Below are 942,592 nucleotides of genomic sequence, written 5' to 3'. Positions count from 1 at the left end.
TAAGGCTTGGACTACAGTTTTCCGATACTCTACCAGTAGCAGGGGAAGAATTTTTAAAAACATTTTCAGCATGCCGAAACAAATTCCAACACCAATCTGAATTTGGACTTTTATTATTAGGGTGGCATCTACCATAACCCCTAAGTTCTTCACGATACTAAGTGGAGCTGTGGGAGGGGACATATCCCGAGGCCACTTTTGGTGCCATGATTCACAGGGTGGACAACCAAGGAAGATAATTTCTGATTTTTCTGGGTTACACTTAAATTGATTGAGCCATAGCCGAGAGAAAACCTCCGTCAGACAGGTGTTGATCTCCTCACCCCTAAAATCAGAGACTTTGTCACACGTGAACAGCAGTTGAGTATCATCAGCGTAAGATATTATCCTAGCGCTGTGGGACTCAGCTGGGAGTGCGAGAGGAACCATATAAATATTAAACAGTGACAGGCTCAAGATAGACCCCTGCGGGGGCCCCCCACCTTCATAGGTAGAATGGGGCCGAAAAGGGGGGGACCAAATTTCCTGTCGGCAATCGTTCAAAAAGGAAGTAAACCACTTGAGTACCGTGCCCCCAACGCTGCATTCCAACAGACTTTGCAGGAGCCGGTCATGGGGCACGGTATAAAAAGCCGCTGAAAGGTCTAAATGTATCAGCACTGCGCTTCCTCCTCTATCTAGTTGGTCTTTGATGGTTTCAGAGACTTCCAATCATTCAATCAATCAATCAATCAATAAATGTATAAAGCGTGCTACTCACCCGCAGGGTCTCAAGGCGGTAGGGGGGGGGGACCGCACCCCCCATCCAAGATGTTTCCTGAAGGAGAGATGGTTCTGGGTCAGACGTAGGTGGGTGGGGAGGGAGTTCCATGTCTTCGCCGCCAGGTAGGAGAAGGATCTTCCTCCGGCAGTGGTCTTCGGATGCGTGGGATGGTAGCGAGGGCGAGGCTGGCGGAGCGGAGCTGGCGGGTGGCCGTGTAGAATGTGAGGCGGTTGTTGAGGTATGTGGGGCCCATGTCGTGGAGGGCCTTGTGTGCGTGGGTGAGGAGCCTGAACGTGATCCTCTTGCTGATGGGGAGCCAGTGCAGGTCTCTCAGCTGGGGAGAGATGTGGCTGAGGCGGGGGTTGTCCAGGATGAGTCATGCAGAGGCGTTCTGTATGCGCTGGAGTCTTTTCTGTAGTTTGGCTGTGGTTCCGGCGTAGAGGGTGTTGCCATAGTCCAGTCGGCTGGTGACGAGGGCCTGGGTGACCGTCTTCCTGGTGTCTGTGGGGATCCACCGGAAGATCTTTCGGAGCATGCGCAGGGTGTTGAACCAGGATGATGAGATGGCGTTGACTTGCTTGGTCATCATGAGGGAGGAGTCCAGGATGAAGCCCAGGTTGCGTGCATGGTCCGTGGGCTTTGGAGCGGGGCCCAGGGCGGGGGGCCACCAGGAGTCATCCCATTTGGAGGTGGATGTTCTCAGGATGAGGACTTCCGTCTTATCGGAGTTTAGTTTCAGCCGGCTGAGCTTCATCCATTCTGCGATGTCTTTCATTCCGTCCTGGAGGTTGGCTCTGGCGGTGGCGGGGTCTTTGGTGAGGGAGAGGATCAGCTGGGTGTCGTCGGCGTAGGGGATGATGTTAAGGCTGTGTTGGCGTGCGATGGCTGCGAGGGGGCTCATGTAGACGTTGAAGAGGGTGGGGCTGAGCGTGGATCCTTGCGGGACGCCGCAGATGACTTCGGTGGCCGAGGATTGGAACGGGAGAAGACGGCGATCTTGTAGCCATCCGGGATGGCTATGGCGATGTCGGCAGCTGAGGAGGCGTTCATCCATGTCTCTGTGAGGAAGGCGACGTCTGGTGAGGTTGTGTCGAGCAGGTTCCAGAGTTCGATGGCGTGCCTGTGGACGGAGCAGGTGTTGAGCAGGATGCACTTGAGGTGATCGGTGCTGGAGTATGGCTTGGCGGGTGGGGTGCAGGAATGGGTGCAGGTGAAGTTGCAGGCGTGGCAGGTGAATGCTCCGTGGGTGCGTTTCGGGGTGGCTTGGTAGCAGGCTGGCTGTCGGCCGGTTTGAGTGCGTGGAGGGTGGTGGCGTCGTATTTCTGTCGGCTAGGCTGGCTCTGGCGAGGACCAGGGGTCCTGGCGCTGGGCGAGGTCCAGGCGCGTACGGGCGCAGACGCTCACCATAAGAGGGAGGGAGGGGAGGAGGGGTCAGCTCGGAGGCGGGAGGGAGGGTCCAATGGGTGCAGGGGGGGCGGGGCAGGGATACAGAAAAGAGAAGGGGGGCGGGCAGGCACACGGGGCACAAAGCAGGTCACAGGCAATCCAGGCGGCGCTCGTGCAGGGCAGGAGAGCGCCGATCTGGAGGGGGAGAAGGCGTCAATCAGGCGGCAGAGAAGACAGGCTAGACGGAGCTGCAGCGGTGGGGAAGTGACCTACCCGAGGGTCTAGGGTCACTGACTCCGCCGCGCAGCGCTCGCCATAAGAGGGAGGGAGGGGAGGAGGAGTCAGCTGGGATGTGGGAGGGCGGGTCCAATGGGTGCAGGGGGGGCGGGGCCGCACGGGAGGCAGCGGTGGGAAAGTCGGCGAAGAACCAAGAAACCAAGCTAAAAACAGGAGAAAACCACTTACTCAATCCTCTCACACCAGGGATACAGAAAAGAGAAGGGGGGCGGGCAGGCACACAGGGCACAAAGCAGGTCACAGGCAATCCAGGCGGTGCTCGTGCAGGGCAGGAGAGCGCCGATCTGGAGGGGGGAGAATGCGTCAATCAGGCGGCAAAGAAGACAGGCTAGGCGGAGCTGCAGCGGTGGGGAAGTGACCTACCTGAGGGTCTAGGGCCAAAAAGGCTGTTTCGGTGCTGAGATGGGCTCTGAAACCAGACTGACTATCATGGAGTACATAATTGGCCTCCACGTATTCAGTCAGTTGTAGGTTAACGTACTTTTCTAGGGCTTTAGAAAAAAAGGGCAACAGCGATATAGGCCTATAATTAGAGGCTACTGTTGGATCTACAGAGGGTTTCTTCAATAGGGGAATCATTTTGGCCTTTTTCCAGCGACTAGGGACCTGCCCCGTTTGTAATGAGGAATTCAACACCAGTTTGACAGCAGGATTTAAGGTCCCTGCAATGACTGACAGTATTTTTGCTGGGCAGGGGTCCGAAGGAGAACCGGACTTTAAGGAGTTCATTATCTCAAAGGGATTTCTCCAAGGAAATAGTCAGAAATTGAGTGAAAGAGGGTCTGGTACCAGGACTGGCTGGACATAGGGGCCTTGTACCATCTTCCTAAACAGGAAATAAGGCCATGAAAGACTTTTGAATGGTACAAATGTTATTGTGGAAGTATTCAGCAATATGATTAACCAAAGCACGCGAGGGGGTAAACGGAATTCTCACCGTGTTCGGGGAAGAGAAGTCCTTAACAATTTTAAAGATTTCCCTACTCTTGTTACTCGCTACCTCTATTTTAGAGGAAAGAAAGTGCTTCTGTTCCTCACAAATTCTGTTATAGTGGGCCTTCAAAGCCTGTTTATATCTAACTTTGTCCTCAGAGTTGAACTTAGTCCGCCACACTCTCTCCAACCGTTTGTAAACACTTCTGCTTTTCCTAAGAGTTTCAGTAAACCAAGGAGCAGAGGTTCGGGTGGATTTAGCTACTCGCGTGATGAGGGCGGCCAGTTCAAGAGTTCAACCCTCCAGCCAGTTCTCCAGTCTGAGAGTATCTATCTCGAGATTGCCGCTGAAAGAAATCAGATGATGACTCAATGCTGCCTTTATGGCCTCTGGCGTCATCTGTCAGAAAGGTCTGAAACTATGTGGGCGAGGTGTACCGTGGAATTGGGGGCGGGATCATTTCTTCGGAACTCTAAAACCTAAAAGGAAATGATCAGACCAACACCAATGGGAGTGGGGTATCTGTTTCCATACTGATATTAGAGAATATCTGATCTGAAATATGTCCCTTCTCATGGGTGGGAAGGTGAACATAGGGTGCCAGACTAAAAATCTACAAGGAATCCTGCAATTTCATGGACTCAGATTCGGCCGGGTTATCCATGTGGATATTAAAATCTCCAAACACCATGCAATGCTTATATTTGGTGGCAACAGGAGAAACAACTTGGCTAAGTGAACTTACAGGCAGGGCCGGGAGGTCTATAAATTAGTACACCTGCTATGGCCTGATGCGCGGATGTGATGAAGAGAAAGCCAAGGATTTCAGAACCATCTACCTACACGATAGGAAGAACAGAGCACGATAATTGTTTTTTAAAAATAATAGCAATTCCTCCCCCTCTGCCTACCGACCGATCCTTCTTTATGATCAGATAGACAGGCGGGATAGCACTGGCAATAGTGGGGTTGGAGCCCTCATTTGGCCAGGTCTCTGTTACAAACCTTAAGTCAGGGTTAGTGTCGAGTAAAAGATTGTACAATTGCAGCTCGAGTTTTCTTATAGACCGGGTGTTCAACAGACAAGCCTTATGATGGCCGCCCTCCCAGGGACACGTATCTAGGGGGGTGCAGCTGGGCCGCCCTGTCACACTTTCTCCATTAAGCTTCCTAATAGACAGGTCGGCCTCCCATTTACACACATTACAGGTGAGTGGCTTCACCACAGGGTTCTGGGCCTGAGGAAAGCAGCAACTCACCAGCTTCCCAATACCCAGCAGCTCAGCCCGACTATAATGCACAAGACCAATAGAAGAGTGGTGGAAACCGGCAGCATTTCCGGCCCAGGCAGCCTCCAGGACACTGACGGGCATGCCTTAGGTGTGCCTTTGGCACGCCAGCGGCTTGCCCGCTGCGCGTGGATAAGCAGCATCCCTCGTTAGATAACCCAGGCTTTTTGACTAGACCGCTAACTTCCGTAAAATGGCGGTTCTAGTCTTCACAACAGCTCAGGGTTCGTTTCCCCCTCCCACCACCAATCAAATTCAAAAACAGTACAGTACAATTTCGATCAGTGCAAAAATTATGTTAAAAAGAACTTCTCATAAAACTACAACTGACAGTTTTTTAAAAGTGGGCTAGATTTTGCCACAGTAATTCAGTAGTTCAGGTACAAAACGCAAAGCCACTCGCTTGGGTAGCATGCGTGCATCTGATTGCACTGTCCCGGGGCCAGCCGCGGTCGCGCAACGTCCCTCGTTAAATAACCCAGGCTTGTTGACTAGACTGCTAGCTTCCCTAAAATGGCGGTTCTAGTCTTCACACCAGCTCAGGGTTCGATTCCCCCTCCCACCACCAATCAAATTCAAAAACAGTACAGTACAATTTTGATCAGTGCAAAAATGATATTAAAAACGAACTTCTCATAAAACTACAACTGACAGTTTTTTAAAAGTGGCCAAGATTTTGCCACAGTAATTCAGTAGTTCAGGTACAAAACGCAAAACCACTCGCTTGGGTAGCGTGCGTGCATCTGATTGCACTGTCCCATGGCCAGCCGCGGTCGCACAGTGTCCCATGTTAAATAACCCAGGCTTGTTGACTAGCCCGCTAACTTCCCTAAACTGGCAGTTCTAGTCTTCACACCAGCTCAGGATTCGATTCCCCCTCCCACCACCAATAAAATTCAAAAACAGTACTGTACAATTTTGATCAGTGCAAAAATTATGTTAAAAACGAACTTCTCATGAAACTACATCTGACAGGTTTTTAAAAGTGGCCAAGATTTTGCCACAGTAATTCAGTAGTTTAGGTACAAAACGCAAAACCACTCGCTTGGGTTGCATGCGTGCATCTGATTGCCCTGTCCCAGGGCCACTGATGAGTTATATATCGGTACGGCTAATTTTGACGAGATGTTTTGTTTTCAACATTACAGACCTTATTTTCTACACATAGCTAGTATTCCTCGTGAAGTTTTCAACTTTACACAATGGGAACATTGCCTTACACCACTAAGGGGTAGTTTAAAAGCATTTGCACAGAAGTTTGACTATTTGTCTGGATATGGCATCTCTGACCCGACCTCTTTCTATTATAGGCTTGCACCGTCACCTGCAAAGAAAAATATGTTAACTGACACTAAGTTGATTTACTCTGCTTCCTTCCTTTCCCAGCTCACTGTACAAGGTTTCGACTTTTGGAGGGACACAGTAAATGTGAAATATTTATGAGGGACAAAAAGATTGGCAGGTTCAGGAAAATAAGGCTGTATTTAGGGCCTGTTTAATACTACAACAAAGGATTTTTCTGGACAAAGCTTTTCAACAGACAATGTACCTTGGCCCACTCGTACACGATTTGAGAACTGGCAGAAGGTAACACCATACAATGAGGAAACCGTAGATGGTATACTGCGTAAGAGTAAGAATAACTGTTGGAAAGTGGGTATTATTAGTGGTGGTAAATAGATATCTACCACTGGCAATAAGGCCACTAACACAGTCTAGGGGTCATAAAATTATTCCAGTGCTCAACCCTTGGTAGCTTGGCTGTGAGCAGGCAGGCTTAACTTCAGATACAGGTATGTAAAGAATTTAAAAACACCAATTCAGGAAATAATTAAGGCACAGCACATAATAAAAATTCAACACTAGTTTATGAAAATAGGAAGTATTTGTATCTTTAAAATGACAACAAAATAAAAAAAATCATATGTAAGGAACCTGAGATATACATTTTCAAAGATTTAGCACCATATAACACATAGGAACCTAGAGGATCTATTGGGAAATCTGCTCACGCAAGACCGATACAAAGTCAAAGTTTTTAGGCCAAGCATGCTGGAGCCCTGCTACTCCTCGTGGTAGGCCTCAGCCACAGTTTTTGCCTTCTAACTTAGAAACTTTACTGGAACTTTTTCTGCAGAGGGCCCTCGATGCTGTCCACCAGTCTGGGTGCTGTGAGGGTTCGCCGGCTTGCCTTTTGGCGGGCTCCTGGTCAAACTATGGAAGTTGGACATCCAGAGCTGTCCAGTGGGATGAACCAGGGATCCAGGACGGCTCGTTGTTGAAGGTGGGCGGCTTGACTCTTGCGGTTGGAACCGGTCAATTCTTTTATCTTCAGACTATGAAACCTTTACGGAGCTTTTCCTCCCGGAGGCTCTCGGTGCTCTTCACCAGGCAGGGTTCGGTTAGGGTTTGCTGGCTTGGCTTTCGATGAGCTCCTGGTCAAACTCTGGAATTAGGACCTCTGGAGCTTTTCAGCGGGACGAACCTGGAGGTCAGGTTTTAAGGACCTGTGCGTGCCACCTGGAGAAGAGTGCAAAAACAGTTGATGCGCGCACAACATTACTAAATGAAGTATTTAGTATTTCAAAGAAGTGCAAAAAAGCAAGCAAATTCACCTAGCAGATATTCTCTGTATTCTTTTCTGTACACTACCCTTTGTTCATAGGTTTTTCATCACCACATGCACATCCCAGCGTGGCTTTATAAATACATGATATGTAAATACGGTGAGATTTGTGTAAAACAACAAAAAACGGTTTCCTAAAAGACAAGTTGCACAAGGAACTGTGAAAACAGTTATTTACATTAACATATTAGTTATTAACATATATTTAATTGATAGAAATGTTAAGTCGATCCCTCATACACTTTGCCATGCCCTTTTTTCATTGCTACATGGCTATAACTCCCTCCCTCAGTGACGGTGGAGATGCACATCATAGGCCAGAAAAAGAGGCGTTGGAGCTTGCACCTTAGCAGACCATATTTAAATTTCACAAGCAATTTGCTTATTTAAAACTTGGCTTTGAAGCAAATTCACACCACAAATCATCTTAAAACTGGGATCTTCTATTGATCGCATAATCTTGTCGCAGAGGTCTCTAGGCCTTTGAAAAGTGGGCGTGCACATTAAAGGAAGCTTGGAAACCCTGTATTTATTAGTCATGGATGTTAAGTATTTCCAGTTAAAGGATATTCCCTGTGCGCCGATTGTAGGAGAGTAGGGTCTGCTTTCTATATTCACCCCCACTTTTTGCTTTTACTCCACTGGTTTTCGACTTAGATGTGGCTGTGGGCCTGCTAATCAGACCCACAGCCCAGCTGTTCCCGCTCTAAATTCACACCATGTACTTTAGGTACATAACCCAATTGGTAAGGATCACCTTATTGGCCCCTGTACAGTGTACCCTAGGTACCCAGGGCATAGGTGTACCCTAGGCCTACCAGGGGCTGCAGCATGTATTATGCCACCCCTGGCCTGGCCTTCTAACCAGACACAACTGGCTGATCACTCAGCTGGGGCAAGGTCGTGTAATCACCCCTTGCTTAGATATAGTATACCTATATCTACACTTAAAATAGACACATGTGTACCTATCAGTCACTCCTATGGCAGGCCTTAACAATCCTGAAGGCAGAGTGCTTGGTAACATGTGAGATGGTGCTCTAGCATGAGCTGAGCCTGTCTGCAGCTTTCGGAACCATGTCCTTATAGCTGTTCTAGGATATCGCCTACCATATACTCCTAAGTGCCTTATAATCTTAAACGGTTATGGTAACTATGGTTTGGCTTTATCGAAACATGTTGTGTAAGGTGTCTAACACTTTGGAATAATACCCCCATACCATTTCTGGAGATGAGGATAGTATTCCTCCCTTCTAGAGGGAGAAGACATGTTAAAATCCTACTACCCGGTTAAAGTTAACCAGAGCCCCAGCATCACAAAATGGATGCTGCTGCCACAGACACAAGTCTGACCTCCTGCTGCTGGGAGTCCTTCCAGCGAGGGAGGCATGGACAATAGGTTTCCTGCCTAGGGAGGTGCTAACACCACCCCAGACAGGACTTAGTGTATTGGGGCAGGGAGGGATGAATGAAACGAGACACTGCCTGGGGCACACAAGGTGTCCCATGCATAGTCCGGTTCAAACCGGTGCTGGGGCACTCCAGCCCCAGTCCTGGCGCGAAACTGGACAAAGGGAAGGGGGTGTAACCACCCCCTCCCAGGTCCCACCCATAGGAGGGGCCTAGCAGGTAAACCAGCCCCCCAGATTAGTATAAGAGTGGGAGCTGGGTCCTTAGGACTTTAGATTATCCTGAAAACCTGCAACTTGAACAGAAACTCTGGACCTTCGACATTCGATGAAAAGAAGACTGAAGAATCTCCCTTGTGGCCAAGGAGTGGCCACCCTGTGCAAACAGGCACCATCAAGCGACCTGCTGTTTGCTTTGCCCACGTTCTACGAGGAACCAACTGCAGAGCCCGACCAGCGCCGAGACTTCCAGACTTCTCCGACCCTGATCGACATCCACAGCCCAGCTGAGATCCATGGAGGCGACGAAAGACGTGGGACCGGCTACCTGGGAAAATTGGCGAGTAGCTTCCAGCGCAGCTTCTGAGGCATCCTCGAAGTTGTGCTCTGGGGATTGAGAAGCTCCAACCCCGAGCACCATCTGCACCGAAGATCAGCCCTCCACACTCCACGAGTTCTGCGTGGGGCCCTTCTGCATTTTCCTACTCGACGCATCTGTCCGGTTACTGGCCCGTTGGCTAGTGACCTCTGCGACTACACACCTGTGACTTTCCACCACTGGTTTGGCTCCTCCAGACTGGCCCTTTTTTCCCTGCAAAGGAGTAGCACCCCAGACCTTCCTGGTCTACACCAGAAGCAAGTCCTCCATCCTGCGTGGGTTACGCTTGCCAAGGCTTGTTGGGTCCTAACTCGACATCGATGCCGCCGACAGCAAGAGCCTTCGTGGGACAGCTCGCCTCCTGGTTCTGGACGTCCTCGACGCCTTCTGGTACCCGTGGCTGCTGTGACAAGCTTCACCTCTTCACCTGCATCTTCACGACATCGCCTGGTTCCTTCCTGGTTCCTTCCTGGCTCCTGGCTGGTGACCTAGACTCTGTCCCCTCTGCTTGCAGGTCTCCTTCTTCCTGATTCCAATCTTGGGATCCACCGGACACTCTTCACTGACTGCCTGTCAGCATCTTTCTTCAAGCATCCATAGGAGTCGACGACGAAACCCGACACAAGTTCACACCTATGCACGCGCAGCTCGTGGGCTAGGTAAACTGAGTACTTCGGTGCTCACGTGGGTATTGACTATCCTACAGTCTAGTTATCAAGTCTCTAACTCCTAGTTGCTTCCGAAGTGTCCTAAAACTCTTTCAATCTAAATACTTAATTTCTATCGACTTTTACGCATTACGCGTGAGTGTTTCCACTCTGCACCTGAATCCCGTGGGCCTCCTACTTCCTAACTCTTGGTAGTGTAGTGTAGCCCCAGCGATTCCCTAGGCCTAGGCCTATCCTGTGTTTGTGACAGTGGTTCTTATACCACTTACTTAGTATATGGTTTGCGTGGCCCCTAGGGCCTAACTGTATTACTTACCTGTGTAACTTATGTATGCTTGATTAAGATTGTGTTGTACTTTTGTACTTACCTCTAATCTCATAAAGAGTTCTGAGGGTGTTTTGACTAGAATAAATACACTTTATTTTATATATATCTGTTGTGGTGTCCTTTCATTTGATATTCAAGGGGTTACAAATGGTATAACAGCTGGCTTCACATGCCATTCAGAGTTTAGCCTAAGACTGCTCTTGTCCATGCTACCACTAGGATAGCTGGTCTATAAGGTTGACTTTACAACCAATCACCATAAGGGTTGTTTGGACTGATACAAGGTATACACTAGAACTAGTGACATCATATATTAGGCCAACTTCTCACATTGGTGAGCAGCGGTTGGGATCTGAGCTTGCTGTTGTAATACCATTGTAATCTTGAGATATCAAATTGAAAGATCACAAAGATATTGTCAGGTACATATAACATAGCTTATAAATACTTAAGTTCTACTGAACTTAGCAGTTGTAGGTTGAAGGGCCTAGCACACCCTGACTACAACTACTAGAGAGGTTTAGTAGATACAACTAGTGTAGGTAGGTGCACACACCACACCCTCACTAGATCATGTCTCTGAGAGGAGATCAAGATGATACTCTCTCAGGAGGGGTAATCCCTAGAAAGATACCCTCTAGATATGATACCCTAACTTTTCATGAGATGAGACAATTGTGTACCTCCAGAAAGTTAAAACAGGGTGCAAACCCTACCCTCATTTATCTAGTGGAGCTGTTAGAAGAGTATGATGCTCAGAAAGCCTCCCAGGATGGTACCTTAGGTACCACTGAGGGTCTACCCTCGACAGGAGACTCCCCTCACCCTACAGATGAGTCAGAGAGTTCTGAAGATGAGGTAGATAGCCAGGTAGTAGTTGGGAGACTCAGCCAGGCTAACTTAAGCATACATGGGAGTCTGAATGGGGTCCCCCCCATCCAGACCCCCAGGTAGGCTTAACCAAAGGGAGAGGAGAGGTAGGTCTCCTTCAGGGGAATCTATCCACTCCCACATCTCCCATAGCTCCAATGCTTCTTCTCATAGGGGGATGACTTCTCCCCAGAGAAGAGAGCATCAGGCCAGAATGAGGGAAGTTAATCTGAGGATTGCAAGGGAAGAACTTGCCCTTGCCAAGGAGAAACTTGCTCTGGCCAGAGAGCAAAAGTTAAGTGGGTTAGAACCCACTGGTGGCAGCAATATCCCTAAGGATAGAGACAGGGCCTATGACAATAGAAACCTGAGCAAGATTGTCCCTTCCTACAAGTGTGGGGATGACATCCACAAATGGATAACTGCTTTGGAGAGGGCCTGCAGAGTACAGCAGGTACACCAGAGTCAGTGGGCAGCTATCTTGTGGCTCTCCTTCTCTGAGAAAGGTAGAGACAAGCTCCTCACAGTTAGTGATGAGGATGCAAATAATTACACTGTCCTGAAGAGTGCTCTGATTGATGGGTTTGGCCTAACCACTGAACAATACAGATTGTTGTTCAGGGATACCCAGAAGACACAGACTCAGGACTGGACTGACTTTGTAGATTGTGCCACTAAGGCTTTGAAAGGCTGGCTACTGGGCAGTGGGGTTAAGGACTATACAGGATTGTATAATTTGATCATGAGAGAACTAATACTTAACAACTGTCAAAACCAGCTACTGCATCAACACTTGATTGACTCTGAACTGACTTCTCCCCAAGAATTGGGAAAGAAGGCAGATAGATGGGTCAGGACAAGGGTTAAGCAGAAAAACCAGAACCAGGGCGGTGATCAGAAAAAGGCAGACCAGAAGGGCAATGAGCAGAAAAACAAAGACCAGAAGTCTTCACCAGGCCCCCAAAAGGCTCAGGGGGAGGGTGGTCCCAAAAAGGATAAAAAGAAAGATGGCCAAAAGAAACCCTGGTGCAACTACTGCAAATCCAATTCACATTGGTTTAGTGAGTGTACCAAAAAGGATAAGCCCCCAGCCACCATTGCCCCTATGGCAACTGTACCCCCTAGTCCAGCTGTAAGTGGTGGTTCCCAGCAAAAGGGTGTAGTAGGGTTAACCCTGGGAACTGAGGAAGACTCTGGCCTAGTCAGAGTGCCAACTCAGGCTGTTCTGATCTGTGATGGGGACATAGCTTTGTCCTCTACTGTGGGTCCCAGTAACCTGGGCAAGTACAGACAGACTCTTTTTATCAATAATAGAATGGTTCAGGCATACAGGGACACTGGGGCTAGTATCACGATGGTGACACCTGCCTTTGTGGACCCTGGACAGATCATGCTAGGTGAGAATTACCTAGTGACCAACGCTAGCAATGCCACTACCTCCCATAGTGTGGCAATTGTTAACTTCTCCTGGGGAGAGGTAACTGGCCTCAAGAAAGTTGTGGTGAGTTCAGATCTTCCTGTTGAGTGTCTGTTGGGAAATTACCTTGAAACTTCATTGTGGTCTGAAGTGGAGTATAGGACCCATGCAGAAATGCTGGGAATAGATGCACATGTCCTTGCTGTGACCAGGTCACAGGCCAAAAAGTGCAACACTGAACAAGTGCTGGATCCTGGGACAATGGACCAGTCACAACCCAAGAGAAAGAGCAGTAGGGGTAAGGCTGTGCCTCCCCACCTGCCTCAGGTGGAAGATCAGCCCTCACAGGAGGATGATTCTGAGAGCCCTGAAGGAACTGTCCTAGAAGAACTGGAACCTGATCAAGTTGAGTTTCTTGGGACAGGGGGACCTTCAAGGGCAGATCTGAGGCAGGCCCAATTAGACTGCCCCTCTCTTGAACCCCTCAGACAGCAGGCTGCTGCTGAGGCTGCAGGGAATGCTCAAGATACCCATAGAGTGTATTGGGATGAAGGGCTTCTGTACTCAGAGGCTAGAGACCCCAAGCCTGGTTCATCCAGGAGGTTGGTCATACCTTTAAGTTTCAGAGGCTTCCTTCTTACCTTGGCCCATGATATTCCCCTTGCAGGACACTTAGGCCAGAACAAGACTTGGGACAGACTTGGCATTCACTTTCACTGGCCTCATATGTCAGAAGATACCAAGGAGTTTTGTCGCTCCTGTGTCACCTGCCAAGTCAGTGGCAAATCAGTGGTGGGGGGTCCCCTTTGAGAGAGTGGGGATAGACATTGTAGGACCAATGGACCCCCAAACAGCATCTGGGCACAGATTTATACTGGTGATAGTGGACCATGCCACCAAGTATCCAGAAGCTGTTCCTCCAAGGACCACGACAGCTCCTGTTGTGGCAAGGGCCCTACTTGGAGTATTCTCCAGAGTGGGCTTTCCAAAGGAGGTTGTCTCTGACAGAGGTGCCAACTTCATGTCAGGATATTTGTCTGCAATATGGAAGGAGTGTGGTGTAAACTACAAATTCACTACCCCCTATCACCCACAGTGCAATGGGCTTGTGGAGAGATTCAACAAGACCCTAAAGGGAATGATAAAAGGTTTACCAGACAAGCTTAGGCGAAGATGGGACATCCTTTTACCCTGCCTTCTGTTTGCTTACAGAGACCTCCCACAAAAGGGGGTTGGCTACAGCCCTTTTGAGCTTTTGTTTGGGCATCCTGTAAGGGGACCCCTGTGTCTAGATAGGGAAGGATGGGAAAGACCTCTCAGACAACCCAAGCAGGACATAGTGGATTATGTACTTAGCCTCTGCTCCAGGATGGCAGAGTATATGAAGAAGTCTTCTAAAAACCTTGAGGCAAGCCAAGAACTCCAAAAAGCTTGGCATGGCCAAAAGGCTGTGCTGACTGTATACCAGCCAGGGCAGAAAGTGTGGGTGTTGGAGCCAGTGGCACCAGGAGCCCTCCAAGACAAATGGTCTGGACCCCACACTATTGTTGAGCAAAAGGGAAAAGTCACCTACTTGGTGGACCTTGGGACTCCCAGAAGCCCCCACAGGGTGCTTCATGTCAACAGATTGAAAGCCTATGTTGACAGGGCAGACATGGGCTTACTCATGGCTACAGATGAGGGCCAGGAGGAAGAGAGTGACCCTCTCCCAGACCTGCTGACTCAGAATCCTGATGATGGTTCAGTTGATGGCGTGGTCTTTTCAGACAGCCTCACTGATCATCAACAACAGGACTGCGGACAAGTTCTGCAGGCCTACAGGCATATGTTTTCCCTGACCCCAAGTCAGACAAACTGGTGCACCCATGAGGTGGACACTGGTGACAGTCTGCCTGTAAAGAGTAAAATCTACAGGCAACCTGACCATGTCAGGGACTGTATAAAAGTTGAGGTACAGAAAATGTTGGAGCTGGGAGTCATTGAACCTTCAGAGAGCCCTTGGGCTAGTCCTGTAGTTCTGGTGCCAAAACCTCACACCCAAGATGGTAAGAGAGAGATGAGGTTTTGCGTGGATTACAGAGGTCTCAATGCTGTCACTAGGACAGATGCCCACCCAATACCTAGGGCAGATGAGCTCATTGACAGATTGGCAGCTGCCAAGTTTTTGAGCACATTTGACCTAACAGCTGGCTACTGGCAAATCAGACTAGCTGAGAGTGCAAAAGCCAAAACTGCTTTCTCGACCCCTGGAGGACATTATCAATTTGTGGTAATGCCCTTTGGTTTGAAGAATGCCCCTGCCACTTTCCAAAGGCTGGTGAATCAAGTCCTTGCAGGCCTGGATGACTACTGTGCAGCTTATCTTGATGATATTGCTGTCTTTAGCTCCACCTGGGAGGATCACCTGGTCCACCTGAGGAATGTTTTAGAGGCCCTGCTAAAGGCAGGCCTCACTATCAAGGCCACTAAGTGCCAGATAGGGCAGAGTAAGGTTGTGTACCTGGGCCACCTAGTAGGTGGGGGTCAAGTTCAACCACTGGAGAGCAAGATCCAGACCATAAAGGACTGGACTCCTCCAATTACCCAGACTCAGGTCAGATCTTTCTTGGGCCTGACTGGGTACTACAGAAAGTTTGTTAAGAACTATGGGTCCATTGTGACACCACTTAATGACTTGACCTCCAAGAAGATGCCAAAGAAAGTTCAGTGGACAGTAAGCTGTCAAAAAGCTTTTGATGACCTGAAGCAGGCCAAGTGCACTGCACCTATTCTGAAAAGTCCAAACTACTCCAAAGAGTTCATTGTCCAGACAGATGCTTCTGAGTTGGGTGTGGGAGCTGTTCTTTCACAACTGAATGTAGATGGTCAAGACCAGCCCATTGCTTTTATAAGTAGAAGGCTGACCCCTAGAGAGAAACGTTGGTCAGCTATTGAGAGGGAGGCCTTTGCTGTGGTTTGGGCCCTGAAGAAGCTGAGGCCATACCTGTTTGGCACTCACTTCAAGAATCAGACAGACCATAAGCCCCTCTTGTGGCTAAATCAGATGAAGGGTGAAAATCCCAAACTTCTTAGGTGGTCCATTTCCCTACAGGGGATGGACTTCACAGTGGAACATAGACCGGGGACTGACCATGCCAATGCATATGGACTCTCCAGATATTTCCACTTAGTACATGAAGACTCAACTGGTCATGGTTAGTTTAATGTCCCTAAGTTTGGGGGGGGGGGTTGTGTAGGAGAGTAGGGTCTGCTTTCTATGTTCACCCCCACTTTTTGCTTTTGCTCCACTGGTTTTCGACTTAGATGTGGCTGTGGGCCTGCTAATCAGACCCACAGCCCAGCTGTTCTCTCTCTAAATTCACACCATGTACTTTAGGTACATAACCCAATTGGTAAGGATCACCTTATTGGCCCCTGTACAGTGTACCCTAGGTACCCAGGGCATAGGTGTACCCTAGGCCTACCAGGGGCTGCAGCATGTATTATGCCACCCCTGGCCTGGCCTTCCAATCAGACACAACTGGCTGATCACTCAGCTGGGGCAAGGTCGTGTAATCACCCTTTGCTTAGAAATAGTATACCTATATCTACACTTAAAATAGACACATGTGTACCTATCAGTCACTCCTATGGCAGGCCTTAACAATCCTGAAGGCAGAGCGCTTGGTAACATGTGAGATGGTGCTCTAGCATGAGCTGAGCCTGTCTGCAGCTTTCGGTACCATGTCCTTATAGCTGTTCTAGAATATCGCCTACCATATACTCCTAAGTGCCTTATAATCTTAAACGGTTATGGTAACTATGGTTTGGCTTTATCGAAACATGTTGTGTAAGGTGTCTAACACTTTGGAATAATACCCCCCATACCATTTCTGGAGATGAGGATAGTATTACTCCCTTCTAGAGGGAGAAGACATGTTAAAATCCTACTACCCGGTTAAAGTTAACCAGAGCCCCAGCATCACAAAATGGATGCTGCTGCCACAGACACAAGTCTGAACTCCTGCTGCTGGGAGTCCTTCCAGCGAGGGAGGCCTGGACAATAGGTTTCCTGCCTAGGGAGGTGCTAGCACCACCCCAGACAGGACTTAGTGTATTGGGGCAGGGAGGGATGAATGAAACGAGACACTGCCTGGGGCACACAAGGTGTCCCATGCATAGTCCGGTTCAAACCGGTGCTGGGGCACTCCAGCCCCAGTCCTGGCGCAAAACTGGACAAAGGGAAGGGGGTGTAACCACCCCCCTCCCTGGTCCCACCCATAGGAGGGACCTAGCAGGTAAACCAGCCCCCCAGATTAGTATAAGAGTGGGAGCTGGGTCCTTAGGACTTTAGATTATCCTGAAAACCTGCAACTTGAACAGAAACTCTGGACCTTCGACATTCGACGAAAAGAAGACTGAAGAATCTCCCTTGTGGTCAAGGAGTGGCCACCCTGTGCAAACAGGCACCATCAAGCGACCTGCTGTTTGCTTTGCCCACGTTCTACGAGGAACCGACTGCAGAGCCCGACCAGCGCTGAGACTTCTCCGACCCTGATCCACATCCACAGCCCAGCTGAGATCCGTGGAGGCGACGAGAGACGTGGGACGGGCTACCTGGGAAAATTGGCGAGTAGCTTCCAGCGCAGCTTCTGAGGCATCCTCGAAGTTGTGCTCTGGGGATTGAGAAGCCCCAACCCCGAGCACCATCTGCAGCGAAGATCAGCCCTCCACACTCCACGAGTTCTGCGTGGGGCCCTTCTGCATTTTCCTGCTCGACGCGTCTGTCCGGTTACTGGCCCGTTGGCTAGTGACCTCTGCGACGACACACATGTGACTTTCCAAAACTGGTTTGGCTCCTCCAGACTGGCCCTTGTTTCCCTGCAAAGGAGAAGCACCCCAGACCTTCCTGGTCTACACCAGAAGCAAGTCCTCCATCTTGCGTGGGTTACGCTTGCCAAGGCTTGTTGGGTCCTAATTCGACATCGACACCGCCGACAGCAAGAGGCTTTGTGGGACAGCTCCCCTCCTGGTTCTGGACGTCCTCGACGCCTTCTGGTACCCGTGGCTGCTGTGACAAGCTTCACCTCTTCACCTGCATCTTCACGACATCGCCTGGTTCCTTCCTGGTTCCTTCCTGGCTCCTAGCTGGTGACCTAGACTCTGTCCCCTCTGCTTGCAGATCTCCTTCCTGATTCCAATCTTGGGATCCACCGGACACTCTTCACTGACTGCCTGTCAGCATCTTTCTTCAGGCATCCATAGGAGTCGACGATGAAACCCGACACAAGTTCACACCTATGCACGCACAGCCCGTGGGCTAGGTAAACTGAGTACTTCGGTGTTCACGTGGGTATTGACTATCCTAGGGTCTAGTTATCAAGTCTCTAACTCCTAGTTGCTTCCGAAGTGTCCTAAAACTCTTTAAATCTAAATACTTCATTTCTATCGACTTTTACGCATTACGCGTGAGTGTTTCCACTCTGCACCTGAATCCCGTGGGCCTCCTACTTCCTAACTCTTGGTAGTGTAGTGTAGCCCCAGCGATTCCCTAGGCCTAGGCCTATCCTGTGTTCGTGACAGTGGTTCTTATACCAATTACTTAGTATATGGTTTGCGTGGCCCCTAGGGCCTAACTGTATTACTTACCTGTGTAACTTATGTATGCTTGATTAAGATTGTGTTGTACTTACCTCTAATCTCATAAAGAGTGCTGAGGGTGTTTTGACTAGAATAAATACACTTTATTTTATATATATCTGTTGTGGTGTCCTCTCATTTGATATTCAAGGGGTTACAAATGGTATAACAGCTGGCTTCACATGCCATTCAGAGTTTAGCCTAAGACTGCTCTTGTCCATGCTACCACTAGGATAGCTGGTCTATAAGGTTGACTTTACAACCACTCACCATAAGGGTTGTTTGGACTGATACAAGGTGTACACTAGAACTAGTGACATCATATATCAGGCCAACTTCTCACACCGATTGCTTACATTAGCACAGATAAATGGCTGTGCGTTCACTGATGCTAAGTGCGCAGATTATGATTATTAGAAAGTGGACCACTACCCACATTAAACAGTTTCCAAATACTTGCATCCTCTGTCGTTTTTTCCTCCAAGGTACTTGTAAACTAGGTAAATTCTCCTCAAAATAGGACACTGAATCAGGCATGCTGGGTCTCAAGATCATGGATGTGCACAATTATTTTTTTTAAACAATCGTAAAATGGATACATAATCAAGGACAGGCATGTATGAAAAGACTGGCAGGCTACTGATTAGTAGTACTATTAACAGAGGAGCAGATCTACATGAATTAAAGTCAACACTACAATATGATGATTGGTGAATGTTGCCTTGTTCTTTTACTGAGACCCAAATCTGAAATAGCATGTTCTACTGAGGGCTGATTCTCATCCGCAGTGAATGGAAGAATCTAAGCAGCTACCCTACACTATTCACGACCAGGTCACTACCTACATGGATAGTATCCTGTCTGAATTGATACGCCGACATTCTTTCTGCTTAAAATCAAGGTTTCCTAGTTGCCTTACATTAATACTGCTGCAAGTACACAGAAGAGTGGCAGCCATCTTGGAATGATTTATTTATTTATTTTCAAATCAAAAGGAAAACTATTCTAAGATGGCCAATGCACACACACATAAAGAGGACCTACCACGCGCATACAGGGGACCTTTTTTGGGGGGGCGGGGAGGGGAAGAGAATAAGCCCTGGCAACCCAATAGGTCTGTGCCCCGGTGTCACAAGTGAGCAAAATTCTTCATAAGGATATCGAAATAGTAGGTTGAGCCACAATTGCCAGCAAAATTTACAGAGAAGAAATCCTGGTTTAATTTGTTCATAGCAACAACAAAAAGCGAAATAAAGGTAACATCTCAGCCACTCAAAGAACGGGATACATAACGAATAAACTGTACCACTCAATAGTAGAGAGTTGAAGAAGGGACGCCTAGGGTTCTGCTGGATTGTAGTGGTTAGGACTCAAAAGCGGTGCCTGCCACGGTTCAATAAACAAAAAATTTAACAAAGGAACCAAAAAAGTGACGTAACTCTTCTTTTAATAAGATGACTGCTACTGCCTGCTTGCAATGGCAATTCTCAACCACCTGTGAAGTAATAGGAAGACATAGGAGTGCCACTGATGAAGTCTCAACAGGGTTCAGACCCTCACATAGTTCATTAAACAAAGTTGTTAGTAGTAGGCAGGGAAACAAAGCAACAGAAGCCAACTGTTTCCTCCATATCTGGTGGTACATTTCAATTAAGTAGGTACAGAATGTGGCGACCAAAGATAACACTTTTTCAGTAGATTAAAGTTGTCTAAATAGTATTTGGTAGTTTTTGGGTGTTAATAATCCTTAGAGCGGAGCCCAGCTTTCGACCCTTCTCTACATTAAGGGACGAAATCATGGAGCCATGCCCCTCCAGAGTAAACAGATAACAAAATAAGTCTAATTTGCCCAGTCTTCCGACAAATCCAAGTGGAAGCCACACTAAAACGCCTTGTGATTTGAGTAAACTCTGAGTTCCTTGGTGAGTCACATCATCCCCGAAGATGTTGAGTAGAGCCCTCTACACCCAAACCGAATCCTGATAACACCTACATACATCTTTAAAATACAAGCATGGCTTCCACACTAGTTTGCTGCTCCTGCGATGAGTAGTATGACAACACGGCCCCCTCTTTTCTTGCTTAATGCAATGCCATCTCTGTGAAGCAGGTCAAAGACCAGTCAGGCCTAGACCTTATCATAGGAATGAGGGCTCTAGAACAGGCTTCTCCAACGAGTAGCTCGTGAGCTACTGGTAGCTCTCCACCTGTTTGAAAGTAGCTCTCCTGTGTGTAGCCCAGGCTGCTAAATTAGAAGCTTTGCTTGTTTGAATGAATATATGCATACCAAAATTGCAAAGTGTGTATTTGAGACAAAAATGTGTGTATTTTCAGAACTCATAACCTGATGTCTGGAGATAAATGTTTGAATTTCTCAAATTTGGTATTTGTGTGAAAGATCATGTGGCGTAAAGAATTATTACTAATATGAACTTGTTACCCGGGCATTGCAGTGATGGCTGTTATGTAAGATCCAGGTAGAGGCATCCCACATTTTTAATGCATTTTTCACATTACTGCTGGCAACCATGCCTGATGCACTGAGGTGATCACTGCTGGTAATAAACATGCTTATGCAATCTTATCTGATGTGATCACTATTACAACACAAATAATATTAGTAGCCCATGATGGTTCTCACAAAATATAAGTAGCTCTTATTGCAGAAAACGTTGGAGAGCCCTGCTCTAGAAACTCTTTAGCAAGCCACAAGGAAGGATAAGAGAGAAGGTAAACCCCAAATGCTGTAGCGCATACGCACTCAACATGATGCAAGACTGCAAAGCGATACGGTTGAAACAGCAGCTGAAGTATAATCAGCAAAGAATGGAGACAGCAAAGAATCCATAACCAGAGCAAGAGGAGTGCTATGAGAACAAGGGGAGGTGAGAGGGGAAGCCAGACAGACGGGACGGAAGGAATGGCCTCGTAATTCACAGTCGCAGAAAGAGGAGGCACATAAACAAAACTAAGATATGTTCCATACGGAAATGAGCTTTTCGTACAGCCTTCCAGTGTGTGTGATTAGCAAAGTATTAGAATTCCTTAATCATGGAACAGTGCATAATCTCCAGAGCCTGAAAGAACTCCGAGACAAAGATAGCAGTTATGAGATGAAAAGTAAGCAAAAGAAAGGTAAGAAACAATTCCTCTCACTTCGAGACAATCAGAAATGTTATAGGGCTCTCAAAGGAAGAAGTGGTGGACCACAGTTTAAAGCTTAGTACATGCAAATACTAAACAAAATATCAATCAAGCGAAAAAGAGAAACAAGCATTTGCAATGCAATAGGTCTCGCATTATAAAAGTGTGAGCAGTTGGCATTGCTAATAATAATGCAACACTAGCTATTGGCATTGTAAATGATAATGGCATTTATTTATGTGTTTGCTTTATAAAATAGATAAAAAAGGCATTGTCATGAACAATGCCAATCGCTGAAACTTTTGCAAATGCGAGACCTATTGCATTGCAAATGCTTGTTTCAATACTGCAGGCTTTTAAAAAGTTTTAGTCACTACTCAAAATGCCATCACCCACAGGGCGAAAAAAAATCTTAGCTCTGCAGCAGTACCACCCCTCACTGCCTGTGATGAAACTCACTATAATTCTTTCACAGGTTCATCATTTTAGAACTGCTGCATTTTCAATATTATATACTACGAAGCCATAGTAATTGCTCATTTATGTTATGCAACTAACAACCATTGATAAATCCAATTTTCTTGGCTTGCTGTAGGTTTAATGTTACTTGTTGTATTTTATATACAAAAGCAATCATGCAGCAAATTACCACTCGGGTGGGACCCTACACTAAACACAGATTTTAAGCTGGATGTTAAGCCACGCCCTTAGTTACATTAGCCACGCCCCTTTGAGAGACCCCCCGCCCCCCAGTTTCTTCATCCCACTTAAAGCCCTGGGTATCAGGATAATAACTTTGTCGCAATCTTCCCTGTGAGGTCAATCCTTGAGTTGGGAAATAAATACAATCTCTTATCAGCGCCCAGAGAACAAAGACAGAGCTCAGTAGGTGAGTGTGGTACTCAAGTGCCTTTAGTCTGTAGGTTGCATTTAATGTTATAGCACTACTTGTAGGAACACGGCATCCTAACAGGGCTTCAAAGGATCAGACTTAGACAACAGGAATGCATTCCTCGTACGCATATTCCACCTTTTCTCCCTTTTAAAAACAAGAAACGCATGTTTTGAGAACCAGCTCATGAGGATGTTTGTTGGCAAGTGACAAGAAAGGTGTCGGCTTTTGTGGCCGAGTGCTGTGAACCCGTCAGGGCTGAGGTAAAGGGGCTGGCACTGAGGCTCCTTAATATAGATAAATTTGTGACCGAGCCTCGGGCGCTTCCCTGCTTGCCTCGGGCACGCTGGCATCTCGGAGTTAACAGCCCTCTCCGGAGCAGGTATTTTTGACCGATGATAAAATATTTAAGGGGAGGCTAACCTTGAAGGCATGTTTCTAGAGCTCAGCTAGTTAACGGAGGCCCAACAGTCCCCAGCCACCCCGGGAGCCGCAAAACATGTTTGTTTACAAGTTTATTAAAAAGGCCACGGCATCGCTGCTGGGTGATGTTTGGGAGGTGGGAGGGGTGTGTTTTTGAAGGCAAGCATTACGGGCGTCTTATTAATTAAATAAAAAGGCAGGGAGATTGCTGCTTGATGCTATTTGGGTGGTGGCAGGGGTGTTGTTCATTATTTAGAATGCACGTTTAAAAAACAAGAGAGGCTTGTTGTCAAAGGGAAAAAAGTTGTACTTACAGGATGCCTACTCGCAGCATGCCGCTTCTTATGCCCTGCAAGAGTAAACACTAGCACTTGTTTACTAAATGATGACATAATGTCGCTCTTTTAGATTAACAACACTGGTGCACTTGAACAACGACGGCCGCAGCCCCTCCCGCTGCGCTTTAAAAGAAGTAAAACAAGAAGGGCTGGGCGAGAAGGGAGGGGGGAATGCCAGCAACAGAGGAGCCCGCGAAAGTGAAAGTGATCGTGATTACGATCGCTACGGAGTTAAGACACATGGCGCTGCGCGCATGCACGTTCACGTGCACTGTAGCTTTAGGCCACGGCAGCACTTTGAAAAGCCCAGATATAAAATGTCTCTTCGAGCCTTTGGCTCGCGAGACCTAAAAAAAGGTTAGATAGAGCATCAGGACAGATAAAGCAAATTTATCCCAGGGAACTACAGGCAAGGAAAGAAGGGAGAAAGAGAACAAAGCTGACAGTTGAGAGCATAAAGTGATTAGCATAAACTGTCCACAGTCATTTCAACAAAAGTACTACTCTAGCCAGCGGCAAGCTTGAGCACGTGAAGAAAACCTCACTTTAGAAAGGAAAATTAAGAATCAATTCAATATTTCCTACTCAGTAGTTTGGAGACTGAACGAGGTTGTGATTCTGTGGGGTCACTGGAAACTAACAACATTCCACTTTAGGTTAAAATCCCCATTCTCTGTGTTTATTGTCCATTTCATATTTGGAGTTTCCCGACTGACAATCCTTATTCTTCCATTAGACTATACATGATGTGCTGTTTGCGACTGATTTATTTTACCACCGCATCAACAAAAGATTAAAGCAGTTAATCCCAGATGAGCAGAAATGTTACCAGGCTCCACCCAGGGGCGGCCTTAGGCATGTGCAAGCTGCGCACCTGCACAGGGCCGCCAAACCCCAGGGGCCGCCACGAGGAATCGGATACAATACATATTCGTTGCGGCCCCTGGCAGGGATTTGGCGGCCTCCGGGCGGGGCCCCCTAACTACGCTCCCTGCACAGGGCCACCATGAGCCTAGAGCCGCCCCTGCTCCACCAGATCACCCCCTGCAGTGGAGAGGCCATCTTTCCAGGAGCAGCACTACCTTTGGGAGCACATTACAGTACTAAGGAGTAGCAGCTGTGGCACTTAGGATCAGAATGCTACACTTAGATGATGGAGCCGAATGTGGCAAACAAGAGCGAATTTACTGCCAAACAGTAATCCTTCCTTCCATTCTAGCTTCTGCAAGCTTTGGAAAGATGGAAAGTCAGTCCTGGAGCTCTCTCAAAACACACATACTGAAGTAGAGGAAAGCTTTGGCCAACAGAAGACAAATGGACACTAGTCATTCTGGATTGACCACAGAGGACGTCCATCCCAACCAAGAATCAACATGGACTATATCAATTAGGATCATATGTTCCTTCAATGCTGTGCTTTGACCGGGCTAGTCATGCATGTCACTGTGAAAACAGTGTGCCAATCTCATCTTAAAAATAATTTTTCATGTCTGATGTACAAACTGCCATCTCACAGATCACCGCAAGCGTTCAGCTTTCTAAGCCATCCTTTGCTGGACCAAATGAAGCGCCTTATAGCTACGGAGCGGCGTGTGGCGTAATACTGACTGTAATAAAATGACTGACTGTAAAATGTTACATATGTCTTTTAATTACATATTGCAATAGGCATCATATAAATATTCAGTAAATCAACAAGCGTAAGTGGGGCTCCAACAAGACTCACAGCCCTCACGTCATTATTTAAGGTTCGACCCGAGAAACAGAAAACTTGGCATCCTAGCACGGATTACCACGTTGAAGACCACCATGAGAGTCAGTGCCTGGAAACCAGCGGTGAATGGGGGGCTTTCCAGTAAGCACTCAAGGGCGAAACAAATCTTTGACTGTCAAAGTTATGATCAGTTGCAATTACGGCAAACCTCCATTTCAAGAAAATAACAATAAAATCCCCTCTATAAAAATACAACAAACCTCCATCTGCAAAAACAAATATATACTGCTGGGTGCACCCTAACGTAAAACACATCAATAACCAATTAAAGAGTGTCTGTGAGTAAGGAAGAAGGGGCGAGGGCACATGGGATGCTTGCAGAATACTTAAACTTTATGCACCGCCCGCATTCTTGCAAAACCAGTAACCACTCTTGTCCCAGAAGTAATCCAGCACAGTCGCCGACAACGGACGCGCCCCTGCCTTATGCAAAGGTATACCATGTGTCCCATGACGCGGCGCTGCCTAAGTGCGCAGAAGTGCGTATTACATAACGAAAACATCAAAAAAATAACTACAATTCCTACAATAACGTTGCTGATGGACAAGAAATGTATTCAGATACAATCAGGAAGATACACGTAGGAGCAAGACACCAGGAGCCTCTGCTTCATCTAATAGATACTCGAGTCCTGTCCACAAACATGAGACTCAGACCTGCAGCAGGTAAAAGCCTGACCGGGCTAAAAAAACGCTCCGCTCAGACCTATCGAGCCCTGTATGACCACATCAAAGCTTCTGATATTGTCCCAAACACTCAGATTCAACATGCAACCACATACTTAGCAAACTCTGATACCAGGCAATTGTATGAGTGTTACACAGGACTACATTTATACCTGAAACAACAGGTTAGAAAGAGCAATATAAACAATAACAAGCATTGGACGCGCAACCGTAAAAGTAACGGCCGCACGGCCGTGAAAGCGAAAGTAATCGTGATCAAAGTTGGAAGGGATCGCGATCGCGCGACACGCTGTGTGTTAAGCACGCGAGTTGTGCGTGCGCAGCAGTGATTTGTGGCTGCGTGTGTGCACGCTCGCCTGAACGCAAGCATTAGGCCAGCGCTGGTAGCTCTTTGAAATCCCGTATACAAAATGTCTCGCCTGAGACAGGGCATGCGCTGGCTCAGGCGAGACCTAATAAAGTAGTCCCTAAAGGACCACAAACACTTTTACAGTGTAGGTAAACTGTAGCTGGTCGGTGCTGCTCGGTGAAAATGGAAATGATGTATCGGACGCACCAACTTTTAAAGAAACACTAAAGAACAGCAACGGGGGAATGAACCAATGGCAAACTGGAGGCGGGATTACACTCCGTGTAGAGATTACTCAAGGTCTTGCGCGCTGCCTAGCCTCGACCTAAACATGAAAACTGTGCTGTAGCCGCAACTAAGCTGTGACCTCCTGGGTGTCTCCAAGACACAACTAAAACAGGAGGTCGTGAGGGAGAGGAGCTTTTCAACTTGTTGGAAAGGGAGCTGGGTCTGTCGGTGAGGCGCAGCGGCCTCATTAAGTAATTAATTTGGGGGATGATCTGGCCTCCGGTCCGGAAGAGCGGAGCCCGGCAGTTTCTGCCCTGAAACGTGGATGTTAAAAGTGTTCCTTGACCATAAAGTGTGTTGATATTTGTATTTCACTGTCCATGACTTGAGAGCTGGGCTGCTTGTTAGCACTTTAAAGCTGATGGTTGGAGATTTGTTTTGTCAATCTGTTAACCGTGTTATCAGTACCCCCAGGTTGTCCTCGGTGAACATATCATATATTTCAATGTATTTATTGGTGACTAGAGGTTTCGAATGAGAAACGGTATGTAGAGGTATAGGGCGGGGCATTCGATAATACTTCAGGGGTAAAGGGCATAAGTGAATCTATATAACTTGATTCTTCACCTGCTATCATTTTCAATCAGAAAGCGTCAGACCACGTTGATTCGTAACAAGCCACGCCCTCTGCAATTTCAGTGCCGTGGTGCGCAGGGCTCTGTCAGTGTACCTCATTTCTGACCTGCCGCATCCTCTATATTTCAGTTCCGGGGAAATGTATCTCATTCTGACATGCCATACACGCTGCTATTTCAGTACAGGGGCTGACAGCGCCATCCTCTCCTATTTCTGGGGTGCTCACAACTCTGTCAATGTACCTCAGTTCTGAACTGTTGCACCCGCGGCTATTTTTGTACTGATCCACATGCAGGCCAGCCTCAATCCAGACCCGCCTCACCCTCGGCTCCGACAGTACTGGAACGCAACAGCTCTGCCAATGTGTCTCAATCCAGATCCGCCTCACCCTCTGCCACAATATGGGGCACACTCAGTTCTGCTAAAGTACCTCCTGCGGGACTAGCACACCATCTGTTGCCACAGCGCCTTGAGACCCTTGCGGGTGAGTAGTGCGCTATACAAGTATCAATTTACATTTACAATTTACATTTACAGTACACTGACAGGCACTGCTGGGCCAAAGTACCTTGGTCCAGACCTTACACCCCCTCTGTTACACTAGTGGGGTACAATCAGCTCTTCCAAGGTACTCCAATCCTGACCTGCCACACCGTGAGCTACTACAGTATAGGGACATACTGAGCTCTGGCAATGCACCCCTATCCAAAGTTGTGTTGCCCTCGGCTCTCACAAACACACATTCTCTCCCCCCTCGGTTCTGTCCTGGCCCCTGTGGCTCTCCATCTAATTCATGGTGACACCCACACACAGCTCCCCCAATGCACCTCAGTCATAAGCTACAGCTGTTTCACTACTCACTCACATAGACACATCTCCTAATGTGTGCAGATCTTGACACACCTCCCTCACTCAAGACACATCACAGAAACATGACCACCCAGAAAAAGGCAACGCAGTACGTACGAATACATATTCCATTAACACTTGCATCACAATAAAACCGCAGATCACCAGTGCACACAATCATATATCTGAGGCATCGCACTATAAAGGCGAGACTCATTGGCTTTGCCAATGCTTGTTTTACACGTTGCACAGCAGCAGAAGCTGATGTACAACATAGCTTAATGCTAAAAAATATGCTAGGATGGAGTCAACGCTGCCCGTTTCACTTTAAGCCATGTTACACCGCAGCTTTCACTGCTGTGCAACGTGTAATAAAAAACATTGACAAAGTCATTAGATCTGGTGTAGGCGAAATCTATTAGCTTTGCCGATGCTTGTTTCCAATCACGTGTTATTCCTACACCGTTTCCTTAAGATCTTCTTTTCGATTTGTATATTTCCTCCCAATCACTGGCTCTGTCGTTTCCCCTTGTTTGCCGTCCCTCTCATGTCTTTATATTCCATAAAAATGGTATTAAGGTCGTCTCATATTTTTCTCGTGCCCGGTTTATTTTACATTTGATCATCTACATGTGTTACTCTTCCCCGAGGTTGGCATGGCCCGTAAACACTGCTGATAACAAGGTAAACAACCCCGGCCGTTCAGCGTTTTCCACAGACTCTGGCTGACGGGCGCTACATAGATTTGAACAGAATGTATTCTGTAAACAGCAGCTCTGTTCGGAGCGCGGGTGTCTCTGTCAGACCAAGCCGATGCAGGGCCGAGGTTCGCTTCTCCTCGAGGGGGCGGGGCCGAGAGCATCCGTCCGAGCTGGCCAATGGAGCAGCGCTCCGAAGACTGCCGAAGAGCACGGGATATGGTCCCAAAGTGATATCAGATGTTACGCAGCTTACCACATCCTCCTCGGCAGGATCATGGCTTCAGCGAACCAGCTCCAGCGCCTTAAGGAGGAGGCTACGTGCGCTATATGTCTGGATTACTTCACAGACCCCGTGTCCGTGGAGTGTGGACATGTCTTCTGTCTGTCCTGTATCTCTGCCTCCTGGAAGGGGCTGCAGACACCCTTCCCGTGTCCCCAGTGTAGAGGAACTTTTTCGAATAAAACCCTCCTCCCTAACAAGCAGCTGGCAAACATGGCCGAACAGTTAAAACAGCTTCAGACACACAGACCACGGCGCCCCAAGAAGCGAAACTCTGCAAAGAACACGAGGAGAAGCTGAGACTGTTCTGTGAGGATGACCAGGAGCCCATCTGCATCATCTGTCGAGAGTCCAAAGACCACAAGACTCACTGGGCGCGACCCATTCGCGAAGCTGCCCAGGAGTACAAGGTGAGTCTTAGCCCTTGATCCCCACACAAGAGGCTGCCCAGGAGCGCAAGTGTGGCAGGCGCACAACGCCAGTTAGGCTACAAGGGCCTAGCCCGCCTCCCCTCATACCCTCTCCCCCCCCCCCCCAAGACTATTGTGTCTCAGTCTGGCCTTCTGCAGCTCCCACAAGTGCTTCTCCACATTCATGTCCGGCAGCTAGCTGCTCAAACATCGACATTATGAATTCATCATCATGATTCTTTATTTCGGCAGTATTTCAGCCATAAAAGATACAAATAAAATCATATTTACAAAGGGAAGGTACAGCATTAAAACAGTACATACAAGTTCAAAGTCCAGAAAGAGCCGCTGGCGCTAGCCACTATTTGAGATTAAAAAACTCCTTTTAATCCACATGGCATGCAAAAACTTAGAAAGGGCGAACACAATATATCCTGCAGTGTCAGATTTAAAAATTCTTAGTGCAACTGAACATTTCCGGAAGCCCAGATTTTTGCAAATTGGTACAATCCAGAACTTCCGAGCTCTACTATAAGCAGGGCAAAAGAATAAAATATGACATTCATTCTCCTTTTCAGCTCCACAACCTGGGCATTGAGTGGCCCTGGAGGATGACCATTTACTTGTGAGACTCCCTATTGGGAGTGAACCGAACCTCCATTGTATGTATAGCTTCCTGGTCGCAGCGGGGTGAATAACATTCAAGAATTCTTCAAAGGAATATACAGATTTAATCTCTAAAAATGATTTTACCATAGTGCCATTCTGCGAATCGTGCAGCCATACACTGCTGCAGCGTAATCTATAGCACTCCGTAAGTGATTTCCCTGAGATCTCCCTACAGGCCTTAGCTGGATTATGCCACATGTCTGAAAGGCCCATTGTCAATAGTTCTTGTTTGACAAAGGTGAGCCAGGAGATATTCGCTGCCTTACTTGAGCTCAGTACTTCTTGCAATTCGTTTCTGTACTGCAAGAGTTTGGGGGTTATCCATAACCTCCTCCAGAACCTAAGGGGTTTAATAGATAATTCCTCCTGAATAGGGAGTAAACCCAAGTCAAGCCTTAGCGGTAGAAGGGGTGTACTTTGGGGAAGCAGCAGCAACTGCCGCAGAAATCTATTCTCTACTTTGGCAATTTCAGTCCTAGAGGCATGCCCCCAAAGTTCCCCTCCATACAATGCCGCTGCTCTCGCCCTAGTTTTGTATATTTCAAGCACTGGGCTTATAGGCCTAAATGTAGAGGCATTTGACATATTTAAGATTCCCCCCACTGTTAGGGGCAATTTGAGTTGGGATTTAGCAAGATGAGGACCCCAAGAGAGGCTTTCGCTTAATGTGACACCTAAATATTGAAATGTCTGAACCCTCTCTAATCTGACCGAATCCAGAATTGGTGCTGATCGAGTGTGTAATGAGGGGTTAAATATCATAAATTTTGTCTTGTCTACATTGATCTGTAGTCCGTGAGCACAGCAAAAGTTGTTAAAACCATTCAGAATGCGTTGTATCCCCATGGGTGACTTGGAAAGTAGGAGAGTATCATCGGCAAACATTATAGCCGGAACTTTCCTACCTGCCAGTCTAGGTGCATCGTTATTTGGCACTGCATCCAAGTGTGATATCATCCCATTCACATACAAACAAAACAGGGTTGGGACCAGGACGCACCCTTGCCTGACCCCCCTGTTCACCGGAAACCTAGCAGACAATACTCCACCTCTCGCGCACCTGACCTGTGCAAAATTCTGAGTGTGCAGCCTCACCAAAATCCCCAATAATGTATTCGGAACTCCCGAATCCCGAAGCACAGCCCAAAGTTTCCCCCTGGGCACAGCGGATCGGAGGTCTACAAACACCATGTAGAGGCTGCCACCCTCTATTAACACAGTCTTCCAGTACAGCATGACTAAACGGAAGATCTGGTCCATGGTGGATGTGTTCCTCCTGAAACCAGCCTGATGAGGGGAAAGAATTTCATTCTCATTGATCCACTCCTGCAAACGATCTAAGATGAGTCGTGAGAAGATTTTTTGGGGGACATCAATGAGGCTGATGGGCCTGTAATTAACGGGGAGCAGAGGGGAGCCCTTTTTATAAATTGGTATAATCTCTGCTCCCAGCCACGTGCCCGGCACCTCCGTACCACGCAAAATAGTATTAAATAAAGCGCAAAGATATGGCGCCCAAATCTTCGGTTGATCTTTGAACATATCCCCGGGGAGTTTGTCTATACCTGGTGCTTTACCCATCGTCAGTTTTCCAAGGGCAATAGAAACATCCTCAGGGGTAAATTCCAAAACCTCCACATCCCCAGATATAGGTATATGCAGAGGCATAAGATCTAAATCAGAAGTCGCTGCATATAGGGATTTGAAATGTGTTTCCCACGCCCCCGCGTCTAAATTGGCTTCAATCGCATTGCGGGGTTCATCACACCCTGAGTTCACGATGGCCCAGAATCTCCGTGCTTCCTTGTTAGCAAGCGCGGAGGCTAAATTATGCCATCTCTTCCAGTCCCAATCTATTTTTGCCTGTTTCATTGCTTCTTTATACGATGACCTAAGTGCACAGATTTTTGACCTATCAGTGCCATCTTTAATGGCACTTACCAAATCCGTTTTTAGCCTCCTACAGATGCCATTGTACCAAGAAGAGGAAGGGGGCACTCTGGTCTTGTTTAATGGAGCAATCGGGTTAAAGATGCCTGCTAGACTGTCCACCAGTTCCTGATGAACTGTAAGCAGGTTCACTGATACACCTGGGCTCAGGTCTTGTGCCCAGATATCACTTGCCTCAATAAGGAGGGGAAGAATTAGTGTATATAAGCTGGGGAGTGCATCCCTCTTCTCAAGCAAATTCCCCCACTTAACCCGCCTCCTATTGTTAGTAATAACAAGGCCGGGGTCCATGGTCAATTCGTTATGGCTTTTTAAAGTATGGGGAGATTCCATCTTCAACATCAGGGCGTTATGGTCACTATCCATTCTATTCAATACCTCCAGATCCACTATCTTTGGCCACATCCGGGTCTCTACCATAACATAGTCCAAGTGGGATTCATGATCTTTTTTGTTATAGGTACACTTTGAGGGAATATCTGAGGGCTTGCGACCATTTACCGCCCTAATCGAGTTATGTAATGTTAAGGTCGTGATCTGCATGGCCAATGGAGACCATGCCTTAGCATAAGGGGACTTGCAGGGTGGGATTCCCCAGTACTCGTCTTCTCCCATCAACGCCCCCTCATTCAACCCTCGCAGGGGCTCAAAGTGGCAATTGAAATCGCCAGCGACCACATACTGAGTGTCACGACTTAGGGAGTCAAGAAAAACCGATAATTCCCCAATGGTGCCAGACTCCTTGGCCCAAGCGGTCGGTCGGGAGTAGACATTTACCACTGCCAATTTATATGATGTGGGCCATGTCATAAGGACACATTGAATGTCATCCGAGTTGGTCTGGATCGATTCCGCCTTGCAACCTAGGTGTACACCTACCCACGTTGTCAGGCCACCAGAAGGTCGGCCTTTGCCTCCCCATTGGGCCATGATGTTAAAGGCAGCGAACCCCAATCTATGAGACTCCTCCCTAGCCCAAGTCTCCTGAAATAGAATGACATCGGAAGTATCAACAAAAGTACCCCATTCTGGGCAGGCTAGCTTGCTTTTCAAGCCCGCCACATTCCATGACATTATAATCATGTGCTCAGAGTGCCCCTGAGTGTGATGTGGGGTGTCTAGTGAGTGGGTTGGGCACCCATGCTGATATATGTCAGTTGCCCGCGGTGAGGCATCACTACTACTTTCTGGATTGATTGAAGGGTGCTGCTCGCTGGAAGTGCAGCCTATTTTCTGTGTGGGGGAGTTTGTACTGGTCCCTACAGAATAAGTGGGGATCCCCCGTGTACGAGGGGGCAGATTACTTTCCCTTGCTACCACAGTGGACTCAGGAACCACGGTGTCACCCACAATATTACCCTGTGTTACCTGGTTATACCAACCCAGTCAATCAACCTGATCCAGGTAGCTGTACCTGTTTGAGCAAGGGGTATAATACCGTGCCAAAGCATATGTATCACGCCTGAACTTCCCACCTCCTCCCATCGCGAATATGGGACAGAGGACCATCCTTCTTCCTGGGGCCTCGGGTATTCACTAGGGTAAAAGAACGTAAGGGGACGAACTCCTATTTTTGTGTCAGGGCAGGGTGTATCCCACTTACAGATGTGTTTTGCTGTCCTGGGATCCCTGAAGTTGACTATCACGCAATCACCAGTTAGAGATTTGGGGGTACACCCCACCCAACCCACCCTTCTAACCATAATAATCTCACTTCTAACATCAGGGGGCAAAGGCCTATAGTTGCTAAGCCATTGAATTGTTTTATTTTTCAGAGAACTAAAGTTCTCTCTACTTGTGGCACTAATTTCAGGTACCCCCGTGAGGACAACCAAATAAGGGCTTGCTGCCGCGGGCAGATCGATTCTCGGAGTAATTCTAGGGGCCTCTCCCATGCCTCCCTTCCGTGCTACCCTGCCAATATCACTATCATTGTCAAGGGGGGCCGTTCCTATGTTGTTGTGGTCTGACTGCTGATTGTCAGTATGCCTGGCTTCATGTTGTAAGTGTGAGAGATTATGTATATTGGCAGACACTACCTGTGGTATAACCTGTGGGATGGGAGGTGGCTGGGTCTCTAAACATGTAGAGGTGACATCTGTCACTACCCCCCCCAGCCCTACTGTTAGGAATGCAATTACAGGAGCACTGTGGGTATACTTTAATAGCAACACTGCCTGAAATACCCTTTATTTGTTGTTCAAGATTGGTAAGATGGGTCGCTATACTATCGAGCCTCTTTTCCAAAGGACCAAGGAGGGAGCGCAACAGCGCATCTAGTTTCAATGATAAGAAATCCCCATCTACTTGGGGCGCTATAGCAGGAGGAGCCTGTGCCTGACCTAAGGACTCCCCTCAAGGCACTTGGTGCGAGGACACTGGGAGCGAAATACAGCTTCCAGGACCCTCAGTGCCTGAATTGGGAGCCTCAGGAACTTTGTTATTCCAGCGTTTTGATTGTTTGGCTCCCCCAGATTTTACTCTTAATGCACTGGGGGCTTGAGGCTTCATTTTTAGAGTCGTCCCTGGGACTTTGCCCTTTTTGTTCCGTAGAATCGGTCCATGCCTGGACACTGGGGGCGTTAAGTCTCTCGGGGTCAGCAACGAATCGTCACAACTCAAAAGGTCGCTATGTGATGATTCATCTAAAAATTGAGTAAGGGGTTGGATGGTTATTTTAGAACCGGTGCAATTAGGGGCACCCTTGGAAGCTTTAGGCGTGTGGGCAGTAGCAAAGTGGCCCAGCGAAGATCTCTTAGCCAGGGCAAGGTCCTGCGAGACTCTACGTTCCATAAGATCTATGCCCTGGTCGATCACAGAATTAGCTCTTACTATGAAGTGATCTAGAGTACCAGTGAGGTTGCCATTGGGAACAAGATTCCTACCCTCTTTAGTTGCCATAAGACTGACAAGACGGTGGAGTTTATAGAGTAGAGGTGGTTGCACACTAATTAATTGCTGCAATCAACCTAAACAAGACTAGGTACAGACATGGAGCATGCATATCACTGAAAAGTATCAAAGTTTAAGTAAGAACACATACAGTTTTGTCCACAGAGTAAGGAGGGGGGGCCCGGTCCGGTCTCCGCCGGTCTCAAACGGGCTACAACGGGCCCGCCCTTGGCCCGGGCTTCGCCCGCGCTGCGTCCCGCGCTGCTTCCCGCGCTGCGTGACTAAGGGCACGTTGTTAACTACCTGAACAAACGGGGCGGAGTCCCAAAGGAAGAGGCAACAGGTGTGAGTGATCACGCTGCTGGCTGCTGGTCCTCGCAGTCCTGTGGGCTGGCTCCCTGTGCGGCAAAGAATGAAGATCCCGAACGGCGCCCGCGAAGCGGGGGCCATGAGGCGTCTTGAAGTGTCCAGAGGGAGAGGCGGAGCCCCAAAGGAAGAGGCAACAGGTGTGAGTGATCACGCTGCTGGCTGCTGGTCCTCGCAGTCCTGTGGGCTGGCTCCCTGTGCGGCAAAGAATGAAGATCCGCGGGGGCCGTGAGGCGTCTTGAAGTGTCCAGAGGGAGAGGCGGAGCCCCAAAGGAAGAGGCAACAGGTGTGAGTGATCACGCTGCTAGCTGCTGGTCCTCGCAGTCCTGTGGGCTGGCTCCCTGTGCGGCAAAGAATGAAGATCCCGAACGGCTCCCGTGAAGCGGGGGCCGTGAGGCGTCTTGAAGTGTCCAGAGGGAGAGGCGGAGCCCCAAAGGAAGAGGCAACAGGTGTGAGTGATCACGCTGCTGGCTGCTGGTCCTCGCAGTCCTGTGGGCTAGCTCCCTGTGCGGCAAAGAATGAAGATCCCAACGGAATTATGAATTCAAGTATCCTGTAAAGGATACTTTTTGAACTGTCCAGCTTGGCTAACTCTACTACCCACAACAAACTTGAGAGAGCTCTTGAGAGTAAAAGGCAAAAATTATATTTTCATTTGGGAAGTGAAGGATACAGCCATCTTTATTTTTTTGGGTGACACTATAGTATGTTAGTGATGCTGAAAAGCGTCGCAAAAAAAAAAATCACAAACCTAAGAGGTTCCAAAGGCAAGACACATTGGCTTCACTAATGCTTGTTTAGCTATCTCATTTGCTAAATGGGGCACTTTTAATTTGATGCCAGACAGGGCTGAACTGGGAGCCCAAACCAGTCCCAGCAAAGAGGTCCCAAAGACAAGACCCATTGGCTTTGCCACTGCTTGTTTAGATATCTCATTTGCTAAATGGGGTACTTTGAACTTGGTACCAGACAAGGCTGAACTGGGAACCCAAAGCAGCCTGGCACTTTGTCCATCCCCTTTACATGTGTTGCGAGCGAACGCAATAAGCGAGCCTGACCCCTACGAAGGGGGCATGAGAAGAGGGTGTTCTTTTCCCAAGAAAATTTAGAACAAATTACATAAGTTGTGCATTCTACAACATATGTTATTATATATTCAATTGTATTGGCATGTAGAGCACAGTAAATGATGACTTTACAGTGCACCAAAATAATACAATCTTTTTGGGGCTCTTCAATGTTTCCCTCACAATCACCCTCCAACACTGCCCCTCATCTCTCCATTTTTGGGTGAGATTATAGTATGTTAGTGATGCTGAAAAGCGTGCCCAGGCACAGCCAACGTTTTTCCCACTTTGTATGCACGCTGCACAGTGCAGCACACATACAAAGTCGGAAAAGGAAGGAGAAATGAAAGCATTTCTCCTTCTGTACGCCTACTTGAAAAAGGTGCAGTTTTCTCACGCTAAACCCAATCTACATCATTTTGTAAATTGGGTTTAGTGTGAGAAACCCTGGGTGGGTGCTAGGGAACACCCATGCTGCACCCTTGATACGCCCCATGGTGCTAAGTAAAGCGAAGCAGCGCAATGCGCTGTTTCGCATTACTTTTCCGTTATTTCCAGCAATAAACAAGTTGCGCACTACTAAGTAAATTGAGAAAAAAAGATTTTGTGCTAATTTGCATCACTTTTAGAACACATACACGGTGCAAACTCTTAGTAAATCTCCCCCTTAGTGTGCTGGACAGCCCTGCTGGTTTTGTTACTGGGGGACAGTTTTTCAGCCCACAGTAATAAAACCAGCCTCCCACTCCTCCAGACTCCAGCCCGATGCCCATTTCACCAGTCCTGCCTTGATGCCTGGGTCTATTTGTTTTCACAGTCCGACCCTAGATGGGGTCCACAAGGGGCTCTGGTGCTCGGGCATCACAGAACTGAACACCTCTGAACACCTCTGGCTGCTTTTATGTTATATCCTTAAAAAAGGTAAACAGTATTTTTAAAAATACCGCATCTCTCCCTGAACACACAGAGCAGCGGTACACAATTTATAAAATAAAATGAGGAAATAAGGAAGATATTAAACGTTTTCTATAGCTTTTTTTGTTTGTTAAAAAGCACCAAGGTTTGGGCACAGTTTGCCAAACTCCATGCTGGAGTCTTCTTCCTTTTCTTGTAGCGTCGTCTGTATGGGTGAGTCCGAAAATAAACGGCAGAGGAGGTCAAGGGCAGGGCGCCAATGCATCCTGATGAGAAATTGTATTAGTCACAGTAGGGGACAGGCAGGTAGCATCGTCAGTGAATGAGATGTAAATCATTCCAGCTACCGGGCCATCATTGGAAGCCACTTTCTCGCGCTGCTTCATTGTTCCTATAGTGCAAAACGTCTCTTACAGTGTTGCTGGGCAGGCCCCTTCCCACAGAAACAGAGGGGAAGGGGGAAGAGGTCCCACCACAACCACTACAGAGGCCTTCCTCATTGTGCACCACACAGGGCTCGTAATTTTTTTTCAAGTTCGGACCATTCCTTCTGTCCTGGGACGCATTTTAGAAATAAAGTAGTAGGGGAACGGACTTTGTTAAATTTAAAAAGTAGGGGCACGCCGGGCTTTCCGATCCTGCCCACTTCGACCACTGCCTGTACTCATACTGGCACACGGGCAGCTGCAGTGGAATGGGAGCGTTCACCAGCGCAGCTTCTGCACGACTGCCACTCGGACCCCTGAGCTCCAGTGCAGCTCTACGGGCTCTGGTGGAGCACGCATCTTATGCCACTCTCTCCTGTCAGATGCCTCGCCCTCCAGTGCAGCTCTACGGGCTCCGGTGGCGCACGCATCTTATGCCACTCTCTCCCCTGTCGGATGCCTCCGCCCTCCAGTGCAGCTCTACGGACTCCGGTGGCGCACACATCTTATTCCACTCTCTCCTCTGTCAGATGCCCCCTGCCCATTGCATTTCCTGCAGCCAGTAAAGAGACGCTGCTGCTCAAGAAAACGCAAAAGGCGCGTACCCATTATCGCTTCGACAGTGTAGCTGCGTGTTGCATTTTCTACCCACACAGGCCCAACTAACGCATCACTCCGAGTCGCATAGTAGAGCCTGAATTGTTGTAGCACCACGCTTGACTCCCAGGCCTGCCTTGGCCTCTTTAATGAGCTGAGTAACTCTTAGCATCTCCTCATGAACATGGGTGGGGTGGTATTTTGGAATGGGTGCCGCAGCTGGCACAGTTCCGGTACTCGTCTACATTATGAAGTCCTTCCCAGTTCCTGAGCCCCCTGTGAGCACCGCATAACCCTTCTCGTACTTTATTTAAATTTGCTACAGCTGGTCAGCGTGCTGATGGCGCTCGTGTAACCTGTAGAGGAAGGGGGGGGGGGTTGTGGGTGAGCGAGGTGGACCCACCTCTGGCTAGGGGCCCAGGCCACTGCATTGATCTGTTCTCTCAATGCTCCTTTCTTTAAGGTTATGGAGTCTGGGGCTGCGTGACACTCGTGCAGTTACTTAAAAGTCAAATAAAGCTTTATTCGATAGCTATATCAGACAATCATAAAAGCTCATAAGAAAACATTAAAAAGAACAGATCTGTAAATACGTTGATTAATAATGTCCTACAGATGTACACATAGACTCTGGTATAATACATGATTAAAAAGTAAATCAGAAACAGTAAACGTATCGAGCAGTACATAGTTTACAAAAATAACCTATACATGTACGCATCGTCAATAATATAATACAAAGTTAAAAAGACAGTATTTAATTAAGACGATATTAAATTGATAATCTTTATCTGATTAGAATCGATCAATTAAGCATGCTTTTCCTTTGACTCAGAACCTCCTTCAGAAAAATTACAGTTTTAAAAACACCGTGCTCGTTATCTAAATGTTTTAGTGCAAGAAGAGCAGGTCAACTTTGGTGGAGCCCGAGCGTTTTTAAAAGTGGTACTAAAAACACACACAACCCCACACACAACCCCATATACAACCACACACACAACCACAACCACACACACAACCACACGCTCAACCACACAACCACACCCAAAACCACACACACAACCACACACACACAACCACACACACACACACACAACCACACCCAACCACACAACCACACACACAACCACAACTACACACACAACCAGACCCAACCACACACACAAACACATACAACCACACACACACACACAACCACACACAACCACACACACAACCACAACCACACACACACATGACCACACAAACAACCACACCCACAACCATTCACACACAACCACACCTAACCACACCCACAACCACACACACACACACACACACACACACACACACAACCACACACACAACCACAACCACACACAAACACACATACAACCACAACCACACATACAACCACAACCACACACAACCACACACACAACCACACACAACCACACACACACAACCACACACACAACCACATACACACAACCACACACACACACAACCACACACACAACCACACACACACAACCACACACACACAACCACACACACAACCACATACACAACCACATCCACAACCACACACACACACAACCACACCCAACCACACCCACAACCACACACAACCACAACCACACACACACAACCACAACCACACACACAACCACAACCACACACACAACCACACACACAACCACACACACAACCACACATACAACCACACACACACAACCACACACACAACCACACACACAACCACACACACACAACCACACACACAGTCACACACACAACACAACCACCCACACAACCACACACCCACACACTCCACACACACACAACCACACACACACACAACCACACACACAGCCACACACACATAACCACACACACACACAACCTCACCCACACAACCACACCCACAACCACAGCCAACCACACACCCACAACCACACCCACAACCACAACCACACCCACAAACACACCCACTCACACAACCATCTACTTGGGGCGCTATAGCAGGAGGAGCCTGTGCCTGACCTAAGGACTCCCCTCACAGCACTTGGTGCGAGGACACTGGGAGCGAAACACAGCTTCCAGGACCCTCAGTGCCCGAATTGGGAGCCTCAGGAACTTTGTTATTCCGGCGTTTTGATTGTTTGGCTCCCCCAGATTTTACTCTTAATGCACTGGGGGCTTGAGGCTTCATTTTTAGAGTCGTCCCTGGGACTTTGCCCTTTTTGTTCCGTAGAATCGGTCCATGCCTGGACACTGGGGGCGTTAAGTCTCTCGGGGTCAGCAACGAATCGTCACAACTCAAAAGGTCGCTATGTGATGATTCATCTAAAAATTGAGTAAGGGGTTGGATGGTTATTTTAGAACCGGTGCAATTAGGGGCACCCTTGGAAGCTTTAGGCGTGTGGGCAGTAGCAAAGTGGCCCAGCGGAGATCTCTTAGCCAGGGCAAGGTCCTGCGAGACTCTACGTTCCATAAGATCTATGCCCTGGTCGATCACAGAATTAGCTCTTACTATGAAGTGATCTAGAGTACCAGTGAGGTTGCCATTGGGAACAAGATTCCTACCCTCTTTAGTTGCCATAAGACTGACAAGACGGTGGAGTTTATAGAGTAGAGGTGGTTGCACACTAATTAATTGCTGCAATCAACCTAAACAAGACTAGGTACAGACATGGACCATGCATATCACTGAAAAGTATCAAAGTTTAAGTAAGAACACATACAGTTTTGTCCACAGAGTAAGGAGGGGGGACCCGGTCCGGTCTCCGCCGGTCTCAAACGGGCTACAAAGGGCCCGCGCTGCGTCCCGCGCTGCGTCCCGCACTGCGTCCCGCGCTGCGTCCCGCGCTGCGTGACTAAGGGCACGTTGTTAACTACCTGAACAAACGGGGCGGAGTCCCAAAGGAAGAGGCAACAGGTGTGAGTGATCACGCTGCTGGCTGCTGGTCCTCGCAGTCCTGTGGGCTGGCTCCCTGTGCGGCAAAGAATGAAGATCCCGAACGGCGCCCGCGAAGCGGGGGCCGTGAGGCGTCTTGAAGTGTCCAGAGGGAGAGGCGGAGCCCCAAAGGAAGAGGCAACAGGTGTGAGTGATCATGCTGCTGGCTGCTGGTCCTCGCAGTCCTGTGGGCTGGCTCCCTGTGCGGCAAAGAATGAAGATCCCAACGGAAATATGAATTCAAGTATCCTGTAAAGGATACTTTTTGAACTGTCCAGCTTGGCTAACTCTACTACCCACAACAAACTTGAGAGAGCTCTTGAGAGTAAAAGGCAAAAATTATATTTTCATTTGGGAAGTGAAGGATACAGCCATCTTTATTTTTTTGGGTGACACTATAGTATGTTAGTGATGCTGAAAAGCGTCGCAAAAAAAAAAATCACAAACCTAAGAGGTTCCAAAGGCAAGACACATTGGCTTCACTAATGCTTGTTTAGCTATCTCATTTGCTAAATGGGGCACTTTTAATTTGATGCCAGACAGGGCTGAACTGGGAGCCCAAACCAGTCCCAGCAAAGAGGTCCCAAAGACAAGACCTATTGGCTTTGCCACTGCTTGTTTAGATATCTCATTTGCAAAGCAGCCCGGCACTTTGTCCATCCCCTTTACATGTGTTGCGAGCGAACGCAATAAGCGAGCCTGACCCCTACGAAGGGGGCATGAGAAGAGGGTGTTCTTTTCCCAAGAAAATTTAGAACAAATTACATAAGTTGTGCATTCTACAACATATGTTATTATATATTCAATTGTATTGGCATGTAGAGCACAGTAAATGATGACTTTACAGTGCACCAAAATAATACAATCTTTTTGGGGCTCTTCAATGTTTCCCTCACAATCACCCTCCAACACTGCCCCTCATCTCTCCATTTTTGGGTGAGATTATAGTATGTTAGTGATGCTGAAAAGCGTGCCCAGGCACAGCCAACGTTTTTCCCACTTTGTATGCACGCTGCACAGTGCAGCACACATACAAAGTCGGAAAAGGAAGGAGAAATGAAAGCATTTCTCCTTCTGTACGCCTACTTGAAAAAGGTGCAGTTTTCTCACGCTAAACCCAATCTACATCATTTAGTAAATTGGGTTTAGTGTGAGAAACCCTGGGTGGGTGCTAGGGAACACCCATGCTGCACCCTTGATACGCCCCATGGCGCTAAGTAAAGCGAAGCAGCGCAATGCAACCACACACACAACCACACATACAACCACACACACACAACCACACACACAACCACACACACACAACCACACACACAGTCACACACACAACACAACCACCCACACAACCACACACCTACACACTCCACACACACACAACCACACACACACACAACCACACACACAGCCACACACACATAACCACACACACACACAACCTCACCCACACAACCACACCCACAACCACAGCCAACCACACACCCACACACACACCCACAACCACAACCACACCCACAACCACACCCACTCACACAACCATACCCACATAACCACACACACACACACACACACAACCACACACACACACACAACCACACACACACAACCACACACAACCACACACACAACCACACCAAGCATTGGCATTGCCAATAGGTCTCGCCTTTGGGACCTTATAAGTGTTTAGCCACGCAAAAGTTGATGTGGTTGCACCAAGGATATTGTGCTGCATAACTAAATACTTAGAAGGTCCCAAAAGCGAGACCTATTGGCTATGCCAATGCTTGTTAAAGATAGGGACTATATGTGAGAAGGTGGCCTGATATATGCTGTCCACTAGTTCTTGTGGGCACCTTGTATCAGTCCAAACAACCCCTTATGGTGAATAGGTTAAAGATAACCTTTATTGAAAGCTATCCTAGTGGTAGCTATGGAGAGCAGCCTTCAGGCTAAGTCTTGAAGGAATGTAAAGCAGCATGTTTTACCAGTCTATAATCTCTTGAATGATCAAATGAAAGGACAACCACACCATGTATATATTTAAAATATATGTTTTTAAGATAAAGCACACCCCTGTAGTCTCTTTATGAAACTGGAGTTCGAAGTACTTAATTTACAAGTTAGCAATCAACTGTAATAGCACAAATACACATTTGGCCCCAGGGGCGTACCAAACCATATACCAATAAAGTGGTTTAAGAATCACGACTGAACTAGACACAAGGCCTAGAGCCTGTAGAATCGCTGGAACCACCCAAGATAGTGACACAGGGGACCCACGGGGGCCGTGTGCAGTGTGTAAACACAACCGCGGGTACCCGTTAGCTTCTATGGGCAATGTCGCGGTTGGAAATTTAAAGATAAGGGACACTTAGAATTGAGTCCGGACCAAACCCTTTTGGACTTAAGAAGTTCTAGGGCTAGCACCCACGAGAGCACCGGAGTACTCGAATTACCTCACCCAGGGAAGCTGGGTGCATAGGTGTCTTTTGGTGTCGGGTCACGTCGTCGATTACAATGGAAGCTGGCGAAGAACTGCTGCTGCCATGGAGAGGAGAAGTGTCCGAAGAGATCCAAGCCTGGATCTAGGATGGAAGGAACCTGAAAGCAGAGGGGACAGAGTCTGGGTCACTTGCCAGTGACCGAAGGCAGGATGGACCAAGGTTATAATGCACTTAAGAGTATATGGTCAGGCTGCATCACGAACCGCATCAGAGGAGGTACTCCGAACACTGCAGAGGGGCTCTGCTCATGCAGGGGCACCCTCTCACATAAAAAACCAAGCACTCTGCCTTCAGGATTGTTAAGACCTGCATATGAGTGACTTATAGGTTTTATATGTGTGTGCAATGGTAGTGATATAGGTAGCCCAGCAAGCACACCCATACCCAGGCTGCAGTTGCAGACCTGTGGTGCCATTTTGGAGTGTTTCCCAGGGCTGGCATAATACATGCTTCAGCCCCTGGTAGGCCTCTAAGGTACCTATGCCCTAGGTACATAGTATACCATATACTAGGGGCTTATAAGGCACTCCAGAATCCAATTAGATATGTACCTAATGTACATGCAAACCATTTTAGAGAGGAAGCAGCTAGGCTGTGGTCCTGATTAGCAGGGCCACGTCCAGACTAAGGTAAAAAAACAGTGAAACACCAGCAAAAAGTGGGGGTACCCATGTGAAGCAGATCCTACTCTCCTACACTATAGTAGATTCTACCCAAGTTGATGGGAAGGTGGTGCTGCAGCTCACGGTAATTACCTGAACAAGGAAATGTTTGACTTAAATAAATCTATGGGGACCCCGTCTGGTTCAGGAGCCTTACCACCCGTGCTTAAGGATAGGGCCCGCTCCAGCTCGTCCAGGGTGAATGATAAATCAAAGTTGAATGCAATGGGCTTCAAATTACAGTTTTCACAGGCAAAGTTACAGGTCACACCAGGGTTGCCGTCGCCACTGTATACTCTGGAAAAATGTTTAATCCATTCTTCCTCAGCGATTGCAATTTCAATAGAAGGACCATCCTCGCTTGACAGGCTGGTCCTGTCAAGCGAGGCTTGACAGGACCAGCCTGTCAGGTTTGACTACCTTCCAGAAAGGTGAACTATCGTTCGTTATTGAGGCCTTATGTAGGGTCTCCGAGGCCTTTATAGCTTTTTTATAACCCACTCTGGCACTCCTTACATCATCTAGGTTTCTGGGAGTTTTATGTAACTTCTTTTTTAGGAGGAAGTAAGCCTGGGTACAACTGTAATCAAACCACCCTTTCGAATGTCTCCTGCTACCAGTACGTCTTAGAAGAGCTTCTTTTATAGCATTAGATATCACCTGAAATGAGGCCATGATGTTATCTGGAGCAGCTGTTTCGTTCAGGCAAGTCCCGATGGCAGACCTACATCTGTCCACCACTGTCTTTGTTATTGCAACCTGATCCACCATGGCCCAATGCAGGGAGTACCCATTCGATCTTCCGATCGCTATATTTTCTAACAGTTGGTCATCCTTATCAGATCTAGGTGCTCTACTCGAGGCTAGTGTCACGGACAAACATAGCGGAAAATGCTCGCTAATAGAGTTATCTGAAACAGTAAATGAGTGCAGCCTATGGGCATAATTACATGAAGGTAAGATGTAGTCTATGGTAGTGTGAAAACCCCTACCATTAAATGTCCAGGGCATGGGGATAGAAGGCTGACATAATTCATTCACAAAGCCCAAATTAAGGCTAAAAATGAACTCATTAAGTTGCTCTCCCAGGTCAGAATGTCGAAAGTGAGATGAGCATGCCCCGTCTTCAATCAAAACACAGCATACTTTATCATCATTGGTACATAATGCACAGTTAAAATTCCCGGTCAGTATTAACATCAGATCTTTTGCCTTATCATTGCAAACAGATTTCAACAATTTGATGATTTGATCATACCTTTAACTACATTTCCAATTTTGTCAGGTAGAATATTATTGTAAAAGTTAGTCAAGATTATACAATGTTTTGTGTCCCAGTCTAAAATGACCGTTTGGTAGTAGGGATCACTAACAGACACAGTTTTAACCTCCACTTTTAAACTACATGATATGTAAGTGCATAGCCCTCCCTTAGCTCTACCACTTGGACTGTCTATGGCTGGAGTGTGGTACGTCCAGAAACCATTCATATGGATCGCCTCCCTTAACCAGGTTTCTTGAAGGCATAAAACCTCAAAGTGCAATATAAAATCTCACCACAAAGAATTATTTAGCTTGGAGGAGACGCCGCGATATTCCATGAAGCAATATTACAAAAAAGTAATTTGCCCATGTCGGGGGATTGGTAGAGGTTAATACCCTCGGTGGTTCAGTGGGTGTGTTGCTATGTATGTGGAAATTATCTGTACATCCCACAGGATCCAGTAGAACTGCTGATTTCGGAGAAGTTGTCCCTATGTATGTATGTATGTGTGTTCTTATATAGCGCTCGACTTACCCTTGGGCATCTCGGCGCTTGCATTGGGAACCCGTCCTGGTTTTTCCCCGTGTGATAACCCGTACTGGGCATCCCCAAGGTGAAAGCCAGGCATCCCGCCGCGGGGGGGGGCCGTTGTGGAGATTAAGCAAGCTTGTTGCCCAGAGCTGCATAGTGTGAACTCGTGCTTAGAGTGGGCACCGAAGCGAGAATTATCGAGTCCGTGGACAATTGGGCTCCGGACCCTGCCGCGTCGGGAATTGAACCCTGGTCCCATGTCTGACCTCTGCTTTAGGGTATGCCTCCTCTAACCAGTGAGCTACACTTCTCCACGGTCCCTAGATCCAACACTGTATGGCCTTTACCAGTGTAAGTGCGATGGGAACTACCTTTCCTGCCTTTGCTGACCCACCAGAGCCCCAGTCTTCAGCCTGAATGAATAAAGTTTTAGGCTGACCATACACCTCTGTGTCCAGGCAGTCAATCTCCTCCAGTGAGCTGAAAACATTAAAACGGTTGCTTACTGGTACCAAATATCTAGGTTCCTTGTTACCCATAAGATTTTCGCCTTCAGGCGCATGCCATCGTGGTATGGAGTAATTGGGCGGTTGGTAGAAAAATCCCGATGTTAATGTCATTAGGATTCACAGACCCATTACCTCCCCTCTCCAGAATTGTGTATGCCAAAGCTGGCGAGCTAAAAGTTAGAACAATACTGTCTCCCTTCATGGTTTTTGCTGAGGTGCCCACCCACCCTATTCTCCGCACCATTTTAAATTCTGAGAAGAGGGTATGACCAATGCCGGTCCTTGAATTTAAGAAATGTAATGATTTTTTTTTTTAAGTTGACCAGTGTTCATAGACGTTTTGTGAGAGGGGTGGTACGTTAGCCAGGATGACTGTGTACGGGGTCGCTTCTGGTGGCAGGTTAAGATATCGTGGGGAGTTTGGGGGCTTGTCACGGTAATCTTGTGAACGAACATCTTTCTCCACATCCTAATCTCTGCCTAGCGTCTTAGGGCCTGACGTTCCTCTAACTGTAATATCGAAGGTACTAGGATCTACTGTGGGTCCTGTTATCAAGGTATTTGGCCCAGAAAGTTACTTACTTTTCTGCACCTCTGTACACACAAACTTATTAGAGCGGAGTGGAAGCTGCACTCTAGTTGTCAGAACAGCCAGTTAACCTGCCAGCATTATGACACTGATTATGCTTTTTGCTAGACCAGGGAACAGATCCTGCAGATATAGGATAAGATAGGGATCGGCTGTGAGTGGATGGGGAGCAGACTATCGACAGGAAGAAAAGAACAGGAAACGAGAAGCAAGGGAAAGAGCCTGCAGTGTTAGGATGCGAAACAGGATGGGAAGTGGGTAGACGAGTACTAAAGAGAGGTGAGTAGGGAAAAATTAATGAGGGTTAAGGAAGAGGGGGAAATAGAGACAAGGGAAAAGAGAATAATCAAGGACAAAACAATGAAGAAATGGGAAGAAGAGAGAAGAAAAGGGGAGAGGCAAGGAGAAAGCAGTAAGTGATAAGTGATGAGAGAGATGAGGAAAAATAAAGAAGTGGAGGAAGAGTGGAGAGAATTAGGAAGAGGGATAAAATATAAAAAGGGAAAGGAAAACTATACGTCTGGAAGATAAAGGAGTGGCTAAGGGGACTGTTGTAAGGGGTGTGACAGAAATAATGTATCTGATTATAAAATGATCAGGAATACTGCAAAAGAAGATTACTTAAATGCTTGTCTTCTCGCCCTCCGTTACACCTCCGCCTAGCTCCACTGCTAGTCCACAGCTTTGTAGGGGTAAGTACCTGCACTTATATTTTTTCCATTTATAGCACACAATACCTTTACCATGCATCCTTTACCACAAAATACATTTGCCACATAGATCCTCAGCACGCTATATGCCTCATAAGAGCGGCCCATGCGAGGGCGTGTAATACTCAAATGTGAATGGGATTGGCATATGTACACATCCGTTCCGTTAAAGCCTCTGAGGGGAAGTTGAGGAACTTCGAAACGTGTCATGCAGTCCTATACGGAACGGCTGTTTCAAGTACTGCAGGAGGAATCCGTCCGTACCAATTAAAGGCTGTTGTCTTGCTTCTATTACCAGAGTGCTGCTCGACTGGTGGACAGCCTTGGAGCTGAAAATATATATTCACTGGAAAAACCATATGTTTCAGGGGCGTTATAGTTAGTTGGACATTTCACTCATGAGTCATGAGTGATGTAATATGTGATGTCATCAGCAGTGCATTGCGGGCGCGCGAGTTATAGTTAGCTGCACTAACTATAACGGGGGACTTTCTATGGTTTTCTACGAGTGAAATGTCCAACTAACCATAACGCTCCTGAAACCTATGGTTTTTTCAGTGAATTTCTAAGGTTTTTTAAATGCTGATTTCTAACTATAACGTGCCTGAAACCTATGGTTTTTTCAGTGAATATATATAAATTTATTATACTATGTATACATGTGAAAATGTCTCAGTCCGCCTGTTTGCCTCGGTGGCACAGAAAAAATGGGTGGAACTGACATCAGCAAACCGACGAGGTCCTCTTCTGGCTCCGATGACGTCATACGGTGTCGCGAGCGGAGCCGTGCTATTATGACGTCCTCGTCGACATGGGAGAGCTAGGAAAGAATTTCCGTGGAATGCTGGTGCAGGGGATATTCACCTAAGTGTTCAGGCTAGTACTTTGGGAGCAACTGTTTATGTTGCCACTCCAGAAACCGAAAACCGTGATCAGGAGGGCCGAGGTGGGGTGCCCAGTCGTGTGCACCGGCGGGGCAGCGAAGTGACAAGTACCACAACCCACAAAAAAGGTAACGAGGGCACTGAATAACACAGTATCTTCTCTTTGTATCTGGCAGGAACAACAAAGTTAAAATGCCCTAGTACCAAAATGTAGAATTAGTGCTACAACGGTCTTCAAGAGGACCTGCAATGCCGCTTCTGCCTCCCGTTCCCTGGAGGCGGCACTTAGGTCACGCGGTACGGTCATACTGCGGTGGGACGCACACTCGTTGACCTCTCGTGGCACTGCTCCACACTTCAGGGAGGACACTTTCCATTAGCAATGTTTTCTGACATGTCGCGCTGGCCCCGTCCAACAACAGAACACCTTTAGATCCAAACAGACTCTTCCACTTTCTCACTGGAAGTGAAACCAGGCCACGCGGACACTTTCACAAAACAACAGCTGGGAATGCACTTTTCGGTAAAGAAACCACATTCCTTCCTCCTAATTAATCAAATGAACGTCTCACTGAAGAACAGGGGCCAGCTTCGATCGGTAAACAGCCGTTACAACAACTTTTTTACTTCGCGATACCATTACATCGCATGGTCATTTACCAGGCTGATCTGTTTCCTAACAACAACATGCACCGCCCCTCAGAGATGACATGAAGCAGGAACCACGAGGAGAGAGGAACCACGAGGACTGAGAGGTAAGGGGGATTGGGCATGGGGTGTTTTTTTTTCTAGGGTTTAGAGTAGTGCAGTGGTGTTTGGGTAGTGTAGGGGGTCGTGTTGGGGGTAGTGTTTTAGGGTTTAGGGTAGTGCAGTGGTATTTGGGTAGTGTAGGGGGTTGTACTGGGGTAGTGTTTTAGGGTTTAGGGTAGTGCAGTGGTGTAGGGGGTCTTGCTGGGGGTAGTGTTTTAGGGTTTACGGTACTAGTGGTGTATGGTAGTGTAGGGTGTCATGCTGGGGTAGTGTTTTAGGGTTTAGGGTAGTGCAGTGGTGTTTGAGTAGTGTAGGGGGTCATGCTGGTGGTAGTGTTTTAGGGTTTAGGGTAGTGCAGTGGTGTTTGTGTAGTATAGGGGTCATGCTGGGGGTAGTGTTTTATGGTTTAGAGTAGTGCAGTGGTGTTTGGGTAGTGTAGGGGGTTGTGCTGGGGATAGATTTAGGGTTTAGGGTAGTGCAGTGGTGTTTGGGTAGTGTAGGGAGTCATGCTGGGGGTAGTGTTTTAGGGTTTAGGGTAGTGCAGTGGTGTTTGTGTAGTGTAGGGGGTTGTGCTGGTGGTAGTGTTTTAGGATTTATGGTAGTGCAGTGGTGTTTGTGTAGTGTAGGGGGTCATGCTGGGGGTAGATTTAGTGTTTAGGGTAGTGCAGTGGTGTTTGTGTAATGTAAGGGGTCATGCTAGGGGTAGTGTTTTAGGGTTTAGGGTAGTGCATTGGTGTTTGTGTAGTGTAGGGGGTTGTGGTGTGGGTAGATTTAGGGTTTAGGGTAGTGCAGTGGGGTTTGGGTAGTGTAGGGAGTCATTCTGCTGGTAGTGTTATAGGGTTTAGGGTAGTGCAGTTATGTTTGGGTAGTGTAGGGTGTCGTGCTGGGGGTAGTGCTTTAGGGTTTAGGGTAGTGCAGTGGTGTTTGGGTAGTGGATGGGGCAGTGTTTTAGGGTTTAAGGTAGTGTGCCCAACCAGCCACAATATCCGTGGACTAAGGGGATCCTGACTCTTTTGAACGCTCCGCCAATTGAATAATTTGGGTCAAGGGCCCTACCACATCCAAGACCTTTCAATTCCTTTCTTGGGATCCCTCATATACTTGGAGAAAAAGGTACATAGTTTCTCATCAATTTCAGGTGTGTGTGCCACCTTCCCCTTCAGTGAGGGCGGGGGACATTCTCTCCTCATCCTATTCCTGACCTCCCTTTCAAGGGGTTGATGGATTTTCCCACCACATTCTCTGCCACTTTGGTGTCAGGGGTCCACTCTGCCTACCTAGGATGGTAAATTTGGGTAGGCTCGTACATGTCCGAGTGGACCCTGTCCCCAACCCGGGACTGAGAGGAGTGGGACTCTGGATGCCAGGGACGCCAGAGTCCTTATCCTCATCGGAGGTGAAATCGTCCTCTGATACACCCTCTCCGCCGTCGGGGCCTACAATAGTCGTGACAGCGTCTCAATTTTCTCCGGACTCCTCCTCCTCCCGGCAGGGTGCATGCTTTAGCGTTCGCGCATTCTTGAGGAAGGTCTCCGTAAGTTTATCAAATCCTTCTAAGTGCCCCGTGTTATGCTTAACGGCCCTTTTAGTCCCCATCTGGGAGCTACTGGGACCCGCCACCACCAGATCTGGGTCACTGGACACCCCAGGGATGCTTTTCGCCAGCTTTTCAACCTGATGCCTAAGAGGAGCCAGCGCCCTAGAAATAGCCAGAGAGAGGGCTTGGTCCACTGCTGGAGGGAGAAGTTGGGGGGCCATTCCTCCTCCACTTCCTGGTAGGAGGAGTAAAATGGTCTTCTGGGGAAGACATGATAGCAGAGGGTGTGAGCACAGAACAGATGCCCTTAAAATCCTTAAGGCAGTCCCCACGCCGGTGCTCCAACAGCTGGGCTTTCCCCGAAGCTGTTATAAGAATAGACTGAGGCACAATACCAATTACCACCACCAGGTGGCGCTGGTCACTAGCGTGGCCATGTGGGGAAATCACTGCGTAGCAGTGTCAATATTAGGCGAGGGTTGGTCAGGAATCAAGCGTACACTAAAGGAGTGACGCGCCTGACAGGATCTCACCGCGCGCAGAGCGCACAGCCGGAGAAACTGCGAGGGGGAGAACGCTCTCAGGCAAGAGCCAGCTGCTCAGGGTATATGAAACAATACCATGGCAAGAATGCTAATAACGTGCACAAGAAACCGCTATACAAACAGCAACAACATCAGATTAAGCCAAGAATGTAAGGAATGCACTTAACTGACGAGCAGTGAAGAAAGAGGAAGCGGAAGGGACGTCACGATATTATATACGATGGACTGTGATATGATTGGACTATAGTTGCCTTAGAGACTACCCCCCTAATGGTTCATGGGTTGTGAGGTCTTTTGTTTAATGATTGTTGTGTTACGTTTTCTTTGAACTGCTATGCAAAAAAGGGAGGAAAGATATGCATAATCCTCGCCTCCGTTCTGCCATAGAATTCATTAAATTGAATTCATTTGATCTGATTTAGAAACATAGATCATAAAAGTGTACATTAAAACAGTAAATCCTCTTTCCTAATACAATACAGTGAGAATTAATTAAAACCAGTAGGCAAAAACGGGTGTTACAAAGCCCGGTTCAGAGCAACTTCAGGTTAACAGAATCGTAAAGTTCAATGTTTCGCAAGATCAATCTCATGTACTTCCTGCAAAATATGCAATAAGGGGTCCAAGTAAGATGTAACGGTCCAATACCTGACCAGTCTGCACTATATAAAACTGCAGAAAAACTAAAACTAAAAAGTGTTTTGCACACTTCTGTCATTGGGCTATATGTGGGCTATGTCTGGGTGATATTTGTGCTACATTTGGGCTCTTTTTTCTCTGGTGGCCATCTTGGGAGACATATTTGTTATGAAGTTTCCTAATTTCCTCTTTTACTGCAATCTCCTCAGTAGGAAATGCTTTCAGTTTTTAACTCTGATGATTTCATCAAGAAGGCATTCAGATGTGTCACACAATTGCCATAAATTCAGAATGTTAGCACTCTAGTTGTTCATTAGATCACTGTAGTAAAGCTACAGCTCACCAGGGAGTTAACTGGAAGTCTACTGCTGGTATTGAAAGTGATTGTTTCAGTCTGCATGTCAGAATTTTCTAATGAAATAGAAGAGGATTTGAGATCTCACTTAAAACATGCCCTACATTTTCTTTCTGCAGCACTAACCATAATTTCTATGGCAAAATTACCCCCCTAATTTTGTTCCTTTTTAAATTAAATGTTTTAAGTGTTACCAGTCTATTCCAATCAAGATGGCTTCAGGTGTGCTATAAATTTAAGTAAGACTGTTAGCTCTCTAGTTGTTCTTTAGAACACACTGGGAAGCTGCAGTAGAACACAAAGGCATTAACTGACAGGCTGCTCCTGTTGAAATATAACAGGAAGATATTTGAGATCTCACTTAAAACATGTCCTAATTTTTCTTTCTACAGCACTAACCATAATTTCTATGACAAAATGAACCCCATCATTTCGTTCCTTTTTAAATTAAATATTTTAAGTGTTACCGGTTTATTCCAATCAAGATAGCTTCAGGTGTGCCATACTTTTGTCATAAGTAAGGCTGTTAGCGCTCTAGTTGTTCTTTAGAACACTCTGGGAAGCTGCAGTAGAACACAAAGGCATCAACTGACAGGCTGCTTCTGTTGAAATATAACAGGAAGATATTTGAGATCACACTTGAAACATGTCCTAATTTTTCTTTCTACAGCACTAACCATAATTTCTATGACAAAATGAACCCCATCATTTTGTTCCTTTTTAAATTAAATGTTTTAAGTGTTACCAGTTTATTCCAATCAAGATGGCTTCAGGTGTGCCATACGTTTATCATAAGTAAGGTTGTTAGCACTCTAGTTGTTCTTTAGAACACTCTGGGAAGCTGCAGTAGAACACAAAGGAATCAACTGTCGGTCTCTGCCCTTGTTGGATTTACATGATTTACTGAGAATGACAGACTTCATTCTTACATGACTGAGAAAGATAATGTGAATTTACAGAAAATATGCTCTCATTTTAGCATCAGTTTTCTCTCAAACATGATTCATGATATCCCAGCAGAAGGTTTTTCACAGGGTAAAATCACCTTAGAACACACCACAATCCCTGAAATTAGTATGGTACCATCAACAAATGAATTAAAATGTAACTAAAGTTTGTTATCACCCTTTGTTTTCCTTTTGGTAACCCTCAAAATCTTCGATTCACTACAATGCATTTCAATGGGGTACTATCATGTATATTGGTTCGAAGATGGCTGCCAGCAATTCCAGGATGAAGTGCTGACAGCCAATCAGATCTCACAATGAGATGTGTCGTTAGGCTCCACCCAGATAGTGAAACTTTTTCTTTTTCTAATTTCTCATGAACTACTGAACGGATTTACACCATTTAACAAACAGGGATCTTTCTAAACCAAGGGCTACCTTTTCACCAAATGTGGTGTAATTCCGTTCAGTAGTTCGGGCTGTAGCCGTGTCTAAAGTTTCCTATGGGAATTACCATGGAGAAAACACATTTTGGGACCCCCTTTTTTCTCGGCCCCCACTTACCGAATCACCCCGAAACTTTTAAGATAGGAGCTGACCGGAGCGCCCCCAAGACTTTTGAAAATTTCGCGAAGATTCGTCAACCGACGCCAAAGTTATTGGGAAAAGAATGTTACGATTTTCCTATGGCTAAAATGTCCTAACTATAACTACCTACTGGTGACCGCCAGTAGGTTATAATGTATAAATATATATATCTTGTAAACTCGTCTCTGATTTCCAATCATAGAAAAGATGAAGCGAACCCAAAATTGTAGTGCTCTTTTCTTTATTGTATGCCCAGCACCGCCGCCATTACGCGTTCCGGTCCTCGTGGGACCTTGAGCACATGATGTGGAAATTTAGCTCGCGAACTGAACATTATCTGCGCCATCTTGTCTCTCCCCAGCGCGACACACTGGAAAGCGCACGGCAGCCATTTTAGGCACCCTGGTCTCTCCCTGCTCATTGCCGATCGCCAGCGCGTCCCCCTGGCGCTGCGAGCATTCCCCCGCGCGCCGGCCACCCCCGCTCTCTCATACACGGGACATAAACCCTCTCCTTCTGCGCGACCCTGCCATGGAACCACATCCCACGCCTGACCGACATCCCATACATGGTCATGCATCTCTTTGATAACCCCCTTCCTCTGCGCCCAATTGTCCGAACCGATCCCAGGCCATCACCTAGCCCTGCGGATGCAGTTTATTGCCCCTACTGTAAGGTAAACACCCCACATCAAAGGGATTACAGTAGATCAAGGCCCCCCCACCCCCTGAGACCCGACCGGTCGCACACACCCCCGGGAATTGGCGGAATGTCCAGCTGTGTGATAGCCATCTCCTACTGTGGGTGGGGTGGGGACTTCCACTGTAGATATGTGTGGGAACGAGCTTGAAGTGGGGATTCTGAGGATGTTCTTTCATGTATCAAAGCGATCTCAAGAATGTGCCATGTATGATAAACCTGCAATAAAGTCATAAACCTGTGTATAAGAGGCCAGGCCTCAGAGATGCAGTTAGAGCACCTCGTGACGATACCTCGCTGTCTGATCTGATGTGTTCCACTCCGACGGAATAAAACTTTGTTTCCTGCCTTCCAGTCTCCGGCGCCTGCCTCTTTGTTGGTTTAGCATCGAATGGTATAAGAGGCGATTACCGCCGGGCAATACTTGAAAGGTTATCGACTACGACTGCCGCTACCATTTAACAATTGGCGTCCCAAGCGTGGGGCCCATCAGCGACACGTGGATCCAGTGGGAGAGGTCCCGACGACAGAGTGAACGACTGCAACGATCGGGAGAGCTCCTGCCCGATAGACCCTCGTCTGGCAGCCGATCATCCGAACTTCACTGGTTCCGAGCAGACCTCTCTCGAGTGATCTACGGTCCTGACTGGGAACCATCAGGAGTGCCGCGGCAAATACGGAGAGTAGAGGACCATCGGGCGCTGGAGGCGGAAGACGAGAAACTGTCCACGCGGTCCGGGTAAGGTCGTGAAACACGAAAAATTGCGAAACGATTGATTGATTGAAAATACTAGTATTGCTTATTGATTGTTCTCTTTGAGATATTCGCTGTCTACAAACGGGGAGGAGTAGAAATACTCTCTCTCTCCCTTTGCAGATAGTGAAGGGTAGGTAACGCAGACTTTTGTCCCCATTGTAACCCGTCGTGCCTATTTTTATCTCCCCACTGATTGATTGTCCGAATATTGATTGTTTTGAAGGATAGGGCTCTTTGAGATATTCTCTGTTTGCAAATAACGTAGAATAGAAATATTCTGTCTAGTCTTTGCAAATAGTGAAGGGTAGGTAACGCAGACTTTTGTCCCCATTGTAACCCGTCGTGCCTATCTCTTTCTCACCATTGATTGATTGATTGTCCGAACACTAGTTGTTCGATATTGGTTCTTTGGAGGTATTCTCTGCTTACAAATAACGAGGAATAGAGATATTCTATCTGGTCTTTGCAAGCAGTGAAAAGATAGGTAGTGCTGACTTTTGTCCCCGTTGTAACCCGTCATGCCTATCTTCTCCCCACTGATTGGTAGTTGGTTCTGCCCGGACCGCTTATTAGAGGTGGACCACCCGGCTCCACTGGAGGGCACCCCTAATAAGGACATGTTCACTAAATATGGACTAGTCGCCGTAGCTTATAGCAAGCTATGGCATAAATATACAAAGAAGGACCCCGAGAGTCAGTGGCCACTGATGGGATCCTTCGACGACCATAAAATAGAAATGCTAGAAATAGCTCTGCGTGGTAATAAAACGACGCCTACTATGCTTGACAGTATCGGCATGTGGCGCAAAGAAGCAACACAACGGAAAAAGAGGGAAGAAGTAAAAGCAGAAAAGGAATTACGAAAGGCAGCTCACCTTGCCGCTAGAAAGTTAGAGGAAGAAATAAAGGAGAGAAGGGAAGCTAAACTAAGACAAAAGCCTGAAACATCAGGCCAGTACCCTGTTAGGACCCCCTCTATGCTCTACACTGAGTTGTCTTCTAAGCAACGAACGAATGACGAATTGCTATTAGGTCCCCCGATCATTTACATGCCCCCTCCATACGCACCCTCCCAACCGGTAGTGCAACACCCACAACTCCCAAACACAAGCGAAAGCAGTACCGGGGCCTCGGTCCTCACGGCCTCCGCGCCGGCCGAGCCTCTTGTACTGAACACAACGTTGGCGATAACGTTGGATGACCCTGAGATGAGAAAGAAAGATTCCACCAGAATGAATCGACTAACAAAGGATGAACGAGCAGGAATCGACAAGATAGTAAGGACACTGGTGGAGCGAAAGGAAAGTGAGGAGTATATAACAGACGTTTATAACTCGTATGCCGACAACCGCAGACGACACTTTGTCGTACGACTTTGTTATCACTCCCTGAATACATATGAGGATAGGTACCACGATAAAGGCCCCGAAGGCTTAGCGGCCCTATATAGGAAGGTAGACATTGGGGAAGAAGGAGAGGGCGATGTGACGGACCTCTTCACTCGTACACTCGAGGTCTACCGGCACCTTAAAGAGCACAGACAGACAACCAAAGCAGAACCCCCCATAGCGACTAAGCCCCAGGCAGGAAGGGCTGATACCATGATGCCCATCAAAGAGGCCGCCCCCTACTGGGTCCCCCCACGAGGTCAGGGAACACATGACGACATCAACCACCAAGATGCGAAGGGAAGGGTTGTATATAATTGGGTCTACCAGCCATGGGACCGACAAGACATTTTGACCTTTAGAAAAACCCTACCCGACTTGAGAAAGAACCCGACTGCCTTCTACACTGAACTAGGTACAGCCTTAGGTTCACCAATAATGACCTTAGCAGATATCGACTTGTTCTTCGGGTTATGTCTGCCGGCTGATGTGTGGAAGCAAATCCGGAAAGTTGACCACGCTGAGCCGTTCGGATATACTTGGGTACAACTTGATACCATAGACAAACAGCGAGAACCGGGACAGAAACCCCCGAAAGCCATATTGGAGCTCCCAGACAAGATTGTACAGAAGTTGAAGACCCTAATCCCAGAAAGAAAGGTAGACTGGTCGATAGTGACGGCTTGTCGCCAGAAACCCCAGGAGGATGTGTCTGAATACTTCTCTCGATTCGAGACCGTGTTTTCCGATTATAGTGGCCAGGACATGACCACTGCAACCGGACATCACCTCTTTGTCCAGAATTATGTGAAGGGTCTGTCACAAGAAGTCTCCCAGAAGCTACAGACCAGCGAGAGTAGTTGGGCAGCCTCCAAACCCGCAGCGATCCTCCAGATGGCCCAATACTACGAAAACCAAAAGAATGAGAACGATAGGGCGTCCGAGAGGAAGAAAAAGGAACTGAAGGAGAGGGTAATGATAGCACAGTTGCAAGGGGTGACCATAGGAAGGGAGCCCCCAAAAGGGAATTACCAACCAACCGCCTCTAGAAAGCTACCCCCTAGAGACCATACACCTGCACCCTACAACGGACGGAGAGATTTAGATGGGAACCAATGTGCGTTTTGTAGAGGGTTCGGACACTGGAAATCCCAGTGCCCGGTCCTTCTGGAAATGAACAAAAATAGGGACCCCAGAGACATAGCATATGACCCCAGAAATAGAGGACAGGGACGAGGGTACACGAACGACACCATCAACGACAGGCCAGGCAGACCAAACACCTTTGATCGCCCCCGACAAAACCAGTGTCAGCAGTCCGACTACGAAAGCACCCATGACTTCGCATAGGACCGCCAGGGGCAAGGGAGGGATCCAGTCGAACTCCGTGTTGACCAGCAAGGTCCTTACGTCACTGCTAAGGTCTTGGGCACAAAGTCTCCATTCCTGGTAGATACTGGGGCGACACGTAGTGCGTTATCTAAACGACTGATTCCTAGGGCACCCTTGTCTGGCTCACACGTAACCTCAATAGGCTTCGATGGAACGCCCTCCACTAACCCCTTATCAGCACCAATCTCCTTTGACTTAGAAGATAACGCCACTGACACGACCTTTCTGCTCTCCTCCAACACCCCCGATGCTATTATGGGACTCGATTTGCTAAAACACTTCCGAGCTACCATCAGATGTTCCCCAGACGGAGTTCGAGTCATCCTGCACGATAACCCAGATCTGTTCAGACCTTGTCATCAACGACGTATGCTCTCTATAACTGATGCTGACCTGTCCCTACTCGACACGTTACCCTCACATCTATGGGCTAAAACCGACTCAGATGTAGGGCGCATGGTGATCGACCCAGTACACATAACCGTCCGACCGGACGCAGTGCTACCAAAGCTTCCACAGTATCGAATATCGCCCGAAGGTGAGAAGGCATTGGTGGAAATCATCCAGTCCCTAGTCAATGCAGGAGTAGTAGAAGAAGTAGTCAGTAATGTTTGCAACAGCCCTATCCTACCCATTGTAAAGAAGCAAGGCGAGGGAGATGAGAAAGCATACCGCTTCATTGTTGACTTACGAGAAGTTAACAAAGTAGTCATACCTCAGTACCCCGTGGTCTCAGACATCACCACCATCCTCACCCTAATTCCGTCCACTGCCACCACCTTTACTGTTATTGATCTCAAGAACGCATTCTTCTCCATCCCCATCCACCCAGACAGCCGCTACCTGTTCGGCTTCACTTTAAAAGCCCGGTCGTACAGATTCTGTAGGGCACCCCAAGGCTACACTGAGAGTCCCAGCATTTATAGCCAAGCCCTCAAGAGACAACTAGATGCAGTCCAATTACCCGATGGAGTGGTGTTAATACAGTACGTCGACGACCTTCTTTTGGCGGCCGACACCACCCCACTTGCTGTCACAGCCACCATTCACCTCCTCCACTTCCTCGCGGAGAACGGTCACAAGGTCTCCAGGAAGAAGTTACAGTTCTGCCAACCCCAAGTGACATACCTAGGCCACCTCCTATCCAAGGACGGGAGGAAACTTACCCCTGACCGAATTCAGACCATCCTAGAAACCCCTGTTCCCAAAACTCAGAAGCAAGTGCGGTCTCTAGTAGGCCTCACCTCCTTTTGTCGACAGTGGTTGCCAAACTTCAGTTTTATTGTAAAACCTCTGCTTTCCCTGTTGGCTAAAGATGTCCCCTTCCCCCTCCCCTGGACACCCGAATGCCAATCCTCCTTCAAAGAATTACGAGACGCCCTCTGCTCGGCCCCAGTCCTAGGAACCCCAGACTACACTAAACCTTTCTCTCTCTTCACCCACGAAAGGGAGGGATGCGCATTGTCTGTCCTAACCCAGCCCATAGGTCCTAAACAACGCCCTTGTGCCTACTTCTCTGCCACTCTTGACCCTGTAGCCAGAGCTTTGCCCGCCTGCCTTCGAGCAGTAGCCGCTGCTGCTGTCTCTATCCGGCAAAGTGAGGGGATCGTGCTCTCGAACCCCCTCACTGTATTGGTACCCCATGCGGTTGACACCCTCCTGAACCAGACCAAGACTCAACACCTGACTAGCGCACGACTGACTGGCTATGAACTGACTCTGCTTGCACCCCACATCACATTGAAACGATGCACCACTCTGAATCCAGCCACCCTACTACCTCTCCCTGACACTGACCCCAATGCGCCCCCTATACATGACTGCGTGACTCTCACCGACGAACAGACCAAGAGTAGGGTTGACCTTCGAGATACTGCCTTCCCGGACCCTGACGGAGAACTATGGGTGGATGGCTCATGCATCAAGCTCCCCGATGGCACCACTTCAGCTGCCTATGCAGTCACCACAGCCCGAACAGTTGTTGAGACAGCCCGCATCACACAGCGATCCACACAGGCGGCTGAACTGATTGCTCTCACACGAGCATGCATCCTGGCAGCAGGGACAACCGCAAACATTTACACAGACAGCCAATACGCCTTCGGGGTAGTTCACCACTTTGGGCTCCTTTGGAAGGAGAGGGGATTCTTGACTTCCCATGGCACACCCATCCTGCATGGAGATCTAGTCTCTGCCCTGACCGAAGCAGTCCTCCTCCCCACACGGCTGGCTGTGATCAAATGCCAGGCACACAAGAAAGTGACAGACATTATAGGACAGGGAAATGCACTAGCTGACATTACTGCCCGAACCACAGCCGAGAATAGGTCCACGACCCGTATGTACGTAACCAGGTCACAAACTGAGAAATGGAAGGATGCTAGGGAAACGATTAGGGACATCCAATTAGCCAGCTCACCACACGAATTAACTGAATGGGCACGGGTGGGATTGAGGGACGACGACGGTTGCTGGCGAACTAAAGACTCGAACAAATGGTTGCTACCTGACTCATACTTGATCCCCATGCTGACCATGGCACACTCCCCCGCACACATAGGGTCTGCTCCCATGATCGAACTCATCTCCAAAGTCTGGCACAACGACAAAATCTCAGACTCAGCCAAACGTCTGGTCCAACAATGCCTGGTCTGCCTCCAACACAACCCTGGGAAAGGAACTGCTGTACCCCGGGGAGGGTTTGGGGTTCCCAATCACCCCTTTGAAGTCCTACAAATAGACTACGTCCAGTTAGAAAGGTGCCAAGGTTTGAAGTACGTACTTGTCGTTGTGTGCGCCTTCAGCAAGTGGGTGGAAGCCTACCCAACCCGCGACAACACCGCTATGACTACCGCAAAAGTACTACTGAAAGAATTCTTCCCCCGGTACGGCCTTTGTCGAATTTTGTGGAGTGACAACGGCCCCCACTTTGTAGCCGAGGTTATCCAACTCATCTTAAAGGGGCTGGGTGTAAAACAGAAGTTCCATGCGGTCTTCCATCCCCAATCTGCAGGCTTGGTTGAGCGACATAATGCCACATTGAAGCTTAAGATAGCAAAAATAGTTGCCACCACAGGACTGAAATGGCCAGACGCTCTCCCGCTAGCATTGCTATCAATGCGTTCCACCCCCACCAAACACCACTTAACCCCCTACGAGGTCGTCTTCGGGCGGCCCATGAACCTTTGGACTGCACCGAAACCAACATCCATCCACGACGTCCCGGACGTCCTCATGTCTGACTATTTGTACAACCTAACTAAAACGTTGTCTGTTATCCATCAGCATGTGCTGCAAGCCATTCCCGTCGTTTCCAGGGGCCCCGGGCACGACATCCAACCGGGTGACTTTGTCTTAGTGCGTAACTTCCAGCGCACCAAGAGTCTGGAGCCCCGGTGGACGGGCCCTCTGCAAGTCCTGATCACCACCCGCACAGCTCTTTGAGTGGAGGGGAAGCGCAATTGGCTGCATGCACACCACTGCAAGAAGGTATCATCGACCCTGACGACCACGGACAACATCACCGCCCAAGAGGAACTTCTGGACAAAGACCGACCATCCCTGAGCCACTGCCCGGATACAGAGACACTAGAATTAACGAAATATCCCGATCCCACTGTGCCATCCAAAGAAGGGTATAACCTACGACGAAAGGAGGGAACTTCGGCTAAGCAGACCATAAACTAAGTTGAAATCTCAGAGCGGTTGCCTAGCCACCTCAAAGGCCACCAGGAGAGAAACTAAACAAAGTCTGTGGTTCTGCCCGCTACCGAGTCCCTTGAAGGTGATGGAAGCATCCGACATGAAGATGATGGAAGCAACCGGACGCCCAAAGATCCACTACAAAATCCCAAAGACTGACAAAATGCACAGCTCAAAGACTATTGCACTTTTCATTACCCTTCTCTTTTGCCTTCTCCTCATGGTCACCTTCTGGATCATGGAGGAGAGCGCACCCGCCCATAAGACATTGCTGACCACCGTTCCACCTACCACCATGAAAGAACACCATCTGATCTCACTTTCACCCCAACTCCGAGAAAGGCGTAAGGAGTTCTGGAATAACTCTTTCGTGCAGTTGCTCCACCAACACAATCTTGCCTCCAATGCCACTAATTGCTGGATCTGTGGATTGCTACCACATGCCACTGGGCACTCTATCCCTTTCATCCCTTCACCTTTTTCGGTCCATGGTTCCTGCCTCGCCTGGCTAATCCTCCTGCAGGAAAGCTACAAGGACAATGCCACTTCCGGCAAAACTGTGTCACACTTCTACCATGGGTTCTGGCTGAACAAAACTGGAAAAACTTCTGCCCCCTTCTGTCCTCTGAGATCAAACACTTCCTTTCACATGGACATCCCTGCCAAAGAACGAGTTGAAATGCAGGTGTTTAACAACCCAGCCAGACCCACCTTCTCTTACCTCCGGAAACGAACGGCCGCAACCCTAACAGTGGCCCTATCCGTCATCAACATCACTGGACTCGTGTGCCTCGAAGGTCTGGGGGCGCAGCTGGTGGGCCACAGCTCCTGCCTCATCACCCGAACATTGGACTCAGTTGATCCACCCTCCTTTGTTGCCTCCCCAAATATGTACTTCGTCTGTGGTACTAAGGCCTACACCTGGCTTCCGAAAGGTTGGGGAGGCACCTGCTACATCGCTTTTGTCCTTCCTCCGACATATGTGGTTCCAGCAAACCATCACCGACAGAAACGTGCCAAAGACATTGTGCAAGCCGACTCCACCGGAGCACAGTTCATGGACGCAGTAAAAGGACTTGTTCCACTCTGGGGTCCAATGGCAAACAGCCGTGCCATCCGCCACTTAACTCAGGCAGTCGAAACGGCGATGAACATTACGGCTGGCATCCTCGCCAACAACACCGCCGAGCTTCAGGCCGTCCGCCTGGTGGCTCTTCAGAACCGCCTCGTTCTAGATGTGGTTCTGGCTGATCGTGGAGGAGCATGCCGCATCATTGGGTCCAGCTGTTGTACCTACGTACCGGATAACTCACCCTCAGTCTACAAAGCAATTGAACACCTCCACAGACTTTCCGCAGAGGTTCATCAGGAGCAAGAAGAATGGTCACTGGGAAGTTGGTTTTGGGGCACTATTAGAAGTTGGGGATGGAGGCTGTTTTCATTTATCCTAATACCAATTGTGATACTATGTGGATGTTGCTTGGGGATTCAGTGTCTGCCACCTTTATGTTCGCTTTTTATGAACTGCATCTGCCCTAAGACTTTGAACTTTGAAGCGGAGCGAATGAAAGCTTTGTATGAGGTGGAAGTTCGTAGTATTATGGGGATAGATCCGAACTGAACAAGCTGGCGAGATATGTTAAAGGGAGGACTGTGGAAATTTAGCTCGCGAACTGAACATTATCTGCGCCATCTTGTGTCTCCCCAGCGCGACACACTGGAAAGCGCACGGCAGCCATTTTAGGCACCCTGGTCTCTCCCTGCTCATTGCCGATCGCCAGCGCGTCCCCCTGGCGCTGCGAGCATTCCCCCGCGCGCCGGCCACCCCCGCTCTCTCATACACGGGCCATAAACCCTCTCCTTCTGCGCGACCCTGCCATAGAACCACATCTCACGCCTGACCGACATCCCATACATGGTCATGCATCTCTTTGATAACCACCTTCCTCTGCGCCCAATTGTCCGAACCGATCCCAGGCCATCACCTAGCCCTGCGGATGCAGTTTATTGCCCCTACTGTAAGGGAAACACCCCACATCAAAGGGATTACAGTAGATCAAGGCCCCCCCACCCCCTGAGACCCGACCGGTCGCACACACCCCCGGGAATTGGCGGAATGTCCAGCTGTGTGATAGCCATCTCCTACTGTGGGTGGGGTGGGGACTTCCACTGTAGATATGTGTGGGAACGAGCTTGAAGTGGGGATTCTGAGGATGTTCTTTCATGTATCAAAGCGATCTCAAGAATGTGCCATGTATGATAAACCTGCAATAAAGTCATAAACCTGTGTATAAGAGGCCAGGCCTCAGAGATGCAGTTAGAGCACCTCGTGACGATACCTCGCTGTCTGATCTGATGTGTTCCACTCCGACGGAATAAAACTTTGTTTCCTGCCTTCCAGTCTCCGGCGCCTGCCTCTTTGTTGGTTTAGCATCGAATGGTATAAGAGGCGATTACCGCCGGGCAATACTTGAAAGGTTATCGACTACGACTGCCGCTACCATTTAACAATGACAGTGCTCAAACAAACCTGCTCTTCATCATAGACATGAAAAAAAACATATTGGTGTCGCAATTTGTGTTTAACATAGCAGCTCTTATTGGCTGACAATGTGCAAAATGACGCATAGTAATAATATAAATATAAATATCACTTAGGCTCTCTGTTTAACCTGGAAATAAATACCTGGTAAAACCGAACCCTAATGATGCCCTCATTAGAAGGGATGCCAATTAAAAGAGATACTCAACTGAAATAACACATATAAATACATAATTATAAATATATGTACAGTTGTTAAAAAATGCATAAACCATGAAAATGTATAAATATTGACCTTTTCCCATCATAATCGATGTAGCAGCATTGAAGATCTCAGTATTAAATATCATATTGCCCAATAGTAAACTGTACACAATGTTACAGTACCCTGAGTAAACAACACACAATAAAGCCCAAGTGGGCAATGATCCCTATAAACCAGGTCTTAGAATAAAGTGCTAATGCATAAAGAGTGTCACATTAAAAATCCCTAATGTGCAAAATTGTGCAGACTAAATAAAAAAGGTAATCTAAAAACATATAAAAAAGAAGCAACAGCATGGAAGTAGGGGTACATTCTAATTAACAGATGAGGAAATGACATATTACAGATGCGTATAAAAATCCTCGCTGGAATTTAACCCATTCGGTGTTTTTGTATCCATTTCTAAAACGTATTTATTTCCACCTTTTCTCAAAAGAGCTTCATGATCTTCACATCTCCTCAACGGTGGAATCGAGTCCACCACAAAGTAACGCAACTCACATGATTTTTTAGCACGCAATTCATCTAAATGACGGACAACAGGATACGACGTATCCCCATTGTTGATTGCCCTTATGTGCTGGAGTATCCTCTTGTGGACCTGCAGTCTCGTGCTGCCCACATAGCGCAGGCCACAAGGACACTCCAGCATATACACCGCAAACTCCGTCTTGCAGGTACGTTTTTTGTCAATCTTAATTGGCCTGCTCCTAAACGGTGTGGTGTACTCCGTCTTGCTCACTCCATGTTTGCATGCTTTACAGACTGTACATTTGATAAAGCCTTTACTGACCATCAACCAAATGGTATTATGAAACTCTTCAGGACTACTTGTGACCAATGAGTTGCTCATCGAGTGGGCTTTTCTGAATGTTGAATTGGGGGATCTTGTTAGTTGGTCCCCCAGCACAGGATAATTTCTTACTAGTGCCCAGTTTTTATTGACAATTTTTCTGATAGTTTGATGTTGATTACTATACGTCAGAATAAGTCTTGAGGGCTGTACTGTCTTGAGTAAGTTATCTTTAGGTGTTATATATATATATTACCCACTGGCGGTGGCCAGTAGGTAGTTATAGTTAGGACCAAGTTTCCATAGGAAGAAATGTTTTTGTTTTGCTTATAACTTTGGCGTCGTGTGATGAATCTTCATGAAACTTTCCAAACTAATTCTTTGTTCATATCAGCTCCTATGTTGAAAGTTTGGGGGTGATTCGTCAAGGGAGGGCCGAAAAAAAGGGGGGTCCCAAAAACATGTTTCTCCTTGCAATTTCCATAGGAAACTTTAGACAGGGCTACAGGTCGAACGGGTGAACGGAATTACCCCAAATTTGGCAGGAAGAAGGGTCTTGGTTTAGAAAGCATGTTCAGTAGTTTTGGAGAAATATCGAAATTTACAGATATCGATATTTGGGAATTCTGCCATCTGATTGGCTGAGGCGTTACGAGCACAAGCTCGCTGCTTATTGGCTGCGAGCGGTGCGAGCGGTTGCAACTAGGAAGTGTTGGCAGCCATTTTGTGATTCTATTGAAGCGAGTAAGGGGAAAAAAGGGTGAAAAAAGTAGGAAAGAGGAGGGTAGGAGCACTGTAAGCTCTGTGGGGTGTTTAGGGTGTGCTATACAGGGGTGCAAACTGGAGACATCAACAGTATGCCCGCGATAACTGCCCCAAAATGTAACACCATGGTGGACACCACCTAATAACAGTAATAAGAACGAGAAAGAGTCACACAGCACTCAAGTAACAACCAAAAACGTTATAAATTTTTTTTTCAAACTTTATTCTTTCGTAAACGGATATATAAAGGATAAACTAAATTTAAGAAAATGAATACAAAACAACAAGGTGGAAGACTCCTGTCGGGACCATGAATGTCGATGACACAGCGTTGAAAATAAAGCACAAAATAAGGATGTGTGTAATGCGCATATCAAAGGAGTGAGACACAGAGAAGGAAAAAAAAGCCAGAGAGAAAAAGAGAGGGAAGGAAAGAAAGTGAGTGAGAAAGGGAGATAGAGAAAGAGAAGGAAAGGTAAGGAAGAGCGTGAGAGAGAGAGAGTGAAGAGAGGGAGTGAGAGAGAGAGAGAGAGAGATACTGCCACCCCTGCGCATCCATGACCAAATAATTACCTGCTGCCCCCGGAGTGTGTACCAGTGGGCACTCCACGTGCCCGTCAAAGCTCCACTGCCTAGCAAATCTCAGATTTCGCTAAGTCATGAGTCATGAATGGCGGAGACCACATCAGCTTCTCTGCGGCCTGGCAGATCTCACACATGTCGCTGAGTCATCAATGGCGGAGACCTCATCAGCTTTTGGTGCCGCTAACCCTGTGCAACGCAAGTCAGTGCCACGTGGTGGTAGGCCGCTGACGGCCATACAACTTAGGGTGCGACTAACCCTGTGCAACTCAAGTCCGCGCCACGTGGTGGTAGGCCCCTGATGGTCACATCAGCTTCGGTTGGCACTAACCCTGTGCAAATCAAGTCCGCGCCACGTGGTAGTAGGCCCCTGACGGCCATACAGCTCAGGGTGAGACTAACCCTCTGCGCAACTTTTCATGGACTCTTTATGATTGAGACCCGTGGAGCGTCCGCCATCCAGTCACCACCGACAATAAAGGATGTGACTTTTGTCAATGCATTACATTTGCGTGGTCAGATGGCCTGTGACACATGTGCCGGATGGGTGTGGTGTGTGTGCAAACCTGCCCTCAGGGAGAGGCTGTGATATGTTGACAAAGTAGACCACTGACCTGCACAAAAACAGCGAGTACGCCTGCGACAAGTAGCTATGTGGGGGTGTGAAAACATATTTTCTCAATGGATTTTCCATAGGAAACTTTAGACAAGGCTACAGGTCAAACTGTTGAATGGAATTACGCCAAATTTGGTAGGGAGAATGGTCATGGTCCAGAAAGCGCGCTTTCTTGCATCGAGTGAAAATATAAAAGAAATGTCTCGGGGGAAATTTAATATACCGGAGTTCTGTCTGTGCGAGATAACCCTTTTACGCTTCCTCTTCCCAACATCACCACTTCATAGCTATAGCGTTAGAAGCTAGTCCGTCGGCTCGCAGCTCTCTACCTTTGCGAGCTAGTACGCTGCTGTGCCTTTACCTCTTCGAGCTACTACGCTGCTGTTCCTTTGGGACCGGACGGCTCATAGTACTGCGTCTGTGAGTCCACCGGATGGGCCACAGTTGTCCCTCTGCGAACCTGGGTGCGAACTGTTCATAAGTCACACGACATAAGCATTGAAAAGCCATTTTGTGATTCAGTCCGTCAGCTGACATCTGAAAACATACCAGAGTTCTTTCTGTGAGAGATACCCCTTTCAACCTGCCTCTCCCCACATCAGCAGGTAATGCACCCACTTCCCACATTACCAACATACCCTCAACAACCTTCTTGGGCCCAGAATTGTCCCTGTGCGGTTGGACAAAGAAGAATCTTAGTCATGTATAGATTTACACATAAAACATTTTATTTAAACAAAACACAACAAATAAAACTGAAGGGAGTCTGGTGCTGTGGTTGCTGCCACAAAGTAGGGGTTACTGTCATTCAGGACTCAGGACACCGTTCCACATGTGGGATCGGCTTGTATTGAACTGGGTTAGTGGCACCATATGTTGCGCCTTGTGTTGTACAGGGTTAGTGGCACCACGTGTCGCCGGCCTTGCATATGGAAATATGCCTGACTGATCAAAGGTAGTCTGGTGCTGTGGTCGCTGCCACGAAGTTGGGGTCACTGCCATTCAGGACTCAGGACACAGTTCCACATGTGGGATCGGCATGTGTTGGACAGGGTTAGTGGCACCACGTGTCGCGGCTTGTGTTGAAAAGGGTTTGTGGCACCACGTGTCAAAAATTTCAATTGCGAGCTCTGTTGCCCGCAGTGTAGACTGTTATTGAGTGTTTGTTTGCACTTGAAGATGAATTTGTTGATCGTTCTAAAGCTATAACTGATATAAAATAAGTTCTTGAAGCAAGGATACTAAAAGGATATTATGTAGGTTTTAGACCTGTGATGGTTACTTGCCTAGTGGACTCTGTAATTAATGAATCAAGATTTAATTTTAATTGTGAGCCCTACTGACCACAGTGTAGGCGTCTCATGAAAAGATTAAATATGTATAGAATACACTGTTGAAGTGTATGAGTCTGTGATGCTGCTTGGTGCGGACAGGTCGCAGTGGGAGCTATGTCTCTTGCCTACTGCGTCATCTGCTCGCGACTGTATCTGAATTGTGTGCCCTGCTGACCGCAGGGCAAGCACCGCAGAGGTAGCGGTGAGCAAGGGCCCACAGCCACATGCATAGGTTGGTGGCCCCACCGTCCTGCATAGTTTAGGTTCAGTGGCACCACGTGTCGCTGGCCTTCCATATGCAAATACGCATCACTAATCAAAGGAAGTCTGGTGCTGTGGTCGCTGCCACGAAGTTGGGGTCACTGCCATTCGGGACTCAGGACACAGTTCCACATGAGGGATCGGCTTGTGTTGAACAGGGTTAGTGGCACCACGTGTCGCCGGCCTTGCATATGGAAGTATGCCTAACTGATCAAAGGGAGTATGCTGCTGTGGTCAATGCCATTCAGCCCTCATAGCAGTCGACCTCCTCTACAGGTTCCGACGCAGACGCCGCAGAAGGCCAGAACAACAAAGGGAGGGGGGAAAGGGGGGGGGGCAGGACCAGGGGCAGGCCACAAAACCCCCACCAAAGTCACACAGCACACATGCCCTGGACATACCTTACCCCCATGCCCTGGTCACTACGAGGGGGTGGGGGCGTGTCCAGCAAAGCCAGCGACCGCCACAACGGAAGTGCTTGACGACGCGAACCGGCAACACAACAATACAGGTACGTCCCGTACCCACGCCTTAAGAGCGTGGGTACGAGTCGCACCCCGCCCACACCTACGTCATCCCAACTATGGCGGGACGGCTGTACCCACGTGGCAAAGGCCTGGGTACGGCCCGCACAAGCATTACATAGCGTGGTGACGCCTATGTACGGACCGTACCCCCACCCCCCGTATGCATGGAGCGTACCCCCCACCCCAACAGTGTAAATACGACCCGTACCCTCACCCGCGTACGTATGGAGCGTACCCCCACCCCAACAGTGTAAGTACGACCCGTACCCTCACCCGCGTATGTATGGAGCGTACCCCCACCCCAACAGTGTAAGTACAACCCGTACCCTCACCCGCGGACGTATGGAGCGTACCCCCACCCCAACAGTGTAAGTACGACCCGTACCCTCACCCGCGGACGTATGGAGCGTACCCCCACCCCAACAGTGTAAGTACGACCCGTACCCTCACCCGCGTATGTATGGAGCGTACCCCCACCCCAACCGTGTATGTACGACACATACCCCCACCTCGTATGCATGGAGCAAACCCACACACGTGTATGTTCTAAGCGCACATATCGTGAAATAGGAGGGGTGGGTGCAGAGTCCTCCCAGCAGTGCCCAGACACAGGAAGGGTGTGTGCAGAGTCCTCACAGCAGTGCCCAGAGACAGGAGGGGTGGGTGCAGAGTCCTCCCAGCAGTGCACAGACACAGGAGGGGTGTGTGCAGAGTCCTCCCAGCAGTGCCCAGACACAGGAGGGGTGTGTGCCTATCACTCCCAGCAGTGCCCAGAGACAGGAGGGGTGTGTGCAGAGTCCTCCCAGCAGTGCCCAGACACAGGAGGGGTGTGTGCAGAGTCCTCCCAGCAGTGCCCAGACACAGGAGGGGTGTGTGCCTATCACTCCCAGCAGTGCCCAGACACAGGAGGGGTGGGTGCAGAGGCCCCCAGCATTTCCCATGGAAAACAATAAGGGTGGAGTACCCACAGATCCAATTGCCACAATTGTCAGTCAGGTGCACAACGACCCTGCAGTACATGTAACACATGTGTGCGAGGCTGGGAGTACACACATGCATACAGCCTAAAAGGGAACATGTCCACATGAAGTCATGTCAACAGACTACATACACAAGTACAGTGATCACCAAGGATGCCACGAATGATGCAGGTGGAGACATCGCTCTGCATGCATGGCCAAAGTGGAAGGGGTCCGTCACACACCCAGCTAATGTACACACAGCTCACCGCACAATATTGAGAACACCCTGCAGGGAAGATGTCAGGGTACACAGAGGAAGGAATACACCTTGGGACAATTTCACCATGCAGTAACTGCTTACATGAACAGAGAAACCTAGCTAACACCTTGTGATGGCACACAGATACCAGGGTCCCCCCTATGACCAGCACACTACTACATTTCCCACACACCCAACACATGATCACCACCCAAAATCACGTAGCAGCCCCACCAACAGCAACACCACAAAAGCAGTAGTGTTCTAAGGGAAAAAAAAGGCTTTATTCAGCATTTCCAAATAATGTGTGTGTGGATCAAGTTCAATATTTACAAAGCCCATAGGGCAGTCCATGAGTCACAGCTGGATGGGGGACACAGTGGGACGCGTGTCCCCTAGCTTGCCTGCACAGTCAGACTCCTTCGTCTTCCACAGCGGGGAGGGCATCATGTGGGGGGGAAGGACCAGGCACCGCAGGGACATGAGGGCGAAGGGTAGGCGTCGTGGGTGCAGGGATGGAGGACTCCACCACAGGGGGTGGGGCAGGGCCAAAGGCGGAGGCCAGGATCTCGCTGCACACCTTAGCAAGGTCCTACAGCGTTTCCCCTGCACCCAAAGGAACCACAGGCCCCAAGGAGGGGGGGGGCGGAGGGATGGGTTGCAGCGCCACTGGGGGAGGGTGCGGACAGGGGGGGGGACTCAACCACCCTGACCGGGGACTCCCTTGACCGCTTGCGGGGTGGTGTCACAGTGGGGCTCAGGGACAGAGCGGCCATGAAGGAGTCCTTGCCGGATATGTGGCCAGGAGAGCTGAGGGGAGGGGATTTGGAGGGAGTGGATTGGGTGGAATCCAGACTCCCACTCTGGCTGCATGACTTACGTTTGCCCCCGACCCAGTGGGTGTGCCTACTTCACCCTGTGTGTGCGTGCCAGGAGGAGTGCGTATGACCTTCCCTGCTGGTGTGGTGCCTGTGTCTGTTGTGGTGGGTGCATGCTGACGTCTGGGTGTACGTGGGACAGGCATGGGAGTGGGAAGTGTGGATGGGGCAGAGGTAGGGGGTGGGACGTAGCGCTGCAGGAGACCCACTGCTGCAGTCAGTGTCGAGTCGATGGACCTCAGCAACTGCCGTTGGTCAGCCTGCGATGAAAAAATGCCCTCCAAGTATGCCTCCATGTTGTGCAGCACTTGGCTATGGCCATGGAGGACATTAAGGATCGCAGCCTGACCAACCTGCAACTGCCGCTGGATGTCCACAGACTCGGCATTGGCAGCAGCAGTGGAGACAGGGGCAGAGGGTGCGGTGCCTGGCAGGAAGGAGACATGTGGTGACCGGGCACGCTGGGAAGGGACACGAGCAAGTGGGAGGCAGCTGATGGCAATGGAGGGGGCGGGGTGCGATGTTGTGCCGCTGTCAGCGGATGGTGCAGCCTCCGCCCACTCGGAGAGATCATCCTCGGACCCGTCAGCTTCATATTCTGTCGTGCCAGTGGACAGGTCCTCGGCCTCACTCTCCTCCGCCTCAGTACCACTCAATGTGCCAGCCACGATGTCAACGCTGGCACTGGTGCTCGGTCCCTCCGCTCCGTCTGTGCTCATGTCTCCCTCCGTGTCCCCCGACGATGCTGTGGGCAAGGTGAAGAGACATCAATTAATCACACACCTGTATACATATGTCACATGAGTCCAATCTACATAAGTTACAGTGCATAGCCTGCAAAGAAAGATCAGTAACATCTACAAAACAAGGTACAGATGTAGGGCATGCAACACACAGTTGGTTGACCCACCATGCCAAAGAAAATCCATGGAGAGCATGACACAATAGCAAATGACATGAAATGGAGTTTGACATAGGAGCCAGGCCCTGGGGACAATCCAGCACTGCATCTGCACCACACAGCGTTGCTGAAAATAGGGATGAGGAGGGACCATATCCATGAACTTGAGGCAGATGCTGCATAGGTAATACTGAAAACATGCCCACCATGACTGGCTCCCTGCACCTTGAGTGTATGTCCAGACAAACATCACACACTGGCCAGACCTAGCAAGGAGAATTCTGGTTTTGACATGTAGGCTTGGCCCGCACCAACCACCCCCTACATGAGACAATTTGTTGAGACACAGGTGGCACTTACATCTCTTAGTCTGGGTGAAATACACAGGGGCTGCATAAATGCAAGATTGGACGCCAAATTCCCAAGGTGCGCCTGTCCAAATAATCATGTACAAATGGTCATCATCAGATGATTGTAACAAGACACACAGGCACTGGCCACTGTGACTATGAACAAGGAAAATCAGGTCAGGCTGTAGAGTGGACACTTGTACTACATTTCACGTCAATATACATGGTGCCAGGGGACAATGGCACAGAGCACAACCTATGCTGTAGACACTGAGAGTGTCCACGTTTTGTGATGACACACATGACATCTATGAACATATGCCCCAGGGGACAGCAGTGGCCACACAACTCCATGGTCCTGAATGGGAATGACTGCAACACACGCCACCATCCCTGCACTATGCGTATAGCACACTCATGCACATCATGTCACAGGCCACAACATAGGACATGCGCGCTGTAAGGCATGACACTTGAGAGACTAACACCCATGTCTGGACTCAGCATCAGTGCCCACTGACATGGAACCCACATGTACTGAACTGGACAGGGCACAGGCAAGGTCCCCAAACCTGTTACACACCACCCCCACACATGATGCTACAGGCATAGTTCACGTGGAGAAAGCGCCTGCCTACATTACCTTGTGAAGGAGTGACTACACACAGACCAGGGAACACATTGCAAGGAGGGGAAGGGAGGCAGGAGAGCACAGCTATACTGTGGGTAACTGGATCTGCACAGCACCTTTAAACCCTGGCAGTGTATCCATGCAAGTGTGCACTTACAAATGCTGGTGACACACAACAAACACACATGTACCTACCCCCTTCCTGCTGCTGCTTCTCCTGTAAGCGCCTCTCCAAGTCTGGAAATACCACCGCCAGCACACGCTTGTGGATGTGGGTCAGACGGCGGCGCCCCCGGTTCTTATGGGTCTCAGGTGAGTCCCCCAGCAGGACCCGTGCGATCCTCCGCATCCAGCACCGGATATCCTGCCAGCGTTTCCTCACCTGGGCCAGGCGCCGCTTGCGACCATCCGCACTCCTCACGGCACTGACGGCGGTCAGCCATATCTGCTTCTTGGCAGAGGCACCTACCTGTGAGGATGAACAAGTGACACTACATCAATACACCAGGCACATGTCACAGAGAGACATATTAGAACAAATGTGCTGTTTACAACAAGGCATAGTATGCATCCAACGCATTGCACCTTTGTCATAGGGACTTGATCCTCTGGGGAAGGGCAAAAGCAGTACGTGCCATTGAAAGTACACAGGTGGAATGAGGGCAATGACACAATCAATGATCCAGGCTCACACTGTGCATCACAAGCTACACCAGGATTATGTGCAGCACCTCTAAGCAGTCACATGCCACAGGCCACTGACGGTACCGCAGCAGAGTACACAGACACACACAGGCACAGGACATTCACCTGCCATTGCCAAATGCAGCGACAAACCTCACTCTGCACATGTGCCACTAGACGGGGGGCTCACAGGTGTGGGGCTGGCTCTGCACGTCAGACACACAGCACTGCTCCCTGCTCACATCACATGGGCAGGGTATATCCATCCCTCATGCAGCTGGGGTGCTACACTCCACATATGCACCCACCCACATGACAGGGGACTTACACACACACCGATGTCCAGAGTACGAACACATCATGTGGACACTCTCAGCACAGGTACACAGAACTAACACACATCTGTGGGTACAGTCACCTGTCACACTGTGCTGACCACATAATCACATGAGGACTGCAGAGGCTACATTCCCAGGAGGACAAGACAGGCAGAATGTGGCATGCACCATGCAGTGATTGTCACAGTAAACACAATGCAAGTGAGGACGGCAGACATGCACCACAGCATGCACTGGCTGGGAGACATCAGGCATTCCCCCCCGGGAGCCCCCCTACAGTACATAGCATGTGTGCCACACCTGGACACAATGGCAGAAGTCACACTCACAAAAAAGGGACACAGTCTGTGCTGGTGGACTCTGCACTCACCTGATACCCTGGACGCCCATACAGCATGGGGTACTGTGGGAGGATAACATCCAGCAAAGCCAGGTTCTCCTCCAGGGTGAAGGGCTGTGACCTCTCCACAGACCTTGACATGGTTCCAGGGAATCAGTAGCAGCAGCTGGGTCGTGGAATACAAAGATGTGCAGGCAAGTGCTCCCTCATGGGACCTGGCTGCCTTATATCTGCCTTGCTGGCCTGCTTCATGCACAGGAGTACAGAGTGATTGGTCACTCACATTTGCATCCTATGTTTCCTCCAATCCCTTCAAACCTAGCACAGCCGTACACACGCCTGTACGCTCACTATCACTATGAGTACGCATACGCGAGAACACCCATAGTGATAGTGAGCGTACAGGCGTGTGTACGGTCCGTACCACCATGAGTACGCATACGCGAGAACACCCATAGTGATAGTGAGCGTACAGGCGTGTGTACGGTCCGTACCACTATGGGTGTTCTCGCGTATGCGTACTCATAGTGGTACGGACCGTACACACGCCTGTACGCTCACTATCACTATGAGTACGCATACGCGAGAACACCCATAGTGAGATGGACCGTACACACGCCTGTACGCTCACTATCACTATGCGTACGCATACGCGAGAACACCCATAGTGATAGTGAGCGTACAGGCGTGTGTATGGTCCATACCACTATGGGTGTTCTCGCGTATGCGTACTCATAGTGATAGTGAGCGTACAGGCGTGTATACGGTCCGTACCACTATGGGTGTTCTTGCGTATGCGTACTCATAGTGGTACGAACCGTACACACGCCTGTACGCTCACTATCACTATGAGTACGCATACGCGAGAACACCCATAGTGAGACGGACCGTACACACGCCTGTACGCTCACTATCACTATGAGTATGCATACGCGAGAACACCCATAGTGGTACGGACCGTACACACGCCTGTATGCTCAATATCACTATGAGTACGCATACGCGAGAACACCCATAGTGAGACGGACCGTACACGCGTGCGTACGCTCACTATCACTATGGGTACACATACGGCAGCACTCCCATAGTGATAGGGAACGTACACAGGCCCTCTTAGCGAAAGTACGGTGCCTTTCACACATCACAGTGGTGACAGGCAGCACACAGGAAGTAATAGGGCTGACATACTTGTCCATGGATGGACATCAAGGCATTGTCTGGGCAGTACTACATGTGTGGGGCACAGGTGTGAAAGGCAGTGATGTGGCACATTACTCCTGAGTCGAGAAGGCGCCAGATGTATGATGAGATGTGTACAGATGTTATGTGTGACGGTGCAATGTGTGCCAGGCATGCCCTTGACTCCTTTGACATGTGTGCATGTCGTACTGCACACTTGGGATGAGCGTCACTGGCATGGCACAGTCAACAACACACGCAAGTGTCCCCTGATGCCCGGTACAGGGGTTACCACACCAGACAGGTCACTACCCACGGTGCACCATGTGACTATGTCATGTATGTGTGGGGGGTTCCCATTAGGTTGATGTTGGAGCTCCCTCAAAAGCATCAGCTGTTGCAGCAACCAACATGTGTCTGTGTGTAGATTGACATGGCACACTGTTCCGCACACAAGGCCACATGTGGTATCGGATGTGAGGTGCGTATGTATGCATGGGACACAGAGTAGCGTAACAAGGACATGTCTGCATCCTCTCTATGAATGTGTGGTGAGTCATCACATGTACACCTTCATGGCAAGGTGTGTGGGCTGTCCTAGTGTAATGTCATGTGACCTGTGGCTCTAGTGTTCCGCTACCAGTCTCTGCAATCGACATCCTACTTCTGCTGATGTGTGGATGTATGTCACTCCTGTCTTGCGTCTGACTGTTCACTTACACTGGGACACAGCTAATCCCATGCCATGGCATGTGGAGGTTCACAATCTCCGTGTATAGCTGGGTCTTGGTAGGAGTGTCACCTGCCAGCCATACGTGTCCAGGGCATGTGGCACATACCTGACTCCGTATGTCGCATATGTGTATTGACAGATTGACATGTGCTCAGTACATATAAATTGTTGTTGTAGTGCACTCACTCTTCCTTGTCACTTCCAAATTACTGCAGAGCGCCGCCTCTTCCCCGACCAATTCCGGACTTGGCTGCCATGCGGGAGAATGACTGTATCCGGTGCTACAGCTTCCCCCAACCGTTGATTCTGGAGTTGACGGCGAGACTGGCACCACACCTGCAACCGCTGCACAGGTATCCTACGGCACTGACACCCAAGCTGAAGGTAATGGCAGCCCTACATTTTCTGGCCACGGGTACCTTTCAAAATACCATAGCTCATGTTGGTGGCATGTCCCAGAGCATGTTCTGCCGTGTGCTGCATGATTTCTTAGAGGCCATGTTGCTTCACCTGGATGAGTTCATCCATTTCCCAACCCCTGAAATGTTGATTGGGGTCAAGCGTAGATTCTATGCCCTGGGAGGGATACCCCATGTCATTGGGTCCATAGATGGGACACATGTGGCTTTGGTAACAACACAGGCACAGGAGGTAGCGTACAGGAATCGCAAGCACTACCACTCCATCAATGCCCTTGTGGTGTGTCTGTCCAACATGGTGATTTCACATGTCTGTGCTCGTTTTCCAGGATCAGCACACGATGCCTACATCATGAGGCGTAGCAGGGTGCCTGAAATGATGACGCAGCTGCGCAACGAACGAGCATGTGTTGTTGGTGGGTACACTCTGTCTGTCCTGTATTTTGCGTAGACTTCCAGCACAACCGCTTCTCCTGTCCTACTTATGTCCATGTGCTTTCCATGTAGGGGACGCTGGCTATCCCAACATGCCATGGCTGATCACACCTCTCCGCAACCCCATCACGCCGGCCCAGCTCCGCTACAACACCGCCCATGGCCAGACAAGGCGAGTGATAGAGAGGACATTTGGCCTCCTGAAGAGCCGATTCCGATGCCTCCACAAGACCGGCGGCGCCCTCCCATATGCCCCAGCGAAGGTCTGCAAAATCTTCATGGTCTGCTGCATGCTGCACAACATGGCAGTTGAGAAAGCTGTGCCACTCATCCTGGATCAAGATGATCAGGACCATCCACCCGTGGAGGACGAAGGGCTTGGCAATGGGGCTAGTGATGTGGAGGATGTGGTTCCGCAAGAGGACATCCGGACTCGGCTCATACGCGACTTCTTTGCTTAGTGGTGAGTACCAGTGTCTGTGTGTGCACGCATTGGTCCCTGTGTGGCATGTGTTGCGATGTGTGTGTCCATCTGCATGTATGCCACGTGAGTCAGAGGTGTGTGTGGATGTGTCACTGGAGTGATGGTGGCAGTGATGTGTATTTCCCCAGTCATAATTGTGACCTGGCATGTTGTCATCCTTACATGTGTCGAGTACATGCACATGCAAGTGGCTGTGCTTTTTGTGGCTGACTTCTTTTGTGTCTCTCATCCCCAGGTACTTGCGCATGCCGTCTGCTGGTTGCATTGTTGTGGCACTGCTATTCCTCATGGACACGTCATCGTGTGCTGACTCAGCGTTACACGCACGGACAAGTTTGGAAGTCTCCTTAGGGTAAGGGATGCATCAGGGGTGTATTGGGTGTGGCAGTTGTTTACGATGTATGCACTCTGCCCCTGTTGATGTTTGGTTCCTCTGCAGACATGTCGCATCACCATGGTACACATGAAATGCAGCTGGGTACACCTGAATAGATGGTCAGACTTGTTGACAGTCATCAGTTATGGGATTGTGGAATGTGATGATGGCATCAATGTGTGTTACACTGCCCTCGGACACATACGGTTTGCATTGGCTTGACATGGTGTGGGACTTCCACATCAGCGGATCAATGGTGTATGGCAGTCTCTCCGTGAGCAGCAGGGGGTGTTTAGCTGTTAGCCGACACTTGTGTGCCAGTTCCATGGCTATCACGCATTTGTGCTGCAGAAGGGGGGTGCCAGTGTTGGACCCACATGTTACTCCACATGACCCGTTCATGTGTACTCCGAGTTGCCTCTGCAATCCCGAATACATGACTAATAAAGGTGTCCCTAGGCCTCCAAGATGCCTCTTCTCAGTCAATGCTGGTGTGTTGCCACGGTGCATCCGGCATGTCTGGCATGGTTTTCCGTGATAGTGGCTATGTGTCTATGTGTAGAGTAGCAAGATGCAAGCTGTTTGTGTGGGATTAGACTGTGTATTGTGCATGTAGTCCATGACTGTGTGGGTATTGTGACATGTGCCATCCCCATGCATCCAACGTTGGCCAGGCCACCATTCTCTGCATCCACCTGACTCAAGCTTGCAGGACATGGTTCTGCCACCTGTCCACACATACCTGGGTGCCCCCCAGGACACTCCACATGATCCCTGACCTCTGCGCATGGCTATCGCTGTACTCAATATGTCTGTCGGCACGGTTGTGCGGCCACCCCTTCAGCTGGTTGGGCCCATCACGGGTGTGTATGGTGCTCCATGTCTGTCTTGCCTACTACAATGTGACCCATGTGTGTCCTGTGCCAGACTCAGGCCCCAGGGTGTGGATGGTTGAAGTCAAATGAGAACTCAGGCATAGTTAGACTTTACAAGACACATGTAAGGTAATAATGCAGTCAGTAGGCATCTTCTCTTTATGGTGTGACTTTTTATTTTGGTTGGGGTAGGGGGGGAGGGAGGGGGGTTTGACATGAGGGGCTTTCCGGGTGTGTGGAATCCAAAGTTCACTAGGGGAGTTGGTGTCCTTGCCATTTGAAATCCTCAGAGTCCATGCCACAGTCTTTGGCAACATTGGTCAGACAGTGACCAGCAGGTCCATGTGGCAGAGAATGTCTTTTGCTGCTGTGCTGCTGTTGCTCCAGTGGGCCAGGTGCCAGGCCAGGTGTCCTGGGAGATGGTGCTGTTGCGCCGACCCTCACGGTCTTTTCCGTGGATGACCCGCCCTCCTGCTGAGACCCTCAGAAGCAGGCCGTGACGATGTTTGGGATGCTCCGTCGGATGTCTCCTCCTCCTCCTCATCCCTCCCTGTGGGTGGTGATGTTCTACGCCTGGTGGCACAGGGAGGGTTTCCCATGTTGTCGGCCATCCGACGGAGTGTACTGTGAATTCCCATGAACACCGTCACGAGCTCAGCCTGTCTGTCCTCCATCCGCCGTTGGTGTTGCAGTAGACAAGCATGTTGCTCCGCATGTTGCTGGGCCTTGATCCCCTCGAAGATGGACACAACCTGGGCCATGCCTGTAGTGTCCTGCCGGTATGTGTCCAGGATGTTTCGGACATGGGAATATACCGGTTCCCCAGCCAACCAGTCAGGCTCGCGCCTCCGCCGTCCTCCACTCCCACCACCCCTGCCCACTTGCACCTGTCCTGCCCTTGTGGGCACATCGGGTCTCCGGGACCCCTGAGGGGTGGCATTTGCGTTGTCGCCTGCCTCCTCCTGGGTGCCCGGGACACCGTGTCCCTCCTGGCCAGCCTGGCTGCATTGTGGTGGTGGGGCAGGGATCCTGGGTGTCTCCTGGGATGTGGCAGGAGTGGGGGTGGTGGTTGGCCCAGTTGTACCTGACGCAGGTGCTGCAGGTCGTTGGACACCAGAGGGGCCAGGTTGGTCGGGGTCGGGTTCGTCCACAGAGTGGTGAGAGTCGTCGCTGCCGGTGGCTCCGTCATCCCGCCGAGCCGGGTCCTGTGAGTCTTCCTCCCCAGTGTTGGGGGGTGATCCACGACGTTGACCTGTGTGTGAGAGAGACAATGTTAATTTTGTTCCATGCAACATCCATGTTTCATTGTTTTCAAAGTTGGCACATTTCCTCTGGGAATTTGGATATGTCTTGCATTCCACTCACAGTGCACTTGTGCATGGGTATGTCCCTTGGCCACAGCTTTTGCGACTTTACCTATGTGTGGCACAGTCTTACTTGCTGCGTCAATTGTGACTGCAGTCAGCAGTGGAGTGGGCAGGTGTGGCGAGCCATTCATTGGCGCCTTCCGTGTAGCACTGTACGTGTGCACATGGAGTGGTTCCACACACTTATATAATGCAGGTAGCTGTAGTTGTGCTCGTGCACAGGTTGTGACATGGCCCTGTGTTTTGCCATGGAGAAGAGGGGGGTTCTGGCACTGGCCACCCTTGTCTACATGCACGCAGTCCACCTGCTGACGAGCAGACATTCCCACACCCCACAAGGCTGATTTGCTATCCCTGTGTGTCCCTTTCTCGCTCCCTCTCTGTCCCCCTCTCCCTCCCTCTGTGTGTCAGCCTCCTCCCTCTGTCCATCTCCCTGTGTCTCCCTCCCTCTCTGTCCCCCTCTCCCTCCCTCTGTGTGTCAGCCTCCTCCCTCTGTCCGTCTCCCTGTGTCTCCCTCCCTCTCTGTCCCCCTCTCCCTCCCTCTGTGTGTCAGCCTCCTCCCTCTGTCCGTCTCCCTGTGTCTCCCTCCCTCTCTGTCCCCCTCTCCCTCCCTCTGTGTGTCACCCTCTGTCACCTCAGCCCAGCTTCCTGGGCACACACTGTTAGCAGATCTTTGAATGGCCCTTGGATTGTTGATGTGAGTTTGTTTCTGATGTCCAGGCACCCATTGGGTGTAGTGTCGTGTGTCTGCACTGCTGCTGTGGTGGTGTGTGCTGCCACTCTTTCACAGTGTTGGCTGTTCATTAGCTGCTGTCATGTGCAAGAACGTGCCGTCACCCCCATGTGTTGATGCAAGGCGTCCGCCATTTGCTGGCGAGTCTTTCCTGTGTGGGGACACACTGTTTGTCTGGCTGTGACCTAGGCCATATGGGCAGGAGGCATTGTTGTCTGCTTCTGATTTGCACTATGTGATTTTTGGGGCCCACACTCCCGCCATCTGGCTTACCGTGTCATGTGTTGGTGTTTTCTGTGGCCTGTGACTTGACATTGTCCAGCTGGGTGCATGGGGCATGGTGGCGCCAGTGGCATGTGCGTGTTCATGGAGTGTGGTTGAGTCATGCGATAGCTTGGGGTGGTTGCGTGCCTGTTTGTGAGTTTGGTTGTGGATGACGTTCCCCCCATGTGAGGTGAGTTGTTTGTGTACTCACCCGGGTCTCGGGGTCCGTCTAATCCGTCCACTGCCACCACCGGCAGTATGGCCATCACCCTCTCCTCCCAGGGATGGTATTCTACGCGTCTGCGGGGCGGCCCTCCTCCAGTGACGTTGGCGTGGTTGTGTTCCTCCGTCATTTTGGCTCGGACCCTCCTCCGCAGATCGTACCACCTGGCTTGGCATTCATGCCTGGTCCTTCTGGTGTCCGCAACAGCATTCACAGCATCGACGATGGTCTGCCACATGGATGTTTTTTCTGAAATGCTGGTCTGTCTGACCAATGTTCCAAAGAGGTGTGGCTCAACTCTGAGGATTTCATCGACAAGGACCTCCAACTAGTGAACTTTGGATTCTTGTTAGTGGGCATGGTGACGGGTGTGGGTGTGGATGGTGGGGGGGGTGTGGATGGTTGTGGGTGTGTGGGTGTGGTTGTGCAGGTGTGTGTGTGAATGTGATGTGGGGGTGTTTGTGAAGGTGTGTGTGTGAAGGGGTGCAAGTGTAAGGTGTGGTAAAGCTTCTAGTATGGTGCTGTAGGTTGTCTGTGAGGTCTGGCAGCAGTGAGTCTGTTGCAAAGGCTCATGGTTTGTGTGTGTGGGCCCTTTTTATTGGTCCATTGGTGGGTGTGGCTGTGTTTGGACTTTGGGTGGGTGTGTTATAAGGAGTGGTTGTGTTTTGGGCCTCTGTTTGGGATTTTGGCAGTTGCAGGTCAGTGAATGTGTTGTTTTTGTGCTTGTTGGACATGTTTTGTGGCTTTGTGCCATTCGAATGGTGTATTCTTGTGTTGTTTTGCTTTGTCCTGGTTGTGTACGTGCGTTTTTAGCGTGTGTATGGTGTGTACATGGGCCATTTTGTTGTACAGTGCTGTCCTTGTGTCTGGCTTGGTACGACTCGTACATGCGCGATGTTGTGTGAAGGTGGTGATGTTGGGGCCTGGGGTACGCTCTATACGTATGCGGGTGAGGGTACAGGTCGTACATACACGGGTGGGGGTACGACTCGAACGTACACGGGTGTACATACACGGGGGGTACGACTCGTACACGGGTGTACATACACGGGTGGGGGTACGACTCGCACGTACACAGGTGTACATACACGGGTGGGGGTACGACTCGAACGTACACGGGTGTACATACACGGGGGGTACGACTCGAACGTACGGGGGCTGGGGTGTGTTCGGCGCGTATTCAGGCACATGTCTCCATGGTTGCTATGGGTGTTCGGTGCGGACGGTGTTTTTTGCATGCGGTTGTAACATCGGACGCATGGGATGGATCGTGATTCCGCAGTCGGACTTCACTTTTCACATTTGTACGGTAAATCGTCCGGGGACGTGTCGGACACAATTTCTGACCCGAGGACGTGTGGGGAATTGTTCCCAATGCGATTCGTATGGTCTTTTTCCCATGCGAATGGTAATTGGCAGTTTGTACGGCACTTGTACGATTCATACGGTAAAAAGACCGGATACGAGTCGTACGGGCTATTTTTTTACCGGATCGTAATCGGCACCCATGTGTTTCGGCTTGCATTGAATTCTGCTTCAATAAGTCCGATGACTTGTGGTGCAGTGAGTTAGTGGCACCTGAAGCACTCAGCGTGTGTGTACCCTGCGATGATGCGTGGTCCGGGCGGGCCTCACTGGTAGCAATTTTTTTACATGCTTTGAAAGAATCTTCATAGCAGTCAAAATCTCCAATTAATTCCATTTTAGTCCTCCAAAGTTTGAAGAGTTGCAGAAGAGCTAAATAGAAAAACTCTCTCTTATCTGGAGTATCACAACTTAATTTCCTGTGATTAATCAAATTTCCTTTGGCATTCTTTAAGAAACATCCATCAGATCCAATTACAGCATATTTCCCTTCATTTATTTTTTCTGTAACATTTTTTCTAAAACTATAATGTTGCAGTATTTCATATAGATATATGTTTTCCAGGTATGGATTCTATTTGGATAGTATGCGAGGAACAGTAATTGAGTTATCTGTATCATATTTGCATTCCACATCTTAAAAATTACTGGATTGTAATCATTAATGTACTACGATTCTTCTGTTCTTTTTATATTATAAGTATTTTTGGGTGGTTTTCGAGTGATAGTATGCCTCACTGTTGACATAAAACTGTTCACTCTTCCTTTCAATGACTTATGGTGCACTGAGTTAATAGTACCTTTGGCGCTCAGCGTGTACGTACCCTGCGATGATGCGTGGTCCGGGGGGGCCGCACTCAGAGCAATGTCTTTTGTCTATTGAATTCTGCTTCAGTGAGGCAAAGTGTCGATGACTTGTGGTGCACTGAGTTAGTTGTACCTTTGGCGCTCAGTGTGTGTGCACCCTGCCATGATGCTTGGTCCGAGAGGGCCTCACTGGGAGCGATGTATCTTGCGTACTGGACTGCGTCATCTGCAGTCGCTACTCCATCTGAATTGTGATGCCTTCTGTCCGCAGTGTAGATTGCAGGCAGTAGTCTGTACAGACATAAGTCTGCGGTGCTGTTTCGCTGGGTTAGCAGGGGGCCTGTGTCGAGGAGACTCGCGGTCATGGCAGCAGCCTCGTGGCAGGGTGAGGACTGCGGCTCTGGCACAGTCGTTGGTCTTCACAGTTCACAAGTGAACAACGCCCAGAGCACCGGCCTATTTATTCACACTCCTACGGTGAAGTGGCGTACGTCGGACCAGCCCACTCCGGTTACGCTTATGCTTACAGGGGGGGACGATACAGCTACATGACTGAGATCATCCCTAGTGTTTGACGTAACATGATTGGGTCCACTGTCCGTCCACAACACTATAAGCACCAGTAGTATTTGTGCACATGGAGAGGTGTGTGTTCTGCATACTGGGATGTGTCCAGCACATCACCGCTACACTTTGCATTGTGTGCATCCGTATTCATGGGTGAATTGCTTCCTTTACATATAGTTTGTTCACACCTGTTCCAATATTCAGCTATTGTGTGGCTGAGGGACCATGCCGTTTTTGGAAAGTTCGCTGTCTTGTTCTGCCCTGCCTCGGTGGTAGGGGGGGTCCAGGGGCTGGTGGTGGGTGTTGTGGCGTTCTTGGGTGTCGGAACTGCTTGATCAGTAGGTCTATGACATGTGTTGGTCTTCAGCTGTGGCTCTGGGCTGGGCTTCCTTTCATACTGTGTGTAGCTGTTTAATATTTAAAAAACAAGAAGACATTAAATAATAAATAAAAAAATAATTTTTTTTAGGATATTAAAGTTACGAAATATCAAATTTTTTCAAAATTACTGAGAAAAACATAGGTTTTATCAACATTAAAATTAGAAATTAGTATATAAATAACCTTTGAAATTCACCCAAAAACATAGGTCTCAGGAAGATTAAAGTTAGAAATTAGTATTTAAAAACAATCAAATTTACTGAAAAAACGATTGCCACATTTCCCAACATTGAGCTATAATATGGCTAAGGGACCATGCCGTTTTTGGAGGGTTCGCTGTCCTGTTCTGCACTGCCTTGGTGGTAGTAGGGGGAGGGGCTGTACGGGGGGGGCGGTCCTGAGGGTTGTGGCAGTGAGTGTTGTGTCCTTCTTGGGTGTCTGAAAAAACTATAGGTTAAATGAACATTGAAATTCACTGAAAAAAAATAGGTTTCAGGCATGTTATAGATAGAAATTAGCATTTAACAAACCTTTGAAATTCACTGAAAAAACCATAGGTTTCAGGAGCGTTATGGTTAGTTGGACATTTCACTCGTAGAAAACCATAGAAAGTCCCCCGTTATAGTTAGTGCAGCTAACTATAACTCGCGCGCCCGCAATGCACTGCTGATGACATCACATATTACATCACTCATGACTCAGAGTGAAATGTCCAACTAACTATAACTCCCCTGAAACATATGGTTATAGTTAGAAATGAGCATTTAAATAATTGTAAATGTCCCTGAAACCTATGTTTTTTCAGTGAATTGCTAAGGTTTTTTAAATGCTAATTTCTAACTATAACGTCCCTGAAACCTATGGTTTTTCAGTGAATACATATATATGTATGTATATATATGTATGTGTGGCCCGAGCGACGCCAGGTGTCTCGCAGGAGGTAGGAGATTGTGCAATATATGCGGTGAAGGAGGGTGCGGGACACAGACACAGGCATTCATCTGGTGTTTTGTTTCCCAAATTGATATTATCCGTTAAATCTTAACAATGTCCGCCAACGCTTTGAGGAGCAGAGAGGAGTCTGCGAACGAGGTATTTGATGATTCTCCGGCTGGCGAACCATCATGTGGAGCACAAGCAATGACGGCACAAGCAAATTATTCCAATATCAGGGATATGTTTAAAAAGCTTGAGAAACTGATGCGGGCAGAACAATCAAAATGGTGGGAGCATCGCTCTTTGTCCCATTACTTGGAGGTTGGACGTATTCCCCGTGGTCTGCGCATCATGCTGGCTCCCAGCTACGAAAACCCTGACCCAAATTTGCCTATGGAATGGGTACAATGCAATCTTGAATCGTCGCGCAAACTTGTAACAATTCTGGTTAAATGTGTGGACAGCGATCGAGCAATCCTTCAGTTAAAGATTGACGATTTAAACAATGAAATTAGTCAAATTGAGACCTCTGAGAATACCAAAAAATACCGAGATGAAATGTTAATCAGACATCATAAGAAATCATTAAAAAACGAAAGGCATATCATTTTCAAAGGGACAAGAACGATTACCAACAAGGACAAGTTTTCACTTTTGCCCAAAAATTTGATGCCATTAAAGCTTCCAAAAAAACCAGTTCAAACATCCTGTATTGTTGGGGTTTACCAGATTCTCCCTAGCGCAAGAGGTGGACTGCTTGCGTCAGGACCTCAGATCCTCCTTGCGACCCCGGGTCACGACCAACAAAGGTGCCAAAGAATCAACCGGCAACGTTGTGAAAGAAGGCAGTGCCACAACAAGCGGCAAACCAAACAGCAACAAAAAAACAAATGCCAACAGAAAATGGAACCGCAAATGAAGGCATCTGCAGACATGTCATCTCAATCTGTCATCAATCTTACTAACATTCCATTAAGCGAATTGGAACTGCAAATTTAATCATTGGGGTTATCATTTAGCCCAGCCAGTAATTTTGACTATGCACAGACACGCATTGACCTTTTTAAATACACTAGAAAATTAAAACTACGCAAGTTTCATCTACTCAAAAGGAATAACACTTGCAATAAGGCCAATACAGGGGACTTGCCGACTGGCAATTCACCTATCCTAATTGTTAAAGATATGCCACTTTTACAAGACCTGCAATCTCTTCATGATGAAAACGCTTGCAATGGCTCTAGTGGACAGCAAATTTCCCTGAATGAGACTAGTTATACCAATTTCAAACCAAAGTCCACATTTACGCCTATAATGCTACATGACAATTTGAACATCTTTCATGAACTTGTAACAGTGGAACTTATGGGGGGTGCTCAAACACAAACCATGTCCATTACAAATACACGTCACAGAATAACCGCTATGTACTGCTAATGAAAAAGATTCAGTCCAGTGGCAACATCATAGTGCGCCAAGCGGATAAAGGAGGAAATGTGTTGTGGCTTTGCAAATTATATCTTGAGGAGTCCTACCGCCAACTTAACGACCGACAGTGCTACAAAAGAAGTGATATCAGGACTGTGAAACAGTCATGGTATGATTTCCATAATAAGTTGAAAGCCTGGAAAAGTGCGGGGCTTCTAAGTCAAGATGATTTCAGGTTTAAAAAAAATTATCATCCTGTTATCCCCACCATGTACTTCATCCCCAAGGTGCACAAGAATCCTCAGAAGCTGCCTGGCAGGCCTATCATTTGAGCACGGAAAAGTCTTACTGAAAATACGTCCAAGTATGTGGACTAATTTCTTCAGGAACATGTAAAATCTTTGCCCTCCTTTGTCCAGGATACTGGCGATTTCTTATGTAAACTAAATGATGTTGAATGGCATGATGAGTATATGTTAATGACATTGGATGTTACATCCCTTTATACTTGCATACACCATCATGATTGCATGATAGCGGTGGAGTACTATCTAGGCGCTAGGCCCATTCAGTTCCACAATCATAACAAGATGTTATTGTCTATGATTTCTACCTGTCTCAACAATAGCTTTCTCATGTTTTCTAATCAAGTGTTCCAGCAGATCAGAGGTGTTGCCACGGGGGCCTGCTTTTCTCCCAGGTATGCTTGTTTGCATATGGGGCTGTGCTGAGGAGCAGGTTCTCCGGGGCCATCTAGCTGTGGAGTTTGCTGAGCATGTGGCATATTGGTATAGATATATAGATGATTTTTTTTTATCTGGTGGGGCTCAGAACAGCAGGCCCTTTGGTTCATCAATGTGATCAATAACAACTTCTTAAATCTACATTTCACAGGCCACATCAGTGACAGCAAAATGTATTTCCTTCGATGTAGAAGTCTTTATTCATAACAGCAGATTGGAGACTATACTATTTAGAAACCCCCCAGCAGGCAACACTGTGTTGCATGCCACGAGCCACCATCCAGGACACTTAATACGCAGGATCCCCTTTGGGGAGATGCTGCGTATTCAGCGTATATGCAGCACACAAACTGAATGTGACACAGCACAGAAGTCCAGTAGAGACAGGTTTGTAGCAAGAGGCTATACTGAGGATATGGTTGATAAAGCCATAAAGAAGGCCAATGGGATTTCAAGAGATGTGGCCCTATGCAACAAAAGTTCAAAGGCAGCCGTTGTAGTTGGTGAGGACAATGTATCCACAAGATTAGTTCTGATATACAACAGGCAACGCCAGGCTTTACGAAATCCAGTAATTGGTAGTCTTATGTCAGTTTGTCCTGACATCACATTCAGAAAAGCCAGGTCGATGAGCGACACACTAGTTAAGAGTAGCCCAGAACTGGTAGTTGCTAAATCTTGGATAAGCTCTAGGAAGGGATTTGTGAAATGCGCTGCCTGCAAGGCATGCAGTCAGGGTGTTAGTAAAACATCTTACAGAGTCCCCTTCAAAGAGACCACAGATCCCAAATCCAACCTACTTACTTGCAAGACAGAGTTTGCGGTCTATGTGCTGGAGTGTCCTTGTGGCCTGCAATATGTTGGAAGTACCAAGTTGCAGGTCCACAAGAGGATACTCCAGCACATTAGAGCGATCCGCTGCAGTGATGCTTCCTACCCAGTGGAACGTCATTTTAAGGAGTCTCATGATAACAACTCTGATTTACTGAGATTCTTTGTGATTGACACAGTTATGCCACTTAGAAAAGGGGGAAATCCAGAGGCCCTTCTTCGAGCATTGGAAACTCGATACATCCTGACACTAGACACCAAGACACCTCATGGTCTTAACACTAGGGAGGATTTTTTCACATGCTTGTAGCCTCATTCAATTTTGCATTGTCATGTTGCACACATTATGGTGCCAATTCCGATCCGGTAAAAAAATTCCCCGTCCGACTCGTATCCGGATTTTTTTCCGTCCGAATCGTCAAAGTAGCGTACAAACTGCCAAGTACGATTCGAACGGAAAAAAGTCCATACGAATCGCATTGGGAAGATTTCCCCACACGTCCTCGGGTCGGGAAAAGTCACCGACACGTCCCCGGGCGAGAAACCCACCGTGCGGAAAAATAAAGTCCGACTGCGCAAGTACGATCCCTCCCGTCCTCCCCATTTCACAACCGTACGCAAAAAACACCGTCCGAACCGAACTCCCATAGCAACCATGGAGACATGTGCCCGCATACGCGCCGAACACCCCACCACCCCCCGCCCGCGTATGTACGCCCCGAACCCCCACCCGTGTATGTACGCACCGAACCACCAGCCGTGTATGTACGCACCAAACCCCCCCCCCAGCCCTGTATGTACGCACCGAACCACCAGCCGTGTATGTACGCCCCCGAACCCCCCCCAGCCGTGTATGTACGGACCGAACCACCAGCCGTGTATGTACGCACCAAACACCCACCCGTGTATGTACGCCCCCGAACCCCCCCCAGCCGTGTATGTACGCACCGAACCACCAGCCGTGTATGTACGCACCAAACACCCACCCGTGTATGTACGCCCCCGAACCCCCCCCCAGCCGTGTATGTACGCACCGAACCACCAGCCGTGTATGTACGCCCCCGAACCCCCCCCAGCCGTGTATGTACGCACCGAACCACCAGCCGTGTATGTACGCACCAAACCCCCACCCCAGCCGTGTATGTACGCACCGAACCACCAGCCGTGTATGTACGCACCAAACACCCACCCGTGTATGTACGCCCCCGAATCCCCCCCCCAGCCGTGTATGTACGCACCGAACCACCAGCCGTGTATGTACGCACCAAACACCCACCCGTGTATGTACGCCCCCGAACCCCCCCCAGCCGTGTATGTACGCACCGAACCACCAGCCGTGTATGTACGCCCCCGAACCCCCCCCAGCCGTGTATGTACGCACCGAACCACCAGCCGTGTATGTACGCACCAAACCCCCACCCCAGCCGTGTATGTACGCACCGAACCACCAGCCGTGTATGTACGCACCAAACACCCACCCATGTATGTACGCCCCCGAACCCCCCCCCCAGCCGTGTATGTACGCACCGAACCACCAGCCGTGTATGTACGCCCCCGAACCCCCCCCCAGCCGTGTATGTACGCACCGAACCACCAGCCGTGTATGTACGCACCAAACACCCACCCGTGTATGTACGCCCCCGAACCCCCCCCCAGCCGTGTATGTACGCACCGAACCACCAGCCGTGTATGTACGCCCCCGAACCCCCCCCAGCCGTGTATGTACGCACCGAACCACCAGCCGTGTATGTACGCACCAAACCCCCACCCCAGCCGTGTATGTACGCACCGAACCACCAGCCGTGTATGTACGCACCAAACACCCACCCGTGTATGTACGCCCCCGAACCCCCCCCCAGCCGTGTATGTACGCACCGAACCACCAGCCGTGTATGTACGCACCAAACACCCACCCGTGTATGTACGCCCCCGAACCCCCCCCCAGCCGTGTATGTACGCACCGAACCACCAGCCGTGTATGTACGCACCAAACACCCACCCGTGTATGTACGCCCCCGAACCCCCCCCCAGCCGTGTATGTACGCACCGAACCACCAGCCGTGTATGTACGCCCCCGAACCCCCCCCAGCCGTGTATGTACGCACCGAACCACCAGCCGTGTATGTACGCACCAAACCCCCACCCCAGCCGTGTATGTACGCACCGAACCACCAGCCGTGTATGTACGCACCAAACACCCACCCGTGTATGTACGCCCCCGAACCCCCCCCCAGCCGTGTATGTACGCACCGAACCACCAGCCGTGTATGTACGCACCAAACACCCACCCGTGTATGTACGCCCCCGAACCCCCCCCCAGCCGTGTATGTACGCACCGAACCACCAGCCGTGTATGTACGCCCCCGAACCCCCCCCAGCCGTGTATGTACGCACCGAACCACCAGCCGTGTATGTACGCACCAAACCCCCACCCCAGCCGTGTATGTACGCACCTAACCACCACCCCACCAGGGAATGTACGGACCGCACCCCCACCAGTGCATGTACGGACCGTACTGACGCCAAAAAAACACGTACTGAACCCGGACAAACCATATTTACACAAGGAGAGTCAAGTAGAGTTTCCCCACACCACCAAACAGGCCCAACAACCCCACAAACATCACATACACTCACCTGCAACTGCCAAACTGCCAAACAGAGGCCCAAAACTCAATCACTCCTCATAACACACCCACACAAATTTCAAACACAGCCACACCCACAAATGGACCAATAAAAATGGACCACACACACAAACCATGAGCCTTTGCAACAGACCCACTGCTGCCAGAGCCCACAGACGACCCACACCACCATACTTGAACCTCACACTTGCATACCTTCACACAACCACCTACACAAACACCCCCTCATCACATTCACACACACACCTCCACTACCACACCCACACACCCACAGCCATCCACACCCACACCCCCACAACCACACCCCACGCCATGTCCACCACCAAGAATCCAAAGTTCACAAAGGAGGAGCTGGAGATCCTTGTCGACGAAATCCTCAGAGTCGAGCCACAGCTCTTTGGGACATTGGTCAGACAGACCAGCATATCCGAAAAAACCGCCATGTGGCAGAGGATCGTCGATTCTGTGAATGCTGTTGGGACAACCAGAAGGACCAGGCACGAGTGCCAATCCAGGTGGTACGATCTGCGGAGGACGGTCAAGAGGAAGATGACTGACAATCACAACCAGGGGAACATCACTGGAGGAGGGCCGCCCCCCAGACCGGTACAATACCATCCCTGGGAGGAGAAGGTGATGTCCACGCTGGCGGTGGAGGGACTACACGGACTGCCAGGACTCCCAGACCCTGGTGAGTACACAAACAACTCACCTCACATGGGGGGGATGCCATACACAATCAATCATGCATGCCACCCCCCCCAAGCCACCACCGGACACAACAACACTCCACAAACACACACATGCCACTGGCACCTCCATGCCCCATGCATCAATCAGGGCCATGCCAAGTCACAGGCCACACAAAACACCAACACAACACAGGATGTGGTCGATGCTGGGAGTGGGGGCAGCAAAACTAACATTGAGCAACTCACAAGCACACAACAATGCACTCAGCCCATATGGCCCAGGGCACAGCCATACAAACTGTGTGTACCCACACAGTACTGTCTTGCCTGCAAATGATGGCTGCCATGCAGGATGCCATGGGTCTGAAGGCACAATTTGCACATAACAGCAGACAATGAAGATGCATCGCTCTGATAGAGTCTCAGCACACACCGCCACAGCAGCAGCCTACACTCAGACACACTGCCCAATGGGTGCCCGGAGAACAGGGACTAACTCACATGAACAAGCCAATGGCCATTCAAAGACCGGCTAACTGTGTGTGCCCAGGAAGCTGGCCTGAGGTGACAGAGAGTGACAAAGAGAGGGAGGGAGAGGGGGAATGAGAGGGAAGGAGACAGAGGGGGGACACAGGGAGACAGACAGAGGGAGGGAGTAGGGTGACAGAGGGAGACCGACAGAGGGAGGGAGGAGGGTGACAGAGGGAGGGAGGAAGGGAGACACAGGGAGACTAAATCACCCTTGGGTGGTGTGGCCATGTCCACTCGTCAGCCGGTGGACTGTGTGCATGCAGACCAGGTCTGGCAGTGCCTCAACCCCCCCTTCCGTAGATGAAGACCGGTCCATGTGTCAATCTGTGCACGAGTCCATCCGTGCTGCAGGCACAGACCTAACCACACACCCAGTATACCCACCCACCGTGTCGGTAAGAACCCTGTCACAAATGCTTCAGTCCCCTACCTGCAACATCAAATTGCCTTGCCAAAACACCATTTGGCCACGTACAGTGCAACACGTAAGGCGCCTCTGCATGGCTCGCTACGCCCGCACACCACACTGCTGACTGTGTACCCAAATAGATGCATCAACTAAGATTGTGTCTCACACATGCGTAAAGCCCTGACAGCTGTGGCCAAGGGACATAGCCATGCACAAGTGCACTGTGAGAGGAATGCAGGACAGATCCAACTACCCAGAGGAAGAGTGCCAAATCAGAAATGCATGCAACATGGATGCCACATGTGACACTGTCAACATTGTCTCTCTCACACACAGGTCAACGTCGACGAACACCCCCCAACACTGGGGGGGAAGTCACACAGGACCAGGCTCCGCGGGATGATGACCCCACCGCCAGCGATGACTCTCACCACTCCGTGGATGACCCAGACCAACCTGGCCCCTCTGGTGTCCAACCACCTGCAGCACCTGCGTCAGGTACAACTGTGCCAACCACCACCCCCATTCCTGCCACATCCCAGGAGACGTCCAGGAGCCCTGCCCGCACACGACCACCCAGCCAGTCTGCCCAGGAGGGACACGGTCCTCCGGGCACCCAGGAGGAGGCAGGCGGCAACGCAGATGCCATCCCTCAGGGGTCCCGGAGACCCGATGCACCCACAACGGCAGGCCAGGTGCACGTGGGCAGGGGTGGCGGGAGTGGAGGACGGCGGAGGCGCGAACCTGACCAGGCAGCTCAGGACCCGGTAGTGTCCCAGGTCAGCAACATCCTGGATACATACCGGCGTGACACCAGGGGCATGGACCAGATTGCGTCCACCCTCAATGACATCAAGGGGACCCTCCAGGAGATGAAGACCCTGCAGTCCCAGCAACATGCCTGTCAACTGCAACACCAAGGAAGGATGGAGGATAGACAGGCTGAGCTCGTGGCGGTGCAAACCCAAATGACCGGTGTACTCCGTCGGATTGCCGACAACATGGGCAACCCTCCCTGTGGCACCAGGCGAAGGCCATTACCAGACACAGGGAGGGATCAGGAGGAGGAGGATTCATCCGACGGAGCGTCACAGACATCGTCACGGACTGCTTCCGAGGGTCCCCGCAGGAAGGTGGGTCGTCCACGAAAAAGACTGTGAGAGTCAGCAGAACATCACCATCTCCCAGGTCACCTGGCCTGGCACCTGGCCCTCTGGCCCAATAGCAGCACATGACATTCTCTGCCACATGGACTTGCTGGTCACTGTCTGACCTATGTTGACGAAGACTGTGGCATGGACTCTGACATTTTGCTACGACAAGGATACCAACTCCCCCAGTGAACTTTGGATTCTACACTCCCGCTGTGCACCTCTTGTCATCCCCACAAACCCGTACCCCACCACAAATAAATTAATCACACTTACAAGATGATGCCGTGATTCTACATTATTACAATACATGTGTGTGTCGTACAGTCAAAGCATGCCTGATCTCAGAATTAACTCCAACCATCCAAACCGTGGGGTCGCAGTCTTGCCCAGGACACACATGGGTCCCAATGTCTCATCTGATACAGACATGGAGTACCAAACTCACCTGTGCTGGGCCCAACCAGCTGAGTGGTTCCCGCACAACTGTGGCTACAGACACATTCAGGGGAGCAACAGTCATGCGCAGAGGTCAGGGATCATGTGGAGTGACCTGGCTTGCCGCTCCCAGGTATGTCTAGACATGTGTCCCTACAATGTGCAGCATGCTTGCGTCAGGCGGATGTTGAGAATGGTGGCTAGGCCAAGGTTGGATGCATGGAGATGCCAGAATGCAGTTTAGGATCACTGTGCCACATGGTTGTGTTGGGGTTGTGGGCTGCATCATGAGTGTGGGCGTGGATCTAGAAGGTCATCCTGCAGCTGGCTGTGAAACATTCCCCCCATCCCGTTAGGACGTTGATGTGGCCTGGTTGCCCGACGCAGTAGCAGAGCTGTGCAGATGCACTCCGGATATGGACAAGTACCATGGGAGTCGTGAGGCACATGTCCGTAGACTGCAGGGTAGGATTCTACACAGATGTTGTAGTTTCCCTGGGGGATGGTCTCTCTTGCCTTGAGGTGGATGGAACTGTGCATCTTGTGCATAATACAGTTCCCACTCCCTGACAAACCCCTAGCATCTTGTCACTCTACACATAGACACATATGCACCACCTATGAAAACTATGCCAGACCTGCGGCACGCACAGTGGCAACAGGGCACCATTGACAGGGAAGAGGCACCTTGGAGACAGAGGGACTAATTTATTAGTCATGTGTGTTGGAATGACAATGATACTCTGTCAACACATACACAGGTCATGTGGATGTACATGTGGGAGCAACACTGGCACCCCCCATTGCAACACAGATGCTGGCATCCCATTGACCTGGCACACAAGTGACGGATAACAGCTAAACACCCCCTGCTGCCACGGAGAGGCCGCTATACACCATTGAGGCCCTGATGGGGCAATCACACACCATGTCAACCCGGTGCAACCTGTATGTTTCCGAGGCCAGTGTTACACACAATGATGGCCTCATCACAATCCCCAATCCCCTGCCACATGACAGTCACCAAGTCTGAGCATGGCTCCAGGTGAAGCCTGCCCCATGTCATGTTCCCCATGTAGGATCACCATGTATGCAAATGGAACACACATGAACCGGAGAAGTGCACACAGACTACAAACAATTCACACACCCAAAACGACGTGAGGCATCCCTTACCCTGAGGAGATTTCAACACTTGCCCGTGCATGTGACGCTGAATCAGCACATGTCGCTGTGTTCATGAGGAGTAGCAGGAGCACAACAATGCCACCAGCAGACAGCATGCACATGGACCTGTGGAAGAGAGACACACAAGGATTCAGCACAAAGGAGCACATCCGCAAGCATGTACTTAACACGTATCATGTTGTTAACATGACAGGTGACAATGATGACCCTCAGACAACATCCTTCCATTGCGCCATCACTTGAGTGACACTTCAATACACACCACTGACTCACTTGGCAGACATGCAGATGGACACACACATTGCAACACATGCCACACACGGCCCAATGCGTGCACACTCAGACACTGGAACTCACCACTAAGCAAAGAAGTTGCGTATGAGCCGACTCCGCATGTCCTCCACAGCCTCCTCCTCCTCCACATCACTTGCCCCGTCACCAAGCCCTTCATCCTCCACGGGTGGATGGTCCTGGTCATCTTGATCCAGTATGAGTGGAACAGCTTCCTCCACTGCCATGTTGTGCAGCATGCAGCAGACGATGATGATCTTGCACACCTTCACCGGGGCATATGGGAGTGCTCCGCCGGTCTTGTGGAGGCACCGGAATCGGCTCTTCAGAAGTCCAAACGTCCTCTCAATGACTCTCCTGGTCCGCCCATGTGCGTTGTTGTAGAGGTGCTCGGCAGCCGTGCTGGGGTTGCGGACAGGCGTCATCAGCCATGGCATGTTGGGATAGCCAGCGTCCCCTACAAGGAAACATCATGGACAGAAGTGTGTCAGCACAGGCAGTGAGATTGGAAGATGACGCCAAACACTGAACTGCCAGAGTCTACCCACCAACAATACATGCTCGCTCGTTCCGCAGCTGCAGCATCATTTCTGGCACCCTGCTACGCCTCATGATGAAGGCATCGTGTGCTGATCCTGGAAAGCGAACACAGACATGTGAAATCACCATGTTGGACAGACACACCACAAGGGCATTAATGGAGTGATAATGTTTGCGATTCCTATACACCACCTCCTGTGCCTGTGGTGGTACCAACGCAACATGTGTCCCATCTATGGACCCAATGACATGGGGCATCCCTCCCAGGGCATAGAACTCACGCTTGACATCTGTCAACTGCTCACGATTTGGGAATTTAATGTACTCATCCAGGTGAACCAACATGGCCTCTAAGAAATCATGCAGAACACGGCTGAACATCGTCTGGGACATGCCCCCGACATCAGCAATGGTATGTTGGAACGTACCCGTGGCAAGGAAATGTAGGGCTGCCATCACCTTCAACTTGGGTGTCAGTGCACTTGGATACCTGTGGCGCGGGAGGAGTTGTGCTTCCAGCCGGCCAGTCAACTCATCAATCAACCGTTGGCTGAATCTGTAGCGGCGTATACAGTCCCGTTCATGCAGGGCAGCAATGTCTGGCATACGTCGAGGGAGAGGCGGAGCCCTGCAGTGAAATGGAAGGAACACCTAAGAGTGAGCACTGTACAACAACATCGTCAATGCACTGAGCACATGTTACACAGCCAATACACATATGCCACGTTGTGAGTCAGGTCTGTGCCACAGTTCCTGGACACGAACGCCAGTCAGGTTACACTCCTACCAAGGGACAGCCACTAACGGAGGGGGGCAAGATCACGATGACATGGCATGAGACTAGCTGTGGGCCAGTGTAAGTGAACATGCACACGCATCACAGGATTCACAGACATCCACACATGTGCAGAGGTAGTATGCGTATGGTACAGACAGGTAGTTGGATGCGATATGCACTGGTCACATGTCATAGGAATAGGACAGGCCACACACATTGCCTTTGAGGAGTACATGTCGAGACAGAACATACATAGGGAGCATGTGGATATGTACTTGTGTTGATACTCCGTGTAGTTGGATACATACACACCTCATGGCAAATCACATATGTGGGCTGGTGTGCGGAACAGTGTGCCATGCCCATCGACACACAGACACATGTTGGCAGCAGCAACTGCTGACACATTGAATCACACACCTACAGCAAAATCATGGAAAGACATGCCACACACATGACATGGTTGCAGCATGCAACGCAGCCATACACGTGTCATATGTAATATTCCGTGTACCTGGCATCAGGGGACAGGTGCGGGTGTCCGTGACTGGGACATGCAAGTGACTCATGGCTCCACTAGTGTGTACGACATGCACACATGTCAAAGGAGTGCAGGGGATGTGTGGTACAATGCGCACCATCACACACGACATGTGTACACAGCTCATCGTACATGTGCTTTGCCCACACCTCAGGGGTAAAGTGCCACATCACATCCTGACACACCTGTGTCACACACAGGTGGTATTGCACAGACAATGCATTGGTGTCCACCCTTGGCAATACCTGTCCGCTCCATTCCTGTCTGTGTGCCGCCTGTCACCACTGACAGTTGTTATACGCACCGTACATACGCTCGGAGCGCGTGTATAGGGTCCCTGGGCCAATATTGCCGCTGGCGTATGCGTACGCCACAGTAGTACGGACTGTACACGCGCTTGTGCGGTCCGGATCACAATATGGGCGCTGGCGTATGCGTACGCCACAGTAGTACGGACTGTACACGCGCTTGTACGGTCCGGATCACAATATGGGCGCTGGCGTATGCGTACGCCACAGTAGTACGGACTGTACACGCGCTTGTACGGTCCGGATCACAATATGGGCGCTGGCGTATGCGTACGCCACAGTAGTACGGACTGTACACGCGCTTGTACGGTCCGGATCACAATATGGGCGCTGGCGTATGCGTACGCCACAGTAGTACGGACTGTACACGCGCTTGTACGGTCCGGATCACAATATGGGCGCTGGCGTATGCGTACGCCACAGTAGTACGGACTGTACACGCGCTTGTACGGTCCGGATCACAATATGGGCGCTGGCGTATGCGTACGCCACAGTAGTACGGACTGTACACGCGCTTGTACGGTCCGGATCACAATATGGGCGCTGGCGTATGCGTACGCCACAGTAGTACGGACTGTACACGCGCTTGTACGGTCCGGATCACAATATGGGCGCTGGCGTATGCGTACGCCACAGTAGTACGGACTGTACACGCGCTTGTACGGTCCGGATCACAATATGGGCGCTGGCGTATGCGTACGCCACAGTAGTACGGACTGTACACGCGCTTGTACGGTCCGGATCACAATATGGGCGCTGGCGTATGCGTACGCCACAGTAGTACGGACTGTACACGCGCTTGTACGGTCCGTACTACTGTGGCGTACGCATACGCCAGCGCCCATATTGTGATCCGGACCGTACAAGCGCGTGTACAGTCCGTACTACTGTGGCGTACGCATACGCCAGCGCCCATATTGTGATCCGGACCGTACAAGCGCGTGTACAGTCCGTACTACTGTGGCGTACGCATACGCCAGCGCCCATATTGTGATCCGGACCGTACAAGCGCGTGTACAGTCCGTACTACTGTGGCGTACGCATACGCCAGCGCCCATATTGTGATCCGGACCGTACAAGCGCGTGTACAGTCCGTACTACTGTGGCGTACGCATACGCCAGCGCCCATATTGTGATCCGGACCGTACAAGCGCATGTACGGTCGGTATCACTGCTTGTGGGGTGCCCTAGGGCGTGGAACGCACCGTACCTGTGTGTAAATGTATGAAAACACATAGGGGACACATGAGGGACAAGTATAAGGGCCTAAATGCCTGATGGTTGCCATGGAGACTGAGTTAAATTTTTGAATTTGAGCACCAGGTGCACAGCAGAAGTCAGTTTGAAAGAATCTACATTGTTGCAATGTGGATGTTGACTTGACATCATTATCAAAACTGAAACCATGCAAAGCCACACACTGGGGTAGGTTTGAAGGGATTGGATGAAACGTAGGATGCTAATGTGACTGACCAATCAATCTGTACTCCTATACATGAACAGGCCAGCCAGGCATATATAAGGCAGCCAGGTCCCATGAGAGAGCACTTGCCTGCACATCCATTCATCCATGACCACTGCTGCTGATAGTGATTCCTCTGGCACCATGTCCAGGACTGTGGAGAGGTCACAGCCATTCACCCAGGAGGAGAACCTTGCCCTGATAGATGTGATCCTCCCACAGTTCCAGAGCCTGTATGGTCGACCAGGGGTTCAGGTGAGTGCAGACTCCACTAGCTTAGACTGTGCCCCTTTTGTGTGACAGTGACTTCTGGCATTGTGTCCATGTGTGACAGACATGCACTGTTGTTTGGAGTGGGTCCCAGGGTGTGGAAGGCCTCATGTCACCCATGCAGAGCATGCTGTGTTTCCTGTGTGCACTCCTCACTTGCATAGTGCCTACTGTGACAATGAATGCAAGGTGCATGCCACATTCTGCCTGCATACTCCTCCTGGGGATGTTGTTTCCACAGTCCTGATGTGATCCTGTGTTCCCCCCAGTGTGACAGGTGTCAGTACCCATGGATGTGTGTTTGTTCAGTGTACCTGTGCTGTGAGTGTCCAAAGGCCGTGTTCGTCCCCTGCACATTGGTGTGTGTGTTAGTCCCCTGTCATGTGGGTGAGTGCATATGGGGAGTGTTGCACACAAGCAGCATGAGGGATGGATATGGCCTGGCCATCGGATGTGAGCAGGGAGCAGTGCTGTGTGCATGCCGTGCTGAGCCAGCCCCACACCTGTGACACCCCCGTCTACTGGCACATGGGCAGAGTGAGGTGTGTACCCGCAGTTGGCAATGCCATGTGATTGTCCTGTACCTGTGTGTGTCTGTGTACTCTGCTGAGGTAGCATCAGTGTGCTGGGGCAGGTGACTGCTGTGAGGTGCTGTACATAATCCTGGTGTAGCCTGTGAGGCACAGTGTGATCCCTGGTCAGTGAGTGTGTGGTACCCCTCATGCCACCCGTGTGCTTCCACTGGCACGTAGTGCATTTGGCCTTCCACAGTGGATAATGTCCCTATGACAAAGGTGCAATTAGTTGCATGCATACCATGGCCTGTTCATAATGAGGATTGTTCTATATGTGTGTCTCTGTGTCTTTGCTCATGTGGATTAATGTATTCTCTCTTTTGCATCCTCACAGGTAGGCGCCATTGCCAAGGGGGAGATCTGGAGGGAAGCCGTCAGTGCCGTGAGGGGTACAGAGGGTCGGAGGCGGAGCCTGTCTCAGGTGAGGAAACGCTGGCAGGACATCCGGTGCTGGACGAGGAGGATTGCACGGCTCCTGCTGGGGGACTCACCTGAGAGCCGTAAGAACCGTGGCCGCCGTCGTCTGACCCACATCCAGAAGCGTGTGCTGGCGGTGGTCTTCCCCGATATGGACAGGCGCCTACAGGAGAGGCAGCAGCAGGAAGGGGGTAGGTACATGTGTGTCAGTTGTGTGTCCCCAGCCAATGTAAGTGTGCAGTTGCATGGATACACTGCCAGGGTTTGATTGTGCAGTGCGTCAACTTCTCCACAAAGTAGCACAGTGCTGTTCTCACTCCCTCCCTTCCCCTCCTTGCAATGTGTTCCCTGGTCTGTCGCCACTCTTGCACAAGGTTATTTATGCAGGCAGTTCATGCAGGTGCCCTATGCTATCAGCATCATGTGTGGGGGTGATGTGCCACAGGTATGGGGACCTTGCGTGTGCCATGGCCAATTTCAGTCATTGTGGTGTCCATGTCACTTGGCACTGATTGTGAATCACGACATAGGGGTGTGTCTCCAAAATGTACAGCCTTCCAGCATGCATGTCCAATTGTGTGCCCTCTGACATGATGTGCCTGAGTGGGAGGCCTGCTAAGTGCAGGGACGGTTGCTTAATTTGCAGTCATGTCCATCCTGGACCATGGAGGAGTGTGGGCACTACTGTGCCCTGGGGCACCTCTTCCTAGGTATCATGTGCGTCATCCAACAATATGGCCATTCACTGTGTCTTTGCCATGGGTTGCGTAGGGTGGCATTGTACCCTGGGCTCAACTGTTAGGACCTACAGGTTGCTACATGTGTCCACTGTACAGGGGGACCCATTTTGCTTGTGCATACTCACAGTGGGCATTACCTGTGTGTGTTGTTGAGACAATCTGATGATGTTTGCCTGTCAATGATGTGTGGACATGGCCACCAGGGGCTGTGTGTTTACAGTCATGAATTAGTGGAGGCCATGTGTTTCCATCCCAGAGTAAGAGGTGTACATACTTTCTCCGTCTCAATGAGATTGTCTCAGGTGTGGGTGGTTTGTGCGTACAAGGCCTACATGTCAGAAGCTTCATCCTCCTTGCTGGGTTTAGCCTGTGTGTGATGTTTGACTGGACATACGCTCAAGGTGCAGTGACCCTGTCATGTGTGGCCTGGTTTCATGTATTGCCTTTGCAGCATGCGGCAAGAGTAAATGGATATGATTCATGCTCATCCCTTTTTGACGACGCAGTGTGGTGCAGGTGCTGTGCACATTTGTCCCCAGAGGCTGACTCCTCTCTAAAATTTCAGGTGCAGTGATTTGCTGTTGTGTCATGATCTCCATTGTGTCTCAGTGGCATGGTGGGTAGAAAAACTGTGTGTTCCATGGCCTACATGTGTACATTGTTTTGTAGGTGTTACTCCTGTTGCTTTTCAGGCTATGCAATGTGACCTATGTATATTTGACTCATGTGACATAAGTGTACAGGTGTCTGATTTTCTCCTGTCTCTTCACCTTGCCCACAGCATCGCCGGGGGACACGGAAGGAGACACTAGCACGGACCGGGAGGAGAGATTGAGCACCAGTACCAGCAGTGCTGTCCTGTCTGGCACATGGAGTGGCACGGAGGCCGAAGGGAGTGAGGCGGAGGACCTGTTGACTGCCAACACAGACTATGACGCAGACGGGTCCGAGGCTGAGCTCCCAGAGGTGGCGGAGTCTGCCCCCCCAGCTGATGGCAGCCCTCCACATCCCCCCGCCACCTCAGGTTCCATCACCGGCCTCCCACATGCTCGTGGCCCTTCCCTCCGTGCTCGGTCCCCACATGTCTCCTTCCTGCCAGGCACCGCACCCCCTGCCCCTGTCACCACTGCTGCGGTGAGTGCGGAGTCTGTGGACATCCTGAGGCAGTTGCAGGTTGGTCAGACTGCGATGCTAAATGTCCTCCATGCCCACACCCAGGTGCTGACCCAGATGGAGGCATACATGGAGGGCATGTCGGCTGCGCAGTCTGACCAACGGCAGTTGCTGAGGTCCATAGACTCCACACTGACTGCAGCACTGGATCTCCTGCAGCGCTGCGTAACACCCCCTACCCCTGCCCCATCCACAATTCCCACTCCCGTGCCTGTCCCACGCACATCCAGACGTCAGCGTGCACGCACCCCAACAGACACAGGCACCACACCACCAGGGAAGTCGAAGCGCACACCTCCTGTCACGCACACACAGGGTGAGGAAGGCACACCCACTGGGTCGGGGGGGAAACGTAGAACACGCAGCCACAGTGGGAGTCCGCATTCCACACAACCCACTCCCTCCAAATCCACTCCCCTTAGCTCTCCTGGCCAACAGTCAGTGACAGCATCATCCACTGCGAGTGTGCCCCCCAGCCCCAGGATGACACCACCCCGCAAGCGGTGGAGGCGGGACCCGGCCAGGGGAGTTGAGTCCCCCACCCTGTCCACACCCTCCCCCAGTGGCGCTGCGACCCATCCCTTTGCCCCCCCCCCCTCCTTGGGGCCTGTGGTTGGATTGGGTACGGGGGAGTCGCTGGGGGAACTTGCCGACGTGTGCAGCGCCATTCTGTCCTCCACCTTTGGCGCTGGCACCCCCCCTGTGGCAGATTCATCCCTCCCTGCACCCACAACACCTACCCTTTCCCCTCCTGTCCCTGCGGTGCCTGTTTCCACCCTCCCCCCTGATGCCCCCTCTTCTGTGGATGAAATGGACTTGTGAACTGTGCAGGCAAGCTAGGGGACACACGTCCCGATGTGTACCCCCCCCCCGGACATTGCTGCTGGGCTGGCCCATGGCCCTTGTACATAGTGGACATTTTCTCTGATATATTTTCCTGCTGAATAAAGCCTTTTCTTTTTGTTTTGCACACTGATGCTTTCCTGGACTTGCTGTTGGTGCTGGTGCTCCCTGCGTTGGGGTGGTGATAATGTGTTAGGGGTCTGTGAAATGTTGGAGTGTGCTGCTCATGGGGTGTACCCTGCCATCTGCGTGCCATCACAAAGGTCTCTGCAAATGGTATTTGGTCATGTTTGCTCTCACTGTATGGTGACATTGTCCCAAGGTGTGTTCCGTCCTCTGTGGCCCAGGCCATTTTTCCTGCAGGGTGTCTCCCAAATGCTGTGCTGTGCTGTGTCTACATTTCCTGGATGTGTGAGGGTTGCCTTTCAATATAGCCATGCTGGCTCAGCGATGGCTCCGCCTGCATCTGGGGTATCACCCTTGTAGGTCACTGAACTTGTTGATGGGGTATATTGTCCGATGTCTGGGCACTGCTGGGAGTGATAGGTACACACCCCTCCTGTGTCTGGGCACTGCTGGGAGTGATAGGCACACACCCCTCCTGTGTCTGGGCACTGCTGGGAGGACCCTGCACCCACCCCTCCTGTGTCTGGGCACTGCTGGGGGTGTTTTGCACACCCCATTCTTATAGCAGGTTCGGTGCGTACATGCACGGGTGGGGGTTTGGTGCGTACATACACGGCTGGGGTGGGGGTTTGGTGCGTACATACACGGCTGGTGTGGTGGTTTGGTGCGTACATACACGGGTGGGGGTTCGGTCCGTACATACACGGGTGGGGGTTCGGGGCGTACATACTCTGCTGGGGTGGGGGTTCGGTGCGTACATACACGGGTGGTGGTTCGGTGCGTACATACACGGCTGGGGTGGGGGTTTGGTGCGTACATACACGGCTGGTGTGGTGGTTTGGTGCGTACATACACGGGTGGGCGTTTGGTGCGTACATACACGGGTGGTGGTTTGGTGCGTACATACACGGCTGGGGTGGTGGTTTGGTGCGTACATACACGGGTGGGGGTTTGGTGCGTACATACACGGCTGGGGTGGGGGTTCGGTCCGTACATACACGGGTGGGGGTTCGGGGCGTACATACTCTGCTGGGGTGGGGGTTCGGTCCGTACATACACGGGTGGTGGTTCGGTGCGTACATACACGGCTGGGGTGGGTGTTAGGTGCGTACATACACGGGTGGGGGTTTGGTGCGTACATACACGGCTGGTGGTTCGGTGCGTACATACACGGCTGGGGGGGGGTTCGGTGCGTACATACACGGGTGGTGGTTCGGTGCGTACATACACGGCTGGGGTGGGGGTTTGGTGCGTACATACACGGCTGGTGTGGTGGTTTGGTGCGTACATACACGGGTGGGCGTTTGGTGCGTACATACACGGCTGGTGGTTCGGTGCGTACATACACGGGTGGTGGTTCGGTGCGTACATACACGGCTGGGGTGGGGGTTTGGTGCGTACATACACGGCTGGTGTGGTGGTTTGGTGCGTACATACACGGGTGGGCGTTTGGTGCGTACATACACGGGTGGTGGTTCGGTGCGTACATACACGGGTGGTGGTTCGGTGCGTACATACACGGCTGGGGTGGGGGTTTGGTGCGTACATACACGGCTGGTGGTTCGGTGCGTACATACACGGCTGGGGTGGGGGTTTGGTGCGTACATACACGGCTGGTGGTTCGGTGCGTACATACACGGCTGGGGGGGGGTTCGGGGGCGTACATACACGGGTGGTGGTTTGGTGCGTACATACACGGCTGGGGTGGGGGTTCGGTCCGTACATACACGGGTGGGGGTTCGGGGCGTACATACTCTGCTGGGGTGGGGGTTCGGTCCGTACATACACGGGTGGGGGTTCGGGGCGTACATACTCTGCTGGGGTGGGTGTTAGGTGCGTACATACACGGGTGGGGGTTTGGTGCGTACATACACGGGTGGGCGTTTGGTGCGTACATACACGGGTGGTGGTTCGGTGCGTACATACACGGGTGGTGGTTCGGTGCGTACATACACGGCTGGGGTGGGGGTTTGGTGCGTACATACACGGCTGGTGGTTCGGTGCGTACATACACGGCTGGGGTGGGGGTTTGGTGCGTACATACACGGCTGGTGGTTCGGTGCGTACATACACGGCTGGGGGGGGGTTCGGGGGCGTACATACACGGGTGGTGGTTTGGTGCGTACATACACGGCTGGGGTGGGGGTTCGGTCCGTACATACACGGGTGGGGGTTCGGGGCGTACATACTCTGCTGGGGTGGGGGTTCGGTCCGTACATACACGGGTGGGGGTTCGGGGCGTACATACTCTGCTGGGGTGGGTGTTAGGTGCGTACATACACGGGTGGGGGTTTGGTGCGTACATACACGGGTGGGCGTTTGGTGCGTACATACACGGGTGGTGGTTCGGTGCGTACATACACGGGTGGTGGTTCGGTGCGTACATACACGGCTGGGGTGGGGGTTTGGTGCGTACATACACGGCTGGTGGTTCGGTGCGTACATACACGGCTGGGGTGGGGGTTTGGTGCGTACATACACGGCTGGTGGTTCGGTGCGTACATACACGGCTGGGGGGGGGTTCGGGGGCGTACATACACGGGTGGTGGTTTGGTGCGTACATACACGGCTGGGGTGGGGGTTCGGTCCGTACATACACGGGTGGGGGTTCGGGGCGTACATACTCTGCTGGGGTGGGGGTTCGGTCCGTACATACACGGGTGGGGGTTCGGGGCGTACATACTCTGCTGGGGTGGGTGTTAGGTGCGTACATACACGGGTGGGGGTTTGGTGCGTACATACACGGGTGGGCGTTTGGTGCGTACATACACGGGTGGTGGTTCGGTGCGTACATACACGGGTGGTGGTTCGGTGCGTACATACACGGCTGGGGTGGGGGTTTGGTGCGTACATACACGGCTGGTGGTTCGGTGCGTACATACACGGCTGGGGTGGGGGTTTGGTGCGTACATACACGGCTGGTGGTTCGGTGCGTACATACACGGCTGGGGGGGGGTTCGGGGGCGTACATACACGGGTGGTGGTTTGGTGCGTACATACACGGCTGGGGTGGGGGTTCGGTCCGTACATACACGGGTGGGGGTTCGGGGCGTACATACTCTGCTGGGGTGGGGGTTCGGTCCGTACATACACGGGTGGGGGTTCGGGGCGTACATACTCTGCTGGGGTGGGTGTTAGGTGCGTACATACACGGGTGGGGGTTTGGTGCGTACATACACGGCTGGTGGTTCGGTGCGTACATACACGGCTGGGGGGGGTTAGGGGGCGTACATACACGGGTGGTGGTTTGGTGCGTACATACACGGCTGGGGTGGGGGTTCGGTCCGTACATACACGGGTGGGGGTTCGGGGCGTACATACTCTGCTGGGGTGGGGGTTCGGGGGCGTACATACACGGGTGGTGGTTCGGTGCGTACATACACGGGTGGTGGTTCGGTGCGTACATACACGGCTGGGGTGGGGGTTTGGTGCGTACATACACGGCTGGTGTGGTGGTTTGGTGCGTACATACACGGGTGGGGGTTTGGTGCGTACATACACGGCTGGGGGTTCGGGGCGTACATACCAGGGTGGGGTGGGGGTTCGGGGCGTACATGCACGGGTGGCGCTTGGGTGCGTACATACACGGGTGGGGGTTCGGGGCGTACATACCAGGGTGGGGTGGGGGTTCGGGGCGTACATACACGGGTGGCGCTTGGGTGCGTACATACACGGGTGGCGGTTCGGGGCGTACATACACGGGTGGGGGTTCGGGGCGTACATACACGAGTGGGGGTTCGGGGCGTACATGCACGGGTGGGGGTACGGGCCGTACTTCCACGGGTGGGGGTACGGTCCGTACATACCCCTGCCCACGCTCTGCGTGCCTGGGTACGGGCCGTACCCATGCCTTTGGTGTGTGGGTACGGTGCGTCCCACCATTGTTGCGGGCCGTGGGGTCCGCACCGTACACAGGCCTTGGGGGCGTGGCTACGGGTCGTACCACGCGTACCCCTACATGACCCCAGCAATGCTGGTACGAGCTGTACCAAGGCCTTTCTGACGTGGGTACGGGCCGTACCGCTATTGTTGGAGTGACGTAGGGGGACGCGTGGTACGTTCCGTACCCACGCTCTTGCGGCCTGGGTAGGGTACGTACCGGTTCGCGTGACCATCCACTTCCGTTGTGGCGGACGCTTGCGTTGCTGGCCTTGCCCCCACCCCCTGGAAGTGACCAGGCCCTGATGGTCAGGTATGTCCAGGCCATGTGTGATTTGGTACCATGTGTTGGTGTTGTGTGTCCTGCCCCTGCCCCCCCCTTTGCCCCTGGTTGTTGTGCTGACCTTCTGCGGCGTCTGCGTCGGTTCCTGTACGCCAGGTGGACTGCTAGGAGGGCAGGGATGGCACGTAGGTTCGGGTCCATGTCTGTTCGTCGCGTCCAGCTGCTCCTTGCGTGTGTCGTCCTGATTTCCCGGCAGTTTTTGGCAGCCGGTAAATATTTTCCGTGCGGGATGACGTCGGTTCGAATCGTACTTCCTGGTTCGTGAAACGTAGGCTGGATGCGTACCGACGTCACGTCGGCTCCTTTCAGGATCGGAATTGTGTTTAGTTTCTGTTCGGTCGGTGTTTTGTTCGAATCGTACGGAAATGGTGTTTCCGTATGAATCGTACTTGCATTTTCGGATGGATTTCGCACCGGGTACGAGTCGGACGGAGAAAAGGCTCCGTCCGACGGTTCGTACCCGGTTTTTACCGGATCGGAATTGGCACCTATATATGAATTCCTCATAAATTCATCCGCCATTTCGTGTACATAAATATTTGTAGAGCAGTTTTTCACTATTGGTTTTTAGCACATATTTAATTCACTATTGTACTGTATAATCAAGTTCTTGACATAGAAATTCAGTATCATGCCCAATTGGGCTGGATCTGTTACCATATGTTTGTCTCTTTTGCACTGGCACTTTGGGCTGCGTTATTTCTCAAGTGACAATTTGTCTTATAGAAAGGTGTTTATCATGCAAAGTTTTTATACATTCTTATCAAAAACATCGTTTTTATACCGATCAATGATATTCTATGCATTTCTTTTATTGATTGTGAATAGATGTTATTGAGAAAGTTTTTTAGTCCATTTAGGTGTAACAAATCCTTGATTGAATTATTATTTTTGCTTATGCAAACAAATTCACACCCACTGGGGTTATATTTGATATCTTTTTAAGGTTTTAAGCAATTGTGTTATTTTAGATATTTTTATAAATATTTTATAAATTTCCCTGAAATAGGACTGTTATTTTCAAAACATTTAACATCCAATGATGTTGTGTTATGTACAGTGATCTATCTAGATTTGTGACTGGTGCTCTAATTGAATCTTACTAAGGCATTTGCCTAGCATGTATCATTGTGTTTTTCTATGTCTATTGACCATGTGATACACTTCAGTTACTTTTTCAAATGCACGTAGCACTTTAAATACTGCACTATTCCTCCTGAAGCGTCATATGATCAAGGCCTCTTGGAGGCTGAAACGCGCCATGGCGGACATAAAGGGTTTACAATAAAAAACTTTGCACCGATTTTGCGTCTGCTTCGTCTGTTGAACTAAGGCATTGCAGTGGCGAAGGCTTCCGCATATAAAGAAGGCGCATTTGAAGAAGGCGCACAGCCGAAACCGGTCATGCCGTCCAGTTCTCCTGAATAAACGACCATGAACACCCCGTTTGTGTCCTCTGTCTGCTCTTTGGAGGAGGTGTTTTGTGATATATGGCGTGCTGCCCGTGGCACACAACAGAGGACCCTTCCGTTGTGAGGTCGCAAACTACATGGGTGAAACTTTTACTTTTTTGTAGAGGGATCGGATGTTTTGCGACCCGCCACCCATGACCCTGCTGAACCGAGATGCTGCTGCAAGATTGCGGTCCGAGATTGCTTGGGAAGGGGCAGGAATTTGCCTCACGTCTTCAGCCTTGGTTTGGTGTCTGGCTGGCTGGAAGTAGGGGGACCCGAGGTTGTTTGTTGCCAGTAACCTCGCTGTGATCAACTCCTGCTACACTGGTACTTACCATCACACTGCATTGTGGGACATGCAGTCTGAACATTTGGCTGCTGCTGTGCTCTACGGACTACAAGTGGTGCAGGTGAGCCCTTCACTAATCAGTAAGGAGGAGCCTATTTTAGAAATTCTTCGGTTGGCTCAGCAATGAATTTTGGCATTTGAAGAAGGCGCACAGCCGAAACCGGTCATGCCGTCCAGTTCTCCTGAATAAACGACCATGAAAACCCCGTTTGTGTCCTCTGTCTGCTCTTTGGAGGAGGGGTTTTGTGATATATATATATATATATATATATATATATATATATATATATATATATATATATATATATATATATATTACCTACTGGCGGTCGCCAGTAGGTAGTTATAGTTAGGACCCTGTTTCCATAGGAAAACCGCAACATTCTATTTTGAATAACTTTGGCGCCGGTCGACGAATCCTCGCGAAATTTCAAAATAGGTGGGGCGCTGCGCTCCGCTCCTACCCTGAAAGTCTCGGGGGGATTCGTCAAGCGGGGGCTGAGATAAAAGGGGGGTCCTAAAACGCGTTTTTCCCATGCATTTTTCCATAGGACCTTTAGACACAGCTACAGCCCGAACGGCTGAACAGAGTTCCTTGAAATTTGGCAGAGAGGTAGTCTACAGGTCAAGGAAGTGCCTTTTGTAGGTTTGGTGTAAATCTGTTCAGTAGATTCTGAGAAAATAGCCTTTAAATCAATATATATATCTGAGCCAGCTTACGGTGCGCTTACGGTGCGCTTACCGTACGCGTACGGTGACGTGCGCGAGCGCGATTCTGATTGGCTGTTAGATCTTAGTAAACATTCGAATCGGTCGAAACCAGGAAGCGGCGGCCGCCATTTTCTCTCTCGCACTCTGAGTGGGGATTAAAAAACAAAGGACAAAAACATGTAAAGGGGCTGTTTAGACAGCTCCTAAGCACCTAGCCATGTTGGGGGAGTCCCCAAAGATCCCCCAAGGCCAAAAACGGAATTGTAATTTTTTCGATAATTTCGCCGATTACGCTTACCGTACGCGTACGGTAAAACATTTTTTTTTAAAAAAAATTATCCATACTCTCCCCACCCCATGTGCAAATGGTGCCCGAAGGGCACCATTTGTGCATAGCAAATAACAGATGTGAAAAATTAAAATATTACCTTTCACAACGAAGCGCATCATATGTCCTCCATGTGCATGTGCGCAATCTTCTGCTGATGACATATGTGTCTTTATGAAAAAAAAATATTTGTAATATATGTATAGCTAAAAATTTATGGAAGAAGACATGGGCAAATAAGTGTCTAAATACAGTATTAGCATCAGCAGAGGATTGCGGTCGCGTGAGTTATAGTTGCCTGCACTAACTATAACGGGGGAATTTCATTGGTTTTTTATCAGTAAAATTTCCGCTAACTATAACATGTGTGAAACCTATGGTTTTTTCAGTGAATTTGCAAGGTTTTTTAAATGCTAATTCCTAACTATAACGTGTGTGAAACCTATGGTTTTTTCAGTGAATATATATATATATATGCTGCAACTCGCCTTCACTCCTCCTTTCTTGAGAACAAACGAGCGTGGACCCTGGGATTCTTGTGCAAATTTTTATTTAGCCAATTCCGCCATTACGCGTTTCGGGCGATCCCGCCCTTGATCACATGACAACTCTTGGCTGTATACCACGCTTTTTAAAGTGCAAGTGCAATGGCTTAAATCATGGACATAGGGAAAACACTGCAATATACCAGAATATACCAGAAATGCTCAAAGATAATTACATAAATGTAAACTCCAGACCACTTCAAAATACATATATATATACATTTAGGTCCTTACAAAATGACTGCAAGGCTGAAAATTTGTTTTTTACACTTGTTTAAAATAAACAATTACTGATAGCAGCATGAATGCATAAGTCAATTTTGTTTCTCACTATGCCCTTACCGTGAAACCATATAAAGTGCTTAACAAAATTCATAAAGTGCTGTTTCTAATAAACCTTAAATTAAAAAAAGAAATGTATAAACACTAAACAGTTCCGGATTACAACAAGGTGACCACTTGAGATCTCCACCCCTACTCAGACTCACATGTTAAATCAGAACAATGCTACAGTTATTGCATCAAAGCAGCATATGTTGAGAATTCCATCTCCACTGTGAGTCCAGAGGTTGTGCAAACAGCATGAATTATTAAGGTGCAAAAGTTTTCAGGACAACAATAAATATGATAAATATGATAGGTAGATCCAACTAGAAATCATACGATATATATGGAAGCATACAAATATACTTTCCAATACTGATTCCTAAAATCAATCCTAAAACATCATAAATATATAAATACCATCCTAAAATTTGACATAGAAAAATTCATGTGCGGTGGAATTTATTGACGAACATCTCATCAAAAGACAGGAAATATAAGCGAAAATCATCTGTCCTACCACATATTACAAAAGGGTCCATCTATGGTGTTCATAAAAGTCACAATTATCAGAAGAATGTGTATAAATCTTCACTGTTATTTAAACCACTGGGGTGTTTGGAATCGAATTGCAGGATATAGGTTGTTTCCAACCTCCTCAATTTTGATTCCCTATCACCGCCTCTTCTTTGAGGGGTTACAGTGTCTATGACATAATACTTCAGAAACTTTGGGTCACTGTTATGGTTAATCTTAAAATGTCTTGCAACAGGGTAATTTTCATCATTTTTGCAAATAGCCCGGATACGTTGAAGGATTCTTTTGTGCACAGGCAGCTTTGTGCTTCCTACATATTTCAGATTACAGCTGCAGGTTAGCACATATACTGCAAAATCAGATTTGCATGTAAGATGTTGCCCAACTTCACATATTTTGGAGACAAATGCTGGTATATAGGTCTTGGTGTTAATTCCATACTGGCATGCCTTGCACGGTGAGCATTTAAAGAACCCCTTCCTTGCCATAAGCCACGAACCCTTTCCTTTCACCGCAAGGTTGCTTTTTACCAAGGACATGCCCAAACTATTTGTTTTCTGAAGGTGACTGAAGGATTATTAGGTAATAATCCCCCGATTACTGGGTCATCCTTGACAATGGGCCAGTTCTTTCTCACTATTGCCCTAATTTGTTTTTCTTGGCGTGAGAATCCCAGGATCAACCTTATGGGTTCTTCTCCTCCATCTTGGCCAGCTTGTGAATTCTTGTATTTTAACAAGTCTTGTCTGGCCAAAGACTTGGACTTGGCAATTGCTGACTCAATCACATCAGAGCTATATCCCCTATCTAGAAACCTAGCTCGGCTTTCCTTTTGTTTTCTATTGCAATCATCCTCCTCACTGCATATCCGTCTGATTCGAAGCATCTCCCCATACGGGATGCTCTTGATAAGGTGAGGCGGATGTGCACTAGAGGCATGAAGTAATGTATTGCCCGCCGAAAGTTTTCTATAGAGGGTAGTAGATAACCTGTTATTCAGTATCTCGACTTCCACATCCAAAAATGTGACCATCTCCTTGCTTATATCAGATGTAAAATGAAGATTAAACGAATTGTTGTTCAATAACTCAATAAAAGCTGTTGCACTTTCAACATCACCGTCCCACACTACAAATAAGTCATCAATATAGCGGAGCCAGGTTACCACTCTCCTATGAAAAATCTGCTCATGCTGCTGCATGAGGACCAGATCCTCCCACCACCCCATAAACAAACAGGCGTAACTGGGAGAGAAGCTGGCCCCCATAGCAACTCCCTGTATCTGTTGGTACATCTTCCCGTTGAACAGAAGCAGATTATTTACCAGGCAAAATAATAACATTTTGCGAAGTATATTGGTATGCTGAAAGAGACCAATCAGTCTACTCATCAAGAAATACTCAACCGCCCTCATACCATCTTTACGCCTAATACAAGTATACAAAGAGGACACATCGAGTGATATCATTAAATAATTGCACCTCCATGTTATATTTTGTATTTTTCTCAGGAAGTCACTTGTATCCTGCACACATGACTTTAATTTTTTTACAAAATGCTGCAGGAAAAAGTCAATATATCTAGAAAGGTTCTCTAACAGGCCATCACATGCAGCAATTATAGGGGCGCCCCGGTGGCTTGTTCATATTTTTGTGCACTTTAGGTATAAAAAAAAATCACCGGGATAATGGCATGTTCCTCTTGAGGTATGTGAATTTATCCCAGTTTAGCAACCCCATACTCCTCCAAGATAGCAATTGAGAAAACAATGCCTCCTGGATGTCCTTAAATTTTGTAGGTGAAACCTTTCTATAGCACTCCATGTTGTTAAGTTGGCTGTACGCCTCCTCCAAATATTCCTTTAGGGGCCATAATACCAGGTTGCCTCCTTTGTCTGAATTACGTATAATAATCTGATGATTTTCTTTCAACTTCTTGATGAGTTGCCAATATCTCCTCTCATGGTTAGTGAATTTTTTATTGGCACTGTTAATAGCAATGTTGAGTCTCTTTATTTGTGCAACAATCTGCTCATTAAAAACATCTATGGAGTCTCTCGCCATGATAGGAACAAATTTAGATTTTTGTTTGAATGGAGTCCGTGGCTTGACATTAGTCCCATGTATTTGTGATAGCTGTATGTCCATTGTCTCTGTTATCCCATGGGACTGATTAGGGATACCAGTTGCCATTGTATCTCCTCTTTCCAAGCTCTGCAGGTCATTTAATAGTTCATAATCTGATCCCAGCAAGCCTTGTTTCCCTGTGGTTTGAGATGCCCTTTCGGCCTCTTCCAATCCACCCCTGGCACTGCGCTGGTGATGAACCTTTTTCAATTTTAATTTTCGTATGAACCTATATATATATATATATATATCTCAAAGCTCCAAGGTTCCCACCTGTGGAGACGCACTCTGACATCCACTGCAGCAACCTTCATGAGATAAAAGCCGGATTTGCTGGCAGATCCAGTTTACAGCATGCCTGCCGATTCACACCTGACGCATTTCGTGCTCATTGCACTCTTCAGAAGCACGACAATCATTTTGGCATAGAGGCCACACCTCCCACTTAAAAATATGAGCCCTCCTATGGGCGACTCGAAAGAGTCCGCGTTGGTTTGTGAGTCTTGTAGTGTGTACCTCAGTTGTGTGCCGCTGTCTGAGATGTTTCAAGACCACCAATGGGCCTCCACTCGCACATCCGGCTTGTCAATCTTCCATGAATGCCTCCACATTGAGACTCCGTTATTCGGAGCTCCGTGGCCCCAAATTTCCAGGTGGTGCATCTCCCGCGGCTGGGAGGCTGCGTAAAAATCAAAGCTCCAAGGTTCTCACCTGTGGAGACGCACTCTGACATCCACTGCAGCAACCTTCATGAGGTAAAAAAATGGATCGGCGGGCGGATCCAGTTTACAGCATGCCTGTTGATTCTCGCGTGACGTGTTTCGTGCTCATTGCACTCTTCAGAGGCGTGACAGTCATTTTGGCATAGAGGCCACACCTCCCACTTAAAAATATGAGCCCTCCAATGGGCGACTCGAATGAGTCCGCGTTGGTTTGTGAGTCTTGTAGTGTGTGCCTCAGTTGTTTGCACGTAGCACTTTAAATACTGCACTTTTCCTCCTGAAGAGTCATGTGATCAAGGTCTCTTGGAGGCTGAAATGCGCCATGGCGGACATAAATGGTTTACAATAAAAAACTTTGCACCAATTTTGTGTCTGCTTCGTCTATTGAACTAAGGGATTGCAGCGGCAAAGGCTTCCGCATATATATATATATATATATATATATATATATATATATATATATATATATATCTGTAATGAATTCCGCCTTTCCTGGAAGCTCCGCCCGTAGATCGGTGGCGCGTGAAGCCAGTAAGGCAAGGTGGCGAACAATTCCGATCCAAAATGCAATAATAACGCGCTCTCAGAAGTACAAGGAGGATATTTAATAGAGGTACAGGCTACGCGTTTTGGAAGACAAGCTTCCTTGATCACACAGCGGCGGCAAAGGCTTCCGCATATATATATATATATATATATATATATATATATATATATATATATATATATATATATTCACTGAAAAAAACATAGGTTTCAGGGCTGTTATAGTTAGCTGGACATTTTACTCTACAAAACCATTGAAATTCCTCCGTTATAGTTAGTTGTACTCACTATAACTTGCGCGCCCGCAATCCACTGCTGATGATGTCACATATTACATCAGGTGTTTAGCCAAAATATAGAGTTTTAAATTTCGACCTACAATAATATCGAAGTCAAGAATATCGACGGACAGAATATCGATCCCAAGGTAAGTAATATCGAAATTAATAATATCGAAGTAATTAATATCGATGTAAGTAATATCGTAAGCAAAAATTTCGATGTCAATAATATCGATATTTATTTAGTGTAATGTAATTTAATATGTATTTTATTTGTATGTTAAAGATTATTGTAATGTATTTTAATACATTTAAAAATAAATGTTTAGAGATTAATATTTATTTTAAATTTAATTTAGCGTTTTAGTATCAGAGCGGGTTGTGGGTTTATAGGGGAATAGGGTGGGAAGTAATTTAATTATAATTAATGAATTAATATGTATTGTTTAATTGGTATTTATGATTAATTAATTGGTAATTAATTAATAATTGGTAATTAATTGGTTAATTAATTGTTAATTAATTATTAATTGTAAAATTATTTTAATAATTGGTTAATTATCTACATTTTAATTAGTTTATTATTAATATTTATTTATTGTTATTGTTAATTAATTAATTGTTAATTAGTAATTAATTGGTGATTTAATTTTATTAAGTGATTAATTGATAATTAAATTAATTATGTGAATTTTTATGTGTAGTGGGTTGTGGGTTTATAGGGGAATAGGGTGGGAAGTAATTTAATTATAATTAATGAATTAATATGTATTGTTTAATTGGTATTTATGATTAATTAATTGGTAATTAATTAATAATTGGTAATTAATTATATTAATAGATGAATTAATTGTTAATTAATTATTAATTGTAAAATTATTTTATTATTTGGTTAATTATATACATTATAATGAGTTTATTAATAATATTTATTTATTGTTATAGTTAATTAATTAATTGTTAATTAGTAATTAATTGGTGATTTAATTTTATTAAGTGATTAATTGATAAATTAATTATGTGAATTTTTATGTGTAGTGGGTTGTGGGTTTATAGGGGAATAGGGTGGGATGTAATTAAAATAAAATAAATAATGATATTTTTTATTTATTTGTAATTATTATTAATTAATTGTTATTAGTTAAATATAGTAAATATAAATAATTTATTATTGTATTTTATTTGTTGTTATTGCTAATTAATGTATTGTTAATTAATAATTAATAGGTGAATATTTGTAATTTCGTAGTTAATATGTATTGATTAGTCAATTAATAACTATATTAATTATAAAGAATGTATTATTAATTGTAAATAAGAGATAAATTGATATTTAAATCTATTGTGTATTTTGTATGTGTAGTGTGTTGTGTGTTAAAGGGGGAATAGTGTGGGATGTAATTTAAATTTATTTATTTAAATATTTATTTTACATAATTGGTATTTAATAATATATTTTTTTTAAAACATTGTTAACATGCAATTTTTTTATAAGAAATTATTGAATTGGTTATAATGTTCATAGAATCACTATGCTATCTAGTGCTTTCCCAACTGTTTTACTATCGGGAGTGGGAATAGTAATTTTTACCCCTACGCTATCAAGCGCTTTCCCTACTGTTGCACTCTCTGGAGTTGGAATAGTAATTTTTACCCCTACGCTATCCAGCGCTTTCCCTACTGTTGCACTCTTTGGAGTTGGAATAGTAATTTTTACCCCTACGCTAACCAACCTTTTCTCTACTGTTGCACTGTCTGGAGTGGGAAGAGTAATTTTTACCCTTACGCTATCCAACACTCTCCCTACTATTGCATTCTCTGGAGTGGGAATAGTAAATTTTACCCTTACGCTATCCAACACTTTCCCTACTGTTGCACTCTTTGGAGTTGGAATAGTTATTTTTACCCCTACGCTATCCAACGTTTTCTCTACTGTTGCACTGTCTGGAGTGGGAATAGTAATTTTTACCCTTACGCTATCCAACACTTTCCCTACTATTGCACTCTCTGGAGTGGGAATAGTAAATTTTACCCTTACGCTATCCAACACTTTCCCTACTATTGCACTCTCTGGAGTTGGAATAGTAATTTTTACCCCTACGCTATCCAACGTTTTCCCTACTGTTGCACTCTTTGGAGTTGGAATAGTTATTTGTACCCCTACGCTATCCAACGTTTTCCCTACTGTTGCACTGTCTGGAGTCAGAATAGTAATTTTTACCCTTACGCTATCCAACACTTTCCCTACTATTGCACTCTCTGGAGTGGGAATAGCAATTTTTACCATTACGCTATCCAACACTTTCCCTACTATTGCACTCTCTGGAGTTGGAATAGTAATTTTTACCCCTACGCTATCCAACGCTTTCCCTACTGTTGCACTCTTTGGAGTTGGAATAGTAATTTTTACCCCTACGCTATCCAATGTATGATATATATAGCAATCTGCATTGAAGAATGAGTGGATATATAAATATAAATATCTGGATGGATGATTTAGTAGCAGTGTCATTGACTGTTTACCTGACTATTTTATAGTGTCTCACTAAATATATTGGATAGTGACTAAACTGTGCGAATATCTGTATCACTTTGTCAGTTGTTGTGTAAACTGCTGTACCAGTTGGTTACTAGCTATGTGAAAGTCTATATTAGTTGTTGATTAGTTAACTGAGTATTTGTATGGGAGAGCAAATGTGTGTGTGGTTTGGTGGGGGGTGTGTGACTGCCAAAAGATGTGTGAATAGTTGATTCAGTAGGTATATGAGGTTAAGACTACATGTTATAACAGTTGTTTTGGTGAGTGAATATCTTTATGGGTGTGCTGATGAGCAAATATATCTCTTAATGGTACATGTCCAACAAACTAGAAAAATAAAAGGCAGTGTATGTGACAGTTGTTATATATAAATAAGTATACATAAGACTCAGTGATTGTATGAGTGACTGTATGGATAACTGTATACTTGTAATTGAGTTACTATCTATAAGAATAAATGAAGTGGTGTTTGTATATGTGTGTAGCTGAGTAAATGTAAGTAGGATTCGTTGTTTGCATAAATGAGTAGGATGACTGCATAAGTGAATAGGATGTGTGCTGGTGTGTAATGTCAATATAGGTGTATAAGTATATTTGATAGTGTTCTATTGATCATTGACAGCATGTATGAGTGAATCTGTAGGTAAGTGATTAGATGTTTGTGTAGATCTAGGAATCACAGAGTGGGTTTTTAGAAACTTGTATTGGTGTGTCAATGGATTCAAATATGGTACTCTGTATTTTACAGTGAGTGATGAAAGGTTATACTAGTGTATGATGAGGTGTATGATTGTCACGTGGATGATGTCATCAGTGATGTCATCAGTGATGTCATTTGAGATGTCATCAGTGATGGCATCAGTGATGTCACTGACCATGTCATGAATGATGTAATATGTGACATCATCAGCAGTGGATTGCGGGCATGCAAGTTATAGTGAGTACAACTAACTAGAACGGAGGAATTTCAATGGTTTTGTACGAGTGAAATGTCCAGCTAACTATAAAAGCCCTGAAACCTATGTTTTTTTCTGTGAATTTCTAAGGTTTTTTAAATGCTAATTCCTAACTATAACATGTCTGAAATCTATGGTTTTTTCAGTGAATTTCGAAGGTTTTTTTAAATGATAATTTTTAAATGTAATAATAGTTATATGTATTTTTTTATACTGATTTTTACAGTTTTTTAACTGTTTATTTTTACATATTTTATTTTTTAAATTACATTATAAATTTTTAATATAAATGGAAATAAAAATGTTTTTTAAAATATTGAAACTGAAATATTGTTTTTTTTGTTGAATGTATTAGTGAAGAACTATTAGTGTGTTGGTTAGTTAGGATTCTGCATGCATAGTGGATAGGGGTTTGAGGCAGTCCATGTGCTAATGCCTGGCTCGCTGCATGAGTACTTGGATACTGACTGAATGATTAGAGTACTGCAAGGAGAGTGCCTGGGTGAATTTATAAGCGTTAGAATTACTTTTCAGAATCAGTACTGGGCTGAAAGATGCAGCACTGAGGTCTCTCCTAATAACAGGTGAGTAAATCGGAATTTGTAGTGCGGCTGATTTTAGATGAATATTTTAAAGTTCCAAAATTGCACACTTCCAAGTTAAACCAATCAATGTTAGCCTATGGAAGGAAAATCAAGTTACTGGTAAGTATGGTTAGAATTACTTTTCAGGATCAGTACTGGGCTCAAAGATGCAGCACTGAGGTCTCTCCATGTTCACAGGAGTACTATTAAACAGGATCAGGTACCTCTCACAGGCATGCGGGTGCTTCATCCACGAGCTCGTCAGCTCAATGACTCACAGGAGTACTATTAAACAGGAAAAGGGGTGGGAGCACACCGCTTCACCTCCCAGCAAGGTTCGCCCCTGGCATTGTGGTAAATGCAGTTTCAGTTACTTGCTTGCTTCAAGAGTGTTCTAGTGTTTCGCCACATTTGGCACAGATAGTGCTGATCTTTAGACACATGGTTCTGGTTCTTTAACCGTCATCAGTAGAGATTACAGTCTTTCAAATGCGGAGTTTGCTGAATAGGTTGCCAACATCTTTCTCAGGTCAGGTACCTCTCACAGGCATGCGGATGCTTCATTCACAAGCTCATCAGCTCAATGACTCACAGGAGTACTATTAAACAGGAACAGGGGTGGGAGCACACCGCTTCACCTCCAGCAAGGTGTGCCCCTGGCATTGTGGTAAATGCAGTTTTGGTTACTTTCTTGCTTCAAGAGTGTTCGAGTGTTTCGTCACAGTTGGCGCAGATAGTGCTGATCTCTAGACACGTGGTTCTGGTTCTTTAACCGTCATCAGTAGAGATTACAGTCTTTCAAATGTGGGGTTTGCTGAGTATGCTGTCAACATCTTTCTCAGGTCAGGTACCTCTCAGAGGCATGTGGGTGCTTCATCCACCAGCTCGTTAGCTCACTGACTCACGGGAGAACTATTAAACAAGAACAGGGGTGGGAGCACACCGCTTCACCTTCCAGCAAGGATCGCCCCTGGCATTGTGGTAAATGCAGTTTCGGTTACTTGCTTGCTTCAAGAGTGTTTGAGTGTTTTGCCACAGTTGACGCAGATAGTGCTGATCTCTAGACACGTGTTTCTGGTTCTTTAACCGTCATCAGTAGAGACTACAGTCTTTGAAATTTGGGGTTTGCTGATTAGGCTGCCAACATCTTTCTGAGGTCAGGTACCTCTCACAGCAATGCGGGTGCTTCATCCACGAGCTCGTCAGCTCAATGACTCACGGGAGTACTATTAAACAGGAACAGGGATGGGAGCACACCGCTTCCCCTACCAGCAAGGTTCGCCCCTGGCATTCTGGTAAATGCAGTTTCAGTTACTTGCTTGCTTCAAGAGTGTTCGAGTTTTTATGCACAGTTGGCGCAGATAGTGTTGATCTCTAGACACGTGGTTCTGGTTCTTTTTTTTTTTGCAAATCTGTTTTTATTGCTTTTTTTAAGGTATAACAAAGAAAGCATACGTGGTTCAGCAGGATACATTACACATGGAAGTATATAAACATATGCGGGTCGCCGATCCGTGTCTGGCCTAGCCAGCCAGACATCCCCACAGTTAAGAAATGTACCAGTCGCAACCTGCCCGGGGGTTGGATGCCTGTGTCTCATCAGTTCCAGTGGTGTCTCTTAAAAGGGGGCAGCAGCCACCACACATCAGCCACTTAGCCATACAAGCCAGTGTGAGCCATCCAAGCAACTTAGACATGGAGAACCAATGAATCACAAACTGATCAAACGGAAAAACTCAGAACAGTGGCAGCCTGAACAGTTGTACACGGAAAGTTCCCCGTCCCCTTTCTCGCCCTGTGACGAACCTCCACCCCCCCCAAGCCCGCCCCCCCCAGCCCTGAGAATGCAGTTGTCTCCATATGGCCGCAGGCGCCCCTGTCTACGGGTCAGAAGCATCAGGGACTATGCTATCCCATCTACGGGGCAGCTGATCGCACGCCGTCACTCGCGCAGGCATTTCCATCCATCCCCTCCTGGTCTGTGCGCCCCTCCCCTTCTAAACGCCGGAGCTCAGCAAGTAATTGCTCCCAGCGGTCCGCCATAGGTTCCCTCCGCAGCCCCAGAGTCTCCTCCCTACGGATGGCTGTCCCCTCCGCCCTAGCCCACGCCTGGAGTGAGGAGGTCCATGCCCACGTGTGTGGCGAGTCGTGTGCCTTCCATCTCTTGGTAATGAGGCGCTTTGCAACTACGAGCCCCAGGTCCATGAATCGGGACGTTACCTTGTCTTTGGGTGGTCTCTTGAAGAGGTGCAAAATGTGCTCGGGCCAGTCAAATGGGATGTTGCGGCCCACGCTCCCCTGCAGTAGCCTATTGACCTCCCTCCAATAGGCGCTCAACCCAGGACAGCTCCACAGCATGTGTAAGAACCCCGCCCCCAGCTCTCCGCACCTCGGGCAGGATGCGTCATCACGGCGAAAGTACTTATTGATCAACTCGGGGGTGAGGTAGGCCCTGTGCACTATGAACAGCTGGATTTGGCGGAACCGCATGTTTCTGGGGACACGCACTGGGCCTTTAAGCACCCTTTCCCACTCCTTATCGGCGAATGGCCGCCCCAGGTCCCGCTCCCACTTGACGCGTAGTGGGCCCAGATCAATCGCCGCGTGCTCCCGCTTCGAAGCCGCGAACCAGCGGACCAGGTGCCCGCCCCTCCCCATGACGTGCAGGTATTGCACGGTCAGGTGCTGGCGGGGCTCCGTAGTCAAGTTCCCCCATTTAGCGGTCAACCTCGCCAGGAGCGAGCGGTGTGTAAGAAACCCACCGGGCGGGAGCCCATCCTCCGACACCAAAGTCTCATATGGTATTAGCTCCCCGTCCCTATATAGGTCCCCCAGCGTGTGCACGTCGGCCTCCCACCAGCCCGCCAATGCAGAGGCCGCAAGCACCCCCCCGCCTCCGGGGGAGCCCTCCAGGGGGATGGCCGGTGCGTATGGAACGACCGCGCGAGTGAGGTACAGTGCCCTCCGGAAGCACCTGTGTGCCACAGCTAAGAGGAGCGGCAGCAGCCCCCCAACCGCGGCCAGGGGGTGAAAGAGACCGGTCACACGCTCCAGCGAGTAGGGTGCCTCCGCCGCTGCTGTGTCGTCCCTGCCTCGATCAGCCAACCATCGTGCTACCCATTGCAGCTGGGCGGCCAGGTAGTTGTGCTCAAAGCAAGTAGCCGCCAGACCACCCCTGTCCGTCGGCAAATATAGTTTTGCGAGCGCAAGCCTGTGTCTCCCGGTTCCCCAAACAAAATCCCGCAACATCCTAGTGAGCGTACCGAAAAAGGCGGGGGGAACATACGTCGGCAGGTTAACAAAGAAGTACAGGAGGCGGGGGAGCATAACCATTTTGGCGAGTGCCACCCTGCCCGTGGTCGTCAGGGGGAGCGTGCTCCAAAAATGCACCTGCGACCGGAGCGCCGTGACCGCCCTTCCCAGGTTGCCATCAAAGAGGTCAGTCGGGCAGCGGTATATTTGCAACCCCAGGTACCGAAAGGTGCCCTCCCGCCACTGAACTGGCGTGCCGTGCAGGCGGTAACCCGGGTTCTCCGTTTCTGCGCTGAAAGCGTATAGGCAAGATTTGACTGCATTGACGCGGAGCCCCGAGACGGTGGCAAAGGTCTGCAACAACTGGGCCAACTGTTCCGGGATGCACCCCACATCCTTGACGTATACCAACAGGTCATCGGCATAGAGCGACACTTGATGAACCGCGTCCCCCAGCGGTATACCATCTCCCAGGGTCATCCGCATGGCCGCCGCCAGGGGCTCCATCGCCAGGGCGAACAGCAGTGGGGACAGAGGGCATCCCTGCCGGGTGCCCCGGCCCACCGGCACCGCCTCCGAGACATAGGGGCCCAGCCGGACACGAACCGTGGGGTTCCTGTAGAGCAGGTCGACCATTTGGAGGAATTCCCCGTCCAGTCCGTACTGCAACAATACCGTGGACAGGTAGCCCCATTCCAGGCAATCGAACGCCTTCTCCAAATCTAGAAGAAGGCACCCCGCTCTGGGCCACCTGTGCACGGCCTCACTAGCCACCCGAAAGTATCTCCGAAGGTTCAATGACGTGGACCTCGCAGGGACAAACCCGTTTTGGTCCGGATGCACCAGGTGAGGAACCACTGGCGCCAGCCGGTCCGCCAGAGCCTTAGCTAGGATTTTGTAATCCACGTTGAGCATTGCCAGGGGTCGGTAGGAGCCCAGGGATGTGCTGTCACGATCCGGCTTAGGCAGAGAAACCAGGAACGCCTCCCGCATGGAGGGTGGGAGCGTCCCGTCCTCCAGCGCCTTACTGAAGAGTGCTCGCAGCAGCGGCACTAAAGATTCGCGGTAAGCCTTGTAGTACTCCGCGGGCAGTCCGTCCGGCCCCGGCGTTTTTCCCGACGCCATGGACTGTATCGCCTCCCCAATTTCCTCTAGGGAAAGGGGGCCACCGAGCGCTGCGTTGTGTTCCCTGGAGGCCACCGGTAGGTGGACGGAAGCCATAAACTCCCCAAGGAGGATTCGAGGACCCGTCCCCCTGGCCGTGTACAGTCGCCTGTAATGAGCCGTGAAGGCCCGGTGTATTTCGTGCTGCGTGTACACTACCACCCCTTCTTCCGTGCGGATCGCCCCGACCGGGTCACGACGGTCGTCCTGGCGGATCAACCAGGCCAGCAGGCGGCCTGCCCTGTCCGCTCTAGCGTGCGTTCTGGCCGTGTGCGCTGCGTAGTTGTGGCAACGGAGCCGCTCCAAGAGCTCCGCGTGTTTCCCACGGAGGTCCTCCAGGCTACGGGAGTACCTACCCCCTCCTTCTCCCTCCCTCTCGTACTGCAGGAGTTCGTCCTCCAGGCGCGCCAAGGAGTCGGACAGGGTCTTACGTATGTTCCACTGGGCCCCCAGGCAGTGCCCCCGAACGGCCACCTTATGGGCGTCCCATTCCACCAAGGCGCTACCCGCCGTCCCCTCATTGGTGTCAAAGTATTCCAGCACAGCCGTTCCAAGAGAAGAGCGGAACTCCGGGTCCTCCAGCGCGCTCGGCTGGAGTCGCCAGGTAGGCACAGGCGGGCGATCCGCCACCCAGCCAATCCTAAACCACAAGGGGTTATGGTCGGAGTGTGTCCGCCCCAGGTACTCAGACTGCTCGATAAGCGGGAGCAAGGACCGGGAGCCCACGATCCTATCCAGCCGTACGTGTAGGTCATGAACTGCCGAATAGTAAGAGTATATCCTGTCCTGAGGGTGTAGTATGCGCCACAGGTCCAGCAGCGACCAGTGTGTGAGCCAGTCTCCCAGCGCCCGGGCACCGGACTCTGCCGTCGTTGCACGGAGGGGAGGGAAGGATCTATCTAACTGGACATCCAACACCATGTTGAAGTCCCCCCCTAACATCCAGGGGAGCCCAGCATAAGGATGTAGAAGCTGTGTCAAGTGCACCAAAAAGGAGGCCTGATCTACGTTAGGCGCGTAGAGTGAGCCCAGCAACATCTCCTGCCCATTCAGCTTCCCTCGCACAAGCGTGTATCTGCCTTCCCTGTCCACCACCACCTCCTTGCAGTCGAAGGGGACGCCTGCCCGCACCCAGATCAGCGTGCCCCGTGCGTGCGCCGAGTAAACAGTGCCATAAGTCCGCCCCCTCCAGCGCCTGGAGAGTCTGCCTAGCTCCGTCTGGGTCATATGCGTCTCCTGTAGGAGTGCAATCCCAACGGAATGTCGCTGTAAGTAGGAAAAGATGGAGTACCGCTTGGACGGCGTGTGCATGCCCCGTATATTCCAGGTCACAATGTTGGTGTGCGCCATTGCGAAGCCAGTCGAGCAAGCCGGGCCAGGGGCAAAGCGTCAGCGCCGGGGAAGGAAGGCGGGCCACAGTGCGGAGGGAGCATGTTAATGCGCTGCCATACAAACAATATAACTACTATGAACAAGTTAACAAATGGGGCGTATTCCCAACGGGGCATTCGTCCAAACTTCTGAGTTGCTAAGCAAGATTAGGCTATGGCAGGGTGGTGCCTAATGGGGTTCGCGCGAGTGTAACTACGCTTTAGTGGCGGTTCCCTTCCCCTATCGCCGCTGATAGAAGGAGGGGCAGCATCGTGGCAAGGACCAAACTGCCGCGCAGACCCAGCGCAAGGCGCAACGGAGGGAGCCCGCGGCTGCGACATCTAGTGGGGCGCGCCATGCGCCACCCCCCCCACAAGGCCAGTCGCTCCCCGCGCCTGTCCCCTGCCCCCCCCAAACCGTGCTTAGGGTCCCCAGGGTCACCCAGCGCGGCGCCACTGCAAGTACTCTGCACCATCTAACCTGCATGGTCCCCACCCAGTCCGCAACACTGCAACAGCTGATCACACCATTAGGTCGGCAGTTTGTGGGGTCACCACAGGCAAGAGCAAGTCTTCCGAGACCACAGTGGACGGGGACGACGCCCCACTCGTGCCCGGGGCGCTGTGCGCACCAGTCTCCATTCGCCCACTGGCAGGCGATGCCCCAAGCGTCGCCACCGCCTCAAGTGCCTCCTGCCGTTCCATCCGCATTCTTTCTGGACTAGGCGCCACTCGTCCTGGATGCGCTAGCTGCCGTGCCCCGTTGCGTCCCCGTCTTCTGGATCGTCGCTTAGGGCGGCCTTCGCTGTCCGGACCATCGGGTCTCGCCCCCGTCCACTGCCCCGTCTCCTCCAGCCAGTCCCACACGTCCGCCGGGGAGTCGAAGAAGCGGGCCCCCTCTTTCGCCACCACTCGGAGGCGGGCCGGGAACAGCAGGGAGTAGGGTAGCGCCAGCTCCCGGAGCTGCCTCTTCACTGCCATGTAGTTGCTTCTTCGCCGCTGCACGGCTGCAGTGTAGTCCGGGAACAGCATGACTCGGCTGCTGCCCACTGTCAGGTCGCCAGACTTCCTGATTTCACTCAGAACTGCATCCCTGTCCCGGTAGTTGAGAAGCCTGAAGAGGAACGGCCGGGGCCGAGCCCCCGGCTTGAGCTTCTGCGCCGGCACCCTGTGTGCCCGTTCCACCACGAAGTGCTGGGACAGTACCCCTTGGGGCAGGAGATCACGCAGCCAGGTCTCCACATAGCGCTCCGGGTGCCTACCCTCCACTCCTTCCGGAAGGCCCACTGCGCGGATGTTGTTGCGCCGGGAGCGCCCTTCCGCATCGTCCACCCGGTCTTCAAGGGCATGGACCCGGTCCAGCACATCCTGCAATGCCGCGCTGTGGCTCTGGACAACAGGCGGAAGCTCCTGGAGCGTTTGGTCGTGAGCCGCTACCCTCTCGGCCAGTTTGCGATGGTCAGCATGAAGGAGGGTGAAGTCCGATGCGACCTTGTCTATCCTTGTTTCAAGGGACTCCCGTGTCTGGTCCAGGGTGGTGCTGAGTCTCTCCACCGCCGCGAGCATGGTGTCCATTTTGGCGGAGAGGGCCGCCGTTTGTGGCTCCGCACCTCCCTCCGAGCGCCCCTGCGGGGGGTCCAGGCTCCCAGCGCGCAGCTGTCCCTGCTGCGATTTGTCTCGAAGCCGGCCCATTGCGTACTGCTGGGCGGACGGCATTCACGAGTCGGCCCCAGGTGTCGCGGCCACAGCCAGGCGTGGGCTCTCCGGACCCACCGACACGTCGCCCGGCGCGGCCGCCGGGGTCCTCCTCGGCCTCCGAGGGTGCAGTCGCCAGGCCGCGAACAACCGGGAGGAGGACAGAGAGCACCCCACAGTCCGCTCAGACAACAGGCTCCAGAGGGAAACACACCAGCAAGGCTTCCCCGCCCAGGTGGGGCGCCCGGGACCAGTCACCCATCACTCCTCAGGGCACCGCACCACAGCACTTGTCCCTGGCGCGTCCTCCGGTCTAGGCCCTCTCCAGTCCTGCCAGGTACACCCGACCGGTGCCCGCTAGCAGACCGCTGCACCCCCCGACGCACTCTGCCCTCGCCGTCTTCATGCCCACTGGGGCGTGAGTCAGTCCAGTCCCATCAGCCAGTCCCACGGGTGGGGTCCCACTCCCGCGATCTCCACTCCCCAGCTCACCGGCTCATGGGGGGGGCCCCAGATTGCTCCGCTGTGTGCCGGTCGGCGACCCCCGCAGCGTCCAGCGGGCCAGGCGCATCCACAGCCGCACCCAAGATGGCGCCTCCGACGAAATGGCGTCCGCCCCTGTTTATGCCCGGCCTCAGGTTCAGCAGCGGCCGCCCGCGCGCGGCCTCCGGGTCCTCCGGGCTCGCTGTACCCCTCACCGCCCGGCGTCCCTCAATGTGCACCGGCTCTAGGCCACTCCAGTCCAGGCTCCCGCGCCCACGTCTTGCCTCAGGCGCAACCGTGGATCACCCCCCGGCGCCAGGGCCTTCCGCACCTCACATCGCCGTCGCAGTCATGGCGGGCTCACATTCATCAGGGAGACCGGCACAGGCCCCCGGCCCCAGCTCACCGTACTGTCCAGTGCTCGGCGACGGTTCGTGGCCTCAGGCTCCCCCTCGCAGTCCGGGTCTCTTCGTCCGCACGGGCCACAGCCCCACGATGCCCCGTCTCCAGTCGCCTCACAGGGTGCAGCAGGCCTCCAGCAGGCAGTCTTGGGCACCGCCTCGTGCCGCCTCCTCTGGGCCCCTCACAATGCCCCAGCACCCGGCAGGGGTCCCGTCAGGTCGCGTCCCCAGGCGCCGGCAGTTCGCAGCCTGCAGGTCTCTCCGCTCCGAGGCACCGTCACAGGGCCTCCGCCGAGTGGCAGCGCGGGCTCAAGCGGCCGGCCCCTCCGCGCAGGCCGCCGCGCGCGTCCTCGTCTCCCGAGCCGCGCCGGGTCCCGGCGCTATGAAATCACCGCCCGCTGGGCTGCGCGGACTCCTCGCGGTCTCCTCTCTCTGGGACCGCGTCTCGCCGCCACGTCCTGTCCCCTCACAGGATCGCTGTCAGGATCGTCAGGGGATTACGGTCGGAGCCTCAGCAGCTCGCATCCGCCATGTTGCCCGGTTGGCCACGCCCCCCGACACGTGGTTCTGGTTCTTTAACTGTTATAGGTAGAGATGACAGTCTTTGAAATCTGGGGTTTGCTGAGTAGGCTACCAACACCTTCTCAGGTCAGGTACCTCTCACAGGCATGCGGGTGGTTCATCCACCACCTCGTCAGCTCAATGACTCATGGGAGAACTATTAAACAGGAACAGGAGTGGGAGCACACCGCTTCACCTCCCAGCAAGGTTCGCCCCTGGCATTCTGGTAAATGCAGTTTCAGTTATTTGCTTGCTTCAAGAGTGTTCAAGTGTTTTTCCACAGTTGGCGCAGATAGTGCTGAGCTCTACACACGTGGTTCTGGTTCTTTTACTGTCATAGGTAGAGATTACAGTCTTTCAAATGTGGGGTTTCCTGAGTAGACTGCCAACATCTTTCTCAGGTCAGGTACCTCTCACAGGCATGCGGGTGCTTCATCCACGAGCTCGTCAGCTCAATGACTCATGGGAGTACTACTAAACAGGAACAGGGGTGGGAGCACACCGCTTTACCTCCCAGCAAGGTTCGCCCCTGGCATTGTGATAAATCCAGTTTCAGTGACTTGCTTGCTTCAAGAGTGTTCGAGTGTTTCGCCACAGTTGGCGCAGATAGTGCTGATCTCTAGACACGTGTTTCTGGTTCTTTAACCGTCATCAGTAGAGATTACAGTCTTTGAAATCTGGGGTTTGCTGAGTAGGCTGCCAACATCTTTCTCAGGTCAGGTACCTCTCAGAGGCATGTGGGTGCTTAATCCACCAGCTCGTCAGCTCACTGACTCACAGGAGAACTATTAAACAGAAACAGGGGTGGGAGCACACCGCTTCACCTTCCAGCAAGGTTCGCCCCTGGCATTGTGGTAAATGCAGTTTCGGTTACTTGCTTGCTTCAAGAGTGTTTGAGTGTTTTGCCACAGTTGGCGCAGATAGTGCTGATCTCTAGACACGTGTTTCTGGTTCTTTAACCGTCATCAGTAGAGACTACAGTCTTTGAAATTTGGGGTTTGCTGATTAGGCTGCCAACATCTTTCTCAGTGCAGGTACCTCTCACAGTCATGCGGGTGCTTCATCCACGAGCTCGTCAGCTCAATGACTCACGGGAGTACTATTAAACAGGAACATGGATGGGAGCACACCGCTTCCCCTACCAGCAAGGTTCGCCCCTGGCATTCTGGTAAATGCAGTTTCAGTTACTTGCTTGCTTCAAGAGTGTTCGAGTTTTTATGCACAGTTGGCGCAGATAGTGTTGATCTCTAGACACGTGGTTCTGGTTCTTTAACTGTTATAGGTAGAGATGACAGTCTTTGAAATCTGGGGTTTGCTGAGTAGGCTGCCAACACCTTCTCAGGTCAGGTACCTCTCACAGGCATACGGGTGGTTCATCCACCAGCTTGTCAGCTCAATGACTCACGGGAGAACTATTAAACAGGAACAGGGGTGGGAGCACACCGCTTCACCTCCCAGAAAGGTTCGCCCAAGGCATTGTGATAAATGCAGTTTCAGTGACTTGCTTGCTTGAAGAGTGTTCGAGTGTTTCGCCACAGTTGGCACAAATAGTGCTGATCTCTAGACACGAGTTTCTGGTTCTTTAACCGTCATCAGTAGAGATTACAGTCTTTGAAATTTGGGGTTTGCTGAGTAGCCTTCCAACATCTTTCTCAGGTCTGGTACCTCTCACAGGCATGCGGGTGCTTCATCCACGAGCTCGTCAGCTCAATGACTCACGAGAGTACTATTAAACAGGAACAGGGGTGGGAGCAAACCTGCTTCACCTCCCAGCAAGGTTCGCCCCTGGCATTGTGGTAAATGCAGTTTCGGTTACTTGCTTGCTTCAAGAGTGTTTGAGTGTTTTGCCACAGTTGGCGCAGATAGTGCTGATCTCTAGACACGTGTTTCTGGTTCTTTAACCGTCATCAGTAGAGACTACAGTCTTTGAAATTTGGGGTTTGCTGATTAGGCTGCCAACATCTTTCTCAGTGCAGGTACCTCTCACAGTCATGCGGGTGCTTCATCCACGAGCTCGTCAGCTCAATGACTCACGGGAGTACTATTAAACAGGAACATGGATGGGAGCACACCGCTTCCCCTACCAGCAAGGTTCGCCCCTGGCATTCTGGTAAATGCAGTTTCAGTTACTTGCTTGCTTCAAGAGTGTTCGAGTTTTTATGCACAGTTGGCGCAGATAGTGTTGATCTCTAGACACGTGGTTCTGGTTTTTTAACTGTTATAGGTAGAGATGACAGTCTTTGAAATCTGGGGTTTGCTGAGTAGGCTGCCAACACCTTCTCAGGTCAGGTACCTCTCACAGGCATGCGGGTGGTTCATCCACCAGCTTGTCAGCTCAATGACTCACGGGAGAACTATTAAACAGGAACAGGGGTGGGAGCACACCGCTTCACCTCCCAGAAAGGTTCGCCCAAGGCATTGTGATAAATGCAGTTTCAGTGACTTGCTTGCTTGAAGAGTGTTCGAGTGTTTCGCCACAGTTGGCACAAATAGTGCTGATCTCTAGACACGAGTTTCTGGTTCTTTAACCGTCATCAGTAGAGATTACAGTCTTTGAAATTTGGGGTTTGCTGAGTAGCCTTCCAACATCTTTCTCAGGTCTGGTACCTCTCACAGGCATGCGGGTGCTTCATCCACGAGCTCGTCAGCTCAATGACTCACGAGAGTACTATTAAACAGGAACAGGGGTGGGAGCAAACCTGCTTCACCTCCCAGCAAGGTTCGCTCCTGGCACTGTGGTAAATGCAGTTTCAGGTACTTGCTTGCTTCAAGTGTGTTCGGTTGTTTCGCCACAGTTGGCGCAGATGGTGCTGATCTCTAGACACTTGTTTCAGGTTCTTTAACCGTCATCATTAGAGATTACAGTCTTTGAAATCTGGGGTTTGCTGAGTAGGCTGCCAACATCTTTCTCAGGTCAGGTACCTCTCACAGGCATGCGGGTGCTTCCTCCACCAGCTTGTCAGCTCAATGACTCATGGGAGTACTATTAAACAGGTACAGGGGTGGGAGAACAACGCTTCACCTCCTATCCTAGCAAGGTGCTCCCCTGGCATTGTGGTAAATGCAGTTTCAGTTACTTGCTTGCTTCAAGAGTGTTCGAGTGTTTCGCCACAGTTGGCGCCAATAGTACTGATCTCTAGACACATGGTTCTGGTTCTTTAATCGTCATCAGTAGAGATTACAATCTTTCAAATGTGGAGTTTGCTAAGTAGGCTGCCAACATCTTTCTCAGGTCAGGTACCTCTCACAGGCATGCGGGTGCTTCATCTACGAGCTCGTCAGCTCAATGACTCACGGGAGAACTATTAAACAGGAACAGGAGTGGGAGCACACCGCTTCACCTCCCAGCAAGGTTCGCCCCTGGCATTCTGGTAAATGCAGTTTCAGTTATTTGCTTGCTTCAAGAGTGTTCGAGTGTTTTTCCACAGTTGGTGCAGATAGTGCTGATCTCTACACATGTGGTTCTGGTTCTTTAACTGTCATAGGTAGAGATTACAGTCTTTCAAATGTGGGGTTTGCTGAGTAGACTGCCAACATCTTTCTCAGGTCTGGTACCTCTCACAGGCATGCGGGTGCTTCCTCCACGAGCTCGTCAGCTCAATGACTCACGAGAGTACTATTAAACAGGAACAGGGGTGGGAGCACACCGCTTCACCTCCCAGCAAGGTTCGCCCCTGGCATTGTGATAAATCCAGTTTCAGTGACTTGCTTGCTTCAAGAGTGTTCGAGTGTTCGCCACAGTTGGCGCAGATAGTGCAGATCTCTAGACGCGTGTTTCTGGTTCTTTAACCGTCATCAGTAGAGATTACAGTCTTTGAAATTTGGGGTTTGCTGAGTAGCCTTCCAACATCTTTCTCAGGTCTGGTACCTCTCACAGGCATGCGGGTGCTTCCTCCACGAGCTCGTCAGCTCAATGACTCACGAGAGTACTATTAAACAGGAACAGGGGTGGGAGCACACCTGCTTCACCTCCCAGCAAGGTTCGCCCCTGGCATTGTGGTAAATGCAGTTTCAGGTACTTGCTTGCTTCATCTGTGTTCGATTGTTTCGCCACAGTTGGCGCAGATAGTGCTGATCTCTAGACACTTGTTTCTGGTTCTTTAACCGTCATCAGTAGAGATTACAGTCTTTGAAATCTGGGGTTTGCTGAGTAGGCTGCCAACATCTTTCTCAGGTCAGGTACCTCTCACAGGCATGCGGGTGGTTCATCCACCACCTCGTCAGCTCAATGACTCATGGGAGAACTATTAAACAGGAACAGGAGTGGGAGCACACCGCTTCACCTCCCAGCAAGGTTCGCCCCTGGCATTCTGGTAAATGCAGTTTCAGTTATTTGCTTGCTTCAAGAGTGTTCAAGTGTTTTTCCACAGTTGGCGCAGATAGTGCTGAGCTCTACACACGTGGTTCTGGTTCTTTTACTGTCATAGGTAGAGATTACAGTCTTTCAAATGTGGGGTTTCCTGAGTAGACTGCCAACATCTTTCTCAGGTCAGGTACCTCTCACAGGCATGCGGGTGCTTCATCCACGAGCTCGTCAGCTCAATGACTCATGGGAGTACTACTAAACAGGAACAGGGGTGGGAGCACACCGCTTTACCTCCCAGCAAGGTTCGCCCCTGGCATTGTGATAAATCCAGTTTCAGTGACTTGCTTGCTTCAAGAGTGTTCGAGTGTTTCGCCACAGTTGGCGCAGATAGTGCTGATCTCTAGACACGTGTTTCTGGTTCTTTAACCGTCATCAGTAGAGATTACAGTCTTTGAAATCTGGGGTTTGCTGAGTAGGCTGCCAACATCTTTCTCAGGTCAGGTACCTCTCAGAGGCATGTGGGTGCTTAATCCACCAGCTCGTCAGCTCACTGACTCACAGGAGAACTATTAAACAGGAACAGGGGTGGGAGCACACCGCTTCACCTTCCAGCAAGGTTCGCCCCTGGCATTGTGGTAAATGCAGTTTCGGTTACTTGCTTGCTTCAAGAGTGTTTGAGTGTTTTGCCACAGTTGGCGCAGATAGTGCTGATCTCTAGACACGTGTTTCTGGTTCTTTAACCGTCATCAGTAGAGACTACAGTCTTTGAAATTTGGGGTTTGCTGATTAGGCTGCCAACATCTTTCTCAGTGCAGGTACCTCTCACAGTCATGCGGGTGCTTCATCCACGAGCTCGTCAGCTCAATGACTCACGGGAGTACTATTAAACAGGAACATGGATGGGAGCACACCGCTTCCCCTACCAGCAAGGTTCGCCCCTGGCATTCTGGTAAATGCAGTTTCAGTTACTTGCTTGCTTCAAGAGTGTTCGAGTTTTTATGCACAGTTGGCGCAGATAGTGTTGATCTCTAGACACGTGGTTCTGGTTCTTTAACTGTTATAGGTAGAGATGACAGTCTTTGAAATCTGGGGTTTGCTGAGTAGGCTGCCAACACCTTCTCAGGTCAGGTACCTCTCACAGGCATGCGGGTGGTTCATCCACCAGCTTGTCAGCTCAATGACTCACGGGAGAACTATTAAACAGGAACAGGAGTGGGAGCACACCGCTTCCCCTACCAGCAAGGTTCGCCCCTGGCATTCTGGTAAATGCAGTTTCAGTTACTTGCTTGCTTCAAGAGTGTTTGAGTGTTTTGCCACAGTTGGCGCAGATAGTGCTGATCTCTAGACACGAGTTTCTGGTTCTTTAACCGTCATCAGTAGAGATTACAGTCTTTGAAATTTGGGGTTTGCTGAGTAGCCTTCCAACATCTTTCTCAGGTCTGGTACCTCTCACAGGCATGCGGGTGCTTCATCCACGAGCTCGTCAGCTCAATGACTCACGAGAGTACTATTAAACAGGAACAGGGGTGGGAGCACACCTGCTTCACCTCCCAGCAAAGTTCGCTCCTGGCATTGTGGTAAATGCAGTTTCAGGTACTTGCTTGCTTTAAGTGTGTTCGGTTGTTTCGCCACAGTTGGCGCAGATAGTGCTGATCTCTAGACACTTGTTTCAGGTTCTTTAACCGTCATCATTAGAGATTACAGTCTTTGAAATCTGGGGTTTGCTGAGTAGGCTGCCAACATCTTTCTCAGGTCAGGTACCTCTCACAGGCATGCGGGTGCTTCCTCCACCAGCTTGTCAGCTCAATGACTCATGGGAGTACTATTAAACAGGAACAGGGGTGGGAGAACAATACTTCACCTCCTAGCAAGGTGCTCCCCTGGCATTGTGGTAAATGCAGTTTCAGTTACTTGCTTGCTTCAAGAGTGTTCGAGTGTTTCGCCACAGTTGGCGCCGATAGTACTGATCTCTAGACACGTGGTTCTGGTTCTTTAATCGTCATCAGTAGAGATTACAATCTTTCAAATGTGGAGTTTGCTAAGTAGGCTGCCAACATCTTTCTCAGGTCAGGTACCTCTCACAGGCATGCGGGTGCTTCATCCACGAGCTCGTCAGCTCAATGACTCACGGGAGAACTATTAAACAGGAACAGGAGTGGGAGCACACCGCTTCACCTCCCAGCAAGGTTCGCCCCTGGCATTCTGGTAAATGCAGTTTCAGTTATTTGCTTGCTTCAAGAGTGTTCAAGTGTTTTTCCACAGTTGGCGCAGATAGTGCTGAGCTCTACACACGTGGTTCTGGTTCTTTAACTGTCATAGGTAGAGATTACAGTCTTTCAAATGTGGGGTTTCCTGAGTAGACTGCCAACATCTTTCTCAGGTCAGGTACCTCTCACAGGCATGCGGGTGCTTCATCCACGAGCTCGTCAGCTCAATGACTCATGGGAGTACTACTAAACAGGAACAGGGGTGGGAGCACACCGCTTTACCTCCCAGCAAGGTTCGCCCCTGGCATTGTGATAAATCCAGTTTCAGTGACTTGCTTGCTTCAAGAGTGTTCGAGTGTTTCGCCACAGTTGGCGCAGATAGTGCAGATCTCTAGACACGTGTTTCTGGTTCTTTAACCGTCATCAGTAGAGATTACAGTCTTTGAAATCTGGGGTTTGCTGAGTAGGCTGCCAACATCTTTCTCAGGTCAGGTACCTCTCAGAGGCATGTGGGTGCTTAATACACCAGCTCGTCAGCTCACTGACTCACAGGAGAACTATTAAACAGGAACAGGGGTGGGAGCACACCGCTTCACCTTCCAGCAAGGTTCGCCCCTGGCATTGTGGTAAATGCAGTTTCGGTTACTTGCTTGCTTCAAGAGTGTTTGAGTGTTTTGCCACAGTTGGCGCAGATAGTGCTGATCTCTAGACACGTGTTTCTGGTTCTTTAACCGTCATCAGTAGAGACTACAGTCTTTGAAATTTGGGGTTTGCTGATTAGGCTGCCAACATCTTTCTCAGTGCAGGTACCTCTCACAGTCATGCGGGTGCTTCATCCACGAGCTCGTCAGCTCAATGACTCACGGGAGTACTATTAAACAGGAACATGGATGGGAGCACACCGCTTCCCCTACCAGCAAGGTTCGCCCCTGGCATTCTGGTAAATGCAGTTTCAGTTACTTGCTTGCTTCAAGAGTGTTCGAGTTTTTATGCACAGTTGGCGCAGATAGTGTTGATCTCTAGACACGCGGTTCTGGTTCTTTAACTGTTATAGGTAGAGATGACAGTCTTTGAAATCTGGGGTTTGCTGAGTAGGCTGCCAACACCTTCTCAGGTCAGGTACCTCTCACAGGCATGCGGGTGGTTCATCCACCAGCTTGTCAGCTCAATGACTCACGGGAGAACTATTAAACAGGAACAGGGGTGGGAGCACACCGCTTCACCTCCCAGAAAGGTTCGCCCAAGGCATTGTGATAAATGCAGTTTCAGTGACTTGCTTGCTTGAAGAGTGTTCGAGTGTTTCACCACAGTTGGCACAAATAGTGCTGATCTCTAGACACGAGTTTCTGGTTCTTTAACCGTCATCAGTAGAGATTACAGTCTTTGAAATTTGGGGTTTGCTGAGTAGCCTTCCAACATCTTTCTCAGGTCTGGTACCTCTCACAGGCATGCGGGTGCTTCATCCACGAGCTCGTCAGCTCAATGACTCACGAGAGTACTATTAAACAGGAACAGGGGTGGGAGCAAACCTGCTTCACCTCCCAGCAAGGTTCGCTCCTGGCATTGTGGTAAATGCAGTTTCAGGTACTTGCTTGCTTCAAGTGTGTTCGGTTGTTTCGCCACAGTTGGCGCAGATGGTGCTGATCTCTAGACACTTGTTTCAGGTTCTTTAACCGTCATCATTAGAGATTACAGTCTTTGAAATCTGGGGTTTGCTGAGTAGGCTGCCAACATCTTTCTCAGGTCAGGTACCTCTCACAGGCATGCGGGTGCTTCCTCCACCAGCTTGTCAGCTCAATGACTCATGGGAGTACTATTAAACAGGTACAGGGGTGGGAGAACAACGCTTCACCTCCTATCCTAGCAAGGTGCTCCCCTGGCATTGTGGTAAATGCAGTTTCAGTTACTTGCTTGCTTCAAGAGTGTTCGAGTGTTTCGCCACAGTTGGCGCCAATAGTACTGATCTCTAGACACATGGTTCTGGTTCTTTAATCGTCATCAGTAGAGATTACAATCTTTCAAATGTGGAGTTTGCTAAGTAGGCTGCCAACATCTTTCTCAGGTCAGGTACCTCTCACAGGCATGCGGGTGCTTCATCTACGAGCTCGTCAGCTCAATGACTCACGGGAGAACTATTAAACAGGAACAGGAGTGGGAGCACACCGCTTCACCTCCCAGCAAGGTTCGCCCCTGGCATTCTGGTAAATGCAGTTTCAGTTATTTGCTTGCTTCAAGAGTGTTCGAGTGTTTTTCCACAGTTGGTGCAGATAGTGCTGATCTCTACACATGTGGTTCTGGTTCTTTAACTGTCATAGGTAGAGATTACAGTCTTTCAAATGTGGGGTTTGCTGAGTAGACTGCCAACATCTTTCTCAGGTCTGGAACCTCTCACAGGCATGCGGGTGCTTCCTCCACGAGCTCGTCAGCTCAATGACTCACGAGAGTACTATTAAACAGGAACAGGGGTGGGAGCACACCGCTTCACCTCCCAGCAAGGTTCGCCCCTGGCATTGTGATAAATCCAGTTTCAGTGACTTGCTTGCTTCAAGAGTGTTCGAGTGTTCGCCACAGTTGGCGCAGATAGTGCAGATCTCTAGACACGTGTTTCTGGTTCTTTAACCGTCATCAGTAGAGATTACAGTCTTTGAAATTTGGGGTTTGCTGAGTAGCCTTCCAACATCTTTCTCAGGTCTGGTACCTCTCACAGGCATGCGGGTGCTTCCTCCACGAGCTCGTCAGCTCAATGACTCACGAGAGTACTATTAAACAGGAACAGGGGTGGGAGCACACCTGCTTCACCTCCCAGCAAGGTTCGCCCCTGGCATTGTGGTAAATGCAGTTTCAGGTACTTGCTTGCTTCATCTGTGTTCGATTGTTTCGCCACAGTTGGCGCAGATAGTGCTGATCTCTAGACACTTGTTTCTGGTTCTTTAACCGTCATCAGTAGAGATTACAGTCTTTGAAATCTGGGGTTTGCTGAGTAGGCTGCCAACATCTTTCTCAGGTCAGGTACCTCTCACAGGCATGCGGGTGCTTCCTCCACCAGCTTGTCAGCTCAATGACTCACGACAGTACTATTAAACAGGAACAGGGGTGGGAGCACACCTGCTTCACCTCCCAGCAAGGTTCGCCCCTGGCATTGTGGTAAATGCAGTTTCAGGTACTTGCTTGCTTCATCTGTGTTCGAGTGTTTCGCCACAGTTGGCACAGATAGTGCTGATCTCTAGACACGAGTTTCTGGTTCTTTAACCGTCATCAGTAGAGATTACAGTCTTTGAAATTTGGGGTTTGCTGAGTAGCCTTCCAACATCTTTCTCAGGTCTGGTACCTCTCACAGGCATGCGGGTGCTTCATCCACGAGCTCGTCAGCTCAATGACTCATGAGAGTACTATTAAACAGGAACAGGGGTGGGAGCACACCTGCTTCACCTCCCAGCAAGGTTCGCCCCTGGCATTGTGGTAGATGCAGTTTCAGGTACTTGCTTGCTTCAAGTGTGTTCGGTTGTTTCGCCACAGTTGGCGCAGATAGTGCTGATCTCTAGACACTTGTTTCAGGTTCTTTAACCGTCATCAGTACAGATTACAGTCTTTGAAATCTGGGGTTTGCTGAGTATGCTGCCAACATCTTTCTCAGGTCAGGTACCTCTCACAGGCATGCGGGTGCTTCATCCACGAGCTCGTCAGCTCAATGACTCATGGGAGTACTACTAAACAGGAACAGGTGTGGGAGAACAACGCTTCACCTCCTAGCAAGGTGCTCCCCTGGCATTGTGGTAAATGCAGTTTCAGTTACTTGCTTGCTTCAAGAGTGTTCGAGTGTTTCGCCACAGTTGGCGCCGATAGTACTGATCTCTAGACACGTGGTTCTGGTTCTTTAATCGTCATCAGTAGAGATTACAATCTATCAAATGTGGAGTTTGCTAAGTAGGCTGCCAACATCTTTCTCAGGTCAGGTACCTCTCACAGGCATGCGGGTGCTTCATCCACGAGCTCGTCAGCTCAATGACTCATGGGAGTACTACTAAACAGGAACAGGGGTGGGAGCACACCGCTTCACCTCCCAGCAAGGTTCGCCCCTGGCATTGTGATAAATCCAGTTTCAGTGACTTGCTTGCTTCAAGTGTGTTCGAGTGTTTCGCCACAGTTGGCGCAGATAGTGCTGATCTCTAGACACGTGTTTCTGGTTCTTTAACCGTCATCAGTAGAGATTACAGTCTTTGAAATTTGGGGTTTGCTGAGTAGCCTTCCAACATCTTTCTCAGGTCTGGTACCTCTCACAGGCATGCGGGTGCTTCTTCCATGAGCTCGTCAGCTCAATGACTCACGAGAGTACTATTAAACAGGAACAGGGGTGGGAGCACACCTGCTTCACCTCCCAGCAAGGTTCGCCCCTGGCATTGTGGTAAATGCAGTTTCAGGTACTTGCTTGCTTCATCTGTGTTCGATTGTTTCGCCACAGTTGGCGCAGATAGTGCTGATCTCTAGACACTTGTTTCTGGTTCTTTAACCGTCATCAGTAGAGATTACAGTCTTTGAAATCTGGGGTTTGCTGAGTAGGCTGCCAACATCTTTCTCAGGTCAGGTACCTCTCACAGGCATGCGGGTGCTTCCTCCACCAGCTTGTCAGCTCAATGACTCATGGGAGTAATATTAAACAGGAACAGGGGTGGGAGAACAACGCCTCGCCTCCTAGCAAGGTTTGCCCCTGGCATTGTGGTAAATGCAGTTTCAGTTACTTGCTTGCTTCAAGAGTGTTCGAGTGTTTCGCCACAGTTGGCGCCGATAGTACTCATCTCTAGACACGTGGTTCTGGTTCTTTAATCGTCATCAGTAGAGATTACAGTCTTTCAAATGTGGAGTTTGCTAAGTAGGCTGCCAACATCTTTCTCAGGTCAGGTACCTCTCACAGGCATGCGGGTGCTTCATCCACGAGCTCGTTAGCTCAATGACTCACAGGAGAACTATTAAACAGGAACAGGGGTGGGAGAACACCGTTTCACCTCCCAGTAAGGTTCGCCCCTGGCATTGTGGTAAATGCAGTTTCGGTTACTTGCTTGCTTCAAGAGTGTTCGAGTGTTTTGCCACAGTTGGCGCAGATAGTGCTGATCTCTAGACACGTGTTTCTGGTTCTTAAACCGTCAACAGTAGAGATTACAGTCTTTAAAATTTGGGGTTTGCTGAGTAGGCTGCCAACATCTTTCTCAGGTCAGGTACCTATCACAGGCATGCGGGTGTTTCATCAACGAGCTCGTCAGCTCAATGACTCATGAGAGTACTATTAAACAGGAACAGGGGTGGGAGCACACCGCTTCACCTCCCAGCAAGGTTCGCCCCTGGCATTGTGGTAAATTCAGTTTCAGTTACTTGCTTGCTTCAAGTGTGTTCGATTGTTTCGCCACAGTTGGTGCAGATAGTGCTGATCTATAGACACGCGTTTCTGGTTCTTTAAATGTCATCAGTAGAGATGACAGTCTTTGAAATCTGGGGTTTGCTGAGTAGGCTGCCAACACCTTCTCAGGTCAGGTACCTCTCACAGGCATGCGGGTGCTTCATCCACCAGCTCGTCAGCTCAATGACTCACGGGAGAACTATTAAACAGGAACAGGGGTGGGAGCACACCGCTTCACCTCCCAGCAAGGTTCGCCCCTGGCATTGTGGTATGCAGTTTTGGTTACTTGCTTGCTTCAAGTGTGTTCGATTGTTTCGCCACAGTTGGCGCAGATAGTGCTGATCTCTAGACACGTGTTTCTGGTTCTTTAACCATCATCAGTAGAGATGACAGTCTTTGAAGTCTGGGGTTTGCTGAGTATGCTGACAAACACAACACAAAATGTCACTGACCATGTCATGAATGATGCAATATGTGACATCATCAGCAGTGCATTGCGGGCGCGCGAGTTATAGATAGCAGAACTAACTAAAACTGAGGAATTTCTATGGTTTTGTAGGAGTGAAATGGCCAGCTAACTATAACACCCCTGAAACCTATGGTTTTTCTGTGAATTTCTAAGGTTTTTTAAAAGCTAATTTCTAACTATAACGTCTCTGAAACGTATGGTTTTTTCAGTGAATTTCAAAGGTTTTTTAAATGCAATTTTTTAAGTGTGATAGTAGTTATACCTGTTTTTTTTGTACTGATTTTCTACAGTTTTTTAACTGTTTATTTATAAAAAAATTATTCATTAAATAACATTATATATTTTTCTGAAAATTGCAAAAAAAAATGTTTTTTAAATCAAACTGAAATATTGATTCATTTTCTTGTTTTCATTTTTTATTTTAATATATTTATATATATATATATATTTTTTTTTAAATCTAATTTTTTCCGGAGTCGCGCACTCAAATCATACACATCACGGTGGGTGCACGCATACTAGCTGCCATTTTAGAAAAGTCGTGAAGGATCCGCGTACGGTGTGCGATGGCTGCGTGTTTTTCAGTTACATCATATACATTTAATATTACTTGATGTGCGCGATTGGTAAGTGATCAGTCCGCAACTCCTGCTCCCACGTATTCGCGATACATGCGCATTTCGGTACGAGATGCTTGTGCGGTTGCGGGTCCCGTGTGACGTCCTATACGTGCGGGGGCGCGCTGGGTGCGCGACTCCCGCAAAAAAAATTATGTTCCAAAATGATATGTATGTGTCTTTATTATACATATTAGGGAAAGAGATTATCTAAGATATTCATAAAAATAATATATTTGTACTTATAATAAACATATTATTTTTAAATATATTTTTGCGAAGTCGGTTGTGTGCATCGTGAGTGCAGAGAACCAGGTCAGCAGAGCTGCTGTAGAGCCAGAGAAACCAGGTCAGCAGAGCCGTTGTAGAGCCAGAGAACCAGGTCAGCAGAGCTGCTCTAGAGCCTAAGAAGCAGGTCAGCAGAGCTGCTCTAGAACCAGAGAACTAGGTCAGCAGAGCTGCTCTAGAGCCAGAGACCCAGGTTAGCAGAGCTGCTCTAGAGGCCGAGAACCAGGTCAGCAGAGCTGCTGTAGAGCCAGAGAAACCAGGTCAGCAGAGCTGCTTTAGAGGGAGAGAACGAGGTCAGCAGAACTGCTTTAGAGCCAGAGAACCAGGTCAGAAGAGCTGCTCTAGAGCCAGAGAACCAGGTCAGCAGAGCTGCTTTAGAACCATAGAACCAGGTCAGCAGAGCTGATCTAGAGGCAGAGAACCAGGTCAGCAGAACTGCTTTAGAGCCATAGAACCAGGTCAGCAGAGCACTTTCGAGGGAGAAAACCAGGTCAGCAGAGCTGCTTTAGAGCCAGAGAATCAGGTCAGCAGAGCTGCTTTAGAGCCAGAGAAACCAGGTCAGCAGAGCCGTTGTAGAGCCAGAGAACCAGGTCAGCAGAGCTGCTCTAGAGCCTAAGAAGCAGGTCAGCAGAGCTGCTCTAGAACCAGAGAACCAGGTCAGCAGAGCTGCTCTAGAGCCAGAGACCCAGGTTAGCAGAGCTGCTCTAGAGGCCGAGAACCAGGTCAGCAGAGCTGCTGTAGAGCCAGAGAAACCAGGTCAGCAGAGCTGCTTTAGAGGGAGAGAACGAGGTCAGCAGAACTGCTTTAGAGCCAGAGAACCAGGTCAGAAGAGCTGCTCTAGAGCCAGAGAACCAGGTCAGCAGAGCTGCTTTAGAACCATAGAACCAGGTCAGCAGAGCTGATCTAGAGGCAGAGAACCAGGTCAGCAGAACTGCTTTAGAGCCATAGAACCAGGTCAGCAGAGCACTTTCGAGGGAGAAAACCAGGTCAGCAGAGCTGCTTTAGAGCCAGAGAATCAGGTCAGCAGAGCTGCTTTAGAGCCAGAGAACCAGGTCAGCAGAGCTGCTTTAGAGCCATAGAAAAAGGTCAGCAGAGCTGCTTTAGAGCCAGAGAACCAGGTCAGCAGAGCTGCTTTAGAGGGAGAAAACCAGGTCAGCAGAGCTGCTTTAGAGCCAGAGAACCAGGTCAGCGGAGCTGCTCTAGAGCTAGAGAAACCAGGTCAGCAGAGCTGCTTTAGAGGGAGAGAACCAGGTCAGCAGAGCTGCTTTAGAGCCAGAGATCCAGGTCAGCAGAGCTGCTCTAGAGCCAGAGAACCAGGTCAGCAGAGCTGCTTTAGAGCCATAGAACCAGGTCAGCAGAGCTGCTCTAGAGGCAGAGAACCAGGTCAGTAGAGCTGATTTAGAGGGAGATAACCGGGTCAGCAGAGCTGCTTTGGAGCCAGAGAACCAGGTCAGCAGAGCTGCTCTAGAGCCAGAGAACCAGGTCAGCAGAGCTGCTTTAGAGCCATAGAATCAGGTCAGCAGAGCTGCTTTAGAGCCAGAGAACCAGGTCAGCAGAGCTGCTTTAGAGGGAGCGAACCGGGTCAGCAGAGCTGCTTTAGAGCCAGAGAACCAGGTCAGCAGAGCTGTTGTAGAGCCAGAGAACCAGGTCAGCAGAGCTGCTCTAGAGCCTAAGAACTAGGTCAGCAGAGCTGCTGTGGAGCCAGAGAACCAGGTCAGCAGAGCTGCTCTAGAGCCAGAGAATCAAGTCAGCAGAGCTGCTTTAGAGCCATAGAACCAGGTCAGCAGAGCTGCTTTAGAGCCAGAGAACCAGGTCAGCAGAGCTGCTCTAGAGCCTAAGAACCAGGTCAGCAGAGCTGCTGTAGAGCCAGAGAAACCAGGTCAGTAGCGCTGCTTTAGAGGGAGAGAACCAGGTCAGCAGAGCTGCTCTAGAGGGAGAGAACCAGGTCAGCAGAGTTGCTCTAGAGCCAGAGAACCATGTCAGCAGAACTGCTTTAGAGCCATAGAACTGGGTCAGCAGAGCTGCTTTAGAGCCAGAGAACCAGGTCAGCAGAGCTGTTGTAGAGCCAGAGAACCAGATCAGCAGTGCTGCTCTGTAGCCTAAGAACTAGGTCAGCAGAGATGTCCTAGAGCCAGAGAACCAGGTCAGCAGACCTGCTGTAGAGCCAGAGAAACCAGGTCATGAGGGCTGCTTTAGAGGGAGAGAACCAGGTCAGCAGAGCTGCTCTAGCTGACACTGACTGACTGACACTGACTGACTGACACTGACTGATTGACACTGACTGACACAGATTGACTGACACTGACACTGACTGACACTGACACTGACTGACTGAAAATGACTGACTGACACTGATTGACTGACACTGACTGACTGACACTGGCTGACTGACGCTGACTGACTAACACTGACTGACACTGATTGACTGACACTGACTGATTGATGGACACTGATTGACTGACACTGACTGACTACTCGACTACTTACTTCTACTCTCTACTACTCTCTCTACTACTCACTCTCTACTACTCTCTACTACTCTCTCTCTACTACTCCCTCTCTACTACTCACTCTCTATTATTCACTCTCTACTATTCACTCTCTACTACTCACTCTACTACTCTGTACCACTCACTCTCTACTACTCTACTACTCTCTCTCTAATACACTCTACTACTCTCTCTCTCTCTACTACTCACTCTCTACTACTCTACTACTCTCTATTACTCACTCTACTCACTCTCTGCCACTCACTCTACTACTCTCTACTTCTCTCTCTACTACTCACTCTCCACTACTCACTCTCCACTACTCACTCTCCACTACTCACTCTCTACTACTCGCTCTCTACTACTCTCTACTACTCACTCTCTACTACTCTACTACTCTCTACTACTCACTCTCTACTACTCTACTACTCCCTACTACTCACTCTACTATTTTCTACTATTCACTCTACTACTCTCTACCACTCACTCTCTACTACTCTACTACTCACTCTACTACTCTGTACTACTCACTCTCTACTACTCTCTCTCTATACTACTCACTCTCTACTACTCTCTACTACTCTCTCTCTACTACTCACTCTCCACTACTCACTCTCTACTACTCACTCTCCACTACTCACTCTCTACTACTCGCTCTCTACTACTCTCTACTACTCACTCTCTACTACTTACTCTCTACTACTCTACTACTCTCTCTACTACTCACTCTCTACTACTCTACTACTCTCTACTACTCACTCTACTATTTTCTACTACTCACTCTACTACTCTCTACCACTCACTCTCTACTACTCTACTACTCACTCTACTACTCTGTACTACTCACTCTCTACTACTCTCTCTCTCTACTACTCACTCTCTACTACTCTCTACTACTCACTTTCTCCTACTCACTCTCTACTACTCACTCTCTACTACTCTCTACTGTTCACTCTCCACTACTCACTCTTTACTGCTCGCTCTCAACTACTCTCTACTACCCACTCTACTACTCACTCTCTACTACTCTACTACTTTCTTACTCTCTCTACCTCTCATTCTCTACTACTCACTCTCTACTACTCACTCTCTACTACTCACTCTCTACTACTTGCTCTCTACTACTCGCTCTCTACTACTCTCTAGTACTCACTCTACTACTCACTCTCTACTACTCACTCTACTACTCTCTACTACTCACTCTCTACTACTCCACTACTCTCTACTACTCACTCTCTACTACTCACTCTCTACTACTCTACTACTCTCTCTACTACTCACTCTCTACTACTCTCTACTACTCACTCTCTACTACTCACTCTCTACTTCTCACTCTCTACAACTCTCTACAACTCACTCTCTACTACTCTCTCTCTAATACTGTCTACTATCTACTAACTCTCTACTACTCACTCTCTACTACTCTCTCTCTACTACTCACTCTCTACTACTCTCTAATACTCTCTCTCTGCTACTCACTCTCTACTACTCTCTACTACTCACTCTCTACTACTCACTCTCTAATACTCTCTACTACTCACTCTCTACTACTCTCTACTACTCTCTACTACTCATTCTCTACTCTCTATTACTCACTCTCTACTTTCTACCCCTCTCTACCTCTCTACCTCTACCTCTCTACCTCTACACCTCTACACCTCTACCTCTACACCTCTACCTCTCTCTACCTCTCTCTACACGCACACATATGCACATATATATATGCATATATATGCATATGCATTTATATATGAGTATGTGTATATATATACATAAAGCCACCTAATTACAAACAGAATTGCTTTAACTTAAACGAGGGCGAGACCTATTGCATTTTCAATGCTTGTTTACTTTGGTTCCATCAAGAAGGCATTCAGATGTGTCACACATTTGCCATAAATTCTGAATGGTAGCACTGTATTTACTCATTAGATCACTGTAGTAAAGCTACTGCTCACCAGGGAAGTCTGCGGCTGGTATTCAAAGTGCATGTTCCAGTCTGCATGTCAGAATTTTTTTATGAAATAGAAGAGGATTTGAGAAGTCAAAATGTGCCCTAATTTTTCTTTATGCAGCACTAATCATAATTTCTATGGCAAAATGAACCCCCTTATTTTGTTCCTTCGCAAATTAAATGTTTTAAGTGTTACCACTTTATTCCAATCAAGATGGCTTCAGGTGTGCCATACTTTTGTCAAAAGTAAGACTGTTAGCGCTCTAGATGTTCTTTAGAACACTCTAGGACATTCTGTCATTGGGCTATACCTGGGCTACATCTGGGTGATATTTGTGCTACATTTGGGCTCTTTTGTCTCTGGTGGCCATCTTGGGAGACTTATTTGTTATGAAGTTTCCTAATTTCCTCATTTACTACAGTCTCCTCAGTAGGAATACTTTCAGTTTTTTAATTTGATTCCATCAAGAAGGCATTCAGATGTGTCACACATTTGCCATAAATTCCGAATGTTAGCACTCTAGTTGCTCTTTAGATCACTGTAGTAAAGGTACTGCTCACCAGGGAAGTCTGCTGCTGGTATTGAAAGTGCATGTTTCATTGTGCATGTCAGAATTTTTTAATGAAATGGAAGAGGATTTGAGAAGTCACTCAAAATGTGCCCTAATTTTTCTTTCTGCAGCACTAATCATACTTTCTATGGCAAAATGAACCTCATTTTGTTCCTTATCAAATTAAATGTTTTAAGAGTTACCACTTTATTCCAATCAAGATGGCTTCAGGTCTGCCATACGTTTATCATAAGTAGGACTGTTAGCGCTCTAGTTGTTCTTTGGGACACTCTGGGAAGCTGCAGTAGAACACAAAGGAATCAACTGACAGTCTCTGCCCTTGTTGGATGTACATGTTTTACTGAGAATGTCAGACTTCCTTCTCACATGACTGAGAAAGATAATGTGAATTTACAGAAAATATGCTCTCAGTTTAGCTTATATATCACCTTCCAAACCTCTGTAGGAAAAGCATGAGAAAATAGTTTTCTCTCAAACATGATTCATGGTATCCCAGCAGAAGGCTTTTTCACATGGTAAAATCACCTTAGAACATACCACAATTCTTAAAATGAGTATGGTACCATCAACAAATGATTTATAATGTAACTAATGTCTTGAAACCTTCTATTAACTGCAATGCTTTTTTAATGAGGTGCTATCATGTATATTGGTCCCAAGATGGCTGCCAACACTTCTTGGATGAAGTGCTGACAGCCAATCAGATCTCACGATGAGATGTGTGGTTAGGCTCCGCCCAGATATATATGTGATTTTATTTTTGATCTTCTCAGGAACTACTGTACGGATTTACACCATTTAAGCAAAAGGCACATGTCTGAACTGAGGTCTACCTTTCTGCCAAATTTGGTGTAATTCCGTTCAGCAGTTCGGGCTGTAGCTGCGGCTAAAGGTCCTATGGGAAATTGCATGGAGAAAACACGTTTTGGGACCCCCCTTTTTTCTCAGCCCCCGCTACACGAATCATCCTGAGATGCGGAGCGGACCGGAGCTGGCCAAAAGTTTTGAAAATTTCGCGAAGATTCGTCAATCGGCGCCAAAGTTATTGGGAATAGAGTTTTGAGGATTTCCTATGGAAAATAGGTCCTAACAATGACTACCTAGGTAAGATATATATATATATATATATATATATATATATATATATATATATATATATATATATATATATATATATATATATATATATATATACATATATATACATATATATACATACAGTTATATAAACCAAAGGTTAAATTGATGATATAGTTATGTGAAATGTTTAGTAACAACGTAACGTTTTAAACTCCTAAAAACTACAGAAATTCACCAGTTATTGTTATCTGGAGTAACTAACTCGTGTCCTAAGGTAACTATAACTTGCACTCCTGACATTCACAGTTTTCTCTTCAAAAGTTACTGTGATGTCATAGAAGAAGTCATGAGTGATGTAATATGTGGGGTAATTAGCAGTGTACGATGAGGGCGCGAGTTATAGTTGCCTTACAATACAAGTTATAGTTACTTGAGAGAACTATAATTTATCACTGGTGAATTTCTGTGGTTTTTAGAGTTTAAAATGTTACGTTGTTGCTGAACATTTCACCTAACTATAACATTACTTTAACCTTAGCTTTTTGTGTGTGAATTTCCAGGGTTTTTCATACGTGGTGGGGGATTGGTCACAGGGCTTCAGTGACCCCAACTCCACCACCCTCCTAGACAACCTCATCAACATCGGACTGAAGCAACTCGTCACCACCCCCACAAGGCGGGACACACCCTCAACCCCATCTTCACCAGAGGAATCAACATTTGCTTCACACCACGCAACCCCTCTGGATGTACCACCACTGTGTCCACTCCTCCTCGAAACCCACAGCACACAAGCCTACACCACGCCCCTGTGCAGAAACTGGAGCAAGATCACTGAAGAGCACCTCACCTCCGCCCTCAACCACACGCCTCCCCCACCATGACCAATATCAACTCTGCAGCCAACGAACTCCACAAATGGATCGCTGACTGCACCAACACGCTCGCACCCCTCTGGAACTCCCACAGACAACACACCACGAAAGCCATCTGGTTCATCATGGACCTCCAAGAATCCAAGTGCTCATGCCGGCAACTTGAGAAAGCCTGGAGGAACAGCAAAACTCCGGAATCATGCACAGCTTACAGGACCGCCACTGCAGCACACCACCAACTCATCAGATCTACGAAGAGGAAATTCATACAGGACAGAATCCTCTCTAACTCCTGCAACTCCAAGGAACTCTTCAACCTCATACAAGAATTCACCAGACCCCCCAGCGAAACCTCTGACGTCTCTCCCTCTCTGGACCTCTGCAACAAGCCAGGCTTCTTTTTCCAAGATCAGGACACTCTATGACAACTTCGACAAACAGGACCAAGGCACCGACCCAACACCTTCCCTTAGCAACGCCATTCAGCCGATCATCCCCGGCTGGACCCCTGTCACCACAGAAGAAACCACAAAGAGCATGAGGAGCATATACTCTCGAGCACCCATGGACCCCTGCCCACCACACATCTTCCACAAGGCCGCCTCCGCCATAGCACCAGAACTACAATGGACAATGAACTGTACCCTCAAAACAGGCCCGTTCCCCGAGGACTGGAAATACGCCAAAGCCAAACCCCTCACCAAGAAGCCCTCCGCAGACCCCATGGACCTCAAGAACTACAGACCCATCTCCCTCCTCCCCTTCGCCGCCAAAGTCACAGAGAAGGTCATCAACATTCAGCTAACAAACTTCATAGAATTCAACGACATCCTTGACACATCTCAATCTGCCTTCTGCCACAACCACAGCACCAAGACCACCCTCCTAGCTGCCACATATGACATCTGCACATTCCTCGACTAAGGCCACACTGCAGCCCTCATTATACTAGACCTCTCAGCAGCCTTTGACACTGTCTCCCACCGTACACTAGCTGCCAGACTCCACGACGCTGTCATACAGGGAACTGCCCTAGATTGGATCCGCCCTTCCTCACCAGCCGAACACAAAGAATCAGACTACCGTCCTTCCTCTCTGAACCCACAGAGACCAGATGCAGAGTACCCTAAGGATCCTCCCTCAGCCCCACATTCTTCAACATCCACAATATTACTACCACTAATATCACCACCAACAATACCACCACCACCATTAATAGCACCACCTCCATCACCACCAATATCACTACCATTACCACCACCATCAACACCACCAATTCCACCCCAATGTACAATACCACCACCACCATTACCACCACCATTACCACCACAAATACCACTACCACCACCACCAATACCATCACCAACACCAATCTCAGCACCAACACAACCAGCACCACTACCAGCACCACCAATACCACCACCAATGACAACACCACCAATTCCACCAACACCACCAACTCCACCAATACAACTACCACCAATACCACTATGAATACCACGGCCACCACCAATACCACCACCACCAATACCACCAACACCACCAATACCACCACCACAAATATCACCACCAATACCACCAACACCACCAATACCACCACCACCAGTACCACTACCAATACCACCACCACCAATACCACCACCAATACCTGCACCACCAATATCACCACCAATACCACTACCACCAATATCACTGCCTATTCCCCACCACCACCACTACCACTACCAATACCACCACCACTAATACCACCACCAATACCAGCACCACTAATATCACCATCAATACCACCACCACCAATACCACCATCACAAACACCACCACCAATAACACCACCAATACCACCGCACTACCACTACCACCATCACCAATATCACCACCACTACCACTACCGCCATCACCATTACCACGACCACCAATATCACCCCAACGTCCAATACCGCCACCACCAATACCTCTACCACAAATACCACTACCAATACCACCACCACCATCAGTACCACCACCATCAATGCCACCACCACCAATGCTGCCACCACCACCAATACCACCACCAATATCAACACCACCAATACCACCACAATACCAATATCACTAATCCAAAACCAGCACTACTTGTACCACTGCCAATACCAATGCCACCAACAATACCACCACCACTAGCACTATCCCCACCACCAATACCACCACCACCATCAATATCACCACCACCACCAATACCAACACCACCACCATCACCACAACCACCAATACCACCACCACAAATACCACCATCACCACTAATACAACCACAAATACCAATACCACCAGTACCACCACCAATACCACCATCACCAATACCACCATCACCAATACCACCACCACCAATACCAATACCACCACCACCAGTTACAATACCAATACCACCCCCAATACCAATACCCAATCAATACCAATAAAACCACCAATACTATCACCAATACCACCACTACCAATACCACCACCACCAGTACCAATCCCACCCCAATACCAATACAGCCACCAATACTATCACCAATACCACCACCAAAAATACCAACACCACTAATACCAAAACCAATAGCACCACCAATACCACCATCACTAATCCAAAACCAACACCACTAGTACCACTGCCAATACGACCACCACCATCAATTTCACCACCACCACCAATACCAATGCTCCGGCCCATTTTCGTATCTACCAATTATCTACTAAAACCCACTCTGGTCGGATGGAACTTTTTACTTGCCCAATAGCGTGGAGGGAATAAACACAATTATCGGAAAATGTTGTCCGCAATTTGTCATAATCAAGGACTCGAGACTTAATCTCTTGGCTCTCTGGCTTTTATTATCACAATAAAAATTTGAAGATACAAACTCCTCAGTACGAGACACAACAAGTACATAGGCACTAACACAAATGCTACTCTACGAAGAATCCGCATACGACTGAAAATAACTAAAAGCACAATTTCTAAAAGCATGAGGTAGAAAACTACCAAGCCAATGTCGATATTAGGGACACTGGACCATACCATCTCTGTCCCTACTCTGTACTAGATGTCATCCCTACTTAGCAATCCCTTGAGACCCTCAAATAGAGAAAAGGTGTCAGAGTGAAACTTCCTAAGAAGTCTTCACTTAGAGAGCTTGATCTATAAAGTTGCCCCCTCTAGCTCCTCGCCTAACTCTTCTCTGCTCTGGGCTGCTCTGTTCTGCCTCCACCCTCGGGGCGCTTTCCCTAATACAGAACCCCAAGTCCCAGAACACGCCCTTTTGCACCTCCTCTTCAGCCGGGTCCTCTTTTAGTAATTTTCCATCGAGCGCTGTCCAGTTCCATCGTCCATCAGCTTGGCCTTGAGTCCCAGACACCGTCCGCACTAGGAGTTACGATTGGCACATTCCAATGCACTCCCATGTCTGGCTTTAACTACATAAGTCAATTCGTGAACAAAGAACTTCTCTACTAACGAGCAACTGTCCTTGCACCTGGAGTGAGATCATGCAATGCAGACATACTTCACATCTTTTAACTTTGCGATTTACTACAGCCTAAAACCTCTACTGGAATAAATCCTTTTGGCCTATTGCCCTCGGCTAACATAAGAAAATAACAGGCCTTTCGCCTCAACGATATATGTGAATTCTGGCCACTACTTCGGTTACACAAGCATGTCTAAATCACACTATTGACATTTACGTCTCTCTTTTCATGTATGTTTAAACTAAACAGTCTACCAGCACGTATTCTAGGCTACACGTTAACTTCACATTGCGTTCATATAAACTAAACCCTATGCATTTCTCTAACACATTCATAATATCATGGTACATTGCTAACACTTCTAAATTAAATCGATACAGCTTATACATCTCTTAATACATTTCGCACACAAAATACCTGAGTACACATTTGGTTATATGCGGGTGCCGACTAACAGTGAATATAACGCACCCCTACAATTTTCAACCTTTTAAGCGCTACATCAGTTCCTCCCTTTGATGACATCTGTCATCACACCATTACAATCCTCTTTCTTTAGAACTGATTTAAACCGTACTGGTCATGGCTCTGCCATGTCGAACTCCCTCCATGCTCTTAAGACTCTCATATTGTTGATCCTGAAATTTCGCCATCCTTTTCTCATTTGCTCTAAGAGCTCTTTCAACTTTGCCTCCTTGATACCACTTCCAAGCTTTCACGTATCCCCACAAACAAATCACACAAACTACAGCAATGATAATTGGCTTCAATATCGATCCAAGAAATCCCCTACCCAAATTTGCAAACCATGTTCCCACTCTACCAAATCCCTGTCCTATCTTTTCCCACACATTCTCCTCTGTCAAATCCATAATTTCCTTGTGGATAGTTGTGATGTTGTCTATGTACTTCCCCAACTCCTTCGTATTGTCTGGAATATATGTGCAGCATTCTTGAACCTTCAATAATTTGCAGACCCCGCCCTCCTTAGCTAATAACACGTCTAACGCAAGGCGATTCTGCATAACCATATTCCGTATCGACAACATCTCTCCAGTCACCAACAACAAGGACCTCGCCGTATTCATAGACAGCTCATCAACTACCGTTGCCAACCTTCTGATCTTCACGTCATTCAAAACCACACCCATACTAGGTATCATTGCTCCATATAGATCACCAATCACTGCACCTGCCTTTACAGCCCTACGTCTCCTAGAATGTTGTCTCGTCTCTAACAACTCTAAGTCCTCTGTGTGATAAATCTTCGGGAATATAATAGCCAAATAACATATGCCATACCAATTGGCAGCCAATCTGACATAAGCATTCTTCCCACATACATAATACACTGTCGGAATCACTTGTACTGGACCTTGCATAAAGTCCTTAACAGAAGCCTCCATAGTGAAGGTCTGAGAACAGGTGCTATGTCCTACTGCAACCTTCTCAGTAGCCGATTGAGGACGTCCAATACACAAATTCCCTTTCTGCACTTTATCCAATGCAATTGGGCCATAGCTTCCCTTGGACTTGTGAGATTTCTTCTCCTCAGTCCAATCTACTGGACTATCTCCGGTGTCTCGTGTCTGGGTCATCTTTCTATATCTGTCCTCTACCTGATCAATGAATTTCTTCTCCGTCTCGGACAATGCACATGTCAGGTTATGCCTGTGAGCATGCGCAGTATCTAACTTCACAGTAGGTCTAAAATACTTCAGGAGTCTGTCCTCTTTCTTATAATAGTTGTACTTATTCAAATGCTTGATTGCTGGAACTTCAGGAAGTACCGTATCAAAATTTGAAAAGAAATACTCAAACTGCCTCCTGTCGTAAAATAAACTAAGCAATAAACTACAAGAAATCCCATACGTCAATGGGAGATGATGATACTTGATACCTTCATCTACTGAAGCAGGCAACTGCATACACACATAGCAATCCTTAACATCGCATCAACATACTCGTACAACAACTTCGCATAAGCATTGAGTTTAAAATCACCCTTCGACAAATCCATATGAAGTCTACGATCCTCCCTTAACTTTGATGTTCTCTGATCTCTGATACTGACACCTCTCTGTCCTGGGGTACTAGGTGTAGGTGCTCCCTGAACCTCCCCCTCCTACCTGTGGGCCACCATGTACGAACTTATCACTACTGCAAATATAGCGGCTATCACAACTCCTACCAATGTGCCTATTATCAATCTAGCCCTACGATGTGTGTTTGCAGGATCTGCCATCTTCGGAATATACTCAATGTTCAATACAGTCTCTGGAATGGTAAGTCTCTTTCTCATTAATGTCTCTTTTGCGAACTTTGGCAGACCTCCCTAACTTTTCTTCGTTCTACAACGGAAGGTCCCTAATTTTATTCTTCTTCCACTCGGGCCTAGGTTATCTTCCTTTTCCTGCTTTACAACACTCTTGAATTAGTCCAAAATAACTGCTGGTCCCAACAGTTCTAGGACCCCCTGCAATATTTCAAGCTTAAGAATGGTCAGTTCTTGTGGAGCTGGCACAACTGTGAACGTCAGGAAATCCAAAGTGTCCAAGATCATACCACGAATGAGACTTAGAAATGGTGGATTCGGGATGTTGATGGTCAGGATTCCATCGATCTCCAATCCCGGAATTCTCAGCAACACTTCTACTCTCGGAAACGGAGCACTGCTGACCAATGTCATTGACCTCAAGCTTCCCGTGCTCGGTAAACCTGGCATCAGTCACTGGATATGCCCACTCCGGTGAAGCGTACTTCTGACTTGGCACTCTAATTCTCTTTGACCTTCTCAGAGTACCTTGAGGATGCTCCTCGTCACTCGATTCTGCTTCCGGCTCCTCCGAAACTGGTGCAAGATCTGTGCTCGGCGCCAACCTGAGGTTTACCCGCTTCTGTCTTGCGGGCCAAACCCTTTCTGCTTCTGTGGCACCTCCAGTCTTCCCCTCGATACCCTGTGCACTGGTCTCCTCTTCCTCGGCAGAACTCGATTCTGTGCTGCCCACCGCACCTCTTATTTCTTTCCCTGTTTCTGGTTCCGTGCTTCTCTCACGTTCTCCTTCTGCTTGATTCAGTGCACCACCAGCTGCTTCAGCAACCCTCACAGCTTGACTTACCCTCTCAGATGGCTCTGCCACCTCAGCTGGGGTTTCGTTCTGGAGAGGGGCTGTATCTTCCAAGGGTGCTGGAACTCTACGGGTATGGGAAGCATGCACCCAGTTCGGTAAACCTCCACACTTTACTGCTGTATTTGTGATGAGGATCACTTGAAACGGGCCTCGCCACCTAGCATCCAGGCAACTCTTCCTCGCGTGCTTGCGGACTAGGACCCAATCTCCTGGGCATAAGTCGTTGCACAGGTCACTCGCAGCTGGAACCGTTGCTGTCTGCACCTGCTGAGACACAGAACGGACCACGTCAGCAAGGCCTTTACAATAGTCCAGGATCATATCATCAGTAATGTTTATCAGAGCAGTGGCAGGTATTGCAGGCAACCGCATCGCCCTCCCCATGAGGATCTCATGGGGTGACAATCCAGTCCTTCTATCAGGCACACTTCGGAGGCTCATGAGAACCAAAGGTAATGCGTCAGGCCATTTCAGGGACGTTGACGAACACACTTTCGCCATTCGAGCTTTTAAAGTCCCGTTCACTTGCTCCACTATCCCTGAAGCTTCTGGTCTATAGCTACAATGTAACCTCTGATCTATATTTAAAGCGGCACAAAGCAACTTCATGACTTCACTGTGGAAATGAGTTCCTCTGTCTGATTCAAAGGACGTCGGGAACCCATACCTTGGAATAAGTTCTCTCAATAATAATTTTGCTACCGTAAGTGTGTCACATCTGCGTGTAGGGTATGCCTCCACCCACCTGGAAAAGACACATACTATAACTAATATGTACCTCAACCCATTACACTTCGGCATTTCCACGAAATCCAGCTGCATCCTGTTGAAAGGTCCACCTGACCTCCCTATGTGACTCAACGTCACAGCTGTCCTCTTTCCTACATTCATCTGTTGACAAGTGACACACCTCTGGCACACAGTTTCAGCCACCGCCCGAAACTTCGGATTGTACCAAGTCTGACGAAACACTCTCATCATTGCGTCCCTACCAAGATGTACAGCACCATGTATCAACCTTGCCATGGGATTCAACAAACATTCCGGCAACACCGCTCGTCCATCATTCGAAACCCATATATCCACATCTCCTTTCTCGCATCCAGCCCTTATCCAGCTGTCTCGCTCCTGATCTGAAACCCCTTCCTGAAGATGCTTCAGCTCCTCCCATGAGTCTGCCATTGCTAACATCTGATCATACACCGTTTTCTCCTCAGTTTCCTCAATGTGATTCTCCGTGTAATTACATCCCTGCTCTGCACAAAACCGGGCTACTTCGTCAGCATAATTGTTACCCAATGAAACAAAATCATTTCCTTTAGTGTGTGCAGAACATTTAACAACAGCAATTTCATCAGGACCTTGCAATGCTTCCAGCAATCTCCGCACATGGTCGCCATTTCTAATAGGTGAACCTGAAGACGTCATGAACCCTCTCTGGGACCATAGCTGTCCGAAGTCATGAACCACACCAAACCCATATTGGCTGTCCGTGTAAATAGTTACACGGATCTTGTCGGCTGCCAAACAGGCGCGAGTCAAGGCAATGAGCTCAGCCACCTGCGCGGAGTGTACTCCTTCTAAACAAGCAGCTTCAACCACCCCCGAGATGGTGCATACAGCAAACGCTGCTCTCAATCGACCGACACTGTCCCTTAAGCATGAACCGTCCACAAAGAAAATCTCATCGGAAACTGGGAGCGGTTCATCGACAATGTCTGGTCTCGGTTTGGTGCATAGTTCAGTCACATCAAGACAATCATGGTCCTCACAATCTTCATTATCATCTACATTTGGGACAGGTAACAATGTAGCAGGATTTAAAACAGCACACCTCTTCAATATCACATTATCGGCTGCAAGGATGACTTGCTCATACCGAGTCAGCCTATTATTCGTGAGGTGCTGTGTTTTAGTCCTAGTCATTAACAGTTCAACGGAATGTGGCACATGTACAGTAAGAGGATGACCCATCACAATGCTCTCACATCTCTCGATGCTGACACCTGTTGCCGCAACGGATCTGAGACATCCGGGCAACGCAGAAGCTACCGGATCTAGGGTAGCTGAGAAATAGGCAACTGGTCTACGGACGCCTCCATGATTCTGAGTTAACACTGCTAATGCACAACCTTCTCTTTCGCAGCAGAATAATGCGAATGCCTTGTTGTAATCCGGCATTCCCAACGCAGGAGTGCTACATAAGGCTTCTCTCAGCCTCAGAAATGATTTCAAACAGTCGTCGTCCCATGGTACTGGATCACTTACGTCCTTTCGCGTCAGCCGCTGTAAAGGCTTTGCTTCAAAGGAAAAGTTTGGGATCCACTGGCGGCAATAACCCACCATTCCCAAAAACATCCTAACCTCCCTCTGCTTCGAGGGAAATGGCATTCTCAGAATAGCATCAATGCGATCTGGAGACACCTTTCTTTTCCCCTTCTCAATTCTGTGCCCCAAATACTGTACCTCAGGTAAACAGTATTGCAGTTTGGGGACACCTTGTGACCATTTTCTCCCAAGAAATTCAACAACGCAATCGTATCCGTTCTGCAAGCGTCTTCTGTTTCCGACGCAACAAGCAGATCATCAATGTATTGCACTAAAACCGAGTTTTGTGGCAACACAAGACTTTCGAGGTTTTTCTTCAAAAGTTGATTAAAAATCGATGGGCTCTCTGTATACCCCTGTGGGATACGACACCACGTTAATACACGGTTCTCTAGTCTAAATGCAAAAAGAAATCTGCTCTCTTCATGTAGGGGAATCGAAAAAAATGCTTGACACAAGTCGATCACTGTGAACCATTCAGCTTCACATGGGATCTGAAACAGTATCACTGATGGATTCGGTACCACTGGACAACATGGAACAACTATGTAGTTTATTTTTCGCAAATCTTGCACTATCCTGAACTTCCCACTTGGTTTCTGCAGTCCCAAAATGGGCGAATTGCATGGACTACCCATGATTTCCATCAGTATTCCCTGCTTAATCATGGACTCGATCACAGGTTTAATCCCTGCAATCTTTTCAGGGGATAATTTATACTGAGGGGTTCTCGGGAATTCCGCTTTTGGCTTAACCTGTATATTCACTGGATCCACTCCCCTGACTAATCCAATCTCTTCTCCACTTAGGTCCCACACATCGATGGACACTGAGTCCCTCAAATCAAGTGGAAGCTCCTCCACTGTCAAAGCTGGGTACATTTCCACACACACCCGCTGATTCGCAACCTTAAAGGTCGCATCGTCATCCCTTGTCTGTACCTCTACTCCTTTCGGGGTACAGTAGATTGTGCAATTGAGCTTGCACAACAAGTCTCTTCCCAATAAACAAACAGGACTAGAATCGCACACCACAAACTGGTGCCGATCCCTAAAGTTTCCTATCCTGACTGGAATCGGTTCTGTCAAAGGGCTCACTAGCCTCTTATTCGCCACCCCAACAACCTGTATACTTTCCCCAGAAAGGGCTACACCTGGAACTACTGCCGATCTTATAGTCGGCCTAGTAGCCCCCGTATCAACCAAAAAGGTAGTAGGGTGTCCGTCGAGCTCTGCTTCCACAAAGGGTCCTCTCTGATCTACCTCTAAGATGGCCCTAAGTATGCAGTCATCATCCTGGCTTAAACTCAACCGGGCCAGCAAATCTGTATCCTTTTCCTCACTTATTTCAAACATGGGCATCTGCAAATAAGTTCGAGCTCCCTGCTGTATGTTCTGTATCCTGGGTGGCTGGGGAACCTGCACCTGCGGGATGCCTGTCCCCCCTTTCATCATTCTCGGTATAGTCACCGTCTGTACCTGCTCCGCCCCAGGGACCTGAGCTATTCCTCCCTCCATCTGTTGCTGGTTCCAGGGGTTCAGGGGACACTCGCGTCTCCAGTGTCCCACCTGGTGACACTGGTGACAAGCAGTCGTCTTTTTCAGTATCGCTACATCCATACCTGTCCTAGGGTCTATAGGCCTTGGCCTTCCCTGCCCCTGAACATTCTGATTTCCTACCTGATAGTTTCCCTGTCTCCTTACCATGGGTCCCCCATTCGGCGGTCCCTGCGCGGCTTGCATCTGAATAAATAACAAATTATCTTTCATCTTCTTATGCTTCGACTCAATCTCATCCGTGCAGTACCTGGCGTACCGTAAGATTTCATCCACGGGCTTATTCTGCCAACAGATCAAATGCTGCTGTATCATGAGACTAACCTCTGGCTTCAAACCCAACACAAACTTAGAAACGAACTGTCCCATATCTTTCGTTTCTAACTCGTCTAGGCCACTGTACTGCTTGAAAGCCTTTAAGAGTCTCTCATAAAACTCATGTACTGTCTCCTTTGGTTCTTGAACTGTCCTGTCTATTTTCACCCGATCAATGTCTTGGGGTGAAACCTTCGATTTCAACCAAGTAATTACTTTATCATACAGCCTCATCACCGCTGGCGACGGACCATTTGTAATCATGTTCCTATCAGGCTCATAGTCCGGCCAATCAACGGCAACCTTACATGCGTTCCACAAATCTCCCGGAACCACAATATCAAATAAGGTATTCAGATCGATCCATAATACCTTCGAAATCTTAACATAGCGCTCAACTTGCTTGTACCACTCTGCAGGCTTCTCCCTAAGCCTGGGAAAATCATTCGTAAATGATGCCAAATCGCCCCTGCTCCATGGTACATGCACATATCCTCCATTCGCCACTTCCCTCAATGGGAAGGTCTTTGCTAGTAGCAACCCTTCACCCGGAGTTCCTCCTTCCGCTCCCTTAGAGGTCTTTTTCTTAGACCATCTCTCCTCCCATTATCAAGCATCAGCCATGGTCGCATGGCTAGAATCAGTTCTCTGGTATGTGACCTTAATCCAACAACCCTTTTCTCCTCCAGCTCCCGCTCGGTATAATGCATCCTATGACTTCCTTGCAACGCCCTAGTCTTGGATAAATCCACATCATATTCCTTCGCCAATCCCCTTAATTTCTCATGTGCAATTCGTGCTTTACGAGTCACATCTTTCGCTATAAAGAACAGCTCATCCGGGTTGTAGGTTACTATTCTCTCAAGAGGTAGACTTCCATATATTATTTCATCTACCTCCGCCTTGAGTCTTACTATGTCTAACATCCCTGCTTTTAAGGCTCCTCTCAACACCTGACAACTTGCTCCATGTCTCTCGTCATATTCACATTCCTGTCCCTTCCCTCTACTCTCTTCTGGTGCTTCTATAAGAGCAGAACGACTCATAAAATTAGCCCGATCTCTCTCCGATTGGACCACATTCGGGTTCTGATGCCTCTCTGATGGTAGCCACGACCTTAAATCTGACCTTGACTCCATCAGGTTCCTCGGCCTCGCCGGTCTCTGTTCCTCTTCGCCCCTAGATGTATCTGACACCGCTACCAATGGTGTACTCCATTGTACAGGGCTAGGAGGTCGGGCCATTGCCCCCTCCAATCCACTTTCCTCGCTTTCCCTCCTCGTTTTTCTGCTACCTGTTCGGACCTCTCCCTTTCTTCCGATTCCGGACTATAAATCGACACAATCGGTCCAATGGTGACCGGTAACCTCATCTCTCTCTCAATCCTCCCACTAGTCTCAGACTGACTACGTGGACTCTCTGTTCCAAACGAGAACAACCCTTCTACTCGAGTCTCGGGTTGTATGGTTACCCTTCTAGTTTCCCCTCTCTCACCCCACCTGTCATCTGCTTCATCTGGATTGTAAGGAGGTGGCCTCTCCTCCAACAATCTTTCCAATACTCCATCATCAGAGTCACTTTCCTCATCCTGTGCTTTCACATGCCTTATCCCCGTCGAATCTATTAACAAGGGATACAGTTTCTCTTCCTCAATTGCCTGCACTCTCCATCTTTTCTCCGCTGCATCCCACTTGGCATCCTGGAATGCCCTGATCGATTTTCTCATCCTTTCCTGACTCCTTCCCTTTTCTTTGTCATGCGCTGCTCTAATCCACGCAGGTAGTGCTTCGAACTGTGTTGGCCTTGGCAAGGGTCTTAAGGACGCCATCACCGACTTCAGCTGGTACAGCACCGCTAATCTAAATGAGCCATACCTCGGGAAAGCTAGTTCCCCTTCACCTTGTGTAATCTTGTGCCAATTCTCGATCCAAACTATGGTATGTAACCCCACATTCTTTGCCATGTAATGTGCTGGGGTATCCTCGGGAGGGGCTTCTTCTCCCTTCCGAGTGACCACATGCTTGTCGCCTCTACACAATTCTCGTAAAACCTTAAGACACTTCATGACGAGCAAGTTCGATCTCGCGCTCTGTTTACTTCTTGCTTTTAAATCCTCCAATAACAGCGCGACTCACACCAACCGGCCTATCACAGCGCGACACTCTCTGACGTCACCTTCCTTCGTTCGCAGCAGTTCCCTTCTCCAAACACGTTTCACGCCTACTCTCGTCCCATTCATACACTGAAATAACCGATTAAGTTACTTCTCTGGCTGTCCGTCCACAGCCTCTGACTGTTCGTCCACAGTCTCTCGACCTTGTTGACCTCGATAGGCGACCGTCTGCCCCCGTCCGGCCAGACAGATCGCCCCTGATAGGTTACTAACACTCCGATCCACACACAACAACCCACGACCAGCGTTAAGTTGCCATACACACACACGTTCGCTCCCCCTATCTCGGTCCAGGTGATTGATGGTACCTCACGATCTCCTTTGGGTGGTCAACAAAATCTATCTCAGGTGTCTTCTACACCACAACTCCCGGGCTGCGCGCGCTCACAGCCTGATCTCACAATCACTCAACATCCACATCAACTCCGCAAGACATCACACAACAAATCAACACCGCAATCTACAACATCTCATTTTGTTCATACTCACTCCTGGAACTGCTGCTTCCTGCCGCACTGCTTCTCGCCGTCGATGCTCATCTGCCGCCGTCGTCTCCCGCTCACCATCTGATGATTCACCATCACTTATCGTCTATGGGCCTCAAGGATCACTTATCCTTATCTAATCTAATCGTCCCTCGCTATCGGAAGTAACCATCCTCTGCTACCAACTGCTCCGGCCCATTTTCGTATCTACCAATTATCTACTAAAACCCACTCTGGTCGGATGGAACTTTTTACTTGCCCAGTAGCGTGGAGGGAATAAACACAATTATCGGAAAATGTTGTCCGCAATTTGTCATAATCAAGGACTCGAGACTTAATCTCTTGGCTCTCTGGCTTTTATTATCAGCATAAAAATTTGAAGATACAAACTCCTCAGTACGAGGCACAACAAGTACATAGGCACTAACACAAATGCTACTCTACGAAGAATCCGCATACGACTGAAAATAACTAAAAGCACAATTTCTAAAAGCATGAGGTAGAAAATTACCAAGCCAATGTCGATATTAGGGACACTGGACCATACCATCTCTGTCCCTACTCTGTACTAGATGTCATCCCTACTTAGCAATCCCTTGAGACCCTCAAATAGAGAAAAGGTGTCAGAGTGAAACTTCCTAAGAAGTCTTCACTTAGAGAGCTTGATCTATAAAGTTGCCCCCTCTAGCTCCTCGCCTAACTCTTCTCTGCTCTGGGCTGCTCTGTTCTGCCTCCACCCTCGGGGCGCTTTCCCTAATACAGACCCCAAGTCCCAGAACACGCCCTTTTGCACCTCCTCTTCAGCCGGGTCGTCTTTCAGTAATTTTCCATCGAGCGCTGTCCAGTTCCATCGTCCATCAGTTTGGCCTTGAGTCCCAGACACCGTCCGTATTAGGAGTTACGATTGGCACATTCCAATGCACTCCCATGTCTGGCTTTAACTACATAAGTCAATTTGTGAACAAAGAACTTCTCTACTAACGAGCAACTGTCCTTGCACCTGGAGTGAGATCATGCAATGCAGACATACTTCACATCTTTTAACTTTGTAATTTACTACAGCCTAAAACCTCTACTGGAATAAATCCTTTTGGCCTATTGCCCTCGGCTAACATAAGAAAATAACAGGCCTTTCGCCTCAACGATATATGTGAATTCTGGCCACTACTTCGGTTACACAAGCATGTCTAAATCACACTATTGACATTTACGTCTCTCTTTTCATGTATGTTTAAACTAAACAGTCTACCAGCACGTATTCTAGGCTACACGTTAACTTCACATTGCGTTCATCTAAACTAAACCCTATGCATTTCTCTAACACATTCATAATATCATGGTACATTGCTAACACTTCTAAATTAAATCGATACAGCTTATACATCTCTTAATACATTTCGCACACAAAATACCTGAGTACACATTTGGTTATATGCGGTTGCCGACTAACAGTGAATATAACGCACCCCTACAATTTTCAACCTTTTAAGCGCTACATCACCAACATGACCATCAATACCACCAAAACCACCACCAATACCACCACTAATTCCACCACCACCACCAATATCACCACCACCAATACCAACACCACCACCACAACCACCAACACCACCACCACAAATACCATCACAACTATTACAACCATCAATCCCGCCACCACCAATACCACCAGCACCAAGACAACCATCACCAATACCACCACCACTAATACCACCACCACCAATACCAATTCCACCAGCACCAATACCAATACCAAAACCACCCCAATACCAATAACCTAGCAATACCAATACAACCACCAATACTATCACCAATACCACCACCACCAATACCACCATAACCAAATCCCACCAGCAATACCACCACCACCAATACCACCAATACCACCACAACCAATACCACTACCAACACCACCACCAATAACACCATCAATATGACTACCACCACCACCTCCAACACTACCACCAATAACACCACCAATATGACTACCACTACTACTACAACTACCACCAATACCACCACCAGAAATACCATCAATACCACCACCTCCACCACCACCAATACCACCACCAACACCAACAATACCACCATCAATACCACCACAACCACCACCAATGCCAACACCACCAATACCACCCCCACATCCAATACCACCACTACCACCACCAATACCACCCCCACCGATACCTATACCACAAATACTACCACCAATACCACCACCACCAATACCACCACCAGTGCCACAACCAGTACCAATACCACCACCAGTACCAATACCTCCACCTGTACTACCACTTCCAATACCAATACAACTAATATCACCTACAACAATACCACCACCACCATCAATAACACCACCTCCACCAAAACAAATACCACCACCATCAAAACCACCAATACCACTACCACCACCACCGTTACCACCACCAATGCCAACCCAACATCCAATACCACCACCAATACCACCACCAATACCACCACCACCACCACCACCACCAATGCCATCACCACCAATACCACCACCAATACCACCACCACCAATACCACCACTGCCAATACCAACACCAATGCCACCACCACCAATACCAACACCAATACCACCAATACCACTATCACCAGTACCACCACCAATACCACCAATACCACCACCACCAAGACCACCATCAATACCACCACCAATATCACCACCACCACCAATACCATCACCACCAATATCAGCACCACCAATACCACCACCAACACCAACAACACCACCAGTACCACCAATACCACCACCACCAAGACCACCACCACCAAGACCACCATCAATACCACCAGCAATACCACCAACACCAACAATACCACCACCACCAACACCACCACCAATGCTACGACCACCAATACCACCAACTCCACCAATACCACTACCATCAATACCACCACCAATACCACCACCACCAATACCACAGACAACACCAATACCACCACCATTACCAGCACCACCAATATCACCACCAATATCACCACCAATACCACCATCAATACCACCACCATCAATATTACCACCAATATCATCATCAATGTCACCAATACCACTACCTCCAATACCACTACCAACACAACCACCACCACCAATATAACCACCACCACCAATACTACCACCAAACCCACCAACACCCAATACCACCACCATCACCAATACCACAGCCACCAATATCACTACCACCAACACCACCTCCAATTCCACCACCAACACAGCTAGCACCAATTCTACCACTACTATGAATACCACCACCACCTCCACTAATACCACTACATTCAACACCACCAATACCACCACCAATACCACTACCACCACCATCATTACCACCACCAATACCAACACCAACCCCACGTCCAATACCACCAACACCACCAATACCACCACCACCATCAATACCACCACTTCCACCACCAACAATACTACCACCAACACTACCACCAATACCACCACAACCAACACCACCACCAATGGCACCACCACCAATACCAATACCACCACTATTACCAATACCGACACCGGTACACAACCTCCAAAACCAATATCACCACCACCAATATCACTAATATCACCACCACCAATATCACCACTAATACCACCACCAATACCACCACCAATACCACCACCAATACCACCACCACAAATACCACCACCAGCAATCTCAGCACCACCAATACCACCACCACCACAAACACCACCACCAATACCACCAACACCACCAACTCCACAATACAACTAACACCAATACCACCACTAATACCACCACTACCACCAATACCACCACAACCACCAATACCACCTCCACCACCACCAATACCACCGACATCACTACCAATACCAGCACCACAAATATCACCACCAATACCACCATCACTAATACACCACCAATACCCCCACCACCACCAATACCAGCACCACTAATATCACCTCCAATACCACCATCACAAACACCACCACCAATACCACCGCACTACCACTACCTCCACCACCACCAATTCCACCACTACCAATACCACCACCAATACCACCACCAATACCACCACCAATACCATCACCACCAATACCGCCACCACCACCAATACCACCACCACCATCAATAACTCCACCACCACCAATACCACCACCAATACCACTACCATCACCACCACCAATACCATCCCAACGTCCAATACCACCACCACCAATACCTCTACCACAAATACCACCATCAATACCACCCTCTCCACCACCACCAATACCACCACCAATGCCACCACCACCAATACCGCCACCACCAACATCACCAACAATACCACCACCACCAGTACCAACACCAATACCAACACCAATACCACCATCACTAATCCAAAACCAGCACCACTAGTACCACTGCCAATTCCAATGCCACCACCAATACCACCACCACCAATAGAACACCCAGCACCACTAATATCACCACCACCAATACCACCATCAATATCACCACCAATACCAACATCACCATCAACACCACCACTAATTCCACCTTCACCAATACCACCACCAATATCACCACCACCAATACCAACACCACCATCAACACCACAACCACCAATACCACCACCACAAATACCACCATCACCACTAATACAACCACCAATACTACTACCACCAGTACTACCACCACTAATATCACCACCACTTACACCACCATCACCAATACCACCAACACCAATACCACCACCAGTAACAATACCACCCCCAATACCAATACCTCAGCAGTACCAATACAACCACCAATACTTTCACCAATACCACCACCACCAATACTACCATGACCACCAATACCACCACCACCAATACCAGTACCAGCACCACCAATACCACTACCAATACCAACACCAATACCACCACCACCACCAATATGACAACCACTACCATCAATACCACCACCAACACCATCAATACCACTACCAATGCCACTACAACCACCATCACCAATGCTACCACTACCAATACCACCCCCACGTCCAATACCACCACCAATACCACCTCTACTGATACCTATACCACAAATAATACCACCACCACCAATACCACCACCATTGCCACCACCATAGTACCAATACCACCACCATTACCAATACCTCTACCACAAATACCACCATCAATACCACCCTCTCCACCACCACCAATACTACCACCAATGCCACCACCACCAATACCGCCACCACCAACATCACCAACAATACCACCACCACCAATACCAACACCAATACCACCATCACTAATCCAAAACCAGCACCACTAGTACCACTGCCAATTCCAATGCCACCACCAATAGCACCACCACCAATAGAACACCCAGCACCACTAATATCACCACCACCAATACCACCATCAATATCACCACCAATACCAACATCACCATCAACACCACCACTAATTCCACCACTACCAATATCACCACCACCAATACCAACACCATCATCAACACCACAATCACCAATACCACCACCACAAATACCACCATCACCACTAATACAACCACCAATACTACTACCACCAGTACTACCACCACCAATATCACCACCACTTACACCACCATCATCAATACCACCAACACCAATACCACCACCAGTACCAATACCACCCCCAATACCAATACCTCAGCAGTACCAATACAACCACCAATACTTTCACCAATACCACCGCCACCAATATCCCACCACCAATACTACCATGACCACCAATACCACCACCACCAATACCAGTACCAGCACCACCAATACCACTACCAATACCACCACCATTTTTTTTATTGTTTGATTAATTAAAATCTTTACAATTCCCCATCAATATTTACATAAAATCACGATAAAATTACAAAGAGTATAAAAAGTACTATTACATTACGTTAAATACATTTACGATAATTCCTGCTTGCAAAAACCTTCTAGTCGGTGCTTACATGGCGGCTATGTTACACGCCGAAACCCTAATGATAATGACTTTGTTTGACTTTACTGTGTATTTCAGCTAACAAAGGGACGTGGCTTGCTGCCCACTTAATTAATATGGTGGAAGGATTATGAAAAAAATGGCTACAATCCAGATTGAACGGCGTCAGCGAGATATAAAAGTTTTCTGACCATTATCATGTATTTGACGCCGCGGCAGGCCAAGATGATGGACGTCCCCTCCAGCCATCTTAATACCGCTTGCCTGTTCGAACGAATTTCCAAGGCATTAAAAATAAGTTTTAAGCACTGTCTTCTTTCAGGCAAAACTGCTGGACAAGCACATAATAAGTGGATTAATGTTTCTGATTTATAACCACATAGTCGGCAGTTCTCAGATAAAAGGGGCTTTTTCCAAGTTGGATACAGATCTTTTGAATCGTGTATTCCCATTCTGAAATTCGTAAAACTCTTTTTTATATGCTGGCTAAAATGAGCAGATAAATAAGCTTGAGGCCTTAAGGTTTTATATGAGTTAATAACTGTCCATCCGTGCCGGCGTTTGCTAAGTTCTTTTTTATCTGCCAGCAGAGATTTCCTTTTTGCTGATGCGTTTGCAGCTTTGCTGAAAGTTGCATTGTCGTCCACTTTTTCCCATGCGGTTTGTAATTCCAGCTCGTCCAAGGATGTTTTCAGGAAGTTGCCCCATGACATTGGTGTTTCAAAGTTCATCTGATCCCTAATTTCATCCCAACATAGTCTGTTCATAGAGTCGGATGCAGAAGAGCGAAATTTATGACACAATTTAACGAAACCGCTCATTCCTCTGAATTTTTGGTGCTGAAGGCCAAATTCCAGACGGACCTGAGCTGGAGATGCAGATTTAGGCAATGCAAAGACGGCCTTATAAATCCTTAACAATAGCTCGTTTAGCAAGATTGCTTCCTTACCACACCAGGTGACCAAACCATACGATAGACTAGGCAAAATTTGTGCGGCCATTGTTTTCAACAAATACGTGTAATTCGGGCAGTCAATTTTTTTACGTAGAAGCTTATACGAGTAAATTAATGATTGAGCTTTTGCTTTGAGAGCCAATTTATGAACTTTGTGCGAGGCATTTTGTCCTATTGTTACGCCAAGGTATTTGTAGGAATGCTGTTCATCCACTGTTGCCCCATTAGCTGACCATTTAAATTTCGCTTTTTTATGATCCACTAGTCGAATGATTTTTGTTTTTTCTTTATTTAGTTAAAGATGTTCCTGCTCCAGGTAGATTACTAAATTGTTTATGGATCTCTGTAGACCAATTGGGGTTTGGCTCAGCAATACGATGTCTGCATATTGTAAAATGGTGACTGACTCGTTGGCCATTTTAGGAGGATGACAATCGGCTTTTTCCAGGTGCTGTGCAATATCTGAAAGAAACAAATTAAAGAGACTGGGAGCTAGAACGCATCCTTGTTTCAAACCTTGCTGCATCTGAATCTGAGGAGTTGTGCTATATCCGTCGCCCAGCTTTACTCTGGCCCAAGTATCCGAGTATAAGTTGGTTATGGCACTAAGCATTATGCTCGGCAATCCCCAAGCCTTGAGTTTCTTCCAAAGTTGGCCCCTATTAACTCGATCAAAGGCAGATTTAATATCCACGAAGCATGCAAATAATCGTGAATTCTTTCTTTGTGCTTTTTCCGTTAAAAGGGCTAGAATTGACAAGTTAGTTAGGGTGCCCATCCCTTGCCTGAAGCCCGTCTGGAACTTTGGAATTTTTTTCTTCTCTTCCATCCAATCTTGAAGATGGACCAGAAGACAAGAAGCATAGAGTTTAGCCTCCACGTCTATCAATGAGATCAATCTATAATTTCCCGGATTGCGGGGGTCACCCTTTTTAAATATAGGGTGAATAATATTCCCTTTCCAGGAGACCGGAGCATTAGATCGTGTATAGATCTCATTGAAGACGGGAGTAAGATGAACTGACCAAAAGGCTGGGTCGCTCTTGAAAATCGCGTTTGGAAGTCCATTGGGACCTGCCGCTCCCTTGGTTTTAAGTTTTAATATGAAAGATCTTAGCACCTTTTCATTGGTAAGCTCGTGGCTAAATGCTTCTGAGCTTGCTGCAGATTCTACAAAATTGACCAGGTCAGGAGCTAATTGTTTTGCCTCCTGTTCAGGAAGCTGCCCATTTTGCTCTTCTGTGGAGCCTATTTCTGTATTGTTGTACATGGATTTGACATGGTGAACCCATGTTTCTTGACGGATTCCAGCTTCTTGCTGTAATTTTGGGCCTGATGACAATTTGTTTATGATGCTCCAGAAGTCGCTGCTGTTAGACTTTTTACTCGCAGTCAATAGGTGTAACCAAATGCCCGTCTTATACACTGATTTTGCGCTTATCAAGTTCTTCCAGTATTTGCTCCTCAGTTGGCACAACCTCCATTTTTCAGATTTCCTGCCTGTTTTTGCTGCACGTAGTTGAGAACGCACCTCTCGAGCGATCCCTCTTTTTTGTTCTCTTAGCTCGTAGTTAAACCAGGGCTCTCTTTTAATAACTGGCCTTGAGTTGCAACCCCTCGATGCTGGGAATCTTTGAACTAATAACTCGACCAGCTGTTCCCAGGGTTTAACGTAACCTGCTCCAGGATGAGTAACCTCATTGTCCAAAAATTGCCTGGCTGTCTCTTGAATAAGTTGTGGACATTCTCCCAACCAATTAAGTTTTCGAAGGTTACATTTTTCTGGGTAAAACACTATGAATTAGATTTTTTGGGCAAGTTTAGCTGTGATGTTCATTTTTACAATAAGAGGAAGGTGGTCACTCTCAACTCTGGGTAAAACTTTGAGGGTATCAACTTGCGGGAGCAGGTTATTACTTAGAATAACAAAATCAATCGTTGAAGCAGTATTTCCACTCAGAAATGTGACTGCCGCTGGAATATCACCCAGGGTTTTTCCATTCAGGATTATCAGGCCAAAAGATTGAAGTTGGTTTATTAACATTTTAGCTCCCTGTTTATCTTGCCTTTTGCTATCATGCAAGGTGCTAGTTATTGGATTACAATTAGAGTTATCAGGGTCATATATTTTTCATTCTGCTCTTTCCTTTCCGGATGGATATAGACATTGATTGCTAATAATTGCCGCATATGTTCTTCGGGCGAGTATCTGCTGCTTAGTTTGGTCACTTGGACCCATGCAATCCCCAATCCCACCACCACCACCAATATGACCACCACTACCATCAATACCACCACCATCAATACCACTACCAATGCCACTAAAACCACCACCACCAATGCTACCACTACCAATACCACCCCCACGTCCAATACCACCACCAATACCACCCCTACTGATACCTATACCACAAATAATACCACCGCCACCAATACCACCACCATTGCAACCACCATAGTACCAATACCACCACCATTACCAATGCCACCACCTGTACCACCACCTCCAATACTAATATCACAACCACCAATGCCACTAACGTCACCACCACCAATACCACCACCACCAATACCCTCAACAATACCACCACCACCATCAATAGCACCACCTCCACCACCACCAATATCACTTCCAATACCACACCAATGTCCAATACCACCACCACCAATAGCACTACCAATACCACCACCACCAATACCAAGAACACCACCACCAATACCATCACCACCACCAATCTCAGCACCACCAATACCGTCAACACAACCAACACCACTACCACCAACAACACCAACACCACAAATACCACCAACACCACCAACTCTACCAACACAACTACCACCAATACCACTATGAATATGATCACCAATACCACCACCACCAATACCACCGACACCACCAATACCACCACCATTACCACCACCATTACCAGCACCACAAATATCACCACCAATACCACCACCACCAATACCACCAATACCACCACCAATACCTCTACCAATATCACCACCACCAACATCACTACCTATACCACCACCAATACCACTACCAATACCACCACCACTAATACCACCAGTAATGCCCTCACCACCACCAATACCAGCACCACTAATATCACCACCAACACCACCAATACCACCACCACCAATACCACCATCACAAACACCATCACCAATAACACCACCAATACCTCCACACTACTACTACCACCATCACCAATACCACCACCAATACCACCACTACCGCCACCACCATTACCATGACCACCACTACCACAAATACCACTACCAATTCCACCACCACCATCAATACCACCACCACCACCAATGTCACCACCACCAATACCACCACCAATACCAACACCCATACCAACACCAATACCAATATCACTAATCCAAAACTAGCACCACAAGTATCACTGCCAATACCAATGCCACCAACAATACTACCACAACCACCACTATCACCAACACCAATACAACCACCATCAATATCACCACCACCACCAATACTACCACCAATACCAACATCACCATCAATACCACCAATACCACCACCAATACCACCACGACCACCAATACCACCACCATCATTATCACCACCACCAATACCAACACCACCACATCACCACAACCACCAATACCACCACCACAAATACCACCATCTCCACTAATACAACCACCAATACCGCTACCACCACCAATGCCACCATCAATACCACAACCACCAATGCCACCACCACCAGTACCAATATCAATACCACCCCAATACCAATACCCCATCAATACCAATACAACCAACAATACTATCACCAATATCACCACCACAAATTCCACCACCACCAATACCACCACCACCAATACCGCCACCAACACCACCACTACCTTCAATAACACCACCTACACCACCACCAATACCACCACTAATACTACTACCACTACCACCATTGCCACCACCAATACCACCCCAACGTCCAATACCACCACCATCACCAATATGTCTACCACAAATACCACCACCAATACCACCATCAATACCACCACCCCCAAAACCACCACCACCAATACCACCACCACCAATACCACCACCAATACCAACACCACTTATAACTAAACCAATACCACCACCAATACCAACACCGATAGCACCACCACCAATACCACCATCACTAATCCAAAACCAGCATTACTAGTACCACTACCAATACCAATGCCACCACCACCACCTCCACCATCACGACGAATATCACCACCACCAATACCAACACAACCACAAATACCATCACCAATACCATCATCACCATCAATTCCACCACAACCACCTATACCACCAACACAAATACCACCATCACCACTAATACAACCACCAACACCACTACCACCAGTACCACCACCAATACCACCAATGCCACCACCAATACCACCACCACCAATACCACAATCACCAATACCACCACCACCACCAATACCACCACCACCACCACCAGTACCAATGCCACCCCCAAGACCAATACCTCATCAACACCAATACAACCACTAATACTATCACCAATACCACCACCACCAATACCACCACCACCAATACCACCATGACCACCAATACCACCACCACCAATACCAATATCACTACCACCAATACCACCACCATTACCAATGCCACCACCAGTACCACCAGTACCACCACCAACAACCACCACCAATATCACCACCACCGATATCACCAACACCATTACCACCAATACCACCACCACCACCAATATCACCACCAATACCACCTCCACCAATACCACCATCAATACCACCAGTACCAATACTACCACTAATACCACCAGCACCAATATCACCACCACCAGTACCACCACCACAAATACCCCACCACCAATACAACCACCACCAATACCTCCACCACCACCACCAATACCACCACCACCAATACCAATACCACCACCATCAGTACCAATACCAATGCCACCACCAGTAATAATACCACCACTAATATTAACACACCACCAATACCACCACCCCGATACCACCACCAACATCACCTCCACCAATACCACCACCACCAATACCACCACCACCAATACCACCATCAGTACCAATATCCATGCAACCACCAGTACTAATACCACCACCAATATTACCACACCACCAATACCACCACCACCGATACCACCACCATCAATACCAGTTATACCATCAATACTAATACCACCACCACCAATACCAGTACCACCAATACCAATACCACTAACACCAATACCAATACCACCACCACCACCAATATCAGTACCACCACCAATACCAAAACCGTCACCAATACCACCACCAACACCAATACCACCACCGTCAATACGACCACCAGTATCAGCAACACCAATACCCCCACTACCCATACCAGTACCACCAACACCAATACCACAAACACCAACACCAACACCAATACCACCACCAATATCAGTACCACCACCACCAATACCAAAACCGTCAACAATACCACCACCACCAACACCAATACCATCACCGCCAATACTACCACCAGTATCAGCACCACCAATACCCCCACCACCAATACCAATACTTCCACCACCACCAATACCACCACCACCATCAATACCACAAATATCATCACCACCAATACCACTACCAATATCATCACCACCGATATCAACACCAATACCACCACCAACATCACTACCTATACTACCACCACCAATACCACTACCAATACCTCCAACACTCATACCACCATCAATACTCCCACCGCCATTAACCCCTTCGCTGCGGCGGGATTTCCGCCGCAGCGCTGGGGGGGTTTGGGGGCAGCGCGGTGGCGCTGTGCTCATGACGGAGCCACTCCGTCATGAGCCACGGTTGAGCTGTGCTCATGACGGAGTGGTTCCGTCATGACTCCGCCCACTGCGCTAATCGCCCGCACAGGCGGGGAATCAGCGCAGCATGGGAGGAGCAGCCGCCAACGGCCGCGGCATGACGGAACCACTCCGTCATGAGCACACGGCGACCGTGGCTCATGACGGAGTGGTTCCGTCATGAGCAGGGGAGGGGTTAATACCAGCACCACTAATATCACTACCAATACCATCATCACAAACACCACCACCAATCACACCACTTATACCACCGCACTACCACCAACACCACCAACTGCACCACCACCTATACCACCACAAATACCACCACCACTAATACTGCCACCACCACTAGTACCACCACCACCATCAATAACACCACCTTCATCACTACCAATACCACCACCAATACCTCTACCACAACCACCATTACCACCAATACCACCCCAACATCCAATACCACCACCACCAATACCTTTACCACAAATACCATCACAATACCACCACCACCAATACCACTACCACCACCAATACCACCACCACCACCAATACCACCACCATTACCACCACCAACACCAATGCCACCACCACCAATACCAATACCACCACCAATACCAACATCACTAATCCAAAACCAGCACCACTAGTACCACTGCCAATACCAATGGCACCACCAATACCACCACCACCATCACCAATAGCACCACCACCTTCAATATCACCACCACCAATATGACCACTAATACCACCATCACCATCAATACCACCAATACCACCACCACAAATACCACCTCCACTATTACAACCATCAATACCGCCACCACCAAGACCACCAGCACCAATACAACCATAACCAATACCACCACCACCAATACCACCACCACAAATACCAATACCACCAGCACCAATACTACCACCACCAATACCTCACCACCACCAATACTGCCACCACCAATACCACCATGATCACCAATACCAATATCACCACCACCAATACCACCACCATTACCAATGCCACCATCAGTACCACCACCACCAGTACCACCCCAACACCCCATTAATACCATTACAACCACCAATACTATCACCAATTCCGCCACCACCAATACCAATACCACCACAACCAATACCACTACCAACACCATCACCACCAATACCACCACCACCAATAACACCACCAGCTCCAACACTACCAACACCACCACCAATAACACCACCAAACGACCACCAATATCACTACAACTACCACCAATACCACCACCACCACCAATACCATCAATACCGCCAGCTCTACCACCACCACTACCACTAATACCACCACCATCAACACCAGCAATACCACCACCAATACCTCTACCGCAACCACCTTTACCACCACCACCAATACCACCCAGCATCCAATACGGCCACCACCAATACCTCTACCACAAATACCATCACCAATACCACCACCACCAATACCGCCACTACCATTACCACCACCAATAACAACATCACTAATCCAAAACCAGCACCACTAGTACCACTGCCAATACCAATGCTACCACCAATACCACCACCACCACCACTATCACCACCACCACCAATACCACCAGCACCAATACAACCATCACCAATACCACCAGCACCAGTACCAATACCAATACCCCATCAATACCAATACAACCACCAATACTATCACCAATAACACCACCAATACCACCACAACGAATATCCCACCAGCAATACCACCACCACCAATTCCGCCACCACCAATACCACCACGACCACCAAAACCAATACCACTACCAACACCATCACCATCAATACCACCACCACCAATAACACCACCACCTCCACCACTACCAACACCACCACTAATACGACCACCACTATCACTACCACTACAACTACCACCAATACCACCATCACCAATACCATCAATACTGCCAGCACCACACATACCACCACCATCAACACCAACAATACCACCACCAATACCACTACAACCACTACCAATGCCAACACCACCAATACCACCCCCACGTCCAATACCACCACTACCACCACCACCCCACTGATACCTATACCACAAATACTACCACAAATACTACCACCACCAATACCACCACCAGTGCCACAACCAGAACCAATACCACCACCTGTACCAATACCACCACCTGTACTACCACTTTCAATACCACTAATATCACCTACAACAATACCACCAACAATACCACCACCACCATCAATAACACCACCTCCACCACCACAAATACCACCACCATCAAAACCACCAATACCACTACCATCACCACCATTACCACCACCAATGCCACCTCAACATCCACTACCACCACCAATACCACCACCACCACCACCACCAATACCACCACCAATACCACCACCAATGCCATCACTGCCAATACCAACACCACCAATACCAACACCAATACCACCAATACCACTACCACCAGTACCACCACCAATTGCACACGCAATCGCAATTAATGGCAAAATCTTCGCAAATTAGCGGTGACTACACATATCCTTATTTTTACCCCTTAAATATCGCCATAACTACTGAAAAGATTTACACCGGATAACTGAAAGCACGACCTGCTTAAACAAATCTACCTTCCTGACAAATTTCATGTAATTTCATCCTGCAGTTCAGGTAGCCGGTTTGTTGAAAGGCCCTATGGGAATCAACATGGAAATCATACTTTTTTAACTCCCTTTTTCTAGCCCCCACTTGACGGATCAGCCTGAAACTTTCCATACACAACAAGACTCACTATGACACTTTTTTGAAAATTTCGTGAAGGTTCATCACCAACGATAGATAGATAGATAGATAGATAGATAGATAGATAGATAGATAGATAGATCACCTACTGACGGTTGTCAGTAGGTAGTTATAGTTGTAGGTAGTTATAGTTAGGACCTAGTTTCCATAGGAAAAGCACTTCTTTTGCTAACAACGTTAGCACCATTTGACGAATCTTCACAAAAGTTTTAAAACTAGCTTGCCACTCACTGCAGCTGGTGTCTTGAAAGTTTCAGAGTGATGCGTCAGGCGGGACCGAGAAAAAGGGGGGACCGAAAACACATTCCCCTTGTTAATTTCCGTAGGAACTTTAGACATAACCCCCGGGGGGCCAGGTACCAGGGACATTTAAAAAATAAAGGAGGGGCCGTGCGCACCCCCTTCCAGGGGCTTATTAATGCCTTGGGGACAAACACCTCCCCTGGGTTTATTTATAGTTAAATGGTTGGGGGTCTTTCGGACCCCCTGTGGACCACCCCCTCCTCAGAGCCACATTCCAAAAATGAACCGGGGGGGCTCATGGAACCCGTGCCCCGGAGACCTCCACTTACCTGGAGATTATGCCTTGCTATGGGGGGACACTCAGATCCCCTAGTGGACCCAGGGGAACACTACCTCCCGGGGGCCATAATGAATTTGTAATGGGGGCCTCAGGGATCCCCCCAGACCCCTGGGACCTCTCCCACCTCACTGGGGCCTACTTATTTTTTTAAAAATGGGACAGGGGTCGCGTGGCCCCCCCTTCCGGGCCGTTCTCATCCCTGCGGTCACAAATATTACTAACTTTTTTCTCTTAAATATCTGAACATCTACTTAACGGATTTACCCAGAAATAACTGAAAGCGTGATCTGCATAGCCTAATCTACATTTCTGACAAATATGGTTTAATTCCGTCTAGTGGTTCGGGTTGCAAGTTCGACTAACAAGTCTATGGGAATTAACATGGAAAACGCATCTTGGTATAACCCCCCTTTTTCTTGGCCGCTGCCTGACGGATCACCACAAAACTTTCCATGCACAGCAAGAATCACGACACACTTTTTTGGGGAAAATTATGCGGAGATTCGTCAAACGGCACCAAAGTTATAGGCAAGTCAAAAGGTACTTTTTCTATAGAAACATGGTCCTATATATATCAACACGTGGAGTTGTCTGTTGCTAACAAACCATGTGGGCAAAGTATAATTAGAAAGAGGAAAAAACATTGAGAAAAGCAATCTGAATTTCCATTGTAGGAATAAATGTATTTATCAGACAGAAAATCAATCTGAATTTCTATTATAGGAATAAATGTATTTATCAGACAGAAAATCAAGAGTATTTCAGTCTTCAAACCCATGACAATAATAGCAGTCTTTAAAATTTTTGTGAAATGTTGTTTATATGTAAAAGTGGCCATGGGTACAATTCCACATCTGTATCTTTAATGCATAGTTTCAACAATGTGTCAATTTTACTACAAATTATCATACAGGAGATATTTTTAAAATTCTACATATTTATCATATTTCCTTGGTTGGGATTATTAAACAAGTTACTGTCTTTATCTTTTATCTCATTTGTTGGGCTGAACCTTTACTCAATTAAGAGTGGCCTGGCCAAAAATCAGCAAACCTAAGGAAGCAACCTCGAATGCACATATGTTTCCAAGATAAATGAGCAGCATTACTTATTGCTAGAAATTCCAAAGCTGGGTCACTGTGCAGTTCTAATGCCTCACCTGGGCTCATTATACAAGAACTCTTACAAGCAGAAACATTTATCTGTAACATTTAGAATTTTTAAAATTATTTTCATGAGTAAAGATGTGGGGGAATGGGTGTGTGTCGGATGTGCGACCTAACTTTTTTGCAAATGTCTGCTTGAGTCCTTATGATATGCCCTTCAGCTGTTGGTAGATCTGTGATGAAATATGAGGAACCTAAATATCGGATAAGGGGAGACTTAGAGAAAATGCATGAGCTGGGTGAGGAGCAGAATGGCCTTCTTTGCCTCATGTGCTAAAAGGTATGCTATACATAGACAGAGCCATCTTGTCTTTGAAGTTTCCACCAAGAGAAACTGGCTAAATGTACAATAGTCTGTTGAATCGCATAGTGGTCTCTTACATGGTTAATACAACACTGATCAATTGGTTGCTGTGTCCCTAATGACCGTGCATTGCACTCGACCGACCTTTGGCAAGGTTTGTGCTATAGAAATACCATATACATACATATATCATGACCCACATTAGAACTGCCAAAGATTGTGCTCATAATCTTAGTAATTGTCCCATTAGGGATACCTAATAATGTTATTTGGTTTGGAAAACGAAGTTTATTTTATTTTCAGGGCAAGCTTAACAATTGTCTGGCCACATTGCATAACAGTCTGGAGGACATTGATGTGCTTCACTGCAAAGAACAAAAAAGGGTGACAGAGCTAGAGGTAAGAGAATAGCATGTATGTAATATTTTAGGGAGTCCACTTTCTGCTTTGCAAACAATTTATGTTTGTAAATTGGTAGGATACTATGTAAATGTATTTATATTTGATAATTTAATTCCTTTTCTTTAAGGAAGCAGTCAAGGACCAGGAGTTAAAAATCCTGATTACATTTGAAGAGAAGAAAATGTGTCTGGAGCAGAAGAAACAACAAGAGCTTAGCAGCATGAAAACAAAGCATGAAGAAAGTCTTAATACGGTCTATAGAAACATCAGTGAGCTGGAAAATCAGAAACCTGCACTGATGGACCTGATCAGCAACATAGAGGAGAAGTGTCAGCAGCAGGATGTGGAGCTACTGAAGGTGAGAGGGGCCTAGAAAGCTAAAGAAACGGAAGAGGAGCAGGATTCAGGAATCTATTCACAGATGAAGAGGGTAAGGGTCTGCAGCAGAAGATGTTTGAGGTTCTGGAGTTGTACAGGGGTATGGACATCTATAGATGCGCAAGATCAGCACTCTTCCCTCAAGTATATGGTCAAGAAAAAGGGCATTTTGGCAACAGGCAGTAGAGCTACTGAAGGTGGCAGTTCAGTGAGTCAGGGAACACCCAAACGGGTGGAGTGGGAGCTATAAAGTGAGATTGGATGATAAACAGATGTAGACTAAGTGAAGGCTGTTACCCGCAAATCGAATATACAAGCACAGTGTAAGTCCTACTTAATACTTGCAGTAGTCTCTGACTGCAAAATAAGATATTTGTGTTTGAACGGAATGCTAATATATTGAGTAATATACCTACCTCGCCAATTCACATTAGTACTCAAGTTCAAGTTTTAGTGTAAGATTTGGAACTCACATGAGGTCCACAGAGACAATACAATAAAACATTGTAGGATACAGTTTAAAAATGTAAAGCCAAATTATAAAGTTATAAAATCTAGTCAGTTCATCAGCTGGACAAAAGTGACATTAACACATAGCTAAAACTATACCATCATAATCCATACAAATGTAAAAAACATTTTAAAAACTTAAAAACTCACACACAAATAATAATAAATCTAAAGCGACGGCCGTTGTACGAACCTGATACTTCAGAAAATTAGAAGCTATGCAGGGCAAATAAATACCATGTGTTTTTAGATCTTTTATACAGTGACTACAGAAATTACAAATACTATCCCTGCTGGGCAAATGATGCAGCTAGCAATTAAGATAATTTATGGTAAAATAGCAGGGCATAGTAGGGCCCAGCAGCGTCTAACTCCATGGTCAATAGTTCAAGTTAAATATTGTTCGGGCTTTCTTTGAATAAAACAATTCACTGCCACATTGAATTTAGATTTTTTCCTACAACACTGAGCATCAAAGCGGCAGCATAGATTAGAGGATATCTGCTTATTATAAGCTTTTAGCTGCTGATCAGACCAGGAAAGTACATTTTCTTGGTTTAGATCAAACATTTTTAATACATGGATAAAGTTTCTATAAAAATACAGAATTTTCTTACTTCAAAGATCTTTTCATACATAACATTCGTTAATGACCTTATATCACTTCTTAACAGCCAAAAGCCCCTGTGAATAACTGCAGAGAGACCTTGTACACAGACACTCTTTAGCTCAACTTCTAATTTAATTGCTGAAATAACCCCCTGTGTAAAGAAAGCATACTGTGTCCTTAAAATTAACTCTCTATCTTATCTAAAAAACTCAAGTTCTTCACATCAATTAAAACCAATGCGTAAAGCGGAGTGGATGAAATTTTCTCTTTCTTCACAGTAAAGGGCCAAAGTGCCTTCTCTCCACAGCACATGATTTTCCCCAAAAAGGGATATAACTTAACTACCTCTAGTTTTTCTTCACCCTGAAGCCAGTTTTAGTTTTGTATTTCAGGGAGAATGTACTTTTAGAATTCTTTTTTTTTTTAAATGAGTACATTGAATTTCTGTAATGACAGCAGAAGAGTATTCAATCCCTTCGATGTTAAATCCAGGATAACAATGCCATCGGCATATTGCATAATGGACACCAAACTGCTCCCATATTTGGGTAAAAAGCCCATACTATTATCCAAAAAGACAGGTAAATCAGCAATATAAAGGGAAAAAAACAGTGGCGCCAAAAGACAGCCAGGATGAGAACCTGAATTTGCTCAGCGGAGGGGGGGCAGTGGGCCACAGTATCTATTACCAGGCTACACATATCCTATTGAGTATCTAGGACCTTCCTTTCATTAGCCATTTATAACTTAGAAATATATCTGGTCCATTGCTCTTGCGAAATGTAGATGGTATGAGAACTAACTCTCTAACCACAGCAATTGGAGATGATTTCCCAATACTTCTCATATATTTTATTTTTATTTATTTGAAAAGTTATCTATGGCGCGGTCTAGACCCTGGAAGGGTCTCAGAGGGCTTTAGAAAGGTTAAAACACATAGAAGTTTAATACAATAGGTACAAAATGAGAACAGGGAGAAGGGAGGGCAAACCTGATGTCAAACATTCGTAGTGGGTGCAGGGGTACTCAGGAGTGCCGTTGCTTGCAATGGTCCTGAAAATCAAGTGTAAGTTCTGTTTAGAGAGCAAGTTAAGTGAGGGGGTTAGGTAGTAACTTGTTAATTGAAAGCAGTTTGACTTCATTTTTGCTAGAAGTGTTCATTCTAATTTCCGGGGGCAGGGCATTCCGGATTCTAGGTGCGAGACTGGAGAAAGTACGGTTGTATGTTTTTTTTCCCGGAATTTTTGTGGTTTCAGTAGCCAGGTGCTGGTGCTTCTCGATGCTCTGCCACTACCTGACAGTTCCAGTTTATCAACTAGATACTTCGGTGTGCTGAAGTGCAGGGCTTTGTGTGTCATACAGGCGATTTTTAGCTGTGATCTTGCCTCAAAAGGGAGCCAGTTCAGTGCCTTTGGATCAGGGGTGATATGGTCGTTCCTTTTGGAGCTGGTGACCAGTCTTGCAGCCGCGTTGAGTGAGGTTTTAGTGGAGCTAGACTGGATCTCAGCAGACCACATAAGGTTGTATTCCCATAGTCTATTCTGGGTATCACTAGGGATTGCACTGCTGATTTGAGGTCGTTGATGGGAAGGAAGGGTTTTAGTTTTCTGATGTTCACGTGAGAGTTTGCTCCTCTGGTGGCTGCACTGATGTGTTCCTGCATGTTGACATTTTTGTCGATTGTTATTCATGGAGATTTTGCAGCGTCTATGATGTGTGGTTTGCAGTTGAAGGGTGTTTAAGGTTTCATCCAGTCTTCAATGTGAACGTGTCCTCATGGAGGGTAATTGGGAGGAATTCGGTTTGGAGCTCGTTGAGTTTGAAGTGGTTTCTGGTTAGCCAGTTGTGTGTTTTTTGCAGAGTTGTATTGAGTTGGGTGTCATCCGCATATATGTGGTAGTGAACATTGGAGAGTTTCAAAATTTCGGTTAAGGGCTCCATGGATGGATTGAAGAGGGTAGGTGAGAGGGAGGAACCTTGAGGCACTCCTAAGGTGACCGCCGTGGTGGTCGACATCGATTGGTTGAGATTGTTTCTTTGTGTTTGGCTATCTAAGAAGGAGGAGAACCACTTTAGGACATTCCCAGATATCCCCATTCTGTGTTCAAGTAAGTCTAGGGGACTAATGTGTTGGACCGGCAGCAGGCTGCCTCTCTATGTTCAATCCATTTACAGTCATACTATGCTTTTTTAGGTCAAGCCTGCAGGGCTTCTTGTATCTACTCTGTGTGGGTCTGACTCCTCCCACACATTGGATTATCTTTCTATAATGAAAGCATGCAAATTGCTAATGGTGGGTGCATGTCCCACCTTTTTTTAAATGTTCACTCCCACGGCGTTTTGCCTCGGGAGCGAGCAGCGGCACGCAGGGCGGCAGCTGCAGTGCCTCCTTGTTATTTTTTTTTAATAGAGATGCTGGGAAAGCCGATGCTGCACGCTTCCTCCTGGACAGTCATCGGAATGTGTTATCAAGGCAGCGTGGCTTTTTATGTTTCATTGGGATATACAATTATGTCAATAGATAATGTCTTTCGGCGAGTGAGAAAAGAAAACTTTCCTTCTCCTTTCCTTCACGCGGGAGAGGCTGATTTCATTCCGTAACTTTCTAATGCTTCTAGGGATCCTGCCAGGCAATACGCGCCTGCCACATTTCATGAGGATGCTTGCCCACTCTTGGTTGTGTAGCATTAGCATCGCTCAGTACTTACCGCACTCCCCCCAATTCGGGCCTACTCTTTGTCCGTCCCCACCCCCAGCAATCCGTCATACTGCCCCCACCCCAGAAGATGAGGATGCAGGAGCCAGTGTGAAGCAGACTGTAGAGGTGAGTTGCCTTGCTTAATCCTTCTGGTTTGAAGCAATGCGCTTTCTCCTATGATTATAGTGGAGTCCTGGCCTCTATCAATCTGGCTCTTGGGTCATTCCAGATGGAGTTTTTGTGGTGAGTCGCTGTGTATCACAGTGTTTCTCTGTATACAGGATCACTGAACTCGCAGGGTCGATTCCGATGCATCTCACCAAATGACATGACCTGAATTTTTCCCTAAATAGCTATCATGTGCCGCAAGTATCCCCCACTTGATGTACCCCACTTGTGTTTAAATCCCACCTCACCCATTGCTAGTCCATTCTCTTTGCTCAACTTTGGCCAAAACCAGTCCTGACCTCGCAGATCTCGCCGCTACCTCCCAATTGGCCGTCATTAACAACTGGCTGACCCGGGCGGGTGACGAGTTCGCCCCTCTGAGGCGGCTTACAGTTAAGCGGGCCCATGCAGCCAACCGATGGTTCACTTCAGACCTAAAAGTAAAGAAATTGGCTGCAAGGAGAGCCGAGCGAGCCTGGAGGAAAACTTACAGTTCCGAGCTAAAGACAATCTATCTGTCTGTTCTAAAAACTTATAAAAAGGGCATCCTTGAAGCAAAAACCGATTTCTATACTCGCAGGATAATGGCAGCTGAGTCCTGCTCGAAGGAAATCTTCTCCACGGTCCACGAACTGGCATTATCCAGTAGAACTACGGCTACCATTCCCCCCTCTCAGTCCCTCTGTGACTCGCTCAACGAGTTTTTTATTGACAAAGTGGTCAAAATCAAGCTTAACATTCCCCCACCTTCCCTTACATTTGTCAACCTTTCCCCCCCGCCCACGGCCCCCAGACTCAATCTTATTCCCTTGCTAACTACTGACACACTTCTCCCATTACTTTGTCGAGTTAAATCGGGTTCTCCCCTAGACTTTGCCCCAGCCCATACTCTTAGGGAAATTTATTCAACCTGTCCTATTCCACCTTTGACCCTTCTCAATGACTCGCTAAGCAAGGGAACTGTTCCCAGTCCACATAAATCAGCAGTTGTAATACCCATTATTAAAAAACCTGACGCTGATCCATCCTCCCCTTCCAATTATCGCCCCATTTCCCTTTTGCCTTACTTAGCAAAAGTTCTGGAAACTCATGTCACAACCACTTTAAGCACTCATGTAGAAACTAATCACTGCCTCTCCCCCTGTCAAGCTGGCTTTCGCCCCTTGCACTCCACCGAGAAGGTGGTGATCTCGGTAATGGACGAGCTGCGTGAAGGAATTGACACCAACTCTCCTCAAGCCCTGATCTTACTAGACCTGTCCGCCGCCTTTGACACGGTGGACCACTCCATCCTCCTTAACCGTGTCAGGGCGGCGGGCATAGAAGGCTTGGCCTTCTCGTGGATTGAGTCCTTCCTGACAGGGAGGGCCCAAGCCGTCCACTTGGCCGATTTCACCGCTGTCTCCCATAAGGTGGAGTGTGGGGTTCCTCAGGGCTCATCACTTTCCCCCCTCCTATTTAATTTATACATCTACCCCCTCATTTTTTCGTTACAGCAGATGGAGGTCACGGTGTTCAATTACGCCGATGACCTCCAGCTAATTTTCAATCTTTCAAATTCCTCCTCATCTGCCCTTAACGTCCGAACAGTTATGACATTTATCCAGGATTGGATGAACTGCAACCACCTCAAACTCAATCCGGACAAGACCGAGTTAGTCTTGACCGGAGGTGGTTGCAGTCCGTGGGCCCCTTCTCACTGGCCTTTGTCACTTGGTGTTCCCCCTCTCCCTGTCCCTAAAGTCAAAACGCTCGGGATTATTCTAAACTCACAACTTTCCGTTCATTCACATGTTGGATCAGTTGTCTCTGCCTGCTTCTTTTCACTAAGAGTAATCAGGAAAGTTTCTCGCTTTTTCTCCCTATCTGCCCTAAAGATCATTGTGTTGGCCATGGTACTATCACGAATTGACTATGGCAACATCATTTACAATGGGGCTCCTGCTTATGCTTTTCATCGCTTGCAACTTGTACAGAATCAAGCGGCCCGCTTGATCTACGGCCTACCCAAACACCATCGAGCCACTCCATTGCTTAAAGCATTGCACTGGCTTCCGGTGAGAGAGCGCGCTCTTTTCAAACTTGGCTGCCTCACTTTCCAGGCTAGGTCGGGAACCGCCCCTGAGTTTATATGCTCTGCCATAAAATCTTATCTTCCAAGCCGAGAACTTCGCTCCACCCATATGGCTTTTTTGGCCATTCCTCGCTTTAAGAAACAGAAATCTGGCGGAGCAAAGTTCGCTGTTCTCGCCCCGCTCTTTTGGAATTCCCTTCCTGCTGCCCTTCGTACATCTCCTTCCTATGTACAGTTTCGGAAGGACCTCAAAACCTTTTTATTTTTGCGCGCCTACAATGCCTAGCCTCTCACTGTCGACGGCCACTGCACCACCCAAAGCGCCATGAAACCGCATGGTATAAGTGCGCTCAATAAATGCTTTTAAATTCAAATTGTGCTGCCTACTTTGCCTCTCTGTCCGTGTTGCAGTCAATCGCTCTGCAGTTTGCAGCCCATCCACCCATCTATTGGAGATTGACACCCTTTATCTGGTGTTTGCCACTTCTCCCTAGGTACAGAGGTTCTGTTGCCCCTTGTGGTGCTCATGCGCATGTGGCATAAGCCACTTGATACCCCTATGTGCTGCAGCCAAACCTCACCCGTTACATACTCTTGAGTACTGCAGCTTAGCTAACTTCATGCACCTACTGTGCACTACACTAGTTGTGTGCGGAGTCAATTTATTCTCGTGTTGGCATTATTATTGCTTGCCATGTTCTGCTCTATTTCTGTCAGAAAATGGGTAAACACAAAGACATCAGAGTGCAGTGTCTATCCACTGGATTTGTGGTCTTCAGCTTTGTTGCTGTGTTGCGCCTTGGGTTCCCCGTGACCTCACTTTCCACTTCTCTGCACTTCACCAGGCCGTGGTAGCACGTAAATCACTTACCTCAAACTCCTTCTGCCTTTGGGGTGAGGACAGGGTCCTCAGAAGCAGGCAAGAAAGCATTTTGCTTATTCATTTGTAGGAATCCATAATCATTTGCCAGTTATTTTAAGTAAAGGCGCAACAACACTATGCAAATAAACAGTGTCTTTGTGAGCAAGTTGAAATTGTAATTGTAAATCGGATTTATAAAGCGCAGCTACTGCCCGAAGGTTGGTGCTATAAAGACTGAGGACAGAAAGGACATTAGTGCTGGGGACATGCAAAAGAATAGATTATTTAGTTCAAGAAATGGGGAATGATTGTGAAAAACACTAATAAAAACTTACAATGGGTCAAGAGCATGGAACGGCCCTCTGCCTTCCGATAGACCAAATGCATATACATTCTGTAGAGGCAGCTCCCGGAGTAATATAGACTATATACTAGTGTCGATAGAATTTTGGCCACATGTTCTGGATTTAAAAATAGACTCCCGAACGGAGAGCGATCACCGTCCTCTACAATTGACATTAAAACCAAAGCCCCTTTTATCCACTCTAGTGGGCAAAAAAGATGCTAGTACTATTGAGGCCAATATTATAATAACTAACAATCGACAAGCTGTAAAGTGGCCGTATATTCTAGGGAATCCTCAATCTATGATAAATATCTATACCATCTTTGCAGATACTAGTACACCCTTTTTAAACCTACCAGCAGATACAATTTCAATGCTAGACTTACACACCACTATGGTGGATGCTTTAACTCCGGATGTAAGCAATTTATCCAAAGAGAGAAACGCAGGAGTCAACTATCGGAAGGACCATGGAAATCCCTGGTACAACAAAGACTGCCGGGTAGCTAAGACAGAGCTTATCCAAGCAATTAAAAGCAATAATTTAATTATAAGAAGGGAAAAAAGATATAATCATAAGCGAGCACTTGAAAAAGCAAAGAAAACATGGGATGTTCAGCGCGGCCAAGTTCAAGGACCAGACAGGTTTCTGGAGTTTGATAGCGAAAGGGAATAAAACAGGAAGGGCCCCCAAAGATTTATTTCTTGATGAAAACACTTGGGTTGCCCCCTTTTCTCGTCTCTGTTCAGAAACTACCTGTGGGCAATTTGTGATAACTAAAGATATGGAGACCACTGCAAAGGCTGCCAACTTGCATTTTAGTTTAAAAGAAACAATACAGGCAATTGAGGCAGTTAAAGCAGGGAAAGCTCCAGGACCTGACAAGACTCCTGGAGATTCACTAAAACACGATATCGGTGTCTGGGGACCATATATAAATTATCTTTGCAACGCAATAGTTGCATTTTCACTGATACCGGAAACATGGAAAGGGGCAGAAATTGTTACAATTTTTAAAAAGGGTAATCGATATGATCCAGCAAACTATCGCCCTATTAGTCTGATTGATCTCACATACAAAAAGTTTTTGCTAGGCACATTTTAGGTAGACTAACAGAGTGGATTGAAGAGGTCAAAATACTTTCAAGATACCAAGCTGGGTTCAGAACAAAAACCAGCACAATTGACCAAGTTTTTAGATTTATATGTATATGCTGGAAAAACATAAGGAAGGGTAGCTTATACATCGCCTTTGTGGATTTAAAGGCAGCATTCGATTTGGTACCCCGGAACAAACTGTGGGATTCACTGAAATGCTTAGGGGTGCCACTCGAATTGCTTGTACAAATAATAAGGCTCCATGATGGGAACTTTGCTAAAGTAAGATGGGGTCTAGGGGAGAACTTACTAAGGCGATACCAGTGAGAAGGGGTGTACGCCAGGGGTGCGTAATGGCACCCACCCTCTTCTCACGTTATGTAAATGATATCCCCCAACACTTAGAAGGCTGTAATAACGACTCACCAAAGTTGGGAGGTAAAGTGGTACCAGTATTACTATTTGCTGATGATACCATTCTAATCCCGCAAACCCCAAAGGGACTGCAATGTTTAATGGATTCCTTTCATATGTATTGCACTAAGAAAGGTCTCGAAATCAATTCCAGCAAAACTAAATACATGTCAATAAATCCACACCAATCTTTTAAAAAGAATTTAGTACTAAATAATCAGAAATTAGAGTATGTGCAAAGTTTTAAATACTTAGTTATCACATTAGACACTAAATTGACCTGGAAGCCACAACTGGAAAAAAACAGGTTAATCATGCTTCAAACTTCAACCCCTATTCTGAAGAAACATGGGGCAAGCATCTTGAAGGCAGTTTCACCTGCTTAAGAGGTATTTAAATACAAAGCCCAATCAGCCGCTCTATATGGGGCAGAAATATGAGGGCCATATTGTAAAAAGAATTTCGAATTGGGAGAAAATAATTTATTTCGGAAAATGCTAAGACTCCCAAATAGGACACCCCTGATCCCAGTTGTTATGGATCTCAACATTCAACAAACTGATCACTATGCTCTATTACAACCCTTTTTATTTCGGGGCGAGAATTTGGCCACCCCAGAGTTATTGCACTCCAAAGAAGGTCTAGAGGAGATCATGAAAATTGATCAAAGTAAGGACATCCCATGGCTTAAACATGTGACAGCGTGGTTGAAGAAGCTAGGCCTATCACACTTTCGGGAAGAACCTATCCCAGTTGACCATGGTGTGTAAGAAACTATTAAAGTCTTCCTTTTGGGCCCATATTAACAACAACGGGTTACATAGCTCTACCTTGGGATCTTTAATATCACGATTTCTCCTCTACAAAGATGTAGCACATTTTGAACCCTTTCTAGATGAGGTACGTCCACAATTAGCAAAACCTTTGTTTTTGAAATTTAGATATGGGGTCCTCCAGACAAACGCTAATACATCTAGATGGGGTAATAACTATGGCAATAGTAGCTGTGATTGGTGTGTGTATGCACAAAAGAGGTTAAGGAAAATGACCTACACATATTATTTTTCTGTCCCTCATATGATATCCCTAGGAAAAGATGGATTAAACCAGTTTGCAAAAACCTGAATGTTAGACATTGTAGAGAGGCAGAACGTATACTTAAGACAGACACGTCACAATTGGTTGTCTTTAGTGCAAGTAGATTTTTATTTAATGTGAACCTTATAAGAGCCAAAATTGGAATGAAGCTATAAAAGCCAAGATCACGCAACTACAGCTTATACTCTTATAGGCTTTTGCACTTTGCACTTTATTAACTAATGGCAGTTCTTTGGTGAATTGCTACCCTATGAAGTTTAATTTTTAGAGATGATATTAATCAAATTCTGATAAATGTATGATATGATATGCTTACGATTGAAAAATTTATGGATTTCATTATAATGTGGTTTTATTTTGAACGCCTAGCTTTTATATGATTCTTAAATGGTTTTTATTGTATTTATTGAAATAGACAAGTTTTAATGGCATAGCTGGAATGGATCATGTTAAATGTACTCAATTGCCCTAGCATGTGGTAGTAAAACTAATTGATTGACAAATTCATTTCTATGGAAAAAGTTTTAAAATGCATCTTTTATGGTTGAAATTGACCGAAATAAAGGTTTGAAATGAAATGAAATGAAAAACACTAATCTGTAAACAGGAGGAAAAACCAAATGCATAAATTTCAGTGCTTAAATTGTGCTGGTCTTTGCTTATGCTTGACACCAGCATATAGTTTCACATGACAGTCCACATATTTAAATACACATTTAAAACATAATTCTAGCGCGTCCAAGCCATCCTTACTGCTTTCTGTAGCTTTGAATGGTTTTAACTGTCCAAATGTGATGATGATCAGTAGGAAGCGTTCATACTGGCATGTGGCAGTGATCGTAGTTCCAATAACTAGTGCAAGCTGCAGTGACCTCCTGAGCAATACATTGGGCGATCACACTTGTTATTTGAATATGAAGCACTGTGGCCAATCGCTGTCAGGGCTTGGTGAACAAGCATCATGGATGTTTTGAAGAGACAGAAAGCACCCCCAGTCGACAGAACCTCCGTGACATGGGTACCAACAGCTTGAGGGCAGAAAGTGACCACCCGCTGCAGTCCTGCAGACACAAACAACAAGCCTCTAGCTTTGTACCAGCGCTCAGCAAACATGAGGCAGAAGAATTTTAAAATTCCATTACTTTGTTGCTCACATCAAAGAATATAAGGCTTTTGGGCGTGATCAGCCTTAGAAGAAGCTCGTCCAACTACTAGAAAGGCAAATGTTTTATCTCTGGGACCATATTAAAGAAACTTTTCTCTGCTGCAAAAACAGGATAAGTAAATGGTACGATTTTGTTACTTGTGGAGCAAATTTACAGCATACCATTTTTGCTGTTGACATATTTATAAGTGAAAGCAATGTACATTCTCTACGTTTGAAATGCAACCCATTGGCTTTTAAAGGAAATAATTTTTTATTATTTAAAAAGGAAACATGCAAATTAAGTTAGCTCTATTTTTTAAAGTTATTTATGGCATATGATTTCACAGTTGAAATACTGATGCAGCACCTCAACACAACACCAACTGAACAGATCTCAGCACCACCTTAGCACCAACGAAGTAGCACCGCAACACCACCGCCTTACCACCACTACAGCATCACTAAGCACCACCACAACACCACTCAACACCACCTCAGCATCACTAAGCACCACCTCAACATTAGAACAGGCAGGAAGAAGTTGCCAACATTGCAACGACCAAAAATGACAAGACTTTTTTTATGTTCAGTTGTACATAATGTCTTCTTGGTTATATATAAAGTAACAAAAATGCTTATAACACTTTTTTATTATAACTTTTCAACACACTGCACAGCAGCCACAATGGCAAAACCAATACCTCTGGCTAAACACATATACGATCCCAAAGGCCAATGCGTGTTCATCTTTTCCTTGAATTCCCTTTTCCCCTCTTTAGGAGGTAAATTCATTTCCTCTTTCCACAGAGAATGGGGGAACTGGATTCTAACTAATCTGTTTATTTCTTTATTTAGAGTTACAGTTGGCTGCTGTAGGGTTTCGGGTCGGGCACTGGCTCTCTTTCATCAACCTGACTTACAAGTAGTCTCATAGTCTGAGTGTATGCATAAAGCGCATCGGTCTCCTGGATTCTCTATTAACCATCATCTCTTCGAACACCTCTTTTACTCTATTAAACAAAACTGGTCTCCAGTGGTTACTACCCGCATGTTTCCTAAAACTTGTGAAGTTCCCATTAAACTTCCATGAGTCAACCTCTATAGGGCTGAATTCTACCAAAAAATAAATTGCTTTATGATCGCTACAGGAGTCATGGGAAATAGAGATTTCCAGAACTGAACTGTATGCGGGAAAGGAAGCTATCAAATAGTTGCTGATGGACCACTCAGAATATTACTTATAGGTAAAGGTTGTTGAGGAGTCAAAATCAACTCTGCCATTCACTATTATTTTTCCTGAGTAGATCCAATAACAGAGCGTCTCCTTCATGGAATTTCATATTTGCGGGGAAGCAAGCCGGGGGAATATTTAAAGCTTCTTCTTTCTTTAGGTCAGAGAATAGGCCGATTGAGTAATTTGAGAATTTACAAATTTAAGTCCCCGACTTGTAACTCCTTATGCACACCTTCCTGGTCTACCACCGTGTTTATAAATGGAAACAAGGTGGCGAGAAGAGCATTATGCATGGGATCAGGAGGAATATAGGCATTTACTAACACCATTGAGTCTTCCATGATTATATGCTGCCCATGGGAGAGTTTTACAGCTTGAAATAAATTTGATGAATGTGAGACACAACAATAGTCCCAACTCAAATTATTGGTCGGCAATATAGCTGCACCACTCTTGGCATGTCTACTCCTAAACGTGGCAGCCTTACAGCTCAGCACAAAGTTGCCATCCATTAGAAAGTCATTCAAACACCATGGTTCCTGGATGCAGGCCACATCGGGTCTTAGGTTTTAAAAAAAATCTATTTAATCAGGGTAATTCAGCAATCCTGCTGCATTCCAGGAAACCACTTTAAAAGTGTTATTAACTGTACCTATTAGTTGCTTGTCCCAGCACACAATTCTAATTGATGGAAGCTGATAATTCAACTCCATTGTTTCAGCTCATCTTCAGCTTTTAAAAGGATCCCTTATTCCCCTGTCTCCAGCTGGGAGACCTGCCTTTCCTCAATGCTGTGGAAAACTAATAGGTCATGGTTTCCCTCCAGCAACTATTTGTTACTACTAGTTGCTACTACTCTCACGGAATACTGGGATTATGTAAATCCCCCTACAATGGAAAAAAAACTCACTATTTTGTTGGATCAGGTTGGACACCACCGTAGACGTAAATGGTCACTGAAGACTTATGAGTGGGAGTGCATAACATTCACTATAGCAATATCACTACTTTGAACCATCTTCAATTCAAAACTTTCAATAAAAAAGATAGTAAAAAAAGACCTATTCAGTATTACATATTAATCAAATAGGGCAATAAAATCTAATTTTGAGGTTACATTTGACACAGTCCGAGACAATATTTTTTTCCACTGGCAGTGGTCCCCTGCAAGTGGACCTTTCAGTGCAGGCAAAAGTTTTAGCCAAAGGCTTAAGAAAGCTTGAGGGCACATTAAAAGAGTATTGTCTATTTTGAGAAATGTCTACATGAAATGGCTTCGACAGGGGAGGATCCACATGGACCTTAGGGTAATCATCATTTCATCATGTTCCTTCGAACTGGGGATCTCTTCTTTATTAGTTGTTATGTCAAGCACCTCTGAGTTCTCAAAGCAAATTTTTCTTGTGTGTTATTTTGAGATTTTGTGTTGTCTTTTCTTCTTCCTTATCTATTGAATACTCCTTTTTGCTTATTGTCCTTCTGGAACTGTGAGCCGTTGTTTGGATTGTGAGAGCACCCTGATGAAGATCCTTTACCCTTAAAGAAAGGGAATACATTGCTTTGCGAGCTGGCTGGCACAACAGGTACTGACAAATCAAGAGGGTTTAGAGCTTCAGGTTCAAGGAGATGTTTCAAGGAGTATATCTTGGCACTGACTTTCTTGTAAATGCTATTCTTATTGATCAACTTAGATCTCTTTAATTGGGGTCTACTCACTTGCATTCCAACATTGATGCATGGGGGCTTAGCCACCCTTTATTGATTTGGGATATAAGGACTCCTGGCACAAGTGTTAGCTGGCCCAACTTTTGCAGAAAGGGAGGTTTTTGCTTTATCTTCTCTTCTATCCACAGTGATCTACTTCCCTAGAGGACCTCTTTGGTCCTGCAAAAAGCCAGTAGACCACTAGTCCCCGAACACAACAAAACCAGCGATTTCCTTATTTTGTCAATGGCTCTCCTTTTGGGCAACCAAACTGCACTCCGACAACTCTCTCAGATCAGACTCAGGTTCAACTTTGAGTGTTGGGAAGCCAGGTTGCCATGTGGCGGTGAGCAACCATTTGGTGATCTGGGCTACCAACTTTCCCAGGCAGGCATCTCCACCTTTTGTGGCCCTAATGTTGAAACAGGAAGTCAGTCAACACTTGGAATCTCCTCTTCTATCGGGGCTCAGTGGACAGCTTCCACATGAGCAGGACACCACAGGCACAGTCCCTTCTTCACTAGCCCAATTTTGCTGCAGCCTTTCCTTTGTTGGGCCCAGGGTCAGCAGGGCAGTCCTTCTTCAGTTTTCTTGTTCAGTCCGGGTGAGAACTTGAGATCTGGTGGCCAAGGGGGACTCCTTTATGCCCAGGAAGTGCCGCCCTAAGAGGAGGTGTCTGTCATTAGCCCATAGAATACTCTGGTCCCTCCAGCTTGATGACAAACTCCTGTGAAGTGTGGCTTGTTCTAATCCCAGAGTGCACTATTCTCCCCAAGTCCCAAGATGGCTGAACCTCTCTCTGTGTGTGGCTTGGTAAGTGTTTTCCTCTCAGTTCCCCCAACACTTTCCTGTCTACCTAAACAGCAGCCCTTCTTGTGTGTTCTTGCAATTTTCACTTCTAAGGTGGCTTCCTCTTTAAAGCTTACCTTTTGTCTCCCACCTTGTGTTGTTTTCCCTGCGAGAGGTGATAACACCTCCTACCCCGGTAGTTCCTTTGCAGGATTTCCTGGGAGGCATTCAAACTTCTCTCCAGGAGGCAAGAAGACTGCCTTGAGGACATACTTTTGTGTGCAACCTTAAATGGGCACTAGAAAACCTTGGACAACTCAGTGGCAACTTGCTAAAGTTGCACTTTGCCCACCAGGGACAATAAATTAGAAGTAACCATTAAATCTCTGCACTCACCAATGGGTCTACAAGCCTTTCCACAGTAAAAACCAACAATGTCGGTTTTTATTTTAAGAACCTTAAAACATGAAACCATAGGTTAATTCTTGTAATGTAATGCACCCTACCTTTAGAGCTCAGTAGGCCTGCTTTAGGGGTGACTTACTAATATGAAAAAGGAAGGCTTGGGTGTTGCCATAGCTTGAAATGTCAAAGTCGATTTAGCAGTTTAAACTGCTCTGCGACCCAACAATGGCAGGCTGAGAGTCATGATTTTGCCTTATCAGCAAATAGTACTGCTGTCCATAAGAGGAAACTTTAACATACAGGCTCCAGGTACCCCTGGCACCTTATACTAGGGACTTACAAGTAAGCTAAGTTATGCCAGTTGGGGATATCCCACACCTCCATGTGCCTTTTTAAGAGAAAGAGCACATGTACTGAGTGATTAATAGCAGGGCTCAAGTCATATCAAAGTCATTACACCATTGCCTAGTAGTCAAAATGGTGGCAAAATATGGGTTTGGCCCTGGAAAAAGCTTGTTTCCTCACACAGTCACAGGTATGTTTATTTCAATTAGAAACCATAAAAACTTTTAAAACATATTAACTGTACATTAGAGATTCACTGAAAAGAGAATTTTCAAGTTAATTTTGTGATTACGTACTTTCACTAGTGGATGAAAATGGATTATTAAATTGTGAATACATTTAGATGTTTATTTAAACACTGTAGGTCAGTGAACATGTATTACAGTGCACATGCATATAAATAAAAAATAATCATATATAGCAACAGATATAAATAAGTGTCTTATTATATGAATATTGTATCCAACTCAGGTATTGTATAAGAAACTTTTGAGCTGATGGTGACACTTTTACCACTGAAGCTCACGTATTAGAACTGGAACACTAGACTTGTAGATTACACACACATCTAAGCAGCAGATACTTACCTGATGCAAAAAATGACGCATTCATCTTCCTCTCCCCTTGATTTATTGCATTATTATGTGAACTTCTGACAAATAGGTTGAAAACAGAACTGCAAACCCTCTGCAAACCCACTGGTTATGGACCTGCGGTTGTTAAAGGGGATTTAATTATTACTTTTACAATCCCACACATCTGCTATGCGAGTGTCAGACAATGCTTGCTGAGCAAGGCATGGTCCCACAACTAAAAAAGAAGGCATAGAAATTGAGATAAAATGTTGAATGGCTCCACCACACCCCACGCTCAACTAACCCTAACCACAGGGCTAAATCCTACACACTGAAGTGAATAGGATTGCAAAACACAAAAAAACCTCTTTGATGACCTGCATGTGTACAAAGAAGTGGTTTACTCACTTCTGTGACCTCCCAGATTCTTGACCGCATTATACTCTGTCTATTAAATATATACTTCAAACACGTATTTTTTTTCTACTGGTGATATCGATATATAATGTAATGAATATTGGTGCATATAGATGTGACACCTTCCACCCTCAGCAAAGTAATGAATACTAATAGTGCCATTAAAATGTTGAAATGGTTTTATTGGAACATTTTATTGTTGTATGACAATAAATCACAAATAATACTGTTGTGCTTGGAAATACTGTTCGTAGTCTCATGTGAGAGTTCAGGGCCCCTAAGGAGTTCAGGATTTAAATAATTTCAGTGTCCATAGGTTATTTGAAAGTGAAGGATCTGTTGGGGCAACACACAGTATGTCAGGTGTGGAAGACTGGAAGTAGCGGTGTTGGCCTGCTGCAGTCTGATCATATGCGCTTGTTCTGAGACAGTATTGTCAGAGGTGGTGGTCACTGAGTAAGGCTGCACTTAGAGTTGCTGTGGTCTTTATTACCTTAGCAAGGGTGATGTCTTCTGTTTTTGCAGCTTGGCTGTCCACACTCTAGGGATGCCAGTTTTCAGGTACAGCTTCATTTATTGGTGGAGTTGGTTCTTAAGCGTGATGGGTCATCACACAGGATGCCACATGTCATTTGACAAAGCCATAGCTAAAAGCAGTGATGGGCAACCTCATAACGTGCCTCTCGAATGAGAATATAGTGGATTGATACTTCCTGGGAGCCAGCTCACAAAGGCTACTTTCCACCTCATGCGGTACATTTTCTAGTATCACAAGTTGGTCTTACATACTGCAGTGCAATAGCTCACAGAATTCACAGGCCACATTCCTGTGGACTTCACTCATGGTTAGCACACTGGCCTTGGGGCTACAGTACCTTAATGTGTGGGATTTGCAGGTGTTCAGTACATGTTGGCTTGGGCCATTCAGCATTGTCTCTGGTCTTGGTCAGACTTAGCAGCGCTACGCAACGCACAGCAGCTGGGTCACACAGCTTCTGAGGCACTGTTGGAGCGAGGAGATTCTAAGCACACAAGGCGGTTTAGCTCCTCTTCAGCATACTCAGGAGCACAGATCTTCTCTGCTCTCCTGTGAATTGGACCCTAGCACCTTAGTGAATGACAGCCATGGATTCTGTCTTTAGTGTGGTCCTTTTTGGACAGAGATGTGCACAGTGTCACTGAGTCAAACCTTGTACACTGGATAAGTGAGAGGGACTCGCTTGAGGAATCAAATTCCATGGTCACCCAAATGTTAGGGGAACCACTCTTTACATTTATCTTTCAGGTAGCCAGTTCTCTTTGGCAACAATGAAAGGGTTAAACTATCATCTTGTCATTTGTGTATTCCAGATAGATAGATTCTGTCCCCAGTTCAGTGCACTGGATTCAAGGGTGCTCCATCGGCCTAGTCTTTTCCATGAAGTGTGTCTCATTTTGCACTTAACCAGCCAAAGTCTTGTTTTAGTTTGCCTCAAATCTTGACCTACCAAAACTGATATAGAGGTTCAGCCAGGTCATTAATGGTCCTTTTTGAGAATGTTTTGAAAGCCAAGCACTGCCCTTGGCTTCATAGTATATTACACATTGAGGGGTCTAAGGGAGCATAGCATGGAGGACTTGCTGGAATGGAGAAAACAACAATGGAGCACCTCCAACCATATTGATTTTGTCAATATAGGTGGTAACGCAACCTAAGTATCCACCTTGCATGTACCCCTGAACTCACATTGACATACTCCATGTACTCAGGGAGTTCAGCTATGATCTACTACATGGATTTACCAGGAAGAGCCTATAGGAAACCCTTGCAATCCGGTTTAGGGAAGAATACCTATACTTTACTACTTCAGTCAACTACTCCCAGACAGAAGCAATGTCATAGCATAGGCATGGCAATGGAAATAGTAGTATTATTGTGAGTTCACAAAGACCGTGACAAAGTCTAGTACTCAATCAGGGAGCAGTATCCAAAAACACCTTGTAACAGGTTTCTTGCACAAGAAACAGATTTTGTATAGTAGGGTTCCCATATTTTCCACCTAAAAGACATAAAACAAGGAGAGTGGAACCCCATCTGACATCCATAAGGATGAGCTTCCTCTGTGCTCCCGGCACTGATTTTGCCACCTCTCAGACCAGGGATTGAAAGGCAGTCCCAGGGGTCGCGAGGAACAAGGCAGGGGTCGCAGCTGCATTCCCTGATGACCCCAAAATTACATCTATGATTGCGTCTCCTCTCGAGTGTGTAGATTCACTGGTTTGATGATAACTGCATGAGGGAGATCCCCAGCAAGTATCTAGGACTCTAGGGTCTACAGTACTATAGCACTGGGGCATTTGTGATGTTATCAGTTGGAAACACAGAATGTATGGCCCTAGCAGAATTGTCTCATCCAGTTACACAATGAAAGAGACTACACACCTGTTTGATTAGTTTAAGTTCAGACAGTTGCACTGGTAAATCACCTACTAGCTGGACTACCTCTAGAACCTTGGATGTGATCATCTCTGGTTGTGAGTGTATGGGTACTGATGACGCCGTATTCTTATCTACCTTACCATCACCAAGAATCCTCTCAGGTCGCCAGGATCTTTTTATCTGCTAAATAGTGTAGAGGGGAGAAACCGAATTTTAACACATAATGAAATAGTTGGATTTAAACTCTAAAAGGACCACTGACTCCAATTCTCAATTTTAGGAATTTATTACGACCAAGAACAACTGCACATACAAGCACCTCAGTACAAGGTGAAGAAAATAAATGGGCACTAATACAAAAGAAATCCTACGCAGGAGTCTCATCCGACTCAGAATAAGAAGAATAATCAATTCCAGTAGCATCAGAAATGCGATAATTACTCCAGTCTCTACATTAGAAGTCAATAGCTTAAAAGAAAAATCAGTAAGTCTATCCCTACTCCATCTCTAAGGTGACATCCCTACTTAGCATTTTCCCTCCCTGGCAAGAGAATAAAAGGTGTCAAAAGTGAAGACTTCCTTGGAAGTACACTCACTTAGTCAGAGCTCGCTCTAAGATCCTCCTTCTAGTTTCCCATCTAAGCCTCAACTGCTCAACCCTCGGGGCACTGTCTCTAATACAAAATCCCAAAAACATAGAACACGCCCTCCGGCACACCTCTTCAGCCAGGTCTTCTTCCAGTACTTTCCCAACGAAACTTGCATCCTATCCAGCGGCGGTTAGCTTGACCTTGGATCCCAGGCACCATCTCTGCCGAAAGTATCATCCCTAAATTCCGGTGTACTCCCATATTGGCTTCTCGTACCATCCTAACTCCTAAAACAAAGTGTTAGTCTCTCTAACGAGCTAAGTGTCCTTGCACCTGCAACAGAAACATGAGAACAAGAAACTTTCCACTTCTCTAAGGTTTTCTAACATCCTTGAAACCCAAAGCCTTACCAAGGGAAATCTATTTCAGCCTACAGCATTTACCTAATATAAGAAATGAACAGGCCTTTATCTTTAAACGAATATGCGATCAGGCCTTTGCAAAGTTTAAACACACATTTTATAATCACTCTCTAATCATTGATTTCATTACATTCCATATATGAGTAAGTAAACTACACGTGCAGACTTTAATATGGTGGAAGTTTAAACCTAATGCACCGCACTGCATGAAAACCAATCATTATGCATTGACTAAAATACATTGCAGTAAACTACGATATTGCTCTTCATGAAAAGCATGGTTACATTTCTAATCACACTATTTTAGGCAGATTCGAGTGATACATTTCTGAGTCACACCTTAATACAATTTCGATTAATATGTGGGTGCGGACTAACAGTGAATATGATGCACCCCTACAATTTTCTGAATAACGTGGCGCTCTATTAGTACCAGTTGTTTACCTGTGACACTTTCTTCTTCATATTAGTAGTTTTTAACTGAAAATTAATTAAGGTTCTCACTGGGGGGGGGGGGGGTCCACTGTGTGACCAGTTACTAACCAGTACAGCTATTTCTCCACAGCTCTGTCCACTTTTATTTGAATGATTAGGGGCAAAAAGTATTTTTTTACACATTTTATATCCTTATCTATAATGGTCAGTCACATCAGCAGGATTAATATATTCAGGTAACCCTTTCTACATGGGGCACATATTTCATAAGATCACTATACTTTGGTGCATAATCCTCAAAATCAATAAACTTTGGGGCCCACAACAGTCCATGAGTGTCACTACTTTACCATAATCCTACCCCCATTTCCCAACATGTACTTGGGGACTCCTAGATTATTATCTGGGCCCAATGACTCCTCTAACTCCAGAATGGTGCTGTTTCCTCCATGTTAGTCAGGGAAGGTACCACAGCCTCACAAGTACCTCTCCATGATTGCCTGTTCTTGGCCCTCCTGCTTGATTTACTGCTGTTAAGAGAGCACCCTTCTGTCAGAGCCCCATGGCATGGTGAGCTGTGCCTCCAGGCATCTGGGAGTCTTAATGTACATCTTTGAAATGCATCCCCTGTTTGGTGGTCCCTTCTCAGGAACTAAATCAGTTCAGGGAAAGGAGCGAGGGGTGAGGGTCAGAGGGGGGCAGTGTGAAAGGATCCAGGGTTTGGAAAAGGCTTGGTCAGCATGGGCGTATCAAAGGGGAGGAGCTATGAGGGGACTCAGGAGGGATTGCAGACTCTTCAGTAATATCTCAAAATGTGAAGATTTGCCTATCACTGGAGTGGTAAATCCTCTACACTGGCAGGTTGCTGGGGCAGACGGCTACACTCTCAATTTAAACCTAAGTCCTTTGAATAAGGAAGCTCCCAGAGGTGCAGGCGTCTGATGTCTCATGCCATAAGCCACATCTGTAATATATTGTTGTGATATATTGTGGTCTCTGCCTTAAAAATGTTAGGTCATGCACATTAGTCATCTGAAATACACATTTGTATACTATTGGTTGACCTTACGTTTCTCTCCATGTCTTTCTTTCTCTAGGGTGTCAAGAGCATATTTCACAGGTATGATTCTCTTTTCAGTTGTCAATCTAAATATTTAATAAATGGAATACAATTACCCGTGGTGTAAAGATACATCTGCGCACATGTGAGTCAAAGATGGAAGGGTTTTTTAACAAAAGAAAAGTCAATATCTGTGAATCACAGACTCGGCCAACCAGGACTGTCCTCCAGTAAACTGTAATTGAGCAGACTCCCAAAGCAATTTCTGTATGCACATCTGCCTTGAACAATGGAATTACATATCATTTTTTTAGCACTGCATCACTCTGAAATAAGACCACCCAGTTTCTATGTTTTATAGCCGTTTAGTAGGCTAGTAATTTGTTAGCCTGTGTCCTGCATAGACACAGAAATTTACATGCAACTAAATAAATGATTCTTAGCTAAAAGGTTTTCAATTTGAGGACATTGTTTTTCAGACTGCCATCACCCATTGAATATTGCTGATGTATGTATGAGAAAAGAGTTTCTGGTACTGCCACTGATTTTTCATCTATGTTCTCTTCTCATATCATCATACTACGCCTGCTCGACCTGCTTCTTCTAAAAAGCTTTACTATTAATTCTGATTGTCTATTGCGTCTGCAAGTAACACCATGGTTCTAGCAATATATTACGAAACACAGAACCAACGGCTTCACTCCCGCATTCTGTCTCAGTTCCCTGACCAATACCATCTGAGCCCCATGCATCCATGCACACTGACAGACAGGTTCACCCAGACAGTCCCACATGCTCCTATCAGTTACTATGCAAATTCCACTTAGCACATGCACTATTTCAATGCCCCAAATTTATGCTATGGATCTAGAACATAGAATCCTGTCACATTCCTAATTTGTCACTTAATACGTGTCGTACTTACACCCCGCTCTCGCGCTTAATCGGTAAGGGGGCAGGACGAAACAACTGTGCATAGTTTGACTCCGCTCGAATGATGATAATGAGTGAACTTGCGATTAGTTACTTAGAGCTGTCCTTTGTGCAACTGAATGTCATTATAGCAGATTTCTGCTCTGGAATATGTCATAATATCCTTCTTTTCATACTGTTTGTGAAATATACCATTCACTGGGCCGACACCACCCTTGCAGAATGGACATAATGTAAATGTTAGATACAACCAGCTTTTGCAAGCTGGAGTATGTGTATCTGGTGTCCTTTCCTCCCACAGAGAGTCTTCAGTGCCACATGGTCAATTTGCAATGATTCATGAGTGTTGGAGTCATTATGGAAAATCCACCTTGTTCTCTGTATATCAGTTGATACCACAGGCCTTCTAAATAGAGAAGACATACACTGAAGGGAATGCGGATATAGCTTACAGTCTACTACACATAGGATATGTCTGAAGGGTAGAGGCCAGTCTGTAAAACACAATCAAGGTTAGTTCTAGGGCAGTTCACAAAAGTAACCAATAGGGGTTTGCCACTCTTGATTCTTGAAAGAAACTTGATAATCCGAAGCACAGTTATGGAGACAAGAGAAAAACATGTTTTATATACAAGATCATGCCACCAAATCAAGGGTCACAGCTTGCTTCAGTTTAACTATGACTGCGAGATTCCAATATTAGTGTATTCCATATGATCCAAATCAAGACAGAGGCAGTTCCTATTTGGAATACTTTGGCAAAGTAGAAGACATCATAGGGAAGGAGACTTTCTAAACTGTTTCCATATTCACCAACTTACCCAAACTGAATCTTAAGACTTGCACAAGCCTTTGGTCTTCTGACCACAAAGGGCAGAACACATATTAGGTGAGCCTGGTAGTCACAAGAGAATTCAGAACAATTATAGTGTTCACTGTGTGCATGTATGCTGACATTACCTGAGCCCCCCCCCCCAGTAGTATTTAAATAGTAATATAGCTATAACTGTCTCCTTTACTACATCTTGTTCTTCTGGGTAGCCTAACATTATGCCATCTTCACATCTGGAACGTCCCTGGTTTCTTCTCAGCTCACTATAAAGTCTCCCTCTTTCACTGTCTCCTAGAGATACCTCTTGTGCCTCACATTGAATCCCTGGATAAGGTCAATGTCCATTACTCTAAGAATCAGAGTAGTGTAACGTTGTTTTTTTCTTAGGTTTGATAATATAAACCATCAGAAACCCAAGGCTAGTCCTGCTGGAACAGAGCTAACTACACAGAACTTTAGCCTACCATTCACCTACCTGCTGGACAAGACAAAGCAAGTGAAAAGTGAGTACATGCCAGACTTTAAGATGTCTGTGGGAGGGGTTTGAAAAGTGAGCGTGACAAGTTGACATACACTCAAGGGAGAGAATCTCGGGTAGGTTCTACATGGAAATGTAAGTACACTTAGATCAACTGTGGTCAGTGCAGAATGTTTTATGTGCTGCATGTATTATATGGCATCTCCGCACCGGCAAAGTCTTCTAGTGATAGATCTCAAGTTCAGTTAGCGCCTAGCCTAGTTTTGTGGTAATTAATCTGCGAAACCAGAAAGTATTCTTTTTATTGTTACTTCCACCTACATGACTTCCTCAGCTCCAGCAGCCGTTTTACAAGCTTAAATTGATTGAGTAATTAATTAATATGTGTCCCAAAACGTTTGCTGCTGTGTAGAATGAAGTACAGTAACTGATCATTCTATAATTACAAATTAGAAGGGGCTGGTCTTGATAGCATCTGGCATTCAAGGTATGAGCGCTTAAGATTGTTTCAGACATGGAGGTGCCATTGATCTAGGTGATAAGAAGGAAGAGGAAATGTTATATCGATGATGTTTTGAAGGAGAATGTGGATTGTATTAGACTGAAGAGAAAAGTGTGTACTTCACTATTGGATGGTGGAAATGAGAGTGCAGGCTTCAAGGGATTTGGATATTGGGTCATAAAGCAGCCCAGGAGAATAGTTGAACATCTCTTCTTGTGGAAGAGGTGTGGCACAGCGCCCAGGGTGCCTGACTCCGGACTACAGGGTTCACGGTTCAATCCCCGGAGCTGGCCGCAGGTTAGCCCAGCACCATGTGACTCTGGGCAATAGCTTGCTTAATCTTCCCGAGGGCCCCCAGCACCACTTCAGAGGTAGCTGTGCGCTTTACAAATACTGGTATTTCATCTCAAGGAATAAAAATAAAAATAGATGTGCCTTATGGGGTTGAAAGCTGAGATCAGCTCCAACAAATGCAATGAATGTGCACTGAATGTTTGGGAATTTAGTAGTTTGAGTGTTTGGACCTCAAGGAAGGCTGTGTCTATTCATTTATGGAATTCTGCCTTTGGTGACTGAAGAAAATGTTTTTAGAATAAATTGGACTATATGGAAAGCAAAATTGTCTATGACATTTGTTTCTTGTTGTAATTAAGTTCTCAATGTCTGAGACATGAACAACTTTATATGACAGCAAGCCTTTTCTGCATGACTTCAGTAGCGACACCCAATTGAACCAACTTTTCCTGCCACACACAGATTAAAGATGGCTCTTTATCCATCTTGAATACTTTTTCAAATATCTTATCCATATGGATAGAATTGATTACTAAAATGTATCCTTTTCCCTTAGGAAATGAATTAGCGATCATTGCCTTAATCTAACATTTTGTTAAATAGTTTGCACCGACCAATGTTGCTAACACAGACCTCTTTGAAGCTAAAGCATAGAAAACAAACTAGAAAATGTTATTCAGCAAAGATGCTCTAACAATGAATAATTCCTCAGTTCCAACAATGTATCAAAGCTATGTGCTTACTGGATCCTGCTCAAGTTAGCCTCTGACCATCCCAAGCACCAATCTAGGAACAGTATCCATACTTGTTTTTATTTATCAGCTGTTATGTTAATAAGGAAATAGTACAATATGCAACAAACATAGCTATATTGCCAACCAACAAAGGCCTGAAATTCGATAACATGCAAATAGAAGTTATCTTTAATATTCTATAAAATGCTTACCTATACCATGAAAGTGAACAACTTGCTAAATAAAAGTAAATCAGCAAAAAGGTGAAAGGAAATAGAAAAGGTGTCAGTACATGATACAGGCCTTTTAAAATATGCAATATCTACATCAAATTAACGATGTAATGCAACAGAACAGCAACCGTTTTTTTATTTATGTGTACAATTCACCTAGCTTGTCAATGTTTTCAAGGAAGTTTATCAACTTGATCAAATTGCAATTTTTATGGATGGTAGAAGACATGGAGGTTCTTGTTAGCCCGTCAAAGGCATCCACAGTTTATAATTTTTATAAGAAATTGGGGCAAGTGACAACTGATAGTATTAATTTCATGCATAAAACATATCTCATTCCACAATGAATGAAAGGATACATTGGAATTATCTTTCCAGTTTAATGAAATTTGCTGTAAAACAATTGAAATAAATATGTCCAGTACTTTACCTTTTATTGGAAGAAGTTGAAAATCATCAGCAATAATGTTTGCAAAGACAAAGGAGCATCAATTTGCAATATAATCGTAATCATTTCACACACAGCTTCCCAAAATAGGTGAAATAAATTACGTTCAAAGATCACTTGTATAAAATTACCAGTAGAAGAAGACCATGACCAACTTGAAGTGGGCACTAGAGAATGACATTTATTAATGTAAACTGAAGTATAGAATGCTTGATTATAAAGAAAACATAACGTTTGGGTAACATTGCTGGCACATGAGATAGACTTACTCATTGTCAAATCTTGCTCAAGATTAAGGGTAAAAAAGATTTTTGGAGCTCTGTCTCCCATTCCATCTCTATTTTTCTCTTAACAGTAACAAAATTATTATTGCTCTGCAATAAATATATTACTGAGGCTTTAGGTGGTAAATTATAATTACATACATTAATTGTAGTCCGTTTGCGCCTGTCTGCGTCCGACCAGGGCCATAGACCAGAAATTCTGCTCTTCGAAAATGCGGCTAACCTACACACCAGAAACGCTTAACCACATCAACAGGTTGCAGATAAATAGTTGTAAAAAGGTTCTACCTATGCTGGAGTCCCCAACAGTTTGTACCTCATGTCTTTTTTGTATTTATTGTTAGGCCATTTTGAGAAACATATTGGTTAAAAGAATCTATTAATCTTTTTAGTCCTATGACAGATTGGCTTAATAAAATGGTGTCATCGGCATATTGTAGATATTTAATCTCCTTGCTTAAAATAGCAGGAGAATGGGCATTGACATGTTTAAAATGAACTGCGAGATAAGACATAAAAAGGTTAAAAAGGCAAGGTGCCAAGACACAACCTTGTTTCATTCCAATATAGGTTGTAACCCATTCCTCCACTATTAAAGACCTACAACAACAAATGTCGAGACTCCAAGATCGTGTGGAGGACGCGGAAAGCCGCAGCCGACGCAATAATATACGCGTTATTGGTCTGCCGGAACGCAGCGAAGGGGATAAGGCAGCTGAATTTATGGAGACATGGTTCAGAGACCATATCGCACCGACGGGACTTTTGGATTTCTTCTGCGTGGAACGCGCCCACTGGATCCCGACTGGATTGCCTAGACCTGGAGCACCGCCTCGCCCTCTGATAGTCAAAATCCTTAATTACCGTGATCGTGATCTACTCTTACAAAAGGCCAGAGAAAAATCGACCGTGCATTTTGAGAACCAACGCATATTGCTTTATCCAGATTACACGGTTATGGTACAACGTCAAAGATGATCGCATCAAGCGGTGAAAAGGCGCACCTCAAATACGCACTTCTGTTTCCTGCCCGACTGAAAATTGTCTACGATGGCAAGTCCCACTTTTTCGAGAGCCCAGCGGATGCCGAGGAGTGGATGGAGGTGATGGCAATTGGCCCCAGCCAATGCAGCAGATCGAACAATCCCCTGCGAAATTCGGACCTACGTTCCGTAAGTGGTTTACCCAGACCCCAGCTGTCTCCTCGGATTGATGGCAGTGCAGGACCTACGCGTGAGCAGCAACGACAGGACCAAGACGATGCGGTTGCTATGGTGGGAACGTTCCGAGAAGACTCTAACAAGCTGCACACTTACTCTGAAGACAGTGTGCACCACTCAGACTCTGAACATAGCCTGAACTTGTTCCCATCAGTGACCCCTCGCACTGCGGACGACGTCCTGGACGCCTGAAACCGTAATGTTAAAATTTTGCAAATTATGTATTATCCTAGGAGCCGTTTGATTGGTGCTGATCGAACTTCCCGCCTAGAAGTGGAACTTGGCTTCCCGCATAAAATGGGCCATGTCATTCTGTATGCTGAGATACTTGGGATCATACTCTTAACCCTGCTATGCGGGCTCACCTACGACAATGGGTGATACTCTGACTCTATCATTTTGCTGAGGGCGGGATTTGTGGGTCTGGTTGGGTCTACCTTATTGCTAATATGGGCTGCAGTTGTTTCTTCATGCCAAAGGTCCGAGGGTTGGTTGCACAACATTTACTTATTTTGCCACTTAGTCCTTCCCCCGGGGGTACAATACCATTGAGCCGCTGGAGTAACCGCCAGCTTCAATTTAAGATCTGGATGGGGGTCAGCTATCTCTCCAACCGGGTATGCCCCGTGATATGTTTTTTATTGTTTATGTTTTATAGATGGGCACAGTGTGGTTCTGGCGCTGCGCCATGGTTTGTTGTTAGGTTGGGGATATGGGTCTCCTGGTCGGTCAAACAATACAAATCTTCAGAGTATAGAATAGTAATACAACACATATGATGAAATCTACTCATAATATAGGGAACTACACGTTGCTCACTTGGAATGTGCGAGGGCTGGGGGCAATACAGAAGCGTCACCGCATCCACGCATACCTCCTTCGTCACAAAATCCACATCGCATTCATACAAGAATCCCACCTTGTTGAGTCCGAAACTCAAAAACTACGCAAGAAATGGAGGGGACAATTATACTCTACTACTTATTCTGCTTTTGCCAGAGGCGCCACTATCTGGGTCAGAGATGGGGTTCCGTTTCTGGAAGTTGAGCGTAGATGGATGATCAGGGACGATACATACTAGTAAAAGGCACCCTTGATGGCTCCCCAGTAGTTTTGGGCAGCATCTACGCCCCAAATTTTTTAACAGGAGCTGTTTTTTCAACTGTTGGGGGCGGCACTGACGGATTGGGATGGTATCCCTTGGATACTAGGAGGAGACTGAAATGCTGTGTTAGACACTGCCTTAGATAGATCACACCCCCCCTGCCAGGCGCTAGCACGAATAGGGTGGCTACACAGTTCCGGACATGGGTCGCGGGGTGGACTCTGGTCGATATTTGGCGCCGTCTCTACCCTACTTACAGGGAATACTCCTTCTATTCACATATACACGACCTACATACAAGGATTGATAGGTTCCTGGGCTCTAGCTCTGTCCTCACTCGAGCACAGCACTCCACTTACTTAGCCAAAACCTTCTCGGACCACTGCTCTCTTACACTGACGCTAGCTTGGGGGAGGGTGCCCACCCCGGTCCCCACCTGGTCACTGCATCCACAGCTTCTGGAGGATGCTCCCTTTCATACACACCTTGCTACCGCCCTCACTAACTACCGAGCCGAGAATTGGAATACAGCCTCCTCAAATCTAGTTGACTGGGACGCCATGAAAGTAGTAATACGGGGGGCGGCCATTGGGCAACTGGTGGGAGCCAGGCAGGGGATACACCATCGGTTAATGGACATAGAACAACGCCTGAATGGGTTAGAGAAGGAGGCCGTGACTGATCCGGATAAACGTGCGGCGCTACAGGAGGCCCATATAGATCATGCGTCAACCCTGGAATCCCTGAGAACAATGGACTACAGCTCATTTATTAACCGTAAGCACTCTGAGGCGGACAGATCCGAAACTTTATTAGCTCGGTTGGTTAGGGACAAACCAGAAACGCCATTTATCACTAGTGTCCGTACACCTGATGGCCGACTAGTGCATACACAACAAGAAATCAATGTCGCTTTTCACTCCTACCTTACAACACTCTATGCCGCACCGCCATCGGTAGAGGAACACTTACTTGTGGACTTCTTGCGAGATCTTGCCTTTCCCGTGATCTCAAATGATATACGCGCTACTATTGATGGTCCCATTACGCAAATGGAAATAAGAGCGGCAATTAAAGGCCTAAACCGTAATAAAGCGCCCGGAATTGACGGACTGCCGGGCGAATTCTAGCAGACCTACTCGGGGTCCCTGGTGCCCATGCTTGACTCTGTATATAAAACGGCTTTTAAGACTGGCCACCTACCGCGATCTACAATGCAGGCGCTGGTTACGTCCATACCGAAGCCAGGCTGGGATAGTACTGAAATGGCAAATTATAGGCCCCTGTCCTTGCTGGCAACAGAATATAAAATTCTGAGCAAAGCTCTGGCTAATCGGATCCAACCATTCATTCATAAGCTCATACATTGCGATCAATGCGGCTTCTTACCGAATCGAAGCACCTCCCTGAACATCAGGAGACTGCACTATGTCATGACTGCCACTCCCGCTGACTGTCCCTTGGCCGGCAGTATAGCGCTAGACCTTCGACAGGCTTTTGATTCACTTTCCTGGGACTTCCTGTTCACCGTACTGAAGCGATTCGGGTTCCCGGACTCCTTCCTCAAATGGGTGAGGCTACTTTATACGCTGCCTACTGCCAGGGCGCGATCTGGCCAGCACATTTCGGAGGAATATGCTATCCATAGGGGCACAAGACAGGGGTGCCCCCTCTCTTGCCTCTTGTTCGTGCTGGCTCTGGAGCCACTGGCGTTGGCGCTGAGAGGCTCAGCGGATAAACTGGGCATTCCTTTGGAGGGCACCGACCATTTGTTGTCCGTATATGCAGACGACATTTTATTGTTCCTATGGAACCTTTCGGCTGATAAGGCCCCGCTCCCTGAGATATTCGACACATTTGCACGCTTATCTGGTTTAAACAGAAACCCTGGGAAGTCGACTGCCTATTTCTTTCACGACACCCCGGACACTTCCCAACTGCGGTTCGGAGAATACACGCTGCCGGTGGCCCGTCACCTTTAAATATCTGGGTGTATACATATACAGGACACAAGCGGATCAGATTGAAGGCAACATCATGCGCACCATTACATCACTGAGAGCCAGTATTACATTTTGGACCTCCTTACCACTATCGATCATGGGACGGATTGCCATCTCTAAGATGGTAATGTTACCCCGCTTGCTTTACTATTTCGTGAATTTACCAGTGGTCCTCCCACAGTACATTTTCAATACACTTAACACCCTTCTTATATACCTTATTTGGGGAGCGGGACGCCGACGGGTTGGTCTACAGAAGTTACAGTTGGGGACCCAGAGTGGGGGTTTGGGAGTACCCGATTTCCGGGGATATTACTTGGCGAGCCAGCTCCAATGGCTGTCCTACTGGGTTGCGGGTCGGAACCTACAAGAAATAGGGTTTACACCGTACAGAGTGGACGGGGTGGACTACACACGCTGCTGTTACCTAAAGCCAAAATCCCTAGGGACTGCCCCCCTCTGTTAAAGGTCGCCCTCCATTGTTGGAAGAGAGCACTAACGTACACTTCCATAATAGCGCCTTATTCTCCTAATATTCCTCTCTTGGGTATCCCAACCCCACAGGGTCCCCTTACTAAGGCCAGAACGAGAGGGTGGGCATACTGTGGAGTGGAGGAGATCGGGACATTTTTTGAGGAAGGGGCTCTGCTAAATTATGCCTCGTTTATACAAACCACCGAGACTCCACCCCAACTGTATTTCGTACATGCCACGGTGACACACTTTATTAAAAATACCTGGGCGCCGCAACGCGTAGAGCCACCGCAACATAGCCTAGTACACCTTCTCTACTACATGGGCTCTGGGGGACACTTAGTACGGTGGCTTTACACCGGTATCCGCACACATGCGGCGACTTCCCTCACAACTCTTAGAACACGCTGGTCGGTGGACGCCCATACTGACCTGACTGATAAAGCATGGGACTGTATGCTTGAACATCCGAAACGAGTGTCACGGAATGCAAAGCTAAAATTGATCCAATCCATGATCCTCCATAGAGCATACCTTACCCCCAAGAGACTCCATTGCATGTTCCCGCATTCCCCGCACTGCAAAGAGGATGAAGCTGACTTTCTGCACATGATGTGGTCATGCCCCGTCTGACAAATTACTGGGGGGAGGTCTGCCAAACTTTACATACAATCACTCATCTCCCTGTTCCCACTGACATACTACACTGCCTTGTTGGATTACGCAAAAGATCAGGTACACAAAAGGTACAGTTAAAATTCCTATATCTGGCTTTTATACTGGCGGCCAGAGCTTTGACCACTAGATGGAAATCCCCCAGATGCCCGACAATGTCCGTATGGCAAACAGAGCTACTCCAGTGGGGACGGGCAGAGGGGATCGCTCTGCGCCGAGAGGAAGATAGGGGACACTGTAAGAAACCCATCTCGATAGAATGGGAAACCATGATACAACAACTGGCCTCCATGGACTTTACGATAATGCGGGAGACCCAAACCCAGTGAAAACCAGGGTTGGCTCAGATCTGACTCCCGCCCCCCCCTTTTTTGACATGCGTCACTGAAGGTATTTTCAGAACAACTTAACAAGAGTGTATATCTTTCGAAGCCATACGACTAATGGTAACCTAATTGATTTACCCATTATCAGCATAGACACGACCAGGAGAGGGAATGGGAGGGTTAGGGAGGGGGGGATAGTTTGGGGAGTGGATCGATATTGCTGTTCTTTGTCATACAAATTAATGTCCTAAATGCTCAATTCCGATAATGTAACAATAATTACGTAGGTAATATTTGTATTCTGATACATGCAGAAATAGGTTATGCTTGTTCCAGGAAAGTAAGTGTCATAATACCTGTATGCTGCTTCGGTCTATTTGCTTAAAGTTAAAAAATGACTAGGCTTAAAGATTTATGTTATGTACAATTCAAAGAAGTCGTCAATAAAGTGTGTTTAAAAAAAAAGAAAAGTAACAAATTAAAACTTCATTGTTAATTATTATGTAAATAACTTCACACCCTATTCCCCTACAAACACAACAACCTATACCTATTATATAACATAAAAATCTAATTATTATACAATCTTTATAATATAAATCAATTAGATATTTTAATAGCAATTAATAATTAATTGGTAATTCTTACTTACTTAACTTCCCATCCTATACCCCTAGAAACCCAACAACCCGAACCTAAAATATACCTTAAAAAATATAATAATCACACAATTTACATATTTATTTTTTAATGAAATGGTTCATTCATATTAATTTAAAATGTATTAATAATTAATTATACCTAATTACCTTCCCACTCTGTACCCCTGCAAACATCAGAACCCGCTACGACACTATAAATTGCCATTAACAATTAAATAAAAATAAAAAAATAACTAAAAACCATATTTAAAAATATCAAGAATTGTACACATATGAACTAAAACACAAAGATTAATAAAACATATATATTTTATTACAAGTATAGTATTGAAAACGATATTAAAATTACAAGTATTCTTAAAAATTATACTAAAAACAGAGATATTCTTGTAAACGATAATACTTAACTAAAGATAGATAATTTTGGCCACAATATTTCTGAATCACCATATTAATGTGTCACAATATAAAAAACTTGATATTTGTGTAGCTTGATATAAATGATCCGATGTTATGTCCAAATTTTGGTTTGGTGTCTTACGCTAATGATATGCAGATTTTGTTGTCTATGTTTGAGACTAATTGTAATCTTCAACAATTTTTTCAATCATGTCTATTACGAGTGGCAGACTGGATGGAGTTAAGTTTTCTGAAGCTGAAGGTGCTAACACTGAGGTCATGCTTTTTCATTGTTCTCCCTCCCTGTGGTCCTATGCCTGGTGGCCCCGGGAACTGGCTACTTTCTCTTCACTGGTGATGAAGACTAGAAATCTGGGACTTAGATTTGATAATGAACTTTCTTTTTCTCCGCAAGCCCGCAGGTGAAGGCCATCTCTGGCTCTAGCTTCTTGATCCTTAAAAGCTTAAAAATTATTTTGCGCTTGGTTCTGTAATGTACTAGAAAATACATTATACACATTCTGATCACTTCTCACTAATTATGCAAATATTCTTCCCTTGGCCTTCCTAAGCACTTCTAACAACCTGTTTGTTCAGACCAATGCAGCTCACTTGCTCCTGAAAATTCCTAAATGGGACCCAATCTCTTAGGACTTCAGTACACTTCAGCGGCTCCTGGTTAGCAAGCCTATCTCTTTTAAATGTTTGTTGTTGACATTTCATGCTTTTTACAACAAAGGCCCTGTTTATCTTAGAAGGAGAATTCAACATCATGTTCCTTCCAGAACCTCAAGATCTGTCAATCAGTTGCTGCTCAAGGTGCTTTTAAATCAGCAAAGCAATAAAATTATCATCTTCACAATGTATTAGTTTAACATTGCCAGAAGACCAAAGTGTTAGATTAGCACCATTAGTGCCATGTATATTTAACAGTGATAGCGGAATACCATTAGCTGTCATTTGAGTAAAACTCCACCTGCCTTCTAAATAACTTTTCTGAGATAGCACAACAATTTGGAGAGATTTATGAAATAATATTGCTAACCCGTTCTGTTTTTTACCCATGGCTGGAGAATAAACTACACTAACCTACCCACCAAAGTTAGTTTCAGGTTTTGGGATTCATTGCCATTTAAACAAGTCTTCTTAAATTAAATATCTGCATATAATCTACAAGGATGAAATAATAGTCTTTGACGTTTACTGGGGACATGGTGTCCCTTGGCATTCCAAAATATTATACACTCCATCTTACAACATAAGTACGAGATGGGAAACCATCACTACATAGCTTAAGTTAAATAATTAATTTGTAATTGAAGGATGTTGGACTTGGCCCTTCTGGCAGGTTCACCCCTAAACTTTTAGCTTTTTACTGTGACCTGGTGTTAGTGATTTTTGGCTTCTGTGCACTTTACCACTGTGTCCCAGGGTAAAGTGCGTGCGTTTAGTGAGGTTGGCCTGCCCTCCCATAGGAATGCATGGGGGAATGTATGTGTCCCTGGTAGTTCCTGATGCATGGGGAGTGCAGGTGCGAGTTTGGAATGTGCGGACTCGTGTGATGAAATGCTGCGCGATGATGTGTGCGGTGTCCATGTAGCTAGTGTGGAAGTGCCACTTCTAGACGCTGGCATAAATGGGCAGTGACTGCCTGGCGCGTGATTGGCTGGCTGAGGTCATGTGATGGGCTAGGGAATCCCCAGAGTCAGGATGAGTCACCCAGTGGTGAATGGGGAGATCAGCAGCCAGATGGGTGGGAGGAGTACACCTAGGACCTGAATAGGGCTGGGCTTTCCCCACACAATGCTGGCTCCCCCCCCCCTGTGGTGCGACTGATGACCCTGGCCTGTTCTCTGAATAAGGAGAGGGGCTGAGCAAAACAAAGTGCTCAGGAACCAGTTGTAACTGGTTCGCCCCTTCCCTGCACCTTGAGACAAAGGAAACCTGTGTATAAGAAGGGGCTGTGACCCCATGTACAATGTTCTTCTTTGGTGATCCTAACTGGGGGGCCGTTGCTGCTGCTGGGCGCCAGGAGAGACCGCCACTGGGGACTGCCTCCCTGCCTGGAGGGCCCTGTGAGCTGGCCCCTGGGCCCAGCCCTTGCCCCCCTGCCCTCCTAGAAGACTTTGTTCTGGAGCCTTGCCTGGGAAGAGCGCGGTGTCTTCCCTGGCCGAGAAGCGCTTTATTTGGATGCACAGAAGAGCGCCCTAGTTGGGAGCAGCAGCGCTGGGCTGCGATAGTTCCGAGGGAACCCTGACGTAGGGATTCCCCCGCTGGTTGCCTCAAGTTACAGCGGGTGCCCGACCCGCATTGTGGTGTTCGTTGGCGGGTGCCCACCCCGCTTATTCCCGTGTATTTGATCTTAAAACGAAGGTGGGAGCCCACCCCGCGCTTTGGTGTGATGAGAGAAGAAAGAGAATCACCGCCGCGGCCGGGCGTACTAGGAAGTCAGGTGCCTGGTGTTGGGACGTGGGCGGGGCTTAACGAGGAAGCGGACGGGAGCCTACGCCACGCTCTTGGGATCACTGCCGAGAAGAAGCGCCGCGTTCAAAGACCCCGGCGGGAGCTCACCGCGCACGGGGACGTGCTGCAGCAGAGGCCTGGAGCTTGCAGGCTCCACGTCTCCCCTGGCCCAGAAGAATCCAGGCGGGAGCATACCCCGCCTGCCTGTGGCCCGGACACGCAGGAGGAAACAGCGCGACACTCGCAGGGCTCCGGGTGGTCCGAGAGCCCTGCATGCTGAGGAGACCGGCAGCGTGGAAGATGCCGGCGAGGAGACCGCGCAGAGACAACGCGGGAGTCCCAGGTAAGCGGGACTCCACGTGGTTGTAGTCTCTTCCCACTGTCCCCCCACAGCGGCGCCGCAGTTGTGGGCCGCTCCGACGGGGGCAACACTGAAGAAAGCGCCCCTTCGCCCCCGGAGAGGCCTTAGTATCTCAGAGCGCTAGTGGCGCTCCAACATACAGGGGAATTTGTTTTTGCTGATAAGAGCGGCCCCGGAAGGCAGCGGGCCGCTCCAACGTTGGCTTGTTTAAGAGCCGAGAAGGCTCCAACGAAGGGGGCATTCTTGGTTTAGAGCCCCGAGGGAGGCTCCAACATACGGGGGCATTTGATTTTGCTGAGTCCTAGCAAAGGACTCCAACGTTTGGCCCCATCATTTCTTTAAGAGCCCAGAGAGGCTCCAACGTGTGGCATACACCTTCCCAGAGCCTAGGTGGCTCCTGGGCTACACATTTGTTTTAAAAGGCACAGTGGTGCCCAGGCTCCTTTTCCCAGCTGCCCAGCACTTAGTGGGCAGCTGCAACGTTTAGGTGGTGGCCTTTGCGCTTTGGCTTGCGCAGCCTTCGCAGTCTTGCCCTGACTCTGCTGGACAAAGGGCGTTTGAGCCCCTGAGAGGCCAAGTTGGCCTGGGGACAGTTCTGCTGTGGTGTACCCTCACCTAGGGTACCGGGTTGTTCTTACATGTGTAATTTTGCGCCTGCGCTTTGTCTTTATGCTCATTTCCATTCCTAAACTGTTTTATGCATAAGAGATTGTTTTTGCTAGTAGAGATTATACTAGTGAGTTCATGGTCCCCTGCGTGATGTGTCCCTAAGGTGTTTTAGGATTGCGTAGGGTGTACTTACCTTTTACCAGTGGTTACTGGTTGTGCGCTACATTTATTATTTGTTCTACCTTTCTACATTTACAATTTGGTGATTTGTGCTAATTCTGACAGTGGTCCATGTGTCCCTGTCTTGTGTAAATAGTCCCCTGTAAATTCCGCCCAGTGCCAGTTGGCACAGTGTAAATTGTGTGAATATTATCTAATGTGTTTGGTATAATACAAAGGCTATTTTTATATAATACCTTGTGTGGAGTTTCTTTTGTGGTGGGCCTTGGGTGTTGTTGCTGGGTGCGCGCGCAAACGCTTTACACATTGCCTCCGGGATAAGCCTGACTGCTCGTGCCAAGCTACCAAGGGGGTGAGCAGGGGTTATCTTTGGCATGTAACTCCCCAGCCCTGACTAGAGTGGTGGTTTCTGCCTGGCTTTGGCGCAAGCCTTAGCCAACCAGAAATCACATTTCTAACAAAGGACATTCCAGAAAGCATATAAAAACGATAGATGGAGGAAGACAATGAAAAAAATATATAAAACACAGGAAGTCAAATATCCAAAGATAAGGACACTAAAGATAACCTTAAAAGCAAAGGGAATTACCATAGGGCGTGGAGAAGACCACATGAAGACCGCTACAGCTCAGCACCTACTGTAACAGATGAGGACCTTTACTAGGAAACAGATTATACAACACATTATAGGGGTGCTACCAAAAACAAAAATGAAATTGAGCAATTAGAGAGATTATATAATAACCCATAAAGGAAATGAAGCAAACAATCTTAAGTAAGAACTAATATGTTACACATGAATAACAAACAGAATAGGTTTTAAGCGTTTCCCTGTTTAGAAATATCCATCTCGCCATCTCTTTGACTAAAAATATAGTCTTGAAATTTAACAGAATCAGAATATGTAAGATTTTCATTTTGTGTATCTTTGAAAAGGCAAGGGTGCACAACACTGTATCTAGCATTAAGATTTCTCAATGCAGGTCTCAAGTTTAAACATTTTTTAGGTCTTTCAGCTGTTGCTCTCACAACATCTTAAAAGATAAAAATATTCTGCCAATACCAGCTCAATGTATTATTTTCTCTTGCAGCTTGAACAACTGTTAAAATATTTCTATAGTCCAGAAAAAAAGGTTAATGCACTTGGCTCTAGAGTTACTTTGACTATTCATTGCACTCCTCTCGACTCAATGAAGTCTCTCAATATTGACCATTCACTGTTCATGGAATGTCCTTTTCCTTTTTAGACAATTTAGTTATATCATCCTCTACATTACTAATTCTTTGCTCCATTTCAGTAATTCCTGTTTCTGCAACAGACCATGTGTCACCAGACTTTGTAAAGCTTTATTAGTCGCCTCCATAAAGGGTCTCAATGCTGTAATCTCCTCTAATTAAACTTCATAGAGTGGTTTTCAGGAGACTTAACAGAGTGTGGGTCTTTTTTGTGGTTTATTAGCTGTCGCAGAATTAACAGATCTGTCTTTTCTAATCGGAGTTTAAAATTGCTCAAATTTGACCCAAAGGTATCACAGCGCTTTACATGAGCACCAGTTGCGTTACATAAGGACACATTCATTTTTGGTAGGCACAGGGAGAATAAGTGATTTGCCCAGAATCACAGGATGCTGAGTGTCCTTGCCGATACTCGAGCCTGGTTCCCCAGATTTGAGGTAAGCCACCGTAACCGTTAAGCCATATCCTCTCTGGATAGAAGACATAGGAGAATGGATAGGCATTTTAACTGCACTGTTTTCAAGTTTATTTGCTTCAGAGAAAGTAGATTCCATTTTATGAGATGGATTTTTTGTAGATTTCTTAATACATGGTGATTGAGAAGGTTTATTCGAGAATAAAGACATATTTCAGTTATGTAAAACAATGATGCCAGAATGGCCTTAAACAACAACCCAGCTCACCTAAATACCCAACTACTAAAAAACAATGGAGGGAGTCGTGGAAAAAGGCAGCGCTGCAAGAAAATAGTGAGTTAATGTAGAACACATACGTGAAACAAAACACATTTCAAAATATGCTACATATAAAAAAGTTACATTTTTTTTAAAACAAGCTGCAAGCATGGTCTACAGTGGAATAAAGCCGTTATTTAGTTTAGTTTTAATAGAGCTTCATATTAGTAACATGCACTTCTCTTTTCACTTCAGTGTTAGGTGATATGTTGCAACAAAAAAAAAAAGAATTATTCATTTATCTCTTTCAGCACTTTCATCTGTGGGAGCACTCATTCCTCTTTATAAAGACTTTGCAACTCCTCACATAGGAAGGAGCCTTTATGAGCAATAAAATTGCATTACAAAATGAGTTGCAAATTGAGAATTAACGTTTCTTTAAAATGTGCTCTATTTGGTGCTTTCTATTACATCATTAATTACCATAGCATCATGTTTTAACAGAAAGTGCGCCTTTCATCTCAGTGCGCACTTCGGTCAGCCAATACGCTCCCGTCATAAAAAAAACATTTTTTTTCCTTTCAGCATTTGCGACACAGTTCTCTGTCTTTATTTCATGCTTCATTAAACTACAGTTACAAGCAGGGTGCAATATTCATTCTCCTCAACTTGTCCTACTAAAATGATGTAATTACAGAACAACCTGATATTTGAAAGGAGCAGGTCACGTCGCTCACAACTTGCTTCTGGAAAAGTTTACTGTCTTGTCATCTTCCAGATTAATTATTTCCCCTCATCTTCTGCCACAATCGCCTTTCTGCTAGACTTAAAACTGCCCTCAGGAAAGTAAACAAAGCAGGTCCTCGCCGTCAAGCGCGAGCCTCGCTGGCTCCCAAGCCAACTGTGAGAAACTGGGTTTCGGTTGCAGTGCACCCACCACCCCACTTTTTGCCTGGATTTTTGATGTTACTTTGACTGAGGTGTACGGGGTCCCTACTAACCAGGTTCACAGCACCAGTGTTCTTTCCCTAAAAATGTACAGCGATTGGTATAGCTTCAGCCACCCCTGTAAGTCCCTAGTAAATGGTACCCTGTGTACCTAGGGCATGGGTACTGAAGAGGGCCCACTGGATCTGAAGCATGTATTATGCATCTATTATGCCACCCTAGGTACCCCTAGGAGCCCCTTACCTAGACTATGCACACAGATTGGGTGTCTTGCTGTAGAAAAATCTGAGGAGTCAACATGGCACACAGCCCCGTGTGCCATACCCCCATACACTGTATAAGGTATAGGTAAGTCACTCCTACTGCAGGCCTTTAGCCCTAAGGCAGGGTGCACTATATCATATGTGAGGGCATATCAGCAGGAGCTATGTCCAGTCTATTCTGAGATATTTTAAGTGCACAGGGAAGCCACAAAGAGTACATGGACTGCATACTTATCAAAATGTGGAAGTGGTCACTAGAGAGTATAGACATCCTAAAGGTAAGTAGCCCATTGGCTATTAACTCTCTCCCCTTGAAAAGCCCCTAAATTCAGTATTTATGTCACACCCCGAGACCTGAACATCAGATTCAATGGACAAGAGAAGACCAGGACAAAGAAAACCCTCAGATGGAGAACTGAAGCCCTTCTGCAGAAGACAAATGTGCCAACCCCTGTCTGCTGCCTCAAGAACACGACAATCACTGACTGCTGTACCATCCTGAACCTGAAAGTGCTCCAAGAACCCCGGAGCACCTCGAGCCTTCAAGAAATTTCCTTGAAACTCCCTTGGATTGAAGGTATCACTCCTATGCATGCCACAGGCACCTATCACGTGAAGTCCACTTTGTCGACTTGCTGCTTCTTGATGACCATGACGCAGCACCGAAGCAAGGAAACGTATAGCACCTCCCAAGGGTCAGATTTGTCTCCTCACAAAGTTTGGAGGCAGTCGGCGGCCTGACCTACCGGCATCATAATGATGCCCTGTGTTGTTGGTCTTAAAAATGACTTAAAAATCAATACTATTTTTATAAATTGATCTTGGATTCATTTTTGAGTGTGTCTCATTTATTGCCTCGGTGTGTACAACAAATGCCTCGCACTACCCTCTGATAAGCCTAACTGCTTGCCCACAGTACCACAAAAAAGAGCATTAAAATTACCTGCCTTTAGCTCTCTTTACGATTTAGGGATTCACTGGACTCTCTGCATAGTGTACTTTGTTTTAGTACACTATGGTGCCGATTCCGATCCGGGTCGGAAAGCACTCCGACCGAGCCGGATCCGGAGTCCTGCAGTCCGACCGAGCGAGTACGATGCGGCCGTATGTTGCCGAACTCGGTTCGGTCGGACTCCCATAGAAGTCAATGGGAGCCGGTCGTACGACGCGTACATGGGCTACCATTGACTGAATGGGTACGTCTCGCGCAAGGACGCCCCCTACAGTGGGTACGCATCAGTGCCATCCGCACCGTACATGCCTGTGTTGGGGGGACCCTTGGTCTCCCACTGTGTCCAAGTCGTAGGGCTGTGGGTGACATGGGGTCCGACGCGGACCCCTAAAGGCAACCACCCGGACAATTTGCGAGCCGCTGTCCGACGCGTGCATCGTACTGGATCGGACGTGCATCGCATCCATTGCACGCCACGGTCAGCTTACGACCGAGACGTACGGAGCGGTTCGGACCCAGAAACGACTCGGTCGGTGAATTTCACGTAGCTCGCATCGGACTTGCTTGCTCGTACAGCTGTACGAGTCGGGCGGAAGACACGCGTACGGCTCATAGTATTTCCGTCCGGATCGCGTTTGGTGCCCTTCCAACCCGGATCGGAATCGGGCCCTAAATAGAGAACCACCTTCCTATTATTACACCAACCCACAGTCTTCATACTGAACGATTTAAGAATGAAAGTGCATAGCTGTTATCTTGGTCACTGAAACTGTTAGATTTATCAGTGGCTATTGACATTGTTGACCGTGTCATTATGATAAAAGACATACACAACATCTGATTGCCTTCTTCCGTTGCATCCCCACCTCATAATATCTCTTACGGATTTCCCCAAGGGAAAAAATGAATCCCTCTTCTTTGTTATCTATGTCGTTCCACCCATTAAACATATATATACATAAAGCTAGACTGATGACGCACTTGAGTGTGAAATTTCCATCTTTCTATTAGCACTTGACAGGAGGATGAACCAAATCTGCTTTAATATGAACCCCACAAAGATGTGTTGTGAGCTCCGAAGTCAGACTCATTTTTAAAAGTATAAGTTAGCCTGCCTGTCTTTGGCCCACATTCAGCATTTCAATTATTTTTCTCAGAACTTGTGAAAGTGTCATTTCATCTAAACAATACTTTGTAAAAGTCTGCCACAAACTATAAGATATTTGCTTTCCAAAGTTAGATACTACAAGTGTAAGATAAACATGTAGTCTGATTTGACAGATTTTCATCTTGCTGCTGTAGACCAGTTTTGCAATGTAGGCTAAACATCATTGGTCAATTTGAATTGACCACTGAAATAGAGCAGCCTTCACACCAGGTAATCACTAAATGTCCTGACAGACTGCCAGAGCATCCACGCTTATGCTTAGTGCCGATTCAGTGATGAGAGGAACTGAGCCAAGCTGATTGTGTGCTTTCCTTCTGAAGGAACAATCTCCCTGCGGAAGATGGATACTCAAAGCTGGTCCACTGGGAACAAGTATGCAGTGCACGGATCCCCAAGAAACTCTAGAGGTAAGTTTGCTATTCTATGCCCTCATTGTGTAGCGCATAAAAGTAGCTTTAGGGTGGTAGGCTATTAGAAGCATTCTAAACATGTTAGAACTGTTCATTATATTCTCGCTGTTAGCAATATGGATGAATAAACACTTTTAAATATGTAGCGTCATTTCTGAATCCAATGCTTAAGTGTGCTATTCTAAGAATTAAATTGGGTCTGCATTTCCACTGTGTTCCTCAGCCTCTTAGGGGACTATACCTACCGTAGAAAGGTTAAAAATTGTGTCCTCTGGGATTATTTTTAGTATATTGTTTTGTTCACACCTTCTTTCATATGCCAAACCCCGACTTCATACACACACTCACCATTCATAAAGGTCACCGCTCAACTGGTGGCTACAATGTATTGGCACAAACACCTATTGTTCATTAGGTAATTATTGTAATTTATTAAAACCATTTATTATTTTATACAATAATTAAAAGAAAAAAGGAATTTGTTTCAAGTTAAAACCATTTTTGTTCATAGAATCATCATGAAAAATATGTAACAATACTAAAAACAATTAATCACATTCACAATACTTCAGAAAATCGTAACACAAGAGTTAAAACAGACAGTAACCTTTGTCATAAATCGCCATAATCCACAGTTCAACTTATGTACAAACACCCAGATGCCTTGTGTATCATCAATATCTAGGGTGATGTTCGTATAGATGGATTTGTGGCAACAGAGAAAGGCGTTGACGCGTTTAGAAGGCTTTATCTCATTCCGCCTTCTTTATCAAGACCGTTATATTATGTACTCCCGTCCTTTAAAAATCTATAATGTAAACATATATATATATAATTATAAATAATAAACTTACATCTCATTGTTCTTAAACATCAATACATTTCATGAATTCAATCAAACAACGCTTCATAAAATTACAGTCAATAACACCATAGTCTTTGTATAAATGACCACAATTTTTATAACAATGAAAATGAAAAAGAAATTGAAAAAAACTTTGGTGTCAAACCTGCAGGCCACCAAGCAACATCAGTGCCTTTTCAGCATGAAAAAAGCCCTACACAAATACCCTTACTCACTCAAATCCGTAATCTGTAGCCATTCCAATTACTAAAAGTACATATATATATATATATATTATCTACTGGCGGTCGCCAGTAGATAGTTATAGTTAGGACCGAGTTCCCATAGGAAATCTGAAAATTCTATTTTGAATAACTTTGGTGCCGGTTGACTTATGTTCGTGAAATTTTCAAAACTAATGGGGCGCTCCGCTCAGCTCCTACCCTGAAAGTCTCGGGGTGATTCGTCAAGCGGGGGCTGAGAAAAAAGGGGGGTCCCAAAACACGTTTTCCCCATGCATTTTCCCATAGGACCTTTAGTCGAAGCTACAGCCCGAACGGCTGAACAGAATTACTTGAAATTTGGCAGAGGTAGTCCTCAGGTCAGGCATGTGCCTTTTGCATATATGGTGTAAATCCGTTCCGTAGTTCCTGAGAAAATCAAAAGTAAAATCATATACATATCTGGGCGGAGCCTAACCACACATCTCATTGTGAGATCTAATTGGCTGTCAGCACTTCATCCAAGAAGTGTTGGCAGCCATCTTGGGACCAATATACATGATAGCACCTCATTAAAAAGCATTGCAGTTAATAGAAGATTTTAAGACTTTAGTTACATTATAAATCATTTGCTGATGGTACCATACTCATTTTAGGAATTGTGGTATGTTCTAAGGTGATTTTACCATGTGAAAAAGCCTTCTGCTGGGATATCATGAATCATCTTTGAGAGAAAACTATTTTCACATGCTTTACCCACAGAGGTTTGGAAGGTGATCTATAAGCTAAACTGAGAGCATATTTTCTGTAAATTCACATTATCTTTCTCAGTCATGTGAGAATGAAGTCTTACATTCTCAGTAAAACATTTACATCCAACAAGGGCAGAGACTGTCAGTTGATTCCTTTGTGTTCTACTGCAGCTTCCCAGAGTGTTCCAAAGAACAGCTAGAGCGCTAACAGTCTTACTTATGACAAAGGTATGGCACACCTGAAGCCATCTTGATTGGAATAAAGTGGTAACATTTAAAACATTTAATTTAAAAAGGAACAAAATGAGAGGGTTCATTTTGCCATAGAATGTATGATTAGTGCTGCAGAAAGAAAAATTAGGGCACATTTTGAGTGACTTCTCAAATCCTCTTCTATTTCATTAAAGAATTCTGACATGCAGACTGAAACATGCACTTTCAATACCAGCAGCAGACTTCCCTGGTGAGCAGTAGCTTTACTACAGTGATCTAATGAGCAACTAGAGTGCTAACATTCTGAATTTATGGCAAATGTGTGACACATCTGAATGCCTTCTTCATTGAATCAAAGTAAAAAACTGACAGTATGCCTACTGAGGAGACTGCAGTAAATGAGGAAATTAGGAAACTTCATAACAAGTCTCCCAAGATGGCCACCAGGGACAAAAGAGCCCAAATGTAGCACAAATATCACCGAGATGTAGCCCAAGTATAGCCCAATGACAGATTTCCCAGAGTGTTTTAAAGAACAACTAGAGCGCTAACAGTCTTACTTATGACAAAGGTATGGCACACCTGAAGCCATCTTGATTGGAATAAAGTGGTAACATTTAAAACATTTAATTTGCAAAGGAACAAAATGAGGGGGTTCATTTTGCCATAGAAATTATGATTAGTGCTGCAGAAAGAAAACTTAGGGTACATTTTGACTTCTCAAATCCTCTTCTATTTCATTAAAACGTTCTGACATGCAGACTGAAACATGCACTTTGAATACCAGCAGCAGACTTCCCTGGTGAGCAGTAGCTTTGCTACAGTGATCTAATTAGGAACTAGAGTGCTACCATTCAGAATTTATGGCAAATGTGTCACATCTGAATGCCTTCTTGATGGAAGCAAAGTAAACAAGCATTGGAAATGCAATAGGTCTCGCCCTCGTTTAAGTTAAAGCAATTCTGTTTGTAATTAGGTGGCTTTTTAGCTTTGCTTTTATTAGTGTCTTTCAAAATTTCATGTACATAACATGCATATATGTATATGTATGCATGCATTTATATTTGTATTTATATAGATATGCAGATTATATATATGTTTATATATGTATGTATATATATATATATATTCACAGAAAAAACCATAGGTTTCAGGCACGTTATAGTTAGGAATTAGCATTTAAAAAACCTCAGAAATTCACTGAAAAAACCATAGGTTTCAGGGGTGTTATAGTTAGCTGGACTTTTCACTTGTACAAAACCATTGAAATTCCCCCGTTATAGTTAGTTCAGCTAACTATAACTCGCGCGCCCGCAATGCACTGCTGATGACGTCACATATTACATCACTCATGACATGGTCAGTGACATCACTCATGACATCACTGATGACATCTCAAATGACATCACTGATGACATCACTGATGACATCATCCAGTGAATGTGTGTTTTTCTGAAAATTAAATATGTTTTATATATGTATATCTCAAGGTCGATGGAAGAATAAATGGGTATATAAGTGTCTAAATGGATGATTTGTTTTTGAAAAATTGATTGTGTAACTGACTGATTAAGTGTATCATAGTGAATACATGGCTTAGTGAGTAATGTTTAAATATGTAAATATCTGTATCAGTCTCTCACTTTGTGTATAAGTGGCTGCATGGGTTGGTGAGTAGCTACATGGGTGTCTATATAGGTTATTAGTTGTTTTTTTGAGTATCAGTCTGAGTGTCTGCATGGTTCGGTGGGGGGTATTACGTAGTGCATAGGTGCATGAATGAGTGACTCACTGTTTGTATGTGTTGAACACAGCATGTGTGCAGGACTGTATGGGTGGATGAGTGTGTGTATGGGTGTGTTAGTGAGTGAATGACTGTCTCAATAGTGTCTTTATGAGTAACTACATATGTTTTAAACTAGTATATGTGACTATTGGTGTATATATGTGAGTATATGTGAGAGTGAGAGATTGAAAGAGTTCCTGTATGAATAAGTATGTGTTTCTATAAGTGATTGTTTAAAAGACTAAGTATGTGTAAGTTTCCGTAGAAGTAAGTGTGGTGGTGTGTGTATAACTGTATATGCAAGTAAATGTATGTTTGATTCTTTATTAGCATGAGTGACTATGTGTGTGAGTAACTCTATGGATGAGTGGCATTGTGTAACAGGATGTATAGGTGCATGAGTACATATGATGAGTGAGTACATGTATGAGTGACTGTATAGGACTGTTGGTGAATGAGTGGATGTGTATGTGGATCTTAGAATTACTGAAGAGGTTGTTGTAACTGGTATTGGTATGTCCATTGTTTTGAAAATTGTAGTCTCTATTTTTGAATGTGTGTATCAAAGGTTATATTAGGGTGAGAGGAGGTCTGCCACTCTATCACAAGGATGATGTCATCAGTGATGTCATCAGTGATGTCATTTGAGATGTCATCAGTGATGTCATGAGTGATGTCACTGACCATGTCATGAGTGATGTAATATGTGACGTCATCAGCAGTGCATTGCGGGCGCGCGAGTTATAGTTAGCTGAACTAACTATAACGGGGGAATTTCAATGGTTTTGTACAAGTGAAAAGTCCAGCTAACTATAACACCCCTGAAACCTATGGTTTTTTCAGTGAATTTCTGAGGTTTTTTAAATGCTAATTCCTAACTATAACGTGCCTGAAACCTATGGTTTTTTCTGTGAATTTCAAAGGTTTTTTAAATGCTAATTTCTAACTATGCCTACAGAGATAGGACATGTGAAGAAAGAAGAAAAAATGCACAGAAAGAAACAAAAGAAGTGCAGAAAGGACCAACAGAAGTCCTCAAATACGAAGATAAGTGCAGGAAGAAGGATAACGTGCAGAAAGAACAAAAAGAAGAGCAGAAAGAAGCCTTGTTGCAAAATCATCCTGTACCCTCAACTTTTTCAGACGGATACTGGTGGTAACTGAGTCTGACTAGCCAGTCCTAGAGCCAGTGCTATGTTAAAAGACACTTAGAATACAGTGAAAACACCTACATACACTAGGGAACATTATGCGTTGGGGTCCCCCTGTGATTAGCATGACCTCCTCTGTAAGCCCCTAGTACATAATAGGGCATGGGGATTAAAACTACCTCTTAAAACAGGCCACAGGGCGTTTTTGCACACGTTAACTCAGGCCCCGTCCCCTCCCTTCACCACTGTGTAAACACGCCCTGTGTCCATTTTTAGTTGGGAGATTAAGTTCATTTGAATCCTGAGGGTCCCTAGGGTCCAACTAGCCCACTAGGTACCTCCAGTAAATGCCACAGAGCTGTGTTGCAGAGAGGTGTAAAAAGTGGCACGGCCTGGACCACCCCCTTGCAATGCAGCTCAGTGGCGCTTACTGGAAGCACTTGGTGGGCTAGTTAGCCCCCAGGGGCCCTCAGTATTGAAGGGAAATTATATCCCCAATTTTAAACGTGCCATAGTGCGTGTTTGCACACGTCACCTCAGGCCCCGTCCCCTCCCTTCACCACTGTGTAAACGCGCCCTGTGGCTGTTCTAAGTTGAGAGATTAAGTCCCCTTGAATCCTAAGGGTCCCTAGGGTCAAACTAGACCACTAGGTACCTCCAGTAAGCGCCACAGAGCTGCGTTTCAGAGAGGTGTAAAAAGGGGCTTGGCCTCAGAACACCTGCCTGCAGCGCAGCTCCCTGGCGCATACTGGAGATGCCTGTTGGGGGCGCGTTTGCAGAGTGCTGCACGGAGGGGGCATGGCCTCCGGCACGATGCCAGTCTTTTATTTATTTTAATTTTTTAAGAAGGGGGGCTGTGTGGTTCCCCTTCTTATTCTAATTTATTGGCCCTGATGACCCCATCCCCCAGGGCCTGTCTCCTAATTATATTTTTTTGACCCCAATCCCTAGGGCCGGCCACTGTTTTTTATTATTTTAAAAAAATATTTATTTATAGACACACCTAGGACATGCTGGACAAACCGTACGTACCTATCACCATGACGATTTGAGTGATATTCATTAAAAGGCGACTATGCATGCAATGAATCCACGTGGAATGTATTTACACTACTAGTGAAGCTCTGACATGTCTGATGCCCTACCGTGCCTAATCCCGGTAGACACCCTTGTCGTTTATTTATACAAACATGGGTAGCTATTGACGGGCACATTTAATACACATGCACACCAAGCCATTCAAAGGGGATTCGACAAAAATTCGACCAAAACTATGCAAGAAACCCCCCTCACGGTTAATAAAACACACATCCACTGCCGGATGTGTAATACTTTTTATTTTACTCTCTGGAAAGGGGACGAACATCACTTGAGAGTCACAGCGCGCTCCTGACAGAGCCCAATGCTGTGTTACACCCACCATTGCCTGCCGAGTGCCACACACCTCTGTGTTGTATTCCACTAGCTAGTGCATATGCTATGACACTCTCTAGCCCATGTGCACTGTAACAGCACCCCGTGAATATGTCATGCCACACTTGTCTTCGCACGGGTTATATTGCCCCATCTAACGTGCCTTCCTCGATGCCTATGTTATAACGCACAGTGCTATGCCATACATATTACAATCTGCGATCCATATCTGTGTCACAGTGCATATGCAACGTTACACACCCAAGCACATATTTTATATTACAACTTTAGAGACTAGTTAGGTTACACAACACTGCCCTGTGCATATTACACTCCAAGGCGCATATCGCATAGCACGCGCTAGTGCCTGTGCTATCTCGCGCTCTCCAATGAATCTGTCATTGCGCACAATGTATTGCATATTATATTTCACGCCCGGTTCATCTTATATCACACTTTTTGGTGCATAGTTTATACCATACACTATATCTAGTTTTCATTTTCAATCGTGCTCTCAGGACTATGTTCTATATAACACTGTGTTCACCTACCCTTTTCACAGGCATTACATTTTGCGATAGGGGGTGGAGGGTCAGGGGGTGTTTCTGCCAAGTGAGCCCGGAGTCACAGTCACAAACGTCCTCTTCTTCCTGAATAAAAGTGAGATTATGCTGCCTACTTGTTCATATTTTAAGTAGTTCGCACAGACTCAATGTTTTAAAAACAATAAAGTTCCTAATACCCGCCTTCTCTGAACAGTTAGCTTGCTGCCCCATCCCCCTCCTCCCTATCCTCTGTTGTGTGAATCCATGGAATAGCCTCCTCCCTCCTGCCATGCATGGTCTGATGTGCTGCCACTGCCCTCAATTTAGTATGATGTACCAGTCCACTCCTCCTGCCCTCCATTGCCCAATTCTATGCCCCATCATTGACCTCCTGCTTAAACTCTGTGCTTAGCTTGCTGCCCCTATTCTCCTTCCCCCTGCCCTCCGATGTCTTTGTGCATGCCCCTGCTCCATCCTTTTTGCCCACCATGTTCCATGGACCTGCCACTCCTATCTACTCTGAGTGTTCTGTTGAGCTGCCACTCCCCTCCCACCTGCCTAGCATTGTCAGATGACTGTAACCTGTCCCTGCCACCTCCACCCTGCCTGTCCACATGCCATGCCCCTATCCTCTTCCTCCTGTCCTACATGGTCCATTGTACTGCCACACCCTTCTGCCCTCCCTGGTCTGTTGTGCTGCAACTGCTCCTCCTGCCTGCCCCGTGTGGTCTGTTGTGAGGTCCCTTCCCCTGAACTTTCTTGTCTGTGCACAGGTCCTGACCCTCCCTTCTATCCTCCATCGTCCTTTGTGCATGCCCCTGCACCCTCCTTCTTGCCCATCATAGCCATTGGTCTTCTGTGCTGCCATGGCCCCTCCCACCTTCCCTGTGTGGTCAGTTAGCTGCCCCTGACCCCCTCCCACCTTCCCTCCATGGTCTGTGTGTATGCCATCACAGTCTCACTGTTGCTCTTCATGGTGTGTCTTGCTTCTAGTGCCCATCCTGCCTGACCTCCATGGCTATCTTGCTGCTCCTGCCCTGCCCCCTTGCCCCCAGCCCTCTGTTTACATGTGAAGACCCCTACTCCCTCCCTCCTGGCTTGTCTGTTCCATTGTAATGCCCCTGATCCGTCCCTACTGCCCTTTATGGTCTGTAATGCTGCAGCTTTCTCTCCTGTCTGTCCATTATGGTCAGCTAGCTACCATTGCCTCTTGCCCCTCTGTTCTCTGTTGTCCATGTGCATGGTCCTGTCCCCTCCCTCTTGCTTTCTATGGATTGTTGTGCTGCACTCCCGTCCTGCATGCCCTGTGTGGTGTATTGTGCTGCTGCAAACCCTGATGCCTGCCCTGCAGGGTCAGTTTGGTGCACCTCTCCATGTCCCTCTTGTCCTCTGTTATCCAAGTCCATGTCCCTATCCCATTTCCTTCCATGATCCAATGTACCATACTTGCGAACATTTTGAACTTGGTAAGAGGGAGATTTTGAAAAAAAACTGGGGTATTGATTTTCCCCTTTGAGTTACATTGAAAAAGAGGATATTGTAGACAGGAGACAGATCAAATAAAGCCCATTTGAGCTTAAAAACATTGGACGTTTCCTGGCTGAATCGGGTCTGTTGGCATGTATGGTTGTACTACCATTGCCTCTTCCTTCTGCCCACAATGGTCTATTACATTGCCACAGCCTTGAAGGAGGGTAGATTTTGTATCACAGGGGGCCCCTGGCCCGTTCTGTCCACACCTGAAGTATGAGACCCTTGTCCTTGCCCTGCCAGCCGCATTTGTAGGCCGTATTAAATTGACCAGCGGGTCCTGTGTTGCTATATAATTATCCTGAGACATCCTTACCACTCAGCCAGCATAAAACCCCTGTGTAGGCCCTTCTTTTCAATATGTAGGCCTCTTTGTTAAATTGACCATAGCTCTGCAATTTTAGTGTATAGCAGTCTGAAGGCAGGTCTGCGAGGCCTTCTGCTCCAAACTAGTAGCCCCCACCCTACCCGAGTGCTCCGTGCTCGGTATCAAAGTTCAACATCCCACTGAAGCTGTCGACATACAGTAGGCTGCATCCTGGACTGGTACTTGCTTCCTGGGCAGGTTTCCTGCTTTTAAGGAAGTGGCAACCGCAGAGCGTCAAGTTAGGAGAACTGAGGAGATTTTGTACATGAATATATTGAATTCCCGTACAATACCCATTATTTTCTGCTTGCTCTATGGAACTTACGATAAGCGATTGGCCTGAGAGACTGACCTTTTCACCCAGTCCATTGTCAGCATTAAGTGGGTAAATGACGAAATGTCTGGTAAAATCTGCAGACGAAGCTTTTGGGTAGCATACGTAGGTAGATGTAGCGTGCAAAGGAGCCCACAAAATGATATAAAAAGGGAGCACCCACAGATATCGACGGACTACCTCGCCGTCTGTATGTAGGTTAACAGGCTGTGCAGGTTTTCCCCAAGAGCTGGGAGCTCTTGTCTTCCTTTGCTTAAAATGTCTTGCTCTGCTTTGCTTGAAGTATCTTATTCTATTTTACCTATATGAAATGTCATGTTATGTTTAACCATTGTTCTCTTTACTTTTGCATTTAAAAGATTTTGTATTGTAATTGCAGGAATGCTTGCTCTAAGAGTAAACGTGAGTGTTCCTAGGTAACATTTTCCTTGGTGTAACTTGTTTCTCATGATGCATTTATAGATGTGTTTTCTCTCTCTCTCTGTCAGTACATTAATTGAGATACAGAGAATATCATGACAGCTGTATGATTATCTGGATTCTGTATTTTGTACTTTATGTCTCTATTCTGCGGTTTCTTTGAAGTTGTATCTTCTCATTAAACTGCCATTGTATTCTGCCACCAATTCCATGTCTCATATGTCTGTTTTCTTCATTTTTGGAGCAAGCGTTCCTAGGCACCCCGGCTCAAATTAAGGTGCCCCTTTTGTCCCTGACTCACTCTCCTGCTCAGTTCTGTGGTGGCTCCCGGGGCTCTGGGGACCGCCTCTAGCTTCCTTGACCCGTAATAGATCTTCCCTCCAACAGCCTCTCTTGCAAGTCCTGTATTGTTGGTTTGTTGCCCCTGCCCCCCTTTCCACTGCCCTCCATAGTCTGTTGTGCTTCCACGGCCCTTCCTGCCTGCTCAGTGTGGTTAAATTGTTGCCTTTGCACTCTCCTACCTGCCTTCAATTTTCAGAGTCCGTGCCCCTGGCCTTTGCCTCTCAACAGTATCCCAATGAACAACTAGATTGCTAACATTCTATATTTATTACAAAAGTGTGGAACGCCTGACATCATCTTGATGTAATCAAAACTGTAATACCTAGAGCATTTCCTTTAGAAATTACATATATGAGAGGGTCTTATTGGCATCAAAATTATGGTTAGTGCTCTAAAAGACTAAAATAAGGACATTTTGTCTGAGTTTTCAAATAGCGACAAAGCACTTTTAAATTATTTGTTATCTTTATGTTTTTTTATCCAGTTGACCACTTGATTAAATGTTGCACTTAGGGGAGAGGATGTGGTGTTACTTCCAGAACTGCAGACTTTGCAACTGGGGAACCAGGTTGAAGTTTCTGCTTCAGCTCGACATTCTGTGATTCTGGTCAAATCACTTAGTCTCCCCATGTCTACAACCAAAATGAATATGTGCTTGTGTGATGTAACCAATGCTCATGTAAAGCACTCCAATACCTGACAAGTCTGCACTATATAACACTGCAAAAACACTAAATAATAAGTGTTTTGCACACTTCTGTCATTGGGCTATATTTGGGCTACATCTGGGTGATTTTGGGCTACATTTGGGCTCTTTTGTCTCCGGTGGCCATCTTGGGAGATTTATTTGTTATGAAGTTTCCTAATTTCCTCATGTACTGCAGTCTCCTCAGTAGGAAATGCTTTCAGTTTTTTACGTTGATTCCATCATGAAGGTATTCAGATATGTCACACATTTGCCATAAATTCTGAATGTTAGCACTCTAGTTGCTCATTAGATCACTGTAGTAAAACTACTGTTCACCATGGAAGTCTGCTCCTGGTATTAAAAGTGCATGTTTCAGTCTGCATGTCAGAATTTTTTAATGAAATAGAAGAGGATTTGAGAAGTCACTCAAAATGTGCCCTCATTTTCTTTCTTCAGCATTAATGATAATTTCTATGGCAAAATGAACCCCCTCATTGTGTTCCTTTTTAAATTAAATGTTTTAAGTGTTACCAGTTTATTCCAATCAAGATGGCTTCAGGTGTGCCATACTTTTGTCATAATGAAGACAGTAAGCGCTCTAGTTGTTTTTAAGAACATTCTGGGACATTCTGTCATTGGGCTATACTTGGGCTACATCTGGGTGATATTTGGGCTACATTTGGGCTCTTTTGTCTCTGGTGGCCATCTTGGGAGACTTATTTGTTATGAAGTTTCCTAATTTCCTCATTTACTGCAGTCTCCTCAGTAGGAAATACTTTCAGTTTTTTACTTTGATTCCATCAAGAAGGCATTCAGATGTGTCACACATTTGCCATAAATTCAGAATGTTAGCACTCTTTTTGCTCATTAGATCACTGTAGTAAAGTTACTGCTCACCAGGGAAAACTGCTGCTGGTATTGAAAGTTCATGTTTCAGTCTGCATGTCAGAATTTTTTAATGAAATAGAAGAGGATTTGAGAAGTCACTCAAAATGTGCCCTAATTTTTCTTTCTGCAGCACTAATCATACTTTTTATGGAAAAATGAACCCCCTCATTTTGTTCCTTTTGAAATTAAATGTTTTAAGAGTTACCACTTTATTCCAAGCAAGATGGCTTCAGGTGTGCCATACGTTTATCATAGGTAGGACTGTTAGCGCTCTAGTAGTTCTTTGGAACACTCTGGGAAGCTGCAGTAGAACACAAAGGAATCAACTGACAGTCTCTGCCCTTGTTGGATGTACATGTTTTACTGAGAATGTCAGACTTCATTCTCACATGACTGAGAAAGATAATGTGAATTTACAGAAAATAAGCTCTCAGTTTAGCTTATAGATCACCTTCCAAACCTCTGTGGTAAAAGCATGAGAAAATATTTTTCTCTCAATCATGATATCCCAGCAGAAGGCTTTTTCACATGGTGAAATCACCTTAGAACATACCACAATTCCTAAAATGAGTATGGTACCATCAACAAATGATTTATAATGTAACTAAAGTCTTAAAACCTTCTATTAACTGCAATGCTTTTTAATGAGGTGCTATCATGTATATTGGTCCCAAGATGGCTGCCAACACTTCTTGGATGAAGTGCTGACAGCCAATCAGATCTCAGGATGAGATGTGTGGTTAGGCTCCGCCCACATATATATATGCTTTTAAATGCTATTTTCTCAGGAAATACTGAACAGATTTACACCAAACCTACAAAAGGCACTTCCTTGACCTGAGGACTACCTCTCTGCCAAATTTCAAGTAAATCTGTTCAGCCGTTCGGGCTGTAGCCCTGTCTAAAGGTCCTATGGAAAAATGCATGGGAAAAACGCGTTTTGGGACCCCCCTTTTATCTCAGCCCCCGCTTGACGAATCCCCCCGAGACTTTCAGGGTAGGAGCGGAGCGTAGCGCCCCACCTATTTTGAAAAATTCGCGAGGATTCTTCGACCGGCGCCAAAGTTATTCAAAATAGAATGTTGCGGATTTCCTATGGAAAAGGGGTCCTAACTATAACTACCTACTGGCGACCACCAGTAGGTAATACACATACATATATATAAATGCATATGCATATATGTGCATATGTGTGCGTTTAGAGAGAGGTAGAGGTGTAGAGGTAGAGACGTAGAGGTAGAGAGGTAGAGGTAGAGAGTAGAAGAGAGAGAGGTAGAGAAAGGTAGAGAGGTAGAGAGTAGAGGATGAGTAATAGAGAGTAGAGAGAGAGTAGTAGAGAGTAGTAGAGAGAGTAGCAGAGAGTGAGTAGGAGAGAGTAGTAGAGTGAGTAGTAGAGAGTGAGTAGTAGAGAGTAGTAGAGAGTGAGAAGTAGAGAGTAGTAGAGAGTAGTAGAGAGTGAGTAGTAGAGGGAGTAGTAGAGAGTAGTAGAGAGTGAGTAGTAGAGAGTAGTAGAGAGTGAGTATTTAGAGAGTGAGTAGTAGAGAGTAGTAGAGAGTGAGTAGTGGAGACTGAGTAGCAGAGAGAGAGTAGTAGAGAATGTGTAGTAGAGAATGAGTAGTAGAGTGAGTAGTAGAGAGTAGTAGGGAGAGTAGTAGAGAGTGAGTAATAGAGAGTAGTAGAGAGTGAGTAGTATAGAGTAGTAGAGAGAGAGTAGTAGAGAGAGAGTAGTAGAGAGTGAGTAGTAGAGAGTGAGTAGTAGAGAGAGAGTAGTAGTAGAGAGTAGTAGAGAGTGAGTAGTACAGAGTGAGTAGTAGAGAGTGATTAGTAGAGAGTAGTGGAGTAGTAGAGAGTGAGTAGTAGAGAGTAGTAGAGAGTGAGTATTAGAGTGAGTAGTAGGGAGTAGTAGAGAGTGAGTAGTAGAGTGAGTAGTAGAGAGCAAGTAGTAGAGAGTGTGTAGTAGAGAGAGAGTAGTAGAGAGTGAGTAGTAGAGAGTGAGTAGTAGAGAGAGTAGTAGAGAGAGTAGTAGAGTAGTAGAGAGTGAGTAGTAGAGAGTGAGTAGTAGAGAGTAGTAGAGAGAGAGTAGCAGAGAGAGTAGTAGAGTGAGTAGTAGAGAGTGAGTAGTAGAGAGAGAGTAGTAGAGAGTGAGTGGTAGAGAGTAGTAGAGTGAGTAGTGGAGAGTAGTAGAGAGTGAGTAGTAGAGAGAGTAGTAGAGTGAGTAGTTGAGAGTGAGTAGTAGAGAGTGAGTAGTAGAGAGTAGTAGAGAGTAGTAGAGTAGTAGAGAGTGAGTAGTAGAGAGTGATTAGTAGAGAGTAGTAGAGTGAGTAGTAGAGAGGGAGTAGTAGAGAGAGAGTAGTAGAGAGTGAGTAATAGAGTGAGTAGTATAGAGTAGTAGAGAGAGAGTAGTAGAGAGTGAGTAGTAGAGAGTGAGTAGTAGAGAGTGAGTAGTAGAGAGAGAGTAGTAGAGAGTGAGTAGTAGAGAGTAGTAGAGAGTGAGTAGTAGAGAGTAGTACAGAGTGAGTAGTAGAGAGTGATTAGTAGAGAGTAGTGGAGAAGTAGAGAGTGAGTAGTAGAGAGTAGTAGAGAGTGAGTATTAGAGTGAGTAGTAGGGAGTAGTAGAGAGTGAGTAGTAGAGTGAGTAGTAAAGAGCAAGTAGTAGAGAGTGTGTAGTAGAGAGAGAGTAGTAGAGAGTAGTAGAGAGTGAGTAGTAGAGAGTGAGTAGTAGAGAGAGTAGTAGAGAGTAGTAGAGTAGTAGAGAGTGAGTAGTAGAGAGTGAGTAGTAGAGAGAGAGTAGTAGAGTAGTAGAGAGTGAGTGCTAGAGAGCAGCAGAGAGTAGTAGAGTGAGTAGTAGAGAGTGAGTAGTAGAGAGAGAGAGTAGTAGAGAGTGAGTGGTAGAGAGTAGTAGAGTGAGTAGTGGAGAGTAGTAGAGAGTGAGTAGTAGAGAAAGTAGTAGAGTGAGTAGTTGAGAGTGAGTAGTAGAGAGTGAATAGTAGAGAGTAGTAGAGAGTAGTAGAGAGTGAGTAGTAGAGAGTAGTAGAGTGAGTAGTAGAGAGGGAGTAGTAGAGAGAGAGTAGAGAGTGAGTAGTAGAGTAGTAGAGAGTGAGTGGTAGAGAGTAGTAGAGAGTAGTAGAGAGTGAGTAGTAGAGAGTGAGTAGTAGAGAGTAGTAGTAGAGAGTAGTAGAGTACTAGAGAGTAGTAGAAAGTGAGTAGTAGAGAGTGAGTAGTAGAAAGTAGTAGCGAGTGAGTAGTAGAGAGTGAGTAGTTTAATTTAAAAGGAATACAATGAGGAGGTTCATTTTGCCATAGAAATTATGATTAGTGAGGAAAAAAGAAATCCTCTTCTATTTCATTAAAAAATTCTGCCATGCAGACTGAAACATGCACTTTCAATACCAGCAGCAGACTTCCCTGGTGAGCAGTAGCTTTACTACAGTGATCTAATGAGCAACTAGAGTGCTACCATTCAGAATTTATTGAAAATGTGTGACACATCTGAATGCCTTCTTGATGGAATCAAAGTAAACAAGCATTGAAAATGCAATAGGTCTCGCCCTCGTTTAAGTTAAAGCAATTCTGTTTGTAATTAGGTTGCTTTTTAGCTTTGCTTGTATTAGAGTTTTTCAAACTTTCATATACATTGTATGCATATATGTATATGTTTGCATGAATTTATATTTATATAGATATGCAGATTATATTTATATGTTTATATATGTATATATATATATATATACACATACATATATATAAATGCATATGCATATATATGCATATATATATGTGCATATGTGTGCATGTACAGAGAGGTAGAGGTGTATAGGTAGAGGTGTAGAGGTAGAGAGGTAGAGGTAGAGAGTAGTAGAGAGAGAGGTAGAGAGGTAGAGAGTAGAGAGCGAGTAATAGAGAGTAGAGAGTGAGTAGTAGAGAGTAATAGAGAGTAGTAGAGAAAGTATCAGAGAGTGAGTAGTAGAGAGTAGTAGAGAGTAGTAGAGAAAGTATCAGAGAGTGAGTAGTAGAGAGTAGTAGAGTGAGTAGTAGAGAGTGAGTAGTAGAGAGTGAGTATTAGAGAGTGAGTAGTTGAGAGTAGTAGAGAGTGAGTAGTAGAGTGAGTAGTAGAGAGTAGTAGAGAGTGAGTAGTAGAGAGTGAGTAGTAGAGAGTAGTAGAGAGTGAGTAGCAGAGTGAGTAGTAGAGAGTAGTAGAGAGAGAGTAGTAGAGAGTGAGTAGTAGAGAGTAGTAGAGAGTGAGTAGTAGAGAGTGGTAGAGAGAGTAGTAGAGAGTGAGTAGTAGAGAGTGAGTAGTATAGAGTAGTAGAGAGTGAGTAGTAGAGAGTGGTAGAGAGAGTAGTAGAGAGTGAGTAGTAGAGAGTGAGTAGTAGAGAGAGTAGTAGAGAGTAGTAGAGCAGTAGAGCATGAGTAGTAGAGAGTGAGTAGTAGAGAGTAGTGGAGTAGTAGAGAGTGAGTAGTAGAGAGTGAGTAGTAGAGAGTAGTAGAGAGTGAGTAGCAGAGTGAGTAGTAGAGAGTAGTAGAGAGAGAGTAGTAGAGAGTGAGTAGTAGAGAGTAGTAGAGAGTGAGTAGTAGAGAGTAATAGAGAGTAGTAGAGAAAGTATCAGAGAGTGAGTAGTAGAGAGTAGTAGAGAGTAGTAGAGAAAGTATCAGAGAGTGAGTAGTAGAGAGTAGTAGAGTGAGTAGTAGAGAGTGAGTAGTAGAGAGTGAGTATTAGAGAGTGAGTAGTTGAGAGTAGTAGAGAGTGAGTAGTAGAGTGAGTAGTAGAGAGTAGTAGAGAGTGAGTAGTAGAGAGTGAGTAGTAGAGAGTAGTAGAGAGTGAGTAGCAGAGTGAGTAGTAGAGAGTAGTAGAGAGAGAGTAGTAGAGAGTGAGTAGTAGAGAGTAGTAGAGAGTGAGTAGTAGAGAGTGGTAGAGAGAGTAGTAGAGAGTGAGTAGTAGAGAGTGAGTAGTATAGAGTAGTAGAGAGTGAGTAGTAGAGAGTGGTAGAGAGAGTAGTAGAGAGTGAGTAGTAGAGAGTGAGTAGTAGAGAGAGTAGTAGAGAGTAGTAGAGCAGTAGAGCGTGAGTAGTAGAGAGTGAGTAGTAGAGAGTAGTGGAGTAGTAGAGAGTGAGTAGTAGAGAGTGAGTAGTAGAGAGTAGTAGAGAGTGAGTAGCAGAGTGAGTAGTAGAGAGTAGTAGAGAGAGAGTAGTAGAGAGTGAGTAGTAGAGAGTAGTAGAGAGTGAGTAGTAGAGAGTGGTAGAGAGAGTAGTAGAGAGTGAGTAGTAGAGAGTGAGTACTAGAGAGTAGTAGAGAGCGAGTAGCAGAGAGCAAGTAGTAGAGAGTGTGTAGTAGAGAGTGAGTAGTAGAGAGTGAGTAGTAGAGAGAGTAGTAGAGAGTGACAAGTAGAGAGAGTAGTAGAGTAGTAGAGAGTGAGTAGTAGAGTGAGTAGTAGAGAGTAGTTGAGAGCAAGTAGTAGAGAATCAGTAGTGGAGATTGAGCACTAGAGAGTAGTAGAGAGTGAGTAGTACAGAGTGAGTAGTAGAGAGTAGTACAGAGTGAGTAGTATAGAGTAGTAGAGAGTGAGTAGTAGAGAGAGAGTAGTAGAGAGTGAGTAGTAGAGTAGTAGAGAGTGAGTGGTAGAGAGTAGGAGAGAGTAGTAGAGTGAGTAGTAGAGAATAGTAGAGAGTGAGTAGTAGAGCGAGTAGTAGAGAGTAGTAGAGTAGTAGAGAGTGAGTAGTAGAGAGTGAGTAGCAGAGAGTGAGTAGTAGAGAGTAGTAGAGAGCAAGTAGTAAAGAGTGAGTAGTGGAGAGTGAGTAGTAGAGAGCGAGTAGTAGAGAGTGAGTAGTAGAGAGTGAATAGTAGAGTGAGTAGTAGAGAGAGAGTAGTAGAGAGTGAGTAGTAGAGAGTAGTAGAGTGAGGAGTAGTAGAGAGTAGTAGAGAGTAGTAGAGAGAGAGTAGTAGAGAGTGAGTAGTAGAGAGAGAGTAGTAGAGTAGTAGAGAGTGAGTGCTAGAGAGCAGCAGAGAGTAGTAGAGTGAGTAGTAGAGAGCAGTAGAGAGTGAGTAGTAGAGAGTGAATAGTAGAGAGTGAGTAGTAGAGAGAGAGTAGTAGAGAGTGTAGTAGAGAGTGAGTAGTAGAGAGTAGTAGCGAGTGAGTAGTAGAGAGTAGTAGAGAGTGAGTAGTAGAGTAGTAGAGAGTGAGTGGCAGAGAGTAGTAGAAAGTAGTAGAGTGAGTAGTAGAGAGTGAGTAGTAGAGAGTGAATAGTAGAGAGTAGTAGAGAGTGAGTAGTAGAGAGTAGTAAAGCGTGAGTAGTAGAGAGTGAGTAGTAGAGAGTGAGTGGTAGAGAGTAGTAGCGAGTGAGTAGTAGAGAGTGAGTAGTAGAGTAGTAGAGAGTGAGTAGTTGAGAGTGAGTAGTAGAGAGTAGTAGAGAGTGAGTAGTAGAGAGAGAGTAGTAGAGAGTCAGTAGTAGAGTAGTATAGAGTAGTCAGTCAGTGTCAGTCAATGTCAGTCAATGTCAGTCAGTCAGTGTCAGTCAGTCTGTCAGTGTCAGTCAATCAGTGTCAGTCAGTGTCAGTCAATCAGTGTCAGTCAGTCAGTGTCAGTCAATCAGTGTCAGTCAGTCAGTGTCAGTCAGTGTCAATCAGTCAGTGTCAGTCAGTCAGTGTCAGTCAGTCAGTGTCAGCTAGAGCAGCTCTGCTGACCTGGTTCTCTGGCTCTAAAGCAGCTCTGCTGACCTGGTTCTCTCTCTCTAAAGCAGCTCTGCTGACCTGGTTTCTCTGGCTCTACAGCAGGTCTGCTGACCTGGTTCTCTGGCTCTAGAGCAGCTCTGCTGACCTAGTTCTTATGCTACAGAGCAGCTCTGCTGATCTAGTTCTCTGGCTCTACAACAGCTCTGCAGACCTGGTTCTCTGGCTCTAAAGCAGCTCCGTTGACCCAGTTCTATGGCTCTGAAGCAGTTCTGCTGACATGGTTCACTGGCTCTATAGAAGCTCTGCTGACCTGGTTCTCTCCCTCTAAAGCAGCTCTACTGACCTGGTTTCTCTGGCTCTGCAGCAGCTCTGCTGACCTGGTTCTCTGGCTCTAGAGCAGCTCTGTTGACCTGGTTCTTAGGCTCTAGACCAGCTCTACTGACCTGGTTCTCTGGCTCTAAAGCAGCTCTGCTGACCTGGTTCTATGGCTCTAAAGCAGCTCTGCTGGCCTGGTTCTCTGGCTCTAAAGCAACTCTGCTGACCTGGTTCTCTCCCTCTAAAGCAGCTCTGCTGACCTGGTTTCTCTGGCTCTACAGCAGCTCTGCTGACCTGGTTCTCTGACTCTAGAGCAGCTCTGCTGACCTAGTTCTTAGGCTGCGAATTTTTTTTATTTTTTTAATTAAAGTGATATAAATATATTCAAATAAAAAATGAAAACAAGAAAATTAATCAATATTTCACTTTTAATTAAAAAATGTTTTTTTGCAATTTTCAGAAAAATATATAATGTTATTTAATGAATAAAATATTTATAAATAAACAGTTAAAAAACTGTAAAAAATCAGTACAAAAAATAGATATAACTACTATCACTTAAAAGTTAGCATTTAAAAAACCTTTGAAATTCACTGAAAAAAACATAGGTTTCAGAGACGTTATAGTTAGAAATTAGCATTTAAAAAACCTTAGAAATTCACAGAAAAAACCATAGGTTTCAGGGGTGTTATAGTTAGCTGCCCATTTCACTCATACAAAACCATAGAAATTCCTCCGTTATAGGTAAATCTGCTAACTATAACTCACGCGCCCGCAATGCACTGCTGATGATGTCACATATTGCATCATTCATGACATGGTCAGTGACATCACTGATGACATTTCAAATGACATCACTGATGACATCATCCACTTGACAATCCGATACACCACATCATACACTAGTATAACCTTTCATCACTCACTGTAAAATACAGAGTACCATATTTGAAACCATTGACACACCAATACCAGTTACTACATACCCACTCACTGATTCCTAAGTCTACACACACAACTACCCATTCAACAACAGAATCATCTATACATGCAGTCATTAATTAATAGAACACTATCAAATGCACTTATACACATATATAGACATTGACACATCAGCAGTCATCTTAGTCGGTTATGCAGTCATCCTACTCACTCATGAAAAAAATGTATCGCACTTCAATTTACTCACTTACACAATTATCCAACGACACCTCATTTATTCAAACACATAGTAACTCATCGTTAATATGTTAAAAAAGCACCATTACAATTATACACTCATTCATATATTTACTCTCACAATCACTGACTCTTACACAAACTTATTTATATACACCAACTCTCACATACAATGCCTTTTATTTTTTTACTTTGTTGAAGACGTACAACTAAAACATATATTCGCTCACCAACACACAAATAAATACACTCAGTCACCCAAACAACTGTTTCCACATGCACTCTTAAACCCATACACCTAGTCAATCAACCATTCACACATCTATGCATAGAGTTACACACACCCCATCCAACCACACACAAACTCAGTGTCCCATACAAATACTCACCCAACTAATCAATAATTAATATACACACTCATGTAGTTAGTGACCAACTGAGGCAGCATGTTATACAACAACAGAGACAGTGCTGCACACATTCACATAGTTTAGTTACTAATCCATGTATTAAGTGAGACACTTTTAATTACTCACTTAAAAAGACAGTCAGACAGCTACTAAATCCTCCATCCAGACAGTTATATATCCACTCAATCTTCAATACAGATTGGTATATATATATAATACATATTTAAATGTCAAACTAAACCACATTCAGTGGATGATGTCATCAGTGATGTCATTTGAGATGTCATCAGTGATGTCATCAGTGATGTCACTGACCATGTCATGAATGATGCAATATGTGACATCATCAGCAGTGCATTGCGGGCGCGTGAGTTATAGTTAGCAGAACTAACTATAATGGAGGAATTTCTATGGTTTTGTACGAGTGAAATGGGCAGCTAACTATAACACCCCTGAAACCTATGTTTTTTTCTGTGTATATATATATATATATATATATATATATATATATATATATATATATATATATACACATGACACTACATCCACTCATAACACTCCAATATACTCTTTTGCTATTGTTATTTACCTCCTTTCCTGCTTGGTGAAAAGGCACTGATGTTGCTTGGTGGCCTGCAGGTTTGGCACCAAAGTGTTTTTCAATTTCTGTAAGGGTATTATTTATAATTATATATTACCTACTGGCGGTCGCCAGTAGGTAGTTATAGTTAGGACCACGTTTCCATAGGAAATCCGCAACATTCTATTTTGAATAACTTTGGCGCCGGTAGACGAATCCTCGTGAATTTTTCAAAATAGGTGGGGCGCTACGCTCCGCTCCGACCCTGAAAGTCTCGGGGGGATTCGTCAAGCGGGGGCTGAGATAAAAGGGGGGTCCCAAAACGCGTTTTTCCCATGCATTTTTCCATAGGACCTTTAGACACAGCTACAGCCCGAACGGCTGAACAGAATTACTTGAAATTTGGCAGAGAGGTAGTCCTCAGGTCAAGGAAGTGCCTTTTGTAGGTTTGGTGTAAATCTGTTCAGTAGATTCAGAGAAAATAGCCTTTAAATCAATATATATATCTGAGCCAGCTTACGGTGCGCTTACGGTGCGCTTACCGTACGCGTACGGGGGCGTGCGCGAGTGCGATTTTGATTGGCTGTTAGATCTTAGTAAACATTCGAATCGGTCGAAACCAGGAAGCGGCGTCCGCCATTTTCTCTCTCGCTCTCTGAGTTGGGCAGCAAAAACGATGCCAAAAAATGTCTAAAGAGGCAGTTTCTTGAGATCCTAACCACCCAGCATTGATATAGGGGTCCCCAAACAACCCCCAAGCCCAAAAAAAAAAATTTTTTTTTTTCGGAAAATCGCCGATTATGCTTACCGTACGCGTACGGTAAAACATTTTTTTTTTTTTAAATTATCCACACCCTCCCCACCCCGTGTGCAAATGGTGCCAGAAGGGCACCATTTGTGCATGGCTTATTAATGGTAAGAAATAAACAAAGAATAAATTTCACAAAGATGCGCATAATATGTCCCCCATGTGCGCACGGTGCGCGAAGCGCATCGTGCGTACATGGCCCATTCCGCATAACGTGGGCACGCGGTGCGCACAGCGCACCGCGTGACCACCGTGCGTGCACGGCACTAACTGCGTAAAGTGGGCGCGCGGTGCGCGAAGCGCACCGCGTGCTCACTGTGCACGCACGGTGCGCGAAGCGCACCGTGCGCGCACGGAACGAACTGCGTTAACTGGGCGCGCACGCCACGAATGCCGTAAAGTAACTTAGCATTTAAAAAACCGTACAAATTCACTGAAAAAACCATAGGTTTCACACACGTTATAGTTAGGAATTAGCATTTAAAAAACCTTGCAAATTCACTGAAAAAACCATAGGTTTCACACATGTTATAGTTAGCGGAAATTTTACTGATAAAAAACCAGTGAAATTGCCCCGTTATAGTTAGTGCTGGCAACTATAACTCACGCGACCGCAATCTTCTGCTGATGACATATGTGTCTTTATGAAAAAAAAATATTTGTAATATATGTATAGCTAAAAATGTATGGAAGAAGACATGGGCAAATAAGTGTCTAAATACAGTATTAGCGTCAGCAGAGGATTGCGGTCGCGTGAGTTATAGTTGCCTGCACTAACTATAACGGGGGAATTTCATTGGTTTTTTATCAATAAAATGTCCAGCTAACTATAACATGTGTGAAACCTATGGTTTTTTCAGTGAATATATATATATATATATATATATATATATATATATATATATATATATATATATTCACTGAAAAAACCATAGGTTTCAGGGGTGTTATAGTTAGCTGGACTTTTCACTTGTACAAAACCATTGAAATTCCCCCGTTATAGTTAATTCAGCCAACTATAACTCGCGCGCCCGCAATGCACTGCTGATGACGTCACGTATTACATCACTGATGACATGATCAGTGACATCACCCATGACATAACTGATGACATCTCAAATGACATCACTGATGACATCATCCAGTGAATGTCTGTTTTTCTGAAAATTAAATATGTTTTATATATGTATATCTCAAGGTCGATGGAAGAATAAATGGGTATATAAGTGTCTAAATGGATGATTTGTTTTTGAAAAATTGATTGTGTAACTGACTGATTAGGTGTATCATAGTGAATACATGGCTTAGTGAGTAATGTTTAAATATGTAAATATCTGTATCAGTCTCTCACTTTGTGTATAAGTGGCTGCATGGGTTGGTGAGTAGCTACATGGGTGTCTATATAGGTTATTAGTTGGTTTTTTGAGTATCAGTCTGAGTGTCTGCATGGTTCGTTCGGGGGTATTACGTAGTGCATAGGTGCATGAATGAGTGACACACTGTTTGTATGTGTTGAAGACAGCATGTGTGCAGGACTGTATGGGTGGATGAGTGTGTGTATGGGTGTGTTAGTGAGTGAATGACTGTCTCAATAGTGTCTTTATGAGTAACTACATATGTTTTAAACTAGTATATGTGACTATTGGTGTATATAAGTGAGTATATGTGAGAGTGAGAGATTGAAAGAGTTCCTGTATGAATAAGTATGTGTTTCTATAAGTGATTGTTTAAAAGACTAAGTATGTGTAAGTTTCCGTAGAAGTAAGTGTGGTGGTGTGTGTATAACTGTATATGCAAGTAAATGTATGCTTGATTCTTTATTAGCATGAGTGACTATGTGTGTGATTAACTCTATGGATGAGTGGCATTGTGTAACAGGATGTATAGGTGTATGAGTACATATGATGAGTGAGTACATGTATGAGTGACTGTATAGGACTGTTGGTGAATGAGTGGATGTGTATGTGGATCTTAGAATTACTGAAGAGGTTGTTGTAACTGGTATTGGTATGTCCATTGTTTTGAAAATTTTAGTCTCTATTTTTGAATGTGTGTATCAAAGGTTATATTAGGGTGAGAGGAGGTCTGCCACTCTATCACAAGGATGATGTCATCAGTGATGTCATCAGTGATGTCATGAGTGATGTCACTGACCATGTCATGAGTGATGTAATATGTAACGTCATCAGCAGTGCATTGCAGGCGCGCGAGTTATAGTTAGCTGAACTAACTATAACGGGGGAATTTCAATGGTTTTGTACAAGTGAAAAGTCCAGCTAACTATAACACCCCTGAAACCTATGGTTTTTTCAGTGAATTTCTGAGGTTTTTTAAATGCTAATTCCTAACTATAACGTGCCTGAAACCTATGGTGTTTTCTGTGAATTTCAAAGGTTTTTTAAATGCTAATTTCTAACTATGCCTACAGAGATAGGACATGTGAAGAAAGAAGAAAAAATGCACAGAAAGAAAAAAAAGGAGTGCAGAAAGAAGCAACAGAAGTCCACAAAGACGAAGAAAAGTGCAGGAAGAAGGATAACGTGCAGAAAGAACAAAAAGAAGAGCAGAAAGAATCCTTGTTGCAAAATCATCCTGTACCCTCAACTTTTTCAGACGGATACTGGTGGTAACTGAGTCTGACTAACCAGTCCTAGAGCCAGTGCTATGTTAAAAGACATTTAGAATACAGTGAAAACACCTACATACACTAGGGAACATTATGTGTTGGGGTCCCCCTGTGATTAGCATGACCTCCTCTGTAAGCCCCTAGTATATAATAGGGCAGGGGGATTAAAACTACCTCTTAAAACAGGCCACAGGGCGTTTTTGCACACGTTAACTCAGGCCCCGTCCCCTCCCTTCACCACTGTGTAAACACGCCCTGTGTCCGTTTTTAGTTGGGAGATTAAGTTCATTTGAATCCTGAGGGTCCCAGGGTCCAACTAGCCCACTAGGTACCTCCAGTAAGTGCCACAGAGCTGCGTTGCAGAGAGGTGTAAAAAGTGGCACAGCCTGGACCACCTCTCTGCAATGCAGCTCAGTGGCGCTTACTGGAAGCACTTGGTGGGCTAGTTAGCCCCCAGGGGCCCTCAGTATTGAAGGGAAATTATATCCCCAATTTATAACGTGCCATAGTGCGTGTTTGCACACGTCACCTCAGGCCCCGTCCCCTCCCTTCACCACTGTGTAAACGCGCCCTGTGGCTGTTCTAAGTTGAGAGATTAAGTCCCCTTGAATCCTAAGGGTCCCTAGGGTCAAACTAGACCACTAGGTACCTCCAGTAAGCACCACAGAGCTGAGTTGCAGAGAGGTGTAAAAAGGGGCTTGGCCTCAGAACACCTGTCTGCAGCGCAGCTCCCTGGCGCATACTGGAGATGCCTGTTGGGCTAGTTGGCCCTCAGGGACCCTCAGAATTGAAGAGGAATTAATTCCCCAACTTACAACTCGCCAGGGAACGCGTTTGCAGAGTGCTGCATGGAGGGGGCGTGGCCTCCGGCACGATGCCAGACTTTTATTTATTTTAATATTTTATGAAGGGGGGCTGTGTGGTTCCCCTTCTTATTCTAATTTATTGGCCCTGATGACCCCATCCCCCAGGGCCTGTCTCCTAATTATATTTTTTCTGACCCCAATCCCCAGGGCCGGCCACTGTTTTTTATTATTTTAAAAAAATATATATTTATAGACACACCTAGGACATGCTGGACAAACCGTACGTACCTATTACCATGACGATTTGAGTGATATTCATTAAAAGGCGACTATGCATACAATGAATCCACGTGGAATGCATTTACACCACTAGTGAAGCTCTGACATGTCTGATGCCCTACCGTGCCTAATCCCGGTAGACACCCTTGTCGTTTATTTATACAAACATGGGTAGCTATTGACGGGCACATTTAATACACATGCACACCAAGCCATTCAAAGGAGATTCGACAAAAATTCGACCAAAACTATGTAAGAAACCCCCCTCACGGTTAATAAAACACACATCCACTGCCGGATGTGTAATACTTTTTATTTTACTCTCTGGAAAGGGGACGAACATCACTTGAGAGTCACAGCGCGCTCCTGGCAGAGCCCAATGCTGTGTTACACCCACCATTGCCTGCCGAGTGCCACACACCTCTGTGTTGTATTCCACCAGCTAGTGCATATGCTATGACACTCTCTAGCCCATGTGCACTGTAACACCACCACGTGAATATGTCATGCCACACTTGTCTTCGCACAGTGCTATGCCATACATATTACAATCTGGGATCCATATCTTTGTCACAGTGCATATGCAACGTTACACTCCCCAGCACATATTTTATATTACAACTTTAGAGACTAGTTAGGTTACACAACACTGCCCTGTGCATATTACACTCCAAGGCGCACATCGCATAGCACGCGCTAGAGCCTGTGCTATCTCGCGCTCTCCAATGAATCTGTCATTGCGCACAATGTATTGCATATTATATTTCACGCCCGGTTCATCTTATATCACACTTTTTGGTGCATAGTTTATACCATACACTATATCTAGTTTTCATTTTCAATCGTGCTCTCAGGACTATGTTCTATATAACACTGTGTTCACCTACCCTTTTCACGGGCATTACATTTTGCGATAGGGGGTGGAGGGTCAGGGGGTGTTTCTGCCAAGTGAGCCCGGAGTCACAGTCACAAACGTCCTCTTCTTCCTGAATAAAAGTGAGATTATGCTGCATACTTGTTCATATTTTAAGTAGTTCGCACAGACACACGTTTTAAAAACAATAAAGTTCCTAATACCCGCCTTCTCTGAACAGTTAGCTTGCTGCCCCATGCCCCTCCTCCCTATCCTCTGTTGTGTGAATCCATGGACTAGCCTCCTCCCTCCTGCCATGCATGGTCTGATGTGCTGCCACTGCCCTCAATTTAGTATGATGTACCAGTCCCCTCCTCCTGCCCTCCATTGCCCAATTCTATGCCCCATCATTGACCTCCTGCTTAAACTCTGTGCTTAGCTTGCTGCCCCTATTCTCCTTACCCCTGCCCTCCGATGTCTTTGTGCATGCCCCTGCTCCATCCTTTTTGCCCACCATGTTCCATGGACCTGCCACTCCTATCTACTCTGAGTGTTCTGTTGAGCTGCCACTCCCCTCCCACCTGCCTAGCATTGTCAGATGACTGTAACCTGTCCCTGCCACCTCCACCCTGCCTGTCCACATGACATGCCCCTATCCTCTTCCTCCTGTCCTACATGGTCCATTGTACTGCCACACCCTTCTGCCCTCCCTGGTCTGTTGTGCTGCAACTGCTCCTCCTGCCTGCCCCGTGCGGTCTGTTGTGAGGCCCCTTCCCCTGAACTTTCTTATCTGTGCACAGGTCCTGACCCTCCCTTCTATCCTCCATCGTCCTTTGTGCATGCCCCTGCACCCTCCTTCTTGCCCATCATAGCCATTGTGCTGCCACTAACCCTCCCACTTGCCATGCATGGTCTTCTGTGCTACCATGGCCCCTTCCACCTTCCCTGTGTGGTCAGTTAGCTGCCCCTGACCCCCTCCCACCTTCCCTCCATGGTCTGTGTGTATGCCATCACAGTCTCACTGTTGCTCTTCATGGTGTGTCTTGCTTCTAGTGCCCATCCTGCCTGACCTCCATGGCTATCTTGCTGCTCCTGCCCTGCCCCTTGCCCCCAGCCCTCTGTTTACATGTGCAGACCCCTACTCCCTCCCTCCTGGCTTGTCTGTTCCATTGTAATGCCCCTGATCCGTCCCTCCTGCCCTTTATGGTCTGTTATGCTGCAGCTTTCTCTCCTGTCTGTCCATTATGGTCAGCTAGCTACCATTGCCTCTTGCCCCTCTGTTCTCTGTTGTCCATGTGCATGGTCCTGTCCCCTCCCTCTTGCTTTCTATGGATTGTTGTGCTGCACTCCCGTTCCGCATGCCCTGTGTGGTGTATTGTGCTGCTGCAAACCCTGATGCCTGCCCTGCAGGGTCAGTTTGGTGCACCTCTCCATGTCCCTCCTGTCCTCTGTTATCCAAGTCCATGTCCCTACCCCATTTCCTTCCATGATCCAATGTACCATACTTGCGAACATTTTGTACTTGTTAAGAGGGAGATTTTGAAAAAAAACTGGAGTATTGATTTTCCCCTTTGAGTTACATTGAAAAAGAGGAGATTGTAGACAGGAGACAGATCAAATAAAGCCCATTTGAGCTTAAAAACATTGGACGTTTCCTGGCTGAATCGGGTCTGTTGGCATGTATGGTTGTACTACCATTGCCTCTTCCTTCTGCCCACAATGGTCTATTACATTGCCACAGCCTCTCTTGCAAGTCCTGTATTGTTGGTTTGTTGCCCCTGCCCCCCTTTCCACTGCCCTCCATAGTCTGTTGTGCTGCCACGGCCCTTCCTGCCTGCTCAGTGTGGTCAAATTGTTGCCTTTAAACCCTCCTACCTGCCTTCAATTTTCAGAGTCCGTGCCCCTGGCCTCTGCCTCTCAACAGTATCCTAATGAACAACTAGATTGCTAACATTCTATATTTATTACAAAAGTGTGGAACGCCTGACGTCATCTTGATGTAATCAAAACTGTAATACCTAGAGCATTTCCTTTAGAAATTACATATATGAGAGGGTCTTATTGGCATCAAAATTATAGTTAGTGCTCTAAAAGACTAAAATAAGGACATATTTTCTGAGTTTTCAAATAGCGACAAAGCACTTTTAAATTATTTGTTATCTTTATGTTTTTTTATCCAGTTGACCACTTGATTAAATGTTGCACTTAGGGGAGAGGATGTGGTGTTACTTCCAGAACTGCAGACTTTGCAACTGGGGAACCAAGTTGGAGTTTCTGCTTCAGCTCGACATTCTGTGATTCTGGTCAAATCACTTAGTCTCCCCATGTCTACAACCAAAATGAATTTGTTCTTGTGTGATGTAACCAATGATCATGTAAAGCACTCCAATACCTGACAAGTCTGCACTATATAACACTGCAAAAACACAAAATAATAAGTGTTTTGCACACTTCTGTCATTGGGCTATATTTGGGCTACATCTGGGTGATTTTGGCCTACATTTGGGCTCTTTTGTCTCCGGTGGCCATCTTGGGAGATTTATTTGTTATGAAGTTTCCTAATTTCCTCATGTACTGCAGTCTCCTCAGTAGGAAATGCTTTCAGTTTTTTACTTTGATTCCATCATGAATGTATTCAGATATGTCACACATTTGCCATAAATTCTGAAAGTTAGCACTCTAGTTGCTCTTTAGATCACTGTAGTAAAACTACTGTTCACCATGGAAGTCTGCTCCTGGTATTAAAAGTGCATGTTTCAGTCTGCATGTCAGAATTTTTTAATGAAATAGAAGAGGATTTGAGAAGTCACTCAAAATGTGCCCTCATTTTCTTTCTTCAGCATTAATCATAATTTCTATGGCAAAATGAACCCCCTCATTGTGTTCCTTTTTAAATTAAATGTTTTAAGTGTTACCAGTTTATTCCAATCAAAATGGCTTCAGGTGTGCCATACTTTTGTCATGATGAAGACAGTAAGCGCTCTAGTTGTTTTTAAGAACACTCTGGGACATTCTGTCATTGGGCTATACTTGGGCTACATCTGGGTGATATTTGGGTTACATTTGGGCTCTTTTGTCTCTGGTGGCCATCTTGGGAGACTTATTTGTTATGAAGTTTCCTAATTTCCTCATTTACTGCAGTCTCCTCAGTAGGAAATACTTTCAGTTTTTTACTTTGATTCCATCAAGAAGGCATTCAGAGGTGTCACACATTTGCCATAAATTCAGAATGTTAGCACTCTTTTTGCTCATTAGATCACTGTAGTAAAGCTACTGCTCACCAGGGAAAACTGCTGCTGGTATTTAAAGTGCATGTTTCAGTCTGCATGTCAGAATTTTTTAATGAAATAAAAGAGGATTTCAGAAGTCAAAATGTGCCCTAGTTTTTCTTTCTGCAGCACTAATCATACTTGTTATGGAAAAATGAACCCCCTCGTTTTGTTCCTTTTTAAATTAAATGTTTTAAGAGTTACCACTTTAATCCAAGCAAGATGGCTTCAGGTGTGCCATACGTTTATCATAAGTAGGACTGTTAGTGCTCTAGTTGTTCTTTGGAACATTCTGGGAAGCTGCAGTAGAACACAAAGGAATCAACTGACAGTCTCTGCCCTTGTTGGATGTACATGTTTTACTGAGAATGTCAGACTTCATTCTCACATGACTGAGAAAGATAATGTGAATTTACAGAAAATAAGCTCTCAGTTTAGCTTATAGACCACCTTCCAAACCTCTGTGGGAAAAGCATGAGAAAATATTTTTCTCTCAATCATGATATCCCAGCAGAAGGCTTTTTCGCATGGTGAAATCACCTTAGAACATACCACAATTCCTAAAATGAGTATGGTACCATCAACAAATGATTTATAATGTAACTAAAGTCTTATAACCTTCTATTAACTGCAATGCTTTTTAATGAGGTGCTATCATGTATATTGGTCCCAAGATGGCTGCCAACACTTCTTGGATGAAGTGCTGACAGCCAATCAGATCTCAGGATGAGATGTGTGGTTAGGCTCCGCCCACATATATATGATTTTACTTTTGATTTTCTCAGGAACTACTGAACAGATTGACACCAGACCTGCAAAAGGCACTTCCCTGAGCTGAGGACTACCTCTCTGCCAAATTTCAAGTAATTCTGTTCAGCTGTTCGGGCTGTACCTTGGACTAAAGGTCCCTATAGAAAATTGCATGGGGAAAATGCGTTTTGGGACCCCCTTTTTTCTCAGCCCCTGCTTGACGAATCCCCCCCGAGACTTTCAGGGTAGGAGCGGAGCGGAGCGCCCCACCTATTTTGAAAATTTTGTGAGGATTCATCAACCGGCGCCAAAGTTATTCCAAATAGAATGTTGCGGATTTCCTATGGAAACACGGTCCTAACTATAACTATCTACTGGCGACCGCCAGTAGATTATATATATATATATATATATATTCACTGAAAAGCCATAGGTTTCACACAAGTTATAGTTAGCTGGACATTTCTCTCATACAAAACCAATGAAATTCCCCCGTTATAGTTAGTACAGCTAACTATAACTTGCGCGACCGCAATCCACTGCTGATGACGTCACATATTACATCACTCATGACATGGTCAGTGACATCACTCATGACATCACTGATGACATCTCAAATGACATCACTGACGATGTCACTGATGATGTCATCCAGTGAACCTTTAATTTGCAAATTTTTTTATAAATATAGAGAAAGGCCTGTTAAAGAATGAGTGGGTGTACAAGTGTGTAAAGGGTTGATTTTCTGTGTTGTGTAACTGACTCGACAAGTGAGTCCTTTAACTACATCTTACTTCAAACTAGTGCATAAACTGTATAAATGTTTTGTATGTGTCTGTGTGTTGGTGTATAAGTCGTGGCATGGTTTTGTGAATAGCTATACAAGTGTCTATATGGGTTTTTGATTGCTTGTCTCAGTATCTTTATGAGTTCCTAGGTGTTTGTGTGGGTAAAGTGTGTGTGAGTGTGCATAGATGAGTGAGTGTGTGATTCTATGACTGGATGTTATTAAAAGTGCATCTCTGAAGGACTGTATGGTTGAGTGAGTGTATGTATGGCTGTGTTATGGTTTGAATGTATATCTCAGTGGTACATTTGTGACTAACTAAATATTTAAAAGGCATAATATATGTGTGTAAGAGTATATAAGTGGTTAGATGTGAGAGTGTGTAATTGTGACAGTGTCTGTATGGATGAATGTGGGCTTGTGCCAATGATTCTAATTGAGCATAAGAATATGATACTATTTTTGTGAGTGAGTGAACTTGAGTGTGTATAACTGCATTAATGAGTAAATGGCAGTGTGATTATTTGTATGAATGACTAGGTGTGAGAGTACCTCTATGGATGATTGTTAGTGTGTGAGTGTCTATATAGATATATGTATAAATTCATATGATACTTTTTTATGGACTGAATGTAACTATGAGTGACTGTACAGGTGAGTGTGTGGAGGTGAATGAAGATCTAAAAGTTTTTTTTTAGGTATGCAGTTATTAGTATTGCATTATTTATGGATTTGAGAATGGAACGGTGTAATTTTCAGTTGGTATATGAATGGTTTTATAAGGGTGTGAGAAGATGTGGTAATTTATCACATTGATGTCTTGAACAGTGACATCGTCAGTGATGTCATTTGAGATGTCATCAGTGATGTCATGAGTGATGTCACTGACCATGTCATGAGTGATGTAATATGTGACGTCATCAGCAGTGGATTGCGGTCGCGCAAGTTATAGTTAGCTGTACTAACTATAACGGGGGAATTTCATTGGTTTTGTATGAGAGAAATGTCTAGCTAACTATAACGTGTGTGAAACCTATGGTTTTTTCAGTGAATTTGCAAGGTTTTTTAAATGCTAATTCCTAACTATAACGTGTGTGAAACCTATGGTTTTTTCAGTGAATTTGTACGGTTTTTTAAATGCTAATTTTTGAATTATTAAATTATATATATATTTTTTTTTATAAAAAAAATTCCTATGTATTCATTTATATATTATCTGTATCCTTTTATTTGTTTTTGCTCTTTTTTTAACTTTCAATTAGGATAAAGTTGAACAGTTTATTTAATTTTTTCAATTAATTTTTCTCCAATTTTTTTTTATATAAATTCTTGGGGTGCGCGCTCAGAGCGCGCACCTAGTACGTTTTCGTAAGTTTTTTATGAATACCGTCGTACGGTATTTACGTACGCATACATACATTATAGTGCGCGCTGGGAGCGCGCACCCAGTACGTATGCGTACGTATGTACGCATGCGTGCGTGCGTCGTACGCGCTTCACGCGGTTCACTTCCGCATACGCTTAAATTACGCGCATTAACGTTCGCGTATACGAGTGTGCAACGTATGCGCGTTACGTACGCGCATATGACGTATGCACATGCGCTCCTACGCGTTCGTGCATGCGTAAACACAAGGTGCGCGCTCGGAGCTTGCTCAGTGCGCGCACCTCGGGTTATATGCATAATAAAACAACACTTCTAATTGGTTAACATTACTTTCAGTTTCTGATTGTTTCAACACCACACCCAATCCCCTCATGGCAAGTCATGTGATCATGAATCATCACTTTTGATTGGTTTGAAGTACTTTCAGTTCCAGATTCTTCCCAAACCACACCTACTCCCCTCATTATTAGTTCTGATTCCTTTGGAGAAGGAGCTATTCTGTTGTTGAGAGACAATGGCTGAACAGCAACCATCTTCAGACACTGAGCAGGACACTCTTGAGAGGCAGAGGAACAGGAAGCAGAAAGACAGCTTTATATGGCAGTTTTTTACTTTCCCAGAGGGACAAAAAAAGGTAAATGCACCGAAAGTTACTTGTACATTGTGTCAAAAAGTCTTATCACGTGGGAATGCTAACAAGAAATATTCTTTTAGCATACACACAATGACGAGGCATGTTGAGGCAATGCATCCAGTATCTTTTCGTCGAGCTTCTGGAGCAAACCCTCCACCTGCTCAACCGACGACATCTGCAACAGCTCAGCCGAGCACATCTTTGGCAGCTCAGGCGAGCACTTCTTCTGCAGTGGTGCCTTTGCCTTCTTCCACACCTCTTTTTGGACCACCTTGTTTGGCGAGGTTGTCCACACGCTGCACTGATTGCGGTCGACTTATTTCTGTGGGTGAGACCAGTCTTGATCTCATTCAGAGAAAATTTGATGCGCATGAGTGCAGTAGGCCATAGATGTTTTTTCTTTTTTTTCGTTTTTCTCTTCCTGTTTCCCTCCATTAACTCAAGGGCTCTTTTAAGAGCCACTTAAAAACTAAACCCCCAAAAATTTTGGGGGGATTTATTTATTTCTTTATTTATTTTGGGTGCGCGCACCCAAAAAAAAAAGATGTTTTTTAAAAAGGATGTTTTTTTAAAAAAAGGATGTTTTTTAAAAAGGATGTTTTTTAAAAAAATTGTTTTTTTTTTTTAAATTTAATGTACAAAGAGAGGTGAAGAAATGGAAGCATGAAAAGGGAGGATTGAGAAATAGAAATATTTTTCACTTATTTTTAAAAAAAAATAACTTATTTGGAAAAAATAAATTTTTTGTATTTTGCAAGGGAACAGAATTTCATTTTTTCTTTTTTCTTTCTAGTTCTGCAAAAAAAGAAAAAAAGTATTAATATTCAATCATACATTTCAAAAAGCATTACATGTTTTTACATATTTTACAAAGCAATTTTTTGCCCTTTTTTTTGCTGTTTTCAGAATTTTTTAATTTTCACTTAAAATAGTGAAAACAATTGTATTCATCATTTAACAGCGGGCAAAAAAAAAACAATCTGAAAGATTGTTTAAAAAAAGCCCAAAAACTATCCTCACTAAAATATACCTTGTTAGAAATATTACATATATATTACAAGTAATTACTGTAACAGCCTGACACATTTTACTTATAGTTTAGAGAGGCAGAAAAGAGCACATGTCCTAACAGCTACTTGAGAGCATGAGCATGTGGAACCTGGGTGAGTGATTACACTAGAGCAAAGGAAATGAGCCTTGGTGATGTTGAATGTGGTAGCGTTACACACTACTATCAGAAATACCACACAGTGCTGAATACTTAGCATGGGAGTGCCGGAGAAGCTACTGCCTGTGTGCTACAAGTATGTTTCTGGAGACTGTGTATTGTCAGGTGCAAGAGAGATCTGCATGGACGCTTGCACAACTGCATGAAGACTGCAGAGATGTATGTAAGAGTACATGTGTGATAAGTTTTAATTGCAGTTTGTAACACATAGGAACTACCTCACCCATTGCAGGAGTGGAAGGAAAATCTACCCTGTTGTTTGCAAATGTGTTAGCATTTCCCTCTCATTTGTGAAATATTGATTTCTGCTGAATGCTAGCCATCACACTTCAACAAAACAAGCTGCCCCTTTCCTACGAATGCAAGTCATACAGAACCAGACCACCACGAATTAAATCTCTGTCAACAATTCTTCTCTGCACACAGACTCATGGTTTGATGGTAGGCACAAAACAGTATTCCTCATTCTTACCAGTACACATTAACTTATGGTGAAAACATACTCCATAATATCTTACAAGTTCAAAACAGTTAAATATCTCCCAAACCTCAAAATGTAAAACATAACTTTTGAAGAAGATTCACAATTCTAATATTTATCTCAAAAATCACCACATACATCCCCTCTCAAACTCATAACTCACCTTTAAAAATAGTTAGTTGAGAAAGAAATGTGCCACTTAAACAGCAGACTATCAGAGTCAGAATATCAGAGCTCCACACCTCTCTCCAGAACCAGTAAATGGCAATGTTTCCCTCTATTTTTTCACACATATACATGTTAATTTCAAATCTCAGTGCTTCCCACTTTTTTTCAAATGAAATCACACATTTCTATTGGTTGAAAACTTCCACCCCTTTCCAAATGTACCCTTCCCCCAACTTGACTTCTGCCTGCTTCCATAGCAACAGCTCATGGAACACTGCTGTGAGGAGAGAGGTCAGAAGTTCAGCAGACAATGTTTCATATCCAAAGAGCAAGAGTGCTTGACTTTTCAAACCTAACAGCAAATCCATAGTAATGTTCTGTGGTAACACATTTTTCTGAACCAATACAAAACATGCTTTTAAAAATGTAAACATACAGCCTAGTTTTAACTGTAAAATGGTTTGAATCTGCCAATGAGTTCTTTTTATAAAAAAAAGTATGTGTGTCTTTCATTTCATATTGCCTTTCTACTGAAAGACACCTCCTGAGTGCATCCAGATCTCCTTGGAAGATGTTCAAAGTGTGGATTGTAGGTCACAGCTATGTCTTCTGGAGTGAAAAGTTTGCAGAAAAAAGAGGTATGGGGAGAGACCTTGCTTTGCCAAATGTAGACATTAAATGGATTGGTCAGAGAGGGTTAAAGTGGCACCAATTAATGCCTTTGGTGAAAACCTTTCTACATCTCCCACAGCCTAACCTTTTTATTGTGTACTGTGGTGGTAATAACCTAGGCACTTTAACTGGGGTAGGTCTGGAAATGCTTATTAAGGACACCTTTGTGCAATTGATGTCGCTTTTTCCAAAAACTGCCTTTGTATATTCTAATATATGCCAAAGGCAAAAGTGGAACTGGTCCAACCAATTTTGTCCACAGATTGACAAAGCAAGGAAGCACGTCAACAAATCTATTTCTGCTTTCCTCAGAGACTATGGTATGGGTTCTATATACCACAACAACTTGCGTTACAACATGCAAGACATTTATAGAGGAGATGGTGTACACTTCACTGATGAAGGCAACAGAGTCTTCCTCTTGAACTTTAGACTCTGCATCGGTACTTACTTGTAGGTACCAAAAAACACACAATAAACACAAGGACTCTTTTTAGAGCCACCTTATATCTAATCACTTAAATGCGATTTTTTATTCTTTTTAAAAAAAAAAAAAAAATTCGGGTGCGCGCTGGGTGCGCGCACTCGGCGATATTTTTAAAAAAAATATAAATCTTTTTTTTTGCCCTACAAGGTCCTACTGTGACCCCCTTACAATGCCTAGTGGGTCAATATCTCCCCACTCTGCCCCCTTTTCACGTTCTCCCCCTTTGTTTATCACCCCCTCTTTATGCGAGAGACAAAATGGCGGCCGCTGCTTCCTGATTTCCACCGATTCGAATGTTTACTGACATCTAACAACCAATCAGAAGTGCGCTCGCGCACGGCAGGGTGCGCGCACAGGACTTGCTCAGTGCGCGCACGCTGCGCACATATAGATATATATATTGCTTTAAATGCTAATTTCTCAGGAAATACTGAACAGATTTACACCAAACCTGCAAAAGGCACTTCATGGACCTTATAGCTACCTCTCTGCCAAATTTCACATAATTCTGTTCAGCCGTTCGGACTGTAGCTGCGACTAAAGTCCCTATGGAAAAATCCATGGGGAAACGCCTTTTGGGACCCCCCCTTTTTCTCTGCCCCCGCTTGACGAATCACCCCGAAACTTTCAGGGTAGGAGCTGAGCGGAGCGCCCCATTAGTTTTGAAAATTTTGCGAGGATTCATCAACCGGCGCCAAAGTTATTCAAAATAGAATTTTGAGATTTCCTATGGAAACACGGTCCTAACTATAACTACCTACTGGCGACCGCCAGTAGGTAATATATATATACAAATTCACTGAAAAAAACCATAGGTTTCACACACATTATAGTTACGAATTAGCATTTAAAAAACCTTGCAAATTCACTTAAAAAACCCTAGGTTTCACACATGTTATAGTTAGCTGGACATTTCACTCGTAAAAAACCAATGAAATTCCCCCGTTATAGTTAGTGCAGGCAACTATAACTCACGCGACCGCAATCCTCTGCTGATGACGTCAGATATTACATCACTGTATTTAGACACTTATTTACCCATGTCTTCTTCCATTCATCTTTAGCTATACATATATTACAAATATTTATTTTTCATAAAGACACATATGTCATCAGTGATGTAATATCTGACGTCATCAGCAGAGGATTGCGGTCGCGTGAGTTATAGTTGCCTGCACTAACTATAACGGTGGAATTTCATTGGTTTTTTACGAGTGAAATGTCCAGCTAACTATAACATGTGTGAAACCTATGGTTTTTTAAGTGAATTTGCAAGGTTTTTTAAATGCTAATTCGTAACTATAACGTGTGTGAAACCTATGGTTTTTTCAGTGAATGTGTACGGTTTTTTAAATGCTAAGTTATGTATTTATTATTATTATTTTTTTTCAGGTTTTTCACCGTGCGCGCACCGTGCGCGCACTGTGCGCTTCACGCACCGTGCGCGCGCTGTGGGTGCTCGGTGCGCGACGGTTCGCAGTGCGTGCCGTGCGCGCACCTCGCAATTTAAAAAAAATAATAATAATTGTCTTTTTCTCCCTTGGGGGTCCTTCTGTGACCCCCTGACCAAGGCTAGGGGGTCAGGAACTGTCCACTCTGCCCCCTTTTCACATTCTCCACCTTTTTTTTTCACCCCCTCAGACTGCGAGAGACAAAATCGCGGCCGACACTTCCTGGTTTCGACCGATTCGAATGTTTACCGACATCTAACAACCAATCAGAATTGCGCTCGTGCACGGCAGGGTGCGCGCACAGTGCGCGCGGTGCGCGCGTATAGATATTGATATGCTTTTAAATGCTATTTTCTCAGGAAATACTGAACAGATTTACACAAGACCTGCAAAAGGCACTTCCTTGACCTTATGGCTACCTCTCTGCCAAATTTCACGTAATTCTGTTCAGCCGTTCGGGCTGTAGCTGCGACTAAAGGTCCTATGGAAAAATGCATGGGGAAAACGCGTTTTGGGACCCGCCCTTTTTCTCGGCCCCCGCTTGACGAATCACCCGGAGACTTTCAGGGTAGGAGCTGAACGGAGCGCCCCATTTGTTTTGAAAATTTCGCGAGGATTCGTCTACCGGCGCCAAAGTTATTCAAAATAGAATTTTGAGATTTCCTATGGAAACTAGGTTGTAACTATAACTATCTACTGGCGACCGCCAGTAGATAATATATATATATATATATTATCCACCAAATTTCCCTCGAGCTTAGGAGCGCACACAACAGGCAACACACCATCCGGTTTGTTATCAGGCATCTCACTCTCGTTACTCCGGGTTACTGATTAGACCTAACGCGTTTCAAGGATTTCCCTCTTTATCAAAGGTCATTATGCAAATTAGGCACACCGGAAGTTCTGCAGGCACATTTTAATTATTCTGCTAAGTGCATTTCGTTTTTAGTGCATGCTGGTACTTGTCGTCACCATTAAGAACAGTCATTCACCTTTGAGTAAGTCCCATGTGCATTGACCTGCACTGTAATTATATTCACCCTGAGTGGGCCCCAGACTTCAGAGAGCGAGTAATTCACCTTGTTGTCTGTGCTGCATATCACGCCCAAAACAGTTCCGAGCTTACAGCCTCCTCGAACTTCAAAGATGGTGCCGCTCCTCACGGCCGGGCCGCCGTGTCCTATTTTATCCACCAAATTGCCCTCGAGCTTAGGAACGCACACAACAGGCAACACACCATCCGGTTTGTTATCAGGCATCTCACTCTCGTTACTCCGGGTTACTGATTAGACCTGACGCGTTTCAAGGATTTCCCTCTTTATCAAAGGTCATTATGCAAATTAGGCACACCGGAAGTTCTGCAGGCACATTTTAATTATTCTGCTAAGTGCATTTCGTTTTTAGTGCATGCTGGTACTTGTCATCACCATTAAGAACAGTCATTCACCTTTGAGTAAGTCCCATGTGCATTGACCTGCACTGTAATTATATTCACCCTGAGTGGGCCCCAGACTTCAGAGAGCGAGTAATTCACCTTGTTGTCTGTGCTGCATATCACGCCCAAAACAGTTCCGAGCTTACAGCCTCCTCGAACTTCAAAGATGGTGCCGCTCCTCACGGCCGGGCCGCCGTGTCCTATTTTATCCACCAAATTGCCCTCGAGCTTAGGAGCGCACACAACAGGCAACACACCATCCGGTTTGTTATCAGGCATCTCACTCTCGTTACTCCGATACTCCGTTACTTTGATAAAGAGGGAAATCCTTGAAACGCGTCAGGTCTAATCAGTAACCCGGAGTAGCGAGAGTGAGATGCCCGATAACAAACCGGATGGTGTGTTGCCTGTTGTGTGCGCTCCTAAGCTCGAGGGCAATTTGGTGGATAAAATAGGACACGGCGGCCCGGCCGTGAGGAGCGGCACCATCTTTGAAGTTCGAGGAGGCTGTAAGCTCGGAACTGTTTTGGGCGTGATATGCAGCACAGACAACAAGGTGAATTACTCGCTCTCTGAAGTCTGGGGCCCACTCAGGGTGAATATAATTACAGTGCAGGTCAATGCACATGGGACTTACTCAAAGGTGAATGACTGTTCTTAATGGTGACGACAAGTACCAGCATGCACTAAAAACGAAATGCACTTAGCAGAATAATTAAAATGTGCCTGCAGAACTTCCGGTGTGCCTAATTTGCATAATGACCTTTGATAAAGAGGGAAATCCTTGAAACGCGTCAGGTCTAATCAGTAACCCGGAGTAACGAGAGTGAGATGCCTGATAACAAACCGGATGGTGTGTTGCCTGTTGTGTGCGCTCCTAAGCTCGAGGGCAATTTGGTGGATATAATATATATATATATATATATATATATATATATATATATATATGTTTACATTATAGATTTTTAAAGTACGGGTGTACATAATATAACGGTCTTGATAAAGAAGGCGGAATGAGATAAAGCCTTCGAAACGCGTCAACGCCTTTTTCTGTTGCCACAAATCCATCTATACGAACTTCACCCTAGATATTGATGATACACAAGGCATCAGGGTGTTTGTACATAAGTTGAACTGTGGATTATGGCGATTTATGACAAACATTACTGTCTGTTTTAATTCTTGTGTTATGATTTTCTGAAGCATTATGAATGTGATTAATTGTTTTTAGTATTGTTACATATTTTTCATGATGATTTTGATAGAGCGTTGCTGATGCAAAAATTTTTAGGGGTGCACCATATTCATTGTTAGTCAGCACCCGCATATAAAATAAGAATGTTTAAAGAGTAATAGAAATATATTCGTTGAAATAGAAAAGTAGAAATGTGAACAGGCCTCGAGAGAAGAGAAAAGGCCACCAGTTATTAAGAAATGCATTTGTGTATGTGTAATGTTTAGTTTGTAGTAATGTCATGCATTAAGAGACATTAGGTCATGTTAGAAGAATGAAGGAGGTAGTTCTCTTACAAGTATGAGACGAATAAATTGAACTAGTAATTGTAGTATGTTTAGTTTGAGGCCTAATTATGTATGTATGCAAAGTTCATCATTTGGCTGCAGGTACAAGGCCATGTAGCTCCTTAGTTAGAATAAGTCTTTGTTCAAATGGAATGGAGACAGAAGGAGTAGACAGGAAGGGAGTGAATTGGAATGTGAAGTTGCAACTCCTGGTACAGAAGAGGCCTGGGACCCAAGGTCGAATTTATGAAAAGGAAGATGAAAGGATCTTAATGGAAACCTACTGGAGGAAGAATCTGCCTGAAGGGGTGTGCTGAAGGGCGTGTACAGCTTTTTGGGGTTTTGTATTAGGTACAGAGCCCCGTGGGTTGAGCAGACGAGACTTAGGAGAGGGACTGAAGGGAGCACTATAGATCGAGCTCTCATATAGTGAAGACTTCTTAGGGAGTTTCAGTGCTGACACCTTTTATGCGATTCTCACCTGGAAGGGAATGTTGTGTAGGGATGTCACCTTAGAATAGAGTAGGGACAGAAATGATTTGATTCATGACTTTAAATTTTGACATCACGATTGCCATAGGGTACTTGATGCTTTTGGAAGCTGTAATCCTGTTTATCTTTAGTCGTATGCGGATACTTCGTAGAGTAGCATTTGTGTTAGTCCCCATTTATCTTTTGTGCCTTGTATTGAGGTGCCTATATATTCAGATGTTTTTGCTGATAATAAAAGGTCAACCTCCAAGATTATGAGTTTTATTTCTGAAATGTCAAATTGCGGTAAATACGAATTGATAATTGTGTTTCTTCCCTCTCCGCTATTTGGCAAATAAAAAGATCCTGGCGACCTGAGTGGGTTCTTGTAGATAATTGGATAGAACAAGAATCCGGCATTCCCAGTTGGTAGCAGACACGGATGGTTTATTTCTGATAGCGAGGGAAGATTGAGATTAGGATAAGAGATCCTTGAGGCCCATAAATGATAAGTGAGGTTGAATCATCGGAGGGCGAACGGCAGATGGCCTGGCGGACGGACATAGATGGCGAGTAGCAGTGCGGCAGCAAGCACAAGCTCGAAGAGTGAGTATGAACAAGATACGATGTTGTAGATTGCGGTGTTGTATTGTGTGAGATGTCTTGCGGTGTTAGTGTGAATGTTGTGAGATCAGGCTGTGAGTGCGCGCAGCCCGGGAAAGTCTTAGGCGATGAGAAGCCTAAGCGAGAGGGTGTAGAAGACACCCGTGGTAGATTTTGTTGACCACCTGAAGGCGATCGTGAGGTACCATCGATCACCTGGACCGAGATAGGGGGAGCGAATGTATGAGTGTGTGTCAACCTGACGCTGGTCGTGGGTTGTTGTATGTGGAATTGAGTATTTGTAACCTATCAGAGGCGATCTGTCTGCCCGGCAGGGACAGATAGTAACCAACCGAGGTCGACAATTTCGAGAGACTGTGGACGGACAGTCAGAGGCTGTGGACGGACAGCCAGAGGAGTAACTTGTTTGGGACAAACGGTTATTTCAGTGTGTGAATGGGACGAATGCAAGGGTGAGACGAGTGGTGTGAAGGAGGGGAACTGCTGCGAGTGGAGGAAAAGTGATGTCAGAAGGTGTCGCGCTGCGATAGGCTGGTTGGTGTAGTTCGCGCTGGCATTGGTGGACAGTTACCAGGGAGTAAACAGAGATTGTATGCGTTTAGCACTTGGTCATTATGAAATGTTTTAAAGTTTTCCGAGAATTGTGTCGAGGGGATGAACATGTGGTTACTCGAGAGGGTGCGGAAGCCCCTCCTGAGGACACGCCAGCACACTACATGGCAAGAAATGTAGGGTTGCATACCATAGTTTGGCTTGAGAATTGGCATAAAATGACTCAAGGTGAAGGAGAGTTAGCGTTCCCAAGGTATGGGTCATTCAGATTAGCGGTGTTGTATCAGCTGAAGACTGTAATGGCAGCTTTACGACCTATGCCGAGGCCCACACAATTTGAAGCACTACATGCGTGGATTAGAGCAGCGCATGATAAGGAGAGAGGCAGAAATCAGGAAAGGGTGAAAAGGTCGGTCCAGGCTTTCCAAGATGCTTGATGGGATGCAGCGGAGAAAATATGGAGAGTGCAGGCAATAGAGGGACATAAATTATATCCCTTATTGGAGACGACAGGAAAATCAAAGGAAAAGGCAGTAGATGGGGAGGAAGACAGTGACACGGATGACAGCCTGGTAGAAAGGTTGCTATCCGAGAGACCACCTCCATACAATCCAGATGCCTCAGAAGGTAATGAGACAAAAGAAGAAGAGAGTAAGGGAGCAGTACCCCGATCAGAAGTAAGAGTAGAAGGAAAGATCTCGATAGGAACCGAGAATACCAGGTATAAGTCTTTAGGCAGCTCAGAGGTGGAGAGAGGAGTGAGGTTACCAGATGCGTTGAAAATACCAGTTATCATCGGACCTATTGAGTCGATGTACGAGCTTGAGCCAGAGACGGCAGGAAGTTTAGAACAATCAGAGGTCAGGACGAGAAATGGAGTTGAGGAAAGTGGCTCGGTGAGGAGAATGGAGCGGACTCCGAAGCCTATAGAATGGAGTACGCCGATGCCAGCCACAGCTGACTCCTCAGGAGGACAGGGAGAATCGAGACCTACTAGACCGAGGTCTTTAGTTGAGTCAAGATCAGATTTGAGAATGTGGACACCACCGGTGAGAACCCAAAGTCAAGGTGTGTTAGACGCAGAGAGGGAACGAGGGACGATTGTAAATCGTTCTGTTCCCATGGGCAGGTCAGGAGAGGGTAGGCCACATGAAAGAAAATGTGAGTACGATGACAGGGATGGTACAGCCTGTCGAGAAGTTCTGAGGGGAGCTTTGAGAGGGAAAATGTTGGATGTCGTAAGACTAAAGGCAGAATTGGATGAGATAATAAGTGGAAATCTACCCCTAGAAAGAATACTAACGTACGAACAAGATGAGTTACTCTTTTTAGCGAAAGATGTGACTCGTAAAGCACGCACGGCTCATGAGAAATTGTCAGAGCTGGCAAAGAGATATGGGGTGGATTTGTCGAAAACTAGAGCGTTGCAAGGAAATCACCGGCTACAGTATAGTGATCAGGAATTGGAAGAGAAGAGAATCATGGGATTGAGGACCCATGTCAAGGATCTGATTATAGCAATGCGGGCATGGATCATGCTCGATAAATGGGAAGAAAGATGGTCCAAGAAGAAAAGCTCTAGAGGAGTAGTGGGAGAGACGCCACCTCCGGGTGGAGGCACGACGGAGATAGGGAATTTCCCTTTAAGGGAGGTACAGAATGGAGGGTACGTTCATGTACCCTGGACTAGAGGGGACTTGGCTGCCTTCACAAATGATTTTCCCCGATTAAGGGAAAAGCCTGTGGAGTGGTACAAGCGAGTTGATCGCTTTGTCAAAATTTCGAAAGTACTGTGGATTGATTTGAACACTTTGTTTGACATAGTGATCCCGGGGGATCTGTGGTCGGCATGTAAAGTTGCGATTGAATGGCCGGCCTCAGAGCCTGACAGGGACTTGATTACACATGGCCCGTCGCCGATAGTGATGAAAAAGTTCGAACAGGTAATCACTTGGTTGAAGTCGAAGGTCTCACCTCAAGACACCGATTGGGTGAAGATAGATAGGACAGTACAAGAGCCTAAGGAGACAGTGCATGAATTTTACGAGAGGCTTTTGCAGGCTTTTAAACAGTACAGTGGTTTGGAGGCGTTGGATACCAAAGATATGGGACAGTTTGTGTCCAAATTTGTGTTGGGATTGAGGCCAGAGGTTAGTCTAATGATACAGCAACATTTGATTTGTTGGCAGAATAAGCCTGTGGATGAGATTCTCCGATATGCTAGATATTGTAGCGATGAGATTGAGTCTAAGCACAGGAAATTGAAAGATAATCTGCTATTAGTACAGATGCAGACCGCGGTTCAGGGACAGTCTACCGGAGGAACGTTGGGAAGGAGGCAGGGAAATTATCAAGGAGGAGCACAGAATGCTCAAGGACAGGGGAGGCCGAGAGGAGTAGATCCTAGGACCGGAATAGATGTGGCAGTGTTGAAAAAGACCACAGCTTGTCATCTTTGCCACCAGATTGGACACTGGAGACGCGAGTGTCCTTTTAATCCGTTAAACCAAGTACAGCAGGAAGAAGAGTTGGCCCAGGTTCCAGTGGATTGGAGATCGAGGGAATATTGACTCTCCATATTCCAGATCCGCCGCTCCTGAGTAACATTCGTGGTCTTATCTTGGATACATTGGCTTTCCCGACCTTTGCTGTTGTACCTTCTCCCCAAGAACTGAAAACTCTTAAACTTGAAATTTTGCAAGGGGTCCTAGAGTTGTTGGGACCGGCAGTTATTTTGGATTAGCGATGAACTTTGTTGTATAAGAGCGAAAAGAAGATAACCTAGGCCCGAGTGGAAGAAGAAAAATGTTGTGACATCTCAGTTGGAGGTATTGAAAAGTGGAAGGAAGCCTTTGCTGATCAGAAATAAAGTGGAGAACTGAAACGCCAGAAGAGAACATTAGCTACAGAAGATAATTGTTGCATTGAGATACCAGCCTGAATGAGGAAGAGACTCTCGCCCATTGTTATTGAACTGGATTCTGAGCACGGAGGAAAGATGGCGGAGGCTAGAAATTCACACCGTAGGGCGAAGACAGTGATAGGTACACTTTTAGGAGTAGTTATAGCTGTTATATTCGCAGTAGTCGTAACTTCTTATGCAGTGGCCCACAGGCAGGTGGGTAAGATGCTGGGAACACCTACATCTGTCACTCCCAGTACGAAGAAGGATATTTCAGGAGATAAAAGGGCGATGATGCTAGAAGAAAGTCGTATGTTTCACATAGATTTGTCGAGAGGTGATTTCAAACTTAATGCGTATGCAAAATTGTTGTATGAGTACGTTGATGCGATGGATGCGAAAGATTGCTATGTGTGCATGCAGTTGCCTGCTTCTGTAGATGAGGGTATTAGATACCATCACCTTCCATTTACATATGGGATTTCTTGCAGTTTATTGCTTAGTCTGTTTTACGAAAGGAAACAGTTCGAGTATTATTTCTCTAATTATGACACAGTACTTCCTGACGTACCAGCGTTTAAGCATTTGAATAAGTATGATTATTATAAGTCAGAAGAAAGACTTCGGACTTATTTCATACTGACTACAAGTTTGGATACTGCTTATGCACATAGACATAACTTGATATGTTCATTATCAGGCACTGAAAAGAAATTCATTGGCCAAGTTGAAGACAGATATAGAAAATTAACCCAAGATAAGGATGGGGGAAAGAAGTCAACAGATTGGACAGATGAAGAGAAACTACATAAGTCAAGGGGAAGTTATGGACCCATAGCTTTAGATCAAGTACAAAAGGGAAATTTGTGTGTTGCTCGTCCGCAGTCGGACAAGGACAAAATCTGGGTTGGACATAGCACATGTGCTCATACCTTTACTATGGAAGATTCAGCTAGGAACTTCTTGCAGGGTCAGATACAAGTCATCCCGACAGTGTATTATGTGTGTGGAAGGAATGCATACATGAGGTTGCCTGAGCAGTGGTACGGGACTTGTTATTTGGCTGTTATTTTCCCGAAGATATACCATGCCGAGGATTTGGCTCTGCTAGAAACAGGACACCATTCTAGAGCACGGAGAGATGTAAGTGCAGGAGTTGTGATTGGTGATATCTTTGGAGCAATGATACCCGGTCTGGGTGTGGTTTTGAATGATGTGAAAATACGAAAGCTAGCAACTGTGGTCGATGAGTTGTCAATGAATACGGCAAAGTCATTGTTGTTGGTAGATGGAGAAATGTTATCGATCAGGACAATGGTTTTACAAAATCGTCTTGCATTAGACGTATTATTGGCAAAAGAGGGCGGAGTCTGTAAATTGTTGAAGGTTCAAGAATGTTGCACGTATATTCCAGACAACAGCAAGGAGCTGAGGAAATATATACTCAACATTACCACGCTTCACGAAGAGGCTGCAATGTTGGCAGAAGAGAATGTGTGGGAAAAGATTGGAAAAGGATTTGGACATGTGGGAAATTGGTTTGCAGATTTGGGGAAAGGAGTTTTCGGATATGTGCTGAAACCAATCTTGATTGTGGTGATTTGTGTGATCTGTTTGTGGGGACTTGTAAGAGCGTACAAGTGGTACAGAGGAAACAGAGCTGAGAGGATTCTCAGGGGATATGAAAGACGAATGGCGCATATGCAAGATAATCAATATCAGGACCTAAAAAGAATGGAGCGTTTCCGACAGAATAGGATGGTTACCACTTCTGTATAAATGGATTTGTGTGATGACAAGTTGTCATTAAAGGGGGGAACTGATAGAGCGTTGCTAATGCAAAAATTTGTAGGGGTGCACCATATTCATTGTTAGTCAGCACCCGCATATAAAATAAGAATGTTTAAAGAGTAATAGAAATATATTAGTTGAAATAGAAAAGTAGAAATGTGAACAGGCCTCGAGAGAAGAGAAAAGGCCACCAGTTATTAAGAAATGCATTTGTGTATGTGTAATGTTTAGTTTGTAGTAATGTCATGCATTAAGAGACATTAGGTCATGTTAGAAGAATGAAGGAGGTAGTTCTCTTACAAGTATGAGATGAATAAATTGAATTAGTAATTGTAGTATGTTTAGTTTGAGGCCTAATTATGTATGTAAAGTGAAGGCCTTCGTTTTTATTTTAGCCATGTTTTATTAGGCAGACAGGATTTTAGCAAAGCTTAAATTGCAGTGAATTGTGAAACTTCATGATATTAGGGTTTTTCCGTTCATCATTTGGCTGCAGGTACAAGGCCATGTAGCTCGTTAGTTAGAATAAGTCTTTGTTCAAATTGAATGGAGACAGAAGGAGTAGACAGGAAGGGAGTGAATTGGAATGTGAAGTTGCAACTCCTGGTACAGATGAGGCCTGGGACCCAAGGTCGAATTTATGAAAAGGAAGATGAAAGGATCTTAATGGAAACCTACTGGAGGAAGAATCTGCCTGAAGGGGTGTGTTGAAGGGCGTGTACAGCTTTTTGGGGTTTCGTATTAGGGACAGAGCCCGTGGGTTGAGCAGACGAGACTTAGGAGAGGGACTGAAGGGAGCACTATAGATCGAGCTCTCATATAGTGAAGACTTCTTAGGAAGTTTCACTGCTGACACCTTTTATGCGATTCTCACCTGGAAGGGAATGTTGTGTAGGGATGTCACCTTAGAATAGAGTAGGGACAGAAATGATTTGATTCATGACTTTAAATTTTGACATCACGATTGCCGTAGGGTACTTGATGCTTTTGGAAGCTGTAATCCTGTTTATCTTTAGTCGTATGCGGATACTTCGTAGAGTAGCATTTGTGTTAGTCCCCATTTATCTTTTGTGCCTTGTATTGAGGTGCCTATGTATTCAGATGTTTTTGCTGATAATAAAAGGTCAACCTCCAAGATTATGAGTTTTATTTCTGAAATGTCAAATTGCGGTAAATACGATTTGATAATTGTGTTTCTTCCCTCTACGCTATTTGGCAAATAAAAAGATCCTGCAGACCTGAGTGGGTTCTTGTAGATAACTGGATAGAGCAAGAATCCGGCGTTCCCAATTCTATGGACAAAAATGGCTTTAACATGAAACAAATTCCTTTTTTCTTTTGAATCTTGTATAAAATAATAAATGGTTTTAATAAATTACAATCATTACCTTATGAACAATAGGTGTTTGTGGCAATACATTGTAGCCACCAGTTGAGCGGTGACATTTATGAATGATGAGTGTGTGTATGAAGTCGGGGTTTGGCATATGAAAGAAGGTGTGAACGAAACAATATACTAAAAATAATCCCAGAGGACGCAATTTTTAACCTTTTGTCTTAACCCGAGTCCTTTGAGTGTCCAAGGGTTCCTCTCTTTTTTTGAAAGTGCCTACCGTAGAAAGCACTGACACAGAGCCTTCAGAAGTGCTCAGTAGGTTGTGTGGGGCAACAAAAGCCTGGCCTTCCTTATTTAGTGATGGTGCCCTGAACTAAGTCCCTGAACCCGTGTGTTATGAATCCAAACCTTGTAGATCTGGGCCCTAGTGCAAATATATGCAGGAGACAGACTTTATGGTCACAGGATGTTCACCTCCTTTATTGCCCTCAGCTGGCTGGTCCTCATAGCTGGTCCGACCCGAGGACTACTTATAAAAGGAAAAAGCGGTGTTTTGATTATGGACGCCCATTCCGTGTTTGTACTCTGTATACTAGCTGATGTGATAAATAGTTGATTCGCTCATGACAGCCGGTGCAAAGGATTTCTCCATACCTAGGAATCCTTCACAAAAAAAACATCCGGAAAGGCAGTGCTTTTATTCAGAAATCGGGGTGTAAACATGGTCTATTTAAGGCCACCTTTGTTCCTGATAGAAAAACTACAGAGTTTAAAATCTTATATTTTCGGTTCTATAGTACCAATTTGTAGGCCTGGGCGGTGAACTTCGCTCCGTTTGTGGAGTTTTCTGCACTCCGCACTCCGCGCATCTTGCGGAGTGCAGAACACTCCGCTTCGCAATGTGCAGCGGAGTTTTTTCACCTTTTGCGATCGTGAACAGTAAGATCGCGAATGGTAAGTTTAGGGGTGCGTGCTGCCACTCGGGTAGAATTTCTACCCGAGCGGCAGGAATACCAGCACAAACTGCAGTTCGCATTGCACTCCGCCACTCGCGGAACTTGGCGTTTTTTTATTGTAACTTCGCAGAGTTCCGTGTAGCAAAACTTCACAAACTAAGCACAGGCCTACCGATTTGTTCCCATCTACACATTTTGTGGCTGGATGCGCCCTATAAAATCTGAAGCCATGGGCCTCATTGTCCCAGGTCTCCTTGTTTTGCACTGGTTATCCGTGCCCGAGAGATTGTGGTTTAGGTCTCTTAGTATAGTATACCTGTATCAGCTTCGCCGCGACGCCTCTCCATGACTAGTAGTTTCAGTCTCTATTGACCGATGGTAGGCCATATGTATTAAGCAGTTTTGAAGTCAGAAAAGTCTGCATGGGAGGGAGACTGGAATAAAAGCAGACCTCTACAGTGCCAGGGATGAGGGTCAGCTGTCTCTCTCACGCCTCTATCCATGTATTTGTAGCCTGTTAGGTTGGATTCACAAGCGGGATCCCACCCCTTCAATATTGAATAAGGTAGCAGTCACATCATTGGTTAGTGTTCATAATCAATTTAATATAATAATATAAAATACCATAATGCATCATAACACAAACTATCATCTTTTGTGCTGATTGTCAGATTCCTGCTTCCTTTGCATGTCACTTCTCACATATATAATCTATTGCAGACTGCAGCATCTTTCACACTACTGTTGCAGAAAATATAATGCATGTGATGGCAAAATATTGTCACCACAATTTATGTGTGTAGTCATAAAAGGATCTTCAGTGACCCCACCCTTACCAGTCTGCTACATTGTTTGAGCCCCCTCTAACAGCTTCATCTGTGTTTGATACCCCGTAGAGCAGGCATTTTATCTACCATCTTGATATGCACTCTGGTCAATTAATATTAATGCAATTGTCCTCAAATGATTGTCGTGAATAATGCTTAACTTTCTTTCTAGCCTCCCCGGCGTGTCACCTGTGGACAGATTATGGTCATATTCTTCTGGGTGCCCTGGCTATTCTTCTAGCAGCGATTTGTGGATATATGTGTAAGTATTCAAAGTACAAAGCTATGATCAGCGATGCAGATGTGTTGCCGAGGGGAAGGAATTGGAGCCCTTTCTGTATGGGGGATGGGGGATGTCTCTTGTACGGCCTATGGCAGCAGCCTTTACCATTGAACTTTTACCAGCAGTCTTTACTGCGCAGGTAAGTACTACACAGGTAAGTATTTATAGGTTCACCACAAAGTACTTTATCAAGCAGATATGATGTTTGTATGTTTTAGATAAGAAAATATTCCTGTTATTAAAAAAAAGAAGGGTTTCAGGTGTGGATAGAGGTAAAGAGTGTTAAGGGTAATTATAGGTTTATGCAGTGGGTAGAAGTATAGGGAGGTAAGGGTGATTTTAAGGTTTAGGAGTGGGTAGAGGTAATGACAGGTAAGGGTAATTTTAGGGTGCAGGGGTGGATAGAGGTAAATGGAGGTAAAGAGAAGTTTAGGGTGGGGAAACGTAGTCACTTAAGTGAGATTTTATGGTTTGAGGGAGAATAGATGTAAAGAGAGATACAGGTAATTTTAAGTTTCATGGATAGGTAGAGGTAAAGAGAGGTAAGGGTAATTTTGGGGTTTGGGGATGGGTATAGGTAAAGAGAGGCAAATAGTAAATCTGTATTCATGTCTACGTCAAACAGCGGAAGCTGCACTAAATTGTTTGGGGCTCCCATCAATAGAGCTTGTCTTTGTATTTGGTTGGGGGGCATGACCCGCTTACACTCCGGCCTGTTATAAGGATTTACCTGAGATATCAGAGCACAGAGTAGAAGAAGGGAGAGGAGAGAGGCATTCACCTCGTCTCTATGATTCTGGACACCCAGAGTTTCAAAAGACATTGAATTTAATATGGCAATACAAAGAAGAGAGAAGATTTTAAGATTCATTTTAAATGCGCGTGACTAATTTTCATTTGGAATGATTTTGCACTTGAACTTTATACTTTGAATGTAACTGTGTGGCAGTAACACTATTATAGCATGATTATAAGGCTCTACAGTCAAAAGAGAAAATATGACTCCAGTCCAGGTGCACTCTGGGTATTGTACTATGACATGCTACTTTATCACGTGTGTTGGGATTTAGAAGCAAATGATTATCGTACAATTTCACCTGCTCAACTGTGATCAAGGCTTAATTGAGAAGCCGAAACGCGTCAGGAAGAAAAATGTGGTGTCTTCTGTACTATGAATGTAACACTTGGTCTGTTTCCAGAATTGGATTTGGCGCTTCTTTGTGTATGGAATATGTAACGGAAGCTCTGTCCCGTTACTCAGCTGAAGCCACCCTGCAGGATTGGGGGTGCCCGTCGATGGAGGTGCTTGTGTGTGTATATATATATATATATATATATATATATATATATATACACACACACACACACACACACAAACTAAAAAAAACATTTTATATATATATAAAATGCCTTTTTTAGTTTGCTAATAATGTTTGCGCCATTTAAAAAATCTTCACAAAACCGTCAAAAAAGTGCTGTTTTTTTATCAGCTCTGTCCATGAAAGTTTCAGGGTCCAAGAAAAAGGAGGCTGGTCACCCAAAATGCAAAATCTTCCTGCATTTTACATTGAATATTTGGGAATGCACTAGTGCAAAAACAGCTGAACGGAATAACACCACGTTTAGCAGAAAGCTAGATCTTGGTCCAGAAAGCATGATTTATTAGATCTGGTGTAAATCCATTTAATAGATTTAGAAAATCAGGGTTTGAAAATATTGGTATATCTTGATGGTCGAGTTCATGTGCATGGGGCCCCCCTCCCTAAGTCAATTTGCCCCCCCCCTGGGATCCCATCCCCTGGGGCCTGGTGAATTTCTTGAGGGCCCCCCTCCACGAGCCGATTACAGGTCGAGGACCTCATGCCTTGGGGCCCAGGATAGTTATGAAAGGGGTTTGCACTCCCCTCTCGAGTCGGTTACAACCCCGTAAACTCCATTCTTTGGTTGCCCGGCAATACTTAGGAAAGAGGAGGAGGCATGGACCCCCTACTCAAGCCGATTATGGCTTCGGAGATCCCATCCCCTGGAGCCTGACTGAATCTCTATGTCCAGAGAGTACACCTCTAGGAAAGGGTTTCCTTGCCCTCTCCTTTAAACAAATGTTGGCCTTGGGGGATGGGGACCGGAGCCTTTTGAAGCTAGTGGAGGAGGCTGCATGCCCCCCTCATGAAAAAATTATTTGCCCAAAGGGATGGGGTCCCCGGGGAGATCAATGGTTTGGGGAGAAGGACACATGCTCCCCTTACCACAATTATAAATAAAAATGAATAAAAAAAGAGCAGCAGGAGCCACTCATTTATTAATCTTTGGTGTGCCCCATAATGCCCTGGGGCATTCTAACATAATATATTGTGATGTCCCTAGCAGAGGCAGGGGCAGCAGCAAATATTTTTCATGTTTATTTTTCATATTTGTTGTGGGGTGGCCGAAGGAACCAACCGCATGCTTAGCATGCAAGAGAGCTGTGTACTGTGGGGTGTTCGCTGCTTGTGGGGGTTGCAAGCAGGGCATTGCCTGAGTAAATTCAGGATCTGCAAGACTAAATGCGTGCTGCGCATACCACAAGGCTGTGTGGAGTGTGGGGTTGGCTGGTCGCGGGGAGTTAGGCACATGCCACATGGGTTGGTGTTATGAAAGATAATAAAATATTACTTTATCTTAATAAAAACCTAGAAATTTACTGAAAAAACTTATAGGATAAGTTAAAGTTATAGTTAGAAATAATAATAATATTATTTTTACATTAAAAAACCTCACAAATTCACACAAAAAACAGAGGTTAAAGTAACTTTATAGTTAGGTGAAACTTTCAGTCAGAAAGTAATATTTTAAACTCAAAAGACACAGAAATTGAACAAATATATTTATCAGTGCTAACTATAACTTGTGCCCGGCCATGCACTGCTTAGGACCTCAAACATGACATCACTCATGACATCATTGATGACAGCTCAAATGTGTTGTATAGAAATGTGGAGTAGAAAGCTAAATTATATACTATTGTGAGTTATTAATTTGTGTGTAAATCCCTTATTTTGTCTTCAAGTGGGAGGTCAGCACCAAAGATAGCAGTCGTATATATTCAACCTTTCCTTTTTTGGAAGTTTGCACATTGTAAACAGTTTGAACATGCATGCTAAATTAACCCCTTGTGTGCCACGCCCTTTCCCCGCCCTGTGCCGGCCGTTGCATTAGCGGGCGGGGTTCATGACGAGCTGGACTCGTCATGGGCACAGCGCAACCGCGGCCCATGACGAGTCCAGCTCGTCATGGGCACACAAGGGGTTAAACATGACAGAATTGTTGTGTTGATTGGAAATATGACAAGAAAAGTGACATTCATGTATCATATTGTATTCCATAGTTCTTGTGCGCTTCACATGTAAGTGCCAAGTACCTTCATTTAGAATTTAAATAGGCATTTCAGATCTTGAATCTTTACAGATCAGTCCTGGAACTCTGAAAATTACGCCAAACCCAAAGGCAGAAATTATTTTGGGTGAAGTCTATGTCCTAGAGCAGTGGGAATTTAGGGGGAAGGACCCTGAGTCATCTTGAAACTAAAATACCAAGTACCCAGAATAATAATTTGCAATGTCCGTGGCCAAAAGTAGAAGGCAAGAGTGTGCAAAGCATGTGATCTACAGCAAATATGCTGCAAAGAGACCTTTCGGTCTTAAAGATCGATAAAGATCAGACCAACACCATATTCAGGGTAATGACAGATTACAATTATGCATCATGCCTTTAAGTGAGCTACTTAAAAAGGATAAAGCACCATTCCTTCTCTGGCCTACATTTTTCCAAATGAGTTAGATTCTGCAGTTGAGAAGTAAGTGGACATCGCATGCACAATCCATGGCATGGTTTCACATTTGTGGTCTGTTAATTTGCTACTGGTGTCTTACATGAATGCACCACCATCGAGGTGCATTGAAGTATCTTTCTGGTCATTGTTGATAGAATGAGTGCTTTGTTGAGCAGAGATGGAAGGACTAACAGCAATAGCTTTCATAAAAGAAGCTGATGATGAACAAGGAGTCAATTGCAGAGATATTCTTTAAACAAAGGCACAGGCACACCATTTACAATGGGCAGTTCCATTGAGGAGCAGGGTCGGTACTGAATTGCATGAGGCAGGCCTCTGTCTAGAGTGCTGCAGTGGGAAAAATGATGAGTTGGAAAGCTGCTCCAAGTGATTGTCTGCGGTTAGACGATTTGCAAGTATTCCTTTCATTATCATTTGTATATTGTATGTATCATAAGTGGCCAAGGGCTCCATCCAAGCTGTTCCTCATTGATGAGGCCGGAAGAAGTGTAGGGTTGCTCATGTTTCCTTCTGTAAGATGCTTTGCCTGGTGGTTCGGCTGAACTGTTCTCATGAGGAGCAGGGTCAGTACAGTTTTGCATAAGTTGCAGAGTTCCAACATGAGTGAAAAATGATGAGTTAAAATTCTACCCTGAGAAGTTATTACTTGCTAGACCAGTTCATGAAGCCCTTGCCTGAGAAGCTAGACTGCTGGCGAAAGTGATTCCTCACTCGCCTCTCACTGGGGATTTGTGGCCCGTTTCCAGGGAAGTGGATAGCTCCCCTAGGCAAGGTGAAACGACTGGGTTGGCAGGTTAGGGGTGTGGGAAATTATGCTTGTGCGACATTTACCACACCCACCTTTGTGTTATTGTCTCGCCAATGATTTATATTTAAAATAAATAAATAAATAAATGAAGCACATCATTTCTGGGCATGACTCAGTGTTCAGAATACCGAGCTGGCCAGAAAGTCCAGATGATGGCTCATTTAAAGCCTAAAGACCAGCTTGGATTCCAAGAGGTAGGATACATTTGCATGAACATCTTTCCTTTGTCAGCCAGGTTATACAGATTAAATGAAAAGCTTGTGGCTGGATTAGTATAGCCTATACAAGAACTGTATTATTTGTCGGGAATAACTAAATTCCCTTGTCCTGATCAATCTAGCAGATTGTTTAGCAACTGATGAAGGCATGAAGCAATCAACATTTTGAAATTGAGAACCCAAGGTGCAATATCCTTGAATTGAAAAACATTATTGTCCCTATAGTTTACATGTAATATTTTTTTCTCTCAGTCCTGTTCTACCCAGTTTTTTCTAATGGAGTTAGCCCCACCTGCGAGGTAGTACATTGCTTTAACTTTTCTGAGATTGATGTGCATTCACATCCAGCATAAGTGTCATGAAAGAAGCTGGAATCCCGGACTACTCTTTTTTTCCTTTTTCCATCCAGAGACGGGAGCTCTCTGAGGTTATGGCCAAACTTTAATTATTTCTCATGCTATGTTTGGGGTCAGACTGGGTTGCATGATGGGGCACTGGCCAAAAATGGAACTTTGAACTTGATCCTAGATTTTGGTGTTGAATTCATCCCAATGAGACTGCTGGTTTTCAGCAATAGTGAGTGGTAGCTACTGAAATGGAGTAAGCAGAAATGGCAATGAGTAACTTCTCAATTAGAGTTTTATAGGGCGTTGAGATATGAGTTCAGCCACTCTGAGACAGGCAATGTGTACTTCACTGCCCAGTGAGTCTTTGCTCAGATTACTAACAAGGATGAGGAAGTAGAAGTAATAAACAATTAGCTAAAGGGTCGGACTGGTCCTGTGGTTTGAAAAATCCTTTTTAGAAGGAGTTCTTTGTGGATGCTATGCAGTTCTAGGAGACTAGATAGAGTATGTAATTGTTTCATTGTGAATGTGGAAACACACAGTTACCCAATAGGATCTTGGAACCGAGAATGGAAATGAGATGCCTGAGTAGAGACAATAAGTAAGCCTCTGGTAACCAAGGCTAAACAGAACACAAGAAATAAAGCCTAAACAGAGAAATTAAAGAAATATGGTTTCAAGTATTTTTGGAAAACTCAATAGTTACTTTGAGTGTAGTGAGAATAGTAGGAGATTTCAGGGATTGTCCACAACCAAGAAGGATTTGCCACTTATATTGTTGTGAAAATTCTACGGGCCATAGACTACACAGGGCTGGTTGGTTTGAAAATAATATGGTTACGTATTGAAAGGCAATACAGCTTGGTCATGTAAGTGAATATCACAGTTTGGCAACACAGACTCAAGATGAGTTGGGGGTTCTGAATAATCTGTAGACTGGAAAGTAAATATTGATTAAATTCAAGGTACAGAGAGTTGCTATAATACAGCTGGCAGGAAATACGTAAATCTTTAAACGAAGGCAAAGTGTGCTTGCGCTGGACAAGCAGTGATCAGACATGCCTCACTAATATATAACTAATAACCTAAGACAGTAGAATGATCCTGGATTTCAATAAGCAAGCACTAGCAAAGCCAATTGGTCTGTCCTTGGCAGTATTTGTTTTGAGTAAAGTATTGTAATGTATAAAGAACAAATCAAGCCATTTACTTTGCATTATTAGAAAAAATTATATAAGTTTATATATAAAACAAATTAAAATATAACTAGTGCAACCATGTAACCATGTTAATTTTCAATCTAAATGGTTTGCACAAACATAAAATCATCCTGTTAATAATTGTGCGATGGAAATGTGGCTTTTAGCTGTTCCATCTAGGGTGGCTCCTTGAGTCTTAAATTTAAATGTTAGACAATGGTATACAACACATTGTGATAAAACTAGTATTTATCTGATTGTTGATATCAGGGTTAGCCTAATAGTTAGTGTAGCTGTACAGTAATGTGTTAATATGGTCCCTGATGCTGTACTCAAAGTTGGAGCAATCTTGCCATATTGGCATTTTGAGTGTATCTTTTGAAACTTTAACGCTAATGGTGCTAAGGTTAATTGCTTGTCTGCAAACAGTTTTTGTAGGGATTTTGAATAAAGTGAACAAAATGAATATTAGTTTGTGATGTTATTAAAAGGAGTGATGGGTAAAATACTTCTGTGTATGAAATGATGTAATACTTTAGTTGATGCCCTGTGTCAAGCAGTTTGTCATGTTAGTTCACATACATGGAGTGATTCATATGGTGCTGATTCAAGTGCTCACGTAAGTGGTGAGACAAAGGGTAATGCAAACAAAGGATAAGTTGGTACTGAGGAGATACCTAGCGTATTATACTTTATGCAATAATATTCATATAGCTTTGTGCTGTATAGGAGGAAGCATTAGGTATTTAGAAATTCTGAGTCATTAAAGTGAGTAAATAGTAGTTCATGCAGGATACATTAGAGGTATGAGTTGCTAGTAAGGCTAAGTTTAGACGTTTGTGAGAATGGTATTAATTAGGAATAAGAGTAGAATTTTATGACATAAGAAAGAACTTTTTTGGCATTAATAGAATTTTATCTGTAGTTTGAGCTGATGCTTGTGTTAATAGAAATTGTTTTCTGATTATTTTAATAAATGTTTTAGTGTGTTGAAATTACCTAGAAATGGGTTGGATAGGCATCTGGTTTGACGATATTGAATTATGACATATGTGTCACTGCTGTCATAGTAATTGACTGTAATAAAGTGTGTTGTTAATCAGCGTGGATGGTGGTTCACCTCAAGGAATAATACCACAAACATGTCAGGGTCAAACACAATTTAAATAATTTAAACCAGCTCTCAACCTCCTGGTAGCTGGGCACAGAGCAGACAGGTTTAATGTATGAAAATGTGTAAAGATTTAGTTGCAACAAAACAGTTAAGAAGTCAAAACACAACATATGTTCTAACAATAGAGTAATATGTAATGAGAAAAAAGACAATAATTCGATAAGGGGAACTGTAGATTTGATTTTTTAAAGATTTAATACAAAATGTCCAGAAAAAATAAAATGGCAGTCAGTAGTCACTATGGGCAGCTGACTGAGACCTAAGTGCAATTTCAGACTGACCACAATGGATATTATCTACTGACTTAGTCAGTAAAATAAAAGTCGAAATCCTCCAGCAGAACAAGGTTTGAGGTTATATCCGATGAAGTCCCCTTTAATCTGGATAGCTGTTGGACTAGGTCACACAGAAGCCATTGATTTTGATGGCAAATGCTCTAGTAGAAATTCATATTTCGAGACCAATCGCTGGGTGGATTCTTTTCACAAATTCACCCCGTCCAAATTTGTTACTTTGAACTTTGTTGTTTTAAGCGAGCTCAAAATCCTTCTGTGGGTCAAGCTTAAAGATAAATCCTATGAAGTACTCTCAAAGTCGGACACTGTGTATGCAAGATTCTGCTGATGCTCCAGAGGTCAGGAAGTCCAAAAATAATGTAATCAACATTTCAGACTTTCAGGCGCAGCTCCTCTACATGACTTCAATGGCACTCAGTACCCTATGGACAGCACTTAGGGGCCCCAGCAAAAGACACCAGCAGAGTCCGGTCCTGGTCCTCCTACAACTCGTTGTATACCTTTAGCATCAGAGTTCAGCCAACTGACCAATGGAGTCCACTTCTCAGTCCTAGGTACATGTGGGAGCAGGTCCAGCCCTTCAAGTCTAGATACAAGTCATGGTCAGCAAGTCAAGTCAGGTCATCTTCTGTTCTCCCACAAGTCAAGAGAGTGTTCAAAAAAGCTATGGGCGAGTTCCTACTTTTGTAGGAAATAATAGCCAGTGGGTGCGCTAACACCTGAACACTCTCTAACCAATGAGAAAAAATCTTCCAGGGGGAAACCCTCCCTGCTTTTTCAGAAAATCCTTTTTGCTTTCCTACAAATGATCCTGCAGTCCAGTAATCTTGTGCATATCCAAGACAATAGCACCTTCCTGCCCCTCGAGGCTGCTGCTGTTCGAGCAAGGGGTGTATTTCAGAAAATTAGCAGCCCTCCTCCTCAGCTGCACTAAACTAGTTCCCACTAGGCTGGTGCAAAGCTGGCTACAGAGAGTTGAGAAAACAAACGGCTTCCCTTCAACAGGTCTCCCTCTACACTTTACTGTGAATGGGCATACCTCACCGTGATCCTTTTCAAGTTATTGAAGCTTTGAAATGCTTCCTGTCTGCTGTCCTTCCTGAACAAATAGGAGTCACATACCTAGGCCTTCCTGCTAAAAGGCCTAAGCCTAATTGTCAGACATTAGGTTATTAATTATGGTGTATGACTACCCACCCCAAGGAATAATCACAACTCTTGTCTAAGTGACCCTTAAATTCACTAAAACAACCTGATTTCAACCTCTCGTAGCTATGGTACAAAGATGTGCTGCACTATCTTTCAACATTAACATCTCCCTCAAGACAGTCACCTTCCCAGATACCTGGAAACACGTCAAAGTCACACCCTCTTAAAAAAAAACCTCACCAGAACCTGAAGTACTCAACAACTATGGTACCATCACGCTGCTCTCTTTCCCAGCCCAAGTCATAAAGAAAAACATCAATAGACAACTCTCTTACCTCCTAGAATGCCACTAAGTCCTGTTGCAGGGATTCTGCTAATACACAGAACTATGCTCAGGAAACCAGGACCTCAGTGAATTGTGGTGTACCAGAAACTCACCTCAGAACCCAGAACCCCTCATCCGGCCAGCATCAGTGTCCCATTCGTTATCCGTATCATCACGGAGGTCCCAATGAATTGACAACCCAGAACAAGCGACTTAGGGTACTCTCAGGAATGGTGGGAATCAGAAATACCTGTTCGTAATTATTCTCATATCAGTCCACAACAATAGTAATAGGAGGCACGGTAAAGTTTAAAGAGTTTATTTTATAGACCTCGTGTCCTAAGATGCAGTACTTTGGCTAACACAAGCAGACAAATGATTAATATCAAAACCATCAGCATTGTTACAATACCATAGAAAATAAAGGGAGAAATCATATTATAAATGACAGTGGGTACAACCACCTTCCCTTCACTAATAAGCTAATATTATTAGACTAATAAAAGGTCTCTTAGGCTTGAATGGGGAACCCCATACCGTAAAGATCAGCTTAGTGGATTCACATCACAGGATCAGATGTGGTCTTCTCCTAGGAAACCTCTTCTTCAGAATGTGTGTTAAGCATGCAGCCTGCAATATTAAAAGCACTCGACTTTCAGGTATTTGCAGCTGCGTGCGTGTTATGGCTAAATAGTGGGCCGATCAACCTGAACTCAAAAACATGCATTGTCTAGCGAGCCAGACTGTTTCTCTTACACGGTGTACAGACCAAGGTCGCAGCTCACTGCTAGGGATGTGAACAACAGACAGTTCTCATGTGAAGAAAAAGTCGAGCAAGCAGTTTTCAACTAATAACATGCAACTGCAGTATTGTGTGCAAAAGCAGCAGAAGCGGCAAGATGGCTTTCTAACCTCAAACGCGGTTATGCTAACTTAGCAATGTGTGTATGTAAATTGTAGCCTTCACTACACCCCCCGGTGATCGGACCACTAGCCAATAAGGATACAATCAGGGAACGCAGAGTTCAAGTTTGATAGAACGGAACTAAGTGCATGAATGTCAAATCCATATAAAGGTGCAGTGAAAGTTCGAAGACAAAAAACCAAGAAATGGAAAAAAAAAAATTTGAATGTAATGATTAATGGCAGGGCAATAATTAAAAATAAACGAAAAAAAATAAAAAGTGAAAAGTTCAAAAAAAGATCTGTGCAACGGAAAGTCGGACGACTTTTCAGTTAATCCATTAATGTATATGCACAGTAAGTAGCAACAGCTTCCAACAGGAAATCGTTGGAGCGTCCTCTAAAAGACAGAGGAGCCGGATGAACGAATTCATACTGCAAGAACTCCTGAGTCTGTAAAGAGGCATCAAAGATGTATGTGACATCTGGCGATGTCAAAGTTGTCGCCCATTGTATCCACCGTGGGTGCAAAGCTTTAGAATTAGGTACACTTGCTTTGGTTACTGCCTCAAGGGCAGGATATGGTGTCACAACCAACATGCGTTTTCCTTGCGACAGCGCTCGCTCTTTAAGAATCGCCATCTGCACAGCCGTCAGAACTTTCTCGACAGTGGAAAAGCGCAATTCAGCAGAAGTGTACAAGTGTGATTTGTATGCAATGTGAACTGTATCGCCCTCATTGAACGTTAAGTACGTGAAACCCACTGCGCCCGGCACAATTCTTATTACCAGGTTAGTGTGGTTATCACGTGTCAGTAAGTATTTTGAAGCAAGAAGATCAGCTTGCAAAGATTGCAAGATAGCTGAATACTCTAGCTGCCAGCATGATTTGGAAAAAGTAGGTTGTACCAAGGCATAAAGCAGCTTGATACGCTGGGCATAATCAGGAATATACGTACGACCGAAATTCAGAAAACCCAGCAAAGATTGTAATTTTTTCAATGTTGTTGGAGCACGCAGGCATGCGCACTTCTCCAGAAAGTGAGGAGCCAATCCTCGACCTTCATTGTTGAGCTCGTAGCCCAAAAACAACACTGTATATTCTGCAATGTGAGACTTTGCAAAATTGAATTTGTAACCGTAGTCAGCAAATATCGTAATTATATTGTCAACTTGACTCAGATGCGGCATCAACTCGTCGTCCATGAGATAGATATCATCGGCATACGAGTACGCATCTGGGTCTATTCTCTCTAAAAGAGAGACTACACGTGCGGCAAAGACGCCAGGGCTGTTTTTATAGCCCATGGCTAATCTCGTAAACTGTTTTTGTTTGCCGCCTGAAGTAAACGCTGTCCACTGACTGCTAATAGCGGACAGGTTGTGGCTGTAAAAGCCATTGGAAATGTCAAGTGTGGTTTTAAACCTTTTTCGCACGAGACTATCGACGAGAGCTGAACTATGAGTATTCTGTACCGCACAGGTCCGGCAATGTGAATTTAAGTGCCGGTAATCCAAAACTAAGCGGTACGACCCATCAGGCTTCGTCACAGTGAATAAAGGATTATTCATAGGGGACATACATGTTTCAATAACACCCTGATATTCCAATTGTTCAAGGATTGCTGCGACTTGAGGTCTTGCTTCGCGACGCATGGGATATTGGGGTTGTGGCTGGGGCGTGGACCGCAATGGAATTTCATGACTAGGGGACAATTTATCGCATCCCACTTGAGTATGATACAATGCAGGTGCTAGCACCCGTGCCCACTCCTCAGCGAACTGTTTAGCCTGGTCCTTAGGCACTGTGTGCGCAAAGGACGGGAGGATTACCTCCTCCCCTCTAGGAGCATCTAAAATGAAAGCTGGGGGCCAGTCTGCCTCCGCCAAGAGAATATCATAGGAGGTTGTCAGATTATCCCAAAAAATCCCTTTTATTGTTTGTTGTATGTCACCTTCAATCAGGAGTACTATGTTATATAGTCTGTCAGGGGGAGCCACTCTAGTGTCAGCAGTTTCAACAGCAACAAACATGTCAGTTGCTGTCGCCGCCAGATATGGACCCAGAGCTTGTCGCACTATGGTAACTTCCGCTGCGCTGTCTAGCAGCATTAGGGCCCATGACAGGTTCCGAAGCTGTGTCCGCACTATCTGTGGCATACCTCGCTGTTAGCGCAGCAACTTTCTTCTTTTGAAACGGGGGTCTTTGGCGCGCAAACTCATCTTGCTTGCCTTTGCCTTCAGTCTGTCGGGACTGCTCACGTGTTTGTGGGGCACCCCGACCCTTGCCACCGCCTCCGCCACCGGACTGTGAAGCCGATGTTTCCTGTGAAGAACGAGGAGAACGTTGTTCAGAAACCTGAAATCGATCAGGTGACTTAATAGTAGAACGATCGCGCAGATCATAAGTGCGTTCACTACCTGACTGAACGGGAGAGGCTGGACGAGACCCCTGTTTCTGTTGCTGCTTCTCCTGTTTCTTTGCCCGCCAATTTTGTTTTGGAAAATTTGGGCGTTCGTCCTTACCAGACGAGTTTGCCTTTGTTTGCTGTATTAAATCAGGATTTTTCACAGTTGGTTTAACACCTAAGGCGCTACGACCGACCTGTTTATAGGCATTCGCGATCATTTTGGCAAACTCCCTCGGCTTGTCTTCGTCGTCCACTTCGGCTAATTTATTAAGCACCTGGAATTGCATAGCATCTCCTTTGAGGTTGCCCAGTATCATGGTAGCAACCACATCGAACACTCCGACAAGCCACATTCCCAATTCAACGGCTGCCTCCGCACCGTGATTCCCCTGAACACGTTTAATAACGGAGGGCAGCACTGACAGAGACGGAGTGCCGAAGCACTTCGAATATGTCGCAGCAAAGACCTTGCCCCAGTTTTGACAATCAGCCATATCTGGGACCAAGTCTTTCGGCAAAGTAATGGTAAGTATCCTGTGTTTCACCACAGGAGTTGAATTCGGATAAACCGCTTCCAGTTGATCAAATTTCTCAGCAAGCCAAAAAGGAAAATCATCCCTATTTTGGGGGCGTTTGCCCACAACCGAATTAACCATAACAGGACTAATAACCACCGCGTGGTGGTCCGTAGGCTGTCCCGCAACAGCAGGTGCCCCCACCTCTACGTTGCATGACACGTACTGCACTAAAGCCCTATGTACTGTAATAAGGGCTGTGTGAAGTACACGTAACTCAGCCACCCCGACTTGTAGATAGTGGGGATGAGGCGTATATCCGGCTAGTACTGGCCATGTGGCCCCTGCAATTGACAAAGGGCCCATTCTCGCCGGTATAACCGCATGGGGAAGGGCGCCATTAAACCAAATCGTATGCTGCCAGGCAGAAATAGGTATTTCTTGTGTCCTATACGGAGTATAGTTGGCAGGGAGCTGTGTGGCCGTATAGGAGTGAAACGTATCATCTTCTTCACTCACCGCCGGCAAAGTCACCCAAGAGTAAAACAACTCATAAGGATAAGATGCATCGGCACTAACCACAAAAATTACAGCCATGCCATCGTCCGGCACCCCATACTGCATCAAGTGACGTCGCAGTGGTGTGCGGCTATGCGCCGCTATATCGACCACCATAAGGACAAATCTACAATTAGTTTATTAGTAGCACAAGGGTTCAGAAACCTTTTTAATGATCAAGCTTGAAAGAACCTATCACAATAGTAATAGATAGGTAGTTAGGACTGAATCCGTCACCCTCGTTGTCCGGAAACAAGAGTGAAGGTGATGTGGACTAATATAAGCACTACTAAGGCGTTTCAAATCAATAGACCAAACGTTAGGTGCACCATGTTGCAGGGATTCTGCTAATACACAGAACTATGCTCAGGAAACCAGGACCTCAGTGAATTGTGGTGTACCAGAAACTCACCTCAGAACCCAGAACCTCTCATCCGGCCAGCATCAGTGTCCCATTCGTTATCCGTATCATCACGGAGGTCCCAATGAATTGACAACCCAGAACAAGTGACTTAGGGTACTCTCAGGAATGGTGGGAATCAGAAATACCTGTTCGTAATTATTCTCATATCAGTCCACAACAATAGTAATAGGAGGCACGGTAAAGTTTAAAGAGTTTATTTTATAAACCTCGTGTCCTAAGATGCAGTACTTTGGCTAACACAAGCAGACAAATGATTAATATCAAAACCATCAGCATTGTTACAATACCATAGAAAATAAAGGGAGAAATCATATTATAAATGACAGTGGGTACAACCACCTTCCCTTCACTAATAAGCTAATATTATTAGACTAATAAAAGGTCTCTTAGGCTTGAATGGGGAACCCCATACTGTAAAGATCAGCTTAGTGGATTCACATCACAGGATCAGATGTGGTCTTCTCCTAGGAAACCTCTTCTTCAGAATGTGTGTTAAGCATGCAGCCTGCAATATGAAAAGCACTCGACTTTTAGGTATTTGCAGCTGCGTGCGTGTTATGGCTAAATAGTGGGCCGATCAACCTGAACTCAAAAACATGCATTGTCTAGCGAGCCAGACTGTTTCTCTTACACGGTGTACAGACCAAGGTCGCAGCTCACTGCTAGGGATGTGAACAACAGACAGTTCTCATGTGAAGAAAAAGTCGAGCAAGCAGTTTTCAACTAAAAACATGCAACTGCAGTATCGTGTGCAAAAGCAGCAGAAGCAGCAAGATGGCTTTCTAACCTCTAACGCGGTTATGCTAACTTAGCAATGTGTGTATGTAAATTGTAGCCTTCACTACAGTCCTGGACAACTGGCAGTCAAGATTCCAAAACAACCAGAACACCGAAACAGCCCTCATCCTCATAAGCATCTTCCTGGACCTTATATAGACTGCAGCCCTCACCCTCCTCGACTTCTCTGCTGCCTTCGACAGTCTCCCACCACATACTCATTGCCAGACTACACAAGCAAAATACAAGGACCAGCTCTCAAATGGATAACCTCTTTCCTCTCCAAAAGAATTCAACGAGTCAGGCTTAAGCTGTTCACATCACAATCCAAGGACCTCATATGCGAAGTCCCACAGGGATTATCACTCAGCTCTATGGCTAACATCATCAGATCCCCCAAAATCAACATCATCTCATACGCTAACAACATACAGCTCAGCTTTTTCCTCTGAGATGACACCGTCACCACCAAGGCAAACTTCAAAAAATGCATGACAAGCGTGGCAAATTTTGATGAAAGAATACTACCTAAAGATCAACACTAACAAAACTGAAGTGCTGATCTTTCAGAATGAGAGCTCACCTTGGGATTCCACTTGGTAGCACACCGAACGTGGACTCACACCCACCCCAACTGACCAAGTTAGGAACCTAGACCTCATTCTGGACATCACCCTTACCATGAAGTCCCAGATCAATGCAATCACCTCCTCATACTTCCACATCTTCCACATGTTACATAAAAAATGTCTAGTGGCTCCCACCAGTCCCCAAACATACTGTATCATAGTCCCTAATCGTAAGAAGATTAGACTACGGTAACACACTTGATGTCAGCATCCCAAACCTTCTTCTTCAAACCATCCAAAAAGCTGCCTCCAGGCTCATCCCTGACCTCCCACATCGAGTCCACACCTCATCACTGCTCAGAGAGCTCCACTGAATCCCCATCCAGAAGCGCTGCCAGTTCAAACTTCTCATGCATGCATTTAAGTCCCTACACAACACGGAACCCACATACCTCAGTCATCGGTTCCACTTCCAATAACCCACTAGACAATTTTGCTCAGCATCACTCTCACTTGCACACACACTCATATTTACAGGAATCAGAGCGCTTTACACATTCACCAGTTGCATTACAGACAGACACATTCGTTTTGTTAGGCAATTCCACAAGGGGCTGAAGACCTGACTTTTCAGTTAGCCTTCTTTCAGGACCATCGAGATTTTCTGTATTCAGGCTCAGCCTCACCACACGCCTACACTCACCTACTCGCCAAGCTGTATACCCTCACAGGTGACAAACAGCCCTCTACAAATCTATCTTACATCACAAGACAGGCTTAACTTAGGGCAATGTGTAAAGCATTTATGCACTACCAAAACAGTAACAAAGTATAAACACAACACAATAAAAACCAAGCCAGGTCTTCCCTGAACCGCAAACAAGCATCCTGGGACCGGTTTCTGGGTAACGCCCTACATCAGCCAGGCTAGCTTGAATCCAGTGGCAAAGTGAGCAAGGGACCCACGTCTGGGCATACCCTGCCAAATTAAGGCGTTATGGGCCTTATTATGACTTTGGTGGTCTGTGAACTTCTGTTCTCGCGGTCCAAATGCCTTGAGCTCAGCAGTCTGACTGGCGTAACACAGTCAGACTGCTGAGCTCCCGGCGTTCGGTTTGCAGATTGCATTTGGAAATACTGTGGCTGAACTGCCCACACCGCAGACCGCCAGGGGTCACGGTCGGAGAAAAGCAGCAGCATAGGGTGGTACAGGGGAGTTTCACTGCCGTCCGTATTACGAGTTGGCTTTTCCACCAGCTGACCGCTAAGGTGAGACCGTCATCGTCAAGTGGGCAGAAACTAAAGATTTGCGGTGCGTACTTACCCCTTTCTTATTTTTTCAGTCACAGTTCGACGTGGATCTCTTTCTTCAGGTTCCTCCTTCATATCAGCATCTTCAACCCAAGGATTATGGCACTGTTTTTGGCAAAAACCAGGACAGTCTTTTTTGTACCATGTACCCATTGCGTGGACTGGCCACATATGGGCCAGACTCTGGCAATTGGTAGGAGGTATTTTTCCACAAGTATGATGCATATGTGTGCATCCGACACATATGCAGTAGACATGCTTATACAGGCATTGATACATATGGAAAAGTAATCATGGCCGCTGCAAAATATCTGCAGCTACACCACAGGCATCGCGGTAAACTCATAATACGGCGGTGAGGAGACCGCTGATACTATGATCTTCTGGCAGCCACAGTGTTTGGGTGGTTGGACCGCCAAACTCATAATAAGGCCCCAAATTAGAAAAATACTTCCAAATTTTTATAGCTAAAATTACACCAAAATGACAAAAAACAGAAAGGGGAACTGGAGATACAAAATTTAAAGATAAAAAAGTACCAAAAAAAGCACTATGTTCCAAAGTGGGACTACTGGTTGCAGTAGACCGAGACCAAAGTGTGATTTCAGCCCCACCGCGATGTAGTGTGGGTCGAATATTCTAACCAGGTTTGGCAAAGTAGGAGGGTTTACCCTGGGACTTAGTCTAAAAAATGGAAGTCAATACCTTTCAGCAGAGCAAGACAGTAGGCTGTGTCCAAGGAAGGCTCCACAACACTAGATAGTTTTGGTGAAGGTCCTGGTGTAACCATTATATGCTTTCTGTGAGATCCTCTTCCACCTTCTTTAATATTGAAATACGAAATAAACGCCAAGTTGTTGCATATACAAGTTAAGAGTACAAAGATGTGTTGTTACCTTTTTTGATTTTTGATCTGGCCTAAGCGCCAGTTTATCATGACAGATTGTAAGATTTTATATAATTTTGGTCATGATAAGCCTGGCTGCTGTTCAACCATGACTGTGTTTTGCCGACACTGGTTGATAAATCATGCGGGGAAATCGTGTTTAAACTGGGCTTGGCCTGGGCTGTGCTTGTTTTTCTTTGTTGATGTAATGTTGGCTTGTAAGTTATGACTTTGTTCCTATTTATCAAAGTAAATAACCATTATTAGCACTCTGAAGATGTTATTAAGGGGTTACAATTATAGGCCCGATTACGATGTCGTCAGGATAGACTTCAAACGGCATTCAATGTGTTCAAATCCAATTTGTAAGCTTTGCTTCTGAACGAATCGGTCACCTTCCAGGACGACCAAGTATGATACAAGGAAGCCGTACAGGCTGTCTGTGTCATTTCTGAACGGGATTCAGGCAGCCCGAGTCGTTTGGAGCCGAATCATACTGCCCAATGGAGACGGTTTCTGAACAAGCGAGTACGATGATCAATTCGGACAGCTGTTCCGAATCAGTTTGCCTGAGATGAAACGGCTGTGGAAATCGGACCTCAGGGTCCCATAGCAGGGCCCCGCTGACCCCAGGACTTCCGAATTGGGCCCATGGGGGTAAGCATGGGTCTCCCAAACCCGTGCATGCACAGTGTGGCAGGCACCATGGGGTGCCCACCACAGGGTGCACAACATTCCCCAACCACCCCTTTTTCAATGGGAGCCTGTCTTTAAGTTCGGAACACAGGCTTCTATTGAAGTCAATGGGAGTCCGACCAATCATATCCGGATGCATCCAATTCGTTCAGTCGGACTCTCCCGATCTGAGTCGTTCGGAAAGCATTCCGGAACCGGAATGGTGTCCTAACTAAGCCTGAGCATATTACTACGCTTCGCCAAACTGTGCTTGGGGTGGTCTTCCACCTAGGACCACCCCAAGCACAGTTATGGGCAAAAATACAATCCCAGCCAAAGGCCCTGCAAAGCATTATGGGACGAGGTTAGCAGTGGGCAGTGAATATTATAGTGTCCAATATCAAAATAATTCTACAAAGAGCTGCAGTTCAACTAGTCGTTACTAGATGTCCCTCACGAGTCAAATGCAAAAGCATTGAAATTATTATCACATCAAGCTGGAGTTCCACTAATCGTTACTAGATGTCCCTCACGAGTCAAATGCAAAAGCATTGAAACCCTTTCATGAAACTTTTGCATTTGACTCGTGTCGACTCGTGAGGGACATCTAGTAACGACGAGTGGAACTGCAGCTTGATGTAACAATAATTTCAATGCTTTTGAATTTGACTTGTGAGGGACATCTAGTAACGACTAGTTGAACTGCAGCTCTGTGTAGAATTATTTTGATATTGGATACTATAATATTCACTTCCCACTGCTAATCTTGTCCCATAATGCTTTGCAGGGCCTTTGGTTGGGATTGTATTTTTGCCAATAACTGTGCTTGGGGTGGTCCTCAGAGGATGGGGCCACCGCCGAATCGTTCAAGAAGATGTGCTTTTTGTTTTCAAGGCATCTGCTTGGTTCTCTCCCTAGGTTAGGGAGGATCCCAAAATCATCACCTCTCTCACTGCTTGCTAATGTATCATTTTCACTTTTGTGAAATGACTATATGCGTTATAGCATTTAAAGACAGAAATTCTAATTTTATCATAACTTGCAGTGTGCAAGATGCTGTGTTATCAGCTACCATAGATCAAAGTAGCTGAACGCAGCTAGTACTACTACGCAAACTATGCCCAGGGTTAGTCCTAATGACATCGTAATTAAGCCCTATTAGGCCCTATGTCGGAGCATATCAGAGTATATTGTCTCACATTGCAATGCACTATATTGCATTGCATACATTTATTTTCGCTTCTGTTTTGCCCATCACATGATTTTATTTACTTCTTCTAGCAGGGAATAATAGCCTATGGCCCTAATTTAGATCTCGGCGGATGGAATTCACCATCACAAATGTGACAGCTATCCCGTCTGACATATTTCAATCTCCATAGGCTATAATGGGATTGTAATACGGCGAGCGGGATCTCCTTCACGTTTGTGATGGAGCATTCCCCTCCACCAAGATCTAAATTAGGCCCTGTGTTTGCTTCTAAGCCAACACAAGGAGATGATGTGGATGGAGCACTGAAACTTTTCAGACACTCACCCCCAGTCACAGATCTGGGTTGAATCCATCATCATTCTTTAGCACCCTTCGCGACCTAAGTTCAGACCCAGCTATATGCAAATCAGTCTTCACCAGGTGCCTCATGGGAACAGTTCAGCCCGAACTGCCAAGCCAGGTCTTCCCTGAACCGAAAACAAGCATCCTGGGACCGGTTTCTGGGTAACACCCTTCATCAGCCAGGCTAGCTTGAATCCAGCAGCAAAGTGAGCAAGGGACTCACGCCTGGGCATATCCTGCCAACTTAGGGCGAATAAAGCAAACACAAGGAGATGATGGACGGAGCGGTGAAACTTTTCAGATACTCCCCCCCAGTCACAGATCTGGGTTGAATCCATCATCATTCTTTAGCTCACTTCGCCACCTCAGTTCAGACTCAGCTATATGCAAATCAGTCTTGATCCTGTGCCTCATGGGAACAGTCCAGCCCGAACTGCCAAGCCAGGTGTTCCCTGAACTGGAAACAAGCATCCTGGGACTGGTTTCTGGGAAAAACCCTTCATCAGCCAGGCTAGCTTGAATCCAGTGGCAAAGTGAGTAAGGGACCCACGTCTGGGCCTATGTCTAAACCTAGGCACACATTAGGGTAATTCAACAGTATGTATAAAATTCAATACAACCAGAAAAATATACAAAACAATAATTTATAAACGTATAAATGTTGTGTTGTTTTGGTCTTTTATTCGGTTTTCGTGCGGTCAAACAGAAACCAGCCGACACGTGTTTCGTTGCATATGGAAGTTAATTCCGAAACTCCTCAGGGCTGGGAAAGATACAAGGAGTATGTGTGACACATATTGCTCACCAAACGTAAAAGCGAGATGAGCAGGCATAATGTTAAGCTACCAGTGGAAACCATAATCACCGTGGAGATTTAAGATGGAAATTGCGGATAAACATTGAGATTTGAATTTGTAAGTGTGTTTCATCTAAAAGGCACAGACCCTTAATAGTGACATTTTAAGCAGTGTCTATGCAAGTAAAAAGTGTGACAAATCATTTTCAGTTTCCAAAATGTAAAGATGCAAAAAAATTGTTACATGGAGCAATCGGCTAGATAGGTCCTTTAAACAGAAAATAAATCACTATATACCTGAATGTTGACGTATACGACTTTGTAATCTAGAATGTGAATAAAAGAGAGATAGAGGAGAAAAAAGAAACATAAGCGTCCTTACTCTAGAGAGATAGAAAAAATTAGGAAATAAGATAGTGTAGCAAAGAAAGGGTAGGTCAAAAGGAAAAAGCGCTTACCGCGCTGCCGGTGATACTTCCAATCTGGCTGGGCTAATCACTTGAAAATGGTAAAAGTATTTCTAAATGCGTGTCTAAGGGTGAAAGTAAAAAAAGTGAAATGTTACCTAAGTAGTGTGTAAGAAGTGGTGATTCATTAATTGTGGTGAAAGGATGAGGTGGATTGCCTCCATTGACACAAAGATCTGGAAAAGCGCTTACCACGTTGCCGGTTCAGTTAATCTCCGGCCAGTAGAAACGTGGTCTTTGGATAAAAAAATTCAAAGGGTAAGACCTGTGGCAAACAAGTGAATAAAACAAATGAAAAAAAGAAAAAAAGGGGGGGCCTTTATGCATGTTGCACAAGTGACAGTAAACACTTGCCATGTACAATGTATACGGGACAGGAACAAAGTGTGAGGAAGAGGATTGTAGCCTCTGCTCACGATATAATATACAATAGCAAAAGTGCTTACCTCGCTGCCGGTAGAGAGATTCTCCGGCTGGCAAAAACCATCCCGAAGTGTAGGACTATAAAGAGCGGAAGTGGTTAAGTCGTAAATCATGAAAGCGCTAAAGTGAAATATACTTGATAAACTGTTTGAAAAAAGTTTACCGTGGTATATGAAGTCTTGTTACAGGATGCGCCGTGAGGGCGATCCGTGTGTAACTGCCGATTGTATTTGTTGTCCGATCTGAAATTAGATCATCCATCAGAAAAGCACCTAGTGAAGTTGGGTAAAGTTTAAGGAGGGATTGACCTAGGTCTTACCTGTAGCGAGTGCGCTTTAGACGTCCCCACGGCAGTTCACTGTGTTCCGGTATGAACACGTGATTAACACCGCCGGAGGTTGTTTTAAATCCGCTGTGTGAGCACCACGGGGACTAGAAAGATGACTGCAGAATTCAAGATTGTACCAGAAGTGAGTACACTATCTCCGGTCAAACATAGTTGAAGCGGATGGCAAGATGTACAATTCAATGCTAAAAAACCCCAGTCATGGTGATAGAATGTGCGCCTTCGTAAGATGAGAATTCTCTATACGACCACAGTATAAACAGAAGTATATAGACGATCCTTGATCAAGCGTTGGTTTAGGACGAAAAGGTAATGACTAATTTGCTTAACTTCATGAAAATGTCTCAGGTTAAGTAGTAGCGTGTCCACATTAATCTTAATGGTATTTGGTTAAAAATGTTTCCATAAGTAAGTCTATTCCTCTTAAAGAATGCATATGAAAGAAATATAAATAGAAAAAGCAGAGAGAGAGAGACAGAAAAGATAGATGATGAGTAGGTGTGTTCAATTCCTGAAAAGCTAGCACCACATCTATGAACCAAGACTTTTCTTTAGAAACAACGGATATTGTCTGGATGACACATTATTAAACATCATTAGACGTAGATCTTAAACAAGTACAACGAATAAATGTATCATCTCATATTCTGAATCGGAGTCCACACTTGTGTGTACTAAATCTGTATTTGGTGCCCGCATCACACGTTGTAAGCATGAGGAGAAGCCCCTTTAGGGTTTGTGTGCCGCTTTACACCTGAGTTTATATGCAACACAGTATATATAAAATTCAAGAGTTACAATATAAACATTACAGTGTATGGAAAACAGCAGATATCTATAAAACTGAGACGTACAGTACAAATGAATCTAGTATTCTTGATGCTGGAATCCTGCACCATGTGGTTCACAGAACATATACATGTATAAATACGTAGGAAACAGCATTGTTTCGCAGTTATATGATTAGCAACTTATATCCCGAGTGAGATCTCCACTTTACAAAGCCCTAATGTATATTCAATGACAGAGACATTATTATTCCCGTCTGTAAATGTCTAAAGAGTGGTGTTTGTTATTAGTTTGTGGTTATGTGAAAAGTTGGGACAGATATGACGTTAGTCATCACCCAAGAAATATTGCATTACATGGTCGCAATTGAGACCGTTTTCTACTGTACAAAGGCGCATGATCCAGACGGCTTCTGTGCGTCTAAGTTTAAGTTCCCTATTCCCCCCTCGTATGTTGGGCAGAGTCACATCAATGCCAAAAAATGACACATGTTTTTCGGTTCCTTGAGAGGGACAGGTTGCTGCGTGTATAGCTACAGGACATCTCGCATCTTGTTGGTGTAGTGCTCTGATGTGTTCTGTAATTATGTCTCTTAAAGGTCTAATGGTGCTGCCTACATCGAATTCACCACACAAGCATTCGATGATGTACACCACAAACTTAGTGTTACAATTTTTGTTATTCCTGATATCATATCTTTTCTTGTCAAAATTTGTGAAACTCTTCGTGCCATGTTTTGCCCACCGACATATTCCACAACAACCACATTTGTAGAAACCTAGCGTGTGCGGTCTGAGCCATATGGAATCTTTGGCACTTCTAGGTACGGTAGGACTGAGTCTGTTTCTTAGTGTTCTACCCCTCCTGAATGTAATTTGAGGGTAGTTAGTAATATGGGCAGAGAGTGATGTGTCAGCTTGTAAAATGCCCTAGTGTCTGGTGGAACTTCTCCTGACTACATGGTGCAAATCATTGAAATCTGTGATAATTCTCACCAGTTGTTGTGCGTGAGTGGGAGTACGTAGTGTATCTGATCTGTTCATATTTGCTATTCTGTTCTCAGCTTTCCTAATGATATGTGGTTTGTGACCTCTCTTAGTGAATCTTCGTTTCATGTCAGTAAAGCAGGTTTGGAACTCATTGTAGTCACTACAGTTCCTCCTCGCCTGAAAAACTCCCCGTAAAGAATGTCTCTGATTTGATGAGAGGGGTGGGAACTGTCTGCATGTAAGATTGTGTTGCACAAGGTTTCTTTACGTGTGATGCAGGCACCAAATACAGATTTATTGTACCTAATGACAACCAACACTCAGAAGGTTGAGCACGTTCTGTACAGTTGTAGCGCCTAGATGAGTTTCTCAGCGTTGGACCCACCTGAATGACTTTGATGCTTTGGTGGCCCAGGCCATGCAGACTATGGTATCCTCTGTCCACTTGTGGCCTCCGTCCCCCAGGCCATGCAGCAAGCGGGGCACAGCACCATTGTCCTGGAAGAAGTCCAGTCCCAAGGCACATCAGGTCAGGGAGAGTAGCACCCCTCCCCCTTGCTAGACTGCTCTTGGAGTTTAGTCTTTAGCCTATTCTCTGGTCATGTACATGCGGTCCATTTAATTTTTTTATAATGTAAATTAGGAGGTTCAGGCAGAACTTGGTAACTTTCTAAAAGCTATGTTCCTTATTTATTAAAAATCAGATTCCTCTATTAAGAGCTTTTAATAAATATTAAAAATAGTGATTTAATCATTTCTCTATCTGGTCCCTACCCTGAGACAGCAAAATGAATGTTTAAAATTGCTTCCCAATGAAAATAGCTTTTGGGTGATATTCACTGTGAAGATGTGGTAATGTTAAATTTCTACATGTCTCACTTTTGAATACCATGTACTCTGCCTTGTGGGCTACATGGCTGACATAGGGGTGACTAATTAATATTAAAAAGGCAGGTTTATGCCTGGGAAGTTGCAGTGCATGTGCATAGTCTGAAGCCATGGTTGCATGTCTAAAGGGGAAGCAGAGGCACGTTCCCACTGGTTCGCAGAGGTAAATTGCTCATAGTGCTAAAGCCAAAAACACAGATATGGCAAAAATATGGGGGGGGGGGCAGCGTGAAAAAGATGGTCATTTCCTACAATAAGCCTCTGGGAGGAGTTTTCACACCTCATTAAGGGGATGCACCTAAAGTGGTTAGCTGCTTGTAGGCTTATTGCTAATTATCCTACTGGTGGTTCAGGTTGGGAAAGTCTAACTTTTTAAAGGTCAGTTTTCCTAAATATTTATTAACAACCCACCTTCACTACTGAATTGAATTTTTAATAAACATTAAAGCTAGAGGTTGCATCAATCAATTAGCCTGTCCCAAACCAAAGATAGCAGAGGTAGGATTTTATTCTGAATTTTAGTTTTCCATATAGGATAACTACTGCCTTTTTACAGTAAAAATAGCTTTTGGGGGCTAGTCACTTTAGGGCCATGTCAAAATGAAATTCTTACATGTACCACTTTTAAATATTAAGCAGGCACCATACCGTGTGGGCTTAATGGCTTACTTAGGGGTGACTTATTTAATATTTAAAAGTAAGGCTCTTACGGTCTAAAAAGGTTATTTTGACAGGTTCTCTTGCAGGCTCAAAAGCTGCTGAATTCAGGTTATACTGGTAGACCCGAAGCCAAGTTATCTTTGTTAGGTTAGTGAATTGCACAGCATGTGCAGCAATTCAAAGGTGACATTTAACTTTTCCATGCCATTAGTGTATTTATGTGCACTATATACTATGTCCCTACTGGAAAGTTAAATGTCCCAATTGGGTATTAGGCAATTTTATCATGCTTTATGGGCCAGAGCACAAACCCTGGTGTCTGGACAGCAGCTGCCCAGTGGGCAGAGTTTAAAACCAGTAGTATCAGTCCACAAGAATATAGGGTGACTATGTAAAAGGACACTTTCTCACACTCATCATTGACAATATGATAGAATTCTACCCAAATGGTTGTGGAAGTGTTATTAATTCTATCAATATGTTATTCAATTGTAAGACTACCAGCAATATGTATATGGACTGTGAGGTCATATCTTAGTAATATATCAGTCAGCAGGGTGTGTCACAGTCCCATGTAATAGCTGCATTCGTTGTAAGATATAATAGTTTTGTTTAACACAGCCTGATAAACTGGATATACCTATCTCATTTGCAATGTTTACAAAAACGGACATGCTAAATGTGCTTTAGCAATAGAGTGTTGTTGACTACATTGACTTCTTTGTTTCTTGCAATTGTGTTTCGGGTAGTATAAATTGAAGCACTATTTCTCCTTGTCTTTGGATCACAGGGGAAGGGAGATATAGAGAGAGTGAAATTCAGATGTGGATGTGATCACACAATGTAATTACGGGTGAGCTGGAGGAATGAGGTACAAAGAGAATTTGGCCCATCATAGATAGTCACAAAACCTTAACAGATATTTTTCTGACACATGCAGGTAGTTATTAATATGCATCTACCACTCAAGCAGAAATAAAGCACCTAGCATCGAAAAGCACAATGCTACATTATATTTAACCATCAAAGTCATCATTGAAAACACAAAGTTAAAAGGGAAGTTTGAAACCTGGCCGTGCCACACACATACTAGCGATGGAAGTGTGGCTGTCAAAGTCACTGTCATCACAAAAGCAAATAAAGTTAGCACATATAACACAAAGGCTCAATTTCAAAGTCAGCAAAGGAAATTCAGATCCATTATTTAAAACAGAATAAAAACCTGAAAGTCTGGTTATAAGAGCACAGGTTATCCAATAGCCTGACCTTTTTTTTTCTCCAGAGCACCTGGACACGACTTCAAAACACCAGGACACAACATGAACACTCTTCAAAATACGAATCTACACACTGTAGAATACCAAAATACAACACTCGTTTGCCAAATTAAAAGGAATATATATTGCAGCCAGTTCCCAAACAGCAATAATGCACATATAACATAAATGTATATAGTGAACGTATACACACAAGAATAAATGCATACAAAGATAACTGTATGTACACAAGAATAAGCAATTAGAACATGGAATACTTCACTGGCTGTCTGTTTGCATTATTCTCACTGGCATAACTAGGGAACCCGTTGACAGTCCCAGACATCAGCTTTCAGCTGGGTATAAAGGGCCATGGGCAGTGCGTCCACTCCCAGAAGACTTCCTGTCAAAGTGCCATGAGGTCTCCGTCTTTATACTCTTTACTAACACTTCATCTGCACTGTAAGTTCTGGCTGCACTCTGTGTGTCATGGTCACTCAACGGAGCTGGCCAGGTTCCAATAGGAGCTGAGGCTGAATTTGTCACATTCACTTCCTTGAACACTGTACGTATCCCACACTGTTTGTTCTGGCAGCATATCTCTCGTGCTCGGTGAAATGAGAAACATAAGTAATCTGTGTTCACAAGTATCCTTGGGCTTGCCTGCGTTCGCAGCTGAAAAGCAGGGTCAGACAGACACAAGATGAAACCGTGCTCACAAATGTAGTTAAAGCAACATGGAGTCAGTGGTCAATACGCAGTCTCACAATGTATAATTGCCTGTAGCATTACACATGTAACACAGGTTGCCAAGCTGAGGTGTATAATAGAAGTGTTTGTAGTGGTATGAAATAATACAGTAAACAAAATGTATCACAACATGCTCTAAGTAATTCACTAAAAACATGTACTGTATCATTAACAATGTACATACGGAGATTAGGTTGTATAGCCACAAGCACACAATTACAAGAAACTAGAGACACAAGTGAGATTACACAATGTAATCTTAAGGTTAGTCGAAGAACAGTGGTACAAAGTGAAGATGCAATGTGCACAAGATCACATAATCTGGTGAAATGTGAACTTGGGAATGAGGTACTGTGGAGAAGTGGCACAATGAGATAGCGCTCAAGATCTCACAATTACTTCAAGAGTGAGCCAGGTGAGCTGCGATACAGAGATATTTGGGATCAAAATAGATATTTGTATGGCCCTTATCAGGCAGGTGCTTATTAAAATGCATAACGCAGATTAGCAGGCTTAAAGCGACTAATATTGAAGCACAATCGAGCATTAGATTTATACTTAAAAGTGAGGATCGAAAACACAAAATAAACATAGGTAAAAAACGTTTACTTATAGAAAACAATTTTTAATACATGTTTTATTATCAAATAAAAAATGTAATCGTCTTTAAATAGTATTGCATGTTGTATAGTGTCCACTTTTTTCCGTTGAACTTTTTTAAGCATTTAAAAAAATATTTATATATAACTAATAAAAATCACGTGCTGACTAATGAGCGCGTCATGTGATCAAAGCCCTCCGGGGCTGAAACGCGTCATGGTTGCCATTCTGTGAAAATAAATAACTCATAAGCGCTAAATTTGTGGTCCGTGCTCCATTCTCTCGTTTCAACGTTATTGCCAGTGGCAGGTGGAGGACTTTGGATAATTATATATATATATATTTTTTTTTTTCCCAGTATTGTATGTTTTATAGATTCACATCTTCCCCGTTGTTATGGTGGGAGTTCCATGGTAACAGTAAAATAGCAGTATTAAAACTTCAATGTTCAAATGCCCATAGGAATTCACTAGCTTTTAGCAACCTATTACCATTGTTATAAAACATCCAATCTCCATCCAATCAGTGCGTAGACCATAGAGTCTCCTTCCCCTGCAGGGCCACCATACCTCAGATTTCTTACCGCACGTTGTGTGTTAGGGAGTCTCCCTGAGCTCTGCTCAGTCACAGTGATTTATAATGTTGCCCTTTTGAACTTCCAGCTAGCTGTTCATCTCTTAACTTCATATTTCTTCTGAGGTACCGGCCAGGAGTGTGAGTACCTATTTTTCCTTCATAATGTCAGAGTCTAAAAAAGGGTTGTTTAGGCCCTGTAAGACTTTTGGAAAGTCCAGATTCTATTCTGAGGATCCACATAAAGAGTGTTTTACTGCCTGTATCCAGACCACAAGCTCAGAAAATGAAAGCACTTCCGTACATTCTCCACAAAAACTCTCAAAGACTGTGAGGGTATGCTGCTTCTCTGGCTGCATAGGAAAAAAGCAGCAAAAGCCTATGACTCTGAGGAGAAGCCTCATACCTCTTCTAGGAAGACAACAGAGAAAAGAGACAAGAAGCACCAGTCCGGTCCTTCTTCTCAACAGAGGTCTGGTTCTGCTCCACCGTAGTGCCTCATACTCCTTCCAGAGATTCTTCAGCTGACAAAACCCGCTCGTCAATGGTCCCGTTAGCGAAGAAATCTCCGTCTACGGCCTCCGTCTTTAATTGAACTGGCGCTCGGTAGATGGTTTCATCTGCAACGGCTACTACACCGACAGTCAAGACCACGACAGCGGCTGCGTCAACAATGGCAGTGGTGATTTCAACATTGTTGGCTGCGGTTAGACCGTCTCCATCGGCAAAGGCTTCTCCATTGATGGTTTAGCAAGTTTGTTCACCATCGGCGTCTCAACTTCCACAGTCGGTGGTGGTGTCAATGATCCCATCCATGATTCGGTCAACGATCCTGTTGACGACCCTGTCGACGAGGGAAAATGTCAACCTGCTTCTGAAGCTGTTGCCTCCCCATCTGCAGGATTTTTCAAAGATTTCTCCATTACCACCTGCTAATCTCCTGGATGATTTCCATGAGTCTGAAGATGATCATCCTAATGGTCCTGTATACAGTCCTTCACAACTCAGGGTTAAATGCCAGGACTCTGAGAAAAAAGAGGTAGTGGATAATCCATCTACTTATTTGGAGGGGGACTATTCTGTCTTGGATATAGGGCACCCCAGTTTTCAACATTTGGATGCATTTCAAAGCACTACCCTTATGAGGAACAGGAAGAACAAGCTCAAGAACCCTCCATTAATATCCCTGTGTCATTGGAAACTGATCTTTGGTTAATGCTGAATAATTATTACAAAAGGTTTCCTGAAGTGAACTCTGCTCCCCAGCCGCCTCCTGTTCATGAGGCTCCCACTCCTGTGTCGTTGGCTGTGCCCCCGTTGCAGAAGGGCAAGACCATCCCACCACCTGTGGAAATTCCTGTGCAAAGTCAGGATGACAATGACCAGCAACTAGAGGAAGGGGAATTACAGTTGGACCAGGATGTTCATGATGAGAGGGACGACTATGTGGCTCCTACTTCACTTTCTTCTACTCCGCCTCTAGCCAACTCTCCACCTGCAGATATCAGCGGGTTCCACGGACAGTTGGAATACGCTTCTAGGCACTTTGAGCTTCCTACACCTGCCAAGCAGACAGAGTGCTTTTTTTGCAAGATGACATGAAGTTGATGAAGATGCCAACTTCTATACCTGTGGTGGTGCTGAAATTAGACAAAAAGTACAGAGCGCCCCAGGATTCTCCTGTGTGCCTGATTGGTCACCCTCGTCTCTCACCTAACAAGGAAGGGCCCCAGTTGGATGACATCGGCAAAAGGTACTCTGCTTTGGCGGCCACTGCCATCAGAGCATCCAACGCCATGGCTATCCTTGGGAGGTATGACCAACAGATGTGGTCTGACATCTCTGCCTTGCAGATGTTGCTTCCTTTGTTTTTGTCCTCATTCTGCCAACTCTCTTGCTGGGATGGCTCTTATCCCTTTCAGTCACCCTGGGAAGGGAGATGAGGGCATGTCCCCACGAGTATTCTGCTGTTTCCACGCCATCTCCATCGCCTTTAAGATAGCGACCCAACATAAGAGGAGTGGACGAGATCTACACCATGTTTGGCTTAATCATTGGACCCGCTCGCCTTGTCTCTCCATTTAACCAACATTGACCATATCTTATCTTGGCTCCTTGGGTCACAGGCCATATCTGACTGGCTCGTATATATAATGCTTTTAAGGCACCCAGCAAAAGATGGTGCACTTTCGGCTTTCCATAACCAACATATCCCTCGCCTTGCCAACAAAACAACATAAAAAATAAACTTGGAGGCAGTTGAATTTAACCGCACAGTCTCATCTTGATTTAGCCCAAAAAATACGAGGCACAGGCTTACCTTATTCTGTTTACCAGTCACCTCACCCAGAAAGTCACATATCGAGATCCAGTAAGAGTCAATCTTCGGACACTGCAAGAACAAATGTAGATCATTTGCAGATGGGAGCAAATACCTTGGGCAGTTATAATTGATACCTGTGATCTTTGATAATTTTGCTGGAGACCAGTAAACCCTATGGGTGGTAAAAGATGATTACGTTCCATACGTAAGATAGAAAAGGAATCGAACCAGATTTGCTTCACATCACAGTCCCCAAGCTCATCTGCCTATAGGGTGGAGATTTCATTATTAATCTTCTCATCCGCCTCCAAGAAAACCCAATACCAATACAAGACTTCCTTTACCCATCGATCAGTTCTCATTATCTGGTCCAGCTCTGAATCATCTTCCTCTCCTACCCAGTCCTGTGTTGCCCACCATGAACGTAGTTGATGAATGTATGATGATACAACGCGTACCATCACAACGCAGTATGTTACATCGAGGTCTTGACAACGCAAGTCATTACATCGACTTGCGTTGGAGGGCGCTGGATTTAGGAATAGTGTGAATTACTATTCCATCTCCAGTCTATGTACAGTAGGGAAGGTGTTGGAATAGTAATTCACACTATTCCTTATGTCTAGAGCACCCTCCAGTGCAAGTCGACGTAATGACTTGCGTTGTGAAAACCACGATGTAACCATACCGCGTTGTAATAGTTGTGTGGTAAAGGATGTTTCCCGTAGTTGTTAGTACTTAAATCTTGTCAGGTGTCCACCGGTACAGTTGCTTAGCACTTCCCAGCTCACTAGGCTTGAGCCTGCTTTAAGGTCTGCCCAGAAGTATAGCCCCCCTGTTTTAGAGGCTGACTAAGTTGATCTCTCAAACATTCCGAGGTACCTGGGGATGCCCAAATTAGAGCCCGTGTTGAATAATATGGAACACCCAACCTTTTCCGCAGATAAACCCATGTTCTTAAGGCAGGCCTCAGAATCTTCAACCTCACTTTTTTTAAACATTTCTGATCTCTGTACTTCAAAAGGAGGAACATCCGCCAACATTGCTTCAAACAGCAGACCTATGGATGACCCATCTACCCTATTGGCGAGCATGCGAAAATCCTTGAAGTGGAAAGCATAACAGTACACCAGTAGATCAGGTAACGCCAAACGTCGTGCCTCAAGCCTCATCCTCATCTTTTTCCAAGCTATCTTCGGACCCTTTGAGGTCCATATAAAAATACCTGATTTTCCCCTGTAGCTTGGCTATATCCTCTTTCTGAAAGGTCAAAGGAACTGAGTTGAAAAGGAAAGTAATTTTGGGGAGGATATTCCTTTTTATAAGATTCACCCAACAATAGATGTTTAGATGTAGGTTGGCCCATTTTACCAACAGATTAGCTATTTCCTGACTGATTTTCCTCCAGTTAGTTTTGGGGATATCTTCTAATTTCTGTGTTATCAGTACTCCTAGACAGCGCATTTGAGTTCTGGCCCCCGGACTCCTCATACTCTGATTCCACTCCATTATTTCAGTTTTTTCTGCATTGACCTTATAGCCTGAGATTTGACCAAAATTCTCTGCCTTCTCCATCAGATTCGGGATAGCATCATGCTGATTAATAGTATATAGGATCAGATCATCTGCATATAGAGCTAGTTTAGCCTTAAGTGCCCCGGACTTAAAGCGTATGATAGTATGATCTTCCCTGACCTGATTAGCAAACGGCTCTATATACAGATTGAAAAGGAGGGAGGGAAGGGGGCAACCTTGCCTGGTGCCCCTTGAAATGGCAAACCAGTCTGACAATTCACCGTTAACCAGTACCTTAGCTCTAGGAAGATAATTAAGATGTGGTACAGCCCTAACCATATTCTGCGGGAAGCCAAATCTACTCAACGTTTCCCATAAATATGCCCAATGCACTTGATCAAAAGCCTTGGCTGCATCCACTGCTACTATGGTCAAGGGTAAATTCTGGACCTCAGCCAGATCTATAACCCCCATCATCAAAAACGTAAGATCATTTAGCTGCCTCCCAGCGATAAAATCTTTTTGGTCAGAGTGGATAACTCCCTTTATGACATTTGCCACTCTTGATGCAACAATCCCTGAGAAGATTTTATAGTCCGAGTTTAAAATAGATATCGGTCTATACGAATCCACTCTCTGCGGGTCTTTATTCGGTTTCAATATCATAGTTATAGTGGCCTCCGACCAGGAACTGGGAACCCTTTCCCCATTAATATATATTTCATTGAATAAATCTGGGGCTATTTTGTCTATGATATGAATATAAATCTCAACTGGACGCCCATCTGGCCCGGCTGCCTTACCCCTTGCCATACTTCTACACTGTGCCTGATCTCCTCTCCAGTAATCTCATACTATAGCACTCTCTTCTGTTCATTTGAGAGTTTGGGGAGGTCGGTTTTCTTTAGCCATATCTCTATGCTTTCCCTCCTGGGTTGCAAATCTTCACTATAGAGGCTACTCATATAGCTTTGGGCTTCTCCACCTTTATCTACATTTGAATACAGTGATTCCCCTGACTCTCTACTAATCAAGCTCCGTATTGAATTCCTGGCCCTATCCGCTTTAGCCTTCCAAGCTACCAGTGAGCTACACCTTTCTCCATATGCAAAATGCTGGAGCTTGCTCACTTTCCACTTGTCCTCTTATCCACCTGCGCCGGATATTTAGCCTGCAACCCCTCCAATTCTCTAGTTAACTGGGATACTCTGTCTGAACCTTCCTTCAAAGCTCTCTGAAACTCACTTTCTCTGGCCTTGATTTCCGTGATTCAATTCTCATCTTCCTGTTTTACCAGCCGTTTTTTACCGACAAATATGGAACTAAGTATTCCCCCTATATATGCTTTAAACGCATCCCAAACTATTCTGCTTTCTGCAGAACCCTCATTAAACTGAAAGTAGTCCACAGTTCTTTCCACTAAATTTAACACTACCGCCTCATCTAAGAGGATAGTCCTATCCAACGTCCACCTTCTCTGCCCCATCTTTTGATTTAACCTTAGCGATAGGGCCACCGAGGAATTTTCTGACAGCACCGCCGGCACATGGGATACCGCCTCCACATCCTCATATAACTCCTGATCTACCAAAAAGTAGTCAATCCAAGAATGGTGATGGTACTTTTTACTATAAAAGGTAAAATCCCTTACAGCCCCCATCTTATTACACTAGACATCTACCAGATTAAATTATGTTATCATAGTTTTCAATCTACAGAATGTTTTAGTAGGGCTGATATATCTAACTCTCGAGGTCCAATTTAACTCCTTATTCAGGACTAGATTAAAATATGCTCCTAATATGATCGGGGCTGATATCTCCATCAAACAGGATTCCAGCTTAATTAATGCTTCCAGGTTATCATTATTTGGACCGTAGTATACTGCACAGACTATTGGTCTACCTTGGATCAGAAGTGTGGCCACTGCCATCTGCCTGAGAAATCAGATTTGTATTGAACTAATCTTATTCCACAATTATTAGTATAATTTGCGCCTCATTGTTTTTAAGATGTTCTATCGTCCGGGCCACTTTCCTCTTATTTCTCATACCATTCATGTTCATCATACTTTCGTCAAATTTGTTTCATGGGGGGCTTGAGGGGAAACATGGCGACAGGCTGACGCTGGTAGCGCGGGCTCTCGGACCAAGGAGTGAAAGGACTGGAAAGACCGCTTTGAAATAATGGTCTAAACAAAAAGAAAGAACAGCGAATTAAGAGGAGAAAGCTTACTTACCGATTAGGACTGCTGGACTACATGGGATTCGAGGTGGTGCAGCAGTGGGGGATCTGGAGGCGCGCGTCCGCTTCCTGGCAGAGGACGCGTGCAGCAGCGGTGCTTGCCGGCTTCCGGGTCTGGGTTCCTCAGGGCAGCGGCAGCACAAGTCGGTGGCATACGGAGGTTACACGCGGTCGAGGCATTGTGGAGCAGCATATCAAGAGGAGGAATAGGGATGGTCACGCTCTATGTATACTCAAAGAGAGCTTGTGGGTTGTTCGACCATTTCCCTAGGAAAATCCTCAGACTGCATCGAGGCAGATGGAAAGGGAACCCCCGCCTGCGAGTGGAGCAAACGTACTGGGCTCTAGGGAGAATGCCCCTGTGAGTACACCAGCAGGAAAAGGAGCCCAGGTCAGGAGCCAGTATCAATTGAGGTCAGCACTTGAGGAAAGAAGTAAAAGCGGGAGAATGGGGAAGCAGACTGTCCGGCAAGTTGTTGCTGTCCTCCCCACGAATAAGGTGGTGAAGGCGGGAGGAAAACTCAAACGCTGTGGCCCTAAATAGGTATGATCTTTAGTAAAACCTTTACCGTCCCTCAGCTCCTATTTTAAGATAATGGAGCAGGCAACCACCTCACAGGGGGTAAGGAGTAAGGGGGGGATAAGGTAACCCAGATTACTCAGTCTGTACCACTCCCTCTGGAAAATCGCTTTTCTATCTTGGCTGGGGAACCTGAATCTGGGTTTGGGAGTAGTACAAACTTAAGTCCAAGCCTGGATTTAAACCATACACCAAGCATTAACCAGGGGCTCCCCCAGGACAAGGATGATGTATTCACTGCAGAGGACACAAGTTTAAGAGATAATAGCCTTCAAGCTGTAGGAGGAACCATGAATCAATTGAAAAAAAATTATCTTGAGTCTGCAACAGGATATCTTTTCGAAATTTGAAATATCAGAGAGCAATCAGAAGAATATTCAAGAAAAGTGTGTGGTCCTGGAGGAAAAATTAGATGACACTGTCCAACGTACTGGAATTTTGAAAGGGGAGGTCCGGGCATTGTCAATGACGGTGTCGGAGAACTCCAGAGATATAGATTTGAAATCACAGAATAAATCTTTGCAGGAAGACTTGGAGAGGCTCAAAACACAGTCTAGACGCAACAACTTGAGAGTCCTCAACATCCCGGAGGGGTCTGAAAATGGCGATATTAAGTCCTTTATTTGCAAGCTATTGAGAGAAGGAGTTTTGCACAATAGACAGGACCTCGATCTTGAGAAAAAGATTCAAAGGGTCCTTAGAGACCCTTTTAAGTTAAACACCGCCAGGAAGATACCCAGGAAAATTCTGATCAATTTTCTATCCTATGCTGTGAAAGAGTTGGTGCTGGGTCGAGCCCTGAAAGAGAGCTCTCTGAAATTTGGCGATTTTAACTACCAAATAAGATCTGACCTAGGCAAAAGAACCGCTCAGAGGCAATGGGAGCTGGGTACTTCGGATGAATGAATTGAGAAGTAGAGGTGCCCAGATTCAAATGAAATTCCCGGCAATGCTCAAAATTATGTGGCGAAATAAGATATTTAATTTCACTAGCCCAGGGGAGGTTGATACTTTCCTAGCACAGATGGAGGGATAACCCTTAGTGTCAAAATACACATAAGCGGACCTATGCCGGATGAAATTGAGTAGGTACGAATTAAGGAACTACTATAAGCAGTAAAGCTGTCTCTTCTTTTCTTTTCTTTTTAAAAATATGCGTTTATCACTCTTTTGGGAAGGGGGTCACAAAGGGCGGATTATATCGCCCAGGGAGGAACTAGGGGGTTTCCTAGAGGGGTGGCGTAGGGGGGTCACAGGGTGTGGGGAGCATAGGGAAAAAAGAAAAAAAATAGTCCTCTTTTTGCTACTCTCCAATTCAATTGAGCTCCATTTCATTGGGAAGCTTGACCAAGGGTTTATGTCCAAGAAGGTGAAGAAATGAAGAATCCTAATAGAGACAGAGGTTGGGAGTTCACGTATGGATAGGGTAAATTTACTAACTCTCCTAACATGGAACGTGAATGTTATGAGAAATGTTTCTTCCTTGAGGGTAAAAAGAAAGAAGCAAAGGAGGTGGTGTCGGAAGGAGAGAGAGCCTGTTCCGAGATGATTGATGTGGCTCTGGACATTTCATTGACGGCCTTCAGGCAGATGGCGGGAGCGGCGGTGTTGAGACTGCAGTGGTGGCTTAAAGCTACGATGTTCCTTCTGGAGGTTCAGGCCAAAGTATTAGACATGCCGTTTGATGGTGAAATTCTGCTTGATAAACGTGGATGAAGTGCTGCAGTGGATCAAGTCGGATACTGATACGGCTAAATCTTTGACTAATCTGCAGCAGAAGAAGTTTGCCACCCTCCGGGGCAGAGGCAGAGGTCAATATCTCTCGCGCCCAGCTTCAGCAGCGTTTCCAGCCATATTATCAACAGTGGTTTTGTGCTCAGTACACTTCGGTAAACCTCAATGCCAGCCTACCCTAGAACAGTGGCATGTCGATGCCCACCATCAGGAGGAAGGGCTCTTGACTCTAATAAGAGGCAATGAGGATCCACAGACCCCTGCTACCGTAGTCCCACTTCAATTCGGCCCACTTGCTCTAAATTCTTCAGTCAAGGGAAGCTTATATCTTTGGGCAAATGGGCGCTAGACGTATTCCGCCACAGTCATACCCTGGAATTTGTTCAACAGCCCCCGAGTTTGCCTCCGCAAAAGAACCCCCCTTCGTTATCTCCAAGTCCTCAAGAGGGAAGTCCAATTGCTCCTTCCCAAGCAGGCAATCAAAGAGGTGCCACCCGATCACCGAAATCTGGGGTTCTATTCTCACTTCTTCTTAATAAAGAAAAAGAAGGGAAAATTGAGGCAGATAATGGATCTCAGGTCGTTGAACAAGTTCATCAAATCTCAACCCTTCCGAATGTTGTCGCTCCAGGAAATTCTGCTTCTCATAGATGCAGGAGACTATATATCCTCTCTGGATCTTCTGGACATGTATTTTCATGTTCCCATTCATCCAAAACATTGCCATTTTCTGAAGTTCGAGGTGACAGGGTGCCATAATCAATTCAGAGTACTACCCTTCGGGATAAAGTCGGCTCCAAGAGTCTTAACCAAGAGCTTGGCTCCAGTGGCGGCCTTTCTACGGCGAGCCAGTCATCAGGTATACCCTTATCTCGATGACTGGTTAGTCAAGACCCCATCGCTCCAAGCTTCCAGAAGATCGACAGAGGCCTGTGTTTCACTCTTTCATTCCCTGGGGCTCAGAATCAACGAGGAAAAGTCCTCTCTGACTCCTTCCAGGTCAAAAGTATTTCTAAGAGCAACTCTGGACACCATGCTTTCGAAAGCCTTCCCCACAAAAGAAAGGATCTTATGACTCCAGAAGACAGTCTGTCTGCAAAGAAGTGCGTTTCAGTAAGGAGATACAAGTCAATGCTAGTGATGATGTCCTCCTGTATCCGGTTGATTCCGCACTGTCGTCTAAAGATGAGACCTCTTCAGGAGCAGCTCGATGCGCAATAGATTCAGTCTCGATGCTCATTCGAGGACATCATTTCAATCACACTGGTAATGATTTCAGCAATGTCTTGGTGGACAGTCAGAGACAATCTCTATCTTCTTTCCTCACAACAAAACCAAAGTTTGAAATGACATTGGACGCTTCCATGGATGGTGAAGAATTGTAGATCCTTGGAAAGTGGTCGGCTCAGGAAGCACAGTGTTACATAAGCCTCTTGGAAATGAAAGTAGTTTTTCTGGGCCTCAAAGCATTCCTGCTAAGAATCAGGAAGCCGTTGATCCTGATTCGCACGGACAACACCACCACCATGTTCTATCTGCTGAAGCAAGGTGGGACAAGATCTCAGTCTACTGAATATCAATATAGGTTCAGCATGTGCCAGGAGTCCAAAACGATTGGGCCTATTCCCTCAGCAGGGACCCCAAGCAGCGTAAAAAATGGGAACTAAACGAAGATCAGGTACAAAGGGTTTTTCACTGCTGGGGTTTCCAACACTAGATCTCTTCGCTACGTCACTCAACAAAAAACGCAGATTCTACGCCAGCGGATTTCCTCAGACAGGCTCTCTAGGAGACGCCTTCCACTTCTCTTGGGTGGGAACGTTTGCCTATGCATTCCCTCTGTTTTCCTCTCATTCCAAAGGTTATGCAAAAGATCAAATGAGAGCTTTACCGTGTCATCCTGATTACCCCAGTGTGAGGGCGACAATACTGGTTCACATAGTTGTATCACCTATCAAGGTCTTCTCCAATCCTGTTTCAGCCAAAAGAAAACCTTCTCTCCATGAACCAGGGCCAAGTGCTACATCCTCAAATCCGCACACTACACTTGTCAGCTTGGCTCCTCGTCACACAGAATTCATACAACTAGCAAATTCCGAGGAATGTCAGGCTATACTACAGAAAGCCTGAGCTCCTTCTACGATCAAATACTATTTGGCTAAGTGGAAAAAATGTTATATATGGTGTGCCGCACACTCTTGTGATCCTCTCTCATTGCCGCCTGAGGACGTTTTGCCCTATCTCTTGTCTCTTGCCAAAGCTGGTCTGATGCATGCGTTCATTAAAATGCACTTAGCAGCAATCTCCAGATACAGACGATGTTCTGGTTGTTTGTCTTTGTGGTCTAACAGACTGATAAAAGAGTTCATGAAAGTACTTTTCAGGGTCTACCCTTCAATAAGACCTCCGTGTAGGAAGGTGGATATCTGACTATGGTTACCCCCAAATTTTTGCCTAGTTTCTAGCAAAATTTGCTATTCAGGATCTCAGCCTGGCTGTTCTCTCTTTAAAATGGACTCCATGTACCCTAGGTACATACCCAATTGGTTGGATCACCCTGTCAGCCCCTGTACCAGTGTACACTAGGTACCCAGGGCATTGGTGTACCCAAGGCCTGCCAGGGGCTGAAGCATGTATTATGCCACCCCAGGCTTGGCCTAACAATTTGACACAACTGGCTGATCACTCAGCTGGGGTAAGTTGGTGTAATCACCTCTTACTTAGGTGTAGTATACCTATACCTAACCTTAAATGGGACACCTGGTAACCTATAAGTCACTCCTATGGCAGGCCTTAACAATCCTGAAGGCAGAGTGCTTGGTTCCATGTGAGATGGTGCTCTGGCATGAGCTGAGCCTGTCTGCAGTGGTCGGAACAACTTCCTTCTACTGTTTCCAGATATCGTCATACCATATACTCTTAAGTGCATTATGAACCTCGCGGTTAAATGCTATCTTTGGTTTGGCTTTATCAAAACATGTCGAGTAAGGTGTCATACGAATTGGAATACTAACCCCTCGCCAATTCTGGCGACGGGGTTAGCATTCCACCCTTCTAGAGGGACACGACATGTACAGTACCTGAAACCCGGGTAAAATCAGACATAGCCTCAGCTCCACAAAATGGATGCTGCCACCACAGACACAAGTCTGCCCTCCTGCTGCTGGGAGTCCTTCCAGCTAGGGAGGTGTGGACAAAGGGTTTCCTGCCAGGGGAGGTGCATGCACCACCCCAGACAGGATTTTGTGTATTGGTCAGGTAGGGCTTGAAAGAAACCAGACATGCCTGTGGCTCACAAGGAGCCTCGGTGCATATGCCAGTTCAAACCGGTCCTGGGGCACACCAGTCCCGGGCTTGGGGCGAGCTGGACAAAGGATTGGGGGTGTAACCACCCCCCTTCCTGGTCCCACCCATAGGGAGGGACCTAGCAGGTAGTCCGGCCCCTAGAATCCACTTAAAGGTAGGAGCTGTGTCCTAAGACTTCAGACATCCTGGAATCAACTTGAAACTAAGAAGAAGACGGGAACTTCGACATTCTGCTGCACAGAAGACTGAAGGAAATCTCCCCTGTGGTCAGGGAGTGACCACCTTGCTAACGCAAGCACCATCCAGCGAATCAACGTCTGCTTTGTCGCCGCCTCCCGCCGGAGCCCGAGCCCAGAGACTGACAAGACCTGGACCTCCAGACCTCTCACCGCCCGATCCACAGTCCCTGAAAAGAGGAGACCCGTGGAGGCACCGAGACACGTGGAGCCAGCCATCTTGAAACGACCACGACAAGCTGACAAGTGCAACAACCGAGGCTCCCTCCAAGTTGTGCTTTGGGATCTGAGAAGCCCAACCCTCGAGCAGCATCTGCACCAAAGGTGAGCCCTCCAGCATCTCCACGATCTGCGTGGGGCCCTTCTGCATTTTGCCACTCGACGCGCCTAACCGGTTGCTGGCCCGCTGGCTAGTAGCCATCTTGGCGACAAACTTTACGAAATACACCGCTGGTCTGGTTGCTCCAGACTGGCCCTTGCTCCCCTCCAAAGGAGCAGTCCTTCTGACCTTGCTGGTCAGAACCATCAGCTTATTTCATCTCCTACAACAATTGCTTTTGTCAAGGCTTGTTTGCTTTGATCAAGTCGCCGACACCGCCGACAGCGAGAGCCTGCGTGGGACAGCTCGTGAACCGACTCCTGGACGTCGTCGACCTCCAGGGACCACGTGGCTGCAGAGACAAGCTACACCTTTCTTCCTGTTTGCACCCGACATTGCCTGGTACCCACCTGGTGCCACGCTGGTCACTGGCTAGTGACTGTGAACACTGTCCCCTCTGCTTACAGGTCTTCAACATCTCCGATCCACTCTTGGATCCACCGCATCTCTCCCGGACCGACCGCCTGCAGCATCTTTGTCTTCAGGCTCCACGGAACAGATAGACGAAACCCGACGCACTTCGAGGCCTATGCACCCGCTTCCTGTGGGTGAGGTAAAGCTGGCACTCCTGTGCCCAAGTGTAGTATTACATCTCTAGTGCCTGTGTTCCAAATCTTGAGTTCCTAGTCCATCCGGAAGATCCTCTTTGCAGTAACTTTGTACTTTTTACGCACCCATTGAAACCTATGGGAGCACGCGTGTGACTATTTGCTCTGCACACGCCACCCGTGGACCTCCTGGTCACTAACTGAAGTTAGCTCCTTGTAGGCCCAGCGATTCTAGAGGCCCTAGGCCTTTTCCCTTTTCTGTTCGTGGTACTTATACCACTATTTTAGTATATGGTTCGAGCGGCCACCAGGGCCTATCCATATAAAGTGCAACTTCTGTGTATTCTACTGTAATCTTGTTTGACGATTTTTGCTCCTGTGCTCATAAAGAGACTAGGGGTCACTTTGAGAAATAAATACATATATATTTTGAATATATATCTGTGTGGTGTCCTTTCATTGGTATAAAAGGGGGTTACATTTGGTAAAACAGCTGGCTTAACACGCTTCACGAGTTTAGCCTCAAAGACTGCTTAGCCTACGCTACCACTAGGGCAGCTAGTCCGAAAAGGTTGACTTACAACCACACCATAAGGGTTGCTTGGCATGGTACAAGGTGATCGCTTTAACTAGTGAGCATCATATACCAGGCCAACTTCTCACACTCCTCAAGTGCTGTGGAAATTAAATATTGTCCTGTCGCAGCTTATGAAGTCACCCTATGAACCAATTCACAAGTGTGACTTGAAGTACCTATCCTGTTGGCCATCATGCCAGCTAGACGCATTAGTGAAATTCAGGCCTTCACAACAACGGATCCTTACAAGAAGTTCTTTCAAGATAAAGTAATTCTTCATTCCAATCCATCTTTTATTCCCAAAGTACCTTCTGCATTTCATCTAAATGAGCCCTCCTTCTTTTCAGTTCCATCTTCTCCAGCTGAGAGAGCACTCCATTCTCTGGACAATAAACAATGTTTAAAGTTCTACTTGCAAAGGACTCAGCCTTTCCGAAAATCTACTCAGTTACTCATTGCCTTCTTTGCCCCTAGGAAGGGTCAGGCTTTGACGCGGGCGTCTATCGCTTTCTGGGTCTCATGAACTATTCTATTCTGTCATGAGAGGGCTGGCCACTCCCTGGTTTCCAAGGTTGCCGCTCACTTAACACACTAGCTTTCTCTGCCCTATTCGCTGAAGTGTCCTTGCCTGATATGTGCAGGGCGGCGACATGGATGGACGTCCATACTTTCACGAAGCATTACTTGCCTGGATACCCGACAGAAGGCGGATGTAGAAGTTTGTCAAGCTCCTCTGCGATGTCTATTCACACAAGGTATGATCTTCTTCGTGTCTTTTTCTTCAAAATATGCTACTGTTGTTATAATAAGTTTCGAATATTTTCTAATTTAGGTATATGCATATGTATACATTGGTATGAGCTCATATTATATGCTCTTTATGATTATTATTCGTATTTTGGTTTCTGGGTCGCATGGTGGGATGGTTCACCTTACCCTCCTCCTCTGACACTTTGGTACAGCTTGCTATTCTGATTCAAGCATGCGAATCTATAAAATACACAATACTGAGGAAGAAACAAGTTACTTACCTGTACACAGTGGTTCTCCAGTATTGATATCTTTTATAAATTTACATGCGACCCTTCCTCCTCCCCTTTCAGGTTCACCCTCCATACCTCTCCTATTACCTTGTGGTACTCATGCTCGAAATCTGAGGTATAGTGGCCCTGCAGGGGAAGGAGACTCTATGGTCTACGCTCTGATTGGCTGGAGTTTTGATGTTTTATAACAATGGTAATAGGTCGCTAGGAGCTAGTGAATTCCTGTGGGTATTTGAATGTTGAACTTTTGATACTGCTATTTTACTGTTACCGTGGGACTCCCACTATGACGACAGGGAAGATTCAAGCATGTGAATCTATAAAAGATATCAACACTGGAGAACCACAGTGTACAGGTGAGTAACTTGTTTCTTACTTAATACATGTATTCAACATTTTTCAATTATTTCACATACACTTCTTTGGGGAGATAGTCTGTTTTTTCTTTCATTTAGAAGGCATTTTTATTTTTACTTCTACCTATTCTTTTTTATAATTTAGATGTGCCATTTTAGTCTATAGATGTCCTGGTAAGGTGCTTCTGATCATCAGAACGGGTAAGTCCTCTTGAAAGTTTTATTTTCTAGGGTTATGAGGGTGGGGCTAGGTAAGGGGGAGGTGTAGGGGTTAGTTATATTGTCTTCTATAGTTATTTATTAGTGTGTAGTTCTGGGTTTTTGTACCCTGTTCTAGTAATGTATTGTTATGTTACTTATTTTATTATGATTAAGTGAAATGCATATGTATTTATTTGGAATATAATGTTTTTTGCAGGTAGGTTTTTTGTTTTACTTTGTAGGTTCTTTTCTAAGAACGTGTCCTATGGGCATTGGGTTTTACCATACTTTTTCTTTTTTTTTTCAAGGTAATCTCTTTTGGATTATAATAAACCAATATTTTTGATTCTGATTTCCTTTTTTGGGGGGGGGGTTCCAAGGGCATTCCTGTTTTTAAACACTTTTTCATTTTTTAATGGTTCCCAGATACTTAGGATTGCTTCAAAGGATCTCTATTGTATTTTTCCCATTTTGGTGGTTTATTATTTTTTATGACATGAGTACAGAGGAAGATCTGCATGTACAGAACAAGCAGTTATATATTATTGTTTGTGTAATTAATATTTGATTGGTATTTAGAAATGTGTAGTGTATGTTCTGTATTTATTTTATATGACAGTATGTTCTTTGAGCTTTTTGATTAGTGCTGCAAAGCCATCTGTGCCCTGAAAACCCCCCAAGATTTTTTGCTGACTGATACTGGTGGTAACTGACTCTGACTGTCCCTGGGCTCTGCCTAACCAGGCCCAGGGCTTAGAATACAGTGAAAACCCCTACATACACTAGGGTACACATTGGACCCGGGCAACACTATGATTGGCATGTCCTCCCCTATAAGACCCTAGTGCATAATAGGGCAGGAGGATCCAAACTACCTTTAAGTCCCTAGTTTATAATAGGGCATGGCAGTTTAGAGGCCAGAAGCCCTTTCTGCACTTGCATGTGTGCACTGCTGAGGTCAGTTAAAAAGCAGCCCTATGTTGCAGGACTGCTTAATTGTGCCCAAACTCGACTCTAGTGTTTGGGGCACATACAAATTAATAACCTACAATATTTTGGCATATTAAGTACCACCAGGGTCTCCCCTAGACGTCCCAGTGGAGGTGGATGAGGTACTTATAATGAGGGCTCTTATAAAAAAGGTGTTATATGGCCTGGGGTTTTGTGAAATTCCACATTTTACTTCCCACATTGTAGTAAAGTGCTTCCCAAAATCAACTTTTGTGCTAGGAGCACTGTGGAGTGAGGATCTGCAATATCTTTAGGCATTCAGAACCCCTAAAGTCTCCCCTGTGTGTTCCAGGGGTGAGGGGTCCAGGGGTCCTGTAGATATGGGCAGTGTCCTTATAAAAAATGTTTTATAAGCCCTAGTGTTGGAGAAATTGCCCAGTTCATTTTTCTCATTGCAGATCCCCAGCCACATAGATTAAGGTGGCATTCAGTTATTAACGAATAACTCTGGCCAGGAAACACAGAAAACTATAATTCAAGGACTTACTAGAATGGTATTGATAAATCCAACACTATGCTATTGTTGAATTTATCCTAAAATGTACAGACAAAAAGTTATAAGACTTTCTTGCCTGTAAGCCAAACCTCACCCTTCCAGTGATCTGCCCTGATTGGTTAGAGTTTAGTGGAACAGCCAGGCTGCTTTGATGAGGTGATAAGTAGTCCCTGAGTTGAAAGAGCCATTCTGGGAGGAGAGGGTTCTCCTGCATAGGACTGCCAGAGCAAGGGGGAGGGGTCGTAAGCCATGATCTTCCAAAGGAGGAGGAGACAAGCAGAAGAAGCCAGTTTCATTTACACCCCTACTCTTTGAACCCAGCCAGATGGCAGGCTTAAGGAAGGAATCTGCAGATGCCTGGGGGTGGTAGAATATGGAGATGAGCCATCCTGGAGGATGGTTTATCCAGCTCTTGCCTCTCTGCTGAGACTTCAGCCATATTGAATATTGGAGAAATAGTGCTTTCTGTGAGACTATTGTGCCACATATTGGAGGAAATTGTCACGCTCTGTAGTGTGACCCTGCACCATATTGGACAGTAGTGCACTCCTGTGTGACCCCAGAGAACACTGAATAAGTATCTGAGAGGGGCAGTACCTATCAGATCTGTTGCTAGAAACAAGAGAAAGAAGAAGGGTCCATGCTAGGAAGTTTGATTTGCACCAACCTGGCCCTGCACTCTGACTGACTGCGCCTACTGCACAATTTGGATCTAAAGCCATGTGGACCTAACTTGCTTCACAATGACTAAAGAGGGGTCTCCCTGCAAGCTACAGGTTAACAGAGCTCACCTGGACCATCACCACCAGGAATCCCCAGCCTGGAGTGCTACTAGCAGACTTGTAAGGGCTTTGTCCAAGTAGATTGTGGGAATTGAAGTTCCAAACTTTCAAGGACCAACTTGGAGCTTTCAGAACCTTGAAGTACATTTTGGACACTTTGGGACCTTCACAGGAACTTCAGGAAGAAGTTCCAGAAGTTTGAAGAAGTTTGGAGCAACTTTGGAAAAAAGCTCCATAAGTGGACCGACTTGCCGGAAACCCTCAACCACAAGCCGGCCTGCCATTCAGGTATGTCCTACTGAAAAGCTCCAGAGGTCCGACTTCCAGAGTTTGCCCGGGAGCTGGTCGAAACCCAAGCCGGTGAACTCTCACCGAATCTGGCCTGGTGAAGAGCGTCAAGATACCCCGGGAGAAAATGCTCTGTAAAAGTTTCTAAGTCCGAAAGTAGCAAAGGTGACCTGGACCAACCGCCAGAGCCAAGCCACCCACCTTCAATCACTAGCCGACTTGGATCCTTGGTTTGTTTTGCTGGAAAGCTCCAGAGGTCTGACTTCCATAGGTTTTACCGGGATCTCATCGTAAGGCAATTCCGCGAACCCTCACTGAATCCGGGCTGGCAAAGCGCTTTGAAGGACCCCGGGAAGAAAAGCTCCAGAAAGGTTTCTAAGTCAGAAGGTAAAAACTTTGACCGAGACCTACTACGAGGGGTAGCCACACAGGGCTCCAGCTTGGTCACCTGAAATTTATATTTTATCCTAGTCTAGCGTGACCAAAAGTCCCAATAGGTGCAATAGGTTTCTATGTGCTATATAGTGCTAAATCTTTAAATAAATCATATCTCTGGTTCCTACATTGGATTCTTTTAGTTTTATTTTAAAGATAAAAAAAGTCCTATTTTTTCAAATTGGTGTTTTGTTTTGTGTTGTCTTAATTATTTACTCAATTAGGGTTTTTCAATGCTTATACCTGTCTCTGAAATTGCCTTCTGATCTGTGACTGGGGTTGAGTGTCTGAAAAGTTTCAGTGCTCCGTCCATCGTCTCCTTGCGTTTGCTCTGAAGGTAAGCTCGCACACTCACAGCCCAGCTACCAAGGGTTGAGCTTGGGAATAATTTTCTGTGATCTATTCTAAGCCCTAGACTATGTTAGTGGCATTATTGTCAGTGGCAGACACATGTTTGCGACAACGAATAACCCTCGTATCAACAGTTAGTGAGGTTTAGATTTTTCATGTACATAATTTATAAATAGAATTTAGTTATATCAGTTCTATTTAATGTTGGAGTCTTTTTTAATGTTTTGACTGATATATTAAAATATTATGTTTATTATTTATATCAAGAATGATTTGTCAAGTTGTTTAAGTTTTTTTTAATCATCTTTTTAGTTACTTTTTTAGGTTACTTTGTATTTCTTAATATGCTTTTGGCTTATATTTCTAAGTGATCTACTCATTTGATGTTTATAAAAAGTTTAAATTGTGGCATGTCACACATTCTTTTGGTAAATTTAGGTGCAATTTGGGTTACAGTTTTGTCAATTTTTGGCAACTTTGCTCTTCTTGTAATGCTTCTATAATTGTATAGGTTGGGTTCAGCCTAGTATGGATTGGAAGGCATTGTGCCATCCTTCCACTGCCTTGTTTGTTTTAGATTCCTGTGCCAAGGTGCTGCCATAGACATTCCACCATGGCATTTGGAATTTGGGTTGGCATCTGTGTCCAGAGCCATGCAGTCTGCCAACCTAAGTGTCTTTGAAATAATCCATTAGGGGTCTTAGTCTGTCTTCATTTTGTTGGTAGTAAAGGCTTTCTATTAGTACATTGTAGTGGTTAGCTACTTCAGACAGGGACATAGCTGCTGATATAATGTTTTTATTTCACAGGCAAATTGACTTTTCATAGCATATTCTATACTTATTGAAGATTGTTTGAGGTGTGTCCATGTGATTTGATTAAAATGGCAGTTACAGCCTTGTATGGATGTGTGAGGGTACACTTAAAAAATATATATTTTTATTAACAAAAGCTCAAGAAACCTCATAGTACAGAGACAGTATCATGAGAGCATCAGTTGCCATATACAGAGAATCATCGCCAACACATTCTCGGGTGGGGCCGGCCCACTTGTAACCCCCCATCGTGTCAGTAATCCACCTCCTCATGTCCTCTGTAGCGTCTCCATGGCATCCACACCCTTTCCCATTTCTTGATACACCCCCTGCTCTTATACACTGTTTCCTCCGCCCTCTGGCACCAATCAAGGTCCCGCTTCTAGTCTTGCTTCGTGGGGGGCGCCAGCGCCCCCCAGTTTTTGGCAATGTTGCGCTTCACCACCCCAGCCGCTAATGCCAGCCATATGCCCACATATCTAGACCAGTACATCTCTCCTTGAATCATTAAAAGAAGCCATTTCGGGTCTAGCGGTACAGGCTCGCCCACCACCTCCGACTTTACCTCCGTTGCTTTCTTCCAGAAAACGGGTACTTCAGGACACTCCCACAGTATGTGTATAAAGGTACCCTCCTCCCCACACCACTTAACGCACTGCGCTGACTGGATACGGCCCCAGGAAAACAGGTGAGTGCGAGGATAGTAGACCCAGTGTCTATCACCTTTAGCTATACCAATCTGAATCTGACACACATAGCCACTTCCCGTGGGCTCTGGAGTGCCTCCTGCCAGTCCTTGTCATCCAGAATACCAAGGTCTCCAACTCAAGCCTCTCTAAGAGATATCAAGGGATCCGGAGGATTATTGATCAGTTTGCAGTATATCATGGAGGTAGGCTTTGGATCCAGCAGTAGCCGGTCTTCAAGCGGAGAGTATTCTGGAATGGAGACCCCCTGTTGAAAGGGAGTGCGCAGAGCATGTAGGAGCCGCAGGTGCGTGTAGCGCTGCGAGTCGTGCATGTCGTATTTTTTCTGCAGATAAACGTGCGAGGGGCCTCCCACCGCCACACGTCTCCCAGGTATTCGATGCCAATCAGGCACCAGCCCTTAAGGCCTGACAGTGTCGCCACTTCCCTTAGTGGATTGCCTGCCCAAAGCGGAGTCCTGCCCGTCAGCCTCCCTGTCCAACCCAGAAGTTTATTGGTGTCTTTCCAACACTGAACCACCACCTTAGTATGCTCAGGCCAGTCCGGGCGCATCCGCCGGGAGCATAGAAGGGATTCACAGTTGCCCTGTGAAATCGACGCCCTAGCCACCCTGTAGGCCGGCTCCTCCATTCCTACATAGACCCAATCATTGATCACCTGCATTTGGGAGGCCCAATAGTACAGCCTGGCATCTGGTACTACGATCCCCCCATCGAAGACTCCCCTATGCAGTTTATGTAAGGCAATTCTCGGCACCCCCCTGCCCCCCCCCGGCCCACAGCAGGGATGGCCCTTCCTGTGCTATGTGCTTGAAAGTCATTTGTGGTATCTGAAAGGGGGTGTTTTGCATTACATAGAGGAGCCGCGGTAGCATCAACATCTTGTAGAGGGCCGCCCATCCCATAAGCGAGAGCGGTAGCGTGCGCCAGTGACTAACATCGGACTCATCTAAGGCCCCAGATTCCTCGCCAAGAAGACTTTCTGATCTCTGGTGATGTATATCCCCAGGTATGTAAAACCATCCACCACCACCGGGGCCGCGCAACTCCGTGGAACCCTGTGGTTGGGCCCCGAGAGAGGAAAGATTCCAACTTTGACCAGTTTATATTTTATCTCGAATAGCTACCAAACAACTCGAAAATGTGGAGGACCCGTGCTACAGAGTAATACGGCCGTGCCAAGTATAGTACAATGTCGTCTGCGTATAAGGAGATACGCTCCTCCCAGTCACTCGGCGCACACAGTCCCCAGATTTCGGGATCCCTCCTGACCCAGTGAGCCATTGGCTCCAACGCCATGGCAAATAGAAGTGGGGAAAGAGGGCACCCCTGTCGCGTACCTCTCCGAAGCTGAAAGGACCGAGACAGGGTACTGTTCACCCTCACTCGTGCCATCGGCCCCTCGTATAGGAGTCTGACCCAGCTACAAAAGGAGGGGCCAAAGCCCAGCCCCTGGAGGATCATGAAGAGGTACGGCCATTCGATACTGTCGAAGGTCATCAAGGCGTCTAAATGCCGTCTGCTGCCATATGTCACCCTCGGTCTTGTGCAGGACTCTGTAAAGCCTACGCAGGTTATGTCTAGTACTTCAACCCGCCATAAACCCGGATTGGTCTACATGCACTAGGTCTTTAGTTACCGATAACACCCTGTCTGCCAGTACCTTTGCCAGAACCTTGGCCTACCCTCCTTGTGGATCACTATGATTGTGGCTGCCATTTGATCTGCCGGGAGGCAGGGTACACTTTTAAAATGGTTTCAATCATGGCTTGCTCAAAGTCTATGATTATTTTTTGTGAGTGGTAGTTTTTTGTTTTATGTGGTTTACGAGCTCATAGTAAGGGCTACTTTGTTTATTTAGTAGACATTTAGTAGACATTTTCAAGGTCCCATCATTCATCCAACTTTGACAGCGACTTAGTTTTAGAAAGCTATCTGCTGTAAAATATATTAAGATTTGTTTTTCATTTCATAAGTTGTCATATAAAGGCGAGGGTACCTCATCATGTGTTATGCAGCGTTTGTTGCTATTGAAGTATCTATTTGATTTCATTTGTGTGCCTTTTATATTGTTTATTAAATTGTCAGGTTTTCTTGGCTTCATCTTGCATGGAAGGGCTGGAGTTCTAGCCAAATTAAAAAGATCGGGGTTTGTGGATTTTCTAATGCCGTTGTCATACATCTACTCAAACCATCTATTGGTTTGAGTGGGAATAGTAAAATGTGTCAGGATACAAATTTCATGAGGTGTAATCTGAATAAACAGTGTACGTGTGTAGAATAACACACCCTTGAGTGGATACCTTGCACACCTTCCAGCTCTGTGTTCTTGCGCGGCTAGAAAGGTGTTGGAAACACAGAGACTTGTGCAAACTGTACCCTGATCATTAGACCCATAAGTTTTGAAAGGTCATCAGTTCTTATAGCAAGTGCCTTCCATACAGGGACTCCATGCAGACCCTCCAGATATCATTTTGTTTGAAAAGTTTATCCGATGCTTCTTTCTTAACCCTTTGTTTATCAAGCCATCTTAAGTTAAGTTCAGTTGGGGTTATCCTTGTTATACTGTTGCTTTATTACAGCCTTTTACCATTTACTGCTAGTATTTAGTAGGTGATATTTTTGGAGCTATTATTTCTGATGTAGGAGTAGTCTTGAATGATGAGAAAATTGGAAAGTATTCCACAGTGTGAGACAAACCTGCTACTAGTACTTCAGGTGCATTGTTTTTAATTATTGGCTATTAGGTCTATGGTCTAGCAAGACAGACTTGCTTTAGATATTTTGTTGGCTGAGAAAAGTAAATGTTGAAAGTGAAGTAATGTTGAACTTATATCCCAGATGAGAGGAAACAGATAGAAGGATTTATAAAAAAACATTTCAGATGTGAACCCTGAATTAGAAGATTTAGAAACAGAAAGGGCCTTATTGCGATCCAAAACCGTTGCGGCCTCGGGACCGCCTAGCCTTCAGTCGGCGGTCCAGACACCGCTATTACAATGCGACCGCACATGGTGTGGTTGCATACTCCCTTTTCTCTATGGGAGCTTGTGCTGCAGCTGTAAACCGTCCCTAGAGCAAGCTACCATAGAGAAATGGGAGTTTCTCTTAATCCCTGCACCCTGTGGCAGGCACCATATGGTGCCTGCCACAGGGTTCAAGGATTAACAGGGAGGGCACAATAGATGCCCCCTCTGCCCCCAACCGGAGGCCACAGGGAGAAGGGGGCCCTGCTAGCTGCCCCTAAAGTTGCTTTCCGACAGGCTTTCCATGTCAGAATGCCCGACATGGAAAGCCTGTTGGAAACCGACATCATAATCCCGACGGCAGAAACGCCATATGGACTACGGTGGGGCCTCCGACTGGCCGTCGGGCTCCTTGAGCCCATCGGAAATTCAGTCGGAATGACTGACCTGTTTCACTTTCGACCGAAGTAAAACCTACGATATGACTCAAAAATCTTTCCGAGTCACATCGTAATGAGGCCCAAAGTGTTCCAGGGACCCTGGGAAGAGGGGTCTTGGCTATAATTAGTTGGAAGCATTGGTAGTAGATATTTAGGTGCAGTTGTAAGGCCTATTTAAGTGTTGACATTGGCTTAGCTTGCTTATTTGTTGTGTAAAAGGAATTCAGATGCCTGAGAACAAGAACAGGAAGGACAGATAGAAGAAACAAAGGAAGGAAGAAGTAGAAATGGAAGAGAGATTAAGGAGGAGATGAAGGAGTTGCAAAACTCTAGACACAAGGTTCTGAACTCAGCTGAGCTGAAGTTTTATTTGTGTATTTTGTGTTAGCTGTTATCCATCAAACAGGAAATTGGAAGAGCTAAATTTTATATTTGCGTAATTAATGCATTTAGTTGGAAATGTGTGCACATTAATTATCTAAATAGTAGTAGGTGACTGCACTTAGCAACTATGAGCGGCACCTGAGCTATGCTACTTAAGTTAGTTATATTTTTAATTTCCATTTTAAAATGTCACATGCCTAGTATGGCTGGAGGCGTGTTACTTCATATTGCTTGTTTTGCATGATCATGTTTTTCTCGACTGCAGACGCAGTCTCAAACTGCCTTTGCTAGCTAGTGAATAGCTTATTGTTATGTATTAGACAACTGATAGTGAGATTCTCACTGAAAGAAGAAGACTTAGTGCCAAGATGGGAGAGCGACTCGTGGGAAGAGCTGGTTGTACCCAACAGATTGTCCATCCCAAGGACATTGGAGTGTGTAGGCCTTTGTGCTGTCCTGAGACAATTCACCTACTCCCAGAATAAGATGAAATCTTAATGTTCTAAAGTGTGGGAATGGGCACGAATGCTGTTAAAGTATTGAAATTGTTAAGTCCTCCTTTGACTAGTGGGGAGATGCTGAAGGAGATGTTTGCTGACTTCGAGCTGAGAAGTCCTTTCTTGTCTCTGTTGATCTCCTCTGCTCGAGTGTAAAGGATTGGAGTCTGAGCATTCACATTCTCTCATCAGAGGGCTTCATTTGGTTTCTGAACCTGACAGCTTACTTTATTCGCCTAACTGTACCTCCTTTCCTGACCTTTACCTGTTTAGTTTAGAACAGGGAATTTCCTTTATGGAACACACTTTTTGCATATTTTGTAATCTTGACTTCGTAATTGTCAATGTTCTTTTTTCCTGGATGCCGAAACATCAGCATTTGAGCAATTTAACTTTGTAACAATAATGCTTAAATGCTGAATGCTTAAAGGTTAATTTGACTAAATTTGGTTAATAAATCCTTTGAATTTATCAAAACTTTCCAGGCTGTTTCCTGTGAAGCCCAATTAGTTTTCTCTGTCTATGGAAATGCAATTGAAACCTTATTGATTATAGAACATGAACATGTCTTCTTATCTTATTTTGATGCAGGGAATATCTGCCGACTCTATATAGTTTTGTTTGTAAAACCCTCATATTTAATCTTTTGTAATCTGTTCATTTTATTGTATAAGGCCTATTGACATGTTTTTTTCTGTATTTCTCCTAGATTGGGAAACGCCCAGGCGCTTTGCAGGTAACTACAAACAATCCTTTCTAAATCATCCATTATATAGGGACTCAGCTGTTGTCTCATTTGCATAATGACTGTAAGAGACACAGCTGCTTCATTTACCCCTATGTGAGGTACAGTATGCTCCCTCACAAAGGCTATGCTTGGCCATTTCTTCACTGTCCTTGCAAACTCTCCTTATCAGGGATATGAATTCTCATTTATAAGGGGCATGACAAACACTGGTATGTGGGCACAACATAGGGTATGATGCTTTGATGAATCCAAAACACAGTTCGCTACCATCATCTCCCTCACACCACAGACCAAGAGCAAGGATGAAAGACTTGATATTTTCCTCAATAAATCCCTACCTTTGTCCCAACATCCAATCAGTGGCATATCTTGGCCAGTAAAATTGGGGGTGGTGGTGTAAGCTTCATATTTTGAAACAATCACACTGGCATATAATGATAAAATATATTTATTATAAGACATGGAGGGTGCATGAGATGGACTTAAGGGGCAGCCGAAAGGGAGAGGAATTCAGATTGGTAGTGGTACTAAGTGAGAAAAAAAGGGTATTTTGTAAAATAATCAACATTTCTGAAGACTTTCAAAGCAGAGGGGGAGAGTGTGTGCATTTCTATCTGTGTGTATGTAAAATGTCTTGAGGAAATCCAACAGATGCCTCACCATACACAACGGAAAGCACCTGTACAGAACTATTTGATAGAAAATACATTCATAACACCCCACCCAAAACTACGTCCCTTCAGCCAATAATGTTACGATTCCATCGTTCTGCCTCTTGGAGACACTGTACATGGACCAACTGCAGCCAGGAAGTCACCACTAAAACTCATACAAAGTCCCTGTATAACGTCTTTCGGCTTCCTAATTCAATTTTAGGCACATTGGAAAACCCATAGTTGCTTCCTTGGATGTCAGGTTCTATAATGCACTACCAAGTATTGAATAAGAACTGGCATCTACTGTGCATTACTTTCTTTTTTTTAATTAACCATCTACTGTGCATTACTTTCTTTTTTTTATTAAAATTTCTTTATTAATTTATATATGCAGAATACAGATAGAAAATAACCAGGAGTAATTATATACATCTGAAATCTCATGATGACATACAGTACATAATGGTAAATCAAGGAACCAGAACAGTTATCAGTACTGGCGGTGGTTGTTACCATTCCTGCAGCCTGTGTAACTGCTACCGGGGGTTGAGATCTGACATCCTCCGTGGGATAGACCTAAAAGTGACCATGTGAACTGACTGAGATCTTTATTCAGAAAAGTTCCAAACAACTGCAAAACGATCAAATTCACACCAGTCTCATGTAATCTCTTGACATGTAATCTCTTTATTTGCTGGCTATGAGAGACCGTGTCAAAAGCTGCAGACAGATCAAAAAGGATCCCCGGATCAACCTCCGATCTGATACTGTCTAAGTGGACTCAGTATTATATCTGCCTTAAAAGCTTGTTTGTGTCGAGTCCAGTAGGTTATTATTTTCCAAGAAATGTATTAGCTGAGCATTAACTAGCCTTTCAAATACCTTCGGCATATATGGTAAAAGAGAGATTGGACGATAGTTAGACAGGGTGGAAACATCCATCCCTGCTTTCTTCTCCAAAGGTTGAGTCAGGGCCTGCTTCCAACTAGCAGGATATTCTGCATTGTTCAAGGATAGATTACAAATCTGGGTAAGCAAAAGAGTTAGTATAGAAGCCAAACGAGAAAAGATGATATTGGGACATGGATCAAAGAGCGATCCAGATTTCACCTCTTCTGTGACCTATTCAGCCTGTTCTGAATTAAGTCGCAAAGTTGCCTAAATTGGCCACAGCTCTTTCATGAGTTCCAAATTGCTCATATGAGATGTTATCTAAAGGAGGTTGGAACTCAAAAGTCCAATAAATCTTCTCCATTGTATCATAAAAAAATTGAGCCACCCCTTCACATCGCTCAGCCAAGGAGTTGATTGTCTGATTTAGACTTATAGGGTTGGCTAATTCCCTTACAATTTTAAATAGTTCTTTCAGGGAACCACTATTTTCCTCCAGTCTTTTTACAAAGTAATATTTTTTATGCTTTCTGAGCAGCTTATGACAAGCTTCAGTACAGATCTATAAGCCAATCAATCTTCAGAGTGCTTTGAGCATGGCCATAGGTACTCTGGTGCTTTGCATTTCCTCTTTTCCAACCTAAGCTCGTTAGAATACCAGTTCTCTAATGGGGATGAGCTAGATTAGTTGCCTGACTTCCAAGGAGCACATCCATAAAATGCCTTAATCATGGCTGAGTCAAAATCCTCCAAGTATGTTTCAAGAGGAGTGCAATTTCCCAGCTCTGAGGGACAGAAATGACTTGTAAAATACTCAGAATTAGCTTTCCTCCAGGCTCTCTTCGGGACTGGAGTGGAAGCAGGGGTTATTGGCCTGGCCATAGGCAGCATAAACGAAAAATAATTAGGAAGTGATCAAAACCAATGGCTCAGGGGTCAATATAATAAATCTCAGTTGTATCAATATCTAAGTTATGCCCTGCCCTTTGAACCAGGCCCTTTATCCAATGCTTTAATTGATGATTCTGCATCTCATACTCCAACATTTTGCATAGAGAGTCCTCAATGTCTTCGAAATGAAGGTTCAAATCACTGATTATTAAAAAAAAGATTATGTTTTAAAACCAAAACAGACATCCAAGCAAATAACTTAGTTACCAACTGAGAATTATGGGCAGGCGGCCTATAAAGAATGGCTCCACCTATTAACATCTAGGAGTTTTGTGAAAGCTGGAAATCAGAAGGTACCCCATTATTTGAGAAGTAGACTTAAGGCCTACTGTCAAGGCAGATCCCTGAAGTCTAATTCTTTGAATGAATGAATGAATGAATGAATGAATGAATGAATGAATGAAAAGATTTGTAGAGTGCATAGATACTACAAGAATGTCCCAATGCTAGACCAAAATCAATAGGGAGGGTCGAAGGCATCTGATCCCTTAAACATGTGGGTTTTCAATTGTTGCAGAATCATCTGGGGAGGTAGGGTTTCACCCTGTTAAGAAGGAAACTTGGGCTGGTCGTACAAAAGGCTGAGTGTTCAGCTGTCAGTTCCTTAAAGAAGACTCTTGCATTCACTTGGAGCCAGTGTAGCTGACTTTGGTATAAATTGATTGAGGAATGTCTAGGAAGATTGAACAGCAGAAGAACTGCCATGTTTTGAACCTTTTGTAGGCGCTGCATAAGGTAATCTGGGATACCCAGATAGAGAATGTTGACATAGTCTTGTTCAGACAGAATAAAGGCCTCCACCACAGTCTTCTGGGCTGTCCATGCTACAGTTTGAGGAACATCCTTAGCCTCCTAAGGATCCAGCAGGCGGGTTTAACCACATCAGAGATCTGGGGTTTAGGGGATAGATTTGAGTCAATGAGAACTCCTAGGTATTTAGCCAGTGCAGCCGGTGGTGGGGGTGGGGAGGGAGCAAGGTATAATGAAGCTGGCTGCCGAAGCCCTGACCAGCTTGGTAGTTCCCCAATAGCAGAACCTCCATTTTATCAGGGTTGCATTGCAGGGAGTTGGCCTTCAACCAATCCATCACAGCTGTAATACATGCCGTAAATTTGACTTTGGCCACTGCCTCATGGTTGTTATAGGTCAATAGGAGTTGCGTGTCATTTGCATTGGAGACTACCTGAATGCCGAAGGACTCAATTAGGTAAGCCAGTGGTGTCACATATACATTAAAAACTGTGGGGCTCAGGGCTGAGCCCTAAAGCATTCTGTGCTTAAGTGCTTTAGCTTCCAAGAGGTGGGGTTTGAACTGGATTGCTTGTTTTCTGTCCACCAGAAAGGAACTTAGCCAGGACAAGGTCTACTCTTCCACCCCAATGTCAGTGAGTTGGGGTAACAGGATTTCGTGAAGGGGAGGTCGTTCCAGGACTTGGCGGCGAGGTAGGAGAAAAAGCAGCTCCCGCATCGGCTGCAACGGACACGTAGGATGTAGGCTAAGGCTAGGGTGGAGGACCTGAGCTCTCTGGTCAGTGGAAGGTCAGGCGGTTGTTGATGTAGGTGGGCCCGGTATTGTGGAGGGCTTTGTAGGTGTGAGTGAGGAGCTTGAAGGATTTTCCCTGGATGGAGACCCAGTGGAAGCTCCTGAGGGGAGGGGTTATGGTGGATCTTCTGAGAAGGTCAAGGATGAGTCTCGCCTCTGAGTTCTGGACTATTTTGAGGCAGTTGAGGAGTTCGTTGGTGGTTCTGGTGTAGCGAGCATTGCCGTAGTTGAGTAGGCTCAATATGGGGTACTGGGTTATAGTCTTCCTGTATGAGCTGGGGATCCAGCAAAAGATCCTGTAGAGCATGTGGAGAATGTGAAAGCAGGCAGCGTAGACGGCGTTGATCTATAGTTTCATGGTGAGGTGAGAGTCCAGGATGATTCCGATGTTAGACGTCTAAGTTAGACGAGGGGAATGCTGGTGAACCGTCAGCAAGAGACACGAGCAAAATTATTACGATAAAATTAAGAAGGAAGTGGATACTTGATGAGAGACAATAGATGTAGAATTATCCCGTTTTGGAGACTTGAGGAAGCCCATTGGGCGAAACGCGCGTCGGCTGGCTGTGAATTGGAAATGGCTGTTTTTAGCTGAATTTGGAATAAAAGCCAATCATTAACAACTCAACGTGAATCAATTTTTGAACCGCCCATTTGAGCTATTCAGTTCCATAGAATGGACTTGATGATACCAAATCAATAACTTCTTGCGGTGTGCTACAGTGTTCTTGGTGTTGAATTACTGTTTGAAGAGTTATTATTACTGTAAAACAATTTTTTTCAAAAGAGTTTTGAAGCAGAACGAGTTGGTTCCGATGCTAAGTGCGACCGGGGCAGGCAAGTGGAAATCCACTATCAACACACAGTTATTTGTATAACAAAAACATGCAACTATTTTTGTTTTAAATGGGATAAATTTAAAGTGCAGAAAAATGTTCTGCAAAAATGTACTAAGTATGGATCATTTTTGTGCATTTTAAAGTCCTCCCACTTGAACAAATTACTGTATGTTCGAGGCATATGAGCTGTAAATTGTATACTTTAGCATAGATCGCCATCTGGTGTTGGGCTCGGATGTTTGCAGTTTGTTTTTGTCGAATAAGTCTTAGTTAGTCACGAGATAGGCGACTCCTCCTTATGGTGACAGTGCGCATGGGCATCAACTCCATCCCCAGATTGTTTTTTTCCCCCATCGGGTTCGGATGTGACTTGCTGTGCTCCGGGTCGGTGTCATTATCGAAACCCCCTTCGACGTGCAATCACTTACCACTCAACGGTATTGTCTCGATTGCATTTCCCTTTCTCAACACGCATCTTCTACGATTGAAAAAACTTTGACGCGGGCCGCTGGGCCTACCCGCGCCGATCACTACGGAAGTCAATGGAATGGACTCCCTTTAAGAAATGTCCCCAGTGTGGTGCTAAATTCCCACTCGGACCTACACCCAGTGTGTAATCTTTGCCTCTCTCCAGAACGCTGAGAGGATACTTGTGATGCTTGTCTATCATTCAAGTCCAAGAACACCATTCGTAAACGTCGGGTTTGACGCCACGAAATGGCCAGAGGAAGCAGCTCCATTCCGGACATCTTCCATCCAGGCCCCGACAGCCTTCCGGAACAAGCCCAGGAGGAACATGTCTCAGTATCCGAAGCAGATGACTCCGACGTCGAAGACACACTCACCCCAGCTCAGCAGACCTTGAGTACTGAGACCTCTGCCCCCCCAAGCCCATACCAAAGGCTCCGGTAACAGCTTCGCCACAGGGCCCAGGTCCACACCGGTCGAACATTTCAAATGCCCCATCCTCGAGGCCCGGCTATGAAAATCAAAGACAGGCCTTCTGGCTCGGGCTCGAGCTAACTCCGGTCCCGAAAAACCACCTCCAAAACCGAAGTCCAAGCCCTCTGATATGCCATGCCCTCCTCCATCGGCACCGAAAAATCCTCTGGTGCCGAAACAGTCGAAGGACAAACCCTCGGAGTCGAAGCAAAAGGATAAAACTTTGACACCGAAAACCTCGAGCCGAACCAATCCATGGATATACCTTTGATGCCTAAACGCCCAAAACAAAAGCCTCCGGAGCCGAAACAACCTACACCGAAGTCTTCGGGCGGGAAAAATCTTCCAAACCAGACACTGTCCCTATGCCTAAACAGTCTAAGACTCCTCATAGGGGGAAAAATCTTCGGCACCGAAAAAGAACACCGGAACTTAAGAACTTTTTGTCCCGGATTCAAACCAGAAAACGCTTTATATTCATCCAAAGACTGGTCATATTCTTTCCACACAACCTAAAAAGAGGAAACTGGACCATTTGCAAACCTCACCAGTTCCTGCAAAAACAAGCATTTACAATGCAATATTTCTCGCAACTGCGAGTTTTAGAGCTATTGGTATTGTAAATGGCAATGCGTTTTGAAAAATTAACAGGTATTGTAATTTACAATAGTAATTTTCCACCAGTACCATAATTACCACTATTATTATTACTATCACCACAGAGTAGTAAAAGTAATATTTGTAGTGGTGGTTATGGTACTTTTGGTGGTTGTAGCTGTGGTGGTAGTGGTGGTGGTATTGGTACTGGTGGTGGTGGTACTGGTGGTGTTAGTGGTGGTGGTACTGGTGGTCTACGTGGATTTTATCTCATTATTTATGCTACTGCTGGAATATTTTGTAACAAAAAAATACAAAAACTAACAAACATTGTCATTTGCAACACCAATAGCTCAAACTTTTAGTAATGCCATCCCTATTGCATTGTAAATGCTTGTTTATTATGTTGCAGGCATGAGGTGCATCACCTACTTCCCAAAATACAATCTTAGATTTGTAGACACTCGTAGCAGTCCTATGGTAGGAGGCAGTTGTTCATCCAGTGTAAGGCTAATAGCTCACACAACTTTGCATTTTGATACCTGACGTTTTAAATTACAATAAATGTAGTAGACCTCAGGCAGGAGACTTAAGTTACCAGCAACTGTGGAAAGAGCAATAACTTTAGAAACTGGTGCTTTATTTCAGTTTTTCCGTGGTGTGAATGTTACGTAACTGTTTTATTGCGTTCGAATGGGCACAATGGGGCTTATTTACAAGTCCCTTGAACCGCCGGTGCTTCACTTTTTGTGTGGGAAAAAGTGACGCAGCGGTGGCGCAAGGGGTTGTAAATGAGCCCCAATGTCCTTGGCAGAAGGCTTTAAAGATGCCAGTCAATTGCCGCTCACTCTATGCGCACACATATATCCCAGAGAAAAAATCCTGCTCTTGAGCAGTGTTGCCACCTTTTGGTGTCAAATGAAGCTTGAATACTTCCAACTGAAAAACGGTTGAGAAACCAGGAGCAGCTACATCCGCGAGACACCTGGACCTACAGCCAGAAACATCTGGTATTAGCAAGGAATTTAATATATCATTAAAATATCCCCCTGGGCCTTAATGTCCTGTGGCACAGGAAATCCCTCAGTCACGGCACATATGTTGTTGGCAAACAGTTTAAAGCCAAGAGGTATAAATAACCCTCAGAGCCTCATGAGAATGTAGCCGAGAGAAGTAGCACAATCAAGACATATACACAGTTGGAAAAAGTGATCTTAAACATCCAGACCGCATTACAGTGCCGCATTAATTCAACTAAATTCATGCTAACTGCCAGGGATACGGCATTAAGTTTATGACAGGTTGAGAATAAGAAAAAAAGAGAAGAAAAGAATAGAAAAACATCCTAGTGTGAATGTATATACGGCATCTAGTACTTAATTACAACCAGGGTTCTCTGGCTCTATAGCAGCTCTGCTGACCTGGTTCTCTGGCTCTACAGCATCTCTGCTGACTTGGTTCTCTGGCTGTACAGCAGCTCTGCTGACCTGGTTCTCTGGCTCTGCAACGGCTCTGCTGACCTGTTTCTCAGGCTCTAAAGCAGCTCTGCTGACCTGGTTCTCTGGCTCTAGAGCAGCTCTGCTGACCTGGTTCTCTGGCTCTAAAGAAGCTCTGCTGACCTGGTTCTCTGGCTCTACAGTGGCTCTGCTGACCTGGTTCTCTGGCTCTAAAGCAGCTCTGCTGACCTGGTTCTCTGGCTCTACAGCAGCTCTGCTGACCTAGTTCTCTGGCTCTAGAGCAGCTCTGCTGACCTGGTTCTCTGGCTCTGCAACAGCTCTGCTGACCTGTTTCTCAGGCTCTAAAGCAGCTCTGCTGACCTGGTTTTCAGGCTGTACAACGGCTCTGCTGACCTGGTTCTCTGGCTCAAGAGCATCTCTGCTGACCTTGTTCTCTGGCTGTACAGCAGCTCTACTGACCTGGTTCTCTGGCTCTACAGCGGCTCTGCTGACCTAGTTCTCTGGCTCTAAAGCAGCTTTGCTGACCTGGTTCTCTGGCTCCAAAGCAGCTCTGCTGACCTGGTTCTCTGGCTCCAAAGCAGCTCTGCTGACCTGGCTCTCTGGCTCTCTGGCTCTGCCACAGCTCTGCTGACCTGGTTCTCTGGCTCTAAAGCAGCTCTGCTGACCTGGTTCTCTGGCTCTGCAGCAGCTTTGCTGACCTGGTTCTCTGGTTCTACAGCAGCTCTGCTGACCTGTTTCTCTGGATCTAAAGCAGCTTTGCTGACCTGGTTCTCTGGCTCTACAACGGCTCTGCTGACCTTGTTCTCTGGCTCTAAAGCGGCTCTGCTGACCTGGTTCTCGGGCTCTACAGTGGCTCTGTTGACCTGGTTCTCTGGCTGGTAAGCAGCTCTGCTGATCTGGTTCTGTGGCTCTAGAGCGGCTCTGCTGACCTGGTTCTCTGGCTCTACAGCAGCTCTGCTGACCTAGTTCTCTGGCTCTAGAGCAGCTCTGCTGACCCAGTTCTCTGGTTCTACAACGGCTCTGCTGACCTGGTTCTCTGGCTCTACAGCAGCTCTGCTGACCTGGTTCTCTGTCTCTAAAGCAGCTCTGCTGACCTGGATCTCTGGCTCTAGAGAAGCTCTGCTGACCTGGTTCTCTGGCTCTAAAGCAGCTCTGCTGACCTGGTTCTCTGGCTCTAGAGCAGCTTTGCTGACCTGGTTTTCAGGCTGTACAACGGCTCTGCTGACCTGGTTCTCTGGCTCAAGAGCATCTCTGCTGACCTTGTTCTCTGGCTGTACAGCAGCTCTACTGACCTGGTTCTCTGGCTCTACAGCGGCTCTGCTGACCTAGTTCTCTGGCTCTAAAGCAGCTTTGCTGACCTTGTTCTCTGGCTGTACAATGGCTCTGCTGACCTGGTTCTCTGGCTCTAAAGCAGCTCTGCTGATGTGGTTCTCTGGCTCTACAGCGGCTCTGTAGACCTGGTTCTCTGGCTTTAAAGCAGCTCTGCTGACCTGGTTCTCTGTCTCTAGAGCAGTGGTGCTGACCTGGTTCTTAGGCTCTAGAGCAGCTTTGCTGACCTGGTTCTTAGACTCTAGAGCAGCTCTGCTGACCTGGCTCTCTGGCTTTGAAGCAGCTCTGCTAACCCGGTTCTCTGGCTCTAGAGCAGCTCTGCTGACCTGGTTCTCTGACAGATATAGGGTCGATTCTGAAGAAAAGTCATCCAGGAGTAACATTTTAGAATTGGCAGAGGATTGTAGGAGTACTGCCGGGAAACCATGATGACAATCACACTTTGATGAGGCCAGTTGTGGAATTCTTTGTAATTCTCAACGTTCTCACATGCGTATATGGGTATTTTTGGGAAACAAATATAGGTAACGTACATTTACGCATGCGCAAATCCCTCTTAATTACAGAAACCCATTCCCCTGCATCGCAAACAATTTTGGGGGAGTCTGTTCTCCGTTTCCACCCTCCTTAAAGACGTACTCCTGCCCGGGCAATATTACATTTAGGACCGTGTCACAGGAGGGAACGGATTGCAAGAACACCCACAAACATATGCAAGCTTGGCGGGGAGAAACTTCCAGTCCCAGAGCATTCCCACCACGTAACATCCGCGCCCGCCCCTTGGTCGCACAATACATGGAAGTAAATATCTTTTCTAATGTTCTAAATCTACACTCTGACTCCTACGCCTGGATTAACCGCTGACGGCCGTGCGCGTGCACATCTCCTGTCCGCGCTGGCACAGTGAGCAGGAGACAGGGAGGGACTGGCGATGTGCACACATTCACATCTCCTGTCCGTACGCGTGCACATCTCCTGTCCCCCTTCGGCCAAGGAACCGACAACAATAGAACTCGCCAAGGCGAGCACTGCATGCGCTGCGTCGCTAGGCGAGACCTAAAAATGGACATGGGCACTAACACCTCTACACCCCCTACACCTCCTCCTCCAGCTATTGATCCCAATCTACTGATCTCTCCAGTACACACTCCAGAACACACTTTTCCACGTTCACAACCAGAGGATAGTAATGAAGGAGATTGGGACGGACAAGGGGATGATAATATAATTCCACAATAAGATAATGATGATAATGATAATACTCCACAGGAGCCAGATCTATGGACGGACTATAATACAGATCCTGACTTAACAGACCCAGATCTTTATCCCTCTAAGCCATCCCCACCAAACGATAATGTAGGTTTGCCCTACTAATCAATAGGGATGCAACATATCACAGAGTAAATTTACATTCAGACCCTGTAGAGGAGGATTTCCTCTTAGAAACATTTGCTCAGCCACAAAAAACCTCACACGTCCTACCAATGTTAAAAGGTCTAATTAAACACACACCAGAAGTGTTTAAAGACCTTGCTAGGACTAGAGTTCCTAACCCAAGGATAGACAAGAAATACAAAGCAGCTCCCAGTGACCCCATATACATTAAAGGTTAGCTTCCTTTAGATACCCTGGTAGTGGCTAATGCATGTAAAAGGGCCAACTCTGAAGGTTCAGGTGACATCCCGCCCTCGGATAAAGTATCCACATTATTAGACGCATCAGGCAAACGTATGGCGTTTCAGGCTGCAAACTATTGGAAAATAGCCAACACACAAGCTCTCTTGGCAAGGTATGATAGGGCTCACTATGATGAACTGGAAATGCTCATTCAACACCTACCAGAGCAATACAAAGACAAGGCCAATGACCTCATACAGGAAGGCAAATTAATTACGAACATATCAATCAAATGTGCTCTAGATGCAGCGGACACTGTGTCCCGCGCAGTCAACACTAGCGTATTGTTACGCAGGCATGCTTGGCTCAGGATATCTGGATTTAATCAAGAGGTGCAAACCAGTATCCTTAATCAGCCCTTCGACCAAGAGCACCTCTTTGGCCCTGCAGTGGACACATCTATAGAGAAAATGAAAAAGGATATGGAAACTGCAAAATCTATGGGAGCCTTGCAGTTATCTTCTTCTAGAGGCTCCTTTCGAGGCTCCTTTTATTGGGCTGGCTCTAAAACCAACACCCATCCTCATCCTGCAAAAGCCCCATTCAGAGCTCCTTTTCCAAAGGATACTTTAGGGGAGGTTACGGGGGTAACAACAACAAAGGCAGATGCCGGGCTAATAACACCCGAAGCTCCCCTACCACCAAGCAGTGACTTCCTTGCCCTTCCCCCGACCATTCCACACCTGTTGGGGGACGCCTTTCACAGTTACTACCTGTCTGGAATTCCTTCACTACAGACAGGTGGGTAAGACAAATTATCCAACATGGTTACTGCCTGGAACTCACGTCCAGTCCCCCACACATTCTTCCCAAACACCATCCAATGTCCGCATAACATTTGACTCTCCTCAAACAGGAGGTTCTCTCTCTACTACACAAAGATGCAATAGAACCAGTCCCCTTAACCCAACAGGACACCAGGGTTTACTCCAATCCAATCAGACCACTTCCACATGGTCACTCATCAACAGGTGCTCCCTCTACTTTAACAATGTGACTTCCTCTCCACTCTGGATCTAAAGGACGCCTACTTTCATATTCCTATTCACCCCTCTCACAGAAAGTATCTCAGGTTCATGGTGGACGGGCAACATTATCAATTCAAAGTCCTCCCATTTGGAGTAACCACAGCACACAGAGTCTTCACCAAATGCCTCACAGTTGTAGCAGCTCATTTAAGAAGGCAACACATCCATGTGTTCCCTTATCTGGAGCTCAAGACCTGGCTGTTCGAGCAGTAACGGACCCCTCCCCCCCCAGCGCCTTGAGACCCTTCCGGGTGAGTAGCGCGCTTTACAAATGCCGTGATTGATTGATTGATGTGTTCCCTTATCTGGATGACTGGCTCATAAAAGCCAAATCTCACAACAGTTGTGTACAGCACACACACAAGACTATTCATCTACTTCACGACTTAGGTTTCACAGTAAACCTCACCAAGTCTCACCTTCAACCATCCAACATACAACAGTATCTAGGAGCTACTCTAGACACCTCAGAAGCTCTAGCATACCCCAATCCAAGTAGGATTCACTCCATGCACGCTCTATTATCACAATTTCGGCCCCAACACTCGCTGCCAGCTCCAGTGTTTATGCAGTTAATCGGGATGATGGCCTCTTGGATCCTCATCGTCCCTTATGCAAGACTGCAAATGCGCCCATAGCAAGAATGCTTAGCCCATCAGTGGAACCAGGCTCAAGGTCAGCTAACAGATCTGGTGTTGGTGGACGACCGCACACATTGCTCTTTGCAGTGGTGGAATACACAAAACCTTTCCAAAGGGCGGCCGTTCCTCGACCCGGTCCCACAGATAGTACTAACAACAGACGTGTCGGTCACCGGTTGGGGAGCTAATCTACAAAGTCAGACTGTTTAGGGCTTATGGACCCCTTGACAGAAACAACTCCACATAAATCACTTGGAGTTACTAGCAATCTTTTTAGCACTAAAGTCTTTCCAACTCTTGCTACTAGGCAAAGCTGCCCTTAAACGTACAGACAACATGACAGCAATGTATTACATTCAAAAGCAGGGGGGACACACGCTCTCCAACTTTCGCACCTAGCGCAAACTATATGGAGATGGGCTATTCCTCACAACATATACCTCCTCGCGGAACATCTCCCGGGAGTACACAATCAGATCGCGGATCTGCTCAGTCGGCAAACAGAACACATCCACGAATGGGAACTTCATCCTCAAGTTCTTCTTCCATTCTTTCAAATTTGGGGACACCCAGACATAGATCAGTTCACCACACATCACAACGCAAAATGCCCAAGCTTCGCCTCCAGGTATCCACACCCATTGTCCAAAGACAATGCGCTATGAATGAACTGGTCAAACAAATGTGCTTACGCTTTTCCGCATCTCCCGCTCATTCAGTTAGTGGTTCGGAAACTCAAACAGCATTCCCTCACAATGATCCTAGTTGCTCCAACATGGGTCCGACAACCATGGTTTGCAACCCTCTGGGAACTATCGGTAGTTCTGCATCAAAACAATGCCTCTCACCCAAACTTCTTACACAGAACCATGGAGAGATAAGACATCCAGATCCCAATCAACTCAATCTTGCGATCTGGCTCCTGAGGTCCTAGAGTTTGGCTACCTCAATCTCCCACCAGAATGTATGAACGTCATCAAAGAGGCTAGACGTCCTACCACAAGGGCACTCTATGCAGCAAAGTGAAAGCGATTTGTTGTTTATTGTACAAATACCAAAATCAATCCACTAGATGCTTCCATTCAAAACATTATCTGTTATCTTTTGCATCTACAACAATGCAATTTGGCATATACAGCTATACGGCTACATCTAGCTGCAATAGCCGCTTACCTCCAAAACAGACAACGCTTTTCTTTATTTCGAGTTCCTGCTATCAAAGCATTTATGGAAGGACTTAAAAGAATAATTCCACCTAGTTCTCCACCTTCCCCAGTCTGTAACCTCAATGTTGTCCTTACCAGGCTCATAGGTCCCCCATTTAAATCTCAACACAAATGTGCGTTACAATTCCTCACTTGGAAGGTAGCGTTCCTGATAGCTATCACATCCCTCAGAAGAGTTAGTGAACTCCAGGCATTAACCATACAAGAACCATTTTTGCAAATGCATCATAGTAAAGTGGTTAATTTCAGCCTAAGGTAGTTTCTGCCTTCCACCTTTATCAGTCTGTTGAACTGCCAGTTTTTTTTCCCCAACCAGGATCAGTGGCAGAACATGCTCTTCACACTCTAGACATAAAAAGGGCATTACTATACTACATAGAAAGAACTAAACCTTTCAGAAAGACTAAACAACTCTTTGTATCTTTCTCCCCACCTCACAAAGGCAATCCCATTTCAAGAATAGGAATTGCAAGATGGATTGTTAAATGCATCTAAATATGCTATCTCAAAGCAAAACGCATGCTAACCATTCCCCCCAGAACTCCATCCACATGTAAACTAGGGGCTTCTATGGCATTCTTAGGGAACACTCCCCTAGATGCCATCTGCAAAGCAACAACTTGGTCTACACCACACACTTTCACTAAACAATATTGTGTAGATATGCAAGCAAAGGAACAAGCTAGTGTGGGCCAGGTTGTATTGAGAACACTTTTTCAGAGCACTGCAACGGATACAGGTTGCCACTGCTAAGGAGGAAAACTGCTATATAGTCTATGCTAAAGTATACAATCTACAGCTCGTATACCAGTATGCATCTGTCCTTGGCATGTAGAGCTGTAGAATTGTATACGCCCACCCACCTCCCCGGATACCTTTTTCCGTTGCAGTAATATCTTACTTAGATACATTACACATGGACATCCTTTTCTACTTTCATACTAACTCCATCATTACCCTTCATGGTGAAAAACAATCTGGGGATGGAGCACTGTTACCATAAGGAGGAGTCACCTATCTCATGACTAACAAAGATTTCTTCGACAAAAACAAACTGCAAATATCCAAGCCCAACACCAGATGGCGATCTATGCTAAAGTATACAATTTACAGATCATATGCCTCGAACATACAGTAATTTGTTCAAGTGTGAAGAATTTAAATGCACCAGATGGCAATCTATGCTAAAGTATACAACTCTACATCTCTACATGCCAAGAACAGATGCATACTGGTAAGTAGCATTTTCCTTTTCAGTTATACATATGACACGGTGTCCAATATCCACTGGGAGCACAAGGCATGTTGTTTGTAAATACAACACTTTGAAAAAGGAGAACATTAAAATGAAGAGTTAATGTAATCATTAAGCTAACTTTTTATTTTAGTTTTATTCCAGTTAAACACATCCAGAAACATCATTTTATTTTCACACTCCAATATTTTTTTTTTTTTTTTTTTATTTTTAAAAAACCTTTATTCGTGCATCTTAAAAGAACAAATACGGGCCTACAACCGTCAGGCCGGCCACGATACAATGAAGCACTGATACCCACATTAAATCCCCCGTGCGTCAACAGTCAGGATTAACAACAAGTTATGGATCACATGCTGGAGATATCTTTGACACCCGGGGAAGGAGAAGTGAAGGTTAATTTTAAGTTTTTTAGATAATTTTATCAAGAAAAAAAGTCAATGAAGGATAGGAACAAAGGAGACTCGAGTCCGCAAGATAGCCTCACCACACGGGAGAGCAGCAACAGCAGTAAGAACAACAATTGAAGTAAAAACTCAAACAGTGAGGCGGTGCAGAAATATAAAAGGATAGTCACATGAGCAAGTACGCACCCCTCCGGAGCCGCCCCCACTCGATCCACCCCACACCCGGACCCCGAATCGAAGAAAGTAGAACGCAGAGACATAAAGGAAAAAAGGCCCATAGAACTAATTAAGAACAGAGTATTACCCCCCCACCCTACACCAATGCGGAGGCTACGGCCTACCCCCCCCCCAGCATAGTGCCTGTCGCCCAATGAACCCGAAATATAGAGGAGAAAGAAAGTAGGAATAGAGGAAAGAAAGTAAGAAAACAGAAAAGAAGGCGGGGAGGAGCCCACGGGACACCAGAGCGCCCCAAACCATCAGCCAATCATGGCCCCCACACACTGAGAGCCCACTACGCCAAAAAACGGCATGCGAAGATACCATGGCACCACAGTGTAAGCGAAGGGATACAAGTCGCAACAGTGCGCGCATAACATACATACAGTTCCAGTCCCAGGCCAGCCCGTCCATAAACCATGACAATAGAAATCAGTCTAGCCCTGGCCCGATCGCGGGCTTGGGATTAAACCAGCCCCTGCATGAAGGCCCCGTGTCCCGAACAAACAAAAACAAGATGGTCGCTTGTGAAAGGATGGTGAAGTAGGATCACGAAATGGCCGCCGCCCATCGATTAAGGTCCCTCTTTGCACCACATAAAATCCAAACCTGGCAAGTAAGGTACAGGAGTTCCACAAAAAGTCAGCAGTGGGCCACCGCGAACGGTTCCTCGAAGCCGTTAGGCATCTCTCAACAGGATAGTCCAGTGGACGCGGTGAGGCAGGCAACAATGAAGCAGGCAGCCATGACCAGGGGGACAAAGCATCCGCAGTTGAGGTGTAGAGCGGTGTACCCTGGGCGCCGGGAGCGCCAGGTGAAGGCACCAGTGTAACACAGTCACACACCGCCGTTGCGTCCCCGCAAGCGGACAAAAGCACCGGGAGACCCACGCCCTGTAGATGGCACACAGTGCGCTCACGACCCGCGGCCGACAGTATGGGGTCAAACCGCTCACTCAGCGCCTGCAGGCCAGCGCACATCTGTAGTTGGAAGTCCCGCAGGGCAGCCAGAACGGAGCCGCATGTAAGCGGAGGCTGGGCCCCCACAGCGGCAGCAATCCGGGACGGCACCGTGGAGCTGGTGTCCGGAAGAGGGGGGGCGAAGTGGGCAGCAGGCGAGACCGGAGTATCGCCCCCCAGCCGCAAGCAGGCACTAAACGCCATGTTTTGCCGCTATACGGTGCAATGGCCGGGGGGGGGGTCGTAGCAAGGAGTCAATTCCCCTCAGGTCTACGCCGCAACGGGAAAGGCCAACAGTCGCTTCTCTTCTCGCAGGTTCCCTCCGCCGCTGGCTAGGCAATAGGTGAAGGGGGCAGCTGCCTCCCACAGCGCGGTCCTCAGAGCGGGGCAGGGGACCCGCCGCACCGGGGCCCACCCCACAGCTCCAGCCCGTCCGGCACAGGGTGCAGAAGGTGTCCGGCCGTCCCTCTCCGGGCTCGTCCGGCAACGATCCGTGGTGCGAGGTGAAATCGGGACCGCGGGGCTCAGGTTAGCGCTAGCTGGTCCGGCAACTGCGGAGCCTCCAGGGGGCCAGCAAAGGCCGTAATGGCGCAGGGTTTCAGTGCAGAGGACAAAAGCACCCAGAACTCGGGCATCCGGTCGGGCTGAGACTCCGGGAAAGCGGCAGCGCGGTCAGCGCGTCTTCGCACACGTTGCACCTCGAAAATCGGCGAGGATGGGCATCAGGATAGTAGTCCGAGGCCACGGACCGACGGAGCCGGGCGCTCAAGCGTCTGCTCCGGTCGCCATCTTGGCTCCTCCCCCACACTCCAATATTGAGTTGATGTTGGAAATGGGGTTCCTGGTTGGCTAGGGTATGCACCTAATCCAAGCAGAATCCACCAGTCGAGTCAGGACAAGTAAGTTACACACCAAAGATAACCAGTGCTCACCCTGTGGTAGCTTGGCACAGAGCAGTCAGGCTTACCATCACAAACAATGTGTAAAGTATTTGTGCAACACATGCATACAGCAATTCAATAAATACACCACACAATGACTCCACACAGATTCTTAAAAAATAGGGTATTTTTGTATCTGGTTAAAGCGATACCAAAGCAACAAAATTCCCATCACGATTTCTCAAGTTATCGCTGTTAAAACATTTATCATCACAGTGCTTTTGGAAAGTTGCCAGCGTGGTGGAACGAGCTCTCAAGATGCGGGACTTCGTTGTGGTACTTGATCTTAATGAAGCGAAACCCCACAATGGTTAAAGCACGCAACTACCCATGCAATCACAGCCCCCCTTTGGGTCCAGAAAGGCTTAAACCAACAAATGGCCAAGCTTTGCAGTCTTACTCAAATATATGCATGACCTTAAGCTCAATCGATTGTGAAGACACACAAGGTGGACACCGAGACCATGCGGGTCCCTCTACTCACAGTTCTTTGTCTCTTTTGGTCGAGTCTACTTGGTGGTTAGTCTTGCTTTGGCCACTTAGACGCTGGTTGAGATGATGTGTCGTTTTGGGAGTGCCACGCGAGGTTTGATTCCAACCACGTGACACAGCAGAGGATCCCTTTGGGGCCGTTTATAGTGCACTCAGTTGCCCAGCAATGCTCTGATGGGATGAGGAGACAATTGGTTGCGCTGCGCTGAGTTGGTACACGGGTCTCTGTAGCAGGTAAGCTGCTCTTCCTGCGGGTCAAACACACACATGCCGCTTTGAGCGCTACACAAACAATTGTGCTGTAAATGAGCAGCGCTCCACACGTGCTTAGGTCAGAGGGTATTTCAGCATGCGCTCGGTCACAGCTGGGTTTGTACTCCAAAAGCGCTCAACACACACTGATCTTGAAGCAGGCAGAACACGGAGCTTGTGATTACGGCTCCTAGTCACAACACGCCACTGCTGGGGGTGTTATTTCTTATGGCCCTGTGTTCTTCTGAAGAAGGAGCAAGCAGATAATGCTTTGGAGTCATTCTGAGGATATAGCAGTTCTTGCAGCAGGGCAGAGGTGAGCAGGCAGCAGGGCAGCAGTTCCTTTAAACAGCCAGCACATCAAGGGGCATATTCTCAAGGACTTATTGGCGAATTATCAGCACTGTATCGCAGCCATAGCGGTGATAAATGTATTGCACCATTCATAAGATGGTGCTAACAGCCGATATCACCAGTCTCCCTGCGATAGAAGATGCAAAAAACATCACCACGGATGACACCAGCAACTAACGCTAATGAGATGCAGAGTAGGCGTTCCCGTGCAAAAAGCAGCAACAAAGCCACTTCGCAACATTCTCAACGACTGGCCAGATCTGCGATAAGTTCCCAAAACAGGTGATAGGGTGCATTAGCAGCAGGGATTTAACACCTGCTCTGACCTGGTGTAAAGTCAGACGACAACCTGCACCATAAAAGGGAGCCCAGCCCACAGCCACAACTGATGATCAACAGATGCCATGGAGCTACTGATCATGCAGCTCGGAGCCCCAAGAGGGCCACAACACTCAGCGCCACCACCCCCAGGACTGCCCCCCCGCTACCCCCGAACTACCACAGAGGCAGCGCAGACAAAGACAGCGGAACTTCAGAAAACGCACCAGCCTCACAGACTTAACACCAGAGAATGTAATTGCCCACTACAGGCTCAAAAGGACAATCATCCTCCACATCCTGACCATCAGGGCCAACAGGCTGACGGTACCAACACAGCGGACAACCAACATCCCTCCGCAGACAAAGCTGCTGGCTGTGCTGCACTTGTTGGCCTCTGGGACCTTCCAACCAACAACTGCCAGAGTTAGAGGAGTCTCACAGCCAGCCCTATCCAAGTTCCTCACACCTGTCATGGATGCCATCATCAGCTTGGTACCCTAGTACCTTCACTTCCCCCACACTGCGCAGGAACAGCTGGAGAAGAAGCAAGGCTTCTACACCATAGCTTGCTTCCCGAACGTGTTGGAGGCAATTGACTGCACACATACTCCTCGTGCCCCCTGCCGCCACTGCACACAATTACCGCAACAGGAAGCATATGCGTTCCATCAATGTGCAGGCAATAGTGGACCACCTAGAGCTCTTCACCAATGTCGTCGGCAACTAACCACGCAGTGTGCATGATTCCTTCATCTTCCGACAGTCCATCATCAACCTGCGCTTTGAGGCTGGCAACTATGCAAATGCATTGCTCATTGGCAAGTACCAAATGAACACACCACACACCTCAACTCTACAATCATGCAACTCACTACTCTGGGAATGCACATGTTACAAGCTCATATACAACATGCCAAACAAATGCACACCTACCAGACACGACTGCACAACTCACTATGGTAACCTTGGTTAGCCATGTACACAAGCCATCAACATCATGACACCTCAGCCAACCATTAGCAGAATGTGTGGAGAGGTGGGACCCAGGCAAGTGTAAAGGAGGCAAGTGACCCATGAATGAGAATGTACACAATGCCAAGTGTGGCGTGGATGTGCTGGCCAGACTGCAGTATGCAGACCACAGACATGTCCATGCCGACATATACTGCTGGTGTCTGGAGTGTAGTGAGCTGTGGATGCAACCATGTTACCCCAGGCAGTGGGGAATATCTCAGAAATGTAGCTTGTTATGTCCCCCCATGTAAGTGTGAGCAGAGTGGGCTGGCCAGGCGTACGCCAGGACAGTGTGGGGGTGTGAATAAAAAGCCTGTTGCTCTGTGATAGGCTGCGATGTGAGAAGTTGCGTTAAGCTAATTTTGCGATAATTAACACACATTCTTGAGAATATGCCCCCAAGATGGAAATCCTTCAGAACAGCAGCCCTTTTTTCAGCGTAGTTTCTTCCAGGTCCAATTGTGTACTGATCTGATAAGGTCAGAGTCCTCACACTTCTACTCAGAAGTCCCTTTGATGTAGGAAGTGACTTCCAAAGAGCCTTCTGAAGTGCACAAGGGTCCCTTTCAACCCAGCTCTGGCTCCAGACTACCAGTAGGGGATAAAACAGCCCTTTGTGTGAGGGCAGGCCACAACCTATTCAGATGTAGGTGCAAGCCACCTCCCTCTCACCCAGGCCAGACATAGATTGGAGACAGGCTGCAGGCACACAGAACAAAGTGAAGAGCAGAGAAATGTCCACTTTCTCAAAGTGGCATTTCCAAAATAGTACTAATAAATCCAACTTTACCATTAAAGAGGATTCATCATTACTATTCCAACTATACCAAACATAAGAAAGCTTCTCCTCTCTAATCAGGAATTACCACTTAAAGAGCACGAGGGAGTACCCAAATCTAGCTTATTAAAGACTAGGCCTCACAGCAGTGAAAAATGAATTTAGCTGTTTGTCACTGCCAGAACATGTAAAGCATAAAGGTACATGTCCTGCCTTTTAGCAACACTGCACCCTTCCTTTAGGGTCACTTAGAACCTACCTTAGGGGTGACTGATCTGTACTAAAAGGGGGGTTTTCCTTGGCACGTAATTTTAAATGCCAAGCCACAGAGGCTGTGAACTGCACACACAGACCCTGCAATGGCAGGGCTGAGACAGGGTTGAAAAGATACTTTTGGAGGTGGCACAATCATTGCTGCAGCCCCCTAGTAGCAATTACCTTACAGGCCCTGGGTATATATTGAACCACTTTACAAGGGACTCACAAGAAAATTAAATATGCCAGACGGGTGTACACCAATTGCACAGGGTTTAGAGACGAGAGCACATGCACTTTAGCATTGCATAGCAGTGGTACAGTTCCCTGAGTCATAAAGCCAACAAAAAGAAGGTAAAAAAAAAAATAGGAGGAAGGCAAAAAGTTTTGGGTAACCCTTCAAAAAGGACCATTTCTAACAGTTAGGAAGGACTTTTGTTTAAGAGTTAAATACTGCAATGCTTCAGACCTTCCCATCTGTGCCCCAGCATTGGTGTTGGCAAACCTGTATTGGGACCCCCCTCTTGTCTATACCACCCCCTAAATGAATCACGCAAAACTTATACTCCGTCATTTTAGAAACAACAGTAGATTTGCTAAGTTTCGTGGAGATTTATTAAACAAATGCAAAGTTATTAGAGAGCAAAAATCCAAGGAATCTGTATCTCTGGCTACCATAACTATAACTATAGAGTGGCTAATGCCACTCTGTAATAGTGTAACACAATTATGAAAAGTATATATTTTATATTGTATTAATTTTCTTTTTTTTTTTAAATGTACTTCTATAAATAAACATATCAAATATATGCAATAAATAACAATAAATAATATATATATTTTTTAAACCAAAACACATTTCAAAAAATATATAAACATATATATATATATATATATATATATATTTATTTATTTATATGTGTATAAATATATATATATCAAACACCAATCCCGCCTTTCTTTAAAAAACGGGTCCGACACATGCTTGGGATATCTTCAGGGTAAATTTATTTGCCACCATCCGGATAAAAACAGGAAACACCTGGCAGACGCGTTTCGGCGAATGCCTTAATCATTGCCAGCTATGTGTTTAGTCTTTGTTGTTTTGCACGGGGCTTTAACAAACTGCTAGATGTGTTTCCATTGGAGCATAGATAATCCAATCAGAGGCTCAATGTTTCTACCTCTGTATGCAGCATGCGCTAAGGTTGCTGGTAGATGTAGTCCCCACAATGCTATGCAGTCCGAGAAGTTTACACTCACAGAGAGCATGTAGGCAGTCCCACGTCGCGAGCTCAGGTTCAGTAACCGGTTCGTGCATTAGGTAATGCCCTGACAATGTCAGCTTGCGAGTCCACCCACTCTCTGCCGCGTGAACATATGGCGGTAATCGTCCTCTGAAAATGTCCCAATCAGCAGGAATCTGCTGCTCTCTCCCCGATACCATGAGCATTGTCTTGGGCAGGGGGGCGCTGCTGTGTGCATTCAGCACGTCACACCAGAAGAGATGCCGGCTTTCAGCGGAGCACCAGAACGAGAGGCGCATCGGAAATGCAGCGCCGACTGCTGCCATAACATCAAACACCAATCCCGCCTTTCTTTAAAAAACGGGTCCGACACATGCTTGGGATATCTTCAGGGGAAATTTATTTGCCACCATCCGGATAAAAACAGGAAACACCTGGCAGACGCGTTTCGGCGAATGCCTTAATCATTGCCAGCTATGTGTTTAGTCTTTGTTGTTTTGCACGGGGCTTTAACAAACTGCTAGATGTGTTCCCATTGGAGCATAGATAATCCAATCAGAGGCTCGATGTTTCTACCTCTGTATGCAACATGCGCTAAGGTTGCTGGTAGATGTAGTCCCCACAATGCTATGCAGTCCGAGAAGTTTACACTCACAGAGAGCATGTAGGCAGTCCCACGTCGCGAGCTCAGGTTATATATATATATATATATATATATATATATATATATATATATATATATATATACTTAGGACCTAGTTACTATAGGAAAATGGCAACATTTTATTCCCAATAACTTTGGCGCCGATTGGCGAATCTTCGCGAAATTTTCAAAACTAATTATTTGCTCCTATGTTGAAAGTTTGGGGGTGATTCGTGAAGGGGGACCCAAAATCAGGCTACAGGTCGAACGGGTGAACGGAATTACCCCAAATTTGGAAGGGAGAAGGGTCTTAGTCTAGAAAGCACACTTTTGTTTATTTGGTGTAAATCCGTTCAGTATTTTTTGAGAAATATCGAAATTTAAAGATATTGATATTTGGGTATTCTGCCATCTGATTGGCTGAGGCATTACGAGCACGAGCTTGCTGGTGATTGGCTGTGAGCGGTGCGATCGGTTGCAACTAGGAAGTGTTGGCCACCATTTTGTGATTCTGTTGAAGCGAGTAAGGGGAAAAAAGGTGAGAAAAAAGTGGGAAAGAGGAGGGTAGGAGCGCTGTAAGGTTTGTAGGGTGGGTAGGGTGTGCTATAAAGGGAGTGTGAAGCAAATTATTTATCCCTACCTGTGTGAAAGTGCTGTTTTGCCCACTGTGAGATGGTGCTGAGCTGAGGTGCCGGTACAGTCTGGGATAAAACCATGCGTCTAAACTGTGAGCTGAGTTCTGTAAAGTGATGTGCTCTGGGCGCTGTAGCATAGTGGGGGGTGTGGCATATCTGTGCAGGTGGGGTTAGTATGCGTTTAGAGTATAGCGGGAGTGGGAAACAAAGTACTTAGTGGTATCGGTATGAAGACTCGGGGATGAAACTGTGAGTGTAAGTCGTGAGTTTATTGCTGTGAAGTGATGTGCTGTGGGCGCTGTAGGATGCTGGCCGCTGTAGCATACCTGTGTAAGTAATGTTAGTGTGCGTTTATTCTATACAGGGAGTGTGAAATGAACTACTCATTCCTATTGGTCTGAAGAGTGGAATGTAGTGTTTTAGAAAGCAGGAATAAAGGAATAATCGTGAAGAATATAATGCAGAATGTTGCAATGCCAGAGAAGGAAAATGGTAAAATGAGTTGTGTCTAAGAAAGTGGTTGTGTGTAATAAAGGGATTGAGTTTGAAAATTATATAGAAAGTGTCTTTATTTCAGTGCCATAATTGGACCCACTGGTGCAAGAGCTAGGGTATTCAGCTGATGCAAAGTTGAACCACTTCTGCTGCTGTATTCAAACGTAAGCTCCGGCATCGGTGAATTGTATATTACATGTTACAGTTGCATGTGAAATAAATAGCTATTGCACTTGAATGACTCTACATTCTATATAGAAAATATAGGTAGGATACGATTACCACATGTATCGTTTAAGAAAAGAAAGAAATAAAAAAGAAATTGCAAAATCTAGTCATCAAACTTTTTATGTACCTTGGCAGTGCTTTTTTGTAACAGAAAATTAACAATAGTAGAATAGTTAGCAATCTGTTGTACAGTAGATTCAATGTGGTGCGTGTCAGAATTGGTACTAGTTCTACCCACATTGGAACTTTGAGGATGAATACAAACATTTTGCTTCGGAGAAGCACATTCGATGGTACCTTTGTAGTCAAACCATACATTATTGTCTTTAGCTGTTTCAAAAAAACATTCTTGTGTAGAGAGCTATGGCATCGAGCTTAGACAAACTCCAATTGCTTCTGCTGTAGTCAAATCGAAGCTCCTGCATCAGTGAATTGCACATTATATGTTACAGTTCTATGTGACCTACAGAATAGCTATTAGACATGAATAAATACATTGTATACTGAAAATAAAGGTAGTTTATGATTACCACACTGTGCCAACCAGTTCCTAAACAAAGTCGTCTTTTTACATTTTTATCGTGAGGTTCTGAGCAGAGGCTGACTTTGAGTAAAATTGTGTGAAAGGGCTTTGTGAATAACAGGCAGTCAGAGAGGTGTGTGCACATAAAATAGATGTGGTTTCTAAATGGGTGTCTGGTTTAGGTTGTAAATAGCGTATTTGCATAGGCCATACATCACCGATTCCTGGTTAGACTGGAGATGTAAGGGGGAATAATGAGGATAGAGTTCAAATGTCTGAGTATACTTAGAAAGTTATTATATCAAAGTAGTAGGATTGAAGTGTATTATAAAAAATGTAAAGGAAAAGGATAAAAATCCATTCAAGAATACTGTGAGTTTCATACAAGCCTTGGAGATTCCAGTCCAGAAGTTCTTCAGCTGCTTGAGATGCGTAATGTTCCAAGAGGCTATTGTTGCCATTGTGTGAGAAAAGCGAAGCAATCCAATTCATATCCTCGAAGGGACAGTAATGTTCCTCGAATGTTGGAGCGGTAATTTGAATGGGCAGGCAATCTGCGATGTTGTGAAAGGTCGCACGTTGCAGGAGATCTCTTGCGGCTGCGCAGAAATCCCATTGCGCTGCGATTCCTTTTTGCATTGCATTCGCCATTGCTCTGCTGCCAGAACAATCACGTTCATGGTTTTCAAGATACTCCATTAACTGCTGGATATCTGGAGCGATTGTTGAGATGTTGGCAAGGCATACATCCATTCGCCAGTCGAATGGGCAAGCTTTGCAATCAAACGATGGTTGTACGCATATTGCATAAGTGTAGGTAAATGTTATGTTGTAGCTAGCTCCGATAATAGATAGAGGCAGGCAGCCGAAAAAAAATTCCGTTTTTTTTACAGTATTGATGTAGCTTGTCATAGAGGCGTAGTCTGTCGGACATAGTTGTTACCATAGAGAGTGTAGCCATTTCTAGAAATAGAATTAGTAGTAGGATGGCCACAAAGAGGGTGAGCATTATGGGCACTGTTCCTGTTATTCCAGAGATGATAGAAAAAATGTCTGAATGTAGACTGGTATTAAAAGAAGAACAGTTTGAAAGTGTGTTAGAAGGCTGTAGGAGACCGTGTTAAAAAAGTGTGCCAGACCTTGAGTGTGATATGTGTTGAAAATTGTTTAACAATTCACAAAGTGTAATGGGAGGTTCGTATTTAAAAGGGAGTGTATTTTACTTGAAGTTCGTGGTTTCGGTAGTCGATAAATTTCTTTTGCAGAAGTGAGGGACACTTCTGTTGTGAACAAAAGCGCTTTCAGTTTGGTTTGTTTAATGAAATCTCTTTTCAAAGTAGGGATTGAAGGCCTAGTTGAAGTTTGGGAGTTAGTTTGTGTGGGTGGGAATAGACATTGCCACAGGAAGTTACTCGGTTTGAAACAGTAAGGACGTACAGTATGCCAGCTCACATTCCGTAGGAGTGCATGTTATTGAGAAGCAGATAACTGATGTTAGAAAGCTGTGTGAATGTTGGTCTGATTGTGGGAGTTGGCGTCCTTCTAAGAAAGGACGCAAGATTGGGGGCTGTAAGCTTAGAAGCGCCGTGTAGTTGGACATTCTTGGATAGTAATGAATGACTGCCATTGTGGTCACAGTTTGCACCTGTGAGAAAAACTTCTGTTTCCTCTTTAAAACAGCGAGATGTAACTGGGAGAAACCACGGCTTGTGAATAAACGCGCTACTTCATATAATCACAGACAACATGACAAACAACATGTACACCTAGCAGACACAACAACACTACGTACTGTGGGAACCGTGGCTAGCCATGTACACAAACCAAACATGGCATGGCACCTCTGCCACACAATGCAGAATGCGGGGAGAGATGGGAGCAAAGTATGTGCGAAGGTGGCAAGTAATTCTCGATTATAAAAGTATACAATGCAAAGTCTTGAGGAGATGTGCCGGACAGACTTGAGTATGCAGAGCACAGACATGTACATGTCAACATACACTGATGGTCTATTGAGTAAAGTGGACAGTGGACGCAACAATGATAGTACAGTCTGTAGGGAAGATTACGGAATAGTAGCGCGTACGTGCCTCCTCTCGCCCCCACCCCAATATTTAGGGAAGTGGGCTGGCTCGCCGTACACAAGGTTAGCGTAGGGGTATGAATAAGAGGCACGTTTCTTTGGGCTCTTCCGGATTGGCGAACGTGTCTGCCAGGACTGCGCAGGTTACACCACCACAAGGCTGACGATGTGAGCGAAGGTGGGTGCGTGAATGATGCTCTCAGCCTGCTGGTACTCAGAAACCGTCATGGCCGCTGTAACACATATATGCCCCACAGTTCACCTTTTGACACCGCTGAATGTGAAAGAGGGCCAACCACATGCTGGCGAAAGGTCCTGGGCCGAGGTCTGCGAGCTCGGATAGCTCCTGAGATTAACACTGGCTTCCGCGACACAGGCACTCCTAGCCCAGCCTGAGGCCCAGGAGCATGGAGTGCTCTGTATAATAGTAACACAATAGTCCGACAGGTACCGACAGTGGAACGGTGTTTTGATACCATAGTGGATGATGTTAGAACTGTATCTGAGAGTGGAGCTGAAGGTACTCCCTTCGACCAGCTGCAACCAACTCCTGGGTCCCAACAGTGGAACGGTGTCTTGATCCCAGAATGGACGATGTCCGATATTACCTGCTAATGAGTTTTCAGGGAACTCCCTCCGTTGAGGTGTATCAGACTCTGTGCTTCCGTAGCTAACTGCTGCACATGATTATAGGGGTTGGCTGACTGCAGTCGGTGGAGTACACCGCGGTACAGCAGGTCCGAACAGTGGAACGGTGTCTTGATATCACAATGGACGATGTTAGAACTGCATCTGAGAGAGGAGATGAAGGTACCCCCTCTGATGAGGTGCAACCAACTCTAGGTCCGAGCATTGGAACGGTGTCTGATCCCACAATGGACGATGTTAGAACTGCATCTGCGAGTGGAGATGGAGGTACTCCCTTTGACCAGCTGCAACCAACTCTGGATCCCAACAGTGGAACGGTGTCTTGATGCCATAATGGATTATGTTAGAACTGCATCTGAGAGTGGAGATGAAGGTACTCCCTTTGACCAGGTGGAACCAACTCTAGGTTGCAACAGTGGAACGTTGTCTTGATTCCACAATGGAAGATGTCCGATATTACATTCTGCTTAATTTTTACAGAACTCCTTCCGTTGAGGTGGAATAGACTCTGTGCTTCTGTAGTTAACTGCTGCACATGATTATTAGGCATGGTTTATTGTAGTTGCTTGAGTAGACAGTGGTACAGCATGTTCGAACAGTGAAACGAGGTCTTAATTCTATGATTGAGGATGTCAAAGTTAAAGTGTGTGATGATTTTTGTGTATAGCTTCTGATGAGGCGCAACCAACTCTAGGTACCAACAGTGGAATGGTGTCTTGATCACACAATGGATGATGTCCGATATTACCTGTTGCTGGTTTTTCACACAACTCCGTCTCTTGAGGTGCATCAGATTCTGTGCTTCTGTAGTTAAGTGCTGCACATGATTATTGGGCTTAGTTGACTGGTATTGCTGAAATACACCGCGGTAGAGCAGGTCCAAACAGTGAAATGGGGTGTTAATTATATGATTGAGGATGTTAGAAGTTACAGTTTGTGATGATTTCTGTGAACCCCCTCCGATGAGGTGCAAGCAACTCTAGGTCCCAACAGTGGAATGGTATGTTGATCACACAATGGATGATGTTAGAACTGTATCAGAGTGGAGATGGAGGTATTCCCTTCAACAAGCTGCAACCAGCTCTAGGTTCCAAAAGTAGAACGGTGTACTCACTCCACAATAGACGATATTAGAACTGCATTTGAGAGTGGAGATGAGGGTACTCTCTTCGATCAGGCTCATCCAACTTTAGGTCCCAATTGTGGAACGGTGTCTTGATCCCACAATGGATGATGTCCGATATTACCTTCTACTTGTTTTTTTCAGAAGTTCGTGTGTTGAGGTGCATCACAGTCTGTGATTCCATAGCTAACTGCTGCACATGATTATTGGGCTTGGTTGACAGTAGTCGGTGGAGTATACTGTGGTACAGCAGGTGCAAACAGTGAAATCGGGTCTTGATTCTATGATTGAGGATGTCATAAGTTAAAGTCTGTGATGATTTTTGTGTACCCCCTCTGATCAGGTGCAACCAACTCCGTGCTTCCGAATCCAACGGTATGTGGCTGTGAGTTGTGAATGACCACTGGATTTGGTGTAAACTGTAGTTCGAAGGGTTCACAATTTAGATTGGTGGTGATTGTTTAATTACAGAATCCAGTAGTTAAGTAATTAGAATGTCTATTGAAACATATACAATATTGTTTTAGTATACTTGCTTCAAGTTTTTTTATATAAGTTATAGGTTTAGTGAACTTACCAAATTTATCTTGAAAGTCCAAAGGAAGAGTGAATAGTGTAGACTGTGGAGAGATGAAATCCCAATTCGAATGGTTTTGATTTATTAATTGTAGAGTTTTGTGTAATTTATGTTGTTTTATTTTGTAAAGAGGTAGTGAGAAAAAGTATTGATGGTTGTGTGTGTGAGTACTGCTTTTAATTAACAATGCAGACAGTAGTGTTCACAATTCAGATCGAGTTGCTATTGTAGATGATGCAGTCCTGCAAGAGAAGAGAAGAGATTGCTGTAGTGTGCTCTGTCTACACCACTCATACGCATCATTGCAGGCTCCGCACACGTTTTCTTTGCTTCGTGTATTGCAAACTGTAGAGCTCAAGTCAATGCTACGTGACTGTGGGCCCTTGCTGAACGCTCTCTCTGGCCTATACTGCAGACTTCAGTGTTCCCATTTGACATTGAGTCGGTATTGTAGATGATGCAGTCCTGTAGGATAAGACATTGCTCCAGTGCGCTCTGTCTGCACTACTCATACGCATCATTGCGGGCTCTGCACATTTTTTTTTGGTTCGTGTATTGCAAACCGTAGAGCTCAAGTCAATGCCACGTGGCTGTGGGCCCTTACTGACCGCTCTCTCTGGCCTATACTGCAGACTTCAGTGTCCACATTTGACATTGAGTCGGTATTATAGATGATGCAGTCCTGTAGAATAAGACATTGCTCCAATGCTCTCTGTCTGCTCCAATGATATGCATCATCGCAGGCTCTGCACACATTTTTTTTCTTTGAGTATTGCAAACTGTAGAGCTCAAGTGAATGTCATGTGGCTGTGGGCCCTTGTGACCGCTCACTCTGGCCTACACTGCATACAGCAGTGTTCACAATTGAGATTGAGTCGCTATTGTAGATTAGGTAATTCTGTAGGAAAAGACATTGCTCCAGTGTGCTCTGTCTGCAGCACTTATACGCATCATTGTAGGATCTGTACACATTTTGTTTGCTTTGTGTATTGCAAACTGTAGAGGTCAAGTCAATTCCACGTGGCTGTGGGCCCTTGGTGAACGCTCTCTCTGGCCTATACTGCAGACTTCTCTGTCCACATTTGACATTGAGTCGGTATTGTAGATGATGCAGTCCTGTAGGAAAAGATATTGCTCCAATGCGCTCTGTCTGCACCACTCATATGCATCATTGCAGGCTCTGCACACGTTTTTTTTTTAGTTTGTGTATTGCAAACTGTAGAGCTCAAGTGAATGCCATGTGGCTGTGGGCCCTTGTGACCGCTCACTCTGACCTACACTGCATACAGCAGTGTTCACAATTGAGATTGAGTCGCTATTGTAGATGAGGTAGTCCTGTAGGAAAAGACATTGCTCCAGTGTGTACTGTCTGCACCAAGCATATGTATCATTGCAGGCTTTGCAGACTCTTTTGTTGCTTCCCTGATGACAAACTGGGTAGGTGAAGTCACTTTACGTATCTGTGGGTCCTTTGTGACCGCTCTCTATGGCCTACACTGCAGACAGCAGTGTTCATAATTCAGATTGAGTCGGTATTGCAGATGATGGAGTGTTGATGGCAACAGATATTGCTTCTTGTACGGCCTGTCTACAGCACGCATTATCGGTGGCTGTGCAAATGCTTAATGCTTTTGATGGGTACGGAACTGTAGTTTTCTCCCCAAAAAAAAAGATATAAATATTTTGTGGGGAAGATATAAAAGATCACATAATTTGTAACGTTTAAAAAAGGATGATAGAGTTGCAAAATATTAAAAAACAATTTGAAAAAATATAGGTTTTTAAATATTAAAATAAGAAATTACCATTTAACATTTAAAAAAACTTCGAAATTCACTGGAAAAACCATAGGTTTTACAGACGTTATAGTTAGGAATTAGCATTTAATAAACCTTAGAAATATATATACAAATATATATATATATGTATATATATATATACATATATATATATATATATATACATATATATATATATATTTGTATATATATATATATATTTGTATATATATATATATATATATATATATATATAAAAATTAACAAATAGCACTATAAAAATATATTTAATCAATATTCAGAACAGTATTGGAGTCTGCGAAAATGACATGTACTATTCCCAGTGCCGTTTATGCAGGAGTAGGGAAAGTGTAGAACTTCAGAGGGGTTAGATTTACAATGCCTACCCTAGTTTGTGCAGCAGTAGGGAAAGTACTTGACTATGAACAGGTAACATTTACTATTCCTACACCAGTCAGCGCAAAGATATGGAAAGTGTCGGAGGGGTTACATTTACTATTCCCACTCCAGTTTAGGCAACAGTGGAGAAAGCGTTAGACTTTGGAGGGGTTATATCTACTATTCCTACTCCAATCAGCACGGCAGTAGGAAAAGTACTGGACTTCAAAGGTGTTAAAATTACTATTCCCACAAACAGTGCAACAGAATGGAAAGCGCTGGACTCGGACGGGTTAGATTTACTTTTCCCACTCCAAACAGCACAGCAGTAGGGAAAGTGTTGGACTTCGGAGGGGTTAGATTTACTATTCCTTCTCCAGTCAATGCAACAATAGGAAAAATACAGAACTATTAAGTGGTTAGATTTCCTATTCCTACTCAACTGTAAGCCACAGTAAAGAAAGTCTTTCTCTTCAAACACATTACATAAAGGAATAACCCTATTAATGTGGGAATAATATTATACTTTTAAAATAATTATTAATTAACATCTAAAAAATATATATGTATTCAAAAATAAACACAATTTAATAATTAAAGTAAGAAGAAAGGAAAAAGTCAAATTACATGTAATAAATTAATCTTTCCTAACTACCAAAACGTAATATATTAAATCTCAATTAATACTTAAAAAGCAAGTCAAACAAAAAATATCATAGCACAAACAAGCTGTCACAAATACCATGAAATTTATGAAAAAACTATACATTTTAAATAAATTACATTAATTACCAATTAATAAATGACCTATAATATAATTTATTTAAAACATACATATATATTTGTTTTCCAAACCAACTCATGCCATTAAAAGTAAAAACCACCACTTAAAAATATATAGGTAATACACATATAAATGCTAAGAGTCACAAAATGAAATAGTAGAACAATTATACAATTATTGATAACTTAACTTACAAAGTTACATAGTTAGCAGTCAAACAACAAATAATGTAAAAATAATTGAATTTGATTTAATTTTATGTAACCTACCACCCTCTATCCCTATAAGCTAGCAGTCCACATCTAAAATATAATTAAAATAAATCTGTATTAAACAATTTACATAACTAATAGTCAATTAAATAATTAATCATCAAATAATAATTGTAATATTTGTTAATTGTTACCACCTTCCCATCCTGTAGCCCTACAAATCTAGTAGCCCGCATCTAAAATAAGTATTGCACAATTTACATAATTGATAATTGTTTAAAACTCATAATTAATTGTTAATGAACTGTTACATAATTAACTTACCATCCTATACCCCTACAAAACCAGCAGCCTACACCGAAAATATAACTAAAATAAATATTACACACTTTCCATAATTCATCAATTAAATAATTGACAATCGCTAGTTGTTAATTTTTGCTTAATAATCTTCCCACCCTTTCTGCCTACAAACCCAACAACCTGCTATGCCGCTATAAATTAATATTAACAATTAAAATATTCTAAATCACTTCAAAATACAAACTGTTTGTTAAAAAGTTTATATCAATTATACAAACAATTGTAACATATACAATTAATTTTTAAAACTAAAACACATTAAAATAATTCGAAAAACTATATTTTTTACATTTATATTACTGAAAACTATATTAAAACATAGATATTCTTAAAAACGATATTACTTACCTAAAAAACTATATTTTTTACTACAATATTTTTGCACCACAATATTTTTCAACCACAATAATTTTTTATGATATTTCTGTGTCCTCATATTTTGAATTCAGTGTTTTGTACAAACACCAAAAGAAATCTTTATCAGGAGAGCTCATCCCACCCTGCTCAGAGGCCGGGTCAAGACCTCCCAGGCTAATCTTGGTGCCAACTAGCCCACGCCGGTTGAACCAAGAGGGAGTGAACACTGTTAAAGAAGGATCTAGTGGGTGGCATGGGAATGTTGGCAAACAGGTAAATGTATTTTTGGAGGACCACCATTTTTTAAATTGTTAAACTCCCTGCGAGGGTCAGAGGCAGGTAGTTCCACTTTGGTATCCTTTCTTCTAGCCACGTTGTGGCTCTCGCATAATTCTCCCGACAGAGAAGTGACATAGCTCTGCTGATCTGGATTCCCAGATAGCAAACTGTCTCACCCACCCTCTCTAGAGGGTGCTCCATAGAGAATTTCCCCATGGCATCAGTCAATGGCAAATTCGTGATTCCAGTTAAGGTGCCAAATTGTATACGTTTGTGCAGCATAGGCACTAGCTTCTGGACAGGGGTTTTTACATAAATAGTGACATCATCAGCATACACGTAGATGACTATTCTCCTAAATACAAAGCTTATGCCGCAAGTGACTCCATGTCTATAGCATATAAGATTAGAGAGAGTGAGTGGGTATCCCTATCATGTACCTCTTTTTATCGCTATGGAATCCTGCACCACACCGTTTACCTGCAGTCTTGCTGTGGGGGGCCAATATAAGAGCATAATCCGTGGCAGGAAGTAAGAGCTGAGGCCTATTTTTTGCAGCAGAGCTAACAAGAATGGCCACTCTATAGAGTTTAAAGTCCTTTGCGTGTCTAGGAAAACCACCACCGCTGAAAACTGTGAATTGAGTGTATGGGGAAAGGCAAATAGGTTGCAGAGATTGTGCCTGGAGGGCAATTTCGTCAAACACCGTGGGGGATATTCACAAGGAGCTATCGCCGAATTAACGGTGCTTTTTTGCAGCCAAAGTTGCGATAATTCGATCGCCCCATTCACAAGCTGATGTTAACAGCCCACAGTGCCGGTTTACCCGCGATAGCACCCGCAAAAACATCGCCTCAGAAGACCCCCACAACTATCGCTAATGAGATGCAGAGTACGCGTTCCCATGCAAAAACACACGAAAAAACCACACCACCACTTTCACAACGAACTGCCAGATGTGCGAAGCAAACCAAAAACAGGCCATAAGCTGCGGTAGCCGCAGGTATTTAACACCTGCCTCAAGCAGGTGTAAAGACGGATGACTATCTGCAGTAGGCAACGGAGCACCGCACACAGCCACACCCAAAGAACTAACGATGGCAAGGAGCTACAAATCATGCAGCTCGGAGAACCAACAGGGCCACAACACCCACCCCCACCTCCCCCAGGACCCGGACCCGCCCCGCCACCACAGAGGCAGCGCAAAGAGAGACAGCAGACCCACCGAAAATGCACCAGTCTCACAGACCTAACGCCTGAGGAAGTCATTGCCCACTACAGGCTCAAAAGGGCAACCATCCTCCGCATCATGACCCACATCGCCCACAGGCTGACGTCGCAACACAGCGTAGAACTAACATCCCTCAGCTGTCAAAGCTGCTGGCTGTGCTGCACCTGTTGGCCTCTGGTACCTACCAACCAACAACTGCCAGAGTCGGAGGGGTCTCACAGCCAGCCCTATCAAAGTTCATCACACCTGTCCTGGATGCCATCCTCAGCTTCATACCCCAGTACCTTCACTTCCCCAACACTGCGCAGGAACAGCTGGAGACAAAGCAAGGATTCCCAGCCGTGTTGGGGCAATCGACTGCACACATGTCCCACTTGTGCCCCCTGCGGATACTGCACACCACTACCGCAACAGAAAGCATCAGCATTCCATCAATGTGCAGGATATAGTGGACCACCGGGGACTCTTCACCAATGTAGTCACCAACTACCCAGGCAGTGTGAATGATTCCTTCATCTTCAGACAGTCCGTCATCAACCAGCGCTTCCAGGATGTCACATATGGAACGGGACTGCTCGTTGGTAAGTGCCAAATCATCACATCACACACCCCAAAGTCACCAACACACAACGCACAACTGTGGGAATGCACACGTGACCAATCCACATACAACATGTCAAACTACACGACCACCTACCAGACACGACAACACCACTCCATGGTCATCCTGGGCTACCCCTGCACCAAACACAGAAATTTCATGGCAGCACAGCCACACAACAGCTGAACATGTGGCGAAGCGGAATGCAGCCATGTGTGAGGATGCAAGTGACCCATGAGTGGGAATGTACACAGTGAAAAGTGAGGCATGGATGTGCATGACAGACATGGGAATGCAAACAACTGATATGTCAATGCAGACCTCAACTGCTGGTGCCTGGAGAGTAGTGAGCAGTGGAAGCAACCATGTCAACTCAGGCCGTGGGACAGATAAAGGAAGGGTAGCACGCTGCGTCCCCCCCCTGTGTGCGTGTGCCTAGTGGTTTGGCCCTGAGTACGCTAGGGCTGCGCAAGGGTATGGTGACAAACCCCATTGCGCAGGGCGTGGTCTACTCCCAGGAAGGCCAACGTCACTGACAGTGTGGCGCCGCGCGGCCTGCCACGAGGCTGATGCCGTGAGCAGCAGGGCCTGCGACCCTGTGAGCCTGCTGCACCCCAGGACGCTGATCCACAGACCAGGCCTGCCCACCCTAGCGCACCAGTGCTGCACTGCTCACCTGCCAACACCGTTGTGTGTCAATGAGGGCCCAACACGTGCGGATGCAAGCACTAATCCCCAGTCCCATGACCTCTGCAGCCTCCACAGACCATCGCTGGCCCCCGACGCTGGTCCACATCACTCCTTAGTAATTTACATGCCCCACCGTCATCCTCTTCGGCCCAGTAGGTCCCACATGTGGAACAGTGTCCTGAGTCCTGAATGGCAGTGATCCAAAGTCCGTGGCACAAGACTCCCTTCGATCAGTGAGGCAAAATTCCATATCGCAGGCCTGCGACACGTGGTGCCACTAACCCTGTGCGCCATGAGTGACCGTCATCCTCCGGTGGAACATCATTGGTGTCTGAGCCTGGGGGTTGTCCTAAGCAACGGACAGGTACGGACTTGGTGTATGGCCTGGGTCTGTGGCATTCATATCCACTATGTTGCCGGGCACAGCTGGCATGTGCCCCCTGCATCATGCTATGGGGGTAGGACTCCCATTCTCACCTGTGACGCTCCACTGAAGGCACCCATGACACACGTGAGGCCCTGCTCTGCCCTCATGACCCTACTCCAGTCTCCCGCAGGTCAGCGTCCCATGGAGTTGGGCCCGTGTCAGCCGCCGTGCATCCAGGGCCACTAGCCTTGGCGACTTGCGTAATTCCCCCTTGTTGTACTAACATTTCATTTCTGAGTGCATGATGACTATTGGAGTTGTTGCCAGCACCAGCTACTCCCTGAGGGCTGTCTCACTCTCACCTCACACGCAGCCAGCACAGGCGTCACTGTATGAGTGGGCCTGCCATCACATCCTGCGAACCAAGTATTGACTCTTTTCTCCCTGCACAGTCACAGGTGATCAAGGATATGCACTCTGCCCTTGGATGATGACACCCCTCCGAGACCTGGCCACCCACCCAGAGGCAGTACAATGCGGCCCACATGTGCACCAGGGGCATCGTTGAACGCACATTTGGCGTGTTGAAGTCACGTTTCAGGTGCCTGGATGGCACAGGTGGAAAGCTCCTGTACAGCCTGGACATTGTGTGCAAGATGATCGTTGCATGTTGTGTTGCACAACATCTGTGTACGCACCAATGCCCCATGGATCCCAGTTCCAGAGGTACAGGACGATGATGTTGACGATGGGGCAGGTGGCCCACATCCCACTGCAGCAGGAAGGCTCGTAGAAACTCCATCATTGACACTTACCTCTCATGAGCAGGTCACATTGTGGCCATTCATGGCACTCATGGGACGATAGAAGATGTCCAATTGCACTGCATGTGTGATTAAAACATATTTGCAGGTTACAGGTTGCACTTGTACATTGTCATGTTACATTTTCCTGCGGTTTCAGATGTGATTTGCCATGTTGTGCACATTTGCGGAACCAGTTGTGTCCTTTGTTCAGATGTGGAGGGCTCTGATTTGTCTGCCACTTGTCTCTTTCATGAGGTGTGCCTGTCGGTTCTGTTCTTCCACGGTGCTTGGATGTTGTGGTGTACATGTTGCCCTCTGCAGTCGGCCAGGGTGCATCCGTGGTACTCCGCTGTTTATGTATTTTGTTCATTGGCATTTTCCGTATGCTGTTCTTGTGCTTTTTCCCGCATTACGCATGAGTATTGCTGCCCTCGCGCTGGTTGTCACAGTTTTCTTATCGCGCTTTAGCCCATCGCAGGTTTTTTGGAGTTGAAGTTTGTGTTTTTATCTCTGTCTAAGTGGTTGTATAGCGGGCATCGGCCGCGGATTCGGCAAACTATCGCATGGGGCCTCCTTGTGAATTCAACGTTGACACAGGATTATTTTCCAGCGATAGGCTGCGATGTTAAGAGTTGCGTTACGCTACTCTTGCGGTAGTTATCACACGTTCTTGTGAATATCCCCCCAACATGGTTTGGTGCTTGTCTCCTTTTCACTTTTGTCAGGCAGGTGGTAAAGGGTGAAGGCTCCAGTCGTGTAATCTTCATTGCAGATTCTCGGGGCAATCAGCCGCATCAATGAGATAGGGGCACCACCTCTCCCCTGACTCACAGGGGGCACAAGCAGGTCAAGGTGTAGGGGACAAGGAATAGGCTATCAAAATGGGCTCGTCCCCAAGCCGCAGGCAATGTAGTGGCGTAGTATTCATCATCCCAGAGCAGTGGGGTGGTGCCTAAATTCGGAGGGGATCTGTCGCATTTGATCTTAGCTTCCAGCAAGGATGGTGGGTTAGCAGGTACAAGGTGCCAGAAAAATGTCTCCAGGCCAGCAGTCTGCCTCCCAGGGCCATGGGCAGGCCACAGTCGCATAGACTTAGGCCAGGGACCTCAGGCAGTAGCTGCTCCACTTGTCAGCAGTAGGAATCAGGCCTAATCAGCATATGGAGGCCACAGGCCACAGATGCCGCTTGACGGCTGCGACAAACAATCCTCGTGCCCCAGGAGGGAGGGCAGAGCAGTGAATATGGGGCACTAGGAGACTGTCCTGGTCTGAAGCCTCGCCTCTCAGGACACGGGTAGGCCGCAGTCATGTGGGCCTAGGCCAAGGGTCACCGGAAGACAACCGTTCTCCACGCAAGCTGGGCAGACACAAAGGTGGTGGGCAGAGGCAGGCCTACACTCAGCTGCTTCAGGCACAGTCTCACAGAATGGATTGATGCCGCAGTAAAAGCAAAGCCCTGCTCACCTGCGCTCTCTGTGTACCGTGTCTCTCCACTACAGTAGGCCCAGAGTGGTGCACAGCTCACATGTAGCTGCTGGCCTCTCAGTGACCCACCGTCCAGGTTGCAGACTGTTTTAATTGCTGCCCAGTCACCCCACAGGACGCACCCCATAGCATGCAGGTCCAGATGTCAGCCCATTTGTTGAAAAATTATTGAATTGTTTACCAGGCCGGCTGAGCCTCACTCAGTGATGGTCATCTTGCAGCCCAAGTCTCGAGGGCCCCCTTTGTTGATCCCTTTGTAATTATTACATGTTTGTTCCCTCTGTTCTTCTTATAGATTATCTTTGCTTATTCCATTGTTTGTCACAGCTCGCAGATTTTCTCCCCAGTCTTCTAGATTCTGCTTCTTGTTTGTGTTCTCTTTTCAGTGTTTCTCTTTCATTCTTTAGTTCCCTTGAAGTTGCAGTCTCTTGCTAGTTCCTAGAATCCTTGTGGTTGACTTGCTTGTTTGTTCTACAGTTTTTCCTTGAATGGCTCGCTCCTGCCTCCTTGTTTCAACTCTTAGGTTCCTGTCTAATGCTGGCTATGTTTTCTATTCTTGGGCTCTGTGTCTGGTAAGCGTACTATTTTGTCCTCGCTTTTGTGTAAGTGTATTCCCTTGTACAGGGGTTGGCTCCTGGTCTCCAGGAGGGAATTCCTAACCCATCCTTTGTTTTTTGTTATATTTAGTCGGAAGTGCCTTATCTGTGACAGTGTGTCATTTCAGTTTTTGTTGTGTCTCCTGCTTGACCCATAAGTTCTTGTCTCGTACTCGCTATTACAATCCAGGTACAGTAGGTTCTTTCTTTGAAGAACTTGTCCATGTCCTTGAATCACTGATACCAACCACTCATCTAATCATTCTATGAGACTTCAATATGGACCACAGCAGTCACCTTCAGTACACCTGTTCTCGCCTCCGCTCTCTGGTGACGCGCTGATAACTCATACAGCACTGGACCTTGTGCTGGTTACTATACTGAATCCTTTCCCCTCTGACCAGGTCATCATTGGCATATCTGATATTATTGCACTGCCCCCTTCTATTGCTGCTATCCCCCTTGTCCAAAATGAAAACTTCTTAGTCTAAAATAATGGAAACAGAATGAGGAATGGTCTATCCTCTTACTGTGGCAGCTAACTTGAATATGACAACTCTCCACATTCCACCTTACTGGAACAATCGAGATCTCCACTAATGACACTCGTGTATTTAGCACTGGTTTCCCCTAAAATATTCAGATGCTGCTTCTCCCCTCTACCTTCCCGCCTGTTTTTAGCCTCGTTAGGGATCTCCTTTGGTCCTGATCTAACCTCACTCCTGTTGGTTTATTTTCACTCGATTTCCGGAATATGCGCCCCCTCTTATTATACTTGTTTAGTATTCCATAATGGGCGTCTAGGGAAGATAAAAAATGACTTCATTTTCTTCACTCACGACATCCCTTCCTGGTCCTCCAGCTTCTTCAATTCCTTCAACGTCTCCTCCTCCTCTTCTTTCACACATGGGAAGCGGTTAAAAATGTCTCCCTCCGCTTGCTTTAATGGCTCTCTCACCATTACACTTCATAATAATGGCACTGTCATGATCCAAGCTACAGACTCCTGTCTCTCTCTCTTTGACCACCTCTTCCACTCCCTTCGTCCCACCCCTGCGACTACGATCGCTCTCGATTCTTCTTCTTCTTTTTCTTGCTTGTCTTCTTTCTCTCTTTCTCCCCCCATGACCCCTATACATTCCTTAAGACCGCTCTCCCGGGAGTCACAGGTCTACCCTTTATCTCCCCCTTCTCTTGCTCCCTCCCCTCCCATTCCACCCCCTTCCCAACTTGATCCCCCTACCTCGTCTGCTTTACCTCCCGCTTCCCCTCCCCATCCTGCATCTCCCCCATACTCCATTCCCATCTCCTGCCCCTTAACTCCCCTATTCCTACCCATTTCCCCCTACTTAATCCACCTTTTTTACAACCTGATCTACCGTTCAACTCGCCTTACCCTTCCCCTTTCCTCCCCCTTTCTCCGCATCCCTTCCCGCTCTTCCCCTTCCCTCGTACCTTCAATTCTGTTTTTACGCCTCCCATCTCTCTACAACCTACACCCCCTCCTATGCCTCACATCCCTGCCTCCCCTGTTTGTAATTCCATCCTCTTCCCTCCCTCTGACCTTACATTCCTTCCTCCTCCTATGCTTCACAACCCTGTTTCCCCTCTTGGTAATTCCGCCCTCTTCCCTCCCTTTGACCTCACAGTCCCTCACTCCTCCCACAACTACCATTTAGCCCAACCTCCCCAACTCTGCCTGATGCCTGTCCCCCTACATTCACCTTTCATAGCCCATGGTACCTGGCCTGCACCCTCTCTCTTCTCCCCATTCCTCTTGCCTTCCATTGACCTCCCTCCCTCCCCTCCCTGTACAGCCCCTTCTCCTCTCATCTTACCGTATCCCTGGCCTTCCCTTAACCCCCCTCCTCTCCCCCTCCACCTCTCGCCCTCCCTTTCTGCTTCTCAATTTTCTCCTCCTACTTATGATCTCTATTCTTCACCTCTGCTCAACACCAGTAAAAATATCACTAACTCCATCCACTCCTTTCTACCACCATCTCTCCCCACCTTCGACCCTTGCACCCCAACACTCTCCCCAGTCCCCCTCATCCCCCTGTCCTCCTTCGCCTACTTCACTCCCTCCCCCACCTTTGACCCTCGCACCCCAACACTCTCCCCGTTCCCCCATATCCCCCTGTCCTCCTTCACCTACTCCACTCCCTCCCTTAACCGTTGAGCCACCCAACATTCCGTGCTCAGCCCACCTATCCCTGGAAACTAAACTTGATTCTCTCATCTCTTCCATTTCCCAGCTTGAAGCGTCCATCTCACTCTTAAGTGCTAAGATATCACCCTCCCCTAATAACCTCCCGAGGAGTTCCCTGCTCCTGCGCCCCAATAAAGCCAACCACAGTCTGTCCTCCACAGACATCACCAACTTACTGTCTAGCTATAAGACCACCAACGTCACTCCCCTCCACTCTCCTAACATTTCTACTCAATTCTCCATTCAGACCATCTCTTCCATCAGAACTTACCAGCCTCCCTCTCTAGGGGCACCCTCATTCAAGAATCTAATCCCTATCCCCCTTATCAGCCCAAACACTCCCATCACCAAAACAGTTGCGTCAGAGCTACATTGTATGCTCCACAACTGCAGATCTGCAACCAAACACAAACTGGAAATCTCTGACACTATCACCCACCACCATCTCGACATGCTCTTTCTCACTGAGACCTGGTTTAATGACTCCCCTCACACTTTGTTTGATCTTCTGATACCTACCAACTACTCTATCCTCAGAAACGACAGAACAGACAAGATCGGGGGAGGTGTTGCGATTATCTTCAGAAACTCCCTTCAAATTAAAGCCTTTCCCACCATCTTCTTCCGCACATTTGAATGCCTATCCCTAGAACTTCAAGTTCATCACGGCTCACCCTTCAGGTTCCATGCCATCTATCACCCGCCCGATAACTGCTCTTCCTTCATGGAGGAACTCACCGACTTCATTAGTGACCAATATTCACAAAGCGACAAGCAGATCTTCCTAGGTGACTTCAATCTCCACTGGGGCTCCGTGGAAGACTCGGCTGCCAACAAGCTTGCAACCTTTCTCTGAGCCAACGATCTTGTCCAACACTGCTCAGAAATTACACACGTCAAGGGCTCAATTCTAGACCTTGTTATTTCTAAACCAGACCAGCTTACCATTGCTCCCCCTATCCTTGTAGACTGATCAGACCATTTCCTCATTCCCTTCCGTTTTCACCTCTCGCACATTATAACTCTCGGCCAACCTAAAAGGGCTTCTACCTGGTTCCGCAACACTAAAAACATTGGGGCAGATTTATGTTTGACTTGCGCCTCATTTACGCCGCCGTTGCGTCACTTTTGTGACGCTAATAATATTAGATGGGGGTCAAACCCAATATACCCTTGAGGGCTTGGGCAAATAGATACGAGAAGGTTAATGTGCCAACAAGGGATTTATTTTAAAGTGATCTGTTAATTGTGAGTTTCAAAGATTTGAATCAATAGGCATGTTAAGATAAATTAACATCAATGTGAAATCAATTCAGTTAGCTGGACATCATAAATATATAATGATAACAACGCACACGGGGGTTTCTTTTGTGATTTAAACACAATAATTTTTATAGTTTTATCCAAAGTAAAAAGAGTACAAAAGAGACATAAATTAAAGCAATATATCATGAAAACAGGGGACGGAGTTAAGTCCTCATTTCATCTAGATACACACATCTATTCCTGATTAGTTTGAACAGAGATGAAGCTCTTTTTTAGCATACAATCTACTGTGCATAGCAGATAAGCTGGAATTAGATGGTAAAGTCGACGTTTCGGTCTTGGGTGGTGTCAATCCGTCAGACCATCTTCAGGACAATGATTGCTTAAACAAGGACTCCTAAACAATATAATGCAAATAGTTACAAGAATGTGAACATAATTGCGCTAACAAATCAATGTACAAAGTTTAAAACTCAGACTTCAACCCGTGTGCGAGCAATAAGGTTGTCAATATCGTTTATCAAGAAAAGAATTGCATCTAACATCTAATATTGAAAAAAAGCTATTGTCTTTCAATCGTATAGACCAATTGCTTTCTATAGTAATACATGATTTTTATCAATGGCCATGCTTACTTAGAGGTCTCAGTAGCGTTCTCACGTAACTTTGTTTAAAATCATGTGGGTATTTACACTGCAAGTCAAAAAAACATAATTCAGTATTTATTCGATGAGATTTGTCATGCTGTGTCAAAAAGATAGTAGATCATATCCTACCATGTAGAACTTGGCATCAGCAATTGCCAGATCGTATTAATGCGGGAGTCAATCCTGCCGTGGTTTTATTGCTGTACAATGGAAATAAATAGTAATATATTATCTATTCATTCACCTGTATGTCGTTTCTAATTCTGACTTAGTTTGTAAATTCCATTCGCAGTAATAATAGTGTGGGTCTTTTTAGAAACCAGATTATCTGCTGAGTCATTGACAATTTGTGTAATTATTGTCAATAAATTAAATTGTTCTTAACGCTTAAATGAATTTTGGTCATCATATAAGCAGCACAGAAAAGAAAGTGCTGCAGTCTAGGAGTAAGTGCCTAACTAGTCTACTTCCCAACAAAACAATGGTGGACTTGTCACAAATTAATGGACTTTTTTCGAGAAAGTTTTACTGTGTTCATCGTTGTTTTAAAAGAACCTCAATTTAGATAAATCAGTTGAGACTATACTCAAAGATCATACAAAGATAATGTTTTATGTGCGTATTGCTGACAGAGTACGTCACTGACCTATCTGTGGGCAGTGAGTAAATTAAAATATGACTTACTTTTCTGTCGTTAGTCTTCAGAATGCGAATATGGTCCGTCTGAATCGAGACCGCCTAATTGTGCACTGCGCTGTCATGTGCTTTTAAGGAATGGCTGTAGTTGCAATTCAACACAGCTGAGAGCTAGAAAGATAAACAAAGTAGCAGCGTTAGACTAAAGCGGCCACTTGTTGCGGTTCTGTGTAAACTTAAAAACTGCATTATCGCTAGAGTGTGTGGTAGATTTTTATCATCACACATTTAGCGTAGACAAGTTGATGTAATTAAATGATGGAAACATAGTTGCCCGGTTTCCCAGTGTACCATTAGAAAATGTTTGAAACAATATACAATCGCATAGAGAGTTATCTCGCGCTGATTGTTGTTTGAGTGGGTCTTTACTTGTTATTTAAGATAAAACAAGAAGTCATACATATCCACTGTTTGGAGTGCGCAAAATTTAGCAAAAAACGCATCGTTGATTAGCCAGTGAGCAGTGCATAGGTTACAGACAACTTACTATTATGACGTTAGTCTTCAGAAAACAGATGGGGGTCCGCCTGCATCGAAACAGCCTAATTGTGTGTTACGCTGTCAAGTGCTTATAAAGGCTGCCAGTAGCAGCAATTCGACACAGCTGAGAGTCAAGGAAATAGACAAGGTATCTGTATCAAATGACGGCGGCCATCTTAAAGAATCTTGTATACAATTGGTAACTATGCTGTCACTGTGGTATATCGTTTGTACTGGCAATTGCGGCTGACCGAGTGTATTAGCTAATGGATGTGTATTGGCTACAGAATGAGATTGTCGGAGGCCGAACATTAATGTAATCCGGTCATACTCCGCTCCACGAAACATTGAGATTCTTGACATTAGATTGCGGCCGCCATTTTGGAGTGTCAAACGTCACTCAAAGATTACATTGTTATTTAATGCTTGTTTATAGCATTACTTAGAGACAATTTCTGGGATTGTGACTAGGTGGAGAACGGTTGTGACCCGCTACACAAAAGCGAGCTATTGATCATATTTCAAATTATCCTGTAGCTAGGTACTGACTGTCAGTATAAGATCTACTTCCATGACCAAAAGATGTGAGAAAATAATGAATGTGTGTAAAACATTTCGATTGCGTGTTAATATTTATCAAAGATACATATCAAATACATCAACCGTGTATCTATAACAGTAGGTATTGCATGAAGTTTCTTGGACATAAATATAGGTATCCTGCCTATATCCATTCTATTTCTCACAGTGTATTAAACAAAAGCGTAGTTGGGTGATATAATATCAAATCTACATTGTTATCAACATCACGAAGAGGTACTGTGTTGATCAACCATCAGACCAATAGTGGTTGTAATTCGCTAACATTCAGATGTTCAGTCCTGGACATTGTACATGAGAAGGGACAGCTACATTGATAGTATTTACATAAACAAGTGACATAATGAATGTAGCTAACTTAATGAGCAATACAATAACATGAGTCTATGGAGTGCGAAATTAAGTAGCCGTGCCTGAAACTGGATAGAGCCGTGGGGACCTGGATCAGAAACCCTGCTCTTCAAAGATGGCAGTGGAATGCTACTGTCAATTAGGGTGTAAAACCTGTAATTCAAATGATAGACGGATATCAACGGCTAAGACAGGCCAGAGCCAGGCCAGGTCTGAACTCTGCCACTGAGTGGCACTCTCTGGCCTGTCTTAGCCGTTGATATCCGTCTATCATTTGAATTACAGGTTTTACACCCTAATTGACAGTAGCATTCCACTGCCATCTTTGAAGAGCAGGGTTTCTGATCCAGGTCCCCACGGCTCTATCCAGTTTCAGGCACGGCTACTTAATTTCGCACTCCATAGACTCATGTTATTGTATTGCTCATTAAGTTAGCTACATTCATTATGTCACTTGTTTATGTAAATACTATCAATGTAGCTGTCCCTTCTCATGTACAATGTCCAGGACTGAACATCTGAATGTTAGCGAATTACAACCACTATTGGTCTGATGGTTGATCAACACAGTACCTCTTCGTGATGTTGATAACAATGTAGATTTGATATTATATCACCCAACTACGCTTTTGTTTAATACACTGTGAGAAATAGAATGGATATAGGCAGGATACCTACATTTATGTCCAAGAAACTTCATGCAATACCTACTGTTATAGATACACGGTTGATGTATTTGATATGTATCTTTGATAAATATTAACACGCAATCGAAATGTTTTACACACATTCATTATTTTCTCACATCTTTTGGTCATGGAAGTAGATCTTATACTGACAGTCAGTACCTAGCTACAGGATAATTTGAAACATGATCAATAGCTCGCTTTTGTGTAGCGGGTCACAACCGTTCTCCACCTAGTCACAATCCCAGAAATTGTCTCTAAGTAATGCTATAAACAAGCATTAAATAACAATGTAATCTTTGAGTGACGTTTGACACTCCAAAATGGCGGCCGCAATCTAACGTCAAGAATCTCAATGTTTCGTGGAGCGGAGTATGACCGGATTACATTAATGTTCGGCCTCTGACAATCTCATTCTGTAGCCAATACACATCCATTAGCTAATACACTCGGTCAGCCGCAATTGCCAGTACAAACGATATACCACAGTGACAGCATAGTTACCAATTGTATACAAGATTCTTTAAGATGGCCGCCGTCATTTGATACAGATACCTTGTCTATTTCCTTGACTCTCAGCTGTGTCGAATTGCTGCTACTGGCAGCCTTTATAAGCACTTGACAGCGTAACACACAATTAGGCTGTTTCGATGCAGGCGGACCCCCATCTGTTTTCTGAAGACTAACGTCATAATAGTAAGTTGTCTGTAACCTATGCACTGCTCACTGGCTAATCAACGATGCGTTTTTTGCTAAATTTTGCGCACTCCAAACAGTGGATATGTATGACTTCTTGTTTTATCTTAAATAACAAGTAAAGACCCACTCAAACAACAATCAGCGCGAGATAACTCTCTATGCGATTGTATATTGTTTCAAACATTTTCTAATGGTACACTGGGAAACCGGGCAACTATGTTTCCATCATTTAATTACATCAACTTGTCTACGCTAAATGTGTGATGATAAAAATCTACCACACACTCTAGCGATAATGCAGTTTTTAAGTTTACACAGAACCGCAACAAGTGGCCGCTTTAGTCTAACGCTGCTACTTTGTTTATCTTTCTAGCTCTCAGCTGTGTTGAATTGCAACTACAGCCATTCCTTAAAAGCACATGACAGCGCAGTGCACAATTAGGCGGTCTCGATTCAGACGGACCATATTCGCATTCTGAAGACTAACGACAGAAAAGTAAGTCATATTTTAATTTACTCACTGCCCACAGATAGGTCAGTGACGTACTCTGTCAGCAATACGCACATAAAACATTATCTTTGTATGATCTTTGAGTATAGTCTCAACTGATTTATCTAAATCGAGGTTCTTTTAAAACAACGATGAACACAGTAAAACTTTCTCGAAAAAAGTCCATTAATTTGTGACAAGTCCACCATTGTTTTGTTGGGAAGTAGACTAGTTAGGCACTTACTCCTAGACTGCAGCACTTTCTTTTCTGTGCTGCTTATATGATGACCAAAATTCATTTAAGCGTTAAGAACAATTTAATTCATTGACAATAATTACACAAATTGTCAATGACTCAGCAGATAATCGGGTTTCTAAAAAGACCCACACTATTATTACTGCGAATGGAATTTACAAACTAAGTCAGAATTAGAAACGACATACAGGTGAATGAATAGATAATATATTACTATTTATTTCCATTGTACAGCAATAAAACCACGGCAGGATTGACTCCCGCATTAATACGATCTGGCAATTGCTGATGCCAAGTTCTACATGGTAGGATATGATCTACTATCTTTTTGACACAGCATGACAAATCTCATCGAATAAATACTGAATTATGTTTTTTTGACTTGCAGTGTAAATACCCACATGATTTTAAACAAAGTTACGTGAGAACGCTACTGAGACCTCTAAGTAAGCATGGCCATTGATAAAAATCATGTATTACTATAGAAAGCAATTGGTCTATACGATTGAAAGACAATAGCTTTTTTTCAATATTAGATGTTAGATGCAATTCTTTTCTTGATAAACGATATTGACAACCTTATTGCTCGCACACGGGTTGAAGTCTGAGTTTTAAACTTTGTACATTGATTTGTTAGCGCAATTATGTTTACATTCTTGTAACTATTTGCATTATATTGTTTAGGAGTCCTTGTTTAAGCAATCATTGTCCTGAAGATGGTCTGACGGATTGACACCACCCAAGACCGAAACGTCGACTTTACCATCTAATTCCAGCTTATCTGCTATGCACAGTAGATTGTATGCTAAAAAAGAGCTTCATCTCTGTTCAAACTAATCAGGAATAGATGTGTGTATCTAGATGAAATGAGGACTTAACTCCGTCCCCTGTTTTCATGATATATTGCTTTAATTTATGTCTCTTTTGTACTCTTTTTACTTTGGATAAAACTATAAAAATTATTGTGTTTAAATCACAAAAGAAACCCCCGTGTGCGTTGTTATCATTATATATTTATGATGTCCAGCTAACTGAATTCAACTTTTGTGACGCAGCAGCGGCGCAAATCCTGCACCATGGTGCGGGGTATTTACAACGTGACGCATCTGGGAGATGCGTCACGTTGTAAAACCCTGCGCCACATGTAGGCGTTCCTGTGCAGGGGGGGGGGGCGTTCCGGTGCAGGAACTCCTCCTAAAAGTGGCTGAGAGAAATCTACAAGATTTCACTCAGTCACTTTTGAGCCCATGCTGCGTCAAAACCCTGCCCCTACTTAAAGCATGCGTAAGGATTGACGCAGTATTGTGCAGATAGGGCCCCCCAGAGCATTGCTGGAGCTGCGTCGCGCTTGCGACGCAACTCCAGGCTGTGGGTCTCTTCCTGGAATATGAGGCGGGCAGGTTCTCGGTTTACAATGTGGATGACCGGTCTCAGCTCTTCACCTTCTCCGGGGTCTCCTTCCCCCCCCACCCTGCGGCCCTACTTCAGTCCAGGACTAAGTGATAGAGGAAGAAATACAGGAGCACTACGTATCCGGCCGGTGACAGGGCGGGGGTAAAGAGACTGGCAGTAACACCAGGTGAGGGGGCAAAGTGTACATCATTTACTGTCACTGGCAGGTATGAAGGTGGCAGGCTAGGTGCACTGTAAAAACCTTCTTTTAATTCAAAGAAGCTAAACAAAATGAGACTAAATTGGAGGCAACAAGCTGGTATTAATGATCCCTACTCTGAGGTGTGTAGACTGTAAATAATATATTTTAGCAGTCAGAGCAAGTCCGAAGATAAAATCACAGAAAGATAGTTGAAGCTTGCAGCGAGGGCCATGATTGTGGACAAGGGCTCGAATAAGAACACCATGGTCTGTACAAGCCTTGTAGTAGTTACCAGTGATTTGCAGAAATGTGATGCTGGGCCACAAATTAGGCAAACAACCAAAGGCCTTTGGAGTGGAAGAAAATGTGGAAGGATCAAATGAGTTCAGCAAGAGTATTTGCTTCTTTCTAGTCAATTTGTTAGAAGATATCTTGGTCCTACTTGGGGACGAAGGGCTTGAACGGCCAGTGCTCATGTAATGGAATCAGGGAAATAGAACAAGACAAGGTACTCCATAGGTAAACTGGACCTAGGTGAAAATGAAGATTGCTGTAATAAAGAACGTAATTATCACTACCCCGTAATCAAGAAATCAAACTCGCACAATTTCTTTTATATTTACCATTAGGCTATTCTTGATGGAGAGCCCATGCTATAGAATGCCCTAATGTTGAATATACCATTAACTGCACTTTAACCCTCAGTCTTAACCATAGGCAAACCTACGTAGCATGATGCCCTAACCTAAACCATACTCTTTTTCACCCTTTCTAACCCTATTCCAAAAGCTGACATGAATCCTAGCCCTTGCCTGTACCCTAGCCTATCCTCAACATTAGCCCTTACCTTAACCCTAAAGCTGCTGATGCTGCAAGTCTTCCTCCCACCTCATGCTCGTTTAACCAGCTACAATATCAGACGCTCGCTGTCTTCCATCCTGGCTCTTCATCACTAACTCTCTGTTAATGAATAGGTCCCTGATGAAGGTAGGGAGGCCCAAGACTTAGGTAGGAGCCCAGTGCTACTCCTATGATGGACAACTACCTCTCCATCGGAAATCTCTATTTTCTTGCAAAGACTTTGAGAACCTGTGTTCCCTCCACACAAAAGAATTTAATCAGTGACAATGTCCAATGTTTCAGTGGGGTTTCAGACCCAGGCACAGCACAGAAACAGCTTTGGTAATTGTAGTCAGTCATTCCCTGTGTGTCATAGAGGATCTCCTATCTGCTGATTCTACTTGACGTTTCAGCAGCTTCTCAACCTTCCTGAGACTGTTATGGGCATGCGAGACAAGATCCTGATTGGTGAGTTGGATTGTGTTCCTCTCCCTTCTCACATCTGATTAAGCCCTGACTCTCTATCTTGGATGACACAGAACAACCTTAAACTGTATCTTGAGTTGTATAAGGTTCTGCTCCTCACCTGCAAACCCTTACGGCACTGACTCAGTTCCATGCATCTCCCTCCTCACAGCTCTTGGTGTCACCCTAAACGTGTTGACCACTGCAAAGTCACTTGTCCTTCTGCCTAGAACTAGTCAGGAGGAAAGAAAACTTCCACAGTGTAGTTCCTTGCTTTTGAAAAACAAAATATGGCCCTCTTTCTACAGATTGATGATGCCAGAACTCAGGCTGGCCTCTTCCTTGCAGTCCTTCCAAATTTGGCTTAAACATATTCTGCTGTGTGATGTCCAAAGACTGGCAGCTTAATTCTATCCTTGAACTATACCACTTCCAATGTAGGTCTTGCCCTATCTATACACTTAGAATTCCCTTAGCTTTGGGACTCTTGCCTTCCCACAGTGGTTTGAAATCCTGCACTGGCCGGTACAATCCACCATCATATCACCCACCTGTGCACCTCTCCCTGCTCATGTTATCCCAGGCTCCTTTACCACTTAGTGTAACAGCCAAAGTGTCCTCTATACAACTAAAGTATGCCCAAATATGTACATATTTTCTTCTACAATCAAACGTACCATTCTTTTGTGGACAACTGGAGTGTGGGGATGAGGGGCAGTGGCAGGAGGGGTATTGGGAACAGTTGGAGAAGGAATAAGTGACCCATCTGGTATGAGGAGAATTGCACATCAGCCCTGAACCAGGCCTCTGGAAACCCAGGACTGGACTTGCACTGATTAGGGCTCATCAACCAGGTATCCCTTGGTTCCAGTGGCACAGTGTGCACGGAACCTACGTCTGGGAATACCCATTACACTTAGGGCAACAAAAACAAAGTGATGGTTGGAATGCTTGAATTAATTTGTAGTACTGGCTATCACTCAGGCTGCATCCCAGTTTATTGTTTTTTACCAACCATGCCACCTCAGTTTGGACCCATTCCTTGCAAATCAGTCTTGCCCCATCTCCTGTGGGAACAGTCCAGCCCTAACTGCCAGAATCAGGACTTACTTACACATCTTTCAGGTGGGGATTCTACCTAGTTATCCTCGAAATCATCAGACAGGGAGTCTGTGCCCCACAAGTGAGCTTGGAATATGCAGAAATGTAATGCAAAAAACAGTGTATCAATGCCCAACTGGCGGTGTATTTCGTAATGAATGTTTCTTAGTAGAGAACGTGACACCATCAAGAATGAAGTATTCTGAGATGTTTGGTACCTGTATTTCTGCAACAAGAGCAACACGAAGGGGGATAAGTCTGCGGGAAGAGTGACTGTGCAAAAATATATATGTATATATATACACAACGTACTGGAAATGTTTTTATATATTCAAGAATTTACAAGAGCAAAAACATGTACAATTATGTAGTTCAGTTTCAGTTCAATTTATTAAACTTTGTTTAGTTGACAAACATTCATAAAATCATACATGCAATAAATACATATCACACCAATTAAACAGAAGCTCATTGGCCGTACTACTGAAAAACGCAACAGGGTATGTAAAATATATTAAAACTGGAAAAGTGCTGAAGTGCAAGATCAAATAACCCACCCTTTACAAAGACCAGAAAGCCCAGGGAGTATACACCATGGATGAAAGATAAATGCAACTGATATGTTTTAAAAAGGCATTTTGCCACGTGAACGGACAGCTGCACGGAGATATGAGCTTACGGAGAAACGTGTCTCTTCATCCAGCAGTTGTTGAAGGTAATAATAAGTTGGGACACAGTGCCTGACATTTCTTGATTTCATAATAGGGACTAAAACAGTCTTTGTATACAGTTTATAAAAATTACAAAAGAATAAAAAGTGAAACATAGATTGTTTGGAGGACCCATTACAGGGGCATACGCTCTCTTCGAGATTGTGTTGGTATCCACGAGGAAAGCAGATTAGGAATTTAGCTGTATCAGTCCTAAACCGCAATAACAAGGCGTGCTCCCAATTCCCTCTATTCTGCCACAGATAACTAGTGGCAGGGGCCACAGTGCTAAGATTCAAAAAAGCTTCAACAGGAGGTTTCAGGGATTCAACATTTAGGGGTCGATTCCGATCCCGGGTCGGACAGCTCTCCGAGAGCTGTCCGTAGCATTACCGTGCGACCGACACGTGTCCGTAGCCGGTCCGTCCTGTAGATGAAGTACGATGCGCAAAACTGCCAAAAACACGTCCGACACTTACGCTGTGAATCAAGCCCCATTCTCCGTCTGAGCCGTAACTCCTAAAGATGAACCGAGTCGCCCGGAAGCAGTATCCATAGCAGTTCCCGGCATGACAAGTACGATGCGTACTTCCTACGCGCCGGACGGGTCGTCACGCATGGGACATCACAGCATCCAGAAAACAAGCATATCAGCTACGATTCGCGCCACAAATCAATACACGGCTACGAGACGGACCAGCTTGCAGCGGGTACGAGACAGAGCAAGAAGCAGCGTGTATGACACGAACACATCATGAATCCCATCGCGCAGGTCATACCAGTACTCTACATCTATGACCGGATCAGGGACCGACGGCGCAGGCGTGTCAGACACCTACAAAACAAACAAACAACACGTACACGCAAACTGGCACACACACACAGGGGATCCACATCCTGCCCACTAACAACAGCCCACCATAGGGGTTGCATGGCCAGCGCCACTAACACCCCCACCCAGAGTAGATCTGTTGCCCATCACCCCTGCCACCCCCACTCACAGGGGACCTGTTGTCCATCATCCCTGCCACCCCCAGCCATAGGGCTGATGTTGCCCATCACCCCTGCCACCCCCAGCCACAGGGCTTATGTTGCCCATCACCCCTGCCACCCCCAGCCATAGGGCTTAAGTTGCCCATCACCCCTGCCACCCCCACTCACAGGGGACCTGTTGCCCATCACCCCTGCCACCCCCAGCCATAGGGCTTATGTTGCCCATCACCCCTGCCACTCCCAGCCATAGGGCTTATATAGCCCTTCACCTCTGACACCCCCACTTTCAGGGGACCTGATGCCCATCACCCCTGCCACCCCCACTCACAGGGGACCTGTTGCCCATCACTCCTGCCCCCCCACCCATAGGGGACCTGTTGCCCATTACCGCTCCCACCCCCAGCCATAGGGCTTATGTTGCCCATCACCCCTGCCACCCCCAGCCATAGGGCTCATATAGCCCATCCCCCCTGCCACCCCCACTCACAGGGGACCTGTTGCCCATCACCCCTGCCACCCCCACCCATAGGGCTTATATAGCCCATCACCCCTGCCACCCCCACCCACAGGGGACCTGTTGCCCATCACCCCTGCCACCCCTAGCCATAGGGCTTATGTTGGCCATCACCCCTGCCACCCCCAGCCAAAGGGCTCATATAGCCCATCACCCCTGCCACCCCCACCCATAGACCTTTGTTCACACAAGACAAATTTACAAATCACATGACCTCTTTGCCAAATATCACTTTCTTTCAAAACCAAAGAAACACACCCAAGAATAGGTCAAAGGTTTTTTTCTAGTTATTCTGAGAACCATTAGTCCCAGTCCCAAATTTCACCACCAATCAAATCATTCAAATAAATGGTGATCTCTCTTTACTTCAGGCAGAAAACAACAGAGATTTTTCCATGGATTATAACTCACGGCAAATCTACTAAATTAACATACAAGATGCATATCCAGCTCCAAAGATAATGAATTGCTTCCTATGAATCAGCATCATAATCGCTAAACTCGCAATGCGCAACTGGTATTGTATACGCTATTTAAATCAAAAAAACAATTTAGCATATGCATTACATTTGAATGAGCATTGCCATCAATGTGTCACCAGTCGCGTCTTTTCTATTCACAATTACATTAAATTGACTCCCTCAAATGCCGGTCTAACCAAACTATGGGCTCCAAGTCCGCCATGCGACACCTTTAAAAAGGCGACCAATAGGGCAGTAAAGCTACAATCCTGTCTTGGATACAAAATCAAGTTCAGCTCCCGCTCTCACGCATGGGTGGTAATTAAAGACTAAAACACCATGACCCCAGCACCTTACCTGGCAATCCCGTTTTCAGCACGTACAAAGCGCAAACTCATGATTCCGCGCATGAGTAACTTACTAACACTGGCAAAGCAACCAATTTGGAAATACGCTGGTCCGACATCATGTAGACTTTGCAAAGGAAAAAATATCCCACTCATTGGCTCGGCATCTGTCCCAAACTGCGCAAGCTACGCTCATAAATGTTAAAGAAACGGTTCAACAACAGAGGGATCCATACATGTAGGGAATCCATAATAGCATGCCTTAATCCTGGAGACCTGCAGTTAAACTGCACATTTCTGGGAATGGCTCAAACCGAATAAAAAGTGAATCTAATATTATCGTGACCAGTCCACTAGCACACTATCCTGCTTTGGGTGGGATAGGCGGTTGAACACAAGTTACATTTGTGTGCGTATTTGCATAAGTACTGCCACAGTTTTAATGCTGAGTGGCTATAATCATGTAATTTTGGGGTACAAAAAATTGATTGCATCTTTTCTCAGGATGTAATATTTTATTACATTATATATGGAAATATTTTATATTTTAAACTGGGAAATTGTCATGGCTTTGCATATTTACACATATACTAGTCCATCTTTTAAAGCGGATTGGATTTAATCATGTCATTTTGGGGTAAAAAATTGATTGCACCTTTCTTTAGGATGTATTATTTTATTACATTATATATGGTAATATTTCATACCTTAAATTGCAAAATTGTCATGGCCTTGCGTATTTGCACATATACAATCCCGGTCTTAAAACTGATCGCATAATTTCTTAGAATTTACTATTTAATCACCTTACATATGATAATATTTATGCTTAAGTTGCAAAATGGTTATGGTTTTAAATAACTGAAATAATAAACGTGAACTTGATATTGTAATTATTGCAAGATTTATTAATTAAATACAAAGTTTGCCTTTCTATGGTCCCAAATCAACAGTCTGTTTTATTTTAGTTGCTTTGCAATTTCAGGTTTTTTCAAAATTTTAAATACTTTAAAACTGTTTGTGCTGAAATATGAAACTAAATAAAAACCCTTTGCTGACTTTAGACGTTTCAATTTTCTACATTCAAATTTTGCAATTGCAGCTGTCATTTTAACATGGAGGACACTTTATGGGTTTTCTCATTGTTTTCAACTAAATACACTGTGTGAGTTGAGTTTATCTTGGTATAGAGTTTTGAGAGTACAAAGGAAATGAGGGAACGAAGGAAAAAGTGAGTTATGAATAGAAGTGTGGTACTAATGAGGGGTTATCACAGCAAAGGTGGGATTGAGAATCTTTTTTGGTAGGGTGGACTTTTGATTTTGTGTTCTATCTTTTTTAATCTATGTATATGATGAGTAGAAGGAATCTGATTTACTGGAATGCTGCTTTTTAAGTGAGGGGCACTGTTTGTTACATTTGAAATTTAACTTAAGATTCCTTTTTAAGAAAAGAATACTAATTGATTCTTCATATTCTTTTCAATCTATCGGCATGTGCTTGGAGTGTTTGTTTCTTTGCTTTATGGATTCACTTGATGCTAAATGTTTTTACATTGTTTGACTGGCATTTGTGTGTAATTTTTTGCACTTGAAATTTCCATTTGTTAATGTATAGACACTTAAAGGTCTCAAATTTGGATCAGGATATAAAACAAGCAATGGAAGTGTTGGTCCAGCCTCGTATTTTATTGAAGCTGATGTTCTAGTACTGCTTTTTAGAAATGATACATTTCTAAAAGGCACCAATCATTTCCATCAACAGCCACCAAAACCCTTCAAATGTGCCCAAACGTGGTCGTAACTGACTCTTCTCAAAAAATTTAAAGTCTAGAAGTTCATTTCAAAGTTGTAATATGTTACTTAGAGCTACTTGTTGTGTTTAGTTCTCAAATAAAATATAATTGTGTTTATTATTCCAAAATTATGCTGCAAAATGTTGAGCATCTTCCAATAAATATTTCAGAAAATATGTTTCTTAAATGCTTCAATGGCAGCTGCTTAGGCAGGTCGCTCCCCACGCCGCACAGTACCACCAGTGTGTTGCGCTCTTGAGCCCTGCTGCCGCTCTGCCGTGAGATCGAGGCCCTCCTCCACCTGCAGGCTACCACCTGCGCCTTATCCCCGGTGGCCAGTGGTAGGTCGCAGGTTTGCTTGCTTGGTTTGTTGCCCGCATTGTATTGTAATTGTGCCCGTATTATTTTGCAATTGTATTCTGTACTCTTTTCTCGCCCCTTTATTTCCCCCATCTCTGCTGTGCCCCTCTTTTTCCCTTCTGTACCCTCTGCCGATACCGCTTTCCCACCGCTGCGTCCCGTGCGTCCCCACCCCCATTCGTCCGCTTCCACCCACCTCCCAGCTGCTCCTCCCTCCCACCTCCCCTTCTTATGGCGTCCGCTGCGCGGTGAAGGCAGCAACCCTTGACCCTGCTTAGGCAGGTCGCTCCCCATGCCGCACAGCACCACCAGTGTGTTGCGCCCTTGAGCCCTGCTGCTGCTCTGCCGTGAGATCGAGGCCCTCCTCCACCCGCAGGCTACCACCTGCGCCTCATCCCTGGTGGCCAGTGGTAGGCCGCAGGTTTGCTTGGTTTGTTGCCCGCATTGTATTGTAATTGTGCTCGTATTGTTTTGCAATTGTATTCTGTATTCGTTTTTCACCCCTCTTTTTCCCTTCTGTACCCTCTGCCAATCCCGTGTCCCCGCCCCCCCGCGCCCCTGGTGCGCCTAAGGCAAGCCCGTCTGTGCCTGGACCGCGCCCAGCGCCAGAACCCCTGGCCCCCGCGAACACCATGACACCCGTCTCCGCTACAACTCCAGCACCCTCCACGCACTCAACACCGGCCAATCACGCACCTGCTGCCTGGCGCCCCGAAGCACACCCAAGGACCCATCTCCTGGTGAAACTGCAGCTTCAGGAAAGGACCCAACTACCTCAGCTGCATCCTTCTCAACACCCGCTCCGCCCGCAAACACGCCATTGACCTCTGGGACCTACTCGACTCTACCTCCCCAGACGTCGCCTCCCTGATGGAGACCTGGCTGAACCCCTCATCAGCACCCGGCATCGCCATAGCCATCCCAGAGGGCTACAATATCACCCGCAGGGACTGCACCAACGGAGTAGGAGGAGGAATTGCCATCATCCACAGGAACACCCTCAGAGTCTCGACCAACACCGACGACACCCTCAGCACCGCAGAACACCTGCACTTCCAGATCCACACCGAACCCAACACCACCCTCAGAGGAACCCTTGTCTACAGACCCCCCCGGACCCTGACCACAGTTCAGCGACTCCATCGCCGACTTAGTCAGCACACACGCCCTCACCTCCACAGACTACATCCTCCTTGGGGACCTGAACTTCCACCTGGAGAACAACAACGACACCAACTCCACCACCCTGATTGACAACCTAGCCAACCTCGGACTCAGACAACTTGTCACAACACCCACCCACTCCGCCGGCCACACATTTGACCCCATCTTCTCCGCCAGCCCCCACGTCCCCTTCAACCACACCACCGAACTCCACTGGACCGACCACCACTGCATCCACTTCACCTTCAAGAAGCCCACCGCGCATCACCGCACCCAACAGATGCCTCGCCGCTGCTGGAGCAAAGTCACCGAAGACCAGATAACCACCAACCTCGCCCGGAGCCCACCCGCCGACCCCGACACCGCCGCCCGCAACCTCAGACAGTGGATCGGCGACTGCGCCAACACCCTCGCCACGTTCAATAAACCCCCCAACAATCACACCAGCAAGAAAGCCAGCTGGTACACAGTAGACCTCCAGGCCTCCAAGCAAACCTGCCAAAAACTGGATAAGAACTGGCTCTGCGAACGAACACCGGACACCTACGCTGCCCACAAGAACGCCACCCACAGCCACCATCACCTCATCAGATCCGCCAAAAGGGCATCCTTCAAAGACCGCCTAGACAACAACGCACACAACAGCAAAGAGCTCTTCAACATCGTGAAGGAACTCTCCAACCCCAGCTCCAACACCAACGACATCCCACCTTCGCAAGACCTGTGTGACTCGCTGGCCACCTTCTTCCACCGCAAGATCGCAGACATCCATGACAGCTTCAATGCCACGACCGCCCCAACAACCACTAAGACCTCCGGCCTAACGACCACCACCCGCACCAACCGCATACTCTCCTGTACCAACATCTACGACACCATCAAGATCATAAACACCATCCACTCCGGATCTCCGTCAGACCCATGCCCACACCACATCTTCAACAAAGCCAGCACAGCCATCGCGCCCCATCTCCAGAAAGTCAACAACATCTCCATCGAGACAGCAACCTTCCCGGAGATCTGGAAGAACGCCAAGATCAATACCCTACTCAAGAAACCCAAGGCGGACCCCAAGGACCTCAAGAACTTCCGGCCCATCCCGGCGAAGGTCATCGAGAAGACCGTCAACAAACAACTGACCCGCTACCTCGATGAGAACAGCATCCTGGACCCTTCCCAGTCCAGGTTCCACAGCAACCACAGCACCGAAGCTGTCCTCATCGCCGCCACAGACGACATCAGGGCCCTGCTGGACAATGGAGAAACATCGGGCCTCATCCTCCTGGACCGGTCAGCCGCCTTCAATACGGTCTGCCACCGCACACTAAGAACACGCCTACAGGACGCTGGGATCCAAGAGAAGGCCCTGGACTGGACCACCTCCTTCCTCTCTGGCAGAACACAGAGCGTCCGCCTCCTCTCCCTTCTGCTCCGAAGCCACTGAGATCATCTGCGGCGTACCCCAGGGCTCATCCCTCAGCCCTACGCTGTTTAACATCTACATGGCACCGCTCGCCCCCGTCGCCTGACTGCACGACCTTAACATCTCCTACGCTGATGACACCCAACTGATCCTCTCCCTCACCAAAGACCCCCACACCACCGAAACCAACCTCCACGAAGGAATGAAGGTCGTCGCCGAATGGATGAGGAACAGCCGACTGAAGCTGAACTCTGACAAGACTGAGGTCCTCATCCTCGGATCCACCCCTTCGGTCTGGGATGACTTTTGGTGGCCGACTGCACTGGGAACTGCTCCAACACCCACCGACCACGTACGCAACCTAGGGGTCATCCTCGACTCCACCCTCGCCATGACTAAGCAGGTAAATGCCGTCTCTTCCCCCTGCTTCAACACCCTCTGCATGCTCCGCAGGACCTACACCAAATTGAGAAGAACGGTCACCTAGGCCCTCATCAGCAGCAGGTTGGACTACGGAAACGCCCTCTACGCAGGAGCCACGGCCAAACTCCTGAGACGGCTTCAACGCATCCAGAACGCCTGATCCTCGACATCCCTGGCCGCAGCCACATCACACCCCACCTGAGAGACCTGCACTGACTCCCCGTCAACAAGAGGATAACCTTCAAGCTCCTCACCCACGCATGCAGGGCACTCCACAACACCAGACCAGCATACCTCAGCAGACGACTCAGCTTCTACACCCCCACCCGCCAGCTCCGCCGACCTCGCCCTTACCACAGTCCCCCGCATCCGAAGAACGACCTCCGGCAGCAGATCGTTCTCCCACTTCGCCGCCAAGACCTGGAACACCCTCCCCATCCACCTACGACAGACCCAAAACCTGCTGACCTTCAGAAGACTCCTCAAGACCTGGCTTTCGAGCACTAGCAGCACCCACCACCCCTCAGCGCCTTGAGACCCTCACGGGTATGTAGCGAGCTTTATAAATGACATGATTGATTGATTGATCGTAATCCATGAGGCAGATTTCTGGACATATACTCGGCTGTTTGCTTTGCTTTTCCTCAAAAGGTATTTTGAAGGGTTAATATTCTGTATTGAACAGCTGTGAGTATATGGAAATAATTCCTTGTGAATGTAGTGAAAGGCAATGTTAATTTAGCATAAAGACAACAATAACATTTCAAAGTGTCATCGCTTTCCTGGCTGTTAAACATACAATTGTTTTCTATAGGAAAAATTGTATTTTCACCATTGTGGTTATTAAATTATATGAAATGATTCTATTGTTTTTCTTAAGAGTTGTCTGTACCATATTGTTTTTTTTTTAAAGTTTTGCTAAGTTGTTTTGGCAGTTGTTCTACAAACAAGTATGTTGGCACAGCACTCTCAAAACAATACTACTGTGAGTTCTAGTTGCCCTTCTTTTTTATTATACTTATTTCTCTTTTTATTCCAGTTTTTGGCTATGTTCAGGATAGCGGTATGCTAAATTCCCGTACCTTGTGTTGTTGCTTATCCTCTTCAGTTTTGTTTGAAGTACATTTAGCAGTCACACAATATTTTTGCAATGTTATCATTTTCTCACAATTATTTTTTTTGTATAAAAAAGTTAAGATTCATCTTAGTTCGAAATTATATCTATGCATTTAAAATTTAATTTACACAAATATACAAATATTTAATAGCCTATTACATGTTTTCAAATATTTTCTTTGGCTTTCTTTGATATAGTGAGATACGTTACTGTCACCGGATTTCTTTACTTGGCACAACCTCATCCATTTTTCTTCCATTAGCTGTGACAACTGTTTACTCAGCTGTCTAATTGACAGTTTAGATTGTTCAACACGTCAATTAAAAATAAAATCTCACATTGTGGTTTTTATTAGTAATTTATTCTTGTCATTTGTTTAATTAAAAAGGTAAATGTATTATTTCGTTGATTTTTATTCTGATCCTTTTTCATAAAGGTTTTTCTTTTCACAATGTAATGTACCCTTTCCGGTGATTTGTATTACAATTAAACTCTTATGTAAAATTCATGTTAGATTACATTTGTGGAAAGAGGTCACCTAGAATCTCTGAAACTATACCAGGGTGCTTTGTGGTACATATATACCACAACACACCCTGTTATACTGCCATGGAGAGCTACACTACTTTTACTCTAAATTGCCGAAACCGGGCCCTCAATCCAGCCCATTGCAGAGATTTAGGATTTCACTCTTTAAGCATTTACACACATTTTACAATGAACAGAAGCAGAAATAATGCCTACTTTCTCTTAGGACACAAACACCCAATTCTAAATGCAAAAAACTATTCATCCTTTAACAGATTGAAAATGACTTCAGTTCATTAGAACAGACAATAAACTACAGAAATAATAGAAAAAAGTAATAATAATAAGTGCAGTGTGTGAAGTCTTTGTTTTATGATAGTCCTTCACCTCTCCTTCCAATACAGAAACAGTCTGGCAGCCAGTTGAAGGGGTTTGTAAGCGTCTACAGTCGCATCTTTGCTGAGCAGGACATATACCAATGGGTTCACAATGTTCCCCAGGGTCGTCAAACCGAGGGTGATCTGGATGTACAGTAATATAGATGCCTCGCGCCTGCACAGCTCTCCTTGGTTGTTCATATAGATGATTTCCATTAGGTGCTTGTAGAAGCTGGTGACCTGGTAGGGCCCCATGATCAAGAAAAATGTCACAACAGTTAAGATTGTCAAAACAAAGATCCGTTTTTTCTCCTCCGGCGGAAGGGACTTCACCTTTCTCAGCTTCAAAAGGATGCTACTGTAAAAAAACACCATTAGGAGTGATGGAACAACAAAAGAAAGCCATACTGTGGATAATTTAAAGATTGAATAGTTCTTTCCAGTGGGATAGCCCTCATAGCACAATGTGGAGTTCTTGTGAACAGGGTCATTCTTCAAGATAATATACGCAAGGGCGCACAACAGAGCTACTAACACCCAGGCACAAACACTGATTTGAGCAGCTCTCAGCAGAGTGTTCCAGCTGCGGTACCTCATCACGTGGACTACACCAATGTACCTTTCCAAGGCTATGAGGCAAAGAAAGCCTTGCTTGGTATAGAGGTTGGTGACAAAGCCCAGGCCCACAGAAGCACAGGCTGCTGAGCCCAGATCCCAGACGCGACTATGTTGGAAGTAGTGAATCCAGAAGGGCAGTGTGACGAGTTGCAGGAGTTCCGCCAGGGCCATGTTGATCATGTATACAAAGAGCACTATTTTCCTTCGGATCCCTGAGATGAGGACCCACAACGCAAGGCAGTTGAGTGGAAGTCCGATTGCCAAAACCAAAGAGTACAGGCTGCTTAGAAAAACATCAGCAATGGCAAAATCCAAGTCACAGGAGGTCACGTTTAAAGTATTCATGCTTTAAATGTCAGCACAGATGCGATGTAGCTGGTAGTTCTGTATGTACTGATTGAAGTTCTGCAAGGCTTCTTTTTAAAGTGGATGCTTTTAAGTGCAGTCTGCCAACGCAATACCGCTGGGGGTTCTTATTTCACAATCTCATGCAAGCTTTCCCTTGATGGGGTTTAATTATGAGAACTTTTCCCCAATGAAAGAATCTGCATAAAAGAAGAGAGGAAATAGAAGGAGGAAAATTAACTGCCTTTGAAACACTTTGTACAGATGCATTCACCATCAACCCATGTGACCATCCAAAACAAATAATGTACAGAAGTTCTCATCACCAAGAGTAAACATTTCTCATTCCCATAAGAAACATGGCCTGTAAATGAAATCAGCTTTCCACTAAGTCTCACTGAATTTGATAAAGACTATAACGATGCTTTGGCTACGAAACGTCTGGAAATGTATATTAAAGCCTTAACTTTCTGTATCCAAACTTTGGTCACTCATCACTCTGCTTCTTAAACAAACCATATGCTGACCAGTGATCCTATCACCTATTCACTCCAGTAAGTACCAGTAGTAGGCTGCTGGCAAGAACGATACTAACTCTAGTAAAAACCAAAATTGATCTTTCCGGATCAGCCTCATTTGATTCCGGGATTCGCAAAACAGTAATTGTACCATGCACAAGATCGGTGTAGGGAATTATTTTCTCACTAGTGACATTCCTAAGTAGTGCCACACTTGCAGGATTCAGGACTTTTGGAGTGATTTACAAACCTCTCACACTGTAGAGGAGGGCTATATAGGGTTGTCACCAATTCACTCATTTTTGCTGTATCCATACTGCCCCTTAGCTTGCTCAGTGTGCAACAAGCATATATACAGAGGTATTAAATCTATCGGCATGAATCAATATTATAATCATATACGTATACTCTGTAATGGAGTCTTAAAAACACTGATAATACACTCCCCAATGTGGATAAACATGAAAAGTTAAGAATTACAAGTTGTCTCTTCTCAGATGCAACAGACTAGCAGAAATACCCTACAAAATGGGGTATGGTCCACTCATAGGTCTAGTGACATTACTATCAGAAGAATTCCGGAGGCACCCTTGAAGTGTTGAAAGTCATGGTACCCACCTGGGTTGCATTACATGTAGCCTTGATGGTGAGACTCCTGAATTAAAGGGATTCCTATTCCCTCAACCCGTTGCCAACATCCTTGGTTAATTATTTAGGGACCTACGCTCTGCTCCCCTTTCCCTCACTTTCATTGAAATCCGCTGATCCTTCTTCATGATCTGAGTGACCTTGCGTTTCGGGATCATGAGACCTGTCACTGATGGCTCAATGCGCTAAATAGTGAATTCACTATCAAGAGCGCCTCTGCCTTTGGTTTTAGGGTGGACAATTCCTTAAGGGTTTACAATGTTCTATAGGGTGATACAACTCATGATGATCATAGGTATAGCATAGCTTAGTTGCTACTAGAACAAATACTGTGAAAAATGATCAAGAAATCTGTAATGCTTCCCCACATAACCTTGATTTACTCCTTGGAACCCACATCATCTTGACCTTACATCGGAACCAGCATTTGTCATTCTTAGGGTAGGTATACAGTCCTGAGGAAACCTGTTATTAATAGATTATTCTTTATATTTCTAGGAGTTGTTTTTGGAACACACTAATGCAACCAGTGGAAGCTGCAGAGTAGAGGATAGCCAAGGAAGAAGGAAAGAAAGAAACATATACCAGGTTGACAAGTCATTCAAGTACAAGTTGTTGGTGGAAAACGTAGGTTTCAGGTATTTGTTATACTAAGTGATGTCTGACAATGCTAAGGGGCCGATTACGAGGGGGGTCGTGGCTACCCGCCGAGAATGGCAGCCACACACTGATGGAGCTACTGTGCGAGATCCGCTTAATCCAGTAATTACTATGAAACCTGGGGGCAGTTTCTACCATTTGCATCCCCTTTTGGCACCGAGACGCTGTGGACAACACTTGGTTCGAGTGTCGACCCCGGAAATCCAAATCTGACTGGTGGAGCCGTGAGCGAGTTTCCCAACGAGCTGCGTAGCCCGGTGGGACGACTGGGCGTGGTCTTCCTTGACCAACCTGACTGCCACCCTGAACCGCCGGCTTTCATCAACATGGTCTGTCAGTCCGCGAGGAATGCGCAGAGATCTACCCATGCCCAACACTACCGCCCATGCCATGGGAGAGCCTTGAAACGGAAAACGGAGGCCATCGGCTGGGCCCTTATTCAGCTTGGGCCTGGGCTTAACAACTATCGTGGAAGTGGAGGAGAGTGGAAGGCTCCCTGACACGGCACTGGGTATCAGAGCATCGGCGCGCTGCTTGGAGTTTGGACAGAGGCAACCTCTGATCTGGCTTGCGCCCCCGGATTGCTTTAATTGCTGCCAGGACTGCCCTTCTCCACGATTACACAGTGAGGACACGAAAGAGGCCTAACTAAGCCATCGCTGGCACTGAACGGAGGCCGGTGGGAAAACCTCGACTGGGCCTTTGCATAAATTGGGTCGGTCTCCAGCAAATATCATGGATATAGAGGTGAGCGGGGGCCCCCTGGTGCGATCCTGTGACCCGGTGCGCTGATACTGCCTGTGGCTCAAGGGGGCATGCCCCCCGGTCTTACGGAGGCCTTCGGGCCATTCATACTGGCCCTGCGTTTGCTTCTCTCCCTGCCTACATACCAGAACACTGGGGAAGCCTATCTGCGCCACACTCATTGAGGGGTGAGCCTTGTCTCTTACCCTTCGGCTGTGTAATTTCTTGGGTTTGAGGTTGGTTGGTGCACCCCTCCCACCATTGCCATATCCGGTGCCTGCAGATCCCCCTTCCAGTTTACTGAACACACACAAATAGAGGAGCTTACCTTGTGAACTGAGTGATCCCGAGCCACACTGAACTGCTCCTGGGGCCTTTGCTCATGCTGCAATCGCAGTCAGGAAAACGGCAAAATATATACCTTGGCTGGACATCTAAAAAAGAATTGTTTTACTCTTTTTGGGACTCCTACAATACAGTGTATACTCCATACTCTATGTTGTACAACATGGGGCCTTTTCCATCTATGCAATAGTAACTGTGATATTTACCCTGATACATTGCATTCGCTTTGATTTAAAACTTGCGGTTGAGCGAACACTTGAGCAACACCGCAGATACGACCCCCTTTACCCAATATCGTGTAGACGGAGGTTATCTGTCGTGGACCTCTTACTCAGTGAGCCGCTGCCCTCTTTCACCAGGCCCAGAAACAGTGGGCCAGTAACTACGCCTATTTCTAAAGTGAACAATTTCACACAATCACAAATGTAAGTTGGTTTCTATCAATGGCGTAAATAACAAGTCAGTCACTCTACCCTGTGGCTATACCCTACGTGGCTCTCCCTCTCCCTCTCACCTCAACTTCAGCACACGTACTGGAATGGGGCACACAAAAGGAAACATTCTGATATGCCACCAGGGGGTCTCCGACTCAGCCTCTCAATCATCCTCCATAAGCTGTGTCCCACCGACAAATTTACCAACTGTCCCTGATAAGCTGGATCAAATTCTGCAGGAAATAAGAGACTCACGTCAATCCATTGAACACCAAATTGGCACTCTCACCACTGGCTTCACCCTCTTGCCTGCGGATCAGAATAAACTGTCTCATATGGTTAAAGACCATGCACAAATACTACTAGAAATAGTACCACAACATAAAGACCATGCGTATCAAATATTGCAAATGCAAAAACAACTGGCCACCCTTCGATAGAGCCGATGATGCAGAAGGTACAGCCAGACGTAGTAATGTTCGCATCATTGGAATGCGGGAGGGTTCTGAGAGCACCAACGTGACCCAATTTGTGGAAAAATGGCTGAAAGAGCACATAGCCCCAGAAGGCCACACTGCCTTTTTCTGTGTGGAAAGAGCACACCAAATCCCTACGGGCAGACCGACCGCAGGAATGCTTCCCAGACCACTAATAGCCTGTATCCTGAACCTTACAGACCGTAATTTTCTGCTGCAAAAGGCTAGAGAAAATGCTCCAATACAATACGAGGACACTCTAATCTCTCTCTACCCAGACTATACTGTACAAGTGCAACGCCAAAGGGCATCCTACCAGCCAATTAAGCGGAAACTTCAGGCTCTCAATTTGAAATATGCCCTATTGTTTGCAGCATGACTAAAAATTATATACAATCAAAATCCCACTTTTTTTAATGCCCTGAGACAGCAAATGACTGGCTGAAGTCCACTCTTGCCTCTCAGAATCTGGACAATACTGATCCGCAACTACGACATGTCCCAACAGGGACAAATATACCTGGACCCCGACGCAACAGATCAACACGAAAACTCCCCACCAAGAAACCATCACCGGAACGGGCCCTACTAGAACAGGAAATAGCATTGGCGGCGGCCGCCTCAATGCGCAACCCTACCAAGATAACATCTCTGGAACAATCAGATGATAATCTGGTGCCTTCTGACTCAAAGTAATGATGTTCCTTTCCCCCTCCATTACCCCGCAGATTGTAAAAGACTTGGGGGCATATTCAAGGAATTATTGCAGAGTTATCGGCACTTTACCCCAGCCAAAGTCGCGATAAATTTATCACCCCGGCGATAAGACCACAAAACAGGCAATAAGGCATGTTAGCAGCAGGAAACTAACACCTACTCTGACCTGGTGCAAAGTCGGACGACAACCTGCACCAGAAAAGGGAGCCCAGCACAGAGCCACACCTGAAGACCAACAGATGCTATGGAGCCAACGATAATGCAGCTTGGACACCCTAGAGTGCCACAACAGCCACCGCCACGACCCCCAGGACCGCCACCCCCCCAAACTCCACCCCCCCCCCCCCCACCCCCCAAGACCACCACAGAGGCAGCGGAGACATAGACACCGGACCTTCAGGAAACGCACCAGCCTCACTGACCTAACACCAGACAATGTCATCGCCCACTACAGGCTCAAAAGGACAACCATCCTCCGCATCCTGACCATCATTGCCCACAGGCTAACGGTACCAACACAGCGGACAACCAACATCTCACCGCAGACATAGCTGCTGGCTGTGCTGCACCTATTGGCCTCTGGTACCTCCCAACCAACAACCGCCAGAGTCGGAGGAGTCTCACAGTCAGCCCTATCCAAGTTCCACACACTTGTCCTGGATGCCATCATCAGCTTGGTACCCCAGTACCTATACGTCCCCCACACTGCGCAGGAACAGCTGGAGACCAAGCAAGGCTTCTATGCCATAGCTGTATTCCCGCACGTGTTGGGTCAATCGATTGCACACATGTCCTACTTGTGCCCCCTGCCGACACTGCACACAATTACCGCAACAGAAAGCACCCGCATTCCATCAATGTGCAGGCAATAGTGGATCACCGGGGAATCTTCACCAATGTCGTCGCCAACTACCCAGGCAGTGTGCATGCTTCATACATCTTCCAACAGTCCATTATCAACCTGTGCTTCTAGGATGACACCTACGGAAATGCCCTGCTTGTTGGTAAGTACAAACTGAACACACCACACCCCCAACTCCACAATCATGCAACTTACAACGCTGGCAATGCACATGTCACAGACTCGCATACAACATGCCAAGCAACATGCCCACCCACCAGACACAACAGCACAACTTACTGTGGCAAACTGGGCTAGCCATGTACATGAACCAACAGCATGGCTCCTCAGCCACACAATAGTGGAATGGGGGGGGGGGGAGTGGTGGGAATCAGGCATGTGCAAAGGAGGCAAGTGACCGATGAATGAGAATGTACACAAGTGTGGCGGAGATGTGACAGACTGCAGTATGCATACCACAGACATATCCATGTCTACATGCACTGCTGGTGTTTGGAGTGTAGTGGACAGTGGACACAACCATGTCACCCCAGCCAGTGGGGAAGATTGCGGAAATGTAGCTTGTGACGCCCCCCCCTGAAAGCGAGTGCGGAGTTAGATGGCCCGGCACCCGCCAGGCCAGTGTAGGAGTGTGAATAAAAAGCACGTAGCTCTGGGAGTGATGCTCTACCGGAATGCCCAATGTGTCTGCCAGGGCGGCGCCTCCCACCCTGCCATGAGGCCGACGCCGTGAGCGGTGTTGCCTGCGATCATGTGCACCTGCTGCACCCCGGGCAGCTGGTCCCCGAACCGGTCTTGCCCGCCCCTGCGCACCCAGGCCTCACTTCTCACCTGCCGACACTGGCGTGTGTCAAAGAGGGCCCACCACGTGCCGGCGCAAGCTCTGAGCCCGAGGCCCGCGACCTTGGCAGCCTCCTCAGACCATCACGGCCTCTGAAACACAGGCCCGCAGTACTCCTTTCTTGTTGACATACTCCACCGGCCTACACTGTAGTCAAGTAGGTCACACATTTGGAACTGAGTCTTGATTATGCAATGGCAGAGCACACACTTTATGGCTGAGTTTATATCACTATACTCCCTTCGATGTGGTGCCACCAAGTCTGTGCATAGCATTCCAACCATACGTGTCTGTGGTCCCTCGCGGACTACCGCCTTTGGCCCCCACTGCGGGCCAGTAGGTCACACATTTGGAATTGAGTCTTGATTTCTCAATGGCAGAGTCCATATCATTGTACGCCAGGAGAGGAGTAAGACGAAGACGCGGTTCAGTCGAGCAAAAAAGGATCATCGTTACAAAGGTGTCCGAACACTACCAGAAACTGCTCTGGTGTCACTGATTCTGTTTCACGCGAGCCAACGACACGTGGCTGTGGGCCCCTGTTGACCGCTGCCTCGGGCCTACACTGCGGTTGAGTAGGTCACACATTTGGAACTCAGTCTTGATTAATTTATGGCAGATTTTATATCATTTTACAGGCCTCATCGCAGACTGTATCCCCTTTCAGCACCAGTGCCACTAAGTCTGTTCCCCGACATCCATGGACACTTTCTGGTTGAACTTTGGAGGTAACTGGTCTATGGACTGGGGGTGGTCTTCATCATCATGTTGGTGATACTGACTTTGTGGCAAAAACGAGGCTGTAGCATGCCACTCCTCCATTTGCCACTTCCGGCAGGCTTCTGCCCTCTGTATCATGCCCCGGAGGATACCTTCCACTGTCCCCCTCAACCCTCCTCTACATTTACCTTGGACATCGACGAGGACCCCGCTCAGCTCGCGTGGCCCTACCTCAGTGCACCGCAAGTCACCGTGGCGGTGTGCCTGTGCCGGCCGCAGTGCATCCAGGGCCATTAACTCTGTACAGCTCAAGTCATGGACCCTGTCTGATAGAATATTGGATGGCCTCTGGGTCGATGGCCTGGGGGTCATCAAGGCCATGTGTCTGTGACCCTGCGCTGTCCGCTGCCTCCGGACTCAACTGCGGTCCACCTGGGCTCCCACATCAAATCTAGTCCTGACCTGCTCGGACGTTGCATCACACCAGGATGCACATGCCACCACCGCCAGGACCAACTCCAAACAACAGATGCCAGAGTCAGGAGTGTCTTACTGCCAAACTATCAGAGTCACTCACACCGGTCATGGGTGTCATCATCAGCTTGATACCCTGCTCAGCTCTTCAGGTGCCACTAACTCAGTGCACCACATCTCATGGACCATTCTGGTTGCATATTGGGTGAACACTGTACTTTCTCCGGCTACCACCATGATGCTTCACAGTTGTTTCTGTTATGCTGGTGTTTTCTGTTCCCGCTTTAATTGTGATCACTGGTCAAGTTGTTGCCAGCACCAACGACTCCATGAGGGCTGGCTTACACTCACCCCACACACATCCAGCACAGGCGTCACTGTACACGTGACCCTTGCAATAAAGGTGTCGAGCGCACGTGCCCGTAGCCAGTTCAACAAACTATCTGAGTGTGTCCGTGTGCTCATGATGTATGCATTAGGGCCCCGGGTCCTACAACATTACATTGTGCCATGTACAGCGGACGCAGCCATGTCACCGCAGGCAGCGGGTGAGACCTTGCACATGTAGCTTTGTTGTCCCCCACTCAATACGTAAGAGGAGTGAACTGGGCCGGCGTGTGCCAGTCCAGTGTGGGGGTGTGGATGATTATACTGTGGCACTGGGTGTGGTTCCGTACTGGAAATGCGCAAAGGCATGTGTCTGTCACAGTGTGGGTCTCCATTGGGGAGTGAAAGTGGTCCCTGATGGGACTTAGACACCCACGTATGTGGTCTAGTTCTGCTTCCATGAGGTCAAGCACCACTCGCACCTGTTTGGCTACCCCCTTCTGGCAGTCTGACACCTGCCCTTGGAATGCGATGTATGCTTCGGTGGGCTGCTGGGAGCCAGCTGTGGTGGTAGGTGCGTCCAGCTGTGTGGTCTGTGCAGGGGGTGCAGTTTCCTCGATGCAGCTGGGCTGCCCTCCTCCTGGAGGTCGATTGCCTGAGATGTCCATGAACTGTTGTAGGGCGTCGGTGTCGAAAGTGTGGCGGTCGTCTTCAGCAGCACTGTAGAATTGTCTGGTCTGCTCGGCTGGAAGTGTTGATTGTCCCTCTGCAATGTAAAGGGGAGATGCTGGTTGACAGTGTGTTCCATGTATGTTGACACATTGTACATGTTTACATACAGACTGCACAACAATGTACATTGTGACTGTTTGGAGCTGACTATTTCATGCTGGACAGTGGACATTTGAACTACATCAGGGATGTGAGGTTGTACACGTACACTCATCTCACAGTTTCCTGCTGTGCCAGATGTGATTGACCAGTTTCTACGCACAAGCGGAACCAATTGTGTCCTCTGTTCTGCAGTGTAAGTGTTGCACTGTGTACCACATTGTCGTCACTGTGAATGGGCTGTTATTGCTATGTGTGTGTGATGCATTGTGGGAGAGTTGCCCCTGCAGCTGTGATTTTGCTGCCCCTTATCCCTTGGAGCCGGTGTGCCTTTGACTTTTGTGCTTTTAAGGTGCTGGGATGTTGGCGAATTGGGTCATTTGTGTTCTTGGACGGTTTGGTACTCTTGTGCATGGTTTGCAGAGATATTGTTGACGTCAGTGGTTGTTTGTGCACGTGGATGTGTCAGAGTGTGACCTGCTCCTTTACGGATGTGGTCCACACTCAGCCACCTCAGTCTCATGGCGTGCACAATGTCATGGTGATTGTACTCCAGCCATGCTGATCGTCATGTAGTGTTACTTGCATTGTCAGTGTGGCTCACAAATGCGCATCTTTGCTGTGTTTCACAAGGTTTCATGTGTGTGTTGTGGAATTTGTGATGTGTAGGGTGGAACCCTTTTGGGCACATGGTGGACGGGGGCCTACTTGATGTTTGTATGTGTGCTGCAGTGTGCCACAGGGATCAGGGACATGATCCAGGGTCATTGTGGGTGTGCTACAGATTGTTATGCATGGGTGCCATTGTGCCAGTCTCTCCTGGTCGTTACTCACCCTGTTGATGTTGTGTCAGGTCATATCGAGCTGTGTCCGGACTCCCTACTCCTTGCACCGTCTCCACACTGATGACTGTGGCCGCCATTTGCTCCGGCTCCTCCTGTGGCGCAGGACTCCCACCTCCAGTCGCCGTTGTTGCCTTCCTGTTGGCAGCAGATTTCTGCTTGGTTTGGATTTTCACATCATGCCAGCACATCTTGACCTCCTCGACACTCCGACTGCATTCACAATGGAATGCCATTTTTCCGTCTGTGTTGCCAATGACACAGTGGAGGTGACGGACAGTTGTTAGTGTTCTGTCACCTCCGTGACGACGATCCGGCCGTCATGCAGACTGTACCCAGTCTTCCTCTTCCTCTTGGCCTGCCCCGACGTTCCTTGCTGGTGGTCTGTGGGGTTTGTGGGATTTGCGTTGACCTGGGCACTCGGTCCGGGTGCATCCATGGTGCTGCACAGTTTATTTTTTTTGGCCTTTTTTTGTTCTGCTTTTATAGTGCATTTTCCAGCATTACACGTGGGAATTACAGGCCTGTCACTGGTTATCGATGATTTTTGTATTGCGGTTGGCCTCATCGCAACTTTTTTTGCGTTTGTGTTTCGCTTTTTTGCAGCATTGCGTTGATTTTAACGCAGTCATTTGGCGCGTTATCGTGGGACTATCGCATGGTGCCTCCGGGTTGAGAATACTCCGTTAACATGGCGTTGTTTTCCCGCGATAGACTGCGATGTGCAAAGCTGCGTTAAGCAAATTTTGCGGTGATTATCACACGGTCTTGAGAATATGCCCCATATTTGGTTAACAACAATGGAACGTCACACAACAACTGTTATAATTAAGGACCGGACCCAACATGCCAGAGGTAAGTAAGATACTATCAGTGTATTACTATTTTGCTTTTTTCTCCCCAGATTTCTGCTAAAATTTTTATCATGTTATAGGGTCCCGCCATGAGTATAGCTTTGTTTGGAACTGCAAAGTCATGTACGGCATAGGACCCACCCCCCCCTGCAGTTCTTGCACTGCAGTTTTTTGAAGATTCATGGGTTCCTGGCTCACCCTATCTCATACATCGTAATATATTCCTCGTGCCCCCCCAGGGTATTTTCTTATATCTGTCTGATATTGAATGGCTGTGTTAGGTAAATACAAGCTGCTATCGTGGAATGTACGGGGAATGGGATCAGTCTACAAACGTCATAGAATTTACACCCAACTAAATAGACGAAAAGTGCAAATAGCCCTTAATCAAGAAACACATCTAACCAATTCAGAAGTGACCAAAATGCGAAAAAAATGGAAAGGCCAATATTTAATACATCCTATTCTGCCTTTGCAAGAGGATCAGTCATTTGGATCAGACATGGGGTACCATTTGTTCTTGTGGAACAGCGTATAGACACGGCAGGGCGTTATGTATTGCTACAGGGCAGACTAGATGGCATTTCGATAGTTCTTGGTAGTGTATATGCACCAAATTATGAACAAAATGCCTGAATCACTACCCTAAACACAGTCTTAGCCGATTGTGGCGTATATCAATGGGTCCTTGGTGGGGATTATAACTCTATATTAGATGTCCACTTAGATCGCTCTCATCCCTCTTACACCACCCCCCGCAACCCCCCCCCCCCCAGTTCGGGGAGCTGTGTCTACTAAAAAACGCAGAGTTTCTACAGGCTTGGGCTGCGGGCTGGACACTACAATATGCGTGGCACCTGCAACATCCTACTAGTCGAGAATATTCATTCTATTCCCCCCCCCCCCCTCATCAATTGCACACTAGACTAGACACAATATTTTGCTCCATGTCTTTGGTGTCCCGGATTTCAGAATCCACATGTCTTGGAAAACACTCTCCGACCACAATCCGCTTGAACTAACTCTTGAAAGGGGGAGGGTGCCCACCACAATCCTGACATGGGGGTTATGGCCTCAAACCCTATAAGACACGGTTTTCCGGGATAAAATAGGCACTGCCATTACTAATTATTTTACAGAAAACAATAATTCTGCATCTTCCCACTTGGTGGAGTGGGATGCTTTTAAACAGTGATCAAGGGCACGGCAATAGGCGCATCTGTAGGAGCCCGGCAGGAAACACACAAAAACCTTACCATAGTAGAGTACACCCTTAATAATTTAGAGAACAACGCTATTACTGACCCGAATAAACAAGTACAGATACAAGAAGCCAGAATCAAACACGCTGAACTTCTTGAGCAACTTCGCCTAATAGATTATAGTTCATACACTCAATACAGTCATAAGGAAGCAGATAAATCAGGTACCCTTTTAGCACGTCTAATACGCAATGCTCCACCCCCCCCCCCAGTCCCAATACCGGAAATAATTCTCCCAGATGGTACTGTTGTGCTTACTCAAGCAGAGATCACTCTTGCATTCTGCACCTATTACAAACAACTACACAGCGCCCCAGCTATTACATCACATGAATACATAGCAGCCTTTTTGGCCACTCTCACGTACCCGAAACTGACAACTGACGCTCAATCAGAATTAGAAGCCCCTATAACCAAAACTGACGTAAAAGAAGCCATTAAAGACCTTCCAAATAATAAGACTCCAGGTCTGGATGGGCACCCAACTGAATTGTATTCAACATATGCTGATAAACTGGCCCCATGCTTAGAGAACCTATATAAGACCTCTTATGAGAGGCGCACTCTTCCATTGACCACTATGCAAGCACTAGTTACTTCTCTCCCAAAACCAAATAGAGACCCCTGTGATATGTCGGGTTACCGGCCCCTATCATTATTACCCACCGAGTATAAAATACTCAGTAAAATATTAGCCAAGCGGCTCCTTCCCGATCTCCCAAAACTAATCCACATTGATCAATGTGGATTTGTGCCTGGCCGCAGTACCTCCCTAAATATTAGACATTTCCATTATATAATGGAAACTGCATCGGACTTCTCCTGTAAAACCGGGTATATCTCCCTTGACCTGCAACAAGCATTCAATACACGTAACTGGACATATATGCTGGCAGCTATGGAAAAATTTGGCATCCCAAGAGGTTATTTACAATGGGTTGAATTACTATATACCGCCTCCACAGCACGGACCTTCCTGGCTCTCATATATCCCACCCATATTCAGTAGCAAGGGGAACTAGGCAAGGATGCCCCTTGTCACCACTGTTATTTGTCCTGACTAGAACCCCTGCTCATTAAGCTCTGCAAAGAGGCCACAGATATGGGGATTATAATAAGAAATTCCATGCATATAGGTGCCGATTCCGATCCTGGAAAAACCGGGCACGAACCGTCGGTCGGAGCGTTTTCTCCGTCCGACTCGTACCCGGGAAAAAAACATTACAAACATGCAAGTACGATTCGCACGGAAACTCCATTTCCGTACGAATCCTAAAAAACACCAACCGACGAAAATATACATACAAATGTGATCCGGGAAAGCGCCGTGACGTCGGGACACATTCAGGCTGCATTTCACGAACCAGGAAGTACGATTCGAACCAACAGCAGTCCGGACGGCAATATTTTTACGGCACCCAAAAAGTGCTGGAAAAGCGAAGTACGCCGCGATGCGAGCGGAATTGGGGGCCCGGTACGTGCCGTACCCCCCCAGTCCCCCGTATGTACGCGCCGTCCCCCCCAGCCCCCCGTATGTACGCGCCGTCACCCCCAGCCCCCCGCAGATGGACGCGCCGTACCCCCGGCCCCCCTCCGTGTATGTCTGGTGCGTACCCCCACCCCCGAATGTACGGAGCGTACCCCCACCCCCGAATGTACGGTGCGGACCCCCAGCGCGTAGCACTGGGGGTCCGCACCGTACATTCGGGGGTGGGGGTACGCTCCGTACATTCGGGGGTGGGGGTACGCTCCGTACATTCGGGGGTGGGGGTATGCACCGTACATTCGAGGGTGGGGGTACGCTCCATACATTCGGGGGTGGGGGTCCGCACCGGACATACACGGAGGGGGCCTGGGGGTACTGCGCGTCCATCCGCGGGGGGGCTGGGGGATACGGCGCGTCCATCCGCGGGGAGGACAGCGCGTCCATCCGCGGGGGGGCTAGGGGGGGGCGGCACGTACATATGGGGGGCTGGGGGGACGGCGCGTATGCAGGCACATGTCTCCATGGTTGCTATTGAGGTTCGCTCCGTGCGGTGTTTTTTCCATACGGTTGTACAATCGGACGGACGGGATGGATCGTACTTGCGTGCTCGGACTTCATTTTTCCGATTCGTACGTAAAATCGTCCGGGGACGTGTCGGACACTTTTTCCGACCCGAGGACGTGTGGGGGAATTTTTCCAATGCGATTCTTATGTATTTTTTCCCATGCGAATCGTACTTGCCAGTTTGTATGGTACTTGTACGATTCGGACGGAAAAAAATCCGGATACGATTCGTACGGAGAAAATTTTTCAAGGATCGGAATCGGCCCCATAGTGTCTGCCTATGCCGACAACCTTATACTTTTCTTAAAAGATCTTACTACAGATTTAGAACCTATTCCATCTATATTCCAACAATTTGAACTGGTGTCAGGGTTAGCAGTCAACGCAAATAAATCAGATGCTTTCTATATGAGACAAAGAAAACCTAGACCCCATTAAATTTGGCAATTTTACTCTATCGACAGCTCCACAAACTTAAGTATTTGGGCATACAAATATTTAGATCTTCCCAAGACCTAATAGATGGAAATCTGTTGAAAACGATAGGATCTTTGCGGATGCAGATCTCTTTTTGGACCTTGTTACCTTTGTCCATGATGGGCAGAGAGGTCGTTTCCAAAATGGGAATGCTCCCTCGACATTTATATTTTTTCACTAATCTACTGATAATAACCCCAGCCAAAATCTTTCGTATTCTGGATACCATCCTATCGGAACTTATTTGGGGTACGGGTCGTTGGAGGTTGAGTCTGGATAAACTGCAGTTGTGCCCTGAAGAAGGAGGTGTGGGCACTCCGGACTTTCAGGCATATTGCATGTCTAGTAAACTACAATGGCCATCGTACTGGCTAGCAGGGCGACATATACACAAAATTGGTTTTACACCACAGCTTCCTAATCAGGGTACTCTTCATGCGTTATTGCTGCCAAACGCTAAGATTCCGCCCACAGTTTCCCGCCTGCTGAAAACAGCCCTATCATACTCACTCAGTGCTGACATGCTAAGGGCTCTTAGTGGTGTTGGGAGGCCCACTTGTCCGATAGAGGCCCTTCAAGAAGATATAACTTCCTTCTGTCCCCATTGCAAGCCCTCTAAGCCAGGGAAAGCTACTAACACCTGCTTTACTTTTGCCCTGTTAAATTGCAGATCTCTCCCGAGGCACGCCTTGGAGATCCATTTGATCCTAGAGGAACGTGGCCCTGACATACTCTTTTTAACTGAGACGTGGTTGACGGACTCATCAGACCCGGATATAGTCCAGGCGCTCCCACCCAATTATTCGATCATCAGACAGGATCGTCTGATAGGGAGGGGAGGAGGTGTGGCAATTATATATAAGAACTCCTTTGGATGTAGAACCTCTGAGAGTCCTCTTATAGGGTGTGAGAGTCTGGGCTTTTCTATATCTTTCTCGCCTACATGTACCTTCTCAGGGATTCTGGTATACAGACCTCCAGGGGACTACCGCGATTTCTGTAATAATCTTCTAGATAAGATCTCTATCTCCATTAGCAGTACTCCTAACTTTTCCATCTTGGGTGACCTTAATATTCACCTTGATGAACGCGATGCAGCTGCATCACAATCTTTGCTCGACATCCTGGGATTAGTACACCTGGAACAAATTGTGACAAGCCCCACGCATATAGCCGGGCATCTACTTGATCATTGTTTCACTAACCTTGCGAACATTGCATGTGAACAGCCCCATTTTGTTCCCTGGTCAGACCACGCTCTACTCTCCTTCGTGTGGTCTCCTGAGATACAGAATCACAGGGTCACCCACTCAAAGAAAGTTGGCCGCATCTGGTGTAAGCGACCGGTCAGGGATTGGGAGGCTGCCCTGAAGAGGTGCCAACCTACTCCCCATGAGGACCCAGTGGCTGCTAATGAAGCCTTTGATAACTGGCTTAATTACACCCTAGATGCCACCCTCCCAAAAAAAGAGCTGAGGCATCGGGACGGTCGCAATAAACAGCCGTGGTATTCTGGAAAACTTAAGGAACATAAGCAACAGTGCAAACGCGCAGAAAGGAAGTGGAGGAAGGACTTTGCTCCTGCTGCAAAAACTGAATATAAAACATCTCTCAGAGCATATAAAAAATTAGTGAAATCTACCCAAGCAGCATACTACCAGGAAAAAATCTCAGAAGCAGCTAATGTTCCTAGAGAGATTTTTAAAATCTTTCAATCTCTGGTTGCTACTCCTAGGGCTACCAATCCTGTTCCGGACCTTCAGAAACACTGCGAGGCTCTAGCCGTCTTCTTTGCGTCCAAAGTATCCAACATTTATTCCACCTTTGCAACAACTCCCCATACTCTTGATGATTGGGAAAGTGGTTATGAAAGGTCGGAGGTGGTAAATCCTAATCTATCTGGAGAACTCAAAGCCTTTCCGCCGTTAGATCTTGTTAATGTTGTAAGGCTCCTTAATAACTTAAAATCAGGCTCTCCCCAGGATGCTGCCCCTCCGACAGCTCTTAAGCAGGTTTCGGACACAGTATGCCCGGTGATAATGCAGGTCATTAACGTGTCGCTGGACTCGGGAGGAGTACCTCCTAACTGGAAGAAGGCTAAGGTCCGGGCCCTGTTAAAAAAACCTAATTTGGACCCTGAAGATCTGTCTAATTATAGACCTATCTCGCTGCTCCAGAGTCTTAGCAAAATAGCTGAAAAACACGTAAACCAGGTCCTCTCCTCATTTGTTGAATCTTCGGGTTCATTACATTCCACCCAGACTGGATTTAGAGCTAATCAAGGAACAGAAACAGCGCTGGTGACAGTAGTGGAGGCGACTAGGAGTATTGTGGATGTGGGAGGCTGCGCTGTGGTGGTCCTATTGGACCTCAGCGCAGCCTTCGATACCGTCAACCACTCTCTCCTGCTGCATTGTCTTCGCCTTGTAGGGGTCTCAGGACTGGCCCTTAAATGGCTTCACTCCTTTTTATCGGACAGACTTTTCTCCGTCTTGGAGGATGAGGTGTCATCGAGCCAGCTGCAACTGAGTCACGGCGTTCCCCAAGGATCATCGCTCAGCCCTACGTTGTTTAACATTTACATGAGACCTTTGGCTGAGGTGGTGCTTCCTTGGGGAATTCAGCTTGTCACCTATGCCGATGACACGCAGCTGGTTGTTTCTTTAGTAAGGGATGATGCCTTACCTCAGGGGACCAATAATCTGACCCCGTGTCTCATTAAAGTCCTTGAATAGATGACCTCGTCTTGTCTAAAGTTCAATGGAGCCAAAACGGATATTATGCTGTTGGGATATAAAGCTCCAATTAACCCTGATCCCTGGTGGCCGCATTGTTTGGGACTCCCCCCGAAGCCTAAGACCAAAATAAAAAGCCTGGGTGTCTGGCTGGACTCTGCCCTTAACTTCCAACATCAGGCTAATAAAGTGGCCGCGACCTGCTATGGTTTGTTGAGAGCTATAAAAAACGTCCTAGACCTTCTTCCCTTTGAAGCTAGACGCGTGTTGGTCCAGTCGTTGATTCTTTCGCGACTGGACTATGCAAATGCTATCCCTATGGGGACATCATCAGCTACCATAAAAACTCTGCAAGCTGTGCAGAATTGCGCAGCTCGCCTGCTTATGAAAGTCCCCAAACGATGCTCAGCAAAGGCCGCATTACGTTTCCTTCATTGGCTTCCAATTCAAGAAAGAATTGTGTTTAAGACTTTGTGGTTGGCACATAAGTCTATCCACAATGTTGGCCCGCCCATTCTGGACCCCCTGTTCTGCCACCATCAATCGGTCAGATCCCTTAGATCCTACCAACGAAATTTGCTTGTAGTTCCTAGGGTGAAGTTGGCCCGGATGGGTGGCCGCCGGCTCTCGGTCCAAGTGGCCAAAAGATGGAATAAACTCCCCGACAACATCAGGCATGAACCAAATCATATCGCTTTCAGGAAGCAACTAAAGACATTTCTGTTTCTATAATGTCTTCTAAACGTCTCTTCTGGTCTGACAGCGCTGGGATGCTCTAGGGTAGCCATGCACTTTATAAGAATGTACTCACGCACTCACTCACTCCAATACACTAAAAGAGTCTCCCCATACTCTCCCAATATCCCCCTGCTTGGGATACCTACCGCCACTGGAGTAATTTTGAAACGCGCTGTGTCCCAATGGACACAAGGAGCGACGATGATTGGAACACTGTTTATGGAGGGTACACTAGCAGACCACGATAATTTCACTCGCACTCAAGGGGTTCCTCTGACACGGTTTCTCCTCCATGCCACTATCTCTCATTCAATTAAACGGTCTGTGCTCCTGAAGGGACTGAACCTCCTACCCATGAGCTAGTCCATGCAGTGCATCTAATGGGAGAGGGACGTCACCTTACTCGTTGGTTATATAGGGGCATTAGGGCTCACTCGGGAATACCACTAACCCCTCTCGGGACGAAATGGATTATAGAGTTGGGCAAGGACCTAACAGACAAAGAGTGGGCATCCATACTAGAATTCCCTAAGAAAGTGTCTAGAAACGCTAATTTTAAATATATACAATACATGATTTTGCATAGGGCATATCTCACAGCACACCGCCATAATATATCCCTGAATGCACAACTCTTGTCCTAGATGTCAGGAGGCTGATGCTGACCTACTCCATATGTTGTGGGGTTTACCCGCGGTTACGGGGATTCTGGCACACAATACGCTACAGGGTGCAAGAAATCACTCACACGAATGTCTGGGTGACAGCGGACAGTTGTCTATTGGGTCTACACAAGTGTGCACAGAGGCAGAAAGTCCGTTACAGATTTGCAGACATGGCTATTCTACTGGCGAAACGTGCCATCACCATGCTAAGGAAATCTGTTTCTCCTCCTACACCACTTTCCTGGCATGCAGAAATGATCCGTTGGGGGCACCGCAGGAAGTGCCACTATTCGACAAGAAGAATTTTGTCTACGTAAAATACCATCTCTATGGAATGGGATCAGAAGTTGAAAGCCCTGAAAGCTATAAACCCTTTCCCACTCCAGCGTCTCAGGTAGCACCCACACCCCCCACATCCATACTAGCTAACTGGACCGAACCCTTATAATGCCATCTCTTTCCCAATTTCTTAATACCTAGGAGCATATAAATGTATATTATTAGTACAACTGTATGGTTTTTAAGCGAGAGAATATAACCGGTCATGATTGTGATTACATAGGAAGCCAGAGAACCGGGGGGGAGGGGGTATTTTTCAGTTTAAGGAATAGTAGCCTATAGTTCATTGAATAAGCACGAGTTTCTATAATATGTGGTTGTTTATCCACAAATGTAATCCTAATTTACTATACTTACTACACCGTTGTACTGTACAATGTTATAATGCAGTTTTGCTCATATAAACGCTTACAGCCTGGTTGTATTATCCTATCACAAGAACTCCGGTTCCACAGTATGTTTTTATTCACAGAAGTGTATCTCATATGCTATAAGAAATTAATAAACTCAATAAGATTGTTTTTAAAAAAAAAAAGGGGGGGGCCGATTAAGAGTCTGGACCCCCTTGTGCATCATGCCCTGTGGATGCACACAGGGTGGCACAGAAGGTCCAGCACAGCGTGGACCTTTTAGTCCATGCCGTGCTGGAACTGTTTTTGACGTTCCCATGGCGGTGCCTATTTTATAGGCACCGCGATGGGCACACCAAAGGAATCGTCCACTAATGACTAAAAAAGTCATTATACGTCGGGCGGTTCTCATGCGGGTTTGGAGGTGCGGCGGCAGAGCGGTCCCGCCGCAGCACCATCAAACCCGTAATTGGCCCCCAAGAGGCACTGAACGGGTGCTCTAGCTCATGCTGTGGAGTAATCTCCCCAATATCATTTGAATCTCTAAACTCAAAGTGGTTTACTGCTTTGAGCCCTTATAGGACCTTTCACGTCCATATTTGCTTAAATAACTTGTTGTTTCAATGTTTATGTCTTTCTGTGGATGCCACCCTCACATGCATGGTGTGTGTGTGTGTGTGTGTGTGTGTGTGTGTGTATGTGCACACGCATCCCGCTCTGTCAGGCAATGTCATTATAAGACCCAGAGAACACTGAGATCCTCAAATGCAAATCTGCTGAGGCCTCTTCCCTTTAGACTAAAAAGCCTGGAACCAACTGCCAACCTACCTCCGTTTCATTGATGCAGAAGAAACATTAAAAACATATATAAAGACCTTGCTCTTCCTTGCCTCAGATGCACTCGGCCACGCCCTTATTTAAAATGATCCATCTAGATTTACGTTGGGGCTCACGGTGTCCCATAGCATAGCGCCAATTACGAGTGACAGTGCTCTTTAGAAATGCAACATTCATTCAAAGTAAATTGCATAAAAATGTCATAGTTTTCAAATAAAATATATACATAACGTAATACAAAACAGTGTAGCGGGTTATAGCCTTTTTAGAGCGAGCTGCAAAATCGAGCTGTAAAACCTCTCCGCTGAATTAACCATTACACTCTGCATTATGGTCTAATTTAGAAGGCAACAAACCAACGGGGACATTTTGATTTTTCACAGTTTTAGTTACTTTTGCTGTTGGCCTGAGTATTTGCTAATGGGACAGTTTGGGCAGTGTCCTTCCTACAGAGCTAAACAGGACAGCCACTGACCGAACGCAATATTGGCTTACTAGGACACAAACCTAAGACAGTCTCTCCGCCTCTCACTCCCAGTGAATTTGGAGCTTTAACTTTCATAGAAACTGGGCTGTTGGTTGGTTCAGCTAAATTTGCTCTAAATTAAATTCAACTTAATTATGGCCCCGCGATGGAAACCATGACGGACAGGATAGAGCGATGGCTGAAATTACCTCCGACAATGGCGGGGAGAGTCGCCCTAATTAAAATGGTGGTTGTACTGCAATGTTTATATTTATTTCAAAACATTCCGATACCCTTAAGACTTTTTTCGCCACTCTTCGAACACACTTAATACGGTTGGTATGGGGGGAGGGGGTAACAGCCCAGAGTCAGCTGGAAATTTAGGACACAACCTTATGAAAGAGGTGGGTTTGGTATCCCCAATTTCCAAATTCACTATTTGGTTGCCCAATGCAGTTTCTCTAGACCATGGGTACTCACAAACTTTCTCTCGGGGGCCAAATTTACAGTGTGGTTTGTGGCAGAGGGCCACACCGGTAGGGGCGGGGTCAGAGGGGGAGGGGTAAAGCAAAAAAAATGTGACCATGAGGTTGAACACAGGTCCCTGCAGCAGACGCCTTCTCCCACTGAGCCACCAGACCCAGCATACACAGATCGATCTCTCTCCCCCTCTCCCCCTCTCCCCCTCTCCCCCTCCCCCTCTCCCTCCCCCTCCCTCCCTCTCCTTCTCTCCCTCTCCCTGTCTCTCTCCCCCTGTCTCTCTCCCCCTGTCTCTCTCCCTCTGTCTCTCTCCCTCTGTCTCTCTCCCTCTGTCTCTCTCCCTCTGTCGCCCTCCCTCCGTCGCCCTCCTCTCCTTCTGTCTCCCTCCTCTCCTTCTGTCTACCTCCCTCTCCTTCTGTCTACCTCCCTCTCCTTCTGTCTCCCTCCTCTCCTTCTGTCTCCCTCCTCTCCTTCTGTCTCCCTCCTCTCCTTCTGTCTCCCTCCTCTCCTTCTGTCTCCCTCCTCTCCTTCTGTCTACCTCCCTCTCCTTCTGTCTACCTCCCTCTCCTTCTGTCTCCCTCCTCTCCTTCTGTCTCCCTCCTCTCCTTCTGTCTCCCTCCTCTCCTTCTGTCTCCCTCCTCTCCTTCTGTCTCCCTCCTCTCCTTCTGTCTCCCTCCTCTCCTTCTGTCTCCCTCCTCCCCTTCTGTCTCCCTCCTCTCCTTCTGTCTCCCTCCTCCCTGTCTCCCTCCTCCCCCTCTGTCTCTCTCCCTCTGTCACCCTCCGTCTCTCTCCCTCTCTCTCCCTCCGTCTCCCTCCCTCCGTCTCCCTCCCTCCCTCCGTCTCCCTCCCTCCATCTCCCTCCCTCCATCTCCCTCCCTCCATCTCCCTCCCTCCATCTCCCTCCCTCCATCTCCCTCCCTCCATCTCCCTCCCTCCATCTCCCTCCCTCTATCTCTCTATGTCTCTCTCCCTCTGTCTCCCTCCCTCTGTCTCCCTCCCTCTCCCTCTCCCTCTTCCTCCCTCTCCCTCCCTCCGTCCGTCACCCTCTGTCCTCTCACCCCGTGTGTGTGTGTCAGACCTCAGCCCAGACTGAGACAGCTTCCCAGCACTCACACACAGCCCACACCCGAGTACTTCACAGGTCTTTAAAAGATCATTTACATGTTAATAAAGCTTTGTTGTATTTCACTTCTTAGGCCCCTGCATCTCCACTTTGACAATCACTGGAATCCCCCGGCCCCCACAGAGCAGAGTCTGGGCTGCTAACACTATTTTTTTTTAAAACACATGTAGGATGTCTGCAAGGTCCGCGGGCCGCCAAGAAAGGCTTGCGGGGCCGCTGGCGGCCCGCGGGCCGTACTATGAGTAACCCTGCTCTAGACACTGGTTCCAAGCCGACTCTTGTATACCTTATGTTCGCCCAGAACCTGACCTTTCTTACCCTACTCCATGGTCTGCTCTGCTGCCAGTGGGTCTAGCTAGGGCCCTACAAGATCTTCAAACGCTGTCAACGACTATCTGGGTCTTGAAGCAATTGTCCCAGACAACCGGGATGCAGCTTCTTTATTCTTCCTCGCTCCCACTATCTGGGAACCTCCTGGTTAGTATTACCCGGGAGAGAGCGGTACAGCGCACTTTGTCTGAATATAATTTGGCTACATTTGGCGATCTGTTCCCGGTTGGCCACATATACTCTAGGGCAGAAGATATTCGCTTTAGAGATTCTACCTTCATGGATCAATTCACGCTTTGCAGATTGCAAAGAGCCCTTAGATCACGGTCACCTCATTATCCTACAGAGCCCCCGGACTTCCCACCACTGACGTTTCTTATTAAGGACACTGAAGGGGGGCACTTAATGTCCAAAATGTACAAATCCACAATTGCACTACTCCCACCCAGGGACAACAAGACACGTTCGGCGTGGGAAACAGACTTAGGACAACCTATAACCGACAAAATCTGGGGTTACTGCTACGAACAAACGGGCAAAGTCTCCTTCAATCACAAACATAAAATATTGCATTTTAAGTACATTAGGCGGGCATATATTACACCAGTCAGAGTGCACCACATGGACCCGGCACACACACACACCTGCCCTAAGTGCAACTCCCAGATGGCTCATTTTGCACACACGACTTGGACATGTGGGGGGATAGCTAAATTCTGGATAGAGGTGTTTAACGATTTATCTCAAATGGTAGAAATCCCCGTCCCACCCTCACCATTAATGGCTTTAGTGGGATATGTAAAGACCCTCCCAAGATCTGTACGCCTCTCCTGTGCACTAGCGCTGCTGCTGGCAAAAAGAGAAGTAGCGTTGAAATGGGGAAGCCAGTACTTGCCAAAGGTGAAGGATTGGTTAGCATGTCATATTGTAATTCGAACAGTGAGATGTATGCACAGCTGCGACCCCCGAGGTTAGGGCCTTTAGACATGTGGCAACCATACAAGTCATACTTACTAGCACTAACCTCTGTGGGCTTGCAGACAGATCTGAACCTACCAGAGGGAAGCCCCTAGAGGAGATGTGAAGGGACTAGTCGAGGTGCAGGGAAGGTTGGGCCAGACATCAGATGTGGTTTCTCGAAAAACTGCATAATGCATCAATTGTAATGTATGTATGTGAATCGACTAACACTACCATGCTGGTTTCCTTTTGTTTTGTTTTTTGTGGTCTGTTTCCCAGATTCAGAGGGGCACTCAGATGAGAAACCTGCAAACAGCACACACTGCAAGAGGCAGCCTGATCTAGCTAGGCAGCGGGGAACAGGCAGAATCCTAAAGTGTGCCCAACTCCTGCTTCTAAACAAGATGGATGTGCTCCACTGAGGAGCCCGGCTGCACAGTGAGAGAAGGAATAACGGGGCATATGTACAAGGAAATGTTGGGGTGCAAAGCTGCACCAAATTTGGCCGCACCGTGCTCTGATATTTCCAAAACGCAGGGATGCATTGTATTTACAACAACACAGTGCACCCCTGTGTTTTCCCTAGTGCGGGCGCTAAAATTAACTGCTTAGCACCAACGCAAGCACCCTTGCACCATAGTGGAATGGTGCCTGTGTTGCAGGGAATGATTGTTTATGTGCAGGAAGGTCCCCCTTCCTGCACATGATTAATGAATAATGGTGATTTGTTACTTGTATGTGTGCTGCAGAATTAGCACACATAGAAGTAGCAAATAGACATTATTTAATGATTGTTTATGTGCAGGAAAGGACACCTTCCTGCACATAAACAATCATTAATTACATTTTGCTCTTCCTCTAATAGAAAAAAGCAAAATCAAGAAGAAACAAAAGTATTTCTCCTCGTTTCGCCATTCTAACGCCTGCTTTTGCATGCCGTTAATTTGACACATCCTTGTAAATCTGGGGCAGTGTCAAAAAGCAACAGGTGTTGCGATGGAGCACCCACAGCAACACCCAGTGCACGCCCCTTTTACGCAAAGTGATGCGTGTAAAAGGCCATACTTACAAGGCAGCGTTAAGCCACGAAAAGGTGCTTACCGCTGCTTTGTAAATATGGAGAAGGGCATAGCGGCACCAGAACATCGCTGAAAGTGACATTCTGGTGGCGCTATTCCGGGAAATGATTATGGAGATGCCCACCCTCGTGTCCTGACAACGGTAATTACTTGAAGGGTGTGTGGATGGGTGGGAGCAGGAGTGTGGAGGAGGCTAACCAAGGAGAGGAAGGGAGAGGTGTCCAGCAGGACTGCGCCCTCAATGAAGAGCCTGCACAGCAGGGGCGTAATATAGGGTCCCACATCCCCACTCATGCCTTACACTTGTGAGGCTGAACAGGATATACCCGGGTAGGTCAGCGGCATGCCCGAAATGTAAGAGTCAAGATACCTCATTGGGATATTTGGAGGCAGTAGTGGCCAGATTACATCTTGCGTCGGCCACTGGTATAGAGACCTCTAACAAACACTGGCTTCTAGAAGTAACCCCTAAACCCAAGAAGAAAAAATGCAATATAGGTTTGCGGTGTTGGGGTTGCTCCTGGCCAAATGGAGGATTGCAAGACATTGGTAGTCCCTCAAGCGACTCCCAATTCAAGCCTGGGAGAGGGATTTGTTGGAGGGGTGAAGAATACAGGAAGAATGTCACAGCGCAACAATTCGAAGTATGGAACAATGTGATCAACGCACTAATTCAACATCTGCAGAATGACGTCATCACCGATGATCAGGGGAACTCCCTGCAGAGGGAGAAAGTAACTCTAGTCCTGAAGATAACTAACAGATATGGAGATGCGGCGAAGATGGCAGACCCAGAGCAGGCCGAGGGTGGCATTTTTGGTGGGATGATGGGAGGTTTAATTGAATGAACCGTGATCGATGCAGATGTTCATGCATACATGAGGGACATGGGGGTAGCATAGGAGCTAATCCCAATGATCAGGTCATGATTCCATATTTGTTGTATGTTTGCAATCGAACGCCAGTCAATGCACATGTTCATGAAAAAGGCAAATGATGTTTTTAAAAAGTTAGAATGAGCCCTTGTGAGATGAGGAGCACAACGAGGAAGCTCTTGAACGAAACGTTTACCACCATCAGGGATGGAATGCGTGATTCTCTTTCCAGCTTTGCTATTTGTGTCAGAGGACACGTTTGCTCATTGATACGTGTACGTCGGAGTCTGTGCAGCCACGTTTTGAGCCTCCGACACCTGCCGAGGCCCTTCTCCGTGCTGCTGCTGGCTGAGGTCACCAATCCCCGCTATTTTTTCCACCCCGTCCCCACGCCCACTCCCGGCCTTCTCCGTGACGGTTGTAAAATGAAGGTGAACTCCGCACCGCTTCCTTCCTGTGCTTATTTGTGTCTGGGTTGTCTGCCTTCGTTTGCGGCCTGAAAATAGACGGCTCGGGCCGCGATCGAAGCAAATTATAAAGGGGACGTTTACATCTGCACGTGCACCGAGAATGTGACAAACTCCTGCAGACAAGCGCATGCGTGGTGAGACTGGCAAACGGGAGAGCGCGCGCACACACACACACAAAAAACTAATACCGAAAAACAGAGAATGCGAGGGTGATGGTCTATATAACCTCGTACCGAATATCCCCTCATCCATCCATCCAGCCAAAGGGGGGCGGGGCTCTGCCGCCCCGCAACCAGGCATGCAATGCCCAATGGACTAAAACGGTTCTGCTTCCCCCACGCCTCCCCATCGCATGTCTTAGTCCAGGCTACTGCACACACAGCTCTTCAGCTGGTGCATGCTCAGTGGTTAATTTGTAAACAAATAAGTGCTGGGGCTCTCGTCTGGAGGCAGATTCGACCAGGCCATTTCTCCTGTTAGCGCTGCTTAACACAGAACCAACAAACCCTACAAGTGGGGAGAGGATGTGGTGCATCGGCTAGAGCGGTCGACCTCGGAGCTGGGGAACCAGATCCGAGTCTCGGCATCAGCTCAACATCCCGGGATTCTGGGCGAATCACTTAATCTCCATGTACTTACCAAAAATGAATGTGTCCTTCACTGCTGCTCAAGCGCTGGTGTTGATAATTAAGTGGCGGTGCCTAGCACCGGAAACCACCGGCTCAAATAAAGTACTGTGTATGCTGGACTGTGCTGGTGCTGCAAGGTCCCATCCTGCGTCTGAAAGCACTGTAAATATTCAAGTTACTATTTTAAAACTGTAATTATACACAGTATAAAATAGGCTGCCGCAAAATGTGCTGCAAGTACTAAAATATCGGGGGGGGGGAATATTTTTGACACTAATATCGTCCAAAATATACAGAAATATCCATTTTTAATATAGAGTTTAAAGTAACAAATGTGAAATATTTCACTATATAGACGTTTAATATAATGTAAATAGTAATTTGTCCTCATCCCGCCATCTTTCTTGCTGGCACAACTCTCAACTCAACTATGGGAGAGGGTAAGCTTCTCCGCACAAAGATCATGCTGTTTCCACCTTAATCTCCTCATGTAAATAGAAAAAAGAAGGAGAAAGCAGGGACCTCCAGCATATATGGCTTAATCATTGGACCCTCTGGTTTGTTGCCAATTTACGTAGGCCGCCCAGACCCTCTCCGAACTTTTTGGGTCGCTAGCAATAACGGCCTGACTTTGGTTCTTAATACTATTAGGGCAGTCTGCTATAAGTGGGGGATTTACAGAGTTCCAAAGCCTACATATCTCCTGTCTCGCCAACAGAATCACATAAAAAACCAATTTCATTAAGAAAGAGCTTGCCAGCAAGTCTGCTTCTGGGTATAGCCCAAAAAAGACAGGTGGAGGGCTTACCTCTATCCGATATTGAACCACATCAAAGTTACATACCGATGTCCACAACGGGGCTATCCGCAGACACTGCATAAACATATGTACATCATCCACCGCTGGGAACACACACTTCGGGTATCCCATTGCTTTCCCGGAGATTCTTGAAAGCTTGGCTATACCCTGTGTGTGGGAAACAGGCGATTCCTCTTGAGTGAGGCAGGTTTCAACATTGCATATAAAAGGTAGAAAAGGATACTTGCCAAATTTGCTTTAAATTTCCCTCCAAATCCCCCCTTCCCATGTGTTGGTTGTATCTGGCAAGCTTTTATCTTCCGCCTCTAAAAAGGCCCAATACCAGATCGAAACTTCCTTCTTGCAGGGACCGACTCATCACCTGTTCAAGCCGTAGTTCATCCTCTTCTTCAGCCCATTCTTGGGAAGCCCACCATGATCGCAGCTGATAGTCCATGAATCTTGTTGGCAGACCCTTGGTGCAATCCCTTAACACCTCCCACTCCATCAAGCCCGACCCTGCTCTAAGACCCACCCATTAACTTAAACCTGCTGATTTTAAGGGTGGACTGAACTGGTCTATCAAGCAATCTGGGGTACCCGGGGAGTCCCAAAATGTTGCTGAAGACGTATAATAAGAAATACCAAACCTCCTACAGACATGTAGCCATGTTCTTAATACAGTTTTAAAAACCTTCAGCCTGACCTTTTTAAAATATTTGAGGTCACCATATTTGAACAAAAATTGACCCTGTTCCAAGTCTCTCAACAAACTCACATAGTCTCCCCACTGATGAACTATCAGGTCTATTTGCTAACATATGACAATTCTTAAAGTGGAAAGCATAACAATATATCAGCAGATCCCAGAGAGCTAGTCCCCCATTCCAAGCTTTCTCCTCAATCTTTCCAGGCTATCCTAGGTTTCCAATAGATATTCCCAGTGTACCCTATCAAAGGCTTTAGCCGCGTCTACCGCCACTACTGTTAAGGGGGATTTCTGGACTTTCGCCATATCGATGACACCCAACATCAAATATGTGACCTTATTTAGAGGTCTTCCCAGGATAAAACCCCTCTGATATGTGTGAATAATGCTCTTGATAACCTGTACTACCCTTGAAGCCTATATCCCCAAAAAGATTTTATAATCAGTATTCAATAGGGATATTGGTCTATATGATTCTGCTCTTACAGGGTCTTTATCAGGTTTCAGAATGAGAACTACATTTGCCTCTGACCAAGATGCCGGGGCTTCTTCACCCTTTATATACATTGCATTAAAACCTCCCTTTAAATGGGGAATTTGTGTCTCGATAGTTCCTATATAGAGCTCGACCGGGAGACCGTCTGGGCCTGCCGCCTTCCCACCCCTCATTTTCCTGCATTGTACCCTTATTTCCCCCTCAGTGATCTCCGACCCTAGTAGATCCACTTGCTCCCTAGTTTATTTTGGAAGCTCTAACGACCTTAACCAAGCCTCTATACCCTCATTTCCTGGATGTAGATCCTCTATATATAAACTACACAGATACCTCCATGCTTCTGCTCTGATATCTGCATTTTTTTTAAGAGCACCCCAGACTCTAAATTCATCAGATTCTGTATGGTATTCCTTGCTCTACGTTAACCTTCCAGGCTAAAAGCGAGCTACACCTCTCGCCACAAGGGAAAGGCTGTAGCTTGCTGACTTTCCATCTGTCTTGTATTCTTTTTGCCAAATGTGTCTTATACTCTGCTTGCAGGTCCTCTAATTCTCTTTGGAGCATTGGTGTCCTTTATGTTCCCTCTAATGAGGCCTTCTGAAGTTTGATTTCTTTCATCTTGATTTCTGCTGCAATACCCTCATCTCTCACCTGTGTAGCTCGTCTCTTACCTTTTATTATGGCACTTATTATTGCCCTGAAGGACGCTTTGTATGAGTCCCAAACAACTTGTGGCTTTACAGAATCTCTATTAAAATGGAAGAAATCGACTGTTTCATCCGCCAGGCCTACTACCACCTCTTCCTCTAACAATATAGTTCTGTCTAGGGTCCACCTTCTCTGCTTCAGTTATTTATGGTTCAATAAAAAAAAGGACCACAGGAGAATGATCAGAAAGCACCGCAGGAACATGGACCACAGACTCAACCTCATCATTCAGGAACTGGTCCATCGAGAAATAATCTATGCGCAAGTGGTGGCCATACCTTTTACTATAAAACGTAAAGCCTCTAACTGCCCCTTCCTTGTGCGTCCCCAACAGGAAGTCTCCAGGAAAAATCCGGATCAATTTTCTTACCTATGCGGTTACAGAGCTGACCTTAGGTTGCGCACTGAAGGAGAAAACCTTGACGGCTGAGGACTTTACTTGTCATGTGAGGTCTGATATAGGTAAGAGGACGGTGCAGAGACAATGGGAGATAGGCTCTAAGATGAACGACCTACAGAGAAAAGGTGCTCCGGTCCAGATAAAATTCCCAGCGATGTGAAAGATCATGTGGAAGAATAAGATGTACAACATCAGTGACCCTGAGGAGGCGGATACTTTTTAGCTCAGATGGAGGTAATCAGCCCGCCAAGTCTAGTTCTTAGAAGCCCATCTTGGAGTTCGTTAATCAAGTAATACTGAATGACGGCATATATATGAGCAATGGAGGCGGCCCTCTGAGCACAGCGTGTCCACTGGACAGTGGGTGTAACCATCTTCAACGAAAATGTAGTGAACAATAAACCAGTAAAGTTGTAGCTTCTTGAAGCTGTTTATTAATAATTCGATATTACAACTACATATTGACAAAAATATTCATCATGTGATTCATTAGACCATCATGCACTTCAAACGCATCTCCTGATGCCTTTCGAGCATTAATAGCCCTTCGACAGGGGAAAATATCTAAAGGATAAAAGAAGCAAAGTTATTTTGAAGACAAAACATGCAAAAGGTGAGAAACCATCACCTTTAACCCAAGTGTTTTCATTGAAGATTGTTACACCCACTGTCCAGTGGGGAACTCTGTGCTCAGGGGGACGCCTCATTGCCAGGAGATGCTACCTATTGCTTATCCAAATTACACTCACTGATCAGAGAGTGATACTCCTGAAGCACATCACAACTCTACACCTGTGGTTTACCAAAACCGTTGTGCGTGTTATATCAATCTATGGCACATATATGAGGCCAGCTTGACTTCAGTTTCTTGTTTCTTTTCTGTATATCTTTCCGGGGGGGGGGAATGGCGGACATCATCACCTAAGGATAGGACAGAGGGTTCCCCGGGGGGGGGGGGGGAAGCTAAAATATGTCCTGATCTCGAGAAATTGTAGCCACTGTAAGGCCATTCCAGGGAAATCTCCAGGGATGGTTCAGTTAAATAAGTTTAAACAGGATAGTTTGCAGGGAGAGTTTAAGTGGGAACTAGATAAAGAGTAATGAAAAATTGATAAAGTTGAAAAGATTCAAATTACAACCTCGAATGTTAATGGTTTGAAATATAGGAAGAAGCTGGCATTGGTGGCAGAATATCTCAAGAATAGTAGTGCACACATCATAATGCTCCAGGAGACTAATTTGGAGTGCGAGGAGTGTAGGTCCCATTTTTGTGAATTAACCGTTGAGTACAGAATGTAGTGTGCTTGGATCACAGAGGTAGTACCAGAGGAGTGGACTTAGTTATAAGGAAACATTCAGGAATAAAGTTACTGAAGTATGACTCGGATATTTATGGTAGATGGCTGGTGGCTAACATTGATTCAGGATAGGCTGATATCGTGTGCAACTTATTATGGTCCAAATAACGATACTCCAGATGCTCTGGAGAAGCTACAATCCTGTCTCCTGGAGGCTACGACTCCCATTATACTATCAGACAATATAATGTAATTTAAAGAATTCCACCAATATTTAATACTATATAAAAATATATAAATTATATAAACACACAAACAAATATATGTTTGAGTTTATTACCTACTGGCGGTTGCCAGTAGGTAGTTATAGTTAGGACCAAGTTTCCATAGGAAGAGCATTTTTTGTTTTGCTTATAACTTTGGCGTTGTTTGATGAATCTGCATGAAATTTTCCAAACTAATTCTTTGTTCATATCAACTCCTATGTGGGAAGTTTGGGGGTGATTCGTCAAGGGGGGGGGGCCGAGAAAAAAGGGGGTCCCAAAACATTTTTTCTCCATGTTAATTTCCGTAGGAAACTTTAGACAAGGCTATAGGTCGAACGGGATTACCCCAAATTTGGCAGGGAGAAGGGTCTTGGTCTAGAAAGCACGCTTTTGTTTATTTGGTGCAAATACGTTCAGTAGTTTTTGACAAGTATCAAAAATTGACAGATATCGATATTTGGAAATTCTGCCATCTCATTGGCTGAAGCGTTACGAGCACGAGCTTGCTGCTTATTGGTTGTGAGCGCTGCGAACGGTTGCAACTAGGAAGTGTTGGTCACCATTTTGCGATTCCGTCGAAGCGAGTAAGGGGAAAAAGGGTGAAAAAAGTGGGAAAGAGGCGGGTAGGAGCACTGTAACCTCTGTGGGGTGTTTAGGGTGTGCTATGGACGGGATGTGAAGCAAAGTATTCACCCCTAACGGTGTGAAAGTCCTGGGCTACGGAAATTAATTGATGTATTGCCTAGAGTCTGATGCTGCTAAGGTGAGCTGGTGCGGGAGTCGAGGATCAAAGCGGGAGCCCAAATTGTGTGTCTTATGCCGTGAAGTCATGTGCTGTGGCCGCTGCACTACACCCGTGGAAGTAGTGTCAGCATGTGTTTATACCTACTAGGACGAACTACTGACCCGTACTGGTCTGAAAGTCCTGGGGTACAGAAAATATGCGAGGTATTCTGTACAGTCTCATGGTGCTAGGCTGAGCTGCTGCCGGACTCTGGGATGAAAGTGTGAGTCCAAACAGTGTGTCATATGCTGTGAAGTCATGTACTCTGGCCGCTGTGCCACATCTGTCCAAGTAGTGTCAGTATGTAGTTATACCTACTCGGAGGAACTTTTGTTTCGAACATTGTAACTTGTGTATGGTGCTTAGGGGGTGTTATACAGGGAGTGCGAAGGTAAATTTGCACGTATCAAATCAATTTGGTATTTGTAAAGTGCAAACTGCTCACTCCTACGGGTCTGATGGCGCTGGAGGCGCAAGCTGAGCTGCTGACGGACTCGGGGTAAAGCCGGTGAACTACTGACCGCTACTGGTCTGAAAGTGCTGGGTACGGAAATTAAGTGAGGTATTGCCTAGAGTGTCATGCTGCTAAATTGAGCTGCTGCTGGACTCAGGTATGAAACCGTGAGTCTGTGTTTGCTATGCTGTGAAGTCATGTGCTCTAGGCCCTGTGCCACACTTGTGCAACTTGTATATGATGCTTAGGTGGTGTTGTACAAGGAGTGGGAAAGGTAAATCAATACGGTATTTGTAAAGCGCAAACTACTCACCCCTATGGGGGAGTAGAGGTGGTGATCAAAGCGAGAGCTCTGTGCTGCAAAGTCAGATGGTCTGGCCGCTGCATCACAGCTGTGTGGAGAATACATTTTGGCGAGGGTCCGGGAGTTGCCATTACCTGGCCCTAAAATAGCGGGCCTAAGCTGTCATTTATAGGGTGGCTCTAAAAAGAGCCCTTGTGTTGATTAGTTGGAGGTACATATAACTGCGGATGCACAGCTTCAAGTTATTCAGGAAAACTCGATTTCCGTGATCTGTGAAGTGTACTCCATCACTTCTGTGGATTTCAGCCATATCAAAACGTATGTTGTTGTAGATGGACCCCATTTTGTGGTCTCTGAGGTATGCAGACACAGCTTTGTTGAGTTTCTTCCTAGATTTTTCAATCGGAGGACAAAATTGTTTTGACCATTTCCACTTCCGTCTTTGGCATATATTGGAATATACAAAGACAGTTTGAGGGAAAAGTAACATCAATTGTCCAAAGGTGTCCTTCATAAGCATTTCCAAACCTACCCCAGTCAATGTGCCTAGGTCGTTTCCACCACAGTGCACAATCATGAGGTCAGGGTGTTGGAGATGTAAACAGGTTTTAACCAAAGGCAACAATTGGTGCCACTTCAATCCTCTCTGTGCAAACCGTTTAATGTCCACATTTTTAAAACCGAGGTCTAAGTCAATACGTCTCAGTTCTGCATACCTCTTGCACCAGAAAATATAGCTATGTCCTACGATCCACACTAGCATTTTGAAGGTATGGCTGGAAGGTATGGAAAGATGTCTGTAGCTCATGCAGTTACTTGGTAGAATAAGAGATATGTTTAAAGATGGGGGAACAACTTTTTATTGCCATACAAAATGATACGTGATTGGGAGACGAAAAGCATTATTTTTTAAAAGTAGGGTGCACATTCGTTTTGTGGAAAAGCATCTTTGTGATTGGTTAAGAAAAAGCAGTTTCAACGTGAAGTACATATCATAGGATAAAAGTGGTCAACTCAACCACACCTGCTACTTGCATTTGGAAGGCACTGTTTGAAATTAAAACAATCGTAAACTTTTAACCTGCACTTGCCGTTAAATGTTCAAGAAAATGTTGCAAAAAAACATGGTTAAGTTTAAAAATATTGATTAACTTTTAACCTGCACGTGTTGTAGAATGTTCTAGAAAGTGTGTTGATAGAATACGTTGCACTTCTGACTTCTATGTGTTGTTGAATATTAAAAAAAACTTTATATGGAAAATTAAATAGAAACCAAGAGAGAAGTTTTGAAACCTAAAAGAATCAAGGAACTATTCCAATTTGTTCTTTACATGTAGTTATGTGTGGAGCAACTAAATTATAGACAGAACAGCACCAGGAAGAGGAAGAAGCAGGGAGTGGGGGTACGGGGGGGAGATGGGCAGAATGGCAGACATGCACAATTAAGTATAGCACAAGTATAGACAAACAATGGCCAAAATGAAACACACCAACAAGGAGCACAAGTCACAGCTCGCCAACATCACACCAGTGAACGAGCATAGAAGTGAAAACCACGCTGCATTCATAGAGGATGTGTACAAAGGCAGGTCGTTGGTGTTGTGGGATGTCTACGACCGTGGTCATCATGGATGAGATGCCCAGCACGTGGCACATGGGCGAGTTCACTGTCTGTTACGTTGCAAACAGCTGCTCCTCCCTCCCACGAGCTCCCACACTTTTGTACGGTGCGCTGTTGTATCTCGTGCACTCGTACGGCACACCTGTGTAATGCCTATTCACGCATGTGCTGCTGCATTCCAACTACACCATCACAAGTGCCGTTTGGAGGTGGTGCATGCCACTTTACATCATCAACTGCTGCGGCCCTTTTGGCAGAACACACCAGAACACAGACACACTTCCTGCACTTCCTGTACACGGAGATGTCAGAGACACCACGTTCCTGGATAGGCACACCCCTGGGCTGACCTGTGTACTCCGGACTAGCACACGCCGGTTGTGCATGCAGGAGGATGCGTGCGTAGCTACATGTCCAGGCTCACTGCCAACACTGAGGTGATCGCACACTGTGATGTTGCAGGGCTGGTGCCTATCATGCTAACACAATGACCAGAGGGACACACTTGCTCAGATGTGGGTTTGGGGGGCGTTGGCGCTCCCAGAGTTGTTCCGAAGAGTCTCATGGGAATCCCTGTATCATGCTCATTTATTCTATGGCACCTGTGAGTGTTCTGGTGTGGCTCTTGGCTGTGTTCTCTTTCATGGTGCAGGTAGTCCTCCTGCTTAACACCATCAGAAAGCAGGTGTAAAATCCCTGGTGCTAACGTGGCTTATCGACAGAATTTGTTTCGCATTGCAGTTGGTGTGAAAGTTGTGATGTGATTTTTTGCATGTGCAGGACATTAGACGAGTGTATGTCGTCAAGATCCAGCACCTGACGCCCGATTCCCAATCAATATAAATACAATGAGGTTTCATAAATGATTGTGTGTGTACACTGAGTGCAGCCACTACCTCAGTGCAATTCAATACAGGATTTTAGTATTTAGAATAAATCGTAAAGATGCACCTCGTGTCTTTTTGCACGGGAACGGCTAGTCTGCAGTTCATTATCAGCACTTTAATGGAAGTAAAGTTGAGATAAATCTAACACACTATTCAGAAGTTGGTGGAAACTGCAGATATCACGAGTATTCCCGCGATAAGTCCTCCAAAATTTAAGACCATGGTGGACTCCATCAAATAACAGTAATAAGAACAAGAAAGAGTTACACAGCAGTTAAACACAACAAGAAACGTTATTCATTTTTTTTCAAACTTTATTTTTTTATTAACATATATCAACGATAAAGTAAACAAAATGTATCCAAAAAAATACAAAACAACAAGGTGGAACACTGCTGTGGGGACCATGGATGTGGACGACAGAGCCTGGAAAATAAAGCACAAAATAAAGACGTGTGTAATGCGCATATCAAATTTGATTCATGAATTTATAGAGCGCGCGATTGCCCGTGGGCGTCTTGGCGCTGGGTAGATGCAGAGAATACCAGGGATCTGTCATGAATAAGATCTAACCTGAAGTAAACATCCAGGTTTTTACCTCTTTCCTGAATGAAAGTAGAGATGGGGTATTTTTGATTGCGATTGGGAGAAGGTTCCAAGCCTTAGCTGCATGTAGCAGAAAGCTTCCCCCCCTCCGAACTGACCAGTTTGTATTTTGCCACCGGAATCAGTTTTGCTTGGCTAGATCCAAGACTCCTGGATGGCTTATACAATGTTAAATGAGTTTTTAAGAATTGAGAGCCCATCCATTGAAGGGCTTTATAGGTCAAACACACAGACTTAAATGTTATTCTTTTTCCCATTGGAAGCCAGTGGAGGGATCTTAATCTGTGTGCAATCGGCTCAGACCTGGGAATGTCAAGCACCAACCTCGCTGCTGCGTTTTGCAGGCATTGCAGTTTTGCTAAGTGCTGAACCTGTATCACAGGGTTCAGTGACTAAATATCGAGGGACATAATATAGAATTCCCAAAATATCGACACCAAAATATCGAAGGACAGAATATAGGCTCCCTATCTACCAACAGGTAAGTACTAAAATATCGATTCCAAAATATAGAATGTTAAAATAGTTAGATAAAATATCGCATTTTTTAAATGTATTAAAAACAATATAAAAGTAATTAAATATTAAAAACAATTAAATAAAACATACATAATATAAAAAAGCTTAAAATGTAAACATAATAAAAGTAATGTAAAAAAAGTAGAGATTTTGTTGGATAGTGAGAGCGTAAAAATCACTATTCCCACTCCAGTGAGTGCAACTGTAGGGAAAACGTTGGATAGCGTAGGGGTAAAAATTACTGTTCCCACTCCAGTGAGTGCAACAGTAGGGAAAACGTTGGATAGCGTAGGGCTAAAAATTACTATTCCCACTCCAAAGAGTGTAACAGTAGGGAAAGCGTTGTATAGCAGGAGGGTAAAAATTACTATTCCCACTCCAGTGAGTGCAACAGTAGGGAAAGCGTTGGATAGCGGGAGGATAACATTTACTATTCCCACTCCAGAGAGTGCAACAGTAGGGAAAGCGTTGGATAGCGTAGGGGTAAAAATTATTATTACCACTCCAGTGAATGCAACAGTAGGGAAAACACTGAATAGTGTAGGGGTAAAAATTACTATTCCCACTCCAAAGAGTGTAACAGTAGGGAAAGCGTTGTATAGCAGGAGGGTAAAAATTACTATTCCCACTCCAGTGAGTGCAACAGTAGGGAAAGAGTTGGATAGCGGGAGGGTAAAAAATACTATTCCCACTCCTGAGAGTGCAAAAGTAGGGAAAGTAATGATTTAATTTTAAAATAAGATTACATTAATTATCAATACCAATAAAAAGTTAATTAAAAATAATTACCAATTAATAAAAATTAATTACCATTGAAAAAAATTAATTACCGATTAATATAAATTAATTACCAATTAATAATTATCAATTATCAATAGATATAAATAAAAAATTAATATTTACTTTATTACAATTAATTTACTTCTCACCCAATTCCCCTATAAACCCACAACCCATTCCCAATAATAAAAAATACAATTAACATTATTATCAATTAATGAAAATTATTTAGCAATTAATAAAAATTAGCCACTCATACAAATTAATTACCAATTAATAATTAATTATCAATACACAAAAAATATTTACTTTATTACAATCAAATTACTTCCCACCCAATTCCCCTATAAACCCACAACCCGCTCCTAATATTAAAAAATACAATTAACATAATCAATTAATATAAATTAATTGCCAATTAATAAAAATTAATTACCAATTAATAATTAATCAATCAATTATCAAAACATGAATATAATTAATATTTAATTAACCATAATTAAATTACTTCCCACCCTATTCCCCTATAAACTCACAACCCGCTACGGAATTAAATCGCGCAAAAATTAAATTACATAGCATTCATTAGTTTAAAAAAATTAAACATACATTACAAAAATAATACATAATTTTAACACATATACTACCATACATAACACTAATTTTTTTTTGATATTATGGTAATCTATATTTTAAAATTCGATATTAGGGAAATCGATATTTCATACCCCAATTTCGATATTCTGACCCATCTATATTTTGATAATTCGATATTCTGTCCACTCTATATTTTAAATTCGATATTCTGGGCAGTCGATATTTCTGAATCGATATTTAGGGTGTTCACCGTATCCCAGCACACAGAGCGTTCCCATAGTCTAACCTTGATAAGGCAAGAGCTGTTACCACCGTTTACGGGAATCCAGGGGGATAAATGGCAGGCGCTTCCTTATTTTCAGGATGTACCAAATGGTGGATGCCAGTTTGTTTGACTGAGCATCAAATGACAGTTTGTTGTCCAGTATCACACCGAAATTTTTCACTTTATTGACTGGGGATAGGCAGTCGCCTAAACTATCTGGCCACCACTCTGGGGACCAAATATTCATATCTGTCCCTAACAGCATGACTTCGCTTTTATCTCCATTTAACTTAAAGCAATTACTCTGCTTCCATTGATTAACTTGCATCATGCAGTGAATACATTTTTCTGCCGTCTCTTTGGTATTATTTGCGATTGATACCATTATTTGGGTGTCGTCGGCATAAGAGACAGGTAGGGACCCACAATTCCTTACAATTGCTGCTAAAGGTGCTACATACAAATTAAAAAGAGTGGAGGAAGACCCCAGGGGTACACCACACGGAGAGTTGAATGGTTTTGATTTTGCCTCTCCCAGCTCCACTGTGAACGTTCTGTTGGACAAATGGGATGCTAACAGCGTTCGTGCCGTCGTATGAACTCCTGCTTCGGCTAGTCGGATCAGAAGTGTATCATGGTTTACCGTGTCAAAGGCCGCCGAAAGATCCAAAAGGATCAAGGTGGCCCTCCCTCCGGCATCCAGTACACTCCTGAGTTCCTCTACTGCCGTGAGCAAGGCTGTTTCCATTCCATGTCCCTCTCAGAAACCAAATTGCGAGTGGTCTAAGGCATTAACCTCCGACAGGAAAAGGGCCAGTTGTTTAGTCAACAGTTTCTCCAGAACTTTTGCGGCAAATGGAATTCTCGCAATAGGTCTGTAGTTCCTGGGTTCCTGTGGGTCTAGATTTGGTTTCTTTAATAGTGGCAGCACTGAGGTGGTTTTCCATGCATCTGGGAAGCGGCCCGATTTCACTATTTGTAAAAATAAACTTCCTAATTACTCACTCATCAGCTCAGGAAATAGATGCATCACCTTCGGTGGGCAAGGGTCTGTTAGACCACCGGACTTCGTAGTCCTAACTACCTGAAGAATCTGTTCCACTGAAGGTGGCGAAAAGTGAAACAAGGGATTCTGCTTTAGTGTGAACGTTTCCTCTTTAAGTTCTGTGTTTGACCGTGTGAGAAAATGCTTGTCGGTCATTTTGAAGGACTCAGACTGAGGTCACTATATCCACGAAAAATTGGCCCAGATTATTACAAAATTTAGAGCTAATTACTACCTGTTTGTTGCTATCAATTTTTTAGTTTTTTCACAATAGTAAAGAGTTCTTTACCAGAATTTTTTGCCTCGTCTATTCTTCGAATGAAATATTTGCTTTTTTTCTCTAACATTAATTTTTTGTAAATGGCCAGGGAGGTTTTATATTCGCCTTGGTCATTGGTCATAGTTAGTCCTCCATCTCTTCTCGACCTTTCTGCAGTTTTGCTTTTGCGCCTTTAGTGAGTCAGTGAACCATGGTTGAGAAGGGGTTTTCCTCCTAGAGTGTGCCCTGCTTTGTGGGTGTTCTGCTTAACGATCTGTTCCATGGCTAGGTTATAGCCAATGCATCTTTCAATATAACCGTGCCTGTGTCTGATGCAAGTTGAAATCGCCCAGAACGGTAAAATCTGAGCTCTTCACAATGGATTCCAGAAATGGGCTAATCAGTTGTGTCAATGGTGTTTTGGCCCTAGGCAGTCTATAAATCAAAAGGCCTTTAAACGTATAGTTATTCGTAATGTTAATCTGAAAGAATAAGGTCTCGCAATCTGGGTTACTGCCCTGGTCCGAGCCCTTAGTCCTCCGTTCATTTCTAGAGATGATGGCCGGGACTCCCCACTCTTTCCCTTTTCTGTCCGCCCTGACGATTGAATATCCCTCTGGAATTGCTAATGCTAAATCTACATCTGAGGCGTCATCAGCCCAGGTCTCAGTAATGAAGAGGAGGTCAAGTTTTTGAGTTTCTATCAATTCGGCCATTTCTGTATTGTGCTGGACTAATGACTGCGAGTTGATTAGCCCAGCCTTGGTGATTTTGTTATTTGGCATGATAGGGTGGGTCTGAAATGTACTCAGCCTTCTGCTATGTGAAAATCCAAAGGATAGCTGACAGATTGGGCATTGTTTGACTTCCCTCAACATCATCAATGTGTGACAGCAGGATTTAGACCGGAGTGTGAGCAGCTCATGGCTAGGGTACCTTATCCTCTCTGGCCCAGACTCCATTTGTGTAGGGGTCGTGGACCTGGGCCCGGTCCAGGTGCGGACGGGCACAGACAGGCTTGCCTTTGGCGTGCCTTCGGTGCGCCCGCCCTAGCATTGGATTTAAATAAGTATGGGACGGCTAGACCGCTCAGCACCGGAAATGTCCCCAGCCCGGGAGTGTGTTCCGCTCTAGCCCCCTCTGCACCCTCCGTTCAACTGGCACTTGCCGTGATGGACCAGGGTGCCTGGGGCAGAGCTACCACCAAGGATGCGTAGTGCAGGTTCAGTGGCACCACTTGTCGCCAGCCTTCAATATGAAAATACTCCTCACTAATCGAAGGGAGTGTGAAGGTGTGGTCGCTGCCATGAAGTTTTGGGTCATTGCATATGGAAATATGTCTAACTGACCAAAGAGAGCTTGCTGCTGTGGGGGCTGCCATGGACTTGGGGCCACTGCCATTCAGGACTCGGGACACAGTTACATATGTGGTGGGATCGGCTTGTGTTGGACAGTGTTCGTTGGCACCACGTGTCCAAAATTCAAATTGCGAGTTCTGCTGCCCGCAGTGTAGACTGCGGAGTGTTCGTTTGTACTTGAAAATGAATTTGGGGATGGTACTAAAGGTATAACTGATATACAAAATGTTCAAGAAGAAAGGATACTGAAAGGAGATTATGTAGATTTGCGGCCTGTAATAGTTACTTGCCTAGTGGACTCTGTAGTTAATGAATGAAGAAATAATTTCCATTGGGAGCCCTAGTGAGTGCAGTGTAGGCGTATGATGAAAAGATTAAATAAGTATAGAATACACTGACGAAGTGTTGTATTTTCTGAGTACAATCATCTTGTTAGAAATTAGCATTTAAAAATGGAATTGCGAGCTGTACTGTCTGCAGTGTAGACTGCTATTCCATTTTAGTTTTCATTTGAAGATTAATTTAGTCATTGTAGTAAAGCTATAACTGATATAAAAAAAAGTTCTTGAAGCAAGGATACTAAAAGGATAATATGTAGGGTATAGGACTGTGATACTTACTTGCCTACTGGAGTCTGTAGTTGCATATGGAAATACTCCTCACTGATCAAAGGGAGTGTGGTGGTACGAGTTGGGGTCACTGCCATTCAGGACTCAGGACACAGTTACACATGTGGGATCGGCTTGTGTTGAACAGAGTTATTGGCACCACGTGTCTCCGCCGTTGCATATGGAAATATATCTAACTGATGAAAGAGTATGCTGCTGTGGTTGCTGCCACGGACTTGGTGTCACTGCCATTCAGGACTCGGGACACAGTTACACATGTGGGATCGACTTGTGTTGAACAGGATTAGTGGTAGTACATCTACATTCCTAGTTTGAATTTTATAATGAGTACGTCGGCAATAAATATAAACATAGTTGGGATTTTCACCAGAAACTACTTTAAACTTTGTTATTTCTTTTTCAAATTTCACAACAGTATTATCTTCCATTTGTTGATCAACACATAGACACATCCAACTGGTATTTTCTGCACAGTTCTCAGTTGACTAGCAAAGAAACGTAAGTCTATATCATCACAAATTTGTTTTATAACATTTATATTAAAACAATTTTGTGCCGCAGGAAAACCTAGACTTATCCAGAAGGTTCCTGTTGACTTCGAATATAAACTTGCAGATGTCTATCGATCTGAACATTGGTAGGATCCAATTTCCAGATATGAAAGTATCTTCAAACTGAAGCTGTAAATTTTTTTCGTAAGTGTCTTCTCCTGTGAAATTTCTTCCCACATTTCTTTCAATTCTGTCTTCTCAGAGTTGGTAATATATGACGTGACATAGTGAGAAACAGCAATTGAGTTAAGTGCATCATACTGTATGTTCATATTTGCATTTCACATCTTCAAAATCTGCGTATTGTAATCATTGTACTTCGATGCTTCTGTTCTTTTTAAATTATAAGTATTTTTGGGTGATTTTCGAGTGATGGTATGTCTCATTAGAGACTTAAAACTGTTCACTCTTCCTTTGGAAATTACTGGACGTGGAAAGGGAAATCGACAGTTTGTGTAAAATTTATCTTTTGCGTTATCTTTTTGTCGGCAATACTTTCCACATTGATGACTACGATATGCAAATACGCCACACTAAATCAAAGAGAGTCTGGTGCTGTGGTTGGGGTCACTGCCATTCAGGACTCAGGACACAGTTCCACATGTGGGATCGGCTTGTGTTGAAGACGGTTAGTGGTACCATTTGTCGCTAGTCGTCCACAGTGTAGGGCAGAGGAAGCGGTGAGCTAGGGTCCACAGCCACGTGCATACTTTGGTGACCCAAACAAACCTTGCGTGGTACAGGTTCAGTGGTACCACGTGTCGCCGGTCTTCCATGTGGAAATACCCCTTGATGATCGAAGGGAGTCTGGTGCTGTGGTCGCTGCCATTGAGTACTTAAGACACAGTTAAACATGTGGGATCGGCTTGCGTTGAACAGGGTTAAATGGCACCACGTGTCGCCAGTCTTCCACAGTGTAGGCCGGAGGCAGTGATCAGCAAAGGCCCACAGGCAGGTGATGTTGACTTGATCTGCACAGATTGGGAGCATGTGGTCTTCTTATCCCATTATAGTCTCTTACACAATTTGCGTTGCTGCTAATGTTGAATTGTGAACCATGTAACTCCAGTGTAGGGCGGAGGCAGCGGTCAGGATGGGCGCACAGCCATGTGGCGTTGAGTTGCACAGTTACTGGCACCTGGAGTACTCAGCGTGCACGCACCCTGCGATGAGACGTGGTACCGGCGGGCCACACTGGGAGCAATGTGTTTTGTCTAATGAATTCTATGTTAATAAGGCCACGTGGCAATGACTTATGGTGCAGTGAGCGAGTAGTACCTGAAGCACACAGCAATGATGCGTGGTCTGGGTGGGCCGCACTGGGAGCAACGTGTCTTGCGAACTGGACTGCGATATCTGCAATCGCCCCTACATCTGAATTGTGAGCCGTGCTGTCCGTGGTGTAGATCGAAGGCAGTAGTCGGTACAGACATAAGTCTGCGGTGCTGTGCCTCTGGGTTCGCAGGGGCCCTGTGTCGAGGAGGCCCGCGGTTATGGAGGCTGCCACGTGCCAGGGTGAGGGCTGCCGTTGTGACAGACTCATTGGTCTTCCCACAAGTGAACCGCGCCTAGGGCCTGGTCTATTTATTCATACTCCTATGCTGGAGTGACGTACGTTGGAGCAGCCCACTCCGCTTCCGCGGGGAGACAACACAGCTACATGACCAAGATCTTCCCCACTGCCTGAGGTAACATGGTTGCGTCCACTGTGCACTACAAGTATCAATAGTATATCTCCACATGCAGAGGTTTGCGCTTTGCATAGTGAGGTCTGTGCCACACGAGCGTTACACATGGCATTGTGTGCTTTAGTGATGGGTGACTTGCCTTCTTCATATATAGTTGGTTGCTCATCTCCCATCATTCAGCTATTGTGTGGCTGAGGAGCATGGCGTTTTGGAAAGGTCCGTTGATGTTTTGTGCTGCCTCAGTGGTAGTAGGGGGGTGGTCCGGGGGGGAAGGTTCTGGTGGTGGTGGGACTGGGTGTTGTGACGTTGTTGGGTGTCGGAGCTGCATGATCAGTAGCTGTATCACGTGTTGGTCTTTAGATGTGGCTGTGAGTTGGGTCGAAATAACGGAGTGGATAGTCTACCTCCTTACACCAGTTAAAGGTTGATGTTAATTTGTTTCTGCTAACTCGGCTTATCGCCTGCTTTTTGGATCACATTGCAGATTTGGCTGGCCGTTAAAAATATGGGGAAGTGGTGTTTGTTTTTTTGCACGGGAACGCCTACTGTGCACTTCATTAGCATTCGATGTGGCTCTTGTTTGTGGCGATTTTGTTGGTGTAAGGTATTGATGGAAGAGTGGTGAGATTTGCAGTTTTCTCCAAGTTGAGAATGGGATGATAATTAAACAGAAAAAAAGATAGGTTTAATGAACGTTATAAATAGAAATTAGCATTTAAAAAACCTTTGAAATTCACTGAAAAAAAAACATAGGTTTCAGGGACGTTCTAGTTAGAAATGAGCATTTAAAAAAACATTAGAAATACACTGAAAAAACCATAGGTTTCAGGGACGTTCTAGTTAGTTGGACATTTGACTCATAAAACCAGACAAATTTGCCTGTTATAGTTAGTTGAGCTAACTAACTCACGCCCCCGCAATGCACTGCTGATAAAATTCATGACATGGTCAGTGACATCACTGATGACATCATCCACGTGAAAATCAGATGCACCTGATCAGACCCTAATTTAACACTTGATACACCCAGTCTAAAATACAGACTATAATTTTCGAAACCGTGAACACACAATACCAGTTTGTGCATATCCACTCTCTAATTTGTAGGTCTACACACATCCATTCATTAACCTATACACTCACTCATACATACAGTCAGCAATCAATGCAGCATTATCATATGCAGTCACACATCTATACAGACACTCACACACTGCCTCTCATTCTTAGTTATTCACACACCTAGTCAGTAATGGAAATAATCAATAACACTTTCATTTACTCACATGTACAGCAATACACATACCACGTCACTTATTTAAACATATACTAACACATACTTACACCCTAATACAATAACTAATACAAGGACACACTGATCCATACAGGCACTCTCACAATCACTCATTCTCACATATAGTCATTTATATAGTCCAACACTCATATATACTGACTTTCACATATGGAGTTACTCACATGTACCACTGAGGCATACATTCACTCACCGAGACACTCATACACACACTCATTCAGCCATACAGACCTTCACAGTTGCAGACTTGAACACAAATACCTAGTGAATTAGCCACTCACATCTATGCAGAGAGTCACACCCCCCCCCACTCACCCACGCAGACACTCAGGTACTCATACAAGCAATGAATAGCTCATATAGATCCTCATTTAGTTGCTTACCAAACCATGGAACTGCTTACACACCAACTAACAACCTAAACTGTGTGAATGTCTATATCAGCCGCTAACACATGCATTAAGCAAGACACAATTAATTAGTCACTTATACAGTTAGTCACACACCTACTTAATCATCCATCCGGAGTCTTATACACTCATTCATTCCTCAATACACCTTAGTATGTGTATGTGTGTATATATATATATATATATATATATATATATATATATCACTGAAAAAACCATAGGTTTCACACATGTTATAGTTAGCTGGACATTTTACTGATAAAAAACCAATGAAATTCCCCCGTTATAGTTACTGTAGGCAACTATAACTCACGCGACCGTAATCGTCTGCTGATGCTAATACTGTATTTAGACACTTATTTGCCCATGTCTTCTTCCATTAAATTTTAGCTATACATATATTACAAATATTTTTTTTTCATAAAGAGACATGTCATCAGCATAGGATTACGGTCGCGTGAGTTATAGTTGCCTACAGTAACTATAACGGGGGAATTTCATTGGTTTTTTATCAGTAAAATGTCCAGCTAACTATAACATGTGTGAAACCTATGGTTTTTTCAGTGAATTTGCAAGGTTTTTTAAATGCTAATTCCTAACTATAACGTGTGTGAAACCTATGGTTTTTTCAGTGAATTTGTACGGTTTTTTAAATGCTAAGTTACTTTACGCCATTTGTGGCGTGCGCGCCCACTTAACGCAGTTCGTTCCGTGCGCGCACAGTGAGCACGCGGTGCGCGAAGCGCACCGCGTGCCCACGTTACGCTAGATGGGCCATGAACGCACGATGCGCTTCGCGCACCGTGCGCACATGGAGGACATATGATGAGCATCGTTGTGACAGGTAAAATATATGTTTTGCTTTTGATGTCATAAGCCATGCACAAATGGTGCCCTGCGGGCATCCTTTGCACACGGGGTGGAGAGAATGTGGATATTTTTTTTTTATTATTATTATTTATTACCGTACGCGTACGGTAAGCGTAATCGGCGAAATTTTCGAAAAAATTAAAATTGCCTTTTTTCACTTGGGGGATCGTTGGGGACTCCCTCGACATGGCTAGGTGCTTGGGAGCTGTCTAAACAGCCCCTTTATATGTTTTTGCACTTTGTTTTTCAACCCCCTGTCAGAGTGCGAGTGAGAAAATGGCGGCCGCCGCTTCCTGGTTTCGACCGATTCGAATGTTTACTAAGATCTAAGAGCCAATCAGAATCGCGCTCGTCACCGTACGCGTACGGTAAGCGCACCGTAAGCGCACCGTAAGCTGGCTCAGATATATATATTGATTTAAAGGCTATTTTCTCAGAATCTACTGAACAGATTTACAACACACCTACAAAAGGCACTTCCTTGACCTGAGGACTACCTCTCTGCCAAATTTCAAGTAATTCTGTTCAGCCGTTCGGGCTGTAGCTGTGTCTAAAGGTCCTATGGAAAAATGCATGGGAAAAACGTGTTTTGGGACCCCCCTTTTATCTCAGCCCCCGCTTGACGAATCCCCCTGAGACTTTCAGGGTAGGAGCGGAGCGTAGCGCCCCACCTATTTTGAAAAATTCGCGAGGATTCGTCAACCGGCGCCAAAGTTATTCAAAATAGAATGTTGCGGATTTCCTATGGAAACGTGGTCCTAACTATAACTACCTACTGGCGACCGCCAGTAGGTAATATATATATATATATATTCAATCAACAATGGTATCCCAGGATTGAGTTGCACTCGACACAGATGGAAAGGTTACCAGCCTTTAATAACAGGTGCGAACGGACTCCTTACAGCGAGAATGAAATGCAGCTTCCTCTGTGCCTGACGCGTTTCAGGTTTCCCCTTTCTCAAAGGCTGCCGGGAAGTACGTGCAAAGCGGGTAGGCACTCCCTCAATTAAATTCATAGTCACGCCTCTGATTAGCGAAATACTGGAATTGTGGGAGATGTAGTGTCCGTTCATTGCTTCATTTTAAATTATTGTGCACTTATTACTGCGTTCAGTTAAGGCCCAGAGTGGGCCCCCGTGAAGTTGTCCATTCCAAATCCTGCGCCTCTGCTCCACATCGAGGGTAGTGAATCCAACCTCGTGGCCCCCTTGAGATCCTGGGGTGGTGCAAAGCTCGGCAGAAGGGCATCCGCCTATAGATTCAATCAACAATGGTAACCTTTCCATCTGTGTCGAGTGCAACTCAATCCTGGGATACCATTGTTGATTGAATCTATAGGCGGATGCCCTTCTGCCGAGTTTTGCACCACCCCAGGATCTCAAGGGGGCCACGAGGTTGGATTCACTACCCTCGATGTGGAGCAGAGGCGCAGGATTTGGAATGGACAACTTCACGGGGGCCCACTCTGGGCCTTAACTGAACGCAGTAATAAGTGCACAATAATTTAAAATGAAGCAATGAACGGACACTACATCTCCCACAATTCCAGTATTTCGCTAAACAGAGGCGTGAATATGAATTTAATTGAGGGAGTGCCTACCCGCTTTGCACGTACTTCCCGGCAGCCTTTGAGAAAGGGGAAACCTGAAACGCGTCAGGCACAGAGGAAGCTGCATTTCATTCTCGCTGTAAGGAGTCCGTTCGCACCTGTTATTAAAGGATGGTAACCTTTCCATCTGTGTCGAGTGCAACTCAATCCTGGGATACCATTGTTGATTGAATATATATATATAAATAAAAAACATTCACTGGATGATGTCATCAGTGAGGTCATCAGTGATGTCATTTGAGATGTCATCAGTGATGTCACTGACCATGTCATGAGTGATGTAATATGTGACATCAGAAGTGCATTGTGGGGGCGCGAGTTAGAGTTAGCTCAACTAACTATAACAGTTGGACATTTGACTCATATAAAAGCAGTGACCTCCTATGCGCAAGGCACATTGGGTGAGAGATGTATATATATATATAAATAAAAAACATTCACTGGATGATGTCATCAGTGATGTCATCAGTGATGTCATTGGAGATGTCATCAGTGATGTCACTGACCATGTCATGAGTGATGTAATATGTGACATCAGAAGTGCATTGTGGGGGCGCGAGTTATAGTTAGCTCAACTAACTATAACAGTTGGACATTTGACTCATATAAAACCAGAGAAATTCGCCTAACTATAACGTCCCTGAATCCAATGGTTTTTTCAGTGAATATATATATATATATATATATATTCACTGAAAAAACCATAGGTTTCAGGGGTGTTCTAGTTAGCTGGACTTTTCACTTGTACAAAACCATTGAAATTCCCCCGTTATAGTTAGTTCAGCCAACTATAACTCGTGCGCCCGCAATGCACTGCTGATGACGTCACATATTACATCACTCATGACATGGTCAGTGACATCACTGATGACATCTCCAATGACATCACTGATGACATCATCCAGTGAATGTGTGTTTTTCTGTAAATTAAATATGTTTTATATATGTATATCTCAAGGTCGATGGAAGAATAAATGGGTATATAAGTGTCTAAATGGATGATTTGTTTTTGAAAAATTGATTGTGTAACTGACTGAGTAAGTGCATCATAGTGAATACATGGCTTAGTGAGTAATGTTTAAATATGTAAATATCTGTATCAGTCTCTCACTTTGTGTATAAGTGGCTGCATGGGTTGGTGAGTAGCTAGATGGGTGTCTATATAGGTTATTAGTTGGTTTTTTGAGTTTCAGTCTGTCTGCATGGTTCGGTGGGGGGTATTACGTAGTGCATAGGTGCATGAATGAGTGACTCACTGTTTGTATGTGTTGAACACAGCATGTGTGCAGGACTGTATGGGTGGAGGAGTGTGTGCATGGGTGTGTTAGTGAGTGAATGACTGTCTCAATAGTGTCTTTATGAGTAACTACATAGGTTTTAAACTAGTATATGTGACTATTGGTGTATATGTGAGAGTGAGAGATTGAAAGAGTTCCTGTATGAATAAGTATGTGTTTCTATAAGTGATTGTTTAAAAGAATAAGTATGTGTAAGTTTCCGTAGAAGTAAGTGTGGTGGTGTGTGTATGACTGTATATGCAAGTAAATGGATGTTTGATTCTTTATTGGCATGAGTGACTATGTGTGTGAGTAACCCTATGGATGAGTGGCATTGTGTAACAGGATGTATAGGTGTATGAGTACATATGACGAGTGAGTACATGTATGAGTGACTGTATAGGACTGTTGGTGAATGAGTGGATGTGTATGTGGATCTTAGAATTACTGAAGAGGTTGTTGTAACTGGTATGTCCATTGTTTTGAAAATTGTAGTCTCTATTTTTGAATGTGTGTATCAAAGGTTATATAAGGGTGAGAGGAGGTCTGCCACTCTATCACAAGGATGATGTCATCAGTGATGTCATCAGTGATGTCATTTGAGATGTCATCAGTGATGTCATGAGTGATGTCACTGACCATGTCATGAGTTATGTAATATGTGACGTCATCAGCAGTGCATTGCGGGCGCGCGAGTTATAGTTAGCTGAACTAACTATAACGGGGGAATTTCAATGGTTTTGTACAAGTGAAAAGTCCAGCTAACTATAACACCCCTGAAACCTATGGTTTTTTCAGTGAATTTCTGAGGTTTTTTAAATGCTAATTCCTAACTATAACGTGCCTGAAACCTATGTTTTTTGCTGTGAATTTCAAAGGTTTTTTAAATGCTAATTTCTAACTATGCCTACAGAGATAGGACATGTGAAGAAAGAAGAAAAAATGCACAGAAAGAAACAAAAGAAGTGCAGAAAGAAGCAACAGAAGTCCTCAAAGACGAAGAAGAGTGCAGGAAGAAGGATAACGTGCAGAAAGAACAAAAAGAAGAGCAGAAAGAAGCCTTGTTGCAAAATCATCCTGTAGCCTCAACTTTTTCAGACGGATACTGGTGATAACTGAGTCTGACTAACCAGTCCTAGAGCCAGTGCTATGTTAAAAGACACTTAAAATACAGTGAAAACACCTAAATACACTAGGGAACATTATGCGTTGGGGTCCCCCTGTGATTAGCATGACCTCCTCTGTAAGCCCCTAGTATATAATAGGGCATGGGGATTAAAACTACCTCTTAAAACAGGCCACAGGGCGTTTTTGCACACGTTAACTCAGGCCCCGTCCCCTCCCTTCACCACTGTGTAAACACGCCCTGTGTCCGTTTTTAGTTGGGAGATTAAGTTCATTTGAATCCTGAGGGTCCCTAGGGTCCAACTAGCCCACTAGGTACCTCCAGTAAGTGCCACAGAGCTGCGTTGCAGAGAGGTGTAAAAAGGGGCTGGCCTCAGAACACCTGTCTGCAGCGCAGCTCCCTGCCGCATACTGGAGATGCCTGTTGGGGGCGCGTTTGCAGAGTGCTGCACGGAGGGGCATGGCCTCCGGCACGATGCCAGTCTTTTATTTATTTTAATTTTTTAAGAAGGGGGGCTGTGTGGTTCCTCTTCTTATTCTAATTTATTGGCCCTGATGACCCCATCCCCCAGGGCCTGTCTCCTAATTATATTTGTTTGACCCCAATCCCCAGGGCCGGCCACTGTTTTTTATTATTTTTAAAAAATATATATTTATAGACACACCTAGGACATGCTGGACAAACCGTACGTACCTATCACCATGACGATTTGCGTGATATTCATTAAAAGGCGACTATGCATACAATGAATCCACGTGGAATGTATTTACACCACTAGTGAAGCTCTGACATGTCTGAAGCCCTACCGTGCCTAATCCCGGTAGACACCCTTGTCGTTTATTTATACAAACTTGGGTAGCTATTGACGGGCACATTTAATACACATGCACACCAAGCCATTCAAAGGGGATTCGACAAGAATTCGACCAAAACTATGCAAGAAACCCCCCACACGGTTAATAAAACACACATCCACTGCAGGATGTGTAATACTTTTTATTTTCCTCTCTGGAAAGGGGACGAACATCACTTGAGAGTCACAGCACGCTCCTGACAGAGCCCAATGCTGTGTTACACCCACCATTGCCTGCCGAGTGCCACACACCTCTGTGTTGTATCCCACTAGCTAGTGCATATGCTATGACACTCTCTAGCCATGTGCACTGTAACACCACCCCGTGAATATGTCATGCCACACTTGTCTTCGCACGGGTTATATTGCCCCATCTAACGTGCCTTCCTCGATGCCTATGTTATAACGCACAGTGCTATGCCATACATATTACAATCTGGGATCCATATCTTTGTCACAGTGCATATGCAATGTTACACTCCCCAGCACATATTTTATATTACATCTTTAGAGACTAGTTAGGTTACACAACACTGCCCTGTGCATATTACACTCCAAGGCGCATATCGCATAGCACGCGCTAGTGCCTGTGCTATCTCGCGCTCTCCAATGAATCTGTCATTGCGCACAATGTATTGCATATTATATTTCACACCCGGTTCATCTTATATCACACTTTTTGGTGCATAGTTTATACCATACACTATATCTAGTTTTCATTTTCAATCGTGCTCTCAGGACTATGTTCTATATAACACTGTGTTCACCTACCCTTTTCACGGGCATTACATTTTGCGATAGGGGGTGGAGGGTCAGGGGGTGTTTCTGCCAAGTGAGCCCGGAGTCACAGTCACAAACGTCCTCTTCTTCCTGAATAAAAGTGAGATTATGCTGCATACTTGTTCATATTTTAAGTAGTTCGCACAGACACAATGTTTTAAAAACAATAAAGTTCCTAATACCCGCCTTCTCTGAACAGTTAGCTTGCTGCCCCATCCCCCTCCTCCCTATCCTCTGTTGTATGAATCCATGGACTAGCCTCCTCCCTCCTGCCATGCATGGTCTGATGTGCTGCCACCGCCCTCAATTTAGAATGATGTACCAGTTCACTCCTCCTGCCCTCCATTGCCCAATTCTATGCCCCATCATTGACCTCCTGCTTAAACTCTGTGCTTAGCTTGCTGCCCCCATTCTCCTTCCCCCTGCCCTCCGATGTCTTTGTGCATGCCCCTGCTCCATCCTTTTTGCCCACCATGTTCCATGGACCTGCCACTCCTATCTACTCCTATCTACTCTGAGTGTTCTGTTGAGCTGCCACTCCCCTTCCACCTGCCTAGCATTGTCAGATGACTGTAACCTGTCCCTGCCACCTCCACCCTGCCTGTCCACATGCCATGCCCCTATCCTCTTCCTCCTGTCCTACATGGTCCATTGTACTGCCACACCCTTCTGCCCTCCCTGGTCTGTTGTGCTGCAACTGCTCCTCCTGCCTGCCCCGTGCGGTCTGTTGTGAGGCCCCTTCCCCTGAACTTTATCTGTGCACAGGTCCTGACCCTCCCTTCTATCCTCCATCGTCCTTTGTGCATGCCCCTGCACCCTCCTTCTTGCCCATCATAGCCATTGTGCTGCCACTAACCTTCCCACTTGCCATGCTTGGTCTTCTGTGCCGCCATGGCCCCTCCCACCTTCCCTGTGTGGTCAGTTAGCTGCCCCTAAAACCCTCCCACCTTCCCTCCATGGTCTGTGTGTATGCCATCACAGTCTCACTGTTGCTCTTCATGGTGTGTCTTGCTTCTAGTGCCCATCCTGCCTGACCTCCATGGCTATCTTGCTGCTCCTGCCCTGCCCCCTTGCCCCCAGCCCTCTGTTTACATGTGCAGACCCCTACTCCCTCCCTCCTGGCTTGTCTGTTCCATTGTAATGCCCCTGATCCGTCCCTCCTGCCCTTTATGGTCTGTTATGCTGCAGCTTTCTCTCCTGTCTGTCCATTATGGTCAGCCAGCTACCATTGCCTCTTGCCCCTCTGTTCTCTGTTGTCCATGTGCATGGTCCTGTCCCCTCCCTCTTGCTTTCTATGGATTGTTGTGCTGCACTCCCGTCCTGCATGCCCTGTGTGGTGTATTGTGCTGCTGCAAACCCTGATGCCTGCCCTGCAGGGTCAGTTTGGTGCACCTCTCCATGTCCCTCCTGTCCTCTGTTATCCAAGTCCATGTCCCTACCCCATTTCCTTCCATGATCCAATGTACCATACTTGCGAACATTTTGAACTTGGTAAGAGGGAGATTTTGAAAAAAAACTGGGGTATTGATTTTCCCCTTTAAGTTGCATTGAAAAAGAGGAGATTGTAGACAGGAGACAGATCAAATAAAGCCCATTTGAGCTTAAAAACATTGGACATTTCCTGGCTGAATCGGGTCTGTTGGCATGTATGGTTGCACTACCATTGCCTCTTCCTTCTGCCCACAATGGTCTATTACATTGCCACAGCCTCTCTTGCAAGTCCTGTATTGTTGGTTTGTTGCCCCTGCCCCCCTTTCCACTGCCCTTCATAGTCTGTTGTGCTTCCACGGCCCTTCCTGCCTGCTCAGTGTGGTTAAATTGTTGCCTTTGCACCCTCCTACCTGCCTTCAATTTTCAGAGTCCGTGCCCCTGGCCTCTGCCTCTCAATAGTATCCTAATGAACAACTAGATTGCTAACATTCTATATTTATTACAAAAGTGTGGAACGCCTGACATCATCTTGATGTAATCAAAACTGTAATACATAGAGCATTTCCTTTAGAAATTACATATATGAGAGGGGCTTATTGGCATCAAAATTATGGTTAGTGCTCTAAAAGACTAAAATAAGGACATATTTTCTGAGTTTTCAAATAGCGACAAACCACTTTTAAATTATTTGTTATCTTTATGTTTTTTTATCCAGTTGACCACTTGATTAAATGTTGCACTTAGGGGAGAGGATGTGGTGTTACTTCCAGAACTGCAGACTTTGCAACTGGGGAACCAGGTTGAAGTTTCTGCTTCAGCTCGACATTCTGTGATTCTGGTCAAATCACTTAGTCTCCTCATGTCTACAACCAAAATGAATTTGTTCTTGTGTGATGTAACCAATGCTCATGTAAAGCACTCCAATACCTGACAAGTCTGCACTATATAACACTGCAAAAACACAAAATAATAAGTGTTTTGCACACTTCTGTCATTGGGCTATACTTGGGCTACATCTGGGTGATATTTGGGCTACATTTGGGCTCTTTTGTCTCCAGTGGCCATCTTGGGAGATTTATTTGTTATGAAGTTTCCTAATTTCCTCATGTACTGCAGTCTCCTCAGTTGGAAATGCTTTCAGTTTTTTACTTTGATTCCATCATGAAGGTATTCAGATATGTCACACATTTGCCATAAATTCTGAATGTTAGCACTCTAGTTGCTCATTAGATCGCTGTAGTAAAACTACTGTTCACCATGGAAGTCTGCTCCTGGTATTAAAAGTGCATGTTTCAGTCTGCATGTCAGAATTTTTTAATGAAATAGAAGAGGATTTGAGAAGTCACTCAAAATGTGCCCTCATTTTCTTTCTTCAGCATTAATCATAATTTCTATGGCAAAACGAACCCCCTCATTGTGTTCCTTTTTAAATTAAATGTTTTAAGTGTTACCAGTTTATTCCAATCAAGATGGCTTCAGGTGTGCCATACTTTTGTCATAATGAAGACAGTAAGCGCTCTAGTTGTTTTTAAGAACATTCTGGGACATTCTGTCGTTGGGCTATACTTGGGCTACATATGGGTGATATTTGGGCTACATTTGGGCTCTTTTGTCTCTGGTGGCCATCTTGGGAGACTTATTTGTTATGAAGTTTCCTAATTTCCTCATTTACTGCAGTCTCCTCAGTAGGAAATACTTTCAGTTTCTTACTTTGATTCCATCAAGAAGGCATTCAGATGTGTCACACATTTGCCATAAATTCAGAATGTTAGCACTCTTTTTGCTCATTAGATCACTGTAGTAAAGCTACTGCTCACCAGGGAATACTGCTGCTGGTATTGAAAGTGCATGTTTCAGTCTGCATGTCAGAATTTTTTAATGAAATAGAAGAGGATTTGAGAAGTCACTCAAAATGTGCCCTAATTCTTCTTTCTGCAGCACCAATCATACTTTTTATGGAAACATGAACCCCCTCATTTTGTTCCTTTTTAAATTAAATGTTTTAAGAGTTACCACTTTAATCCAAGCAAGATGGCTTCAGGTGTGCCATACGTTTATCATAAGTAGGACTGTTAGCGCTCTAGTAGTTCTTTGTGTTCTACTGCAGCTTCCCAGAGTGTTCCAAAGGAATCAACTGACAGTCTCTGCCCTTGTTGGATGTACATGTTTTACTGAGAATGTCAGACTTCATTCTCACATGACTGAGAAAGATAATGTGAATTTACAGAAAATAAGCTCTCAGTTTAGCTTATAGATCACCTTCCAAACCTCTGTGGTAAAAGCATGAGAAAATATTTTTCTCTCAATCATGATATCCCAGCAGAAGGCTTTTTCACATGGTGAAATCACCTTAGAACATACCACAATTCCTAAAATGAGTATGGTACCATCAACAAATGATTTATAATGTAACTAAAGTCTTAAAACCTTCTATTAACTGCAATGCTTTTTAATGAGGTGCTATCATGTATATTGGTCCCAAGATGGCTGCCAACACTTCTTGGATGAAGTGCTGACAGCCAATCAGATCTCAGGATGAGATGTGTGGTTAGGCTCCGCCCACATATATATATATGCTTTTAAATGCCATTTTCTCAGGAAATACTGAACAGATTTACACCAGTCCTGCAAAAGGCACTTCCTTGACCTTATGGCGACCTCTCTGCCAAATTTCACGTAATTCTGTTCAGCCGTTCGGGCTGTAGCTGCAACTAAAGGTCCTATGGAAAAATGCATGGGGAAAACGCGTTTTGGGACCCCCCCTTTTTCTAGGCCCCCGCTTGACGAATCACCCCGAGACTTTCAGGGTAGGAGCTGAAGGGAGCGCCACATTAGTTTTGAAAATTTCGCGAGGATTCGTCAAACGGTGCCAAAGTTATTCAAAATAGAATTTTGAGATTTCCTATGGAAACTAGGTTGTAACTATAACTATCTACTGGCGACCGCCAGTAGATAATATATATTTATATATAGTGAGTGAACAAGGCTTGTTGAGCTGAAACGCGTCTTGACAGTAGGAAGTAAATAAAATTCTTCAAGCACGAAATTGGGTCCGTGTCCGCCACGTTTTTTCTCCGGAGATTTGGATGCAGGCTGGAATCACACTATAATATTGTAATGTAATTAATACAAATATTTATTTTACATTATATTATTTATTAATATTTAAATTGTATTACTATACATGCTTGCTGGAGGTTTCGTGTGGATATATCACTAGAGAATAAACTGGACAGTAGATTGTTTCGGAAAAAGACTGCTGGCAACAGTCTGTTGCATGCAGATAGTTGTCACCCAAAGAATCTCATCAACAGCATACCATATGGCGAGCTATTAAGAGCCAGAAGAAATTGTAGCTTAGAGGCAGATTTTAAAGCTGAAATGGAGAAAATAACATTGCGTTTCAGTGAGAGGGGATATCCTAGCGAAATAATACATCGGGCATGCGAGAAGGTTAAAGCAGTTAAAAGAGCCGATCTGTTGAAAACAAAAAACAGTGATTGTAACAAAGAGGAACCCATAAGATTTATATCCACCTACAGTAACCAGGCCTGGGAAGTTAGAAGGTGTCTTAAACAATTCTGGCATGTTCTGGGTACAGATGAAACTCTAAAAAAAAAAAAAACGTGTGGGAGATATTCCTAAAATCACCTTTAGAAAAACTACGGCTCTGGGTGATATGCTATGCAGTAGCACTCTGCATGCTGGCAGAGAAAGCCATCAGATACAAGGTTTCTTTACATGTAGATTGTGTAAAACGTGTAAGCATAGTGTTAATCGTAAGCAGATTGAGTTGTCTTAATTTCAAAAACCATTTGTAAATCAACAAGACCTTGTCTTGCAAGTCTGATTATTGTGTATATGCACTGAGCTGTCCTTGCCCATTAACTTACATTGGAAGCACCATTCACCAGGTTAAAAAACATATCATGGAACATATGAGAGCCATTCTAAATGAGGACAAGCAGTATCCAACAGCGAGATATTTAAGATATTGTGATTTGGTCAGAATTCCAATCTCTGAGAGGGGAGGAAATAGAATTAGAAAACTTAGACAACTGGAATCTAGAATGATCAGAATGATCATCAAATATGAAACTATGCATCCACTGGGTCTGAATAAGGATGAGGAATTATCTGTCCATTTGGGTAACTGTAACAGAATGATGTATATAAATGTTATAGTCTGATATAATGGTTTGCTTCTCGGTTAGGTTTGTATTTTAATTGGTGACAGGTGGATCATTGATCTTGCACTTGTTTTTTATACTGTAGGAGACGGAGACATCATATAATGTAGAGGAACTCAAAAGAGCTCAAAATATCTGTGATGTTCATGAAATAGGCCAACTTGGGCAGGATTTTCGATTTAACATCACCCTTTATAGAGCATGGACATCGAAAATGAATGCCATAATGATGTAAAACACGATAATGTTATCAGATTATGCTCACTGACAGGATTGTTACTTGAAAATGCATTGGATTTAAGCCTACTGGGGCGTTATTGGTGGAAATTCAGTATAGCAAAATAGCTGGTTGCTGATAAAATCATTAGTTTGATATTCATGCATTGCTAAATGTGACAAGATACTATTATGAGCAAGGAAGTATTATGAACTGTTTAAGTTGGTGCACAATAGCGATCTCACCATGTGCAATAATACATAAGGATGTCACCACTCTAAAATGGATGCAGTTTTTGCTTATCCCCAGATGTGATGTAGTAGTTTATTTTTGTTTTCTGATCTGAGCACTATATGTATTGTTAGATTGCAAACGTTACTTGACCAGTGAGAGAGGAGCGGCTGCTCCGAAACACGGACGTTTTTTGCCATACGAAATAAACTTTGTTTACCACGCTTCATGGATTTGGGCTCGGCCTCTTTTGTGTGGACTAACGAAGGATTGTTGGAATTTGCGAGGGTGTCGCGTCCTCGCCGAGGCCCGCCGCCATTAAGAGACTCGTGAGCACTCAACTGTGTATATATATATATATTATCTACTGGCGGTCGCCAGTAGATAGTTATAGTTAGGACCGTGTTTCCATAGGAAATCCGCAACATTCTATTTGGAATAACTTTGGCGCCGGTTGACGAATCCTCGCGAAATTTTCAAAACTAATGGGGCGCTACGCTCCGCTCCTACCCTGAAAGTCTCGGGGGGATTCGTCAAGCGGGGGCTGAGAAAAAAGGGGGGTGCCAAAACGCGTTTTCCCCATGCATTTTCCCATAGGACCTTTATTCCGAGCTACAGCCCGAACGGCTGAACAGAATTACTTGAAATTTGGCAGAGAGGTAGTTCTCAGGTCAGAGATGTGCCTTTTGCAGGTCTGGTGTAAATCTGTTCGGTAGGTCCTGAGAAAATAGCATTTAAATCAATATATATATCTGTAAGCGCGCTCCGTGCGCTTACGGTAAGCTTACCGTACGCGTACGGTGCCGTGCGCGAGCTCAATTCTGATTGGTGGTTACAGGACTGTAAACATTCGAATCGGTCGAAATCAGAAAGTGTCGGCCGCCATTTTATGTCTCTCGCTCTGAAAAACAAAGGTGGATAACGTGAAAAGGGGGCAACGAAGAGAGTTGCAGACCCCCTAGCGTTTGTGAGGGGGTCCAGGAAGGACCAAAAAGTACGAAAAATACAATTAATAATTTTTTTAAAAAATCTCGGAGTGCGCGTACGGTAAGCTTACCGTACGCGTACGGTAAAAAAAAATAATTAAAAAAAAATTAACAATCACATTTAATATATAAATATAAGGACCCCCAAGGGAGAAAAAAACAATTGATATTTTGTAAAAAATGGCGAGGCGTGCACGGCACGAAATGCGCAACGTGGGCGCTCGGTGCGCGAAGCGCACCGAGTGCCCACAGCGCGCGCAAGGTGCGCGAAGCGCACCGTGCGTGCAGGGTGTGTGCACGGTGAAAAACCAGAAAAAAAAATTACAAATAAATACATAACTTAGCATTTAAAAAACCGTACAAATTCACTGAAAAAAAACATAGGTTTCACACAAGTTATAGTTAGCTGTACATTTCACACGTAAAAAACCAATGAATTAGATCAGGTAACTATAACTTGCGCGACCGCAATCCACAATGTGTCATTTCAGATGTCATCATTGATGTCATGAGTGATGTCACTGACCATGTCATGAGTGATGTAATATGTGACGTCATCAGCAGTTTATTGTGGGCGCGCAAGTTATAGTTACCTGATCTAACTATAACGTGGAATTTCATTGGTTTTTTACGTGTGAAATGTACAGCTAACTATAACTTGTGTGAAACCTATGGTTTTTTAAGTGAATATATATATATATATATATATATATATATATATATATATATATATATACCCGTCCCGCTTCGCCTGGAGTGCTGTCAGACGCTGAGGGGTGCTCTGCCTTGTTGTCATCGAGGAGGGGGCTGCTTGTTGCTGTCTTGCCTGCGGGGAGTCGAGGAGGGCTGTAGCACGACGCGGGACTCTGTGTCCCAGGATTCCGTGCTCTCTGCCACCTGTGCTCGCTCCACGCCCACCCGCCCCGGACAGTTCTTAAATCCTCGCGGAACCCGCTGGCGCGGGTCCCGCTTCGCCTGGAGTGCTGTCAGACGCTGAGGGGTGCTCTGCCTTGTTGTCATCGAGGAGGGGGCTGCTTGTTGCTGTCTTGCCTGCGGGGAGTCGAGGAGGGCTGTAGCACGACGCGGGACTCTGTGTCCCAGGATTCCGTGCTCTCTGCCACCTGTGCTCGCTCCACGCCCACCCGCCCCAGCCCTACCATCCCTCATAAAGGAGGAGGCGCTACCCGCTACGCGGGACGCGCCGGACGAAGCCCGGACAAAGGGCGGACCGTCTGAGGCCGTCAGAGGCAGAAGGAGGCTGGGCTGGGCCACGTCTCTTGTTTCCGCTAGACCTGTGAGTACATATTCAGGTTTCGTACCCACTAAACTATGTCGACCCGTTCGGGTAAACTGTTAAGGAATGAAGGTGTAAGGGGGCCAAATGCAGCAAGCCCCATTATTGGATCTATGGACCGCTTCATTACCAGGGTGGCGGCGGTGATTGATAAGGAGATCGCAATGTCTGAGCGGCGTTTATCTGAGGTCTACCTCCCTTCGAGTCGTTCATCCCTGGGGGGCGATGCTCAATCATCACTTATAACTGCCAGTTCCCAGTTCCATGGCGATATTGCGCCTAGTGTTTTTGGTACTTCCTCAAACCCACCCCAGTTGGTTGACATTGAACAAAATATAGGCAGGCTAGAAAGTTTGGCTGCTCTTTTTCCAATAGTCACCATGGAGGATGATGGTCTTGGTAAACTGATTGCATCATCGTCCATCAACACCCCAAGTGAAGCCATTAGTGTTGTGGAACCTTTATTATCGTCCACCTCGCACTTGGGATTACCAGAAGGGGAGATAGTTAGGTCCCCCAATAATTCCCAAACATCCATCATTAGATAGGAGAATAGGCCCTTAAGCAAAAAGGTTCGTAAACGTAAAAGGGGCTGCCCAGTTAGACAGGCCGTGCTTTATCAAAATTCAAGAAAGCCTTTTGAAGTGGGTATGAGAACTACAAGGGTCAAAGCTACAGTGAAAAAACTGGCCATACCTGGGGATGTTGTAAACTCTCCTGAGGAGTCACACTCTGGCCCAAATAGTGCGAAACTTTTAAAGTTTACGGACTTAGCAACGGTAGAAAATATTCTTGAGAAGGTCTATAGACTCTTGAATCCGTTGCTAACTCAAGTTAAAGGCCTTGGGGATAGGATTGACAAACTCGAGCAATCAACCCTTGACGGCTTTCACTCACTTAAAGTAGCAGTTAAACAAACAAGTAGAGTGACCGAAGCTAAGAACCTGGTTGCTAGCGGAAACGTGCCTTCATCTCAGCGAGCCTCCAAGCATCCACTAGGCTGTGAGAAGGGAGCTTCTAATAGTCCATCTACCCTAGCTTCCACATCTATTTCAAGTCCCAAAGCAGGACTTCAGCAAAAGGGTTCTCAAACCCAGTTAGAGCCCGATAAAAATAAGCTTAAGTCTCCCCGACAGAAGCAGCCACAGGTAGTGAGTGGCACAATGGAAATTCCTAAAAAACAAGGGGCATGTACCAACTCTAGCAGGTTAGCCTTAGAGAAATCCCCTAGGTCCGTCCCCCATCCTACCACTAGATCAACCCTTTCACTTGCCTTTAGTAAACAAGTACGACAAATTCCCCCAGTAAACCTTCCACCAGACTGTCAACCCTTTGCGGCAGTCATGGTTAATGTGCCTCCTTTAAAGGACGGCCAGTTGGAAAACCATCAATCACTTAAGAATAAGTGTATCCACTGGCTAAAGGCAAATAAGCCAATCCCGCTAGGTGTGGATGGCATTATACTGAGTGTCCGTAGAGTGGACTGGGTTGGACACGGGGAAAAAACACAGGAGGGGGACTGTATAATTGTAAATTTCCAAGACCCAAGAGTGGTACCATCGATTTGTACCCCTGTTCCTAATATGGGGGTCCCGGGGGTCAAAGTGGTAGACCTTTCCTTCTTTTATCCCAGGCAAATCATTGATTTTAGCGGTGGAAGCTTAAGTCCCCCTGTTCTTGTCCAGAATAGGAATGGGGTTCTAGGGGACACCAGGGAGAAAGATTTGTGGCCAGCGGGACCCATCTGACTGGAAGTTGGGCAGAGAGTAGATTCTGTGGAAATATTGTCACTTAGCAAAAGTAATCCTATAAGTGGGATAGGTGACCTTATACCCACCTTGCATGACCCTTGCTGTCCTCATGTTTTCCCGAGGAGCTCTACAGGCGGGGACACTCCGGCGCCCTGCAGCACTCCGGCTGTGACGGACCTTGCCCTTAAGGTTTTCAGCTGGAATGTCGCGGGGATTGCAGGAAAGTTGCCCCTCCCTGACTTTATTAGGCAGGTTGACGAGCACTCTCTGTGCCTCTTTCAAGAGACATGGAGTTGTGTGCCGGTCCACAGGGTGGGTTTTTCCTCCTACTCCTCCCCTGCGCATGTCTCATCTTCAGGGAGGGGGCGCCCAGCTGGTGGCCTCCTTATCTGGGTTGCGGCATCTCTTGATTGCAGAATTATGGATTTCCCCACAGGTTCTCCTGACATTCAAAACATAACCTTAATAGACCAAAGGGGGAGAGTTGTTTTAAACGTTTATAATGTTTATGCCCGGGGAACCGTGGGCGGGAGAAAGTCTCCTGTAATATCTTTACTCGAGACTTTGTTAAACAACACCCCATATAAGTCTCGTACATTGGTTGCAGGTGATATGAACTGTACGTTCGAGCCTTTGGGTTCGGACGTTTCCCTCAACCAAGAGGAGGAGGACACTAGGTGGGGGATTCCGGTTCTGGAAATCCCACCGATCAAGAGGTGGTCAGAAGTGGCGCTTCAGTTATACTCCCTGAGCCTTGAATTCAATCTAAGGGCTGTTAATGGGAGGACACCCTCGGATAGGCTGGGCGCACACACGTATAATAGGCCCGGTCATACATCTAGGTTAGATTATCTTTTAGTAGACGTGTGTCTATGGCCCTATGTAAAGGATATGCAGGTGGTCCCCTCGGTTGAAAGCGACCACAACCTCCTTTCTCTAAGTATGGCTCAGTGGTGGCGTCACTCAAGTAAGGTTTCTATAAACCAGGTAGCAGCACCACCTGAGGTATCTGAAGTCTCCCCTTGTGGTAGGCGAATTAAATGGGCCAAACTGGTTTTATCAGAGGGGAAGGTAGAAGAAATAAAATCTCTCCTAAACCATACGGTATTAAACCTTGGAACATCCTCGGAAGGTGTGGGCAGAGCGAGTGGGCTCTTCGTCTCCCTGATAGATGCCTTGACTAATGTCTTTACTCTTCACCACAATAAATTGGGTAATAAACTCTCCAAAAAACCCCTCGATGGTTGGTATTCCCAACCATGTAGGGTTCTTAAGGCTAAGTTAGTTGAGGCAATCAAAGTTAAGTCCCGTCTTGAGATACAGGAAGCAAGGAAGGCCTACAATAACTCTCTTAAACTAGCCAGGAGGGAGTGGGAAGATAAACATTGGGATGACCTGCTTCAGGCCAGCAAAAGTAGAGACCCAAGGGCATTTTGGAAACTTATAAGTGCACGGAAAAGCCCCGATGCACTTATGAGACCCTGTAACATCTCGCCACAAAGCTGGGTAAAGCACTTTGGGTCTTTATACCTCCCTCCAGATGAGGATGGTAATGCGGGGATGGTTCTTACGCATATAATCGAACCTCATGCCTACGATCTCTTTACTCCGCTAGAACTTGAGGGGGTTATAGGGTGGGTAGCCCCACGCAAGGCTGCGGGTCCCGATGGCCTCCCGGGAGACCTTATGAGGGCATACCCAGTGGAATGGGCACGGGTCATAGCAGCGCTACTTAATGATATCATGATGGGAGGGGCAGTACCTGAATCCTGGAAAGGGGCGGTGGTGGTCCCAATTTATAAAAAAGGGTGCAGGGAAGCTCCAGGTAATTACCGTCCCATAAGTCTGATCGACTCCACCCAAAAGATAGCAGGCAAAGCTATCCTTGGAAGGATTCTCCATTGGGTGGAGGAGAATAAAATTCTTTCAGACTTTCAGGCAGGTTTTCGGGTTGGAATGGGGACAATTGAGCAGGTGTTTAGGCTGGTATTATTGTGGTGGAAGGTGGTGGAACTGGGCAAGGGCAGCCTTTATCTGGCCTTTATAGACCTGAAGACTGCCTTTGACCTAGTCCCCCGAGAAGATCTCTGGAGGGTACTTCTCGAGCTGGGCTTACCCCCTTACATCTTGTCACTTCTTATCAGCCTTAACGCCAATACCTTTGCCCAGGTCCGTTGGTGTAAAAACGGTGAACTTACTGAGAAGATTCCAGTCTCTAGGGGCGTAAGGCAGGGCTGTGTCCTGGCACCAACCCTATTTTCACTTTATGTGAACGGGGTGGTAAAACATCTCCAGCAAGAACCAGCCCACGCCCCCTGTCTCGGAGGAGTCCGGATCCCCACCCTGCTATTTGCGGACGACACACTCCTGATTTCGAAGACCCCTCAAGGTCTCCAGAAATTATTAACACGATTTCAGGAGTTTTGTGATGTAAGAGGATTAACAATAAATGTGGATAAAACAAAATATCTAGTCCTAAATCCTCCTAAGAAACTGGGCCGCCCACCGACTCTAAATTCGACCCCCCTAGAGAAAGTAGCCGAATTCGACTACCTTGGCATCCGGATTACGGATAGGATGTCCTGGGTTAGCCATATTGATAAAATGGTCCTCAGTCACAGGAGAGTGGGAGGTGCCCTTATGAGGGAGTTCAGGGCCTCTCCAAGAAGATCACTCACCCCAGTAGTTGATATTTACAAGGCTAAAGTAGTGTCATCAGCCTTGTATGGTGCAGAATTGTGGGGCCACTGTTGTTTGAAAGACCTAGAGACAGCGGAGAGTAAGTTACTGAAATCCCTTATCTCCGTCCCCCTGAGTACTCCATCCGTACCTGTCAGGTTGGATATGGGCTGCAAAAATATTAAAGACCAGGCCCAGCTTCGCCCGCTTTTGTTATGGACAAGAATCTGGAGGGGTGAAGAATTGAAATCTTATGCTGATGCCTTGGGAGAAATTATGAGTTTGGGGGGCTGGGCTAAAATAAAGTGGCTCAGAGATACTAAAAAGCTTTTGGAGAATGTCGGTCTAGGAGGCTGCTGGTCATCACGTTCAGCCCCTACAAAAGAAGTTGTCAAGGCGCATTATTGTAACTGGTGTGCGGAGCGGTTAAACACAACCTCTAACCACTGCAAGTCGACTGTCGCCTTTTTGCAAATTAAAGACACTGTGGCTTTTGAACCCTACCTGGACCTGATAACTCTCCCTTATGACCGAGCCCTTTATTTCAAATTTAGAGTTGGATGTCTCCCCCTAGGTGCATTGGTATCGAGTTGGTCACTTGTGCCCCGCATTTCTCCCAATTGTGCGTGTTGCCCTAGCAAGGCCGAGTCTATTGTACATGTCTTATTTGTTTGCCCGGACTATGCAAGGCCCAGGAGTGTCTGGTTGAAGCCCTCTGTCGCAATATGGGCACACGTAGTCACCTTGAAGCCCTGCGTATTTTAACTACGGACACTTCCCCCCTTTTAGTGTGTGGAATCGCGAAATTTTTAAAGTGGTCCTGGCTTATTCGCTGCAAGAGATGGTCAGTAGCTGTTTAATTCTTTTTTAGATAATTTATTATGGGAAATTTATGCCCTTTTTATATTTCTTATGACTTTGATACTGGCTTCTTGTAACTGTGATTTTTATGTGTTTACTGTATTTTTTATGTGCTTACAAGATATCTTGCATATCGAATAAAAGCTTATGACTGACTATATATACACATAATAATACATTTGAAATATTGAAAAAATGATATACATAATAATGAATTTAAAAGATTAAAACATCAATATAATGTGCAATATCATTTGTATTATGTTACCATATATATATATATATCTATATCTAAATAAATAAATATATACACAGAAAAAAAGATCAACGTAGACAAAAATAAAATATGAAAAACAATTGAACTCCAGAAAACACATTTACTAAACATACTATAAACATTAAAATGTATTTATAAATAAATATAAAATGTGAAAAAAACAATCCATTAATGTTATAAAATCTATTTGACCCATGTTATGAAAACTATTGGAGTCTAAGTATATTAAATATACAATTGCCATTTTGGTTTATGCAACAGTAGGGAAAGTGTTAGGCTTTGCAGGGGTTAGCTTTACTATTCCTACTCCAGTCACCGGAATAGTAGGGAAAGTGTTGGACTTTGGAGGGGTGAAATTTACTATTTCCACTCCAAACACTCAACATTAGGGAAAGAACTGGATTTCGGAGGGGTAAAGTTTACTAGTCCCATTCCAAAAATTGTAACAGTAGGGAAAGTGTTGGACTTCGGTGGGGCAAAAGTTATTATTCCCACTTCAGTCTACGTCACAGTAGGGAAAGCACCGGACTTTGGATGGGTTCATTTTACTATTCTCACTCCAAACAGCACAACAGTAGAGAAAGTGTTGGACGTCAGAGGGATTAAATTTTTTATTCCCACTCTAGTCTTTAATAGTAGGGAAAGCATTGGACTTCGGAGGGGTTATATTTACTATTCCTACTGCAGTCTAAAAGAGTAGGAAAAGTACTTTGCTTCTAACACTTTGCATATATTTGTACCCCATGAATGTAGAGTGTTTTTAGCTCTTATTATAAAAATAATCAATTAACATGATAGAAATATATATATATATATATAGCTAAAAAACAATGAATCAATTATTTACATAATTACTATTCAATAACTCAATTCATAGATTCATATTTTCAAGTATTACCTTCTCTCCCTATACCCCTACAAACCTAGCACCAACTCACCTAAAATATAACTAAACAATTAGTATTCCATAATTTAAATATTGAAAATGAATTCAATAATTAATAAACAAGAAGTAAATGTTGCTTAATTATTACTTTACCTTCCCACCCTGAACCCCTGAAAACGTAGCAGCCCACAACTAAAATACAATTAAAATCAATAAGTATTCCATATTTTAACATATTTGAAATGTTCATAGATGATTAATGTAAAAATCATAACTAATAGTTAATTTATTCATTTTTACTCAATTAAATGCCTACCCTTTACCCCTACAAACCTAGCATGCAGCAACTCAAAAATAATTAAAATTCATTTAAATATTTAGATCACAAATTATAGTTAATTACTTAATTTCCTACCATATACCCCTACAAATATGACATCCTGCAACGAAAATATAAGTAAAATTAATATTTTATAAATTGCAAATCAAATAAATAATTGTGAATTAATTACTTAACGTCCTACCCTAGACCCCTACAAAACCTAGCAGTAAATAAGTATTCCATAAATTACATAATTAAAAATTAATTAGTGAACAATTAACTGTTATTTAAATATTACTTAATTACCTTCCCATCCTATACCCCTACAAATCTAAGAGCCAACACTATCAAATCAAAATAAATTGGTATTACATAATTTTCATAATAACCATCATATAATTATATATGACATTCATTAAATTAACATTAAATATTACCAAGATAATTTCCTACCCAAACTCCCTACAAACACAACAACACGCTCCAGCACTATAAATTACTATTAATAATGATATGAAAAATTCTAATTCACTTAAAATCACAAGCTGTATTTAAAAAAAATGAATACCATTTATATATACAATAGTAACACATAAAATGAATACATCACTAAAATACATAAAAATAATTTAAAAACAATATTTTTACCACTATATTACTGAAAGTAATATTAAAAACATCAATATTATTTAAAACGATAACTCTCCATAAAACTATATTCTTGTCAATGATATTCTTTCATCATGAGATATATATGTCGCACAATATTTTATTTCTGATATTTCTGTCTCCTGATATTTGCAACTCGATATTTTGTCAAAACACCTGGAAATCTTCTGGATTTCTTTGGCACTCCCAGCACTCCATTTGATGGGCTCAATTACCAGGTGTGAATTCCTTGAGGAAGGCAAACCAAGAGGATAAATTATTAGTATCCAAGTGTCCATCATCAGGGGCCCTCCATCATAGAGGTGACTCATCTCAAGACTTGTGCCAATCTCCATGTACCGCTCTTCAGAGGCCCTGATCCTAGAGGTGGCTGATCTTTAGACCTGTGCCAGTCTTCATGTGACAGTCTTTAGAGGCCCTCCATCCTAAAGGGGACTCTCTCTCTAGACCTGTGCCAATCTCCATGTGCTAATCCTCAGAGGCCAGCCCCTCCATGATATAGGCAACTCTCTCTAGACCTGTGCCGGTCTCCACGTGTCATGAAGCTGACACCTGATGGAGAGTCTTTGGCTGTGGCTTGGTCCATTTTCACTGTCATTGTCTGCCAGAGGTATGGGTGACCCTTTTCAGTAGCCACTTTGCTGCGGACCATAGGTGCCTCCCAGAAAAGGCCCTGAATGGGGGGAGGGGGGGGGAGGGAAGCCTGAAGGCAAAACAACTCAGAGGTTAAATGGAAGTCCTGGACTGAAATGCTGACCAATGCTGACCAGGGCTCGAGGACACCACTGAAGAAGAAGAGATCCTTCGAGAAGAGTTCCAATGAATACTTGCGCTGCCTTGCGATACTCCAGATTTACTAAGCCACAGAGCCATGCAAGCTGATGCAATGGCAATGCAAGGGCTTTCGAAATCTGGACCTCAGTTGCTGCTCTGCATTGCATGAATTTTTTTTGAAGTTGTGCCTTGGTTTATCCACAGAATCCAGAGCAGTTAATGCTAAATGGGGGCGCATGGGCTCTGAAGAAACTTTTCGAATGAAGTAACTTTACTACTGTCTTAACTGATGAAATTTGGCTGTCTATGTACAGGGAATTGCAATAACTCAAGTGTAAATCTATGCAATGGCTGCATCTGAGGCATAATCTATTGGGTGCCCCCCAAGTAATTATGATTATCCACATCTCTTCATACTAGTCTATTATTGAGCAGTTTAGAAATGGTGGAAAATTGAAAACCCCTGAGTGACCACGCACATTGCTATAATTGAAGGGACTTTGTAAGGGTCGATGCAAATTTGTGGTCTTCCATCCTCAAGGAAGGACACAAAGCTTTCAGTGGTTTTACAATTTTTGTTACAGCTGCAAAACTCTGGCTTGCTCGTCGCGACCTCAGTCACTTCCTTTGCAACCCCTGGCCTCAGAGCTTGAAAAAGCAATGCTAAGAACACAGGGGAGGCTCCACACTCCTATTTTCTGCCCATTATTCGTAACACTAATGGTGAACAATGTTGTAATAGCCACTACTAGTGTAATAAAAAATTGAGCACAATTTGCAGGAACTGCGCCTTTCGGGGCAGTTACGCAAGTAAAAAATGCTTTGAAATGTATGCTGTGTATGTGCCTATGGGTGACAGTGCGCTTATGTGAGACAGAGAATGTGTATGTGCGAACATATGCGGTGGTATGTGTAACCATGAATGGGAGTGAAACAGAGAGAGTCAGTGACAAACAGTAAGTGAGAATGTGTTACATCGCATCTCAATAAGTGAGCATGAGTAAGTCAAGTCAAAAGGCTATTGTTTGGGCTTGTATTGAATATTAAGAAATCATGTGTGATTTTTGTATCACAACTTCGATCTTTGTATTACTACCAGCCATGATGAAGCCGTACGGTGTTGTGGTCGTGTCCCTCAACCCGGTCCTCCCTTCCTCCTCTCTAGGCAGTCTAGACAACTGAAGGCTGGTTGTTCTTCCTTATTTATTAAGGTAAGGTTTGTTATTGTCACAAAACTTTACACAGTTCTGATATTCGTAAAGGTCCATATACAAAATCCAAAGTTCTCCTGGCTGAGTCAGGTCCTCTTCCAGCCTCTTTCTACTTCCGACTTCTTCCCAAGCTCGGGGTAGGACCCAAAAAGGAATGAAACAAAAGAAAAACTCAGGCTACTGTATAACTGGGGATACCAAAAAGGGAGGGGAGAGTGTGCCACCACCAGAGCCCTATCCTTTGTGAAGGTGCCTAGTGTGGGGGGTTTTGTGCTCACTCCCTGGTGCCTTTCAAGCGTGCCCACAGCCCTTGTACAACCACGGCGCATGCCCCGGGCACTTGCCTGCTTCCACGACCCTCCTGGGCTGTGGTGATGGAAGACCCTGCTCCTGAGTCTTCGTGGGAGGCAGCGGTCTTGGGGCAGTGCTCCTTGAGCGGTCTCGGCATCCTCCGTCGTCCTGTGTCCTCACGCTCTCGGGTCTGCTCCTTTCATCTTTCTACGCTACCTGCTGCTCCTGGTGCTCTCTCCCCACTTTGTCGGGTTCTGTTGTTGTCCTGCTCTCTCCTCCGGTCCGTGGCTTCAACTCCTCCGACGACGCACTTGCCTCGCCCTCATTCTTTTCTGCTGGGACCGTACTCGGCCGGTTTGCGTCCACTAGACCACTTCCCTCACTTCCAGTCTGGCGGATCTCAGCGGCCATGTTGGAAGTATCCGGGTCGTCCGATCGTACGGGACCATCACAGGTGTGTACCCAGAAACAACGAAACGAGTTGGCTTAAGGGAGTGGAAGACCTTTTAAATTATTAAAGAAGATTCAATGCCCCGAGCACTATTTGCATGTTTTTCAAAAGGAATTTCACTTGAATTTAGAACAGGGATGCGTGTGCTTCAAAAACTGTAAACTGTCTTGTTTAATTTATGATTGATGTTCGGGGAATTGGGGCATATTTTCCCCATTTTTAATGCACCGTAAAACATATATAACTGTTGCTATTGTACTAACTATTGTGAATACTATTTTTACGCCTAATTTCCCTTTACACCCAATTCAGTGAATCCTCGTTCAAGGGATCATAACAGGCCAAGACTGCTCCTCTGCAGAACTTTATGTCTTTCCCAATCCAACCCCTTCGTAGCAGAGCCCTTCTATCTTCTAAGAGGTTGGGGCACAGGCACACTATGTGTGTTATATCCTCCTTGTGTTGGTTGCAGAACCGACATTTCCTGAGCGCAGTCTCTTTTCCATATTGGGAGGTGACAGGATAGGGGGGATGACCCCCATTCTCAGCTTTATAAACTGTAGCTTAGTTCGTTCGTTGAAAGTAATCATTAGGTAAAGGAGGTACTGCCGGCCATCTTTGGGATTTTCTGGCCATGGACATCCCAACATAGGTTGTGCAGAGTTTCGAAGATGCACTCCTGGTAATCCGATGTTTTAATTATAATCCAGTGGGTGCGTGCTATTGTGGTTGCACTTTTTGTTCATAAGTGCTAATATAATGTGATCTGGGTTAGTCATCTGGGCAAGGGGTCTCCAACGATGCACAGCTCTTTGTTCAGTGTAAGCGGATTCTCATTAATCACGACATGGAAACACTAACCACAGAGGCTCCACGCAAAGACAACACACTTCCAACCACACACCCACACCGTGGAGCATGCCGTTTGTGTGGTTAAGCGCTTTATCGCCCCACATATGGCCAGTAAGTGCTATACAAATGCTACAATATAATGCAGAGCTCTGCCTCCAACCTGAACTTTCCTGGTGCCTTGGAGCTTTAATGAAGACGTCACCAGAAGAGGTAAACTTTCTAAAACCGTGTTTCCCAAACTGGGGTCCGTGACACATGCCCAGGGGGTCCCCAGGCAGCAGTTTTAAAAGCACTGCCAAGTTCCTTGTAGAATTAGCAGTTTGAGCAACAATAAAAGTGTCAAGATAACACCAGTGAATAATGTACCTGCTGGAGAGAAATGAAAGATTTGTCCAGTGGCAGGTTTCACTTATCTAATGTAGCACAGAGGGTTAATATGCCTGTTGCAAAGAACGCATATCATGCATTTTAAAAACCGTACTTTATGTGCATAAGTCAGTTGGTTACTGCTTTTGTCACAGAGATTCATTTGTTTCTCTGCAGCTCATAAGAGACCATCATAATCTAGCACCGAGACCTATGAACTGTCAAAGAGCTGCTTACACACTGCATGGTACAAGTTAGTAACTTATGTATTTCTTAGTCTTTCATTATCCTGATGCTGCTAAACGGGTTTATTTGTGTGGAAATAGATTTTTATTGTTAAAGTCAATGCTAAGCACTGTGTTATGTTCCGAATCCTGAGTTTGTGCTTCTCCAGACCAAGCACTCTTTAAAAATGCCTACCAGTATGAATGACATGTGAATCCTACACCTTGTAGTCCCCTTTGCCTTATGTAACATTTTCTGTACACTGATTCACACAGGATTCATTGTCATTATATGTGTGTGATGTAAAGTGCTCTGACATCCTACAATGGTATGAAAGATGCTATAAAAAAAATGAAATAAATGTGACAGATGTGCTATGGAGAGATGAGAGGCACTGTTGTAGGGTGACAATACGGGAATCATTGAAGAACCCCAACAAAGATTGTTGTATCCTGGTGCATATTAAGGTCATCATTTACTAATCTTTAAAAGCTAATACAATTCAATATATAATGATAAATGTGTTGTAGAATGCACCATTGATTCCCAACTTTTATTGGGGGAAGAGGCCACTTAGTGTGCACTGTATGGGGACTGGTCTGAAAACACTTGCCAGGGCTGCTTTGGGTTTCCGCCCTGGCAGGAGCCTTGTACTGTGAAATAAAACGAACTATGTAAAAGTTAATCACAGAGATGCAGCACCAACCTTCCCATTACATTTTGCCGTTTTTTGCAAACTCTTTCAATATAAACTACTAAAATCCTTAGTAATTCGAGTATTTGTTTTTGCGTGCACGTGTGTTTATTTTTTTCGAATTACTCTTTTAATGTTTGAAATTTAAATCATACAAATTGCTGGGGGTCCCCGCCTTCCAGTGGTGAGTCAGTGGGGGTCCTCAGGAGTCAAAAGTTTGGGAACCACTGTTCTAAAATATACACATGGAAGAAGCTTTGGACAATGAAAACTAGGCACAAAGCAGGAAAAGGTTTTTTGCACAGTGGAAAGGATTTTAAAATGCATTCTGCGAAAGTGCAGTTTGCTGACCTGGAACCTTTTGCAGTTTATTTATTAGGTTCTCCTGTCAGCACCACATCGATTTGTATCCCTTCATCTCACAGGGATGATTGCCCTTGGACTTAAATCACTGGACATCTGCTGGTCTCCAGGCACTGGGCGTTCTGTTCAACTCGTGTCTTTTGTCGAGCTAATGGAACAATTCAATATTCAGAAGGGTCAATTTCTAGCCTTCAGTGTGTTCACACACTCCCTCTGCACCTACTGAAATATTATGTCTGAGGACCCACAAACACACACAGTCATACACTATGTCACACCTTGGGTAAGGGCCGCCGCCTGGTCAGCTGTTAGGCTAATGCACTGGGGGAACATACGCATATTTCTCTAGCAGTTCTCCAAGATAGGTAGGAAACAGAAATACATAGAGCATTTCATGACAAGGAATGAGAGACAATACTATCTTACCCTTCCATAGTGTCCAGAAATGCCATATGTAGATGTATACAATTTAATATCCTGCATAGGGCTCATCTCTCCCCAGTTAAAATCAACCAGTATTTCCCAGGTGCTAGCACCTGCTGTCCGCATTATGGTTCTGTGGAAGCAGACATAATGCATATGCTGTGGTCCTGCTCTCAGTGCTGGTCTGAAATCGGAACCTTATTCACACAGCTACTTTCCTAGATCGAGCTCCACTACTTGCAAAGGAAGTCATGACGTGGCACTTGAAAGCCAACTCACCTCTGCATTTGTCTGAGTGGTGACAGGCTGTAAGAACATGGGGTGAAGCAACAGCAAAGCGCTCAGACGATAAGAGGCCCAAGGGCTACATAAATGAAGTGCTGGAGTTGGGAAAAAATTCACTCAGGAACCCATAGATTGGGTGTTAATGTGCGGCAGAGGAAAGGGGGTGGACTTAAAAAGCAGAGTCTGACAGTCAACTTCAACATTTATTTTAAAAAGATCTTGAGAGAATTTGGCAACAGGGATAAATGTGAAAGCAAGGTAAGACACCTGCTGCCAAGATCGCTGTGTGGCCAGCAATTTTGAGGGGCTTAAATGTTTATAAGTATGGATGATATGGGATTCCTACACCTTGTGTTAGAAATAGGGTTTCTGGTAGGCAGAGGTATTCACCTTGTCCAAACAGTAGCCACAATTCTAGTCAGGATAAGTCACAAACACACCCTAAATTAACCTGTGCTCACCCCATAATAGCTTGACACAGAGCAGTCAGACTTAACTTAAGAGGCAGTGTGGAAAGTATTTCTGCAACATTTCAAAGAGCAAAACAGCGAAAACACTGCACAAAAAGAGACCACAGAAGTTATGAATTTTTAAAGAATATTTTGAATTATACTGCTAGAAGCATAAAGCGTCAACCAGGGCTATCTGGTTGCGCTAGACCGGTCAAATGCAAATGTTCAGGCTGACCGTGATGGAGCGTGGGTCGGATACAGGAACCAGTCTTGGCCCACTGCAAAGTAGCTTTTTTGTGTCATTGAAAAAGCTGAGAAGGAAAGAGGTGATGCGTGGACACCGAACCACAATATGAATGTGATGAGTCGTCATCAAACCACAGGATGAAGGCGAGCTGTGCAAAATCGAGGCTGCATCAGTGGTGTCAATGGATCATCACTTTGTTCCCACGTCCAAGGGCCCAGGACTGGGTTGCCACCACTTGGCAGGGCAAGACTCACAGATGGCAGGGTCCAGGTGCTGTAGTAGGAGAGTTCGAAGCCTTTGATGTTCCTGAGACTTCCGCAAAGGAGGCAAGCCAGCAAGCCATTGGAATCACTTTGGTTCTAGTTTCAAGTGCTGTGGATCCAGTCTTCCTCACCCAGGCAAGGACGACAGCAAGCAGCAGGCATGCATAGCAGAAAAGCAGTTAATCCAGGGCAGCAGTAGACCAGAGTGACAGTCCTTCAGCAGCACAACAGTCCCTCTTCCGAACAGAGTATCCACAGGTCCAGAAGTGTACTGAGTTGAAAGGGTCAGAAGTCCAGTTCTTATACCCAGTGGTGCCTTTGAAGTGAGGGAGACTTCAAAGAGGGGCTTTGAAGTGCACAGATCTCCCCTTACTACCCTGGCTCCAGACTCATTACATGTGGTTAAGCAATCCTTTGTGTGGAGAGAGCACTACTCTTGGGGTATATTTATTGCTTACCCCTAGTTCTTTTTTTCTTTTCAATCCTGTCCTAGGAGAGCATAGAATAAAATATATTTGTCCCCCTAGACACAGTTTTAACCATTTTCCTTTGCACTCAGCCCCACATTGCCCGCATCCCTTCCCTTAAAACACCTCAGTTCCTCTTCAAGCCCAGAAGAGTTGGAGCCCACATCAGTGACCTGGCGGCCCTGGTGTGAGGAGGGAACCCTATGATGAAGCATGTCACCCTTGGTTGAGTGAGGATTCTTGTCCTAAAAGATGTTGCCTTCCATGAATAGGGCACATTCTGGGACCAGTACCTTCACCACATCATAACTATGGATTTTTCTTTCTTTCCCCTTCGCGATTTTTGAGATGTACTTTTATTGAATTTACATTTAGACAGGGTTAGTACGGTCTCCCATACCAGGCCTCTCCCCTCGATTCCTAGTGTGTATCAAAACTAACACATGTGGCCCCCAGCTGAAAGTGGGGGGAGCTACCCAACCTCTTGGGAATGCTCATCACCAAGGCGGAAGAACCTTGAGAAACCATCAGCATTGGTGTGGTCTATCCAAGATGGGTGTTCCACCGTAAAGTCTATTACCCGAAGGAAGATGGACCACATCAATAATTTTGGATTCTCACTCCTCATTGGCACCTGAAAGGACTGTGGTCTGTCTGCATCCTGAAGTGAGTCCTAAACCGGTACGATATCAACTTGTTGAGTGCCCAGACCACAGCATAGGCTTCCTTCTCAATAACACTCCTCCTCTGTTCCCTGGGAAGTAAACTCCTAAAGATGAAAGCTAAAGGTTGAGCTAGGCCTTCTTCATTAGGATGTGAAAGTACTGCCCCTATGCCATGCTCTGAGTCATCCGTTTGAACAATTAATTCCCTGGAAAAGTCAGGGGCCTTGAGCACAGTGACTTTGCACATGGCCTGCTTTAGGGAGTCAAATGTTAATTGGATTGGATTTACACAGCAAATGACTACCCAGACATGGACAGAGGCATGCTTTCCAGCATGGCTCTGTTCATGTCACCACTTGGGCTGCTTCTTTAAAGGCTCAGTCAAGGCTGCAATAATGGTGTCATATCCCTTGACAACCCCCCTGTAAGATCCTTAGAGGCTTATGGAGGCTCTCACCTCTGTTTGAGTCTTTGGGGGCTCCTTGGCCATGATGGTTTCTATCTTGGCCTGGAGGGGATGCACATTACCCCGCCCACCAGGTGTCCCAGGTACACCACAGACCCCTGCCCTTTCTGTCATTTACTGGCCTTGATAGTCAAGCCTGCATTTCGCATGGCCTGAAGTTCTTCCTGCAGGTTAAAGAGGTGGTCCTTCTAGCTGTTACTTAAGACAGCTTTGTCATCCAAGTAAGCAGCAATGAAGGCCTCCATACCAGGGAAAACCTAGTTCACCAGCCTGTGGACACTTAGCAAGGGCATTATTGAGTCCAAAGGGCATCATTCTAAATCAGGAGTGTCCCTTTGGAGTGGAGCAGGCTGACATTTCATTGGCTCCTTCAATAAGGGCAACCTGCTAGTACCCTAAAGTAAGGTCAAAGGTACTCAGGAACTGGGCAGCCCCTAACCTGTCAATGAGCTAATCAACCTGGGGAATGGGATGAGCATCAGTATTGGTGACTGAATTCAGCCCCCTGTTATCTACACAGAACCTATGTTCTGGTGGAGTGCCCAGTGGGGCAGCTTTTGGTGCCATCATCACATGGGTGAACAAGGGGCTACTGGATGATTCATTCACCCCCAACTCCAACATCTTGGATCCCTCATCCTTAATCCTGGCCCTCATTTTGTCAGACAGCCTATAGATTTTATTCTTGACAGGGAGGCTGTCTCCTGTGCCCACATCATGGGTACACAGATGGGTAATCCCAGGAGTGAGGAAAAACAGAGAAGGGAATTCTTCCAGCAACTGGTGACAGTCCCTCAGCTGTTCTAAATTCAGGGTAAGGGAAAGGTTTACACCTTCCATTGACCCATCCTTCTAATTGGAGGTTAGGAGGTCAAGGAGAGGCTCACTCTCCTCTTCCTTACCACCATATGTCACCAACAACATGGTGCCCTCATACCTCTCAATGTGTGGTTTGAGAAGGTAGAGATGGAGAATCCTTAGGGGTTGCTTGGGGGTCTTGAAGGCCACCAAGTAGGTGGCCTCTACCTTCCTTTCAACAATTTCATCGGGCCCAGTCCAATGGTCTTGGAGGGCCCTGGGCTCCATGGGCTATATTCGCCCACACCTTCAGCGCAGGCTGAAATTCAACAGTGGTAGCCTTCTGGTCATACCCCTACTTCATCACCTCCAAGTTTTCAGAACCTTGCTTACTTCCAAAACTTGGCCATCTCGCTCCAGTGGGCTAGCATGTAGCTAACCACAACCTGGGGAGGTTTCCAAGGAGCTTGCTTCCACCCCTGTTTGACCAGACTGATAGGTCCCCTGACAGAATAACCATACATAAGCTTAAAGGGGCTAAAGCCAACCCCCTTCTGTGGTACCTCTCTGTAAGCAAAGAATAGGTATGGTAAGAGGATGTCCCACTTACACCTCATGGCCTCAGGCAGGCCTTTCATCAAGCCTTTGAGGGTCTTGTTGCATCTCTCAACAAGCCCGTTGGTTTGTGGATGATAGGGTGTGGAGAACTTGTAGGTAACTTCACACTCCTTCCACATGAACTGTATATATGCAGGCATGAGGTTGGTGCCCCTCTGGTGAAATTCCCCATTAGGGCCTTAGCCACTGGAGGTATAGCTGCAGTCTTCAGAGGTATGACCTCTCTAGCTTGTGGCATGATCCACCAGTACCAAGATAAACCTTTTGCCAGAGTCAGTCTGGGGATCTATGGGCCCCACCCTCTGAAAGGGGGTGCTAACAGGCAAGGGATTCAGGGGAGCTTCAGCTTCTGCCCCATCATTCCGCTGTCCTGGCAGGTCAAACAAGCCCTACAGAATGTATCTGAAGAAATCTTCATCCGGGTCCAATAAATGTAGGGAACAAGCCTGGCAAATATCTTGTCTTGCCAGTCCCAGCAGGAAGGCTCTGTAGCATCGGGAAACTACCAGTGCCCTTGTTGCCCTATGCAGATGTGCCTTTCACTCACTATACAGGAGGTTTCCCTCCCAGTGCATGTGGTGATTACCAGAGGCATCACCAGCAGTCTTGGCTTCGGCCAGTTGTCTCATGCTCTCCAGGGTTAGGCACTCCTTCTGTGCCCTGCAGAACTTCTCCCAGGTGGGTCTCCCCTCTACTTGACATCCAGCAAGTTCAGGTAGGTCACCAAGGGAGGCCATGTCCTCCTCAGTGGGCTCCAGGGCAACCTTCTCTGGTGCCCCATCCACCTCAGCTGGAAGACATTCAGGTGCAGTTTTCCCATTCCACTTGCCCTTCCCTCTTTTGGCAGCTTTGTGGACCATTTTTCCAGGCTCCAGACTTTGACTCCCCACTGGGCAGCCATGGACCTAGTGATTGCAATTATCCACTCAGGCAACCCCAATATCTCCAGGTGTGACCTGAGCTCCACTTCCTTCCAAGTAGTGTCCTCCAGGTTATTTCCTAAAAAACAATCCACAGGCATGGCAGGGCTCATTGCGACTTTTAGACAACCAGACCCACCCCCACTCAAATGGAACAATGGCCACTGGGTAGTGACCCTTCACGGTTTTCACCTACTACAACCTGGTGGACTTGAGTGGGTAAAATTTGCTCTGGGGCCACCAGCCGACTCCTATCCTTAGTTATGCTGGCTCCTTTGTCCCTCAGAGCCTCAACATCTTGCCCATTAATGGTGGCTCACTGCCTATACTTTGCAGTATTGGAAGGCATGTGGGCTTTAGGAACCATCTCCATGTCACCAAGGGACACTAGAGTAACCTCACTAACTTCCCTCCCACTGAGTGGGACAAACTCCTCCCGAGCAGTACACTTGTCAACCCTGGCGTCCCACCTCCAGTGGGAGGTTGTGCCCTCTTGGGACATTTGGGATCCCCTTGTATTGCCTATACTCGTAGCACTATAGGGATTTGTTCTGACTTTTGTCAGAGAAGCTCTTTACTTGGTGGCCAGATTTGGAATGGGACTCTGCCCTGAGAACTGGTTTGGGGACATTGTGAGAACTCCTTTTTATCCCTCCCCTCCTTTTGGTGGGAACCCTGACCACCATTTTGGGAGTCCCCGCAGATGTCTTCTTGGACACTCTGGGGATGACCCAGAGGTCTGCCTCTCCAGCAAGGTTCTTAGGGTCAGTCATTTTGCTTGCAGCTCTGGAAAACAAATATCAAACATGTGCTCCCTTAGAATGTGGTTCTACAGACCAATGAAATCATCTATCTTGCTGCTCCTCACCCAGCCCTTCAGTGCCTTGCTGGAATAGTCCATGAAATCCACCCTTGTCTGTGCAGGGAGCCTGTGGCTACCCCTGGATACCTGCCTATATCTCTGAGGGGTCAACCCAAATTTCTTGACAAGAATGGCCTTCAAAAATATGAAATAGTCTTTAGATGTGAAACAGTAGTGTACACCAAGTCACTACTGCACAAACACAAGTTCTATCCTCACCGCTGATCACCAATGTTAGAAATTGGGTTTCTGGTTGGCAGAGGTATGCAGCTGCCCAAGCATGAACCCTAAACTAGCCTATGCTCACCCCCTAGAAACTTGGCACAGAGCAGTCAGGCCTAGCTTAAGAGTCAATGTGTAAAATATTTGTGCAACACTGTAAACAGTAAAACAGTGAAAATACCAAACAAAACAATACCACATCTAGAACTCAATTTAATGAACAAAATAAGAACAAAATGACAAAAATCTAATAAGTAGAATTGGAGTTATAATTTTTGAAAGAATATATTGAATTATAGTGTTTAAAAGAATAACGTGCCAACTGGGGCAGTCTGATCGCACTAGACCGTAAAAATCCAAACGTTCCTGCCAAACATGATGGAGCAATGGTCGCATACATGGACCAGCCTTGGCATGCTGCAAAGTATCCTAGTTGCGGCGACGGAGCCAAGATGTGAGAAGCATAGAGCTGATGCATCAGTGTCAAACAGCAGGATGAAGGCGACAAGTCGTCATCAAACCGCAAGATAAAGGCAATGCATCTGCTCCAAGCCGTGCAAAGTTGAGGATGTGTCGCAAATGGAGGTGATGCGACTCGCAGTCCGCGATGTTCTTGATCCTCGCGATGATGCATCAATATTGAAGGAGATGCGCCGGTTCCGAGCAGCACAATGGCATAGATGCGTGAATTGCTGCTGGAGAAGCACCTTATATCCACTTCCAAGGGCCCAGGACTGGTTCGGCACCAGTACTCACAGATTACAAAGTCCAGATGACATAGCATGTGAGTTGGAAGTCTTTGATGTCCCTTACACTTCAGAACAGGAGGCAAGCCAGCAAGCAATTGTAGCCACTTTGGTTCTGATTTCAAGTGAGGTGGGTCCAGTCCTTCTTGCCCAGTCAAGGAGGGTGATCAGGCAGCCGGTCAGCACAGCAGAAAAGCAGTTCTTCGAGAGCAGCAGTCCAAGAGAGTGGCAGTCCTTCAGCGGCACAGCAGTCCTTCTTCCTGGCAGAGTATCTACAGGTCCAGAAGTGTACTGAGTAAGTAGGGTCAGAAGTCCAGTTCTTAAGTGGGTGAGACTTCAAAGAGGGGCTTTGAAGTGCACAAAGATCCTTCCTTCCTGCCATGGCTCCAGACACTACATGTGGTTGAGCTGTCCTTTGTGTGGACACAGGACCCAGCCTATTCAGGTGTAAGTGTGAGGCTGTGCCCAGCTACTCCCGCTCATCCTGCCCAGGATGGCCCATTAGTCACACCCAAGCTCCCTTTCTGTGTGGCTGTCTACGGGGAATGCACAAGGCCCAGCTGTCACCCATCTCAGACGGATACTGGAGACAGCTGCAGGTACAAAGGACTAAGAGAAGAAAAATGCCATCTTTCTAATAGTAAAAAAACAATTGATGGACGGAATGCTTAACGTCAAACATTCACCCCAGTACAGAAATCTGTACCTAAATTCATTGTTCTATTGCCTGCCATGCCATTTCAGTTTGGACCCAATCATATGCAAAACAGTATTGACCATGATTACTTTGGAGAGCACGGGACCCACGTCTGGGCACACCCATCCCACTCAGGGTGACAAATGCAAAAAGAACAATTGAGGGAACGAATGCAGAACAATGTCAAACCTTCACCGTCAGTACTGAGATCTGGGCCTAAATCGATCCTTTCTTTGCTCACCATGCCATTCCAGTTTGGACCCAGTCATATGCAAATCAGTCTTGACCCTGTTCCCTATGGGAATAGTCCAGCCCAAACTGTCAGGCCAGGTCATCCCTGGACCGGATGGGACAGGTTTCAAGGTATCATCCCACATCAGCAGGGCTAGCTTGACTCCAGTGGCATTGAAAGCAAGGGAGCCACTTCTGGGCATACCCATCCCACTCAGGATGACAAATGCAAAAAGAGCAGTTGACGGATGGCATGCTGAACAATGTCAAACATTCACTTCAAGAACCATGATCTGGGACTAAATCCATATTTTTTTCCACTCACCTTGCCATTCCAGTTTGGACCCAGTCATATGCAAATCAGTCTTGACCCTGCTCCCAATGGGAACAGTCCTGCCCGATCTGCCAGGCTAGGTCCTCCCTGGATGGTAAACAAGCATCCTGGGACCAGTTTTGGGGGTATCTCCCCTCATCAGCCAGGCTAGCTTGACTCTAGTGGCATGGAGTGCAAGGGACCCACATCTGGGCATACCCTTCCCAGGATGCTTTGTTTCTGGCCTGGCTTTTCAGGCTGGACTGACCCAGATCTGTGACTGAGGGGTAAATGTTTGGCAATGTTAAGCATTCCGTCCATCATTTTATTTTTTTGCGTTGCTATCTTTCTAAAACTGACATTTTTAAAATTGTAATGATAAACTGAATGTTACCATTAAACTGAATGTTACCATTAAAGAGGATTTATCATCCAATTCCTTAAATTCCAATTGGGAATTACAGCTTATTATATGTAACAAGGAATCCCCAGTGTTAACCTATGAGAGGGGTATGTCCTACCTTTTAATTACACAGCACATTGACCTATGGGCTGCTAGGGCATACCTTAGGATTGACTTATATGTTATAAAAGGAAAGTTTAAGGCTTGACAAGGGATTTTAAAATGTGAAGCCAACATGGCAGTGTAAACTACATACACAGGCTCTGAAGTGGCAGCCTTGAGACATGATATAAAGGCCTACTGAAGTGGGTGGCACAATCAGTGTTGCAGGCACACTAATAGCATTGGATTTAAAGGGCCTGATTTATAAGTAAATTAAATATGCCAATTATCGATAAGTCAATCAAACCATGTTCAGGGAGAGAGCACATGCACGTTAGCACTGGTTAGCAGTGGTAAAATGCCCAGAGTCATAAAACCAGTGGGCAATTTGTAAAACAATAAGTGCCAGGGCTGTCTTCAGGAGGCAGCTTGAACAAGCCTGTTAGCGCCGCCTAAAATAGAAACTACTAACCATGAAAGTGGGAAGAGGATGTAGCGTAATGGCCAGAGCTGCTGACTTTGGAGATGGGGAATCAGGTTCCAGTCTCTGCATTGCCTCAACATCCTGTGATTCTAGGCAAATGACTTAATTTCCCAGTAAGTGAATGTGTCCTTACCTGGTGCTCATGAAAAGCACTGGTGTTGATGATTAAGTGTCACTGCTGAGCAACAGAAAACACTGGTTCAAATTAAGCACTGCCTAAAACCGACAAAACAAGATCAGCAAAACTGGAGGAAAGAAAGCAGACAGGTCTTAACACCTTGTAATCCTCATTATGTTATGTAACATTGCCTGCCCATTTATTTCACACTTGTATGAGTTATCGTGTGTCTGTGTGATGTAAAACACTTTGCCACCCTATTCAAGGATGGATAGTGCTATAAAGTACATAAAAAATAAATAAGTAGGTGCCATTTAAATCATTATTTGTTTAATTTCTCATACACAGATAAATCCTGTATTCTTACTTTTCATGCACATTTCTTACATGTGAAATTGAACAAAGTGAAGGACAGGCCTACAAATCATAGTTTCTCTACAGTACTTGTACAGTGATAATCTGTGTGTCTTTGTTTCCTTCCATTGCATTGTCAACTAGGTGTTAGGCTCCAGATGGCTGCCAGCATGGTGCTACTCGAACAAAAGAAAGGCTAGTGTCCCTTTAATTCAAGCCTTTTGTTTTGGGCCCAGCTGGATGTGTAAAAACAGAAAGTTCCTGTTTTGCCTCCTGGAAGTTGCTGCTGTGCAAGGAATGCATTATAAAAATGGGGTAACCCAATTCAAGTCTGGGACCTGGGCGGTTAATCGATCTAGAAAACAATGGCCCCAAACCTTAGTTTAAGAAAGTATAAATCTAATCTTCATTGATCTTATTTTAAACAATTCGGAGCATGTAAACTTATCAGCTCTGGGTAATCAAAACAACAGTCAAACTAGTAATCTGCAACAACCAAAGAGATTTCAAAATAACAAACTTTTATTCGCTCATGCTTGGAACAGCAGTAGATGACTTACTGCAATCAAGGGCTTTGTGAAGAGTTTGAGAAGGAAGGTTGCTCCAGAGGAACGTGCAAAAAAGGTGTGTTCAGGTGAAAGCTGGAAAGAATTCCAAAAGGGGTTCAGGGAAGGGATTAAAACAGTTCAAGAGTTGGACTGATGATAACTTGTCTGTCTTGGTAGGCCTAGCCACGATTGGTCAATATATATCCACAGTGACGTTTTACACTTTTTGAACGTTAGAGATGTATCGTCTTTTTCTGCACGGTAGGACAGGGGGCTAGTGGTCCAGGCTTGGGAGATGTGGGCGTCGACGTTTCGACCCGGGTTGTGGCAAGGAGGGCTGTTTGGAACCTCGGCCTGCGGGTCTTCTTCAGAACAGGGGTGGGCAACCAAGGGTGGTGTCCAAATCCTACACCTAAATGAAAAAGGGGGTTTCATGAGGGTTGTGCACAAGGTATTAAAAACAGTGGGATCACCGAGTGGTCCTATAACTCATCTCAATTTAATGAAGCTTCCCCCTCAAGAGTGGCAGGACAGGGAAGGGTATCCTCCTAATCAATGTATTCGTCCTCACCTGTAAATTAAAGGCTAGTCAGTGCCAGAGGTGATAATATTCAAATAATTCAAGAACTAGAGGTAGAGGCCAAGGGGTCACTCACCCATGCACAAGGTAATGGAGAGTGATCAGTTCAATTCTTCTTATGGGCATTCACTGAGGTAAGCTGATAATTAAAAAAAGACGCAAATCAAGAAAAAATTACTTGGCCGGGTGGGTAGGTAATGTGTATCTAGCATCTAAACGAGCGAGACAATTACCTTCAGTCTTAGTCTTCTTCAGTGTATGAATAGCAAGAATTTAGTGGGAGAAACGGAGGCTGATTTAAAGCCAGCCTCGAGGGCGTACAAAGGACGTAGTGTCTGCGTGACATGCACGCGGAGCAGGCAGGTTGAGCGGATTACGATTGTGCCGCTAGAACTAAAGGAAAGACTCGATCGGGTATGGAGAAGGTCTCCCCGAGTATCAAAGTTGATTCCTAAACCAAAGGGTGATTTATATTTTGGCACAATGTGAATTGCAATTGCATAATTAACATATAAATGATACGTGACAAACGGCTCGGTGGCATCGTCATTACAGTGGTGAATGTGCGACACACTTAAAAAACAGTGACTTTGTCAGAGGATAGTGACTTAAGTCAGGAGAACATGAGGCATCGTCATTACAACAGTGAAATTTGCAACGCTCTTTAAAAAACAGTGACTGTCAGAAAAACATGAGGCATAGTTGACAATTATATACATCAGATCATGTAATAACTGTACACATGCATATGTTTACATAAAGGTGTCCAACTTGAATTGCAGGAATTGAACAGTTAACATATTACATATACACACAACTTATGGCGGTTAGTGGTATAAGGACATGGGTGAGCAGTGTGCAGGCAGAGGTGCCTCACCCATTATTGAGGACTGACACGTTTATTACATCATACTCGTTCAGGCCCCTAGCTATTGTGTCAAAATGGTGGATCCACCTACACTCACGAGTGTTTAAGATGTTGGAAAAATCTCCCCCCCTGGGGTTGGGCTTGACTTATTCTATCACCCACCACTGTAGACTTTCAGGTGTGTGTCCAAATGTAGTGAAATGATCCACTCAAGGTGCGCCTTGTACCTCGCAGCATATGAGACTACAATGTTGCAAAATTCACGATTTGACCTTCTGGGTCATCTGCCTGATGTACCTGGAGTCACAAGGGCATGTTATGGCATAGATAACCCCAGAGGAATTGCAGTTACTGTGGTCTTGCAATGTCTGGGTGTGATTGTTATGAGTAAATTGTTTCACCTCTTTCGCCAAAGGGCAAGCTTTACATTGTCCCCTTTTCCGGTGGCCCTTCATTGGGGGAATATACCACAGTGATGATAGGTGGCTCTTATCTGCAGCAGGTAAAAGTGAATTCACTACAGGTTCCCTCACGTTTTTGCTTTTTTTTTTTTAAAGCATGTAACGGAGGTGGCATACTGCCCAGCTCGTCTGAAGAACAAGTTACTTACCTTCGGTAACGATGTATCTGTAAGAAACATTAGTTAGTTAGATTCCTCACCTTAGAATATCCCCAGGCGTCAGACTGGATCCGGAAGATTTTTCGTCAGCAAAACCCCTTGCGCGTCACTAGGCGTCGTCTGCGGCTCCACGTCCGTCGTCGGCGTCTTGCGCCGGAATGACGGAGTACTTAGACGCCGCCCTCACGCGCCGACGTCAGTTCTTGTACATAGCTTTCCGCACCAGGAACGCAGAGCCATGCAAGAGACCGACACTGGTGCCAAAAAATCTAGACCCTGAAAGGGATAGCCTTAACCCTAGATGTCAGTTCGCAGAACAGGGAGGATGGGTGGGTCGGTGAGGAATCTAACTAACTAATGTTTCTTACAGATACATCGTTACCGAAGGTAAGTAACTTGTTCATCTGAAAGAAACACGTTAGTTAGATTCCTCACCTTAGAATAGATACCCAAGCAATACCAACCCCGGTGGTGGGTCTGCGAACCAAGATCACACCAGAAAGTCCTGGAGGACAGAACGGCCAAAGAAGCCATCCCCCCGGACTTGGCTGTCTAGGCAATAATGCCTGGCAAACGTGTGCAGTGAAACCCACGTCGCCGCCTGACAGATGTCCTGCAAAGGGACTCCCCGTCCCAAAGCAGTAGTAGCCGCCGTGGCCCGAGTAGAATGGGCTCGCAGCCAAACAGGAGGGTCCTTTTTTGCCAAGGAATAACAGATTTTATACACAAAACGACCCACCGGGAGATGGTTCGTTTGTGCACAGCTTTTCCCTTCTTTGCACCCACATAGCCAACGAAAAGCTGGTCGTCCACTCGGAACGGTTTTGTGCGGTCCAAATAAAAGGAGAGCGCACGTTTTGGGTCCAGACGGTGGAGCCGCTCTTCCTCTTTGGAAGGATGCGGAGGCGGAAAGAAGGTGGGCAAGGTGACAGATTGCCCAAGATGAAAGGGGGTCCCCACTTTCGGTAGAAAGGAAGGATGAGGCCGAAGGACAACCTTGTCCGGATGAACAGATAGAAAAGGAGGCTTGGACGATAGAGCCTGGAGCTCACTCACCCATCTAGCCGAGGTGATGGCTACCAGGAAAGCAGTCTTAAGAGTTAGAAGACGAAGAGGACAATTATGAAGAGGCTCAAAGGGAGCGCACATCAGGAATGTCAAGACAAGATTCAAGTCCCACTGAGGCATTACGAAAGGGACAGGAGGGAACGTGTGAGTAATGCCTTTAAGAAAGCGTGACACTACAGGGGACTTGAAAAGAGAGGGCTGATCAGGAAGCCGTAAGAAGGCAGCGAGGGCAGCAAGATAACCTTTCAAGGTGCCCAGGGCAGAGCCCTGCCGGGCCAAGGAAAGAAGAAAGAGGAGAACCTCAGAAAGAGGGTCGGAAAGGGGATCCACAGCCTTTGCTTGCTGTGCGCCATGCCACAAATTTGTTCCACCGGCAGGCGTATACCGTCTTCGTGGAGGGATGCCTGGCTGCCAGAATGATATCACAGACTTCAGGAGGCAAGTCAAATGGCATCAACTGCCGCCGCTCAATCTCCACGCATGGAGGTGGAAGCTGGACAGGTTCGGGTGGAGGACCGTCCCCTGCTGCTGCGACAGAAGATCCTCCCGAAGGGGCAGACGTATCGGAGGATCGGTCAACATACTGAGTAGCTCGGGATACCAGTATCTTCGTGCCCAATCCGGAGCCACCAAGATGACTTGGGCCCGGTCGCGCCTGATCTTCTTCAGCACTCTGGGCAGAAGTGGTATAGGCGGAAAGGCGTACAACAGACCGCAACTCCACTCGCAACGAAAAGCGTCGCCGAGCGAGTGCCGCCTTGGAAACTCCAACGCGCAGAACTGCTGACATTGCGCGTTCTCGTCGGTGGCAAATAGATCTAACCAAGGCTCTCCCCACTGCTGAAAAAGACCTTGCGCTACCTCGGAGTTCAGATGCCATTCGTGATCCATCATGCACCGGCGGCTGAGTTCGTCCGCCCTGGCGTTCAGAGAGCCCGCCAGATGTTGAACCACCAGGGTGATGCCCTGGTGTTCCAGCCATGTACAGAGGCGCAGAGCCTCCTGACAAAGGGTCCACGACCCCACCCCGCCCTGTTTGTTGCAATACCACATGGCAGTGGTGTTGTCCGTGAACACTTCCCCGGACAGAGGGAAGGAAGGCTTTCAGTGCAAGTCGGATTGCTCTCAGCTCCAACAAGCTGATGTGGAGGCGAGACTCCGCCGGAGACCAGAGGCCTCTGATCTCCGCCTCTCCCATATGGCCACCCCATCACAGGAGGGACGCATCCGTCACTACGACATGCTCCGGTAGGGGTAGGGAGAGGCTCCTGCCCGTGGCCCAATCGCGGTCCGTGAGCCACCACTGCAACTGCTGTGCAGTGCCCTCCAAGATCAAGACATGGTCGGACAGGTTGCCGTGATGCTGGGCCCACTGAAACTTCAGGTCCCACTGCAGAGCCCGCATGCGCCGCCTGGCGTGATGCACTAGTAGGATGCAGGAGGCCATCAGCCCCAGAAGCCGCAACACTAGCCTGACCGAAACCCAGGATAGAGGCCGAAAGATGGGAATCAGGGCCTGTATATCCCGGACCCGCTGTTCCGGTGGATGAACCCGGAACTGCGCCGAATCGAGAACCGCTCCGATGAAGAGGAGCTTCTGAGAGGGGCTCAGGTGTGACTTCGGCACGTTGATGGAAAACCATAGCAAATGCAGGAGATCCGCCGTAGTCTGGAGGTGAGAGACGACTGTCTGGAGTGAGCCCGCCTTCAACAACCAGTCGTCGAGATAGGGGAAGACTGGAACCCCTGATCTGCGCAGATGAGCTGCGACCACCGCCATCACTTTCGTGAACACCCGAGGGGCACTGGTAAGGCCGAAGGGGAGCACAGTGAACTGAAAGTGCTCCTGACCCACCGTGAACCGCAGGCAACGCCGGTGGGCCGGCAGGACGGGGATATGGAAAATATGTGTCCTGCAAGTCCAACGCTACCATCCAGTCTCCAGGGCAGCTAGAACCTGAGCCAAAGTCAACATTTTGAACCGTTCCTTCCTGAGGAAGGCATTGACGTTCCTGAGGTCCAAGATAGGGCGTAGGCCTCCTTTGCCCTTCTTGGGAACCAGAAAGTAGTGGGAATAACAACCACGACCTACTTCTGGGCTCGGAATGCGCTCGACGGCCTCCTTGGCCAAGAGGGCCGAAACTTCCTCTTGTAGAAGATTCAAATGATCCTCTGAGATACGGTGGTGCTGCGGTGGCATGGCTGGAGGGGTCGTCTCGAAGGGGAGGGAGTAGCCCCTTCGGACCATTTGCAGCACCCACCTGTCTGAAGTAATGGTGCGCCAGTGGAGCAGGTGATGGCGAACCCGGCCTCCCACTGGCGAGGAATGGGCCTGAAAGCTCGGACTAGGAAGGCTTTGAGGCGGATGCTGCCGGGGTGGATGTGGACTGACCGCGTCGTCCTCCAGTACCGCCTCGGCGGAAACCACGTCCGCGACCGCGTGCAGGCTGGTTCTGTGGCCGGTGGCTAGGCGGACGTGAGGAGGTGCCCCTCCCTTGGCCACGAAAGGAGCGAAAAGCCGAAGTTTGTGGCCGCGGGGCCGAGAGGCCGAGAGGCCCAAGGACGTGGCTGTAGCCCGGGAGTCCTTGAAGCGAGCCAGCGCACTGTCCGCTTTCTCACCAAAAAGGCGAGCGCCATCAAAAGGCATGTCCATGAGTGTGCTCTGGACATCCCCTGAAAAGGAAGTGGACCGCAGCCAGGCGTGACGTCGAAGCGCCACCGTGGTAGAAATCGCCCTACCCAGTGAGTCCGTAGTGTCGAGTCCATATCGGATTGCATGGCGCGCTGCATCTCTCCCATCGGCCAGAGCCAAGGAAAGCCGCGCCCGGGCCTCCTCCGGGCACAGTGGCAGCACGTCCTCCACCGTATCCCACAGAGAGTGGGAATAACGGTCCAAGAGACAGGTGGTGTTTAAAGACCGCAGGCCCAAACTGAGCACGGAGAACAGCTTCTTACCGAACTGTTCCAGTCTCTTGGAATCCCGGTCCGGAGGAACGGACGGGAAGGAGGATTGGGAGGTAGATGCCTGGATAACCAGACTCTCGGGGGTGGGGTGTTGGGACAGAAAACTGGGGTTGCCCGGAGCAGGGCGGTGGCGCCTGGCAATGTTCCTATCCACAGGAGGGACTGTGGAGGGCTTGGACCAGGTGCCCTGCAGAACATCAGTGAGGGCCTCATTGAATTGCAGCAGAGGCTCAGTGGAGCATGCGGCAGACTGAAGCACCTCAGTGAGGATGTTAGTCCTCACAGCCACGGCAGGCAGCTCAAGCCCAAGGGCCGCGGCCGCCTTGCGCAGCACCACAGAAAAAGCTGCACCCTCCTCCGAAGCCACAGTCAGAGGAGAGATGAATCCAGTGTCCGGTGAGGTATCCAATCCACTGGCCTCCCCCAGTTCATCTGCCCAATCCTGCGAAAGTTGCCCCTGAAGGGCCATAGGGTCCTCAGACCCCTCCCATTCGCCCCCGTCATCCGATTCCTGGTAAACAGGAGGAATGATCGGAGCCGGTCGATAGACAATGTGTGTCTCTAGCGGCGTCGGGTAGCGCCACATCGGCGTTGGGACCGGACAGGGGCTGAACCGGGGGTCAACGTCGACTGGAGTCTGCGTCGGAGGTGGCACCGGTGTCGACGCCGGCGGAGGAGGCGTAACGAGGTCGACCAGCGTCGACGGGGGCCCAGGTTCGGGCCCCTCGGAGACCTGCGGCGTCGGGGCCAGAGCCGCCAGCACGCGCGGTCGCCCAGTCGAGTCCACGGGGCCCAAAGACGCGCCAGCGGGTGTCGACGGCGGGGCCAGGCTCCTCATGGCCGAGAGGAAGGCACTGACCTCCGCCGGCGTCGCGTCAGTCCCAGGGACCGGCGGTTATGGGGACTGGCGCGGCGCCTGCGGCTCCCACGGAGCCGCGGGGGTGGAACCACCCGGACCCTCGGCCGAGTCGCGCGACCGGCGAGGGGAGTCCGAAGAGCGGTGTCACCTCTTGGACTTCTTGGAGTGCTACGACTTACCCGAAGACTTCGAGCCAGACGAGCGATGATGTTGAGTGCGGCTCCGCGACCGATCCTTGGACCTCCTCCTGGACCGTGATCGAGAGGGGCGCGGAGCCGAGTGGCGAAGCTAGAGAAGCTTGCGGGACCGCTCCCGCCTAGCTTTCGAGGTCAGGGCCATACAATCTGAGCACGACTCCGCGTCGTGGTCGAGGCCCAAGCAGTACAGGCACCGGCGGTGATGATCGGTCACCGACATCAGTCAGTGACAGCTGTCGCAGGCCTTGAAACCAGGCATCCTACCGGCACCAGAGTCGAGAAGTGACCAAAAAGAGTCGAAAACGTTAGTCAAAAATTGACTAAAGGGGTAGCTCTCCCGGATTGGCGCGGAAAAAAGAAGAACTGACGTCAACGCGCGAGGGCGGCGTCTAAGTACTCCGACGTCATTCCGGCGCACGACGCCGACGACGGACGTGGAGCCACAGACGACGCCTAGCGACGCGCAAGGGGTATTGCTGACGAAAAATCTTCCGGATCCAGTCTGACGCCTGGGGATATTCTAAGGTGAGGAATCTAACTAACGTGTTTCTTTCAGATATCAAATGCAAATGCTGATTAACCATCTTTTTGATGGAGTTGCTTTCGGTGGAGAAAGTAGTAACGAATACTTTGCGCTCTGGTTTGTCATTAGTTCTCCGTTTGGGTTCCAAGAGGAACTCTCTGTGGTTAAAATATGCACGTTTGTTTTTTTTGTTTTTTGGAGTTTGAGGGGATAGCCTCTTTCCGTGAGGCAGGATAACAAGCCTGCAGATTCCCCAAAATAGTCCTTTTTTAGAGCAATTCCTCCGCAACCTCAAGAATTGTTCAAAGGGTAGGTTATCCCTAAGGTTGCGGGGACGGTGGCTTGAGTAGCGTAGGAGTGTGTTACGTTCACTACTCTTTCTGTATACACTGGTGTACAGTCTATCGTCCTCAGATTTTATAGTGATGTTCAAGAAGTGGACCAGTAGTCTGTCAAAATCCAATGTAAATTGGATGTCGTTAGAGCATGTGTTAAGCCAGGTGTGAAAGGTCTTCAATTGATCTTCGCTACCTTTCCCTATGATTAGCACGTCATCAATATAGCGACGCCATAGTTCAATGCACTCTCTATATGGATTGGCATCATTCAAAAAAAAGGTGTGTTCAAACTCGTCCATGAATATAATGGCCAGATTTGGGGCAAAGCTGGCCTCCTTTGCCATGCCATTAGTTTCTAAGTAAAAATGACCCTGGAAGTTGAAGAAATTCCTGGTCATAGCAATGTCCAAAAGTTCAATTATGAGCTCAGAAGGGACCACGTGCGGTGCGGGACGTTTGTCAAGGGCCGCTTTCATACAGGCTAATGCTGGTCTCTGGGGTATATTAGTATATAACGCCGTTATATCCTTTGTTTACCAGTAGGTTGTTGAAACACATCTATGTACTTACATAGTGGTTCAAGTAATGCCCCACACCCCGAGATGATGGGTCTCCCTGGTGGATCCTGCATGCGTTTGTTATCTTGTGTAGAATGTAGATGGTGGGCGTTCTGGGGTGTTTATTATTAAGGTACTCATACTCATGTTTATTAAGAAAGCCCTCCTCAAGGCCTTTCTGGGTGATTTGTTTGATGATACCGCTAATCTCTTTCGTCGGATCTGATCGCAGTCTCATATTTGCCCTGTATTTCCAATTGGGACAGGATTTCCTTTTTGTAATCCTCAGCATTCTGTAGGACTATAGCCCCGCCTTTATCAGTGGGCTTTATGACTATGTCAGTGTTGCTTTTGAGTGACTCTAGAGCGGAGCGTTCCGATTTGGTGGTGGTGTCCTTTATATAGTGTCTATTGGGATAGAGTTGTCAATGTCTCGCATCACTACTTGTTCGTAAGCCAAGATCTTGTGTGGCATGGAATGCGTTGGTGGATTGAATGTGGAGGGAGGTCTAAGTCCACTAGCTGAAAATGTGGGTTGGTGAGGGATTTTTTTAAATTAATGCTAGAGTCTTATATTACAAAAGAACTGGTGCAGTTCTACTTTTAGATTGAAGTTATTGGGCATAGAGGTAGGCACGAAAGATAAGCCTTTTTGTCAAGGATCATTTGTTCATCAGATTTCAGGGTATAGTTGGATAAATTCACCACAGGATTTTCAGGTGTGTGTTCTACCATCTGTAGTGTTGTCTACGGGTCTGTATTTCCCTGTGTGTCTCCTGTTGGAAATGTGCCTTTTTTTGGCCCTCCCCCTGCCTCCGTTCCAGATGGGTCCCCTCATCACTATGGGTCTGCCCCAGGGACGTCCTCTCTCTCGATGTTCCCTCCATGTTCCCTCTGATAAAAAAAGGTTGCTGATCCGAGTACCAGATGAGCAACCTTTTTTATCAGAGGGAACATGGTGGGAACATCGAGGGAGAGGACGTCCCTGGGGCAGACCCAGGGTGATGAGGGGACCCATCTGGAACGGAGGCTGGGGGAGGGCCAAAAAACAGGCACATTTCCAACAGGAGACACACAGGCCCCAGGGATGTCCTCTCCCTCGATGTTCCCACCAGGGAGACCCATCATCTCAGGGTGTGGGTCATTACTTGAACCACTATGTAATTACATAGATGTGTTCCTTAGACCAATCGTGGAGAACACTACCACGTATCTTAGAGACACGATGCAGACGATCCAGCTGGTGGATGATCCTCAATACAATCACACCAACAACCTACTGGCCATAATGGATATAACAGCGTTATATACTAATATCCCCCAGGGACCAGCATTAGCCTGTATGAAAGCGGCCCTTGACAAACATCCCGCACCGCACTTGGTCCCTTCTCAGTTCATTATTGAACTCTTGGACATTGCTATGACCAGGAATTTCTTCAACTTCCAGGGTCTTATTTACTTACAAACTAAGGGTGTAGCAATGGGGGCCAGCTTTCCCCCAAATCTGGCCATTATATTCATGGACAAGTTTGAACCCACCTTTGTTTTGAAGGATGCCAATCCATATAGAGAGAGTGCATTGAACTATGGCGTCGCTATATTGATGACGTGCTAATCATATGGAAAGGTAGCGAAGATCAATTGAAGACCTTTCACACCTGGCTTAACACATTCTCGAACGACATTCAATTTACATTGGATTTTGACAGACTAATGTTCCACTTCTTGGACATCACTATAAAATCTGAGGACGATAGACTATACACCAGTCTATACAGAAAGAGTAGTGAACGCAACACTCCTACGCTACTCAAGCCACCATCCCCGCAACCTTAGGCATAACCTACCCTTTGGACAATTCTTGAGGTTGCGGAGGAATTGCTTTAAAAAAGGAGGACTATTTTGAGGAATCTGAAAGCTTGTTATCCAGCCTCACGGAAAGAGGCTATCCCCTCAAACTCCTAAAAAAAAAAGCACGGAAACGTGCGTGGTTTAACCACAGAGAGTTCCTCTTGGAACCCAAACCGAGAACTAATGACAAACCATAGCGCATAATATGCGCTACTACTTTCTCCACCAAAAGCAACTCCATCAAAAAGATGGTTATTCAGCATTGGCATTTGATTTCAGACGAGCTGGGCGGTATGCCACCTCCGTTACATGCTTTAAAAAAAGGCAAAAACGTGAGAGAACGTGTAGTGAAGTCACTTTTACCTGCTGCAGATAAGAGCCACCTATCATCACTGTGAGATATTCCCCCAATGAAGGGCCACCGGAAAAGTGGACAATGTAAAGCTTGCCCTTTGGCGAATGAGGTGAAACAATTTACTCATAACAATCACACCCACACATTGCAAGACCACAAAAACTGCAATTCCTCTGGGGTTATCTATGCCATAACATGCCCTTGTGACTTCAGGTAAATCAGGCAGACTACCCAGAAGGTCAAATCGCGAATTTTGCAACATTGTAGTCACATACGCTGCGAGGTACAAGGTGCACCTCGAGTGGATCATTTCACTACATTTGGACACACCTGAAAGTCTACAGTGGTGGGTGATAGAAAAAGTCAAGCCCACCCCCAGGGAGGAGATTTTTTTCAACATCTTTAACACTTGTGAGTGTAGGTGGATCCACCATTTTGACACAATAGCTAGGGGCCTGAATGAGTATGAAGAAATAAACAAACAAGTCTCCGCCCTCAATAACGGGTGAGGCACCTCTGCCCCGCACACTGTTCACCCATGTCCTTGTACCACTAACCGCCATAAGTTGTGTGTAGATGTATTATGCTAACTGTCCAATTCCTGCAATTCAAGTTGGACACCTTTACGTAAACATATGCATGTGTACAGTTATTCTTACATGATCTGATGTATATAATTGTCAACTATGCCTCCGGTTTTTCTGACATAGTCAATGCTTTTATATGCATCGCACATTCACTATTGTAATGACGATGCCCCGTGTTCTCATTTATTGATCTGATATTTGTCAACTATGCCTCATGTTTTTCTGACCTAGTCACTGTTTTTTTTTTTAAAGTGTCGCAAATTTCACTATTGTAATGACCATGCCTCATGTTCTCCTGACTAAGTCACTATCCTCTGACAAAGTCACTGTTTTTGAAGTGTGTCGCACATTCACCACTGTAATGACGATGCCACTGAGCCGCTGTCACGTATCATCTACATGTTAATTATGCTATTGCAATTCACATTGTGCCAAAATATAAATCACCCTTTGGTCTAGGAATCAACTCTGATACTCGGCGAGAACTTCTCCATACCCAATAGAGTCTTTCCTTTAGTTCAAGCGGCACGATCATAAGCCGATCAACCTGCCCACTCTACGTGCACGTCACGCAGACACTACGTCCTTTGTCCGCCCTTGCGGCTGGCTTTAAATCAGCCTCCGTTTCTCCAGCCAAATTCTTGCTATTCATACGCTGGAGAAGACTAAGACTGAAGGTAATTGTCTCGCTCGTTTAGATGCTAGATACACATTACCTACCCACCCGGCCAAGTCATCTTTTCTTGATTTGCGTCTTTGTTTTAATTATCAGCTTACCTCTGTGAATGCCCGTAAGAAGAATTGAACTGATCACTCTCCATTACCTTGTGCATGGGCGAGTTACCCCCTTGGCCTCTACCTCTAGTTCTTGAATTATTTGAATATTACTAATCACCTCTGGCACCGAGTAGCCTTTTATTTAAGATGAGGACCAATATATTGATTAGGAGGATACCCTCCCCTGTCCTGCCACTCTTGAGGGCAAGCTTCATTAAATTGAGATGAGATATAGGACCACTCAGTGATCCCACTGTTTTTAATACCTTGTGCACAACCCTCATGAAACCCCCTTTTTCATGTATGTGTAGGATTTGGACACCAGCCTTGGTTGCCCACCCCTGTTCTGAAGTAGACCCGCAGGCCGAAGTCCCAAACAGCCCTCCTTGCCACAAGCCGGGTCGAAACGTCGACGTCCACATCTCCCAAGCCTGGACCACTAGCCCCCTGTCCTTCCGTTCGGAAAAAGACGATACATCTCTAACGTTCAAAAAGTGTAAAACGTCACTGTGGATATATATTGACCAATCGTGGCTAGGCCTACCAAGACAGACAAGTTATCATCAGTCCAACTCTTGAACTGTTTTAATCCCTTCCCTGAACCCCTTTTGGAATTCTTTCCAGCTTTCACCTGAACACACCTTTTTTGCACGTTCCTCTGGAGCAACCTTCCTTCTCAAACTCTTCACAAAGCCCTTGATTGCAGTAAGTCATCTACTGCTGTTCCAAGCATGAGCGAATAAAAGTTTGTTATTTTGAAATCTCTTTGGTTGTTGCAGATTACTAGTTTGACTGTTGTTTTGATTACCCAGAGCTGATACGTTTATATGCTCCGAATTGTTTAAAATAAGATCAATGAAGATTAGATTTATACTTTCTTAAACTAAGGTTTGGGGCCATTGTTTTCTATATCGTGAAAGGAATGCAAACAAGGTGCGAGATCTGCAGAATGGTGTCCGAGGGTGTTGGAAAATGACATCAAAACTAATTCAGCGTATTTCCCTGGGCCCAGAAATAGCTGCCACTGGGATCCAGCGGGTGTCCCCTACTTTCAAGCACTGCGTAAATGTGTTCTATCTCATGGGTGGGGCACAGTCTGCTTGAATATCAAGCTGCACATCACGATTGAAGACGATACTCTTGCGCCTGTGATGGGAATTAGGGCTAAACCAAGCACATGCAAAGAGGCAGTAGACAGGGCAAAGCTGGGCTGCCCTTTGTGTATTCTTTGTGCCTCCCCGCTGCGCCTTGCGTGCATTGAAAGCAACCGCCCTTCCACTTATGGCCGATAAGAAGGGAGTTTATTACCCATCTCGCATCCTGCTCTTCAAGACTCTGTATTCTACGGTGTCCCAGATAACTAGAACCATGACGCCGTTCATCTGTACCACGGAACTGCCTCTATATAACCTGCCGCGATTGCTGTTCTTTGCTGTAACTGGTTTTACCTGGGCTTTAAGTGGGCCGGTTCTCACTGGGTCTGATCACTGACAGTTTTTTAAGGGGGCCTCGGAACGGGTCTCTTTCAGGCTCTGTTTTGTGCCCTGGCCCAGGCGGTCCGTTTTTTTCCGGACTGCAGTGACAGCAGGCACATGGATGTGTACTGCTCACACATTTCTTACTTCTCACTAGTAGAGAAGTTACGGCATGAGTTCATGCCAGGTGAGGTTGTAGGATGTAGGGTAAAGAGAAATCCTTTAAAGAGTCATTTTCTCTCTGGATTTCCCTTCTCTTTTTAAAACGCAGGTGCAGCAACATTGTCGTGGTGTTACCAGGGCTTTAAGTGGAAGCTTTTTCAATATTATATACAAGCTGTAGTTGCTGCTTATTTATCATCTTATGCAACTAACAACCATTGATAAAGCCAATAGTCCTGACTTCTTGTAGGTATGATGTTACTTGTTGTATATTATATCTGGATGGAATGACAGAAACAGCAAAATACAAGTCGTGTGGCACACTATGCTAAGCACAGATTTTTAGCTTACGTGTTTTTAAGCTACACCCTTAATTACACTGACCACGCCCCTTTGAGAGATCCTCCCCCCCCAGTTTTTTCCTTCCACATAAAGCCCCGGGTTTTACAAATACAATAATGGATTAAGTACAAGGACGCTGCGTTAATGATTTGTAATACTGACAAAAACTTAGACAGAAGATATGCAAATGGTAATGACTAGAAAGATTGATATGACAAAACGGATAGTATGTAACCAACCGCACAATGCTTTTTGTTCTGTGAACTGTTAATACTTAAAACAATTAAAAGATTTTTTTTTTAAACACGGGATGATGGCCCCATGCAAATGAGGTGATGCATTAGCCCTGGACAGCAACGCATGCCTGACGCAAGAGCACTTACAAGGCCTTGGGAGAAGCGCTAATATACCTCCTTTTAGATGCTGCATGTGTATAATGTAGCGCTCTCCAAAAAGTGTCCCTCGAGAAGGGCATGGAGGGTCGAAGGGTAGCTTTCCTGGTCTTACTCTCGTGGGTATGCACTTATATTTGTTCCTTCTTAGGTCGAGCCTGGGCAGCGCGTGCCCTGCGGGGCATGCTGTATTGAAGTACGGAATTGAAGCTCCGCCCATTTCCCACTCATCTTTTCAACTGGCTCCTGCTACTGTCCTTGCGAAATCGTTGCTTTTCATCTGTGAATAGGCTCAGTAGTCCCTCCTTGGTACCGCCTTGTCTGCATTTGTAACCTCCCAAAGCGACTGGACTTTTCACTTGTGGTGTTACACCGTCTGCTTTATAAGTCGGTGAGCACTATTTTCTTTAATGATCTTCCCCTATGCCACCCACATCGCAGCAGGCCGCCTGTTTTTAAATAATTTTTATTTAAATTATAGCGCGGTCCCCTTTTACTTTGGCGGCTGTATTTAATTATTTAATTTACAGCATGAGCTGCTTTCACTTTAGGGGCCGCGCTTATTTAGTTAATTTACAGAATGGTCCGCTTTCACTTTAGGGGCCGCGCTTATTTAGTTAATTAGCAGCGCAGGCATCTTTCACATGAGTGGTCACACTGCAGAACCTTTTATAATATTTTTTTTTTTTTTGCTTTGGGTGAAAGCCCACCATACTCCCTTTCACTCAATGTTGGCCGCGCCCCTTTTTAGGTCTGGCCTGACCCAGCGCATGCGCTGGTCTGGCGAGACTTATTGAGAGGGCTCCAAAAAGTGCTACCAGGCCAGCCTAGAGCTACAGTGCATGTGCGCGGGCGCGCGCGCCGCGCTTTACAGCAATTACTTTCACGGCCGCTTTGATGTTTGATCGCGATCACTTTCACGGCCGCTTGTTGTCTGTTAGCTTTCAGGTAAGTCATATGTGTAATTTGGAAAGTAACTGGATGTTGTGGCCTGAATTACCACAGCAGAGATTAACATTTTGCTTTTGATTATCATATCATTTGTATTCCAAGGGCAGATTGAATACACGCCCTTCTCTGAAAGGCCCAGTTTTAGTGTAAAATCTGAAGTGTTTCCCGTGCTGCCAACAAAGCCAGCTAGAAGCAGAGAAATCGCACACTTTTTCAGCCAGAGAAGCAAATAGACCCAGATGCTATGTAACTGAGAAACCAAAATCACACATTCCAGCACTTAGGGCGCTGCTAATTAAACGATTTTGTCGAAGGGAGTGGTGCGTGCGTTTTTCATTGACTTGCAGATGAAAGGTGGATACTTTAAGAGTTAAAAAGTTTGAAAATTATTATTATTCTTTCTATTCAAATGAAAAGCGATGATCCTGCTTGAGAGGGCTGGTATATTCGGGCTGCCCTAACATTCATGCATTAGTGTGCCAACTCTGCCAAAGGTCCCAATGTAGTCAAGGAAAGTGGATTCCTCATCCCCAAGTCTGGAACTTAAAAAACATCTATTATTTGCGACTTGGACCTTGGTGCAACTGAACTTGATACACGTCTGGTAGCTACTCCTCTGCAAATACAAGATTTGATTTTCCGTGGTCATGTTACATTTGGGGCAGGCGTTAACAGATTTTTCAAGTGCTGAGTCAGACCAAAAGGTTTCCTTGCCAGATGCATTTTGTACACGTTGTTTTGGGATGTATAACACCGATTCTGGTCTCGGGTGAGCTTGACAATCCTGTTATAAGCGCCTTGTTTCACTAAAAATTGCATTTTCCTCCAGCTCAAAAAGATGTATGTGTGGGGAGGCAGGGAGGAGGCGCTTCCCTGTGCTTCACCATGGCGGGAGGGGGGCATCTCAGCCAGGCCGCCCCCAGTGAGCGGCCCGCTGCTGCTCGCCAACTTTTACTGCCCTGCCTGCCGCATGGCGATCAGCAGATGTTTCTTGCTTCCGTCTATCTGCGCGCTAAAATCGTTTGAAGTGTGTGTTCTGCCGCCACACAGCACTTTGTCTGGCTTGCTGGCGGCAGTTTCCTTCCCAGCAGTACTCACGTGTCGTGAGCCTTAAAATGTGTACGTTAATGTAATACTACATATATCGGGTGTGGGGTGTGTCACAACATATCGAAGGACAATACACTGCTGGTAAACTTTTATGGTACCATTTCTGTGGTAAAGGGACACATGGCAAAATGGCTTCCAACTGCCCTTTCTAATTTAAGGGTGTGCAAAAATTGCATAATTTGCTTTTGTGTAATTACGTGAAATCTGGGAAAAATGTAACAAAATGATGTGCACTGCAAATCCATCAATAAGAGCAATGTTTTTGTTGACAATTTTTGACGCAAGGACACATTTTAGACTAAAAAAAAGCACTAAAAATAAAAGTGTTGCGACCAACAGTCTCTCGTTTTCTGGTTGTTCCCACACAACCATAGTGCCACATACAGCAATGTAGTTACGCGGCATGGTGTAATGTTAGTAATTTTGCATACAAGGTTAATGTGAACTTTGCGAAATGATGTGAATTGCACCAGCATAATTTAAATTTCACCTCGGTCTAAGTTCGTATAAATGAACAAAAATACTTGTAGCGTGAAGGGGATAATGCGACTCTTGGAATTCTAAAAAGATCTGTGGAGCCAGCATCGCCTCTAACATAACTAAGATAAGATCAGATGCTCCATGCAAACCTCGCTTGCGAGTCATTGTTTTGCATGAAGCTGCCTGGGTAGGGTTGCCCCATCTATAAGGCAGGCTACAGGTTCTTATCAAGCCAAATGTCATGATTTTAGATGCCAACATGGAATCTTTGGTGACCTAATTGTCCATGTTCGAACTTTCATCCATGTTGACTCCGACGTTCATACTGCCGATGTCAAAGCAATAAATAAAGAGTAACATTATTAGATGTTATGAACAGTTCTAACAATCAGGAAATTATACTAGAGCAGGTGCTTCAAAAGTGAACTTAATATATTGACTTATGTGAAATGTTGAAGCTAACCCTGTGTCAGGCGGGGAGGGCGCGTATCTGTGGTCAAAGCTGGCAGGTGATGGACGATCCCATAATTTGGTCAAAACAGTTTCCATACTTTTTTTTTTTTTTTTTTTTAAAAACAACCCTTCCTGAAATATTTGAGCTCCATGGGTTGAAAATGCATAAGAAGGGTCTCCTCTGCCGTGTAGTGAGAGATGGTTGAGGCAGTGAAGAAGAAACAAGCCTTCCCTCTAGGGTGCCTGCTACCTTAAAGAAATGTAAAAGTGTGCAATTGGTTATTCCACAAATCTAAATGTTGCTTGGGAGCCAATACAGGTTTTAATTGATAGACTATGGAATTCGTCCTTTTAATGGAAACATATAAAATAAGCATTGGCATAGCCAATAGGTCTCGCCTTTGGGACCTTATAAGTATTTAGTTATGCAGCACAATATCCTTGGTGCAACAACATTAACTGTTGCATGGCTAAACACTTATAAGGTCCTAAAGGCGAGACCTATTGGCTATGCCAATGCTTGTTTTAGATGCTGCTTGCTGTAACCTGAATACGGTGAGCAGCGTCTAAAGAAGGGGGCGTAGCCAGCATTAGAGTGGTCTCCTATTTGCGAGAGTTTGAGCTATTGGCATTTAAAGTGACAATGCCTTTTAGCTCTGTGTTGCTTTAAAAAACACATAAATGAAAGGCATTGTCATTTACAATGCCAATAGCTTAAACGCAGGCAAATGCGAGACCTAATGCATTGAAAATGCTTGTTGTTGCTGGTGAAGGGTTCCTGTTTCCCTCCCAAAAACATTGCGGGATTTCCCGGACAGTGTAGCAGAACCCCTCGGTCAGTGTGTTTGCACAGGGGTCTGCAATGAGGCATCTCAGTTGCGTTGTTAATACCACCTAAAGGGCCCAGAATGTGGCGGCGGTTCAAGACACCGATCCGCATTGCTCTCTTCAGTGCGGTGCAGATTAGCCGATGCGTTGCAGGATGCTTTACTTTCACAAGCCTGGCACTCAGTTGACGCGCACCGGGCACATCTACAGATAAGGGATCTGCACCCGTAAGTGGTCTTACCCAGGGGCCTAGCTTCAGGAGGGGTGTTTGGAGTGTTACACCCCCCCTAATAAATGTATTGTCTGATGAACAGTTGAGTTCAGAAGCTTTCAGTCAGGTATGGTGAAGTGAGCTCACAGGTGGGGTGGTTTTGTGTTTAAGTTTGGATTTGGCACCTCCCAAGTGTGCGTAATTCATTGTTCACAATCCGTGCAGTGAAAAAGGTGAGGGAAATGCACACCCTGAACCCTCCTACTGGACCGTTTGCCAGATATACCGTTAAACTAGAATGCTTGTCCTATGCACACGCTAGTGTCAAGAAGATACGTCTTTTTTCATATATCATATGTCCTTTTCAAATTCATACAACACACAAAAAACAATATGATCAGCTCTTGTTGATGCTTTCTCAATAACAAGTCGTTGGATGTTCTGTCTTTTCTTTATTCCACACGAAAAAATGCACAGCCAACTCGTGTTTCGTCGTGGGCAGTAACCCACACGACTTCTTCAGGGCTACAAGAAGGAAAGTTGTGTAAAGGATCAGCCAATCCCATACCACTCTCTAAACAATTTGCTCATGTTAAAGTGAACGCCCAGTGACTGTTTAGGTGAACATGTCACATAATGTGAAATTCTTTTTTATCCAATATCAGAGTGAACATAAGTGTTGTCCCGTGTTTATAAAAGGCTGGACAATCCTAACAGTTCATAGTGTGATTAGAGTTGTATTCATTCGAAATCTCCGTGACTGTACATGTGCAACGTTTACACATGGGCGCGTCATTACCCCAAAACCTCATGGTTGAGAAATATTCAGGTATGGAATTTTATCAGGGATTTTTGCATGCACACACTGATAAAAAAAAAACCTACACTCTCTAATCCCTGTTTTGAAAGTCCTCAAAATGGTGGTTATTTTACAAAATATTGTTTTTCTCTAACTTTCTTTTCCAATAAATCTGCCTTCCTCTCCCTTCCCGCTCATGCAGCCCGATAAGCCAGCCAAGCCCCCCTCCCATCTTACTGATCAAGCTATACCCCTGCCTGTACCTGGGCACAAATAAAGGCAGTGCACCCCTGCTCTGCTTGTACTCGGGCATACACAAAAATAAGGGCAGTGCACCCGTGCTCTGCTTGTACTCGGGCATACACACACAAATAAAGGCAGTGCTACCCGCGCGCTGCTTGTACTCGGGCCTACACACAAATAAAGGCAGTGCTACCCGTGCGCTGCTTGTACTCGGGCATACACACACAAATAAAGGCAGTGCTACCCGGGCGCTGCTTGTACTCGGGCATACACACACAAATAAAGGCAGTGCTACCCGGGCGCTGCTTGTACTCGGGCATACACACACAAATAAAGGCAGTGCACCCCTGCTCTGCTTGTACTCGGGCATACACAAAAATTAGTGCAATGCTACCCGCGCGCTGCTTGTACTCGGGCATACACACAAATAAAGGCAATGCTACCCGCGCGCTGCTTGTACTCGGGCATACACACAAATAAAGGCAGTGCACCCCTGCTCTGCTTGTACTCGGGCATACACAAAAATAAGGGCAGTGCACCCGTGCTCTGCTTGTACTCGGGCATACACACAAATAAAGGCAGTGCTACCCGCGCGCTGCGTGTACTCTGGCATACACACAAATAAAGGCAGTGCTACCAGCGCGCTGCTTGTACTCGGGCATACACACAAATAAGGGCAGTGCTACCCGCGCGCTGCTTGTACTCGGGCATACACACAAATAGGGGCAGTGCACCCCTGCTCTGCTTGTACTCGGGCATACACACACAAATAAAGGCAGTGCTACCCGCGCGCTGCTTGTACTCGGGCATACACAAAAATAAGGGCAGTGCACCCGTGCTCTGCCTGTGCCCGGCACATGCTATGAAATGTCCACCACCTGTACAACGAAATGAGGGCATTGCACCAGCGCGCTGCCTGTACCCGGGCACACACAATGACATGTCCACCAGTACAAATACAGGCAGTGTGCTCTCGCGCTGACCCGGGAGCACAATGACGTCCATTGGTACAAATAACGGAAGTGCACCAGTGAGCGAATCCATCCCAATGTCTATCAGAGAAGCCTTTATAGGGCTGCGGCGCTCTGCACTCTCCGCACAGGCAAAAAAGGTACTTTCCAGTCGCAGAGAACAACCACATGTTCAGTTTCACAAAGTGTCTGATGCAACCAACCTGCACCCCTGCAATCGGCAATGGAGAGGGCTCTGTGTCATTCCATTACGGGAGGAATGTGCTCAGGTGGGTTCTGTAGTGAAAAAGAATGAGCCCCGCTCTATCCAGCGATGGAAACGAACATGCAGCGTTGTACTCCGTAGTGAAAAGAGATTACTGAACCCCTCACAAGTCCAAGATTTGCATGAATACCACATATCTGGGTATTTCACCTGCAGACTTTGAAGAAAACTGTACTATTCGGTACGGAGAGTGACCGCTCCTGCAACCTATTCCCTCAAAACATGGAATGCCTATAATCACTTAGTCTACCTGATCAATAATTCTGGTGGATATGCGGGGGGCTATTCTGGGCCCCTGTGGATCCGGGTTTACTTCAGGGAGGGGCATGAAAAAATATTTAGGGACAATTACGTCAATTTCATAGTTTGGTCAGGAAAAGACAAGGGCTAGCATGGAACATACACCTTGGGGTCATGTTATCCAAGTACGCAGTTCGTGCCTCATCTAGATGTGGAAGAAACCTTGGAGAACCATCCAGGGTTCCAGGTCAGTGATCAGACCTGGGTCACTTCCCTGACTGCGAGGGATTGGAGATTGGCCCTGGACTTTCTACAAAATAGATGGATTCTAGATGGCCAGCTCAGCACCTGTAGTAATACAATTGATCCATTGTAGACTGAACTTACTTAAGAGGTATTTGCTAACATCTGCACACCTTCAGATGGTCAGGGTGATGGGGGCATCTAATCTAGTCATATGCTCTAATTATTTAACAGTGTTAGATAGCAGTCCTGCAGTAAAACTGTATTAGAGTGGTTTACAAATAACACTTTGAATCACATTGTAGAAGTAAATATAACATGAGAGCAAACAGGGTATAATGCACTTGTAATAAAGTAGATGTGACAGCCACCCCTTTTGTGATCAAGCACCCATTCACCAAACTCACAATCGGGCTCAGATGTGTGTCAATTAATTGTTAGATGAACACAGATACATGAGCCATCTTTGAGGAGGAGATTCAATACTTCCAGAAGAGATGGAAAAGATGGGGTCCTAGGCACCTCCTAAAGTTAAAAAGGATGTGTGTAGCTCTATTATCAAGTGACAGGGAGGTCCAAGCGGAGGCCGGCGTCGCAGGGCAGGTAATATTATTTGAGATTGACTCTAGGTGTAATTGCAAGCCAATGCAGGCCGCATAGTATGGAGTCGTGTACATAATTGCATAATGTCATCGTTTAGACATATCGTAACTTGAATGTCAACTCCCCATGCTCTGCACAAGGACACTTTGTACCCTGAATACGAACAAACTCTCCATGCTGTGCAGAGGCACACTCTGTACCCTGAATACGAACAAACTCTCCATGCTGTGCAGAGGCACACTCTGTACCCTGAATACGAACAAACTCCATGCTGTGAAGAGGCACACTCTGTACCCTGAACACCAACAAACTCTCCATGCTGTGCAGAGGCACACTCTGTACCCTGAACACCAACAAACTCTCCATGCTGTGCAGAGGCACACTCTGTACCCTGAACACCAACAAACTCTCCATGCTGTGCAGAGGCGCACTCTGTACCCTGAATACGAACAAACTCTCCATGCTGTGAAGAGGCACACTCTGTACCCTGAATACGAACAAACTCTCCATGCTGTGCAGAGGCACACTCTGTACCCTGAATACAAACAAACTCTCCATGCTGTGAAGAGGCACACTCTGTACCCTGAATACGAACAAACTCTCCATGCTGTGCAGAGGCACACTCTGTACCCTGAACACCAACAAACTCTCCATGCTGTGCAGAGGCACACTCTGTACCCTGAACACCAACAAACTCTCCATGCTGTGCAGAGGCACACTCTGTACCCTGAATATGAACAAACTCCCCATGCTGTGCAGAGGCACACTCTGTACCCTGAATACGAACAAACTCTCCATGCTGTGCAGGGGCACACTCTGTACCCTGAACACCAACAAACTCTCCATGCTGTGCAGAGGCACACTGTACCCTGAATACCAACAAACTCTCCATGCTGTGCAGAGACACACTCTGTACCCTGAATACGAACAAACTCCCCATGCTGTGCAGAGGCACACTCTGTACCCTGAATATGAACAAACTCCCCATGCTGTGCAGAGACACACTCTGTACCCTGAATACGAACAAACTCTCCATGCTGTGAAGAGGCACACTCTGTACCCTGAACACCAACAAACTCTCCATGCTGTGCAGAGGCACACTCTGTACCCTGAATACGAACAAACTCCCCATGCTGTGCAGAGACACACTCTGTACCCTGAATACGAACAAACTCTCCATGCTGTGCAGAGGCACACTCTGTACCCTGAATACGAACAAACTCTCCATGCTGTGCAAAGGCACACTCTGTACCCTGAACACCAACAAACTCTCCATGCTGTGAAGAGGCACACTCTGTACCCTGAATACGAACAAACTCTCCATGCTGTGCAGAGGCACACTCTGTACCCTGAATACGAACAAACTCTCCATGCTGTGCAGAGGCACACTCTGTACCCTGAATACGAACAAACTCTCCATGCTGTGAAGAGGCGCACTCGGTACCCTGAATACGAACAAACTCTCCATGCTGTGCAGAGGCACACTCTGTACCCTCAACACCAACAAACTCTCCATGCTGTGCAGAGGCGCACTCTGTACCCTGAATACGAACAAACTCTCCATGCTGTGCAGAGACACACTCTGTACCCTGAATATGAACAAACTCCCCATGCTGTGCAGAGACACACTCTATACCCTGAATACGAACAAACTCTCCATGCTGTGCAGAGGCACACTCTGTACCCCGAATACGAACAAACTCTCCATGCTGTGCAGAGGCGCACTCTGTACCCCGAATACGAACAAACTCCCCATGCTGTGCAGGGGCGCACACTGTACCCTGAATACGAACAAACTCTCCATGCTGTGCAGAGGCACACTCTGTACCCTGAATACGAACAAACTCTCCATGCTGTGCAGAGGCACACTCTGTACCCTGAATACGAACAAACTCTCCATGCTGTGCAGAGGCGCACTCTGTACCCTGAACACCAACAAACTCTCCATGCTGTGCAGAGGCACACTCTGTACCCTGAATACGAACAAACTCTCCATGCTGTGCACATGGACACTCTGTACCCTGAATACGAACAAACTCTCCATGCTGTGCACATGGACACTCTGTACCCTGAATACGAACAAACTCTCCATGCTGTGCAGAGGCGCACTCTGAAGCCTGCATATGAACGACCTCCCATGCTGTGCATATGGAAACTCAGTGCCCCGAATATGAACAAACTCTCCATGCTCTGCAGAGGGACACTCTGTACCCCGAATGTGAACGAACTCCTATGCTGTGCATATGGAAACTCAGTAACCCGAATATGAACAAACTGCCCACTCTGTTCCCCAAATATGAACAAACTCCCATGCTCAGCACATGGACAGTCTGTACACCGAATATGAACAATCTCCCATGCTCTGCACATGGGTGCACTGTACCCGAATAGGAAAACACTCCCATGCTCAGCACATAGACACACTGTACCCGAATAGGAAAACACTCCCATGCTCAGCACATATACACACTGTACCCGAATAGGAGAACACTCCCATGCTCTGCACATGGGTGCACTGTACCCAAATAGGAAATCACTCCCATGCTCTGCACATGGGTGCACTGTACCCCGAATAGGAAAACACTCCCATGCTCTGCACATGGGTGCACTGTACCCCGAATAGGAAAACACTCCCATGGTCTGCACATGGGTGCACTGTAATCGAATAGGAAAACACTCCCATGCTCTGCACATGGGTGCACTGTACCCGAATAGGAAAACACTCCCATGCTCTGCACATGGGTGCACTGTACCCCGAATATAAACAAACTCCCATGCTCTGCACATGAACGCTCTGTACCCCGAATATGAACAAACTCCCATGCTCTGCACATGGCTTCTCTGTACCCCGAACATGAACAAACTCCCAAGCTCTGCACATGGACGCACTGTACCCTGAATATGAACAAACTCCCATGCTCTACACATAGACGCTCTGTACCCCGAATACGAACAAACTCCCATTCTCTACACATGGACACCCCGTCCCCCGAATATGAACAAACTCCCATTCTCTACACCTGGACGCTCTGTACCCCGAATATGAACAAACTCTCATACTCAGCACATGGAATCGCTGTACCCTGAAAATGAACAAACTCCCATGCTCAGCACATGGATTCTCTGTACCCCGAATATGAACAAACTCTCATACTCAGCACATGGACTCGCTGTACCCCGAATACGAACAAACTCCCATGCTCTACCTACGGTCGCTCCCTGTTGCTGCATATGGATTGTGCGATGCATGTGGGCTGTGCGATGCATACGGGTTCACTGCGCCCTGCATATGGTGTTAGCATGCTGCACATTCTGACTTACTGTTCCCTATATATGCACTCACTGTGCCTTCCATAGGCATTCCGGCTCAATGCACTGTGTATGGATTGCCTACCTACATCCTGCGTATGGACTCACCGTGCCCTTCGATACGGTAAGACGTGTTGTCCCTAGCCCCCAGCCCTCACTCTTGCACTTACACTTGCAGCTAAACAGACCTCCTTTTATTGCCTTTGAAGATGCTGCGTCCTTTAGACCTTATATGACTCATTTATCACATGAAGCGTGTAGAATCCCACCTCGTCGCGTGCCCCCTCTCGCCCTGCTTCCAGAGAAGTAGCGGCGCCCTTCCCTGCCACCTCGCGCCCCTCCTCACTCACAGCCCCAGACGTACCTTTGCTCAGCTCCACAGGGTCCCTTGTAGGTGGCTCCGCCGGGTATGACACCACGCACGAGCCCCGCTGCCTGTTGCTTTTTGTTTCCCTTTCTCATGTCACAGCACTCACCGCACGCGGGCCTCTCTTCTCCTGGAAGTGGTCAGGTGAAGGAGCAGTCAGTCAGTTTGCATAGCGGGCGGGGGCTGCCTCTTAAGCAAACTTTCTACCGACCTTGGCCTTGTGTGAGGCAACAAGCACCATCGGGTGTGCAGCAGACACTTCAATGAGACATGTCGGCCCGGAAAGAGATGCACTCAGTAATCCTTGAGACTACCCCAGAGAGGACACTTGTATCGAATACATTCATATAAGTTACCATCCCCTAAAAATAGAGGAGAGACTGTCTTTCGGAGCTCTGTGGCGGCCTCTGGATTTACCCGTTATGGCTGCTGGACAGAGCTGTACCGGGTACTCTCCGTGACCACTGGTGTCCTAGTACTGGCAGGTACTCCCGCCCCTCGGCTGGACAACCTCGCCCCCCTTGGCATCCTTGGCTAATTTGAATAATTGATTAGACTCGGCCTCGACCAAGAGGCACCGCCATAAATGACTAAATGCTCTTGGAAAATTTGTCCTGCTCCATGGTACTCCCTGGAGTTAAAAGAAAACCCCCCAAAAAATGTACGGCACTGGAAAGAAAATGGAGAACTGGCTTTGAAGAAGGGTAAAAAGTGCAATCCAAAGCAGCACTAGTGGAGTATAAAAAAAAAACTGACTACGGTGGAGATATCTAAATATTTCAAGGAGGAAAAATGCTTGCCCAAAGACTACGAAAGAATTGTTTACGACTGTCACATTTCCATCCAACTATTATAATGATCAGCCTATTGCTCCGACGCGGGAGCTTTATAATAGGTCGGCGGAATGTTTCCAATCCGAGGGGTCAGGGGTTTACCATTAATTTTCTAACATTTCTAACAGGTCTTGTCCAGAGAAGGCACTTGGTCCCCATCTCTGCTCTCAAGGCAGCCAACCCAACAACTCCGCGCTGGATCATTTTACCCCTTGCTCTCAGGAAAGGGCCCTGGGTCTTCTTGGAACTATTATACCAGGGTCTGCGTTTGATCACGGTCATCCGTCAATCTTGCATTTAGTGCGAGTAACGATAGCTGAGCAGCTCACCCTTGTACTTCATCAAGTGTCTTCCCTACTAAGTGGAAGCGGGAATCAATGTCCCTCCTGCTGAAGAAGCCTACTCTGGACCCTAAGGATACTAAGAGTTACCGAGCAATGTCCAGATTACCTTTCGCTGCTAAAATTCTGGAAAAGGCACTCAATTTGGATTAATGACCTAAAGCTCCTTCAACAGTATGCGCCAGCAGACCGAAACCCCCAAAACCACGATGACCCCGTCTACAGCAGATCCTTTAGGGCATACAATTATAAAAGGTCAGACTGACTGGCCTTGTCAAAAGGTATTCACAATTTGATCAGCTGTGAAAAACGAACCTTGGATTAAAGTATCCGTCTATTACCGCAATTAAAAAGACATGCTTCAAGGTTGACTAACCAGACTTCTTGGCTTTAGCACACCTTCACCACTGGCCCTTTCTCCATCACCAACCTTCCATTGACATCCACACACATTTTAATCAAAAGATTCCCCACCAACTCCTCTGAAGCCAAAATTCAATCAGCTCAACCGTACTCCCAGACCCCACAAAAGCTCTGCCCTGGTAGAAAACTGAAACAGACCCCACGATCTCTGGCGTCACCAATCCTCCCTCCTGTGAGGCATAGGGTGAAACGTTTTACCCATTGCAGGTGGATTACTTTAGTCCCAGCAGGCCCCTGAGGGGTCTCACACATCCTAGACATGTTTGCGATGCTCTACTCTTCGGGGGCACCACCCCACGCCGTGTGGACATTAAACAATCCTAAGGCTTATAAGTGACTCCTTCGCTGGGCCAGTAAGTTTATATTTTTCTTTCTTTATAAAACTTTTGATGTGCCTACCTGGCTGGTGTGTTCCTCGCGTGGGAGACCTTCGCCTGAAACCCTGCATGTAGCTGCAGGTGGCCAGGCAGAGGTAGACTCTCTCATGCTATGGATGTGGGAAAAGAGGCAACAGACCCCCCACCCCTATAGCACCTCTGCAAAGACCTCCCAGGGAAGCCCTCTGGTGAGTAGGTGATGCTGGCACCTTCCCTTGTAAGTAGAGAACCAGCATGGATTGGTTTTCGGTACCTCAGGAGGACGTAACAGATCCCAGGCTCCCTTGGTGGCTGACTCGTGATCACGATGGGCAGTTGGCAGTGTGGTACATGCCCATGACCCCAGGTACCACCTCCTACAGAGATATAAGCACCACATACAAGCAGCTATGTCTTTTTCTATTTTCTCAAGTTCCGAGAGGCCTATTAGCATAGGGAGTGTTTACTCAGAACTGGTGGTGCACCCCGGACACCAGAAGTGAGCACGTGGTGTCTCCTGACCCTTACATTTCTGAATGTTAGCGGGTGCTGTGTCACCCTTTGGCACAATGCTGCCTCTTACTGCGCAGAGATGGGCTGTAGACCTGCCATCCTGTGCCGCTGGTGTTTAATTGAAGAAACACCCAAGGGTGCTTTAGGCAGACTACTGTCCCTGCCTGCACTTCTTAAACCACGGGCCTGTGTGACAAGCAGGAGCCCGTAGTACGTGGTCAGTCGCCCTAGGGCACCACGACCCTAGGGGACCATCTTTGGAGAGCCCCCTCTTAGGAGCCAGGCTCCACCGAGGTCTGGTTTCTTCCTTCCAAAACTTCAAAGAAAGAGAGGCCTTAACCTGTCATCCAAAGAGTGACACTGAGGGACTCGGTGAGGAGGCCCCATGAATCCGGATTTTACTGCCAATAGGGACAAGAGCCGAATACGAGGGGGAAATGAGGAATAACCAGGGGCTAGAGGGCCAAAATTACAGATTCTCTTAGTAATTTCTCATTCGTAAAATGGCGGCCGGAGTTCCACTTGCAATTGCTGGTTGCTCCACCCTTCACAGTACAAGATGCCCTGTAGGGTCGGGCAGTGGTTAATTTGTAAAAAATAAGTGCCGGGGCTGTCGTCAGGAGGCAGCTTGCACCAGCCCCTTTCTCCTGATAGCGCCGCCTAAAACAGAACCAACTACTAACCATGAAAGTGGGGAGAGGAAGTGGCATAACGGGCGGAGCTGGGGAATCAGGTTCGAATCTCTGCTTCGGCTCCACATCCTGTGATTCTGGGCAAATCACTTCAACTCCCCTTGCCCACCACCGGCTCAAATTTAGCATTTCAGCTGTTGGAATTCACCGTCCCGGAATGGATGTCTTTTCATACAAAGTAGGGGAATGTGTAAGCACTTGGCTGACAACTATGCTACATTATGCCACACTAAGGATTTGGTTTTTTTAAATTGGTGCCTTATACAATTCAACCAGGCTACCTTTTTATAGCCACCATCATGTGTACCCGTCCTGCTTGTTCGACTGTAAAGCAGCGAGGCTTTTTTCCTTCATAATGAGCCAAACGTGCACAACGCATGCCCCCATACATCGTCACTCCACCAGATACAAGCAAGATTGTGAGCCTTAAACCATCATACTGCAAAGAATCGGAACACAAGAAAATGCCCCATATGCGCCGACACAACTCTTTTGTTATAAAACAATTTAACTCATATTAATCATTCCGCTAAAAGCTAATAATTGCCACAACCACCCTTTTCATTTCAATCTAGCTTCCCGCGTGGAGTATACAGCCTCACCTGAATCCGTATCAAAGCCTCACCTGAATCCGTATCAAAGCCTCACCTGAATCCGTATCAAAGCCTCACCTGAATCCGTATCAAAGCCCGAGAACATGGCGTCCCGTCTCTCAAGAGGTCTGGGAAAGCAGAAACCACACCTGTATTGAGTCCGCTTGTATCCCCACCTCACGGCCGCCCAATTTAGGCTCAAATTTAGCACTGATGCAGAGGGGCTGAAAGGATTAAAGGCTTGCCCCCCCCCCTTTTCCCGCCCGCCAGCTTTCTTAACTCGAAAGGCCTTACTTAAAGGACAATCCAATAATACCTTTGGTTGGATCGATATCCTGGCTGCCAGAATACATTGAAATGTAAAGGCAGCAAAAATCGACAATGTGTCACACAAGCCCGTTTTTTGGCAGCCTTCACGGATTTCGCCTCTTTGAGCAGGGGAGGATACTTGGAGGGATTAGGCCTGTGTGGTGCGGCCGCTGCCTGCTCTCAATTGTTCAACGTCGTCAGACTGACTTGAACGATGACTCTCGTGGGGGCGTGGTAATCTGAAAAAAATCTGCGCACAGCCCCTACCCCCCGCAGACCCAAAACCCAGCCCAGTGTCCCGCCTACGGCAACCCTTCCTCCATCAGCATAACGTACGAATCTCCTCTTGGCTCAGGCTCACAGACGCAACACTCACCTGGGGAGACGAGAACAACACTCTGCGCAGAGTCCGGTAAATAAATCAAAATCATCAATGCAATAAGTGACGCGCAGCAGATGCGTGTACACCCGGCCCAAATTAAGCACTGAGAGAGCGAGACCTTGTAATGAGCTTGTAGGTAACTCACACGGGCAGACAAGCGGCGGGCAGTTTTTACGGTTTTGTGAGACTGTGCCAAAGCCACAGTGAAAAGCAAAATAGTGCATATATGTGTGTACACGTCACTAAATCGTACCAGTAAACACCATGCAACATCATGTTATTAAAATCATGAACGCATTTATGCTGAACGCTACAAAGAGCGGACACATTGGTTGTGTTAATGTCAGTGGCGGCTGGTGAGTTTTCAAAGTGGGAGGGCGTGAAAGTTGGGGATGAGTGTTATATCGCGGGTGAGGAAACAAACAAGACCAACTGAGAACATTTGAGATCATGAGTGGTAATAGAGAGATGGGAGGAAAGGATAGTGTGTGAAGGGGGCATACTGCCCAGAGAAGGTGCGGGCAGAGGGAGGAGCAGACGTTAGAAGGAGGGGACTATAAAGGGGAGATAAAGATGGGAGAAAGCACAAGTGTAATTAGGAGAGGGATGAGCAAGAAGGAGGGAGTAGTGTAAAAAGGGTGAAGTATGTAATAGAAAGAGATCTGGGAGAGTGGGACATTGTAAAAGGGTGAGGAAGGAGGGAGAAAGCAAGCGCGTAAGATGTATGGGAGACTTGGTGGAGAGAGAGACAGGCGGGTCTAATGACCAGTCAGAGAGATGAAGGAGAGAGATATGGGAATGGACAGCCGAGAGGAAGCAGAGAGATGGAGAGAAGATAGGGAAAGATGTAACAGGAAGAAGAGGAGTTTTATAGGCAAGTGAAGGAGCAGTGGAGAGTGAGTGAAAGCTTGGAGAGCATGAGTGAGGGTGTATCGGCAGAGAATAGGAAAGAGTGGGAGTACAAGCGTGGAGAGAGTGGAGGCAGAAGGGGGTGGGATTCAGCAGTTCCTGGTACAGTTAGTCAAGAAGCGAGAAGCAGGTGAGCGGCCCCTTACTGAACCTCTGTGCTCTTGTCCAGCACTGTGCACCCTGCCAACTCTGGCACCGCACTGTGCACAGGATCAGCCTCTATACAGCTTTGTGCACACAGTCAACCTTGATACAGTATTATAGACACTCCAGGACGTCTTAAAACGCTGGTCTAGAGTCACTCTGCACAGTACTGTTCATCTTTCTACGGTTGTAAAAAATAGTGCCTCTTGGTTAGTTAATATCTGTACCAAGTTCTAAAGCTCATAAGTGTATGTGTGTGTGTGAATCCATGCATGTGCTGAGGTTGAAAGGGTGCAGCAAAAAACTGTCTTCTTCATCATGGTGGGGAATAAAGTCTAGGTTTGGCATTGAACACAGGTGATAACCATATATTGCATTCCGATCACCCAAACCCTTTTATTTTCAGCATTCTAAGGATCACACATCAAAAAGGTGATTGGCCTTCGGTATGCTTCGGGCAGTGACGTACTGTATGTAACGGGCACATTTTCATAATTGGACACTTCACGACCGGGAAGAGCAGAGAGTAACTGTTTGGAGTGATGGGGGGCGGATAAAGGAGGCGCTGTGCTTGGATACACGACCCTAACAACAGACTCACAGCCACGAAGGCTAGGTGTGGTCGACAACAAAGCTATCAGCTTTTTAATAAAGATCATATGAAGAATGATTTCTCGACAGTTTCAATTTGGCAACCATTTCACCCATGAGTAACTTTCCCCAGCAATCTGTGTCCTGCATCTATTTGAACTCAGCATCGCTCTTAGGCCGGCTGACCATTCGTTTTCGCCACGTCTTTGCCTCTTGTCTGTAAAATGCTTCAGTGGACTAATGGCCCCCACTGTAGAGATCTGTGTGAAAACTGAAGACCACAGCTTCTCATCTCGCAGGGCCTACTAAACGTGTAGCTTTGAACTCCGCAAGAACCCCGACTAAATGAAAGGAAGAACAGTGGGATGAATCTGAAAGACACGTCACAGAATCACGCTGGCACCGCGTGCCCTGGATCCATTCCAGTGGATTGGACATTATCTAAATAGTATTCGATCCATTTATTTTGGCCTTTTAAAGATCAATACAAAAATATTTTACTGGAAAAAGAGCTGGTATGACCCGCGACGTTCTGAAATCGTTTACATTTTACAATATTTAATCATGGCATTGCACCCAATGTGTATTCCATTCTATTTCAATGGTCCATTCTTTGTCGCTGTTCCTCTATCCTGGTGAAGCTCGGCCGCATCTGCCACGAGGCCGCAGCGCTCGGCTTCTTTAAGAAGCTTCCCTGCTTTAAGGGGGGCTTATCCGCCCTGCCTGTGAGTGCAGGGCCGGCGAGACACGCTTTAAACCGGCTCCTGCCCTGTGTCCTTGCAGCGGGCAGAAACGCAGTGCCAATGGGCAGTGCCACTGGAGTCAGAGCAGGCACCACCTGCGAGTCATTCGGCGAAAGACTCTGCGATTTAGTTTGCGAGACGTGTTTTGTAAATTGTCAATAATATTCATTGTTAAAGTATTCCTGAGCTAGAGAATGGTTCTGCTGCTCAGCTCGGTTGACACGTAATGAGGTCAGCCGATGAGGGCGAATTACATGGGGGATTAGTGTCCATCTGCTCCCCCCCCCCCCCCGTCACTCACAAGGGCACTGCTTACCAACTCACCGGGCACCGTCAGCCAGCTCACCAGGGCATTCACGCCTTGCCGCCGGGGATCAAGCAACTCACTGAGCTAGCTGCGTTCAGATCAACGGAGATCTCCCTGGACAACGTGGAGGCAGGAAAAGACGGGTGCAGGGTCACCAGGTGAGTCAAGATCGCACCTCCTAGGCAGCGCTTAGACTTCTTAGGGTCTCGAGGCTTCCAGGCGCTGTAAATCCCAAATGTTCCAGCTGCCGAGCTAAAATATTCCCCCCCCCCCCCCGCCGAAGACGAGAGGATGATTGGTTGAGTCGATTTTTCCGTAATTCAAATGGGCGACCTCCAGAATTTTCAGCGATCGCAGGAGCAGGCACATAAACACATTCAGCTACCTCAACCGGGACGGTATTACCAGATAGCGTTACCCTACAGGACCATTGCAAGATGTCTTCAGCAGGTGAGGTGAGCGCCTCTGAAAACCAAAGCAGATGCTGCTGGGTAGGGGAGTAGGGCATGCACATACGCTCCAGCATGTTCTTGGCTCATGTGTGGCCTTATAACCTATCGTGGTAACCGAGCCACCGAACTCCACTGGCGGGGAGGAGGACACCGAGCGCCTCGAGGGGAGTTTTCACATTTGATTTCAACATTCACGCGCCTCTGGGTTAGATTTTTAGGCAAAGCGGGATTGAGCTTTTTTTTAGGTCTCGTGAGCCAAAGGCTCGAAGAGACATTTTATATGTGGGATTTTCAAAGTGCTACCCACACTTTTGGCTGGCCTAAACCTTGAGTGCACGAGATCACATGCACGTGCACAGCTGCTCCTCTGCTAATTGCATTCCCCCCTCCCTTCTCACCCAGTCCTTTGATGCTCTGCTCGATTACTTTCACTTTCGCTGCTTTGACCCTTGCATTCCCCCCTCCCTTCTCACCCAGCCCTTTGATGCTCTGCTCGCATCTCCCTCCTCCCTGGGCGTGAAGGGAGACAGAGACATCCTCCTTAATTGCTGTTTCCCCTCTGAGCCATCGGGTCCTGTGGACACGTTATTGATCAGCTCCAAACTCCGATACATTGCTCTCAAGTGACCACCTGTCAGAGGAAACAAGCAGCAGGCACTTAAATGACCTCTATACATAATTATGCTTTATTATATGCCACATAATTTTACACCACTCAATGCAACACAATTCCACGCCATGCTACACAATTCTATGTCACATAATTCTACTCCACATCACATAATGCCACTCCACATCATGCCACATAATTTGACAGAACACCACATAATTCAACAAAGTGTAACATAATTCCACTCCTCCCTACATGACTCCACTCCACACAATGGCATTCCACATCACACAATTGCACTCCAAGTTACACATCTGCCCTTCATGCCACACAATTGCTCTCCATGCTGCACAATTCCATGTCTCACAATTCGACTCCACACCACAGAATCCCACGCAACCAAGTTCCACGCAACGTAATTCAACTCCACACCACATAATTTCATGCCATATATTACCCCTCCAAGTCACATAATTCCACTCCACCTATTTTCAATCCACTCCATACCACATCATTTCACCCCATGCCACATAATTCCACACCACTCAAGGCCTCGCAGTTCCATGCAACACAATTCCACATCTCATAATTCCACTCATGCCACAAATTTCCACTCACACAATTCCATGGCACATAATTCTACTCCATACCACATAATTCCACTTCAGTGCACAACATATAATTCCACATCATGCCACATACTATGCCACATAATTTCACTCCCTACAACATAATTCCACTCTGTGTCACATAATGCCTCTTCCCTTTTGTGCCACATAATTCAGATCAACATATTTCCACTCAACTCAATTCCTTGCCATGCGACACAATTGCACATCACATAAATCCATGCCACATAATTCTACTATATGCCACACACTTTCACTCCACACCACATAATTCCACACCACGTCACATAATTCCACTCCACATCACTTAATCTCACTCCACACTATTGCACTCCATGTCACACAGGGGCACTCCTCACAATTCCATGTCTCAAAATTTCACTCCATGGCACACAATTGCACGCCATACAATTTCACACCACACAATTCCATGCCAAAAAATTCTGCGCCACTTAAAGCCAATCCATGGCATGTAATGCCATGCCATACAATTCAAATCAACATAATTCGGCTCCATGCCACATAATTCCACGGCACGTAATTCCACTCAACACCACACAATTCATTACCATGTCACATAATTCCACTCCATGCTATATGATTTCCACTCCACTCAGTGACACTCCATGTCACCCAAATGCACTCCACATCACACAATTGCATTTCACGCCACACAATTCCATGTTGCACAATTCCACTCCAGTCAACACAATTACACTCCATGCAACACAATTCTGAACCACACAATTCAACTCCATGCCACCTAAATGCACTCCACCCTCATATTTCCAATCCAAGCCACATAATTCCACTCCATGTCGCATAATTCCAATCCTCTCAATGCCGCACAATACCATGCCAAACAATTCCATGCAACACAATTCTTCTCCACATAATTTCACGCCACCTAATTCTACTCCACACCACATAATTCCACTAGTCAACACCCCACAATTCCATGCCACACAATTCAACTCCATCCCACATAATTTCACTCCATGCAACATCACGACTCCACATCATGCTACATAATTCCACTCCATGAGACATAATTCCACTCCATACCACATAATTCCACATTGTACCACACTGTACCACCTAAATTTAATCTCCCCAAACCAACATAATTTCACACCACACAATTCCACACCAGACAATTCCAGGCCAGACCATTCCATGTCACATCTCATAATTCTACTCCACGGAGCATAATTCCACTCCTTGCCACCTAATTCTATGCCACACCACTTGATTTCACACCATGTCACATAATTCCACTTCACGGCACTGAATTCCTCTCCACACAATTGCACACCACGTCACATAATTGTAGTTCACGCCACACAGTAACATGTCTATCTCAGTGAATGCAAAATAATTCCACTCCACATAATTCCATGCCACATAAAGTGCTCTCCACTTCTCATAAATCCACACCACATAATTCTATTCCATGGCACACAATTGCATGCCACATAATTCCATACCACACCCCATAATTCCACACCACATCACATAATTCCACTCCACCCCCATACTTCCTCTCCGCAGAATTGCACTCCATGTCACACAATTGCATACCACGCCACACAATTCCATGTCTCACAATTTCCCTCAACACCCCACAATTCTAGGCCACACCACACAAATCCACACCAATTAATTCCATGCCATACCACATAATTACACTCCATGGAACGTAATTCCATGCCACATAATTCCACTCCACTATTAATGAATCCACTCAATAACATAATTCCACTTAGCGGCACATAATTCAAGTCCACCACATAATTTCATTCCATGCCACATATTTCCACTCCATTCCATGACACATACTTCCATTCCTCTCAACACAATTCCATGCCACACAATTCCATGCCGCACAATTCCACTCCACACAATTCCACACCACACCATATAATCCTACTCCACGCCATGCCAACTAATTCCACACCACATCCCTTAATTCCACACCATGCCACATAATTTAACTCCAGGTAATATAATTCATTTCCATACAATTGCAGTCTATGCCACACCACGCCAAAGAATTCCACATCTCACAATTCAGCTCCATGCCACACAGTTCCAAGCCACTCAACATACTTTCATGCCACATAATTTCACCCCACACATCATAATTTCACTCTGCATATTTCCACTCTACTTGACAACACGTAATTCTACTCCCCTCTACATTTGCAGAACAAACATTTGCAATGCAATAGGTCTCGCATTTACGCAAGTTTGAGCTACTCACATTACAAATAACAATGCCTTTTCTTTTTGTTTTCTTTTTTATAACTTAAATAAAAGGCAGTGTCATTTACAATGCCAATAGCTTAAACTCGCGTGAATGCGAGACCTATTGCATTGCAAATGCTTGTTGTTTTCAGCCTTTGGACCGTGACCAAAAGACCCATGTTAGTTGGTCTATGTCGCTTTATCTAACTGGGTCTCCAAATATAAACTACAGCGCTGGTTTTTATGATGCAAACGCTGTATACAGTGTAGTGTGTCATCTGCGTGTCCACGTCCATCCTCCAGTCACATCCCAGGGCTGCATTACACAGTGCCCCGGGGCGCAACGGGCGCGTGCCCACTTTCTGCGTCCCTGGGTACCTCTGGTATTTCAGAAAGGGCTGCAGACGCTTGCATGGCCCCCTCTGTGATACAGTTTACACCAGTGCACATACAGCGCTAGCAGAATTCTATGGGGTGTGCCCTCATCAGCCTGGAAGCATGGCCCCGGACTAATGAGAGAAGTACTTCGGCTCTGCGTCCCCGCTGTACTATGGGCATGGGCTAAGAAGTAAAGGGACTGTCAAGACGCGCACTGACTGCGCCACAAAGAGGTGGAACAGACAATGTGCGCCACAGAAAGGTGGCTCAGAGCATGCCCCCCAAGAGGGACTCCTTCATGCATGGGCACCCCAGCCATGTCCCTGTCGGCAGGCTCAGTTCCTCACTACACCCGCCGGCAGGAGGATCTCCGTCCCCCTTCCAAAAGCGGCTCAGATTGCGCCTGCACTGCGGAAGGCAGCCTGGCTGCTTCAAACAGCCAGTGTGCCTTTCAATGATGCACGACCCCCAGAGCCTCTGCGCTGGGATAGCGCATCATCTGTAAGAGGGCCACCTTCCCTCTCTGCGCACAGCACCCCTTGTGAAAGATGTGCTGTGGCCCAATCCAGGACGGTGGCCCTCTGTACAATCAGCTGCGGCCCATGCAGGTAAGAGCGGTGGGAGGGTGGGGGGGGGGGGGGGGGGGGGGCGGATGCGACTGACAACCTCCAGGGAACATTCATTATTGTGGTCGCCTGTCGAATCTCCACCCAGACCCCAGGGCTCCCACCTGCGCAGGCCGCGGCTGCTTACAGTCCTGCGGATGTGATATCGATCACGTGTTTCTATTGGAGCCTGCAAGTGCGGCACCTCATCTCTCCACGCTCCTGCTGTAATAAAAATGTTCACGGCAAGGCACTGCTCTGCTGCTTGGACTTAGGTCCACATTGTATCAAAAACCTAAAATAAAAAAAAATAGTTTTGGGAACAGAAAGGGTGTTTGCATGAGGCAGATCCATTCAGAAAGTCGATGACGAATACCGGATTAATTGCTGATGAAGGTTCCATTTATTTATCCACCATTTTTACAACCTGCATAACATTTGTAAAATATACCTAGGAAGCCAGACTAAGATCAAATAAGAAACGAACCCAGCAAAGACATGGGCGCATTGCAGTTATAAGGAATATGTTTTTCATTGTTAAGGAGGCAGGACACTTACAATATCGCCTTGGATACTGTCCTGGAATAATGTGACATGGCATGCTTGAGGGAGCACACAACATCCGCAATATTTCCATTGCTTTTGGGAAAGAGGAAGCGCTGATTGTGCGTGAGAATACACGACGGAAGAGAGCCATCCGTCTAGAGCTTCAGACCGGTCAATTCTCAGAGGAGACCTTCATCCAGTCTAATGTTTTGACCAACAGCGCTTTGTACACTACAGCTTGTAGACTGGCCTGTTCAGGTACTTGTATGAGACTACATCTCCCAGGATGCAGTGTAGTGCTGTCCATGAAGTAAGGTCTGGAGACATAGGGCTAGATGCTGACTCTGCAGCTCTGTCGTTGGATCCAAAGACGTCTGTAGGGTGTCTGCCTCAGGCCTTTGAACCTCTTCCTCTTGTTGCCAACAGGGAGTGCGTGGAGTGTAAGAAGTTCGAGAGAGGTCCTTGGTTCACTGATGGCTCGTGCAGCAGGATTTGCCGCGATGAGATTGAATCCGTACAAGAGCTCGGTGAGTAACGCGCCTATGACTTCCAGTCACCAGAAGGTGCTACATGTTGTTTGTGGTGCAAGTGACTTACAGGTGCACTGTGGGGTTTATGGGCCAGACTGCTGCTGTTTGCTCAGTTCAGGACTGACCCATGCCATGTCAACCTTTCTGCAACCCCAAAGGAACAATGGAACCCATGGAGCGGTATTTCTCTGTCGCAAACACACTCTTCAGACTGAAATAACATTTCGATCCTCACAGTGATGGTGTTCACCCAAACCCTATGACATCAGCTAAAATGGATCCTTTCCTCTCTTCATTTCTTGATATGGATCGAAATGTCCTTCACTGTCCTTCCTACTTGTCGTGTTAAACTTTATCCGTTCCTTGGACGGGGCTTTCTCGTCCTGTACCTCTTTATCTTGCAGGGCCTCACAAGGCTTTCTAGCTGCCTCTTTTATCTTTACTCTGTAAACTATTCCTTTGTTGTATTTCAGCTCTTCTGCTGAGCTTCATGGATTTGTTGTGTATGAACCCCATAATTATTTTTTATGTCCTTATTTCATAATGTGTTCCACACACGCCTCTTCCTGGTTGACTGTTATTGATTGCTGATCACCTACTTAATCCTAATCTTAATCCCTAAAAAATTGGGAACAATTTCTTTCCTCCATCTTCTTTGTATTGTCAGCAATTTTTAATTGTATTTCTCCCACTTCAACAGACCCCCCAGGATTTCGCGATTTGCAAAAAAATCAGCACTCTTGTAAAAATACAGCGATTTTTACAAAGGTGCCCGCAAAATATGTTTAAAAAAATGTTGTTCACCCTCTCTTTACTGACTCTGTGCTGCCACTCAGCCAGTAAAGAGAGGGTGAGCAAAAGGCCAGCAGGAAGCAGAGATGTTAAAGGCCTCTGCTCCCTGCCTTTGAAATGCAGCTAGCCCCCTCCTGAGCAATTAGCCTGCCACCTCACACGTTTGTGTGCCCCCTGCAGGCTAACTCCTAACCTCCAACGTCTCCTATTGTTTTTTAGGTCTCGCCTGAGCCAGCGCATGCGCTGCGCTGGTGAGACATTTAGTGTGTGGGCTTTTAAAAGTACTACCACAGCTTTTGGGCTGGCATTGAGTGTGCGGTTCCGCGCACAATGACGAGCAGAGGTGCCATCTGGCTTTCCTCTCTCGTCATGGTGCGCGCACATCTCAAACCACTTGCCAGCCTGCTTTTGCCTTTTAGCGCGCGCATGCACACAACTCCCGGGCTTGTCTTTATTATGTGAGCTGGATAATCTTACTTGTGCTCATCCAGGAAAAAAGTAGAAGGCTTTTGATAAGAACTTTATCCAGGAACGTGATCCTCCCTAGGATGGCAGTCGAGTTACGAACCCTGAGCGTGGAAATGAAATAATTGGCATCGTGCTGGTGATGGAAGTAGATGCAATTCCATACGCCTGCTGGTGTTTGGTTGCTTTGCAGTAGGCTGAGCTCTAAGGCCGTTCACAGCCGCAATCATTTACAGTTTTTAAAAGAAAGGTTTATTGGGGTTTGTTTGTGTTTCCCCATGATAGGGACGTGCCTATCCTGAGTTCCACTTTCCCGTGCGCGCGCAAACACAACTCCCGGGCTTGTCTTTATTATGTGAGCCGGATAATCTTACTTGTGCTCAACCAGGACAAAAGTAGAAGGCTTTTGATAATAACTTTATCTGGGAACGTGAACCTCCCTAGGATGGCAGTCGAGTTACTAACCCTGAGGGTGGAAATTAAATAATTGGCATTGTGCTTGTGATGGAAGTAGATGCAATTCCATACATCTGGGGTCCCTCAGGGCTCGGCACTTTTTAATCTTTATATGGCACCACTACTTTTTTTAATGGATACGTACGTTGTTGAGTGCATCGCCTATGCTGATGAAACTCAACAGATCCTTACCCTGGATAAAAATTCAACAGTGGCAGAAGAAAAATGTCATCACTGTCTGACTGCAGCGATGGATTGGATGAAGTTAAATCATTTGAAATGTAATAGTTCCAAAACAGAGATTATGCGGTTTGGCAAAACAAACGTTTTCAGACCGGATAACTGGTGGCCGTCAAATGCAGCCCCACCCCCGACGACAGTGGAGACTGTAAAAAATCTGGGAATAAAATTTGATTATACACTATCCTTCCACAAGCAAGCTCTTGCGGTGGCAGGTACCTGTTTTCAAGTAATAAAAACGCTCAGAATTCTTTTTGATCTACTTCCAACGTCGGCCAAAAAGACGGTAGTAGCAGCCTTGGTTTTATCCCGTCTCGACTACTGTAATAGTCTCTATGCAGGAACAAACAAAAAAGTCCTACAGAGACTACAGGTGGTCCAGAACGCTGCAGCGAGGCTGATACTCAATTTGCCTAGAGATTCCTCCTCTGCAACAGCACTAAAATCCCTTCATTGGCTGCCCGTCCACAAGAGGATTCTTTTTAAGGTTCTTACCATCATTTATAAAACAGCTAACAATACTGGACCAGAATACCTCAATGCCAGAACGAAGCCATACATCACGCAACGCACTTTACGCTCATCTTCAGAGAACCTATTAAAAATACCCAAATTTAAACTTAAAACCAGGGGGTCGGAAAGACCCTGGCAGCCATAGGGACCAAAGCATGGAACTCCCTGCCAACTCAACTCAGACACATACAAACCAAACTTAAATTCAGGAAGACTTTGAAAACTTGGATTTTTGTTATTCCAGATAACACGGCCTGGTCTTTTCTTTAAATTCTATCTCTGAGACTATGCCAGCTTTCTTACTCCTTCCGGAAGGTGCCTTCTCCCCCCGCATACAGTGCCAAGATACTCCTTGGAGTGAACGTTGCGCTATACAAAAGTTATTTCATTCATTCATTCATTCATTCACATGCCTGCTGGTGTTTGCTTGCTTTGCAGTAGGCTGAGCTCCAAGGCAGTTCACAGCCGCAATCATTTTCAGTTTAAAAAAAAAAAAGGTTTATTGGGGTTTGTTTTTGTTTCCCCATGATAGAGACGTGCATATCCTGAGTGCCACTTTCACGAGTTCAACTTGTGCTTCGTGTTTCCCGAAACAATTATCTCGGTTTAATTATCTCGGCAGAGAGCGTGCGGTTACGCCTCTCCGTCTTCCTCGCCTTCAACGTTCCTCCTCCTCCCCCTCCCCCACTACAGAGCGCGTCTGGCGGCTGCGCGTCTTGTTCAGGTAGGAGCGGGTCAGTGTCTTTCTGAGCTTTGTGAGCTCCGAGTCACTCCCTGCCTCTCTCCTTCACTCTCCCTGTCTTGTCTCCCCCTCTCCCCCATCTCGCAACCTCCTCCTGGCTCATCCACTGACACCCCCTTCCGTTTCTGAGCCTTAACTTACATGCCTTCTTTCTGCCCTCTCCTGTGTTCTCATCTGTGCTTCATTCCCGTTTCTTGCTCTCTACCACCCTGTCACCACCTTAAATCCACTACTACTCTCTCCCTGCATCCTTCCGTCGCCTGACTGTTCCCCTTCTGCTATTACTTTCCTCTTCTTACATATCTCTTGCCTACTTAGTCCATGTTCTCGACTTTGGTGCCTACCTCTGCCTATCGTTGCCTCTTCTTGCACCTCCTCTTCCTCTCTCTGCACGGCACCTCCTCTTCTCCTTCCCACTTTCTCTCTTCCTTCGATCTTGCTAGGTGTCTATCCTCTTCCCCCTGCCATCTCTGTACTCAGACTGAATGCAGGGAAATGTACACAGAGTCTTCAAGGCGCATATCATTTTGGTCTTTTTTTATGAACTATGGTGAATGGTGATATTACGTGATCTTTCTTACTGCGTGTCTGCTGGTGGATTTACAAAGGTGATGCGCGCACCATTTCTTTTAAAACATTTTTAATCGCTTAATGTTTGAGTGGCTAATTTTTCATAATTGCTTAGCTTCAAGAATACCTAGTTAATAAGCGTGTACTTTTGTCTCTTAGTGTTAGGACAGTAAGCTGAAATGTATTAGGTCATTTTCGGCTGTGAACTGCACTCCGGGGTGATGGGTATGTTTATTGTCTAAGGTGTGAAAGTCACACATGGGCGTTCTGATATTTAGGTCCTGGGCTTTGCTTCTGGTATCTATTTACTGTATTCCTCTTACAGATGCAGAATGTTATGCCTCCGCCCTTCTTTTTGTCTAATCCAGGAAGTCCACCCATTAGGTGGTCTATGTGTAAAATGGTCTTTATGAATTACGCATTTGTGTGTAGTGTCTCACTAAGTGCTGGGAGAAAGACTTCTTTGTTGCTGCACTGCTATGGACCCGAAGGTCAAGAGTTCCTCGAACATTTACCTGACCTAGGTGGAAGTGATACTGACAATCTTAATGAGTTTGAGATATGATTGGCTAAATTAGTTTAGGGACTATCTACCAAAAGTGATTACGATCTTGGAACACTCGTTAGACATATGCAAAGGGCACAGGAATCCATTGAGTCTTATGTCACAACCTTGTGTAAGTTAGGTGTTACTTGCAAGTTTAAAGGCTTGTTGGAAGGGTGAATACGCGACTAGTTTATGTTGGGTTGCAGCATAGGAAAGATTAACAAGCATTGGCATAGCCAATAGGTCTCACCTTTGGGACCTTATAAGTGTTGAGCTATGCAACAGTTGATGTTGTTGCACCAAGGATATTGTACTACATAACTAAACACTTATAAGGTCCCAAAAGCGAGACCTGTTGGCTATGCCAATGCTTGTTTTTTTTGCAGCCACTGCCACGCACATGTTTTGTTCAGGTGTCCGGGTCAGAACACAGGTGCCATTGTCGGCAGTTTAGTAATGAGCCCGCAGGACGGATTTCTCATTGGCCAGGTTGCATGAAGGTGTCGTTTTTGTGAATATCAGTCGATTGCGAGTTTAGGTGCTTTTTATCGCACTTGAAAAGTAACGATACCACGAGTGCATCCCCTACTTAGAGTTCCCGACCCCTACGGCGGCGTTTCACATTGCACTGGCACTGCACATTGCACTGGGGGTTGCAGTGCACCCCACCCATCGCTGCGCATGGCCGAAGTCCACACGCAACACTGTTTAGGGCACTTGCCCACGCTGGGCACAGCGTTTGGTTGTGCGTGGTCTGGAGTGGCTGGTCTCCAAGACACATGCACCGGAAGTGGAACCCAGTGCACTGGAAGTGGAACCCAAGGAGAATTCTACACTACCAGTTTCAATCTCATCCTGACAGGAACATGTGAGCACCCAGGAACAGTAGAGCAGAAATATGCTGAACTCACCTCAGTGATCTTTTCAGCAGCACCTGCATGTGGTCTGCTCTAGTTCTGAGCAGCAACACGCAGGCAAGGGCGCTTTGTTATTTTAAATTCCAGCTGGGTCCAAAACAAAGTCCGCCTTTTGCTGTGGTATCCTGGCTGGGGGTTATCTGAAGCCCCCCACCGAGATGCAAATTCAATGGAGGGCAAATAAAGGCACACAGCTTATTACTTCCTAAGTACTTAAGAGAAGCATGCTTTTGACTCCCCCACCCCGCCCGTCCCTGTATATCAAAGATTTGCATGCCCTGTGGGAATGTTAGAGGAAGTTGGACCTCCTGTGTTTGCATTCTCCCAAATGGTTACCACTATCAAAACAGGCAAACTCATCTAGCACGAGGCTCAGTAAATGGCCCCAGTATCCTTGTTATAGGGCAATGCAACTCTACTTGAGAACACACCTATGCCCCTAATACCAAGATACAGGACTCTAGGATTTATATTAAAATATATGGGAAGACCTCACACTCCTCCCTGGGTGTCACGCTTCATCATCGGTCACACCTGGCTATGGGATGTGCAAGAGACTTTACTGGTTCTTACATCCAACATGGTCAACATGTTACAGCCCTCCTAGTGGCCAAACGAGCCCAGGGCTTTCAAAGTCAAAGTCAAAAATTAGCTTTATTTGGTTAAAAATTTTAAAACCATCAAAGCATATGCAATAAAATTCCTTTCACAATTAGTCACATTACTGTGTCATAATTAACACAACTAAGTATATTGCAATATAAAAAGTGCTATACAATTGATGAGTACAAAAACACAATAAAAAGTTTGTCACCCAATGGAAAATTCATTATTTTTTATAAAAATTTCAGAAATCATTGCATCAAATTATCGTTAAAATAAAACTTTCTGTTACACTGCCGACATAGAGGCAGAAGGGGGCGATTAGGGTAGCAGCATTTTCTTACGACATCTCACAGCCCCTATAATGTAACTCGCCACCCCAAAACATATTGCAGAAGACCCAAGCATTTGTAAATAAACCAGAGCTGGTCTGACCTGTTCAAAATTACAACATCTTAGCAGTGGCAGGATAAATTTCTTTCGCTGCAGTACATAAAACTCGCAGAAAAAGATCATATGCAGGACATTTTGCTCAGATTTGTTGTCACACGGACAAGGCCCTAGAGTCCCATTTTTGGCATACCCCCGGGGGAAATATAGCAACCATGGGAGCATGCCATGTTTGAACCTTTGCAGAACAAACAAATGGAATGGCTTATTTATGTATGTTAAGTACGGCTGAATCTCTCTCCCTGTGCTTAACATAACAAAGTTTCTAACCAATGGTTTTGCCAATTCCTCCTCTTCCCTTGGGACCATCAACCTGTTTAAGTACTGAGATTTTACTGCCTTAATCGCGATTTTACTTAAGGCCCTAGGGTTTGTAAACAAGTCAAGGCTACCCATTGACTCCATTTGGGTTTTAATATAATGGATCCATGGTATAGCCATGGCGTTGTCCAAGGACAGACAGTCCTGAATAATTAGTTGATTTAAATTCGGAGCTTGCTGTGACCAGATTCTAAGCCATCCTAATATCGGAGCCACAGCAATCTGGTCAGAAATATAACCAGCGCCCAAGTCTTCATGTATGTTAAAGGATGCTGCAGATTGAGGGAGCGATAGGACTTTTCTAAAAAAGAAATTTTCTGCCATTTGGATCTCGCTAGATTTAGTATAGCCCCACACCTCACTCCCATACAACACCATGGGCAAACATTTGGCGTTATAGATTTTCAAGATGGCCAGTAATGGCTTACAACCTAAACGTTTAGCAAAGCCAACAGGGCCCCTATGGCCCTCACTAATGTGTTTTTTTTCAACGAGCGTTGCATTGCCCACGATCTTCTATTGTCAAAGACAATACCCAAGTATGGGAAGGCAGGTATTTTACTTAGTGTCACGTTGGTTCAGCCCTCGGGATCGGATTGTTGCTAATTGGGTTCCCCCTCTTGATCTACCCAAGCCTAGATAGCCGTAATGGCACAGGTCATTAGGAGGATCAAGTGAGGGAAGGAAAGGATGGGGACAGCAGGGAGGGAGACCTGTAAGACATAATGAACATGATTAGTACCCTACCTAGCTTCCCTAACGTTCAGTTCAGACCTTCCTAGTTCAGTCCCATAAACTTCTCTATTCTATATAAACATATGTGTACCTGTAAAGAAAACAGAACAAGCGGCTTCTTTGGCGTACTCTTATTAGGACGGTCTTAACAGTGGTTCTCCTTGGTTTGACCACATAAATGGATACACAAATACAAGAGCATCATAGGACAGTAATACAGCATCATCAATGAGCATAGGTGCACCCTAGACATAGAACGCAACTGCGTAGATCCCTCCCCGCACCTACCCCAATCAGGGCTCCACCTTGCTTCACAGGGAGAGCGCGAAACCGCTACCTTAGGATGTATCCCTGTTAGAATGGAGTCAAGAACACACAAACACAAAGACTGATACAGACGTGTCAACATATAAAGTTTATCGCCATTGTAGAGCCGTTCCTCTATCTGAGGACGGTAGTAATGAAGGAGGTAGTTCGCAATGGATGCCAATAAAAAACGTAGGGTATGCGGGGTAGAAAACAGAGAATAGGTTTGCTCAGGTACCACTCTCTACCTCAGGGAATGTTCGTGACTATTCTCTCTCTCTCTGCTCAAAGTCTGAGGATTTTAAAGGAGCCGGAATGCCTCCGGAGAAGTTATATCAATGAGGTTGCTAGGATCTTTGCGGCAGTAATACCACCACTCCAGGAGACGATAATCCCCCCCTACCTCCGCATGAGCTAGCTCCGAGCTTTCCAACGGAGTAGGGGAGGCGGATCACAACAATGGGTTTTCACGGGTTTGGTGCACTGCACCCTTACCAGACCTTCGGGTTGTGTAGAGGCCCCCTCTGCAAAGGAGCGAACTTGGGCACAAACTGCAACTTTAGGACAAACAGGAATCTCCACTGGAAGCGCGCGACTCCTCTGCGGCCGCTGGAAAGAATTTCCGACGCGTTGTGGGGCGGCGCTGGCGTTTATGTAGCAGACGCGTCCCGGTGACATTGGTTTTTTCGCGTACAACGTGTACGCTCCTAGGGCTTCTGGGATATGTAGTTTGGAAGGGGGTTTTCGACCGTAGCGTCTCGAGCGCGCTCGAGTACGGTCCATAACACTTAGCTCCTGCCCTTTACAGACAAATGATGCCCTTTTCGCCCGTCTGCTGCCTAACGTCATGGCGTGTGATTTTTTAAAATTAATTTTCAAATCCAAAGAGTCCATAAAACTAATAAAACAAACCAGAAGTGATTGTAAACCTCTTGCCGTCCAGGCTATCAACACAGCATCATCTGCGTATAATAGCACAGGAATCTTTTTATGGCCCACTCTCGGGATGTCCTTACATGATGCAATTAAGCCTTCACCCAACTTGTTTATATAAAGTGTAAACAGCAGAGGAGCGAGGATACATCCTTGCCCTACCCCTCGCTTTACTGGCCAGGCGTCCGTCAAGCTCCCGTTCTCATTATAACGCACAGCAGCACTAGTGTCTTGATGAATATCGGCTAGGAAGGATATCAGTATGGGATCTAGACCTATGTCAGACAGGGCAGTCCAAAGTTTCTGACGGTTTACAAGGTCGAAAGCAGTGGACAGATCCATGAAGGCTAGATGTAAATCCCCCTTCTCTGCGACCCTGTACTTCACTATGAGGAGGTGTAAGTTGAGGCATTGCCCAACAGTACCTCTTCCTTTTCTGAACCCGAACTGCAAGTCTGAAAGGACTGAATTCTCTTCCAACCAGTTTGTCAGCCGCTCCAGGACCACCTTCCCCATGATTTTTGCTGCTGAGTCCAGGAGAGAGATCGGCCAATAACACGCCGGATCCTCTCTTGAACCCTTTTTAAATATAGGAACAATAACTGCTTTGCCCCAGGACACTGGGGGGCCCACTATGGTGACTGCATTAAACACAGCAGTTAAAACCTTTGTCCACAAATGCGGATCAGCCCTATAAAGATCTGCCGGCACCCCATCCGGGCCGGGTGCTTTCCCGTGTGCCGTGGACTCAATGGCCTCCAGCACCTCCTCTTCTGTGAAGTTAATCTTTCCTACCTGAGTGGGTTTACTTTGAATCACAAGAGATGAATTATTTAATCCGGCATAGAGGCCACCGTAATGCTCCACCCACTTGGGGAACAACCTTTACAACGCAACTTTTACAACGCACTACCTTTACAACGCATTTTTTACAACGCATAATCCATTACAACGCATGACATTACAACGCATACCATTACAACGCATTTTTAAAAACTACCTTTACAACGCATTCCATTACAACGCATACTACCATTACAACGCATACCATTACAACGCATAATATTACACTACACTATCCAACACTTACCCTACTGTTGCACCCCCTGGAGTTAGAATAGTAATTTTTACCCCTATACTATCCAACACTTTCCCTACTGTTGCACCCCCTGGAGTTAGAATAGTAATTTTTACCCCTATACTATCCAACACTTACCCTACTGATGCACCCCCTGGAGTTAGAATAGTAATTTTTACCCCTATACTATCCAACACTTACCCTACTGATGCACCCCCTGGAGTTAGAATAGTAATTTTTACCCCTATACTATCCAACACTTACCCTACTGATGCACCCCCTGGAGTTAGAATAGTAATTTTTACCCCTATACTATCCAACACTTACCCTACTGATGCACCCCCTGGAGTTAGAATAGTAATTTTTACCCCTATACTATCCAACACTTACCCTACTGATGCACCCCCTGGAGTTAGAATAGTAATTTTTACCCCTATACTATCCAACACTTACCCTACTGATGCACCCCCTGGAGTTAGAATAGTAATTTTTACCCCTATACTATCCAACACTTACCCTACTGATGCACCCCCTGGAGTTAGAATAGTAATTTTTACCCCTATACTATCCAACACTTGCCCTACTGATGCACCCCCTGGAGTTAGAATAGTAATTTTTACCCCTATACTATCCAACACTTACCCTACTGATGCACCCCCTGGAGTTAGAATAGTAATTTTTACCCCTATACTATCCAACACTTGCCCTACTGATGCACCCCCTGGAGTTAGAATAGTAATTTTTACCCCTATACTATCCAACACTTACCCTACTAATGCACCCCCTGGAGTTAGAATAGTAATTTTTACCCCTATACTATCCAACACTTACCCTACTGTTGCACCCCCTGGAGTTAGAATAGTAATTTTTACCCTTATACTATCTAATACTTACCTTAAATGTAATTTAATATAATGCGTTGTAATGGTATGCGTTGTAAAGGTATTATGCGTTGTAATGGCAATGCGTTGTAAAGGTATTTTTTAAAAATGCGTTGTAGTGTCATGCGTTGTAATGTCATGCGTTGTAATGGATTATGCGTTGTAAAAAATGCGTTGTAAGTGCATGCGTTGTAAAAGTGTGCGTTGTAACGTCATACATCCCACCCACTTATCTGGTGGGATGAGGCAGTCTTGATTAGTGTTTACTGTCTTATTAAACAAGGGACTATTGATCACTTTCCAAAATTGAGTACTACTTTTCAGAATACTCACTTTGGGCAGTTCTTCCCAGGTCATATCTTTTAGCTCAATTTTCCTACTTTTAATAGCCTTTTTATAAGACCTTCTTGTCTCCGCAACCTTCTGTGCGTCCTTGCCAGATTCTTTAAGCACTTCTAAAAGGGCCATATGGGTGTCACTACAAGCTTGGTTGAACCAATTTTTCAGTTTCTTGGGCCTTATTTTACTTTTCCTAGTCAAGTTAACTGTTACCTGTGCTGTGATGCGATTAAAAGCATCCAAGATTTCCCTTGGATCTGGATTTCCTCCTAAGCATTTTGCCAGATCCTCGGCATTACTCATGTACAGGTTTTCTAGAAAGTCGCTAGGAGTGATGACCTCCCACCTTAGCCTGCGTCCTTAACATTTAGAGACTATATTAGAATTTAAAATGGTGGATGGTACAAATTCAGTATTAAGTGCCCTGATATTGATGGTCAACGTGAGTGGATTATGGTCACTAAAGCATCTCTGATCAACACTAAGAGGACCTAGAGAGTCCCTCATTAGACATGACACTAAAATGTAGTCAATCGTAGACTCATTGCCTTGGCCATTAAAAGTTGGGACAGGGCACTGAGTTTCCCCATGTGCTGGAGCAAACAAGTAATATGTCGATAAAAAAACTCTCCAGATAGACCCCACTCCTGGTGTGCTCGAAATGAATATTCCCGAATGGGTCTTCCTCAAAATCCAAATACTGTAAACATTGCATGTGCCAAACATGAATATTAAAATCCCCAAGCACTAACAAATAATATAAGGTATTATTGTGTTCATCATAATCATCCAGGAACCCTGATAATGCTAATAGATGTTCTAAATCGTCATTCCTAGTGAAGGAATTATAAAAATTTACCACCAAAATAGTAGGCAAATTATCACCCTCCAATCTTACTGCTAAAATGTTTGGGGAGCTTGTCACTACTAATACAGCTTTGTATAGAAGTTTCAGACTGAATAACAACAGAAGTCCACCCCTGGATCTCCCATTGTGGAAGGAGTTGCAAATTTAAGAAATGATTGATAGCCATCCAGGTAATAACCTTCTTTAGCTTCCCACGTTTCCTGTAAAGCTATAACATGATGGGCAACAAGAAAAGCCTCCCAATTGGTATCCCTCTTTTGGGTCTTAGTCCGGCAATATTCCAGGATAGGATCGCCATCTTGTTCTCAGACACTGTGGAACTTAATTCTTTGGGGTCCTGATTCCCTGTTGGCAATCTGTCACTCACTGGTGAGTCACCGTCCTCATGTTCCACTATGGGGCTCCCGAAACCACCTTTCCGCCCTGCGGGCTCCCCCATTAGTGTGAGGCTTAAAACAGGCCAGTTTCGCATATTATCCCCTTCCCTGGGCGAAATATTTTGGACTCTATCACTGGTGGGTGTGGCAGGATTTACCATTAAACCACGATCAACACATTTTAATCCCAAATCCGTGGTCGGGCACACCGTACATCCATCCACTGAGGGGATTATTCCCAGTTCTACACTGTCGCCATCCCCAAGTCAATCATTTGCATTTAGTGAGCTTAGTGCCTCATAACTATTAGTCAGGGCCACTGTACTAGTCGGGTAGACCCGTTGTAATTTATGTCCTGTCTCACTATTTAATCCAATGTTGACTGGGGGGTAGAAAAACATAAGTAATAGTACATTTACGGAGCCAGAATGGATCCTTACTGACCCGTCCTGTTTAAGGATGTGGTCCACCAGTATAGGGCAGCTAAAACTTACCACCGCGCAATCCCCCTTGAGAGACTTGGTAGTTTTACCCACCCAGGGTACCCTCCTCATCCTTTTAAAGTTCTTAAACAGGTGTTCCCCTAACTCTGTTTTGGTGGTTAAGTAGTGTAAGGCCCTGTTCTTAAGGGTACTCCAGTGTTCCTCTTTTCCCTCCTGCGTTTTCGGTATGTTTGCCAAAATCACCGTATAGGGACATGCTTCTGGGGGGAGGTGCAATGCTCATTCTCGCGGGTACCTCTGCACTGGGGGGCTGATTTTCCCCTCTGGGCCAGGACCCTTCTTTACTCCCTGAGTTACTCCCACTCCTACAGCTATGGGCGGCGTAGTTGGCGCTACTACATGGGGTACCTGAGATACTTGGGTTGCTATAGTCAACCTCGGGTCAGTCCGGTTGACTACTGTGGTAGCAGCGGCTCTCGTGGAGTGCACCTTGAGTGGCAATGAACCCTGCACTGACGCTTTTTGACCAGCAATATGCTTTTCGATGGTAGTTAATTTGCCCTCTATTTGCTCTAATTTCACCATAACCGGTGAGATGAGTACCCCGAAACCTTCTTTCATGGCCTTGATAAACTCTGACATTTTGCCCCCCAGAACATTTCCTAAATTTGAGTCCTCATGAGATGAGCCCCCCATTGCCCTCCCATCTGTACCATGATTTGAAACATTTTCAGCATAAACATCAGGCCCTGTCACAGAATTTTTGCTATTCCTGGGTTGCTTCGCCTGTTGCCTACTGCCCCTGGACACGTTACTGACCTTTCTTTTCCCAGTCAGAGATTTACCTTCAGCTGATCGGAGCTGTCTAGTACAAGTTACTACAGGAGAAGGAGGTACACTAGGCACGGGGAATGCCTCCGCCGTGATAGACAGACTCAGGTCTAATACCGCTCCATTCGAGGCTGGGCAAGCTGGGAGGGCCAGAGTCGGGGCAATTGTCTTAGGCACCTCTGTATTAAAACTTGAAGGGAGGTTTTGAGAAGATGGGTCCAGAGATAATCTTCGTTCCACGAGCTCAATTTCTTTTGCCACAGCAGTCTCTGATCGTTTTAAATAAGCGTCCAAGGTTCCAGCCCCCCCGGACCCTTTAGCAATGGATTTAGCCATGAAGTGAGATCACAATATCACAATAAGACCTAATAATCAATGTACTACTGGCAGCTGAAGTCCACATTTGGTACTTGTGTCTAAACAGAGCGGCCTCCTTACATACCGCTGTTAATTTCTGGCTGTAATTGAAGGGACGTGGCCCAGCCGACGGCTGAGTTCCTTTTTGCTCACCTTCTGGTGCCGGAAAATGCGTGTGGCGGCTCCCGCCGCTAGGACGTCTGGGATCTGTAGTCCCGATGCCCTGGACCCCCCCTCCTCACTACAGCCGCTGGTAGATGGTAGATGGTAAATGGATGAGGTGCGGCGGTGGGAGGGGAGACCGGAGACAGCTGGACAGTCAGGGAAAACAGCAGGTATGACTCACGGAATGCGAAATCCCCCCCAGTGCAGTACTGAGGGAACAAGAGCAAAATGGTGTGATAAGGGGAAAATATACAGAGAAGTTACTCCTGTGTTGGAAAGCAAACTCTGCCCCCAGTGGCTCCTATGACCTGTGGCCCGATGTTTGTTCCTCGCCCCAGAACAAGGGCAGCGCGCCCCCAGATCTGATACAAAACCGGTAGTACTTTAAAGAATGGTCTCCCGAAATCAATAAAAAGCTGGAGGCAATCCACACATGAACAACACCATCCAGTCATTAATGGCCTTTCTCCTAGTGTCGGCTGGCCCCGGACATGCGGCTCTGAGTCGACCCTTGGAAAGCGCCACCTCTTCTAGGAGCCCGGGCAGGCACCGCAATGACCCGCAAGGATACGAGCCTAAAAAATGGCTGGAGCGCTGCTCAGCACAGGACCTCACCACGCACTTTCCCCAAGCTCCACTATCTAGTCCAGGGTGCGCTCCAGGGTGGGCACCGGGCCATAGTATCCACTCCAGGGGGTCCTATCCAGAGGAGTTTCCCCCAGTCAAGCCTCTATTCCGGTACCTCCCTTAACAGCGCCGCCGCCTCACCAGTGACGTTCATATAGTAGGGGTGTCAGGCCGCTCAGTTCTCCGCCTTCCAGCCATTGATTTCAGGCCATCTGCGTTCTCAGTGCTGCCCGCAGTTCACGAGTCTTATGCGTGCTTTCCCCTCCTGTATTTTGGATGCCACTGTCTCTATTAGGCTCCCGGAAGAGTTTCAGCCACACTGCTGGCTTTCACGTAGCGCCCGGCCGTGGCGTGGGTTCCGGCCGTACCCGCCTCAGCCGCCAGTCTGCGCGGCCTCCGCAATTCCCAAAGCACGGTTCCAATGAGTCTCAAAGTCGGACCGAGACTTCTGCACAACAACCCAATCCACTGTATGGCATTAGGGATAATCAAAACGGCTCCGGCTGTGCGATTCTTGAGGATAAGTCATCGGCTGATGCAGAGCACTTTGCTCACGCGTCCGCCATCGTCCTCAGTCAAGCCCAGGGCTTTCATTAGGACCGGAGTGGAGATTCGTCAGGAGGCGAACAAACACACAAGTAGGTTGCAAGCAGGAGAGACCTTTGATGAATGTGTGACTACAAGGATCATCTCATTGCTTCCTCCATAATGCTTGAAAATCCCATAGTGAGGGACCCCATGAATACTTATTGATGAGTGATTCACCACTTCCCAGCAAAACATCCTCTTTGGTACTATATGTGTGTGTGCTGGTGATGTATGCATGTAGCTAGGGACTCAATTTAGGGAAAGTAGGATTCTGGTCCTGATAAAACCCTGGACCCATGTTGGGCCACTATGGGGGCTGACCCGCTTGGATGTAAGAACCAGTAATGTCTCTTACGCATCCCATATCCCCGTTTCAACTGCCTCTTCACCACCTGTCTAATAAAATTGAACAACCTTAGGGTAGGCTCAATTCATTTCAATTCATGGTATGTATAGAGTACACAGCTGTCTCCTAGGAGGTGTCCCGGTGCTGGTGGAAAGCTCCTTAGTAAATGGAAGGAACTATCAGTCTACACACCCATTAGACAGGTGCAAACAAGTAGGGTTTAGAGATGAAGTCTTAAAACTGTGAGGTGAGAAGGATTTTCATTTTCTATCTGGATCCTTCACCTCTTCTTCCCTATAAGTACCCTCAATGCAGCCAAGGGCTGCCCACCATTAGAGGATTCTTTGGCGAGCACAGGATGACCGATGATGAAGCGTGTGGGGTCAATCCATGTATTTTTATAAATATCCTAGGGTACTGTATCTTGGCAGTGCAGTGGTTTTCGGACAGTGTAGGGGGTCGTGCTGGGGGTGATGTTTCAGGGTTTAGGGCAGTGCAGTGGTGTTCGGGCAGTGTAGGGGGTCATGCTGGGGCTGATTTTGCAGGGTTTAGGGCAGTGGTGTTTGGGCAGTGTAGGGGGTCTTGCTGGTGGAGGTTTTTCACGGTTTAGGGCACTGCAGTGGTGTTGGGGCAGTGTAGGGGGTCGTGCTGGGGGTGGTGTTTCAGGGTTTAGGGTAGTGCAGTGGTGTTTGGGCAGTGTAGGGGGTCATGCAGGGGGTGGTGTTTCAGGGTTTAGGCAGTGCAGTGGCGTTCGGGCAGTGTAGGGGGTCTTGCGAGGGGTGGTGTTTAAGGGTTTAGGGCATTGGTGTTCTGGCAGTGTAGGGGGTCTTGCTGGGGGTGGTGTTTCAGGGTTTAGGGCAGTGCAGTGGTGTTCGGGCAGTGTAGGGGGCCGTGCTGGGGGTGGTGTTTCAGGGTTTAGGGCAGTGTAGTGGTATTCGCGGGAGTGGTGTATCAGGGTTTAGGGCAGTGCAGTTGTATTCGGGCAGTGCAGGGGGTCATGCAGAGGGGTGGTGTTTCAGCGTTTAGGGCAGTGCAGTGGTGTTCGGGCAGTGTAGGGGGGTCGTGCTGGGGATGGTTTTTATGGTTTAGGGCAGTGCAGTGGTGTTGGGGCAGTGTAGGGGGTCGTGCTGGGGGTGGTGTTTCAGGGTTTAGGGTAGTGCAGTGGTGTTTGGGCAGTGTAGGGGGTCATGCAGGGGGTGGTGTTTCAGGGTTTAGGCAGTGCAGTGGTGTTCGGGAAGTGTAAGGTGTTGTGCTGGGGGTGGTGTTTTAGGGTTTAGGGCAGTGGTGTTCGGGCAGTGAAAGGGGTCGTGCTGGGGGTTGTGTTTCAGGGTTTAGGGCTTTGCAGTGGTGTTTGGGCAGTGTAGGGGGTCGTGCTGGGGCTGGTGTTTTAGGGTTTAGGGCAGAGCAGTGGTGTTCGGGCAGAGTAGGGGGATGTGCGGGGGTGTTGTTTTAGGGTTTATGGCAGAGCAGTGGTGTCGGGCAGTGTAGGGTCGTTCTGGGGCTGGATTTTCAGGGTTTAGGGCAGTGCAGTGGTGTTAGAGTAGTGTAGGGGGTCGTGCTGGGGGTGGTGTTTTACGGTTTCGGGCAGTGCAGTGGTGTTCGGGTAGTGTAGGGGGTCGTGCTGGGGCTTGTTTTGTTTCATGGTTTAGGGCAGTGCAGTAGTGTTCGGGCAGTGTATGGGGCCGTGCTGGGGCTGGTGTTTTAGGGTTTAGGGCAGTGCAGTGGTATTCGGGCAGGGTAGGGGGTCGTGCTGGGGCAGGTGTTTTAGGGTTTAGGGTAGTGCAGTGGTGTTCGGGCAGTGTAGTGGGTCATGCTGGGGGTGGTGTTTTAGGGTTTATGGCAGTGCAGTGGTTTTCGGACAGTGTAGGGGGTCGTGCTGGGGGTGATGTTTCAGGGTTTAGGGCAGTGCAGTGGTGTTCGGGCAGTGTAGGGGTTCTTGCTGGGGGTGGTGTTTCAGGGTTTAGTGCAGTGGTATTCGGGCAGTGTAGGGGGTTGTGCTTGTGTTTCAGGTTTTAGAGCAGAGCAGTGGTGATCGGGCAGTGTAGGGGGACGTACTGGGGAGGTGTTTCAGTGTTTAGGGCGGAGCAGTGGTGTTCGGGCAGTGTAGGGGGTAATGCTGGGGGTAGTGTTTCAGGGTTTTGGGCAGTGCAGAGGTGTTCGGGCAGTGTAGGGGATGTGCTGGGGGTGGTTTTTCAGGGTTTAGGGCAGTGCAGTGGTGTTCAGGCAGTGTAGGGGGTCTTGCGAGGGGTGGTGTTTCAGGGTTTAGGGCAGTGGTGTTCTGGCAGTGTAGGGGGTCTTGCTGGTGGTGGTGTTTCAGGGTTTAGGGCAGTGCAGTGGTGTTCGGGCAGTGTAGGGGGCCGTGCTGGGGGTGGTGTTTCAGGGTTTAGGGCAGTGCAGTGGTATTCGCGGGGGTGGTGTATCAGGGTTTAGGGCAGTGCAGTGGTATTCGGGCAGTGTAGGGGGTCATGCTGGGGATGGTTTTTATGGTTTAGGGCAGTGCAGTGGTGTTCGGGCAGTGTAAGGTGTTGTGCTGGGGGTGGTGTTTTAGGGTTTAGGGCAGTGGTGTTCGGGCAGTGTAGGGGGTCGTGCTGGGGTGGTGTTTTAGGATTTAGGGCAGTGCAGTGGTGTTCGGGTACTGTAGGGGGTCATGCTGCGGGTGGTGTTTTAGGGTTTAGGGCAGTGCAGTGGTTTTCGGACAGTGTAGGGGGTCGTGCTGGGGGTGATGTTTCAGGGTTTAGGGCAGTGCAGTGGTGTTCGGGCAGTGTAGGGGGTCGTGCTGGGGCTGGTGTTGCATGGTTTAGGGCAGTGGTGTTTGGGCAGTGTAGGGGGTCTTGCTGGTGGAGGTTTTTCATGGTTTAGGGCACTGCAGTGGTGTTCGGTCAGTGTAGGGGGTCTTGCTGGGGGTGGTGTTTCAGGGTTTAGGGTAGTGGTGTTCTGGCAGTGTAGGGGGTCTTGCTGGGGGTGGTGTTTCAGGGTTTAGGGCAGTGCAGTGGTATTCGGGCAGTGAAGGGAGTTGTGCTTGTGTTTCAGGTTTTAGAGCAGAGCAGTGGTGATCGGGCAGTGTAGGGGGATGTACTGGGGGAGGGGTTTCAGCATTTAGGGCAGAGCAGTGGGTTATTCTGGGGGTGGTTTTTCAGGGTTTAGGGTAGAGCAGTGGTGATGAGGCAGTGTAGGGGGTCGTGCTGGGGGTGGTGTTTCAGGGTTTAGGGCAGTGCAGTGGTGTTTGGGCAGTGTAGGGGGTCATGCAGGGGGTGGTGTTTCAGCATCTAGGGCAGTGCAGTGGTGTTCGGGCAGTGTAGGGGGTCGTGCTGGGGATGGTTTTTATGGTTTAGGGCAGTGCAGTGGTGTTCGGGCAGTGTAAGGTGTTGTGCTGGGGGTGGTGTTTTAGGGTTTAGGGCAGTGGTGTTCGGGCAGTGTAGGGGGTCGTGCTGGGGTGGTGTTTTAGGATTTATGGCAGTGCAGTGGTGTTCGGACAGTGTAGGGGGTCGTGCTAGTGGTGGTGTTTTAGGTTTTAGGGCAGTGCAGTGGCGTTCGGGCAGTGTGGGGGTCATGCTGGGGGTGGTGTTTCAGGGTTTATTGCAGTGCAGTGGTGGTGTAGGGGGTCGTGCTGGCAAATTCAACAACCAAATATAGCAAAATACTACACCCACCTGCAAATATTTGCAATATGTACAAATATAAATTAACATATGCATTTGTCTAGGGAAATATAATCCTGGTTGTACCTCCCCATGTTATCTATCTGCTCGGCTGTTGGCCTGGAATTCATGAAAGACAGCATGGAGATTCACTCACAAGAAGCACAATTTTCCACTTTTAAAAATTAATATAGACATGAAACACATTATTTTCTGTCTGTATTTACCTGTAAAAATCAGTAACAACAGAACATTTGAATCCTTGTTATAAATAAGCCTAACCCTCCCTCCCATATACAACTCAGTGATTCAACAGGTGGAACCAGCTCTAGTGCAAAACAATTCTTCTCTATTTTTAACACAAAACCCCTAATTTGCAATATACGTAAAGAAACTTTGTGTGGTCAAAGTAAATTTCTGCTGCAGTTCCTTATACCAATTCACTTGGTCCAGACTCAATAAATCACCTGCTTGCTCCTAAATTAGACAATTCATTTCCTAGTTGGGAAAATTGATGAACCCCAAAGGGGAGCATAATAGTTGTACCGTACTGCACTCAGTTTCTCCTCAAGTTTTACCCAAATTTTAAATGTAGCCACGTGTGTCTTAAATTTAACTTTTTTAAAACAACTTGGGTCTATGTTCCTTAAAAAACATACTTTAGCCTCAGCTCCCAATATCAGCTCATAAATGGAGGTGGTCCCTCGGGCCTCAGATCTTTACTGTGCCACCCAGTGACAAGAACATCATGTGCTGCAACATTGCTGCCCAGCGGTAATATCTGAAATTAGGCACAGCCTATCCTCCCCTATCTCCAGGGAGCATCAAAACTCTTAAAGCTCTCCTCACCCTTTTCTATTCCCATATAAAGTACTGCACATGGCCTCCAACTTTTTTAATCATTTCCACTGTATCTCTAAAGGTAATGTCCTAAAAATAGAACCTTTGGTAATATCAGTATTTTTGTTATATTGCACAGGCCTATAAATGTTAAGCGCAAGTTATTAATTCTCATCAAATCCCTACTGGTTTTTGCCAGCATCAGGCTCATATTTAACTCCATTATATTTTTCACTCCAGTCGCTATAATCACTCCCACATACAATTCATTATCTACTCTCCGCTCATCTGCCATATGAATTTCTTTGTTGCAAAGTATTCAAATGATAACCTGAGATTCCGGCCTACTTTTCTACCTCATCTATGATTTCTTCGGGATCCAGGGCTGCTGTTGAAAAATGGATGTCTTTAAACATCCCTCCATGCTGTGCCTGCCACACGGTGCAGGGATGTCTAGGGGGGCACCAGGCCCCATAGCGGAGGGCCTGGGGTAAGAGGACCCTACTACAAGCCCCCAAAGTCACTTTCCGACAGCTTTTCCATGTTGGAAAGGCCAGCACGGAAAGGCTGTGGGAAAGTGCCATCATAATCCCGACAGCAGAGCAGAGGCTGGCTCCGTTGTCATTATGGTGTTATGATGCCTTCTGATGCTCCGATTAGATCCTTGAGCCCGTCGGAACAGCAGCGGATGGTCCGTCCACCCGATGCCTCAACCCGCCTCATCGTAATGCAGAGGACGGACCAATGGTTGGTTGCAGACCGCCCAACATCGAAATTTGGCCCTTAAAGCTAAAGCTGTTCACAGCTGCTAACCTTATTAAGAAAGTCCTCTTGAGCCTCAATAACAATGGATTGATATATATCACAAATAGAAGAGGTGAGGATGGGCATCCCTGCCTTGTCCCTCTAGTGACTGAAATCATATCAGATTCCCTCCCCATTATTTGCAGTCTAGTAGTAGGGTTATGATATAGTGTCCGGATAAAACCAGAATCTAGCCCTTTTTTCTTAAGTATCTCATATAGAAAACTCCATGCAACCTGGTCGAAAGCTTTCATAGCGCTGAGCAGGATCATAGCCATAGGCATCTTTAATACTCCCTGCTGCATCAAACAACATGATTACTCGCCTGATATAGTCAGTAGTCCCGCGACCCAAAATAAACCTGTGTTGCCAGTTTGGCATGATGCTGACCAGATGTGTCGCTACTATCTTAGAATAGGTCTTAACGTCTCTATCAATCAGTGAGATTGGTCTATATGAGCCAGGATTCAGTGGAGACTTCCCTTTAATCATAAACACTACAATGTTGGTGGTTATCCATGAGGCTGGAGGTGAGAGCCCCTGGTGAGCTTCAAGGAAGATGTCAACCATATGCCTGGCGAGAACAGAATAAAATAAACAATAGAATTCCAGCGGTATCTTATCTGGTCCTGCCGCCTTCCCAGATGCAGGAGAGTCAAGAGCTAATTTAACTTCCTTTGGTGTAATAGGAACATCCAAAGCCACCTTCTCCTCTTTGTCAAACACTCCTCCATTCACTTCATCAGGATACTGCTTAACATCACCAAGCAAAGGAGGTAAATCTTCCTAATAGAGGATTTCATAACATTACTTAAATACTCTAACAATGGATTCCGGAGTTCTAAACAGTTTCCCATCCTTGTCCATTATAGCACAGATACCACTATTCACCTCTTTTTGTTGTATGTGCAATGCAAGATGCCTTCCTACACTATCACTATACGTGTAACTCTCAGCCTGTCAGGTTGTCAGTGGCACAAGGTAGAACTGAACGCCACTAACCTCTTCTCAGCAGCCAGCAGGGACGATGGCGCGCTGAGGAGCCTCCCTATTCTCCTGAATGCTATTGGTGCAGATTGTAGCTTCCGAATCCCCTCTACTTCCACGGACGGACTGATTTCACAGTCACACACACACATACACATCACACGCTGGTGGGGCCCATAACACCAACATTCATCCTACCACTCTATCCGTGCCATGTATAAGGGAAAACACTTTTCTGTACCCAACCAATCTGCATGTACCCTGAAGTCAATGAGATCAACTAGTTGCTATAGATTTGGTGATACAACTTAACACTCTAAATATTCAATAAACATAACAATAAAATAACCACCCGACACAGTAATTCAAACAGAATATTGTTTATCTAAATCAAATTGTAAGAAAAGCCAATTAAATGCAAGATCATTTTTTTCCATATTTACCTATTCTGGCTAAAAGTCGTTTTCTAAGTCAGAACTGGTCCTCAGCAAACAGTTAAAGATTTCTAGCCGTCATGTAGAGTCACCGTCCTCTCCGTCAGCGTCGGGACCTCTGATCATTGGTTCGAGAAGAAGTGGCGCTAGACCTCTCTAGTCTACTAATATTTATACCAAAATTTACATTCCAAATGTTGCAAACATAACTTTCAAAACATTCGATTGGCGGAAAATATGTCGTCTTGGTACATTAAGCTACACCATTAAATTTTCTCATGTATTGATAATTTCAAATTCTGAATAGAAATTAGAAGTCCATAGCTAATTCGTTACTTCTACGGATGTCTCCTCGGGATAAATGTATCTCATCCATGGGACCATTATAAGTTCATCAGGTCGGATTTTAAGTTGCAACATTTCTTCACATTCAGGGGCATCTGGCAACACTCCCAGATTTGTCGTCATGTACATGGTTTTTCAGTTCAATCAGAGGACAGGGTCGCAATCAGCGCAAAGCCTCTTTTCATATTTTCATCTACTCGAGTGCAGGCTGCGGGTGGTGGCCATTCTACAGCAGGCCACAATGGTCAACTTAAGCGAAGAAAACACAAAATTATAATTACTACATAGAAATGATTATACAGTGTTATTCCCCTGCTAATACCCTTAAGTGTATGTATTTATCTAGCCATTTGCGACATCAAAAGCCATTAATGCATATTTGTTATAAGCGCAAAACACAATAACATCACATAAGCAACATCTATACTGTCAATTTGCTCACCAACTTAGTTCACTTATTATTTTTGCCATGCAATTGCATTCCCACGTGTAATTCTTCTGTTAATAAGGTTGGTTAGACAAGACTTGACAAATCTTTAGTAATTACTAATTAATCAGTAGTACTTTTAATAATGACATACAAAAAATTAAACAGGTATTTGGTTTTAAATTAAAAACCCTGCTCCAGCAATCCCCCCTTTGGTGATATTTTATCACCACAAAATCAAAACCCAAAAATCAATTTAATTTCCCCTTTTTGAAGAAATTCAAAATGTCTTCTTGTTCATTTTTAAACTCTTGTTTCTTTATCATCTTCTCTTTTGGTTTCTATATACATACTTTCCCTCAATTCTTCTAATTCTATTTCTTGTGGATCTCTTTCTGGTTTCTTTTGTCTCTTTTTAACATTTTCTCGTGTTATTTTCTTTTTATTTATTCTGTATCTACAACACATACACCCTAATCTAAGAATTAATAATGCAACAATTACACACGTTAATGGAAATAATACCTTACCAAATATGGTACTACCTATTTTAGCTATAAAATTCTTAATAGCAATCATCTTATTAGCCATTTTAGTCCAGATGCTTTCAGCTTCCAGTGGTACTAATTCTTCATGCAAATCAGTAATATTTTTGATATAGACCTTTAGATCTTTGGTTTCGTCAGGAATGTAAGTGCAACAATGTTGAACTTTCAGCATTCCACAGACTCCACCCTCTTTTGCCAATAGAATATCAAGGGCAAGTCGATTTTGCATTGCCATAGCGCGTAAAGCAACCATTTCAGTATTTACCAAAAGAAAGCCTCCAGCTGTGCTTGTTGACAAGCGATCCACCACTGTTGACAGCTTCCGAATGCCATATGCATTCAATGAAATTCCCACTGCTGGTATTAAAGCTCCAAAAATATCTCCTACAATTTCTGTCCATGTTTCTCTTCTATAGCGTGTTAATGGATTAGTTTGTTCAGCATTTTCTACTCTATCCATGTGAAAAATCTTTGGAAAGACCAGGCCAACATAACATGTGCCATACCAATGGTCAGGCAACCTGTAATAAGCCTTGTTCCCACAAATATAATACACTCCCCGAAAGACTGGATCTTCTCCACCTCTAAATCCCCATCCGGTTGCAATAAAGTATGTATCATGGCACTCACTAGTCCCTATGAAATAATAATCATACTGGGATTTCTTCCTGGTAATGCATAGTTTGCCTTTCTGTGGTGCATCTATAGCCATAGTTGGACTGGCTCCATTTTTCAACTCTTTTTCTTTCTCAATGTCCCACACTGTTTCACTCATCTTATGTCCTTCTGCTTTCTTATGCATGTTCAACCTTCTTCTCTCAACCATGTCTAGGAAAGTTTTCTCTTCTTCCTTCAAACTGCAGGTTAAATTGTTTCTAAAAACATATTCTAATGTTAATTCTCTAGTTTCGATAAAAATCTCACCTAAAGTGTTAGCTTCTTTAGCAGGATTCAGTTCTTTATTCATAGGCAGTTGCCCAAGAATATTATCTACATTAGACATGTTATAATCTAATTTCCCTAATTGATAAAATATACTAATCAACACACTACATGAAATGCCATACGTAGCCGGAAGGTGATGATAAGTCACTCCTTCTGAAACAGAGGCAGGTAATTGCATACAGACGTAGCAATCCCTTACATCCATCGTCCTTACATATTCGTACAATAATTTTGAAAACACATTGCTAGAAAAATCATTAATAGACCTATCCTTATGTACATATACATTGCTAGTTCTAGTTGGAACTATCTTCTGTGAACTCTTCCCTATGTTAGTCATGTTCTCAGTATGTCCTCCTAAAGTGTCTATTGTTACTCTAAAAGAGATCAGTAGAGCAAGCACGCTCCAAAGTAGCATTAATAATCCTGTACAGCAGCAGCACATCTTGCACCATCTTTTCACGAAGGTACATCTACTTTGATTATTCTCAGTGTTAGCCATCTTGTTAATTTGACCGTGTCTTTTGATTTAGCCTCTTCTTCTCCACTACCGAACTTTTAGGGCAGTAAGCACCCACCAGATTATTACAATCTATTAGTTTTTTATTTTATTTTAATTTACTTCTTCACTTTCTTCTTCAAGTGACTTCTTTGGATTTACTCAATTTGGGTTTTCATCATTTTTCACGCTTTCCTCATTATCATCAAACTGTATTAGGTCCTGAACATCCGTTTCTTCTCCAATGTCGGACAAGATAACTCTCAGTATTCCAACGGCTTCTTCTTCTTCAACCACTTTCAGTAAAGCCTCCTCTGGATTTCCTTGACTGTCTGCCTCTTCACCTTGTTCAGGCAGTGCCACATACGTCCATTCTGGCGACTTATACTTCTGGTTTGGTTTTCTGATTCTTTTAGTTTCTTCAGATATCTTTGTTTCCTCTCCTTTCGTTTGGTTTTGACTTGACACTTCGTTCACCTGTTCAGCTTTCGAAGAGTTAACTCATGTCAGTCGATATCTCAGTCTCTTTATCTTGTTGGGCCAAAGATCTCCTTTAGCATTTCTTTTTTGTTTTCCCTCTTTACTGTTTCTCTCTCCAATCCAAGTTCTCTTTCTCAGAACTCGACCTTCATGTATCTCATTCCCACTTTCATCAGATTCTGTCTCAGTTGCCTCTTGTTCATCAACAATTTTCCCTTCTCCAACAACTTTCTTTTCTCCAACAGTCTCTTTTTCCACCGATTGAGATTTCCCTACTTCTGTCCCTCCTCGGGTCTCCGACACGCAATCTTCTTGCTGTCTACTTGTCCCTTCACCTAGCTTGTTGTCAATGTTCCCTACACCTCCTCGGGGTTTTTCCGCAATCTGTCCCTCTCTTTCTTTTTCTGTCCCTTCCTCTTCAAGAATTATCTCAGGTGGAACTTTTCCAATTTTATCATTTGATTCAGGTGTCACCTCTGTTGGAATGTTCTTTTCTTTTCTTTCTTTCTTTTTGTGTTCGTCACTGTTAGCTGGGACTTCAGGCACTTCTCCAGAATCTGGACTTGTCTCTGAAGTTTGCAATGTTCTTTTCAGAATTCCTTCTGGTGGGACAAAAGTTGTTCTTGACCCACTGTCCCCCCTTTCAGGATTCCTTTGTCTTTTTACTGTCTCACTGTCTGCATCATCACTGGAATCTGATTCCTCAAAGTATTCTTTTCCAATGCCGTCACTTGGATTTGGAACTCTCAGAGTGTGACTTGCATGTATCCAATTTTGCACTCCAACACACTTCACAGCAGTTGTTGTGGTCAGAACGACTTGTCTTGGCCTTCCCCACCTTGGAACCAGGCAATTTCTTCTTCTGTGGACTTTTATTCTTGGAACCTCTTTCTAAATTCTGTGATTACTTCCTACAACCCTTGGTAAAAGAGACACCTTCTTATGTCAGGGACACAACTGACATTTTGAATATTATCGAGGGAATACAGAACACCGAGAATGTTGACTTCCTAGTGACCCTTGATGTAGAGGCTCTCTACACCAACATCCCGCAACAAGCTACTCTGACGGTGATAGAGGCGGCCCTACAGAAAAGGGAATGGACATCTCCCACTCCCTTAACATTTATCATGGATCTGGCAACATTAGCTCTTACTGAGAACTATTTTGCATTTAAAGACAACCTTTACCATCAGTCCCAAGGTACATCGATGGGGAGTACCTTTGCCCCCAGTGTGGCCTGCCTGTATATGGCAGCGTTTGAAGAGACAGTAATAATGAACGAGGACAACCCCTTTGGACCTAACCTAACCCTGTGGAAAAGATACATCGATGATGTCATGATTCTATGGAAAGGTGATTTAACAACCTGTCACGAATTCTGTGAATGGATCAACACCAAAAATCAGTTTTTGAAATTCACTAGTCATATCTCTGACTCAGATATCCCCTTCCTGGATTTAAACATCAGATTGACACCCACAGGTTTAAGTACTACTCTCTACAGAAAACCCACTGATAAGAACAGTTTACTCCTCTATAACAGTCATCACCCCAAAGCCCTGCGCGATAATTTGCCGTTCGGCCAATTCCTTCGACTCAGGAGAAATTGTAGTTCTGTCACAGACTACAAAATTGAGGCCAACATCCTCTCAGGGAACTTGACTCAAAGAGGCTATCCTCCCCGAGTGATTTACAACTCAATGAAACGAGCAAGAAATAACAACCGTGAGGCACTTTTGGAAGTAAGACCAAAAGACACCAGAGAGATCATTACATGTGTCACATCCTTCACACCAGAGTCCAACAACCTCAAAAAAGTGATAAAGAAACACTGGGGAATACTATCCACAGGCACACTCATGATTCCCCCACCACGTTTCGCTTTCAAGAGGACCAACAATTTGAAGGACACCCTGATACACACGAGACCGAAAAAACAAATAAGTCCAGCACACAACACCCTCTGGAACCTTCCCCCTGTACAGGGGCATTACACTTGCGGAGGGTGCTCCTGCTGCGGGCAAACCATTGTGGCCAAATCTATTCGCCTCACTGACTCTTTCGAATGGGCCCTCAAAAGACACACTAATTGTAATTCCACGAACTGTGTCTATTTACTAATTTGCCCTTGTGGCCTCCACTATATAGGGATGACGACACGAGCTGTGAAAACACGCATCACCGAACATAAAAGCAACATTAGATGTGGTAAAACCACCACAAAACTTTACAGTCACTACCTTGCATGCAAACACAGCCCGACTGATCTACGTTGGATTGTCCTTGAGAGCCAGCCTGTTATGTCTCAACATGCCCTACTCAGGCTCGAACAACGCTGGGTACATCGCCTCTCGTTGGATAGACTTGGCCTCAACGATGATATACCTTGGTCAATGATATCTAACCGATAGGATGCGTGTCTGCCGATATAGCTGAGGGGGCAGGATAATACTTACACTACCCTAGGTCCCTACTGATACTTGGTCTTCGACATTGACCCACCTCTGTACGACAAACCAGGGGTATAATATTCAGTGACCCTTTTACTGATTGATACGGGCATCACACTATATATATTCTTTATATATATTTTCATTTCTGCCCATGGTTTCTTTAGATTATTAACTATCTTGGTTTTATAGACCAACACCATTACATCATGGCCCCCGAGTTTGGTACCCCAACTCACCACGTAGGGTATGAACCACCTACTAATATCAGTAGCTGTGGGGTGGGAGATACGTCTGTCATTCACAGCAAACACACATGACTATCGTCTTGTACAAGAGGGGCAGTTATATCAATCCCATAAAGTGGTATGGACCACTCTTTGCCGATCACTACGTGGCGACCATGAAGAGTGACGTCTTGATTTCAGTATTATACACATCATTTTACTGGATATTGTTATAGACGTATCCACTACACGGGCAAGCATTTCGTTTCCAACACATGGTACGCTCCACATTTTGCCCGTGCCAACATGGCGCCCACTACACAAGACCTTTCTAAACCCGGCATTAGTTACATGCCTTCATCTCCCATTGCTAAAGACGCATCAACGTCATACCATTCCCAACAATTGGCCACCGAGATTTGTCACCAAGACCGTGATTGGTCCGCTTGCAATCACGTGTCAGGCTCACAACCAATCCTGACCTGAATAAATTAAAGCGTCACCGACCCACTATCCAGCTTCCGGGTTCGGCGACGCGGGCAGGTTGAATTACCTCCAGGGGACGTCTGTTTAGTAAGTACATATCGGCGCGCGGTTTGGAGGGTGGATTCCGAATACCTTAGTCGATCTTGGGCGCTCTAGACACTTGTAGTACATCCGCAGTTTTTCGGATCACTGTCCACCATCGGTACACGTCTGTATACCTTGCATGTGAGCACTTGGACACGCCCAATTACACAGGGCTCAGTTGCGAAGAAATGCTATATCTAAATTCAAGCTCACACTAAGTTAGAATCGTCCACGTCGATTCATTACTTTTGATCGTAGCCTTTTTAAACCATCCGGGACTTGCACATCTCTGTCCCACCCCCGGTTAACTGCACCTGGGCAACCACATTACAGATCAGAGTACTATTGCACACGAGAGGTGTCACACGCTCAAATCAATATGTTCTCGTGATACTTAGGATGGAGATCTCTCGCCTGTGACTTTATGTTTGTGATATCTTCCTATGCCTCTACCTTTCCCCATAACACCATTATACTTTAGGGAACGAATGTGTTTCTCCCCCTGTGGACGCGCCATGCACCTGATGATGAGCTCTTTTTAACATGAATTGGTGAGTCCATGCATAACCATGACTTTTTTCTTCAATTTAACAAGGGTTGTGCTTCCAACCAGAACCTTGCTGTGCTGCTTGTTTTAACCATTTTTTTACCTTGCCCTACCTTGTCTCACGTCATGTATTGATTAACTGATTAGGAAACTGGTAGGAATCCAGTATAATTTATAATCTGGAGTTTATGAAATTGATCACCACTTTACTACACTAGTGGTGCTCGACTAAACCTTTGTGATATAATGCCTACAGTTCCAAGGGTGGCTTTGGGTTCATATTTTTTCAATGTTTTCTTTCCCTAGGTGACCCCCTCTTAAATCAATACATAAGGTAGGGGCGCCTATTAAGGGTTGACCAACATATTAGTTCTCACCCTTGTTTTTCTCACCACACTGTAGATAGTTTTTTTCGAGCACACCTCACTTTATTATAGGTCCTGACGAAGCGCCACGAGATCCTCCTGACTCAATGCGCGCGAAACATGTTGACCAGAAGAGTCGAGCGTAGCTAGCCACTCATCCGTTGTGAGCATATATAGCTTTCACGCCACTCACCCCCCCTTTTTAATAAGGTGGTTGACTGAGCCAATAAACTTCTATTTCAGATTAACCAACCTCTTTTAAATCACTTACATCTACACTCCCGGGCCCTCACACGCATGCACCATACGGCAGGGAACAAAAGATCTCCGACAAAGAGCCCCTGTATGGGTGCCCGTCGGGTATTGCACCGCCGACCCGACGAGGAGCAGAACCCAGATGATGAAGCATGACACCTAGCTTGCTGGGTGTGTGAGGGTTTTAGTTCCACCCTGGAGGGATTCCCTTCCCTTGTGCACTTACTTTCACTAGGTTGAAGTCTGAATTGGAATACTTTATTCCCCGTCGACTTCCTTTCCTGTAGGAACTACACAGCTCTTGTTGATACAGACTTTTATTCTTACCCAGTCCCCTGGGCTCAGATCATGGGCTGGTTTTCTTTCAAGTGTGGTGGCGTCTTCTCCAACCTGGTGAAACACAGAATGAACTGCGTCAGCCAGGCCTTTACAGTAATCCAAAATCATGTCATCAGTTATAGTCATCAGCTTGTTGACTGGTACAAACACATGTCTCATATGACATCCCATGATGATTTCATGTGGACTCAAACCTGTTGTTCTATCTGGAGTAGACCTAATTGTCATCAGGACTAGAGGCAAGACATCAGGCCATTTCATTCCTGTGGCAAGCACATTTTGCCAATTCTGTTTTTGATGGTACCATTCATTTGTTCAACCACACCAGAAGCCTCTGGTCGGTAAGCACAATGTAGCTTCTGTTGTACACTTAATGCTCCACAGATCAAACCCATGATTTCATTATAAAAGTGTCCTCCTCTGTCTGATTCAATGGTCACTGGGAACCCATACCTTGGGATGAATTCTCTTAACTGTAGCTTGGCCACTGTTATCCCATCATTTCTTCTTGTTGGAAATGCCTCCACCCACCTAGAGAACAAACAGACTACCACCAGGACATACCTTAATCTATTGACTTAGGGCATTTCAATGAAGTCTACCTGCATTCTGGTGAAGGGTCCTCCCTCCCTGCCTATTGTACCTAGGCTCACCACTGGTTTCTTTCCAGGATTGTATTGCTGACATATCAGGCATCTCTGACAGAGACTTTCTGCTATCAGCCTGAATTTTGCATTGTACCAGGTTTGCTTAAAGGCCCTTATCATAGCGTCCCTCCCCAGGTGTCCCTGGCCATGATACATCCGTGCCATTGTTGACAACATGGTATTGGGCATGACTGGTCTTCCATCCCTATAGACCCACACGTGGTCTTTTTCCCTTGGTGCATAACCTGCTTTCACCCAATCTTTCATTTCCTCATCTCCTGCCTCATCCTGCAACTGCTTTACTTCCTCCCATGTTCCTACCACATTAGTAAACATTAAGGAACAAGAAGACATTTCCCTTTCCTTACTCCGGTTAATGGAGTGATTATTCCTTGCACAATACTGTGCTATGTCATTGGCAAATTTGTTCCCAAGGGTGACGAAATCATCACCTTGACTATGAGCAGCACATTTTACAACTGCTAGTTCTTTAGGCAGCTGTATCGCCTCAAGCAATTTTCCAACCACTTCAGCATTCTTTATGGGAGTTCCACTTGAGGTCAGGAAACCTCTTTGTAGCCATAAATGGCCAAAATCATGGACAACTCCGAAGCCATACTGGCTGTCAGTCATCACAGTCACTCTCACATTCCTTCCAATCTTGCAAGCCTTCGTTAGTGCCACCAATTCTGCCACTTGAGCGGATTTAACTCCTTTCAAAGGTGATGCTTCCACAACTCCTGAAACTGTACACACAGCATATGCAGCACTCAGCATTCCTACATCAGTTCTCAGACAAGATCCATCCACAAACAACACATGATCACTCTCTGGCAGTGGCAGATCTCTTATGTCTGGTCTTGGTTTTGTACAGTAATCAAGCACATCTAGGCAATCATGATCAACATCATCTCTTACCCCCACACTTTCAGCATCTGGCAACAGCGTTGCTGGATTCACATTCACGCATCTCTCAAGACTCACATTTGATGCACCAAGAATGACTTTCTCATATTTAGTCAGCCGACTATGAGACATAAACTGTGTCCGGCTCCTTGTTAAAAGGATTGCCACATCATGAGGTACGAATACCCGTACAGGATATCCCATAATGATTCCCTCACTTTGTTCCAGACTTCTGCATGTAGCAGCTACTGCTTTCAGGCAACCTGGTAAACCCACAGCTACTGGGTCAAGTGTTGATGAGAAGTACGCAATTGGCCTTCTCAGACGTGCATGTTTCTGGATTAACACTGAAAGTGCACATCCATTCCTCTCACTGCAGTACAGCTCAAATTCTTTTTCGTAATCTGGCATTCCTAGGGCAGGAGCTTCACATAGCCTGTTGTTTAATTCTTTGAATGCTGCCAATTCTTCTGGGTTTAATTCCAATGGGTCTTTCACCTCACTTTTAGTCAATTTAATCAGTGGCTTGGCAATTAATGAAAAGTTACTTATCCACTGACGACAATAACCAACCATTCCCAGGAACATTCTCACTTCTCTTTGTGTCATTGGGGCTCTCATCCCTCTGATGATTTTGATCCTGTCAATGGTCACTTTCCTCAGGCCTTTCTCAATATTATGTCCCAGATACTGGACTTCTCTCTTGCAGAATTGCAATTTGGCTGGAGATACTTTTAATCCTCCATCTGCCAAGTGATTCAGTAAAGCAATGGTGTCTACTTTAGAAGCCTCACGTGTTTTTGATGCCACAATCAATGTACTGGACCAAAACTTAATTTTCAGGCATTGTTAAACTCTCCAGAGATTTCTTCAGCAATTGATTAAATATCGAAGGACTCTCTGTATACCCCTGTGGAATTCGGCACCATGCCAAAATTCTCTCTCCAAACCGAAATGCAAAAATCGGCTGCTGTCATGATGCAACGGGATTGAAAAGAAAGCATGGCACAAATCAATTACTGTGTACCATTCTGCACCATGGGGAATCTGATACAAAATCACTGATGGATTTGGCACAATGGGACAGCATGACACAACAATCTTGTTGATTTTTCTCAAATCCTGTACTATTCTGAACTTCCCATTGGGTTTCTTCAGTCCCTTTATAGGTGAATTACATGGGCTGCTCAATATTTCCCTTAACACCCCCTGCTGGATCATTTTCTCAATTAAAGGTGTTATTTCTTCAATTATTTTAGGTGTCAGTCTGTATTGTGGGATGTTTGGGTAAACTATTCCATCTTTTACAGTAATTTTTACTGGATCTACATTTCTCATCAGGCCCACATCTTCTCCAGTAAAATCCCAAACTGCTGCTTTTACTGTCTGTTTTAATTCTAGGGGTAATCCGTCCGGATTGAATACAGCATATGTTCCAATAGCCTCACTTTCCCTGTTATCTAGGGTCATTCTGTATAGGACATCCTCATCTGGTGTTTCAAAGGCTATTCCATCTGGGGTACAAAAAATAGTGCAATTCATCTTGCACAGCAAATCCCTGCCTAACAAGTTCACAGGACTGGTGTCACACACCACGAACCGGTGCATATCTGAGAATTTCCCTATTCTAACCCTTACTGGTTCAGTAAGATGAGTTTTGATCTGTGTATTGGACACACCAACCACTTGGATTGCTTCATCCGAGAGAGGAAGATTCTTTATATCAGCCGACCTGACAGTCGATCTCGTAGCTCCTGTGTCAACTAGAAAAGTAACACTTTCACCATTGATTTTTCCATCTACAAAAGGTCCTGCCTGGTCTATTTCTAGAGTTGTGCCAAGTACGCACTCTTCCTCCTCTCTTCGGCACAGTCAGAAGTCTCCCTCAGAATCACTTCCCTCATTCCTTAGCCAATATTGTGACACAGTGTTTGCGCGTTTTGGCTTGTTTACCTGTTCTTCATTGTAGAACCCCGAATCCTGGCTGTACTTCTGGGATCCTCTGTTTTGTGGCAAGGGCGGTTTTGGCACCTGATTCTGCTGCTTAACAGCCCTCTGCTGTTGCTGCTGCTGACCACACCCCTCACTATGCACCTGTGAATTCAATGATGGATTGTCATCATTAGTAGACGGTGGATTCTTACACTCGGATTTCCAGTGCCCTAATTTTCCACAGTTGTGGCAGGGAAACCTTTTCTTTGCTTCCTCAATATTGCCTTTCCCTTTTCCTGGGCCAAATCTAGGTTTATTTCCTGGGTCATTTGCTTGTTCAACCAACTGTGCTTCCTGTCTTTCTGCAACTTTCACCTGTGCCCTCATTGCCTTTTCTTTCAGTTTTCTTTACTTTGCCTCAATCTCATCACTGAAGTATTTTGCATGTCTCAGGATCTCATCAATCTTTTTGCTCTGCCAGTCTACGGTATGCTGCCTTATCATTTCACTGATTTCAGGTCGCAAGCCATACACAAATCTATATACAAAATGGCTCAGATCCTTGTCACCCAGATGTTCATCTCCACTAAACTGTTTGAAATCTAGTATTAGTCTTTCATAGTAAGCATGGACTGATTCTTTTACTTCTTGATGTGTTCGATCTATCTTAACCCAGTCTGTTTCTTTGGGAGGTACCTTATTTTTCAGGAAAGCCATAACCTGCTCATACTTTTTCATTACCTCGGGATCGGGTGCTCCCGTTTTGGGATCTCTGGGGTATTCCTTTTTTGGCCAGTCTATAACTATCTTACATTCTGCCCACAAGTCTGCTGGTACAATTATATCAAACAGACTATTCAGGTCGATCCACAGCACTTTTGACAACTTCACAAATCTGTCAACCTGTCTATACCACTCGACGGGCTTCTCTCTCAGTCGAGGGAAATCATTTGTAAATGACAAAATATCTTGTCTGTTTCATGGGACATGTACATACCCTCCTCCTGGAATCTCCCTCATGGGATAAGCTGTCACTGTTTTCTCTTTTTCTCTCATAGGGAATGTTGAATAAGTTCTGTCTGCTGCATCTTCTCGTTTTTTATACCATCTATCTTTCCATTTCTCCACATTTCCCCATTTTTGCAGCAAAGTAATCATCTCCTTAATCTGCCCTGCTCGGCCTGCATTATTCAGATTCTCGATGTCCTTATCTGTAAAATCCACTCTGTAAGTTTTTGTAAAGCTTTTACCTTGTCCATGTCAATTCCCATTTCACTGGCTATTCCTTTCAACCTGTCATGTGTGTTCTTTGCTGTCCATGTGATGCTCTTGCACAAAAATAGTAATTCCCCATCCTGATAGTTTTTCAGCGTTTCTGTAGGAATTGTTCCTACTATTAGCTCCTCCAATTCCATACGTAGTCTAGCTACATCAATTGCCTGAGATTCCTTTTTTTTCCCCTGCAAAACTTTTAGCCAAACATTCAAATCTTCAGCAGTTATCCCCATAGATTTTTCTGCACCCACTGGTTCTGTCACTCTTTGTGGTTCTAAGATCGATCCTCCAATCATTCTGTTCCCTTCCACACAACCGGAATTCAAAACCGAGTTAGTCTGCACATTCAACTCTCCTCCACATATGGTATGTCTCCACTGATTTTCTCCTGATCTCCACTGATTTTCTCCCGATCTCCACTGATTTTCTCCCGATCTCATTTCTGTCTGTCCTGGAGGAACAACCAGTCTGTTGCCTACATATGGAACTGTTAAACCACCTTCACCAGTCCTCTGCTTCTCAAAAATAGGCATAACCGGACCTATTGTTACAGGCACCGTAACTGCTTCAAGATTTTTAGTCAGTTCTCTTATTTTCTCTGTCAATTCAAATGTGGTTCTTGCTAGTTCTCTTGTCTTTTCATCCTGAATTTCATTTTCCCTTTCTCTCTCTCTCTCCGCAAGAGAACTACTGCTTTTCAACTCAGGGGTCGTAACCTCTGTCTTTATAATCCGCAGGGTGTCTCTCATTGGGGTAACTGGTGTTCCTACTTCTGGTTCTCGTCTATACGGGGGTGGTCTTTTGTAGAACATGTCATCTAAGACATCGTCTTCAGACTCATTCGCCCCATACCTCCTTGTTTCTACATTATGTTCTTTCTCTGTACACTTTTTCCCTTCTGTCTCACCTGCAGTTCTTACAGGATATAATCCCTCAGTCATACTGGCATCTCGCCATCTTCTCATCCGATCATGATGAGTTTCACGATCATACTTTCGCCTGAACATGTACCGGTAGTTTCCTCCACTCCTCTGCTTTTCTCGCTCATGCATTTCATCTTCCCATTCAGTCAACGCCTCAAACTGCGTCGGCCTAGGCCGAGGCTCTAGATTCATCATCCTCTCCCGTAAGTTTCTCAATATGGCCAGATTAAATGAGCCATGTTCCGGGAAAGCTAAAACTCCATCTTCTTTGGTGTACTTTGCCCAATTGTCTAACCAAATACAGATATGATACCCATATTTTGCAACCATGAAGGATGCGGGGGTTCTTATCTAAGGAAGTAACTGTCCTTCCCTAGTCACAATATCCTTATCCTTGTCAAACCAGGTCTTAACCTTACTAAACAAGGATTTCTTTTTCTTTTCCTCAGCGTGGTAATACATTTTCTTGTTTTCCGCAACCCTCTAGTCTTTTCTACAACTGTACGATCTCTTGTCCAATTGCAGCGCGACTCACACTAACGCACCAATCCGGAGCGTTTACGTCACTGACTCAGTCCACGAATCCCAGCGCGACTCACACTAACACACCAATCCTGGAGCGTCTACGTCACCCTGTATGTCTCCCAATCCTTGCGCGGCGTACACTAGCACACCAATCACCGTGCTTCCACCGTTCTAACCCACTGTTCAATCACAGAACAGTCTTCCCGACGTCAGCAGTCGCTGCAGCAGCTCCTGCTCCTGTCTCCTGTCTACCCCTCCTTTACAAAACTACTCGGTAGACTTTGTTTCAACTTCTACGAGTCTGTTAGTTACAACATACAAACATCTCCATTGTCTGCTTCGCTAACCACAGAACAGCAAAAGACCTTTCCCACGAGAATTCCGCCTTTCCCGGGAGCAGCGCTTACCTCTGCCCTACTACGGAATCGTTACTTCCGTTGATAAAGTAGCACATACCTCTACTCTATCCTTCTAGCAAGCACCAATTAACTGTTCTCTCCGGAATGCTCCTAAGAGTTTCACAATTAACCAGAATGCCTTCTCATCCACGCACTTTCACACCAGAAAATATAGTACATTCACACAGAATCCTGTCTTTCCCGAGAACAGCGAACAGTCTGTCCTACTACAGAATTATATCCCACATTAACAAAGCAGCGCTTACCTCTGCTCTGTCCTTCTAACAAGCTCAGAGAATACCTATTACCTTTCTAGTGATAAGCGTTATCGGAATGCCATAAGGATCCCTGATACCTAAGACCAGAACTTCACAGGTAACCTTCGCTATCATATACACTTCTCTCACACAGAAAATACGTCTCTAATGGCAACACACGGCGATGCTACCTCATCGAACCTAGACAATGCGACGCGCAACTTCAATTGTCACCCGTTTTCCCCTGTCTACATACAGGGCCAACAATCCCGCCTCTTCCGAGAGCAGCGCTTCCCTCTGCCCTACTACGGAACTGTCACCGACTTCCTACGTCCCAGAAGCCGTACACACTACATAAAACTCAATACGACTTCAACATATAGTGTTAGTACATATATCAATATCAATTAATAATCAATAAGCTTATATACACGCAAATTCACCAGATCAAGACAATAGTTAACCATCATTCTGCTACCAAGAAACTGGTGCAGATCGGAGCTTCCGAATCCCCTCTACTTCCACGGACGGAGTGATTTCACAGTCACACACACACATACACATCACACGCTGGTGGGGCCCATAACACCAACATTCATCCTACCACTCTATCCATGCCATGTATAAGGAAAAACACTTTTCTATACCCAACCAATCTGCATGTACCCTGAAGTCAATGAGATCAACTAGTTGCTATAGATTTGGTGATACAACTTAACACTCAAAATATTCAATAAACATAACAATAAAATAACCACCCGACACAGTAATTCAAACAGAATATTGTTTATCTAAATCAAATTGTAAGAAAAGCCAATTAAATGCAAGATAATTTTTTTCCATATTTACCTATTCTGGCTAAAAGTCGTTTTCTAAGTCAGAACTGGTCCTCAGCAAATAGTTAAAGATTTCTAGCCGTCATGTAGAGTCACCGTCCTCTCCGTCAGCGTCGGTACCTCTGATCACTGGTTCGAGAAGAAGTGGCGCTAGACCTCTCTAGTCTACTAATATTTATACCAAAATTTACATTCCAAATGTTGCAAACATAACTTTCAAAACATTCGATTGGCGGAAAATATGTCGTCTTGGTACATTAAGCTACACCATTAAATTTTCTCATGTATTGATAGTTTCAAATTCTGAATAGAAATTAGAAGTCCATAGCTAATTCGTTACTTCTACGGATGTCTCCTCGGGATAAATGTATCTCATCCATGGGACCATTATAAGTTCATCAGGTCGGATTTTAAGTTGCAACATTTCTTCACATTCAGGGGCATCTGGCAACACTCCCAGATTTGTCGTCATGTACATGGCTTTTCAGTTCAATCAGAGGACAGGGTCGCAATCAGCGCAAAGCCTCTTTTCATATTTTCATCTACTCGAATGCAGGCTGCGGGTGGTGGCCATTCTACAGCAGGCCACAATGGTCAACTTAAGCGAAGAAAACACAAAATTATAATTACTACATAGAAATGATTATACAGTGTTATTCCCCTGCTAATACCCTTAAGTATATGTATTTATCTAGCCATTTGCGACATCAAAAGCCATTAATGCATATTTGTTATAAGCGCAAAACACAATAACATCACATAAGCAACATCTATACTGTCAATTTGCTCACCAACTTAGTTCACTTATTATTTTAGCCATGCAATTGCATTCCCACGTGTAATTCTTCTGTTAATAAGGTTGGTTAGACAAGACTCGACAAATCTTTAGTAATTACTAATTAATCAGTAGTACTTTTAATAATGACATACAAAAAATGAAACAGGTATTTGGTTTTAAATTAAAAACCCTGCTCCAGCACTATCCCCCACAGTGCAGCGAACGCAACTATGGAACACAGCACCCCGGGGAAAAGGGAAGGGGACAAAATAACAAAGTGTGCTGCCAGGAATGTGTCTGTCCTAGGTCTGGTCTAGGTTCTGTATTCCTTCTTTACGTGTATGCACTGTAGGGGGAACAAGAGGGAAAGATAAGCGTGAAATGCAAACTACCAAGCACATACACATTCAATCAACACGAGTAGCACATGCGTTTCACTTACAAGGAGCCCTGCAGCAGCTGTCCTTGAACAACACAATAGTTCTTTCTTTTCTCATTTAAGAAGTCTTTGCTGTCCAGACAAAAAGGAAACCCAGGAGTTCCCAATATTCGAGTATCTCAAGGTTGTAAATTAAATATACGAACAAAAATCAATCCAAAGAGAGGAGTCTTCGCTGTTACACCACAGCGAGTGATTGCCAATGGTGAAAAAGGGACCCCCTTGCGCTATCCAGGAAAAGCATAACGGAAATGTCAAATAGCAGCACCCTGTCGGTTCTCGAGGCCGATGGAAGGGCTGCCTGGAATACGCCGGTTATACGCGCTGAGATCCCAGGAACGAGCGTGCTGAAAGGAAAAGCAGGCCGCTGAGGGTTTCGGCGGTAACGATGTAACGAAAGTTCGGCCACGATAGAGTCTGACGGTAAGACGGGCAGAATGTATATACGAGTGCGTGACTAGTGGATAGAGAAACCACACTTGCGCTCTTTATGAACGAGCTTCTTGAATACCTGGTCAACGGCTTTCCAGTTCACGCAATCCGAGCGAGACACCCGAGAGCTCCATGGAACTGCTCTCGGCGGATCCTATGTACTCCAACGAACGTCTGCGTCCCCAAATCCTCCAGCGGGGAGGAAACGTCCGCTCACCAAGAGTGTTGACCCAAATTGTCAAGCACCTTCCCACTGTGTGGGAGGTGCTTATAAGGAGGCGTTTTCTTGACAGGCTGTTTGTTTGGCAGTGCTAGGCCCCACTGCCTTCTGGGAGAGGTAGTGCTGCGGGCTCCTTTTCCATTTATACAAGTGTTCGCTCACACAGGGGAGTTCGTTGTGGTGTGTGTGTACCTGGTTCGGCTTACTACGGTGCACAATCGCAACACAGCCCTATGGCTTGATACTTCTCTGCTATTTTTCTAGCATAAAAGCCACTAATACTAGCTTTAATACTTTAACGTTAACTAATACTAGCTTTAACCACTGAAATACTTTGAATAATCTCCTCATGGGGGCAAGATTTTGAGATCGGGGGGGGGGGGGGGGTTGGAAAACCGCATACAAATGCCCGCTACTCCAAAACCTACTAGGGGGGGCTATAATCTATTTATAAAAGGAGACAGTTCATGTTTAACCAATGAATCCCCACACATATGTGACCTGGAAACTGGTATAGAATTAACTATAAGGGAAACAACCAATATCCAGAAACGGTTGGATAAGCAGCACATTGATTATGCCGGTAGAGATCAGGGAGATGAATCCTTTCTGGAAAGGAGGGTGTTTCTGGTCATAGGGTGCCCGTCAGGGCAAATCCATGAAGGAAAACTACAAGAAGGATGGTACAACCATTGCTAAGACCCGCTTGGACATTGAGGCTGTACAATGTTTCTTCTCAATCTCTGATAGATTAGACAGGTCAGATAATGATCCTGAACTTTCAGAAGGTGGCTCTATGAGCAATATACTAAATAAGGTGAGTGACTCTGCCCACGCAGGAGTTGAGGATGGAAACACCTGGTCGGCGGTATGAAAGCTCCCTAGAAAGGTGGGCCAGAGGGCTGGTACTGGGGGAGACTTAAAATGGGATTAGGCCACCACACAGCAAGCTTATGAGAGCCTGGCCTGTTTGAGATTGTCCAACTCAGGCACAGGTGGGGCCGGCTGAGACACCTAACCTTGATGCTATCATTCAAGGGCTAATGCTACATCGGGAGGAAACTTTCTCTGACAGTTCAGGAGCCGTTGCTGCGACCAGGAAGCTGCAGGGGGCAATACAAAAAATCTCCAAACATGCTTTGAGATCGCGGAGAGAATTTCAGCAGTAAAGGGCCTGGCTCCAGTGTTGGAGACAGATCTTGCCTCGATAAAGTAACATACTGCTGGACATGAGGCCCAACTAGTGCACACTCAGTGGAAACTAGAGGAATTAGAGAACTGACAATGCAAAAAAAACCTAAGAATTTTGGAGATAGAGGAGGGTGTGGAGTGCAGTGATGTAAGGAGGTTTGTGGTCACTCTCTTCCGGAGTGCCTTTCCTCAACTTGAAGGGTGGAACGGGGGCCATGAAATTCAGAGAGCACATAGATTCCCACATATGATAAAACAGGTTGACCAGGGAAGTGTTCCTGCTGGCTCGAAGCCCAGGGCTATCTTGATTTTTTTGGGTAACTTCATTCTTAGATAGGTGGTGTTTGAAAAGGCACGGTCAGATTTTTGTCATTTCATAGTTGGGAGGCACTGGAGGATGAGGCAGCCGATGAAGCTATTTTAGGAGAAAGGCTTGCAAGCCTTCCTAATCAACCCTGCAAGACTTAAGATAATCTTTAAAAGCAAGACTCATGTTTTTTCATCAGGGATTAAGGCAAAGAAATAGCTCGAGAACATGCATTGAGTAACATTGTATAAATGTCTAGGAGGTATGCCAAAGGGTGATGATATGGATTTTGATAAGAACTCTTTTTGTCTTTTGCGGGCTTTTTTATTTTACTCTTTTATGATTGATGAATGGCTGTGTTCGGGAGGAAGAAGGGCGCACAAACCATTGCGCAGGCCAAACATATGTCTGAACGCTTCAATCGGGTGTAAGGGGGAGGGAGGGAGATGTAGAGTTGTGGGGAGTGGGATGGCTGATTCAGAGGATTTAGGGTGACAAGGGGGTCTACAAAAGGGGAGTAAAAACAGGAGCTTGGATGTTAAGAGTGTTGACTGAAAACAGCACAAGCAATTGGCTATAGGAGGTAGTGCGACCAGGGGGTGAGTGTCAGAGAGCTCCTATCTAAGTATGAGGAATTATGCAGTAAAGTGAGCTCCTATTTAATTCAGTTACAGGAAACTAGTCAAACTAGTATGACACTACTATATTTTACATAAGGAACAAGCAAGAAAGTTGCATATCTGCACAGTTAATGTCTGTGGCCTGAAAGATAGATCTAAGAGGGCCAAGGTAGCCGAGAGGCTGAGAACATTGAGTGCAGATATCATTTGCTTACAAGAAACACACATAGCGAAGGCCAGGAGAGATCTGTTGAAGACCCTTAGATACACTCTTTTGGTCTGCACTACGCTGAGAACTACCAAGAGGGGAGTGGCAATCATGGCTAGAAGGAATGTTTGTGTGGCGAAGCATAGCCTCTCTGACAAACTAGGGAGGTGGGCATTGGTGTAATGCCATGTTGTTGGGTATTGCTTTACCATATGTTCTATATATGGCTCTAATCATGATGAAGAAGCAGTAATGTCATATTTGGATGTGGAGTTGGCTTTGTGGCCAACTCCCCTCATAGTGCGTGGGGATCTTAATCTCCACATAAATGATTCATCAAGTGCAGGAAGGTATGTGATCCGGAAACCTGTAGTTTATAGGAAAGTTCATGAGATCATGAGAGATCATGAGAGATCATGGACTTATTCACGCATGGGCTGGGCTAATGTTTCCTGACCAAGTCTACACATTTTTCTCATACCCCCACAAGAAATTTGCTCTCTTGGATTATTTTTAGGTTTCACTTGGGCTTGTGAGGGAGGCATGTATAAAGAAATTCCCCAGGGTCTTTTCAGACTACAATTCCTTAATAATAGAGTGTCAGGTATTGGCTGCAACTAGGTTGTTTCAAACATGGACCTTTGATAAGGGGCTGCTCTTCAATTCGGAATATATAGAACACATGAAGGAGTGGCTGACAGACTTTATGGATAGCAATAGAGAAGGTGCAGCAGTGGGCACAGTCTGGGATGCATGAAAAGCTAGAATCTGTTGGAAGACTCTCAGTTTTAGCCTTTATAATCAGAGGACACAGGCCAACAAATGTTAGGGAGCACTACAAGGAGCTGGCTGATCTTGAAGCTCTGCATATTAAGGGGTTTGCAGGTGCCAGGAAAGCAGGAGATTCTTCACACTTAATGCTTAAGACATTTTTCCAAATAATCGCAATCAATTAGTGATCATGAACAGTGTATATTATTGCAAGGATAACGATCTCCAGTGTTCTAAATTATTTTTTATAGGTAAGGAGTTATTTAAGGATTTTTTTTTGTGTAAAATAACAACAATGGCTGCATTTTATATCCATATTTTAAGTAGGGGTGGACGTAACTTGTGTAATTCCATGTAGAATTATCACTGAATTACCTAAGAATTCCACAAGATTATATTGAAATTACATGATACGAGTAATTCTGAGTTTAGTGCTCTTTCTTAGCGCAAAAATACCCCCCGCGTCCGAAATGGATGCGAGGATGCAGTTTGCGCTAAGAAATAGCGCTAAATGCAACAAAACACGAATGGCGAGTGTGACTGGCTGCTTGTGCTCACTAAATGTGCTCTTGGGGTAGGATTTTTCGCCGATTTACTACCGACATTAAGTGCTATTTTCTTATCGTAAAATGCCCCTCACATCCAATATGAACGCAAGGATGCATTTTGTGCTAAAAAATAGCACTAAATGCAGCAGAACACGAAAAGCGAGCAGTCGCTCCCGCTCACTAAATATGTTCTTGCAGTAGGATTTTCCTTCCAAATGACTCTAATTCAAGGGATGAGGAATAATCGTGTAATTATCTGTGATTCTGGGTCAGGGACTAACACGGAATTACTGAAATTACTGCTGCGTTGAAATTTGACCCAGGTATTATAAGTGTGCTATGATGCACCTACTCTCAACCCCTAAGCCACCTCCATTGAACCTGGCTTCACTGCTCGTCCAACAGTCATGGAAACTAAGGAAGCCATCTTTCCACCACAGACCAAGCCCAGTTTCCTGATTTGTAAGAAACTCTTACAATCTCCTTGTTGATACTACCTAGTGGTCCCTGTGGCTTCTGGGATCGAGGAAAAAAAGTTGGACAATCAATGTGAGAACATCTGTGTTCATTGGCGTTCAGCACAGTTATACGTTTCTCTTCTCTCTTAGGCTGTTTTTGGCTTTGAAAGTCTAAAAAAGTATTCTCATATGGTAAGGGTTACAATGAGAAAACATCAGGAATCAAACAACTGATGAAATGGAATAGGATGGAACAACTGGAAGGCTGAAGGTAATAAACAGAGCTCAAAACAACAACTGAAGCTCTCCAGTAAGGATTAAAAAAATAGTACATAAGACAGGAAATAGTAAGAAAACCAGAGGTGGTAACCAATGTGACTGAATGGTAGAGCAATATTGAGAAGAGACAGACAGATTCTGTGGAAAATTGCATTGAGGAGAAATGAAGGGAAAACTAACAGAAAAGAAAGGTGTAAGCACCTTTCCTCTCCTACTGTTTTTGGGAGGCCTCTCCCCAGGCTCCATGTTCCTCCTTCCTAAACTATCTTCTTCTTGCAGGCGCCTAGTACCATTATGTCAGTGAACCTGATGGAAGATGCAGAGGATGTGCCCGTGAGAGACACGGACTCCAAAGTAGCTGTTATCAGGGCCATCCAAGGTAAGAAGAGAGAATGCCCATTACAAAATTAGTGATCAGAATAAAATGTATATTACCTTACTAGCAATTTAACTAGACGCTAAAACGTCACGGATTCAATATCTCTATTTCTGGTCATCAAAAAAACAATATAAAGTGTCTCCTGTGCCTGTTTAGGCCCCAGCCGGGCGCCATTCATGGCGCCCCTCCCCTTTTATTGGGAAGCTGGAGAGCCCTGGGGGAGGCACATGGAGGCATACCTCATTCTGCAGAGCACCAACCCTGTCTCTCCCTCAGGACAAGCACTTTAGAGAGAGATCAAGCACCTCCCATCTACTGTGGACAGCTTCACTCAGTTCAGGGACCTTCTTGAACAGTGATATTGCACAATACAATTAAAAACACTGACACAATCTTAGGGAAATGGAGGGAAGGCAATGGATCCCTCTGGTAAGTAAAAAAACATATACATAACTATAATGTTACAACACATCACACATAGAATCAAACATGAGAGACCAAAACAATATTAACCTCAGATCAAAACAATAATGTTGGTCCGTTATGAATGTCAAAACAATGAAAATCATAGAAACTAGATTTTAATCCCCTTAAAAATGTATCTCCTGCAATTAATGTTGAATGATTGATACACCTGGAAATATCACATGTAGCCCACTACTGGTGGATTGCGTGGCTGGTGGGTGTCGTGGTTCACGTCCAGCGTAAGTTGAGGCCATCATAGAAGGACCGTTTCCCAAGAAAAGCCACAGTTTACTGTGCTCTCCCCCTATGTCAGGTTAGTTTGTGAAGAAGGAATTCTGGATCTCTGAGATCCAGGAATACCTGATGAGTTGAAATATTCCCTATTTGTTCTGCTAGCTTTAGATGCAGACGCCTTTGGGAAGCGAGTAGGGGTAGGGCTGTTCCAAGCAAAGGGCAGATGTGCAGTGTAGCCTAATGTCTAATTGTCTCCTAACGTCCATCAATCCAAACAGGCAGTGGTTGATCTAGAATGCTTGTAGATTGTTGGAGCCCTTATGATGATACAATATTACTTGATTGAACTTATATCGTAGTTCAAGTTGATAACTCTGAATTAGTTTCGCTATTTTGGTTGCCCTAAAAGAATATTGCTTGGAGGCTCCATTGCTGCTTGGAAACGCAACGATGGCCAGGGAGCACGAATTCTGCGAATCTTGGCCGTGGTCAGTATTAAAGGATGGTGGAATGGAATGTGCACCGCCTCTTATTCGAGACATCCGTGCAGAAGAAGAGACACATCCAGGAGCAGTGGCCGAAAAATGAGTGTCTGAATTGCTTCTCCAAGCGATCGCCATTGGCTGAGATTAATTCAATCATTCATTCTATCATGTGGTTGTTTTTACAGAAGATGCCCTAAGTACGATGGGTAAGCCTAGACGTGGGTCACATGCTCACTGTGCCACCGGACTTAAGCTATACGTCACTGACAATACCTAAGTAGGTCAAAGTTGATCTGGTGTTGCTTGTGTTCCCATCTGGAGAGGACCTGGCCTGGAAGTTTGGGATGGACTGTTCCTTTTGGAGCAGGAGCAAGACTGATTTGTATTAGGTCTGGAGTGGCACAGTGGGTGGAAACTATCGTCTGTAATGTGGCCCAAATATTCACCAGTGGATAAGATTAATCCAAGGATTCCTCCAATCATCGTGTTGTATTTGCACTTGTTGCAAGGGAGGCATTTCCTTATACGAGTAGAGGAGTGATGATGACTTGATGATTAAAGAGAGAATTACGTTGTCTATGCATGGTGAGTCTACGGAAGTTGAGGGTGTTTTAGAGGTCTGTAAGAGTGAATTGGTGAGTTAAGAAAAGAGATGGTGGTACAGAGGTCAGCAGTCTATTGTTGCCAATAGCTTAGTGTTTTTTGTTCAATCAATCAATTAGGGTTTTTTTAAGCATGGCTACTCACCCGTAACGGTCTAAAGGCACTGGGGGTCTGGGTGATAAATCTGGGCACAGGGGTTTAGTCAAAGAGCCAGGTCTTGAGATCCTTCCTGAATTAGGTTAGCAAATTTGTTGACTTTGATGTTGAAGAATTTGTTGATGGAGGTGAAATGTGAGATTGTGTGATCCAGAGTGGGACTGATTAAATATTAGACAGCCTCAAAGAAGTCCTATTCTGTTTGAGGCCTCATTGATGGTAGATGAATGGTTGGTGGTTTTTAGATGAGGAGATGTGGTTTAGGAGAATGGTGATAGTAGCTTTTAGCTTTTCTTTTTGATGTAGGGTTTTTCACTATAATTTTCCTTTTTTGGAGATTTTTATTTTCTGTTTCTATGGTCTTATGACCGCCACAGTGCATATGGCATAGGTTTTGGGATGTGTGTTTTCAGGGTTTCATCTGCCATCTGCATTGCCTTGTAATGTGTAGCTCAGTATGGTGGGTTGGAAGCAGACAATGGTATTGGAACTTCAAGAGAAGACCAGGGTCTGGTTGACTTAATGCATTTGGACGGTCCTTGAACCATCTGTTCCGTTGTCTCTGTTTGACATGTGTGATGGATAGGCAATAAAATAAGTTCACAAAAGTCCATAAATATGGGAGGGGGTCTGCGATTGTCTCCATTACAATGAATACAAGGTTGATATGTTTCTTTCCAATTGGTTCTGAGGTGTATCGCTTGATGTTTCTGGTGTTTGCGAGGCCAAACTAGGCTTCTATCACTGTTTTAAGGTTGAGGGCCCCGAGTAGGATGATATACCAGAGGATGGCATTGTTTGAATCGGTAATGAGCACATAGTTGATGTGTCATAATATTACAAATACATTATCACAGATCATCCTACATCCCAAAATGGTGGACTGAAATATAAACCTACTTTTGTTACAGAGATACTTGAAGATGCTTTGTTCCTATGACATCAACTCAATACCAGAGGAAGTCCAATGTTTTCATCCTTCTCCTTTTAACTTTCTACATAAACTGGTATTGATTATTGGTGTCTGTTTTAATTTTTTATATTCTGTTTTTAAAGATGTTTCGGTGAGTCCAGCACCCCTCAAGCATTTGAAGACAGTAACAATGAAAGGTGAATATATATCTCTACACATCTATGTTTCTTTGGCCGGTCCGTACACTATTGAAATATGATTATATATTGACAATGTGTTTCTCATTTATCAAGCATTCTATGTAAGAAAAGTTGATATTATGTTGTATTGTCAATTTGTCTCACTATTTGAAGATACATTACTACATATATATACTGGCAGTCCCCTGTAGGTAGTTATAGTTAGGACCTAGTTTCCATAGGAAAATAATTTTATGTTTTGCTAATAACTATGCTACTGTTTGACAAATCTTCACGAAAGGTTGAAAACGCGTGTGCCAGTCACTTCAGCTGCTGTCTGGAAAGTTTTGGGGTGATTCGTCAAGTGGGGGCCAAGAAAAAGTGGGGATCCCAAAACGCATTTTCCTCATACAATTTCCTTTGGGTTTTTTATACACAACTACAGCCCGAACCACTGAATGGAATTGCACCAAATTTGGTAGAAAGATAGACCTTGGTCTAGAAAGAGTGCTTTTTGTAATTTGGTGTAGATCTGTTAATTGGTTTTGGAGCTGTTAAAGAAAAAAGATGTATATATATATCTAGAAACACTGATCCATTGTGATGGATCTGGGGACCCATTGCCAACAGCAATGCCGTGATTGGCTGGCTGCAACCTGAGAGAAAAGGGGGGAGAAAATAGAATATATAGGTTCAAGATACCAGTATAACGATCCCATGAGACTGATGGAAGGGTCTGTGAGAGACCCCTTATGGGCAAGAAATTGTCCCATATAGTTTTTTGGGGGGGCATGCGAGGATCCACGGATCCACTGCGGCACTCAGCGCAGCCTGCACCATGAAAATCCATGACGGACTAGGGTTCCAGTTACAGATGCACCCACTCACAGACCCACTCAAAACTCACTTAAAAACTCACTCACACACCCACTTACACACCCACACAATCATTCTCATATCCATGCAGCCACTCACACTCCTGCTCAGAGGCCCAGAACACCACTCACACATGCATACAGCCACTCACACACCCACTCAGAGCCACCACACAGGCACTCACACACCTACTCACACATCCATGTTCACATCCATGCAACCACTCACATACCCACTCACACACCTGTACAGCCACTCACACACATACTCAGAGACCCATGAACCACTCACATACCCACTCACACAGCTACACAGCCAGCCACACACACTCACACATCTACTCACACACCCACTTACAAACCCATACAAACACTCACACACCCATACATCTGCTCAATCATCCACTCAGAGACCCAGAAAACCATTCACACACCCATACAGCCATTGACACACCCACTCAGAGACCCACAGAACCACTCACCCACCGACTCACAGACTGACAGAGGCACTCACACATCCACTCATGCACACCCACATACACACCCATACAGCCATTCACACACCCACTCACAGACCCACACAACCACTCTCACACCCACTCAAAGACCCTGTCAGGTTACATCTTCCAGAATTCTCAGGGTTGTGCCGATGCTCAATGGGGTTCACCTCTTGACTGCCCCAAGTCCGGAATATAAGTAAGCACGGACTAGTGAGATAGTCAAGTGAGGGAAGGAAGGGGTAGGAACACCATGGAGGGAGATCTGGGGATGACACAGAAGAAACACCAGCTTTAGCAACCAGAAAACACATCCAAGTGAAACACTACCAAGAAACGCAAAAGTAATGTGTGTAGAACACTACCTGTAAGAAAAAAGGAAGGGGCGCTTATCAGGAGAGAGAAGAGGGTGATTGCAGAATCCCAACACCAAAGCTAATACAAAGAGAAAATAAACAATAAGGTTGAGATATGTCTAATATAAAACATCACCCCTTGAAAACAGTATGGAGCGCGAAACAACCACCCACATACCCTGGTTAGGTGCGGAACGGCTTGATAAGCAACCAAAGATTTTTCCTGGATACCCCCCTGTGCTCTTTCCTATAATGTGAAACAAATAAAAAACAAGACCATGTGTGGTTTCAACAACCAAAATAAGCGATGCTGTTCATCTCTGTCCCGAGCATTGTCCCTCTTGTGGCGTTTAAGAAAGTCTTCCACCTGCTGAGGCTGCTGAAAGAAAAGTTGTTTACCATTGTGTGTTATTTTCAATTTCGCTGGATACAGCATGGCGTACGGAATCTCCTGTGCTCGCAATTTCTTCTTGACAGCAGCAAATTTGCGTCGAGACTCCTGGACAGTGGCGGTAAAATCAGGGAAGAAGGATAATGTTTCATTGCCGTAGCGCACGGTGCCCAGTTCCCGCGCCCGGCGCAGCACGGCATCCCTGTCCCTGTAGTTCAGGAATCGAGCGATGATGGGCCTCGGAAGGGATCCAGGCGGAGGGCGGGCGGCCAAGGATCTGTGTGCCCTCTCCACGATAAGGTGCGGGGAAAAGGAGTCCCTTCCAAAGAGTTCAGTCACCATGTTTTCAACGAAGGTCTCAACTTTCCCAGTGTTGGTGGACTCCGCAAGGCCCAGAATGTGAACATTATTGCGTCGGGAACGGGCCTCCAGGTCCTCATTCTTGTCCGCGATGATTTTGAGGAGCCTGTCCATTTGTGTCATTTGTTTGCCCGAGGAGGCAGCGCCGTCCTCAAGGGAAGAGATGCGTTCCTCAGTCTCCTGGATGCGGGCATCATGCTGGTCCAGTTTAGCCACGACTCCATCCAGTCGGGCATTTATGGTGTCGACCTTGGAGTCCATGGAGGTTAGGCTTTGTCTCATGCCCAGCAAGTCCCGTCCCAAAGACTTATGGGGGCCCCTCAGGGACTATCTCCTGCGCTCTCAGGACTCGATTGGGGCGGGGGGAAGTCTGCGTGGAGATTCGGGGGGGGGATTGACCTCCCGCTATGGGCTGACCTGCGCCTGGCCCCCAATAACGTTCCCCGCTGCTGCGTCTCCTCACCCCGCTTGCCCCCATCCTCCTGGTACACATCTCACACGGTGCTTCTTGCCGCACTCGGATCGGCTACATGCACTCCAGGGTACTCACATAGCGCATTCCTGGGACCCGGGAGGGATGGGCGGGGGCTCTGGACCTCCCCTGGCTCCGAGGTCCTGGGACCCTGGTTCCCAACTGGGGTAGATGGCATGGCATTCTAGATGGTAACACCACTTTCTTAGTTTCCTGATTGGTTCATACCGACCCCCCTCCCAGAGCAGAGGTTTTACGAGCCGGGGCTGCGCTGCGCCACATCATGCTCCCACTTTCCTCTGTGGCGCGCTGCGAGGTACCGCAGCCCCGCGCTGTACGATACAGTACTCCACATACTGGGTATGGTGGACACACCCTGGGAGGTTGCTAATGTGTTTTCTTTGAGTTAGTTAATACAGATAAACGAAACCTAGACCACATCTTGTTTGACCTCATATGGCATTACGACTATGCGTTCGCCTCCCACATAAGTCGCCTGTTGTTCCTATTCTGCTGCCGGCCCTTCAGGGTTGTAGGCGTATAAGCTGTGTTAACTGGACGGTACTTACCCCGTAATGCTTATCACTCTTGATACTGAGTTGTCGCTACCGGCCTGTATCACTGCAGGATGTAGGTAACAAGCTGTGTAAAATTTGACTTTGACAATAAAGGTTTTCCAAAAAAACAAAAAAAAAAAACAAATACAAAATAAGCATAGCACTATAATAATTCCGTCCTGAACCAACAAGGCTTTGGTATGTTAATCTCACAATACCAAATATGACTGAGGGTGAAGTCAGTTATGTAAAAGCAGGAAAATCAATAATCAGTCACAGAGTATGATGCACAGCGCTTTTCCAGTTCTGAAATGTTCAGGACGGTAAAAAGAGGTACTGGGATGGAATCCTGAACCCAGAATACTATATACAAAGGTTCCAGCCGTGCAGAACCCACTCTTTAATGGGACCAAGCACAGAGGCTGGGCACAAAGTCAAGGTGATAAAAGGGTCAGAGACGTTCCATGCATGAGAACGCACTAAGAAGCTGTCTCACCAACAAGGCAACACGCTGACCTCAACGCTAAAGGCTCTCCCCTGCAAAAGACCGCCAAGAACACTGTCTCGCCAACAGAGAAGTGAGTGTGGCCGCAAAAGAACAACCCACAAATCTGCAGGTCATGCAAAGCACCCTTACCCCCTCTGCGTCAGGCAGGAATAACAGCAGCTCACACGGGTCCAAAAGGCAGGCTCAAATCAGGAAAAACAGAGAGCCCTCTGAATAATCGGCAGTGTCCTGTTCTGCTCTGCCTCAATATATCCAGGTCCGGCTTGACGTCGGGAGCACGTGATGCCTAACTAACGTCATGAATGCCGGAAACTGTAATTCCAGGCCAGCTACTTTCGGGTTGGTCCTGATCGTGTATGTGTGTCAGTGTCTACCGGGCAGGTGCGACTTGACAGACCCACACCGCCAATCACACATGAACTGACACACCCATTACATACTCAAACACCTACTTACGCACCCACATACCCACTCACACATCCAGGTTACAGGGACATTATAGGTAGGAAAAAAATAAGTTAAAAGGGCCGTTATGGTTAGGAAATAAATATAAAAAACCTTAGAAATTCACTAAAAAAACAAAGGTTACTGGGACGTTATAGTTAGGTTCAGATTTTACACAGATAAAACAATAGAAATTCTGCAGTTATAGTTATCTAAAGTAACTATAGCTCATGCCCTAAGGTTACTACATCACACGTCCACGTCATGCACTGCTAATTACCCCACATATTACATCACTCATGACATCTTCTATGACATTGTCGATAATATCACTGCAACATTTGCAGTGAAACTACTGATGAGAAAACTGTGCATGGCGGGGGCACGATTTATAGTTACTTGAGATAACTATAGCTGTAACTTCTGAATTTCTATGGTTTTCTGGGTGTAAAATATGCACCAAACTATACCATCCCTGTAACCTTTAGTTTTTTTAGTGAATATATGTATATATACACGTATTTGTTACCATGACGCAGTTATAGTTGGGACCATGTTTCCATAGGAAAAGTATTTTTTGACTTGCTGTCAGGATGGCCAAGTTCTTCACGCTCGGGAGCAGAATGTCGAAAGTTCCCAATGCCACTCCCAGCCTTCCCAGTGCTCAACGCCTTATGTACGCGATGACACCGAGGAACTCTGGAGGGGGAAAGGGGAATTGGACAGAGAAGAGACAGCCACTTTTCAACCTTCTTGTTTCTTCGGTTGATCGCCCATCTATTTTCTGGTGGACTGGATAGGTGTTATCTTCGCTAAAAAAGAAAAGGATTGTTATACTCTTGGTGCCTCTTTTCTCTGGAGTCTTATGTGTGTACTATGAACTCTCCCTCAGAGTACCTACCCTATCCTTTTGTGACCAATGCTCCTCTTCTTTCTTTTGTTTCTTTTCTATCTTGCAAAATCTCTTAGTAGATGCTGCAACTAAACATGGAACAATGTTACTGCAATTCTGACCTTCCTCCCACTACCTTTCTAAGCTCTTGTAACCTTCTTCTAGGGGGGGGTGTGAGCTCCTTACCCTCTTGACCCTGGTTGCACTCCTCAACTGGATTCTGTTTTGATAAGGACGTTGTTGCTCTGTGTGTCTATCGAACAATGTATCTATTACTCTCCTTCTACTGGGAAAACTCCTTGTCTACTCTGACTCTCCGCCCTAATATGCTACTTCAGTCTTATATTATAGCGCTGTATTTTCCGGGGGCTGGAGCTGAGTTTCTCTTGGATGTCAAGCTTAATATTCTGTAGCACGAGATAATATACTGGAACCAAAACACTAAAGTACTTCTTTTCTTCAACTGCAGATAATGTGCTAAAAAATGGAACAGTCTTACTTGGAAAACTTCTAATGCTCGACAACTTCTTCTCTCAGGATTCAGCTTCAACTCTCGCTAGTGCTTAGAACGCGACGAATAAATTCCCTGACTAACTTCGCGACGCGTCTCTAAAGCACGACCTAATCTCCTCAGTAACTTGGTGAAGTGCGCCGTTGTAACGGCTGCGCACCTGGAACATCGTGATTGTCAAGCGCTGCTAGAGCGCTAACCTGCTGTTCTGGCGATCTAATATCGGCAGCCATCTTGGGAATCCTTTGATCTCTGTGTGAACTAAGAGGACTGCGCTTCTTTAGGACATTATTTCGTAATATCCTAACCCTGAATGATGATTTCCTAAGTACTCGTGGTTTGATGGCCCTGACAGTACCCCCTCTCAAAGAGCTTCCTCTCAGCTTGGGTTTATGTGGAAATCTTCTATGAAACTCCTTAATCAAATGAGGTGCATGAACATTAGAGGATGGCTCCCAGGATCTTTCCTCAGGCCCATAGTTCTTCCAATCCAACAAATAATACAATTGACCCTTTCGTACCTTAGCATCTAATACCTGATGTACCTCAAATTCTTCTCCCTGCTCGGTTTGGATGGGTTTCGGGGGTCTTTTTACTCTTAAAGCATCTGAAACCTTTTTTAATAGAGAGACATGAAATACGGGGTGAACCCGTAAGCCTTTAGGCAATTGAAGCTGATAATTAACCGAACTTAGCTTCTTCTCAATCAAATAAGGGCCTACAAATCTAGGCTGAAATTTCCTTACACCCTTGAGTCTAAGGTTCTTCGTGTTTAACCAAACCTTATCCCCAGCCTGTAAATCTGGTTCCTTTCGTCTTTTCCTATCTGCATAGAATTTATAACTGGCCTTTGCTTTGGTTAGATTATCTGTGGCTGATTTATGTACTCGTGTTAGATGTTCTACCAAATCAGTTACCGCGGGAACATCTACATCTTGAAAGCTTAGAGATTGATGGGGATGCCTACCCGTGTTCAGATAGAAAGGTGAGTAACCGGTGGACATATTTTTTGCATTGTTATGAGCAAACTCAGCTGCCCACAGGTAATCCGGCCAATCACCTTCCTGGTCTAACAAACACAACCTTAGGTACTGCTCTAGTTCCTGATTGGTTCGCTCGGTTTGGCCATCGGTTTCTGGGTGGTAGCTGGTGGTATACCTAGTATCAATACCCAACTTTTGTGTAAAGGCTCTCCAGAAGTGGGATAAGAATTGGGAACCTCTGTCTGATATCAAAACCTTAGGGATACCATGGGCCCGAACTATGTTCTGACTAAAAGCCTGTGCCAAGGTTGCTGATGTGGGAACCCCTTTTAGAGGTATGAAGTGAGCCATCTTAGTAAATGCGTCTACACACACCAAAATTGTGTCATACCCCTTACTAGATGGTAAATCAACTATGAGATCCAAAGTTATTGTGTGCCACGGGTGTGGGGGGGTTGGCAATGGGTGAAGTAACCCCTTAGGCGCAAGCCGCTCCGACTTTCCCCTAGCGCAAGTCTCACAAGTGGTTACATACTGTCTCACATCTTTGGTGACGCTGGGCCACCAGAAACGCCGTCTCACCAAGTCTTCAGTTTTTGCAATGCCCTTATGCCCAGCCAATATGTCATCATGACTTTCTTTCAAAGCTTTCTGCTGCATTTCACGGGTTGGCAGGTAAAGAGCTCCTTGATGATATGGTAAACCTCCTCGTATCTCCCGCTCAGGATCTTCTGCGACCCAACTCTCCATTTCTACCATAGTCATTGATACCGGATCTTGTTCTTCTGGTGACTCACTCAAAACTGCCCCAATTATCTTTTCTGCTGGTAGGATGGTCTGTACCTTGACTTCTTCTGAAAACTCTCCTGTTCCCCTTCGGGACAAAGCGTCGGCCTTACCATTTTGCGAACCAGGACGATAGGTAATGACAAAATCATAATCCGCAAAGTATAAGGACCAGCGTAATTGTCTGGGGGTTAAGGTTCTGGCTGACTTCAAAAACTTTAGGTTTCGATGGTCAGTATATACGGTCACAACATGCCTTGCCCCCATCAGGTAATGCCTCCATTCCTTGAACGCATCCTTAATAGCTAACAGCTCTTTCTCGGTAATGGTGTAGTTGGCTTCCGCTGCTGTTAATTTCCTAGAGCGATAGGCTACTGGATGCAGTTGTCCTGTGCTCTTGTGTCTTTGCGACAACACACCTCCCAATGCCCAATTGGAGGCATCGGTTTCCACAAAAAATGGCTCTGATGGATCCGGATGAAGTAATATTGGTGCTGTGGTGAAGTCTTCTTTTAGCTGATTAAATGCTTCATCTGCTTCCAAGGTCCATTCAAAATCAACTCCCTTCTTGAGTAATCTAGTCATTGGAATCAATTTCTGTGAAAAGTTTGGAATGAATCTCCTATAAAAATTCGCAAATCCAATGAAGCTCTGCACATCCTTTACATTTTTAGGAGACTCCCATTCCAACACTGCCTTAATCTTGTTCTCATCCATGGTCACTCCGCTAGGTGCTAGCACAAACCCCAAAAACTCCACCGAGTAAACACTGAAGGCGCATTTCTCCAATTTGACAAACAAACTGTTTTCCTGTAGTTTCTGCAAGATCTTCTTCACGTGCTCTGTGTGTTCTTCTACTGTGTTCGAGTAGATGAGAATGTCATCAATGTACACGATGGCGTTTCGATCTATGAATTCTTTTAGTACATCATTAATGAAATGCTGGAAGGCAGCTGGGGCGTTACACAATCCATAGGGCATTACTTGATATTCAAAAAGCCCGTGCTTGGTTCTAAATGCTGTTTTCCATTCATCACCTTCACGTATTCGGACCAAATGATACGCCCCTCGTAAGTCTAGTTTGGTGTAGATCTTAGCTTCCTTTACCTGGTCCAACAGCACAGAGATTAATGGCAATGGGTAACGATTCTTAACAGTTATCCGATTTATTGCCCTGTAGTCTATACACGTTCTCAATTCTCCATTCTTCTTCGGGATAAAAAAAAGTGGAGAAGAGACTGGAGACTGCGATGGTCTGACAAATCCATTTTCTAAGTACTTTTGTAAATATTTCTTCAAGTGTTCATCTTCCCGCTCAGTCAAAGCATAAATTCTGCTGCAAGGGAGATTGCTTCCTGGCTCTAGTTCAATTTTACAATCATAGCCCCTATGTGGGGGTAGCTTCTCAGCCTCTGCTTCACTGAAAACCTTCTCATATTCAATGTATTCCACAGGCAGTTCTATGGTGTTTATCACACAGAGTGCGGATTCTTTTTCACTCAAATGAAAAGCCGGCGTCTTTACTTGATGAAGTTGTGGGTCGTGATAACAGTTTTCTTGACAGTATTGAGAGTTTAGAGTTACTGTACGTGCGGCCCAATCGATGGTAGGGTTGTGTTCCGTGAGCCATGGTAGCCCCAGAATCAATTGGAATTGTGGAGCATCAATTAAATTAAATTGTAAACTTTCTCGATGACCTTCCTCCGATTCCAATTCCACTGGTTCCGTATGACTCACTATGGGCCCTGACGAAAGATTAGTTCCATCGACCGCTCTGACTGCCTCGCTTTTTTCCTTCATGATCGCCTTTAATCCAATCTTCTCAGCAAATTTTAAATCACAGAAGTTGCCTGTCGCCCCCGAATCCATCATGACCGTCACTTGCTTTAATGTTCTTCATCGAAACCTTAACGTCATCATCATTACCATATGTGGGGCAGCCGACTGTAAGGTGTTTGCCAAGGTGTGTTTGGTTGGAGCTGTTTCTGAATTAGCAACCACCAGTCCAACTCCACTTACTGGTGGTGCAAGGCGTTTTCCGACGTCTTCAGTTTTGGCCTCTTAGGACAATCCCGGACAAAATGCCCAGAAGCGCCGCAATAAAGACACTGCTTGTTCGCCCTCCGTTTTTCCTTCTCCTCTTTAGAGAGAGGACCTCGGATGGTTCCTATTTGCATTGGTTCACTCCCACGAGTTGAATCATTATCTTTACTGCCTTCAGTTCTCACACGATCGAATCTGGCCACACTGGGGCGATAATCTCGTCTTCTCTCTCCTCTCCTCTCACTCTGGCGAAAATCGATTTCTAAGACTAGGTCTATTAATGCTGAAATCTCTGCAGGCCTGTTTGGTACTTGTGCTAAGGCATCCTTTAATTCGTCTCTCAACCCACGGTAGAACACTGCTGCTCTCTTGTTCTCCGGCCAATCTGTCTCCACCACCAATTTGTTGAACTGAGCTAAATATGCCACCAAATCTCGATTGCCTTGTTTTATTTCCAATAATTCGTTATCTGTGGCCTGGGAGACACTTCTTCTGTCGAAAATTCGGAGGAATTCTTTTTTAAATTCATCTATATCATACAAAATCGGAACATTGCTGGTCACCAAGGGCATAGACCATGACGCTGCGTCTCCACTCAAATAAGACAGGATAAAGGCCACACGAGACTGCGCATCGGGGAAAAGTGCTGGACGACACATAAAGTGTAATGTACATTGTGTCAAAAACACCTGCGCCTTTTGGGGGTCTCCACTGAAACGCTCTGGCGACGCTAGAGGTATTACAGGGGACAGGGAGTGAATGACTTGTGTGGTGACCTTTGGTTGGGAGTCTGGTGCATCTCTGGAACTCTCTTCTGAAAATGCGGAAAATCTAGGGCCAGACGCTATACTATTCATCTTAAATGTTAAATCGGTAGTTTCTTTCTTCAACTCCCTATTCTCTTCTCTCACTAAACCCAACTCCCTCTGAATACCTTCCAGGATATCTCCTAACTTTTTTAGGTCTAATCCTTCCGCCATTCTGCTCAGGTGCGAACAATTACGTGGGCACTTCACTCTGTCAGGATGGCCAAGTTCTTCACGCTCGGGAGCAGAATGTCGAAAGTTCCCAATGCCACTCCCAGCCTTCCCAGTGCTCAACGCCTTATGTACGCGATGACACCGAGGAACTCTGGAGGGGGAAAGGGGAATTGGACAGAGAAGAGACAGCCACTTTTCAACCTTCTTGTTTCTTCGGTTGATCGCCCATCTATTTTCTGGTGGACTGGATAGGTGTTATCTTCGCTAAAAAAGAAAAGGATTGTTATACTCTTGGTGCCTCTTTTCTCTGGAGTCTTATGTGTGTACTATGAACTCTCCCTCAGAGTACCTACCCTATCCTTTTGTGACCAATGCTCCTCTTCTTTCTTTTGTTTCTTTTCTATCTTGCAAAATCTCTTAGTAGATGCTGCAACTAAACATGGAACAATGTTACTGCAATTCTGACCTTCCTCCCACTACCTTTCTAAGCTCTTGTAACCTTCTTCTAGGGGGGGGTGTGAGCTCCTTACCCTCTTGACCCTGGTTGCACTCCTCAACTGGATTCTGTTTTGATAAGGACGTTGTTGCTCTGTGTGTCTATCGAACAATGTATCTATTACTCTCCTTCTACTGGGAAAACTCCTTGTCTACTCTGACTCTCCGCCCTAATATGCTACTTCAGTCTTATATTATAGCGCTGTATTTTCCGGGGGCTGGAGCTGAGTTTCTCTTGGATGTCAAGCTTAATATTCTGTAGCACGAGATAATATACTGGAACCAAAACACTAAAGTACTTCTTTTCTTCAACTGCAGATAATGTGCTAAAAAATGGAACAGTCTTACTTGGAAAACTTCTAATGCTCGACAACTTCTTCTCTCAGGATTCAGCTTCAACTCTCGCTAGTGCTTAGAACGCGACGAATAAATTCCCTGACTAACTTCGCGACGCGTCTCTAAAGCACGACCTAATCTCCTCAGTAACTTGGTGAAGTGCGCCGTTGTAACGGCTGCGCACCTGGAACATCGTGATTGTCAAGCGCTGCTAGAGCGCTAACCTGCTGTTCTGGCGATCTAATATCGGCAGCCATCTTGGGAATCCTTTGATCTCTGTGTGAACTAAGAGGACTGCGCTTCTTTAGGACATTATTTCGTAATATCCTAACCCTGAATGATGATTTCCTAAGTACTCGTGGTTTGATGGCCCTGACACTTGCCTATATCTTTTGCGTCATTTGATGAACCTTCACGAAATGTTCCCCCAAAAAGTCTATGCCAGGGATTCAGTTGCACATGGCAATTTTTGGGGGGATCCAACAAGTGGGGGCTAATAAAAAGGGGGGGGTAATAAAAAGTGTATTTCCCATTTTAATTCCCATAGGAGTTTTGAACAAGGTAGCAACCCGAACAACTGCATGAAATGACAGTGAATTTGGCAGAATGGTAAAATTTGTTCCACAGATCACGCTTTCAGTTGTTTGGTGTAAATCCATTCAGTAGTTGTCGATGAATTAAACAAAATCCAGATTTGTATATGTACGATCGTGAAGCCTTTGCGAATAATGAGGAGCTTGTGCAGAGATCTGTAGATTCTCTGACTGGCTGTCATCACTTCAACCAGGAAATGTTGGCAGCCATCTTGGGACTCGGCTTTAGCCAAATCCCACAAACAAATGCATAAAACAAGAAATGGGGGCAGGGTAGGAATATCCTGATCCCCTAAACTTGCTCTGGTGTCCCAGAGGGACACCGCCAGGCCAAAAAAGCATTTGTTTAAAAAACACGTTGCAACGAATTCACCACAAAAATGTAAACAAAACAAGTCCAGGCTCCTGTGCTTGTTTAAAAAAGGGTCCCTGGTTGGGCCAGGTCCCGTGGGCATTTTACTGAAAAAGGAGGGGGCCAATGGAGCCCCTTCCCTGAGGCTCTTTGAGCCCCATTGACCGACCCGGGCTGTTTTTTAAATAATGGAGAGGGGCTGTGCAGTCCCCTCTCCATGGGCTCAAATGAGCCCTGGAAAGCACCACCTCCCCGTAGCTTTAATGAATAGAGGGGGGGTCACACAGACCCCCCTGCTGGACTGTTTCAATCCCCGGAGACCACCTCCTCCCTGGGACTAATACAATAATAGTGCAGGGGGGCCACTGTGGCTGCCACCTTCCTGGATCTAATGTAAGATTAGTGAACGGGGTTCCACAGACCCCCTCCGCCCCAGGTACTAACACCTCTCCAGGGCCAAAACCATATTTTGAAGCTGTATAAGCCCCAAGGGCCACCACCTCCCCGGATCCATTCTGCGCATAACTAAGGAGTGGGGCCGTGCGAACCCACTCCTGGAGCCATAAATGGTCCTGCGTATTGCCACCTCAGGGACGGCTCCTGCTATGTCCCGGCAGTGCCCACCCCGGGACATAGCAGTTTGCTATTGCTTAGCGGGAGCTTTGACAGCTCCTGCCAAGCAAAATCAACACTCCCCTTCCAGGAAGCGGGAGCAGTAAAAATGCTCCCACTTGCTGGAAGCTGAGGTTTTGTCTATTTCCTTGCCTGCAGACATGCGGGCAGGAAAAGAGATGAAACTATTGCTCCTGCATGCAGGGAGCTGTATTTCCACCAGCTCCCAGCATGCAACAGCAATGCCAGCTCCTGCAGGAGGCAGAGAGCCGGCTGGAACTGCAGGGCCCTTGAGGCTCCCCTGCCGTCTCCACGATGCACACTGGGTGCCCTGGGTAGGCTCTAGTGTACCCAGTGAAACATGGCTTTGCCCAGTGGATGGTGTACCCGGGGCCAAAATTACCCTGGGGAGGGGGGACAAGTGGCCCCCTCCCTAATAAATTATTGCCGGGCCCCCGGGGATGGGATCCTTGAGGCCTAATGCGGCCCGGGGAGGAGGGCTGCGTGTCTCCCCTCCACCATTAAATTATTAAAATAAATTATTAAATTAGAGGCATATGTCCTGATTAAGGAGAGCTGATCATCCCCAAAGAATCAATCAACCATTTTTTTAGTTCAACAATTTCAATTTCAAAACAGATATTTAATACCATAAAAACAGTGACCTCAAGTTAATTAAAAATGGATAAAAAGCTAAGCGCAAAAGAAACAGATATTCAAATTCATCTAGAAGGATTGTTTTGTTAAACGTAGCAGGTGCCCCAGTTGAAGCTTCACTTTTGTAATGGACAAATTATTCTAACTTCTTCGGCTTGGATAAGCAAAGTAAGTGTGTTTCTTGGCAATTCCACTTTGAAAAAGCATCTGAAAACCTGGATGGAAGTGAGTGCACCTTTAATGTATCAGAGCGCAATCTCTTCCGTAGTGACTGTGACAAGTGGGTTCTTTCTTGTTGTTTCCTGGTGATAGCAGAGTACATGGTTCTTCCTCTTAAACATCCGGGCCGAGCAGGACTGAACCAGGTCTACAGCGGGAGTGTGCGAGCATGGAAATACTATAGCTCACTACCCCCCTCTTGGACCCATGATGTTAGTCGTACATTGCATACGAATTTTATTAGCCCTGGAATAGCAAGGAGGCTTATTGGTAGAACCGTAAGTTTTACCACTTTCATTCCACTGGTTAGGGTGCGCCTTAGCGTGCGCATACCCCCGTGGTTTGCCACCTGGTCCTGAGGAATGCTTAGCCAAATTGGCTTGATAAGCTGAAACATGTCGACCATTTTCTTTTCACTGATTTAAACCGGACTGACTTTGGTTATCCTAACCAACCAGTCCCAGTCCGTCTCACTTGTTTTAATGGTTTTTGGTTTACCTAGATTAAATTTGTAATAGGTTAAAACCACAAACCTTTTAAAATTCACACCCACCCTTCCATCAAAAACCAGCTCCGCTGTAAACCAGGCGTCGCAGCACACCAGGGAGGCACTCGGCCTCCTTGGTGATGAAGCATGTCACCAACCAGGTTGGTGAGTGAGGGTTCTTTTAACAAACTCCTTTGGTTTTTGCCCGCGCTGTTGTCCTTTTCCTTATTCACTCTTTCGTTGTTTACCTAAGTTTCCTCTCTTTGTTGTTGTGTCTTCCTTTTAAATACCATAAGTATGTAAATGCCCAAAATCCATAGCACCACTCCCACTCACAGACACACACAGGCACTCACAATCCCACTCACAAATACACACAGCCACTCACACATCCACTTACAGGCCCACACGTGCACTCACACACCCACACAGGCACTCACACACCCACTCTCAAAGGTTAGATTGCTGATGACATCACTGATCATTAATATATGTTAGAAGTAGTATCACTCATTAGTAGTACACCTAGTAAACTAATTTAACTTTTGTAGCAGCTTAGTATATATGTTTAAAAATCATAAACTCTTAGAAAATACTTACACTCACTGAATGATGTCATCAGTGATGTCATTTGAGATGTCATCAGTGATGCCACTGATCATGTCATGAGTAATGTGTGTGTGTTTGTACTTGTATAGCGCACTGCCACCCCCAACGGGGGCATCCTGGCGCTTTTACTCATACCGCTGTGGAACCCTTCCTGGCCTTTCCCTGTGAAATGTCCACCCCTGGGCACCCCCATGGTGAAGACAGGCATCCCAGCGCTGCTGGGGCCATTGTGGAGATTAAGCAAGCTATTGCCCAGAGTTGCAGCGTGGGACCCATGATTAGAATAGGCATCGAGGCGAGAATTATCAGGTCCGAGGAAATTGAATCCAAGACCCGCCGAGGCGGGGGATTGAACTCTGGTCCCAGGCCAGAACTCTGCATCAGGGTCTGCTGCTCTAACCATAGAGCCACACTTCTCCACAGTAATGTAATATGTGAGGTCCTAAGCAGTGCATTGCGGGGTTGTAAGTTATATTTAGCTCAGGTAACTATAACTTAGAGGTGGAAAAGTGATTGTAGTTATGGTTAGGTCACAGTTTGCATTGAAAAGGCATTTCTTAATAACTTTTGCACTGTTCAATGAATCTGCATGTAAACTTTCCAAAAAGTAAAGTAGATATGGACATCAACTTTGAGTTCTTCATGGTAAGTTTCATGCAGATCCCTCAAGCAAAAGGAAAAAGAAAGGTTGGTTCCAAAAGTGACATAGTGTGTTTTGCTTTTGAATACACAGAAGGTTCTGGGCATAAATAGATACATTTTAAATATTTCTGGACTGTAACTCGTACTACCTCTGTTAATGCATAAATCAGCAGAGGATTCGTAATTCCAGTTCGAAACATAAAAGGCACACTATTGGACCAGGGAGCTTTTTCACCCATCTTGCTTTAATGATTCATGATCCTGCCACCGAATTTGCGAATCCAGTGCAATCTGAACAACTGGTCATCACAGAGATATTTCTGTTGAAGCCATCATTACCCAGCACAATGCACCAAGCAACATGTTGGGAATAAAGGGCATAGATTGAGCCTACTCTGAGATCAAGGTCTCTGAGGTCAAAGCCCATTTAGGCAGTCACAAGGGTAACCCACCAACCACAAAATAAATAGGTAAAAACATTATCTTCATCACAGAATGTGCTTACCCTGACCACACCCTGGGAGCCGTAGACCTAGCAGGGCCTCAGATTTTATAAATCCAACACAGAATCCGTCAATCGTGAAATGAGGGGAAAAAAGAAATCCTCTCACTACTGCTACAGCAGGCCAACAGCCATTCACAGGGGTGGTCGCACAAGAAATTTAGGAGCATGACCGTATGCAAAGGGGGTTGGCTGTCTGTGGCAAGTTGGACTCAGAGTCTAGTGGCAGGCCGGCCCCTGCTGCTAACCCCCCTGTGCACACCGTTGACTGTGTGAGACATAGATTGGCTGTTTACAGTGTTTTAACCATGGGGACTGGCGGCAGACAAGTCCTTGTAGCCAAACCCCCTGGCACATGGCAGAAGGTGGTGCACAGCAGATTTTGGTCACCCGCAGCAGGCTAGGTGCAAGGGAGGTCTGTACAAGCTTAAAGGCGAAGAGTGATGAGAGGAGTGGGCTGGTCCTGAGAGAGCAAGAGTACTGTTCCTAGTACTATAGTGATGTGGAGCCCGCCAGACTGGCCATTTATTCTGTCTGGAATTTCCCTGGTCGGCCGGAGCCTGAAGGCCGTTGCTGGCACCACTGCTACTTTCTCCAGCTCTACCAGGTTAATTGAAGAAGCGCTTTAGAAGAGACAGAGGAAAGAGAGAGAGGATAGACAACAGCAGACAGAGATGAGAGAGGAGGGAGGGAACGGGGCTGGTTTGAACATTTTTGCTAGGGTTGCTTTTGGATCCCAGTCCAGCCCTGATGTAGTGTCCTTTTTGTATACTTGAATGTGTATTTCTATAGAATGTTTTTCAGTGATACCACCAGCGATGATACTGTTGATACAATGTGTACAATCACAATTCATGTCTTTTGTTGGCCATGCCGTCCTTTGAGCTGACCGCTCACCCTTGAGAATTGCTGTGGAAAGCATCTCTAAGGTCTAAATCCCAGCAAAACTATCTTTCAGCACTATGAGGTTAGTCAATTGAGTACCATAAAATGAGACAGTATCTGCAGTGCCTCAGGATGGGAAAACTACTGTATTTAGTGCTACATAAAAAGTTTATTACTATTATTATTGTTTGTGACATCATCTGTAATGCTTTCTGTGAGAGGTTGAACATTGCAGGGAACTGTTATTCTTGTAGTGGGCTGTGAGGGAAGAGGTATAGGAAAAGTGTTCACTTTTTAATCCTGTATTTATTTATTTATTTCCTGACCCGGATTTTTCACCTTGCCCCTCACAAAATCCCCTCCCTCTTGTGCATGCCAGAAGTAGATTTCTGAATGTTCCTAGAATCTCCACCACTTGACATTTGTCAGGTTGGAGTTTCCTAAAGCAGAACATGTGATGTTGCTTCTTTCCAATCACCTACATGTATAGGAAAATGCTTAAGTTTGCTCTAGAATTTTTTATTTCTACGATGAACTGAGATGAGAGATGGGAGTTGAAAAGAATGTAATTTCTTCTTGTAGAGAAGGATGCAAAGGTCCGGCAGCGAGTGGGTCGCGTGAGCCGGGAGGAATTAGAGGATCGCTTCCTGCGGCTGAACGAGGAGAACCTTCTGCTCAAGGAGTATGCCCGAAAGCAAGAGAGCAAGATCAAGAGGTCTGTAGCGTTGAATATCAGTGGGAGGATAGTGTGATGGTCTCCCCCTATAAATGGAGCACATTCGATGGCCACCATTCCTGTGTTATGATGCTCCCCAGACTGTGTGTGATCAGAGGAGCTTGAACAATTTATAGTGGGGGTGCTGCTATCAAGGTTACATCACTGAAGTCATAGGGATTGTGAAAAATCCAAGCGTCACACAAAGACCAAGTGTGGCAAATGAGCCACGCCCATTCAGCAGGAGAGTGGGGAGGGTGTGGCTTGTTACCCGTGGCACATTTTGGGGCATACTGTCGCAAAACTATTACTAAAGCCTGCTGTGGGAGTGCTCTGTCATTTACAGACTGCACATTTGCAATTGAAACGGTCACTAAATTTGCACCGACATGCAGTTTTACTGATAAAGCTATATAGGGCACAAACTATGATATGTACGAATTTTGTTTCTACGAATATTTATCATTTTGGCATCATCAAGTAAAAAATTTTGATTTGTTTTGCTCTCATTAAAATCTTTGTGTCCATCACACTTCAAAACTAGCAAAAAAAATGACTTCATGTGTGCTTTCCTAACTGCTGTAAGACTTTGAAGCGATTGTACACTGCATTGCATGTAGTTAAATGTTGCCGTGTGTTAAACAAAGGGATATCCTACAGCCTTTCGTTTCACACACTGCACGTTCCATAACAAGATTGTCAGATATTTGACTTTACAAAATCCTCTCAATGCAGTAAAACAAAAAAGCTAAGCAACAATATTTATGGTAACCGAATAAGCAGCAATCAGAAGACATAGGCTAGCATTTGACCACTATCCTTAAACGCACAGCAAACGTGACGAGATAAAACCAACGTTTAAAACATGTTTATTGCTCATTCACTTTCTGAACTCCAGAACGGTTATTTGAGGGGTGCTGCAGCTACCCCGTCAACTTTAATAATAATATTGTGTTGGAAAAGATTTGATTTCGTTTACAGACTTATAGAGCGCACTTATGCCCGAGGGCGTCTTGGCGCTATAACCTTCGGGTATGCTGACTTTGCAGATTAACTATACTTCTGACCTTTCATTTCTTAAATAACCATGTTTTCAGCAGCCCTAGTAACCTCTAATGAAGTGTCCCAACGCTGAGCAATAGCTCCCAAATACAGGTGACTTACCACACCATCCCTAACCTGGTCTATCTAAATAATCAAGTGGCATATTTAGAAGAAAATGTCAGAGCGCAGGGCAATGCCAAAGTTGGCAGTGCCATGCTCGGACATTTTCAAATTGCAGTGATGCGTTGTGTTTACTACACTACAGCTCACCCCTGTGTTTTCCCTACCGCTGGCAGTAAAATTAGCTGCCTACCGCCAACGCAGGCACCTTTGCATCATAGTGCAAGGGTGTCGGCATTGCAGGGAATTATTGTTTATGTAGAGGAAGGTGTCCTTTCATGCACATAAACAATCCATAATGGCTATTTGCTGCTTCTATGTGTGCTGCAAAATGAAGTAGCAAATCGTCATTATTGAATGATTTTTTATGAGCAGGAAGGTGTCCCTTCCTGCACATAAACAATCATTAATGGCTTTTTGCTCTTTCTATGCTTGCTACAGAATGTCGAACACATAGAAAATGCAAAAACGAGGAGAAATTAAAGCATTTCTCCTCGTGCGCCATTCAAACGCCTTAGTTTTGGGCGCTGCCACATATTTACATCTCCTTGCAAATCGGGGGTAGCGTCATAAAGCTATGGGTGTTGGGGTGGAATGCCCACAGCAACACCCATTGCATGCCCCTTTGCCGCAGAGGACTGCGGCGGAAAGGGGCATATTTACAAGGTGCCGTTAAGCCACGCTAAGTGGCTTTGTGCCACATTGTAAATATTGAAAATGGCGCTTCGCCACTAGAGCGTCAAAAAAAGTGATGCTCCTGTGGCGATGGGGGCTTGCAAATATGCCTCCAAGTTTTTAGGAAATGCTAGTTCAATTTTTTCTTGTCTGAGAGTAAAGGGAAGAGAATTCCACATTTTAGATGCCAAGAGGCTGAAACAGCAGTACCCCTATACATGCTCTTTTTGCAGCGGGAATACAGACCAGATAAGCTCCTGCTGACCTTAAATTTCTTCTGGGAGAATAGAGTGTAACCAGAGACTGGAAATAACGGGACCTTCGTTTTTAATAATTCAATGACTGACACATTGCTTTAAAAAAGAGCCTTTCCCCTCACAGGCAGCCAGTGCGGTCTAGCAAGAGCAGGGCCTGAAGACAATCGCTTTCCAGTGCCTATGCATGTGATGCACCAGCACCATCTCTACGTATTACCAAACAGTGCCTCAGTGGCGGCTGCTATAATTGCGTAGTGGTGGGTGGGGGGAATACAACCAAAATGAAACGCACAACTAAAAATAATTAAAATTACACTTACCTGCCGCTGCGATGGCCGCCACCTTGCTTCTCTCCTTGGATCCTGGACTCTGACTGCGCAGGCTCCTGGATGCAAAATCCCAGTGCTTTTCTCGTGCTGGGAATACTATTTCCAGCATGAGGGAAGCGCTGGGGTTGGTCTGAGCGGCTTCGTTTGTTGCTCAGACAGTGCATTGGAGCCTGGGTGTTTTTCCAACCCGCCTGTGCAACGCATCTGGGTTGGAGAAAATAAGTGCTCATGTGTGTTTGGCCAGCCGAGGACAACCAGCGAAACACACATACGCACTAAAAGTGCCCACAACTCCTCCCCCTGCCATGCCTGTCCAACAGGTTTGCCTGGCCCGCCCTCTGAAGACTCACGTCGTCAGCTGTTAGCCAAAAATAGACTGATAATAAAATGCTTTTATCATTTTATTTTTCCTCTTTTAGCAGAGGGGCGGTGCTCCTGCAGTGCCCAGTAGCACCTATGAGGACCCAAAGACCTCCAAAAAGTGCCTAACTGCACCTTAGTTTTGGATGCATGTTCTCTCAAAGCAGTGAGACGTCCATTTCATATATTTATGTATTTTTAATAATACAGCACATGGCACCTTGGTGACTTGAGAACGATAAAGAAAAACCTACAGAAAAAATAGTGGAATGAAGTCTAGGGGATAAGAGTTTAGCCAATGCAAGAACAAGTCTTGGATCTGGCATTAATGACTTGCTCCCCTTGATGAGGCAGATGCCAAGTCAAAAGCAATTCTGAAAATCTCAGGGTGTTATTTAAAGTTTGACACACACAGGACGTTTGCAAAACATTGGTAGGAGCCCCATCTGGCATATTTAGAGTTTAACATACACTCTTAAAAGGGTAGCATACACTCTTAAAAGGGTAGCATACAATTTCAAAAGGGTAGCATACACTCTTAAAAGGGTAGCATGCACTCTTAAAAGGGCAGCATACACTATTAAAAGGGTAGCATACACTCTTAGAACGGTAGCATCCACTCTCAAAGGGGTACCATTCACCCTTAAAGCGTAGCATTAAATCTAAAAGGGTAGTATACACTCTAAAATGGCAGCATAAACTCTGAAAAGGGTAGCATACACTAAAAGGGTAGCATACACTCTCAAAAGGGTAGCATACACTATTAAAAGGGTAGCATACACATTTAAAAAGGTAGCACACACTCTTAAAAGGCTAGCATACACTCCCAAACGGGTAGCATACACTAAAAGAGTAGCATACACTATTAAAAGGGTAGCATACACTCTTAGAATGGTGCCATACACTCTCAAAGGGGTAGCATACACCCTTAAAGGGTAGCATTAACTCTAAAAGGGTAGCACACACTCTAAAATGGTAGCATACATTCTGAAAAGGGTAGCATACACTAAAAGGGTAGCATACACTCTCAAAAGGATAGCATACACTATTAAAAGGGTAGCATACACTTTCAAAAAGGTAGCATACACTCTTCAAAGGCTAGCAAACACTCTCAAATGGGTAGCATTCACTCTTAAAAGGGTAGCATTGATTCTAAAAGGGTAGCATACTCTAAAAGTGTAGCATACACTCTCAAACGGGTAGCATACACTCTTAAAAGGGTAACATTGACTCTAAAAGGGTAGCATACACTCTGAAATGGGAAGCACACACTAAAAGGGTAGCATACACTCTCAAAGGGTAGCATACACTATTAAAATGGTAGCATACACTATTAAAAGGGTAGCATACACATTTAAAAGGGTAGCATACACTATCAAAGGGGTAGCATACACTATTGAAAGTGCAGCATACACTCTTAAAGCGGAACCATACACTCTCAAAAGGGCAGAATTCACCTCTCCAAAGGGCAGTATTGACTCTAAAAGCCTAGCATACACTCTGAAATGGGTAGAATACACTAAAAAGGCAGCATATACTCTGAAAAGGGTAGCATACACTAAAAGGGCAGCATACACTCTCAAAAGGGTAGCATACACTTTCAAAAAGATAGCACACACTGTTAAAAGGGTATCATACACTCTCAAAAGGATAGCATGCACTCTTAAAAGGGTAGCATTGACTCTAAAAGTGTAGCATACACTGAAAGGGTAGTGTACACTCTCAAAAGGGTAGCATACACTATCAAAAGGGTAGTGTACACTTTCAAAAAGGTAGCACACACTGTTAAAAGGGTAGCATTCACACTCAAAAGGATAGCATGCACTCTTAAAAGGGTAGCATTGACTCTAAAAGTGTAGCATACACTGAAAGGGTAGTGTACACTCTCAAAAGGGTAGCATACACTATCAAAAGGGTAGTGTACACTTTCAAAAAGGTAGCACACACTGTTAAAAGGGTAGCATTCACTCTCAAAAGGATGCATGCACTATTAAAAGGGTAGCATTGACTCTAAAGGGGTAACACACACACTCAAAGTGTAGCACACACTCTCAAAAGGGTAGCAGACACTAAAATGGTAGCATATACAATTAAAAGGGTAGCCTTCACTCTTAAAAGGGTAGCATACTGTAGCAACGGAGGTCCACGCAGGTAGGTTGTAATAAAGATGTTTTATTCAAGCAGGTAACATGTTCAATAGTTCCAGTACAACAGTTGGTTGAGTTGTGAAGGGCAGCCACACCAGGGGCAGCCTGCCTGCTGCTCAGCCCATGCTCAACTGTCCCTTCACCTCTCTGTGTCCCAACATTGCGAGCCACATCAAGACTCCAACATTCTATTGAGCACAGAGCACAAGCACTGGCTGAGCAGGAGGTGTAAATTACATTACATTAACAAATGCAGGATACTACATATCCCGAAGAACAAGTCCTGTATAAGAAAGATTTATAACGAGAGAGAACCGAGGAAGAAATAACCGGGAAGAACAACGGTGGAACAGAATAAACGTCAAGGAAAAGAGAAAGCAAGGCAGAGCGGAGAGACGGGTTGAAGGAGACGAGGAGGAAGAAAAGAGCAAGTATACACAAATGGGAAAAGACCCAAACTCACCAACAACGAATACAACAAGGAAGCTAAGAAGTGACCGAACAAAAGAGGGCAAAGAGATAGGTGAAAGAAACGAAGAGTGAATATACACGAAAGGAAATGACTCATACCCTCCAACAAAGAGTTAGAATGGAGAAGGAAGCAGAGATAATGCGAAGTAAACAACAAGTGAACAGAAAGACATAGATGCACCAAAGACTACCCCCAAACATACCCTCTGGCCAGGCAGGCAAGCAAGGAAGGAAGGACAAGTCACGACGTAAACAGAACAGAAGACGCACCCAAGCACAAGGAGGAGAGAAGGAAGGAACTCCTCCTTAACAATGGAGAACAAGAAGAACACTACAGACAAGGAAAGGCAGGAATAATAACAGAGAATGTGTATGGTCCAGATTCCCAAGATGAAAAGGAAGTAAACATCAATAGGAAAGCTGAACCGGAGAAAACAAAGAGGAAGCAAAGAGACACAAACAGTATCGCTATACACCTCCCCATTTCCAAATAGATAAGACACATAAGGATTGAGTGTAACTATGCGTATTTAAAACCGCAATGTAACATCATAGAAAACACAAAGAAAGAAAATAACAGCCAATGAGACAGATACCCATGACCGTACTCTACCCCAATGAAAAGTGAAGAGCACTGTGAATGGGACTAAGGCCCATGACATAGCAGCCCGTGTAAGGACAACCCCCATGTAGGGGTAACCAGTAGTGCTATGTAGTGATGGGACTGTAACCCATAAGATGCCCTGTGAGGGTAAATGTGTAAATGTAAATGGAACTGTGACCCATGAAACTGTACCCTGTGCAAGGAAATCTTTGTAAATTTAAATGGGACTGTGACCCAAGCACAAAAATGCCCTGTGTGCCGAACAACTACAGCCCCGCGGGCTCTCCAAGTTCTTCTCGGTCGAGAGGGCGCACCGGGTGCCGGGTGGGAGGCCTAAGCCTGGGGCCCCCCCGCGCCCGATCCTGGCCCGCATTTTCAACTTCCGAGACCGGGATGCGATCCTCCAGGCGGCGCGTGCCGCCCCACCACTGCGGGTGGACAACGCTAAGGTCACCCTCTATCCGGACTACACCGCTACAGTAGTGCGGCAACGTAAGGACTTCATGGCAGTTAAGGCAGACCTCCGCTCTCGGGAGCTAAAGTACTCAATGTTGTACCCTGCAAAGCTGCGAGTGGAGGCGGAGGGGCGCACATGGTTCTTCACATCGCCGGCGGAGGCCTCGGAATGGCTCGAGGGGTGGCGTCCAGCAAGAGCGAGGGGCAGGGGAGAGCGCGCCCTGGGCGGCCTTCCCGACTCTCACCAAACCCTGAACGTTGAGGACTCAGGCGCGGGTGACGAAGTGCCCTGAGGCATGGGGCTGTGATGTGACCGAACTGTTGGACGCTTGGCGACCTGGGACCTTGCAGTGGCTGTCGGCCCCTGGGGCCTTGAACCTCCAAGGGGCGGATGACCCCGGACCCCCCTTTTTCCTTTTCTCTCATCTGACAGTCTGCTGCTTGAGGGGACAAACTTACGGTATGGGGAGTGGCGGCTGTGTGCTGTGCGGCTTTCCCCCGTACGCACGTACCAAGTTTATGGGAACTAAGCACTCTGCTGTGTTGGGGTGGCGGGTAGTTGTAAATCCGCTGGGCAGGGAGGCAGGGAGGGGGGTGGGGGGATGGGGAGTTCGTTTAAATGTTGATTTTTGTTTTGTTTTAGGTTCACCAACCACTCAGGGGTTCATGCGGCGGATTGGGCAGGTACAGGTGCACAGGGGTGGCACAGGGCAAGACGCGACTAACACACCCTCCCCTGGAGACGACGTCACATAGCTTGCCTCGAGCGCCCTCTGACTCACTGCCAGCAGCGTTCTCCTTCCTTTGCGGTCCTCTCCTGGAACGTTAACGGCCTGGGAGACAAGATTAAGAGGGGGCTAGTGCTTCAATATCTCAAGCGCAAGGGGCCCGGGGTGGCGCTCTTGCAAGAAACACACCTAGTGGGTACGTCCACCAAAGCCCTGGATAGGTGGGGGTTTAAGATGGCAACACATTCAGAGTTTACGACAGGGTCCCGGGGGGTGGGCATACTGGTGAACAAGCGTGTCCCCCTGATTCTTCTTGATTCCCGTAGCGACGACTATGGCCGCTTTGCGGCACTCACTTGTCAATGGGAGGGGAGGGTTTATAACCTGGTTTCTGTCTACGTCCCCCGACACTACACCAAGCCTCCCTCAGGGCACTGGGCGAATTCCTTCTGGCGCTCCCGCCTGGGGAGCTCATCATGGGCGGAGACTTCAATGCAGCCATGGACCCTGCACTGGACAGGTCTGCACACAGGACTCTTGGGGCCGACGCCTCCACGCTCGCAGACTTTGCTACCGCGCTTGGCTTAGTAGACACATGGAGGGCATACTGGCCTGATGAGAGACACTACACCTTCCTCTCCGGGGTACACCACACCCTCTCCCGTATCGACTACATCTTCACCTCACCGGCCGGGTACAAAGGGGTGACGGAGGTGTCGCACCTACCCAGGGGCATCTCGGATCACTCGCCGGTGGTCATCACGTTTGCGTCCGGTGACCCAGGAAGGCGCACATTGTTCCCGATCCGCCCCGGATATCTTAAAATCCCTAAAATTGCTAAGACCCTCAAAACGGCGACCAAGACCTATTTTACCGAGAATGCTGAGTCTGTCGAGAGCGCAGCAACCCTCTGGGAGGCCTTTAAAACCGTCCTCCGTGGCCAGGCCATCTCCATTATTACGGACCACACTAAGACCCAGCGGCTCGCTGTACTGGAGCTGGAGCGGGCGATAGTGGAGGCGGAAGCATCCCATACACTGCGGGGGGACGGAGATTCGGCGCATACCCTTCATATGGCGCAGCAAGAATATAGGTCCCATCTTTGGGAGGGGGCCCGAGCTCGACAAGTAGCCACCCAGCACACCATCTATGAACTCGGTGATAAGGCTGGCAAACTACTGGCGTGGCTGGAGAAGGGGGACCGTGCGTCGCGCTGGGTGGCGCGTATTCGCCTGGGCGAAGGAGACTTTACCTCGAGCCCCAGCGCATAGCCGAGGCCTTCGCGGCCCATTATCAACGCATCTATACCCCGGAGGCCTCGGCCACCGTGGCAGACAATGAGCTCTTCCTCAGGGACATCGCAATGCCTCGGCTGGCCGCTTCGGGGGCTGAGGCCCTGGAGGCGGATCTGACGGCGGAGGAAATCACGCTGGCGATTTTGGCCCTCCGCAGTGGTAAGGCAATGGGGCCCAACGGAATCCCAATCGAATACTACAAGCAGAATTCCGCTCTTGTGGTCCCTCACCTATTAGCCATGTATGGGGACGGTCTATCGACGGGGATGCTCCCCCGTGATCAGAGGATGGCTACAATAGTGGTGATCCCTAAACCCAACAAGCCGTCCCACGAGTGCTCCTCTTATCGCCCGATCTCGCTGCTTAATGCCGAGGCGAAGATCCTGGCCAAGGTGATAGCAACGCGGCTGCAGCCCTACCTTTCGACCCTAATACACCCGGACCAGTCGGGATTTATGCCCCACCGGAACACCGCTTTGAATCTGCGGCGTCTCCATGGCATCATTGCCGGCCGCTCCTCGATCGAGGAAGATGCGGCCATACTGTCGTTAGATGCGCGGATGGCGTTTGACAGAGTGGAGTGGCCTTTCCTCTTTGCCGTCCTCCGCCATATGGGGCTTGGACCCAGGATTTGCGCGTGGATCCAGCTGCTTTACACTAAGCCGCTTACACAGGTGGTGGTCAATGGCCGCGTCTCTGACGCCTTTCCGCTGGGTCGAGGGACTAGGCAGGGTTGCCCCCTCTCCCCGCTCCTATTTGCTATGGCTCTCGAGCCATTGGCGGCGTGGGTGCGACAGGATCCGATGATTCGTGGCCTTAGGTGGACGTTGGACTGGGAGGATCGCATATCCCTTTATGCGGACGATGTGCTCCTCTATCTCGCCTCGCCGGCGCGCTCTGTCGCCTGTCTCCTCAACATATGTGAATCATATGGTAGTAGGTCCGGATACGAAATAAACTGGGAGAAATCCATCTTATATATGCTCCGAGGCACCCCACCGCGGCTTCCGTCAGGCTGTAACATTCTACTAGCTAACGACGGGTTCAAATATCTTGGCATGTATGTCACGGCCGACCGGGACAAATTTGTCGCGGAAAATCTAATGAGGCCCCTCCAACGGCTTCGCACCGACGTTAAACACTGGCGCGCATTGCCGCTGACATTGCTTGGGCGGGCTTCGCTCTTTAAGATGCTCGCCCTCCCGAGATTCCTCTATGCGCTGCAAAATACCCCCTTCCCCATTGCACCCTCTTACTTCACGGCGATCAACGCTGAGATCACTCGTCTCCTCTGGGAGGACAAGTCGCCTCGCATTGCCCTCCATAAGCTTACCAGTGGCTGGTATGATGGAGGTATAGCCCTCCCCGACATGAAGACCTATTACTGGGCCTCGCACCTCATGGTTATTAACCAGTGGCTCCATGTGCCGGGAGACGACCCCGCATACCGTATGGACCGACAACTACTTGGCCCCGGAGGGGTGATGGGAGCCCTTTACAACCCAAAAAGGGGTCGCGTTCCGGCGGGGCCCGCAGCCCATACCCTCCGGATATGGCACGCGGCGCAACGGGCGATGGGATGGGCTGGAAAGATTACCCAGGCAACGCCGCTTTGGGACACCAGGCAGCTCGGGGTACTTCGCACTACCAAGGGGTTCCACCAGTGGGATCTTATTGGTATCTCCAGGGTGGGAGACCTCTGGCGCAAGGGAGAGGTGATCACTTTTGCCCAACTGCAAGCAGACTACGACCTGGCGGACACCGAGCACTTCCGATATTTACAAGTTCAGCACGCTCTTCAGGCGGCGATACCACGTGGGACTCGGCTCCCTGAGTCATCGCCCTTGGAGGACCGGCTCCTCATGGAGCATCTGCTCCAGAGGGCGACGTCCCTAACGTACCGGAAGATAATAAATAACCGCCCCGACCCTTTTTCCGCCCTCAAGGAGAAGTGGGAGGCAGAACTTGGAGACTTTGATGAGACGGACTGGAATTCCGCGCTCTCATCCCCCAGGGAGGTGGGCATATCTTCCAAGCTCAGACTGGTCCAACTCAAAATTTTGCACCGCACATACTACACCCGCACCCTCCTATTCAGACTCCACCGGGTGGAGTCCCCGCTATGTCTCAGGAACTGTGGCCACGAGGGGACCTTCTTGCATAGGTCCCCTTGTGGAGAGGTGTGGCTCACTGGTTAGAGGCGGCAGATCCGCAAGCAGAGAATCGGCCAGGGACCAGGGTTCAATTCCCGACGCGGCAGGGTCGTGGACCAGGGTCAAAAACGGACTCGATAATTCTCGCCTCGGTACCTACTCTAACCAGGAACACACTCGGCAACTCTGGGCATTAGCTTGCCTCATCTCCACAACGGCCCCCCACATTCGCCGGGGATGCCTGGTTTCACCTTGGAGATACCCAGGAGGGACCATCTCACAGGGATAGCCAGGACGGGTTCCCCAGCGGTCTACAGCGCCACGACGCCTCAGGGCAGCAGTGCGCTTTACAAGACACATACATTTACATTTACATTTACATACCCTCTGGGAGTGCCCTGTCGTGGCGACTTACTGGAAAGGGGTGTTGAGTATTCTCTCCCAGGTAACAAAAATTCCCACGCTGCCGGAACCTCGGCTGTGCCTCCTCAATGTCTGGGAACAGACGGACCACAAGAGGGTGACCCAGCTTTGGGTGACTTTGGGACTCATGCTTGCAAAGCGTAATATAGCCCAGAAATGGGGATCGGGGCTGGGGCCTACCCTGACGCATTGGATCCGAGATATGGACCTTGTAATGGTGACCGAAAAAACTGTGTATGTCCATAGAGGGTGCCCCAAGAAATGGTCCCAGGTCTGGGGTGGATGGAATGTATACCGGGGAAATATCTGTGAGCCCCCACCGGATGCAGCGGACTCAGATCTCAGTGACCAGGATTAATGGCTCCACTGCTGGAGATGGGCGGGAAGGGGAGCGACGGTGTGTTGTCATTGGGCTGTTCATTTCTCTCTGTGACGCCTGTACTGTCATTGCTCCGCTACCTTGTAACCCCTGTATGCCATGCCTTGCACTAAACGAGTGGTGTTTGTTTTATGTTTTGTTGATAAACCCAATAAAAATATTTCAAAAAAAAAAAATGCCCTGTGTGAGGGAGGAAACAGTAAGAAGCCCATGTAGGCAAGTGTATGTGAGGAAATGGGGCTAATACCTATTGCCATCTCCAAGTAGGGAAGCCTAAAGTGTAAAGCTTACACATGTAAAATGAACAAATAGGAAATACACAATGAAACCATGAACATGAACGTGTATGACCTGTTAGGAAGTAGCAAAGGGCCTCATGTAGGTAAATAAATGTTACCGGTTCTTAAATACCGAGCCGTACCGAATCGGTAAATTAGAATCGGTAAGTTATATGTAGGTAAAAATTCGGTAACAGTTACCGAGTCGGTAACATTCGGTAAATACGAATCGGAATTCACCGAATCGGTAAATACCGAGGTGATAATTACCGATTCGGAAAATACCGAGGTGGTATCTACCGAATCGGAAAATACCGAGGTGGTATCTACCGAATCGGAAAATACCGAATCGGTACGTACGGATTCGGTAAATAACATCACATGACTTGACGAAACAGCTAATCCTGTGCAACGACAGCCCACCCAACCAGGAACTGCCCACACCCAGGCAGGTGTACACAATTAGCCGAAGTGGCCACACCCAGGCAGGTGTACATAATTAGCCGACCCTGGAGAGGCTCGGAGTGCAGAGGAGAGGCAGGGAGCAGTTGCATGTGCGAGCGGGAAACGAACAGCATGTCCAGCCAGAGCACACAGAAAGACGGAGGGGAAAGGAGGAGGAAGCTCAAATTCAGCCCCAAGGAACTCCAGGTGCTGGTGGAGGAGGTGGTGAAGCAGCACCAGAAGCTGTTTGGGAGGCAATCCCTGCAAGTGCCTGAGGCCGAAAAGCGCAACATATGGCTGGCCATCCAGGCGCAGGTCAATGCTGTGGGAGTGACCCACAGGGAAATTGAGGTCCTCAAAAAACGCTGGTATGACCTGAGGATTGTGACCAAGAGGAAGATGGGCGACATCCAGAAGGAGGCCAGCCAGACCGGAGGTGGAACCAACAGGGCACCTGCCCTCACCGAACTGGAGGAGCTGGTGGCGGCCACACTCGAGCAAGAGAGCGTCGTGGGTCTTGGGGACGCCGACAGCTCTGCCAGAGCCGCAACACACCAAGGTAAGACGAAAGCACAGCAATGTAGCCGCCCCTACCCCTATCCCACATCCCCCATTGTGAAACGAGAATCACACTGCAGTCCACACGTGTCAGTGCAGACAGGCAATGCATTCCGGGAGATGTAGTCAGGGCAACACTAACCATGACGTAAATGTCACAGGGCAACAAGGCATGTCACGCACTCGAGGCACAAGGAGACAGAGGACAGATTGGAATGTGAAATGATTTATTGTGACGCTTGCAATGCAGCCCTTCGGGGACACTGAGCCAATGTTGTTTTTCTGTCCACAGATGTGACATCATGCAGTACAGGGCATGCTGCAGGGGAGACGGCACACCGGCCACAAAAATCACCTCTAGCCACCACGAGTTCAGACCAGGGAGCAGGCCCACTTTCAGCCGCACCACCTACGCAGCCAGCCGCGCCGCACACAGAGCCACCATCACCTCACCGAGAGCCAGCATCACCACCACCAGAGCCAGCATCGCCACTCATGTTCGATTCACCGGCCACATCTCCGCTTGCAGGTGTGAGAATGAGGAGGCGTCCAGCAGCCAGGCTACGAGCCTTCGACACCTCGTCAGACGACAGCATGGGCCCAGAAGACCGCACCGGGCCCCAGGAAGGGAGCCATCCCACTGTGCCCCACACCTCACAGGCAGCACAGACGGGAGCAAGAGGGCGCCGCAGGTCGCGTGTCCAGAGTCCACCAGCACCCACTGACGGCCATGGTGTCTTCTTGGGGCTCGAGGGCCAAATGTTGAAGCAACAGCGCCTGCAATCAAAGGCAGTAATGTCAGTCCAGAGGCACATGCGGGTGATGAGGACAAGCTTAGTCAACATGGACACAAACATTGGCATCATGGCTGCGGGCATTCGGGACATGTCCCAGTCAATCCAGCAGTTGTGCAGCAAATTAGATGCTGACATCGAAGCACGGCGCCGGGAACGCCAGAGAAGGGACACTACCAGCAGGGCACTCAACCGTCTGGCAACTGCGACTTCCCTACTTTGCCGGCGCTCTGTGACGATGCAGGAGGGCCTAACACAGTGCTGCAGCGACCTGTCACGGGGGATGGTGCAGGTGACAAGTGCACTAGGGGTGCTATTGACAAGTCAGGCGTCGACAACTGCTGCAGGGGATGCTGCGGAGAGCATCGACACCAGCAGCAGCATCACACCCCCCGTCCCAGAAGCACGCAGGAGCAGCAGGCGGCTTGGGGTTGGCTCTAGTGAGGATGCACAGGCCGTGCAATCCACCACTGCAGCGCGTATGCGCAAACATTGATGTGGCCCTGCTTATCCACTTGCCATTGGGTGACGTAACCCTGGACATACTCATTGTATAGATGGCATATTGCCAGATTGGCCTGTTCATGTGTTCATGGCGTGGTGCCACATTAAACTACGTCATGACTTCTCACGACTCGCTGTGTCCCCTCACTTACTCAGAAATAGTTGCATGTGATCTCTGCCCGTCTCTCTCTCCCATCGATTGCAGTTGGCACTCTAGCTGCGCTGCCCTCTGGCTGGCCTGACTCATCCTCGTTGTCCTCAAAATATGTTAGTTCCACATCTGTACCTTTTTTCGTGGCAAGGTTGTGCAGCATTGCGCAAGTGGCAATGATCTTGCAGCAGGTGATGGGTTTGTACTGGCGTGCGCCTCCGCTCTTGTGGAGGCAGCGGAACCTGCTCTTCAGCAGTCCAAACGTGCGCTCCACCACATTGCGTGTAGATTTGTGGGCCACGTTGTATCGTCTCTCACTCTGGGTTGCTGGGTGTAGGTAGGGAGTGAGGATGAATGAACGGCATGCATATGCACTGTCGCCTGGATGAGTAAAAGGGAACCATCAGTTACATGCCTCTATACACTCTGATTTGCAGGTTTCAAGGGGTGTCAATGTTACTTACCCAGCAGGTATCCCTCTCCGAATTCTCCGGCTCTCAGTCGTGTGTAGATCCCACTATTCTGGAAGATGTAAGAGTCGTGGGTGCTCCCAGGAAACTTTGCAACAATATCTGTGATGATGTTCCCTGCATCACAGATGACCTGCACATTGATGGAGTGGGTGGACTTCCTGTTCCTGTAGATGTGCTCTGTGTCAGCTGGTGGACAGATTGGGATGTGTGTACCATCAATACAGCCGATGACATGGGGGAACTGTGCCATGTGATAAAAGTCTGTTTTTGTTTTCTGCAGTGCAGCCTGTGTGTTTGGGAAGCTTATGTAGTGGTGCATTCTCTGCATCATGGCATCCAGGAACTTCCTGAAGAAACGTGACAGGCAACTCTGGGATACCCCACCCACCGCAGCTATCACCACCTGATAACTGCCGGATGCCAACAGATGTAGGCTGCAGAGCACCTGCACATGTGGGGGTATGGCGTGCGCCCTTCTTATTGGCTGGTCCAGGAGTGGGTGAAGGTCCCTGATTAAGTCCATGATGGTTTCGGGGTGTAGCCTGTACCTCTCATGTATCTCTGCATCAGTCAGCTGGAATAGTGTGATGCGCTGTCTGTAGATTTGTTCCTCCCGTCGCCACACCCTCAGTCCTGCTGCCTGTAGACGTAGGCGCCTTGCAATGACGTACATGGCGGCCATGTTGTCCACGCAGTTGCATTTTGGGATTGCTTATGTGCATTGTTGATGGTTACCACCTGCTTTCCATCCGTGTTAATTACCGACTCTTATTTACCGATTTTCCTGGATTTCTTAATTACCGACTGCTCCTACATGTCATTTTCAATTTTTACCACTTCATATTTACCACTTCATATTTACCGATTCGTTAATAATGTATTCGGTAAATATGAATCGGTATTTTAGAATTCGGTAACTATGAATCGGTATTTACCGCCTCATATTTACCGAAAAGTGGTTTTTGGACTCCTACATCTCACTTGTCTGAATACCGGTCGGTAACGGGATATTTACCGAATTTCGGCCGTTACCGACCGGTATTTGGCTACCTACATGAGGCCCAAAGTGTTTAAAGATGTGGAAAAAAGACCCCCTCACCCAAGTACTGGTGCTAAATTACACTCCAGACATATGGACCCTGGATGCTAAGTCAAACCAAAGGCGTAGTGACACCAGAAAACACTGTAGCAAAAACATTAAACATTAAATACATTTCTGCCAATGCGAAGTAAAATTAGTTTGTAAGGAACATTTACTGTAATTCCTCACCATCTCGTCTTGTGGAGATTTGAAGCAGAGAAGGCTCTTTGTAGTGTGAGGAGTGCATTGGAATATCCGGAAATGTACTGAAGCTCGTAGAGATAGCTTCAATTAAAACAAAAGATGGCGGCACGTAAGATACGCAGCACCGGGAGGCTCCCAGTGCTCTCGTGAGCCAAACCTTGTCACTGAACGTGAAGAAACACCGTTGGATGACGTGTCATCCTAATTGGCTGTAGTAGTGCGGAAGATCCGCGCGCTTCAATGTGTGAGATAAGCGGCAAGTGAAGGAAACTGGCAACTGAAGCAACGGTTGCAACGGCAACAGTAATGGCAATACTTCGAATTCTGAGGAGAACAAAAGTTGTTGGGAAGCTCACCTCAGATAGAGAAAAGCACCAAAAACAGTCCAGTCAGATCGCACGCTGTCTCTCACATCACGACGTGGAGAGAGAGCCAAAACACTACACGAACCCAATCTGACAAACCATAAAATGTGCCGCTCCGATCATTGTAGCTATATACACATGTGCATGCCTCTGAGCCCATAAATCTCAATTTTACTTTAGCTTTCAGTCCTTTTTATTGACTTAAAGTATCAATATTATTTTTCTTTTTTACACTTAATTTGAAAAGAGTAAACACTTCATCAATAGACTTTTTTCTTGTATCTTACATAATTCACACAATTATCCTGTACACTTATTTACACATTTTGACAAAGACATAAACATAAAACAGTTTGTGTTTCCTTTACAATACAGTACATAAATGTCCAACTGTTTTCACCTTTTGGGACCTTAACTTGATTGGTCCTCAAATTTCTCAGTCTTTTTGGTCCTAAGCAGGGTCAGAAGCAATTATTTAGATATTATTATGAGGGAACCTTAGATTTATTATGTTTCCTGTTCAGGGGGAACAAGGACACTTTAGTGCTTTTCCCGGTATGTTCTGGGTCTCTGCTTGTATATTGCCAACGCGTTTTGACTTGTAGTGTGTGGACCTGCGACTTCTTGGTTAGGTCTTCTTCAGGGCTTATTATATTTCTGAAAGGACATTTTTCTCCGTATTTTCTATTGTCTTACAGGTCGAAACGCCTTGGCAATATACAAGCAGAGACCCAGAACATACCGGGAAAAGCACTAAAGTGTCCTTGTTCCCCCTGAACAGGAAACATAATAAATCTAAGGTTCCCTCATAATAATATCTAAATAATTGCTTCTGACCCTGCTTAGGACCAAAAAGACTGAGAAATTTGAAGACCAATCAAGTTAAGGTCCCAAAGGTGAAAACAGTTGGACATTTATGTACTGTATCGTAAAGGAAACACAAACCGTTGGAGATTTGATTCGCACAATCGTCACACTATTTGTTTTATGTTTATGTCTTTGTCAAAATGTGTAAATAAGTGTACAGGATAATTGTGTGAATTATGTAAGATACAAGAAAAAAGTCTATTGATGAAGTGTTTACTCTTTTCAAATTAAGTGTAAAAAAGAAAAATAATATTGATACTTTCAGTCAATAAAAAGGACTGAAAGCTAAAGTAACATTGTGATTTATGGGCTCAGAGGCATGCACATGTGTATATAGTTATAATATTGATTCTGGCTTCTGTAGTCCTTACTGAATCAATCCCCAATTTTTTATACAGCTCCGATCATTGTAAACACAAACGCAGGCAAGCTAAACAAACTCTAGAATCTCTACAAAAGAGACCACGAATTACCATTGACGATGGAAGAGAAATGTTTAAGCACAGCCACTGTGTACCTGCATCTTTCCGCAAACCCTAAAGCACAGCAGTGACCAGTAGTGGCAGGTTGTAGCTTGAAACAGACAACCTTTTGTAGTCAGCATCAGTCCGTACCCCGGTGACAGACAATGTTCCTGTCAGACTAAAGGAAAACATTGAGAAGAATTATCCTCATGTGGAAGCAAAGTGACGTGAGAACATCACCTCGAACTCCTCACCGGTGAGACTTCACATCCTTTAAACAGCTGCACATCTCCCAAACACCGGAGCACTGCAGTCGAGGATAGCAGCCAGCAGCAGACTCACCACTGTGAACAACATGCGTAAGTGCTGTATAACCGGTCATAGTTCCCATCCATGATGTTTGTTGAAGCTCCATGGCAAATTTGAATGACCGCAGGGTCAAAAGAATTTACAGGAAGAATCAGTGCTTTTGAAACTAATTGTCTCAAATAATTAAACCAAAAGAAAACGGCACGCCTCCGCTAGGGCTGACAGATGGGGATGACACTGGTGGGGCTGGGAGGCATAGTGCTTAATCTTTTCTTGAATCTTGTTGACTTCATTTATTTTCTGAGTAGAACTTGTTTCTTCCTTGAAGTTGTCTTTGTTGTACTGTGTAGAAAACGCATGTTATTACCTTCTTGTGGATACCTCCTCTTCTGAAAATTGTGGTTGTTGCCACTATAGTTTCTGTAGGTTGCGCCATCTCCAGATCCTCTTTTACTCCAGGTTCCAGAGATCCGCATGTAACACGTAGGTACGTCACCAACTCGTAACCAAATAAATGTAGTGACGGAGGTCCACACAGGTAGGTTGTAATAAAGATGTTTTATTCAAGCAGGTACCATGTTGAATAGTTTAAATACAACAGGTAGGTGAGTTGTGAAGAGGATCCCCACCAGGAGCAGCCTGCCTGCTGCTCAGCCCATGCACAAGCACTGGCTGAACAGTAGGTGTAAAATGCATTACATTAACAAATGCAGGATACTACACATACAGTCTCAAAAGGGTAGCATACACTCTAAAAAGGGTAGTATACACTCTTAAAAGGGTAGTTAACACTCTTAAAAGGGTAGTATACACTCTTAAAAGGGCAGTATACACTATTAAAAGGGTTGCATACACTCTTAGAAGGCTAGCATACACTCTTAAAAGGCTAACATACACTCTTAAAAGGGCAGTATACACTATTAAAAGGGTAGCATACACTCTTACAAGGGTAGCATACACTCCAAAAGGGTAGCATACACTCTTAAAAGGGAAGCATACACTCTAAAAGGGAAGCATACACTCTTAAAAGGTCAGTATACACTATTAAAAAGGTTGCATACACTCTTAAAAGGGTTGCATACACCCATTAAAAGGGTAGCATCCACTATTAAAAGGGTTGCATACACTCTTAAAAGGGTAGCATACACTATTAAAAAGGCTGCATACACTCTTAAAAGGGTTGCATACACTCTTAACAGGGAAGCATACACTCTTAAAAGGGTAGCATACACGTGTAGCATACACTCTTGAAAGGGTAACATACACTCTTGAAAGGGTAGCATACACTCTTGAAAGGGTAGCATACACTCTTAAAAGGGCAGTATACACTACTAAAAGGGTTGTATACACTCTTAAAATGGTAGCATACACTCTAAACGGGTAGCATACACTCTTAAAAGGGCAGTATACACTATTAAAATAGTTGCATACACTCTTAAAAGGGTAGTGTTAGAAATGGGATTTCTGGTTGGCTAAGGCTTGCGCCAAAGCAAGGCAGAAACCACCACTCTAGTCAGGGCAAGGGAGTTACATGCCAAAGATAACCCCTGCTCACCCCCTTGGTAGCTTGGCGCGAGCAGTCAGGCTTATCCCGGTGGCAATGAGTAAAGCATTTGCACAACACACACAGCAACAACATACTAGGCACACCACAAAAGGAACTCCACACAAGGTTATATCAAAAATAGCCTTTGTAGTATCATAAAATACATTAGATGGTAATCACACAATATACACTGTGCCAACTGGGCAATATTTACAGGGGATTATATACACATGACAGAGCCACGTGGGCCACTGTCAGAATTATCACTTAGTAAAGATAATAAATGTAGACATATAATCAACGTAGAACACAACCAGTAATTTACTGGCACACTATACTCAGCATCATTCTGTAACATAAATCATATCACGTAAAGTATCATATCAGGAGAGAATTATATTCTGCGCCAACCTCACCAGCATAATCACATTATGCAATCATCTCACAAGTCTAAACACATTAGACCCTAACCTCCTAAGTATAACTCACCTTAGGGGCGTAAATCACACAGTGAAACATAATCTCCTTAGCATAAACCATGATATGCAAAAACAACCTAATAATCATAAACCACATTCAGAGGTATAACACAGGGTGCGTACTCATACTACATACATCACATTTCCTAGCACCACATCACATTAGGGCCTGGTGCCCTATAAATCTAACAATCCCCCTGGCCAACTGACCATCTCAACAAGCATTGGCATAGCCAATAGGTCTCGCCTTTGGGACCTTATAAGTGTTTAGCCATGCAACAGTTGCATAACTAAACACTTATAAGGTCCCAAAAGCGAGACCTATTGGCTATGCCGATGCTTGTTTTAAGTGCTGCAATCTATTGAAGCCTCACGGAGAACATCAAAGCGGCCGTGCGGCCTCGAAAGTGAAAGTAATCGCGGTATAGCGCGATGCCCGCGCACATGCACTGCAGGTCTAGGCTGGACTGGTAGCACTTTTTGGAGCCCTCACAAAATGTCTCGCCAGACCAGCGCATGCGCTGGGTCAGGCGAGACCTAAAAAGGGGCTCAAATGCCCTGTGTCCCAAAAGTCAGGGCGCGCTGCCAAAGCGGCAAAAGTCAAGGGTGCGCCATTGTGCAAGCCTAAACGTAGCAGCTGCCCACTACTTGTTGGGCAGCTGGGAAAGTATGGGGCAAAGGAGTGCATCTCACTCCTTACTCAAAACATGCCCCATAGAACTGTGCGCCTAAACGGTGCAGCTGCCCACTGGGCAGCTGTAAATAATCAAATGAGGCATGGGCTCTCAGTAGCGTTACAACAAACAAATTATGGACGGAATGCTGACAATGCATACATTCTCCCCCAGTCAAGAGATCTGGGTTAAATCCATCGTTCTTTTGCCCACTACACCACCCCAGTTTAGACATGGCCATATGCAAATCAGTCTTGACCCTGTGCCTCATGGGAACAGTCCAGCCTCTCTCAGTAGCCCTTAAAACACATTATTCCCCCTTTGTGGGAGCCACGCACGGGCTCTGAGAATTATCATGTCCCCAACGTTGGAGCCACACGGGCTCTGTACACAATATGCAAAACGGTGGAGCCACACAGGCTCTGGAATTAAATATGCGGAGCATTGGAGCCATCTAGGCTCTAAGAATAAACTTGTCCCATGGAGCACACTGGCTCCTGAAATAATTATGCCACACAATGGGGTAGTACGGCCCCTCGAGCCCCCCCTGGGGTCCTTTAAACAAATATGGCCAAGGTAGAGCCACACAGGCTCTTTAAACAAAGAGTGCCGCCAGGGGTTGGAGCGGCCTGCTGCCGTTCGGGGCCGCTCTGGGAATGATGCTGCCATGCCCCCTGCCCAGCCCTCACTTACCGGGCTCCCGCACAAGGTCTCTTTGTGCCGGTACTCTGCTCGTCCTCAATGCGGCAGCCCAGCTCTTCACACGCGGTGGGGGCAGGCACCGGCAATGTGCCTCGAGCCCCCTCCGCCTTTAATCGGCACTCGTTGGCGCCTGCGGGGCTCTCCCTCGGCCATAGGAGCCCCACCTCACTTCTACACTAGGCTTCACCCGGTCCCCTCTCCTCGGGACGAAGACTTGTAGATGGAGCCTGTGAGGCTCTGGGTGGATCTCGGGCGGCGAGCGGGACCTCCTGTCCTCAATCGGAAGTCCCACCCCGCTCCAGGCGTCCAGCCGCCTGACTTCCGGTTTTGCCGCAGGCTGCGGCGGTGCATTCTTTTTCTCTGGGCATGATGAGGGGTAGGCTCCCTCTATTAAAAATAGCAAGCGGGGTGGGCACCCTCTTAATTAATAGCACAAAACGGGGTGGACACCTGTAATTAAAGAAAGATAAGCGGGGTGGCACCCGCAATTGCGGCATGAAGGGGGAATCCCCAAAGGGGGGGTTCCCTCCCGAAGGAGGCTGCAGCACAGCGCTGCTCAGCCCACGCTTTTCCCTTTCAGGGGAAATTAGAATAAAGCGCTCCCCAGGCACTGGAAGGCTCCATCAAGTCTTTAGAAAGTAAAAGAATAAGCCAAAGGTCCTGGAGGCATCAGGGGGCAATGTAGGGCCTAGGGGCCAGCACGCAGGACCCTCCAGCAGGGAGGCAGCCCCCATGGTGGTCCCTCCTGGGCCCCACCAGCAGCAAGCCCCCCTCGGTCGGGATCCAAAAGAGAACTTTTTCATGGGTCACAGCCCCTTCTTTTATACAGCATTTTCCTTTGTCTCAAAGTGTAGGGCATGGGGGAACCAGATGCAACTGGTTCAGGGGGGCTGTTGAGCACTTTGTTTTGCTCAGCTCCTCTCTCCCTTTCACAGGACAGGCCAGGGACATCAGACGCACCACAGGAGGTGGAGCCAGCATTGTGGAGGGAAGGCCCAGCCCTATTCAGGTCCCAGGTGCAACTCCTCCCTCCCATCTACATGCAGATCTCTCCATTCACCACCGGGCAGACTCACCCTGGCTCATGGAATTCCCCAGCCCTCTCAGCTCCTGTCAATCACAAGCCAGACATGCACTCCACATCAGGCAGGCAGACACACAGTACACAGAAATGCCAACTTCTAGAAGTGGCACTTCTCCACCAGTCACCATAAATCTGCGCACAACATTGCACAGCATTCATTCTCACGAGTCTGCACATTCTAAACTCGACCCTGCACTCCTCTCATACCAGGAATTACCATGGACACACATATCCCCCATGCATTCCTATGGGAGGGCAGGCCAATCTCACCACACGCACCCAGAGAGCGCACGCACTTTACACTGGGCCACAGTGCTGAAGTGCCCAGAGGCCTAAAACCACTACCACCATGTCAGAGCTCAAGGCAAAAAGTTCAGGGGTGAACCTGCCAAAAAGGGTCAAGTCCAACAGGTAGCATACACTCTTAAAAGGGTAGCATACACTCCAAAAGGGTAGCATACACTCTTAAAAGGGAAGCATACACTCTTAAAAAGGTCAGTATACACTATTTAAAAGGTTGCATACACTCTAAAAGGGTAGTATCCACTATTAAAAGGGTTGCATACACTCTTAAAAGGGTAGCATCCACTATTAAAAGAAAGGGTAGCATGCCCTCCAAATGAGGTGGATTTTTCGCAGATGACCAGCATCTGCCAAACTCAAAATAACCCTCTGATTCATTTAGAACAGCTTTCCACTTTGCAACTTGTGAGATCCATGCATATATTATAAATAGGGTAGATGGGCGATGTGTCAATTTTTCAGATTTTGCAGGTCAGCCGGGAAGGCAGTTGTGGTTGGATGCACTTGTTCTGTCTCCTCTGTGTATTTTTCTTTTTGAGAAATGGGTTATCCTCCATCAGGTGAACCTTTGATTTAATTTGATGTATCACTCACTCTAAAAATTAAATTAGAAAATGTATTTTTTTGCATTTTTCCTAAGCTCATTGTTGCACTGGTGCAACGAAAGGTTAAGTCTAAAAACGGAAACTGCTATAAAAAAAAATCTGAAATATATTTTTCAAAAATTCCTTTTGTTTCTGTGGCCTAAAGCCAAAAGGCTTCCAACAACACCTTTTTTTTCAAAAATCGAACAATGTAAAAATTCTCAGAGAAGATTTTTTCTTCTCCCGAAAGTGAAAAATAGTGAGTTTTAGTGTAAATAAGTGAGCTTTTAATATTTTTTCACCAGATAAAGTTTTTTGGGCTCACAGTACACTTAGGCTTCGGGTCCATATGTTTTCGTTCTTTTGGGAGCCTCCGAATTTTTTTTTCTTTTTTCAAAAAGCTGCACTGGTGTAGCTCTCTGAAAAAAGGTGCGGCACAATATTTTTTTCTGAAAAAAGGGGGGTGCATATGAAAGAGGGCGTCAAAATATTATGATTGAGCTCGTTTTTTTTTCTGGACTTGAGCGCGAGTCAAGCTGTTGAGGTTTTCTCTTGTTCTACACTAGAAATGAAGAGCTTTTTCATTCCTCTTCAGGATGGGCACCAAGCTGCTCCGGTTGGTGTCCGAGCGGAAGTCAGGCGGCTCCGGGGCCGCAGCTGGAGGGTCCCAGTTGCTGGGACGGGACCTGGCCACAGAGGAGGCCGTGGGACAGCTGCAGGACCAGGTGCGCGAGCTGGAGCGGAGGAACGAGGCTCTGCGCCACCGGCTGGCAGCCTGCACCCGGCAGCTGCAGGTGCAGAGGAGCTGCCGCCACTGCCCCTACGGCAACATCCCTCCTAGGACCGACTCGGGACTGCGTGCTCACGGCGCAGAGCGCCACGCGCCAGAGAAGGCCCAGCGAGGTAAGGACAAGCAGGGGTCTTAAGAGGGGCTAGGGTGGGCTCAGGGTGCTAAGACCGATACAGCCAAAGCACTGGGACACATAATGTTAGTAGCATTATAGCTCGAGATACTAAGGGTTAAACTAGGGATGGGGATGAGTGCTGGAAAGGCGGCACGAGGGAAGTGAGAATGATGGAGCAATGGACAAAGTGAGCGATTCAGTAGAAAAACTGTGGATGTGTAATGACAAACCACTGTGGGGATATTTACTGTCATTGATACACCAACGCATTATGAAACTGCCTTTGCATACACCAAAGAAGACGTATGGTTCCCAGTTAATTATTCTCATCTAAATAATAACTTAGGGCCCGATTCACAGAAGTAATCTGAGACGAAAGTCTAACTTTACGACTTTCAGTATTCACAAAGGGCATTTAGAGTAGTAGAGTTAGACTTTTGGTCTAAGTTAGACTATTGGCCTGAACGTAGACCCTAAGTTAACTTTAGTACTAGTCAAGTTAGACTATTGGTCTAAAGTTAGACATTTAGTCTAAACGTAGACCAAAATCCTAACTTTACTACTCCTAAATGCCCTTTGTGAATACCGAAAGTCGTAAACTTAGGATTTTGTCTCAGATTACTTCTGTGAATTGGGCCCTTTGTCTTTCTAGGAATATGCCTTAATAGTTTGGTTTTCGTATTGTGCATAAGTCATGTTCAGGGAAAAAGGGTTTCTCTTTCTTCAGTGGGGGGGGGGGTGGAGGGGGGGCAGTTAGTACCATGCTCTTGGTTTTCTTGGTCATGTGTCCTTCCAATGAGAGTTTAGTGTTGAGCATAATTCGGAGTGATTTCGTATTAATATCAGCTGGGGTGTGGAGCATCTATTCATTTTGATTTGTATTGTTCGTGACAAGCAGGATGTCGGTCTTAGTTGGTTTTACTTTAATACCGATTCTGGTCTTCGAATCTGGATGAGACTGAGGCAAGTTTCGAGTCAATGACTGTCGTGAGCAGTGGAGATTTTCAGGTAGAATTACGTCATCAGCATATTGAAGGGTATTGATGTTGCTGTGGGTGGGCAGAGTTCCTCAGGTTTCCTTGTAGTGTTTGGAGTTCATGGAGACCGCATGGAGCCTGGTGTTACTCCTCGGCCTCAGGAGAGCTTTTGTGAACCTGAGGTTTCCGTTTGGATGCATTGATGCTGATTGCCAAGCTCAGAAGAGAACCACTGCCGAACCGTTCCCGAGAACCCCTCAGGGGCTCCCCCTGTGAGAGGTGGCTTTCTTGATAATTGTTTAGACAAATGGGGTCTGTGTGTTAAGGAGATAGATGGCAGGATTGTTGCAGCTCAGGATAGGCTACCTCAGCCAAGAAAGGGGCTCTCTTGTTTTTTTTTTTAATTGAGCAGATTGATAAGAAAAAGACATATAAGAGAAGACATATCATAGAGATGGAATATAAAAAGCTGTTCATGTTATACACACTAGATAAAAAAAATTGGTGATCAAGCATCTTTTAAAGGGCGGCCTATTCATTATGAAACATTATATGCAATAGTAAAGGGCCTTTGTGCCTAATTGGGTTATCAGCCTTTCTTGTCACTTATAAATGTAATCGAAGCCATCCAAAATAGTACATAAGTATTGTACATTACATATACAACAGCAGCCATCACTCAAAGTGTAATCATGCCTTTTTAAATCCCCCTCGTAATAAAAATAACTACAGTGCTACTACTTATGGGGCTGCCTTTTCTATTGCCTGCATAAACTGCCATGAGGCATTGAGTCCTTTTAAGCACCCTACCTGTTTCGCATACGCCTCTTCAAACCTTTTCATCCGGAGCATTTTATTATGCCCCTCTTGGTATGTTGGTACTCTAGATGTTTTCCAGTTCTGTAGGATCAATGAGTGAGCAATTAGAGAGGCTATCACTATAAACACCTGGCCCCATTTGCCAACCCCGTTGTTCTGACTCTTACCTAAAAACCCTTATAGTGCCACACTAGCCTCCGGATCAATCCTAATCTGGAAACCAGGACTGTGAGTAGATAAAAACATTTCCCAAAACTGTGCCACCTTTTGGCAGGTGAAAAAATATGCAACCAACCACCCATCCCCCGTTGCTGACAGCGAAAGCAGTGATCTTCCCCTGCTGGATACATTCTATGGAGAGCCATTTGGGTGTTATATGCCATCCAGCAGGATAAAAAGGACATCCTCTTCAAATTTGCTGCCCTTAAAGCCTTGTGGCCAAATATCGAGATACACTGCTACTCTACCTCCTAGAAAGTACAATGTGTTGATTAATATTATCTAAAAACTTTTCACCTGCTGACTGCCCTCTTGGTCCTTAGTAGTCTATACCAATTTCCATCCCCTGAGTTTTGACATTAGAAGATCGCGTATTACTGGGAGGGAGTTTGCGCTGGATTTGGGGCAGTATTTTTTCAAAAATAGAATAATCTGCTGAAACCCCAGAAAAAACTATCTTAAGTCGATCACCACACCTAGCATGGAGATCTTTACATGTGATATATTTACCCCTCACCATGAAGTTCCCCAATTCTTTAAAACCACTAGTGTTCCAAAATCTTAACTCACTATGTGATATTCTCAAAGCAACATATTTTCACTCCTTTAGTGTCAGATACTCATAGCCTACTGGAATACACTTAGATAAATACAGTGCTTGAGGTCTGGCGCCGAGTTCCTGGACAGTTTTACATCTTGTTTTCTTTGGGAGTTGGGCTGTCTTAATAAAGACCAGAAGCTGAGATCCCGCCTCCTTAATCATTCTGTCTAAAAAAAAAAGAGATCAACCATCCCCTGCCCATCAATTGATCTTACGAACGCATCTAAAAGAGATGCATCATAATAGGTCTGCACCTGAGGTAGTGCCATCCCACCCTGGCTGATATCAAATTGTAGTACAGAGAGTTTGACCATGGAGGCCTTCTTGTTCCACAAAAAGTGCCAGAAAAGTACCTCAGTCTCCTTAAAATAGCTCTTGTTAATTTTTATATGGACACTAGAAAAAGGAAATAACAACAAGGGTAAAACGAACATTTAAATAAGGGGTACCCTACCTACTAGTGTAAGAGGAAGGAGTGTCCATCTATCCAACAAGTCCTTTATCTTCTTCAACTTGACCAAATAATTTAATTGATAGAGCTGGGAATAGCTATTCGTTACTTAGATCCCTAAGTAGTGGCTCGGGCTTTGAGAGCAAGCTGGCTGTTGAAGACAAGAAGGGAGATTGCTAACTGTGGTATTAAATAGAAGCAGTTTAGTTTTTCTGTGGTTGATTTTGTATCCCCCCATCATTTTAAACTTCTTAAACTCCTACAGCAGCTTTTGGAAAATCTGTTTTTCTGGCCTAAGGTAAAGAATGATATTGTCCGGAGATATATTTAATTAAGACATCCCTACTACGGGAGTCTCAATCCCCTCATTATCCCAATTCCTCGCGGTCAAGGGCTCAATAAAAAATGTAAATAAAATTGGGGAAAGAGGAATCCCCTGTCGTGTTCCCCTGTTTATATCTATCACCCCTGCAACATTAGAATTCACGAACACCTTTGCTTCATCCCGTTGGCATAGATTCTGCAGCAGTACGATGAATTGAGCCGAAAACCCAAGCCTTGTGGGACCATAAAAGAGAGCATCCCAACTGACCTGTTCAAATGCATTTTCTGCATCAATCATTATTATAGCTGCAGGGGTCTGGTTAACCACAAAGTAGTCCAGTGCATCTATTAAAAATCCTGTATTTGGCTAACATAACCCGAACCAGCCTCAAACCCTGTTCATTATATGTAACATCCTGGGCTGCCAGAGTAATGCGATTTGCCCATATTTTCAGTAAACGCTTGTAATAGGTGTACAACAAGTTGATTGGTTGATATGAGTTGACATCCCTTTTATTCTTATCCTTTTATAGAAAGCTACCAACCATTGGTTCTTTAAAAGCCAAGGGTCCTCCCCACCTTATCTGATGAAAGTAAACAACTCCATCAAGAAGGTGTAAGCTCAAATACTTTAAAAAGCTTGACAGGAAGACATTGCTGCAAGCCTTCCCACATGGCATTTGTCACCTGTGGCAAACTGATAAACTGAAATTATTGGGAAATACTATTCTGTGGGATCGAGTACTTGCTTTCGTACAAGTTTTTATAATGCTTGAAAAAGACTTTGGACACTTCAATTTTGTCACAAACAACTTCCCCAGTCCCTGGCTTATGTAGCTCAGTAACTAATGCCACATCCTGAGGGGGGCGGAGCTTGCCGTAATCTAAAATGGCTGTGTAGAAGGAGAGCTCTGCGAGCTACCGGCGCAACACTTGAACAATCCAGCCATTTACCCATCATCGAATATTAAAAACGACTGCGAAATGCTCCTGAGCAGCTGTGCCACCAGTAGCTGCGTCCTGAGCCCGCCTGTGTGAACTGTGAAACGGCGGCAGGGGGCGAGGCCTTCCGGCTGTGTTATGAGGAGAGACGAGCCCGGGCTCCTCCTTGCTCCATACGGATGCCCTGTCTGTGAGCCGGGTCTGGTGCTGCACGTGTTAGGACAGAGGAGTGGCGGCGCTGAGATCAGCGGCGCAGCCTGACCGAAGCGTGGAACCATCAGTACTGATGCTCCAGAGGTGAGATCCTTGTGGGGCTGCAACCGCTGGTCTGTCGCGGCCTATCTTGAATACGCGGGTCCCGTGGATCGTTTTTCCCCGCTCCCCCGCTGGGCGCGACTCACCACTCCTCACGGCGAGATCTACTGCGGCAGCTCGAGACTGAATTACCCAAGAACACGGGGGCCTCGCTGAGCTGGGGATTGCGGGAGGTCCGCAGTGCTGTGCTGCGTTAGAGACGGAGCCATCGAGCCGAGACCTGCAGCGGGGCTTAGATCCCTACGTGGACATATATTGCCTACAGGCCGGAGGACCCAGAGAGACTGCTGCAGCCCGCGGGGGAGATACTGGGGCGAGACAGAGGGGGCCACGGCCTTGCTCACTTTATAATAATCCCAGTTTGCGAAACGACATACAGCGGGGGGTGAGGTGCCCACTGGTGATCGCCCCGCTTGTTAAGACCCCCCTAACAACAGAACAACGCTGACGCTTCGCCATTTACCATTACTGCATTGCTCAGAGGGGGTGATACACAGTGGGAACTGGGCCTTCAACAGCACTCCCGGGCGGACACACCACCAGCGCCCTGTTAGATGCCCCGCCTGATGACCTTGCACTTGTGTGCACCCTGTCACATGGAGGCTCTGATATAACTAGACGATAGCTGTGTGGGAGATCAATTACAAGCGCGACTGGAGAGCTTGCTGGTTCGAACTACCTGGAACCCTTGAGCCGATCGGCGATGACTTCTACCGCACCTGAAGCCCTGCGCTCCTGTATCCTGCATATAGGTGCTCCAAGCACAGGCCGAGTGGACGAAACGCAAACTAAGTTGCCTTTTGACGCCAAAGCTACTAGACACAAGGAACCTGAGCGGGCTCGCTCTGCAGATGCCAGAACTGAGGAGTCGGAGGAAGACGCTGGGAATGTTATTGTTATTGTTATTGTTATTGTTATTGTTATTTTGGATTTATATCGCGCCCAATCACCTGCAGGTCTCTAGGCGGCGATGGTAACAGACAATAAACTCGGCAAACACAGAATGAGAGGCACTATTTGGTCTAATTTACACCCAGGGTTCTTTTAAACAGCAATGTTTTTAGCGTCCTTCTAAATCGCAGAAGATTCCCCTCCCTGCGTATCACCTCAGGCAGTGTGTTCCATAGCTGAGGGACTAATACAGAGAAGGCTCTTCCTCCCTTGGTTACAAGTTTGTAACGGGGGCAGACCAAAAGCTGAGAGTCTGAGGATCTAAGTGTTCTCACTGGACTGTACACCTCCAGACGCTCAGTGATGTAAGCTGGTGCCTGACCATAGATTGCCTTATGAGCTGTGCATAAGCTTTTGAATTCCACGCGCTCTTTAATGGGGAGCCAATGCAAGCTGTGTAACAGGGGAGAGGCCTTAGTTCTCCTTGGGAGTCTAAAGATTAGTCATGCAGCATCATTCATCACGACCTGCAGCCTGTTAGTAAGAGTTTTGGGTAGGCCAAGGTAGAGAGCGTTTCCGTAGTCTATCCTTGAGATGACGGTTGCTGCTACAATTGAACGCATCATTGACTGGGAGAGGACCGGGGTTAACTTTCGTAGCTGTCGGATGATGTTTGTACAGCTACCCACCACAGATGAAATTTGACTGGCCATTGACAGGTCGCAATCCAGTTTGATCCCCAAACTCTTTACGTTCATGCTTGGTTTTGGAGCAGGGCCCAACTCCGCTGGCCAATAGAGGTCACTCCAGGGTGAGGCGGTAGAAGGAATCACCAGTACCTCGGTCTTGTCTGGATTGATCTTTAATAGGTTTCCAGTCATCCATTGCACAGTAAACCTCAATATGTTCTGAGCATTGAGTTGTGCGGTACTTGAATTATCGACACTCAGCAACAGCTGAGTGTCGTCCGCGTAGTTAAAGACTCTGCAGCCCCTGCTGGCCAGTGATGCAATCAGCGGTTGTAGGTAGATATTAAATAACAGTGGGGATAGGGCAGAGCCCTGTGGCACCCCACATTCCAGGGTCCTCACCTCAGATGTGTGTTCCCCCAGTTGTATCCTTTGCGTTCTTCCCAAAAGGAAGGATTGCAACCACTTAAAGGCCAGACCTTTGATCCCAAAGTCTCTCAATCTCTCCAAAAGCAAGGCATGACTGACCGTATCGAACGCCGCTGATAGATCTAACAGAATCAGGGCGCTCGGTTTCTTATGGTCAGCCATGCCTCTTAATTCATCCAGCACCGAGAGCATCACCAACTCGGTGCTGTGATGAGCTCGAAATCCTGCCTGCCGCTCATGGAGTAGATGGTGAGATTCCAGATACAGGGACAGGGATATTAATACATGTTGTTCAAGTATTTTGGAGAGGAAAGGCAGTTGGGAAATAGGCCTGTAGTTCTTTAGCACTGCAGGATCCGCACCGGGTTTCTTCAGTAGTGGCCTTACACGTGCCTCCTTGAATTCCACTGGTATATACCCTGTTTCCAGAGATCTATTGAGGAGAGACATGATACATTTCTCCAACAGAGGACGGGCTACACGAAAGACGCTGGGTGGCCACGGATCTGCTGGAGAGCCAGATTTAGTTTTTCCCATCAATTTCTCCAGACTCAACTCATCCAGCTCTGGAAATGCTGTAATAGTACAGCCAGCTAGATTAAGCGAGGTTGAAGTTGCGGCAGTTCCGTTTAACAACCCACTCTTTATTTCCGTGATAATGGCCTTCACTTTTTCTAAAAAGTACACCTGAAAGGAGTTACAGTCTATAGGGGACTTGGAATTGTCAGATTTTTTGCTTAGCTCTGACAGGATTTTAAAAGTCTCTTTCTGAATGTTGGCTGCCTTATTTAGCCGGGACTCATAATATTCCGCTTTAGCTAGAGCGGTAAGCTTTTTATAAGAATTAAGGGAGGCTTTGTAGAGGTTTCTAGCTGTGTCTTGCTTGGTTTTCCTCCAACCCCTTTCCAATGCTCTGAGCTTTCTTTTATGTATCCTTAATAAAGGCGTGAACCAGGGAGCCCCCTTACCAGCACCCCTTATCAGCTGTGTTTTTACTGGCGCTATTTGGTCAATGGCCTGGGCCAGGCTCTGTATTAGACCCGTATATTCTTGGTCCAGACAACGTTCCAAATCTGAGGATTGATTCAATGGCAGTAGTACCTTAGTTAAGGCCATTAAATTAACCTCAGTCCAATTACGGGTACTCCTGGTTTCTGATGTTTCTTAGACAAATGTTCGCCACGATCCAGAAGAGTCTAACGAATATGGATGGGAAAATAGACAGACTAGTCTACCGTATGGATAGAATGTCGGAGAGACTTGATAAGCAGGTGGAACGCACAGATATGTCGGACCGATGCATCACGGAGATTGAAGAAGCCCAAACCACATCAGATCAGGTGCAGAGGCAGATGGCTAAAACCATATCGGACATGCAGGACAGAAACTGAAGATTTGGAGGCCCGCTCACGCCGGAGCAACTTGCGCGTCATAGGTCTGCCGGAGACGACCTTCATGGGGAATGTAGAACACTTCATTAAAAAGCTTGTGATTACCCTACTAGGCCGAGAGGTCTTTTCGGACATGTTAGTGGTTGAGAGAGCGCATCGCTCACTGGGACCAAGAGTTGCTCCGGGTGCCCCATCGCACCTGGTAATCGCTAAGCTCCTGAATTACCGTGACCAAGACTCGGCCCTGCAGCATGCTAGAGAACTGGGAGAACTCAAATATGAGGGATCGACCATCTCCCTCTACCCTGACTTCACAGCCAGAGTGCAGGAAGCGCGCCGCCAGTTTAACCTCCTCAAGCGACAGCTCCGGGATCACAACATCTCCTATGCCATGCTATACCCTGCCAAGCGGAAGGTCACCATGGAGGGCTCGGCGTGCATCTTCACGGACCCGAAGCTGTTGCAGAAAGCGCTAAAGGACTTGCTTAAGAACACAAAGAAAGTGTCGACACAGGAGGGAGCAACGGCGGCAGAGACGGAGGAGAGGAGTAGCTCACTAGATAACAATGACTAAGACATTGCTTATTGGTCTCGCTTTTCACCTCATCTATGACTATCCAGTATTATAATATCCCCATGTTGATGGACACCTGCGATGATATACGCCTGGACGTTGCTCACCCTTGCTGAGGCTCCGCAGCAGCTGATCAAAGGAAGAAGAACTTCGCCTGCAAATACTAACCACAAGTTAATAGTACTGATCTATATTGTTGGTTGAATAACAGTAAATTGCAAAGAGGTAGAGCATGCCCAGTTGCTAAGTTTTAGAACAGGGTGATGGGTGATGTTTTTCAACCCATCCTTTCCTCTCCTTTTGTTATAAGTTGCAGTTGTGTATGATATCGCTATTTAAGTGGTTAAATGACATGCTACTATTTAATTTTATATGTGTGGATATGCCGTAGGCATCGCAATGGTGCTTCGGTAACATCTGCCCCTGCTTGTTACACGCTATACAGTCACTCAAATTGGTTGTTTTTTGGTTGGGGGGAGGGTGGAGAAACTTCACTGTGCACAGTTGGGGGAAGCATGGTGTGGGAGGGGGGTGGGAGGTTGTATATTTGTTATGATCTTATGCTTTGGATTCTGCTTCTATTTATTTTTGTGACGCTCCACCCTGACCTCCACTTGCAATTGTGCATGCGGAAGGTGATGCCGCATCCCACACGTCAAAAAGAAATACTAAAAGTCCCTGACATGCAGCACGCGGTATCAGAACCGCTGCCCTCACTGCCAACACTCACATGCCACCACGATACCGATATAGCTGATGGGCACTAATTTGCGGTTCCTGACGTGGAACGTCAGAGTCCTTAACGATTAACGTGAAACCAGGAAGGTTATGTCTTATCTCAAAAGACACAAGGTGGATGTGGCACTCCTACAGGAGACGCATCTCCCGATGTCTGATCTCCCACGACTCAGAAGTAACATTAGGGCCACGTTCCATGCAGCGGTATTCACATCACACGCCCATGGGGTACTGACATGGCTCAACCCTGCATTCAACCTTACACTTGAAGAATAACATGCAGATGCCAATGGCTGTTATGTTATATCTAGATGCAGAGGACAGAACATAGACTATTTATTGATAAATGTGTACGGTCCTAATTGTGATTGCCCACAATTCTACTCTGACCTCCTGGGGATTGCTAGATTGTTGCCCGATGCACCACAGATCTGGGGGGGGGGGGGACTTTAATTGCACGACCCACCCTGGAGGTCCGTCACGATGCCGCTCGCAAGCAGCAGAAGTCATATTAGACACGTTAACAGAGTTAAACATGTTCGGTGGATGGCGTTACCGATCACCCATGCCTGGGGGTTTCACGCATTACTCTGCACCCCACAACCTGTCTCGCAGACACTACAGCACTCTTTTAAAGACTGTGAGGTGTTCCCCCGAACTTACTCTGATCTCTCTCCGGTGGTCCTGGTCCTACCTACCCCACTTAAAAGGCCACCCCCGTTTGCATGGCGGTTTCCCCCCTATGCATTATTAGATGAGCTATTTTGAACGGAGATACAGGAGGCTATTGAAACCTTTTTTGAGACAAATATAGGATCTGTTCCGCACTTCACCACAGTCTGGAAGAATACCACACCGAGGTGGATAGGGAAGTTAAACTCCTGGGTAAATATGCAACAGCCAAGGTATATGGAGAGGGAGAGCGCCCAGGCGCCACTTTAGCTAATCTTACAAAATGTCGTAGAGCCGCTTCGCATCCCATAGAATTGTCCACGGATGATAGTATAGAATTAACTGACCCGGAAAACGTGGCGGATTGTTTTAGAGAATACTATACGACTCTCTAGCAATCGAGATCGCTGGCCGCGCAACCCGAAATCCTTGAGTACTTGGAATATATCAAACTACCGTGGCTATTGGATGGGCATAGAGACTATTTGATATGCCTGCTTGAGTCGTGGAAAATTAAAGCAGCTATTTCCCCGATGCGAGCAGGTAGTGCGCCAGGACAGGACGGACTAACGGTGGGGTTCTATAAAATGTTTCAGGACTTCCAGGCGCCGCATCTATTGACCTTGTTTGAAGAGATGGCAGAAGAGGGCATGATGCCCCCCTACAATGAGAGAAGCGATTTTAGTAGTCATATTGAAACCAGGCAAATCATCACATTGCTGCTCGTCCTATCGTCCGCTATCTCTACTGAATGTCGAAACCAAAATATTTGCATAGGTACTAGCAAATAGACTAGCCCCATGAATGCCGACCTTGGTGGGGATAGAACAATCGGGCTTGATCCCAGAACGCACTCTCACATACAACCTTCGGTCCCGTCTGACCCTTAGGGTTTCCTTGTTCTTTTCCACACAAGGATATATTCCTAGACACAGGAACTATATAGAGACCGCCATAATAAAGCCAGACTTGACTGGCAAATGGATTTAGAACTGGACATAGATGACGACATGTGGAGATACTGCTGTGAAGCTACTAAGCGTAACTTGCTTAATGGGCGACATAGGCTCATCCAATTTAAATTCTTAAACTGCATTTATTACACACCAAAACACCTTCATAAATATGGGCTACGCGACACGACTAGCTGCGATCGTTGTGGTGCACTAGAGGTTGACTTTCTACACCTTACATGGCTCTGCCCACATATAGCTAACTACTGGGCACGAATCTTCACCGAAATTCAGGCGATAACGCAGGTATACCTTAGCCCTGACTCCCTTTTAGCGTTACTAGGCTATTCCAAGAAGATACAGAAACCCATTAGGCGCCTGGTGGACATGGCGCTTCTAATAGCCAACCGCGTCTTGGCAATGCACTGGTCTAGAGGCCCTCTCCCTACGCTGAAACAATGGGCTAGAGATATGCTGTATTGCAACATGCAAACGGAAGCATACAGTGAGCTGCTCCCCCTAGGAATCTACCGAATAATTTTTGGGGCCTCTACGCCACTTACACTGCGACTACGGCCATAGACACACTACAACAACCATAATGACAGAGGATGCTCCGTTGACACAATAGACATAGCTAAAATATCGGGTGATGAGTGTTATACACTAACAGGATAACTGCCCAAGGCAGCTAGAATGCTAAACCTATGACTTAGTAGTCCCCAGAGAGGTACATGCATTGGGTTTTAAAAACACTTGCAAGCTCTGATTGTTGGTTGTGAGTTGACAATGCGGAGACGCATAAACCGAACTATGTTTGGATGGAATAATAATGTGGAATGTGCTTTTATCATATATGTATTATATTGCAATGTGGAAACTGAGCCTTTTTCTTCTGTTATTATTTTTTTTTTGTTTATGCAATCTTAACCCCTTTTTTTATCATCATCATTTTTATACTTTGTTGTATTGTATTATTGAAATGGAAAATAAAATAATAATAAAAAAAACTAATGCCTCATCCTTTTTAAACCACGTTGACAGCCAAGAAATTTCACAATCATCTGACTTTCCTCATACACCTGCTGTTGAAAAGCCCTTGAGCTATTAATTGCCTCCAAGATAAAAAAAATTCTCTCAAAGAGGGAGCAGGACCTTTGACCTCTTGGTCATAGACCCGGCTCTCCGCCCGTGCAGTTCTGCTGACTGACCCTCCCTGCTGCTGTGCCTTCACCTCTGCGCCTGTCAGAGGCTCGAGTCCTTACTGAGGGTATTGTATCCTTGTGATACTCGCCGTATTCCTTGTTTTTCTGCCTTATTTTCCCCACTGTCTTATTTCCTTATTGCCTTAATGCCTGATTTCTTTTCTTCTTACCCTATTCTTGCCTTGCCTTGTTTTTACTACCATGCCCGGTTCCTACCCGTTCTTCGCCGCTGCTGCCCCCACGGCCCCTCTCCCTCCAGCTTCCCGCTCCCGCCACCCAGCTGCTTCTCCCTCCCCTTTCCCCTATTTAATGGCAGTCGCTGCGAGATGCACAATGGGTGTGCTGCTGCCATGCCGAAGACGCGCATGCGGCAAGCCCATCTGCGCCTGGCTGTACGACCGCACACCGCTGCGACACAGCTGCCCTCCTCGCACTCAAACCAGGGAGGAACAACAACTGCCAGCGGTCTGCTATGAACACCACCCATGGCCAGTTTTCCTGCCGCCACCAGACCTTCGCCTCCGACCATGCCCCCGCGGACACCACCCCCAGGACGAATGCCAACACCTCCGAAGCCCTAAACTGCATCCTCCTCAACATGCACTTCCTGCACAGACACGCTGTAGAGATCTGGGACCTCCTCGACACCCTGTCACCAGATGTCGCCTTCTTTACAGAAACCTGGAACAACGCCTCCTCCGCCCCTGGCATCGCCACCGCCATCCCTGACGGATACAAGATCCAGAACAAGGACCTCCCCACCCGCCCAGGAGGAGGACTCGCCATCGCACTCAAGAGTTCCCTTCGACTCTCCACCTCCACCACGAGCGACTCCTTCACCCCCACCGAACACCTTCACTTTCAGGTGCAGCCCAGCCCTAGAACCACACTTCATGGCACCCTCGCCTACAGACCACCCCGGACCACGCGCCTCGTTCACCACCACCATCAACGACCTCATCGCACCCCACGCCATCGCCTCCATGGACTACATACTTGTCGGAGACCTGAACTTCCACCTCGACAACCCTGGCGACCCCAACTCCACCACCCTTCTGGACAACCTCGCCAACATCGGACTGAAACAGCTCATCACCACGCCTAAACACAAGGCAGGAAACACCCTCGATCCCAACTTCACAGGAGGCAGCAACATCCATTCCAGCCACACCACGCAGCCCCCAGGGATGGACCACCACTACATACACTTCCACCTCGAGAAACCCACGCCGCCCAAACCTGCCCAGCGCCCTCCATGAAGGAACTGGAGCAAAGTCACAAAGGAGCAGCTCAACTCCACCCTCTACTTCAACACCCCCATAACCTTGACCGACGCCAACCTCGCAGCCAAAGAACTCCACAGATGGATCTCCAACTGTGCAGGCAAACTCGCACCCCTACGTAACCCCAACAGACAGCAGCCCAGGAAGGCCACCTGGTTCACCGCCGACCTCCAAGAATCCAGGCACACCTGCAGACGTCTAGAGAAGAACTGGAGGAACAGCAATACGACAGGAGACCACATCACCTACAAGAACGCCATGACGGAACACCACCAACGCATCAGATCCACTAAAAGGGCCTTCATCCAAAACAAGATCCTCACCAACTCCAGCAACTCCAAGGAACTCTTCAACGTCATCCAGAAATTTCCCAAGCTCGCCAGCAAAACCAGGGACATCACCCCTTCCCATCACCTCTACAATAAGCGTGGATCCTGCCTCCATCTGAAAATCAAAAGCCTCCACGACAACTTCAACAACCAGACACCCGACTCCGAAACCACCTCTCTCTCCAGCAACGCTAGCCAACCCACCATCTCCTCCTGAACCCCAGTCAACACCGAAGACACCACCTCAACCATGAAAGGCATCCTCTTAGGGGCCCCCATGGATCCCTGCCCACCGCACATCTCCCACAGAGCCGTCATCGCTCTGGAACTACGACGCACCATCAATGCCTCCTTCAAGACCCGCATCTTTCCAGATGAATGGAACCACGCAGAAGTTAGACCCCTGCTCAAGAAGCCCTCAGCAGATCCCACAGACATCAAGAACTACCATCCCATCTCCCTCCTCCCCTTCGTGGTCAAAGTCACAGAGAAGACCGTCAATGCACAAGTAACAAAATTCATTGAAGAAAACTCCATCCTCGACCCTTCCCAATCCGGATTCCGCACCAACCACAGCACTGAGACCGCCCTACCTGCCGCCACAGATGACATCTGCACCCTCCTCGATCAAGGACACACCGTGGCCCTTATCGTACTTGACCTCTCGGCAGCATTCGACACCGTCTCCCACCGCACACTCACCACCAGACTCCATGACGCCGGCATACAAGGAACTGCCCTCGACTGGTTCCACTCGTTCCTCAAATGCAGAACCCAAAGAATCAGACTACCACCCTTCCGCTCCGAACCCACAGAAATCAACTGCGGAGTACCCCCAGGATCATCGCCCAGCCCCACACTCTTCAACATCTACATGGGCCCCCTCGCCGCCATCATCAGACAGGACAGACTCAGCATAGTATCCTACGCCGACGACGCCCAGCTCACCCTCTCTCTCACCAAGGACTCCATCACCAACAGACTCAACTTCCAGGAAGGAATGAAAGACGTTGCATCCTGGATGAGCAGCAGCTGCCTGAAGCTCAAATCGGAGAAGACAGAGGTCCTCGTTCTCGGACCCTCCCCCTCTGTATAGAACAACACCTGGTGGCCCACCACCCTTGGCAGCCCTCCAACCCCAACGGACCATGCCCGGAACCTCGGCATCGTACTCGACTCCTCTCTCTCCATGACCCTTTAGGTCAACGCCGTCGCCTCCAGCTGCTTCAACACCCTGCCCTTCCTCCAAAAGACTTTTAAATGGATAACCCCTGAATCAAGAAAGGCAGTCATCCACACACTCATAACCAGCAGACTGGACTACGGAAACACCCTCTATACCGGGATCAACAAATCTCTGCTCCGCAAGCTCCAGATCATACAGAACACCGCAACCAGACTCATCCTCGGCACCCCTCGACACAAACACATTATCCAACATCTGCGGAAGCTCTACTGGCTCTCAATTGAGAAGAGAGTTACTTTCAAGATAATCACCCACGCCTATAAATGCTTCCACCACACCAGACCCCAATACCTCAACAAAAGAATCTCCTTCCACCTACCCAAGAGGAACCTTCGATCCACCGCCCTCGCTGAAACCCAGCGCATCTGCAGACCCAGAACAGGTGGAAGATCCTTCTCCCACATCGCAGCCAAGAGCTGGAACGAGCTCCCGATCGACATCAAATGTGCCCCTTCCCTGAAAATCTTCAGGAAGACACTCATGACCTGGGTCTTTGACTGAACAGAGTTGCACTGCCCCCCACGCCCCTAGCACCTTGAGACCCTCACAGATGAGTAGCACGCTTCTAATTGCCCTGATTGATTGATTAATTGAAATCGTGTTTGGTCAGCTGGGTCTCCATAGGGAACTGTTGACCCTGGGACCTATTTCTCCTTTCTAGAGCTGCTTCAACTGCCAATTGGAGCTCATCTTTTCACTCTGCACGGCTTTTGGATTGTTGAGCCACATAAGCAATCATCTGCCCAAGGATAGTAGCCTTAAATGCTCCCCATACCAAAAATAGTGATGCGGAACCCTTGTTCACAAGAAACACACTCTCCAATGAATGTTCTCATATTCTTTAACCCCTCTTGTTTGCCAAGAAGGTTCCTATCCATCTGCCACGTGGACCTCTCACTTTAATTGCATCCGACTCCACAACAATAGTGGCTAAAGAATGATCCAAAAGACAGTTAGCCCAAATATATGATCTCCCCCATTTAAGGGAGTGATAGATTAGGAAATAGTCAATACAGGAAGCTGCATGAAATCGGTGCCAAAGTATATTGTTCAATTCCTCAAGTGATCCCTATGCCATGGGTCAATTAAACTGAAATCCTGCTTCAATGCATCTACCACTTTTTTATTTTGGGGCTTTAATTGAATTTTTAGTTTTTTTGGATTTATCCCAGATCAAGTTCTGAATAAAATTAAAATCACCCCTTAATATTATTAGGCGCAATACTTCCATAGCCTCACTGTAGGTCTGTTTTATTGAATCTGGTTCTTTAATAACCAGGGTTTGATAATTCACCAAATTTAAGGGATTGCCATTTACATTAACCTTCAAACAAATCCACCTACCTTGAGGATCCCTAATAACTTGAGCGACCAACCAGTCCACTCCTTTACCTAGGTACACTGCTACACCCTTGACAGCCAAACCAGCTGAGGCAAAATACGCGTTTTAATAATGATTCGGGACGACTAGTTTCAGGAAACTGCTTTTATGGCGAGTTCTCCTGTAGAAATATAACTTGGGGAAAAAAAGAGGTCAGCCATCTAATTAACCCTCTGTACTTCTGCTTATTAGACACTCCATTAACATTGCAGGAAATAAATCTAGCTTTAAGACCCATTCCCTTGAAAACTTTTTGCAAACATTTGAAACTGCCCTTTGACTAAGACTCTTAACTTTGATTGTTGCACAATGGTTGCTTGAACAAGTACAATATCTTAACAAATTCCTTTCGACTGTGGGCTGTGCGGCTGACATATCTGATACGACTGAGCTAGTTCAGATGCTGAAAACTGATTATTCTCAATGGCCTTGGCTAGTATGTGCTCTTTAACATGATAGTCTGCGAAGTTCACCAATCTAATGTGTGGCAGTCTCTATTTTGGAAATGGTTGAGCCCGGACCTGATGTGCTCGTGTGATGGTCAAATCTCCTGAATATTCTGGCAGAACATGTGTCTTATTGAAAGAGTTCACCCATTGAAGGACCACCTTCACAACCCTCCGGAACTCCAAACAAGCATAGATTAGAGCAAGGGATTTCCCAGTTGATCTGTTTTATATTCCAGTTAAGAATTTTTCTTCCTAAATTGGCTGACTTGATCCTGCATTGAACTGACTTGATCCTCCAGTTGCGAAATTAGAGATTCGGCTTCCTGCAGTCGTTCTGGAAATTTTGCCATCACTTCTTTAATTTTAGTTAACCTCTGGTGCAGGGCTGCTATTTCAATCACGTGTGAGGATTTAAGTTCTCTGATTTCATCCAAGATGGCATTAAGCATTGTCTTTATATCCCAGTGTGCAGTGGCCCTTGCATCAACCTGTACATTCTGATGTTGCATCTCCTGGGGCTGAGCTGGTGCTGCTGTCTGAGGCTACTCTTGTGAGATTGTCTCTGAGCTGGGGCCTGGGCTTGGAGACCAAGATTGCTGAGGATCAATGTCCTGTGACTGAGGCAACCCCAAGGGTGAGCCTCAGGTAGGAACTTTCAGGACTGCTGGTACACTGTTATCAGAGGGCTGAAGTATTTCCAGGTGAACTGATGGTGATACAAGATCCAGAGGAAGGACCACCTCAACCACCCGGGAGGAAGGCTCACCATCGTACACTAGAACTCCCTCCGACTCAATACATCCAGCAAGAGCGACTCCTCGTCCCCACTGAACATCTCCATTTCCAGATCCAGACCCACCCCAGAATGACCCCATGTGGCACTCTCACCTACAGACCTCCTGGACCACGAACCACATTCGCCTCATCCTTCACTAACCTCATTGCGCCCCACGCCATCACCTCCATGGATTACATACTACTCGGAGACCCGAATTTCCACCTCAACAACCTCAACGACCCTAACTCCACCGCCCTCCTGCACAACCTAGCCAACATCGGACTGAAGCAGCTCGTCACCACCCCCAACCACAACGCAGGACACACCCTCAACCCCATCTTCGCAGGAGGAAATAACATCCACTTCAGCCACACTACGCAACCCCTCTGGACGGACCACCACTGCGTACACTTCTCCTTCTCAAAACCCACCGCACACAAACCTACACCACGCCCCCACGCAGGAATTGGAGCAAGGTCACAGAAGAGCACCCCAACATCACCCTCAACCACGCTAATGCTTCCGCTACGACCGCCGTCAACTCTGCAGCCAACGAACTCCACAGATGGGTAACCGACTACGCAGACAGGCTCGCCCCCCTCCGGAACTCCGACAGACAGCGCCCCAGGAAAGCCACCTGGTTCACCACCAACCTACGAGAATTCAGATGCACCTGCAGACGTCTCGAAAAAGTAGTGGAAGCACGGACTAGCTACAAGAACACCATGACAGAACACCACCAACGCATCAGATCTACTAAAAGGAACTTTATCCAAGACAAGATGCTCGCCAACTGCAGCAACTCTTCAGCATCATACAGGAATTCACCAAACCCCCCAGCAAAGCCTCAGATGTCATGCCCTCCCAGTACCTCTGCAACAAACTCGGCTCCTACTTCTATCTCAAGATCGAGTCCCTCTACGACAACTTCAACAAACAGATACTAGGCACCGAAGCCACACCTACCTCCAGCAACGCCAGCCAGCCTACCATTTCCGCCTGGACCCTGGTCACTACAGAAGATACCGGCACAACCATGAGGAGCATTTACTCAGGAGCCCCCAGGAACCCCGGCCCACCGCACATCTTCCACAGAGCCTTAGCCGCCATAATACCTGAACTACGACACACCATCAACTCCACCTTTCGAAACCGGCACATTCCCCGACGACTGGAAATGCGCAGAAGTCAAGCATCTCCTCAAGAAGCCCTCCGCATACCCGATGGACCTCAAAAACTCCAGACCCAACTCTCTGCTCCTCTTTGCAGCCAAATTCACCGAGAAGATCACAAACATTCAGCTCACAAACTTCATCGAAGCTAACTCTATCCTTGACTCCTCCCAATCTGGATTCCGCAGCAACCACAGCACCAAGACCGCCCTCCTAGCTGCCACAGACGACATCCACACTCTCCTCGACCAAGGCCACACGGCCGCTCTCAACCTACTAGACTGCTCTTCAGCCTTCGACACCGTCTCCCACCGCACACTCACCTCCAGACTCAATGACACCGGCATTCAGGGAAAATGCCCTCGACTGGATCCGCTCCTTCCTCACCTGCCGAACCCAAAGAATCAGACTCCCGCCCTTCCCTCTGAACCCACAGAGATCAGATGTGGAGTACCCCATGGATCTTCATGCAGCCCCATGCTCTTGAACATCTACATGGCCCCCCTAGCTGCCATCGTCGGACAGCATGATGTCGACGACACCCAGCTCATCCTCTCCCTCACAAAGGAACCCGACGGTACCAGACTCAGCTTTCAGGAAGGAATGAAAGATGTCCCATCCTGGATGAGTAGCAGCTGCCTGAAGCTCAACTCAGAGAAGACAGAAGTCCTCTTCCTCGGACCCACCCACATCATACGCAAGTCCTCCTTTCACCATGACCCACAGATCAGCGGCGTCTCCTCCACATTCTTCAACACCCTCTGCATCCTCCACAAGACCTTCAAATGGATCACCCCCGAATCCAGCAAGACCGTCACCCATGCACTCATAACCAGCAGACTGAACTACAGAAATGCCCTCTATGCCGGAATCAACAAATCCCTCCTCCGAAAACTCCAGACCATCCAGAACACCGCTGCCAGACTTGGCCTCGGCATCCCATGACAAGACCACATCACCCAGCAAATACGAAACCTCCATTGGCTCCCTGTCGAGAAGAGAGGAACCTTCAAGCTACTCACGCACACCTACAAACCCCTCCACAACTCCGGACCCCAATACCTCAATGAAAGAGTCTCCTTCTATGCACCCAAGAGAAGCCTCCGCTCTGCCTACCTCGCCCTTGCCAAAACCCCCTGAATGCACAGAGCCAGAACGGGTGGAAGAGCCTACTCCTACATAGCAGCAAAGGAATGGAATGAACTCTCACTCAACATCAGACTTTGACCCACTCTGCAAGACTTCAGGAAGAGCCTCAAGACCTGGCTTTTTGGGTGAGACAGAGCTGCACGAATTCCCCCCCCCCAGTGCCAAGAGACTCTCGTGGCTGAGTAGCGCGCTTCATAAATACCTGATTGATTGATTGATTGATTGATGGCTCTGCTTTCCCTTTTGTAAACAGTGGATTCTCTTTTGTTTTGATTTGATTTTTGGTAGTATCCACTATGTCTGCCAGTATTGGATTGTTTTTTATCTCATTCCCCTTCTCCCTACGTTCAGTCATTTTATTGCTCTTGTTGTTCTCTTTTTGCGCTTCTATGCATGCTGGGGAGTCCACCACAGAGACCTCACTTTCTACGCCATCTCATGAGAAGCAGCTGCCACTTCCAGTTCTCTTTCCTTATGAGTTGCAGATAAATCTTCTTTTGAGCTCAGTGGAATTGTTGCCAGCCCTGAGAAATCTGCGATCTTCTCTTGCCGATGCAGATTTCACTTGTGCAGCACTTTTTTTGCTATGAGGCCTAACGTTGAAGCAGCATATAGGTTTCCCACCAAATTGGAAGCTTTTAGATGTTTCCCCATCTTCTGTCTTTTACACACTCATGAGTCCCCACCTCTGATTGATGAGAGCCCTGCAAGGACGGTAGTGTCTGAAATTTAGAGGAAAATCCTGGCCAGGAACTAGGCCTGGGCGGTACATTTCGTTCCGTTCATGGAATTTGCGATATTTTGACATTGAGAATGTCAAAACTTTCGCAACCTGCCGCGAAACGGAAGTATTTTTCTTGTTCCCGCTTTAAAAATGCATTCTCGCGCACGTGGTCGTGATTTACCGGGTCCCTGCGTTCGCCGACGAGTTTTCCTATCCGTTCGCGCGTGCCACAAGATGTTGGATTGTTGGTAGCCGGTCGCACTATCCCGCGAGAGTTTGCGATCGCGAACACGTCATTGCGATCGTGAACTGGAAATAGGAATCGCGAGCAAGATGGCCACGCCTTTAGCAACCGCATGGGCAAGTTGGAGATGTATTTCCCCGCGAGCACGCAAAAACACATCGCGAACGGGCCGGAAAAGCAATCTCCGCATCTTCGCGAAAGTTTCGCATGCTCGCGGAGATTTTGTGCAATTTCGCGATAATTTGCGAAAGTCAATTTCGCAAATTCCGCCCACCCTTACCAGGGACTCACTACCGGGTGACCATTCAAATGACTAGATTACAGCCAAAGCGCTTACCCCTGGTGTGAAACCTGGCAGTTCTCACCATGTGCATAATCCTTGCACGTTCATTTTGAATGTTTCTGGAGCTACGTCATAATGATCTTTATCCCGATCAAGAGACTACTTCTCCCCACAACAGCTGCACACCAGAATTGCCAGAAAGAATTGCCAAGTCTGTGTATCAGCCAATGCTTGGTGAAGATTTTTACCTTCGGACTTAGATGTTATGCTAATACATTTTTAAAGACTATGGCTATGACTCTTTGACTTCTGGAAAATAAAGAAAAATTATTTTAAAGAAAAATAAAGAAAAACAACTTCAAGAAATATACATCTTGGATGATTCACTTGTGTGCTAATTGTTGTGAACTTTGATATGACATACACATGCTAGATAGTGCTGAACCTTTGTGCATCAAATGTTATTGTAGGACTTGTTCCTAAATATGGAGTATAGAGGGGAGTACTCCTTGGTTTTTTGCGCTATTTTATAACTTTAGACACTGCTCATCTGCTGGGTGCGTACTCTAACAGCCTCTACCCTCATCTCTGTGATTTACATTTTTAAAGCGCTCGTTTAACCTGGGATGTCTTGGCACTGACTCAGCAGAAAACACAAGAGAGATGTTAAGTGTGCTAGTTACTGAGAATCCAGGTTTTCAGGAGTATTCAGAATACCAGCAGAGAATGTGTGTATCTGATGTTTATGGGTCAGAGGTTCCAATATTTAGTCGCTCCAGAGATGAAGCTGCTTCCTTCACATTTTACTTTCTTAAATCTTCAGGCAATAACGTTTTTTGTTCCCTTTAAATGGCGGTTCATACCAGGAATAAGCATGTTTTAGGAATTCAGGTCCACTGTTGTGCAAGGCCTTGAATGCAATGCCAAGAGTTTTGAATTTGATACAGTTCCTAACCGTCAGCTAATGGAGGTCCTTGATTGCTTGAGAGACCGAACAGTGTTTGGGAAGGCCTAGGAGTAATCTCGCCACTTCTTTTTGTAAAACTTGCAATTCTTTTCAGATATTGTTCTTGTAGGTTGATGTGCAATGTGTTACTGCAGTCTAACTTAGATGGTACTAATGCTAAGATAACTGTTTTCTTGGTTTTGGTGGGAAAGTAAGTATCTTTTCACTTATTCTCAGGGTTTTGAAGGAGGAGATGAAAGCGTTGACTTATTTACTGAGGTTCAATTTGTCATCGATTTTCACCCCTAAGCTTTTGGATTTTGTCGTTGGCAGCGGGAGAGCGCACATTTCTGAGGACCAGCTGATGGGGGTCCAAAATTGATGGATGTTCCCAAAGAGGATGACCTCAGTCTTATCCAAGTTTAATTTCAGACTGTGATTGTCCATCCAGACGCCAATTTCTCTCACTCACGCAATTGTGTAGTGGAGAGCTTGCATAGTTTACATTGTGGAAGGCTGACAACACAATTTGTGTGTCGTCTGTGTAGGAGGTAAGAGAAAAACCAAGTGAACCAGTTAAGGAGCCAGTTCTGTAACATATAGATTAAACAGTGTTTAGCTAAGTGAGGTTCCCTGCGGGACCCCACAAGTGAGGGAGAAGGTGTTAGAACTGAAGCTGTCCATCATCACTGAATGTTCCCTTCTTGTCCAAAAAGATTTCAGGAGTTCCACTGCTGTGTTTTTTATGCCAAGTGTCCATAGACGTTGGACCAAGATGGTATGGTCTTAATCTAATTGGCGGCCTTAATCAGAGCGGCCTCAGTACTATGTTCAGGTCTAAATCCAAACTGGGTTGGATCTAGCAGATGGTTTTCTTTAGTAAACTGAGCCAGTTGGGTGTTCATAATTTTCTCTACAATATTTGCTGAAAATGGTAGCCTGTAGATAGGGCGGTAGTTTGCTGGATCCAGATTTGGTTTCTTTATAAGGTCAAGAAGTGATGTCTTTTTCCAGAATGGTAGGGAAGAGTCCTGTTGTAACATGGAGTTAAAAATACTACCAAAGTTATTGCTATAGGCTCTGGATTTTGTTTTAGCACACACAAACGATAAACAAGGTTCATAGGGAGATCCTGATGTTGTTGCGAGAATAAGCCTCTCCACCTGCTTGGTGGACACTGGGGAATTTTGGTCAGAGAGGCAAGGGTGGTGTCGCGTTGAGTATTAGGGTTACTGGTATGATCAGAATTTTGTAAATAAGCATTCCTACTCGCTAAGAGTCAGTGGTTGTAAATTGATTATAAATTTGACCTACCCTATTAAAAAAAATGTTGGCCTATAGTTTCACAAAAAGCTTAACTACAATTGCTTCCTTTATTTCCAGGGTGTTTAGTCAATTTATTTATCACTTGGTATAGCTCTCTAGCGGAGTTATTGGAGGATTCGATCTGTAGAGTAAACAACTCTGTTTTGTCTTTAATGAGAAGTCCTTTATATTTCGACAAGCAGTGTTTGTATGCTTCTTTTTCATGAGAATTGTAATTGGACCACCATTTTCTCTACTGCCTTCTACAGTTTTGTTTTTCAATTTGAAGTGCTTCGGTAAACCAGGGCGCCAAGGGTTTATTCCTTCCTTCTTTGGTAGTTTTGGTAGGGGCAAAGTGTGAGACGACAGACCTAACCAGTTCAGGTATGTCTGAGAGGCTAGCTCTGGATCATGGGAGGGAGTAAGCTGAGAGTCGGTGAGCTGTTGCTGGAGTAGGCTATAGTCATGGTTGTTCCATGCGGCATAGGAAGTGGGACCGCCATATTCTCTGAGTCAAAAATGGTTCTAGGGCATTTTAATTCAAAAGCAATGGTAGAGTGATCAGGCCAGGATAGCGGTAAGTATTTCAAATTGAGATGGATGAGTTGTTTTAAAAGTTAGCATCTAAAGTGTGGCCTCCTGAGTGAGTGGCCTGATGTACTATCTGCGGAAGACCAAATTCATACATGGTTTCTAAAATAGCCATGGTATCTTTATCATCAAGAATATCCAGGTGAAAATTTAGATCACCTAACACTGTGAAGTTGTTGCAGATCTTGTTTACCAAGAGGGCACTAATGGAGTTTAAAAAGCCACTCCTGGAGCCAGAAGGACGATTTAAGAGAGATCCTCTGATGGATTGTTTCTTGTTTAACTCTAAGCAGTAGGATAGGGCTTCACATTCTTTGTTAGACCTGTGCACAAATCTTACCTTGAGCCAATCTCTCTAAAAAAGATAACTCTTTGGAAGTTGAAAATCTCAATCAGAATGAGGGTGTAACCTTAGAGGGCTCCTCAAGGCCAGACACAATTGCTGGTAGGTTCTGCTGAACAGGATTTGCTGCTGTGGAAAAGAACGTAGCAGGACCTACTGTGAATTCAGGCCAATCAGTAATGTCCATTGGGTGGATTGGCTGGCAAGAAGGTCCTGGTTTTCTATCTTTTTCCCAGGATGTTTTTGTGAGAAACCGTTCAAAGTTCCAACTGTTGAAGTACTACCAACACCACCACCATGGGTTTCTCTGCACCTGGAAAGGAATCTTTACTTCCCAACATAATGACCCCCATTTGGAGTCCTTACTTTTTAAATTGATGATTGGCAATCGTCATACTTTTAATGGCCTGCTATGTTATCGACCTCCAGGCACTCGGGCTAGTTTTTTAAAGGATATTGGTACCTCTCTGGATGTCCTGGCTCAATCACCAGATTTAACGCTTTTGGGTGATTTTAATGTCCACCTGGAGGACCCCCTAGATAGCGATGCGGTACATTTTTTTAGACATTGCAAATAGAATGGGTCTTACCCAGCGGGTATCTGGCAACACACATTTGGCAGGTCACCTGTTGGAAGGCATATTCTCTAATAATGACCATCTGAAGTGTTTTCTACCTATAGCAATCGTTTGGTCAGACCACAAAGCTGTTATGTTTTCTTTCCCAATTCAAAACCCTCATACAAAGAATAGAATAAACAGACAGCGGAAAATGGTTCGTCCATGGAATAAATTAGATGCGGGTGTGCTTCAAACTGCTTTAGCACAAAACATCCCACCACCATTAGATGACCCTAATAAAGCCGTAGCCGCATTTGATGAAAGGTTAAGGAAATCAATTGACCAAAGCCTACCAGCTAAATGCATCTCTAGCCATAGGTCCAGATCCACTGAGCCTTGGTATACTGAACAACTCAGGACACAAAAACAAAAATGCCGTCGTTTGGAAAGGAGGTGGAGATTATACCTCGACGTGGAAAACAAAGCTGACTATAAATCAGCCTTATTGGAGTATAAAACCCTCATTAGTAAAGAAAAAAGTAGTTATTTTACTACGGCAATTCTGACAGCTAAAAATTCATCTAAAGAGCTTTTTTTAACAGTAAAAAGATTAGCTAAATGTGCTGTGGCAACTGATCCCCTGAAAACCCAGGTGTTTTGTGATAGAGTGGCCACATACTTTCAAGAGAAAGTTAAGGAGGTCTACGACAGTTTTGCTGAGCCTACAGTTCATGGAAAAACTACCTTGTCAGTGGACTCGGCAAAATCTGAGACTGCCTGCACTGCGTCAGGCATCCGTGCTGAGGGTAGTAACAGTATTAATGCCCCTGATTTATCTACTTTCTTTCCGCTGACAATGGAAGCAACAATAAACCGGATAGAATCCATTAAATCAGGTTCTCCATTGGACCTCTGCCCTCCAAAAATCTTTCACCTCTTGCCTGAAACATTTGCATCTTATTTGATGCCTATTTTTAATAAAATGTTTTTATCTTGCATTTTTTCTACCTGTTGGCCTCTGTGCTCCCCTTTCTGAAAAAAACAAACTTAGATGACACCGATCCTAAGAACTATCGTCTGATTTCTAGACTTCTGCTACCTGCTAAAATGGCGGAGAAAGCCATGAACAATAGTCTATCAGAATATATTGAAAAGAACAACTTCCTTGATGATACTCAATTCGGGTTTCGTAAACATCACAGTACCGAATTGGCCCTAATCACAGCCTCAAATGATTAGGCAAACTGTCGACCTGGGGGGCAGTGCAGCACTTGTGCTGCTTGACCTCTCGGCGGCATTTGACACCGTAAACCATCAGAAACTTTTGGAAGTTCTGAGGGGGATCGGTGTCAAAGGGAAGGCTCTTACCCTATTTGAGTCATTCCTGTCTTGTAGAGAACAGTTTGTGGCCTTAGATAATTTTAGGTCACCAAATTTTACATTACCTTGTGGGGTATCGCAGGGATCATCCCTGAGCCCCACGCTTTTTAATGTTTATGTTGCACCTTTGGCGAAATTGATTAGATCCCTGGGGTTGTCTGCTGTCTCCTACGCGGATGATACGCAGATTATTATCTCAGTCAGTCAGATTCCACTCGTGCCTACACCAGGTGGGGGAATGGATGGCTACCAACTGTCTAAAATTGAACTCCAGTAAGAGGGAGGTGCTACTTTTTGGGGCTCACATCAATTTTTGGTCACCAGATCTCTGGCCCCTAGAATTGGGTCCACTTCCTACACCAGTGACCAAGGTTAAGAACTTGGGAGTCACTTTTGATTCTAAACTTTAATTTGAACATCACGTCAATCAGGTTACCTCCCTTTCTTTTTATACATTACAAATCCTTCAAAAAATCCTCCCATTCATTCCAACTGAGCTTCGTAAGTTGGTGGTTTCAGCACTTGTCCTGTCAAATAAAACACGCCGAGCATCACACTATATACAGCCTCCTCGTCTGATTATCCGGTCTGCCCTCCCACAGGTGGTGTCAGAAGTGGTATCCCCCGGAGACATGGAGGCTGTACTGAACAGGATGGCGGAAAATCAAGAGTGTTTAGGAAAAGCGATGGAGAGATTCCTCACGGTGGTGGAAGAAGACCGGGGGAAATTACAACAAGTCCTTACCAATCAGGGTCAGGCGCACGATACTACTATGGGGAAAATAGCAGACGCCCTGGGGCAACAGAGAGGCCCCAGCACGCTTCCCTCAGTCATCCTCCAGAAATATGTCAGTGGAGAAGACCCAGAGTATTTTTTCAATAACTTTGAACGATTGGCGTTAGCAGCGGCCTGGCCAGCCGACAAATGGGGACAATACCTAGGTCCCTTGTTATCCGGAGAGTTGCAAGCCTCATACCAAGCCGCCAACATCTTGGGAGTGACTCCATACCCCGAGATAAAACAGTGTATCATGGAAAGGATAGGCGTTGATGATGAAACATACCGACAGAGGCTGCGACAGATCAAAGAAGGACCCCAAGAAACGCCCCGGGCCTTATATTTCCAGGTGAAAGACATCGCCGACCGGTGGTTAAAACCCACCACTGCCACCAAGGACGACATATTTGGAACAATACTTATCCTCCCTTCATCCTCCCATTCAAAAATGGGTCAGACAGCATGCTCATCTGACCCTGGAGACCGCAGTGGAGATAGCCAGTGCTTACAGTAGAGCACAAGAGGCCCAGAAGGGTCGGGATGAACACCCATGGAGATCAGGAATAAGCGGGACTCCTCGGCCCTCCCGTCCTCCGCTAGGCCGAAAGCCAGACCCCATTTCCATCGTCCCAGGCCCCCCCCCCCCTTTAGGACTCCGGGCCCTCCCGTGTTTAGGCCTCCCGCACCAGGACCCCAATGTTTCCACTGTGGGGGTTTAGGACACATAGCCCGGTTTTGTCCTCAAAAGGAGGAACCCATGGAGATTGGGGTTGTCCGGAACTTCAGTTGTCTTTCCTCGACCCAACAACCCCCTACGTACCGCTGTGGGGTTTATGTAGACGGACAACCCATGACAGCGTTAGCCGACACAGGCTGCCGACAGAGTGTCGTTCGACCCCAGGATCTAGGCCCTGAAAGCAGGGCTATTGATGGAACAGTGCATATACAGTGTGTACACGGAGATACTAAAGCTTACCCCAGCACTCATGTTCGCATACAACATGCCACAGATCCCGGCTCGGATCTAAAAGTTGGTCTGATTCCCCGTCTACCGGAGCAACTCATACTTGGAAATGACTATACCCGTTTATCCGATCTACTCACGAAGACAGTTCCAGACGAGAAGAATTGGTGGAATGTTGCTCCCTTCTCTCAGGACGAGAATCCCGAGTGGCCACCCTCTAAGGTTAGAAAATCAAAGAACCAAAAAAGGAAAGAAAAGGGGCATCCGTTTTCCGTTTTTCCAGTACGAACGGAAGAGCATCCGTGGGAAACAAACCAAAACTTCCGGACGGCCCAGAGAGAGGACCCCGTTCTACAGGAAGCTTGGAACCAAGCCAAGGACCAGGTAGACCCGCTACACGTAAGACCACAATTCTTTATCCAGAATGGCCTTTTATACAGAAAGGCCAAACCCCTAGGTAAACCCCAGTTGTTAGTTCCTACCCCTAACAGGGACAAAGTGCTGTACTTAGCCCATAGCCATTTACTGGGAGGTCATTATGGGGAGGAGAAAACAGAACAATTAATACTAGAGCAGTTTTATTGGCCAGGCATATATAAACAAGTAAAGACCTATTGCCGTGAGTGTCCTATATGCCAGAAAAACAGTCGGTATAGGCCACCAAAATCCCCGTTACAACCCCTCCCGATAATTGATGAACCATTTTGTAGGATCGGCATGGATATTATAGGTCCATTACTACCTTCCCGTAGCGGATGTCGCTATGTACTGGTTCTAGTAGACTATGCTACCAGATTCCCGGAGGCCGTTGCCTTAAAACATCCCGATGCCACAAGCATAGCCAAAGCTATGATAGCTATATTCTCCAGAGTGGGTTTCCCGAAGGAAATTTTGACCGACCAGGGAACCCCGTTTGTGTCCAAATTAATGAAACGAGTATGTGCCCAGCTGGGGATAAAACAGATACGAACCGCGGCATATAACCCCCAGACCGACGGTCTGGTGGAGCGGTACAATGCCACCCTCAAGACCACCCTAAAAAACTCCTATATCTGGAATCAAAAAAATGGGTGGATGTGTTACCGTTAGCACTATATGCGATTCGGTGCAAAATACAGAAGAGCACCGGATACTCCCCCTTTGAACTATTGTATGGTCATCAACCCCGGTCCTTAATGGACATGATGCGGGAAGCATGGGAAGCGGAACCAGACCACACTAAACCACTGGTCGAATATGTAGAGCAGCTTCGGACCCATCTGGGACAAATACGAACAATAGTGAGGAACAATATGGAGAAAGCACAGGAAGCCCAAAAAGTACCGTATGACAAAAAAAACAAGTGTAGAACCTTTTCGGTGGGAGATGCTGTACTGCTCATGATGGCCTCCTCAGACCACAAACTGTAAGGGCAATGGCAGGGCCCCTATATCGTATTAGAAAGGGCGACACCCGTTACGTACAAGCTAGAACTAGATAAAAGTCGAGGAACTACCCAGGTATATCATGTGAACCTCTTGAAACGATGGGAAGGGCCTCTTCCTTCTTTGGTAGGGAACGTAAAAGACACCCTCTTATATGTTCAGTGTATTGATACTGAGATACCCTCCAAATTGAAGGCCGAGTTAGTGACCACCCTGCTGCCTCTACAGCACATCTTTTCCTTAACCCCAGGAAGAACCACATTGGTAGAACACTCGATAAAAACTACTGCAGGAAAAACGGTACGTCTTCGTCCTTACCGGGTACCAGAGGCCCGTAGAAATTTTATTCGAGATGAGGTACAGCAGATGTTACAGATGGGTATCATAGAACCCTCCATAAGCGAATGGAACTCCCCAATAGTCCTCGTATTGAAACCTGACGGTTCGGTACGATTTTGTATCGATTTCAGGGAGGTCAATAAAATTTCGGAGTTCAATACATATCCCCTGCCCCGGGTGGACGAGATGATAGAGCGGCTCGGTAAGGCCAAATATATTAGCACCCTTGATTTGTGTAAGGGGTACTGGCAAATACCCCTTAGGTTACAAGACCATGAAAAAACGGCCTTTTCCACTCCCGATGGGTTGTTTCAATTCGCGGTACTTACTTTCGGTTTGCATGGCGCACCGGCCACCTTTCAGAGGGCCATGAATCGTATACTCCAGCCCCATGAAAGGTACGCCAGGGCTTATATAGATGATATCGTCATCTATAGCGAGACCTGGGAACAGCATCTAACCCACCTCTATGAAGTGATCCAAGCGTTGGGCAGTCATGGTCTCAAAATCAACCCGGCTAAAAGCCACTTAGCGGCCCAAACTGTAAGATACTTGGGATACCTATTGGGAGAAGGAGTCATTCGGCCCCAAAACAATAAATTGTCGGCCATTTCCCAGATCCCCTTCCCTCGGACTGCTCGAGATCTCCGGGCCTTTTTGGGGCTCCTTGGGTATTATAGAAGGTTCATACCCCAGTTTTCCCAGACAGCTGCCCCCCTAACCGATCTGTTACACAAATCAGTGAAAACCGAAGCTCAGTTAAGAAATCCCAGCCCAGAAGTAGTTCAAGCCTTTAACGCCCTGAAATCCTCCCTGACCTCAGACACCGTGTTCGCCAGCCCCGATTACACCTTGCCCTTTATTCTTCAAACGGACGCCTCAGATCAGGGTCTGGGGGCCATCCTGTCCCAAAGAACACCCCAAGGGGAAGAGAAACCCATTCTATATATTAGTCGAAAATTGTACCCCAGGGAACAGAATTACGCGGTCATCGAAAAAGAAGCCCTGGCCATCAAATGGGCCATTGACTCCTTGAAGTATTATTTGGAAGGAAGGGAATTTACCCTGTATACAGATCACGCACCTTTAGAGTGGTTGGCACGTAACAAGGGAAACAATGACAGAGTACAGAGTACTACGGTGGTTTTTATCCCTCCAACCATATCGTTTTCACACTAAACACCGTAAAGGAAACGAGCAAACGAACGTAGACTTTCTATCTCGTTTTCCTCAAGTGAACCCCCCTACAGGAAAGACAGCAAGGGAAAGGGGATGTGAGAAGGGGCCGGGTCCCCTCTGGCTCTCACCCGTTGAGGTCCGCCATATACCAGGGTCTAAGGGATCCGTGAGAGCCGCCGTCCGACCTCGAAGGTCCATCATGAAGACCCCGGAAACGATAACATTCCCCCCTTGTCCTCTACCTTCGCAGGAACAGGGCGTCCGTACTGAGGGCGTGGTAAGATGAGGGACTAACCCCGGAAGCATTGAGGACCAGGAAGTGAAAAGGGCCGGGACGCGCAGAACCGAGGAGGAAGCAGTCGGAGTTCGGGCGGAGTCGAGAAGCAGAAGAGAAGCAGATGAAGGACGAGAGGACGAAGAAAAGGTCCGGACGAAGACCGAAGGCGAAGAGTACCTGGAAGAGGACGAGAATTGGTACGAGGAGTGGTGGTCCCCACCGGAGGAGGCTGGAGAGCGGCCGCAACTCAGGAGAGTTGCGGCGGAGCCCGTGAGTAACCACGAGAAGGGGTGAAAGTGTAACGAGCGGCGGGAGGGGTATAACCCACATGAAGGGAGGGAATTGAGTCCAGCACTGGGAAATATTCTTTAGGTTTGCACTTTGTTTGGTTTGCCCTCTTTAGGATAGGTGGGGGTTGGTGGTCACCGGGAGGAGAAACAACGAGGGTTTAGGATTAACGGGCACTTCCATTCAACCTCTCACACCAACCCCACCCTCCGACCCAGACCCCTTCCCCGTTCCTAATACCTCACAAGTAAGCACTGCCCCCCCTTTTTGTTCTTGACCGCTTGAAAGAGGGTTTCACATGCAACCACGGTGGTGCGGTGACGGTCGGTTAACCCGTAGCATAACTGTAGCAAGTATCTGACGGCTCCTCCTTTTCTCTCTTCTATGAGCCTCCGTGGGACAACAGTCGGTCCGGGAGAACAACCAGGGGACGAGACTTACGAAGGCGAACTAGGAGAATCCCAAGAGCGCGAACCCTCCGAAGAGGAACCAGGGAAAGCCGAAGAGCCCGAGGGGACAACTGCCAGCTCTATAAGACTTTTGAGTGGTCCTAATCCGGTCCTGTCAAATAAAACACGCCGAGCATCACACTATATACAGCCTCCTCGTCTGATTATCCGGCCTGCCCTCCCACAGAGCTTCACTGGCTGGCAATAAAAAAACCTATAGAGTTTAAAGCTCTATGTTTTGTTTTTAAGACCACTCAGGACATAGGACCAGGTTTTTAAAACTGAATCTGTTATTCTACATTCCAGCACGCAACCTTCGCTCATCCTCGTCCAATGATCTGGTTGTCCCCAGGGTGAAAAGATGCTCTTGGGGAGGGAGAAGTTTTTTGTTGGGTGCTACTAGGCTGTGGAATTCCCTCCCATCATATCTGAAACATGAGAACAATCTGTTAGCGTTCAGGAAGGCGCTAAAGACTTGGCTGTTTAGTCGTTAAGATCTGTCGAACCTCAGCCTCAATGAGTAAGCGCCTTGACACCTTCGGGTGAATGTTTCGCGCTTTATAAGTTGCCATTTCTTTTCATTTTATTTCATTGTGACCCTGATTGAACAGAATGCGGCTGTCGTCGGTGTCGGCGAGGAGGGTAGTGTCAGTGCTGTGTTTGCTGCGGATTCCGGACTGGGAGGTATCTAGGATGGAGTTCTCTTCGATGAAGGTGGTCAGCTGAGTGTTCACGATTCTCTAGGTGACCTTGGCCGATAAGGGGAGGAGAGAGATGGGCCGGTAGTTCTTCAGGTCCGTAGGGTCAGCCGATGGTCTCTTGAGGAGGGGTTTCACCTCCGCCCGTTTCCAGTCGTCTGGGCAGATGCCGGATCTGAGGGAGGCATTGATGGTTTGTCCTAGTTCTGGTACGACGGCGGTGGCGACTCTGTGGAATATGTGCGGCGGGCAGGGGTCTGTTGGGGCTCCAGAGTGGGTTTTCTTCATGGTCGCGGTGATGAGTTTGGTGGTGGCGGGATCCCAGGTCGTGATGGTCGGCTTATCGGCAGAGGTGGGTGTGGGGGTAGAATCCGACGCTGGTTCGCTGAAGTTGTCATAGAGGGCCTTGATCTTCAGGTAGAAGTAGGAGCTGAGCTTGTCGCAGAGTTCCTGGGAGGGTGTGACATCCATGGTTTCCCTGGTGGGTATAGCGAACTGCTGTATAACGTTGAGAAGTTCCTTGGCGTTGGTTTCGTTGGTCTGGACTTTGTCTCTTATGAAGATCCGTTTAGTGTCTCTCATGCGCTGGTGGTATTCCTTCAGGGCATTCCTGTGGTTGTCCCGTGCTTCCGCGGTTTTCTGGTTTTGCCAGGTCTTCTCTAGGCGTCTGCAGGAGTGTCTGGCCTCTTGAAGCTCTGTGGTCTTGGGTGATGAAAGACTAGTGTCAGGTTCATTTGTGTGTGCTGGTGGCAGAAAACTGCTCCTGGAAGGATGCCCCATCCTGCCCACATCTAGTCCCCTTTTGGGGACTAGATGGGAGGGATATGCGAAGCCCAACAGCAGAGCAATTCACAGTCATGTGACCCATGACATTGGCGAGGCACAAATTGGTTAGGAAAAGTGGCATTTTAAGAAATGTGACTTGAAATCCAAATTAACCATTAAAGAGTGTGGGCCATAATCTTCCTGGCAGCAAAACCACAGCGCCTTACCTGAACTCTTGCCCTTGGGACTGAACAGCTCGACAGCGACGGGGGCCCTACGCAGTTTGTCTCCCCCGCTGCCATTCAACACCATTGGCTGCTGCGGGGGGAGACTACAGCTCCCGTGATCCTGTGCGAGCCCGTCTCTTCCTGCGTTCCAGCGCGCCCGGAGGCGCTTGAAAAGCGAGTGCTTCCCTGGTGGAGTGGGGGCCATAATCTTCCTGGCAGCATAACCACAGCGCCTTACCTGAACTCTTGCCCTTGGGTCCGAACAGCTCGACAGCGACGGGGGCCCTACGCTGTTTGTCTCCCCCGCTGCCATTCAACACCATTGGCTGCTGCGGGGGGAGACTACAGCTCCCGTGATCCTGTGCGAGCCCGTCTCTTCCTGCGTTCCAGCGCGCCTGGAGGCGCTTGCAAAGCGAGTGCTTCCCTCGCGTCGCGGGACGCGCGCGGGCGCCACCGGGCTGAGCCCGGGCAGAGGGCGGGCCGTCTGTGGCTGTCAGGAGCCGGAAGAGGCCAGGCTGGGCCACATCTCTAAGTGCTTGCCTAAAGATACATCTGGTGACAGCCGTTAAGGCAAGTACTCAACCATTGGCACGGGACCCGGGACTTTGAGACTGTCATAGCCGATGTTGTCACTTTGGTTGTATTAACTGCCTCCTGGTCACTGACCTCATCAATTGCCATAGTATTGCATTCATATTGCTTTTTATATTGGCCCTGAGGTGCTCTTAAAAGGTAGTGGTGGGGGAACTTGGTCTGGGATCCGCACCCCCTCTCCTGCCCATAGTAAATTAAGAGCCGGCCAGCCTATCAGATCAAGATCATGGTAAAGACTAAGAACTCTCAGCCTAGGGTGGAGGGAGGGGTAAAGGGTACCCTTGATGCCTTTATTGTAAGAGCAGAGTCCCTGCTAGCACACGAAATCTTATTGACGGAGCGGCGGCTTTCTTTGGACTCTTTAATAGCAAAGAAACGGTCCTCATTGGGCAATATAGCCCTTAGCGCTACGCCGGGGGGAAACCCCCCCGACCCCGCCGCAGCTTCATTGATGGCAGACCCTAGCTCACGAGGGGCCTTAGAACCAGTAAGCCCGTCTGCCAGAGTTACTTCCCTTACACACAGGGCGCCGCAAGTGGTCGGCTTGACACACATTGATACTGTGTTAGGAGAAGCTGAAAGGGGGGGACCTAGTGCACTTCCAATAGCGACCTTCAGAGAGAACAGACCCCACTGTCTACACTAAAATGATATAGTTAAGCCCAAGAATGGGTCAAATCAGATAGAGTTAGGCCTCGGGCCGGAGCGAGTTCAAAGGAATCCAAAGAGCAAAGAGAATAAAAGTAACATATTTTATTGAGATAACAATGATCTGATAATGATTTTAGTCAAAAATATATACAATGGTGATAGCTATAAAAACACAGTCCCACACAGCGACACAAGCAGGCACACTATCATTCACACGACACATTCATATATGTGAAAAAACCAAAACAAATAGGTTCTTTATATATATAGTATTCTCCACACATAAAAATTCCCATCCATATTGGAGACGGGCTGATCCAGTCCCGTTTGGTGGAAATAGTTAAAGTTCTTCCAATAGGCCCACAAGGGCAGGAGCCAACGCACGTTTCGGTGTAAACTACACCTTCATCAGGGCAACGACGATGTGCGGTGTGTGGGACAACACAAAACGGATCTATAATGGAATCATACACAAAAATAAACACCACAACAAAAAAGAATGGAACATCATCAAAATTGATAGAATTATGCTAAAAAACAAGGAACATCATAATCCGTAAATTGATGTACAACAAAAACATGCATATATGCATATTGCTCTTTTCAACAATTAGATTCCAGAGAGTGGCCCGAGGTTTGAGTGATATTAGGGTAACAAAGAATCAAACAGGTAGGAGGCCTAAACGTAAGGAAGAACATAGTGCACCCTACAAGATAGGGTCTATTCATATGAGAACCAGTTTGCAAACCAAGCCAAGAACTAGATGTGCACCCGGAGTGTGGAATGGAGCGGGAAAAAAATGTGCAAAGAAAATCAGCCCATACAGTGGAACGGAAAATACACGTGGAAAGAATCAAAGAGAGTGGGTAAGTATATTATTGTAATAACGTATAAATAAAAAGTCGGAAAAAGAGATATATAAATGATGCAATACCTTTCACAGAACTGTATGCAAGAATAGACTTTTCAAATCAATGTGGAAGCTACAAATGCTAAACGTCAAGGGTACAGAAGAGTTCTGTAGAAGGAAAGAATGAGCAGGACATCAGCAAGCGATAATCAGATCAAGCCTAAGAGTCAATAGAGGCAGAGTAAAAAAACACAGAATATACAAAAATCCAAGTCATGAGAGGGGAACAAAACACAGAACGGAAAAAGCTTACCACGGGGAAGATGAAATACACTGTATTCCTAATTCAAATTAGGGGTGCTGCAGTCAGAAGGCCAACCCCATTCGGCCTATCTGTGGTAGGACCCCAGATAGTGTAAGTCAGCCCAGGGAGTATTTTTTCCCGCTCCATTCCACACTCCGGGTGCACATCTAGTTCTTGGCTTGGTTTGCAAACTGGTTCTCATATGAATAGACCCTATCTTGTAGGGTGCACTATGTTCTTCCTTACGTTTAGGCCTCCTACCTGTTTGATTCTTTGTTACCCTAATATCACTCAAACCTCGGGCCACTCTCTGGAATCTAATTGTTGAAAAGAGCAATATGCATATATGCATGTTTTTGTTGTACATCAATTTACGGATTATGATGTTCCTTGTTTTTTAGCATAATTCTATCAATTTTGATGATGTTCCATTCTTTTTTGTTGTGGTGTTTATTTTTGTGTATGATTCCATTATAGATCCGTTTTGTGTTGTCCCACACACCGCACATCGTCGTTGCCCTGATGAAGGTGTAGTTTACACCGAAACGTGCGTTGGCTCCTGCCCTTGTGGGCCTATTGGAAGAACTTTAACTATTTCCACCAAACGGGACTGGATCAGCCCGTCTCCAATATGGATGGGAATTTTTATGTGTGGAGAATACTATATATATAAAGAACCTATTTGTTTTGGTTTTTTCACATATATGAATGTGTCGTGTGAATGATAGTGTGCCTGCTTGTGTCGCTGTGTGGGACTGTGTTTTTATAGCTATCACCATTGTATATATTTTTGACTAAAATCATTATCAGATCATTGTTATCTCAATAAAATATGTTACTTTTATTCTCTTTGCTCTTTGGATTCCTTTGAACTCGCTCCGGCCCGAGGCCTAACTCTATCTGATTTGACCCATTCTTGGGCTTAACTATATCATTTTAGTGTAGACAGTGGGGTCTGTTCTCTCTGAAGGTCTCCGTTGTTCCCTCTTCCCCTGTCTACCCATCCTATTTTTAGGGACCCCCCTTCTTATGAATAGCACTTCCAATAGCACCAGACACCGAATCTATGCAATCGCCCATCAGGGAAGTGGTAACCCGATCTAAAAAATCCCAATTACAGACAGGGCCTTTAGCTAAAGGTGGGATGCATATTCCTAACAAAAATAGTAGGCCTAGCCGTAGAGGACCATCAAAGTCCACTAAAGGAACCACTAAGAACCCCGAGTGTTCAGAATGCCCAACCTGTAAATTAGCAAATGGGTCGGCAGGGCTGCATGAAATCATTACAGCATTGGAGGGAAAAATGGAACAGCTGCTAGCCCAACATTTAGGCCCAGTATTAACAGCAATCTCTAATTTGGAAGGCAAATTAAGGAGGCTGGCAGACCCGGTTTCTGGAAAGCCAGCCGGGACTAATCTACGGAGTAGGCAAGAGGGAGGTGGGAGAGAAGAGGAGTCACATATGGTTGACAGTGGTAAAACGGTCACCATCAATATTGACCCCGAGCCCAGAAACCGTAGGGAAGTTGTTCCAGAACAAACAAACACTGGTAACAGGAATTCTGGACAAAAAACCCAGGGCAATATGCGGACTCCCATTGACCCAAAGGCCGCTCCCCGGGCACCAAAGGAGAACGCAGTTTGGCTTAACACTAGCAATAACACTACCTGCGCACAGAATACCGCAGGTCTCCCGATATTGGATTTACCCCCCGCATCTAGCCCTTACACGCTAGTGTTAGTAGGCGTTCCAGGTCTTAATAAAGACATCGAGGAATCGACTTGCACTTTGATTAATAAGACCTTACATTGGGTGCATAATAATTCACACGGGACGAGGCTCCAGCGTAGGCATATTTTAATGGCCAGGAGGGTGGCCTGGATTGGAAATAGCGAGAAAAGATTCACAGGCGACTGTATTATAGTTAACCTCAAACACCCCGAGATGGTAAGAGAACTGCTTGATAATCGATACATGGATGGGGGTTTTGAATCATGTATAAGGATGCTACCCCTGCACTTCTTCTATAGGAATAGTGCATCTGAGACTGGGCAGAGATGGCTGGGGCCCTGGGATGCCAAAAAACGGAGGGAGGTGGCACCTGCACACGACACAAATAGATTTGCTCAGCTCTCCTGTTTCTCCGCATTGGACGAACAGGACTGACTGATGGAAATAGAGAGTATGGAGCCCGAGTTGGTAAATGACACCCCGGGTAACATTGCAGACACCAATATCCCAGGTGTCCCGGACCCAGTCTCAGTAGTCGTCCCCATGGTAGGGCAAGGGACGGAAATGGAAGTCAGGCCGAAATTGCCAATTGGCCTTGACACTAGCCCCTTCCCAAGAAAGACGACCACAATGATTAGGGGTTTAGATCCAAACCCTAAGGATCTGAGGATTATTTCCTGGAATATTGCAGGACTTGCAGGTAAGATCCAAAATACTGAATGGTTAGCCTTTATCACTAAATTCCAAATCATTTGCCTACAGGAAACATGGGAAATTAACAAAACTGTCCCATTCCTGGAAGGATATAAATAGTTTTTTGTGCCAGCCCGGAAATCCAATATGGGCCATGCCAAGGGCGGACTAACAATGTATGTAGCACTGTCACTGCAGGGGAAATGGCAAGATTTGGGGTGGGACTCCGGCTGGCTTCAGGGTGTTAAATATTCATTGACGGGCTTAAAGCTCATTTTTATAAATTTTTATAACGGGGGACAATCTTTAACAAACTTGATGGAGCTAGAGGAAAGACTGGCCAACCTCCAGGACTCAGGGGACGAAGGCTCCCAGTTAATCCTTATGGGCGATTTTAATTGCCACCAGTGCCCATACTTGAAATGGGAAGGTGGTATTTGGGATGATTGCCCTTCCACCAAGGGTTGGAGCACACCAGAGAGGGTCTGTCACTGAGCTCAATATTGAGTGAGTTCGCCCTAACTCAGACGATGGACATGATCGATCGGGGGAAGTCTGATAATATCGCCCCCTCCTTTAAGGGAAGGGGCTGTAATTCAATAATAGATTATATTTTCGTTTCCAGCGTCTTAACAACTAGGGTAGGCCACTTCACGATAGTGCCCAGTGCGTTTAGTGACCATAACCCCCTGGTTATGTCACTGATGGACACTATTCCCTGCACTAAAACGGACAGAAGGACCACTACGGGTGAATTCAAGGCAAAGGATCAGGGAAGAAGAATTAAATGGGATAATATTGACGGGGAAGAACTCCACAGAGTACTCCTTGCCAATGCCGAGAATCACTTGTGGAGGTGTCTAGATCTTACTGTCGAGGGGACGTACTTGATTGCAGCATTTGAAGGCACTGCTCAGCATATAGACACCCTCTTAAGGAGCAAACCAAGGCCCCAGGTAGAACTCTGCCCTAGATGGTTCGATAAGAGCTGCTCTAGAGCCCATAGGGACCTAAAGTTGGCATTATCAATTGCCCCTAGGGACAGAGGAAAGATTGCTGAGTGTAGGGCCCGGTATAAAAAGGCAATCAAGTCACGGAAAACATCCCTACAAATAGAGGCCTGGGAATCCCTGAGAGAGGCCGCGGAGCTCCACGATATGACCAGTTTTTGGAGGATCATAAATGGCCCTTGCTTCCAACCCCCAAATAAGTCTCAGCTGGTTTCCCATATCCTGTCAGATGAATGGGTGGCACACTTTAGAGGCTTATACAACCGGGGCGAGCCTGAGGAGCTGCCAATTCTAGCTGCAGGATCCCTCGCGGCGATTGGTCACCACTCACGGTTCACGAGGTTAAACTGGGAATAGAGGGTTTGGTGGTGAGGAAGGCTCCAGGGCCAGACGGGATACCCCCTGACCTCTTCAAAAGCCAGGTAGATCTCTGGGCCCCGATACTGACCAGGGTGCTTAATACAGCCACTGAAGCAGGTATGCCCAGATCCTGGTCCACGGCTACCATTGTGCCAATATTTAAAAAGGGCAATAGAAACGACCCACAGTGTTATCGCCCAATCTCACTCATAGACGTTACGGCGAAAATTCTGGGGAGAGTCGTCTTAAATCGTCTATTGATCTGGGCCGATGAGTATAACACTATCACGGACGTACAGTACGGGTTTAGAAACGGGCGTTCCACTACTGACCAATGCCTTAACCTGTACCATCTGGTAGCGAAGTATACTGTGGCCAGGGAAGGCACTGTTTACTTGGCATTTATGGATCTCTCAGCAGCATTCGACTGCGTAAACAGAAGAAAGCTGTGGGAGATCCTGGATGCTTTGGGCATTGATCCGGCCTGATCCACATCTTACGAACACTTCATCTAAACACCACGGCACGGGTCAGATTTAGCGAGAGGGGGGAAGTCACAGAGGACTTTGGGTGCAGTGGAGGGGTGAGACAAGGGTGCATCCTTGCCCCTTTCCTGTTTACGCTCTATATCAATGGGCTTGACAAGGCGCTTGGAGATCTGGAGGCCGATTGTCCCTGCATTGGGAGGAGAAGTATACCAGTCCTCCTTTATGCAGATGACGCGGTACTCCTGGCGCGCACAGGAAGGAGCCTGCAGATCCTCATCAGCGGATTCGTACGCTTCATGGCAGATTTAGGCTTAGTTCCCAACCTTACAAAGTCTTACGTCATGGAAGTAGGCAAAATGCCTCTAAAGAACTGTACCTTCTCTATAGGCACCCATAAACTTGAGAAGGTAAAAACTTTTAATTATTTGGGAATCATGTTTGATAAGGATCTCACCTTTAAACCCCTTGTAAAGCACAAACGCAGTCAATATCCGAGAGCTGTAGGGTCAATCATGAACTATGCAAGCAGACTTGGCCGTTGGTCGCCTAATGAAATAATAAAGCAATTTAGGTCAGTTTGCTACGCAAAGACACTGTATGGGAGTGAGGTGTGGGGCTTTACAGACGGACAAAAAATCCAAGTGGAAGAAAACAAGTTTTTAAGGAGACTCCTGCAAGTGCCCCAATGTATCCCCTCATATATTGTCCATGAGGAACTGGGCATCCCCCACCTCAGTGATAGGGTACAGCTCAACCCGATAATCTGTTGGGTCAAAATCTGGACAAATCCTGAGGCACTGCTAACCAGACAAATTTTGGAGGATTGCATGAGGGGGGATAAGGGCTTGCAAATACCCTGGCTTAAATACGTAAGGGATGTACTAGATATATTGGGCCACGTACATTTTTTTAATAATCCGTCCACATTGGCTAAAAAGGATTTGGGCCTTATAAAGGCAGATTACCTACGATAAAAAGTCAGGGCCAGAGAGGACAGAGAAGGGCGCAAACGTAGTGTTAGTGATTATCAGCTCACAAAAACCTCTCTAGGGATGGAATTCTACCTGTCTAATATATATAATAGACAGGACAGATTCCTGATGACCAGATTTAGGTTTAACCTCTTGCACCACATCCTGTCAGTCCCTGCTGGTTTTGTAAGCGATGTTAGGATAAAAGGGTGCTGCGGCTGCGATCTACGATCTCCGCAAGACACCCTACATTTCGTCCTACTGTGTCCCTTTTATGCACTCCCAAGGTCCCGGTTCCTAAAATCTGTCTTAAGACGAGCTAAAATCAGACAGGCCAAAGTGGCCCTTCTGTTCCTTAAAATGTCCACTGACCCTTTTGTTTTATTTAGCACTGTGCACTTTCTGCGATTGGCAGTTAAATTAAGAACGACCAGAGGAGAGGCCCATTGAAGTAGGCAGTGGACAATTGTGTAGGATTTATTGGCTGCCTACAGATACATTCTATATTTTTCAATGTATGATAGCCGCATATAAAGGTTTACTGCAATTGATTGTCCCATTTTTTAACCTGTTTGTACAAAGAGGTTTTAATATTACTGATTTTACACAGTACGTGCATAATTGATTCGAATTCTTTTAATGGATTGTTTGATTGTTTTATGATGTGTATCTTTTATGGATATTTTTTTTTATCCGAATAAAGATTATTGAAATGAAAAAAAGTGTGAAGGTCAGCAATCAGAGGTCCATAAAATCCAAAAGGATGGGTCCGGATAGTAGATGTGCTTGAAAGATGAAGTTTATTCTTGCATAGAGAAACTCCACCGCAGCATATCAAGGTCTAACCTGCATGTAACTGCCCTATCACAGTTCCAACCTTTCAAAGTAAACATTCTACAGGGAACATTGAAATGAGGGATAAATGGAGCGGAGGGGAGCAACAGGCATACGAAGGAATGGAAAGGGCAATAACATTTATTACTTCACATTACCACAAAGAGGATATTGCTTCACATTACCACAAAGAGGATCTTAAGTTACAATACATTTGAGCATGAACTTGACATTTCTACCTGCTCTTAATCCAAAGGTAGCATTTAATAAATTAAATAAGGTAACTCAATGTTAATCAATGGGAGAGCTTGGTCTTACAGCAGTGAAACATTACTTTAGAAGTTTCCTAACTGCCAGAACATGTAAAACTTAACCCCACATGTCCGACTTTTTAAGTACAAGAAACCCTTATATGTATTAAAACGGAACGTTTAGTCCTGCCAAAAGGTTTATTTTGCCAGGTCAAAATGGCATATTAAAGGTGCATTACAGGCAGCAGGGCAGGCCTGAGACATGTTCTAAAGTGTTACTTTAGTGGGTGGCACAAGGAGTGATGCTGGTCCACTAGTAGCATTTTATTTGCAGGCCCTGGGTAAATGAAGTAGCATATACTAGGTAATTAAATGTGCCAATCAGATGTAGGCCAATTTAACCCTGTTTTGGGGGAGAGAGATCAAGGAGTTTAGCAAAAATGAATTCAACAAACAGGAGCGGTGAAGGCCAACCATTTGGAGGAGTGACACTGTAGAGAGGGCTAGGTCCACAGTATCAAAATAAGATACTCCTGGCATTGTACCTCTAAAGACAGCAAGTCCTTTATAATATGCTATCTATAAGTTGCCCATGAAAGAATGTACTGAATAATATTTCCCTAAAATGTACCTAATAATATGTCTCCTGTAGAGTGCTCCAGGTACGGTGCATCACAGAACGCTCCCATTATACATTGTTGCAAAGTGTCCCTTTATTGAATTGTATTGTATTGTAATTGCATTTATATAGCACTAACTACCTCTAACGAGGCGTCGAAGTGCTTTTTTTTGGCGAGTAGCACGCTACTCCGGAACCCATAAAGGATTATTGTTGAATTTGTATAGTGAAATATGAAAGTAATTTGAGTGGTGGACAGGTTAGTCAGTTATTTGGATTCAGAAGGATAGCGGAGGGATAGAAGAGGGAAAAGTTTTCCATTTAGATAGCACCTGTTACCCCTGATGGGGTGTTGAAGCTCGTTTTTGGCGAGTAGCACGATACTCCGGAACCCAGAAAGGATTAGTGTTGAAAATTAGTATAGTGAAATATGAAAGTAATTTGAGTGGTGGATGTAATTCAGTTATTTGGATAGAGAAGGGTAGCGGAGGGATAAAAGAGGTAAAAAGGTTTGCATTTATATAGTGCTTGCTACCCCTGATGAGGAGTTGAAGAGCTTTTTCAGTGAGGTTACGTGTCCATGAATTGCTTGCCAGATTACAGTCATCTTTCATAATGTTGTTCAAATGTGCTAAGTATTAGTCACACCTGTTTGTTTTATTAATCCATAGGGCTGCGAGTAGAAGGACCTGCTATGAGGACCAGTCATACAGCTCCCGCCAGGTATGGCGAGCAATTGCTGGGCGAGGATGCCAGGGCAGAGATTGAACGCCTGTGAGTATGGCATTATCTTGTGTGTGCTGGTGGCAAAAAACAGCTCCTGGTAGAATGCCCCATCCTGCCCACACCTAGTCCTCTTTTGTGACATTAAATTTCAACAGGTCAAACCTGTGGAATTTAAAGGGAGGAAAAGGCGTGGGAGATACCAACACGTGGATTTTGGTGAGGGAAGCTCCAAAATCTGCATCTATGCCCATTTTAGCAGAGAAACCCAAAACAGGTGTTTTTTATCTTACTGGTAATGCACGCCAAGGTACTGTTATTTATTTTAATTTTGGGCCACTTGTAATGTATATATTAACGCATAATATTCATGTCTGTAGTCCGCAATACAAACTGTTTTTTTACACTTAATAATACTTGTTTAGTACTAATATTAGCCACTTACTAAGAAAAGAGTTTAAAAACTACAATGTTTCAAACTTATATAGCTGATTAAAGCAGGCATATTACCACTTGATATGTTTTAACATGATTGTAATTTGTGACCTGAAGGTAACAAAAAGATCTCTGTAACCAGATGAAAAACCCACAAGCTATCTTAAAATAAACACAGAGCTGTGATCTAAAGGGCGCTCACTCTGAAGCAAGCACATTAAACATCTGTTCTACTTTATGATGCTTCAAACCTGTGACCAAAGATGAAACTCATTCAGCAAGTGCATTAACCACCAGTGTTAACTTATTATATTATACTCTGAAACTTGCTGGTTGCTCTTTTTCAGTCCTGCATGCCCCCACCTCCTTACCATAAAAATCGGGAAGCTACTAAAAAATAAAAAAACATTTCAGTTACAGGCTTGGAGGCAGTGCCTGGCTGACCTGGGGTACTGCTACTCATTGCCCTTATCCTCTCAGCAGATCTGGGAGGATTAGGACCTAGATGACCAGTATCAGGAGTACAAGCAGGACAAACACCTGGAGGAGAAAGAGCATGAGGGTCAAAGGGATCAGGGCAAGGAGTACAAAAACAAGAAGACCAAAAGCATCAGGACCAGAAGGCCAAGTAACAAAAGGACCAAGACCTGGAGGACCTGAACCAAGGGGCCCAGAACAAGAACAGCCAGAAGGACCAGGTAGACAAGGACCATGAAAGCCAGCATCCTCAGAAGGATTAGTGCTAGATACCAGGATAAGATAGAGTCGTAGGAACAAGATCTCACCTAGGAGATCCAGGAACAGGACCAGCTCCAAAATAACCAAGAATAGGGTCAGAAACTGTTAGCGGTCCATGACCCAAATTACCTAGACCAAAAGGACCAGAAGGAACAAGCTAAGAAGGAGGTGCCTATGTCGTCCAATGAGTCATGGGCCAAGAGAAACAGGATACGGAGTGACAAATATCCATGGGCTAGGAGAACCAGGACCAGGAGGATGAGGGTGAGCCTAGAGATGGGGTCCAGGAGAACCAGGAGCCCTGGCCCAGAAAGACAAAGACCAGGAGGACAAGGAGCAGGACTAAAGGGAAAAAGGAATAGGCACCTCAAATCGAAGGGGTCAATGATCAAAAAGAATAGGGCTGCAAAATCAGTAGGTATAGGAACAAGAAGATCGGAAGGGCCAGGACCCGGAGGACTGTACCAGGACAAGGAGGTGGACCCTAAACAGGAGGAGGAAGATGCAGAGAATGAGGAGTAAGGGCAGCACCAGCAAGAGGAGAGCCAGAGGGATAACAAGAACGAGATGAAGAAGAATAGTGTGCAGATTAGGAGTGTGAGAAGGAAGAGTTGGACCAAGAAGAGGAGGAGGATCAAAAGAAGGGGACGAAGACCAGGTGGCTGAAGAGTAGGACCAGAAAAAGACAGGCTTGGAGTATGACCAGGAATTGGATGGAGGGTGTGAGGATCGGACCAGGAGGAGGAGGGGATGGATCAGGAGGAGGACCATAGAGTGATGAGGAGGATGAGAAGACACAGGAAGGAAGAAATCCGGGGGATCAGTGCAGGACCTGACGGATGACCAGTACCAGTAGAAGGAGGACCAGGAGGCTGAGGAGTAGGACCAGAAGAAGGAGTACCTGCAGGCAGGACAGGACAAGGATGAGCAGGACATAGAGCAAGACAAGGAAGACTAGGAGGAGGAGCAAGACCAGAAGGCAGGCTGAGGAGTAAGACTAGGATCAAGTGAAGGAGGACCAGGAGAAGAAGGTGTAAAGGAGAATGAGAAAGGCAGGGTGAGGAAGAGGAGAAGAACTAGAAGGGGATGATCACGAGGAGGTGGAAGAGAGGAGAAGGTTCACTAGTGGAAGGAGAACAAGAACTTGTTCAAAACCAGGATCTGGAGCAGAGAAAGAAAAAGTAATAGGAGTATCAAGGGATTGGGAGTCGCGCAAGAAACAGGCAGAAGATGAGCAGGAAGAGTACCAAAACAAAGAGGTGGAGGATCAAGAAGCAGACAAAGAGTATGAGAAGTAGGACCTGGAGGGATCTAGAGGACCAGGAGAACCTGGACCAGGTGGACCAGTGTTAGACCTCGCCCTTTCTGCAGGGTCACCCACAAATGTTGTCCTGCCTCCTCCCCTTTTTGCTGAATTAGTTTTGGTTGGCTTTGGGACTATGGGCACGTTACCAGCCCAGTGCTAAAGTGCGTGTGTTCACTACTTAAAACATGGTAACATTGGCTAATCCACAACTGGCACATTTAATTTACTTATAAGTCCCTAGTAAAGTGCACTACATTTGCCCAGGGCCTGTAATTTAAATACTACTAGTGGGCCTGCAGCACTGATCATGCCACCTACTTCAGTTGCCCTACAGAACATCTCTCAGGCCTGCAATTGCAAAGCCTGTGTGTGCAGTTTTAAACTACCATTTCTAGCTGAAGAATTAGCCCTCTTTCCAGGCCCAAACCTTTCTTTTTAATACATATGTCACCCCTCAAGTAGGCTGTACACAGCCCCAAGAGCAGGGTGCATTGTATTTAAGAAGTAGAACATGTACTTTTAAAATTTTACATTTTGTGGTAGTGAAATTCATTTTTCGCTACTGCAAGGCTTAGCTGTCCTATAGGTTAACATTGGGATTGCCTTATTACATTTTATAAGTGCAATTTCCAATTGGGACAAGATAGATATTTTGAGTTTGGTGTTCTGGACTCAGAATATAAAATCACAACTGGATTTAAAATTGTAAGTTTAAAAATGCCACTTTTCTTGCTTTAACCATTCTGTGCCTCTGCCTGTCTTTCAATACACGCCTGGACTGGGTGACAGCTGGGCGTTGTGCATTTCCTCTAGGCAGTCAAACACAAAGGGAGTTGAGGTATGCCTGATGGGTCATTAACATGCTGATGGGTCTTCCAGGGTAGGATGGGAGGGAGGAGTTGACACTTGCACCTGAAAGAATAGCTGTGCCTGTTCCCACATAAAGGCTTGCATACACCACAGCAGTGAGTCTGGAGCCAGGGCAGGAAGGGCAGGGACCTTGTGTATTTGCAAGGGCCTCTTCTTGAAGTCACCCCACTTCAATGGCACAACTGGGTATAAGTACTGGCCCCCTGAAACCACCAACTCAGTACACTCTGGACCCAATGACACTCTGCCAGGAAGAAGGAATGAGGTCTGCTGAAAGGACTGGCACTCTGTTGGACTCTGGTGGATTTGCTGGACTCCTGTTCTGCTATGCCTGCCATGCTGCCCCTTGCCTGGTGGTGAGTCCTACCCTGTCAAGTCATGCCAATCCAGTCCTGGGACCTTGGAAGCGAAGTTTCCTACTGTTTCTGCAAGAATACACGCATTGTCTGCTTTTCTCTGGTCGGAACAGGCGCATTCGCCTTCGATGCCAGCACATTGCCACTTCGAAAGGACTCCGCAGTGCCAACAGTGCAGCGCGACGACGACACAGTGCTTTCATCGCCAGGAGGGCCAGACTACAAGAACCAGGTCCATGAAGACACAGGACCTGATTCACATAAGCAAACTTATACCTTTGTGTACGTTTGTGACTGTTTGCTATTCACAAAGGTATTTTATGAGTAGTATCTTTGTGACTGCGGGATCTCCGCGCATTAAAAGATAGGACAGTTCTATCTTTTTATATGCGGAGAATCCTCAATCATAAAGATACTACATGTAAAATACCTTTGAGAATCGCAAACAATTATAAACGAATACAAAAATAACCGTTTACTTTGTGAAACAGCGTCAGGGTCTGTGGGGATGAGGTCCAGGAGCAGCAGGAGCAGGACGAATAGGCCTAGCAACAGAAACAGGATCATAATCTGGAGGAGGACCAAGACCAAAAGGACTAGAACTAAGAAGACAGGACAACACCTGGACCTGCAGGGCAAGGAGAAGCAGAGGAGCCAGTTCAGGACTAAGAGGAGTAAGATCAGGAGAATAAAGAATAGGACCAGGGCCGACAAGATGGCAATGAGTATGAAGTGGCCAAGGACCACCAAGAGGAGGTGTAGGAGGAGAAACTGGAGAAGGACAGGGCCAGGAGGAAGAAAAAAGCAAGGAGGATGAAAAGAAGAAGGATGTTCATGATAATGAGGGAGAGGAGAAAGACCAGGAGGGTTAGGGAGCCAGATGGAAAATGGTGAGGGGGAACAAAATAAACAAGAGAAGGAGGAGGACCAAGAAAAGAGGAGCAGTAAAACAAGGAGGAGAAGGATGCAAATGTGATTCTAGGACATATTTATAAAGCCATATATCTTATGACCAACTCTTTGTTACTTTTCTGAGGTCACTGCTCCTTTAGAGACCCCTCATCTATTTCAATACACTTAAAGTTGTGCTTTCCCCCTCAGCATTCGATAGGAACAGTCTATTTTGGCCAATTAAGTAAACCATAACAGCTTTACTATCACATTTTTTCTTATTGGCTATTTCTCAATCCCAAATAATTCCTAGGCTGTCAAAGTACTTTATTTGGTTTCCAGGGTAAAAACCATAAATGTTCACACATAAAAACATAAAAAACTTTCCCTAACAATGCAATACATATACAACCGTACAGTTCACCCATCCAATAAGTAACATTTAAAACATTTCCTTCCTGTACAAAGTTCCCACAATGTTTACCTATTAGACTACCCCTCCATAAAAATTTGGATACAGCCAGACAGAACTCAGAGAAGTGTATTTGTTGTAGAAAAACTAGTGCTGTTCTGCACTGCCTTAATTTAAATTCCAGCAGTAAAAGTTTTAAAATTTGTAACCGTGGTAATTCATAACATTTACAAAACAAAGTAAGATGCAAAGTACATGTTGCGAAGCACCATCACACAGACAGTTAGTTAATTTGGCCGCCCAATCATTTACATGAGGGAAAGAGACATAACAATGGATAATATTCAATCTAAAACGAGTTAGCACAGATATGTATTGGGGCTGTGGACTTGTTCTAAATATGTTTGAATATCGTCCATTGTGTTCAGCACATTATATTGTACCACGCTCACCTTAATACATTCTTTTAGCCACTTATCCTCAGCAAATGTATTCACTGCTTGCTGTTTGATGTCAGCCTTTGAAATTTCAACCAGAGAGGCTGGATCATCAAAGAGGGTCGGTCTACCCATGGTGACAAAAAAAATCTTTATATATTTAATTCATGGTATTTTAAGGGCATGGTCCCTGGATAAACAATTTGAAATTATCCGCCTGTATATCTGTGCCTCAGGCAGAGTTGAGATCTTGTGCCACAATAATATGGGGCTGCTTCTAATGCGATCTTCTACAAACGGGAGTCCCAACTCTTTATGGCATACAAAAGAAGAGACACTATTCGGGACTGCAAGATACTCCCTTATACATACATTTACAACAAGTTGTAGCCTCCCCACGTTATCATAGCCCCATACACCAGCCTTGTATTGCTCCATAGAAACACCAGCCCTGCAATAGATTAATTAATCTTCATGGCCCTAACTGTAGAAAACTATTTTTATGAACCTTGGGCATCAAACAGTAAACCCAAATAGGAAAAAGTAGGAGAAATCAGTTGAGAACCTTTGTAGCTTTTAGACATATTGACTCTTAAATCTAGCTCAGCCATATAGTTCACAAAATGGTTAATCAATTTCTGTAGCCCAATAGGAATACTTGCCATAAGTACTGCGTCATCCGCATATAATAAGATTGGTATAGCTTTTTGACCAATCTCTGGAGCATCGAGTCATTTCTCTGCCAAAAACCTGCTAAGTTTGTTAATGTACAGGGTAAATAAAAAGGACCTTTCCATAAAGAACTGATGGAGTGCGACAGTAGGACTTGTTTTTAAATTGAGCAAACACACGGCAGTGATTAAAATTGACAGTTGTGCCAGTGACTGTTTAGCTCGTTTTTATGTTGTAAAAGCAAGAAAAATGTTTTTTGCTTTGATAGTAGGGGGTCAGGGTTGATAGGCACACGAATATCTTTCGTGGTGCGTGTTTTACCTTTTTCACACTTTCAATTCATTTGAGCACATCTTTTTCACAATTTCATTTTGGATGTAGAGGTTGCCAATGAAGATCATTGGAGCACACTGATGAGAGCCTATCAGTAGCTCCCTTGGTGGCGTTTCCGTGAGGTGCCTCCACTTCCCTCACACATCTTTTGTTGGACATGATGTGCAAAAATCCTGGGTGTGAGAAACTTACACAACCCATCTTTGTACTGGGGACAGACACATTTGAGAAATCTTTTTAAGTAAGGGATAGCAGCACCCAGTGTGTACAGCATTTATTAGCTGGTGCCTAAGCAGTTGAACCGGGATGTGGTTTTGGGTATGCTCATGATGTTTTTCCCGGTTTAAAGCAGGTTTTTGTTTATGATTATTAAATAAAAAGGAGGCCAAAACGCAGCCCTGTCTGACCCCCGTTTAATCATTTGTATATTACCTATTAACTCCAAACCTAATCCTGGCCTATATGTTCGCATAGCTGTGCCTAATAAAATTCAATAGATAGAGATCTCAGTAATTAGAGTCCATAATTTAACATAATTAACACAATTAAAGGCAGTGGAAGGGTCCATAAATGTCAAATAAATAGAACCGCTCCTTGCTAAAACATATTTGCCAATGAGTAAACTTGAATTTAAGGACTGCTCAACCATATCCACCCTCTTTCTAAAACCATATTGGTTCATTGACATCACAGAGTTTGCCTCAGCCCAATCCTCCAGCCATGCAAGAATTATTCTCCTTGGGACATGGAGTTCAACAGGGAGATTGGAGGCTAACATATTGGGTCTCCCCAGGGGTGTAACACAGGCCCCCGCAGCCCTGTTGTGCGGGGGGGCCCCAGCTCCATGGGGCCCCCTCAGCAAAACACTTCAGCCGGAGAGCTCCTGATGGAGTTCGGAGGGGTCCCCTTCACGTACCTTGCCGGGGGGCCCCCTCAAGTTTCCTTACGCCACTGATTCTCCCCTAGTCCCCTTTTCTTAGATTGTAATGATCATGCAAGTAGACCAGGATTTAAGAGGGTCTGTTCCGCAAATCACTATCAACACATTTGTAAGTAGTGGCCCCAGTTCCAGATTACTTTTAAAGAGATCCGCTGGCAGTCCCTCTGGTCCCATGGCCTTTCCACTACATGAACCATTAATATCTTCAAGTACTTCTTCTAAAGTAAAAACAAAGGTTGTGGATCCTTTCCCAGGTTCCGAGTGTAGTACCGGACCTCTAATCCCTTCATTGTCGTCAGATAAATCCTTGTTATAAATGCTAGAGAAATGTGCCACCCACTTTTTTTTTTTTTTTTTTTTGAAAAACCTTTATTGACATGTCAATCAAGAACAAGTATGGGCCTACAACCCCCCAGGGCCGGCCGCTAAGCAATCAGAGCAACAAAGATCAAATGTAAACACAGGCAGCACCTCGGGGAGCAGAATCTTCATGCTAATACTGTGAACAGCGCAGGTAGGACACCAGGAGAAAAAAGGTTTTCATTTTACAATGGAACAAGGCAGAAGGATCAGGTGCCGAACAATTTCCCAACAGCGATTAAAGGTATGCAGAGTAATAGACGTAAGCAATAAACAGCAATCTATTGGATCAATGGCGCAGACACAGGAAATTCAGGATGGGGACGAATATCATAAACCGTTGCGCCTGCAGTCCCCCGCCCGAACTCCCAGAAAACACCCCGGAAATTGTGGCACACATGAAACGGCAACGAGTCATAACAAAGGAGGTGTATCACACTGATCCCAGAGAAAGAAAAACAAGAGGAATCAGAGAAGAAAAAGGAGGCCATAGAAAAAGAGGTGAAAGACTAAAGAATCCCCTCCCCCACCCCCCCACCCTGCACCTCTGCAGATGAGTACGGCCCCCCCCCCCCGCAGTGTGCCTGTCGCCCTAGAACCAGACCCGAAATATAGAAGAATAGGGAAAAAGAAGTAGGAAAAGAACCCCACCAGACGGGGGGGTATAGAAAATGTTAATAAACTGGAGGAGGGCCTTCAAAACATACCCCCGGCTTCTCCCTCCCGCACGGTAAGTTTTCCCCAAAGTAAACAATAAACAGCACAAAATCGATCGTAACAAAGAAAAATGGGGAACATTATGCACCTATTATGCTAATAGCTATGCCATGAGAGCACGCAACCCCTGAGCCCGCCCGTCCACTAGATGACCACCCCTGAAGGATCAGTCTTATCCCTGACTACTCTTTGCAATTCTGCCCATGCCTACCCCTCGACCCAGCGCCATGTCCGATGTTCCAAGGTAGAGGAGTGTCCAAAACCGACCGAGAAGCGACGCACACAGGTGGGGTGGAAGTCTCTGAGCACCAACACAGTCAGCATCATGGAGGGACGGGCTTCCCAGTGCCGCCCCAGGATCTGCACTGCACTCGAGGTCCAGGAAGGCAGAAGCAGCCAAGGTAGACAATTGTTGCTGAAATTGTCCCCGGGTCGCCGGAGGCTGTGTACGGGACGAGGCCACCACCTCCCACTCAAGTCCAATACCTCCGGGACAGATCAGACCCTCAGCTAGCCGATCACACGGTGGCATATTGTCCGGAGTGTCCAACAATGCGCTAATCTCAGGGGTGGCCGCAACAGTGTCCTCCTGTGCGCAGTGTGGGAAGTCCCCGTGTACCTGAGGACAGGCGGGCCGCCGCTGTCCCAACGCTGATGCCACACCATCGAGCTTACTCCCCAAGACCCCGACGCCATGAACCAAGGAGGAATGAAGAGCACCAAGGGCCTCGAGGAGGTCGCCGTACCCCAGCACAGCTCTCTGCGATCGCTCCGCCACACTCCCAAAAGTCACACACTCCCAATCCTGCTGCGACCCAGTGGACAGGATGGTAGGCCGCATCGCAACAAGATGGCCGCCAAGTATGCCCGACCCGTATTGGGGCCGGGACCCAGGGACAAGCGCCTCGAGGTCCACGTCGCTGGAGACAGGGTTCCGGGGGCAGGCAAAAAGTTATCCATTGCGTTGTCACGGGCAACAGTCGTCCCCACCACGGACCAGCTCCCGCGAAAATCCGGGAGCGGCCCGCAAGGATCAGGGCGAGATACGGGCGGCGTCCGAGCAGCTCACCATCAAAGGCAGGGGCAATCACCGGAGGATCTGAGAATTGCACCCCCGGGCATGCACTCGGTCCGCTACGCTTGACAGTAGGAATGACCCCGACGAAATGTAGGCCGAGTTTGGCACCGCTCCGGTGGACCGACTCCACCCAGTCACCACAGGCCGCTGTTGTTAAACTGCCACCCGGCCAAGGCGTCCACTCGAGGTCCTGGCTCCAGGGCTGCACGGGCCGCAAAGTTCAAATGCACATTTCTCCGGCGATACCGCAGCCAGAAACCTCGGAGTCACACGATCGGGTGCTACTCTCCTTCAGAAACACAATCGCATAGCACAGGCTGAGGATCTCGTGCAGGATATCCGTGCGGGATGCGGAGGTTCACGGAGCCGGGAGTCTACGCTGCCGTCCCGGTCGCCATCTTGGCTCCTCCTCCCACCCACTTTTCTTGAGGAAGCGCAAGCACTATTGACGGAGTATTCTCATTTTTAAAAAAGGGACTATTGACAATTTGCCAAAATGCGCAACTATTTTTACATCTGCTTCACATCTGCTTGCATTAAATACTACTGCCCAGGACTCAGCTTTAATTTCCTTCTTCCTATTTACCAGTACTGTCTCGTAAGCCCTACTGCAGGTCATTACTTCATCACTATCTCTAGGTAATCTGTTAGCTGCCTCTTTCAAATTTCTTACTGCTATAGTGCATTCAGAGTCTTCCTAATGTACATGTCAGACTGTCTTCAACTGACTTAGCTAGCTCTAAAAATTAATTCTTAATATTGTCCTTATCCTCTGTATTATCATCTAAACATATGTTCATTTGGGCATAGTTTTCTCTCACTAAATTGTGAAAGAAATTCCTCTGGCAGTGCATTACTCCATTTGAGCCTGAAGCCATTAAGTGAGGCCCCCTCTATATCATTAGTGCAAATTACTATGTTAAATTTTCACTTTTAATTTTAACTGAGCACATAATATCAATGCGTATGGCATTGTGGTCACTAAGCCATTTATAGAAGATCTAAAATTCGTAATTGAGGAGCTAATAGCGGGAAGTACTAAAATAAAATCAATAATCGAACTACAGTCTCTACCCACATATGTACACTCAAAAGGGACCTGCGGATCTGAGGCCTCATTGGCAAAAACCATATCAAAATTAAAAAGTGCAATATTTAGGTTGTCACCATACCGACTGTGAAAAAAATGGGACACACCCTGACTATCTACATATCCACATATTTCCCTTGCCGGGCGGGGACAAATATGTGTGTTAAAATCCCCCCCAGCCACAAAATAATCACTATCTTTCTTACAACAAAGCGTTTCCAATTCATCCAGAATAGAACCAATGACATAAGCTTTTGAGACCGATGATCTGAAAATAGGGTGAATCCAGCTTTTTATAACAAACTATACCTGATAGTAGTAATATAAGTTAATGTAATGTCATGGGGTAAAGGCTGGCGGGTGGAAGGCACATGTATTATCATCCCATGAACATCCACTCCCTGCAGGGCCCGGGTGGTTCAGAACCAGAACGTGAGGATGGCAGAGCTGGAGCATTCATCTACTTCACAGAAAGATTCACCGGCTTTCAACCTGCGGGCTGTGGATCAGAGGGCAGAAGAACACAGGTACTGATTCTGACCCTTGTCTTAAATCTGGTTCACTGACAGAATATTGAGGTAAAAAATATAGAAGTAAAAAATATCAATGAAAAAATATAGAATGTAAAAATATCGACTCCCTATACTTAAGCAGGTAAGTAAAAATCTATTGGAAAAAAATATTGATGTTACAAACATAGTTGCACAAAATATCGATTTTTGTTATAGTTAGGACCTATTTTCCATAGGAAATCCGCAACATTCTATTGGGAATAACTTTGGCGCCGGTTGACGAATCTTCACAAACTTTTCCCAAACTTTTGGCCAGCTCCGCTCCTACCCTGAAAGTTTCGTGGTGATTCGTCAAGCGGGGGCCGAGAAAAAATGGGGGTCTCAAAATGCGTTTTCCCCATGCAATTTCCCATAGGATCCTTTGTCGCAGCTACAGCCCGAACCGCTGAACGGAATGACACCAAATTTGGCAAAGAGGTGGTCCTCAGTTCAGACTCTTGCCTTTTGCATAAATGGTGTGTATCTGTTCAGTAGTTCCTGAGAAAATTAGAGTTAAAAGTATATATCTATGGCCGGGGAGGATCCGCGCACCCTGAGCGCACCCTCCCCGAACCGAGCGCGCACCCTCCCGATCGCGCGCTGAATGCTAATTGGCTGTCGAGTGTCTATCTACATTCGAAACCAGGAACTGTTGGCGGACATTTTCTGCCTCGGTAGAAGCGAGGCTGAAGAAGCAAGGGGAATAAGTGTGTAAAACATATAAAGGGGGCAGAGTGGAAATACTGTGACCCTCTAGAGGTGCTTAGGGGGTCCCAGAAGGACCCCCTGGGGCCCCCTTTTTTTTTTTATAAACGGCGAAATGCGCGCACGGTGCGCGCATCCTAACGCGTTGGGTGCACGGATTCTCTTGCGTTGGGTGCGTGGTTCCAAAAACATGGGAAAAAAATATATAAAATAAAGTTAAAAAAATATTTTGAAAAATATAAAAAAATATGTTTGAAAAACCCATTAAATTCAAATAATATTTTTTAATTTTTAAACGAATTAATTGAAAAAATAAGTTTAAAAAATGGTGATAAAGTATTTTAAAAAACATAATTAATGAAATTGACACACTGAATTTGAAAAATATAGAAATCCAATCAAAATCATTAAACATGATATCTTTAGAGATAAGTTATAGATAGGAATTAGCATTTAAAAAGCCTTTGAAATTCACAGAAAAAATCATAGGTTTTATGCACGTTATAGTTAGGAATAGGCATTTAAAAAACCTTTGAAATTCACTGAAAAAACCAAAGGTTTCAGGGGCGCTATAGTTAGGAATTGGCATTTAAAAAACCTTAGAAATTCACTGAAAACACCATAGGTTTCAAGGACGTTATAGTTAGCTGGACATTTCCCTCGTACAAAACCCTAGAAATTCCCCTGTTATAGTTAGTTCAGCTAACTATAACTCGCGCCCCCGCAATGCACTGCTGATGACTTCACATATTACATCACTCATAACATAGTCAGTGACATCACTGATGACGTCACTGATGACATCTCAAATGACATCACTGATGATGTCATCCATGTGATAAATTAGTGTATCTTCTCATACCCTAATATAACCTTTGATACACCGACTCAAAATTTCAGACGACCATTTGGAAAACCATAGATACTCCAATACCAATAACTACATACCCACTCATTAACTCTTAGGACTACATACACCTCCACTCACTCACCTGTACAGTCACTCATACTTACAGTCACTCTGTACAAGACTATCATATGCATTTATACACCTATATAGACACTCACACACCGCCAATCATCAATTGAGGTACTGACACACCTAGTCAGTCGTGCAAATGATTAAACACAGTCCAATTTACTCACCTATATAGTTAAACACACTCAAGTTCACTTACTCATAAAAATTCGAACAAATTGTGACGCTCTTATACAATTACTAATACAAGCACACACGCATCCATACAGCCACTCCCGCAATCACACACTCTCACATATAGATAGTTATATACTCTTACACACATATACACTGCGTTTCACATATGTAGTTACTGATACATGTACCACTGAGATATACATTCAATCACTAACGCAACCATACACACACTCACCCACCCATGCAGTCCATCACAGATGCACTCTTAAAACCATGCACCCATAGAATCACCCACTCACACATCTATGCACAGAGTCATACACACCCTACCCACACAAACACTCAGGCACCCGTACAGATACTCAGACAACCAATCAATAACCCATTGCTGATGATGTCACATATTACATCACTGACCATGTCATAAGTGATGTAATATGTGACATCATCAGCAGTGCATTGCGGGGGCGCGAGTTATAGTTAGTTGAACTAACTATAACAGGGGAATTTCTAGGGTTTTGTACGAGGAAAATGTCCAGCTAACTATAACGCCCCTGAAACCTATGTTTTTTTCAGTGAAAATATATAATCGCAAAAGATCATCTGCCAGCTCGCAGCGTAGTCAGCACTCGCATCCGCCGCAAAGGAACCACGAACCACCAGAATATCGGCAACTTAATTGTTTATTGCTGTTTCCTCTCGATTACGCGTTTCGGGCACCACTTGGCCTTGATCACACAAGCGAGGAGTAAAAACGCAATTTTTTTAAATGCTTAAACCGCGTGATAGAACACCCAATGTAAACATAGTAAAAATACCCATATCGGCCAGGATACATAGTATTTCTTTCTTTCTCTTCTCCGTTTTGCCCAATTTTGTCTGTATAATCTCTTCTTTCATTATTCATATAGCGGTGATAAGTTCTGTGGCAGTTTCAATAAATAATTTCAATAAATATTTCCAATTCCATCTATAATATAGGAGAATATAATATAATATAAATATATTTATATATATATATATATAGAGAGAGAGAGAGAGAGAGAGAGAGAGGGAGAGAGAGAGAGAGAGAGAGAGAGATAAATACCCATCGAAACATATTCAATGTACAATATCTCCAACATAGCATTAAATACAACAAAATATATATGTTTATGAGTTCTCCTAGATGTGAATATATATTTAAAATCTCTGCTTAATTCAAAGCGAGTTATATTGTTGTCTTAGATCTGCCTCCAATTCCTGAATCAATGCTGATATGTCAGAACCCTTACTAGAACCTGCTCCATCCTCTTATCTTAATTATACATGGGAACTACAAAGTACCTCTCCACCCTCTTGGCCTAACGTGCAACAAGTATATAAAGTGCTTGAACAATGTGCAAATCTCATATAATCCTAAAGTGCAAGTGCAATACGTGTTCACTCAAACAATACTTGATAATCTAAAAACGTTTTCAATTTATGGGCCTAAAATAATTGAATACAACCAAAACCGAATAAAAACCAATTCTGCTTGCACACAAGTAAAATGGCCGCTGCCCAGAATATTATTCATTTACAAACTGATACAGGAATTACATTTCATATAATGGTGGGTCAATGTGATTAATACTTACAGAGCATGGTGTCGGTTGATCCCAACCGACCTCTATAAAAAGTTGTGCAAGTCTTCCGTATTGTTCAAGCCATAAGGAAATTTGGTGTCTAGATCTAAAATCAATTTAGACTCCAATTGTCTAAGAGCTTTTTCTCGATCTCCTCCTCGGCGTGATTTTGGGATGGCTGCCACCGCAAAATAACTTAAACAACTCAGATCATTATTATGTGTTTGTTTAAAGTGGCGAGTCACGGGATAGGTCGGATCATTGTTCACTATGGCCCGCAAGTGTTGTAATATACTGACATATATATCTCAGTTCGCACGTGCATGTCAAAATATACACCGCGAACTCCGTCCTGCATGAGAAGTTACCTCTAATGGCTATTTCGTCTGGGCTAAAAGGTGAAGAATAGTGTGTAGTATTCTTCCCAAACTTACATGCTCTATAGGTAGAGCATTTAGTAAAGCCATTTTTAGGTTGTAACCACGTTTTAGCAGCTGCCAACTCAGGGCAGGACTTCCTAATCTGCGCACGCATAGAAATGCCTTTCCTATAAGTGACAATTGGTTGGGACGGTAATCTAGCAGACAACACCCCATCCGTCAGAACAATCAGCCAGTGACGTTTGATAATGGCACGTACTTTCCTTTCCTGATTTGCTATAAGTAGTAATCAGTATGGGGGCAGCACTGTCAGTCGTTGTTGTCTTCAACTTTACATTATTGGTCAGTAACGATTCTCTTGATCAGTCCTTAGTTTTATCAATGGCCGCCTTTAGGATCCTCTCACTGTAGTCCTTTGTCTGAATCTTTGGTAGGCCTCCTCAGTGCAACTGTTCAAATCCTCATTGTTGTTGCATATTCTCTTAAGTGGCAAAAATTCACCATATGCAATATTATTGATCAGGTGCTTGGGATGTGTACTGCTGGCATGCAATGTTAAATTGCCAGCAGTGTCCTTTCTATGTAGCGTGGTAAAAAGTTGCCCCTGATTTTGGTAAATCTAAAAATTCAATGCTATTTTTGCTGAGATTAGAAGTAAATTTGAGGTTAGCAGTGTTGATATTTATCTGCTTGATAAAATCAGACTCACTGGATTCACTGCCTCACCATACAATAAAAACATCATCAATGTATCGCAGCCAATATAGAACATGCTTGTTAAAAATGGTGGCATACATAGTCTTGAGGACCTGCTCCTCCCACCAGCCTACATGCAAGCATGCGTAGCTGGGGAAGACGCAAGACCCCATCGCAACACCTCTCTTCTCTAAATAAATATCATTGCCAAATAACAAATAATTATTGTGCAAACACCATGAGATGAAACTTAAAAGCATCTTATTATGTTGACAAAATTCAATTGGCCTAAAATCTAAAAAGTACTTGATAGCATTAAGACCTGTGGAATGTTCAATCCTGGTGTACAAGGATTCAATGTATTAAATAATAAATCCTCTGACCACGTGATACCTTGTACCTTTCTTTAAAAATCACCAGTGTCCTTCACATAACTTGGCAATTGCTTGGCAGACTCTTGAAGAAAAAAGTCCACATATTGTGTAATTGTTTCCCCCACGCTGTTGATGGCCGATATAATGGGCCTGCCTGGGACTGGTGTTGTTTTTTTGTGGACCTTAGGGATGAAATAAAGTTCTGTTCTATATTTAAAAATGTGAACTCCTCCATAGATATCACCCCTTCCCTTTTCCAGGTCATTAGTTCTTTTTTAAGAGCCTGTCTTGCAGCGTTGTATCTGGTGTGAGAGGACTTTTCATAACATTCCTTGTCTTGTAAATGTCTATTAGCTTCTATAATATAATCTGTCTGGGGCCAGATGACCATGTTGCCCCCTTTGTCCGATTTTGCCACAATGATCTCATGTTCGCCACTTATTCTTTTGATTAATTTGGCATATTCCATTTCATTTTTACTTTTATAGCGCTTTTTATATTTTGTGCGGTGATACAATTTCTTGATGTCTTCAATTACTACCTCATGGTAAATGTCAATCGCGTCTTTAGGCATAATGAGGATACACTTGGATTTAGATTTGAATGGATTGATACCAGCGCCCAATTCTTATATATTCTTAATACGCAGTCCCTCCTGTGTGGAACTCAGTTCCACTTCTATCCCCATATTACTATTGGAAAAAAATATTGATGTTACAAACATAGTTGCACAAAATATCGATTTTTATATATATATATATATATATATATATATATATATATATATATATATATATATATATATATATTCACTTAAAAAACCATAGGTTTCACACAAGTTATAGTTAGCTGTACATTTCACACGTAAAAAACCAATGAAATTCCACGTTATAGTTAGATCAGGTAACTATAACTTGCGCGCCCACAATAAACTGCTGATGACGTCACATATTACATCACTCATGACATGGTCAGTGACATCACTCATGACATCAATGATGACATCTGAAATGACACATTGTGGATTGCGGTCGCGCAAGTTATAGTTACCTGATCTAACTATAACGTGGAATTTCATTGGTTTTTTACGTGTGAAATGTACAGCTAACTATAACTTGTGTGAAACCTATGGTTTTTTTAAGTGAATTTGCAAGGTTTTTTTAAATGCTAATTCCTAACTATAACGTGTGTGAAACCTATGGTTTTTTCAGTGAATTTGTACGGTTTTTTAAATGCTAAGTTATGTATTTATTTTTAATTTATTTTTCTGGTTTTTCACCGTGCACACACCCTGCGCGCGCCGTGCCGTGCACGCCTCGCCATTTTTTACAAAATATCAATTGTTTTTTTCTCCCTTGGGGGTCCTTAGATTTATAAATTAAATGTGATTGTTAATTCTTTTTTTTTTTATTATTTTTTTTTACCGTACGCGTACGGTAAGCTTACCGTACGCGCACTCCGCGATTTTTAAAAAAAATTATTAATTGTATTTTTCGTACTTTTTTATCCTTCCTGGACCCCCTCACAAACGCTAGGGGGTCTGCAACTCTCTTCGTTGCCCCCTTTTCACGTTATCCACCTTTGTTTTTCAGAGCGAGAGACATAAAATGGCGGCCGACACTTTCTGATTTCGACCGATTCGAATGTTTACAGTCATGTAACCACCAATCAGAATTGAGCTCGCGCACGGCACCGTACGCGTACGGTAAGCTTACCGTAAGCGCACGGAGCGCGCTTACAGATATATATATTGATTTAAATGCTATTTTCTCAGGACCTACTGAACACCAGACCTGCTAAAGGCACATCTCTGACCTGAGGACTACCTCTCTGCCAAATTTCAAGTAATTCTGTTCAGCCGTTCGGGCTGTAGCTCGGACTAAAGGTCCTATGGGAAAATGCATGGGGAAAACGCGTTTTGGGACCCCCCTTTTTTCTCAGCCCCCACTTGACGAATCCCCCCGAGACTGTCAGGGTAGGAGCGGAGCGTAGCGCCCCATTAGTTTTGAAAATTTCGCGAGGATTCGTCAACCGGCGCCAAAGTTATTCCAAATAGAATGTTGCGGATTTCCTATGGAAACACGGTCCTAACTATAACTATCTACTGGCGACCGCCAGTAGATAATATATATATATATATATATATATATATATATATATATATATATATATATATATTTATATACATTTTCCACGAAGCTCCTTCTGGAATAGTTCGTATTGTACGCTCTCAGTAAGAACCAGGCAACAAACCAGTATAGTGATCCAAATTTAATACTACACAACGCGTTTCAGCGACAGCCTTGTTCACGTGTAGAATTACAAAATGAAAGCAGGTACTGATAAAGTTGTGACAGATACAAACATAGACACAAAGATAGGACTACGTTTGCAGTTTTGCTATTTAACATGGCATCCATCTTGGAAAGGTAAATTCCGACTTGTGTAAACATGCTAATGTGTATACCGACTATTGACATAATTGTAAGGTCCTAGTTGATGTTACAGATACTTAAAAGCAAACAATATAAATAACAATAGTGTGCGTGTGAACTGCATTTGCTTCATTGCAAGCGTGAAAGGCCCATAAACTTACTTACGAAGTACAGTGTGAAATACACAGGCCAGTTGGCTAACTTGTTTGCGAAAGATCTGAATCAAGGACATTATAAGCAGAATAAGTGCTGCTACATGTACTTATTGCACAGGTTATGCTCCAACGTCAACATTTGAAGGACCTACTCAAACCCAATAACTGTAGTGGTTGCCATGAACACCGTGATGTATTCGAATGTCATAAGGCCATGTTAAGTTCTTTTTGTTATGACATCAATTCACATAGTTGGACATCTAGACATTATATCTCATTGTTGTTATACTTTCAAGTCAAATATCTATTAACTTACAAGAGTCCCACATAATACGGCTGTGATGATGTTAGGATGGCGTATGGGCTCCCATGAGAGATCAACAATGTCCACTGTTGTGATGTCCTTATACTATGTGTACAAAAATTATTCCATAACGTGGATCGTGTACATACCAGTATCTGTCGGTGATTGTGAATAAGAAATGAGCAACGTGCATACGAAGAAAAGGGTAGGTTGCCCGTGTGGGTGAGTACATGTCAAAAGGGTACCTTCCTTTTCTCCTGTAAATGAAAAAAGAGAGAAACAAAATCAATGATTAAAACAGTTACTGCTACCATAAAAAACAGTACATATTGATAGCATACAATGCACATCAATAGCTGGAAGAACAACAGAGGTAGAATTACATAAGTTCCTCAATTGTTCTGTTCAGACAAGAATGAGAGAGAAAACAACCAATTGCAAAAGAACCACAGTTATGACCCAACTCTGAGATGGATTGATAGTTCTTCATCCATATTTAAACCTCCAGGGCTCTTAGTTTGAAAATCTATGATGTAACGTGATTCTCGCTGTCTTAAATTGAGTACCCGATCTCCCCCTCTGGGATTTTTGGGAACATGTTCTAGGAACAAGACACTGAGATCTGACACATTCGAGAAATGTTTCTCATCGAAATGCCGTGCTACCGGGTACTTGGGGTCATGGTTGGTAATGGCTCTTAGATGTTCCAAGATCCTCTTTTTAGCAGAACACGTTGTGCTGCCGATGTACCAGAGCTTGCAGGTACATTCGATGGCATAGATGACATGGGTGGTGCCACAAGTTAGAAATTGAGTGATCTTTTTGTTAATACCATTGTATTCTAAGGCTCCCCTGTATTTGCTGTGTCTGCAAGCCTTGCAATGGCCACATGGATAAAAACCGATGAGGCCATGGCTGGTGGGAGTGGAGTGGTTGGTAATGTCATTCCTGACTACCAGATCACGTATGTTTCTGTTGCGTCTGTATGTTATACTGGGTCTTTGCATGATACTAGTACCTAGAACATTATCTGCTTTCAAAATGTCCCAATTTTTGGCCAATATGTGCTTAACCTTCTGTGATTCAGAATTGAAAGTAAGAATCATCCGAGTGTTGTCATTCTCATCTTGCTGATCATTCACCTTCTCACTAAGTGTGTCAGTTCTTTCAACCTTCTCTGCTCGCACCATGGCCTTCTTGAGCACCCAATTAGGATAGCCCCTCGTACGGAATCTATCAATGATGATGTTTTGTTCTTCTAGATATGCCTGAGTGTTGTTGCAGTTTCTTTTCGCCCTCAGCAGTTCTCCATAAGGTATACTCCATTTGAGTACCTCTGGATGACTGCTGAGGGCGTGCAGAATGCTGTTCCCTGCCGTGGCCTTCCGAAATAGAGAGGTGCACACCCTGCCTCGTTTGATCTCCAGGCTTACATCAAGATAGTCAATTCTATCTGCATTGATTTCGCCTGTAAGCAAGATGTTGTATTTGTTGGTATTGAGTTTGTCAATGAATTTCGCAGCCTCACATTTAGAACCCTTCCAAATGATGAACAAATCGTCTATGTAGCGTAGCCACATGACGATGTTCTGGAGGTCTTCCTTAAGGGTAGTACTGCTAAAGAACTCTTGCTCCCAGTAACCCATGAATAAATTCGCGAAACTGGGAGCAAAGCACGAACCCATAGCAGTACCATTAACCTGCCTGTAGAGGGCGCCATTGAATGAAAAAATGTTGTTGGTCAAACAGAACTGTGTCATTTCAATAATCATTCTGCTGTGGTTTCTGTATCTGAGGGGTCGCTCTTTCAAAAAATGTTCACATGCTTCCAATCCTTGTTGGCGATCTATTATGGTGTAGAACGAGTGAACATCTAATACAATGAAAAGAAATTCTGGATTCCAAACCAAGTTATTGATCTTGCCTAAGAAATCTTTGGTATACCTTAGATAACTAGGCAGAGATACAACAAAATCCCTCAAAAAATGATCTACATATTTGGAAATATGTTCGCACACACTGCCTATGGACGAGACAATGGGCGGTCCTGGTGGTTTTTTGTCATCCTTATGTAATTTGGGAATTAGATACAAAATGGGAAGTTTGGGATGGTCATTTTTTAAATAACAAAATTCCTCCCATTCAAGGAGTCCCTTGTCTCTCCAATTCACAAGTTTTTCCCAAATCTCAGTTATACTTTTATCATAAATATCTTGAGTGATAGATATGTAAAATTTGTTGTCATTCAATTGGCGTAAAGCTTCATTGATGTACTCATTTCTGTCTAGGACGACAATGTTGCCCCCTTTATCAGCCGGACGAATCACTATGTTAATGTCTTTATGGAGTGATTTGAGGGCCTGCCTTTGTTTGTAAGATAAGTTGTTATTGGTCATTCTATATTTTTTGTTGTTCTTATGTCTCAAATCCACGAGTGCCTTGATAGTACACTCGTGAAAGGTATCTATATTGTCATGCGGCATTAAAGGTACAAATGTAGATTTTACCTTGAAATCTATTTTGGCCGATGCTCCTGTGTCTAGTTCCATATTGTCTAGAATTTGTGTGGTGCCTATTTGGTTATCTACTGGGTTGTTGTCATAATTTAATTCTGCTATGGTGATGAGTGTCTACATCCCCAATTGTCAAATTATCATTAGTTCTGATGTCACGATTTCTAGTCTGATTGGACCCCAATCTCTTTAACTTATGCCATTTTTTGAGTTTTAATTTCCTTACAAATTTGAATACATCTATCCTAGTGTCTGTGTAATTGAATGAGGATGATGGGCAGAAAGAGAGGCGTAGACATAGAGTTCTTTTTTCTATATCGCTTAAAAGTCTGTTTGACGGATTAACCACAGTTTTATTTACCATATTGATATCCATTAATATGTTTTGTTGGAGCGTGTTTGCCGATTTCCCATTGCGCCCCTTCTGTTGCCTGTGTTGCCATCTTTTTTTGATTCTTTTTTGTCTATTTCGGCGTTTCTTTGGCCTCTGCCTCTTCCCCGGCCTCGTCCTCTCGTTCTCATTGGTGGATTTTCTTTCAAAGTCTGTCGATCCCTCTTCATTACCCTGAACTCGTCTAAAAAATTGATTTGTCTGGGATTACGTTCCTCACTAGATATGTTGCCATCGGACACATCAGATTCCGTATCACTTGCAATAGGAGTGTTTAATGCTGACATTAGTGGCAGTATCTTCAATCATTTGGTCCTTATATAGGTGATCGTATTTTTTGCTGAATGTTAGTATTCTGCCACATTCATAATCCTTATAATCACGATTCATTTTACGTTGTTTCCTTGCTTTGATCTCATCTTCATACCTGCTGAGGCGTTCTTTCATGAGTTCAAGAGTTTTGTTCATTGTGTCATTGTTCATAAGTTGAGATAGTTCGGTCATAGTGTCCTTTATCAATTTGAGTGTTTCCTCTCTGTCTTTCCAGGCATACTTGATTAGTATTTCCATCATGATTCTGGAACTCGATGCTGAGTGTTCCGACCATTCTTGTAGCATTAATGGATTAGGTGTTTCATACGTGGGGGTGATGAAAATTCTAAGGCCTCTGGGTGCCATTGCTTGATCTACATAATTTTGCAATGACACTGCCTCCCACCATTTAGAAATTTCAATGCGTTTTCTAATTTGCCAATTTTTGGGATCTGTTTCTCCCGTTTTGTTGTGTATGCCGGAAATGCCTGGTTTTCTGCTGAACAGAGTTAGAGCAGCTGCTCTCCTCTCTGTTTCTTCCTCCATGCTATGATCAAAAAATGGAACACGAATACTCTGTTATGTTGCCAGCCTTCCCCTTTCATAAATCAAAAGTTCCTTCTGCCTCACGATGCGTCGTTACTGTGTAAAATGACTACCAGAATCAACACATGTGCCGCGCTGGATATTGACTGTCAGTTACAGTTCGTATTAACGCAGGGCATCAGCGAAATCAGAAAATCTTGCCGTTTGGGGAATGTCCGTGCCGAGAAACCTACGTATGTACAATTGGAAAGCACCGTGGCTTAACGATAAATGGCAACGGCAAATAGGCAAACCCCACACAATCAGAACAAACACTGGGTAGTTTCTGCCGCTCGCACTGTCTGCCTATGTATCTGCGAGCGTCGCCCAACAAACGATGCGCGAAAGCACACTTCAAACAAGGGTCAGATGGGAGTGTGGTAGGCTTACCTCCGTGTATGTTTGATCGGGCAGCTTCAAACTTCTTTTTCGTCTTGTATTATTCCGTGTGGCCGGTCTGGTGTATTCCTCAATAAATCCACATTTTCCACGAAGCTCCTTCTGGAATACTGGGACCCCAAGGAAGGTGGCGTACACTCCGGCGGAGCGTGCCGGTAATTAATATCCAACCAAAGCAAAAGTTTCTCATCGAAATGCCGTGCTACCGGGTACTTGGGGTCATGGTTGGTAATGGCTCTTAGATGTTCCAAGATCCTCTTTTTAGCAGAACACGTTGTGCTGCCGATGTACCAGAGCTTGCAGGTACATTCGATGGCATAGATGCCATCGAATGTACCTGCCACAAGTTAGAAATTGAGTGATCTTTTTGTTAATACCATTGTATTCTAAGGCTCCCCTGTATTTGCTGTGTCTGCAAGCCTTGCAATGGCCACATGGATAAAAACCGATGAGGCCATGGCTGGTGGGAGTGGAGTGGTTGGTAATGTCATTCCTGACTACCAGATCACGTATATTTCTGTTGCGTCTGTATGTTATACTGGGTCTTTGCATGATACTAGTACCTAGAACATTATCTGCTTTCAAAATGTCCCATTTTTTGGCCAATATGTGCTTAACCTTCTGTGATTCAGAATTGAAAGTAAGAATCATCCGAGTGTTGTCATTCTCATCTTGCTGATCATTCACCTTCTCACTAAGTGTGTCAGTTCTTTCAACCTTCTCTGCTCGCAACATGGCCTTCTTGAGCACCCAATTAGGATAGCCCCTCGTACGGAATCTATCAATGATGATGTTTTGTTCTTCTAGATATGCCTGAGTGTTGTTGCAGTTTCTTTTCGCCCTCAGCAGTTCTCCATAAGGTATACTCCATTTGAGTACCTCTGGATGACTGCTGAGGGCGTGCAGAATGCTGTTCCCTGCCGTGGCCTTCCGAAATAGAGAGGTGCACACCCTGCCTCGTTTGATCTCCAGGCTTACATCAAGATAGTCAATTCTATCTGCATTGATTTCGCCTGTAAGCAAGATGTTGTATTTGTTGGTATTGAGTTTGTCAATGAATTTCGCAGCCTCACATTTAGAACCCTTCCAAATGATGAACAAATCGTCTATGTAGCGTAGCCACATGACGATGTTCTGGAGGTCTTCCTTAAGGGTAGTACTGCTAAAGATCTCTTGCTCCCAGTAACCCATGAATAAATTCGCGAAACTGGGAGCAAAGCACGAACCCATAGCAGTACCGTTAACCTGCCTGTAGAGGGTGCCATTGAATGAAAAAATGTTGTTGGTCAAACAGAACTGTGTCATTTCAATAATCATTCATCTGTGGTTTCTGTATCTGAGGGGTCGCTCTTTCAAAAAATGTTCACATGCTTCCAATCCTTGTTGGCGATCTATTATGGTGTAGAACGAGTGAACATCTAATACAATGAAAAGAAATTCTGGATTCCAAACCAAGTTATTGATCTTGCCTAAGAAATCTTTGGTATACCTTAGATAACTAGGCAGAGATCCAACAACCAAGAGCGAGATGGCTGATACCGGTTTGTAAAAATATGGGGACCAGGTCTGCCAGGGTGGCATTGCGCATCTTGATCTATGATACATCAGTCCTTAGCGTCATCTGTGGAACTGCTAAATACTTGGGTTGGGCCTGGAGGATTAGACGCAAGCTCCTTAAGGTGCAACAATTTTAAGATATAAACTTATCCCTGCTGCCCACAAAGAATATCATTGCCAAAGGTACTGACAAATGGGGGTCTTTGTTTACACTGTACATACATATTTATTGCCATTTTTACTGCTTTTAATTGTATAAGGTTCGAAGTATATAGTTGTAGTGGGTTTTAAACTGTTTCTATACTTATTGTACCAAATTTTTATGATATTTTTTTAATATATCGAATAAAGTAACTACAACAACAAAATCCCTCAAAAAATGATCTACATATTTGGAAATATGTTCGCACACACTGCCTATGGACGAGACAATGGGCCGTCCTGGTGGTTTTTTGTCATCCTTATGTAATTTGGGAATTAGATACAAACTGGGAAGTTTGGGATGGTCATTTTTTAAATAACAAAATTCCTCCCATTCAAGGAGTCCCTTGTCTCTCCAATTCACAAGTTTTTCCCAAATCTCAGTTATACTTTTATCATAAATATCTTGAGTGATAGATATGTAAAATTTGTTGTCATTCAATTGGCGTAAAGCTTCATTGATGTACTCATTTCTGTCTAGGACGACAATGTTGCCCCCTTTATCAGCCGGACGAATCACTATGTTAATGTCTTTATGGAGTGATTTGAGGGCCTGCCTTTGTTTGTAAGATAAGTTGTTATTGGTCATTCTATATTTTTTGTTGTTCTTATGTCTCAAATCCACGAGTGCCTTGATAGTACACTCGTGAAAGGTATCTATATTGTCATGCGGCATTAAAGGTACAAATGTAGATTTTACCTTGAAATCTATTTTGGCCGATGCTCCTGTGTCTAGTTCCATATTGTCTAGAATTTGTGTGGTGCCTATTTGGTTATCTACTGGGTTGTTGTCATAATTTAATTCTGCTATGGTGATGAGTGTCTACATCCCCAATTGTCAAATTATCATTAGTTCTGATGTCACGATTTCTAGTCTGATTGGACCCCAATCTCTTTAACTTATGCCATTTTTTGAGTTTTAATTTCCTTACAAATTTGAATACATCTATCCTAGTGTCTGTGTAATTGAATGAGGATGATGGGCAGAAAGAGAGGCCTAGACATAGAGTTCTTTTTTCTATATCGCTTAAAAGTCTGTTTGACGGATTAACCACAGTTTTATTTACCATATTGATATCCATTAATATGTTTTGTTGGAGCGTGTTTGCCGATTTCCCATTGCGCCCCTTCTGTTGCCTGTTTTGCCATCTTTATTTGATTCTTTTTTGTCTATTTCGTCGTTTCTTTGGCCTCTGCCTCTTCCCCGGCCTCGTCCTCTCGTTCTCATTGGTGGATTTTCTTTCAAAGTCTGTCGATCCCTCTTCATTACCCTGAACTCGTCTAAAAAATTGATTTGTCTGGGATTACGTTCCTCACTAGATATGTTGCCATCGGACACATCAGATTCCGTATCACTTGCAATAGGAGTGTTTAATGCTGACATTAGTGGCAGTATCTTCAATCATTTGGTCCTTATATAGGTGATCGTATTTTTTGCTGAATGTTAGTATTCTGCCACATTCATAATCCTTATAATCACGATTCATTTTACGTTGTTTCCTTGCTTTGATATCATCTTCATACCTGCTGAGGCGTTCTTTCATGAGTTCAAGAGTTTTGTTCATTGTGTCATTGTTCATAAGTTGAGATAGTTCGGTCATAGTGTCCTTTATCAATTTGAGTGTTTCCTCTCTGTCTTTCCAGGCATACTTGATTAGTATTTCCATCATGATTCTGGAACTCGATGCTGAGTGTTCCGACCATTCTTGTAGCATTAATGGATTAGGTGTTTCATACGTGGGGGTGATGAAAATTCTAAGGCCTCTGGGTGCCATTGCTTGATCTACATAATTTTGCAATGACACTGCCTCCCACCATTTAGAAATTTCAATGCGTTTTCTAATTTGCCAATTTTTGGGATCTGTTTCTCCCGTTTTGTTGTGTATGCCGGAAATGCCTGGTTTTCTGCTGAACAGAGTTAGAGCAGCTGCTCTCCTCTCTGTTTCTTCCTCCATGCTATGATCAAAAAATGGAACACGAATACTCTGTTATGTTGCCAGCCTTCCCCTTTCATAAATCAAAAGTTCCTTCTGCCTCACGATGCGTCGTTACTGTGTAAAATGACTACCAGAATCAACACATGTGCCGCGCTGGATATTGACTGTCAGTTACAGTTCGTATTAACGCAGGGCATCAGCGAAATCAGAAAATCTTGCCGTTTGGGGAATGTCCGTGCCGAGAAACCTACGTATGTACAATTGGAAAGCACCGTGGCTTAACGATAAATGGCAAAGGCAAATAGGCAAACCCCACACAATCAGAACAAACACTGGGTAGTTTCTGCCGCTCGCACTGTCTGCCTATGTATCTGCGAGCGTCGCCCAACAAACGATGCGCGAACGCACACTTCAAACAAGGGTCAGATGGGAGTGTGGCAGGCTTACCTCCGTGTATGTTTGATCGGGCAGCTTCAAACTTCTTTTTCGTCTTGTATTATTCCGTGTGGCCGGTCCGGTGTATTCCTCAATAAATCCACATTTTCCATGAAGCTCCTTCTGGAATACTGGGACCCCAAGGAAGGTGGCGTACACTCCGGCGGAGCGTGCCGGTAATTAATATCCAACCAAAGCAAAAGTTTCTCATCGAAATGCCGTGCTACCGGGTACTTGGGGTCATGGTTGGTAATGGCTCTTAGATGTTCCAAGATCCTCTTTTTAGCAGAACACGTTGTGCTGCCGATGTACCAGAGCTTGCAGGTACATTCGATGGCATAGATGACATGGGTGGTGCCACAAGTTAGAAATTGAGTGATCTTTTTGTTAATACCATTGTATTCTAAGGCTCCCCTGTATTTGCTGTGTCTGCAAGCCTTGCAATGGCCACATGGATAAAGACCGATAAGGCCATGGCTGGTGGGAGTGGAGTGGTTGGTAATGTCATTCCTGACTACCAGATCACGTATGTTTCTGTTGCGTCTGTATGTTATACTGGGTCTTTGCATGATACTAGTACCTAGAACATTATCTGCTTTCAAAATGTCCCAATTTTTGGCCAAGTCGGAATTTACCTTTCCAAAATGGATGCCATGTTCAATAGCAAAACTGCAAACGTAGTCCTATCTTTGTGTCTATGTTTGGATCTGTCACAACTTTATCAGTACTTGCTTTCATTTTGTAATTCTACACGTGAACAAGGCTGTCGCCGAAACGCGTTGTGTAGTATTACATTTGGATCACTATACTGGTTTGTTGCCTGGTTCTTCCTGAGAGCGTACAATACGAACTTTTGCTTTGGTTGGATATATATATATATATATATATATAAGAGTAACTGCTTTTCACCAAAACAACCTGCGGTCGATTTTCCTTTTCTCGGCAAGCAGACACGGACCCAATTTTTTGTGCTTACGATAGCTGTTTAATGTCGGCCATTACGCGTTTCGGTCCAAGAAGGACCTTGATCACATGACAACGCCATCAATGTTGGCAGACCATTTAAAACGCTACAATTTGCACGTGATTGCTGATGCATGATAGACATAGAAAACAAGTTAAACATACTATCATTGGTTTCCAGTTTCGCTCACTGTTTTGTTTCAATTAACAAATGTATGAATACTAATAATCACAATATCGAAAGCCAACTCACAACGAATATGAAAATTGTCACAATTTGATGTGAAAGGTTAAAAAATATTATTGAATAAATAAATAAATAACCTTGAATATAACAAGACACTAAGGGCCATATGTTGGTAGGGACACATTTACCACTTCATAAATACCGAATTTTACCGATTCGGTATTTATGAAGTGGTAAATGATATGTAGGTAATTGGTCGGTAAATATTACCGATTCGGAATAATTCGGTAATTACCGAATCGGTATTTACCGATTCGGTAATGAGGCATACCTTCCCATTGATGGGAAGGTATGCCTCATTACGGAATCGGTAAATACCGATTCGGTAATGGGGGGAACACATGCAAGCGTGGCAGGGTGTCACATTGACACCCTGTTGCACCCCTGAGACGGCCATGTGTGCACATGTGGCACACATACATGCCCTAAGGGCATGTATGTCTGCCACATTGCACACTTCTAAGCGCTTTAAAACGCTTAAACACATCCATTCATTATTTACCACCAACTAATAGTTGGTGGTAAATACCGACTCCAAAACACACACACACACTCCCCCTACATCTCATTTCTGTATTCGGAATTTACCGAATCGGTAAAATTACCGATTCGGTAATTTTACCGATTCGGTAAATTACCGAATGCAGAAATGAGCCCCCTACATCTCAAAAGCCAAAATACCGGTCGGTAACGGTATAATTACCGAAAATCGGCCGTTACCGACTGGTATTCGGCTACCTACATGAGGCCCATAATATTTAAAATGTCATAATAGATCATCTAAAAACGTTTTTAAATGTTATAAAAACATTAATAAATATTGTGATCTAAAAAGTATTTTTTGTTTTGTCATTTTATTCCATTGGCTCATATATAAGTATTCATACGATGTAAACAGTGTCAGGTCTAATCCCCAAAAATTATTTGGAGCGAGATTCTACTGGCCTGAGTGCAAGGATCAAAAGTTCCTAATTAGGAGTATGTAACCCTTAATATCAAAAGGTGCTATGTGCTGATTATAAATAGATTAACCTGTTATCCAATTAGTCTATGAATAAAAATAAAAAACCCTTAAGTGTTAAAATATTAAAGTGCATAGAGTGTAGTGTGTTAAAAAAACATTATGTTAACTGGTTTTAAGTGACATAGCAGCCTGTATTTACGTCGGGAAATGTGTCCCATCAATTTTACTATCAAGTTTTTTGTACTTCAAAACATTGATAACTTGATTAAGGGACGACGTAAATATAGTTCATTAGACTAGAACGATTTCCATCGAAAGTTGGTATATAATGTAATTTGTACCAATTGGTAAAAGGACGCGCAGAGTTCTGGGAATATAATAGATCATATTTATAAACAGGTGTATAAGTCTTCCGTATTATTGAGACCTCCCCGAGACTTACTATCCATATTAAGAATATAACGAGTTTCAAGTCTTCTCAGCCAGTATTCCCTGTCTCCCCCTCGCTTGGTTTTGGGTATGGCATCTATCACAAAATATGAGAAGTCTTTTAGATTGTTGTTGTGGACTTCTGAAAAGTGCCTGGCGACAGGATAAGTGGGATCATTATTATTGATTGACCTAATGTGTTGCAAGATTCTTTTGTTCACTGGTAATTTGGTACTGCCTATGTATTTTAATGGGCATGTAAATTCAAGAACATATATCGCAAATTATGTTTTGCAGTGCAAAGGTTTGTTGATTTTTATCTCCTGCTTACTAATACAGTACAATAACTTTTTTTTATTAATGCCATATTGGCACGCTTTGCACATTTTGCATTTAGTGAATCCATTAGGAACAGCTAACCAGTTGGCATGGTTGGATGATTCAGGGCTGCTGGAGACTAAACTATTGTACATTGAAGGTGCCATTTATAGGTAATGCTAGGTTTTATAGGGAGTTCATGACCTATGATGGGATCATTTTTGACAAGAGCCCAATTTTTATAAACAATTTTTTTGATAGTTTTTTCTTGGGCACTGTAGGTGGTGATGAGTCTTAACTCATCAGGACTGGACTTTTCAGTTTGTATCTCTTTTCTTGATTTTTTGGGCACTAGTATCCCTGATGTATGATGACAAACTTTGTACCCATTCTTGAAGAAAAAAGTCTATGTATTTGGAAGCATTCTCTAGTAGACTTGATCTTGCAGATATAATGGGCCTGCCGGGCGGCTTGGAAGCATTTTTATGGATTTTGAGGATAAAGTAAATGTTGGGAAAAGTTGGAGGATCATTTTTGATAAACTGGTATTCATCCATAGTTAACAATCCCGCGCTTTTCCAAGCCACCAACTTTGTATAGAAGTCATTGGCAGTTTCCCTTAAGGCTACTGAATTGCTGAGCCGATAGCAGGATCTATCATTAAGTTGAGACAGGGCTTCCAACATATAGTCCTTCCTTGCCCACAGAAAGACATTGCCCCCTTTGTCAGAATTTCTCACTATGATATTGTTGTCCGTTTGTAATTTGTTGATAAGTTGATAGTATTGTCTATTTTTGTTGGTAATTTTCTTCCTTAGGTTGGAGATTTTATGATTTAGCAGTTTGATTTGACTTGTTACATTATCGCTGAAAATGTCAATACCATCTTCTTATCAATATTGGAGTGAACTTAGATTTCTTTCAAAGGGGATATTCTTGCTTTGAATAGCTTGTGTGGTCAAAGTGTTTGTTATCAGGGTGGGAGAAAGCACTTCTTCCATATGTTCGTTTTCCTGGCGTAAGTCAGTTAGAACTTGTAGCAATGCTTGGTCAGTTGAGAACATAGTCTGTGTATGTTCCAGCATTTCAGCGGAGTTTACAAGTGTAGTAGTAGCTTCTAGTTTGGTTTTTTTCATTGCATGATATTTTTTGAGTTTCAATTTTCTCACGAATTTGTAAATGTCCATACGAGTATTGGGATAGTCAAAGTTAGATTCATTGCAGAAAGATAAACCGAGGGCCAATATTTGTACTTCCGCTTTGCTGAGTATGGCTTCAGATAGATTAATCACCGTCCTTTTCTTTTCCTCAAGAGTATTTATCGGCGATTCCACCAGCCCCTACCGCGTTACTTGTTGTTTGCACGTGGTACTCTTTTGTTTTCTTGCCTTTCGCCTCCTTCTCCGCCTGAAGTTTCTCCTCTGCCTGCTTGTTGTTTCTGAGGTCGTGGCCGGAGAGTGGATCTCCGCTCTTCCACTAAAAAATTCAGCTCTTCGGCGGGAGATGGCGTAACACGGGTCCCGCTGGGTGGCGGTTTGTTTGAGTTCCCCTCCGCTTCACTTTCTAATGCCGAGCTGAGATCTGAAATAGATGTGTCCATTGTGACCTGTCTTATTTACAACTTTTCCCGATTCTTGGGCATTGGAGGCAGCATATTTTGAAGATTTCATTACTTCGTATTTACGTGAGAAAGTGAAAATGCGCCCACTTTCATTATCCACCCGGTCCCGGTGGAATTTGAACGCTTTTCGTTCCTTTATTTTGTCTTCTTCTTTACGCAGGCGAATGGTCATTTAATTTCTTAACTTGGCAAACTCTTCCGGTAGGCCCATGGCAGTTATTTCATCCGACAGTTTGTCAATACGTTGCTGTAACATGATTCTATCGATTTCTGCATATTTGACTAATATTTCTACTAATTTTCTTAATGAGTCCAGATTGCATTGGGCCCATTCCTTCATCATTTCTGGGTTAGGCTGCTCATAACTTGGGGCTGTTAAAATGTGCAACCCTCTCGGAATTTGCCCTACGTCCAAATAACGTTGAAGTGATTTGTGTTCCCACCATTTTCCCTGTTCTCCGCGCATCAGCTTTTCCAATACTATCATTTTGCTTTTCAAATCTTCATTTAAATTTATGGCATTAGCTCCCAATGGTGAAAACTCATTGTTGGTTGGGGGCACATAGTCAAACATTTCTGAGGCTGCTGCTTCACGGTCTTTTAGCGTGTCTGCCGATATTTTAATGATTCTTATGCTGATTTAATTTAGCGTGTCCCGGGTGTATAGAAGTATTTAACAATCCTCATATCCCGTAAGCTAAGCACACCAAACACCCCTCAATGACTTAAGGTCCTACCTTTCACGTCCTTCCAGCAACCCGAGAGTCCTCCGACAATGCGAACGCAGTGGACGATCCTGGCGGCACAGTTCTGGCTGAGGGGGGGCTGACTGTAGACAATTCCTTCCAGATTATTTGGTTTCTCCGGGTCGAAGACACGGAGGCGGTGGCTTGATTTGAACAGTCGCCTCTTATCGATTGGGGGTCCGCGTTAGACTGGTCGAAGCCTCTCCAGTCCAAATATAAGAGTAACTGCTTTTCACCAAAACAACCTTCGGTCGATTTTCCTTACTCGGCAAGCAGACACGGACCCGATTTTTTGTGCTTACGATAGCTGTTTAATGTCGGCCATTATGCGTTTCGGTCCAAGAAGGACCTTAAACACATGACAACGCCATCAATGTTGACAGACCATTTAAAACGCTACAATTTGCACGTGATTGCTGATGCATGATAGACATAGAAAACAAGTTAAACATATTCTCATTGGTTTCCAGTGTCGCTCACTGTTTTGTTTCAATTAACAAATGTATATACATATATATATATATATATATATAACCTACTGGCGGTCGCCAGTAGGTAGTTATAGTTAGGACCCTGTTTCCATAGGAAAACCGCAACATTCTATTTGGAATAACTTTGGCGCCGGTCGACGAATCCTCGCGAAATTTTCAAAACTAATGGGGCGCTACGCTCCGCTCCTACCCTGAAAGTCTCGGGGGGATTCGTCACGCGGGGGCTGAGAAAAAAGGGGGGTCCCAAAACACGTTTTCCCCATGCATTTTTCCATAGGACCTTTAGACACAGCTACAGCCCGAACGGCTGAACAGAATTACTTGTAATTTGGCAGAGAGGTAGTCCGCAGGTCAAGGAAGTGTCTTTTGTAGGTCTGGTGTAAATCTGTTCAGTAGTTCCTGAGAAAATAGCATTTAAATCAATATATATATCTGTAAGCGCGCTCCGTGCGCTTACCGTAAGCTTACCGTACGCGTACGGCGCCGTGCGCGAGCTCAAATCTGATTGGTTGTCACATGACTGTAAACATTCGAATCGGACGAAATCAGGAAGTGTCGGCCGCCATTTCGTGTGTTTCACACAGAAAAAAAAAGGAGATAACGTGAAAAGGGGGCAAGGAAGAGAGTTACAAACCCCCTAACATTTGAAAGGGGGTCAAAGAAGGACAGAAAAGTACCAAAAAAATTTTATTAATTTTTAAAAAAAATCGCGGGTACGCGTACGGTAAGCTTACCGTACGCGTACGGTAGAAAAAAAAATAAAAAATGAAATAAAATTCAGATATAAGTGTTAAGATATTAGGGGGCTCTAAAAAGAGCCGTTGTGTTTATGAAGTGTTTTTCGGTACCTACAAGTAAGTACCGATGCAGAGTCTAAGGTTCAAGAGGAAGACTCTGTTCCCTTCATCAGTGAAGTGTACACCATCTCCTCTATAAATGTCTTGCATGTCGTAACGCAAGTTGTTGTGGTAAATGGAACCCATACCATAGTCTCGGAGGAAAGCAGAAACAGATTTGTTGACGTGCTTTCTTGCTTTGTCAATCTGCGGACAAAAATGATTGGACCAGTTCCATTTTTGCCTTTGGCATATGTTAGAATACGCAAAGGCAGTTTTAGGGAAAAGTGAAAATAGTTGTGCAAAGGTCTCCTTCATAAGCATTTCCAGACCTACCCCAGTCAAAGTGCCTAGGTCATTGCCACCACAGTGCACTATTATGAGGTCAGGGTGTTGGATTTGCATGAAGGATTTCACCAATGGCATCAATTGGTGCCACTTTAACCCTCTCTGACCAATCCATTTAATGTCTACATTTGGCAAAGCAAGGTCTCTCACCATACCTGTTTTCTCTGCATACTTTTCACTCCAGAAGACATAGCTGTGCCCTACAATCCACACTGTGAACATCTTCAAAGGAGATCTGGATGCACTCAGGAGGTGTATTTCAGTAGAATGGGAAAAAGAAATGAAAGACAGTTTGGAAATGGAGGCATACATATTTTTTTAAAATAAAAAGAACTCATTGGCTGTTTCATACCATTCTACACGAAAAACTAGGCTGTATGTGTCAATTTATAGAAGCATGTTTTGTATTGGTACAGAAAAATGTGTTACCAAAGAACATTACTATGGATTTGCTGTTAGGTTAGAAAAGTCAAGCACTCTCGCTCTTTGGAAATGAAACATTGTGTGGTGAACTTCTGACCTGACTTCACACAGCAGTGTTCCATGAGCTGTTGCTATGGTAGCAGGCAGAAGACAAGTTGGGGGAAGGGTACTAGGCAGAAGTCAAGTTGGGGGAAGGGTACTTTTGGAAAAGGGTTGGTTTTCAACCAATAGAAATGTGTGATTACATTTGAAAAAAAGGGGGAAGCACTGAGATTTGAAATTAACATGTATATGTGTGGAAAAAGAGAGGGAAACATTGCCATTATCTGGTTCTGCTGAGAGGAGAGAGGTGTACAGAACAGAGATCCTGGCTCTGATAATCTGCTGTTTGAGTGCCACATTTCTTTCACAACTAACTAATTTTAAAGGTGAGTTATGAGTTTGAGAGGGGATGTATGTGGTAAATTAAGAAATGAATAATAGAATTGGAATTCCTTTTGTTGAAGTTGTGTTTATCATTTTGTGTTTTGGGAGAAATTTAAATGTAAGGAACATGTAAAATATTATGCACTCTGTTTTCACCATAAATTAAGGTGTACTGGTATAAATGAGGAATACTTTTAGGGTTTGAGGTTGCAGTGAGTAATGCAAATACATTCAGCATCACTAAGGCTGGTTGCCCTTGCTGGAGTGTAGTCATTCACCCAGGTTACGCATGTTCCTGGTCTCAAAAAGCTGTTTGGACATGTGCTGTTTTCAGAATCTGAAAAGTGGATTAAAAATGTGTCAGACTGTAAAATGACTTATCACTTGCCAAAAAATGAGTAGTAAGTGTGCTTTCAAATTGGCAAAGAAATTTCGTTTTTTTGCCCGCTGTTAAGTGATGAATGCAATTGCTTTCACGATTTATAGTGAAATGCAATATATTCTGAAAACAGCAAAAAAATGGCAAAAATTTGTTTTTGGAAAATATGTAAATATGTGTACTGTATTATAAAATGTTTTATTAAATATTAATACTTTTTTCTTTTTTTTCAGATTGAGAAAGAAAATTTTCGAAAAAACATTTTTACAAGCAATTTCAATTAAATTTAAAATGATAATTAAATTGTTGGGTGGGTCAGGTAAGTCAGAAATTAGATGGTCCCTTTCTTCCACTTCTCCTCAAACAGATTTTCAGTATTTTGTTATTAATCCCTCAAAGACCTTGTAATGTGGTAATTGTTTTTTATTGTTTTAAAAAAAAAAATACGCTTACCGTAAGAAAAAATTAAAAAAAGTTGAGAGGTAAGGTTGGCTCTTAAAAGAGCCGTTGTGTTCATGCAGGGACAGAGGAAAGGAAGAATGGGAATATTAGCTGGTAGGACAAATGTGCTGGTCTATTTTGTTGTTAATTAGGGGAACACTGGTCTCCCTATGAACAATTAGACCATGGCAATTTGAGCACCGCATTGTAACCCTCGCAAACCGATGGTTAGTTTCCACAGGACCAGAAAAAGGTGAATCTGCCCCCACAGATGAAGGGCTCAGCTGAGCTTCCGAAGATGGACTCGGCTGAGCTGCTGTGGATGTGCTTGCTCGACTTACTGAAGGGTTTCCTCTAGTATGTCGAGCATGTGTCCTAGGGTGTACATCCTCAAGGTGTCGTAACATATTGTGATTCCCGAAGGAATACTTCTTGTTAGGATTACCTCTAGAAAGTACACGCTGGCACAGCTTGCAAGTCACTAAAGCACTTTTACTTTTACTTTTTTCTCGCCCTCAGGAAAAGTAAAATACTCCCATATAAAAGAGCTCTTCTGTTTCCTCCTTCTCTGCCTGATGGTGGTGCTGCTAGCCTCACTCTCAGAAGAGGAGTGCTGGTCTGCCATCGTATCCCAAAGACAACTCAGCTCCTTCTCCTAAGGGATCACAAGCAGAAATGAGGGGAATGGGTGTGGTGTAGGAGAGTTCTAGAACTGAAACTACTTTGAACCAATCAAAAGTTTTGTTTCTTGATCACATGACCCACCGTGCGCGTACGTTACGCTTACGGTGCGCTTACAGAGCGCTTACGGTAAAAGTACGCATGCGCGTATAAAAGACACGCGCACGCGCGCATGCGCATAACAGGCACGCCCCAACACTTCCGCGTAACGTGCGCGTGTAGCGTATGCGCTTACGCGCCGCGTACGCAGTACGCACGGCTACGTAAATTGCCTAACCATACGCAAAAAGAGTAGAAATATTACGTACATTACGCAAACCGTACGCTTACCGTAAGCTTAACGTACGCGCACGTAAAAAAAAAAAAAAAAAAAGGAAAAAAAGAATCACTATGTTATACTAATATATCTTACCTGTTTGGTAAAAAAAAATGAGAAAAAATAATATATTGCAGAATTTTTAAAATTTAAGCATAGTGTTTTAAGAGAATATAAAGTAAAAAAAAAAAATGTAAAAAACCTTGCAAAAAAAAAACACACGTTTAATGTAAGAATTTGTATTAAAAAAACCATACAAAATCAATGAAAAAACCATGGGTATCACACATGTTATAGGTAAGAATTAGCATTTAAAAAACCATACAAATTCACTGAAAAAACCATGGGTTTCACACATGTTATAGTTAGGAATTAGCATTTAAAAAACCTTGCAAATTCAGGGAAAAAACCATGGGTTTCACACACGTTATAGTTAGGAATTAGCATTTAAAAGACCTTGCAAATTCAGTGAAAAAACCATAGGTTTCACACACGTTATAGTTAGCTGGACATTTCACTCGTAAAAAACCAATGAAATTCCCACGTTATAGTTAGTTAAGCTAACTATAACTCGCGCACCCGCAATCCACTGCTGATGATGTCACATATTACATCACTCATGACATGGTCAGTGACATCACTCATGACATCACTGATGACATCTCAAATGACATCACTAGACTCGTGATCAAGGTCTCTGTTGAGACTGAAACGCGTAGAGGTTTTTCTTGTATCTGGCATGCTGAAAGTAAAAGGAATCATAACACACGATCGTGTTTGAAGTTGTCTTTCCCTCTGGGAGTGCGCGAGGAAGCCTTCGCGGGCAAACGAATTGAATAAGTAACGGCTTAACCCTGCCGTATCTCGAACGCACCACCGCAGAGCGCCCATGACTCCTGAAGTGGGTTGTGCTGAAATAATATATATATATATATTCACTGAAAAAACCATAGGTTTCACACACGTTATAGTTAGCTGGACATTTCTCTCATAAAAAACCATTGAAATTCCCCCGTTATAGTTAGTTCAGCTAACTATAACTCGCGCACCCGCAATCCACTGCTGATGACGTCACATATTACATCACTCATGACATGGTCAGTGACATCACTCATGACATCACTGATGACATCTCAAATGACATCACTGATGACATCACTGATGACGTCATCCATTGAGTATGTGTTTCTGAACAATTTTAATATGTTTATAGGGAAAGGACTGTTGAAGAATGAGTGGGTGTACAAGTGTGTAAATGGATGATTTTCTGTGGTGCGTAACTGACTCTATAAGTGAGTCATTAAATGTATCTTACTGCAGACTAGTAACTAAACTGTGTAAATGTCTGTATGTGTCTGTATGTTGGTGTATAAGTGGCTGCATGATTTTGTGAATAGCTATATGAGTGTCTATATGAGTTATTGATTTTTTGTCTCAGTATCTGTATGGGTGCCTGAGTGTTAGTGTGGGTAGGCTGTGTGTGACTCTGTGCATAGATGTGTGAGTGGGTGATTCTATGGGTGCATGGTTTTAAGAGTGCATCTGTGATGGACTGTATGGTTGAGCGAGTGTATGTATGGGTGTGTTAGGGATTGAATGTATATCTCATTGGTACATTTGTGACTAACTACATATGTGAAAGGCAGTATATATTTGTGTAAGAGTATATAAGTAGCTAGATGTGAGAATGTGTGATTGTGACAGTGACTGTATGGATGAGCGTGTGCTTTTGTCAATGATTCTAATAGAGCATAAAAATGTGATACTATTTTTGTGAGCAAGGGAACTTGAGTGTGTATAACTGCATAGGTGAGTAAATGGCAGTGTGATCATTTGTATGAATGACTAGGTTTCAGAGTACCTCTATGGATGATTGGTAGTGTGTGAGTGTCTATATAGGTGTGTGAATAAATTCATATGATACTATTTTATGGAGTGACTGTAACTATGAGTGACTTTACAGGTGAGTGTGTGGAGGTGTATGAAGACCTAAAAGTTAATATTTGGGTATGCAGTTATTGGTATTGCATTATTTATGGATATGAGAACGGAACTCTGTAATTTTGAGTTGGTATATCAAAGATTTTATAAGGGTGTCAGAAGATGTGGTAATTTCTCACATTGATGACGTCATTAGTGATGTCATCAGTGATGTCATTTGAGATGTCATCAGTGATGTCATGAGTGATGTCACTGACCATGTCATGAGTGATGTAATATGTGACGTCATCAGCAGTGGATTGCGGGTGCGCGAGTTATAGTTAGCTGAAATAACTATAACGGGGGAATTTCAATGGTTTTTTACGAGAGAAATGTCCAGCTAACTATAACGTGTGTGAAACCTATGGTTTTTTCAGTGAATTTGCAAGGTTTTTTAAAAGCTAATTTCTAAATATAACGTGTTTGAAACCTATGTTTTTTTCTGTGTTTTTGCATGGTTTTTTGAATTCTAATTCTTAACTATAATGTGTGTGTTAGACCTGGCACCTTGGCGTGAGTTTCCCTTCCACTTTTTGATGGTGTGCCTCGATTGTTTTGCTGGTGTTGTCCGCTCAGGGCACTGCGCCACGGCTAATCCGTGCCGCAGTGCAAGTGCTCCCTAGGTAAAGTGTACCTGTAATTGATGTCCATGATTGGTTTATTGGATTCACTGTCAGTCCCCAGTAAAGTGCACCAGGGGTGCCAGGGCTTGTGAATGCCAATGCTGCTGGTGGGCTTGCAGCGCTGGTTGCGCCACCCACGGAAGCGGCCTTGTAAAGTGTGTCTAGGGTCTGCCACTGCTCCGGGACCGTCGCGCTGACTGCGCAAGTGCCCCCACTTGCCAGTCCCTAAACCTTCCCTTACCTACATATTAGCCACCCCTCTGGTAGGCCCAAGGGCAGGGTGCATTGTAGGCATAAGGTAGGACATGCCCTGATGTGTGTGGCATGTCTTAGTAGTGAATTACAGCCATTTCCGTTCTTCACTATTGAAGGCTACCTGCTCTCCATAGGCCAGAATGGGCTGCCGGGATCACGCCAACGCTGTGACCCCAGTGGACTCAGAGAGCATGGTAGAAGTGTCAAGTTTAGTATGCCTGAACTCAGGATGATAAAATACTTCTTGTAGTCAAGTTTATTTTAATATCCTGGGTTTGTAAATACTACTTTTAGAAAGATAGTATTTACTGACCTGACCATCTCAGTCCGCCTCTGCTGTGTGTGTGTGTGTTCTGCCTAGCAACAGTAAGGAGCAGGGTGGGGGGATCCCCAGAGACAGGTTGGCTGCCAGGTGGTGGGTAGAGAGATTACACCTGGATGGGTGGGAGGAGTACACCTTGACTCTTGAATAGACCTGTGCTCTACCACCACAAAGCCGGCGCCACCCCCTGTGGGGCGGCTGATGTCTCTGCCCTGCTGCTGAAAGGAAAGAGCAGAGTCACCATAACAAAGTACTCCAGAACTGGACTGAGCCAGGCCTAGGCCCCCTGGCGCTAAAGAACAAAAGAATCATGGTATAAAAGTAGGAGCCTGGCTCCTAAGAAATCAGAATCCTGTTTACCACAAAGAACCTCTGCCCGACTAGAAGGAGAAGAAGACGCCGGAGGAGCTGGCCTGCTGCTTGCCTTGCTGAGAAAGGAGAGGAAGAGACTTACTGAAAAGACTTTGCTACTTTGTGCTTGAACATTCTCCAAGGGCTTGATCTGAGCTTGCCCCCTGAACTGAACCCCAGGACCAGTGGGTTCTCTGTGCTTCTTACTCATCCTCCAATTCGAGCCGTGTGGGCATCCCGCTGGAAAAGAGACTGCGCCCCGCATCGCCCCTCCTAGGGCCGTGACACTCAGAAGCTCGCCTGCCTCCAACCCGTGAGAGCCCCGCTCCGTCCCGAGCCGCTCTCTGTTCCCGGGCCAGGCCGCCTGCATCCCTGTCACCGCCTGCTACTGGAGCGCGCTGACCGCGCTATCACCCCTCCCGCCGGAAGCCGTCCGACGACTGTGATCTACGCCGGGTCACCCAGCTGCACTGACCGTGCCCTGCGACCCCGCTTCGCGATCCCCGGACATCTCAGGCCGCGCCGCCCCCGCTGTGGAGACCCTCCTGCACCGCCGTGCTAAAGGGTCGCTGGCCGCGCCTGCCTACGTGCCCACACCTGCTGATTGAGGACCCAAGAACACTTCCCAAGCTGAGAGTCGCACCGACCTGTGCCGACTCTCCACATCCCGAAAGAAGTTCCAGTATCGGGCTCGGGGCCCGCAACGCCTTATTTCCCCGTTCGCAGGAGTCGATCTCTGTGAGTACTGGAACCACGAGTAACATTTGCAAGAGACTACCAAGTATCCATTTGAAGCTACGAACAACGAACATTTGCCCGCTGTACAACCTGGTGGCATAGCGAAAACGTTATTGGTCTTGTGATAAGTCTGCTGAGATATATATACCTTATTTTTACATAAAGAATCGTATTTTTATATATATCCAAGTCTGGTGTCCGTTTCTGGGGGGATTGATGTATTTACTGTGTGTACGATTGTAAGTGCTTAACCAACAACGCCTGAGGAATCGCCTTGGCTGCTCACGCCACGCACCTAGAGGGTGAGCAAGGGTCATTCGCGAGGGGTTATCCTGCGCCCTGACGTGGAGGAGAGGGTTCCTGCTTGACACAAGGGCAACCTTGCGCCAACCAGAGATCCCCGACTCTAACATTGTTGGCAGCGGGTGGGATTTCGGATTTGCACTTGTAATTTGCATACAGTGAATTATTAATCACCAGATAGTGAGGGCAGACCAAATAACACAGCCACAGGTTTTTAATTGTTGAACTTTGTTGAGACATCTGCCATTACTGCAACCATGCCTGGCTCACTCTCTGCTGGAAGAGCGCTCTCCGTGATTTCTGGAATAGATGAGGTGGATTGGGAGAGACTGGAAGGTTACACAACGGAGCAATTGAAAGGCTACAGTGTAAAATTCAGAGTTCCCCATGCTGGATTCAGGAAGAAGAACCAGTACCTCAAGGCGCTGAGAGCCTGGAAGGAGTCACGAGACCCACGGAATGCGGGGGACATCGTTCCACCCGACAACCTTGAGGAGCCCAGCAGAGTCCGGTCGCCAGAGGAGCTGGCAGACAGGGCAGCCGACAGGGCGCATGCAATGGAGATGGCAAAGTTGGCCGGACAAATGGAAATGGAAAAGCAGAAGTTGGCCCTGGAGGCACAACAACGCCAAATGGATCATGATATAAGATTGAAGGAGTTGGAGCTGAAGGCGAAAAGTTTGGACACCGCTCCTTCTGGTGGCAGCACTCCACCAGCGCAGGTAGAGTCCAAGGTGTACATCCCCAAAGATGTAGTAAAGGAGTATTTTAGAAAGGATGACATAGGGCAGTGGTTTAGAGCCTACGAGGTGGCCATGTCCTCACACCGGGTCCCTGAGAAAGACTGGGGAGCGGGGTTGTGAGGAAGGTTCCTTGCGGAAGGGCGGGACACACTGTTAGATTTGCCCTTAGAAGTCCAAACCTCATACCCCCATATGAAGGAAGCTTTAATGACCAGGTATGGGTTAACTCCTGAGCTATATAGACAGAGGTTCAGGGAGACCAAGAAGATCCCTGAGAGTACGTATGTGGAATATGTGACCTTTTTCTGCAGAGCGCTGGATGGTTGGGTGAAGGGTAGCAAAGTGAATGATTATCAAGGGCTGCTTGATTTAATTGCATGGGAGCACTTGTCCAGTCAATGTTTTCCTGAGCTACGCCAGCACCTGATAGATAGCAAGCTGTCCAACCCGAGGAAGCTTGCTGAGGAGGCGGACCGCTGGCTCAGCACCAGGGTCCACAAGGGTCAAGTGGGAGACTCCGCCAAAGGTGGGCAGGGTCCCCAGCAGAAGAGTGGGGGGGACAAGGGTAAACAGAAGGGGTTCCAAAAAGGCCCCCAAAGTAATTCCCAAGGGAACCAGCAGAAGGGTTCTCAGCCTCCCCCACCCCCGCAGCAGAACGGGGCCCCGACAGGTAGACCTGTTCCAAAGGGGCCCTTCAATTGTTATAGGTGTGGTGACCCGGGTCACATTGCCTCTGATCCTAAGTGTCGCCTGTTTGGTAAGACCGCACCCACTGGTGCTCCCCCCCGGCAAGTAGCTAGTGTTAACTTTGGGGAGGAGGTAGCAGTCCAGGAGGGTGGGGGTCCCGGGCAGATGACCCTAGTCTCGCTAGGAGACAGTGAGATGGTCCCTGTAACCTACCTGCCCTCTAACACTAAGAAATATGGGCAAGTGGTGACCATCAATGGAAAGAAGGTTGAGGCTCTTAGAGATACAGGAGCCAGCGTGACCTCGGTGAGGCAACACCTGGTGTCTCAAGAGCAAATTGTACCCAATGCCTACTGTAGGGTTGTCAATGCTGACAACGTAGAGAGTCGTTGTCCAATGGCTCAAGTTCCCTTTGAGTGGGGGGAGGTCTCTGGTACTCTACAAGTCGCTGTGAGAACTGACATGCCTGTAGACTGTCTGCTAGGGAACGACCTGGAGAGTTCCCCTTGGGAAAAGGTGGAGAAGACCACGCATCTGAGGATGGTGGGTCTACCCGACTGGGCGTGCGTGACCACCCGGTCCATGGCAGCCAGTAGGGGTGTTGAGAGGGTCCTGGAGCCTGAGGGAGAGGTCCAGGAACCGGCCTTAGGGAGAAGGCGCAGGAGGCGCGGGAAACCGGCCCCCGAAGTTCCCACGGCCCAGGAGGAAGTAGACCCTGAGGGGGATGCTCTGGAGCCTACCGGGGAACAGATTGCCGAACTGGGAGATCTGCCTGAGCTGACCCATTGGCAGCAAGAAGGAGGTCCCTCCAGGGAGGAATTCTGCAGGGAGCAGAAAGAATGCCCTTCTCTCGTGGGTATGCGGCAACAGGCTGCAGACCAGGCCAACGGTGTTCAGGCCAAAACACACTACGTGTACTGGGAGAGTGACCTCCTGTATTCCGAGCCTAAGGCTGCTGAACCTGGGTCAGCCCGTGTGCTGGTGGTACCCCAGAAGTTCAGAACCTTCCTACTGGGGCTGGCTCACGATGTGCCTTTAGCAGGACATTTGGGGATGGACAAGACCTATGACAGGCTTGTCACCCACTTTTACTGGCCCCAAATGCATAAGAATTCAGATTCCTACTGCAGAACCTGTCAGACTTGCCAGGCAAGTGGTAAGAGCGGAGGGAAGCATAAGGCTCCTCTGCAACCTTTCCCTGTGGTCGGAACGCCATTCCAACGAGTGGGTATTGATATTGTGGGGCCTCTGGACCCCAAGACAGCCCTGGGCAACAGGTTCATCCTGGTCTTGGTGGACCATGCCACCCGGTACCCTGAAGCCATCCCTCTGAGGACAGTGACGGCCCCCGTGGTGGGACGGGCACTGATGGGGATTTTCTCCCGAGTGGGATTCCCTCTAGAGGTGGTGAGCGACAGGGGGACCAATTTCATATCCACGTATATGAAATCCCTGTGGAAGGAGTGTGGGGTAACTTACAAGTTCACCACTCCTTACCACCCCCAAGGAAATGGGTTGGTTGAGAGATTCAACCGAACCCTCAAAGGCATGATCATGGGCCTGGACGGTCCAATGAGGCGTAAGTGGGACGTCCTCTTGCCATGCCTGCTCTTCCCTTACCGAGAGGTGCCGCAGAAGTCTCTAGGGTTCAGCCCCTTTGAGCTTCTGTATGGTCACCCGGTAAGAGGACCTCTGAGTTTGGTAAAGGAAGGCTGGGAGCAATCTCCCAGGAAACCTCCCCAGAATGTATATAGTTACATGCTGGCCTTCCGAAACCAGACTCGGCGTTTCAGGCAACTTGCTGAGGCAAATCTGGAAGCCAGCCAGGAGGAGATGAAGCGGTGGTACGACCGGAATGCCACTCTGGTAGAGCTTCAACCTGGACAAAAGGTGTGGGTCTTGGCCCCAGTGGAGCCGTGTGCACTTCAGGATAAGTGGACAGGTCCATTTGAGGTTGTGGAGCGCAAAAGTCCTATCACCTACTTGGTGGACATGCAGACTCCCAGGAACCCTTTGAGGGTCCTACATGTTAACCGCCTTAAGCCCCACTTAGAGAGGACCGAAGTGGGCATGCTGCTGGCCACTGATGATGGAATGGAAGAGGAGACCGAGCCTCTTCCTGACCTCTTAGTGGCCTCTGAGAAAGATGGGTCAGTGGATGGAGTTAACCTCTCACCCACCCTGACGCCCGAACAACAGGAAGATTGCCGCCACTTGCTGGGACAGTTTTCCGACCGATTCTCCCTGGTTCCTGGTGTCACAGATTGGTGCGTCCATGATGTGGACACAGGAGACAGCTTACCTGTGAAGCCCAAGGCTTACAGGGTAACTGACAGGGTCAGAGCTTGCATCAAGGAGGAGGTCTCCAAAATGCTTGCGCTAGGGGTGGTTGAGTCCTCCAGCAGTCCTTGGTCCAGCCCCGTGGTCTTGGTCCCCAAAGCTGCTACGCCGGGAGCCACACCTGAACTCCGGTTCTGTGTGGACTACAGAGGACTCAATTCAGTAACGAAGACTGACGCGCACCCCATCCCCAGAGCTGATGAGCTCATTGATCGGCTGGGGGCTGCCCGGTTCCTCAGCACGTTTGATTTAACGTCTGGGTACTGGCAGATCGCCTTGACCGATGGGGCCAAAGAGAGGTCCGCATTCTCTACACCAGATGGGCACTTCCAGTTCCGAGTCATGCCATTTGGGATGAAGAATGCCCCTGCCACCTTTCAGAGGTTGGTCAACCAGGTACTGGTTGGGCTGGATGCGTTCAGTGCCGCCTACCTGGATGACATCGCGGTGTTCAGTGCCACCTGGCCCGAACACCTGCGCCACCTCTGGGAAGTGTTGATGGCTCTGCGCCGAGCAGGCCTCACGATCAAGGCAAGCAAGTGCCAGATCGGGCAGGGTTCCGTGGTGTACTTGGGACACCAAGTGGGGAGTGGCAAGGTGGCACCCTTGCAACCCAAAATTGAGACCATCCTGGCTTGGGAACCCCCCAAGACGCAGACCGCAGTGAGGGCCTTCCTGGGGCTCACTGGGTACTACAGGAGGTTTGTCAAGGGCTATGGAACGATTGTTGCCCCCTTGACAGAGCTGACTTCCAAGAAGCAGCCCAGGAACGTGATTTGGACTGACACCTGTCAGAAAGCTTTCGACACCCTGAAGACTGCCATGTGCACGGCGCCCGTGCTCTTGGCCCCTGACTTCTCCAAGGAATTCCTAGTACAGACAGACGCTTCAGAGCATGGTGTAGGGGCTGTTCTCTCGCAGATGACCGAGGAGGGCTGGGACCAACCCGTAGCCTTCATCAGTAGGAGGTTACTTCCACGGGAAAGTAGGTGGAGTGCAATTGAGCGAGAAGCATTTGCTGTGGTCTGGGCGCTGAAGAAGCTAAGACCCTACTTCTTTGGGTCTCACTTCCGGGTTCAGACGGACCACAGGCCCCTCAGATGGTTGATGCAAATGAGGGGTGAAAACCCGAAGCTGTTGAGGTGGTCCATCTCCCTACAGGGTATGGACTTTACGGTGGAACACCGTCCTGGTACAGATCACGCCAACGCTGACGGTCTGTCCAGGTATTTCCGCCTTAGTGACGAGGAACCCCCTGGGCAAGGGTAGTTCACATTTCAGCTGGAGGGGACACGTGTTAGACCTGGCACCTTGGCGTGAGTTTCCCTTCCACTTTTTGATGGTGTCTCTCGATTGTTTTGCTGGTGTTGTCCGCTCAGGGCACTGCGCCACGGCTAATCCGTGCCGCAGTGCAAGTGCTCCCTAGGTAAAGTGTACCTGTAATTGATGTCCATGATTGGTTTATTGGATTCACTGTCAGTCTCCAGTAAAGTGCACCAGGGGTGCCAGGGCTTGTGAATGCCAATGCTGCTGGTGGGCTTGCAGCGCTGGTTGCGCCACCCACGGAAGCGGCCTTGTAAAGTGTGTCTAGGGTCTGCCACCGCAGACCCTGTGCGCGGTCCGGGACCGTCGCGCTGACTGCGCAAGTGCCCCCACTTGCCAGTCCCTAAACCTTCCCTTACCTACATATTAGCCACCCCTCTGGTAGGCCCAAGGGCAGGGTGCATTGTAGGCATAAGGTAGGACATGCCCTGATGTGTGTGGCATGTCTTAGTAGTGAATTACAGCCATTTCCGTTCTTCACTATTGAAGGCTACCTGCTCTCCATAGGCCAGAATGGGCTGCCGGGATCACGCCAACGCTGTGACCCCAGTGGACTCAGAGAGCATGGTAGAAGTGTCAAGTTTAGTATGCCTGAACTCAGGATGATAAAATACTTCTTGTAGTCATGTTTATTTTAATATCCTGGGTTTGTAAATACTACTTTTAGAAAGATAGTATTTACTGACCTGACCATCTCAGTCCGCCTCTGCTGTGTGTGTGTGTGTTCTGCCTAGCAACAGTAAGGAGCAGGGTGGGGGGATCCCCAGAGACAGGTTGGCTGCCAGGTGGTGGGTAGAGAGATTACACCTGGATGGGTGGGAGGAGTACACCTTGACTCTTGAATAGACCTGTGCTCTACCACCACAAAGCCGGCGCCACCCCCTGTGGGGCGGCTGATGTCTCTGCCCTGCTGCTGAAAGGAAAGAGCAGAGTCACCATAACAAAGTGCTCCAGAACTGGACTGAGCCAGGCCTAGGCCCCCTGGCGCTAAAGAACAAAAGAATCATGGTATAAAAGTAGGAGCCTGGCTCCTAAGAAATCAGAATCCTGTTTACCACAAAGAACCTCTGCCCGACTAGAAGGAGAAGAAGACGCCGGAGGAGCTGGCCTGCTGCTTGCCTTGCTGAGAAAGGAGAGGAAGAGACTTACTGAAAAGACTTTGCTACTTTGTGCTTGAACATTCTCCAAGGGCTTGATCTGAGCTTGCCCCCTGAACTGAACCCCAGGACCAGTGGGTTCTCTGTGCTTCTTACTCATCCTCCAATTCGAGCCGTGTGGGCATCCCGCTGGAAAAGAGACTGCGCCCCGCATCGCCCCTCCTAGGGCCGTGACACTCAGAAGCTCGCCTGCCTCCAACCCGTGAGAGCCCCGCTCCGTCCCGAGCCGCTCTCTGTTCCCGGGCCAGGCCGCCTGCATCCCTGTCACCGCCTGCTACTGGAGCGCGCTGACCGCGCTATCACCCCTCCCGCCGGAAGCCGTCCGACGACTGTGATCTACGCCGGGTCACCCAGCTGCACTGACCGTGCCCTGCGACCCCGCTTCGCGATCCCCGGACATCTCAGGCCGCGCCGCCCCCGCTGTGGAGACCCTCCTGCACCGCCGTGCTAAAGGGTCGCTGGCCGCGCCTGCCTACGTGCCCACACCTGCTGATTGAGGACCCAAGAACACTTCCCAAGCTGAGAGTCGCACCGACCTGTGCCGACTCTCCACATCCCGAAAGAAGTTCCAGTATAGGGCTCGGGGCCCGCAACGCCTTATTTCCCCGTTCGCAGGAGTCGATCTCTGTGAGTACTGGAACCACGAGTAACATTTGCAAGAGACTACCAAGTATCCATTTGAAGCTACGAACAACGAACATTTGCCCGCTGTACAACCTGGTGGCATAGCGAAAACGTTATTGGTCTTGTGATAAGTCTGCTGAGATATATATACCTTATTTTTACATAAAGAATCGTATTTTTATATATATCCAAGTCTGGTGTCCGTTTCTGGGGGGATTGATGTATTTACTGTGTGTACGATTGTAAGTGCTTAACCAACAACGCCTGAGGAATCGCCTTGGCTGCTCACGCCACGCACCTAGAGGGTGAGCAAGGGTCATTCGCGAGGGGTTATCCTGCGCCCTGACGTGGAGGAGAGGGTTCCTGCTTGACACAAGGGCAACCTTGCGCCAACCAGAGATCCCCGACTCTAACAGTGTGTGATACCTATGTTTTTTTCATTGAAGTTTTTTTTTTTTACATCATTTTTTTTTCTTTTTTTTTTTCCTTAAAACACTATTCTACCTATGTATATATTCATGGTTTTAATGCATTCTTCAATATAGAAAGATTCACCTTTTTCAAATAAATGGTTAGATATAGTTGTATAACATAGTTAATATCTTCAACAAACCTTTATCTTTTTTTAAAAAAATTTTTTAGCGTGCACGTACGGTAAGCTTACCGTAAGCGCACGCTTCGCTTTATTTACAGTGAGCGTACGTAATATTTATACTCCGTGTGCGCATGCTTACGCGTCCGTACTTCCTACGCGACGCGTAAGCGCATGCTTCATACGCGCACACGTGCGCGCATGTTACGCGGAAGTGTACGAGCGTGCCTGTAATGCGCATGCGCACGTGCGCGTGTCTTTGGTACGCGCATGCGTACTTTTACCGTACGCGCTCGGTAAGCTTAACGTGCGCGTACGGTTGGTCATGTGATCAAGAAACAACACTTACGCGCATTTTTTTTTTTTTTTTAAACAAAAAACATTTTTTTTACCCTACAAGGTCCTTGAGGGAGTACAACGGAAATGAGAAAAGCAGACAGAGGAGAAGTGAAAAAAAGGGAGCATGAAACTAAATGTGTGATAAATACAGAAATTTCACACTTACCTGACCAACAAAATAACTTATTTATTAATAAAACCATCATATTTATAAAAAAAAAAAAGCTGACCCTTTCCTACAAATGTCATTCTTACAGAACTGGACCAACACTATTAAAATCTCTGACAACAATCCCTGTGTGCACACAGACTCATGGTTTGATTCTAGGCGCAAAACAGTATTCCTCAGTGATACCAGTACACTTTAACTTATGGTGAAAACATACTCCATAATATTTTACAAGTTCAAGACAGTTAAATATCTCCCAAACCACAAAATGTAAAACATAACTTTTAAAGAAGAATCACAATTCTAATATTTATATCATAAATCACCACATACATCCCCTCTCAAACTCATATCTCACCTTTAAAATTAGTTAGTTGAGAAAGAAATGTGGCACTCAAACAGCAGATTATCAGAGTCAGAATCTCAGAGCTCTACGCCTCTCTCCTCTCAGCAGAACCAGTAAATGGCAATGTTTCCCCTCTCTTTTTTCACACATGTACATGTTAATTACAAATCTCAGTGCTTCCCACATTTTTTCAAATTAACTCACACATTTCTATTGGTTGAAAGCTTCAACCCTTTTTCAAATGAACCCTTCCCCCAACTTGACTTCTGCTTGCTACCATAGCAACAGCTCATGGAACACTTGTGTGAGCAGAGAGGTCAGAAGTTCAGCACACAATGTTTGTATTCCAAAGAGCAAGAGTGCTTCACCTGTCAAACCTAACAGCAAATCCAAATTAATCTTCTGTGGGAACACAATTTTCTGAACCAATACAAAACATGCTTCTAAAAATGTACACATACAGCCTAGTTTTAACTGTAAAATGATATGAATCAGCCAATGAGTTCTTTTTATTTAAAAAAAATATGTATGCCTCCATTTCACAACTGTCTTTCATTTCATATTGCCATTCTACTGAAAGACACCTCCTGAGTGCATCCAGATCTCCTTGAAAGATGTTCACAGTGTGGATTGTAGGTCACAGCTATGTCTTCTGGAGTGAAAAGTATGCAGAAAAAAGAGGTATGGTGAGAGACCTTGCTTTGCCAAATGTAGACATTAAATGGATTGGTCAGAGAGGGTTAAAGTGGCACCAATTAATGCCTTTGGTGAAATCTTTTCTACATCTCCCACAGCCTAACCTTATTATTGTGCACTGTGGTGGAAATGACCTTCTTGGACCCCCTGACAAACGCTAGGGGGTCTGCAACTCTCTTTGTTGCCCCCTTTTCACGTTCTCCTCCTTTGTTTATCAGTGTGAGACACACAAAATGGCGGCCGACACTTCCTGATTTCGACCGATTCGAATGTTTACAGTCATGTAACCACCAATCAGAATTACGCTCGCGCACGGCAGCGTGCGCGTACGGTAAGCTTACCGTACGCGCTCGGAGCGCGCTTATAGATATATATATTGATTTAAATGCTACTATTTTCTCAGGAATACGGAACAGGTTTACACCAGACCTGCAAAAGGCACATCCCTGACCTGAGGACTACCTCTCTGCCAAATTTCAAGTAATTCTGTTCAGCCATTCGGGCTGTAGCTTGGACTAAATGTCCTATGGGAAAAAGCATGGGGAAAACGCGTTTTGGGACCCCACCTTTTTCTCAGCCCCCGCTTGACGAATCCCCCCAAAACTTTCAGGGTAGGAGCGGAGCGGAGCGCCCCACCTATTTTGAAAATTTTGCGAGGATTCGTCAATCGGTGCCAAAGTTATTCAAAATAGAATGTTGCGGATTTCCTATGGAAACACGGTCCTAACTATAACTATCTACTGGCGACCGCCAGTAGATAATATATATATATATATATATATATATATATATATATATATATATATATCATCCAAAGTTGCCCTGCAAATGAGCCCGCACTCCACACAGGTAAGTTGGAACACCAACATTTATTCAGAGTAAAGCAGGCATTTTAGGCCGAGGCTTTTTTCCAGTTCACTGCTTGTCTCTTGCCTGACGCGTTTCAGAGAACATTTCTCCTTTTTCAAAGGCATGTGAGGTTTCAACATTCAAAGCACCACAGTTACCTTCCTGCTCTGTTCAGTTAATGAGCCTCTGGTGTGCTGCAGCCTCCGGTGTGCTCTTTCTACCAAGGCATTTTGGTATTTGTAGGGCTTGCATAATTATTACCCTCCAATGGGTTTCTATGTTAAGCATGAATTTTAAACAGGGAAACGATTATTTATGCACGGCAGGTCCAGCCGTGGGGTCGACGCACCACCCTGAAAAAGAGAGAGGGATCGTGTCTTGGAATCATGCCAGGAAATAAACGACAAGTAGGTATTTTAAAATCAAAGTGAAAGCAGGACTTTCAGTCTGCGTTTCCCGGTTTAAAATTCATGCTTAACATAGAAACCCATTGGAGGGTAATAATTATGCAAGCACTACAAATACCAAAATGATGAAAGGTTATACTAGTGTATGATGAGGTGTATGAATGTCACGTGGATGATGTCATCAGTGATGTCATCAGTAATGTCATTTGAGATGTCATCAGTGATGTCATCAGTGATGTCACTGATCATGTGATGAATGATTAAGTTACTTTGGTCCTGATGAGAATCCCCGCAATTGGAGGGATTCGAAACGTGTAGACCGTGGCGTTTAGGCCAATCTAAAAACCAATTTTGTATTGAATTTGGCTAAATTCTTGATGTTGATGGCCTGTGCCTTGTTTTGTTCTGTATCAAATGCATGTTTTGTAAATATTATGTAAAGCTCTTTTGGCTTGTGTTTGAACAGTGAGTGTAGTCTGTAGTGAGAGGTGTGGTATGTTAGAATGGTGAAAGTGGGTATTTTGACAGAATGAATGGAGTGTTGAGAATGCACACAAGTGATACCAGTTTGGAAGCAACACAGTTGTGTGTATGCATGTAAGGGAGAATGGGAGGTTGGTTATTTATGTTCCAACAATCAGAGGTCTAAGATGTTTGTATTGTGTCTTTGATAAGTTGTTAATGTAGACTGTGAAAAGCTTTTTGGATTAAATCCAACGGAAAAAGTGGTTAGTGTGTCATTGTTTTGTACAGTGCACTGCGAATAAGTTGTGAATAGAGTTGCAGCTCTGGCGTTTTCCAATAATGAGAGGCAATGCCCAACCCCCTACAACCATCTTTGCAATCTAACTACTGCAGTTAAAAACACAACATTAGAGTGGCCAGCATTCTTTATGCATTGCACCATTAAGCTGCTTACGACTGTCACGCCCTGCACTCTGTTATCCTGTCTATGGTTAGCAGACTCTCTGGCCCTTCTGCTTTTTTCCTTCTTGGGTGTGCCACATTATTCCAGACCCTGATTCCATGTTCTATTTGTTTGCTAAAATGTATTCAATGCATGCCATGCATCTGTGCTCTGAGTTTCCTTCAACCTGGTGAAGGTGTTTGTGTCCTGCAGGGCTACCATCAAGGACAATGTGGGCCAAATCCGTCTGCAAAGGCAGCTGTGGGAGAAAGACACAGCTCTGCGGCTGCTAAAAGAGGAGTCCCAGCAGATGCAAGAGGTGAGCATCTCTCAGGCTGTCTCTGCTTCACTCTCCAGGCTTCCCTTCCACCCATCCACAACCCCAGTGCCCACTTGTAATTCCATGGTATTGTTTCAGCAATGAAAGACTCAGGTATCAAGGAAGAGAGCTTTACTGCAGGGCTGCCGGAGGACTTTATTGGAGACTGACACTAGGATGTACTTAGCCCATTGACAAACAAGGGATGTGCAATTTGCTTAACAAGTGGTTTGCTTATGGCAAGGCCAGTTTGGGATGCAACCTCTGTACTGACAGATTGAATCTCGAATGGGGAAGCTGCAGGGAGTTTACAAAACATCTTACATGATATTCATGAGGCAGGTCGCAGTTTGCAACCCTCTGAGATTGGCTGTGAATGCAGCAATAGAGGCCTTCAAAAGGCAGCAGGCCTCCACCTCTGCGGTCCAAAATGGGAAATATTTTATTAAGCAACCCATCTCCATTAAAGGGACCGGTGCTGTTTTTAAAAAAAACATTGTAAAATCTCCCTAAGGCCGTCGAGATGATTCGCAAAAAAAAATCTGTTCCACTGGGACAGTTGTTCTTTTGCAAATTAATTGGGTATTGCAAACTGATCAATGGTTTGCGGCCACAGATGGATGCCCATGGAAGGTTGGGTGCATCCAATGCTAACCCTGGTGACAGCCAGGTGCTGGGCTACTAACCCCCTGCTGCTCTGAAGGCCATGTGCAGCAGGGAGTGACTGCCTGCGGTGGACGGGGTGCATGGTCTGGCCAAAGGCTGTGTGCAGTGGGCAAAAGAATCATTTCAAAGAAGTTGGATGTAGCATATCATTAAATACATCCTGAAATTCACTACAGGTAGAATGAAGTTTTGGTTAGAAATAGTCCTAATACCTATACATATGCTTGAAAAACCTCTGATATTCACTTTAAAAAATCACAGTTAAAGAGAAATTATGCTTAAAAACAAAACCTAAAAACCATTTCAATTCTCCAATGCTGGCAATCCATAGCGTGCATGCAAACAATAACTTGTACTCAAAATGCAGTATGTATGACCTCACAATAATGATAGCAATAAGTAAGAACACTTGCAAGCACCTCCATAAATGAAAACAGCTTCTGAAACTCATAAACTAATAAATAATCCTATAGTCATTGATAGTGTTACTAGTAATGTGATATGTGAGATCATTTCTAATTGCATCTGTCACATCAATGGTAAGGTTATGTGTATTGTATTTGGTGTGTGAGTTATGGATTGCATGGCTGTAATGGATTGTGGAGATCACCATAATCGTCAAATGTAAGTGTTTCTATAAGTGCATTCCTTTAAAAACAAAGAGGAAAGAGAATTCCGCTTGACTAATATGTTGATAGTGGTTTCACCATTAAAACATAAAAAATAAGACATTCCTAGGTAAGGTTGCTGCCTTTCTCATGTGACCCAGCCCAACCTTAACTCCCATCCTTGATCAATCTTGAAATGAGTTGTATTTCCGAGAACAATGATTTATCTTTATAGGTGTGTTCAGTGTTATATGATGGTATGACTAAGCATTTGGAGTGACGCTGTGGAGGACTGGAAGATGGGGGATGTGTGAGTGTACACATTTCTTGTGACTCGTATTCTTTTAGAGTCTAAATTCTGACCACACACACACACACACATGCATGTACACACACACACATTCACATTAATTGAAAATGGGACCCACAAGAGTAGTCCCAGATGGATGGAGGGTTGTTGTGGTCAAAGCAATGTCCACATGTTTTTGCATCCTGAAAATACAAAGAAATGGACTTCTACAAAATATAAGAGTTCATGTATTTGTACAGTGGCATTGAACAGATTTTTAATAGTGGTGTAGAAGAAGAACAGCAACCATAATCCTAAACATAACTAGGCAGATCTTTTGCCAGAATACAGTCTGCCTGAGCAAGTTTAGGGTTACCTGGCCTACTCCTGGATATCAAGGAAAGCTATGGACTTCCATGTCTTGAACACCTGAGTCCTCTGTGGATAAGGGTAAGCCCACTCCTACCTGCTTAGCGAGTTGCCCACTTGTGCACAAAGGATATCTGAAGAGCACCCATGCTATCTATCAAATGCCAACATCTTATAGCTGGTGCTAAATTCCAATTCCAATTTGGGAACCTTGCACAGTTGTGAATATCTGGTACCAAGTTGGACCAAACAGATAATAGAACATAGACTCACTTTAAGGTAGAGATTTAAAAGAATTGTTTACCTGGCTCATGGGTATTGTAGCAAGTTGTACCAAGTAGAAGACCGCAATGCACAATCCAGTGTTGTGGAACAAGACATACTGTTCTTGAGCCATATGAGGCAGTACAATAGAATGTGGCGGGAAAGCTCTAAAAGTGCACTCAATAAGTGCAATGTTATAAATATGATTATGACCCTCTTTATTAGGACTAACATGGATGTTGCTGCAGGAAGTGTTTGGGTGAATCCTACACCAGTGCTTTAAACGGGCCGGTACTGTCCGGTACTGAGCACCGGCACTTTTTTGTTTTGAAAGGCAGAGTACCGGCACTTCTAAAGAGAAATACAATACTTTCAATTGGAGAGTACCAGCACTTCTCAGAGACAAGCACTGCTATTTTTTCCATTTCAAGCACTGTCCTACACCTTCTTGTTGTTAAAGCAACCCGCTCCAGAAGCCACACTATTCCAACACTAACTCGTGCTGTTCATGGATTCACAAGGAAAGCAGTGCCAAATTACACCAGAAGGAGAACTTCACCGAGGACTGAGCTAGAGTGGCAGCATTGATGTTTCTAGAGCAGAAGGAACCAAGGCTTAAACTCTAGAAGATGGAGTGGTGAAGGATTGGATCAACAAGAAAATTAGGACTTTAGCTAGAATTGTCAAGGATGCGACCAGAAGTACAACTCCAAAAGTGAGATAACTGCAGTGGATACATCAGCTTCACCAATGGAAAGAAAGTGGCATGCCAGGATTCTGACCCAGATGACTTACCAAACCTAAACTCTTTGGCGACTGATGGAGGTCCAAGTATGCAGGTTCATTGCCTACAGACCTTTCATACGGCCAGATGTAACCCTGGTACAGCTGCGTGACCTTGATGTACAGAAAGTTCCATTAGCAAATAACATGGACCTGGCTAAACTTTCTCTGCCTTTCTGCATGATTATGGTCTTTCTGTGCCTGGCCATTGCAATAGTGAAACAGAGGGCATTTGCCAGGCTAATTTGTAACATAGACAGATTTGGTTCGGCATGAGCTTGCCTGCTAGTGCTACACTGGCCACCAGTTCGGAAAAGAGCTAGCTTCAAACTCCTATGCCATGCTCACAAGGCCTTGTATAACACTGGACCCGAGATTCTTCAGGCCATAGTTGAATTGTATAGGACAGCATGGAATTTAAAACCCTGCGATTTGTCCCTAGCAACATGAACACGGAAAACCAGAAAAGGCATATGTTCCTTTTCGTTCCTGGCAGCAGTCCAATGGAATTCCTAACCTCTGGATCGCCACCTTGCTGACAAGCATCTACAATTCAGAAAGAAATTGAAAACTTGGCTGTTCTCGGGTTAGTGTTACTTCTGCTTTCGAGAGATCCTGCTGTGGGGTTTTTGCCTAGTTGAAACGAGAGGGGGTTTTACAGCACCATTGTATCCCCTAGGGGATGAGTGATGTGCTTTATAAAAACCCTCCCTAAATTAATAATAAATTGGTACACAGAAGCCAGTGGCGGCTGTTCCTGCCAGTAGTAGTGCAGCAGGTAGGGCTTAAAAAAGAAAAGTTAAAAAAAGAAAACAGCACTTGCTTGCCGGCAGGCTGGCCGGCCGGCCGGACGCCGCCTCTCCCTGTCCTCTTGGTCCTCTGCTTCTGTGTGGACCGGAAGCACACAGACTCCCAAACATCCCTAAGCCAATCACAGCGCGGCTGTCAGCATTGGTATGAGCGCCGTGGTTCGGGTTGAGACAAACAACGGGAGCATGTGCATATTCTCCACCCAGGCTGTGTATTACAGCCCGGTGGGGAATATGAAAAGTGCTCATGACTGTTTGGCTGGGCTCGAACGGCCGGCCAAACTGTCATGCGCAATTAGAAAGTGCCCCAACCACTCCTCCCCCAGCTCTGTGGGAAGCCTAACCCTGCATGCCCCACAGAACTGCTTCAGCACGGAAAAATAAAATGATACTAACAGCGTGTTATTATCATTTTCTTTTTTCTTTTCTGCAGTGATGAAAACCGGTGGGACTACGCTCCTCCGCCTTAGCGGAGGAGCCGCTCTTGACAGAAGCATTCCCTAAGGCTAGGCCTCAGTTGCTTTGACCGCAGTGGTGAACTTCTTCACCTCTGAGGTGACCTTGGTGTGTGCCAATCAACATAAAGAAGAGATTGCTGCACACAGGTTGAGCTGCAAATGTAGGTTTTGGCACTGTGGGCGGAACAGTATGGCCATTTGCGATCAGAAATCAGGCCAAGCGCCATTTTGTGGATTCCGTTACCATCAATGTACCCCCAGAACTCTTTGGTGGTAGTTAGCCTGCAGGAGGATTCTCCACCACCAGATAATCTTCTAATGGAGGAATTGTCAATGACTCCACATATATGAGGACTTTCTAACACCCTCCAAATCTTAATCAGGACCTAGCTTATTAGCCAGGGGGATTCCCAGCCCACCAGCCTCGACCTGGGTCAAATTCTCAATTCTGTGATATTTACTTCCAGGAAGAGGTTATCACAAGACAATTCTTAGATTGAATAACAGATGTGTTACCTTATCACCCATAAATACCTTTATGTTCCATTACTCTTACTTGTGGTTTACTTCAACTGGACCCATGTTTCTCCCATCCTTTTCCAGCCCACCAGAGACTATCAACCACATTAGGAATCTTTTTAGCCACATATGGGGGGGAGATGATCAGGCTACAGAGGGCACTTAAAAAATACATCACCGTTTTATTCTTTTTATTCTCCTGGTGATAAGCCCGCTGGCAAGCTCTAATGACTGAATTGCATAATAAAGTAACAGGCTGGGGCGGAGGCTGAGAGTTGGTGTGCCCAGTTAAAACATGTTTACAAAAATATTTACAAGGTTTCCGAATACATACATTTCAACTTTAGAAAATGTAGTGGAATGTTATAAAAGAAAAACATTTGGAATGTTATCAAGAAATAAACGAATAATTATCATCTCCCCCTTGCAGGACAGCCGTGTGGCTCATATATGGAAGACATACTAGCAGGCTTCTAGCTGGTGCTAAACTCTCTGCCCGACCTACCATGATCCAGTAAGGGCAAGAGCCCAGTTCACGCGTTTGAAGTGCATATATTTCATTTACAGACCTGAGTCGAGGCTGAGAGTTTGTGAGCGGTTTTAAAAACATGCTTAGTCATGCGGAGTCCAGACCATCCCACCCGAGCACCCCCACTGTCGAACCACCAGAAGGGGGGAGTTCATGGGTATATGGGATCCCAGCCTGCCGCAAGACATGAGCCCAGACAAATCCAGTCCTAATGGAATGCTATGCAGTTCATAATGTAATAATAGGACAGTCCTTAATGCAAGTATCAGGCAGTTCGTAATGTAATAATAATGCAGTTCGTGATGCAAGAATCCGGCAGTTCGTAATGCAATAATAATGCGATTTGCGAAGCAAGATTCAGGCAGTTCGTAATGCAATAATAATGCGATTCGTAATGCAAAAATCAGGCAGTTCGTAATGCAATAATAATGTGGTTCGTGATGCAATCTGCGCGGTCAACTCAGGCCCCCACTAGGCCCCAACAGCAGAGACAACGGTCATAAACTTACAGGGGCGGCCCCGGTCCTGCTGGGCAGGTCCGGGCTGCTCGGGGACTCCGCACGTCTAACGCGGTGCAGCGGGAGAGAGCTCAGAGCACTCCTGTACTCCTCCTGCACGCCTCCCCAGGCCACACACGCTTGCGGCTCCTGACTGGAGTCCAAGCCTTACCTGGGAGGTGCACTGCCTCGCTCTCTCTCTCTCTCCGCTCGTCGGACATCCTGCTGGGCAATCCCGATCATGTTGCGGCCTGTTGCTATGCAGTGCTTTTGGCCGATAGGTTACGGTGCTACCCTCTCCGTCGCTGATGATCTTGGGTAGATTCCTTTCGACAAACAACCATCATGATCCCTTTCACCTTGTAGCTTCCTTAGCTTCAAGCAATCCTTTAGCACATTGCGGCTCGGGCCGGCGGCGGTGATTCTCACTCACCGACTCAGTTACGATGACGGCTCAGGCCACAAACAACAATGCAGGAGCGTGGACGATGTTTCACGCTGCGGGGGCAATGCAATCCCAGGGCACCTGGTAAACAGTACCACGGACCACACAGCAGTCTCAGGCATGTAAGAGCACCATGCACACAGCGTTGCTGGGACATAGTCCTCAGTTCCAAGTACCCCGTAAGCACGTTGCGGCACGGGCTGGCGGCGGCGATCTTTACTCGCAGTCTCAGGTACGATGACGGCTAGGGCCACAAACAGCAATACAGCAGCGTGGACGATGTTTCACGCTGCAGGGGCAATGCAATCACGGGCACCTCGTGAACAGTACCAAGGACCACGCAGCAGTCTCAGGTGTGCAAGAGCACCACGCACACAGCGTCGCTGAGACACAGTCCTCAGTTCTAAGTACCCCGTTAGCACGTTGTGGCTCGGGCTGGTGGCGGCGATCTTTACTCGCAGTCTCAGTTACGATGACGGATCGGGCCTCAAACAGCAATACAGCAGTGTGGACGATGTTTCACGCTGCGGGGGCAATGCGATCACGGGGCACCTCTTAAATAGTACCACGGACCACACGGCAGTCTCAGGCATGCAAGAGCACCACACACACAGCGTCGCTGAGATACGGTTGGAAACTTCTGTGTTCCTGAGTTTCCAAAACAGGGGACCAGCTCTCCTCGGGCCCTTGGAGACACGCTACTTCAGGACACAGCACACAGCAAAGTCCTCACAAGCAGGGGGACACAGCACATAGCAAAGTCCCTTGTCCTCTCCTTGTCAAACCAGCAAACTGCAGGCCAGCCCCAGAACACACAGCAAGGGCAGTTCTTCTCTCCAGTCTCTTCAGCTGTTCCTCCTTGGCAGAGGTTCCTCTTGATCACAGAGTAGGTTCAATCCTTTTTCAGTATGGATTGCAATCTTGAGTTCAGGGGTTTCAGCTCTTACATTTATACTCCAAAATGCCTTTGAAGTCTTTATGTTCAGGGGGCTCTGAGCCCAGTCCAAACCAGTTCTGGGTGCCTTCCTGCCAGGGGACACCTTCTTCCTTTGATAGGGGTGGTCTGGGGCCCAGACGCTCAGCAGGAGGTGGAGCCATTCTTTTGAGGCAGCAACACAGCCCTCTTCACATCCAGGGGTTACTCCTCCCCCTACATCAAATGCAGGGTCAGACTGTTGCTGTCTCACCTTCTCCTCCCTGGGGTCAGGACACTTCCCAGACCCAGTCACATCTAAACCCAGGCAGTCAATATACAACCAGGCAGAGGCAAAAAAGATGGCTTGAGACAAGAAACCAGCCACTTTTAAAAACGTGGTTTCTAAGCACACAATTTCAAAACCATCTCCACAAAAAGATGTATTATTAAATTCTGAGTTCAGGCACACTAAACTACATCCCTCCATCTTATGCCTATGGGAAGATATGCTGGAAACATGGGACACAGCATTCCCCATTCTGTCCTATGGGCAAGATGGCCTTGCAACAGTGACAAACGAATTTGGAAGCCTTTCACTGTCAGGACATGGTATACACCTCAGTACATGTCCTACCTTTCACATACACTGCACCCTGCCCAGGGGGGTACCTTGGACCTACTAAAGGGGTGTCTGATGTGGATAAAAAAGGATGGTAAGGCCTGGCAAGTGGGTGCAGTTGTCAGGACAACAAGGCAGTTAACAACTTGCGTGCAGGCACTGCAGTGGCAGGCCTGAGATCTCTCTTTAGGGCTACTTGTGTGGGTGGCACAATTAGTGCTGCAGGCCCACCAGTAGCATTTGCATTACCAGCCCTGGCACACATAGTGCAGTTTACTAGATACTTTACTAGTAAGGCAAACATACCAATTATGGACAACCAATTACCATAACACTTTATACAGGGAGCACTTGCACTTTGACACTGATCAGCCGTGGCAAAGTGCCCAAAGCATCTACGTATTCAACATTATGTCAGAAAAAGGTCTAGGAGGAAGGCAAAACGTTTAAGGAACTTTAGCCAAAAAGGACCAAGTCCAACACAACCCCCTCCCAGCCTAAAGCCAGGGTAGGCCAATCACTACCTTGATGGACTTCCCTGCTTGGGGCGATGGAACCCGGATGCGGGCACGCTACCAAAAGGACACCTTCCTGTTCTATGCCTCCCTGACCCCAGGGGTTCCCTTGGTTACAACTCCCTGGGCCAACTAAGCTACTCCACTGATACTTCCTGGCAGTCGGGGCCACCTAGGGGTGCTTGTCCCCTGCCAACTCCAGGCGGGGTTACCCTGGTGACTTCTAGGGGACCTGACTGCACCACTCTGTCCTTCTTCCCTCCCACAGAATTGGAAGATCTCTGAGTCCCTGCTGGGATTCCCCCTTAGTGCCTCTTCACACCCTCTGTCCCTTAACCAGGGGTCTGTTTCTGGTGTAAGCTCCTGGGAATCAAAGAGCTCGCACTCTAACAGGAGTTGGCGCAACTCTGAAAAATTATTACTGAGTCGAGGCTCCCTGGGGCCCAAAGTGAGCAATCCCTTCCAATCATTCGCCATGCTAACCATCACCCAATCATCCAGTGCACGCGTGTACTCATTCACTCCCCCACCCCAAGGACTGGATTTCAGTTTCTTGAAGTTCCTGAATTTCTGCCTGTATTGTTCAGGAGTGAGCCCATATCTGAGGCATAAAGCCACCTTCATATTGGCGGAGGTCAGGGTTCCCGCCCTCTCTAAGTGTGGTAAAACATCCCTCCCAGAAGTCTCAAAGTGTTTCCATAGGTCCGCCCCCCAATGCTTTTCAGGCACCTCCTCAGTGCGATCTCATATGCCGTGAACCACGCAAAAATATCATCACCCCTTTGGAAATCTCGCACTAAGTCTTTGGGAATGTACACCTTACCCGCTACCACTGGCTGTGCACTGCCACCATTGGAACTGGACTCCACCTGTTTAGCCTTAATGTCCAGTTCCCTCATGCTTAACTCATGAGCTAAGAGAATCTTCTTATCTTCCAAGGCGAGAGCGTTCCTGCTCTCCTCTGTTCGCTTTTCACTTTCAATGAGCAGCTTTTCCTCCTCTGCTTGAGCCTTAAGTTTTAAAACCTCAAACTCATGCTCACTGACCCTTTGGTTTTCCTCCAGCTCTTCTGGGGAAAGGCTCCTCCCTGAATGGTTACTACCAGCCCCTGAGGCTGGTCCCTCCACTGGCAAATCCTGTGGACCAAATACATTCTGTGGGTCATCCTCATCCACCTCAGCATCACCTGTCTCCTGAGCCTCTTTAGTTTCCCCCCAGGCCCTCAAGGCCGTTTGCAGCTCCTCCTTCTTGGCGCTACTTTTCATGGGACATCAAGGAGCTCTGCAGAATTGCCTCAATTGATCAACTTTGTAGGTAAGCAATGCCTCAATGTCGAATTCCAATTCTGCAACCTCACTGGCTTCTTGTCTCCTTTGAGACATGTGTGGCTTAAAGGTCGCTCAAAAAATGAACCAAAAATCAAAACACAATATGTGGTTGTGTCATGGTCTGCGCTAAACTAGTGATGTACACCAATCACTATGAGTCAGATGCAAATACACGTTCAAATCCCCAACCGCTGACCACCAATGTTACAACTGGGGGTCTCTGGTTGGCTGAGGTAGGTACCTTAGTCCAAATAGGGAACCTTGCTTCTAGTCAGGGTAAGGAGGGACACACCTTTAGATAACCCCTGCTCACCCCTTGGTAGCTTGGCACGAGCAGCCAGGCTTATCTCCAAGGCAATGTGTAAAGTATTTGCAACCACACTTCCAGTAACACAGTGATAACACCACACTGGTTTCATAAAAATAACAGTATCTTTATAAAAAGGAATACGATGAGACCAATTATAGAAAACCAGCATAAGCGTATTCATAATAATTCACTTGCCCGGTTTCTAGGCCAGCAATCACTTTAGGTTCTTGCGGCATTAATGAGCAATTTACGATCCAGGACAGTTCTTAATGCAAGAATCAGGCAGTTCGTAATGCAATAATAATGCGATTCATAATGCAAGAATCAGGCAGTTCATAATGCAATAATAATGCGGTTCATGATGCAAGATCAAGCAGTTCGTAATGCAATAATAATGCAATTTGGGATGCAAGAATCAGGCAGTTCGTAATGCAATAATAATGCGATTCGTAATGCAGAAATCAGGCAGTTCGTAATGCAATAATAATGCGGTTCGTAATGCAAAAATCAGGCAGTTCGTAATGAAATAATAATGTGGTTTGTGATGCAATCTGCGTGGTCAACTCGGGCCCTCACTAGGCCCCAACAGCAGAGACAACGGTCATAAACTTACAGGGGCAGCCCCGCTCCTGATGGGCAGGTCCTGGCCGCTCGGGGACTCAGCGCGTCTAACGCGGTGCAGCGGGAGAGAGCTTGGAGCACTCCTGCACGCCTCCCCAGGCCACAAACACTTGCGGCTCCTGACCGGAGTCCAAGCCTTACTTGGGGGGTACGCTGCCTTGCTCTCTCTCTTTCCCCGCTCGTCGGACATCCTGCTGGGCGATCCCGATCACGTTGTGGCTCTGTTGCTATGCGGCGCTGTAGCCAGACAGGTTACGACTCTGCCTTCTCCGTCACTAATGATCTTGGTCAGATTCCTTTAGACGAACAATGATCATGATCCCTTCCACCTTGTAGCTTCCTTAGCGTTAAGAAATCCTTTAGCACATTGCGGCTTGGGCCGGCGGCGGTGATCCTCACTTCCAGCCTCAGGTACGATGACGGCTCGGGCCACAACAGCAAGGCAGCAGCATGGACGATGTTTCACGCTGCGGGGGAAATGCGATCACGGGCACCTCGTGAACAGTATCACAGACCACATGGCAGTCTCTGGCGAGCAAGAGCACCACACACACAGCGTTGCTGAGACACAGTACTCAGTTCCAAGTACCCCGTTAGCACGTTGCGGCTCAGGCCGGCGGCAGTGATCTTTACTCGCAGCCTCAGTTACGATGACGGCTCGGAACACAAACAGCAATACAGCAGCCTGGATGATTTTTCATGCTGCGGGGGCAATTCAATCACCAGCACCTCGTGAACAGTACCACAGACCACACGGCAGTCTCAGTCGTGCAAGAGCACCACGCACACAGCGTCGCTGAGACACGGGTCTTAGTTTCAAACAGTCCTTTGGCACGTTGCGGCTCGGGACGGCAGCAGCGACCTTTACTCACAGCGTCAGGTATGATGACGGCTCTGGCCACAACAGCAAGGCAGCAAAGTGGACGATGTTTCCCACTGCGGGGGCAATGCGATCAGGAGGCACCTCGTAAACAGTACCACGGACAACACTGCAGTCTCAGGCATGCAAGAGCACCATGCACATAGCGTCGCTGAGACACAATTGGAAACTTTTGTGTTCCTGAGTTCCACAACAGGGGACCAGCTCTCCTCGGGCCCTTGGAGACACGCTACTTCAGGACACAGCACACAGCAAAGTCCTCACAAGCAGGGGGACAGAGCACACAGCAAAGTCCCATGTCCTCTCCTTAGTCAAACCAGCAAACTGCAGGCCAGCCCCAGAACACACAGCAAGGGCAGTCCTTCTCTTCAGTCTCTTCAGCTGTTCTTCCTTGGCAAAGGTTCCTCTTGATCTTAGAGCTACTTGTGTGGGTGGTACAATTAGTGCTGCAGACCCACTAGTAGAATTTTCATTACCAGCCCTGGCACACAAAGTGCACTTTACTAGGGACCTTACTAGTAAGGCAAACATATTAATTATGGACAACCAATTACCAAAACACTTCATACAGGGAGCACTTGCACTTTGACACTGATCAGCCGTGGCAAAGTGCCCAAAGAATCTAAGTCGGCAACATTATGTCAGAAAAAGGTCTAGGAGGAAGGCAAAAAGTTTAAGGAACTTTAGCCAAAAAGGGCCAAGACCAACACCTACCATCTAAACATCCCAACACCAAAACATAGTGAGCTTCAGGATCAACATCTGCTCTCTGCAAGTGGATGGGAACTCCAGGCCTGATCCAAATAAGAGCACCCTGTGAGAAGGCAGAGTAAGCAGTAGCATAGTGTTGACCCCTCCAGCCCCCCCCCGAAGGGTTCAGCCCTCAACTTCTGGAAGATGTGTCTCCATGAGAAAAGCAATATGCACTCCTCTACATTTCAAATTAGGAGTACATTATATCACTGGCAGAGGGAAGAGAGGTCCCGCACATTCCAGGTGAACAATTTAGCTTATGTTGTCATGAAAAACGGGCCAAGAAAGGGAAGGGACACCCGGGGACCCCATCATTGTATGCCCCCTCCGACACCAGAAGTGACCCACTGCACCAGACACACATCTCAATAGCATCATACGCTCCACAAAATAAGAGGGAAAAAAGACAAAACAAAACACAATAACATAAACCAACAAGTCCCCCAACACCCCGAAGGGGCTGAGACATACAACCATCCTGTTCAAACATCACACACCATTGAGCCCCTTCAGGAGCTAACAAAGGGCCAGAAAACCAACTAGATCCATAACAGAAATCTCTACTTGGGGAAAGAGACACCAGCTAGAGGTGATGAACCAACACTCAAGAAATTAAACAGATCAGCAGGGCATTACATGCAAGCCCAATCCTCCCTGGACCACCTTAACTGGAGGAAAGAAATCAGCGCAGAAGACATCAGCCACACAACCAACCAGCACACATAATACAATAAAGAAACAGTACAATACATCCATAGGATGCCTGATGAGGTGCCTCAGACCAAATCTTTCTAGGACCCCGGGGAAACCGCCGTTAGAGTATTTTCAAGGCCAGGGTTCACAGAGTCCTTGGGCAGAGCCCAACTTTCTGGGGAGGGGTATTGAGAGGAGCCTTCACCAGCCCCCAGAGGGGCAGCAGTTTCAACCGCCCTTGACTGATCCAAGGCCGCATGCATTTTAGCAGGGCGGGATGCCAACCTGCAACTCGACCGTTGGTGCCTGGTGCGCAGAGGTTGTTTCAATTCTGGTATGTCAGGTCACAGTGTCCTTGTCAAAATGTTCAATCCAGTCCCAAGCTGCAGATGGATCCGTGAAGAAAAGTACTGTGGTCTCAGTCTCGAAGCACAGTCGAGCAAGAAAGAGCAAAGAGTAGAGCAGACCCAAGTCACCGAGCTTCTTTTTCACCACTAGGAAGGATGCCCTCTGCATCTGAACCTGGAAAGTGAACTTGGAAAGTGAAGTCAGGGTACAGACACCTAGGTGCTTTCTACCGTCAAGGGTACTTTCACGGGCCCATTGTAGGAGATATTCCCTATCCCAAAAATGCAGAAGGTGGGCCACCACTGGATGCGGCGGGGCCCCAGGGTGAGGTATCTCTGCCGGTACCCTATGCGCATGCTCCAAAACAAAGAATTTGGAGAGGCGCTCCGGGGCTACCACCTCCTGGAACCAAGATTCTAGATCGACCAACAGGGAGTCACCCTCAACACTTTTAGGCAGCCCCCAAAACGGACATTATTGCGATGGACCCACCCCTTTTTGATCATCTAGAGGAGCAGTCAGGTGCCGGGTCTGTACCTCAAGAGCCATGATGTGATGGTCTGCAGACTCAACAGCTGGTGACAGAGTCTGCACTGCGCCCTCTAAGGTAGCAACCCTCCTCAAGACATTCTAGAATCCTTGCAAATGAAGCCCAGCTCCACATATAAAAAGCATCAATGGCGACCAAACGTTTCTCCTACTTGTCATCCATGTACACCTATACACCATATCCCCACCGCCAGCACCCTACTTGATCCCCCTACTGGGGGGCACTCTCGGTGGTGTCATCTTTAGATCTCTGTGTGCACCCCATGATGACTCCAATGCGGGTCCAGGAAGTGCTGGATAGTTGTGCAACCATACACCACTACTCAGTCACATGTCGAACTAGATGCACCCCAAGCAATGACACCCCCTTTACTGGCTAGCTATCCAGTGATGTAGCAGCCCAGGAGGCCACCAAAGGGCCCCAAACAAGGCACTCAATCCCCAAAGGTTACAAGTGCGACCGGGCAGCAGGAGCCTTCACACAAGGTACAGCAAGGGATGAGCTGAGGATTGCAAGGCTCTCTGAGCCAAAAGCAAGTCATGAAGAGTGCACTCTATGGCAACACAAGTGTCAGCACTCCTGACGAGCCCCCACAGCCAGCGAGTCCTAAAAGGGATAGGAAAGTGACTCCTCCAGGCCACTAATAAGGCAGCAACACCTTTGTAGTGGGCTACACCCCCTCTTTCAGTGCAGCCATCCTGGAGCCCAGCTGCCCTCAACACAACTGACCTCCATGTCCATGGGGGGCAAGGGGGAACCAACAGTAGTCTGCAGGGCAAGGATTCTAGGGCATTTGCAGCCACCGCAATCACTGCGGACCACCATGTTACCTGCAAAGGGTGTACGCGGGCTTTCAGCTCCACTTACCTGGCACACCGAGGCTTCTGCAGGCGATCTTGTGGGGTTAACTTAGAGTACAAACCCCGCATAGGTCACCGCCATGGCCGTGGGTGTTTTTTTAAATGTATTTATTTATTTCAAGTCCAATGCAGCAGCTGCTAACAAAGCGGGCCGCCATTTTGATAAAGTTCCCAGTGACACTCTCAGTGTTTTGCCGGAGACCCCCGTCTCGCCACCTGGCAGTGTCTGAGTGCTCATCCGGGGTCTGGGCAGTCTGATAGAGCCCTCCTCAGTGGAGTGGGAAGGAGATGGTGGCCCGTCGTGGCCAGGAGGATCACAGGTGGCAAGGAGCTCAGCCATCCGCGTCCTTAGGTCATAGCAGCTGGCTCCGCCGATGGTAGATGTCCTTTGAGCTATTATGCTTCCAGCCAATTAAATCAGTATGTTCTTTTTAATTTACAAAACATCTGGCTTTCCTTCAGTTTACTTATTACTGTAGTATTTGCACTACATTTTTCCTAGTCTTCTGAGGGGAGGTCTTTGTCTTTGCCCTGTGAGTAAAGCAAGCTGCACAGTGATTGTTAACAGTTTATGTTTATGTAGCTGAGGTCACCTTGAAATTCACTGGTCAGAGCAGAGCACAGGAAGGCACTGGGGAGGATGGGCCTAGAAGCGCATTAGAAATCCTGGACCCCTTGTTAGTTTCACTGGGCATGGGCAGAGCTCTGGAAGGCACTGGAGAGGTGGAGGCTAGGAGTGATAGTAAATCCTGTAGCCCCTGGTTAGCTTTTGTGACTTGCATCCCAATGTGTGATACACATATGAATTATGCATGGAGAATAGTGCTCTAAAAATAGTAAGATGACTTACTCCTAGACCACTAAGGGTCAGCCCGTGGCCTAGCCACGAATGGCCCCTGAAAGAAAGGGTTTCTGGCGAATAGTTTTGATGGGCTGATATCAGCAGGGTTCTGATTTCTTCACTTACATTGTTTTCACAATGCATGTTCTTCAGAAAGAACAGTGCTTCAGGCTCCTTCCTGCTTATGAAGATCCAGGGACAAAGTGGAGATAATGCTATTGCTTGTCATATCAGGTCAACATTGTAGTTTTCACTGGTAGCTGGTGTTCCACATGGCAATGATCCACAATATCATGGTCAAGGCACACAATGCTTGGCTAAGCATTACAGCAAAAAAGCGACACATTTGGAGAAGTAATCAGGGTTGGACTGGCCTATAAGGCAATCTTTCAGTGCACGAAGGGCTGGTCTGTCACATCAGTGTGTGGGGCAGTTTTCTGGCTGTTTGTTTGAGCCTGGTTTTAACTGTTGATTTCTCTGATATTGCCACAAACATTGCCTGCAACAAGCATAAATGCATCTAGTCTCCCGTACCTTGCAAAACACCTATACAGCATATCTTTACAAGTTCAAAACCACAGAGGCCAGAGTCATCAAGGGATTACGTTGCCCATGTGTCACACGAGATATTGCAAAGGCAATGCAATCACTAAGTCAGACTTACCAAGCAACGCAAGTCGACCTTACGTGGTGTTGTGTTGCTTGGTAAATCTGCAGTAATGCAAGGCAGCGTAAGTTGCTGCCTTGCGCTACTATCCCCTGGGAAGCCAGACAAAATGCTACGCCTTCCCAGGGGAGGTGCAGCAAAGAGAAATATAATTGTTTCTACTCGTTGTTTCCTCTTCCTAAGTGTGTTGCACTGTACAGCACACTTAGCCCTGATTACGAGCCAAAGCGTTATTTATCGGGTGCAATAAATAACACCTAATATGAGTTCTTGGGGAAAAACATGCAGACTTTGGTGTTTAACACACCAAAATCCACATGATACAGTACTTACCATATGTTTTCCCCTGTTATATTTCGGCAGGTTTGACCTGCCAAAATTTAATGAAGGTTCAGTTTTTTAATGCATCTGATGATTATCAGATAAATGAAATACCTTCATACTCGTAATTCCGATCCATGAGTAACAGGAGTTCAGAAACATGAGTCTGAGACATGGGTCAGAAAATCACGAGGAACTCATAATCAAGCTGTCTTTCTGTGTTCCTCCTCTAATTGTCGGCTGCATTTGACACCATCTCCCACAGTATTTTAGAACAACGGCTCTGGGAGATTGGTGTCAGAGGCAAGGCCCTGAAATGGTTAAAAAACTATCTATCGGACCGCAAAACTATTGTTCAGACGGGAGTCAGCATTTCCTCCGCAAGATCTGTTACGATGGGAGTGCCACAAGGTTCCATCTTGAGTCCTACACTCTTTAATCTGTACATGACTCCATTAGCCCCAGTGATCAGAAATTATGGATTTGATGTAATATCGTATGCTGACGACACTCAAATCATAATTACACTGGGTCCTGATCTGATCGAAACCAAGGCACGCTTTAAAAACTGCATGTCCCACATTGATAGGTGGATGAAAAGTAACCATCTCTAATTGAACGGTACCAAATCAGACATTATGCTTTTTGGGAAAGCGTCTGAACACTGGTCGCCCGACTGGTGGCCATCCGACCTTGACACCTGTCCTGCCCCTAAAGAGGTGGTCCGCAATCTAGGTTTTTACATGGACAATCAATTGTCCATCAAAGCCCAAATAAACCATATTGTCAGCACATGCTTCGGAATAATGCGTACGATGCGGAAAGTTTTCAAATGGATTCCCATGGAGGCTAGAAAACCAATGATTCAGGGACTTATTGCTAATCGAATGGACTATGGCAATGCGCTTTTGTTTTCCATAAATGAAAACTTATTAAATAAGCTGCAGATTCTAAAGAATACTGCGGCCAGAATGATCCTGAACCTGCCGCATACAACATCCTCCGCTCCATGTCTGAAAGCTTTACACTGGCTGCCGGTGAGAAAGCGAATTCTCTTTCAAGTCCTCTGCCTCACGCATAAACATCTGTATGGGAAAGGCCCACAATATTGGTCCAAAAAGCTTTGCTGGTATAAGCCTCAGAGGATACTTAGGTCCAGCACTGTGTCACTGCTCACCCCTTTCAGAGTATACACAACGAGACAAGGTGGCAGATCCTTTTCGTACCTTTCGCTGTCCTCCTGGAATAAAATGCCCATATACCTACGATCCATCCCTGTCCACAGCTGTTTTCGGAAGAACCTGAAGTCGTGGCTGTTTGATCAGTAATTCCTCCTTCTGTCTGACCAGAGTCGCTGCAAGCGCCATGAGACTCTTCGGAGTTATATGTTTTGCGCTATAAAAGTGCCTCTGACTTGACTTGACTTGTATTGGGTTGCATGAAACCTTGATAAATCTAGTCCACGTTTTGTAAATATGGGACACTTTTTTAGCTATCTAATTTGCTAATGAGGGACCTCTTTTATGTTGGTGCCCAGGCCTATTTTGTGTCCCATTCCCAAACTGGAAGTGATGGATTCTAAGCACCAGCATTGATTCTAGGTAAATGATGTGATTCTAGGCAGATCACTTGGGAGGGAAAGGACATTATGGTCTGACTTGGCAATGCAGATGTCGCCAGACAATTATGTGACTAACGCTAGAGGGGCTTTGACTCCGCCCACATGTTGGGAGCTAGGAGTGCATGTTTTGATTGGGCAGACATTGTGGGCTTCCGCAAAAAGAAGTGTTTGCCCTCCACATAGCTGTGATCATTTTTTTTTTTATCCAGCTGCCCGATCTTGAACTTTTAGGGGCACACACATGGCATTGTAAAGCTATTAAAATGTCTTAACTAACTAGAACAAGCATTGAAAATGCAATAGAACTTGTATTTACGGGAGTCCTATTGCATTTTCAATGGAAGTGCGGGCATCAAAGAAGGCACGAGCGGGAGGGGGTGGGGGGCTGGTTATGGTCCAAGAAGTTAGGGACTGCAGGAGGGAATGGGGAGAGGCAGGGGAACAAAACGTTTTTTTAAGTAAAGGGGCTGATAGCCTCGGAAGAATAAAAATGACGACATGGCAGTCAGGAGGCGGGACTAACAAACCAAAAACGAATCATAATGCAGAATTTATGATTGCAGCCAATCAAAAATATGGCCGGAAAGTGGGCGGAGCTTCCCCCACTATAGTGTATACTGCATGTCTCGCAATGCAAACAGTGCGTTGCACTGCAACGCTATGCGAGACCTAAAAACGTATGTTATTTTTCTCTGGCAGCATCGAAGATCTTAGTTGGACTGTCATTAACTTACATGGATGTTTAGGTCTGGCTTGAAAGATAAACTGTAATCAGAGCTTATAAGCTTAACCAATAGCATTCTACAGTTATTTGCTTCCACACAAATACATATCTATTCCCATGCTATTTACTTGTATGCTTCACGTTATCATACAACATTCCTTTAAAGCTAGACCTATTGGAATTACCAATGCTTGTTTTAAGTTTGGTGAGGGTCTTACTAGCACAGTGACTCCGCAGAGGTCATTGCTTCTTCCCGCCATATCCAGAGATCCATACCTACTTAGCGGAGATCACAGTGATGAAAGTGCAGCTGTTGGAACGCGCTGGTGCAGCGGATGCACTTACGTGTCAAATGTGCCACAATGTGTATCATCTCTCTCTGCATACTGTTTTGGTTTTCAACAAAAGAGGGGGTTGGTTGCTTTCTCCCTGCGTGTCAGGCGTTTGTTAGTTTTTCCTACCTAGCTTAGCCATGGGATGGGTGCACCAGGAGTTTAGCAGAGCAGGAGCCAGCAAAGTTATGGCACAGGCCCCACTACGCCAAATGACCCCCTTAATCTCCATGTGCCTCAGGTTGTAAATACATATATGAAATGTAATTGTAGAACTCACACATATGAACCTGAGGATATGCAGTGCTCCTTTCACACCGGTAGTGTTGGAGCTATTACAGCAGTCTCTCTTCTTACATGGAATTTGTTCTTGTTTCATGCAGACGTACGAGGCGCAGTTACAGGAGGTGAGAACCAACCCATTGAAAAAGACCCTTCATGTTGAGTTGTGAGAATTGTTGTGGGGTTATGTCGGCCTTGGTGAAGGAGTATAACATGGAGATACTGATCTAGCAAGAGAAGGTGCGGAGCAGGAAGGGTTATTAATGAATATGACAGTTTGTGTGCATGCTGGTTGTGTATCTGAATTCTATTAAACGAATGATATGAAAGTTAGGACCTCATTTAGAGGTCTACGGACCAATCGCCATGTGGTAGGTGTGGCAGAAGCACTGTGTCCGACCAATTCATCATTTATTTTATATTCCTAAGAAAAACTGTCAAATATGGGGTATGACTTTTTAAAACAAGAATAAATATACCTGAGATGTCAGGATTTTTTCCCAGCCTGTGTCAGTCATTTCATTGACTGGTACCATCATGGTGCCCATAGTAGTCCAGGTGAAATGGCTTAAGGTAATGACACCAGAGGGGCCACTAGGTATAGGGTGGCCTCTCCGTAGCATTTCTTGCAACGGATGGGCAGACGAGAGAGTGTTTCCAATGAGCGGGACATTTGAAGCTCTGCCATAAAAGCCTCAGCAGTTCCACTACATCTATATGAAGCGGGGGAACATAGAGTTGGCAGGACAGGACATCCTCCAACTTTTGGTAGATGCTCCGTTACCCGTCATCTCTAAATGAGCTCCTTCGTGAAATTGTATTGAAGCCTGTTGGTGAGGAATGAGTGAGCAGAAATTAGTGAGTTTTTATTGAATGGTCTACTGCTTGTGATGCAGAAAGGAATAAAATACTTCATAGGTTTGGTGGAAGGGGAACGAGCAAGGCTCTCCTTAAGAGTCCTGAGGCCAGTGATGTGACAAGCAATGAGGAGACTTTGAGAAGATATTTAAGTAAATGGGGTCACTTACTGGGCTTGTCCGATGGCCTTTTGAGGTGCATGCGATAAGTACTGAACGTCCCCTGAAATGCAAGGAACTAGTGATGACTAGTTTTAGAGAGCGCAGGATTTAAATGTTCTTCATGAATGCTTATCTTTTTAGTGTAATCTTTTTTCATTAGCAATTAACTCTCTCTGTCCATTCAGAAACAGGAAACACTGCAAGTTGCCCACAATACTCTTTTGGCCCAGGTTGAGGATCTCAGTGCCCAGCTCAAATCTGAGCAGATGAAGGTGGTGGCCCTTGATGGGCAGCTGGAGAGCATGTCCACCCTGCGGCGCTCACTGGAGGAGGTACATTTTCACAGGTGCATGAGTATTCTAGAATAACTGTGCCTGAGATGTGCACTGTGAAGCATAATGTTTATCTTTCTCAGCTTCAGGGGCAAGCCAGTGACTTGGAGAAGGAAAGAGACCTCTTAAAGGACAATTATGACACCCTGTTGAAAAGGTGAGAGGTGGCCCCATTCCATGCTCAGTGTCTTTTTGTGTATTTGAGTAAGTTGCTACTTGGATACCTTTCATTTAATTCTTGAAGGAAGAGATGCAGTTCTGAAGGAGCTGGGTAGCCGAGCATAGAGAAAACAGGCAGATACTGTGAATGAACCATGGCTATCAGGTGACATGGGCTTGACTTGTGATATTGAGTGATGGGGCATTAACTGGGCACTTAGAGTTATTGAAACTTTGAGAGGTGTCACTTTCTAACCAAAGTGAATATGATATAGAAAATCCAACTACGTGTGTGGCTACACCTCAGATTTGACTCTCACCTTCTACAATGGTTTAGATGAACTCAACATGTGGTACTCCAGGGAGGTTTATTTCCTGGATGAAAATGGATTATTCAAAGCACCATAGCAAATTTAGTCAAGGGAAAGGTAAAATCCCACTTCCTGTTTGACTTAAACTCAACTCTATCTTACTTTGAGTTTGTTAATTCCAGTCTCCTTTTGGTACAGAAGTGAACTGGTCATGTCCACAAGACCTTGCTCTGAACTCTCATCTTTTTGAAGCAAAATGGCAGGTGACTGGCTTCTCCTCCCAATAAGCAGTGCTGTCTCTGATCTGCAACTAAGAGAAAAACGTAATCCCTCTCCATCTTAGTGCCCTTGGTATGATACAGCGCACATCCAATGTATGGGGTCTGTAATACACCTTCTCCCACACAGGTCTTTGCACAATTTACCCTCATTCCTCAGAGCTACAAAGGGTCGAGAGCTCAGAGACCTTTCTTGTTCTTGTAAAGACGTTTGTGGTGATTTGGAACACATGTTTTTCAAATGCAAATATCTCATTCCCTTCTGGGAGACAATGACGAACCCATTGAACCGCATCTTCAAAACTAACCAATGCCTAGACTTCCCTACCACAATCTTGGGCCCCCAGGCACCTTCTCCAGCTCTGAATATAGGTGAATCAGAGTTTGCCTTACTAGATCGCCTATTGATTATCGCACTAAAAGTAATTGTATTGAACTGAAAATCATGTCTTTTAGTCTCTTACCACACTTGGTGGGCCTGGGCAACTTACTCATGAAACTCTCACTGCTCCCAATACAATTCACCTGGACATCCCACCATCTTGAAGAAACCATCAGGAACTTTGTATTATTCCTCCAAAAGCCTCATTCAACTGCCTATTCTGTGAGACCAGTGGGATGCCCATACTTTCTCTAAATCTTCAAGTTCTTTTATATTTCCCCCTTCCTCCTTCTCCCCCCTTCTCTCTTCTTAGTCGTTGTCTTTCATGGTACATCATTTAACCTTCCATTCTCTAATAATATTCCAAATTACACTGAATAGCCCTTATTTATTTTCTGATTATATCTTCAAATACCACACAGTCTCTCTCTATTAGAATGTTTCTCTCTTTTCGAATATATAGCATTGATATATTATCATTCTCCTAATCTAGTTGTTCATTGAGTTAATACTGGTCAATGACAACTCTATGGTTAACAGACATTACTTGTCCATGCTCTCCGTCTACCTACTTTAATGTACTTGTAGAATCTTGTTTTTTCTCTGTTGTCTAGTTCTAGTAATATTTTCTCTTTTCTATTTCAAATCTATCAATACAAATATATATATATTTTTTAATTCAATATAAAAATCATGCATAATCAGTTTCCCCCCAAAAAATTGTTGAGAGCTCAGCTTAAGGTCTCAAGATTCCTTAAGACACTTTGGCCATTGTCACAACATTGATTTCTTTTTTAGCTAAACAAGTCTAGAGGGAAGCATCAAAGTACAGGCCCATGGAGAATCTGAAAAGCAAACTGTCTGGGTGACAGATAATAGAGTAGGGAAATTACCAATAACCCACCCTCACTTCATCTGCTAATGTTACTGGGCCCGAGTCTCTTGTTCGTCGACTGGTAGTGGAGCGGGAAGAGATAGCTAGACCCAGAGGAGACTAATGACTGGTGTTGGTATCACTGGATGCTGTGCTTGCTTTCACATGGAATGCATGTTATGAGAAGTGAATCTTTGCCTGGAAGAGGTTCACTCTGAAGAACTCTGGCCTTGATTCACTGACCTGTCTCCCGCTTCTCCATTCTAATCCACCCCTCCCTTCCCTAGTGCTCTGACTTTGGAAAATCAACATTGTTGGAAGTCTATGGAAGAACAGCTGCGGCAGGAAATCTTATGTCTGGAAGAAAAGCTGAAAGCAGAGATGTCAGCCAAGAGGGAGCTGCAGGAGACACTGGAGAGAGAAGGAGGTGCGGATATGTCTTACCTTTCCTACTTACATGGCTGCATTGGTGCAATTTGGGGAAATCAAGATTGCATGGGCAGAAAGGGCCAGACTCCTGGCTGGCCTTAGGAGGGGGTACTCTACAGGGAACAAATAAAGCCAGCAGATGCTAAGAAGCCGAAGAAGCTAACATTGTGTTGTGGTATATCTGTGAAGTGTGATAAAGGCCTAATTGTGAAGTTATCATTGTATGTTTCTATCCCTCCCAATATCTACTTTGAGTATGATTGTCTGTATGTTGATCTATGTAGTCAGAGGCCCATGTGTCTGACATATCTCTGACCCCAAATGTCCATTTGTCTACCTCCCTGTCCATTTCCCATCTACCGCTCATCTATGTGTCATACATTTTTTCTGTCTATTTTCTTGTGTTCAAATGTTTGCGTCCCTATCTGTTTGTCTTCCAAGTCAGACCCCAGACTACAGAAACACATAGACTTGAAAGAATTTCTAACCCTACACAACAGATTTCTGCCCACTCTGTTTCACTTTGTTTTCTTCACCTTTTTCTATAACTTTCCACTCGCAACTGACCATTGACCCCTTATTAATGTATCTGTTTCTCTGTATAAGTATCTGCTTCTCATCAATGCGCATAGTTCTTTGTGACTATGTTTGCTTCTTCCTCTGTGCATCTGTCTTCATGTCGGTTGCTCGACCCTTCTGTTAATCATTCCATCTAAGGCCAACATTAAGGAGGCTCGGGGACACAGGAAATGGCGTCATTTGAAGATCGGGCCCCAGTGGTACATTAGGGCAGAAACAACCTTCATCCAATGAGTGCTTTGTCTACCATATAGCAAGTGACAAGAACAACAGATAGGGTTATCCAAGAGTCTGCCAAGGAACACCTTTCCTTTTCAGGTCGCAATGAGGAACTCAAGAAAGAAGTCCGCTGGATGCAGCTGCAACTCCTAGAGCAGAAACAGGAAGCTCTCCTGCTACAAGGGAAGGTGCATGCCATCTTGTCATCTTCATCCACAGACTGCTGGCCGTCCGAACCAAGACGCACCCCAAACCCACCACAGGTAGGCAGCAGACCAGCGTCAAGACTTCTCGTGTGAAATTCATCTGTGCGTAGCCTGCATTGTACATGTTTATGGAATCCACTGAGTGGTTTCCCAGTTGTACAGACGTTTGAATTGCAACTTGAATGTCGATGCAAGTTGACAGGCCTGGATGTTGACTTCTCCTAGGTCAGGCCAGCTGTGAAGCATCGCCAGTCCCAGCCACCATCAAGGGGACGAGGTTTGCACGGCAGATGCTTGCTTATTAGTCTGTGGTTTAGTGAGTTGAACCTCTCTGTTAGCTCATACATCAAGATACTTGCTATTAGCCTGAGATTAGTGGCAGAAGCAGTTCATGAACCCTAGAGATAAAGGTACCTGATGTTAAGAACAGGAGCTGCCCTTTTAATTTCTGGTTAGTGCCTTCTGTTTCAGATGAGCCTGAGATGAGTGGCAGAAGCAGTTCATGAACCCTAGAGATAAAGGTACCTGATGTTAAGAACAGGAGCTGCCCTTTTAATTTCTGTTTAGTTCCTTCTGTTTCAGATGAGCCTGAGATGAGTGGCAGAAGCAGTTCATGAACCCTAGAGATAAAGGTACCTGATCTTAAGAACAGGAGCTGCCCTTTTAATTTCTGGTTAGTGCCTTCTGTTTCAGATGAGCCTGAGATGAGTGGCAGAAGCAGTTCATGAACCCTAGAGATAAAGGTACCTGATGTAAAGAACAGGATCTGCCCTTTTAATTTCTGGTTAGTGCCTTCTGTTTCAGATGAGCCTGAGATGAGTGGCAGAAGCAGTTCATGAACCCTAGAGATAAAGGTACCTGATGTTAAGAACGGGAGCTGCCCTTTTAATTTCTGGTTAGTTCCTTCTGTTTCAGATGAGCCTGAGATGAGTGGCAGAAGCAGTTCATGCACCCTAGAGATAAAGGTACCTGATGTTAAGAACAGGAGCTGGCCTTTTAATTTCTGGTTAGTTCCTTCTGTTTCAGATGAGCCTGAGATGAGTGGCAGAAGCAGTTCATGAACCCTAGAGATAAAGGTACCCGAGGTTAAGAACAGGAGCTGCCCTTTTAATTTCTGGTTAGTTCTTTCTGTTTCAGATGAGCCTGAGATGAGTGGCAGAAGCAGTTCATGAACCCTAGAGATAAAGGTACCTGATGTTAAGAACAGGAGCTGCCCTTTTAATTTCTGGTTAGTGCCTTCTGTTTCAGATGAGCCTGAGATGAGTGGCAGAAGCAGTTCATGAACCCTAGAGATAAAGGTACCTGATGTTAAGGACAGGAGCTGCCCTTTTAATTTCTGGTTAGTGCCTTCTGTTTCAGATGAGCCTGAGATGAGTGGCAGAAGCAGTTCATGAACCCTAGAGATAAAGGTACCTGATGTTAAGGACAGGAGCTGCCCTTTTAATTTCTGGTTAGTGCCTTCTGTTTCAGATGAGCCTGAGATGAGTGGCAGAACCAGTTCATGAACCCTGGAGATAAAGGTACCTGATGTTAAGAACAGGAGCTGCCCTTTTAATTTCTGGTTAGTGCCTTCTGTTTCAGATGAGCCTGAGATGAGTGGCAGAAGCAGTTCATGAACCCTAGAGATAAAGGTACCTGATGTTAAGAACAGGAGCTGCCCTTTTAATTTCTGGTTAGTTCCTTCTGTTTCAGATGAGCCTGAGATGAGTGGCAGAAGCAGTTCATGAACCCTAGAGATAAAGGTACCTGATGTTAAGAACAGGAGCTGCCCTTTTAATTTCTGTTTAGTTCCTTCTGTTTCAGATGAGCCTGAGAGGAGTAGCAGAAGCAGTTCGTGAACCCTAGAGATAAAGGTACCTGATGTTAAGAACGGGAGCTGCCCTTTTAATTTCTGGTTAGTTCCTTCTGTTTCCGATGAGCCTGAGATGAGTGGCAGAAGCAGTTCATGAACCCTAGAGATAAAGGTACCTGATGTTAAGGACAGGAGCTGCCCTTTTAATTTCTGGTTAGTGCCTTCTGTTTCAGATGAGCCTGAGATGAGTGGCAGAAGCAGTTCATGAACCCTAGAGATAAAGGTACCTGATGTTAAGAACAGGAGCTGCCCTTTTAATTTCTGGTTAGTTCCTTCTGTTTCAGATGAGCCTGAGATGAGTGGCAGAAGCAGTTCATGAACCCTAGTGATAAAGGTAGCTGATGTTAAGAACAGGAGCTGCCCTTTTAATTTCTGGTTAGTGCCTTCTGTTTCAGATGAGCCTGAGATGAGTGGCAGAAGCAGTTCATGAACCCTAGAGATAAAGGTACCTGATGTTAAGAACAGGAGCTGCCCTTTTAATTTCTGGTTAGTTCCTTCTGTTTCAGATGAGCCTGAGATGAGTGGCAGAAGCAGTTCATGAACCCTGGAGATAAAGGTACCTGATGTTAAGAACAGGAGCTGCCCTTTTAATTTCTGGTTAGTTCCTTCTGTTTCAGATGAGCCTGAGATGAGTGGCAGAAGCAGTTCATGAACCCTAGAGATAAAGGTACCTGATGTTAAGAACAGGAGCTGCCCTTTTAATTTCTGGTTAGTTCCTTTTGTTTCAGATGAGCCTGAGATGAGTGGCAGAAGCAGTTCATGAACCCTAGATATAAAGGTACCTGATGTTAAGAACAGGAGCTGCCCTTTTAATTTCTGGTTAGTTCCTTCTGTTTCAGATGAGCCTGAGATGAGTGGCAGAAGCAGTTCATGAACCCTAGATATAAAGGTACCTGATGTTAAGAACAGGAGCTGCCCTTTTAATTTCTGGTTAGTTCCTTCTGTTTCAGATGAGCCTGAGATGAGTGGCAGAAGCAGTTCATGAACCCTAGAGATAAAGGTACCTGATGTTAAGAACAGGAGCTGCCCTTTTAATTTCTGGTTAGTGCCTTCTGTTTCAGATGAGCCTGAGATGAGTGGCAGAAGCAGTTCATGAACCCTTGAGATAAAGGTACCTGATGTTAAGAACGGGGAACAACCTTTACAATGCAACTTTTACAACGCACTACACTTACAACGCATTTTTTACAACGCAAAATCCATTACAATGCACTACACTTACAACGCATGACACTACAACGCATTTTTAAAACTACCTTTACAACGCATTCCATTACAACGCCTACCATTACAACGCATAATATTACACTACACTATCCAACACTTACCCTACTGTTGCACCCCCTGGAGATAGAATAGTAATTTTTACCCCTATACTATCCAACACTTACCCTACTGTTGCACCCCCTGGAGTTAGAATAGTAATTTTTACCCCTATACTATCCAACACTTACTCTACTGTTGCACCCCCTGGAGTTAGAATAGTAATTTTTACCCCTATACTATCCAACACTTACCCTACTGTTGCACCCCCTGGAGTTAGAATAGTAATTTTTACCCCTATACTATCCAACACTTACCCTACTGTTGCACCCCCTGGAGTTAGAATAGTAATTTTTACCCCTATACTATCCAACACTTACCCTACTGTTGCACCCCCTGGAGTTAGAATAGTAATTTTTACCCCTATACTATCCAACACTTACCCTACTGTTGCACCCCCTGGAGTTAGAATAGTAATTTTTACCCCTATACTATCCAACACTTACCCTACTGTTGCACCCCCTGGAGTTAGAATAGTAATTTTTACCCCTATACTATCCAACACTTACCCTACTGTTGCACCCCCTGGAGTTAGAATAGTAATTTTTACCCCTATACTATCCAACACTTACCCTACTGTTGCACCCCCTGGAGTTAGAATAGTAATTTTTACCCCTATACTATCCAACACTTACCCTACTGTTGCACCCCCTGGAGTTAGAATAGCAATTTTTCCCCTATACTATCCAACACTTACCCTACTGTTGCACCCCCTGGAGTTAGAATAGCAATTTTTACCCCTATTCTATCCAACACTTACCCTACTGTTGCACCCCCTGGAGTTAGAATAGCAATTTTTACCCCTATACTATCCAACACTTACCCTAGTGTTGCACTCCCTGGAGTTACAATAGTAATTTTTACCCCTATATTATCCAACACTTACCCTACCGTTGCACCCCCTGGAGTTAGAAAAGTAATTTTTACCCATAGACTATCTAATACTTACCTTAAATGCAATTTAATATTATGCGTTGTAATGGTATGCGTTGTAAAGGTAGTTTTTAAAAATGCGTTGTAGTGTCATGCGTTGTAAGTGTAGTGCGTTGTAATGGATTTAGGTTGTAAAAAATGCGTTGTAAGTGCATGCGTTGTAAAAGTGTGCATTGTAACGTCATACATCCGTTAAGAACAGGAGCTGCCCTTTTAATTTCTGGTTAGTTCCTTCTGTTTCAGATGAGCCGGAGATGAGTGGCAGAAGCAGTTCATGAACCCTAGATATAAAGGTACCTGATGTTAAGAACAGGAGCTGCCCTTTTAATTTCTGGTTAGTTCCTTCTGTTTCAGATGAGCCTGAGATGAGTGGCAGAAGCAGTTCATGAACCCTAGATATAAAGGTACCTGATGTTAAGAACTGGAGCTGCCCTTTTAATTTCTGGTTAGTGCCTTCTGTTTCAGATGAGCCTGAGATGAGTGGCAGAAGCAGTTCATGAACCCTAGAGATAAAGGTACCTGATGTTAAGAACAGGAGCTGCCCTTTTAATTTCTGGTTAGTGCCTTCTGTTTCAGATGAGCCTGAGATGAGTGGCAGAAGCAGTTCATGAACCCTAGAGATAAAGGTACCTGATGTTAAGAACGGGGAACAACCTTTACAATGCAACTTTTACAACGCACTACACTTACAACGCATTTTTTACAACGCAAAATCCATTACAATGCACTACACTTACAACGCATGACACTACAACGCATTTTTAAAACTACCTTTACAACGCATTCCATTACAACGCCTACCATTACAACGCATAATATTACACTACACTATCCAACACTTACCCTACTGTTGCACCCCCTGGAGATAGAATAGTAATTTTTACCCCTATACTATCCAACACTTACCCTACTGTTGCACCCCCTGGAGTTAGAATAGTAATTTTTACCCCTATACTATCCAACACTTACTCTACTGTTGCACCCCCTGGAGTTAGAATAGTAATTTTTACCCCTATACTATCCAACACTTACCCTACTGTTGCACCCCCTGGAGTTAGAATAGTAATTTTTACCCCTATACTATCCAACACTTACCCTACTGTTGCACCCCCTGGAGTTAGAATAGTAATTTTTACCCCTATACTATCCAACACTTACCCTACCGTTGCACCCCCTGGAGTTAGAATAGTAATTTTTACCCCTATACTATCCAACACTTACCCTACTGTTGCACCCCCTGGAGTTAGAATAGTAATTTTTACCCCTATACTATCCAACACTTACCCTACTGTTGCACCCCCTGGAGTTAGAATAGTAATTTTTACCCCTATACTATCCAACACTTACCCTACTGTTGCACCCCCTGGAGTTAGAATAGTAATTTTTACCCCTATACTATCCAACACTTACCCTACTGTTGCACCCCCTGGAGTTAGAATAGTAATTTTTACCCCTATACTATCCAACACTTACCCTACTGTTGCACCCCCTGGAGTTAGAATAGCAATTTTTCCCCTATACTATCCAACACTTACCCTACTGTTGCACCCCCTGGAGTTAGAATAGCAATTTTTACCCCTATTCTATCCAACACTTACCCTACTGTTGCACCCCCTGGAGTTAGAATAGCAATTTTTACCCCTATACTATCCAACACTTACCCTACTGTTGCACTCCCTGGAGTTACAATAGTAATTTTTACCCCTATATTATCCAACACTTACCCTACCGTTGCACCCCCTGGAGTTAGAAAAGTAATTTTTACCCATAGACTATCTAATACTTACCTTAAATGCAATTTAATATTATGCGTTGTAATGGTATGCGTTGTAAAGGTAGTTTTTAAAAATGCGTTGTAGTGTCATGCGTTGTAAGTGTAGTGCGTTGTAATGGATTTAGGTTGTAAAAAATGCGTTGTAAGTGCATGCGTTGTAAAAGTGTGCATTGTAACGTCATACATCCGTTAAGAACAGGAGCTGCCCTTTTAATTTCTGGTTAGTTCCTTCTGTTTCAGATGAGCCGGAGATGAGTGGCAGAAGCAGTTCATGAACCCTAGATATAAAGGTACCTGATGTTAAGAACAGGAGCTGCCCTTTTAATTTCTGGTTAGTTCCTTCTGTTTCAGATGAGCCTGAGATGAGTGGCAGAAGCAGTTCATGAACCCTAGATATAAAGGTACCTGATGTTAAGAACTGGAGCTGCCCTTTTAATTTCTGGTTAGTGCCTTCTGTTTCAGATGAGCCTGAGATGAGTGGCAGAAGCAGTTCATGAACCCTAGAGATAAAGGTACCTGATGTTAAGGACAGGAGCTGCCCTTTTAATTTCTGGTTAGTTCCTTCTGTTTCAGATGAGCCTGAGATGAGTGGCAGAAGCAGTTCATGAACCCTAGATATAAAGGTACCTGATGTTAAGAACGGGAGCTGCCCTTTTAATTTCTGGTTAGTGCCTTCTGTTTCAGATGAGCCTGAGATGAGTTACAGAAGCAGTTCATGAACCCTAGAGATAAAGGTACCTGATGTTAAGGACAGGAGCTGCCCTTTTAATTTCTGGTTAGTTCCTTCTGTTTCAGATGAGCCTGAGATGAGTGGCAGAAGCAGTTCATGAACCCTAGAGATAAAGGTACCTGATGTTAAGAGCGGGAGCTGCCCTTTTAATTTCTGGTTAGTTCCTTCTGTTTCCGATGAGCCTGAGATGAGTGGCAGAAGCAGTTCATGAACCCTAGAGATAAAGGTACCTGATGTTAAGAACAGGAGCTGCCCTTTTAATTTCTGTTTAGTTCCTTCTGTTTCAGATGAGCCTGAGATGAGTGGCAGAAGCAGTTCATGAACCCTAGAGATAAAGGTACCTGATCTTAAGAACAGGAGCTGCCCTTTTAATTTCTGGTTAGTGCCTTCTGTTTCAGATGAGCCTGAGATGAGTGGCAGAAGCAGTTCATGAACCCTAGAGATAAAGGTACCTGATGTTAAGAACAGGAGCTGCCCTTTTAATTTCTGGTTAGTGCCTTCTGTTTCAGATGAGCCTGAGATGAGTGGCAGAAGCAGTTCATGAACCCTAGAGATAAAGGTACCTGATGTTAAGAACGGGGAACAACCTTTACAATGCAACTTTTACAACGCACTACACTTACAACGCATTTTTTACAACGCAAAATCCATTACAATGCACTACACTTACAACGGATGACACTACAACGCATTTTTAAAACTACCTTTACAACGCATTCCATTACAACGCCTACCATTACAACGCATAATATTACACTACACTATCCAACACTTACCCTACTGTTGCACCCCCTGGAGATAGAATAGTAATTTTTACCCCTATACTATCCAACACTTACCCTACTGTTGCACCCCCTGGAGTTAGAATAGTAATTTTTACCCCTATACTATCCAACACTTACTCTACTGTTGCACCCCCTGGAGTTAGAATAGTAATTTTTACCCCTATACTATCCAACACTTACCCTACTGTTGCACCCCCTGGAGTTAGAATAGTAATTTTTACCCCTATACTATCCAACACTTACCCTACTGTTGCACCCCCTGGAGTTAGAATAGTAATTTTTACCCCTATACTATCCAACACTTACCCTACTGTTGCACCCCCTGGAGTTAGAATAGTAATTTTTACCCCTATACTATCCAACACTTACCCTACTGTTGCACCCCCTGGAGTTAGAATAGTAATTTTTACCCCTATACTATCCAACACTTACCCTACTGTTGCACCCCCTGGAGTTAGAATAGTAATTTTTACCCCTATACTATCCAACACTTACCCTACTGTTGCACCCCCTGGAGTTAGAATAGTAATTTTTACCCCTATACTATCCAACACTTACCCTACTGTTGCACCCCCTGGAGTTAGAATAGCAATTTTTCCCCTATACTATCCAACACTTACCCTACTGTTGCACCCCCTGGAGTTAGAATAGCAATTTTTACCCCTATTCTATCCAACACTTACCCTACTGTTGCACCCCCTGGAGTTAGAATAGCAATTTTTACCCCTATACTATCCAACACTTACCCTACTGTTGCACTCCCTGGAGTTACAATAGTAATTTTTACCCCTATATTATCCAACACTTACCCTACCGTTGCACCCCCTGGAGTTAGAAAAGTAATTTTTACCCATAGACTATCTAATACTTACCTTAAATGCAATTTAATATTATGCGTTGTAATGGTATGCGTTGTAAAGGTAGTTTTTAAAAATGCGTTGTAGTGTCATGCGTTGTAAGTGTAGTGCGTTGTAATGGATTTAGGTTGTAAAAAATGCGTTGTAAGTGCATGCGTTGTAAAAGTGTGCATTGTAACGTCATACATCCGTTAAGAACAGGAGCTGCCCTTTTAATTTCTGGTTAGTTCCTTCTGTTTCAGATGAGCCGGAGATGAGTGGCAGAAGCAGTTCATGAACCCTAGATATAAAGGTACCTGATGTTAAGAACAGGAGCTGCCCTTTTAATTTCTGGTTAGTTCCTTCTGTTTCAGATGAGCCTGAGATGAGTGGCAGAAGCAGTTCATGAACCCTAGATATAAAGGTACCTGATGTTAAGAACTGGAGCTGCCCTTTTAATTTCTGGTTAGTGCCTTCTGTTTCAGATGAGCCTGAGATGAGTGGCAGAAGCAGTTCATGAACCCTAGAGATAAAGGTACCTGATGTTAAGGACAGGAGCTGCCCTTTTAATTTCTGGTTAGTTCCTTCTGTTTCAGATGAGCCTGAGATGAGTGGCAGAAGCAGTTCATGAACCCTAGATATAAAGGTACCTGATGTTAAGAACGGGAGCTGCCCTTTTAATTTCTGGTTAGTGCCTTCTGTTTCAGATGAGCCTGAGATGAGTTACAGAAGCAGTTCATGAACCCTAGAGATAAAGGTACCTGATGTTAAGGACAGGAGCTGCCCTTTTAATTTCTGGTTAGTTCCTTCTGTTTCAGATGAGCCTGAGATGAGTGGCAGAAGCAGTTCATGAACCCTAGAGATAAAGGTACCTGATGTTAAGAGCGGGAGCTGCCCTTTTAATTTCTGGTTAGTTCCTTCTGTTTCCGATGAGCCTGAGATGAGTGGCAGAAGCAGTTCATGAACCCTAGAGATAAAGGTACCTGATGTTAAGAACAGGAGCTGCCCTTTTAATTTCTGGTTAGTTCCTTCTGTTTCAGATGAGCCTGAGATGAGTGGCAGAAGCAGTTCATGAACCCTAGAGATAAAGGTACCTGATGTTAAGAACAGGAGCTGCCCTTTTAATTTCTGGTTAGTGCCTTCTGTTTCTGATGAGCCTGAGATGAGTGGCAGAAGCAGTTCATGAACCCTAGAGATAAAGGTACCTGATGTTAAGGACAGGAGCTGCCCTTTTAATTTCTGGTTAGTTCCTTCTGTTTCAGATGAGCCTGAGATGAGTGGCAGAAGCAGTTCATGAACCCTAGATATAAAGGTACCCGATGTTAAGAACGGGAGCTGCCCTTTTAATTTCTGGTTAGTGCCTTCTGTTTCAGATGAGCCTGAGATGAGTGGCAGAAGCAGTTCATGAACCCTAGAGATAAAGGTACCTGATGTTAAGGACAGGAGCTGCCCTTTTAATTTCTGGTTAGTTCCTTCTGTTTCAGATGAGCCTGAGATGAGTGGCAGAAGCAGTTCATGAACCCTAGAGATAAAGGTACCTGATGTTAAGAACGGGAGCTGCCCTTTTAATTTCTGGTTAGTTCCTTCTGTTTCCGATGAGCCTGAGATGAGTGGCAGAAGCAGTTCATGAACCCTAGAGATAAAGGTACCTGATGTTAAGAACAGGAGCTGCCCTTTTAATTTCTGGTTAGTTCCTTCTGTTTCAGATGAGCCTGAGATGAGTGGCAGAAGAGGTTCATGAACCCTAGAGATAAAGGTACCTGATGTAAAGAACAGGAGCTGCCCTTTTAATTTCTGGTTAGTGCCTTCTGTTTCAGATGAGCCTGAGATGAGTGGCAGAAGCAGTTCATGAACCCTTGAGATAAAGGTACCTGATGTTAAGAACGGGGAACAACCTTTACAATGCAACTTTTACAACGCACTACACTTACAACGCATTTTTTACAACGCAAAATCCATTACAATGCACTACACTTACAACGCATGACACTACAACGCATTTTTAAAACTACCTTTACAACGCATTCCATTACAACGCCTACCATTACAACGCATAATATTACACTATACTATCCAACACTTACCCTACTGTTGCACCCCCTGGAGATAGAATAGTAATTTTTACCCCTATACTATCCAACACTTACCCTACTGTTGCACCCCCTGGAGTTAGAATAGTAATTTTTACCCCTATACTATCCAACACTTACTCTACTGTTGCACCCCCTGGAGTTAGAATAGTAATTTTTACCCCTATACTATCCAACACTTACCCTACTGTTGCACCCCCTGGAGTTAGAATAGTAATTTTTACCCCTATACTATCCAACACTTACCCTACTGTTGCACCCCCTGGAGTTAGAATAGTAATTTTTACCCCTATACTATCCAACACTTACCCTACTGTTGCACCCCCTGGAGTTAGAATAGTAATTTTTACCCCTATACTATCCAACACTTACCCTACTGTTGCACCCCCTGGAGTTAGAATAGTAATTTTTACCCCTATACTATCCAACACTTACCCTACTGTTGCACCCCCTGGAGTTAGAATAGTAATTTTTACCCCTATACTATCCAACACTTACCCTACTGTTGCACCCCCTGGAGTTAGAATAGTAATTTTTACCCCTATACTATCCAACACTTACCCTACTGTTGCACCCCCTGGAGTTAGAATAGCAATTTTTCCCCTATACTATCCAACACTTACCCTACTGTTGCACCCCCTGGAGTTAGAATAGCAATTTTTACCCCTATTCTATCCAACACTTACCCTACTGTTGCACCCCCTGGAGTTAGAATAGTAATTTTTACCCCTATACTATCCAACACTTACCCTACTGTTGCACCCCCTGGAGTTAGAATAGCAATTTTTCCCCTATACTATCCAACACTTACCCTACTGTTGCACCCCCTGGAGTTAGAATAGCAATTTTTACCCCTATTCTATCCAACACTTACCCTACTGTTGCACCCCCTGGAGTTAGAATAGCAATTTTTACCCCTATACTATCCAACACTTACCCTACTGTTGCACTCCCTGGAGTTACAATAGTAATTTTTACCCCTATATTATCCAACACTTACCCTACCGTTGCACCCCCTGGAGTTAGAAAAGTAATTTTTACCCATAGACTATCTAATACTTACCTTAAATGCAATTTAATATTATGCGTTGTAATGGTATGCGTTGTAAAGGTAGTTTTTAAAAATGCGTTGTAGTGTCATGCGTTGTAAGTGTAGTGCGTTGTAATGGATTTAGGTTGTAAAAAATGCGTTGTAAGTGCATGCGTTGTAAAAGTGTGCATTGTAACGTCATACATCCGTTAAGAACAGGAGCTGCCCTTTTAATTTCTGGTTAGTTCCTTCTGTTTCAGATGAGCCGGAGATGAGTGGCAGAAGCAGTTCATGAACCCTAGATATAAAGGTACCTGATGTTAAGAACAGGAGCTGCCCTTTTAATTTCTGGTTAGTTCCTTCTGTTTCAGATGAGCCTGAGATGAGTGGCAGAAGCAGTTCATGAACCCTAGATATAAAGGTACCTGATGTTAAGAACTGGAGCTGCCCTTTTAATTTCTGGTTAGTGCCTTCTGTTTCAGATGAGCCTGAGATGAGTGGCAGAAGCAGTTCATGAACCCTAGAGATAAAGGTACCTGATGTTAAGGACAGGAGCTGCCCTTTTAATTTCTGGTTAGTTCCTTCTGTTTCAGATGAGCCTGAGATGAGTGCAGAAGCAGTTCATGAACCCTAGATATAAAGGTACCTGATGTTAAGAACGGGAGCTGCCCTTTTAATTTCTGGTTAGTGCCTTCTGTTTCAGATGAGCCTGAGATGAGTTACAGAAGCAGTTCATGAACCCTAGAGATAAAGGTACCTGATGTTAAGGACAGGAGCTGCCCTTTTAATTTCTGGTTAGTTCCTTCTGTTTCAGATGAGCCTGAGATGAGTGGCAGAAGCAGTTCATGAACCCTAGAGATAAAGGTACCTGATGTTAAGAGCGGGAGCTGCCCTTTTAATTTCTGGTTAGTTCCTTCTGTTTCCGATGAGCCTGAGATGAGTGGCAGAAGCAGTTCATGAACCCTAGAGATAAAGGTACCTGATGTTAAGAACAGGAGCTGCCCTTTTAATTTCTGGTTAGTGCCTTCTGTTTCAGATGAGCCTGAGATGAGTGGCAGAAGCAGTTCATGAACCCTAGAGATAAAGGTACCTGATGTTAAGAACAGGAGCTGCCCTTTTAATTTCTGTTTAGTTCCTTCTGTTTCAGATGAGCCTGAGATGAGTGGCAGAAGCAGTTCATGAACCCTAGAGATAAAGGTACCTGATCTTAAGAACAGGAGCTGCCCTTTTAATTTCTGGTTAGTGCCTTCTGTTTCAGATGAGCCTGAGATGAGTGGCAGAAGCAGTTCATGAACCCTAGAGATAAAGGTACCTGATGTAAAGAACAGGATCTGCCCTTTTAATTTCTGGTTAGTGCCTTCTGTTTCAGATGAGCCTGAGATGAGTGGCAGAAGCAGTTCATGAACCCTAGAGATAAAGGTACCTGATGTTAAGAACGGGAGCTGCCCTTTTAATTTCTGGTTAGTTCCTTCTGTTTCAGATGAGCCTGAGATGAGTGGCAGAAGCAGTTCATGCACCCTAGAGATAAAGGTACCTGATGTTAAGAACAGGAGCTGGCCTTTTAATTTCTGGTTAGTTCCTTCTGTTTCAGATGAGCCTGAGATGAGTGGCAGAAGCAGTTCATGAACCCTAGAGATAAAGGTACCCGAGGTTAAGAACAGGAGCTGCCCTTTTAATTTCTGGTTAGTTCTTTCTGTTTCAGATGAGCCTGAGATGAGTGGCAGAAGCAGTTCATGAACCCTAGAGATAAAGGTACCTGATGTTAAGAACAGGAGCTGCCCTTTTAATTTCTGGTTAGTGCCTTCTGTTTCAGATGAGCCTGAGATGAGTGGCAGAAGCAGTTCATGAACCCTAGAGATAAAGGTACCTGATGTTAAGGACAGGAGCTGCCCTTTTAATTTCTGGTTAGTGCCTTCTGTTTCAGATGAGCCTGAGATGAGTGGCAGAAGCAGTTCATGAACCCTAGAGATAAAGGTACCTGATGTTAAGGACAGGAGCTGCCCTTTTAATTTCTGGTTAGTTCCTTCTGTTTCAGATGAGCCTGAGATGAGTGGCAGAAGTAGTTCATGAACCCTAGAGATAAAGGTACCTGATGTTAAGAACAGGAGCTGCCTTTTTAATTTCTAGTTAGTGCCTTCTGTTTCAGATGAGCCTGAGGTGAGTGGCAGAACCAGTTCATGAACCCTGGAGATAAAGGTACCTGATGTTAAGAACAGGAGCTGCCCTTTTAATTTCTGGTTAGTGCCTTCTGTTTCAGATGAGCCTGAGATGAGTGGCAGAAGCAGTTCATGAACCCTAGAGATAAAGGTACCTGATGTTAAGAACAGGAGCTGCCCTTTTAATTTCTGGTTAGTTCCTTCTGTTTCAGATGAGCCTGAGATGAGTGGCAGAAGCAGTTCATGAACCCTAGAGATAAAGGTACCTGATGTTAAGAACAGGAGCTGCCCTTTTAATTTCTGTTTAGTTCCTTCTGTTTCAGATGAGCCTGAGAGGAGTAGCAGAAGCAGTTCGTGAACCCTAGAGATAAAGGTACCTGATGTTAAGAACGGGAGCTGCCCTTTTAATTTCTGGTTAGTTCCTTCTGTTTCCGATGAGCCTGAGATGAGTGGCAGAAGCAGTTCATGAACCCTAGAGATAAAGGTACCTGATGTTAAGGACAGGAGCTGCCCTTTTAATTTCTGGTTAGTGCCTTCTGTTTCAGATGAGCCTGAGATGAGTGGCAGAAGCAGTTCATGAACCCTAGAGATAAAGGTACCTGATGTTAAGAACAGGAGCTGCCCTTTTAATTTCTGGTTAGTTCCTTCTGTTTCAGATGAGCCTGAGATGAGTGGCAGAAGCAGTTCATGAACCCTAGTGATAAAGGTAGCTGATGTTAAGAACAGGAGCTGCCCTTTTAATTTCTGGTTAGTGCCTTCTGTTTCAGATGAGCCTGAGATGAGTGGCAGAAGCAGTTCATGAACCCTAGAGATAAAGGTACCTGATGTTAAGAACAGGAGCTGCCCTTTTAATTTCTGGTTAGTTCCTTCTGTTTCAGATGAGCCTGAGATGAGTGGCAGAAGCAGTTCATGAACCCTGGAGATAAAGGTACCTGATGTTAAGAACAGGAGCTGCCCTTTTAATTTCTGGTTAGTTCCTTCTGTTTCAGATGAGCCTGAGATGAGTGGCAGAAGCAGTTCATGAACCCTAGAGATAAAGGTACCTGATGTTAAGGACAGGAGCTGCCCTTTTAATTTCTGGTTAGTTCCTTTTGTTTCAGATGAGCCTGAGATGAGTGGCAGAAGCAGTTCATGAACCCTAGATATAAAGGTACCTGATGTTAAGAACAGGAGCTGCCCTTTTAATTTCTGGTTAGTTCCTTCTGTTTCAGATGAGCCTGAGATGAGTGGCAGAAGCAGTTCATGAACCCTAGATATAAAGGTACCTGATGTTAAGAACAGGAGCTGCCCTTTTAATTTCTGGTTAGTTCCTTCTGTTTCAGATGAGCCTGAGATGAGTGGCAGAAGCAGTTCATGAACCCTAGAGATAAAGGTACCTGATGTTAAGAACAGGAGCTGCCCTTTTAATTTCTGGTTAGTGCCTTCTGTTTCAGATGAGCCTGAGATGAGTGGCAGAAGCAGTTCATGAACCCTTGAGATAAAGGTACCTGATGTTAAGAACGGGGAACAACCTTTACAATGCAACTTTTACAACGCACTACACTTACAACGCATTTTTTACAACGCAAAATCCATTACAATGCACTACACTTACAACGCATGACACTACAACGCATTTTTAAAACTACCTTTACAACGCATTCCATTACAACGCCTACCATTACAACGCATAATATTACACTACACTATCCAACACTTACCCTACTGTTGCACCCCCTGGAGATAGAATAGTAATTTTTACCCCTATACTATCCAACACTTACCCTACTGTTGCACCCCCTGGAGTTAGAATAGTAATTTTTACCCCTATACTATCCAACACTTACTCTACTGTTGCACCCCCTGGAGTTAGAATAGTAATTTTTACCCCTATACTATCCAACACTTACCCTACTGTTGCACCCCCTGGAGTTAGAATAGTAATTTTTACCCCTATACTATCCAACACTTACCCTACTGTTGCACCCCCTGGAGTTAGAATAGTAATTTTTACCCCTATACTATCCAACACTTACCCTACTGTTGCACCCCCTGGAGTTAGAATAGTAATTTTTACCCCTATACTATCCAACACTTACCCTACTGTTGCACCCCCTGGAGTTAGAATAGTAATTTTTACCCCTATACTATCCAACACTTACCCTACTGTTGCACCCCCTGGAGTTAGAATAGTAATTTTTACCCCTATACTATCCAACACTTACCCTACTGTTGCACCCCCTGGAGTTAGAATAGTAATTTTTACCCCTATACTATCCAACACTTACCCTACTGTTGCACCCCCTGGAGTTAGAATAGTAATTTTTACCCCTATACTATCCAACACTTACCCTACTGTTGCACCCCCTGGAGTTAGAATAGCAATTTTTCCCCTATACTATCCAACACTTACCCTACTGTTGCACCCCCTGGAGTTAGAATAGCAATTTTTACCCCTATTCTATCCAACACTTACCCTACTGTTGCACCCCCTGGAGTTAGAATAGCAATTTTTACCCCTATACTATCCAACACTTACCCTACTGTTGCACTCCCTGGAGTTACAATAGTAATTTTTACCCCTATATTATCCAACACTTACCCTACCGTTGCACCCCCTGGAGTTAGAAAAGTAATTTTTACCCATAGACTATCTAATACTTACCTTAAATGCAATTTAATATTATGCGTTGTAATGGTATGCGTTGTAAAGGTAGTTTTTAAAAATGCGTTGTAGTGTCATGCGTTGTAAAAGTGTGCATTGTAACGTCATACATCCGTTAAGAACAGGAGCTGCCCTTTTAATTTCTGGTTAGTTCCTTCTGTTTCAGATGAGCCGGAGATGAGTGGCAGAAGCAGTTCATGAACCCTAGATATAAAGGTACCTGATGTTAAGAACAGGAGCTGCCCTTTTAATTTCTGGTTAGTTCCTTCTGTTTCAGATGAGCCTGAGATGAGTGGCAGAAGCAGTTCATGAACCCTAGATATAAAGGTACCTGATGTTAAGAACTGGAGCTGCCCTTTTAATTTCTGGTTAGTGCCTTCTGTTTCAGATGAGCCTGAGATGAGTGGCAGAAGCAGTTCATGAACCCTAGAGATAAAGGTACCTGATGTTAAGAACAGGAGCTGCCCTTTTAATTTCTGGTTAGTGCCTTCTGTTTCAGATGAGCCTGAGATGAGTGGCAGAAGCAGTTCATGAACCCTAGAGATAAAGGTACCTGATGTTAAGAACGGGGAACAACCTTTACAATGCAACTTTTACAACGCACTACACTTACAACGCATTTTTTACAACGCAAAATCCATTACAATGCACTACACTTACAACGCATGACACTACAACGCATTTTTAAAACTACCTTTACAACGCATTCCATTACAACGCCTACCATTACAACGCATAATATTACACTACACTATCCAACACTTACCCTACTGTTGCACCCCCTGGAGATAGAATAGTAATTTTTACCCCTATACTATCCAACACTTACCCTACTGTTGCACCCCCTGGAGTTAGAATAGTAATTTTTACCCCTATACTATCCAACACTTACTCTACTGTTGCACCCCCTGGAGTTAGAATAGTAATTTTTACCCCTATACTATCCAACACTTACCCTACTGTTGCACCCCCTGGAGTTAGAATAGTAATTTTTACCCCTATACTATCCAACACTTACCCTACTGTTGCACCCCCTGGAGTTAGAATAGTAATTTTTACCCCTATACTATCCAACACTTACCCTACCGTTGCACCCCCTGGAGTTAGAATAGTAATTTTTACCCCTATACTATCCAACACTTACCCTACTGTTGCACCCCCTGGAGTTAGAATAGTAATTTTTACCCCTATACTATCCAACACTTACCCTACTGTTGCACCCCCTGGAGTTAGAATAGTAATTTTTACCCCTATACTATCCAACACTTACCCTACTGTTGCACCCCCTGGAGTTAGAATAGTAATTTTTACCCCTATACTATCCAACACTTACCCTACTGTTGCACCCCCTGGAGTTAGAATAGTAATTTTTACCCCTATACTATCCAACACTTACCCTACTGTTGCACCCCCTGGAGTTAGAATAGCAATTTTTCCCCTATACTATCCAACACTTACCCTACTGTTGCACCCCCTGGAGTTAGAATAGCAATTTTTACCCCTATTCTATCCAACACTTACCCTACTGTTGCACCCCCTGGAGTTAGAATAGCAATTTTTACCCCTATACTATCCAACACTTACCCTACTGTTGCACTCCCTGGAGTTACAATAGTAATTTTTACCCCTATATTATCCAACACTTACCCTACCGTTGCACCCCCTGGAGTTAGAAAAGTAATTTTTACCCATAGACTATCTAATACTTACCTTAAATGCAATTTAATATTATGCGTTGTAATGGTATGCGTTGTAAAGGTAGTTTTTAAAAATGCGTTGTAGTGTCATGCGTTGTAAGTGTAGTGCGTTGTAATGGATTTAGGTTGTAAAAAATGCGTTGTAAGTGCATGCGTTGTAAAAGTGTGCATTGTAACGTCATACATCCGTTAAGAACAGGAGCTGCCCTTTTAATTTCTGGTTAGTTCCTTCTGTTTCAGATGAGCCGGAGATGAGTGGCAGAAGCAGTTCATGAACCCTAGATATAAAGGTACCTGATGTTAAGAACAGGAGCTGCCCTTTTAATTTCTGGTTAGTTCCTTCTGTTTCAGATGAGCCTGAGATGAGTGGCAGAAGCAGTTCATGAACCCTAGATATAAAGGTAACTGATGTTAAGAACTGGAGCTGCCCTTTTAATTTCTGGTTAGTGCCTTCTGTTTCAGATGAGCCTGAGATGAGTGGCAGAAGCAGTTCATGAACCCTAGAGATAAAGGTACCTGATGTTAAGGACAGGAGCTGCCCTTTTAATTTCTGGTTAGTTCCTTCTGTTTCAGATGAGCCTGAGATGAGTGGCAGAAGCAGTTCATGAACCCTAGATATAAAGGTACCTGATGTTAAGAACGGGAGCTGCCCTTTTAATTTCTGGTTAGTGCCTTCTGTTTCAGATGAGCCTGAGATGAGTTACAGAAGCAGTTCATGAACCCTAGAGATAAAGGTACCTGATGTTAAGGACAGGAGCTGCCCTTTTAATTTCTGGTTAGTTCCTTCTGTTTCAGATGAGCCTGAGATGAGTGGCAGAAGCAGTTCATGAACCCTAGAGATAAAGGTACCTGATGTTAAGAGCGGGAGCTGCCCTTTTAATTTCTGGTTAGTTCCTTCTGTTTCCGATGAGCCTGAGATGAGTGGCAGAAGCAGTTCATGAACCCTAGAGATAAAGGTACCTGATGTTAAGAACAGGAGCTGCCCTTTTAATTTCTGTTTAGTTCCTTCTGTTTCAGATGAGCCTGAGATGAGTGGCAGAAGCAGTTCATGAACCCTAGAGATAAAGGTACCTGATCTTAAGAACAGGAGCTGCCCTTTTAATTTCTGGTTAGTGCCTTCTGTTTCAGATGAGCCTGAGATGAGTGGCAGAAGCAGTTCATGAACCCTAGAGATAAAGGTACCTGATGTTAAGAACAGGAGCTGCCCTTTTAATTTCTGGTTAGTGCCTTCTGTTTCAGATGAGCCTGAGATGAGTGGCAGAAGCAGTTCATGAACCCTAGAGATAAAGGTACCTGATGTTAAGAACGGGGAACAACCTTTACAATGCAACTTTTACAACGCACTACACTTACAACGCATTTTTTACAACGCAAAATCCATTACAATGCACTACACTTACAACGCATGACACTACAACGCATTTTTAAAACTACCTTTACAACGCATTCCATTACAACGCCTACCATTACAACGCATAATATTACACTACACTATCCAACACTTACCCTACTGTTGCACCCCCTGGAGATAGAATAGTAATTTTTACCCCTATACTATCCAACACTTACCCTACTGTTGCACCCCCTGGAGTTAGAATAGTAATTTTTACCCCTATACTATCCAACACTTACTCTACTGTTGCACCCCCTGGAGTTAGAATAGTAATTTTTACCCCTATACTATCCAACACTTACCCTACTGTTGCACCCCCTGGAGTTAGAATAGTAATTTTTACCCCTATACTATCCAACACTTACCCTACTGTTGCACCCCCTGGAGTTAGAATAGTAATTTTTACCCCTATACTATCCAACACTTACCCTACTGTTGCACCCCCTGGAGTTAGAATAGTAATTTTTACCCCTATACTATCCAACACTTACCCTACTGTTGCACCCCCTGGAGTTAGAATAGTAATTTTTACCCCTATACTATCCAACACTTACCCTACTGTTGCACCCCCTGGAGTTAGAATAGTAATTTTTACCCCTATACTATCCAACACTTACCCTACTGTTGCACCCCCTGGAGTTAGAATAGTAATTTTTACCCCTATACTATCCAACACTTACCCTACTGTTGCACCCCCTGGAGTTAGAATAGCAATTTTTCCCCTATACTATCCAACACTTACCCTACTGTTGCACCCCCTGGAGTTAGAATAGCAATTTTTACCCCTATTCTATCCAACACTTACCCTACTGTTGCACCCCCTGGAGTTAGAATAGCAATTTTTACCCCTATACTATCCAACACTTACCCTACTGTTGCACTCCCTGGAGTTACAATAGTAATTTTTACCCCTATATTATCCAACACTTACCCTACCGTTGCACCCCCTGGAGTTAGAAAAGTAATTTTTACCCATAGACTATCTAATACTTACCTTAAATGCAATTTAATATTATGCGTTGTAATGGTATGCGTTGTAAAGGTAGTTTTTAAAAATGCGTTGTAGTGTCATGCGTTGTAAGTGTAGTGCGTTGTAATGGATTTAGGTTGTAAAAAATGCGTTGTAAGTGCATGCGTTGTAAAAGTGTGCATTGTAACGTCATACATCCGTTAAGAACAGGAGCTGCCCTTTTAATTTCTGGTTAGTTCCTTCTGTTTCAGATGAGCCGGAGATGAGTGGCAGAAGCAGTTCATGAACCCTAGATATAAAGGTACCTGATGTTAAGAACAGGAGCTGCCCTTTTAATTTCTGGTTAGTTCCTTCTGTTTCAGATGAGCCTGAGATGAGTGGCAGAAGCAGTTCATGAACCCTAGATATAAAGGTACCTGATGTTAAGAACTGGAGCTGCCCTTTTAATTTCTGGTTAGTGCCTTCTGTTTCAGATGAGCCTGAGATGAGTGGCAGAAGCAGTTCATGAACCCTAGAGATAAAGGTACCTGATGTTAAGGACAGGAGCTGCCCTTTTAATTTCTGGTTAGTTCCTTCTGTTTCAGATGAGCCTGAGATGAGTGGCAGAAGCAGTTCATGAACCCTAGATATAAAGGTACCTGATGTTAAGAACGGGAGCTGCCCTTTTAATTTCTGGTTAGTGCCTTCTGTTTCAGATGAGCCTGAGATGAGTTACAGAAGCAGTTCATGAACCCTAGAGATAAAGGTACCTGATGTTAAGGACAGGAGCTGCCCTTTTAATTTCTGGTTAGTTCCTTCTGTTTCAGATGAGCCTGAGATGAGTGGCAGAAGCAGTTCATGAACCCTAGAGATAAAGGTACCTGATGTTAAGAGCGGGAGCTGCCCTTTTAATTTCTGGTTAGTTCCTTCTGTTTCCGATGAGCCTGAGATGAGTGGCAGAAGCAGTTCATGAACCCTAGAGATAAAGGTACCTGATGTTAAGAACAGGAGCTGCCCTTTTAATTTCTGGTTAGTTCCTTCTGTTTCAGATGAGCCTGAGATGAGTGGCAGAAGCAGTTCATGAACCCTAGAGATAAAGGTACCTGATGTTAAGAACAGGAGCTGCCCTTTTAATTTCTGGTTAGTGCCTTCTGTTTCTGATGAGCCTGAGATGAGTGGCAGAAGCAGTTCATGAACCCTAGAGATAAAGGTACCTGATGTTAAGGACAGGAGCTGCCCTTTTAATTTCTGGTTAGTTCCTTCTGTTTCAGATGAGCCTGAGATGAGTGGCAGAAGCAGTTCATGAACCCTAGATATAAAGGTACCCGATGTTAAGAACGGGAGCTGCCCTTTTAATTTCTGGTTAGTGCCTTCTGTTTCAGATGAGCCTGAGATGAGTGGCAGAAGCAGTTCATGAACCCTAGAGATAAAGGTACCTGATGTTAAGGACAGGAGCTGCCCTTTTAATTTCTGGTTAGTTCCTTCTGTTTCAGATGAGCCTGAGATGAGTGGCAGAAGCAGTTCATGAACCCTAGAGATAAAGGTACCTGATGTTAAGAACGGGAGCTGCCCTTTTAATTTCTGGTTAGTTCCTTCTGTTTCCGATGAGCCTGAGATGAGTGGCAGAAGCAGTTCATGAACCCTAGAGATAAAGGTACCTGATGTTAAGAACAGGAGCTGCCCTTTTAATTTCTGGTTAGTTCCTTCTGTTTCAGATGAGCCTGAGATGAGTGGCAGAAGAGGTTCATGAACCCTAGAGATAAAGGTACCTGATGTTAAGAACAGGAGCTGCCCTTTTAATTTCTGTTTAGTTCCTTCTGTTTCAGATGAGCCTGAGATGAGTGGCAGAAGCAGTTCATGAACCCTAGAGATAAAGGTACCTGATCTTAAGAACAGGAGCTGCCCTTTTAATTTCTGGTTAGTGCCTTCTGTTTCAGATGAGCCTGAGATGAGTGGCAGAAGCAGTTCATGAACCCTAGAGATAAAGGTACCTGATGTTAAGAACAGGAGCTGCCCTTTTAATTTCTGGTTAGTGCCTTCTGTTTCAGATGAGCCTGAGATGAGTGGCAGAAGCAGTTCATGAACCCTTGAGATAAAGGTACCTGATGTTAAGAACGGGGAACAACCTTTACAATGCAACTTTTACAACGCACTACACTTACAACGCATTTTTTACAACGCAAAATCCATTACAATGCACTACACTTACAACGCATGACACTACAACGCATTTTTAAAACTACCTTTACAACGCATTCCATTACAACGCCTACCATTACAACGCATAATATTACACTACACTATCCAACACTTACCCTACTGTTGCACCCCCTGGAGATAGAATAGTAATTTTTACCCCTATACTATCCAACACTTACCCTACTGTTGCACCCCCTGGAGTTAGAATAGTAATTTTTACCCCTATACTATCCAACACTTACTCTACTGTTGCACCCCCTGGAGTTAGAATAGTAATTTTTACCCCTATACTATCCAACACTTACCCTACTGTTGCACCCCCTGGAGTTAGAATAGTAATTTTTACCCCTATACTATCCAACACTTACCCTACTGTTGCACCCCCTGGAGTTAGAATAGTAATTTTTACCCCTATACTATCCAACACTTACCCTACTGTTGCACCCCCTGGAGTTAGAATAGTAATTTTTACCCCTATACTATCCAACACTTACCCTACTGTTGCACCCCCTGGAGTTAGAATAGTAATTTTTACCCCTATACTATCCAACACTTACCCTACTGTTGCACCCCCTGGAGTTAGAATAGTAATTTTTACCCCTATACTATCCAACACTTACCCTACTGTTGCACCCCCTGGAGTTAGAATAGTAATTTTTACCCCTATACTATCCAACACTTACCCTACTGTTGCACCCCCTGGAGTTAGAATAGTAATTTTTACCCCTATACTATCCAACACTTACCCTACTGTTGCACCCCCTGGAGTTAGAATAGCAATTTTTACCCTATACTATCCAACACTTACCCTACTGTTGCACCCCCTGGAGTTAGAATAGCAATTTTTACCCCTATTCTATCCAACACTTACCCTACTGTTGCACCCCCTGGAGTTAGAATAGTAATTTTTACCCCTATACTATCCAACACTTACCCTACTGTTGCACCCCCTGGAGTTAGAATAGCAATTTTTCCCCTATACTATCCAACACTTACCCTACTGTTGCACCCCCTGGAGTTAGAATAGCAATTTTTACCCCTATTCTATCCAACACTTACCCTACTGTTGCACCCCCTGGAGTTAGAATAGCAATTTTTACCCCTATACTATCCAACACTTACCCTACTGTTGCACTCCCTGGAGTTACAATAGTAATTTTTACCCCTATATTATCCAACACTTACCCTACCGTTGCACCCCCTGGAGTTAGAAAAGTAATTTTTACCCATAGACTATCTAATACTTACCTTAAATGCAATTTAATATTATGCGTTGTAATGGTATGCGTTGTAAAGGTAGTTTTTAAAAATGCGTTGTAGTGTCATGCGTTGTAAGTGTAGTGCGTTGTAATGGATTTAGGTTGTAAAAAATGCGTTGTAAGTGCATGCGTTGTAAAAGTGTGCATTGTAACGTCATACATCCGTTAAGAACAGGAGCTGCCCTTTTAATTTCTGGTTAGTTCCTTCTGTTTCAGATGAGCCGGAGATGAGTGGCAGAAGCAGTTCATGAACCCTAGATATAAAGGTACCTGATGTTAAGAACAGGAGCTGCCCTTTTAATTTCTGGTTAGTTCCTTCTGTTTCAGATGAGCCTGAGATGAGTGGCAGAAGCAGTTCATGAACCCTAGATATAAAGGTACCTGATGTTAAGAACTGGAGCTGCCCTTTTAATTTCTGGTTAGTGCCTTCTGTTTCAGATGAGCCTGAGATGAGTGGCAGAAGCAGTTCATGAACCCTAGAGATAAAGGTACCTGATGTTAAGGACAGGAGCTGCCCTTTTAATTTCTGGTTAGTTCCTTCTGTTTCAGATGAGCCTGAGATGAGTGGCAGAAGCAGTTCATGAACCCTAGATATAAAGGTACCTGATGTTAAGAACGGGAGCTGCCCTTTTAATTTCTGGTTAGTGCCTTCTGTTTCAGATGAGCCTGAGATGAGTTACAGAAGCAGTTCATGAACCCTAGAGATAAAGGTACCTGATGTTAAGGACAGGAGCTGCCCTTTTAATTTCTGGTTAGTTCCTTCTGTTTCAGATGAGCCTGAGATGAGTGGCAGAAGCAGTTCATGAACCCTAGAGATAAAGGTACCTGATGTTAAGAGCGGGAGCTGCCCTTTTAATTTCTGGTTAGTTCCTTCTGTTTCCGATGAGCCTGAGATGAGTGGCAGAAGCAGTTCATGAACCCTAGAGATAAAGGTACCTGATGTTAAGAACAGGAGCTGCCCTTTTAATTTCTGGTTAGTTCCTTCTGTTTCAGATGAGCCTGAGATGAGTGGCAGAAGCAGTTCATGAACCCTAGAGATAAAGGTACCTGATGTTAAGAACAGGAGCTGCCCTTTTAATTTCTGGTTAGTGCCTTCTGTTTCTGATGAGCCTGAGATGAGTGGCAGAAGCAGTTCATGAACCCTAGAGATAAAGGTACCTGATGTTAAGGACAGGAGCTGCCCTTTTAATTTCTGGTTAGTTCCTTCTGTTTCAGATGAGCCTGAGATGAGTGGCAGAAGCAGTTCATGAACCCTAGATATAAAGGTACCCGATGTTAAGAACGGGAGCTGCCCTTTTAATTTCTGGTTAGTGCCTTCTGTTTCAGATGAGCCTGAGATGAGTGGCAGAAGCAGTTCATGAACCCTAGAGATAAAGGTACCTGATGTTAAGGACAGGAGCTGCCCTTTTAATTTCTGGTTAGTTCCTTCTGTTTCAGATGAGCCTGAGATGAGTGGCAGAAGCAGTTCATGAACCCTAGATATAAAGGTAACTGATGTTAAGAACTGGAGCTGCCCTTTTAATTTCTGGTTAGTGCCTTCTGTTTCAGATGAGCCTGAGATGAGTGGCAGAAGCAGTTCATGAACCCTAGAGATAAAGGTACCTGATGTTAAGGACAGGAGCTGCCCTTTTAATTTCTGGTTAGTTCCTTCTGTTTCAGATGAGCCTGAGATGAGTGGCAGAAGCAGTTCATGAACCCTAGATATAAAGGTACCTGATGTTAAGAACGGGAGCTGCCCTTTTAATTTCTGGTTAGTGCCTTCTGTTTCAGATGAGCCTGAGATGAGTTACAGAAGCAGTTCATGAACCCTAGAGATAAAGGTACCTGATGTTAAGGACAGGAGCTGCCCTTTTAATTTCTGGTTAGTTCCTTCTGTTTCAGATGAGCCTGAGATGAGTGGCAGAAGCAGTTCATGAACCCTAGAGATAAAGGTACCTGATGTTAAGAGCGGGAGCTGCCCTTTTAATTTCTGGTTAGTTCCTTCTGTTTCCGATGAGCCTGAGATGAGTGGCAGAAGCAGTTCATGAACCCTAGAGATAAAGGTACCTGATGTTAAGAACAGGAGCTGCCCTTTTAATTTCTGTTTAGTTCCTTCTGTTTCAGATGAGCCTGAGATGAGTGGCAGAAGCAGTTCATGAACCCTAGAGATAAAGGTACCTGATCTTAAGAACAGGAGCTGCCCTTTTAATTTCTGGTTAGTGCCTTCTGTTTCAGATGAGCCTGAGATGAGTGGCAGAAGCAGTTCATGAACCCTAGAGATAAAGGTACCTGATGTTAAGAACAGGAGCTGCCCTTTTAATTTCTGGTTAGTGCCTTCTGTTTCAGATGAGCCTGAGATGAGTGGCAGAAGCAGTTCATGAACCCTAGAGATAAAGGTACCTGATGTTAAGAACGGGGAACAACCTTTACAATGCAACTTTTACAACGCACTACACTTACAACGCATTTTTTACAACGCAAAATCCATTACAATGCACTACACTTACAACGCATGACACTACAACGCATTTTTAAAACTACCTTTACAACGCATTCCATTACAACGCCTACCATTACAACGCATAATATTACACTACACTATCCAACACTTACCCTACTGTTGCACCCCCTGGAGATAGAATAGTAATTTTTACCCCTATACTATCCAACACTTACCCTACTGTTGCACCCCCTGGAGTTAGAATAGTAATTTTTACCCCTATACTATCCAACACTTACTCTACTGTTGCACCCCCTGGAGTTAGAATAGTAATTTTTACCCCTATACTATCCAACACTTACCCTACTGTTGCACCCCCTGGAGTTAGAATAGTAATTTTTACCCCTATACTATCCAACACTTACCCTACTGTTGCACCCCCTGGAGTTAGAATAGTAATTTTTACCCCTATACTATCCAACACTTACCCTACTGTTGCACCCCCTGGAGTTAGAATAGTAATTTTTACCCCTATACTATCCAACACTTACCCTACTGTTGCACCCCCTGGAGTTAGAATAGTAATTTTTACCCCTATACTATCCAACACTTACCCTACTGTTGCACCCCCTGGAGTTAGAATAGTAATTTTTACCCCTATACTATCCAACACTTACCCTACTGTTGCACCCCCTGGAGTTAGAATAGTAATTTTTACCCCTATACTATCCAACACTTACCCTACTGTTGCACCCCCTGGAGTTAGAATAGCAATTTTTCCCCTATACTATCCAACACTTACCCTACTGTTGCACCCCCTGGAGTTAGAATAGCAATTTTTACCCCTATTCTATCCAACACTTACCCTACTGTTGCACCCCCTGGAGTTAGAATAGCAATTTTTACCCCTATACTATCCAACACTTACCCTACTGTTGCACTCCCTGGAGTTACAATAGTAATTTTTACCCCTATATTATCCAACACTTACCCTACCGTTGCACCCCCTGGAGTTAGAAAAGTAATTTTTACCCATAGACTATCTAATACTTACCTTAAATGCAATTTAATATTATGCGTTGTAATGGTATGCGTTGTAAAGGTAGTTTTTAAAAATGCGTTGTAGTGTCATGCGTTGTAAGTGTAGTGCGTTGTAATGGATTTAGGTTGTAAAAAATGCGTTGTAAGTGCATGCGTTGTAAAAGTGTGCATTGTAACGTCATACATCCGTTAAGAACAGGAGCTGCCCTTTTAATTTCTGGTTAGTTCCTTCTGTTTCAGATGAGCCGGAGATGAGTGGCAGAAGCAGTTCATGAACCCTAGATATAAAGGTACCTGATGTTAAGAACAGGAGCTGCCCTTTTAATTTCTGGTTAGTTCCTTCTGTTTCAGATGAGCCTGAGATGAGTGGCAGAAGCAGTTCATGAACCCTAGATATAAAGGTACCTGATGTTAAGAACTGGAGCTGCCCTTTTAATTTCTGGTTAGTGCCTTCTGTTTCAGATGAGCCTGAGATGAGTGGCAGAAGCAGTTCATGAACCCTAGAGATAAAGGTACCTGATGTTAAGGACAGGAGCTGCCCTTTTAATTTCTGGTTAGTTCCTTCTGTTTCAGATGAGCCTGAGATGAGTGGCAGAAGCAGTTCATGAACCCTAGATATAAAGGTACCTGATGTTAAGAACGGGAGCTGCCCTTTTAATTTCTGGTTAGTGCCTTCTGTTTCAGATGAGCCTGAGATGAGTTACAGAAGCAGTTCATGAACCCTAGAGATAAAGGTACCTGATGTTAAGGACAGGAGCTGCCCTTTTAATTTCTGGTTAGTTCCTTCTGTTTCAGATGAGCCTGAGATGAGTGGCAGAAGCAGTTCATGAACCCTAGAGATAAAGGTACCTGATGTTAAGAGCGGGAGCTGCCCTTTTAATTTCTGGTTAGTTCCTTCTGTTTCCGATGAGCCTGAGATGAGTGGCAGAAGCAGTTCATGAACCCTAGAGATAAAGGTACCTGATGTTAAGAACAGGAGCTGCCCTTTTAATTTCTGGTTAGTTCCTTCTGTTTCAGATGAGCCTGAGATGAGTGGCAGAAGCAGTTCATGAACCCTAGAGATAAAGGTACCTGATGTTAAGAACAGGAGCTGCCCTTTTAATTTCTGGTTAGTGCCTTCTGTTTCTGATGAGCCTGAGATGAGTGGCAGAAGCAGTTCATGAACCCTAGAGATAAAGGTACCTGATGTTAAGGACAGGAGCTGCCCTTTTAATTTCTGGTTAGTTCCTTCTGTTTCAGATGAGCCTGAGATGAGTGGCAGAAGCAGTTCATGAACCCTAGATATAAAGGTACCCGATGTTAAGAACGGGAGCTGCCCTTTTAATTTCTGGTTAGTGCCTTCTGTTTCAGATGAGCCTGAGATGAGTGGCAGAAGCAGTTCATGAACCCTAGAGATAAAGGTACCTGATGTTAAGGACAGGAGCTGCCCTTTTAATTTCTGGTTAGTTCCTTCTGTTTCAGATGAGCCTGAGATGAGTGGCAGAAGCAGTTCATGAACCCTAGAGATAAAGGTACCTGATGTTAAGAACGGGAGCTGCCCTTTTAATTTCTGGTTAGTTCCTTCTGTTTCCGATGAGCCTGAGATGAGTGGCAGAAGCAGTTCATGAACCCTAGAGATAAAGGTACCTGATGTTAAGAACAGGAGCTGCCCTTTTAATTTCTGGTTAGTTCCTTCTGTTTCAGATGAGCCTGAGATGAGTGGCAGAAGAGGTTCATGAACCCTAGAGATAAAGGTACCTGATGTAAAGAACAGGAGCTGCCCTTTTAATTTCTGGTTAGTGCCTTCTGTTTCAGATGAGCCTGAGATGAGTGGCAGAAGCAGTTCATGAACCCTTGAGATAAAGGTACCTGATGTTAAGAACGGGGAACAACCTTTACAATGCAACTTTTACAACGCACTACACTTACAACGCATTTTTTACAACGCAAAATCCATTACAATGCACTACACTTACAACGCATGACACTACAACGCATTTTTAAAACTACCTTTACAACGCATTCCATTACAACGCCTACCATTACAACGCATAATATTACACTACACTATCCAACACTTACCCTACTGTTGCACCCCCTGGAGATAGAATAGTAATTTTTACCCCTATACTATCCAACACTTACCCTACTGTTGCACCCCCTGGAGTTAGAATAGTAATTTTTACCCCTATACTATCCAACACTTACTCTACTGTTGCACCCCCTGGAGTTAGAATAGTAATTTTTACCCCTATACTATCCAACACTTACCCTACTGTTGCACCCCCTGGAGTTAGAATAGTAATTTTTACCCCTATACTATCCAACACTTACCCTACTGTTGCACCCCCTGGAGTTAGAATAGTAATTTTTACCCCTATACTATCCAACACTTACCCTACTGTTGCACCCCCTGGAGTTAGAATAGTAATTTTTACCCCTATACTATCCAACACTTACCCTACTGTTGCACCCCCTGGAGTTAGAATAGTAATTTTTACCCCTATACTATCCAACACTTACCCTACTGTTGCACCCCCTGGAGTTAGAATAGTAATTTTTACCCCTATACTATCCAACACTTACCCTACTGTTGCACCCCCTGGAGTTAGAATAGTAATTTTTACCCCTATACTATCCAACACTTACCCTACTGTTGCACCCCCTGGAGTTAGAATAGTAATTTTTACCCCTATACTATCCAACACTTACCCTACTGTTGCACCCCCTGGAGTTAGAATAGCAATTTTTACCCTATACTATCCAACACTTACCCTACTGTTGCACCCCCTGGAGTTAGAATAGCAATTTTTACCCCTATTCTATCCAACACTTACCCTACTGTTGCACCCCCTGGAGTTAGAATAGTAATTTTTACCCCTATACTATCCAACACTTACCCTACTGTTGCACCCCCTGGAGTTAGAATAGCAATTTTTCCCCTATACTATCCAACACTTACCCTACTGTTGCACCCCCTGGAGTTAGAATAGCAATTTTTACCCCTATTCTATCCAACACTTACCCTACTGTTGCACCCCCTGGAGTTAGAATAGCAATTTTTACCCCTATACTATCCAACACTTACCCTACTGTTGCACTCCCTGGAGTTACAATAGTAATTTTTACCCCTATATTATCCAACACTTACCCTACCGTTGCACCCCCTGGAGTTAGAAAAGTAATTTTTACCCATAGACTATCTAATACTTACCTTAAATGCAATTTAATATTATGCGTTGTAATGGTATGCGTTGTAAAGGTAGTTTTTAAAAATGCGTTGTAGTGTCATGCGTTGTAAGTGTAGTGCGTTGTAATGGATTTAGGTTGTAAAAAATGCGTTGTAAGTGCATGCGTTGTAAAAGTGTGCATTGTAACGTCATACATCCGTTAAGAACAGGAGCTGCCCTTTTAATTTCTGGTTAGTTCCTTCTGTTTCAGATGAGCCGGAGATGAGTGGCAGAAGCAGTTCATGAACCCTAGATATAAAGGTACCTGATGTTAAGAACAGGAGCTGCCCTTTTAATTTCTGGTTAGTTCCTTCTGTTTCAGATGAGCCTGAGATGAGTGGCAGAAGCAGTTCATGAACCCTAGATATAAAGGTACCTGATGTTAAGAACTGGAGCTGCCCTTTTAATTTCTGGTTAGTGCCTTCTGTTTCAGATGAGCCTGAGATGAGTGGCAGAAGCAGTTCATGAACCCTAGAGATAAAGGTACCTGATGTTAAGGACAGGAGCTGCCCTTTTAATTTCTGGTTAGTTCCTTCTGTTTCAGATGAGCCTGAGATGAGTGGCAGAAGCAGTTCATGAACCCTAGATATAAAGGTACCTGATGTTAAGAACGGGAGCTGCCCTTTTAATTTCTGGTTAGTGCCTTCTGTTTCAGATGAGCCTGAGATGAGTTACAGAAGCAGTTCATGAACCCTAGAGATAAAGGTACCTGATGTTAAGGACAGGAGCTGCCCTTTTAATTTCTGGTTAGTTCCTTCTGTTTCAGATGAGCCTGAGATGAGTGGCAGAAGCAGTTCATGAACCCTAGAGATAAAGGTACCTGATGTTAAGAGCGGGAGCTGCCCTTTTAATTTCTGGTTAGTTCCTTCTGTTTCCGATGAGCCTGAGATGAGTGGCAGAAGCAGTTCATGAACCCTAGAGATAAAGGTACCTGATGTTAAGAACAGGAGCTGCCCTTTTAATTTCTGGTTAGTTCCTTCTGTTTCAGATGAGCCTGAGATGAGTGGCAGAAGCAGTTCATGAACCCTAGAGATAAAGGTACCTGATGTTAAGAACAGGAGCTGCCCTTTTAATTTCTGGTTAGTGCCTTCTGTTTCTGATGAGCCTGAGATGAGTGGCAGAAGCAGTTCATGAACCCTAGAGATAAAGGTACCTGATGTTAAGGACAGGAGCTGCCCTTTTAATTTCTGGTTAGTTCCTTCTGTTTCAGATGAGCCTGAGATGAGTGGCAGAAGCAGTTCATGAACCCTAGATATAAAGGTACCCGATGTTAAGAACGGGAGCTGCCCTTTTAATTTCTGGTTAGTGCCTTCTGTTTCAGATGAGCCTGAGATGAGTGGCAGAAGCAGTTCATGAACCCTAGAGATAAAGGTACCTGATGTTAAGGACAGGAGCTGCCCTTTTAATTTCTGGTTAGTTCCTTCTGTTTCAGATGAGCCTGAGATGAGTGGCAGAAGCAGTTCATGAACCCTAGATATAAAGGTAACTGATGTTAAGAACTGGAGCTGCCCTTTTAATTTCTGGTTAGTGCCTTCTGTTTCAGATGAGCCTGAGATGAGTGGCAGAAGCAGTTCATGAACCCTAGAGATAAAGGTACCTGATGTTAAGGACAGGAGCTGCCCTTTTAATTTCTGGTTAGTTCCTTCTGTTTCAGATGAGCCTGAGATGAGTGGCAGAAGCAGTTCATGAACCCTAGATATAAAGGTACCTGATGTTAAGAACGGGAGCTGCCCTTTTAATTTCTGGTTAGTGCCTTCTGTTTCAGATGAGCCTGAGATGAGTTACAGAAGCAGTTCATGAACCCTAGAGATAAAGGTACCTGATGTTAAGGACAGGAGCTGCCCTTTTAATTTCTGGTTAGTTCCTTCTGTTTCAGATGAGCCTGAGATGAGTGGCAGAAGCAGTTCATGAACCCTAGAGATAAAGGTACCTGATGTTAAGAGCGGGAGCTGCCCTTTTAATTTCTGGTTAGTTCCTTCTGTTTCCGATGAGCCTGAGATGAGTGGCAGAAGCAGTTCATGAACCCTAGAGATAAAGGTACCTGATCTTAAGAACAGGAGCTGCCCTTTTAATTTCTGGTTAGTGCCTTCTGTTTCAGATGAGCCTGAGATGAGTGGCAGAAGCAGTTCATGAACCCTAGAGATAAAGGTACCTGATGTTAAGAACAGGAGCTGCCCTTTTAATTTCTGGTTAGTGCCTTCTGTTTCAGATGAGCCTGAGATGAGTGGCAGAAGCAGTTCATGAACCCTAGAGATAAAGGTACCTGATGTTAAGAACGGGGAACAACCTTTACAATGCAACTTTTACAACGCACTACACTTACAACGCATTTTTTACAACGCAAAATCCATTACAATGCACTACACTTACAACGCATGACACTACAACGCATTTTTAAAACTACCTTTACAACGCATTCCATTACAACGCCTACCATTACAACGCATAATATTACACTACACTATCCAACACTTACCCTACTGTTGCACCCCCTGGAGATAGAATAGTAATTTTTACCCCTATACTATCCAACACTTACCCTACTGTTGCACCCCCTGGAGTTAGAATAGTAATTTTTACCCCTATACTATCCAACACTTACTCTACTGTTGCACCCCCTGGAGTTAGAATAGTAATTTTTACCCCTATACTATCCAACACTTACCCTACTGTTGCACCCCCTGGAGTTAGAATAGTAATTTTTACCCCTATACTATCCAACACTTACCCTACTGTTGCACCCCCTGGAGTTAGAATAGTAATTTTTACCCCTATACTATCCAACACTTACCCTACTGTTGCACCCCCTGGAGTTAGAATAGTAATTTTTACCCCTATACTATCCAACACTTACCCTACTGTTGCACCCCCTGGAGTTAGAATAGTAATTTTTACCCCTATACTATCCAACACTTACCCTACTGTTGCACCCCCTGGAGTTAGAATAGTAATTTTTACCCCTATACTATCCAACACTTACCCTACTGTTGCACCCCCTGGAGTTAGAATAGTAATTTTTACCCTTATACTATCCAACACTTACCCTACTGTTGCACCCCCTGGAGTTAGAATAGCAATTTTTCCCCTATACTATCCAACACTTACCCTACTGTTGCACCCCCTGGAGTTAGAATAGCAATTTTTACCCCTATTCTATCCAACACTTACCCTACTGTTGCACCCCCTGGAGTTAGAATAGCAATTTTTACCCCTATACTATCCAACACTTACCCTACTGTTGCACTCCCTGGAGTTACAATAGTAATTTTTACCCCTATATTATCCAACACTTACCCTACCGTTGCACCCCCTGGAGTTAGAAAAGTAATTTTTACCCATAGACTATCTAATACTTACCTTAAATGCAATTTAATATTATGCGTTGTAATGGTATGCGTTGTAAAGGTAGTTTTTAAAAATGCGTTGTAGTGTCATGCGTTGTAAGTGTAGTGCGTTGTAATGGATTTAGGTTGTAAAAAATGCGTTGTAAGTGCATGCGTTGTAAAAGTGTGCATTGTAACGTCATACATCCGTTAAGAACAGGAGCTGCCCTTTTAATTTCTGGTTAGTTCCTTCTGTTTCAGATGAGCCGGAGATGAGTGGCAGAAGCAGTTCATGAACCCTAGATATAAAGGTACCTGATGTTAAGAACAGGAGCTGCCCTTTTAATTTCTGGTTAGTTCCTTCTGTTTCAGATGAGCCTGAGATGAGTGGCAGAAGCAGTTCATGAACCCTAGATATAAAGGTACCTGATGTTAAGAACTGGAGCTGCCCTTTTAATTTCTGGTTAGTGCCTTCTGTTTCAGATGAGCCTGAGATGAGTGGCAGAAGCAGTTCATGAACCCTAGAGATAAAGGTACCTGATGTTAAGGACAGGAGCTGCCCTTTTAATTTCTGGTTAGTTCCTTCTGTTTCAGATGAGCCTGAGATGAGTGGCAGAAGCAGTTCATGAACCCTAGATATAAAGGTACCTGATGTTAAGAACGGGAGCTGCCCTTTTAATTTCTGGTTAGTGCCTTCTGTTTCAGATGAGCCTGAGATGAGTTACAGAAGCAGTTCATGAACCCTAGAGATAAAGGTACCTGATGTTAAGGACAGGAGCTGCCCTTTTAATTTCTGGTTAGTTCCTTCTGTTTCAGATGAGCCTGAGATGAGTGGCAGAAGCAGTTCATGAACCCTAGAGATAAAGGTACCTGATGTTAAGAGCGGGAGCTGCCCTTTTAATTTCTGGTTAGTTCCTTCTGTTTCCGATGAGCCTGAGATGAGTGGCAGAAGCAGTTCATGAACCCTAGAGATAAAGGTACCTGATGTTAAGAACAGGAGCTGCCCTTTTAATTTCTGGTTAGTTCCTTCTGTTTCAGATGAGCCTGAGATGAGTGGCAGAAGCAGTTCATGAACCCTAGAGATAAAGGTACCTGATGTTAAGAACAGGAGCTGCCCTTTTAATTTCTGGTTAGTGCCTTCTGTTTCTGATGAGCCTGAGATGAGTGGCAGAAGCAGTTCATGAACCCTAGAGATAAAGGTACCTGATGTTAAGGACAGGAGCTGCCCTTTTAATTTCTGGTTAGTTCCTTCTGTTTCAGATGAGCCTGAGATGAGTGGCAGAAGCAGTTCATGAACCCTAGATATAAAGGTACCCGATGTTAAGAACGGGAGCTGCCCTTTTAATTTCTGGTTAGTGCCTTCTGTTTCAGATGAGCCTGAGATGAGTGGCAGAAGCAGTTCATGAACCCTAGAGATAAAGGTACCTGATGTTAAGGACAGGAGCTGCCCTTTTAATTTCTGGTTAGTTCCTTCTGTTTCAGATGAGCCTGAGATGAGTGGCAGAAGCAGTTCATGAACCCTAGAGATAAAGGTACCTGATGTTAAGAACGGGAGCTGCCCTTTTAATTTCTGGTTAGTTCCTTCTGTTTCCGATGAGCCTGAGATGAGTGGCAGAAGCAGTTCATGAACCCTAGAGATAAAGGTACCTGATGTTAAGAACAGGAGCTGCCCTTTTAATTTCTGGTTAGTTCCTTCTGTTTCAGATGAGCCTGAGATGAGTGGCAGAAGAGGTTCATGAACCCTAGAGATAAAGGTACCTGATGTAAAGAACAGGAGCTGCCCTTTTAATTTCTGGTTAGTGCCTTCTGTTTCAGATGAGCCTGAGATGAGTGGCAGAAGCAGTTCATGAACCCTTGAGATAAAGGTACCTGATGTTAAGAACGGGGAACAACCTTTACAATGCAACTTTTACAACGCACTACACTTACAACGCATTTTTTACAACGCAAAATCCATTACAATGCACTACACTTACAACGCATGACACTACAACGCATTTTTAAAACTACCTTTACAACGCATTCCATTACAACGCCTACCATTACAACGCATAATATTACACTACACTATCCAACACTTACCCTACTGTTGCACCCCCTGGAGATAGAATAGTAATTTTTACCCCTATACTATCCAACACTTACCCTACTGTTGCACCCCCTGGAGTTAGAATAGTAATTTTTACCCCTATACTATCCAACACTTACTCTACTGTTGCACCCCCTGGAGTTAGAATAGTAATTTTTACCCCTATACTATCCAACACTTACCCTACTGTTGCACCCCCTGGAGTTAGAATAGTAATTTTTACCCCTATACTATCCAACACTTACCCTACTGTTGCACCCCCTGGAGTTAGAATAGTAATTTTTACCCCTATACTATCCAACACTTACCCTACTGTTGCACCCCCTGGAGTTAGAATAGTAATTTTTACCCCTATACTATCCAACACTTACCCTACTGTTGCACCCCCTGGAGTTAGAATAGTAATTTTTACCCCTATACTATCCAACACTTACCCTACTGTTGCACCCCCTGGAGTTAGAATAGTAATTTTTACCCCTATACTATCCAACACTTACCCTACTGTTGCACCCCCTGGAGTTAGAATAGTAATTTTTACCCCTATACTATCCAACACTTACCCTACTGTTGCACCCCCTGGAGTTAGAATAGTAATTTTTACCCCTATACTATCCAACACTTACCCTACTGTTGCACCCCCTGGAGTTAGAATAGCAATTTTTACCCTATACTATCCAACACTTACCCTACTGTTGCACCCCCTGGAGTTAGAATAGCAATTTTTACCCCTATTCTATCCAACACTTACCCTACTGTTGCACCCCCTGGAGTTAGAATAGTAATTTTTACCCCTATACTATCCAACACTTACCCTACTGTTGCACCCCCTGGAGTTAGAATAGCAATTTTTCCCCTATACTATCCAACACTTACCCTACTGTTGCACCCCCTGGAGTTAGAATAGCAATTTTTACCCCTATTCTATCCAACACTTACCCTACTGTTGCACCCCCTGGAGTTAGAATAGCAATTTTTACCCCTATACTATCCAACACTTACCCTACTGTTGCACTCCCTGGAGTTACAATAGTAATTTTTACCCCTATATTATCCAACACTTACCCTACCGTTGCACCCCCTGGAGTTAGAAAAGTAATTTTTACCCATAGACTATCTAATACTTACCTTAAATGCAATTTAATATTATGCGTTGTAATGGTATGCGTTGTAAAGGTAGTTTTTAAAAATGCGTTGTAGTGTCATGCGTTGTAAGTGTAGTGCGTTGTAATGGATTTAGGTTGTAAAAAATGCGTTGTAAGTGCATGCGTTGTAAAAGTGTGCATTGTAACGTCATACATCCGTTAAGAACAGGAGCTGCCCTTTTAATTTCTGGTTAGTTCCTTCTGTTTCAGATGAGCCGGAGATGAGTGGCAGAAGCAGTTCATGAACCCTAGATATAAAGGTACCTGATGTTAAGAACAGGAGCTGCCCTTTTAATTTCTGGTTAGTTCCTTCTGTTTCAGATGAGCCTGAGATGAGTGGCAGAAGCAGTTCATGAACCCTAGATATAAAGGTACCTGATGTTAAGAACTGGAGCTGCCCTTTTAATTTCTGGTTAGTGCCTTCTGTTTCAGATGAGCCTGAGATGAGTGGCAGAAGCAGTTCATGAACCCTAGAGATAAAGGTACCTGATGTTAAGGACAGGAGCTGCCCTTTTAATTTCTGGTTAGTTCCTTCTGTTTCAGATGAGCCTGAGATGAGTGGCAGAAGCAGTTCATGAACCCTAGATATAAAGGTACCTGATGTTAAGAACGGGAGCTGCCCTTTTAATTTCTGGTTAGTGCCTTCTGTTTCAGATGAGCCTGAGATGAGTTACAGAAGCAGTTCATGAACCCTAGAGATAAAGGTACCTGATGTTAAGGACAGGAGCTGCCCTTTTAATTTCTGGTTAGTTCCTTCTGTTTCAGATGAGCCTGAGATGAGTGGCAGAAGCAGTTCATGAACCCTAGAGATAAAGGTACCTGATGTTAAGAGCGGGAGCTGCCCTTTTAATTTCTGGTTAGTTCCTTCTGTTTCCGATGAGCCTGAGATGAGTGGCAGAAGCAGTTCATGAACCCTAGAGATAAAGGTACCTGATGTTAAGAACAGGAGCTGCCCTTTTAATTTCTGGTTAGTTCCTTCTGTTTCAGATGAGCCTGAGATGAGTGGCAGAAGCAGTTCATGAACCCTAGAGATAAAGGTACCTGATGTTAAGAACAGGAGCTGCCCTTTTAATTTCTGGTTAGTGCCTTCTGTTTCTGATGAGCCTGAGATGAGTGGCAGAAGCAGTTCATGAACCCTAGAGATAAAGGTACCTGATGTTAAGGACAGGAGCTGCCCTTTTAATTTCTGGTTAGTTCCTTCTGTTTCAGATGAGCCTGAGATGAGTGGCAGAAGCAGTTCATGAACCCTAGATATAAAGGTACCCGATGTTAAGAACGGGAGCTGCCCTTTTAATTTCTGGTTAGTGCCTTCTGTTTCAGATGAGCCTGAGATGAGTGGCAGAAGCAGTTCATGAACCCTAGAGATAAAGGTACCTGATGTTAAGGACAGGAGCTGCCCTTTTAATTTCTGGTTAGTTCCTTCTGTTTCAGATGAGCCTGAGATGAGTGGCAGAAGCAGTTCATGAACCCTAGAGATAAAGGTACCTGATGTTAAGAACGGGAGCTGCCCTTTTAATTTCTGGTTAGTTCCTTCTGTTTCCGATGAGCCTGAGATGAGTGGCAGAAGCAGTTCATGAACCCTAGAGATAAAGGTACCTGATGTTAAGAACAGGAGCTGCCCTTTTAATTTCTGGTTAGTTCCTTCTGTTTCAGATGAGCCTGAGATGAGTGGCAGAAGCAGTTTATGAACCCTAGAGATAAAGGTACCTGATGTAAAGAACAGGAGCTACCCTTTTAATTTCTGGTTAGTTCCTTCTGTTTCAGATGAGCCTGAGATGAGTGGCAGAAGCAGTTCATGAACCCTAGAGATAAAGGTACCCGAGGTTAAGAACAAGAGCTGCCCTTTTAATTTCTGTTTAGTTCCTTGTGTTTCAGATGAGCCTGAGATGAGTGGCAGAAGCAGTTCATGAACCCTAGAGATAAAGGTACCTGATGTTAAGAACGGGAGCTGCCCTTTTAATTTCTGGTTAGTTCCTTCTGTTTCAGATGAGCCTGAGATGAGTGGCAGAAGCAGTTCATGAACCCTAGAGATAAAGGTACCCGAGGTTAAGAACAGGAGCTGCCCTTTTAATTTCTGTTTAGTTCCTTGTGTATCAGATGAGCCTGAGATGAGTGGCAGAAGCAGTTCATGAACCCTAGAGATAAAGGTACCTGATGTTAAGAACAGGAGCTGCCCTTTTAATTTCTGGTTAGTTCCTTCTGTTTCAGATGAGCCTGAGATGAGTGGCAGAAGTAGTTCATGAACCCTAGAGATAAAGGTACCTGATGTAAAGAACAGGAGCTACCCTTTTAATTTCTGGTTAGTTCCTTCTGTTTCAGATGAGCCTGAGATGAGTGGCAGAAGCAGTTCATGAACCCTAGAGATAAAGGTACCTGATGTAAAGAACAGGAGCTACCCTTTTAATTTCTGTTTAGTTCCTTGTGTTTCAGATGAGCCTGAGATGAGTGGCAGAAGCAGTTCATGAACCCTAGAGATAAAGGTACCTGATGTTAAGGACAGGAGCTGCCCTTTTAATTTCTGGTTAGTTCCTTCTGTTTCAGATGAGCCTGAGATGAGTGGCAGAAGCAATTCATGAACCCTAGAGATAAAGGTACCTGATGTAAAGAACAGGAGCTGCCCTTTTAATTTCTGGTTAGTTCCTTCTGTTTCAGATGAGCCTGAGATGAGTGGCAGAAGCAGTTCATGAACCCTAGAGATAAAGGTACCTGATGTTAAGGACAGGAGCTGCCCTTTTAATTTCTGGTTAGTTCTTTCTGTTTCAGATGAGCCTGAGATGAGTGGCAGAAGCAGTTCATGAACCCTAGAGATAAAGGTACCCGAGGTTAAGAACAAGAGCTGCCCTTTTAATTTCTGTTTAGTTCCTTGTGTTTCAGATGAGCCTGAGATGAGTGGCAGAAGCAGTTCATGATCCCTAGAGATAAAGGTACCTGATGTTAAGAACGGGAGCTGCCCTTTTAATTTCTGGTTAGTTCCTTCTGTTTCAGATGAGCCTGAGATGAGTGGCAGAAGCAGTTCATGAACCCTAGAGATAAAGGTACCCGAGGTTAAGAACAGGAGCTGCCCTTTTAATTTCTGTTTAGTTCCTTGTGTTTCAGATGAGCCTGAGATGAGTGGCAGAAGCAGTTCATGAACCCTAGAGATAAAGGTACCTGATGTTAAGAACAGGAGCTGCCCTTTTAATTTCTGGTTAGTTCCTTCTGTTTCAGATGAGCCTGAGATGAGTGGCAGAAGCAGTTCATGAACCCTAGAGATAAAGGTACCTGATGTAAAGAACAGGAGCTACCCTTTTAATTTCTGGTTAGTTCCTTCTGTTTCAGATGAGCCTGAGATGAGTGGCAGAAGCAGTTCATGAACCCTAGAGATAAAGGTACCTGATGTAAAGAACAGGAGCTACCCTTTTAATTTCTGGTTAGTTCCTTCTGTTTCAGATGAGCCTGAGATGAGTGGCAGAAGCAGTTCATGAACCCTAGTGATAAAGGTACCTGATGTTAAGGACAGGAGCTGCCCTTTTAATTTCTGGTTAGTTCCTTCTGTTTCAGATGAGCCTGAGATGAGTGGCAGAAGCAATTCATGAACCCTAGAGATAAAGGTACCTGATGTAAAGAACAGGAGCTGCCCTTTTAATTTCTGGTTAGTTCCTTCTGTTTCAGATGAGCCTGAGATGAGTGGCAGAAGCAGTTCATGAACCCTAGAGATAAAGGTACCTGATGTTAAGGACAGGAGCTGCCCTTTTAATTTCTGGTTAGTTCCTTCTATTTCAGATCACCGGGGGAGCTCTTGGCAAGTATCCGGGGGCTAGTTAGATGAGCTGTCCCTTCAGCTGAATATTGCTGGGGTGTTTTAGCTGAGACTGGGCGTGTTCCTTAATCCTGTTAAATTAGTGCAGGGACTTTCTCATCTACACAATGGAAAGCTTGTTATGTTGAAGCCTGTGGTTGCTCATCAGAGCAGCATCTTTGCCACTGGGCACTCTTGGGATTGGGTCTGGGGTTAATGGTAGGACCTGCTTTGTTATCACTGATGAGCCTGGGGTCAGTGAGATGAACTGTAGGGCGCCTTGACAGGAAGGCTACTTTAGCTATGTGGTACAGTGTGTGAGGATGAATACATATTTGACATTCCTCTTTTCAGTGAGCATTAGAAGCAGGGGAGAAAAGGAGGAAGAAATAGAGGGCAGATATGGCATGACCTGGTTCTACAGGGATGTCGCCCCCGCAGTATGGGGTTCTATTTATAATAATGTACAAAATGGTTTCACGTCTGGTTCCACCTAGAAGTAGATCGCACTATACATGTTGAATCAGTGCGACGGGGACCACATCTAGATTGCTCAAAATAAATAATACATAGTATACAATACATGTTTAAAATGTTTTAATATGAAACAAAAATAAAATGGAACAAAGGACCACAAACGCATATATTAATATAATTAACATAACGAGGCAAGAGGCAGGACATAACTTGACTTAGATTGCAAGTCAGGAGCCTTGGTGTAATAGCGACAATCTATTTAGAAACGGGATTGCAGGTTACTAGCAAGTCATCTAATTGCCACTGGCTTTTAAATACATCTTTAAAACATGATGAGTCTGTTGAACTTCTAAATAGGAACATAGAATGTCTTGGATTTTAGCATCTCATGTTGCATTACAGTGGCATGTGGAACTTTCCTTTCCAAAGCGGATGAGACGATCCTTTGTGCACCAGAGTACAGCACCAAAAACAGTTTTGATTTTGCATAATTTCGCATAAATGTGCTGAGATTACACGTAATTATGCAAAAGAAAATGACGCAAAATGTGCACACTCCCACTCAGAATCCCTCAGTGAATTCATCCCCTTTACTCACATCTGCCCATCTGTAATTCTATACATTATGTATTTTTCTTACTGGCAGCAATCCATAGCAGAGTCTCCAGATTCTAAATGTGGTTATTCAGTCCTATGGCATACCAAGCTTGGTTGCTGTGTCATAAAGTATTTTCAGGCTTCTCAATGGGAGAACAGAGAAGCCTCGCTCTATGCTCTGAAAGAGAGCGTAGAGCCTCGCTTCAGGCACCGAGAGGGAGGGAGGCAAGGCCCGCAGGGTGATGCACGTGGGTAGCAGGAGACCTCATACTATTTTACTACATTAGGGTGTCTGAGGGGTGGATTGAAAAGAGGGTGGAGTAAGTGGGTGGGTAAATACAGAAGGTGGGTGACAGAACATCAGGGTGGGATGAAAGGGTGGGGGGCGAGGGATGTGCATGGTGGCCAGATGATGGTCGTGGTAGATGGTAGCAAACCAGGTGTAACAAGGGGCATTGTGCAGAGGCAGACCTCACACCACTCTTCTGTCCCTGCATAGCTGGTGGAAGCCGGTGGTTTGGGTAGGCCATACCTGACATACGATTGTAGATGGGTACCAGTGACTAACAGACTTTTTTCACCGTGGATTTGAGAAGGCGGGTCCTCTTCCATGGAGTGCCAAGTGGGCACTGCCGAGAGATCGGACAGAGGCTGCTCTTGTGACCCGTAGCGCTCGCAGAGCTGGAGTGATGTAGGCACATCGGCTCAGGATTGAAATGTGCCCAGTTGTCTCGTTCTGTATTTACCGGACTGTGCTGATTAGGCGCCGCAGTCCAATGTAGAGTCCATCGGCATAGTCAGGACTTGACAGCACCAGATCTCACGAGGATGGACCTTGTGAGAGGAACTCATGTGAAGACACATTCTTGTATTTTCATGACGTGAAAAGCACTTGTGGGTTTGGTGTTTCTAGTGAGAGACGGAGCCCATAATCATGACTGACCTCCCGAGACCAAGAGGGGCTGGAGTCACGTATTTGTTCTGTTCATCTGCTGAGAATGTAGATTCAAGTTTCGAATCATTCCGTAGGGTCCAATGGGCTCCTGCCTGGGAGCACTGGCGGAGTCCTGAGGGGCCCGGGTCCATTAATGAGGTCTGCAACTCATTAATTATCTCTGAGGGAAAAAACGTGGCTTTGTATTGTAGTGTCCTAGCAGGGACACGTTCTAGTGTTCCTATGTGTGTGGAATACACTGTACACCCACCCACCACAGACGTCACTGGGTCAGGTGACGCTGTTAATAAAAAGGCCGAGCGCACGTGCTCGTGGCCAGTAACCCACTACCCAACCATGTGTCCTGTGTCCGTTATTCCCAGCATGGGGGCCTAGGGCCCAACATCACACTGGCGACGAGGCGGGAACTCTTCCCCGTGTGTGCAGCCCCGATCGGCGCAACCACGAAAGAAGAGGGAGAGGGAACTGCCCACAGGGAGGACAACCCCCTCTGTGTGAAGGCGCGATGCGCCGCGCAGCCTGCAGGGCGAGGCAGAGCCCGCAGCAGGTCCTATGGAGACCGGGAGCCCACCCCACACCTACGGTGCCAGCGGTGCCGGAATGGACGGCGGTCATCGCAGCGGAGCCCACCCGCATCCGCCGTGAGGCTGTGACCCCCTGCCGAGGAAGTCGGGTGCCCACCCCGACCCCGTCGACCCTGCCGCGGTGCCCGGAAGCGCCCTGAAGGACAGCACGCCGAGCGGAGCCCACCCGCATCAGCGGCGACCCCCACATGTGGCGTGAATCACGCGGAGCCCACCCGCAGGGAGAAGGAGGCCCGCCGGCCGAAGGTGAGGGGCCGCGCAGGGGCGGAAGAAGCGGAAACGAAAGTGGGAGCCCACCCCGTTCTGCCCCCAGTGAGGAGAAGTGAGCGGCACCGGCACATCCCCCCCCCGCGTGGTCCGTGAAGTGAAGGGACCTGCCGTGGGGGTGGGAGAACCGAAACTAAAGGCGGAGCCCACCCGCAGCACGGAACAGCGACCCCATCCCTGTCCAGGTACACTGCCAAGCATAGCGGCATCACCTCTTTTCCCCCGCCCCGGCCAGCGAGGAATGAAGGAGCTGCCGCGGGCGGGGAGAGCAAGGTACGAGTCAGCGTGTGGCCGGCGGCGCGTGTGAAGGCCAAACTCCAAGACGCGCGAAGAGCGCGAGGCCTAGCAGCAGGCGGCGAAGCAAAGGCGCGTCTGAGGCAGATCGAAGCGCTAAGTTAAAATAAATAAATAAATGTGACGAGCACGAGGCCTGCCCGGCCCGCGACGAAAGGACGACAAGCAGAGAAGAGGAGAAAAAAAAAACAACTCACTGTACTAATGTTGGGGTGCTTCCTCGCGTGTAGGGCAAGCGGCAACAGAAGGTGTCCGGTGCAGGAGGGCATTGCTCTGAGCCCATGAGAGGGGCTCTGCACACAGCTTCAAAGCTGCCCCCAAGCAAACCACCAGCAGCTGACAAGGAGAGGACAGAGTTGGAAGAAAGACTGCCTGAGCCAGAGTAAAGACACCACTGCCACCTAGCAGCTGCAAGTGGTACTGCAGCCGCCCCAAGCAAGTACTGGAGGGAAGGAACAACCTATAGTGCAAAATCTGAGCAGGAAGACCCAGGCCTAGGGACAAAGTTAAGCAGTGGGAATGCCTCAGACCCTCACACAAGCATAGGGGCAACCCACTTCACCCTAACGCCAAGCGAACCGCACAGTACTCCCGGCTCCCAAAACTGTAGACACAGACAGCGAGTGCAAGAGTGGGTCAAGCCACATCCACCCCAGCAAGGACCGCGCTGTCGCCGCATCACGTGGAGTGACCCCGCGAGAGAGCCAAAGGACTCAGCGCAGATGTACCCCGGACGCGGAAGGTACACAGCAGCGCCTACAAGAGAGGAACTACACGGAAGAAGATGTGCGCAGCAAGTATCCAACGACACTGAAGGATAAGGACGCAGAGGCACACCCAGTGGTGCCAAGAAGCCACCACAACCACCCAGTGGCACCAAGAAGCCACCACATCAAGAGATCACGGCGCAGGGAGCAAGGCTACACTGAAGATGTACCACGACGGTACGAAGAGAAGCACGCACCAGCGCCCGACAAGTCAGAAGACACAGGGAGTCACACGAAGTGACGCATCTCGTGAAGCTGACCAGCCAAATGGTCGCACCAACAGAAGCCAACCCGCCAGGGGGCAAAAGGAGGTGATCGACGCACGGGTCAGTGAACCCACGGAACAAGAGGTCTGACGAAAGACCGAAGGTATCCTGCCAGAGATCGGCAGAATGGACCGTCAAGTGGTCCGAGAAGTTCAAGAACGAAGAGGACCAAGAGCATGGCCCCACGAACGTCAACAACCAAAGAAACTGTCGAAAAGGAGGTGAACGAAGAGGACCAAGAGCAGGGCCCCACGAGCGTCAACAACCAAAGTAACTGGCGAAAAGGAGGTGAACGAAGAGGACCAAGAGCAGGGCCCCACGAACTTCAACAACCAAAGTAGCCGGTGAAAAGGAGAAGACGAAGAGAAGGTCACGACCCTAACTCGGAATGCTGAGGAAGATGGAGAGAGTGTCCTCGGACGGGGACAAGACCAGGGGGAACACGTGCAGAGTGCGCGCGCTGCATGGAGAAGCCTGGCCAGACCAAAAAGAGAACAGAAACGGTCCAGAGTAGGTCGTGAAGCGAAAGGATGAAGAAAGCAGAGTGGCACGTCTGCCACCACAAGCCAAAGAAGAAAGAAGAGAAAGCAGAGTGGCACGTCTGCCACCACAAGCCAAAGAAGAAAGAAGAGATCGGAGTGGCTCGTTTGCCACTACAAGAAAGAAGAGATAGGAGTGGCACGTTTGCCACTACAAGAAAAGAAGAAAGAAGAGATCGGAGTGGCACGTATGCCACTGCAAGAAGAGGAGAAGAAGGAAATAGATCCGTGGCACGTTGGCCACTGTTAAGAGTAGGAGGAGAAGTCAGAGTGACTCGACACCCTCACGGAGATTAGAACCGAGGAAAGAGAGAGGAGTGTGGCAAGACTACTCACACCTCAGAGATAAGGAAGGCGACAAGTGCCAGAACATGGAGAGCAAGTCCTGAGAACACCCGTGGCACGGGTAGAAGTCCATCTGCTGTGGCGGTGCCTTCAGCACATCTGGGATCGGCAGAGGTGAGCCGGCCGGACCATTCGAGACATCCACCTTTGGGGTCACACGGTCACTGGACGTTGCCAGCCGTGGTGACTCAGGGGCAAAGGCCTCAGGGATGCCAGTGAGAGAGCATCCCCGCAACGAGAGATGGTCATCAGCCGCCCTCCAGCACAGGTCCCAGGAGGAGGAAGACATCGCGCGCGAAGACAGGAGCCAACAGCTACCCTCCAGGTCTGACTGCGGAATCTGAGGTGAGACTTGTCGTCTCCGCTGTGCCCACACTGATTGGAGGGCGAGGAACACGATACTGTACACTCAGCCCAGGACAAGTCCTATAGAGAGGGCCTCAGGGATATCCCGTGGCAGGGGAACACCGGTGAGAGGGGCATCATGGTGAGAGGGGTGTCTTGCAAACAATCCGTCTTTTGCCAACACAGAACACACGCCACCGACGAAGAAGAGGACAGGACTGAAAGTTGAACGGCAACATCTAGCGGTGAATCACAGGAATTCTGACTGCGTTTGTCGCCACGGAAGCAAGGTAAAGAAAAGACTGTGAGGACAACTTCAAGGCAGAGCCGTCAACAGACTGGATCCATCAAGCACCCATGGCTGGTGTCACAGCGAACTGTTGGTCTCCACGGCAGGAAGAACGTCGTCTGCGTATCCAAGCAGCTGAGGCGTAAGAGACTCTGCAGAAGTTTGGTCACTGTACTGTATAGGTGTATATCTTTATTTTTCCTCCCGCAGGTTGAATTTTGACTTTGGGTTTTCTTTCATTAAAGATTGGGAGGAATGTAGTGTCCTAGCAGGGACACGTTCTAGTGTTCCTATGTGTGTGGAATACACTGTACACCCACCCACCACAGACGTCACTGGGTCAGGTGACGCTGTTAATAAAAAGGCCGAGCGCACGTGCTCGTGGCCAGTAACCCACTACCCAACCATGTGTCCTGTGTCCGTTATTCCCAGCATGGGGGCCTAGGGCCCAACATCACATGTATCAGCTCAGAAAAACAGATCCCTTCATCATGACTCATTTCTGCCCGGGAATTGGTGCAAAGGACTTTTCCCATCTCCCAAGTTCAACAGATTCGTTTAGGCTGGACGAGTATTTGATTTATTCTATTCATTCCTTTCGTACACTGGACATTGCAGTGAGGCTTTATGGATCTGTGCAAGTTGCAACAGAATCAGCTTAGCCACCAGTACTATTCCGAATACAAAACGGGATGCATTATTACACACCAGTCCGCTCGCTCGCTCTAAACCATGCATCCTCCAAGAACATGGAAACCCGAAACTCGGCGGCACTTTAGAACCGCAGCTAAAGTGACTAATAATCAGACCCCTAATCATAGATAATGTACGACTCCCCATCCGACATGCTGTTCAGGTCGGAGGGATACAGAATGTGTCCACGAGATGTCGCTGCCGGGCAAGTATGCGGCACTAAGGCTTGAGGAGCTGAGAATGGCTTGTTAGGACGCAAAGCAGAGAATCCTCCCGGCAGACAAAAAGGAGCAATTTTGGGCCGAGAGAGAGAACGCTGAGAAGCCATCGCCTGCTTCCGGAAGGATTACCCTTGTTAAAGACGCCGATGGTCCTCTGATGGTGCTGGCACCTGCAGAATGTGTGACACTCCAGAGTTACAATCTTCAGTGTTTGAATCGGGCAGCCAGGGTTGTGATTGTGCGGGCATATTTCTCATTGCATTGCCCCGCTCCAACTAGGATCCCCCCGGAAGATGCTTTAAAAATGTTCTGTCCCCCAAATTCAAAACAATGACGGACAAAGGGCAGTTTTTGTGTAAACTTGGCCTTCAATGGCTTACAGGAACTCCTCAAAACCTTCTTTCCATTGTCCACACTCAACTTCAGAAACGCTTGAGGGGGTAAAATGGTAGGAGGGGGGTACCAAACTTTGTTCCGTGATGAAGTTGCAGTGTTTGCAGAAGTGGTGTATCCCATAGTACTTTCATGTGTTTCGTTTAAAATGTCAAATCAAATAAATTGAAATTCCAGGGCAAAAACTCTGGTGTTTATCAGTACTGTCATATGCACACTTCAAGACAGAAAAAACGTAGGGCCGATTACGATGCTGCCCGGAAAGGCTCTCGGCCTTTCCGCCCTTGGGATTACGATATTCGTTCTTCCGCAGACTTTCCATGTCGGGTTTTCCGACAGGGACACCTGTCGGAGAGCGAGTATGGGGGCCCCTAGCAGTGCCCCCTTGCCTCCGTGGCCTCTAGTTGAGGGTCGAGTAGACGCCTATGGTGCCCCCTTTTCATTCCTGCATCGTGTGGCAGGCACCCGGAGGATCCCCCCACACAATGTTGGGATGAACACAGTCTCCCGTTCCTCTATGGATGCTTGTGTTTGAACACAGTCTCCCGTTCCTCTATGGATGCTTGTGTTTGAACACAGTCTCCCGTTCCTCTATGGATGCTTGTGTTTGAACACAGTCTCCCGCTCCTCTATGGATGCTTGGATTACTTCTGGTTTACGGCCGTAACACGAGCTCCCATAGAGGAAAGGGAGTATGCGACCAAACAGTGTTGGGTCGCATCAAAATAATGCGGTCGGGACTGCCGACCGGATGACGGGCGGTCCTGTTTCTGAAAGGTCCACCCGACATCGTAATAGGCCCCATGATGTACGCCTCATCAGAGAGCTTGTATTGAAATGCCTTCGGATGTCTGTTCCTGATCAGGGCCGGCTTTAGCGCCGATGGAGCCCACTGCAACAATGTTTGTCGGGGCGCCCAACGGATTCCCTCACTACCCCCCTTTAACAGTGCCCCTCAGGTCTCCATAACCACTCTCTCTAAGATCCATTCAATACGTTTAGCGCCACACATGGCAGTGTAGGGTGTAAGAGCACTTTACATCACACACACATTACACAGAGACAATCATACGTGTGGAAATCAGTGTATACGAAATGTTACTTAAGAAAATGGAACTACAAGGTGTAGGAGTCATATGTCATCCATAATGGTAGGCAGTGCAGTGGTCCAGCATGTGTATGTGAAGGTCAAGACCTGTCAACCTAAAGGTGGGCTTACCCCAAACCTTTTGCCTGCTTCCCTTCTTTTTTGCTGAAATTCGGTTTTGTTGGCCATAGGACTCTGTGTGTCTTAGCTCTACTAATCAGTGCTAAAGTGCTTGGACTCACTCCCCTAAACAGGGTTACATTGGTTTACTCCTGTTTGGCATATTTAATTTACTGCTACGTCCTTTGTAGGGTGGTATACCATGTACCCAGGGCCTGTAAATGAAATGCTACTAGTGGGCTTGCAGCACTTACTGTGCCACCCATTTACGTAGCCCCATAAAACATGTCCCAGGCCTGCCATTGCAGCCTGAATGCAGTTTTAAACGGCCAATTTGACTTGCCAATATAACCCCCTTGCCAAGCCCTGAACCTTTTTTACATATACGTCACACCTAAGGTAAGTCCTGGGTAACTCATAGGGCCAGGTGAATTGCAATTAAAAGGTTGGACATGCACTTTTAAGTTTTACAAGTCCTAGTAGTGAAAAACTTCAATGTTCTCTTTCACTATAATGAGACCTACCTGTCCCACTGGATAACATTGAGTTGCCCTATTACATTTAATAAATGCTTACTTTTGAATGGTGGCAGATAAGCATTTCCTTTGGTATCTTTGACATTTTAATAAAAAATCCTCTTTAATGGTAAATTTGGATTTTAAATTACAATTTTGAAAATGGCAGTTTTAGAAAGTTGCCATTTTTTGCCCTTAGCCATTTGGTATCTGCAACCTCCCCTGTGTCACATGACTGGGTGTAACTCAAAGTTAGACTGTAGAAATCAAAAACGTTTTAAGAGGTTCACTGATGCACCTGGTCCTTAAACCAACAAAGAAGAGATTGGCACGGAAGCTGTAATATCAAAAGAACAGGTTTATTAACCTCACATGAGGGAGACTGGGTCATACAGTACCCTCAGGCCACTGTAGGAGACAGTCTAAGGAGTACAGAGAACAGGGGCCTTTTATGGCCAGTTTAGTGCTGAGTTAGCATGAAGACTCAAAAAGAGGCGGTACAAGTGTGCACACAAATACATATAAGGATACATAAGAATCGCTTAGTCAACAGAGTGGGAGGAGAGACTAAACTGCTTACATCAGTAAGAATAGCCCAACCATTACATAGTAGGACAGGGGTATTGGCAGCTACAGGTCTTTATCAGCATGTGCAAGGCTCTGGCTCAGTGCTGAAGGAGTTAACTCTATCACATGACACAAGCAGAATACAAGGGCAGTCAACAGTGAAGAGGGAGAAAGCACATGGTGAGCACATGGCTAACTAAAATGGCTGCCACAAATAAAATGGCTTCAGCTGATGCTCACAGTCATGGCAGCTAGTTTTCCACAGACGGCCGTTTTAGCATCAGCTGAAGACATCCCCCATGATCTAGCAGCAGGGACGTTATCCTGTGCATCTATCCTCATAATCCATCAATATTCTGATCCATTGCTAGGTGGGCATTTACATTTGAACATTTCATTAAGCGGGTATATATGAGGTATAAGCAGGAGAAAAGAATGGCTATTATTACAAACAGAACTATCAATTTTTTCCAACCCCAAGCAGAAAGCAAATCCCAAAACCATCCAGTCCAATTCTATGTAAAAAACATTTTCAATAGAACTTTCCAGTGTTCTTTTCATGAGGGCTAGAGTATCAATTAATATATTTTAGGAGGAGGGGAAAAAAGAATGTATCAATTGTTTAGCAAAATGTTTCTCTTGCAGAATTAACATTACTAATGCAAATATTAAAGGAAAATACAAGGATCATTACAAAAACTATCTTGGCTGCAGGGGACCAGGAGGACCAAACGGGGCCATGGGGATTAGGACGAGGAGCCGCAAAGGGCTGCTCCTCCTCAAAAATGGGACGACCAAAGGGGTACATTGCTAACAAAAAGTCCTGGGGGAATTGAAGCCGCTGTACAACCAGCCAGAGGGGAGTCTTCTCCCTGTGTTTGTCTGAGCCTCACAGGCAGGCTCCTATTGTTCATCCAACGGTGGAGCTGCACAACTCGCAACTCAAGAAAACAATCACAGCCCAGTTTTAAGGGAAAAGTTTCTTCTTTCAGGATAGGGCAATCACCCTCCGGGGCAAATGCCCTCAACGATCCTGTCCAGTGTCTCAGGCAGTGCACCAGTTTTCTTCACTTTAATCTAACAGGCACCAAAGGCACAGCACCTGTACCCTGAACTCAAGTCCTTCCCTAACTCCTGTGTTGCTCTGCTGACGCACTGCTCTTTTGTCGGGCCACAGATTGTACCCAGTATGCCCAGGTGTCTCTTGATCAACAAACAGAGGTGCAGACTTGCATTCACTTGGGGACCAGGACTCAAAGGCTTGATGCTGGAATATCTGAAACAACTCTTGTTTCAAAGGGGGTTACCGCAAGCAAAAGCCTCCTTGCCGTCCTTGTCGGTCTGTGACTCTCTCAGCCGGGCATCAAAAACTTGATCCACGACTTCTCCATTTTGATTTGTGACCTCGTCTTTCGCCCAAGACAGTGGCAGAGGTACACACTTCACATCCCAGTGCTTCCAGCCTTCTACCTTCACTGAGGTCCTAGTTGCCAGCAGTGCCTGTGCTGGTTCCCTTCACCTTGGCTTCAAGCTTGACTGGCGCTTACTCCTCGGGCTGGATCTGATGTCCGGGCCCCTCCGGCAATGGTTGTAGGGCTGCAGATATCTATTGGTGGACAGAACAAAAATCTTTAGACAAGGCATACAAATAATCTATCAACAGAGAGGATAGTCTCAGAATATTTTCTTAGTCTTGGGGCGCCCCATACATTAGCAAGGTACCCAAGAACCACTTCATCTATCTGACAGTAAAAAAAATCACCCTGGACCTATTAGCGAGTATAAAAGGAACTTTTTGGTGAACTGGCAAGAGTAAAACGTTACACTATTTGAAGCAGCCAAGGAAGCCTGTGTTCATTTACTAAATTCGGAGGGAAAAAAGAAAAACAATAGAGACATACTCCAAATCCTTACATTTGTGTATTCCTATATTATTCATCTGAAGAACCCCAAGAAAGGGAAGTTTTAGAACAAGCAATCTTTTGTGCTTCTTGTCTTAATAAGCTTGTGTTTCATAAGTCATAAACTTTCACTACTTGTACAGGACTGCAGACACTTCTAAAATTATTTTTCTTATGTAAAAACACCTACATTGTACGCTTAGGACCATGCTCTCATGTTATAGGCGCAGCGGAAAAATCTAAAACTGCTAATTTAACAGGGATTCTTATTACATAAATAACAAAACAAATAACAACATAGTGGGTACATAAATTTCTCCAGCAGAACATGTTGTAACAAACAAACTCCTATAAAACAATATTTTCCTTCAAAAATGTTTGCTGAGGATCACATGGGCGTCTTTCCTGACATTATGAACCTCGTGCATTCTACTTTTCACGATCTGGACTATGCAGCATCACTTTCAAAGAAAACTAAAAACATTCACCAGCTCTAATAAGGGCTGTCAGCCTATTTACACCGACTAACTAATAAGAGACTAGCAATGCCCTTACACAACTGTATATAGCATGGGAATAACATGTAGTTCTCCTTAAAGGTCAAATAAGGGAACAGCAACCTAGACTACTCATCCTTTCATAATTTCATCAGACAGGATGGGTAGTAACATGACGTATTTATTTATTCATTTTACTAATGCTAACAATTTTTTCAAAACAGTATTACTGAATAGCCAATTAAATGTCTCATGACTGTTCCTAGACAGTTGACAGGCTCAAGAGAGAGTGAGAAAAAGAGAGAGAAAACATAAATTTGCTTACCCTTAATTTGCCCAGGAGCTAACCTCCTTTCCCCCATTTCGACAGTAGGAAACCTATACAGGTGACCCTCTGTCAAAAGACTTATAGGAGGTAAATAGCTAGGGGAATCCATATCAGGGAGGCCATATCCAATATATTGAACTGTACCACTTTATACATTTTGGTGTACAAACTGTTGGAAATGGCCCTTTTTTCAGTGTTATCCCCAAACTCTTTTGCGTCTTCTACCCTTTATTTTAATTAATTATCTATGATTGACTTATTTGTCTTACCAGTATGTTCCTAGTAAAGTGCACAGAGTATATCAGGGCTGGTGATTCAAATGCTACTAGTGGGCCTGTAGCACTGATTTTGCCACCCACATAAGTAGTCCTAAAATGGTGTCTCAGGCCTGCCACCACAGTGCCCCTACGCAGTCTACTAACTGTCATGTTGTCCTGGCCATTGTACACACGTGCCAGGCCTGACCCTTCCCTTTTCTCACACATTGGACGACCCTATGGTAGGCCCCAAGTACCCCCCTAGGCAGGGTGCAGTGTATGTAAAAGGTAGGACATGTACTAGTGTGGGTAACATGTCCTGATAGTGAAATACTGTCAATTTCGTTTTTCACTATTGAAAAGCTATCTTGGCCACAGAATAACATGGGAATGCTGTGTAACATGTTTACCTGCATATCTCCCCATCGTGAGATGGGCATATAGAGTCTGGTATCCCTAAACTCAAAATGTAATAACCCATCTGTCAGGAAGGATTGTTCCTAAATTCTGTGTTTGAAAATAGCACTTTAGAAAGTGGCTATTTTCTTGTTCAGCCTAACACAAGCACATTGAGTTAACTTAGAAAGCATTATTTAACCAATTACCAATTCCCTTAGCAATTGTACTATTTTAACATGAGGGCGCATGAATGTAAATGAAATCCCATTGACTCCTTATCTCAGCCCTTGCACAGTAATCTTTAAGCTAAAACCATTATTTTATATACATGGCAGAGCTATGCTCTACACAGGGCCCACATACGTTACTGCCTTTCCTTCTCTTCCTATGACTGCGCAAAACTTGCTTGGTCTTTAGTCAAAATTAAGAAGCAAAGTTTCTCTTTCTCTCTCTGCGCTGTCATCTCTTCTTTCAGACTCTTTTCAGAGGTCGAAGTGCCAAAGCAAACCTTGCCCTTCGCCCTGCTAGGCTGCTAAATGCAGAACTCGACCCCTTGACCCTTAAACCAGCTGTCCCATCTCTGTGCAAGGGCTATTCCCACAACTCAAAGTAACGCTCGCTCGAGAAGCATGGCTGAAAAACATTCCGGCTCTGTGCCTGTGTGCTGACATTTTAGAAGGTAGGATATAACTTATATTCCATATTATTATTTATTTCTTGTGCACTGTGCGTACTAGCACCTAAAGAACTAAAGTTTTCATAATGCCATAATGTGCCCAGAATTCTTGAACAAGAAAGATTGAATAAAGGCTTGTAATGTAATTCACATGTCTGTGTACTCTTTGCATAACTTTCTAAATGTATTTGAGACTGCAGCCAACAGGCCATACTAGGAATCATTAAGTTTGTCCCTAGGATTCAGTAATGTTGTCATTGTTAGAAAAACTAATAGTCACCTTTTACATTCTGATGCACAGTATTTAACCATCTAAACATTGAAATTTAAACGCACAACGTGCACAGAGTAATTTTCTACAGTGCTAAATATTATTCAATTTTCACAATAATGGTATTAGACATTAGAACAATCCTGTTAGTGTAAAAACTATTTTAATGCAATGGCTTTTATCAATTTTTTTCATGTAGTCATCTTTCCTGAATAATGATCACTAACTCCTTTTGATCGTTCCTCATATGAAAAGCAAGCCTTATTCCTTTCCTTTCGCCTTTAAATGCATTTATTTATAACACTAAGCACAGAAGCTTTACTGAAACATGAAATAGCCTGCGCCACTTTTTAAAGGGCAGTCATTATTTTACCATCAGATCCACAGATGTGCTTATTAATGGGCAACAAGAAAGAAAATCCCTACGTTTAATCTTTTCTCTGTTATCCAAAATAATGAAACTGTCTTCTTAACTTTTAAAAACCAGTAGTTGTTACCGCACGTGCCTTCATACAATGCTTCCCATGGCTTAATCTGTAACTTTGTGGCCAGGAATAGCCATGCGTTATTTACTCAGCTGTGCTCTGACCAGCAGGCGTCAACATCTCATGCCTTTTGAAAAGAAAAAGGCCTTACTAAATCCTCATGTCCTCACAGAAACCCCAAAAAGATGACAAACCACTCAGGCATTTCAAGCCTGTCAAAATCTATCGTTTTGTAATATGGTGAAAGAAACACTTTTATTTTACAGCAACTAATTACTCAAATAATGTTAATGCCTTTTAGTATCTAATACAATGTTTCTAAGGAGAAAACTGTAACATTTTATATTTTACTCCTAGTTGTGAAAAGCACACAAATTTGATTTTTTGTTTCCTTTCTTTGTGTGAGGCCTTTTTCCACCATTGGATTTTAATTCTAATTTTGTGCTTTACCACTGTAGCGATATAATAATGAAAGGTTAACACATCTATACCCTGTTACTACTTTATTGTTAATAGTAGCGTGTAGCTACCTACCAAATGCTATATTTTTCATTCTTTAAATTTCAAAGTGTAATGTCCCCAATGGCATCTGCAGAACACAAATGACGACAACAAACCAAATTGAGCTCATTCCAAACATTTTCAACAAGGGGGGCCACACATTCATAACACACAACACAGCGTGCTAAGGCTAGCCATTCTTACACAAAGAGCGCAATCGCTACTCACTCACACAAGTACCACCGGTGTCAAACCACAAACCCCATAGACATTCAAACACACAATCAACCCACAAATCAACACTTAGGACAAAAACAAGAGGCAGTCCACAGACTGTACTCAAACCAAACCATTTGTAAATACCAATTGTAAATTATATTTACAAAAAGAGAGCCCTCATAAAAAAAAAATTGTCCAGAGACTGCGCCCAAAACAGCGCAAAGATTGTTGCATGTTCTAGCCTTAGACCTTTTAAAAACTACCGAATTACCAGTTGGGCTGGCAAAACACTCTAAAGCGCTTCATGTTAATACTTACAAATTTTACTAAGTGCGCAGATCCGGATCCGTTTTATATATATATATATATTTTGTTCCATGTTGTACTAGTCAGCATGGAAGAAATAATTTTTTTTTAATATACCTAAACCTATTTAGGTATCCCTTCTAGGTATCTGTTGCAATAGGGAGTCGTCATATATAGAGTTCTGGAACGGTAGCAAAGGCAGAAAATAGAAAAGACTGAGGCTGGTTTTGTAGGGTTCACAAAGTCTAGGGCTCAGGGCCCATTTGAGGTTGGTGCATATTGGAGTTGCTTGAAAATGCACCATTTGCCCACTCTTTTTTCAAAATTTGCCCTGAACCCCCCGTGGGAGGTTCAGGCTCGCTCGCTTCGCTCGCTCGCAACAGTGAAGTACGACAATTGTTTTACACTCACCACTTTCAAATGTCACCAGCCGCCACTGTTTGCAGCAGCCCTTGCTACGTTCTTCTCTGCAGCAGCAAGTACTGTTCAGCAGTCCTTCCCTAAAGGAGTATCCGACCTCCTGGAATTGTCTTTGGCTACAGCCTCCTACCTCGTTCCGCTAGCCGTTTTTGACTTCCATGAAAGTGACTAGGTCTGAACGTAGAAATCTTCACTGCGACTTCATCCAGCAGTTCCCCAACAATGGTGCTCCTTCCCCGGATACCACCTACAGCCTTGCCCCACTGAACTTTACCTTCTCTGAATATTTTTCTTGAAAATTCTTCTACATCTGAAGGTAAGCACCAACTGGGCCCAATCCACGTCTTGTATCCGACCCGTGCTCCATCGCTGTCGGCCATATTTTTGTAACTTGACCCGGCTCCACTCAACTAGATGCGGTTGGCGCTTGGATCTTTTAGATGCTAGTTTCTACTAAAAACAAAATCATAACTCCGTTTCGACTGATTACATTTTTGTTATTTGGGTGTCAAATAATTTATTAACATTTACTCAGTTTTTCTAAATTGGTGTGGGGTTGTTCTTGTGTTGTGTTTTCACTTTATTACAGTTTGTGTGCCACATAAATACTTTACACATTGCCTCTAAGTTAAGCCTGACAGCTTTTTGTGCAAAGCTACTTAGGGTTAAGTGCAGGTTAATTTAGTGACTTTTTGTAGTTCACGCTGCCAGGGAGTGTGGCTGATTCTGGACCAGGGATCACACCCCAGTCAACCAACAATCCAAAAGCTGTTAAAGCTTCCTGCATCCTATGTGAAATGACTAGTTTCAAGAGAGGCCATGCTGACAATCTGATAGAGACATGGAAATCCTAACAACACTACCACGTGCCAACATGCAACCATGGAAACCACTGTTGTGCATTATTGGAGTTGATGTCAAAAGGCCAAAAGCACAGATTATTAGCATGGCTCTGGGCACATGATCTGTTTTATCGCTGTCATGATAGAAATATGATAGATATATGATCATATGTATATAGAACGGCCTTTTAAGGTGCTGTAAAGGAGAGCAGTAAAGGAGTAGTGGGTCAGGCAGCATAAATTGACGTCAATTCTTTATGGCCTGGACTGGGCTTCTGGAACAGTTTGGGTGAGATATAGTTTGGCTTAGTGTAAATTACCCAAATTAAACATTTTAGAATTAAAGAAGATGTCACGTGTTTCTTTGAATAATTTAGCAGAAGGTGACAACGGAGCAAGAAATGGTGATTCCTGTTAGAGGGTGTCCAGGGAAGCCACACCTCATTACTGGCACTGGAAGACAAAGCAGAGGGTGGAATAGGCTCGGATTGTATAGGGTCGAGTTCAAGGCAATGCAGTGACATCAACCCACTGTATGATTGAGACAGCTTGTTAGGTGTTTGGTTCGACGTGACACACAAATGACACTTTTGCCTCACTTCTGAGTTGCACGGTACTAGTGAGATGGTATATTGACCCTTACCATGTGGTAAAGCCCCTTGGAACGTGAGGCCAGATGTATCGATCATGAAACCGCACAGATTTCCTAATGTGTTTTTTACTCCATACATATGCCACCTTCTCTATTTAGATGGTAAATCTATACTTCTGCCTCAGGGTGTGCGAGAGAAACGTTCTAGGGACTCTGGGAGGAAAGGGAAAAGGAAGTTCTGGCACAGGGAGCATTTTTACTGGCCCGCCAGAAAGAGAGAGGAAATTAGGCTTGACTTCTGCTGCAACCAAAACCTCATGCTATGTTTCTGGGTGAAATGTTCCCTTTGAAAGATTGGATCCTATGAAAAACAGGTGTGGGAACACTGGTCACTCTGAATAAGGCGGAGGGGAGGTCTACACAGTAGTTAGGCTCTGCCTGGCTCATCGTTTGGGCATTGGAGGTGAAGATATGTGCCATCGGCAAACTTGAGTGTCCGCGCCCACTGATCCCCGCCATATTCACTCATAGAGTGAACACATCAGGAAGCACAGTCCATCCCTGCGGCACCCGGCCTCAAGGCAAGGCTGGGGGCAGACATGGAGTCTTCCATCTGACTGAGGTCGACCCAATTAGAAAGACGGGCAACCATCTCAGAATATCCTCCGGCACATTCTTAACATGGAGTGAGTAGGCAATGGTGCACCAAGAATGACCATGTCGAAACCTGCTAAAGAATTCAAGGACAATGGGCAGGTACGCGCTGCCAGAGGTCATCATCTGCCCACAGAACGTTTTACTGTCTTGGTGCTACACCAGGGATGGAACCCATCAGAAACAAGAATATCCGATTATTTGAAGAAACACGAATGTCCATTTGAGAAGTAGCGCATTTATCGAGTATAGATATGGGTAAGCTAAGTTAGCAATCAGTGCGTCATATTACACAGATGGGTAGATGTCAATGACCGACCTATTGTTCTTTTTGTACACCAGGCAGCGAGATAAATGTGTAAACGTGTGCCGTAAGAGCTGATCATGGCTGGTGTGTGTGAATTTGGACACATTAGGCAACTTTCAAATGTTCCCTTCTCCTCCATTGAATGACGGGTCGTACCCTGCCATCAGACCCTGGAATTGACCATTTGACCTAATAGATATGATAGATCTATGATAAAAAAGTGATTCAAGTGCTTGACGTGAAAGTTGATACTGTATCTGTATGATGGAGGTAACGTGTGGCAGTCGGGTCGGGAAGGCTGATTGCTTCTTAAAGATGATTCTCATTCAAATTTACAGCCCACGGTGTTGGGAAAAGAACTTTACTTAGTTCTGGATGATGGCTGACTCGTGAAGGCCGCATGGCGTCTTAATGCAAGAGTTATGTATGTCATTTCCAAACTCTGACATGTTCATAAATGCCACCATGACTAATTCATTATTTCTGTTAATCTGTAGATGGTCTGTAGATGAAGTCTACTCATCCGCAGCTTTACTGACATGAGCTCCTTTCTTTCTCCACTCTCATGTAAGTCACACATCACAGATGGATTGCGGAGGCTGGGCATTCCCCAGGCAGCTTGGGAGGAGATGGTAGAGGCAAAGAAGAAAGCAGACGAGAAGATATCGGTCGAGAAAGATGAAGGTGCTTGGACTGACAACCCAGCAAGAAAGCTGCGCAAGATGGAGATGGGACATATGGAGACCTCTAGAAAGAACCTCCATGAGACGGAGGTGGGAGATATGGAGACCTCTGGAAAGAAGCTCTATGAGATGGAGATGGCACATATGGAGAGCTCTGGAAAGAAGCTTAATGAGCTGGAGGTCTCAGAGGAAGAGAACCAAATGACAAGATGGCAAAAGATGAAGGAGGGCCCCTTGGAGACCCCGACAAAGAAGCCCCAGGATATGGAGGCAGAGCATGCAGAAACCATTCTTGAATTGGAGAAGACCAGGGACATGCTGATCCTTCAGCATAAAATCAACAAGGACTACCAGGTAATGCAGGAACACTCAGCAGCTGTGGTGTGTGGTTTTGTTGTGTTGAGTGAGAGGGGCTATGGGTTGAATCAGTAATAGTAATAGTACCCTCTTACAACAATGTACTAAATCATGTAGAGCAAGGGGATCATTCAAATACCAATTATGGACCACAGTTCTTCCACCCCCGATTCTTTTCTTCATTCTTCCTTTCTTTATTTTTCATTCTTTACTGCTTTCTTTTTGTTTCTTTGTTGTCTTTTCTTTACCTCTTTTTCCTTTTTCTTCATCTTTCTTTATTTTGTTTGTGTGTTTTACTACTATCTTTCTTTCTTTCTCTCTTTACTTAATTCTTGCTTTCTCTTTTAGTGGTTCTTTCATTTTCTACTAGCTGTACTAACTTTACTTACTTTTTACATGCCTTCTTTTTCCCTCCCTTTCGATGTTTTCTTCTGCTCTTTCCGATTTTCTAGTTGTATTTCCTTCTTTCTATTTCAGTTTCCTTCCATCCATTCTTTTTTCTCCCTTTCTACCTTTCTTTTTATGCATCTGTTCTTTCTTTCTTTTCCCTTTCCACCCTTCTTTCTTTTTCTTCCTTCCTTCATGTCTGTTTCCTTTCACCCTTACTGTCCTACTTGTCATGTTTCTTTTTCTCTTCCTTTCATTCCTTTTCAGTTTCCCTCAACTCTTTTTCCCATTTAGTAAATCTTAGGTTTTTTTGTTTTGCTTGTATCTTGTGTTCTTTCTTTCTTGCGTCCTTTCTTTCCTTTCTTGTTTTCTTTCCTTTCCTCCTTTTGTTCCCACTCTCACAAACTACCTTCTTCCTCTTACTATCACTCTCTCTATCTGTCTTTGCATTTATCTATTTCTCTCGCCATGCCCCAATTTCCAACGCCTGTGAGGGAGGCAAATATCAGCCAGGAATTTCACATAATCTGCTGGTTTTGACACTGTGGAACTCTATCCGAATTTGAGCATGTCTGAGACAAGAAAGGTGTGCATCTTTAGCAACATTGATTCTAATAAAAGCTGTCCCCTCTCCAGATTCATTACAATAGCCCTGGCGCTATGCTGGGACCTAATAACTACGTTCATACTGCCACTCTTCCAGAGAAGGGGACCGGGCACAAAGCACAGCCTCACACCTTGCCCCGAACTCGCCCTGTAGTCTGTAGAGTTGGCTAGTAAATACTGTGAGCTGCAGTAGGCATGGCTTGGGGTCTTGCTTTTTGCCCACTGGCCACTTGACATGGCCAGCAAGAACTTCAGGTAGGGAGTCAAAGTACAGGGGACAGCCTGATCCATGGACACTTTCACTTTTAAATATTGGATCCTGTGAAATACAGGTATACTGGGCACAGGGCATGCACGAAGAGCATGACCTGAGGAAGAGTTTTATTTGCACAGCTGACCACATCTGGCGCAATCCAGTGTTAATTTACTGTTTCGAAGCCTGCTTCATTAGCTAATAATAACAAATGTACATTCGCTCCAGTGATTGTGCATGTGAACAAAACAGGGTACATTCATTCTAAGCAGTGTGCTGCAAAACCTAAGACGACTGACAACTACTAACATATATAATTTAAGCTACTTTTGGAAACAAAACGACACAGTAGTACAGAAACCCCTTGAATCATCCTGAATAATCACTGATACTGTACAACATACTCCATAACCCCATGCATTATTCAGAGAGATAAAGGGATTTTAAGATAGTTTTTTTTCTTTTAAAAAGCACAACTGTTGTGTTACAGTAGCTTTTACACTTATTTTTTGGCGGTGTAGTGTTTCCTTTCTAAACTGAATTTCCATTGAGAACTCTGTGTTTTGTGATTTAACAAATATGTCGGTTCACTTGCAACAAATGTTACACATTTTAAGCATTGTTAATTACAAGCATTGCTATAAATCTACTCAGACGTACTCATTTAATCCATCTCAGGCTGAACTGCTCCTGCTGGGATTACACCTTGATCCTTCACTAGGCACAACAAGATTACATAAATACCCAGACATTTCATGTGCATTCAATAAAATGTTTGGTAAAGGATTCCTCGTTTGTGCCAGGAGACAACATCTTTCGTTTCCTTTGTTTTAGTTTTTATTTAGTTTCCATGTGTATCACCACACCACACTCAAACAGCTACTACCATCAGGGCTTTAAGTGGGATGAAAAAACTGGGGATTCTCTCACAGGGGCTTTTGCCGATGTAATTAGGACGTGGCTTAAACAGCAAGCTAAAAAGCTGTGCTCAGCACAGTGTGCCACAGGACTGGTAATTTGCTGCTTCTGTCATTTTATCCAGATATAAAGTACAACAAGTGACATTACACCTACAACATGCCAGGAATATTGGCTGTGCCAGAGGTTGTTAGTTGCATAAGATAAATAAGCAACAACTATGGCTTCGTTGTATGAAATATTGAAAATGCTGAGCCTGTGAAAGAACTATACCGAGTATCTTTGAAGTTACATCATGGGCAGTGAAGGGTGGGACTGCTGCAGAGTTAAGATTGTTTTTTCATCCTGAAGGTGAGAGCGAAAAATGAAAGCCCGGCAGGGACCCATCTCAGCACCTGCTTATTTAGAATTGCCGGTGCTGAGCACCGGTAGGACCCAGCCCACGTAAAGCCCTGACTACCATTTGTGTTGTAATTTTATATACATTAGCAAGATTTGTTTCTTGGGGAAACAAAATTCCAGCTTAGATTTTTGTAGGTAGAGCACTGCAAGATACCTTTTTGCCTTTGTGTGGTTGTAGAATATACAGGAAAGCAGTCGTTTTCTTCACTGTTAGCTTCGCATCTATTCTCAGACACTATAAGTCTCCAAAGTTACTGTTGGATATCATTCAAATAGTGATTAGGCACAGAGAAGGAGCCACTAAAAAGAGACATTTGCCAAACCGCGAGTAGACTGGGCTAGGAGCTCCTAAACCCTGCCCCTGCCCCTACAACTCCCTGCCCCACCCGAATAAACGGGCCTTCCCTACCTACTGCAAGGTGTCTGACCTCCCTTCAAAACATAAGATTCGGGGCATGGATCTGGGGATGCTTTTGACTAGAATCGCACCACTACGTGTTCTACATTTCCAAATCATCTGAAACCATGGTTGTATATTTTAAATTGACTGGATGCTTGGATGAGGTATGGGTGTGCTGCAAACTGATTTGAACACATCACTGAAGGTGGAGTAGAGTCTAGGAGGCCAGAATCCCATTACCTAATTTATGCAGGAGGGTCCTCATTTTCCTATAATGTTTCTATTTTTTGCTATACCTTGAGAACCCCAATCCTGCAACAAGAGACAAGGGCAAATCTATGAGGGCGATGCCATTCATTTCGCTAAGACACACATTGAATATTTCACCAGGTATTCATTCTACAACAGCATGCAGAATAGAGCAAACAAGTGTATTTGTGTGGCATTACTTACCGTGGGAGCGGTTAGTTTGTGTGACACCACCCACCGTGGAAGTGGTTTGTTTGTGTGACATTACCCACCATGGGAGTGGTTTGTTTGTGTGACACTACCCACCGTGGGAGTGGTTTGTTTGTGTGACAATAACCACCGTGGGAGTGGTTTGTGTGACACTACCCACCGTGGGAGTGGCTTGTTTGTGTGACACTACCCACCATGGGAGTGGTTTGTTTGTGTAACAATGCCTACCGTGGGAGTGGTTTAAAGGTCTGCAGAGAGAAGCTCTGTCATGAACTCACAGGGGTGCTGCCCCACCAAGCTCTGTTTCATCATCCTCCTTTAGAAGTGAGGGAACCGCTAGGTTTATGATAAGAAACGTTGATCTCTGATTCCATCAGCCATAGGATCACCAAGTTACAGTGGCGGTGACTCTGCCATATTGGGGCAGGACCATCGTCACAGGTTTTCCCGTCCAGTGTCCCCTAAGGGCAGGAACAATCAATAATGGCCCAACACATAGAAGTGTCTCTCCATGTTGGGCTATTGCGTTTTTTGGTTTTTCAAACAAATCCTGCTCTTCAAATTTGTTTGAGAAAAATAAATGCTGAATGGGCCAAAACAACATGGCAGATGGTCCATATTCAGCTTTGTTTACAGTGCACCCACTTCTGCATTTACAGATCCTCGCCAGGCAGGCAGAGACTTCTGGATTCTACGATTTTGACATGGTGGGGGCAGGTGGGGGTGAAAGCTTTTGCTGATCCAGCGGGCTTCCAATCTATAAAAATAAAAATCCAATTGGTCGCACACTGCTCGTCCTACCAGCGTGTTACCCCAAAGCATTGTGGTCCATGAAGTAAGCATCAGCGAGTGCGCCTCTGCCAGAGTCTTGAGCAAAAATCAATGTCGCGTTGGCCATCCCTGGACACGTGTTTCGAGGTTGTTACCTCTCATCAGCAGGGAATAGGCATGTGTGTAGGGTTGCTGCGTAGGCTGCCAAAAAATGTTCTCAGGTCCGGTACCGCTCGTGGCACGCAGGTGCGTAACCATGAGCTTGTCAGCCCCACCGGCTCAAGGGAGCCTGAATATAAACAAAAATCCAATTGGTCGCACACTGCTCGTCCTACCAGCGTGTTACCCCAAAGCATTGTGGTCCATGAAGTAAGCATCAGCGAGTGCGCCTCTGCCAGAGTCTTGAGCAAAAATCAATGTCGCGTTGGCCATCCCTGGACACGTGTTTCGAGGTTGTTACCTCTCATCAGCAGGGAATAGGCATGTGTGTAGGGTTGCTGCGTAGGCTGCCAAAAAATGTTCTCAGGTCCGGTACCGCTCGTGGCACGCAGGTGCGTAACCATGAGCTCGTCAGCCCCACCGGCTCAAGGGAGCCTGAATATAAACAAAAATCCAATTGGTCGCAGACTGCTCGTCCTACCAGCGTGTTACCCCAAAGCATTGTGGTCCATGAAGTAAGCATCAGCGAGTGCGCCTCTGCCAGAGTCTTGAGCAAAAATCAATGTCGCGTTTGCCATCCTTGGACACGTGTTTCGAGGTTGTTACCTCTCATCAGCAGGGAATAGGCATGTGTGTAGGGTTGCTGCGTAGGCTGCCAAAAAATGTTCTCAGGTCCGGTACCGCTCGTGGCACGCAGGTGCGTAACCATGAGCTCGTCAGCCCCACCGGCTCAAAGGAGCCTGAATATAAACAAAAATGGGATGGCCAACGCGACATTGATTTTTGCTTAAGACTCTGGCAGAGGCGCACTCGCTGATGCTTACTTCATGGACCACAATGCTTTGGGGTAACACGCTGGTAGGACGAGCAGTGTGCGACCAATTGGATTTTTGTTTATATTCAGGCTCCCTTGAGCCGGTGGGGCTAACGAGCTCATGGTTACGCACCTGCGTGCCACGAGCGGTACCGGACCGGAGAACATTTTTTGGCAGCCTACGCAGCAACCCTACACACATGCCTATTCCCTGCTGATGAGAGGTAACGACCTCGAAACACGTGTCCAGGGATGGCCAATGCGACATTGATTTTGCTTAAGACTCTGGCAGAGGCGCACTCGCTGATGCTTACTTCATGGACCACAATGCTTTGGGGTAACACGCTGGTAGGACGAGCAGTGTGCGACCAATTGGATTTTTGTTTATATTCAGGCTCCCTTGAGCCGTTGGGGCTGACGAGCTCATGGTTACGCACCTGCGTGCCACGAGCGGTACCGGACCTAAGAACATTTTTTGGCAGCCTACGCAGCAACCCTACACACATGCCTATTCCCTGCTGATGATAGGTAAGTACCTCGAAACACGTGTCCAGGGATGGCCAACGCGACATTGATTTTTGCTTAAGACTCTGGCAGAGGCGCACTCGCTGATGCTTACTTCATGGACCACAATACTTTGGGGTAACACGCTGGTAGGACGAGCAGTGTGCGACCAATTGGATTTTTGTTTATATTCAGGCTCCCTTGAGCCGGTGGGGCTGACGAGCTCATGGTTACGCACCTGCGTGCCACGAGCGGTACCGGACCTGAGAAAATGTTTTGGCAGCCTACGCAGCAACCCTACACACATGCCTATTCCCTGCTGATGAGAGGTAACGACCTCGAAACACGTGTCCAGGGATGGCCAACGCGACATTGATTTTTGCTTAAGACTCTGGCAGAGGCGCACTCGCTGATGCTTACTTCATGGACCACAATGCTTTGGGGTAACACGCTGGTAGGACGAGCAGTGTGCGACCAATTGGATTTTTGTTTATATTCGGGCTCCCTTGAGCCGGTGGGGCTGACGAGCTCATGGTTACGCACCTGCGTGCCACGAGCGGTACCGGACCTGAGAAAATGTTTTGGCAGCCTACGCAGCAACCCTACACACATGCCTATTCCCTGCTGATGAGAGGTAACGACCTCAAAACACGTGTCCAGGGATGGCCAACGCGACATTGATTTTTGCTTAAGACTCTGGCAGAGGCGCACTCGCTGATGCTTACTTCATGGACCACAATGCTTTGGGGTAACACGCTGGTAGGACGATCAGTGTGCGACCAATTGGATTTTTGTTTATATTCAGGTTCCCTTGAGCCGGTGGGGCTGACGAGCTCATGGTTACGCACCTGTGTGCCATGAGCGGTACTGGACCTCAGAACATTTTTTGTCAGCCTACGCAGCAACCCTACACACATGCCTATTCCCTGCTGATGAGAGGTAACGACCTCGAAACACGTGTCCAGGGATGGCCAACGCGACATTGATTTTTGCTTAAGACTCTGGCAGAGGCGCACTCGCTGATGCTTACTTCATGGACCACAATGCTTTGGGGTAACACGCTGGTAGGACGAGCAGTGTGCGACCAATTGGATTTTTGGCTTCCAAGCTATAAACCAACCAATTTGTCACTTCTTGACCCTCAGATGAGTTGAATTCCTTGAAAGTAGAGCGAGCTTCTCCAAGCTGCCTGTTGATGAGCCTCAAACCTGATCAGGGAGGCAGGAGAAAGGCGAGGTAGAAGCAGCCTCTTTGGGTGTAGGCCCTGAGGTGCAGTGACCACACTAGTGGGTAAGAGTCACTGAGCTTGCTAAAGGTAAATTGCAGTGCTTAGAAGGGAAAAGCTGAGGGCAGCCATTGCCCATGATTCTCTTGGTATGGGAGACCGTAGAAGGTTTTCAGTTACAATTAAACAGTGCTTTCTTATCAATGCCAGGGGACAGTCAAGAGGTGCAGTTGTGCCAACCATTTTTAATTTGCAGAGATCTTCTGAACTGCTAATGATACTGGCAACCTTCACCCACACCACTAGATAAGAGGAACAGCACAGCAAAGAGAGGACGGTTCATGGTCAATCAAATAATTGTCAATGTTGGAATCTGATATTTAGTACTAATATTTTGCAGTGAGTCCCACCGTGTGGGAGTACTCCTGATAGACCCTGAACATTGTTAATGAAACTCCCCATGCAGCGGTGTAAACACAGTGATCCAGACATCTCCTCATATGGCTGCTGATAATTGGGACATGATGCCTCAAGTGGTCAGGCTCTACCAGGTAAAGTCTGAGAGCAAGAAAAGTGTCAGGGTTGAAGCTCAACCATGGAGGTTGGATGAACCTCACTCCCTACTAACTGAAGTATTAACCCAGGAATGTGCTCACCCCCTTATCGGTGACCTGCAGAACTCTTGCTTGTACGAGTACCAGATAACGTTTGGGTTTGTGACTCCCCTCAGTACGAGTTCAGCTAAAAACTGTAGTTGTTCGTAGCTCCCTACTGTTGTGCTACTGCATGTCACTAAAAACAGTTGTTTGAAACTTACTGTGGAAGTGTTGTTAATAGTTTCTGGGATGTGTGCCTTCCCCCTTGTGGAGTATTGCCACAATGCGTTACTGTGCATGACTATAGAAATTCAATTGGTATGCGTGACTCACAGAAGTCGCTCAGTCATGTTGGAGAATTTTTCATCCATCTCCTTCTCTCTCCCATGTGGGGTTCCCCAGGGATCTTCTCTAAGTCATCTGCTCTTTGGTAATAAACCACAATTTTGGAGCCCAGTATGCTGGCCAGCAGAGTTGGGAACGCTCTCAACCCCAGTCCAAAAAGTAAAAAACTTAGGCATAATTATAGATGACAAACTGAACTTTCATAAGCACATCAGCTCATGTTGTCTCTACCAGCTTTAACACTTTGAGAATCATCAGGAAGATTCTTCCTTTTATTCCCCTCACCTCTAGGAAAACAGTTGTTTCCTTACTAATTCTCGCAAAGCTAGACTACTGTTACGGACTCTTTGTTAAGCTCCAAAAACAACACGTGAAAAAACTCCAAAGCGTACAGAATGCGGCGGCCAGGCTTATTTTTGAACTTCCCAAGTTCCACCCAGTTTCAGCCTCCGTTAAGGAACTTCACTGGCTCACGGTAAACAACCGCATTCAATTCAAGGCATTATGCCTCCCCTATAAAGCCTTGCATGATCTAGGTCCTAGCTACCTCAAACAATCCCTCTCCTGGTACATACCCAAAAGAGACCTACGTTCCAAAAATTCCTTGACGGTGTCACGTCCCAGTTTGAAGAGACTCCAATGGGGAAGCAGTTGTTTCTCCTCTGAAGCCCCGCCTCTATGGAACAGCCTACCCATGAACATTAAAGCAGCTCCCACACTTCTGAGTTTTAGGAAACTAACAAAAACCTTGCTTTTTAACCTGTAGTTACCCACTGCTCTCACCTTACTGCTATCCAATCCGCCAAGAAACCCATGGGTATTCGAGCGCTTTAGAAAGATTTTAACATAACATAACATATTTCCAATTTTTTAAATCTGCACTTGTCAGCGCGTAACGTGAGACTTTTAGATGACAAAGCAGAAAGGACTTTCTTGAGATTGAAATCATGTTCCTCGTGGTCTTTGCCAAAAACTAGAATATCATCTTGGAATGCAACCGCTCCAGTTAAGCCTTCCAAGTTTCCTTCATAAAGCTCTGGAACACTTAAGCCCCACTTGTCAACCCAAATGGCATTCTACAAAACCTAAATAATACATCAGGTGTAGTGAATGAAGTATAGGTCTTTGATTAATCATCCAAGACAACTTGATGATATGCACTAGCTAGATCTCAACATGAAAAAACATTTGCAACAGCTAGAGTTGAGACCATTTCATGTAATTTTGGGAGAGGATGGGCATCTACACAAATGGCAATATTTAGACTGCGCAAGTCCACACATAATCTCAATTCCCCAGAATGTTTGACCGAAATCACAATGGGAGAAACCCATGGTGATGATTCTACAGGTTCAATAATGTTTTTGCTACATAAATCCTGCAACATATCTTTCAGTTTGTTTCTGTAAGAAAGAGGAACATTTCTCACTCCATGACGCACAGGAATAGCACCTTCCATGATTTTTATGGAATGTTCAAATACAGGGTAAGTCCCCAACTTGTCATCAAATACACTAGGAAATACCTCTTTTAATTCTTGTATGACTTTTGTAGAATCACAATTGTTAGAATTGGAATTTCCTATATTAAATACTTGGGGATCAGCATTAGGATCTAATTTGATCCCCATCTCTTCTTGATGTGGCCAACCTAAAAGTGATTGACCCTTCTTGGATACATAAACTTTACCATATGTAGAACGACCAGAGAAAATTAAATCTGCCCAAAAGAAACCAACCAAATCAATTTTCTTACCAGTGTATCCACCAGGACTGATATCTGAGTTATGTAACTTTACATTGGGCTAGTTTTTGTTGACAACATCATGGGACACAATAGTATACCAAGCACATGAATCTACCAATACATGAGTGCTCACACCATTGATTGTGACATTATAAGAAGGAAATTTGGTGCCACTTCCATCTATGTTCAACACACTATTCACATTATGTTCATCATTATCCGAGATGTCAAAATCATCATCACCATGCACAAAAGTTACTCTCCGGGGAGCTGATCTACATACTCTGCTGAAATGTCCTTTCTTCCTGCATTTTAAACAAGATCTTTTAATAGCTGGACAGTTTTTAGAATTCCCTAGATGCCCACTGCTACCACATCACTAACATGCATAAGGACCTCTTTTATTATCTTGTCTTAGATCTTTGGACTTGTCATTTGTTTGAGTATTACTAAATTTGAAAGGTACATTTTTTTTGTTTTATCAAAATCTTTTCAAACAACTTGTACTTCACATTTCTCTGAACTTCTTATTTACTGTACAATTTTCTCAGAATGTTCAGTTGCTTTGGTAATATCAATACCAGCACTAAGAGACATACCAGAAGTAGTCCATACCCTTTCCTTTATTCTCTAATTTTTAGTCGTCATTAATATTTGGTCCCTTAGTAGTTGCTCATATGAAATATGTTCAAAATCACATGTGACAGCAAGTGATCTTAGCACAGAGACATACTTGTCAATGGTCATTTGCCAACTGTTTCCTGGAGAAGAATATACATCTCTCCATAACAGTGTTGGTTTTCTTACCATACCTCAAACTTAATTGTTTAGCTGCATAAAGATACACATTAATGTTTCCAGGATTAACAAGAGCCGGGAGTTTTTAAATTATTTTAAATCCATACCACCTAAACAGTTTTGCAAAAGCGCCAATTTCCTTTCCGGTTCACACACTTCCCCTTCAAGAACCTCAACATACGCCAAAAACACAGGTTCCCATCTATCCCAAGCCATGGATGGTGCACCGGGAGACGATAGAAAAGATGGAGGTGGTACAATTCGTGTCATACTAAGATTATTAGATGTAAAAGACCAAGCGAAAAAAAAAATAAAAAAAATTATAAAAGTAGTCACCGTTGTCTGTCTTAACAGGAATGCATAGTGTGTGTATCACTGTGATAGAATACACATCTAAACTGACAGCAATACTCTTTCAAGAACAGAAATCCTCTTCTTGCATAAATATGCACATGCGCCGCAAAGTTATTCCGAACAAAGAAAATATTACCATAAAATGAGGAATGTCTTATTGCAATACTCTCTGCGAGAAACTACAGGCAAAAACAACAAGAGAAATAGCTTGTGTCAATTTCACACGGTGCCGAAAGGGTTAATCCAAAACGCTTTTTCAGTTTAAAAAAAAACTTTGCCTAGAGCCCGTCTTCCTCGATGACAGCAAACTCTGTGAGCCAATGCGGAGAAATAAAACACTCCACTTCCTTGATGCAGCAACTTCTTTAATCCAATAGTTTCTTTGTTGTGGTAATGAATACAAATTGCTTGAATGTGGACGGTAAACAACCAATGAGAGATGAAAGAAATTATTCTTCGCAACGTGCCGGGCGGAAAGACCAATGAAAGCAAATCTCTCCTCTTGAAGATCCAATAACGTGATGATAGAAGAACACAAAAAAAATAAAATAAAATAAAATAAAATAGCGTTGTTCCCCCGCTCGTCGCCTGTGTTAAGATGAGGATAAATGCATGTCCCAGTTCAGGAAACACAGGAAGCAGTAAAAGTAAGATTTGTTCTTTTATTCACAGCGGCTTCATAACTACAGGATCATGCAAGCACCAGGTATAGTTGAATGCCGTAACGGGATAACGAATCGCACTATATACCCGCAAAGATAAACCCGCGCGATCCCACAACAACATAGGGTTTTCAAAGGCAAACAAAGACACCGGAGGGGCGCGTGTCTGAACTTACCAACCTTCGCATGTAAAAATAAAATACCACACTCCAACCGCACGAGGAACAACTCGTGTGCTCGCAAGTATGTAACAATTGTGTACTCTTTTTTGCTGTCTGCCAAAGGACAGTGAGGGACAGTAAAACAAAAAAATGACTCCCACACCATGGGAGAAACCTCCCACAATATGAGAGTCATTCGTTTTTCTTTTATCAAAAACAAACTTCTGCTTTGGGAGTACGTTTTTGAAATATGAAATACTTTGTGAAAGTTTGATGGACACTCATTCTGTTTGATGGAGCAGTCTGTCGCACTTTACAACATTGACAGGAAACACCAACACTGCGGTTTCTGCCAATGTTAAGAGCTGTCCATGGTGCCGATGGACAACTCTAGATTTTGGGATGTCCTTCAGGGTAACGTAATAAATTGCTGAAACCCCCTGATGGGCATTCATTGGTCTACCCAAGTGTAAATCAGGCCCTACACTACTATTAATTGTTAAATACCACTAGCCGATATCATGACTCTCCAGCTCAGGTCACCCTACCTTCCACTTAAAAGAACTCATACTCTGAGTCGGAGCTGATAAGCAGACTCTGATGATTCGGTTGCTCTCTTTATTTGGAACCAGTATCCGTTGATCTATATAAGCTACAGAGAGGCTTCTCCTTTGTTCAGCCAAAACACCACCAGTAGCATTAAAATATGTTCTAATCATACACTTCCAAGGAGACAGCTTAGGCAATGTAACACCTGACACACCTGGCACAAGATGTTGAAGGCACCTACTGATGAGGATTGAGCCACTCTTAGATGACAAAGCGGCCCATTATGACTGTCTGAGGTCATCAAGGAGCCCAGGTTCAGGCAGCCTTTTGGCTTGGCTTAGGTCCTAACAATGCGAAGCCTCAAGGCGATGGTGATGGTCATCAAGCTCTTCAAGGGTACTCCTTGTGAACCAGTCCTGCTCTGAGATTCAAACAATTATGCAGATGGTGGCGAAGCTCATTGATGTGTGCTTTTTGAAGTGTCTGAGATTATGGCCTCATTCAGAGGGCAATGGAGCTCATACAATTCTGTTAGTTGTAGACCAGATCGTGTTCTTCCTTCACATTCTAAGAGTCATCAATAATGTTGAGGGAAGTGTGGTCCTTTAAAGCCAGACTGATTGTCTGAGAGGTTTTAGAGCTCATGTAGATGACCGTGGTGCTAAGGTATCTGTGTCTTTCATAGGTCAGGTCCTTGTCTTTCCTAAAATTCTGAAAGGCCTGGACCACTCCTCTTATTTTTGGATTCAACAGTTGCAAGTGCATATTCTACTAAAAGATTTGCTTTCTATGTTAGTCTGATTTGCTCCTGTGTGTTCTCACAGGACGAGCTGGAGGCAGTGATGTTGAAGGCTGAGCAGGAGAAAAGGGTCCAGGAGGAGAAGGAGTTAAAGGCTGCCCACTTGTTGGACTTGCGAGAGGCCAGGATGCAAAGGCTCGAAGGTAGGAAACTGGTTCAATTCTATATGCATGTGAAGTCATCTCAGCAATTCTGTCCACTTACTATGATCAACCTTCTCCATGCTCTTGTGCACATAGATAAAAGAGTTCCAGAGTGCTCATATACACATGCATAGTACATGTCACATGTCAAACATGTTTAGAAAGATTACTCAATTCTTCTAAGCACAAGTATAAGTGGTCCACTTTTTGCTTCAACACAATTATATAAGGTATACACTAGGTATGTCAATAAGGATGTTTAATGGACTGCCTCTGTGCTACTATTTTCATTATTAAGAGGCTCCTGTACACGTATGTAGTACACACCAGTGTCACTTACTCCAGACTTTGGGTTTAATAGTGGAGATAACTACCACTTTATGCGACATTACTTGAGTGGTCCAAAGATATTTTCTTTGCAAAATAATGTCTGAGGCAAATTGCATGTCCCTCGCCCATGACACCCCGCAGCCCTTCTCACTGCTCAAGGAACCGGTCTCAGCCCTCCACTGAAAACAAACCATATTGCTGCAGTTTATAAGGAGGACCTGCCAGGCTGATTTCCGCTCCCACCCACAACCACAATCAAAATTGGAGATGAGTGTCCTGCAGGTCAGAGCTTCTTAACTAATCCTCATTAATGGTATACTTTCACTGTAGTTGCCACCAGTGGGGCAAATGAGGTCCATTTTTTGAAGGACCTTATTCTAAAAAAATAATTTTTCCTGTTCTGTTTGTCTCCCTCACTCCTTCACCTGAAACAGTGACTGAAAGCTGCTGGAAGAACATACTAGCATTAAATTGCTTAACACAAGCGTTATTGCATGTTTTCCTAGGACAAGCACACTGTGGGGTATATTCACAAGAACGTGTGATGACTACCGCAAGAGTAGCGTAACGCAACTTTCAATATCGCAGCCTATTGCGGGAATATAACCCTGTGTCATCGTGGAATTCACAACACGGTGGTACCATGCTGTCTGCCGAAAACGTGGACAATGTCCGCGATACAACCACCCCGACGGAGATAAAAAAAAACAAACCACAACAACAGAAAACCTGCGATGAGCCCATCCACGATGAGGAAAGCAGGGACAAGCCCCGCCAGGACCGCGAAACACACGGCAGGCGGGAATAAGCACAACAAAGGCCGGAAAAAGTAAGACAGACCAAACCGAAAACAACAGCCAACCACAATGGAGGCAAGCCAAGCCAGCAGACAACCCCACCAAATCCATTGGCAACAAAATATTGTACATGGCAGGCCAACTTGGACAAGATGAATGCAGCCTGACAGCGGAGGAGGACAATGGCAGAAAACCAGAACACCAGCAATGATGCGAAAGGCACAAACAAGTAGAAACATGCCAACAACAAGAAGGCAGCAATGCACACTGGAGGTGGGAGTCCAGCGCCACACCAGGAGCTGGATGACATGGCAGAAATGGTCTCCGCCACATCAGTCTAGAGACGGTAGCAGGACTCGGGGACCGGACACTGCACCAAACAACAGACACAACAGGGAGAGGAACCAGCAGGGACAGGGGGGACGGTGGGAGATGGGCACAATGGCACAACTAAGCACAGCACAAATGCAGACAAACCAAGCCCAAGAGTAACAACACCAACCAGGAGCATAAGTCACACAACCCGGCAATGTCACACCACAGAACAAGCACAGAAGTAAACACAACACCGTCTGAAAGGATGAGCCAAATAAGAGCTGAAGGGACATCTCACACACAATGCAGCACACACATAGGAAGTAGAGCACACCAAAATTCAAAACAATGCGGTACAAACACCAACCTGTGCACAAACAAACACAGGACACAAGTGCACCGGCCTGTGGCCGGTAAACGGCCATACGCATCTGGCAAGGCATGAAACAGGGAAATGGCAATGCACAAGTACAAACACACAGTCCTGACGGTATAGCAATACACGGATGGCAGGGAGCCAACACAGTTGGAGACAAGTGAAAGAGAGGAAACGTTATCAACAAGTGCAAGTCAGTACGGCCAAGAGAAGTGCCACAATATGCTGATCAATGCAGCAGCATGCATGAATGAGGAACGTAGGAAAGCGCCCATGTCCACCTCGAGGGAGTCCATCACCAATACAAGTCAGTGCCAACCAGCGTTGGTTGTCCGCCTCTGGATCATGAGTCCAGGCCAATGCAGCCATTTTCGCTGTCATGAACGATCGTCGTCCACCACATCTGACATGTCGTCGACATAATCCATCAGCTGACCCGGACAGATGTGCTGACTCCAACCACAGAACCCAATGTGCAGCAAAGCCCAATTGGGTAGAGGCTCAATGTGCTCACTGCACACGACGACTCGTGCAATCTGCCACGTCGAGTTTCCAGCCTACATGCCAAACATCCATGCATGCCATAAGTGAACATCCTGGTGACACTCCTGGTCGTGGGCCCACAGGGGGCGCACACACACATCGAAATCCAGGTCACCTACCGCTACGTTGGCGATGCATACATCCATGGTCCACTCGTACATGCACAAGCGACAATGCAACACAGGCTGCACGCAGGTGACGTGCGCAAGGCGGAAGCTCAGCCAGAAACTGATCCGCAGCACTGCCAACGGCAGTGCACCCAGTACATGCAGCAGACGTGCACGGTACAGCTCCACGTGACTGGAGTAGACCATGTGTTCGGGAAGGTCTGCCATTGCATCAGTGGCCCTGCTTGAAGTGGCACTGGCCTGCCCTGAGACAGTCCTGTGGATGAAATTGCACAGCTCACTTCAATGAGCAGTGTCTGTGTGCAACGGGTGCAGGCCTTGGGTGGGGTGGGAGTATGTGTGAAGGCCATATCACGCACGCAAACTAGGACCATAGACTACTGCGTGTGGGATGTGTATACATTGGTCTCACACCGGGCAGTGCGTAGTGTGGGAGTCGCAAGCAAATGCTATCATACCTGTTAGGTGGTGCTGCGCACATGCAAGTTCCTGTTCGGAGCTGCAGATGTGCTACCACCCGATAGTACAGACAAAGGACCTTTCATCCCTAGAGTATCATCACAGGCTGCATGCATACAGGGGAGGTACAGAGGCCGGTCGTGGATGTGGTGGTACGTCTACGACCCAGGGAATCATGGATGACATGCCCAGCATGATGCACATGGGCGGACTCACTGTGTGTCACATCGCCACACAGCTGTGCCTCCCTGCAACGGGCACCCACACTTGTGTGCGCTGCACGGTTGCTTCACGTACACTCCTACGGGACACAATTCTAATGCATGTCAGTGCATGTCCAGCGCCATGCCAACGACACCGTGACGCTGGCCTGCGAAGGTGTGCACCCACTTGGGTGTAGGCCAATGGTCTGAACAGGGCGGACACAGGTGTCCAGCCCATGGCTGGCTAGGATCGCGCTGCGAAGGAGGCCAGGAAGCCGATTCATGCATCCGCAAGACTGATTCACATCACACCTGGCATGCAAGTGACAAGACCCCGAGCATCCTAGCACTCCTACATGTCCCCGTACCTGCAGGCCCGCACTCCTGGTACATGCCACATTGCAACATCGTGTGCCACCGCTGCACATCATCGAAATGTAGCTGGGATCTATCATGCCCTGCAGATCTCCATCATGGCATTGCCGCCACAAGGTGTGGCGCTGATGAGTGCTGCTGCCCCCACACCATCCACATCTCCACCCCCTGGTGTGTCAGTACCTCCCAGTGCGGCAGGCGTATCTACTCAGGCACCTGATGTGTCAGTGGCACACAGTGCCGCAGCTGGTACTGCAGCACCCACAGGTGGGGCAGGACACACGTCCGAGGACGAGTTTGTGATCCAAAGGAGGCACTAGCATTCATTTCCGCCACCTGGCCTATTTCTGCTTGTTCCCGCACATGGCCTCATGACCCCCGATACACTCCGATGCACTCACCTTGGACAGCGACATGGACTGCCACATCCTGTTTGATGACCAATGACATGGCGGACAGACTGCGGACTGTACCCTTCCTCTTCCGCAGTACTTGTCACCCGGATGGACTCTGGCTGGCCCTCCACGGGCCCATATTGTGTAGTGTGCTCGGCATTGCCCTGTACTGCTCCATCTGCAGAACAGCACTGGATGTGCAATAAACATCCAGTGATGCACTGCTGTGTCATGTCTTACATCATTCAGGTATGGATGTGTGGTTGAATGTGGGGACAGTGCCTTCCCTTGCGTCCATGACGTTCGTGTAGGATGCCAGTCAGAGGCTGCGACATTGCATTTAGTGTACCGGGTCCCGTGGACACTACAACAGGGACACACGCATCAGTTAACTCCTTGTCCGGACATGGACTGGATCACGGCCAGAGCCCACGAGTCATTATTGCAGGCCCTACGCTGGTCCGGCGTACGGCAGCCCAGACCACTCCGCTAACGCTCCGAGGGGGGGGGGGGTCCCTCATTGCCACCCGTCACCGGCGTACTCGCTGGGGGTGTGCAGGTCACTGGTCTAGTTGTCAGCATTCTTGGGTTTGAATAAGCGCTACTATGATAGTTCCAAAAATTATTATAATTTATCAATGTTTATTGGTGCTCCTGGGGTGGCGTCTTCATTCTCGACGTCTTGAAACAAATTGATTACAGCACTTCCTAGAAAGGAATGTTTCCCCCGGGCACCACTTATGTCTTTCTTAATGGCTCTTCTGGTTGATTATAAAGATAGGCAGATTATTTCTGGGTGATTTTCAACCCATGTATTTTATTCATACATTATTTATATTCTTCTTTTCATATTCTTGTATAAATCATAGTATATGGACTATGATATCCAATGCATTTCGGGTACCATTACCCTTCATCAGGGATTAGTCCAATAACCAACATAATATCATGAGGGGACTATGTACACATGATTTCAAAAGCGTGGTATCAATCATTTTATATTTGTGATATTATTACGGCTCATGCGTGGTTATGGCCAGATTATGTGGTTCATTGTGCTCTGTTGGCTCGAGTCGTGAAGATATGTTAGTAGCGAGTATGTGGTTGGATTGAGGTACAAAGGTGATGGAGAACAAGGCTGATATGATGTCTTCCGTTATATCGGTAAAGATAAAATTGCATGCGCTATGGTGTCGTTAATAAAACGTGAATATAAAGAAAAGACATGGTGCATATCGGCTGATAAAGCGCGAAGAGTCCGGTTTGTAAATAAACCAGTATTCAGTTTTACCATGTTGTTAGAACGTTTTCATACTGTGAGAAACAAAAAATGGTGGAACGAAATCGGATCAACAAAGTGTTTGTGAGTTTTTGGCGTGCTCCACGTAGCCTAGTTGGAACAAGTAAAGCGGCTTGAATTAAAGCTTATACACGACTCGAGTAAAAGTTGAGTATTTTATCTGCGCCATTATATACTTGCAGGACATTTATTTACATACCTTGCTGTTCGTTCACTAATCTCATGTGCTGTTCCGTCGGGTGTGTGGTGTGTTTGTTCCCGGTACTAGTGTAATTTAAAACCTGACTATTATGGTAATAGAAAAAGGACTTGTGTCTTATGAATATGGTGGCCATCTTTGAGTGTAGCATGACACAGGTATACAAAGAAGTAATAAAGCATGATTCAATTGAAATAAAAATAAACAAATAGGTAAATAAATAATACAAATGGTAAACAAATACTAAAGTTCATCATAGGTAACAAGCCAGTTCTAAACGTTCATTCTTTCCGAATGGATGTATGCTGTCCAGCTTTTTTATCCAGTAGTTTTTTCGCTGGAGGAGGTATTTTTAGTTATCACGACCTTCTTTTTTCACTACCACTTCCAGGATCAAGAATTTAAGTTGGCTGATGTTGTGATTGTTTTGGTGGAAATGATTAGCCACAACTGATTTGGGGTTCTTGGTGTGTATATTAGATTTATGTTCATTAATTCTGGTCTTTATTTTCCATTCGGTTTTACCGACATAGACTTTGCCACATGGGCATTTGAGCAGATAAACTGTGTTCATGGTGTCACAAGTAGGTGTGACTGTGAGTTTGATTTTTTGACCTTTTCTTGGGTGTGTGATGATTGTACCAGTTATGATTGTGTTGCATATGTTGTAACAATTGTGGCAAGCCGTGGTTCCTTTGTACATTTTTTTGTCCTCTGTCGTGGTGTGTTTAAGCATTTCCCCCAAGTTCTTATTTCTAGTGTATGCAAAGGTAGGTAACTCCTTAAATAGAATATTGATATCTGGTTCTAATGTTAGCATTGGCCAATGTTGTTTTATGATACGTTTCATTTTTTGACTTGCAGTGGAAAATTTAGACACCATCACTATACGATTCATTTTTGTATGTGTTGATTTTTGTAATAGTTCAATTCTGCTTTTGAGTTGGCATCTTTGTTTGGCTTCATCTAGTAATTTGTTTGGGTAGCCTCTTTGTATAAAGCGTTCAGATATTTCATGGAGTCTTGTTATTGCTGTTTGTGGGTTGGATACAATACGCTTTACTCACAACATTTGTGAATAGGGTAAATGTTGTTTCAATGACTCTTGATGGAAACTAGCGTAGTGCAGTGTGTTGTTCCGATCCGTTGGTTTCCTGTATATGTCTGTTTCCAATGTGCTGTTTGATAAAGTTATTTGGACATCCAAGAATGTTATTTTCTCTCTTTATATGTCATGTGTGAATTGTATTCTATCATTTACATGATTGAGTTTATCCAATGCTTCGGCTAGAGTACATTTTGGACCATTCCATAAGACGAACATGTCGTCTATGTAACGTAAAAATAATTTGAAATGTTTATTCCATGGGTCCTGAGTTAAAATGTTGTCTTGTTCAAACGTATCCATGAACAAATTGGCGTACGAAGGCGCGGCGCAATTGCCTTCTGGAAGTGCATGTCATTTGCAGGAACCACTGATTCTTCCATTTGAAATAGCTTTGGAACAAAGTGAATTGTAATAATTCCACAAGTAAGACTTGTGTGTCAGATCCGAATGCAAACGTGCATGCTCCACTGCTTCTATTCCTGATTTGTGGGGTATTGAAGTAGATAGTGACTTCACGTCTATTGTGCACATGAGAATGGTCTCATCTGTGTCAATTGTAATGTTTTGTAATTTATTGAGGAAGTCTGTGGTGTCCTTTACAAATGTTTGCATTTTAAAAACCATTGGTTGTAGGTATTGATCAATTAATTGTCCAATCGGTTCATGGATACTACCTTTAGTCGACACTATAGGTCTGAACGGTGGATGAATGGGGTCTTTATGTATTTTCGGTACCATGTAAATGGTTGGGCTCTTTGGATGCTCTTGGAATAAAAATCTTCTTGTTCTATCATTGATCACACCATTGGCATAGGCTTGATGTATGAGATCTTTTAGAGTGGTGTGGAAAGTTTCTGTGGGGTTTGTATCCAATTTGATGTACGTTGTTTCGTCTGAAAGATGTTTATTTACTTCCTCTTCATAATCGGCTGTGTTCAATATGACTAGGGCTCCTCCCTTGTCAGCTTTTTGACACGTTATTTTAGGATTATGGGCGATGTTTTTTATGATGCCAAACTCTTTTTTTGTGAGATTTGTTTTTGTGCCCTTTTTGGTGAGGTTCAGTTTGAATAAGTCTCGTTTTGCTAGACTTTCAAACGTATCTAATGTCTTGTGGCTGATAGGTGCCATATAGGTGCTAGGAGGAGATAGTCCACATAGTTGGTCAGGCTCTGTGGTGACTTGAGGCATTAGTATGATTTAAAATAATGTCGAAGTCGTAGTTTCTGCATAAATTTAAACAAGCTTAATTCAAGTTCCAGGTGGTTAGTGTTGGTGGTGTAAACATATGAAGTTCCTTTTTATAATGTTTGTAGTTCAATGTCGTTAAACTGTTGATTTGGTATATTGATGACCAAACTCAAGTCGTTGTTTGTTTCTTCGCCTTTTCTTTCTTCGCTCCAGTAGTACTTCTGGTATTTGGTGTTTCCTTTTCTTTTGCCCCTCCTGGGTCTCCTTTTTCTAAACGACCTTCCTCTAAAAAAGGTTGTCCTGATGTGTGTGCTTGTATTGTTGTTTGCGTTTGGATTTGTGGAGGTTCAGTTGATGATGGAATAGTGGTTCTTGGTGGTCTGTTAGTGGTATCACTGTCAGTTGATGAGGTATCTGTGTGTTGTGAGTATGGTTTGTTCTGTCTTCGTCTGGCGTAGACTTCTGCCCAGCTGTAAACTTCTCCCAGTTTGTAGTCTACTGTATCGCAACAAAATTTACATATCTTTCTTTCGTTGATTTCCTGAGAATGTTTTGTCAATTGTTTGTTGATATCATCAAGTACTTTTGTCCATTCAGCTGCTGACATCGAGCTTGTGAGTTCGTTAGTGACGGTGACTATTTCCTTTGATAATTCTTCCAATATGACTGAGAGTTCTTCAATAATGAGTCAAATTAAATCTAAGGAACATTTATTAAGGATCACATACCAGCAGTCCTTAAACTTTTGTGCGTTTTTACAAAGAGATGGTTTCAATGGTATTCTTAATCCACGTGGTATTCGTTGTGCTCGGTGGTATTTGATTAAGGTGCTGGCATGTAGTCTGTGGTTTATTTCACGTTTTGATAGATATAAAAGTTGTTATATGTTCTGTTGCTTGTTCCGATTGGTGGTTGTTTGTGTTGTTTCCTCATGTATTAATGCGTAAATTTGTGACACTTCATCTTCTTTGAAAGCAAATGTTTCTGCTCGTTAGTCCGTCATGTTTGAAATTTCTTCATATGCCATAGTTGTGGTGGGTGTGCTGCGTATTCCTAGAATGAAACGTGGATACAATTCTTGGGTTTGAATACGCGCTACTACGTTAGTTCCAAAAATTAATATAATTTTTCAATGTTTATGTGTGCTCCTGGGGCGCCGTCTTCATTCTCGACGTCTTGAAAAAATTGATTACAGCACTTCCTAGAAAGGAATGTGTCCCCCGGGCACCACTTATGTCCTTCTTAATGGCTCTTCTAGTTGATTATAAAGATAGGCAGATTATTTCTGGGTGATTTTCAATCCATGTATTTTATTCATACATTATTTATAATCTTTTTTTCATATTCTTGTATAAATCATAGTATATGGACTATGATATCCAATGCATTTCGGGTACCATTACCCTTCGTCAGGGATTAGTCCTATAACAAATATAATATCATGAGGGGGCTATGTTCACATCATTTCAAAAGCGTCTCGAATCGAGCCAAAAGAGCACAATGAACCACATAATCTGCCCATAACCACGCATGAGCCGTAATAATATCACAAATATTAAATGATTGATACCACACTTTTGAAATCATGTGTACATAGTCCCCTCAATCCGAGGATACTAACTTAATTTTGTCCCAAAAGTGACGCAATTCAAGCAATATGTCCCTTCACATGGGGCAAGCGTGGGAACGCCCCCCCTGCATACATTATACCTGACGCAGGTATAATGTAGCGCAGGGGTTTACAAAGTGACGCATCTGCTTAGATGCGTCACTATGTAAATAGGGCGCAACAGGAGGCATGTTTTAGGACGCCGATGCGTCACAAAAAGTGCCGCAATGGAAGCGCAAAACTGACGCAAGGCCTCATAAATAAGGCCCTTTGTCTTTGAGATCCTGGGTCACTGTACCTATGATCCTGAATCCGCGGAGCCCTTTTTGATTGTGCTTATCTAACACTTTTATCAAAATCGGCTCTCAGCAGGCTCGAGCATGTAGGATGCTGTGTCCACGGTTCAATATGTCTGTTGCCAAACCTTTGTCCAGGTTAATAACTCAGATCCAGCAGTTCACATTTTCATATTGTGGACCCTAAACTAACACCAAGGTGGCCAGAACTTGCAGGTCCTACATGAAGCTGCATCAAATGCTCTCCCTTTTTGCCTATCCCTTTCCATTTAACAATCTAGGACCTGTTGATCCCTCAGAAGCTTGAGACAACCTTTCAGCGTTAACAATTTCAGCTTTGCCTGATATTCATGCCCTAACAAAAAAGGGACATAATGTCACAGTGACTGGTGACTAGTCAGTGCTCTGAAGTATTCAATGCTCTGAACGAATTGTTTCATACATGTTTTAAGATTCAAGGTGAGAAGCTTCTACCCATTAGAATCTATCACTTGGCACTATATGAAACTCCCAGAATTATGGGAATAGTCTCAGATTACTGCATGACTGGTCACATTTTAGGACCCTCTAGAAGAGGTGTTGGCTGGCTGTGTGTCACATTAAGTAAAGGTGAGTACCAGAGATTAAGTGCTTGAACTTGGAAGCATATGTCTATGAGACCAGCCTTTTTGGACTGGTGTCTCTGAAGTCTTCGTTGAATCTTTGAATGCAGATGTATCATAGAAATTCATAATTTTGACATACTGTTGAGGAATCAACCCCTTGTAATTGAATGGCTTGGAGAAAAAGTGCCATCAATTCTATTCCTTTCTTCAAGAGCAGTCAATGATATGAGGATACTCCCAGAGAAATGTTTTTATCTAAAGGAATTATTGGGAGAAGGCAGGTGTTTCAAAGCCTTGAGAAGCATGTGATGTCATATGTTGGAAGCCACAAATACCAACTAAAATAATTGTGACTAAATGAGTAAAAGCAAATCTGGTGAGAGAAGCTAAGATAGGTAAAACCTCTTATTGCTGAGTTAAGCAGGACAATTTTGGGTGTCTTCATTAGACTATAGGATTTCCTTGCCTTGGTAGGGATGAAGCAACCACCCAGTGGGCTGTGCCACTGTTATGTTATGTTATAGAAACTTTTAAAGCACACTTATACCCAAAGGTGTCCTGGCGCTAAGCACTGACTCACAGGATCCAAAGGAGGGGTGTCTTATACCGCGAATAACCATGTCTTCAGCCCCCTTCTAAAAGAAAGAAGCTCCAAGGCATTCCTAAGATGCCACGGAAGACTGTTCCAGGCTTTCGCAGCACAAAAGGAAAAGCTGGTGCCACCCCAGCTAGCTTTTTTTTTATTCGGGGAACAGATACTAGTTTTCCTTCGGAAGAGCGCAAAGCTCTACCCGGAACATACCATTCAAAGCATCTGCTCAGAAATTCCGGGCCACTGCCCATCAATGACTTAAAAATAGTGCACATTGCTTTGAATTGTGCTCTTTTTGTTACTGGCAGCCAATGCAGTTGCCGAAGTCCATCTCGAGCAGAGGCAAACGTTGCCTGTTAGCAGTCTGGCCGCCGCATTTTGTACTAGCTGTACAGATGGTTTTTTTTTCAAGTTCAGGTACAGACTATTGTAATAATCCAGCTGCGACAAAATGAGGGCTGAGACTGCTGTTCCAAAACACTTATCTGGAAGGAAAAATGTAATTTTCCTCAGTATTCTAAGGAGGTAAAAGCAAGTAGATACAACTCCACTGACCTGGTCTCCAAAATCAAGTTTGTGATCCATGATCACTCTCAGGTTCTTGGCTTTAACTGTGGGAGCTGGTGGCTTGCCCATTACTTCGGGCCACAGGTCAGGTGTGCAGAGATTGGGATTGTTCCCAAATATAATGACCTCAGTCTTGCCTGCGTTCAGTTTCAGGCAGTTAGAGGCCATCCAGCCAGAGATATCTTTCAGGCAATCATGACATCTAGAGGCCATAGCCGCTTCAGTCCCTCGTTGTATGGACAACACAATTTGTGTGTCATCTGCATAGGATGTTAGTTGCAGTTCGTAGGATCTTATCAGTGCCGCCAACGGACTGACATAAATGTTAAAAAGCATGGGACTGAGGGAGGACCCCTGAGGCACATTGCAAGGGAGAGCAAAAAGTTCAGATTTATCCCGCCCCAAATCTACTGTTTGAATTCTGTCAGCCAGGAAAGATTTCAAGAGGCTCCAGGCCCTACCCTGCATCCCCGCCTTCGATAATCGGTCCATCAGAACATCGTGATGGACAGTATCGAAGGCCGCTGACAGGTCCAGTAAAATCAGGACCGCCACACCACCCTGGTCAACTGCTGCTCTAACCTCCTCCGTGGCCTTGATAAGGGCCAGCTCCGTGCTGTGTCCTGCACGAAAGCCAAACTGAGTGGGGTCAAGCGCGTTGGTACACTGAAAGAAAGAGCTGAGTTGCCTGTTGATGGCCTTCTCTATCATCTTAGCTGGCAACGGGAGTCGGGACATGGGTCTGTAATTGTTGGTATCGTTTTTATCCAAATTCGTTTTTTTTATCAGGGGAAGTATTGAAGCGGATTGCCAGATTCTGGGATATTGGCCTGAGTCAATGATGGTGTTAAACAAGGGTGTAAGGGTGGTTGCAACGACCTCAGGAATGTTTTTAAACACCGGAACTGGGCAAGGGTCCCTAGGAGACTCTGACCGAGATGCCAGCAAAAGGTTTATGACCTCCGAGGTCTGTAGGGGTTTAAAACCCTCTAGTCTATCTGACGCCGACGTCACCAACTCTGGGCTAGCTGCCGCATCACCCACCTCCCCTTGAGCATTGGAAAAGGAGGAGAAGATAACTTCCACCTTATTAAGGAAAATGGGAGCTAGCGATTCACACAGTGCAGAGCTACTATGCGAGTTAGGTTTGGTTGGATTCGTAAGGATAGTGATGGTCCTAAACAGTTCTCTGGACGAGGATTTGGCCTCTTTTATCTGCTCCGTGAAGTAAGCTTTTTTCGTTTCTAAGAGTAATTTCATATAAATGCTGAGGCTTTCTTTATACTTTTCGTTATTTTGACTGTTGTATCCTTTCCTCCAAGCCGTCTCCCGCCTCTTACAATCTGTTTTGTGCTTTTGCAAGTTAGCAGAAAACCAAGGTGCTGAGGGCTGGGCCCGCTTGGGTGTGTATAACTTAGCCGGCGCAAATTTGTCACAAGCGGTATCCATCCACCTCGAGTACAGCGCCGCGGCCTCATCTACATTTGCTGGAAAATTCCCCATGTCAGTGCTATCTATATTTTTCCTAGCCCGTATGGAAATGCTCTCCCTGGGCTTGGGATTAAACTGGTTTAGAGGCGTTTGTAAAAGCGTAAAAATAATGGGCGCATGTTGCGACCAAGGGAGTGGCAACATTTCCGATATGGCAAGACCGGTGTTGTTGGAAAATATGCCATCCAGGGTGTGCCCGGCAACATGTGTAGGACCAGTTACCCGTTCTCCTAGACCACCTCCGCTCATTAATTTCATCAGTCTCATATTGTCCAAATCAAATGAATCCTCCAAATAGAAGTTGAAGTCTCCCATGACAGTGAAGGAGTTCGCACACAGCCCTACCTCCAAAAGAGAACTAATCGAGTCAAGAAATGTGCCTCTAGGGCCAGGAGGACGATATATCAGCATAAAAGTATCCTGGGGGGAGAGTCGTACACGAAGTGACAAAGCTTCACAAGCTACAGTCTACAATGAGCGTGAGATCCTCTGTGTAGGAGGTGAGCGATATGTAATGCATCACAATGACCTCTTAATACATTGCCAGTTTTTCCCAATGCAACTGAATGGAGGAAAGAGGACATGATAAAACAAAATGTCAGATAGGCGCCCATGAGCAGGCGGCGGTCTCTTCTCGCTAATTTCTGCAGTTCTTGCTTCATTGCTTTAGTATGAGGCTATGGGTACTAGAACAGTTGGGCTGCAATGTACTACACAAACCAACAAAATGGCAGTGTATTTAAGATATGTGTACATGTTCAGTAATGCTAAGGCTATTGTGTGCTTTAAGCAGGTATAACATGAAATTGCAATTGTTGTTACAAACACAGTTGTATGTTACATTTTACGTTCTCATCATGTAGTAGTTATAAGAATTAAAACGTAAGGGGGCAAATCTGTACAGTCAAAAGAAATCATTTTAAATAGACATTGTATTAGCTCAGGCAATATAAGAGCTAATAAAAAAGCGTTTTCTCATATTAGGTAGCCTCTACAATGCTAATAACATTGAATTTAACCTTTGCACTGTAGTAATACATGTGACTGTATGTTTATTGGTGCACCTGTTCCAAAATATGTTTCATTTTTTCACATTTTTGCAAGTGGGCTGATATAGTCTCCCCTTTGTGCTACCACACACTCCTATGCACACACACACAGACACACGCACACACACACATATTATCTTTGGCGCTCCTTTTTAAATGTGAGCGGTCTCCTCTGCAGTCCACCGAATACATTTGAGATGCCTTTTTCGACATACATCCATACAAGGGGTTATTCAATGATTTTATGCATATGTATAACATCTCCTCATTCTTCTTCTTCGTAGGACTCTGAGCCCTCATACAAACGTAACATATTTGAGGGCTTTTCCTGGTCATAGGCTAAAGCATCTTGTTGACATAAACATTTTCCAATCTGCATGAATGTTTAGAAGCATCCATTCCAAGAAATGTATATTCTCATAACTAGTTCGACAACTGGTATTAACTTCATATATGTTTCAGGACAGTTAAAAGACCTGGCATATGGCACCTCTCACCTGCCGTTCCGATCCCCACTAGCACCAGATGATGACAATCCCCTGGCTGATGACACGCCTCCTTTGCGCCGGGGCGAGAACCTCTTCGAGCTGCACATTCATCAGGTGCACCTGACCCCCGAGGCTCTGAGGCAAGCAGGCGACCCACAGCCAGCCATCTTCTGCACCTATTCCTTCTACGACTTTGAGACACACGCCACGCCTGTCGTGTCCGGCCCGCGGGCGGTATTCAGTTTCACCTCCCAGTACGCTGTGAAACTGGACGAGCCCTTTCTGCAGTACCTGCAGGGCGCATCAGCTTGCCTGGATGTACACCTGGCCGAGGGTGCAGACCACAGGATGCTGGCCGCCTGTCTGCTGAAGTTCGGACAAGTCCTGGACAGCGGAGACTGTGTCCATGGCGCAGCGGAACTCAATGGTAGGCTGGCAGCACTAGCCTTTTCCAAGTGAGCGGTAGGAACTAGTGAGTGAATGTGAGTCAGTGAGACTGTTCCCAGGAACACTAGGGGGGTTCAGGATGGACATCCAAGATGACGGTTGAAGGTAAAAGTCTGTGCAAGGTCTCTACTAACACTGTGTGAATGGGTGCATATTGTGTTTTCTCCCAGAGGGAGCTATACTGTGCTGGAACAATGTTCAGAGTGGGGTTGCTGCCATCAATGTTACATCACTGAAGTCATAGGAATTGAGAAAAATCCAAGCTTGTCACACTAAGAACAAGTGTGGCAAATGAGCCGCGCCCACTCATTTTGGAGAACACTGTCACAGATATTTTACTAAAGCATGGTGTGGTTGCACACTTGCATTTAGAAACATCACATTTTTCATTTAAATAGACACTAAGGGGCCCATTAGGATGGCGGGCGTATTGCCTCCGCCGGGCCGGCGGAAGCCACCGCTGGCCCGGCGGGGGTGATCCGCCTGCCATCCTTGCCTGATTAACCCCCCGCCATAATAGTATTGCTGGGGGTCTGCGGCGGACAGAAAGACCGTCCGCCACTTTTCCGCCGGTCGACTCCTCGACCGTGCGGAAAAAAAGCATGATATGGTGGTGGTGTCTGCAAGACACCGTCATCCATATCATGATGATGGTGGAGATGTGCCTTTCCATGGCGGCATTGCTGCCATGGAAAGGCATGCGGTTTCTGCCTTTGGGGGCCCGTTGTGTCACCTACATTGGCGTGGACAAGGTGGAAGGCACCGCGTGGTGCCTGTCACCTTGTGCATGCCAATGCACAACGTGCATCCACAGCATTGTGGCGGGCGAAGCTGTTAGCACCGCCCGCCACAATGTTGTGGATGGGGGATGCTACTGCCACGGTGACGGTGGCATCCTAATGGCCACAGCGGGACTGACACACCTCTGGCGGACGGTCCCGTTCACCGTTACGGTGGAGGGCGGACTTTGTCCGCCCGCTATCGTAATAGGCCCCATAATTGGCAGAGATGTGCAGTTTTACTGGTTAAACTATATAATACACCAAAAATGTGTGGAAATTATATTTCACAAATATTTATCATTTGCACATCACCTAGTAAAATGTCTTGATACGTTTTGGCTGTATTAAATTCTTTGTTTTCATCAAACTTGAGGACTATAGAAGAATGTGCTTCAGTTGTGCTCTTCTGCCATTTCATGTTGAATGATTTGTATAGTTTATTTACAGGCATTTAAAATGTTATTGTGTCATTGGAAAAAACTGACATCCTGCAGCATTTCCTTCACACTCCCAATACCCAGGTAGATTGTCACATAGTTCACTTTACAAGTCCTGTAACATTGCAGTCAGATAAAGAAGAGTAAACGCCCATTTCCATGTTAAAAGAATAAGCAGCAATTTGACAGCAGACAGCGCCAGACATCTGTCTTTGAATGCACAGTAACTATGAGAAGATAACAGGCTTTATATCTCATTGACCTTCTGAACTCCATCATGATTATTTTGGGTGTGCTGCAGCAACCTGTGGACCCCCACTCCCAGTCTCTGCGCCACCTAGAGAAGAACACTGCTGCTCCAGGGCTGTAAGGGCAGCTCTTAAAGTGGCAGTGACGGGTCCTGCTCTCATCTGTAAATGCAGGACTGGTGTGAGCCTGACCCTGGTCATCTCTGGAGTATGCTCAACATAGTGAGGCTCTAGCATAGGCCCAGGGTTTTAGTAAGTAGTGACTTCCAGTGTAAGCTCCCTGCCTCAGTTCCCGTTCATAGCAGTCGATGTATTCATTTCCACTCACAGTTTGCTAGTGCTAGCAGTGCCCTGCTGTAGAATGAGATCTAACACCTTTACTTCCTCAGGTTAACGCACCACGCTATTATGACTTACAGAGAGGCGCACAGAAAATTAAAATACATCCCACAATAACATGTTTTCAGTATGACCTAGATCAAAGAAAGATCACAGGTTAAAAATCTAGCCTTCTCAACAGCTCGACATAACCACAGGCCAGGTTCCCCATGCAGATCTCCAGCATTACCTGGCCTCCAGAAACCTGAGGTCAGCCAGACGAATCCTTCTGGCCACTCGCTACAAAGGTATAAACGAGATGGGCAGAATGCTCAACCAGCATGCATGCTTCAATAGGGAATGACCATCTTATCTGCTCACCTCAACCTTGAGAAAGATTTCTTGGTGTTTCTGGAGATGCCGCGAGACACATTTCCACTCATCTTTTGACCTCCCATTATCAAAAACAGCTCAGGCATCTCAGTCGACCTGATGCCTAAGACTAGGCCCAACTTTATCAATGGCAGTGCATGACTTCTCAGTCTTAACCAAAGCTATTTATCTTATCTGTTGTAGCCCTCTTCCATATCGGAGCATTCCCAGAGGACATTACACACTTGATCACTGCTAAAACCCAACAAATCGAGCAAGGCTTCTTTTACACCTCTACTCCATTATGCTGGGGTGTGTCTCAAGGATCTGTGCTTCCCATCACTTAATATATATTCAATCACTTACCACTCCACTTAATCACAGTTTAATGTAAAAGTCTCTTTTTACACTTGACCCACAGATCATCAGTCAAAATTGACCCTACACACTCTAGTAGCCACCTTGAACGCAATTGCATCGTGAATGGCTCACACCTTCCTTAAACTTAATCCTACTAAAATGGAGATCTTGTTTTCAATGAAATAAATCTCTTGGATTCTTCCCTGTGTCCCTCACAGCTGGGAGAGTGCCCCAACCCAGCTTCCACTGTTTGAAACCAAAGTGCCTTAGTCCAACCTGATCTTGGAAAAACAGACCACCAATGTCACCAAATACTATTTTCACGATATTCGCAGCTGGCCACGCTTTATGACATTTCTCCCTTTCTCCCACAAGGTAACGGATGCATACGCTGTTGTTTAATCACGCCTAGATTATGGAAGTTCCGCCTATGTAGGTCTTCGTCACAAAGCTTCAGACCGTTAACAAATAATCCAAAATGTACTTGGTAGAGTCATATTCAGTCTCAAAAGGTTTGACTCTGTCTCACACTATATTCGCCAACTACACTAGCTCTCATGCATTCTCTTTAAGCTAGCATGTCCGATGTACAAAATCTGCCATGACATAGCCCTGATATTTCAGGACATATTACAGAAATACGTTCCTGTAACAAATCTTAGATCTGGCCACAAGCCCAACTTTGTAGATCCTCGTTGTAAATACGTCAGAAGGGCAGCAGGGCATTAGGAACACAAGGGGCAAAACTATGGAACCCAGTACCTTTGGGTCTTAAAAACTTGGCTGTCCTGGAATTCACATCTTTGCCTCAAGCCTACGACTTCTAAGCTAGTAAGTGTCAAAAGGCTTCTTATGGAGTGTACACTACACTATACAAAATACAAATGTATCCATTAGAAAGTGACTATGTAACGCAGATACACAGCAACTTAACACTGTATCTTTGGCGAGGTTAATGACCCCACAAAAACGTTGTCAGTCCCTAAGGCTCCATCAAATGTCCTAGACTGAACTCCAAAGATCTGGAAGGAGAAACATGGAAGTGCTGACTGTCCTGTTGGCAGCTGTGATTGCCCTAGTTCTCAATGGTTCATGGTTGTCAGTTGTGGTCTCAGGTTTAGTCAGACCCTCTACTTGGAACATGAAGCAAGCTGAACGTCATCTCAAGCCCAACGATAATAGCATCCAAAGGGGATGACCCTTTTACCCCACTGGGTGGGTCTGTTAGTGCATTTTCGGGATATGTAGGCGTGTGTTAGGTAATGGGTGTCCCAAGAGGAGAATATCATCCCATGTCCCAGCCTGGGTGTTACTGAGCTGTAACTTCACACAAGTGTCTTTGAATGTTGTGTTTGGGTCCTTAAAGTACATCCCCCCCAGACCAATCCTTTGGCAACAATATGATGCACTGAACCATCCAGATATCAGATGTCTACAACAGTCAGTAAGGGAAAGCTTTCTTATTTTCACCCCCCACTGTCTCCTTCCTTGAATATGCACACACATTTAATATCACTGTAAATCATATTAGAACATTAGAATGTTAGAGCTCCATTGAAAACAATGTAGTGCTCCGGGGTTTCTAATGGCCGGTAGAAGCTCGGACCTCCAACATTCCAATGCTGTCGTTCACAGCTGTTGCTGTGAACAAGAGGCCTCACGGAGCCCGGGGGGATTGAAATCCCCTCGGGCTCCCTGAGGCCTTTGTTTTATGTGTACGAACATTATGCACTCTAGTGGCAGAATGTTCTAATAGCTTTATAGCCCTCCGCAGCTGGCCTTAAGGTACTGTTCCCTTGTTTAAGCCCACGCCTTCTGCTCGTCCCTATGGAAGGCTATCCGGCTATAACAAACATTTTCCCAGAATGGTCTTTTGCTACTACTAAGGTGATCAGGTTGGGTGAGAAATTGAAAATATGGTAGCACTGTGGGGGCTAATTCACAGAATCTGTCAAAGCCAACTGTCCCTTTCCTCCCCATGCCTTGAACTGTGCTGTTATTTACACATGAATATCACATTCTCTCCATGGACAGGGCCAAGCATCCTTCATAATGAAAGGATGGGAAACATCCATTACAACGCAGTCATTACATCACACCGCTTTTACAACGCAGATGTTACAACGCAACTGCCTTTACATTGCATGCCATTGCAACGCATGCCATTACAACGCACGTCACTACAACACATGCCATTACAACGCATAGAGATTTTTTAGTTTTAGGGTGGGTATGGGTTTTGGGGTAGATGGGAATAGTAATTTCTACCCCTACACTATCCAACACTTTCCCTACTGTTGCACTCACTGGAGTGGGAATAGTCATTTTCACCCCTACACTATCCAACACTGTTGCCCTAAAAGTATTATGCGTTATAATGGTATGCGTTGTAATGGTATGCATTGTAATGGAATGTGTTCTAATGGTAGTTTTTAAAAAATGCGTTGTGATGGCATGCGTTGTAAAATCATGCAATGTAATGGTAGTTGTGATGTAAAAACCGCATTGTAAAAACATGCGTTATAATTGTTATAATTGTTTGCGTTGTAACATCATATATTTGAAAGAATGAGCCTCAGCCTTCCTTTCAACCCAGCTACTCGATCCCTGGCCCAGGACAGAACAAGATGTTTGTGTTTAGGTGTATTTCATTTGTCTACATCGCAAAGTTGATAATTAACTCATTCTTTTTCCACTGTCCTGTGACCAGGTCCAAACGGAGAGGCCTATGGGATGTTGGAGTACTGGGTGAGGCTGCGGTTTCCAATCCCACAAACACTTCGGCTGCAGCAGGAGAGGACGAAGGCCCTGGGCTACATGTCCGCCAATGTACAAAGTCACTGGGGCCCACCACGCCGGCAGCATAAGCCTGGCACGGTATGTACATAGAAGGAGCCAGTCTTTACCTTGAGCTCTAACGCATTCACCATCCTGGGGTCCTTAATGCATGAAACAGGATCTGGGATTTTCTTACAATGGTCACTTAGGTATTGTGTCATTCGTTCCTGCAGGGTCGGCTTTAGGGCAGTGCAACTGGTGCAGCCGCACTGGGTGCCGACCTACTTCCTTAATATGAGAAACATTGCCTGAGATGTCCATACATTGGGCCACAGAGTCTCATTTCATCAGCCCCTACCCCACCTTTTATACAAGAAACAAGAGGTGAGGGACTGACATCACTTTCCCTTAAGCATCCGAAGTTTAGGACACTTTCTGCGATCTCCATAGAATACACCCTGGGACTCGCCTGCTGATCTCTGTAATACCCTTACGGAGTGAATGAGACCAGTGGCCTAACGCAAAAAGATGAGGCCCCCCTGCAGAACTAGATGAGGGGCCCTCGAGTCTTCCATATCTCGTAGAATTTTATTGGCCTTGGGCAAAATGGATCCCCCCTTGAAAAATCGGGGGTCCTGTGGAGGGTTGGAGTTCCCCTGTACTGCGGGGCTGCAGGAGCCTGCGTTACAACCCTGAATGCAGGGCCGGACTGGTAATACCGGGCACTGGGCAATCCCCCCCGGAGGCCGGAAGGGGTGGGGGCCGTCTTCTTTACAGGGGGCCGGTTTTGTTACTGGGGCTGCCGATTTTTGAAAAATCGTCCCCCAGCAACAAAATCAGAAGACCGTCCTGCTTCCAGGCCTGTGGCAGCATGGGTTCTCAGCAGGAATCCGACCCTGAAGTGTCCAAATGCAAAAATACACACACAGTCTAAATAATATGTACTTGCCGGGAGGAGAGGCGCACGACAGTGACATGTGAGGGTCCGAGGGAGGAGCCATGCACGAGGGGTAGTTTAGGATCCGGAAGGAGACCTCCTGGAAGAGAGTTGCCAAACACCGAGGCTGCGGGGATAAGAAAGGTGCGCAGGAGAAGAAGTGAAAGGTAGAAGGAGGAAGCAGGGAGCGCCCCAGGGTAAGCGGAAGGCGCCATGGGAGAAGCGAGAGCTGCCTGGTGAAGGTGGGAGTGCCGGCATGTGGGATGAGAAGGGCAGGAGGACAGAGAGTTCAATGATCCATGCAAGAGGGAAGGGGCGCCACCGCCGGTGACGCGAGAGCAAGGACACCGTGTGAGCCGGCACTGCCCAGGAGCACAGGCAAAGACCGGGAGCCCCAAAATAAAGGACCATGAGCCCGGAGATTTCAGGGTTCAAGCCAGGAGACTGACAGAGGAGCACGGGCACCAGGGAGCAGGATTTGGGAGCTGCTGCGGAGTCCACTGAGGAGCAAGCCCTGGGCACAGAAACAGTGAGTATAGGGCGCAGTGACCCAGGCACACTGACTAGAAAATGGCACTGAGGGAGAGATACTGAGGGCTGTGACTGAGCGAGCGGTACTGAGGACTGTCACTGAGCGAGAGGTGCTGAGGGGTACTACCCACGGAGAGGCACTGAGGACTGGCACTGATTGAATGATAGTGAAGAGCACTGAAAACTGGCACCGAGGATTGGTACTCACTGACTGTCTTGAGGATTGGTACTCACAGAAGGGCACTGAGGACTGGTACTTTGCACAGTGTACTGAAGACTGGCACTGAGGACTAACAGAGGGACACTGAGGACCGTCACTGGAGAGGGATTATGCGGACTGGCACTGAGGAAAGGGCACTGAAGATTGGTATTCACGCAGGGCCATAGAGGACTGTTACTGAGCGAGCAGTACTGAGGACTAGTGCTTAAAGAGGACTGACCCTGAACAAGAAGTACTGAATACTACTATTAATGAGGGGAGGGGATAGGAGGTCCGAGGACTAGTATTTGTGAAGGTCACTGAGGACTGGCACTGAGGGGAACTGAGACTGGCATTGAGCGAGAAGCACGGACGACTGGCAAATTAGGGAGGGGTACTAAGGATAGGCACTGAGAATAGGTACTCACTGAGGGTATCTCAGGACTGATGCGGACTAATTGAACATTGAAGACTTTGTTGAGTGAGGGGTACAGAAGACAGGTACTGGCCAAGTGACCCTGAAGGCTGTGTTCACTGTGGAGTATTGAGGGCAGGTACTGACCGAGTGAGCATTGAAGACTGTGTTCACTGAGGGGTATTGAGGACAGGTACTGACAGTGACTTTGAAAACTGTGCTCATCGAGGGGTACTGTAATTTCTGATACCTATATGTTTCCCTCATGGTCATTGCTTGATTTTTGCTCGCGAGAAAGTGTCACTCATAGTCATTGACTATCACTCATAATTACCCTGAACTTATGAAAATGGACAGACAGCAATCTGAAACCTTGGCAGCTATGCACAGTGCAGTGTGCACTCCTGCCTTGGCAGCTATGCACAGTGCAGTGTGCACTCCTGCCTTGGCAGCTGTGCACAGTGCAGTGTGCACTCCTGCCTTGGCAGCTATGCACAGTGCAGTGTGCACTCCTGCCTTGGCAGCTGTGCACAGTGCAGTGTGCACTCCTGCCTTGGCAGCTGTGCACAGTGCAGTGTGCACTCCTGCCTTGGCAGCTATGCACAGTGCAGTGTGCACTCCTGCCTCTGCTCTGCAGAGAAAGAGCACAAGTGTTATTGGTGAGGGGGCCTCTCGCTCACGAATGGCAGTGGTGCTTTTTACCCGCACAGACAGACAGAGATGCTGCGGTGCAGTAGTTGGGTTGAATTTAGTAGTCCTTGTGCCTCACACACACACTAATAAATGTAACCCAAGTTACCATACCAGACCCAGCTACTGCACTGTGCATGCGCAGGGACAGTGTGCCGTGCAGCAGTTGCTTGCAGGCCGCAGCCCACGTACACTTGCTTTCAGCGCCACACCCACGGTCTACCACCACCACCACCCCTCGTGACCATTCAGGCACTGAGGCACCTGACCTGCCTTTATTGTAGGCATAATGACTGGATAACCTGGTGCTCTTTAAGGTCATCATGTACTATTTACTGTTAGTTAAAAGTTAATAAAATTTAATTTGTAATGAAAAATGTGCTGTAAAATGCACCATTTTGGTCTGTTTAAAAAAAAAATTCTTGGGGGGAGACCTCCCCAAACCCCCCTTAGTAGTGGTTGGGCTAGCTCACTGCGCTCGCTCGCTATGCGCCGGATGGGGGCTGCTCTGGCAAAATTTGCAAGGGCTGCTTTCAGTTCCCAGTCTGGCCCTGCCTGAATGTGACCTGGCACTCACTGCACTAATCCCTGTTCCAACATTATCTCTGAGATAATTCCCAGGATCTCCATTGAATGCACACAGACTCCTCTCAACACGCCATGAATCACCGACATATGCACAGAATCACCTCCAAGGATCCCCCAGCATAAGCCATGTATCAGCTATTTAGAAAACAAAGTTTTGATCTCAATCGCATACAACCTTAGGACTCACCTCAGCACCCCTGTAACATATTTGCATACTATAGGAAACAGTGCATGGAACCTCCTCGGATACAACCCTAGAACTTCCACAGAATGGAGAAAAAAGGGTCTGGGACCCCATTGTGCATGATGTGAGACTCACTTCAGAGCCCCTGTACCACCTTTGCACCTTTAGGAAACAGATGTTAGGTTAGTCATAGAATACAGCCCGGGACTTCAACTCATTCTGTAGGAGACAGGTGCTGGAACCTCCATAGAATACAACACTGAAACTCACCTCATCATGTAATAATAAAGGCCCCCATAGAGCACGGAGTGAGACCTGTACCATCTTTATATAGTGTGGGAAACAGAGTCTAGGATATAATACAACCCAGGAACGCAACCCATACAATAGGAAATTGATTCTGAGATTGCCACTTAACACAATCTGGGACACACCTCATGAAACCCGTAACATATATTTACACACTGTAGGAAACATGTCCTGGGACTTTCATAGAATACACCTATAGCGCTTACCTCTTCAGCTGCTGATACATGACATAAGCTCAAGCACATCCCCTGGGCTCACCTCACCAGCCCCTGTCCCACCTCACCAGCCCCTGTCCCACATTTATCAAACAAACAGATATTAAAACTTATACAGCATAAAGACCACAATTTATCTGCCTAATTTCCTCCTTAGATATGCATCCCAGGTAGAAGTAATGAAAGTCACGGGTCATTCGTGTTTTTTAAATCCTTTACTTATGTTTCAGGCTTGGGGAGCCCCTGGTTCTGGGGGACAGAAGAACGAGCTGGTGGTATGCCTGGAGTGCTGCAGTGGTGTGCGGAGCCGCTGGCTTGGCTCACAGCCCAGCCCATATGCAATCTACCGTTTCTTTGACTTCCCTGACCATGACACCCCTATCGTGCCATACAGCAACAACCCCTACTTTGGCGACAATATCACTTTCCCTCTTCCGGTGACCTCCGACTTGGACGACTACCTGCGGTTCAATTCACTGTGGGTGTATGTTTTTGATGATGAGGATACAGAGCCAGGCTGTTACCTGGGCAAAGCTCAGATTCCTCTACTCAGCCTGGCACATGGGCGACCAATCAAGGGTAGAGTATTGCTTGGCACTGGCTGGCAAGTGACATGTTCCTCACTGAATGTAACTTTGCATCTTTGTTTCCTCTCATATTCAGTGCCCTCCTCTCTTTCCTTTTCACATTCTCCTCTCCCTCTTCTCACTAGGTATACATTTTTGTTTTATATTTTGCTGTTGATTTCTGTACATCTTTCTTAACATTTTCCCAAAACATTCTGCCTTCACCCCTCCTATTTTTCTGAATTCGATTTTATTAGCCTTAGGGCTCTGCACGTTACCTCTTCTAACTAGTACTAAAGTGCTTGTGCTCTCTCCCTAAAACGTGGTACCATTGAATGACACCTGACTGGCATATTTAATTTACTTATGATACCCTAGTAAAGTGGTAAACTAGATACAAAGGGCTGGTAATGTAAATGCTGCTGGTAGTACTACAGCAGTTATTGTGTCACCCACTTAAGAGGCCCCTTAAACATATCTACGCCTGCCACTGCAGCCTGAATGCAGTTTTAAACTGCTAATTCGACTTGACAAAATAACCCTCTTGCCATTCCTAAAACTTATTTTTTTATTACAGTACAACTGAGACAGCAAATAGGGCAGGGCGTATTTTAATTCAAATGTTGGGCATGCACTTTTAAGTTTTACATGTCCTGTTAGCGAAAAAATCTCAAATTCATTTTTCACTACTGTGAACCCTACCTCTCCCATAGAATAACATTGGGTTACCCTATTACATTTAATAAATGCTACCGTTTGAATGGAAGCAAGTAGAAAAGTCATGATTGATGTCTAAAAAGTTGTAATAAAAAATCCTCTTCAATGGTAAGGCCGGATTTTAAATCACAGTTCTGAAAATGCCATTTTCAGAAAATTGGCATCTTCTTGTTCAACCCATTTGATGCTTGCAGCTTGGTCCTGAGTCACATGACTGAGTGTGGTTGGAAGTTGGCCTTTGTGTATTCCTCCCAGACAGCCAACTGATAGAGGAACTAGGTGTGCCAGGATGGGCCATTTCAGGCAGGAGGGGGGCACATCCCCACTTGCATTTCAATAGACTGTGCCCTGCTCTCACACAAAGAACTTCACACTAGCCTACTGTGCAGGCAGGCAGACTGGGACCAGGGCTGGGAGGCAGGTAATTCCAGACACCACTGTGAGGTGAAGTCTCCAGAAATGTCTCTCTCTTCAAAGGATGCACATGATATACAACAGGACCCCCAGACCCACTATTGAGCTCACTCCTGGAACAGCTGAAGTACTCTCAGAGGACAGCCTGATGCTGTGGCCCACTGTGCACTTCAGAAGAACTGTTTGCTGCACCAAGAAGGACGGCTCTGCTGCCTGTGCCTGTTCTGAGCCCCAGAGGTCTAACTTGCTACTTGAGCCCTGTTCTTTTCTTTGAACCAAGAACTTCCAAAGGGACTCCAAGGGCTAGTTGGCTGGCCTCCTGATCAGAGCCTCAGCGATAGAAAAGCTTCCAACCATCTTGAACCCACATCTGGACAATTCCAGAGTGCATCCTGACCCTCCAAGTGGTGCCTCTCCAGTCCTGGGCCTTTGGGTGTCGGGCTTAAGGTGCCCAGATAGCTCAAATCCAAAACTTGGGACTTAGAAAAAATAATTTGCAAAAAGTGCTGTGAGAATCGAGAGGAGACCGAGACCTACCTGCTTGTTGATCCGCCCAAGGTGCATCACCAGTCGCCTGACTCTGCAGCAGCCCATGCTATGTTCTTCTCCACAGCAACAAATCCTGTTCAACGGCTGCTTGCAAAAGTGGTCTCCAGCCTCATGAAGTCTTTGTCAGCTACAGCTTTCAGCTTGGTCCCGCTGGAGATTTTTGACGTCCAAAAAAGAGACTGAGTCTGAGCACTGGAATCTTCACCGCGACTTCCTCCAACACTCCCTGATGACGACGCCGCTTCCTCGGTCACTGCCAGCTGTCTTACGCTGCTGAACTTGACCTTTTCAGACATTTTCTTCCAAAATGTATTCCAAGTCCGAGGTAGTCAGAGACTGGGCCCAATACATTTAATATTTCTGATGGATACATCTGCCAGTGGATTCCTCACCTTGTGAATATCCCCTGCGCCAGCACTCCACTGAACTTTTCTTTCCCAGCACTCCACGTCGACGTGGGCGACATCATAATGCATCGGCTCCGCTCGCGACTCCGTACGACGTCACCGCAGCCATAAGAAGCCCACGTCGGCGTGATGACGTCAGTTCCCTTTTTTCCGCGCCGTCGACGCGCAACGGTTTTTCCCAGTGCTCTCTAGCTACTTTGTAGTGTTGCTGTGTTACTGTTGAAAATCTGGCATGTCTTTGACGAGGAAGTCGGGCTTTAAGCCCTGTAGGGAATGTGGAGGTCTAATGTCCATGACTGATCCGCATCAAGACTGCTTGTGGTGCCTTTCTTCGGACCACGATGTGGAAGATTGTGCGTGCTGTAGGAGGAGGAATCCTAAAGCGCTGAAGGAGAGAAAGACTAAACTCTTTATGAAAAAGATCGGTGAGGAGAAGAGAGGGAGGAAGAAGGAGAAGTCGAGGCGGGAGTCGTCGACTTCGAGGTCGTCGAAGTCGAAGAAGCATCATAAAAAAAGAAAGCATTCTTCTCAACGTCGTTCCTCGAAGAGCAGGAAATCGAGGTCGACTTCGCCCCGTCGGCGTCGAAGCAAGGACTTGTCACCTTCTCCTTCGAAGTCTCCGAGAGGATCTCCTTCGCCGAAGCGGGCTCCAGCGCGTTCATCGGCGCAGTCCCCGGCGCAGTCACCGGCTCCGTCGAAGGCGTCGTCTCCGGTTCCAGTGGAGTCGGAGGTCTCTATTGATGAGCAGGAACAGGAAGAGCCTGCTCCGGTGCCTGATGAATCTGCGGCTCCGGTAGAAGACGCTGCGGAGCCGATGCCGAATACTCCACAAAGGGATACAGGGTCTGTTCCTTATCCACAATTCCCGGCTCCAGGTACCGATTCAACGCAATTTCTTAATGCCATGTGTATGGTATATTTAATAGGGCGGCCTTCCCATCCGGAGCACCAACTGGTCCCGTGGGTCCTATGGCATATACGCTAGGGGTGCCGCAGCATTATGCTCAGGCCCCCTTTCTGCCCTTTATGCCGATGGCGCATTCGTGGCAGTTTCCGGCGCCGATTGGAGATCCGTCAAGGCTTCGGATGGATCATCTTGTTTCGGAGCCTTCTTCGACGCCGTTGCCGACGCCGTTGGCGCCGCGTCCGGCGCCACCGACTCCTGTGGCTCCGCCCACTCCGGTACCTCTGGCTCCACCGACGCCGCGTACGACGTCGACGACGCCGGCTCCCTGGATTCGATCAAGGAGGGAGGCCCAGAGGGTATTGGAGGAAGGAAGGTATAGAGTAGAGGTGGAGGAAGGTGAAGTCGACACTTCTTCGGATGAATTTGAAGGAATAGAAGAAGCAAGTGGTTTGGATACGACCCCAGAGTGGGAACATACTTCTGCAAGATCTTCTCCACCACAGGAATTGGCACCCTACCATGTGGTAATTAAGAAGGCTGCAGATCTGTTAGATTTGCAGCTGCCCTCTGTGGAGTACAAGTCTAACTTGCTTACGGAGGTGTTGCATTCTCCGACATCAACTTCGGAGCCTTTGTTGCCTTTCAATGAGGCCATCTTGGAGCCGGTTTTGGAGGTGTGGAGGAAACCTCTTTCTTCTCCGGCGGTTTCCAGACAGGTGGCAAGAAGGTACAGGGTGGCACCTGGGGATCCTGATTTTTTGTCAACACATCCATCTCCTGAGAGCCTAGTTGTGCAGGCTTCTTGTTTGAAACATGCTTCGGGTCCTTTCCCTCAGTCTCCAGCGGATAGGGAGTCCAAGAAAATCGATCAGGTGGCTAAAAAGTCTTTCTCTTCAGGAAGTATGGCTCTGAAGTCATCTAATGCCACGTGTCTGCTGGGACGCTATGTTCATGCCTTGATGGACTCTATAAAATCTTTAGCCCCTAAATTGCCTGAGGGTGATAAGACGTCCTTCTTGGAGGTAGTTGCGGACACTCAGGCGGCTGCCAGACAGGTGATCCAGTCAGGGCTGGATACAGCGGACTCGGTGGCAAGAATTATGGGTTCATCTATAGCCGCGAGAAGACAGGCGTGGCTCCGTTCCTCTGGATTCTCTGCGGATGTTCAGGCCACATTGGTGGATTTGCCATTCGACGGACAGAAACTGTTTGGGGAAAAGGCAGACTCTGCCCTACAATGATTTAAGGACAGCAGATTGACGGCAAAGTCCTTGGGTCTAGCTTTTCGAAAGTTTAGGGGTTTCGGAAGATCATCCTTTCGCTCCTTCCGACAGCCTCAGCAGCAGCAGCAGCAACAACAGAATCCCCTCTATAGGTCCTATAGAGGTTCTGGTCCCAACCCCTCTTCTTCGTCGTCGTCCTCTGCTCCCAATGAGGCTTCAGGGAAGCAGCCCTTGATCCCCCATCCCGGATCATGTAAGTCCTGTGGGAGGTCGGGTGTCCTACTTTCTACGGGGTTGGAAATCTATTACAACAGACCTTTGGGTTTTGAACCTCGTAGAGACTGGGTACGCCCATCCCTTTCGGGAGTTTCCTCCCCCTTACCCTCCTTGCCAAGGTTATTGCTCAGAAGACCATCTGCTTCTCCTGCAGAAGGAGGTTCTAGCCTTGCTTCAGAAGGGTGCAATAGAGGTGGAGCAGGAAAGGGGTCAGGGGTGCTACTCCCGGTATTTCCTGATTCCCAAAAAGGACGGCAGATTGCATCCGATACTAGACCTCAGAATCTTGAACTTTTACCTGAAACAGGAGAAATTCAAGATGCTGACCCTTGCGCAGGTTCTTCAAGCGTTGCAGCAAGGAGACTGGATGGTGTCGCTCGACTTGCAGGACGCGTACTTTAATGTCCCAATCCTGAAGTCGCACAGGAAGTATCTCCGTTTTACGGTTGGGTCGCAACACTACCAGTTTGCGGTCCTCCCGTTTGGTCTTACTACCGCACCTCGAGTCTTCACGAAGGTGATGGCAGTGGTGGCTGCTCATACCAGGAGGTCGGGGATTCCGGTTTTCCCCTACCTGGACGACTGGCTTCTGAAGGCAGAGTCCCCAGAGATGGTGCAGCGTCATCTGCAGGTAAAATCTCAGCTGTTATTCGACTTGGGTTTTTCGATAAATGTGCCCAAATCTCACCTGGTGCCCTCTCAACGCGGCCTGTTCATAGGGGCGGTACTGGACACTACTGTGTGTCGAGCATTCCCTCCTCCTCAAAGGATTCTCGACATTCAGGAAATGGTCCCTTTATTCCACAATGGAGCGGTTGTTCCAGTTCTGAAGGTCCTTCGCCTGCTCGGTCTGTTCGCCTCCTGCATTCTGTTGGTCAACCATGCACGCTGGCACATGAGGGCGCTCCAGTGGTGCCTCCGCAGGCAGTGGTATCAGCACAGTGGAGATCTCAGGGAGTCGATCAGGATCTCCGGAGAAGCTGCAGCGGATCTATCTTGGTGGAGCGTGGAGGGCAATCTGTCCCAAGGAAAGCCCTTCCATCTTCCTCCATCGGTGGCCACAGTGATAACGGATGCATCCACCCTAGGGTGGGGTGCTCATCTGGGGGATCTGGAGATCAAGGGTCTTTGGTCTCCAGAGGAGAGGTTGCTTCACATCAACCTTCTGGAATTGCGGGCGATTCGTTTGGCGCTCAAGGCCTTCCTCCCTTCCCTTCGCGGTCAGTCGGTTCAAGTCCTGACGGACAACACTACCGCGATGTGGTATGTCAACAAGCAGGGAGGAGTGGGGTCTCTTTGTCTCTGCAGAGAGGCCCTGCGTCTATGGTCCTGGGCTCCGGACCATCGGATTTGTCTGATGGCAAATCATTTGGCCGGGGTGCTGAACGTGCGTGCGGACAGTCTCAGTCGGCAGTTCTCCGCCGATCACGAGTGGAGGCTCCATCCGGAGGTGGTTCGTTACGTCTTTCGGACGTGGGGAACCCCTAGGGTGGACCTGTTTGCCACTTTCGAGAACGCGCACTGCCCGTCATTCTGCAGTCTCCAGTTTCCGATGCAGGGGGCGTTGGGGGACGCGTTTCAGTTGAGTTGGGGCTCACAACTCCTTTACGCGTTTCCTCCCATACCCTTGATTCCTCGGGTTCTGTGGAGGATTCGCCAAGACCGGGCCCAAGTTATTTTGGTTGCCCCGGATTGGCCAAGAAGGGTGTGGTATACAGATCTTCTCCACCTCTCCTCGCGCCCGCCGCTCCGTCTCCCTCTGAGGGCAGACCTCCTCTCGCAGTCGGAGGGGCAGGTTCTACACCCCCACCTCCAGAGCTTACACCTTCATGCCTGGAGATTGAACGGGGCAACCTGAGTTCATTCTCTCTCCCGCCTGATGTGGTGGATGTTATTTTATCGGCCAGGCGACACTCCACCAAGTCCATTTACTCCTATAGGTGGTCTAAATTTGTAAAATGGTGTGGAGAGAGGTCCATTGACCCTTTAAAATCTCATCTTTCTGATGTGCTTCAGTTTGCTCTTTCCTTGGTTCAGCAGGGCTGTGCTGTGGCCACGGTTAAGGGCTATCTTTCGGCCTTATCGGCTTTTCTATGCCTTCCAGATAAACCGTCACTGTTTAAATCTCCGGTTGTTCTGAGGTTTATCAAGGGCCTTACGAACAGGTTTCCTCCCACTCCCTTTGTAATGCCTCAGTGGGGCCTTAATCTTGTTTTAACCTTTCTAATGGGTTCTCCATTTGAGCCTCTGCATAGCTGTCCTTTGAGGCTGTTGTCCTTTAAGGTGGTCTTTCTTGTAGCCATAACCTCGGCAAGGAGGGTGAGTGAGCTTCAAGCTCTAAGTTCCAAACCTCCTTTTCTTACCTTATATGCTGAACGGATGGTTCTCAGGACCAGGGCTGCCTTCCTGCCGAAAGTTGTTACTCCGTTTCATTTGGGGCAGTCCAATACTCTCCCTGTTTTTTATCCACCTCCTCATCCTTCCACAGAGGAGGAAAGACTCCATCACCTGGACCCGAAGAGGGCTGTGAGTTTTTATCTGGACAGAACTTTCGTCTAGATGATCAACTCTTCATTGGCTACGTTGGTCATTCGAAGGGTAAGGCGGTGCACAAGCATACGCTGTCGAGATGGATCATCCTTGCCATCAAGATCTGCTTCGCCCTGGCTGGTAAGACTCCTCCTGAGGGCATTAGAGCTCATTCGACTAGAGCTAAGTCATCTACGTCTGCTTTGGCCCGGGGTGTTCCTGTGGCAGATATTTGTAAAGCCGTGACTTGGGCCTCCCTCCATACTTTCGTAAAGCATTATTGCTTGGACTCTGAGATGAGGAGGGAGGGACACTTTGCGCGCTCTGTTTTGCAAGACTTTATGGTATAGGAAGGTGGACACCCTCCTCCGGGAGTGGGGACTGCTGTGTGGAATCTATTCACAAGGTGAGGAATCCACTGGCAGATGTATCCATCAGAAGAACAAGTTACTTACCTTCGGTAACGCTTTTTCTGGTGGGTACAGTATCTGCCTGTGGATTCCTCACTGGCCCACCCGCCTCCCCGTTGTCCACCTTTGTATACCTTAAAAGATGTCTTGCTTGAGATGTTGTTATGCTTTCTGGTACATTGATAGGAAATGCTTGTTTTATTTAGCTTTCCTTTTGTTTATGTACTGTGTATATTTGATTGTATATTGTATACTGTGTATACTTGGAGTTGTCGTTGGTTCACCTGTTCGCCTCGAAGGCTCGGAAAAAATGGGTGGAACTGACGTCATCACGCCGACGTGGGCTGCTTATGGCTCTGGTGACGTCGTACGGAGTCGCGAGCGGAGCCGATGCATTATGACGTCGCCCACGTCGACGTGGAGTGCTGGGAAAGAAAAGTTCCGTGGAATGCTGGCGCAGGGGATATTCACAAGGTGAGAAATCCACAGGCAGATATTGTATCCACCAGAAAAAGCGTTACCGAAGGTAAGTGACTCGTTCATCTGACCCGTAGTCTAGCGCCGTCTACCATAACTTTCGATTTTGCCTTGATCTAGTGTGATTAGATGTCTGCAGTTGGTGATTTGATATTTTAGGTGCCATTTTTCACTCTAAACTTTAAAAATTCATATCTCTAGTTCTACTGATTGGAATTTTCAATTTTGTTGTCAAATAATTTATTAATATTTACTCTATTTATCTAAATTGGTGTGGGAATTTTACTATTTAAGTGCTGCATAAATACTGTACACATTGCCTCTATGTTAAGCCTAACTGCTTTTGTGCCAAGCTACCAGAGGGTTAAACACCGGTTAATTTGGTGTCTTTTTGTGGTTCACCCTGACAAGGATTGTGGCAGTTGCCTGAGGAGGGTTTCTCCCCGCCTTAACCCACAACCCAAATTTCTCACAATTTTCTTCCCTGACCTATCTGCTCCCCTCACTTTCTTTTACACCCTGTTTACTCTGTGTTAGCTATGAGGCTCTCTCCCTTTTGTCTTCTTATTTCGCAGCTGTATTTACCTCTTCTCACTCTGTGTAGCGCTTTGTCCTGTTTTCTGTCTCTCTCACTTTCTTGCCAGTTTACCTTTTTGCCAACCATTCTGAAAGTCAGAAGGTAACTGAACGCTTACCTCTTCAAGGTACGTTAGCCGTCCAAATAATAGGACCACACCTATCACCTATTTCACTGTAATGTCCCCAAACTGCACCTTTGAGCTTGCACCTGTTTGGATCAGCCCTTGGCCGCTTCTTAACTAGGACTATGCAACATACCCATGTATGCGTACATCTATTCTCCCTTCTTTTTCTTCATTCTGCTGTCTCTCATGCTCCCTCACACCCCCTCTTTTACTCTGAGTAGCTCTCTCTTTATCTTTAGCTCTTTAGCATTTTTCCCATCGACCAGTATTTTCCCAACAGATGCTTTGCTCACTTTTTCAATGTCTTTTCACTTCCCTTTTTTCATTCTCCACTGACAAACCCATCAGCTACCAGCAACACTTAGTCATTTTTTATCTCTTCTGCCCCGCAAGATGACCCTCCCCTCATGCCTACATCTGCTATAATGTTGACTGACTCTGTCTATGTCATTCTGCTGGGCTTGTGGTAGCCCCCAACAAATCTGGGCCCATGTTTTTTAAGTCTTTGCATCTAACCATGGATTTTGGTGCATTCCCAGATTTAGAGAAACTTGAAAATATGCAAATGCATCAAAATGCTATGCTTTCCCAACTATTGTGCAAGCATGCCTGCATTTGCGCTAGGCTGCACACAGTGTACCAGTGCAAGTAGAGAGCAGAAATGCTCCCTAACTTTGTAAACATGGAACATTTCGGCTCTCTCCCTTTCAAGCAAAGCAGCGCAGCAACCTTTCTTGCTGCGCCGCGTTGCCTCAAAGTTTAGACAATGGGCCCCTGGTTTAATGCCTAAACGTTCCGAATATCAAGAAATATCTGATACACTACTTTACTTTGCTCCGCTTAGCCAGTGATGTTCAGTGGCATTATGGTTCCTTGCGAGTTGGCACTTTTACTTTGTCTAAATTGGCAGGCTTAATGAACACACGAGTGACGGCTCGCCTTGGTCTGTAACTTCTTTCTAGTGGTTAGGGCACCTTCCATCAAGTTTTCAACCTTTATTTTGTTCTTTTCCTTATTCTCGGCAGAGCTATTGCCATCCATTGAGGACACCTCTTCTGTGCTGGTTTTGTGAAAGGCTTTAATGGAGCAATCCCATAGAGGCCTGTGCTTTCTGGCTGCAAGGCTTCAGTCTCCAAATCCCTCAAGTGATGAAGGCCTGGAGTGGCTCAACCAAGAGGATTAGAGCTCTGGCGATAAAGTGGAAGAGATAAGAGGATTCCCCCCAATACATGTGGTGGCTCCGTCCGAGGCCTGATGAATAGAGGAGCAACGACTCAAGGACCTAGATATTTCTTCCAGTCAAAAAGTCATGCCAGGAAGGCATGCAGGGTCCATCACTCAACTCCCTTGTTTCTAAACCTTTGAAACGGAGGTATAGCTGCAGATGTAGTCTTCCCTCACACCGACGAAGAGGATGGGATTAGCTGCCCTCCTCAACACACTAAGGAGGTTTGCGGTATGCCATAGGGACACTGGGAAATCTGGAAGTCCCTAAAGAGCGCTTACTGGGGCTAATGCTGGGGCCAAAAGTGGGTACATTCAGCAGAAACATCATAGACTTAGCACTGATCATGGCAAAATAATAAATATTCTGTGAAGTGGAGATCATTTCTACATCCGAATCGGACTAGATGGAAAGCTGATTTGACTAGATGTGTAAGAGTGGAAATGGATGCAGCATCGATCATCTCTCATCTGTGGTACACCTAGACCAAAGTTTGTCCTGGAGTAGGGACCATCATGCAGGATTTTATAATAATTATCTCCCACAAAGGTCAGCCTTCAATGCTTGTTCTTTCATTTGCTTGTTCTTTAAATTTCTTAACGGAGTGATAACAGTTTTTCCTTAATGACTAATATAGTCCTAGGATTTAAAGTGCAAGATTCTTGTGTAAATTAGTCAATGTTACTTTGTTATTACATGTTCTCCAATTATCATAACCCAATATTACTTCTTTATAAAAGTGCAACTAAAGTACCTTATGATAGTGTTAACAATGTCACAGAACCAAGGGCGGACCTCACTAGCTGCACCTCTCTGCTTCGTTCCCTTTGTAAGTGTTGACAATAGTAGTTGGTCGTGGTGGTGTGCACAAACCGCTCCTCCTGCAAGGTGCAAACTGCCAAGCAGTTGGGATACTGTGAAGAATTGGAGCTGTGCTCTACTAGACGTGTCTTTACCAATGACAGAAACTAGTCAGTTCCTTCGTATAAATCAATTCTTTATTTCAGATTTCCAGGAAAAAACACATGAGCTCCAGCCAACGCGTTTATCATTGTAGACGGTAATAAGTATCTGAAATATCACGTCTCAAACTGTGAATCAATATTCTGATTGGGCCTCCTTGATAAGGGCCCAGTGTGTGCCAGCGGTCGAGAAGGCTCCTTCCTCACTCCAGGATGCAAAACGAATTATCAAGGAGCCCCACACAGAATAGTGATTCACAGTTTGAGAACTGATATTTCGGATACTTATTACCGTGTATAATGAATTTGGGGTAACCATTCGCTACGGATCTCTAATAGCTCCCATTATATTTTTATGCCCTGACGAAGTTCAATCTGTTGAACAAAACGCGTTGGCTGGGTCTCATATATTTCTTCTGGAAATCTGAAATAAAGAATTGATTTATACGAAGGAACTGACTAGTTTCTGTCATTGGGTATAGACACGTCTGGTAGTGCACTGCTCCAATTCTTCACAGTACTTTATGATAGTTGTTCCATTACTTTGGTATTTGCTTTTACAAATGTTATACCCCAAATTAGGGGTATATAGGAGCCACCAAGCTACGTAATTACCGCTTGCCTGCAGGATCAAATTTTCAAATTTCAAAAAATTCCTTTCAGCATTTTTTTGCTTTTTTTCAAGAACTTCGGGCAAACGCAGAAGATGTGAACCAAAGTTTCTTCCTTATATTTCCACAGTCGACCTCCTTGGTTTTGGGACTGGTCCTTCCAGGTTGGGATTAGATCTTTTCTTTCTCACATACCAAATCGGAACTGCATAAACTGGTGCTTTATTGACAATGAGAAGTGTGCTGTGAGATACTCCTGGGGCAACAGTTTTTAATATAAATTGATCACTGTCCAGGCATGTCGTCTTAGCTTAAAGGTGTTCTTGTCTGTTAAATGCGACAGTTGCTTGATTGTAGCCTGTATTACTTTGTAAAAAGTCTGTTTCCAAATGCTCGCACTCCAGGCTTCTTGTACTCCTAATTCCTTGATATCCTGGTTTAGATGTTGACCCCAGGATCCTGTTTTATTATTCTGTTTTTGCTCCTCAATTTCCTGCCAGCACAAATTATTGATGGATCCTCTGTCAGATGCGTGAAGTCTCCAGCATCATTTTATAAACGCACCTGTACATTGATGTTTTTGGTTCAACAATCCAAACTCTAAGCGCACTTGGGCTGCGGATGCTGATTTCTGAATGTTAAACACGGTTTTATATACTCTTGTTTGTATTTTGTTTAAGATAACTACTTCTCGACCTTTTAGCGTTTTCATGCCATATGTCACTGTTGGCATTAACTGGGTGCACATTACTGTTAGCAGATGGCCTAATGAAGGACAGCTCAATTTCTTTTTTAACACTTTGAAGTCATAGGTTAGTGATTGGGCTTTCGCTTGCATTGTTTCTATATGTTGCTTACCTTTCATTTGGTGTTCCACGTTAAATCCCAGATAATTATATGCATTGACTTACTCGACTTTCTTCCCTTCTTGGAACCAAGAGTGCTTCTTGTTTGTTGAGTCTACCAGTCGTACTACGTTTGTGTTTTTTCAGGTTTAACTCTAACCCTTGGGTGTCCATATAACTTTTGAGGGCCTTCATGCTTCGTTGCAATCCTATTGACGTTTGGCTTCATAGGGCAATGTCATCTGCATACTGAAGAGATCCTATTTCCTCTTGAGCCAAAATTGGCGGATGGTAGTTGATGTTCTGGAGTACTTCTGTGGTATCTGTCAGATATATAGTAAACAAACATGTTGCTAAAACGCACCCCTGTTTTAGACCATTTTTTGTATCAATTTAGTTAGTGACACGCGTACCGTCTCCAATTTCAACCTGGGCCCAAGTTCCTGTATAAAGCTGTGATTGCCTTCAATAGGCTATTTGGTATGCTCCATGAGGCCATTTTTTGCCATAAGTGCCCCCGTGGCACTCGGTCAAGTGCAGACTTAAGGTCTACAAAGCAGGCAAGAAGCTGAGGTTTCCTTTTTTGGCCTTTTCTGCTAATAATGTCAATGTAGTTAGGTTTGTTAGTGTCCCCATGCCAGCCCTAAACCCTGTTTACATTCGAGGTAAATGCTTAATGGTTCTAGCCAAGATTTAAGATGCTCTACTACACAGGCTGCGTAGAGCTTTGCCTCCATGTCTATTAATGCTATTAGACTATAACTTGTTGGTATTGACGGGTTTCCACTTTTAAATATTGTCTGGAAAATACTTCCTTTACAAGAATCGGGGATGTTGTCCGTATGATGTAGCTCATTAAAGAAAAGTGTGAAATACTGGGCCCAGTAAGTTATATTTCCTTTAAAAAGAGTATTGGGTATTCCGTTCAGTCAAGCTGCCCCTTCTGATTTTAATTTCTTTGTGATTTGTTCTAGTTGTTCTTTGTCCTCAGCCGGTGACAGATTTTCCTTACTGTGAATTGTATTCACATTGTCCCTTTTGTCGGTAACATATTCAGTCTGTCTTATTAAGGCTTGACTTGTGCTCATTTTAGAGTCTCCTTCCATTTGGTCCCACTTTCCTTTGGGTTCTGGTTCGGTGTTCATTTCAGGCACGTGTGTTGCCCTCGCGGCTGCATTTATCCCTACGTTTTGATGTCATGTCTGTCAGAAAGACAAGCCATTTATCATCTGCCAGAATTGTTTTACTATTCTGTTGTTTACTTGAGACAAGAAGTCTGTTCCACAGATCGACTTAATATCTTGTTTTTTTTCCCAACAACTTTTCTTATACTGGGTTCTTGGTTTACGTCATCTGCTTTTATCAGGTCTTATTCCTTGCTTTAACTGTTTTGTGATTTTTCTGCATTCTTGCAGTATTCGCATTTTTTCATTACAAAGCTTCCCACTATGCCAAGGTTGCTTTCCAGTTCCCCCGTTGTGTTTTCCTTTTGAATTGTTCTTACATATCTGTTTTTTGTTGGGAATTTTTACAATAGCGTGTTTTTTAACTGTTCCCATGCCTTCTGTTGTTCTCCTTCTTTTAATTGCTCATCGTCCCAATTGGTGTGTTTGTTTTTTATTGTGTCAATTGATCTAGCATGTTGTACACCTCCCTCATCAGCTTATCTATCCCCTTTCCCCGCCATTTTAACATTTTTAAATTAAATGTTACAGGAGTCGAAATTAGCTCTTTTGTTAATTGATTCCACTCAAACTTGTAATGTATTCGAATGTTGAGGAAAGTGGTCGCTCTCCGTACGAGTGCTTATTTGAAAGTGGCATACCTGATGCATTGCAAATTCACTTACTAACGTGTGGTCTAATGTTGAACACTTATTTCCACTCAGAAAGGTGATAGAAGCCGGTGTGTCCTTCTTTTGTATTCTCATTCAGAAGCCTTTGTCCAAGTTTTCCAAATCGGTTCCATAAATGTTCCCGCTTGGATGCTGGTTCTTCATCTTCTTTTATTTACATAGATCAGTGCTAAAGTCTCCTCTGATCATAAAAAGAGCCTGTTTATATTGTCTACGAATTGTTTTGAGTATTTCACGTAAGATTTTCATATGCTCCTCTTTTGACTCTTTTCTTGGGTGGATATAAACATTTATTAATACGATTGCCGTCTACACCCAGCTGTCCTTCTGACTTACTATTATTATCCCTGGATCTAATTTATCCCAAATTCCAAGTGTTCTATTTGCCAGTTAAAATTTGTCAAACAGAAAAGTGCAAGACCTCCTTTAGGATGACCAACTTTTGACGTCTTCACTGCCAATTAATGATAGCCTGTGTATCCAGTAATGTATGTTGGTTCTAGACACCACGTTTCCTGCATCAGTATTCTGTAATAATTTTGGAGAAATTCCATGATTTCGTTTTGTTGTAGCAGATTTTCAAACCTACGTACGTGCCAGGAGCAGATACTGGACCTGTGAAGAACTCTGACAGGAGGAAAGACTGCTTTGCTACAAGGATTGCCACTCTGCTAGACTGCTTTGCTACCCTGCTGCCTGCTGATCTCTGCGCTGGTGAGTACAAGGACTAGACCCATCTCACTTGAACCCAGAGTGACTCCAAGGGCATGCTGGCTTGCCTCCTCGGGGCCTTCAAAGAATTCCTACAACTCTGCAACAGCACCTGGACTCTGCCTTCTGTGAGTCCTTCCCTGCTAAGTGATGCCAATCCAGTCCTGGGCCCTTGAAAGGTAGCTTCTGCTGTACAGAACCATCAAAATCGATGGAGTGACGACTTTACACTGATCGAAACTGACGCATTGGCCTTTGATGCCGCTGCAGGAGCCGATCAACGACATCACTTCAACGGACTGTGCAGCTGAACGATGACAGACAGTGTGGCTCGATGATGATGCAGTGCCTGCATCGTAAAGGGGTTCGTCAATGAAGGCTTCACCGTTCACTCGTATCGGAACCAACGCTTCGAGTCTTTGAAATCGATGCTTCCTCCAACCAAGGTACATTTTCAGCATCACAACCAGACGCGAAATACCTGGACAGAAAGGCTGCGCCTATAATTGATGATCCAGGGGTATGGGAGACGATACATTGAATGATCGCTCTTGCTCTTAGCAAGGGACTGAGACTTGTTCCGGCCAATTTTTAAATAAAGAACGATTGCTTTTGAATTTAAAAAAAAGAGACCGAGATCCAATCCGGCCATTTTATCCATTACGAAATAAATATGAATTCTCCATTCATTAACCGCAATCTATCAGTGTAATATCTCTGCTTCTTTTGAAGCACCACACATATACTCCCAGTGTGAGGAGATGCTCTTACCACAGTGCAGTCGCACCGGTGGAACTGGTGCCATATTGATATATACACCCTAAGGAGAAAAATTCTTGAGTCCTGAAGAAGGTGGCCCTATTGGAACTTTTGCCACCGAAACGCGTCGATGCCCCTTTTTGTTGGAAGTTAAATTTGGTTTAGCCATTAGTTAGCCATAGACAGGGATTGGAGACTTATGCCTGATACCGTCTATTGCGTACCCAAATTAACAATTGTATGACACAGTGTTTGTCTCTTTGTGTTCTCCTTTTTAGGCACATAATTGATTCCATGTGGGAATAATTGTGTTTTTATCAGAATTGTTCTTATTTTGATGCTTTGATGTTTCATATATATTGACATTTATAATATATATATATATTTCATACAAATCTGCTTCAAGATAAGTGCTTCAAACATATTAGGTGAAGTGTGGGTTTGAGTAAGTACGGATGTGAATGTTTGTTTGGTATGAAGTGTTAACTTCAGAACGTTTTCCAAAAGGTACACATATTTTTTATACATTTTCAGCAAGACTTGCGTGAGTCCTGTAGTTGGCCTGCCCTCCATCGTGGTCGGCCTTAGCGCTATTTGACTCTAAGCACTATATTTTCATTTTAGCTTTAAAAATTCATCACTCCAGTTTTACTTATTGGAATGTTGTCATTTTGGTCTTGTTTTACTCATAGAAATATAATCTATATAAACCCTGTGTGGAGTATTTTTGTGGTGTTTTCATTGTGTAACTGTGTGTGTTGCACAAATACTTTACGCATTGCCTCTTTAGATAAGCCTGAATGCTCTGTGCCAAGCTCCTAGAGGTTGAGCACAGGTTATCTTTTAGCGTGTATCTATCTTACCCTTACTGGAGTGGTGGTTCCTGTTTGGAATGGGTGCATCCCTCTGCCAACCAGAAACCCCTGTTTTAACACTAACCCTCAGGCACTCTATACATGCACCGACTGAAGAAAGCATGGTCCTAGACAGTGACGATAATCGTGAGGTCATGAAACACTGATGCCTCCCTTGAGAACCTTAATTCCAACACTCCATGTGACATTCTGTCATTATAATCTCCACCTAACCCAACAACATCCAAACATGACCATCTTAGTTTCATCTGAGCCCCTAAAACAACCTCATCAACATCATCCGACTCCGACTAAAACCTAACGTCCCTCATCATTTTTGTATTTCTTTTATTTAGCGGATGTCTACAGTGCGGTTTTACCATATGGTATGAGTGAGCTTTACAGAACAACAATCATATATATTAATTATATATATATATATTCTATATAACTTTCAGGGGAACAACTAGGAGAAGGTGAATGTAGGCCTTTTTGAGGAGAGGCTTGCTGTAGGGAAATATACCAGTGGAACAGCAGTCACATCTAATCAGCTGTACTGAAGATTGTCCATAATGGGGGACCATGCCATCTCAAACTATCTTAACTACATCTTTAGGCAATGGACGTCACATCACCAAGAAGCCAGCGAGAGCGGTAATGATAATGCCTTTGACTTCAGTGATATCACAAGAAGTGACATCATATAACCATTGACCCTTAATTCACCTAATAAGTTAGGTCACAAACATTTGACCCTGAAGACATCAAATCAATTGAGATTACTGCATCCAAGAACCCCAAAATAAGTTTACACTCAGTATATTATTTAACATTTTTTTTTTGAATGTGCATTTTAGATACCACCTCTATTTTAACTAGGTTGATGCACTATATGCCTGGGAACATTATGCATTTCTATTTTTAGTGCGTAAAAAGGATTTCTGCCCCACAAAAAACTGAAACAACAAAAAAGATAACACTGGCAACTGAAAGCAATCCTACCACAGATGACTGCACCGGCATACATCAGTTGGGATGGAGAAAGGTCCACTGCATAGCTCTTGAGAGCGCCTCCCATTGCAACTACCTCAGCCCACATGATGATCAGGCACATGAGCTAAGGCCGTCCTGGGGGGCTCTGTGGTCAGGCGGGCACACCATGTGCACCTTCTTTTTAAAGCGAGTGACTGACATCTCGCGGGGCTGCATACGACTGACATTGGTGACAGGAAGTGATTGCAGTCGCAGGGAAGTTCGTTTTTACCCGTTGCCTGCAAGGGAGAGAGCTTGATTGCCTGTGCAGTGGTGTTAAATTGTCTCCAAGTCCCCTACAATTGAGCTCTGATCTCACCCATGTGGATTAGGTATGTTGCATGCATGATCTGTCTGCATGGATGAAAGAAGTGTGTTGAGTTTGTTTAGTGTTTGTAGTCCTGACCCCACTGGCTTCCATTTTGTATGGACAGAAGCCAAATGGCACCTAAGATGGAGGGTCCGACATCCAGTGTCAATTCGAGGTCATTTCAGAGACGTTTGCCAGACTAGAGAGCGCTTCTGAAATGGGCAGCAGAACCATTTCCGTGTTTGCTTGTCCGCCATTTCCTTGCAGCCGTCTTCTCGTTTTTCCTTTCCTCGTCATTCCGCGGGGAAGCTGTTTTTACCATTTCATCGTCATCATTTGTACGCATCAGTTACTCTTATCAGATAATTGATTACTGTAATATATATACATGACCCTTCACCCTTAAGTAGGACATCTGCAGCACTGCCCACCACGAGAGCAGTGAGGAGGTGAGAAGGGCGTCGATAGGCCTGGACTGGACATGTGGCCAGCAGTGAGAAGGGCGTCGATAGGCCTGGGCTGGACATGTGGCCAGTAGTGAGGAGGTGAGAAGGGCGTCGATAGCCCTGGGCTGGACATGTGGCCAGCAGTGAGGAGGTGAGACGGGCGTCGATAGGCCTGGGCTGGACATGTGGCCAGCAGTGAGGAGGTGAGACGGGCGTCGATAGGCCTGGGCTGGACATGTGGCCAGCAGTGAGGAGGTGAGACGGGCGTCGATAGGCCTGGGCTGGACATGTGGCCAGCAGTGAGGAGGTGAGAAGGGCGTCGATAGGCCTGGACTGGACATGTGGCCAGCAGTGAGGAGGTGAGAAGGGCGTCGATAGGCCTGGGCTGGACATGTGGCCAGCAGTGAGGAGGTGAGACGGGCGTCGATAGGCCTGGGCTGGACATGTGGCCAGCAGTGAGGAGGTGAGACGGGCGTCGATAGGCCTGGGCTGGACATGTGGCCAGCAGTGAGGAGGTGAGACGGGCGTCGATAGGCCTGGGCTGGACATGTGGCCAGCAGTGAGGAGGTGAGAAGGGCGTCGATAGGCCTGGGCTGGACATGTGGCCAGCAGTGAGGAGGTGAGAAGGGCGTCGATAGGCCTGGGCTGGACATGTGGCCAGCAGTGAGAAGGTGAGAAGGGCGTTGATAGGCCTGGGCTGGACATGTGGCCAGCAGTGAGGAGGTGAGAAGGACGTCGATAGGCCTGGGCTGGACATGTGGCCAGCAGTGAGGAGGTGAGAAGGGCGTCGATAGGCCTGGACTGGACATGTGGCCATCAATGCAGAAAGGCAGAACTTGTCAGCTTTTTCCTGTTCTCAGAAGTGTGTTAGTGGTTTCAACCTGGCCTCAACCAGCAATGTGGGGTGCAGCTCCACCCTGTAGGAAGCATTCTGAGAATCTGTCCTACCCTCCTCTTTACGTCCGTCCTGCGCTTCTTGCAATTGTGTCCATCGCGTCAAAGTGGGGCAACAGCATTTACTCGTTAGGCAGACTGACTCGGATGGGGTTGCCTCAAGCCTCCTGAACAATCGTTGTCTTTATTGAATACCTTGTCTGTAAGTCTGCATTTTAGCCACTAGATTCTATCCCCTGCAACATCATCGCTGTTCAGCTTTACTGCTATGGGTGGAGTACTTTTCCCCTTTACTCATCATGTATTTTTCTCCAGTCATTCTTCTCATCCTTGTCTAACGGTATCGCATTAGCTAATCCTTAAACCCTTTCCAGTTACTTTCTGTCTGTCTTCTTTTCGTAACTCACACAATTTCTTCCAATATTTCTTTTTTTTCACTGTGTCCATCTCGTTATTCTGTGTTTTGTCTTCTTTTAGTTGTAGTTTCACTCTATTTCCTTGTTCATCCTTATCTTTCCACTTCTCTTGCCTCCTCCTTGTTTCCTCTTCATCTCAATTTTCTCTTGTTTCCTTTCCTTTTGTTTAGCCTTACCATATTCTCCAATGCGCACTTCTTCTTGCTAACCCCTACACACCTACATCTTCTCTTATGTGTTGCAGGAGATTTTGCCCTGAATGATTCCAGTGGGAACCCAAACGGCTCTGTCCACCTGAGTCTGGCGTGGAAGTCCCCGTACGAGCCTCCTGGGGACCCTGCTGTGGAGAGGTCACATCATGGTGACTGCATAGACCCGAGACCTCTGGAGGCTCTCAGAGAGCAAGAGAGGGGGCTCCTTCAGGAGGACGGAGGTCTTAGGGCTGGCATCCTTGCACAGGTAAGGAATGGCTGCCAGCGGCGGCTCCTCCGCTAAGGCGACGGAGCCTCTCCCCACTCCTCTTTGAGCAAGAAAAATAAAATGATAATAACATGGTTATTATCATGTCATTTTTTGCAGATTTGGGGCTGGATTAGGGCGGGGCAGGAGGCACAGAGGGAGGAGTGGTTTGTGTACACTAAGTGCACTTGGCTGGTAGTAGTTTGAAGTGATGTAGTCGCCAGTGTATCAATCTTGCCTGACTTCGAATTCCCTAGAGACTGCAGCCTCAGAAAAGTATGGTGGTATGAGAGTTTCAGGTTGCACTGTTCTTACATCAGTCAAGGTGGATGGGTTATTAATCATTAGGTAAGATGACACTAGTCTGGCATGGAGGAGTCCATTTTTTGCAGTTGTTGTTATTTCTTAGTGTATGTTTAAATATAGATATATTTAGTTCAAGTTTTGTAACTCATGAGGTCAAAACATTATGAGGTCCTGAGGCTGCGGACTCGTTTCTCTCTGCAGCTCATTTTGGCAATAAAGTTTCTCAAGGTAGATACCTTGCTGGCGGGTTATGAGCCTGATCTGTTGTGGAACCTTTGGCTACCAGTGTGCTCTTTTACCATCACCAGTTGAAAACAACAACCATCTGCTTAGAACAAAATGAAGTGAACATCTGTCTGCATATCCAGCTGTTTCAGAATGCTTTGGCAATTAAGGGCCCTGCTTGGACCATCATGCAGGAAGTCGAAGGAGAGTGTTTGTAAGTCCAGCCCAGAGGGCTTATCTCACTGGGTGCAGAGAAACACCTGCCCCGTCTTGTCCTGAGATCTCTGTAGGCTGAGGATTCAAACACGGTCACTGCCAGGAGGCACGGCATACGCCGGTAGCCCTCTTGATCCTGGGTAGTGGATCCCTCAAGAAGATTACCCTCTAAAGCTCCCAGATGGACAAGGAGGTGGCTAGAACACACACATTTGAATGGTTCTAGAGTAGATCATATTCATATGGATTTGGTGGATGTGTTGAGAGTTGGGGTACCAATGACCGTGGCGGCATCAGTAGCAATCGGAATATCTTCAGACAGGGTAGGGAAGAGGTACACGGTTGCCCCGGGGTTAAGCCTTAGGTGTTCCTTTCATCATAGCCTTTAGGACATTTTCCCAGATAGGAATTGAAGGAGCTTTAATCCTATATCCTCCTAGGTTTCAGGATTGAATAATATGGAAGGCAAAAAGATATAGAAGATTTTATTCTCCAGGTAGCATATGATTGAGTGTCGAGAAGCAGGGCTGTGTGACGAATTTGGCATTAATGATTATGAGGCATGGAGGATACCAATGATGGAATCAAAGAGAGGTAGAGTCCTCGATGGCCTCTGTTCTTTAGTGACGAATTCTCTGTATAGTAACCTGGCCAGGTTGTGGCTGACAAAGGGGTGTACCCCTGCTGTGATAGATAATCAAGCACCTTTCATGCAGATGGGCTCACAAAGAGAATTATTAAATTCCGCACGGATGCCACGGTCCTGGGTGATCTGAGTGGACGTTCCTTTAAGAATGACCTCTCAGAAGAGGTTTAGATATTTTATGCACCCGTGATTAATACACCATTGGAATTTCCAAATGGATAAAAGTCTCATACTTGTTAGAAAGAAAACGCACCCCTCAGCATCCCAATTATTGTATTCCTTTCTGGATGTACCTGTATCGGAGGCTCTGGCACACCACACTCTTGCAGTAAGCCTTAACTGCTCACTCTTGCTACCCTCCGAGAAGCAAAGCCAAAGCGAAAGTCCATGGAGTCCAGGGAGCTTGCAACGCTATCGGGCTCCCTTGGTTCCAGGGACAGCAGGCACACTTGTTATCAGCATTGTCCATTAGTCCCAGAGAACTGGCCTGACACCTGCCATGGAGAATCACCCTTCTCTGCTGTCTTTCTGGAAGACAACACGCCTTGAGTTGGCTGCCATTTCATGCCACCGAATACAAAATATGTCTGTGTTTTTACTATTATAGATATTGGCACGGATGTTGGGAGTTTGGATGTTTTATGCTTATGAGTAAATGTGATATCTTAAATTTTATGTTTTTCATGGTCTTCTGCATGTGTGTTCTGTGATTTGTCTGTATATATCTTCCGCTTGCATCGGCTATGCTTATATATGCTGTGATGTGATGTTTTGTTCATCCATAATTATACATTGTAATTATCAGTGTTTCTGTCTTCTGTATTTCTGTGTGCGTTGATGCATGTTCAACCTTGTAATGTTTATGTGCTGGTATTTAATCTATATAGCGGTGTCAGTGCTATAGATGTTGCCTCCTGTGCTTGTGTGCTCCTTGTTTGTGATTTGTTAGTACAGTCAATGTGCATGTGGCCTAGCACTCCATTCACACCCTTACTCTCTTCTATGCAGGCCTATGCAGGAGACACTGGGCAGCAGATTTCTACTTCTGGCTACAGGGCGAAAAGGACGTTGCAGTCCAACATCAGGAAAGTTACCTACTATGAGAGTAAGCCCAGTGGAGGAGATTACAAGGTGAGTACAGACCTCTGGTCGAGAGCCAGTCCCTTACTCTGCTCATCCGAGGATAGATGTCTATCCCAGTACTGCCGGATTGAGTTCCATGAAGAGCTGAGGTGCTAAAGGCAAGAGCTGCAGACGTGGTCATTGTGGGCAGTGAAACCCCACTAGATGTTCTGTACTTAGGGTGTGAAAGCTAATGAAGAACAGAGCTGGAGTCCGAGCAGATGTTCGAGAGCTAGGGGTGACAAAATGGAGACTGGAGCCAAGGAGTAGGGTCCTTAGATGCTGCACTAGAGGTCAGAAATACATCCTGAAGCAAGAACGCATATTCCAGAGCTAGAGCTAGAGGACATATTCCAGACTGAAGGGAGGTATGTCTAAGAAAAAGTCAAGCCTGAAAGAGTCCAAGTTCTAGGGCTGGACAATAGCAGAAACAGAAGTTTGAGTAGATATTCTTGTGCAAGGGGTGCGAGAACTGAGCACAGATACAGCCTGGAGTCAGAGCAGGGACTCCTGACTATGTACTAGAGCTTTGAATTTGTAGGAAATGGAGCTGCAGCAGAGGTTCCACAGCAACACCAAGAGCAATTATTTTACCACTGGGAGTGCAAAACAAAGGATTTTGGAATGGTAATGTTAGAAGTAAGTATAATTAAAGCCGAGAGGCAGTGTTTTGGACCTAAAGCTGCATAACGAATTCACTGACTTTATGCTTTTAGAAGACAAGATTCTGATCTGATTTTAGATTTGTTTGAGCATTAAGAAGCAGCGGTGATGGTGATGATTGCCCTTGCACAAGGAATCAAGGGGGAGGAGGCAGAGCAGAAGGTCTGATCTCCATCAGCCCCAGAAGAATACATCTGAATTAATCTGAGACCAGAAGTGGAGCAGCAGTCAAAAGGCACACAAGAACAGGGCTTGAAGAGGTAGCGGAGGCGGAGGAGGAGGAGGAGGAGGTCGGGGAGGAGGGTGGAGCTCAGAGGAGGAAAGTCTATGCTTTCTAGAAGTTCTGGAGGTGTATACATATGCAGTCACTCCAGAGTTGGGTCTAGAGGTTCAGAGCAAAAAGACTCACCAGAATAGGATCTTAGTTAAGGACAAGCCACAGCAAATCTCTTCTCCCTCTGGAATGGGTTCTTTTTAAGTCATTCATGGCTGGTGTCAATCCTGTAGCAGCAGTGGGGATCCACAACGGGGCACTGGCTGGTGGGCTTAATGAGGAGGCAGACACAAAAGACCATGCATGATCAGCTCTGGAGAGGAAAGGTCTGAAGGAGCTCGTGATCTGCAATTAGGTGCAGTGAAAATAAAGATCTGGAGGTGGTGGCTCTGTTCATTTTGGTGAGTGATGACCTTCAAGTCCTTATTAAAAAATGATTTCTCTGTATACTAACATCTCATACTGTACTGATGAGTGGTTGCAAACTAGCAGACAAGGAGCACTATGAGGCACATTCTCATAACCAAACAGGGCTGGAGCCTCGAAAAATATTCCCTAATCATCTCCAAGTTTGGATATGTACTATCAGTGAGGAGCATAAATGAGAGGCCAAGGAGAAGGCAGAGGAAGAGGGATAGGCTTTGGTCGCCTTGGAGAGGAAAATGAACTGATTGTCAGGAAGGATTTAGAGAGGGATTCCCAAGCACCTTAAACTCTCGAAAAGCAAAACCCTAAAGCCACTCGGAAAAAGAAGATAAGCCAGAGAAACAATGAGGAGGCACATTGTGGCAAGGGAAGCTGGGGCTATGGGAAGGGAAATAGAGCTCAAACTAAAGCTCTTATGAAGGACTGTTACTTCAAGCACCCACGCAGAACTGTTGGTTCTAGCTCCCTTGCACAGCTGTTAGGTCGAGCTCTCATGCGGCTCATGCTGGACTGTTAGGTGCTTCTCCCACGCAGTACTGTTGGGTTGAGCTCCGACGTAGGAGTATTAAGGTGAGCTCCCACACAGGACTGTTAGTCGAAGTCCCATGCAGAAACGTTGGTCAAGTTCCTATGCAGGAACGAAAGATTGGTGAATCGGAAGACTGAGGTATTTCTTTAAGCACTGGTGTTTGCACTAAGAATGTGCATCCATCCCACAGCTTACAGGCAAGTGAAAGAGGTAACAAATGGTGAGTCAGGGCACCTGGAGCACTGTCATATTATGTTCACGGTTTTATTAAGGTTGTCTGCATGTGCTGGGGGACTGTATGACAAGTGTTTTTCTATTTTATTTTTTTTTACCAAAGAAAGCCAGTCAAAGGTAGTAATGTAGTCTTCTCCTTTTCCAGAAACAGAGCAGGACACTAGCCACAACTGGTGAACCTTCTGAGAGCCCGCAGGTGGAGAGTCACCGAAAGAAAATGAAAGTTGGCTCTCTCAGGGAGGCAGAAAAGGAACCCATGAAGGCGCCCAAGAGGTTGGATGCTCCTGCTGGCGTCAGTGAGGTGGTCCGGCAGTCCAGTCCCCATGCACCCACTCGTCATCCCAACCATCAGCGCTACTCAGATGGAAAATCTGTTAAAAGGGACTCAAAGGAGGTAAGTACCGAGGGAACCAGGGAGCAGTGAGTTGGGTAAGGAAATCTGTGTGTGCCTGAACTGGGTGGAACTTCCACTTCGGTGTGTTCAGGGATGGTGGCATTCCCACATGTTCATCAGAGCTAGAGGTCTCTTGTCGACACAAGATGATCACATTTCCTCTACAGTTCGAAACCTAAGTTATCAGTGAAGTGAGATATTCCCACTCCTAAAATTATGTAAAGCCATGGATGGCTTTTAAGTATCCATCTGCAAATTTCAGAACCAGGTAAGTAAATAATCAGAACAAAAAAAGGATTTACCAGGTTAAACATATTGATGAAAAAAGTGGTACTTTACTACCTTGGTTTATGCCCCCAGGTCACCTCTTCATTCGAGGTTGACTCTGTTCACCATCAATTGGACACTCAGCGACCAGATGTGCCTCTCGGAAGCCCAGCATGGGGCCCATTCTGACAATAATGTAAAGGCTAGTGATGCAAGGCATAGTGCATTATCCAAATTCAAGACTTATGACTTATCAAACTACTAATGACCTGACATCTCCCACTAATGCAAAAGATCCACAACCTTCAACAAATTCATAGTTGAAAGTCCTAATCCATAGGTCCCAGTGCCACAAATTAGTGAAGTTGGTTCTCTTTTTTTTTTTTCTTTTCAAAATAGAACCGGAGTCCTATTCCATTATTCCTAGCTGAAGTATTCAGGTGACCGGCCTGCTTGAACACTCTAATTTTTCAATGAACATAAAAATGCAATGGCTAACAGGCTTCTTCAGATCCTGGTGGGTGGCACAATGGCCTGCCAGCTCAACAGAGGCTATGGTCTCCACTTCCCTGACACAGGACCATACACCATATTTAGGTATCCTAGACGTAATCCGGCATGTCTGTGCTTTCAGCGTCAGCTCCATGAAAGGCATTGAACTTTGCTGAACAGGTGTGATATTAATGTGCCTGCTTGATCAAGATTTTTTATTTTCTGAAAACAAAATGTACTGAAAGTTTTCTCTTTTTGCTCGTGAGGGTCCTTATGTGTTTTCCCTTCACAGGATTATCATGCGTTGCATGAGTGCACAGAGAAGGGGAAATGAGTAATGGTCGCCCTGCCAGTAATTAGGAATGAACATTGTCACTATGACATGTCAGTTCAGTGGCAGATGGCTTGCCAGGTCAAATTTTTATACTAGTGATGTCTGTTGAAGCTCCACCAGCTTTGCCCTGACATTTAATAGTGTGGGTGAACCACAAACGCGGTGGGGAGGGAGTATGGCCGATTTATGGCACCAAACGCCCTCTAAAGTACCATTGCAGGTGTTCCACTGGGGAAGCCGCAGAATCAGTTGTTTGAAAAAGATGACGGTCCTTGTATGACATTAAAGCAGGTGTTCCATGGCTTCTTTGCAGCCCAGAAACATGTTGAAGTGGCTTATTCTGGGGAAAATTTCTTCACTGTTCTGGCCCCTGCAAGGTGCCATTTGACTTGGTCAACAGTTTGAAAAACAGTTGCTGCTACCAATTCCTTTTTCTGCTGAACTTGGGGTAAAAAGGGTGAAAGAGCTAAGTATTATATATAAAGCTAAATGTTTTAGTGCTATCAATCTTGAAATGCCGCTAACCAACTGTGGACGCCAATTTTATCGGAAAATGTGTACAATATAGATATGTTCTAACAAGATTTAGGTGCAATATTATCCATCATTTAGTATCTTTTCCCAAAATTAATGATTAGTCTCCTATGCTTCCTAGGTACCCATGTGATAATGTATCAGAACAATGTACAGAGCACTTTATTCGTAAATATTATGGTATCTGAGGAAGCGTTTGATTGTACCGATTCTGCGTGAGCATAATTTTAGGCGTTAGAAATCTGCTATCTTCTTTCTCCAGCACCTACCCTATCAAAAACATTGCCTTGCAGTATTGATTTATGTATGGTACTCTGTGACTGTCTTAAAAGAAATAACAATTAATTGATACCAAGGTTTAGAATTGGGAACTTTGAATGTTCTTATTCTCAATATTAAGCATATTACACATGTTTTATGTTTTCAGATTTTTATGGCTTTTAACTGTTTATCTGAGTGTATTTTGTATGTATAAGTTAATATCTGCATACAGTCGTAATGGTGAAAGAAACCTAGGTAACAGGGTTGTCTTGTGACGGTGATAAAAAGAATCTGGCTTCCAGACCACACATCTTGATATTATTATACCAATGCCTATTGCTTTGCTTCTACGCGAAGTCAAAAACACAGGCATATTTTTGTCTAAGGATTTTCCTTGAGTTCTGTTTGTTTAAGGATTTGCTTTGACTTTGTCTAGTGCAAAAACAACAGTTGATGGACAGAAGCAGAACAATGTCATACATTGTCCCCAGTACAGAGATCTGGGCCTAAATCCATCGTTATTTTGCTCACCACGCCACCCCAGTTCAGACATGGCCATATGCAAATCAGTCTTGACCCTGTGCCTCATGGGAACAGTCCAGCCCGAACTGCGAAGCCATGTCTTCCCTGGACCGGAATCAAGCATCCTAGGACTGGTTTCGGGGTTTCAACCCACTTCAACCAGGATAGCTTGATTCCAGTGGCATGGAGAGCACGGGACTCCCGTCTGAGCATACCCGTCCCACTCGGGGTGACAAATGCAAAAACAACAGTTGATGGACAGAATGCAGAACAATGTCATACATTCACCCCAGTACAGAGATCTGAGCCTAAAGCCATCATTATTTTGCTCACCACGCCACCCCAGTTCAGACATGGCCATATGCAAATCAGTCTTTACCCTGTGCCTCATGGGAACAGTCCAGCCCGAACTGCCAAGCCATGTCTTCCTGGACCGGAATCAAGCATCCTAGGACGGGTTTCGGGGTTTCGCCCCTCTTCAGCCAGGATAGCTTGATTCCAGTGGCATGGAATGGAGAGCATGGGACTCAACCATTTGGTATCGCTTTGACTTTGTCTAGGGCATCTCTTTGACATGGCTTCTCTTTGATATGAAATCGCTCCCTCACAGCTGTCTTTGCTGGTTATTCTATTGTACAAGACACTCTATTAAAGTGTGTCTTTTGAGTTGTCTGGGTGAATGTTTTCTGTGACTCCTGCTTCTCTTTCCACAGGCATTGTCTTTGTTTAGTGGTTTTCTTTGTCTTCAGTTTTGCATTGCCCTTTGTCTTGTCTTGGTTTTTACCCGAAGAATCTGCTCTCTAGGATTTTGTATTTGTGGTTTGTTTGACTTCAGTCAGAGGGTTCTCTTTAAATAGTGATTCCTTTTTTGTTGTTGTTATAGGTTCTTTATTTTAGTAGTTTGTAGCCAAGGTATTTTACTTACCTCTAATTTTGCTTTGACAAAGGGTTCTCTTTTACTAGAGGATCTCTTTGAGTCGGCATTCTCTAATACTTTAACTTTAAATAACTCTATTTGAGGGAATTGTGAGGCTAATTACATGTATTAGAAAGTAGAGGCAAGGGTCATTGTTGGGGTTCAGGCAAATTGGTAGCCAGCATTCCAGAACAATCAGGGAATTTCATTTGGTTGCTCAAAATAGCACTTCTTTATCTCAGTGAAAACCCAACAGATGATAAATCTTGATTGAACTCAAAACACAAAAAACCCGACCACAGGATATTAGTTGATGGAAGGCAATTTTGATAGCATGGTTTCCATGTAAAATAAACACATCATTCGGAAACACCCCGGCGTTTACACTTTTCCATTAGGTAATTCTAAGCATATTTATTTGAATTAATTTTAAAGACGAAAAAAACGAAATATTAAATATGAAGCAAAAAAGAGCAGGCGCATGGGAGAGTATCTTTTAATTGATGAAGTGGCAATAGTCTGTGTTGTTTGTCTACCAGCGGGTGAAGCTGGGAGAAGTGGCCGCCAAGGAACCGATGAAAGCCCTGACTTCATGCCGCACTGTTGGGAGAGGAGAAGTGACAGTTATGAAAAAAGGGGCAAAGATGGGCAAAAGCAGGGGGGAAATCTCAATTGTTTTTAAACTCAAATGTAGAAAAGGAACAGTGCCATTAGCTGGGCTAAGAGTTAAGCAGGCTTGTTAAGAAGGAGAAAGTGAAATGGGAGTGCAAAAATGGAGAATTAGGGCTGCCACATAGCCAATATTTCACTGACATGGTAAGTATTTTTATTTTAAGGCTTGTAAAAGTTGAGCAAATGAGCAAACGCCAGTATATTTTCCCCTTTACAATATAAATTTGAAATTGTAAAACGAGGAAGAAATCACTTAAAAATATTATATAGCTGTCTAAATTCCTATTTCTATTCCTAAATAGTTTGCAAAGCATTGTCATATTACAAAAAATACAAAGGAGTTTATAAAATTTCAAGTACGTAGAATACTTTTTATTGTTTTTATTAATTAATAATTGGTACTATATATATATATATATATATATATAACGATCCAAAGAAGAGAAAACGCACTCTCAGAGGTCAGTCGTTTTTTTAATTAACAATCGCTACGCGTTTCGACACAACTCGTGTCTTGCTCACACGATTTTTTGCATGGTTCCTGAACGTACATATAGTCATACGTAAACACAAAAGAAGTACTAACATGTTGCTCACTCTAAGCTGTGCGTATTGCCGCCATTTCTGAACGGGTTTAGAACTCACGGCACAGGTTCCCTATCCTTTTCTTCATGAGGATGCCACAACACGCTCTATGAGATAAGAACTGCACATTTTATTCACTGTTCTGTAGCATGCACTGTTGTTATTTTGTTTGGCGCTAACCACTAAGTGGTTGTAATTTAGAAGTACTAACTGCTCCCAGCTTTAACTTGCCATCTGGCATTTGAGGCATGCTTTCAGATTTTACGGGTGCATTTTGAATGTGGGGCACTAGTCCTCCGATGAATCTACAATTGGGTTCTGAGTCCGAGAACCCCAAGCTGGGCGTTATAAATATACAATTAGCAGATTTTGTATTTCAGCATGTCAGCACGTAAACACTAACGTATGAGGCACTAGTCCGCTTGACATATATACTTATAGCTCACCTGGCTTTAGTAACCCTATTTTATAATAAATCTGCTAGTGTGAGGTAACATGCAATCGATAAAGTTTTTAGCAATGCTTTCAAGTCTGCACCAGTTGTTCATTGTATGGTAAACTCGGACCAGTCACCCAATTTTTCGTTACTATGATTTTTCATTACCATGACTTACAGTTCAGTAATGCTGAGTATTATCTTGTTGTACAGTCCAATTGCTGACTCCTTGTGAAGGGAACATGTACGTACTCATTGAATTCTATGAGTTCTAAACCCGTTCAGAAATGGCGGCCATACGCACAGCTTAGAGTGAGCAACATGTTAGTACTTCTTTTGTGTTTACGTATGACTATATGTACGTTCAGGAACCATGCAAAAAATCGTGTGAGCAAGACACGAGTTGTGTCGAAACGCGTAGCGATTGTTAATTAAAAAACAACTGACCTCTGAGAGTGCGTTTTCTCTTCTTTGGATCGTTAATTGGATTATCCGGCATTGGGTTCGCCGGACAGCGCACCACCTGACTAGGGCTTGGATCCCGGAAGGACCCGACTGGTATTGAATATATATATATATATATAACTTTTCACATTTGTCCCCAAACAAGCGCACTCCTCGCCAGGACAATAATGATAGCTCAACAAGGCAAAGGGGAGCACGTTTCTTCAAGTATTTCTCTGCCCAACGCGTTTCAAAATTTTCCATTCCTTGTTCACGGGCAGCAGCAAGGCAAAAACTTTATCAAGAGACTGTGAATACTTCCGCTTTATGACCTTTTAATCAGACTCAGGTGAGTATTCATATCGCAATGCATGCTGGTAAACACAGTCCGTTTTGCTTCAATGGCTTGCAGTGCTGCAAAATAACAAAAATTATAAGTTCAATACCCCTGATAAGGTGAAAGAAACAAAGCGCCTCTGTCTTGTCACATGTGAGCGTCCTGGCGTCCTGCATGGCTTTTCCTCACAAAGCCGTAGACCCACCTTTAGTAACTGGCGGTGGTGCGCTCAACGGCTGGACTCGCCGTAATCTATAACTTTTCACATTTGTCCCCAAACAAGCGCACTCCTCGCCAGGACAATAATGATAGCTCAACAAGGCAAAGGGGAGCACGTTTCTTCAAGTATTTCTCTGCCCAACGCGTTTCAAAATTTTCCATTCCTTGTTCACGGGCAGCAGCAAGGCAAAAACTTTATCAAGAGACTGTGAATACTTCCGCTTTATGACCTTTTAATCAGACTCAGGTGAGTATTCATATCGCAATGCATGCTGGTAAACACAGTCCGTTTTGCTTCAATGGCTTGCAGTGCTGCAAAATAACAAAAATTATAAGTTCAATACCCCTGATAAGGTGAAAGAAACAAAGCGCCTCTGTCTTGTCACATGTGAGCGTCCTGGCGTCCTGCATGGCTTTTACTCACAAAGCCGCAGACCCACCTTTAGTAACTGGCGGTGGTGCGCTCAACGGCTGGACTCGCCGTAATCTATAACTTTTCACATTTGTCCCCAAACAAGCGCACTCCTCGCCAGGACAATAATGATAGCTCAACAAGGCAAAGGGGAGCACGTTTCTTCAAGTATTTCTCTGCCCAACGCGTTTCAAAATTTTCCATTCCTTGTTCACGGGCAGCAGCAAGGCAAAAACTTTATCTAGAGACTGTGAATACTTCCGCTTTATGACCTTTTAATCAGACTCAGGTGAGTATTCATATCAAAATGCATGCTGGTAAACACAGTCCGTTTTGCTTCAATGGCTTGCAGTGCTGCAAAATAACAAAAATGATAAGTTCAATACCCCTGATAAGGTGAAAGAAACAAAGCGCCTCTGTCTTGTCACATGTGAGCGTCCTGGCGTCCTGCATGGCTTTTCCTCACAAAGCCGCAGACCCACCTTTAGTAACTGGCGGTGGTGCGCTCAACGGCTGGACTCGCCGTAATCTATAACTTTTCACATTTGTCCCCAAACAAGCGCACTCCTCGCCAGGACAATAATGATAGCTCAACAAGGCAAAGGGGAGCACGTTTCTTCAAGTATTTCTCTGCCCAACGCGTTTCAAAATTTTCCATTCCTTGTTCACGGGCAGCAGCAAGGCAAAAACTTTATCAAGAGACTGTGAATACTTCCGCTTTATGACCTTTTAATCAGACTCAGGTGAGTATTCATATCGCAATGCATGCTGGTAAACACAGTCCGTTTTGCTTCAATGGCTTGCAGTGCTGCAAAATAACAAAAATTATAAGTTCAATACCCCTGATAAGGTGAAAGAAACAAAGCGCCTCTGTCTTGTCACATGTGAGCGTCCTGGCGTCCTGCATGGCTTTTACTCACAAAGCCGCAGACCCACCTTTAGTAACTGGCGGTGGTGCGCTCAACGGCTGGACTCGCCGTAATCTATAACTTTTCACATTTGTCCCCAAACAAGCGCACTCCTCGCCAGGACAATAATGATAGCTCAACAAGGCAAAGGGGAGCACGTTTCTTCAAGTATTTCTCTGCCCAACGCGTTTCAAAATTTTCCATTCCTTGTTCACGGGCAGCAGCAAGGCAAAAACTTTATCTAGAGACTGTGAATACTTCCGCTTTATGACCTTTTAATCAGACTCAGGTGAGTATTCATATCAAAATGCATGCTGGTAAACACAGTCCGTTTTGCTTCAATGGCTTGCAGTGCTGCAAAATAACAAAAATGATAAGTTCAATACCCCTGATAAGGTGAAAGAAACAAAGCGCCTCTGTCTTGTCACATGTGAGCGTCCTGGCGTCCTGCATGGCTTTTCCTCACAAAGCCGCAGACCCACCTTTAGTAACTGGCGGTGGTGCGCTCAACGGCTGGACTCGCCGTAATCTATAACTTTTCACATTTGTCCCCAAACAAGCGCACTCCTCGCCAGGACAATAATGATAGCTCAACAAGGCAAAAGGGAGCACGTTTCTTCAAGTATTTCTCTGCCCAACGCGTTTCAAAATTTTCCATTCCTTGTTCACGGGCAGCAGCAAGGCAAAAACTTTATCAAGAGACTGTGAATACTTCCGCTTTATGACCTTTTAATTAGACTCAGGTGAGTATTCCTATCGCAATGCATGCTGGTAAACACAGTCCGTTTTGCTTCAATGGCTTGCAGTGCTGCAAAATAACAAAAATTATAAGTTCAATACCCCTGATAAGCTGAAAGAAACAAAGCGCCTCTGTCTTGTCACATGTGAGCGTCCTGGCGTCCTGCATGGCTTTTCCTCACAAAGCCGCAGACCCACCTTTAGTAACTGGCGGTGGTGCGCTCAACGGCTGGACTCGCCGTAATCTATAACTTTTCACATTTGTCCCCAAACAAGCGCACTCCTCGCCAGGACAATAATGATAGCTCAACAAGGCAAAGGGGAGCACGTTTCTTCAAGTATTTCTCTGCCCAACGCGTTTCAAAATTTTCCATTCCTTGTTCACGGGCAGCAGCAAGGCAAAAACTTTATCAAGGGCAGAGAAATACTTGAAGAAACGTGCTCCCCTTTGCCTTGTTGAGCTATCATTATTGTCCTGGCGAGGAGTGCGCTTGTTTGGGGACAAATGTGAAAAGTTATATATTACCTACTGGCGGTCGCCAGTAGGTAGTTATAGTTAGGACCCTGTTTCCATAGGAAAACCGCAACATTCTATTTGGAATAACTTTGGCGCCGGTCGACGAATCCTCGCAAAATTTTCAAAACTAATGGGGCGCTACGCTATGCTCCTACCCTGAAAGTCTCGGGGGGGATTCGTCAAGCGGGGGCTGAGATAAAAGGGGGGTCCCAAAACGCGTTTTTCCCATGCATTTTTCCATAGGACCTTTAGACACAGCTACAGCCCGAACGGCTGAACAGAGTTCCTTGAAATTTGGCAGAGAGGTAGTCTACAGGTCAAGGAAGTGCCTTTTGTAGGTTTGGTGTAAATCTGTTCAGTAGATTCTGAGAAAATAGCCTTTAAATCAATATATATATCTGAGCCAGCTTACGGTGCGCTTACGGTGCGCTTACCGTACGCGCACGCCGCCGTGCGCGAGCGCGATTCTGATTGGCTGTTAGATCTTAGTAAACATTTGAATCGGTCGAAACGAGGAAGCGGCGGCCGCCATTTTCTCTCTCGCAGTCTGAGAGGGGGTTAAAAAACAAAGGCAAAAAACATGTAAAGGGGCTGTTTAGACAGCTCCTAAGCACCTAGCGATGTTGAGGGAGTCCTCAAAGATCCCCCAAGGCCAAAAACGGAATTTTAATTTTTTCGATAATTTCGCCGATTACGCTTACCGTACGCGTACGGTAAAAATTAATAAAAAAAAAAATAATTATCCATACTATCCCCACTTCTCCATATTTGAGATGTAAAAAATTAAAATATTACCTTTCACAACGAAGCGCATCATATGTCCTCCATGTGCGCGAAGCGCACCGCGTGCTCACTGTGCGCGCACGGTGCGCGAAGCGCACCGTGCGCGCACGGAACGAACTGCGTTAAGTGGGCGCGCACGCCACGAATGGCGTAAAGTAACTTAGCATTTAAAAAAACGTACAAATTCACTGAAAAAACCATAGGTTTCACACACGTTATAGTTAGGAATTAGCATTTAAAAAACCTTGCAAATTCAGTGAAAAAACCATAGGTTTCACACATGTTATAGTTAGCTGGAAATTTTACTGATAAAAAACCAATGAAATTCCCCCGTTATAGTTAGTGCAGGCAACTACAACCCACGCGACCGCAATCTTCTGCTGAGGCTAATACTGTATTTAGACACTTATTTGCCCATGTCTTCTTCCATTAAATTTTAGCTATACATATATTACAAATATTTTTTTTCATAAAGACACATATGTCATCAGCAGAGGATTGCGGTCGCGTGAGTTATAGTTGCCTGCACTAACTATAACGGGGGAATTTCATTGGTTTTTTATCAGTAAAATTTCCAGCTAACTATAACATGTGTGAAACCTATGGTTTTTTCACTGAATTTGCAAGGTTTTTTAAATGCTAATTCCTAACTATAACGTGTGTGAAACCTATGGTTTTTTCAGTGAATATATATATATATAAAACATCAATCGAACTTGACACTGTGCTACATTGATCGCAATCAAGGAAAATGTGACATTTATATGTTAGTATTTACATTTGGATAAAAATGTCCTTCTAAAACAGATAACTGTCATATACAGCAAGTGCACAGTAGCGCTAAAGTGCATAGGTATTCGTAATCCAGTGCAGAATCCAAAAGTTGACTTGTTGCGGTAATTAATACTGTTGTCGAACAGCTCATCAGTGAGGCAGTCAATGGTTAGATAAAAGCTCTAAGTCGAGTTTGCTTGTTCCACATAATGCTGCTGCAATTTAGTGCGGGATTCAGAGTTACAGGAATTTATGGCGGGCAGCTGATGTGACTTGTTTTCACACAACCCACAACTTAGTGTTCCATATTCCTTGAGCAGAATTCTACCATTTTTTTAAGTTGCCCAGTCTCTCAATTAAACCTAGTGCCCTTCGTTACGCATAGATGGCGTTTCAGGGAAGTAGAGTCTACCCCGGGGTGTGCTGTAGGACATAAGGGAGTGATGTCGATGGTATGAAGCTAAAGTGAAACTTCCAGAATCATTAGATGAGAAGAATGGAGTTACGACGAAAGCTGCTTAAAATGGTTATCGTTGTTGCGTCCTCCGATGGCTGTTTCATACTATTGACACCTTGGGACCTGTGCTTCCTGTGTGGCTGATAGGCTGCTTGAACTTACAATATGCCAGGTGTATGATGTTTAGGGCCGTGTTCTCTGGGTTCAATGCCCCAATGATGCCTCCCAGTTTCTTGAACTCAGGCTTCAATTGTCATCTGCGCATGTCCATCAGGGCTGAGCAGATGCATACGACATGCTCCTGAGATTCGAATGACACCCTGCAACCCCTACCTACGATCTCGTACGAACAAATCAACGTTCTAGAACTTCCAAACATGATCAAATAGCCATTATCCTCCTCTGATAAAGGTAGCAAAGACTGGGGGGAATGGTAGGCACACAGTTGCAGAAAAGTCTTGTTAAATGGGTGGCTGGATCTCTGCGGTTGAAAATGGGAGATAAAGAAATTCAGCAAAAAAGAAATTTGGCAAAATAAAAGTGGCAAGTCCGACAAAGCGGTTTTGAGAAAAAATATCCATGTTTGTTTTAGCCGACTTGTTTCATCAGCCAAGGGTTTCTTCAAGTTAATGTGCATCAGTGTGCTATATGTGTATTCATCAGTGCTTTGTTCAAATGTTGTCAAGTCTAAGAGGGAGTCTGTACACAGTTTCACAACTAGTCTTCTTGTATCTTGTTCTTAAGACCTCATCTTGTGACTTGTTCTCTCCATACTAAGGTGATTGTGGTGCCGCCGCGAAAGGAAGCGAGAAGACCGCAGGAGCGAGTGGTGGCACTGCCAGGTAAGGCGCTACAGGAAGAGCGTTCAGTGGTGGAACCCGCCACAGCGGAGACAGGCTTTGGGGCGGAGGAAGCGAGTGAGTGAGACACTCTGATGGTGCAGGGGCAGTGTAAGCCGTCCGTTGTTACCGCAGAAGAGTAGGTATTGACGCCTGGATACCCAGACCTCATGAAACCCAACACAAGTAGCTTGCAGACTGCACTGTCCAATGGCTCTGATGAAGTGCAGACATGAGCCCAATCCTTTCAATCCTATTTGTTTTTGGTGCCATATTTGCTATTTTTCAGTTGTTCGTGGCTGGGCTGCACTCTTGGAATCCATGGAAACGGTTTGTGTCTGTTGCTTGCTTTGCTAGGGAGGCCACTGATGTTTTAGATTTGCACAAGTACAGGGGCGAGTCGAGCTACTGTAGGTGCTCCTCAATGTGAAAGCCCCCACGGTGAGATCATTGAGAGGTATCCTTGGAAATGTGTCGTGGCGCACAGGGCACTTTCATGAGAGGCTGCAGCGCGGTGCCCACAGGAGCAATATTTGTTTTTAGAACAAAGACAAAGAATGTTGGAAGATAACACTGAAAATTCCTAGCAGATTTGGGGAAACTTCAAATGTTGTGAGGAATCGCTTCTTTGGCATGCGTTACTTTTGTGAGAAAATAAAATCTGCCGTGTTTTGAAAACGTAATAGTTTCATTTGTATAAAAAAATTTACAGCAAAAATGTGTAAGTTCAGTCAAGGCTTCTTTTGATGACAAAAGTAATGAAAACATTCACTTCCTCTTTTAAAACTGGTAAAACGAAACCAAAACGATGAGCCGAATATTTCGCCGAATTGTTGGCTTCAGCTCTTTCGACATTAGGGGCGGGTGTTCCACTGTGATCCAGGGCACACTGAGCTTTATTGTGGCATAGATGGGGTTGAGGCGGTATTTTGCATTGTGCGTCATGGCATGCTGTTCTCTGCCGGGCTCTCCATTCACGCTGGCGTTCATTGACCAAGCAATATTGTGAACCCTCTCTTGCAGACCACGCACATGTGAGTGGAGACTCCGAGCTGGCTTCGGATGTGAGCGAGGCGCTGAGCACAGACAGCGATGATGCTGTGGTGGCGGCACGGCCGAGGAAAAGGCCCACACCTGTGAGTGGTCAAAAGAATGGACTGGGGGATGCTGTATTGGGATGTGAATGGACAGCGATGTGCGTAGGGTCATTTATTGTGGGTGTTCTCAGATGTCATATGCATTTGGTATCTATGCAGATGTGCACAGTGCAGTTTGTCATTTATTTCCACTGATGAGTGTGAGGAGGGTCATGACTCGGGGCAGGTGAAGCCCTTCTTCTCCCTCAGCAATGGCAATACGTTGCATTTACATTCCGCACATCTGCATACATTGTTCATGTCATGATGCTTTGCCATGTACCATGTAAAGACCTCCTATGTATATGTATGGAAATGCACGAAAAAATAGAACAAGCATTTGCAATGCAATAGGTCTCGCATTTACGCGAGTTTAAGCTATTGGCGTTGTAAATGACAATGTGTTTTATTTATGTTTTAAAAACAAAAACATAAATAAAAGGCATTGTTATTTACAATGCCAATAGCTCAAACTCACGTAAATGCGAGACCTACTGCATTGCAAATGGGGAGAGGATGAAGCCATTCAGCTAGAGCTGCCGACTTCGGAGCTGGGGAACCAGGTTCGAGCCTCGGCTCAACACCCTGTGATTCTGGGCAAATCACTTCATCTCCCCGAGCCTAGCAACATATGACTGTGTCCTTGTGTAACGTGACTGGGGCTCATCGAGAGTGCCCCAGTACCTTCGGGTCGAGTTTGCGCTATATAAAATCTGCGACAAAAAAGAAAATAGGTCTTGCCTTGTCAAGACTGACTAATAAAGTGTCCACAAAAGCACTTTTAAAAAAAGAATCCCTGTAGCAACAGGAAGAAATTGATGAGCTGGGGGTGGAAAAGAAACGGGTGGACACAGGCGGTGTGGGTAAGTAGGAGGAAGCAACACCCAGTGGCGAGGGGGCAGGAGAAAGAAACCCCTTGGAATACTAAAAGCAAGAGGAAACCAGTAGTTTCCAAGAATTAAAATGTGGAAGAATACAACTCAAACAAACAAAATGGTGGTAAAGCGGCTATGCTCCACTGGAAGGATGAGCAGAATAAGAGAGAAAAAGCCATCAAGCAAGCAAATGAGATTCAAAAGAAAGCCAAACAAAGGTAAGCAATGTGCTGGCTGGACGCCCACTGTAACTTCTAGTACAGCACGCATTAAGTATTTGCGACAACTAACAGCTAAAGTTTCTTGTAGGTAAGATCTATTGACTATTGTGCATGAATAAGTGTTGTGAACCTTAAAATCCCAGTCCAACACTAATTCTGTGTGTGGTTAAGAATATTTGGCACATTACATTTTCTGTTTTCATAGCTGTCTCTCTAATGTGTGAGTCCTTAATGTGTGTAAAAACATGAATTCAAGCCTGTTTGTCAAGCCCTACAAGAAGTTTTACTTCATAGTACAGAGGTGGCCTAAAAGGACCAAACTGTACAACTACAATGCATAATAAAAATAGCATGGGATATGCTCCTGGAAGACAGTTCTATTTTGGAATTGAACTTTACGTTTTTGAGCGCCCTATGCAATTGGTAAGGGAATAATGTGTACGCAGACTGACCATAAAATGAATCTCTGGTAATAACCAATCTTGTAGATAAACAATTCAGCATATTAAATGCCTAGAGGCACGAGGGAAGAACCGAGCCTGCGTCGCAGAACATTGAAAAGCTCGTACATGTTTAGGATCCACAAATAGTAAAACACCTCTCAGAGAGACAGTAGATCCGCCACCAACGGCAAAAAGAAAGGTTCCTTCTCTTCCTGTCCAAGGCGCTTGCGGACAAGAGATAGCAACAACTGAACGGAAAACATGTCTGATCACCGCAACCCAATAGAGGACTCGTAATGCGTCTGCGTAGAATAGATCCTTCACGATCCACCTTCTAGAACTTGAAGGAGAGTGGGGTTAGGTGTTTTTGAGGGATTGAATCCACTGGAGATCACTCATGTCTAGGAGTGTGAGGAAGGACAATTTGTAGCCAACTTAAGGTACCCAACTTAAGTCTAAGGGAAGCAACTAGCTTACGTGGGGGATGCAAAAAAGTCAATTCAGGTTGGCATTAGCTGAGGGGGGCAGGAGTGGGGTCAGTTGCAAAATATGCGTGGTTCCGCTATTTTTGATCCAGTCAGGGCTTTAAGTGGGATGAAAAAACCTGGGGCGGGGGGTCTCTCAAAGAGCCGTGGCCGATGTAATTAAGGATGTGGCTTAGATGCAAGTAAGCGGAATCTCTGTACTTGGCATAATGTGCAGCCCGACTGGTATTTTGATGCTTCTGTTATCACATCCAGATAAATAATACAACAAGTAACAAGCCAGGGCTATTGGCTTTGTCAATGGTTGTTAGTTACATAAGATGAATAAGCAACAACCATGGCTTCGTTGTAGAGCATATTGAAAATGCGTCGGTTCTGAAATGATGAGACTGTGAAAGAACTATACGGAGTTTCTGAAGTTGCATCTAAGGCAGTGAAGGGTGGTCCTGCTGCAGAGTTCACATTTATTTTTTCAACTGGAGTGCAAAAATGAAGACCCCGATAGGGACCCGTCTCAGACCCTGCTTTTAGCACCAACAGGACCAGGCCCACTTAAAGCCCTGGATCCAATACAACTCCCCACCGCCGCCTGGAACCCCCCCCCGAAATCAGCATGCACATCTTCCCCTCCCAACATTTACCATAACAGACGACACTAGGACACTTTCTCCCCAGCCCTTTGGCTTGGCTCAGCAGCGCCTCCTGGTCATTGGGGTCTTCTGGCCGCTGAGGGTCTCCGCTCCCCTCCTTCTCGGGCTGCTGCTGCTCAGGAATGTCTACCTCGCTATTAGACTCTACTTGACCCAGGCTTTGGGCAGGGTGCTCCTCCGCTTCCAGACCAAGCTAGCTGCCCAGACCCTGCATCATCCGTGCGGTTTGTGAGCGCCACTTCCTCATTCATATATATATGACCCAGCAGCCGGATTCAGTAAGTCACAGTAGGAAGTGAACAATGCAGTGAACATAGAATAAGGACATGCGTTGAAGCGAACTGCTCAGTGTCCATCTGTCCATCTAATATGGTGGCGACCATCTTAACAAGCATTTGCAATGCAATAGGACTCAAATTTAGACAAGGATTCTATAGCCCTTATCTCGGAGCTAGAAGCATTAGGACTCTCTCAAAAAGTTATAAGTCCCACTCACTCAGCAGGGCACATACTGGCTGTTCACGAATAATGGGCATATCTATCTCAATAAATGCAAGCCTCCCTTTGACATGGTCTGATCATTTTGCGGTATTATTTGATATTAGGATGCTGCATCCCATCCCCGTACACTCCAGCCTAACTCCCCCCAAGCGGTTTAAGGCTTGGAATGACATAGATCAGGCCCGTCTTAAACAGCTTCTAATGGACCCCCAACCTGAAGATGTTCCTGACCCAGAACTGGCCTCTACAAAGTGTACAGAATGGCTCCAAAATGCTTTTAATAGACTAGTACCATGTAAAATAGCCTCCAAAAATAGGAAGGCTCCCTCTGCCCCTTGGTTCTCTGAGGCACTGAGACTGGAGAAACAACGCTGTAGGAAATTAGAAAGGCGATGCGCCAAGAATATGACAATGAGGAGAAATCTCGCTATAAGGTGGCATTGGCAAAATATTATCATCTTATAATAACAAAAAAAAGTAACTACTACACCAAGAAAATAGAAACAGCACAAGACTCCTCTAAACAGCTGTTTCAGGTAGTTTCTAAGCTGGCAGGGCCAGCGGACAACTCCACTAAGTGGGCATCCCAATCACTCTGCGATTTGTTAGCCAGCTATTTTCAAGACAGGTGGGGCAAATCTATTCCAACTTCACTGCCCCGCGGAGGGCAGAAATCATTTGGCAGTTAATAGCAAGAGAGGAAACAGCTCCAACTTTATGGAATTTAGGCCAATTTCAGTGGAACAGATCTCGAATCTGGCTAACACGGTCAAATTAGGCTCTCCGTCGAATCCATGCCCCCTTCAGTCCTGAATTTGACCCCGGACCTAATAGGTCCCAACCTAGCGAGTATCTGTAATTCTATGTTCTGTTCAGGCACCTGTCCCTCACTATGGAAAAATGCCATGATTTTGCCACTATTAAAAAAAACAATCTTGATCCAGGAGAGACCAAAATGTATCCCCAATTGCGCGTCGGCCTTTTCCAGCTAAATTTATTGAAAAGGTTATGAATACTCAGCTGGCGCAATTCATTGTAGAAAACACGCTGTTAGATGACCCGCAGTTTGTCTTTAGGAAAGGCCATAGCACTGAAACCGCACTCATTAAAGCGTCTGATGAAATTAGGTTTGTGCTAGATAGAGGAGGTGCCGCAGCACTGGTGCTACTGGATCTATACGCAGCATTTGACACGGTTGATCACGCTACGCTGATCAATCGCGTCTCTGGTCATTGGCATCGGGCACAAGGCTAAAGCACTTCTGTCTTCTTTTTTATCTAATCGTACCCAGTCAGTTAATCTGGGTGACTTCAATTTACCAGTTTTTTCACTCCTGTGTGGTGTTCCGCAAGGATCTTCGCTAAGTCCAACGCTATTCAACATGTATGTGACGGACCTAGCACGAGTAATCAAAATCTTTCAGGATGGGTCTCACATCATATGCGGACGACACGCAACTGGTGCTTGCCGTACATAAGGATGGAGACGCAGTCTTGGCTAGCTTCCATGATGGTATGTTGCCCATCAGTACCTGGATGTCTAATCACTGTCTTAAATTGAATTCAACCAAGACAGTGGTAATGGTCTTTGGAAACCTTGCCCCAGGATAGTCTCCGACCTGGTGGCCATATGAGCTGGAATTACCTCCTATCCCCGCCAAGAAGGCTAGAAACTTGGAAGTCATTTTTGATAATAGACTATCCTTCATACATCATGTCAACGCAGTGGTTTCTTCGTCCTTTCATGTGCTAAAGATGATAAAGAAATTGTTACCTTTCATCCCAGTCAGCACCGGGAGAACTTTAATTTGTGCTCTGGTCATGTCTAAGGTTGACTACTGCAATAGCCTGTTAATCAATGCCCAAGAAAGGGTTCTGGGTAGGCTACAGTTTGTACAGAACTCAGCAGCTAGGATGCTAACAAGTACCCCAAAGTTTAAACCCATCTCCAGTGTGGAACGACGGCTCCACTGGCTGCCCGTAAGAAGCAGAACGAAGTTTAAGGCTCTCGGCATTGCCTGTAAGGCAATTCCCAACACAGGACCAGAGTGCTTGAAGAAAGCTTTCTTGGCTTCTGCACCCAATAGAGCTCTTCGCTCAACAGATAGCAACCTGCTGATCGTCCCCAGAACTAAGAAAGTCAACTGGGGTGACAGAAGCTTCAAAGTGGCTGCATGTAAACTGCGGAACTCTCTCCCCCTGCAGATTAAGGCTAGTCCTACACTGCTATCATTCAGAAAACAAATAAAATGTGACTCTTCAAGCAATAGGCTTTCTCCAGCTTTCGGCTTTTTCCTTTCAGTACATAGCGCCGTGACACCTACGGATATTTGCATGCTTTATAAATTGTTAAAATAAATAAGAATTTATGTTTGGTAAAATGTTAGATTCACACTGAAGCTCCTCACCAATTCTACTTCACTTGGATTCACTTCTGATACCAACCTCTCCTTCAAGGCGCACATTGCAAAGAAGACAAAGACGGCGTGGTGCCAGCTGACACTGCTGAGGAATGTGAAGCCCCTCCTACCTGAAGCTGGATCTGGTCTCGGTAGGGGAATCCACCGGGTCAGTGGTGTACATGCTTCTGGCACAGCGCCTCCCATTCCATCAAAGAACTGAAGAAATCCTGCCTAACCTTGGCTCTGAAGGATCTGCATTCTTTCATTAAAGGCATGCCTCATCCTCAAAGACTGCTTCATCACAGACAAAGCAGCAAGAGTCGGTACACCAGCATACACTGCCCACAAAACCGCTCCATCATTCCCTGTAGCATAAAGATGTACGACATAGCCATGAACCAATGAATGCAAACTGAGAAAAAAAGATCTCAAGCCCTCTGCACAGTCAAGACCTGAAGCAACATCCCCCACAGTTTTAAACAAGCATTCACAATGCAATGGTCTCGGCATTGGTAAAGTTAGAGCTATTGGCATTGCTCATGACATTATTTTTGTTTATGTGTTTGTTTTTAAAACATTGAAAGAAACGGCATTGTCATGAGCAATGCCAATAGCTCTAACTTTAACAATGCCGAGACCGTTGCATTGTAAATGTTTGTTCTGTGAATTCTGGGACTTGCAGCCCTGGTTGTATAATGGCATAATAAACAAGACTACACATCGCGGAACGTAAACAAAACACCTGGACCTGAGCAGTAAGTTACAAATGAAGATGGTGCACATTTACATGAGAAACTTGGCAGGGCTGTGTACTGGGCCAGACCCCTCTTTCCCGAGCGCGGCTGCTGCAGAAGGCTTGAGTGCTCTCCAGTCTCTCTCATTTTCAGACGCAGTATCTGGTTATATAATTTTTGATATCTTGATCCTAACCTGGCTTTTTAGCCAACACGGTGTATTCTGGGAAATGTAGTTATACAGGTCTCTCTCTTGTGTGAGGCTACATATTAACCGAAGCGAAGTGTTGTTTACTGAAAAGTCATGAATGGCTGCCATGGTCGGTTGTCATAGGACCACTGGGTAGCTCTGCTTGCATAAGTCGCCGAGAGCTGAACGACAAATACCAGAGTTCACAGGAGAAATTAACAACGGGATATACATGCACACGTGACGCAGGTCAACCCGAGAGTTTCAGAAATCATACAGGTGGAGGTGGTTCTAGATTAAGGCGGGGGGTACCCAAAGGTGTCGCAGCACAGGGCAGTTCGTACCATGAATAATGTTTGTGCCAGGTCTTCAAACGTCCTGTTCCGTGAAATATTAAATTTAGTGAAGAAAACATGGCCGATTTTACATTGTGCAGTGAGAAACGGACATTGTTTAATAAGCGCGTACGTGGGATTTAAGAAAAGCGTCCATTTCTGCGAGGTTACTACAGACTGTGTACGGGTAATCTCTGGTCGGTTGCTGAATACAAGCACACGCACAGCTAGCGCCTGAAAGGTGCGGCGGGGGGGTGGTTCATTTTATTGGTATGAACGTGCACAGAGGCGCAACTAGAGCCAAATTTCGCGGGCGAGGCTAAGAAAAATTTTTGGGGGGGGGGGGGCTGGATCTTTAAGCAATAGGCAGAGTGGATCTGCAGGGGCTCTTAGAAGGGGTGAAACAACAGCAAGGCCTCATTAACATGCAAACAGTCTTTTAAAGACCCGTGAAGTGCTCCGGTGCAGCTGTGTGGATGCCCGGGAAGCTGTCTCATCCCGGCTGCCACACACGACGGGGTGGCTGAAGCCCTTTGAGTCCAATGGGTGTCGCGCGCCTGAACGTGCATATTAGCACTCAGTATATTGAATGTGGCAATAAGTCGTCCTGTCGCTTCTTGAAAATATCTACCTGCTTAATTTTTTTCTTTTAGAACGTAGATACATCAGTGGACGTTGGAGGGCTAATTGTGTGGTGTATGCCCGCTGCAGACATTTTCTAATGCCAGAAAGTCTTATGTTCGATTCAGTATTTTAAGAGGTAGGTGCCACGAGATTCCCTGGGCTGGATAAAACTTACGTCCGTTAATTCCGCTTTTAGAATCTTTATTTCGATCATTTAGATCATCAAAGATATAGTACATTACAATTGAATAAAAAATTTCAAAGTCTATCAGTATCCAAATATAACATTAAAACAGTTCATAATCATAAACATGAATGGTAAAAGCATTTAAAAAGATACGAAATGTATTCTGAAACGGATTACCAGTTATACTGAGCCAACCTTTTTTAGGAGGCTGGTTCGAACATGCCACATAGCCAGTAAATACTTTGCCACTGCAAAAACAATTGGGGGTGACAATTCGGATTTTAGTGTTCTAAAGGCAGGCAGAAATTCCCTAAAACCAATGTTTTTTAGAATAGGTAGAAGCCAGCGCTTCCTTACTCTCTGATAAGCTTTGCAGAAGAATAACACATGTAAATCACTTTCCTGATGATTCAGACAGGCTGGGCATTGGTCACTTGTTGGGGGCTTGGACCAGGAGCTAGTGAAGGCCCTCAGTGGTAGAGAGCCATACCTCCACTGTAGGTAGAGCTTTCTAGCCAACACAGGAGCCATTCCGTCTAAAACGCTTTCCATTTTGTAATAGTCTTTCTGATATATAAATGAATGTGTCAATGAACCCACCCGTGTGCTGTGTAGAGTCGAAGTCAGCTTAAACTGGTAATAAAGTTGAGAAAGTGCCTTCCTTGAGATTCTCAGACTTGAGTTTGCAGGATCAGTCCATAATTCCTGCAAACCTAGGCTTTCACATAACCTTTTTACATAAATTAGCCAGGGGATGTTACTAATGTTGGGTAAGGCAAGAAATTCCTGAAGCTCGCTTCTGTAATTGCCAAGGTCTTGGCTACTCCAAACACGCTGCCAAAAAGGTAGTGGGTTTAGACCCAGTTCCTCTGCAATTGGCCTGAGACCAAGGTCAAGTCTCAGAGGGAGCAGGGGCGTGCTGGGAGGGAGAGCCACCAGCTGCCTCAGAAATTTATTTTCTGTAGATGTTAAATTGTTGACAGGAGTATGGCCCCATAGTTCCGCCCCATAAATAACTGAGCCCCGAGCTTGGGATTTGTAGATCTGTAGCAGGGGTCCCAATGGGCGGTATATGGATTTGCCCACCATTCTGGTAATGCAAACCCGCTTTCTGAGCTAGCTTCATGTTTGCCCTGATCGTGTGAGTCCCCCATGTCAGTTTCTCATTTAGGGTTACCCCCAGATATTCGAATGTGGAGACCCTCTCCAAACGCACTGTACCCAGCATAGGGTTTGGGCGTGTTGAGGGGGTAGGGTTCAAAATCATAAATTTGGTCCTGGAGGCATTGATTTCAAGGCCCCTCTCAGTGCAAAATTGCAAAAACCCATCCACAATTCGTTGAATTCCCATAGGGGATTTAGACAGCAGCAGAGTGTCGTCCGCAAACATAGCGGGCACTCTGCTGCCGTTCAGTTTGGGGGCATCGATGTCAACCATCCTAGACAGGTGGGCGATTACCCCATTGACAAAAAGACAAAACAGGGTGGGTGCGAGCACACAACCCTGCCTCACCCCCCTGTCAACGGGGAATTTTTCTGTTAGACCCCCCATCCTGCCACACCTGACCCGGGCATAGTTTTTCTGGTGTAGTTTAATTAAGATTTCCAGAATGTCCGGTGGGACTCCCATGTCGTCAAGGACACTCCAGAGTTTGGATCTCGGCACAAGGTCGAAGGCGGCGCGCAAGTCCACGAACACCGTGAACAAGCTGCCGCCCGCGACGAGCGCCGTCCTCCAGTAGATGAGGTTTAGGCGAAAAATCTGATCCGTGGTGGATACCCCCTTTCTAAACCCAGCCTGGTATGGGCTCAAGGCAGCAGTCTCCTCGATCCAGTTCTGGAGACGGTCCAGGATAAGCCTTCCAAAAAGTTTTTGGGACACATCTATCAGGCTGATGGGCCTATAATTGGATGGGAGCAGAGGCGAGCCCTTCTTAAAAATCGGGACCACCTCTGCACCCAGCCAAGTAGAGGGCACCTCCATGCCCGTTAGGACTGCATTAAATAATATCAGGAGGTAAGGGGCCCATATATCAGGCTCCTGTTTAAAAAGGTCACCAGGCAGACCGCCCAGTCCAGGTGCCTTCCCAGAGGAGAGGCCTGCAATAGCGGCCCTGACCTCCTTTTCAGTAAAGGGGTCCGCCTCCAAGTGATTTAATGGGAGTGGAATTGTACAGCCCATGTGCCCTGCTTCCAGTGCATAGAGTGACTGGAAGTGCTCCTGCCATATGCGAGGAGAGATGTTAGGTTCGATTGCCAAGGCAAGCTCCTCCGTGCCTGTATTGACGATACGCCAGAACTTCCGAGAGTCCATTACTGCCAGAGAGCTGGTGAGTTCTTCCCACTTATTCTGATCCCACTCACTCTTAGCATTGGAGAGCAGCTTCTTGTATTCGCGTCTCCTGGCTTGAATCTCGGGCCTACTTTTATGGGCCTTTATACTCAATAAAAGGTCCTTCCTTGCCCTACGACACATTGCATTGAACCAAGTGTGCTGGGTCTTTCTACCCCCCTTCTTCGGTCCGTTACAGGTTAAGTCTGCAGCCAGGGTCTTTACGACTTCTTCGTGCAACAGCCATATTTGTGTGTTTTTTCCCCTGTTGCTGGGTTCCTCACTTAGGACACCCATTTTCTCTAGAGTGGGGATAAAGTTTTTGTAGAGCCGAGGGAGCTTTACTGTGCTTGCCACAAGTTTCTCCCACTTAATTTTCCTCCTGTTGCTTTCTAAGACTAGATCCGGGTTGGTTTTAAACGATTCCAATTCCCCATGAGCCCGGCCTGGGAGAAGAAAGTCCAATTCCAGGGCATTGTGGTCACTGTCAGCTCTATCTGTTACCCTGAAGTCAGAGACATACGACCAGTGTGGTAGCTGTACCAATATGTAATCTAATCTTGACTCCCTGCCCTTCCGATTATACGTGGGTTTGCTCGGGATGTCAGATTTGACACGCCCGTTGCAAGCCCTCACGCCATGTTTAAGAGTTAGGGCAGTAATCTGGAGTGCTAACGGTGTCCAAGCTTTGGATGGTATAGATACAGTCGATGGAACTCGCCATCTCTCATCTTCCTCTGAGACGGCCCCATCCAAAAGACCAGGTAGGGGCTCAAAATGTGAGTTCAGGTCACCACCTACTAGGAAAGGGGTCCCCTTGGGGAGTACGCCCAAAACTTCGGACAGTTCCGCGATGGTGTGGGACTCCTGGGTGATAGTGACTGGCCTAGAATATACGTTTACTATTGCTAGCCTGCAACATTTCGACCATTCCAGTAGGACCACAAGTATGTCCTCAGATGCCACTGGGAGGCGCGTAGCCTGGCAGCCCAAGTGTACTGCAACCCAGGTTTGGAGGCCGCCTGAAGGACGCCCTCTACCCCCCCATTTCGCTGGTATAGAAAATACTGCGAAATCCTGTCTTGAGTAATCCTCTCTCTCCCAGGTTTCCTGAAACATGCAGAGATCTTTGGCATTAATATATTCTAGCCATGCCTGACAATCAAGCTTATTTCCCAATCCTGCCACGTTCCATGACAATATTTTTAGCGGATCGGAGCTATTTTTTGGGATGGTAAAGATGGTAAGATCATCCCCTATGTCACTGGGTGTAGTCATGGTGTGCACTTGGGAGTAGTTCGTTACTTCCCTCACAGTACTACGTAGGTCACCAGAGGAAATGAGTGAATCTCCAAGGTGCACCAGGACATCGACCTGCTCTGACACTAGAGTATTTCCTTCCGCTCCCTGCTCTGGAATAGGATTACACTGACCACCTAAGGGTAAAGATAGTCCGTCTACCATTTCAAGTTGACTGTATCTGTTCTGAGTTGGGAGAGGGAATGGGTGGGGGAATCTCCTGTGGTAATAATCTAGCTCAGTAAAGGCCCGGTTACCACCCCTCCTGTGGCAGGTTTCCCAGCCTGCATCGTCCAAGTTCTCAGTGTGGTGGATGTGCTGCTGTCTACTAGGGTTGGGAAACTCTCTCCATCCTCTATCCAGCTCACCACCCGGTTTCTCTGGGTAGATTTCCTGGGCATTAGTTTCGGGGCAGCCTTGGTATCTACTTCTGAGATTATGAGAATCCAGCCTTCTTTAGCTTTCTTCCCATCCACCCAAGGTTAGTGGCCAGCTCCCTCGTGCCTCATCCACTCTATCATGCACCACAGGGGGATAAAAGAAGGAGAGGGGTAGCGATTTAATGGAAGTCCCCTCATTCTCCAAAGTCCATCTGCATATATATTGCACTGTCCTTTGGTCTTTGAAGCTAACTATGACGCAGTCACCGTTTATAGATTTAGTTGAGTTACCCAGCCAGGGCGCCCTTCGAACCATAAGGACTGGGCTCGTAATGCCTTCCGGGAGCGGTCTGTGTCTAGATAGCCAGTTTATCACCTTGTTCTTAAGTGAAATGGTGGATTCTTTTGCGGTAACATTCAGTTCTGGTATCCCCACTAACACTACAGTGTAGGGGGCTGCCTCAGGAGGAAGGTGGACTGAGCCGGGCATCTTTCTCTTGTTGGCCTCCTCAAGATTGATTCACCATTGCTTAAATATTTGTTGGGAACAAGGTTATTTTGCCTGGATTGTTTTGGATTAGATTGGAGAGTGGATAAATGATTGTGGTGATCTGAGGGATGCATTAGGGCAAATGGCTCGGGGTGTGTACTAGTGTTTAAAAACCCACTAGAATTTGTCAACTGCGCTATGTGAGAATTATTTTTAGCCTGATTGGGGGCCTGGGGTGGTCCCTTTTTTACCTCGCACGCGACAACCTTAGGCCCCCAGTGCTGGTTGCTTTAAAACTATCGGCCAGTTGCACTGTTGATTTTTCAATAATGGCTAACCTGGCTTCGATTTTAATTAGCCTTTCTTCCATGGGGCTTAGTAAATTTCTGATTAGTGCGCCTATATTCAGAAGGGAGACATCCTCCTCAATAGATTCAGGTAAGTTCGAATGGGCATGAGGACTACTTTCCTCTGGTAGATTTGAGAGCAAGGCCTTGGCTCTGGCAATTTGCATGCTGCCCCTGATGTTTGTACTGGGAGTGTTTGCTGGAAAATGGGGCGGGGATTTTGTGGTATTTGGCTTCCGGCCAACCTGGTTCCTTAGCCCTCCTCTCTTCTTCTGAATTGCCCCTTCTCTGGTCCCCTTCCGCGTATAGGTCTTGGGGCCTATGTGTTTAGTAGTTATGGGGTCAGAATTTGGCATGATAGTGGAGATAGGGTGAGGTTGAGCAGGCGGGAGAGTAAACATACTAAGATCTGCGGAATTACTAAGATCATTTGAGCTTGATCGAGAGGAACAAATTGAAACATTCATAGTCCCGGGGGGGTCACTTGAACCAGCGGCCCCACTGTCCAGTACAATGGGTTCTAGGCTGACCTCAGGGGACTTAGCCTGAGCCAAAGGGCCCAGAGACGATCTCCGCACCCTATCTAATTCTTGGGATATTCGCCTCTCTAGAAGCGTGATGTCCTCTATTAGTAGGGAGCCAGCTTTCACAAAGTATTTATCAAGTGTTCCATTTATGGGAGCGGCAGCAACCGATGCGCTTTTGCTCCTGGCTTCCCTGGTCGACATCTCTTGTAGAAATTGGCGACGAGAATCTAGTGCAAATCCAGATAGGGGGAGGGGGAGGAGGACTGGCCCAGTCCCAGCCTCGCCTGTCCTCGAACGGCCTCAAACGGCCCGCTCTTTGCCCGGTCTTCGCCCCGGTATGCGCCCCGCACGCGTCCCGCTATCGCGTGGCGGGGGTGTGGCTTAAATCAACAACGGAGGCGTGCCCGGGAAGAGTGTCCAGGAGCGGGCGATTGGTGAGGCGCAAAGCAGCCTGGTCCTCGCAGTCCCGGGTGTGCAGATCCCCGACCAGCAGGTCTCTTCAGCGAGGCAGCGTCTCGCGCACCCGTGCTGCAGTGGGCTCAGCAACGGGAGCGCATCCAGTGGGAGCGTGTCTTGGGCTTCAACACGGAGAGGGCAGTCACAGGAGCGAAGGTAATTCAGCCCGGCGTGGGACCAATGTCCAAAGCCTTCGAGCGGCTCCCGCGTAGCGGGGGCCGCGAGGCTTAATGTAGTTGTTGGGGGCGTGCCCGCGAAGAGTGTCCAGGAGCGGGCGATTGGTGAGGCGCAAAGCAGCCTGGTCCTCGCAGTCCCGGGTGTGCAGATCCCCGACCAGCAGGTCCCTTCAGCGAGGCAGCGTCTCGCGCACCCGTGCTGCAGTGGGCTCAGCAACGGGAGCGCATCCAGTGGGAGCGTGTCTTGGGCTTCAACACGGAGAGGGCAGTCACAGGAGCGAAGGTAATTCAGCCCGGCGTGGGACCAATGTCCAAAGCCTTCGAGCGGCTCCCGCGTAGCGGGGGCCGCGAGGCTTAATGTAGTTGTTGGGGGCGTGCCCGGGAAGTGTCCAGGAGCGGGCGATTGGTGAGGCGCAAAGCAGCCTGGTCCTCGCAGTCCCGGGTGTGCAGATCCCCGACCAGCAGGTCCCTTCAGCGAGGCATCGTCTCGCGCACCCGTGCTGCAGTGGGCTCAGCAACGGGAGCGTGTCTTGGGCTTCAACACGGAGAGGGCAGTCACAGGAGCAAAGGTAATTCAGCCCGGCGTGGCACCAATGTCCAAAGCCTTCGAGCGGCTCCCGCGTAGCGGGGGCCGCAAGGCTTAATGTAGTTGTTGGGGGCGTGCCCGGGAAGAGTGTCCAGGAGCGGGCGATTGGTGAGGCGCAAAGCAACCTGGTCCTCGCAGTCCCGGGTGTGCAGATCCCCGACCAGCAGGTCCCTTCAGCGAGGCAGCGTCTCGCGCACCCGTGCTGCAGTGGGCTCAGCAACGGGAGCGCATTCAGTGGGAGCGTGTCTTGGGCTTCAACACGGAGAGGGCAGTCACAGGAGCGAAGGTAATTCAGCCCGGCGTGGCACCAATGTCCAAAGCCTTCGAGCGGCTCCCGCGTAGCGGGGGCCGCGAGGCTTAATGTAGTTGTTGGGGGCGTGCCCGGGAAGAGTGTCCAGGAGCGGGCGATTGGTGAGTCGCAAAGCAGCCTGGTCCTCACAGTCCCGGGTGTGCAGATCCCCGACCAGCAGGTCCCTTCAGCGAGGCAGCGTCTCGCGCACCCGTGCTGCAGTGGGCTCAGCAACGGGAGCGCATCCAGTGGGAGCGTGTCTTGGGCTTCAACACGGAGAGGGCAGTCACAGGAGCGAAGGTAATTCAGCCCGGCGTGGCACCAATGTCCAAAGCCTTCGAGCGGCACTCCGTTAATTACAAACCTATATAATCAGAGATTTGTTCCAAACTTTGTAGGAAAAAAATATAATTAAGAAAACAATGTGATTTGGGGCTGGGGTTTGTGATATTTAAAGCCCCCCTCTAATGTAATGAATCTTTTTTTGTTGTAGCACCTGCTGATCGAGAGTAGCTGCATATATTGGTATTGTTAATTTGATTTTTCCATCCGTAACGTATTTTAATAAACATGAATAATGTCAGTGCCTAACGCATGAAAACCTAGCCCTTCGCCCTCAAAATGTAACATGCGGACCCGGTTTGCTGCCATCTGCGAGCGCACGGCGTTTCTCCGCTGCCGCTCCTGCCCTCTGGGTCTGCGGCTCTCCGCGCGCGCAGGGCTTGTTCCGAATGTCATACCCTTTAAAGCTCTGGCTGTTTCCTTCCCCTCCAGCCAGAGGCAGTTGCAATGTCAACGGGGAAGCGGTAGTGCAAAGAAACAAGGGGATAATCAGATTTAGGACTGGCTCCCCGTACAGCAGCCTCCCCTCAATTCAAGAAGCTCGTTTTAGTAAAATTGCGTGTACTGCTCTGACAAAGAGCTAACCAGGTCTTTTCTCTCTCTCTTTAAAAAAAAGATCAGATAATCTTTCGATGGCTTTTCTCCCAGACACCCTTCAGCTTAAATCAATTGTGACGTAAAAAAGCTTTTAGTGAACTATTGCTACTCCCGCCTTCTCTCCATCTTTTCCAAGAGGCAGGAGGAGGTTGATATCTGACAGAAAACGAACAATAGCTCGAACAGAAGGGAGGCGCCTGGAAGCACGGTGCTGCATGCCATGTCCACATTACAGCCTCTGCAGGGAGAGAGGTGGGACAAACAGTTAGACCCTCCTGTGGCAAGAGCACATCTGCTCACTGCAGCAGGCTGCCCCCCTTGACAACAGTTTCTAGGAAAGCAGCATGGGGGAGGGGCGGGGGAGTGCATAGAGGCAACGTTAAACACCTCCACCACTAAAGCCTGCTCCCAATAAACACCACATGGCGCCCTTGACAGCCAGGGCTCCTAATGCAACAGCACTCTGCAAAATTACAAAATTATCATTCTGCAGGGAAGGCTAAGGAGACATATTTCGCCATCGGTGTGAGGGAGCCAGGCTGTGTCTGAGAACAGGAAGCTCGACGCTCACCCTGCTATTAGAGAGCCATATATAGAACTGTGGATTTAACATGCACGGGCAGAGCGTAGACGCGATGTCACCCTGTCGACCTCTGAACGGGAAGCTAGCCAGCATCAGTCACATTCATAAAATGCAGTCAAGGAGACAATAAAATTTCATCCTACCAGAATGAATAAAAAACCATTTCTCTCACGACCTGGCTTTACTACTCCCCTCTCTGCAGCCCCCTTCTCTCAATGCGCCTGTGTCCCTCGCCATTTTTGTCCTTGCACTGTCCTACACGTGCCCGCCCTCTTTGAGCCGAGACGCTGCAGGAGCTGCCTCGTGCCGACACAGCCCGCAGAACGGGGTTTAGCGACCAGCCTGTCTATTCTAGCTTGTGTCCCGGATTTAATGATTTATTCGTAATTATGTTCTGCATCTTTTCGTTAGAAAAAGTGCTTGCTGATAAAAGAAGGGCTTATGGCTATGCATAAAAAATACTTAATAATTAAGGCATGACATAGTTATGAATATATATATTTAATTTGGTGAGTAAATACGTAATTGTTGCGCTTTATCTCAACTGCTAACTCTGTGGAAGGCTGAAGGTGATGAAACGCCACAAACAGATGAAACATGTAATGAAAGTGTAAATGTACTTTCTAGGTAGACCGAGATAGACGGTCGACCGTCGGAAGCGTGGGGTGTTTTAGTCATATATAACGCACGAGTGGGAAATACACACATAACCAAGTGTAAGAGGTGTGGCGCAGCGGCCAGGACAGGGTGAGGAGAGGTGAGGAGACCAGAGCAGCAGGGGGAGCGGACGAGCACACCACTGCCTTTCTCCGAGGCAGATCAGAAATGCCTCGGAGAAAGGCAGCGTCGTTTTCGGATTCGGGGGCGTGTTTTGCTGTTGTCTCCTCCCTGAGACTTCTCGCAAAAAACACGCCCTCCGATCCGAAAAGGACGGGGCCTAATGGGAGTGACTGACCTCTTCTCCAGTGGCTGGCCAGCATATACGAGGCCAGACAATGGAGAACAGGGGAGAAGAGGGGCGGGTTCAAGCCCCTCTTCTCCAAGTCATTAAATCTCGGAGCGAGACTGCGCAAGCGCAGCCTTCGCAGCCGAGACCTAAAAAGAGCCCCAGACCCATCGCCTCAAACAACGCCCCATTGACCCTTGATAATAGGCCCTGTTTCCTTCTGCTTCCAGACTTTGAGTAACAATTCTCCACATTCACCATCCTTCAGTGTTGTACATCCCCATGAAGAAGTCTCTAAATCCTCAACAACCGCTGTGCATTTTCGTCCTATATCAACACTACTACACACACATATAGAAATAGCAGAACATAAGCTTGCTTATATATGGGGAGATATGTACAGAGGAGCTCTTTTTTACATGTGAATAAGAACACTAAATAGGATCACCAAGGAAAATATGTAAATAGTATGTGGTTGTGTGTGATTGTACTCGTGAATATTGAGTACAACAATATCGTGGAACTCTAATATTGTGGACAAAATATCTAGGGAGAAAATATCGAAAGGTAAGTGCACAGATTGAAGTATAGAGTAACTCCACATCTATGTACCTGAAAGATATTTACATTCTCGAGATTCTTTAATGTTGAGTTAGGTATCAAACATCTAGTCATACTTAACTTTCAGTGCTTTGATTCCCAATATTTTCTCCAAGATGTTAGTGCCCCATGATACCCTGGACTCGATATTCAGGAGCTATGACAATAGCAGTACCATGATCTGATGTAGCTTCATTTGTGTGTCGGTGAGTCTTTGTGGAGGCGATCAAACTTACTATTGCATCTAGTAATTATGTGTTTGTTTCTCTATGCTTCTCCAAGCAGCTATCGGACCGGATCCGCATCGAAATTGGCTCACTGAGCCTTGACCCACTCTCCGATGTTGCTGCGGATAGTCGGGTGCAGAGAGTCTACGTGGAGTATCGCTTCCTAGACCTTCCACTTGAGGAAACAGAGACGCCCGTGTCCCTTCGCAAACCCACTGCGGGAGAGGAAATCCACTTCCACTGTAGCAAGGGTGCGGCACCATTATCAGAGTACTCTTGTTCCTTTAACATCTAACAAGGGCTGGTGAAAGACATGGAAAGGGAGTAAATTGTGATGTGTTTTAAACATTTTCTAGGCAAACCCCCCGTTGTGCGCTGTAGTACTAGAGCTCCTCAAGGAGCCGACATTTAATCGAATGCCGTACTTGTCGCAGTGCTCTACTTCAAGGGATATACTTGACCGATAGTAGGGGATGTAGTTTGGCCTATTCCTTGAGACACAGTTCCATAAAGACAGGATCAGCCAGAGTAGAGGGAGCTCCCAATGCTCCCAGACCCATGTGTGTGCTTACCTTCGGGGCTGAATGTTTCTGCATCTCATATTTTACTTTTCTACTAAAAAATGCTGTAGAATGATTGCTATGATTATCCAAAGATGTCAAGAGACAGCACAGCCATCTCCCTCCAGTGCATGTCTTGCTTGTGGTCGGGTGAGCAGTGTAGACAGTCTTACGGTTCCTTCTAAAGAACCTCTCGAACTTGTATTACAGTGATCCATGTGGACCGGCGTGATAACGAGGGTCGCAGAGATTTCCTCTATGGCATGCTGGAGGGCCTTGATGGTGATGGCGAAGAAGGAAGGTATGTACCCATTCTCAATAATTTTCATTTTCACTTAACTCCTTTTGTGTATGTCATAATTAAAGCATTCAGAAAAAAGGCCAAATGAGTTGAATGGCTGTGTGATGATCACGCATGTCTGTTGTAGGTGTGCTTTGATTTGCATTTTTCTTTGGTAGCACTGTCCATTCGGTGAGGTAAGCATCATATATGTACTTTTGGAGGGGCGTGGCTTGGCAGCCGACGGGCATGGACGCGTGAGCAAAGAGCTCCGCATCCAGCCCGGCCAAAATCCTGTGAAGCGTGGTGCCCCGGCGCTCCGGAGCTCCTGGAGGGCTTCCCCCACCTGGTCTGTGCCCCTGGAGCGGACCGTTAGCCAGGATCGCGGCGCCGAGGGCTGGCGCCGCGACTACGACCGCGGCAGAAGCGGGTGGCTGTCGGCCATCTTGCGCGGGCTGCGATGGGACGGGCAGCAGCGGCCCACAGTACACTGGAGGCCACCCGGAAGTGCGGGGAATCCGGCTGGTGATCCCGGAAGTGCCGGTCGAACACTGGTGGACAACGGAGGATGGCGGAGAATACCCACAACGAGAGGATCGGCTCTGCGGATCCCTAGCCGGCACTAAAAGCGGAGGCTGCACAGTGGTGGAGCGGTGCGCAGGAGGAAGGAGCAGGGCTTGCGGTGGGAGCGAGGACCCTGGCGCCGGAGCGGAGACAGCGGACTCGGCGTAGCTGGTAGGCGGACGGGGCCACGAGGGAGACGACTGGTCCTGTGGGAGACACTGTGGTGCGAAGCTGTCAGACCCGGGGCGGCAGGCCTGAGGAGCTGATTTCAGGACAGATCCCCGGCCCGACGGAGACCGCAGCCGCTGGTGTGCGGTGGGGGCCTAGCACATCGTGGTGCCCCCAAGGAGGAAGGCGGGAACACCCCGGCTGGGGAATCGACCGGAGGCAGTGAGGAGAGGGTCCCTGCAGCGGACGAGGGGAACACTGGGCCCGGGTGCTGGCCGCTGCCCCGGGGACTAGGCCTTGCGCCGGACTGCGAGCGCCAGGCTCCGAAATATGGGTAAACCGCGTCCCAAGTTGGGAGGAAACCCAGCGGATCCGACAGGGGACACGGTCGCTGGCCGAGAGGGCGGAACGAATGCGGACACAGCGGTGGGCCTCCAGCAACGGCAGCTGGATCAAATCCTGCAAGCCATAGCGGACACGAAGTCGGCGTTGCAGGCTGACATTGCCCAAGTGTCCACGGATTTGGGGCTGCTTCGGGCGGACCACAGGAAGCTGGTGGATAGGGTCAAGCACACGGAGGACAGGTTGGACTCGATGGCCCCAGCCCTGAAGGTGACGGAGGGCCAGACGGCGGATCTTCTGCGGAGGGTCGTGGTTCTGGAGAAGAGGGCCGAGGACGCTGAAGGGCGTAACCGCCGCAATAACATTCGAGTGGTGGGGCTGCCGGAAAAGATTGAAGGGGGTGACATGCTGTCCTTTCTGGAGACCTGGCTGCAGGAGGTGGTGGCACCGGAGGGGCTCACGCGGTTCTACACCTTGGAGAGGGCACATAGGGTGCCTGCTCGTCCCCCGGATCCGGGCCGTCCGCCCCGGCCGGTGGTGGCCCGACTGCTGCACTACAGGGATCGAGACATCATTCTACAGAGGGCTCGGACGCTGGGCCCCTTCCAGGTGCAGAATGTCCCGGTTTCCATTTACCCGGACTACCCCATGGAGGTCCAACGCAGACGCTCCTCCTTTCAGGCGGTGAAGAAGGCACTACGGGATGAGGGGCTGCAGTACTCCTTGTTGTTCCCGGCCCGCCTCCGAGTGGTTCTGGACGGTGCGACATCCTTCTTCACTGACCCCGCAGCGGCTTGGAGCTGGCTGGAATCGGCCAGGACCCGCGCGGCGGTGCACACGGATGGAGAGAGACCGCCAGGAGCGCTGGCAAAGCCCCGTTGCAGCAGACGTAATAAAGCACGGCAGGCGAGGGTCAGGTCACCCGGTGCATCCCAGACGGTGTTGGAGCGGCGGGCTGCTCTGCGAGCGGTCTCCGAGATCTCCGGGGCGGTGGCCTTCCAGCCCAGCGAGGATTCGGGCTCCCGGAAGGGCACTGAGGAATCCCACTCTGATGGCGCTGAAGGGGAGGCGGAGATGTTACCTGATGTTACCCCTGGGACTGCCGATGAGTTGCTGGACGCTTGAAGGTTTGGGGCGCTCTCGGGCCCTGGTCCGGAGGGCACGGACAGTGTGGAGCTGGGGTGTTTTGAATGTAAGGCCGGGCTGGGCCGTGCGGGGTTAGGGGGGGACCTGCTATGGGATAGGGCTCTGTGGCTGGTCGTGAGGGGCCTGGAGGGGAGAGTGGGGGGGCCTGAAAGGAGCGGAGCGCTGGGGGTGGACTGGTTGAGACTGGGCAGGGATGCTTTGATGGGGACTATCGTCAAGCCCGTCTGGCAGTGAGCCGCCACCTCAACCTCACGGACATAGTGAGACTCTGGTGGCTACCAGGGAGTTTGGTTGTTGTTGGGGGTAGTATTTGGATGGGTAACTGCGGTTTAGCACCTGTTCTGGGGAGGGGAGGGAGTTCGGGGAGTTGGGTGGTTGCGGGGTTTATGGGGTTTGTCAGTGTGCCTCGGAGGGCCCGAACTGAGTGGTTGGTTCAACGATGGGATGGGGACCCCACCTGAATTGCGATTTATGACTTGGAATGTGAGGGGGCTCACCTCTATGGTGAAGAGACATAAAGTCCACGCGTACTTAGTGCGGAGAGGGGTCCAGGTGGCGTTCCTCCAAGAAACACACTTAGATAGAGAAGAGGGGAAGGCGTTGCATAGACGCTGGAGGGGTCAAGTGTATTACACAACTTTTTCGAAGTTTGCCCGGGGTGCCCTGATTTGGGTGAGGGCGGGGGTCCCTTCCCAGCCTTTGAGGATGTTAGTAGACCCGGAGGGCAGGTTTGTGGCAGTGCAGGGGCGGCTGGATGGGAGGGATATAGCCTTGGGTAGCATATATGCCCCTAATGTGGACCAGGCCGCGTTCTTTTCCAGACTGTCGGGTCAGCTGGCGGAGTATTTAACGGGGGCGGTGGTGTTGGGTGGGGATTTCAATTCAGTGCTGGATGTGGAGATGGACAGGTCCCACCCGCCCCTCGCACAGTCGGTGGTTTGTCGGGTGGCCAAAAGTAGGCGGGCCTGGCAAGATACTTGGGGCTTGGTGGACACATGGCGTACCCATCACCCGCAAGACAGGGATTATTCATTCTACTCGGCCCCTCACGAGTTGCACGTCCGATTGGATGGCATATTATGTTCGCCGGATGTTCAGTCTTTGATGCGGCATAGTGAATATTTAGCCAGGACCATATCGGACCACAACCCCTGCGTGGGGATGCTGCAATGGTCCAGGCAGAGGCAGGCGATTCCTACTTGGCGCCTTAACCCCTTGCTGCTAGAGGACCCGGTATTCCGGGCTGAGATTAGTGACTGTATAGAACAGTATTTTGGGCATAATTCAGGGACGGCGGCGAGCCGGGCGATGGAATGGGACGCGTTTAAGGCGGTTGTCCGGGGGGGTTTGCATATCATCCACGGCCGGGGTGCGGAAGGCCTTGTTAAAAGAGGTGGACGGAGCGGAGGTACGGTTGCGGGTGGCGGAGCGGGCGCATCAGGAAGGGGACGGCGAGGTGGCTGCGGTTGTAGAAGCGCGGGAGAGCGTGGCGGTCCGAATGGAGCAGCTTCGGTGTTACGATCATAAAACTTATCTTGTGCGAGCGCATGCGGAAAGGGATAAGGTGGGATCCCTCCTGGCGTGGTTGGCGAACCCGGCGGCGCGCGGGGACCCAATACTCTCCCTGGTAGAGGAAGGAGGGGTGCCGGTCTATTCCCAGGTGGGGATTAATATGCGGTTCGCCAGCTATTATGCTGGGTTATATGATAGTACTATGGAGGGGGAACCGGAAGGCCTTGTGGATTTTTTGTTGGAAGCCCGCCTGCCTCGATTGGACCCGGAAACTGGGAAACACCTTGGGGGCGCGATATCGCTGAGTGAGATCCGAGTGGCAATTAGGCATATGGCCCGTCGAAAGACCCCGGGGGCGGATGGTTTGCCCGTCGAGTTTTACGCGGCCTGTGAGAAGTTGGCCTGATGTATGATGTCACTAGTTCTAGTGTACACCTTATATCAGTCCAAATACCCTTATGGTGATTGGTTGTAAAGTCAACCTTATAGACCAGCTATCCTAGTGGTAGCATGGACAAGAGCAGTCTTAGGCTAAACTCTGAATGGCATGTGAAGCCAGCTGTGATACAATATATAATCCCTTGAATACCAAATGAAAGGACACCACAACATATATATATATAAAATAAAGTGTATTTATTCTTAGCCAAACCCTCAGCACTCTTTATGAGATTAGAGGTAAGTACAACACAGTCTTATTTAAGCATACATTAAGTCACACAGGTAAGTAATACAATTAGGCCCTAGGGGCCACGCAAACCATATACTAAGTAAGTGGTATAAGGACCACTGTCACGGAAATAGGATAGGCCTAGGCCTAGGGAATCGCTGGGGCTACACTATACTACCAAAGGTTAGGAAGTGGGAGGCCCACGGGATTCAGGTGCAGAGTGGAAACACTCACGCGTAATGCGTAAAAGTCGATAGAAATAGTAGTTGTTAGAAATTAGCAGTTTAAAGACACTTCTAAAGCAGCTAGAGAGTCGAGACTCGGAAACTAGACCCTAGGATAGTCACTACCCTGGTGAGCACCGAAGTACCCAAGTTACCTAGCCCACAGGCTGCGGTTGCATAGGTGTGAACTTGCGTCGGGTTTCGTCGTGGACTCCTATGGATGCCTGAAGGAAAGATGCTGACAGGCAGTCAGTGAAGAGTGTCCGGTGGATCCCAAGGCTGGGATCAAGAAGAGAGGAGACCTGCAAGCAGAAGGGACAGAGTCAAGGTCACTAGCCAGTGACCACGTGGAACCAGGAAGGAACCATGGGATGTCGTGAAGATTGCAGGTGAAGGTGAAGCTTGTCGTTGCAGCCACGAGGACCAGGGAACGTCGAGGACAACCAGGACCAGGAGGCGAGCTGTCCCACGAAGGCTCTTGCTGTCGGCGGCGTCGAAGTTGGACTAGGACTCACCAAGCCTTGGCAAGCGGAACCCACGAAGAACGGAGGACTTGCTTCTGGTGCAGACCAGGAAGGTCTGGGGTGCTTCTCTTTTTCAAAGAAGCAGGAGCCAGTCTGGAGGAGCCAAACCAGCGCTGAAGATTACGGGTTGCGTCGTCACAAAGGCCACTAGCCAGCGGGCAAGCAACCGGACAGACGCGGCAAGCAGGAAAATGCAGAAGGGCCCCACGCAGGACTCGTGGAGTGTGGGGGGCTGGTCTTCGGTGCAGATGGTGCTTGGGGGTGGGGCTTCTCAATCCCCGGTGCACAACTTCGAGGGTGCCTCAGAAGCTCCGCTTGAAGATACTAGCCACTTTTCCCAGGTAGCCGGTCCCACGTCTCTCGTCGCCTCCACGGATCTCAGCTCTGCTGTGGATGTGGATCAGGGTCGGAGAAGTCTGGAAGTTGGTCCCTCGTAGAACTTTAGCAAAGCAAAGGGTAGTCTCTTGATGGTGCCTGTTTGCACAGGGTAGCCACTCCTTGGCCACAAGGGAGATTCTTCAGTCTTCTTCTGTCGTCGAATGTCGAAGGTCCAGAGTTTCTGTTCAAGTTGCAGGTTCAGGATAATCTAAAGTTTTGAGGCCCAACTCCCACTCTTATACTAATCTGGGGGGCTGGGATACCTGCTAGGTCACGCCTTATGGGTGGGACCTGGGAGGGGGTGGTTACACCCACTTCCCTTTGTCCAGTTTCGCGCCAGAGCTGGGACTGGAGTGCCCCAGCGCCGGTTTGAACTGGACTATGCAAGGAACACCTTGTGTGCCCCAGGCATGTCTCATTCCTTTCAGCCCACCCTGCCCCAATACACTAAAGGCTGTCTGGAAACCTATTGTCCAGGCCTCCCTGGCTGGGATCACTCCCAGCAGCAGGAGGTCAGACTTGTGTCGTGGCAGCAGCATCCATTTTGTGATGCTGAGGCTTTGGTCAGAGGCTAACAGTAAAGTATGATTTCAACATGTCTTTCCCTCTAGAAGGGGGGAATAATATCCTCATGTCCAGAAATGGTATGGGGGTATTATTCCACAGTGTTAGACACCTTACACGACATGTTTCGATAAAGCCAAACCATAGTTACCATAACCGTTTAAGATTATAAGGCACTTTAAGAGTATATGGTAGGCTATATCATAGAACAGCTATAAGGACATGGTTCCGAAAGCTGCAGACAGGCTCAGCTCATGCTAGAGCACCATCTCACATGTTACCAAGCACTCTGCCTCCAGGATTGTTAAGGCCTGCCATAGGAGTGGCTGATAGGTACACATGTGTCTATATGTAAGTTAGGTATAGGAATACTACACCTAAGCAAGGGGTGATTACACGACCTTGCCCCAGCTGAGTGATCAGCCAGTTGTGTCAAAATGGAAGGCCAGGCCAGGGGTGGCATAATACATGCTGCAGCCCCTGGTAGGCCTAGGGTACACCTATGCCCTGGGTACTTAGGGTACACTGTACAGGGGCCAATAAGGTGATCCTATCCAAATGGGTTATGCACCTAAAGTACATAGTATCAATTTAGAGAGAGAACAGCAGGGCTGTGGGTCTGATTAGCAGGCCCACAGCCACATCTAAGTCGAAAACCAGTAAAGCAAAAGCAAAAAGTGGGGGTGAACATAGAAAGCAGACCCTACTCTCCTACACGGCCTACCCGGATCTGCTGGCACAGCAGCTGCAGGCCCTGTATAGCGAGGCATGGAGGTTGGGGCAGTTGCCCGCCTCCGCTCGGGAGGCGATAGTGATACCCTTGCTGAAACCCAGTGGGGAGGCGGGTGCGCGCACAGCATACCGCCCGCTCTCTATGCTGACGGTGGACTACAAAATTCTGAGCAGAGTTTTGGCGTCGCGCCTCTTGACCCACATGATTACCTTAATTCACCCGGATCAGGCGGGCTTCATTCCTCGGCGCAGCACGGCCACCTCTATCCGGCGGCTACTGCGGGTGATGGAACTGGACCGGGATGAATACCCGGAGGCCTGCACACTGTCAGTCGACTTAGAAAAGGCCTTTGATAGTGTGGAATGGCCATATCTGTATCGAGTGCTGCGGGAGTTCGGCTTGGGGGAGGACTTTGTACGTTGGACCACCTTGCTATATAGCGGTGCCACGGCCCGGGTGAAGACGGGGGCTACTGTCTCGGCCTCCTACCACGTGCGGAGGGGGACGAGGCAGGGCTGTTCCCTATCCCCATTGTTGTTCGCGCTGGCTGTTGAACCCCTGGCGGCTCACGCCCGACGGGGATGTGCTTATTCCAGAGTTTCCCTGAGGGGGGACGCCCACTATATCTCCCTGTATGCAGACGACCTGCTGATGTTTTTGAGGGACGCGACTGCTGCGTTAAGTGGAGCGGTCGCCCTGTTGAAGGAGTTCGATCGCATGTCCGGACTGAAGGTCAATTGGGGTAAGACATGTTTGTTTCCGTTGTCACAGGGCGGCAGGACACCGCAGGCGGGGGGACGAATCCGGTGGGAAGGCAGCTGTTTGCGCTACCTGGGGGTTAACATTTATCATACCCAGGCAGATTTGTTGGAAAGGAATGTTGGCAGGGCACTTCGTGGTCTGCGGGGTAGTATGGGGTTTTGGAGTACACTCCCGCTCTCGTGTGCCGGGAGGGTGGCGTTGCTGAAAATGGTGGTGCTGCCACGCCTTCTCTATTTTTTCCGCACACTTCCTATATGGATCCCGGCGTCGTATTTCGCGCGACTACGGGCACTTTCGACGGGCTTCATTTGGGGTCCGGGAAGGCGGCGGGTGGCGCTGACCACATTGCGGCGGCCACGAGCGGAGGGGGGCCTGGCAGCCCCCGATTTTGAATGGTACTATTTGGCGGCCCAGCTTCAGTGGCTCACGCAGGCGGTGGCCCGGGAGTATAGAGGCCCGAAGGGCCCGCAAGGCAGGTTGATCCCACGGCATGTGCTGGCTTTTACGGTGCTCCAGCAGCGACTGGACTTAACTCAGTTAACCCTGGAGGAGCGTACCCTCCGGTAGTGTTGGAATAGGTGTCAAAGGCGGGCAGCCATAGTCCGCCCGTACGCCCCGGAAATCCCCCTAGGGATGTGTACAGCGCTCCCGCATGGGGGTGATTGGTCCGGGCTAGCAATTTGGGAGGAGCTGGGAGTACAGATGGTAGGGGACCTATTCCGGGACGGTGTGTTGTTGTCCTTCCAGGACTTGCAGGATGCCTACGGGCTCCCACGGGGGGACTTTTTGCTTCATGCGGCCTTGGTGGCGAGCCTCCAGAAGCATTGGAATATGGGGCTGTCGGAACCGCCGACTGCAGCGGGTTGCCAATATGTCATGATGGCGGCGGGGACGACCAAGGCCATTACTTGCCTATATCGACGATTGTCAACGGAGGGCTTGCACCCTCTGGCTGCTCTGAGGGAAAAGTGGGAAGCAGACCTCGGGAAAGCGATCCCTGAGACCACATGGTCCACGCTAGTGCGGAGGGCCTGGAAGGGGACGAGGAACGCACGGTTTCAGTTAGTTCAGTTTTTCACGTTATATAGGGCGTATCTGACACCGGCCAAGGTCTTGCAATATTTTGGAGGGGCACACTCTCCATGTCCACGGTGTGGGGGAGAGGGGGCAGATTTTCGCCACATGTTTTGGGCCTGTTCGCAGTTGGGCGACTATTGGGCTGAGGTAGTGGACTGCTTGAATCAGGTGACAGACCGCTCTATTACCCCAGAGATGGGGGCTTGCTTATTGCTATGGTTTCCCCACACCCGTCGCACGAAGGTCACTAGCAAGTTCTATGATCTGGGGTTGATATTGGCCAAGAGAGAATTGACCATGCACTGGAAATCCCGGGGGGGGGCCTAGCTTTTTGCGGTGGAGGGCAGCGTTAGTGAGATGGGCGGGGGCGGAGGGTACGCTCCGGGTGCAGTTGGCCCTTAGAAGAGACGATGAGAAAGCGCTAGCGACGGCCAGGGCATGGGAAGCGTTGGTAGTGGAACTCCAGGGGCTGATATCTGAGGCAGGGGAAGGAGGGAGCACGTCGGATAGGCAAGAGGCGAGAGGGACTGGGGAATGAGATGGGATGGGAATGAAGGATGTCCCTGGACACATACCAGAGGCCTGGACAAGAGGGAAGATCTGCTTGCACAGAGAGGGATTGAGCGTCCGTACATGATTCCATTGGAAGGGGGGGCACATCGGGGGTGAGGTAGGGGACAGGGGCACACTGACATGGGGGCGGGGAGGGGTGGGAACGAGTTGGGGTTAGGAGGGGCGGTACTCCATTGGGACACGGGGACTCGTTGTGTAATGAGCAGTAATTGTTGATTTGGAAAATAATAAAAAAATGTTTCAACAAAAAAAAAAAACATGTATGTACTTTTCGTGGATATTCCCATCTCTAGCAACACCTCATAGAATGGAATAGGCCACGTTATAACGCATGCGTTTAAAACGCATGATATTACAAGGCAATCATTACAACGACCGAGTTGTTACGACGCATACCATTACAACGCAAGTCATTACAACGCCTTGCTGTCGGGGGTGCGCTGGAAGTTGGAACAGCATAATTTATTATTCCAACTCCAGTCTGTGCAACAGTAGGGAAGGTGCTGGATTTAAAATCCAACACTTTCTGCCCCCTACAGCAAGTTGTTGTAATGGCTTGCGTTGTAATGGCATGCGATGTAACAACGCAGTCGTTGTAATGACCGCGTTGTAATGGCATGCGTTGTTCGGCACGCGGGGTAAATGATGTTGCCCCATAGAAAGTGAAGTGGCCTTGGGTGTTGAGTGCTTGTGGGTTTCCTTATCATTGTTGGCACGCTGCAGTCCGTGTGGTGTGGTGCATTCCTCATGTTTTCCTTCTCTCTGGTCTTAACCTCTAGCTAGTGATGCGAGCCCTGGATGTGTAGGGATTGATTTCTGTTGACATCTCAAGCACACTTTGTCATGAATCCCTTCACTCCCGCAGGTTAAAGTTCACTGTGGTTAGTGAGCCAATGAATGAGCTGCAGGACGAGTGTGAAGAGGTTGGTTACGCCTACCTGGACTTAAGGCAAATACTCCTCACAGGAAGTGACGTTATGGAGCAGCTCCTTGACAGTAAGTTATACAATGTGGTTCTCCAGATACGTTAAGCTCAGTGGCGGTGCCTCTAGTAGTGCGTTGGGGCGTTGCCTTACTTATATTTGCCCTACCCCCCAATTAATGAGAGCAAACTTCTAACATTTACTGTTAATTGTTTTCAATCTACCCGCGGCAGTCCGCTTTTGCTGCGGGTCGATTGCATACTCAAGGCTGGCTGAGGTGGGTTCGAAGCCAGTGCAGGCCTTAGGGAGGTGTGGCCTACTTAACATTATTGACAGACATTCCGAGTTAGCCAGCGAATCTGAGCCCAAGAGCGCATGTCGTGTTGGACGGCTGCCTTTTACCGGCCAACCCAACATGCGCACTAAGGGCTTCCCAGTCGACTCTCCATCGACGACGCTTTAGTGAGCTGCGGGTGATTCAAGTCAGAGTCCCCCATCTCTGTATGAGCGCTGAGGTCACCTGCCCTAGCCAATCCAGTCGCTGTTGTAACAGCAGGAGCAGCGTCTGGATTGTTTTATAGGCAGGGCCTCTCTGGTGCAGATTATGTGTGCATGTGATTGAGGCAGCGCGTGGTGGGAGGAGGCGGTCTCTCCTTTTCGTGCTGCTCAGTACCGTGAAGGTTTAAGCCGGCGCAAAGACCAGCGGAGAACCCGGCTGGCAGAGGACAGCCACATTTGCAGGAGCGGGTGCGCTGGAAGCTGACCGGAAATGTTGGGTTGGCCAGAGGCAGAGGTTCGGGCATTGCGGACGGTAAGGTGAGAGTTTGTAAAATGAAGGAGGCTGCCTTGTTCCCAGTGGGAAGCGGGCCTTGGGGGGTGGTGTAGTAGGTTGTAGCTCGATGTTGAATTCATCCCGTTGTGGCTGGAAATAGCCTAGCTCCATTCGCAAATCGGCTGCCTCCCCTGCGCCCCCTCCCCCCCCCCCCCCGCCTCACTGTCACTCCATTTAGGACAGAGGGAGCGTAGGGCGTTCTTGGCTTCAAAGCACCTAAAGTTGAAAGCTGCGTCAGTAAGCAATAATACTGCAGAGAATATGGCCCATTCATGAACCACATGTACCTTGTGTGAAGGGCCCGACTCGGAATGTATCAACGTGCAAATAAAAACATATGAAGTATGAGCTCCTCGTGCACCGCGCGCGCTGATTTAAAAGCCGCCGGTCGGAATGAGGTCAGGGGAATGGACAGTGGTCTTATCTGCGGGTCTGATTGCCTGCCTGTCACGGCTCGAACTCGGATAGCTGCCAGCCCAACTCTGATTCTGTCTGTCAACTATAAAAGAGTATTTTTGTATGCAACTGAGGTAGTCGCATTATAAAGCGTGCAAAAGGAAATACATACCAAGTGTTTTATCGTGGCCAAGGTTTAGCTCCCATGTAGTTTTTACTACCCATGCCCCATTACTAATGCTTTACAAACAACGTGTTCGACAACTTAAAAGCGTGTCTATGGCAGAGTTGTTCCCTTCAGTTGAGACACACGAATAGCTCTGTCGCTATTCTGAAACAAACAGGTGCATTTCACTTAACTGGGCGATGCAAGATATGGCAACCTTGTTCCCCATGTGGCTGTGCAACAATGCTAGCAAAACTAACAGATATCGACAGGCAACACGGTATATACAACACTCATTGGGGCAGTTTGAATGAAAAAATCATTGCAGAATGTCTCAAACACAGTACAGGCCCCTACACAGGAAGCGCAGATTAGCCGGATCAGATTAAAGCTCTGCTTGTTAGCGTTTGTAGTCCATTGTCAGATGCACGGGCGTAGGGCAGGGGGCTCCCCTACTGCCACCTAAAAAGCGGGCAAGATGGCTTGCAGAGTTTACCGCTCGCCACTGACACCCACCGTCACTCTCAGATCACGAGTTCGGTTCTGCAAGGCCATGTCAGCCTTCCAGCCCTGAGAGGTTGGGACATACACCACCATTATGTTGGAGGGTGATAGTATCATTTTTTCCGGGACTGAGGGTGCACACACGATCATGCTGATTAAACCGACCTCAGAACAAAGATGCCTTTCTTTTAATGAAAGCTACCATTGAGGTTTGATGCGAAATGACAGATGGTGACTATCACAACTCGTCAGAAAGGTGGGATTCACGAGAAGCAGTGGGGAGTGGCTATTTCACAGTAGAGCCAGGAGCCCCCTAACCGGGGTCCAAAATGTTACGTTGCAGTGGTCCCGACTTGAGAACTGGGGTGCCTGGATCGAGTTTCGATATCGCCACAACATCCTGCGCCAATCTCTTAATCCCTGAGCCTAACAAAACAAAAATATGACCCGTCATAAACTTGCTGTGCCTGTGATTGTGAAACCAATGGTTATGCGGCATAAGGGTGACTTATTGGCTGATGTAGCCACTCGTTTGCACTCATTGCCCAGCACTCTGACCTCCAGAGAGCTTGCTAAATACTATTATTGTGAAATGTGGATTTACATGCGGGCGAGAGGGGACACTGCAAGCTGTTTCACAGTTTTTCACAATGGACTTGGGCTGTTGTGTCAGTCATTCCGTCTGACTCCTGATCCCTGGCCTCAGCCCTGGGTGCTGTCTTTATGGCCTGACAAATGGCTTGCCTACAGCCTACATAACACTCACTGGTTTGCTGAAAGCAGGCCCTGTCAAATGCAAGCAGTAAAATTCAAGCTATTTGTCAGGACATAAACTATGACAGGGCCTGCTTGGTGACAAATTTGCTTGAAAATGCACCATTTGCCTGCTTTTTCCCCCAAAAAATTTCTCGAGGGGAGAATCCCCCTGATCCCCTTACAGTAGTCGGGCTTGCTCGCTACAAGGCACTCATCCCAAACTTTTACGCCCCACTACTTTAAAATGTCACCAGCCACCACTGGTTAAGCTGCATGTGATATATTTGGCTTTGGTAGTAGTCAATAAAAATCAAGATGCAGCAGCCTGTTTACCAACTACTTAAGCAAATAATCCACTTATTTAAATTGATATGTAGGTACTAAAGAAACAGACAAGAACATCAGCTAGAGACGGACAGGATAGCTGCTTCTACCTTTGTGTTTCCCTTTTGGCACCCCTGGAATTCCCTCTCTACCTCTGATTTCAGGTCTTGAAAGCAGCAGCCAGAACCACTAAAGGAGAGCTCTTGGAGTCGCTATGTTTCAGTAGTTCCCACTTCTTGGCCATCACCTAGCAGCAAATAAGTAGGTGTCCTGTGACTGTTGAAGTGGTCCATGGTGATGTAACTGCATGCCGAAGTGTCTGTGATATCGCTTCTGCTACCCCTGTATTTTGGTGAATTGACAGCTATGGCAACAAATCAAGACTCAGATACATTTTCGCAGTGGTGCAAAGCTGCAAGGTGGACCAAAGCCATACAAATGAAAGTTCTGATCAACGTTCGCGTGAAACAACTCATTATCTATGCAAAAGGGTCATAACGGGACGGGAACAGCTCAAACACAGATTTGTGTAAAATCCTAAAGCCAAATGAAATCAGGCACATCGTATCAGTAAGTGGAATATTGCGTGATATTCCTACATGCAGGATGTGTAACTACTGCACAATTACGCATTTTGCACCTTCTTCAGGTACAAATTGTTGTGTCCTGCTGGACACAGTCTAGTGTTTCTGCCAGTCACTCCCCCGAGGGCTGGCCCACACACACCCCCTCACCCATCCAACACGGACGTCACCAGTCAGGTGACCCCGCTAATAAAAGGCCCCAAGTGCCCGTGCTCGTGGCTAGTTTTCAGGACCCCATATCCAGGTGTCCGTGTGGTCATTCATGCATTACGTGGGCTCAGAACTTAACACTGGCGACGAAGGTGGGACTTGCCCGCGTGTGAAGCCGCCGTTTCTGAAGGTGGTGTGAAGGGGGATGTGGGCGGCCCGTGTTAAGGGCACCCCCTGCTGTTGTCAGGAGTGGTACCGCACCTAAAGGACAACTCGTTTTTCAAAATCAATAGGCCCAAGGAAACGGACACTGGCATAGTCGTTCCTACAGCCTCACAATTATCTAGCATGAAGCGACCCCAGCAGGGTTCTCATTTTTAAAGGAGATGAGCTGCCCAGCATAAAAAAAAACAAAAGAAGCTGGTCACGCCAAGCAAACAGTAAAAGCACACCGAGATGTAACATAAAGTGCTACACCCTCACTCCAGAATTGATGAGACAAATAGAATAAGTGCATTCAAGGCAGTGCGGCCAAAGGGAGCCAAAATAACGAAGCAAAAGGAAAGGCAGCTCCAAAAAGAAAACAGGACTGAACCGGTGAGCATGCTGCACCATTCGCCCTTACCAAACCTCACAGCAGCACAGAGAGCACAATGAAAACAGAGAGGGTGAGGAGAGCATCGTGCACACTCCCTATCTGCCACCTCTACAAGGAAGTTGCCAAGAGTCCCATTCTCAAGAGCAGCCATATCGTAAATCCTAAGGAGAGTCAATGCACAACTGCACCCGAGTGAGAAAACCCAGACTGTTTTTAGGTCTCGTCTGAGCCAGCGCTTTAGCGCTGCTCTGGCGAGAGCTATAGAAAACGGGGATCTGGAAGTGCAAACGAGTGCTTTTCAGGCCCCCAACTACAGTGCATGTGTGCCGGGCGCGCGCACCATTTGGCAGCCTGCATGTACATTTCGCGGGTGCTTTGAACTTCTCAGTGAGCCGCGCGGCCACTGCGAACATCAAAGCGCCCGCGAAAGTGCACACCATTTGCCACCCCCTCCCTTATCCCACTTCCTGCTTGTTCCCCATGTGCTGATTTCCTCGTCATAAACCCACACTGTGTATTGCTTCCCCCCAATGCGCTCAATGCTTCACCGCCCCTCACTGTTCCTCCACACAGCACCGTGGCCTTCTGTTGCTCCCACCCCTCGGTTGCTCCTCACCCCTCCTCTTCCCATTTTATTTTCATTTCTTCTTTTTGAACGGGGGCTGCAGCCGTGTCTATGCAGAGCACATTACAGAAAACACAGGCTTCTGCAAGGACTTGTGAGGGGCTAAAAGCATAAATTTAGAGAAAATCTGACCATTAAATGGCACGTTTTACCGCTTTGGAACCGACGAAGATTTGCAGAATATTGGGGACAGGTTTTAGGAGTGTGGTCGCGGATTTATTTGCAGGCAGAGCACGTTTGCTTATTCGGTATCGCAAAGGCAGTGTCAGAGCATCTTTTGCCTTGGCGTGGTGGAGTGGCAGAGCTTCCGTTTCTGCAGCAGGTGCAGTGGCACCGAGGTCAATAGAACCCTGATTATTGCTTTCATTCACAGTTCAGACAGTTCCTGCCTTGTACTAGGGCCCATGACCATTGGCCTAGTGACTTTATTGCTGAAATTTTGAAACGGTATTTAGGCAGTCTGGCATTTTGTTGAGCGGTTTTACTTGAACTGAATGCTGGCAGTCGTGTGGGACATCTGACCATCCACCAGCGTAAAATGAGAAATACATAAGTTTTTTTCAACAATGTTACTCGGTTTGACAAGATCCTCGGTTTATCAGAAGTGAAAGCACATGCCATGTTGTTTCTGATGGCCTCCCAGTAAATGACACCCCACTACAATTGACACCCCCTCCCCCGACCCCCTGCGAGGTGTCATTTATGCCTTTTGAGATCCCCCTTTATTTAGCATTCAACACTGCAGGAACGTAAGAAAGAAAACGAGATAGAACTGGCGCGCGCCACCAGTAAACCTGGAGCGGAGCGCCCAGACTGGCTAAAAATAAGAAACGGCATCAAAGCAGACCCCGTGAGTATATGAGCTTGGCAGGCGCTACTGGGCACAAGGGTCCTTAGGGGCTCACTGCACCCCGGTATTGGCTGTCTTTTAGTACCAATCCAGTCCTCGGGTCTCTAGTACTATTCCGGCATCACTGCAAGTGTGTCAAGCAACAGCGTGGGGGTAGCACCCCGAGTCATTCTTAACGTGCATCATTTACAGTGGTGCCTGAGATAGAAGCTTCCTGAATTATAAAGTGAAAACGTTTCAAGTCCCATGCATGCGAAAGTTAATGCGATATTGCACTGGCTACCGATGCATACACACATTCATGCTTTTTTTCTTTTCATAAAGGGGCATAATACCTGTGTTATTGTCATCATTATACATGCCGGGTGCAGTGGCATCTTAACGTTTTTCTAGGTCTGGCGTGTCAGATTGCCAATGTGCTTAAAGGCAGCTGTTTATTCCGATAAGCGCCCAGTCACACTGGTTCTATTCACCTTGGTAACTATTGCCTGATGCACACGGAAATGCAGAAAACCGCGGTACAGGTACATTGATGCTGCGTTCAATGATCACTTTTGATGTGCCACGTTCAACTCACGAGGTACGGCCAGAGTATGGAATGAGCAAGACGCTCTCCGTTTTTGAGGCCATTACATCCACTACTGGTTTTAAGACCGATACCTTTTCGAAGGCTGAAAACGGCAGGTTCTGTATAGAAGTACAGAGGTGTGTATCTGGAATATGATTTTTGTTAAGGTGTGCAATAGGCGTTTTGTTCAAAATTATTTTTTTAACTTTCAGAAAGAACAAGCATTTGCAATGCAATAGGTCTCGCATTACGCGAGTATGCGCTATTGACATTGCAAATAACAATGCCTTTTATTTTCGTTTTCGTTTCTAAAACAAATAAAAGGCATTGTCATTTACAATGCCAATAGCTTAAACTCGCGTAAATGCGAGACCTATTGCATTGCAAATGCTTGTTCTAAAAGAGGCAGCGCAGATGAGCTCATTTGGATTCTCCATAGAGACTACTAACTCTCACGCCTGACTGCTAGGCCCAACGTTGGAACTGGAGGGGGAGAGAGGCGTGAAGGGAGAGCGGAGACATGGCTTGAGCACAGACCACCTTACCGACACACTCAGGGAGGAGAGACGGGTGCTAGAGCCGGGGCAGGCCTCAGATAGCTGGAGCTGTCAGGCTAGGGAGCTCCGAGGACGCGAGCGGAGTTGAGGCAGGGGAGAGGGGAAGTGGTGAAGGGGGAGATTAGAGGGGTGGAGGCAGCGAGAGCACACTGGCACACACGGGCATGAGGGAGGGGGGTAAGAGCAGAGAACGCCATTAAGCCGATCCCGAGTGCTGTCACACCGGGACAGCAGAGAAGGCGGGGAGTGGCAGGGAGAGGGTGAGTTAGAAAGTAAGCGCTGCAACCACTAAGAGACTGCCAGAGAGAGGGCCTGGTGGCAGAGAAAGAGGGAGGCTACATTGATAACGCATTAGGGCAGAGGTGTTGTCCGAGACACAGCGAGAGCTCCCTAGCATGGACTCACTCAGACAAACGAAGAGGGCAGAGAGGAGGGGAGAAATCCAGGAGTTGTTTGCACCTATATTTCACTGTCAGCACACATGTGTGGAGCACAGGGCGCCCAGGGGGTTATAGAAAGGTGCTAGAAGCTTGCAAAATAAGCTCACTAGTGCTGACAGACTAGGACAGGAGGGGGCAGAGAAAGAGATGTGTGGTCTGACGCAGAGTGGGGGCTTTGTGGCACACTCGTGCAGCAGAAAGCCCCAGGGGTTAGAGTCTAGAGAGAGGGGTCTAGAGAAGAAGGGTGCAGTACAAGTCAACTAGCTCCAGCGGAAAAGGGTGGGGCAGAGATGTGATGTGGACAGAGAGGCCGTTAGGACTGACACACATGTCCTACAGGGAGGGGCACGGGGCAAAGGGAGATGGGTGGCCTGCAGCGAGGACTCGCGGGCAGCGACACACAAGGAGGAGAGAGTGACAGGGAGAAAAGGTGAATGCAGACAGGCACCCTGAGGATACTGCCAGTGAAACACTCGGGAAACAGAGAGGTGCCAAGGGGCCTTAAAGTGAGGCCTAGAGCAGAGTTCAGTGGTGCTAACTCTCTAGGCAGACTGAATATGGGGGAGCGGGGGTCTGAGGTCACAGACCTGGCATAAAGGGGGGGGGCACAGTGAGACTAACACACTTCGACAGTTACGAGTGGCACAAGAAGGGTGCGGTCAGAGTCGTGGCCTTCTGGAATCTGAGGAGGCGGGCGACCAGGCCAGGTCAGTCCGCCTCCGCGGTAATTACCCAGCGCCGCAGCTCACGGCCTGGAAAGCTGAGTCAGATTCTGCACTGCAGGCTGCAGCGCGTGTTAACAATAATTTGCTTTTTAGTGTAAGCTGCAGCACGCGCCGCGCGATCAGCTGCCTGCCAGTAGTGCTACTAGTTAAATCTCCTGAAGCGTGCTCTCTTCAATAAGGTTGAACAGGAATTCACATAGACCAGGAACCTTCACTCTTTCTGTAGATGTATTGTAGATAACAGGATACACAGGTATACAGATGTAGAGGGCTCAAGGTGGTGGCTCCAACTGCCTGTAAAGCCATTCCAGTGCCTGGCCCAAATATTCTAACCAAGTATTACATAGACTACATTGACAAGTACAAAGTAACATTCCAACAGTTTTATATAAAGAAAGTGCACTGAGAAACAGTGCACAGACACCACATCTCCCTTGCCAGTTTCAGACTACCTTTAAATGTAGAAAGTTGATGATGCTATTATTGTTCATAAACCACTTGGACACATGCACCCCGCGGGTGCGACTTTTTGCACACTGGCTCTTAGACTCAAGCGGGTCTCAGCATAGGGGCACAATGCAAAAAGGCGCAGCCAGAGCTGCGTGGGTGGGTTTTCTGTAGTCCTGAGTTTACTGTTTAAGGTGTACAAAAGCTCCTCGCAGAGGGCTAGCAGGTGCCACCGGAGGGGGCTGAAGTTATGCGAGTGTGACATCCAAACTTTGCCAGTGGCGTGTCCAACCTTGAATGTGCAGATAACAAAGTGTATTTGAAAAGCGCGCATTCACCCAATTGTATCTTTGTGCTGAATAACAGATGTTTATCGTTACCCAACTCAATGGAACTCATTTTATCGACCTCAGAAGGATAAAAGGCCTGCCGGAATTTGAACCTGTGACCACAAGAACACAGGCCCCCACAGTGGATGTATTAATCCACTAAGCCTCCAGTCCCGGCTTTGGTTACTTAAGGGGGCATGGACTAGGGTGTAAATAAGGAACCAGCAGGGCCATGCACGTTTACGAAGTGGGTAGAAAAGGGGTGGGAAAGGCACAACGCACTATGCACCGGTCACAAAGCCTTAACACTGACACTGCGCACGTGTAGGGTCTGGGGACTCACTCAGCCAGGAGCCTGCCAATCTACTCATTCTGGAGATTTTTTGGGCATAGTCCGGAATATTTCCGCAAAACCACAAAAAACGAATACATCGGTTCAATCTCACCAGTGAAATGTAAACCTCGCAGACGTAATCTATACCTTGTTAATGCAGACCTTTGGGAATATCTAGTGAGGACGTTGTCCGTTCATTGCCTGTGATGTCATTGTGGGCTCTGCTGACATCTGATCCGGCCATCATCGAGTACAGAGACATGCACCCACCCTAGCAAGAACCACCTCGTGGTGAGAGGGGCTCGGATGCATTCCCCGGTGAGGCCTTGACACTGGAAACAGAAACATTCCTCCATCCAGACGCACACACCTCTTTTGAGGTTTCCAAAAATGAACGGAGACCCCCTACTGTTCCAGCAATATCTCCTAGGACGATTTGTGCTATTGAAAACCTAGGATTCCAAGTTTAAAGCGCTTTTGTCCGATTGCATCACATATATTTGCACATACTCGTCCTTTATATAAAGCGCTTGTCTTGGTCACAAGTGGGTCTGGTAGGCACTAAATGAAACTACAAATAAATGATGAACGCGACAAAGAGTAAGGAACGGTAGCTGGCCGGGGCCCTCCCTCGTGTGCATTAGCGACTCCGAGTTTGAGAGAACCTGGTTTTTAGGTCTCGCCTAGCTATTGCGATAGCAATCGCTATGCGAGACTCTAGTAATGGGGCTCCCAAAAGTGCTCCCAAAAGCGGATTGCATGGCGAGCACGCGCACAATAACGTGCATCGTGCCGCCATGCAATCCGTTTGGCATCGTACTTCAAAGGGTCCGCTCCCCCGCCTGGAATGCGCTCCCCCGCCCGGAATGCGCTCCCCCGCCCCCGTCAAGCGCGCGCCACGCTCCGCCAGGCTTGTTAGATACAAACTAATGATTCCTCGCTCACAGCCAATAACTGTGATACCCAGCATCGCACTTTCGTTTTAAAGTGGCCATCTTTCGGCAGTGCGATGGCAACATACAGAAGGAAAACGTGAGATATAGTTCATTCATGTGCTAAGTGTGTATCTAAATTTTCTCGTTTTGTTATTTCTACTTCTCATCAAATTATTTCTGTTAAATGTAGAAGTAATATTCTGGCTGCTTAGAACAAGATACGTTCATGTCTAATATGGTTGCCAGGTGACGAGCCATTGCTCTTGGCTTTAGGGTGGGGCTCGGCATTTCCTGGTTCGATGCTGGCGGAGTTCTTTCCCTGTTTTAAGGGGGTTATTAGCGTACATCCATTTTGGCAGCCGTCGTGTTCAGTTTCTAGCTGCTGCGCAAAGGTGACTTGCAGGTGAGAATGATTTTACTTATTTCTTGGGGCTACGTCACACGGATGCTGTTTGTGGTGACAGGATACATGCTACCGGTTGCTTGAATTAGTTGAAAGAACAACCCCCACTCTGGTGGGGTGGCGGTGCGTCCAGGGCTTAATTTTGGCTCGCTGCTGCACCCTTCCGACCACTCCATCGTTTCGCACATCGCCGTTTGTTTGGTGTTCTTTAAACATCCTTATAAAAAAATCAAAGACTATTTTCTTCTGAGACGTGAGTCCAGATTAAGAAAGCATCAAGGAACAGCAGATGTTAAGTATTCGAGCAGTGGTGTTCCTTTGGTCATGGGACCCGCAGACATTTGCCTTGTTTTGGTAGGTACGGTGGACTGGGGAGTAAAAACTTTGTTTTTTCCTCTAGAAGAAAACACTTTCATACCAACCTGATTGCCGTATATAGCAAGGGGTCTGATTCGGAAAGAACAGTGGTTTGCACGGCTGTAGTCAGTTACTAAGACCGGCACACAGACATACGATAGTGATGCAGAGCAATTTCTTGTACCTGGGGAAAAACACCAAACTATTGCATGTTAAAAAAAAAAAGTCAAAATTATGTATTAGTTCTCAGTGAAAATTGCAGATTTAAATGTGTCAAACAAGTTAACCTTACATTCTTAGGTCTAACATTAGCCTATACCTTTTGATGTTACTAAAGCGCTCTGATACGTACGGGTCTAGCTAGCGCTATATAAAACTTTTAAAATAAATAAAATCCATATAATGTACTTACTTAAAAGGGTTTTCAGCCACCTCTCTTCTCCTAGTGGACTGTTGATGTGTCGTTTATTTTTTGCTTCCACCCACTACAGCGTGGGGCAATGGGTCTGATTAATCCTCTGTTTAACGTCACTTTGGGTGACTGCATTTTGAAGGGCCAGTGGCATCCCTTTGTCGTCCCTAACTGTTAAGTCACAGGGGCTTTTTCTTAGTATGGAGGAATGGGACCTGTGATGAAAAACTTGTGTGCCACTGCCACCCACCTTGACATGCTGCTCAATTGCCTAACCCCCCTGGATGATCTGTAGGCTGAGGCTAATTGACTTGCCCAACCGGGGCTAGCCATCTGTAACTTCCTTATGAAGCCAATTGGACCTGTTAACCCCCGGGTCCAAGTGGTTTCAATCCTCCTGGAGAAAGTCCTCGGCAAACTTGCATAGGCGCTCAAACTTAGAGGCCCTGTGTAGCAAGTGTAAGGAGATTAAAACCGAGTCCCGGGGGAGGCTGCTACAGTCTTGTTTTTATAGCATGGGCACATTTGGTGTGGAGTCTCATATTCTACTCCGTAGTTCGCCCTCCATGTGGAACAGAAGTGCATGGTTTATACAATTAAATGTAAACAATTTGTTGTCCGATCCAAAAGGCTCATTTACCTAATGATTTGCCCCGCATCTTTATTTATTGATTTCAAAACGGCGACGCTTTGACTTTAAGCTCGCCTTTCATTGATTAAAGCAGAGTTGCTTTCACAACGTATTTACTTCTCTTTATTTCACACTGGCAAACCAATTGATTTGCTTTTCCGAAACTGCTGGGCCGGCAGCTGGTTGTTCTCCAGTACCCAGATCACCCCCACCCTTCCTCCCACCCCGCTGTTCACTTGCTCTCATGTCCCAGCATTTCATCTCCCACCCTGAACCACTTCCCTTCCCGCTGTCTCCTGAGCGCCGATTGATTGATTTACAGCCTCAATATAGCTTTAACTCTAGTATACTTAAAAAAAAAAGCTACACTGCAAACAAAACATGTGTAAAAACATTACCACTACTTCATTGCTGTCTCTCTGCTCTTACTGTCACCTTTTTCACATCGTCACACTGTACCTCCTCTTTACCAGAGGCGCTCAGTTTATTAGTGGACTCCTCCTTTCACCTCAGCCTTTAACTGTCTTCTAATGGCACTACCCTCCGTTACTTCATGGCCTACCTCTCCCCTCTTCATTCTGTCACTCCTTTCACCAGAGTCTCTCGGTTCCTCAGCCTGTCCCTCTTTTCATACCAGCCTTTTAGTTCCTCCATCTTATCCATTCAGTCTCTATGCGGCTCTTCCACCAGTACTTCATAGCAGTCTCTTCTCTCTCCTTGTCACACTGTCCCTCCTTTAGGCTCGCTCTTTTTATTGCCCATTAACTTGTTCTCCAGCGTCGCAAGCTCATACCATACCAATAGCACTATGCAAATATATTTACTCTACTGCAAATACAAAAGCACAAGTAAAAAATATTGTCCTTTTCTTTTCTTTTTTTTTTTTTTTTTTGAACCGTTTATTGCAATCTCAAATAGTTACAGGTATGGGCCTACAACTGTCTGGCCGGCCGCTAGAGTGGCAGAAGCATATGACATATATACAGAAAAATCTCTTGGCGGTGCAAAAAGGTAAATCAGGAGATATCAGTAGTGCAGGCCACATAACTCCAAACCCACAATACGGTTTCCTTTTGTCGAAACACAACAACACAAAAAACCACACCCGCAAGGCAACCCGCAATCCCAAGTGACAGCACGCGCTCCTTAAGTGGGGGACCCCAACCAATCGCCAAACTCTGAAGAGGGGAATGAGAACAGATCAGGGACTGGGGAACCACGTGCCCGTGGCTGGGGGAGGGGGTCGGCTAGGGGGACGGAGCTGGTGAGGCAGCCGGCAGCAGTGGCGGCTCGCAAATACCCCCGCGATAGGCGTTCCAGGGGCCCCAGATTTTCACCCACGCCCCAGGCTTACCCCTCGCAACATACACCACCTTTTCACGAAACATACACCAATCCATGTGTTCTTTCCAGGCCGACACCGCCGGGGGCCTCTGGGATCCCCACAATTGAGCAATGTCACGCTTAGCTATCATGTATCCCAGAGTCACCCACCGCGTCTGCGGAACCGAGTAGTCAGTTGGCTCCCACACATTCAGCAAGCATCTCCTCGCTTCAGGCAACAGCGCGACACGCGTAACCACTCGCAGGACCTCGTGCACACCACGCCAGAATCGCTCCACCTTTGGGCATTCCCACAGAATATGCAAGAAAGTTGCCAAAGCACCACAGCCACGCTTACACAGTCCATCCTCAGCAAAGCCCATACGTAGAAGCCTTGGCCCCGTCACGTAAACCCGGTGGAGGATCTTAAGCTGGACGAAGCGAAGGCGAGCCGGGATGGCCACCTCCTTCGGAGAGGCCACCGCGGAAATCCAGTCCTCGTCGTCCAATTCCAGCCCATCGGCAACCCAGGCCTCGCGGAGGCCAGTCAGCAGGCCCGATCGGTCGTTGATCAGTTTTTTATATATAAGGGAGATCGTGCTGTCTGGGACATGGCCATCCAGCACTCTGTCCTCCAGGGGGGAAGACTCCGGAATGGACGCGACATCCGGGAAGACGGAGCCCAGCGCGTGGCGGACTTGTAAGTACCGAAAGTACTCACTGCCTTGCAACTGAAACTCCGTCTGCAGCGTCTCGAAAGTTTTGAATCCCCCCCTCGTCCAGAGATCTCCCACTGTGCTGATGCCGATCGTGTCCCACTTCTCGAAGCCCTTCGAGGTCCACAGGGAGCCCAACCTCGCAGACGCATATAGCGGTGACGCCCGGGTCAAACGGTCCTTCCACCCCATAGCTGCGTTAGCCGCGTGCCATACACGCACCATGACACGCGTCGGTCCCGTCAGGCGAGGGTCCGGCGCACCAGAGTAGAGCGCTCGATTGTAGTCGCCACCGGGCAGGAGCATCTTGTCCATTTCAAATGCCGGGTTCAGGGCGGGCCCGTAAAGGCCATGATTAATCGCAGCTAGCTGGGAGGCCCAGTAATACCGTTTAATATCCGGGAGGGCAACCCCCCCATCGTACCACGGGAGCGTCAATTTAGCCAAGGCAATACGTGGCCTCCCGTCCCAGAACAGGCGACGCTGCAAACTCTCCACCTCACGGAAGTAGCGCGCCGGGACCAAGTCCATAGTGTTCTGGAGAGCGTACAGAAAGCGCGGCAACGACATCATCTTAAACAAGGCCGCTCGGCCGAGCGGCGAAAGCGGCAGACGCCGCCAACGCACCACGTCCTCCTTCAAGCGCTGGAGGGGGGGCAGCAAATTCCGCTCGTAGCGGGCCTCCGGGTCCAGAGTAATATATATACCCAGGTACCGAAATCCCTGGGAGGCAATCTGGATCGGACAGTCCCGTGGTAGGACCGGAGCCTCCCCGGCAAGCACATATACACAGGATTTCGCCCAGTTGATGACGAGGCCTGAGTTGCGACCGAATGAGCGCAAAACATCAACTAGGACGATCAGTGATTTACGCGGGGAGGCGAGATATAGAAGGATATCATCAGCGTAGAGGGACACACGGTCCTCATGCTCGGGGGTCCAGCGGAGACCACGGATGGAAGGGTGCCACCGCAGCCACTCCGCCAGGGGCTCCAGGGCCAGTGCAAACAGGAGAGGCGACAGGGGGCAACCCTGTCGCGTGCCCCGTCCCAGTGCGAATGGGGCCGAAACTCGTCCATTCACCACCACCTGCGCCAATGGGCCGGAATACAACAACTTGACCCAGCTGATGAAGCCCGGTCCGAAGCCAAACTTCGCCAGCATCGCCCAAATGTATGGCCACTCGAGCGTATCAAACGCCATGGTGGCGTCCAAGGACGCCAAGATGGCCGGTTCCCGCACGAACGGGACACGCGCGAGCACCCCGTGCAAGCGTCGCAGATTAAGGGCCGTGTTGCGATGGGGTATGAAGCCGGACTGGTCTTGGTGGACCAAATCGCCCACCACGCCGACCAGCCGGTTGGCCAGCACCTTGGCGAGGATTTTGGGCTCCGCGTTCAAGAGCGAGATAGGCCTATAGGATGTGACCCGCTCACGGGGTCTCCCCTCCTTGTGGATCACCACGATCGTGGCCAGACGCTGGTCCGGCGGAAGGGAACATCGCGCGCAGGTGGGGCGCCAGTACATCCGGTCGCAGCTTATACAGCTCGATAGGGATGCCATTGGGGCCCATGGCCTTGCCAGATGCGACCGAGCGGATAGCAAGGGCAATTTCGTCCGAGGTGGGAGGAGCGTCCAGCGAATCCCTGTCCTCCACCGAAAGGGAGGGCAGCGCGATGTCCCGAAGCAGGGCATGGGAATCCTCCTCCGAGCAGGGAGAAACCGGGGAATACACCTCGCGGAAATAATCCGCGAAGCAGGAGACAATGGCGTCCGGCTCGGTGACACACACACCATCCATCCTCTCGATCAACGGAACCACACGACTCGCTCTCTCCTTTTTGTCCAACCACGCAATCAATTTACCAGCCTTATCACCCACATCATACAGTCGCCCCTGTTGCTCTCTACTGAGGCCCCTGGCCGCCTCCGTGACGAGGGCCCTATAGGCCGCCTGCTTGAGGTGTAGAACATGCAATGTGGCATCCGTCACCCCGCTCCCCAGGTCACCCTCTAGTTCAGTAATTTCGGCCTCCACCCGGGTTACCTCCTCCCGCTCGCGCCTCCGGGCATGGGAGATAAAGGAGAGGGCCTCCCCTCTGAGAACTACCTTAAAAGCCTCCCACAGGGAGATAGCCGAAGGGACAGACCCCACATTCTCCTCAAAGTACCGCTGCAAGGATTTGATCAATTCGGCTCGAATAGTGGGGTCGCGCAGGTACCAGGCATTGATTGGGGCTACCCTGCCCTCCCCCCTCGGGAAGACATCAAAGTGCAACAGTAGTGGGGAGTGATCTGAAATACCCCGCGCCAAATGGCGCACCTCTCCCACTCTCCCAGCATAGGCCGCAGGGACAAGGACATAATCAAGCCGCGAGAGGCTACCATGGGCACCCGAGTGGAAGGTGTATTGCAGCTGCGCGGGATGCTTTAGTCGCCAGCAATCCACCAATCCTAGTGTATCTAAAAGGCCGGACAGCCACGCCTGTGCCCGGGGGAGGTCCCTGGGGGGATGACGATCCATAGACCCAGAAGCCACCGCATTGAAGTCCCCCCCAACTACCAGAAGCCCACCCGGGAGGTCAAGGAGGAGGCGCCCCAGGTCCGCAAACGTGGTAGATTGCAACCCCGGCGGAACGTACACTGATACAAAAACGACCACTCTGCCCTCCATTCTACCCACCAAGACAGTGTAACGTCCCCTCTCATCATGGCGCACCTCATCAATCTCCAATGGGAGCGAGTTCTTAATCATGATGCCCACCCCCCGCGAGCCCGAAGTGAAGCCCGAATGGGCCACCAAGCGATAGCCTCGCCGATTCATGGCATGAAAGGAATTACCTATAAGGTGTGTCTCCTGCAGGAAGACCACATCTGGTGAAATTCGTTTCAGATACTGCAGGACCACACCACGCTTAATCCTATCCCCCAGTCCGTTAACGTTCCATGATAACACAGTCAAATCCCTACCCCCCATCATACATGGAAGCCATCAGTCGTCCCCCAAAGAGCATCTCGAAAACAACAATACAGTAAAGGGTTCGCCTTGCGGTGCAAACAAACAACACTCCACCCCCGCCCACCCATCCCAACAGAACTCCCCCTCCCTGCACCCCTGCATGAGCCCAGACAGCCCCCCCAAAGTGCAGTGTGCCTGTCGCCCCATAGACGAAAAACTAACTAGTCCCCCAGAGGAGGAGGGAAAGCCCCCAATGGACCCCGTACGACCTCCATAGGAGGGGAACATACACGATCAGTGAATGGTAACCGGAATGTTGTCCAGAGCAAGGCCTACTATTCACCCCTCAGTTCTGATCCGGCGAGCCCTCCCCGCCAACCGCACCCCCCCCACCCCCCCGGCCCCGATCCCCAGGCAGAGTATCCAACCAGTCCCCAGCCGCCTCGGGACGGTCAAAAAAGTGCGTGCGACCATCCACCTCCACCCTCAGCTTAGCTGGAAAAAGCATTGAGTACTTAAGGTTCAGGTCCCGTAGGCGACGTTTAACTCCGAGAAAACTCAGTCTCTGCTTTTGGACCGTCGGAGTAAAGTCAGGGTAGAAATTCACGTCCATATTATCGAGCTTGACCGGTCCCTGTAGCCTGGAAGTCTGCAGGATAGCGTCTCTGTCCCGAAAGTTAAAAATCCGGGCAATGAGAGGCCGCGGCTGGGCTCCGGCCTTAGGTCTTCCTCCGGGGACCCTGTGAGCACGTTCCACCGCAAAAAGTTTACTCAGCCCCCGGGGCTGGAGACGGGTGAGGATCAGGTCTTCCACAAACAAATCTGCCGCCTCCTCCTCCCGTCCCTCCGGCACCCCGACAATGCGAACGTTGTTCCTCCGGGCCCGACCCTCGGAGTCCTCCAATCGACGGTCCATCAGGGCGCTCGCCTGGCCAAGCCGGTGCACCTCCTTTTGAAGGGCCGCCACGTCTGTAGTGAGACTCGAGGTAGTGTGGGCCAGGGAATCGACCCGGTCATTTGTTTTAGACAAGTCGGCTCTCACCAGGCCCACATCCACCAGGGCCGAGTCTATCTTCTGCACCAGAGTATCAAAGCGCTGGTCCACCGAGGCCTTCATCTCGGCAATGGCGCCCATGACGTCCCGGAGGGTCAGATCCGCGGGCTGAGCAGACGCCTCAGTCGGGCCCGCGGGGGATGTACGCGGTGCCTCTGGAGATCCCTTCTGGAGGGTGTAGCGGTCCATGCTGTTAGACTGATGTGCCGGGCCACGGCGGGTCGATTTCACCTTTGCCCGGTCGCCATCTTGCTTTGTGGACATGTCGCACTCCCAAAGTCGTGCCAATCTCCTCGAAAGGGCCGATAAACCAGTTCACGGGTTCCGGGGGGGGGTGACCACTGGACCGCAGGACAACTCACAGCCGGCGGGTCAGCCGGGCACCGGGACAAGGCCACACCACCGCACCCCGCTCCGCAACCCTACCTCGCTTGAGGGCAAGGAGGGCGCAAAAGCGAAAGTGAAAGCGCGGGGTACGCGAGTCGCCCAGCCCTGCCCGCCGCTGTTGTTCGCTTTGTCCCCGGATCGCCCCACAACTCCAATCCGGGGGGCCGGCGCGGAGAAGGCCGCAATCTTCGATCGGTGCTCCCACCGGTGTCCGGGGTCCGATTCGAAAACGGAAAACGGGTGCCGCCTCAGCTCGGGTACACAGACACAGTCCCCTCATCAAAGACAGGATATAATCAGGATTAATTCAGGAGGTCGCGGAGGTCCTCGGGAGCTTCGCACCTACGCGGCCATCTTGGTTGCGCGCTAGGCTCCTCCTCCAATATTGTCCTTTTCAATGCCAATTGCTCTAAGTTCAATAAATGCGAGACCTATTGCATTGTAAATGCTTGTTTTATTTATATCTGCTGCTTTCAGTTTGGTATTCCTATTTGAATCAGATAATGTTTATTGAAAGCAGTGACGCCAATGACGAGGTGCACTATGCGGTGGACTGGTGAACATGATAGAAGATGTGGCCATGTCATGCTGAAGTCAAATCAAAATATAATAGAGTGCTGGATGGTAAGGCAAAGTGGTAGGTGGTGGACCGGGCCGCAAGGGAGGAGCCCCCTCCATGTGCTTTGCAGGGGGGCCCCCCTCAAGTTTTGTTACGCCACTGGCAATATCCTTGGTGCAACAACATCAACTGTTGCATGGCTAAACACTTATAAGGTTCCAAAGGCGAGACCTATTGGATATGCCAATGCTTGTTAATGGATCGCCTTCACGTGGAAATCAACCGAAAAGGCAGACGGACTCCCAGCTTCCTCTCTGATGTCAAACGTGCCTTTGTGCTTGAGCCTTCAGACTCTGTGAGGTAACCTAGCGAGGAAATTGGCGGAAAATCGTGCAGCAGTGCATGTTTTAAGTCTGCAACGGTGGTCCGTTCTTGTGTGCCTGTGGGAGGAGGTCACATTTCATCTCCTGTCAGACCCCCTAAAATGTGTGTATAACACACAAGTGCCACTTGTCACAAGTGTGACCCTTTAGAATGTATCGCTTTCCTGTCCATGTGTCAGGGGCATGGATTTTTGTTTCCTGTGCGGATGTGAGATGTGTGTACCCCCTGTCTCATTGTGTCTGTTGTTTCTCTCATGTTTTCTAATGCCTGATGTGCTTCTCCCCCCCTTTTGCAGTAGTAGGTAACCTGCTTTCGTACTGTGCTCCCAGTCGACCGTTTCTGTCTTTGACTCGGCTGCATAGCTATCCTTTTCATATAGGACTTCATTGTGCTGATCAAACTTCGGACTTCTTTAATTTGATTGATTCCGTTCCCCTACTTTATTATTTTAAACAAACGTCCAGGGACGGGCGGGCGGGCAGAGAAGGAAGGGCAACGTCTCTTCCTTCCTCCTCAGAGAAGACAAGGTGCAGTCTAGGGACGTGGAGAAATAAAAGGTTCAAAATGTGAAGAAATAACTAAACAAATATTGCTTTATGTTATAGGCGCTTTCGAGAGATCTTAGAGACTAAGAGCACCAAAATGTAAAATGAAGCGCTGGCCAGAAAGCTAGACTTGGAGCCTGGTCGGTGCATCACTGTTGCAGGGAGAGCTCTGGGTGACTTGTGGCAACGGTTAGGACTCAGTTCAGCTCTTGATGGAGTTGGGAGTTACACAGGCCAGCTCCTTTCCACTTTCTCCTTGCGCTAGAGTTGCTACTCTATCTGAGAGTGAGGCGCTGCACTAAACAGCTGAATGAATACAAGCCTCACATCTCAGAGTGAGGCGCTACACTAAACGGCTGAATGAAGACAAGCCTCACATCTGAGTGTGAGGCGCTACACTAAATGACTGAATGAAGACCAGCCTCACATCTCAGAGTGAGGCGCTGCACTAAACGGCTGAATGAAAACAAGCCTCACATCTGAGTGTGAGGCGCTACACTAAATGACTGAATGAAGACAAGCCTCACATCTCAGAGTGAGGCGCTATACTAAACGGCTGAATGAAGACCAGCCTCACATCTGAGAGTGAGGCGCTGCACTAAACGGCTGAATGAAAAGAAGCCTCACATCTGAGTGTGAGGCGCTGCACTAAACGGCTGAATGAAAACAAGCCTCACATCTCAGAGTGAGGCGCTGCACTAAACAGCTGAATGAATACAAGCCTCACATCTGAGAGTAAGGCGCTGCACTAAACGGCTGAAAGAAAACAAGCCTCACATCTCAGAGTGAGGCGCTACACTAAACGGCTGAATGAAGACCAGCCTCACATCTCAGAGTGAGGCGCTGCACTAAACGGCTGAATGAAAACAAGCCTCGCATCTGAGTGTGAGGCGCTACACTAAATGACTGAATGAAGACAAGCCTCACATCTCAGAGTGAGGCGCTATACTAAACGGCTGAATGAAGACCAGCCTCACATCTGAGAGTGAGGCGCTGCACTAAACGGCTGAATGAAAAGAAGCCTCACATCTGAGTGTGAGGCGCTGCACTAAACGGCTGAATGAAAACAAGCCTCACATCTCAGAGTGAGGCGCTGCACTAAACAGCTGAATGAATACAAGCCTCACATCTGAGAGTAAGGCGCTGCACTAAACGGCTGAATGAAAACAAGCCTCACATCTCAGAGTGAGGCGCTACACTAAACGCCTGAATGAAGACCAGCCTCACATCTGAGAGTGAGGCGCTACACTAAACGGCTGAATGAAAACAAGCCTCACATCTCAGACTGAGGCGCTACACTAAACGGCTGAATGAAGACCAGCCTCACATCTGAGAGTGAGGCGCTGCACTAAACGGCTGAATGAAGACAAGCCTCACATCTGAGAGTGAGGTGCTGCACTAAACAGCTGAATGAATACAAGCCTCACATCTGTGAGTGAGGCGCTACACTAAACGGCTGAATGAAGACAAGCCTCACATCTGAGAGTGAGGCGCTGCACTAAACGGCTGAATGAAGACAAGCCTCACATCTGAGTGTGAGGCGCTACACTAAACGGCTGAATGAAAACCAGCCTCACATCTGAGAGTGAGGCGCTACACTAAAGGGCTGAATGAAGACAAGCCTCACATCTCAGAGTGAGGCGCTGCACTAAACGGCTGAATGAAGACAAGCCTCACATCTGAGTGTGAGGCGCTGCACTAAACGGCTGAATGAAAACGAGCCTCACATCTCAGAGTGAGGCGCTGCACTAAACGGCTGAATGAAGACCAGCCTCACATATGAGAGTGAGGCGCTGCACTAAACAGCTGAATGAATACAAGCCTCACATCTGAGAGTGAGGCGCTGCACTAAACGGCTGAATGAAAACAAGCCTCACATCTCAGAGTGAGGCGCTACACTAAACAGCTGAATGAAGACCAGCCTCACATCTGAGAGTGAGGAGCTACACTAAATGGCTGAATGAAAACAAGCCTCACATCTCAGACTGAGGCGCTACACTAAACAGCTGAGTGAAGACCAGCCTCACATCTGAGAGTGAGGCGCTGCACTAAACAGCTGAATGAATACAAGCCTCACATCTGAGAGTGGGGCGCTGCACTAAACAGCTGAATGAATACAAGCCTCACATCTGAGAGTAAGGCGCTGCACTAAACGGCTAAATGAAAACAAGCCTCACATCTCAGAGTGAGGCGCTACACTAAACGGCTGAATGAAGACCAGCCTCACATCTGAGAGTGAGGCGCTGCACTAAACAGCTGAATGAATACAAGCCTCACATCTGAGAGTGAGGCGCTGCACTAAACGGCTGAATGAAGACAAGCCTCACTTCTGAGAGTGAGGCGCTGCACTAAACGGCTGAATGAAGACAAGCCTCACATCTGAGAGTGAGGCGCTGCACTAAACAGCTGAATGAATACAAGCCTCACATCTGTGAGTGAGGCGCTACACTAAATGGCTGAATGAAGACAAGCCTCACATCTGAGAGTGAGGCGCTGCACAAAACGGCTGAATGAAGACAAGCCTCACATCTGAGAGTGAGGCGCTGCACTAAACGACTGAATGAAGACAAGCCTCACATCTGAGTGTGAGGCGCTACACTAAATGGCTGAATGAAGATAAGCCTCACATTTAAGAGTGAGGCGCTGTACTAAACGGCTGAATGAAAACAAGCCTCACATCTCAGAGTGAGGCGCTACACTAAACGGCTGAATGAAGACCAGCCTCACATCTGAGAGTGAGGCGCTGCACTAAACAGCTGAATGAATACAAGCCTCACATCTGAGAGTGAGGCGCTGCACTAAACGGCTGAATGAAATCAAGCCTCACATCTCAGAGTGAGGCGCTACACTAAACGGCTGAATGAAGACCAGCCTCACATCTGAGAGTGCGGCGCTACACTAAACGGCTGAATGAAGACCAGCCTCACATCTGAGAGTGAGGCGCTGCACTAAACAGCTGAATGAATACAAGCCTCACATCTGAGGGTAAGGCGCTGCACTAAACGGCTGAATGAAAACAAGCCTCACATCTCAGAATGAGGCGCTACACTAAACGCTGAATGAAGACCAGACTCACATCTGAGAGTGAGTCGCTGCACTAAACGGCTGAATGGAGACAAGCCTCACATCTGAGAGTGAGGCGCTACACTAAATGGCTGAATGAATACAAGCCTCACATCTGAGAGTGAGGCGCTGCACTAAACGCCTGAATGAAGACTAGCCTCACATCTGAGAGTGAGGCGCTACACTATCTCTAAGGAGTCGCAGGACTCTCCCAAGACTTTAAAGGGCGGCCGCCACTGTAAACGCCTGAAGTTCCTTGTGGTCCATAGCATCCTTGCTAAGGCAACTGTGATCCATAGTTGCTGCAGCTGTGCAGATGGTTGGAATTCAGAATTCGTGTAGCCTGTTAGTCTGAGAAGTCATCAAAATACATGTCTGGAATCAGAGAAGTATTCCCATATAAAACTTGTTTAAGGAGAAAGACTTGTATTTTTTTTATTTTCACAAGGAGTCATCTACAGGATTGAAAACTCACAGGATTATGGGAAAATATATTATGTTTCTAAAAGCACTTCCTGCCTCCTTCCTGGCCTCCAGCAATTTTCGGCAACAATAAAAATGCCATGATAATTCTGGTGATTAATGTTCTTCCTAGAGAGTGATGGAGTTTTGTCAAGTGGAATTTTTGACTCATGGAAAGGGAGCGTAGAGGGTTAATGTGCCTGCTGCAAAGAACATGTACCATCCAGATCACAAAGTGTACATAATGTAAATAGGTCAGTGGGTTACTGCTTTTGTCAGAGAGATCTTTTTGTTACTTGCAGTTTATAAGTTGAAATCCTAACCTAGAACAGTGAGCTATTAACTGTCATCTAAGAGCTGAATGGAAACTGCAAGGTATAAACTAGAGCATTGTATTTTTCCCCAGTCTTTGATTAGCCTAATGTTGCAAAAAGGGTTCATTTGGATAGAAATCAATTCTGGTTATTAAACAGAAACCCCAACCATGGTGTTGCATTCTAAATTCAGAGTCTGTGTTTCTCCAGACCAACCACTATTAAACTATATTGCCTACCAGTATGGTTGACATGGGACTCCTACACCTTGTAGTCCTTTGTCTTATGTAATATTGTTTATACAGTGATTTACACATGTATGATTGAGTGTCTCTGTGTAATGTATGTGATGTAAAGTGCTCTGACAACCTACACTGGTATCAGTGGCGCTGTACATCAAATTAAATGCCTCTGAGAGAGAGTGTGGTTATGGAGACTTGAGGAGCACTGTTAAAGGGTGGTAGTGAGGGAATCAGAGCCAGCTTTAGGGTGGAGCGACCGGTGCAGCGGCACTGGGTGCTGACCTGATTGGGGGCACTGGCCTGGGGGGGGGGGGGGGGGTGCAGTGTTTAGCAACAACTTACAATTTAAAATCACCTGCTGCAGAGTTCCTTGTGGCTCCAGCTTTCAGGCACCAATAAAAATGTCATGATAACTCTTGTAATTAATGTTCCTGCTAGAGAGACTGAGATGGAGTTTTGTCTAGTGGCAGTTTTGACTCGCCTTAAAGTAGCACTGCAGGTTAATATGCCTGCTGCAAAGAAAAATCTCTATTTTATGTGGAAAGCTGAGTGGATTAGTAAAGCCAGTCTTCACCAGCACTGTAAAACAAATTAAATGCATGTGAGAGAGGGTCTATGGAGAGATAAGGGGCACTTTGGCCAGATGGTAGTGAGAGAATCCAAGGAGGAGGTCATGGTAAAGAGGGGCGCCAAAAAAGATTATCGCACAGGGTGCCACCAGTGCTAAAGTCGCCCTACCCTTGAGGCCAGTCCGCCTCATCCATTGGTACCTCTATTGGCTTTGTTTCAGCAGTAGTAGCAGCAACTCACCAGGGATCGGCAATGCAGGATTTGCACGCACACCAAACTAAGTTCACTAACTTCATGGTCTCTCTGCTTCATGCACATGCATTTAAAGAATGTGCTGCCTGCTTTGGGGCACTGGAATTATGCAGTAATGGGGGGCAAAATTATGCCAGTGTTGACTAAATTATGCAGCACAAGAAAGGTGAGATAAAATAAATTGAACCTTTTATAAGTAAAATGCGAGAGAGGCTTTATTTAATACCCCATCCATCAACGAGCTGAACCAACTGTCCAACCCGGAACACTGCGAAGTCCTGGTTCCACGTGAGAACATAGAACGTGGAACCAGAGCATTATCACACTTCTTCCTTCTCAAAATGAAATGACTCTTTTAGCAAGAACAACTAAACAACACAAAACATACATCTTAATTTCTTGAAGAATAAATAAGATGAGAAACAGTGAGTCATTAAAACATAGAAGGATGAAAATGACAATCTATCCCAGAAAAATCAAAATTAATATCTCACAAAATCATAAAGATAACTTGGGCTTTTGCAAACCCTTACACTCTTGCGAGTTGGCCTAAGTTCCAATCAAGAAGAGATACCATCAGAAGAATCAGTTTCCCAAAAACTGTTACAACCTGGACTAACATGAACAACACGACTATGATTCCAGATACGTCCATCATTGGTTTTAACAGCATTTTTGAACAGTTTCACCCCACTTTTTACATCAGTGAATTTTGACCAATTTAGACAGCCTACCGGGCCTTGACCTTGACTCTGTCACCAACTTTGAACTTAGCAATCTTACCAGATTTATAACTGTCAACATAGATCTTCCTTTTCCTTTGAAGAATTATTTCCTTTTCCCTCCAATTACCAATACCATTATCTTTTAACCCTTTGTCCAACGTCACCCACCCTGGGCACAAAATGGTGTTCAGAGATCTTCCTTTGAACAACTCAAAAGGTGTCTTTCCAGTTGTAGAATGAGGTGTAAATCTGTAAGCAGAAATTCGACGTTATAACTCATCCTTCCAGTTTAAACAGTTAACTCTCGCCAATTGTATACTCTCTTTAATGTTTTGTTCAACCTCTCAATTGCTCCATTAGCCTCAGGATGATAAAGCGAAATCTTCTTGTGTTCAATTCCACACTTCAATAAATATTCCTCCATTTCACGTGAACAAAATTGTGGCCCATTGTCTGATAGTGAGGAACATGGAAAACTTTCACGCTTGAAAATGGAATCCAAAAATTTGATTATACATTGAGTAGTTGCGTCAATCAGATAAGGAGTTTGATGTTCACCATTTAGAGGACCAACAATATCAATGGCTACTTCATCCCAAGGGCACATGGGTAATCTTCTACAAACCATAGGTGGATGTCTGGGTTTAAGAATTTTGTCATTTAACGAGCATGGAACAAAATCACGTACTGCCCATTCTACCATGAGATCCAAACATGGCTAACAATAATCATGTCTTATTCTATCTTTGGTTTTTGAAATTCCCATGTGTCCTTCATGTGCAATCTGAATAATATTTTCCCTTAAACTCTCAGGTGGAACTAATCTTGTGCCTCTAGTTAAAATACCATCCACAACAGCTAATTCATTAGAAACTAACGACCATGGTTTCTCAAGACTGTTTTCTTTTCCTTGTGACAATAACTCAATCACGCTCACCAATTCTGAATCATTCTTCAACTCCTCCTTCCACTCATCTTCTTTAATTACACCTAAAGTGATGTCACACACTTTAACATCAAACTCATCTTCCATCCCCTCCTCACAACACAAACTATTTGAATCCACGCTGTCAGCTAAACGTGAGAGACAGTCAGCCGACACATTTGTTTTCCCAGGAATATATTCAAAATCAAAATTATATTCCTGTAACGAGATAACCCACCTCCTGATCCTAGAGGAGATAGGGTCAAGACCTTTTTTCTCAAAAACTTCCTTCAGGGGCTTATGATCTGACCTTACAGTAAAAGAGGTGCCCCAAACACATTTCCTAAATTTATTGAGCGCCCAAAATATGGCAAGGGCCTCTTTTTTAATGACCGAGTAATTAAGCTCAGCACCCCTAAGACATGTCGAAGCACACACAACCAAATGCTCATGACCATTTCTCAACTGAAAAACCAGAGCACCCAAACCTTTTTTGCTTTCATCGGTCATGATGAAAGTTGCATCACCTGGTTTAAATGCTTTAAATCAGGTGCATTCCTAAGATCCATTTTAACTCCTGAAAACTCTTCTTTACACACCTCATCCCACACAAATTCTGCATTTTTGCACAGTAACCTTCTGAGATGAATAGTTTTATCAGCAACATTTCTAATGAATTTGCTATAAAACTCAGCCATGCCTAAAACAGAGGAAAGTGCCTCCTTTGAACACGGTTCTTTCAAATTCACTATGGTATCAACCAATTCCTTTTTTGGTCTGACTCCGCTCCCAGATATGTGGTGACCAAGATAATCAACCTCAGTTTCACCAAATTTACACTTGTCACAACGTAAAGTCAGACCTGCTTCGAGTAATCTCTCCAAAACCTTTATAACTCTGCAATCATGCTCTGATGTTTTTCCCATATATCAAGAGATCATCTTGATAACATCTAACACCAGGAATCCCTTTGATGACATCATTCATAATTCTCTGAAAAACAGATGCTGCTGACACCAACCCGAAAGGCATCCTTAGGAATTTAAATGCCCCCATGGGGGTTATGAACGCAGTCAACTCCTGTGAATCTTTGTTAAGAGGTACCTGGTGATATGCCGATGCCAAATCCAAGGTACTAAAATAACATGCACCTTCTAATGTCGAAACCATTTCATCAATATTAGGAAGCGGAAACCTGTCCACCACCGCAGCATATTTTCTGATACTTTATTATTTTGACATTTCTACACATGCTACCAGTCTCTGTGAAGATTTTGCCTTATTAGTACCAGGGTAACATACAAATACAGCAGTGAGAAAAGTGATCAGTCAACCTTTGCCAATGGCCCTCCACTTCTCAGAAACACAAGTCACATATTTTAGTAACTTTTGATCTGTTTGAGCTACAAACAAATTATTGGTTAAAATCGTCAAATTATGCAGCAGATGATGCATTATGTGGCAAATATTGCATAGCCATAATTATATAGTAAACATTTGCAAACTAGGATATTTTGCTATTCATGTTTGAACTGCTCTTGTAGAAAAAGGGAGAAGTGCTGAAGACAGAAACTCCATGCTCTGAGACAAATGGCTTGTGATTCCACTTCTAAGCGTATTTGGGGTATTTTGTGATTGGAAACCTATCCCACTTTCTGACTGTCAACAACTCATATTATACCTTAACCTCTTTAGCGCTGTGCAAATTTTCGCCCTGTGCGGGCGATTTAAATAGTGGGTGGGATTCTGACGGCGGGGGGCCGTCCTTCGCACACGCCCACCTGGCCGTCATGCGCACCGAAGGGGTTAAAAAGACGTGTATTCATTTGTTGAATTAAATAGCGTAATAAGCTGTAACTGGGTAGTGAAATGCCAAACAAATACTAAAAATTAGAATGATTTGCTCTTTCTGGCCACACCTCTGACTCCGCCCATTGACCCAATCCATGGATTATTCCCGCCCTCTAATTCTCTGCCCACAGTTCCCCTACTTTTTTCCCCCACTTCGACCACTGCTTCTGACCTGACTGCGACCTTCAACAAACTGCATTTTAACTCACACACAGGCTCTTATAGTGCATAGGAAGAGATTTGCATAAGAGCAAGGGCGTGGGAACATGCAAATTGTATTTTTATGCAACCTTTACCAAGCTTTAGAGGAATACTTTCCCGCTTTGTGAAAGATGTTAATTGTTGTGTTTCCCACACTTTCTTGTGAAAATCCTGACAGTTTGTCACACATGTCCTTAGTTCACATTAATAACATTGATCTACAGAAGATATACTTTGCATAGAGAAGTTAGTGTGCTTTTCCTGCTCAATGCCATTATGCACAGACAAGAAATGCAAATGATAAATACGCCAAGAGAAGTCGAGCAAATATTCGCCATTGAGGATGTAAACTTATAGAAGAAACATTTGCACCCTTTTCCAAGGTTGTCGAGTTTCGATGAGAGTGAAAATCCTATCCTTCTAGAGAATGTCTTTGTAGTGGTGACGGTAACCAGTATATTTCAGAACCTTTGCAAAGGGCGACAATCAGAATTTTATAAAACGTTTCTGATGAAGACGCTTGATCGGGGCTGTGGGAATGACAGCCTCTTGCTTTTAATCTTGCATGTTTAATCAGAATGCAGGACGGCTGTTCATAGGCTGGCTGCAGCATTTCTTACTGTGGTTATCAAAAGTATTCATCGAATGCTCAGGCCCTCAGGTTTCACATTTGGACAGCTTGGTTCATTACTTGAAGCAGTCCGAGTGTAACTGACAGAAAACATTATCAATATTTACAAACCACACTACAGATCGGTCATACAGACAGATACTGTATCGACTACATGTTTTTACCCAGCGCTGGCTCCTGTAGTTCTCTTGTTCTTTAAACAGCGGGTATTAATATTACCCAGCTCAACAGAACTCATGCATCAACCTCCGAAGGATGAAATGTAAATAAGCCAGTTATGATGCCAATCGCGGGCACACAAGCACATAAAAGGTCCTCGGCTCTGCTTCCTCCACCCGCTCAACGCTGTATTTACAGACACACAAGGCATCGGATAATGTTAAAACAACGCCACTGCCAAATGATTATGAAAATAGGATTTTAATTAATCACCTATTAGGCAAGGAAATTAGCATACGGTAATTAAACTTAGAGAGCAAGGGAGAGAGAGAGGCAATGTCATTCAGTTGCTCTGCCTTAAAGGTTGGGGGTAAACATACTAGAATTTGGGGTGGTGGGGGCGGTGTAGCGGGACAAAATCACCCAAGAAATAACTTTTTATACGTCGGGGGAGCATCTTTGAAAAGATTTATGCCCCGAAGTTGGGTCGCTTGGAAAAAATATACATTGTTGCTTAACGTGACTGATTAATTCAGTTTTTTACGGAAAAATGCAATTATTAATTACGAGTCCCATAGTTGACAAAAGGATAGTGCATGAATGAAGTCTTTGTTTGGGGGATCATATAATGTCCGGAGTCCAATTATGAGGGTGAAAGGATTTCATTAATAAAGGAAAAATGTATCAAAACACACAAACGAGCGGCGTCTTTAAAAGAAAATGCAGGCATGTGACATTGGGAGCATGTTGGTCACAGAGAAAAAACAAGCCCAGGAGTGGTGCACGCGCGCTACAAGGAATTTAAAGAATGCAGCTGGAACACTGCAAAACAGATGGCACCGCTGCTCGCTCCCGCAAGGTGGATGTCGTACATGCACGAGTGCTCACTGGAAACAGTGCAATACATGCACGAGTTTTACAAAAAGTACAGACTGATTCCAAAAGGTCACTCCTAAGCAGCGCAGGCACGCTGCTAGGCCCGACCTAAAATTGGCACTGCACAGTTCTCATTCGCGTAACGCAGCGCAGCTGATGGTCACAGATCACACAGCGTGTGCCAACCATGAAAAATGCTTAAGGAAGGACCTCAAAACAGCTCATCTAAACGTCTCTTTTCGGTTCTTCAGAACAAGTAGTGTGGAATGGAGTCATCTTATCACAGAGTCATCATTGGTTTACACCATGCGAAACAAGAGCACAAATAGAGAGTAGAGAGGGTATGCAAAAGGGACCTCATTATATTACAATAAATATGAAGAAGGTTCAGCACTATCCCCACAAGCTGAAAACAACAGTGTTATGTAAAAGGCTACCTGTCCGGTGAAAGGTGTGGTTTCGGATCTTGTCTAAAAACGACGCAGTATGAATGCTTCAGATGGGCTCAGAAAAATATTATAATGAATTGGCTGAAAACGTAATGCCAATTACAAAACTGCACTAACCAATAAAAAATGACTATTTTTAATTTAGACAAATTAGGAGGTATCACGAACATAAATTGTATCCAAGTTTTACATTGAAGCAGATTTGTCAGCAGTAAAAAAGGGTAACAAAATGGATCTAGGGAAGACAGTACCAAAAACCCAACTGTGCAACTTTGTTATTAACTGTATAAAATGGTTTTGTACAGTGAAACGGACATCTTTTGGAATGATCTGCTAACTTTCGCTTCACTTTGAGTGTCTTCCAAGTCACTTATTCTAGTGAAACCATTTGAGAAATTCGGATCGGTTTGCAAATTGGACTGCTCTCCATATTTAAAGTGGTTGTATGATAGAGGCGCTCATGGTTAAACCACGCTTGTCTCTACCACGCAGCCCAAACCACGAATGCGTTTAACCGCGCATTCCTTTACCACGCATGCCTTTATCACAAATTTGCGTGGTGTAGGCATGAATACTGAAGGGGAATGTGTGGCGAAGGTCGCCACTACCCCGACCCCTCCACCCCGTGCTATTCCTAAAACCCTGCCCCTTTACTAACACTACCCGACTCCTCCACCCCCGCTCTGACTCTACCCATCCTCCTCCCCTTGCACTAAGGCCTAAAATCCTTCCCCCTTCCTTACACTACCCCCGCGCTGTCCTTTAAACTACTCCAACTCCTTCCAATGCCCTGAAACCTACCCCGACCCCCCCTCGCAAGCCCCAGTCACCTCACCGTGGCATCTTCCTGCTTCCGTCTTCACCGTCTTTTGTCTATCCAGCAGCTAGACCGCTCACCGCCTTCTCGTGTGCGTGGCAACTTGCTGTAAGAGTTTCTGAATACTGCTCGGTCAGAGTACTCCAAGAGTAATGCTAGTCGGTGTTACGATGAAACATAAGGCGCTTGCTTGTCTTCTGCTTGCTCTTGGGTGGTTGCTAGCACTGTCTCCTGAGAGGTTTCAGACATCCTGATGTTTATGAAGATTCCTTATTTCTCTGCCTCTCTTGCAGGGTTTTTAAATGGGGACTGTCTAAATTAGCAGCCGTTTTAAGTTGGGAGGCATAGTGAATCTGATTTCCCTCAGTCTCAGTTGGAGAATAATTACCTGGTGGTAGAGAATGGGTTGGGTCAAGGTAAGGTACATTCTTGGTTTCTATGTACTGAAGAGTGATTCTCCAAATTGTGGTGGAACTTGAGAAAGCCTTGGAGTAATGCCCAGGAACTCTGTTCTACAGTGTTTAGTTTCATGAACAGAGGGTAAACATTGGTGACCGAATTGTATTGAGGGCAGAAGAAGGCCACTCCAGATCAGTTTACGCAATCTCAAGGAGGAAAGCACCAAGGGCACAAGCTGTTTGCTAAGACCCTTGCCCCTCCGCTTTACTCCTCCATTTCCTGTACTCCTTTGAGGTAAAGTCAATAACTTCCAATCATAGTATCAGCGTAACAGTTTTCTTACATTTCAAACCTTCAGCAGCGGTTTGTGAGAAGCCTGGCATTTTCTCTTTAGTCTCTCCCCTTTTGCCCTCATCTAATCCTTGCACAATCTAGTTTTGCAAACAATTTACTTGAGGAAAAATGAGAATACACTCCCTTTTGGTCTGCCTGTTCTGCAGAGACCATGAAGTGACCAACTCATTGAGCAGGGGGATAGGGCTGCGTTGTTTGAGGTAGGTTCAATGCTCAGCAGCAAGGGTCACTTCGGACAGTAGTTTAACAGTACAAGGGCATACTGGCACACCACCAAATGACAGCCAAAATACACTGCTAGTCCTGGTCTTCTATGACTCCCAGGAGGGGGGCGTACTCGCGGTTTCTGCTTCATTATCACAGCATGGTGACATGTCGGGATACTTCTCGCAGAGAGGCCACTCAGATGGATCATCTCTATCCACCTCAACCCTAAAATCATTTAAGAAGAAGTATGCACAAGAAAGGAGGAAAGTCCGCACCACTTTTGGCTGCACAACAGATAAAATACAGGTGCCTCTCATGGTAGATGCATTATCCAGGTCAACTAAACCTCAAAGGAATGCGATACATATATCAAATACAACATAATATTTTAAACTAACAAAACCACTGAAATTCACCAGTAATAGTTATCTCAAGTAACTATAACTCAGGCCCTAAGGTGACTATAACTTGTGACCCCGCCATGCAGTTTTCTCATCAGTAATTTTATTACAAATGTTGCAGTGATATTATCAATGATGTCATAGAAGATGTCATAAGCAATGTAATATATGGGGTAATTAGCAGCGCATGGTTAGGGCGTGAGTGGTAGTTACCTGAGGCCAGGCCCTGTATCCAATCCATTAGCGCAGCCCCCTCCCCAAGCCACTTTGGTCCCCGGGGACCACATCCCCACAGCTAAAAGATATTTTCGCTGGGGAAAGGGGTGCATGGCCCTAACGGCTGGGGTCTAGAAGAAGAGGAGGGCCTATAGTGGCCACAGGGACCCCATTCCTGGGGTCATTACTTAAATATACAGGAGGGGGGCATACGACCACCCTCCCAGAGCCTTAATAAGCACCAGGGACCACATCCCTTAGGGCTGAATACCATAAAAAGAGGAGGGGGCGTGCAATCCCCCTCCCTGAGCCTTAGTAGGCAACCGGGTACTCCCATCCCTCTAAGCCCAATGCCATTGAAAAGGGGAAGAGGACCATATTGAGCTCCTCTCCAAGCCTTAATAGGTTCTGGGGACCCCATTCCCCAGGGCCTGTATTTCTTTTAGGTGGGTGCCCCAGTTCCAACCCAGGGCACTCACCAAACAGCAAGCTGATGGCTGCAGAGGTAGACCCAGGGCCTCGCTGCCCCAGCCGCTTCCACATACTGTGGGAGGTGGCATCACTCCTGCCCGGCGGGAGCCGCCTTTTTTTGTTTGCTCACGCTATGCAGGAGAAATGTGTGTTTCCCTTCCCGCAGAAGCATTTGCAGGTAAACTGATGTCTCCTCCCATCCGGTGGGAGCATTTTTAAAGCTCTTGCCAGTGAAAGCAGACATGCTTTCCCTCCCCATGCTCCTACAGGCAGGAAAGGTATGCCTTCTCCAAACCCAGCTGGAGATTTAAAAATGCTTCCGCCAGGTAGGAGCAAACATGTTTCCCTGCTAGCGCTCATGCTGGGAGAAAAACTACTGAGTCTCGGCACTGAGCTCCCCGGGACATAGTCTGTGAGCTGCCCAGGGGACATGGCCCCTAGGGCATTAAGAGGCTCAGCGATGGGAGCGCGGCCACCTCCCTTTTAACTTCAACTTGGCCCCGGGGATGTGGTCTCCGGGGCATTTTTTAGGCTTGGGGAGATGGGCCGCATGGCTCCACTTCCCTTTTATTTGCGATTCAGCTCGGGGTACGGTCCCCAGGGACGCACGTCTCACCTCCCCATTTAATATGGAATTCGGCCCTAAGGATGGGGTCCCCAGAGCCTAATAAGGCTTGGGGAGGGGGGAAGGACAGAGCACCTCATCACCTCATTTTACACATTAGACCCAGGAATGGGGTCCGCAGGGCCTCACAGAGGCTTAGAGAGGTGGCCACGGTCCCCCGCCCCTAAAGAAATATTTATTTGTACCACCTTCCCCCGCCTCTTGGTTCGTAGTCCACCCCGCGTTTTTCTTTTTAAAGGTAGCACGAATTTTCGTCAACATTTTAAAAATACATTGTTTTTGGCCCCAGGTGGGGCCGGGACCCCACCACCAGCACTAGTGGGTCAGGGTATCCCTATCCTGCCCCCTTATTTCTTTTTTTAATCCATTTTATAGGACTCCGGACTGTGTCCAGAATCTTAAGATGGCTGCCGTCACATCCTGGTTGATGTGGTGACAGCCAATCAGATCTCTCCATGAGATCTGTCGGCTCCGCGGTTCCTCTGGGGCATGATATACACTAATTAATGGATTTACACCAAATAACAACAAGCATTGGCATAGCCAATAGGTCTCGCTTTTGGGACCTTATAAGTATTTATTTATGCAGCACAATTTCTTTGGTGCAACAACAACTGTTGCATGGCTAAACACTTACAAGGTCCCAAAGGCGAGACCTATTGGCTATGCCAATGCTTGTTTGTTGAATGTCCCCACATTGAAAATGTTTTTCATTGCAGGAAACGCACTTCCCATACACCTGCACTAGTTTGGGGGTTATGCCCTTCCCCTTCCCACCTTGGAATAGTTTTACTCCTGCCTTTCACAAGAATAAATCTCCGACCATTTCCATGGCAGAAATATTTGACAATAACCACAGGCTTTCATGTTCATGGGTGTTCCTACATTTTCCAGAATACCCAGACTGTGAACCCCTTTCTTATGTGTGAGATATTCTGATGTACACCATCGTAGAGGGTAAAACGTCTTGTGAATAAAAGGATGCATGCTATTCACGATTACTTTCAGACATGCACTTTACATGAGCCTTAATGTTTCCTAAACTGTTCGCCACGGATATTGAAATATTTAGAAACATAATCTTAAATGTTGCTGTTGCTTTCTCTCCTAGAAAGATTGGATAGACTTGGGTAGGGGTGATGCTCTTGACACCCTGCTCGAGGGCATCCATTTACCGATGAACGAGGGCATCACGCGCCATCTGAATGTACCATACCTGGAGGCAATCTCATATAGCACCGTGCAGAGAAATAGTAAACAAATGCAATATAAAAATGTGGAAATAAATGCATTAATAAAGTAGTGGGGTCTGACTAAACCTCCGATATGTCTGCAAAATTGACCTTCTGTCCTGAATTCTTATCCTGAATTTTGATCATTTGTCATTCATTTTGTACAGTCCTGTCCTGCATTTGCCTCCACGCCAGGTGGTCACCCAAAGCACACATTCACGGCATTTTAGTTTTCCGTCGCGTTCGGCGATCTCAGCCTCAACACACAAGCTCCACTTTGCACAACCAAACGAAGGAGACTGGGTTTGGGATTTCTGTACCAAGGGAAGCTTTGCACGGGATGTTGACTGCATTACACCGAGCCCTGGCGAAGCTCGCTTCTCTTTGAGAAGAGCGCGCAGGCTCTTCTGCGGTGTTTTATATCAATCAATTGCAGAACAATACAATGATGGGTTTTTACCACTAGCTTAAAATCTAGGGAGCTTCTCTTGGACTGAATGAACTCCTTCATTTCGTGATGGGCCTGCATTGACCAAGCTGGCACCTCATGTATTTAAACCAGTAGATGTCACTGCATTAATCAAATTAGCACCGCTTTGATGACACTACACTGCACTGGTGAGGCAGGCACTGCCCCCTAGACCTGTATGGGGGAGCGTGAATGCACGTGTGAGTGCCAAAGGCTCGTGAGAACATGCGTAGAGGGGTGCTGGCACTTTAAATTGATATTGAGCGCAACGAATGACCAGGGGCGTCTTGGCGCTAGTATAGATAGACGGCATGGTGCTGGGTATGATAGCTCATGGAGGCTGGCACTGGCACACGCAAGCACGGATGGCGCCTGAAGGGGACACGGGCAGATCTGGACGGCACTAGTTCAGTACAGGACAGATGCATGCCACCCTCGCTCAATAACTGGCAGGCTGCTACCTGGGTACTGAAGCAGGGATGGCATGGCCGAGACATCAGAGACCAAGCTCAGGTGCGCTGGCAATGATTTAGAGCACATCTGGAATGACACTATCCCAAGAAACAGCTCTTGGAGGGGCACTTTCAACTTAAGTTACAGCTTGACTGTAAGTGCAATGATGATGCACAGACTTCAAGGCGCTGAGGCAATAGAGCACACCTGCTCACGATAAAGGAAACCATGGAAGTGGCTGGGATATTACGGCACAGATTATATGTCAGGTAAACATTGCTGCACAGCTGGGGTAGCACTTCATTACACTGTGAGGGACACTGGAATATTAAGGCACCGGTGACATGGCAGGGAGGCATTAAAGAACAGACGATATAGCGCTGCATTACAACATAACAGTTGCTCTGACACCTTCGGGTAATGTTCGCACTATATAAAATCGCATTACATAAATAAATAAATAAACAGGCAATGGAACATTCCTGCACACATAACAAGACACTGAGCCATTCATGCATGTGTATAGCGCTGCATGAGATCACTGAAATATTAAGGCGCAGATGACATGGCACCCAGTCACTTTCAAACGGACGGGATAGCGCTGCATTACACCGTGACAGTTTAAGGCGCAGATGGCATGACACTGAGCCATTAATTCAAGTGTATAACGCTGCATGACAGTCACTGAAATATGAAGGCGCAGATGGTTGTATGACATAATTTCGACAGACAGAATATCGACCTACAAATATATCGCAACAAAAATATCGATGTCAAGAATATCGACATCCTATCTACAACATGGTAAGTACAAAAATATCGAAAATTAAATTTCGATGTCAAAAATATCGTTATTAAAAATATCGTTTTTCTTTTACTTTAAAAATTTATGTAAAATAAACCAAATTATACTTAGAAATTAAATAAACATAATTAAATATATTGTATAATATTTAAAATGTATTATTAATATATATAATTTAATAAAACTTTAAACATGTACATATAATATATAATATATATACTTACTGAATAATTAATTTTACTAATAATTTCTGTAACGTATAAATTATTAAATGTTTTTAAAAATTACCAATACATCTATACACATAAAATAATAACATGAATAAATATTTAATAATTACATATAGCAAATAATAATCAATATTTTTAATGTGATTAATTTTTATTATTAATGATATATTACAATAGCAAAAAAAATACAAAACATATGAAATATCAGACCCAATAAAACTACTAGTCCAACTCCAACAAAAACAACAATAAGGAAAATGTTGGATACCGTAGGGGTAAAAATTACTATTCCAACTCCAAAGAGTGCAACAGTAGGGAAAGCGTTGGATAGCGTAGGGTTAAAATTACTATTCCAACTCCAGAGAGTGCAAAAGTAGGGAAAGCGTTGGATAGCGTAAAGGTAAAAATTACTATTCCCACTCCAGAGAGTGCAACAGTAGGGAAAGCGTTGGATAGCATAGGGGTACAAATTACTATTCCCACTCCAGTAAGTGAAACAGTAGGGAAAGCGCTGGATAGCGTAGGGGTAAAAATTACTATTCCAACTCCAGAGTGCAATAGTAGGGAAAGCGTTGGATAGCGTAAGGGTAAAAATTACTATTCCCACTCCAGAGAGTGCAACAGTAGGGAAAGCGTTGGAAGCGTAGGGGTAAAAATTACTATTCCAACTCCAGAGAGTGCAATAGTAGGGAAAGCGTTGGATAGCGTAAGGGTAAAAATTACTATTCCCACTCCAGTGAGTCCAACAGAAGGGAAAGTGTTGGATAGCGTAGGAGTAAAAATTACTATTCCCACTCCAGAGAGTGCAACAGTAGTGAAAACGCTGGATAGCGTAGGAGTACAAATTACTATTCCCACTCCAGTAAGTGAAACACTAGGGAAAGCGCTGGATAGCGTAGGGTTAAAAATTACTATTCCAACTCCAGATAGTAAAACAGTTGGGAAAGCACTGGATAGCATAGGGATTCTATAAACATAATAACCAATTAAATAATTAGTTATAAAAAAATAGCATATTAATAACTAATTTACAAAATATGTATTATTAAATACCAATTATTTAAAATAAATATTTATATAAATAACTTTAAATTACATCCCACACTATTCCCCCTTTAACACACAACACACTACACATACAAAATACACAATACATTTAAATATCAGTTTATCTATTATTTACAATTAATAATACATTCTTTATAATTAATATACTTATTATTTACAAATTTATACATATTAACTACCAAATTACAATTATTCACAAATTAATTATTATTTAACAATACATTAATTAGCAATAACAACAAAGAACATGAAATAATAAATTATTTATATTTACTATATTTAACGTACTAATAACAATTAATTACCAATTAATAATTAATTAACAAATAATTATTATTAATTACAAATAATTAAACATTATCAGTAATTTTTTGAATTTAATTACATCCCACCCTATTCCCCTATAAACCCACAACCCACTACACATAAAAATTGACATAATTAATGTAAGCATCAATTAATCACTTAATAAAATTAAATCACCAATTAATTAGTAATTAACAATTAATTAACAATACCAATAAAGAAATATTAATATTAAACTAATTATAACTTATATAATTAAACAATTAATACAATTAATTTACAATTAATAATTAATTAATTAATTAATCAATTAATATATTTAACAATTAGTAATTAATTAACAATTAATTACTCATAAATACCAATTAAACAATACATATTAATTAATTAATTATAATTAAATTACTTCCCACCCTATTCCCCTAAAAACCCACAACCCGCTCTGATACTAAAACGCTAAATGATATTTTAAATAATTATTAATCTCTAAACATTTATTTTTAAATGTATTAAAATACATTACAATAATCTTTCACATACAAATAAAATACATATTAAAATACATTACACTAATAAAATATCGATATTCTTGACATCGAAATTTTTTATTACGATATTACTTACATCTATATTAATGACTTCGATATTATTAACTTCGATAATACTTACCTTGGGGTCGATATTCTGTCCATCGATATTCTTGACTTCGATATTCTTTACCTACGATATTTACAACTCGATATACTTGTAGGTCGACATTTAAAACTCGATATTTAGACTGCTCACCGGCGCAGATAACTTGGGAGTGAAGCATTAATGTACGTCTGGCACAGAACTGTTTTACAATTTGAGCGGCGCTACAATATTAAGGCATACGATGGAACATGCAGTGTGACATTAAGGAACAAAGTGATCGCGATCAAACATCAAAGCAGCTGCGAAAGTGAAAGTAATCGTGGTCAAGCGCGGCGCGCGCGCTCGCGCACATGCACTGTAGCTCTAGGCTGGCCTGGTAGCACTTTTTGGAGCCCTCTCAAAAAGTCTCGCCAGACCAGCGCATGCGCTGGGTCATTCGAGACCTAAAAAGCACTCTTCCTGGACCAAAATCTAGTTTTCTGCCAAATTTTGTGTAAGTCTGTTCAGCAGTTACCGAGTACCAAATGACTCAAACTTCCATACATACAACAAGCTAACGTGGGTAGGTGCTTTGGACATCCCACTGCACCTCTTATCCTAACACAGAACTATTGCACTGCATGCACATCCTCGACGCTTGTGTGAAATTCGTGGCCAGCGCCCCAGCCCCTGAAGGCTGCATTTCCTGTGCATTCTTCTGTGTTTGTTCCCCACATGGATGGATTTCCTAGCAGGGATGTGGTGTCAGGCAAAGCCTACTTTATAGTCTCTTCTCTTACAAGAAACACAAAGGTGGGATATTTGTTTAACTGTTCTCTCTCATCTCTTTTTGCAAACCCTAACCAAACACCTTGTTTCTGTCAGCAAGGATCAAAATAAATCTCCACCGTGAAAGCCCATTTGCACAAGTCCACGTGTGGTTTTGACTGCAAAGGTCTGAAGGAGCTTTCCCAACTCTAAATAAATATGTAATACTGCTACATGGGCTGTACCCAAGCAGATCAGGCCGAGAAGCCTGAGGGGGTCATTTACCCTTCTTTCTTAGACCTATTGTGTGGGCTCCCTTTGATGTATCAGTTTTTGCCACCCTCCACCACAGTGGGATGTAGGTGTGAAGGAATGTGAAGGAATTCCTCTTGTTAATCTCTGCAGCTGAGCTTCTGGTCAACTAAATGTAATAATTCAAGAATTAATAAATAAATGACTGAAGCATTATAGGCAAAGAAAGCACAGGGGCGGCTCCTCCATGTGGGCGGAGGAGCGTCACCCCACTGCTTTCTTGCAGTGCCAGAAGCAGAAACATAAAATGGTATTATAAATACCATTTTATGTCTCTGCTTTTCGCACTGCGAGAAAGCAGAAGGGTTTGGTTGGGGGCTGGCGGGTGGGCAGTCCTGCTCCAGGGCAGGGGAGTGGCTTGCCCACTGTTGTGGGCGCTGACTGTTTGGTCGGTAACAGGGCGACCAAAACAGTCATACACACTCTCCCTTTTCTCCATGTAGGCCGCCTGCATGGCGCTTAGCATAAACACATTATGCAAAATCACATTAGACCTACAGCTTAAATTAGCCGTGCAGCACAGTAACAGTAGTCAGGTGCACACGTCTCCTTAGGGTCTTGCGCCCTACCAGCACACCAGGTGCTCACAGGCCAACTGGCCTTCCTCAGGGGGGCCCGTCTGGGACTCCCCTGCAATGCCCTATGTCCATCCAAAGTCAGGACTCTAAATGGGAGCTCACCCTTGTTTTCCTTATGGCAAAAAGAAATGCCCCCATCGTTGCAGCTGCCCGCACCCTGGCGGGGCATCTGGGAGAATCAGCACCGGCACCAAAAATGCCTTGGGAGCCCCTCCTTCCCGGGGTTCCTTTCACAGAGACCCCACGTGCGTGCTCCCCTGCAAGCCCCACTCACCGGGCTTCTCGTTGCAGCGCTGCACGTCCGGCTGTGGGGGAAAAGGCGCAAAGCTGGACCACGGGAGCCCGCGAGGATCCGTACCTCTCAATGCTGGTACGGGGAATTCGGAAATCTTCCGCCAGAGGCTCCTCGACCATGCTCACCACCAGGCAACCGATGCCTGACTTCCGGTCCAGGGCACAGCTTCATTCCTTGAGATCGCGATGTCCCGCCCACTGTCAGGCTTATCCCACCTGACTGCCGCCTGCTTCCTCCGGTCAGGCAGAAAACAGGAAAACGTGCCATCAACACGCTTCGGGGGTGCAGACACCGCACTTTCCCTGTACTTCATACCCCGCCTTGGCCCTCTGAGCAGCAAAGCTCCCTGCCACCTGCTCTTGTCCTCAGAATGCAGGAGAGGCGGGCGTGTCTCGGCACTGGCGTACAGGGGCACTAAAGGTATAGCACACACGAGGCGTTGGCCAGCAGGAGGCCCCCTTCTTGGGCTCAGGAAAAAGTGCTCACCATGCGCTGTTGGCCCAAATCATCATCTGAAGCTTGGCAGTGTTAAGAGGCTCACCTGCAGGTACCAGCAGGGAGCACTTCCCTCCGGCAGTGCACAGACAGGCTAGCGCACTGGGGCTCAAAAACAGACAGCAGACCCCTCAGCTGCCAAGCAGGGCAGCAGGTCCAGCCCTAGTGGCTGTTCCTCCTGGCAGACTGGCAGCCTGCAGGCCCCCAAGTAGCACCAAGCAGCACACAGCTCCAAGTAGGCTTCTTTCACATTGGGTCACAGCCCCAATATTTATATTAGCTCGGTCTTTGTTCTGCCCTGGCACAGGGCTCGGGGAACCAGTCCAAACTGGTTCTGGGGGGTACTCAAGCATTTCTATACAGTGCTCACACCCTCCTTTGTCAGGTTAGGCTCTGGTCCCAGACACACCACAGGGGAGCGGAGCCAGCATTGTACCAGCCATGCACAGAACTGTTCAGGGTCAGGGGCTACTCATCCCACTACTCTGAATGCAGATCAGGTCCATTCAGCCTAGCGCTGACTCACCCAGCCCCTCTGGAACCACGGCACTTTCCCAGTCCCTGTCACTCCAGAGCCAGACATGCTATACACATCAGGCATGCACAAAGACACATAGCACACAGAAATGCCAACTTCTAAAAGTGGCATTTCTAAAATAGTGATAATAAATCTGCACACACCATTAAGCAGCATTTATTATTACTATTCCAAACTTACCAAACTTGACCACGCTGCTCCTCTCATATTAGAAATTACCACTGAAACACTTATCAGGGAATCCCTAATGCATTCCTGTGAGAGGGCAGCCTCACAGCAGTGAGAAACCAAAATGGCTGTTTGTCACTACCAGGACATACCATACATTTAAGGCACATGTCCTACCTTTTACCTACAATGCACCCTGCCCATAGGGCTAGTTAGGGCCTACCTTAGGGGTGACTGACATGCAGTAAAAGGGGAGTCACAGACGTGGCACCCACTTTATGTGCCACGTCACAGCGGCAGGAAACTGCATGCTCAGGCCCTGCAATGGCAGAGGCCTGAGACAGGTTTGAAAGGCTGCTTTGGTGGGTTGCGCAAGCAGCGCTGCAAGCCCACCAGTGGCATTTAATTTACTGGCCCCGGGTATCTGAGATACGGCAATACAAGGGACTGACAAGTAAATTAAATACTCCAAACAGGTGTAGACCAATCTTACCATGTTTACCACAGAGAGCACACTCACTTTACGCTGGACAGCAGTGGTAAAGTGCCCAGAGTCCTAAAACCACCAACACCAGGTCAGAAAAAAGACTAGAAGGAAGGCATAAAGTTCAGGGATGACCCTGCAAAAAGGGCCAAGTCCAACAGTAAGTTTTTATTTTTTATCTAAAGTTAACCCCAAGCGTGACTTCCTCCCCACGCCACCCCTCTTTCCCCCACCCCCGAGTCATGCAGGCCGCGACTGCCTAAGCCTAATCACTGTAGTGGTCTTTTCATCTTGAATTATTTATACACAGCATATTTTGTTCCAATAGCACGTTTCTGTCAAAAGTGTGCAAAACGAAAAGATTTTGATTCACATTCACATTGTAACTTTTTTACAGCAGACTTGTTGGAGGAAAAGTGTTGTTTAAAGGAGCATATTTTTCTTAGGTTGAGGTGGGAAAAGATTTCTTTCACGCATGCACCCACAGCTGGAAATAGCGAAAACCTTTGAACACATTTATAGTTGATTTGGCCAAATGTCAGGTGGGTCTGGTGGCTTAGGGGACTAATGCATCGACTATAGAGGCCTGTGTTTGTCCTTATGGTCACAGGTACATATCCCAGCGGGTCAACTCAGACTGTCGTCATTCTGAGATCGATAAAATGAGTGCCATTCATATTCAGCACCAAGATACCCTTCTGGGTGAACGTGTGCATTACAAATACTCATAGCTACTCTAGAGGTCAAAGTACTAAGGGACATATTTACAAGAGAATTGGCGTTAAGCTAAAATTGCTAAACCTGCACTCCGTCATTCTGAAAACAGAGGGATGCATCGTATTTACAAGAATGCGGTGCACCCCTGCATTCCCCCTAGCGCTGGTGCTAAATTTAGCTGCCTAGCGTCAATGTAGGCACCCTTGCACCATAGTGCACGGGTGCCTGCGTTTCAGGAAAGGCTTGTTCATGTGAATGAAAGTGTCCCTTCCTGCACATAAACAATCAGTAATGGCGATTTGTAACTTCTGTGTGAGCTGCTTTATGCAGCACACATAGAAGTTGCAACATGTGATTTTGTAATGATTGTTTATGTGTAGGAAGGGACACCTTCCTGCACATGAAGAATCACTAGTGGCGATTTGCAGAATGCAGCACACACAGAAACAGCAAAAATGAGGAGAAATAATAATTTCTCCTCATTTTGCCAAGTTTAAACCAACCTTCCCTGGTCTTATTTTTGGCGCTGCCTCCTATTTACAACACTCTTGTAAAAAGGGGGCAGCGTCAAAAAGCAATGGGTGTTAGGGCGACTTACATTGCCTGCCCCTTTCATGCTAAATGCTGCATGAAGGGGGGCCTTATTCACAAGTTGGTGTCAAGCCATGTTAAGGGGCTTATCACCACCAGACCTTCACAAAAAGTGACGTTCTGGAAGCAATCAGCGCTTGTAAATATGCCCCTAAATGTCCAGATCAGACAAAATTAGGGAAAATGACCGACAGGTGGATTTGCCACGATGTTCAAGAAATACATGCACTTTAATAAGACGATGAAATGAAAGAACTACTGCTGGATCTCAGTCAGAGATACATATAGTGTCGGCAAGAGTCTCTGAAGCCTGGGTATGGTGCCCTAGGAGGTCTGAATCCAGAGAGGGGAATATCTTAGAGACTGGCTCACCGAACACGCAAGGAAGTTCAGTGCCAGTAGCAAGTAAACCCTGACCAGGGAGATTTTGCAAACACAATCGGGGAATCTATTTCCCCCATTGATTTCTATTGAAGCTGAGGCAATTTCATCCGGAAGACAGCTAGAATAAAGCCATGTTTTGGTTCAAAAATCACGAATCTCCGTCTGAATAGTGTCTACTGTCATGTGTTGGCTTCTGAGGGGCGTAGCTTCAGGGGGGGTGGGCAGTGGCGGTTTCTCTTTGAGGGCGTCGGGGCTCCGCCCCAGGTACATTTTTTCATTTGCAAGAGAAGAATAGAGATCACATTTATTTAATAAAAAAAAAATCCCGAAGAACACAGGGCACGGTCTCAGAGTCTGCAGTAGTCTGCCCACTCACCAATACCTCCGTGCCAGCTCCGCTGTTCACACTACGTCACATCACGTGACTGAGTGATTGCTTTGCTGCTCCCGGGCCCAAAGGAGCCTGCTATGTGTTTTCCGGGCCGACAACCTCACAGCCCTGAAGGCTGTGATGTCATCAGCTCGGCAAAGACCTAGCTGCAAGGCCCAGTCTCCACCCCCTGATGGCGTGGAGGTTAAGTTAGCCCCGGGCGTTTTTAATACAAGCCCGGGATCGCTAACTCTCCACGTCAATCAGAGAGTGGAGGAGAGCTTGCCATGGTGTCACCCCACCCCTTCCCAACTCGTCACAGGGCGTGGTGGGACCCACCCTGTGACGAGTTGGGAAAGGGTGTGGCAGGCGGGCAGCCAAGGAGTCGAGTGACCGTCTGCGCAGGCTCAGACTGCTTCCCGCGCGCGTGAGTCGGCAGTTGGAGGAGTGGCAGCCATTTTATCCAGACGGACGGTCACAGACTGCATTAGAGCGGAGCGGAAAGCCGGGGTCGAGGAGCCTCAGTCAGTCTGTCCTGAAGGAAGCGGACCGGTCGTGCCCTGCAGCAGCAGCTAGTCCATGTGGTTGCAGGCTGCCAGGTTGCTGTCCGGAGTAGACTTGTGAACTCGGGCAGTTCACCAGGTAAGGCCCCCAGGCGGGCAGTTTTTAACTTATAGGCCTGCGTGTGTTAGTCTACTCTCTCTGATGGTGGAGCGGAGGAATAAGGGGAGATAGTTTGGCTTATTATGTAATCTTTCTTATCTGTGGCAATAGTGTTAGTACAGGCCAGCCGCGCCAGAACAGATAATGTAGTGCGCGCAATTCACTTCAGACATTTGCTGCACTCCGTCCTACGAACGTCCTCGACGGGTATTTATCCTTCAGCGAGAGAACAATGAGTGAAGAGAATGTAAACGAAATGTAAACCACGACGCAATGCGAATTTAATTACGCACATCCCATTTCAGAAGCCAGCCTACAAGATGGAGGGTAAAAAATGAGCAAACTTTTGTTTTCAACTTTCCATCGGGAGCAAGACAGAATTTTAAGCAACTGGGTGTTGAGTATTTATTACTCCAAGGAAGCAGGCAGACATTGTGTGACAGGCCTGCATTAGATAAAGAATGATCCGCGATAACACAGATGGCCGGTTTGAAATTAGCAATCACGGCCATTGAACTTGCTTGGAAAATATAATTGTTGTTCTTTCAACACATGCTGTATGGGGAAGTCTGAAAATAAATAGAGATACGAGCAGTGAAGGTGATCGACTGAATGTGAAATTGCCAGAGAAAATGAATTTGTGAAAGCAGTTGGCGATGATTGAGTAGACTTTGACACACAGAAATATTGTTCTTAAAGACAATCTGCCGATAGTCCATTAGTTCTTTTGGGAATGCGGCCCATTAACTGTTATATTTATTAAGCTGAACGCAGTGGTGATACTAGAAAATATTATACCACAAACTGCATATTCACACTGTGCTAAGTTAGCGTGCCATTGGCTCTCCCGGGACCTACAAAGGTTATGCTAATGAAGCGAACACCGAGAGCGCTAAGGAAGGGATTCGGAAAGGAGCACTTCCTTTTTCGATCGTGCTGGAGACGGGCACTTTTCAGGACACTAAATTAACATTTGAGCATTTTGTAATTACTTTAAATGCACCTGGCCAGTTGCTTTTTATTTCGACACTAACTCTGTGCAGGCGAAAACAAAGAGAAGGATTTCCTTACCTGGATTGTAATGAGACTTTTGCCTGCATTATGGGAATTGTATTTTCAATAGACTGGTCATGTAACACCCGGGTGTTCACCCATATGTTCGCATGTGCATCAAGCTACTTATGTGATTAACACCGATCCACCCTAATATGCACATACAGTCAGCCAACAGTCTCTTTAACTATGTATTCCTCTTAACAGCCATCAGAGCATCCATTGACAACCACATGTGTTTGCATGTTGCCTTTTATGTATTGTCTCACTGCATATCTCTCTACAGTAGCATCCCTTCTTCCAACTAAACTGCGCTCAGAAAAGGCCCACTAATCTCCAAACTACAAGTGGCAGGGCATGTGCTGGGTGTATTAAAAGATTAGATAGATAGGTTTGATGTTATTTAAGGTGTTGTGCTTGAGCCTCATTGCAGTTCCTGTTGAAAGAGTTGGGCGGTCTCTGTCTAAACGTACATAAGTTGGATTTCTGGAAGCATGCTGATGAGCATGTATGTGCACCTCATGCCACCTTCACAAATGCCAAATTGTGCATTTTTAACACTACAAGTTGGTGGTAATTTGCGATTTCTTGACCTAAATTCGCAAGTCCAAAATGCTACATACATAGCATTTAAGGAATCACAAAATTGCGATTCCTTAAATGCTAAAGCAAAATAAGGAATCGCACATTTTTGCGATTCCTTATTGTGCGAATTGTTGTTGCATGCCAAAACGTGCAAAAAGATCGTTTGCGGTTCACAAACGCCAGAATTCTGCGAATTCCGGCATTTGCGAATTGCAAACTGCTTGATACATCTAGGCCATGGTTTTTAACTTAGTGAAACTGTTCATTTTGTGATAGGTGTATGTTAATGGAAAACACGATAGGGAAGAAGCTACTACTGAAGCACAATGGCTTCCGAAAGTCTTGAAAATCCACCATTTGGCTGCTAATTTTTCAAAATTTTCTCGGGGGGGAATCCCCCCGAACCCTCCGTAGGTGGTTCGGGCTCGCTCGCTGCGCTCGCTCGCGCGCCATTCGACACCCAAAATTTTCAGCCCCACCACTTTAAAATCTCACCAGCCGCCACTGGGGGTGGGTGTTTGGGGTGTTACACCCTGTAATAAATGTATTATGTAGTAAATAGTTGAATACAGGTACTTTAAGTCGGGTATGGTGAGGGATTTCGCTTGGTATATTTACATACTCATGCAGACAAAGCCACACACACACACTCCCGTCTGTTTTAACAGTCTTAAAAAATGATTCTTTTACAATACATTGAGTTTTAAGTACCCCTCGCAATCTGCACGCCTCTTTCTTTCTAATGCTCCGTAAGTCCCCTCCTACGTGCTTCTCGTGTATTGTATTTTAACCCGCGTGATGGTTGGAAATTCAGAAGCTTAACGTCCTCCAATCGTACTGACCAAGCTGCGCCCCTGGGACTTGCCAGATACTCAGTCATTTCAGGGATTTGATTTCTAATGGTACATAGGTGGACAACATGAAGCATACATATCCGTCCTGCTTTCTCCTTCCTGTGTTGGCGTTCTCAGTAGGAGGGGTTGCCCACAAATACATAAAACATACTAGAGGGAAACCAGCAAATACCACGACCGCCGAACAATGCATTGGAATAGTAAATTATGCTATTCCAAAGTCCAGCGCCCCACTAAGGCAAGTCGTTGTAACGACTTGAATTGTAAATGGAATGTGTGGTTCAGACGCATTCGCTGTTCCGCCTGCGTCGTTAAGGAACGCATGGGTAAGGAAAGCGTGGTTGTGTCATACAACCGTACAAGAGAGGCATACTAGATGACTGACATAAAGGTATCCCAAAAGCAGGCCTGCCAGCTCGTAATCATTTTTAGGTCTCGCCTTGCTATCGCAAAGCGAGACTATTGAAAGCGGGTTTGAAAAGTGCTCCCAAAAAGCGGATTGCATGGCTAGCATGCGCACAATCACGCGTATCGTGCCGCCATGCAATCCACCTTTTGGGAGCACTTCAAAGGGTCCGCTCCCCCGCCCCCAGCGCGCGCGCCACGCTCCGCCGGGCTTGTTGAAATGTGCTATTGTCAAAGAGCTCCGTGCTCATCAAAGCACCGCTTTGATATTCTTATTTTACGTCCGACGCTTCGGTTTACGACGGCACTGCTGGCACTAGAGATTCTCTGACTTATGCACTCTTTCAAAATGTCACACTGATGAGCCGTAGAAGGAGGCCTTTATTAACTACATGTGATGAATCTGTCGCATCTGAGCTGAATGAACATTCTTCTATGGGGGTATTTGTGGCAGACACTGTCTCAGTAAACATCAGAGACCACTACACCGAGCTGTCAACACGGACGATCAAATAGAGTGCTCTCTCTGCAATGGTTAGCACTATTTTTAACAGAAAAGGACTCCAGAGTTTTTGGACTCCTACAGTTTTCCGCCCTAACAGTTACCTGTACACCCAATTAAACATGGCGATTTAAAAAAAAACAGAAACAGGTCAGGCAGAATAATATTTCACAATAACCAGATTAAAGATGATGCATCATTTACTTGCAGGGCACATGGTTTATTTTATTTACATCATAGTTGCTGAGGTGTACGATTTTAAAAAAATACATTCAACATATTTAAGAGAAAATGATACTACTGTACTGCAGTTCTGAAGGGCCAATTGCGTAGGTTGAAAAGAAGCTGTGTAAATAACAATACATTACGGCAAATTTCTATTTCGTTCCCTTGAAATACATGTGTTCAGCATACCGGTCTGCGCAAGTGTGCGCATGTGCAAGTGTCTCCATGCGCAAAAGTGTGAGTTTGTGTAAATTTGTGTATGAACATGTGAAAGTTAGTGAGAGCGATTGTCTGAGACCACAGTCTCTTTCTTTCCCTGACTTGATCTGTCTCTCTCAGGTCTCTCCCTTTGGATGTTTAAAACTGTCGTCGGTTTGTTGCCGAAGGGAGACAATCCATGTGCGCGCACGGACAGGCGGTATGCACGCGCATGGCGTCTCCTCTTTCGGCATTTCAGGACAGGAGATGGCGCACGCTCCTCCGTTCGCTTTTGCTTGTTTCTCTCCTTGCAGCCTGGGTAGAGGCATGTCCAAGCGGTGCTCAAACCTGATTGCCAGTGTGATGGCCAAGCTTCCACAGGAGCTGCACAAGCTGAAGACTTACCCTTGCACCGACATCGGCTACGAGTACTCCGGGCAAGCAGCAGAACGTGCCCAGCGAGCAAGAGTCCAAGCAATACGCACAGTACAACGACCCCCCTGGGCGAGCAGTAGCCGCACCTGCCAGCCACCCCTGCAGTCCTGTGTCCAATCATGGCGGTCCCCCCCCCCCCCCCCCGGCTCAGCTTTCGGCAGAGATTGTTTGAAACAGTGTGCAGCACACTCAACCCACGGCAAACACGACATCGAGGGACCCCCTCGTGGAGTTACAGACCAAAACATGAGCACTTCTTTCATGCCCAGTATTGTACTTCTTCAATAAACCCATTTTTCTATAAGGAGCAAGTCTGCTGTTTCATTATGTTGCAGGTTGAGATTATCAGTGAAGCTCAGACGTTGGTTTAGAATATGACTCACAAGCTCCATTTATTTACTTTTCCACACCTGTCCCTTTTACAAAGCACCATTAAGCCACGTCAGTCTTTAATTCTAACTAGACACACTTGGCATGCTAGCACACGCAGCTCATACATGATTTACGTCACATAGCCATCTTTTGCAGCTCCTGCCACTTCGTACATCTCAGGTATGAACTATGGAAATGATTCTTTTGACAACAAATGTATGCTGTTTGTCAGCTGAGAAGCAGGTTTATGCAGAGGGAAATACACCTATGGGGGTGGGACATAACATTTTTGTTGCCAGCTGTTTTTGCCTATTATTTCCAATGTCAGGGTATTTGGAAAATAATTCCAATGTGTCTTCCCTGTGAATATGCTGATGCACTAATAATGATGTCACCAGTCGTTTGTGCACTTTAACGTCTAGGGGGACTGACTTTGAAGCCGGGGAGCAAGGTTTAAGTCTGACGGGAGGCACAAACATCCTGTGATTCTGGGCAAATCACTTAATCTCCCTGTGCCTGAAAATGAAAGTGTCCATCTGTAATGCAACTGGTGCTGATGTAAAGTGCTCTGATAACTTCAGGTTGAGTTTGACTACATGAAACTGCAAAAAAAGACCAAGGCTGACAAATGAACTATGAAGTCCTCTCTGCATAACCGCTCAGGCCATTGTTGTCACTCGGTGGTTTGCATTTCTTCATTAATTTAGCATCAACACAACTCACTGCACCCTCTGCGATGAATGAAAGTCACATATAAAACCAACTGGGAAATGAAGGGCGGTCAGAGATTTAAGAGTCATCCGCTGGCGCATTACCAACACTCGCCAGCAGATATTTTTGAATAAATTACTCTTTTTATAGGCGTATCGTATTTAAACAATTAGTATGACTAATAATTTTAAACGGTTCCTTTTAAAACGACTTTCCTTTCACTCGATATTGCTGTCTCCGTGTGTCTCCCTTCGTCCCTCCCATCTAGTCTCGGTCACTGGCCCCACCCGCAGTGACACTTTCCATCCTTCCTATTCCATCTCCTTATTTACCTGGCCCCAGTGTCTCTATTAGCATCTCCCAAGCAATGCTCCTAAAATGCACCTCTCAGTAGGTCAAGAACAATGGGAACCTCCTCACTTGGTCATAGATAGCACACCCCTTAAACACTGTGTGGGGCACATTATGGGGACAAGAATAATCGACATGGTCTTCATGGCCATGCACTATAATTAAAGATTTTCTGAAGTTGTTTTAAGTCAATTTTGATCTTGTCCAAATCACACATTACCCGCAGCCTTAATTAAAACAAAACAAAATGTAAAAAAATATATCTTAAGGAACGCTTTACATAAGGGGGCAGATTTATGAGCCCCTTGCGCCACTTTTGCGTCACTTTTAACATGGGAAAAGTGACGCAAAAGTGGCGCAAGGGGCTCATAAATCTGCCCCAAGGTTTTTTGCACCAAAAGAGCAGTTGAGTCACTGATTCTGTGGTACTTACTGAACTGGGCATGGGGTCGCTGTTTTCTCAACTAACCTAAGGCCATGAGCAGATGTTTGCAGCTGGTGATCAGCTCAGTGAACCGTCACAGAAGTGTCACTTGGACTCAGCTGATTTAGATGTGTGCGGCTCTGCATCATTTGCTCCCCACGTGAGCTTTCTAAACTGTGTCTGCTGCTCCCGGGATCTTGTTTTCCAAACTCACAGCACATAAGCTACCAAAGTACTTCCGGTTCCGTTACTCTTTTCTGCCCAGAGATAGTAAATCACGTCTCGCGGTCTGGCCTGACTTTATGATGAGGCGGAGCTTCACAATGTTGAGCAAAAACATGCCGGAGACTAAGGTAGGCTATGGAAGCTCTAAAATAATTGCCAAGATTAGTGCAAAAAATAATAACGGGGCATTTTTCAAATCGGATGCAAAGCATTGTAAACTTAGCGTGAACAGTTTTGGAATTCTAGTGACAGTGTGATTAATTTGCAAATGAGTTTATTGAGTTTCCTTTTCAAAATGCATGCAGTTTAATTTGCAGTCACCAGATGCAGTCTGATACACCGTGCCTCTTCGTGCGTTTGTGTTTTCACTTTTAGGGGAACTGGTTTACACTCCTAATAAAGATTATTGCTCTTTTCCTAAAACAATGCTGTTTGTCTGATTGTTTGGATGGCAGCTCCTCGCAGTAAAAGAGGCAAAGGAACTGCCAGCCTTGCTTCTCATAAGCAACCACCATAAGTACAAAGTGCATGTTTATGCACAGCTTGCAGGTTTTCAAAACACATACATCAAAGTCATTATCATTTACAATGCCAATAGCTCAAACTCTCTCAAATGCGAGACCTATTGCATTGCAAATGCTTGTTCACCATGTGAAGGGGAGGCTTGGAAGGGGCAACACTTGAAGATGGGGGCAGGGCTTATGGGCAGTGACAGCATGAGTAGACATAGAGGATCATGGGAGGGGCGGGGGTGGCAGAGGGTCTGGCCGCTCCATCCCCTTACCACAAACACAAAAGGTTACTGAAGCCACATACTATGTATTAGCTGTGGTGATGAGTGATCAGAGTGCATCTTTATATACATTATAAAGTAGATTGCCTGTCATTTGCAAGTAAGCCTAACTGCGGGGTCCTCTGTTTCTGGGTAAAGTGCAGTACAACATGGTTTGGAAAAATTTGAAATAAATATAAAGTGTAGATCTAATTAACTATAATGTTTAATAGTAACCCTGTGTTTTTTTGCTTGTCAGTTTTGAACGTCCCGGATGAGGATACTGTGATTGGCACTCTGACCGTGTCAGTGGAAGCTGTGGAAGCCATGTGCGCGGTTTACTGGGAGAGAAGAGACCCGCCGGCCTCGTGAGGGTCCAGGAAAGGCCCGCATCTGACGGCAGCCGCCCTGCGTCAATGTTCGACATGCAGAACTTTCTGATTCATGCCATTTGCTCCCTCTGTGGGAATGAAAAGTTACCAGAAAACGTTTATTTGACTGAAAACGGCATACTATGGACGTGGGCGATGCTCCTATTACCAAAAAGCTGCTAGCACTTTTTTTTGCTTCTCTAAGTAGTGAAAGCCAGGCATGACTTTTTACTTTGTGAAGGAATATTCCTGTAGTCATATTTTAGATTCTGTGGGAGAGATTTACAAGCCCCTTGCGTCATTTTTACGCCGCCATTGCGTCACTTTTTGTGACGCAGCGGCGGTGTAAAAATGCGGCCCATTGACAATGTGACGCATCTAGGGAGACGCGTCATGTTGTAAAGCCCTGCGTCACATTATACCTGCGTCAGGTATAAAGTATGTAGGGTGGGCGTTCCCACGCAGGAAAGCCTCGTAAAAGTGGCGCAGTGAAATCTACAAGATTTCACTGCGTCACTTTCAGGACGCCACTGCGTCAAAACCTTGCACTTGCTTGAAGCATGTGCAAAGAGTGACGCAGCACAATGAGGATAGGCCTCAACATGCATTGCTGGAGTTGCGTCGTGCTTGCAAAACGACTCCAGCAATGCGTGACTTTTGCGCCAATAGATGCATCAGAATTTATGACGCATCTGTCAACCCTTGTGCCACGGTGCGCCATATTGTAAGTACGGCGCATCCATGGTGGTGCAAGGGTTTCTCAGGTTGGCGCAGGGGAAGTGACTCATCCCTACAGATGCATCACTTTCTTGTAAATCTGGCCCGGTGTTCTCAGTTTTAGCCAAGCAAGCATGTTTTGCAAATCATTTTGCGGCAGTCTGTTTTTGGTTTGACTCGTAACAAAAGTGTGAGATCTTTTATGATCAGTGTGTCAGCACCTGCAGTACCCACAACTGTGCTCAAATCCGAGGCACAGGGTCAATCGCAGGACCAGGGTAAACAAGGTGAATTCAAAAGCACAGGGCTAGAAAACAATTTACCAATTGTTTCTTTTATTCACTAGATTTATTCAGTGAATAAAATGAACGTTACATCCGCAATGTAGTCAGTTAAAATGAATACATTACAGAAATCAATTGTATTCTTTAAGCAGAGTAATTGTTCAAATAAGCAAATCACGATAAAGTTAAATAAGTAGCAAGTGCTGCATGAGAAAATGATGTGTGTTCATTGAGACCCCGCACTTTTCAAACATGTTTGTTATTAAGTCAAATAAACCAACAGTGCAGAATATTAAATACACAAATCAAATGATTCTAGCAGAAATATCTCCAAATGAGAAAGTGTAGTGCAGAGCAACAGAGATCTGTGCAAATGAAGTAAAAGACCAAAAGAGAGAGCGCCTACCATAAAGTCAAGGGCACATATGTACAAGCCCCTATTGCCATGGGAACGTCACTTTTTGTGACATTCCCGTGGTGATAGTGGCCTTGCCTTATGTACAAGGCAGCGGTAAGCCACTTAATGTGGCTTAATGCTGCCTTGTTCATAAGGCACCCGTTCACGCTATGTTGAGCGTGAAAGGGGCATGCAGTGGGTGTTGTGGTGGGCGTTCCACCTGAACACCCATTGTATTTGATGCTGCCCCTATGTACAAAGGTGGCGTACATAGGAGGCAGCGCCAAAATTAAGACCAGGAAAATCCTGGTCTTAAGTCGGCAAAATGAGGAGAAATGCATTATTGCACACATGGAAAAAGCAAAATGCCATTGTTTGTGTATGTACAGGAAGGTGTCCCTTCCTGTACATTAACAAACCTTTTAAAAAATGCCATTTTGTAACTTTCATGTGTGCTGCATGAAGCAGCGCACATGAAAGTTACAAAATGGCATTTTAGGGTTGTTTATGTGCAGAAAGGGACACCTTCCTACACATAACCAATCCTCCCCTGCTTGCAGACACCCTTGCACTCTGGTGTAAGGGTGCCTGCGTTGGTGCTAAGTTCTTAAACTTAGCGCCATCGCAGGGGGAAACGCAAGGCTGCACCACATTCTTGTAAATATGGTGCAGCCTTGCGTTTCCAAAGTGGCAGAGCGTGTCGTTAGGAGGCAAACGACACGCTCCGCCACTTCATTGCACATATCCCCCAAGATCTTTTATGAAGATTAGAAGATTACATGTCATACAGAAAAATATTGTGACATTTTAAAATACATACCTTTCGTTAGCAACAGATTGAGGAAGTCAGAATTGTTACTTGAAATTAAACATATTTCTTCCATCCCATGCTGCTGTTAATAAGCACAGATTCATTATTAATGTAATGTTTTTCATCAGAAGCAGAATACTGACTTTTAAATGCACTGCATACATTCATGTCTTTGCACATCATTCCTTCCTGCCCAGACCATGTAACAGAGTCTTTGTAATAGACAATGGAAGCCTTCACTCCTGCCTACCCGGTCATAAAATATTAACCTTTAAAAGTTACATCTTGTTAGGTACCAAAAAAGATAGAGAGCAAGACCAGCATTTGGAAAATAAGTCCAATTCGTTTTCTGTTCTTCAGATCTTCCGAGAAAGAATCTTGAGCACATCGGTTCGCCGTGCACATATTACAGGCCTAATGTTAGTAACGGAAAAGAAAATCATGAAACATAAATGTTTTCATCTGTTAATTAACTTTGTCATTTTCTCCCTCTGATAATTGAAAATGATCACAACATTACCACAGTCTTACAATATCACTGTCATCATATGTGACTCTTTAGACTGTTCCATAATTACATCTTTCAATATATCGGATTATTTGGCCATTCTTCTATTCAGTTCAGTTTCTTTTTTGGTAACTCTTCTTGTCTTCCTCTTCTTCCTCCAGCACTTTATGCTGAGAACCGTGCTGAAAGTAACTCCACAACTTTTTAATATTAAAGATATACCTAATGCAACTAATAATTCTCTACCAAGTGAAGTGGCAGCTACTTCTAATACCCATTTACCCAATCAAGTCAAGTCAAATAAACTTTATTTCGGAGAATATCTCCATAAAAGATGCATAGAATTATATTATTATAAAAATATTTAAAAACATGCATAAAATTAGTTAAAAAAGTGGTTTAAAATATTTAAAACATTTAGAAGACCAGGACATCTACATGGCCGCTCGTTACAACAGTCATACACAGTTTAAACCAGTACAAATTGAATCAGGTGAGCGTTTTCAGGTAACGTCTCCTTGTATGCCAGAAAGCCCCCAGAAATTTGGCCACAGCAAACACAATATGGGCAGCCATTTCACTCTTGAGGATTCTAAAGGTTTCATGACACCTAGTAAAACCCAAGTTCCTGCAAATGGGGATGATCCATTTTCTCCGCGCCTCACTATAGCCCGGACAAAAGAATATTATATGCAGTTCAGTTTCATCACTTA

At 45.9% G+C, this 942,592-nt stretch overlaps 2 protein-coding genes and 1 pseudogene across 12 annotated transcripts; 2 read left to right on the top strand and 1 right to left on the bottom strand.

The window, feature by feature from the left end:
• The first annotated feature begins 28,497 nt into the window (after nt 1-28,497).
• Nucleotides 28,498-351,193, top strand: LOC146830540 (E3 ubiquitin-protein ligase TRIM39-like; annotated as a pseudogene). Its single transcript, XR_014961441.1, has 9 exons — nt 28,498-28,915; nt 180,756-180,851; nt 180,982-181,212; nt 202,691-202,713; nt 204,806-204,921; nt 223,430-223,516; nt 273,440-273,529; nt 326,939-326,965; nt 351,107-351,193. The product of XR_014961441.1 is annotated as an E3 ubiquitin-protein ligase TRIM39-like (transcript).
• Nucleotides 351,194-388,024: 36,831 nt separating this feature from the next.
• On the bottom strand, nt 388,025-598,505 carry LOC146830539 (G protein-coupled receptor 4-like). Of its 10 annotated transcripts, none has more exons than XM_085604753.1 (3): nt 598,197-598,450; nt 392,608-392,713; nt 388,025-389,909 (listed from the first exon to the last, which is right to left on the bottom strand). In XM_085604753.1, the coding sequence occupies exon 3, from the start codon at nt 389,707-389,709 to the stop codon at nt 388,753-388,755; it is 957 nt and encodes a 318-aa protein (XP_085460879.1). In that variant the 5' UTR covers nt 389,710-389,909; nt 392,608-392,713; nt 598,197-598,450; the 3' UTR covers nt 388,025-388,752. The 10 variants fall into 10 exon arrangements, with proteins under 10 accessions (XP_085460879.1, XP_085460882.1, XP_085460877.1 ...); XM_085604756.1 differs by lacking the exon at nt 598,197-598,450 and adding an exon at nt 502,859-502,876; XM_085604751.1 differs by lacking the exon at nt 598,197-598,450 and adding an exon at nt 502,490-502,695.
• On the top strand, nt 511,455-941,273 carry LOC146830538 (X-linked retinitis pigmentosa GTPase regulator-interacting protein 1-like). The gene is made up of 26 exons (XM_085604749.1): nt 511,455-511,552; nt 555,978-556,077; nt 559,077-559,130; nt 576,739-576,871; nt 600,772-601,079; nt 644,852-644,954; nt 655,946-656,065; nt 697,825-697,930; nt 718,552-718,698; nt 718,782-718,855; nt 720,990-721,129; nt 722,029-722,192; nt 781,335-781,799; nt 794,736-794,853; nt 809,244-809,696; nt 814,944-815,110; nt 819,310-819,658; nt 839,423-839,637; nt 842,039-842,161; nt 844,424-844,672; nt 856,059-856,122; nt 857,143-857,255; nt 875,134-875,329; nt 875,849-875,939; nt 886,021-886,151; nt 939,051-941,273. Exons 1-26 carry the CDS (start codon nt 511,499-511,501, stop codon nt 939,161-939,163), a joined length of 4,350 nt encoding a protein of 1,449 aa, XP_085460875.1. The 5' UTR covers nt 511,455-511,498; the 3' UTR covers nt 939,164-941,273.
• The last annotated feature ends 1,319 nt before the right edge of the window (nt 941,274-942,592 follow it).

The sequence above is a fragment of the Triturus cristatus genome, chromosome 5_1 (genome assembly GCF_964204655.1).
Source record: "Triturus cristatus chromosome 5_1, aTriCri1.1, whole genome shotgun sequence".
Lineage (NCBI taxonomy): Eukaryota > Metazoa > Chordata > Amphibia > Caudata > Salamandridae > Triturus > Triturus cristatus.
This window is presented reverse-complemented; position numbering and strand designations above follow the sequence as displayed.

Coding starts and splice junctions, on each gene's coding strand:
- LOC146830539 (XM_085604757.1), bottom strand. CDS start 389,709: ATGAATACTTTAAACGTGACCTCCTGTGACTTGGATTTTGCCATTGCT.
- LOC146830538 (XM_085604749.1), top strand. CDS start 511,499: ATGGCTCGTGCAGCAGGATTTGCCGCGATGAGATTGAATCCGTACAAG. Junction 601,080..644,851: donor GCCAGAGAAGGCCCAGCGAG/GTAAGGACAAGC, acceptor ATTAATCCATAG/GGCTGCGAGTAGAAGGACCT. Junction 718,699..718,781: donor TGCGGCGCTCACTGGAGGAG/GTACATTTTCAC, acceptor TATCTTTCTCAG/CTTCAGGGGCAAGCCAGTGA.